The 1,098,967-nt window shown below is 42.7% G+C and overlaps 7 protein-coding genes and 1 long non-coding RNA gene across 15 annotated transcripts; 2 read left to right on the top strand and 6 right to left on the bottom strand.

Moving 5' to 3' along the window:
* Positions 1–97,079: 97,079 nt before the first annotated feature.
* On the bottom strand, positions 97,080–121,725 carry CRHBP (corticotropin releasing hormone binding protein). The gene is made up of 7 exons (XM_033944819.1): positions 121,625–121,725; positions 121,106–121,199; positions 120,482–120,639; positions 113,836–114,046; positions 111,541–111,689; positions 102,733–102,853; positions 97,080–97,370 (listed from the first exon to the last, which is right to left on the bottom strand). Exons 1-7 carry the CDS (start codon positions 121,703–121,705, stop codon positions 97,213–97,215), a joined length of 972 nt encoding a protein of 323 aa, XP_033800710.1. The 5' UTR covers positions 121,706–121,725; the 3' UTR covers positions 97,080–97,212.
* Positions 121,726–141,981: 20,256 nt separating this feature from the next.
* Positions 141,982–145,387, bottom strand: S100Z (S100 calcium binding protein Z). Its single transcript, XM_033929204.1, has 3 exons — positions 145,273–145,387; positions 144,825–144,982; positions 141,982–142,256 (listed from the first exon to the last, which is right to left on the bottom strand). The coding sequence occupies exons 2-3, from the start codon at positions 144,963–144,965 to the stop codon at positions 142,083–142,085; spliced, it is 315 nt and encodes a 104-aa protein (XP_033785095.1). The 5' UTR covers positions 144,966–144,982; positions 145,273–145,387; the 3' UTR covers positions 141,982–142,082.
* Positions 145,388–208,530: 63,143 nt separating this feature from the next.
* F2RL1 (F2R like trypsin receptor 1) lies at positions 208,531–239,587 on the bottom strand. 3 transcript variants are annotated; one of them, XM_033929318.1, is made up of 2 exons: positions 239,217–239,587; positions 208,531–210,819 (listed from the first exon to the last, which is right to left on the bottom strand). In XM_033929318.1, exons 1-2 carry the CDS (start codon positions 239,299–239,301, stop codon positions 209,717–209,719), a joined length of 1,188 nt encoding a protein of 395 aa, XP_033785209.1. In that variant the 5' UTR covers positions 239,302–239,587; the 3' UTR covers positions 208,531–209,716. The 3 variants fall into 3 exon arrangements, with proteins under 3 accessions (XP_033785209.1, XP_033785211.1, XP_033785210.1); XM_033929320.1 differs by having other exon boundaries at positions 239,429–239,587; XM_033929319.1 differs by lacking the exon at positions 239,217–239,587 and adding an exon at positions 237,999–238,130.
* Positions 239,588–239,685: 98 nt separating this feature from the next.
* On the top strand, positions 239,686–307,168 carry LOC117353337. Its single transcript, XR_004537930.1, has 2 exons — positions 239,686–239,768; positions 305,469–307,168. It is a non-coding gene; the product is annotated as an uncharacterized LOC117353337 (long non-coding RNA).
* Positions 307,169–311,911: 4,743 nt separating this feature from the next.
* F2R (coagulation factor II thrombin receptor) lies at positions 311,912–333,519 on the bottom strand. 4 transcript variants are annotated; one of them, XM_033929316.1, is made up of 3 exons: positions 333,204–333,519; positions 316,027–316,181; positions 311,912–314,429 (listed from the first exon to the last, which is right to left on the bottom strand). In XM_033929316.1, the coding sequence occupies exon 3, from the start codon at positions 314,386–314,388 to the stop codon at positions 313,246–313,248; it is 1,143 nt and encodes a 380-aa protein (XP_033785207.1). In that variant the 5' UTR covers positions 314,389–314,429; positions 316,027–316,181; positions 333,204–333,519; the 3' UTR covers positions 311,912–313,245. The 4 variants fall into 4 exon arrangements, with proteins under 4 accessions (XP_033785207.1, XP_033785208.1, XP_033785205.1 ...); XM_033929317.1 differs by lacking the exon at positions 333,204–333,519 and adding an exon at positions 332,553–333,180; XM_033929314.1 differs by lacking the exon at positions 316,027–316,181.
* A 19,869-nt stretch (positions 333,520–353,388) lies between these two features.
* On the bottom strand, positions 353,389–865,260 carry IQGAP2 (IQ motif containing GTPase activating protein 2). 3 transcript variants are annotated; one of them, XM_033929310.1, is made up of 38 exons: positions 864,818–865,260; positions 790,510–790,609; positions 619,997–620,153; positions 617,072–617,149; positions 616,116–616,192; positions 579,821–579,888; positions 578,841–578,954; positions 575,297–575,475; positions 570,674–570,758; positions 570,028–570,191; positions 549,521–549,608; positions 547,003–547,166; positions 530,463–530,623; positions 521,888–522,012; positions 520,233–520,396; positions 483,041–483,131; positions 470,871–471,038; positions 466,604–466,746; positions 465,912–466,082; positions 458,942–459,025; positions 447,256–447,327; positions 440,639–440,708; positions 437,553–437,761; positions 434,133–434,282; positions 433,471–433,634; positions 421,802–422,026; positions 419,099–419,239; positions 411,190–411,274; positions 410,685–410,917; positions 406,131–406,263; positions 387,054–387,156; positions 382,960–383,101; positions 380,411–380,498; positions 373,869–374,081; positions 368,232–368,392; positions 366,574–366,717; positions 360,399–360,507; positions 353,389–354,468 (listed from the first exon to the last, which is right to left on the bottom strand). In XM_033929310.1, the coding sequence occupies exons 1-38, from the start codon at positions 864,861–864,863 to the stop codon at positions 354,355–354,357; spliced, it is 4,983 nt and encodes a 1,660-aa protein (XP_033785201.1). In that variant the 5' UTR covers positions 864,864–865,260; the 3' UTR covers positions 353,389–354,354. The 3 variants fall into 3 exon arrangements, with proteins under 3 accessions (XP_033785201.1, XP_033785202.1, XP_033785203.1); XM_033929311.1 differs by lacking the exon at positions 790,510–790,609; XM_033929312.1 differs by lacking the exons at positions 549,521–549,608; positions 570,028–570,191.
* F2RL2 (coagulation factor II thrombin receptor like 2) lies at positions 491,355–496,712 on the top strand. Its single transcript, XM_033929313.1, has 2 exons — positions 491,355–491,652; positions 495,461–496,712. The coding sequence occupies exons 1-2, from the start codon at positions 491,583–491,585 to the stop codon at positions 496,531–496,533; spliced, it is 1,143 nt and encodes a 380-aa protein (XP_033785204.1). The 5' UTR covers positions 491,355–491,582; the 3' UTR covers positions 496,534–496,712.
* An 88,664-nt stretch (positions 865,261–953,924) lies between the features above and the next one.
* Positions 953,925–1,093,515, bottom strand: SV2C (synaptic vesicle glycoprotein 2C). Its single transcript, XM_033929201.1, has 12 exons — positions 1,092,873–1,093,515; positions 1,063,244–1,063,424; positions 1,028,097–1,028,248; positions 992,713–992,846; positions 992,516–992,605; positions 982,311–982,421; positions 979,559–979,647; positions 967,472–967,636; positions 963,006–963,139; positions 956,939–957,142; positions 954,864–955,023; positions 953,925–954,108 (listed from the first exon to the last, which is right to left on the bottom strand). The coding sequence occupies exons 1-12, from the start codon at positions 1,093,432–1,093,434 to the stop codon at positions 953,925–953,927; spliced, it is 2,166 nt and encodes a 721-aa protein (XP_033785092.1). The 5' UTR covers positions 1,093,435–1,093,515.
* Between the last annotated feature and the right edge of the window lie 5,452 nt (positions 1,093,516–1,098,967).

Below are 1,098,967 nucleotides of genomic sequence, written 5' to 3'. Positions count from 1 at the left end.
TGATGTCCTGGCAGAGCCATTGTCTGTGCTCTTCAATCTTTCCTTGAAGGCGGGAAAAGTCCCCTTGGACTGGAAAACAGCCAATGTAATCCCACTCCACAAAAAGGGCTGCAGGACAGAGGCTGAGAATTACAGACCGGTGAGTCTCACATCCATAGTGAGTAAACTCATGGAAACACTAATTAAGCATAAATTAGATACAATCCTAGACGAGAAGAATCTACGGGATCCCCGCCAACATGGATTTACCAGAGGCAGGTCCTGCCAATCCAATCTGATTAGTTTCTTTGACTGGATAACAAGGAAACTGGATGTGGGTGAGTCCCTGGATGTCGTTTACTTGGATTTTAGTAAAGCTTTTGATAGCGTTCCGCACCGCAGACTATTGAACAAGATGAAATCAATGGGACTGGGAGAGACGTTAACTACATGGGTCGGTGATTGGCTAAACAGTAGACTTCAGAGAGTGGTGGTAAATGGTGCCCCTTCAAAAACGTCGGAGGTGATCAGTGGAGTGCCTCAGGGCTCGGTCTTGGGCCCGATCCTCTTCAACATATTTGTGGGAGATCTGACTCAGGGGCTTCAGGGTAAAATCACATTATTCGCCGATGACGCCAAACTATGCAACATAGTAAGTGAGAACACTTTACCAGACAGTATGACGCAGGACCTACTTCTATTGGAACATTGGTCCTCGACTTGGCAGCTAAACTTCAATGCTAGAAAATGTAAGGTCATGCACCTCGGCAGCAGGAATCCATGCAAAACTTACACACTAAATGGTGAAACCTTAGTTAGGACCAAGGCGGAACGTGATTTGGGGGTGATCATTAGCGAAGACATGAAGGCTGCCAATCAAGTGGAGAAGGCTTCATCAAAGGCAAGACAAATGATGGGTTGCATCCGAAGAAGTTTTATCAGCCGGAAGCCCGAAGTTATAATGCCATTGTACAGATCCATGGTGAGGCCTCATCTGGAGTATTGTGTACAATTCTGGAGGCCACATTATCAAAAGGATGTGCTGAGAGTTGAGTCGGTTCAAAGAATGGCCACCAAAATGGTCTCGGGACTCAAAGACCTCCCGTATGAAGAAAGGCTGAACAAATTGCAGCTATATTCACTTGAAGAACGTAGAGAGAGAGGAGACATGATAGAGACGTTTAAATATATCACCGGCCGTATTGAGGTGGAAGATGATATCTTCTTTTTTAAAGGCCCCTCTGCCACAAGAGGCCATCCGCTGAAAATCAGGGGTGGGAAATTTCATGGCGACACCAGGAAGTTCTTCTTCACCGAAAGGGTGGTCGATCGTTGGAATGAACTTCCACCTCAGGTGATTCAGGCCAGCAGCGTGAAGGATTTTAAAAGGAAATGGGATACACATGTGGGATCTCTAGGGGGGTAAATTCAAGGGGGTAGGGTTGTTGGAGTGGGCAGACTTGATGGGCTGTGGCCCTTTTCTGCCGTCATCTTCTATGTTTCTATGTTTCTATGTTTACTGCAGAGGACTATTATATTTTTAATGCGGCTTTAATTTGCATGTTTATTGCTTAGAGTATTCAGTAGTATTTTTGGGTCACTAATTTTGCAGGAGAAGCCACATACAGAGCCAGCTTTAGCTACCTTGAGGCTTTTTGAATTAGCCCCCAAATTTTCAAAGGAACTTATCAAAAGAGTTTCTTCTATTTTGTCACATAAGACTTTTGAAAATAAGGTCCATAAATTATTTATAATTACTTTTTTTGTGACCATGACCAATCATCTATAGTGGTCAGGTAAGATAATAGAGTAACATGAAATAACAAACAACAAAGGAAAGTTGCAAACTATTAACCTAATACCTGAAATGATTAATTTGTATCAGCAAGTTAATTAAACCACTGACTTCACAGCTGACTCATACTTCATGTAAGATAAAGTCTGTATGTGCATTATTTATTAAGAAGGAACAACAGGATGTAATGGATCATGATAACAGTGTATATATCTAGCAAGTATAGCTACTGAGAATGGATATTTATTTATTGGGATTTATTAACTAGCTTTATGAAAAGGTTCGCCCAGGGAAGTATACAGCAGTTTTAGCTTGACATAAAACTTGCAATTTTGTTTACTGCATAACAGTACTAACATATGCAAATATATAAGCATAAATGAGGCATACTTGGAAATAGCAAACTGATTCCTAGTAATAGGGCTAACATGAAACAGTATCAGAAATAAACATTTAGCAGTCATGTTAAATGTCAGCAGAATATAAATAATACCATAATGGACAGCATGAAATGCAATCATATGGAAAAATTAGATCCTATCTGCTATTTTCTTTCCTTTAATCCCACCAGACCAGTCTAGAAACTATGAGCTATGTTTGTTGACCGGCAGAGAAAGAAAAATGTCCTGAGTATTTTGCCCTATAAAATCTCTACGCAGCATCAGATCTTCAATATTTCATAGTAACATAATAACATAGTAGATGACGGCAGATAAAGACCCGAATGGTCCATCCAGTCTGCCCAACCTGATTCAATTTAATTTTTTTTTTTTTTTTTTTCTTCTTAGCTATTTCTGGGCAAGAATCCAAAGCTTTACCCGGTACTGTGCTTGGGTTCCAACTGCCGAAATCTCTGTTAAGACTTACTCCAGCCCATCTACACCCTCCCAACCATTGAAGCCCTCCCCTGCCCATCCTCCACCAAACAGCCATACACAGACACAGACCGTGCAAGTCTGCCCAGTAACTGGCCTAGTTCAATATTTAATATTATTTTCTGATTCTAAATCTTCTGTGTTCATCCCACGCTTCTTTGAACTCAGTCACAGTTTTACTCTCCACTACCTCTCTCGGGAGCGCATTCCAGGCATCCACTACCCTCTCCGTAAAGTAGAATTTCCTAACATTGACCCTGAATCTACCACCCCTCAACCTCAAATTATGTCCTCTGGTTTTACCATTTTCCTTTCTCTGGAAAAGATTTTGTTCTACGTTAATACCCTTCAAGTATTTGAACGTGTGAATCATATCTCCCCTGTCTCTCCTTTCCTCTAGGGTATACATATTCAGGGCTTCCAGTCTCTCCTCATACGTCTTCTGGCGCAAGCCTCCTATCATTTTCGTCGCCCTCCTCTGGACCGCCTCAAGTCTTTTTACGTCTTTCGCCAGATACGGTCTCCAAAACTGAACACAATACTCCAAGTGGGGCCTCACCAATGACCTGTACAGGGGCATCAACACCTTCTTCCTTCTACTGACTACGCCTCTCTTTATACAGCCCAGCATCCTTCTGGCAGCAGCCACTGCCTTGTCACACTGTTTTTTCGCCTTTAGATCTTCGGACACTATAACCCCAAGGTACCTCTCCCCGTCCGTGCATATCAGCTTCTCTCCTCCCAGCATATACGGTTCCTTCCTATTATTAATCCCCAAATGCATTACTCTGCATTTCTTTGCATTGAATTTTAGTTGCCAGGCATTAGACCATTCCTCTAACTTTTGCAGATCCTTTTTCATATTTTCCACTCCCTCTTCGGTGTCTACTCTGTTACAAATCTTGGTATCATCTGCAAAAAGGCACACTTTTCCTTCTAACCCTTCAGCAATGTCACTCACAAACATATTGAACAGGATTGGCCCCAGCACCGAACCCTGAGGGACTGTACTAGTCACCTTTCCTTCCTTCGAGCGACTTCCATTAACCACCACCCTCTGGCGTCTGTCCGACAGCCAGTTTCTGACCCAGCCAGTTTCAGGTGTCAAAGCGGTAAGCCACTTGCTTCTTAATATCCATTGAAGTTCCATAACAGCAATTATGTTGAAATGCCATTCCAAGAGCTGCTCTATTAGTCATACAATAGCATAAATCCACAACAAGCATTTTGAGGGGATGCCACAGCAATAGCAATTCAGACACAGATGAAGTAACCTGGAATAGTCAACCCATTGGTGAAAACCTGAGTGAGGAACCTGAAAGGTAACTGTATAGTAAAATTACTGCAACAGACAAAGAAAAATGTAGGGAAGGACCCTGGACTGATCTGGTAGGACTAATGGAAACAAAAGATCTAATTTTCCTTCCTTAAAATATCCTCAATAGACCTGTCCAGAACCTGTGTGATGCAGCAAAGTAGTTCTCCAAAAATAGTGGGAAAGAGAATCCCTGTTAGGAAAAACCTCAGCCTTGATGAATGATAGCAGCTATGTCCTCCCTATGAACCAGTGGTCTCAAACTCAAACCCTTAGTGGGGACCACATTTGGGATTTATAGGTACTTGGAGGGCCGCAGAAAAAATAGTTAATGTCTTATTAAAGAAATGACAATTTTGCAAAATTGTCATTAACTATTTTTTCTGCAGCCCTCACATTTAAAGTTTAATATCTTTCCTTTCTCAAAACTGACACATTTCAATCACTATATTGAAAATAAAATCATTTTCCCTACCTTTGTTGGCTGGTGACTTTATTTTTCTGTGCTTTTAACTATGTTTCCAGGGCCTTCTTGTCCTTTGACTGTTTTTCTCTCCGTCTTCACTTTCTGCCTTGCATCCATCTTTGGCATTAACTTAATATTCAATTTTTCTGCTTTTCTTTTAAAATCTTCCTTCCCTTCCCTTCTATGTCTTCGCTTCCCTTCTATCTCTCTCTTCTTCCGTCCCTATTTCCATGGTCTGACATCTATTTCTTTCCTTTCTCTCCTCCCTCCTTCCTTCCTTCCTTTTCCCTGGTCAGGCATCTATCTCCTTCCCTCCCCCAACTTTTTATTTCTTTCACCCTGCCCCTTCTTTCTTTCTTTCTCTCTCTCTCCATGCCCCCTTTCTTCCTATATGGCTGTCTTTCTGTCTCTCTCCGTGCCCCCTTTCTTTCTTTTTTTTCTTTCTCCATGCCCTTTCTTTCTTTCTCTCTCCATGCCCCTTTCTGTCTGTGTCTCGTCTCCCTTCTTTCTTTCTGTCTCCCTGTCTCCCCCCTTTCTTTCTTTATTTCTTCCTGCCCTCCCCCAAGCCACCATCGGAGAACAGGCCGGTGCTGAGTTCTTAGTTCTCCCTACTTATCTTCCCCAGCATGGGGCTGACCAATTCTCGCCACCCGACGTCAATTCTAATGTCGGAGAGGAAGTTCTGGGCCAGCCAATCGTTAGAATTGACGTCGGGTGGTGAGAATTGATCAGCTCTGCGCTGGGAAAGATAGGCAGGGAGAGCTAAGAACTCGGTGCCAGCCTGTTCCCCAATTGCGGCGGTGCTAGCCTATTCCCTGATGGTGGCGGTGGTAGCCTATTCACCGGCTGTGGTGGCGGCCTGTTCCCCAATGGCGGTGACTTGGGGGAGTGCAGTGAGAAGGGAAGCATGTTGGGGACCCCTGCTTTAGGCGAGCTAAAGAGCCACAGTTTGCCAACCACTGACATAGGCCAATGTGAAGAAACACCACCACAGGAGAAATCATAGGGGGTTTAAAAAAAAAAATTTATGTGGGACAGATAATTGCAATTTCCAAAGAAACACATTTTTCACATACTTGCCAAAGGCCTACAGCCCTACACTGCAACCACCACCACAGCCTGGGATGCCTCGTTGCTTGGTTCCGGTGCTTGTGGGCAAGTTGCAGGGCAGAATGAGCCATGCGCTCCGGATCCAGACTGAGAGGGAGCGGAGGGAGGCTGAGATGGCGAGATGCACAGCGCAACCCGGCAGCCGCTAATGCCGCCTAGAGATGCAAGCCAAAGCGGGCGGAGGGAGGCTGAGACTGGGAGAAGCACAGCGCCACCAGGAGGCCGTTTGCCGATATTCCCTCAGACGCAAGTCAATTACAGCACTTGCGGTATGTACGCGATTGTCCTCTCCACAATTGGAAAACTTGTGAAGTAGAGAGGACAGATTGTGGGCCGCAAAATAGTCCCTGGGAGGCCGTGTTTGAGACCTCTGCTATGAACCAAGCAGACTAGACAAAGAATGAAAGAACTAGGAATCACCTCTTTGAGTGACAGAGTCTCCCTTTGAGAACTGAGCCCATGAGGCTGAAGGAGGTGAAGCCAAGACAGAAGCTGCATTCAATATTTAAGGCCAAGGTTTTTAATGCTCCTAAGAAAAATAGTATATATGGTGGAATAATTGAAGGAAGTAATTCAGGAGTGGAGCAGTTTATAGGGGAAGTTAGAAGGGAAAGGTTAGAAGGGAAAGTTGTGTTCTTGGTTATAGCCACTTCTGTCAAAAAGTAAGCAAGATTCTAACTTGTCTTCTATCTACCTTACTTTCAGTTATTTTTACAATAGAGTGGTCCTCAGGACACACCCAAATTTGTTACCCAAAGTGTTTTTGGCTTTCCATATCAATCAATAGTATTTCCTCCTCCTCCTCCTCCCCCCCCAAAAAAAAAAAACCCTGAAAACTGCCTGAAAATGGAGAAAGTTTCTAAAACTTAAATGAACCAAAAATATTTTGCTCATCCCCATTCATGGTCAATTAATCCAAAGAGAATTCTCATGTTTTTTTTTATAATCACAGAGCAAAACAAAACACTCATGGGAACTCGTATGGTTGATTCATTTCACTTCTCAGTGAAGAATGCAAAGCTTCATACTTGTAAAGTGTTCTTTGCTGCCAGAAGGATAAATCAGACACACATACCTACTCACCTTCCTGAGCAGTTGACTCCTAAGCTCTATAGTTGACTGAGGGAACTTGTGAGGAGGCCGTTTTGCAGGAATACCTACAAAGACTCTGACAGAACTAACCTTGAGCTCCTTATACTAGAGTGCTGAATTTTATTTTATTTTTTAATTCTTTATTTATTTTTACACTTTCAATAAGTGAAAACAGTAAAGAATACATTTTATACGTAAAATAACACTTAATATTCTTACATTACTTATAAAGAGTTATAACCCTCCCCCCTACCCCACATTATCCATCAGTGCAGTATTTTTTTAAATAAAAGGTCATCTAGATTTGGAGGTAGAAAGGGCATCTACTGTTAGCCTATTTTATAAATGTGCATAGGCGCCTGTGTGTCTTTATAAAATACTAGTACAAATCCTGCAGAAAATATCCCTACATTGAGGGCACAGGAGCATATAAACCATGGGGCTCATAATCAAAACAAAAAATGTCTAAAAAGTGGTCTAAATCGGTGCTTGGACGATCAAAAAGCCAGATCGTCCAAGTACCTAGACCAGGGGTGCCCACACTTTATTGACTCGCGAGCTACTTTTAAAATGACCAAGTCAAAATGATCTACCAACAATAAAATTTAAAAAAACACAACGCACACTGTACTCATAGAATTGTTAATTATCATTCCTATTCCGGGGTTTTTTTCAAAGAGGTCAAAGCAGATGACTCTATGCACTGTCACCTCAGTAACAACCATACAAAAATAAACAAATATATCCCCCTCCCTTTTTACTAAATCACAATAGCAGTTTTTAGCGCAGGGAGCTGCGCTGAATGCCCAGCACTGCTCTTGACGCTCATAGGCTCCCTGCGCTAAAAACCACTATTGCGGTTTAGTAAAAGAGGACCATATTGTAAAATATAGACAGCAGATATAAATTCAGACACGTTTTGACCACTAAATTTAAAATAAAATAATTTTTCCTACCTTGTCTGGTATGAGTCTCTGGTTGCACTTTCTTCTTCTGACTGTGCATCCAATCTTTCTTTCAGCCTGTATGCTTCCTCTCCTCCACACCTCATTCCCTCCCCCAACTTTTTCTTCCTCTCTCCCTGACCTTTCTTTCTTTCTCTCTTCATGCCCCCTTTCATTTTTTTCTGTTTCTCTTCTTTCCTTCTGTCTCCCTGCCTGCTCCCTTTCTTTCTTTCTCCCTGCCCTTCCCCAAGCCACTGCCACTGCCGCTGCCATCGGGGAACAGGACCCAAACGCCACCAATGGATAATAGGCCCCAAAGCCGCCGCCACCGCCACCCCATGCTCTCTCTGCTTTGGGCCAATCAATCTTCTTCTCTCCGACTTCAATTCTGCCATCGGAGAGGAAGTTCCGCCCAACCAGGCAGCGATTGGCTGGCCCGAACTTCCTTTCCGACGGCATAATTGACGTCAGGGAGAGGAAGATTGATCGGCCCGATAGATCGCCAAGGCAAAGGGAGTCCTGGATGATCGACTCACTTTGCCTTGGCGAGCTACCGGTCGATCGCGATCGACCTATTGGGCACCCCTGACCTAGACGTATCTAAAACCAGCTTAGGCCTTTCCCCTGCCTCTAAATGCCTAGAGCGAAAAGAGTCATTTTTAGAGGAGGGGAAAGGGCAGGAGATAGGCCGATCTAGACTTAGTCGTACATCAGGTATAACCAAATGTTGTAACAGGTTGTCTAGTCGGCACTTATACATTTTGACTTAGACCAAGTCAAAGCAGGTATAAGTGCCGAAAAGTGGCCGCTGAAAAGGGGCCATTGAGCTGATCAGCGACCCTGGCAACCTGCCTACCCCCCACCGCAACGATCACGGCAAGAGAGATAACTCGTCTCCCCTGCCGCGATCCTCCCCCTGAAGTGCCGCGGTTCGGGGGGGGGGGGGGTAGGGGATCACCATTGCGGCAGGAGAGATAGCCAATCTCTCCTGCCGAGATGTGACTCCCCACCCCCGATCGGATACGGGCAGGAAGGAGCCCAACTCCTCCTGCCCTAGTGACCCCCCGCCCCCTCCGATCGGATACGGGCAGGATACGGCAGGATACGGGCAGGAGGGAGCCCAACCCCTCCTGCCCCGGTGACCCCCCCACCCCCCAAACTGATACAGGCAGGAGGGAGCCCAACCCCTCCTGCCCACGATGAACCCCCCATGGCCACTCCCCCGAACCACCGATCTGCCCACCAAACCCTGCGACACCCCTCCAACCAGCAACCACGTGACACCCATCCCCGACACCCTCCTTACCTAAAATCAGTTGGACGGACGGGTTCCAAGCCTGTCCACACGGCAGGCCCATCTGCTGAATGTTGGGCCTTAGGGCCTGATTGGGCCAGGCGCCTAAGGCCAACCGCCATGGGCCAACCCAGCCCATGTGCCTAAGGCCCCGCCCACAGAAGGGGGGTCTAAGGCAACTGGGCCAATTCCGTTTGGCCCAGGCACCTAAGGCCCCTCCTGTGGGTGGGGCCTTAGGCGCCTGGCCCAATCAGGCCCTAAGGATGGCGGGCCTGCTGGGCGGACGGGCTTGGGACCCGTCCATCCGGCCAACTGATTTTAGGTAAGGGTGGGTGTTGGGGGTGGGGGGATGTTGTGGGGTCGCTGGTTGGGGGGTTTTGCAGGGTTCAGGAGACTGATCAGGGGTTCGGGAGGTGGTCATAGGGGATCGTCATGGGCAGGAGGGGTTGGGCTCCCTCCAGCCCGTATCCGATCGGGGGGTGGGGGGGTCACCAGGGGGTGTGTCATGGGCAGGAGAGGTTGGGCTCCCTCCTGCCCGTATTTTAGTGTGGGGGGGGGGTCGCATCTCAGCAGGAGAGATTGGCTATCTCTTCTGCTGCGATAGTGATCTCCCAAAGTGCTGCAAACTGCGGCACTTCAGGCAGTTGCCATCGCGGCAGGGGAGATGAGCCATCTCTCCTGCCGCGATCGTTGCTGAGGGGGGGCGGATTCTGTAACCAGTGTTCTTTTTAACAGGCACTGGTTACAGAATCCAGCTTTTAGACGAAGAACTGGCCCCTCCTTCACCTAAAAGGTCTGGTTTGGGCATTTGGGACATAAGAACATAAGAAACGCCTTCACTGGATCAGACCGAGGTCCATCTAGTCCGGTGCTCCGCACACGCGGCGGCCCATTTAGGTACTCCTTTTTGGAGACCCGACTTTACCGTATCCTTCAATATGATATGCAAGAAGGTGTGAGTCCAACTTGCATTTGAATCCCAGTGCAGTAGTCTCCGCCACAACCTCCTCTGGGAGTGCATTCCAAGCACCCACCACCCGCAATGTGAAACAGAATTTCCTGACATTTGTCCTGAACCTGCTGCCACTCAGATTCAGGCTATGACCTCTTGTCCGTGTCACATCTGAAAATGTTAGCAATGCTGCTTCTTGGTCTATTTTATCAAATCCTTTTAATATTTTAAAAGTCTCTACCAAATCCCCTCTCAGTCTTCTCTTCTCGAGGGTAAACAGTCCCAGTTTCCTTAGGGACTTAGGCTGTTTTTTGGTTGATAATGTAGTAGTGTAGATGTAATGTTGTAAGTGTAGATGTAGTGGTGGTCTGGGCGCTTAAACAGCTGAACATAGAGGTAGGCTATTCTCAAAAAAAACCAAAAACCCTAATTTTGGATTTTTTTTTTTGAGAATGGACATTTTTCCTGCTTCTACTTTCAGGGTTTAGGGTCTAGGCCAAAAAGGGACTTAGACGTTTTTTTTTTTTATTAGGCCCCTCCATGTGCATAAGTTATGAATCTGCCAACACATCACCAAATCTCCTCCCATTCTTGTCTAATTGCACTGTATACTTTCAAGCACAATGTAATTTTCTAAGAAGCTTTATATGAGGGTAAATCAGTACTTCATGTGTGAAAAAGTGTTATAAAATTAGAGCGGCATAATAAAAAAAAACGTCTAAGTCCCTTTTTGGCCTAAGGCCTTAAGCTTTGAAAGTGGAAGCAGGGACACGACATCGGGGCAGGAGGGAACCCAAGTCCTCCTGCCCCGGGCACCCGCGGCACCCTGCGACAACATCGGGGCAGGAGGGAGCCCAAGCCCTCCTGCCCCGGTCACCCGCGGCACCCAGCGACGACATCGGGGCAGGAGGGAGCCCATGTCCTCCTGACCTCTTGCCCCCCACCCCCCTACACGATCGTGCAGGTGGGAGCCCAACCCCTCCTGCCCAGTCGGACCCCGTTATCCCCTACCCCCCACTACAATACGGGCAGGAGGGATCCCAGGCTCTTCTGTCCTCGACACAACCCCCTCCCCCCAACGTCCGCCCCCCCCGAATCCCCGATCGGCTTCCCCCGCCAACCCGTGACCCGACCCACCGACCCCCATCCCCCTTCCCCATACCTCAAATCGTTGACCGGATGGACGGGTGCCAAGCCCACCCGTCCGGCAGGCCTGCCGGCTCCAGAATGGGGCCAGATTGGCCCAGGCGGCTGAAACCCCACCCACAGGTGGGGCCTGAGGCACCTGGGCCAATCAGAATAGGCACGGGAGCCTTAGGCTCCTCCTGTGGGCGGGGCCTTAAGCACATGGGCCCAATCCGGGGCAGGAGGCCTTGGGCTCCCTCTTGCCCCGATATTGTCGGGGGGGGGTGATGTATCGCGGCAGGAGAGATTGGCCATCTCCCCTGCCGCGATGTGATCACTCCTCTCTACCCGAACTGCCACAACCCATGGCAAGAGAGATTGGGCATCTCTCCTGCTGCAGGTCGCGGCAGTTCGGGTAGAGGGGTGATCGCATCGCGATAGGGGAGATGAGGCTAGCCACTTCATAAAATCAGTAAATAAACGACAAAGAAACAATAAACCCCAATGGTTCACCGTGGAGATCTCGCACCTCATTAAGGAGAAGAAAAAAGCGTTTCTCTCCTACAAGCGCACGGAGAAAAGAGAGGCAAAGGTAGAATATAGGACCAGGTCTACAGCGGTCAAAATGGCAGTTAGGGAGGCAAAACTTCGAATGGAAGAAATTCTGGCAAAAAACATTAAAAAGGGGGACAAATCCTTCTTCAGGTATATTAGTGACAGAAAAAGGAACACAGGCGGGATAGTATGCCTTAGAAGACCGGATGGAAGTTACGTGGAAGCAGATTCCGATAAAGCCGAACTACTGAATGAATACTTCTGCTCAGTCTTCACCTGTGAGGCACCGGGACACGGTCCGCAGTTGAAGGCAACTTAAAGCACAGAAGACCCGTTTCAGAATTTTGAGTTCACATCAGGTGAAGTTTACAGTGAACTGGCAAGACTCAAGGTGAACAAAGCCATGGGACAAGACAATTTGCACCCAAGAGTGCTCAGAGAATTGAGCGATGTCCTGGCGAAAATGTTGGCTGAGCTATTCAATCTCTCCCTAAGTAAGGGGAAAGTTCCCCTGGACTGGAAATTAGCTAATGTCGTTCCTCTGCATAAAAAGGGTTGCAGGGCAGAGGCTGCGAATTATAGACCGGTGAGTCTCACATCAATAGTGTGCAAACTCATGGAAACACTAATTAAAAGCAAATTGGACACGATCTTGAATGAAGGGAATCTTCGGGATCCCAGTCAGCATGGATTCACCAAGGGTAGGTCCTGCCAATCCAATCTCATCAGCTTCTTTGACTGGGTAACAAGAAAGTTGGACTTGGGAGAGTCTTTGGACGTCGTGTACCTGGACTTCAGTAAAGCTTATGACAGTGTCCCACACCGCAGGCTGCTAAGCAAGATGGAATCGATGGGGTTAGGAGAGACACTAACTGCATGGGTCAATGATTGGCTGAGTGGCAGACTTCAGAGGGTGGTGGTTAATGGTACCCTCTCTAAAACATCGGAGGTGACCAGTGGAGTGCCGCAGGGCTCGGTCCTGGGTCCACTCCTTTTCAACATATTCATAGGGGATCTGACTCAAGGGCTTCAAGGTATAATAACACTATTCGCTGATGACGCCAAACTATGTAATATAGTAAGTGAATGCAGTTTACAGAATTATATGGCGCAGGACCTGCTTACATTGGAAAGTTGGTCCTCAACCTGGCAGCTAGGCTTCAATGCTAAGAAATGTAAGGTCATGCACCTTGGAAGCGGAAATCCATGCAGGACGTACTTCTTGAACGGAGAAACTTTAACTAGGACTTCAGCAGAACGAGATTTAGGAGTAATCATCAGTGCAGACATGAAAACTGCCAATCAAGTGGAGAAGGCTTCATCTAAGGCAAGGCAGATATTGGGTTGTATCAATAGAAGTTTCGTCAGCCGAAAGCCTGAAGTCATAATGCAGTTGTACAGGGCCATGGTGAGACCTCATCTGGAGTACTGTGTGCAATTCTGGAGGCCACATTACAGTAAAGATGTGCACAGAATTGAATCGGTTCAGCGGACGGGCACCAGGATGATCTCGGGGCTCAAGGGTCTCTCGAACGAAGAGAGACTGAACAAATTGCAGCTCTACACTCTCGAGGAACGTAGGGAGAGGGGAGACATGATCGAAACATTTAAGTACCTCACGGGACATGTCGAAGTGGAAGATGATATTTTCTTTCTCAAGGGACCCTCGGCCACAAGAGGGCACCCGCTCAAACTCAGGGGCGGAAAATTTCATGGCGACACTAGAAAGTATTTCTTCACAGAGAGAGTGGTTGATCATTGGAATAAGCTTCCTGTGCAGGTGATCGAGGCAGACAGCGTGCCAGACTTTAAGAATAAATGGGATACCCATGTGGGATCCCTATGAGGGTCAAGATAAGGAAATTGGGTCATTAGGGCATAGACAGGGGGTGGGTAAGCAGAGTGGGCAGACTTGATGGGCTGTAGCCCTTTTCTGCCGTCAACTTCTATGTTTCTATGTTTCTATGATGGTTGCGGTGGGTGGGTGGGTAGGTTGCCAGGCCGCTGAACTTATCGCGCCAGCGGCCATCAGCTCAGCGGCCCCTTTTTTGGCACTTAGACCTGTTTTGACTTCGTCTAAGTCAAAAAGGTATAAGTGCCGACTAGGCAACCTGCCTAAGGTTTTAGTTATACCTGCTGCACGCCTAGGTGTAGGTCGTCCCACCTCCCGCCCTTTCCCCTCCTCTAAACACACCTCTTTTCTCTCTGTGCGTTTAGTGGCAGGGGAACGGCCTAAGCTGGTTTTAGATACGTCTAAAACCAGCTTTGGTTATGGGTACTTGGACGATCAGGCTTTTTGATTGTCCAAGTAGCAATTTAGGACACTTTTAGATGGTTTTTTTTTTTAATTATGAACCCTTAGTTTTTAAAAAGTGCCCAAATTATAGTGAAGCAGCTGCAAGGCATGTACTATCCTATGGTGTCCACAAAGCACACAACGTGGAGCCTTTTCCTGGACATAGGAGTGTAAAGTTAAAATCTTTATTTCAAATTCCAAACTACATCAACGAACCACTGGAACCTAGACCCAACACGGGCCATGTTTCGGCAAACTATGCCTTCCTCAGAGCCCCATCCTCTCCAATATATTTCTTGCACCTCTGGCCTTCTTCAGTCTCTTGGTTTTACCCTCTTTATTCTGATGATATACAGCTCATTATTTCTGCTGACTGATTCCCTTAATTTTATCCCTAGACTCTCATCTAAGTTAGATATTATTGCTCAATGGCTCAAGGAAATTAAACTGAAACTGAATCCATGAAAAACTGATGCTACTGTATATTGTTTATCTGGAGTGAGTCCGCTCACCCCAAGCTCTTACCATCCCTACTATTTTGGGTAGTCCAGTCATCTTAAAAGGTTATATTTGTGTACTAGGTCTAACACCTTAAATGTGACAAACAGATTTATAATATTATATGACAATCACATTGAGAGATCTCTACACTGTACACGCTCTGTTCAGTCTCAAGGCTCTCTGTTAAATTACTTCATGGTGCTAAACGCCACCTCTGTACTGTATTCTGAACACTGGCTTCTGATCTCATATCACATTCCTTTTAAAATACTAAGCATGGTAGGAGCCACTGCTTGCCCTGGATTGGTAGCATGGAATGTTGCTACTCTTTGGGGTTTTGCCAGGTACTTGTGACCGTGAAGACGGGATACCGGGCTAGATTGGTCTGACCTAGTCAGGTTATTCTTTTGTACCATGGGATTTCATCTTCCTTTACTTTTCTCTTGTCTCATATATTCCATCATGCTATCTTTGCTCTTCTCAACTCAATCTTTTAACTATTCTGTCATACTCCTACATAAAACCTGAGAATAATAGACAAACCTGTTTTAGTGTAGTGGCACCCACCCTTTGGAACCATTTGTCTCTTGATATATAACTTAGACCTTCTTTAGACCCAGTTTTCACAACAGTTACCTGACCATCTGATACCTCTGTACCAGTATTTGCCTGATACAAACTGCCTTCCTTCTCCCTTTGTGTGTGTGGGTGCACGTGCGCGCATGTGTTTGTGTGTGCTTGTGTTGTAGGGGGGGAGGGTCTGTTTCTTCCCCTCCCTTCCTTGCTTTTTTTTTGTTGTTGTTGTTTCTGTCTTTTTCCCTTCCTTCTCTCCTTTTGGTTTTTTTTTAATATCTTTCCACATCCCTTCCCTCCTTTTGTTTGTTTAGGACACAGATATCAAACTCAAGGCCCGTGGGCCGAATCTGGCCCGCCGCGCATTTTCATTGCCACCCCCGGTGTTATCTTCTGGCCAGCTCCCTCCTCGTCATTGCCACAGTGTGCAGAAAGCCATGGGTGGTGGATCTTGCGCGCATCCCGCACCTGAACCAGAAGCCTCCCCTCTGATGTCGCAACGTCAGAGGGAAGGCTTCCGGATGAAGCGCGGGATGCACAATTAGTACTATTAGTACTATTATGGGGGCAGGGTCTGGGGCAGAGATGGGCGGGGTCTGGCCCGCGACATAGCCTGTGTTTTGGATTTCGGCCCCTTAATGTGATTGAGTTTGATACCCTGGTTTAGGACATAAAATCATGATATACATTCCTCTTTAACTGTTTATTATGATACACTCGTACATGTATTGTAACTCAGGCTTCATTCTTCTTTCCCTCTTTCCTTTGCCTCCTTAATATTTTCTTTGTAAACCACTTAGACATGCTTCATGAGTTTGTGGTATATCAAAATAAAGTGAAATGTGAAATGCATTGGGGACAACATATAGTAATTTACCACACCCTGAATACAAGGCATTCATACCTTCCCATAGCTTGCTCATTTTCCACCCCATTCCAGAATATGCAGTTGGCATGTGAATATTTAAAAGGGCCCCTTAGCATCACTGTTGTTGGATGGCATTACCCATTTGTATGTTTGATTTCTCCTGCTGCATATGGAGAACCCCTGTTATAGATAAGCAATTGTGCTGTTCTTTGGATATATTGCTAGGAATAACTACTTTGGAATAGTTACTTTTATGATTTACATATTTGTATTTCCATATATTGTAACTTATGTACAACTTAAAACATTTATATGGTACTTTGATTTACCCAAGCATGGTAAAACCTGATAATAATGAAGGACATTTCTTCTATGCATCTATAATTAGTGTGCAGAAATGATAGTACTGCTATTCAGACAAAGGACAAATAATAGCTATGGATAATAAGAAGCTGCTGGATTTTTACAAGGTCACTGCTAAACAGGCCTGCTATTATGTGATAGGGATTTCTTTATTAAATTATGCAAAATTCAAAATAAAGTATGAATGGAAAGGATAGATCATAAAAAGCAGCAAATCAAGGCACCTGCTTATATATAGAAATGTGCTTCATGTTAAGGGGGTTTGCTAGGGATGTGCCCCCCAAAAGTTTTAGAACATCTTCAGAACAATTTCATGACATTTTATGAGTTCATTTCACACAGTCATGTTAAAAATTACCCCCCTCTTTTACAAAGGTACACTAAGGGCTTCTTTTACTAAGCTGTGCTAGCAGTTTTAGCGTGCGCTGCATTGCCGCATGTGCTAGACGCTAACGCCAGCATTGAGCTGGCGTTAGTTTTTACGTATAGCGCAGGGAGCAGCGTGCGCTAATCTGCAGCGCATGCTAAAAACGCTAGCACACCTTAGTAAAAGGAGCCCTAAGCTTTTTAGATCACGCTAAACGCTAACACATGCATGATATCCTATGGACGCATTAGCGATTAGTGCATGCGTAAGGATACAGCCGCCCAGACAAGCATCATTCTTAACATGATTGGTCCTTGAAAACTAACGACAATTTTATTTTAATTTTTTTATGCCGTAGTTATCCTAACTTGAGCAACAAAGCAATCAAGGTTTTGTTATCGTTTGGATCTTCTTATCTTTGCAAACTGGGATTTTCAGCTCTGACAGAAATTAATTTTTTTTAAAAAAAAGAACAACTGCAGATGGTGGATGATGAAATTCATGTTTGCTTGTTGACTATCGAGCAGTGTTTTAAGTTAACTTGCACTCAAAAACAAGCACATCCATCGCATTGATTAGCAATTATACTCTATCTACTTTAGTTTTGCCGTTGTTACAGTTACCCATACATAGCTTAAAGAACTTTAAATAAATAACTCTCAAATTGAATTTTTTGTTGGTTTTGCAATTTATAATTTCAATTATAATGTGCCTTGAAAAACATTTGCTCCGATTAGTGTGCTGGAGCTAAAAAAAAAAAAAAAGTTTGAGAGACACTGGATTAGCTGTTTCTTTCAATTGTATATGTCTTTTCTGTAATTCAGAAATTCATGCTACAATGTAGAAAAAAGATCCCTAGAAGTTGTCACCATCATTTTTTCTATATTGTCTACATGGCCATTTGTCTTCCTTATGGTTCTCCTAAATACTGTCACGTAGAGTAAAAGCAATATCTTTAACATTACTTTTGTCAGCAAAAAATAATTACTGTAAACTCTGGGGATCACAGTGTTGTGAGAATTCAATGTTCTCTTGCAAATAGACAATTACAGTGTTAGAACTGGGAAAGAATTGAATAGTAATACGTCAGCAGTACTGCAAGATAATACCAAATGGCATTCACATTCTACCACACTGCGATTCCTTAATTCATCATTCATTGTGAATTATTAATCTAATCTTTTTGGTAGAATTGTGGAAGGAAAACATTAAAGGGAGAACAGAAAGTATACGTATAATGTATCTTTTAAAGAATGTTACTAAAAATGCACCCTATTGTCTATATATCTTTGAGGACAGTTTTACAAAAAAATATTTCCTCCTTTCTTTGCATTTTTGAGCAGGATGTTTTCAATAGAATCCAGAGGGCAGCAGCTGTTACTACTTACATAAACCTTCTCTATATATGGGAACTTCAGAAATTTGGGCTCCTTTTACAAAGGTGTGTTAGGGTCTTAATGTGCAGAATAGCACGTGCTAGCCGCTACCGCCTCCTCTTGAGCAGGCGGTAGTTTTTCGGTAGTGCGCACTATAGCACGCGCTAAACCGGTGCGTGCGCTACAAATGCTAGCACACCTTTGTAAAAGGAGCCCTTTGTGTTTGCAATAAATTAATGGCTAAAATTTCTATAACCGCACAGCTATGTTAAAACACAAAAAGGAAACACTGAAAACAAAGCCCCCAAACTTGATTTCCAAAATCATAGCCTCATATAGTACATGACTATTTAGTGTGCCTTAGGTAAACAAGCATTTTGGGCCTTCTCATTATAATAGAAATCGTACATGTTAAAATTTCCAGAAAAGCAGAGGAGGAAGCCACAGATAAAAAGCTCTGCTCTGGTCTCCTCCTGCTGATTGGAAGATAATGCACAGGGGGGAGGGGAGGAGAAAGCACAGTTACTTCCCGTAACAGGTGTTATCCAGGGACAGCAGGCAGCTATTCTCACATATGGGTGATGTAATCAACGGAACCCAGATGCGGAAGCCTCGCAAGCAGACTTGCTTGAAGAAACCCGAAGTTTCGAGACGACCGCACCGTGCATGTGCGAGTGCCCTCCCGCCCAGCGCAGGGCGCATCTCCTCAGTTCAGATAGCTAGCAGAGAAACCAACCAGGGGAGGTGGGTGGGTTGTGAGAATAGCTGCCTGCTGTCCCTGGATAACATCTGTTATGGTAAGTAACTGTGCTTTATCCCAGGACAAGCAAGCAGCCTATTCTCACATATGGGTGACCTCCAAGCTAATCATAAAGAGATGGTGAGAGTGTTGGCAATTTAGGAGAATAAATTTTGTAATACTGTTTGGCCAAACTGTCCATCCCGTCTGGAGAAAGTATCCAGACAATAGTGAGAAGTGAAAGTATGAACCGAGGACCAAGTAGCAGCCTTACAAATTTCCTCAATAGGTGTAGATCTGAGGAAAGCTACTGAAGCTGTCATGGCTCTGACTTTATGGGCTGTGACTTTACTGGTTAGGAGTAATCCAGCCTGGGCATAGCAGAATGAGATACAAGCCGCCAGCAGCATGCCAGATTTTAAGAAAAGATGGGATTGGCATGTGGGATCTCTTCATGGAGGTAGTTAGGGGGTGGGCCATTAGTGTGGGCAGACTAGATGGGCCGTGGCCCTTTTCTGCCATCATTTTCTATGTTTCTATCCAGTTGGAGATGGTGCGCAAAGAAATTGGATATCCCAACTTGTTTGGATCGAAGGAGACAAAAAGTTGAGGAGCAGTTCTGTGTGGTTTGGTGCGCTCCAAATAGAAGGCCAAAGCACGTTTACAGTCCAGAGTATAAAGAGCAACTTCTCCAGGGTGAGAATGATGCTTTGTAAAAAACACTGGAAGAACAATGGATTGGTTGAGATGGAATTCCGAGACCACTTTAGGGAGGAATTTAGGATGAGTACGAAGAACCACCTTGTCATGATGGAACACTGTGAATGGTGGATCAGCAACTAAAGCTTGCAGCTCACTGACTCGTCGAGCAGAAGTGAGAGCTATGAGAAACACCACTTTCCAAGTGAGATACTTCAGATGAGCCTTATCCAGTGGTTCAAATGGAGGATTCATCAGTTGAGCAAGGACAACATTGAGGTCCCAAACCACAGGAGGCGGTTTGAGAGGAGGTTTGACATTGAAAAGTCCTTTCATGAATCTGGAAACCACTGGATGAGCAGAGAGGGGTTTCCCTTCAACAGGCTGATGGAAAGCAGCAATTGCACTGAGATGGACTCGGATCGATGTAGACTTGAGGCCAGAATTGGATAAGTGCAAAAGGTAGTCCAAAACAGAAGATAAGGATGAATGCTGAGGCTCCTTATGATGAGAAAAACACCACATAGAAAATCTAGTCAATTTTTGGTGATAGCATTGTCTAGTGGTAGGCTTCCTAGAAGCTTCTAAAACGGCTCTTACAGATTGAGAAAACTGAAGAGGGGTTATGTTGAGAGGTACCAAGCTGTCAGGTGTAGAGACTGCAGGTTGGGATGAAGCAGAGATCCTTGACTCTGTGTAAGCAGAGAAGGAAAAACTGGTAGAAAGTATGGCTCCCTGTGGCTGAGTTGAAGTAGAAGGGAGTACCAAGGTTGTCTTGGCCACAGAGGAGCAATTAGAATCATGGTGGCATGATCGTTCTTCAACTTGACCAGAGTCTTGAGAATGAGAGGGAATGGAGGTAAGGCATAGAAGAAGAGATTCGTCCATTCCAGAAGAAAAGCATCAGCCTTGAGGCGATGAGGAGAATATATCCTGGAGCAGAACTGAGGCAGTTTGTAGATGTGGGGAGCTGCAAAGAGATCTATCTGAGGCATTCCCCACTGTAAAAAAATGTGATGAAGAGGCGAAGAATGGAGCGTCCATTTATGAGGTTGCAGAAGACGACTCAAGTTGTCCGCCAAGCAATTGTTCACCCCTTGAATGTAGACAGCTTTGAGGAAGATGTTGTGGCGGATTGCCCAGTCCCAAACCTTCAGAGCTTCTTGACAAAGAGAGGCAGATCCCGTCCCTCCCTGTTTGTTGACATAATACATGGCGACTTGGTTGTCCGTCCGAATGAGGACTACTTGGGCGTGAAGCAGATGTTGAAAAGTGTTGAGAGCTTTAAGGATCGCTCTGAGTTCCAACAGATTGATATGACACTGACGATCCATACTGGTCCAGAGGCCTTGAGTACGGAGACCATCGAGATGAGCGCCCCAAGCGTAGGTCAAAGAGTCTGTCATGAGGACCTTCTGATGGGGGAGCGTTTGAAAAAGCAAGCCTCTGGAAAGATTGGAAGAGAGCATCCACCAATGGAGAGACTGCTTCAATGAAGGATAGACTGATATGTGTTAAGAAAGAGGGTCGCAAACTTGCATCCATTGAGATACCAGGGATCCACTGAGGAATTCTGAGGTGAAGTCTGGCAAAAGGAGTCACGTGTACTGTGGAGGCCATGTGACCTAGAGGCACCATCATGTGTCTAGCTGAGAAGGTAGAGCGGGAAGACACTGTATGACAGAGTTGAAGAAGAGCTTCCAGACGTTGTTGTGGAAGGAATGCTCTGAGTTGGACAGTATCCAGAACAGCTCCAATGAATTGTAGATTCTGTGAGGGCTGAAGTTGAGATTTGGGAAAGTTTGGGATTCGAAATCAACTTTGTAGGAACCAGGTAGTCCGTTGGGTCGCTACAATAACCCCTTGAGATGTGGAATCTTTGATGAGCCAGTGGTCGTGGTAGGGAAATACCTGAAGACCATGATTCCTTAGAGCTGCTACTACCACTACCAGGCACTTGGTGAACACTTTGGGAGACGAGGCCAGGCCTGAGGGTAGTACTCTGTATTGATAGTGCAGATTCCCCACCTGAAATCTAAGATATTGACGGGAGGCTGGATGAATGGGGATATGAGTGTAGGCCTCCTTGAGATCCAGAGAGCATAACCAGTCGTTCTTCTTGAGAAGGGGATAAAGGGATGCCAGAGACAACATTCAAAACTTTTCTCTGACTAGAAATTTTTGAGAGCCCTGAGATCCAGAATGGGCCGCAGATCGCCCGTCTTCTTCGGAACAAGGAAGTAACAGGAGTAAAACCCCTTGTTCTGCTATTCCAAGGGAACTGGTTCAATGGCATGGAGATGAAGCAGAGCTTGAGCTTCCTGAAGAAAAAGGGCGGTCTGGGATGGAGTGGAAGGATACTCTCTTGGAAGAGGCTCTGGTGGAACCTGAGTGAAATGAAGAGAGTATCCTTCCCTGATGATGGTCAGTACCCAGAGGTCGGATGTGATTGTCATCCATCGAGGGTAAAGAAGATGGAGTCGACCTCCTATAGGAGGAAAGGAAGGCAGAGTCAGAACGGTGGAGGTTATGCTCTGTTGTAAACAGTCAAAAAGGCTGAGTAGCCTTAGGTGTAGCAGAAGGTAGAGGTTTTTGTTGCTTCTGAGGCTGCTGTTTCTTAAGCAAAACGCCGTTGATAGATAGGAGCAGGGCGTGCAGGTTTGGCAGGAGCTGGCTTTGGCTTAGGTCTGACAATTGAAGCAAAGGATTTTGCATGGTCAGACAATTGCTTGGTGGCTGCCTCGATGGATTCATCGAAGAGGTCATTACCTTCACAAGGAATATTAGCCAAGCGGTCTTGAAGATTAGGATCCATGTCAATGGTACAAAGCCAGGCAAGGCGACGCATAGCTACAGAGCAAGCAGCTGCTCGGGCAGACAACTCGAAGGCATCATAAGATGACTGGAGGAGATGTAATTTGAGTTGAGATAAAGAAGCAAGGACTTCTTGAAATTCAAAGTGCTTTTGAGTATCCAAATAAGTCAAGAACTTTGGTAATAGAGAAATGAGGAATTCAAAATAAGTAATAAACTGAAAATTATAATTGAGGACTTTAGAGAACATCATGGCATTTTGATTGATACGACGTCCGAATTTGTCCATCATTTTCCCTTCCCTTCCAGGAGGAACTGTGGCATAAACCTTGGAAGGATGGGACCTCTTCAAGGATGACTCGACAGGTAGGGATTGATGAGATAACTGTGAGTTGTCAAACCCTTTGCGATGCACAGTTTTATACGTAGAGTCCAATTTTCCTGGAACAGCTGGTATGGAAAAAGGTGTTTCCATGCATCGACCAAAAGTCTGATTCAAAAGCTTATGAAGAGGAAGCTCAAGTGACTCTGCCGGAGGTTGAGGAAGATGCATGACTTCTAGATACTCCTTAGAGTATTTGGAGCCAGTATCTAATTGAAGATCCAAGTCCACAGCCATTTGACAAAGAAAAGATGAGAAAGATAGCTGATCTGCCAATGCTTTGCCTCGAGAAGGACTCGAGGACGTTGAAGCAGCCTGGGTCGAAGATGAAGCTTCGGCAGGAAAAAAGGCATCAAAGGAATATGGTGACTTGGATGAGGCAATCGAAACTGCGACATCCTCGAGGTCCGTCATTGAAGACCTCGAACGAGGAGTCAGTGGTCTAGTCGAAGTTGGCGTAGATCGAGGCTTAGTTGAAGAAGGTCTTTCTTTAGAAGAAGAACTATGCCTGGAAGGATGCCTCGATGAAGGCCTCAATCATCGATGAGAACTGTGCCTGGAAGCAGATCTCGAAGATCGAGGAGACTTCGCCTCGGAGATGGAAGCAGCTGATGGTATCAAAGAATGTATAGGACTGGAGGCTGTAGATCAAAGCTCCAGAGGCTTGGTGGAGGAACCTCGATGCACTCCCAAAGACTCTGCTCCTTATATAGAGTGTGAAGATTCCTGCCGAGGCACTTGCAAAGATTCTGCTCCTTGCTGTACGTGCTTAGATGCCAGACCAGACACTCGCAGAGACTCTGCTTCCTGCAAAGAGTGTTTAATCTCAGACTGAGGCAAAGGAAGTGGCTTGAACTCGCGGGAGTCTGCTGAATGCCCAGGCTGGATAAGAGGAAGAAGCTTCGGTCCCATATTAGTAAGGAACTGAATGAATTGCTTCTCCAACATGGTCTGGAAAGAAGCCGGCAAGGATGGATCTGCGTCTGAAACCGGACCACCTGCTTTGGCTGGAGGTTCCCTCGAGGTAGTGTGAGTGTGCTTCGACTTGGAAGTCTTAGGCACTTTAATCACTACCGCTGGAACTGTCTGCTGAGCTATCTGACCTGAGGATACAGGGGAAGATACAGCAGATGTCGTCGAAGAAAGAGCCGCTGCAAACGACGAAGGTCTGATGAGGCTCGAGGTGGAAGCAGTAGAAGCAGGAGGAACCTCGGTAGGAGTCGAGGCCGAGGTTGCCTTTGAAGTTGAGGGATCAGAAGAAGAATCCATCTTGAAGAGCTTGTCCACCAAAAAACAACGACGATTGAAGGCGTAGCACAGCGCAGGCACGACTTCGAATGATGTTTCGGCCCAAGGCACTTGAGGCAGTGATGGTGTGGGTCCATAAGAGAAATTGCACGCTGGCACTTGCTACACTTCTTGAAGCCCGTGACAGGCTGGGACATAGAAGTAAAAATAGACGCCGCAAGATCAAAGCCTTCAGGCTGCGGCTGAGCGACCTGTCCCAGGAAACGGACAGAAGATGAAAAAAAAATTTTTTTTTTAAACTAAAAATGAAAGAAATAAAATAAGAACAGCGATTCGTGAGGAAAAAATACAAACCGCGGTTCAGAGAAGGCACAAAGTAACGAAGTTAAACGTAGAGAGTCAAAGACGGACTACTCGGCTCCACAGAGAACTGAGGAGACGCGCCCTGCGCTGGGCGGGAGGGCACTCGCGCATGCGCGGTGCGGTCGTCTCGAAACTTATTGTTTCTTCTAGCAAATCTGCTTGCGAGGCTTCCACATCCGGGCTCCGTTGATGACGTCACCCATATGTGAGAATAGGCTGCCTGTTTGTCCAGGGATAATAGATAGACCTCTACCAGTAGTAGCTGCTCCGTTTTAGCCCCCATCACTCCATTCCCACCAGACTTCTTTCTGCCAACAGCTGAATTACTTGGGCAAACATATGCTTTAGGAGTTATTTATTTAGTACATATGAAAGGGCCTTTCCTAAACATTTGGGCCTTAGGCCTATGCCTAGTTTGTCTGTACCATAATCCTGCCCTGATTACGGGATTCACTCACAGGGATATTCTTGAAAAATTGATTGTAGTTCACCTTTAATACTATGGTCAATTTATTTGTTTAATTTATAAAATACTGAGTTGGGATTTTGATATTAATAACTAAAGAATATGTAGATAACTTTAGTAGCAACTGTATTTCCAATTACTTCTAGCAAAGAAACCATATTTACTGAGGGAATAAAAAGAGCATCTATACTCTGTAAATGCAAGATTTTTCAAATTACATCTGACAATGTAAATTAGCTTTTCATTTCAGCAGCAATAGTGTCTGTTTCCTCAGTGGTAGTTCTGTGTACTACCAGATTAGATTTTCTATTTCCTGGGTCTACAGGAGCTATGGGTACTACACAGGCAGTGGGAAAGGAACACTCAATAGTCTTTCAACAATGACAACTAGTGGGCACATTTAAAGGGCAATTCTAAAATCTATGCCAGAGTTTCCCAAACTGTGTGTAAGGACTTCAATGGGGGGGGTCACAAAATCCACATTTGGGGTCTTGAGTTGGGTGGGCCCTCAACAGGTGCATAATTATTCTGCACCTCCATGGGTGTCATACAATTTTATTTGGCTATTATTATGGGATCACAGCCACAAAAGATTTAGGCACCTGTATTTGTGTGCCCCTTGTGTGTGTTAAGCAGTGGTGTACCAAGGGGGAGGGTGGCAGTCCATAAAAGGGTGCTAAGAGCGAGGTCCAATTCCAGGAACTTCTTCCGGCACCAGCAGCATTCAGAATTTGCTGCTCTGCTGGCGTTGGAACTTCCTCTGTGCAAAGTCCTGCTTTCACAGAGACAGCAAGTATACAGGATCCCAATGTAGTAGAGAATCCCAATGGAAGTAGAGGAAAGCCCAATGCCAGCAAAAGCAGCGAGTTCTCAACTTTGTGCTGCTGACATGTGAGTGACAAAGAGAGGAAGGGGAGAGAAATGCTTCACCCAATTGGGGAGAGGGAGAGAAGGTGGGAGAAGGAAGACCAGGGGAGGGAAAGGAAGGGACCATGGGAAAGGAAGAGACCATGGGAAAGGAAGGGAGGGAAAGGAAGGAAAGAAAGAAAGGAGATGCCAGACCATGTGGGGAGGAAGAGATACTTGGGGACTTGGGAGGGAAGGGAAGGGAAGGAGACAGAGATGCCAGACAGGGGAAAAAGAAGAGAGGGAAGGAAAGGAGATACCAGAGCATGTAGGGGAGGGAGAGATAGAAGGAGAAAAGAGAGATGCCAGCTGCATGCAGGGAGGGAAGGGAAGGAAACAGAGATGTCAGACCATTGGGAAGGAAGAGAGGGAAAAGAAGGAAAGGAGATGCCAGAGCATGGAGGGAGAAGAAGAGATGGAAGGAGAAGAGAGATCCCATGGCATAGGGGAAGGGAAGCAGATGCCAGACCATAGGGTGAGTTGGGGTGGGAAGGAAAGGAGAAGAAAGAAATGCTAGAGCATAGGGGAGGGAGTAGAGATAGAAAGATAAAAAGGGAAGGGACAGAGAAAGAGGGCGGATACTGGATGGAATGGAGAGTGAAGAGAAGATGAGGAAAGCAGAAATCAAAGATGACAAAAAGTAGAAACAACATTTCTTTTTGTTGCTTTAGAATAAAGTAGTATTATAACATTTATAAATAGAAAAGGGAAATAAGGTAATCTTTTTATTGGACTAATTTTAATAAATTTTTTTACTAACTTTTGGAGACCAAAATCCCCTTCCTCAGACAGTGGCGTACCAAGGTCTGCCCAGGTGTAGCTTATAGAGGGATGCTCCTCCGATCCCTTTTTACATGGGGTGGTGTTAAAAAAAATGATTGACTCCTGGTGTCACACACCCTAGATACACCACGGTGTTATAGGCTAGATTCAGTAATTGGGGCTCAAAAGTGCCCAAAAAATCAGTAGTCAATGATTGTATGGGCAACATCAGAGGAATGCAGTTTGGAGCAAGCACTCCCTTGGATGCCCTAGAACCAGCTGACATCAGCCAGAGGTTTGGCTCCCTCCTTTCTCTGAGTGTCTGTCCTGTGGTACGCAACCGTGGTCATGTGGCCATGGGCACATGCACAAAAGGACATGACCAAAGGGAAATGCCTCTTTGCAACTCCTTTGGAGCACCTAGGAGTATGGACTACAGCGTTCTGATGGGGAAGAGGAAAGGAAGCTCAAAGGAAAGTTCTGCCCCAATAGTCATTAAAAGACCTATGGATAAGCATTTAACTACTTTGGTACCAGAGACAGAGTCTTCCCTCCTCTGGAAGCTTCCCTTTCTTCTGGGAGCCATACCCCGCCCCCACAACCTGAATATTATCAAGAGGAATCCTGTAAGTAGAGTGAGGAGAGAGTGGAACCTCTGCAGGGTCCATTTAGAGAATAGGATTCTTCTTTAATTCCATTTCAGGGAGTTTCTACAATTGGGATAATTAAAGTACCGACTCCTGTATCATATAGACCTCAATCTATTAAGTTTCCTGCCTCTATTTTCACAAGGTATTTCACTTAAAGACATTTTTTTTGGGCTATAACTAAGATGGACAAGACTTGACAAGATAATTTGTATATACAGAGGAGGCTACTGCAAAATTTACTGAGCAAGATAAGAGATTTTCTAATATTGAACAAAATTTGGAGAAAGTTGATGCTCAGGTTAAATCTTGTCAATCAGTAATAGAAACCTCAGTGAAAGATAGTTTGATGATTCATTTGCAAATGGAAACTTTAGAGAATGCCTCCAGAGCAGTTAACCTAAGGTTACTAAATTTTCCTGAAACTCATTATCTTTTCCCTAGAGAAATCTTTAATATGTATGTAAAAGAGATATTACAATTAACTTTGGAAGGTACAGATTTAATGAATGCTTATTTGCCTCATTCTGTTAGAAAGGTTTCCCAAGAAGGAGAGATTGATAATCAGAGCTCTCCAGATAGTTTAGACTTGACAAAGTTTTTGGAAACTTTCCAAGAGTCTATTCAGAAAAGATCTACTTTGTTAGTTACATTATCATCAGTAGAGAAGAAAATGTTGATTATGACAACTTGCTTTAAAAAGAAGAGTGAATTTTTTTTCAGTCAGACTACATTGATGTTCCCTAATGTTTCCAGACAAACTCAAATATGTTATAAGACCTTTTTCCTGCTGCAGCCTAAGTCGGCACTTGGACATACATTGTCAAAATACGTCCAAGTACCGATAATAAAAATGGGTTTTGGACATATTTATAAAGGACCTAGGCCTTCATAGTGCCGCTGAACGACCAGAGCTAAACGGGGCATGTCAGGAAGAGTGTCGAGGGCAGGAGTTGGACGGGACGTGGGCCGACTTAGACTTAGTCGTACTGCATGTATAACCGAAAGTTATATGGCACAGGATTGACGGAACTTGGACTTTCTGACTTAGACCATTTAAAACATGGTCTAAGTCAGTGTTTTTCAACCGCTGTTCCGCGGCACACTAGTATGCCGCGAGATGTTGCCTGGTGTGCCGCAGGGCCGCCATCAGGGCAGTACTACCAGTCCTGCATTCAGGGGCCCGGAGCTGACAGGGGGCCCGAGGTAGGGGCGCCAGTAGCTCGCCAAGGCAAAGTGAGTCGATCACCCAGGACTCACTTTGTCTTGGCGATCTAATCTATCGAGCCGATAAGTCTTCTTCTCCCCGACGTCAATTCTGCAGTCAGAGAGGAAGTTCGGGCCAGCCAATCGCTGCCTGGCTGGGCGGAACTTCCTCTCCGATTGCAGAATTGACGTCAGGGAGAGCATGCGTCGGCGTAGGCTTTGGGGCCTGTTATCCATTGGTGGGTCCTGTTCCCCGATGGCAGCGGCAGTGGCAGTGGCTTGGGGAACGGCAGGGAGAAAGAAAGAAAGGGGGCAGGCAGGGAAACAGAAGGAAAGAAGAGAAACAGAAAAAAAGAAAGAAAGGTCAGGGAGAGAGGAAGAAAAAGTTGGGGGAGGGAATGAGGTGTGGAGGAGAGAAAGCATACAGGCTGATAGAAGGGAAGAAAGATTGGATGCACAGTCAGAAGAAGAAAGTGCAACCAGAAATCACCAGACAAGGTAGGAAAAATGATTTTATTTTAAATTTAGCAAAGTGGAGGCAGTATTACCACAGTTTTCAAAGGAATTTGCCCAAATAGCTTAATAGTTAACTGGGTAAATTCCCAGAGATGAAAACTTCCCTTCACTTACTATGCACAGTTCTGAATTTATATCTGCTGTCTATATTTTACAATATGGTCACCTTTTACTAAATCGCAATAGTGGTTTTTAGCGCAGGGAGCCTATGAGCGTCAAGAGCAGCGCTAGGCATTCAGCGCAGCTCCCTGCGCTAAAAACTGCTATTGTGGTTTAATAAAAAGGATGGAGGGTATATTTGTCTATTTTTGTATGCTATAAAAACCAAATACAGAGAGAGACTGAGAGCTGTTGACGAAGAGCTACGTGTGTGTCTTTCTTCCATTCCAGCCAGAATATCAGCTTTGTGTTCAGCCAAACAGGCCCAGGTTTCGCACTGAATAAAGTATTTTATAATTTTTCACTATTCTGTTTACTTAATATTTCATAATAAAGTAATTATAAAATACTTTCTTTGTGTTTATTTGATTCCTATTCAAGAGAATTACTTTATATATAGTCAATATAGGCACAGAGTTAAATTTTTTAACATTTTCTAATGGTGGTGTGCCTCGTGATTTTTTTCATGAAACAAGTGTGCCTTTGCCCAAAAAAGGTTGAAAAACACTGGTCTAAGTCACAAAAAAACACCTAAAGTGACCAGATAAGCACTGCAAACACATAATACAGAACCCCACACACTACCCCAGTGATCACCGACTCCCCCCATAAAAATATTAATCACAACTTGAAAATTATGTCTCCACCTGGCAGCCTGGCATAGGAAAGCCTAGTCGTGCTACACAGAGGCATCTTAAGCTATCTTGGGGTGGGACCCATGCCCATACGCCCCTGTAATCACTGCATTGATATTGAAACATGTGTACTCCCCTATACACCTCCAAAACCCTTTTGTACTTGCATATAAGTGGACCCTGCAGCCATAAGGGCTATTGGGGTGGTAGATAAGTGGGTCTAGGGGATTCTGGAGGTGGTTTGGGGGCTCACCATGACCTATAAGGGAGCTGTAGTGAGATGATGACATCGCACCCTTTATGTAAAGTTCACAACAGTGCCCTGTAAGGTACCCCACTATTTAGATGCCATCTCTGAGTGTTCAGTCCATCACTTTGCAGACCCCTCCCACATCCAACAGGGCTTGTTCTATGCATTTTTGACTTGGACGAAAAGTTGGACAAAAATGTGGTATAAAGATGGACAATTTAGCGGCTTGGACAATCAGATCAGCAGGACGTATACTTAGACAATTTTCAAAATGAAAAATAATTTGGTCGTATTTTTCGAAAATGTGTCCTACACTGTTTTTTTACTTTGAACGACTTGCTACTTAGACGAAAATGGACTTAGACATTCCTTTCGATTATGCCCCTCCACGTTCATAGCAGTTCCTAAAGTTTCCCTGTAAACATTTGGGCCTGGATGCACTAAAGATAGTCAGTAATACCAACTGGATCGCTGTTGACTGAATCTTTGGCCGATTCTGAACTAGCAATCAATGCACTACCAAGTTACATGCAAATTATTTGCATGGAGGTGCAAATCATTTGCATGCAAACTCGACAGAACAATTACTCAGTGAGTGATTAACACATGTGCAGAGCCCTAACAGCAGTGACAGGGGAAGCAGGCTCCTGTCACTGCTGATAGGGCAGTGCAAACCCCCATGGCAGCAATATGGCAGAACATAAGAACATAAGAATTGCCGCTGCTGGGTCAGACCAGTGGTCCATCGTGCCCAGCAGTCCACTCACGCGGTGGCCCCCAGGTCAAAGACCAGTGCTCTAAATGAGCCCAGCCTCACCTGCGTATGTTCAGTTTAGCAGGAACTTGTCCAACTTTGTCTTGAATCCCTGGGGGGTGTTTTCCCCTATAACAGACTCTGGAAGAGCATTCCAGTTTTCCACCCTCTCTGGGTGAAGAAGAACTTCCTTACGTTTGTACGGAATCTATCCCCTTTCAAATTTAGTGAGTGCCCTCTCGTTCTCCTTACCTTGGAGAGGGTGAACAATCTCTCTTTATCTGCTAAGTTTATTCCTTTCAGTATTTTGAATGTTTTGATCATGTCCCCTCTCAGTCACCTCTTTTGAAGGGAGAAGAGGCCCAGTTTCTCTAATCTCTTGCTGTACAGCAACTCCTCTAGCTCCTTAACCATTTTAGTCGTCCTTCTCTGGACCCTTTCGAGTAGTACCGTGTCCTTCTTCATGTATGGCGACCAGTGCTGGACGCAGTACCTGACCTTGTCCTATGCCTTAAGTCAGGGGTGTCCAATGTCGGTCCTCGAGGGCCGCAGTCCAGTCGGATTTTCAGGATTTCTCCAATGAATATACATGAGGTCTATTTGCATGCACTGCTTTCATTGTATGCTAATAGATCTCATGCATATTCATTGGGGAAATCCTGAAAACCCGACTGGATTGCGGCCCTCGAGAACCGACATTGGACACCCCTGCCTTAAGTAGACCTGAGGAGGGCCAGCTTGGTTTACCTGGACAGGTAGATGTGATGAAATGAGCAAACATGAAATAATAAAAAATTCAGCCATTACACTTTCTCACATTGCATCAGGATTTACTAGTTAGAAAAACCTGTTGATAGATAGGGCCTAATCCAAGAGCAGGTGAGAATGTGGTATTAGTAGCTAAATATATGAAAATATGTGAAAATTGGATAAGCTAGAATATAATAATCAGAAATACAAAAGTAAAAGATAAGAATCTAATTTAACATATTGATTTGACACATGTTTCATGTGCTTGAGGGTACAGGAAGGCAGGCTAAGACATTCTTTGATTGATAACCACCATAGCAAATTTACCCCAGATGGCAAAGCTTAAGTTTTATAGGGCTTCTTTGTTCTGAAGAGTGACCAGCCTGAACTAGGCCAGTCCTCAGGGAGTTATAAGCAGACAGGAGTTGACTTTTGACCTGGTATCCACATTCCAAGAGGCCCTGAGTTTGCTCTGGCCTGAGTTTGCAGTGGGAAAGACAAATCGAATCCATATGTGTATCATTGTATGTATAGATCCAAAATTGAGTTTTAGTAAGTCAGTAAAATTACACAATAGGAATTTACTTATGTAGCCATAGGTAACAAGTGTAGATTAGAATATATTTTATTTTGATTTTCATATATCTGAAATCCTGAAGAAAGTCTGATAAGGCTACCTCTGGTATTTAACCTCTGACTGACCTTAATCAACTTTTTTCTACTTTTTAAAATTCTGATGGGAGGGGGAGTTAACTGCTCCTTCCATTTTTCTCTGTTTGGTCTTAGTGAGACAGAGATGATTTTCTCAGTACAGAGAGGGCAGGCTGATTATAGCAGGAAAGGATTTTAAAGCTGAATAGTTTTGTGAGTAAATTACAATATCTGTCTATGTATTTCTTTTTATAAAATATGTAAGCTTAATGTGAGAATGTAACTTTTTAGGTATAAGAATGTAATTTTAGGAATGCTTTTGTGATATGCCCATATGAAGCTAGCCTTATATGGAAACAAATAATGTGGACCAGTCAGATTATAGCGAAGGAATGTCGTCATTTAGGATATATATGGATGTGTAACTGGTAAAACGTTGGAATTTGTTACGAGCAAGGCCAGCTTTTGGCTTCTGTAATAATTCTCATGATGCAACTGATAACCAATTGATAATCTTATGATCACAATTTGATAACAAATAAATAATAATATTTTTGATTTTATTACAAATATTTACATCATTTTTTCATTATTAATTTTTACAACCCTAGAGTAGCTATAAGTATGCTTATGTGCAATTATCCTGGTCATACCCCAGGTGAGGGCGCATCATGGCCCAGTACAGCGGCATGATAACCTTCTCCGATCTGTTCGTTATCCCCTTCTTAATCATTCCTAGCATTCTGTACGCCTTTTTTCACCGCCGCCGCACTTTGCGCAGATGGCTTCATTAACTTGTCGATCAGAACTCCCAAGTCTCTTTCCTGGGAGGTCTCTCCAAGTACCGCCCCGGACATCCTGTATTCGTGCATGAGATTTTTGTTACCGACATGCATCACTTTACACTTATCCACGTTTAACCTCATTTGCCATGTCGATGCCCATTTCTCGAGCTTGATTATATCACGTTGCAGATCTTCACATTCCCCCTGTGTCTTCACTACTCTAAATAACTTCGTATCGTCCACAAATTTAATCACCTCACTCGTCATACCAATGTCCAGATCATTTATAAAGATGTTGAAGAGCACGGATCCAAGCACCGAGCCCTGCGGGACCCAACTGGTGACACTCTTCCAGTCCCAGTATTGTCCATTTATCCCCTCTCTCTGTTTCCTATGCTCTAGCCAGTTTTTAATCCACGTGAGTATTTCACCTTCAATTCCATGGCTCTCAATTTTCCGAAGTAGTCATTCATGTGGAACCTTGTCAAACGCCTCTTGTCTATCTGCCTGTTTACTCCCTCGAAGAAGTGCAGCAAGTTCGTCAAAGAAGATCTGCCTTTGCTGAAACCGTGCTGGCTGGTTCTCATCAGACCGTGTCCATCAAGGTGATCAATGATGCGGTCCTTTATCAGCGTCTCTACCATCTTTCCCGGTACCGAGGTCAGACTCACCAGTCTGTAGTTTCCCGGATCTCCCCTCGAACCTTTTTTGAAGATTGGCGTAATATTCACCACCTTCCAGTCTTCCGGAATCTTTCCCGATTTTATTGACAGATTGGCTGTTAGTTGAAGCATTTCAGCTATAGTCCCTTTCAGTTCCTTGATGACCCTCGAATGGATGCCATCCAGTCCTGGGGATTTATTGCTCTTAAGCCTATCGATCTGCCTGCATACCTTCCTTCTGCCACCGAAGACCCACTCTCACGTCAGGTGCCTCCCCAAAACATCCTCTCCCCTCCTCCCCAAAAAGGCAGGAGGAATGCCCACTCCCTCCTGCAACCGGAGGTCCCTGCCACCCTCGAACTCCCCCTACTTTCACAGAGACGTTGAAGCTGGACAGCAGCTCAGCCGCTTCCAAAGAGTGGGGCTTTCCCTCCCTGGTGCATCATGTGATGTATGGGGAGGGGCCTTAGGTGTCTGAGCCAATCAAGGCCTTGGGCTCCTCCCTTTGTATCCCAGGATACAAGGGAGAGGAGTCTAAGCCAATCAGGCTTCTTGGAGGTCTGCCGGCTCAGTTGATCAGGGATTCCCTTGCTGGGATCAGCTGATGGCAAGGGATCCCTCATTCTGGCAGGCGCGATTCTGTAACTGGCACCAGTGACATGGGTGCAAGTTAGAGAATTGAGGGGTGAGGTGGCTGCTTTCTAAGACAGACGCGATTCTGTATAGGATGCCGGTGTACAATTCTCAGCCACTTCTTAGGCAACCACTAATACTGGCATTCTACACAGAATCAGCCTCTTTGGGTGCCAGTTATTTAATCTAGTCCACTATGTGCATATGGTGCATTGTTTCAAAGAGCATGCACTTTTCCTGATGGTGTGCCCATTTAAACCATTGCACATGCATGAACCACTGTGTATATGCAAACTACTGGGCATGCATGCTGTGCACTGTTGGGAAATGAGTATGCACTAGTGCTGCCCAATTCAGGGAATTTTTTTTTAATTCGATTCGATGTGGTCTACTGAATCAATTTTTTGATTCGATTCATTTTTCCTGCGTAATCGAGCATTAATTTTTTTTTTCCCAAACGTCCTGGCAAGTTTATTTTGTAGCCTCTTTACCCACCCCACCCCATCCCTTTTGCCCTCTCCAACCCCATGCCAGCACTGTGGTGTATACAAAATAAACAAGACTTTTCCTTTCTCTGTTAGGTCCTAGCTCACACTCAATGTCTAACACCAGCTCTGGCAGGATACACATTTCAAATTTATAGCCAAAAAAACTCAGATATTGTGAAAACCAACAATAATTCAAAACACTTCCACAATGGTAAGATGCACGATGTCAGATGGTAAATTAGTGACACATTGCAGGCCGGAATATCAATTTCAAAGGGAGGAAAAAGCCTCAGAAAAGGGCCTTCCCATCTCCACAATGGTGGAATAGCGGTGGTGGGGCATTCACCTCACTGGCTAAAAAACCTCCTTTGCATGAACCAGACACTGCACTGTGTTGAAGTACAATGAAATGAAAGAAACTATAAGATAGATGAAAAAAATTTCAACTTATCTTCATTGATCGGTACACCAACGATGGCCAGCGTTTCACTGTTTAGCTGTCTCAGGGTGTAATGTATCCAATCAAACTGCAACCACAAAATAGAAAATAAAATTATTTTTCTACCTTTTGTTGTCTAGTCATTTTATTTTTCAAATCATGTTGATCCCTGGCTCTGGTTTCTGTTTGTCTTCTGTTAACTCGCTCATCAGTCTTCTGCCCATTTGACATTTTCTTATTTCTCCATGCTCACCATTCATCTCTTCCCTTCCACTGCCATATCCAACATTTCTGTTTCTTTCCCACTGTCTACCATCTCTCTCTCTCTCTCCTTGCTTTGTACCCTGGGTCAAATCTCTCTATTCCCCTTAAATATCATGTGCAACATTTCTTTCTCTCTTCCCAAGTACCATCTCTCCCTGTCCACCACCCTATGTCCAACGTTTCTCTCTCTTTTCCATGTATGTCTCCCTCCCCTCCACCATATACAGGATTTTTCCCTCTCGCCCCTTTCTACCTCTTTGTTGCATCTCTTCCTTCATCTCCTCCACCCCATGTCCAACAATTCTTCCTCTCTCCTCCCATGTGCAGCAGCTTTCCATTCCTCCCTCCTATCCCCCTGATAAGCAGCCTTCCATCCCCCTGATAAGCAGTACCTCCCAATCGATGCCCCCCCTTCACCGTGAGACCTGACATACTTTCAGGCCTCCTAAAGCAGCAGCAGCGGTGGCGGAGACTGGCTGGCAGAGGCAGTGCTCTGAACAGGCTGCTCGTGGCCTGCCCCACCAGGGCTTTCCTCTGCTGCGTCATCAGTGAGAGAGGGAAGGCCCTGGCAGGGCAGGCCACAAGTAGCCTGTTTAGAGCTTTGCTTCTGCTGGCCAGCCACTACTGTTGCTGCTGCTGCTTTAGGAGGCCCAGAGATACGTCTGGACTCACTGAATCAATGACTGTTTTTTTTTGCAGAACAAATCGTTTTGAATTGATTTGAATTGGCAAATCAGGCAGCACTAGTATGCACTCTTTCTGAAAACATACACTTTCTTTGCAAATAGTGAGCATTCTGTTGAAAAACTGTGCACTCAATGACTTTGAACCCATGAGGATAAAATAGCCTAAAAAAAACAAATGAACATTCCTGGAAACTGACAACATGGGAAATGACATGAATCAAACATTTTTTGGCAGCCCATCTCTATTACTAACAGCCCCAGGACTACCCAGATTGTGCTGAGAAGGTATAGGGGTAGAGAGAATGAATAGAAGTTATCTGGTTAGTGGCAATATTCGGTCAGCTAAACAGATAACTAATAAATGTAGGATAGCATAACAGCCATCCTAACTTTCTGCTATACGGATAGCAGGATTAGTCACATCTCTATTTGAATTAGAGAATGACACAGGGACAAATTTTTCCCCCAACCCCGCAGGAACTCAATTACCCCATCCGTCCCCACGAGTTTTATCACTGTACCTGTCCTTGCCCCATTCCTGTAAGCTCTGCCTTAACCACGCAAGCTTCGAACACATGATTTTAAAGTGTTTGAGGCTTGTGCAAATGAGGACAGAGCTTGAAGGAATGGGGCAGGGATAGGCAAAGAACTCGCTGGGACGGGACACTAAATTCCTAAGGGGACGGGGAAAAATTTGTTCCTGTGTCATTCTCTAATTTGGTGGTGGTGGGGGGGGGGGGGGTTAAATGCCAACCACAGAAGCTGAATGTTAGCCCATCTCTTTTTTCTGGCTTGTGAAGTGCCATATGGTTATTTCAACTCAGCAGAAACACACCATATGCCTTGAGATTTTGGCAAAACTGAGAGGTGGATTGAGAAATCATAATGACCAGGGCTAGCCCAACCATTAGGCAAGACTAGGTGGTTTCTTAGGACAGCAACAAGCAGCTGCAGTCAAAACAAAACAATAGGTCCTGATAGCCATATAAACTCAAGGAACCAGCAATGCATACATTTATCTATATGAGGGGTGGGCAACTTCAAATTGGTTATTTATCTGAGTAAACAACTTTTGGAAAATGCCCTCATTTGTATGTGGGATGTTCGGATTTCCTTTTGAGGATATGTCCTGGCACTTTGCCAGGATTTGAAAAGCTGTGTCAGGCAGGGAGGAAGTCCGTACATGCGTGGCCGTCACGCGATGACATCATCACATAGCAACTGCACACGCGCGAACTTCCTCTCTGTCTGACAAGAGCAGGGGGCAGGGCTAGGGCAGGGATGGGTGGAACTAGGCGGGCCTGGAGGTGGCGCTAGTGGTCCGAATTTTCCGAAAGGAAAATCTGGCATCCCTAGGGATTCCTTCATCCTTATGCCCCTTCCCCTCAGTTAAATGTCAGGCCTCTATTCTCCTCCATCTCCCCAAGACATCATACTTTTAAATATTAACCTCTGTGGTGTATGTGATGTCTTTTTTTTGTTTTTTTTTGGGGGGGGGGTAGAGTAGGGGCTTGACATTTAACTGAGTGGAGGAGGGCCATCAGGGTGAATGTTCGCCTCTGGTGTTCATTGTCCTTGCACCAGCCCTGACAATGATGGATCATGATTCCAAACCTTTTCTCTAATTTGGAAATTTTCTTATAGGAGTGGTTTTACCAGTGGCGTACCTAGCATATGTGACAACCGGGGCCCATCATTTTTTGACACCCCCCATCTATATGAAAAATATGATTTTTAGTAACAATCTACATATCGCACAACAAGAGTGTACCTAGGAAAAGGCAGCATCTTAAACACTGCAGTGAGCACTAGAACACCAACACATACATTGTAAAACTAAACAAACCAGATCCTGCACAGTCAATTGATCCTGTACAGTCGATGCTATCAGAAAGCCATGTCCCTTTCATACACACAGACAGATACACCCTTGCCCAATATTGAATAATCACAAACTAAAAATAGAAATATGTAGACAAAAGTTAAACTGAACTGCCAAGAAACCAGACTCTGCATACAATGCAACACCACAAAAACAGTAATACATGTCCTCTAATACTGTGCAAAATATAGACAGTAGATGTAAATTTGAAAAAACTGATACATAACAATCACCACTTTACAAATTAACAAATAAAAATAAAACAAATAATGAGAAATAAGAAAATACCATTTTATTGGACTAATCCCTGTAAGCTCGGTCCTCATCCCCACAAACCACCTGATTCCATCCACACAAGCCTTGAATTGTTTTATATTGAACTTATTATATTAAAGTATAAAAAGAAACAATATTCTGTACAATTGTCAATTTATAAATCAGCGTCTTTTCCCCACTCTCTGTTTCTCATTTCCTTTCAGCGTCCTCAGCCCACTCTCTCTCCACTTTCCTTCAGCGCATGCACATAAAAACAAGCAAGTAATTTTATATCATTTTCATTCTATTTATTCATAGAAATTAAAGTCTAAATAATGCTAGTCACATAACAAAACATGATTTTACAAAAATAATTCCCTGCACAGTCAAGCCTGCAAGGATTACTAGATATCTTTCGGTAACTCCCCTCCCTCCCTCCCCCTTACCTTCGTGGCCAAGTCAAAATGATCTACCAACAAAATTTTAAAATCACAAAGCACACTGTACGCAGAGAAAATGTTAATTATCATTTATATTCCGTGGGTTTTCAAAGAGGTCAAGGTAGATGACTTTATGCAATGTCACCTCAGTAACAACTATACAAAAATAGACAAATATACTCCCTCCCTTTTTACTAAACCGCGATAGCGTTTTTTAGCACAGGGAGCTGCGCTGAATGCCCCACGCTGGTCTCGACCCTCATAGGCCCCCTGCGCTAAAAACCACTATTGCTGTTTAGTAAAAGGGGGCCATAGTGCAAAATATAGACAGCAGAAATAAATTCTCAAAACGGACACATTTTGATCACTAAATTGAAAATAAAATCATTTTTCCTACCTTTGTTTGGTAATTTCATCAGTCTCTGGTTGCACTTTATTCTTCTGACTGTGCATCCAATATTTCTTCCCTTCTTTCAGCCTCCTGTATGCTTCCTCTCCTCCAGACCTCATTCCCTCCCCCAACTTTTTCTTTGTTTCATCCTGTCCCCTTCTTTCTTTCTCTCTCCATGCCCCCTTTCTTTCTGTATGTCTGTCTTTCTCTCTCTCTCTCCCCATGCCCCATTTTTTTTCTTTCTTTCACCCTGCCCCCTTTCTTTCTTTCTGGCTCCCTGTCTCCCCCCTTTCTTTATTTCTCCCTGCCCTCCCCATGCCACCGCCGCCACCACCACCATGCTGCTACCACCGCCGGGGAAAGGCTGCCACTGGCCATCGGAAACAGGCCGGCGCCTAATTTGCCCTGCTTGTTTCCGGCAGGCCGACCAACTCTGGCTGTCCGACGTCAATTCTAATGTCGGGAAGGATGTTCCGGGCCAGCCAGGCAACGATTGGCTGGCCCAGAACGTCCTCTCCGACGTCAGAATTGACATCGGACGGCTAAAGTTGGTCGGCCCGTGGGAAAAGAAGCAGGGCGAATTTGGCGCCGGCCTGTTTCCGATGGCCAGTGGCAGCCTTTCCCCGGCGGTAGTGGCAGCATGGTGGTTGTGGCGGCGGTGGCATGAGGGAGGGCAGGGAGAAAGAAAGAAAGGGGGGGGAGACAGGGAGCCATAAAAGTTATACATGATGCACTTTATGGGACTATACTGTGGTTATGATGGTCCCAGTCTGCTCTAGATATCACATTGATTTCATTTGAGCACTGAGGTATGTGGATCTGAACACAGTCTTTAGCACATACAATTATTTGGTTATGCAAAGGATAGATTAATTTATTCATGATTATACACTACATATAGTGGATTTTTTTTTACTAGAGCCTGAGTGTCATTCAGCATTGAATTAATTTGGATTTGCCAGTGCATCTGGCCGCGTGTCTACATTGTTTTGCAAGCAACTACAAAGGGGGCACAGGTAAGTCATCAGCATTCTCGAAATTTAGACGCAATGTTATAGAATACTAGGGCTATGCACCCAACATGTGTGCCAGGATTTACATAGGTGTAAATCCTCACACCCCAAAGTTGGGCACAGGAATCTGAGCTGAGCACAATTTTATAAAAGTTGCTCAGCCCGGAGTGTCCTTCATGGAATAGAGCATAACACGGATCTTTCCTGGCGTCTATGCCTGAGCGTCATTTACCGAATCTGGCCCATAGTATGCATGATATGTAAAAAAAAAGAAGGGACCGGCTCATTTCAGGGAGAAGGAAATGTAACCTAAACACATCTTTGTACACCTCGTGGAAGAGGCTAGCATGCTTGACAAAGTACCAGGTCAAAGGAGCACCAAAATCAGCCCAAACACAAAAAACTCCTGACAATATAGCCTTTGACAAATGAGCCCCTAATAAAAGGCCTGCTTACAATTTATCTCCCCCCCCCCCAACAAATGGTCCTGCCCTCAACTGTCTTGCCCATGCTGCTGTTGTTGTGTCACTTCTGCTGCTGCTGTGAGCTGCTGAGGTACTTGCTCAGGGCTGGTCTTAGGCAGCGGCAACAGAGAAGGAGAGATGCTGGACCCAAAGATGGAGAGAAAGAGTTACACCAGACCACAGGGGTGTCAGGGGATACAGAGGGGAAAATGTTGGACCTGGGGTTTGGGAGGAAGACATGGGAGGGACAGGATACAAACAAAAGATGCTGAGCATAAAGTAAGAATAGAGACAGGGACACAGGGTAATGCTGGAAAAGGGATGGATAGGAACACTATGAGAGCAGATGCTGAACAGGGATATAGAGGAGAGATGCTGAATAGGACAGAGAGAAATGCAGAGTAGAGAATGACATGGGGACAAATTTTTCCCTGTCCCCATGGGAACTCATTTTCCTATCCCGTCCCGATGAGTTCTTTTCCTTTCCCTGCCTCAGTCCTACGAGCTCGGTCCTCATCTGCACAAGCCTCAAACACTTTAAAATCATAAGTGTTTGAGGTTTGTGCAGTTAAAGCAGAGCATACAGGTATGGAGGGCAAGGACAGCGGCAAAACTCGCGGGGATGGGACAGGGAAATTGAGTTCCTGTGGTGACTGGGACAAATTTGTCCCTAATCTAATCTAATCTTCAGTTTATATACCGGATCATTTCCCAAAGGAACTCGATTCGGTTTACAGTTCATTAAAAAATAAAGTGACATACTAGTAGGGCATATAGAAAAAGTACTATTAGTTGAGATTAGATAGATATTAAAAAAGCTAAAAAGTAAAATATACTTAGTTACTGTTCGTCGGCTGGTAATCTTGGATAACTATTGTGTAAACAGCCAAGTTTTTAAATCTTTCCGAAATTGATGTAGCTGACCTAACAGTCTTAAAGAATCTGGGAGTTTATTCCAAACTTCCACCAGTTTAAATGTCATAGATTTACTGAGTTTCCCGGCACATTTAAGTCCTCTAGAGGAGGGGTAGGCAATTCCAGTCCTCGTGAGCCGGAGCCAGGTTTTCAGGATATCCACAATGACTATGTATGAGATGGATTTACATGCACTGCCTCCTTGAGATGCAAATCTATCTCATGCATATTTATTGTGGATATCCTGAAAACCTGACCTGGCTCCGGCTCTCGAGGACCAGAATTGCCTACCCCTGCTCTAGAGGATGGAAATGATAATTTATAGATTGTTGTAATCCTTGAGTGGCAGGATCTAATAGCATTCCAACATAGAGGGATTGAAGGATCAAATATTCCATAGAGGAATTTAAAGACAACACATGCACACTTAAACTGGAAGCCAATGATACATGATCGTACTTTCTCTTTCCAAAGATAAATTTAGCCGCTGTATTCTGTATTAACTGTAGTTGATCTAGACTACCCTGTTTAATACCCAAGTAAACAGAGTTACAATAATTCAACTGAGCAAGCACAGTGGACTGTACCAATAATGAATAGTGTTCCTGATGGAATAATGACCTAACTTTTCTCAGCATAAGCAAACTTAAGAAACATTTCTTTGCCAAAGAGTTTATCTGGTCATTAAAAGCGAGAGAAGAATCCAGAATATCCAAGACTCTAGAGGTGAAATCAAGTTGTAAAGAGATACCTGACTTCAATACGACATTGGCAGGGAGAATTTCTAATCTAGAGAGAACTGTCAAAGGCTATTTAATTACAGGGCTATTTTATCAAAGGCTGTTTTGTTACCAGGCCATTTTGTCAAGGGATATTATACATAGGCACTGCCTGACAAGGGAACTTAGAGGTTATTTGCACTTGTCCAAGGTATGATCAATGGTATAGTAAGGGGGGAGGGGGCAGAACACCCCGAGCGCCATTTTAGTAGGGGTGCTGATACCTCTCCACCCCCCCACCCCACGCTCCCTTCCCCCATGCCTCTTTAAATCTTTACCAGCACAAGCAACTTCTCCGGCCCGCTGCTTATGCCAGCCTGGCTTCATTCTGAAATCACTTCCTGATCACAGGGCCAGGAAGTAACATCAGAGGGACAGCCAATGCAGGTGCGAGCAGCAGGCTGGAGAAGCTGCTTGTGCTAGCAAAAATTTAAAGAGGTAGGGAAGGGAAGGGAGAGTGTGATTGTGGTGTTCGGGGCAAGGAAGGAGCATGGGGGGAGCACTACCAACCCGGGCATCTCCTACCCTCGCTACGTCACTGGGTATGACCCTGCAATGTGCACATGAAATGCAAAATTCAACAGTGTAGTGAGTTTCCGCAAAAGTGAAAATTAGGAAACTATAGGCCAGTAAGTCCGACTTTTGTGGTAAGTAAATTAATGGAAATGTTTTTAAAACAGAGAATAATGTTGTTTTTGAAATCCTGTGGATTACAGGACCTGAGGCAACATGGATTCAGCAAATCTGATCAATTTCTTTGAATGGGTGACCAAAGAATTGGATAGATGGAGTACGCTAGATGTGGCGTATTTAGATTTTTGTAAAGCCTTTGACAGTGTTCTGCATAGGTATCTAAAAAATAAACTCAGTACCCTTGGGATGGGCACCAAAGTGATGGACTGGGTCAGGAACTGGTAGAGTGGAAGGCAACAAAGGTCAATGGATATCTCTCTGAGGAAAGGGATGTTACCAGTGGTGTACCTCAAGGTTTGGTTCTTGGGCCAATTTTTATTTAACATTTTTGTAAGCGATATTGCTGAAGGGCTGTCAGATAAGATTTTCCTCTTTGCGAATGATACCAAAATCTACAATAGAGTAGACACCCCTGATGGTGTAAATAACATGAGGAAGGACCTAGAAAAGCTTGAAGAATGGTTTGAAATTTGGCAACTAAAATTTAAGGTTAAGAAATGCAAGGTCATGCATTTGGGCTGCAAAAACCCGAAGGAACTGTACAGTTTAGGAGGTGAAGAACTTATATGCACGACAAAAGAGCGGGACTTGGGTGTGATTGTTTGTGATGATCTTAAGGTGGCCAAACAGGTTGAAAAGGTGATGGTGAAAGCTAGATGAAAAAGTGTGAAAAAGGAGGTATAAGACTGGTGAGATCTCATTTAGAATATTATGTACAATATTACAAAGATATAAGCAGGATGGCGTCGGTTCAGAGGAAGGCTACTAAAATGGTTGGTAATTTTCATCATAAGGTGTATGGGGACAGACTTAAATATCTCAATATGTAAAGTTTGGAGAAAAGGCGGGACAGGGAAGATATGATAGAGATGTTTAAATACCTATGTGACATAAATGTGAGGCAAATCTCTTTCATTTGAAAGGGAGCTCCGGAATGAGAAGGCATAGGATGAAGTTCAAAGGTGATAGGTTCAGGAGTAATCTAAGGAAATACTTTTTTTTACAGAAAGGATAGTAGATGTGTGAAATAGTCTCCCAGCAGAGGTGGTGAAAACAGACTGTGTCTGAGTTCAAGAAAGCATGGGCCAAGCACTTAGGATCTCTTAGGGAGAGGAGGAGATAGTGGATCCGGTGGATGGGTAGACTAGATGGGCCATTTGGCCTTTATCTGCCTTCTTGATTCTATGTTTCTATGTTGCTTTCTTTATTTCCAGACTTGACAAGTCAGACCCTCTGCCTTTAAAGGAGAAGTGGTTAGGCCACCATACCTTCTAAGGAGTTTGATACTCTAAAGGTTTTGAACCAACAGTCTATGGGACCACAGGCAGCTATCCAAGCAAGAAGCCAGGAGAGCCAGAGTGAAGGTATCATCTTATGGGGTTTTTTCTGTTGTAAGACCCAGTAGGATTTGAGCTAAAATCTGTAGTAATAGGAGGCTAGGCTTTCAAAGAAAGCACACAATCCTTTACCCATTGTTCAACATTTTTACCATATTGTATTATTTGGATTAGAGGAATCAATTATGGCCCTCTCAAACACATACTGCAGATTTCCCATTCAACTAGATTGAAAGTTTACATGGGCATCAAAGGCATCAGACAGTTCAGAGCACTAAAGCATAAGCAATTTTTTTTCTGCTTATAATTAAAATTACATGAAACATCTTCAGACCACAGAATAACCATATGATAAAATATAAAGAAAAGTAATTTGCAATCCAAATTGATTCCTTCCTGTTCAACCGGACATATTTGAATATGTAGAATTTCATTTACAGGAGAGACAGAGAACTGCAAGCTATGGTACTTTGTTTGTCTAAGTGCTTTGAAAATGAGCCCCTAAATGTACCACAAGAAGAATATTCATTTAACATTAAATGATGGCATAGTAAAATATTTTGATTCTTCTCAATGGTACGCTAGAAATTGTGGAGATGGGAATTCTGCTTTCATCTCTAAGCAGGCCCTCATCTTCCTTCTCAAGCTGCTCCTAGAACCAGAGCATAAGCATGCTGAGATAATCTTCCTATTTATATAAGAGAAGAAAAGAACTTAGTTAATTTCAAGACTAAGCTTAAAAGTTTCTTATTCAATGATGCTTTTAGTTAATAAATAACTTTATAATCCTTCTTAATCTTTTATTTTCTTATTTGTGCTTTTATTCCCTCCCTATTGTTGTAATCCTGAAATATAAAATTTGATACAGAATGTAACCCTTTAAATATAGTTTTCCTAATGTTTCATGATTGTAAGTTTTTGTAATTATGTAATTTTATTTGTCTATATAATAACTACCCCAAGTTTTTATTCACTCATTATTGTTTGTATATCGCCTAGAATGTAGAATAGGCGATTAATCAAATTACATAATAAACTTGATAAACTTGATTTGTAGTATCTATGAACAGATTTACTCTTTTCCCGTCTTTAACTCACAGCACACAGATTATTAATGGCCTTTCTATTTAGCTCACTGTAGAAGTAGGAAAAGAGTTAGGCACAGAAAAAACAGCAAAAGACAAAAAGAGTCTTGAAGACCAGAGTGACTTTAAAATAAAAAGTTCCTTTAATGGGCACTTCAGTATTTACATTAACATATGTATAGTATAAGAACATAAGAATAGCCTTATTGGGTCAGAACAATGGTCCATCAAGCCCAGTAGCCCGTTCTCACATTGGCCAATCCAGGTCACTAGTACCTGGCCAAAATCCAAGGAGTAGCAATATTCCATGCTATTGATCCAAGGCAAGCAGTGGCTTCCCCCATGTCTTTCTCAGTCACAGACTATGGACTTTTCCTCCAGAAATGTATCCAAATCTTTCTTAAAACCAGCTACGCTATCCGCTCTTACCATAACCTCTGGCAATGCGTTCTAGAGCTTAACTATTCTCTGAGTGAAAAAATATTTCCTCCTCTAAAGCACTTCCAGGAAAAAATTGATTAATCTTGCCCTGCTAATGTAATTTTGAAAGTTTTTTGTAATATCGCTGTCTGTATACAGTCTGTTCCTCTGTAAACTGCTCTGAACTGTTTGTGGCATTGTGGTATACATCGCCAACATCATGGGCCGAAAAATCTCCACTATAGGATGAAAAACCAAAGAACTTTTCCTTAAATTAATAGTGCAATTTCTATTTTATATAAGAACAGTTAAACAGTTCAAATTGCCACTATAATTAGCCACTTACCTGGTTCCTGAATCAGCGCTATGTGCTCTCAAAATTTGTGTTTCACAATTGTCTTACCAAATGAATAAAGAATTTAAAAATTAATAATAAAAATAAGGTTATTATTAATTTTTAAATTCTTTATTCATTTTCAAAACTGATAAAAGTGCCATCAAATATACATAGAATGTTATAGAAACACAGCACTTATACTCTTACATACATACAGTACATTAGAAAATCTATTAATCCCACCCCTCCCCTATCCCACCCCCGCATCATGGCAGGAGGGCCTGGGATCCCTCCTGCTCATATCTTAGTGGGGGGGGGGGGTTGCTGGGGCAGGAGGGGTTGGGTTCCCTCCTGCCCATATCGGTTCGGGAGGGGGGTGGGGGGTCGCCGGGGCAGGAGGAATTGGGATCCATTTCCATCAAAAAAATCTCCTCCCAGGCTGTCTCTTGGTTAACATTATTGATAAATTATCTCTTGGATAATGGTTATTTTTCTGTGAGTTTGGGGCATATAGCTCTTACACAGGAAAAACACAATCCCATAGACTAAAGCATAAAGGGATTCCTTGTCGGGCTGAACTTGTTGCCAAAGTCTTAATGGATTATAAGTATTTGGTAAGACAATTGTGAAACACAAATTTTGAGAGCACATAGCGCTGATTCAGGAACCAGGTAAGTGGCTAATTATAGTGGCAATTTGAACTGTTTAACTGTTCTTATATAAAATAGAAATTGCACTATTAATTTAAGGAAAAGTTCTTTGGTTTTTCATCCTATAGTGGAGATTTTTCGGCCCATGATGTTGGCGAATTGCTTAGGGAATGAACATGGTAATGTAATATTAAGCATAGACTGAGGTCTTTTTTCTTCACTTTATATATGTTGGTTTGTTGAAAAGGCTTTCCTTGTGAAATGCTCTTCTAATCTCTATTAATAGAGTATTTTAATTTTTATTACGGAAACGTGAACATAGAATGCAAATGGAATTCTTTTCCAACTAGAAATAAGAATCCAGAGATTACACACACATGGGAGGAATTCTTATACACAAAGGAAGATAGCACCCAGTTATTCAATTTCATCAGGTTAAAAGTGAATGCATCGGAAACTGAGTTGATACATCCATCACCACCACCAGGCATGATGGAGCAAAATGAAACAGAGATTGGAGGATACAGTGGAGCTGTTATTGTTATTTTATGTCCAGAGCACTTTGTATTTTGTAAATCATGCATGTAAAAACTCACAGCTCAAAACTTTGTTATGTAAAATTCTTGTTACTTCACTGATGTATTTTTTGTGATACATATATACATAAAGATACAATTAAAAAACAAAAATGAAGTTATACCTGATTGTTATTGTTTTTATACAGACTTATTTGCTGCTATTATGTTTGTACAGTATTTGAAAGTATAACTTGAGGGGAAATGATGCAAGCAAATAAATATGACTGCTTTGATTTGCTTTGGCCATATGTTGTTTTGTAGTTAATGACCACCATTCATAGTGTTTATATTTGCATTATGATTTACATTTTGTTTTTCTGTTCCTTCCTTCCTTCCTTTAATAAAACTAGTTTGGTGGAAGCTGAAAATGTTTAGAAGTCTAAGATGGTCAGTAGAAAAGCAGTTGTAAAAATCATAAAGAAAACCTGGGACCCACAGATCTGTTTCTGCAAACGAGGGGCGTTCAATAATTTATCTAGCCAAGTATGAAAGAAAGTAAAACATTCAAACAAGTCTGTGCATGTTGTGACATGTCTCAAAGTTACTCATGCACAGTTGTGGCTCAATGTGAGTCTAACATTCCAAGAGACAAGATGTCAGGAGAGACCTTGGGCGAATCAATACGGAAGCTACTAGATTTGGAGCACAATTCAATGATAAAATTTCTCACAAAAGAAGGGAAAAAGCCAAAGGAGATCCATGAACACATGACTGCAGTTTATGGTGAGTCTGCCCCATCATCCTACAAAATAAAATTTTGGAGCAAGTAGTTTAAATGGGGTAGAGAGTCCATTGAAGATGATCCTGAAACTAGGTGGCCTATGGAAACAACTTCCAAAGAAATGTGCAAGAAAGTTGAGGATTTAATTTTGTCAATTAAGATTTCCCAAATAGCTGAAGAAATGGGTATCTGAGCAGGTACAGTTTGGAAAATAATTCATGAAAAGTTGGGCATGTCCAAGATGGTTTCCAAGAATGCTGTCACCATGTCAGAAGGCCACGAGGCTCCAGTGCTGTCAGGAGAACTTGGAGATGCTCTGTGAAGACCAAGTGAATTTTTTCATCGTTTCGTGACTGGAGATGAGACTTGGGTCTATCACAGAGATCCTGAATCCAAAATGGAGTCAATGCAGTGGAAGCACAAGTCATCCCCCACCCCAAAAATGTTCAAGACAGAAAAACTATCTTCTGGGATGATGAAGGACTTTTGGCTTCTGGAGTTCATGCCATAAATGGGGAGAGTTACACTAACACAATGATCACTTTGTAGGAGTCAATCAAGGAGAAAAGTTGAGGGAAAACTCACAGCAGGGGTGCTGCTTCTTCATGATAATGCACTGATGCATATGTCATGACAATCACAGGCTGCCATCCACCCTACAATCCTGACCTGGCTGCACTTAATTGACAGTAATTAGGAGCTATGAATCGATCTGCCCTACTCCCTATTCCAAGGCCTGGTGTGGTACGGGGGGGAGGGGCAACTGCCCCAGGTGCCATCTTTGCTAGGCACCACTGGTGCCTTTCCTCCTCTCCGCCTGCTCCATGTACCTCTTTAAATGGTCGCTGGTGCGAGCAGCATTTTCCACTTGCTGCTTGTGCCAGCCTCGGCTCCCTCCTGACATCACTTCCTGGTCGTGGAGAAAAGTGAGAGGATGCATGGCTCGGCAATGCCGGGCACCACCAACCTCTCTTGCTACACCACTGCCTGAAGGCCTCTGTGGCGGCCCTCATCATCATTCTGGATTTTTTTTCCTGCTTCTCTATGCCAAGCTCATGAGAGAAAAAGCTCCCTGTTTGAAAGACATGGCATTTTTCAAAAGATGAAGAGAATGCTTACCTCCTTGAGGAAACCCTCAATAAAAGATTTGAAGGTAAGCTGGTGGGGCAAATGTCATTGACACACACCGGTCAGCAGTGTCACAGCCCTGCATGGGAAGATATTTGGTGGCTCTCACTCCTCATTTGGGTCCAAAGTGGCCCCGCCTTAAAAATTAATGAAGACCACTGCCCTATTCTATAACACACGCACCTAAATTTCATAGCACGAAACTCCAAAGGAGGTGAGGGTATGAGAGGAGTACAGGCAAGACAGGGGCATTCCCAGAATTTAGATGCAGTGTTATAGAATACCTTTTGTGTAAGTGAAGATAAATTTCAGCCCCATTTGAATTGCTTGAATATATTTTTAATACATTGAAAAGGCATCCCCATGTGGAATCTGAATGTTTTTGTTTTATATTTATAATTTGGATTGAATATAGGACATGGTATAGATCAGGGGTGTCAAAGTCCCTCCTCGAGGGCCGCAATCCAGTCGAGTTTTCAGGATTTCCCCAATGAATATGCATGAGATCTATTAGCATACAATGAAAGTAGTGCATGCAAATAGATCTCATGCATATTCATTGAGGGAAATCCTGAAAAACCAACTGGATTGTGGCCCTCGAGGAGGGACTTTGACACCCCTGGTATAGATTGATCATTGCACATTTATTTTAAGCACTAAGGAAGGTACTATGATATAAGAAGAGCATTCTGAACAGCCTGCTAAACTGGAGGCAATTTCATATGAGTGGCTCTTGGACTTAGACTTAGTCATACTGCATGTGTAACCGAAAATTATACAGCACAGGATCGACAGAACTTGGACGCTGTGACTTAGACCATTTAAAACATGGTCTAAGTCACCAGATAAGCCCTGCAAACACATAATACAGACCCCCACACAACCCCAGTGATCACCGACCCCCCCCCCCAACCCCATAAAAATCATAATCACACCTTTAAAATTCAGCCTCCAGAACATCATCACCTGTCAGCCTGGCATAGGAAAGCCTAGTTGTGCTGCACAGAGGCTTCTTAAGCCATCTTGGGGGGGTGTTAGGGACACTAATACATATACTCTCAGGAAAAGGGTCAGTTAAACTCCAATAATATTACCTCTAAATCAGAACCCCATATGGCACCGGTATTGTTCTGTGAAGTGGTGTGAGAGCCTGAAGAGCTTGGTGGGTCTGGATAGAGCGTATGAGAAGCAGTGAAGTTGAAACCCCTGACGCAGCAACCAGAGCGAAACGGAGGGTTCCCCGTCGGGTTCAGTGGCTGCAGGGCCCAGGAGGTGAAGTACTGAGAGATCCTGGATGCCGAAGCAGCTAAGTTGTCCATATGGGGTTCTGATTTAGAGGTAATATTATTGGTGTGTTAGGGACCCATGGAGAGGAGGACCCATGCCCATAAGCCCCTGTAATCACTGCATTGATATTGAAACATGTGCACTCCCCTATACACCCCCAAAACCCTTTTGTACTGACATATAGGTGGCTCCTGCAACCATAAGGGCTATTGGGGTGGTAGATAAGTGGGTCTAGGGGATTCTGGAGGTGGTTTGGGGGGCTCATCATGACTTATAAGGGAGCTGTAGTGAGATAATGACATGGCACCTTTTTGTGAAGTTCACAGCAGTGCTCTGTACGGTACCCCACTATTTAGGTGCCATGTCTGGGTGTTCAGTCCATCACTTTGCAGACCCCTCCCACGTCTAACAGGGCTTGTTCTAGGCGTTTTTGACTTGGACGAAAAGTTGGACAAAAATGTGGTATAAAGATAGACGATTTAGCGACTTGATCGATTAGATCGGCAGGACATATACTTAGACGATTTTTGAAACGAAAAAAATGTGGACATATTTTTGAAAATGTGTCCTAAGCTGTTTTTTACTTTGGACGACTTGCTACTTAGACTAAAACGGACTTAGACATTCCTTTTGATTATGCCCCTCTATGTCTATATATGGTATAAATAGGCAAGATTAACATATATTTAGCTCATGTATTGTAACACCACTACTGAAGCTCAGGTATTGTAGCACCTTTACTGAAGCTCATGCAAACCGCTCAGAATTGAATCCCCAGTCATTAGTAGCAGTATAGAAGCTTCCAAAAACAATAATTAAGTAAACTATTTTTTTGAATCACAAAAGGCATAGGAAGGACAACTTTACCATGTCAGCTTGTAGCCTGGAGTTTACAGTAGCTCAGATGCAAAAATCAGTTGAGCCAGATGACTAAATATGCTCCTAAAAGAAGCTGATATGCCAAACTGATAGCGGAGCTAAAAGGCTGTGCTTCTTTCTTATCTGTTTTACCAGTGACATCACAAAGTTATTGTGGGGTTTTTTATCACCAAACTTGGCCTCAACGCAAATCTCTCAAATGACAAAAAGGACAAATATGATAGAATGCAATTTTGAGCTACGCCGAAAAGAAGAAAATAATTCCTTTCATGCATCCATATTAACATGACAGCTGCACAGGCAACATAAGAGACTGCTGATTTTAAAACCCTTTGTATGAGGAAATTGAATGGAATAGAAAGATCCTATCTGAGATAGATAGTGACAACTCTTCCTCAATGAATAAAATATACTCTACGGTTTACAGTTTAATGAAGCAATTGTTTTGGGGTTGTTGTTTTTTTTTGTGGCATCCAACAGCACAAACATTATTTCTACAAAGCATTCATTTTACCAATTCCTACATCACTTTCTTTAGCTGCAATCATGTGGAATTAAATTCAATGAGTTTTCATGTGTTCTAAATTGTAGAAAATAATTATCATTTAATATACACAGTAAAACTGTTTTCTGTATTAATCAAGTCAGGCATGAAAAGCATGCAGTTCTCAGAGCACAGCAGGAACAATTTTATACTTTATAAAACTGGTACACTGTGGGGTGTTCAACAGAAGCTAATTAATTTGTATGTAGCCCTTGCCCAGTGAATTAATTTTATCTGAAATGAGACTTGGGAGCCTGAGATAAGGAACAGGGGAGTATGAATTATGTCAGGCAACACACTCACAGTATGTCTGCACTGTAACCTGATCTTAAGGCTTCCAACATACCATAATTAAAGTGGATGACAGTAGATAAAGACCAACAAGGCCCAGGCAAAGTTGTTAGGGCTGTAGCTGCCAGGAGGTGCAGGTTGCGTTCTCCTTGCGTTTGTTCTTGGGGTGTAGAAGGTGTGTATGGTGCAGGGTACTGTTACTGTATTTTTGTTTTCAGGCTGTGGAAGCTGTGCAGTGCAGCATCCAATCTCCTCTTTATATCTACCAAGATTTCCTGAATATCATTATCGAAAGAGATGAAGATTGATTTATTTATTTACTTCGATTTCTATCCCATTCTCCCGGGAGCTCAGAACGGGTTACAAAAGGACGTTCACAGTGGATTACAGGACAAGACATTCACGATAGCAAGAACAAGAAGGTGAGAGAAGGAGTTCATAGTAGAATTACAGACGTCACAGCAATTGAAGATGGTGACACTGTCAGTGTATATAAAAGGGTGAAGTCCCAAGAAGGGACTGGAACCACCTTTTTGTAGTTTTCCACACTCAAAGTGATTTACATGCAGGCACTTCAAACATTTTCCCTATCTGTCTCGGTGGGCTCACAATCTGTCTAATGTACCTGGGGCAGTGGAGGATTAGGTGACTTGCCCAGGGCCACAAAGAGCAGCACAGGGCTTGAACCCAAAATCTCAGGGTGCTGAGGCTGTAGCTCTAACCACTACACCACTCTCAACAACAATTTATTATTTCTTTAGCGCTATCAGACACATGCAGCGCTGTACATTAAACATGCAAGAAACAGTCCCTGCCTGATGGAGCTTACAATCTAATTATGACAGACACACTGGACAAAAGGGTGAATTTATATAAGTTGTACAGGTAGGGAATTAGAAGGGGATTGATGAGGCAGATAGGGCGGGGGACTATGGAGGGAATGACCAGCAGAAATGGATGCTTTACAAGTTGGTTGAGTTAGGACCCAAATGTAGCTTCAAAAAAGTGAGCTTTGAGCCTGAATTTGAATACTGTCAGAGATCGAGCCTGACATACTGAGTCAAGCAGTTTGTTCCAGGCATACGGTGCAGCAAGGTAGAAGGGATGAAGTCGGGAGCTGGCCGTAGAGGAGAAGGGTACTGCCAAAAGAGACTTGCCTAATGAACAGAGTTCTCGGGGTGGAGTGTAGGGAGAGATAAGAGAGGAAAGATACTAAGGAGCTACAGAGAGAATACATTTGTAAGTCAATAAGAGGAGTTTGAATTGAATGTGGAAATGGATGGGGAGCCAGTAAAGCAACTTGAGGAGAATGGTAACGTGAGCATAATGACACTGGCGGAATATGAGACGTGCAGTAGAATTCTGCACAGATCGAAGGGGAGAGAGATGACTTAGCAGAAGACATGCAAGAAACAAGTTTCAGTAGTCCAGGCGAGAGATGACAAGAGCATGGATGACTGTCTTGGTAGTGTGTTCAGAGAGGAAACAAAACTACTTTGGCTCGGCCCAAAACTGGATCAGCTACCCTCCCACATCCCACTTTCCTCTGGCACCAATCTGCAGCTTGAGCACTCTAGTAAAGTTCTGGGAATCATCATTGACTCTACACTGTCCTTTAACGACCACATCAACTCCCTAGTAAAAAAATGCTTTTTCAATCTCCATATGCTAAGAAAAGTTAGATCCTGCTTCCACCAACAACATTTCGCCGTCCTTGTCCAATCCATCATTCTATCCCGACTCGATTACTGCAACTCCATCTTTCTAAGCCTAACAAAGAAAAATCTTCTCAGACTTCAGCGGATTCAGAACACCGCAGCTAAATTAATCTTCGCAAAAGGCAAATTTGACCACGTCTCCCCGCTTCTGTCTAAGCTTCACTGGCTCCCAGTCTTCCTCAGGGTTCGCTACAAATGCGCTTGTCTTACCTTCAAATCTCTTCACGGCATCCTCCCTCCCCTCTTCCCACTATCTTGGCTCTCAAGCACTCACTCCTCCAGATCCACTCAGAAATTCAAACTATCCTTCCCTTCTCTAATTGGCATCTCCCATACAGGAAAACACGGTACTTCCCTCCTCTTCAGGATCACTGAGTTGTGGAACAGCTTTACGGCCCATCTTCGGAGTTCGACCTCCCTCCAACATTTCAGAAAACATCTGAAAACCTGGCTTTTCACCAAAATGTAACCACTTCCTCCCTCTCCACTATTCTATGTACCTCCTCCGTCCTCCTCCGTCCTTGTTCACTTCACCTCTCCCTCCTTCCATTGTAGTTCCTCTTCTTTATTTTTAATCCCTGTAAACCGTGTCGAGCTCCACTTCCGTGGAGATGACGCGGTATATAAACTTAAGGTTTAGTTTAGTTTAGTTTAGTTTAGGAAAGGCCAGATTTTTAAAATGTTGTAGAGAAAGAAACGACAGGGTTTGGCTGTTTGTTGGATATGCAGACAGAAGGAAAAAGACAGTCAAAGATGACCCTGAGGTTGCGAGTTGACGCAAGAGGGAGGATGAGAGCATTATCCACTGAAATAGAGAATGGGGGGGGGGAGGGGAGAGGGTTTAGGAGGAAAGATGAGGAGTTCAATCTTGGCCTTTTTTTAATTTAGATAGTGACAAGACATCCTGGTAGCAATGTCAGACAGGCAGGCTTGGACCTGGATTCCCATAGAAATTTCAGGCATAGAGGGATAGGGTTGCTGGCTTAGAGGTAACATAGTAACATAGTAGATGACGGCAGATAAAGACACGAATGGTCCATCCAGTCTGCCCAACCTGATTCAATTTAAAAATTTTTTTTTTTTTTTTTTTTTTTTTTTTCTTCTTAGCTATTTCTGGGCGAGAATCCAAAGCTTTACCCGGTACTGTGCTTGGGTTCCAACTGCCGAAATCTCTGTTAAGACTTACTCCAGCCCATCTACACCCTCCCAGCCATTGAAGCCCTCCCCTGCCCATCCTCCTCCAAACGGCCATACACAGACACAGACCGTACAAGTCTGCCCAGTAACTGGCCTAGTTCAATCTTTAATATTATTTTCTGATTCTAAATCTTCTGTGTTCATCCCACGCTTCTTTGAACTCAGTCACAGTTTTACTCTCCACTACCTCTCCCGGGAGCGCATTCCAGGCATCCACCACCCTCTCCGTAAAGTAGAATTTCCTAACATTGCCCCTGAATCTACCACCCCTCAACCTCAAATTATGTCCTCTGGTTTTACCATTTTCCTTTCTCTGGAAAAGATTTTGTTCTACGTTAATACCCTTTAAGTATTTGAACGTCTGAATCATATCTCCCCTGTCTCTCCTTTCCTCTAGGGTATACATATTCAGGGCTTCCAGTCTCTCCTCATATGTCTTCTGGTGCAAGCCTCCTATCATTTTCGTCGCCCTCCTCTGGACCGCCTCAAGTCTTCTTACGTCTTTCGCCAGATACGGTCTCCAAAACTGAACACAATACTCCAAGTGGGGCCTCACCAATGACCTGTACAGGGGCATCAACACCTTCTTTCTTCTACTGACTACGCCTCTCTTTATACAGCCCAGAATCCTTCTGGCAGCAGCCACTGCCTTGTCACACTGTTTTTTCGCCTTTAGATCTTCGGACACTATCACCCCGAGGTCCCTCTCCCCGTCCGTGCATATCAGCTTCTCTCCTCCCAGCATATACGGTTCCTTCCTATTATTAATCCCCAAATGCATTACTCTGCATTTCTTTGCATTGAATTTTAGTTGCCAGGCATTAGACCATTCCTCTAACTTTTGCAGATCCTTTTTCATATTTTCCACTCCCTCTTCGGTGTCTACTCTGTTACAAATCTTGGTATCATCTGCAAAAAGGCACACTTTTCCTTCTAACCCTTCAGCAATGTCACTTACATACATATTGAACAGGATTGGCCCCAGCACCGAACCCTGAGGGACTCCACTAGTCACCTTTCCTTCCTTCGAGCGACTTCCATTAACCACCACCCTCTGGCGTCTGTCCGACAGCCAGTTTCTGACCCAGTTCACCACTTTGGGTCCTAACTTTAGCCCTTCAAGTTTGTTCAACAGCCTCCTATGAGGAACTGTATCAAAGGCTTTGCTGAAATCCAAATAAATTACATCTAGCATATGTCCTCGATCCAGCTCTCTGGTCACCCAATCAAAAAATTCAATCAGGTTCGTTTGGCACGATTTACCTTTTGTAAAGCCATGTTGCCTCGGATCCTGTAACCCATTAGATTCAAGGAAATACACTATCCTTTCTTTCAGCAACACTTCCATTATTTTTCCAACAACTGAAGTGAGGCTCACCGGCCTGTAGTTTCCTGGAATACTGTAATACTGGAAGCCTCGGGAGGAGATTAGAGCACCACAGGAAGAAGTGTAGATGGAGAAAAGTAGAGGTCCCAGGACAGAGCTCTCAGCTACACCAACCGATAGCGGAATGGCTGCAGAGAAAGATTCTTTAGAGCTTATGCTAAAAGTGCGATGGGAAAGGTATGAAGAAACCCATGAGATAACAGAACCCTGAAATCCCAGTGAGGACAGTGCATTAATAAGTAGGCGGCGATCTACAGTGTTAAACACCGCAGATAGATTAAGGAGGATGAAGACGGAGTAGAGGTTTATGGATTTGGCCAGGAGTAGGTCATTGGAGACTCTAGTAAGGGCAGAGGGCAGTTTCTGTAGAATGAAGAGGACAAAAGCTGGATTGAAGCGGGTCAAGGATAGCATGAGATGAAAGAAAGTTTGCAGAGTCCAGCTCCTTGGTGATTCAGTTTAACTTTTGTTTACATATTTCTGTTTTACCTCCCCCCCCCGCCCCATTTTACAAAATCATAGCACGGTTTTTAGCGCCAGTCGCAGTGGTAACAGCTCCAATGCTCATAGGCCAATGATAAAAAATGCGATACGATTCTGTAAAAGGGGACAGGGTTAGTTTGTAATTATATATGCCATACTGGGCGAAGGTGTTTTCTGTGTTCTGTGTGTATAAAAGATATGGTTCTCTGTTAGCATTGACTATGCAGGATCAATCTTTATTAGTCTGGCTTGTTTAGTTTTACAGTGTGTGAGCATATAAGATGCTGCCTTTTCCTAGGTACATTCTTGTTGTGCATTGTGTGGATTGAAACTAAAAATCGTGTTGGACTCCGGTTAGATTGCAGAAATTAGATAGTTCTAAGTTGCAGGCACTGCCATCTTGAATCTGGGACATTGGATCATTTATATTATTATTGTCCATTGATACTTCAATTTTGGAGATCCATTTGGGATCAGATAAACAAAGTAATGGAAAATCCAGTGGCACTAACATATGACACTGTGCTATATGGCACTATGATGAGAGCTAAAAGCCAAATATCATCTCACAATAATAAACTTCTTGTTATTATGACAGGAATTGCCATATAGCTTATTTTAAGGAATTGGAAAAACTGGGATAGATTGAACTATACCTTTTGGTGGGAGTCTCTCTGTCACGTTTTTAAAATGGAACGTATTATGGCTATACAACAGGGACATTACAAAAATTTCTGAAGATTTGGGAGCCATTGACAAAATTTTGCAAAGAGTGATTGCTGATTTTGCCCTTTGGTCATACACATCCAGGGTGGGTGGGTGGGAGGGGGTTGGAATATATTTTTTAATTCTTTAATTTGAGTGCAATTTTTGAATATGAATATGGGGGTAATATATTTATTTGTCATAGATTACAATTTGATTGATTTTAAGTGCTTTTATAGTGTAATATGATGGTATAATATGTTGCACTTATGTATGGCTTAAAAATGAATAAAGATATATATATAAAAAAAGAAACTAAAAATCATGTTTTTCATATAGATGAGGGGGGTATAAAAAAAATGATGGGCCCCTGGGTGTCAAATATGCTAGGTATGCCACTGGCTGCCCCACAGTTCCATTCGTCCATTCACAGTACACTATAACCACAGCAGCCCGTGAACAGTTCACACACTCCACCATTTCTGAATGCTGCCACCTGTGGCATAAATGTATAAAACCTGGCTCTTGTTTGTGCCTTGGTGGATGAGGGTATGCTCTGTTATTTGTGATTTTAAAAAGTCAATAAATATTATTGAACCGGAAGCTTGGTAAAATTTAGTAGTTATCTGACAGTAATTGCACAGATTACCATGTAGTAACATCGATGTCTCTGTGTTAACATTTGGGATAATTCCCAGCCTCTGCCACTTTTACTAATCACTTCTACAGTGCTACTAGATGTGAACATTAATATACAGGTACTTTATCTGCCCCTTGTGGGCTCACAATCTATTTTTGTATCTGGGGCAATGCAGTGTTGGGTGCCTTGCCTGGGGTCACAAGGAGTTGCAGTGAGAATCAAACCCAATTCCCAAAGATCAAAGTCCACTGCACTAACCATTAGGCTACTCCACTCCACTCATGCAATTAACATGTACCCTTCTCCTCTGCTGCCAGTTCCAGGCTATGCTCCTTCTCTCTTGTTGCACCATATGCCTATGTCAGTACGTCAAGTTCCATCCTTGGCAGTATTCAAATGCAGGCTAAAAGCCCACTTTTCTGAGGTTGCTTTTAACTCCTAAATCACCCATGCCTGAGAAACTCCCTGACCCCCTTTATGTCCTGTCTGTCTGTTTGATTAGATTGTAAGTTCCACTAAGCAGGGACTGTCTCTTGAACATCTAGCAACACTATAGAAATGATAAGTAGTAGTAAAAGTAGTGGAAAATATATTTAAGGGGTAATTCTCTCGTATTGGATACCAAGTGTACATTGGTTAACAGTAATTAAGTGCCAAAATGGGGGGAGGGGAGAATGGTATAAAATTCCCCTGTTAATATCAAGCTCCTGAGTTTACTGTTAGTGTGACAAGCATTAACTCCCAAATTCTTTATATGGTGCCTTATGTTATGTGCACAAATCAGCACCCATACCTTGTAATTGATACTAATTGGCACCAATTAAAAATTACGCGTACAACTTGTAAAGCATGATTCTATAAAAAGTATGCACCAGTTCTAGTGTGTGAATCTGAAAAGGGGGCATGGCCAGGGGTGCGGTATGGGCGGATCACAGGCATTCCTAAATGTTAGACACACTGTCATAGAACATGCCTGTTGTTGCGCCCAAGTTAGGCCCAGGGATTTAGGCCTGGTTTTCCTTGGCCTAAATGGGTGCACCTACAAGTTATGTGAAACACAGGCGCTTAACGTGATTCTATAAAAGGTACATGCGCTAAGTGCTCTTCTAGTTGGTGCTGATTTTTTGGGGGTGCTATATATAGAATCAGGCCCTAACAGTGCATGCTAATTCCCACATGAATGGCTTAACATGTTTTAGTACAAGGCTTCCAAAGGACAGTACAACTGTCAATGCCATTTTTACATTATATTACATTAGAGATTTCTATTCCGCTATTGCCTTGCAGTTCAAGATGGATTACAATAGAATTACAAAAATTGTATTACAAGAAGATGATATCTGGTAAGTTCTAGAAGAGATAAAGAATAGATGAGGTTGCTTTGGGGAATCGGGAAGGTATTGGGAAGTGGTATTTGGAAGTGGGAAGGAGATAGCGGTATTAAGTTATTTTCAGGAATTTCTTGAAAAGTAGCGTCTTTAATTCTTTTCTGAATTTGTAGTCTGGGGTCATAATTAGTAGATTGGAGATTTGGTTATCGAGTTTTGCTTCTTGTGTGGCTAGGAGGCTAGCATATATTTTTTTCCGTTTTAAAACGTCAAACTTAAATGAGGGTAATTCAATAAGGAATATCTAGTTTTATGCAGCAGAAAACGACTTCTTGTAAAATACCAACTAGCAGAAAAGTACACACCATGTTGGGATGGCATGCATATTTGCCAATGGGTGCCAATTATACAGCTCATGAAGTACACACATGCAGATGTGGTTCTCTAGTTTTTTTACACAAAATAGGTGAGTTAGGTAGGATGGGACAGGCATAGGTGATTAAAATTTGGAGTCAGGATGTGGACCTGAAATGATATGGAAATGATAAGAAGTCCTATGATCTGATCCCCATGTACCGCAAGTAAATCTGTGGTTGAGAAAAAGATAGTAGCTTATTTTGTTCTATATGGGAAAAGCTAACATTGAAGATAGACATACTTAAGCTAGCCTTTGGTAGGCCTTTTTATATATTCTTCAAGTCTTTTGGAAACATCCATATTAGACCCAATTCGCTCTATGCCCTATGTCATTCTGGGTAGGATGATTATACAATAAGGAAGTCCTCTTCTTATTGGTTTACCTCTGTACCAAATGGGTGGAGCATCAGAAGAAAATGGGTTCTGGCCAACATCTAAGCTTGATAGTTTACACAAGCTATAGGGCTGGTGTACGTGATCATGCTTTAAATGTAAGCACCTCTTCCACCTTTTATACTACTAGCCTATAAAGAAAAATAGTTGTCTACTTTTGTTCATGCCCTCATATCTGAGGTGCCCTATTATAGAACTGCCCTCAACATGTGCCCTGGAATTAGTGGCGCAGCGAGGGTGAGAGGCGCCTGTAGCAGAAGCGCCCCTCCCTCATCTCCACCCCTGCTCCTTCCCGATTCCCCCTGCAGCACGCACGCCCCCTTCCCTTCCCCCGTACCTCTAGTTATCTAGTATACCGCCGCAAATAACAACTTCAACATGCTTCTCGCAGCCCCATCAGTTCTCCCTCTGACATCACTTCCTAGGTGCGGCACCCGGAAGCAACGTCAGGAGAGCTGACACGGACGCAAGGAACACGTTGAAGTTGTTGCTCATGGCGGTGACTAACTAGAGGTACGGGGAAGGGGGGCGCGAGTGTGGTGAGGGGAGGAGTGAGATGAGGTGGAGGAGGCAGAGAGGAGGAGGGGTGCCAGTGCCCCCACCAACATGGCCCCCGGGGCAGACCACCCCCCTCACCCCTCCCCTTACTACGCCACTGCCTGGAATTTATAAGGTAGCTTGATATGTGTATATTGTTTGTTGTGTACATTGATATGTGTATATTGAATCTTAGAGCCAGTCTAGGAGGATGGGGGAAGGGCATTTATGTGTGCTGAGGTGGTATTGCCTACTACACCTGCCACTTGATTGAGTCCAGAGCTGGCGCTTGCACATGCCTCAGAGCAGGTGCAAAAGCCAATATGGATATTTGTAGTTTTAGACAGGGCTTCCCACTGTAAAATAGGATATACACATCTATTTTTGAGTCATGCTCAAACCTCAGCCTAATAATGTTCCAGCCCTACCGCCTTTAAATCTCTGTGTCCTGGGGATATAAAAATGCAAATTGTGTCATTCTAAAATTGCTATTTGCATGTGCGTGTGATTTAGACATATAAATGTTGCCATACATATGCCAAAATGCTGGTCACTGGGTGTTACCATTGAGTAATGGCTGAACCCCCCTCCCCCCTCTCCCAGGAACTATAAATGCTGCATTTTTCAAAATACTGTACTTCTGGGTCTGTATATCATATTAAAACAGAATGAAACCCTACTAGTTCTACAACCAATCAGGAGCTAGTATGTGTAACAGTGTTGTAGTGGGCTAAATTATTTAGTGGTTTACATTCAGGTACTCAAACATTGTTTCTTATATGTCCCAGAAGGCTCACACTCTATCTAATGTACCTGAGGCACTGCTTGCCCTATTTGGTAGCATGGAATATTGCTATACCTTGGGTTTTGGCCAGGTACTAGTGACCTGGATTGGTCACTGTGAGAGCGGACTTGATTCTATAAATGGCACCTAAATCAGTAGATGCCTACAGAAACAGCACCTATCACATGTCATTCAAAGTTAGGCGCCATTTATAGAATCAATCCTAGCAGCGCAAAAATCAAATTAGGCGCTGGTATATTAGCAACATGGCACCCTTGGCCTAAAATACTGGCACCAAACTCAATCTATGCCCAAACTCTGCCCCTATCCATGCCTACTTTTTGGGTAGGTGCCTCAACGTAGATGCCTACATGGTACCTACCGAGTTAGGCACCTACCCAAAAATTATTTTTTTAAATTGTTTTATATTAAGAACATAAGAATAGCCTTACTGGGTCAGACCAATGTTCCATCCAGCCCAGTAGCCCATTCTCAAGGTGGCCAATCCAGGTCACTAGTACCTGGCCAAAACCCAAGGTGTTGCAATATTCCATGCTACCTATCCAGGGCATGCAGTGGCTTCCCCCATGTCTTTCTAAATAACAGACTATGGACTTTTCCGCCAGGAACTTGTCCAAACCTTTCTTAAAACCAGCTACGCTATCCGCTCTTACCACATCTTACCACATCCTCTGGCAACATCCTCTGGTGCTGTTCAATTAACAGCGCCGACTAAACCAATTAAAAAATTAAATTGTGCACCTAGATCGGCTAGGCATGTGGATCTAGGTGCCTAATGGCAGGCGCTTTTTATAGAATCAGGGCCAAAATGTCTCCCACTGAAAAGTCAAGCAGGTGACAGAGAAGAAACCTGCACTTTCTTATTCGTTAGCCAATATTTGCTCCTTAGAAAAAGTAAATTGAATAGACTTATGATTAGATAGATAATACTGTTAGAAACTGAACAAACCTGAAGCAAAGGTTAGGCTGAAATGTATCTCTTTCCAACCTCCTCAAATCTCAGGTGCATTGCTCTGTTTGCCATGGAAAATGCTATTCTTAGCTACAAAAATAGAACCAGGTGTGAAGTTTTCCTATTTGGATTCCCTGAGCAGAATTCAGTAAATGGTTAAAAGCAAAGACAGACTTGCAAGTCCTTGGTCATGTTTTAGATATGCTCTAATAAACTAGTCTTTAAGCCCGTTACATTAACGGGTGCTAGAATAGATCTATCTATCTATCTATCTATCTTTCTTTCTTTCTTTCTTTCTTTCTTTCTTTCTTTCTTTCTTTCTTTCTTTCTTTCTTTCTTTCTTTCTTTCTTTCTTTCTTTCTTTCTTTCTTTCTCCTTGGCCGCTGTCAGTTTGTCTTTCTTTCTTTCTATCTGTCTCTCTCCTCGGCTGTCCACCACCACCCCTTGCCTGCTCCTCCTGTCCAGCAGCAGCCCTTCTCCCTTCCTTTTACCTCCCCACTGTCCAGCAGCACCCCTTCCCTGCTCCCCCCTGTCCAGCAGCAGCCCTTCTCCCTTCCTTTTACCTCCCCACTGTCCAGCAGCACCCCTTCCCTGCTCCCCCTGTGCAGCAGTAGCCTTGTAGTACATTTTTTTCCTTACCTGCTCCCCCTGTCCAGCATCTGCTAGGCCGTTCAGCCTCGGGCCTTTTGCTAGGCCGGCCCGACTCACAATATTAGAGTGGGCCGGCCTAGTAAATGTTCCGCGGCAGCAGCAGCGGCAGGAAGTCAGCCGGCGTCAGAGATGAAAGGAGAGTTGTCTCGGCAGCCTGGAGGAAGGTGAGGACAGCACCGCATGCGCTGCAAACTGCCACAGGCTGCATGCGCTGAACGTGCGCACGAGCTGAACGCAGCAAACACGCACATGCCGCAAGCTTTAATATTTCTCTGCCGCAGGCTGTAACATTTCTCAGCCACAGAGCTACGGATCACAGAGGCAGTAATCATGTAGGTAGGAGTGCGCATGCGTGTGTGGAGGGGCATAATCAAAAAAAGCGTCTAAGTCCCCTTTTGGCCTAAGTCCTTAAACGTTCAACGCAGAAGCAGGGAAAGTGTCCATAACCAAAACAAACGTCCTTGTTTTGATTATGGCCTTCCTCTGCCTAAACACCCAATCTTCACTACGTTTACAAGTACACCTACACAACGTCTACACTTTTTAGCCATAATGAAACAAAAAAACGCCTAAGCCCCAAACGTCCAACAGAAGGGCTTTTAGGCGAAGGAGGAGCCAGTCCTTCGCCAAAAAGTTGGATTTTATAACCAGTGTCTGTCAAAAACAACACCGGTTACAGAATCCCCCCCCCCACAACTATCCAGGCAGGAGGGTGCCCAAGCCCTCCTGCCATGTCGAACCGTGACCCCCCCTCCCGAAAACATCGGGGCAAGAGGGAGCTCAAGCCCTCTTGCCCTGGCCAACCGCGGCACCCCCGACGATATTGGAGCAAGAGGGAGCACAAGCCCTCTTGCCCCGCCGATTAACATCGGGCCAGGAGAGAGCCCAAGCTCTCCTGGCCCCGGCAACCACCCCCCTGCGACTTGTTTGGGCCAGGAGGGAGCCCAAGCCCTCCTGGCCCCGGTGACCCTCCCGCTGCTACATGAATGGGCCAGGAGGGAGCCCAAACCCTCCTGGCCCCGGCGACCCTCCTGCCGCTACATGAATGGGCCAGGAGGGAGCCCAAATCCTCCTGGCCCCGGCGACCACCTACCCCCACCCCCCACTACAATACGGGCAGGAGGGATCCCAGGCCCTCCTGCCCTTGTTGGAACCCCCCTCCCCCAACAATAGCCCCCTCCAGAACCCCCGATTGCCCACCCCAGCTGACCCGTGACCCCCCGGCCAATCCCATGACCCCCCACCCCCACCCCCCTTCCCCGTACCTTTTTTAAGTTGGCCGGACAGACGGGAGCCAAACCCGCCTGTCCGGCAGGCAGCCAACGGCAGAATGGGGCCCCACCTGAGGGCGGGGCTTTGGGACGGCTGGGCCAATCCGGCCTCATTCTGCCGTTGGCTGCCTGCCGGACAGGCGGGTTTGGCTCCCGTCTGTCCGGCCAACTTAAAAAAAGGTACAGGGAAGGGGAGTGGGGGTGGGGGGTCGGGGGGTCGTCCGGGGGGTCGCGGGTCGGCTGGGGGGGGCGATCAGGGGTTCTGAGGGGGGCGATTGTTGGGGGGAAGGGGGTTCCGTCGAGGACAGGAGGGCCTGGAATCCCTCCTGCCCGTATTTTAGTGGGAGGTGAGGATAGGGTGTCGCCGGGGCCAGGAGGGTTTGGGCTCCCTCCTGGCCCATTCATGTAGCGGCAGGGAGGGGTCGCCGGGGGCAGGAGGGTTTTGGCTCCCTCCTGGCCCATTCATGTAGCGGCGGGAGGGTCGCTGGGGCCAGGAGGGTTTGGGCTCCCTCCTGACCCATTCATGTAGCAGCAGGGGGGTCGCCGGGGCCAGGAGAGCTTGGGCTGTCTCCTGGCCCGATGTTAATCGCGAGGGGGGGTGATGGAACGTGGCAGGAGAGATGCCTCATTTCCCCAACCACGATGCCATCACTCCTCTTCCGGAACTGCCGCGACCCGTGACAGGAGACATAGGGCATCTCTCCTGCCGCGGGTCGCGGCAGTTCGGGTAGAGGAGTGATGGCATCACGGTAGGGGAGATGAGGCCATCTCTCCTGCCGCAATGCATGCGGTGGGTAGGTTGCCGGGCCACTGAACTGATGGCGCCAGCGGCCATCAGCTCAGCGGCCCCTTTTTCGGCACTTAGACAAAAAGTCAAAAAGGTCTAAGTGCCGACTAGGCAACCTGTTAATGTTTTAGTTATACTTGTTGTACACCTAGGTTAGGTCGGCCCACCTCCCGCCACTGCCCGCCCTTTCCCCTCCTCTAAACACACCTCTTTTCTCTCTGTGTGTTTAGTGGCAGGGGAAAGGCCTAAGCTGTTTTTAGATACGTCTAAAAACCAGCTTTGGTTATGGGTACTTGGACGATCAGGCTTTTTGATCGTCCAAGTAGCCATTTAGGACACTTTATAGACTTTTTTTTTTAATTATTACCCCCACAGGGTTTTATTTTTAGTGATAATTGAAACATTTAGTGATGGGTGAGCCATCATCTCTAGACTAGGGTGTCAAGAGGGGAATTTGCTAACCTGAATAATGTAACACATTTTGCTACAGCAAAATAAGTTGAGGAACTCACAAACTTGTGGGACCTCAGTACCATAGAAGTTGCTGGCTTGTGATAATGAGATACTTCAGATTAGAGTCTCCCATGGTAATTTTGTTTTTCCATGGCTGCAGCCAGCAGCAGTGTTTCAAGTTTCATTTTATTTGACATACCACTTCCTAGGGAATACCAATTAAGTAGAACTACTGCTAGAACATCTTTCCATGTAAGGAGAAAATATCATTATTTGAATGAGTGTTCCCTAATGGGGGCATTTATCTATCTCAGTAGGAAAGAAAAGAGTTTTAAAAAAATGTTTGTTTTAAATTTTCAATATACCGTACTTTCACGCATATAACGCACGTGTTACACGTGTTTTTAAAAACCGCGCATAACCTTGCGCGTTATATGCGTGAGCGCGTTGTACAAAATTTTTTTTACATAGTTCCCCCCCAATGTCCGATTCACCCCCCCCCCCCGCAGGACCGCTCGCACCCCCACCCCGAAGGACCGCTCGCACGCACCCGCACCCGCATCCCCACCCCGAAGGACCGCTCGCACGCACTCCCACCCGCACCCCCACCCTGAAGGACCGCTCGCACCCCCACAGCCTCCCGACCCCCCCCATCATGTAGAAGCTCCTACCGGTGTCCTGCTGCTTCCTCTTGGCGGTCCCGACACCCGACACAATCGGGGCAAGAGGAAGCTCAAGCCCTCTTGCCCCAGTCAACCGCAGCACCCCCGACACGATCGGGGCAAGAGGGAGATCAAGCCCTCTTGCCCCCCCGACTCCACGACACGATTGGGGCAAAAGGGAGCCCAAGCCCTCTTGTCCCGCAGACTCCCCAACTCCCCGACAATATCGGGCCAGGAAGGAGCCCAAGTCCTCCTGGCCCTGGCGACTCCACCCCCCGCTAGTTGTTCGGGCCAGGAAGGAGCCCAAACCCTCCTGGCCACGGCGACCCCCTCCCCCCACCCCGCACTAAATTACGGGCAGAAGGGATCCCAGGCCCTCCTGCCCTCGATGCAAACCCCCCTCCCCCCAATGACCGCCCCCCCCAAGAACCTCCGACTGCCCCCCCAGCCGACCCGCGACCCCCCTGGCCGACCCCCACGACACCCCCACCCCCCTTCCCCGTACCTTTGTGTAGTTGGCCGGACAGACGGGAGTCAAACTCGCCTGTCCGGCAGGCAGCCAACGACGGAATGAGGCCAGATTGGTCCATCCGTCCCAAAGCTCCGCCTACTGGTGGGGCCTAAGGCACCTGGGCCAATCAGAATAGGCCCGGGAGCCTTAGGTCATGTGCCCAAGGCCCTGCCGCCAGGAGGGACCTAAGGCTCCCGGGCCTATTCTGATTGGCCCAGGCGCCTTAGGTCCCACCAGTAGGCGGAGCTTTGGGACGGATGTGCCAATCCGGCCTCATTCCGTCGTTGGCTGCCTGCCGGACAGGCAGGTTTGGCTCCCGTCTGTCCGGCCAACTACACAAAGGTACAGGGAAGGGGGGTGGGGGTGTCGTGGGGGTCGGCCAGGGGGGTCACGGGTCGGCTGGGGGAGCGGTCGGAGGTTCTTGGGGGGGGCGGTCGTTGGGGAGAGGGGGGTTTGCGTCGAGGGCAGGAGGGCCTGGGATCCCTCCTGCCCGTAATGTAGTGCGGGGTGGGGGTAGGGGGTCGCCGTGGCCAGGAGGGTTTGGGCTCCCTCTTGGCCCGAACAACTAGTGGGGGGGTCGCCAGGGCCAGGAGAACTTGGGCTCCCTCCTGGCCCAAAGAACTAGCGGGGGGGGGTCGCCAGGGCCAGGAGGACTTGGGCTCCCTCCTGGCCCGATATTGTCGGGGAGTTGGGGAGTCGGCGGGGCAAGAGGGCTTGGGCTCCCTTTTGCCCCGATCGTGTCGGGGGTGCCGCGGTTGGCTGGGGCAAAAGGGCTTGAGCTCCCTCTTGCCCCGATCATGTCGGGGAATCGGGACCGCCAAGAGGAAGCAGCAGGACACCGGTAGGAGCTTCTACATGATGGGGGTGGGGTCGGGAGGCTGTGGGGGTGCGAGCGGTCCTTCAGGGTGGGGGTGCGGGTGGTAGTGCGTGCGAGTGGTCCTTCGGGGTGGGGGTGCGAGCGGTCCTGCGGGGGGGGGGGGTGAATCAGACATCGAGGGGGGCATCAGGATTTCAGGGTGGGGACAGGACTTCAAGGGGGAGAAGAGAGTCGGGGCGGGCGAAAGGAGATTCGGGGTGGCCAGAGGAGAGTCGGGGCGGGCGAAAGGAGAGTTGGGCAGCATGCGCGGTATACGGGTGTGAGCGGTATATAAAAATTTCTGTACATAAATTTGTGTTTTTCGCGCGCTATACCCGTGTGCGCGTTTTACACGGGTGCGCGTTATCTACGTGAAAATACGGTAGTCCCCTGATAGCTCAATACACTTCATCCACTTTTCCTTCAAGGACTTTTAACCCCTTTGAAAATAATTCTTCTGTTTGACCTTCAAACCAGGACATCACAGCTTCCTTGACATCTTCATCACTTGAAAACCGCTGTCCATGGAGAGAATACTTCAAAACCTGGAACAGGAAATAATTCGAGGAAGCCAGGTCAGGACTGGCGGGGTGGATGGTTCAGCTGCAGAAACCCACATTCTCAGATAGCAGCCTATGATTTTTGTGACATGTATACTGGCGCATTGTCATAGAGAAGCAGCATGCCCACTTTGAGTTTTCCTCGTCTTTTCTGCTTGATTGACTTTCGCAAAGTGATAATTGTGTTGGCATAACTCTCCCCATTTATGATCGTGTGACATGAACTCCAGAAGCAAAAGTCCTTTATCATCTCAGAAGATAGTTCCCATGATTGTGGCTGCAATTTTTTCTGTCTTGAACTTTTATGAGATGAGGGATGACTTCTGCTTCTACTGCGTTAACTCCATTTTGGAATTTTGGACTCAGGATCTCTCATCTCCTGTCACCAAATGATGAAAAAATTCACTTGGTCTTCACGGAGCATCTCCAAGTTCTCCTGACACCACTGTAGCCTCGTGGCCTTCTGATATGGTATCAGCATTCTTGGAACCCGTCTTACACGAACCTTGGACATGTCCAACTTTTCATGAATTATTTTCCAAACTGTATCTGCCAAGATGCCCATTTCCTCAGCTATTCGTAAAACCTTAATTCGTCTTTCTGAAAAAATTAAATCCTCTACTTGAACACTTCTGTGGAAGTTGCTTCCACAGGCTGTCCAGTGTTAGGGTCATCTTCAATGGACTCTCTACCCCACTTAAACTGCTTGCTCCAAGGACAAACTCACCATAAACTGCAGTCATGCAGTCATAAATCTCCTTTGGCTTTTCCCCTTCTTTTGTGAGAGATTTATCAGTGAACGATGCTCCAGATCTAACAATTTCTTTCTTGATTCGCACAAGGACTCTCCTGACCTCCTGTCTCTTGAGATGTTAGACTCACAATGAGCCGCAACTGTGCATGGGTAACCTTGAGACATGTCACAACATGCACAGACTTGTTTCAGCACGCATGCTACTTTCTTTCATATTCAGGTAGATAAATTATTGAACGCCTTTCACAGAACTGCAAACATTTTATTTTCCTCCATAGACCCAGGCCGCACTCCTGGGATAACTAAACTATTGAAGAAAGAGAAAGGGAATAACATTTGATATACTGTCTTTCTATGGTTACAAACAAAGCAGTCTACATATTATATACAGTTTGTACCTGGGACAATGGAGGGTTGAATGACTTGCCCAGGGTCAAAAAAAGCAACAGTGGGAATTGAATCTAGTTCCCATGGTTTTCAGGTCACTATACTAACCAATAGGCTACTCCGAGAAGATCTCTGACTAGGTCGGAGAGCCGCCAGGGTTGTGAGGAGCATGTTGAAGTTGTTACTCATTGCGGGTGAACAACTAGAGGTATGGGGAAAAGGAAGAGGGCACCCGCACAGAAGGGGGAATCTGGGAAGGAGCAGGGGGGTGGAAATGAGGGCAATGGAGGGGCACCTCCGCCCCGTCCCGGGCACCTTTCACCCTCGCTACGCTACTGGGTTCATCCAGTCTGCCCAACCATATACATACTATAAATTAATGATTTAATTTAAATTGTCCTTTCACTTAGATATTTCTGGGCCAAAAAACCTGAGCTCTGCCCAGTACTGTGCTTAGGTTACTTCTCACTCCAGCCCATCTAAACCATCCCAGCCGTCGAAGACCTCCCCTGCCCATCCTCAACTGAATGGTCATATTCAGGACACAGACTCAGAGCGCGATTAATTCTTCGAGGGCCCCCAGGCACACAAGTACACTGGGCCCCCTCTGGCCCTGCCCTGCCTCCTGCCCCAACCAAGCCCCACCCCCATTTATCTGGTTTCTTATTTACTTCTTTATTTCCACTTGTATTTCTCTTTTTTTATATATATATATATAATTCAAAACAAACAAAGATTAGCATACCAGTGCACAGTTTTTCTTCTATGCAATCCCCAAACATCTCTGAACAAATCCCCGTTCCTTCCCACCTACTTACCCAGGGCTTTAACTCTGAACCCTTTTCATACATATATAAAAGTGTTCAAATATATTGTAAAGCAGAAATACTATCCAAAATATAAGTTTATATTAATAACCAAGTTTACAACGCCTCTCAACTGCCTCACTGCTTCAACCAACTGTAACCCATATGTATGTATAAACAGCCAAATCTATAACTCCTCTAGTACGTTTCACTCCATGTACGTATGTTAACTTGTAACAAAACAACCAGGCAAGCAGTCCTCCAAAGAATCCAACATGAAACAAAAGAAGATCGGCGGGAAATAAAGAGATTCATTTCAAATCGGGTTTATTTAAGGTGCTCCCAAGAGCCATACCCGATACATTTTGCCAAATAAGGCTAGTCAACGCTAACAGAAAACCATGTCTTTCCTACACACAAAACACAGATACACCCTCACCCAGTATGGAATAAGTAATCACAAACTAAAAATAGAAATATGTAGATAAAGGTTAAACTGAATTGCCAAGAAGCCAAACTGCATACACCACAGAAACAATGATACATAGCCCCTTAATACTCTGCAAAATATAAATATAGCAGATGTAAATTTGAAGAAACTGACAAACAATCACCACTTTACAAATTAACAAATAGAAATAAAACAAAAATTGAAAATAAGAATGTACCATTTTGGGCTAATCCATTTTTCAATTTACTTTCAGAGGCCAAAGCCTCCTTCTTCAGGTCAATATAGTATACTGCTGTTACATTATACTGTCCTGACCTGAGAAAGGGGATTTTGGTCTCTAAAAGTTTGTAAAAAAATGTATTAAGATTAGTCCAATAAAAATATTACCTTATTTTCTGTTTATAAAAGTTTTATCAATACAACTACAATACTATTTTATTCTAAAGCAAAAAAAAAAAATCATTTTTCTACCTTTTGTCGTTTCTGCTTTAATCTAATCTTCACTCTCTTCTTTCTAGCCAACATCTGTCCTCTTTTTGTCTTCCATGCAGCATCAACCCCTTCCATCCACTGCCTGCCCTCTCTCTCTGCCCCTTCCATCCATGTCCACCCTCTCCCCATTCCATATGGCATCTTCCCTCTTATATGCTCCTTCCAGAAACTGTCTATCCTGTGCCCCTTCTCTCCTTTGTACATGATTTCAGCTCTGCCACCTCTCCATTTTTTTCTCTCTGTCATCACTCCCCCCCCCCCCATGTTCTGGCATCTCTCTCTTCTCCTTTCTTTCCTTCCCACCCCACGGTCCGGCATCTCTGTCTCCTTCCTTTCCCTGATTCCCTGGCATCTCTCTCCTTTCCTTTTCTTCCATCTCTCCCTCCCCCTCCATGCTCCAACATATCCTCCTTCCTTTCCCCCTTCCTTTTCCCTCCATGCCCTGGCATCTCTCCCTCTCTTTCTTCCATGCCCTGGCATCTCTTCCCTCCATGCCCTGGCATCTCTCCCTCCCTTCCCTCCAAGCCCTGGCATCTCCTTTCATTCCTTCCTTTCCCTCCCTCCTTCATCTTCCTTCTCCTTCTCTTTCTCCCTCCAGTTGGGTGCAGCAATTCTCCCCCCCCTGCTCCCTTTCCTCCTTCTGTCACCCCATCCCTGGTCGGCAGTGCAACCCCTAAGCGTCATGAATTTCTTCGGGCAGCAGCAGCATTCACAATTCGCTGCTGTTGCCAGCTTCAGAACTTCTTCTCTGTCAGGTCCTGCCTTAATGGAAACAGGAAGTAGGCAGGACCCGGCAGAGAGGAAGGTCCAAAGCTGGCAACAGTAGGGAATTGTAAACGCTGTTGCTGCCCAAAGAAGTTAATGACGCCAAGCCTTGGAGCACCCGGGCAAGACCACTTCTCCCCCAGTAGCCAAAATGTTCCTTTCCAGGGGCCCCAACATGGCAGCCACAAAGTTTTCCCTCTGCCGCAACTTCCCGTTTCCAACAGGGCAGATTGCCGCAGAGGGAAAGCTTTGGGGCAGCCGCCGGCAGTTTGTGAGAATGGCTGCCGTATTGGGGCCCCACTGAAAAGAAACATTTAGCTCAGACCCTCCCATCTCTCCCTCCCATCTGAACCCCGCTGACCCTCCCACTGCGAGATGACTGACAAACCTCCCTCTAGCAGCGTCGGCAGCCGCTACACTCTAAACATGCTGCTTCGCGGCCTTCTCCCGCCAGTAATTCCCTCTGCCGCGTCACTGAATAAAACGCTAAACAATCAGGAAGTCCAAACAGAATATGGAAAAGCCTCAGTCTGTTCAAAACATCAATATCATTGAACTCACAGAGAACACACTGTTACAGAAACGTAATGTCTTATTCCCAAGACCTCAAACACCCAAGATGCTACTTAATTGATTTTTTGCGTCCTTACAGGGGTGATGTGTTCATCATCGGTCTTATTGAACGTGATTTTTTCACCTTCTGGCTCAGAATTAACACTATGGTGTATTAGTTATTTTAGAATTTTAGCAGCTCTCTGGCGTCTAAATTTCCCCAACTATGGAGTGAACTTCCCCTAATTTTGAGGTGTCCCAGTTCCTTCCAACTCTTCCATAAACTTCTAAAAACTTTTTTATTCACTAAAAATTTTGAAAACTAACTCTTATATTTCAGTTTAAACTAAACTAAACCTTAAGGGCTCCTTTTATGAAGGAGCGTTAACGGTTTAACGTGCGTAATAGCACGTGCTAAACCGTTGGCCACGCTAGCCGCTACCACCTCTTCTTGAGCAGGCAGTAGTTTTTCGGCTAGCATGGGGGTTAGCGCGTGATTAAAAGTCACGCACGCTAAAGCCGCTAACGCGGCTTCGTAAAAGGAGCCCTAAGTTTATATACCGCATCCTCTCCATAATTATAGAGCTCGGCACGGTTTACAAGATCTTAATGTAAGGAAGGAACAATAATGGGGCTGGAGGTTGAGTATAGGGGGAAGAGAGCATCACATTTTTGTGACTAGCCTAGTTTTCAGATGCTTTCGGAATAGTTGGAAGGAGCCTTGATTCCAAAGTGGGGCAGTAAGGTTATTCCAAAGCTCAGTGATTCTGAAGAAGAGAGATTTCCTTAATTTTCCCTCATAGAGTATACCTTTTAGCGAGGAGAAGGATAGTTTAAGTTTATGGGCGGATCTGGTGGTATCAGGACTCAAGGAATTCCAAGGTAATGGAATTAGGGGAGGGAGGATGCCGTGTAGGATCTTAAAAGCAAGACAGGCGCATTTAAAATGGACCCTGGAAATTACTGGAAGCCAGTGAAGTTTGGACAGTTTACTTTATTTTTTTAATTTATTGTTAACTGCGTCGAGCTTCCTTTGGTTGAAGACCCGGTATATAAGGTTAAGATTTAGTTTAGTTTAGAATACAAAAGAAGAGCACTTAGCTTAAACCCGACGGTCACCCGACCGTTTCACTCTCAGGTTTCCTCAGGCTAGTCTTTGATGTGCAGAGCACGGTATGTCGGTTTAAACCTCAGAAAAAGTAAAAAGCTGAGGTGTGATTATTTGAAGAGGCACAGCCTCTGAGGAAACCTGAGAGTGAAATGGTCGGGTGACCATCGGACTTAAGCTAAATGCTCTTCTTTTGTATTCTAAAATAACTAATACACCATAGTGTCAATTCTGAGCCTGTCGGTGAAAAAACATGTTCAATAAGACCGATGATGAACACATCATCCCTGTAAGGACGCGAAAAATCAATTACGTAGTGTCTTGGGTGTTTGAGGTCTTGGGAATAAGACATTACATTCCTGTAACAGTGTGTTCTCTGTGAGTTCAATGATATTGATCAGGAAGTAACACACAACATGCATATATAAGACTGTATCAGCTCGTTTCTATAACATGGGAGTTTGCCTGGTAACTGTAGTGTCATTAGCCAGGTGTCAAGGCAATAAGATTACATCAGACCTTCCCAGAGGAAAACCATTGATTAATGCACCTCCGGTTCACATGTCACAACTTGTGTCTTGGTCTGCATTTAGCTTCGAACCTAGCAGGAGAGTGACACAGGTAAAGGTGGCCCTGTGGAGAAGGAGGACCTGTGGTTGATGAGATTTAGCAAAGCAAAACAAGAAAATATCAACTGATGAAGTTTTGAGGCAATCATGTCAATATTGTTCTCAGTGGATGTGCTTTTCTGGAATTATTATTGGTGAATACTTTTTCCCCATCAGCAGGTACAAGTCAGAAGTTTAAAATAGCTGCCTGAATTGGAAGAGGAATGATATTCTTAAATTCATCTAGTTACAGCTGTGTGGGCTGAGGTGCAGAGAAGTAAAGCATCTTGTATAGGGCCACACAGAGCAGTAGAAGGAAAATGTGGTAGAAAACTGACTCAGCCCATAATTAGCGTTAGACCCTCCAGATCCCTTAGGGAATGCTCCTTTATTTGGCAGCTGGACTCCGTTTTTAGGACCATGATATACTGCAAGGGGAAACTGGGTGGCAGGTGCTCACAAGACAAGAGTGATGGGGGATTGCCCCTGCCCCCACTAACCACCATAGAGAAAGGAAAAGGGTGAGTTCTTTAGGAAAAGGTGCTGTTGGAAGTGGGGATTTGGAAAGGGACTGTTAGAGAGATGACAGGGCTGTCATCAGAGGTGGAGGGTTCTGATTGGGAGTAGAGGGTTGTGATTGACGTGCTGGGGGTGAAGCTTGTTATGTGAAGCTGTTCCTTCAAAAGATAATGTGCCCCAAGTTTGCCTACTCTCTTTGCCTTCTTGTAACCAGGAACATAGTAAATTCTCAGCTGCAACACCACAAAATGAAATTTACCATGTCAGTCACTAACCTGCAGGCCTGAGGTACCACAAGTTAGTATAGGCATGGTAAATTTCACTGTGGTAGAATGCAACATTTCACCTTGGCTTAGTAACTTAAGATTCCTCAGTCTTCCATCAGTCACACATTAGGCAGCAAATATTATGGTTTGCTCTTTCATTTTAAAACATTCTGTCTCATTTCCCGCCTATCACCTGCCTTTTCCCACATCTATTTTCTAGTCACTCATTTTCTTTAATACAATCTAATGAAGTTTGGTTTTAACTTATGTCTTTTCACAGTAGCTCCACAGATATTTCCCTCTCTCTGTCAGGCTTACGATCTAAGGGCTCCTTTTACTAAACCACAGTAGAGCTTTTTAGCACAGGTTGGCAAGGTAGATGCTCTGATGCTCAATCAGTTTCTAAGAGTTTTGGAGCATTTACCTCACTGGCTCATGGTAAGAAGCTCTACCATGGTTTAATAAGAGCCAGCAAAAGTTTACAGTACAAGCAATGGAGTGTTAAGTGTCTTGCCCAAGATCGCAAGGAACTACAGTGGAATTTAAATGTGGCTTCCCTGGTTCTCAGAAAAACCAAAACTAAAAACAAAGTGGAACAATATTTTCTGGATGGCGCAGGACAATTCATTTTAAAAAATATAAAATAAATGTATAAAAATATATCAACAAAGGACTACGCTATATAAGAACAATATAACATATGAGAACAGTCCATCTATTTTACAATTAATGTAAATGTCCTCGCACTGGAGTCAAATCGTCTGTTCTTCAATATAACTTGGTCCCAAATGGTACTTGTGGACAGGTGAACATCCCCAACCCCGGCCCCCTCCCCTGTACCTGTAAAAATTGGGAGCAAGAGGGGTGATCAGTCCCTCCTGCTCCGTAGGCCTCCAGTCTTCAGAAGCAGGAGGAACTGCAAAGTCCTCCTGCTCCTCACCGGGCCCACGACGCAATGCCGGCCTTAGGTCCCACCCCGATGCATCATGTGATTCCTGAGGTGCCTGAGCTAATCAGGGACTTCTTTAAGGCTGAACCTAAGGAAGTCTCTGATTGGCTCAGGCAGGCCCCTCCCAAGGGAGGAGCCCGGGGCGCCTGAGCCAAACAAATTGCCAATCAGGGACTTCCTTAGGCTCAGCCTTAAGGAAGTCTCCGATTGGCTCAGGCATCCCTCCTGCCATATTTTGGATCACGTAGGGGGAGCGCCGATGGCAGAAGGGAGTTGGCATCCCTCCTACCATTCATTTGTGGTGGCGGGCATTTTATTCTTAGGGGAGGGAGGGGACACTTTGTTGGGGGGGAGGGGTTTTTTAATCTTTTTTTTTTACATTGGCCTATTTTGCATATGTAATACACATAAAATGTACCATTAAAAAAAACACCTGGCAGAATCCCTGAGGCTACTTCTCCTGCACTACAGTCAAGGCTGCCCAACTCAGCTGAGTCGGGGAGTTTGCATGCAAATGATTTGCACCTCCATGCAAATCATTTGCATGCAAAAAAGATAGTGAATCAATCACTGTTTCAAAATCAGCTAGAAATAGGCCAACAGTGATTGAATTGTTATCTTTAGTGAATCTGGGCCTTTATGGGCATCTTAACATTTTGCACATGCTAATCGTTAGCACACACTAAATTGGTTAGCATGTGCTAACTCGATTAGCGCCCCTTGATGAATTCCCCCTTTCATGTATGTAATTGTACATTTATATGTGACATTATTTCTAGCCCTGCCTATATAGACTGCATATACCGGAAGAACTTTATTATTCCCAATTACTGAACTCTTTCTTCATGGCTGCCTTTGTACAGAATGATCTATGCTGTACAAGATGAATAAAAAATCTGCATCAGAATTGCATTTATTGAATCCTGACAAATTGGTTACCTATCAATTTATTCATCCAAGCTCACAAATATCCTGTAGATAAAGAGCAGACACTTTTCTTTATTGTGCAAGGTAAAATTGCTTGAATGCCATCAAATTGATTCCAGTGACTAGTGCTTAATAATTTACATTCTATACAAAACTGTTGATTTGTCATTTGTGGGAGTTAAACTAATCTACATACAACCATGTGAAAGCATGGAATAATGTGTCTGAAGCCTGGAGAATGTTTCAAGAGAAAATAAATAGGAACCAAGGTATTACTTGCCTTTTATTTGAAAAGGGATGCCAATGCCTGTTACTGTCAAGAATTACTAGCGTGGGTGGCTAATGTATGTCTTTCTTTACTATCATGGAGGAAGAACAACTTATCAAAAACAAAAAAGCTTTTGTTTTTTCAAGTAAAAGTTCTTCTTTCGTAGCTCTGTAATCTTTCTTGTCTAAAGAGCTGTTTCAGTAAAAAATAATCAGCTCCATATTATTTCATTTATTTTCTTTAGAGTTCTTGTCCGTCATTCTAAAACATAACTCAAGACAGATTCTAATGTAAAAAACCCCATCACAAATCTTAGCAGTAGCGTGGGCTGACACACACCCCACAATCCCGGCAATGAAGACATGAATGAAGCCGTACATATATATATAAACTAGTCTTTAAGCCTGTTACATTAACGGGTGCTAGAATAGATGTGTCTGTCTGTCTTTCTTTCTGTCTCTCCTTGGCCGCTGTCTGTGTGTCTTTCTATCTGTCTCTCTCTCTCTCTCTCCTTGGCCGCTGTCTGTATGTCTTTCTGTCTCTTTCTCTCTCTCTCATTGGCCACTGTCTGTCTGTCTTTCTGTCTCTCTCTCTCTCTCTCCTTGGCTGCTGTCTGTATGTCTTTCTGTCTCTTTCTCTCTCTCTCATTGGCCGCTGTCTGTCTGTCTTTCTGTCTCTTTCTCTCCTTGGCCGCTGTCTATGTGTCTTTCTGTCTCTTTCTCTCTCTCTCTCTCCTTGGCTGCTGTCTTGTGTGTCTTTCTGTCTCTTTGTCTCTCGTTGGTCGCTGTCTGTCTGTCTGTCTTTCTGTCTCTTCTCTCGTTGGCTGCTGTCTGTGTGTCTTTCTGTCTCTTTCTCTCTCTCTTGGCTGCTGACTGTCTGTCTTTCTCTCTCTCCCCTTGGCCACTGTGTGTGTGTCTTTCTGTCTCTTTCTATCTCTTTCTCTCTCCTTGGCTGCTGTCTGCGTCTGTCTGTCTTTCTTTCTCTTTCCCTCCCTCCCCCCTCCTGTGGCAGCGCCACCAGCCTCCAGCGCAAATAAACAAATGCTCATCCTCAACCCGCCCAATGAACAAATTCAGAGGTTGGTTCACCGCCGGGCCGGCAGAGAGCGCGGCTCCTGCGAGCTGCAACGGTGCTCTGACCCAGAGGGGAGAGTGGAGGCAGAGGAGAAGGCTGTGCGACCAGGGAGCGGCAATGGTTGTGGCCTTCCTGCCCCTAGTTCCATAGCTCGGTTGCCACCGCCTCCTTCTCTCCCCGATGTCAGCCACGAACCTGCGCATGCACCGCATCCTTCTTCCAGCCACAGAGCTACTGACGCACGGAGCCACGAAAATTGAAGTGCGCATGCGCACTAAGGGAATTATTATAGTGGAAGCTCTCACCAATCACAAATCCCTACCTTAAGCATACATGAAATAATTTTCTTCAGGGAATGCACAAAGAAATTAATTCTCTTCGTTTTAAGAAACTTTAAATATGCTGCTTTTGTGCGTGTATTTGAGGAATGATGCAGGTATTGGTTATTGCTCAAAATTAGTGTCTGTTCAAAAAAAAGCCATTCTTAAACCATAAAAATGAAAAAAATAAAAACCTATATAACGTAGGTCATAGGAATACAGAAAAAACTTTAGAGAGAAAAAACTTTTTTCTATATTCCTGTAATTTCGGGGTCCTTTTACAAAGGCGTGCTAGCCGTTTTAGTGCGCTAAACTCTAACACGTCCATTATATTCTATGGAAGAGTTAGTGTTTAGCGTGTGCTAAAATGGTTAGTGTGCCTTAGTAAAAATACCATTTCGTTTTTATTTTCATTTTTTCACTTTTGTGGTTTAAGTAAGGCTGTTTTTGAACAGACACTAGTTTTGAGCATTTGGATTTAAGGGTGTCTGATATACAAATTAATTCCCAATTTTTTGAATTATCGGTTATTGCTCACTATTTTTTTTTTTTTTTTTTAATCTATGATTTTTTTTATTGTAAACTGGTATAATGCATATTGTTAAAGATGATATATTAAATAAAATAAAATACATTCAATCACAGTAATATTTTACTTTAACAAGGATAAATATTCTACCCATTCTAGCATAATTTCAATGAATTTCACAGATAATTTCAAGATAATGAATAGAATGGGCCTGCTTTTCAGACCATGGGAGTCAGCTGGACTGACTCCAGCGGTAGGTGCTCAGCCTGGATATTCAATGCCAGACCATTTCTGGTGACTAGCATTGAATATCGGGTCTATTTTTGACTGCTATAACCTTAGCCGACTAACCTCCCCTTCTTTACAAAACTGCAAAAGCGGTTTTTAGTGTCTGCTGACGCATTGAATGCTCTATGCTGCTCCTGATGCTCATAGGAATTCTATAAGTGTCGGAGCAGCATGGAGTATTCAGTGCGTCTGTTGGCGCTACAAACGCTTTCATGGTTTTGCAAAAGGGAGGGGGGATGGGGGGTTAGTTGATATTCAGCACTGTCCAGCTAAGTTTATAGCAGCCAAAGATAAACTAGCTATTTGCTAAACTTAACCAGCCAGTGCTTTAAATTTTGTGGATAGCCTGCTAAGTCGCCTGACATAGCCAGCTGTCCACTAACCACTAATATTCAGTGGCCATTTCGTGCTTAATATTAGCACCATTTCTGGCCAGTTACATTGGGCTCCTTTTACAAAGGTGTGTTAGGGACTTAACGCACGGAATAGCGCGTGCTAGCCGCTACCGCCTCCTCTTAAGCAGGCGGAAGCTAGCGCATCTTTGTAAAAGGAGTCCATCGTGTTGAATATTGGGTGGAATAAATATCTGACCTGGTTGGTAAAAAGTATGTGTGTTCTGGTCATCACATACACTTTTACATGAGGGGTGGTTATAGAAGAGGCATTTTACAGGTATTTACTATTATATACATATGGAACCCAAGCATAGTACCGGGTAAAGCTTTGGATTCTTGCCCAGAAATAGCTAAGAAGAAAAAAAAAAAAAATTTAAATTGAATCAGGTTGGGCAGACTGGATGGACCATTCGGGTCTTTATCTGCCGTCATCTACTATGTTACTATGTTACTATTTGAAAAAAAACTCCATATGAAATAAGCCCCATGTATCAACAAAATACATTTAATATAGCTGACATTACTATTGCCAAGTTTTATTGTTAGAATCTGCCCATAGAAAACTGAAATAGATCCGTGCAGGCTTAATATAGTAGAGACATTTGGGAATAGATAATTGTTTTCACTCATTCTGTGAGCATCTGCACATAGCTGTGGTTATCCCCATTCAATAACAACTAATATTTCAGTGGCATAAATACAATTAAGATTGGGTAGAAAAATATGGAACCATTTACATTAAACATACAGGGGCCCTTATACCAAGCTGCAGTATGCACTAACACATGCTTAACACAGAATACAAATCAACCGGAATCGGCCCAGTAGCCTTAGGCCCCTCCTGTGGGCGGGGTCTTAGGCACACGGGCTGGGTTGGGCCCATGTGCCTAAGGCCCCGCTGACAGGAGGGGCCTAAGTCTACTGGGCCGATTCCAGTTGGCTCAGGCACCTCAGGCCCCACCTGTGGGCGGGTTTTGAGGTGCCTAGGCCAATCAGGCCCTAAAGCCTGCCATTCTGAAAATGGCAGCCTGCTGGACGGACAGGCTTGGGGGGAGGGTTGATCGCTGCAGGAGAGATATAAATGCCAAAAAAGGGGCCGCTGAGCTGATCGCTGCAGCTCAGCGGCCCCAGCAACCTGCCTATCACCTACTGCAACTATCGCTGCAGGAGAGATGGCTCATCTCTCCTGCCACGATGGTGATCGCCCACCCCACCCGAACCACGGCACTTTGGTGTGAGGATCGCCAGCAGGGGAGATTCTCTGCCGCGATGCTCACCTTGAAGTGCCATGGTTCGGAGAGGGGTGAGCGATAGTTGCAGTAGGTGGTAGGCAGGTTGCTGGGGTTCCTGAGCTGCAGCGATCAGCTCAGTGGCCCCTTTTTCGGCATTTATTTCTGTTTTGACTTGGTCTAAGTCAAAACGTATAAATGCCGACTAGGCAACCTGCCTAAACTTTTGGTTATACCTGCTGTACGCTTATGTCTAGGTCAGCCCACCTCCTGCCCACCTCCCGCCCTTTCCCCTCCTCTAAAAACACATATTTTTGCTCTATGCGTTTAGAGGCAGGAGAAAGGCCTAAGCTGGTTTTAGATACATCTTAAAACCAGCTTTGGTTATGGAAACTTGGACGATCAAGCTTTTTGATCGTCCAAGTACCTATTTAGGCCACTTTTTAGATGTTTTTTTATTTTTGATTATGAGCCCCAAAGCTTTTTACTCATCCAAAATTGACTCATCCAATACTAGCTTGAAAAGAATCAATACAAAAGAACTGTTCAACCTAGTTACAAACTTATCCGACACCATACGCTACACTCAATTCATACATAGTATTAAGCTACCTTCAGCAAATGATCTAGCAGAGCATTTTGACTCAAAAATTAAAACCTTAAGAAATAACTGTTCAACAAATGACATACATGAACACCAAATAGTTAACGTACAAAGAAATGAAATACCAGCGGATATGATTTGGAACTCCTTTCAAGATTTAGAATGGAATAATTATATAAAATTATATAACAAGTATACTAAATCACACTGCGTTTTGGACTCCTGTCCCCCAGAAATTATGAAAGCATTCCCATTAGGCTTTAAACTAAATTTGTTGAATTATTTGACCTATAATTTAAACAATGGAAAATTCCTTACTAATAATGGTCACATTATAATAACCCCAATCCCCAAAAAATCACAAAGAATCACTAGCATTAGTAACCAACTATAGACCAGTAGCATCCATTCCATTTTTTTGTAAAAATCATGGAAGGATTGGTACATACCCAATTGATGGAATATTTTGATCAGTTCTCTCTTTTACATGAAACTCAATCTGGTTTCAGACCTCTATTTAGCATGGAGACAGTAATCGCGGCCATCTTGGATAATTTACGTTCTTTGTTTAGTAGGGGCCTTAATGCCCTGATTATGCAATTTGATATGAGCTCTGCCTTTGACTTAGTGGTGAGTCGTGGCTCGTGGCCAGCGCTGGTTATGGGACGGAAATGGGAATGGATGTTAGGGTGATAGTGCAGTATTTTTGTGGACGTTTTTCTACAAAAGGCCAGTTTTCGTATGATTCTGGGTAATTCTAGTTAGACAAACATCTGTGTTAGTTAAGGACCGCGCCCAAATAGAAGCGTACGGAAAAACAGGTGAATAAAAATCTGAATATAGATGTAGCCAAGGCCAGAAAAACACACTATAGATAAATATTAAGAAAAAGAATAATAATATTCTCTTTATGTACTTTGCTATTGAGCCAGATCATAGAGGAAATTAGGTAAAGCGTAACATACATGCATAGAGATATTAAGAACTCCATCTTGGTTCCCTGCTGTTCTTTGTCCTCTCTGGTTCTTTGTTCAGCTTCCCGCCTTTAGCCTCGTGGTTCTAATTGATTACAGATGTGCTTAGGCCAGTTAGGAAGAGCATATTAAACTCTATATTCCAAACTGAGATATAACGTGTCTCAAACTGAATTGGATGTAGTTTTGAATGAAAATTATGATTTATTGAATGAATGAAAGCTTGGCCAAGCAAAACGTGAATGATTGGATTGAAGTGTATGACTGTGCTGCTTTGAAAAAACATATTTTATATATTTTAAACCTGAAGAAACACTAAGGAAAATCCTAAGGCAGCATCTGGAAGTAATTAGAGTCAGCCTCAAGAATAGGAAGAAGGGGGGCATTGGAAGCCCACGCTTCAGGGAGAGGAGAGGGGGATTTACCCCCCCCCCTTCCTCCAGAGTAAGGTTTCTGTGTAAGGCCATGCAATTTGAATCTGTCAGCTTAGGAAGAGTTTTTTCCTTTACGGCTGAGAATTTCTCAGCACCATGTTAATAATTATAGATTCTCTTGAATGTTATAATGTTAATTCAGAAATCAAAAGTAATTTTCTGAAATCTTTGTATAACTTTTAAACATGGAGGAATGTTTCTTTGTCTAAACTTTAAGACCACCCATAGAAATGTTATTGGTAGTCAAACTTGATGATGTCACTAAACCAAAAGTTATATAATAGAATGTAATGAGATAGAAAAACGAGACCATTGTGAGAGAAGGCCAGTCTTTGGCCACGATGATGATCTCCCATGAGCGCAACGTAAGCAATTATGCTGTTCTTTTGATCTAATAATGGAAAAATAGAACCAATAATTCAATAAATCTTGGTTATAATTTTAAAACCTTGCGCTGGTGTCATTTTGCATGTATAATTATTTTCAAACCTGAAGCTTTCACAAATGGCGTCAATGACCCTTGCTCAATTGGTGCCGTGACTCAGATCTAATTTGACGCCTTGAAAAAGCTTATAGGTTATTCATAGAAACTCTAGGAACTCTAGAGATTTCGCATGGTTGTGCAACAAAAGGTAGTCACAAGTTGACTGGCTGCGCAGGAATATGGTGGAAATTAGAGATAAAACGGGACCGGAAAACTGGAAAATTGTGAGTATTACGCCTGTTTAAAGGGAAAAAAAAAAATTAAAAATAATAAAAAAATTATTTAACAATAAGAGCATGCTTGTATATATCTGTACATAATTGTATCAATTTGTGGGTAGAGGGATATGAAGTTAGTGGAAATTAAATGTTAATGGAAAAAGAAAAAGAAAAAATTAGAAATAAAAGTAACACAGAAAGAATGTAACAGCCCAGTGGAACAGCAAAGGTGGCTTGTAGCTTTTTTAGCTGATGGTCCACATTGCTGGTTCCTCTGTGAAAAGAAAGAAAAAATCCCTTGCAGTGCTGGCATTTTTCCATCTGGCTTTTAAACTGAGCAGTGCCTGTCTGAAAGAAAAAAAAAATTAAGGTAGAAGTGCCCAGTAGAGAGCAGGTCTCCTCTGTGAATGTGAGAACGCCGGCAATTGCTTGTCTGAATTAAGTTACAAATGTTGAGATAATAGAAGTTACTGAGTTTGAAGAGAAAAAAAAATTGTCCTTCCCTGCTGTGTGTCTAAGCTTTGTCTCTGAACTAACTTTTTTCTCTCTGTGAAAAAGAAAACTGTCTGTTTTAATCTGACTTTGTGTGGAAAAAAGTTTCCCCCGCTGTTCCGTCTCTTTGTTTGAAAACACGGGCTGAGGGAAGTCACCCCCTCCTCCGTCTTCTCCCAGTGCCTATCTGAAGTAAAGTTAACTGGTAGCTATTGTATTGCTACTTTGAAAAGAAAAAATTTTTGTTTTTCTCAGCTTTGTCTTTCTAAACTCCAGTTTCTGTCTCTCTCTGTCTTTTTTGCTCTGCCCTAACTTTTTCTCTTGTCTCTGAAAATAGAAAAATAAAGTTAATGGCTTCCCGTTCCCTTGCTGGTCAGTCTTCTTTGTGTGAAAGAAAGAGCGAGCTGCAAATGAGGGATTTTCACCCCCACCTTTTTCCTCCTTGATGCCTTCCACAGAGCTATCACGTGAGCTGAAAGGCGGGCTTTTTGAGTTTCTCCTTTGTTCACTACCAGGCAGAGGGGAAGGGGGAGGAAAGAGGAGGAGGGAAATTCCACAGTATGGAGATTTTCTTTGTCCGAACTGCTGAGATATTTTTCAAACACAGGTATCGATTTATGCTGTTGTAAATATTAGCTAGCAGAGGGATTTCAAATGTAGTAACTTGCAATTACCTTGTTAGCAGCAGGAGGATTTTTAGATTTTTAGAATGAAAACTTTAAGAGCATACACAGGGAAATGCATGCTGTTTGGAGTTCCGATCAGCCGGGGAAAAGTTCTTGTGAATTTCTCATTGTAAATTGAAAGTTGTTTTTGATGTTCAAGAAACAAAGAAAGTTTGCGTAAGTTCAAAATAATTTTTGCAGTGTAGATCTGTACTGTTAAGAACAATTGAGGTACTTTAGTAGCTTCAGAACTGTTTGTAGCCTAAGGCTATGTCAAAGAATGCATTAAAAAGATGTTATGTAGCCTGTATGTTTCCCTTGTTTCTTTATATTTTAAAAAGGTTATCAGAATGTTGAAAGAAAGGTAATGCAGGGTCAGAAGGAATCAGGATGTGATATTAAATGAGGTGGATTTTGCCATAAGTGAATGGATAAAAGAAGTTTGAACAGCTAGATGGGTTTTAACACTGAATTGTTATATTGGAATTGGAATGTGGGAGAAAGGTTTGTGAAATATGTTAAGGAAAGAGTTATGGAATGTATTTAGCAGTGAACGAATATTTTTTCTGTAAAGAAAAAGATTGATTCCAAAGGGTAGATACCATGCTTAAAAGAAATATTGTCTTTGTAAGCAGGCGAAGTGTGCATAAGAAAAAAAAAAGTTTCCTTGCCTTTGTATTTTTATCTCAGGGTTCAAATTAGTTTTGAATATGAATTTTTGTGCCCCTGCATGGTTTATAAAGTATTTTTAAAAGTGTGCATTGCCCGAAATGTATGATTAGGGAGTAATTAAATTTAAATGCATTTTAAAATTAAATTGGGAAGTTTAAAATAAAAAGATTAACAAAAGTAGAGGTTAAGTACCTATATTTTTTTTTGACAATTAAAATAAATGTGAAACAAAAGGCTTGTTAACCTTGTTACCGGAAAAGAATAATTATAATAAACTTTTATGTAAGTGGATGAATTCGGAATTGAAATTTTGCTTACTTTTTACTAGTAAGCTCTTCAGGATAGGAACCTAATAAAGAATATGGATTGAGAATAATTCCCTGGTGTTAGGAAAAAAGAAAGTCTAATTTTACCATGTAGAGAATGTGTCTGCATGTTTAAATTTTCCTGTGGCCATATTTGGTACCACAGGACTCTGAAAAAAGTCTATTTAATCTGTGTGTTTGTATTTCAGTTAAGAAACTTCTTTGAATCTTTTTCAACAATTCAACACAGAGACTGTGACTCTGCGATGCAAGAACTAGCACTGTTTGCAGAGGGGAAAACGTTTCATGTGTTTCTTTTCTTTGTTCTTTTGTTAATGACCATGTGCTTCCCTTCCAGGATTTACACTGATCAGCAGTACCACATTCCACCACTAGAGCTGTGGAGAACACAGAGAAAAATTCCGAAGCTGAATTTTCGGCGGGAATTTCAGTGTTCCTTTGTCTTCAACTAATTAGCTGTGCTTACCTTTCAGTTGTACCAGTACGAGTGTAAAGAAACAGCAATTCCGTAGTTACAGAAAAGCCGAGCTTGAATTCTGAAAACGTTGCAGCATGAACTTTTTAAAGCCATGATTTAAATTTCACTGAAATTAATTTAGAGACTCCGACCTTACAAGTTGCTAAAACTATTTGCAAAAGACATTTCTGGACTCATAAAAAATTTTGAAAGAAAAAACAGACTTTATCTTAAACCACGTTACTTTAAATCACTCCATTTGAATTAGGCTTCTGAACTTTAATTATGCTTTTGCATAATTCAATAGGCTTATTATGATATTGTATTAACAACTGTATTTTCTTTATCATTGTCTTCATGCATTGTTCTCAGAAAATATTTTGTTTATTCTGTATTTTAAATTTTATTTCATATTACTGTATTTCCATATATAGTGACTGCTTCTAAGCTGTTACACAGTGCCACAATATTGTTTAATTGGGTTTAACAGCTGATATCATCAGTCCTTTTAATGATTTTAATTTAAATTTGAGAAATGAGTTCCTGCAACACACACAGAAAAAGAAAACTTATATCTGATGTGCATGCATTATCTGCACATGAGTACATTTCCATATTAAGCATATAATTGGGTTTTCTTAACACTGTGCATTATTTTACACTTTATTGATTTAATTCCAGGGTTCTATAACATAACACTTTTGAGCATAGGGACCAATTAAATTAGGTAATACTGAGGTTCTCTTTATCTTAGGGAAATCTAGGGTTCTATTTTTCTTTAGCTATACTTTCTCTAAATTTCTGACTTTTTTAACTTCAAAATTACTGGAATTTCATGAATACCTCTATGAATAAAACAACAGACTCTGCTCTAGGACTGTACTTGCACCTAGAACAGACACTGTCTAACTATCACTGGAATGGTAAGTTTCCTATATGATATGGTTTAGACAGCAACTTACATAAATGTACACTTGGATGGGTTTTATCTAGAATAGTGGATGGGATTTGCTTGCATTCTCACTAGAGAATTCAAGTAAGCTTTGGGTAAGATCTTCTAGGCACCTACCGTTGCAGGCCTAGGTAGTACATTTTTCTGGCTTTTGCTATCTAATTGGCATTAAAAGAATATACTTGCACAGACACACACTGATCCATAAGAAGAACCGTACCCTGAGTAAACCCCAGTGCCACAGATAAGACCACGAGCTCAATTATGAATATTACTTCATAAATTCAGTAATATCCAAGAGGGGTTTGAGTCGTGGCTCGTGGCCAGCGCTGGTTATGGGACGGAAATGGGAATAGATGTTAGGGTGATAGTGCAGTATTTTTGTGGACGTTTTTCTACAAAAGGCCAGTTTTCGTATGATTCTGGGTAATTCTAGTTAGACAAACATCTGTGTTAGTTAAGGACCGCGCCCATATAGAAGCGTACGGAAAAACAGGTGAATAAAAATCTGAATATAGATGTAGCCAAGGCCAGAAAAACACACTATAGATAAATATTAAGAAAAAGAATAATAATATTCTCTTTATGTACTTTGCTATTGAGCCAGATCATAGAGGAAATTAGGTAAAGCGTAACATACATGCATAGAGATATTAAGAACTCCATCTTGGTTCCCTGCTGTTCTTTGTCCTCTCTGGTTCTTTGTTCAGCTTCCCGCCTTTAGCCTCGTGGTTGTAATTGATTACAGATGTGCTTAGGCCAGTTAGGAAGAGCATATTAGACTCCATATTCCAAACTGAGATATAACGTGTCTCAAACTGAATTGGATGTAGTTTTGAATGAAAATTATGATTTATTGAATGAATGAAAGCTTGGCCAAGCAAAACGTGAATGATTGGATTGAAGTGTATGACTGTGCTGCTTTGAAAAAACATATTTTATATATTTTAAACCTGAAAAAACACTAAGGAAAATCCTAAGGCAGCATCTGGAAGTAATTAGAGTCAGCCTCAAGAATAGGAAGAAGGGGGGCATTGGAAGCCCACGCTTCAGGGAGAGGAGAGGGGGATTTACCCCCCCCCTTCCTCCAGAGTAAGGTTTCTGTGTAAGGCCATGCAATTTGAATCTGTCAGCTTAGGAAGAGTTTTTTCCTTTACGGCTGAGAATTTCTCAGCACCATGTTAATAATTATAGATTCTCTTGAATGTTATAATGTAATCAAAAGTAATTTTCTGAAAACTTTGTATAACTTTTAAACATGGAGGAATGTTTCTTTGTCTAAACTTTAAGACCACCCATAGAAATGTTATTGGTCGTCAAACTTGATGATGTCACTAAACCAAAAGTTATATAATAGAATGTAATGAGATAGAAAAACGAGACCATTGTGAGAGAAGGCCAGCCTTTGGCCACGATGATGATCTCCCATGAGCACAACGTAAGCAATTATGCTGTTCTTTTGATCTAATAATGGAAAAATAGAACCAACAATTCAATAAATCTTGGTTATAATTTTAAAACCTTGCGCTGGTGTCATTTTGCATGTATAATTATTTTCAAACCTGAAGCTTTCACAAATGGCGTCAATGACCCTTGCTCAGTGGACCATGGGAAACTGTTACAATGCTTAGATGCAATTGGTATCAGAGGCGAGGTGTTAGACTGGTTCCGAGGTTTCCTTATGTCCTGCACCTACCAAGTACTTTCTAATTACAATCTCTCTGATTCCTGGAGTAATCCATTGATGTTCCCCAGGGGTCCCCATTGTCCCCATTGCTTTTCAATGTTTACATGTCATCATTAGGTGCACAATTGTATTTACGCAGATGAGTTTACAATCATTATCCCATTCGCTATCTCTCTCTCCGAAGTCACTCCTATGGCAACAGAAGTACTAAATGTGATGGAACAATGGATGACTGAATTTAGACTGAAGCTTAATTCAGAAAAAACAAAATTCTTCGTAGCCTCGTCATACCCACTTGAAACTAAAACATCGCTGTGCATCAATAAACTTAGTTACCCTATCCCAGTGGTAGGTAAACTCATTAGTCAAAAGAGCCAAAATCAGCAGTACAACGATAACGATTTTTTTTGAGAGCCATACCCCGTGCCTGCTTGCGCTACGACGGCTACGTCAACCCGACTGAAACCCCGCTCGCCCGCACGTAGTCAAAATCGATTCCTGGCAGAGCCTAGAGAATGACAAGGGGAAAAAATTTGTCTCCATCTCCGCTCGTCCCAGTGAGCTCGATTTCCATCCCCGCAAACCGCCTAATCCCATCCACACAAACCTCGAATAGTTTTATACTGAACTTATTATATTAAAGTATAAAAAGAAACAATATTCTATACAATTGTCAATTTATAAATCAGCATCTTCTCTCCACTCTCTCTTCCCCATTTCCCTTCAGCGTCCTCAGCCCACTCTCTCTCCACTTCCCTTCAGTGCACACACATAAAAACAAGCAAGCAATTTTATATCATTTTCATTCTATTCATTCATAAAAATTAAAGTCTAAATAATGCCAGTCACATAACAAAACATGATTTTACAAAAATAATTCCCTGCACAGTCAAGCCTGCAAGGATTACTAGATGTCTTTCAGCAGCTCCCCTCCTTCCCTCCCCCTTACCTTCGTGGCCAAGTCAAAATGATCTACCAACAATAAAATTTTAAAAAACACAAAGCACACTGTACGCAGAGAAAATGTTAATTATCATTTATATTCCGCGGGTTTTCAAAGAGGTCAAGGTAGATGACTTTATGCAATGTCACCTCAGTAACAACTATACAAAAATAGACAAATATACCCTCTCCCTTTTTACTAAACTTCGATAACGGTTTTTAGTGCAGGAAGCTGCACTGAATGCCCTACGCTGTTCTCAATGCTCATAGGCTCCCTATGCTTAAAACCGCTATTGCGGTTTAGTAAAAGGGGGCCATAGTGCAAAATATAGACAGCAGATATAAATTCTCAAAACGGACACATTTTGATCACTAAATTGAAAATAAAATCATTTTTCCTACCTTTGTTTAGTAATTTCATCAGTCTCTGGTTACACTTTATTCTTCTGACTGTACATCCAATATTTCTTCCCTTCTTTCAGCTTCCTGTATGCTTCCTCTCCTCCAGACCTCATTCCTTCCCCCAACTTTTTCTTTCTTTCACCCTGCCCCCTTCTTTCTTTCTCTCTCCATGTCCCCTTTCTTTCTGTATGTCTGTCTTTCTCTCTCTCTCTCTCTCTCTCTCCGTGCTCCATTTCTTTCTTTGTTTTTCTATGCCCCCTTTCTTTCTGTCTGTCTTTCTCTCTCCATGCCCCTTTTCTGTCTGTCTCCCGTCTCCCTTCTTTATTTCTGTCTCCCTGTCCCCCCATTTCTTTCTTTCTTTCTCCCTGCCCTCCCCCAAGCCACCGCCATTGGGGAACATGCTGCCATCGCTGCTGGGGAATAGGCTGCCACTGCTGCCATCGGAGAACAGGCCGCCGCCGAGTTCTGAGCTCTCCCTGCTTCCCTTCCCTGTGGGGCTGACCAACTCTCGCCACCCGACGTCAATTCTAACGTCAGAGAGGAAGTTCCGGGCCAGCCAATCGCTGCCTGGCTGGCCCGGAACTTCCTCTCTGACGTTAGAATTGACGTCGGGTGGCGAGAGTTGGTCGGCCCCATGGGGAAGGGAAGCAGGGAGAGCGCAGAACTCGGCACCGGCAGCCTATTCTCCAATTGCGGTGGTGGCGGCCTGTTCCCCAATGGCGGTGGCTTGGGGGAGGGCAGTGAGAAGGGAAGGGAAGCAGGTTGAGCACCCCTGCTCTAGACAAGCCGCTAGCCGCACTCAAGTGGCTAAAGAGCTGAATGCGGCTCGCAAGCCACAGTTTGCCGACCACTGCCCTATCCAATCTACTATGAAGGTACTGGGTGTAATACTAGACCAGGGCCAACCATGAAAGAATAGGTAGACTCTTTGGTTAGAAAGGGTTTTTCAACTCTCTGGAAGCTTCGGTCCATTAGAGCATATTTTGATGTTTCATCATTTAGAATTCTGGTACAATCCCTTATACTGAGCCAACTTGACTACTGTAATATCGCCTATCTGGGAATTTCCCAGAAGAATATGCAGCAATTACAACTAATGCAAAATGTGGCAGTCAGGCTGATTTTGGGATTGAAGAAGTTCGATCATGTGACTCCTTCCTACCGACTCCTGCATTGGCTATCATTGGAGGCACGTGTGAAGTTTAAGTTTGGATGTTTTTGTTTTAAAGTACTATTCGGCTTAGCCCCCAGATATAACTGACCTTTTCTCTTTCTGAACCAATAGACATAAGAGAAGTTCAAACTTTAATTTTGTTTCTCCACTGGTTAGGGGATATAAATTTAAAAGACATCATTAACATCTCTTCTCATATCAGGCAGTATTATGGGGTAAAGATCTGAAACAATTACTCATGCTTGCTAATACTTATGGGGAATTTAGCAGACACCTAAAAACATATCTGTTCCTAAAGGACCCCACAATAACTGACCGCTAGACTTTAACTCTGTTAGTTCTACTCAATCTGTAACATTTTTAATCATTGTAAACCGCATAGAACTTCATGGTCCTGCGGTATATAAATTGTTATTATTATTATTTCTCCATCCCTCCAGGCAGTTCTCTAACCTCCTGATACCTTCATGATGGTGTCAGCGATTGAAGCAGGGAACTGCCCTCCACTCCAGAGACTTTCTCTCTGGTGATTCCCGCTGATGCAAGAACAGGAAGTTACATCAGAGGAGGCAGCATATGCTACAGAGAAAGCCTCTGGAGCCAGCTGGGGGTTCCCTGCTTCAATTGCTGACATCACTAAGAAGGTACCAGGAGGTTAGAGGGCTACCTGGAAGAAGGAGACAGAGAATCAAGAGGAAGTGCTGATCTGCCCAAGGATCAGGTTGGCTTCAGATGGCTGCTGCACTGCTTAGGAATGAGGCTCATGACACAACTTCCCGGTAAGTTTGAGGCTTCTTTGGAAGAGGTGCACTAAAGTGTCCACTCATCTTACGATTGTTGCTAAACTGGTTTGACTGGTTTAGTGACCAATCGAATTTGCCGAATCGATGCACAAAATGGCTCACTGTGTGGTTTTCCATACAGTCATACAATCTATGATTATGGTATGCAAATGAGGTCATTAATATTAAAACCAGCCATCCGATCAATGGCCTAACATTGCATGCCAAAATCAGATCGGTACTACTCACCTGAAAAAACCAACAGGTCTGCCTGTTCTTTTCATTTTTTTCTATAGGCATAGATATGTGTGTGTGTGTAACACACACACAATATCTGTCCCATTGAAAAAATGTGCCATGCTGTGCTGCCCTCTTCCCCAATGATGGCCCCCAACAATCCACCCAAACCAAAATAGAGATAGGAGGGATGCCCACTCCCTCCTGCTACCGAAACCCCCTGCCGAACTGACCCCCCACCAGGACCCCCCCAAACCGACCCTTCCCCTTCCCCATTCCCCTTCCTAAAAAAAAAAAAATGAGCAGAAGAGATGCCCACTCCCTCCTGACACCAGATGCCCCCTGGCCCCCATCGAACCTCCTAATCCTCCCCATACCTGTTCAAGAAGTAGAGAGCAGAAGGGATGCCCAGTCTCTCTTGCTCACAGGCCTGCCACTCCAAAATGGTGGGCCTTCCCCTTCCTGGTGCATCCTGGGATGTATATAGAGGGGCCTAAGGCCCTGATTGGCTCAGATGCCTAAGGCCAGGGAGAGGCCCTAGGTGTCTGAGTCAATCAGAGCCTTAGGCCCCTCCCTCTATAATCCATGATGCAACATCCCTTTATATCCTGGGATACATCTGTGCCCATTAGGAAAATAAGGCTTCCTGCCTCAAACAGCTGAGCGGCAGGAGGCTGCTTTGGGGCTTCTCCTGCCGTTCAGCTGTTTGGGATTCTCTTCACATGTGTTGAGTTGGTTTTCCAATGACTGGTGGGTGGTATTAGGGCAGACATCCAACTCAACTTGTTTGCATGGGAAGCCTTTTGAGCGTGGATCACTGGAAACTGGCCCCAAAATCGGCCCACAGCAACCCACACAGTCTTAATGACCGTGTTTTGAGCATCTAGCCTTTTGGCTGCTGGAAAGTGAGAGGCAAATCTGAAACTGCTCCCCTTGCACCCCTCTCCCCAGCTATGCCTTTGGAAAATGGTGCTAGTACACTGTACAAAAAAAAGCTGACAGCTGCATTAATGCGCGTTATAATTTTTAACACATTAAACAATTAACGCATTAATTGTGTTCTTAGAAACATAGAAACATGATGGCAGATAAAGGCCAAATGGCCCATCCACTCTGCCCATCCGCAGCATCCACTATCTCCTACTCTCTTTAAGAGACCCCACGTGCCTCTCCCATGCTTTCTTGAATTCAGATGCAGTCTTTGTCTCCACCATCTTTACCCTTTCGGTAAAAAAGTATTTCCTTAGATTACTCCTGAGCTTATCACCTCTTAACTTCATCCTATGCCCTCTCATCCCAGAGCTTCTTTTCAAATAAAAGAGATTCTCCTCATGTGCATTTATGCTATGTAAGTACTTAAATGTCTCTATCATATCTCCCCTCACCCGCCCTATTACCCTTGGCTTCCTTTTTGCTTCTGTAGGACCTTACCTCTGTATGTTCGGTTTTTTTCCTTTATATTCAGGTAGGAACATTGTATTTTCTTGAACCGTACCTGAGCCTCAAAGTTTGCTCAGGATGCAGAAAGGTTGCTCTTCCTTTTCAGGCTCTGAGGTTCCTCCAGCCAGTCTGCAGTCAGTAGTTTCTGAATCACACAGAGTCTGGAGCAGGTGACACACTATTCTCATTGGGCCCATTAGCACAGAAGAGCATCCCAGTGTTGACAAATGATCCATTGTGTAATTTGTTTATTCAGAATTGCCTACACCTCTAAGACTTAAAATTGCCTGTTGTCCTTCCTCTGAATATTTATTTAAACCTTTTAGGAAGTTGCAGGATTTTGGGTTGCTTGGATGGAGCAGCACTACTTCCTCTTTCCTAATTTGCTAAAATTTAGGGATAATTACTAATATGTATTAGGGGAATAATGCACCTATTTTGCCAAATAATGCACCTTAATTAACAAAATTATGTGTTATTTGCCCTTAATGCAAATTTTCTTACAACAATGCAGTAAGAGCGAATAGCGTAGCTGGTTTTAAGAAAGGTTTGGACAAGTTCCCGGAGGAAATGTTCATAGTCTGTTATTGAGAAAGACACAGGGAAAGCCACTGCTTGTCCTTTATCGGTAGCATGGAATATTGCTACACCTTGGGTTTTGGCCAGGTACTAGTGACCTGGATTGGCCACCGTGAGAACGGGTTACTGGGCTTGATGGACCATTGGTCTGACCCAGTAAGGCTATTCTTATGTTCTTATGTAAATAATGAGATGCAAAGGATAGAAGTTAAGCAAAATCCCTTGCTGCTATTTAGAATGAATCAAACAGCTTGTATTTTACCTTGCAAGTTGTAATTCATGGAAGGAAAGCACCAGCTTTGAGTTGGCACTATCTTTTCTTCTCAGGAGTCCTGGGTTACTAACACAAAGCCTCTGTTCCTGGGAGTCCTCTTAAGAGCATAAGAGTTGCCATACTGGGACAGGCTGAAGGTCCATCAAGGCTAGTATCCTGTTTCCAAAAGCAGCCAACCCAGTTTCCTGTTTCTTAAAGGGGCTGGTGATATTTAAAGCAATATCCTCCTGACAAGACTTTCCTCAAGTGCTCCTGCCAACAAGACCTCCAAGTCCCTGCCTGCCTCAGCACTTTTCGGTGGTCTTCTTACTGGTATCCTGGATATCTTCAGCAGGCAGAGCTTGGAGATCCCCACTAGCTAAGGTATGTTACATTTTAGACTGAGCTAGTGGGGGAGTGGAAGATGTGGCAGGAGAGGGAACGGGGAATGGGAGGCAGGAATGGAGAGGAAATGCAGTTTGTATACCCATTGTAGTTGCTGACCCACTCAAAGTCTGTGATCTAGCTATCCTCCAGTGTGAAGGGCACAGGTATACAGCTTGAATGATTTTTGTGTGCTGATAAAGCAGAGAATCACAAAAAAAGGCTGAAGTGGTACTCCAGTAGGTATTTACCAATACAATATGAGGTGAATACAGTGACACAGGGTAAATAATAATATTTAGGATTAATCACAGTCAGTACAGTCCAGTGAAGATTTAATCCCTAAAAGCTCTGTGCCTGCAATCCTAGGAATATATTTTTCCATGAGCTGTATCTTCCATGGTTTCTGTGCTCTGTAAATAAGGGAATCTCACTTTTATATCTTGGAACTTGTGCACACTCCACTTCCTTATACCCTTTTCACTTTGGTATCTGCTGGATACCTCCTCCATTTTTTTCTGAATTTCCTTCTCCTCTCCTTCAGATACCTCAACTATAGCTGCTAAGTTACCCAGTTCCAAGAGGGAGATTTTAGGCCAGTCCTTGATTTCTGAAAACCCCTCCCAATCTCTTATGGGACATAAAGGAACTACAAATCCCATTACACTTTGGGATCTAATTTTAAAACTAGGACTAGCCCAAAAGTCTCCATCCTGGAACATGGTAACTTGGTAGGTCTGCTCAAGTACCTTTTTATTTTTCTACCTTTATGGTAAGGGTTATTCAAATGGTGGTCCGTGATCCACAGTCCAGGCCCCGGAGCCCTCCCAAGTAGGCCATGGGGTTTCTGGTGCACTATACCTTCCCTTCTCGCCTACTGGCACCAGAAAGGGCATTTCTTTCTGGGTTGGCTACAGCATCAAGAGCACAAAATCAGCTTTCTCTGCACTCCACTGCTAGTTTACCGCTGGTGGGTGACTGGCACAGCTATCAGTAGTGCACAGAGAAAGCTGGCCCCACATGTCTTCATATTGCTTTTGATGCTGACTTCAGGTGGGAGAAGGGGGCTGGAACTAGAACTGAGAGCTGAAAAGGGAGGGAGGGAGAAAGGTGGGAGAAGGAGCTGGAACATGGGGCTGAAAAGAAAGGGGGTTAGGTGGGAGAAGGGGGCTAGAGCTAGAACAGGGAGGGAGGAAGGTGGGAGAAAGAGCTGGAGCTTGAACGGGACTGGAAAGGGGGCGGGGAGTAGGTGAGGGAAGGGGTCTGGAGTTGGAACAGAGAGCTGAAAAGGGAGGCAGGAAGGTGGGAGAAGGATCTGAATGGAATATTTACCTGGGTGTTGAGAATTGCACAGACTCCTTATTATCCTGAAACTTAAGAACAGGTTTCATCACTCTCACTGAGGTACGTTATTCCTTTTGCTAACATTTAGATTTTGGAATTTTGAGAAAAAAAAATTTATTTGCAAAAAAAAGATTATGGGGTTCATTTTCAAAGCCTTTGTGTGTCTATGTGCTTTGAAAATGAGACCATAAGTTTGTATTATGATTAACCCCCTTCTTTACAAAGCTGCGCTAGTGTTTTTAGTGCCAGCTGCCATGGTAACAGCTCCGACACTCATAGAATTCCTATGAGTGTCAGAGCTGTTACCGTCCGCGTCCGGCTAAAAACGTTAGCAAGGCTTTGTAAAGGAGGGGGGTAAGTATATCGTTTTTTTGAAAAACCATAAGACATGTGCATGCGGTAGTTTGTGGACCCTGGGTTTCATAGAGTGGAAGTTTCTGGACCTCCACTCTTTATCTTAGTTTTACAGTTTTTGTACCTTTCTCCTCTTCTGGCACTCTGATTTGCACACTCCTGAAATTTACACATTGAGGTTTGATAAATATCTTCCTGGGGAAGTTTATTTCTTCATGACACACACAGTACACTAGACTAGAGAGCCATGTTTCTGTTTTATTTAAATTTGTCTCTTACCATATCTCAGATGTAAATAAAAAAGGCAAAGAAATATACTGAAAAGGTAAAATGATAACATTTGTTCACTCTTGTGGCTTTATTTTGTATGGTGGAGTGGTAGGAACAATCAGTTGTTATGAATATATGGCAAACAGTTGAAAGGGTTAATAATGTCATATTATTAAATTGAAGGTTATGGTAGATGATTTATCCAGCAAATCTTCATTTCATAACTGTGAGAAAATTTGTAGTCTAGTTACTTCACAGGAAAACAAACCTCTTCAACATTATTTCCTTGTTCATTTTCTAATCCAGGTCGATGAAATGGATCATACTCAAAGGTCAACCGGTTGATATATTTGCCACTGGAGACCATTCGGACTACAGTATTGTCACAACCAATCTTCATTTGGGCTGAGCAGCAGAGACAAATAGTTTATCAGACATGACAGAAAAGCTTCAAAGCATTACTTCACGTAACTATTGCTCAATGCTTATGAGAATCATATGAACTGAGTCTGATATCTTCCAAGAGGGAATTTAAACTTGCTTCCACTGTATTTAAAATTGCATCATTATTATCATAGATTTGTTTATAGAAGCCTATCTTTCATTGCTTCAGAGTTGCTAGATTGAGCCATTAATGAGTTGTATTTCATTTACTGCCCCATCATTAGTTCTAGCTTCTCCAAAATTACTGTATATACTCGAATAGGCTTAATATTCAAGTGCCCTGACCTGCCAGGATCTGCACCCAGTGCCCCCTCCCTCCTCTGTCAGGATCTGCACCCAGTCCCCTCACTGCCAAGCACTGCATACAGCCCCCCTCCCTTCCTCCCTCCCTCCCTCCCTCCCAGGCTTGCCACCCTGCCCTGTCCATCGTACCTCTTCTGCTGCTGGAATCCCTGGTGGTCCAGAAGTGTAGCAAGCAGGAGCGAGCTTTCCGCGTACCTGCCCTGCTGCTAACCCGGTTGGTCGCTCGCAGCTGCAGGTTCCGGCTTCAGCCGCTGAGCAGTACCAAGTAGGAGCATGCTTTGGCACTGCCACTGCTGCTCAGCGCTAAGCAGCTTTCTGAATAGCTCCTGTGAATTCTCACAAGAATTCACGGGAGCCATTCAGGAAGCTGCTCAGCGCCGAGCAACAGCGGCGGCACCAAAGCACCTTCCTACTTGGTACCGCTCAGCAGCTGAAGCTGGAACTCGCAGCAGTAAGTGACCAACCGGGTTAGCAGCGGGACAGGAGCGTGGAAAGCTCGCTCCTGTCCGCTATACCTCTGGACCACCAGGGATTCCAGCGGCACAAGGGATGGGAGGGAAGGATGGAATCTGGGCAAGGGTTCTGCTGCACGAGGGATGGTAGGCAGGGAAGGAAGGATAGAAGGATAAAAGCTGGCAAGGGATCTGCTGCACAGGGGGATGGGAGGGATGGAGGGATAGAAAGATGCTGTAGAGAGAAGGTACAAGAGGATGGGTAAGAGGGGAGGAAAGATATTGCACATGTGGTGGAAAGGAAAGAGGAAGAATTGGGGTGAAGGAGAGGAAGGGAGAGATGATCATGTACATGAAAAAAATAAGCTCTACCCGAAAATAAGACCTAGTGCATTTTTGGGGCCCAAAATGAATATAAGACACTGTCTTACTTTCGGGGAAACACGGTATATCACAGGGGTACAGGAGAAAGGTCTTTGTTACTGGATAGCAGGATTCAGTGTACATTAGGTACACTGAATTTTTATCTCAGTAAAACCAGTGATACTAAAAACGTTCTCTCTCACTAGCTGAGGCTGTAGCTCCAACCACTGCACCCCCCCCCCCACATATATACTGTAAATATTGTTGAAAATTATCAAAGCAGCAAACAAGAGAAGGAAAGAATGTACTGTATTTTGTTTTCTCTATTTCATGAAGCATGTTCAGCATTTTCAGTCATCAGGCTGAAGCAGGGAATAGTATCCCAATTTAGATGGTCCAATTTGGGGGTTCTGTCTTGCAAAAGAATGTGGACATATCTCTTCCTTTCTGGGACATGTATTTTAGAATATTTCAGAAAACGGCTTTTAAGGTAATCACCTTAGATAAAAGCAATATAAGCATGTACAACAAATTAATAATCAACAGAAGGTTTTGTTTCAACCAAATAATCTCACTAAAATAGTTAAATAATGAATAATACAATACTTGACATGAAACAAAAACCTGGGCAAGTCACTTAACACTCCAATGCTCCAGGTATAGGTTCATAGTCAAAAGCGCGCAACGACAAAGGCGCACCGAGACAACTGAGCGCAAGGCGGAAGCCCACGCCGAAGAAAAACAGTGTTTTAAGGTGCTCTGATGTGGGCTGTTTGTGGGGAACCCCCCACTTTACTGAATTCAGATCGCGCCGGCATTGTGAGGGGTTTGGGGGGTTGTAACCCCCCTCATTATACTGGAAACTTAACTTTTTCCCTGTTTTTTAGGGAAAAAGTGAAGTTTTCAGTATAATGTGGGGGATTACAAGCCCCCAAACTCCCCACAACACCGGCGCGATCTGTATTCAGTAAAGTGGGGGGGTTCCCCACCAACACCCCCCATCGGAGCCCCTTAAAACACTGTTTTTCTTCGGCGCGGGCTTCTGCCTTGCGCTCAATTGTCTTGGCGCACCTTTGTCGGTGCGCGCTTTTGACCTGTCACCGGAAAACACAGGTAAACCTACAGAAATCCTTTCAAAAATTACCATATTTATCAATTAGTTTTTACAATTTATTAAAAAAGTAACCACTGTTAAGCCTTAATTTAAGCTCTCTAAGTAGACATTAATCTGGGTTAGCAAAATACAAAAATACACCCGCACTTTAATATATAACACCACCTTTCAAAGTGTAGAGAGTGCTCAGAACTAATTGAATGGTACAAAAATCACAAGCGGGGTAACACCCCGTAAATTATGCCAGTTGATATAGTATATCTAGATTTTCAGAAAGCTTTTGATAAAGTTCCTCACGAGAGGATCCTGAGAAAATTAGAGTGTCATGGGATAGGTGGCAAAGTTCAGTTGTGGATTTTAACGGCTGGAAAACAGAGGGTAGGGTTAAATGATCATTTTTCTCAATGGAGGAGAGTAAACAGTGGAGTACCACAGGGGTCTGTATTGGGATCGGTGCTATTTAACTTATTTATAATTGATGTGGATATTGAAACAACGAGTGAGGTGATTAAATTTGCAGATGACACCAAACTGTTCAAAGTTGTTAAAACACATGCGGATCGTGAAAAATTGCAGGAGGACCTTAGGAAATTGGAAGACAGGGTGTCCAAATGACAGATGAAATTTAATGTGGAGAAATGCAAAGTGATGCACATTGGGAAGAATAACCTGAATCACAGTTACCGGATGCTAGGGTCCACCTTGGGGATTAGCGCCTAAGAAAAGGATCTGCATGTCATTGTAGACAATGCGATGAAATCTTCTGCCTAATGTGTGGCGGCGGCCAAAAAAGAAAATAGGATGTTAGGAATTATTAAAAAAGGGATGGTTAACAAGACTAAGAATGTTATAATGCCCCTGTATTACTCCACAGTATGACCTCATCTGGAGTATTGCATTCAATTCTGGTCTCCTTATCTCAAGAAAGATATAATGGTGCTAGAAAAAGTTCAAAGACGAGCAACCAAGATGATAAAGGGGATGGAACTCCTCTCCTATGAGGAAAGACTAAAAAGGTTGGGGCTCTTCAGCTTGGAAAATAGATGGCTGAGGGGAGATATGATTGAAGTCTACAAAATCCTGAGTGGAGTAGAACGGGTACAAGTGGATCGATTATTCACTCCGTCAAAAATTACAAAGACTAGGGAACACTCGATGAAGTTACAGGGAAATACTTTTAAACCAAATTAGAGGATATTTTTTATCACTCAGAGAATAGTTAAGCTCTGGAATGAGTTGCCAGAGGATGTGGTATTAGTGGATAGCGTAGCTGGTTTTAAGAAAGTTCCTGGAGGAAAAGTCCATAGTCTGTTATTGAGAAAGACATGGGGGAAAGCACTGCTTGCCCTGAATTGGTAGCATGGAATATTGCTACACCTTGGGTTTTAGCCAGGTACTAGTGACCTGGATTAACCACCGTGAGAATGGGCTACTGGGCTTGATGGACCATTGGTCTGACCCAGGAAGGCTATTCTTATGTTCTTTTGTGTTCAGTCACTGCACTACAAACACTAAAGTGGTCAAACAATAATCCAAACTTTTAGACTTTGTGATTTAATCAAAAATGGTACTCATCTCAAAATGGGTGTCCAATTGTTCCGGGTTTTGACGGGTTTCGCCAGACCTGCTTCCTCAGAGAACCCACTCGTGAAAAACTTTAAAGCAGACGCGATCTCATGTCCTTCTCAGTTTCACATGAGATTACATCTGTTTTAAAGTTTTATTGTTTCACGTGTGGGTTCTCTGAGGAAGCTGGTCTGGCAAAACGCGTCAGAACCCGGAACAATTGGACACCCATTATGAGATGAGTACCACTTTTGATTAAATCACAAAGTCTAAAAATTTGGATCGTTGTTTGACCAATTTAGTGTTTGTAGAGCAGTGACTGAACACAAAAGGCACAGCTTGCGGGGTGTCACCCTGCTTGTGATCTTTGTACCATTCAATTGGTTCTGAGCACTCTCTACACTTGAAAGGTAGTGGTATATATTACAGTGCGGGTGGTTTTTTGTATTTTGTTATTCCACGTATCACCCACGTGGTTTTGTACACATTCTCCCAAGTTTTATTGTTTGGGTATCATGCAATTAATGTAGGGTTGCCAGATTTTCCAGGCCCACCTAGTTCCACCCACCTTGCCCTGTAACGCCCTAATAACACCCCAAGGACAAAGTGCCGGGTTTTGAAAAACCGTCCAGACACCCGGACATGTCCAAGGAAATCTAGATGTCTGGTAACTCTATATTAATGGAAACCCTTGGTCATCTTGGACTAGGTTCAGTAAAACTCAGCACCAAAAAAAATTGGAATTCAATCCTGTTCTATAGTGGGCAATCAAGGAAGAGCACCTTGACAGAATAGCATTGAGCTCCAATTTCAATGCCCAGATTTGGGTTCCAGGACTTACGTCCGCTAAAAACCAGTTGTAATTCCCAGCACCCAAAGTGAGCGCACATTCCTTGGATTCTATAACACTAAATAGAAATTGTGGGTACACTTCTGCTCTGCACATGCTCCGCCCTTAGCCACACATCCTTTTGGATAGTATGCTAAGGGATTTGGATAGACATTGTTATAGAATGGCATGTAGCAAGATGTGTGCTTAAGTTCAGATTGGTTCCAATTAAAGCCCAATTTAATGTTACTAATTAGCCAAATTAGTTGAGTGCACATCTTGGATCGATGTCCAAATATCAGCGCCCAATTTTGTGCCATATAAAGAATCCAGGGCTTATGTAGAAAAAGTAGGATCATTTATTGGCATCATTTATTGAGTCACAATAGATGTCATGTACCTTTTCTTTTTATCTGACCTCCTTACACATCCAGGGTGGGAGGGAGGGTGGTGGGAAATATATTATTTTCCTATTATTGTTTGTTATTCCTATTTTATTTATTGTATGGAAATTATAAATGAATATCTACTTTTATTAGTTAAGGGGGAGAAGGGGGGAGAAAATGAGTGTTTTTTGAATTATTTGCATATTTAAAGTGCGTTTCTTGATTTGTTTGTTTAAATTCATTGTATTGCACTATTTATATTTTAAAATTAATAAAGATTTACAAAATAAAAAAAGTAGGAAACACTCACCAGGACCATGAAAAGAGTAGCACAAATCAGCTAGAGGGAACATCTTGGAGGGGTCTAGACCAGCACCTCCTAAAAGCTCCACAAAGTCTCCAGATTCCTGACAGCCTACAGGAGATGGTTTCTATGGAAACACAGGAGCAGATGGTTCAAAAACAGGCATACTATGCTTCCCAAACCAGTGAAATTATAGTGACAAGTAATATGACAGAACCAGAGGCACAAATCATGGTTTGGCCAGTTTAAAAGGGTTGCCAGAAATCTGGGAAAACCCGGACAAGTCCTCTTTTTAGAAGATTGTCCGGGTGCCCAGATGGTTTTTTAAAAAATGGGGGAAGTCTGTCCAGATTTAGCTGACTCACCTGACTTCCCCACCTGCCTCTTCTCTGGCCACTGAATTGAATCTTTGGGCAGCCGGCAGCAGCGGCAACGGGATGAGCCACTTTTCTGCAGTGACTTCCTATTCCCGCATATGTGGAACTGGCAGAGAGGCAGCTTCCGGGGCAGGCCACAGCAGCAGGCTCACCTTGGTGCTGTTGTCGCAGGCTGCCCGAAGATTCAATACAGCAGCCAGGGAGGCGGTAAGTGGGGGAGTTGGGAGGTAGAGAGATCATCTGGATTCTGCTGGTGGGGAAGGAGAGAGAGACACACACAGACGGACAGAAGCACCTGCAGAGGGTGGTTGAGGGAGATAGGGGCTAGGGGGCAGGGAGAGATACTACCATGGAGAGTTTTGGGGGAATAGAGGGTGATGAGGGAGAGAGAGGCAGATGCTGGGATGGGGTAGGGTTACCAGATTTTCTGTTTTGAAAATTGGGACCCCTAGGCCGACCCCCAGGCCCACCCAGTTCCACCCATCCTCGCCCCATCACGCCCAGTCCTGCTCCAACCCAGTCCCGCCCCCTATCCCCCGCTGCCTGCTCTTGTCAGGCAGGACATATGCACATGCACAGATGCGACACAATGATGTCATGCATACGTGGCACTTTTAAAGAATTTATTTAAAAAATATTGAAAGGCACTTTTCTTATAAAGCTGTACAAATATGGCAATTGCTACTGGAAGAATAGAAGTCTTTATAATTTTATGTGTTTCAGAAAAATCTGAAAGCCTATTTGTCCCAAAAGTTTATAATGTAACTCACTGTTGCTCTTGATAAGTTTTGTAATCCGCTTTGAAACTTTTAGGCGAGCTGACAGAATGCAAATAGTATATACCATATCATATTGTAGTCAGCATTTTACACATGGAAGTGGTTGATAAAATTAACTTCTAATACAGTAATTCCTCCTTTCCTTTATAGAATGCCAGTGTAAGCAGGTATATAGGGAAAGGGAACGGGATTTAATATACCGCTTTTCTGTGATTTCAGCCAAAGCAGTTTACATATGTGCTATGCCACTTATACACATCATTATAGAATAGTTCTTAGGTGTCTTGCTGGTACTTTCACGGGTAAGTGCAGTGGCGTACCTAGTATATGTGACACCCGGGGCCCATCATTTTTTGACACCCCCTCCATCTGTACGAAAAACATGATTTTTAGTAACAAGCCACACGTCACACATGAGTACCTAGGAAAAGGCAGCATCTTAAATACTGAAGTGAGCAGTACAACATCAATACACCCATTGTAAAACTAAACAAGCCAAATTAGTACAGATCAATCCTACACCGTCAATCCTAACAGAAAACTATGTCTTTCTAACACACAGAACACAGAAAACACCTTCGCCTAGTATGGAATATGTCATCACAAATTAACTCTTCCCCCTTTTACAAAACTGTAGTGTGGATTTTAGCCACGGTGGTAACAGCTCTGATGCTCATAGAATTCTGAGCATCAGAGCTGCTACCACAACGGCTGGCGCTAAAAAACGCTCTACAGTTTTGTAAAAGGAGGGAAAAAATAGAAATACATAGACAAAGGTTAAATTGAACCAGCAAGAAGCTGGACTCTGCACACAATGCAACACCACAGAAACAGTGACACATGTCTCCTAAAGCAATAAATAAATAGAAAATTTTTGTTCTATCTTTGTCTTCTCTGGTTTCTGCTTTCCTCATCTTCTTGTTACTCTCTTCCTTCCATCCACTGTCTGCCATCTCTCTGCCCCTATATGGCATCTTCTCTCCTTCTATGCCCCTTCCAGAAACTGTATGCCTCCCCCTTCCATCTCTCCTTTCACTCCCATTGGTCTGGCATCTCTCTCCTCTCCTTCCCTCTCCCACACCTCTCTTCTGCAATCCCTTTCTTCCCTCATTTTCCTTTTCAATTTATTTTCTGCATCCATCTAGATTACGTTCTTACTACCCTCTCATCAATTTCCTTTTTTACTGTCTACCTACAGCTCACCACCTCTTTCCCTCACCCCCTCCAGTATTTCCCTAATTCAATCCTTTTCCCCCCAACATGTGCCCTCCTTTTATTTATCCCCTCCTTCCATCATGTGCCCTCTTTCTCTACCCCTTTCATCTAGCTAAAGAAGCACTGCCTGGGCTTTGCAGTCCCCAGTTATGTCTCTAGCAGGATATATATTTCAAATCTGATATATTCTAATGACAAAATAGAAATAAAATGATTTTTTTCTACCTTTTGTTGTCTCTGGTTTCTGCTTTTATCTTCTTTTCACTCTTTTCCTTCCAGCGTCTGCCCTGTCTCTTCAATCCAGCATCTGCCCTGTCTCTTCAATCCAGCATCTGCCCATTCCATCCACTGTCTGTCTCCCCCTGCCATCTCTCCTCTAGACTCCCCCTTTGAGCTGGCATCTATCATCTTCCTTCTGTTCCCTCATGGTCTGGCATCTTTCTCCTTTCATCTCTATTTCCCTCCCCCCTGTGGTTTTTAGCATCTCTTTCTTCTCATTTCCTCTGCTCAGATCTGATATCTCTGTCTCCTTCCCCGTTCTTTAGCATCTCTCTCCTCTCTCTTCCCTTTCCTTCTCTGGTCTTCCTTCTTTATTTTCTGCCTCCGTTTAAATTAAATTCTTTCTTACTATGCAGTCTTCAGTTTCCCTCTTTTCACTGTGTCTAGCCACAGCATGCGACCCTTTTCCTTCACTCTTCCACTATCTCACTAACTCTATCTTCTTCTCCCATCCACAATATGTCCTTTTTCTTTATCCCTCCTTCCATCCAGTATGTGTTCTCTTTCTCCATTTTCATTCAGCATTTGCTCTCCCTTCTCCCCACTTCCATCATCTGCCCTCTTCTCTCTCCCCCTTCTCTCCACTTCCATCATCTGCCCTCTTCTCTCTCCCCCTTCTCCCCACATCCATCATCTGCCCTCTTCTCTCTCCCCCTTCTCTCCACTTCCATTATCTGCCCTTTTCTCTCTCCCCCCTTCTCCCCACTTCCATCATCTGCCCCCTTCTCTCAATCTCTCCATCCACCACAGGCCCATCTCTCTCCCTTCCTCTCACCTTTCCAATTTTAGCAACAAGATCGGCAACACCCCACCCCCGCGATGACACTTAAGATCAGCAACGGGCTTCTTTCTACCCCTGGCATCAACAGAACTTCAGATCAGTAACGCGGTGCTCAGTCCAAAGCTTCCCTCTGACTCAGTTTCCTGTTTCCACCCAGGCAGTTCAGTCAGAGGGAAGCTTTTGACTGGACACCGCGTTGCCGATCTGAAGTTCTGTTGATGCCGGGGGTAGAAGGAGGCCCATTTCCGATCTTAAGTGTCATCGCGGCACGTTGCCGATCATGAATTGTGTCGCGGGGGGCCGCCGATGCCGCTCTTCGCCGTTGCAGCCCAGACGCTGCTGATGGCCCCAATGCAATCTTGCCGGCTCTGCACGGACCAGCACTGGATGACCTGGACCTTGCCAGCTGTGCACCCTCCCTAAGGTGTACACCCAGGATGGATTGCCCCCCCCCACCCACCCTTGGTATGCCACTGGATAAGTGTATACTTATATGTATAAGTGCTAGTATTCTATAAATTAGCACATGCAGGGGGGTGTACATGTGGGCATTCAGCTATAGAATTGTCCATCAGTGGTCTTAATTTGTACAACACTCACTTCTATTCTTGTTGGATATCCATTCTAATGATACAAGAGATACAGTTTAGGCTGAGAGAATAGAGACTATTGGGAAATAAAAAAGCATCAATTGTTGCTGGCCTCAGAAATGACGAAAATTAAAATCAAGAACAGGAATATTGGTAGTTGACCATCTGCACCTAAAAGTCACATGTTTGATTATCTTCTAGTTGGTGAGAGTTCATGTGAGTAAATTTAGTGCAAAGAACTCTTAGAGCTCAGTGATCATGTTTGATCCCTGGAGGTTAGAGTAGCAGACTTGGAAAAGCTGAGGCAGCTAGAGATATATAAAGAGGAGACCTATAAGGACATAGTAGTCCTCCTACCTGCAGCCTAGCAACCTCTGTGCTGCCATGGACAAGAAAAGGACACCTAAAAGAGAGCATCACCTTGGAGAGGCAGAAAGTGATCCTGCAGCCAGGACCTGCCCTCCAGGAAATGCAATATTCTCTCACACTTAGGATGAGTTTCCAGGGGCTTCTGTTCAGGAGGGAATGGTTAGGATGGCTGTTTTAGCTGGAGATTCAATTATTAAGCTTGTGGAGGGACATTTTCAATAGGACATCTAAGTGTGAGTTTGGATGTTCTAGGAAAGACGTCCAGAAATCCAGTACAGAAACTGTCCATTCTCAAAACAGTAAGATATCTATTTTTTTAATTTTTTTTTTAATGACTTATGTAGATATTTTGGTCCTTAGGACATCTATGTTTTTTGACCATTCTCAAATATAAATACGTCTACATGAAAAACACACAAAAGCAAGTTTTTGTCTCCTGCATTCTTATAAACTGTTCAGACAGCTGAGGGGCTCTTCTAAGAAGTACTGCAGTGAATTTCACATTAAATGTCCCAGGTACAGATATCACGGTATCTTGCTTATATTGTATGGTGAGCCCTCCAACACCCACCCAAAACTTACTGTACTCACCTATACACCACCACAATAGTCCTCATGCCTGTAGGTTTCATCTTAATATATGTACAGTAGGATTTTGAGGGCTCACCATACAATATAAGCAAGATATGGTGACACCTGTACCTGGAACTTTTAATATGAAATTCACTACAGTACTTCTTAAAAGAGCCCCTCTGTTCTCTGGGCTCAAATGTCTGTGTCAACATCTGAAGCTGCTTGGGCTGAGAACTTTTCAGCACCCCCTCCTAATACAGGCTAGAATGTATTGTTTTTTTTAACATCTTTGGGTGGTGGTCATCTGGTCAGTTTGGGAACTTTTTTAGCATTTAGACACTTTTAAAATAGGTCTAGCTCCAAACGTCTAAAAAAAAGCCCAGGACTCTTTGTTAATGGTTTGATTATGTCTGACAAGCGTCCAAGTCCTAAGCCTACCCAAAACATACCTCTAACATGCCCCCTTAAGATTTGGATGCAATGGAGACAAAACAACCAGAAAGATGTCTAGAAAGTCTGTTTTGAACATGCTCACTTGGACGTTTTGACTAGTAAAACATTCAAGTGCTGGTTTATGCTGGCTGTCCTATGGATGTAAGAATCACTTGTTCACTTGCCTGCCTTGTGCAAAGGTGATGGACCATGTCACCTAGATAAAATTGTAGATAGTGTCGGAAAGAAGCCAGCTGGGTTGGTACATTTGGGTATCAATGACATTGGAAAATGTGGTAGAGAGATTCTGGAAGCCAAATTTAGGTAGCTGAAATCCAGAAACTCTAGAGTGACATTTTCAGAAATGCTCCCCATTCCATGTTTACTAGACAAAGATACAGTGAGTAGTTAAAAGGATGTGAAGATAATCTAATATACCCAGACACCCCAGAGCTCTACTGGAGGGAATGAAGTATGATGAGTTCAGTGCTTCTAAAAGTAGATGCTTTTTGGAACCTTGCCAGGGAAGCTATAAAAGGAACTTTATAAACAGAGATCCAATGGATGTGTTTTATTTTAAACTAAACAAACCTGAATCCGAGCCTTTTAACTGTGGACATAAGTTATTTGATAATTGCCCATCAGCACTGAATATCTGTTTTTAATTTTTTTTTAAGTTAACTGTTTATTGGTTTTCAAAAATCTACAATACACTTACATTCTCCATGGGGCTCATTTTCAAAACAAAAAAACGTCCAAAAAGTGACATAAAGGGGCAGATGGACACTTTTTCTTGACAAACCTTTCCAATTCACTATTTTTGAAATCTATATTCTAGATGGGTCCTGTATCCCTAGCGGACTAGGTCCTTTAAGGCTTTTATGTGGATGATTTATTTTTATGTGGTTGAAATTATTTTATGTGGATGATTTCAGTGTACCTTTGGAACTTTGACACTTTCAAATAAAGTCCATTTAGGAACATTGTCACTCCACAGAGTTTTTTGGGTTTTCTCTGGATTTTCTTCTTTGTGGATATTTTGGGGTCAATTCCTATTGTTTTTTTAATCTATGTTGTTGCTCAGTAGCTTGTCTAAATTTCAAGGGGGCATATTAGAGGTGTGGTGTGGGTAGGACCAGGGTGGGCCTATGACTTGGACATTTTTTCTAACATATGTAATCATACATTTAAGAATACATCCAGGGCACAATTTGGATGTCTGGGGCTAGACCTGTTTTAACCCTTTAATTGTCAGATGGTGAAATGGCTGCTTTACATAACTTGACGTTGAATAAGAGCAACAGTGCCAAGTAACAGGCATTTGGAGATGCAGATCTCCCATAAGAGACGTAGGAAACACATGTTGCTTCTGAGAAACAATGCCAAATAAAGGGTTAATAATGAATACATGCCAAAAAGGTGTCCAATCTGACCAGAAGACCACTGGAGGGATGAAAGCATGACCCCCACACACTCCCCTAGTGGTCACTGACCACCTCTTACCCACCCCCCACCCCCCAAAATGTGAGTGAACCCTTACATACCTGCCTGTATGGCTGCTTCAGATGTTATGGTCAGTTCTAGTAGAGCAGTAAGCTGGTTCCTTGAGTAGCTTAGTGGGCAATGCAGTTAACCATAGAGATGGCGACTCAGGCCCATATCCCACTTTAACTACTGCATATATGGTGGAATATGTGATTTTATAGTCTATTATTTATAGTCCGTCTTTAAACAAGGTGGATTACAACCCAAACATACACAATTAAAAAGTAACAAAACAAACACGTCAAAAAAACATCAAAATAACCAATTCATATAAAAGGCATCAACCATTATACTTCATCTTACAAAACAGATGACGCTCTAACCTTTTTTAAAATTTACACAAATCTTTTTGTTGCTTGATATAATTCTGCCAGCCTGTTCCACTCAGCAGGTCCCGCACGTAGGAAAGTATTAAATGTCATACTCTGTAAACGTAATTCCACCCAAATCCTACTGTACCCACATATAGTGACACCTGCAGAAATAAGGGCTATTGGTGTGGTGTACAGTTGGGTACAGTACATTTTGGGTGGCTTTTAGAGGGTTTATCATAAACCATAAAGGAGTTATAGCAACCTGGGACCTTTTATATAAAGTTCACTGCAATGCTTCCTAAGGTGCCCCACTGCTCTGCTAGGATGTCTGTGAGGTCAGTCTATTAAGAATGCTGACCCCCCTCCTACATACATAGTAACATAGTAGATGGCGGCAGATAAAGACCCGAATGGTCCATCCAGTCTGCCCAATCTGATTCAATTTAAATTATTATTATTTTTTTTTTTCTTCTTAGCTATATCTGGGCGAGAATTCAAAGCTTTACCTGGTACTGTGCTTGGGTTCCAACTGCCGAAATCTCTGTTAAAACTTACTCCAGCCCATCTACACCCTCCCAGCCATCGAAGCCCTCCCCTGCCCATCCTCCTCCAAACGGCCATGCACAGACACAGACCGTACAAGTCTGCCCAGTAACTGGCCTAGTTCAATCTTTAATATTATTTTCTGATTCTAAATCTTCTGTGTTCATCCCACGCTTCTTTGAACTCAGTCACAGTTTTACTCTCCACCACCTCTCTCGGGAGCGCATTCCAGGCATCCACCACCCTCTCCGTAAAGTAGAATTTCCTAACTTTGCCCCTGAATCTACCACCCCTCAACCTCAAATTATGTCCTCTGGTTTTACCATTTTCCTTTCTCTGGAAAAGATTTTGTTCTACGTTAATACATCCTAATGGCTTGTTCATTTGGCCGGTTTGGGTTTGTTTGTTTTTTTCAAAAATGGTTCAAAAAGATAGATGCACTGAGCACAAACACATCTATTTTTGAAAACACAAGATAGATGTTTTGCTGTTTTGAAAATGGGCATGCTTGGTACTGCATTTTTGTGTGTGTTCCGCAAAACGTCTAAACTCTGATTTAGACATCGTATCGAAAATGGCCTTCTATATCAATCAAGAAACTCTTCATACCTACTTGATTGCTTAATTCAGTCACAAGCATTACCTTAATTTTCTTTACCCCATTTCCTCCCCCTTGGTTGTCTACTTGCAATGGATGTGTGGATAATTGTTAAATTCTGTGGCCTGTATTTGGAAGAAACACTGACTAGAGAGTACATATTTCACCAACAGTGTTTAATAAACATGATGTGATATACTGTATTGGTACTTTTGAGCTGTAAAGTCACTTTCACATGAAATCTGCTGGAATGTGAAAACTCACCTTCCCCCTCCAGGTCTCATTTTGGGTCTCATAGGGCACATCTGGAAAAATCCACATTGTCAAAGCCGTGACCCAATTCTGCCCTGTGTGATCCAAAATAAGGCTTGAAATGATTCCTTTTTGACGTACCCATGCCTCGTTTATTCCAGACTCACCTTTAACTGAAGATCGCTGAAGTAGCCTAGGGTGAGATCTGATATTTTTATTACCACAGGGTAAATGATGGAAAAGCTGCAGTTCCTGTGCTGGCGAGGAATCACCATGGTAAATCTTCCGTTAGAGGTCTGAGAGATCACATTGCAGGCTGATAGAATGCAGGAAGACATATCAGCACATTAGAAGTAATGCAAAATTACTAAAAATACACATGCAAAAATAAAGATGGAGCGTCTAATACTGGGGGAGGGGGGCATGCAGAAAAAAACACAGACCTCTCTGTTCTGCAGTATTCTGCACCTACTGTGCATAAGTGAATTATGAATAGCTGCAGATATTTGGCTTTTGATAAGTTTTGTGTCAAGCTGCAAAATTGTTTGGGGGGGCATATTGGGGGTTATTAATTCTGTCTCATGTAAGTTTTTATTTTTATTTTATTTATTTATTGCCTAGCTTCAAATGTCTTAGCACAGAACCTCTCAAGCCTTTGCATTTATAAGCCTGATAGGGTAGAAGCCATTTAGGGCCTCTTTTACTATGCCGCAGTAGACGTTTCTACCATGGCCCGGGGCGCTAAATGCTCTGATGCTGCTCCGATGCTCATAGGCCATAGAAATTTATACCGCGGCTTAGTATAAGGGAGGGCTTTAAATATTTTGTTCTCATTATTGTGGCATTATTTTATTTTTTAATCTATTGCATGACTGTGGCAAACTGAGGAAAAGCAAAATCAGTATGTTTTCAGAGGCGTAGTAAAGGGGGGGCAGTCTACCCTAGGCACCATCTTGCTCTGGGTGCTGGCACCCCAACTCCTTGCCACCCCCCTTCCCACTCCTCTCCCTGCCATGTCCAAACACCCCTTCCCTTCCTCCATACCTTTTTAATTTCCCTGAGAGCAGCCACCAACTTGCTGCCTGCATCAGCTTCGGCGCACTCTCTGACGTCATTTCCGGGACCCAAGTCTAGGAAGTGGCATCAGAGAGAGTGCCAAAGCCAACGTGAGCAGTAAGTTGGTGGCTGCTTGTGCTGAAGTTAAAAAGGTATGGGGAAGGGACACGCACATGCGGTAGGGGAGGGGCACCACCGCCGTGGACGCTGCTCACCCTCGCTACACGACTGTATGTTTTTGTTTTGAACTGGCACTTAATAAATCAACTTGGAGTCCACTAATGCATGCTTACCACAGCCAAAAATATCAAAAATTGTCAGATGTCCTATAGTAATTTTGGGATCAGCACATGCTAAAAAATAAAATTTATTTTGTAGAGTGGGCGTGTTCTGTGCTAATCAGTGTAATTATATTGTCACACTTTAACCAATTAGCATGTGGTTAGCATGTGAGCCCTTATAGCCTACAAAATAGGTAGCAAGTTTCAAGTTTTATTTAAAATTTGATGTACACGCATTGTCCAAATTTCAAAGCGTATTACAGTCTAAAATGGGGAAAACTATACTATACATAGACATCATATTAGACAAAAATGGAAATGGCATGACTGGAACAAAATGGAAGAGGGGACGAACTACAATAGTTATAGTAAAGAAAGAGCATATAAGAAAAAACACAACCGGGTCACTTTTTACCTCAGTTTGATTTTAAAAAAAAAGCCCCTTTGACAGTTATCCCTCCCACCAGGGCCTTGTTAAGAGGGCTGTTGCTGGATAAAACAGTGCCATGGGCAAGGATTGCTTTCAGCACCCCCTTCCTTTTTGGTCTGCATTGATGCCTCATTTTAGATGCCACAAAGGGGCATGCTTCGTGCCAATTCTATAAAGGATTAAGGGTATGCCTGACCCGTTAAAGAATGCTAGTGCAAAGAGGCATTGTTGCTCTAAATGTTAGGCATGCCTACTTCTTTCAGGTCAATGGTTAGTATAAGTTGGCGCAACTGACAGTATTCTCTTATTTGCACATGTCGCTTGATGAAATGCCCATGATATGCCATGGTCTGCCCACATGTACACCTCCCTGACAGTTCTGCACTCAGCAATTAGATGCACTGTTTAAAGAATAGCACCTAACACTCACGTGTGTAATTCAGGCATATAAGTGTTACTATTTTATAAACTAGGTGCCCTATTGGCACCTAAATTCAGGTGTCAGCTTATAGAATTACCTTTTAACTCAATATTTCATTTAGAACACTCTTCACTGCCTCCCATTGGTATCCCAAGTTATTGTCTTTCTTGCTCATTCGTTAATTATAGCCCTGCTTGTGAAGGCACATTTAAAATGGTCATAATCTGTATGGTTTCAGCTTGTAATTCACCAAAACAAACAAGGAAGAACTCACGAAAGAGATTTGGCGTTTTTCTAATGGTTAGTATAAATCCATTCCCTGGTTCCTGAATCCTGAAGAAAACCATGGCCACGTTTTGTGAGGCCTGGACAGTTGCTCTGGTTCTGCCAGTGTCACAGAAATCTGTGTAGCGTTCCGAGGTGGGAAGAAGATGGTCCAAAGAACTGGGGAATTTTTCACCCTTTATTATCCAGCCATCAAACACCTGGAAACAATTTAAGAAATGAAACATGAACAGGTTTCCTTCACAGGTGACCAGAAAGAGAACTCACAACTGTACCAAGGAATGGAAGGATATCCTCTCTGTACTCTCTAGTACAGTACAGTCAGGCACTGACAGCAGGCTAAAGCATCATTACCTTCAAAAGTTGTCAGTCTGATAAATTTTCCTTTTCTTTTTCACAATAAATGTTTATTAAATTTTCAGATAAGAAAAACAAGTACAAGTTTTCAGACAACTGCAATCATACTCTATAGAACTGTAATACATAAAAACTCCAGATCATATTTAGTAACACCATCAAGATTTAAAACCTGCTGCAACAGATCCCCTTCCGCTACCCTTACCACAAACTTTCCCCATTCAAAGGGAGCACCCAGCTTTTTATTTATGGATAAAAGAGAAACAAGAGCTCTGTCCAAGGTGCTAAAGTGTCAGAGAGCGAGCCCAGTATTATAAATCATAGTAATTTATTTATTTCCAAATGGCCTATACTATCAAGTATAGAAATTACCCAGCATGCCAAAAAGAACTAGCATCACTGCATTTGTACTGTAAAACAAGCAAAGAAAAAAGGAAAATACTGTAATGTGATAACAGGCTACCATAGAATGTGTTAAAGCATTTGTCAGCATGCTGCTTGTTTGCACATACTGTTTGACCATGTGTGAACAATTTAGTAAAGCTAATTTTAGGACGTGGACGTGTCATGAGCAGCGTGGGCTTTCCTATATTATCCATCTAGTGCATGAGGATTAGGTTGCTCTAATAGTATAACACAAGGTTAACATGGAGCACTTACCCTCTAATTCTTTATGGAGTGCTCCAAATTTCACACCCAAATTTGGGCACATGCTCAAACTGTATGTGTAATTCAATTGCTTAACAAGCCAATTAGTAACAATAATTGAGCACTAACAACCAATTATTGATGCTAATTGCAAATAGTTAGAATTTACATGCATATCTTTATAGCCACTTTATTCTATAAAAATGTGTGTATACATTTTTCTATGCAGAGCCAAAAAAGGGAGTGAAATCATGGGAGGGTCATGGGTTGATCAGAGCATTTCATGAATTTGCCTTCAGTGTTATGTTCAATCTTATATCCCAAAACTAAAGAATGGGATGTCTTATCAAACTTCCTAACATTCACTCTATAAAATCCTATACAAAAAAATGTCATTTTATTTCTTTTATTTTTTATATACAATCTTATATCCCGCAGTGGTTGGAGCTACAGCCTTGGCACTCTGGGGTTGTGGGTTCGAACCCCGCGCTGCTCCTTGTGACCCTGGGCAAGTCACTCAGTCCTCCATAGCCCCAGGTACGTTAGATTGATTGTGAGCCCACCAGGACAGGTAGGGAAAAATACTTGAGTACCTGATTGTAAAATCGCTTAGATAACCTTGATAGGTGGTATATAAAAACCTAATAAACTTGAACTTGAAAACTTGTCCTAGGCGGGTTACAAGCTGCGCAATATTACATAGATTTCTGTATCAGTTTAAACATGTTATATATCATTAAACATATTATATGAAGTTATCGACTGTACAGGCAGTATAGGATAATATAACAAGAATAGCAACTGATTATTAACATTGTCTTTATTCCAAGTATATGGTATTATTAGCCTATGTCTCTTTGAGCCCCTAGTAGGGAGACCTTGAAAAACCATGTTTTCAGGCTCTTGCAAAATGTTGTATATACTGTGGTTGAGCATATTTCACTGCAAAGTGGGTTATAGAATTTGGGGGCTCCACTTCTAATTTAGGCATGTGAATTTACACAAGGGTTCAGTAGGTATAAATCCTAGGGCAAGGTTCCCATCCCTAAGCACAATTCTATAAATGGTGCCCAACTTAAGGGCTCCTTTTACTAAGGTGAGCTAGTGTTTTTAGCGTGCGCAGCATTGCCGTGCGTGCTAACCCCACGCTAGGCGCCAAGAACTAACGCCAGCTCAATTTTTATCGCAGTATTTTTTATCATTGTACTTTTTTAATTGAATTTTCATGGTTTTATATGTCAGTGTTTAATAAATTATCTCCAGAACATCTGTATTCACAGTTGTTGTTTTTTTTTTGGGGGGGGGGTTTGTTTTCATCAGTGGGTTGTTTTCACTGTGGATCATTGGGTCTCCCCATTTTTCTTTGTTGTGATGCTCAACACAAACAGCATGCAAATTATATGAACATTGTTTGAACATAAGAATAGACTTACTGGGTCAGACCAATGGTCCATCAAGTCCAGTAACCCGTTCTCACGGTGGCCAATCCAGATCACTAGTACCTGGTCAAAACCCAAAGAGTAGCAACATTCCATGCTACCGATCCAGGGCAAGCAGTGGCTTCCCCCATGTCTTTCTCAATAACAGACTATGGACTTTTCCTCCAGGAAATTGTCCAAACCTTTCTTAAAACCAGCTGCACTATCCACATTTACCACAACCATAGTGCGTACCAGAGCTTAACTAGTCTCTGAGTGAAAAAATATTTTCTTCTATTGACTTTAAAAGTATTTATCTGTAACTTAATCGAGTGTCCACTAGTCTTTGTAATTTTTGACGGAGTGAAAAATCAATCCACTTGTACCTGTTCTACTCCACTCAGGATTTTGTAAACTTCAATCATATCTCCCCTCAGCTGTCTCTTTTCCAAACTAAAAATCCCTAACCTTTTTAGTCTTTCCTCAAACGAGAGGAGCTCCATCCCCTTTATCATCTTGTTTGCTTTTCTTTGAACCTTTTCTAGAGCTGCTATATGTTTCTTGAGGTAAGGAGACCAGAATTGAACGCAATACTCCAGGTGAGGTCGCACCATAGAGTGATACAGAGGCATTATTACATTCTTAGTCTTGTTAACCATTCCTTTTTTAATAATTCCTGGCATCCTGTTTGCTTTTTTGAATACTGCTGCACATTGGGCAGAAAGTTTCATCATATTGTCTACGATGACACCCAGATCCTTTTCTTGGGCGTTAACCCCTAAGGTGGACCCTAGCATCCAGTAACTGTGATTCGGGTTATTCTTCCCAATGTGCATCACTTTGCATTTGTCCACATTAAATTTCATCTGCCACTTGGATGCCCAGTGATAAAAGAGGAGGAATGTACCTGGTACCTCTGCACAAGAGCTGAGCAGTAGACGCAGCTCTTGTGTAGTGGCCCAGTGGGCTGATATGATCACTGGAGCTCTGAAGAGGCATGCAGTAGCAAGGGGGGGAACCCTCCTCTCCAAAAATTCCAGTTGGAGCAGATAGTTCAGAAGTCTTTTTTTATCCACTGTGATTTTGAATGCAGCTGTATGTGCATTTTGTGTGTGTGTGTGTCCCACACCAATGGTCACTTTAAATTCAAGGACGTAGCTGTTAGGCACGAGACATACATGCACAAGTTGCTCTTAAATTTAAACAAAAATTTTCCTACTGAAGGTACCAACAGCTCCAGACCTGCTGGAAAACTTTGACAGCTGAAAAGTGGGTGGTGTTCCTTGCTGTGCATTATATGAAGTGCTCATTTGACACTAATGAGCTCCTTGTAATGCATTTGCTTAAGATTCTTGGTAGCTGTTACTGCAATCAGTAAAAGCCACCAAGAGCCCTTTTCTGCATCTGAGGTTGAACTTACTAGCAAGACTCATTATAATCCATAACCCTGCTCCCCACTGCCCACCAACCCAGCCAGCAGATTAACCATTCCCCTTAACTGTATCGATGATATCCTGTTTGTCTGTTTACATTGTAAGATCTTTCGAGCAGGGACTGTCTTCTTTGTGACTCTGTACAGTGCTGTGTACGTCTAGTAGTGCTATAGATATAATTAACAGTAGTAGTTATAACCTGTCTTTCACAGTAAGCTTTTGAGCATCTGCCCCTAAATTATTTGCTTATACTTTTAGCAGGTGAGATTAGGAGGGGAAAGGGAGAATTCCAATTAGGTCCTCATTCTGGATGCTTAAAAAAATAAAATCACAGTCTACACCAATATTACTGTATATGCTCCAGATCTTGAGATCTTCCTCTGTTGCACAGGCACAAAACTAAAAAGGATGTAATCTCTCTATATACTAGACTTATGTTATGCCCTTATAAGGCTGTTCAACTTTCACTTTGTGGTGGTGCATTGCAATGATGGTCGATTATAACTGATGTTCTCATTTTGTTCTTGGGGAAAAAAAAAAATATATATATATATATATCTACCCCACCATATTTTGGAACTTTGTATTTTTAGAGAGAGTGCTGTGATTTGTACTTTCTACTTGAACAGAATTTTCTATCATGCCAACATGTCTGTCAGAATCAGGAATGTTCTGCATGTTAGGTGTGGAAAGATGAAAGTACCAAGCTAAGCCATAAAAAACTGAAACTACAGGTCCCTGACAATATATCCAGGACTGGCTCAGCCTTTCTCTACAGAGGTAGAACAAGGTAGCTCTTCAATGTAGGGTTGTCAACTGCCGCCATGTTTTCAGGGCGGGGTCATCCATTCCTGATTTTACACAACTACAATTTGTTTGGCTTTTTGAAGTCATTCTTAGGAAAGTCAGGATAATATCTGAACCTGCTCAGCTTTAGACATTTTAGGATGCCAGTGCTCTCTCCTTTAAAGCTCTGCTCACGTGCATAAACTAACAATGATGCCAAGTTATCCTGGAGATTTTAGGCAATCCTGGCTTTCTGACCACTCCCTACTATTGATTTATGGTGCTTGCAGCACTGATTTCAATGGGCAGTATCAGGCACTACAAATCTCACTTTGCTCTGGGATGTAAGTTCAAACCAGAGTTGTCCCAAAATCTCTAGCCTGGAACTAGGTAACATAAGAATAGCTATGCTGGGTCAGACCAATTGTTCAACTAACCCAGTACCCTGTTTCTATAGTAACCAATCCAGATCACAAGTACTTGGCAGAAACCCAAATAGTAGTAACATTCCATGCTGTCAATCCCAGGGCAAGCAGTGGCTTCCCTCATGTCTGTCTCAATAGCAGATGATGGACTTTTCCTCCAGGAACTTGTCCAAATCTTTTTAAACCCAGCTATACTAACCACTGTTATCATATCCTCTGGCAATGAGTTCTAAAGCTTAACTATGCTTTGAGTGAAAAATATTTCCTCCTATTTATTTAAAGGTATCTCCATGTAACTTCATTGAATGCCCCCTAGTCTTCATAATTTTTGGAAGAATAAAGGCCAGCCTAGTGCACTCTCTCTGAAGCCCCAACCAATTGGGTTTGAGAGTCCACTATATAAAGACAAACTGCAGACCATACAGCATGATAGCTGAAACATCAGTTCTACCTGACAAGACACAATGAGACCCGGAAACCTGAAACAAGTTTGATGCCAACTGCAGAAACTCTGAGAGAACATATAACCCAGCTTCATGGAGAGAACTCACCTGAGACTTTTTCATTCTAGGGGGAAAGCAGACCAACTGATTTTCCCACCAAAATTAAAATTTGTAACCATCTGACCTTCCCATCAAAATTTAAATTATTAACCAACAGACTTTCCTGCCTCATTCACTTCATGCCCCAATCAGTTGGGTTTGAGGACCCACTACATAAAGACAAACTGCAGACCTCACAGCATACCCTGTAAAAAGCCACAGCATGATGGCTGAAATGTCAGTTCTACCTGACAAGATGCACGAGGCCTGGAAACCTGAAATAAGAAGGATGCAAAGTTATTGAAAGCTTGAATGCCTTTGGTGAAGTTTCATGGAGACGCCAAAAGGCATTCTGTAACTCCCAAGTAATGAGGGCTTGTTCTTCAGCAAATAGTCTGATTTTTAGCCGACACCACATGAAAAGTCACAAAAGGTCAGTGGGACATGAAAGTCCCTTACTAGGAGAATTCTGATCACATCCGGGTTAAGTATTTGTAACATTACTAAGAACTATAACTATAACTTCTATAAAATAATAGTCTACTTTTTTGGTTCTTATGTGAAATATCATATGCAGCTGCTGTCACTGACTATTGCCATAGAGAAAATGTTTCATCATGGGGAGTACGATCTAGTTGCTTTTCCACTCTCTGTTTTTAATAACCATTAATGCTGTCCACATATCCAGCAACATCTTAAGACGAGATGAACATGTACGGTATAATTAAAACACATACAATTGTGATTTGTTAATCAGAAAATTGATCTTGTTACATTTTTAAAGAAAACCCTAGGAACTCTTGCATCAGTATAGTTTGACAGTTCAATCTTAGCTCTGAGTACCAAAACCAGAGTCTGTTATTTTGCCTCTTCCCTGTTTCATTGTTAAAAGCTCATTTGACAGCCTACAGAAAGTTATATGAACCTGGCATGCTTCTTGTTGTTGACTGATTGTAATGTACCAGTGCTCAAGTGCTCACATGAGGAAATCTGATGGTGGTGTGAGGAAGGCATGGTCTTTCTTACCTTCACAAAATCTCCTCCATGGCAGTCGATATTGACGAAGTTATATTCGACAGTGACTAGCTCCTCGGGGTCTCCAATGAGAAAAAGAACACATTGCAGCTCGGGCTTCTCGGCGGTGAAGGTGAACTGGCCCTCTATACTTAGCATGTCAATGCAACCTGCAGAAGAAAAGTCAGCGTCTCCTCTCATTGGAGGATAGAGGCAATGGAGGAGACATTCCCAATTCCTAGCGTAAGAGTCATGCCAAATCATCACACTGATTAAAAATACAAACAAGGGACATGCAGAGAGACTTCTACTAGTTTCTGCGTTGCAATTCATGCATGATCAACAACACTGGCAATGCTGTGCATTGACAAGTTTGCAGAAGTGATAGTACTCTTTCATTTGTATTCTCCTCTAATCCCTTCTTTGACAGAAGACTAGGGTTGTAATAATAGCTTGGTTTTAGCAGCCATGATCGGCTGTGTCCCTTGATTAAGCCTTTTTTTTTTTCTTACTTTCTGGCCCCTGGCCCTGACCTTCAACGCCTACTCTGGCCCCTGGCCCTGACCTTCAATGCCTACTCTGGCCTCTGGCCCTGACCTTCAACCCCTACTCCCAAGCAACACCAAGAAAACTCACGAAGAGGTCGTCGGTAGATCTGCCCTTCAGTTAGGTCTCGTTTCAGATTTGATTTAAGAAGTGCAAACATGTCATCCTCCGCAGCATCCCTAACCTGCAAAAATGCAAGGGGCAAGTTTTGATAGAAAGCATAAGAGTTTAGCAGCTGGGATCTGCAAGTAAAACGGATCAGCTACTCTGCAGACATTAGCCTTGAATCTAGAGCACAGCACTCTGTATTAAACTATTTTATTTACATTGCACAGCCAGGAAGAGGAGTGAATACTTTTCTAAAACAAAAGTAACCAGAGAAAATAAAGTACAAATATTAGGAGTGTAATAAATGATCAACTTAATCGGGGAAGAGGATTTCTTCCTTCTGTCTCTTGCTTCCTTTTCTTAATGGAAAGAATAAAAAGAAAGATTTGATGTGGGAAAATGCAAACTGCGGCTGCAGCCGAATGAAAAACTCTGGTGGTGGATGAACAGCATGCAGAAAGTTTGCCGAGTGCCAGCAGCCATCGGCAGCATTTTTCTCACCTCCAGGTATCTGCTCTCTCCTTTGAGGGCTGCTGAGAAGATCAGGATGAAGTGCCACTGAAGTCTGCAGACAGAAGTCATGCTGATTCCCCCTCCGTGCAGCTCTGATTTCCAGGAGGAGTCTGAGGGGGTCCTTTTGACAGACCCTTTATATAGAGAGAGTAAGGAGAGGCACTTGGTCCTTTTGCTGATATGAATTCAGTAACCATGGGTTACCCTATCTCGGTGACAAGGACATGAGAATGACGAGGGTCCAACTCATAGCTATATAAACGTACCTAAGCTAAATCATTTCTTTCCCTATTGCCTTTCTACCTGTTTGTTTGATATACAGTACTTACATTAAAAATCATTTATGCTGGTAGAGGTTTGTACATATAAAATAACTCAACCAAAACAGTTTTTGATTGCAAGCTGAACAGCCATATGAACTCACTTTAGCTACTACATTTCATAAAAAGGACACATTCCAAGTAGCATTTGTATGGATTTTCGTATGCTAACCAAATCCAGCGTATACCTAAACCAGTGTATCACAAACTGTGCCGGAAGCAGATTCCAGGTAGGGGTAAGGCTTACTGATAGAGGAGAGATGCGGGGAGAGGAGGAGAGACACCAGCAAGAAAGAGAGGCACCGGCACCGGCTGATTGCTTACAGGACGCGCCTCTCGCAGTGAGCGACCCGTCCAGTAGGCTGTCAGCTGGCGCTGGCACCTCTCCTCCTTGCCAGCGTCTCTCCTCCTCGCCCCGTACCTCTCCTCTGTCAGTAATCCCTACCAGCGTAGAAATAGGCTCAGGGCCGCAGCTGGAGGGCCTCCGCGCATAAGCGGATGTCAGTGTGTGACATCATCACGTTGACATCTGCGCACTTCCAGATGCCCTCCAGCCGTGGCACTGAGTTCAAACCCCGCGCTGCTCCTTGTGACCCTGAGCAAGTCACTTAATCCTCCATAGCCCCAGGTATGTGAGATAGATTGTGAGCCCACCAGGACAGACAGGGAAAATGCTTGAGTACCTGATTGTAAAAAAACTGCTTAGATAATCTTGATAGGCGATATATAAAATCCTAATAAAACTTGAAACTTGAAAATTTAATGGCCCTCTTTTACAAAGGTATGCTAAGTGGATTTAGGGCTCCTTTTACAAAGGTACACTAGGGCCTTAATGCACGCAATAGCGCACGTTAAATTCCCGAGTGCGCTAGCCACTACCGCCTCCATTTTAGGAGGCGGTATATTTTTGGCTACCACACGCCATAGTGCGTGGTAATTTTGTGCATGCGCTAAAAACCCTAGCGCACCTTCGTAAAAGGAGCCCTTAGTGTGCGCTAAATCAATGCATGTATTAACCGCTAATGCGTCCATAGGATAACATGCACGTGTTAGCATTTAGCGCGTGTTTAGTGCATGCTAATATTTAGCGCACGCTAAAAAGCTTAGCGCACCTTTGTAAAAGAGGGGGAATGTGCCATGGCGTCAAACAGTTTGCGGGACACTGATAAACTCATAGACAAGTTCAAATTTATTAAAAATTTGATACAAACGTTTATAATAATATTTCAAAGCAAATTACATATATTAAAAATAAGGGGTAACAAAACTCATAATTATACTGACAAGGACAAATTCTGAAGGCAAACACACATAGACAAGAGGGGAAGGGGTAGAACTACAATTGTTTCAGAGAAAGACGATATTAAGGGGTAACATGATAGGTTGGGGAAGAAAAAAAAATCAGTAGGTCATTTTTAAAAAATAAAATAATGAATAAGTATTCCAATGGTAAGATTATCTGAATATGATGGTTTTAATTTTCAAAAGAATCTTTATAAAGAAAGGTTTTCAAGGAACTTTTAAACTTATCTAATATAGATTCTTCTCTAATATAGCCAGGAAGTGAGTTCCAGAGCTGTGGAGTGATGACAGAAAAGATCTTGCTACGCCTGGTGCCAATGATCTTTAAAGAAAGGAGATTTTGATCGGTCGAACGTAGAGATCTGGGAAGTGTATGCAGTATTAACAGTCTAGGAAAGTAGGAAGGTTTGTCTGACGGATCTTGAATGATAGTAGTGCAATTTTGTAGGAGATACGATAAGGGATTGGCAGCCAGTGTGAATTTTTCAGGAACGGTGTTTCAAGATCTTTTTTTTTTTTGTTTGTTTTTTATGATTTTTATTGTGGTATTTTGGATTAATTGTAGTCTCCTTAGTTGTTTCTGATTGATGCCCTTTAATAATGAGTTACAGTAATCCAATTTTGAAATAATGAGGGAATGAATAAGAATGTTAAGAGCTGATGGGTCCAGAACCTTTGATAATGATCTGGAGATAAGATCAGATTTATTCAAGGTGCTTCCAGCAACAGGCTGCTTCAGGTGCATTTGGGAGACATATAGCATGTTTGGAGTAAGCTATTCCTTTGCTCAGATGGCTTTCATTCCTTGTGGAATATATTTCTGATCCCAGCTAATTAAATGCCCCTGAAGCAGTCTTTTTGGTGAAACAAGTCAGGCACTCTTGCTGGGAGCACCTTGAATAAATCTGATATTATTTCCAGATTGTCTGCCTGTTGGTTTTTGTTCTACGTTGGATTCTTGGGTGGATTGCTTGCCTTGTTGCTTTCTCGCTTTCTCACACCTGCCACCACAAAGGCCTAGTCTCTAAAAAGGTCAGACAGTCGAACACAAAATTGGGTTCTAGCAATCTCTAGCAATTATTTAGCAGTTTCTGTCCTACCTTGCAGACTATAGTACTCAAACTCCTTCTTAGCAATCCCCAGCTATGAATTTGTAGAAGCAGTTTTTTACTATTTGGTTTATATGATCTTGATATGATCATTTGTGGCCTAGTACTACCCCAAGGGTTTTAATGCTCGAGATCTGCTGAAGAGGAATATTGTCAGTCTGAATCAGTGTAACTAAGAAAGACCTTCTTTCCAAGGGACCTTGCTTCATAAGGTTATAATTTTTAAAAACTGTAATTACTGTGGGACATATAAAGAGTGCCTGCATTTATACACCAGTGATCCCTGTAAATCTACAGATTAAGTGGCAGAAAAGAAAAGCAACTAAGGGGGAAATTCTGTAAGGAGTGCCTAACTTTTGTTGCCAATTACAGAATCTGGCCCTTAGCACTGTGGTTTATTTTCAAACTAAAAAAATATTACCCAATCTCCACCTATTTCAAACAGTTACATTGGCTACCCGTCATCACTTGAATAAACTTCAAAATCTCCTGAATAATCTTCCAAATCCTATAAGGAAACTCCGCTATGCCACTCATAAACTAATTCTCTTCCTCATGGTCCACCTCAGCCAGAAATCGTAGAAAGGTTCTGATGAATTACCCCTTGACAAAAGGCCTCAGTGATTTTGGAGTGCAGTGGTGAGGAGCTGGTGGGTGGGGGAATTGGGAGCTGGCGAGAGGTCGGATCCAGCTGAGAGGAGGGGGGACTGGAGTTGGGAATAAGGGAAGGACAGATGCTGCATAGGCTGGGGGTTAGGAAGGGAGGGAAAGAGAGATGCTGGGGGAGGGGGGGGATGAGGGAATAGGAAAAGAGAATTGTTGGATATAGGTGTGGAGTGAGGGAAAGACATGGGGAAAGGAAGAAAGAAGGAAATTGGACATAGAGAGAGAGCGAGGTAGAGATACATAGGGGAGAGAAGGATGAGAGGGAGAAATGTTGGATATGGTGGTGAAGAGGGAACAGAGGGACAGATTAAAGGGGATGCAAGGGGGTTTGTAAAAAAGGTTGAATATTTTACTGATATTCTGCAAGATACTCGGACAGAATATATTGCTCAAGTGAGGCAATCTCACCACCAGTTGTCTGAAATACAAAGACATGTAAAAACTGTAAGTAAGGATCCTGCTCACCAGCATAGTCCATAGTATGGCCTTCACGCCCTGTAAGCGCTGAGGCAGAAACACTTGCACTGAAATATTTTTTTTGATCTGACGCCACAACAACCATCAAATCTGAACTGAACTACTTCACGTTTCAAAATAAACTACAATAAAGACTTATTTCTTTGCCACCATATTCACCACAGAAAATTGACCCTTGAGACTACAAAATGCCCTGTAACCTCTCTGACACTGCACACTCCTTCATCCATATGACTTTGGACCATAAGTCATTATCTCCTACCATGCAACATCTCTTATTGTGTCGTACCATCTCTCAAACTGTTTTGTAATGTATTCTCTATAGCATCCTTGCACTATACTAAATTGTATTTCTTTAAATTTTACTTTAAGTTGCCTTTAACCTACTTAGGCATGGTGCAATTTATAAATCCCAGATTAGATTGGATTAATGGCGTGTGTTTACTGCATCACATACAAGGGGAGCCTAACCAAAAAGAGAATAATATGGAGCCATGAAACTTACAAGTTATTCCACATGTTTCTTGACACGTTTCATTTCAATGATATGAAATGAAGCGAAAAGTGTCAAGGAAAGTGTGAAATAACTTGTTAGTTTCATGGCTCCACATTATTCTTTTCTTGAACTTTTCAGCGGCCCCCCCCTCGTAAGGACCGATTCAATAAAGGGCACTAAAATCTGTGTGCCAAGGTCATAATCTATAATGACATCTGACTGGGTGCCCCAGATTCCATTATAGAACAAAGCCCAAATTGGCATTTCAGCACCAACATTTAGGCAGATGTAAATGTTAGTGCCTAAATGTCACTTAGGCCAAAATTCTGTAACCGGTGCCTAAAGTTAGGCACCTATTTTGGAGGCGCCCAACTAGATAGGTGCCTATCTAAATAGATTAACAAGCTCAATTAAGCTCTTTTTTAAATTTATTTATGCTCTCTTACAAGTTGAATGAACAATACTTGAAAGGAAATATTACAATTTAAAAAGGAAAACTAATAATAAAATTATAGAATAATTCCACACTAATAACTATAATTAAAGTCCACATTAAGAGGAGAGAGAATCAACCATTTCCAAGGGAAGTTGGATTCCAAGAAATAATAATGAATTAATCAAATTACAGAGTGCAGCTGGATTCAATTAATGGCCTGGTTGGGAGATTTCATGGAAGTCTCTGGAATTCTTGTAATTGCTTTACCTTCAAGGAAAAATTGCAACTGAGCGGGTTCATAAAAAATATATCTATTACTCTGATAAGTAATGCAACATTTACAAGGAAAATGTAACTGAAAGGTTACTGCTAAACTCAAAACAGATTGACGGTAAGCCAGAAATTTCTTACATCTGGCTTGTGTCCATTTCGATACAACAGGAAAAATTGAAATTTTGAGTCCATGAAATTCCACATTATCAGTCCTATAAAATAGACGAAGAATTGCATCCTTATCTTGAAGAAAGACAAAAGTTACCAGTAAAGTGGCTCTAACCGAAATTTCCTCTTGAGTTGTCTCCAGCATACCAGTGAGATCCAATTCTCCTGGTATTGCTTCTCCTTTTTCTTTATTCACTTTTGGAAGATTCAAATAATATAACTTTTGTAACGGTAGCATATTATTTTCAGAAAATTTCAAAACTGATTTCAGAAAGGTGATTGAAATTTAGAGATAGGAAAATTGAAAAGTCTCAAGTTCAAATTCCTATTTGCATTCTCCAAATTTTCAATTTGGAGAATGCAAAGCAGAACCTTTTCTTTCAACTGTAAATTAGTGGAAACCTTCACTTCTACCACCGTTTTCTCTGATTTGTCCATTCTACCAGACTGGTGTTGGAATTTCTCATCAAAAGTTTTAAATTGAATATTAGAATTTTGAACTGAGGAAATAAACTGGGAGCGTACCTTATGCAAAGTTTCCAAGGCACTCACCGCTGGGTTAATCAAAGGAGCAGGGAGAGATATTCCCGGATACTCCACCGAAGATTCCGCCTCCCCCATCCCTGCTACACTCCGAATTCCAGGTCCTCCAGGCTCCAATGCAGGCTGCAGAGAAGTCGGCAAGCTGTAATTCCCATCCGGGGTCAGGGGTGAAACCTGCAACGCCGATGGAGACATCAACTCCAGTGCTTTCTGAGCTGTTGAAGGCGTCCCCGACATCATCCCGGAATGCAGAGGAACTCCAGGCCCCAAAGGGCTGAGCAATATCTCGCCCTCCAAGACAGAGGTCTGCCCACCTCGGTCAGCGGAAACGCCCGGTCCAGCTGGAATAGCACTTGTTGAGCCAGAAAGGTGGAAGAAGAGGCAAGAAGAATACTCCTTTGCTTACCCCTGTGCTTAAGTATGTTGCACAAAAAAGGTAAGGTTCCCAGAGGAAAATGTAGAAATTGTCGACAAAGTGAGTTGTGCCTAGAGCTGGCCTATTTATTGGGCGCCTGCAAAGTAGGTGCTGCACAATGTGATTAATTAAACAGCACCCAATTTTACTTGAATCGCGCTGAACAGTGCCTATTTCGACACCTAACTTTTGGGCGCTTCTTATAGAATTTGCCATTTAATCCCCCACAGGATCTGTTGTTTTAACCTAAGTATTATTTTATGTAAAGAGACCTAGTTACTAATAACTGAGCATAACAGTAAAATAACACGTTTTTAACATTAGCCCACTATGAGAAAATGACTAGGCAAACCCTAGTTCATCAGACTGCACATCCTACCTGGGCCACCTTAAAAGACCCAAACCTTGGAAGTCTATGCAGAAGGATGCGACTCAAATCAGGTAGAATAAATATTGTAAGAATGGGATAGTCAGAAAGGCTTTGGGGGAAATTGAAGTCTTTCATGCCCTGCCAAAAATGGTTGAGGGTAACCTTCATTTTCTGCTAGTGATAGTTAAGACAAGCCTCCAAACTTGACCAGTCATAGCTGGGGATTGCTGAGAAGGAGTTTGAGTACTATAGTCTGCAAGGTAGGACAAAGACTGCTAAATAATTGCTAGAGATTGCTAGAACCCAATTTTGTGTCCGACTGTCCGACCTGTTAGAGACTAGGCCTTTGTGATTGCGGGTGTGAGAAAGCGAGAAAGCAACAAGGCAAGCGACCAACCAAGAATCCAATGTAGAACAAAAACCAATAGGCAGATAATCTGGAAATAATATCAGATTTATTCAAGGTGCTCCCAGCAAGAGTGCCTGACTTGTTTCACCAAAAAGGCTGCTTCAGGGGCATTTAACTAGCTGGGATTAGAAATAGATTCCACAAGGAATGAAAGCCAGCTAATGCAAAGGAACAGCTTACTCCATACATGCAATAAGTCTCCCAAATGTCCCTGAAGCAGCCTGTTGCTGGGAGCACCTTGAATAAATCTGATCTTATCTCCAGATTGCCGATTGTTGTCTTCCACTGTGTGGTAGCACAGCCACCAAGAGATAAAGCAGGCCCGGGGCAAACAGTAGTCCCTTCTCCCGTGTTGCCCCCTTGCACCACTGCATTCCTCACCCCATGCCGCTTATTTGAGGCAGTAGTTTGCGTGCTATTACTCACTCAGTCTCCTGCTGCTGTGTGTCAGCTTGTGTGTTATCCCATTAGCTCTGCTATGCTGGCCAAGGGTCTTTCTTCCTGGTACATTCCTTCCTGTCTACATATGGAAACAGGAAGCACTTTGCACAAGAGGTGGGATAGGACACAATAGGATGAAAGACCCATGGCTGGCAGAGAAGAGTTAACGCAATAACCTGGCACAGGAGCAGGAGACCAATCTAGGCCTAGATGCACTAATGTTAGCGATCGTCCAATTGTGCTGTCTGGGTTTTGAAAAGCCTCCCCCAAAACCACCATTGGGCAGGAGAGCAACACAATGACGCCACGTCATCACGTCGCATGCGTGGATGCCTTCCTGCCCGACCAGAGCAGGCAGCAGGGGTCATGGCTAGGGGCGTGGCTAGGGTGGGATTGAGGGGCAGAACTGGGGCTTGATGGGGGTGGAGATGGGTGGAATAGGGCGGGCCTAAGGGGTCCAGATTTTCCGAACAGAAAATCTGGTAACCCTACTCATGGAACAATACGAAGGCATTATAACATTTTCATATTTGCTTTCCATTCCTTTCCAGATAATTCCTAACATTCTACAATACATATTTGCTTTCTTAGCTGCTGCAGCACACTAAGCTGCGGGTTTCAGCGTATCCTCAGTGATGACACCTAGATCCTTTTCCTGGGCAGTGACTCCTATTGTGGAACCCTGCATCGTGTAGCTACCCACATGCATCACTTTGCACTTGCTCACATTAAACATCATCTCTCATTTTGATTCCACACTAGCAGTCACCACCTAGGCATCATCATTGGCAATATACTGAAATCTTCTTCTCAACGTGCGGCAGCGGCCAAAAAAACAAGCAAAATGTTAGGAATTATTAGGAAAGTATGGTAGTAGAGAATAAAACAAACAAATAGCATAATGCCTCTGTATTGCTCCATGGTACAACCTTACCTTGAATATTGTGTACAGTTCAAGTTTCATGTTTTATTAAAAAATTTGATTAAATCGCTTAATTTGATTAAATCGCTTAATCTTGCTTCTAAGCAATGTACAAAGTAAAAAGATTTAAAACAATCAGGGTAGTACAACATAAAAGACAAACTTAGCATAATTAAATATTTACAGTGCCAATAAGGTAGGAAATACAATTTAAAAAAGGAAAAAAACAAATATAGGAAAAAACATAAGGGAGGGATTAAAAGAAGAAATTAAAAATAAAGGGAAAAAGGGAGGGGGAAAATAAAAAAGAATTATAATACAGAGATAAAATCAGTAAGGAGCTCATCCTGGTTCAAAGAGTCAGAGATTGAAAGCATCCTTAAATAGGAAGCATTTAAGTTTACTCTTGAACCTGTCGAGAGAACATTCCTCTCTTAAATAAGTTGGAAGAGAATTCCATGTTTGAGGTTCTATAACTGAGAAAATACTTTGTTGTCTGGTATTAATAACTTTGAGAAGGGACTGTTAATAAATGCTGATTGTTTGATCTGAGTGTTCGAGTGGGGGCGTAGGGTATCAGAAGAGAAGAGTGTTTTGAAAGTCAATAAACAGATTTTATATGTTATCCTGTAAGATACTGGGAGCCAATGGGCTTTCTCGAGAAGAGACATAGTCAAATTTCCTAGCATATATGATAAGTTTAATAGCCGCGTTTTGAATAATTTGTAGGCGCCTTATTTCTTTTTCGGTAATTCCCTTAAACAGGGAATTACACTTGTCGATCTTGGAAATCACTAAGGAATGTATTAGTATATTGAGTGATTTGTGTTCTAAAAATCTTGAGATCGAATCTGGCGTAGTCTGTACAGTAGAAGGTGGATTTGACTATGTTGCTAATATTGTCATGATATGAAAGTTTCTGATCAAAGATAATCCCTAAAATCTTAATAGAGTAACTGTCTGAAGAATACTACCTTTAAGTGTGATGGGGGACCATAGCTTTAATCCATCTTTCCATGGAAAGAGCATTATCCTTGACTTTGGAACATTTAAAGCTAGCATATTGTTGGCTAGCCACTGGTCACAACATAGAATTAGAAGAGTTATGGAATGACTCCTATTTGGAAAGGCTAAAGAGGTTAGGGTTCTTCAGCGTGGAGAAGATATAGCTGAGGGGAGATATGATAAAGGTCCATGAAATTGTGAGCGGAATCAAATGGGTACATGCAAATCAATTCTTTATTATTAGAAAAGCACTAAATCTAGCGGACATGCAATGAAGTTACAAGGTAGTAGGTACAGTACATTCGATTCAAACAAAAGAAAATATATTTTCACTTAACACATCATTAAGCTCTGGAATTCTTTCACAAATGGTAAAAACATTTAATGTAAGTGGGTTTAAAAAGTGGTTGGACAAGTTCAGGAGGAAAAATCCATAATCTGTTATTAAGGCAGAGCTGGGGGAAGCTACTATCTATTTCTGAGGGTAAGTATCGTGGAATTTTGGTACTTTTGGGGAACCTGCCTGGTACTTGTGACCTGGACTGGCCACTATTGAAGACAGGATACTGGAGTTTATGGACCTTTGATCTGGTCCAGTATGGCAATTCTTATGTTCATGCAGGTTTCCATGGTCAATATAGTATTTCTTGATTTTAATTGTAATCATTAAAAAAAATTATCCAAAGCTGAGTGCAGTGAATACTTAAAATCAAATAAAGCTACATTATAAATAATAAAAAGAGAACCCAGGACTCTGCCAAAATTACCAAAAATAAAAGTAGTTCCATCTTTGCCCTGTAAGCAGTTGGTGGAGATTACTGTGTAAAATATCGGAGGACTGTAAGAAGTCAGATCTAGCATCCAGGAGAGCCCTGCTATAGCCCTCTTGAGCTAATCTGACCTGAGCAATCTCCAGAAAGTTCTCCCTTTCATGTCTAGTGCATAGTTCACTGTGAGAAAAGAGAATTGCTTGCGGCGGAGAAAGATCAGTAATATAAAGTTCCACTGTTCCATTCATTGCTTTATCTATAATCAAGGCAAAGACAAATCACTTTGCTTCAGATATACAAACAACATACATTTGGCAGTATTATCTATAGAGGACAGCATGACATGTATTTTTCAATTTCTTCAGCCTCAGCCCCAGGCAATACTCCAATCACTATTTGTTCATCATTGTATGTCTTGTCCATCTTGATTAGATTGTAATCTCCAAGGACAGGAGACCATTCATTTTCTTTCTCTGCACAGTATTACATATACCTGGGATGTACTACAGAAATCTTAGTATCACTAATAATGATATATTGTACCTGTTATTGAAACAGTGAAAATTCATTTTAGTCACGATATACCAATGTCTTTAATGCAGTTAATTACTCATATTTTAACATTATTGCTAAGTGGGGTAAAAGACATTGGTATATCGTGATTCGGTGTAGGATGGGCTGCGGTGGGCTGGTGTGGGCATCAATGTGAACTCTACTAATATGGAATATGAGAATGTTACTGGCCAGACTTTACGGTAGATATCCTGCAAACAACGGGATGGTTGGATAGGTTGGAGTGAGCTTGGACGGCAACGTCAGCATTTGGAACCTAGGACAATACCAGACTTTACAGTCTATGGCCCAGAAATATCAAAGAAGAGACAAGTTAATCTAATGTGTATTTTTTAATGGGTATAACATATGGGCAGACTGGATGGACCGTTCAGGTCTTTATCTGCCGTCATTTTACTATGTTCTTGTGAGCGAAGTGATTTGCCCAAAGTCACAGCTCCCTTTACAAAATGTAATTAGCAAAAGACAGACTTCAATATATTGAGTGCATTTTCATTCTGTAACCAAACAGATAGCACAACTAGGAGGAATATAGCCTTTAAAAATATAATCACCAAATTCAGAAAGTGCTAATACACGCTTAATGCGGGAATAACGGCTTACCACTAGACAATGACACAGAGACAGAATTTGTCCCTGTCCCCACAGTAAACTGCGGGAAACCATCTCTGTATCATTCTTTAAGGAGAGTGGGAAGAATCAAAATATGAGTGCTAGTGTACAAGGACTGAGGCACAAAAGAATGACAAGACACAAAAGAATGACAAAAGAATGAGATAGACACAAAAGAATGGCAAGGGATGGTTTCCCGCGGTTATCCGTGGGGATGGGGACAAATTCTGTTACCACAAAATACATTCCAGCATTTTGCAGTAAGTTGCCTGTCAGCTTGCACGAATTGTGCATTGTTATTATTTTTTTTTTTCAGGAAGGGATACGTCATGGATGTGGAAAACTCATGGAAGCATAAACCAGGTAGCACATGCTAACTAAATAGCACAGAGCTAATGCAGGAGCAATTGGCATTTCCTAAGTGGGAGGTGCAGTGTAGTGGTTTGTGCACTGGGCTTGATAATCAGGCAGGCTTGGTTCAAATCCCACTGCTGCTACTTGTGACCTTAGGCAAGCCACTTAACCCTTCATTACCTCAGGTACAAAATTAGATTGTGAGTTCTCTAGGGACGAGGAAATATATACTGAACCTGAATGAAACTCACTTTGAACTACCACTGAAAAAGGTGTGAGCAAAATAATAAATACATACCCATCTTATCAGCTCCTGCGATATATTTTTACAGGTGTTAATGCAAACAGTAGCGCACAACCTGAAAAATAATTGAAAAATTCCTTAAATGTTGTCACATTAAAAATGGACTTGGAGCATGAGAAAGTCCCATGTTAAAATGCACTAAGCCCATTTTCTATTGCAGTTTAGTGAAAGGACCCCTAAGAAAATTGCTGAGATTGGAATTAACTGAAGTGAGATGAGATCTAACCAATCTAATCTGAAACATGAAAAATGACTTTTACTGATAAATCAGAAACCCATAGAGAAGAGGACAGAACACCATCAAAAGGTTAATCACGTCTAAAACCAACTCAATGACAAAACAAGTGATATCAAGGAAAAAAAATCTAGGTGAAGGGAAGGAGCAGGGAAAACAACACAATGTAATCAAGCTACTAGCACAAAAAGCCCTGACAGAGGTGTTTGATCCTAGCAATAAGGAAAACATAGTAGCAGACAAAAATAGAGAGCACTCAAAAAATTGAATAAGATTTCACTGTAAAGCTGATAAGGAAAAAAATTATGCAGTGGTCAAGAGTAGCTGATTGATTCCAATTTGGTGGAAGCAATATTTAAATGTAGAATGACACCTCTGTTCTAGTAGTTTCCAAGTGTATTACCTTGGACCAAGTTTAAAACCTTGGTTTGCAAATAACTTGGTATGCAAGACAAGCAAAACATATGATTAAATTTTAACCTGATATACATGCAAGGTCTTACACTACGAGTACATACAGTATTTTGTTTTAAAGTTTTTGGTTTGTGGAGTTTCCTTTATTTCTTATAGGGAAATTTGCTTTGATATACAAGTGTTTTGGATTACAAGCAAGTTTTTGGAACAAATTATACTCGCAAACCAAGGTTTTACTGTATTTATAATACTACCTAAGTGGTTTTTACATCAAGGTACTCAAGCATTTTGCCTATCTGTGCCAGAGAGCTCACAATCTACTTAATGTACCTGGGGCAATGGAGGATTGGGTAACTTGCCCAGGGTCACAAGCAGTGGCGTAGCAATGGGGTGGGGGTGGGGAGGTCCACCCCGGGTGCCGGCACTCCTCCTCCTCTACGCTCCACCTCTTCCCACTCCTCCCCTCTTCTGGCAGTCCTAAAATCCTTAGTAAGTAACAATTTAACTAAAAATGATAAAAACAAACTGCTAGAGTGGCTCTTCTGAAAATATTTGCAAATTATAGTATTTAAAATAGCCAAAACTCTGGCTAGTGACATTTGGTGTGTATACTTGTACTTCCCATGGTCTTGTGGGCTGCATAAAATTCAGTGGTAGCTGCTTATGTGTCTCTATAACATAGGAAAATATGTGGCACCTTTTGAAGAATAGTGGCTCGTAGCCAGTGGGGGGGCGAAGTCTATGGGACGGTAATGGAATTGACGTCAGGACATGATAGTGCAGTATTTTGTGGAGTTTTTCTACAAAAATGCCTGCTTTTCGTATGATTCTGGGTAACTCTAGTTAGATACAAGAATATGTGTTAGTTAAGGCCACGCCCAATAGAAGCGTACAAAAATTGGTGAATAAAAATCAATATGGCTGTAGCCAAGGCCAGAAAAACACACTACAGATTAATATTAAGGAAAAGCATAATATTCTTTTTATGTACTTTGCTATTAAGCTAGATCATAGAGGAAATCAGGATATACATGAACACCATCTCTGTTTTTCTATGTCTTCTGCTTGGCTTTACTCCATTTTGTGTTCAGCCTATATCCCTAGTCTTTGATCAGGTTTTTCCCGCTTTTAGTCTCGTGGTTCTAATTGATACCAGATGTGCCTTAGGCTGGTTAGGAAGAGCATATTAGATTACGTATCCCAAACTGAGATATAACATGCATTAAATATGAATGAAATATAATGTGTGAAACTATGGATGATGGGGCCCCAAGTGTGAATGGATGTATGAAAAATATATATGAAATGGTTTATAGAAAGAACACTAAGGAAAAATCCTGAACACAGCATTTGGAAATGGTTAAGTTAGAATCAGAGACCTGTAGCAGTCTCTAGCATAGAAAGGGGAGCACACAAAGCCCACTCTTAGAAAGGCTTCTGTGTGAGTATCAGTGTAATTTGAAACTGTCAGTTGTTCAAAGCAGGAGGAGAGAGTACCCCTCCTCCAGGATAAGGCTGAGAACATTTCAGCAGCTTGCCTGATACATAGACAAACTATCTGAAATAAGTTTTAAGAAGGACAAAAAGAATATTGAATATGTTATAAATTGTTAATGTATATTCAAGGATGAATGTAAACAAACAATTATGATTTCTGGAACTTTTATTCCATGTTAAAAAGAAGGTCTTTGTCTAAATTTAAGTCCAGCCTCTCTTAGTGGATTGGCTGACAGCCAATGATGTCAAACTGGACTGAAGGTATATATTGGGGAGCTTCGAAGTATCGGGTTGAGATCGTTATCAGAAGGCCAGCATTTTGGCAACTATAACGACCTCCCGCTAACGCAACTAGCCTTTTGAGTTCCATGATGGAAAAATAAAAGCAATAAATAATTATTTTGGTAAACCTTGCGTTATGCATCATTTCCATGTTTTTGTTATTTTTTCACACCTTGAGTGAAAGCCAGCAGCTTAATTGGTAACTGCAGCTTAATGAGTGCGCTGGCGTCCAATTACCCATGCTCACTTTCTAGCCATTTAACCTTGGCTATATTCAGATTTATACTGTGACAGTAGCTATGGCTTAGGTTGCTGGTACTAATACTGCTTATAACAGGAGAAAGTCTGTGCTCATTTAGTGTTATGCCTCTCCGTATCTGTCTGATACACAGTCTTTGCTGCAGCATAAAAGTCTATATCCAGTGAGGAAAAACAGCAGAGCTTTTGTTTATCTGTATCATACAGGCAGCTTGACACAGAAAGAGTGTTTTTACTTTTCATTTGTAAAAATTCTATACAGTATTGCATTCCTGGCACAAGGTCATTCAAAAGAGGATTTTAGAAATGAGAGAAAAAATATATAATAAACAAAATCAAATAAAATAGAAAACATGATAACAAATACAAAACAAATACTTAAGAGACTACTTAATCCCTAACAGAGGAGTCTTGTGTGTGACTTTGCACCAGAGGGCATTGCACCATCACTGGTATTAGTGGTCTGTTGTCTGTCAGAAGGATGCTCAAATCTAACACTGGAACTAAGGGCGATTAGCGCCAGACTAGCGCCAATGTTCCCATGTTCCCAGTGTTCAGAGGGCACTAGTGCACCCTCTGTGGCAAACAAAGTATTAAAATGTAGAAACAAATGAAGTCATTAGCTATTGCTTCCCATGTTCAGAGAAACAGCGCACGAAACCTCATGCCCTAACCTAGGAAAGTTACTACCAGCTCAGAGCTGACACTGAGGCTTTTGAAGGCTGCAGCTCCGGCACCAATCAGTGACTCCTCCCTGGTCCATCACTCCTGCTACTACAAGGTTGCCTAGAAACAGAATCTCCCTGTTACCTCCAGTCTCTCTATTGCTGACTTCATAACTTATTTTTATAAATCTCTGGCCACAAGGTCCATTTGATGCTCCCACCCCTCAGAATCCATTGATTCCTGTTTCCAACTTAAATATAAGCCTTCCAAGTGAAAAAAAAAGTTGAAAGCTTATATTGAAAGGCGCAGGAAACAGACACTGGTGTGTGCTTCACCTCTGGGTTTGCCCGGCACAGGTTCATAAGAGCTGAGTTTACCACATTAGATACATGTGTGCATCCACCAGACACGTTCCTCTGCCTTAACATCCCAATGCTCAATGCTAACAGCGTGCATATAATTTGCATACCATTAGTGTTGGGCATTGGAAAGTTATTTTGGTGCACTTGTTCTGGAGGTATTTCCTGGTGCTGTTCCATACAGCATCAGACATTTGAGTAACAGCACAAACTAGCACTTTCCTGTAGTGCTTGTGAAACAAATAAATTCTACCATGTAACACTTACTTGCCTCCAGAGGTAGCATTAACCCTCTCCCCTCCCTTTTACAAAACCGCAAAAGCAGGTTTTTTGGGCAGGCCAGTGCACTGAATGCTCTGCGCTGCTCCCGACGCTCATAGGAACTCTATGAGTGTCAGGAGCAGAGCAGAGCATTCAGCGCGCCAAGAGGCAGTAAAGGGAAGACTAGTCTAACTCAGGAGAAATCTGTGCAAGCACAAGCTGCAGTGATGATGGTACAAGAATTAAGGGAATGGAAACCAGAAGCCTGCCTACAAAGAGAGAATTTTTTTATTCCGAAGGAACAAACAGCTAGAAAGGCAGGGATGAGTAAGAAGATGCAACAGCTGACATCACCACATGTGATCCTCTCCATCATTAGTATGGTAAGGGGTAGAAGGCGGCACAGGGTGATAGCAGCGATACGTAGAAGGTATCAGCAAAGCCCGCACTGCAGAAGATTCGCTAATTCAGAGGAATGGTCTGATGGGTTTGAATTAGTGGAAGGAGGCAGTGGCTAAGGAAGGTTTGAAGCAGGCAGACACTGTACTAACATGAAATCCAGTAGGCAGCAGAAGGGGAAGAGCATTGGGACAATCAGCTGGCACATTCAGTGCTAGCAGGGCAAGAATGATTGGGCACTGCTCCTGCTAGGAAAGCTCAAGTGACTAGTTTCAGGAAGAGAGCAATCGGGTGGGGCCTCAGAGGGAAGAGTCCTAAATAGGGTTACCATATGGCTCCAGAAAAAGGAGGACGGATTTGAGACATCCGAGTTTTATTTCCATTGATTTCAATGGAAGTAAAACCCAGATGTCTCACCCTAGTCCAGGGATCTCAAAGTCCCTCCTTGAGGGCCGCAATCCAATCGGGTTTTCAGGTTTCCCCAATGAATATGCATTGAAAGCAGTGTATGCACATAGATCTCATGCATATTCATTGGGGAAATCCTGAAAACCTGAATGGAATACAGCCCTCAAGGAGGGACTTTGAGACCCCTGCTCTAGTCCTAAATGGTGTAGGACTGTGGTTTAGGAGTTCTACATTTAACATTTAGTGCAGTGATTCCCAACCCTATCCTGGAGGATCACCAGGCCAATCGGGTTTTCAGGATAGCCCTAATGAATATGCATGGCGCAGATTTACATGCCTGTCACTTCCATCATATGCAAATATCTCTCATGCATATTCATTAGGGCTAGCCTGAAAACCCCATTGGCCTGATGGTCCTCCAGGACAGGGTTGGGGACCACTGATTTAGTGGACTGAGGATGGAAGGTGGAACTGAGGTTCTCTTTTTTTTGTACTGGTTTATATGGCCTTTTAAATCTGACGGGGAGTGGGGGGGTACCTGAGCCCTTGACCAGGCATGTGAGTCTCCTGATCTCTCAAGGTAGAAATTAACTATGCCTCTAGAGTAGTGGCCCCCAACCTTATCCTGGAGGACCAGTCAGGTTTTCAGGATAGCCCTAATGAATATGCAGATTTGCATGTCTGTTGCCTCCATTATATGCAAATCTCTCTTATGCATATTCATTAGGGCTATTCCTGAAAACCCAACTCACTGGTGGTCCTCCAGGACAGGGTTAGGAACCACTGCTCTAGATTATCTCTTGACCTTGCTGCCTGCAAGTAGTAAGCTGTGAATGGTTTATGGGACTGCCATATGTGTGAAGGTTTCAGTCCTAAATGGGATGAGGTTGCCAGTGTCACCCATGGGCAATGAGGGTAAAGTGACTTTCCCCGGGCCACAAAGAGCTGCTGTAGTTGGTTCCGAACCCGCTGCTCTAACCATTAATCTATTCTTCCACTCTAGATTATACAAAAGGATTACGCCTACTTTTATAGAACCTGTACATGTGAATTCCCAGAAGCATAGTCTGGGTGGAGATGGGGCAGGGCTGTGATGCACATGCACATCTTGTATAAAATACAGTTTGACCATTCATTCATAGAGTACACTCCCACATAGAGTACACTTCCTCATCTTACTTCAATTTTAGAAAATCAATAAAAACGAATTTATTTAACCGATGGTAACCTATGAACCTAGTGTATCTCTCCTCCCAATCTGTACCTTATTTTCAATGACTTTGCATTGTTACTTCTTCGACTTTGTATTGTAACTACTTCGCTGATTGTCCAGCGCCTCTTGTTGTAAACCGCCTCGAACTATCATGGCTTTGGCGGTAAATAAAAATAAAATTATTATTATTATGTATACCCAGCTGATTTATGCAAGATTGGAGGGAGAGGCTGGAACCCCTGAGCATTTCAGACTCAGTGTGGTTTTGGGAATTTCTGAGGAGTTTGGAAGACCTGGAAGGCACATGCAACCTAACTCCTGTGCATTGGTACAGATAGGAAAGAAGATGTTAGGTGTTTTTGCAAGTTTGCTTGTGCCTGTGCCCCAGAGCACTGGACTATGGAAAGTCATGCGCTTGATCACCTGGAACAGAGAACCAGACGGGGAGAAAGCAATGACTGATTGTTGTGTCGATGGTACAGATAGGCACAATAACATACTTATGAGAATTGGTAAATTCTGTGGTGCAACATCTAATTTTGAGTGCATTTTAGGGGTCCTTTTACTAAGGCACGCTAATTGATTTAGTGCGCACTAATAATCAGTGTGCACTAAATGCTAACATGTCCATAGAATATAATGGGCGCATTAGCATTTACATAGAAACATAGAAAATGACAGCAGAAAAAGGCCATAGCCCATCAAGTCTGCCCACTCTAATGACCCACCCCTCCTTGGCTTTACACCCTTAGAGACCCCACGTGGATATCCCATTTTCTCTTAAATTCTGACACGTTCTTGGCCTTGATCACCTGCAGAGGGAGTTTGTTCCAGTGATCGACCACTCTTTCGGTGAAGAAATACTTTCTGGAATCACCATGAAATTTACCTCCCCTGATTTTCAGCGGATGCCCTCTGGTAGATGAGGAGCCTATAAGATGGAAAATATCATCTTCCATTAGCGCGCACTAAATCGGCTGGCGTGCCTTAGTAAAAGAGGGTGTTAGTGAAGTCTGAAGAGACTGAGGGCCATCAAATAAGGAAGTGTTCCTACAAAAAAAGATCAAAAGGTGCAGAGAATGAGAACCAGTGATGGGTGCCAGGCTAAAGCCTGAAGACAGGAGATACCTACTTAAATCCAAGCATTATCTGAACACCACTGGGATTTTTTGCATTGTTTCTTCCTTATTTTTTTCTTGAACCACCTGAATTTATTTTGGAAGTGTCTAGTCTCTGGTTGCTACGTGAAGTTTTGTTTTTGAGGAAAGTGCCAATAAAGGTGATCGAGGTCAGCAGCGTGCCAGACTTTAAGAATAAATGGGATACCTATGTGGGATCCCTACGAGGGTCAAGTTACAGAATTGGTCGTTAGGGCATAGACTTAAGGGGATGGGTCAGTAGAGTGGGCAGACTTGATGGGCTATAGCCCTTTTCTGCCGTCATCTTTCTATGTTTCTATGTGTACAACCCTATGGACCGACTTCTTGAAGAGTTGTTGAGTCAACTATGTTTGTGTGATCAAGCAGTGACAAGTTACCTCCCCTTGCCCACCAAAACCCCTCATTAGAGTGGTTATCACACCCACCCACAGGGCCAGGGTTACAAATGCCTAAGGTACAATCTAACCAATAGAAATAAAAGAAAGGGAGTACTTTTACAAAGGTGTTTTCATGCATACATGTGAGTATATGGGCATAAAATACTGTACTGTTTATAAAATTATCTCCCACATAAAAGTATGAATGACGACAAGAATGTGCATACTTTTACATGACGCAGGTGTTTGCTTATCTGTTCCAAACACTGCTGCAGTTATTCTTCACTCAGAGAGTGGTAGAAAACTGGAACGCTCTTCCGGAGTCTGTCGTAGGAGAAAACACCCTCCAGGGATTCAAGACAAAGTTAGACAAGTTCCTGCTGAACCAGAACGTACGCAGGTAGGGCTAGTCTCAGGGCGCTGGTCTTTGACCAAGGGCCGTCGCGTGACCGGACTGCTGGGCACGATGGACCACTGGTCTGGATTGTGGTCTTCGAGGAGGGACTTTGACACCCCTGTACTATAGTATTATGGTACAAGCTCGTTCACAGCCTGTCTTGCTTACTTGTGAGTCTAGAGCAGGGGTGGGCCACTCTGGTCCTCGAGGGCCAGAATCCAGTCGGGTTGTCAGGATTTCCCCAATGAACTTGCATTGAAAGAAGTGCATGCAAACAGATCTTATGCATACTCATTGGGGAAATCCTGAGGACCGGAGTTGCCCACCCCTGGTCTAGAGCAATTATATATTGATTGATTTTCTAGCCCTCCCTCCCAGAAGAGCCCAGAACAGGGTTACAAGATCCTGCATTGCACACATTTTGCTGAATTACCATAATAAGAAGAGACCGTTGCAACGTTTATCAGGTTTATTAATAAATATACATTATGCTTAATGTGACTAAATATAAGTGTACTCCAATGACATTGCGATCACCTCTTCCTGATAGCGTGATTATTTAGAGTCCTTAAGCTTTCCTCTTTTCCTCAGCTGTTCTTCAAAGAAATCGTTGCACGCGACGGTCAATGCGGCAACCAGAACGACATATTCGTTAAAATCCACTTCGTTATCTTTATTGGTGTCGAGGTCCTTCATAATCTTGTCTACCAGCTGAGGATCCTTTTGGCACTGTAGGAGAGATTGGAGTTTAGTAAAGCAAAACATCTCCGTTATTTAAACTCGCCCCGTTTTAAATCGCTGAGTGAATGACACTTAGGACCCATTTTACAAAGTCATGATAGCATATTGCTGCGGTGGGGGGTTACCGCGTCTTTGTAAAAGGGGCCCTTAGGAAGTACAGGTTATTTTGTCATTATTTGTTACCATATTCATGGTCCTTGCGCATGATACAAGAGATTTTTTCGATAAATTGCTCAATTTTCAGGCAGGTAAAATGAACTTATGGTTAAGTACCATTATTTCTCAGGCTCATTCACATATGTCCTTTAGGAAACTGCTAAAAACTGATTTGTTTGATAAATTTGTAAACTGATGTTTTAGAATCTTGATTGGTAAATAGTACATTGTTTTTACAGTTGGTTTAATTTTAGCTGATTTTAATGCATTTTAGTAAATTGTATTCTATCTATTGTTTTTAGTTAATTGTATTTTGCTTACTGATTGTATAATGTTTTACTGTATGTAAACCGCCTAGAACTATGTGATATGGCGGTATATAAAAATAAAATTATTATTATTATATTGACTCCCCGGGTTATAACACGCAAAATCTACTGTGCCTGGTCATGGATTACCTCTTAGTAGAGTCCGTTTCAATTTGATAAATTTGTAAACTGATGTTTTAGAATCTTGATTGGTAAATAGTACATTGTTTTTACAGTTTGTTTAATTTTAGATGATTTTAATGCATTTTTAGTAAATTGTATTCTATCTATTGTTTTTAGTTAATTGTATTTTACTTACTGATTGTATAATTTTTTACTCTATGTGAACCGCCTAGAACTGTGTGGTATGGCGGTATATAAAAAAAAAATTATTATTATTATTATATTGATTTCCCAGGGTATAACACGCAAAATCCTGCTCCTACACTGTGCCTGGTCATGGATTACCTCTTAGTAGAGCCCGTTTCAATTTGATAAATTTGTAAACTGATGTTTTAGAATCTTGATTGGTAAATAGTACATTGTTTTTACAGTTTGTTTAATTTTAGTTGATTTTAATGCATTTTTAGTAAATTGTATTCTATCTATTGTTTTTAGTTAATTGTATTTTACTTACTGATTGTATAATTTTTTACTGTATGTGAACCGCCTAGAACTATGTGGTATGGTGGTATATTTAAAAAAAAATTATTATTATTATATTGACTCCCCGGGGTATAACACGCAAAATCCTGCTCCTACACTGTGCCTGATCATGGATTACCTCTTAGTAGAGCCCGTTTCAATTTACAGACTTCAGCAGGAAAACAGAATGCAGTACCTTCAGGACTTTTAAATAAAAATATTTTAAATAAAATATTTGCTATATTTGTAAGGTTGCAAGGGATTAATTATCTACCGCCAACAGACTTTGAAGTTTTGAGTTCCTGCTATTAGCTGCAATAGCCTTGCAAATTGAAAACCCCAGTCCCTGCAAGCCCAGTTTTGCTCTATGTATTTAAAAAAGAGGGAAAAAAAAAAATCAAAAGGGAACAGTTTTACCCCTCTTTTACTAACGCATAGCGCAAGTGGAGCTAAAATATTCGTTTTAAGGTTTGAAAGAGGCAATCCATCACAGTGGCTCTCCAATACTTGCCACAGTCTCTCTTGTTACACTGGCTTACGATTGTTCCAATTACTAGCCCATTTTTGTATTTTAATTCGTTTTACTAGTTCAAATTAAGCTTTTACTACACTTATATGCTACGAGGAAAAATGTGAAAGATAAAGCTCTTTCTATAACTGATGGTATTATATGGTGAATAGTATTTACTCAATTACAGAAAACACAGCCTGAACTTTGTCTTCTATTTCCTTTTTACGGTAATATAGCAAAATTGTAAAGAAGGATTTGAAGATCTAGTCTAAACCGAGTCAATAAGAGCTGGAAGTACGATGGTAACTTCGGCCAACCCAAAGGTTTCAAATTAGTGCCAGACCAATACACAAATGCACATAGGGACCAAATGGAAAATTCAAAAGGGAGTTGTATTACAGTAGAAGTGTTGAATCTATAAACAAATAACATATCAAAACGTGCATGTGCAACAAGCGGAAAGCAATTAAAACAAGAGTCAATAACACCGAGTTTAAAATTAAATTTTTCCTCTGCATCAGGCACTAAAAAGTTATTTTTGAAGGATGGACTAGAGGTGTGTGGATAAATTAAGTGTAATGAAGGCAGAGCAGCCCTGGACAGCCAGCTAGTCTCATCACCCTGCAGCTATAGAAGAAACTTCCTTCATTGCATACTTTAAATTAATCTCTCTCTGGTATATACAACCTTGACATATCCTATCCTAAGGGCAGGTTGAGGGGCTTTGGCAGCAATCACCTCCTTATCCACTGTGCTGAGTCTGGGCCAGGGTACAAACAAATCTCAACTGCAATAAAACAGGACCAACTAAAACTTCTTCACGCTTGAACACCCCCGGATTGATGACGAGGCTTTTTCCGTGGCCACATTTATTTCACTAACCCCTGCTTTTCCCCAATCTCCTGTACGAGGCTAAAACAACACAGAGTGTCTTACTGCCAGGAAGTCGGTGAGCTCGCTCTGGAGGAGCTGCTTGAGTTCGCCTTTATTCAGTTTGTACTTGTCGCCTTCTTTGCCTGAGTAATGGTGGAAGATCTTGATCAGGGTGTCCATGGCAGTCTCCAGTTGGGTAGGCATGATGGAGAGGACAGCCGCTGCGGAACATTACCAAGAAGAGAAAAATAAAAGAGAGAGAGTCATCACACAGCCGATACAATCTCGCCTCGTGACACAGATGCTAATACAGAAAATGAAAAAAAAAATCCGTTCATGCGGCTCTGTGTGACATGAGATTGGTAAATGAAGATCAAACCAAGCTGGGGGGGGGGGGTATTCTCTGCCCAGAAAAGTCATACTTTCTAAGATAGCCTGACTATTTGATAAGAACCATACACACGCTTTTAATGCATTATGAAAGTAGGGGGGGATTAGTTTAGTCTCCTACCTGCTCATCCAAATCCCTTCCAAAGTGAGGTAAGCCAAGGTGAGATGAGAAGGGCTGAACCGTGCATTTATACTGCTGATCCGCCCTGCAACACCCATCCCACAAGGGCCAAAATGACCAATCACGAGAGCCAGGGAGCCACCCCTTGCCTTGGATTGGCTGCTCATCTTCAGTTTTCAGCCCCTAGCGGGACAGGTGAGAGCTTCCGTGGTGCTCCGGGGGGGGGGGGGCAGGCTTTCCCCGGTCAGTCAGTGGAGAGGTGGCCATGCTGTGCGGTGCCTCACCTGTTCATTAAAGCAGGGAGGAAGGAAGCATCATTAGTTGCTAGGAAGCCAGGGGTGGGGACAGGATCCAAAAATAGAGAGAAGAAAGGGAATACTGTATATTGTTTTGCTGGAGCAAGCTCCTGGGAGAAGCTGGTGACGGATGAGTGCAGCTGCAGAGGTTAGAGAGACAGGGATGTGACACAAGACAGGCATAAGGGCTTAGAAATTTACAGACTGAGCAAGAAGCTAAACTGGGCCTTCAGAATCCTACCCAAACACCTGTAAAAGGGATTAACATTAAAAAAAAAAATCTCAGCATGTTTACTGAAAAATGTTTTAACAAACCAGAGCAAAAAGCCAAGTGAATGAACAAATCAGAATATCACATGAGAAATGCTAAACATTTACACAAATTGGAAAATATTACAAAAGAGAAGAATCAGTATAGTACACATGTGAAATCAAGTGAAATTAAACAGCAGATGATGATACAGTATGTCATTTTCTTTTATTGTATCCACAGTTTCTTTTATTGTGAACCGCCTTGAAGTCGCAAGATAGCTGGCGGTATATAAAAATAAAGTTATTATTATTATTATTATTATTATTTTTTTTTTAAAGCAGACTATTTCAAAGTAATTTTTTTCAAATTTAGCAATATACATTTCATATCTATAAGTAATAAAAGTTAAATTGCACCATTTAGCATAGTCTACATGAACAGATCCTTCCAGGAGGCATATACAATTTTTAATGTTATACCCACCATCCACTCTCCTGAACTTCAAACTCACACCACCCTTTCATCGTTCACTCAAACAACTCAGGAAGTTCCTCTTGCCTGGTCCCACCCTCTCGTCCCTCCATCAACTACAGCTGATTTTTTTTCCTTCTCTGAAATCACAGAGGAAGAAACTGCAGAACTTCTGTCTTCAGCCAAGCCTACTACATGCCCCTCAGAATCTATTCCCATCCCTCTACTTAACCCCATCTCATATACTGTTATCCCTCCCATCAGCCATATTCTCAACCTATCCATATCCACAGCTACTGTCCCCGTTGCCTTCAAACATGCAATAGTTAAGCCGCTTCTCAAAAAACCCTATCCATCCAACTATCGCCCTGCCTCCTTCTGTTCCTAACCAAGCTACTTGAGCATACTGTTCTCCATTGCTGCCTGGACATCCTTTCAACTCAACAGATCCTCAATCCTCTACAATCTGACTTTTGCCCCCAACACTCCACAAAGACTGCCCTCACCAAAGCCTGTAGTGACTTGTTCATTGCCAGATCTAAGGGCCTTTACGTGATCCTCATCCTTCATGACCTGTCTGTTGCCTTTGATACTGTTAATCACAGCTTACTCCTTGATACTCTGTCCTCGCTTGGATTCTGTGAATCTGTCCTCTCCTGGTTTGCCTCCTACATCTCCCAACGCACCTTTAGGGTATGTGTTGGTGGGTCCTCTTCTGCTGCTACTCCGCCATCGGTTGGCGCTCTCCAGGTTCTGTGTTAGGACCTCTTCTCTTCTCTCTCTACACCTCTTCCCTCGGTGCCCTGCTCTCCTCCCATGACTTCCAGTATTACCTATATGCTGATGACTCCCAGATCTACCTCTCTACACCCAAAATTTTGCCTGAAGTCCAAGAAAAAGTGCCTGTTTGGCTGACATTGCTGCTTGGATGTCCTGCCGTCATCTGAAACTAAACATGTCCAAGACTGAGCTACTCCTCTTTCCTCCTAAACCCTCTGTACCTCCGCCTCCTCCTTTCTCCATCTTAGTAAATAATACTGTCATCATTCCAGTCTCCTCTGCGCGCAACCTTGGAGTTGTCTTCGATTCCGATCTCTCATTTTCTATGCACATCCAACAAACTGCTAAGGCTTGTCGCTTCTATCTCTACAATATCACCAAAATTTGGCTGTTCCTCTCTGAGAACACTACCCGGACCCTTGTCCACACTCTTATAACCTCACGCTTAGATTACTGCAACTTACTTCTAACTGTTTGCCTGCAGTGCCGCCTCTCCCCTTTGCAATCTGTGCAAAACTCTACTGCACGATTCATCTACTACCAACCTCGCTACACTCATGTTACCCCTCTCCTTAAATCACTTTACTGGAAAGGAAGCACTTTCATTGAGCACAGAGACAGGAAGCAGCGGCTTCTAAAACTATTATATTACCTGAATTGCTTGCTCTTTTCCGGAGGGCTCCCTTTGATGTCAAAGTGCCGTTGATCCATCAGGCACTTTGGAGGACACCTTCAGACCATCGGGTCCTGACCCTGGGAGTGAAATATGTGCTCACTTCTGGCGCAGTCAGAGGAAATACTTTCGTTGAGCACAAAGACAAGGAGCAACAGCTTCTAAAAGTATTATATTACCTGAATTGCTTACTCTTTTCTGGAGAGCTCCCTTTGATGTCAAAGTGCCACTAAGCCATCAGGCACTTTGGTGGACACCTTCAGTCCATTGGGTCCTGAGCCTGTGAGTGAAATACATGCTCACTCCTGAGGCGCTCGTCCGCAGGGTGTGGCTGAAGGATCGTGCCCAAAGGGGCATGTCCCGCCCCTTGGGAGCCCCTTGGAGCCACGGAGAGCCGCTGGACTATCGGAAGCTTAAGATGTCATCATTAATATTTTTTTGTATATGTTTCTATTTGCTTATTAGCATGGGTAAACGTAAGGGTAAGACCAATGTGTCAACCCCGATAACATCTGGTCCCATGGATAAGCATCTGACTTTAATTGAGCCAATGAGATTTCACGAATCAATATCAGCAGCATCATTGAGCTCCCTTGATCGTACTCCTCCTCTCCCTCCAGATCTCCCGGGAAGCTTAGGACCGGAGACTGGTTTTCAAGCTGCTTCAAGTGAAGCCACCGATCTTCAGCCTGTTTCAGAGATTAGGGGCTCCTTTTACTAAGCTGTGATAGTGTTTTTAGAGGGCGCTGAATTGCCATGCGCGCTAAACCTGCGCTACGCAGCTAGAACTAACGCCAGCTCAATGCTGGCATTAGCGTCTAGCACGCGCAGCAATTTAGCGTGCTAAGCACACGCTAAAACCGCTATCGCTGCTTAGTAAAAGGGGCCCTAAATTTTCAAAAATGCCGCAAATATTTCCTAATCCGATAGATCAGGCTGAAATTTCGGATGATAATTCCTGGGAAATTACATTAAAAGATTTGTGGCGATTGAATACGAGGATGAAGTCTATGCTGAAAACTAACAAGTCAGGTCCAGGTTTTCACAAGAGGTTGTTGATAAGCTAGCTAATAGTTTTGGTTGAGAAACAGGTAGTAAACTTGCAATCTTTTTCTGCATCATCGAGTAAAGATTCATTAAGTGTTCACTTAAAACTAGAAATGATGGAAAATCAGGCAAGGGTTAGGAACCTGCGTCTAATTAATTTTCCTATTACTCACTTAATATCTCCTGAGATACTCCTTAGGAAATTTCTCAAGGAGATATTGAGTTTGATTAATGCTGACACAATGATGTTTTCAAACTATATTCCTCAAAAGAAAAAGTCTTCCACAAAACAGGGAATGGATCAGCTGGTCAATGTGGATTTTGATTTAATTAACTTTTTGGAAGACTATCAGGATATGAGTCAGACGCGATCCATTCTTTTGGTTACTTGTTTAAACGAAATGGATAAAATAAATTAAGTTCTGTGGAGACAAAATCTTGATTTTTCCATATGTAGCCAGATCTACACAGCTCAGGAGAAAGGCCTCTTTGGCACTGAGGCCCAGAGCTGTGGATTTAGGGTCTAACATTTCCTAAAATTTCCCAGTATCTTATTCACCTACAAAATACGGATTATGTTTTTTGGGACCCGTTACAGCTAGAGTCATTTCTTCAGGTAAATCAGAAGTAAACCTTAACCTGTATGATTTCGGTTTTCAACTTATGGGGTAAAAAATGATAAAGAGTGCTTAAAAGTTTTTTTTATAGGGGAGGAGGGGTTCTATATCTCTCTTCCCCTATTATTTTTCGTATAAATATTGTGTTAAGAATAATAGTGCTTCCTATCTTCTTGTGGGCTAGATGGATTTTCTTGTGTAATAGTGTACTGGTTGGTGTACTTATTTGTTTATATTCCATATCTTTACCTTGTGATGTAACATTGTAAAAAATCTTTTCAATTAAAAAAAAAATCACTTCACTGGCTCCTATTGCTGACCTATAAGTATGTTCATTCTGCTGCCCCTCAATATCTCTTCTTTCTTCTCTCTCCTTATACAACTCCCAGAGAACTCCATTCCTCAGATAAGATGCTCTTAGCTTTACCCTTCTCTTCCACTGCCAATTCCAGACTTTGTGCCTTTCATCTAGCTGCCCCCTATGCCTGGAATAAATTACCCGAGTTTGTCTGCCAAGCCCCTTCGATTCCCTTGTTTTAAAGCAGACTTAAAACCAAACTTTTTGATATAGCCTTAAATCTATAACCCTATTCATCTGACTACCAGCCTAGCCAGCTGATTAACCGTTCCCCTTAACTGTATCCATGATATCTTGTTTGTCTGTCTTGTCTGTTTAGATCAGGGATGTCAAACTCAATCACATAAGGAGCCAAAATCTAAAACACAGGCTAAGTTGCGGGCCAAACTTTTTATTAAGATACTTAGTCTTGGTAAAAGTATAGATCCTTCCTCACCCTCAGACACCTGTGGCGCGGTCAGACACTTGTGTGGCGCGCCCTGCTTTTACATTGGGGCTGGGTCCTTCTGTCTGCAAATGGGTACTGAGGCAGCGTGGTGAGGAGCTTGGAGTAACGCTGGGAGTGGGGCAGCGTGTTCACGTGCTTGGAGCACCACTGGGACTGGGGCTACATGGTCAGGCGCTTAGATGCGGCACAGTCACCATGGGCCACTTAAAACGGCCAGGTGTTTGACATGTGTGGTTTAGATTGTAAGCTTTTTTGAGCAGAGACTGCCTTCTTCTTTGTACAGCGCTGCATGCGTCTGGTAGCGCTATAGAAATAATCAATAGTAGTAAACAAAATATCAAGAAATACACATAACACCTGGATATGGAAAGGTACAGTTGAACATCCTGATCTAGTAATGTTCTAATACAAGGCAAGCTCAGCACACTCACCTTTCGTCCTTGTGTATGAATACTGAATCATTCCTCATTCCCACCTCCCTTCTTGACACAAAACCCCTGTCGCATATTAACCCTTATCTTAATCGAGCAGTCCTTATTAGGAAAGGACATCAGCTCATAGGCCTTGAGGACGTGCAAAGACTCAGATTCTGTCCAGTGTTAATCAGGCCCTTGTCTAAGTGCTGAGTTGGAGGGTGATCACGAGGTAAAAGCACAAGGTAAAGGGAGGGTGATCACAAGGTAAAAGCATGTACCTTTCTTTGTATCCACCAATGTAAAAGCATGTACCTATGTACCCACCAATCATGAGATGTGTAAACGAGGGAGTTACTATGATGTCATTAGCTTAGAATCATAATAAAAAGGGACTCGGAGCTAGCCCCTGGCAGTGCCTCCATCCCGACTCTAAGACTGTGTGTGTGTGTGTTTCCTGTGTGACATCCCTACATCCTGCCCCTCCCTCTCCCATCTCTTTACCATTCCATTCTCATACCCATTTCAGAAAAGCATTGCCATACCTTTAAACATATTGATTACATGAAATCAGACAACAGACATTTTCTGATGAAATAAAACCAGGCCGCAGCTCTGTTTATTAGAAAACACAATTGTGCAAGCAATTAACAAAACCACTCCTTTCGAGAACCCAAATTATAGTCTGCTGACCTTGCCATATCAGCTAGGTCCTGAGGGTGGCACGGAACTCCATGCCCCATTTCTAGGTCACCTGACCCAAACTGCATCTGCTCCTTGAGCTTACAGCCAATTAGCTGCTCATCACTTGATGAGCCAGTAGCCAATACCCAGTAGCTCGAGATTACTATCATTGCTGTGACAATCTCAAGCTCCTTTACACAATGACCAACCTCAAATTTTTGGGGAGGGAGGGAAAGCCACCTCAGAGGAACAGGCAAGGGTCCTGTGCCTTGGAGGCAATAATCTTTATACCCCCTCTCATAACTCCTTACTCTACTGCCCAATCAATTGAAGTCTTCTGGGTAGGAAGCCACAATTCTTATAGCTTACCCCACCTTTCCCTGGACTACCTGACCCCTTTGAGTCCTCATGCTAAAACTCCCTGCTGCTAATCTACCAACACCTTCCAGGACCTTTCTAGAAAGGTCTCAACAACAGGCGACCAACTTGGGCCTTCTAGCCCATTGTTAAAGTCGACCTTTGAGAACAGCTCCTGGGCTCAATAATCTTGTTCTGTGAAGATTTAAAGCAAGCACTTTTCAATATAAAAATACTTATAACAGATGGGATTAGAAATTTTATGAACACTGCTGATAGAGTCTCATATATTCATCCAATATTTGTGTACAAAAAACTTTCACAAATTAAATGCTTGTGTATATCAGGACATTGTTTACATGACCAGCAGTTCTTTGGAATAGAAGGATCTATATAAATTAGATTTCAAAGGTGTCTTTAAGGATCTATGGACAAGCTAGTATATCAGCTGGAATACAGATGATGATCTGTTTGATTTAAATAAAGAATTCCAGAGCATCTCCCAATCAGGGTCAGAAAGAAACTGGCAATATCTTCTTTTCAATACTTACAAAGACTAATACATTTACATGGAGTTAAGCTCAAGAAATATACAAAACTGAGAATCTTGTAAATGAAATGAAGATTACATTTCTGCGAGTCTTCCAAGTATATGTCTTAGAGTTAATAAACACTCCAATATCTCAAAATTCTTGCTATTTAGACCAAGAGACTAGTTTTTATCTATTAAAATATGTGGATTGTTCCAAAAATAAAAATTTTTTTTATAGAAAAAGAAAGATTTAGACCTTGGTGTTTTTAAGGCAATGTTCAAATTTCTAAATACAGTGTAGATGGTTTTAATAATAGGGTTATCATGGCCTTGTTTAGGAAGGGGGTTTTCTGTTGAATACAGCTCCACTTTGAGATTGTTCCATTTTTTTCAATGAAGTTGCGGCGTTGGAAGGCTGCAGTGAAAGTTTTTTTTCAGAGCCATTCAGATAAAGTTCCTCATAGTGTTTGTAACTGCAGGTTGTGGGTTGCCTATATACATTGCAAGATAAACCGGCTTGGATGGCGGAGTTTTTTATGCCTATGATTTGATGTAATTGGCTAGTGACACCTCAGTCTTAATAATAAACTAAATGAGGAAAATCCCCAAATACTACTCATTAGGAATGCATAAATTATCATACATCCATTCTATTCCTCATTTCCAATATCAGTCTCCCAGATCCTCAGTGATGCCACCTTAGACTCAAATATCTCTCATAGTCTAAGGCTTTATGCACCCACTCATCACTGGATCTACTTTTTGTTAATTTTTATTATTTTTTTTATTTATTTAATAACTTATGTAACATTACTTAATATATTATGTACTAAGAAAGTACTTAGCTGTATGGTCTCTCTCACACAGGGATAGGTACCCCAACATGTTTCACCCATTGGTTTTTTACATTGGTTTTTTCAAGGCTACTAATCCCTATAACAGAAAAGAGAAAAAAATCTCAATATCTACTCTATTCCATTAAACCTCGCTAAGCTCTTACATTCATCTGGTACATAAATGCATAACTATTGCTTCTCATAACTTAAAGATTAACCACTATTTTTACCTATTTGATTTTAAGCCATTCCAACAGACCACAGCGTCTAACAAGAATGGTGACGGCATCTCACTCTTTCAATTTTGAGCTCGCACGGTCCTATCAGCTGATGCCTACCCGTTGAGCAGGGTAATTGGACATAAGCGCACTTTTAAGCAGCAGTACCTGTGTGGGTGCTAATTAAGCTCACATTCTCACCTGCTCTTGGTTTAGGCCCTATCTAACAACAGGTTTTTCTAACTAGTGAATCCTGGTGCAATGTGAGAAAGTGTAATGGCTGAATTTTTTATTTCATGTTTGCTCATTTCATCAAAATCTACCTGTCCAAGTAAATAAGCTGGCCCTCCCCAGGCCTACTTAAGGCACAGAACAATCTCACCGTACGAGCTCAAAATTGAGAGAGTGAGATGCCATCGCCATTCTTATTAGATGTTGGAATGGCTTACAATCAAATAGGTAAGAATAGTGGTTAATCTTTAAGTTATGAGAAGCAATAGTTATGCATTTATGTACCAGATGAATGTAAGAACTTAGAGAAGTTTAATGGAATAGAGTAGATATAGAGATTTTTTTCTCTTTTCTTTTATAGGGATTAGTAGCCTTGAAAAAAAAACAATGTAAAAAACCAACGGGTGAAACATGTTGGCGTACCTATCCCTGTGTGAGAGAGACTATACAGCTAAGTACTCTTTTAGTACATTATATATTAAGTAATGTTGCATAAGTTATTAAATAACTAAAAAATTAAGAAAAAGTAGATCCAGTGATGAGTGGGTACATAAAGCCTTAGACCAGAGGTCTCCAAAGTCCCTCCTTGAGGGTCGAATCCAGTCGGATTTTCAGGATTTTCCCAATGAATATGCATTGAAAGCAGTGCATGCACATAGATGTCATGCATATTCATTGGGGAAATCCTGAAAACCCAACTGGATTGCGGCCCTCAAGGAGGAACTTTGGAGACCTGTAGTAAGATTTGTGGTTGTACTAATTAGTTACATAAACAAGTTACGTGTTTCTTAGTTTTCTAGGGGAAACCATAAACTCCTTATCCAAGGTTCTGTAATTTTGCCAGTTTATACTCAGAAGCATAGAGACCAAGGCTATATGAAATACTTTTTATTATAGAAAAATATAATTCACAAACCAGCAGTAAATAATAAACTAATTATTGTTCACAATGTCTCTGTACATATATATATCTCATTACATAATTATTACACAATAATCCCTAAGTAAATGAGTGAATATAACTACTTCTTACACACTAGATAATTCCTTATAATAACAATTCCTGATTAGCAGCAACTAAAAATATAGCTTATCACCACAGGTACTTCACTTCCCTGTCCCAAAGACAATAGAATTCTCTCTCTAACCAAGCTGAAAAGACAATAGAATTCCTTATTCTCACCACATAGATCAAGCCTCAGCAAAATCTTTCCTCCGCTTAGCAGATATAGAAATTCTTTTGATTAGGAACAGTCTGTCAGCCACTGGAAAAGCTGTAAATTAGGTTGGCAGCAAAGGTTTCCTTTATGTGATAAAATCCAGATCTGTATAAAAGTCTGGTTTCTATCTCTCAGGCAAGAGGTAACTTTTCAGGTCTTAATTATTAGAAGATATCCGTGTAGAGAGCACAGTGCTAAGATCCGAGCTTCCCCACACCCTAGCACAGACTAATCAATAATTAGGCACCTTCTACTTGGTTCTCATCAGATGACCTCTCAGGACCAATCCAGAAACAGACTTGAATGAATAGCCTTTCTGTATAGTCTCGCACAGGCTGTGTAACAGAGGCGCCTTCGTTAGATAAGAACAGCACAGGAGCAATGCCTCCCCCAAGATTCACACAGGCTGAGCATGTAGGCATAGCTGGATGTCCTTGACTAAAATACAGTTCTGGTACATACCTAGAATGCATCAGGCATCATAAACAGCAAATATGTTTTCTTCTTTCTCTTCTTGCATGGTTCAGGCTGGAAAGATTTCTTGCAGACAATGGTTCAGGCTTTATGATGTCAGAGAGGCCTAACCTTCAAGTGTGAATAAGGAAACACCCCTACAGACCCCTGCCTTTGAGTGTAAGGTGGCATCGCTGAGGATCTGGGAGACTGATATTGGAAATGAGGAATAGAATGGATGTATGATAATTTATGTATTCCTAATGAGCAGAATTATGATTTGATGTAAGCAGTATTTTGAAACATTAGAGTTTATGCTATTCTATTGCTGTTGCTTCTGAGGCTTTCCCCCCCCCCCCCCACCTAATGGTTAGTGTTAGAATATAATGTATAGGCAATCTCACTCTAGCAGCCTTTTTTCAACAGCTTTTTTTAGGAAGGACAATTCCAATCAGTCTAGACAAGGGAATTGGTTTAATATACAAGAGTCTTCAAGAAGCATCCATGAGGAGGCAACAGAGAATCTGAAAGAGAAATTAATTCCATAACAGGAGGGCCTTATGATAATGTAACAAATCGGGAAAATTAAAACCTCCCTGATTTTTAGGAGCTTTTAGAGATATTCTAGGGGGTTTGTTATCCCATAAAATGCCAGTAAAAATTTTCTCTACAGATTTGTAGAAAGAAACAGGGAAAAAAGGACCCCTTTTACAATGCCATGGTAGCAAGTCCTGGAGTTGCAAATGCTATGCAGCCCAGAGAAATTATGAGAGGGTGCTGAAAAGTTCTCAGCCCAAACAACCAACTTTCTAAATTCTGAGTGTTATTTTGTCACTGTAGCTGAAGAGTGATATCTTATTTTGTTAAGTGCCAATTTGCAGAAATGAAATTCTATGTTTTGACATTGTTTCAGATTATTGATTGAACTATATCCACGTCATTCTCTTCTTGGTTGGGCTGAGAACTTTTCAGCACCCCCTCGTAAATGGGTTATGTCTCATTTGCCATATGGGGCTCACTACAGTGGCTTTGTAAAAGTGGTCCAAAATGGGAAACATGCTTAAAATATATGTAATTTTTAGAACAATTATCTTCTTCAAAGAGTTGAGTTTACCTCACCATGGCAAGTTTACAGATGACCAAGAAGAAATAGACTCTTTTACTTTAGAGATAATGTTTTCCATATTAATTTCTGAAGATGGCATTAGGTCTTTATCAAAATAAATTTCTAAATATTTAATTGAAGATAATATCCATTTTAGGGATTAACATTTTTCATAACTGGAACCCAAGTACCCACAGAAATATAAGGCTTCTGATTTTATGTTTTAACCAATAAACACCAATAAAACACTCACCCTCACCATGCCAAAAAACCCCAAACAAGTATATATTGGATAAACACCATTTTCCCTAGTATTCTCTCTCTCACACACACACACACCCTGGCTTTTTTTCTATCCTTGGTTTTTGCCTTTTTCTGCCCTGACCACACCTAAATGACCCAAAAGTATAAATGTGTGAGTTGGGGTTGATTTCATTTCTGTGGTAGAAATTTGAATGAAATTGGGTCTCTTCTTTTGCATAAAGGTGATTTGATAATATGCAACTGATTGTCAGAATAAAAATACCTGCATCTTGTATATCTTTTACGTCCTGTAGTTCCTTTTTGTTTTGCGTTGAACAGCTCAAATGTCATTGAGGACATACAAACACAATTTTGTAAAGCTAACTACCCCTATATGATGCTAAGCTAAAATTTACCTAACAATTTACATAGAAGAAAAAATAATGCATCTCTAGCAATTGGTATAAGCAACTGGTTTATTTCAAGAATGCACTTTCTATCTATCCAACCAAATGTACATTATAATCCAGAGCTCTCTGAAGTTTGCTTTGCATTTATTTAATTTGTTTATTGGGTTTTTTCCTTGCAAATGCTGCTGACTAAAGATATGGTATTGAAAAAAAAAAAATCTAAATTGAAGGGGAAATTATGAACATAAGTCAATTGTGGGGTCCTTTTATCAAGCTGCAGTAGGGGTTTAGCGCGCGTAATACCACGTGTTAAACCGCTTGCCGCGCTAACTGCTAATGCCTACATTGAGCAGGCATTAATTTTTTAGCCAGCTGCGGGGGTTAGCGCATGATGAAATGTCTGACGTGCTAACCCCGGTAGCACGGCTTGATAAAAGGACCCCAATGTTTCCTCCATGACAAAAATTATTATTTAAATTGGATCATGGGATAAAGCGATCCTGTGGGGACAGGAAAAATTTGTCCCCGTATCATTCTCTAAAATGAACCTGGGTGCCCTGGTTTACAGTCCACGACACTGACCACTAGGCTGCCCCTCTGCTCTGCAAAGATGTCTGTGTGGCCATTTCTGTAAAAATGCTGCCAGACATCCTTATCCCTGAATTTTTGGAGTTCATTATTTGGACGTTTCAGTTTGTAAAAAGGTTATCCATTTTGGATATTCTCATTTATTTTCAAACAGGAAATCTCAAAATATTTTCTGTTCGAAATGGTTGTAAAATGAACATTTTGAGGTGGTTTTATGAGCAGGACATCCCAATTCTGACTTGGATGGCCTTTCAAAAGTGCCCCTCCATGCTATAAAAGAAGGGATCCTGGATTTAAACACAGTTGTCACCAAAGATGGGACTGTGATACAGTAATGTATAAAGAAGTCCTTGTCTATTTCATTAAATTATATTCTCGTTAATATAGGCACATAGCATTTCACTCCTTTGATTCTTGTTAAATTGTTGTTTTGGAAAGACTAAAGTAAGTGCTCTTCAGCTTTGAAAAGAGATGACGGAGAGGAGTCTATAATATTCTGACCGAGTCCCAATATCATACCTGACCGAGTCTACAATATCCTGAGTGGTGTAGAATGGGTACAAGTGGATTTGATTTTTTTTGCTGCATCAAGACTAGGGGGATACTCAATGAAGTTACTGAGTAAGACTTTTAAAATCAATAGGAGGAAATATTTATTCACTCAGAGAATAGTTAAGCTCTGGAATGTGTTGCCAGAGGATGTGGTGAGAGTGGTTAATGTAGCTGGTTTTAGAAAAGGTTTGGACAAGTTCCTGGAGGAAAAGTCCATAGTCTAATGTCGAGACAGGCATGAGGGAAGCCACTGCATACCCTGGATCGGTGGCATGGAATGCTGCAACTATTTGGATTTTTCAATCATAAACAGCATCGAGGTCCCGTGGACCAGATAAGTGTAACCTTACACCTTGGTGTAAGGTCACTAGTACCTGGTCAAAACCCAAAGAGTAGCAACATTCCATGCTACCGATCCAGGGCAAGCAGATGTTTCCCCCATGTCTTAATAACAGACTATGGACTTTTCCTCCAGGAATTTGTCCAAACCTTTCTTAAAACCAGCTACGCTATCTGCTTTTACCATAACTTCTGGCCACTTCATTTTTAAGCTGAGATCTTTCCTTCCAAACAGAGACTTTGCTAGATGTCAAATACAGCACAAGGTAACTTCACACGGACTTAGCTGTGCAGGAAATGTGAATCTCCTCATACACCCACCATATAGTGCAAAAATGTACAAAGGTCTGGTTTTTTTCTTTCGATCACTACATAGACTAATGCCACACAAGCAGCGCTGTTACAAACATATTCTGTAGCTCAGTGCTAAGGTTAACAGAGTTTCCTTCCTTGGACCAGAAGGAGATACTGACAAACCCCTGGAAGAGATCCCAAAACAACTACCCAGGAGCAACACCTTGAGAAACTTTCTTATACGTTCATTTTGAATATTTTCCAACAATTTTTCCAACAAGTGATTGTTTTGGGATATTTAAAAAAAAATTGTTTTTAATCTTTTTGCTTGAATAAAGTTTATTTATAATAGGAAAGGTGGGGGAAGAAGCAAATGATTAAAATAGATGAGGATCAGTGAAGTGGTTACTGTAATAGCAAGAGCTATAAGAGGCCCTATGGATGCTTGCCCAGAAATAGCTAAGAAGAAAAAAATTTAAATTGAATCAGGTTGGGCAGACTGGATGGACCATTCGGGTCTTTATCTGCCGTCATCTACTATGTTACTATGATCCCTTTCCAATCTACATTCTGATGCTTCTTTCCTTTAGGTGCTCATTTAAATATTTGCCTTGAACATAACAACTAGAAGATTTTCTATAAATGTTTTTTATAAATGTATTAATGATTTTTATCTTAATAGTAATCCTTTGTGATATTTCATTGTACTCTAGAGAAGATACTGTTACCTATGTATTTACTACTATTTGGATTTTTGTCAGGTTCTTGTGACCAGTGGCATAGTAAGAGGAGGTGAGGGGTGCGGACTGCCCCAGGCGCTATCTCAATGGTGGTGCCTGCACCTCTCCACCCTGCCCCACAACACCATACCTGCACCATTCCTCCCCCCACCCCGTACCTCTTTAGACACCATCATGAGCATCTTCTCCTGCCTGTTGCTCGCGCACAGTGGTGTAGTAAAGGGGGGGCATATGGGGGCAGTCCGTCCTGGGTGCCATCTTGCTAGGGTCGCTAGCACCCCTCCTGCTTTCTGCCCCTACTCCTCCCCCTGCCACACATTCCCCTTGCCTTCCCCATTCTTTCTTTATTTCTCTGGCACAAACAACATTGCTCGCATCGGCGCTCTCTCTGACGTCACTTCTGGGTCCTGCGCCTGGGAAGTGTTGTCAAAGGGTGAGCCGACACCAATGCGGGCATGCTGCTCGCATCAGAGAAGTTAAAATGGCCCAGGGAACGAGAAGGGGCACGTGCGGGCAGCAGGGTGGCGGGGGAGGGGTGCTACTGCCCCTGGCACTTTTCACCCTCACTACGCCACTACCGCGCGCTGGTCTGGTTCCCCTCTGAATCACTTCCAGGTCGCAGAGCCAGGAAGTGACATCAGAGGGAAACAATGCTGGCGCGAACAGCTTGCTGGAGAAGCCGCTCGCACTGGCGAAGATTTACAGATGGTACGTGGGGAGGAATGGAGAGCATGAGTGTGGAGTGGGGGGCGTGAAAGGAACGGTGTGGGGAGATGAGGGCACGGGGGTGGGCACCACTGTCCCGGGCACCTCCTACCCTCTCTGCGCCACTGCTTGTGACTTGGATTGGCCTCTGTGAAGATGGGATATTGGGCTAGCTGGTCCATTGGTCTGACCCAGTAAGGCTAGTCTTATGTTCTTATAAACATGCAGTCAAGTATTCATCAAAAACATGAATACTCATATTTCAATGCAAGTTTTCAGAGGTATATGTTGCTATAGGGGAGGTGTGGACTATAGTTACTAATCCTTCTCGTACCTTTGGATCCCTAATAGTGGCCAATGGTAATTGCATTCCAGCTAGAGCTTTCTTATTAACCCCCTATTTCAGATAATGCACATCAGGTTACTTAACAAGACAAAATAAATTTAACCCTTTAATTAGCAGATGGTGAAACATCTGCTTTAAGTAACTTGATGTTGAATGAGAGCAACAGGGCCAAGTAACAGGCATTTGGAGATGCAGATCTCCTATAAGAGAGGTTCATCTGGTTAACCTGTACTCCGGATTTTCACGGAGAAGCTAGGTACTTTCAATTATCTTTGACTTGCTCATGATTGAGCCAGCCCGGCTGATTTTGGACACCACTTGACCCTCGGATGGGGGACAGAGACAGCTGAACTAATTCACTATATCTTTTTTGTGATATTATTGATGTTTATTTATTCCACTTTTCACTTTTAGCACACTTGTGCACTAGTTTAATTCAATTGGGCAGCCCAAGGATGCTTCACCCTTTTGGGTGTATGACTGCGGCAGCTGGTGCATTAGGGACGTGTTCCCACTGCAAGCTGTGAGACTGAGGGCTTCCCATTCATACTTAATAATTTATGGTAGGTTGGTTTTGGTTCAGCGGCCTCTGCCCTCCACCCGTTTTTTGGGTCAGGCGAGACTTGTTGTTTCTGCTATATTTGTAGTACTCCCCTTTTTGGGTTTTCGTATTGATCTCCTTTAAGAGCCATAGGAAACACATGTTGCTTCTGAGCAACAATGCCAAATAAAGGGTTAAAGTGCTCAAATCACACGTTTAATGAGGTCATAATGAATCCACTGGAAAAGCCTGAAGCAGTCAATTAGATTGCTCACTTTATGTTTTGTGATGATTATACCCTGACAAGCTGTACCCAGCTGATAGTCTTGCGCTCCACTGTCTATGAACCCTGCCAGTGTGATCACTGCACTTTTTGCCACTTTCAATACATATTAAATTAGACACCAGCACCAGCTGAAAATGGGCCTCCACCTTTCTGACTACATACACTATAAGGTCTGACTTTAGTTTACAAAGGCATTTTTTAATTAATTGAAATACATATGATGGATATTATTATCATGTGGCGCAGTAGTTAGCTACAGCCTCAGCACCCTGAGCTTGTGGGTTCAAACCCCATGCTTCTCCCTGTGACCCTGGGCAAGTCACTTAATCCTCCACTGCCCCAGATACATTAGATAGATCGTGAGCCCACCTGAACTGATAGGGAAATGCTTGAAGTACTTGTACATACAGTATGTTAACCACTTTGGGCCCAATTCACTAGCCTGCCCGATCGTGACTGATCTATGTCTGATCCAGGCAGGGCTGATTGATTCAGGAAGCAAGAATATTCTAATGGGGGGCGATCGGAGGCACGCCCCCATCCGTCGACACGGATCGCTAGGTAGCGATCCCGACACATGAGCAGACCATCTACTTTACCTGTGGAGATGGGAGTGATTCCTGGGGATTGGAGGAGAGCGGATGTGGTCCCTATTCATAAAAGTGGTCACAGGAATGAAGCAGGAAACTACAGGCCGGTGAGCCTCACTTCAGTTGTTGGAAAAGAAAGGATAGTGTACTTCCTTGAATCTAATGGGTTACAGGATCCGAGGCAACATGGCTTTACAAAAGGAAATCGTGCCAAATGAACCTGATTGAATTTTTTGATTGGGTGACCAGAGAGCTGGATCGAGGACATATGTTAGATGTAATTTACTTAGATTTCAGAAAAGCCTTTGATACAGTTCCTCATAGGAGGCTGTTGAACAAACTTGAAGGGCTGAAGTTAGGACCCAAAGTGGTGAACTGGGTTAGAAACTGGCTGTCGGATAGATGCCAGAGGGTGGTGGGGTGGTGGTTAATGGAAGTCTCTCGGAGGAAGGAAAGGTGAGTAGTGGAGTCCCTCAGGGTTCGGTGCTGAGGCCAATCCTGTTCAATATGTTTGTGAGTGACATTGCTGAAGGGTTAGAAGGAAAAATGTGCCTTTTTGCAGATGATACCAAGATTTGTAACCGAGTAGACACCAAAGAGGGAATGGAAAATATGAAAAAGGATCAGCAAAAGTTAGAGGAATGGTCTAATGCCTGGCAACTAAAATTCAATGCAAAGAAATGCAGAGTAATGCATTTGGGGATTAATAATCGGAAGGAACCGGGAGGAGAGAAGCTGATATTCACGGACGGGGAGAGGAACCTTGGGGTGATAGTGTCCGAAGATCTAAAGGCGAAAAAACAGTGGCAAGGCAGTGGCTGCTGCCAGAAGGATGTTGGGCTGTATAAAGAGAGTCGTAGCCAGTAGAAAGAAGAAGGTGTTGATGCCCCTGTACAGGTCATTGGTAAGGCCCCACTTGGAGTATTGTGTTCAGTTTTGGAGACCGTATCTGGCAAAGGACGAAAGAAGATTTGAAGCGGTCCAGAGGAGGGCGACGAAAATGATAGGAGGCTTGCGCCAGAAGACATATGAGGAGAGACTGGAAACCCTGAATATGTATACCCTAGAGGAAAGGAGAGACAGGGGAGATATGATTCAGACGTTCAAATACTTGAAGGGTATTAACGTAGAACATAATCTTTTCCAGAGAAAGGAAAATGGTAAAACCAGAGGACATAATTTGAGGTTGAGGGGTGGTAGAATCAAAGGCAATGTTAGGAAATTCTACTTTACGGAGAGGGTGGTGGATGCCTGGAATGCGCTCCCGAGAGAGGTGGTGGAGAGGAAAACGGTGACTGAGTTCAAAGAAGCGTGGGATGAACACATATAATCTAGAATCAGAAAATAATACTAAAAATTGAACTAAGGCCAGTACTGGGCAGACTTGCACGGTCTGTGTCTATATATGGCCATTTGGTGGAGGATGGGATGGAGAGGGCTTCAATGGGAGGGTGTAGATGGGCTGGAGTAGGTTTTAACGGAGATTTCGGCAGTAGGAACCCAAGCACAGTACCGGGTAGAACTTTGGATTCTTGCCCAGAAATAGCTAAGAAAAAAAAATATAAAAATTTAAATTGAATCAGGTTGGGCAGACTGGATGGACCATTCGGGTCTTTATCTGCCGTCATCTACTATGTTACTATGGTACACAGGTTAATGAATCGGGTTGGAGGGAAATCGGGTCTCAAAGGGCTTGCAAACCAATCGGTACACGATCGATTTGCTTAGTGAATTTAGTCCTTTGAGTGTGGTTGTAAAAAACTACAAAAAAGTAGTATACAAGTCCTTATCCCTTTCCCTTATCTTGTTCTCCCCCTAGTGGTTTCATGTAGTACCATTCTTCCATTCCTTCTATTTCTCTAACTTCAAAACATACACAGTTCTTTGTTCTTCTTCTTCAGAAATGTAGCGGAAGATACAAGCCTTTATGTGCAGAAGAGTACTACCGTGTTTCCCCGAAAATAAGACCTACTCTGAAAATAAGCCCAGCATGATTTGGGGGGTATGTCTTAATATAAGCGCTACCCCCAAAATAAGCCCTAGTTAGATTGACTCCCGAAGCCCCTCCTGAATGTCCCCAACAATCCCCGACTCCATCCCTGGATTCGCTGGCAGCAGCCCTTCCCCCTCCCCCCTCCGCACAGCCGAACCCCACTGACCTCCCTCCAAATAGCAGCATCGGCAGCACTCTAAACAGGCTGCTATGCAGTCTTCTCCCGCCAGGTCCTTCCCTCTGCTGCATCACTGATGATGTCATCAGCGACAAGGCACAGGGAAGGCCCTGGCAGAAGAAGACTGCAAAGCAGACTGTTTAAAGTGCTGCCGACACTGCTGTTTGGAAGGAGGTATGTTGGTCTCGCGGTGGGAGGGTCGGCGGGGCTCTGCTGCGCGGGGGGATGGGAGGGAGGGATAGAAAGATGCTGCTCAAGAGTTCTACTGCATGGGGGTGGGTGGGTGGGAGGGAGGGATAGAAAGATGCTGCTCAAGGATTCTACTGCACAGTGAGATGGGAGGGAGGGATGGATAGAAAATTCTGTGCAAGGGTTCTGCATAGAATCGGAGGGAGGGAGAGATAGAAAGATGCTGCAGAGGAAAGGCATAAGGGGGATGGGTGAGAGGGGAGGAAAGATGCTGCACATGGGAGAGAAAGGAAAGAGGAAGAATTGGGGTGGAGGAAAGGAAGGGAGAGATGATCATTGTACATGAAAAAAATAAGACATCCCCGAAAATAAGCCCTAGTGCGTTTTTTTGACCCAAAATTAATATGACATTGTCTTATTTTCAGGGAAATACAGTATCAAGGTGTCAAGCCACCTATCCACAGTAGCTGATAGCGAGGAAGGAACCAAACTGCAGCACAAAATAAACAGGAAATGTTTTTTGTGTCTGTGTGTGTGGGGGGGAGGGGGTTCTGAATATTAGTTTGCTTATAGATGTGACTGAAGTTAACCTCCCATGAAGTACCAAGATCCAAAGAGCAGACTCGTACAAGTCTTCAGACTGCACATACAGTATTCATATATAAAATTCAAATTCAGAAGGAAAAGCAAACAACATTTGTAAAGGAGCCTACTCTTTCAAGCCCTATGCTCCTCCCAGTGGTGGCGATCGGTACACAGATTAGTGAATCGGGTTGGAGGGAAATCGGGTCGCAAAGGGCTCTTGAGACTACAACGGGAACTCATGGCAGCCATTTTGATGATGGCTCTGCACAGGGCAGGAGTGTAGGACAATCCATCCTGCCCCACGTCACCACTAGACCAACAGGTAAGGTCTGGGTAAGGTCCGATGCAGAGGTTTTTTTAAATCGCAAATAACCAAATCCGTGGGTACTGAAACAATGTATTCAGAGTAGAGAGCTGCACTGGAACGGGGACGACGGGAATCCCGCTGGACCTGTGGGGATCCCGCGGGTTTCCCCTTCGGGTCACAGGGATCCCATGGGGATGCCCCCTAGGGTCATGGGGATCCCGTGGGGATGCCCTCTAGGGTCGCAGGGATCCTGTGGGGATGCCTCCTAGGGTCATGGGGATCCTGCGGGGTTAGATGCAAACTCGAGCCGCGAGGCTCGTCTTCTTTTTCCTACCTGCCCTGCCGCAGCTCACAGCCGACCGGAAGTCTTCCAAGATGTCAGCACTGACATCGGAGGGATGGCTTAAGCAAATCCCTCCCTCCCTCCGACGTCAGCGCTGACATCGGGAAGACTTCCGGTTGGCTGTGTGCTGCGGCAGGGCAGGTAGGAAAAATTCAAGGGTTATCATGTTTATATGGAATGTGTTTATATTTAAATGAGTTTATGTATGCTCAAACTGTAACCCACCTAGAATGGTTGGATAATGTGAGATAAACATTTTTAAAATATCTGAAAAGATCCATCCACCCATCATTTGGGTTCTCACTGGACATAATGGACTGCATAATTTCATTTTCTTTTTTGAATCACCATTTCCCTCTAATAAGGGACTCAAAGCAATTTACATTTTATATTTTGTTTTTAACAGTACAACACAACACATAAATATAAATAAAATCCCAATACAAGCTTTCCTCTTTCCTGCCCTAATTAGGGAAATAGTAAGCAGTAATTCTAAGTCTCATTATTCAAGAAATGAATATAAAGACATGCTATTGCTAAATTGGTCCTCTTTGATTTGTAAAAAACAAAATAAAAGTTTGACAAGTTAAGAAAAAGTAAACTTAATGAGTAAGGCAGTGGGCTGAGTATTTATTTATATTTTATATTTACATTAGAGGCTCTGGTAGAAACCAGTTTACAAAGTATGTATTCTTCCCAATTAATATTTCCAAATTAATAAAGTCTCTTTGCTTATTTGTAAATGGGTTTCTACCAGAGCCTTTAATTCAGTAGCATAATTAAATGAAATAACTATTTCTGAAGTTTATAGGGATGGGCGGGGACGGAGGGGATTCCTCGCGGGGACGGGTGGAGATGGAGGGATTCCTTGCGGGGATGGGTGGGTTTCCTCACGGGGACGGGTGGGATTTTGGCGGGGACGGGTGGGATTTCTGTCCCCGCGCAACTCTCTAATTCAGAGGGGGAACTGTAATTATAAAAAATCCATCTAAGTGCATACTTTTGCAGATTTTACCTCAGTGTCCCCTCAGGAAAGTGTCAGTTTGCGTGCCGAGACTTGGATCCTTGTTGGGACGTTTTTGAATAAAGACTCTATTTTGCTGGACAGACTCCTCCCCTTACTTTTTTTGTCTTTGCTTGACTGAATTCATGCAGGTAACAGCAAAAATGCATGCTGCCTTCTAGATGCTTTTTCCAGATTATTCTTGCCACTGGTTTCTTTATCTTTGCCCATATATAATTTAGCCACTAGATGGCATGGTTGTGTTTAAATTTATTTTACTTATTACACTGTATATGTGATCAGTGTTTTTTTTAAATGCCAATTGCAGTGCTAAAATTATCCATGTATATCCAGTGCAGCTATCTGGATAGCAGGCAGCGCTGGATCCATATTTAGAACAGCACATGGCACCATTATATGGAGAACCCTTAATTCAAAAAAGGAAGGAAATTCACCACTCTTAGGGCCCCTTTTACAAAGCTGTAGTAGCAATTTCCAGCATGGCAAATGTGATACAGCCCATTCAATTCCTATGAGCTATGTTGCATTTGACGTACTGGGACTCGCTACTGCGGCTTTGTTAAAGGGGCCCTTAGTGATCTCACAACTACTTAAAAAAATGAATTTACAATAGCAAAAACTCACCAATTACTTCACATTCAAAAAATAAGGAGGAAGAGACTTCAGATGTGCCAAGCTTACTGTTCCATAATCAAGAACTCAACAAAGCAAAGCGTACTCGGGCTAGATCTCATGGCTTTCTAATTTCCTCAGAAATCATTCATGCATCTAGTCTGCAAAAACCTGAGGGAACGGTACAGTTTAGGGAGAGCACAAAAGAGGAGGAGGACTTGAGTATGATCACATGTGATGATCTTTAGATGGTCAAATAGGCAGAAAAGGCGAAAACCCTCTTACTTCACCCATTTTGATATGCAATTCAGTGCTCCCATACAAATTCGCAGTCGGCAGTTCGCGGTCCTGGTCATTCGTGGTATTTTACGACCGTGAATGACCGGGCAGAAGATGGCAGCTGGAGCACCGGCGAGTGAAGGAAATCACTTACTGTATGCTCCGACCACCTCTTCCTGTACTAAAGTCGGGCCTTACCAATCAGGAGCTACCTGTCAAAGCAGCTCCTGATTGGTGCGGCCTGACTGTAGTACAGGAAGAGGCGGTCAGAGCATACAGCGAGTGATTTCCTTCACTCACCGGTGCTCCGGATGCCCTCTCCTGCCTCTCCAGCTGCCCTCTCCTGTCTCCCCTGCCTAAAAACTGTATTCGCGGTTTTTCAAAATTCGCAGGGGTTCCTGGAATGTAAATCCCGCAAATTTCAGAGGAGTACTGTACTCCAGTTCCACAAACAGATAGTATGAAAATCCTGGACATCATTATTGAGTCTAAACATATGTATGTGATGATCTTAAGGTAGCCAAATAGGTAGAAAAGGCGATGGTGAAAGTTAGAATGATGCTTGGTGGGCATAGGAAGAGGAATGGCTAGTGGAATAAAGGAGGTAATGATGCCCCTGTATAAGACTCTGATGAGACCTAATTTAGAATATTGTGCATAATTCTGGAGACCACACTTTCAAAAAGATATAAACAGGATGGAGTCAGTCCAGAAGAGGGCTACTAAAATGGTTAGAGGTCTTCGTCATAAAGTGTATGGGGACAAACTTAAAGATTGCAATATGTATACTTTGGTCCAAGGCAGGAGAAGGGAGATATGATAGAGACATTTAAATACCTAAATGGCATAAATACGTATGAGGCAAGTCTCTTTCAATTAAAGCTCTGAACAAAGGGGCATAGGATAAAGGTAAAAGGGGATATACTTAGAAGTAGCCTTTTTCATGAAAAGGGTGGTAAATATGTGGAATAGTCTCCTGGAGAAGGTGGTGGAGACAAATGATATATTTGAATTCAAGAAAGCTTTGGACAAGTACATTGGATCTCTAAGGAAGAGGAAGGGGAAGTAGGTGGTTTCCAAGTTTTCCAAGTTTATTTAAAATTTTCTATCTTGCCCTTGGGAAATCCTTCAAGGTGGTATGGATAAGCAGACTAGAGAAGCCATATGCTTGCCCTGGATCAGTAGCATGAAATGTTGCTACTCCTTAGGTTTTTGGTTAGATACTAGGGACTTGATTGGCCACTTTGAGAACGGGCTACTGGGCTTCATAGACCATTGGTCTGACCCGGTAAGGATATTCTTATGTTTTTATGTTTCTCTGTTTCTAAGTCCACAAACCCTTCCCTCTAGGGACCTTCCCATCAAATTCTGAAGATACCCCAAAAAACCGAGGTTTAGGTCATTCTTTTCCCCATCAGTCCTCTGCCTGTGGGTGCTGTCATCTTAAATCCATCCCTTGCTCTAGAGTGTCTACTTCCTACCTTTTGATCAGCTGAATCCCAAAGTTCTGGCATCACAGAGAGCTCCAGCAGATATTTGAGAGCAGAAACCAATTGTTCTGCTCCTGTCTTGTATGTGCTGCCTGTAGGGGAAAGGCTGGAGCAGTAAATGACAAGACCCCTACCCTTCCCAACTTTTTTGAGACTTTGCAATATAGGAAAATTCTCTGAGTTTCTGGGTCTAGAACAGACATGGGCAAACTATGGGCCATATCTGGCCCATTATGTGTTTTAATCTGGCCCGCCATAAATTTCCTGCTGGTCCGTGCAAGGCCGGCGAGATTGGTGTGCAGAAATTTCCTGCCGGTCTGTGCAGGTGCTAGAAAAGGTTCAAAGAAGAGTGACCAAGATGGTAAAAGGGATGGAACTCCTCTCGTATGAGGAAAGGCTAGAATAGTTACCTTCTTCGGACCATTTCTCTTGGAAATGGTAACAAAAGTCTCAGACAATTGTGTCCCAAAAGCTTGGAAATCCGCTCTCGTTCTTCCAAAATTAAAGAACCAAAACTCAGATCCAACATTGTCAGCAAATTTCCGTCCTATAGCCAACCTCCCTCTTATCTCTAAACTAACAGAGAAAATTATCTATAATCAACTTGCTGAATTTATTGAAAAAACCAATGCCCTGCATCCACACCAAACCGGCTTTCGCTCTTCCTACTCCACCGAACTATCACTATTAGGTCTCATTTCAACCGTTAACTATGTTCTAGATCATGAAAAATCTGTTCTCCTCATTTCACTAGACCTGATCTCAGCCTTCGACACTATTGACCACTCTCTCCTTATCAACCGACTCAGAGACTGTGGTCTCACAGGTTCTGTTCTTCTATGGCTTATCTCATATTTCAACGAACAAAATTTTAGAGTTCATTCGAAGAAGGAAACTTCTCTTCCTATAGCTCAAACCTATGGTGTCCCACAGGGTTCTATTCTATCTCTCCTGCTATTCAATATCTTCTTGTCTTCCCTTCTTATTCTAGCCCAGTCTATAAGCTTCACAATCTATGCTTATGCGGATGACATTCAATTACTCCATCCAGTTGACACCTCCAACCCCATGGAAATTCAAGCAATCAACAAGAAACTAGACAAAATAAGTGACTGGCTCTATGCAAATAAACTTTCCCTAAATATCAATAAATCATGTGGCCTACTTTTCCCTACTAAAAAGAATGAAACTATTATCGGAAAGATTCTCATTAAAACTCATCCTGTAAAAATGGAAACCAAAATAAAACTACTTGGGGTTACCATAGATAAGGATCTTACCTTTCATGATCAAATCAGTACAGTAGTAAAAACCTGTTTCTATAAACTTCGGCTTATACGTTCCCAATCATCTATCCTTGACACTGCAGCAATTACTACTCTAGTTCATTCACTTGTCATCTCTCATCTTGATTATTGCAACTCCCTCTACAACGGAATCCCTCAAAAAGAACTACGACGACTACAACTTATACAAAATACGGCCATAAAACTTATATACAAGTTAGGGAAATTTGACCATGTCACCTCTCTTCTGAAAGAAACTCACTGGCTACCATTAACTCATCGCATCACATACAAAACAATCATGCTAGTTTTCAAAATCAGACTTTCCCATCAACCTCCTTTTCTAGATAAACTTCTAATCCCTTTCTGTCCCTCACGGACCCTTAGATTGGCAGACCAGAACCTGCTTTCCGTTCCCTCTATCAAGGAATTTTTCTACACCAGGAAAACCAACTTTTCGGTAGTCGCTCCTACTCTATGGAACGCATTGCCATCTCATATCCGCCACGAGAAATCAATCGATAAATTTAAGACCAAATTAAAAACATTCTTATTTCAAGACGTGTTTTCTTGCTCTTGAATATAATTTATTCTTAAACACTCCAACCGCTTTCATGAAGCGATCCCATCCCTAATGTTTTATCCTTCCCCTTTCCATTTCCTTTCTTATTTTTTTTTTTAACTTCTAACAATGTAACTTTTCCCTTCCCCGCTTTCTTCCTCACCATCACTACCTAGTATGTCCAGTTAAAGCCTGAATGTTCACAACCCCACTCTCAATATCATTTTTATTAGTATTAGTTTTACCCTATCTTAATTTGTAAACCGGCTAGATACTTGTTGATGGTCGGTATATTAAAATTTAATAAAACTTGAAACTTGAAACATGAAACTCTTCAACTTGGAAAAGAGATGGCTGAGGGGAGAAATGATTGAAGTCTACAAAATCCTGAGTTTAGTGGAACGGGTACAAGTGGATCAATTTTTCACTCCATCAAAAATTACAAAGACTAGGGGACATTCAATGAAGTTACAGGGAAATACTTTTAAAATCAATAGGAGGAAATTTTTTTTCACTCAGAGAAGAGTTAAGCTCTGGAATGCGTTATCAGAGGAGGTGGTAAGATTGGATAACGTAGCTGGTTTTAAGAAAGGTTTGATCAAGTTTCTGAAGGAAAAGTCCATAGTCTGTTATTGAGAAAGACATGGGGGAAGCCACTGCTTGCCCTGGATCGGTAGAATGGAATATTGCTACTCCTTAGGTTTTGTCCACCGTGAGAACGGGCTGCTGGGCTTGATGGACCATTGGTCTAACCCAGTAAGGCTATTCTTATGTTCTTAAGTTTTGCTTCCTAGCCTCCGACAGTGGCTTCCTCCCCTCCCCTCTTAGCAGCTCTCAGTACTTGCCTTCAGCAGTGCCAGTAGTGTCAGCGCAGTGATTCACTTACGCAGCCTTGGGGCTTTTGCTGAGTCGAGGCCAACCTCTGATTATGCAACTTCCTCTTTCCTCAGAGGCGGGTGCAACCCATCAAAGAACCCAAGGCTGCCTAAGTGAATCACTGCGCTGACGCTACTGGAACTGCAGCAAGCAAATACTGAGAGCTGCTGGGAGGGGAGCGGAGGGAAGAGGAGGAAGCCTCTGTTGGAGGCTGGGAAGCTGCTGGACTAAGGAAAATAAAGGGAGAGCTGCTATTGGACCTGGAGGGAGGGAGGGAGAAGGAGAGATGCTGCTGGGAGGGGAGAAGGGAAAGGGAAGGGAAGAGAGTTGCTGTTGAATAAGGGGAGGAGGGAAGGGAGAAAGGGTACTGCTGGACAGTGGAGGAGGAAAAAAGGAAGGAAACAGCTGGCAGGGAGGAGGGAAGGGATCAGGGTGGAATGGAGAGATCAGATGAGGGAAAGGGGAGAGACAGAGGAATGAGAAAATGGAGAGAGATTGATGCTGGGAAGGGGGTCAGCAGAGAAATAAGGAGAGAGGGACAAAGATGCTAGATCTGGTGTAGGAGAGATAAAAAGAAGAGAGCAGTGAAGCTGGAATGAATCATGTAAAAAGAAGAAAGGGGCGCAGGCTGGATGGAAAGGGGAGAGGGGCATAGAAAGAAAGCAGATACCATATGGAAGGGGGATAGGGCAGAGACAGTGGCTGGAAGGGGCAAATGCTGGATTGAAGAGACAGAGAGGGCAGACGCTGGAAGGAAGAGAGTGAAAAGAAGATGAAAGCAGAAACCAGGGATAACAGTCTGCCCTTTTTTTTGAGGGGGATGTTCTTTCTTTCTTTCTGTCTTAGCCTTTTCTCTTACCATCATCGTTCTGTGAAACACTGCTCTTGTGGAAATGCGGAGCGCATCAGACCCCGCCCCCCAGTCGCCTGGCCTCTCTGGCAAATTTAAGAACCCATTGTGGCCCACAAGTCAAAAAGTTTGCCCAACCCTGGTCTAGAAGGAACCAATGAATGCAGTACAATAAAACAAACCAGTAGCAACGAAAGCTATTCAGGAACAAGGAGGTTCTGCCAGCAGCTCCAGGAAAAAGATAATATACTGTAACTAGGTTTGCAACAAATTTCTGTAGTGACTGCTCATAAGAGAAAGGGAAATTAAAACAGAAAGGAATAGTTAGATGTTCTTTTGGTATATTGCGTAACTTTTTTGGCTAAGAAACAATTGGCATGAAAAATAAAACAATTTTGCATGACTGGGACATAATTACTGAGGGTGACATTGAGACAAAGAAAGGTGAAAGTGACACAGAAACTCTTGAACAGGTGATAATGTCCACACCTACAAGGTAGCCATGATTTCTGCCAGTTATTCTAGTATTTAATAAAGACCGTTATTCACCAACAATATCTCTAAGTCATATCATTTCAATTCAGTTTCTCATATAATGATTCATGCAGACTTCAACCATAAACCTCAGAAACACCACTCCACCACCCTATAAAAAAGATTTTCGGATCCAGCTTCTCAATTCGTAAGCAATAATTTAAGGCAAACAATCACTCAGATAAGTAAACATTGAAAGTTAACATTAGTGAATGTGAGAATAAATGAAAGTATTTAAATTAATTTTAACAAGAGAGATGATATATTTAAATAAATAACTCAACTTAGACCAGTGAGGAATCAACACATAAAACCCGCCGCTGAAAAATCTTTTTATAGGGCGGTGGAGTGGTGTTTCTGAGGTCTATGGATGAAGTTTGTTCGAATCATTAGATGAGAAACTGAATTGAAATGATAAGACTTAGAGATATTGTTGGTGAATAATGGACATTGTTGGCTCATAAGAACATAAGAACATAAGCAATGCCTCCGCTGGATCAGACCTGGGGTCCATCGTGCCCAGCAGCCCGCTCACGCGGCGGCCCAACAGGTCCAGGACCTGTGTAGTAATCCTCTATCTATACCCTTCTATCCTTTCTTAAACCCCGGTACCGTACTCTGCCTTATTACATCCTCTGGAAGCGCATTTCAGGTGTCCACCACACATTGAGTAAAGAAGAACTTCCTAGCATTCGTTTTGAATCTATCGCCTTTCAATTTTTCTGAATGCCCTCTTGTTCTTTTATTATTTGAAAGTTTGAAGAATCTGTCCCTCTCTACTTTCTCTATGCCCTTGATGATCTTGTAAGTCTCTATCATATCCCCTCTAAGTCTCTTCTTCTCCAGGGAAAAGAGACCCAGTTTCTCCAATCTCTCAGCGTATGAAAGGTTTTCCATCCCTTTAATCAGACGTGTCGCTCTCCTCTGAACTCTCTCGAGTAACGCCATGTCCTTCTTAAGGTACGGCGACCTATATTGGACGCAGTACTCCAGTTGCGGACACACCATCGCCCGATACAACGGCAGGATGACTTCTTTCATCCTGGTTGATTATACCTAGCATTCTATTCGCTCTCTTAGCAGCCGCTGCACACTGTGCTGTCGGCTTCATTGTCATGTCCACCATTATCCCCAAGTCCCTTTCTTGGGTACTCTCATTCAATAACATCCCTCCCATCGTGTAATTGAACCTCGGGTTTCTGCTTCCTACATGCAATACTTTACACTTCTCAACGTTGAACTTCATCTGCCATCTCGTCGCCCATTCCCCTAGTTTGTCCAAGTCCCTTTGCAATTCTTCGCAGTCCTCCTTTGTCCGAACTCCAAATAGTTTAGTGTCATCTGCAAATTTTATTATCTCACACTTCGTCCCTGTTTCTAGATCATTTATGAATATATTAAATAGCATCGGCCAGAGCACCGAGCCCTGCGGAACACCACTCGTGACCTTCCTCCAGTCCGAATAGTAGCCCTTCACCCCTCCCCTCTGTTTCCTACCCTCTAACCAGTTTCTGATCCATCTATGCACGTCTCCGTCCACCCCATGGTTCTTCAGTTTCCGGAGTAGACGTTCATGAGTCACCTTGTCAAAGGCTTTCTGGAAATCTAGGTATATTATGTCTATGGGGTCTCCTCTGTCCATCTGTTTGTTAATTCCCTCGAAGAAGTGCAATAAGTTAGTCAGGCACGATCTCCCCTTGCAGAATCCATGTTGGCTGGTTATCAGAAGTTTGTTTCTTTCAAAATGTTCATCGATGTTTTCTTTTATCAGTGCTTCCGCCATTTTGCCTGGAACCGAGGTCAGACTCACAGGTCTGTAGTTTTCCAGATCACCTCTTCATCCCTTTTTAAAGATGAGCGTAACGTTGGCTATCTTCCAATCCTCCGGGATTTCACCTGTTTTCAGGGATAGATTGCAAATTTGCTGTAGTAGTTCCGCTATTTCCTCCTTTAGTTCCTTCAGAACCCTTGGATGGATTCCGTCCGGACCCGGGGATTTGTCAGTTTGTAGTTTTTCTATCTGCCTGCGCACATCTTCAAGGCTCACTTCCATGGATGTTAACTTTTGTGCTTGATTTCCATTGAAGATTTGCTCAGGTTCCGGTATGTTAGTTGTGTCCTCGCTTGTAAATATAGACGAAAAGAACATGTTAAGTCTTTATGCGACCTCTTTTTCCTCCTTCACCACTCCCTTCCTGTCTCCGTCGTCTAGTAGTCCCACCTCCTCCCTAGCCGGCTGCTTCCCTTTAACATATCTAAAGAACAGTTTGAAATATTGTGCTTCCCTGGCTAGTCTCTCTTCATATTCTTTCTTGGCTTTTCGAACCACACGGTGACATTCTTTTTGATACCTCCTATGCTCTTTCCAGTTTTCCTCAGTTTTGTCTTTTTTCCATTTTCTGAATGAATTTCTCTTATTGCCTCTCGCTTCCTTCACTATTATAGTTATCCATGCCGGGTCTTTTGTTCGACTCTTTTTGCACCCTTTTCTGAATCTGGGGATATACAGATTTTGTGCCTCGCTCACCGTGTCCTTGAAAAAAGACCAGGGATGTTCTACCGTTTGCCATTTTTTGGAAGTGTTCCTAAGTTTCTTCTTTACCATTCCCCTCATTGCTTCGTAGTTTCCTTTCCTGAAATTAAAAGTTGTTGCTATGGTTCTCTTTCTTTCGGCATTCCTACCTCAACCTTAAACTTGATCATATTATGATCGCTGTTTCCCAGCGGTACCACTACTTCCACTTCCTTTGCAGGTCCCCTTAGTCCATTTAGGATTAGATCCAGAATGGTATTTCCTCTCGTCGGTTCCCTAACAAGTTGCTCCATGAAGCAATCTTGTATAGCCTCCAGGAATTCAGTCTCCCTAGCGCATCTTGAGCTTCCAAGACTCCAGTCTACCCCAGGGTAGTTGAAGTCCCCCATAATAACCGTGTTACCACCTTTGCATTCTCGCTTCATCTCAGCTTCCATTTCCTCATCGATATCTCTGGTTTGTCCAGGTGGACGATAGTATAGGCCTATCTTTATTTCGGGCCCTTTCCTTCCTGATATTTTAACCCATAGCGATTCTAGCTTGTTGGTCGTCTCTGTTGTGTCCATTCTTGTCGATTGTATGCTTTCTTTTATGTGTAGTGCTATTCCACCGCCTTTCTGTCCTGACCTGTCCTGGCAATAGAGCTTGTACCCTGGCAGTGCTGTATCCCATATGCTTTCCTCATTCCATCATGTTTCAGAGATTCCAATGATGTCTATGTCCTCCGCATTGGCTTCTAATTCGCCCATTTTGTTTCTTAGGCTCTTTGCATTAGCATATGTGCAATTTAGCTCCTCGTATTTTGTTGCCTTCATTTCCTTTCCCTGTGCTTCGGTCTTTAGTTTCTTCTCTTTTATTATATTCCTTCTAACCTCCTCTTCTGGGTTAGTCGACTCCTGTAATTTGTCTATTGTTTCTTCCCAGCCTTTTTTCCCCTCGGTATCTTCATGGGATACCTTCTTCCCAATCGTCAACGCTTGGTCGACTGTCGGCTTCCCCTTCTTCTTAGTTTAAAGCCTGTTCTATTCCCCTCCTGACGTTGTTTGCTAGAAGTCTTGTTCCCGCCGTGCTCAGATGCAGTCCATCTCTCCTGTAGAGCTTGCTCTTGCCCCAGAACATTGTCCAGTTCCTCACGAAGTAGAACCCTTCTTCCTCACACCATCTCCTCATCCACGCATTTATTGATTGTAGTTCCTCCTGCCTTTTCACATCTGCCCTCGGTACCGGTAGGATCTCTGAAAACGCTATCTTCTGGGTCCTCATCTTCAGCTTCCTTCCCAGCATCTTGAACTGTTCTATCAGCATGCTTCTTCTGTAGTCCCTTCTGCTGACATCGTTCATCCCGATGTGGATCATTACTGCAGTCTCTTCCGTCTCCGTTCTTTCCAATTTTGTTCACGATGTCCTTGGTTCTCGCTCCTGGCAGGCAGGTCACCAGTCGATCCTCTCTCCCTCCTGCTATGTGGCTGTCCACATTCCTCAGGATCGAGCCTCCCACTAGGATCGCTGACTTTCCCTTCTTCAAATTTCGCTTTGGTCTCAGGTCAATGTCCTCCGTGTGCTTCGCTCCTTCTTCTGGGCATCGACTAGTCGATTCCTCCCCCTCGTGTGGTGTTCCTCTGTGGGTGTCTTCTTTGAGGTCATCTGTTACTTGTTCGCCTTTCCATGCTGGTGTTGGTATAACTTCATCTTTCCTCTGAGGTTCGTTTTCTTCCACCCTCCTCCTGTTTGCTTCCTCAATGAATTTCTCAAGTTCTCTGACTTCCACCTCGATGTGTCTCTCATTCATGAAGTCATCAGCTGTCCTGATTGGGTCCTCCGTTGTATAAAGTCCTTCTAGCTCCTGTATCTTGTCCTCTAGTCGCTTGACTTCCTTCTTCAAGCTTTCCAGCTCCTGACACCGACCGCATACATATGACTGTCTCCCCAAGGGGAGGTAGTTATACATATGACAACCTGTGCAGAACACTGGAAAGCTCATCTTCTGGTTTCCCCCTGCTTCCATTGTCGCTCCTACTTTGAGATAACAGTTAAGATTACGTGTTCCTTGTGTGCTTACTTCTTTCTGCGCCTGTTTCTTGCCTTGCTGCCTTCTTCTTGTGTGCTGCCTTCGTTCTACCTTACCTTACCTTTGGTTGTATGTTTGTTCCTTATGTGCCTGCTTCCTTCTGCGCCTGCTTCTTGCCTTGTTGCCTTATTCTTGTGTGCTTCCTTCGCTCTACCTTCCTTTACTATTGCTTTTGTGTGTTTGTTTCTTCTGCACCTGCTTCCTCCTTACCTTACAGTCTTTCCCTGGTGCTCCTGGATGTAGTGACTTGGCCTTTCTTGAGGCCCTTTGCAAAGGCGCTCTCGTTAAGGCGAGCGCCTTTGCCGCTTGCCTTCGCCACGCACCAAACGGCTGGGCGCCGTTGGCACCTACCTCTTAAGGGGGAGACCGGCGCTGCCTGTGACACGTTGCGGGGGGGGGGGGAGGCAGAGCGAACTCTTGCCGCTTCCCCAAGCCTTGCTTTCTCTTGCCTTCTTTGTTTTAAAGCCTTCCTTCACCGGCGCTGCCCTTCTCCTCCTGGAACAGGGAACCCTAAGGTACACTGCTCCTCTGCTCTCCTTGCACTTTAAATGAGATGCCCCCTTATAAAATTACCGTACCCTCTTAATGTCTGCATTTTGCCCAATTTGTATCATGAGAGGCTCTAGAGAAAGTTTCACAATTAAAGGGAACCCTATTCCTTACTCCTCAAAAATCCTGGATGGCACCGTCAATAACACCCTTTCTTTTCAGCTGCACATTTCAAAGTTAGATTTTTTTCTCCTTCCTTACACTCAAACAGATCTGTTGAATCCATTCCCTCCTGGAACCAGGTCTTTTCACATTCTTGTACACTCTCTGGTCATGTCCAGATTTGACTACTATAATTCCTTCCTTGTCCATCTACCAGATTCATAGGCAGTAAAACTCCTTCCATGTGTGTAAGAAATTTGACCTTGTCACTCCACTCATCATTTCAGACCACGTGATCTCAATATCTTATAAAATTCCTTATAAAATCAACTCTTTCTGTCATGAGATACAATCCATCAGGCCTACCCTCTTTTCTGGCCTGCTTCCTGATTCCTTGTTTTCTCACAAGGGCTTTACAATCTGCTGTCCAAGGTCTTTTAATAGTTCCCTTCTTTTGTAAAATCTTTTTGGGCACTATTAGAAACTCATGTTTCAGTGTGGCTGGCCCAACTCTCTGGTATCTTTTGCCAAATTCAGGTCCCAGCTTAAAACTTATTATTTCTCCTTAGCTTTTCCCACCAGCTCTGGAATTAATACCTTATTCACTCACAGCATTCTTGAATCAGTTGATCAGGTTACCTGCCTGTATTTACCCTTCCAGTTAATTACATTTGTTTGAATCGCAACTTTTTCCTTTCCCCATTGATCTTGTGTTTACTATGTTATATTTTTACTTGTCTTTTTTCGTTGTTGTTGTTTTGATACATTATTCCCTCTCTTTATAGTTCTTTTATTATCTCTTGAAAAATTTGCAGTATATCAAATAAACTGAACCTAAATCTGAGGAAACAGTAATGGGGAAAAAAAGAAAGTCCTGTCTCGTGCTTTTCCTAATTATGCTGAGAACTGAATAAGGTTCCTTGACCCTTATCAAGGTTAGTGGCTTTCTATATAATGATTAATTTTTTCCAGCTAATAAAACTGACCCCACCCCCCCATTTTATGCACTTCCTCAAACCTGAAACTCCGCTGTACTTTGTCCTGCTGTATGTACATCACAAATCTTCTGCCTCTCTTCTGTCCTCTGGCATTTGACAAACAGCAGACCAACAAATATACAGTATAGGTTAAAGGCACAAATTTTGTTTGTTTGAAATAAAATCTTTGCCTTTATCCTATATATTTGTTGGTCTGCTGTTTGTCCTACTTTGTCAAATGCCTTCTCAGTGCCCAGAGAGAGCAGCTGCATTTTGCACTAATCAGATCAGCTTCAGTATTCTCTGGTGTTATTTGAGGATTGACATCCTGGAATAAACTTATGGAGCTAAAGCTTGTCATCGGACCCCAGTAACATTTTTTTTTTTTAGTCTTTTTAACCGTTTACAATATACAATCAAGTAGACACTCGACAAAGCCAACTATCCCTTATAAGAAATATCTGAACAATATTCTGACTGTATAGAAGATTCCTTTTCAGGCAGGGATGGCTCTATAATGAGGCCAAATGAGGTGGAGGCCTCAGGTAGCACTCTTCTGGGATGTTTAAGGTCCCTCCACTGAGCTAATCAGGGCCTTGGGCCCCTCCCTGTGCATTACATGATGCACCGAGGACAGAGGACCTGCCATTTTGGATTGGCAGACCTTGAAAGTAGAGTCACCATGCTTCCCTCCTTCTTCCATCTTCAAAAATAGGTATGGGAAGGGGGTTTAGGGGAGCATCCAGTGGCAGGATGGAGTGGGCAACCCTCCTGCCTATTTTTTGGGGGAAGGATGAGGGTAGGGGAGGCACCTTGTATTGGGAGTGGGCATCCCTGCCATATTTTTCTTGTACGGGGGAAGAGGGAATGAACATCCCTCCTGCTGATTTTAACTACACTTCTCCCTTCGTATCCACGGGGTTAGGGGCAAAGCCAGCCCGCGAATATTAAAAAACTGTGAATAATATTCGGGCCGGTTCTGCCCCTAACCCCCGCTTCCCCCCGGCTATTTTAAGCCCTGTAAGCCCCCTTACGCCTTACCTGGTGGTCTAGCGGGTTTTCGGGGCAGGAGCAATCTTACCACGCTCCTGCTCCGTGTAGATCGCTCATAGGAAATGGCTGCCTTGAGCTCCCGTCGTAGTCTCTCGGGACTATGGGAGTAGAGAGTTGCGCGGGGACAAAAATCCCACCCGCCCCACCAAAGTCCCATCCGTCCCCACCCGTCCCCGCGAGAAATCCCTCCGTCCCTACCCGGCCCCGTGAGGAATCCCCTCCGTCCCCACGAGGAATCCCCTCCGTCCACACCCGTCCCTATAAACTACAGAAATAGTTATTTCATTTAATTATGCTATTGAATTAAAGGCTCTGGTAGAAACCCATTTACAAATAAGCAAAAAGACTATTAATTTGAAAATATTAATTGGGAAGAATATATACTTTGTAAACGGGTTTCTACCAGAGCCTCTAATGTTTATAAATTTTTATCAACACAACTAATATACTACTTTATCCTAAAACAAAAAAAGAAATAGAATTTTTTTCCTACCTTTGTTGCCTGGTTTCTGCTTTCCTCATGTTCTCATTCAATTCCTTCCATCCACTGTCTCTATTCTCTCTGCATCTTCCATTTGCTCTGTTACTGTGCCTCTCCCTTTCTCCCCCCTTTCAAATTGGTCTGGCACCCATCTTCTTCCCTCCACTCCCCCCATAGTCTGGCATCTCTGTCTTCTTCCCTGCCAGCGTCTTCTCCCCACTCTCTCTTCCCCATTTCCTTTCAGTGTCCTTCTCCTCCCCCATCTTCCCCATGTCCTGTCAGCGTCCTTCTCCCCCCTCTGTCTTCCCCATGTGCTTTCAGTGTCCTTCTCCCCCTTCTGTCTTCCCCATGTCCTTTCAGCATCCTTCTCCCCCCTGCCCCATCTTCCCCATGTCTTTTCAGCGTCCTTCTCCACCCCTTTGTCTTCCCCATGTCCTTTCAGCGTCCTTCTCCCCCCCCGTCTTCCCCATGTCCTTTCAGCATCCTTCTCCCCCCATCTTCCCCATGTCCTTCAGCAAACTTCTCCACCCCTTTGTCTTTCCCAGTGCTTTCAGCATCCTTCTCCCCCCTCAGTTTTACCTTAAGCGTCTTTTCCTCTCCACTCCACCTTTCCTCCCTTTCTCCCTCCCTGCCCCTTACCTTTGTGGCGCTTCCCCGCCCGACTGACAACAGAACAGGCCCGGTCCAACAAACCTCCCTGCTCTGTAGCCGCGAATTTAAATTACCTTCTTACAGCAGCTGGAGTATTGAAGCTGCTGTAAGAAAGTAATTTAGATTCGCGGCTACAGGGCAGGGAGGTTTGTCAGACCCGACCTGTTGTTGGTCGGTCGGGGGATGCGCCACAAAGGTAAGGGAACCTGGCTGGCTGTGCTGCACCCGGGGCGGACCGCCCTCCCCGCCCCCCCCTTGGTACGCCACTGACTTTTCCCTACCTGCCCTGCCGCAGCACACAGCCGACCGGAAGTCTTCCCGATGTCAGCGCTGACGTCGGAGGAAGGGAGGGCTTTGCTTAAGCCCTCCCTCCGACGTCAGTGCTGACATCGGGAAGACTTCCATTCAGCTGTGTGCTGCGGCAGGGCAGGTAGGGAGAAGACGAGCCTCGCGGCTGAGTACATCCAGCCCCGCAAGAACCCCACGACCCTCGGAGGTGTCCCCATGGGATCCCCGCGACCCGAAGGGGGAACCCGTGGGATCCCCGCGGGTCCCGCGGGATTCCCGTCATCCCCGTTCCCTTGCAGCTCTCTATATGGGAGCTCAAGGCAGCCATTTCCTATGAGCGATTTGCATGGGGCAGAGCGTGGGAAGATCGCTCCTGCCCCGAAAACCCGCTAGACCACCAGGAAGGCTTAAGGAGGGGGTTACAGGGCTTAAAATAGCCCAAAAAATTAATCCATGGATGCTGAAACCGTGGATTCGGGGGGGGGGGGGAGATTCCCGGTGCCTTGTTTTTTGGGGCTCATTGGGGAGGGCAGCCATCAGCGGAGGGGGGGGGGCGTTCTTTTTTATTTTTTTTTAATAGGGCAGATATTGTGCATGTGTAAAACGCACAGCATCTGTCCCCATTAAAAAAAAAAAGGTTTCCTGCCCCGAACAGTTGCGTGGCAGGAGGCTTCCCCTGCTGGCTCTGCACATGTGTGAGAGTCGCTCTCACAGTGATGACTTGGACGGGAGAGTCAGAAATTAAGATGAATCTCTGTGTGAATCATTTGCATGCAAACTTTTAGTACATGAATAGCTTTTTTTGAATTGGCCAAATATCGGATCGGAGCAAACCCACATGGTCTTACCGATCCTCTTTAGTGCATCTCTAAGCCTCACAGTCTTCATTTGCTCTTATATTTTGTTTCTGTGAATTTCTAGGAATTGCTAGGCTAAAAGATGCTGGGAACAAATATGTGGAGAGTGATGAGGAGAAAGCAATTGTGCTAAACAAATACTTCTGTTCTGTGTTCACAGAAGAAAATCCTGGAGAAGGACCGAGATTGTCTGGCAAAGTTACACGAGAAAATGGAGTAGATTCTGCGCCGTTCACGGAGGAGGGTGTTTATGAGCAACTTGAAAAACTGAAGGTGGACAAAGCGATGGGACCAGACGGGATCCATCCCAGGATACTAAGGGAGCTCAGAGAGGTTCTGGCGAGTCCTATTAAAGACTTGTTCAACAAATCTCTGGAGACGGGAGTGATTCCTGGGGATTGGAGGAGAGCGGATGTGGTCCCTATTCATAAAAGTGGTCACAGGGATGAAGCAGGAAACTACAGGCCGGTGAGCCTCACTTCAGTTGTTGGAAAAATAATGGAAGTGTTGCTGAAAGAAAGGATAGTGTATTTCCTTGAATCAAATGGGTTACAGGATCCGAGGCAACATGGCTTTACAAAAGGTAAATCGTGCCAAACGAACCTGATTTAATTTTTTGATTAGGTAACCAGAGAGCTGGATCGAGGACATATGCTAGATGTAATTTACTTGGATTTCAGCAAAGCCTTTGATACAGTTCCTCATAGGAGGCTGTTGAACAAACTTGAAGGGCTGAAGTTAGGACCCAAAGTGGTGAACTGGGTCAGAAACTGGCTGTCGGACAGACGCCAGAGGGTGGTGGTTAATGGAAGTCGCTCGAAGGAAGGAAAGGTGACTAGTGGAGTCCCTCAGGGTTCGGTGCTGGGGCCAATCCTGTTCAATATGTATGTAAGTGACATTGCTGAAGGGTTAGAAGGAAAAGTGTGCCTTTTTGCAGATGATACCAAGATTTGTAACAGAGTAGACACCGAAGAGGGAGTGGAGAATATGAAAAAGGATCTGCAAAAGTTAGAGGAATGGTCTAATGCCTGGCAACTAAAATTCAATGCAAAGAAATGCAGAGTAATGCATTTGGGGATTAATAATAGGAAGGAACCGTATATGCTGGGAGGAGAGAAGCTGATATGCACGGACGGGGAGAGGGACCTTGGGGTGATAGTGTCCGAAGATCTAAAGGCGAAAAAACAGTGTGACAAGGCAGTGGCTGCTGCCAGAAGGATTCTGGGCTGTATAAAGAGAGGCGTAGTCAGTAGAAGGAAGAAGGTGTTGATGCCCCTGTACATGTCATTGGTGAGGCCCCACTTGGAGTATTGTGTTCAGTTTTGGAGACCGTATCTGGCGAAAGACGTAAGAAGACTTGAGGCGGTCCAGAGGAGGGCGACGAAAATGATAGGAGGCTTGCGCCAGAAGACGTATGAGGAGAGACTGGAAGCCCTGAATATGTATACCCTAGAGGAAAGGAGAGACAGGGGAGATATGATTCAGACGTTCAAATACTTAAAGGGTATTAACGTAGAACAAAATCTTTTCCAGAGAAAGGAAAATGGTAAAACCAGAGGACATAATTTGAGGTTGAGGGGTAGTAGATTCAGGGGCAATGTTAGGAAATTCTACTTTACGGAGAGGGTGGTGGATGCCTGGAATGCGCTCCCGAGAGAGGTGGTGGAGAGTAAAACTGTGACTGAGTTCAAAGAAGCGTGGGATGAACACAGAAGATTTAGAATCAGAAAATAATATTAAATATTGAACTAAGGCCAGTTACTGGGCAGACTTGCACGGTCTGTGTCTGTGTATGGCCGTTTGGTGGAGGATGGGCAGGGGAGGGCTTCAATGGCTGGGAGGGTGTAGATGGGCTGGAGTAAGTCTTAACAGAGATTTCGGCAGTTGGAACCCAAGCATAGTACCGGGTAAAGCTTTGGATTCTTGCCCAGAAATAGCTAAGAAGAAAAAAAAAAAAAAAATTTAAATTGAATCAGGTTGGGCAAACTGGATGGACCATTCGGGTCTTTATCTGCTGTCATCTACTATGTTACTATGTTCTACTTTTGTGTTTATGCTGTGCAGAACAATATCTTCATTGTGTCTCTGTAAAAAACAACCCCACACCTCCATTCAAATTTACATACAAACTGGATTCTCCAGCTATCTTGTTGAGTTCTTTCACTCAGCCCAGTTGTCAGACCACTTAGGTGGCTACAGAAGTAGCACTTCCTTTCCACACCCAGCTCTGCTCTCTTCAATGCCTTCTCTGTATACTATCCTTCCCCCACTCTCCACTCAGACCCACTTCCACGCAATTCTTATATATATTTCTCTACCTTCTGAGCTACAGACATGCATCTGATGAAATGGTCTCTTGTTTGGGAAAGTTCATGCTTGAATAGATTGGTTAGTCTATATCAGTGTATCTCAAACTGTGTGCCGAGGCACACTACACGACCTTAGAATTACAGGGTTCTAAGTGACAATTGTCAGTATTTTTAACTCCGATGACTTCCGGGTTCTATCTGACATGTAGATGTTACAACACTCACAAGGATTTATTGCAACTTAACCGTTCCTTCATTTCATAAGAAATTGCATGGTTCTATGTACAGAAATTAGTCTATGCATGGATTACAAGGTTCTAACTGCGAGCCAACTTTCGGTACAGTTAGAACTATGTAATTCTAAGGTTGCGTGTGCCTCCTGAGATTCCAAGTGTGCCGCGGCACAGTGAAGAGAAAGAGAGGCGCCTGCCAGCTGACTTCCCTACGCAGTACAGTGCCAGCGCTGCCTGATTCGCCGAAGGCCTGCATGTTTCCCCCTTCTCTCTAGCATCCTCCGGCTTCCCCTCTGGCCTCCCAGTCTCACCTTTAAAGCTAATTACAACAGAGGATCGCCAGTAATCGCTAATTACTGCACTATAGTGATTGAAAGGTGTCAGTTTTGAGAATTTATATCAGCTGTGTATATATGAAAAATGAATGGAAAAAATTGCATTACAATTAGTAAAGGGGATGAGATCTGGGGCAGAGCTTGGGTGGGCCTAGGGAGGTCTGTGGTTGGGGTACTCAGTTGATATTTGTTAGACTTAGGGGGTACTTAGCTTGAAGTAGTTGAGAAACACTGCTGGCGCCAGTGCTTCTCCTTCTCTCCGGCCCTCTTCCCTGCTAGCACCCCCTACTGGCGTCTCAGGGCCCATCTGGAGGGCCTCTGCATATGCGCTGACATCGATGTGATGATTTCACGCATATGCATGATGTCATCATGGTGACGTTTGCACACTTCTGGATATTTCAAGTCATGGTCACTACCTTTAGTGTGCCCTGGCTCAAGAAAGTTTGAAAGGCACTGGTCTATATGGTACAGTAAGCCTATTTGTTGTTTTATCTGCTCCAAACTAATAAAGGAAGCTCTGTATCAGTCATCAAATACCTTTCTTGTAAGTTACTGGAAAAACAATGACAAATTATCCTCTTCTTGTCACCTCATCCACTTCTTAGGGATTAAAAGCAGTTCTCAGTTTAGGCTAATGGACAGATGAACTGATCAAAAGATGCATTAGAAAGGTAAATGACTGGGAGAGAACATAGGTGAGACTTTATCTGAAGTATTTTGCATTCAATTGCTTTCAATGAAAACTTAAGAACTTGCATTTTACTTTTTCATTGAGCTTTCAAACTAATTAAGCTGTTCTGTGCAACTACCACCCCAACTGTGGAAGGCAAATCACTTCTGGAGGCTTAAGATATCCACAAGAAAAGAAAAGAATGATTTGAAAGAGAAAGGATGCTTAGTTTCTTTGTACTGCCATGTGATTATTGTTTTGTCCCCTGTGCTGCAGTGGTAAATAGGGAGTGCTCGAGGGTTCTTTGGAATCAGGTACTACCGGTAGTCAGCTAGAGGGTGGTGGGAGAGAGAGTTACAGATGCGATACTGGGTCAGACCAGTGGTCCATTTAGCCCAGTATTCTGCTTCTGAAAGTGGCCAATCCAAGTCACAAGCACTTAGCAGAATCCCAAGTAGTAGCAATATTCCATGCTACTGATCTCGGGGCCAGCAGTGGCTTCCCCCACATCTATTTCACTCTGTCAAAAATTACAAAGACTAGGGGACACTCGATGAAACTGCAGGGAAATACTTTTAAAGCTGTGGAACGCATTGCCAGAGGTTGTGGTAAGAGTGGTAGCCGGTTTTAAGAAAGGTTTGGACAAATTCCTGGAGGAAAAGTCCATAGTCTGTTATTAAGACATGGGGGAAGCCTCTTCTTGCCCTGGATCGGTAGAATGGAATGTTGCTACTCTTTGGGTTTTGGCCAGGTACTAGTGACCTGGATTGGCCACTGTGAGAAAGGGCTACTGGGCTTGATGGACCATTGGTCTGACCCAGTAAGGCTATTCTTATGTTCTAACAAACAATGGACATTTCCTCAAGGAACTTGTCCAAACCTTCTTTATACCTAGCTATGCTAACCGCTATTATCATATCCTCTGGCAACAAGTTCCAAAACTTAACTATTTATTGGGTGAATAAATGTTTCCTCCTATTCATTTTAATTTCATTGTGCTATAATAAGAAAGACAGCTATAGACTAGGGCCAGAAATAAGCCAGTTGAGAGCAGATGAGCACCAGCTATAGACATGTTAGTGCCAATATGGTTGTACACAAAATATTGATTTTGCCGCTGATGCACATCTGTACGCACACATTTGCATGGCAACTAATATGTTCTCCAAAGTGTCTAATATAATAAAGCCTTAAGCCGCACATGCGCACTCCCACTTGCGTGCTCCCGTTTTCCGTGCGCTGTAGGGACCCGCAGGTAGGAGTGCGCATGTGCGAGAGTCTTGCCATACAAAGAAAATCACACAGCTTCATACTTATTTGATGGCCTTACAGTACTCTCTCCCTCCCTTCCTGTAAGTTTGCCGCCGTCGCCGCCACCATCGTCGTTCCCTGTAAGCTCGCGCACCAGTGCTCCCTTAATGTGTAGATGCTGCCCCCGTCGTCGATTTCGTGCACTAGATTGGAAGTGATCCCTCCCCCCATCTATAGCAAAGAGGAGGAAAAAAAATGGCTGACGGTGAAGAGGCAGATGGTGTAGGCTAGCGCTGTTTAGGGCTTGCAATTGGGATGGCAAGGACGTCAACAAGCATATTTTTTTTTAACATTCAAAGGCAGTGTGTACTGAATTGGCACCGCCGCGGTAGAACATCCCGAGGGTTAGCGAGGAGATATATCGGCATCTGCCAAATGGAGAAATGCCGGGACAGAAAGGACAGAGACCCGCACCTGTTGCGACAGATCCTGCACGTAGTGAGGCAGAGAGGTGATTTACGTGGCCGCTGAAGCCGAGAGAAACGGCGGAGGGTATACTGTATTTCGGAACCCGGGCAATAGCTGTATTAAATGAAACCTAAAACAACACATATACTAAATGCAAACCATTTTGATTGAACTTTTTTTTTTAAACTTTTTTCTTTAGTGCCCTCTTTATCCCAACTTTCAGCCCGTTTGCAGCCACCCTTCTAGGACCAGCCTAAAGGTATCTGATCTCTTAAGTGAACTTTCATTCATGGGTCCACACCCAGGGATAGCGCCAGCCTCTTCCTTTCCTTATTCTCTCCTTCAAGTTCAACCATCAACCACTACCTTACCCCCCACCCCCACATGTATCAAGCATATCTCCTTCTTCACCCTTTTCATCGTGGCATGATTTGGGATGCAGCACTGGCATGGCAGAACACCATCTCTAAACAAAACTCAACATAGCTGGCATGGGACCTTGCACATGTTCGATACTGGTAGCATCCCATCCTTTCCAAACTTCCTGTTGGAGGGAGGACACCAACTTGAGCCACGCAGGTAATCAAAGGCGTCATGCTGACCATGCTAAGTTGTTTAGACTTTAGAGCTGATGGCTGCCCCACCAGTGCCAAACTTGGTGGACACGTGGTCAACCTGATGGTAGGGCTAGCTCTGCACCACTATTGCCCTTACACAGCCTTACCCCCTTACGTTGTAGAAATTTTTATCTTATTCCACAATCTAAAGTTGTTTAGGAAATATCAACTTAAAATGTGCCTTGACCCAAATTGGAGTCTCTCTTACTACCGTATTTGGGATCTTTAAGCTGTTTTCTCATTTTCCTCCAAAGTTGGGTAATGATTCCTCACTAATTTAGTTTTCCATTACAAAACACAGATGCTCACAGGAACTTGAGTGGATTTTAAATTTTTAAGATCTGTGGGTCTTTGTAGAAAGCTCTATGCTAAAGCTCAGTACATGGTTCCTTAACACTCATAAAACAATTTTGTGTCTGGTGCAGTAACTAAATAGTATGTGAAAAAAGTACATACAAAAATATGCCTTAAGATGGAAGAGCATGGCAAAACTATATTTTGTGCAAAGAAATGCATCAGCACTCAGTTGCATGTACATAAATATATGCATGAGCTAGAACAGAGGTCTCAAAGTCCCTCCTTGAGGGCCGCAATCCAGTTGGGTTTTTAGGATTTCCGCAATGAATATGCATGAGATCTATGGGCATGCTATGCTTTCAATGCATATTCATTGGGGAAATCCTGAAAACCCAACTGGAAGACAGACACGCACACATATATTCTAGCACCCGATAATGTAACGGGCTATAAGACTAGTTTGTATATAATTTGGTTATAGCATTGGATGCAAAAAACGGTTTGAATATATTAGCATATTACTTTGATTCTTTAAGATTGTGGCAAGCATTTGAAAGTTATCTTAATAAAGAGATCAAGACCCTCAACAGCTTGTAACACATTTATTAAGGCCCAGATTCACTAAAAGACAGTGATTCAATCGCTGTTGGCCGATTCCTGGCCGATTTTAAACAGTGATTGATTCGCTATCTTGTTTGCATGCAAATGAGGGCCGTCTCTCCCGAGTCATGTCAGCTTTAAAGATAAGTGGCTTTAAGTACTAAATGGTACTAACACAGTTTTAGACATAAAAGTAATATTCGTAGGCCTGTGATGAGAACCATGTAATTCTTCCCATTATTAAGATACATCCAGCGGAGGAGTGGTGGGGCTGCACACATAGCATGCATATAATATGCATGCTATTGTGCTAAGTAAAAAATATGCATGCTATTGTGCTAGTAAAACAAAATCGCTCCCACCATGGTATTTTTTTTTTAATTGTGGTATCGGAATCTGGTCCTTGGTGCCTCCGTTGAGGATACGTTGAAACCCTCAGCTCAATATGCAGCAGTGTTAAGAAAGCAAATAGAATGTTAGGAATTATCAGAAAAGGAATGGAAAACAAAGATGAAAATGTTATAATGCTCTTGTATCACTCTATGGTATGGCCGCACTTTGAATACTGTGTGCAATTCTGGTTGCTGTATCTCAGAAAAGATGTAGCTGAATTAGAAAAGGTATAGAGAAGAGTGACGAAAATGATAAAAAGAATGGGACAATTTTCCTATGAGGGAAGGCTAAAGCTGCTAGGGCTCGTCAGCTTGGAGAAGAGATGGCTCAGGGGTGATATGATAGAGGTCTATAAAATACTCAGTGGAGTGGAAAGGGTAGATGTGAATCATTTGTTTACCCTTTCCAAAAATAATAGGACTAGGGGGCATGTGATGAAGCTACCATGTAGTAGATTTATGAATAAAATAGACCAGAGAAAATATTTCTTCAAACTCTAGAATTTGTTGCCAGAGAATGTGAAATCAGTTAGCTTAGCAGGGTTCATAAAAGGTTTGGATAACTTTCTAAAAGAGAAGTTCATAGGCCATTATTGAGATGACTTGGGGAAATCCACTGTGAATTCATAAGGGCCTGGGATAGGCACGTGGGATCTCTCGGAGAGAGAAAGAGATAATTGTTACTGTGGATGGGCAGACTAGATGGGCCATTTGGCCTTTATCTGCCATCATGTTTCTATGTTTCTATTCCTAGGATAAGCAACATAAAATCTGTTTTACTACTTGGGATCTAGCTAGGTACTTGGGACCTGGGTTGGCCACTATTTGAAGCAGGATGGTGGGTTTGCTGGACCTTCAGTCTGTCCCAGTTCTTGTAATCTCTGTACTAGAGTCTTGGGTCTTTCTTGGTCCAGCATAGAGGTTTACCGAAAGACTCTCCTGTAGTATTCTTTGGTTAGTCCTAGTGCTGCCCGATTCATGATTCGAATCGATTCACTGATTCACTTAGGGTGAATCGATTCAAAACAAAAAAAAATTGGCCTCCCAATTCACGTACTGACCCTCCCCCCTCTCCCCCTAAAGCAGGAGCGGCAGCGCTGCCTCTTGCAGGCCGGCCGCTGCCACTTCTGCTTTAGAGGGCAATGGGGGAGGGCCAGTCGGGAAGTGCTGGTTTCCGGCTTTTCCCCTAGCCTCCCGCGTATCCAGGGCCAGATTAAAGGTTGGGCCCGATGCGCTGCTATGATGACTGCAGGCCTCGATAGGCAATGCTGCTGTTGGTCCTTGCCTAAGGTGACCATACGTCCCGTTTTGAACGGGACAGTCCCGTTTTCGGATCCCCTGTCCCGTTGTCCCCGCACACAGCTTCGGGACGCCAAAATGTCCCGTTTTCAGGGACAGCATCCCGAAGCTGCGCACGGGGACAACGGGACAGGCGATCGCTTCCTGTCCCTCCCTGCCACACTAAAAAAAAAAAAGTCTCCCTCCAAGCCCGATTTAAACTTCCTCCGGTCCACCACCGCTGCTCCTCTGCTTACCTCCCTGCAACTAATTGCACCCGGAAGCCTTCTTCCCGATGTCAATTCTGACGTCAGAGAGGACGTTCAGGGCCAGCCAATCTGGGCGCGTCAAGGAGGTAAGCATAGGAGCAGCGGCGGTGGACCGGGGGGAAGTTTAAATCGGGCCTGGAGGGAGGCTTTTATTTTCCATGGTAGGGGGGAGAAGGAGGTAGGCAAGCAGGCAGGTTGGCTCTGGGGGAGGTAGGTAGGTAGGTAGGCTTTGGGGGAGGTAGGCAGGCAGGCTTGCTGACTTTGGGGGAGACAGGCAGGCTGACTTTGGGGTAGAACGGCAGGCTGGCTTTGGGGGAGACAGGCAGGCTGACTTTGATGGAGGCAGGCAGGCAGGCTGGCTCTGGGGGAGGTAGGCTGGCAGGCTTTTTGGGAGGGGGTGGGACAAAGGCTGGAAGGCAGTGAGGGGACATAGGAAGGAGGGATGAAGGAAGGAGAGAAAAAGACAGAGAAGGGGGGTTGTAAGTAGAAGAAAGACTAGAGAGATAAAAGCCTGGACCAAAGGGGAAAGACAGAAGGCAGAAGCAGGACTTTGGGAGGCGCAGACAGAAGGGGAGAGCCCCTGAGGAAGAGCAGAGAGAGGCAAGATCATAACAGAGGAAGGAGAGGGAGAGAGAGAGAGAGAGGGAGGGAGACCTGGAACAAAAGTACAAAGGAGAACTGACACTGGTTCTTGGGGCACTAAGGACATAGGCAGGAAGCACTGGGGTAGAGAATGACACGGTGGTTGTTACCCGTGGCTGGCCGTGAGTAGCCCGCCAAAACGGGGAAGAAAAAATAGTGGTCTCTGCGGGGACGGGGACAAGGCCATTCACCGCCCCGTGGAGCGGTGAATGGACTTGTCTCTGCAGTGAGGCATTCAAGGATCGCGCGGTCCCCACCCGCCTGATAGCAGCGTTCCGCCATCTCCCTCCCTCCACCTCACCTTTGATGTAGAGCAGGGCCGGCAAGATGGACAGGCGCAAAAAAAAAAAAAAAAAAAGCCTCCTTCCTTTTCCCCTGCTCTTACTGCCATGCTGCAGCTACTAAAGACGACAAGAAGTCTTTCCGACGTCAATTCTGACGTCGGAGAGGATGTTCTGGGCCAGCCAATCGCTGCCTGGCTGGCCCAGAACGTCCTCTCCGACGTCAGAATTGACATCGGAAAGACTTCTTGTCGGCTTTAGTAGCTGCAGCATGGCGGTAAGAGCAGGGGAAAAGGAAGGAGGCTTTTTTTTTTTTTTGAGCGGCAGGGAGGCAGCAGGCTGGCTTTGGCTAAGGAGGGAGGGACAGAGGTAGACAGGCAGGCTTTGGGGGTGGGGGTGGGACAAAGTGTGGAAGGCAGTGTGAGGGACATAGGAAGGAGGCACTAGGGGCACTAAAGACATGAGAAGGATGCACTGGGGGCACTAAAGACAGGAAGGGGCACTAAGGACATGGGAAGGAGGCACTGGGGGCACTAAAGACATGGGAAGGAGGCACTGGGGGCACTAAAGACATGGGAAGGAGGCACCGGGGGCACTAAGGACATAGGAAGGAAAGAGGGAGGGAATAGAAAGGGACAATTCTTGGGCCTGAGTGCAGAAAGAAAGAAATGAAAGAAAGGATACACAGAAAGAAGGAAACGCAACCAGAGACTCATGAAATCAATTACCAGACAGCAAAGGTAGGAAAAATGATTTTATTTTCAATTTAGTGATCAAAACATGTCAGTTTTGAGCATTTATATCTGCTGTCTATATTTTGCACTATATTTCTCTATTTTTCTATAGTTGCTGAGGTGACATCGTTGAAAACCCCCCCAAATATAAATGATAATTAACATTTTCTCTGCGTATAGGGTGCTTTGTGTTTTTAAAAATTTTTATGGTTACCATTATGAAATAATAAGATATTGTGTGTACATGAAAAATGAATGGAAGAAATTGGGGACGGGGTTAGGTCAGGATTGGGGTGGGGCTAGGGTGGGATTGGGGGCGGGACTAAATATTAATAGATGTCCCGTTTTGATGAAAAAAATAAATGGTCACGTTATCCTTGCATGCTTTCAATCCGCCCGCCGGCTCCATTTAATTCTGCTCGCTGCCACAACTCCAAAAGGGCCAGGCGTGTGCAGCGATTGCACGCCGCCAGCCCATAAGCCTTCTCTCTGTCAGAATTGATGTCGGGGGAAGGCTTATGGGCCGGTGGGTGCAATCGCTGCACGTGCCTGGCCCTTTTGGAGTTGCGGCAGCAGCAGGGGGGTATGTGTTAAATGGATTCTGCTAGCAGCGGTTGCAGGCAGCGAATGAGTGGCGGGAGGCCGAATTGGTGGCAGGTCGGCTTGGGGGAAGGCAGGAAGGCTTCAGGGGGAGGAAGGGAGGCCATGACTGGACCCACAGCAGCACAGCATTTCTTCTGCTGCCATCACACTGCAGCACGATTTTTTTTTTTTAAAAAGAGAGATCAAGTGTAGGCAGCCTGAGAGGAGAGCTGAGGAGAAGGAGGCAAGGAGTGAAAAAGTACTGAATGAAGGATTGGAATGAGAAAGGAGACAGGGAGAGAAATATAGGGTTGGAAAGAGGATAAAGAGTATCTAGAGAGAGGGATGGAGTGAGCAGAGAAAAAGGTCTGATGGGAGAAAGGGAAAGAAAGAGAACAGTGAAGAGGAGAAGTAGAGAAGCAAGAAGGGGAAAAGAAGTAAATAAGAAAATGGGTACATGCGGGCAGGGCATGGTGGGATAGCTTGGGCAGGGGGGTGCAGGCCTTCAAGCGGGAGCAGACCTTCAGGGATGGTGGCATAGGCCTTCGGGGTGATCAGGCAGGCCTTCAGGGGGGGCCCTGGTGTAAAATTACACAGAGAAAGGGAGGGGGAGTTCAAAGAGACATGCATATGCCGGACTGTGGGGAAAGAAATAATGGGTCTAAAAACAGAGGAGTGGGAGAGAGATGGTGGACAATGGAATTTAGGGAGGGAAGGAACAGAAAGGGAGGGATGGTGTGGAGGGGGGATAGAGCTACTGGATAGGAGGGTAGTTGGGAAAAGAAAGGGAGAGATGGTGGACCCTGGGGTGGTGGGGAAGGAAGAAGAGATGCTGGATGAAAGGGTAGTTAAGAAAAGGTGGATCTGGGGAGGGAGACGAAAAAAAGGAAAGATGCCAGACCTCTGGGGGAGGGAAGGGAAACCGAAGGGGAGGACAGAGATGGCAGATGGATGGTTAGCACGGAGAAAGAAGAAAGAAGGAGACCCTGGCAAGCAAGTTATCAGAAGACAACCAGAGCCTGGGACCGACAAGATTTGAATAATGACCAGACAACAAAAGGTAGAAAAACTAATTTTATTTTCTATTTTGTGATTACAATATGTCATATTTGAAACGTGTATCCTGCCAGAGCTGGTGATAGGACGCAAATGTGAGCTAGGATTTAACAGAGAGAGGAAAAGTCTTTTTTGTTTGTTTATTTTGTTTACACCACAGCACAAGTGTGGTTAGGAGAAGGCAAATGGGGTGAAGAGGCTATAAAATAAACCCACCAGGATGTTTGAAAAAAACACCCAATTGGGCAGGAAAATCGAATCGAATCAAAAAATCAATTCAATGGGCTGAATTGAATCAAATCGAATTTTTTTTCTTGAATCGGGCAGCACTAGTTAGTCCCAACCTGTCCTTATCATTTTGCTTAAGAGCTTCATAATTATGCGCGCAGGATGTTGTATTGTAAGGTAAATAATGGGTTCATAGTCCAATGGGTGCAAGCACGTAAAAAAGGAGCTAACGTAACGAATCACAAAGAGGCTAGCGAAATGAAAGCGGGCTGTTCCGAGCACGTAAAAAAGGAGCTAACGTAACCATAACATAGAAACATAGAAACATAGAAATAGACGGCAGATAAGGCCCACGGCCCATCTAGTCTGCCCACCTTAATGTCCCTCCCCTACCTTTGCCCTGTGAATAGATCCCATGTGCCGATCCCATTTGGCCTTAAAATCAGGCACGCTGCTGGCCTCAATCACCTGTAGTGGAAGACTATTCCAGCGATCAACCACTCTTTCAGTGAAAAAGAATTTCCTGGTGTCACCTCGTAGTTTCCCGCCCCTGATTTTCAACGGATGCCCTCTTGTTGTCGTGGGACCCTTGAAAAAGAAGATATCTTCCTCCGCCTCGATGCGGCCCGTAAGATACTTGAACGTCTCGATCATGTCCCCCCTCTCTCTGCGCTCCTCGAGCGAGTATAGCTGTAATTTGTCAAGCCGTTTTTCGTATGGTAGATCCTTGAGTCCCGAGACCATCCGGGTGGCCATTCTTTGCACCGACTCCAGTCTCAGCACATCCTTGCGATAATGCGGCCTCCAGAATTGCACACAGTATTCCAGGTGGGGCCTCACCATGGATCTATACAATGGCATAATGACTTCCGCCTTACGACTGACGAAACCCCTTCGTAAGGCGGAAGTCATTATGCCATTGTATATAGTAATGTGAACGTGCACGTGATTGTCGTTGCACTGATTTGTCCTGCCACTCAATTGTCTTGCACGCAATTATCATTGCGCGCAATTGTCGTTGGGCTTAAATGTCTTGCGCTCACATGTCTTCGCGCATTTGTCCGCGCTTGTTTGTCCTGCATGCATTTGACTTGCCACCAATTCAAACAGCAGGGCCCTACAGATAGGGTTACCATATGGCTCCAGGAAAAGGAGGACGAATTAAGAGATCCGGGTTTTACTTTCACTGAAAGTAATGGAAGTAAGGAGGACAGACAGAGATATCTGGGTTTTACTTCCATTGAAAGCAATGGAAGTAGAACCCAGATGTCGCTATCTGTCCTCCTTTTTCTGGAGCCATATGGTAACCCTACCTACAGATATCTAAAGCTGGGCCGATTACTTTTACGGCAGCCACATGCGATTTCAATGCTCTGGCTGCTGGTAGGAAGCACTTTTAGAGAAATTGCCTGCCGCAAAGGTAAGGAGCAGGGAGGGAGATGCTCACACGGCGGTGGTGATCGGGTGGCAGCAGCAATCAAGCAGCACTGATCAGAAGGGATGGAGTGATGGAGATGTTTGGGTGGCGGTTGGCGATCGGGTGGCGGCAGCTATCAGTATGGAGGGAGGGAGGGAGCGCGATCGGTAACCGCGCGTGTTCCCTATCTTCACTGCGGAGACAAGGCCATTCACTGCTCAATGGGGCGGTGAATGGCCTTCTCCCCATACCCGCAATGACCACTTATCTCTCCCCCGTATCGACGGGTTACCTACGGCTACCCGCGGGCAGGGCCGCCATCAGGGCAGTACTACCAGTCCTGCATTCAGGGGCCCGGAGGTGACAGGGGGCCCGGGCTCCCCAGTGTTCCCTCTAAGGCAGCGGTCTCAAACATGAGGCCCGCGTGTGGCTCTCCAGGTTTTATTTGTGGCCCGTGGTCTGGAGGCGATCATTCTCTTCCTTTTGGAGCAGCAGCTGGCTCGTTCGTTCAAAGCCGCGGATTGGCGGCTCCTTTTGCTATCCACTCCTGCATCGGAAGCCTCTCTGATGTCACAACATCAGAGAGGCTTCAGAAGCAGGCGCGGATCTCGCAAGGAGCGCCACCCGCAGCTTTGAACGAATGAGCCGGCCAGACACCCTGCTGCTCCAGTGGCGTACCAAGGGGGGGCGGTCAACTGTTCTCCTTAGAGTGAGGCTCGCAGCTCGTCTAGAGCAGTGGTGCCCAACCTGCTTCCCTTCCCTTCTCACTGCTGCCATCGGGGATCAGGCCGGCACCGTGTCTTTGATCTCCCTGCTTCTCTTCCCTGTGGTGCCGACCAACTCTCGCGGTGGCCTGATGTCAATTCTGACGTCGAGAAGACGTTCTGGCTAGCCAATCGCTGCCTGGCTGCCCGGAACGTCCTTTCCGACGTTAGAATTGACGTCGGGCGGCGAGAGTTGATCGGCCCCGTGCAGAAGAGAAGCAGAGAGATCTCGGCCTGTTCCCGATTGCGGCAGCGGCAGCAGCCTATTCCGCGGCGGTGGTGGCATGGGGAGGTAGGAAGAAAGAAAGACAGAAAGAAGGTGTGTGGGGGGGGGGACAGGGAGCCAGAAAAAAAAGCAAAAAATGGGGCACGGAGGAAGGAAGGAAGGAAGAAAGAAGGAAGGAAGAAAGAAAGAAGGGGGGGGGGGGGACAGGGAACCAGAAACAAAAATGGGGCACAGAATCAGAGAAAGACAGACATAGAGAAAGAAAGAAAAAGTTGGGGGAGGGAATGAGGTCTGGAGGAGAGGAAGTATACAGCAGGCTGAAAGAAGGGAAGAAATATTGGATGCACAGTCAGAAGAATAAAGTGCAACCAGATGAAATTACCAAACAAAGGTAGGAAAATGATTTTATTTTCAATTTAGTGATCAAAATGTGTCTGAATTTATATATGCTGTCTATATTTTGCACTATGGCCCCCTTTTACTAAATCGCAATAGTGTTTTTTAGTGCAGGGAGCCTATGAGCGTCGAGAGCAGCGTTGGGCATTTAGCGCAGTTCCCTGCGCTAAAAACTGCTATTGTGGTTTAATAAAAAGGATGGGGGGTATATTTGTCTATTTTTGTATGGTTGTTACTGAGGTGACAATGCATAGAGTCATCTGCCTTGACCTCTTTGAAAAAAACCCAGAATAGGAATGATAATTAACATTTTCTCAGCGTATAGTGTGCTTTGTGTTTTTTAATTTTATTTTTGGTAGATCATTTTGACTTGGTCATTTTAAAGTAGCTCGCAAGCCCAAAAAGTTTGGGCATCTCTGAGCTAGAGCGTTGAAACTGTGTATTTCTATTTTATCCCCCCTTTTACAAAACTGTGGAGCATTTTTTAGCGCCAGCCGTAGCAGCTCTGATGCTCAGAATTCTATGAGCGTCAGGGCTGTTACCACCGTGGCTAAAATCCACACTACAGTTTTGTAGAAGGGGAGGGGCTAGTTTGTGATGACATATTCCATACTAGGCGAAGATGTTTTCTGTGTTCTGTGTGTTTGAAAGACATGGTTTTCTGTTAGGATTGACGATGTAGGATTGATCTGTGCTGGTCTGGCTTGTTTAGTTTTACAATGGGTGTATTGATGTACTGCTCACTGCAATATGTAAGATGCTGCCTTTTCCTAGGTACTCATGTGTGACGTGTGGTTTGTTACTAAAAATCATGTTTTTCTTACAGATGGGGGGGTGCCAAAAAATGATGGGTCCCGGGTGTTACATATGCTAGGTACGCCACTGTATGTAAAGATACCAGAAAGCTGGCGAAGCAAAAACTTTAAGTAAATTGTTATTCTTCTAAGTTTTGAGTATTTAACCCTCCCACAATCTCACGGGCACTCGTTTCAAGTTTCAAGTTTATTGAGATTTTGATTTAAACGCAATATCAAATATTTTCAATGCGTATAACAAAAATTAATTTGGGGAAATAAATAAAACCATTTGAACAATAAACATACAAACATATCCATAGATGATTAAAATTACATAAGGAGTACAAGGATAAACTACATTTGTTTAAAAATGCGACCTCCGCGCCTGCTCATAAATTTGTGGAGTATGTAACTTGTCGCTCATGCATATTTTTTTTTTGCACACACCTCATCAATCCTTAGAGGGAACATTGGAGGCCACCATAGCACAAATTCCTGTATTATGCTTCTGCTGTGCACAACAATAAACACTGCTGTCATATTTTTTTTTGTCCCCTGCCGATTTCCTGATAGCACCGCCCCGGACAAAAGTGGGGGGGAAGGGGTGCGTGGGGGGGCCCAATAGGATTGCTCAGTAAGGGGCCCAGAAATTTCTGATGGCGGCCCTGCCCGCAGGTAACAGCCACCGTGTCATTCTCTAACTTTGAGCCCCAGTGATGGTTCACAATCCTTAACAGTTTCAATTGTTCCTTCCCCCGACTCTTCCCCCTTTCCCTCTTAAGTTCCCTGGCTTCCTCCTATTCAGTCCAACAAAACAAAGAGCAATTTGTAGTTCACGTCACTGGCAGCAAACTATCCTCATACAAAATCAATATAACCCTGGTCCTCAGTCCAAGTTCCTCCTGCAAAGTTGTTTTTAGACAGCAACCACACATGCAGTGTTGTAGCTTCCACAGCAACCCACCTATGCTGCCCTCATCCAAGAACTAGAAAGAAGTACAAAAAAGTGGAAAAAGAAACAAAAGGAAATGTTTACCTACTTAGCTCCATGTCCTCTTCACTTCTGTTAATTGCCTGCTTCCTCTGTATCATCAGGCTGGGTCTATTTCCAGGTCTCAAAATCTGAGCACAGACTTAAAAGTGTAGTTCTCAGAGTGTGGAAGTGACTAGTTAACCTTACTGGCTTCCAATGAACCTCAAGTTGTTTAAAAAAAAAAAAAAAAAAAAGGCTTAGCATTGAATACTGGAGCCTAATTCTTCCCACAGCAGCCAGAGTATAAATAAACAGACCACTGGCTAGTGAATATTGACCAGATAGATTACAGATTTATAGATAATACATAGTTACTAGGTAAATGGGCTATTTTGAAAACTATGAGGGATGTTTAATAATTTATCTATCTCAGTAGAAAAGAAAAAGTTTTCAAAAAACTTTTATTTTTCAGTATAGTCCCTCGATAGCTCCATACTAGTGCTGCCCAATTCACGATTCGAATCGATTCACCAATTTGAATTGATTCAATTTTTAAACGGCCTCCCGATTCGATGACCGACCCTTCCCCCGTGCCTTCCTAAAGCAGGAGTGGCAGCACTGCCTCATGCTGGCCGTCCGCTGCCACTCCTGCTTGAGGGGGTAGGGTCAGTCAGAAAGGCCTGCATGTTCCCCCAGCTTCCCCGCTCTTACCTTAAGTAGCTAATACGGCAGCCTGCAGGATGGCTGGTGCTATAGCGATCCCTGCAGCTACCCGTCGTCCTCAGCGGCACGTTCTCTCTGCTACGGTCCTGCCCCTGCTCTGACTTCAGGGGCAGGATCGCAGCAGAGAGAACTTGCCGCTGAGGACGATGGGCAGCTGCAGGGATCACTATAGCACCAGCGATCCTGCAGGCTGCTGTATTAGCTGCTTAAAGTAAGAGCAAGGAAGCTGGGGGAACATGCAGGCTTGCGGGGAGAGCAGGCCTTCACGGTGGGGAGGAAGAGTGCCTTTGTGGCGGAGTGGGGGGGGGCAGGCCTTGACGGCAGGGAGGATGAGGAAGAGTGCCTTCATGGCAGGGGGGGGGCAGACCTATGCGGGGGGCAGGCCTTAAACTGAATGCCCCAAACTGAGGAAAATACCATGATTACTAAACATATCTTACTTATCTAACTTATCTTACTTTCATGTCTCATTGCCAAATGTAGTGTATATTATTCAGTGCAAAAAATGTGAAGAAGGATTCGATGTTGGAGAGATAGGTCAAATACTTAAGATCAGACATCTCCACCGATACAACGTCAGAAACTGATCTGAAAGGCATACAAAAGGCATAATTTTATTTGTTTTATGTCTATTCATTACCTTTAAAAGTGGACTAACACAGCTACTCTACCACTTTACCCATGTCTTCAGCAAAAAAAAAAAAAAAAAAAAGTGAAATCCAATAAGAAAATGGTCTAAGAGCTGATAATCATCGCAAAATAGGCTTTGTGATTAGTGGATGTAAATATTTACCTAGATCCCCATAGAGAAAAGGGAAAATTGGATGCAGAGGGAAAACATGTTCCCTGGTGTACATCTGCACCATACACACATTCAGTGGCAGGTTCATAGCAATACCCTGAAGGACAAAAGTTATGTTTGTATACTAAATATCAGACTGACACAGTTTAGAAGGGTGAGAAGCAGTGACTAAAGGGATTAAATGGATGCAGCATGAGTACCGGTAGTTATTATAGTCTAGTATTTTTATGTCATATATTTTATTCTATTGTGTTTTTAAGTTTGTATGTATTTTTAGAACCCACTTAGCTTTAGGCAGGCTATACACCTTATAAATAAATAAATAGCCACAAGCAGAGGATGGGATTGTGAGCCTACCAGGACAGATAGGGAAAATGCTTGAGTATCTGTATGCAAACCGCTTTGAATGTGGTTGTGTATACAAGTCTCTATCCCTTATCCCTACAGTTCACAAGGAATAGCCATTCTGTACCTAGATCCAAAGCCAATAGGAACAGTTGTATTAAATGCTATGGGGTGCCGATGGATCAAAGAACAGAGACAGCCACGACTTAAAGAACCAGACTATAGGTACCAGAGGCAATCATTTTACAATGCAGATTCAATTTTACATTCTGTGCATAATTAGGTCAGTCTTTAACCCTTTATTTGGCATTGTTGCCCAGAAGCAACGTGTCTTCTATGGCTCTTATGGGAGATCTGCATCTCCAAATGCCTGTTACCTTGGTGCTGTTGCTCTCATTCAACATCAAGTTATGTAAAGCAGCCGTTTCACTATCTGCCAATTAAAGGGTTAAAAGCACTTCCCACATTTCTTCCCTATGACACAAACAGCCAAAGTCATCCATTTGAAATAGGTGCCCAATTTTGTCAGGGTTTAAGTTATCCTTTCAGCTGCAAAATTCTGCCTCTGAATGGACACATTTATGCATTTAACTACAAATACATAAGTGGAAGGTATAACTTTACACAGATTGGCTCATTTATCATCTTCATAATTTTATATATATTTCATATATCATCTTAAGCATAAACCTTGATAACTATGATGCACCAGTCCTCTTTATGGCCATCTTTTCTGTGGTTCCAGATCATGGCTATTACTTGAAATCGATTATATCCAGGGCCGGATTAATCACTAGGCCAACTAGGCATGTGCCTAGGGCCTAAAACTGTGAGGGGGGCCCAGTGAAGGAGGGCGACTCACCTTGCTATTTTTCAATGGCAACGCGCCCCCCCACACACACAGTAACGGCAATGGACCGCCCACCCACAACAACGGCAATGTGGCCGGATGTGTTACTGGAAGGTCCCGCGATGACTACTTCTGCCGGTCCAGCCCCCTCCGACGTCACTTACTTGCTCTGGAAGAAGTGACGTCGGAGGGGGCTGGACTGGCAGAAGTAGTCATCGTGGGACTTTCCTGTAACACATTCGGCCGTGTTGGTGTTGCTGTTGCTGCGGGCGGGGAGGGCCCGTTGCCGTTACTGCAGGGGGGGCCTGTTGCTGTTACTGCAGGGGGGGCATTGCTGTTGTTGTGGGGGGCCGTTGCCATGGGGGAGGGGCCCGTTGTCGTTGCTGTTGATGCGGGGGAGAGGAGTTGCCATGGGGGAGAGAGAAAGGAGGATGGAAGGGTGGTGGAGGGAGAGAAAGGGAGCAGGGTGGTATGGAAGGGTTGTGAGAAGGATGGTGGAGTTAGAGAAAGGGGGCAGGGTGGTATGGAAGGGTGGTGGAAGGAGAGAAAGGGGCTGATGGAATTGGTGTGCAGGGGAAGGGGAGAGATATAAGGGGAAGGATACTGGATGGAATTGGGTTGAAGGGAGAAAAAGGGAGCAGATGCTGATAGAAGTGGGAGAAAGGGAGAGAAGAGAGTGAAATGCCTGACCATGGGGATGTGGGAGAAGGAAGGAGAGGAGAGAAATGCCAGACCATTGGAGAAGGGAAGAGAAGATGATGGATGCCACACCAATGGGGGGGAGGAAGAAGAGACGGAAGAGAGAGGCAGACAATTTCTGGAAGAGGCACAGAAGGACAGAAGATGAAAAGAAGATGAGGAGTGCAGAAACCAGAGAAGACAAAGGTAGAAAAAAAATTTCTATTTATTTATTTTTTTGCTTTAGAGGACATCGCTGTTTGCTTTAGGGGACATCACTGTTTCTGTGGTGTTGCATTGTATGCAGAGTCCAGGTTCTTGGTGGTTTTATTTAACCTATGTCTACGTATTTATATTTTATCCCCCCCTTTTACAAAACTGTGGCTAAAAACCATACTACAGTTTTGTAAAAGGGGGAGAGGAGGTTAGTTTGTGATTACATATTCCATACTAAGCAAAGGTGTTTTCTGTGTTCTGTTTGTATGAAAGACATGGTTTTTTTGTTAGCGTTGACTAGCCTTGTTTGGCGAAATGCATCAGGCATGGTTCTTGGGAGTACCTTGAATTAACCTGATTTGAATCTCCTTATTTTTCTGCCAATCTTCTTTTGTTTCATGTTGGATTCTTTGGTGGACTGCTTGCCTTGTTGTTTCGTTGCAAGTTAACATACATGGAGTGGAACGTGCTAGAGGAGTTACAGATTTGATTGTTTATACATAGTAACATAGTAGATGACGGCAGATGAAGACTCGAATGGTCCATCCAGTCTGCCCAACCTGATTCAAATTAAATTTTTTCTTTTTAGCTATTTCTGGGCAAGAATCCAAAGCTCTACCTGGTACTGTGCTTGGGTTCCAACTGCTGAAATCTCTGTCAAAACCTACTGCAGTCCATCTACACCCTCCCAGCCACTGAAGCCCTTTCCAGCCCATCCTACCCCAAACTGCCATATACAGACTGTGCAAGTCTGCCCAGTACTGGCCTTAGTTAAATATTTAATATTATTTTCTGATTCTAGATCCTCTGTGTTCATCCCACGCTTCTTTGAATATATGGGTTACAGTTGGTTGATATAGAGTGAGGCAGTTGAGAGGAGTTGTAAACTTGGTTATTAATATAGACATATTTAGGATAGTATTACTGCTTTACAAATATTTGAACACTTTTATATATGCATGGAAAGGGTTCAGAGTTAAAGTCTGCGTAAGTAGGTGAGAAGGAAGGGGGATTTGTTCAGAGATGTTTGGGGTATGCTAATCTTTGTTCTGAATTTTAAAAAAAAGAAAGAAATACAAGGGGAAATAAAGAATAAGAAAACAGATAAATGGGGGCGGGACGTTGACAGGGTGGGGGGGGCGGGGTCAGGGGAGCCCAGTGTACTTAGGTGCCTAGGGGCCCTCGAAGAATTAATCCTGCCCTGCCTCTGCCCTTTTTTCAGTCTCACTTGCTCTCTCTCACACCTCCCCTCATCACCATTCTTATGACTCTTCCCCATCAAGTTCCCTCCCCTTACCCACCATCTCCCTCCTCCCAATTAGCCCCACCCCAGGAAGCCAATTATTCACATCTCCAGCCTGTATCCTCCTCACCCCATAACTACATTCCCCCTAGTAGCCTTCACCATCCAGGAAGATTCATCCACCCTTCATTCTTGTGGCCAGTTAACCAGTCTACCCCTCGCCCCAAGACTTCCTATTAGGCCAACTTCTTGTCTTAATCCTCATTTTGATTTGCTGCCACTACTATTGGTATAGATTCAGAATCCTCTCTCTCTGCAGATTTGAGAGTTAAGTGCAGAACTCTTATGCTAGTTTTGCAAGACTTATTATTACTACCACTAATGTTTATAGCTATACTAGATGAATGCAGTGTTATACACTTTTATATGCAGGTACATTCGCAGTCGCTGGGGCTACTCAATTCTGGTCCTTGAGGTACACAGGTAGGCCATGTTTTCAGGATATCCATGCTGAATATGCATTGCTTCATTGGTATGCAAATCTCTCTCATTCATATTCATTGTGAATATCCTGAAATCCTGGCATGCCTGTGGACCTTGAGGTCCAGAATGGAATAGCCCAGATCTAAGGTGTTAGGTGACTTGCCCAAGGTAACAGTGACCATTAGGCTACTCCTCTTCCTCCTTGAAACCCCCAATACCAGTGTGAGAGTTCCTGCATCATATGGCTCAAATTCAGACAGCTGCATAGAAAAAGAAGTTGCCTGGACCATTAGCAGTGGTGACTCCAGAGGTAGCAGAAAAAAAATGGGATACAGAAACCTGGGTGCCAGGAGGAAATTTCTAAGTGGCGTAGCGAGGGAGGTTTGTATTGTGGGGAGTGGCGCCCAACATCACCACGGTGTACCCCCCCCCATGTACCTCTTGAAATATGCACCGGTACAAGCAGCATCTTCCACCTGCTGCTCATGCTGGCCCCGGCACCCTTCTGCTGTCATATCCTGGTCCCTTGACCAGGAAGTGATGACAGAAGGGAGCCGAGGCCAGCGGGAGAGGTGCTGGTGCCCTCAGCGAAGATGGTGCCCAGGGTCGTCCTCCCCCCCCTTATACTACCACCACCTTGGATGCTGGGAACATGCTATGCTTAAACAAAGAAAGTAGAAATCTGAGTCTTTCAGAGACTTTTTTTTGTCATAGAGGAAGAGTAGTTTATACCACAAATGCAGTACACAATTTACAGACCTATTTAGTACAGTGCAAAACTGTGGTAGCGTTCCCAATATTTTGCCTCTCATGTTCATTAATAAATGTGGATGGAAAACTTATTGCTAAGGTTTTGGCTTTGCGTTTGGCTAAAGCTCTCCCTTTTATCATAGATACTCACCAAACAGGATTCATTGCAAAGAGACATTCTTCTAATAACACTAGGTTGGCTTTTCATTCTCTAAATTTGACAAAAAACATGAATGATCCTGCTTTTTTTATCTCTTTGGATGCAGAAAAAGCCTTTGATCGAGTGGAATGGACTTTTATGTATCAGGCTTTAGAGTGGTTTGGTATAGGTTCTGGTTTTATTCAAATGATTCAGACATTGTATAGCTCTCCTGGGCAAGGTTATATATTAACAATAATTTGTCTGATTGGTTTAACTTGCTAAGGGGGGTTAGACAAGGTTGTCCTTTATCTCCTTTGCTCTTTGATGTAGTTCTTGAACCCTTGTTAATAGCCATTAATCAGGCAAAGGGGATAAAGGGTATTCCGTATTCGAATTGGGAATACAAGCTTTCTGCTTATGCGGATGATATATTGCTTTATTTGAGAGACCCAGAAATTACCATTCCATGTTTACTTGAATTAATTGAGAAATTTGGAAAATTTTCTGGTTATAAGATCAATTGGAGTAAGTAAGTTCTTCCACTAAATGTTCATTATACCAAAGGATTATTTGAATCATTTTCATTTGTTTGGAAAGAAGATAGATTAAAATACTTAGGTATTACCATTAAGAACACATTAGAAGACACAGTAAAAGAGAATGAAAAATTTTTATTAAAGAAAATATCAAAAATGTGTGAGCAATGGAATCCTTTACATCTTTCTTGGTGGGGGAGAATTCAAATGATTAAAATGATAATATTGCCTGTGGTTTGTTATCAAATGAGTACGATACCAATTTTTTTTTCAGGGGTCATTTTATAAAAAGTTAAATGGTATTCTTACTAAATTTGTTTGGTTGGGTAAAAGACCCAGAATAGCTTTAGTATCTTTACAAAAGGCAATTGTGGAGGGAGGGGTAAATTTTCCAAATTTTTATAGGTATCATCAAGCCTATATTTTAAGATAGGGTATGTATTGGATCCTCCCAGAGCTCATGGAGAATGTACCGGATTGGCTATATTTAGAATGGCGACTCCTGTTTCCTTTGCATTTGTCTCATCTTATCAGTATAAAATTACCTAGGAAATATAAAGATAATGGAATATTGTTTGATACATGGAGAACTTTAAAATATGTTAGTAATTTATCACCAGATCCAATTTCAAAATCATTAAATCAATCCATTTGGCTTAACTCCAAGATTAAAATTGGCGGTTTTCAAATCGTCTGGAAACATTGGATTATTGCAGGTATACAGGCATTAAATGATGTTGTTTCAAATGGTTCATTGCTTAGTTTTTTCACAGCTGCAACATAAATTTAGATTAAGTAAATCACAAAATTTTAAGTGGATGCAGTTGAAGCAAGCTATTCAGGAGGGGTTCCCTGAATGGAAAGATCTTAATACTCAGTATAGTTTGGAATTGTTATGCTTTCAGGCGGATTTTTTGGGACACCAAGCCGCACAGTGGAATAAATTGTTGTATGGATATTTGAATAAAACACAAAAAACTGGTTTTAGGGATATTTGGAGCATTGAGATCAAGCACCAAATTTCTGCTTCTCAATGGCCACGACTTTGGTCTTGGAGATTAAAAATTACAAGGTCAGCATCTATGAGACAAACTTGGTTCTTTTTGTTACATAGAGCTTTTTGGACCCCCAGTTCGCTTACAAAAGTTGGACAGCTCTAGGTCTAATAGATGCTGGCATTGTAATTTAGATGCTGGGACTCTAGATCATTTACTTGTTTTCTGTCCCTTTGTCAATGCCTTTTGGAAGTTAATTTGGCCCCAAATTAATTCAATGTTAGAAAATCATGTTGCCCTTTCATATGATACTATTTTATTTGGTACATTTATGAGATTCAAGAGTCAAATATCAACAAATAACAATAAGCTTTTGCTTATATTGATAGGGCTTGCCATTCAACATATTACTGGAAATTGGAAGGATTATACTAAACTTAATTATACCTTTTGGTGGAATTCAGTGTGTCACATTTATAAAGTAGAGAGTGCTTGCTATACAGCAAGGTAATTACAATAGTTTTAAAAAGATTTGGGGGCCATTGATTACATATTCTAACGATTAGACACCTTGGACACCTTTTTATTACATAGGAATATTTTTAGTGTGGGATTGGGGTGGTATGTCTTGTATTTTAATGGTTTGTTCCTGATGAATGGGTTGGGTGTGGGTGGGGTCTCTTTTCTATGTATTTAATAATAATAATGTTAAGAATGTCAAGTGATTTTGTACGAATTAATTGATTGAATATTGTACACTTGTTGCAAGATTTGAAAATAAATAAAGAATATAAAAAAAAAACCTTATCAGTTTATGCATGTCTTGTTATGTTTTCATTGATTATGGCTTTTTAAGGGTAGATGAGTTAGTAAGTTAATTTAGGCCCTCTTTTACTAAGCACTAAATGCTCCGATAGCGAGTCAACGTTCATAGGAATCCTATGAGTGTCGGAGCAACATTGGAGCATTTAGAAATATCTAACGCTGCTTAATAAAATGGGGGGGGGGGATTTCTATATCATTTCCACCATAGAAATGAGAGCTGAGTGTGCAAGTGGAACTTTACTCTTCTCTTACACATAAACAGATATAGGCCTCAGAGCTAATAGAGATGAATATAGTCAACAGACATTTGTATCAACTGATGTTTACAAGCAGTGTAATGTGTAATGAACCATCCATGATGACTCATTTACAAGCTCCAACTATCTTTTTCCAGTCACTGTAAAATTTTTTCAGGATACATTTCATTTTGAGATTTTTCTTCATATAAGCAGGATGTGCTTTAATCTTACGACTACACTTTTTTTATTTTGGCTCTCTTCAGTAGCCATAATTAGAATTTGGAAACAAATTGTTAGCATTACCTCAGAAAAATACATAATGTAAGACAAGGTTATATCTTTTATTTAAAAAGTTAATAAAAACAAAATATCTACAATTACAAAATACTTCATTACTTGTGCAAATAATCACACACTTAAGATCTCATACAGTGGTGTTCATTTATCCAAAACAAATACAAAATAAAATTCACTTATCACTATGCAATAAACATTTTATTTGACTTCCCAAAGTTTTTAGTATGGGAATAATATAAAAAAAGAAAGTTTCATAGGCATATAGGGGTCAATATTAAAAGCCAGTTAATCAAATAGGAGAGTCTCTTGTTTAGTTAAGTGGCACTGAACGGGACTTGAGAGAATATTTGAGTGTCATTTGCCAAGATAGAGGGGATCAGCAGTACTAACCATTACAGTCAAAACTGGCTATTGTGTGAGAAGTCTGGAGTGGATTGGATTGGGCACTTGTCCTGATATTTTAACTGGCCAAACAGGTAATAAACAGTAGTCCTATCTTTAGCTGGTTCCACTTAACCGATTAAGGGCTTAATATCAGCATTTATCTAGTTGAGGGCCAGCCATCCACACATACCCAATTATTTAGTATCAGTAGACAGACATAGCCCAGCACTGAACGCCATCAGCTAAATATTACCCTCATGATGTATGAAAGTTAAAGGCATAATCTAGTTATATACAATACTAGTTTTAAATTCTCCAATTTCTTATATGGTGCACAGTTCATATATAATCTAAGAAATTTATGAAGAAAATGTAAATTTGACCAACACTGGCTTTTACTAAACCGCATTAGAGGTTTTTACTGTGGGTCACAGAATTCCTTTGAGTGTCGGATTATTTACTTCATCGGCCCATAGTAGAATCCTCTACCAATGTTTAGTAAAAGGAGCTCTAAATGCATTCCAGATTGATGAAAATACTGCTCGGGTGTGCTAATTTATTATTAACAAATCTCAACAATCTCTCAGGAGCTGCTACTATTGAAACATTAGCTGTATTTCTATTTATAAAACAAAACAAAAAAACAACTTACAATACAAATGAAGTGTCAAATATTAGTATTTCAATAAAATATTCGTAAGAACACAAGATGAAAACTAAAATCTCATTTAAATAAAATACAAAAAAATGCAGTTTTTTTTACTTCCTCTATAAAGGAAATTATGTCCAGTAATGCACTTTAAAAATCAAAATAAATAAAACCCTTCAGCAATCTGTTTTTCTAGTAGTTGAGCTAGATGTGTAGGAGTTTGATTTTCTGGAATATTTCATAGATGTAAATGAAATCTGCATTCTTTCCACAGTGCGTACACTTCGACAAAGAAAAGCATTTTTCAAATTATCTCTAAAATCTTTTGAAACAAAATAATAAATGAAAGGATCAATGCAACTGTTCACTGTGGATAGGCATAGAGCTGTTATATAAAATGCATACAGATTACCTTTGTAACTCTGTCTGATCAATGAATAGTGTACTACAAGAAGAATATTACTTGGTGTGAAACAAATCAGGTACATGGCCATAACAACAATAATGAGTTTGATAGCTTTCTTTCGTTTCTTTCCAATATTTTCATCTGTAATGGAAGCATTCAAAGTTCTAATCATTAATGTGTAAGCAATAACAGTAAGAACAGCTGGGAAAAAGAAGACTCCAATTGCCAGGGAAAGAAAATAGCTAAACATATCAGATGCCAGTGTGTCCATTGGTAAGACATCATGGCAGGTTGTGATGTGAAGATCAGCAATGTAGACAGTTTGATCAAAAAGATATAGAGGTATTGTACTAAGTAAGATGAGAACCCATATTGCAATTGAAACGCCCATTGCAATTTCAGATTTCTTCCTGCTGCTCGACATTGGATTCACAATGACCCAGTACCTTTGTACACTAAGACAAGTCATAAAGAGGATGGAACAATACATATTTCCATAAAAAAATCCAACAAGTACTTTGCACAGACCTTCCCCAAAAATCCAGTTGTTGCCTTTCACATGATATGCAATTTTCAGGGGAAACCATATGACAAACAAGAGATCCGCCAGTGCCAAATTAGCCATGTAAATTACAGCCGGATGTTTCTTTTTGGTTCGGAAGAAAAAAACCCACAAAGCCATTGCATTGCTTGGTAAACCAATGACAAATACTATAATATAAACCAAAGGAAGAAAAACAGTAGTCAGTCCTCCTGTAAGGACTTTCTTAGTAAAATCATCCACAGTATATGAAGGACTTCCTTTGTCATTAGTTGTTTCAGCCTTATGTCCAATCATGCTTCTTCCTTTTGTAACATTTGTATTGTTTTGCACTAAAAATAAAAAAAAAATTAAAAAAATTAGTATGAAATGCCAAACATTTAGCACTACAAATATGTTAAAGCTAGTATTTCTTAGCGACAACAAAAGATTAGGGCCAAGATTCACTCAATCACTGTTGGCTGATTCCCTGGCTGATTTTTAAACAGCGACTGATTCACTATCTAGTTTGCACACAAATGATTTGCATGGTCAGAGAGCAGCGATCGTCGCTAAACCTGTGAAAACAGGTTTAGTGACAATCGCTGACTTTAGTGAATCGGGTCTTAGGTTCTTACCTTTGCTAATCTTCTTTCTTGTAAATCCTCACTCTACTCCGTGACCAGAGGGTTATCTCCTCCCGCCAGGGATCGGTAGGAAGCTTCAAACATATGAAGCTTTTACCCCAGCCCTCTCACACTCTACCACTGAGCATACTCCTTCTGTACCTTCAGTCAGTCTTTAAGCAGCCAGAAGCATTTCTAGAGGAGAACGAACAGAGAGAGAGAGAGAGAGAGGAACGGGGAACTCCCTGAAAGCAAATCAATTCTGCTCATAACGCAAATGCAACAACAATGTGAAAATGAAATAACAGGTTAAGAAATATTGAAAACCTAAATGACAAAATAGTGCTAAGGGGAGACGCAGCTTGCACTGTCAGAAGGGGGTGCCTAAACTAGGGCCCCCCCCCCCGAATTAGTGCTAAACCCAGTCAGATGGCACTCTTATAAAAGCTAGTCAGGAAACAGAACTCCAGCTTACCAGTACTTGCAAGGCAGGCAAACAGCAAATCAGCAAGGCATAGGGCTCGTTCCTGGAATAAAGTGAGGATTTACAAGAAAGATGATTAGCAGAGGTAAGAACCTAATCTTTCATTCTTGCCAATCCCCCTTTTTCCGGGACCAATGGAATTTATGTAGTCCCAAAAATTCAGGGTGGGACTGATGAGCCTGCCAACAATACAGAGGAACCAAAAGCGGCATCCTGCTTGGCCACTACTTCAATCATGCAAACTTGGTGAAAGTGTGCAAGGAGGACCATGTAGCAGCTCTGCAAATCTCGTCCAGAGACACAGCTGACAACTCTGCCCAAGAGGAGGAAACTCCTCTGGTCAAATAAGCCCTCACCCCTAGGGGTTGCTTCTTCCTTACCACTACGTAAGCCATGGAAATGGCCGAGCAAATCCACCTGGAAATAGTAGCCTTAGAGGCAGGCCTACTTTTATGGGCAGGACCCGCAAGAACAAACAGGTGGTCCGAAAGATGAAACTCAGTAACTTCCAAGTACCGCAACAAAAGCCTGCGCATGTCTATGGACCACATCACTCGGTCCTGGACCTTTGAGCCAGAGGAAGCAAACGCAGGGAACCAGACTTCCCGATTCACATAGAAAGCGGAAACCACTTTCGAAAGAAAGGAAGTAACAGTATGCAGCATCACCATGGAATCCATAATATGCAGGAAGGGATCCCTGCAGGAAAGAGCCTGAAGCTCTGAAACCCTCCAGGCTGAAGTGAGAGCCACAAGGAAGACCGTCTTGACTGAGATCCATCAAAGTTGCTTGCTCCAAAGGCTCGCATGGCAGATGAGCCAGAGAATGCAGAACTAGATTTAGATTCCACATCGGAAAGGGAGGCCTCAGTTGAACCATGCCCCACAGAACACGGACCACATCCGGATGAACAGCCAAGGAGCTCCTCAATGCAAGAGGGCTCCTATACAAAAGACCTGCAATCTGAACATGGAGAGAAGCCACTGCAAGGCCCTTCTTCAGGCCATCCTGCAGGAACTCCAGGACCCGAGGCATCGAAGGAAGAGAAGGATCCTCCTGCTGGAGTGTGCACCAAGCTTGGGAGCACTGCCAAGCCTTTGCATAGGCCACCACCTTGGACTTCCATTTAATGTACAGCTACATGGCAATCACTGCCGAAGAATAGACCCAGTCCATCAAGGCCGCACACTCAAAAGCCATGTTATAAGTAGGTGAGAGTGGCATGACAACCAAAGCCCCTGATCTTGCTGGAGCCAAATCAGGTTGACTTACCATGGCTGCCTTGGCCAATTGGGAGCCACCAGGATCACTGGCCCCTCATCATCTGCTATCCATCTCAACAGGCACTATCATAGGCCATGGAGGGTAGACAAAGACGACGGCCAGGGATGAACCAGAGCTTTCAGGTCTACGCTGCCGGTCTCTCAACGATAACTGCAGAACCGATTGGCCTTCTTGTTTGCCAGTCGCCATGATCTCGAACATGGAGAATACCTAAGATCCACTATGCAATCGAACACTCTTCGAGACCACTCTCTGGAGTCTAGCATCAGACAACTGAGAAAATCTGCCTGAACATTGTCCACACCTGCCATGTGTGCCACAGACAGCACCACAAGGTGTTTCTCCACCCACCAAAAGAGCAGCCGAGCCTCCATACTCAGAGAGGGACTCTTTGGCCCCCCTGACAATTGATATAAGCCATTGCTGTGGCATTGTCCGAGAACGTCCGGACTGCTCAATGATGGAGGTGACCTTGGAAATATTGCCCACAGCTCCAGGCGACTGATCGCCCACTTACGCTCCGAGGGCGCCCACCAGCCCTGCACTGGGACAAATACACTGCTCCCCAGCCCTTGAGACTTGCATCCTTCGACAGGATCACTCAATCCGAGATCTGAAGCAGAAGAACCCTGGACAGCGAGAGGGGATGCAACCACCACTCCAGACTGTTGCGCGCCACTGCTGTCCAGGGCAGGGGTGCAAGTAATGGGTCCCGCTGCAGATTCCAGTGCAACAGCATAATCTCATGCAGCAGATGCAGCCTAGCTCTGGCCCACAGTTCACATGATCTGGAGATATTGCCACGCTGTCACAGTCGGAATGGCCAGGAGGTCTCTGATGACCCGACTAAGCTTCTCCTGATGGACACAGTTAGAAACACCTTGTTCTGACATGTGTGAAATCGAACTCCCAGGTACTCCAAATCTTGGGTGGGCTCGATGTGACTCTTCCTGAAGTTGATCACCCAGCCTAGACACTGCAGCAACTGTACCACCTGCCATACCGCCTGACACCCCTTGGACAGCGAGGGAGCTCTGATCAACCAGTCGTCCAGATACGGATGAACCAGGACACCCAGGGAATGAAGATGGGATGCCACCACCACCATCACTTTGGTGAAGGTCCGGGGAGCCGTTGCCAATCCAAAGGGGAGAGCCGCAAACTGAAAACAAGACATGGAACTGGTTCAGGAAAATGGGAATGTGGAGATATGCCTCTGTCAGATCTAGGGAGGCTAGAAATTCCTCCAGTGCCACTGATGCTATTACTGAGCGCACCAGCTCTATGCAAAAGCGGGGCACTTTCAGAGCCACATTGACCACCTTGAAGTCCAGAATCGGTCTCCAGTTGTCAGATCCTTTCTTTGGAATGATGACTTATAACAAGTATCTTCCAGAGCCCAAGCCTCGCTCTGGCACTGGTTTGATTGCTGCATGATACATAAGTCTGTGGACTGTGGCCTGCACCCAAACCACCTTCTCGGGGCAGCCCACATGGGAATCCAGAAAACACTTGGTCAGAGAACAGCAAAATTCCAATTTATGGCCATAGCGGAAGACCTTTACTGTTTAACATCTATTTGGCCCCTCTCTTAACCCTTTGTCAATCCATCGGATTCACAGTATATGCTTATGCAGATGATTTCCAACTTTTGCATACCATTGATCCCACAAGTTCACAGGACATATCTAATATTAACCAAAAGCTGGCCAAAATCCATGACTGGCTTATCAATCAGCTATCACTAAGCATCAATAAAACTACTACTGTGCTCTTTTCAGGGAAAGAAGGAGCACAACTCATTAACCCAGTCGTAATCGACAATAAACCCCTTAATCAAACTACCAACACAAAAATTTTGGGAGTCCTAATAGACAATAATCTCACGTTCCGTTCACACATCAGTGCATTGGTCAAAAACTGTTTCTATAGGTTGAGAATGATTCGTTCACTTGTCCCCCTTCTTGATACTTTTTCCCTTAATACTTTAGTTCACTCCCTAGTAATATCAAAATTAGATTATTGTAATTCCTTATTAAAAGGGGCATATCTAAAGGATATAAGGCGTCTTCAACTTATACAAAACACAGCAATAAAGATAATTTCAGGTTCAAAAAAATTTGACCATGTCACACCTTTACTTCAAAAAGCTCACTAGCTGCCAATAACATATAGGATTACATATAAAATAGCTCTTTTAGTCTTCAAGACAATAAAGACAAACACACCTGCATTTATAGATAGGCTTCTGATTCCACATAGTTCATCAAGAGTTCTTAGATCATCCTCACAGTTTACTCTTAATGTTCCCTCTTTAAAAATTATCGGAGCACGCCGTGCTTCTATCTTTTCTGTAACTGCTCCAACGATTTGGAACTCTCTTCCTTTATACTTAAGACTCGAACAGGATTTGCAAAAATTTAAGAAAAGTTTAAAGTGCCCTCTTTTTAAAGAAGCCTTTAACTGAAAGTTCATTTCCATGGTAAAATCTTATAGTTTCCAACCTCCCTTAAATCAAGACTACTAATAGCTCTCTCATTTGATCTTTCTTCTGTCACCAATCCTTTTCCTCATACCCCCCTAATGTACTTCCCTTTTATGTACTTTTTCTTTAAAATTTGTATTTCTTCCCCACTTTCCTATTGTTTCTAGTGGTTTTTAAAAGCAGTTACCCTTGTATGTTTGATTAATATACTATGTACAAGTGATTTCTTTAAATCTTATTTTATCTTTTGTACAACGCTTTGTAATTTGGAAAAGCGTTCAATCAAATAATATGAATAAACTTGAAACCTCCAGAACCAAGTGGTCAGAGGTGATGGTCTCCCTGAGGAAGAACCGGAGTACAGACAGGAATGCCGAAAGGAATGAAAATTAGAATGCCCTGAACTCCTGGAAGGGCAGGACCAGCTCCCAGGCAACACCTTGGGTTTACGATCTTGAACATTGGCCATAAGGTCATCCAGACCCTGCTGAACAGAAGCTGTCCCTTAAAGGACAACATGCTCAACGTGGCCTTAGAAGAAAAATAACCAGACCACTAACTGATCCAGAGCATCCTTCGAGCCAAAACTGAATAGGCGCCCAGCTTGGCGAATACTTTCAAAATGTTGTACAAGGTATCAGACATGTAATCCACTCCAGAGATGAGAAAATCCAAATCATGCAGCAACACAGCATCAGGATCATGGCACAGCTTGGAATGACATGCCTGAGCAATGAAAGATGAGGCCGTCACCGCTTTGATACCAGCCGCGGCTGAGTCAAACAGACATTTAAGGATGAAGTCCACACATCGGTCTTGAACATCCCTTCATATGTGGGAAGAGATGTGTGCTTGGTGACCTGTGCCACTTAAGAATCCACCTTCGGAAAAACAAAGCGCTTGTTAAAACCATCAGCCATGGGATAAAGCCTTGTCATGGCCCGAGCACATTTCAGGGGACCTTCTGGATTGTCCCAAAAATACCTCTCTTGTTTAACTCTTAGTTCCTTATCTAAACAGAAACAGCGGTGAAAGCTTTTCTATTAGACTTGTCTCTGACATTCAAATTCTTAAAGTTTGAAAAAATATTTTATAAGGGGAAGGGGCCTCAGATCCCCATGTGTCACTAGTATGTTAACTATACAACTGCACTAGATAGGGAAGTGACCTCATTGGTCCCACTCCCCCTCCTGCCTAGCAATTTGTTCAACAGTCTTACAGTTTTATTATTGCAGACTCATTTATCAAGTCAAACAAAGAACTTAGCTTAGGCAGGGTGAAATCAAAATACTGCAGGTATAATTGAATCTCCTGCTGTCTTTGCTGGTCTGATTTTGCCAACATAAAGCTAACAGGCGTTTAGCTATGTAACAGCGTCAGGGCGATGGACTCCTGAAAAAGAACAAGGTACAGCAGTGTCAGAGTTAGAATAACGAGAAGAACACTTTCCTCTATGTCCAACTTACTCAGCGGTACTGTTATTGCTCAAATCGGCAAAGATGGCTATTGCCATGAACTGCTCTCTTTTATCAACGTCGAAAGTGTGACGTATTACGTCACTCTGGGGGAAGGGTAAAACAGCTGATTCTCACTGCCGAACACTGTTCCAATGATAAAAAATACTGAAACATTTTGCTGGAATTAAGGAAGCCAAACATGCTGATCAAAATCAGTGTATGTTACTTTTGCAACAGGGGAAACCAAGTAACATAGGTAGGGTCTAAAAACATTTAGCATAGACTAGATCAAAAAAATAAGTGCCACTCAATTTTAGCGTTAAGTCCTTTGGGTTCCTCAGAACACATGCAAAATATCCATTCTTGTTCTTTCCACATTAAGGTAAGTTTCCTATCTCCACCTCTTGTCAATGGTGGCACATGGTCTAATCCCAAGAATTGAAATTCTGTGGCTGCATGACCTGCCAAGTATATTGCTGGGCCAATGGTTCTTCTAATCTACTGCAGGCCAAATAGTTTGGTGTCGTCTGCGAATTTTATTACTTCACACTTCGTCCCTGTTTCTAGATCATTTATAAATACATTGAACAGCAGCGAACTGAGTACCGACCCCTGTGGAACACCACTCGTGACCCTCCTCCAGTCAGAGTAGTGGCCCTTCACTCCCACCCTTTGCCTCCTACCTGCCAACCAATTTCCGATCCATCTATGTACATCTCCTTCCACCTCATGGTTCTTCAGTTTCTGTAGTAGGCGTTCATGGGGGTACCTTGTCAAAGGATTTTGGAAATCCAAGTATACGATGTCTTTGGGGTCCCCTTTGTCCATCCATTTGTTAATTCCTTCGAAGAAGTGCAATAAATTCGTTTGGCATGATCTTCCCTTGCAGAAGCCATGTTGGCTAGTTTTCATCAGTTTGTTCCTTTCTAGATGCTCATCGATGCTGTCTTTTATCAGCACTTCACAATATCCACGGCCGCCGCAGTACAGCCTGGCAAAAGCAAAGGAATCGAAAGAGTGTCAGCCGCAACAGTAGGTACCGCCATCTTACTCTCCAGAGCCCCCGCAGGGAGACAAGAAGAAAGAGCCTGGTCCAGCGGAGCAGAAGTCCCTGTGACCAGCACAGAAGCCAACAGAAGGTAAACAGGCAGAGACTTTTTAACTAAGTATGCCTGATAAAGCATATTCACAAAATCTGGAGGAAAAAGATCCCCTGTGGTCGGAGCTGACTTCTGCAGCTCAGATTTGGAATGCTTGGAAGACTTGTAAATTTTTTCACCGGATCTGTGCTTACGTTTCAATCCCCAGGGCGAGCAGACACCAATTTTGCGGGTCTTGGGGCAGAAGGCGCTTGAAGAACCTCCCCGGAGTTGGAAGGCACCGCATCTGGGCAAATCTCTCCCCCCCCCCCTTCATGGGCCGTAGCGCACTTGGAACATGGCTGCACATCTGACAGCCATCCACCACAAACGAGGCATGAATCCATCCCTCGATATCCTTTGGAGGCCATCTATGAAGTTTTCTTGCCAAAACGAAGCCCAGAAGTATAAAAAATATACTTAAATTTAAATCAGGAAAAATCCAAGAAGGCTGCCATGAGTGCCAATTTTGAAGAAAAATCACCCAGGAAAAGTACAGGAATCCTCAGAAAATGACGTTTTGGGAATTTTAGAGGTGGGAAGGAATAGGGCATGCAGGGAAACCACGCCACAACCCCTTTTGAAGAGCCCCAAAAATCAATGATTCAGGCTATCAGCCTACACGTTCTGTCTGATAGAAACTGCAGGCAAAGCTGAACATAGCATACAGGGAGATCCTTAGCCTCAGGAAACTGGAAATCTGGATTTCAAGTCTTCTGACTGCCCCACCGGCCTGACCACCACAGCTGGAGACCTCCGCCACACGTGGACATGCCGCGCAGATGCCTGATGGAGGGACGCAGTCTGGTTCTGATCCCAGTTGTTTCTCCATGGAACCACTCAGCCTGCACTACCCCCACTAGTGGGCGAGCTAGCGCCCAAGGGAAAGACTCCGTAGCCCTGATCCGATGTGCACGTATGTCCATCAGGCTTACTGCAGAGCAGGGAACCTCCCCAAGAAGCAGACGTTCTCCAACAGTCTGCGATCTCTTGCCGAAAGATGTCCCTGCAGGGAACAACCACAGCATGAGGGTGAAACTGCAACCGAAAAGTACTGAAATTACTGAAAAATCACTAAAAAAAATACGAGCAGAAAAGATAAGCTCCTACAGCCTGGCCTGTAGGAATTTAAGACTGAAGGTACAGAAGGAGCACCCTCAATGGTAGTGTGAGAGAGGGAGAGGGTAAAAGCTTCATATGTTTGACGCTTCCTACAGATCCCTGGCGGGAGGAGATAAACAATCCACTGATCCCAGAATAAAGTAGGATTGTACAACAGCAGCTAAATATATACTCCATTATGTACATTTATACAAACTACTAAACTCTTCAAATGCTAAGGATGAAAAAGTTTTTTTGTAACTATTTTCAAATACCGGTAAGTAAACAGTACATGCTTTTCCATGTCACCAGGTACATTACGAGCATAATATTTAAATTGACCTAGTGAGAAATAGGACAGAAGTTAAACTTGAATGGATGACCAGTACAAAAGACCCCATAACATGAAGAAAGCCATAGCACGATGGCTGAGATGTTGGGTCAGGTCAAGTTACTCAGAAGCGGCAAGACGCAGAAGCCTAACAGAACATATGACCCCAACAATATTTTCTATCCTTGAGAAAGCACAGTGTGAAACATACTTTTGCAGTCTAGTACTTCTAGCTGCCTATTTGGACATCAATATTTAAGCAACAGATCTATTTTTTTTATATATACTGAATGATATTTACAGTATATACTGAACAAGATCTAACTCTGACTTAGGTTTTGCTGGTAGAGAGATTGTTCTGCTTTGGACTCTCAGCATAAGCAGCAAGAAATCTATATTGTGCAAGATTCAAGTTTTTATGTTTAAAATAAACAAAAGAGAGGCTTTATAGTCCTTATCTACAATCAAGTCTGACCAACATACCACCTACTAATTCTACAATTGCTTCCTCTCTTAGAGATACTCTGTTCTTGTCCCTTTCTTTAATTTTGATACTGCCCTCATTTCCACCATCTCCACAGGGAAACTGTTCCAGGCATCCACACCCCCTAAAAGAAAATATTTCTTATAGTGCACCCAGGTCTACCCTTCCTTTCACTCTTTTCCTATAACCCCCTCATTTACACTGCTTCCTTTCCATTAAAAGAGGCCTTCTGTGCATTTATTCCTTGGAGGCATTTAAACACAGGTATACCACAGATTTTCCAGGACCCCCGGTTCAAAACCTCTGCTGTATTAACAAATTTTGTCAAACAACCTTTAGAACATGCCCTAATCCCAGCACCTCTCTTCTCCCTGTATCTCTTTAAATCTTTGCAAGAAGCGAACAAAATCTGCAACCTGCTACTCATACTGGCCTTGGCTGTCCCTCTAATGTCACTTCCTGGTTGCGAGATGAGGAAATCATGTCAGAGAGAGAGCCAAGGCTGGCATGAGCAGCAGGTTGCAGATTCTGCTTACCACCGGACTAAAGTAGGTACCGGACCATTACTGGAAAATCGGTGTTGTACCTGAATCTCCCTTTTCCTACCTTTCATTCAAAAGTAGAGTTACCAGACGTTGGTGCTATATTTTCTGTTATATTTTGGAGTGTTTACTGATTGTGTATTCTTTGTTCTAAAATGTTAATAAAAACTTATTGGGAAAGTGTTACGTCCAGACAGCTTTTCAAAACCAGGCACTTTGGCTGGGTTTTGAAAAGCTTCCTCGAAATCGTGTTGGGCAGAAGGGCATCCGCGCATGCGCAGATGCCCTCCTGCCCAACAAGAGCAGGCAGCGGGGGAGGGAGGGCAAGAACGTAATTGGGTGGAACTGGGCGCGGGTCTAGGGGGTTTGAATTTTACTAAAGTAAAATCTGGTAACCCTATCCAAAAGTATACATGTATTTAGATGTTTAAAGGCTGTTTCTATGGGATTTATGACAAATACCAGTGATCATTTTAGTAGCCACCCTCTAGACAAATGGTTCCCAAACTTGTCCTAAGGAAATCCCAGCCAGTCAAGTTTTCAGGAAATCCAAATTGAATATTCATTAGTTAAATTTGCATGCAAATCAAACTCATGATTATTCTTTACAGATATCTTGAAAACCTGACTGTCTGAACTTCCCCAAGGACAGGTATGGGAACCACTTATCTAGACTAGTTCCATTCAGTATATATCCTTTTGAAGACAGAAACATGATGGCAGATAAAGGCCAAATGGTCCATCCAGTCTGCCCATCTGCAGTAGCCATTATTTCTTTCTCTCTCTAAGAGATCCCATGTGCCTATCCCAGGCTTTCTTGAATTCAGACAGTTTGTCTCCACCACCTCTTGCAGGAGACTGTTCCACACATCTACCACCCTTTCTGTAAAAAAACATTTTCCTAGATTACTCCTGAGCCTATCACCTCTTAACTTCATCCTATGCCCTTTCATGTCAGAGCTTCCTTTCCAATGAAAAAGACTCGACTCGTGTGCATTTACGACATGTAGGTATTTAAACATCCCACCTTTCCTCCAAAGTATACATATTGAGATCTTTAAGTCTATCCCCATACGCCTTATGACGAAAACCACGCACCAGTTTAATATGTTTTTGTATGTTAATATGTAACTCGACATGGATAAGGGCGGGTGAGAAATAAACAAACAAACAAAAAAGCCTTGCTCTGGACCGACTCCATCCTTTGTATACCATTTTGAAGATACAGTCTCCAGAATTGCACTAAATGAGGTCTCACCAAAGTCTTATAAAAGGGCATCAATACCTCTTTCTCTTACTGGCCATACCTTTCCCTATGCACCCTAGCATCTGTCTAGCTTTCGCCGTCATCTGTTCAACCTGTTTGGCCACCTTAAGATCATCACATATAATCACACAGAAGTCTCACTCTTCTGTCATGCATGTAAGTTCTTCACCCCCTAAACTATACCATTCCCTCGGGTTTTGTAGCCCAAATGCATGACATTGCATTTCTTAGCATTAAATTTTAGCTGCCAAATTTCAGACCATTCTTCAAGCTTTGCTAGGTCTTTCTTCATGTTATTCACATCATCCTGGGTATCTAGTGTATTGCAGATTTTGGTTATCATCCACAGAGGCAAATCTTATTCAACAGCCCTTCAGCAATATTGCTTATAAAAATGTTAAAAAGGCCCCAGAACAAAACCACTGGTAACATCCCTTTCCTCAGAATGATCTCCATTGGCCACTACCCTCTCTAGCCTTCCACTCAACCAATTCTTGACCTAGCCCATCACTATGGGGGCCCATCCCGAGGACACTCAATTAATTTGATACCTGTGTGGAATACTGTCAAAGGCTTTGCTAAAATCTAAATACACCACATCTGGCGCACTCCCTCTATCCAAATCTCTGGCCACCCAGTCAAAGAAATTGATCATATTTGTTTGACAAGACCTCCTCTAAAGTGAATCCATGTTGCATCTGGTCCTGTAATCCACAGGATTCCAGAAACTTCACCATTCTCTGTTTTAAAAGCGTTTCCATTAATTTACTTACTACAGAAATCAGACTTACCGGCATGTAATTCCCTACTTCTTTCTAACTTCCACTTTTGTGGAACCATATCCACCCTTCTCCAGTCCTCTGGTACCACTCCCAACTCTTGAGAAGCCTTGAAAAGGTCAGTCAGTGGAACCACCAGTACTTCCCTAAGTTCCTTCAACACCCTCGGATGTATACCATCTGGCCCCATCACTTTGCCTACCTTTAATTTAGCTAACTCTTCACAAATACAACCCTCTGAAAATTGACCAGGGTCTACCAATCCTCCATCCCTATTTGCATTTGTCTTCTGTGGTCCCGCTCCTGGCGCTTATTCTGTGAACACAGAACAGAAATATTTATGAAGTAATTCAGCCTTTTCTTCATCAGCTTCTACATATTTCTCCCCTTCACCTTTAAGTCTCACAATGCCACTTTTGCACTGATCAAGGAAAGTATCAATGAGCATATAGAAAAAAATAATCTGATGAGAACCAACCAGCATGGTTTCTGTAAAGGAAGATCATACCAAACGAACCTACTGCACTTCTTTGAGGGGATAAGTGAACAATTGGACAAAGGTGACCCCATAGACATCGTATATCTAGATTTCCAGAAAGCCTTTGACAAGGTACCCCATGAGCACCTACTGAAGAAACTGTGGAGCCACAGGGTGGAAGGGGACATGCACAGATGGATCAAAAATTGGCTGGCGGACAGGAAACAGAGGGTAGGAGTAAAGGGACACTACTCTTGACTGGAAAAGGGTCACGAGTGGTGTCCCACAGGGGTCAGTGCTGGGACTGCTGCTGTTCAATATATTCATCAATGACCTGGAAACAGGGACAAAGTGTGAAGTTATCAAAATTCGCGGACGACACAAAACTCTCCAGCAGGGTCAGAACTGTTGAGGAATGCAAAGAACTGCAGAGACCTGAACAAACTGAGTGAGTGGGCAAATAGATGGCAGAGCTTCAATCTAGAGAAATGTAAGGTCTTGTACATAGGGAAGGAGAACCCCATACGATGGGAGGGAGGGTACTGGGGGAAGGCAACCTAGAAAAAGACCTGGGGGTATTGGTGGATAAAACAATGAAGCCGGCGGCGCAAACAATGTGCAGCGGCCTCAAAGAAAGTGAACAGAATGTTGGGCATTATCAAAAAAGATATCACTACCAGAACAAAGGAAGTTATTCTGCCACTGTATTGAGCGATGGTGCGCCCGCATCTGGAGTACTACGTCCAATTCTGGTTGCCGTACCTTAAGAAGGATATGGCGATACTCGAGAGGGTCCAGAGGAGAGAAACAAGGATGATAAAGGGTATGCTGAACCTTTCATATGCCGAAAGGTTGGACAAGCTGGGGCTCTTTACCCTGGAAAAGCAGAGACATGCTAGAGACTTATAAAATCATGAAGGGCATAGAGAAAGTGGAGAGGGACAGATTCTTCAGACTAGCGGGGACAACAAAAACAAGAGGTCATCCAGAAAAATTGAGAGGAGACAGATTCAAAACGAATGCTAGGAGGTTCTTCTTCACTCAGAGGGTGGTGGACACTTCCAGGAGAGGTGATAGGACAGAGTACATTATTGGGGTTCAAACAGGGACTGGATGACTTCCTGAAAGAGAAGGGGATAGCAGGGTACAGATAGAGGGTTACTTACAGGACATAAAGTAAATAGGATATAAACATCTTAGGTAAGGAGCACTTACAGGTCATGGACCTGGGGGGGCCGCCGCGGGAGTGGACTGTTGGGCGCGATGGACCCCTGGTCTGACCCGGCAGGGGCAATGCTTATGTTCCTAACACCAATATATCTAAAAAATATCATCCCCCCTATTTTATCGTGTCACCTATTTTTTCTTCCATTTGCATCTTTGTTTTACCGACTACTCGACCAGCCTCTCTTAACTTTTCCAGATATTTTTGCCCATCTTCCTTTCTGTGATCTTTTGTAGTTTATGAAAGCTAACCTATTACTCCTTACCTTCTTAGCTACTACTTTTGAGAACCAAAGTGGCTTTCTTTTCCTCTTACTTTTACTTACTAGCCTCACAAAAAAAGGGCTGTCGCCTTTTCAATAACTCATTTTAGTGTTGTCCACTGTATTTCTACTCCTTCCAGATAACAATTCCTTTACGTAATCCCCCATCTGAACAAAGTTAATATTTTAAAATTCTAGAAGCTTTATTTTTGAATGAGTTCTCTCTATACCTGTCTTAATATTGAACTGTACCATGCAGTGAGCACTGGATGCCAGATCACCCACTGTAACATCAGAAATATTTTCCCCATTTGTAAGCACTAAGTCCAGTATGACCCTATCCCACATAGGTTCCATTACCAACTGCTGGAACAGTTTTTCTCCTTGTAGAGAATCCAGAATCTCCCTATTTCTAGAAGATCCCGCAATAGGGATTTCCCAATCAACATCTGGCATATTAAAATCACCTATTAGTAAAACGTCCCCCTTTTTTTTACATATATTCTGAATGTATACTATTAAATCTTCCGTCTGTGAAGGAAGCCTATATATCGCACCAATGTAAATATATTTACCATTCCCTCTTTCTAAATTTATCCACAGTGCCTCTTCTTTGCCCTGCAGATCCAACAATTGTGTGGCTTTAATATGATCTATAAAATATAACGCTACTTTCCCTCCTGTTCTTCCTATCCAGATTATAGCTCGGTATAACTGCATCCCAGTCATGGGTCTCTGTGAACCATATCTCCGTGATCGCCACTATATCCAACTCATCTTCTTCCATCACAGCTTCTAGATCCAAAATCTTGTTTCCCATACTTCGAGCATTATTATATACTGCTTTCCCATCTATGTAGAGATATTTAGTGATTTACTTACCTGAGGGCTTTGATCACCCTGCCCCCATCATTTATAGTTTAAAGCCCTCTTCAGTAGATTAGCCAGCCTGCTGCCAAAGACACTTCTTCCCCTCTTTGATAGATGCATACCATCTATGCTCAGCAGCCCTTGGAAAATCATCCCATGGTCCAGGAAGCCAAAACGCTCTTGACGTTCACAATACTCCAAATGAGACTTATAGGGACATACTATTGCCTCTTTTCAGCTGGTCCTTCTCTCCCTAGACTGCAAAAGCCAGAAAGGATGTTTGGGTGCCATCTTATTTGGCTCTTCAACCATCAATAAAAATCCAAGATGGCCACTGCCAGCGAATTCAAGCCAAAAATGGCAAAAATAAAGAAAATCTGGAAAAAAAAATAGCTGTTTGAGGAGTTGGGAGACCTGAACCCTACCCTTAGAAACTCTGAAAAATGAGTTTTACTGTGTTCTACAGACCACCCCTGAAGCTCCCGTACTTACAGTCAGTGAAGTGCCTGCCTGTCAGCTCTATTACACTGAAGAAGAATGGAGGAAGAGAGAATTTTCTGCCTCTGAAACTGCTCCAAATGACCAAATATGAAGATCTTTGGACTGCCAATTGGATGGACTCTGACTATAACCTCCGCCCCCATGAAACCACTCCACGTGACTGAGGGTAGGAAACGCAGCCTGCGCCCTGAAGCCTGGAAGGACTTTTACTCAGGATACATACAGCCCAGTGCTTAAACCCTTGACAAGGTCAGAGGGCAAGCGATCTTCCAGAAGAATGGACCCCCAAGTCTAAGAAGGGTGGCACACAGCAGGCTGGCTCCACAGGTCCACTGAAGTTTCTCTGTGAAGGAGCAGTCCGGCTCTGCGGGACTGTGCCCTTTCCTCCAACAGAGGACCACTGCAAAAGGGGTCTCACAGCACTCAAGCCACCAAAAAAGATGAACTTAAGTGAAAAAAAAAATTTAAAAGATGCAGAGCAGAAGACTTCTGCACGGATTGCTTGCAAAAATTAAAACTGCAAGGAACTCTAACTCTCTCTCTAAGGTAGGAGAAGCTCATGCTCAGAAAAAGTGTTTGGATTTCTGCAACTGCTGGATAGCACAGTTACTTACCGTAACAGGTGTTATCCAGGGACAGCAGTCAGATATTCTTGACTGATGGGTGACGGCACCGACGGAGCCCCGGTACTGACAATTTTAGAGTGATTGCACTCTAAGAACTTTAGAAAGTTCTAGCTAGGCCGCACCGCGCGTGCGCGAGTGCCTTCCCGCCCGACAGAGGCGCGCGGTCCCCAGTTAGGATAAGCCAGCTAAGAAGCCAACCCGGGGAGGTGGGTGGGACGCAAGAATATCTGCCTGCTGTCCCTGGATAACACCTGTTACGGTAAGTAACTGTGCTTTATCCCAGGACAAGCAGGCAGCATATTCTTGACTGATGGGTGACCTCCAAGCTAACAAAAAGAGGGATGGAGGGAAGGTTGGCCATTAGGAAAACAAATTTTGTAAAACAGATTGGCCGAAGTGTCCATCCCGTCTGGAGAATGCATCCAGACAATAGTGAGATGTAAAAGTATGAACTGAGGACCAAGTAGCAGCCTTGCAGATTTCCTCAATAGGAGTGGAACGGAGGAAAGCTACAGACGCTGCCATAGCTCTAATCTTGTGGCCTGTGACAGAACCTTCCAGCGTCAGGCCCGACTGAGCATAACAGAAGGAAACGCAAGCGGCAAGCCAATTGGACAGGGTGCGTTTAGATACAGGATGACCCAACTTGTTAGGATCAAAGGACAAAAACAGTTGAGGAGATGATCTGTGAGGTTTGGTGCGATCAAGATAGTAAGCCAGAGCACGTTTACAATCCAAGGTATGCAAAGCCTGTTCACCTGGATTAGAATGAGGCTTTGGGAAAAAAACAGGTAGAACGATGGATTGGTTAAGATGAAACTCAGACACAACCTTAGGAAGGAATTTTGGATGTGTACGGAGAACGACCTTATCATGGTGAAAAACAGTGAAAGGTGGATCAGCCACCAGTGCATGGAGCTCACTGACCCTCCTGGCAGAAGTGAGAGCTATAAGAAAGACCACTTTCCAAGTTAGAAATTTAAAATGCGTTGTGGCCAAAGGCTCGAAAGGAGGCTTCATTAACGCAGAAAGAACCACATTAAGATCCCATACAACAGGAGGAGCCTTAAGAGGTGGCTTCACATTGAAAAGGCCCTTCATGAACCTTGAAACTAAGGGATGAGCTGAGAGGGGTTTTCCATGAATCGGCTCATGAAAAGCTGCAATAGCACTAAGGTGGACTCTTATCGAAGAGGATTTAAGACCAGAGTCAGATAAGGACAACAGATAGTCCAAAACCAGTCCCACTGCTGTAGACATGGGATTATGGTGATGTAACAGGCACCAGGAAGAAAACCGAGACCACTTTTGTTGGTAACATTGAAGAGTAGACGGTTTCCTGGAGGCATCAATAATAGAACGGACAGGCTGAGGAAGGAGAGCGTGAGCCGAAGTCAGCCCGAGAGATACCAAGCTGTCAGGTGCAGAGACTGTAAGTTGGGATGAAGCAGTGTTTGCTGATGCTGTGTAAGCAGTGAAGGAAACAGAGGAAGAGGTATGGGTTCCCTGGAGCTGAGTTGAAGTAGAAGGGAAAACCAATGCTGTCTGGGCCACCGTGGAGCGATGAGAATCATGGTGGCTTGTTCCCTCTTGAGCTTGAATAAGGTGCGCAGCATGAGCGGAAGAGGAGGGAATGCATAAAGGAAGAGATTGGTCCAATCCAGGAGAAATGCATCGGGTTCCAGACGGTGAGGAGAGTAAAGTCTGGAGCAAAACAGGGGCAGTTGATGGTTGTGGGGAGCTGCAAAAAGATCCACTTGAGGTGTGCCCCATTGGGAGAAAATGGACTGGAGAGTCGAGGGGTCGAGAGTCCATTCGTGAGGTTGAAGAATTCTGCTGAGATTGTCTGCTAAGCAATTCTGTTCCCCTTGGATGTAGACTGCCTTCAGGAATAAGTGACGAGCAGTCGCCCAGGTCCAAATCCTTAGAGCTTCCTGACATAAGGGATGGGATCCCGTCCCTCCCTGTTTGTTGATGTAGTACATTGCAACTTGGTTGTCTGTGCAAATGAGAAGAACCTGAGGAAACAGGAGATGTTGGAAAGCTTTGAGGGCGTAAAACATCGCTCTGAGTTCCAGGAAATTGATGTGGTGTTTCTTTTCCTGTGTGGTCCAAAATCCCTGAGTTTGGAACTCGTTCAAGTGAGCTCCCCATGCATAGGGGGAGGAATCCGTGGTGATGACCAGTTGATGAGGAGGTAGATGGAACAGTAGACCTCTGGATAGAATTGATGATTTCAACCACCAAAGAAGCGACTGTCGAAGAGACGAGGTCACAGATATGTGTTGTGAACAAGGATCCGTCGCTTGTGACCACTGAGTCGCTAGGGTCCATTGAGGAGTACGCAGGTGGAGACGTGCGAAGGGAGTGACATGTACTGTGGAGGCCATGTGTCCCAAGAGCACCATCATGTGATTCGCAGAGATGGAAGGTTGCTGGAACACCTGCTGACAGAGATGAAGGATGGTGTGAAGGCGGTTTGGAGGAAGAAAAGCCCTCATCTGAACAGTATCCAGAATGGCTCCAATGAATTGAAGTCGCTGAGTTGGAATGAGGTGCGACTTCATTCCAACTCATTGATTTCGAACCCCAACAGTCGAAGGAAGTAAATGGTCTGATCCGTGGCTTTGTGAACAGACTGAGGAGAAGGAGCCTTGATGAGCCAGTCGTCCAGGTAAGGGAAGACTTGAAAGTTGTGGGAGCGGAGATAAGCTGCGACCACAATCAGACATTTGGTGAATACCCTGGGCGAGGAGGCTAGGCCGAAGGGTAGCACCTTGTATTGGTAATGATGTTGGTTGACAAGAAAGCGAAGATATTGTCTGGACATCAGATGAATTGGAACGTGAGTATACGCCTCCTTGAGATCGAGGGAACATAGCCAGTCTTCCTGAGAGAGAAGAGGGTATAGGGTGGCAAGAGATAACATCTTGAACTTCTCCTTGACCAGACATTTGTTGAGATCCCTGAGATCTAATATTGGTCTGAGATCTCCGGTCTTTTTGGGTACAAGAAAGTACCGGGAGTAAAATCCCAGGCCTTGCTTGTCCAGAGGAACTGGTTCGATGGCATTGAGAAGAAGGAGGGATTGAACCTCCTGAGCGAGGAGGAGGGACTGAGCCTTGTTGGAAGCAGACTCTTTTGGCAGAATTAATGGTGGAGGAGTCTGAAAGTTTAGAGAATAGCCGTGGGCGATGATAGCAAGTACCCACTGGTCGGAGGTGATTGCTTCCCAGCGAGATAGAAAAACTTGTAGTCGACCTCCTATGGGCTGAGGTAGAGGACATGAGGGAGGAAGACTGGCAATGTTCTGGAGAAAGGAGTCAAAAGGGCTGTGTCGACTTAGGTTGAGTAGCCGGTTTGACAGTAGGCTGCTGTTGTTGACGAGCCTGTTGCTGCTGCTGACGCTGTCTGCGAGGTTGAGGAGGATGAGGCTGGACCGGCCGAGCAGAAAACCTCCTTTGATATGAAGATTGTTGCCTGAATGGACGAGGAGGAGGAGGTTTCTTCTTGTTTTTCAACAAGGTGTCCCACCTAGTTTCATGGGCGGAGAGCTTTTGTGTGGTGGTATCCATAGACTCCCCAAACAGCTCATCCCCTAGGCAAGGCGCATTGGCCAGCCGGTCCTGATGGTTTACGTCCAATTCTGAGGCCCGCAGCCATGCCAACCTTCTCATTGCTACAGAGATAGCAGTAGCACGAGATGTCAGTTCAAAAGTATCATAAATAGAACGGACCATAAACTTCCTGAGTTGCAGAAGACTAGAGGTACATTGCTGAAAAGCAGGAAGTTTACGGTCCGGAATATACTTTTGAAAAGAGGTCACCTGTTGAATGAGGTGCTTCAGGTAAAACGAGAAGTGGAAAGCGTAATTACTTGAACGGTTGGCCAGCATGGCATTTTGGTAAAGACGCTTTCCAAATTTGTCCATGGCCTTTCCTTCCCTACCAGGAGGGACAGAGGCATACATACTGGCTCCTGCAGTCTTCTTTAGGGTTGACTCTACCAACAGGGATTCATGGGGAAGTTGGGGTTTGTCAAATCCAGGGATTGGAATCACTTTATATAGAGATTCTAGTTTTCTTGGGGCTCCTGGGATTGTCAAAGGAGTTTCAAGATTCTTATAAAAAGTTTCCCTCAAGATGTCATGGAGGGGTAACTTTAAAAACTCTTTAGGAGGTTGGTCAAAATCCAAGGCATCCAAAAATGCCTTGGATTTTTTAGAGTCAGATTCTAAAGGAATAGACAGGGTGTCTGACATCTCCTTTAAAAATTTTGTGAAGGAGGAGTGCTCTGGCTTAGCAGTAGTATCCTGCACCGATGGTTCCTCCTCATCAGATGTGTAATCCTCCTCGGTACCGAGGGGATCATCCGAATCGTCCCACAAGTCAGGGTCCCGTACCGATTGTAAACGGCCCTGGGAAAGTGGAGTCGATGTATCAGTATGTTTAGTCTTGCGTACCGATTTACCAGACCGAGTGGAGACGGTACCAGGGGAATGTAGTACGGTACGGGGTTCAGAGAACAGTACCGGTTCCGACCCCGTAGGAGTAGCACGCCGTTTTGGTTCTGCTGACAGAACAGGCATGGACAAAGATTTTTGTGGTGCCGAAACAGTCGATGCCAATAACAGAGGCTGTTCGACAGACGGCACCGAAGGCTCAGTCGGTACCGACACTGGAAGGTTCGGAGACAAGAGAGCCGGGAGCAACTGTTGGAGTTGCTGCTTAAGCTGGACCTGGAAGATAGAGGCAATGCGCTCATCCAACGTTGGTCCCGATGGCACCGGTACCGGTTTTTTCTTGCTCGGTACCTTCGGTGCCGCTCGACGCTCGGGTGAAGTCGATGCCGATGAAGAGGCCGAGACTTCAATGGGAGCGGAGCGTTTACGGGGCCGGCGCTCAGTCTGCAGGACTTGGCTCACTGCATGCTCGACTGGCTGGCCTAGAACAGTAGGGGAAGGCTTCTTAGCCGGCTTACCTACAGGAGTCGACACCGACGATGGATCTGGCGGTGCCGAGGTAGTCGGAGTCGATTTGGAGGAAGTCGTCGACGTCGATACCGGTGCAACTTCCATAGCGGTACCGAAAAGGATCCGCTGCTGAATTTGTCTATTTTTTAAAGTTCTTTTTTGTAAAGAACTACAGCGGGTGCAGGTTTCAGCCCTATGGTCCGGACCCAGACACTGGAGGCACCACTTGTGTGGGTCGGAAAGGGAGATAGGGCGTGCACACCGCTGACACTTTTTGAAACCCGGTGACGGGGGCATGAAGGGAAATACTGCTGTAGCAAAATCGAAGCCCGAGGCTTCGATGGTGCCAACAGGCCCCGCCGGGTCAGATTCGACAAAAAAAAGGAAAAATAAGAATTTTTTTTTTTTTTTTTTTACACAAAAGGTAAAAAAGAAGGAAAGAAATAAAATATGAAGAGAAAATTACGCGCGAGCGGGAAGGCAAGTGAAATAGAAAAAAACTTCCAACAGCCGTTGGAAACACGCGTCTTCTTAGCTCCGCGGAATTAAGAAAACTGGGGACCCGCGCGCCTCTGTCGGGCGGGAAGGCACTCGCGCACGCGCGATGCGGCCTAGCTAGAACTTTCTAAAGTTCTTAGAGTGCAATCACTCTAAAATTGTCCGTACCGGGGCTCCGTCGGTGCCGTCACCCATCAGTCAAGAATATGCTGCCTGCTTGTCCTGGGATAATGTGAGGATTGAACACCTAGCGTACTGAAACCAGAAGCAACGTAACAGAAAGTTGCATTATTATGCAATAACAAACATAGCACAAGTACATAGAAACATATAACAAAATTAAGTTGGGAGAATACTAGGTAGTGAATATATTGTAAATATGCCTGATTTTTGGTTCAAGCAAAGATCCTTTTTAAACAGCTGGAATGAGTAAACATGGAAAAGCAAATCACGAGCTATCACTAGTCAGTCTTGAGATGGAGGGAAGGGTAAAGGGAAGGGTTTTCTCTGGTCTTCATTTTTTCCAGGATTACAGCGAGTAGAAATTTCATAAGATAATGCACACAACAATCTGTATCATCAGCAAGAGTGGAAAAAGTTGCAAAGAGCTTGAAATGTTAATTTTGAAACATATTTTGACTATATTAACTTATAAACCAAAGCACATTGAAAGTTGGCCAATTAGTAACCCATGGGGGCTCAATCAAGGTTTAAAATGGCCAAAAAACAGCCTAAGTCGGCACTTGGGATGTCCTAATAGCAGGGACGTCCAAGTGCCAATAATCAAAACCAACTTTCTGGATGTGCAGCAGCACTTCTAAGCTGCTGTGTATCTTGAGAGCAAAACGGCATGTTGGAAGGTGTGTTATGGGCGGGAACTGGGAGGGCTTCAACCTGGACGGCTTCAACCTGGACGTACCCCAGCCATAATCAAAACTTTCCTAGAGGAAACAGATGCCAGCAATTAGACCTCTTTGAGTTTTGTCTAAGTTCCACAAAAGCGCCCAAACTGACAAGACGACCACTGGAAAATTTAAGGCATGATTCCCCCTTATTCCCCCAGTGGTCACGACTAGAGAATGGCATGGTGACAAAATTCATCATCGTTCCCGTCCCCAAGGATAACCGCGGGAAATAATCCCATGCCATTTTCTAGTGTCTATTTCAATCTCAATCCTTCTACACCAGCATTCTTCAAAGTAAAGCTTGTGGGTCAGTGGTTGTGGCCATTCATACTCTGATTCTTCCCTCTCTCTTTAAAGAATGACATGAAGATGGTTTCCCGCGGTTATCCGCGGGGACGGGAACAGTGATGAATTTTATCTCCGTGTCATTCTCTAGTCACGACCCCCTCCCACCACCCAAAGAGCAGAAAAACTCCCTCAAAAAAAAACATAGGCTTCCCATCAGCTGATCGCAGCAGAAGCAATCCCCATCATCTGAGCTGGTTGTATGGGATTCCCTGGCAGCTCAGCTGATTGCGATTCCCACTGCCAGGATCAACTGAGCCATGGAGCCCTACACCCCTCCCCCTGACATCCCCCCCTCACAGCACCAAAACCGGTTAAGTCAATGGGGATCACGATCAGACAAGGTAGTTGGTGGATATGGCTACAAAACTTGTTTATAATTGTATGGTTTTTTTGCATGGACGTTTTTATTTTTGAAAATCAGCAAAAAAAGGTAGACGTCCTTAAGGACCAAAACTTATACCTTGCTCATTTTCAAAAATAAAAGATAGACGTTTGGCAGCTTTGAAAATGGACAGTTTTCCTGCTGGGTTTGTAGACGTTTTGCACAAAACATCCAACCTCAAACTTAGGCACATTTTTGATTATGCCCCTTCACATCACTAAATTTTATTAAACTTGGAGATATGCAGCTAGGAGCCTTTATTGAACTTGCAATGAATCACCAACAACTAAATGTCCATTTTGATGGGCCATTTACAAGAGTATGTGAAAGCAGTAGATATTGTAACCTGAGTTAGCTTGGCAAGCACATGAAGCTTAGGTACATCATGCAAATTCACATCTCTAGCTCATTTGCATATTATACAACAGGATGCCAAAGATGTCTTTTTTTTAACCACTGCATGAATACACATGTGAATAATGCATGCACTTGAGACCTAACTTCTGGCCAAAGCAAGGCTGGGTCAATTATGAAACAATATAGCTGTTGTAGTGAAAGAGACGCTCCTTCAAGTGATATAAAAAATAAAAACTGGACAATGAACAGCGGAGAAGAGAGTGTAGTAATTAGAGCTACAGCCTAAGCATCATGAGGTTGTGGATTCAACTGCTCCTTGTGACCCTGTGCAAGTCAATTAATCCTCCACTGTCCCAAGTACATTAGATAGAGCGTGAGCCCACCAGGACAGATAGAGAAAAATGCTTGAGTACCTGTTTGTAAAACACTTAATATACCTTGTCCAAGCAATATATCAAAACCCAATCCGCATCCAAAAAATTGCCAAAGTTTGTATAAAGCACTAATATCATTTATTTGTGTAATTATATCTTTGCTTCCAATAGGCTGCAAAGCCTCTCAATTCAAATACTATGTGCCCGTCTTGTGCCATGACTGCTGGTACAGTTAGGACTCAAATCAAAATACAGGTCAAGAGCAATGAGGAATCAAAGTAGGCATTAAATGTCTTTTATAACATTTTTTGTCTACTTTGCTGGCTCATAAAAATGAAGGTAAACTAATGTTATATACCAAACTCTGCACATGAAGTTCTTTTGGAGGCTTTGTTGGCTGGACAAAGTTGTCAAGTCGATTGGGAATGTTTTTCAATATTGGATCACTTGACACAAAATGACCCTATTTCTTTTGCCTAAAGTTAGGTGCCAGGAAGAACTATGCTAAACTAGTACTCTTAAAAGGGCGCTCTGCGCAGAGTCCTTTGCAGAATACTAGCTTAGTGAAGATCTCATGCCTAACTTTGGATGCTAGATTTATACCTGCTAAAACCTGGTGTAATGCTGGTACTCAGCTTAGGAGTGGAAATGACATTCATAAGAACATAAATATTGCCGCTGCTGGGTCAGACCAGTGGTCCATCATTCTCAACAGTCCGCTCACGCGGTGGCCCTCCGGTCTAAGACCAGCACCCAATTGAGACTAGCCCTACCTGTGTACGTCCTTGTTCAGCAGGAACTTATCTAGCTTTGCCTTGAATCCCTGGAGGGTGTTTTCCCCTATGACAGACTCCGGAAGAACGTTCCAGCTCTCCACAACTCTCTGGGTGAAGAAGAACTTCATTACATTTGTACGGAATCTATCCCCTTTCAACTTTAGAGAGTGCCCTCTTGTTCTCCCTACCTTGGAGAGGGTGAACAACCTGTCCTTGTCTACTAAGTCTATCCCCTTCAGTACCTTGAATGTTTCGATCATGTCCCCTCTCAATCTCCTCTGTTCGAGGGAGAAGAGGCCCAGTTTCTCTAATCTTTCGCTGTACGGCAGCGCCTCCAACCCTTTAACCATCTTAGTTGCTCTTCTCTGGACCCTTTCTAGTAGTACAATGGCCTCCTTCATGTACGGTGACCAGTGCTGTACGCAGTACTCCAGGTGAGGGCGCACCATGGCCCGGTACAGCGGCATGATAACCTCCTCCGATCTGTTCGTGAGCCCCTTCATCATTCCTAGCATTCTGTTCACCCTTTTCGCCGCCGCCACACATTGCGTAGATGGCTTCATCAATTTGTCGATCAGAACTCCCAAGTCCCTTTCCTGGGAGGTCTCTCCAAGTACCACCCCAGACATCCTGTATTTGTGCAGGAGATTTTCATTACCGACATGCATCACTTTACACTTATCCACATTGAACCTCATCTGCCATGTTGATGCCCATTCCTCGAGCCTGATTATGTCACGATTGTGCCCATGTCCCTGCCCCCTTTGCAGTTGCAAATGACAGAAGTTGGGTAGTCAGTTTACATTATAGGTATATAACTCAGTTACACATGCAACTGCTAATTAGTGCTTGCTAAGACCAAAAATAGGTGCTCAAGATGCAATTATTTGTAGACGCCTTTTTCTAGTCAATAATTTTTTTATTGTTTTTGATGAATCATTCATGACCCTTTGTATAGGTCTTTGGTGTTACTTTGTAGATATGTTCTCCGAGGATTATTTGTTTGTCTAATTTTGTTTTTTAGAATTTTATGTATGTAAATTATGTAAACCGTTTAGTTTAAAAATTAAATGCCGCCCAGTTACGTTATTCACATAACTGGTTCTTTCTATAGCTAGGCACGCAACTTAGGAACCATTTATAAATTTGGATGGCAATTTTCCAAGATATATTTTTGATGCTATGCATGTGTTTTTGTGTAACAGCAATTTCTCATACTCCCCATCACACTTAATCTGTGGTAGGAATGCAGGCACATCTACAGTTTGTAGTTTATCCTAGGGTCATATAAGGAGTGGTCTAGTGGTTAGAGCTGCTGCCTTAGCACCCTGAGGTTGTGGGTTGGATTCCAGCACCACTCCCTGTGACCCTGAGCAAGTCACTTAACCCTCCACTGCCCCAGGTACTATAGTTATAGATTGTGACTCCACTGGATCGGATAGTGAAAATGCTTAGTGTCCCTGTTTACTATTCAATGTAAACTGCCTTGGGTGAATCTCTTCATAAAAGGTGGTTAATAAATCCAAATAAAGTATTCAGGAGGCACAGAGTCTCAACCACAGACACCTGCAGTACCTGATGATGTGGCCACAAGAGGAAAAAACAGATTGTACATTAGCTTTGCACATTTTTCCTAAAAGTAATTGTAAAGAAGAAAAAATAAAACAGGAATAGGAGATTACAAAACCTACTAATTTTATTTCCACCTAACACAAAACCATAGCTAACAAGTTTTTATGTTAAGGTCTCCACTATTTTGTACAACCCTCAATCTATAAAAATTAGGATGAGGTATATATTAATAATTAAGGGTCCTTTTTACTAAAGGGTATTACTGTATATACTTGAATATAAACCGAGAGTTTTGGGCCCAAAAATGGGTATCTCTGTTTATATTCGAGTTTACACTTGAGTACTTCGCTAACTACTGTAGTAGTATAAAAAAAATATCAAAATTAAACCTACCGGGGGTCTGGCTCTGGTGAATGGAGTTGCAGGTAAGGTCCGACAGGCATCTGATTCCTCCCAGCGGTGGCCACAGTGGTCCTCTATGCTGTTTGCCGGCCACCGCTGGGAGGAATCAGATGCCTGTCTGCTTGTTGGACATGCGAATTAATTCCCCAGGTAGATAGTGTTGGAAGAAACAAATGATAAAAAGTGATGGGAAGAGATTTTGGATGGAGGTGGATGGAAAGAGAGAGAGAGAGATGTGTTGGAGGAAAGAGGGGAGAAGATATGCTGGATGGAGGGGCCAAGACAGCAGATACTGGTTAGAAGAGTGAAAATAAAGGGGGGGGAAGAGAAACAAGATGCTGGAAGGGGGGAGAGAGGGAAGAGTTAGCAAAATAAAACAAAACTGGAGAATAATAGGATGAGGGAGATGGAAAGCTATAAAGAGAAGCAGATAGAGATGCAGAAAAATAAATGGAGGAAAACTGAAAAAAAAAGGTTAGTCAGAGATGGATGTAGGAGAGAAGTGAAGATAAGAGAGAGAGAGAGAGGAGGCAGATAGACTTCAGACTCTGGAAAGATAATTAAGAAAAGACAGAAGAAAACAGAAATTGGGATAGATGTGAATAAAGTGGCCAGGCAACAAAGGTAGAAAAAAAGAATTTTAATTTCTTGAACAGAAAATAGTCTTACTGTAAATTTGCACTGCTTTCTTTTTATATTCCAAAGTGTAGAGTGCTGTTTCTCTTTCTCTGGTGTTGAACTGCATATCTTTCCAATCTTGAGGTTTAAGTTTGATTTTTTGTCTACATTTATTTAACTTTGTGGTTGCTTGTAGTTGTGTTTTCCTATGTAGGGGCCTTGTTATGATATATGCATCACAGATATTTTTATTATATTTAGTGACTTAAGAGATAGATAATTGGGAGGCAGGGTGAACAGTCTTTATAGACTGGCTCACCATAACCCAAATTTGTAACCTTAGTTTATATTCCCCCCTTTTTGAAGGGGGAAAAAAGGATACCTACCTGAGCACTCCAGCATGAGAGGCAGCAGCAAGACCAGCACCAGTGGTGTCGCGTAAAGCGTATGGCTCCCGCCCGCACGCTTCATTTTATCCTCTGGAAACCAGGATTGGCGGCACCTGGCGGCACATTAAAACTTTTTTTCCCCAATTATTAGCTTGTTAAAGCTCATAATTGACTCTAGAAGGTGGCTTGGATAATTAAGGTAGGTGCCTCTTATAGAATCTGGCCCTAAATACATCTGTTATAATAGGAGCAGGTACCGCATCTTAATCTGAATATTAATGTATGGCCTGAAATAAATAATAATGGAAATGCCCTCCATCCAAATGCCCTTTTGGGCTTGCCATATATTGAAATCCTGAGTTAAAGCCTGCTAAGCCCAAAACTTAACACAATATAGTGAAAGGTTCACTGAGGTTCAATAGCAATATTGTCAACTAAATCTACAAGGCCCTTCTGCAAGATTGTTCTGTTCTACAAATATTTAGAATCCATATACTACCTTCTTTTTCTGTATTTCCAAATATACAGTATAGTTTAGGATGCAATTTTGTTGGAGGCAGTGGGCGAGAGATTTTACACAAAAAGCAAATTAACCAAAGAGGCATTGTGCTCATTTTCATTAAAAAAAAAAAAAAGTCAGAAAACATCAAACAGTAATAAGAACTACTGCCATTTCTATAGGTGAAATAATATGGAAAGTTATTCAAAATCTCCTGCAAATGCATATATAACGTAAGGATGATTGCCTTGGGGAAAGGAATATATGATCCTCTTTCTTCTGTTCAAAATTGGCACAGTGAACACATTTATCTTGTAGCTTAATCAACAGAAGGATTGTTTTAAGACTTAAAAAGGTTATTAAAAAAACCCTCCTGCTATATAAACACAGAGGCGCCAGGAAAGGTAAAGAAGCACTGGCGGCTAATGATATTTATGCTGTTACCGAGGGGTTGTGGCCAGCTCTCCCATAAAATAATTAGGTTTGAAGGGCACATAGCGCCAGTAAAGAGTAGCCAGGGCTGAAGCCTAGTGACGCTATTTCTCACAAAAGTTTCAAACCTGAGCTACCAAATCCTCTCAAAAGGTGTGATTTTCCCTGCATGAAATACTTTTACATTAGTTACGGACGGTTCCTTTAAGCGCGCCCACCCACCATTCCTCGCGCAGACTGGGGTCCCGGGACCGCCTACATCCGCCACCTTTCCACTCGCTCACCTGAGCACTCCAGCATGAGAGGCAGCAACAAGACCAGCACCAGCGGAGCCGCGGAAAGCGCATGGCTCCCGCTCGCGCGCTTCATTTTCTTATCCTCTGGAAACCAGGAGGGTCGGCACGGTCCGGCTGACCGTTGTTCCTCTCTGAACGCAGGCTCAGTCTGTGGATGGGTGAGAAGGCACACGCCTCAACCCCCCTCCGACGAAACCTACCGACTGCGCCGCGTCCGACTGTTTTCTTCAGCGCCCAACTGACAAAAGAGATCGCTCGGCTGTAAGAAGCCCTCGTGCAGGCGGCTCAACGACCACAGTTTCACAGAAACTCGCAGGTCGGCCTGACGACACCTGCGTGACGTCACCGTACCACCTACCCACCCGCCTCCCTCCGCGCGGCTGAGTCGGCGCCCCGCCCCCTATTCATGTGGCTTACTTGTGCGGCGGTTACCTAGGAGGCTACAGTCCTGCGGCGTGATGCACCGAAATGGAATGATAGCCATGCTGATCGTGAGTCCGCTTGGTTCTCTGGCACGCGCTACAGAGAAAAAGTTTAAAGGTAAAGGAAGACGCGGGATTACTAACCTAGTTTGCAGATCTGATAAAAATTGGGGGGTGAATATATTTAATTTATTATAATTTATAACCTGCCTTTAACCAAGGTGGTGTACAAAAACCAAACATATTAAAACTGAGAAATAAATAAGACTACAAAAACATGCTTTGCACAGATACATTTATTGTATCCAGTGAAACCGATGTTGTACAGGCGATGGTCTTGTCCAGGCTTTACTATTGCAATGCCCTGTAACTTGGAATAACTAAGACGAGGTGCAGGGAATTGCAAGTAATACAAAATGCAGCGGCCAGATTTATAATGGGAACGTCGAAATATATTCACATCACACCTTATCTTCAGCAATTTCACTGGCTGCCAGTTGCATTCAGAGTTCAGTACAAAGCAGTGATGATTTGTCATCAATTTCTGTATGGTATGATCTCTGAACTCTCCAGGAGTAAGATGGCTAATTACCAACCAAAAAGATCATTGCGCTCTGAAAATTCAGTTCTGTCAATCCAAAATATGTAGAAAAACCAGGGCAATTACTTTTAGTTGTGCAGGGGTAAAAATGTGGAACTCACTTGCAGGGCAAATACGGAAATGTGGTACTAAAGGTATTTAGGAAACTACTTAAAACACAATTGTTTGTAATAAAAAGCCCAAGAGCTAGTCTCGATGGGCGAACTTAACGCGGGGCTGGGTGGCCCGCCGGATCGCCCATCGGACTAGTTAGGCCGAAGGAGGGGTAGGGGTAGCGGGCCCAAAAGGGGGGCGGTCACTAAGAAGGGATCGCATTGGCTGTCGTGGCCGAAAGGAATTGTGGGGGAGGGAAGGGTTAAAAGGCAGGGCTCGCGGAGGACCCGAACAGTTTGGGTCCTCCGAAGCAGCTTTCAGTTACCGGCCGGGTTCGAGAGTGCGGGCGGGGCCTTCCTTTCTTCTTGCCTCGTGTCGGGCCGCCGTAGGAGCCTGTCGGCCGGATCAGCGTTCAAAAAAAAAAAAAATATCGTTTTCTCTTCTCTCTCTGCCACGTGTCCGGCGGCGAGCATGGCAAATTCCCAGGCCGACGCCGCAGACCCGGTGGAGATTTCCTTCGTGGCAGGCGACTCCCTCGACGAGGATGAAAACCTCGTGGTGAGTGTAGCTGTGGGGGGGGGGCCGGCAGTTGCCTCCGAGGCGCTCCCGTGCATCGGCACGGGCTGCTATAGCGCTGGAGGTAATGGGGGTGGCGCCGGTTGCACGTCGCGGTGCGGGGTCTACCCGCAGGGGCAGGAGCCGGAACCCTGCCGCGGGAAGGGGGAGGAGCGTCGTGGGGGTGCAGAACTCGGGTGCCTTGCCGGCCGGGAGGGTCACGGTCGTCGGGGACCCGGGGGCGGTGGCCCCGGAGCCTGCCCATCATGAGCCCGCTCCCAGGGGGGGTGGAGGGCCGGGGAGAGAGCCGGCGGCGGCGCCCGAGTTCCCCATGAGATCGGGCTGGGGGGGAATGCGCCCGAGTCTGCCGCTGTTCCTGGCACCCCCTCGACATCAGGAATGGGGGGAGGTGGGCCAACGGGCCCAGCGGGCTGGTGGGCTCCCTGGTCTACAGGTCCCTGGTGCGCGCCCTGGAGTGGAACCCCCTGGGTGTCAGTCCCACCACCGTTTCCTCCTTATCCTTGGGGACCGGGTGCGCTTGGGGGTAGCGGGGGACCTCATGTTGGGGCTGGTTCTACGGGGCTTACTACCCTTCTGCTGTGCCGGTTGCTGGCCCCTGTTTGGATTTCTTCCCAACGTCGCTGCGGGACCTGTCGAGATGGCTGGGACTTCTGATACTGGACAGTCTAGCGGAGGAACGGCTGCAACTCCACAGATCGGTGGCGGAGAGCATGCTCGAGACCAGCAGCGTCCAGCTACAGTGGCTGCTGCGGAAGACGCCACTTCGGGAGCGGCTGGAGGCGGACACAGACCTGGAGACGACCGGATCACGGGTAACATGGCCCTAGGGGCTGGGGTTAGTGTTCGGGGAAAACGGGAGAAGAAAAAGGGTAAGGGTAAAAAGAGACGGGGGGCAGAGATTCTTCTTCGTCTTCCTCTTCAACCTCTTCTTCCTCTTCTTCGTCTTCCTCCTCTGGGTCACGTCGGCGGAGAGAGGGAGAGGATCAGGCGCGAGAGGGCACAGATCGGGGCGCCCCTGCGCTCGTAGCGTTGTAAGTGGACGGCGCTTGGTGTGTGCAGTGGGGCTCATGCTTGCTGCCCCTCTCCCGGCCACCTTAGCAAAGGGTCCTGGATCACTGGGGGCAGGAGTGGGGGTGCTCGTGGTGTGCTGCCAGTTTCTTCACAGGGTTGCCGGGCTGCTGTTTTTGACTGCCTCATGGGCGGCTGCTAGGCCTTGTGGTGAGGCGGTGGGGGCGGATTTGGCCCCCTTCTCCTCTGTACCAATATGTTATACTAAAATATAAATATAATAAAATTAAATTAAATAAAATAAAATGAAATAAAACCGAAACCAAACCTCATTGAATCAGGTTCCTCAGCCTGTGCCTGACTGGGGGGGAGCTTGGGGCGCGGTGGATACAGATTCTGCCTCGGCCCCTGCAGTGGGGGGGTTTCCTGCCCTGTGGCTCCTCTCAGTTGCTCTTGCACGTGGGCGCTGCTCTTACGCGCGGGCTTCGTGTCCGTGCGGCGGGAGGCAGGGTCCTTCCGTTGAAGTGCGGGTGCCTTGGTGGCAGGTGGGGGAGTTCGCTCTGGTGGCTCCTTGCTCTAGGGCCTTGTTCCCTCTTCTTTATGGTCTTGCGGTCTCCTGGTGAGTCGGCTCCTTCTCCTTCTTTTCCTTTTTCCTGGGGCAGGGGTCCGGATGGGGGGGGGGGGGGCTTGGCCTGGAGGTGGGGATGTCAGTAGGGGCTGAGGCCACTGGCGGGTGTTCTATCGGGTGTGGATGCTTTGGGGGTGGGTCTGGGGCGCTCCTGGACAGTTGCTGCTGCTCTTTTGGTTTTGTTTCAGGTCTGGTGATGGCAGTCTCCGGGTATCGTCTCTTCTTCACTGGTGGTCCATGGACGGAATTTCGGATACGTTGGAGCCAGCATGTGACGGGATCCAAAGACTTGGTGGTAGCTTCGGATGGCGCCACTGCCTCCCAGATTCCTATTTGCTTCGCTGCCGAGCAACGGCTAGGACCGTTAGTGCAGTTGGTGACTGTGCCCCTGGAGGACACGGCTTACAGCTGGGGGTCAGCAGACACATTGGTTGCTGCGAACGGCGCCATCCTTTCTTCCAGTCTGGTTTTGGGATCGCTGAGAGACTGGTGGTTGCTTCGAGGGCGCCACTGCTACGGTGGCATGCCCTTTTGCCAGCTGTCTGCAGAACATGGAGTTGTTCTGTGGCAGCGAAATGTGGCTTGGTTGGTGGCCTGGCTTCCCCTTGGGGGATTGGGCTGATCTGGTGCTGTGGACCCTCCGGGAGAACAGGACCGAGCGGTTCTGTGGTCTCTCCGGGGGGCAGTGCTAGGACGGTTCTGTGGACTCCCCGGGGGGGCAGGACCGAGGTGGTTCTGTGGACTCTCCGGGGGGCAGGACCAGGGTGTTCTGTGGACTCCCCGGGGGGGCAGGACCAGGGTGTTCGGAGGACTCCCCGGGGGGGCAGGACCAGGGTGGTTCGGAGGACTCCCCGGGGGGGCAGGACTGGGGTGATTCTGTGGACTCCCCGGGGGTTGCAGGACTAGGGTGGTCCTGTGGCCTCCATGGGAGGGCAAGATCGGGGTGGTTCTGCGGCTCCTCGGGGGGAACACCCAGGGGGTTCTGTGGACTCCCCGGGGGGGCAGGACCAGGGTGTTCGGAGGACTCCCCGGGGGGGCAGGACCAGGGTGGTTCGGAGGACTCCCCGGGGGGGCAGGACTGGGGTGATTCTGTGGACTCCCCGGGGGTTGCAGGACTAGGGTGGTCCTGTGGCCTCCATGGGAGGGCAAGATCGGGGTGGTTCTGCGGCTCCTCGGGGGGAACACCCAGGGGGTTCTGTGGACTCCCCGGGGGGACAGGACCAGGGTGGTTCTGTGGACTCCCCGGGGGGGGGCAGGTCTGGGGTGATTCTGTGGATTCCACGGGGGTTGCTGGACGGAGGTGGTTCTGTGGCCTCCCTGGGGGTGACAGGTCCAGGGTGGGGTTCGGCGGCCTCCCTGAGGTGGGAGGACCGGGGTGGTTCTGTGGACTCCCCGGGGGGGGGGGGCAGAACGAAGGGGAGGATCCGGGCAACGGTTCTGGGGACTCCCGGGAAGGGCTAATGCTGGCTTGGTTTGGATGGTTTCCTTGGGGCTAGCTGGGGTAGGTTCTTTGGTATCCAAGGATGGGGCGAGCTTGAGGAGGTTCTGGTGATCTCCTTAGAGCACGATTGAGACTGGGTATGGTTTAGAGTCCTCCTTGGGAGGACTAGGTCAGTCTGGGGGTTTTCCAGTGCGGGCTGGGTGGTGCTGGTGGCACGCTGCTGGTGGTGCGTGGCGTCGGCCTGAGTTCCATGGGTTTGCAGTGCCCTCCCCTAGGGCGAGGGGTGGTGATGGATGGTTGGTGCTTGTCCCAGATGGAGCGGGTGCTCCTGGTTCGTGGGGGGTGCTGCAGTGCGGGGCGCTGAGGGGCCCTGGTTCCAATGCTGAAGGACTTTATTCCCCTGCCCTGCAACGTGGGGCTGTTTCGGGGTGCCTCGGTGGCGGGTTGTGGTTGGACTAGGTGTTTGGTGGTTTCTTAGGGGCAGGGGACCAGGTGCTGCGTGGGCTCGTTGCTGGTTGGTGGGTGTTGCGGAGTTGCTATCATGGTTCCTCTGGTGATTCGCTCCTGCTAGGTTGTTTTCATATTTCGGTCGTGCGCTGACTTGCGGTTGGTCTGGTGGTGGCAGGAGTGGGTGGTCCTGGTTCTTTGGGGCGCGGGCTGTATGGGGGCCGGTGTGATATAGGGTGCGGTCCAGGTGCCTCGGTCTGCGACCCTTTCTCTCCCCCTTCCTCCTTTGGCTGGCTTGCCGCTGTTCGTGGCGCTTGTCTTGAGTCGTTTTGGGTAGGCAGGGCTAGGGTGGTCCTGCAGTATCTCGCATTAGCTCTGGGAATATCTGGTTGTTACCTGGTGGTGGGTCCCGTCCTGAGCTTATGGCCATCCCCTTTTGGACCTGGGGGTTTTATTCGGTGGCCCCGTTGGGTTGGAGTAGAGTTGTTCGGTGCATGCTCGGGCGGGGCTGTGTCGGGGGGGAGGCCCATTTTGGATTTGGTTAGTCTCAGTCGGTTCCTTCGGGGACTTCTTGGTCAAGACTATTTTGCTGGATTTGGAGCCGGATGCGGGCGTGTTATTCCTTGTCGCCCCTCTGGTGTATAGGTGCGAGTTGGGCTTGGGGTCCTAGTCCTGGTTCTTCGGGTTCTCCTGGCGCCTTGTTGGCGTAGTTGCAATCGGTCGGATCGGCTCTCTTTACGCTTGGTGCCGTCGGCCGCTCCCTGTGAGGGGATTGCCCTGCGGCTGTGTTATGTGGTGCCTTCCCTCCAGTTTTCCAAGCTGCTATGCTGGCGGTTGGTGCCTTGGGTTACAGTCTGGAGATTCAGGGGCAGGGGGCTGTTCTGGTGATGTCCAGGGCTGTCGACTTGATTTGTCTCGCTTGGGCTTTGTGGACTGTTCAGGGGGTTCCTCCGTGGGGGAGGTGTGGGGCGAGCAGGGTCCTTTCCGTCCTGTTAACGGGGTGGTTTCGGCAGGGTTTGGGTCTCGTCCTTGGGGGTCCGATTCTGGGTTTCGTCCCGCCCTCTGGGTGGGTCCTGGGGGATTTGGGGTTGGGCTTGGAGGTCAACTGGCCTGGGTTGTGTCTTGCTGGGCTTCTGCTTCGTTGAGCCACATGATGGGCTAGCAGTGGTGATTTGCTGTTGGACGACTTCGCCTCCTGTTGCGAGCGAGTGTTGGTCTTCTAGCCGCAGCCCTGTTTTCCTTTTATTGGGGGGGGGGCCTGTAACGCGTTACAGGCCTGTGGCGGTATCCCGAGCTACTGGCTAATGGGCTCATCAAGGGATGAGCGGTGGGCCGGCTGGGAGCTGTGCCTGGTGGGTCGGATGACCCTGGATAATGGGGCATGTGTGGGACATGCCACCCCTCGGACCCTTGCTTAGACGGCGGGGTCGGGGGCCAATTACATCTAATGGTAGCTCGGGATCAAGGTCACAATGGTGATACCATTGTTATGGGTTATTGTTAATGTGTTATTTATGGCTGTTAATTTATATATTGATTTATGTAAATGTTATCTGAATATGTTAATATTCAATAAACAGGGCTGCGGCCAGGTATTACCAACAAAGTGTATTGTCTCATTGAGATAGGTGAAAGGTATGTTGGGAAGGGGGTAATGTGTTATATAGAGGCGGGTCACTCCAGGTCCCGCTGTTAATGCCGGGAAGGGGTAAAACGCGGATCTAAAACCACACGTCCTTAAAAATCTGAGGTCCGTGCCACTTGTAGTTAGTTTCTGACACTGACAGACTTCGATGACAATTTAGCGCTGATGGCTCCATCTCAGCATAGGGAGGGAAAAGTATTAGGATCCGTCAGTGCTAAAATGTCATAGAGGCCTGTCAGAGCCAGAGACTAGTGCTGGAGTGGCTCTAAAACGAATCCTTTAAACCGGTTTCCTGCAGCCCCAGTACATTTAAAAATCTGAGGTCCGCGGCTCTGACAGACCTCTATGACATTTTAGCGCTGACGGATCCTAATACTTTTCCCTCCCTAATCAGGAAGACCCAGACCTGGACTAGAAACCAAAGCACATTTCAAATGTCCAAAAGCATCCAACATTTCTTTAGTCCATCTGATAAGATCAGTCATTTCAGGACCTAGGGTCTGTCTCAGAATCTGGTCATAGAAGGAACAATCAGGGATCCATTGGCGGCAGTAACCAATCATACCAAGAAAAGTGAGCATGTCTTTCTTGGTAGCTGGGCGGGGCAGACCCAGAACAGCAGCAATGTGAGAAGTGCTAATTTTCCTCTGACCATGAGACAGGATAAAACCCAGGTATTCCACCTCAGTTTACACCATTGCAGTTTCTTTCGTGACACCTTGTGACCACATGCAGACAACCATTGTAAAAGGTCCAAACTATCAGCCTGACAGATCTCCTGAGTTACGGAACATAGGAGGAGGTCATCCACATACTGAAGGACAGAACCATGAGGGGCTGTCCATGGCTGCAGAGTAGCCCGAAGGACAATGGAGAACACCACAGGGGAGTCAACATAGCCCTGAGGCATTCTACACCAAGTATACTGCTGTTGCTGGAAGGTGAAGGCAAAAAGGGGCTGAGTAGCCTCATCAGCAGGGACAGAAAAGAAAGCATTCTTCAGGTCAATGACAGAAAAAGTGGTGGCTGCAGTGGAATGGAGGAGAGGAGGGACAGAACGTCGGGGACAATGGGTGCAATGGGAATCACCAAAGCATTGACAGCCCTAAGGTCTTGGATGAAACGAGGGTGCCATCGGCTTTAACCACAGGATTGATGGGCGTATTATAGGATGAGATGGTGGTTTTAATAATGCCAGAGGAAAGAAAGGAAGCGATCAGTGGGATCATGGCCCTCTCCTTTTCCCGGGAGAGCGGGTACTGCTTGATGAAAATGAGGGTGAGCGATTTCAGAGAAGCACGATAGGGGGGTGCATGAAATAGAGCCTACATCAGTGTCAGCGGAAACCCAGATCGGGGAGTCTGGGGGAAGGGGCAAAAGCGTGTCAGGGCAAGTGGAAAGGTAAAGGGTGGACGGAGGACGAATGGGAATAACGGGGGAAAGGACATGCAAACCTCCTGTATCATCTGTAGTGAGCTGAATGAGGAGAGGGAAGAAAAGATCTCGACCAAGAAGGCTGACAGGGAAGTGAGGAATTAGAAGAAAAGAGTACTGAAATAGAGTGGAGCCGGTAACTGGGTGAGCTACAGACAGGGGTAGCATACGATAAGATTTAGTCAGAACCTCATTAATTCCCATAGAAGGTTCAGCATTCATGTGCGGACCCCGATAGAGTAAGTAAGTTCTGACAGGAGCTGGTCTGGCAGCCAAAAGTGCTTTTGCTCTGTCTAATTCAGGCTGCAAATCAGAGGAATGTTGCTTTAAGTCAGAAATAGTAATATGTAAACCAGAATCACATTCCTTGAGGTCAGTTACTAGCGTGTCCAGAGGAGCACAGCGAGAATTTACAACTTGCTAATCTTTCTGGCAGACAGGCAGATCGTCAGTGAGAAAAGCATCAGCCTGCTCCGCACAAGAGAGAGCCTGTAAAATGGAATGTTTTTTTTTTTTTATATGAGCCAGCACAGAACAAATCGCTTCTAAAAACTGATCAACAGAGATCATAAGGTGGGCAGTTTAAAGACACTGAAACCCGGCCCAGTAAGCGACAGAAGTTTCCTCCAAAGCAGAGGGTAGCAGCCAAAGGAGGGACTCAAAAGATGAGTCAGGCATAATGGCAACAGAAGAAAAGAAAAAAGGAAAATCCACGACAGTGTCACTGGGTGTCTGTTTACAAGCTACGGCAGTAGGAAGGGAGGACCTAGACTGAAAACAGCTATCGAGCTCTGCTGGCAATTCATTCCACATTACAGTATTTCCTGCCTCAGTATTAGCTTATAGACAGTAGCTGTTACAGTGGCAGGCTCCAAAATACTAATACACACGGGCAACATAAGCTTTATAAGTCTCATCCTTCTTAGGATGGGGAGGATCCTTAGTGCCTTTCTGACCCGTAACAAAACAATATGGCAATGCACAAGTCTTGCTTACCTTACCTTATAAGTGAGATACAGTAATATACAATACAAATCTTATACTCTATAAATCTTATATTCTAAGCGATAGAAATAAAAAAGTGCATGCACAAAGCGTTAACTCCACAGACGACAGAATGGGCAGGCGTCTCCATTAATAATTTTGTTCTTCCCAAAAGAATGTGTGGCTACTCAAAAGTACTGCAGGAGTTCCCTAAACTCCATAAGACTTTCCAAAAGCCTTAATTATGTAACAGGAGTTGCCAAAACTCCGTGAGAGACTTGCCAAAAGCCTCAATAACAAATAAGGGTTTGGAAGAGGACAGAGACAACAGTGAGCATTGAAATCCATACTCACTAGAGCCTTGGCACCAATCCAATCCTGGACGTAGCCCCCAGCTAAAACGGACCTGGTCCAGTTCTGGTCCCAATACCGCCATGTCCACACTCTACCGTCTCATAGATTTCTGGAGACAGTCTCTTTAGAAAGAATGAACGCGCATGCAACTGCTTAGTATTCCAAAGAGAGATGTCCATTTATTATGAGTGCTGCATACATATTTATAGCATTTTACATGGGTCAGTTTTTTCAGTATATGACAGTAGGAGTATAGATGCAAGACCGTATTTGGTAACAAGATACATAAAAGCAACTAGAAGGAGGTAGCAAACATAAGGGGGGTTTAGTGGGAAGTTTCTTTAACTATGGCATATAATACTGTCTTTTATCTAAGTTCTAGCAAATGTTTCTTATCTAAGTCCTGTCTCATGAGAAGCAAAATCACTCAGCTAAAACACAGGATGTGGGGCTAAGTGCATGAGGAGGAATGACCTTGGCAAAACTAGTCAGCTACAGAATAGAATGTAAGACACAGAGTTCAGAACACAAAGAGAAAATGGCCTTGTGGTTTCTTGGCAAATACAAACTGTTTCAGCAGTCTTCATATATAACAAAATCAGGAATAGAATAAACTTACAAGAAGTATATGCCCCTTCAGTGAAGGTAAGGGGAAGGGAGGGAGATGCTTGGATTGTGGCGAGCGGGAGGGAGGGAGGATGTTAGACCATGCAAAGGGTGCTGAAGGGGGTGGAGAGAAGGGGAGGTGGAGAGGAGCAGATGCTGATGGGAAATGGGGAAGAGAGAGTGGGGAGAAAACATTGAAGGGAAATGGGGAAGAGAGAGAGAGAGGAACAGACATGAAGGGAACTGGATGGAAGGAGGAGATAAAGAAAAAAAGTCACATGTTGGATTGGGGAGACAGATACCAGATCTGAGGGGAGGGGAGGAAAGGAGAAGAAAGATGCTAAAAACCACCTGGGGGAGGGAAGGGAAGATGGAAGGGAAGAAGATAGAGATCCCAGACTATGTGGGGTGGGGAGCGGAGGGAAGAAGATGGGTGCCAAACCAATTGGGGGGTGGGGGTGGAGGGAGATATGGAAGGGAGAGGCACAGGAACAAAGCATATGGAAGAGGCAGAGAGAAGGCAGACAGTGAGTGGAAGGAATTAATGAAGAGAAGATGAGGAAAGCAGAAACCAGAAAACAAAGGTAGAAAAAAAAATTCTTTTTTTTTTTTTTTTTGCTTTAGGATAAAGTAGTATATTAGTTGTGTTGATAAACATTTATAAACAAAGCCCTGCCAGCTGAAGATCTCTTTCTCTAGTTTGGCAGCCAGAACTTTGATTTATGAAATGACAATTGTACAGAATATTGTTTCCTTTTATACTTTAATAAAATAAGTTAAGTATAAAACTATTCGAGGCTTGTGTGGATGGGATCAGATGATTTGTGGGGGAGGAACAGGGACCGAGCTCACGGGGATGGGATGGGGACCAAGCTCATGGGGCGGAAAGGGGACAGGAACAAATTTTTTCTTCTTTATTTTATTTATTTTTCATGTACTTTGAGTAATGCATTATTAAACATCTTTTTCCATTATTATCAAAGAGGAGTACTCTTTACCCAAAAAAACAGAAGACACATATACCTCTATATGGATGTCTCCGGCTCGCCTAAGTCGCGCCCAAAAGTAGATCTGGTTTTGCAACACCTACATTTTAGGTGAGAATATATATATCTTCGAATGCCTAATAATGAGAGCCATATGATTCTGTAAAAGGACGTCCATATTAAAACCATGCCCATGCCTATCTCATTAGGCACGTCTTTTTCTGATGTGCGTCCACAAAATTAAGGACGTCTATTCTGTGATTCGCACACAGCATTTGGATGTCTAACTTCTAATTATTGCTTGTTAAAGTCGTTAATTGAGCTTATTCAATCTATTTGGATGCCTAAGTTTCTGGAAGTCTACATTATGGACGCCTGACTTTAGGTGTCCTTTATAGAATTTGTTCCTGAGTATTTATTCCTGAATGTTTATGCTCCAAACATTGACCAACCAGAATTCTTTAGAGCACTGTCATAAATTATAATAGAACACAACAATTGTATACATGTAATTACATTACATTACATTAGTGACTTCTATTCCGCCTGTACCTTGCAGTTCTAGGCGGATTACAACAGAAGATAACTGGATATTTCCAGGAATATTACAATTTAGGGAGCTGTTTACATAATTGAGACTTTGAGGAGAAATTACAAGAGAGGTAGAGACTTTGAGGGTGGAACTTTACAAGGGAGGGGATGGACAAGGGGGAGAGTTAAGATATCTGGATAAATAGCAGGTGATTTCAATTTACCTCAAGATCCACTTATAGACAGACAATCCACTGCTAAATTTGCTAAGTCACGATCATGGAAATAACACAATATAATGATCTCAGCTTTAAATCTAGCTGATCCTTGGAGAATTTAAATCCCACTGGTAGAGAATACACATTGTATGCCAATCCTCATACTTATTCTAGGACTGACTGTTTTTTAATTTCCAAGAAATTGATCTCACAAATCCTGAATGCAAAGATCACAGGCTGAATACCCAAATACCTGAATACCCAAAGATCACAGGCTGCAGATACAAATCCTTCCTGTTTAGAACATTCATGTTCCAAGCAAATAGACAGCAAGTCTGGCTGAGAAACTGCATAAATGAACTCAAACTGACTTACAATGCATTCCGAAAATCTATTAAAACCGCCCTATTCGACAAATTCATTGACTAAAACAGACCACCCTCTCTCACTATGATACTCCCCTCTATAAACGCTATTTCAATTTCTCAGGAAACTCCAATTTTCATGTATTCTTTACCCATGGAACCCCAATTAATATGTATCTTTTCTATTCTAGGCTTCTTGTTATTCGCTGACTGTCCAGCCTTCTTTCAATGTGAACCGCCTAGAAGTCGCTTGACTATGGCAGTATAGAAAAATAAAGTTATTATTATTATGGTTATTATATTGATATCAAAGTTCTAGTGTTGATTTTTAAAGTAATACACTGTGGGATCCCCGATATCTGACTCGGGTGCTAAAAGTGCTTCAACCATATAGATCCTTGAGGTCGGAGGGCATGTTAAAAAGTTGGTTAGTGAAGGGCTAGTAAGTGTATGCTATTCAAAAATGAGAGCTTCAATAGTTTCAGTGGCAGGGGTGCTTTTATGGAATAATTTGGCTGGACCACTTAGGCTGCTTTCAGACATTCAGGCCCCCTTTTATTAAACCACACTAGCGGTTTTCGCTGTTCCCGACACTCATAGAGTTCCTATGAGTGGCACTAAAAACTGCTAGCGCGGTTTAATAAAAGGGGGCCTCAGAAATTCAAAAGGGTGTTGAAGACAACTTTATGGAGGCTTTTTCTTGAAAGGTTTTTTAAAAAAATTTATGTTTGTAATCCTGGAGAGTTTTGGATGAGTGTAAATTATTTATTGGCTATGCATGTACATTGTTAACCATTTAGGTTTAAGTGGGGCATAAGTTTTTAAATACATAAATAAGTTTAAATAAATAAAAATATCATACCATGCTGCCATCAGCATTGATATTCAGTTGGATAATGAGATAATAAATAAAACTCAGTGGAGATTCAATAATGCCTATTTATCTGATTCAGACTTTATTAATCATATTGAACTTTTTCATCAGAATATTTTCAGCACAACTCAGATGATTATAATTTAGTTCTTTTATGGGAAACTTGTAAAACTACATTGTATGGTGAGATTCTTAGGTATTCTTCTTGGAAAAAGAGAAATGATACACTAGAAATGAAAAAAATAAATAGAGGGTAAGATAAAACTATTGAAAACCTGACATCAAAATATCTTATCACATTCCACTTTCTCATAGCTAATTACTGCAAAATAAAACTACAATAATCCTGCCAATAGGATGGCTAGTTCAGATATTTTTATTCAGAATTCTGGGAGTTACATAGGAGATAATAAGGCTGGTAGGATGTTATCTCAATGGAAAACAAAACAAAATACACATTAGAAAGGTTTGGACAAGTTCCTGGAGGAAAAGTCCATTGTCTGTTGTTGAGAAAGACATTGCCCTGGATTGGTACCATGGCATATTGCTACTTCATGGGTTTTGGCCAGGTACTAATGGATTGGCCACCGTGAGAACAGGCTATTGGGCTTGATGGCCCATTGGTCTGACCCTGTAAAGCTATTCTTATGTTCTTACCTCTATTAATGACTCTGTAATGAAAATATATACCAAACAAGCAGATATCGAGAGAGCTTTTACCAACTTTTATGAAAATCTGTTTCAATCTGAATTTTATTCAGAGTCTGAGGAAATTGATTTTTTCTTAGACAATCTTTCCATCCTCAACTAACTGATAAACAACAGTCCTTGTTGGAAGGAAAAATTACAGAAAAATAAATAGTTAATTCCATTAAATATTTATCAGCTAACAAGGCTCCAGGGCCAGGCTGAGAGGGGATAACTCCTGCCCAGGCTACCCCACTGGACCACCAGGGATAAAACAGTGGGGTGGGGACTAAAGGTAGGTGGGTGTGGGGGGATTCCAGAAGGAGATCTGATGTCAGCAGGGGGAGTCAGGAGAAGGACTGATGTGAGGGAGGGGGTGCAGGGGCCGGAGGAGAGTCAATTTTGGCAGGGCATGGAAGAAATTTATAGAGCCATTTGACAAATGCAAAGTGATGCACATTGGGAAGAATAATCCAAATCATAGCTACTAGATCCTTAGAGGTCAGCATCTAAAAACAGATCTAGGTGTCATCATAGACAATACACTGAAATCTTCTATCCAATGAGCATTGACATCCAAATATGCAAATAGGATGTTAGGAATTATTAGGAAAGGTATGGTAACTAAGATAAAAAATATAATGCTTCTGTATCGCTTCATGGTGTGACCCCCCCACCTTGGATACTGCATTTAATTCTGGTCTCCTTATCTAAAAAAAGATATGGTAGGCGAAAAAGGCAAACAGAATGCTAGGAATGATTAAGAAGGGGATCACAAACAGATCAGAGAAGGTTATCATGACACTGTACTGGGCCATGGTGCACCCCCACCTGGAATACTGTGTCCAACACTGGTCGCCGTACATGAAAAAGGACATAGTACTACTCAAAAGGGTCCAGAGAAGAACGACAAAAATGGTTAAGAGACTGGAGGAGTTGCCGTACAGTGAGAGGCTAGAGAAACTGGGCCTCTTCTCCCTTGAAAAGAGGAGACTGAAAGGGGACATGATCGAAATATTCAAGATAATAAAGAGAATAGACTTAGTAGAGAAAGAGAGATTATTCACCCTCTCCAAGGTAGAGAGAACGAGAGGGCACTCTCTAAAGTTAAAAGGGGATAGATTCCGTATAAACGTAAGGAAGTTCTTCTTCACCCAGAGAGAGGTAGAAATCTGGAAGGCTCTCCCAGAGGCTGTTATATGGGAAAGCACCCTCCAGGGATTCAAGACAAGGTTAGACAAGTTCCTGCTGAACCAGAACGTATGCAGGTAAGGCTAGACTCAACTAAGGCACTGGTCTTTGTCCTAAGGGCCGCCACGTGAGCGGACTGCTGGGCATAATGGGCCACTGGTCTGACCCAGCAGCGGAAATTCTTATGTTCATATGAGGAAAGGCTAAAGAGATTAGAGCTCTGCAGCTTGGATGAAGGGACAGCAATGGGGGAATATGATTAAAGTCTACAAAATCCTGAGTGCTACTACTACTACTATTTATCATTTCTATAGTGCTGGTAGACGTATGCAGAGCTGTACATTAAAACTTTCAAGAGACAGTCCCTGCTCAGTAGAACTTACAATCCAATCAAATGGATAAACAGGAGAAGTAGGGGGTTAGGGAGTTTCTCAGGCATGGGTGCTTTACAAGTGAGTGGGGGTTAGGAGCTAAAAGCAACCTCGAAAAAGTGGGCTTTTAGCCTGGATTTGAATCCTGCCAGGGACGGAGCTTGACGTACTGACTCAGGCAGTCTGCTCTAGGCGTATGGTGAATCAATTTCTTACTCTTTCAAAAATTATAAAGACTAGGGGAACTCAATGAAGTTACATGGAAATACCTTTAAAACAAGAGGAAATATTTTCATACTCGACAAATAGTTAAGCTTTGGTATTTATTGCCAAAGGTTAGCATAACTGGGTTTAAGAAAGGTTTGGACAAGTTCCTGGAAGAAAAAGCCATAATCCATTATTTAGACAAACACTGGGAAAGCCACTGCTTGCCCTGGGGTCGGTAACATAAAATGTTGCTACTCTTTGGGTTTGTGTCAGGTACTTGTGACCTGGATTGGTGGTCACTGTTGGAAACAGGCTAGATTGACCACTGGTCTGACCAGTATGGCTATTCTTATGTTTACTAATGTGGGGTCCACATAAGTATCTTATACAGTCCTTGGCTGAATATTAGCCAGGATTTGCTTAATTTCTAGTGGCCAGCAGCAATCTGGTCAGACCTGGACATTCAATACCATACCTGGACATGGCCCATCACCAACTGAATATTGATTGAAGAATGTTTAGAGTCATATGCCTGGGAGAATCATCTAAATTAAGAATACCAACTTTGCCTTTCTGTAAGTGCACCAGTGTTGAGTTTACTCCATGTCTCTTTATATTACTGCAGGCAGGGTTTACCATTTCGCCAAATGACTAAAGCACAAAGTTTTGACTTGCACCGGAAATATGCAAGCAGTTTCAATCAAATACAGGCCCAAAACTTTTAATTGACTTTTGTGCCAAAACCCAAATCACACTGAAAATGGATTTGGGGCCAATATTGACACCAAAACGGATGCTCTCTAATTCAGTTGCCATCTAATTTGAGAGGGCAGTCATAAACTAGTGAGTGTGCTTTCTCACTATCATTGCACTGTGCAGGCTCAGTACTGGATTTTAGAAAACACAACATTGAGAATTGAGAGAATCAGATTAACTAATTAATAATGGAAGACAATCTTAAAGTTTTTCTAAATACTTTTTCTTCATATAGAAACCTAGAAACATTGAAAATGATTGTAGATAAAGGACCATATACCCCTCCATCCCACCAATTATCCCTATAAAAGTCAAGCGCCACAGTTATACTCAGTGACTCAGATCACTGAATAATTGTTAAAGGATGGAACATACTTTGTGGTTGAACATAGACTGAAATCTTGCCTGTCACTGTCAGCTTTTATAATCTGAATATTGCATACCTTTACTTGCTCCTGCCCAGACATGATCAGTTTTTGCTTAAAGCTATCAACATCCTAAACCCTATAAATTATAGACATAAATAAATAATTACTGTAGAGTTTATTTATTTATTGGGAAGTATTAACTGCTTTTATGAAGAGATTCACCCCTTTATTGAAATAACAGTCAGTCATCCAATTCCATATTTACACATATTTGTCTGCCATCATTTCATTTGGGGATATTTTTAAAGGCCAAATTTATAAGCAACTTCAGCATGAAGAACACCATTTTACAAGCTCATGTAGGCACTTATAAAATTGCCCACAGGATGCTTAAAAGCAGAAACTCAGAAGAAAACGGTGCTTACTTTTATGCAAGATCCTCCTAATTTTATGAGCTTGAGGGCACAGTTTTGCAACCAGCATGCAAATTTAGCACCCAAGTTATAGAACAGCACCTAGGCAGTGGCGTAGTAAGGGTGAGCCGCGCCCCCTTTCCTTTCCCCGTACTTTTTAAACTTCCCATGTCGGTGCCGGCTTCCTTTGACCACTTCCTTGGCGCCAATCCGGGAAGTGACATCAGGAGTGTGCCAAAAAGGTACGGGGGAAGACAAGAGGCACACGTGGCAAGGAGAGGAGTGGGGAATTAGCGGACGGGCGGGTGAGCGAGCAAGCGGGGTGGGAGCAGGGGGCATAGAGGAGGAGGGGTGCGGCTGCACCCTTAGGAAGACCACGCCCGGGGAGGACCGTACCCCCGTTACTTCACCACTGCACCTAGGAGTAACTTGTAAATGAATTAAGTGGGCTTTACGTGGTGTTAATTGGCATTAATTTGCAGTTATGTGCGTAACTGCACTTAGGTCCTAGTCTACCTAGGAGCCAGCTCTGTGGATGCTGTGGTGCTTGAGCACATCCAATACTAAACAAGCTTCTTGACTATGTCCAGGAAGAGGTAATTTCCATTGAGTTTGGCACCCCAATAATTCTGAAAAGTTGGCTCCTATGATAGTCTATCAACTTAGCACCTAAGTTCTATAGTACACTGGGGAGGGGCCTAAAGCTCTGATTGGCACAGATGTCTAAGGCCCCTCGCATAGGAAGGGGGCCTTAAACAACATAGGCCAATAGAACCTTAGGCCCCTCCTCGGCACATTCCAGGATGCACCAGGCAGGGGAAGGCTGCCATTTTGAAGAGGCGGGCCTGCTGGCCAGAGGAAGTAGGCATCCCTCCAGCCAGCCATCGTAAACAAGGTAAGGGAGAGGGGTTGGGGGGGTCCGAAGGCATAGGGGGGTTGTCAGGGGGGTTGCGTAGCAGAAGGAGGGAGCGGGCCTCTCTCCCATTGTCGGGGGGGGGGGGGGTGTTGCTTGGTGGGCCCAGCCTGTACCTTGCTGTCTGTAAACACCTGCAGCCTTTGCAATGCTAACCCAGCTGACCTCTACTACAACGTTTTTGTTTTCATTCCCTGTTGGGAGGATATTTCTCCAAGGTTCTGCTGAACTGTTATCAGTGCTGTATGACTTCATATGCCAGGCACCCTGGAAAGCCATAAAACTTTTATAATGAGCAAGGATCCCTGCAGGACGATGTGGGTGTAGCGAGATGAGAGAACTTGGTACCAAAACATTTGCTCCCTGTCTCTTAACCAAGTTATGGGAACCAAGCAGCTGGATTGTTGAAAGGTCACCTTTGCCAACTTTCAGCATACAAGGACACCATCCCGAAGATGCACAGAATTGTAAAATCACTAATTAGCATCTAGTGATCTCAGTGCTGGAGAAAGAAAGTTCACCAAGAGTTCTCTGTTTCTGCAAGGCCCCCCTACTGGGGAGGGGGGTGGAGCTGAGAGAGGCGTGGACTGAGAGGAGGAGTTAGGTATACATTATTTTATGTACCAATTGGGAAGTACATAACCAGAATTCGGGGATGGACTTTTTTGGAACAAAGGAAGAATTGCTCTGTATAAAAAACACGTGCATTCTAGGTAAAGCCAGAGAGATTCACTTACTTATGCTACGGGGATCTCCTAGCCCCCTGCTAAGCATATGGGTGCAAGTTCTTCTCTCCATTGCATATTCTGAACTGACAATATATTTTTCTGATATGTCTCTGCTGCTGTAATACTGTAAGTTTTTATACTAACAATAAACGAATATTGTCTGTTTTGGAAGATACAATGCTGTCTTGTAGTTATTCCAATGAGGTAAACAAAGCAGCCTTTACTTCAGAGGGAGTGGGCATCTCTCCTGCTGTCGGGGGTGGATGTTGCTTGGCAGCAAGAGGGAGTGGACATCTCTCCCGCTGCCCTGGAAGGAGGGCTTCACTTCGGCAGCGGGAGGGAGTGGGCATCCCTTCTGCCGATCTTTGATTTGGGGTTGGGTCTTTTTTGCATTCATTCTGCGCATGTACCCATTGCTATCACCAGCGATGGGCACATGCAAATTTATTACGTTACTACAACAAGTTGATAGTAATAGATATACCTAAGTGGAGGAAAAGATCTCAGATTCACCACTTAGGGAATATGTACGTTTTCTCCCTAAAATACTGTGGTGTTTGGTCTCTTTCATAGATCAAAAAACCTCCACTCGTATAATTTTTGTATATATATTATTATTTATTTTATTATTTATTTAAATTATTGTGGAATGAAACTTCTAATATTAACCATTAAATAATGGCTTAATAATATGCAGAAAAGAAAAATCACTTATCTGCAACTGTGGAGACAGGGTTGAAGTACTCGAGTGCTCCAATCTAAAGTGCTGAGTGCCATAGCTGAAAAATATTGCACAAAGGAGAGAATAAAGTGCAAATGCTAACTAATATTGCACAAATAAACACTGCTGCTGATGGATCAAACATGAGAGAAAAGCACTTATCTGCAAATGTAAAAGAAGGTCAAAGTGCTTGCTTGTATATAGCTCGAGGATGATAAAGTGCAATGTGCTATGGATTCGCTGAGCTGACAACAAATAAGTTCAAAACAGCACTCGTATAGCACCACGTTCACACTGTTCACTGCTCAACGGGCCCCGTTTCATCCTAAGAAGGCTTCGTCAGGAAACGAGCTAAAATAGCAGCACTCCTCACTCTACTCCCTACCCACATCCAGCAACAGCCATTACTCTCCTCCCCCTCAGGTCCAGCAGCACTCCTTCTCAACCCCTCCCCCCACACACATACACTCTAGCAGCATCGCATCTTGGGAACCTCTGCCCACGATGATCTGTACATCCATGTTCGCCCCCTGCCCCGTCAGCATCACGCTTACTTATTCAGTGTAGAAGAAAAGCTGCTGCTGCCAATTCTGTATGCTGGTCTGCTGTGGGACCTTGAGCATCTGCACATGCTCAAGGTCTGCCAGCTCCCACTTTCTCTGAAAATCTCAGAGGGGCAGGAGTTGGTAGGCCTTGAGCATGCACAGATGCTCAAGGCCCCACTCTGGACTAGCATACAGCATTGGCAGCAGCAGCTCTTCTTCAAAACCAAATAGATAAGCACAATGCTTGTGAGGCAGGAGGGCATGCATGGAGGGCAACAGCACAGATCATCTTGGGGTTTGGAGGATAGCAATGCTGGTCTTCATCAGGGGAGAGGCGCAGGAGCGGCAGTTACAGGGGAGGGCGCAGGGGGTGTATAACTTTAAAAAAAAAAAAAAAAACCCCAGTTAGTCCAGGAGGATTCCACAGCCCAGCGTGTTTTCTCTCCTCACTGGTCCAATGTCGCCCTCACCTTGTGTCATGCTGAAAAATCAAGCACAGACTCAAAACGAAAATGTACTGTATGTTAGTTTAGCAGAAAAACCACATTCATACCACACCAAAAAAATAGAACAGACAGAAAAATAATAATGAAGAAGCCGCTTGGAAGATTAGATGAAGAAACAACTCATTCTTTGAAAGAAGTGAGTTCAAGGTAAGTTTGTCACGCTTTTACATGATTTAATAAAAACTGAAACTTTTTTGGCTCCATGCTGTAGTCATTGCAGTTTGGTTTCGGCAGAATTAATCTCCTTTTTCCCCATTCAGTGATAATAATGACAGAAAATGAATTTTGAAAAATATATTTATTGAATGAAATGAAAGATTGATATAATATAGATGAACGGAGTTTTTTCAGACCAGTGATTATACGGATGGCTTAGGGTACAGTGCAGTCCCAGCTGCCCTTGTATGAGGTCTGTTTTCTCCGTTTTTTTGTATTCATTATTATTTTTCTGTCTGTTCTATTTTTTTTGGTGTGGTATGAATGTGGTTTTTCTGCTAAACTAATATATAGTATGTTTTCTTTTTGAGTCTGTGCTTGATATATACGACTGTACCCCTGTATCTATTGGTCTTGCTGAAAAATCAGCAAGGTTGGCGAGAAATGTTGCCCTCAGTTCTCCTCCCTGCTTTCCATCTGCCATGGTCTGTTTCCAATGATGCAACTGCCTGTTTCCACTCAGGTGGACCGCGGCAGACAGTAAGCAGGAAGGGAAGCCGTGGGCAACGTTTCTGAATTATTGTCGAGGCCAGTGGATTTTTTAGCAGATAGAAGGTGAGGGTGACATCGGACCATCGCAGAGAGAAGGGGGAAGACATATTGGGCCACAGGGGCCCCCCGCCGAGCCTTAGGGCGTAGAGCAGCGATCAGCTCAGTGGCCGCATCTATTTGAAATGTAGGCCAGCATTTTAATGGCCTACATTTCAGATGTCTGTCGTGACTCTAGGGAGATGCCTAAGGCTGCTTAAACTCGCTCAGCCTTGACCCTAGACCTGCAAAACGCCTACAGTATAGGCCACTTGCCTCCGGTAGGTTTTTTTTTTCTAAAAATGTGCATCCCAATTGGCTGATTAGACAGCAGGTAGGATGCCTACCGCTGCCTAAAATCGGGACACCGTTTATAGAATTTGCATATGAAAACTAATTTATCAATTAGGTGCCCACAATCAATTATTTGAGTTAATTGGCACTAATTATGATTTACATGCATATCTGCCCTATGCCCTACATTTCTTTACCCCAGACATTCAAAATTATTTAACGGATCAGCGATGGCTGCTGATTGGTTAAATCACAGACATCTTGGGGGCATTTTGAGATGGGTCAAAGTTATGTTCCAATATTTAGAAATGACCAGGCAAGGATAGCACATAGGATCGCTATTTGTGCGTTAGTCAATACCCAGTTAGTGCTGAATATCAGCTTAACCAGGCATGTACTAGCCAGCAAGTGAAAACCTAGATATTCAATGCTACTTGCCGGAATCAGACTGGCATTGAGTATTTGGGGTCAGTGCTGGCAGCAGGTGGTCACCACGCTGCATGCCACTGGCTGAAAATCATCTGGATAATATGTAACTCCAAAGGAGGTGTGGACATGTGAGGGGCATAGGCGAGTTAGGGGCGTTTCCAGAAATTAGGTGCCATGATATAGAATACTTGAATTTCTGTGCCTAACTGCCATGAATAGGGCCTGAGGATCTATACCAGGTTTCAGTAAGTCCAAAGTTGAGCATAGGAATCCGCTCTAAGTGCTATTCCATAAAGAGTTTTAGTGCTAAGTGATGTTTGTAAAAATGGCACTTAATGCAGATCTTAAAGGGAACCTACCTTTGGGCACCATTTACTGAATCTGGCCCTTTGTGTAAAATTCATAAGTCCTTACAGTATATCCAAACCCTGTAACTCCTATTACAATTTTCTTGGCAGCTTGATGACATGCATTTTCACATTAGAGCTCTAATACAACAGAGGGTTTAAACGAACAGCCCTGCGTTTTCTGTGTGAGCAGGAGCAGCTACCCCGTCACCTAAACTTTTGGGTGGCTCATTCAACTCCGATGCAATGCAGTAAAGCAGATCTTTGTTATTTTGTGACTGGAACACCCAGATGCACTGTGATAGGCAGTATATCAAGATTTAAATAAACTTGAAACTTGAGCAAGTTAAAAAAAATAAAAAAAGGTTGATGTGAGCTTATTTCTGCTACTGAAAGCGAAAAGAGGAACACATGTTTCTGGAAATCCAGAAATAATTGTTTATTCAAATAATCAAATAAAAACAACCTCAAAGTTCATATCAGGTAGAGAATGTGTCACAGATGTTCGGACCTTACACGGTCCTTGTTTCAACAAATATTCAGCCTTCCTCAGGGGTCCTATGGGAGATGACACAAATTTCAAGGTATCTAATGCCTCAGATGAAACTATCAAGAAGAGATTTGTTTGGAGCAAGCCTTCCAAGGGAACAGGAGCAGAAATGGATTTTTACATGTCAAACTCCATGCTCTTCAAGTCTGAATCAAGATATTGCCTGAACTGCATTTTTAGAGTGGATTGCAATATGTTTTGCTAACTAGTGCAGAGCTTTGTGCCTTGGCTAGTTTCTGACTGTGCCCCAGCAGGACCATGTGTTTAAATCCCCAGAGGTATAGGGTATGTGGTACCTGCTCCTACCTACCTAGAAACCCTGTCTAATAAGCAGATTTTCATAATGTTTTTGACTCTTTTATTATTTAGCAATTGCCTTGACTTTCCTCTCAACAGCTATGATTTAGCCCAGGGGCAAAGTACATAGATATCTTACGATGGTAACTACAACAAAATATGTGATCTTTATTTAGAGCAAAAAGTCAGCCAAGTCAGTTGTTTCGACATCAGTAAGTTATAAATGCCAAATGAAAGGTGAAGCTAGTGGGTTGTGTTATTTTTCTGATGACATCAGCAGAGGATATTAAAATAGAACAGAAAGTGGGAGTATCCTGGGTGTAGACATATATAAGTCTGAAAGCAGGTAGCTTGTTTCTATTTCTGTCCTGCTAGGCTGAGCTCTGAGTATCATCTGCTTTCTATTGCCTTCTTCCTAAACATTCCCAGATTTCAATGTTTTTCAAAGGAGGAGTAAGTTACCTACATTCAAACTAAGATTCAGATGTCAACAATGGAATAGGACAACCAAACCAAAATAGATATTAACTGTCAAAACTTTATAGGACACTGGACCTCACAATCTGCCAGCAAATCAAAGATGATGCTAAAATGATTGACATTCGTTTTATTATAAATTTTAACTCAGTGTTATGAGCATAATGTCATATAGAAACACAAAGAGTGGCAGCATACCGGTAAATGGATGTGGACGGTATATTTTGTTAGCATTGCACAGTGCTGCTGTTCAGTAAACCTACCCAAAATTCGCTAACCAAATTTTATCTCTTGGGCTCTTTCGTAAATAAAGAAGTAGCTAGCAGGGAAGAAATACTCCACAGAATAAAACTTGATCACTCTTCAATGAAGGTTCTCAACAAAGCATTCAAAGGTATGGAAATAAAACTCCAAACAAAGATTGGACTTGTCCACACACTCATTTTCTCAGTGGTCAATTATGGATGCGAAAGCTGGACACTATGGAAACAAGACAGAAAGAAGATTAACTCATTTGAGCTTTGGTGCTGGAGAAGGATTTTATGTGTGCCGTGGACCGCCAGATGAACTAACAAATCGATTCTGGAAGAGATCAAACCAGCTATGTCACTTGAAGCCCAAATGATGAAACTACGATTGTCTCATTTTGGTCACACCATCAGAAGAGAAATATCACTGGAGAAGGACATTATGTTTGGGAAGATCAAAGGAACCAGGCGAAGAGGACAACCTGCAACCAGATGGCTGGACACATTGAAAATAACCATGGGAATGATGCTGGAGGACTTTACCAGACTTGCACAAAACCGATTTGATCTGTAATTCATCAAGTCGCTAGGACTTGAACATGAGTCAATGGCACCTAACTAATTTCATATGACAAAAGCTAGTCTCACCATTGATGATTCACTCTCTAAGCTTTTGGCTTATCAGTTACATGTTACAGAAGTGTTGTTCTGTGTAGCACAGACCAGACTGGCAGGCTCTGGAAACATTGATCCTCAAAAAGAAATTAAACCTATTTGCAAAAAAAGGTATCCTCAGATCATAAGACTCTACATAGAGCAAATAGGAATCGGGCATATGCTGAAAAGACTTGCAGTTATTTTATATATAAAAACACTGCTGCATTGAGGGGCCGATGAAGAAGGCTACCATGGATTACAGCACGTGATTAAGAAGCAGTTTATCTGCTCATTAATGGCCTCTGTATGTAAAAAGAGTTTCTGCATGGACGTTTACTCCCATGGTAGACACCAGAACATAGTACATTAAAATGTAACAGCCTATTAGTTACCCTGCCGCAATGGAGGGCTGTGCACTGTCTACTGTGGGTCCGATGGCAGAAACCTACTACCAAGGCTGAGGTGAAGTAGAGCTCTCACAGTCTGTATTGGCTTCATCTCTCTCTCCTCTGCATGACCCCCTACCCAATCAAAATTTAAAATAAAGTACCTGAGACACTCTTCTACCCCCCAACATGACCAACTTCCTTCCCTCCCTCCCCACTAATTGCAAAAAAGTCCTAGTGGCACCTACTCTCTTCCCTGACTGAACTTGAATATTTTTTTTTTTTTTTTTTAAACCCCTCTATAAATTACTTAAAAGTATGTGTTTTTTTCCATCCTTACTCTTCTCCTTGTACATTATAGCAGATAGTTTAGCTCAGAAAATGAAGTTTTTCCTCTCAAAATGGAGGGTCTGCATGCCAGACCTCCTCTCCATCCTCCACAGCTCAAACTGAGCTGCCTGTCTTTTCACCTCTCCTCTGTTTTTCTTTCAATACTTCTGAGATTCCATCCCCCCCTTCCCCCCATGTTTGCATGGAGGAATGGCCTAGTGGTTAAAGCAGCAGCTACCTCAGCATACTGTGGTTTTGAGTTCAATTCCCACTACAGCTCCTTGTGACTCTGGACAAGTCACTTAACACTTCATTGCCCCAGGTTCAAAATAAGTACCTGTCTAATCCTTCCCTTTTACAAAAGCGCAGTCATAGGAGCTCTTTGACCATTGGAACAGCACAGAGCATTCAGCACACCGGCTGACGCTAAAAATCTCTTCTATGCTTTTGTAAACGGGGGGCGAGGGGGTGGAGATGGGGTAAAATATGTAAATTGCTTTGATTGTAACAATACAGAAAAAGTGGTATATCAAGGACCATCCCCCTTTTCCTCCTAAAGAATTTACTCTACCTTCTACTTTGGATCTCATAAAAATCATCTTCCAGGTCAAAGCATCTACTTCCCCTGCTGACACTTTACCCATGCTTTTACTTAAGACATTTATAGACCCTCGGCTCCATTATCTACACTCATAGCTTTTTCTAGCCTTCAGTCAGGTACTTTCCTGCTTGAGTGAAAGTCTGCTATCACCCAACCCCATCCAAAAGATCCTAAATCTGATCCTACACTTGCCTCTAATCTCCACCCTTTTATTTATTTTCAAGTTTGTGGAAAAACTGGTTCCCATTCAGCTAACAACTTAGCTCAAAAAGACCAGTGTTCTCCACCCCCAGCAGACCAGCGTCTGTCCACTTTATTGCACAAAATGTTCATTATTTGTCTTGACAGAATTAATCTGGACAAAAGTGAGGACATTCTTTTGCTCACACTGGAGCTTTCTATGGACATTGATCTTGTTGATCATTCTATCCTACACAGGCTGTCTGAACTTTAGATTTGGGGTTCTGTACTACACTGGTTTAAATTCTATTTAGAATACAAGTCCTTTAAGGTTCACTGGCATAATTTGTTTTCTGACTCACATTGTGTTGTTCCACAAGGTTCTCTATTGGGCCCTATTCTTTTCAGTATTTTCCTTGCCTCTTTCACCTCAATCATTGGGACTTACTTTCTTTATATACACTAACGATATACTGTACAGCTCTTTATTCCTGTTGATTCTCAGTTTTCTCACTTCATCTCTGGACTTCCCTCTAAACACAGTACTGTAGAATGGATTGAAACTAATAGACAGAAGCTATTAATCCATTAAAAATTGATGCTGTATTTTGCAGTGAGGCTCTTCCAACCCTCCCTTTCCCTACTATTCTGCATATACCTATTCCCTTAAAACAGTGTTTCTCAACTTCTTCAAGCCAAGTACTCCTAAGCCTAACAAATACCAACTGAGTACCCCTGCCCAAGCTTCGCCTCTGACTCCACCCCCATAATAATAATACTAATTCTAATGCAATTTCTTCCATTTATTTTTCATATACCCACAATGTAGGGCTCCTTTTACTAAGGTGCGCTAGCGGTTTTAGCGCACACACAAGATTAGCGCGCGCTAGCTGATAAATTACCACCTGCTTAAAAGGAGGCGGTAGCGGCTACTGCACATGGCATTTTAGTGTGTGCTATTCTGCACATTAAGGCCCTAACGCACCTTTGTAAAAGAAACCTATAATAGTAACCACAAAATTTAAAAAAAACACAAAGCACATTGTTCGCAGAGAAAATGTTAATTATCATTTATATTCGGAGGTTTTTCAAAGAGGTCAAGGCAGATGACTTTAAAATATGCAATATCACCTTAGTAACAACTATAGAAAAATAGACAATTACAGTATAATGCAAAATATAGACAGCAGATATATTGTCTCAAGACTGACACATTTTGATCGCTAAATTGAAAATAAAATCATTTTTCCTACCTTTGTTGTCTAGTGATTTCATGAGTCTCTGGTTGCACTTCGTTCTGACTGTGCATCCTATATTTCTTTCTTTCTGCTTCCTACATGCTTCCTCTCCTCCAGACCTCATTCCATTCCCCCAACAAACATCTCTCTCTGTCCCGCCATGAGTCCAATTTTTCTTCCTATCTCCTCTGCCCCCATTGGCAACATGTCTCCCTCTCTCTCTCATTCCCTCCCCTGCTGCAAAGGGAATGGGGAAAGAGAGAGAGAGAGATCCCACTCTCTCTACTGCCGCATCCAACATTTCTCCCTCTTTTCTTTAACCAAAGTTATAAATAACATTTAAAAAAAAGATATTCCAGTAGGTTTAAGAATTTTGAGCTGTACGTGTCACTTAGAATTTTGAACAGCACAGCTCTCTCCAGGAAGTTCTAAAACTACCAAGAAGAGCAGTTGAGGAGAGTTGGGTTGGTTTGTTGTCAGAGACAGGTGTCTGTTATATGTTGTCTCTGTAAAATTGGTTTTTAAAGATAAATTGGATATTGGATATTTATTGGTTAAATAGAAAGTGGGTGGGATTAGTTTTTAGGGAAATTCTAATTCTTCTTTGATTTATTTGGGTAGCTAGTGGTCACAGTGTTTACTGTTTGTTTTTTTACCAAATAGGGATATAGGGTTTTTTTTTTTTTTTTTTTGTTTTTTTTTTTTTTTTGGGGGGGGGGGTTTAGATAAGGAGTAGGAGATTCTACAATCAAGAACAAAGAAAGTCAAACCCAAAACAAGAACGTAAGAGAGTCAAACCCAAAACAAGGAAAAATAAGAAATTTACTTACCTGGATCCATCAGCCAGAGAAATCATAAGAGAAAGAAAAACAAGTATCAACTCTCTTAGAGACTGTTTAATTGGAGTAGTGTTTTCAAAATATAGTGCAATGCTACATTAAAATGATTGCACTTATCAGGTGCATGTATAGTTTTCTTTTATTTATTTACTTTATCCCGTTATTAAAATTTTGGGATAACTTTATATAAATGGATGGGAAAGGGGAAGGGATAAAAATTTATATAATGTACCAATGATTGTTTATAAGCGATATATTTATTGTTACTGTGAATGAATATATTTTACACTTAATGTAATTTTGAAAATGAATAAAGAATATTTAAAAAAAAAAAAATTTTGGGATAAAGAAATTTTAAATATAAATCTGTTACTTCCCTAAGGAAATAAACTAATACTCTCGCTAATGCGACTACATTGTTGAGAATTTCACCTTGGGGAAGTAGCAGGTTTCATTTCCACCAGTCCAACATCCCTTTCTCTCTGCCTTCACGCTTCATCCCCTCCAGTCCTCATTCATTCCCCCAACCAACATCTCTCTCTCTCTCCCTCCATGAGTTCAACTTTTTACTCTCAGCTCTCGCCCCCTTCCCCTGAGTTTGACATTTCTCCTTCCCTCCCCATCCATCTCTCACACTCTCTCTCTCTCACTCTCTCTCTCTCTCCATGAGTCCAACACTTTCTGCCTCCTTCACGTTTCCTCTCCTCTGGATCTCATTCCCTTCCCCAACCAGCATATCTCTCTGTCCCTCCATGAGTCCAACTTTTCTTCCTCTCTCCTCCACCCCTATTGGCAACATATCTCCCTCACTGTCCATCTGTCTACTGCTACATCGAACATTTCTCCCTCTCTCATCCCCCAGATTATGTGCAGCATTTTTTACAACTGCCCACCAGCGCCTTGCCCATCTCTCCTTCTATCACCCCTCTCCAGCACCATGCCACATTTTTCCCTCCATCACTATGTCCAACATTCCTACCCCTTGCATCCCCTTCAATATGTCCCTCTGTTCCCTTTCCACCACCATATCCAACATTTTTCCCTCTCACTCCTTTCTACTTCTTTGTTTACTCCTGGAAGAATTCTGTGCATCTCACCATCACTTCATTCTGCTTCATTCATCTCCCTCCTCCCCTTCCACCTCCTGTGTATCTCTCCCTACCTGGCTGGCCTGGAACTTCCTCTCCGACGTCAGAGGGGAAGGCTGTCGGCCCGGCGCTTCTGCGTCAGGAAGCAGGGAGAGCTCAGAAGTCAGTGGTGGTGGCTTGAGGCCTGTTCCCCGATGGCAGCAGCAGTGACTTGGGGAGGGCAGGGAGAAAGAAAGACAAAGAAAGAAAGGGGGCAGGCAGGGAGACAGAAAGAAAGGGGGGACAGGGAGACAGAAAGAAAGAAGGGAAACAGAAAGGGAGCACAGGGAGACAGAAAGAAAGGGGGCATGGAGAGAGAAAGACAGACAAAGAAAGGGGGGCAGGGAAACAGAAAGAAAGACAGACAGAAAGAAAGAAGGGGGCAGGGAGAGAGAAAGAAAAAGTTGGGGGAGGGAATGAGGTCTGGGGGAGAGGAAGCATACAGGAGGCTGAAAGAAGGGAAGAAATATTGGTTGCACAATCAGAAGAAGAAAGTGCAACCAGAGACTCATGAAATCACCAGACAACAAAGGTAGGAAAAATGATTTTATTTTCAATTTAGTGATCAAAATGTGTCTGTTTTGAGAATTTATATCTGTTGTTTATATTTTGCACTATGGTCCCCTTTTACTAAACCGCAATAGCGGTTTTTAGCACAGGGAGCCTATGAGCGTCGAGAGCAGCACAGAGCATTCAGCGCAGCTCCCTGCACTAAAACCCGCTATCTCTGTTTAGTAAAAAGGGAGGGGTTATATTTGTCTATTTTTGTATAGTTGTTACTGAGGTGACATTGCATAAAGTCATCTGCCTTGGCCTCTTTGAAAACCCCCCGAAATATAAATGATAATTAACATTTTCTTTGTGTACAGTGTGCTTTGTGGTTTTTTTTAAATTTTATTGTTTCAAGTTTCAAGTTTATTTCATATTTGATAAAATCGCTATTTTCAAAGATTACAAAGCGATGTACAATAAATAATTTTCAAATAAGGGGGACATACAATATAAGGATATACAAATGTGCACTTCATGGGGAAATCAGGGAAGAACTACAATTTGATATAGGAAAGAGAACAAATAAGGACAGAACAATAGGAGTTATATTATATTAGATCAGTGCTTGCCTACTTCATTTGGAAATGTCAACTCAGTTTAAGAGACTCACTAATCAGTTAAAAGCGTCTCTATATAGGAAACTTTTTAGTTGGTAGATCATTTTGACTTGGTCATTTTAAAAGTAGCTCGCAAGCCCCAAAAGTGTGGGTATCCCTGGTGTAGGGGAAGTTCTTCAAAATCCACCCAAAATCTACTGAACTCAACTGTACACCACCCTTATGCCTGCAGGTGACACCTACAGTATGTGTGGGTACAATGGGATTAGAATAGGGTTTGGAAGGCTCACAAATTCCACGGTAAGTGTAGTGGATGGAGTGGAGTATGGGCCTGTGTTCCCATCTCTATGGTTGGCTACTCCAGGAACCTACGTGCTGCTCTATTAGGACTGGCCATAATATCTGAAGCTGCCATATATTTATTTATTTATTCATTGACTTTTCTATGCAGGTATATTGTTTCAGTCACATCTTTGGGGTGGGAGGGGGGGGGGGGTGTCAGTGACCACTGGGAGAGTGCGTGGTGGTCATGTTTACAGCCCTCTGTGATTATCTGGTCAGTTTGGGCATCTTTTTGGCACTTTTTCATTGTTAAAACAGATGTCCAAATTGTGCCCTGGACATACACTCCTCCCTCCATATTCGCAGGAGTTAGGGGCAAAGCCAGTCCGTGAATAAGAAAAATTCACAAATAACTTTAGGGCCGACTCTAACCCACACCCACCTCCCTCCTGGACCTCTCTACACCTTACTTAGGGCCAACTCTGACTCACCTCCATCTCTCTCCCGCCTCCCAGACCTCTCCACACATTACTTTTAAAGTCTGGTGGTCTAACGGTGAAGCGGGGCAGGAGCAATCTTCTGATGCTTCTGCCCCATGCACAGCCATGAACAAAAATGGCTGCTGTGAGTTCCCACTGTAGTCTCAGCCTATTATTTACCCTGCAGCAATGGACAGCTCTGCAATGTCTACTGTGGGGGCACAACGCCAGAAACCTACTGCCAAGGCTGAGGTGGTGTAGAGCTCCCACAGTCTGAAATTTAATACACTTCTCCCTCAATATTCGCTGGTATGGCAGACATTTTTATTTGTGTCTCTGCACAGGGCAGGAGTATACAAAGATCACTCTTGCCCTGCTTCACTGCTAGACCACCAGACTTTAAAATGTAAGTTGTGGAGGGGTCCAGGAACTGGGGGTGGGTCAAAGTCAGCCCTATAGTTATTTGAAATTTTTGTTATTCGTGAACCGGCTTTGCTCCTGACCCCTGCAAATATTGAGGGGGAAGTGTACATGCTATGCTGCTATCAGCAGGTCTTATGTGACTAGTCAGGCAAACGCTGATTGATCAGTTTGTGAGAAAAGTTCCTGATACAAATATATCACCAGGAGACAGAGCTGTTGTGATGAGTGCTGAACTGCATCTAGTTGTTGAGGCTGGACTATTGTTCTCTGCTGTTGAGAGTTCGGGTTTGAAATCATTTGCCTGGCAAATGATTTTAATCGGCAACAATTATGGAAACATATGTGTTGATGATGTATTGTATGGATATCTAGCAGTAAGGGAAGTAGACTTTGAAAAAATGAAGTGATGCCACAAGGAGATCAAGAAACAAGTTACGACTAGTTCTGTCCATAAAGCTGTGTCATTCTGCACAGATATGACGATTGATGACGTCAACAAGAATTCTTAAAGTGATTTCACAGTGTTTTCGGTGAATAACTGGGTCCTGCAAAATAATGAATGCAAAATAATGAATAATTGTGAATATTTTCCAGAGAAACACACAGCAAAGAACATAGAGAACTTCATTGGCATTACTCTCTTAGAACTTGGACTGAATTTGAACCATGCATGACCGACAAAGGATCAAATGTTGTGGCTGCAACTGCTGCAAAAACTCACATAGATTGCTCATGTCACTGGCTAAATTCTTCCATTGACACAGCCTGGAAGAAAGTCATGTCCGTGAATCCTGACATACACCAGCTGGACATTATTCACATGAATTGGTCAAATATGCAAACCAGGCATCAGGCAAACAGTTCAACATACCAAAAAGCCTTAAACATGGGGGAGAAATGAAGCCATTGCATGGCTTCCACGTCATGTTTTGTTGGAAAATGGAGATAAACAAAATATGTTTCATGCTGCATAAGGACTGCAGACCATTACTGGTCAGCGCTGTCAATATAGAGCTGAAACGGAAGTGTGCGATCAGAGATTGCCAGTTCTTTTGCATCTTGTATATCAGAAATCAAATCCAGTAAGGATTGTTGCTCTCTTTGTGTCAGCTGAACAGGTTCTGAGCCATTGCTGGGACCTGCACCTTTCAAATATTGAGTCACAAATTTGGTGCGGGCAACAAATTGTGGGACCCAATTTCGGCAGAAATTCAGAGTATCCGGTAAACCCTGAAGCACAGGATAAACATAGAAACATAGAGTTTGATGGCAGAAAAGGGCTGGCAGCCAAACAAGTCTGCCCACACAATAACCCTCCCTCCCACAAGTCTACTCAAGATGAACGCTCCCTCCCTGAAGTATCCATCTTTTAAGCAAAACCCTGTAGTACCCCCACCTGTTGGTCCCATCGACGCTTGAAGTCAAGCACGCTACTGGCCTCGACCACTTGGCAAGGAAGACTATTCCATCGATCGATCAACCGATCGATCACCCTCGGGTACTGATGGACGCGAGGTTCCTCAGTGTCTAGTTTTAAAACAATTTCTACATCCTGGACATTATGGGCACAACCATAAGGCTCCAAGTCTATGTCCCACACTTCCTGAGGAATATCAGAAAGTTCAGCTGGCAAGCTAGATAGAGAGAGAGCAGCCAAGGGACAGGGACTTGTTCCCAATGCCAAGTCCCCTCTAGAGGCAGTGGATTACAAGGAATCCAGTGAACTGCTTCTGTCTGTTTTCCTAGATCTGACAGATAAAATCATATTGCTGGCCAGCAACTGGCCTTAGATGTTTCTTGAGCTTGCAGCATTACTCCTGCCCACACCATGTCCAGGCAATGAGGAAACCATTCCCAAAGTGCAATGCACTCATCCATGCAGGCATAGCCCAGAATGGGAAGGGAGCATGATACCACAATGGGAGAATCACACAGTCACTGCATGCAATTTAATACAGGAGCAGGGAATGTATTCACTATCAGGTCGTCTGCACAGCTCGATTGCATGATGCATCACTAATACTGCAGACATAGAAGTCAGATAATAATAATAACTTTATTTCTTCTATACCGCCATAATCTTACGACTTCTAGGCGGTTCACAGTGAAGAGAGCTGGACAGTCAGCGAATTACAGAATACAATTAGTAAAATACAATATAATACAATACAGTACACGTATTTCCCAAGTTATCAGCATGGAGCTAATCGTTTAGAAATGGTAACTAATTGGAGATAAATCTGTTGAATAGTGCTGTCTTATTTTCTTTCCGAAATGCGACGTAGGTCAGCCTAGCTCTGTTGATGTAGTTGCCTAGCCAGGTCTGCTGTTTGCTAGCTTGAGACTTCAAAGTTCTGTCCATAAAGGACCTGTATTTGCAATCAGGTAGGCAAAAAGATTGGAGTTTCTGGTTGTCCTACTGGGAATGTGTAGCTCGAAATGTGGTAAGAGATAGGTAGGGGCCATTCCCCACACCAGTTTAAAGCATAGGCAAGAGAACTTGAAAATTATTCGCGCCTCCATTGGTAACCAGTGTAGCAGTTTGTAGTAGGGGCTAACATGCTCGCTTTTCTTTAGTCCGACTATTAAGCGGACGGCCATGTTCTGCACTATTCTTAATTTTTTTACAGTTTTTTTAGGTAAACCCACATGAAAGCATGGACCCGTTGGATTCCCCCCCCCCTCCAAGAGTGGGGCCACAGACTAGAAGTAACTCATGGACTTCAGCCACAGCGGAAGTCGTGGGATTCCAAGTTATGGTCACCCAGATTTTGACAGGAGATCCCTCTCTAGTAAGTTCACTGGGGAATTGGGAGCATACAGGAGCTCTGCTGTAGTTTTCTCTCCTGCAGTTTCAATAGATAAGGGGATGGTGAAAGACAGACTAGCAGTAGTGTCCATAAAACCCACCGTCTGAACGTTTTTTGTGGATGAGAGAAATGGAGGTATTTCTATTCCTGCTCCACTTATGGAAACTGTAGCCCCTGTATCTAGCATAAATGAAAAGGGTTATCCTTACAAGATCATGAAGGGCATAGAGAGAGTGGAGAGGGACAGATTCTTCAAACTTTTGAAAAATAAAAGAACAAGAGGGCACTTGGAAAAGTTGAAAGGGGACAGATTCAAAATGAATGCTAGGAGGTTCTTCTTTACCCAACGTGTGGTGGACACCTGGAATGCGCTTCCAGAGGGAGTAATAGGGCAGAGTAAGGTACTGGGGTTCAAGAAAGGATTGGACAATTTCCTGCTGGAAAAGGGGATAGAGGGGTATAGATAGAGGATTACTGCACAGGTCCTGGACCCGTTGGGCCGCCGTGTGAGCGGACTGCTGGGCACGATGGACCTCAGGTCTGACCCAGCGGAGGCATTGCTTATGTTATGTTCTTTGACACAAGCTTTCACTAGGGGCTCCTTAAAACCAATAGAAGCATGTAAAGAAAGTTTGGGGACTGGAAAACTTTTAGGGACCAGAGTCAGTGCCCTAAGGGTGATTGTGTGAACTACGGCAACCATAGGCATAATGTCCATTCTGACTGCAGTTCCAGCATATAATGTCTCAGGCAGAAGGTTGTGTCCATTTATTTTGTAGTGATTTGAGCCATTTGAGACTACAATTGCTCAATTTGTATGATCAGGAATTTATTTTCTTGTGATCTGCACACTTCCCTTTATCCTCCTAACATACGAACCTAAGAATAGCCTTATTGGGTCATACCAATGGTCCATCATGCCCAGTAGCTCGTTCTCACGGTGGCCAATCCAGGTCACTAGTATCTGGCCAAAACCATGCTCCTCCCTCTGTTTCAGAAAATGTGACATATGTGCCACAATCTCTGGCAGGGTTTATGCTCAGTCCCTATCTTTGCATCCTGTGGACATCACTAGGGAGTCTCTTCTTTGGCATGTGGAGGAAAATAGCCACATTTTCATCCCGCTTGCTATCTGTCTCCATTCACCAGAGCTCCTGAAACTCTTTAACAAAAAAGTGAATGTCTTCACCATCTTTCAATTTATGGTTAGTGACATTGGAAAAGTCATGGATATCTGGGCACTGGAAATGCAATGATTCCCATATGTTAGATCTAAAGTCATTGAAGGCAGTACCATTGTCTGCAATGGTCACCTGACCTAGTCTAGCACAGACAAAATGCCCTCTGATGCATTCCCTATCAATTTAGCCAGGAGTGCTTTTATGTCTCCCAAAGCCAAACTATACCCTGTCGTAAGGTGTTCAAATTTAGCAATCCAGTTAGAAGCTCCCTTCACCAAAGATGGCAGTTCTGCACAAAAATTACTCAGGTCAGTAAATGACCAGGGGGTATAATGAAACTGAGGACCACTGCCTTCTGGCGCAGGTGGACCAAATATCAGGAGAAATACACTTGCCTGCTTTTATTCATACTTTCCCCAGACATGCAAGCCCTCTTGGAGGTACTCGTGGTCCTGGACATCTTTTAAAACAGAGAATGGTCAAGTTTCTGGAATCCTGTGGATTACAGGGCTGGAGGCAACATGGATTCACTAGAGGTAGGTCTTATCAGACAAATCTGATCAATTTCTTTGACTGGGTGACCAGAGAATTGGATAGAGGATATGCGCTAGATGTGATGTATTTAGATTTTAGCAAATCCATTGACAGTGTTCCACACAGACGTCTAATAAATAAACTGAGTGCCTTTGGGATGGGTCTCACAGTGACGGGCTGGGTCAGGAACGGGTTGAGTGGAAGGCAACAGAGGATAGTGATCAATGGAGATCACTCTTGAGGAAAGGTGTGCCTCATGGTTGTGTTCTTGGGCCTGTTCTTTTTAATATTTTTATAAATTATATTGCTGAAGGGTTGTCGGGTAAGATTTGCCTCTTTGCGGATGATACCAAAATTTGCAATAGTGGAGACCCGCCAGATGGTGTAAATAACATGAAAAAAGACCTGGCAAAGCTTGAAGAATGGTCTGAAATTTGGCAGCTAAAATTTAATGCTAAGAACTTATGTGCACGACGAAAGAGCAGGAATTGGGTGTGATTGTATGTGATGATCTTAAGGTGGCCAAACAGGTTGAAAAGGTGATGGCAAAAACTAAAAGAGGATGCTAGGTTGCATAGGGAGAGGTATGGCCAGTAGGAAAAAGGAGATATTGATGCCTCTGTATAAGACTCTGGTGAGACCTCATTTAGAATATTGTGTGCAATTCTGGAGGCCGCACCTTCAAAAAGATATAAAAAGGATGGAGTCGGTCCAGAGGAAGGCTACTAAAATGGTCTGTGGTCTTTGTGATAAATATGGAGACAGACTTAAAGATCTCAATCTGTATACTTTGGAGAAAATGCGGGAGAGGAGAGATATGATAGAGTCGTTTAAATACCTACATAATATAAATGTACATGAGTCGTCTCTTTCATTTGAAAAGAAACTCTCCAATGAGAGGGCATAGGATGAAGTTAAGAGGTGATAGGCTCCGGAGTAATCTGAGGAAATACTTTTTTACGGAAATGGTGGTAGATGAGTGGAACAGTCTCCGGAAAGAGGTGGTTGAAACAGAGACTGTGTCTGAATTCAAGAGGGCCTGGGATAGGCACATGGGATCTCTCAGAGAGAGAACGAGATAATGGTTACTGTGGATGGGCAGACTAGATGGGCCATTTGGCCTTTATCTTCCGTCATGTTTCTATGTTTTTATGGTTCTCTAATGCATGCCCTTGTGGTATTAAGATCCACAGTGGACAAGCTACTAGATCAGGGCCATTTACGTATAACCTTTCCTAAGTGCTCTGTCCACGCAGCCAGAGTATTAGGCCAGAGTATTAGACCAGCATGTCACATAAGTGTCTGAGCCCTCTCCCTCCCATACAATGTTCAGAAGACATTTTCCTGTGCAATTTGTGGTTGGGAGCACAGAAGTGAGTCTCTACCACCTACAAATTAGGTGATGGTAGGAGCTTATGCGCTAATGGCCATGTGCTAATGGAAACATTAGTGCATGACCATTATTGAAAAATTCCAAAAATCAGGCATTTTACTCCAGTGGTAAAATGGCCTTAGCACGGGAATGACCCATGTAAAGGTCACTTTTTATTTCTGTTTGGTAAAAGGGTCCCACAGAGATTGCAAGTCCTTTAAAATGTGACAGCTAAGTTGATTCGAAGGGAGGAGGGAGAAGAGAATAGATAGGGCTACACCATACTTGATTAAGTTACATTGGCTCCTGATCAGGACCCGAGCTATGTTTAAACTTTTACTTTTTTTATATTCAAGATTTTGTTTGGTCTGGCCCCAGAATATTTGGGTCAATATGTAACAATATTTGTGTCACAATGATAATTACGTGCTGCAGGGAAAATTCATTTAAAGATCCCTAATATTAAATAAATTCATCATAAGATTATCTGGGCAGGAGGCCCAGTTTTGGAATTAATTGCTAATCTGAGGTGTCAGTCATCTTATAGTATAAAGATTTTAGATGTTCTTTCAAAATATGCTTACTCCAAAGATATGTACAGGTAAAAAGCCTTTTGAGTTGTAGGATGTTTTAAGTGAAGCTGGCTTTTAAAAAAATATCTTTGAATTATTCCTTGAGTTAGTTTTATAATCCACTTTGAACCATTGTGGTAAAGGGGAATATAAATATCTATATTAATTTAAAATAAAATGAAGTTAGCTTGGGGATTGTAGAGGTAGAATGGAGTGTTCAAGGTGAACTCAGAGGCAGAAGGGTCTGGTCAGAGGCCAAAGTCACCTTATTGAGGGTGGACAAGGACCAGGTAATGAGGAGGGGCCTGGACTTGACACTTTTTTCTTTTAACGTTCATTTTTATTCTCAGTTCAATGGTTACAACAATAATGTCGATTAATAGCAGTACTTGAACAATAGCAAACCCCTACAACAAGTTAATTATTTATTTATTTAATTTGATTTCTATCCCGTTCTCCCCAACGAGCTCAGAACGAGTTACAGGTTAACATACATTATATACAGTCAACACAGGTTACAATTTGTCATACTTATGATCCAGAATGTATGTGGTTTCTTCATTGCACCCCCCACATGCAAAAAACAAAAAGGCCAAAACAAACCTCCCTCTTTTCCCCCTCTACTCCCCCCCAAAGTTATACATTAACATACTCCAATTCCCTCTTTCCACCAACAAATTCCCACAGCAATCCCTACCAACCACATACCTTAAGAATCATGCTCCTTCCACCTAAATTGAAATGCTCTCCATCACATTTCAAAGAGATACAATTTTTTATATTTCAGTGCTGTCAGGTGATATATTTCATACCCCCCTCATATGGCACGACATAAATAATTATGAAATGAAAAATACTGATACTTTTATATCATTTAGAAACAAAAGCACATCAGTAACATCAGTGGGCTTATATTCTTCTCAGGCATGGTGGAAGAAGTTTGGGGAGTTGGGGGAAGAAAGAATGAATGGGAGCTGATGTAAGGCTATCCTTTACTTTCAAGAGTGTTCTCAGTGGAAAGTAGTCTGGCTATCACATTATTCCATTTGCAGATTCTACACTGACCTGATGAAGGAAATACAGCTCTAATTACACATGCATTACGTCAGTAGTCTAATTTTAAAAAAATAGTATCACGTACAGCTTCTTTCTGACCTTTTATGTACTTTCAGAGACGTTCCTTCTGGCCACGGCAAAAAAGAATGATCCACATCAGGGAAAAGGTGGGATGGAAAACTGGCAGTGAGAACAAAATGTTTCACTCTTTAGACAGTATCACACTGACAAAGACAACTACAATGACTGTTTTGTCTTTCAGTTTTTTCACTGAGTTTGATATGCTGATACATGTCAGGACTCATGAATAATGGGAAGTTTTCTTTTATAGTTTTACAGTTCAATGTTTAATTTTCTTGGAAGCTCATTTTTGGAAAGAATAAATTAGATCACATTGCTCAAGGAACCCCATTGCTCAAGGAATTACATTGCCTTCCAGTGTATCTTAGAGTTCAATTTAAGTGCGTTTGTATTGCATTTAAAATTCTCATTGGCATCTTTATTACTTTGGTTCCTTTAGATTGGAATGTACACAGATCTCATCTCGCTAGGAGTTCAAATAAATTAAAAACTTACATTTCTTTCCCTTAGGGGTAAAAACAGAACTTTCAAGAGATTCAACCACTCTTTCATTTAGAAGTCTAGGCCCCTTCGTTTTATTTCGGAAAGCTCTGAAAACTTTCTTGTTTCTAAAACACTTTAGAAACTAAACCATTCTGATTACATTCTTCTTCCATATTCATGTACTATACTTACATTATTGTAAACCAAGTCGAGCACCTTTTGGTTGAAGACCTGGTCTATAAAATTAAGTTTTAGTTTAGTTTAGTTTTTTAGTTCAAGGCTTAAACTGGGGGCAACATTTCCAGGGATAAAACATATTATGTATTTATTTATTAATTACCATGTGCAAACAGTGCTGTGCATAGTCAGCTAGCCCAATGGCAGCCCCACTGACTCATCGCCAATGGCAGCAACTTGATGAATTACAGATCTAAAACTGCCAAACTATCAGGAGTCAATACCATGAGGCACTGACTGTATTTCTCTGCAATTACACAGGTCACTTATTCACCATTCCCCATCTCTTGAGGCAGACTCTGCACCAGTGGCGTACCAAGGGGGGGCGGGAGGGGCGGTCCGCCCCGGGTGCCAGCCCTGAGGGGGGTGCTCCCGGCCTTGCCGTTCAGTCCTCCCCCCCACCCCCGAAGGACCACTCGCCCCACTGACCTTCCTGCACCACCTGTGAAGCTGCCCGCAGCGTCAGCAATCCCTGAACTGCTTGGGCGCTGCTTCCTGCGCCGCGGTCCCGCCCCTCCTCTGACATAGGTGGTGCAGGAAGGTCAGTGGGGCGAACGGTCCTTCGGGGGTGGTGGGAGGGGGACTGAATGGCAAGGCCGGGAGCATAGGTAGTGCTGCTTCATAGGTGGTGCAGGGAGGCCAGGGGGGCGAGCGGTCCTTCGGGGTGGGGCGGGCGGGCAGGCAGGCAGGCTTTCAAGGGGGAGGGGGTGACAGGCAGGCAGGCAGGCAGGCCTTCAAGGGGGGACAGGCCTTCAAGGGGGGGGACAGGCAGGCCTTCAAGGGGGGAGGCAGGCCTTCAAGGGGGGGGACAGGCCTTCAGGGGTGTGTGCAGACCTTCAAGGGGGAGGGACAGGCCTTCAAGGGGGGGCAGGCAGGCCTTCAAGGGGGGGACAGGCCTACAAGGGGGTGGGACAGGCCTTCAAGGGGGGTGCAGGCCTTTAAGGGGGGACAGGCCTTTGGGGGGGACCCTGGTTTAGAAGTACATGGAGGGAAGGGGGTGTTCAAAGAGATGTGCATATGCCAAACTTTGGGGGGGGGGAGGAAAAAATAATGGGTCTGAAAATAGAGGAGAGGGAGAGAGATGATGGACCATGGGATTTAGGGAGGGAAAGAACAGAAAGGGAGTGAAATTGGACACAAGGGATGGTGTGGAGGAGGGATAGAGATACTGGATAGGAGGGTAATTGGGAAAAGAAAGGGAGAGATGGTGGACTCGGGTGGTGGGGAAGGAGGGAGAGATGCCGGATGAAAGGGTAGTTAAGGGTGGATCTGTGGAGGGAGATGAAAAAAAGGAAAGATACCAGACTTCCTGGGGAGGGAAGGGAAATGGAAAGGGAGGACAGAGTTGGCAGATGGATGGCTAGCATGCAGAAAGAAGAAAGAAGGAGACCCCAAGTTATCAGAAGAAAACCAGAGCCTTGGACCAACAAGATTTGAAATATAACCAGACAACAAAAGGTAGAAAAATTAATTTTATTTTCTGTTTTGTGATTATAATATGTCAGATTTGAAATGTGTATCCTGCCAGAGCTGGTGTTGGACTGCAAACGTGAGCTAGGATTTAACAGAGAGAGGAAAAGTCCTTTTTGTTTCTTTATTTTATTTACACCACAGCGCCAGTGTGGTTAGGAGAAGCCAAAGGGGGTGAAAAAGCTATAAAACCCACCAGGAGTTTTGAAAAAAATCACCCAACTGGGCAGGAAAATCGAATTGAAAAACCAATTCAATAGGCTGAATCGAATCAAAATTTTTTTTCCTGAATCTGGCAGCATTAGTTTGCGCTACTGTCTTAGACTTTAGGACCTGGGATTGGGTAGAGATTGCATCCTCAGTACTTTATAATGCAAGTGAAACAAGGATTTGGTCAGACTTTTGAAGGGTCTGCAGAAAAAAAATATTGTATAGGCCGGGGACATGAGACAGCAGGAAATGGGAACTTTTCTTCCTTCTATTTTTGTGAATGGAAAGGCTGAGGATGTCAGAGAGTTCAGTTAAAATATGTGCTTTATAAGAAAATATAATAACGTGTTTTATAAAGTTTATAGCATAGCTGGCCTACCCAGTGAGGTGTTCCTAGTGGTGGTGGTGGCAGCGTGTCAATGTGTTGAGAGGAAGAGGTGGTCTGGGAAATTCTGCTGAGAAAACTCCGGGCCCATTTCCACCCCCCAGTTAGTCCACTCCACTCAACTGGTTCTCACACTGAGTGGGTCTTTGCGTGTTGTTTTGGGATCTCTTCCAGTGGTTTATCAGTATCTCCTTCTGGTCCAAGGAAGGAAACTTTGTTATCCTTAGCATTGACCTACAGAATATGTTTGTAACAGCGCTACTTGTGTGGCATTAGGCTATGTAGTGATCGAAAGAAAAAAACAGACCTTTGCACATTTTTGTACTATATGGTAGGTGTATGAGGAGATTCACATTTCCTGCACAGCTAAGTCCATGTGAAGTTACCTTGTGCTGTATTTGACATCTAGCAAGGTCTCTGTTTGAAAGGAAAGATCTAAACTTAAAAATGAAGTGGCCAGAAGTTATGTTAAAGCAGATAGTGTAGCTGGTTTTAAGAAAGATTTGGACAAATTCCTGGAGGAAAAGTCCATAATCTGTTATTAAGACATGGGGAAAGTGTCTGCTTGCCCTGGATCGGTAGCATGGAATGTTGCTACTCTTTGGGTTTTGACCAGGTATTAGTGTCCTGGATTGGCTACCATGAGAATGGGCTACTGGGCATGATGGACCATTGGTCTGACCCAGTTAGGCTATTCTTATGTTATGTTCTCATCTGTAGGGGCCTTTGTTTTCACTTCTTATTTTAATGTATTTTTTTTCTGGGAACTTATCAGTGTTTTTTATAATGGGAACAAAAATGGAAGAGAATTAATGTGTGTGGGATGAGGGGGGTAACTAATTTCTTCAGCTAAATAATTCAATCCACTTCAAACAGACATAGGAGAACTTACGCACCATTCACACACCCTCCAACCAAAAACGTCAAAAGAAAAAAACTGTTCGACAACCTCCTAGCCATTCGAGCTGCAACACTCGACCCCCAACTCTACAACCAATTGACATCGACCACAGACTGCAAAACCTTCAAAAAGAAATAAAAACCCTTCTATTCAAAAAACACATAAAACCGAACTAACACAATCAGAACTGTCCCAAGCATCACCTGCAACTACTCCATATGTACTTCTGATGTCATGACAATTCAGACATAATTTATGTTATGTTATGTTTGGAATATAAGAAAATTTTCACTGCCTGTTTCTATTCTGACCATTTATTCCGTTTCATGGTCATTACAAAAAATATTTTTTTACATGGGGGGGGGTGTCAAAAAATGATGGGCCCCGGGTGCCACATACCCTAGGTACGCCACTGCTCTGCACTAGTGGCATAGTAAGGGAGGGCAGTCCACCCGGGGCACCATCTTGGTGAGGGAATGAGCACCCGACTTCTTCTCTGCTCCCCCCTGCTCCTTCCCCACCCACTGTCTTGCATGCTTGCCACTTCCCTTCCCCCATACCTCTGTAACATTCGTGGTTTGAGCAGCAACCCCCCAAGCTGCTGTTGCGCCAGCGTCGGTTCTTCCTCTGATGTCACTTCCTGGACCTGTGCCTAGGAAGTGACATCAGAGGAAGAGCCGATGCTGACGTGATAGCAGAATGGGGATTGCTGCTCATGCCACAAACGTTACAGAGGTACGGGAGAAGGGAAGTGGGGTGCGCATACGGCAGGAGGGGGTAGAGAAGGAGCGTGTTTTGGGTTTTGGCCAGGTACTAGTGACCTGGATTGGCCACCGTGAGAACTGGCTACTGGGCTTTATGGACCATTGGTCTGACCCAGTAAGATTATTCATATGTTCTTATGTCTGAGTCACTCTCTCTTCCTCTCTCTATCATCCCTCACCCCCACTTGTAGGTCCAGCATCTATTCCTTCCTTCCCATCCTCCTTTCTGGTCTGGGTCACTTTCTCCCCTCCCCACACACACACTTATGGTTCTAGTATCCAGCCATCTCCCCTCCTATGCCCTTCACCCTGAAGGTCTAGTATCCAGGTCCCTTCCTCCCCTCCACACACTTTTGGTTCATCTCCCCTTTCCCTCCCCCCATCCACGGGTCTGCCCTCTCTCCGTCAGCATGGGTCTGGCCTACTTTACTTGCCTGTGGCTCTCCCAATGTATTGTCAGCAGCCACAAATCTCCCTCCAGCCCCCAAAGCGGCAGCCGGTCCTGACAAACCCCCTCCCTCACTTACCTTAAGCAGTAGTGGCAGTCAGTGAACAGAGGAGGTACCATAAATAGGCTGCTTCTGGCTAGCTCCGGTAGGGCCTTTCCTCTGCCGTGTCAGATGATATTTGCTAGTAGAGATTTCTGGATGGTGGAAATTATCCTATTAATGACAGGTTTGTTTTTTTTTAATTATTTCTTTCAGGCATTTAAATGCTAATCCCTTCTTCCCCCTTCCCCCTCCCCTTACCTGCAGAGGGTCACTTGATGTCCTGGGCAGCAAATCTTCTATAGCAGTGGTGCAGGAGGGTGTTTAATAATTTCAGGCTTAGAGATTGGTTTCATAGCAAACACAGTATACAAGCAAAGATGCAAATGGAAGAATAGCCAATAAGGTAAAAGTTAGGGGACATGACATTCTTTAGATAAGTGATAGGAGGAAGTTCAAAAGTAGGATTGTGAGGCTCAAAAGTGAAGGGGAGCAATGCATAGAAGGTGATAAGGATACAGCAGAATTAAGAACATAAGAACATAAGCAATGCCTCTGCTGGGTCAGACCTGCCCAGCAGTCCGCTCACGCAGCGGCCCAACAGGTCCAGGACCTGTGCAGTAATCCTCTATCTATTCCTCTCTATCCCCTTTTCCAGCAGGAAATTGTCCAATCCTTTCTTGAACCCCAGTACCGTGATCTGCCCTATTACTCCCTCTGGAAATGCATTCCAGGTGTCCACCACACGTTGGATAAAGAAGAACTTCCTAGCGTTCGTTTTGAATCTGTCCTCTTTCAACTTTTCCGAATGCCCTCTTGTTCTTTTATTTTTCGAAAGTTTGAAGAATCTGTCCCTCTCCACTCTCTCTATGCCCATCATGATCTTGTAAGTCTCTATCATATCCCCTCTAAGTCTCCTCTTCTCCAGGGAAAAGAGTTCCAGTTTCTCCAATCTCTCAGCGTATCGCTCTCCTCTGAACCTTCTCAAGTAACGCCATATCCTTCTTAAGGTACGGCTCAACAAATATTTGTTGTGTTCACAGGTGAAGGGACTTGGGGGTAGGATCACAGAAGACAAGTGCTAATATAAATGGATGAGTGGTAGTCCTTGACCAAATTTCAAAAAACTCTTCGTAAGTAGCTAGCTAAACTAAAGGAAGATCAAGCTGTGGGCAGATGGGATACATCTGAGGGCACTGAAGGAACTTAGACAAGTTCCAATGGCTTCAAGGACATACCATTTTGAGCCAGTCAGGGCCTTTGCCCCCCTCCCACTGCATCTCAAGATGAATTGGGAGGGGAAGCCCTGTCATTTGCAGCACACAGCCCTGTAGACAGGAGGGAGTGAGCTTCACTCCTGCCATTTGCTCTTCTAAAGGTACCGAGGGGGGGAGGGGGAGGGTGGTGTCCGGGGATGTGGGAGAGGGCCCAGGAATGTTGGGGGGACGGGGGGGAGGGAGGGAGCGGAGATGTCAGAATGTGTCGGAGGAGGTCCATGATATCAGCAGGATTTCAGGGATGTCAGGAGAATATGGGGGATGTCAGCATGATATCGGGGATGTCAGGGAAAGGTCCAGGATGTTAGGGGATGTCAGGGAGATGGCTGATCCTGGCAGCTGATCCTGGCAGGGGGAATCCCCATCAGCTGAGCTGCCAGGAATCCCCCAAACCGTCACAGCAGATGGGGATTCCTTCTGCTGCGATCAGATAAGTAGCTGGTGAGTACGTCTACAAAACTTGCTTTTGAATGGATGTTTTTATTTTTGAAAATGAGCTATAAAGGTAGACGTCCTAAGGACCAAAATTTAAACCTAGCTCATTTTCAAAAATAAAAGATAGACGTTTGGAAGCTTTGAAAATGGACAGTTTTCCTGCTAGGTTTGTGGATGCCTTGCACAAAACATCCAACCTCAGACGTAGGCACATTTTTGATTATGCTCCTCTATGGGCTCCTTTTATCAAGCCGCGCTAGCGGAGTTAATGCGCGCGACTTTTCATCGCTGGCTAAAAACTACCACCTGCTCAAGGAGAGGCGGTAGCGGCTAGCGTGGCTGGCGGTTTAGCGTGCGGTATTACGCGCATTAAACCGCTAGCGCGGCTTGATAAAAGGAGCCCTATGTCTTCTATTGAGCAAACGTTCACACTGTGAAAGCACAGGAAAAAAAATTTATGGAGGTGTTTCCTATTGTTTTGGGTTAAAACCAACATGAAATGCCATGGAAAATGTCATGGCTTTTCACATGATGTTTCAAATGAATTAGCATCTCTTGGTGGTGGGAGGGAGTGGGCATCTCTCCCACTGCAGGGGGGGAGGGAGTGTCAGGGGTTGTTGCATGGTGGTGGAAGGAAGTAGGCGTCTCTCCCGGCAACCATGGGGTGTTGCTTGGCAGAGGGAGGGAGTGGCATCTCTGTATTCAGGTCTGTCTTAAATTTGGTGTAGAGAATGATACGGTGACAAGCGCGAATACTATTCAAATTCTACTGTCTATTATTGAAAGTAATGAATGGCACTGCCCCCACATATCTAAACAATCGCCTAAACTGGAACAAAACAACCAGACAAAGGAGAACTCGGACCCCATTTACCCACCCCCCATTCAAAGGTACACAGTGCAAGATGTATGACAACCTACTAGCAACGCAAGCAGCGAAACTTGATCACCCCATCTCCAACATGCTGACAACAATGAACGACTTCAAATCATTTCAAAAAGAAATCAAAATCCTGTTATTCAAAAAATTTATCAAGAAATCATAACACATCTCCATGTCTATCCCCTCTTGTAAATTTCCTTTCAAAGTCTCAACCACTCTTATAAATTTCCCTTTAAAGTCTCAACCATGTAAACAGCACCCTAATTTGTAGTTTTCCTGGAAATGTCCAGTTATCTTCTTTTGTAATCCGCCTAGAACTGCAAGGTACTGGCCGAATAGAAGTCACTAATGTAATGTAATCTCTAGCAGATTATTTAAAAAGGAAATTTCCCACTTGCACCATCTAGTGGCTGAATTTAAAAGTTTCAATTCACAGCATTATGAGCATTTTTAACAATGACTGGGATATAGTTATACTAGGTTATAATCTGTTCAGGAAAGACAGGGTAGGAATAAAAAGAGGGGGAGTGGCATTATATGTTAAAGATTATATTAAAGTCACACAATTGCAGAATCTACAGCAGGGGTGTCCAACCTTTTGGCTTCCCTGGGCTGCATTGGCCGAAAAATTTTTTTTCTGGGGCCACACAACCACTAACACTAGCTGATGAGCACTTCAAACTTGGTGGATCTGTGATCCATGGCACCGTGCTCATGCATGCACAGTGCCTGTCTCAGCTGATTTCCTGATCTCCGACACCGGCTGACTTCTGACTACACTGTGCTTGCTGGCTTCCCGACCCTGTTCCTCCGAAACCAGAGGGGGAAGGGAGGAGAAGTGAAGCCGGCAAGCACAGTGTTAAGAGCCCCAGGAGCATGGGCGAAGTCACTTCCTGGCTAGGGCGGCATTAGCGGAAGATAGGGCAGGGAGGGAGGCTTCAACTCACTGCTCCTGTTTGCTTTGGGCCTTCCTCGCGGCCGGGTCCTGCCTTCACAGAAACAGAAAGTAGGTGGGACCCGGCAGTGTCAAAGGCCCGAAGCAAGCAGGAGCTTCGAGTTGTGAATGCTGCGCTGCCAACGGCTGGGTGAGACCCAGGAGGGGGGGGGGTTTGAGAATGAGAAATGCTGCCGATGGCTGTGTGAGACTGCGGAAGGGGGGGGGGGGAAATGCTGCTGACGGCTGTGTGAGACCACTGGGGGAATTCTGCTACAGCACCATTTTGGGGAGACAGAGTAAAAGAGGGAGAAGGAATGCAGAGTCATGCGTATGGGCTGTAAAAACCTGGGAGTGATGAACTTTTGTGAACGAAAGAGGAGTGGGACTTGGACATGGTCATATGTGATGATCTTAAAGTGGCCAAATAGGTTGAAAATGCGACTGCGAAAGCTAGAAGGATACTTGAATGCCTAAAGAAAGTAATGGCCAGGAGGGAAAAGGAGGTAATGATACCCTTGTATAAGACTCTGGTGAGACCTCATTTAGGATATTGTATACAATTCTGGAGACCGCACTTTCAAAAAGATATATACAGGATGGAGTTGGACCAGAGGAAGGCTACTAAAATGGTTTGAGGTCTTCATCATAAGGCGTATGGGGACAGACTTAAAGATCTCAGTATGTATAGTTTAGAGGAAAGGTGGGAGAGGGGAGATATGATAGAGATGTTTAAATACCTACGTGGCATAAATGTGCATGAGGTGAGTCTCAATTGAAAGAAAGCTCTGGAATGAGGGGGCATAGGATGAAGGTAAAAGGGGATAACCTCAGAAAATACTTTTCACAGAAAGGATAGTGAATGCTTGGGATGGCTTCCTGGTGGAGATAAAAAAATGTATCTGAATTCATGAAATCTTGGGACAAGTACAGTGGATCTCTAAGGGAGAGGAAGGGATAGGCAGACTAGATAGGCCACATGGTCTTTATCTGCCTTCAGTTTTCTCTGTTTCTAGAATTGTGAACTCTTGATAATCTACCTTCAAATGCCAATTCTGCACAGGAGCAGAATATTAGTGAGGCTGTGTTAGATTACAGTTATGAGCAGCTGCTCTGTGAATAATTAAATAAGCTCTTAAAATGTTTGACCCATGGATGGTCTAATTTGTTAAAGCACTCTTTTGTATGTTTAAATACCAGGAGAAGAAAAGACCAGGTAGAACAGGTTGAGCAAGGTATACTTTTCTGGCTGTAAGCACAAGTGAGAACTTTTGTCTAGGCCCTGATCACTGGTGCTATAAAGAAGAATACATTTGCAAGAGAGCAAAAGGATTTTCAGTTCCCAGCTGCTCTCTTATCTCTGAGGAAAAGGCTATATAGTCTGTTATTGACAAACACAGGGAGGAAGCCACTGTTTGCCCTGGATTGGTAGCATGGAATAATGCCATTCCTTGGGTTTTGGCCAGGTACTAGTGACTTAGATTGGCCACCGTGAAAACAGGCTACTGGGCTTGATCGACAATTGGTCTGACCCAGTAAGGCTATTCTTATGTTCTTATGCTCCAACCTGTTCTGACAGTGATCAGTAGGGTGTGCCAATTTTGGAGAGGCCTTAATTTATTTTAAAATTTATATCCTGCATATCCAACAATTCTATGTGGTCACAAATGAACATACATAATAAAATACAAAAATACACTGTAAACACATAACAAAAACAAAACAACCTAAATAATCTCAAAAAAAACATAACAGCAAATAATAAAAGATAAAAACAACAGCAAAATTTTAAAAAGGCTCTAGTGAAAAAATGGAATAGGTTTAGTTGCTTATGCATGGAGTTGAAGGGATTCTCTGTTTTGGGGGCAATTCTATAACTAGACCAGGGATGGGCAACTCCAGTCCTCGAGGGCCGAAATCCAGTTGGGTTTTCAGGATTTCCCCAATGAATATGCAAGAGATTTATTTGCATGCATTGCTTTTAATGCATATTCATTGGGGAAATCCTGAAAACCTGACTAGATTCCGGCCCTCGAGGACTGGAGTTGCCCACCCATGAACTAGACACTCTCTTTTAGGTGTCTTGATGCTGTGCGGTGAGAACCCATTCTGTAACAGCATCTGAGCACCCAGATAATGTCATAGAATGCTAAGAATAACTCAATATCAGCGCATCTCACTTTTATATATACTTTATATAGGATTTCCCGACGACCGGTAAATCCTAGATATGTCCTCTTTGTAGAGGACTGTCTGGGTGCCCAGATGGACGTTCCAAAACCCGATAGTTTGTCCGGGTTATGGAAAGCCCCAGCCGTTAACAGGGGAAGGGATACACCTGTTTTCAACTGCATTTGGACAATAAAACAGGGGAACCAATTCCACGGAAATCGAACAAGCAAGAGCAAAGTGGAAATGTCCAATCAGAATGGTGCACAAAAAAGTGTCTTTCAACTCATCTGATAAATCCAATGGTCTTTATTCATCCAAAACAATTCATATATCCATACATCCAAAGCAACTCAATGACTCGACATGATCATGTTTCGGCCATCCGGCCTGCATCAGGAGTCTTAGGAGTCTTTGGGTATCGAGTGGTCTTTAAATACTAAATGGTCTAAAGTCAAACGATAATACAGTTGCTCCGAGTCTGTAACGCTGCAAAACAACACAGCCATGCAGTGAGATAAAAAAAGTTCCAGTGAGGACGGCTACCACACAATTCTATCGTGTGACATTCTGAGGAGACAAGGATTATAACATTCTCAACCAGAAAAACATTTATCCAGTATCCACCAATCCCTGTGGTGCTGGATAGCTGAGATTCTACTGTATGTATATGAGCACATAATAGGAGTTCTATAAATGGGATCCCACATAGGGTTACCTAATGTGTAGGAAAACCTGGACATGAACTCTTTTTAGAGGACCTTCTGGGTGCCCTGAGGGATTTCATAAACTCGGCAGTTTGTCCAGATTTTGGAAGGCCCCGAGTAGAGAATGACACGGTGGCGGTTTACCCGCGGCCACCGCATTTTAGCCGCGGGTCACCCGCCGAAAACGGGGAAGAAAACTAGCAGTCGCTGCGGCGACGGGGACAAGGCCATTCACCGCCCGCGGGGCGGTGAATAGTCTTGTCCCCCGCAGTGAGGCATGAAGGATCGCGCGGTCCCCGCAGCTCACACCCGCCCGCCCAATCGATTCCAGTGTCCAGCCAGCTCTCTCCCCTCTCCTCACCCCAGTCCGCAGATCCTCCTCCTCGGCGACCCGCACGCTACCAGAGAGCCGCGCACACCCGCCGCTGCTCAGCCTCGATCTTCTGCTCTGACGCAACCGGAAACAGGAAGTTGCAGCAGAGCAGAAGATCGAACACTGAGCAGCCGCGCGTGTGCGGCTCCCTGGGAAAGCGCGCAGGTTGCCGAAAAAGAAAACCCACAAACCAAGGTGAGGAGAAGGGAGAGAGCCGGCCAAACACCAGGATCGACCGGGCAGGCAGGTAGTGGCCGCGGGGACCATGCGATCGCTAGTGTTCCCGGCTCAAATTGGAAGGAGGGAGTGAAAGGAAAAAGGCTTATATGGATGCAGCGGGGACGGTGACGGGGCGGTGAATGGGATGGCAGTGGCGGTGACGGGGCGGTGAAAGGGATGGCGGTGACGGGGCGGTGAAGGGATCGGCGGTGACGGGGCGGTGCAGAGGATGGTGGGCCGGTGACGGGGACAGATTTTTTCCCCATGTCATTCTCTAGCCCCGAGCTCGGGGCTGTGTCTGGAGGGCGTCTGCACATGTAGAGGTCCTCCAGACGCAGCCACGAGGTTTGTGTGAGGCAGAATGGGACAGGGCGGGGTTGGGGCCAGGACCAGGTGTCCTCTGTTTTTTAAAGAGGAAATCTGCTAATCCTACTCCCACATATTTATTTGGATTTAGGATATTAACCATCTTTATGAAGAGATTCACCCAACAAAATGTACAGCAGTCTTTTATAGGGTTACCATTTGTCTGGATAGATGCTGAAAATCCAACAGTTTGTCTAGGTTTTGGAAGGCCCTGGTTTTACCAGAGCTCGGGGCTGCATCTGGAGAGCTTCCGAGCATGTGCAGATGCAATGTGATGACATCACATGCATGTGTGTGATGTCATCACATTGCATTCACGCATGCTCAGAGCCCCTCCAGACGTGTCCCAAAGCTCAGGGAAGGAGAGGAGATGAGATTTGGGAGGGGGGGGGCGAGAATGGGGCATGGCAACATGTCCTCTTTTTTATTTAAACAAATATGGTATCCCTAGTCTTCTAAAAAGAAGAAATGTCCTGGAAAATCTGGACATATGGTAACAAATATGGTATCCCTAGTCCTCTAAAAAGAAGAAATGTCCTGGAAAATCTGGACATATAATAACCCTTATCTACGCCTAGGTTGTTAACATTACCAGGAAGATAAAAGGGAAAGAAATATTTTAAAAAACCTTGCCACAGGCATTACACATACAATTTATATTTGCACATGGTGCCATCTAGTGGCCTGAATCAGAATGCATGCATACCCAGTTCTGGCAAGTCCTACCACCTATAGCTCCCAGATCAGGACAATAGCTTCAGTGGTAGACTGGGGATATAAAATGGAGGAAAGGAGCCCCTCAACTCTCCTACTACGCCACCGGTTAATGGTAATGGTAACCACTGATAGCTATACACATAGCAGTGATACTCCGCCACTGTGAACATACAGTAACTATGCAGTTTGTTTTGCTTTGAGTGCTCTATAATAGTTCTAAAGTAAACTGCTTCCAATATAGAATTCTAGGCATGCATGATCCTGGTGCCTAAATTTTGGTGACTTTTTTGAGAACGTACCCATTAACACATTTACCATAGCAGCTTTGAATATATGTGTATTTATTTTAATGTTGCAGCTGACAGCCCCACCCCCAACAGTGTTGGTTTTTTCTAACATATAGAGAGGAAAACAAGCTATAATACATTTCCTGTGCAATAAAGATGATAGGGTGGCAGACTGCCTAAACACAGTATCCTACACTCTGAGTCATTTACTCATTCAGCCACAAAGAAATGTAAACTGGCTTGGACAGGTTAGAGAAAAGCTTTTTTTTTCTATTTAAGAATACAAAGAAGAAGCAAATTAACTCAGCTAATCAGAATCCAGATAAACTTAGCCCCAATACTTAGAATTTTATAGCTGCTGATAGAATTTGACCTAGCTATTTGAGGGAATTTTGCAGGCCAGCAGTCTAGGAAAAGCAGTCAGCCTATGAGTCTCTGTGTCTTTAAGAGGGCATGTGCTAGCCCTGCAGTTTGTTTACTTCAGTTGCAGACCTGGTTGTGCAGGGAGGAGACCCAGGCCTTGAGCAATAGCAGCTGGAGCCTAGAGCAATACAGGATGCATCAGCAAGGTTAGGTAGGAAGGGAGAGAGGAGGGGTGGAGGACAGGATCCTTATGCCTGGGTTGATATTAGAACAGCACAGAGAATGGGGTGATCTGATCTAAATGGGGACTTTCCTTGAAACATCTTAGTTAGCAGCAGTGGGGAACTCCGATGTGAATTCGCGTTTTGCAAAAAGCTAAGTGCTGTTGGCATGGTATTAACCTTTAAGAATTATAAATGAATGAATTTTTGACCAATGAGGAGGCTAGCTACAAAATATCTGGATTGTACATGAAATAGGTAATTCAGATGCAGCCCTGAGGTCATTAGAAGAATTGAAAGAGTATGAAAGAGTAAAATTATAAATGAAACACTAGGTTATATTTATTGAAGCAATTTTATAAGAAAAAGAATGAATTAAATTATATGAATATTTATTGTGAGTGATGCATGAATTGAAGAAATGGGTTGATTTGTGGCCATAATCTACTCCATGAATACATACAAAATTCCAAATACCACAAGTCTTAGGGCTCCTTTTACAAAGGCGTGTTAAGCGTTTTAACGCATGCTAAATCTACGCAAGCGCTAAATGCTAATGCGTGTATGTTAGCCTATGGACGTGTTAGCGTTTAGCGCGTGCGTAGATTTAACGCATGCTAAAACAGCTAACACGCCTTTGTAAAACAGGGTCTTAATTATGCAGTGAATCATACAATGGTGTATCAATACTAAGACAATGAAAAACGAATATGAGATTAGGTGTTGAAATATCCAAGGGATTGAATAAAGATGTTTTAGGTTTATCTCCGATTCAAATCAGCAGTCACAGTTCATCCATCTATCATTGTAAAATGTAATAAGCCATAAACCTAATATGAAGTAATTTACTGAAAACCACAGTATAGAGAAAGTGACCAAAAGCTAAAAGAAATGAAAAATGAAAATCTGGATGCAGTGGTGTGAATGTGACTAAACTAAAAGTGGAGATGTGTAGAGACCATACGGTATCAACCATATTTTGGAAAATATATAAAATAATGTATATATACCAAGGTGGAAAGCAACAGGTGATATAGACGAGAGCGATCATTACAAACAGTGACCAGACGAGACTAAAACTAGGTAAACTGATGAAAAACTTCTATACAGGCTGTGAATCAGACATATTAGTGAAAAACAATTAAAATAAGGAGACCTAATGTGAAAAACTTACAGAAAATAAATAAATGAAATAAGGAAAACTGGGGAGCCACTTGCCTGTCGTTTTGGACGCTGGAGGAGAATTTTGACACTGCCCCGTGTTGCCCGCAGTAGCAGCAGAGCCCGCAGTTGTAATCGGGCAGGCACTTTGGAAGACGGACCCCTGACGTCATCGGGTCCGTCCTCCCTGCCTTGATTTGTCTTAAATTTCAGCCTGCAGCCGCGGAGAGACTGGGAGCCACTTGCCTGTCGTTTTGGACGCTGGAGGAGAATTTTAATGCCGCCCCGTGTTGCCCGCAGTAGCAGCAGAGCCCGCAGTTGTAATCGGGCAGGCACTTTGGAAGACGGACCCCTGACGTCATCGGGTCCCTGCCTTTGATTTGTCTTAAATTTCAGCCTGCTGCCGCAGGGCGTGGCCGAAGGGGCGTGCCCTAAAGGGCAGGTCTCGCCCCTTGGGAGCCCCTTGGAGCAACGTGGAGCCGGGGAGCGGGAGTTCAGGTCGTATAAACTTTAATTTTGATATTATGGGTAAAAGAAAAGTCAAGCCTAAGAGCTCAACATCTGCTGTCTCTGGTCCTATGGACAGACATTTGACATTTCCTATAGAAACTCCAGTACAAACTTTACTTGATTCGAACTCTCCCACATCCGGAGCTTCGTTGAGTCCCCTTGAAAGGACACCCCCTCTTCATCCAATATCTGGTGTTAGTGGGAATATAACTCCCGCTATTTCTACTGGTTTTGTGGTATCATCTACTCGGACAAATAAATTGGCTTTTACTGAAATACCTAAACCACTTGATTTTACAGGTGTAGTAGAGGAGCAACCACAAGCAGTGGAAAAACAAGATATTACCCTTAAAGATTTGTGGTTAGGTATCTCTAGAGTTGAAGGGTTTCTTAGAGAATCAGTGAAACAAACGTTGGACTATTCACATTCTGTGGCTCAAAAGTTTGAGAATGTGGATTCTAATTTAAGTTGTTTGGATAAAAGATTAGGAGTGGTTGAAACTCAAAGTAATACACTGCAAGCTGTCTCAGTATCTGCGGTTAAGGATTCTACGCTGTTACATTCCAAAATGGAAATGTTAGAATATATGCATAGGGGGAGGAATCTCCGCTTGGTTAATTTCCCAGCGACTCATTTGTTATCTTCAGAAATATTATTAAGGAAATATTTTAAAGAAATATTGGGATTACCCAATGCGGAAAACTTCCCAATAATTAATTGTTACTATATTCCGCAAAAGAAAAAGAAATCCGACCAGGAGGTGGACCACCTGGTAACAGATGAAATAAATCTGACAGAGTTTTTGGAAGATACTCAAGATGTTATCCAGAGCATGTCCACCATGATAATAACATGCATGAGTGAGACAGATAAAATGTTGATAATGAAACTTTACTTTAAAAATAGGCTGACCAAATTTTGTGGAGATTTCTCAAGAGATGTCTCAAGAGCTACGCAATTAAGAAGGAAAGAATTTTTGAAATTAAGAACAAGAGTATTAGCTCTTGAGGCATCTTTTTATTTAAAATTTCCATGCAAATGTCTTGTTAAGATACAATTGATATATCTGGCCGTATATAGCACAATAAAGTTTATTCACAAGGATCAGATATCTATAAATATAACCCAGGTGATAACGTTTTTTCACCCTTACTTCCTTGTGCAAAAAAGAGAGCTTTTCAACAGATTTTTTTGCCCTCAGAGATGCCACCAGAAGATCACCATATCATATCTTCTGGCTTTATGCACCTAATCGTTATAGGGTCAAAATATATAGTGTGTGTCTAATTTATTTATTTTTTGATTATTTTAGCCTTAAAACCATAAATATTTTAAAGAAGTTTTTCAATATTGGAATACTTAGCTGGCTGGTGGTTGATGACTAATAAGGGATTAATGAGCCAACATGTTTCACCCTTAGAGGGGGTTTCCTCAGGGCTACTATCCCTTTTTCTGCCAATTATTCACGACATGACCACCCAGTAAAGTTCTTTGGAAATTTCCAAAGAACTTTACTGGGTGGTCATGTCGTGAATAATTGGCAGAAAAAGGGATAGTAGCCCTGAGGAAACCCCCTCTAAGGGTGAAACATGTTGGCTCATTAATCCCTTATTAGTCATCAACCACCAGCCAGCTAAGTATTCCAATATTGAAAAATTTCTTTAAAATATTTATGGTTTTAAGGCTAAAATAATCAAAAAATAAATAAATTAGACACACACTATATATTTTGACCCTATGACGATTAGGTGCATAAAGCCAGAAGATATGATATGGTGATCTTCTGGTGGCATCTCTGAGGGCAAAAAAATCTGTTGAAAAGCTCTCTTTTTTGCACAAGGAAGTAAGGTTGTTAAGATACAAGACATTGAATATGTCTTTTGGGATCCCATTCAATTGCAACAATTTTTGTTAGCTCGTGAATAGAAGTGAGTTTTCTTTTTCCTTTTTATCTATAATGATTCATCGCTGAGAAAATGGAAGGATGTCAGAGTCCTACATAGTAGGGAATGATTAGGATTCATATGAATTCAACCCATTTCTTTGTTTTCCTTTATAAATTGTGGTAGAAAAGCAACATGTCTCCCCAATATTGTGGGCTTGAAAAGGATTGTTTTGTATCATATAAGTATTTAAAATTTTGTATAAGAAACCTTTTTCTTTGATATCATCTGATATTGTTAAGCATTAAATTTATAATAAAAAAAAAATAAAAAATAAGGAAAACTAATGAAAAAAACTCATTGAAGTTATTGCTTGGCTGCCGCTTGAAGAGAAACGCAGTGGGAAAGTTGTAAGAGATGAGAAACTACATAGTGCAAATTATATGATTAAAAATCTCATCAAAATAGAAGCCATTGGAAGTGCAGCATTGAACTTGATATAAGCTTTTTGTCACTTTTTGAAACGCATGCAAGCTCTTTGTCAAAATGTTTGAACATTCCAGGTAACACTAAACTGCTTCCTTTGTTCCCGGTTCAAGTACTGGAAGGTTATTCTTTGCAGGAGATAGAAAACCAAAGAAATGATCACCTGCAGTAGCAGTCTGTTCCTTGGAAGCTGATTGTAACTCTTGCACAAATAAAGATAGAACTATGCCACTGGCTCTGCCTTCAGAATTGTCCAGGATTTTAGCATAACGCTAATCCACAGTGATACTATCCGGGGCAGTTGCTTTGGATGTATGAATTGTTTTGGATGAATAAAGACCATTGGATTTATCAGATGAGTTGAAAGACACTTTTTTGTGCACCATTCTGATTGGACATTTCCACTTTGCTCTTGCTTGTTCAACTGCATTTGGGCCTTGATTTCACAGCCTACCTAGTCCCTAATACCTGTTATTTTTAGCTGTGTCCTCTCTCTCCATCCCTCCCCCATCCCCAGTTGCTTTTTCTGTTTCTTGCACTTTGCTCTTATCTTTTCTACCAGAATTGTTGTATTCTTTTCCAATTTCTGTTTGGATTTTTATTGTAAACTTGATTCAGAAGGCAGTATTAAAAGTAATAAACCATAAGAATGAAATGGAAAAGGTGGAACCTGAGTTGAGAAACTGCTGTGGTGGGGGTAGAGGGTATGTCATACTTGGGGGAAGAAGTCATCCCTTATAATGGGCTGGGTGAATTCTGCATAAAAAAAGGAAAATTCTGAACACTTTATTTGTTAATTTCTTGGGCAGAATTCATGGCGCATGATTTCTAAGCGTAAAAGTCATTTAATAGCTGAAGTACTCTATGATTGCTTTACAATGTGTTGCTCTTCAGGGATCCCATTGTGTATATTCTTTTCCTTCACATATTCACTAAGGTAGAACCAGTGGCGTACCTAGGGTATGTGGCACCCGGGGCCCATCATTTTTTGACACCCCCCCCCCATGTAAAAAAATATTTTTTTGTAATGACCATGAAACGGAATAAATGGTCAGAATAGAAACAGGCAGTGAAAATTTTCTTATATTCCAAACATAACATAACATAAATTATGTCTGAATTGTCATGACATCAGAAGTACATATGGAGTAGTTGCAGGTGATGCTTGGGACAGTTCTGATTGTGTTAGTTCGGTTTTATGTGTTTTTTGAATAGAAGGGTTTTTATTTCTTTTTGAAGGTTTTGCAGTCTGTGGTCGATGTCAATTGGTTGTAGAGTTGGGGGTCGAGTGTTGCAGCTCGAATGGCTAGGAGGTTGTCGAACAGTTTTTTTCTTTTGACGTTTTTGGTTGGAGGGTGTGTGAATGGTGCGTGAGTTCTCCTATGTCTGGTTGAGGTGGATTGAATTATTTAGCTGAAGAAATTAGTTACCCCCTCATCCCACACACATTAATTCTCTTCCATTTTTGTTCCCATTATAAAAAACACTGATAAGTTCCCAGAAAAAAAATACATTAAAATAAGAAGTGAAAACAAAGGCCCCTACAGATGAGAACATAACATAAGAATAGCCTAACTGGGTCAGACCAATGGTCCATCATGCCCAGTAGCCCATTCTCATGGTAGCCAATCCAGGACACTAAAACCCAAAGAGTAGCAACATTCCATGCTACCGATCCAGGGCAAGCAGACACTTCCCCCATGTCTTAATAACAGATTATGGACTTTTCCTCCAGGAATTTGTCCAAATCTTTCTTAAAACCAGCTACACTATCTGCTTTTACCATAACTTCTGGCCACTTCATTTTTAAGTTTAGATCTTTCCTTTCAAACAGAGACCTTGCTAGATGTCAAATACAGCACAAGGTAACTTCACATGGACTTAGCTGTGCAGGAAATGTGAATCTCCTCATACACCCACCATATAGTGCAAAAATGTGCAAAGGTCTGTTTTTTTCTTTCGATCACTACATAGCCTAATGCCACACAAGCAGCGCTGTTACAAACATATTCTGTAGGTCAATGCTAAGGATAACAAAGTTTCCTTCCTTGGACCAGAAGGAGATACTGATAAACCACTGGAAGAGATCCCAAAACAACACCCAAAGACCCACTCAGTGTGTGAACCAGTTGAGTGGAGTGGACTAACTGGGGGGTGGAAATGGGCCCGGAGTTTGCTCAGCAGAATTTCCCAGACCACCTCTTCCTCTCAACACATTGACACGCTGCCACCACTAGGAACACCTCACTGGGTAGGCCAGCTATGCTATAAACTTTATAAAACACATTATTATATTTTCTTATAAAGCACATATTTTAACTGAACTCTCTGACATCCTCAGCCTTTCCATTCACAAAAATAGAAGGAAGAAAAGTTCCCATTTCCTGCTGTCTCATGTCCCCGGCCTATACAATATTTTTTTTCTGCAGACCCTTCAAAAGTCTGACCAAATCCTTGTTTCACTTGCATTATAAAGTACTGAGGATGCAATCTCTACCCAATCCCAGGTCCTAAAGTCTAAGACAGTAGCGCAAACTAATGCTGCCAGATTCAGGAAAAAAAATTTTGATTCGATTCAGCCTATTGAATTGGTTTTTCAATTCGATTTTCCTGCCCAGTTGGGTGATTTTTTTCAAAACTCCTGGTGGGTTTTATAGATTTTTCACCCCCTTTGGCTTCTCCTAATCACACTGGCACTGTGGTGTAAATAAAATAAAGAAACAAAAAGGACTTTTCCTCTCTCTGTTAAATCCTAGCTCACGTTTGCAGTCCAACACCAGCTCTGGCAGGATACACATTTCAAATCTGACATATTATAATCACAAAACAGAAAATAAAATTAATTTTTCTACCTTTTGTTGTCTGGTTATATTTCAAATCTTGTTGGTCCAAGGCTCTGGTTTTCTTCTGATAACTTGGGGTCTCCTTCTTTCTTCTTTCTGCATGCTAGCCATCCATCTGCCAACTCTGTCCTCCCTTTCCATTTCCCTTCCCTCCCCAGGAAGTCTGGTATCTTTCCTTTTTTTCATCTCCCTCCACAGATCCACCTTTTCTTAACTACCCTTTCATCCGGCATCTCTCCCTCCTTCCCCACCACCCGAGTCCACCATCTCTCCCTTTCTTTTCCCAATTACCCTCCTATCCAGTATCTCTATCCCTCCTCCACACCATCCCTTGTGTCCAATTTCTCTCCCTTTCTGTTCCTTCCCTCCCTAAATCCCATGGTCCATCATCTCTCTCCCTCTCCTCTATTTTCAGACCCATTATTTCTTCCTCCCCCCCCAAAGTTTGGCATATGCACGTCTCTTTGAACACCCCCTTCCCTCCGTGAACTTCTAAACCAGGGTCCCCCCCAAAGGCCTGTCCCCCCTTAAAGGTCTGCCTGTCTCCCCTTGAAGGCCTGCACCCCCCTTGAAGGCCTGACCCACCTCCTTGAAGGCCTGTCCCCCCCCCTTGAAGGTCTGCACCCCCCCCAAAGGCCTGCACCCCCCTGAAGGCCTGCCCCCCCTTGAAGGCCCGCACCCCCTTGAAAGTCTGCACCCCCCCGAAGGCCTGAACCCCCCCTGAAGGCCTGCACCCCCCTTGAAGGCCTGTCCCACCCCCTTATAGGCCTATCCCCCCCTTGTAGGCCTGTCCCCCCTTAAAGGCCTGTCCCCCCTTGAAGGCCTGTCCCCCCCTTGAAGGCCTGCACCCCCCCAAGGCCTGTTCCCCCCTTGAAGGCCTGTCCCACCCCCTTGTAGACCTGTCCCCCCCTTGAAGGCCTCCCTGCCCCCCCTTGAAGGCCTGTCCCTCCCCCTTGAAGGTCTGCACACACCCCCAAAGGCCTGTCCCCCCCCCTTGAAGGCCTGCCTGTCCCCCCCTTGAAGGCCTGTCCCCCCTTGAAGGCCTTCCTGCCTGTCTGTCACCCCCCTCCTCCTTGAAAGCCTGCCTGCCTGCCCGCCCGCCCCACCCCGAAGGACCGCTCGCCCCACTGACCTTCCTGCACCACCTATGAAGCAGCCGCAGCAGGATCCCGACGTCAGCGATCTCTGCGCTGCTTAGGCGCTGCTTCCTGCGCCGCGTTCCCGCCCCTCCTCTGACATCAGAGGAGGGGCGGGACCGCGGTGCAGGAAGCAGTGCCCAAGCAGCTCAGGTATCGCTGAAGTCGCGATCCTGCTGCGGGCTGCTTCACAGGTGGTGCAGGAAGGTCAGTGGGGCGAGCGGTCCTTCGGGGGTGGTGGGGGGGAATGAACGGCAAAGCCGGGAACACCCCCTCATGGCTGGCACCCGGGGCGGACCGCCCCTCCCGCCCCCCCCCTTAGTACGCCACTGGGTAGAACTTCTCATTTGGAAAGGCTCTCTTCAAATTTTCCACCTTCACTTACTAGTATGGCATTCAGAACTACAAAGTCTCTTGCCTTAGGGTAGGGGTGTCAAAGTCCCTCCTCGAGGGCCACAATCCAGTCAGGTTTTCAGGATTTCCCCAATGAATATGCATGAGATCTATTTGCATGCACTGATTTCATTGTATGCTAATAGATCTCATGCATATTCATTGGGGAAATCCTGAAAACCCGACTGGATTGCGGCCCTCGAGGAGGGACTTTGACACCCCTGACAGGGCAACAAGCTTCTGAGAATCTTTGAACTGTGAGCAAATTAGCTGCATTTATTGAATAAAGTAAATTTCAGAAAAGAACAGAGACTTCTGGTATGTGCTGGTGTTCATGAGGTTATGCTGCCTGGATATTATATGCTTGTCTGTTTCAATGACATTATGCTTTTAAGAGCCCAGACCAGAAACAACAAAAATCATCTGCTGTGTTCCTGCAGCAAATATTACAAAAGCCTTGCATCTTCTGAACGTCATTTGCACCGGCGGCAATGAAGAGAATCACAGTTCGTGCTCGGCAGAGTCTAACAGCCAGTCAATCTCCGAGTCAGAAGTGGTCGAAGTGGCTGATGTTGAATCTCTGTGCGATGGAGTCAAAGATGAATTATGCTCTGATGACATTGACTCCAACTGGTTTCATAAGCACAAGAGATGTGCCAATCACACACTTAATCTTGTAGCAGCTGTTGACAGTCATGAAGCATGAAAAGATTTATGCTACAAGCAAATGTTTGGTACTCTGCATTGCTAAGAGCCTTTATTTTCTCCATGGACCTGTCAAACATGTAGATGCTGTTGAGAAGATGGCTGGTTTTTACATTCCTCAATCCAATCTGGATTACTTAGCCATCAGTTGACTGGTTATAATTAGACTAGAAAAGATATAAGAATGTCAACAACAACAAAAAAAGGACTAGATTTGTCTGGTGCTAAAATAATGTTCCTAAGGAACTACATCAGCATCATGAAGCCATTGTCAAAAGCAACTGATATTCTGCAAGATCAAAATGACTAGAAGCATTTTAGACTTTGTTGGGTAGTTAGAAGCAAATTAGAGTGTATTAAGGGTATGGAGAGGGTAGGTGGGGTTTTGAGGAGTAGTGGCTCGTGACCAGTAGGGGGTGATGTTTATGGGACATCGCATGACATCTGCACTATCAGAACATGATAGTTTTTCTACAAAAGTGCCTATTTTTCATATGATTCTGGGTAATTCTAGTTAGATACAAGCATATGTATTAGTTAAGGCCACGCCCAATAGAAGCGTATGAAAAAAGGTGAATAAAAATCTGAATATAAATGAAGCTAAAGCCAGAAAAACACACTACAGATTAATTTAAGGGAAAGTATAGTAATATTCTTTTTATGTACTTTGCTATAAGGCGAGATCATGAAAGAAATTACATGGACTCCATCTTGGATTCTTTGTCTTTTCTATATCTTCTCTGTCTTTGGAATCCATTTTGAGTCAGTGACCTTCTGTCTCTCTGCTTTTTCTTTGTTTAGTTTTCCCACTCTCAGCATCGTGGTGTTAATTGATACCAGATGTGTTTTAGACTGGCTAGGAAGATAACGTGTCCTAAACTAAGATATAAAATGCATTAAATATGAATGGCCGAGATATGAATGAAAATTATGAATGAATGGGGGCCCCTAGTGTGATTGTATGGCTGTGTATTGAACAAAAGAATGGGTTTTGAAAAAACATATATATATATTTGTAACCTAAAGAAATTCAAAGGGTATAACATCTGGAAGTAATTAGGTCAGAGACTCCTGCTCTAACATAGGAAGGCTTCTGTGTGAAACTGTCAGCTTAGGGAGAGCCCTCTTTTCCTTAAGGCTGACAACTTTTCAGCACTGTGTATGGATGAAACTTAGCTAACAAGCAGGCTGACTAATTTTCAGCACCCTGTTAATAATTGTATATTCTCTTGAATATTGGATATGTTATAAAATGTTAATGTATATTCAGAAATCAAAAGTAATTTTCTGAAACTTTGTCTAACTTTTAACCGTAGAGGAATTTCTTTGTCTAACTTTAAACACCTCCTTTGTTGATTTTTATTGGTTGAGAAACTGATGATGTCACATTGAGCCAAAGGTATATAATGAGAGCGTCGTGAGATCTTAAGGGAGCTCGTTATCAGAAGGCCAGCATTTGGCAACTATAACGATCTCCCACTAGTGCAACTGTTAATGTAAGCAATTATGCTTTATTCTTTTGAGTCTCATAATGGAAAAATAGAAACAATAACTCAATAAATCTTAATTATAATTTTTAAAACCTTGTGCTGGTGTCATTTTGCATGTTTTTAAATTATTTTTCACACCTTGAGCTTCATGAGTGCGCGGCATCAAATTTGCATACTTTTAGGGACTGGTCGTGCTAGATGGGTTTTATGTGTTTTTTGAAGAGTATGGTTTTAATATCTTTCTTGAAGGTTTTGTAGTCTGTGGTCGATGATAACAGAATGGTGATTTGTCTGTCCAGTTTAGCTGCTTTGGAGGCTATTAGGTTGTCATATAGTTTTTTCATTTGACATTTTTGGATGATGGGTGTGTGAATAGTGAGTGGGTTCTCCTGTGCCTGGTTGAAGAGGCACAAATATAAATATTAGCGCCCACTTTATAGCATTACTCCCTCAATGTGGTGAGATTTTGTACAGTCTTTGATACATAGGCTAGAAAATTTTTTTTGCATATTTAGAGGTTGATATTCAAAGCAATTTATGCTGTTGATTTGGAGTTAATCACATAAATTGGTTACCACATAACTTTTGGCTGGTCATCTTGATCTGTGCCATAAGTTATCAGTGCTCCAAAGAACAGGGCACAATCCAGAGAATCAGATAAAGGCCCACTTTTATCAAACTACGGTAGAGTTTTTTATACCATGAGCTGGCGAGGTAAATGCTCCAATGCTCACAGAACTTGAATGAGCATCAGACAATTTACCTTGCCAGCCTGTGGTAAAAAGTTCTACCGCAATTTGATAAAAGGGCCCAAAGATAAGTTGGGCCTCACAGTTATCCTAACATAAATGGATGCAGATAGTATGCTTTAAACCTATAAAGATAGGTGGACAAATCAGCCAATTGTCTGCATGCATTAGCCACCCTTCTGCTTCGTGGCCTCTAAGGTTTTGTGGTTAACGATGGTGAGCTGGTGGGAGCCAGATACTCAATGAGCTGGCATGAGCCGTTAATGGTAAAGGGTCATGGATTCAATACTGTATACACTTCTCCCTCCGTATTCAGATTAACAGAACTGCAAATACAGAAAAACCGCGAATAACTTTTTCATATGTTATTCGCTGTTTTCTATTAAAAACCATTGTGAATATAATGAAACCGCGAATAACATGGTGGAAGATCTGGCCTGTTCCTGAAGGAGAGGCAAAACACAGTGAAGAAAGTGCTAGGAATCAGAGATTTTCTCTGTAAGCGCTTGGAATCAGTGATTTCTCTATACAAGCTGATGTAATTTGGGGGGAGGAGCCAGCAAGCTAAAAATCATGAATAATCGAAACCGCGAATACGAAGGGAGAAGTGTACTGCCTTCTGTGGTACAACCAAAGCTGGTATGACAGAAATAGTTCACTTATCTCTCTTCCTTCTATCCTATCCCATTCCCTTCTGCTTGCCTGTTTGTCTTTCCTTCTACTCCCCTCCCCTCCCCCTTTACCTCCTGTATTTCTTCTACTGGCTCTTTCTTACCAAAATGTTTGCAGTTCTTTTATTTTAAATGTTTGTTTTAGAGCAGGGATGTCAAAGTCCCTCCTCGAGGGCCACAATCCAGTCGGGTTTCAGGATTTCCCCAATGAATATGCATGAGATCTATTAGCATACAATGAAAGCAGTGCATGCAAATAGAACTCATGCATATTCATTGGGGAAATTCTGAAAACCCAACTGGATTGCGGCCCTCGAGGAGAGACCCTGACACCCCTGCTTTAGAGAGTAAACTATCTAGATCTGCCAGTTAAGGCAGAATAGCAAATTTTAAAAAAGTATTTTTGAATCACTTGGCTTCAGAAGGTCTTTCCACTCTGCTGCTATTTTTAAAAAATTTAACAAGGTCTTTTATTAAAGTACCACATTGTCCCCACTTTTTACTAAGCCATAGCACGGTTTTTAGCACCAGCAATGGCGGTAACAGCTCAGACACTCATAGGAATTCTATGAGCATCGGAGCTGTTACCACTGCAGCTGGCATTAAAAACCATTCTACAGTTTAGAACAGGGGTAGGCAATTCCGGTCCTCGAGAGCCAGAGCCAGGTCAGGTTTTCAGGATATCCACAATAAATATGCATGAGATAGATTTGCATCTCAAGGAGGCAGTGCATGCAAATCCATCTCATACATATTCATTGTGGATATCCTGAAAACCTGACCTGGCTCCGGCTCTCGAGGACTGGAATTGCCTACCTCTGGTTCAGAAGAAAAAAAAATAAAAAGTGGTCCATACCATACTGGAAAAAAATCCCCAGCACTCCCAGGTTGCACCTGAGCCATGGAGCACTTCCAGGTTAGTGCTCACTGCTCACCAACACTGGTTGTCTCTTTGTTCTTGGGGCTGAAAAAGTGTTGATTCCATGCTCTGTCTCTTTATAAAAATATAACATGATTATGATTTAAAAAATTGAATCTAATTCCCTGTTTTTCTTTCACAGTCTGAACATCTTAAAGAGTTCTGTGGGTTTAAGAGAGCAAGTCACAGCTGTGTTTATGAAGGTCATGTTCAACTCAAATTCATATTCTGTTTATTAGCACGAAAGTTAAACATCTGAGGTCACAAAACTGCTAAGGTCTGTGAGCAGCAGGAAAATCAGAGGAATGGGAAAAAAAACTTTATTACAAACATACAAGATGTAAACAATAAGCATTTTGTTAAATATTTACATATGCTACAGACAGTTTTCATATATTACTGTATTACAGTATAAACAGTTACATATCACACTGGTAGTTCTTGATTTTACACAGCCACCTTATATGCTGGGTACAATATCAAAAGATAATTAAAGCTATATAAGAGATAACTCGCAGGAATACGACCACCAACTAGCATTCCTTTCTCATGAGAGAGCCTGCTTTTTTAAAGGCCCCGTCTATTATTTAGAATTTCATATTTATAAATTATAGTTAGTGCAATAGACTTCCAGATGCTTAAAGAACAGCTTAACTGTGTGCCATGAGAAGTGGAGGAGCAATTTCTCAATAGGGTGAAAGGAAATCAGAAAGCCAAATACATGTTTGGCCCACAGGGGCCACTTTTCACTCACAGGTTCTTATTCCATCCTAACTCATACAGAGACCTTTACATAAGTCATAAGCTGTTTCCTCCCCGCAATCAAATTCTCTCAAAACTGACCCATACTGCTGACTTCAAGGGCAAAATCTAAGTAGCCACATCTCAAGAGCATCTTGTATGAGAATCCACCCATGGTCTGGACCAAGGGTCTCAAAGTCCCTCCTTGAGGGCCACAATCCAGTCGGGTTTTCAGGATTTCCCCAATGAATATGCATGAGATCTATGTGCATGCACTGCTTTCAATGCATATTCATTGGGAAAATCCTGAAAACTCGACTGGATTGCGGCCCTCAAGGAGGGACTTTGAGATCCCTGGTCTGGACCTTTTCAGCAATGCCCAATCGGCAGTGAGGCTTCGGCTTGAGCAAATGGGTCAATATTCAAAAGTGCTTATCTGGATTAGAGGCTGATCAAATTTCAGTTTCAGGTTTATGCATTTTCTGGCCAAAATCAAGTAACTCTCAGCTGCAGATTTGAAGTACTGCTGCTTGGGATATTCAGTTAGTACCCCTGAATATCTTTATAGACTACCTCTGAACTATGCAGATAGTGCCAGAGTGAGGTGGGGATAGCATAGCAGACCTAGAGCAGTTTCAGAACCTATCCAGATAGTAAATATATTTAGTCTGTTATCTGGACACCTTAGAACATAAAAAAGGCCATCCTCAATTATCTGGATAGACTGGATTTGCCACGCTTTAGCTAAGTTCCAGCATCAACTGCCTTATTTGCATATTCAGTGCCAGCCACTACCCAAATAGTGGCACTGAATTATGTGGTCTCCATTTTAAAAAAATGCTGACCAGAGTGACTGAAAATTGGTCCAAGAGATTATTTTATATATTCGATATTCATGTATTCACCTAAAATTTACAAAAATACATGAGATTACCTTTTCAAAAATATAAAGTCCTGAAGGAAAATCTATTAACTATTATCAATTTGGATTGCCAAGCAGTGCGAGCTAAATGTCGAGCCGCTCATTCTATTCCTGTGGGTGGCTTGGCATTTAGCTCGCACTAATTGGTAGCGCAACTTGATAAAAGGGGTGGGGGGTGTTATGTTTTTTAAAAAGGCAGCCTACCTTCTCTTGCACCAGGGGTGTCCAATGTTGGTCCTCGAGGGCCGCAATCCAGTCGGGTTTTCAGGATTTCCACAATGAATATGCATGAGATCTATTAGCATACAATGAAAGCAGTGCATGCAAATAGACCTCATGTATATTCATTGGGGAAATCCTGAAAACCCGACTGGACTACGGCCCTCGAGGACCGACATTGGACACCCCTGTCTTGCACCCTTTCTTTAGCAGGGACATCCAATGTGTGGCTCATGGCCTGCCTGACCTTGGGATGCAGCCCACTTGAGATTTTTAGCAAAATCATTTTTATAATTAGCAGTGAAGAGGTACACATATTGCAGGAGTAGGCAATTTCGGTCCTCGAGAGCCAGAGCCAGGTCAGGTTTTCAGGATATCCACAATGAATATATATGAGATGGATTTGCATTCACTGCCTCCTTGAGATGCAAATCTATCTCATGCATATTTATTGTGGATATCCTGAAAACCTGACCTGGCTGGCTCTCGAGGACCGGAATTAACCTACCCCTGACATATTGTAATGAGGCCTGCAAAGATATGAATTTCTGATCAGGTGGTCCATTATTTAAAAAAACATTGGATACCCAGGTCTTTGTTTTTAGAGGAAGGAAGTGGAACACCATTTCTTTTGTACCCAACAAGTCTTTGTACTGTAACTGCATTTGAGATCTTTCTTCCATCAGGCACATCAAGCTGATAGCAAATGACGCAACCTTGGAAGCGCAGACAGGCATTAGTAGAAACTCTGGGTCTTATCACTATCTCAGGTCCTCCAGTGAGAAAGAGGGTTCATTTTAGTGGTGGTTGCATAGCTCTAGCTTGGAAGATGTGTATATTTTATAATTACGTTATTCAATGTTTATATTTTATGCTCATTTATTAGCTTATTATAAATGATTATGCTTTAGGTGATTTATGTTGTAAACTATACAATTCCAAATAGAAGCAGAAATAGAAAGCAACTGCGCTTTTAGCTTACAGCAACACTCTACCTACACAATATTACTATAGCCTTTGAGGGCAAAACATGGCTGTGTTGGGCTTTTAATTATTTATGCATTTATGATTTTATGTGTTGAATAAATTTTACATTGGAGTTTTGGACCTCTGTTCTGATCTACAGTTTTTTTGTATCCTGGATCTTTCTCTGCCTGTTTGTTTGCTTGGTAAATTACACTTCTCCCTCCGTATGCGTTACGATAGGGGAGTATCGGAACCGCAAATACCATGAATAACTTTTTCATATGTTATTCGCTGTTTACTATTAAAAACCACTGTGAATATAGTGAAACCGCGAATAACATGGTGGGAGACCTGGCCTGTTCCTGAAGGAGAGGCACAACAGAGTGAAGAAAGTGCTGGGAATCAGAGATTTTCTCTATGCAAGCTGATGTAATTTGGGGGGAGGAGCCAGCAAGCTAAAAACCGTGAATAATCGAAACTGCGAATACGGAAGGAGAAGTGTATATATTGAAGACAATTATATTGAGACCTCCACTTTCCTGTATAGAATATTAGCCTAGCTGGGTTCCTAGGAGCTCAGAACATAAGACACAATCACACTAACCCTAGAGCTGATGTAACTACAAGCTCAGAAGTGCGGCAGCTATCTAAGTTACACATGTAAGTGGGAGCCCCGCCTAGGTTCTGCACATGCTCCATCCCTCTGTACATCCCCATTGCAAATACACACTACGTAAGTTCAGCAGGTCTTGCAGAACAGCACTTAAAGGAGCATGCTAGCCTATATACATGTAAGGTACACATATGCATTCTAAACATTTAAATGCCTATTGCACGCATGAATATATACTGTGAACTGGGGGAAAAAAACCCCACACCAAAATTTTTTCCACAGAACTTGGTTGATTCTTTTGAAATATAGATCATGTCCTGAATGAAGTTGATGTAAAATGTTGTAAATATTTCCCACCAGAGCACCATGTGAAAATGAATTGTTGCTATGGGATAAGCGCAGAAACAGACAATAGTTTGTAAACAGTCTCTGAATCAAAAGGTTTTCACTCCAGAAGACCAAATTCTGATAAAGGACTTGGTACTGCTAAAAGATTACAGCAGTTGACGATTGTTGAAAAACTTCCTACAGAATGGTTGAAATAAAAATGGCCTTAATGTTTTGCTACGCAAGATACGAGCAACAGGCACTCTGGGTCGTAAGACAGGCAGCGGACGACTGCGCTCAATTTGAACACAAGAGCACATTGACGTTGTATGCGATCTTATACTGATTCAGGAGGCCATGCAGCAAACACACCGAACAACTCGCCAAATAGCAAGTGAAGCAGAAATAAGCCAGACAACTCGGATTAGGATAATTTATGACGATCTGAAATTAAAGTGTCTTAAAAAAAACAACTGTGCCTAAGAGTTAACTTTACACAACAAAGACACATGCCTGAAACGGTGCAAGCAGCTTTTGACCAACTACCCAGAGCGCAGCTTCATCTGGTTTATAGATGAAAAGATACTTACAGTAGCTCCACCGATTAACACACAGAATGATCATCTGTACATGCCTTCAACACTGAAGCATGAGGTTAATATCAAATGCCTACAACAACCCACCTGACCTTCAGCCAGTCAGTCATGGTCTCAGTCACAATGTCGAAACTCAGATTCACAGATCTATTCTTCATCAATCCTGGGATTAAGATCAACGGCACATTCTACCGGGATGTACTCTTGACGCAGAAGATGAAGACTACTTTATCTTCCAATAGGACAATGCCCCAGCACATCGGGTAAAGGACACCATAGAACTTCTACTTTGGGAGACCCCAGGCTTCATTGGTCAAGACCTTTGGCTTGCGAATTCACCAAGCCTAAATCCAATTGACTACCGGATCTGAGGGCTGATACAGGAACACATCTACCATACCGTGATATCCAACGTTGAAGACCTTAAACAGCACCTCATCTTTGTTTGGGTTGAGCTGAAGCAATGCGTCATTGACGAGTCTGTAGATCAGTGGTGGCCAAGGCTGAGGGAGGGCGTGCATTTGTGCAAAAGGAGCACACGTAAAACATTTGCTTAATTGAAACATTGCTTTTTGACTTTACATTTTTCTGCACAATATGCCATAAAACTTTTTGACGTGTTTTTATTCAGTTCACAATTCATTTTCACAAGGTAGTGTTGTGGTGTGGTGGGAAATATTTACAGTTTACATCAACTTCATTCAGGACATGATGCACTAAATTTCTTAAGAATCGTCTGAGTTCTGTGGAAGATACGACAAAAAACATTTTGGTGTGTTTTTTTTCAGTTCCCTGTGTGTGTGTGTTTGTGTGTATTTATTATCTATCTATCTATATACATATATATACAGACACACACTCAGGCCCGGATTCTCTAAATGGCACCATTGTCAGTGGCCACTGATCATGTGTCAGTCACGTGATGGCGCTGTTTAGAGAATCGCACCTCTGGCAAAGGTAAGTGCCAGAAATGTAGGCTAGGATTTTCAAGGCCCACATTTCTAGCGCCTACATTTGCCATGAATTGCACCTACAAACGCGTTTTATGGCCCTTAAAGCCACTTCCAGCATAAGCGTGATTCCAGTGCTGATAGATACCTAGAAATATTTTTTAAAGACTTTTCAAACGGTGTTTCCCTCTTAACTTAGGTGCTGGCACCGTTTATAGAATATGGGCCTCTGTGGCATTGCTGAATATATGTATAATTTCAAATGAAGTTAGATGTTTCAAATGATATGTTTGTCTTTTGTTTCAAGTTCCATGCTAAGCTGCTCTATATTCTTTCAACCAAGGTATATAGCAGCATGTTTGCCATTGGTTCCTGCTGAAGAAACATCCGCTACTGCTTGAGAGACAGACTCACACCAGAGAAATTCTGATGTTCTGTGACAGACTGCTTCGTGACAGTACTATGTATACTACAGCCAAGGCTGCTGATACTAGGGGTTTATTAACTATAAATTTCAAGCTAATTAGGTGCTTTGGCACTATAATGTGTGTATACATCAGTGACTTTGTGCTGTGAAATTAAATTTTAGGCACATTTTAATGAGGATTCTATTTTTCATATGACTTATTAAACTTTTAAACTGATATATGTAATCTTTCGTGATTTTTCGCCTAGTCTTTTGGGTCCCAGGTCCAGCTCTCAGAGGCAGTGGGATTGCAGAATAATAAGATAATAGCCAGGAGTGGTTTGGAAAAGTTATATAATATAGAAATAGGCTTATTACAAATGTACAGAAAGGATATTTGGCTACAGAGCTATGTGCAGGTATAAGGAAAAATGTGGCTGTCCTTCTGAAGATGTGTGATCTGGGTCTGGGGAATAAATGATGTGTGTGTCTGAATGGGTGGGTGTGTAGGTGAAGAGAAAGAAGAGGCCCAGAAAGTTGAAGCCAATCTCTTTTATAGACTGAATTCCCTGTTCTAGTATTTTCTAGTACCTTTCTGTGTCACAATTTTGGCCTAGATTCACTAACCTGTCCGATCCGAGGCTGATCCGAGGCAGGCCGACTGATTCACAAATGGGGCGATACAAATGAGGGCGATAGAAGGCACGCCCCCCCACCAATCGCACGGATCGCTGGAGAGCGATCTTTGAGCATGCGCAGACCATATTCTTTGTCTGCAGATGGTCTGCACATGCTCACCGCGAAGGAAGAGCTGGAAACTTTTTTTAGAGCTAGAAACTTTCGCGAGCCCGTGGTTTTAACCCATGAGTTGAAAGCAGGGCTGCACCGCAGGTTAAAACCATGTAATCGGGGCAGAGAGCAGGGATTTTGCACAAGCGACTGATCCTCAGCAGTCGCTTGTTTTTTGATCAAGCAGCCCAGTCGGTGCTCCTGAAATTGTTTTGTGAATCGCTGCCTTCCTACTTTTGGACGCCCTTCAGAATCAGAATCAGATCGGGAGGAAGGTTAGTGAATCGGGTCAGGGTCACAAAGTGGTTGGGATTTGATCAGTGGGCTTAGTAAATCTAGCCCTTGGTTTCTTGTTTGAAACAATGGGTCTCAATTGACAAGGAGGTGTAACTCCTTTGGAGACCTGATAGATGGAGCCAGGCTGTCTGGGTTCCTTTGTTATACTCAAGTACCTGTCTTTACCATGTCCAAGGCTTGAAGGATATTCCCAAGCCTTGGACTTCAGATATGTAGATTATAGCTAAATGGGCAGGAGCCATTCAGTCTATCTTCACTGACATTCCCAAAGGTCAGATTTTGTAATAAAATATCCTAGAAGCCTTTGCTGAAACTCCGGATAGGCCAGCAAACTGATACTGACAATATACTTTTGCTCTTTGCCCCTCATTGTCTCCAGCAGTCACACACACTTTCTCTGTCTCAATCCTTTTCTCAAGTCTTGTATAGCTATAAGCATAGAGGGTCTCCTCCTACCCCAGAAAAAAAAAGAAGCACATATTAAAAAAATTGATCTTCATTAAAACAAACAAACAAACAAAAAAGAACAGAAACCAAGCTTCTTTCATTAGTCAGAACCTGCTGCCCCTGCCTCCTTTCAGCTGCACTGGTGTGCCCCTCATGTAGCTATATCTCCTTTTAGGCCTTAGGGACACCAAGGTTCAGAATGCATCACCATGGTATGGGATCAAGCAGAAACACTATGGTCACTGCATTGCCTCTTCCTCCTCTACTTCTGAGGCCAGCGCTGCTGAAGACAGTATCTCCTTCAGCCAATGTCCCTTAGTTCCCAGGTTCTGCTGCAATTACATCATCAAGTCATGATGGCAGCACCAGATGACATCATTGGATCATGACAGAAGACAATTTGGCAGGGGGTAGTGTCCCAGCTAATCATGAATCTGAAGCCTTAATTATACTATATATAGCCCATATAAGGCAACTTCTATGCCATTTTGTAGGTTACAACAATATAGAATATAAGTATTATGCATAGTCCCAACACGCCTCTACGAAAGAAGGCAGCCATAACTCTTGAGGAAAGTAGAGCTTTAACACAATGAACGTAGTGATACTTGAATACAATTCAGCAATCTACATTCAAGCAACTTGCTCAGGTCAGCAACTTTTTGTAGATACTGTTATTTACATTACTGGAACAGGTGTCTAACTTACTGGCCCTAATCATAGGCTGCCCACTACTACTGCTGCTGCCCACTTCAGAAGCCTTCCTACAACATAAGAGATTACGTAGATGTCTCTGGCACCGAGATGAGGCATAGTAATACACCAAGGGGTCAATGCAGCTGCTCACGCTACCGACACAGACACAGAGGATATAGGCAAAATAGGTTGCATCACTGGATCCCATTGAAATATTTAGATAATGAGTAAACAAGATGATGTTGGTTGGTCCAAAACAAACAATGAAAACACAGAAGACAATCAGAGCCAGAAGTAAGGCACGGGTTTTCTTATGCTTATTCTCGGTAGTGGTAGCACCAAGGCATCGGATGATGCCTACATAAGAGACTATGGTGATGGCACAAGGCAAGAAGAAGAAGAATGAACAGAAAACGATAAAGTAGTAGAAGTAAAACTCGCTCTGGTTATCGTGATCCAGCACATCATGGCAGGTGGTGATATTCAGATTGGGTATTTTCATAGTCTGCTCCACAGAAAGGAGGGGGATGGTGCTAGCAGTAGCTATTGTCCAAATGGTGAGACAAATCAGCAAGGCTCGTCCTCGAGTACGCCAAGACAGGGAGTGCATGGGGTAGACCACTGCCAAGAAGCGGTCGACACTGATGCTCATGATTAGCAACACGGAGCAGTACATGTTAGCATAGAAGGCAGCAGTGACAATACGGCACATTCCAGGCCCAAAACCCCAATCGTTTCCTGAGAAATAGTACACGACTTTAAAGGGAAGCACACTTGCAAACAAGACATCAGCCACGGCCAGATTCAACATATAGACAACAGCTGGCTTTTTCACCTTCATTTTGAACAAAAACATGATAATTGCCAAGATGTTAAGTGGCATGCTAAAACTGAAGACAAATGTGTAGATGGAGGGAACGACCATTGTCAACCAGTGACTGGTGAGATAGCCTTTTGTTTCATTTGAGATGTATTTTGTTGTTAGATGCTGCTTTGGTATGGCCTTAAATCCTGATCCATCTTCAGAGTCATTTTCAGTATCTATCCATTCAGAATCTGGTATGGGGTCATAGGTTTCATGTTGGGTATACATAGAAAAGGATCTTATCAGAGACCCATTGATCAGATGTGTATCTGAAAAAAAACAAACAATAAAAAAGAACAAGTAAGAAAATGTAGACCTAGTAGAAAAGGACCATAGAAATAAGTCTCACATATTCTTTCTAGAACATACTGACACTACTGCTAAGAACCTGCTAGTTCTAGCAGTAATTCTGATCACCTGTGCTTCGTGGCCCTTCCTCACATCACTGCCCCCAGCACAAAATTGCTGCATAGCTGACTCATTTTCAAGCTTCTCTCTTGCTGCTGTACCCCCCAATTATTCAGCACCCAATGTGCAACTTTTGTTTAGCACCTGCTGAAGATATAGGAGCCTATTCATCAATATTCAGCGACATTTAAACAGATATCAGTTGTGTACCAAGAGTGGGGCAGTGGGAGCCATCTGCCCTGGATGTGGGCAATAAGGAGGGGGGTGTACTGCCTGTAAAGAATTTAAAACTAAAAAAATCAGTCTGCTTTTTATTATTGGTGTTTCTGGTTAATTTTGAATTATTTTTTTACAGCATGCTCTATAAACTGGCCCTGAAGCAGTGGGTTTAATAAGTTTCCACGAAACGTTGGCCACATTGGCATGTGTTGAAGCAATTTGCTGTGAATATATAGTCTGAAGCTAAGTAACTCTAAATTCTATTACAAAATTTTTTGATGTTAAAATTTAGTCTCATTTCAAAGAAATAGTGCATTTAAATCTTAAACCGAAGAGTATAATAGAACTAAATATTTAGATTTTACTAAGTACTATCAAATTTTGTATGAAAACTAGAAGAAAAACTTTTAAAAAAAATATATGCATAATAAAATTTAAAATCTTAATTGTAGTGGAGGTTAGGGACTGGAGGGTTGCCGATGATTGGAGCAAAGGAGCTGAAAATCTACGCAGACTTGTGCGGTCAGAGTCTATGACTTGCGTAGGCTCCTTAACTGAGGCCCCTCTAGTTAGATACTAGTATTGTTTGTACTTTTTCTGATATAGTGGAAATTTAAGAGTCTTTATTATTATTTCTTTTCCACTACGGGTTTTACAATATAGTGTGCTTTTTATTATCGCCATGTTTTGACAATTTTATTGTATAGAGGAGAGAGTGTTAAAAGATAATCCACTAATGTTATGCCAATTTTGGCATAATAATATTGTATTGTACTCTCCAGAACACTTGTGAGTATTCTGCCTCTTTCTCAATCCTTAAATCCATGAACAGTAACCCCCTCAACCCCCCCCCCCAAAAAAAAAACAACTAGTTGAAACGAACTACAGTAATTGGTCTATGAGATCCAAACACGTACAGGGCAATTCTATCAAAGGCTTTATAGAATACTAATTTAACCAGGAATGCATGTGCATAAAAGTTAAGCTTGAGGACTTAAGTCAGCCAGAGAGCTCGTATAAGTGATCACAATGAATGTCCAAGATACGCATGCCCTTACAGTGCATAATTGTTAGTTCTGCCTAGGCTCCGCCCATGTAAATGCCTCCCTTGCAAATACATGCAACATAAGTTAAGTGGATATTTGCAAAATAGCACTTAGGCAAAATGTTGTCATTGATGTGCACATCTGCAAGTAAATGCCATTATTCTAAACATTTACACACATAAGAGGCATGTACCTGGTCAGGCATTTCTGACGGTTTTTTTGAGATTTTAGGGTACAGGTGTCTTTCGAGGCTTAAAGGGAATGGTAAACTGAACTTTGTTCACAGCTTACATCTCATCCCTGGATGTTAAAGCTCAAAGGGAGAAGTGATGGCAGTGATGCTACCCCCTAAAAATGGAAAGAAAGGGCTTCAAAGTCTGACATGGTGGTAAAAAAGGGAATGAGAGACCAAAAGAAAACCAAAGTGTGCAAAGACATGCACAATGAGTCCACAGAAGAGGTTATATTCCAGGACATAACACATTTCTAGTTACTGAAAATAAACCAGGCTGAAGGGGCAAAAATACTTCCTACTATTTTAATTTACATTAACACACAGCAAAGCAATAAACACACAATTAAACACCGTATCAATACAGCAAGGGAGTTTAAGTACAATAGACCATATAAATAAAATAAAAGCATTCTGTTATATGCTCCAACTTTCTAGTATTTGTTAGTGCTGCCCAATTCGCCGATTTGAATTGATTCACTTTCTAAAAAAAATTGGATTCACTGATTCAGTGAGTCCTGACACCTCCGGGTCTCCTAAAGCAGCAGCAGAGATGACAAGAGGCAGCACTTGGAACAGGCTGCTCCTGGACTGCCTTACCAGGGCCTTTCCTTTGCCATGTCACTGGAGGGAAGCCCCGGTGGGGTAAGCCAGGAGCAGCCTATTCAGAGTGCCGCCTCTTCCTGCTGGCCACCGCCAATGCTTTAGGAGGCCTGCATATCAGATCTCAAGGTGGCGGGAGGTGCTGCACATGGGGATAGGAGGGAGGGATGGAAAGCTGCTACACAGGGGGATGGGAGAGATAGAAAGCTGCTACGCATGTGGGTGAGAGGAGAGAAGAATTGTTGGGGTGGAGGAGATGTAGAAAGGGGTGAGAGGGAGAAATCCTGCATATGGTAGAGGGGAGGGAGACATGCATGGAGAAGAGAGAGGGACAGATATGCATGGGGAGAGAAAGAAATGTTGCACATGATAATGCGGGTAGGAAGAGAGAGATGCTGCATGGAGAGGAATAGAAAGGTTTGACCCAGGGCACAAGGCAGGGAGAGAGAGAGATGGCAGATAGTAGGAAAGAAACAGAAATATTGGATATGGCAGTGATGATACAGAGATGAAGATGGATGGTGAGCATGGAGAAAAGAAAATGTCAAATGAGCAAGAGACCCTGGCGAGTAAGTTAACAGAAGACAAACAGAAACCAGAGCCTGGGATCAACATGATTTAAATAATAGATAATTGCATGCTAGCAAATTGTTGAAATGAATTGTGGACACTGTTGAAGATATATGGTGAAGGACTATCGTTGAGAATAAGTCTTTGATTCAGAAATTTGAAAATATGGAGAAAAAACCCCTAAAATTTATAAAAAAAAAAAAAAGTATTAGAAAAATAATTAGAAATAAAAATAGTAATGATATCACCAGGTTTTTTGGCCAATGATTGGAGCAGGAGCAATAACACTATGCTGATGGGTTCAGTTAGTGATTTCACAACTGTGCGTAGGCTCCAATTCTGAGGCCTATAAGAAATATCTGAGAGAGTGATTTAGAGTTGCTAGTTGCACTTTTTGAAATGAGTGGTGTGTAATAGTTTTTGTATTTTGAATAATAAATGACCAGACAACAAAAAGGTAGAAAAAGTATATTTTTTATTTTGTGATTACAATATGTCAGATTTGAAATATGTATTCTGCCAGAGCTGGGGTTAGACAGCGAACTTGAGCTAGAACCTAACAGAGAGAGGAAAAGTCTTTTTTGTTTATACCACAGCGCCAGCGTGGGGTTGGAAAGGGCAAAGGAGGGTAGAGTGGGTGAAGTGGCTACAAAATAAACCCGCCAGAATGTTTGAAAAAAAATGCCCGATTGGGCAGGAAAAGGGAATCCAATCGAAAAATCAATTCAATGGGCCAAATCAAAATGAAAAACTTTTCCCTAAATCGGGCAGCACTAGTAACCCTGCCAGCAACTGAGAAATGTTTTTCACTCATTTATCTTTGTTTTAGGCTACAAGGTCTTAGAGCAGGCATGCACAATTCAATCTGATGTTTGTAAGTGGGTAAAAAGCCTCAAAGAAAAAAAAAAAAAAAAAGCATTTGAAATTTATGGGAAAGAGCTAACAGGACTTCTCTCTGCAAAGTTAACAGTTCTTCATAAACACACTGGCCTTCCCTAAAAAACATAAATCATGGGGCTAAACTATCTCAATTCTGTTCACAGTTCCTGTTTCCTAATGAATCAGCAGCAGTGTGAGCTAAGAGATATGAAACGTGCAGGACAATTTTAGACAGTATGTGGAGAGGGAGAGTCAAGATGTGACCAATTCCCATACTGTTTGAAAAGTGGTTCTTCAGAGAGAGCAGTGCGTTTAGAAAGTTGCATGAGGGCGTAACAGATGTAGATGTCCCCCACACAGACATGAGAGCAGCTTTCTAAATTAGCTGCTCTCATGTCTGGAAATGGCCCTCAACCCAGCAACAGCTTTGAGGCAGACCCGCCCTGGATGTCACCCCATCTACAACCAAACCCCCCACATGTAGGCAAATACCCAACATGAGGTACCCTCCCCTGAGACCCAGTCACACCTAACATAGTTGATGATGGCAGATAAAGACCCAAATGGTCCATCCAGTCTGTCTAACCTTATCCCTCTAAATTACTAATTTAAATTTTTCTTCTGCTAAGCAATTTCTGGGCCAGAACCCAAAGCTCTGCCCGGTACTGTGCTTAGGTTACATCTACTGAAGTCTCCGTCAAAGCTCACTCTAGCCCATCCCAGCCGTCGAAGCCCTCCCTAGCCCATCCTCAATGAAATGGCCATATACGGGACACAGACTGTGCAAGTCTGTCCAGTATTGGCCTTAGTTCTTCAGAAAATTAGTGACTCCAAGTAGACTCCCTCTCCCCTCTCCCCCATCTTCCAAGCTAATTCCTAACAGTAATATCATGAGACTATGGTTAGTGGTCATCAACGCCCTTTTAAAGCCAATAGCAGACACTGAGGCCCTGATTCTGTATAGGACACCCGGGAGAGGTGTCCTATTCAGAATCGGGCCTACACTAAACCCCGATTCTGTAACCGGCGTCCATGGTACAGATGCTGGTTAGAGAATCGGGTTAGATTAGACACGGCCTGCTACACTTATCGCGGCAAGGGATCTCTCTGCCGCTATAAGTTTAGCGGGCCACGGCCGCCTGTCCGATTGCCGGAAGATGCCCCCCCCCGACACTACCGACCGCCCCCCGACACTACCGACCGGCCCCCAACACTACCGATCACCGGCAGGAGGGTGCCCAATCCCTCCTGCCGGAAGACGCACCCACTCCCCTGCGCTAACAGCCCCCAAACCTCCCCCCCACCAAATTAACCTTTTCTTGTTGGCCAGACGAGTCTTGCCCGTCCAGCCGGCAGGCTCGCCTCGTCGAAATGAGGCGGGCCTGCCCCTTCCCGGCCCATCCCTCCGAAGCCTAAGGCCTGATTGGCCCAGGCTCTAGAAGCCTGGACCAATCAGGCCTTAGGCATAGCGGGTCCGCCCATCCACACTAAGTCTAAGGCCTGATTGGCCCAGGCGCCTAGAGCCTGCCGATTCTGAGCCCCCCCTGCCGATTCTGAGCCCCCCCTGCCGATTCTCAGCCCCCCTGCCGATTCTCAGAACCCCCTGCCGATTCTCAGCACCCTGCCGATTCTCAGCACCCCCTGCCGATTCTCAGCCCCCCTGCCAATTCTCAGCACCCCCTGCCAATTCTCAGCCCTCCCTGTCGGTTCAGTTACTTACTCGACTGGATGTGGAATCGCGGAGAAATGCGGAGACAGCCAAAAACTACCCTTTGCTTCCGACTGGTCCACTGCACGAGGTCTTCTCGCTCCCCGTCAACGCTCCCACGTCCTTTCGTTTCTTCTGATGTAACTTCCAGTTTTGCAAAACCGGAAGTTACATTAGATGGGAACGAGTCCGGCGGCCGGCAGTGAAAAAAGAATGAACTTTAATCGGGATGAATCGGTAAGTCTGGTGTTTTACAAAAACGAACCGATTCGAATCGTGAATCAGGTAGCACTAGTTCATACTGTATAGCATAGCGGCCAGCCCAACACAATACAAATCACCCTTCTGAGGAAACAATGAAGGAGCCAGCTCAATACTAGGGGTGCTCAGCACATAAAGAGCTGGCTCTTATAGCTTGTGCTGTTAGTAAATGACTCCCATTGTATTAAATAGGCCCTGCAGGGTAAATAATGGATGCTAATGCAGCAGTGCCCTTTAAGTAATTCTTAGGCTAATCCTCTCAAGCAAGAAAATACTATATCTCAATACAACTCACCAATTTGGAAAGGAAACTAATCAACTAATCCCTGGCCAGAGGGGATTTGGTGAGGAATCGTACAGATCGTTCAGGCTGCAGAAAGTCAAATAGCAAAATCAGGACGCATCTGATCGATCAGAAATGCTGCAGGCCTCTCTTTAAACCAGCTTCATTTCACTTAAATATTTCTTATTCCAGGAAATGGTAGTAACATGATAGCTAGCTTGTTAACAAACGGCCCGATATGAAAATGGACTCATATGTTTTGCAGTCACTGTTAAATGTACAAGTTCTTTATCCTTTGGTATTTTGTGGCACCATGAGATAGCGCCACAATTTCTCTAAATGTCCAGTGTGTGCCGGGGCAGATTTAGGGAGAACTGGGAGCACCCTCTCCAGTTATATGTATAGCAGTGATTTAGTCACTATGGGGCTCATAATTGAAAGAGAAAAACGTCCAAAAACTGGCCTAAGTCGGCACTTGGACGAACATTTCTCAAAAATGTCCAAGCGCCGATAATAAAACCGGGTGTTGGACGTATTTCTAAACGACTTAGGTCTTCATAGTGCCGCTCAACGTCCAAAGCTAAACGGGGCATTTCGGGAGGTGTCTCGAGGGCGGGAGTTGGGCGGGACGTGGGCCGGCTTAGACTTAGTCGTACAGCATGTATAACCCAAAGTTTTACAGCTCACGATCGACGGAACTTGGACGTTGTGACTTAGACCATGTAAAACATGGTCTAAGTCACAAAAACCCACCTAAACTCACCAGATAAGCACTGCAAACACATAACACAGACCCCCACACACTACCCCAGTGATCACCAACACCTCCCCCCACCCCCATAAAACTTTTATTCACAACTTTAAATTTCAGTCTCCAGATCATCATCACCTGGCCGCTTGGCATAGGAAAGCCTAGTCGTTCAGCCAAGAAACAGCTTAAGTCGTCTTGGGGGTGGGTTAGGGACCCATGGAGAGGAGGACCCATGCCCAAAAGCCCCTGTAATCACTGCATTGATATTTAAACAAGTGCACTCCCCTACACACCCCCAAAACCCTTTTTTACTGGCATATAAGTGGCTCCTGCAGCCATAAGGGCTATTGGGGTGGTAGATAAGTGGGTCTAGGAGATTCTGGAGGTGGTTTGGGGGGCTCACCGTCACCTATAAGGGAGCTGTAGTGAGGAGAAGCCATGGCACCCTTTTTGTGAAGTTCACAGCAGTGCCCTGTAAGATACCCCACTATGTAGGTGGCATATCTGGGTGTGCAGTCCATCACTTTGCAGACCCCTCCCATGTCCCAAGGGCTTGTTCTAGGCGTTTTGGACTTGGACGGAAAGTTGGAAGGAAATGTGGTATAAAGATGGACGATTTAGCAGCTTGGACGATCAGATCGGCAGGACGTATAATTAGATGATTTTCGAAAATCAAAAAAGTTGGACGTATCTTTCGAAAATGTGTCTTAGGCTCTTTTTAACTTTGGACGACTTGCGAGATGGACGTAAATGGACTTAGACGTCCCTTTCGATTATGCCCCTCCACCCGTATAGTTAAGCATTTCAATTAGGCCTGTGAAAAGGCAGTCCTAATTTAACCATAGGTGCCAGCTTTGTGAGAGGTTGAGTACCCCCAGTACTGAGCAAACCCCACTACTCTGATTAGGGAGCATTTACTGGCAAAGTTTGAAACGTGGCCCATGAAATAAGGTGTTTGGTCTGTTGAATTAAGATAGCTGTCACTATTATTGAAAATACGCTTTATTCACTGTTTGGATTTAAACAGGATGAAATTTAAGTTAAAGTGCATAGTGCAGGTGAATTTGTTGAAATGAACATAAGAACATAAGAATAGCTTTACTGGGTCAGACCAATCAAGCCCAGTAGCTCGTTCTCACGGTGGCCAATCCCGATCACTAGTACCTGGCCAAAACCCAAGGAGTAGCAATATTCCATCCAGGGCAAGCAGAGGCTTCCTCCATGTCTTTCTCAATAACAGACTATGGACTTTTCCTCCAGAAAATTGTCCAAACCTTCCTTAAAACCAGCTATGCTATCCGTTGCAGAGATACTGGAAGCTGATGAAAAGTGCAAGCGAGCCACAGGCCTGTGTGCTTGTGTGAAGAGAGTCACTGCTGATGGCTCATCTGTGATATGAGACATTTAAAATTTTTCAATTGGCGTTGGGTTGGATTTGTATACGAGGGGGTCCTGAAAAGTTCTCAGCCCAACCAAGAAGAGAATGACATGGATATGGTTCAATCAATGATCTGAAACAATGTCAAAACATAGAATTTCGTTTCTGCATATTGGCACTTAACAAAATAAGAACACTCTTTTCAGCTATAGTGGCAAAATAATGCTCAGAATTTAGAAAGCTGGTTGGTTGAATGCAGGGCAGGATTAATCAATAGGCCAAGTAGGCACATGCCTAGGGCCCGAAATGGTCAGGGGGGCCTGATGAAGGAACATAGTAACATAGTAGATGACGGCAGATAAAGACCCGAATGGTCCATCCAGTCTGCCCAACCTGATTCAATTTAAATTTTTAAATTTTCTTCTTAGCTATTTCTGGGCAAGAATCCAAAGCTTTACCCGGTACTGTGCTTGGGTTCCAAATGCCGAAATCTCTGTTAAGACTTACTCCAGCCCATCTACACCCACCCAGCCATTGAAGCCCTTCCCAGCCCATCCTCCACCAAAAGGCCATATACAGACACAGACCGTGCAAGTCTGCCCAGTACTGGCCTTAGTTCAATATTTAATATTATTTTCTGATTCTAAATCCTCTGTGTTCATCCCACCCTTCTTTGAACTCAGTCACAGTTTTACTCTCCACTACCTCTCTCGGGCATCCACTACCCTCTCTGTAAAGTAGAATTTCCTAACATTGCCCCTGAATCTACCACCCCTCAACCTCAAATTATGTCCTCTGGTTTTACCATTTTCCTTTCTCTGGAAAAGATTTTGTTCTACGTTAATACCCTTCAAGTATTTGAACGTCTGAATCATATCTCCCCTGTCTCTCCTTTCCTCTAGGGCAGTGATTCCCAACCCTGTCCTGGAGGAACACCAGGCCAATCGGGTTTTCAGGCTAGCCCTAATGAATATGTATGAGAGAGATTTGCATATGATGGAAGTGATAGGCATGCAAATTTGCTTCATGCATATTCATTAGGGCTAGCCTGAAAACCCAATTGGCCTGGTGTTCCTCCAGGACAGGGTTGGGAACCACTGCTCTAGGGCAGGTGTGTCCAATGTCGGTCCTTGAGGGCCGCAATCCAGTCGGGTTTTTAGGATTTCCCCAATGAATATGCATTGAAAGCAGTGCATGTATATAGATCTCATGCATATTTATTGGGGAAATCCTGAAAACCCGACTGGATTGCGGCCCTCGAGGACCGACATTGGACACCCCTGCTCTAGGGTATACATATTCAGGGCTTCTCTCCTCATACATCTTCTGGTGCAAGCCTCCTATCATTTTCGTCACCCTCCTCAGGACCGCCTCAAGTCTTCTTACGTCTTTCGCCAGATACGGTTTCCAAAATTGAACACAATACTCCAAGTGGGGCCTTACCAATGACCTGTACAGGGGCATCAACACCTTCTTCCTTCTACTGACTACGCCTCTCTTTATACAGCCCAGCATCCTTCTGGCAGCAGCCACTGCCTTGTCACACTGTTTTTTCGCCTTTAGATCTTCAGACACTATCACCCTAAGGTCCCTCTCCCCGTCCGTGCAGATCAGTTTCTCTCCTCCCAGCATATACGGTTCCTTCCTATTATTAATCCCCAAATGCATTACTCTGCATTTCTTTGCATTGAATTTTAGTTGCCAGGCATTAGACCATTCCTCTAACTTTTGCAGATCCTTTTTCACATTTTCCACTCCCTCTTCGGTGTCTACTCTGTTACAAATCTTGGCATCAACATTGTTTTTTCCAAATGGCGATGGGCCCCTCCAGCATCAATTGTCAACGCGCCCCCCTCCCCCCCCCGATGGAAAGTAAGACAAGCAAGCAACGTGGCTAAGAAAGGCAATGGGAACTGTAATTGTGCAAGCGGTGCTGCTTGCCCAAAGCTTCCCTCTGACGCAGCTTCCTGTTTTCGCCTGGGCGCATGGTGGGGTGGGGCGGGGCAGGGGGGCCCAGTGTATTTGTATGCCTAGAGGCCCTCGACGAATTAATCCTGCCCTGGTTGGATGGGCTGAGAACTTTTCAGCACTCCCTTGTATATTTGACAGTACTCCCACCTTTGAGATGCAGCTTTTTCATGAGTCAACTATAGATTTATCACTGCCTGATAAAGTGCCATTGAATACACCCTCCTGGCCTACTGATTGAGATTTAAGCAGGCAGGAGCCTGTATTTGGTTTCCAATTTGCTAGAATATTTTCCCAGTCGTTGAGACTATTCAATGAATTGTGAAAGCTTTTCACAGCTGCTTGTGATCTGAGATACAGGATATGACACAAGAATGTTAATTAAGGTTAAAAGTTTTAAGAAGCGCATAATGCAGTCTAATTGGCCACAGGGGATAGTTAAGGGAGCAAGTAACAGAACCTCAGTAATTAGAATGGGGAAGCTCTTACAAAGCTCCAATCCTAAATCAAAAAAGTATTTTTCACTCAATACATAGATAAGCTATGGGATTTCTCAACTAGATGTGGTGAAGGCATTTAGCATAGCCAAGTTTAAAAGGCATTTTTTGGACTAGTTCCTGGGGGAAAAGTCCATAAACTGTTATCCGTCCACAAACTCAGGAAAACAACAAGAAAATCTATACTTCATGGCCCAAGGCGTATTGCTAAGAAGACCAAAGAGACACTTCAGACCCAGTAGTAATGTGCTAATGTTTAAAGAAAAAGACTTCATAGTTTTTTGTTTTGAAGAAACATTTGCAACTTTACAGCAATCAAAATGCACAATAGAATATTGATCCTTTCTTTTTTATACATGTCTAGGGCACCTCACTTCCCCCTGTTTTTGGGCTCTGGATTCTCCAATGCCTTTCTGGAACTGGTTATGTGCGGGTCACTGTGGGCCAGTTTTTTAGCCGATTTCAAAATGGTGATCGATGTTCAAACGGCTTCTCATGCATATGAGTTTTGCGGAGGTCTATTGTAATCCCATCTAATCGCTCATTTTGGAAGTGGCTCTCACACATGCGCAGAGCCAGCAGGGGAAGCCCCACCAGGTGAGTGGCAGGGAAAGCCCCAAAGCAGCCTCCTGCCGCTCAACTGTTCGGGGCTTTTTTCTTTTTTATGTTCAAATCTATTTTATTAAGCAACAGTAAATACAACAGCAATAACAACCATGGTATGCATTTTCATCAAACACCCGCGGAGGACTGGACTCTTATGTCCTCCCCGGACCCACCATACCCCCCCCCCAACAAAGAAGCCCCTACCCCCCCCACCCACCCCCTCACAGAAACAGAAAAACTCGTAAGCAGGGAACAGCAGAGACACCTATAAGCACAGTTTCAGAGGTGGAGTCTATTCAAGACCCGGCTACGACTCTCAGGAGTCAAAATGTTCAAATATGGAGTCCAAGTGTAAACAAAGTCTCTGCTCCGGCGTCGAGAAGAACGAGCCAAACGGGCCTCCCAACCCATAAGTTCATGGAGGCGATTCCTCCAGTACCAGAATGAAGGTGGTTCAGAAGACAGCCAGCAACACAAGATACATTTCTTCCCTAAAATAAAACATTTACTAAGAAATAATTTTTCATAAGAATTGTACATATGCAAGAATGAAAAATGGGCAAACAGCATAGACTGCACGGATACTGGCACAGGGGTCCGCAACAAGCCCTGTAAAAAGGAGGCCATCTCCGTCCAGAAGGTCTGAATCCCCTCACAACTCCAAAGACCATGAAAGTAAGAATTTACCTCCCCCGAGCAGCGGATTCATAACTGAGTATCAATACAACCCATATGGTAAGCCTGACTCTGGGAAGCGTAGGCCCGCAGGACAGTTCGAAAGTGACATTCACGTAGCTCAGCACTATGTACCAAGCCCGCTTTTCTTTTTTAATGGCACAGATGTTGTGCGTGTTAGAAAACACACACACACTCAATACCTGTCCCCATTTTTTAAAAACTATGCTGGTTCCTCCCCTCCACTCCTGAAGATGGTGCCCCCCCACGAGGATCCTTGGCAGGAGGGATGCCCACTCCCTCTTGTCTCGGCACATTTTAGTGTATCCGGGCCCCCCACCACCACATTTCCACCCCCCCCCCCCACTGACATGGAGCTCCTCCCTTCCGACTCTCCCACCACCCCACCAAAGTCCCCAAAATAAGGCTTTTGTGGTCTGGAGGAAGTAGTCAGGTCAGACCCCCTCCCACCCCCCAAGCTCAAGGACAACCCCAATTCCCCCATAACTTGTAGGCATCATCATCATTGAAATCTGGCAGGATGGATGCACACTGTAAAAGGGCAAGCCTTCCCCTTCCCAGTGCATCCTGGGATGCATTGGGAGGGGCCTAAGGCCCTGATTGGCCCAGATACATAAGGCCCCTCCTATGGCTTAATTCAACAAACCTCAAACCAGCTCTGTGTCATGTGTCAAAGTTATTCTCACAGCGACTGATTGGATGGGATTACGGCGAACCTCCATGCAAATCATTTGCATGCAAACTTGTTGGAACATCAATCACTGTTCCAGAGTCGGCCAACAGCGACTCACACGATCTTAATGACTTGTGGTTTGTACATCTAGCCCTGGGGCAGGAGAGGCCTAAGGCACCTGAGCCAATCAGAGCCTTAGGGCGCTTCTCGGTGCATCCTGGGCAACATCTATGCCCATTATTTTAAAAAACCCTACTGTTCAGTACTTTTTTTTAACACTGCCAATACCTGTTGGAGATTTTGGAGTGTTAAAAACTGGTACTTTATTTTGTGCATCATCTGGGTATCGATCAGAGTGCTCGTTTTAATATTGAGCTCATTGTAATCTATTTACATACAGTTATCAAAGGCTGCTACAAACCATTGAAAGGACCATGATTAACCATTTTGGTTTAGTGTTGATCGTTAAAGGCACGATGAATTTTGAGCAAATGGGCCTGGGTTGGGAGTGATTTTCATTTGTCGGGCAATGCATAGCACAAATGCATATTATATGTATGCTATTTGTGCTGAGTACCTCGGTGAAAGGGGGTGGGAATTTTGCCTGGCAGCTGCGCACAAGAACTGAGCGGTAGGCACAGCTCTTGTGCAGAGACCCAGCACAGTGCAGTGTCACTGTTACGTATTTTCACTCTGAGTCTTTGGTTCAGGAAGGCAATTGTTTGATAATTTTTATTGCAGTTTGTTCTATTCCTTATTTACCATGGACCCTTGAGGAAGGCGTGTTGTCCGAAACACGGACCGTGTTGTGTCCCTAGGTTGGTAATAAGGTTGTATAATCACTGCAATCCTCTTTTGGTATAATAAACATTGCCTGTATCTTGCACACAGTCTGCAGTTTCTCTTTTGTTTTTTGCTTGCTGCTTGATACTGCAGACCTCGTTGGATTTCCTGTTGTGTTGCTGTTTCCTTCAATAACATCAGTATTTTAACCAGAAAATCTTAGACTCCATGTTGACAGATGACTCGGAAAAGGGCAACACACACACACGGTTTATTTTGGGCTACATTCACTAAGCCAGTGATTCCCAACCCTGTCCTGGAGGAACACCAGGCCAATCGGGTTTTCAGGCTAGCCCTAATGAATATGCATGAGAGAGATTTGCATATGATGGAAGTGATAGGCATGCAAATTTGCTTCATGCATATTCATTAGGGCTAGCCTGAAAACCCAATTGGCCTGGTGTTCCTCCAGGACAGGGTTGCGAAACACTGCACTAAGCAAACCGATCGTGTACTGATTGGTTTGTGAGCCCTTAGCGATCAGATTTTCCTCCTGCAGTATTCACTAACCTGTGTAGCGATCCGCTTCCGGTGTGCGCATGCAAATGAGGGGAACTGCATGCAAAGTAGACAGGGACGCGATTCACTAAACTTTTTTTCAGTCCGACTGGGCTCGCAAAAAGCCAGGACCAGTCGCTGAAGCCCTTCGCAGCCGCCCTGCTTTCTAATCTGTCAGCCCCATCTCCTGCAGCCCCGAAAGAGCCTGCCTGCCGCAAATCCCCTGCCTGCCTGCCTGCCTGCCCCGATCTCTCCTGCCTGCTCACCCTTACTCTCATGCTCTCTGCCGCCCTTCCCCGCAGTGCAAGTCCGTGGTTTTAAAGCGGGGCTGCACGCTGCAGTGCAGCGCCAGCTTTAAACCTGTGGGCTCGCACTGAAGGGAAGGGGAGAAGAAGCTGCCGCCGCCACAAAAGTTTAAACTTAAAAAAAGTTTAAAGTTTTTTAAAAAAAGTTGCGGCTAGGATGGGTCTGCGCATGTGCGATCTGTGCAGGCAGATGGAGGCATTCCTCCGATCACCCCCATCTGCATATTTTAGGTTAGTGAATTCATCGGACCTGCCTGAATCGGAAACGGATTGTGTCAGTAGTAACAAACAAGATTTCCTTTTGCTTCAAACAAGCAGTAGTTTGCATACAAAAGCATTTCTTGCTGCACCCACACTCAGCACCAACCTGGTTAAATAACACCCATGCAGATGCCAATTTCTAGAGGTGAACAAACCACACAGTGGGTTGGACGTCTCACAGGTATTATATCAGCATTCAAGATTGTTTAAAGAATGTAGAGCTGAAGCACAGACCCAAGGACACTGGTGATCTAGCATCTCAGCCCCTGTCTGCTTTGCTGCCTGTAATATCATACTCTTCTACATACTATCAGCAAGGTATCTGCACTGCTGATGCTCAGAACTGTTCTCGACTGCAGAATACCACACAGACAGCGCTGAAAAATAACTTCCCAATGTTCAACACTAATAACATGCAAACCATATGCACGTTATTAGGGATGCACGTCGGGAAGTTATTTTTCAGTAAGGAGGAAGAACGCACCCAGCTCATCTGCACAAGAGTTAAGTGTAAGCAAAGCTCCTGTGTGCATGCCCAGTCAAAAATGGGGAGCAGGGAGCCAGGAAGAGCACCTGGTTGCTCAGAATGCCTCTGGTTTTTATCACCTCTGTCTTCTGAGGGGGGAGGGGAGGAGAGTGAAGCCACTACAGAGCTGAGCACTCCCCTTTTCAGCTGCTGGAGATTTCCCACTTGCCGGTTCTTCCATGGCCACTGAAACCGAAGTCATGGAGCTGAATGGCAGGCGGGAGACAAACTGGAGCTGGCGCTAAGGTTTCCAGCAGGAAGGGCTGGGTTTAATTTGTGTGCTGTTTTTGAGCATCGGGAGTGAATAGTTTAAACACCTCCTTTACATATTTTTGACTACATCTTCATGCTACTTGCGCTGATCTTCAGCGCCCATGTGTTGTTCCCTGTGCTGGTGTCCTCTGAACGTGTGCGCAGCTTAGCGATGGCATCAGGGTTCTGAACACTGGCCTGTAAAATTTTAAAGCGTATTGATGTATTCCTCTGACTATAAGAGCACATTCAAAACTAAAAAATCACTAGAAACGGTAGACATAACACACACTATTTATTTATTTATCTGAATACTATTTTATTTTCATGCCAATATACATTTCCCCCTCCCCAACAAAAAAAAAACCAAAAATAGTTCTTCACAGCAACCAGCTTCACACAAATTATTTTAATGGCAATTTTTCATTTGCTTGTTCAAAACTACAGCACGAGTAGTGTTTTTAACTTGGAGAAAATTCCAAGACATCACAAAATAATATTCATAGAAACACAATGGCAGATAAAGGCCAAATGGCCCTTCCAGTCTGCCCATCCACAGCATCCACTATCTCTTCCTCTCCCTAAGAGACACCACGTGCCTGTCTCACGCTTTCTTGAATTCAAACACAGTCTGCCTCCACCACCTCTGTTAGGAGACTATTCCAAGCATCTACCATCCTTTATGTAAAAAAGTATTTCTTTAGATTCTCCGTCCGGCCACCGCCCAATAGTGGCCTTAGGTCCTGTCCCGGCGCATCATCTGATGCATGGAGAGAGGCCCAAGGCACTGATTGGCTGAGGTATCTCAGGCTCCTCCCAGGGAACCAATCATTGCCTTAGGCCCCTCCCCGTGCGCCAATGAAAATACAATATGAACAAAGGGGAAATGACAATTTTTAAAGACATTGGTGAATGGGAACGAAAGGGAAGAAGGGTTGGAACTACAATTGATAGAGAGAAAGAGAACATTCAAGGGAAAGAATAAAGGGAGGACAACCTGAAGGTAGAAACCTTTCCTGAATCTAAGTCATCCTTAGAAGGACAGTTTATGTTACAAAAGCATCAAGGAATAGAAATGTCTTTAACTTCACCTTGAAATTAGCAAGAGTTGTTATTTTGCGTAAGTGATTTGGGATACTGTTCCAAAGAGAGGGGACACTAACAGAGAAAATTGTAGTCCTCATTGTACTGATATATTTCAATGAAGGAATGGTAAGAAGGTTGTCAGCTTTTGGCTGAATCCCTGGCCGATTGTAGAACAGCGATCGATGCGCTACCAAGTTTGCATGCAAATGATTTGAGTGGGCATCTCTCTTGACAATTTTCTCTCATGGAGGGGGGGGGATTTCCCAGTGTCAAGTTCATCAGGGGTCATTGGGGAGGGCCATCATCGGCAGTGGGGGACTTTTTTTTAATGGGACAGATATTTTGCTTGTGTAACATAAGCAAAATACAGTAAAACCTTGGATTGCAAGTAACTTGGTTTGCAAGTGTTTTGCAAGACAAGCAAAACATTTTATTAAATTTTAACTTGATATACAAGCAATGTCTTGCAATAGAAGTACACACAGTATACACACATCACACGACTGAGACGATGTTTCTTCTCTCTCTGACACTGCAAGAGTGTAGTGACTGTTCTAAACAAGCAAACTCTTGAAATATGAGTACACACAGTATACACGTGTCACATCATCACAACTGAGCCGATGGTTCTCTGACGATGCAGGAGTGTAGTGACTGTTCTAAATGAGCGAGGTCTTGCTATACAAGTACGTATAGTATTTTGTATTAAAGTTTTGGGGTTGTGGAACGAATCGTCTGAGTTTCCATTATTTCCTATGGGGAAATTTGCTTTGATATACGAGTGCTTTGGATTACAAGCATGCTTCTGGAACGAATTATGCTCGCAAACCAAGGTTTGACTGTATCTGTGTCATAAAAAGAAAAAAAACCCAACCAGGCAGACTTTTCGCTTTTTTCCCATAGGTAAAACCCTTGGGGGTTTTTCTTTTTTATATAGCCAAGCAATGTAATCATCAGTCACTTGGCTACTTTGCATAACGTTTTAGCTAATTTGCTTGGCCGGATCGGAAAATGGGTGATTGAGGGGACAAACACGTGGTGAACCATTTTGTGCATCGGGGTCGGTAAAAGCAATAGTTGCTAAAGCTGTGAAAACAGGTTTAGCAATGATCGCTGACTTTAGTGCATCTAGCCCCAAAATACTGATTTCAGCAAACCATGGGATAAGCACAGCAGATTCCTAGGCAAAGTAAAGGGGAAGTGTGAAATCAGCTGGGTATTTATGGCTATGTGCCAGAAATGAAACAGGCAAGAGAAGATGGCAGCCGATAGGAACTTTGAGACACATACAAATAAATTATTTCATTGAATTCCCCCCACTGAGCTGAGAATAAAAAAAACAAGCCTTATGGAGGACCTGCACTCCCACCTCTGAATGGAGAGGAAGGCAGCTATTAATAACACATGATGTCACCAGAAGAAAATGTCTAGAAGAGACAGACTTTGGACCTCCAGAGGACTGCCTCTTCCACGGGGACCAGGAGAGGGAGCCCTTGTGCCCCCTTATCTTCTGCAAACCACCGATCCCACAATACCTTTTACATCACAGCTATTGACCTGAACCTTTGAAACTTGTGGCTTCGAGATAGCCAGTGTTAATTTGTATGTCGGTTTTCACATACTCATAATTGAACAACTCCTCACTGTGTTCCGATGGGTTCATAGATGCGCGTGCATTTTTCTATGCAAACCAAAGTTTAACAAAGCTCCGAACTGAAATCATAGCAGCCAATTTTTCAAGATGATGATTTTTTATTTTTTTTTTTTTTGGGGGGGGGGGGACTAACCCAATGAAAGTTGTCAAAGAGTTTGCTCAATATTGAGGGGTTGCTCAAACACTTACAGCACTGGCTTATGTCACCTCCCTGCTGTTGCGGTGTTGGTGTCCCTGGCCGGGCTGGGGTGGGTCCCTTGAAGCCACGAAAGAGGTCCGGCAGAATGTGTCCGAGCCCAGCCTTGCAAAGACACAAGCTGCCAGCGGGATACACGGATAAAACTGTAGCTGTATCAAATAAGCCAATAACGGTCCTACCGTGGCCCCGTAACGTCGGCTGGTTTGGGTTGGGTTTAAAAAAAATAAAAAATAAAATAAACAACGTAGCTGAGGCGGCTGCCTATCTAAATTATAATTTTAGAACACCTGCCAAATCAGGACCTTCCAAATAGTGAATGACGGAGGGGGGGGACGACGACGACAAAGTTTCCCCCGTCCCCGCGAGTTCCATTCCTGCAAGCCTAAAAAAAAAAACTACTTTAAAATCCTAAGTGTTCGAGGTTTGTGCGGTTAAGGCTGAGCTTCCAAGGACAGCATGGGACGGGGACAAATGTGTCATTCTCTACTTCCAAATTTCGTAACTCGCTTTTCATCTATGCTGCATATATTGAGGACCAGCCAAGACCGAACAAAGCGAACGCTCGTCTCGGAGAACCGCAAATTCCGCCCCTTGCGCAACTAGCGCCCACTTAAGCGCCCGTCCCCATGGAGCAGTCTTACCGTACGTCAGCTGCGCGGAGTCGCCCAAGGGCCAGGCGAGGAGAGCGAGAAGTAGCCGAGGCCACATGGCGCCGAGTGCGGGTCGGAGACAGATGCGATGTGAGAACGGACGGCCTTTGCTGAAGCCAGGAGCCGCTCGGCGTGCGGAGGAACCTGGTGACAAGTCCCCCCGCCTCCTCCGCTTCCACGCCTCCAGCGCTGATCAAAGTAGGGCAAGGGTTTGGCGAAGAAGGGCCCACGTTCTGGGATGTTGATCCCTGATCGTACTTTGTGGAAAGTGGTCCTGTTGATTAGTCAGATTTCTTAGTTACTGAAGTGGAGCCCATTCGTTGCATCGCAATAAGTGTCATGTATCCCTCTTTTTATTAGATTTCCTTACACATCCAAGGGTGGGAGGAGGGAAATGTATTTTGATTATTAAAATTATTTAATTAATTATAATATTGTAATAATATAGTACGTCTTCTTGTACTAATAATTGGGGGGGGGGAGAAAATGATTGTTTTATGTATTGTGTTTTTAATAGTGCGTTTTCTGTAGTGTTTATGTTCAATTAATTGTATTGCACTGTCAATAAAGATTTTTTTTTTTTTTTTTTTTTTAAAACCTAACTGCAAAAAAAATTTACTGGGGAATTGAGGAAACAGTTTTCCTAGAGAAGGCAAGGATTGCTAGCTCTGGTTTTGATCCAGTGCAATTAGGATCCAGTACTCCTGTCTTGTCACAAGAAAAGAAAACAAGTTCATATCTGGAGGTAGGAAGTTTTGGTGTTTTGTTTTTTTACATTACCCAACAGCAGATTTCAATGAAACAGGGCGTAATATGGAGAGTGACCATGGACACCAGAGTAGAGAATGACTCAGGGACAAATAGTGTCCCCATCCCCACAGGTTGCATGTCTATCCAGAGAACTCTGTTCTCTATTTGCACAATACTCAAATCTTTTTATTAAAGTATAAAAAGGAATAATACTCTGCACAGTTGTTTATAAATCACAACTAGAGCCTGCCATTTTGATCTGTTTTTGGTACAACCTCCCCAAAGATTCCGTTGCCTATGTTTTTACATCATTTGGATTCATAATCAGATTGTCTTTCAGACATTGGTGTAGAAGAGTTAGTGGATGAACAGGAAAATAACTGTCTGTTAAATGCTGGAAATGCTCCTTGATTCCAGCAAGGATAGATGAATCTGTAACAGTAAAATGCTTGAGCCACAGGGCACATGATGGAAGGACATTGCCGATAGTGGGAGTCTAATCAGCAGCAAAGACTCAAATGATGTCCTTAAGAGTAGTACATTTAAATCCAAAAGCCGCTTCTAAAGTTCTTTTTAAATCAGTGAATTCCATTTCCCCTTTGTCTTTAAGATGTGTTAAGTTTTACCTATTGATACTAGTCTCAAGCTTTTAGAGAATGATATGGAGACAAAGGTTGTGCCCCGTCACCGCCCTGTGGTTAACTGTGGGTACTTGTCCCCATGTCCTTCTCTACACTGGAGGTCAGCACTAGTTTCCTGGTTTTTAGTTGTAGCAGAATGCTATCTTTACATACAATTTTTGAAAGGGCCATCATCAGCTCTGCTCCCCTGAGGAACAAATATAGATTGTGAGCCTGCTGGGACAGGGAAAACCGCTTGAGTACCTGAATAAATTCATGTAAACCATTCTGAGTGCCCCTGGGAAAATGGAACAGAAAATTTAATAAATAAATACTTTGTTTTCCAGATAGCCCCACCAACACATCCTGGCTCATAGACAAAATCGTGCGAGACAATGGCGCGCAGACAACTGAGCGCAAGGTTGACGGTGCGCCGAAGAAAAGCACTATTTTAAAGGGTTCCGACGGGGGGTGTTGGTGGGGAACCCCCCCTATTTTACTTAACAGACATCGCGCTGGCGTTGTGGGGGGTTTGGGGGGTTGTAACACCTCTCATTATACTTGAAACCAAACTTTTTGCCTGTTTTTTAGGGAAAAAGTTCAGTTTTAAGTATAATGTGGGGGGTTACAACCCCCCAAACCCCCCACAACGCCAGTGCAATGTCTGTTAAGTAAAGTGGGGGGGTTCCCCCCACACCCCCCGTCGGAGCCCTTTAAAATAGTGCTTTTCTTCGGCGCACCGTCAACCTTGCGCTCAGTTGTCGGCGCGCCGTTGTCTCGCGCAATTTAGTCCCGTCACCACACATCCTTGATCGCTCTAGAAGCAGACCAACCCGTTTAGCAAGACTGCAGTTTGTTAAAACAGAAACATGAAAGCAGATAAAGGCCATATGGCCCATCCAGTTTGCAGCATCTACTGTCATCTCCTCTCCCTAAGAGATCCCACCCCTGTAGACAACATTTATAAATGATCTGGAAATTGGAATGAGTGAGAAGATTAAATTTGCAGATGACACTAAACTGTGCAAAGTTGTTAAAACGCATGCAAATTGTGAAACATTGCAGGCAGACCTTAGCAAATTGGCAGATAAAATTTAATGTGGACAAATGCAAAGTGATGCACATGGGAAGAATAACCTGAATTACAGTTCTCCTAGGACAAGCAGGATGAGTCAGCCACATATGGGTGTTGTCCCAACACCTCCCAATTTGCGGATAAGCTCTCCAATAGCTCAGAGAGATTTTTTTTTTTTTTTTTTTTTCCCTCTGAGCATGTGCAGTGCCCGGGCCCCACTGGGCATGCCCGAGCCCTACCCATTTTCCCCTGCTTCCCCCTAATCCCCAGTCTTTAGTTTCCGCCCGTTCCCATCGGTCGGATTTTTCCACAGCTCTCCATTTTTCTACAATCAAAACTTGTTCTACTTACCATCTTGAAGATGCCAGAAACATCAAAGAAATGTCCGGGCTGCAGGAAAAGGATGAGCACACTGGACCCTCACGACCTGTGCGTTCGCTGCTTGGGCACAGCACACGAGGAACAGTGTTGCATGCACTGCGTCCGTCTGTCTCCACGGGCACGCAAGCTAAGGAAGAGGGCACTGAGAGACTTCTTGAAGAGAAGTGAGGCCCGAGAATCTTCCTCCAGCAGCCATCCTCATCGGAGCGTAGCAGCGGGGGATCCACAGACGAATCCAGTGAGGAGCCTCCAGGACGTCCTGGCTCAGTCAACCCCCCCCCCCCCCCCCGACTGTAACTTGCCCGGTCGAGAAATCTCTCCCGGAGGTCCTGCATGCTGTCGCTAGCCGTCGGCCCCTGCAGGAAGCCAATAGGAGTCTCACCAGACCAAGAGATCTCTCCAGGAGTTCCTGCATGTTGCTGCTTACAGCCAGCCTCCGCAGGGCATGAAGAGAAGTGAGGCCCGAGAATCTTCCTCCAGCAGCCATCCTCATCAGAATGCAGCAGTGGGGGATCCACATGCTACAGTGGCAAGGAGCCTCCAGGATGCCCTGGCTCAGCTAATCCCCCCGCTTGCACTTGGCCCGGTAGAGAAATATCTCCCGGAGTCCCTGCATGTTGCCGCTTAGAACCAGCCTCTGCAGGGCAGCCGATAGGAGTCTCGCCAGACCGAGAGATCTCTCCAGGAATCCCTGCATGTTGCCACGCAGCCATCCTCTGCAGGGCAGCCGATAGGAGTCTTGCATGCTGCTGCGTAAATCCACAGCCTCTGCAAGCAACAGATCGGGGCTTTCACCCTCCAGATGGCATGCTGCCTCTTAAAGCCAGCCTCTTCAGGGAGCAGATTGGGGTTCAAAGGTAAGTCCTATCTGCTTGTTTTTGGGAAAACCTCTGATAATCTGTTGCAGCCCCGAGGGCTCTGCCCCACCCTCCTCCCAATCTGAATTTAAGGAGAAAGAATCTCCCATGCTTCTTTCCCTTGGAGGGGACCTGCAGACCTCTCCCCCCAGTAGGAGACATGCTGCCCCAGAGTTCAGCTTATAAAGGACATGCTGAAAAAAAACCAAAAAAAAAAAAAACAACTCGATGTTTCTTTCCCTCTTGGGGTCCTGCAGAGTCTACAATTCACACCTTTCCCACCCCGCCCCCCTCCCCCTCTCAGGTTGGGAACCAGGAGTCTGCCTTTCTCAGCAGGGTGCTGATATCTTCAGAGATGCGGCATGCCAGACCATGCCTCTCCAAGGATGGGGGTTTGAAACTCCTCAGTCTAAAAAGCTGTTTGCTCTTCATAAAACCTAGGCAGAGTGCTTTTCCAGCTAGCATGAGGGACTCTGTACTATTCATGATTTCTATAGCACTGAAAGGCATATGCAGCGCTGTACAGTTTAATATACAATAGGCAGTACAGCAGGAGAAGCCCACTCAAGAGGCATTATCACTCCTCTTTCTCTGCCTCCAGGCACAGTGGGAAACGCAGCCAGGAGCACTGGCACAGATGAAGGGGTGCATCCTGCCCCCTCTCTGCAGGCTCTCCCCCCCCCTCTCAAGAAGGACAGAGAAGGGCGGTGGGGTACATGGAGCCACCCAACCAGTCAAGTGGAGCAGCACATGAACCTGCGAACCACCAGGGGTGGGACCAGCAGCCACAGTTAATCCTCCTGCTGACCCACTCCTCTCTCAGCGGGCTACACTCCCCACAATGCCCCCCTTTAGAGGGAGCCACGCACAACAACATGGCGCGGTTCAGCGGCATGCCATGCACCCAAGCAACGGAGGAACAAGCTACACACCAGCCTCCAGCCACGCCCCGAGTCACCACCCACAAAAATAAATAAATATTTACTTAAAAAAAAAACAACAAAAAACCCACAAACGAGGACTCACCCCAAGTCCCTCCAGAAACTCACAGCCTTTCTCAAGATCCACGTGGGTGGACAAGTACCCAAGACAGAGTACTACAAGGCCTGAACTACCAGTACCAGTACTTCACGCAGGCAGTGGCGATTCCAGTCCACAAGAACCTCCTGGACTGCAGAGACGAGATTTGGCTGACTCCCTCCTCAGGGCAACCAACATCAAGGAGACTGGGATTGAAGTACCAGATCTTTCCAGCCCAGGGATTCGACAACCCGCAGCGGCCATACATGGACATTGCGGTAGCTTAAGAGAAACAGGGCAGCACGACCCCCCCCCTCCAACCCCCGTCAGGGAAGGACCTGAAAAACCCTGGTTTCCACGGGGAAAAAGACCTTCGAGGGCGCAATGTTGAGCGCACGAATTGCTGCGCTCCAGTTCCAGATGCGGCTTTATCAGGAGGCCAGTGAGAGGAAATAAATAAATTAAATAAAATAGAGACTCCAGCTCACTACTGAGCCAGTCCACACTGGCAGCAGTCTGTGCCCCAGCGCTCGCAACAGTAACATAACTGCTACGCAAACAAGCACCGCCCGAGGGGCAGGGGCATCCAAGGGCAGCCCTCTCCCCAAGACAAAAACAGAACCTTGACCACCCTCCGGCCCAGCAGAATCAGATTATCTGCGAAGGCTTGGCCCAGGATCACCATCGACCAGTGGGCCCTCAGCATCATCAAGCAGGGATTCCGAATTCGTCTCCACTCCCGCCCCCCCCCCCGAGTGGGCGGGGCACCTTCCATCTGACGACCCAACTTTCCTGCAGCAAGGAGAGGACCTGCTTCGGCAGAATCAATAGAGGCGGTGACGAACAGAGGAGATCACCAAGGGGTTTCTACTCCAGGAACCCCCGCGTCACCATGGACAAGGACAACGCTCGTCCCTGGATCTCTGTAAGCTCAACAGATGCATACACAAGGTCCAGATGCACTCTCTGGGTACAGTCTTGGCCCTGTTACAGCCCGAGTATTGGCTAGTATCCCATGCACCCAGCCCACAGGAGGCATTGTCACTTCTAAAGCCAAGACAGACGCCTCCAGTACAAGGTCCTGCCCCTTGGACTCTCAACGGCTCCAAGAGCATTCACAAAGTGCGTGGCAGTGGCACATCCTCGCCTTCAAGGGGTGCACGTCCTATCTTATCTCGACAGCTGGCAGCCCCGTCAACCACCATAACCCTCCTCCAAGAACTGGGGTTCCTCATCAACTACATGAAACCCCACCTGAAACCCACCCAGGGGATATCGTTCATCTGGGCAGTCATCAACACCACGCAGACCAAGGCCGTCCTACGGGACTACCAGATCGACGCCATGACATCCCTGGCCAAGTGCATCCCTGCCAGCAGCTCATCGTCAGCACGCTCCGGTCTTTGTTGTGCAGCACACCAGACTACTCATGTGATCCCTGAAAGGGCACCTCAGACGTCACTGGGACCAGTGTACCCAACCTTTGACCACCCACCCACTGGAGCTCAGGGCCTTAGGGAATGCCCTCAAAACCTTCAAACAGGCAGGGCAGTCCTCACCCAAACAGAAAACCAGGTGGCCTCGCACTATATCAGCAAACAGGGAGGGACAGGGTCAACCTCGCTATGCAAGGAAGCTTGCCACATGTGGGAGTTCTCCAACTCCATTCAATGCACCATCCAGGCAACTTACCTCCTGTGGGAGCAGAACGACCTGGCAGAAAGACTCAGCCACCAGCTGGATCCCGATGAGTGGTGTCTCAACCCAGCGGCGATGAAGAAGATCTTCAGCACCTGGGGCACACCGAGCATCGACCTGTTTGCAACCGAACCGAACTCAAAATACTCGACCTTCTGCGCAAAGAGATCAATCCATCGCCATCTCAGCCCCGACAGTCTGTCTGTGAGTTGGAACACCCTAAGTCCTGCAGAAGATTCTTCAGGACAGAGCAACGGTGATCATGATTGCTCCTGCAACCAGGGTTCCCGTTCCGGCAAGGGATAGCGGTTCACCCACCTCTCCCCGCTCCAGATCAGTGCAGTTCTCATTACCCCCTCCACCACGACCTGCGTTCCTTAGCCCTGACCGCATGGATGATGAGAGGATGAACCTACCACAAGACGTGGAGCACACTCTTATGGCAGCCAGAAGACCTTCAACCAGAAAACGCTATGGGTTGAAAGGGAGAAGGTTCCGCTACCAGTGCACAGACACGCAGCGAGACCCCTACAACTGCCCCATACCGGACATCCTGCCGTACATACTGAGCTTATCTCAGGGGGACCTAAAACCCACTTCCATCAAGGTCCACCTAAGTGCAATCACGGCATACCACGCTGGCCTAGACAGCAAACCAGTGTCGAGGCATCCAGTAATCACAAAATTTCATGAAGGGACTGTCCAATCTGCACCCACCGGTCAGACCACCACCGCCCGGATGGGACCTCAACTTGGTGCCACATCATCTCACCTCGACCCCTTCAAACCTTTGGGGGAGGCAGATCCCGTATTCCTGGCTGGGTAAACCCTGACCATCGTGTCTACCGACACACTCCCTCATGAGAACAGGGTGGTACCCAGAACCCACCCCCGATTCTTGCCGAAGGCGGTTTCAGCGTGCCTCCCGGCCTCTACATCTCCCCACAGGGAGGCACACTGCCACCTCAGCAACACCTCCTGGACTGTGTGCAGGCCCTGACTATGCAGCAGATTAGACAAGCCTCAATTGTTCGTCTCCTACGACCAAAACAGACCAGGACTTCCGGCCACCAAACGCAGGCGCGCGCGCTGGATATAAGAGTGCATCCCCTTCACCTATAGAAAAGCGCATCATCAACCGCAGGTGGGAGCCAACGCCCACCAGCGCAGAACCATAGCCAACACAACGGCACATCTGCACCACACACCAATAGGGGACATCTGCGATGCAGCCACTTGGTCCTCCATGCACACCTTCACCAAGCACAGGTTCCCTCCCGGGAGGGACAGCAACCACTAGCACAGCCTTGACAAACACTGATCAAGTAGGGTGTTATAAATATCGACAAACACTGTTCAAGTAGGGTGTTATAGATATTGATTAAGTAGGTCTTCCAGCACTCCTTCTAGACTGAATGTGGAATAGGCAAGTATGAATTCTCACATGCAAGTACGATTTGTCACTGTTGACCAGTTGGTTTCTCACTGTTCATTGATTGTCATTGACCAATTTCACTGTTCTGTGAGTTAAGTAGGTCTTCCAGCAATCCTGTCTAGTCTGAATGTGGAATAGGCAAGTATGAATTCTCATATGCAAGTACGAATTGTCACTATTGACCAGTTATGAATTGTCACCGTTGACCAGTTGGTTTTCTCACTGTTCATTGATTGTCATTGACCAGTTTTCGCCGTTCTGTGAGTTAAGCAGGTCTTCCAGCACTCCTGTCTACTCTGAATGTGGAATAGGCAAGTATGAATTCTCATATGCAAGTACGAATTGTCACTGTTGACCAGTTAAAAATTGTCACTGTTGACCAGTTGGTTTTCTCACTGTTCATTGATTGTCATTGACCAGTTTCGCTGTTCTGTGAGTTAAGTAGGTCTTCCAGCACTCCTGTCTAGACTGAATGTGGAATAGGCAAGTAAGAATTCTCACATGCAAGTACGAATTGTCACTTTGGACCAGTTGGTTTCTCACTGTTCATTGATTGTCATTGACCAGTTCACTGTTCTGTGAGTATTATTGCTCAGTTAACACAGCACTTTATCTAAAACCTTATTTCCACAACTTTACCTGCTTTGCCTGATTACCCTGCCCGGCTCGGCCTCCACAGCCAGGCGAGGGATGCACAAAGCGCTAAGGCGCAGGTCCAGTCGGTACATCCCTCGGCTAGGGAGTCACCCATATGTGGCTGACTCATCCTGCTTGTCCTAGGAGAAAGTGTAGTTACTTACCTGTAACGTAGGTTCTCCGTGGACAGCAGGATAGTCAGCCACACAACCCACCCGCCTCCCCATACGGCCGACCCGGCCACAGCTAGGAACATTCTGGGGATTAGGGGGAAGCAGGGGAAAATGGGTAGGGCTCGGGCATGCCCAGTGGGGCCCGGGCACTGCACATGCTCAGAGGGAAAAAAAAAAAAAAATCTCTCTGAGCTATTGGAGAGCTTATCCGCAAATTGGGAGGTGTTGGGACAACACCCATATGTGGCTGACTATCCTGCTGTCCACGGAGAACCTACGTTACAGGTAAGTAACTACACTTTTCCGGATGCTAGGGCCACCTTGGGGGTTAGTGCCAAAAAAAGGATCTGGGTATTATCGTAGACAATAAGATGAAACCTTCCACCCTATGTGCAGTGGTGGCCAAAAAAGCAAACAGGATGCTAGGAATTATTTAAAAAAGGGATGGTTAACAAGACTAAGAATGTTATAATGCCCCTGTATTGCTCCATGGTGCAACCTCACCTGGAGTATTGCATTCAATTTTGGTCTCCTTATCTCAAGAAAGATATAGCAGCACTAGAAAAGGTTCAAAGAAGAGCAACCAAGATGATAAAGAGGTTGAAGATCCAGAAAAGGAATGTGTTATTGAAGCGTATCTTAATTTTTCCCCCCAACATTGGTGCCGTACTTAATTTGCCATAACTCTTGAAACTGCTATCTTAGCATCATGGAATTCTACAGTGTAATGCAATATTTAGATAATAAATTCCAGCAAAGGATAGAGGACAGGTTTTTTGGTACTGCCACTGAAAAAAATTTAAACTGTTTGAAACCACCCTTGCAGAAATGTGCTAGAGATGATTTTGTTAATTTCTACTGTTGCACAAGTACATACATTTCTATGAACCGAGTTCTCATGCAAATCCTGTCCATTGTCTTTTGCCATTAAATTTAAACACTGAACTTTCTTCCAGACCTTTGCAGAGGAAAGGTGGGAGAGAAGAGATATAAGAGACATTTAAATACCTACATGGCATAAATGCATAAGCAGCAAGTCTCTCATTTGGAAAGGAAGCTCCAGAATGAGAGGGCATAGGATGAAGTTAAAAGGCAAACTCAAGAGCAATCTAAGAAAATGTTTTACAGAAAGAATGGTAGATGCGTGGAATAGGGTCCCAGTAGAGGTGGTGGAGGCAAAGACTGTGTCTGAATTCAAGAAAGCATGGGACAGGCATGTGAGATCTCTTAGGGAGAAGAGAAGATGGTGGATGCTGTGGATGGTTCCTGAGCCTATCACTGGTCGAGCACCGACAGAAAGGGTTACATTTTACAATGAGCTGTGGATTACTGCCACAATTTTAACATGAAGCACTAATTTTGCAGTACAGCCATGTGTTGAGTTGGCTCTATTGCAAGGTTTTCTGCATCGGCCCCTCAGTTGGCTCTACTTTCATAAAATTGATTTCATTGGTTGCATTTCAGAAAACTGATACTCCCCACCCAAAACACAACCATCACTCCTCTCTCACCCAACCTCACATACACAATGGGAATTGTTCTAATTGAATATCCAATGAGACCTTCATTATTGTCTTTGTACGGTATCGAAAATAATTGTATTGTTTGCAGCGTGTTGCAATTCACAATAAACATACTTATAAAAAAAATAAAACAACAACTGTTTCAAGAATCTAAGTTTACAAAAACAAGTTCTATAACTAAAATGTTATATATAAACTGTGCAGCGCTGCACAAACAATATCAAAATATATGAAATATTAATTACTTTTATAAATTTTTAAAGTGAAAGGAAGACCTCAGAGTGGGGTTGTATAGTCAAACGCACGGAATCACGTCCAATACTACAATTCGTGTGTCACCACCCAACCCACCATCATAGCGTCTTCCCAGTGAGATAAATAAGTGCCTAAATTAATATGTGAAAGGTCACTGAAATATAAAGCTGCGTTAGCACAGTATATCAAACATTGAAAAGACTCTAAATAACATTACAACGAATCTTGTGGAATGGGTTGGTGCATATTCACCATGTGCAAAATAGAGGACCGTATTTTCACAAAGCACTCCCTAAGAGCTGCTGACTTGATCAGAGCCTTAGTTACTGTAAACATTGCTCAAACGGGAGAAAATAGTTTCTCATCCAGTACATAGTTAAACTTTGGAATTCATTGCAAGAGGGTATGGTATAAGCCAGGGGTCTCAAAGTCCCTCCTTGAGGGCCGCAATCCAGTCGGGTTTTCAGGATTTCCCCAATGAATATGCATGAGATCTATGTGCATGCACTGCTTTCAATGCATATTCATTGGGGAAATCCTGAAAACCCGACTGGATTGCGGCCCTCAAGGAGGGACTTTGAGATCCCTGGTATAAGCAGTTAGTAGAGATGAGGTTTCTTTTTTTTTTTTTTTTAAATCTTTATTCATTTCAAATCTTAAATCAAGTACAATATTGACATTTATCAATTAAGCATTCAAATACACTTGAAATCCTATAATCGATCATCATAATATAAAAATATTACCCCCCTCCCTTATGGGAAAAAATAGTTTCTCACCCAGTACATAGTTAAGCTTTGGAATTCATTGCAAGAGGGTATGGTATAAGCAGTTAGTAGAGATGAGGTTTATAAAAAAAATTAGGTCTGTAGAAATTCCCTGAGCAAATGTTCACAAACTGTTATTAAAGTAAACCTGGAGGAAGCCACTGCTTATCCCTGGCATTTAGTAGCATGAAATCTTGCTACTTTTTCAAACCCTGCCAGGGATTTGCGACTGGATTGGCCACTTCTGAAAACAGAATGCTGGGCTTGAAGAATCTTTTGCATTCTTATGTTCGCTTTGATCCTTGTTCATCAGCTGCCTTCACAATTGTCTTCATTTTCAAGTTTTATTGCATATTAAATGATGAAAAGTCCATTTTCTGAGAACTCTCCTAATTCCTTTTCCGGAATTGTTTTTTTACCTCCGCAACAGAAGAGCTCAAACATAAAACTCTTGCGATAATCATCAACCACAGAGCTTTATATTTCTGCAGTTTCCACCAACTGTCTCATCTAATTTGACAATATTATTCTGATTACTGTGAACTGCAAAGTAATCACTAGGGCAAAAATAAACTGATTAAAAGCTGGGGTCTGACTTTTAGGCCATCTTTTACTAAGGTGCGCTAAGCGTTTTAGCACACATTTAGTGCACGCTAAATCAACGTATGCGCTAACTACTAATACGTCTATAGGATAACATGCACATGCGTTAGCGTTTAGTGCATGATTAGCGTGCACTAATATTTATCACGTGCGTCCCAAAGCTGTGTGTGGGGACAACGGGACAGACGATCACAGGAGAATGGTAATCTCCATGCTTACCTGTCCGCCGCCGCAACAGCTGGAAAGGCATGTCCAGGCACCAGCCCAGAAGTCTTCTCCCCGACGTCAATTCTGACGGCGGAGAGGACGTTCCAGGCCAGCCAATCGCTGCCTGGCTGGTCCGGAACATCCTCTCCAATGTAAGAATTGACATCGGGGAAAAGGCTTATGGGCCAGCGCCTGGACATGCCTTTCCTGCAGTTGCAGCAAGGGCAGGAAGTAGCAGTGGGTGTCGGCAGCGGATCGGGGGGGAGGGGAGCAGAAGAATCGGGTAGGCTTCGGAGGGAGGCAGGCAGGCAGGCTGGCTTTGGCAAGGGAGGGGCACTAAAGACATAGGAAGGAGGCACTGGGGGCACTAAGGACATAGGAAGGAGGTACTGGGGGCACTAAGGACATGGGAAAGGGCACTAAGGACATAGGAAGGAAAGAGGGAGGGAATAGAAAGGGACAATTGGGCCTGAGTGCAGAAAGAAAGAAATGAAAGGAAGCGCAGTCAGAAGGAAATGCAACCAAAGACTCATGAAATCACCAGACAGCAAAGGTAGAAAAAATGATTTTATTTTCAATTTAGTGATCAAAATGTGTCCGTTTTGAGAATTTATATCTGCTGTCTATATTTTGCACTATATTTGTCTATTTTTCTATAGTTACTGAGGTGACATTGCATATTTTAAAGTCATCTGCCTTGACATCTTTGAAAACCCCCAAATATAAATGATAATTAATATTTTCTCTGCGTATAGTGTGCTTTGTGTTTTTTTTAAATTTTATGGTTACCATTATGAATTAAGATATTATTTGTACATGAAAAATGAATGGAATAAATTGGGGGCGGGGCTAGGGTGGGATTGACAATATATGTCCCGTTTTGATGAAAAAAATAAATGGTCACGTTAACAATGACACCCAGATCTTTTTCTTGAGTGCTGACATCCAAGGTGGATCCTAGCATTTATTTGTTTAAAAACTTGTACCCCGCTTACACCTAAGCGGTCCATATGATACATCCATAATTTTAAGACAATACAACAATAAATAAATATTTATAAATGCACTCTGCATAATTAAGCTACATTGGTTTCATCTTTCATTAAAAAAGCCTCTTCAGCACCTTTTAAAATATCTGAATATCAGAAATTACCCCAAGTGATCCTGTCAGATTGTTCCAATCACAGATCTTGTTCTAGCATAGCATCCAGAAGCTATGATTTGGATTATTCTTCCCAATGTGCATCACTTTGCATTTGTCCACATTAAATCTCATCTACCATTTGGACACCCAGTCTTCCAATTTCCTAAGATCTTCCTGCAGTTTTTCACAGTCCGCATGCGTTTTAACAACCTTGAACAGTTTAGTACCATCTGCAAATTTAAAGACCTCACTCGTGGCTCCAATTTCCAGATCATTTATAAATTATGTTTAATAGCACCAGTCCCAGTACGGAAGTAGATTGAGCAATCACACTTAAGGAGCAATAGTCGACTGAATCATTCTGTAAAAGAGAACGAGAGCAGACGTGTACCATGCAATCATTTACTCCTGGTGCAATTCTGTGAAAACTTTCTGAAAATTCTGCACACAGTATTTACAATTTTTGCATAATTCGGAACTGTTTAGTTGTAGTGTTTTTGCACAGAATTCTCCCATTATAAGGTCTGAAATTCCTTTCTGCCTTTTCCCTCCCCAATTTCCAGCCTCCTCAGTTCCACTCCTCACTGCAACTGCAGTTCTCTTTCCCTCTGACTCCCAACCAGACCCAACTTTGTCTGCCCACAAAGGCAGGATGCACAATGCTCCGACAGCATGGTAAAAAAATACCATGTTGGGCGTGATTTTCTTTTACAGGGCTATGCACACACAAATAACATGCAAATAATATGTATGCCATTTGTGCAGAGGAGCTCCATAAAGAGGGGAGGAACTGCGCCTGGTACCTACTCAGAAGAGCAATCGCTAGGCACAAACAGCTTCTCCTCCTGCCTACAGCTGCCATTCTTCTTCTCTGCTAGCTTTGAAACCACCATCAGCTGAGAGCCAGTAGAGGGGAGAGTGATAAAGAAGGGGATCACGAACAGGTCGGAGAGGGTTATCATGCTGCTGTACTGGGCCATGGTGCGCCCTCACCTGGAGTATTGTGTCCAGCACTGGTCACCACACATGAAGAAGGACATGGTACTACTCGAAAGGGTCCAGAGAAGAGCGACTAAGATGGGGCTGGAAGTGTTTCCGTACAGCGATAGATCAGAGAAACTGGGCCTCTTCTCCCTCGAACAGAGGAGATTGAGAGGGGACATGATCGAAACATTCAAGGTACTGAAGGGAATAGACTTAGTAGATAAGGGCAGGTTGTTCACCCTCTCCAAGGTAGGGAGAACGAGACATTACTCTCTAAAGTTGAAAGGGGACAAATTCCGTATAAAGGAAGTTCTTCTTCACCCAGAGAGTGGTAGAAAACTGGAACGCTCTTCCGGAGGCTGTTATAGTGGAAAACACCCTCCAGGGATTCAAGACAAAGACAAGTTCCTGATGAACTGGAACGTACGCAGGTAGGGCTAGTCTCAGTTAGGGCTCTGGTCTTTGACCAGAGTGCCGCCGCGTGAGCGGACTGCCGAGCACGATGGACCACTGGTCTGACCCAGTGGCGGCAATTCTTATGTTCTTATTTAAACCTATGCAGCTTACAAAATACAATCTGAATCATAAAATAACATAGGGCTCCTTTTACTAGGGCTTTAATGTGCGGAATAGCATGTGCTAGATTGCCGTGCATGCTAGACCTTAACGCCAGCACTGAGCTGGCGTTATTTCTAGAAGCGTAATTTCCTGCTTGCGCTAAAAATGTTAGTGCACCTTAGTAAACGGAGCCCATAGAAAACATAAGATGGTTCCAAGATACTCATAAAAACATCAAAAGCTTCCACAAACAGAGTTGTTTTCAATATCTTCTTCAATTTCTGAATTTCCGAAAGTAATCTCAATGGTCCTGTCAAATTATTCCATAATGATACCGCTGTTATTGCGATTACAGATGCTCTCGTGTTTTCATAATGTCACCGTAACATGCTCCACACATGTATAATTCATCTTTTACTATTAATCTTTTGACTATGTGGGGGTCTCATGTACATGAGTATTCAATCTACTATGAAGGTATTGGGAGTAACATTGGACCAGAGCCTAACCATGAACATAAGCAATGCCTCTGCTGGGTCAGACCTGAGGTCCATCGTGCCCAGCAGTCCGCTCATGCAGCGGCCCAACAGGTCCAGGACCTGTGCAGTAATCCTCTATCTATACCCCTCTATCCCCTTTTCCAGCAGGAAATTGTCCAATCCTTTCTTGAATCCCAGTACCGTTAGAAAAGGTTTTTTTTACCCTCTGGAAGCTTCGGTCCATTAGAGCATATCTTGATTTTTCATCATTTAGAATCCTGGTACAATCCCTCGTACTGAGTCAACTTGATTACTGTAATATCGCCTATCTGGCAGTTTCCCAGAAGAATATGCGACGATTAGAACTGGTGCAACTGATTTTCAGGCTGAAGAAGTTTGATCATGTAACACCTTCCTACCGACTTCTGCACTGGCTGCCGATGGAGGCACGTGTGAAATTTAAGTTTGGATGTTTTTGCTTTAAGGTACTATTTATCTTAGCCCCTAAATATATAACTGACCTTTTCTCTTTCACAACCAAAAGACATAAGAGAAGCTCACACATGAGTTTTGTTTCCCCATCGGTTAGAGCAGGGGTGTCCAACTTGCGGCCCTGTGAAGTATTTTGTGTGGCCCTGGTCAAGGGCGATGCAGTATTTTCCTCTGCTGCCCCGGGCACTCCGCTAGTCACATCCGATATCTTAGAGACATTGACCACCACCCTCTGAAGTCTTCCATTCAGCCAATCATTGACCCATGCCGTTAGTTTCTCACCTAGCCCCATCGATTTCATCTTGTTTAATAGTCTACGGTGTGGGACACTGTCAAACGCTTTACTGAAATCCAAGTACACTATGTCCAGAGACTCTCCCGAGTCTAGTTTTCCTGTCACCCAGTCAAAGAAGCTAATGAGATTGGATTGGCATGACCTGCCCCTAGTGAATCCATGTTGACAGGGATCCCTCAGATTTCCCTCATCCAATATCGTGTCTAATTTGCCTTTAAGTAGAGTTTCCATGAGTTTACACACTATTGATGTGAGACTTACTGGTCTGTAATTCGCAGCCTCCGCTCTGCAACCCTTTTTGTGCAGAGGAACAACATTGGCAGTTTTCCAGTCCAGGGGGACTCTCCCCGTACTTAGGGAGAGATTGAAGAGCATGGCTAACGGTTCCGCCAAAACATCGCATAGCTCTCTGAGCACTCTTGGATGCAAATTGTCCGGTCCCATGGCTTTGTTCACCTTGAGTCTCGACAGTTCTCTGTAAACATCAGCTGGTGTGAAATCAAAATTCTGAAATGGGTCTTCCATGCTTTGCTTTGCTTCCAGCCGTGGCCCGTGCCCTGGTGCCTCGCAGGTGAAGACTGAACAGAAGTAATCATTCAGCAGTTTGGCCTTATCGGAATCTGTTTCCACATAGTTCCCTTCTGGCGTTCTAAGGCGTACTACCCTGTTTGCGTTCTTTTTCCTGTCGCTAATGTACCTGAAGAAGGATTTGTTCCCTTTCTTAATGTTCTTCGCTAGAGTTTCTTCCATTCGAAGTTTGGCCTCCCTGACTGCTGCAGACTTTGCCCTGTATACAATGTTTGCTTCTTTTTCCCCCGTGCATTTGTATACGAGAAATGCTCTTTTCTTCTTTGACGAGGTATGAGACCTCATCAGTGAACCATTGGGGCTTCTTTTTTCTTTGCTGTTTGGTTACCGATTTTATGTAGCGTTTAGTTGCCTCATGAAGGGTCGATTTCAAGGTTGACCACATAGTTTCCACATTATCAGTTACTTCATGAACCTGCAGCGTCTGATGGACGAAATCTCCCATGCGTGCGAAGTCAGTGCCTCGGAAATTGAGTACTCTTGTTTTTGTTTGTGATCTTGTTTGTTTTGTAATCTTCATATTACGGGTTCTGGTATGAGTGTCACTTTCCTGGTTTATGGGATAATGAGTATATACAGAGCTTGATCAACTATCAAGATGGGAGAGGTGGTTTGTGCCTTGTTTGATTTCTGTTTGGGGTGGGGGAATAAAATATTTTCCAAATAGATAGGTTTTTAGGCCTTTATGAAAGTTTTGGTAAGAGGTGGTGTTCCTTAATTGTGCTGGTAAAGGATTCCACCATTTTGCTGCCAGGTATGGAAAGGCTGTAGAGTGAATAGTTTTGTATTTGTTCCTCTAGGATTTGAAAATCTTATTCGCAAATGGTTGCTGATCAGGCTGTATTTATCATTGGGTGGTATTGTTAAATTCAACATGAAATCTGGTGTTTCACCATGAAAACCAAGAAGATTAGTGTACATAGTATAAAAATACACCTTGCTTCGAAGGGGAGCCAGTGTAGTCTGGGGTATGGGTGTCAGTGTTATATTTAGTTGTGGAGCAAATAAGTCTGGCTGCTACATTTTGAATGGTTTGTAGTTTTTATTTTCATAGATTTTCTTTGCATCCTACATAAAGGACAGTGCAATAATCTAGTTTGGATAATACCAGTGACTGAACCAAGATCAGAAAATTTTCTTTGTCAAAACAATGCCTTCATTTGTCTCGGTTTTATTTGATTTTTTTAGTCCATCCTCCCAAAGGAGCTCAGGACAGGTTACAAATCAGGTACTCAAACCTTTTCCCCTATCTGTCTTGGCAGGCTCACTATCTAATGTGGAGGATTAAGTGGAGGATTAAGTGACTTGTCCAGGGTCACAAGGAGTTGCGTGGAGTTTGAATCCACAACCTTTGGGCTCTGAAGCTGTAGAACTAACTACTATGGGCTCCTTTTACAAAGGTGCGTTAGGGCTTTAATGCGCGGAAGAGCGCACGCTGAATTGCTCCGTTCACTAGACCTTAACGCCAGCATTGAGCTGGCGTTCGTTCTAGAAGCGTAGTGCGTGGTAATTTCCTGCGTGCGCTAAAAAACGCTTGCGCACCTTAGTAAAAGGAGCCCTATACCACACTCTTAATGTTGTGAATATTTTCTTGGTAATGTTCATGTTTGTGCCACCCAGAATAGGTTGTTGTTGAATATAATCCTAGAATTCTCAGTTCTGATTCTAGTTTCAGTGGGGTGTTATGCAGTGTTATTTGAGTGTCGTCATTGGTGATTCTGGGTGGGCTTATCAGTAAAAATTTGTTTTTTTTCTTTATTAAGTTTAATTTTGTCAACCCAGTTTTTCCCTTTTACTATTGCTTATTATAAAATCTAGTTAGTGATCTTTATTTTGGGATTTTTTGGGAGGATAGGATCTCTAGATCAGTGTTCTTCAACCACCGGTCCATGGACCAGTGCCGGTCCAAAGAAATTTCCTGCCGGTCCACAGGGCCAGCACGTGCATCAGGCCCAAAACAGTGTTCTTCAACTGCCGGTCCACGATGCGATCAATGCGGCGTTATCTTCGAGCCAGCTCCCTCTTCCTAACTGATTCAGTGTACAAAGCCACGGGCAGTGGCTCCTACGAGCATCCTGCGCCTGAACCGGAAGCCTTCTCTCTGACGTTGCAACGTCAGAGGGAAGGCTTCCAGATGAGGCATGGGACGTGCAAGGTGCAATTAGTACTATTATGGGGGCGGTGTCTGGGGTGGAGATTGGGTAGAGATGGGCGGGGTCTGGCCCACAACTTAGCCCAGTGTTCTTCAACCGCTGATCCACAGACTGATGCCGGTTCACAGAATAATTATTTTATTTCTGCCGGTCCATAGGTGTAAAAAGGTTGAAAAACACTGCTCTAGATCTATGTCTTCTAGGAAAGAGAGAAACTCTAAGGTGTCTTTGTCTTCTGTTCTGTCCAACTGTATGGTCAGATCTCCTGCATCTAGAATAGTTGGTTTTGCAGCTTTAGATTGAATAGCAAAGTAATGAACTGATCTTTGGTTTCTATCCATTTACATTGTGGGCATTAGCAGATGGCATAGATTAGTTTGTATTTTAGGGAGGGGTCTTTGATGCTATGATTTTCATTGATTCTGAGAGCTAATCAATGGTTATGGTGACATAAGGCCTATTCAATTTGCCCATCCATGAGGTAGGACTTTAAGACTACTGCTATAGGTCAGTGCTGCCAATTAGAAGATGGCAGATTTTGGAGCAGAAGTGCATGGGGATTGCTTCAGGGATGAGTTAGGGTATGCAGGTGGGGGGGGGGGACGGGGACTGGAATGCAACTGATGTGGATGGGCTAGTGGGGAAGGAAGTTGGTTAGCTAGAAAGGAGCTGAGGGGTGCTGTAAGGAGAGGGTATTTGGTGGCTTTTGCATCAATCTCTTGAGCCAGCCCTGGATATATTTAAATACCTCTGTGATATAAATACATAGGAGGCAGTCTTCTTTCAACTGTAAGTAAGCTCCAGAAGAAGAGGTCACAGGATGAAGGTGAAAGGTGAGAGACTTGGGAATAATCTAAGGCAGGGGTGTCCAACCTGCGGCCCAGTGAAGTATTTTGTGCGGCCCCGGTCGAGGGCGATGCAGTGTTTTCCTCTGCTGCCCCCGGGTGTTTACCGTCTTGCCGGCTCCCTCCTCTGTCTTGCTGCAGCGTTTGCACGTTAGTGCAGCCCCAGAAACATTTTTTTCAACCAATGCAGCCCAGGGAAGCCAAAAGGTTGGACACCCCTGATCTAAGGTATTTTCTTTTGTAGGAAGGGTAGCGAATGAAAAGGAAAAGCAAAAATACAGAGGGAGATTATGGACCTCAGTAGTCAGTATGAATGGGCAGATTGGATAGGTATATGGCCTTTATCTGCCATCATTTTTGTGTTTCATTATTTAGGGCTCCTTTTACTAAGGTGTGCTAGGGCTTTAACACGCGGAATAGCGCACGCTACATTGCTGCGCGCGCTAGACCTTAACGCCAGCATTGAGCTGGCGTCAGTTCTAGAAGCATAGCGCGCGGTGTAGTGCGTGGTAATTTCCTGCGTGCGATAAAAACGCTAGCGCACCTTAGTAAAAGGAGCCCTTAATCTTTCATGAGAATACCATCCAAAAACCAGAGCAGATCAATCCAAATGCAGTTCACAAACACATAGGCACAAAATTAGTCCAATTATTTATTTTACAAAGAACAATTTTCAGAAACAAATTTAAAAACAGATCTAGATTTTGATTTGTATTGCATTAAAAAGAAGTCCCTAGCTAAACTAGAGCAGCAGACTGACATTAAAGGCACTGCTTAAAGGTACTATATTTAAATACCTCAAAAACAAATAGGAAACTACCATCTCCTGTTTTCTATCTATATTACCCCGTTAACACTTAATTTAAAAAGGCTGCAAAGCAGATGTGCCCTGCTGACCAGGAGACAGTAGTGCAACTCATTTTAGTAAGCGTAAAATATATATTACATATATTTCTTTACACCGAATATAGCACTGTGACTTTCCAGTCAATTTTACTTATAAAATTTTATTATAAATTGTACAAGAGGTTTCTTTACAGTTGACAAGGTTCCAGGCAAAAAGTAAAAGAAATTAAAGCAAAAAAAAAAAAAAAAAGAAGAAAGAGTTTGGTTTTTCAACAGCCCTTGGAGCTTTGAAATAATGTTTCATTTCATTCCTGCTCTCAGTGTATGATTTATCAGGAAAAAAAAAAATCAATGTACGGTAGTCTTGCACTGGAAAATGATTTTCTGTCTTTTTTAGGGAGAGCTTCATGTAATTATGCTAGTCAAACAAATAACATGTTCACATTATTCAGAAAATAGACAATACTCTCAATCAAAGCACCTACAGCACAGTAAAATTTGGAAGGATTTAAGTTAATTTGAATTTCCTAATTTTCTATTGCAGCGTCATAGGACATAAAGGCACTAGCGTGTATTTGTCAAAACCGTTCTGGCTGTAATTTTTATCTTCTTTAATCAAACATGTCCGAAGATACTTCACTCAATTTTGCTAGAAACCAAAAATAATGAGAACAAAACAAAAAAACAAAAACCAAAGAACAAAACCTGGAAACCATTCTCTATTGATTTGGAGCAGAGTCCTTAATATCTGCAGGTCTTCATTTCCCATAAAACTTCCTGTTGAGCAGGAATATGAGCAGGTTGACATTCACTTTAGCTTTATCAAACATCTTCATTACAGCAACGCCTTCATATTGCATCTGAAGCAAATCCTGCAACAAAGAGGACACTTGTTGGTTCTGGCTCTGTATTTCATTTCAAGATGACATCTCTTTTCCTCCATCCAGTCTCTCCTGAACTGCCATACTCCAGACCTAACATAGCTCTGCACTTTGCTTTAAGAGGAGGTGGTAGGGAAAGTTTGCAAAGTAAAGGTGCTACAGGGCTATTTCTGGCAGCTCTAAGGGATTTCACGCCTGTGTGTTAAAGCTTGCCACAAGTGTCAGCAGTCTAGTGACATATTTTTTCCTTCCTTCCTTCGGAAACAATTGAGGTGGGTGTACAGGGGGAGGGTGGGCTCACTGAAGACTTCCTGGCCCATATGCTCAAAACTCAACCTGCCTGTAATGATCGACACTAAACCAGGTTTAACTTGTTTAATATCAAAGTATTTCAGCTATTGATGCCCAAAATGGCTAATCATAGTCTTTTCCATAGTTTGTTGCAGCCTCCAGTAATCATATGTAAATAGATTACGAGCTCATCAATATTAAAATGAGCACTCTGATTGATGCCCAGATGATGCACAAAATGAAGTGCTGTTTTTTAACATTCTGAAATCTCCGACAGATCTAGAGGTGCCAGTAGTGTTTAAAAAAAAAAAAAATAATAATAATAAAAAGCACCCCAAACAGCAGCTTTTTCTGTTTTTAATGGGCACAGATAGGCGTGTGTTACACATGCACAATATCTGTCCCATTTAAAAAATAATAATAAAAAAAAGTCATGATGGACCCCACCCCCTTCAACGATTGTCCACACTCCCCCTCCCCCCAAAAAAATGGCAGTAGGAAAGCCCATTCTCTCCTGCCTCAAATACCTGAATCCCCCCAATCCCCAAAACTGAAGATCGGCAGAAGGGATGCCCACAGCTTCCTGTTGTCAGGGCTCTGCTGCAAACCCATGAACCACCACCCCCAACCACATACTTCTAAATTGAAGATCAGCAGGAGAGAGGCCCACTTCCTCCTGCTACCAGGGCCCCGCAATGAACTCCCAAGCCCCCCCGTACCTCTGAACTGAAGATCGGCAGGGGAGATGCCCACTCCCTCCTGCAGACAGGCCCACCTCTTCAAAATAGTGGGCCTTCCCCTTCCCAGTGCATCCTGGGATGCACTGGGAAGGGGCCTAATGCCCTTCCTTAGGCTGGGACTTAGGCCCCTTCCCAGTACATCCTGGGATGCACTTGGAGGGGGCCTAAGATTCTGGTTCATGAGGGAAGGAGAAAGTGATAGAGGAAGATGCTGTTGGAGAAAAGAGGGAGAAAGGGAAAATATGCACTGTTGGGGATGAAATGAGAGAAGCTGATGCATCCTTCCTACCAATCTTCAATTTAGAGGTGCATGTGTGGGTTCGGGAGGGTTTGTAGCTGGGTCCTGATGGCAGGAATGAGTGGAAACCCTCCTGTCGATTTTCAATTTAGAGGTAACATGGGGGGTTCGGGGATTTGTGTTGGGGCCCTGGCGGCAGGAGGAAGTGGGCATCCTTCCTGCAGATCTTCAATTTAAAGGTGAGGGTGTCGGAGGGCATGGGGGGTCCAGATGGTCAAGGAAGAAGAGAGTGGGCTTCCCTCCTGTTGCGATTTTATGTTTAAGTTTGGGTGTGTGGAGGGGAGGGCCATCATTGGAGGAGGGCAAGGGGGGGCAGCTTAACTTTAAAAAAAAAATGGGCACAGCTGAGTGGCAAGAGGTTCAGGGCTTCCCCTGCTGCCTCTGTGCATGTCAGTCGCTTTCTCCAATGACTGATTGAATGGGATTACAATTGACTTCTGTGAAACTCATTTGAATGCAAAATTGTTTCAACATCGATCATCATTTTCAAATTGGACCATTTATCAGCACCACAATGACCCACAGCATTTTAGCAATGATTTTAGAGTATCCGGACCCCTGAGCTTAAGATGATGGGAGGGGGGGGGGGCAAAAAGGATCACCCTGCTTTGCTCCTCCCATCATTATTCCTCGAATTTCCCAGAGTCTGGGGAACAGGAACCAGGAAATCTTGGCAGCAGCAATACAAAGCCACTAGTTCAACCATGGGGAAAACAATTGCAATTTCTAAGCTCTTCTGTAGTTTTCACATGCAGCCTTAAAAAGACAGTCACATCTATTCTGCTATATATGATGACCATTCTCTATCTGACAGCCAGATTTTTTTCCAGTGTAGTTTCTTTAAGGTTACTGCTTGATGTCACATTGTTTAAATCTCTACTCTGCCCGGAGGGGGGTGGAGTTACTGCTTGATATCACATTGTTTAAATCTCTACCCTGCCCGGAGGGGGGTGGAGTTACTGCTTGATATCACATTGTTTAAATCTCTACTCTGCCCGAAGAGGGGGAGGGAGAGGGAGTTACTGCTTGATATCACATTGTTTAAATCTCTACTCTGCCCGGAGGGGGGTGGAGTTACTGCTTGATATCACATTGTTTAAATCTCTACTCTGCCCGAAGAGGGGGAGGGAGAGGGAGTTACTGCTTGATATCACATTGTTTAAATCTCTACTCTGCCCGGAGGGGGGTGGAGTTACTGCTTGATATCACATTGTTTAAATCTCTACCCTGCCCGGAGGGGGGTGGAGTTACTGTTTGATATCACATTGTTTAAATCTCTACCCTGCCCGGAGGGGAGGAGGGGGAGGCCCATAGCAAAAGTGAGAATTTAAAGCAGAATGAAATTAAAACAATAGCTAAAGTCAGTGCAGAAGAAACCTGGTAAATATAAAATGTCTGAAAATATTTTTTAAATGATTTATGATTTAGCTCACACCATTTTAATAGTACTTCAAGGTATATTACATTTAGATACAAAGATTATGATGTTGCGTTTACTAATTTTTAAAGCATTTCCATAGCCACCTTTGTCTGTTGCTTTTTTTTCTTTAATAACCCTCCCAATACTTCAGTGTCTCTTTGTAGTAGGCAACCATCCCTTCTGTCTTCTCCTATTGTGTGCTATCAGGTATTTTATTTTTAATTGTGGTCTTTGTTTCATCCCTTCCCTGAAGATTTCAATTTATCTTTTGTAAACTTCTTAGCTGCTAATGGGATTGGTTGGTGGTGATCTTGACCTAGGTTTAAGGCCTGGAACAGGGTTCTGGTACTTTTTTGCAGCTGAATTTAGGTTACCACCCTATTCTCCACACCCTCTCCATGGTCTGATTATCTCCCTTCTTTTATTTATTTATTTATTCAATTTTCTATACAGTTCTCCTAGGAGAGCTCAGAACGGTTTACATTAGTTTATTCAGGTACACAAGCATTTTTCCCTGTCTGTCCCGGCAGGCTCACAATCTATCTAATGTACCTGGAGCAACGGGGGTGGGGGGGAAGGGGATTAAGTGACTTGCCCAGGGTCACAAGGAGCAGCTTGGGTTTGAACCCACAACCCCAGGGTGCTGAGGCTGTAGCTTTAACCACTGTGCCACACTCTCCCTGCTCTTCTGTCCTCTCCCCAGCTGGTGATCCAGCATCTCTCCTTGCCTCAACCCTTCTCCCCATAGTGTATACTTTTTAAAAAGTGGTATTCACTGGTAGAGGCTATCAGCAAAAAATAGAGATTCAGAAGCGCTATTTGAACCGACTTCAGAGCCTCTCTCGATGCAATTTTCTGTTTCTGCAGAGGTAAGAAGCATCAGAGAGAAGGCTCCGTGATAGGTGCAAGCAGTGCATCTAAATTGCTGCTGGTGGCCTCCAGCAGGCAAAAATCACTTTTAAAATGTACATGGGGGTAAGGGGCTGAGAAGCGAGGGGAGACGCTGGGTTGTCCTCCTGGGAGCTGGGAGGAGAAATGCTGGAATGCACGGGGTGGGGGTGGTGGGCGGGAAGTAGTATTGGACAGGGAGAAGGGACAATGGGAGACAAGGCAGGGAAGAGACAACTGAATAGGGGGACAAAGAGAAAACAGGAGGAGGGAGATTCTGACTGGGGGAAGGAGAAAAGGATAGAGGAGAATGCTGATGGGGAAAAGAGAGAAAGGGAAAATATGCACTGTTGGGGATGATTAGAAACTGCACATTAAGGAAGAGGTGACAGGGAAATGCTAGGGGAGAAAGAGGGAAGATGTATGGTTAGAAGAGGGGAATAGTGGAGAGAGTAGGAGGAAGATGGAGAAGCCAAACATGATGGAGCCATGTGGAAGAAATAATCCAATCAATAAACTACCCACACTGTGTAATAAAAGAGGAAAACTACTCCTCAGTGTCAACAGAGAAAAGACCTCAGTGACAAATGCAAAGAATATAGACCCTGAAAAAAAAAAATCATCATAGGTCAGAGAAACTTCAGGAGACACTCAATGAAATTACCGTATTTTCACCCATATACCGCGCACCCTTGTAAAATGCGCACACGGGTATAGCACGCGGGGAACACAAATTTATGTAAAAAAAATTAAATATAGCGCGCACACGCCTATACCGCGCATGCTAAAACCTCCTCCCGCCTACTCCAAACCGGCATTCTCCCCCCCGCTCGCTTACCCGCGTTTTACAACTTTTTTTTTTCAATCCGATCCGGCATCCTCCCTGCGAACCGGCATCCTCCTTCCCCCGCTCGCTTCACCCCCCCTCCCCCGCGATCCTACATCCCCCCCAGCACCGCAAAACATCTCTTACCCGATTGGGCACCGGCACCAGCACCAATGCACAGGACGTGCCAGTGCCCGAAGATCCTCCCTCGTTGGTTTGGGCTGGGCGGTGCTGTGCGGGAGAGATCCTCCTTCTTCCTGCGCCGGGCTGGACTAGGCTTTGAGCATTTGCGCATGCTCAAAGCCTTCTGGTCTCGCTCTCTCCGAGATAATCTCAGAGAGAGCGAGAACAGAAGGCTTTGAGCATGCGCAAATGCTCAAAGTCTAGTCCAGCCCGACGCAGGAAAAAGGAGGATCTCTCCCGCACCGCACCGCCCAGCCCAGCCCAAACCAACGAGGGAGGATCTTCGGGCACTGGCACGTCCTGTGCATTGGTGCTGCTGCCGGTGCCCAATTGGGTAAGAGATGTTTTGCGGTGCTGGGGGGGATGTAGGATCACGGGGGAGGGGGGTGACGCGAGCGGGGGGGGGAGGATGCCGGTTCGCAGGGGGGATGCCGATCGGATTGAAAAAAAAAAGTTGTAAAACGCGCTCACACGTATAACGCGCACGGTTATGCACGGTTTGTAAAATCGTGTATAACACGCACGTTATATGCGTGAAAATACGGTACATGGGAATATGTTTAAAAAAATAGAAGGAAATATATATATTTTTTACTCACAGAATAGTTAAGTTCTCTGGAACTCATTGCCAGAGGATGTGGTTACAGAAGTTTGCATTGCTGGATTTAAGAAAGATTTGGACAAGTTCCTAGAGGAAAAGTCCATAGTCTGCTATTGAGAAGTGGAGAAGCCACTGCTTGCCCTGGATTGGTAGCATGGAATGTTGCTACAATTTGGGTTTCTGCCAGATGGATTGACTGCTGCTGTTCACATTTAAATGCTGAAACCATTAGAGCCCTGGGTGGCACACTAATGCCTGTATTAATCGCCTTTAGAGCGGGTGTTTGGTTTTGAGCATCAGTGAATAATAGCTGACAGAGCAACCGTGATACCAACATATTTCCAACAGAAGAAGTTGGGTGGGGCCCAGTTCCTAAGGGAGCAAAGTTCTATAATCCTAATCACACCCATTTTCACAAGCCAGTTTTTTTGGTTAAAGCCATTTCCTTGCATATGAACGACTCCATATGGCCTCTGTTTTGGTGCTTTAAAAGAACTGCACATACTAACGTAGTTAGCCTAGTTCTACTAAAAATGAACCTTATCCCATGTAGAGAACCCTAGGTACAGTCTAAATCCTGGGGAAGCTATAAATCCATGTGTTTACATAAAACTGCAGTCATGGGATGCCTGTGTATTCATACCTGTCAGCAGGCCAGCAAAAATCAAGGTTACCTGAAAATGAAGTTGCACTTTCTCCACTTCGACACCCAGGAACTTGGATTTGATTTCAAAATCACCCACTTCTTCACCAGGTGTGATATCAAACAAGACATTTTTAAACCTAAAGACAGAAAATATATTTCATACATGCAGTCAATTAAAGCGTGCATATACTACACATTTAGAGATAAAATAATGAATATAGAAAAAAAAGCTTAGGATGAATGCAATATGTGCATGAACTTGGACTATATGCTGTATGTGCTGAAGATGGGGTGCAGGATTTGCTCTCAACATGGTATGGGCATCTCCATGCATAAACTGTGGCATTTAGATATGTAGACTGCCGCTATTTAGAAAGCTGCTATTTCTATGTGAGATCTACACCACATACCAATTTCAAGGGAATGCGGTTTATGCATGGACAGGGCAGGCTGAAAATCTTCCCATTTTACAAGGGAATACAGGCATAAATCCAAAACTTTGTCAGCTTTTACACCTGCCCTAAGGCATGCAGAAGTGCCAGCTTGAAAGGGCCTGAGCATTGGGCTGATGACACCTTCTTCTGAACCCACATTCAAAGCACTCAAGACCTCCCTCCAACTCCCAGCAGACCCTACTCCAGCACATACAAGAGACTATCTAGGATGATCTAGTGATGAGAAGGAGCAATCCCCAGTCATTCCTGCTCTGACCTGCAGAGCCTTTGTAAGATATGGGGGTGAGGGACCCCTGAACATCCTGACGTAAGCATCTTAAGTCCCCTCTCCATGTCCTCTGTAAATATACAGTAGATATTTTTATACAAGTACAACTTCTTTCACATAAAACTGCAAACAACTTCAAGATGCATGCATGTGCTTTGGAATAAAATATATTAGGCATCTATGCTATTAAAGAAAAATCACTTAAAGTATCCACATAGAGCAATTCTTGACATGTTAGGAGATAAAGAAAACCTACAAACATATTTATCACTGAGGGCAGGGCTTGTGTTAAGACATTCATAGTAGAGAATGACATGGGGAAAAAATTGACCCCCGTTCCCATGAGCTTGGTCCCCGTCCCTGCAAACCATCTGATCCCATCCACACAAGCCTTGAATAGTTTTATACTGAATTAATTTTACTAAAGTATAAAAAGAAACAATATTCTGTACAATTGTCATTTTATAAATCAGAGTTCTGGCTGCCGAACTAGAGGAAGACATCTTCAGCTGGCAGGGATTTGTTTATAAACGTTTATCAACACAGCTACAATACACATCTCCCTCCATATTCGCGGGTTCAGAACTTGTGACTTCAGTTATTCGTGGTTTTTGTCTGGGTGACCCACCCCCCACCTCCCAGACCTCTCCACTTACTTGCTTTTTAAAACCTTGTGGTCTAGCAGTGAAGCAGGGCAGGAGCGATCTTCCTATGCTCCTGCCCTGTGCAGAACAAAAATGACTATTATGAGTTCCCATGGTCTCATGGGAACTCACAGCAGCAATTTTTGTTACCGGCTCTGCACGGGGAAGATCGCTCTTAGGCCACTGGGCTTTATAAAGTAAGTACAATGGAGTGGGTGAGTGTCGGCCCTAAGGTTATTTACGATTTTTTCATATTCGCGGGCCAGCTCTGCTCCTAACTCCTACAAATATGGATGGTGAAGTGTACTACTATATCATAAAGCAAAAAAAAAAAAAAAGAAGAAAGAAAGAAAAACGAAAAGAAATAGAAATTTTTTTCTACCTTTGTTGTCTGGTTTCTACTTTCCTCATCTTCTCATCATTCTCTTCCTTCCATCCACTGTCTACCTTCTCTCTGCCTCTTCCATATGGCATCTGCTCTGTTTTTATGCCTCTACCAGAAACTGTCTACCTCTCTTCCATCTCTCACTCCCTCCCCCAGGTGGTTTTTAGCATCTCTCTCCTCCTTTCCTCCCTTCAGATCTGGTATCTGTCTCCTCTCCCTCCTCCAATGCTCTGGTAGTTCTCTCCTCTCCCTTCTTTTTCTTTTCTGATCTTCCTTCTCAATTTGCTTTCTACCTTTTGTCTACTTTCTTACTTTCCAGTCCTCAATTTCCCTTTCATTGTGTCACCCTTTCCCTCACCCCTTCCAGTATCTCACCGACTCCATCCTCTTCCCCCAATCTAGCATTACTACTACTACTACTATTAATGATTTCTATAGTGCTACCAGAAGCATGCAGCGCTGCACAGAGTCACAAAGAGTAAGAAAACAGTCCCTGCTTGAAAGAGCTTACAATCTAAACAGGCAAGAAAGACAAACAGGATGTCATGGATACAGTTAAGGGGAACGGTTAATCAGCAGGCTGAGTTGGAGGGCAGAGGAGTAGGATTAAGGATTGAAAGCTATATAGAAAAGGTGGGTTTTCAGTCTGCTTTTAAACAAGGGAAGGGAAGGAGCTTGACAGACAAACTCGGGTAATTTATTCCAGGCATAGGGGCAGCTAGATGAAAGGAACAAAGTCTGGAATTGGCAGTGGAGAAGGGTAACACTAAGAGTGACTTATCTGAGGAATAGAGTTCTCTGGAAGGTGTATAAGGAGAGAGAAGCAAGGAGAGATATTGAGGGGCAGCAGAATGAACACACTTATAGGTCAGCAATAAGATCTTGAACTGTATGGGATGGCAGAGAGGGAGTCAGTGAAGTGACTTAAGGAGAGGGGTGATATGAGCATAGCGAGGTTGGTAGAAGATGTGCCCTTTTTCTTTATCTCCTCCTTCCATCCAGTATGTGCTCCCTTCTCTCTCTCTCCTCCCCACCTCTCTTCATTGTCTGTTCCCCTCTCTCCTCTCACCACTTCCATCCAGCATCTGCTCCTCTCTCTCCTCCCCACTTCCTTACAGCATCTGTTCCCCTTCTCTCTCCTCCCCACTTCCATGCAGCATCTGCTCCCCCTCTCTCCTCCTCATTTACCTTCCGCGTCTGTTCCTCTCTCCCATCCCTCTCTCTCCACTTCCCTTCAGTGTCTGTTCCCCTCTCTCCCCTTCCCGCTTCCATCCACCGTCTGCTTCTCCCATTCTCTCCACTTTCCTTTGGCGTCTTCTACCCCCTCTGTCCTCTCCACTCCACTTCCTTCCAGTGTCTGTTCCCCTCTCTATCTCCTTCCCACTTCCATGTGGCATCTGCTCCCCTCTTCCATGCGGTGCCTGCTCCCTCTTCTCTCCTCTTCGGCGTCTGTTCCTCTCTCACCTCCCCTTCGGTGCCACTCGACCTCTTCCCCTTGTCGGGCCCTCTCTCTATCTTCATGGGCAATTTCAGAATTGAGGTTCTCTCCCCGAGTGGCCTGGATAACAGCCTTCTCACAGGTCGCATACAGCTTCTCCAAAGCCTCTCCTCTGACACAACTTCCTGTTTCCACCTGGGTGGCTCACATCAGAGGACAAGTTTCGGGGCCAGTCGTGTGCGACTTGTGAGAAGTCTGTGGCATCTGGGCCACTTGGAGAGAGAAAACTCTGAAAATGCAAGCGAAAGCGAAGAGAAGAGAGGTAGATGACTTGACGAGGGGAAGAGATGCTTGGATTGCGGCGATTGGGAGGGATGGGGCTGCTGGACCTTACGATCGTGAGGAAGGCTGCTGACTGGGAGAGGTGGGAAGGGAGGCAACGTACAGCAGATACTTTACTGTGGGGACAAGGCCATTCACCGCTCCACAGGGCAGTGAATGGCCTTGTCCTCATACCTGCAGCCACAAATCTTTTTTTCACCCTGTTTTTACAGGTAACAGATACTATGTTATTCTCTAATTCCGAGGTCCAGGTCAGAAACTGGGGAGGGAGCCCCAAGGCTGGTTTTTAGTCTATACCTTCTTCAGCTTGAGGTTGGCTTGGGAGCCCCTTGCAGTATGAGGGCCCAAAGCAATTGCCCTCTTTGCCACACCTAACGCTGACTATGACCGAGGAGATAAAGCAGAATGATGGACTCAATAAAGTACACTTTTTATGCATTAGCATCATGGGTTCCCTTTTCTTCCTCCAGCCAGTGGCTGGTAAGACAGCTCAGACCAATTCAGTTATTAGGATCCTGGAGGAAAAGTCCATAGTCTGCTACTGAGACAGATAAGGGGGAAGCCACTGCTTGCACTGAGATCAATAGCACAGAATGTTGCTACTATTTGGGTTTTTGCCAGATGTATTTATGACCTGGATTGGCCACTTTGGAAACAAGATACTGGGCTAGATGGATCTTTGGTCTGACCCAGTATGGCTATGCCTACGTTCTTAAGCCACTACGGCCCAGGTTATCTATAGGGCGCCGATATTGGCAGCCGCCTATAAAGTGGACGCCGATTGCGTGTCAATCACACAACGGTGCCCTACAGAGAATCGCGCCTATCTTTGTCATGAATCGCACCTGTGCAAGCGCTTTAGGCTGCCTAACTCCACTTCTGGTATTAGCCACACTCATAGTGGTGTTAGGAGGCAATCTAAAGGGTGCGATTCTGGTGCTTATTATTTAAGTACCAGTAGGCACTTTAACAGTGTGGTTTTTTGCTGTTTTGCTAATCAACTTAAGCGTTTTGCTAATCAACTTTGCGTTTGCTAATCAACTTAAGCGTTTTGCTAATCAACTTTGCGTTTTGCTAATCAACTTTGCGTTTGCTAATCAACTTAAGCGTTTTGCTAATCAACTTTGCGTTTTGCTAATCAACTTTGCGTTTGCTAATCAACTTTGCGTTTTGCTAATCAACTTTGCGTTTGCTAATCAACTTTGCGTTTTGCTAATCAACTTAAGCGTTTTGCTAATCAACTTTGCGTTTGCTAATCAACTTAAGCGTTTTGCTAATCAACTTTGCGTTTGCTAATCAACTTAAGCGTTTTGCTAATCAACTTTGCGTTTGCTAATCAACTTAGCGTTTGCTAATCAACTTAGCGTTTGCTAATCAACTTAAGCGTTTTGCTAATCAACTTAAGCGTTTTGCTAATCAACTTTGCGTTTGCTAATCAACTTAAGCGTTTTGCTAATCAACTTTGCGTTTGCTAATCAACTTAAGCGTTTGCTAATCAACTTAAGCGTTTTGCTAATCAACTTTGCGTTTGCTAATCAACTTAAGCGTTTGCTAATCAACTTAAGCGTTTTGCTAATCAACTTTGCGTTTGCTAATCAACTTAAGCGTTTTGCTAATCAACTTTGCGTTTTGCTAATCAACTTTGCGTTTGCTAATCAACTTAAGCGTTTTGCTAATCAACTTTGCGTTTGCTAATCAACTTAAGCGTTTTGCTAATCAACTTTGCGTTTTGCTAATCAACTTTGCGTTTGCTAATCAACTTAAGCGTTTTGCTAATCAACTTTGCGTTTGCTAATCAACTTTGCGTTTTGCTAATCAACTTTGCGTTTGCTAATCAACTTAAGCGTTTTGCTAATCAACTTTGCGTTTGCTAATCAACTTAAGCGTTTTGCTAATCAACTTTGCGTTTGCTAATCAACTTAAGCGTTTTGCTAATCAACTTTGCGTTTGCTAATCAACTTAAGCGTTTTGCTAATCAACTTTGCGTTTGCTAATCAACTTAAGCGTTTTGCTAATCAACTTTGCGTTTGCTAATCAACTTAAGCACCAGTAGGGTACCATTTCTAGAATTTCCCCCATAGTGAATGTGAATTTCAAAAAACCCAAACACATACACACACAAAGAAGAGGCGAAATGCCACCAAAATGCTGCAGTACTTTTGTTCTGCCCACCCACACCTTGGGTAATATCTTGTAAACAGTTAACAAATACAACTTTGGCTTTTATTAATTTAACATTTCAGTGCTTACATCCTGCTCTTTTCAATCATGGAAAGTACAAGGTGAGTTATAAGCAAGTACAGCAGCTATTTTCCTTTCTCCATACAATCTAAGTTTGTACTTGAGGCAACAGAAGGTTAAGTGACTTGCCCCAAAGCCGCAGTGGGATTTGAGCCCTGCTTCCCAGTTCACTGTTCTAACCATTAGACTACACCTCTATTCCCTTTTTCTCACACCTATCCTGGAGGAGCATGGGCAGGGCATGTGCTTCATTCTCAAACATGAAGAAAAGCAGAATAGATCAATAAGGAAAACTAAGTTGGTGTGAACTCGGATGAACTTCAGCCTTTCTTGAAAGGTGACAAATTGTTTGGGAAATGAATGAAATTTAATGCGTTTCCCTCGCACCTGCATTTCTCACACTGCATTGTTGAACCAGCATCATACTCACTGGCTGTTCTGAAGGCCTTCGATCTCTAGGATGACGCCCTTCTCATGAAGCCTGGATGCCGTGTACTTTAGTGAAGGCTGTTTGCTTCTTTTGCTTCCCTTCTCCTCTCTTTTACCATCTATCTTGATGGACCGTCTTGAATTTCTATAAATAAAAGTCACACTGAGTTTTTTTTTTAAAGTTGAAAGCAACTATGAAAATTTAAGATGAGATTTAAGAATTGTACAAAAAAAAAAGAATTGAAAGGAGCTTACTCGATACTAGTGCTAATTTTTAGGCATTTATTTATATACCACCTATCAAGGTTATCTAAGTAGTTTACAATCAGCAATCTCCCTATTCGTCCCAGTTGGCTCACAATCTATCTAATGTTCCTGAGACAATGGAGGATTGAATTACTTGTCCAGGGTCACAAGGAGCAGCATGGGGTTTGAACCTACAACTAGAGAATGACAAGGGGACAAATTTTTCCCTGTCCCCACGGGAACTCATTTTCCCATCCCGTCCCCGTGAGTTCTTTTCCTGCTCCTGCCCCATTCCTGCAAGCTCTGTCCTCATCTGCACAATCCTCAAACACTTTAAAATCATAAGTGTTCGAGGCTTGTGCAGTTAAGGCAGAGCTTACAGGAAAGGGGCAGGGACAGGGAAAAAATGTGTTCCCGTGTCATTCTCTACCTCAGGGTGCCGAGGCTGTAGCTCTAACCACTACACCACACTCTCAATGTTGTGAATATTGAAACTGCCTCCTGTATGCAAATCTCTTCCATGCACATTCATTGTAGACACCCTGAACTAATTTGGGAAACACTACTTACAACATATACAGGAAGTTTCAAGTTTTCTTTATTTTTTATATACCGTATATCAAATAGGTATCTAATTGGGGGGAGGTTCGGTTGGCTTTCTAGCAGTCTCTGAAACTGCCATGCCAGGGTTTTAAACAGTGCTGTCACTATACTGGCACCCCTAGACCAGTCGCTGATTTTTTGCGCCAAAAGCTGAAGCTGCTCTTAGAAAACGGTTCGGCAATTGTTAAGAATCTCATTTCAATGTTGAAGAGCCCATTTGCATGTCAGTGTCAGAGACTGTTAGAAACCTCACTAAAGAAAGAGGTAAGCCCCGCTTATCTAAGCTAAACCATCGGAAAATAGTTTAGCGGCGGTGTTAGTTTTGAGAATCTGGGCCTCAGTTTGTTGGAGAAAATTCCATGATGTGAACTTCCGCTTATCACATACAATCAGCATTAAATGAAATAAACACGCCCAAGGCAGGATTAATTAGTCAAGGGCCCCTAAGCGGAAACAGGAAGCTGCGTCAGAGGGAAGCTTTGGGCAAGCAGCACCGCTTGCACAATTACAGTTCCCGTTGCCTTTCTTACCCGCGTTGCTTGCTTGTCTTACTTTCTGTCGATGGGGGGGGCAGTGTTGCCGATTGGGGGAGGGGACCCGCATTGGTGATCGATGCTGGAGGGGCCCATCGCTGTTTGGAAAAAAACAATGTTGATGCCCTTCTTCATCGGGCCCCCCTGACCATTTCGGGTCTTAGGCACGTGCCTACTTGGCCTATTGGTCAATCCTGCCCTGAACACGCCTCTGGGTCTTGAATGACGGGGTCGTGAATGGGACTTGTGGGATGCAGTTCAACAAATCACAACTTACTTTCTTGTTAAGTTGTCCAGGCAGGTTTTAATGTATGTGTTATAATAATTTATCTGCTCTTCAAAAAATGCTGTCTTGGAGTTCAGTGCATTCAAAGTTTGCTGAAGTTTCACTAATTCAGCTTTCCGACGCTGGCGATGCCTTCTCTGGTTCCGAATATCCTACAGTGAAAAAGTTATACAGAAGTCTTACTAGAAGACACGTGCAGCTTAAATATTTTCATTACACACTAGGGTTTTGCAGCATATAAGCAAACAAAGCTATACAAATGTTTTTCAATTTACAGGCTGATGAATAAAAAAATTATTATTTAAAGATCGAGTCTAGATTGTGTGGGAGGCAGGAAAAAGACACAATGTGTTATCACCCTTAACACACAATGCATAACCTTTGTTAACCTTTTTCCATCATGCAATCTTGTTTGGACTATGTTAGTCAACTATAGAAAAAGGCAAAGGATAACATCAGGGAAAAATAAAAACAGAAGCCAAGAACAGCTATCTTACTGAATAGGCTGAGCAACACTTTTTTAAGCCCTGGCTCAAGGAGTCATTGGTCAGAGACATTCATCCTAAACGGTTTATGACAGTGGGGAATAGGTGGACCAGAGGAAATCAGCAATATAAACCAAACGATGCCAGAAGAAGAGTGTAGTGAGTCAACAATGGGCCAATTTCATTGTGTGGTGACAATACAGAATGGGCAACTGCTATTTTAATATTCTGGAATGTGTTTGTTACCAATTTGCACAGGAGGTTCTATGTTTTGAAACTCACCAAAACTTCCTAATCCCCTACTTGTTCTGTTTGATTAGACTGTATGCTCTACTGAGCAGGGACTGTCTCTTTGAATGTTTTAAAATGCAGCACTGCATACATCTAGCAGTGCTATAGAAATGATTTGTAGTAGTAGTAAAACATAGGCCATATTGGGTCACTTAATACATTTTGCTCTCTTTGCCTTAAGGCTCCACCTTTTTTGCCCAATTTGTGGCCCACTGCATTCCACTTCTTGTGTAGTATGATGGGGGAGGGGGAGGGAGAATCTAATCTAATCTTCTATTTGTGTGTTGCACTTATCTATTCAGGCTCTATGTGACATTTAGAGAGGGGTTGAAAGGGGATCAGGAGGAGGGGAATATAAGGGGACCTTGAAAGGGAGGAGGGTTAGAGGGGGCGAGAAATCATTGTTGTCTAGAAGCTTGCCGATGGCTAGTAAAGATGCATGCAAAAAACAACTGCAAGTATGCAAGACCATACTGCATCAAAATGTCAAACACACACTTTTAACCATCTAAACATTTTTTTATTCTCATGGTTGTCCCAGCCACAAAGGGATCCTTGACTGGGAACACCTCTATTACTGACTTGCTCTTGTTACCTTCAACCCCATTCTATGCATCTATGGACCAACAAAATGAGCAGCACTTGCCAGGCATCAGGGTTTCATAACTGAATCATCTATCCTGTACACCCAGAACTACTGTAAGGTTAGAGCAGCTTTGATACGTCTCATTCCTGTCAGCACCTGACACCTTATAAAAACATATCTATCACATGCACTGGCATAATGGCCTCTAAACTAGGAAGCCCGGGTCACCATTCTATGTTATAGCTATGAACAGGGATGAGTCACACATGACATACATAGAGAAATGTACTAAAACACACTTTCACAAAAAAATGCAGATGATGTCATGTAAAGAATGTAGACAGTGCTGCTTTAGTTTAAGGGAGAAAGTTCAGACTGAACTAGAGGAAAAGCCTCAGACAAGAGCCCTCCCACCACCACAATGGTGGATAAAGGTGGTTAGGGTGGTAACCTCACTGGCAAAAACCTCTGTTATACTCCCAATTGTAAACAACTATAAGCAGGGCTGTCTATGCTTGATAGAAGAAAAAAACTTTCTACTTATCTCAATTGACCGGTACACCGGTAGTATAATATTGATTTTTCACGAATCCGAGTATTTGTGCTATACATAGAGAAATGAATATGAGGCCAGAAAGTGAATGTCGTTTCCTCTCTAAATGCTGTTTAAGATCACAAAAGAGCACAAGATATCCATCTGCTGTGACTAGGCAGCACAAACTTGGATGCCGTACGTGCTGGTAATGTGTTGCTCTTGAAGTGGTATTCAGCACATTAAGCACATGCAGGTATCATGTGATCATGCTCTTTGTGTCGATGAGGAGAGGGTCATGGGACCGGTACCTCCATTGCAATTGCAACCCCAGTCGCTGTCTCCCTGCCTTCCTGCAGCTAGTTCTGTCAGACTTGTATTGGGGCCAGAGGACAAGACACTTCAGACTTCAGGAACTGCATTCATAAAGATAATAACCAACATGGATAATACAATAGGAATATGGGTTCATTAACATGTCCAAAAAGGTTTGACCTGCAATAATACATTGAGTTACCATGCATTAACCTATGAATTAATGTGTATTAAGTCTATTTGCATTTTTAATGCATGCTTTCTAATAGGCATTAATTAAAAAGACAGCATGAAATAAAAAAAAAAATTACTGAAATAATAAAAGTTCAAACAAATTGAAAATGAATGAAAAATCTTTGCTCAGGGAACAAACAGGATTTTTAACTGGTAGGACTCCAAACAACCCAGTTTCTTGGTATCTGCTCGCTACACAACTAAAAGTATTTCTTCAGGATAAATAGCTTTCTTATGTTTCAAGCTGTGTCATATATTGTTTGGCTGTATTTCTTTTTTTTCCTTGCGGTTGAATATTTTATGGTGCCAGTACTTGTATTGGCGCACGAGGTAGTGGCACCCGGTATCACCACACTGTGGACCTCTACTCTTCCTTGCTGCTTCAGCGCCCTTCCATGTACCTCTCAAAATGTTCGCTGGTGTGAGCATCTTCCACCTGTTGCTCAGCCTCAGCTCCCTTCTGATGTCATATCCTGGCTCTGCAACCAGAAGTGACATCAGAAGGGAGCTGAGGCTGGCGTGAGCAGCAAACAGAAGATGCTGCTTGTGCTGGCAAACATTTAAAGAGGTATATTGGGGAGGGCAGCAGAGAGGAGGATAGGTGCCGGCATCCCTTACGTCAATATCTTTATGGTTTATTTAAACTTGATATACCACCTTATGCCAACTTGCAGATCAAACCAGTTTACACTTCAATAATAAATAACAAGTAATAGAAAGGAAATAGGAAAGAAATCATTCACACAAGACCAGTAAATGCTTAAGTTTACCAAGGACAAAGCAGTTCAGAAAATCGATAGGAATAGAAGTGTGAAGGAGAGAAAAGGGCAAGGGAGACCTAGCGCAGGTTATACAAGGGGCTGCTGAAAAATTCTCAGCCCAACCAACAAAGTTGGGGCAGTCTCCATTGAGGGCTATACACTTTAAGTTCAGCAATTTTCCTTTTTTTTGTTTCGTATTTTTCTGACGGAACAAAAAAGTGGAAAAATCACTGATCAGACATCATCTTTTTCTAAAGATTTTTTTGTAGTGGATAGCAGAGATCCAGCCCTTGGGCAGGGCAGATAGGCTAAACTGAGTAAAGAGAGGGTTAGCACAAGCCTCTATAGGGCCACAGGTACATGCTCAGAGGAGCCTCCTCGAAAGCCTTCATCTGAGCTCTGGGAGAGCAGAGTGAATCTGAATTGAGAGTGGCGAGTAATATCACCAAAGTATGGCTGACTCATTCTGCTTGTCCATGAAGAACACATTTGCCGAATAATTGGAAACCTTGAAGCAGAGCTTAGAAGCAAAACACAGTACTATGAAGGAAGATTTGGAAGAGTACCACCCCTGTGAAGACAAAACTTCTGATCTTCTGGTGCTGCAATTAAAAGTCTGAAATCTGTTTGAAGATTATTATTTAAAGATGCAAGGTAAGTGATGTTTTTTTCATTCATACATTTGCATGTTTTGTTTCAAGATAAGAGGTGCAATATATAAAACCTGAAGAAAATTAAAGAAGAAGATTTAATTTATATAAATGGATTGATGATTTCATTGCAGAATGACTTAACAAAACATCTGAGTTGGAGTCAAGTTCTTACTCCTCTGAAGGTCCTAAAAATACTTTTTTCAGATGTCGTATTTTGTAGATTTTATGGTTCTGGGGACATTTGTTGCGAGTTTTCTTTGATGGTATTTTGCCTTTATAATACAAACACCTTTCAAGACTTCTCAAATCAAGTTTCAAGTTTCAAGTTTATTATATTATTTGATTGAACGCTTTTCAGGATACAAAGCGTTTTACAAAGAAATAAAATTAGATTTCTTAAATCACAAATAGATGTCCTGCTATAAACTTGGCTCCATAAAGTATTACTCAGGTTCAAAATGTGTAAAATCTGAGAAATATAAATATGACATGATACCATCAACTTGTGATAATAAAATGGGAGGCAGTTAAGGCCAGCTAGCATGGTGTGCTGTGCCAGTACTGCAGGAAGCTCCTACGGACAGATGGCAAAGGTTGACCAGCTTCAGTACTCTAGTGTAGGCTTGTTCAAGTTCAGTGCTCGAGGGCTGCAACTAGACAAGGTTTTCAGAATATCCCTAATGAAAATGCATGAGAGAGAACTAAATAGAGTGGATGTAGTAGGCATGCACATCTCTCTCATGTATATTCATTAGGGATAAACCTAAAAACTTTAGCTTGCTTCTTTTAGTGCTGTTGAAAATTCAATTGTTAAAGCTATGTTTACATAATAAAGCCTTATCCAATACTAAAGCTTACTGTACTGGTAGCCATTTGGTTTAAATACAGCATGTGGCAGAAAAGTGGGAGGGAAGGTGTATGCTGATTATTTATTAGAGACAATACCTCACTTAATCTACTGTACCATCGGTGCCCTCAAACACACACAACTACACCTAGCATAGATTCAAAAAACAAAATGAACAAATACAATATCAAATCTAGGAAGTGCCAGGCCAAAAAAACAGGAAAATACACAGACATACTATCTAAGTCAATACAAAAGAAAGGGGAAATTATATTTCAAAAACGGGGAGCTCAAAAAAGAAACATCCAAACGTAGTAAAGTTAAATGACTCCCCTATATGTGCATACATTTCAAAAATGCATATAAACTTTTTGTGAACTCACTCAAAAGAAAATACTATGCTCAGAGACCTGGAGGCTATACCTGGAGAATGCTCCCCATATATAGCCTGTTTATATGCATTTTTGAAATGTATGCACATATAGGGGCGTTATTTAACTTTACTTCGATTATACTATGTAAGACAAGCCTGGACAAATTTGCTTTGAATCAGTGACAGCCTCTGAGCCTATGTCACAGACATACCACTCTTTCCAATAAATATGTTTCACAACTCATTTACTATTTTGCAATTTTGTGTCAATGGGAAAAGAAAGCTTAATAAATCATGCCCGCCACATGCCACTGCACTGTGCCAACAGAAGGCAAGCAGCTCCTCTCCCCTTTTAGCTACTCCTAACAAGTATGTTGTCAGCAGCATATTGGTGACCCTTTATAACTCTTGTACACCTGAGAACTGGCTTTTTGCTTCTTATGCCCTCCCCCATATATTTTTCTAAACAATGCACCATTTTATATTCATGCAAAATAACATTGATTTTAGCCAATCAACCCAGCAGACAGTATAATAAATGCTTCAGAAACCTTAGCAATGTCATTGATGATTTCCTGATGCTTGGCTTCTGCTGACACTAAGCCGGCCTGTTCCAGTGTCCGGAGGTTCCTCAAAATTTTCCTTTTCTTCTGCTCAAGAGGTAGCCGACTGTCTTCAAGGACAGATAAACTGCGTTTCATTTTATCAGGAGTTTTGGCATCAAGGGCTGCACGTTTCTCAATTAACTTCAAGTGTTCTGAGTCCTGAGGGGATGACAAGGAAGGATGCTTATAATGATGACAATAATAGTATTAGTTTCAAGTTTTATTTGGTCTTTATATACTGCTTTTAAATGCAAAGTGGTTTACAATTATACAGAAATAAAGATTTTAAAAAAATAAAATGGTTAATGACAGATTCACATGAACAGTACAGACATAACATGATACATAAGGGTAAATGGGAAGGATACAATGCATAAAAATAAAAAGAAAGGGGAAAGTAAAAAACGAATGGGGTAGAGGGAGTCTTTAATGTTAGGCCTATTGTCTGAGTCTTATGAATAGAGGGGACCTAGGAATTAGGCAAAATATAAGGAGAGGCCCATAACCCAATATGTACGAAACACCCCTTGCCTGGGAAACCTGAAAAGATACCAGTATATATAAAAATAAAAGATAAAGTTGAAAGATATATAGTAGAAATGCTTCAGAGTCACAGTAAAAAGAATATTGCTTGGTTAGATGTTTGACCCAGTTACATCCTGTAACATTAACAGAATAGTGACAGTGCCTATGTCCTAGAACAGAAAAAAAGGTCACTGTGCCCTAAGCTAAGCTGACAAGAGCGAAACCAATAGCCGGTGATAACTAAGTCGTCATTGTTGCTAGGGAAAATTACTAATAAAATAAGATTGGAAAGAAATGTGATCAAAACTAACCAAAAGAACAGAAGCAATTGTAATTCAATTGGAAGATGTACCAACTATGTATGTTTAATTATTTCCTTAAGTGATGTCAGAAACCCAATAAAATATCCAGTCACTTGTAATTCAGGAAGATTCTTGGTTGGTATTCTACCAATTAGTAGAACGTCAAGAACTCCCAAGGCCTTGACTGTTTAAACTACAAATTGTGTCTGGTAGTTTTTTTCCCCTTGGCCTCTTCCAGAGATGGAAAAGGACTGAGGGGTATGAAACCTGTTTATGTAGTTATTCATAGCAAACAATAATGTATTCCCAGACTTATAACTTAGACTTAGCTCACACATTTTCAGCAGTAAATTAAGGCGGTAATTCTCTGTCCCTGTAGCACTTACAGTCTAAGTTTGTATCAGTAAGTGAGGCAATGGAGGGCTACTAAGTGACTTGCCCAAGAACACAAGGAGCAGCAACGGGATCTGAACCTGGCAGTAGCTGGTTTTTAGCCCTGTGCTCTAACCTCTAAGCTGCTACTCCACTCCACTGTAAAACAGGAAACTGGAGAAAAAATAAAATGGTGGCGATTCTAATTAAGATTATAGATTTTGATATCTATAAAGAAAAAAAAAAAAAGTTTTCAATGAGCTTTCTTAAAGCAGTATAAGAAAAACATGTATGTTACACAACCGGTAATCTACATGAAATGTCAGAATCCCTACTTTGTCATTGAGATATCCATGATTAATCTTAATGGATAGACATACATATAAATTGGCATTTAGACATATTTATTGCACACATCGAAATTCAATTTTAAAAGCTGGGATATATGTGTCTAAAATACAAAATGTGCATACAGCAAGAGGGCATGATTTGGGCATGTTTTGGATGGGACCAGGGCAGGTCTAGAAAATTAGTATTCCTCTTTTCAGAAAGGGAATACAGGTTTATGTCCAGACTGAAATTGGGATTTAGATCTGTTACCTAGAACACAGTCCTTCAACCGCCGGTCCGCAGAAAATTCCTGCCGGTCCGCGCAGGACCGGCGAGATCAACTTCTTCAATTTCCTGCTGGTCTGCGCAGGACCGGCAAGATCGAGGAGCTGTCGTTCGTGCAGGGCTGGAGAGATAATAGGGAGCCTCACACTGTGCTTTCTCCCCTCCCAGTGGCTCTCCTTACAAACGCAGCGATTCAAAAAGGAAGCCTTGGAGCTTTTGCTGAGTCGGGCCGCCTATGATGATGCAACTTCCGCTTTCCTCAGAGGCGGTGCGACCCAACAAAGGACCCGAGGCTGCCTTACTGAATTGCAGCGCTGGCAAGTAAGGAGAGTTGCTGGGAGGGGAGAAAGCTGATGGGCATGGTGAAAAAAAAAGGGACAGCTGTTACTGGACCTGGAGAGGGAGGAGAGATGCTGCTGGGAGGGGAGGAGGGAAAGGAGTCTGGGAAGCTGCTGGGCAAGGGGAAAAAGGGACAGCTGCTACTGGACCTGGAGAGGGAGAAGGAGAGATGCTGCTGGGAGGGGAGGAGGGAAAGGGAAGAGAGTTACTGCTGGACAGGGGGAGGAGGGAAGGGAGAAGAAAAAAGGAAGGAAACAGCTTGCAGGGAGATTAGAGGAGGGGAAGGGGAGAGACATGAATGAGATGGGAAGGGGGACAGCAGAGAAATTGAGAGGGACAAAGATGCTTGATCTGGTGTAGGAGAGATAAAAATGAAGAGAGCAGTGAAGCTGGAGTGAATCGTGTAAAAAGGAGAGAGGGGCATAGGCTGGATGGAAAGGGGAGGGGGCATAGAAAGAAGACAAATACCATATGGAAGGGGGAGAGGTCAGACAGTAGATGGAAGGGGCAGATGCTGGATTGAAGAGACAGAGAGAGCAGACGCTGGAAGGAAGAGAGTGAAAAGAAGATGAAAGCAGAAACCAGAGACAACAAAAGGTAGAAACAAATAATTTTATTTCTATTTTGTGATTAGAATATATCAGATTTGAAATATATATCCTGCTAGAGCTGGTGTTAGACATAACTGGGGCCTGCAAAGTCCAGGCAGTGGCTTAGGGCTCTCTCTGACCAGTGGGGCAGTTGCCCTAGTTGCACTCCCCTAACCCTATTCCTGCTATGTGTGATTGCAGTATTCTGTTAGCATGATATTTCTGTGTAGCATTCTGTAATAATTTGGCTTATTCAGTTTTCTTGATAGTAGAGGGGATATATGTGAAGGGGAGGGGAGACAGGGGTTTTGTTGATACTTGCTCTGTATTATTTGTATTTATAAAAAGACAATTGTACAGAATATTGTTTCTTTTTATACTTTAATAAAATACATTCAGTATAAAATCATAACTGAGGCTTGTGAGGATGGGATCAGATGGTTTGCGAGGACCGAGCTCGCGGAGACGGGGCAGAAACGGGGTTTTAAAATTTCAGTCCTAGTAGTTTGCCGGTCCACAAAATAATTTTTTTTTCCCACCGGTCCATAGGTGTAAAAAGGTCGAAGAACACTGACCTCGAACATCTAGGGCTAGATTCTTAAAAATTTGCATTAAAAAGCGATGAGCTGCTGTTGCAACCATTATTGTAGTGATTTAGAAAAAGCAAGTAATTCTCCAAAAAACACTCCTGCAGTTGAGGTTGGCGGGGAGTAGCAAAGATTCAGTAAATTTGCATGTGCCCATCGCTGGTGATAGCGATGGGCACATATGCAGAATAAATGAAAAAAAAAAATAAAAATAAATAAAAAATAAATAAATTGAGCCGCTGAAATCAAGCAATCTCCCACCTGACACCCTCCCCAGCAGCGAGAGAGATGACTACTCCCTACCACCACCAAGCGACGCCTCCCTGATACCTCCCGGCAGTAGGAGAGATGCCCACTTTCTCCCAATGCCAAGCAACACCCCCCCAACAGCAGGAGAGATGCCCACTCTCTCCCGCTGCCAACCAACACACCTCCTCAACACGCCCCAGGCAACAGGAGAATTGCTCCCCCGACAAACCCCTGTGCCTCCAATGACCCCCCACCCCTCCCCCTTACCTTACTTACAATGGCTGGCTGGTGGGATGCCTACTCCCTCTGGCCAGCAGGCCCACCTCTTAGAAATGCGAGGGGCCTGAGGCTTTGACCAGGCCAGGTTGTTTAGGGCTCCTCCTATGAGGAACCTTAGGCGTCTGGGCCAATCAGAGCTTTAGGCCCCTCCCCGGAGGTTCATCAGAGGCATGGAGGGTGTGGGCATCTCTCCAACTGCTGGGGGGTGCCTGAGGTCCTTTGCTTGGCAGCGGAAATGGGCATCTTTCCAGCTGCTGGAGAGTATCAGGGGAGTGGGTATCTCTCCCGCTATGGGGAGGGGGGGGGGGTGTTAGCAGTGTCAGGTGATTGTGCGACATAGCTGGAAAAAGTGAGCATCTCTCCTGCCAATAAATTTGGGATTTTTTTATTATTTTAATTTGCATTGGGGGGGGGGGGTTTCTGAGTTGTCAAACTCTACTTTCCTGTCAGTGCCTGAGCCAATCAGTGCTCAGGCATTAATCAGACAGTAAGGAAACAACAGCTCAGACCTGTCAGCAAATGTGACATAATGAGGTTAGAGACTCCCTCAGCGATTATAGAGAATTGCTTGGAGTGTTCATTTTAATATTAATGACTACTACATTGTACTACGTTGTACTACATTTTCATGGAATTCGGAGATTGCTAGAGTACTCAGAAAAGACCTCGGTAAGCCATTTTGATAATCCACCGCTAAAATATATGCACACTAAACTGGCCGGAACCGATTTAGTGAGCACGTTAAAGGCAGATTTTAGTTTTGAGAATCTGTCTCTTAGTTTTCAGACACATACTCATTTTGAACATGCTTCATTAGAGGGATTAAGAGAGGTCACCCCCTTAATCTCCCTGTGATTTATGTTTCCTGTCCCCCACCCAACACAAAAGCAAAGCGGGCAAGGGATACCAGACTCTGCAATAGCTTTAGAAAAGACACCTGCATGTTTCTACAATTGCCGACATAAATGTTTATGTAAATGTATATGCATTGCCAACATAAATGTATGGTGGCACATACATGTTTCTTTGTCAGTGTTAACCCTGTTGATATTTTATATGTTTATGGTTATAAAATGGATGTTTTTGCCACATAACACTGATGCATAAGTATCCATTCACAAAGTATTTTAGAACAGTCTCTATGGAACTCCACACATCCTGACCTGGACTTCTCAATTCTGATTTGTACATCCTTTCTAAAATTTGCTTTCATTTGTGAGCCATTTGCTCTACTTGAAACTTTCCTGGCTTCAGGCTTTAGGTCTAGGCCAGTGGTCTCAAACTCGCAGCCTGCCAGGTACTATTTTGAGGCCCTCGGTATGTTTATCATAATCACAAAAGTAAAATAAATCAGTTTTTTGATCAAATGTCTCTTTAGCTATAAATTACAATATTATTATTAAGACTTAGACAAAAGGAAAGATTTATAAACGATAAAGAGTTTTGCCTTATGCAAAATTGTCATTTCTTTAATAAGACATTAACTATTTTTTATGAGGCCCTCCAAGTACTTACAAATCCAAATTGCAAAGGGTTTGAGTTTGAGACCACTGGTCTAGGCATATCCTTTTACCCTACTGGCATCTCTAGTGGCGTAGTAAAGAAGGGGGGGCAGACCGCCCTGGGTGCTGTCTTGGTGAGAGTGCCGTCACCTGTCTGTCCCTCCCCCACCTCTTTAAATTTTCACCAGCGCAAGCAAATTCTACAGCCTGCTGTTTGTACCTACCTGTCTCCCCTCTGAAATCACTTCTGGGTCGTGGGGCCAGGAAGTGACATCAGAGGGAAAGCCACCGCCAGCACAAGCAGCAAGCTGGAGATGCTGCTCACACTGAATATTTAAAGAGGTATGGGGGAAGCGAAGGCGCGAGTGTGGCATGGGGGAAGAGGAAGGAGCCGGGGGGGCGGAGAGGAAGGCACCACTTCCCCAGGTGTCTCCTACCCTAGCTACGCCACTGGTCACCTCCACAAAGATGCAAGTTTTCATGAGTATCTGTTGCTTCCCTCCCTCTAAGGATAAAAAAAATCTCCATCTTTGGTTCAGTAAACAAGCCACTCTACAGCCTCTTTTTCACTCTCTTTCCCTGGAATTCACATCATCTTTTCATCAGTCAATTAATCAACTTCCAGTCATGGTTAGTCAATTCAACCAGTCAGCAACTATTTCACTGTTCTGACTGTTCATGCTTGTATTTAATGCGAATCAGTACTTTACCCTGGGTTTCAACTATCTACAGTAAGCTGCTTCTTTTCTTATTTGTGATAAACTGTTGGAAATTAAAAACGTGAGGATTTTCTTTGGATGCTGAGTTGGTTCATCTTGCTGCTTACTATTTGCATCAGAGTATGCATTACAAGAACAGTACAACAGTTAGTTCCAAGAAGCAGCATTTGAGGAAACAGCGGGTGTGCTGTGGTGGTTTGAAACCCATGCAGGCAGCACTCTGATACACAAAGTAGAGTTGAAGAGGAAATTCAGAGAACAAAAACAGCTGGTGGGGCGGAGGGAATAAAGATACAAACAAAAATCATTTGGACAAAGTAATGATGCCTTGGGAATATGATCAAGAAAATAAAGCAAAAGTACTAAGAAACTAGCAGGATGCTGATAAGCAGTATAAAGTGAGACTCACCTGTTGTACAGATGCTGGCGTCTCCAGGATTTCTGAAAGCGTTTCACCACCTTGTGTTCGAATTACATCCACGATAAGCTTTTTTGTCCTTAATAAGGTATACAAATATCTTGATTATAAGCATGTTGCAACAAAATTGTATCTGCACTGCACGGCATAACTATACTTTTTGATCATGTAAATTTATGTCCAAAACTGATTTTTGAACAGATTCTGTTAAATATACTATCTCAGCAAAAATATGAACAAGCAAGCAACTTAATGACAACTGCAGAAGCAGTTTAATAAATATTAATCTTAACAATGATCTCTCTTAATTGTAAGGAGATTTTAAAGATGGCCATTATATATAAATAAAAACAACCTACTACTACTAATTATTTCTATAGCATTACCAGACGTATGCTGTACTGTACAGAGTCCACAAACAACCACACACAATCCCTCTTAAGGGATGCTTTTTAAATTCAAAGATTGTCAAGATGTGCCCCTATCTTCCATAGCCATAGCTACCATGGTTCTAAGGGCACATTAGCATTTATCGCTTGCTAAATCGGCTAGCGCACCTTATTAAAAGACCCTCTTAGTTTGGTATTTCAATAACTTTTTGGTACACATGAACTATTACAATCCTTGAAGGATTACAATAATAAAAATCAGAATAAAAAAATCCCTTCAGAACAGAAAATTTCAAGTTCTAATACAGTTGATTACAGTTATTTATAACAGAAATTTTTAGGCTGCCAACTTCCACATATAATTTATATGTAACAAAATTAAGATCCTTTTATGAGAATCCTGTATTTTAAAGATAAGAAAGTGGTTACTAAAACATGACAGCAACACACTGCAAAAAATAATCTGAATTCTTATGGCTGCCTCAGATTACCACATGTGGTAAAAGGGGTAATGACTTGCCATCAAATTGGAAAGAATTTGAAACAGAATTGCTACACTTTCCTAAAAGTCCTGAAAAAAAATAACCTAACCACATAGCGGTTTCATACATATATATATATTTTAACTAGTCTACATGTAATGTATTGACTGATTTTTATACAGCTTTTTTCATAGACAAACTATCAATGGACAACTGTTGCTGCCCTTTAGCTGAACAATGCTTCTAATATCCTGTTACATAACCTAGAGAAAGATCATCAGATACATTTTCAGAAAATTATATAAGAACATAAGACTAGCCTTACTGGGTCAGACCAATGGTCCATCTAGCCCAGTATCCCGTCTTCATGGAGGCCAATCCAAGTCACAAGTACCTGGCAAAAACCCAAATAGTAGCAACATTCCATGTTACCGATCTAGGGCAAGCAGACTATGGACATTTCCTCCAGGAACTTGTCCAAACCTTTTTTAAAACCAGCTATATCAACCGCTCTTACTATAAGAACGTAAGAATAGCCTTACTTATTTCTTCAAAAGAGAAGAAATAAAAGCAAACTTATAAGTAGTGAACTTAATAAAGCCACGATTTTTTTTTTTTGGGGGGGGAGGGGGAGAGAGGGGTGGATCAAGAAAAGGAAATAAGGAGCCAGAACATTCCTCCAACAAAAGAAAAACCACAACAGGTCAGGCATACTGACACATTATAACTTCGTTAGTGAGGCAAAAACCATTTAAGAAGAAGGAAATGCCTGGATTCCTGAGAGACACAACTGCCCTGAAGCCCTGGCTGTGAGGAACCTCCACAGATGTTTTAAATCTAATGCCACAAAACTATTCCCAAATATTGCAAAACATTTATAAGTGCAGGGAAACTGTAGAAACAAGTTGCTCCTATGGCCCAATACTTGCAGACACTTACCCAAAAAGGATTTACACCTTATCTGTAAGGCCCAAGAGATGTCAGGAAAAATAGGAATTTTTTCAACTAAGAAAATATTTCTAAAGCAAAAATAGTCTCAGAATCAAGGGGCCTAGATAGACAGCTGTTGGGTTCAGCCTGGAACAGGGGGTGAGGAGGAAAGGGGGATATGAGAAGTGGATTAAAGGGGGACAAGAGATTTGGGTTTTTGGGGTAGGTGAAGGAGGATAATAAGGATACTTTTAGGTGTTTGGGGGGAGGGTGTTGTTTACTTTACAAATTGTTACATATATATATATATATATATATATATATATATACCACAGATGTTTTTCTAGTTGACATTGGCATTTTCATATTAACAAAGATTATTTCTACATAAAGCATTTTGTATAGATAAGCATTTTGTATAGAACCAGCATCATATGCATTCATACTAAGCAAATAATCCCTCTGCTTAACAAGGGACTGTGAATAAGTCTGCCATCACTTGTAAATGACAGTACCGCTGTGCTATCCACAACTCCCAAATTAAGACCGTGTACATAGTAGCTCTGACAAAATGCCAGATTACAATTGATTTTCTCCTTATAGCAACCTTTACCCTCTTCCCTCACTAGCTAAAGAGCAGAAGAAATCAATGTGAATGCATAAATTGCTACTTTATCCAGCTGCTTTTTGTTAAAATTAAAAAAGAATAGTTGAACAGTGAAATATGAAAAAAACCTACTTTATCATAAGACTCTTGACATCTTTATCTTCACCTTCCCGTAGCTCGAATTTGCTGGTCAGTGAAAGAGAAATTTCAGTCTTTGCCAGCTGACTCAGTGTGTTCTCTCTGTTGGGATCATTAGGATCAAGGGCTCCTTCTCCTACATAACAGGAGAAGCATGTACTAAGTTCAGTGACTCATAGCAAGCTAGCAGTAAAACAGACAGACTTCAGGGGAGGGAATAAAAAGCATGAAAATAAACCCAGCACTTAATTTTTCACAATGCACATCTCTACAATCTTCATGAACATATGGTTCACATATTATGGCAGACAATTACAAAACAAAATCAAGCAAAACTGCTCAGGACTACAGCAGGGGACAGCAAGTAGGGAATTCAAGGTATGTCATAGCCTGCCACTGAACCCCAGACTGGAATGTCAACCGAGGTAATTGCATTCAGGCCTTACAGATGTGTACATAACAGGAGAAGCATGTACTAAGTTCAGTGACTCATAGCAAGCTAGCAGTAAAACAGACAGACTTCAGGGGAGGGAATAAAAAGCATGAAAATAAACCCAGCACTTAATTTTTCACAATGCACATCTCTACAATCTTCATGAACATATGGTTCACATATTATGGCAGACAATTACAAAACAAAATCAAGCAAAACTGCTCAGGACTACAGCAGGGGACAGCAAGTAGGGAATTCAAGGTATGTCATAGCCTGCCACTGAACCCCAGACTGGAATGTCAACTGAGGTAATTGCATTCAGGCCTTACAGATGTGTGCGTACAACCCTTTACCAGGACAGAAACGTCGGAAATCACGCCCATGAACATTGCCACCTCGAGCCAGTGGGCTAGGCCTATCCTCAGGCAAACGAGGCACTTTAGAATCAGTGAGAGTCTGAACCAACCTGTCCAGGTCCTCACCAAACAAGAAAGAACCTTTAAAAGGAAACTTTGTCAACTTAGCTTTGGACGCAGAATCTGCCGACCAAGCGCAAAGCCACAAGGTATGGCGTGCTGCCACTCCAAAGGCCAAGGACTTGGCAGAAGCTCACAAGAGGTCATTCATGGCATTTGAAAGAAAAGAAGCACCCAATTTAATTTTGGCAACTTCTTGCTTTAACAAGTCCTAATTCTCAGATTTACTGTCAAGCACATGCTGGGCCCAACGAAAACACGCTCGAGCCACCAGCCCACCACACATCGCCGCCTGGACCGACAGAGCTGTCGCATTAAAACTCTGTTTAAGGAGGGACTCCAACTTACGCTCCTCCGGGTCCTTCAAGGCTGCACCGCCCTCAACAGGCACAGTATGCTGCTTAGAGATGGCTAAGACCACTGCGTCCACAACGGGCGACTTCAGAGTATCCCTATCCCCTTCAGGAACGGGATACAGGTGGGCCATGGAGCGCGCAAAACGAAAAAGGACTTCCAGCACCTGCCACTGAGTGAGCATAATATCCAATATCCTGATACATAGGAAAAGAGCGGGAAGCACAGCGGATCCCCTTAAGCAAGGGGTCCACCGTATGTGGGGGCTCTGACATTTTGTCCTCAAAGTGCAAAACCAAGGAGACTTGAAGAATTAACTCATGAAACTCTTCCCGCTGAAAAATACACAGCACAGATGCATCTTTGCCAGCTGGGGGGTGCTCGAACCCCTCGATGGCAGAATCTGACCCCCCAAGAGGATCCTGGAATTCTCCCCAAGAGTCCAAGTCCTCCTCAATTACCTCATGCTCCTCTGGGTAAAATTCCTCATCCCAAGAGACCCTCGGGCGTTTGGATGAGAGAGGAGTAGAGGGGGGCAAAATCATCGCTGTTTGGGGTCGCACCTGGGAAGACATTGAGGGCAAACCCCCCCCAAGACCCCCAGAGTGGACACAACTTCCTGCTGCCAGCACATAAGCTTTACAAAGTGCTAACATAAATTCAGGGGGAAAGACCCCCGGCGGCCTCAAGGGATATCCTGCCCCTGCAGGGGACCCTGCCATACCTTGCCTCTGTATTTCCAGAACAGGGAGAAAGTCACCTGAGGTAACTGAGATGAAGGTGGAGGTTCCTGCCGAAATTGGAGCTCCTGCGGCCTGCCGTGTCTGAAAAGCCTGGGACTTTCCTGACGCTGAGGCCGAGGAACTGACCGATGCGAAAAGGGAATCCCCAGCCGTTCCGGTGGCAAGGGAATCCTTTTCTCCCTGACTGTCGACAGCTGGGGAACCCTCCACAGGGCGTCGGGGGAAGCCCGGGCTTCCCTGCGATTTGAATCCACTGCTCCGGCCTGCACAACGCTTGCAAAGGCCGGTCACGAGTATCTTGCGTCTGGAGCACAATGAGCACTTTTTCCCTTTAAAAGTGCTCACTGTGCTGAAAACCGCCCTAGGTGCAGAAAAAAAGTGCTGGTTAGATGAGGAGTACAGTAAAAAGGCAGTTTTAAAGGGAAATTAGCTCTTTAGATCGGCACACCTTAGGATTTTTGCTTTTTTTACAGAACAGACTCCACAGCTCTCATAGCTGGACGGCTGACCAACCAGGGGGCCAGGCCGCCGGCTAAGGCACCTCTACAAAAATACAGGGAGGTGGAAGAAGGTGGGGGGAGGAACCCAGCACGAGACTTACCGAGTTTGATACCCCTGAGGTCGAATGGACCCCCAAACAGGACCCGTTCAAGCTCTATCCGGCACAAAAAGGGGAACCAGGAGTCCAAAAACAAAGTTCCAACAGTTCTAAGAGGGGAGCCGAATTAGCCGAATTAACCTGCTACCAGAGACTGAGGAAGACTGGATTAGTAGAGGGGAAGCTATACTGATATACAAGTTTGATCTCAGTCCCATCCGTAAGAAACTATACCATCTACCAGGCGATACAGAAAGGTTGACTTGAATATAAATCGAGGTTAGAAATTTGGGTTATCATGGTGAGCCAATCTATAAAGACTGCTCAACCTCCCTCCCCATCAGCTATCTCGTAAGTTACTAAACATAATAAAAATATTTGTGATGCATATTTCTCAAAGCTAACATATTCATAAGGCCCCTTCATAGGAAAATGCAACTACAAGCACCCACAAACTTTAAATTGTACAGACATTGGTGTCTCTAGGATTTCTGCAAGCGTCTCATCATTTTGTGTGTGAATTACTTCCACGATAAGCTTTTTTTCCCTAATAAGGTATCTAAATATCCTGATTATAAGCATGTTGCAAAAAAATTATATCTGCACTGCACAGCATAACTGTATATTTTGCCCACGATGCTATAGGCTATGCTGGTCTTGATCCCGCCACTCAAAAACCGGAAGTAACTTCAGAGGGGGCAGGATCGAGACTGGCAGAGCCTATAGCGATGTAGGCAAGAATGAAGGCATCACAGCTTCTGTCTTCATTATTGTCAGCCTGTTCAGCGGGACCAGGACTGAAGGCAGGGCTCATGGCAATAAGTATATACTGTTGGCTCTTCACTATCCCTTTCCTCCTGGCGGTTGGCAAACAGAATGGACAACCGCTGTGGCCGCTGGTGGGAGGTCAGCTGCCTGTCTCACATGTTGGAACTGTCCCTAACCTGCGAATCTAGCCCTTACAGGTATGTTAAAAAAATGTTCTTTTAAACTGGTTACACAAATAATATAAATGAAGACCCCAATTTTGGGCCTCCTTCCCCATCTGCAATAGAAAAAAAATCTGTCTAGGAAAATAAAAGTACAAGAAAAACAGTACAAGTGACATTATTATTCCTAAGATATTATATAAGGGGGGAATCAAGTTGAATGTTTACTATTTTTGATGCTATAGTTAAAGTTAGCTTTCTGACTGCCCCCGTACAAACTTATTTGTATATAAATAAAATCCTCATTTTATAAAACATCGAATGAGAAAAATCTGTTTATGTGAACAGGGAAAGGAATGGGCATTCTAAAAAAACAACCATCACCCTATTTACATGTACAACAGTATAGCAAATTTACTTTAATATCCCATGTGACCCCAAACCACAAATACTATAATTCAAGGACATTTACACACAGATTCAAAATGTATTTGTAAAATTATTTTAAATGGTCACATAAGGACATGGTAAATGAAAAAGAAGCTGTAGTTGTACCAAGAAAAGACTCCACGTCAGGGACGGCTCTCAGTCCCTCCAGCAGTTCATGTAGGACGTCATTGTGGTCAGGTGAAATGACATCCTGATGTTCTAAGAGAAGCTGTAAGGAAAACAAAAACTGATATAAGTAGACAAACGTGAAAGATGACAAGCAGCAAAAAATTCATTCCAGGAAAACTAGCAGCGTCTCTATGGGGTTTTCCCTCCAGAACATCAGTTATTAATGCAAACTGTTGATATTTTTTGAAGGCTGATATACAAAGCACTGGAATATACAAAACATCTCTCATACAGCTTAAGAAAATTCATTTCTTCCTCTAGTTTAAAATTTCATGCCACCAGTCAAAACTTTTAATTTTTATTGAAAAATTGAAAATTTTTATTGAAAAATTTTCATATTCCAAAAGAAGGCAGTTAATATGATATGAAAATATAGCAATCAGCAAAACAATGATTACCATCCAAAAGGGTGGTTAAAGTACAATTTCAAGGGCTACAGGTTTAATAGATCATCTTCATTATTATATAAATTACATTGGTAGCCTGCACAGGCAAGGATAATTTGCTCTGTATTTAAAATTTTGAACAGGCTGGCAGATTTTTTTTTTGTGCTTTTTCCAGATATTTTCATATAGGTGGCATTAGAGTTCAACAGTTTATCTACTGGGATAAGAATTAATTAATTTTTCATTATTCTCTTAAAATAGCATTATTTAGGAAATTTTGTTCACAATTTATCTTTGGATCTATATTGGTATATTTGTATTTTAGAATTTTTTAAATTAATTGTCAACTATTAATCTGTATTAGTTGAATTGTATTTTTTGGTTTTTATGTTTGTTTGTTTTTGTATTTCTGTTATTTAAGGGCTCCTTTTACAAAGCTGCGGTAGAGGTTTTTAGTACAGGCTAGCAAGGTAAATGCTCCGACGCTCATAGGAATTCTATGAGCACCACCCATGGTAAAAACTTGTATTGTGGCTTTGTAAAAGCCGGCATAAATTTGACAAGCATGTTTTATTTCATATAGCCAAATAAGTCATTGTATTACATTAAATTTTAAACTAAATTAAAAAAATAAATGTCAAGTGCCACTGAGAAAGTTTCACAGAATCGCCAGATATACTGTAGATGCCTAATATGGTGAGACAAACATTTGATCACAGCTGAGATTCTTAAACCAGGAATTAAGGTTATTACTGTTAAGTTTCAGCACCAATACATAAAACAGTACCTCAGGGCAAAAATATAAGGAACTGAAGACAGAAAATACAGGTAATCTCAATACATTTGGCAGTTTGTGGATATCATGAAAAGTGCATATAGATTTACATATTTGGACTCCAGCAGGAATATGACAGCATGCAGGGAGGCCCTCTAGACACAACCCCAAGCTCAGGGAAGGAGATGAGATTTGTGTGGCAGCAAGGCTGAGGCGGGGCCACATGTCTTTTTTTTTTTACTTCAACAAATATGGTAACCCTAGATTGGAGGCAGCATATGTGCAATGCTGCTGCTGGTGAGGATCGACAGAAAACCACTTTTAAGGTAGAGGATGGGGTGCAGTAATGTTGAATTGTGGACAGGGGAAAGATGTCAGATTGCACTGAGGACAGGGACTGGGAGTGGAGGATCGCAGAATTGGTGCTTGGAAGAGTCAAAATACTGCAATGTGATTAACTTATTTATTTTATATTTATTCCAAAATAAGCATTACACATAATAAAGGAAAATAAAAAGTCCACATTAGGGGAGGTGATTAACATTTTAAGTCACAATTATTTTTTTTAATTACAATTTTTACAATTTTGATTAATAATTAATGTATTAACTGCAGAGTTAACTGCTATTAAAAATGCAGCCCTAATTTAAAATGAGGCGTTTTTTTCCAACACTCATCATACTACATGCTATACTTTACAGCAGGGGTGCCCAATAGGTCGATCGCGATCAACTGGTAAATCGCCAGGGCAAGGTGAGTCGATCAGACTCACTTTGCCTTGGCAATCTACCGGGCCGATCAGCCTTCCTCTCCCCAACGTTAATTCTGCCGTCGGAGAGGAAAATCGGGCCAGCCAATCGCTGCCTAGGTGGGCGGAACTTCCTCTCCGACGGCAGAATTGACGTCGGGGAGAGGAATGCTGGTCAGCCCGCAGGGAAGCAGAGAGAACTTGGTGCGGCGGCAGTGGCAGCTTTGGGGCCTGTTACCTGGTGGCGGTGGCTTGGGGGCCTGTTCCCCGATAGTGGTAGCAGTGGCTTGGTGGAGGGTAGGGAGAAAGAAAGAAAGGGGGCAGGCAGGGAGACAGAAGGAAAGAAGGGAAACAGAAAAAAAGAAAGGGGGCATGAAGAGAGAAAAAAAAGAAAGTGAGGCAGGGAGAAAGAAAGGGCAGGGAGAGAGGAAGAAAAAGTTGGGGGAGGGAATGACGTTTGGAGGCTGAAAGAAGGGAAGAAAGATTGGATGCACAATCGGAAGAAGAAAGTGCAACCAGACTCATGAAATCACCAAACAAGGTAGGAAAAATGATTTTATTTTCAGTTTAGTGATCAAAATGTGTCTGAATTTATATCTGCTGTCTATATTTTGCACTATGGCCTCCCTTTTACTAAACCACAATAGCGTTTTTTAGCGCAGGGAGCCTATGAGTGTCGAGAGAAGCGCGGGGCATTCAGCGCAGCTCCCTGCGCTAAAAACTGCTATTGTGGTTTAGTAAAAAGGGAGGGGGTATATTTGTCTATTTTTGTATGGTTGTTACTGAGGTGGCAGGTTATAGAGTCATCTGCCTTGACCTCTTTGAAAAAAACCCGGAATAGGAATGATAATTAACATTTTCTCAGCGTACAGTGTGCTTTGTGTTTTTTTAAAATTTTATTGTTGGTAGATCATTTTGACTTGGTCATTTTAAAAGTAGCTCGCAAGCCCAAAAAGTGTGGGCACCCCTGCTTTACAGTGAAAAAATGTTTATTCAGGAGCCAAGGATATATGCAACGCCACACAATGAAATGCAACAATTGTAAATGTCCCAAGTCAATATTTGATGAAATATGTTTGGCAGCAATTATAGATGTATGTCTTTAGGGATAGGTCCTCACCAAGTAAACACTTCAGATTATTTGCAGTCTCCTTTACAAAGCTGTTCAAGTTCTGACATGTTTCTGATGGACAGCAATCTTTAATCATTACACAGACTTTCAGTTGGAGCTCTGATTAGGTCAATTCAAAGACATTTACTTTTTTTGTCATCATGCTGAAAGGTGAACTTTACCAGTTTCATCCTACTTGCAAATACCTCAAGTACTTATCTGCACAATTGACAAGTGCCTAAATTCCTTCTAGTGAGAAACAGGAAGTTACTACCACTGTACTTCACAGCAGGGATAGTGTTCCTATGTCCTATATTGGATTATATCAAAACAGGACAAAAAAATGTATATTTTAGTTTCGACAAATCACAACACTGACAACTCACAACTCTCTCCTAAATATTTTGCATACCTTCAATAGGAGAAGGTGCGCTTCCAGATTTGTGAACTACTTGAAATATCACTGTCACATATTAGCTCCTCCCTTCAGCCTCTCTGTCACTCCTTGCTTGACAGCCGTTACCTTTGGAGGCATCTTGCTTGCGCTTTTTGTTAGTGCTGGTTTCTTCAGAAGGGGCTTGGTTAGTTCCTGAAACCAATGCTTGGTTGAACCTGCTATGAAGTTTACCACGGATTAAATAACTTCTGACATCTGAGCGCTAATGGATGAATTATCTTGAGAAGCTAAGTACTTTTTTGATTTGAACCATCTGTGGAGGAGGCTGTCCCCGTTCTTGTTCTCTCACTGCCTAAAAATAGTGTGCTTATTTGCGCCATAAACTTATTTGATTTTTTAAAGTGTTTTTTTACTATTTATTTACATTAATGGTAGCACACCAATGTACCTGATGATGGTGTGCAGTAGTTAAGTGAGCTATTTGCTCTCTTGTTCTGCTTAAGACTAAGCGCTTGAGTTGCACTTGTTGCTTACTCTCTAGCTTATCTCCCCACACTGAGGGTATGTTTCACCAATTATTTATAATTACTTATATGGTTTATGGAGCAATTGCTGGTCTTGTGAGGTGTTACAAGTTCGGTCGATTGGCATTGCTGCTTGTTTTTGTGTCTTTCAAGTACCTGGGCACAGCATTTTTTTGAGGTACTTTGTTGACATATATTTTAGGCAGTCTTAGCTTGGAAGTCTGTAGCTCTTTCAAAGCTGCATCAAGAGTCTTGATGTTCACATAAACAATCAAAATCACTACTGTGGTTTGCTGACAAATGCTACATCTGCTTATTAGACTCTGGCATTAACACTGCAACAGCACTTAGGATTGATTCCGATTGTTTATGTGATAACATCGAGACTCCTGATGCAGGCCTGAGGGACGAAACATATAGGTGTCGAATCACTTTGAGCAGTTTCATCTGTTCACCACCAATGTTTTCGCTGTGTGATTTTCATCTTATGAAGGTGGTTCTCCTGTTGTGCGACTGCCTCTTTCAAAGCTGCCATCAGCCTCTTGGTTGCCTACCTAATCAGACAAGATTATTTTGCTCAGTCTTCTAGTACGGATGGACAGCATGATCTAGGCAGGTCTTGATAGTGCCATACAACTTCCACTTAAAAATTACATGTTCCAAGGAACATTTAATGACTTTGCATGTTTTTATACCTATTCTGTGACACATGCCTTCTCACAACTTTGTTCCAGAGCTATTTTCTCAGCTTTTTAACATTCATGGCTGGGTCTCTGCTTTGAAATATACTATCCAGCACAATGAACCAACAAGAATCAGTCCATTTTAACACAGGTAGGGCCCATGTGTGCTTTTAAAGGTGACTTGTTATACCAGAGCTTAAAAGGATTTCTGGAACATGTTTTTCAAGTTTCTGTTGTGGGGTAAGATGCATGGATAAATGAAATATATACTGTTTTGATATAGTTTAATTCAAGGCAAATAAAAGTGAACATTTTAAAAGGCGTAAAACCCCTACAGCCACTATTAGCACCATGTTAGTTCTGATGCATAATTTATACAGAACCCCCCTCCTATACAGAGTTCTGCAAAAGGACTAGGAGGCCACAGTGCTGGTGGCTTGCATGGTTCCCTCACTCTGTGCTGATCAAGGCAAGAGGCAGCAGCTAGCAACTTAACTTCAGACTATATCCTTCTCCTGTCCCACTCTGGGATGACTATTCATTTTAACCATGTGAAAAACCTTAAAACTAAGTACAGAAAAACCTTAGATTGCAAGTAACTTGATATGCAAGTGTTTTGCAAGACAAGCAAAACATTTTATTAAATTTTATGATTAAATCTGTTTATTAGTTTTGAGTGCATAATAATAACAACCAAACACAGTCAGTAAGCACCAACAAAGTCCCCCCCCCATGGGAACAGTTACACTATAATCCAGCAAACCAGTATGTCAGTTCAAAAGTCTGCTGCGAACCATTGGCGTTAAAGTAGAGCAAAAGGGTAACCAACACTTGAGGTACAATGCACCACGCCTGGAGTTCATGTCCGTAATGTCCAATCGTTCACACCCTGCAAGTTGGATCATCTGGGTCCGCCAATGCGAAACAGTAGGTGTGTGAGGTGAGAGCCAGCGCTGAAGAATAGTTTTGATGCCCATCAAGATGGCCTTTCGAACAAACTCAGCTGCTCCAGGTCGAATCGGTTGCAAAGACAACTTCAAAGTGAAGAGAAAAGTATTCGTAGGTATCCATGTACAGTCCCAGAAAGCTGCAATAGATAGGCAAAGACGTTTCCAAAAGGCCCGAATACCGGGACACAACCAAAACATATGTCCTAAGGACGCTCTAGGGGTCGCACACTTAGAGCAAGCATCAGAAGTACAAATGTGGGCATGAAATGCTCTAACAGGAGCAAAATAAGCCCGAACTACAAATTTATAATAACGTTCCCGTTCAGTCACGGCAACCAAGGATTTTGTCCCTTGTAAGATGCTTCTCTTTACCATATCCGCAGAAATGGAAAACTGTAAGTCTGCTGACCACTTGTCGGCCAGGGTCGTATAATCCAACTCTCCAGCCAGCTCCTGCAAAGAACGATGATGAAAGCGCAAGGGAATGCGCACCTGAGCAGTAAGACTTAAGGTTTCAGACAATTTTTCCTGGACATCCTCACGTAAAGCTAAACCAGGAAGCGAATGAACATAGTGTTGCAATTGTCCATAAGAAAACCAATCCCCAGCTGCCAAGGCAGAGGAATCACATAGCGTTTGAAAAGGCTGGAGAGTACCATCAGGTTGGAGGACATGAAATAAATAGTGCATGCCCCTCCCCGGCCATCTGGGATAAGCGTCTAGGCCCATACCAGGGAGAAAGTCTCCATTGCCAGTAATTGGTAAGCATGGTGTCACATCAAACCGAAGAGTCAATTGAGAGCAGATCTGTTTCCAAATTTTCCATAGAGGAAGGAGAAATAAATCCCCATGTAATTGTTTCCGGGGGGGCATGCACTTCACATGGAGCAAGTAACTAAAATGATAAAGAGAAAAAGAGCTGCATTCCACCCCTGTAGCAGAGAAATAAGATGTAGCACAGAACCAATCATTCAAGTGCCTAAGCTGACAAGCCACATTAAATCTACCTATGTGTAACAGTCCAAGACCCCCCTGAGTTGTAGGTAAAAATAAAGAGTGTAAGGAAATACGAGACCTCCCGCCACCCCATAAAAAAGAACGGAGAGAACGATGATGCTGTCGCAAATGACATCTCTGTAAAAGAATAGGTAAAGTTTGGAAAAGATAGAGCCACTGCGGGACCATCATCATATTATATAAGGCGATTTTCCCCAGAAGAGATAGCGGATAGGAATGCCAAGCTCGCAGTCGGCGTTCTGCGCCTGTCAACATAGGAAGGACATTGATAGAGTAAAGCGTAGTCAGGTCCCTAGGTATAAGAACACCTAAGTATCGAATCGAAGAATCAGCCCACACCAAGGGAAAGGGACCCCTCCAAGTTTCGCGAACAGAAAGTTGTAAAGGGAGCACTAAAGACTTCTGCTTATTTAAAGTCAACCCTGAAAACAAATGAAATTCGTCAAAGAGATCCATAGCTCTTGATAGAGAACGGTGTGGATGAGCTAGGGTAAGCAATAAATCATCTGCAAAGGCCAGAACACGTAATTGTGAAGAGCCCTCAGGTAGTCCAAACAGTTCATCATCCCGTTGGATCGTACGCAACAGGGGTTCTAGATAGAGAAGGAAAAGCAACGGGGAGAGAGGGCAACCCTGACGAGTTCCTCGGCCCACAGCAAAAGAATCGGTCAGAATCCCATTAACCAAGACAGAGGCTGTCGGTGCTGCATATAGTGCATGTAAAGCAGAACCAAACCAACCCCCCAAACCTACATAGTCTAAAACCTGGAAAAGATACGGCCAACGGACTTGGTCAAAAGCCTTGGCTGCATCCAGACTCGCCAAGAGACCAAACGTAGAAGTCGCCTGTGCTCTGGATACAGCCAATAGCACCCTACGAACGTTGACCACAGAGTGTCGGCCCTGTACAAATCCCACCTGCGCCGGGGATATAACATGAGGCAGCAGAGGGGTCAACCGATCCGCCAGCAAACGAGCCAATATTTTCAAATCAACATTGATAAGTGAAATGGGACGATAAGAATCAAGTTCGTCTCGCGATTTGCTCGGTTTCGGCAATAGAGTGATGGTGGCAGAATTAGCATGTAAAGGAAACTCTCCCCGTTCCAGCGCCCTAGTAAAATATCCTAATAAGGGTCCACACACCTGCAAAGAGAGCATCTTATAAAATTCTGAGGAAAACCCGTCGGGGCCCGGAGCTGTACACGAACGCAAATGTTTAATCGCTTTCTGAAGTTCCGTGCCCCGAAAGGGTCCACTCAAAACAGACCGTTGCAGATCCGTGAACTTAGGCATACCTGCGTCCTCTAGATAGTCAAGAATATCAGGACCACAATGAGGTCCTGGACTGGCATAAAAAGTGGAGAAATGTTGGTAAAAGGCATCTGCTATATCTGCTGTCTTGGTAGTATAAGCGCCATTTGGTAGCCGGATTTTTGAAATATAACGATCATCTTGCCAGTTCTTAGTCAAGGTAGCTAACATTTTTCCCGTTCGATTGCCATACCGATAGAATCGATATTTTCTGTAAAAAAGTGATCGTTTGGTACGGTCATGCAATAAAGCGTTAAGGGCTACCTGAGCCGCATGAAGTTCCTCCCGCAATATACGAGTAGGGTGGCGAAGATACTGAGCTTTCAAGTGTGAGTATTGTTTTTCTAGCCGAAGAATACCAGAGGAGATACGTTTACGACGAGCGGCAACGTACGAAATAATGTCCCCCCGAAGGACTGCCTTGGCCGTCTCCCAAAAAAGGTCAGGAGTAGATTGATGTTGACCATTGGTAATCAGTAAGTCATCCCAGCGAGTACTAAGATAAGCTATAAAGTCAGGGTCATCTTGCAAGTAAGAAGGAAAGCGCCACCGAAAAGATCCGAAGGGAGGAACACCCCAGGCCACATCAATCCACACCGGACAATGATCAGATACTTCTAGGGGCCCAATGGTAGCCTCAGAGACACGAGAGAAAAGATGTTCTGAGACCAAAAGATAATCTAAGCGAGAAAAGGACCCATGCGCTCTGGACTGGTGAGTATAGTCCCTCTCAAAAGGATGGAGAAGACGCCATGGATCGACCAAACCCAGAGACTTACACAGAAACGACACTCCCTTAGTGGAAGCAGTGGCCGGTGAGGGCGAAACAGTAGAGCGATCCAGAGAGGGATCCAACACTTGATTGAGGTCCCCAGCTACAATAAGAGGAAAGGAAGAGTCCAAGAGGCCCAACGAAATTAAAGTAGCAAAATAAGTAGAAGAATAGAAATTAGGCCCATAAGTAATCAGTAGTCGAAAGTCCATACCCTGTAAGGATACATGCAACAATAAGTTTCTACCCTGGGAATCCTGATGACAGACTGAGACAGCACATTTCAGACCCTTACGAATCAGCAAGCAAACCCCAGCCCTTTTACCAGAAGAGGATGCATAAAGCACAGAGCCAACCCAGCCCCTCTGCAGTTTTTTATGTTCCTCAATAGTCAATTTAGTTTCCTGCAAGCACGCTAAGTCAGCGCGATGATGTTTCAACTGTTTAAGCAGCTTAGAACGTTTCACCGGGGATGTAATCCCAGACACGTTCCAGGACACAATACGGAGTGTGCTATCACCCAGGATCCATTAACCTAGTCAATATACAGCAAGCAGTAATCAAAATGTACACCCAGGTGCCCAGCCTCACCCAAGTGTTATCCATATGGTACCCTAGAGTACGCCCAGCTAGTGACAGTGGAACTAGCAGTAGTAACATAAGACAAAGAACCGATAGTGGCAAGAAAATAGCAGTAGCCAGTAAGGAGGTCCTGTAGACTGTTCCCATCCAAACAGCAACCCCTCCCCCCCATTCCCCAAATAACCCACACAGCATATTCCGAGGAATATGCTCGAGGACCGTGAAGACACCTCACGGTGCCCCGATCCACCCAAGCCCAAGAAACAGTGAAGTGTAAACTGAACCTCAACACAATAAACAGTAGCTAGAAAGGGTCAGCAGAGAGCACCCTGGCCCTAAACGGCCAAACAAGTACTTATAGAGTCAAGGTGGGTCCGCAGGAGAGCCAAGATGTTGATTGATGTAATCTGCTGCTTCTGTGGACACAGAGAAGGAGTGCCACGCTCCATCATGCTGGATCTTTAGTAGAGCAGGGTACACAAAAAGAAATCGCTGTTTGAGCTCCACCAATTTCGTACAGAGCGGATAGAAGGCCTTGCGCCGCTCAGTAAGGGCCGATGAGTAGTCTTGACTGAGACGTATGACAGAGCCCCTTAGTTTAAGAGAGTCCTTCCGGGCCCGGGATTGCCTCAATACGTCCATCTTGTGCCGATAGTTAAGAAATTTTGCAATGACCACACGTGGTCTAGATTCACGAGTAGGTCGCACGCCCAAACGATGGGCCCGCTCCAGGCAAAGAGATCCAGGTACCACAGCATCAGGGAACTCCAGCTCGAGCCAACCCTCCAACTCAGCCAACAGGCGGGCATCAGAGATTGTCTCGGGCACGCCCAGAAATCGTAAGTTATTTCGACGTGACCGGTTCTCCAGATCATCCAATTTATCAGCCTGCGCCTGTACCGTTTCTTGTAGGGCCGCTAAGTCCAGCTCATGGGAGTTCACAGTGTCTTCTGCGGCTGATACCCTTTGTTCCAGCTCAGTAGTGCGTGTCGCTGTATCTGTAAAAAGTTGCTCCAGGCGATTCATTTGTGATGTAATGGTGTCCAATTGCGGCCCCATCACCTGGGCTACAGCCTTTTTGATGTCTTCTATGGCTGTGTCTGCAAGCACAGACACAGCCGCGATCGGTGCCGCCGCCATTTTGGCCTCGCCGGATTTCGGCCGCGCCGGTGTTTTGCGGGCGGAGGGAGGGCGAGTCGGGTCTTGTGATCGGGTCAAGTACCTTTCCATGTGATCCCGATCGTGCGCGCTGCTGACTGGGGCGGCCAGGATGCCGCGGATCAGTTTAAAAGTTCTGTTTTGTGGATCGGGGCCCCGGAGCTGCACGGGAACGCGTCCTCAGCAGCTCATAGCGTCACGTGACCCCCTTATTAAATTTTAACTTGATATACAAGCAAGGTCTTGCAATACAAGTACATACAGTATACACACGTCACATCATCAGCACAACTGAGCTGATGGTTCTCTCTGACACTGCAAGAGTGTAGTGACTGTTGTAAACAAGAAAAGTCTTGTGATACGAGTACATACAATATACACGCGTCACATCATCACAACTGAGCCAATGGTTCTTCTCTCTATGACGCTGCCGGAATGTAGTGACTGTTCTAAATGAGCGAGGTCTTGCAATACAAGTACGTACAGTATTTTGTATTAAAGTTTTTGGGTTTGTGGAACGAATTGTCTGAGTTTCCATTATTTTTTATGGGGAAATTCGATATGATATATGAGTGTTTTGGATTACAAGCACGTTTTTGGAACAAATTATGCTTGTAAACCAAGGTTTTACTGTAGTTCAAACTAGCAATCAGACATTGGGCAGCAGAGAATGAGACAACATGGTCTGGTATCGCCTCCTCTTGCTGCCTTATCAGTGTGATGACCCTCGGCACAATGTTTACTGGGGTTTGTCAAGAGAGAGCTCCAGGCTAGGAAGACTTTTTCCTTTAAATTTTTAATTTCATTACCATCCTATATAGCCCAAGATAAACAGGAACCAGTGCTTGTGCAAGGTGAGTTTCAGGTCGTTCAACAACATACGAGGAGATGCTGAAAAGTTCTCAGTCCAACCAACGAAGTTGGGGTAGTCTCCATCGAAGTCTATATACTTAGTCCAGCAATTTTGCACTTGTTTAGTTCCATATTTTTCTGATGGAAAAAAAAAAGTGGAAAATCACTGGACTAAGTTTACAGCCCTCATTGGAGACTGCCCCAACTTTGCTGGGCCGAGAACCTTTCAGCAGCTCCTTGTACTTACACCAACTACAAGAAAAAGATTGAGAAGAATTTTCTAAAACTGAAAGTCACACTTCAGATCATTCCTTGAGGAATTTCTTTTTCATCTTTGTCTATTTTAAGAGGAGTTTGCAAAGAAACAGAGGTGAGATCATTTTACTTAATTCCTCTGATCTCACTTTAAAGCCCTACCCTGTGCTGTTTTATAGTCTTGATTAGGGAAGTATAACTCCTTAAAAACTGCATTGGCCTAACCCAGGTGCACAAGCCAATCTACACTTCATTCACAACCTGGCACTTAGTCTTATTTTAGTCTGTTCCCTCCATAAAAGTTCATCTTTGGCTTCTCCCTTAAGTCTTCAAATATCTTGTTGCAATTAAGGAAAAAAGAAAAAAAAGGTCTGGAAATGTGTGCTGATGGGATGGGAGTAAAGTGGCCTAGTGGTTAGGGCTAGTACAGCCTCAGCATCCCAAGGTTGCAAGTTCAAGCCTAGTGCTGCTCCTTGTGACCTTGGGCAAGTCATTTAACACTCCATTGGCCCAGGTACATTAGTCAGATTGTGAGCCCACCGGGACAGATAGGGAGAAATACTTGAGTACCTGAATGTAAACCACTTAGGTTATAAGTGGTGCATAAATACTAAACAAAATGAATAAAAGCTTGAGGACAGAATATACTGGAGGTCTTGCTAGTAGGCAGTAGAACTGGGGGGAGCAGAAAGAGGAAATGAAAGCTGGTGACAGACAGGAGAAAGAACTAGGTGGCAGCAACAGACAGTTAGTTGGGAAGTATCTTCTATGGAGAAGAGGCAAAGAAAGCTGGGAGTTGAAGACCAACCCTAGGGAGGTAGGTATTATAGCGAAGCTAAGAAGAGAGACCCCCAATGCTCAAAGATCCAGCATGAAAGCCAACAGCATAAACCTTAAAATGCATAACAGTGTAGAAACCTAGCTCTCTGATGCTCAAAGCAAATGGTATTCAAATTCTATGCACACTAGATAAACCAATTGCAAGGGTAAGGAATGTGCCTGGTGCATGTGCAGAAAAGTTTCAAGGTAATCACAGCTCTTTTGTGCATGTCGTCCAGGCAAAACCGGAAGGGCAAGCTCACATCGGCACTGTTCTTCTGCACTTAAAATTTTTGAAAGGTTCATATTTAAGCACAGAAAGACAAGCACCAATGTGTGCTTTCACTGTCACTCTGACTTGCATACCTGTTTTTCTCACTATCAGAGCTTAGAGGGGATGTGACTTGATGCACTGCCTTTTTGTGTTAAAACCAACACAGTTTACAAATTATAGGCAGTCCTAGGTTTAAGAACGCTTGACTTATGTCGAACTCATTTATGAACCAGGGTACTGCCTCTCCTTTCCTGTGCCAAAGCACCCCTTCTTCCTTCCTGTCCAAACGCAACCCTCCTCCTCCCTTCTGTGTCCCAATGCGCCCCTTATCGTCATTATATGTCCCAAATTCGTGCCTCCCATGGGTGTTTACCTCCTCTGGCTGGCTCCTTCCTCCTAGCCGCACTTTTCTTGGCAAAGCCACAAGTGGCAGCTCCTGCATGCGGTACCCTGGTCTTTGCAAAGCTGCAATTGGTGGCTCGTGCATGCGGTCTGCTGATCCAAAAGCCTTCCCTTTCACACAGACAGAGGGACCACATGCAGGAGCCGTCGATTGTGGCTTTGCCAAGAAAAGTGCGACTGGGAGGAGGGAGCTGGTTAGAGGAGGTAAACACCTGCGGGTGGCACGAATTTGGGATGTGGAATGGAGGGGGGACGATGAGGGGCGGGTTGGGACATGGAAGGGAGGAGGAGGGTCGCATTGGGACAGGAAGGGAGGAAGAGGGATTGCATTGGCATCAGAAGGGAGAAGCAGGGTCGCATTAGGATACAGAAGGAAGGGAGGGAGCACAAATTTTGGACAAAGAATGGAAGGAAGGAGGAAAGGAGGGAGGAAGCATGAACTTTGGAGATAGGATGGAACAATGAAGGGAGTCAGAAAGAGATGCTGAGATGGGGGATGGAATAGAAAGGGAGAATTTTGGGGCATGTGTGAGAGTGAGAGGGAAAACGTGTACATGGGGAAATGAAGAAAGAAGTGAATTATTGGAGGAAGGGATAAAGAAATATTGGACATGGTGGTGGAAGAAGTATGAGGTACAGCTGCATGGGGAAGAAAGAGATGAGAGGGAGAAATGTTGGATGTAGTAGTGTTGAGGGAACAGTGGGACTGATGAACAAAAATAAGTATAAACCTCCTATCTTTTCTGTCTATTTAATCTACAGTACTTTATTTTGAGGATTGTTTCTTTAATGTTTTTATAGACTGTGTACTATACAGGATCAGAGTTAAATACAAATTCAACTTAAGAACAGTTTAAAAAACGGAGCTCCAAGGACTTCCTGTATCTGGAGCAATGGAGGGCTAAGTGAGTTGCCCATAGTAAGTTGTAGAGGGAATTGAACTTGGTTCACTAAGTTCTCTGGCTGCTACACTAATCATTAGGCTACTCCTCCACTCCTGCATGGCTGCACAGGCTTCCTATGGCTTCCAAAACATCACAAAATCAGCAGTTTTAATGTCAGAAATTATCTCCTTAATATCTTCAACGCCACCTTCAAGCTGGCAGTAAGTTTTTAGGATTAAAGCAGCATTTTTTTCCTGTTCTGTTATTTGAACAGGGAAGGAATACCAAGTACAGTAGAGTGTCAGTTAACCCGGTCTCAGTTAACCAGGACTCACACAGCTGGCAAAAAAAATTGCCGGTGTAAAAAAAAAAAAAAAAAAAAATCCCTCCGAAGCAACAGCACCAGCATCCTGAGCCGCAAATCCTTCCTCCTTCCCTCCCTCAAGCAGCTACGAACCCTCCTCCTTCCCACCCCAAAGCACCAGTGTGGCAGCGGTCCTGAGCCACAAAGCCATTCCCTCAAGCCCCGAAGTAACAGATGGAGGCGGTGGGTCCTGAACTCCCTCACCCCTTCTCTCTCTTCCTTACCCAAAAGCACAGCAGTCAGCAGGAGGCAGCCTCAAAACAGGCAGCTTGTGGCCAGCCCCAGCAGTGCTTTTCCTCTGATCACTTTCGACAAATCAGAGGAAAGGCCCTGCTAGGGCTGGCCACAAGCTGCCTGTTTTGAGGCTGCCTTCTGTTGACTGCTGCACTTTGAGTAAGGAAGAGAGAGGGAGGGAACGAGCAAAGGGGGGTCACAGCTCAGAACTGCCGCCTGCTTCTGCCACTTTAGAGCTTGAGGGAGGGAGGGAGGGAGGAGGGCTTTGCTGCTCAGGACCACTGCTGCATTGGTGCTTTGGAGGGGTAGGGGGGAATTGAGAGTGTGTTAGACAAGGTTTCTAATAACCTCTCAATTAACCAGAAAAAGTTATTTGGTATCCACCAATCTCCGTGGGTACCAGATAACTGAGATTTTACTGTAACATCATTAACATCAATTTCAATATACAGTAGCCTTTCAGTTATCCGGCATTTATGGGGATTGGTGGATGCCAAATAACTGTAGTTTCTGGTTGCTTGAGAATTACTGTGAAAATAGTTTTGTCTCCCTTCCCACTTCACTATCATTCCGGCCAGCCCTGGCAAGGCCTTTCCTTTGCAGTATTGGAAATGATGCAGCAGAGGAAAGGTCCTGCTGGGGCAGCCTGTTTACGGCGCTGCCTCTGCTCACCGACTGCCGCTACTGCTTCGGGTGAGGGATGGAGAGAAGGGGGGATTGTCAGGACTGGCTCTGCTGCTTTGAGTAAGTAGGGGGGGGTTTCTCAGGACTAGCTGCCTTCTGCTTCAGGAATTGGAGGGAGGGAGATTTGTGGCTGCTGCAGATGATTCGGGGGAGGGGTGTTGTTGGGTCAAGAGCACGACTTTGAAGGTTGTCTGAGGAGGGCGGAACACACTTTTTTTACCAGCAATTTTTTTTTGCTGGTTGGTTGAATACCAGTTAACTGGAGAGTGTGGTGTAGTGGTTAGAGCTACAGCCGCAGCACCCTGAGGTTGTGGGTTCAAACCCCGCACTGCTCCTTGTGACCCTGGGCAAGTCACTTAATCCTCCACTGCCCCAGGTACATTAGATAGATTGTGAGCCCACCGGGACAGATAGGGAAAATGCTTGAAGTACCTGAATGTAAACCATTTAAAAAAAAAAACAAAAAAACTCTGATTCTACTGTATTTAAATTTGCAGCCACCTATGCTGGAGACCTCTGAGCATTCTGTACATAGTAACAAGCATGCTATTCCAGTGCTAACCACCTTTAGCAACAGCGTTTAGGAGGAGTTTGAAAAGAAACAGTGTTAGGATTTGAGCATTGGCCCCAGAGAGGGAAATAGACAAATAGATCCAAGAAGAGTGCAGCTTGGTACATGAGATTGCTATGGAGAGTCCTATACTAAACAAAGAAAAACCCATGGGGGGTAGGGTAAGTTAGGGAGGTGGTGGGTGTCAGGCCTGAGGTAGGTAGGAATCAAACCTTATTATGAGGAAATGCTGTTTAAAAATTACAAATAGAAATATGCCAAATTTAAATTGTTGTGCAAAATTCCTGCAGTACTATGCTGGAGAACAGAAGGCGCTAAATGAGCCAGCCTGATGTTTCTCTCTAATCCCTCCCATTTCTTCTATACTTTCAACAAAACAGTGTTATAAAACTTTTGTCTCTCCGAGTCCTACCTTCAATGAAGTATAAGGATGAGGTAATCCAACTCTCTTCAAATAAGAGAACAGACCAGTCATGTTTCCGGTCTGAGTGGTGACTCATGCGGGAGCCCTTTCCTGCTGGATTAGAATATCATCCTTTGAGTTCTATTTCAACCCCCCAAAAAGCTCCTCACAGGATGTCAATGTCCTCTTAAATCATTCTACACATGCCTCCATGTGTGTTTACAATGACTCACATAAAACAAAGCTCCCCCCAATGTGCTTTTTTCTCACCATGCTTGGTGCAGAGCAGCAACATCACCGGCTACAGCCTTCAAAATATTCATTTGACCTGCTTCAAGATTCTATTACGCCTTTAGTCTTATCCTAGTTCCTCCTTTTTTGCTCAGATCTATTTAATTTCACATAGTTTCTTACATGTTTGGAATGCAAAAGGTATGTATCTTATTCTGCTTTCCGAGTCCACTCTTCAGCTGATCATGTATTCACACTTAATAGGTACCTGTGATATGCTTGCATAGAGCTCTGTGAAAGATTGGTATAACAGTCAACTAACAATGATTTTACGTATCTGTAAATTGATGAAAGTGCTTTAAGTAGGGGAAGTACTAATTTATTTTCAAGAATGAAGATCAGAATGAAAAAGATGGATCTGAATATTAAATGCCAACTGATAGATCAAAGCTTCACAGTTTTTTTTGCAATTAAACATCTGTTAAATTGAAGCAACACGGCAAATGTGAAAATGACAGCATTAAACTATACAGATTGCCAAGCTAACAATCGCCAAAAAAAGAAAAAGTGTATATTGTTGATCATTATAATGCAATTTTGTTTTTAACTTTTTATTCAATTATATTGTGTACATAAATATTGGATTCTACTGGACAATCTACCACTCTTACAAAGAGCGCAGCTAGGTTTGGACAATTTCCTGGAAGAAGTGTTCGCATTTCTTTCATAAGTTAATGCTACTGTGGCACAGCAAAAGGGGTATGTTACTCTCTTTTTGCCCTATTTTGTGAAGCAGTATTGTATATGGGCAGGGGGAGTTTACTATGGGTGCTTGTCATATTGAATACTGAACTTTGGGCTACTGTTATTTGTAAGATGTGAAGTTAGAGGCTGACGGAAACAGATTTTTCCAGGTTTGGTCAAAACCGAAACTGGCACAGAAACATCTAAACACTTTTGGCTGAAGCAGAAACTGTAGCTGAAACTCATTACCTGGGTTCAGCCGAAACCAAAAATGAAGATTGGTTGCCAATGAGGCCCACTAGGGATTGTCAGAGCTTGCAGTCAATAGCCCCCTGCTAAATCCACAGGAGATTATTAGCCTACAGTCCCAGGAACTGCAAGAACAGGCTGACAACTGGGAGATCCATTTAAAAAAAAGACTTCTCAACAAGTCTGGCATATTTAGATTCTTAAGTCAATGCAAATATTAAATAGCCTCTTTGACAGGAACTTTGCAAGAACTTATAATAATAAAAAAAAAAATCTTGATTACAGAACTGTGCACAAATAGCAAGAGAAAGTAGCATTGATGTGTTTCCCGTTTTGTATTAAGTTATAAAACTGATTAAGGACAAGCATGATATAGATTCTTACTAAAACAGAATAAAGAATCCAGACACTGATCAACACTGCAGCCATTATCCCAGCCTGATATGATTAGATTAGATTTAAAATGCATTGTTTTAAATACTTTGTATGTTGACTAAACTACTGTACTTAGAATTGTATGTGGTATATACATTTAATCATAGGTCCTGTTTTTTGAATATCCTGCACTCGGAGTCAATTTTTCTTTTCCTTGACATAATTGTTTCCAAGGTATGCACAATGGCTATTACATTTTTGGGATGGGAGCATGTAACTTTATCACGTCTGCTGCTGGCCTGTGCTTCTGGGTACTGGGTGGCAGGCGGTAATGAACCCACACACTTTTTGTTGGTGCTGTGGGGCTCTGGTCAGGCCGAGGGTGTGGGCAACTGACCGATTTTGGCCTGCTGGCCTGGTCTCAGGACTTGACTGGGGGCATTGCTGGCCCACTGTTGTGTAGGTAGCTAGTAAACGAGGGAGAGTAGGGGGCCATTCTCTGGGCCGGGCTTCTACCAGTGTGTCTCAGTGTAGTGTTGGTGGCTCGGCATGTCCTCGGCCCAGTGTCACACATCACTGCATCCCCCCAGCTGACTCTGGATGCAGCACCGCCCACGGCCACAGCGGGGGCTGGGTAAATTACCTTGGAGGGCTGTATCCAGCCCGTGGGCCGTAGTTTGAGGACCCCTGTTCTACCATTTCTCCCTCTCCTCTACCATATGAAAGATTTCTCCCTCTCACCCCTCTATCTTTGTTTCTTCTCTCTCTTCCTCCACCCCCCAAAAATTCTTCCTCTACCCCCATGTGCAGCATCTTTCCTCCCCTCCCATCCCCCTGAGCAGCAGCTTTCTTCCTCGTTCACCCATCTCCCTGTGCAGCAGCATCCCACCGATCCTCCCACCGTGATACTCAACATACTTCCGAGGTCTCCAGCAGCAGTGCTGTGAACAGGCTGCTTTGTGACCTGCCCCGCTAGGGTTTCCCTCTGTTGCATCACCGATTACATCATCAGTGATGCGACAGAGGGAAGGCCACAGCGAGGAAGGCCGTGAAGCAGCCCATTCAGAGCACTGCCGCCACTGCTGTTTTAGGAGGCCTTGGAGGTATGTCAGGTCTCACTAGGGTGGGGTTCACTGAATCTGTGAGTCCGATTTTCTGACAATGAATCAATTCACCGAAGAGAACTGGCGAATCGGGCAGCACTACTGAGCACTCATACACCCCTAAATTTCATTTTGTCATTTCCATGCACCTACCGAGTGAGTATTGATGATTTCCTCTATGGAGATGTATATAACAGGTTTGCTAAGAGTCACCAAATCTGAGAATTCATCGATATTGAATTTCTCCTCTGGCTCAGGAACTTCACAAGCCGCTTGGAAATATTTCCTGGGGGTGGGTGGGAGGAAGAAGGGACAAAAAAGAAATATTTGCATATTAGTTTGTGAGCTCTAGGAAGAATAGTAAGAAGCAGGATGTTAGTACAGTACGGATATTTTACCATCAGAAAATTATTTGACCTCTGTGTGCTACTTGCTCTTCCCATGGCCTCTCCAACACAAATCTCTTTCTCATTGTGTCAGGATGAGGAGGAAGCATCTAGTAGAATACCAGGGAAGTATTCTTTTAAAAATCTCCTTCCTACCGTGACTCAATCACAAGGCATTAGTTCATATTACAATGCTGATGATACTCAGTTATTGGGAACAGTGAACCCCTTTGCACAGGGATCTTTTCATGGTGAATAACTGAATGCAGGTAACTCCTAAGGGAGAGTCTATGTAACTGTGCAGTGCAGAATTCTCCTTCTCTTGCTCTGCAGAATTCTCTCATCCCCTTCATCTGCAATGACAGCACAGCAGGAGGCGGAGGACGTGAACTACTGCACATTGGATCACTTCTTCCTCCTCTGTTGGCTTAGCACCTATAACTCGTTAACCAGGGTGCTGTAAATAAGTCAGCACAGTTCACAGAAACAGTCCAGTCTAAGCCAGCAGAGGAGGAGGAAGTAACCTGATATGCAAGAGTTCACTTCCTTCTCCTACTGCTGTGTGATCCCTGTAGGGGAGAGGGAGAGAGCAGATGATGCAGATGAATGTGCGCTAGGGAAGATCAAAGGGGCTATGGAGATGGAGTGGGGGGGCAAAGCAAGATAAATGTGCCATGGGATAGGTTAGGGGGGGGGGAGTAGAGCAAGGTGAATGTATTACTATTGCTACTACTTAGTTTAGCTTATTGGTTTTCCTCCCAGGATAGCCCAGACAGGTTACACAAGTACATTCACAATCAGTTAGCAGACATTAGTACTGTATATCCACATTACGATAATACATAGGATATTATTAACATAAGTAAAAAGAGGTAACTAATTAATAGATATCGGACAATACTAGTTTAACTAAATAGAGTATTTGGATCAAGATCCATATGCTTAACACCGTTATGCTTCAATGGGATATAAAGAGAAACAATGATGTCAAGCTGTGGTCTTAGGGTGTAAACTGATTGCTGAAAAGGACTGTTTTTATTGCTTTCCAGAAGGACAACAGGTTGTCTACTGATCTGATGTGGAGAGGCAGTTGATTCCATAGTTTGGTCACTTTATGGGACTATACAAGCTTATGAGCACCTTCCAATGGAGAAGTGTCGCTGGAGAAATACAGAATTGTTTTTTTGCTGTGAACGAAGTGGCTGTTTTTTGTGATAATTTGGAAGCTTTGCAGTCATATAGTGGGGGGACCGTAAAATGGATGCGCTTGAAAGCAATCACAAGAATTTTGAATATACCTTGCTTTTTGATTGAAAGCCAGTATACTTCAGCCGATGAGGCAGATATATGATCAAAAGGGCCGAGACTTTTCAGAAACCTCAGAGCTGCGTTTTTGTACCATAAGTACAGCCATTACAGTAATCCTTGCATGACAGAACAAAGGTGTATAGTAGCTGAGTGAAGTTATCTTCAGAGAAGTATTTTTGAAGTTTTATTAGCTGGCACATATAGTAAAAGGAAGTAGCTACTACTTTGGAGAAATGGGATAATAAAGTCAAATTTACATCTAATGTGATGCTCAGACTGTGTAACTGGTCTTTGAATTCTAGTGTGATCACGTCCGATTTCAGAGATAGACAAGTAAACTGACAGGTGTCTCTGAGTGCCCATAGTAATTCTGTTTTTGTAGAGTTTAGTTGCAACTTGTTAGTGGACACTCAGGCTTTGATCTCTGATAGACATAGCATAAGTTTACCACCTACATGTCATGGGATATGCCTAGTGGAATATACAGTTGGATATCATCCACAAATGAGTAAGTGTGGATGCCATATTTTGAGGCAATCTTCATAACTGGTCAGACATATAGGTTAAAAAGCAGTGGTGACAGCAATGCTCCTTGGGGAACTGCATATTTTATTAATCCTGGCTTCGAAAGCCTGGAGTTCATTGGTACGCACTGTTGCTGTTGATCTAGAAAAGACAAACCACAACAGTGTTTTACCATCAATCCCTATATCAGCTAATCCAGATAATAGGCTATTGTGATCCACTGTATCAAAGGCAGCAGTCAAGTCAGGACAAGTAGTACATCTTCGCCTTTATACATATAGTTCCAGAATTCATCCATTATATCATAAAAGACTATTTCAGTACTGTGAAATCTTCTGAAACCCGACTGATGCCTAGGCATTGCATTTTGGTTTTTGACAAATTCAACTAGTAGTTTTAGGATTATTTTCTTTAAGATCTTGGATCACAATGGCAGATTAGACATTGGCCTTGCCTCACCAATTTGCTTGACTTCATTGAAGGTTGTGAACAAACATGTGGATAAAGGCGAGCTTGTTGATGTAGTGTATCTAGATTTCCACAAAGCTTTAGACAAAGTTCCTCATGAGATGCTCCTGAGAAAATTAGTGTCATAGAATAGGAGCAGTGGTGTAGCGAGGGTGAGAGGCGCCCAGGGCAGTGGCATCCCTCCCCTGCCCTTGTCTCTGCTCCCCCACCTTCACACTCTCCTTTCCTGCACCTCCAGCTGTGCACATGCAGCTTCCCTTCCTTCACACCTCTGTAATGTTCCTGGTGGGAGCAGCAACCCCCAAGCTGCTGTCACGCAAGTGTCAGCTCTTCTTCTGATGTCACTTCCTAGGCACAGGTTCAGGAAGTGATGTCAGGGGAAGAGCTGACGCTGGCACAACAGCAGCTTGGGGGTTGCTGCTTGCGCAAGGAACATTATAGAGGTATGGGGGGGGGGAAGAAAGCAGTGAGTAGGCACAGAAGCATCCATCTGCAGACCAGACATATCCCAGGAGGTATGCCGTCTGCCTGGTGCCAAAATCCAAGATGTTACGGAGAGATTGCCAAGACTCATCAAGCCTGATGACTATTATCCGATGCTGCTCATCCATGTTGGCCCTAATGATACTGCCAAGTACCCATGTCCTCATGTATCTATAAAATCCTTCCCCCCCAATCCAGCACCTACCCTTTCTTGTAACTTTAAGTCACTTCCCCAATCCATGTCCAATATCTCCCTTCAGTGTCCCTATATTCCCTCCAGGTCCAGCTTCTTAGATCTCTCCTCCTTCCTCGGATTCAACATCTCTCCTCACTCTTCCCTCCACCCCTCCCTCTGTCTCCAGGTCCAATGTCTCCCACTTTTCTCCCCCCACCTGTCCCTCTGTCAAGTGTCCAACATCCCTCCCTTTGCTCCCAGATCTAACATCTCTCCCTCTTTTCCTTCCATATCCCTCACCTCTGCTCCTGGGTTCAATATATTTTCCTTCCCTTCCCCTCTGTGTGCAACATCTCTCCTCTCTTCCTTCCCCCCTCTCCTCCCAGGCTCTCAACCACCCTCTCCAACCATAGATCTAGCATAACTGTTGGTGACTAAATATGGAAAGGACACAGCATTCTGTAAATTGTGTGCATAAATAGTACTGCCCATACCCCTCCTGTGCTCCACCCATATTAAAGCCTTCTTTCATTTACACACTATTCCACTTAGGGGGACCCTTATGAAACTTAGTCGCTCTGCTACTACTTACATGTATTTTTTAAAATTCATTTTATATCCTGTCCTCCCCAAAGATATCAGAACGGGTTACAAAGTAATGTACAGAATACTTGGACAAAATGAGTTACATAGTAATAATTAGTCAAACAGGTGACAGTGATATTTGCATAATACAGTTTGTATTTCTTAAATTAATATTCACAGATCCTAAATTAACCTTCACATTCTAAGTTAACATTCACAGGTAATATAGTTTTAGTATTTTAGGTGAAAATGCTGGTATTCTGTACATTTATGCATGCAAGTAGCGCCCAGTTTTAAAATTGTGTTTCGCATGAGCAACATAGAAAAGTCTTTCCAGTTGGGATCTGCCTCTAGAATTAAGAACGACAACTTCTATTTTTCAGTTTAGGAACAGTAAAAATATATTTATTTCAAAAAGCATTTGTTAAAGAAGTCACTGAAATTACATAGGCAGATAATTTGTTGATTTTTTTTTTTCTGCTGATTAGTCTGAGACTTTAGTTTGGTAGTTGTATAACTAAATTGTTTTCATTTGTATGGTTTTATTTTGTATCTGATAAGTTATGTAGGTTTTATTGTAATCCGCTTAGACTGAATGGCTAACATGGGATATAAGTTTGACAAACAAATTCTTCCAGGTGTCCCAGCCTGGTCACTATCAGAGACACGATGCTGGCCTCAATAAACCACTGATCAGAACCAGCATGATATTTCTTACAATTCTGCATTTAGTTCTCAAAAACCATAGATCTGCCACCACCACAAAGCCTTTCTCACCTGAACTTCTGGTATGTTTGGGATAAGTAATTGTTCATAGAGGCAAGGTGTGCGTTTTCACCCTCAAACAGTTTGTTGGATGCAGCATGCTGTAGGACCTTCGCCACAGAGCCTAGATTCCTTCGCTGGTCTGAATGTATCTGACCTCCAGCCGTCATATCAATGATATCAAACCCATCAGGAGCAACAATAGCTGGGTTCATGAAACGGTAGTACAGGAGATTCCCCACAATCTAAACGAAAGAGAGACATTTTTAATTTTGCATGTATGTACACTTATTTGGGAACAGATGTCAATTGAGAGCAAGCATTTGTGTGCTAGAAGAGGTCATCATAGAAGTTATTTTATAGAGGTATGGGGTATCTATGTTGTCTTAATAAAACTATCAACTCGGTTCTGAATTTCCAGTTCTGTTCGGATGTTTTTTGCTATCAAGATTGTTTTTATAAAGCTGGTCCTTTTTTGTACTTTTTGCGCAAGTGAAAACAGAAATCAAAATTTTACCTTTAAGAGCTCATCCTCTGTTGCATCGGGAAATTTTTCATGGAGTGAGTTCTTTAAGACTTTGGCCACGTACCTCATGCCATAACTACACAAAACACAGAGGATGAGACAACAGAGAAAGATTAAGAAAAACCTTTAAACCTGCTACTACTATTTAGCATTTCTATAGCGCTGAAGAGCGTATGCAGCGCTATACATTTAATATTCAATAGACGGTCCCTGCTCAGAAGAGCTTACAATCTAATTTGGACAGACAGGGCTTCTTAGGATTGGGGAGTTTATGGTAGAAGGAATGATACAATGGGTACAGTGAGTGGGAGTTAAAAGTTGAAAGCAGCTTCAAAGAAGTTGGCTTTTAGTTTGGATTTGAATACTGCTAGAGACGGAGTATGACGTATTGACACTGGCAGCCTGTTCCAGGCATACGACATACAAGCTAAGAAACAGGAAATCCCAATATAACAGGCATTTTTTTTTAAACTTATGCTTGTTAGTTAAGAGTACAGGAAGCAGAGAACAAAGAGCTATGAATAAGTAAGCCATTTGCACACACAGTGGCAATAACCAGGCATTCATCCTACTCAACAGTATGACAATCGCGCGGACTAATGCCTACAAGTCAGGCACGGTTTGGTGCTATTTATAGAATCAGGTCCCTTGGGCTATGCAGTTTGATATCTACCCTCTATTCTCCATTAAACCAAAGAAATTGCTAAGGACCTAGATTCATAGATATGGACTGAGAGAAAAGCCTCGATGCAATAGCACCTGATCATGAGGGCTTTGCCCTTGACCAAAAGCTTTTGAAAGTGGGAAATTAAAGTAATAGTATTTTTCTGTTTCCACCTCAGGAATAATGAACATTTAAATTAAAAGTAACCAGCAAGATGTTCTGGCATTAGTTTTTAGAAATAGCAATTTATTAATTTGAAAGCAATTATTTGAACAAATACATGATAGAATTAAGAGGGTGCTATTTCTGGTTGTCAGCATGGGATTGTGTATTTGGAATAGAAGCGCAGGATTCTGTGCCATGGAAATTCTGTTTGCTCCTCTCAATCAACCATCTCTGCTCTCACCCAGAGATCCAACACTAGTCACCACAGTCACAATTCTGTACCTCTCCACCACTATCTTATCTTCCCCTAGGCCAGGGGTGTCCAACCTTTTGGCTTCCCTGGGCCGCATTGACCGAAAAAAATGTTTCTGGAACCGCGCAAATGCTGCAGCAACACAGAGGAGGGGAACCGGCAAGACGGTAAACATCCGGGGGCAGCAGAGGAAAACACTGCATCACCCTCGACCAGGGCTGCACAAAATACTTAACAGGGCCACATGCGGCCCTTGGACCGCAGGTTGGACACCCCTGCCCTAGGCCTTATCAATCCAACTCCACATTTTCTAAGTTACTCTTGAATCAGCCAGCATATTTTACTCCATATCTCATCCAATCTAATCTCAGTTTTCATAGGAAGTGGAATGTTTGTTTGGGGGGGCTCAAAAGCTCCACCCAGGCCCTGCCACAACTCTGCTCCTGACCATGCCCCCATAAGAATAATAATTGTATTACCAATTTTTCCATATATATATATGGAAAAATTCACGTGAACTCTCAGGCCTTGAGCATGCGCACATGCTCAAGGCCCAGCACAGGAGGCAGATCTTCGGGCACCGGCAGGACATGCTGGTGCTGGTGCCGGTGCGGAGGCTACACTGAAGTAAGAAGAGAGTTTGGGTGGGTTGGGGGACCTCAGGTTGCGGCGGGGGGTGCCGGATTGCAGGAGGGAGGGTGCCGGTTAGCGGGGGGGGCGCTCACAAATCGAGGTGCGCTTGGTTTCTGAGGTGCCGATTTTGCAAATGTTTTGCTCGTCTTGCAAAACACTCGCAAACCGTTGCACTCGTAAACCGAGGTACCACTGTACACTGTATGCTTCTCAACATCATTTCCAACCAGAACACCTGGCCTCCTGTTCTAATATGCTAACCTACATTCATGATCCCAACTTCAATTCTCTCCAACTTTTTATTTCATAAGAACTTAAGAATAGCTTTATTAGGTCAGACCAATGGTCCATCAAGCCCTTTAGCCCGTTCTCACAGTGACCAATCCAGGTCACTAGAACCTGGCCAAAACCCAATGAGTAGCAACATTCCATGATTCAGGGTAAGCAGTGGCTTCCCCCATGTCTTTCTCAATTACAGATTATGGACTTTTCCTCCAAGAAATTGCCCAAACCTTTCTTAAAACCAGCTATGCTATCCTCTCTTACCACAACCTCTGGCAATGCGTTCCAGAGCTTAACTATTCTCCGAGTGAAAAAATATTTCCTTCTATTGGTTTTAAAAGTATTTCCCTGTAACTTCGAGTATCCTCTAGTCTTTGTAATTTTTCACAGAGTGAAAAATCGATCCACTTGTACCCGTTCTACTCCACTCAGGATTTTGTAGACTTCAATCATATCTCCCTTCAGCTGTCTCTTTTCCAAGCTGAAGAGCCCTAACCTTTTTAGTTTTTCCTCATATGAGGGGAGTTCCATCCCCTTTATCATCTTGGTCGCTCTTCTTTGAACCTTTTCTAGTGCCGCTATATCTTTCTTGAGATAAGACGACAAGAATTAAATTGAATACTCCAGGTGAGGTCGCACCATGGAGCGAGATACAGAGGCATTACCGTATTTTCACGCATATAACGCGCGCGTTATACGCGATTTTACCTACCGCGCATACCCCTCGCGCGTTATATGCGTGAGCGCGGTATACCAAAGTTTTAAAACATAGTTCCCACCCCGCCCGACGCCCGATTCACCCCCCCAGCAGGACCGCTCGCACCCCCACCCCGAACGACCGCTCGCACGCGCTCCCATCCGCACCCGCATCCACGATCGGAGCAAGAGGGAGCCCAAGCCCTCTTGCCCGGCCGACTCCCCGACGTCCGATACATCCCCCCCCCCCCGGCAGGACCACTCGCACCCCCACCCCGAACGACCGCCGACTTCCCGACAATATCGGGCCAGAAGGGAGCCCAAACCCTCCTGGCCACGGCGACCCCCTAACCCCACCCCGCACTACATTACGGGCAGGAGGGATCCCAGGCCCTCCTGCCCTCGACGCAAACCCCCCTCCCCCCCAAGAACCTCCGACCGCCTCCCAGCCGACCCGCGATCCCCCTGGCGACCCCCACGACCCCCCCACCCCCCTTCCCCGTACCTTTGGTAGTTGGGCCAGAAGGGAGCCCAAACCCTCCTGGCCACGGCGACCCCCTAACCCCACCCCGCACTACATTACGGGCAGGAGGGATCCCAGGCCCTCCTGCCCTCGACGCAAACCCCCCTCCCCCCCAAGAACCTCCGACCGCCCCCCAGCCGACCCGCGATCCCCCTGGCGACCCCCACGACCCCCCCACCCCCCTTCCCCGTACCTTTAGTAGTTGGCCGGACAGACGGGAGCCAAACCCGCCTGTCCGGCAGGCAGCCAACGAAGGAATGAGGCCGGATTGGCCCATCCATCCTAAAGCTCCGCCTACTGGTGGGGTCTAAGGCGCGTGGGCCAATCAGAATAGGCCCTGGAGCCTTAGGTCCCACCTGGGGGCGCGGCCTGAGGCACATGGGCCCAACCCGACCATGTGCCTCAGGCCGCGCCCCCAGGTGGGACCTAAGGCTCCAGGGCCTATTCTGATTGGCCCACGCGCCTTAGGCCCCACCAGTAGGCGGAGCTTTAGGATGGATGGGCCAATCCGGCCTCATTCCTTCGTTGGCTGCCTGCCGGACAGGCGGGTTTGGCTCCCGTCTGTCCGGCCAACTACTAAAGGTACGGGGAAGGGGGGTGGGGGGGTCGTGGGGGTCGCCAGGGGGATCGCGGGTCGGCTGGGGGGCGGTCGGAGGTTCTTGGGGGGGAGGGGGGTTTGCGTCGAGGGCAGGAGGGCCTGGGATCCCTCCTGCCCGTAATGTAGTGCGGGGTGGGGTTAGGGGGTCGCCGTGGCCAGGAGGGTTTGGGCTCCCTTCTGGCCCAACTACCAAAAGTACGGGGAAGGGGGGTGGGGGGGTCGTGGGGGTCGCCAGGGGGATCGCGGGTCGGCTGGGGGGCGGTCGGAGGTTCTTGGGGGGGAGGGGGGTTTGCGTCGAGGGCAGGAGGGCCTGGGATCCCTCCTGCCCGTAATGTAGTGCGGGGTGGGGTTAGGGGGTCGCCGTGGCCAGGAGGGTTTGGGCTCCCTTCTGGCCCAACTACCAAAGGTACGGGGAAGGGGGGTGGGGGGGTCGTGGGGGTCGCCAGGGGGATTCGCGGGTCGGCTGGGGGGCGGTCGGAGGTTCTTGGGGGGGAGGGGGGTTTGCGTCGAGGGCAGGAGGGCCTGGGATCCCTCCTGCCCGTAATGTAGTGCGGGGTGGGGTTAGGGGGTCGCCGTGGCCAGGAGGGTTTGGGCTCCCTTCTGGCCCAACTACCAAAGGTACGGGGAAGGGGGGTGGGGGGGTCGTGGGGGTCGCCAGGGGGATCGCGGGTCGGCTGGGGGGCGGTCGGAGGTTCTTGGGGGGGAGGGGGGTTTGCGTCGAGGGCAGGAGGGCCTGGGATCCCTCCTGCCCGTAATGTAGTGCGGGGTGGGGTTAGGGGGTCGCCGTGGCCAGGAGGATTTGGGCTCCCTCCTGGCCCGATATTGTTGGGGAGTCGGCGGTCCTTCGGGGGGGGGGAGGGATGTATCGGACGTCGGGGGGGGGCATCAGGCTTTCAGGATGGGGACAGACCTTCAAGGGGGGACAGTGCACGGAAGTCAGGGGGGGTGAACGGAGAGTCGGGACAGCGCATGGAAAGTCAGGGCGGGCGAAAGGAGCGTCGGGCAGCATGCGCGGTATACCCGTGAGCGCGGTATATCAAAGTTTTTGTGCAAATCATCGTGATTTCTGCGCGCTATATTCGTGTGCGCGTTTTATACGGGTGCGTGTTATTTGCGTGAAAATACGGTATAACTTTCTAGTCTTGTTAACCATCCCTTTTTAAATAATTCCTAGCATCGTTTGCTTTTTTGGCCGCCACTGCAGCATATTGGGTGGAAGGTTTCAAAGTATTGTCTACGATGACACCCAGAGCCTTCTCTTGGGCACTAACCCCCAAGGTGGACCCTAGAATCCGGTAACTGTGATTTGGGTTATTCTTTCCAATGTGATCACTTTAAATTTGTCCACATTAAATTTCGTCTGTCACTTGGACGCCCAGTCTTCTAATTTCCTAAGGTCTGCCTGCAATGTTTCACAATTCGCATGCATTTTAAGAACTTTGAACAGTTTATTATCATCTGCAAATTTAATCACCTTTCCAGATCATTCCAGATCATTTATAAAGTTAAATAGCACTGGTCCCAGTACAGATCCTGTGGCACTCCGCTGTTTATTCTCCTCCATTGAAAAAAATAACCATTTAACCTTACCCTCTATTTTCAATCTGATAACCAATTCCTAATCCACAACTGAACTTTATCACCTATCCCATGACTCTTTAATTTTCTCAGGAGCCTCTCATGAGGAACTTTTGTCAAAAGCTTTTTGAAAATCTAGATACACTATATCAGTGGTTCCTAACCCTGTCCTGGAGGACCACCAGGCCAATCAGGTTTTCAGGATAGCCCTAATAAATATGCAAGGAGCAGATTTGCATGCCTGTCACTTCCATTATATGCAAATCTCTCTCATGCATATTCATTAAGGCTAGCCTGAAAACCCGATTAGCCTGGTGGTCCTCCAAGACAGGGTTGGGAACCACTGCACTATATCAGTTGATTCACCTTTATCCACATCTTCAAAGAAGTGAAGCAAATTGGTGAGGGAAGATTTCTCTTGGCTAAACCCATGCTGACTGTCCCATTAAATCATATTTGTCTACGTGTTCCACAATTTAATTTTTTTTATAATTGTTTCCACCATTTTGCTCAGCACTGAAGTCAGGCTTACTGGTCTGTAATTTGCCGGATCTCCACTGGAACCCTTTTTAAAAATCAGCGCAACACTGGCCACTCTCCAATCGTCAAGTACTACAGACTATTTTAGCAACAGGTTACAGATCACTAACAGCAGGTCAGCAATTTCATGCTTGAGTTCTTTTAGTACCCTGGGATGTATACCATCTGGTCTAGGTGATTTATCACTTTTTAACTTGTCGATTTGTCATAGTACATCCCTCAGATTCACCAAGATTTCTTTCAGCTCCTCCGCATCATCACCCTTGAAAACCATTTCAGGTTCCGGTAGATCTTACATCTTCTTCCGTAAATATCGAAGCAAAGAGTTCATTCAGTCTCTCTGCTATGGCTGCTATTTCGGCTGAGACCTGGCTTCCTCATCACAATTTAAACACTGTGGGCCTAATTCTATATAGGTTGCCTAAAAAATCGGCACTGACTAATAAGGTGTTAAGTTCTATTCTTTATCATATGACCTCATTCTGGAATTTATCTGGACAAGGAACACTGTTAAGTAGAAATTAAGCAGGTAACATTCCCCAACCTTTTGTCCCCTTACCCACCCTTTTTCATTTGTTTTGGAATTGTATTTAATCTAATTTTTTTTTTAGCCCCCCCCTCTCAATTGCATTTTTACATCATAATTGTTTTTAATGTTCTGTTTGTTGGATTTTTTATTTTTTCCACTTTTAATTTTTGTAAATTGCATTGGATTTGGATATTGCGAACATAGCAAATATTTTAAATAAACTTGAAACTTGAATAAACTATAAAAGCTGGCGCACTGTACAGAATCATGCTTAGTGCTGCCAGGCATCCTAACTTTAGGAGCACCATATTTATGCCAGGGTTCTCTTCACCTAAAAACCCGTACCTAAATTACGAGGTGCTTAATTCAAAAAGAGGTGCCTAATTTGAAAAAACGCCCACAATACGCCCCTAACCACACCCACTTTTAGTTAGGTCATGTTACTCCACTCTTAAAAGAAGCTCACTGGCTCCCTATCACTCACCGTATCACCTATAAAATCATCTTACTCTGCTTTAAAATTAAACAATCTCATCAACCTTCATTCCTTGACAAACTCCTGATACCTCAATGCTCCTCCCGCACTCTAAGATCCTCTGATCAAAAACTTCTTTTCATCCCCCCTCTAAAAGATTTCTATTATACTCGTAAAACAAATTTTGCTGTAACTGCCCCTACATTATGGAACTCCTTGCCACAATACCTCCGCGACGAACAACAACTTGTTAAATTTAAATCTTGTCTAAAGACTTTCTTATTTCATGACGCTTTTAACCTAACCTAGATTTTCCACTATCTATCTTCTCTCTCTTCTCTTTTATTTCTATTTTCTCTCCTCTTGCAAGCAATTACTACTACAATATGCCCTCACCTTCACGTTTTTTTCCCTCCCCACTCTTCCCTTTTCTTCTTATTAAATGTAACTTTTTCCCCTCCTCCCTTACTATCCTCACAGTCAAGTCTGTCTGGTTTTTGTCATTTATGTTCCACTTAAATATTTTATACATTCTTCCCTTTTTACTCCCTCTTTTAAATTATATTGTTAACCGGCCAGATATTTGTTTTATGGTCGGGATATTAAAAACTAATAAACTTGGAAACTTGGTGCTTTGGACTAGACACCTACTTGTTAGAAATCACATTTTTCAAGTTAGGTGCCTAACTTTCAATTAAGTCCAATTAATGGCAATTAAGAGGTGTTAAGTGCCAATTATCCATGCCAATTAAGCCTATTAACCTAGGCATCTACATTGGCTAGGCATGCCAATATAGGCGCCTAACTTTAGGCGGACTATATAGAATTTGCTAGTATATCTGTAGAGTATTACAAACATCCTTGGTAGTAGCTGAAGACTATTACTACTTTGTATGGTGCTAAATACCCGGGTACCCTATAAAGTGTTACATACATACCACCTTCATGACAATATAATACTTACGGGACCATATCCAGTGATGAAAATATTGACACAAGGACTTTGTCGGTTACTGCTCGTAAACTTTGAATAGAGGCCTCCAGCCTTCCCTTCACCTCTGAATGAGTTAAGGCTTGTTCTGTTGTTACATCGTAGGGTAGTTTGCTGCAAATTAATGAAAAAAGAATTTTGATTCATAAAGCTAAAGCTGTGTGCATCAATATAGAGAGACAGACTTCTTCAGACAAACTCATTCATTAAGAAAAGTATTCTTTCTTCAAAGTGGCTCATCACCTTTTCTCCAAATAGAGAATTACCACAGATTTTTTAATTTATTTTTGAGGTCTTTTTATTAGAAGCTCAAGTTTCAAGTTTTATTTTGGTTTGATGAATCGCTTATTTAATTTACTAAGCGAAATACAACTTTAATAAAAAGTATAGGCATGTGATAAATATACCATTTAATTTTTAAAATAATAGGTTAAACTGACAGACTTACAGACTAATAGATACATAGGTTAAGAAAGGGCAGAACTACAATTCAATCTTTTAGAAAAAAGAAGAGAACATGAATGGAAAGAACATTAGGGAGGGGAAGGCAATACATATAAAACATAAGAAGCAAAATGTACACTATGTAAAACAAATCACTTCTCAAACAAAGGCTCAAACAGGAACCTCTAATTTTTAGAGATATATAAACTCACAGATTTTTTAATTTATTTTTACAAAAAAATGGAATTATAGATATTGCTGTGAACATTTTGCGATTCTGACAGAAGTGTTTATACAAACAAATTGTATTTTAGGTCTATTTTCCCAAACGCTTGAAGTGTCTTGCACTTTTAAAATTCAGGTACCCATCATTCAACTGCAGGCTACTTTAACTCTACACATAGCTTTGATAGCGTGTAGTTTGCAAACAGATATTCAGATGGGTGGAGTCTGGGCAAAGTGTAGGCAGGGCATACACTTATAACTTATGTGCATAATGTAGAGGGGTAAAGAGTAATGTATTTGAGATGCCGCTTTTCTGAAGTACAGCCAAAGCAGTTACATTTATTATAGGTAGGGACCATAAGTTACACATGTTATCTCCTGCATTTAGGTATGAGTATTTACACCATTCCTATGGCCAGTGTAAGTGCTTGTGTCTAATGTCCAAGCCAGGCTGGAAGACTTGAACAGCGGGGCCAAAAGAATTGCCAGAATGGATTCTCTCTCCCAACATAACTGGGCTAGAGACTCCGTTCTGCGAATTCAAACAACATACATGAGAAAAAGCCATGTAATAATCAAATAAGTTTATTAATACTTCACATGCCTGGGGAAAGCCAATGCATACAATCAAAATTTCAGTGCTCTCCAAAGGGAAAAAAATCAATGACAATCAGATTTATACCCTATGTGATATCATCTGCTATAATAAAACCCTTAGCGCGCATGCGCACTTCAAACTCCGTGTTCCGTGCATCCATGCCGCACATGCGCAGTGCCTGCCTCAGCTGATTTCCTGCCTTCTGCCCCGATCTCCAATGCCAGCTGACTTCCTGCCTTCTGACTACACTGCCGCTGCCAGGACACCTCTTCTTCTCACCCCCAGACCAGCATGCGGCAGCAGCTGCGGTTTCATCAAACAGCCACGGGGCATTTGCTAGGTTGGCCCACTTCGATAATGCAAGGCGGGCCGGCCTAGCAAAAGCCCCAAGGCTGCTTGGGCTAGCGGATTCTGGACAGGGGGAGCAGGGAAGGGAGAAGGGGTACTACTGGACAGAGGGGAGGTAAAGGTAAGTGAGAAGGGCTACTGGACAGGGGGAGCAGGGAAGGGGTGCTGCTGGACAGGGGGGAGGTAAAAGGAAGGGTGAAGGGCTACTTCTGAACAGGGGGAGCAGGGAAAGGGTGATGCTGGACAGGGGGGAGGTAAAAGGAAGGGAGAAGGACTACTGCTGGACAGGGGGAGTAGGAAGCAAAGAAAGAAAGAAAGGTCTCAGCGCCCCATTGGAATACAATGGCACAGTTGATCACATGACTTCCTTTTTAGGGATGTCTTATGTCAAGGTTACATTTAAATCCTTAATTTTAATGTTAAGTCCATTCTAATGTTAAGTTTTTAAACCCAGCAGGTGGCAGTGTTTCATTTTTTCTTTCTAAATCACTTTTGATCTCTGACCTTTACAGACACCAATCATGTCAGTAAAAGGCCTGCATCTTGCAGACACATCCTAACTTCTGTATGACCTCCCAATTAGCACTGTATGTTCTAATCTATAAGGAATAGATTCTCACTGTAAAAACTCCAAGTTTCCTGCTCCTCTGAGAATCTTATCTTTAAATCCCATGGATGTATATGAACAATGGTACATAAATTTGCCTATGTCTCAAGAGTCATAAAGTCAAACTTCTGAACTTCCTTGGCACAGCTAAAGTGCAAATACAGCAATTTAAACTTAATTACAATACCCCAGACTTTTTCACTAGACCTCATTTTAATTCCTTAAACTTTAATATGTTTACTTAATTTTGATTCATTCACAACCTCAGTTTTCATATCATCTGTGACACCTATCACACCTGTAAATTCCAGGAAATCTTCAACACTAACCACATATGCATGTATATATCAGGTTACATTAGCATTCCATAAAATGCCCACTTCCCCTTATTGAATAGGATCAAAGTAGGTACCACTTTCTTTAAGTCTAGGTGGCATCTTTTTCCATAATTTACCTGGCCTCTCCTGTTGCCATTTCCAGCTGGTTAACCCATGTCTTGTATACTTCTACAGGGTTTGTGTTAATGATGAGAGATTTGTCATCAATGATTTCCTTTACAACAGGAGAAAGCAGCTGTCTCAAGGTGTTTTGTCCTCTGGCCCCTCTGTTAAAGCTGACGACCATCTTAATGACGGTAGGGTTCCCAGTAACAATATCCTGTATTTGATCTACTTTAGATCTAGGATTAAAAATAAAATATAATACACATATGCACACATACAATCTTTTGTCTTATGTTTTTTCCTTCAGGTAGAACATCTTTAATCTTTCAGCTCCAGAAATATGTTGAACTGTCAACTTACTGTGCAGGAACAAAATCTCTTAATATGATTTGAGATATTCTCTCTTTCTCCAGTATTTCAGTGACACACATACCCAAGAGGTTTGTGGCATAAAAAAAAATATGACAGCTCCAGTGGACATAAGCATTTAAGCCATAAAAAAACGCAGTCAAGCACAGTTAAACTACTGAAGTTTTTGAGAAACATGCAAGGGTATGCCCTACTAGCATTGCATAGGACCACACCATTAAACATAAGAACATAAGCATTGCCATACTGGGATGGACTGAGCGACCAAGATGGTAAAGGGGATGGAACTCCTCTCGTATGAGGAAAGACTAAAACGGTTAGGGCTCTTCAGCTTGGAAAAGAGACGGCTGAGGAGAGATATGATTGAAGTCTACAAAATCCTGAGTGGAGTAGAATGGGTACAAGTGAATCGATTTTTCACTCCATCAAAAATTACAAAGACTAGGGGGGGGGACACTCAATGAAGTTACAGGGAAATACTCTTAAACCAATAGAAGGACATTTTTTCACTCAGAGAATAGTTAAGCTCTGGAACACGTTGCCAGAGGATGTGGTAAGAGCGGATAGCGAAGCTGGTTTTAAGGAAGGTTTGGACAAGTTCCTGGAGGAAAAGTTCATGGTCTTTTATTGAGAAAGACGTGGAGGAAGCCACTGCTTGCCCTGTATTAGTAGCATGGAATATTGCTACACCTTGTGTTTTGGCCAGATACTAGTAATCTGGATTGGCCACCGTGAGAATGGGCTACTGGGCTTGATGGACCATTGGTCTGACCCAGTAAGGCTATTTTTATGTTCTTAAACCCTGCTAAGTTAACATTCTCCAGCAACGAATTCCAGAATTCAATTACACTTTGTGTGAAGAAATATTTTCTCCTTTTTAAAAAAATCTACTTAGTTGCGTCATCGCATGCTCCCTAGTTCTAGTATTTTGGGAAACAGTAAACAAGTGATTCCAATCTACCCTTTCCACTCCACTCAGTATTATACAGATCTCTATCATATCATTCCTGAGCCATCTCGTCTACAAGCTAAACAGCCCTAGCCACTTTAGCCTTTCCTCAACTGTTCCCCAGGAATGAATTAATTTCTGCTCTTTTCTTAATAATATATCTGAAATGTTACCTCCTCGAATTAATTGGACAGTAATCAACACCTCAAATTTTAAATCATTTACTTCATGTTTATATTGCACCCAGTGGGCTACCAAAGGAAGGTAACATTTCAGATATATTATTAAGAAAAGAGCAGAAATTAATTCATTTCTGGGGAACAGTTGAACCACATGGTTTAAACAAGGAAGTTGAATGGCACCTGTTATAATTAGGGACAGCTATAGATGAAGCTTAAATAAGAATTAGGGAATGGGGTAGTAAAGATAATTTCAGTCTCATCTTTGGTGGCACTGTGGAAAGGTTCTGGTTTGGAGTTCTCACACTTGTGTGTGGCCGAGATATAAAGTATTATGAACAATAAGGTATGAATGAATTATTTACATGAGGTTAATATTGATAATATGATTATATTGTAAGGTTTATTTAGTTTTGGGGTGATTGAATTATAACATTATATATTATAGAGATTGTAAAGAACTGAAGCTGTCAAAAATCTAAATCCCCTGACGACGCTGAAAGGTGAAACGCAGTTGTGTTGGGTTTAACTGTTCAGTTTGATCAAGGTGGATAATATATGGTGAAGAGTTAACAATGGAAAGAAAAGAAGAAATGTGAACAATGGCACAGTGATGAAGATTTTTTTTAGATCTGCTGATTGGACAGTGTTTCATATAGTGAATGGACTTTTAAAGTTGGGATAAAGAGGGTAGATTGGGAGGGTTCATGTGTATTAGTATGATGTGAATATATGTATGAGAGAAGATGTTGTTTAATTGCATTTTATAATATATGGTGCAATAAGTATTTATAAAATATACGGTTTAAGGGTATAGCTCTTCTTTGCATGAAATTATTGTAAAATTAACTAGAGCTATTGAAGGTATTTTATAAATCCCGCTGGTGTTTGTGTATTGGTGACCATGTACATTTATTAGGGATTATCCTGAAAAACCTGACTAGCTCAAAGTCCCCCAGGTCAAGTTTGAGAACCATTGCTTTAGATCAGGGGTCTCAAAGTCCCTCCTCGAGGGCCGCAATCCAGTCGGGTTTTCAGGATTTCCCCAATGAATATGCATGAGATCTATGTGCATGCATTGCTTTCAATGCATATTCATTGGGGAAATCCTGAAAACCCGACTGGATTGCGGCTCTCAAAGAGGGACTTTGAGATCCCTGCTTTAGATCATATTGTGGTTTATCCAGAAACAGGTCACAATCTTTTCCTGATTTGGCCCTCAGGAATTGGCTTAGTCTAAAGTGCCCCCAAAAAATGGTCAGCACTGTGTGGGTGCTACAAAAGATTTATTTATTTATTTTCTATTCTTTTTTTATTAGAATTTTTATAAATTTATTTAGTTAAGTTAGTTTTCTATACCGTTCTCCCAAGGGAGCCCAGAACGGTTTACATGAATTTATTCAGGTACTCAAGCATTTTTCCCTGTCTGTCCCGGTGGGCTCACAATCTATCTAATGTACCTGGGGCAATGGGGGGATTAAGTGATTTGCCCAGGATCACAAGGTTTCGAACCCACAACCCCAGGGTGCTGAGGCTGTAGCTTTAACCAGTTTTGAACGTGAACTCGCAGGCATGCTCAGATGCTCAAGGCCCAGCAGACGAGTAGGCAGATCTTCAAGAGCCCAGATGAGAGTAAGAAGCAGCGGGGGAGGTGCCCAATTGTGTCGGGGGGGGGATGTCGGATCGTGTCGGGGGGGTGCCCAATCGTGTCGGGGGGGTCGGATCGTGGCGGGGGGGTGCCCAATTGTGTCGGGGGGGTCGGATCGTGGTGGGGGGGTGCCGGTTCAAGTCAGGGGGGGTGCCGGATCACAGGGGGGGTGCCTGATCGCAGGGGGGGGGCCTTCGAGGGGAGCAATGCCGGTTCTCGGGGGGGGGGGAGGGGGGGGGAACGCATCAAAGCGAGTTTCATTATTTCCTATGGGGAAATTCACTTTGATAAATGAGCATTTTGGATTACGAGCATGCTCCTGGAACGGATTATGCTCGTAATCCAAGGTACCACTGTATAATAAAGAGCTGAAATAGGAATTGAATCAGCATTAGTTACCTCCAATACCTCCGTGAGATACTTACAAAACAGAATCTTAGGAGAGATTAAATGGATTACTGGAAAATTAACCAATCGCAAGTTTCTAGCCCTGGCGGCATTCTCCATCGTTTCTAATTTTGCATGTATAGAGTGAGAATATTTCATTGTGGACATGTGAATGCCTGCAAGTTAGAAACCTGTTTATCAGTTTTAACCATATGTGCATCTAGAACTTTAATATTGGAGTTCACATTTTCAAGTTTTTGACAACTTCTTTAGAACAATGACTGAGTTTGAGTAATGATCAATTTATATAATTTCTCCATCCTTAAATTGACTTGCCATAAATCTTTTAAAGACACTTCCTGTATATTTGCTTCTGAGCCTTTAAAACCATCCAAAAAATTGATAGTAATTTGAGGCATTTTTACATAGGAAATAACAGGATTAATCTGAGGCTCTGACACTTCCAAAGAAGCAGTAGGACCAATTCCAGGTCTTAGTTCTGCAGGAAAAACAGGAGGGAGAGTAGGAGTTTGATCAGGAGAGCTAAGTGAGGCCCCTGAGGTCTGTTCTAGTTTCTTCACTGAGGAGTGTTTATCTCACAAGATGTCAGATGTCAGTCCATTGGGCCTAGGGATACTGGGGTAGACTTTAGTCTTGCCTTTTCGCTTCCCCATTAGAAAATCTTAACCTTAACTTGGAGACATCGTATGTTCTTTACCATGAGACCATTGAATAGTGCATTGCAGTAATCCATGCAGGACAGTACTAAGGCATAGAGTAGTTGGGTGAAGTCAGTCTTTGAAAGTAAGTCCTTAGTTTTTGGAGTTGTCGCAGGTAGTAAAATGAGGAAGATACCACCCGAGACACGTGGTTGGAGAGCAACAGGTTGCAGTCAGGGAATATTCTTAGGCTGCACACTTGGTCTTTTGCAGTTATGGTAATCAAGTCCCAGTGCAGCAAGGGATGGGTGCAGTTGCAGTATTCTTTGCAGATCCAAAGGAGTTCCATCATGGAGGCGCTTAGTTATAATTTGTTGACTAACATCTAGGTTTTGATTCCGAGAGGCAGATTAAGTGTCAATCTGGTCATCATGGGTTTCTCCTACTGCTAGGTACAGTTGGATGTCATCCGCAAAGGAATGAATCTGTATTTGCTATTTGTGGGCTATATCTAGGGCAGGCCAAACGTAGAGATTGAATAATAGGGAGGATAGAGAGCCCCCTGGTTTCGGCTGCACGTTGAGCAGAATGCTTTGGGATCTGCTATTCAGGAAGGAGGTAAACCATTGTAGTGCAATGTCTAGGATTCAATGAGGAGAGGATGGTCAATAGTGTTGAACGCTGCACTGAGATCCAGCAGCACCAGAAGGACATCATTACCCTTATCCAAGAGTTTCCAGCAGTCATCGATGTCGTGAAGAAAGGTTTCAGTACTGTGGAATTTCCTAAATTCCAATTGGAAGGTGGATAGGGCTCCTTGTTTGTCGATGAAGGAGTGCAATTGGTTTAACACTGGTTTTTTTCCAGGATCTTGGAGACAAAGGGTAGGTTGGAGACAGGTCTAAAGTTGCCGGGCACGTTAGGGTTGGGTATGGGTTTTTTCAAGATCAGTCTGATGACTGATGACTTCCAGTTTGTGGGTTAGGTTCCCAGTTGTAGTTTTAAGTATTTTGTCCAAGTCGCATAAAATTTACAAATTTTGATACATCAAATAACTCCCCATCCACAATTTAATAATTAACCTCAACAATTAGAACATAAGAATAGCCTTACTGGGTCAGACCAATGGTCCATCAAGCCCAGTAGCTCCTTCTTGCCAAAATCCAAAGAGTGTCAACATTCCATGCTACCGATTCTGGGCAAGTAGTGGTTTGCCTCATGTCTTTCTCAACAACAGACTATGGATTTTTCCTCCAGGAAATTGTCCAAACCCTTCCCAAAACCAGCTACGCTATCCTCTTTTAGCACAACCTCCCTCTGAAAATAGACCTGTATAAACACAATTGTGAAACACACTAAAATATCCTCAAAGTTTAGCTAAAACGCAAGAGAAAATATCTCAATGGATATAAGGGAGAAATACTTAAGGATCTCAAGCGCTCACAGCTAGAGGCTCGATGTATATTACGAGCCAGTAGCCATAGGGTGAGCTATCATTGGTCCAGTATTTTCTCCTAATTTCTCTGTTTATATCAAAAACTCCTTTATTAATTTTTTACGTTTCTTCTGGTATTATTTTGTCCTTATTTTATGAATTAATCAATTCGTATCGGGATAATATCAAGAAACAAAAACAGAAAAAAGCCTACCGTGATGCCAATGACTATACTAATAATAGAGTTTATAAATGGATGTATTCCACTCAACAACAAAAAAGTGAAGATAGATCCTCAGATCAGTTTAGAGACCTTATCCAGTTCTTCAGGCTCGAATGGATCGGTCAGCAGTCATTCGGAACAGCAAAAAAACTTCCAAAGAGGCAAAGGAAGGGGAAGATCCAGAGGCAGAAGCAGAGGTCGCAGAAACAACCGTACAAATTATTAAAAGATAGTCATCAACATCTCACCTCAACTATTATCAATATTTCAGATCGGATATTAACCCAAGAAGAAAAGAACGTTCTATCTAAAGGACTGTCATTCGTCCCTACTGCTCCACTCGATTATTTCCAATTTCAAGTTGATCTAGAGCGATTTATAAGATCATTATCCATTAAAAAATTTTTTCATGATAAGGATTCTTATCATGATAGATCAATAGTTGTTAAAAAATCTACTTGGAACCCTCCAGGTCCCCTAGATCCTCTTTTATATACTTTCAAACAGTTGGTGCTGCAAGATGTCGCAAAATTGCGATATAAGAAAATTGAGTCATACAATTTCACTAAAGAAGAACATAATCCTTTATTGAGTTTACAACAGGATCATTCTATAGTTATCAGTCGAGCAGACAAAGGTGGGGGTACGGTCATTTGGAACACTGTAGATTATCAAAAAGAATTAAAAGCACAATGACAGACAGCACCACTTATTTATTGCTGGACACGGATCCTACTTTACAGTTAAAATCTCAGATACTGTCTTTGACACAGGATGGTTTTGATGAGGGATATGTTACGAAAAAAGAATTTCAATTCTTAAATAAAGAACACAGTACTATTCCCTGGATATACTTAATCCCAAAAATACATAAAAGATTAAAAAATCCTCCTGGTAGGCCTATCATATCTTCGATTAATTCAATTCTTGAGCCGTTATCTACATATGCTGATTACTTTTTGAAACCTATAGTGACAACCAGCAATTCGTACATTAAAGATACCAGTTAGTTTTTGCTATGGTTGCAAACAGTTGAACTAGCTAATAAGCCTACTATCCTTGTGACATTAGATATTGTGTCCCTCTACACGTCATTACCCCAAGATAAATGCCTAGAAATTGCACAGCAGGCGCTTCGTTCTCGAAGTCGCCCACACCAAAGTCCTACCTCTTTCATTATGGCATTATTAACATTAGCCTTAACAAAGAACTTTTTTACAGATGGCAAAGATTTATATCTGCAAATAAAAGGGGTTGCAATGGGCGCTACCTGTGCCCCGTCCATTGCTTGCTTGTATATGAAACACTATGAGGAAACTTATTTAACTATTCATCAGTGGAGTCAGTATATTGTAGGTTGGAAGAGGTATATTGACGATGTTTTTATGATCTGGCAGGGTTCAGTTAATCAACTTACAGAGTTTATAGAGTGACTGAATGTTAATGATACTAACATTCAGTTCACCAAGAACCTTTCATCTGAAGGGATTAATTTTCTAGATACCTTGGTTTTCGTGAAGGATAATCATCTAGAAACAAAATTGTATGTCAAACCCACAGATACCTCTAGCCTGCTCCATTATGACAGTTGTCATCCTACTCCACTCAAAAATAGTTTGCCGCTGGCTCAATTTTTGCGCTTTAGACGCATTTGTACGCATACAGCTGATTTTAAATCTTCAGCAAATAAATTAGCTAACAACTTAAGGCATAAAGGATATCCTGAAAATGCTTTAAAAAAATCATACCGTAGAGCTAAGTATGGCTGTTACAATCTTCCAGAAATGATAGTTGTCAGAATTTAAACTCTACAGGAGATGAGTTTAATATAGGGGATGATACACAATTTCAAACTTTTGTGTTGAGGTATAATGTAGAATCAGAACACATTGCCAAAATTGTCCATTATCATTGGAGAATAGTTCAAAACAATCCCTGTTTCGAATATTCAAAACTACGGTTAACATATTCCAGGTCTCGCAACCTTAAAGAGTATTTAAGATTACAACCAGATTTGATTCAAACTGATAATAGTAAGCTGAATGGGTTCCACTCAAGCTGTGGCAAATGTCAAATTTGCCCCCTAAATATCCAAGGGGCTGTGTTCGTGAACCCTTTAGATCACAGACAGTATAAACTAAAGTATGTCACCACCTGTAAGTCAGATCATGTTGTGTATACAATTCTATGCCCTTGTCAAAAAATTTATGTGGGTAAAACCACCAGGCAGTTTAACATACGGATGGCAGAACACAAATCATGTTTAAAACTCAAAAGAAAAGAAGCCCCACTTGTAGCACACTGCTTGGAACAGAGTCATAGTTTTGGTGAACTAAAATGCATGATTTTAGATCAGATACCGCCCTCAGTAAGAGGGGGAGATAGAGGGAAGAAGTTGTTGCAATCTGAGCAAAGGTGGATTGACCGTTTGCAACCACAAGGCTTGAATATAACTATTAACTGGCAAGCCTTTTTTTGATAACATCCGTTTGTTTCGAGTGATCAGGGTGGGATATGATATACAGCAGATGGGCAATAAATATGACAATAACATCTGTTTATAAGCATTCTTACCCTTTGTCCTAAGATTTGGGTTTAAAAATAAAGTAATTTAGTCAAAAAATGATCTATATTTCGCTATCTTAAAATTTGAGATAGTTGGGACTGTAGTTTTCAACTTTATCCTTGGATATGGGTGAGTTAGCTTTAAGACAACATGTTCGATACCAGTTTTTGTCTTCAGACGTCTGTATTAACTTAAGGTTTTAGGTTAGTTTGTAAAAGACAAATAATGATAGATATGCTATGTCTTGACAAGTAGATTATCCTTTAAGTATCGGGTAGATCTAACTATGTCCTAATAACTTTTTTAGTTTTAGGAAAAATATAAATGTTAAAATCCTTTAGTTTAATTTCCGGGAGATTTGTGTCAATACCGACACTTCCCCGGATGTGACGTCAGACGCCGCCGAACTAGTATTTAACCTCAGGGGTTTGGTTAGTGTAAGGAAGACGACGATCAAATCGGCACAATATCTGTGCCGTGATAACATGCAGTCTCCCTGCTGTTAAAAATTCACTTTCTTGCTGGCATAAACAGGTATGTTAAATTACTTTAGAAGGGTTCTTTAATTGGTTGAGTTTGAGAATAGAGGTTTAATATAGATATGCTCCCGTTACATCTGCTAGTAAAGTGTAGTTGAAACATTATATGATATAACATCAGATGGATCCATTTAGGAGCTTTTTAGAAAAGAATGAATATTTAATTCAAGTCGCCGTAAGTTTTCGCCATTAAACATTCATTAACGCGAGTATGAGTGTTAATTCTTATGTCATTTAGAGATTGTAGTTTGAATTGAAATCCTATTTGTTTTATTTGTAGTTTGAATACTGGTGCCTTTCCTGACGAAGCTCTTGTAGTTTGAGCGAAACGGAGATCTTCCATCGTCATGTTTAGAAGCTAAGTACTTCAGAATTCCTATATTGTTGAATGAGAAAGAACTATTTGACAAATGAAGATATTACCACGTTAACATCTCTTAAGAATGATTTGTTGGATGCAGCTAATATGTGAATAAGCAAATAGGCAAACTAGATTTACACAATATTTAAAGTATTTTAAAAAATAAAATAAGGACAAAATAATACCAGAAGAAACGCAAAAAATTAAAAAATTAATAAAGGAGTTTTTGATATAAACAGAGAAATTAGGAGAAAATACTGGACCAATGATAGCTCACCCTATGGCTACTGGCTCGTAATATACATCGAGCCTCTAGCTGTGAGCGCTTGAGATCCTTAAGTATTTCTCCCTTATATCCATTGAGATATTTTCTCTTGCGTTTTAGCTAAACTTTGAGGATATTTTAGTGTGTTTCACAAGAAATTTTGAGGTGTTTGTGTAAACACATAATTGAACATCAAAAGTTTACATCTTGAGAAGTTAAAAGCACTGTGTGGAGATGGGATTTGATATACTGCTTTTCTGTAATTACAATCAAAGTGGTTTACATATTATAAACAGGTACTTATTTTGTACCTGGGGCAATGACAGAACTTGCCCAGAGTCACAAGGAGTTGCAGTGGGAATCTCAGAACACTGCACTATCTTTCTACTATTAATCATTTCTATAGTGCTACTAAGCAGATGCAGCACTGTACACATTATATGCAAGTACTATCTCTGTACTTAGTGGATTTACAAACTAAGTTGTTTTTTTTTACCTGGGGCAAAGGGAGTGCCAAGCAATCTGCCCAGAATCACAAGGAGGCTACAGGTGAGAATTAAGGTGAGGGAGTTGTGAGTTAAAAGCAACCTCCAAATGGTGGGCTTTTAGTCTGGACTTGAATATTGCCAGTTAAGGGGCTTGACATACTGACTCAGGTAGTCTGTTCTAGGCGTATGGTGCAGCAAGAGAGAAGGGACGTAGTCTGGAGTTAGCAGTGAAAGAGAAGGGCACAGATAAGAGATACTTGCTTGATGAATGGAGTTCCCAGGAAGAGTATAGGGAGAGATAAGGAAGGAGAGATATTAAGATGCTACGGAGTGAAAACAATTGTAGGTTAATAAGAGGAATTTGAATGGTACGCAGAGACGGATTTGGAGCCAATGAAGCGACTTGAGGAGGGGGGTGAGCATAGCAACTCAGGCAGAATATAAGTTGTGCTGCAGCATTCTGAAAGGATTGAAGGGGAGATAAGTGGTTAAACGGGAGACAAGTGAGAAGCAGGTGTAGTAGTCTAAGTGAGAGGTGATAAGGGTGTGGATAACAGTTTTGGTAGTATGCTCAGAGTAAAGGTCAGATTTTGGTGATATTATAGAGAAAAAAACATCAGGTTTTGGTGGTCTGGTGGATTTGTGCAGAAAAGGAGAGAGATAAGTCAAAGATGACCCTGAGGTTGCGAGCTGACAAGACAGAGAGGATGACAGTATTAGTCACCAAGATAGAGAGGTTTGGGCAGAAAGATAAGCAGCCATGTTCAGTTTCAAGTAGTGGCAGGACATCCAGGCAGCAATGTTGGACAAGCAGGCTGAAATCCAGACTTGGATTCCTGCAGAGATTTCTGGTGTAGAGGGGAAGATTTGGGAGTCTTCAGCATAGAGGTGATATTGAAAACCATGGGAGAATATCAAGCGCACCGAGGGAATAAGTATAGGTGGAGAAAAGAAGGGGTCCTAGAACAGAGCCCTGGGGAACCCTGACAGATAACAGGATAACAGTGGAAGAGGATCCATCACTGCATACACTAAAGGTGCAATGCAAGAGATAAGAAGAGAACCAAGAAAGAACAGGGTCCTGAAATCCAAGCGAGGACAGCATATCAAGGAGAAGGCAGTGGTCTACAGTGCTAAAAGCAGCAGATAGATCATGAAGGATGAGGACAGAATAGAGGCCTTTGGATCTGGCCAGGTTTAGGAAGGGTAGTTTCCGTGGCGTACAGGGGGTGAAAGCAAGATTGCAGCAGGTTAATAATAGCTAGGGATGACAGAAAGTCGAGACAATGGCAGTGAACAGCACATTCAAGTAGCTTAGCTAAGAAGGGGAGAAGAGAGATGGGGTGATAGTTGGAAGGGCAGGGAAACAAACTCCTACTTTCATGCATTTTGAACTGTATTTTAATACAGGGAAATATAAAAAATGCATGGACAAAAGGCACTGTAATAACAGTCAATAATTCTCAATGACTAATTAAAAAAAATGTAATGCCAATGTAAAATCCATTTAATGGTCTACAAAACAAAATGGAAATTAACACAAAGGAATTGTGCCTCTGTAGGTGAGGTGCTTCAGAAATCAATTTAGACAACATTCTGTTCTTTCACATACTTGATCTCCTCTTGGAGGGCAGTCTCAAAGAGTTTTAGAAGCAGATATTCTTCTCGCTGATTGGAAGCGTAGTTATACAGTGTAAAAATCACAGTATCCATAAATTTAGTAGATTTGTTCTGAGGCATCTGGAAAATCAGCTTAGCCAAATAAGTAGGATTAGTCTAGAAAAGAAAAGAGAATTCTATGCAATTACAAGGGGACACCACAGCAATACTATTAATGATATGGCCTCTGTATCTGAGGGAGGCAGTATTAGAATTGACTTCACCCAGGCTTAGGAGCAATGCAGAGCCGAGGGATGTACATTTGGTATGTATGGGTATCCGACAATTTAAAGTGTAAGCAAGCTGCTTGCATGCACACTGTGTGTACAGATTGATTACGCACACACAGGTCAAAAAATGTTCTTGTGCCTATGATGGGCACAAAAAGCATGAACGTGTGAAAAAAACACACACACTGTGAAATCTTAATTTAAAATGAACTACAAATATTTTGGCTATGCACACCCCTAACCTAATGTACTGTGGGTGACAGGTAAGTGGTGCTTTAAGAGGAACATATATTTCAGCTGGAATGCTTACTCTGATCTGCAGGGGGAAGTGAATGAAGACTCTAATATGACACTAATAAAGGACCCGACTCATATTGTAGTTTACCTGTAAAAGATAGAAGAGGTGTTGGTAGGCTTCCAATTTTTTCCTTTTCTCTTTGCTCAGACCCTTGATGCCCTGCCGTTCACCAATCACCATTTCTTCTACCTGACTTTTGCTTTTCTTGTTTAGCTTCTTACTGTGGGATACCACATCCTGCAGAGGGAATCCACATATTGGGAAATAATTTAAAAAATGTTATTATCTAACACTAAGGGCTCCTTTTACAAAGGTGCGTTAGGGCCTTAACACGCGGAATAGCGCACACTAGCCGCTACTGCCTTCTTTTAAGCAGGTGGTAACTTTTCAGCTCACGTGCACTAAAAACACTAATACACCTTTGTAAAAGGAGCCCTAAGTACCTGAACAAGGAGGAGCATGTGCCACATGCTGACATTCATACCAATGATTCTTACTGTTTTCTTTTTAAAACTTTATCTTTATTGGTATTTTAAATGTACAAATAAATGCATGCCTCTAATCTACAATATTGACATAAAATATATATTCTATTGGTCATATCAAGCATTAATCACACCCAATTCCTGTCATAATTGCTGTAACAGGCTGTTGTGAACCTAAGTTTCAGAAAGGCCATATGCGATTGCACATACAGAATGGGGAGCAAAATTCAGTTTTCTTTTCTATGTTGGGATAATGTATCCCGAACAGCTCATAGCAGGTCTTTAAAAAAAAATTCTTTATTGATTTTCAAACCTTCAACAGTGCAATGCAACAAATGCTCATAGCAGATCTGATGCAAAAAAAAAAAAAAAAAAGCAATAGGCTTTGCACACTGGTTGTCTCAGCTTTAGCAGATAAGTTTGTAGCACCTTTTGCAGAAATAGGGTTTGTGCAGGAGTTAATCATGCACAAAGCCTTGCATAGGCACTAGAGCATAGTATATTTAAATCCATGCTACTGAAGCCATTAGCTATTCAGTGCAGATGCAGAGAGGTGCATAGAAGACTAAAATGCTGAGTGCAACACTGGGGCTTTAACAAAGTCTGAGGAGGCATAAAAGGTTAGTGCATTCTTTAGCAGTCAGCATTTTAGTGAGATATCATGCCTGTCTCTTCTCTTTACTATGAGCATACGAGAGACCCCCATGGATTTTTTTCTGGTCTGGGTAAAAGTGCTGAATTTTTATTTTATTTTATTTTTTTATTTCTTTATTTATTTTAAAGCCATGATTAAGTGCAGGATATAATAGTCATATAACTCTATAAAAGCACTTAAATACATTTACAATTATAATTTATGACAAATAGATAGATCACCCCCTCCCAATTATATTTAAAAAAATACACTCAAATTGAGAAATACATTCCAACCTGCCCTCCCTCCCACCCAAAGTTGCGCGTGTACATGGATCTGTGCACAAAAATTTGCTTCAGCACAGGAGTTATAAGCTCATACATCTGTGCTTATGCTGGAATGTTATTCTGTGAAAACACTATAATGTGTGGTAGCAATTCAGAAAAATCACCAGAAGTTTATATGCCAATCCTTCCAAGGTAAATCATGAATGTGAAATGGATTCTCAGATGGTGGCTAGACAAACTCTTCTGTTAACCAGTCACTACATTCATTGAGCCATATAAAGTGTGTGCTATTCAATATAAATTTAGAGAAATATTGTGCAAAATTCCACTTCAAAAATACAGTACAAAAATACCCTAATAATTTGATTGAAGCAACCCCATGTGTTTCACATACAGAAAAAAAAAGCTTACAAAAAAAAGTATGCTTATGAAAAATTTGCATCTACTTTATATGATCCGCACATAGGCATCCCGGGGGGGGGGGAGGGAGGGGCAGAGTATGGGCAGAACTGGTGTAGATTTGTTATAGCTGCTCACATTTACGCCTTTGAGGCAGATGTAAATTTTCAATTAAGGATGGCTCTGGGCCCCTATTTTCTAAAGGCACATAGGGCTCCTTTTACAAAGGCGCTCTAGCGGTTTAATGAGCGTAATAGCGCGTGCTAAACTGCTGGACACGCTAGCCGCTACTGCCTCCTCTTGAACAGGTGGTAGTTTTTGGCCAGCGCGGGGGTTAGCGCGTGATGAAAAGTCACGCGCGTTAACCCCACTAGTGTGGCTTTGTAAAAGGAGCCCATAGGCTTAAAATAGGTATTTTTAGACTTTTCAGAAAGCTGCTATAAATGCCGGCTTTTCCTTATTATAACCAGGATAGTCATGCAAATGATTATTCGCAATTGGAAGAATTGGGATCACCTTAGTTTTCCTTTTTGGTGGGCGAGCTTATGTTTAACTTATAAATATGAGAAAATGAATGCTGACATGCTGGGGCATAATTATTATTATTATTATTATGTTCTTGTATACCGCCATACCCAATGAGTTCTAGGCGGTTCACATCAATTAATTAGGATCTGATCTGCACACGGATTTACAACATTTTGTCGGAGTTACCAGCAACGAGGAAGGAAATGTTGGAACATTTTAGTAATAAGATATTCAAATTAGTTTGGGGTCCATTGACGTCTTTTGTTATCCTTTATCTTTATTTTCTGTTGTTTTTCACCCACACATCCAGGGGGGTGGGAGCAGGAGGGGGGGGGTATATCTTTTGTTTTGGTATTATTCCTGGTGGTAATGAGTATGGGGGAGGGAATTTTTATCTTTTGTATAGATACTGATTGATTATAAGTGCTTGACTGATTATCATTATTTGTATATAAATTGTATTGCACTTTTTGTTGGCATTAAAAACTAAATAAAGTTAAAAAAAGCTGCTGTTTTATAAAATTATCCTCCATATGGCAATAGTTTAATTCCATTGAACAGCAGGCTTTAGCTTATCAAGCATGTTACTGCTTGATTACTGTTCATAGCTTGGGAAATACATTTAATAATGTAAAAATATCAGACATAGGAAGTTGAATGAAATCAGTCACCTAACTCAAGGCTCTAGCTATTTTTGCCCCCAAAGCATTGACCACCATGGAGATTGGGAAGGCGGTCTGGGACAACACTTGGTTTGTTTCACCCTCCCAAACAAAAATTGAATTTTTCTGCCTCTGCCAGATCTTGGATATGTATCTCCTGGCTCCACTGGTTCCTTATTCAGAGGGATAGACAAGAGGCAGTAGAAAGTTGATCTTTACCTTCCCATTATTCCAAACCTGTAAAAGTGGATCCCTGTTGGATTGGGAACTAGGAGAGAGGGATCCAAACCCTGTTTCTGCCTCCCAAAGATACAAGGAATATATCTCCTACTGTTACACTCATTTATTCAAGTTTTTGTTCACACATGAAGGCATTTTTCTACCTCCTGGGAGGTTTCCTCTAAACTACATAATTTCTTGTGCAAATCCCTGGTTTTGAGCACTGTACAAGAGCTAAAACAACCACTTTTCTGGTGATGCGTCTGCTAGACCAAGAGCCAGGAGCCTCTCACCTGTAGTGTGATCCTATTTTTCACCAGCAGCCCAATCTTAATGTCCATCAGGTTCAGATCCTTCTCCAGCTGCTGATTAGATCGGATTTTGGTGACGACCTCCTCTCTCAGCCTCGTCACCTCCAACTCCTCTTGAAAGTCCAGGTCACTTTGGTCCAAGAGGTGAACAAATTTACGTACAACATTCAAAGGTGGATTTTCAGAGCTAACTGCAAGAGAGAGACATGGTGAGCCCCTTAAAGAGCACACTCAGCCTTAACCCAGAAATAGTACATACAGAGTATTTCATATCTTTCATAATGAAATTGCAAATGCTCTTATTGACATGAGTCCCATGAAATACTATCCAAGAATACATATGAAAACTGTATTGTCATGGGTCTTATTCACAAAGGATAAGTAAGCCTTTGTCAAAATGGCAAAAGAACCATATTTTTTGGTGTATTATGTAATCCCTTATACCTCAGAACGCAAATAGCAAAAAAGAGGAATGGAGGGAAAATATACAATATACTAGAAAACATGGAGTGATTGCTTTCTAGTATATCCCTTATACCTCTGCATAATTTCTTTTTTTTTTTTTTTTTTATTTTATATTTATCAAATTTTACATTTTATAAATCAAGTATCCACTTGTACAGAAAGTTGAAGAAAAGCAAGAAAATAATACTCATAGGTAAAATACATAATAATCCACTAAATAAAAATAAATGTTAAGCTTAAATTCAGCTCAAGTCCTCTAAATTAGATCCAAGAAGGATAAGGCGGAGATATTAACAGATACTAACAAATATCAATTCAAATATTAGGAAAACAAAGTCCCTTAGCTGAGAAAGGATATCATTTATTCAAATACACCTCGCTTGATTTCCCTTCATCCAGTCGAGTTCCTGCCAGAAAAGCTGTCAACTGGAATGGCTCAAAGAATACATATTTCTTCATATGGTACTGTATTACACATTTGCAAGGGTGTCGTAGGAAAAAAGTCCCTCCAAGAGATATAACACCTGGCTTCATCAAAAGAAATTCTCGCCTTCTTCTCTGAGTTTCCCTTGCCAAATCTGGGAACATTAATATTTTATGTCCAAGAAATTCTTTCATTTTATTTCTGAAGTACAATCTAAGCAACCAGTTTTTATCTGGTGCAAGGGCCACCGTAAGAAGCAATGTTGCCGGAGATGCAAGCTCTCTGTCCGAAAGTTCCAAGATTGCTGAAACATCAAGTGGTTGACTATCCTCCTGTTGTTTAAGTGGTAATTTAGTAGTTTTCATTGGTAAGTAATATACTTGAGTAAATGGTGGTAATGTATCCTCTGGAATACCCAAAATCTCTACTAAATAACGTTTCAACATATCTCTAGGTGTCACAGAGGCTATCTTAGGAAAGTTAATCAAACGGAGATTATTATTGCGAGAAAAGTTCTCCAAAGTTTCCAATTTTCTGCGCAAACTTGTGTTATCTTTTACCATTACTTCATTAAGCTGTTTTGATGCTTTTAACTCCTGTTGTATATTTAGAATTGAGTTCTTAGATTCCTCAATTTCAACTTTTATATTTTTTATATCATTTTCTTGAAGAGTAATTTTATTTTCCAGCTGCAAAAGCTGGGGTTTAACAGACTTGGCTAGGTCAGCAACTAAATCCCAGATTGAGTCCAGTGTTACTTCTCTGGGTTTTTCAATAACATATGAAGGATTGAAAATTTGAATAGTCTCACCGGTTATCAGCTGATTCTGGCAATCCTTCTGCTGGGCTGAAATAATCTCTGATGTTTCCAAATCCTCGGTATTTCTTGGACTCACCTGAAAACTCAGGGAGTCCATCTCCACGCTCCCCTCTCTGTTCTTCATGGCCTCCGAGGGTAGGTGCTTACCTCCTTCCGGGAGCTCCTCCACTCGTGGGGAGCTGGTAACCTGAGGAGGTGGGGGAGGTGCCCTAGCGTCGGGGCTGAGCGTAGTTTCTAGCCCCAAGGAGATCACCTCATTTCCGCCTCTCTGAGGCGTCTCCAGCGGGGGGGATGCAGACGCTGCCGGGATATCCTGTATCCGACGCAGGAGGTCTTCAATATTGCCGAAAGAGGGGACCGCTGAACGCCGCGAGGCTCCAGCGGCGCTGCGGCCTCTCCTCTTCGGCATCTCAAGTAAGTAAACAGTCCAAAAGAAACTTTTCAAATCAGTCTTCTTCGGCGTGCTACTCAGCGTCCGGGACCGTCGGCCATCTTGGATCCCTCTGCATAATTTCTTATAAAAAATCTTTTAGGGGTACCTTCAATCCAATCTATTTGGTTGGACACCATTTGTCAGGTAACTTTTGCAAAAACAGTTTCATGATTATGGAACGAATTGCAAGTTATCTGCGGTTGGAGATACTGCTCCAAAAATCTAAAACAGGGCTAAAAATGACTTTTTCCACAAAAGCCTTTTAATCTTGATTATGCGGTGACCACCCTATTGCTAAGGGATCTGGTTTGGGGCTGAGATGCATCTGACTTATGTCCAATTATGTTCTTTCACTTTTAGCTATTATGAATATTGTAACTTTGCTTTTCAATGTTTTATTGTACATTGGAAGGTCAAGTATAATGTAAAGTGCTTAGATGTTTTATATATATCAAATTTAAAATAAACTTGAAATGCCATCTATGGTTACAATGTAATAAACCTGAATTGTTTGTTCCTATTGAAAAGCTGATAAAAAAAACCTTAAATGCTGGGTTACTATTTTAATTGTAATGTTAAAAATTAACACTTCTCCTGCAAATTATTTTTATGCCACCAAAGCTCCTAAAACATTTTGTGGTCAAATGCACATCAGCGTTAAGGAGATAAGGGTATATAAAAATTTGTAGTGATGCAAATGCATTGTCTGCTGCTGACTTGTAAGTAGTAATTAATGGGTTCTTCTTCCCTTCTGGTCCTTGAGCAGCACTGCATTTGGACTGCCATTTAGGTGTTTCAGGAAATAAAATAGGGCAATGCATAAAAAAAAAAATGCAAAACTTAAATTTTAGATAAATTATAAGGATGAAGGCTGAGTGAAATGAATGTTTATATGTCTCAATCAATACATGTTCATGGCTACTTACTCAGTGTCCTATAATCCACCCGGGCTTTGTTCGCTTTGAGAAACGCTTGTATTTTTATAATTTCTTCATTCTGTAGATGATCAAAAACTCATTAACTAGGTAGAGACCATCTGTGATGAGAAATATATCCAATGGAATAAAAGCCTTATACAATAAGAGTTAATGACTTAAATATGCTTTCCCAAAAGAAGGCAAAAGAACAAGACATTCAGTTATTTCAAAGTTATGAGAACAAGAAGCAAGCATGTTTCTATGGAATGATGTTCTACAACAGTGTTTCTCATACCTGTCCTGAGGAAACAACAGCCAGTCAGGTTTTAAGGATAATCCTAATGAACATGAATGAGACAGATTAGCATGCTTGTTATCTCAATTATATGAAAATAACCCTTATGCATACTCATTAGGAATATCCTGAAAATCCAACTGGCTGGTGGTACCTCAGGACAGGTTTGAGAACCACTGCTCAAGAGCAAGACATCATGGTAAATACTTGAAAGGAAGTACCAACTGGAAAGACTTTCGCAGAAAGGTAGTGGATATACACAACAGCTTCTCAAAGGTTGCTGTGGAGGCAGCTAAATTTGTGAAACCTCTGTGGAACATGGAGAGGATCTTTAGTTGTAAAAGAAAAGCCAGGGATCGCCTGAGTTTTGTTGTATTGCAACAGGTAGCAATCTGAACAGGCTAGATGAGCCTTAGGTTTCTTAACTTCCATCTTATTCTATATTTTCTATGAAATGTCTCATTCCTTCAGACTTCTATCTTGAGTACTGACACCCAGCTGCCCTATTCACCTTTATCCTTTCAATCTTTCTGGGAGCTGTTGGGAATTTGCAGAACCCTATAAAAGCAAGAACCTAAGCATTGCAGTGGATGGAACCATGCTCTCTTGGCCCTCAAATGCCTGCCTGGAATATAGTTGCTTGAAAACATTTATTTTTATTTAATTTTCCCCCACTTAACATTCTATCATCATCATCATCAAGAATAATTACTCAAACAACTCCATCTTAACATCACATACCATCACTCTTCAGCATGTGGCTACACTTACACCCTGAATTCCCTATGCCCATTTTACTCACCCTCCCAACATTTAAACCCCTCCCTCCTTCCACTAATACATCACCAAATGTATTATTTAATTAATTTGTTTTCACCTAAGAGCTCAGAATGGGTTACAAGTTAAACATACATAAAATACAGTTAGCATGGCTAGAGTTAATAGTTATCTCAACAAGAAATCTCCCATCATACATACTACAAATTCAATCCTTTAGCCCCAATGCATTTGTTGCCATATTTGGAATGGTTGCCAAATGTTTTGAAACAAGGCTACTCAGTTACACTTTAATGCAATTAATTTCAGCATCAGGTATATATGATGTACTTTGCCTAGAACATTTGCCATCATGGGCATAATAGATTGCTTCCAGGCCTTGGCAAGAAGTATCCTGTCTGCCATGACTATATGCATTTGTGTCGCCCTCCTCTGTACCTTTTCTAATTCCACTATATCTTTTTTGAGATATGGCAACCAGAACTGCAGACAGTATTTGAGGTGTGGCCGTACCATAGAGAGATACAAGGGCATTATAACATTTTTATCTTTGTTTTCCATTCCTTTCCCGATAATTCCCAACATTCTATTTGCTTTCTTAGAAGTCGCTGTGCATTGAGCTTAGAGTTTCAACGTATGCTCAACAATGACATCTAGATCCTTTTCCTGGGCAGTGACTCCTAAAACAGAACCCATCATCACATAGCTATAGTTTGGGTTTCTCTTTTCCACATGCATCACTTTGTACTTGCTTGCATTAAAAGTCATCTGCCATTTTGACACCTAGTCTTCCAGTCTCACAAGGTCCTCTTGCAATTTTTCACAATCCTTTTGCGATTTAATAACTTTTAAACAACTTTGTGTCATCAGCAAATTTAATTATCTCACTAGTTATTCCCATCTCAAGATCATTGATAAAATACGTATGTTAAAAAACAGTGGTCTCAGCACAGACCCCTGGGGAACCCTACTATTTACATCTAATACACCCCTCCAATTCTTTTATGTTCTTATTGAAAATTATTTTCAACCATGAGCATATACTTATGAACAGGAGGAAAAAAGCCTCAGATCCCCGTCCCAAGTCAGAACTTGTCTTGTTTGAAGTCTAGAAAGGGTAACAACCTCACTGGCTTAAAAAAAAAACCAACTTCCTTCCCTGTCGATTGTTCAACATTCTTATATTTTAATGGATTTGTTAGTTTATTCCTCCTGTTCATATGTATATGCTCATGGTTGAAAATAATTTTCATTTTCAATAAGAACATAAAAGAATTGGAGGTGTGCATTAGATGTGGATTGAAACTTACCCATTCCACCTGCATATTTAAAGTAGTGGAACCTCACTATTTACCCTTCTCCATTGAGAATATTGACCATTTATACCCACTGTTTTCTGTCTTTCAACCAGTTCTCAAGCCATAAAAGGACATTACGTCCTATCCCATGACTTTCTAATTTCCTCAGAAGTCTTTCATGAGGTACTTGTCAAATGCTTTTTGAAAATCCAAATATACAATATCAACCGGTTCACCTTTATCCACGTGTTCATTCACCCCTTCAAAGAAATGGCGAGGCAAGATTTCCCTTGACTAAAACCATGTTGGCTTTCTCTCATTAATCCACGCTTACGTATATGTGCAGTTGTTTTGTTCTTTATAATATTCTCTACCATTTTGCACAGTATAGACGTCAGACTCACTGGTCTATAATTTCCCGGATCACCTTTGGAACCCCTTTTAAAAAATGGTGTCACGTTGGCCACCCTCCAGTCTTCTGATACTATGCTGGTTTTTAAAGAAAAATTACAAATTACTAATAGTTCTGCAAGTTCATTTTTCAATTCTATCAACACTCTGGGATGTATACCATGCGGTCCAGGTGATTTGCTACTGTTCAATTTGTCAAATTGATCCATTACATCATCCAGTGTTTTGGAGATTTGTACGCATTTCTCTGATTCATCAAAATTGAATTCAATTTCTGACACCAGTATCTCCCTCACATCTTCCTCAGTGAAGACCGAGGGAAAGAATTCATGTCCTTGTCTTCCCTGAGAGCCCCTTTTATCACTCGGTCGTCTAGCAGTCCAACCAATTCTCTTCCCAATTTCTTGCTTTTAATATACCTAGAAATGTTTTTACTGTGTGTTTTTCCTTCCAGCACAATCTTCTTTTCGAAATCTCTATTAGTCTTCCTTATTAGCACCTTGCATTTGATTTGACATGCCTTGTGTTGTTTACAATTATTTTCAGTCAGATCCTTCTTCCACTTTCTGAAGGATTCTCTTTTAGCTCTAATAGCTTCCTTCACTTGAATGTTTCACCTTCTCTCCCAGAGCCACAGTCACTTTTGACACATTCGCAGGGGTACCTGGCAGTATCGTTAGTGCCAATGTGGATGAGCAGCATTAAATAGAAGTCATCAGGCTTGATGAGTCTCGGCAAGCTCTCCGTAACATCTTGGATTTTGGCATCAGGCAGACAGCATACCTCTCGTGACATGTCTGGTCTGCAGATGAATGCTTCTGTACTCGGAAGGGAATCGCCAACTACCACTGCCTTACACCTCCTAGTGGTCATGGATTCAATAATTTTTGGGATCTCAACCTTTGGTCCTTCCTCTCCTTGGGATGCTCTCATCTCCTCCACTTCCAAGACAGTATACCGGTTCTTCAGTTCACAGGCGGGGGGGAGTCACAGTACCAATCTTGCAGTAATCTGTTCCGTAATCTAAGTCCAACTGCCTTTCCTCAGCACAGCCTCTTCTTCCCCACTGCTGGAAATCTTTGATGCCTCATGAATCATTTCATTGATGTACCTCTCATTCTCACGGATACTTCTCAGTCTTGCCACCTCCTTTCTCAGTTCTTTTACTGCCTTCATGAGAGATTCAAGCTAAAGACAGCTTGTACATGGAACTACTCCCTCTGCCTGGGTAACATTTTCTGTCTGCAGAGAGACAGAAGTTGTAACCTGAGCAGCAGCTTTGGTGATATGATGTTTCCCAGCCATACTATGGTGCAGAAGTACTTACACCCGGAAGAAAATAAAGAAAGGGCAGAAAAATCCTACCAAAGTAATGCCCTGTTCATGGTTGGCTAGAGAGTCTATAAATCAAAAAGCTCTACCTTTCCTCAACAGCTATCTGTGCCCTAATCTGATGATATGCCCTGAAATGCAACCTAAGGCAGACAGTAGTTCACAGGTTGCTCTGAAAACTATCTTTAATGCAGATCCTCTAAACCTCTCTCTTAGAACCAGGCTTACTGAGGGATTACGCACTAGGCCAGCATTCCTCCCCTCAAGGATCACCTGTGGAGTATGATCTCTTAAGAAAGTCCTCAGAGTGCACATTCTTCTTTTACAGAGTTGCTTTCCTCTGGAGGAAAGATCCAGAGTAAAGCTGTAAAATCTTTCACCAGTCTAGTGTTCACCAATCTCCTACAGTCTAGTGTTCCAAAGAAATCCTAATAGCGAGTGTACATAGTTGAACTGTTTGCTATTTACTTCTGCCTATACTGTATATAGTTGATACTGAACACTGGGTTTTTTATTTTATTTTATTTTTTTTAAGAATCCAAGTAAACCCTTTGTTTTAGAACTTAGAATTCTGGCCTGGACTGACTTATTGAATGAAAGGAGTGTGCCGAGTAGATTACTGTACCCTCTGGCAGTGGTGTAGTAATGGGGGGGTGGACCGCCTCAGGCATGGTCTTCCTATGGGCGCGGCACCCCTCCTTCTCTCCACGCTCCCCGCTCTCCTCCTTGCTGTGTGCGCCCCTTGCCTTCCCCCAAACCTTTTTTACTTCCTTGGTGCGAGGTTGCTGCCTGCGTCGACATCGGTGCTCTCTCTGATGTCACTTCTGGGACCCACGGCTAGGAAGTGATGTCAAAGGACGAGCTGACACCGATGTGGGCATGCTGCTCATGCCAGAGAAGTTAAAAAGGTACAGGGGAAAAGGAAGGGGGCACACGTGCGGCAGGGAGGGGTGGGGTAGAGGGCGCCACTGCCCACTGATCTTCCAGTGCAAACTGGTCCCAGCTCTGACCTTTCTACATAATTATAAAATTTGCGAGAAGTAACCTGCTTGACCCTTACCTGAGAAAGGTAGTTATACTTTTATTTAAGTACAATACCCTTTCAGCGACCTACAGTAAGTCATTCCAAAAAGAAATGTTTACTCAAGAGTATCCATTTCCAACTCTGATTCACCCAGAAAATGCCTCCAAACAATGCAGTGATCACCTTTCACCCATCGACACTGCAAACCCTCCAGTAAGCTCCAAGATCAGATTTCTAAGTGAGAAATGAAAACCAATACTTGCACAAGCACAGAAACCAAAAGGATGATGAGTTCAATGCTAATATCTTCAGCAGGGCAAATGAAGACCAATGATTTGATTCAGTTACTTCTCTCAGAAAGCAAGAGTTATACACTCCTCCCTCCGTATTCGTGGTAGTTAGGGGCAGAGCCTGCCCGCGAATAAGGAAAAATCACAAATAACTTTTCTAGGTACTTGTCCAGGCTCAGAGCTCAGTTATGTCCTCTCACTTTTCTGGAATGCAGCGGCCAGTGAAAATCAGAAGGTGCATGTCCCTAAAGAATGACACAGGGAAAAAAATCTGTCCCCATACGGGGACCACCATCCCCTTTACTGCCCCGTCCCCTTCACCGCCCCGACCCTGCCGTCCCTTTTGCCGCCCCGTCCCCATAGCATCCACCCTTCCCTCTCATCACCACACTGCCCTTCAACGGCCCGAGAATCTTCCTCCCTCCCCCTTACCTTCGCGGTGTAAAGAAACTTAAGGGAGGTAAGGCACGCAGTCGCCGATCACACACACGGCCCCTTTGGAAAGCTTACAGACTAATAAAGAGACTTCCAGTGGCGTTAGATGGCCTAAAGCGCTTATGGAGGCATGATTCTGGCACCAACTTTTTAGGTACTGCAAACTCTGTTAAAAACATTATTTAAACAGCATTTTTTTTAACTGAGCTTGGGTGCCTAAATAAAACAAAAACAAAAATTGGTGCTGGTTAGGTTTTTCTGGACAACCCTAATGGAACACTCATTCGTTTGGCTGAAAATAGGGCTCAAAGTTAGAAGCTTAACTTAGGGCTTAAATTTAGGAGTTCAGTAGTAGTAGGTTTTTTGGTATTTTAAAAAAATGTTGTATGGTATTTGAACTCAAGAAAGCATGGGACAGACACAGAGGCTTTTTGTTTACTGCATTTAATATCATTGCACCAGTCCCAAGTTTTCTGCTTCTCTCCCTGTTTCCACCATTGTAGAGATGTACTGTACAGCATCTGCTCTTCTCTAGTGTCTGGGAACCTCTCCTGTTTTAATTGAGAAGTCAAATAAAGCTGTTAAGTGGTAAAATCAGCACCTCCTTTGCTTTCTTAAATTCCTGGATGTACCCCATTAAGTCCCATAATCTTGTTTATTTCCAATTGTACCATTCACAGAATACTAACTTCTTGCAAACAGCAATGCGCTCACTAATAATTAAACATTCACTCACAATTATCTGAAAAAGTAAGTATACTTACATGATCCTTGAAATATTGTAGTCTTGCCCGATATTTCTTTCTTGCTAACCACATTTTGACCCATGATTGAATCTAAGACAAATATATAAATGGACAAAAATTCATGCAGCAAGGGGCCAGTCTTCAGTGTCTTAAAAATAAATAAAATACATTTGCATAAAGGTTCCCTCAAATTTAAAAAAATTGTTAGCTTGTATGGTACCTTATTAAACAAATTATAAAACTTGATACATAGAGCTATAAAAATATTGGAGGCAATATTCAGAACCACTTATGCTCTCAGCATTGAGTATTGACTAACCATTTACTTTAAATATTGGCAGACATTAAGTTGAATTTTGACTATACAGTGAAATATGGTTTTACCTTCTAATTTCCTTTTCTTAAGTCCTACCAGATTAGTCCAAATGTCCATCAACCAGTAAATGGGAGATAGAGACAATCAAATTTGAGCACTGCTCTACATAGGGGCACAGAGTAGATAGAGACCTTTGGTACTAAATAGGAAAGCAATTTTAAAGCAACTAAGAATCAGTTCTTTCAAAAAAAGGGATTAAAAAATAAAAAATTAATGCCCAAACCTCTGGAACAAACTATATTACAAAACTTTGTATAGACAGGAACCAACAATAACAGCAGCACAGATGAGGGAGGGATCCTGGACTGGTCTAGTAGGACTCAAGTAAAGGAAATTAGCTGGGCAAGACCAAATTTCACCTTCCTTATTGTCACTATCAGACCAGTCCAGAACTAATGGGATGCATCAAAGCTCCATTGAAAGTAGGCTGCTGGATGAGCAGCTGAGGAACCTCTCAATCTGATCTCAAATCTGACTTGGATAAGAGGAGATAACAGTGGATCTACTATAAAATAGCTGCCATTCTTGCACTCTCAGGCAAAGAAATGTGGCACTGAGAATAAAGGAAGCAAGTGGCTGTTAACAGAAGAGAAAGAAGCTTCTGAAGCTGAATGGTAGCTCCCAGCCAACATACCATCACTGTCAGAATCAGTTGCTATAAGACTATGACATAGGCCACATCATCCTGAAGGGATGCACAGCATGAACATCTTTTCACTCACTCAGAAGCTGACTCTATGCTGTATCAACAGCAATGTTTCCACACTAACTGCACATCCATCATGACAGACCTGAACACCACACTGGTACTTTACAAGTCAGCTGTGAATGGCTCCTGGTACAAGCAGGTAAACAAAGAATTACAATTTACCACTCTACAAAAAAGGCTGCACCCAGACAGATAACTCCATCAGCACTGCTACCTTAATTTTCAGATGAAATGCTCGAGTAAGAAGCCATTTAAAAATTTATCTTCCTTGTCCCCCTTTTTTTTTTTGGGGGGGGGGGGAGAAGAGGGGCAGCTAACCCCAAATTTTGAGGCCTCTAGTGACAGAAAAACCTCAAACTCCTCTAGGTATCACTTCAATCAAACTCCAAAGAGAAACCTTGAAACTCTTAAGATATTCCCCAGCTCAACTAAAACCCTATTTTTTTCAGTGAGCCAGGAACAGAACACTTGCATGATATGTCAATCAAGCATCTACTGGAGACATAGGAATAATGAAGGACTCTATCTATATGGTACTGTATAGCAAACAGAGCCCAAATTTTTTGGGCCTCTGTTTCCCATGTGTTAGATCAGTGTTTCTCAACATGGTCCTGGAGTACCCCCCTTGTCAGTCAGGTTTTCAAGATATCCACAATGAATATGAATAAAAACTTGATCTGCATACACTGCCTTCATTATATACAAATGCCTTTCATGCATATTCATTCTGGATATCCTAAAAACCAGACTGACAAGGGGGGTACTCCAGGACAGAGTTGAGAAATACCATGCTAGATGATGGACAAAACTCATTGGTTCTGGACTGGTCTAGTAGTCATGATAAGGAACATAAGAGTTAATATAAAGACAAAATATATCCAAATATCTTGGGCATGTTTTCTGGTGATAGGGTTAGAATTTATATGGATATTAGCATATTCAGCTACTAATTCTATTCAAATTAGACTGCAGAAATAGCAAGGATTACTTATATAGAAACATGTTGGCAGATAAAGGTCAAATGGCCAATCCAGTCTACCCATCAAACAGCATCCATTATCTCCTTTTCTCGCTGAGACCCCATATGCTTTTCTTAAATTCAGATACAGTCTTTGAGTCTGTTTCCACAACCTCTACCGGAAGACTATGCCAAGCATCTACCACTCTTTCTGTAAAGAAGTATTTCCTTAGATTATTCCTGAGCCTATCACCTCTTAACTTCATCCAATGTCCTCTACTTCCAAAGTTTTCCTTTCTTTGAAAAAGACTCATCTCCTGAACATGAATGCTACAGAGATATTTAAACTTCTCTACCATATCCCCCTCTCTCCCATCTTTATTCCAGAGTATATACTATTAAGGTCTCTAAGTCTGTCCCCATACGATTTATGACAAAGACAACTAACCAATTTTATAGCAGCCCTCTAGACTGACTCCATCCTATTTTTTTTTTTTTTTTAAGGTGCGGTCTCCAAAATTGTACACAGTATTCTAAATAAGGTCTCACGAGAGAATTATACAATGGCATTATCACCTCTTTTTTCCTAATGGCTATTCCTCTTCTTATGCACCCAAGCATCTTCCTGGCTTTGATCATTGCCTTTTCTACCTGTTTTGCCACCCTAAGATTAGACACAATCACTCCCCAAGTCCCAGTTTTCTTCTGTACACAGAAGTACTTCACCTCCTATACCGCTCTCCTGGATTTTTGTAGCCCAAGTGCATGACCTTGCATTTTTTAGCATTAAATCTTAATTACCAGTTACCAGACCATTCTTCAAGCTTCACCAGATCCTGCCTCATATTATCCACACCTTCTGGTTTATTTACCCTATTACAGACCTTGGTATCATCCGCAAAAAAGACAAATTTTGCCAGACAGTCTTTCCACAAAATCACTCACAAAGATGTTAAAAAGAGTCGGCCCAAGGACATATCCCTGCTGCACTCCACTAACAACCTTTTCCTCCGAGCAAACTCCATTTAACACTACCCTTGGTCTCCTTCCACTTAAGCAGATTTTAATCCAGTTTGCTATTTTAGGGCCCATACCGAATACACTCAAGTTTATTTATCAATCACCTATGCAGCACTGTCAAAAGCTTTGCTAAAGTCCAAGAACACTACATCTGGCTACAGTATATATGTATACAATGTTATGTCAGTAGAGTCTGATTTAGATGAATCTCTCCAAGGCTCCAGAAGGGTAAGGAGGAAGCTCCATACAGTCTTTCCTTACCCCACTGGAATCAGTCAGCATCTGAGCTAGGCCCTGCCCATCTGTCATCAGCAAGATCCCCAGCCCTGTTTAAAGGGCTGACACTAAAAAATGACCACCTCATTTCCAAGGCTCCAGGAGGGTAAGGAGGAAGTTCCATCCAGTCTCTCCTTACCTCACCGGAATCAGCCAATGTTGGAGCTAGGCCCCGCCTACCAACATCAACATCATCATCATCAGGATCTCCAGCCCTGTTTAATGGGTTGATGCCCAGGCAGGCCTCTCCTGCTGGTGGCCCCTGCATAAGGGCCCTTTGTGTAGCTCTTCGTGTGCTTCTAGCATGGTCCTAATAAGTCTATTAGGTTATTAAGTAAACCAAATAATTATCGTTTCTTTCATTCCCCAACTCATTCCAGCACAATGACTATCTTCATACAGGCCTCAAGCAAACCTCACAATTATACAACCCAAAAAACAGACTCCCAGGGAAACTACCAGACCAATCAGGTTATACAAGATCTTAATTACACTAACTTTCTTAAAGTATGAACTTCTATGTTTAACTAATATTTAGCTATGCTCATAGTACCTTGACACTTGAATTAACAAACCAGAAGCTTCTCAATTCTCATTAAATACCTTATATATAGACAATAATGTATATTAAAAACTAAAAACTATGTTAAAGTATATATATGGTAATAACCCCTCTATTCATTTCAGAAACTATTAGATACTAAAATCCTTTCTGCTAGTGACTGGCTGTGTTATGGGCAATTGTCTCACTATGTGAATTCCTTACCTAGACAGGCTTTGTTGGACATAGTTCAAGACACGTTATCTGAGGCCCTCTGCTTAACAGCTCAAGACCCCACCCCACTCAGTGTTTACCATCGCTATTTGCAGGGGCTGGCTGGAGACCTGGACTACAGAGCCTTGGCTGAATCCTGGTCTTTGGACCTACAAACCACAATTACAGAGTCCATGATAAAGAGGGGCTTTACATTGAGATCACGTATCCTGGTAGCAGCAGTAGAGAGGGAACGATATTATAAATTCTTGGTTCGTGCCTATATGGCACCCATAAGAGCACATCAAGCCCACATCAGTGCTTCAGCAAGGTGCCCCAGATGTGCGGCTGCCAGAGCAACTCTTGGACACATGTTTCTGCTATGCCCCGGTATTCAAGCCTACTGGCGGCGTATAGGACGTACAATACAGTCTCTATGGAATTGCTCCTGGACACGGACGTCGACTTTTCTCTTTACATTGAAATTCTCCTTGGACCCGGTTACACCAGGGGTGAATGCATTTGTACAAAGAGCTATTCTGGTGGGCATAAAGACTATTTTACAATGCTGGTTGTCCCCGCACACGCCTTCTGTTTCGCAATGGCGGACTCAGATGATTTATTGGGCTGGTTATGAAAGACAAGATGTTCTAGACATACATTCTAAGAAAGGGGTTCAATATCTTCGATGCTGGAGACCTTTTTGTTTAACTTTGTCTCCCGTAGCGAAAGCTAGATTATTGGAGTGAACCTATTCAGGCAAGTTTAACAGTGGCTGTTCCCTGGGGGGGGGGAATGGGAGGGGGGATCATTTATCAGTGTAATGCACTATGTTATGACTTGTATTTTATGTTTGTTGTTTATCGGAAATAATAAAACAAATTTAAACATATATGGTAATAACGTCTAACAATCTAAGAATGTCTTTTCCCTACATCCTCTCAGTTCAATATATCAACAATCATCCCTTCCATAAATAAAAACCTTAACAACTGTGAACTGGCTTTACATGTTATGTTTAACACTCCTAGATCTGCTAAATCTAGGAGATGATCACCAAATATCTCACAGCACTTTCCCGACACGTAACTCAACCTATAGGAAATCCAAAGCAAGAAAAAACATCATACCTACAGATCAGAGATCTACTGACAATTCAAACACCCTCAACAACCAGATAACAATCATCTATGGTAAAAAAACAAACAAAAAACCCAAAAACCAGAAAATGACACCCACTAACAGGAAATACTCAAACTTACTACCTATCACTATCTCATATCGACATAGGACAGTTTAACCACTTCTGCTTGATGCATATATATCAATACAAGATCTGTAAATAACAAGTTACTATTGCCAAATGAACTAATCTCCACTGGAGAGGTAGGTCTCACCTTATCATCTGAAACATGGCTTAAAGAGACATGCAGCCTAGAACTCTTTCACCTCTGCCTCACTGGATACAGCATTCTTCACTCACCCAGATCAGACAAACAAGGGGGTGGACTTGCATCAATTTACAAAAGTTTCTTTCACATAATTGATTCTGCTACATTACCAGTTTTAGAATACAAGGTTTGTAAACTACAAGCTGAAAATGACAATTACACTAGCACTATTGATCTACTGCTGATATACCGCCCTCCAAAATCATGTCCCAAATTTACCCTAAACTACAAGAAGTAATATCAAGGATGTCATGCCAATTTACTAGAATCATCCTAGGAGACAAACATTCTTCTGGAATCTTATGACAATCTAATAGTCCAGGACTTCAAAAAATTCCTGTCAAACAGCCATCTGGAACTTATGCTCTCAGGTCTAACTCGTGAGAGAGGTCACACCATTGACTTTATAGCAACCAACCCAACACATTTCCCTACTATCATTTAATCTTTCCCTCTATATGGGAAGCAAAATCAACAAACCAACTAAACAAAAAAATCTTAAGCAGAGGAAAAATAGATCCCACCCAACTCTGGATCAAAGTATCTGAACAATTGGGATGATCACTTACCTACGACACAGAAAAACTAGAGAACTGGGATAGAATAATTCTACAATCACTAGATGCCATTGCCTCCACATGTCTTTGCAGTATCAGAGTATGTAGACTCATGCCTTAGTACACAGAGAAACCTAAAGACAGAAAAGGGATAGGGGAGAGGAATTGGGACTTGTATACCGCCTTTTTGTAGTTATACAACCACATTCAAAGCGATTTACATATAGGCACTTCAAGCATTTTCCTTATCTGTCCTAGTGGACTCACAATCTATTTTTAAGCATGCTGTCACTTAAAAAGACAAAGGTAGAATTGTCACTCATGCCCACAGACTTTTATGGAAATCAGCCAAAAACATACAAACACCACATAAATGAAGCTATGAAAACATACTACTTCTTGGAAATTGAAAACAAAACCTTCAACATCAAGCAACTAATTTCAACTAATTTGCTCCACCACCACACTCCCTGCCCCAGGCATTGCTGACATAAGTTCACAATCAAATATACAGAAATTAGCTGACTTTTTGTTAAACAAGATCAAGGGAGTACAAACTGATATAAATAACCTTCAAAACACTATAATCCCAGTGCATCAACCAGATCCTAAAATCACAGACCCTTGCAAAGCCAAACAAATCTGAAGCAATTTTGATTCTCTTACCCCAGATGACATTTTCAACTGAAAAGAAACAGAAATATGATAGCAGATAAAAGCCAAATGGTCCATGCAGTCTGCCCATCCACAGCATCCACTATTTCCTCCTCTTTATCACCTTTACTGGGAGTCTATTCCACGCATCTACCACCCTTTCTGCAAAGAGGCAAATCTTACCCAACAGCCCTTCAGCAACATCACTTACAAATTTTTTTTTTTAAAAAACCTCCAACAAAAAACCCAGGCCCAAGAACTAAGCCTTGAGGCATACCCAAGGCCGGATTAAAGGATAGGCCTAAGAGGCACGTACCTAGGGTCCAACATTGTCATGGGGGCCCCCAGGGCCGACGTTATAGGGAGCAAACATGGCAGCTGCCCTGGGCCCCACAGATCCAGGGGGCCCTGTGGTCCAAAGTGCTTTATTAAAAAGCTACCGGTAAATTTTCCTTTTCAGAGGGGCCCAACACGGCAGCCGTTCTTACAAACTGCCGGCGGCTGCCCGAAGCTTTTCCTCTCCAGCGATCTGCCTTGTTGGAAACAGGAAGTTACGGCAGAGAGAAAACTTCGGAGCAGCCACCGGCAGTTTGTGAGAAATGCTGCCCTCTGAAAAGGAAACTCCCGGACGACGCTGCCCACGCTTCTGCCGCACATGCCTCAGCTCAGGTCAGAAAAGACTGCAGGTAGACGAGACCCATCCCTACCGGCTCTCGTGGGTTCCAGTGCACTGGCTTTCCTATTGCTGCCGGGGCTCCCAGTTCGGATCTGCGCGGGGAAAAGAGCTTTAATTGAGGGAGAGGAAGGTGATGCGGGAATGTGCTGTTTCAATTAGGGGTTTTCTAATCAGATCAGCTTCGACAAGCCATTGTGGTGCCGATACATACTACGGCATTTTTTTTCCTTGTGCAGGTGTCAGTTTAAACGCTTTATTCTAGCCGGCCGGTAGGTTGGGTTTCATTATCCCGCCTTTGAGGTCAGGCTGGCCTGCTTTCTCTATTGGGGCTCTGACTGACTCGAAGATCTTCTTCCAGAAGCTTCTGTTTTGTCCGCTTTAGATGTATGGGATATTTACTTGTTTTTAAAATGTTTGGGCTTTTTAATGTTTTTTTCAGCCTGACTTGAAGTTCAAAATCTTGTTTGTCTTATGTAGGATGACCTTCTGAGTGAATAATAAGTTGTGGAGAAATTGAAGCAAAACTGAAGCGTCTGTGCAGGAGTGGGTAAATAGAGAGACAACCAAGAGGTTTTTGACATAAATGTTATTTCATTTATAACGAGTAGTTAGCTTTACAGTTATTTTTCTTTTTTGTTTAAGTTGTTAACACTTCGAATCCCGAAAGTTAGAATAGTATGCACGGTGACTTTAATTTTTAAAGTAAACGTATATAACAAATTATTATCCTTAGAGTGAAGAATTCCAGTAATTTGGGAACCTAAAAAGCCACACTTTGTTTTATGCAGTTTATACACAACAGCTTTAAAACAAACAATTTTCATAGAAAAATTGACAGAAAAAGAGTGGGTAGGTAGTGGGAGAAGGGTGTTGGTTTATATTTTTCATGTTTATGTACTGCAGAGGCACAAACATTTACAAATGATGGTGCCAAACAATACTTATTACTTTTTCCAGGCTCCTATGAATGTGTGTGTTTAATGTTGCATTGAAAGAAAGGAAATTATGCTCCTATAATATGTTTTGGGATAATCTGTAGGAGCAGGCTATCAAATATCATGGGGATGGCAGGTACGTTTCACTTAAAAGCAATCTTCTGCAATTGCCAGCAAATGAAAAAGGGCAGGATTTTGTTTGCCAGTGATAGGTATGCTAATCTTTATTTTGAAAAAAAAAAAAAAAAAAAAGAAATACAAGTAGAAATAAAGAAATAAATAAGAAAACAAATAAATGGGGGCAGGGTACGGGCAGGGCAGGAGCGGGTCAGGGCCAGGGGGACCCAGTGTACTTGTGTGCCTAGGGGCCCTCGAAGAATTAATCCTGCCCTGGGCATACCACTCGTAACATCCCTTATCCAACAAAAGCTGTGTTCTAGATAAATGTCCTTCACGTCTCTTCACATACTTCCCAAAGACTATAACACTATGGCTAGTCTCACTCAACAACTTATTAGTGACTGGCGAATTGCCAGAATGTATGGAACGCATTGCACTCACACTGATTCCTAAAATCCAAGGAGCAGACCTATCCAACCCTCAATTTTCTGACTAATTGCTGGTATTACTCTATTAAATCAAACTACTCGAAACCCTAATTTGCACTCGACTCTCTACCTACATTAATAAATTCTCCTGTCTTCATGTCACTCATTTTGGTTTCCACACATATCACTGCACAGAACTCCTACTACTGACCTTACCATCAAAATTAAACAGATGTTGAGTATAGGACAACAGTCAATTCTACTCTAATTTGACATAACAGCCACCTTTGACTCTGTAGACCATGACTTATTACTTACCAAACTAAATGAACTAGACCTAACCGTGTCAGTTCTCAAATGGTTTGGACACTTTCTAACAAATAGAGAATACTGTTTCTGGAAAGATGACAGTCTCTCTCAAACCTGGAAATTCTTCTGCTCTGCAATGTCCCCCAGAGTTCCCCTCTATCCCCCATATTATTCAACATATTTATGAGCTTCCTAGGTGACATCTCCTTCACTAAGGGAGAATACATTCTATCCTATGCAAATTACATCTTCCTGCTCATTCCACTTGGAACAGGCTTGAATGAAACATTCACAAAAGCATCAGATGGCATAGGAAAAAAAATATGTTCCTGGGCGTTACATAAATTCAAGCTAACACAAACAAAACCAATTACTATGGTTCCACAACTCATCTCAGACAGTCCTCACATCCCTATTACTACCATCAGGAACTACTCTAGACAAAACTGCCAAAGTTCTAGGAATGATACTCAACTCCTCTCTCTCAAATGAACCCCAGATCTCCAACTTATGGAGAAAAACCTTTTACCAGCGGAAGCAACTAAGACTGATCTGCCCTTACTTCCCCAATCACCATTTTGTCATCCTAGTCCAAATGCTGGTCTTATCTAAGCTTGACTATTGCAACTCACTATATACTGGTCTGAATTCCTCTCTCAAAATACAGCAATCAGACTGATCTTCAGACTAAAAAAAATATGACACTATATCAGAATATTACAACAAACTTCATGCATGAATCACATGCAAGCTATCCTGCATCGTTCCATACCCTACATGCTAACACCTCAGAGAAAATAATTCAACTCTTCTCTAAATCACACTTATCTAGGATCCACAGCACAAACCTACTAATGCTTTCTTCATCCAAAGGAGTCAAATACAAACAAATCTATAACTCCCTTTTCACCTATACAATCATCAGAACTTGTAAATCACCTGTACAATCATCAGAACTTGTAGATCACGTTGAATCTATTCCAGATAAGTGTGATACAGAAATTCAGATGAGATTAGATGAATATCGTGGCTGATAAACCCACTGATCACTTGTGTGAGTTACTGGAGTGCTGAATGTTGTCTCCCCTTCCAGTTTCAAGTTTGTATATAAAATGTTAGATTTCTACTTAATCAATAGGGGTGTGCTGCATGAAAATTTTCATTTCAAATAATTTCTTGTGTCTTTTACAGGCATTTTCATTTTGTTAGGGAAAAGGGAGGTTCCCCCTTTTTTTTCATTACAGGAGGTCTCTTTCTGGGGAAGATATTTTCCTTCTCCAAGGACCCTCAGCCACAAGAGGGCATCTGCTTAAACTCAGGGGCAAGAAATTTCATGGTGACACCAGAAAGTATTTCTTTACCGAAAGAGTGGTTGATCATTGGAACAAGCTTCCGATACAGGTAATCGAGGCCAACAGCGTGCCAGATTTTAAGGGTAAATGGGATGCCCATGTGGGATCCCTAAGAGGGTGGAGTTAAGGATGGGTCATTAAGAGCGGGATCTCCAGGAGAGCAGACTTAGGGGGGTGGGTCTGTGGAGTGGGCAGACTTGATGGGCTATGGCCCTTATCTGCCGTCATTTTTCTATGTTTCTATGTTTCTAAATGTGTGCAGTATTAAAGACATATGAAGAAACTTGAAATTTTGGGATTTTCCATCATTTCAGGAAAAAACAACAACATGGGAAATGGTGTTGACATGCCCCATTTATTTCAAATGAAAATATTTCCCTATTAACCAAACTCCCAAGCAGCAGGAATACTGTATTCATAAGTAGAGAGACCAAGATTCCTCACCCTACCGCCCCCCCCCCCCCATCTCCAAACTAAGGACTGCTATCTAAAACTTGGTGTTAACTTTAGCACCGGTTAAAAGTGGTGGATCCAGCCACTTTCAACTATTTTCTTATAAATTAACTTTTATGTTGGGAAAGTGAATAGAAAAAGGAAATTGTCATCATGCACTACTAACAGCATCTGAGCTTAAAAGGAGGAACATCAAAAGCGCGTCGGACATTGGCAAGCAGACAATCTCGCGCCGACATCTGTATGCAGGACCAATGTGAGCTGCCAGTTCCGCCACTTTCACATCTTACCGTTAGCATTCTGAGGGGGTGTGGGGAGGGAACCCCCTACACTATACTTAAAACTGCTCATGCTCCCGCTGGGGGTGTGGTACCCCCCTCACTAAACTGAAAACTTCCGAACAGCGAGAGAACAGAAGTTTTCAGTGTACTGGGAGGGGTTCCCCCTCCAACGGGAGCGCAACCACTTCTAAGTGTAGTGGGGGTTCCCCCCACTCCCCTCGGAACACTAGTGGTAAGGCGTTAAAGCGGCGGAATCAATGGCACGCATTGGTCTTGCGCACAGGTGTCAGCGTGCCAATGTCCTGCGTGCTTTCGTTGGTATACCAAGCTTAAAGTGCCCTTTTATTCTAGAATTCAACAGGCAGTGGCTACACAGAGTTTAAAATTTAACATACCTTGATGATGCCCAGAATGTTTCCTTGAAGCACTCGCAGGCGATCGGTGTATAATTTCCTCTGTTTATAGCCTTTCCAGGATGCCTAATTAAAATGGGGAAGGGGAGGGACCCTTCATCAAATGAATTATTGTAAAACAACTTCAACATTCATACATACTAATTTCTGTGAACATCATAACAAATTTTTCTAAGAATGAAGCTCTGGTTCTTTTTTTTTTTTTTAAGAGATCACAATATTGGTACTAGAAAATGGAACTCTTTGTTCATCTTTGAAAGACAGAGCTTAAGTAATAAAACTGGAAATTTCACCACCTCTACTATAGTAGGCTCGTTCAGCTCTTGGCCTGAGTCTGTCCCTGCTTACATACCAATGTAAGGATCTATCCAGGACCTTCTCCACTGACCACTGTAAGTCAGTAGAGAGATAAGATGCAGACCATCTGGTTAAAGCATCCTCCTTCTGGGACTGCTGATCAAGTTTCAAGTTTATTTAAAATCTGATTGATTGCCTAATCATATATTCAAGGCGATGCACAATTCTAAAAACAATCTTCATATAAACCAGATACACTGGTGAGTGCTGTACTGTGATAGAAGATTGCTTGAGAGAAGCAGGGTGTGTTTGGGCTTAACCCTTGGGCCTACTTATTTTCTGATGCATCTGAAGCCTTCCTTGACTTTTTCAGTTATGTCCAGTGTGGTGTGTTATTTGAAGAGTGGAACAGCCACTTGGCCCTCAATTAAACAGGATCAAGAAAATAAAACCTTCTCTGGAGTTGGACTATTGAAGGAGGTACAAAATTACTCCTATTGGGAAGGATCTGTGTGAAATTGAATCTCAGAAGAGAGAATGTGTTGACTTAAAGGAAAAGGTTTGCCCTAGAATCCAGGAGGCTTGTTACCACTAAAAAGACTGATGAAATGGACCACCAGGTCTTACAATAGGCTGGTGGAGGCCTGCAAGGCATCAGGAGGAAGGGGGGGGGACAGGGTGTAGAGCCTGGCAGGGAGGGAGGGGGACTGGGGGCAGAACCTGATAAGGCAGGGGGACTGGGGGCAGAACCTGGCAAGGTAGGGGAGGGAGGGAGGGAGCTGAGTGCAGAGCCTGGAAGGGCAGGGCACTTGAATATAGACCTCTCCTGGTTTATATTTTGTTAGCAGTTCTGACTTGATGCCAACATGTGTCATCCTCATTACATCAGCTTCAGCAAAATCAGAAAGATTTTAAAAATCATTTGTGTGACTGGAGGAATACTAACTATTAATGGACATATAAGTTACACATGCATCTTGCCAATCTAGGTACAAGTACTTACACCAATTCTTTGGCTGGAGAAAGTGGTTGAACCTAAACATATGTATATTTACCCAGTCATGCTAGTATTTTATAGAATAGGCTCAAAAGGTACTCTACAGCTTAGGGGCAGAAACACAGAGCACTGTGACTGGATAAGTCCTGAAATGTAAGTCTTCTTTTGTGTGGCCTTGGATGTTGGTGAGAAAAGCCACAACAGTCAAACTTTTGGATAAGTTCCCAGAAGCAAACTCTAAAGTCTGCTATTGAGATAGAGACTCAGTCAATCAATTAATGGGGAAACCAACTTATTGGCAAAATATCACTGAGGGTGATCAAAGACAATATATCAAAAATAGAAAAAAAATCACTCCCCTATAAGATGTTCAAACAGTTTCACAATAATGATGATATCTGTTTAAACAAAATTCAAAAAATATATATGCTCAGAGACTTGAAGGCAAAAAACAAGGGGTGATTGAGATGGGGACAGCGGTGCCATATCTGGGTTTGGCAACATGAAATCTTGCTACTATTTGGGATTCTGCAAGACTACTTTTGGAAACAGGATACTGGGCTAGATGGACCATTGGTTTACCCAAGAATGGCTATTCTTATGTTTATCCAAATATAGGGGCTTCTTTACAGAACTGACCTCTAAGTGTAATAGAGCTCTGGACAATAACACTACAATTCTTCTTGTTCCCTATGATCCTGAGCAAATCACTTAACCCTCCGCTGCTTTAGGTACACACTTAAAATTGTAAACCCTCAGGGACAGGAAAATACTTACTTACATCTGAATACTTTACTTGAACTACTTAGAAATGTATGAGCTAAATCCAAATCTTACCTAGCTGTGGCTTGACTTCTGCCCAATGTTTTTTGAAGGCTATATGAGGGTAACAACTTCCTGATACCTTTACCACTTGGCTTTCTGAGAATTCAACAGCACAGTTAGGACTATTGCTTAAGAGAGTGATTAAGGGATAACAGCAAGAGTGCATACTGCATAGGGGTCCTTCTTGTTAAGAAGCTGATCCTTCTGGAGGGAGCCATATAGAAACACAGAAGATTTTAACAGATAAAGGCCATTTGGGTTTCCCAGTTTGCTATCAAAAGTCTTAAATTACTTTGCAACGATGACTTTCTACTTTGAAGACAACATCAGAGATGATAGCCTCCAGGTCTCCTATTTGATAACTGCTAGATCATCCCTTCCAAGAAGGTAGGTGGCCCTTATATTCCTTCAATTCACATGCATTATTTTGCACATATCTGGATTAAAGTAGAGCTGCCAAACCTTAATGTTTTCTACAGCTATTGGTCTGTTTCCTCTTTCAGATTTTCACTTCTGCAAACTCTCTCTTCTAACTCTTTCCCAATATCGCTTATAAAGACTGAAGCTGACCTAAACCTATCATGTACTATATACTTGTAGTACTCCTGCAAGAACTTTGAATCTACAAGATGACTACTAGTGGTAAGAAAACAGACAGTCCTAGCAATGTGGAATAATAACAAAAGAATTCCATTGTAACAGGGTTTGGCAGAAGTCTCATGGGTAATTCCTAGATGAACAATTCCTATGCTCATCTTATTAGCTGTAACAAATACTTTCATTTTTTAGGCATGCATCTCCGCCCCCCGAAACCCCAGCGATGATACTGCCTCTTCAAAAGCAGCTCCTCTGCCACCGGGAGCTGCTTCTGCTACACCAGCGACCTCGGGCCGTGTAGGAGCCCTGCTCCGTCCCCCGAAACCCCGTCTCTGGTCCAATCCACTCACTCGCCAACACTCTGATCCAATCCACTCACTCATCCCCAGACACCAAACATGAAGCTAGCCCTGAAAACACACTCTCAAGCCACCCTACTGATAATCCTCCTCATCACCAGATGGAAAGTAAAAGCAAACAACCTGCCCATCACACCCACATGTTCCACTGCAACCAATATCCAGCAACTCAACAGAAGACCCCTCACAACAAGAAATTTGAACCACCATACCAGCTCTCAACATCCTATCACCCTAACCTGGAGAAGACGACCTATGCATCCCAAAACCAAACCTCAACCTCTTTCCAAAGCACTCATATACCCTAAAACGGCTCACTATCATCAACAGACATCGCCTCGCTGAATTGTGCCTACGTAAACATCAGAGCCTTAGGACCCAAAACAGAACACATAAAAAATTGGATAAAAACTGAAAACCTAGACTGCCTCTTCCTCACAGAAACCTGGTTAACCTCTGAAACAGACCCCAAAATAACAGAGGTATGCCCTCAGGGGTACAAAATAACAGTGACCTGTAGGGAGAAAAAAAGAGGAGGAGGACTAGCAATAATAATAAAGGACTCCCTAATCCTAAACATACTAGAAAAAACTTCCACCCCACAAATGGACTTCCTAGCCTGTCACCTTACAAGCACTACACTAAAAAACTCACTAAACTGCATGCTCTGTTATATAACACCAGGTAACTGGACAACAGTGAGACCGGAATTCGAAAACTTCATCTACCAAAACTCTAACAGCAGAATATAACCTCATCCTTGGAGACTTAAATCTTCACCTAGATGACCCAGCCTCCACACCAGCAAAAAACTGTCTATCTTTTCTCAATGCCCTATCCTTCCAAATCCTAAACCCACAAACCACACATGAAAAAGGCCATCAACTGGACATCGCAGCATTCATGACCCACCAAACATCCACCCCAGCAATCCTAACTCCCAACGGAACCTGGTCCCCCTCCCTCTGGTCAGACCACTACACATACAACTTCAACCTCAGCTGGACCAAGACCAAAACTACACCTCAATCCAAAAAAATAACATACACCTCACGCAAACATATCGAGCCAACCACTTTCTAGTCAAAAGTAGATGAAACAATCCAAGACTGCGACCCAATAGACTTCATATCTCATTGGAAAAATCTATCAACCAACATCCTTGATGAATTAGCCCCACTACAAACCAAAACCAGAACCAGCAGGAGATCAGAACAATGGTTCGACAATGAACTGCTCCAACTCAAAAGACAGTGTAGAAGACTAGAAAGAAAATGGAGAAAAACAAACCTAGATCAAACTAAAATCGCTTGGAAAAATATCAACAAACAATACAAACTCCTACTAAAGGACAAGAGAAAAACTCATTATACAAACAGAAACCCAAGACTCCAAAAAACTATTTCAAATCTTAAAAGACCTCACAGATACCAAACCCTACACAACCACTAATAATACCCCTCCCCCCTCAGCTACCCTCCTGGCAGAACACTTCAAGAACAAAATCACAAACGCCAGAGCCACCCTCAATGTTACCCCATCCCTCCTAATCACAACTCACCCCACAGACAAAGATTCAACTGCAGCAGACAGAACTTGGTCACATTTCCCCAATATACAATGGTCCGAACTCAACAATCTCTATAAAAAATACAGCCACACCTCCTGTGACCTCAACCACTGCCCTTCATATCTCCTTACTACTTCCAGTGTAAAATTCCGTACTCTACTTCTACAATGGATTCAAACCACGCTCAAAGACGGCATTTTCCCCTCGGTCCTCAGCGAAATCATCATCACCCCAATCCAAAAAGACCCAAAAGATCCACCAGACCAACCATCCAACTTCAGACCTATTGCCTCAATACCACTATACGTCAAACTCACAGAAGGCCTAGTAGCCAAACTCCTCACCAACTATCTGGATGACCATAACCCACTCCACCCCATGCAATCTGGCTTCAGAACAAACTTCAGCACAGAGACACTACTTGGCTCCCTCATGGATACAATCAGACAACAACTAAGCACAGGAAAAAAATACTTCTCATACAACTGGACCTAACTGCAGCATTCGATCTAGTAGACCATAATATCCTTCTGCAAATATTGGATACAATAGGTATCTCAGACAAAGTATACTCTTGGTTTGAAGGTTTCCTAAAATCCAGAACCTACAGTGTAAAATCTAACAAAGAAAAATCAAAACCTTGGTCAAACCCCTGCGGAGTACCACAGGGATCCCCACTATCCCCTACCCTCTTCAACCTATACACTGCTTCTCTCGGAACACATCTAGACAATCTAGGCATAACCACCTACAGTTACGCGGATGACATTACCATTCTCATACCCTATGAGCAATCAAAGTCCTCCCTGACTAAAACACTACAACGAACACTAGACTCCATTACGACCTGGATGAAAGATCACAAACTTAAACTCAACCCAGACAAAACCAAATTCATTCTCTTCGAAAATGACAAAATCCAAACCATAGCCAACCTATAACTCAACTCAATCAACTACCCCATCCAAACCACCATAAAACTACTAGGAATAACTATAGACAGATGCTGTACCATGCAACCGCAAATAAACAACACAATACAGAAATCCTTCGCTATCATGAGAAATCTCAGATAAATTCAGAAATTCTTTGAAAGAACACAATTCCAGCTTATAGTACAATCCCTAATCCTAGGACTACTGGACTATTGCAACATCCTCTACCTCCCATGCCCAACCTTTATGACCAAACAACTACAAACAATCCAAAATACAGCTTTAAGACTCATCTACTCATTAAGAAAACATGACCATATCACAGAAGCCTACATCAACTCACATTGGCTACCAATCCAAGAAAGAATACAATTCAAATTCTACTGCATGTTATTTAAAACTCTTTAACGGAGACAGCCCGTCCTATCTGAACAACCGCCTCATCCCAGCATCCACAACCAGACACAGAAAAACACACTCCCCATTCATTCTCCCCCCGATCAAAGAAGTAAAACGATCAAAACTACATGACGGCCTCCTAGCCACTCAAGCAGCAAGACTGGACAACCGGATCTCCAACCTTCTGATGTCCATCCCAGACTACAAGACATTCAGAAAAGAACTAAAAACTATACTTTTCAAGAAATTCCTGAAACAGCCATAACCTCACATATTCTCAACAACACTAAAATAGACAAAGGATCTACCCTTTACTATCATAGCAAGGACAATTGTAGTTTATAAATCTTCTGTTAAGCCTCCCTGTTCTTAACTACCAAAGAAATATCAAAAGATCTGCTCTCTACCACTCTAGCAAATCTATTGTTCTCCCATTGTAACCCTGTTTATAAATCTTTTGTAAGCCGCCTTGAACCGCAAGGTAATGGCGGAATAGAAATCCCTAATGTAATGTAATGTAATGTCCACCTTTCTGTCTGCGACCTCCTTTCAGCAATCAAGCTATACAGGAACTAGTGATTTGTTAGTAGTGATTATAGGAGTGGGGATCAAGTACAATCAGAAAAATGCTGGAGGAAGAGGATTGCCTTACATTTAGGTCTGTTTCATTTCTGTGCTCCATTGTTGTACATGTTAAACATGTTTGTGAATGGGAAAAGGTACTTTAGTGCAAGCTATGTGGAAGTGAAGGGTACATATGTTGGATGCAACTGTTCCTGGACATACTGTAATACCACTCCCACAAATATACAGGAAGTAAGAATACATCCTTTAGACTTGTTTTACTATATCTAGATTGGCTCATTTCAGATGCTTCTTGATTTACCAGAAACAGAATAAATTATTGGCTGGGGATGTGCTTAATTGATGCCAGCATTCACAGGCAGTATACATGTTATTAGCGTTACCATACCTGTAATTTGATTGCAAAAGGTTCTTGTTTGTGAAGATATGCTTTCCTCTCTCGAAAAGCTTTTCTGACAAGGAAACCCCTGGCACAAGCTTGTAGTTGAATGATCAAGTTTTCATTTGCAAACCATAGCTGTTCACGATTATAATTTGCTGAATCTTGTTCAATAATAAACTGGAAAGAAAAATCAAGTTGAAAACCCCCCAAAAGAACTAAAACACAAATGAGTTGCACTTCATGAGAATGGTTTTATAACAGACCAACTAATTTGGGAAGCCGATTAGGCAACTATTTCAATCCTACTTTATAAAATCACCCCACAAAAGCAGCTGAAACTAAAAAGTAAATGTAAACTTGAATGGACATACATTATAAAATGCATATAAATCAAAACACTGAGTGAAAGATGGTCAAATACTGCATAATTCAACAAGCATTTTAGAAGGGTCTAACACTATGCAATAAATTGAAGCAATAGTCCTTTTATTAGAAGTACTAAATACTATACAGACATACCTTCATGTGTTCAGTCATCTCCACTTCAATGGTGCACACTCTAAGGCACAGCCAAGAACATAGCAGGCTTTATTTCCAGTGTATCTCAAGTTCCCATAGATTTACTTTATTTTGGTATCATTCTTTTCAATAATATTTTCTTCTTTTCCTTCTCCTAAGCATAAAATATAACTCCATACCTGTATCTCTTCTCTGGTAAGCCAAGTATTGTTTAGTAGAATTCCTTCTGGTTGTAGCCAAGTTCCCTCTTCACTTTTCACATTATAATAGTAATCGTACCTATCCTTCATTCTTAGTTTAATCCAGGGACTTTCATCAGTTCCTAAAGATCAAATGCATAACAATGTTTTCTTTCTGTAAATCTGGATGCAATATACACATCTGTAGATCTCACGCCTCTCGCTTCATCAAGTTACTCTAAGTAGCAACACCAAACAGAGCATACCTCATGTTCCAACAAGCAAATTAGGATCAGAATGTTTTTAAAAAAGAAGGCTTTTCCCCCTGGTTATATAGTCTTATGTTCTGAAGTACGGGACAGAGGGAAACAATCAGGAATTCCATTTATTTTGTATCGGGACATGTACATGAGGAAGAGTAAGCCAGTGACAAGTCTTAGGTTCAAAAATCCGTACAGACTCCAGTCAAGTCAACTATAACTAAATATGAAGCATCAAAGTTTATCTGCCATAACGGGGCAGACTGATGGTCCATCAAGCCCAGTATCCTAGTTCCTACAGTGGCTCAATCCAGGTCACAAGTATCTGACAAGATCCCAAAAGATAAATATTTTATGTTGCTTATCCTAGAAATAAATAGTAGATTTTTCCAAGTCCATTTTAATAATGGTTTATGGATTTTTCTTTTAGGAAATTATCCAAATCTTTTTTAAACCCTGCTAAGCTAACTTGCTTTTACCACATTCCCTGGCAATTAATTCCAAAGTTTAATTACATGTCGACTGAAGAAATATTTTCTCCAATTTGTTTTAATTTATAATGCGAATACGTTAAAAAGAGAATAATGTGCATTAAAAATATTTATACACGTTAATTTCATTTGTCTCCTCAGCTCTGCCCCACTACCTGCCACCACCCGTTAACTGCCACAGTCTACATTTCCCTCCCTCCAACTAAGATACAGCAATTGGCTGGCCAGGAACTTTCTCTCCAACATCAGAATTGACGTCGGGGGAAGGGGGAGGAGGGAAGGCTTGTGGGTTGGCGGTGTGCAATCGCCTGGCCCTTCACTTCCCGGAGTTGCAGCAGTGGTGGTGGATAATTAAATGGAGCTGGCAGGAGGCGGCGGTGGGTGGGTTGCAGTGAGTGATAATTAAATGGAGCTGGTGGGTGGCGGGTAGAAGGGAGGAATCGACGGTCAGCCCACATACCCCCAACATGCGGTCCACGTACCCAGGTTGAGAAATACTGGCCTAGAGGAAAGGAGAGATGGAAGGGTATGATACAGACATTAAAATGTACTAATACACAAACTAATTTTTTTCAGAGATGGAAAAGTACGAGTATCATACTGAAATTAATGAGGAACAATTTTTTAAAGATCAGAATTTATTAATGTAGGAAAAACAAGTACATCATCTAAATGTACAGACTTTCCTTCACTTTCACATAGTCGCCATTTTCCTGCATACATTTTTCCCATTGTTCTGCAAGCTTGAAAATTCTCTTGTGGTAGAACTCTGTACCAGCTGCCTGAAGATACAGATGCACTGCTTTCTGGATATTAGCCATCGTCTCATAGTGTTGGCCTCACATCTGTTCCTTCACAAAGCCATAAAGATAGCAATCAGAGGGTGCCAGATTGGGACTGTAGACAGGGTGCAGAAGACCTTCCCAACCCATTTTCTCAATTTCCTCTGTGGTCAGACAAGCAGAATGAGGCCGCATGCTATCGTGTTGCAGTATGCTTTTCTTTCCAGGGCATTTATCATGCAATGCATGACCGAGCTTCTTAAATAAGCAACATTTATAGTTTCCTTAGGATCAAGAAATTCAACCAGAATGCACCCCTTTGCATCCCAGAAAATGGTGCCCATAACTTTCCCAGCAGATTGCACTGTCTTTGCTTTCTTCTTGGCTGGAGAATTCAAGTGTGCCATTCCATATTTTGCCGTTTTGTTTCAGGTTCATAATGATGGAACCAGTTTTCATCGCCTGTCACAATGCTCATTAAAAATCATCTCCTTCATTTCAATATCTCTGAAAGCAGTCTCGAATGATGGTTTTTCTCTGAACTTTGTGGTTTTCGGTCAACAAACGTGGGACCCAGCAGACACAAACTTTTCAATAGCCTAAGCATTCATTCATTTCCTGTACTATGTCCTATTCCAAATTTTGCTATGATTTCATTCACAGTTAACAAAAAAGCCAGCCAGCTAATTCACAGTGAAATGAGGCAAGAATGAAACCAAAACAAGAGGAGTACTGTGGCGTTGATGTTCGTGATGCTGGATTTATTGAATCACAAATGTAACACAGGCCATATTTCAACTCAATTGTCTCCCTCTGGGGTCCTAAGATAAAACATACATCTTTTTTAAATATAGTAGGGAAAAAGTGTGAGCGTGAAGATTGTGAACAAGTGTAAATGTGGGTGAGACAGTTCGACATAAAAGTAAAAAAGTGTGGCTATGAGATAACAAGAGAAGCTCACATTCCAACTTCGTTTCCCCCCCAGTGAGAGGTTGTAAACTGAAAAAACACCATGAACATCTCTCGCACCAAGCAGCATCATGGGGTAAAGACCTAGAACAATTGCTTTTGCCCACTACTTATGAGGAATTTAGGAAACGTCTGAAAACACACCTGTTCCTAAAGTATCTAGACAACTGATCCTCTCTTCTCTCTCCCCTCTATAGCGATTAACTTGTTCTATTGATCACTCTCTCCTCAAAAATGGATTTCCTGTCCTATTAACCCTCTTTCTTCCTCCCCTCTTAAAGTCAATCAATTTGTACCTTTGCTTAATCTTTGTAAACCGCATAGAACTTCACGGTATTGCGGTATATAAGCTGTTATTATTATTATAATAAGAAACTGTGAATGAGAAGTGGTGAAAGGGTTTAAAGTGCACATCAATTAAAGTGATGAAGACATATTGCAATTATGATTGAAGTGTGCGAGTGCTTATTGGTGATCATCAAGATAGGATGGTTAATAGTAATTAATGAGGTTAAAACAACGCATAAAGATGATTGGATTTTTTGGTGTAACTGACAACACATACCTAAGGATGGATGTTAAGCCAAGGCTCAATGTGGATTGTAACAAAATAAGAGATGAACCAGGGGAGTAGAAAATAATCGTGGCGTCCTTTACTTTCTTTTCCTAAGTTAGATAGAGCATTCCAGCTCAGCTCGCATACCTCTCAAAGAAAATTTAACTGGGGTTTCTTTTTTATAGACCTTTTCACAGTTCATCTTTATGCGCTGCTTTATCCTCACTAATTACTATTACTATTAACCGTCCCACCTTGATGAACACCAATTATGCACTCGCGCACTTTAATTGTAATTGCAATAAGTCTTCTCACTTTAATTGTACTCTACATAAGCCCTTTCATCACTTCTTATTCACATAAGAACAGTTTTCTATTATCTCATATCCACACATTTTTACTTTTATGTGTTACACACGTCGAACTATCTTCCCCACATTTACACTGGTTTATAATCTTCACTCACACTTTTTCCCTACTATATTTTTAAAAAGATGTATGTTTTATCTTAGGACCCCTGAGGAAAACAACTGAGTTGAAACATAGCCCGTACCTCTTAAAACTTTTTAGACTATGTGGATACAGTTGATTATGCAAAGAACTATATTTGTTTTGTGATTCAATAAATACGGCATCACGATCATCAACTCCACAGTACTCCTCTTGTTTTGATTTCATTCACAGTGACATGTGTCTTCTTTAATGATGTTAACAACCCTTTCTTTGTTGCGTTCAATGCAGGCAGTGCGAGAGCGACCGTTTCGAGGCTGATCATGGATGCTCATGTTTCCATCTTTGAAATATTTCACCCATCTCCTGCTAGCACACATCTCCTTATGCACGATGAAGTCTTTAGAGAATTTCTGCATCAGGAATTCAATGACAAGAACATTGACAAAACATCAGTGTCAGCCATTTTGTATCTACTGCCTGTGATACAAGCTAATGATGTTACAATACCTCATTGCATAATATAAAGTTTGTACATTAAGATAATGTACTTGTTTTTCCTACATTAATAAATTCTGATTTTTAAAAAATTGCTGCTCATTAATTTCTGTATGACCCTTGTAGTAGAACTCAAGATAAAATGCTCTCCTGTATAATATAACTGAACAGTTTCACCCTTTACAATTTGTTTTTTTAAGTACTGTACTTTAGTGCCACAGTGAGTTTTTAGCATTCATGCTCATCTTTGATAAGTTTTACCTGCTTCAGTTGTTTGTCTTTTGGCCTTAGTGAGGTCCTTGTGATAGGTTTCAGCACAAGCGGCAATCACTCCTCTAAGACCTGGCCTGGGGGACTGTAAAGCAACCAGAGTCTGCTGTGCATCATTCTCTTCCAAAACTTGGTTTATCTCTGCAATTCCTGCAATGACTAATTCATACAGAGAGACAAAGTATTAACCAAGGATCATATTCTATAGAAATGACACTAAGAAAACTGCAGTGCCAGCACTACATTCATTCTTCTGTTTTAGTGATACGAGTTATGCCCTTTTGTTAACATATTGCCTTTTAATACAGCATTGCTATTTTGAAATACAGTTTTGTGTTTTTTATTTTCACATAGATCAATGTTAGCCACCTAGAATATTCAGCTGTGGCATGTAATTCTAATAACTAATCAGAAAGAGCCAAGAGGATCTGAGGGAAGAAAGAAGTGACATAAGTTTATCACAAAAAAAGTTGAGACAAGCATAAGAATGCACACCAATCAGTATCATGATAAAACAAAGTGGATGCTGGTCCTTGAAACCTCAAACCTCAATAAACTGATTAGTCTAAGAAGTTACTTGCCTCTCATTTTTTATATCAAATACCACCCCCTTTCCCTTTGTTATTTCAAACTGATATAGCTACCCCTTTCAAAATGGCTGAACTGTGTCAGACTTAAGAATGCAAGCAAGAAGAACAAAAATGAATAAAAAAAATGAGTGAAAGGGGTAAATAGTTCTAGCCTGCTCATTTTTTTTCGAGTCCCTCCAGACCAGTCCAGGCACTTGGATTTGTGCTGTCCTGCCAAAAGGTGAAGACTGAGAGCTACTGAACTGTAATGTCATTACTTAAGGACTCTGTGCAACCAATCAGTATTAATCATAAAAAGGCAATTTAATAAAGACAATTATAGTCTGTTCTTGTTATTCACACATTCCCGATGTGCGATTTTGTGTATCTGCGGTTGCATCCATTGTCATTTTATTTATTTGGATTTATATCTTGTCCTCCCAGAAGAGCTCCAGAATGGGTTACAAGTTTATATACATAATTAGACATAACAGGGTATACATAATTGTGACTAATATTCCCCATTTGTGCTATTGAGCATATTCGCAGACCTGCTCTTAAAAAAAAAACAAAAACCCAACAGATTTGCTTTCATTTTCACTTTGTGGTCTGGTGTGTGCTTCTACATATGGCTCCCAAGCATCCAGAGACTGAATTACAAGCTCTACAGCTTAGGTTCCCAATCTTTTTTTAAACAGAGCCCACTTTTTCAGTGAATGATTTGATAGCGCCCTCCCTTGGGTAAACTATATTGTACATACTAAATATTGAAAAACAAGGACAAATTTTTAAAATTATTTTATTAGAAGATAATATTGATGTACTGCTCACAGTATGATTTAAAAAATATGTTATTAAAAAAATGAATATAATATTGTTAGTGAGAGAGCTGAGTGTCTGCTTCTTCCTCTCTCTCCACTTCCCTTCAGCGTCTGCTTCTCTCTCTCCCCTCTCCCTCCACATCCCTTCAGCGCCACTCAACCTCTTCTCCTTATCGGGTCATCTTCCTTCCTTCCCCTCACCTTCGCAGGCGCTCTTCATAGTTTTCTCTTTGAGGTATCCGGACACAGCAACAAAGTCCCATGCAACTGCCCTAAAGCTTCTCCTCAGACGCATTTCTTGTTTCCGCCTGGGCGGCTTGTATAGGAGGAGAAGCTTTGGGGCAGTTGCGCGGGACTTGGGGAGAACGGTGCCATGGTGGCAAAAAGTTGAAGAATCAAAACAAAGATGGCAGTGCTGCCATCGGTGACCATTGGATTCGCCAATTGCTCAAGGGGGCGGCAGCTGGCCCTCACTATGACTTAGATACAAAATACCTCCCTTAGACTTCTAAAGTGCCCCCGTTGGGAACCACTGATCTACAGGTACTCCAAGTGCTGTCCCATGCAGGAACCTAGCCCTATTTCCCTAATAGGATCCATGGTTCACTTTCCACGGTTTTGAGATGCAACGTGTATTACTGGAACCCAACCTCTATTTTCTCATAGACTCAGCATTTCATTATTCACAATTTCGCTGTTCACAAACATTTTAGTACTGTGAATAACAAAAACGGACTGTAAAGTTGAGAACCACTCCTCTAGGAACTAATAAACCATTTAACAGAGAACAGTTATGGAAAGATATCTCTCTCCAGACTAAAGATCCAACAGGAATAACAAAAGCTAAATTTAAATCTTTATGCTTTAAGTCAGGGGTGTCAAAGTCCCTCCTCGAGGGCCGTAATCCAGTCGGGGTTTCAGGATTTCCCCAATGAATATGCATTGAAAGCAGTGCATGCACATAGATCTCATGCATATTCATTGGGGAAATCCTGAAAACCCGACTGGATTCCGGCCCTCGAGGACCGACTTTGACACCTGTGCTTTAAGTGATAGAAAACAAACTGATGCTATGAACCACAGGTGGGTTTTGGACTGATCTGGAGGGATTCAAGCAATGTTCCCTCTAAGCCAGGAAAACAGATATGAAAGTTATTGTGTGTTCTGAGCAGCAGTTGATTTGGGCTGGCACATGGATGTGGGGGGGTGCAAAGACAAGCAATTTTTGAAAATGATGCCAAATTATATTTTAAAAAAAATATCAAGGTTAAATTATTTCTATTGAACTGGAAAGAAAATGCAAAGCTGTATATAAAATATATTTATACTCATACACATATTAAAACAATATTAAAAAGTAACGTGAAAACGTTTTAATCCCCACTCCATTCTGATTTCCCCTATTATTGCAATATGTCACACTGCACTACAACCATAAAATAAGAACAAAAGAATAGCCTTGCAGTGTCAGATCAAAGATCCATCAAGCCTAGTAGCCCATTCTCACTGTGGCCAATCCAGGTCACAAGTACCTGGCCAAAACCCAAAGAGTAGCAATATTCCATGCTACTGATCCAGGGCAAGTAGGGGCTTCCCTATTTCTTTCTCAAGAACAGACTATAGATTTTTTCCTCCAGGAAATTGTCCAAACCTTTCTTTTTTTTTTTTTTTTTATTTTAAACAGGTTTATTCAGAAACTAGCATTTGTATCACTAATTTAAGAGAAAAACTGATGTACTTTCCTCCATATAATATACTTAGGTTCTAGGATTTCAAATTCATAAATATGGCAAAATTTAAATAATTGTTTTACATTAATAAAGAGGTTATGAATTTATTTTTCCCATATGTTCTGGGTTACTTTTTTTTTTAGAATATATATTGAATTTATACCTAAAGTTCTTTACATCACAATCAAAACTGTTCTTTATGTAGCTAGACAGCAACCCAGCAGGCTGCTTACAAGTCATTTTGATTCATTATTTGGAAATATTAAGAGGAAAAATAGATCCGTTAGATTTTAACACCTACACTGTAGAATCGGTTCAAAGAGTCAAAGTCAGAATTGGTATTTTGGTGAAGTATCTTTATCACAGTTTACAATTATTTAGTGATGCTTTGCACCTTAGTACAGATTTATATGCAAATTTGAATGCATTCAAACTTGGTTGGCTAGCATTTGTTCATATTTTGCATTATAAGAGCTCAGCTGGATGGGCTAATGATGTTATTGTAATTTGAATCTCTACTGCTGCATCATGGAGGAAAATGAAATAAAAAATAACATAGGATTTCTTTGCTTGTTCTTAAATTCCAATATTTCTCTATTTGATGCTTCTACTTGAATCTTGTTTTACTACTTAGCCTTTATGGTGCTGCAAGAAATGCATTCCAAGAAACAGAAATGTCTTGCTATAATTTGCATATCTTTACTGTTGTGCTACCAACTGAGAACAAATGTTTACTATGCCATTTTAGCAACCCTGACAATGTCCCTTTCGGTAACACTTTGGTTAATCCAGAAGAATCAAATTACCTTTACTAACCTGTTATCATGACAACTCAAAATTTGGTGTGAGAAGAGATATCTTCATGCAAATATGCTAAGAAATTACAGATTAGTCAGAGAAGTACACATTGCTTCATTAAAAAAAAAAAATTACTAAACTACCAATTTGGAAGGAAAAATGAACATTAAAATTCAAAAGAATATATATTTCATATAGCCTGATATTGCTACATAATAGTGCATTATTCTTTCTGATGACATTAGTTTTTGATTACTTCACTTCTCTGACTATTGACATTACTGTTGCTCATGTTTTCATAGACTTTATCTTCAGCATTCACAATTTCCTGCAAAGTCTTCTCCATATCCACTGGTCCAGCAGTAAAAGCACTTTTTGGCAAGGTCATCTGAAGAGCACACCAAAGTGCTGTGCGTGCTTTCCTTGTAGCAACAGCCATTTCTTTAATTGCAGAAGCGAGGGCAAACACATCTCTATCATCCTGGCAACGTTTCTTAAAACCTTTCTTAAAACCAGCTACGCTATCCACTCTTACCACAACCTCTGGAAATGCATTCCAAAGCTTTATTCTCTGAGAGAAAAAAATATTTCCTCCTATTGGTTTTATAAGTATTTCCCTGTAACTTCATTGAGTGTCTCCCTAGTCTTTGTTGTTTACCTAGCAATGTTTTTGGTAGTTTGCCAAAGGATCACTAACCTTTAGTTGCCAAAGCTCCACTAACCTTCAGTTTGCTGATTACCAAACATAGTAAGAGCAGACGGCTGAGAACAAGGGAAGCCAGGACTCAAATCCCACTGATGTTGCTTGAGATCTTGGACAAGTCACGTAACCCTCCAATGCCTCAGATACAAAACTTAAAAAAATGATAAGCCCTCCAGAAACATGAAAAATACCTACTGACCTTAATGTAATTTGCCTTCATTCATTATTGAGAAAAATATGATCTAAATCCAAAATCCAATACCAAGTATAATGTGAACTTAAGTAACATAAAACACTACAAACGTCTCTCAGGACCTACACAGCAATTCCAACATACTATAATAGCAGTAACTTCCACAAGTCACAGAAGCACTTACCTAGGAAAAGACAGTACCAAGAACACTGTAGTGACCACTAAGGCATCAATAAACCTATTGGAAAACTAAACAAACCAGATTAAAACAGATAATGAATGCAATCAGTGCTAACAGAAAACCAGGTCTCTTTCAAACATTCAGAATACAGATCTTCACCCAGTATAGAATAAGTAACCACAATATATAAATAGAAATTAAAATTAAACTGAACCTCCAAGAAACTAGACTCTTCATACATTCCAACACCAGAGAAAGAGAAAGCAATGTGTGTCCCCCTGTACTCTGCAAAATCCATATATTGATAGCAAACTGACATATTCCAACCACTATATTACAAATTAACACATGCAAATAAAACAAAAAAATTGGACTAAAATGTATTTTTCAATTAGTTTTCCGAGAACAAACCTCCTTCCTCAAGTCAGGACAGTATACTGATATTATGGTATCCTGTCCTGACCTGAGGACAGGTCTCCAACATTAGTCATAAAGGTATTAAAATTAATTCAATATAAAGATAACACCTTATTTCCATTTTCTATTTTTACTTATTAGTGTTTATTAACACAACTACCACACTACTTTATTTTAAATTAAACATAAAATTCTTTGTCATCTGCTTATTTACTTTTTTCAGTTGTGTTTTCCAGCATCTCATCTTTCACTTCCCCCTTCCATCATCTCTCCTCTCTGTCTCCCCCTCCAAACATCTACCTTCTCTCCCCTAGTCTGTCCAGAATCTGTGCCCCTCCACACCTCTATACAGCATCTGCCCCCCTCTCCCCTTCCTTCCATATTTTACTTGTCTACCATTCTATGTCAGCAAGCTCTTTTTTCCCTCCCCCACTTCCATACAGCATCTGCTGTGCTCCTTCTTTCCTTTCCATCCAGCATCTCCCCTTACTCTTTACTCTTCCATCATCTCCCACCATTTGTCTCTTCCCACACCATCTTTCTCTCCCCTCTTCTATCCTGTATCTGCCCTCCGTCTCCCTTCTATAAAGCATCTGACCCTCTCCCTTTCCATCAGTATTTTCTAGTTTCTCCCCTTCCATACAGTATCAACTCCCTCTCTCTTTCCATTCAGTGTCTTCCTCTCTCTTACCTCCTCTCCCTTCCATCACCTCTCACCTCCCGTCTCTCCCCTCTTCTATTCAGTCCTTTGCATTCCTTCACCTATACATCTTCTTCTCTCTCTCTCCCTCTGCCATATTGCCCTCCTTTTTCCTTCCAAACCTCTGCCCCACATCTTTTCATCCAGCATCTCCCTTTTTAATTCTCCTTTCTATCATATCCCTCCTTTTTAACCCCTCCCCAAACATCTACCCTCTTTCTCCCCTGTTCTATCTAGAATCTGTCTTCCCCATTTCTATACAGCATCTGCCCCTCCCTCTCTGCCTCTCCTTCCATACATATTTTCCCCATCTGTCTCCCCTTCCATCCAGAGTCAGCTACCTATCTTTCTGCCCTTCCCCCCCTTCCTTTTCATCCAGCTTCTTCCCTTTCACTTCCCCCCCCTTCCATCACCCTCCACCTCTGTCTCTTCCTACCCTGTCTTTCCAGAACAGATTATAGCTCGGTTTTTAATGGTGGTGTTCAATTAACAGTGCTGAATGAACCAATTAAAAAATTAAGCTAGGCCTTGATTGGCTAGGTGTGCTGATCTAGGGGCCTAACAGTAGATACCCCTGTATAAGATGTGGTGGTGAGACCTCATTTAGAATATTGTGTGCAATTCTGGAGACCGCATCTTCAAAAAGATATAAACAGGATGGTGTTCAGAGGAAGGCTACTAAAATGGTGTGTGGTCTTCATCATAAGGTGTATGGTGACAGATTTAAAGATCTCAATATGTATTTGGAGGAAAGGCGGGAGAGGGGAGATATGATAGAGATGTTTAAATACCTACTTGGTGTAAATGCACCTGAGTCGAGGCTCTTTTATTTGATAGAAAGCTCTGAAATGAGAGGGCATAGGAGGAAATTAAGAAGCGATAGGCTCAGGGGTAATCTAAGGAAATACATTTTTACAGAAAGGGTGGTAGATTTGTGGAACAGTCTCCCGGAATAGGTGGTGGAGACAAAGACTGTCTGAATTCAAGAAAGAGTGGGATAGGTATGTGGGATCTCATAAAGAGAAGAAGAGATAATGGTTACTGCGGATGGGCAGATTGGATGGGCCATTTGGCCTTTATCTGCCATCATGTTTCCATGTTTCTAATTTTTAAAAATATAATTTGCCAGTAGGCAACTTAACTCAGTAGGTGCAATGAAGGTGTTTACACTGAGGTGCCTATCTGAAAAATAGGCATGGTTAAGGGTGGAGTTTGGATGCGGACTGAGTTAGGTGCCTGTATTTTAGGCCAAGAAAACCCTGGCTTAATACACAAGTGCTTAAGTTTATGATGCCTACCAGCACCTATCTTAAGTGCTAGTAGGTGTGATTCTATACACAGCATCTAGCATGACATGTGGTAGATGCCGTTTTTCTAGGCACCTACCAATTTAGGCGCTGTTTATAGAATCAGGGCCAAAATTCAGCTCTATGATTATGACCCTTATGTAATGTTGATGAGGCTTTCTTTTGGGGATGTGCAGGTGAGCATTTCTATTAAAGTGTAAGAAACTCTCCTTCCTGTGACGTCACAATCACTGCTCTTGGAAACTTAAGAAATTTGTTGACCACTTTGAGATTAAGAATCTGAAGAAAGTACCTTCTTTCTTTGAAACTACAAAATAGGGGTGTTACAAAACAGGGGTGTCCAATCTCGGTGCTCACCAGGTCAGATTTTCAGGATTTTTCAAATGAATATGCATGAGGTCTATTTGCATACAAAATTAATGAGGGACCATGGTGGGCCGCCGTGGGAGCGGACCGCTGAGCAGGATGGACCTCTGGTCTGACTCAGCAGGGGCAACTTCTTATCTTATCTTCTTATGCAAATAGATCTCATGCAAATTCACTGGGAAATCCTGAAAATCTGACTGGATTGTGGCCCTAAGTCAGACACTGGACCTTACTACAAAATAAATTATCGACCTCTACTATGGATATCTGAAAAGGACTGACCATTTAAAGAAAATCAACTTTCACCAAGTAGCACTCATACTTCCCAGTCTATGGCCTAGATTTGCTAAACTTCCGATCCTGTCCCGATGATCGCAAACCCAGTTACTGTTTTAACGATTGTTCCCTGACCTAATTCACTAAACTGCTGCCCGATCAATCTCCTACAAAAATCCAATCCACCCATGCAAATGAGGGGAAATGGCAAGCAAAAGTAGGAAGCCATCGATTCACTAAGCAGAAGAAGAAACACCGATTGGGTTTGCCGATCCAAAAATAAGCAACTGCTGAGGATCAGTTGCTTACTATCCTTGCCAACTCTCCTGCTCCCTTCCGCCCTGAAAAATCAGTATCGAGGTTATAACCCCATATAAAACAACCATCAAAATTAAAAATAAAACTGTAGGGATCTCAGGCAGGGTACACACCTGGTTCCAAGGATTCCTTATATCAAGGAATAAGCAGTCGGGTGGACAATGGGGAGCCCATAGACATCATTTACCTCGATTTTCAAAAGGCTTTCGACAAGGTGCCACATGAAAGGCTACTTAAGAAGCTGTGGAGCCACGGGGTGGGAGGGGATGTGCACAGATGGATCAAGCACTGGTTGTCAGGTAGACTGCAGAGGGTCGGAGTAAAGGGTCAATATTCTGACTGGCGGGGAGTCACGAGCGGTGTGCCACAGGGATCGGTGCTGGGGCCGTTACTCTTTAATATATTCATCAATGACCTGGAAAGGGAGGTAAAGTGTGAGGTTATAAAATTCGCAGACGATACCAAACTGTGCGGCAGAGTTAGGACCAGGGAGGAGTGTGAGGACCTGCAAAGGGACCTGGACAAGCTGGAAGACTGGGCAAACAAATGGCAAATGCGCTTCAACGTGGACAAATGCAAGGTCATGCATATAGGGAAAAAGAACCCGTTGTTCAGCTGCAAATTGGGGGGGGTATTGTTGGGAGACAGCAGACTCGAGAGAGACTTGGGTGTGCTGGTGGATGCATCACTGAAGCCATCTGCACAGTGCGCGGCAGCCTCGAAAAAAGCCAACAGGATGCTGGGCATCATAAAGAAGGGCATAACAACCAGAACACAGGAAGTCATCATGCCACTGTATCGAGCGATGGTGCGCCCACATCTGGAATACTGCGTTCAGTATTGGTCGCCGCACCTCAAGAAGGACATGGCGGTACTTGAAAGAGTCCAAAGGAGAGCAACGAGAATGGTAAGAGGGCTGGAACACTGCCCATACGCCGAGAGGCTGGATAGGCTGGGGCTCTTCTCTCTGGAGAAAAGGAGGCTCAGGGGAGATATGATAGAAACCTTCAAGATCATGAGGGGCATAGAGAGGGTGGATAGGGACAGATTCTTCAGACTGAAGGGGACAGCTAATATGAGGGGGCATTCTGAGAAACTGAAGGGAGATAGGTTCAAAACAAACGCAAGGAAGCTTTTTTTCACCCAGAGGGTCGTGGACACTTGGAATGCATTACCGGAGGAAGTGATCAGGCAGAGTACGGTCCAGGGATTCAAACAGGGATTGGACGGATTCCTGAGGGATAAAGGGATCGTGGGATACTGAGAGAGGTGCTGGGATGTAACACCAGGTAATGAGTAAAAACCAACCAGGTCGTGCATGTGAAAGACCGGAGGGCTAGGGCTTCGATAGGAAGGCAGGACTTAAATGGGAAGCCAAGGTGGCAAGGGAGCCCCTTCTGATGATTCTGACAGGTCGTGACCTGTTTGGGCCGCCGCGGGAGCGGACTGCTGGGCAGGATGGACCTGTGATCTGACCCGGCGGAGGCACTGCTTATGTTCTTATGTTCTTATGTTAAGAACATACAGAGTAAAGACAAACAACCTTAAATCAGACCCCTGGTCTAAGCCCTGTGGCGTTCCCCAAGGGTCACCACTATTGCCAATGCTCTTCAACCTCTTTATATCCTCCCTTGGGTCCAGTCTAGATAACCTAGACATAACATCATTCAGCTATGCAGACATCACCATTCTCCTCCCCTACGACTCACCAGCTCCCACTTCAACAGAAAAACTGAAAAAAAACACTAGAAGCAGTGGAAAAATGGATGATAGACTACAAATTAAAGCTGAACTCCGACAAAACAAAATTTCTACTGCTTGAAAAGGACAAAATCCCATCCATAACAGAATTAGAAATGAACGCCACCAAATACCCTATACAGTCCACCCTAAAACTCCTCAGAATGATGATAGATAGATGCTGAACCATGCAAGTCCAAATCAATAAGACCATCCAGAAAGCCTTTATAGTCATGTGCAACCTGCGAAAAATAAGAAAATTCTTCGACAAAGAGCAATACAGGCTCATAGTCCAATCCCTAGTCCTAGGGCTGTTGGACTACTGCAACATCCTCTACCTGCCATGCCCCGCAAACATGATAAAACAATTACAGACAGTACAAAACACAGCCTTCACTAAGCAAATATGACCACATCACCACCGCATACCTAGACTCACACTGGCTACCTATACAAGTGTGAATACTATTCAAATTCTACTGTCTATTATTCAAAGTAATGATTGCCACTGCCCCCTCATATCTAAACAATTGCCTAAACTGGAACAAAACAACCAGACAAAGGAGAACTCAGACTCCATTTATCTACCCCCCATTCAAAGATACACAGCGTAAGAAGTTGTATGACAACCTACTAGCAACGCAAGCAGCTAAACTTGTTCACCCCATCTCCAACATGCTGACAACGACTGATTTCAAATCATTTCAAAAAGAAATGAAAACCCTGTTATTCAAAAAATTTATCAAGAAATCATAACACATTTCCTTGTCTCAACCACTCTTGTAAATTTCCCTTCAAAGTCTCAACCATGTAAACAGCACCCTAATTTGTAATTTTCCTGGAAATGTCCAGTTATCTTCTTTTGTAATCCGCCTAGAACTGCAAGGTACTAGTGGAAAAGAAGTCACTAATGTAATGTAAAATATCTTTACATATGTGTAAGAATTCCTTTTTTATATATTCTGTAAAAAGCGCATTGCTAGTCTGTGGTTTTAACCCGCGGGTTCTGTTTGACAATCTGGCTACACAAAAATAATTCACTGCATCCGTCACTTGTCCAGCTCATAGGGCCAGCAAAAGTAAACTGCAGCCATCTCTCCCCCTTTCTTTTGAGCTCGCTTGTGCTTTACCGCCTATGACGTGCTAGAATAAACCCCGCCCACTAACTACGTAGTAAGTGCGAAGAGCTAGCACATGCGTAAATTGCATCAATGAACAAGGATACTCTGCGCATGCGTTTTGATCGCTTTTACAGCGATCAGTGGGATCGCTATAGGGCAGTAGTCTCAAACTCAAACCCTCTGCAGGGCCACATTTTGGATTTGTTGGTACTTGGAGAGCCGCAGAAAAAAATAGTTAATGTTTTATTAAAGAAATGACAATTTTGCGTGATGTAAAACTCTTTATACTTTATAAATCTTCCTCCTCCCCCCCCCCGAAGGCCTGCATGCTCCCTTCTTTGCAGCGTCTTCCAGTTACCCCCCCCAGGCCTCCCAGTCTTAGTTTCAGCTAATTACCGCAGCCTGCAGAGAGGTTAGCCAGTGCTGTAGCGTTCCTTGCAGGCTGCCATCGACCTCCGCAGCAGGTTCCCTCTGCTGCCTTTGACGTCAGGGGCAGGATCACGGCAGAGGGAACGTGCTGCTGAGGAAGCCAGCAGCCTGCAAGGATCGCTACAACATCAGCATTTCTCTCTGCATGCTGCACTAATTATCTGAAGGTAAAAGTGGGAGGCCAGGGGGGAAGCCGGAGGATGCTGCAAAGAGCAGGCAGCACTAGTATACACTGTGGGCTGCAAAATAGTACCTGGCGGGCCACGTGGTCCATGGGCCATGAGTTTGAGAACACTGCTATAGGGCATGCATCCGATCAGATCATTTGCATGTAGAATCTGTAGTGAATTGGTTGCTCAGCAAAACTCGGCCAAGAATCGCCCAACAACGATCCTGATTGGTAAGTTTAATGAATCTAGGCCTATATTGCTTGGACGCCCTCTACTGAAGTCCCAAAAGGATTTGTTAGGCATAAGTGAGACACATACTTACCATTCATGGCATTCTGTGTGTCTACATTTGCCTCCCTGATTCCTTCTTGTATCTCATCTAGCCATAGAACTGCAGACTCATCTTCAGAAACCTGTGACAAGACCAAGAAACCATAGAATGAAATAAGCAAAGGAAGGGCACAAATTGCTGTTTCTAGACCACAAAAATTCCGCTGGCACTGCCAGCTTTTGAGACTGTTTTGTGGGTGGGAAAGACTTCAGTCATTTTTATCTTTTAAGGGTCTATCAGTCAGTCAGTTGGTAAAATTTCTTAAGAAACTCTGTTAAATAAAGCTATAAGTTGCATGGTCAGGTATATAAATGTGCAATTACTAGAGCTTCTCTTTTAGGTTTTAACCAACCCATCTACCCCCAGGCCAGTGGAAGAAAAATGAAATTGGGCGTTTATTGGCTAAAAGCTATCCCCACCCCCAATATTTTCACAACCTGTTCCCTAGCTGGGCTACATTTGCTAATTGAAAACTGTGCTGAATTGCAGAAATCAAAGCTGTTTTGTGCCTGTGGAGTAGTAGTCAGTGGCCTAAGAACCTGGAGAACTGGGTTCAATTCCCACTGCAGTTCCTTGTGACTCTGGGCAAATCACTTAACACTCCATTGCCCTGGAACAAACTAAGTACAGTGGTACCTTGGATTACGAGCATAATCCGTTCCAGGAGCATGCTCGTAATCCAAAATGCTCGTTTATCAAAGCGAGTTTCCCCTCGCGGGGGGGAGGGTGCCGGTTCGCGGGGGGTGGGCGCTCGCAAATTGAGGTGCGATCGGTTTCCAAGGCGCCGATTTTGCCAATGTTTTGCTCGTCTTGCAAAACACTCGCAAACCGGTGCACTCGTAAACCGAGGTACCACTGTACCTGTATATAATGTGTCAACTGCTTTGATTGTAATCTCAGAAAGGCAGTATATAAGTCCCATTCCCTATCCCTTACATGTTTATGAACAATGCTCTGTAGTTTGGCAGTGCTATAGAAAGAAGAAAAAGTAGTAGTAGTATTTTGGGTCTACTTAAAAAAAAAAAAAAATCTTAACATGGGACAGAACAATGCATAAATTTTAGATTACAAAAAAGTTTAATGTTACATTATAAACTGAGGACTTCACCCAGCTGACAAAAAGTACCCAGCACTAGGTACGCCACTGCACCACACAGCTTACTAACTAAATAAACACTGCATTTTGAAATACTCACTGTACACACTCTCTCTACAACTTACCGGCACAAACACTCCATACTGCTCACACACGCACTGCTGACAAGAGGAACTTCCCAGCAGGCCACGCTTTAAATACACTCCCCTTTTGCTACCTATTAGGGGAGTGTATTTAAAGCGTGGCCTGCTGGGAAGTTCCTCTTGTCAGCAGTGCATGTGTGAGCAGTATGGAGTGTTTGTGCCGTTAAGTTATAGAGAGAGTGTGTACATTGAGTATTTCAAAATGTAGTGTTTATTTAGTTAGTAAGCTGTGTGGTGCAGTGTTGATTTGAGTCATCTTGTAATTGTAGTACCCCTCCTGAAGAAGCCAGCGGGTGAAACCTAGGTTGGGGGGTCGGTATTGTGAATAAACGGAGGAGCCCGGAGTAGTTATGTGTACCATCTACACCATTCAAAGTTAAGTTGTTGTGAAATTTATGATTTTATTTCCATTTAAGTTTTATTTTTTGTTATTTAGTCTTTGTTTGGTGGAGGAGACTGTGAACAACTATGAAGGTCTCCTTAACAGCTGCCCCGTGAACTTGTTTCACCGGACCTCAGCTGTGGGTCTGAATGTTCACTTAACCACATCAGCTTTGTGTTGAAATTAGTGCTTGAAGTAAAACAAAGGTGATTAGTACAATAGCAATGCTATAAACCAGGGGTACCCACACTTTTTTGACTCGCAAGCTACTTTTAAAATGACCAAGTCAAATGATCTACCAACAATAAAATAAAAAAAAAAACACAATGCACACTGTACGCATAGAATTGTTAATTATCATTCCTATTCCAGGGTTTTTTCAGAGGTCAAAGCAGATGATTCTATGCACTGTCATCTCAGTAACAACCATACAAAAATAGACAAATACCCACCCCCCTCCCTTTTTACTAAACCACAATAGCAGTTTTTAGCGCAGGGAGCTGTGCTGAATGCCCAGCGCTGCTCTCGACGCTCATAGGCTCTCTGCGCTAAAAAACACTATTGCGGTTTAATAAAAGGGGACCATATTGTAAAATATAGACAGCAGATATAAATTCAGACACATTTTGATCACTAAATTTAAAATAAAATCATTTTTCCTACCTTGTCTGGTGATTTCATGAGTCTCTGGTTGCACTTTCTTCTTCTGACTGTGCATCCAATCTTTCTTTCAGCCTGTATGCTTCCTCTCCTCCACACCTCATTCCCTCCCCCAACTTTTTCTTCCTCTCTCCCTGACCTTTCTTTCTTTCTCTCTTCATGCCCACTTTCTTTTTTTCTGTTTCTCTTCTTTCCTTCTGTCAACCTGCCTGCCCCCTTTCTTTCTTTCTCCCTGCCCTTCCCCAAGCCACTGCCACTGCCATCGGGGAACAGGAGCCAAAACGCCACCAATGGATAACAGGTCCAAAAGCCGACACCCGTCCTATGCTCTCCCTGTTTAGGGCCGACCAGCATTCCTCTCCCTGACGTCAATTCTGCCATCGGAGAGGAAGTTCCGCCCAGCCAGGCAGCGATTGGCTGGCCCGAACTTCCTCTCCGACGGCAGAATTGACATTGGGGAGAGGAAGACTGATCAGCCCGATAGATCGCCAGGGCAAAGTGAGTCCTGGGTGATCGACTCACTTGGATTTGGCGAGCTACCGGTCGATCACGATCGACTTATTGGGCACCCCTGCTATAAACTTTATAAAACACCTTATTATATTTTCTTATAAAGCACATATTTTAACTGAACTCTCTGACATCCTCAGCCTTTCCATTCACAAAAATAGAAGGAAGAAAAGTTCCCATTTCCTGCTCTCTCATGTCCCCGGCCTATACAATATTTTTCTTCTGCAGACCCTTCAAAAGTCTGACCAAATCTTCGTTTCACTTGCATTATAAAGTACTTAGGATGCCATCTCTCTCCAATCCCAGGTCCTAAAGTCTAAGACAGTAGCGCAAACTAGTGCTGCCCGATTCAAGAAAAAAAAATTTTCGATTCGATTCAGCCTATTGAATTGGTTTTTCGATTCAACTTTCCTGCCCAATTGGGTGTTTGTTTGTTTTTTTATAAACATCCTGGTGGGTTTATTTTATAGCTTTTTCACCCCCCTTTGGCTTCTCCTAACCACACTGGCGCTGTGGTGTAAATAAAATAAAGAAACAAAAAGGACTTTTCCTCTCTGTTAAATCCTAGCTCACGTTTGCGGTCTAACACCAGCTCTAGCAGGATACACATTTCAAATCTGACATATTGCAATCACAAAACAGAAAATAAAATTAGTTTTTCTACCTTTTGTTGTCTGGTTATTTTTCAAATCTTGTTGGTCCAAGGCTCTGGTTGTCTTCTGATAACTTGCTTGCCAGGGTCTCCTTCTTCCTTCTTTCTGCATGCTAATCATCCATCTGCCATCTCTGTCCTCCCCGTTTCCCTTCCCTTCCCAGGAAGTCTGGCATCTATCCTTTTTTCGTCTCCCTCCACAGATCTATATTTTCTTAACTACCCTTTCATCCAGCATCTCTCCCTCCTTCCCCACCACCCCAGGGTCCACCATCTCTCCCTTTCTTTTCCCAACTACCCTCCTATCCAGTATCTCTATCCCCCCCCTCCACACCATCCCTTGTGTCCAACTTCTCTCCCTTTCTGTTCCTTCCCTCTCTAAAAACTATGGTCCATCATCTCTCTCTCTCTCTTCTCTATTTTCAGACCCATTATTTCTTTCTCCTAAAGTCCGGCATATGCGCGTCTCTTTGAACCCCCCCATTCCCTCCGTGTATTTCTACACCAGGGCCCCCCTCCCTGAAGGCCTGTCCCCCCCTTAAAGGTCTGCATCCCCACCCCCGAAGGCCTGCACTCCCCCCGAAGGCCTGCACCCCCCCAAATGCCTGCACCCCCCATTGAAGGCCTGCATCCCCCTTGAAGGCCTGCCTGCCTGTCTGCCTGATCCCCTTGAAGGCCTATCCCCCCCTTGAAGGCCTGTCCCTCCCTTGAAAGCCTGCCTGCCTGCCTGCTTGACCCCCCCTCTTGAAGGCCTGTCTGCCTGTCTCCCCTCTGAAGGCCTACCTGTCCCCCCCCCCTTGAAGGCCTGCCTGTCTGTCACCCCTCCCTCCCCCTTGAAAGCCTGCCTGCCTGCCCCACCCCGAAGGACCGCTCGCCCCCCTGGCCTCCCTGCACCACCTGAATCAGGCCCTGAGGGGGTGCTCCCGGCCTTGCCGTTCTGTCCCCCCCCACCCCCCGAAGGACCGCTCGTCCCCCTGGCCTCCCTGCACCACCTGAATCAGCCCGCAGCGGGATCGCAATGTCAGCGATGTCAGCTGCTTCCTCCGCCGCGGTCCCGCCCCTTTTCTGACATCAGAGGAGGGGAGAGGCGGGACCGCAGCGCAGGAAGCAGCACCGAAGCAGCTCAGGGATCGCTGACATCGCGATCCCGCTACAGGCTGCTTCATAGGTGGTGCAGGGAGGCCAGGGGGGTGAGCGGTCCTTCGGGGGTGGGGGGACTGAACGGCAAGGCCAGGAGCACCCCCTCAGGGCTGGCACCCGGGGCGGACAGCCCCCCCGCCCCCCCCCTTAGTATGCTACTGAAAGAACCTCTAATTTTCTGGAAAATAAACACTCAAATGTACAAACACAATTCATCAACATTAATCCTATCATAAAAATGGGAGGAGACAATGCCCTCCTCCCCCCCCCCCCCGCCTCAAATATTAAATACCTGAGCTGATAGGGATTCTGAAGCCCTACCAGCTGAAAGATGTCTGCAAAAACACACTGAACTCCCTCCAGAGCATCTCAGTTGATAGCATGATCACAGGTTTAGTGAGCAGCACCTGATGCAAAAATTGAGCATATGCCAAATGCCAGCATTGGGGATGGGGGTGGGGTGGTGGTAGCTCATTAATGTTGCCACCGACAGAGGTGCACTGGAGAGAGTTCAGGGCGTTTTTCACAGATGTCTTCGGTTGGTGGGATCCCCACCAGCTGCAACAAGGGTGTGCAGCTGCTGGGTTGGCTTCAGCCCAAACTGGATATGCCCAAACATTCCTAGATTGCTTTGCACAGAGTTAGCACTACTGTGATTCTTTTCCATTTGTGATTCTTATCTCATTTTCTCAGACAGCAAGAAGATGCTAAGTGCTCACAATCTGTGACTCAAACTTCAGCTTTATTTGAGAGTGCACTAACCTACAGAGTGCTTATTACAAATTTGGATTAGTAGAAAGTGAATGTTTGGAAGCTGTATACTTTTGCTATTAATTATTGCCTTACTGACATAGAAACATGATGGCATATAAAGTTTCAAGTTTATTTAAAAATGTTATAAACTGCCCAATCGGCCTTCTAGGCGGTGAACATTATGTTAAAAACATATATGGAATAACTATACATCCTTTAAAACAATAATCGTTATTAAAAACATTTAAAAGCAATATAAAAACTAACAGAAATAAAAAAGGGAAGAAGGGCAGAACTACAATCTATCAAGTAAGAAAGAGAACATATAGGGAGAAAACAAAAGGGAGGGTGTCTAAAAGTAGAATAAAAACTATGTAGCCCTAAAATTTTAGGTCTCGAAAGCATCAAGAAAAAGAAATGTTTTTAAGTTTGTCTTAAAATGGTGAAGAGTTGATTTTTCCCGTAAGTAGACCGGAATATTATTCCAAAGAGATGGAGCGCTGACAGAGAAAATAGACCTCATTGTGTTGATAAACTTCAGGGATGGAACAGATAAAACATTTTTAGAAGATGATATTAGAGTCTTAGAAGAACTATAGGGAATAAGAATGTTATTGATAAATTCTGGTTGACTATTTTGTCTAGTTTTAAAGGTTAGTAAAATAATTTTGTATGTGATTCTATGTTCTACTGGCAACCAATGAGCTTTATAAAGGATGGGGAGTAACATGGTCTAACTTCTTTGCATTAAATATGATCTTCACTGCAGTGTTCTGTATAATTTGGAGTCTTCTTATTTATTTTATAGTTATAAAGGCCAAAGGACCCATCTAGTCTGCCCATTCACAGTAATCATTATCTCTTTCTCTCTCTAAGAGATCCCATCCCTATCCCACACCTTCTTGAATTTAGACACAGTCTCTGTTTCCACCACTTTTTCCGGGAGACTGCTCCATGCATCTACCACCATTTCTGTAAAAAAAAGTATTTCCTTAGATTACTCCGTAGCCTATCACTTCTTAACTTCATCCTATTCCAGTGATTCCTTTCACTTGAAAGACTCAACTCATTCACATTTATGCCAAGTAGGTATTTAAACATCTATCATATTTAAAACATCTATTACATTTCCCCTCTAAAGTATACAGATTGAGATCTTTAAGTCTGTCCCCATACACCTTATAATGAAGCCCACACACCATTTTAGTAGCCTTCCTCTGAACCGACTCCATCCTTTTTATATCTTTTTGAAGATGCAGTCTCCAGAATTGTACACATTATTCTAAATGAGGTCTCATCAGAGTCAATACCTCCTTTTTCCTACAAGCCATACCTCTTTTTCTATGCACCCTAGCATCCTTCTAGCTTTCGACGTCACCTTTTCAACCTGTTTGGCCACCTTAAAAACATTCACTATTTATTATCAGTATTATTTTTATTTTTGGTTTTGAGTGTTTGCCGCAGATATAGCTGTATGGTTAGGCAGACTAGAAAGACCATAGGGCCTTTATCTACCTTCATTTTCCTCTGTTTCTAAAGTTACTAAGGTCCTCCTAAAGACTTTATTAAGACTTCAATTGGTGCAGAATACTGCGGTCTTTGGTCTTAAGAAATATGATCATGTTAGTCCTTTTTACGCCATATTACATTGGCTACCTTTTGAGGCAAGGGTGCTCTTTAAGTTTGGGTGTATTTGCTATAAGGCTCTCTTTGGATTATTGCCCTCTTATTTTGTATTCTACCTGAAATTGTTTAAGTTAAAAAAATTGCACCAGAAACTCAGGTATGTTCATCTTCCCTACCCCAAGGGCCTGTCGTTATAAAACCTTTCTTGACAGGACTTTAGAATATCATGCTGGGAAGATGAATTCCTGGATGAGTACTTTGATTGCCCAAGCTTATTCTTATCTTACATTTAGGAAATCACTGAAAACTTACCTATTTGATAAACAGGAATGTTGATCCTTAACTGTACATTAACGATGGGGTTTTTTATTAGGATGCATTTTATTTGTACTTTTTAAATGATATTGTATTTAACTGATGTTGTATCTATAGTGTATCTGTGTGTTTTTGAAGCTGTATTTTTACTGAAATGTCTCAGTTTCTTTTGTTGTGAACCGCCTGGTGGGGCGGTATATAAGAAAATAAATTATTATTATAAAAAAAATTATTATCCCTAACCACACCCTCTTCATAGGACATCCATAAGAACATAAGAATTGCCCCTGCTGGGTCAGACCAGTAGTCCATTGTGCCCAGCAGTCCGCTCACGTGGCGGCCCATAGGTCGAAGACCAGTGCACCAATGTGACAGCTGCCAGCAAGACTCCACACACTGAAATGCACTTCCTGAAAGTCTCGTGTTAAGCAAAACCTACTTCAGGAAGCAGGTAAAAGCTTGGTTCTTTACCCAGGCCTTTAATGGAAATAACTAACTTGCTAGTCACACATTTACAAGGTGCAACATCAGCTGCACATACTGTAGCAGGATGTTTATCTACTAACCTGGCTGAGATTATACTCATGCATTACATACAATTTTCTTTAAATTAGTCCCCTTATTTTTCTAATTCCTGTTACTGTTTCTTCTTTGCTTATATCCTATGCTGCCTATTGAAAGGTTTTATTGCATATGTTGATATTCTAATATAGCATACTACGCCATACCTTGTATTGTTTGAATATTTTTACTGCTGTAATTGTCTATTGCCTATGTTTGACTTATTCTTGCTGTACAACGCCTTGAGTGAAAACATAGCTGCATTTCATTAGTGACTGCTCTAGACGATCAAATGTTACAATGGAATCCCAAGACAGACATAGCTTTGTTCCATGTAAATTCCCAGCTGGAATGATTTTCAAGGAGACAGAAACCCAGGCAACCCAGGCTTTGGTCAGTGAAGAGTTAATAGGAGTGCATCTGGATGTAACTAAATCTCTTCCTGATTTCCAGTTGCAGCACTGAAGTATTGCTCACTATCACTCACTGGGAAGTCACACCCTACGACTGAGGAAAGCCATTGCTGCAACTCCAGGCTTGACATCGAAAGCTGGTAAGGCACAGATCAAAGGAATGCGACCTGACTGGACAAGCAGAAAAAAATAAGTGTGTTTTAACAAAAGAAAGAAAAATGTGATTAGAAAGCCCGGCTCTGACCTCCTAATATCAGAGAAGAGATCCATTCTATCACCGCGATGAACTCTCCATTGCTATTATCAATCATATGGCTGTTGTTCGTTCTTTTATCTACTGAGTGCCAACGAGGTAGGTGTGCTTCAAACTTAACCTCTACAAGCACAGCCAATACCGGCTGAAAACTTTTGTTTATCCATTAGTTTCCTTCAGCTCCTTTGGGCTTTTGGTCCTATGCAACAGAGCCAGAAATAAGCCTCTTTCTTTGTTTTATAATCTGCTCTAGCTCAACCATTGCAAAGGTTTTTGGCCAGGAGCCACAGACCGATTCCCTCTGGAATCCGGCATACATGCGCACCCCTGCTCCACAACTTACATTTACTTTCTTTAAACCCCCCCCCCCACACACACACACACAAAAATACTACTTTTCCCTCTGAAAGAAGGTAGCTGAATGTTTTAAGGTTTTATTAACTGCAGAAACTATCTTGCAAAACTAAAGTTACTAAGAAAACACACAACTGCAGTCCTAAAATATAAGTAACTGGAAGGGATTTCACTATTAAAATGTATGTAAAATAGGATGAGATTTTAGGTAATAAATACAAATTGCATCAAAAACCACAGTAGTTCAGTCTTAATAATGTAGTTTATCATTCCACCTCAGCTATAAGTATTCAGGAAATTATGTTACTTTCACTATCTACATTTAACAGGTTTTTAAGTTGTCACTCAAACTATACCTGCTGCTGAAATTCATAACATAACATCAAAAGTTATTAATTGGTTCTAATAGCGAGGTGGTGGTTGAGGGAATAGGCCAGAGACAGGTGAGTCATTAAGGCCCATATTCTATAAATGGTGCCTTAAGTTAGGCACCTAACTTATTCCCCAACTCCTTTTACAAAACCGTAGCACAGTTTTTATCATAGGCCGCGGGGGTAACAGCTCTGATATGCATAAGAATTCTATGAACATTGGAGCTGTCACCGCCACGATCAGCGCTAAAAATGGTGCTATGGTTTTGTAAAGGGGGGGGGTGTTAACTAGTAAAAGCCATTTTAAAATGTTTTAAGCATTATTTTAAAAAAATGTAGGCACTTAGAAAATTGTTTCTTTCATTGCGTCTACGGAGGCACCTTAGAATGCATAAGGACAAAGTAGGCGTGGCTAACACTGAAAATGACCTTAGGAATTCTAAGGCGCCTCTGTAGATGCGATTCTCGTCGACCCTGGCCTACATTTCTGGCACCTACCTTTGAAAAAAGCTGTGATTCTGTAAACAGCGCCATTGTGTGATTGACATGTGGTCAGCGGCCGTTTTTTAGGCAGCTGCCAATAATGGCGCAATTTACAGAATCCAGTCCTAAGTGCTTGAAATGGACTAGAAACTGTTTTAGCTTTTACGTTTATATATGTTAGGTTTCCTTAATGCAGACAATAGCCTAGCCAGGCATCCAGTTTTTGGATGTGCCTGAGCCCAAAGTGGGTGGGCACAAATGTTTCTCTCTTCCTCTTCTCTCCACCCCTTCTATCTCAAAATATCCTGCCTATATTCTTCCATTCTCATCACACACACACACCCCTTGCTCCTTCCACACATATTTCTCTATCTTTCCAAAATTCCCTTATCTGCCACCTCTTTCCCTTCTCCTTCCTCTACATCTACATCTTTGCCCTTCTCTCCTCCACACCACTGTTTCCATTACTTCTTCTTTCTACTTCTGCTTCTCCCCATACTTCCCTCCCCACCAATCTTTCAGTGCTTTCCTTCCCATCTCACCTTTCCCCTACCCAACTATTTTTCTATCTCTCTTCCCTCCACTATCTTTCCTCCCCATTTCTTCACTCCCCTCCACTTATTTCTCCCATTTCACCTCCCTATCACACTCTCTTTTCCCCTCCTGGCACTCTTCCACCCTCCTCTCCCTTCCCCTAGCATATGTCTGACTCTATGAAAATGTTTTAGAACCCAATATCCCCCTTAACTTTAGAAAATAGAACCTACATTGTTAACATTACAATAGCACAAGGAACTATACACAAAAAATGGAAACACCCAAAAGCAGGTCTTATAGAGTGGAACACTGAAGAAAAAGAGATGCATTTCCTTCTATAGTGAACAAAATAAAAGAAATAAACATTTTTCATGCTTTAAAAATTTTAAAGTATTTTGCAGCTTTGTTTGCATTTTATTTTGCAATTTGGGTTAGGCCTGGCATATCACATATGCTTGTTGTTTTTCTTTTAAGTTCTTTTGTAGGATCTCTGTTCTGCTTTTGAGGTCCTCCTCTTTCATCAGGTTTGCTTTTGGAGTCCTCCCAATTCATAAGGTCTTTTTCCCTCCTGCTATCTAACTCTGATATCATTTTTTCTACATTTATCTTATCTGCGTTTATCTTCCTATAGCTAGATTTTATTTCTCTATCTCATCCCTTTCCAGTCCTCATTCTCCCTCCACTTCCTATGCTTACCTTTCTAGTCCACCCATTTTGATCTTTATCTCTTATTCTTTTCTTCATATTCCTATTCCCATTATCAGACATTATCTAATCTCCCATTTTCATCCTCTGTTCTCATCCCCTCTTAAGTCTAATTACCTCTGCCTCTCATTCCATCATCAAGCCCAGTTCTTTCCTTGTCACTCATCCTTGCCTTATTACTTATTTAACTCTATTTCCCATTCCTCCCTTTACTTCCCCATTTCTACTTACCTCCTTCAAGGACTCTGTCTTCCTTTTCTTCTCACCCTCTCTACAACCCTCTTCCTCTCATTTTCCCAGCATCCGTTACCTCTCCTTCTTACATCCCTAGCATCCATTCTTTACCTCTTGCTCTATACTCCCTTCCTCACCATGTTGTTCTCCTATATTTATTTACCCTACATATCATTTCTTCCCTCAGCGTCCATTCCTCTGCTTATCCATTTCCACCTTCCACTTCACTATATATGCATTAACCTCCTTCCTCCACTGCCACCTACCAACATTTGACTCGTCTCCCATCCACAGCTACTGTCAGATTCTAGCCCTCCTTATCCCAGCCCCATCAGCAGAACCTTCTCTCAACTTAATATCCCCAGCTACAGCAGCTGCTAATCTTGCTCTTCTCCCATCCTCACCATCTGCCAGTTAGCCCCCTCTTTCTCCGCAGACTCCTTGTCTCTCTGACCTCTCAGTCCAGCTTTTCCCCATCTCTGTCTTGACCTGGGTAGTCCTCCATGCACTTATCTCCACCTTTTCCCCCTCTCCGCCTTTTATTCCCCCTAGCGCCACAAAATTTCAACGGTAAATTGGAGTACAGCAGCCCGTGGAGCCTCACGTTCATGTGCTCTACAAGGCTCTTCCAGTTCCAGTCCCACCCCCTATGTAGCAGAAGTGAACATCAGAAGGAGCGGGACTCGGACAAGCAAAGCGCATTAGCACGAGGCTCTGAGGGCTGCTGTGCCATGATTTACCACTGAAATTTTGCGGCACTAAGGAGAATCAATGATATGGGGGGGGGGGGGGAAGGACTACCCGTGTCAAGATGAAGAGGAGAGAAAATAGTGTAAATTTCTCCCTCTCCTAGTTCACTATGTCCTGCAGGCTACAAAACACTATCCAGATCAATGAATTAGAAGCCACAGAAAGACATTTAATCTACTAAAAGACTTTTTACTTGCAAACATTTACATCTAGGGGGTCTTTTACTAAAGATCAGCATATGTTATCTCATTGAATTCATTTTATTTTTATGGGCTCTGCTGCAGGTAACATACACTAATCTTTAGTGAAAGACCCCCTTCATCTTGAGACATGAAAACTGATTGCTCTGTAGTACCCAAGTACCAATGAAGTCAGCCAGTACCCTCCCCCTCTGTTTCAATTTATACTCTGATGAAAATTGCCAGAGGAACTTTTTCCTTTTTTAAAAAATGTGATTGTCTGTTTGTCTTTAGGGTATGGCTTCTTCAGATCTAGAGAGCAAAACTTTACCATTAGGACATTCAAAGGCATTCCTGTGAGGGACAGTGAACTACTTCCAAATCATATTATAGAAGGCTTGGAAGAAGATAAATGCTCTCTACAGAAGTCACATGCAGCAAGGCTACAAGTGAGCAATGCCACTATGGAGTATCTTACCAGCTCTTTAAGCACCAGGTTGATTCCAGTTGTATACATCGCTGTGGTCTTAATAGGCGTACCAGCCAATGCCATCACTCTGTGGATGCTCTTCTTCCATGTCAGGTCCGTCTGCACTGCTATCTTCTACACAAACTTGGCCATTTCTGACTTCCTCTTCTGTATCATGTTGCCATTTAAAATTGCTTACCACCTGAACGGTAATCACTGGCAATTTGGAGAGATCATGTGTCGCGTGATGTCCGTTGTTTTTTATGGCAACATGTACTGCTCCATCCTCTTGCTCATGTGCATCAGTATTAGCCGGTACTTGGCCATTGTTCATCCGTTTGTCTACCGTGGGCTACCACAGCGGACCTTTGCAGTGTCGCTCAGCGTGCTGGTGTGGATCATCGTCTTCATGTACATGCTGCCCTTTTTCATCACCAAGCAAGAGTACCATCTGGAAGAACTGAACATATCCACCTGCCATGATGTGCACAATGCCTGTGATACGATATCCCGCCTCAAATTCTATTACTTCATATTTTTGGCTGTGTTTGGCTTTTTAATTCCACTGGCTGTAATTGTGTTTTGTTATGTCTCGATCATTAGGACCCTGAGTACCTATGACCAGAAGTGGTTCTGGTATGTTAAGATAACCATCTTGATACTTACTATTTTCACAATTTGCTTCACCCCCAGCAATATCCTCCTCATTATTCACCATGTGAAATATTATCAGGACAACACAGATGACTTGTATTTTTTCTATATCATAGCTCTATGCCTCAGCAGCCTAAACAGTTGCCTGGACCCATTCCTCTATTTTCTTATGTCCAGAATCAAAGACCATGCCAATTATCGCACAATACTCAAGATATCGAGAGATGTGCAGATAGAGCTCTAGACTTCTGAACTGCAAATCGGCAAACTGGTGAGATGTTGAGAATCAAAGCAATGGATTACACAGAAGTGGGGAAGGGACTAGAGAGTTGCACGGGGACAGAAATCCCAAACATCCCCGCCCGTTCTTGCCAGGATCCTCTCCATCCCCACCCGATCCTGCCAGGATCCTCTCCGTCCCCACCCATCCCCGCAAGGAATTACCTCCATCCCCACCCATCCTCATAAAAAGCAGCAATTACTTTAACAGAGATTTCAGCAGTTGGAACCCAAGCACAGTACCGGGTAGAGCTTTGGATTTTTGCCCAGAAATAGCTAAGAAAAAAATTAAAAAATTTAAATTGAATCAGGTTGGGCAGACTGGATGGACCATTCGGGTCTTTATTTGCTGTCATCTACTATGTTACTATGTTACTTCTGACAGGATCATCAATTCCACAGTTTCTTTTCTGTTTGTGCACTGCTGTTTTCCTTGTGAAATCTCTTTGATGGAACTCTTTTTTTTGTTTTCTGTTCAGGTAATTAACTTATAAACCCCCTCTTTTACTAAGGCTGATGTGTCCATTATATTATATGGACGAACCCTGCTTCCAAAGCCTTCCATCCCCGTGGGAGTCCCGTTGGCTAGAGGGGGGTCCCCGTGGGAGTCCTGTGGTTTAGGGGGGGATTCCTGCAGGATTCCCGCAATCCCCGTTCCCATGCAGACCTCTAGAAGGGACACTGATCAGAGCACTGTGTGGACAAACACGTTTATTCACAATATAAAAATCTCAGTTAAAATTCACACAAGTATACATTTAAATAAAACTAAATGTGGCAGGCATGTAAAGTCCTTTGTAAAAGAGCATATACTGCCACATTTTGTTATATTTAAATGTATACTTGTCTGGGATGGGTGGGTGGGAATAATTTATTATTTGATTGTAATTTTGTTTGTCTTGATCATTTGTATTACTCTTGATCGTCTTTATACTATATGAAAGTTGGAGGGGGGAAGGGATATGTATTTATTATATTATTTGATGGAATTTAGTGCTGTTTACTTTGTACATTGTTTGATAATATGTTGCACTTGATGTTGGTTCTTAAAATGAATATAGATATGGAAAAAAAATAAATGTACACTTGTGTGAATTTTAACTGAGATTTTATATTGTGAATAAATATGTTTGTCCACACAGTGTCCCTTTCCCACTTCCTTGTCTTTGTTTCTATTGTGTAAAATAGGCATACTTGCTCCTGGTCCACCTTGTTGTTAAGATTTTAAAAGACAAAATAGTGGGCAATAATCAAAGTTATTTCCACAGGTTAAGATAGTGTTTTACTTGTGGAAATAGGCTCCGATTATTGCTCATCTTGTATATGGGTAAATCACAGGCAGTTTCCAATAATACAGGAACCGGTGTACAGAGGTGGTGGGTCGAGAATAGAACTACAATCACAGTTCTGCACTATGAGAGATTCCTGGCAGAGTTTTCCAGGAACCCTGCACATTCACCCAATCAGCATATAAAAACCACTTTAGAAGGTGCAACAGACGTTTTTATTGAGACATCTACCTGAACCTATTTCTCATAGGCTCAAGAAAGGCAAAGATATACTTTTAACTTTTATATCTCACATCTAGTGCAGGAGCATGTACACTTTAGGCAGTTAGCCATATCACATTCAGTTCAGCAACCTCAGCTTTTGGTCAATTTCCCCAGTTCTCACAGGTTTAAAGCACCATAAGTGCTGTTCCTACCTCACTTTAGTCTAAACAAGAACATTTAGGAGAAAGAAACTCCTTTTCTCCAACAACAGTCTCAACTGGCTTCAGCTCAGTTGCCACACCCCAAACACAGGACAGTCACTTTAAACATGCAGGTTCAGTTTACAGAGGTCTTGGATTAGAAGCTCACCTCCATAGAGTTTTCCTGGATGGGTTCTCAGCTAGCTTTCAGTACAGACTATCAAGGTTTAATTTGGATAATTATTTTCTTACTCCAGTCCTCCCCAAGGCCTGAATGTAGCCACGGCTAGGGAAGGTCTCTCTCCTTTGGGATCCTCTCTCTCTGAGGGGACCTACCTGAATGACTCTCCTTTGTGAAAGATAAACACCTCCCTGCTGAGTCCCACCCCCTGACTCAGCAGGGATGCCTTGTTAAGGTGGCTCAGCACTGAGCTGTAGAGCCCAGTGCATGCTGGGATACTTAGTCCACTCAGTCTTAGGCTAGCAGCTCCTGCTGTATGGAGGTGGAATGGTAGCATTAGTGGATGATAACCCCTTACTCTTCCACATTCACTAAAAAAATTATACACAGGGAAAGCAGGCACATATCTCTGTGCATAATTTTAACCTGGGACAATAAAAGCCAACTATCCATTCTTTGGCTTTTGTTACTGGTGCACTAAGGTACTTGTAGAGTTTGAACCAACATGCCCAGTTTGACTTATTTACTCCATAAGAAATTTTATACAGATTTTTCTTCAACATAAAAGTAAAAAAGACAATGCAGAAGACATGAATTTAGTTTCTGGGTTATTTTAAGCCCCAGAGGGAAGGGGGTGACTAGCTGTGCAGGGTTCTGAAAAGAGCCTTATGCATGACTGGGCAAAGATAGGAGATGGGGTTAAAACATCCCTGGGTAGTTATAAATGAAAGAAAAGATCCCAGCCCTCAGGAACTGAGTTGAAAGATATTACCAGGCCAACAATCCCCATTTTTAATCAAACTACAAGTAGTTCCTTCATGGCTACTCCTATTAATTGCTTACAATCCCAAGACTGAAGTAATATCTTTCGAGAGAGCTGATTCCATAGTATAACAGCTTATGCTGGTGTGTAAAAAACTAATCACTCAGTGGCAGTGTGTCAGCAAAGGGTTACTTGTTAATAATAAAGGGCCCACCCCACCCCCATGGGAAGGTAAATATGAATGAAAGGGCTGCCAAGTCTTACATTTAGATGTAAAGGGCTCTTATTTTGCTAATAATACCCTCTTTCCGTTCTGTATAATATGTTATGTTAATCAGGTTTTTTTCTATTACAAGAGTTTGGGTCAGTTACCCAGAAGTTATAATGTGAGATTGACACGGACAGTCAATAGGGTTGCTAGTACAGGTAGATCAGTATAACTTAATACAGTTATGTTATGTTACAATTACAAGTAGGTCATTGTTGGTTCTTTGTTTTGTCCCAGGGAGTTGCATTTAGACAGTTTAGGAATGTGCTTTTACAATTACTATTTCAGTTACTTCGGGGTTGGCTCCCTAGTCTTGGTACAGAAATGCTTTTAGAAGGTTTCTGAACCCGATGTAGTGGTCACAAGATTGTACTTTAAAATGGGAGTTGGTTCTACCATTTTGCTAACTGATAGTGAATGGATAGGGTAATTTGCCTGGGAGACTTTACATTGTTGCATGCTGAGAATTTAATTGGAAAAGATTTCTGGTGGAATATCTGTTGGAGGCACCCTGGAATAGGATGGCCAACTCTGTTAGGGGGCATTCCCTCTCAGGATCATCTCTAGACTAAGTATTTAAATACAGCTCAATCATATTTCTAGGAATAAGAAAGGATATTTTACTTTCATTGTAGCTGTAAAAATGAGTGTCATTGAATTCATACCACTTCTTCAGTGTTATGCTAAAAATGAAATGATGCGTGGCACCTCCTTCTGGGGAACTTTAATAGTAGAACAATCACCTCTCACTCCACTGGTTTTCCTATTAGTGTTGTGCAGATCCCTTCCCTGTGGTCATGGTCTAGCACAGGGGGTATCAAAGTCCCTCCTCGAGAGCCGCAATCCAGTTGGGTTTTTAGGATTTCCCCAATGAATATGCATGAGATCTATTTGCATGCACTGCTTTCATTGTATGCTAATAGATATCATGCATATTCATTGGGGAAATCCTGAAACCCCGACTGGATTGCAGCCCTCGAGGAGGGACTTTGACACCTCTGGCTAGCATATCCCTGGCTCTTGATAAAATCCCTCAGCAAAATTTCTAGTTATAATTACATCCTGCTCAGCTTATGGGTGTTCAAGCTCCCAGCATGGTGGCTACTGTCACTTTAAATGCTCTGGTTCTGTTTTAGCACAGAACCCAAAACCCACAGTCATGCCGATAGGACAGGTGTTAGTATTACACAGACTACTAATATTCTTGTTTAAAATAGTTTGCTTTGTTTTCTCCTTTTGTACCTTAGGCATGTCAAGTTTAGTCGTGAGCCCATAAAAATGTCTTTCCCAGCCACTGCTGGTTAAGGAGAAGAAAATAGAAATAAATCTTTAATGCAGCACACAAGCTGCTCCCTTTTCGTCCACTTCATCTCAGCACAAGAGAATTAAAGAGCTCCCAACAATATTACATAGTTACATAGTAAATGATGGCAGATAAAAACCCAAGTGGTCCATCCAGTCTGCCCAACCATACAAGCTCCATAAATTAATTTAGTTTAAATAGTCCTTTTTACTTAGATATTACTGGGCCAGAAACCTAGAGCCCTGCCCAGGAGTGTGCTTAGGTTCCATATACTGGAGTCTTCATTAGAGCTCACTCCAGCCCATCTTAATCATCCCAGCCGTTGAAACCCTCCCCAGCCCATCCTCAACTGAATGTTCATATAAGGGACACAGGCCATGCAAGCCTGTCCAGTGCTGGCCTTAGTTCCTTCAATATATATCCATTATTTTCTGATTAGAGATTACACTCCTTCATGGTGCTGCACAGATACAAGAGCAAAGCTCAAATAAACCATGTCAGAAGGTTGAGGACTCTGTCCCTCCAGAGTACTTTGTTCAGCTTCTGACAGTTTGCTCACACCAAAACTCCAATGGACTCAGTGCACACACTTCTCCTTCTTCCCCCCCATCCAGGGTTCTAGGGGGGAATTTAGGCAACCTAGTGGAGTTTTGCTGTGTCGTGCCTAACTCTGTCTCTGCTACATCCTCAAGCTTGTTCTTCCGCCTCTCCTTCAAGGAATTCTTGTCATCCAGGGCTTTTAATTCATCCCCCTCGGAAGGGCAGGGACCATTTCCCAATTATTTCTTGGTTTGTTGCTATGCTATCAAAGTAGGTATGTTTTTCTTCAGGACACAATAGAAAAAGAAAATTTGAGAAATGATTCACACTTTGACCTTTGCTCATACTGAAAAGAACAAACTTGCACTTTTTACTCCAGCAGAAGAGATGACTAATAGTAAATCTATACCTCCCATGAGAATTTCTCATAGTTAGAACCAAAGCCTATCATTAAATGATAGATGCAGTAATGCAAAAATATACATATACAGGTCTAAATTTCAAATAATCACAATGACAAAATATTAAAAAACCATTCACATCAAAATTAAAAAGGTCAGAATCCACATATGCAGGCATTAAGGGTCCTCTCCCTAAGAAAAGAATTCAGAACTTGTCTCCATTAATTTGGTTCCTGATCCCCTGCCACCAACTAACATTTCTCTACCTTCAAGTCCTCAGTGTACCCCCATCTCCAACTAATCCTTATCCCTCAGAGTGTGCAAAAATCTCTATAGTTTATTTAAAACTTTCCATATCACTCTAGCAGAGCTGTGTACAATCTAAAATCAAGGAAAATAGGAAAGGAACTCCAGTCAACGAGAGGACAGTAATGAGAGCACACAATACATAAAGAAAAAGGTGAAGGAGAAAGGATTAGGGGGAGGGGTCAAAGGGGTGAGCCTGTTGGATGCCAAAACCAAACAGCTGTGGGCACACCAGGAGAATTTGTTGTTGTAAGCCTGGTTGAATAGCTATGACTTTAGATTTGATTTAAAACTTTTAAGGGAAAGATTACTTTGAACTGAGAAAGGAAGGCTATTGCAAAGATGTGATGACAGAAAGTAGAAGGCACTACGGGGGAAATTCTATAACCAGTGCCTAAATTTAGGCATTGGTAGGCACCCTGCCGATCCCTAAGTAATTGAAAAATGCAGTCAGAAACGGCAGGGTTGAAGTGCCTACTGAAACCTAAATAAAAGGAAACTGAAGTAGCTACTTTAGGCCATGGAATGCCAAAGTAAGCGTGGTCAATGCTAGAAGTACGGCTACCCAGCCGCGAATCACGCCAAGATAGGCGGCTGAAATATATGCCTACATTACAGTCACCTATCTTTGCCACTAGACCACAGTAGCAAGGGAATTCCCCTCTCCCCCATCAGCTGAGTGGCAGGGATTCCCCAAAGCCATGATACTGTAACTGGCACCCAAGTCGGATTGCCTGTCAATCATTCTAGGGCACCAATTACAGAATCGTGACTTTGGGGCGTCCCTGCTGCTCAGTTGATGGGGAGGGAGGGGGAATTCCCCTGCCTGATCGGCTGAGCGGCAGTAGCAGGAAACCTCCGAACCACATTGCAAGTTGGCTGACAGGAGAGATGCCCACTTCCTTCCTGCCGGCCTTCCTTTTCCCGGTGCATCCTGGGATGCACCAGGGAGAGGCGTAAGGCGCCTGGACCTTCCGGAGTCTTAGGCTTCCTTCCCAGTACATTGTTATTGTCTGCACTTCGGATGCAATAAACTTTTATAAATAAACCAAGAGAAAGAACATCTCTTTCCACAGCCTCCTTAGTTTTGGTTTTTGGACTTCACGTTTGCTGTGGAAACATTTGGGTCATCATTTTCTTTTGTTGTTGATCGCAGCCTTGGGATTAGGCAACATTAAACATTGATCATTTAGTGATCATAGAGCCCGACTAGGGCAATAAAGAATTGTGGGACAAGACCAGTGATGTGCAGCAACATTTAAAGCAGGGTTTTCAGTAGATGAGCTAAATCAGGGGTGACCAATCTCAGCCCTCACCAAGTCAGGTTTTCAGGATTTTCATAAAGAATATGCATGAGATCTATTTGTATACAATGGAGGCAGTGCATGCAAATAATCTCAAGCATTGAAGAAATCCTGAAATCCCAATTAAATTGAGGCTCTTATTTCCTTTCTTTCCTCTAGGGTATACATATAGGCAGGTATTCAAGCCTCTTTTCATACGTCTCTCTGCAATTCCGATATCATTTTTGCTGCCTTCCTCTTGACCACTTCAAGCCTTCTTACATCCTTTGCAAGATATGACCTCCAAAACTGAACACTATATTCCGAGTAGAGCTTCATCAATAACTTGTACAGGGCCATTAATATCTCACTTTTTTCAGCTGGCAATTCTTCTCTTTATGCAGCCCAGCATCCTTCTGATTATGGCCACCACTCTGTTACATTGTTTTGCAGTCTCGAGATCCTTTGACACTATTATGCCAAGGTCCCACTCCCAGTCCATGCATATCAGCTTCTCACTCCCTAGCATGTACAATACATTGGGTTTTTACTCCCAAAGTGCATCACCCTGCACTTGTTCACATTAAATTTTAACTGCCAAACATTAGTAGACCATTCTTCTAACTTTCATAGATCTCTTCTCATGTTTTCTATTCCCTCCAGCATGTCCAATTCTGTTGCAAATCTTTGTATTATCTACAAAAAGACAAACTTTTCCTTCTAATCCTTCAGAAATAAGTTTGAATAAGTACAGAGGGAGACCAGCATAGAGAGAATTATAGTAATTGAGATGTGACAAGACAAGAGCTAGAATGAGTGGGTGAAGAAGTGATGCAAGAAGGAGAGGAGAGGAACATTCTATGTTATCGATTCAGAGCAAGCAGTGGCTTCCCCCATATCTTTCTCAATAACAGACTAATTTCCTCTAAAAACAATAAATTACTACTTATAATGACAAGAGTTGCCATTCAACAAATTACAAAAAATTGGAAAAACTATGATAGATTAAGTTATAGTTTTTGGTGGAATTCATTATGCCATATTTTTAAAATGGATAATATATTAGCTATTCAGCAAGGACGATATAAAAAATTTATTGATGTTTGGGAGCCATTAACAAATTACTGTAAGGAATGATGATATTTAATAATTATTTCTTCCCCTTTTATTTATTGAAGTATAGGGTGGGGGGAGGGTGGGTTTTAATTTTAAATTATTTGAAACTATAATGTTATATTGGAGGGAGGAAGGGAGGAATTATATTAGGATTCAATATATGTGTGATTAAAAAGTGATATTAGAGTGTATATGATTGTATTATAAATCACTTGTTGAAAGTTTAAAAATGAATAAAAATTAAAAAACCAACAAAAAAACAAGAGACTATGGACTTTTCCTCCAGGAAATTGTCCAAACCTTTCTTAAAACCAGCCATGCTATCCATTTTGACCACAACTTCTGCAAATGCATTCCAGAGCTCAACTATTCTCCGAGTGTAAAAATATTTCCTCCTATTGGTTTTAAAAGTATTTCCCTGTAACTTCATCAAGTGTCCTCTAGTCTTTGTAATTTTTGATGGAGCGAACAAATCGATCCACTTGTACTCATTCTATTCCATTTAGGATTTTGTGGATGGCAATCATATCTCCCCTCAACCGTCTCTTTTCCAAGCTGAAGATCCCTAACCTTTTTAGTCTTTCCTCATACGAGAGGAATTCTATCCCTTTATCATCTTGGTTGGTCTTCTTTGAACCTTTTCTAGTGCTGTTATATCCTTCTTGAGATAAGGAGACCAGAAATGAATGCAATACTCTAGGTGAGGTTGCACCATGGAGTGATATAGAGGCATTATAACATTCTTAGTCTTGTTAACCATCCTTTTTTAAATAATTCTTAGCATCTTGTTTGCTTTTTTTTTTGGCTGCTGCCGCACATTGGGCGGAATGTTTCATTGTGAATTTGTGACTTCCAAATAACATGCGAGCGCTTTAAAAACATTCATCCTATGAAGGGTTCAAGTACTTGACTTGTATGACTCCAAGAAAGCTAGAACTATAATCACCTGATTTAGATGAAAGACATTTTTGGAAGAAAATATGATACCACTCTAATGGAAACAAATTCAGTCACAAAGAGCTGATTTCAATGACCAATCCTACCGTGACAAATCCTTCAAAAGCTCAAAGGGCAGTTTGGAAAGGGCCTTTAGGATCAAATTAAGAGTATAAGGAGAAGGGACTTGATATACCACTTTTTCTGTGTGGCTTCAATCAAAGCGGTTTACATATTTTTAGACAGGTACTTATTTTGTACCTGGGTCAATAAAGTGTTAAGTGACTTGCCCAAACTCATAAGGCGCTGCGGTGGGATTTTAACTCAAAACCTCAGGATGCTGAGGCAGCTGCTCTAACCACTAGGCCACTCCTTCACTCCAAGGGACAGCACACACCTAACAAGGAGGACAAATTTGCTTAAGGGTCTGCAAAAAACAGCTCACATCTGGCTGCACAGCCAGAGAGAGACTATTAATCCTACCTCTGAAACAAAAGAAAGCCATCACCCCCACTAAAGCTTCTTGTAACTCTGGGCAAGTCACTTAACCCTCCAATGCCCCAGATGCAAAATAAGTACCTGTATACAATATATAAACTGCTTTGATTGTAATCACAGAGAAACGGTATATCAAGTCCCATCCCCTTAAACATTAGAAAATTAATGGCTAGACCTTGGTCAAGACTCCATTGCACTTTCTAATAATATCAGCAAAGTTGGCTCTCTTCACTTTTAAGATTTTTTTTTTTTTTTTTTAAATAAATACTACCACATGGCATTACAAAAACTCAGCATCATTTTCAACATATCTGGTAATGCCACCATGTAACAAACCAATTTATTCTCTTTCTCTCTCCCCTCCCCCCCCAAATACTCTATTGCCTTGTTCACAGCAAGGTGCTAGCATGTACAGGTGGCAGTAAGCCATGGGATTACTGCTTCTGCGTTCCCCTACATGTGTCTTTTCACACTGAAGTGGGACTGGAATACTGTGGTCTGTGTGGAGAGGCGCAGGCAGGATTTCTTGCTCTACCAGAGTGTCCTTCTCAGATAGCTCTTCTAGATGCTTTGCACTGATGCACATGCCCTAGGGCTTGCTTTATAGAAGGATTCCTGCTTCCCCACCACAACTTGGCTCTCTGTAAGCTTGAGCCATGCGGTATCTTACGTTCAGGTTGATCTTCTGGTTTCATTTCTCACAAGTCTTGAAACCTGAACGTCCGGCACAGCTCATGCTCACAGAGGCAATGGTGGGGCAGAAGGAAGCCCTGCTGTAAGCACCACAAGAATTGCCAAGCTTCTTAGGGCCAGAAAAGAAAAATACTGTACTTGGTGGGCTGGGTTTTGGCCCACAGGTCATAGGTTGGACCAGTCTTATTTTAACTATTAATAGAGAAAAGACTCAAGCACCCTTTTCAAGTTTTCCCTTCAACCTTCCAGTAGCAAAACTTTTACAAGTAGAGAGAGACAGAAACTCAAGCCCTCTCAGAATGCTTTATCAAGGTAGCATATCTCAGAGCTGCATGAGGACGAGGCTGATCTGAAGCCGAACATCTGTCTAGCATTCCACTGGGGATTCCTGTCCACAGCTATTTCCTTGTTACCTCCCTAGCCGCCCACCCCACAAATCACTGGCAGTGCGCATTGCCAGAGGTCAGCAAGACGACACGGCCTGCCCAGATGGTTAATTTCAGGAATGCCACTGGTGTGTGTGAAGGAATACAACTAGTGTCAAATTATGATCTATATGGAGACTATACAGTGCTCAAGGCCATAGCCAACAACTGGAGTCAGACTCTTCTAATTATGTGTGACCATCTCTGAGAAAAGGTATCTAAAGTAGCAGATCCAAAATGTTGAGAATGGCTGATTTTTCATATCACGGGTACATAAGCAGTCTGCAAAATTACATGTCTTAAATTCTGTAACACCCTTTTTTTCCCACATAACATTGTTTGCTCCAACAGAATTAAAACTTTTTTTTTTTTTTTTACTTTCTATTGACTTCAATCCCTTCCCCCCCCTGAGATTGCTACATACACTCTTTAAAGCAGTTGTGCTGAAGACTGCAGATGAACAACTCCTTTGAGTTATTATAATTCTCATGTGCTCTTATATTTCTTTTTCTTTTTAATTCATCTGTATATTTCTAATATTTTCATATTTAAAACTAAAGGTGTGTACCTACATTGGATATAAAAAATGAAAATCATTCTTCCTACTGAGGATATTCTAAGTATAAATGAATGTGTTTTGGGGGATACCTTTGGACCGGCTTTTATTTTTGTAATCAGTGAGAGACCCTGGACCCTTTCAATATATAAAGTGCAGGTAACTCAGGCTACTGTTGCTGTTTATTACCAATAACCCAATATCTACTTTTGTTTCTTTATATTGTTGAATTCCTTTAAGTTGGTGTCGATTTGTGGCAACCTTGTCTAGTTGCCCTGAACTGTGATCAGTCTCAGTCAGTTAATCATTGACAGAGTGGCATCCATAGCTGCTGTTATTGTATGGATCTATCACATTGCTGGTCTTCCTCTTTGGCATACCCAGGACCTGCTAAAGGCTTTGGGCATTGTCATCTTTCTTTAATTGCTTTGCATATGTCCAAAGTATGAAAACTGAAGTCTTTTTATTTGAGCATCTAAGGCAGTGTTTTTCAACCGCTGTTCCGCGGCACACTAGTGTGCCGCGAGATGTTGCCTGGTGTGCCGCAGGGCCGCCGGGCCCGGAGCTGACAGGGGGCCCGAGGCAGGGGCGCCAGTAGCTCGCCAAGGCAAAGTGAGTCGATCACCCAGGACTCACTTTGTCTTGGCGATCTAATCTATGGAGCCGATAAGTCTTCTTCTCCCCGACGTCAATTATACAGTCGGAGAGGAAGTTCGGGCCAGCCAATCGCTGCCTGGTTCGGGCCAGCCAATCGCTGCCTGGCTGGGCGGAACTTCCTCTCCGATTGTAGAATTGACGTCAGGGAGAGCATGCGTCGGCGTCGGCTTTGGGGCCTGTTATCCATTGGTGGGTCCTGTTCCCCGATGGCAGTGGCAGTGGCTTGGGGAACGGCAGGGAGAAAGAAAGAAAGGGGGCAGGCAGGGAAACAGAAGGAAAGAAGAGAAACAGAAAAAAAGAAAGAAAGGTCAGGGAGAGAGGAAGAAAAAGTTGGGGGAGGGAATGAGGTGTGGAGGAGAGAAAGCATACAGGCTGATAGAAGGGAAGAAAGATTGGATGCACAGTCAGAAGAAGAAAGTGCAACCAGAAATCACCAGACAAGGTAGGAAAAATGATTTTATTTTAAATTTAGCAAAGTGGAGGCAGTATTACCACAGTTTTCAAAGGAATTTGCCCAAATAACTTAATAGTTAACTGGGTAAATTCCCAGAGATGAAAACTTCCCTTCACTTACTATGCACAGTTCTGAATTTATATCTGCTGTCTATATTTTACAATATGGTCACCTTTTACTAAACCGCAATAGTGGTTTTTAGCGCAGGGAGCCTATGAGCGTCAAGAGCAGCGCTGGACATTCAGCGCAGCTCCCTGCGCTAAAAACTGCTATTGTGGTTTAATAAAAAGGATGGAGGGTATATTTGTCTATTTTTGTATGCTATAAAAACCAAATACAGAGAGAGACTGAGAGCTGTTGACGAAGAGCTACGTGTGTGTCTTTCTTCGATTCCAGCCAGAATATCAGCTTTGTGTTCAGCCAAACAGGCCCAGGTTTCGCACTGAATAAAGTATTTTATAATTTTTATTTCATAATAAAGTAATTATAAAATACTTTCTTTGTGTTTATTTGATTCCTATTCAAGAGAATTACTTTATATATAGTCAATATAGGCAGAGAGTTAAATTTTTTAACATTTTCTTATGGTGGTGTGCCTCGTGATTTTTTTCATGAAACAAGTGTGCCTTTGCCCAAAAAAGGTTGAAAAACACTGATCTAAGGTATGCTTAGGTTTGAAATCTACTACAGATTAATTTGTTTTTCTCCAACACCAACATTTTTCTTCCCGACTTCCTTCTCCATTGTTCATGGCTTTGACAAATCAAATCTTTGTATTCCGAGGTAAATCTCTCAGTCTACCTTCAAAAAGATATAGACAGGATTGAGTTGGTCGAGGGCAGCTACTAAAATGGTCAGTGGTCATCAAAAAGCATATAGGATAAACAGAGATATCAATATGTATATTTTGAAAAAAAGGCAGTAGAGAGGAGATATGATAAAGACATTTCAGTATCTCCATGACAAATTCACAGGAGGTAAGTCTCTTTCAAATAAAGAAAAGTTCTGGAATGAGGATAAAGGTGAAAGGGGTTAGACTCAGTATTAATCTAAGGAAATAATTCCATATGGAAAGGGTAGTGGATGCATGGAATAGCCTCCTGGGAAAGGTAGTAGTGAAGGCTGTATATGAATTCAAGAGAGCATGGGGAAAGCATGCATATAGGATCTCTAAGGAACAGAAAGGGATAGCAGACAGTATGGATGAGCAGACTGGATAGGTCAAACAATCTTTATCTTCCATCATTTTCTTTATTTCTATTTTGTCTTGGTTCTTAATAGCCATTCTGCCGATGGATTTATTTTTTTTGACTGCATATTATCCACTGATTATTGATCCATGCATGGTGAAGCTATTTTTTGTATTACTTCTCCACCAAGGATGACAATATTGATTTTACCAGATGTGTTTGTCTTTTCATGCTAAGGTGCAGGCCCATCCTTGTTCATCTTCACTTTCATCCAGTAACTGGTATCATCAGCACAGCAAAGGTTGTTGAATTACCAATTTTCATACTACAGGTTTCTTCATACAACCCTCTTTTCTGACAATTTGTTTTTCATACAGATTGAACAGATATAGAGAAAGTATTTATCTCTGCTGAATCTGAACCATTCTACTTCTCCTTCTTGATCAATGCCATACTTGAGAACTATCGTGCTAAAGATTTCTGTAATTTACATAATCAAAGGCCTTGCTGTAGTGCATTAAATACATATAGATATCCTTTTGGTATTTGTCCTTTCAAGGATCTATCTATATACCATTTTTAATGACAGGCAAAACAAAGTGGTATACAATAACTATAAAATAAATAGCAGAAAAGAAAGCCATCAAACAATAGGACAGCAAGAATTGAACGACACAGTAAATAGTGACAACCACTAGACTTAAGGACAGACATATAGGCCTGCTAAAGTTTTGGGTAAAAAGATGGGTCTTCAAAGACAGCTTAAATCTGTTACAAGAAATTTCCATTTCAGCAGGGGAAGGAAGCACATTCCACAGCATTAGGACTACAAAAAAAAAAAAAAAAGGTGTTGTGTCTGGTTGAGTCCAGACATGCCCATAACATGTCTCCAATTCATTGCCCTTTTTTGAACTCTGTTAGAACTCCGGGCAGGTTTTGCTCCAGTTATGGTTGTTGTCTTTGCTGAATAGAATCCTGCAGGTGAGTAGTATCAGAGATGAGTTACAATAAAAAGTTTCTGTCTCCAGAAGTTTTGGGAGGAGAGGAGGATATTTCTCTGGACAAGTGATTATTAATATGCTCTATGCTTTGATAATTGTAGGCTAAAAGTTAAATTGTAGGTTCCTTTAAAAAACAGTTTAAATTTTAAAAGAGCAAACTTTACTTATTAGCTAATTTCTATAGTATAAAAGCCTTTCCCTCTTAAATATGAATATAATACTTTAGTTTCATGCACAGCCAGACGAGATATCTTCATTTCCAATTCTGGTCACTATATGGGGGATAATCTTATGGGTCGTCCACTGGCCAGATACCTTAAAATTAAATCCAAAAGATTACATATCACATCTATCCAAAATTCATTAGGAAAATTAGTCAAAACCTGATCTTCAATTTCTTCTCAATTTGAAAATTTTTATACTTCATTATATAAATCTGAAGTTGCGGCTCCTGAATCAGATATAGACTCTTTTCTTTCCTCCTTATCTCACCCGACCATATCGGAGCCTGTTAAATTGGAACTAGATTCTCCGATAACCATAACAGAAATAGAAACTGCTATATCTTCCCTACCGACTGGAAAAGCCCCAGGTCCGGATGGTTTTACTAACGAATTTTATAAACTATTTCGAAACATCTTAGCTCCTCATCTCCTTACATACTATGATTTCCTCCACTCCTCTCCAGATAAACAATTTAATTTCACAGAAGCCACCATCGTTGTAATCCCTAAACCTGACAGAGACGCTACCTTGGTCAAAAACTTCCGTCCCATCTCTCTCCTTAACTTAGATTATAAAATAATGGCAAAATTACTTGCATTAAGACTCACCAAAGTGATTCCACATCTTATACACAAAGACCAAACGGGATTTATTAAACAAAGATATATAGGAGATAACCTACGACTTTTTCACCACATCAATGCTCATGCTAAAACATTGACAGACCCAATAATAGGCCTAGCTATAGACGCTGAAAAAGCCTTTGATCGAGTGGAGTGGTCTTTTCTTTTCAGTGTCCTAAAATGGTATAACTTTGGATCATTTTTCACGAAATGGATAAAAACATTATATCATAGTCCTAATGCTCGTATTCTAATTAATAACTCTTTATCCAATAAATTTCCCCTTCACAGAGACACTAGACAGGGCAGTCCTCTCTCACCACTATTCAATTTAGTGTTGGAGCCTCTTCTCTCTGCTATTCGACAATGCCCGCTAATTAATGGTATTCCCTCCTCTGATCGAGACTTCAAACTAGCAGCATATGCTGATGATGTATTAATTTTTCTAAGGAACCCTCAATCTTCTCTCCCTCATCTTATACATATCATCAAACAATATTCTAGCTTCTCAGAATATTCTGTAAATTGGGAGAAATCTGAAATATTTCCTCTGAACAATAACATTCTTCAATCAGACTTGGCTAATTTTCCATTCACATGGTCAAATGAAGCTGTGAAATATTTGGGGATTTTAATACACAAAGATCCAGTCTTTGCTCAAGATTTTAATATATCCAAAATCAAAAATTTAGTTCTTAACACTACATCTAGGTGGTCTCCACTTTATTTGTCTTGGTGGGGTAGAATAGCATCCATCAAAATGACCCTAGCACCTCAAATTAATTACATCCTCTCAATGCTTCCTCTTTTATGCCAGAAATCATTTTTCCATTGGCTAAATAAGAAGCTATCTGAATTTATATGGACCAAGAAAAAACCTCGAATTGCTCTAGCCAAGCTGAAGGCCTCTAAAATGAACGGTGGTCTTAACTTTCCAGATTTCTACCACTACTATATTGCTTCATTAACTAAATATGGAGCTTACTGGGTCAATGACTCCTTCTCTCAAGACCCTCCTAATTGGTATGAAATGGAATGTTTTCTATGCAAACCTTTACACATCTCTTGCCTATTAACGATATCAATACCCAGACATTTGAGAAAATACTCTCTTTTGAATTCAACGCAGCATGCTCTCCATCATTTAGATAAAATAGCTGATATCTCAATTAGTGTTAGCCCACTCATGTCCCTTTGGAATAATCCCAATATCCAAAACCAAGGCAAATCCCTTTCATGGAAACGGTGGCAACGGACAGGTATATGGTTTGTTCATCAATTATATACTCTTAATAAACTAATCCCTTTTGATATACTTTGCTCCACATACCTACTAACATCCTCTGCTTATTCACAATGGATCATACTCAGTGAAATACTGTCTTCTGTACAGATACAACATGACTTCATATCTTCTAAAAATACTATTTACCATTGGTCTTTACGGTCTCTATCAAAAGGGAAAGCTATATCTTTTTTTTATAATATTCTAAGAGACCAATCCTTCACTTTCTCATATCATGCTATGAAACACTGGGATAATATAATAACCATTCCACTTTCTGACATTGACTGGGAACTCTTTTGGTCTTCAACAAACCGCCCACTTTTATCTTCTAGAGTTTCACAATCAATGCTCTTTATAATGTGGAATGCAATATGGACCCCATTTCGTATGTGGAAAGCCAAATTAAAACAAGATTCTATCTGCTGGAACTGTTTGAAAGAGGAAGGAACTCTTGATCATATGTTCTTCCATTGTACTCTGGTCCGTTCTTTTTGGTCCAAAATCTGGAATACCATACAATCTATCACCAACTGCTCAGAAGAGATTTCTATGGACATTATAATCCTTCGATCTCAACACCCCTGTTTCGCGCAATCAAATTGTCCTCCTAAACTCATTGATACCATGTTTGTGACTGCTCTCATGCATATTCTGAAAAATTGGAAATCATCTTCGTTATTAGATTATACTTTTTGGTGGAACTCTCTATGTATGTACCACAGATTTGAATCATATGCATATGAAAATAAAATTTCACTCCGTAAATCCATGAATTGGAAAAACAAAAAATCACCCTGGTCATTTTTAGATTTATATGTACACTCTACTATGTAGACACTCCTGTCTTCTCCTCTCTTTAATTTTTTTTTTTTTTTTCCTTTCTCTTCTTTTTTTCCTCTCTCTTTCAATTTTTACTTTGTCCTATTTCACTTTCTATTGTCATACATCACCACAAACAAATCCAATACTCTGAGCTTTTCTTAATAATATGGGCCTTTATAAATAACTGTATATTAATGCAAAATGTTATACTACTTTTATGTATTTGAATTGCTCCTTGTATTTTTTAAAATACTGAATAAAAATTTATTGAACTTAAAAAAAAAAAAAAAAAAGCCTTTCCCTCATATTTTAAACCTGAGCTTTCTGCTAGAGATAGAAACTTAGCTGTCACAGCATAAAGCATTTAACAGATAGCCTCCAGAAGGCACAGCAGGGCCTAGCTCAGTCTTCTTCCAGCCCACCCCTAGCACATTTCTTCACTTATAGACTTAATTTATAGTCAATTATTCTAATTAGGATAACAGAAATAGTCTTATTTCATTACTTGCTAAAACTCAAACACTAAATAAAGCACACATTATAATCCTAAGGTTCTTTATATTAATCTAATATTCCTAGTATCTTAACAATATTTAATTAAATAGCTCAATAATTCTAAGATGCTGCTGGACTACTATCTGCAAGAGGGTTGCTATTCAGTCTTTTGCACTGTGTCATATGCATGATTATCTCTTAGCTCGCGAAAGAACTGATGGTAGCCATTCAGGGAGCGGTGTGGGACCAGGCAGGAGCACAAAAAGCTCATGCCTGCTTGTGCACTACTCTGCCGCAAGAGATGAGGAGGCAGCCGTCCAGCAAGGGAGGGGCAGGAGCGCAGAAAGCTCCTGCCGATACAGTGCTGGACCACCAGAATTTTAAAAAGGTACTGGGGGGGGGGGGGGGGTGTTTAAAGAACTGGTATATTTGCTCCATAAGACGCACCTACATTTCCACCCACTTTTTTGAGGGAAAAAAGTGTCTTATGGAGCGAGAAATATGGTACATAGGTTTCAAAAAACATGTACTTTATAGGTATAGGAAAAAGGGGCAGGATAACACAGTATGCAGTAAAATTTTATCTTCCTGCTGTTTAGAAGGAAATCCAAATGCCCTCTTAAGCTTGCCTCTCATGAAAGCAGTTGAGGCTTTACTGCGGTGGTTCTCAATCAAGTCCTTGGGGGCACACTTAACCAGATCTTCCCAGATATTTATAATGAACATGCATGAAACAGATTTGCATACAAAAGAGGAAGTACATACAATTCTCTCATATGCATATTCCTTGCTTTGCATCTGTTCAGGACCAGTCATTCTGCAGCAAGCCCCAGGTTTTAGGATGGCTGGAATGGTGTTGAAGGATGTATTTGGATTTTCAAAAGTACAAAGTAACTCATGAAAGACTTTTGAGGAAATTAGATTGTCATGGGATAGGAGGTAATGTCCTATTATGGATTAAGAACTGACTGAATAGAGAAATAAATAGTGGGGGTTCACAAAATAAACCCTTCAGCTTACAATCATATATTCAACACACTCCAAGAAGCTGAGTAAAACACAGGCAAAGAAATGGAGATAATGGAGGAAAAGCACCTCAGAACCCCATCGGGGAGCAAGCTCTCCTCACAACTAGACAGGGAAGTGACTTCATTCAAAGGCTAAATAAAATATCCAGATTATTTAATAATTATTTACATTCTAAACTATACAGTCTGAAGTTATGTCAATTTATCTTTTTAAATCAAGCGTGAAACTGAAAATATACGACTCAACCAGTGATGGCTAGTGTTTCGCTCCTGATTGGTAAGGCCCGACTTAGTGCAGGAAGAGGCGGTTGGAGCATACAGTGAGTGATTTCCTGCACTCGCCTGTGCTCCGGTTGCTCTCTCCTACCTCTCCCGCTGCCCTCTCCAGTCTCCCCCATGAAAAATCGTATTTGTGGATTTTCAAGATTCGTGGGGGTTCCTGGAACGGAGCCCCTGCGAATATCAGGGGAGTACAGTATCCCCAAAACACAATTTTTGCAAATACAGCAATATGTTGAATAGTTATGCCACAGAGATGGGAACAACCTGCAGACAGGAGAAGTGGATGAGGATTAAGACATCGATACAAAAATGTAGTAACTTGTCTATTAGACATGATGATAGCCAGATGGGGAAATTGTTATCTGAGATGTAAAGTAGAGAGGGGCACTTGACATCATTCCTTGAGTATCCCCATCTGAAGGAACTTTGGATGCAAACAATAGCTCTCACTGAAAGAGAGTTCAGAGAGAGTAGTCCTAATGTTGTTATTGAAGCAGTGGGAAATTAAATATTTGATTTAATATACTGCTTTGCACACAGGTTTTAAAGTGGTTTGCAATAAAAGCAAAAAAGAATACAGAACACAAACTACACAACTGAAATTAACTCCAATCCACCAACTGAATTCCTTTAGGAGTCTTCTATGATTAATTAAGAATTACTAAAAGTATTTTTAAACATCCAAGTTTTTAGGTCCATAAGCATGGACTTTATAACTAAAGACTTGATTTCTTTTGATGATAGCTTAACTGTCTTTAGAGACAGAAGTTTCAGCATTGTGAGAATTGTAAAGCTCTCAAACATTCTTGAAATACCAACTTTCCAAAAAGATACGGTGGGACACCCATATGAAAAGCCTTAAAACCAGACATAAAAGTTTGAAAGGTATTCTAGCTGAGACAGGAAGCTGGTGGAGTCGGAGTTGGAGACAATTTTGGGTACCTGGAGTTGGAGTCGTGAGTACCAGAAACTGAGGAGTCAGAGTCAAAGAATTTATCTACTGACTCCACAGCCCTGGTTCTTCACCCCCTAAACTGTACTGTTCTCTTGGGTTTCTGCAGCCCACAAATGTATGACCTTGCATTTCTTAGCACTGAATTTTATCTGCCAAATTTCAGACCATTCCTTAAGCTTCGCTAGGTTCTTCCTCATGTTTTCCAAACCATCAGGGGTATCTACTCTATTGCAGATTTAGTTATCATCTGCAAAGAGGCAAATCTTACCAGTCAGCCCTTCAGCAATATTGCTTACAAAAATATTAAAAAGAACAGGCCCAACAAACGAACCTTCAGGCACACCACTGGTAACATACCTTTTCTCAGAGCAATCTCCATTGACCACTACCCTCTGTCTGCATAAAGTGATTTATAAAATTGTGGACTTGTGTGGAAGCTCCTCCATATAGTTGATGGTTGAATAAAATGGAAGCCGAAAGCACTGTATTATAAACAGCTTTGGTCTAAATTCTTGAGGATATTTCTCTACCAGTACTGGATAATTCTGAAGAAAATGGTGATGGAGAACAGGGACATGGGCTGGGGGAGGGAGTGATAAATGGTTATCTGCAGTGTGGGGTAAGGTCTTATAGGGGACAAATTAAAAAAAAAATCAAAAGAGGTGTCAAAGTCCCTCCTCAAGGACCACAATCCAGTCGGGTTCTCAGGATTTCCAAAATGAATATGCATGAGATCTATTAGCATACAATGAAAGCAGTGCATATAAATAGATCTCATGCATATTCATTGAGGAAATCCTGAAAATCCAACTGGATTGCAGCCCTCGAGGAGGGACTTTGACACCCCTGGTCTATAGCAAAGATTCTAAAAACCCTATTTAAAAAAAAAAAAACAACTAACCAACAAGTGCCTGTTCAGCTGGCCCCATTATACTCCCCCTAATAGATTTTCCAGTTTCCCTTTACTTCTGCTCTGTATTAACAAGCCAAGTGTGTGAAAAATTGCTCTGCAGGATACTAATCTCTATACCACACATGTCAAATACAAGGCCTTGAGGGCAAATCCGGCCCACCTGGCTATTTTATGTGGCCCTCGGTGACTGTGTCACATTAAGTGCCTGACTGTGCAGCCCTGGTACCAGTGGCGCTCCAACTGCCTGAATGCACTGCCCCACTCCCAGCAGCGCTCCAAGCTCCTCACCATGCTGCCTCAGTATCTATTTGAAGGCAGAAGGACCCAGACCCAGTGTAAAAGCTAGGTTGGAGCAGTGTGCTCGACAGAAGTGTCTGACCGTGCCACATGTGTCTCAGGGTGAGGAAGGATCTATACTAAGAATAAAGGCCTCTTTTACAAAGCCGCGCGGCAACAGCCCTGAAGCCCTTTAAATCTCTATGGGCTTCGGGGCCGTTAGCACAGTGCAGCTTTGTAAAAGAGGCTGTAAGTATCTTAATAGAAAATTTGGCCCTTGAGTGAGCCTGTGTTTTAGATTTCGGCCCCTTATGTGATTGAGTTTGACACCCCTGCTCTATACTAATTAAAGGGACATCTGAAAGAAGAGCATGTAGCTGGTTTTGACAGTAGGTGACAAATTAATGAAAAGACTCAAAAAACTGTTTAGGATCGGACTAGCCTGTCTCATCTTTTAGCCTTCCTGTAAACCTGATTATATACTATGGCCCCAATTCACTAAACTAAACCCGATTCACAAAAAGGCCCACTGTGTATATTACATCTTGATTGCCCATTCTCCGATCTAGCCATGCAAATTTGTAAAACCCCATGCAAAATAGTCAAGCGATTGATTCACTAACATTTGTTTGGCTATTTTGCATCAGGTTTTACGATCCTAAAATCTGACTGCTGTAGACCCATCGGTAACTGGGTCTGCTGTTTTTTTTAATTTTTTAATGGCACAGATATTTTGCGTTTATTACACATGCAAAATATCTGTCCCATTAAAAAAAAAAAAAAGTCATCCCCCACTGCCACTGATGGCCCAACCCAACAATCCGCTGACAATCGCACATCCCTCCCTCCCCCGACAATTGCCATGACACCACATGTTCCTTTCGATGCTCCCCCCCTCCCCACGCAAATATGGCAGGAAGGATGCCCACTCCTTCCTGCCATCACCCCCCACCCCCCGCACAAACTGATATGGCAGGAGGGATGCCCACTCCCTCTTGCCATTGGGCCCCCCGCCGTTGCCCTCCCCCTCCCCATATCTTTAAGTCAGGAGCAGAAGGGGTGCTCAGTCCCTCCTGCTCCTCCGCTGGCCTTCATGTGATGCACGAGGAGGGACCTAAGGCCCTGATTGGCTCATGGGCCTGAGGCATCTGAGCCAATCAGAGACTTCCTTAGGGAGGAGAAGACGATGGCATAACAGTTTGGCTGGGGATGGGGCACGATGGAATGGGCACCCTCATGCCATATGGGCATCAGGGGGGGGCATGTAGTGGCAGGAGGGTGTGGGCATCCCTCCTGCCAGTTTTTTTTTTTGTTAGGGGAGGGAGGGAGAGGGCGCTTTTTTACAATTTTTTTTTTTTTTAATTGGGCAAATATTTTGCATGTGTAATACACACAAAATATCTGTGCCATTAAATTTTTTTTTTTTAAAGCTGGCAGAAGCCCTGACAGCAGTGACAGGAGGCTGCTTCTCCTGTCACTACTGTCAGGGCTCTGCACCAACTCAATCATCACAGAATTGATGTCGAGGGGGGGTAGAGGGGAGGCTTGTGTGCTCGGTGCTTCTGTGGTCGCTGCTGGCCTATTGTGGCATCAGGGAACAGGGAGAATGCCTTTAAGATCTACTGGTTGATCACGATCGACCTTTTGGGCACCCCTGACAATTTTTTCAATCTTTAAGCCTGAATGTTAATGAGCCCAAATGCTGACAAAAATCTGACAATAAAAAACCCTGAAGAAGCCGCAGTTTGCGGCGAAACAGGATCTGTCGGTTTGCAGAAAATATTTTAAAAATTAGTTTGTTTCTGAAAAGTTCAAAAAAAGAGTAAAATTGAAAAAATTAAGTTATTAAATAAATTACGTAAGAGTAGATAGTAAAATGAAGGTTTGATCAAAGAAAGACAAACATTACCACTGAAAATAGGGGTGAAAGCCTATGTGAGCCCTTAAGTGGTGTTCTGAGACACATTCCTTCATGTAAATAGACATATTTATTAATTTGCATTGTGTGGATCGTATGTTAGTGTGGCAAATTAGTTTTGAATATTCACATGGCTACATAAACAGAGGCACTTAGCAGCAGCACAGCAGTGCCATCACTTCTTACAGAGAAGTCAGATTGCTGCCATCTGACGTGGCTGAGATAATCTGCTGTGCTTTCAGTGACTTCAATGAACCTGAGGACAGGTTGTAGACGGAAAACCAGAAGGCAGAGAAGAAAAAAAAAAAAAAATCAGATTGCTGGCATTTTAATACGCCAGAATTGTAACAACTTCCAGGAAGAATTAAAGTATAATTTGAACCGATTTCAAATCCATTCTCTAGCCTAGAGCACAGTTACACTGATGCACACACTTATACCAGTTTGAACGTTGAACATGTTTGCATTCTCTTTTCTTAATTTCATACCTGATGTAAAATAATTGATGGTGTACAAAATGGCCTGAGACTTTTACCCCATTCAAACAGTGGTCACATTAATGTTTACTGTGTTACCTTGCACTTGTGTGCTTTGCAATGGTACAGGACATCCTGGTAATGCCAGGCATTTCCTGAGGTCACATCTTGCAGCTTGGCCATGGGTGACAGCAGTGCATTTAAGGTATTTTCAGGATCTCCTTGATCAATGGCTTCATTAATGAGGCTAATTGCAAAAATCCCTAAGGAAGATGGATAGGGCAAGTTATTCCAACTCTATAATAAATCAGAACATTAAAACAGTTTGTAAGCTCTGGGCATTTAAAATAAATCAATTAGTGATGCCACTACTTAGTGGTCATTCCAGTTAGTCTGAACTCAAAGTTAGTGCAAGTCTAGAAACAAGGCACCTTTATATATAAAAAGTCATATATATTTATATACTATATAATTAGCATAATTTCCAGAAATCTTCTCAAGGCTAGAAGACAATTTACAGCACGCGAACTTCATAGGCTGTATAACACCACAGTGAAGGCTGAGAAATGGGGTCAGTAGAGCATGTTCCAATTTTAATAGGTACAAGCAAAGAGGAACAGAAATACCAAAAGTCAGGAAGACATAAAACAAAGTGGGATACAGCACCACAGTATCAAGATGATTACACACTAATTTGTTGTAGATACAAAGCAAGTTCTCAAATGGGTCAATGATGTAAAGTAGGACACAATACGGTCCGAGTGTCAGCAGGAGTCCAATCTTCAAAACATCAAGTAAAGCACATTTCAAACATTGTTTTAGTACATTGCATAGCATATGGACTATTGTATAACACCAAAATAAAATTAAACAGCCAAATTTAATGTGCATGTTATGTGACAAAATAGAATTTAGTGTCTGTTCTGTGACAAAATAAGAAATTTATCACTCGATATACTAAAGGACATTAAATCTGGATAAGAAAAACAGATTTATTGTTACCCTCTCCCCAAGTTGAGGAGGGGAGAAAGCTTTTTGCTGCCATCATTTATTGCATATTAGCAGATGTGATATGGATAAGGGGTATTCTCTCAAAAGCAGGAGAGAGAATGATTGTGAAGGCTCATTTTGTCTGGGAGAGACAATATCTTTATTGAAGTTTGGAAGTTAGTGAGAGTAGAACGGGCAAGACAGCCTTGGGAGACAGCATCTTTACTCAATCTGGGGTTGGACTAGGCTAGAAAGGATGGTCGCGGGGCCAGAAGTGACGAGAGAGAGAGAGAGAAAGAGAAAGAGAAAGAAAGAGAGAGAAAGAGAAAGAAAGAGAGAGAGAGAGAAAGAGAAAAGAAAAAGAGAAAGAGAGAGAAAGAAAGAGAGAGAGAGAATGCATTCCTACTGTGCAGGCAGATGAAGTAGACTGAGGGAGAAGAGCAATGGTCACAGAGGATGGAACAGAGTTTTTTTCTAGATCTTTCTGAACTTTGGGAAATCAGATTTGACCTCATGCTGTCAGGATGATGTCACCCATATATGTCTGATTCTATTCTGCTTGTCCAAGGAAAATGCACCAATATAATAACTATTACACAAATATTTTAGAAAACGCACATGTAATTTGACAACTTCCTTTTCAGGCTGTTACATATTCCAGCAGCCCACAGAATGTATAGTAGATTTTCTGGGGAGGGAAGAAATGGCAAATATTCCTTTTCTCACTTCAACCACTTGTATGACAAGGTCATCTCAATACTCACTTTCATGCTCCTCCTGCACTTGTAGGTTAACCATGTCTATACAGTTCTGGATATCATTCCAACTCAAATATGCTTGACCTTGAGATGAAGCTTCAGATTTCATGGATGCTAGGGTGCTAGCATAGCTGTAAAAAAGACACACACAAACATACATGAATGACTATGCGTAATATGTTTAAGCAAAATTAACCAAATGAAAATTCAGTTTTCATCAGAACCTATTACTCAAGTGTAAAAGAGGAATCTTCAGCTCAAACATGGAAGTAAAAAGTGAAATATCCCATAAAGGTATGGTAAAAAAAAATTTTTATATTACACTATTTTCTCTGTAAGTTCTGTACCCTGCCCAATAGCATACCAGATCCCCTTTTCCTCTCTCATAAGATGGGAATGCAATCTTTAATACATACCCTATTGTGGATGACTATTTATTGTCATTTTATTAGACACATGAATAAGCCAAGAATGCTCTCTCAAGCCCTCTTCAGTGTCATTACTTTGATATACAAACTGGATCTACAGCATATCACAATACATGCTAAATGTCAAGACATGAAGGCCAAAAGAACCTAGCATCTAATGTAGATAGCTAAGTGGTTGGGCAAGAGGAGTATTTGGTCACCTGCCTGTCTGGTGCAAGTGTGGTGTACCCCATGCATCATCTAAGATATTAATGTTTTCAAACCTACGATACTACACAGTGCTGGGGAGGAGCTAGTTGCCTTGGCACATGTGCATACCGATAACATGGGAAAGTGTGGGAGGGAGGTTCTGGAAGCCAGTCTATTCTTGCCAAACCTGACCACTATATCCATTTTACAAAATCTCTTGGCTCCAACTCTCACCATTGTTTTGCCACATTAAACTCTCTCCTCAAACTGAATCGATCTTCAACCTCCCTTCTTTTTCTCCCGAGTCTATGGATGAGTACTTACTTCCATGAGAAGATTTACAAGATTAACCTTGAGTTTTCCAGGTCACCTCCATCTGGCTTAATTCAAATAAATTAGCTCTCAACATAAAGAAGACTAAATCTGTACTATTTACTTGGAGAAAAGATATAACTCTGTTAAATTCATTTACCCTCAATAACACTACACTAAAAACTTAGTCCCTTCAGTTAAAATCCTTGGAGTAGTAATCGATGAAAAACTTACCTACCATGATCATATTTCCCTCACTATTAAAAACTGTTTTTTTTCAAACTACGTCTTATTAGGTCGATATCCAAATTCCTGAGCCCTAATTCCATTAAGATACTAATCCATTCTCTAGTAATAGCAAAACTCGATTATTGCAATGCACTTTTTCTTAATATCTCACAGAAAGAAAAAAGGAGATTACAATTGATCCAAAATACCGCTATTAAATTAATATATAATGCCAGGAAATATGACCATGTCTCTCCACTACTGATAGATTCTCATTGGCTCCCAATTAGTCACAGAATCACCTTTAAAATAATACTGCTCATCTTCAAAACTTTGGCCTCCGACGAACCCCAATTCATATCTAGACTCTTAATACCCTACAATTCCCAACACTCACTTCGTTCTGCTGATCAGAACCTTCTTTCAGTCCCCTCCCTGAAAATCATTGGTACAAGAAGAGCAGACATATTCTCCGTGACGGGTCCCCTATGGTGGAACGCCCTTCCACAATACATTCGTAACGAAAAAGATGTTTTAACATTTAAAAAACTTTTAAAATCCTATTTATTTAAAGACGCTTTCAATATTTAAATGCAGAGTTAGATTCCTAAGAATGCTGTGGTTTACTTCCCATTTCCTTTTGTTTTTTCCCCTTCTTCTACCCCAATTGAAAATTGTAACTTTTATCCTTTCCTTCCCAATCTCATGTTTGTTTACGACATAAGAGTATTGTTAAATGTGTACCTCTTATCTTACTATATTTTTGATTTGTACATCGCTTAGTGATTCTAATAGGCGATTTATCAAATTTTATTAATAAACTTGAAACTTGATCTCCCTTTCCCCACTTCATTCAACCCCTTACCTTCCTTTTTTAAAATCACTGAAACTGCATATCCTTCCTCCTCCATCTCTCTACCTATTCCTCTGATCCCAGTCTCACCCATCTACTCAGCTCTGTCTTTCCTACTGTCATCCCTTTTATCTGTCATATCTTCATTTTTTTTTTTCACTTTCCACTGCAACTGTTCTCAATGCCTCCAAACATGTTGCGGTTATATCACTTCTCCAAAAACTTTCATTGGACCCTACTTGCCCTTCCAAGTATCATCCCATCTCCTTTTCCCTTTCTTATCCAAGCTGTTCACCACCATGGTGGCGACTTTTTAAAATCTCAGCTGTTATTGATCCACTGCAGTCTAGCTTTTGCCCTCTACGTTCAACAGAAACATCCCTTGCCAAAGTCTCCCATAACCTGTTCCTGGCCAGATTCAAGGGTATTTACTCAAATTTATCTTTTGATCACTACCTACTCCTTGATATGCTGTCGTCACTTGGATTTTGGGGCTCCGCTCTCTTGGTTTTCTTCTTATTTCTCCCATCACACTTTTAGCAGATCTTCCTCCACTGACATCCCATTATCAGTCAGTATATCTCAGGGCTCTGTCTTGGGAGTTCTTTTCTCTATATATACTTATTCTTTTGGTGCTCTGATCGCCTCTTATGGTTTTCATTTATCACATTTACACTGATGATTCAAAGATCTACCCGTCCACACCAAAATTTTCAGTAGTAATCTAAGCCCAAGTCTCATCCTGCCTGTTTGACATTGCTGCTTATATGTCTCACCACCATCTGAAACAGAGCATAGCCAAGACTAAAGTTATCATCCTCCCAAAACCCACCTCTCCTCATCCCACCTTCTCTGTTTCTGTGGATAATGCTTTCTTTCTCCCTGTCTCATTAGCTTGTAACCTTGAGGTCACCTTTGACTCCTTTCTATCTGCACATATCCAAACAAACTGTTAAAACCTTTTCCATATCAATACCAAAATTCATCCCTTCTTTTCTGAGCACTTTACCACAACTCTTATCTACACTCATCACCTCATGCTTAAGATTACTGCAATTTACTTTTCACAGGTTTCCCACTATACCATCACTTTCCCCTTCAATCTGCTCAAAATTATGTTGTACAACATATTTGCCAGTATTGCTACACTTACATAAACCCTTCTCATCAAATCACTCCATTGGCACGCTATCTGTTTCTGTATATAGTGCATTCATTCTGCCAACTCCTCAGTTATCTGTCCTCATCTCTCTCCAGGAAGTCTGCTCCCATGGCGAGTCACTTTTATCTGTGCCCTTCTCCTCCGATGCCAACTCTAGACTCTGCTGCTTTTATCTTGCTGTGCCATATGCCTGAATTGCTCCATTTCGGGCCCTATTCAAATTTAGGCTAAAAGTCCACCTTTACAGGCTGCTTCTACTCTCAACCCCCTATTGAGGTGAAGAGTGGTCTAGTGGTAGAGCTGCTGCCTCAGCACCCTGAGGTTGTAGGATCAAATCCTAGGACTGCTCCTTGTGACCCTGGGCAAATCACCTAATCCTCCATTGCCATGGGTACAAAATAAGTACTTGAATACATGTAATCTGCTTAGAATGTGTAACCACAAAAAGGCAGTATAGAAGTCCCATTTCCCCTCTTCATCTGTTTAAAACACATCTGGGTGCTGATAATTCCCATAATAAATAACTTCCTGATCTCTTATTTGTTCTGCTTGACTGTCTCAAATAGACTGAATCCTTTGCCAAGCAGGGACCGTCTCTTTATGTGTTTTGTGTACAGCATGTCTTGTAGAGCTATAGAAATAATTAGTAATAGTAAGTAGCCTATACAGAAAAGAAAAGGCTCCTTCTTAACCAGGATGCAATCAGATTGCTGGTGCTAATTTAAAAAGATGGTAGAGCAGCTTTTAGATTGGATACTGGGGGGGAAGCAGACAGCCACTAAGATGTGCAAGGTTTGGAGTGAAGTATCTTTGAAGGATACTATGGAGAAAGTTAGGGCACAAGTAATCTAGGTGCCTTTAAAGAAAAAGGAGACAGACAGTAAAGATTGCAAATTATCTCTGTCAACTACTAAGTAGATTGTAGATGAAATCAAAACACACACTTTAAAATGTCTGTATACAAATGCAGGAAGCCTAAAATTAAGGATGGGAGATAAGAGTATTTCGCACTTAGTATATTCGCACTATAGTATTTAAAGGTACATATATAATAGGTATCTTAGAGACCCAGTGTAAGGAGAACAATCAATAGAACACTGTGTTCCTTGTGTACAAATTATATCACAGTAATACAGTGAATCAAATTGGAGGGGGTGGTACTGTGTATTAAAGATGGAACTATATCAGACAGTATAAATTCTGTAGAAAACAGACCTTATGGATAGAAATTCCAAGTATGAATAGAAACAGAACAGTAATAGGGTTACATTTAACTGAAATTAGGGAAGCTAACAAATTTGGAAACACTAATAATGAATTATTTCAATTTCAATATTGACTGGAGAAATGTCAAAACAGGAATTTCTAGGGAAGCAAAGTTCCTAGAAGTAGATTCGTGGAACAGCTACTTCAGGAACCAACAAGAGAGGGAGCTATTGGATCTGCTTGGAAATAATGATCATAAGATCAAATATGAGTTAATAACCGGAGTGAAATTACTGGCAAAATCTACTAGGTAAAGGGAACTACGATAAAATAAGGAAAATGGTTTAAAAAAAGGCAGCTAAAAGAAGCAGCTGTAACAGTTAAGACTTTAAATTAGGAATGGATGTTGTTTAAAAATACCATCTTGGAAACCCAGATCACATGTATTCCAAATCTTAGTTTTCCAAGTGAGCATTAATTCCAATATTAACTGTCAACATCACTGGTGTTTACATAGGTTAAGCCATGTGAAATAGAGGTTGAATGCTTTAAAAATGAAGTTTCACCCTAGAGATGATGGGGAATTACAAATCAGAATGGCATCCATACAGTTCCTTTTATCTGGAACAGCAGGCATATGGATATTTGGAGAAATAATGGTGGTGTAACTTTGTTGATAAAAGTTAGGAATTAACATTTTCCTGTTTTACCTATCATCGCACACCAGAAACCATGCTTTTAACGTGTCAGCTTCCTTCCAGTCAGGATTTACTCTGATGAAAATCGAACACTAGACTGCATCATTTAATTCTCATACTAATTGCTCAGGCTCATTAACTCATTATCCAGCAGGACCCCTGAGAAAGGCAAAATTCTGCCAAAACACAATCATAAGAACATAAGAACATAAGAAGTTGCCTCCACTGGGTCAGACCGAGGTCCATCTCGCCCAGCGGTCCGCTCCTGCGGCGGCCCATCAGGTCTGCGACCTGTGAAGTGGTTTCTGTCCACTTCTATAACCTACCTCAAGTTATATCTGTACCCTTTAATCCCCCTATCCTCCAGGAACCTATCTAAACCCTCCTTGAACCCCTGTACAGAGTTCTGGCCTATCACATCCTCCGGAAGCGCATTCCATGTGTCCACCACCCTCTGAGTAAAAAAGAACTTCCTAGCATTTGTTCTAAACCTGTCCCCTTTCAATTTCTCCGAGTGACCCCTAGTTCTTGTGGCTCCCCACAGTTTAAAGAATCTATCCTTATTCACTTTCTCTATGCCCTTAAGGATTTTGAAGGTTTCTATCATGTCCCCTCTAAGTCTCCTCTTCTCTAGGGAGAACAGCCCCAGCATTTTTAACCTGTCGTCGTATGCAAAATTTTCCATACCTTTTATCAGTTTAGTCGCCCTCCTCTGTACTCCCTCGAGTATCGCCATGTCCTTCTTGAGGTACGGCGACCAGTATTGAACACAGTACTCCAGGTGCGGGCGCACCATTGCGCGATACAGCGGCATGATGACTTCCTTCGTCCTGGTTGTGATACCCTTTTTGATGATGCCCAGCATTCTGTTTGCTTTCTTTGAGGCTGTCGCACATTGCGCCGATGGTTTCAGTGATGTGTCGACCATCACCCCCAGGTCCCTTTCAAGGGTACTCACCCCTAGCAGTGTTCCCCCCATTTTGTAGCTGAACATCGGGTTCTTTTTCCCTACATGCATGACCTTGCATTTCTCTACGTTAAAACTCATTTGCCACTTTTTTGCCCAGTCTTCCAGTCTCGTTAGGTCTCTTTGCAGGTCTTCACAGTCTTCCGTGTTTCTAACCCTGCTGCAGAGTTTGGTGTCATCGGCAAATTTGATAACCTCACATTTTGTCCCCGCCTCCAGATCGTTGATAAATATATTGAACAGTAGAGGTCCCAGCACCGACCCCTGTGGAACTCCGCTCGTGACCCATTGCCAGTCTGAGTATTGGCCTTTCACTCCAACCCTCTGTTTCCTGCCTGCCAACCAGTGTTTGATCCATCGGTAGATATCCCCTTGCACCCCATGGTTCCACAGCTTTTTAAGTAGCCGCTCGTGAGGTACCTTGTCGAAGGCTTTTTGGAAGTCAAGGTAAATGATGTCTATGGATTCCCCCTTATCCATCTGGTTGTTTATTCCCTCAAAGAAGTGCAGCAAGTTCGTGAGGCATGACCTTCCCTTGCAGAAGCCATGCTGACTCGCCTTCAGTTGTCCATTGTTTTCTATGTGTTCGCAGATTTTGTCCTTTACCATTGCTTCCATCATCTTCCCTGGAACTGAGGTCAAGCTTACAGGCCTATAGTTTCCCGGGTCACCCCTTGATCCCTTCTTAAAGATGGGCGTGACATTTGCTATTTTCCAGTCCTCTGGGATCTCCCCTGTCTTTAGGGAGAGGTTGCATATTTGGCGAAATGTCTCTGCTATTTCGTTTCTCAGTTCTTTTAGTACCCTTGGGTGGATGCCGTCCGGGCCTGGTGATTTGTCGCTCTTCAGTCTGTCTATCTGTCTGAGGACATCCTCTTTGCTTACCTCTAGTTGTACCAGCCTTTCATCGTGTTCTCCGTTTATAATTACCTCGGGTTCCGGAATATTGGATGTGTCCTCTCTGGTGAAGACTGACGAGAAGAATTCGTTTAACCTGTCAGCTATCTCTTTTTCCTCTATTATCGCTCCTTTCCTGTCTCCGTCGTCCAGTGGTCCCACTTCCTCTCTGGCTGGCTGTTTCCCTTTCACATACCTGAAGAAGGGTTTGAAGTTTCTTGCTTCTCCTGCCAATTTTTCCTCATATTCTCTCTTTGCTTTCCTGACCTCTTGATGACATTGTTTCTGGTGTCTTTTGTGCTCTACCTGGTTTTCCTTTGTTGGTTCCTTTTTGCATTTTTTGAAGGATGATTTCTTGTCGCTTATCGCCTTTTTAACTGCAGTTGTTATCCATGCTGGGTTTCTAGATCGATTTTTTTTGCACCCTTTCCTAAACCTTGGGACACACAGGTCTTGTGCCCCGAGCACTGTGCCTTTAAGCAGTGTCCAGGCTTCCTTTACGGTCTTCACCTTCCCTGAGTTGTTATTGAGCTTTTTTCGTACCATTTTCCTCATGACCTTGTAGTTTCCTTTTCTGAAGTTGAGTGCAGTCGTTGTGGTTCTTTTCACCTTTGATGTTCCCATGTTTAATTTGTACTGGATCATGTTGTGATCGCTGTTTCCTAACGGTGCTAGTACCACCACTTCCTTTGCGGGTCCCTCTAGCCCGTTGAGGATTAGGTCTAGGGTGGCCTCCCCTCGCGTTGGTTCCGTGACCAGCTGCTCCATGAAACAGTCCCTTATCGCCTCTAGGAATGTAGTTTCTTTCGTGCAATTTGAGTGCCCAATGTCCCAGTCTATTCCTGGATAGTTGAAATCCCCCATAACCACCACTCTTCCACTTTTGCTCATCTGTCTGTAGGGTTCGGTTCCAACTGCTATCCCTGAAAGCAATTAGGTGAGAATTTTTTAAATCTATGTGTCTTTTGAACATAATAAACTTTTTATTGGATAACTCCTGCTACATCCAGGCACTTTGGTTCCACTTTTGTTGCTTTGGATACACCAGTATCACCCTTTTTACAGATACCTTACACATCCAAGGGAGGGGTGGGGGGGAGGGGAAAGTATTTGGGATTGCTAAAAGTATTTATCTATAATATTGCAATAATATATGCATATGCAGTGTAATAGTTATGTGAGGAAGGGAGGGAGAAAAGGTTTGGTAATGTATTAATTTTGTGTATTTTAAGTGCGTTATGTATAATGCTCATGTTTAATATAGTTGTATTGCACTGTCAAAATTTGAAAATCAATAAAGAATTAAACACAAATGCAGGAAGGCTAAAATTAAGGATGGGAGTTAAGAGTATATAGCACTTAGTATATAGTATAGTATTTAAAGGTACATATATAATAGGTATCTCAGAGACCCAGTGTAAGGAGAACAATCAATAGAACACTGTGTTCCTTGGGTACAAATTATATCAAAGTAATACGGTGGATCAAATTGGAGGGAGTGGTACTGTGTATTAAAGATGGACCTATATCAGACAGTAGAAATTCTGTAGGAAACAGACCTTATGGATAGTGGAATACGTCTCTCCTTTTTGGTTTGTGGCTGCTCTTACCTATGCAGATCTCATCACTTGTATAACGTACCGCTGTAGGTTGTCCACCTCCATATTATTGAGTCCTATGGAAGAGCTGCTGAGATAAGACTGCACTGTTTGCATATCATTTGTTTCCAAGGCTTGGTTCAGCAAGGCGACAGCAGACAACATTTCCACAGCTACAGACAGCTCATCATGAGATAGGCAGTTCTGTCAAAAACATATTAAAAAATATTTAAAAATAATAACTACCAAGCTATCAAAAGCAGGCGAGAATTGGATTGGGTGCCATTAGTCTGACCTCTACATATTACATCTTACGAATGCTAGAAGTAGCAATAAATTTGACAGACTGAAATCATCTTCCACCCTAGCTGAGGTGGAAAGTTCACTCTTGTCATGGTATCTGCCAAACTAAGAAAAGTCAAGAACAGGCTTCTTGCCACCATGAAGCAAACTAGAAAGTATAAAAAAGTGGGGCAGGATAAGGGACTTGCAACAAACCACTGGAGGATTGGCTAAGAGTAGGATATCCAATTTATTTGGCAAGGCAACATGCAATAGATCTGATCCGGAAGGCTAGCATAGTTATTTCCTAGCACTAAATTCTACCGTACTTCTTGTTTTTATTGCTAGTCATGCTATTTCCCCCTTTGAGTAATTAAACCGATGGCAGGCACATCATAACTATACAGATGTCAATCCTCAGAACATCTTATGATATATATATCATTTCAAGTCCCCGTCTTGTATATCTTTATAATCATTTGTGCCAACCACCACCTACCATTCTCTATTTTGTCTTTATTTTTAATTTTTAATGGCTGAACTTCACATGATTTACACCAATGATTTTTAGAATTATTAATTATGGGCAACCACTACCTATCGTACTTTACGTTCCTCAAACCAAAACTTAAGGGCTCCTTTTACAAAGCCGCATTAGCGGCTTTAGCGCACGTGACTTTTAATCTAGCCGAAAAACTACCGCCTGCTCAAGAGGAAGCGGTAGTGGCTAGCGCGGCCGGCAGTATAGGGCGCGCTATTACGTGCGTTAAAACAACAAACGCGCCTTCGTAAAAGGAGCCCTTATTTTCTATCCCTTCACTAAGATACAGCAACACCATGCGTACTAGTATTTTCTCTGTTACAGCCCCTACAATTTGGAATTCAGCACCAAATCACATAAAAGAAATTATATCCCACGATAAATTTAAAAGCAGCTTAAAGGCCTTTCTTTTTAAATATGCATATGATAGGACAGTAATGGAAGTCTGTTTTCTTCCATTAGCCTTGTATTTTAGATTTTTCCCTTCCACTTGTTTTTACCCTCTTCCCATCTTTTTTCTAAATACTGTATTTCTGCCCAGTTACTTCTCGTATCAGTAAGTCAATGTTTGTCAATGCTTCAGACTGTTAGTGTTATTGTATTGAAATTTGTTTTTAATATATGTTTTATTACACTTCCCCCTCCCCATTCATGGTTTCCACAGTCGCGGTTTCATATATTCGCGATTTTTTTTTTTTTGGGGGGGGGGAACCCCCATAGTTTACCAAGTTCCCACCTCTCTCCAGCCTTCCTCCCAGCATCCCAGCCTTACCTGGTGGTCTAAGCAGGCTTTCGGGGCAGGAGACTACGGGAACTCAGGGCAATCATTTTCTATTGGCGATCTGCACGGGGCAGGAGCGTAGGAAGATTGCTCCTGCCACGAAAGCCTGCTAGACCACCAGGTATGGCCTGGATGCCAGGGGGAAGGCGAGAGGGAGGCGGGGGTGGGTCAGAGTCGCACGAGAAGATATTTGTGTTTTTTTCTCAATTCACGGTCCGGCTCTGCCTCTATCCCCTGTGAATACCGAGGGAGAAGTGTATTTCTTTTTTATACTATGTAAAACCGCTTTGATATATGTTAAGACAGTATATAAAATTTTTAATAAACCTGAAACCTACACTTTACCTACCCTCAAGCCTGTTGTACATGTATACATTAATCATCACATGGACTATTGAAACTGCCACTTCCTAATTGCAAAATCTCTGTCTATAAACTAATCAACCTCATCAGAGTATCATCAGCAATTGATTATAATACAAATAGCTCAATGCTGGTCCTCATCAGATTGTGTCCATCAAGGTGATCAATGATGCGGTCCTTTATCAGCACCTCTACCATATTTCCTGGTACTGAGGTCAGACTCACTGGTTTGTAGTTTTATGGATCACCCCTCAAATCTTTCTTGAAGATCGGCATAACATTCGCCACCTTCCAATCTTCCGGAATCCTTCCTGATTTGATCGACAGATTGGCTATTAGTTGAAGCAGTTCAGCTATAGCCCCTTTCAGTTCCTTGATTATCCTTGGATGGATGCCATTTGGTCCCGAGGATTTATTATTTTTAAGCCTATCAATCTGCCTGCATACCTCTTCTAGACTTGACCGTCAACCCTGTCAGTTTCTCGTCTTCGTTTCCCGTCTATAGCCTGTTGGTATGTTGTGTATATCCTCTTCGGTAAACACAGACGCAAAAAATGTGTTCAGTTTGTCAGTGATGGCTTTGTCCTCTTTTAGCACTCCCTTTATTCCATGGTCATCCAATGGCCACACCACTTCCTTTGCAGGTCGTTTCCCCTTAATATATCGAAAGAACAGCTTGAAGTTTTTTGCCTCCTGGGCTATTTTTTTACTCATAGTCTCTTTTGGCCCCTCTTACCGCCTTATGGCACCTGCTTTGATGCTGTTTGTGCTTTTTCCAGTTTTTGTCCATTTTCGACCTTTTCCATTCCTTAAACGAAGTCTTCTTGTCTCTGATCGCTTCCTTCACTGCTACAGTGAGCCATGCTGGTTCCTTGTTCTTTTTCCTCTTGGATCCCTTGTCGATACACGGTATATACAGATTTTGCGCCTCGGTGACTGTGTCCTTAAAAAGGGACCATGCTTTTTCTAGCATCTTTATAGTGCTTATCCTCTTCTTAATATTCTTCCCCACCATGAGTCTCATCCCTTCGTAATTCCCTTTTTAGAAGTTCAGTGCCATGCCTGTCGTTCTGGATCGATATTTCACCCCTGTGTTCAAGTCAAAGCGGATCATATTATGATCACTGGTCCTCAGCGGCCCCTCTACTTCTACACCTTGCGCCAGTCCTCGTAGTCCATTTAGATTTAAGTCCAGAATTGCGTTTCCTCTCATATTTTCCTTGACAGGTTGTTCCAGGAAGCAATCGACTACAGCAGGGGTACCCAATACGTCGATCGCGATCGACCGGTAGATCGGGAAGGCAACGTGAGTCGATCGCGGAGCCCATCCCGTGATAGACTCATGTTGCCATCCCGATCTACTGGCCAATCAGCCTTCCTCTCCCCGACGTCAAAGACGACAATGCCGGGCATCCAGTTTAGTCAGTTTAGATCATTTCGGGTGGGTGGTCTGTTTTAGATCATTTTCAGCAGCCTGAAAAAGAAATCATCCTGGCTGGGGTCGGTGTCATGCTCTGGAGCTTCTACAGCCTTCCTATCTGGCCCTCTCCCTTCTACTTGCATCCGGCCACACCCCCCTGCTCCGCGGCTCTCTTCGGCAACTCAGCAGCAGTGATCGACACAAGCTTCTGACATCGGGGCCTATCCTCTGCAAGTCCCGCTTGTTTCAACTTCCTTTTTTCTACAAAAGCAGGACTCGCAGAGGGAAGGCCTCGATGTCGGCAGCCTGTCTTGATCACCGTTGCTGATGAGTTGCTGAAGAGGGCTGCAGGGCAGGGTGTGTGGCTGGATGCAGATGGAAGGGAGAGGGCCAGATGCAGGACTCGTGGGTGAGGGAGGAGAACGAGAGAGAGAAAGAGAGAGGGGAGGGAAACAAAAGGAAATATTTCATACCGGGCTGGGCCGAAATGGAGGGAGGGCGGAAAAATTCTGGCTACAAGAAAAGGGAGGAAAGCTGAAAATGGAGATAGTGACACAAAGAAGAGAAAGGGTAAGCAGGACCTACTGAATAAGGATAGAGATACAGAGGGGACATGAAGAGGAGGTGAAATAGAGACATAGAAGTAATGCTGAAAAAGGGGGGGGGGAGATAAAGACATTGAAAGGGCAAATGGTGAACATGGGGTAAAGACAAGGACAGAGACAAATGAAGATTCTGAAAAAGTGGTGAGATAGGGATATAGGTGAGATGGACACAAAGAAGAGTGATGCTGAAAAATAGGTGGAATGGTAATTCTGACAGACACAGAAGGGAAATGCTAGATCAAGGAGAGATGGGGCTCAGGCTGGATGGAATGGGGAGAAATGCCTGGTTGGCCCGGAACTTCCTCTCCTAAGTCATAATTGATGTCGGGGAGCAGAATGCTGTTCAGCACAACGCTTTTGCAGGGAGAGCTTGGGGCGGTGGTGGCTTGGGGGCTGTTCCCTGATGGCGGCAAACCGAGTGGCTTGGGGGGAGGGTAGGGAGAAGGAAAGAAAGGGGGCAGGCAGGGAGACAGAAAGAAGGGGGAACAGGGAGACAGAAAGAAAGAAAGAGAGGCAAGGAAACAGAAAGAAAAAGTTGGGGGAGAGAATGAGGTCTGGAGGAGAGGAAACATACAGGAGGCTGAAAGAAGGGAAGAAAGATTGGATGCACAGTCAGAAGAAGAAAGTGCAACCAGAGACTCATGAAATCACCAAACAAAGGTAGGAAAAATGATTTTATTTTCAATTTAGTGATCAAAATGTGTACGTTTTGAGAATTTATATCTGCTGTCTATATTTTGCACTATGGCTCCCTTTTACTAAACCACAATAGCGTTTTTTTAGCGCAGGGAACCTATGAGCATTGAGAGCGTGGGCCATTCAGCACAACTCCCTGTGCTAAAAACTGCTAGTGTGGTTCAGTAAAAAGAGAGGGAGTATATTTGTCTATTTTTGTATGGTTGTTACTGAAGTGACATTGCATAGAGTCATCTGCCGTGACCTCTTTGAAAAACTCCCGGAATATGAATGATAATTAATATTTTCTCTGCCTTTCAGTGTGCTTTGTGGGTTTAAAAAAAAAAAAAATTTCATTATTTGGTAGATCATTTTGACTTGGTCATTTTAAAAGTAACTCGCAAGCCCAAAAAGTGTGGGCACCCATGGACTACAGCATCCAGGAATTTGGTCTCCCTACTGCAGCCGGAGGTGCCTAGATTCCAGTCTATCCCCAGATAATTGAAGTCGCCTAAGATAACTGTGCTGCATCCCTTGTAGTGTTTAATCTCGTCTGTCATTTCTCCATCAATTTCTTCAGACTGCTCTGGGGGTTGGTAGTAGATGCCGATCTTCATTTCCGCTCCATTTGTTCCTGGAATTTTGACCCATAGAGACTAACTTATTCTTCATGTTCTCTCTGGTAGACTCAATTCCCTCTTTGATGTATAGGGCAATGCCCCCCACCTTTTTGAGCCACTCTGTCTCTGCGGTATCCCGGTAGCACAGTGTCCTAGATGTTTTTTTCATTCCACCATGTTTCTGTGATGCCAATGATGTCAAGGTTATCTTTTTGTGCCATAGCTTCTAATTCACCTATCTTATTCTTTAGGTTCCTTGAAATCGTATACATACACTTGAGTTTGAGGCCTGTTACTTTCTTGCATTTCCTTCCCTCTTGTGTTCCTTTCGATCCGTCAGGATTTCTGTCTTGCCTATGATCCGGTGAGTTTTCCCCGCTGTCTTTCTATATGGTATCCTCTGGGTATACCAGTTCCTGAACCATTGACTCTCGGTCAACTGTCAGCTTTCCCCTTCTTCTTAGTTTAAAAAACTTCTCAATTTCTCTCTTGATGTTGCCTTCAAGTAGTCTCATTCCATCTCTGCTGAGGTGGAGTCCATCCTTACTGAATAGCTTGCTCTTCCCCCAGAACGTCATCCAGTTGCGCACGAAGTGGAATCCTTCTTCCTCACTCCAGCGCCGCATCCACGCGTTGACTGCTTGCAGCTCCATCTGCCTCTTCTTGTTGGCCCTGGGTACTGGCAGGATCTCTGAGAACGCTACCCTCTGCATTCTGGTCTTCAGCTTCCTTCCTAGCATCCAGAACTGGTCCTTCAGTACTTCCCTGTTGTAGTTCCTGTTACTCACATTGTTTGTCCCCACATGGATCAACATCGCCATATCTTCCTCTTCCACGCTGTCGATGATCCTGTCGATGCGGCTCACTATGTCTTCTACCTTGGCTCCCAGGAGGCAGGTCACCAGCCGATCCTGTCTTCCTCCTGCTATGTGGCTGTCGACTTGTCTTATGATGGAGTCCCCCACGACGATTGCTGTCCTCTCTATTTTCTCCTGCTTCTCTAGCCACAGGTCTTTGTCCCTGGTGTATATCCATCTCTCCAGCAGTAGGTCCGTGTCCTCTGTGCACTTCCATCTTCCCTCATCCTGGCATTGGCTTGCACCGGACTCATCTTCTTGTGGGTTCCTTCCACTGTTTCCAGATCTCGCTTCTGTGTCACCCATTTCTTCCTTGTGGTTGTCCTCCAGATGGTCCTCACTCTCTGTAGTTGTTATCTCGGCAGTTCCACTGTTGCTGGTGATTTTTCACGGCCTCCCTGTATGCCTCCTCGATGAATTTCTCTAACTCTCGGACTTTTTCCTCGATGGTTTCCTCTATCTTGACGTTCTCTGCATCCCTGTCCTCCTCCTCCACTGCTCGAAGTGCTTCCAGTTCCAGTATTCTGCCCTCTAGGAGTCTGACTTGTTTCTTCAGGTTCTCCAGTTCCTTGCATTGAGTGCATACATAAGACCGCCTCCCAGAGGGGAGGTGTACCGATCAGCAGGATAAGTGGATTTTATTCCTCTATCTTTAATATCTACTGGCATTATACAGCATAGCATAAGACACGAACATAAATTGAAGGTTTTTTGCCAGTGAGGTTACCGCTCGACTGCCTCTTTAAGCCGTTTTGGTGAGGTGGGAGGGCCCGTTCTGAGGCTTTTTCCTTCATATTGTAGTGATCTGGTCTATTCTGTGTCTGTTTGATTTACTTTATTGAACTTGACCACACTCTTTTTGAAAGTGTTTATCATACTATACATTGAGTTTTCAGGATATCTGGGTTTCTTCCAACTATAATACCTAGCATATGTGACACCCAGGGCCCATCATTTTTTGACACCTCTCCCCCCATCTATATGGAAAAATATAATTTTTAATAACAATCCACATATCGCACAACAAGAGTGTACCTAGGAAAAGGCAGAATCTTAAACACTGCAGTGAGCACTAGAACACAAACACATACATTGTAAAACTAAACAAGCCAGATCCTGCACAGTCAATTGATCCTGTACAGTCGATGCTATCAGAAAGCCATGTTCCTTTCATACACACAGACAGATACACCCTCGCCCAATATGGAATAATCACAAACTAAAAATAGAAATATGTAGACAAAAGCTAAACTGAACTGCCAAGAAACCAGACTCTGCATACAATGCAACATCACAACACCACAAAAACAGTAATACATGTCCTCTAATACTGTGCAAAATATAAAGACAGTAGATGTAAATTTGAAAAAAACTGATACATAACAATCATCACTTTACAAATTAACAAATAAAAATAAAACAAATGAGAAATAAGAAAATACCATTTTATTGGACTAATCTCCGTAAGCTCGGTCCCCATCCCCACAAACCACCTGATTCCATCCACACAAGTCTTGAATTGTTTTATATTGAACTTATTATATTAAAATATAAAAAGAAACAATATTCTGTACAATTGTCAATTTATAAATCGGCATCTTCTCCCCACTCTCTCTTCCCTATTTCCCTTCAGCGTCCTCAGCCCACTCTCTCTCCATTTTCCTTCAGCGCACGCACATAAAAACAAGCAAGTAATTTTATATCATTTTCATTCTATTCATTCATAGAAATTAAAGTCTAAATAATGCCAGTCACATAACAAAACATGATTTTACAAAAATAATTCCCTGCACAGTCAAGCCTGCAAGGATTACTACCGTATTTTCACGCATATAACGTGCGCGTTATACACGATTTTACAAACCGTGCATAACCATGCGCGTTATATACGTGAGCGCATTGTACAAATTTTTTTTTACATAGTTTCCCCCCGACGTCCGATTCATCACCCCGAAGGACCGTTCGCACCCCCACCCCAAAGGACCGCTCGCACCCCCACCCGAAGAACCGCTCGCACCCCCACAGCCTCCTCCCTCCCCATCCCGCATGGAGAAGCTGCCTACCGTTGTTTCCGGATGCCAGTGAGCCCAGCTGCTTCCTCTGCCGGCGGTCCTGCCCCTTCTCTTGAACCCTGCGCTGCGCTGCTTCCTCTTCCGGCGGTCCCGCCCCCCCACCCCCCTCCCCTTGGTACGCCACTGCTTCAGATAGACCCGAGTTCCAAGGATGGAACTTAGGCACAGTTTGGACGTGCTTAATGCGATCTGCTAACTAGCTCTCTGGGTTTTTATTTTTGCTTTATTAAGCTCAAAATACATTTAATAAGCCACCACATAAACAGGGTATATCAATATAAAGATATTGCATGCAAAACCTTCTATTTTTCTGGCACATGAAAAAAACAGCTTTATGTTTCATGCTAAAAAGCTACCCTTTTATTCTCACTAAAGATTGCTCCAATGAGGTCATTCTTGAAACAGGTAGATTCAGCAAATAAAGCACATAACAAAAATATATAGATGCATATATAATTTCATTTGTAAAAGGTTATAAACAGACCTCAGCATGGCTTCTACTTCATTGCAAATGGAGGTTTGCAGCTGCACAATGGTGACCTCATTGTGAGATCATCAAGGTGCACTTGCAAGGTAGAATGCCACAATTAAAATATGTGCTGGGGAGCTGTTTGGGATTTGAACCTATCATCTCTGGAAGAGGAACACAGGGATTTTACTTATTGAGCTATAGCAGCTTTCATGCAGGTGTCTCTGACTGCCCTGTGATATGATAGTTTAGGGATCTGCTAAGCTATCATATCACAGCTGCTATAGCTGAAAGCTGCTATAGCTCAATAAGTAAAAGCCCTGTGCTCATCTTCCACAGGTCATGAGTTTGAATCCCAACCAGCTCCCCTAGCACATATTTTAATTGTGGCATTCTATATTTTTTTCATGTGCTTTCTTTGCTTTCAAGAATGAGCTAATTGGAGCACTGTTTAGTCAGAAAAAGGGTAGCTTTTTAGCAAGAAAACTAAAGCTGTGTTTCATGTGCTGTGCTTCAGTTAAGGGATCTTTTCCTCTAATTAGCAAATAGCATTGCTGTTTGTCCACAAAAATAGAAGGTTTTGCATGAAATATCTGTTTTGATGTGCCTCATGTATGTGGTGCCTTATTAAATGTATTTTGAGCTTAATAAAGAAAAAATAAATCCCAGAGAGCTATTTAGCAGATCGTATTAAGAATGTCTAAAGAGTGCCTAAGTTCTGTCCATAGAACTCAGATCTATTTGAAGCCCAAACTAAACTCAAAAGTAGACCTGGTTTTCATTTGCCTACAATAAAGGCATCATATGGATGCCCTAGGTCACTCAGTATTATGTAAATGAATGAAAGGACGCCCAAATTGAGTCACTTCCCAAACCATGCCCACGCCTATTGAGTTAGGCATGAGTTTTTTTTTTTTTTTATATAATATTTATTTATTGGGCATAAAAAATATCAGACAGTACAACATCAAGCTTGTATATGGCAGCAACATCAAAATTGAAACAAAACCCAAAAAGCATCGCCAATACATGAATAGATATCATCAAAACAGCCCAATACAGCATTTTATTCTTAACCCCAATCCGCCCTCCATGTGAACCTCCCGTCTATTCCTTCTCCTCCCCTCCCCCCCCCAAGAACTCCCCAAACCCAACCCCAACCCAAACCCAGACCCGTGTGGTGCATAACACTTGGCAAGAAGACATACCAAGTAAAGTGTAGAAAGAAAGAGAATAAGAGAGAGAGTGCGAAAAGGAATCAGGACATACGTCCCAGCACAGGCCCTGTGAAGTACAGAGCTCACGGACCCCCACCCCCACCTCAGTGTCCCATCGCTCAATTATTCAATAGTATGCTTCGTTCCCTATGAGAGAGGGACATCCAGTACCCCTCCCACACATCCTGAAATTTGGCCCACCTACCCTCGTCATGGGACCCCACCATCTTACGCTCGATCAGCGCCATTTCAAATAGGGACCCCTGCCATTGGGGAAAGGATGGGCTAGAGGAAGCCCGCCAAAATATTAAGATGGTCCTCTTAGCCAGGAGTAGAGCCTTAAACACCAACAATTTTTGTCCCCCAGAGCAATTTGAGAGAGCCGTTCCGTCGTAGAACAGTGCTACCTCCGGGGTACATGCTGGGAGCGTAAGGGAGAGGGAGGACAAAAAAGCCCACACTCGCTTCCAGAAACCCCGTATGAGAGAACATCCCCAGAACATATGTCCCAGGGTGGCGGGAGTCACTGAGCATTTGGGACAGTGCTCGTGCTCCGCAAAGCCCGCTCTGTAAGCTCTCCGAGGGGAGATGTACGTTCGCTGAAGGAATTTATACTCCTGTTCTCTGTGTATCATATTGCAGGAAAGGGAGCGCAGGAAACCAAAACAATGGGAAAGCAAATGGGGTGTAATAGTACAGTTCAGGTCAGCGCTCCATGCCCTAGCCAAGAAAACAACCCTCTCCGATAACAAGAACAGCCCCAGCTCAGTAACATAAAAACGCAGGCGCGGAGCAGAATCCTCTCCCAATGCTAGGCAGCGACCCAATCTCTTAGCCGCCGCTGCGCATCGGTCAGCCCCCTTAAGCCCAGCAATATAGTGACGAAGCTGTCCATAACTAAACGTATCCACTCGATCTAACCCATATAAGGACACCAGTCCCTCGGCGGATATAATAACCCCATGGTCATCAAGAACATCTCCTACTCTCCGAATTCCCCGCGAATGCCAAAGTCGAAATACCTGATTGTCATTACCCGGGCTGAACAGGGGGTTCCCGGTAAGCGGCAACAGTGGAGAGGCATCGTAAGGTATACTCAGACGCTTACAAAGCAATTTCCAGATGATTCTCATATATGCCCATACCACGTGTCTCCGTTGTATTAGGTCTAACTGGGCCGATGGGGCATGCAACAAGAACAATCCGGAGACCGGATATAAAAAGTCCCGTTCAACGGTAAATGTCAAGAAGGAAGAGCTCTCTAAACACCAATCTCGGAGCAGTCTCATACCACACGCTAGATTATAAGCTCGTAAGTCCAAAAGACCGAATCCGCCCTGTGCCTCCGGTAGCATCAATACACTCAGGGGCAATCTGGGCCGCCGACCCCTCCACAAAAATATCCGCAGGGCTCCATATAACTCATCTAGATCCGCCCGGCGCAACCAAAGCGGCAGAGTCTGTAGCAAATAGAGCCAACACGGCACTATCATCATGTTATATAAGAAAATTCGACCTGCCATGGAGACCGGCAGAGCTCCCCATAGGCGGAGGCTCTCAATAGACCGTCGAAGTAGGGGTCGGACATTGATCTCATATAGGCGAGATAACGACGCTGGGATGAAAACTCCCAGATATTTTACCTGTAAGGAGGCCTCCTTCATGGGGAAATCTGACCAATTATGCGCGATACTTAAATGGATAGGCAAAGCCTCAGATTTAGATACATTAAGCTTCAGACCCGATAGTGCTCCAAACGAATCAAACAGGTCCAACAAAGGGGAAAGATGAGCAACCGGATCGGTGAGGAGGACCATGATATCATCCGCGAAGGCCATGCATCTCAAGGATGAGCCCCTCATCTCCACTCCCACGATCGAAGGATGGGTGCGGATACCCAATAATAGAGGTTCTAGAAATAAGATGTAAAGTAGTGGGGACAAAGGGCAGCCCTGCCTAGTGCCTCGCCGCAGAGAGAAAACCGAGGATGGTTGCCCATTGACCAGCACCGCAGCTTCCGGATTGGAGTATAGTGCTTGTAGAGCCCCCATAAAAAACCCCCCAATCCCATATCGTTGTAACAAGGGGAACAGAAAAGCCCACTCCACCCGGTCAAAGGCCTTTTCGGAGTCAAAACTAATAGCCAGAGCTCGCTGTTCCTGGGAAGTGCAATGGGCCAGTGCAATCAAGAGCTTACGGACATTATGACCTGCCTGTCTCCCCTTCACAAAACCCGCTTGTTCCACCCCTACCAACGATGGAACCATAGGGGCCAATCTATTAGCCATTATTCGGGCTAAAATTTTTAAGTCAACGTTGATAAGTGAGATAGGGCGGTAAGACTCCACCAGAAGCGGGTCCTTACCAGGTTTAGGTAAAACTGTTATCAACGCCCGATTGGATCCCATCGGAAACTGTCCCCCATCCACTGACTGTTGAAAATAGTTTCGCAGCGGGTCCGCCACATAGCCTTGGAGTATCCTATAGAACTCCCCACTATAACCGTCCGGGCCCGGGGACTTACAGAGAGGAAGAGTCTTTAGTACCCCCAATACCTCCTCCCGAGTAATTACGGTGGCCAATCTGTCTCTATCCTCCTCTGAAAGGCTCGGTAGGGGTAGAGAGTCTAAGTAGTCTTGAATCTGAACATCCTTATCCACCACCTCCGCCGAGTAAAGGTTACTATAAAATGTAACAAAAAGCCGTTCTAAGTGGGATTGTGCTGTCACTAGTCGTCCCCCGGCCTCCCTGAGAGAGGTAATGGAAGAAGACCCCCTCCGCGCCCTAGTTAACTGAGCCAGCATTCTACCCGGCTTGTTGCCAAAGCGATGTAACCTATACTTATAGTAAAAGAGGGTCTTTTGGGCTCGTTCATGTAAAAGGGCATGGAGCGCCGACTGCGCCATCTGAAATTCCCGTTTATGAGATCCCGTAGGGGACCGCAGGGCCAAAAGCCTGCTCTCCCTAACCTTGCGCTCAAGGGCCAGAATCCTGGCCGCCAACATTTTCTTTTTACGAGCGCAATATGCCAACACCGCACCCCTAAGCACCGCCTTAGCTGTTTCCCAAAAGAGACATCCATCCCCAATATGCTCCCCATTGAATTCTGCATAATCTCGCCACTGTTGCTCAAGGAAAGTTTTGAATTCAGGGTCTGAGTACAATGCTACAGGAAATCTCCATTTACCCCCTCCACCCTGTTGGCCCCCTGTCAAGTTCACATCCATCCACACCGGAGTGTGGTCAGAAATGACCAGCGCACCTATTTCTGAGGTATATACTGCTGAAAAGAAAGAGCGAGACAAGAAGACAAAATCAATTCTAGATGAAGAATCATGTGCTCTAGAGGAATGTGTGTAGTCTTTTTCATCAGGGTGCAGAGTTCTCCAAACATCCACCAAATTCAAAGCATCCATCCACGCCCTTAGCCCATTGTCAGATCTACCCGACGGCCGGAGGTCTCCCCTGACAGAATCCAATACGGGATCCAAAACAGAATTAAAGTCCCCCAAGAATATCATAGGGACCTCCGGCGTCAGAGAGACGGACATCAGAATCCCCAAAAGTTTCTTGTAAAAGGCTCGTTGGGCACTATTGGGAGCATATACTGAGACCAAAAGCACCGGCCTATGGGATAGCTTGCCCTGAACTATCACATAATGGCCATCTGGATCTGAAATAATTCGGGAATGTTCAAAGGGTATCGCTTTGTGGATCAGTAAGGCCACCCCGGCCTTCGCCTTAGGGGAAGAGGCTGAAAAGCATTGTCCTACCCACGACCTTTTCAATTTACCATGTTCTACTTCACTAAGTTTAGTCTCCTGCAACCCCACAATATCTGCCTGGTGTCTTGCTAAATGTTGTAAAATCTTAGTCCTCTTAATAGGTGAATTGATTCCCGAAACATTCCACGTCACACAGCGAACTCCTCTCTTAGGGGACATCCCACACAAAATTCATGTCCACTTTCAAACCATAGAAAGAGAAACTCGTTGCCAGGAGTCCCAGCCCTCCCCCTAGCAACCAACCATCCAATCCCCTTTCATCCATGTCCACGTCAACACCACACACATCCCCTCCCTCCCCCCCCCTCCCAGGACCCTCACAACCCCTCCCCACCCTACCTCCCCCCTTGAAATACCACCACCACACCATGGAGGGCTTACAGAGGCCCAGTCCCCCTCCCCCGACCCATATAAACAGTGCCCCAAATATTCCCATCTCTAAAGCACAACATAGTAAACCAGAATTTAACACATAAATATGTCTATTCCCCATCCCAGCTAAGTTAACAAGCCCAGGTGTCCTCACCGAGTGCAGCCCTTAAGCCCCTTAGAAAAAACCCATCTAGTGAGTACTGATAAGCCAGCACTTAGCATATGAACATAGTCTCACAGACCCTAGAGCCATAGAAACAGCATACATCAAGGCAGTCCCACTGAAAGCCCTGGAAAGGGGCTCACCCGTTCTTCAGCAGCCTTAGGCCGCCAGTCACTGGACGCCAGGAGCCAGCGCGCCCCTTCAGGTGCGAGCAGCCAAATCAGGATACCAGGCGTTCAGCTGCGCGCGGGCCGCCGCACTCGTGTCAAACACTACAGGTTGTCCATTGTAAAGAACCCGAAGTTTGGCTGGAAATTGTAGGGTAAACCGCAACTGTTTCTCCACCAAGATTTTGCAGACGGGCGAATAGCCTCTCCGCAGGGCCGCCACCTGCGCCGAGTAGTCCTGAAACAGCAAAATCCTATGGTTCTGGAATAAGAGTTCTTTCCGTTGTCTAAAGTTCTTCAACAGCAAATCCTTAATAGCAAAATTCAGGATGCGTATGATCACTATTCTGGGTTTAGGTGACCCCTCCTGCTTTCTGCCCAGTCTGTGAGCCCTCTCAATCCTGAGAGGGCCGAAGGTAGAGGCTAAAAGCAGCTCCTCCGCTAGCCATTTTTCCAGCACTGTATGTAGGTCAGAATCCAGCACAGTCTCTGGGATGCCTACCAAACGTAAGTTATTTCGCCTGGAGCGATTCTCCAGGTCTTCCAGCTTGTCTGATGTGCCTTGGACTGTACATTTGAGCTGACGCAGTTCTTCCTGCACCAGAGTGAGGGAATCTTCGGTAGTGCTTACACGCTGCTCCACCTCAGTCACCCGGTTATTAAAGGTAGTCACTGAGGCTGAGAGTGATGCCAGGGATTCGGTAACCTGATCCAGCCTAGTCCCCAGTGCCAGAACCACCGCCTCCGTAATTCGTGCGACCATGTCCTCGCACGTGGCTTCCGCGGTCTCCGGGGCGCCCGCCATTTTGTTTTCGGCCCCCACTCCCGGCTTCGGTTTTTCGCGCTCCTTTCTGCCGCCTCTAGTTGCCATCTCCGGGGTTCCTTTTTGGACAAATTTGTCCATATAATTGCTGGCTGGTTATGAAGCAATTTGGGGTATTTTCGCATAGAGAATCTTGTTCAAAAGGGCCGGTGCAGAGGGAGAACAGCGGAGCTCAGGGGAAACACGTCTTCCCTGCGCTCTGCACGGCCACGCCCCCCCTAGGCATGAGTTTTAAACATGGGCGTCCATGAAATTGTGGCTGCGTCTACAAAGTGACGTCTACGTCCTTTGGATGCCTAAATACCAATTATTGCTTGGTAAGACCCTTAATCATTAACTACTTAGATTGGATGCCTAAAGCACACCTAACTTTAGGCATGTCTTAGGCACCCTATATAGAATTGGGGCCAATATGTACATTAGACCCTGAAATGAAGGAAGATCCAAAAGAAAAAAAATGTAATCAATCCTGCACATACCTAAGAATGAAATGAACCAAGGGATTTATTTAAAAAGCTATTCTGTAGATAAATCAGTCAATCTCAACTATCAAAGCACTGGGTCTAGCCCACAGCTCTAAAAATGTTTGTGTCTGAGCTGGCTCATGAAGAACATACCTGTCACCATTTAATAATAATAATAATAATGGTTTATTTTTATATGCCGCCATACCCGGGAGTTCTAGGCGGTTCGCATCAATCAATGGAAGGATATCCCTAAAAAGTGCCACATACTTTTTTGTTTTGTTTTTTGTACCAAACCTTTTCTTTTATTTTTAACAAAAATGATAAACCACTTTCCTGATAAAGGCCTATGTAAGATGGTAACGTCCATGGTTTGGGCCAACTACTGAAATAACTTTCTCTACTTTGTTTTGAAGTTTTCCAGGAGCAACGTCTCTTCGGAGATGATGAGCAAAATTTCTACATCTTTTTTTTTTTTTTTGGTATAACATGTTTATTGAGGTCAACCAGAGTAACAAAAGGCATACAAAAGGTATATACAAGAAAAAAGAGGCAAACCAAACTCGGCATTGAACAATGCAATACAATACAAGCAACCATCTAACCTTTCCACTTTGTAAAAAGTAAAGAGGAAAAAGTATCTGTATAAAAAGAAAATTCCTTTTTAAGGCTTATATATAGATACCATAGGTAGTAAAGGAATCCAATCTAAGATATATATGTAATGTTGAATGCTCTATTTTTAAAGAAACCTCAGCATATACTTGATTGGGAGAGAAACATAGGCAAGGAATTATCAAAAGATGATTGGCAAGTTTGTCCAAACAAACTTTATAACAACAGTTTCAGCAAATATGAAGAATGGATATTAACTGCTCTGTAGAAGGTACCTAGCTCAGGCATTTACCTCAGCATTTTGTTTTTGAAGATTGAAAAGTTCAGTCTGATACAAAGCAGGAGCAAATGGATGAACCTCTGGGAGCTGGGCCTTGGGATGCATCAATGCGGCCAAGGTCTCTGCAGGATCACCTGTCCGGATCGCTGAATTAATTCTTTCAACAGCATCAAGCTCTGGAAGATGAGAGGAGTGAAGTTAAACTCTAATCTGTCTAGTCTACTAGCTATGAGTAGAAACCAATCTGATAACAATTTAAACAGTAAGTTGTGGCCTGGATTGAACACCCTTGGAAATCAGGATACTAGGTTAGTATGGCAATTATATTGTTTTGATAAGTCCCAAATAGTTTTCCTCATTCAGATAGTGGAGCTCCCATTGATGCCCTCCCCAGACCATCCTACACCAAATCACCACATATTGGATACAGACTGTGCAAGTCTGTCCAGTACCTGCCTTAGTTCTTTAATTAGAGATCCTCTATGTTTTTTCCATGCTTTTTTGAATTCCATCACTGTTTTCCTCTCCACTACTTCCCTCTGGAGGGCATTCCAGGCATCTACTACCCTCTCCGTGAAAGTCACCCACATTATATCTATATTAGTGGTGTCAGGAGTCTCTTGAATTCTCATTTACTCAACTAAACACAATCATTATTTTCCTCACATGCAACCCAGAGTGTATTGCCTTGTTCATACAGATGGATTTTTCTTGCAGGACATTTAATGAGTATTTAGTTGGTATTAATTAATGTGAATTAAGAAGAGGAAAAGAAGCATGAATTAGTCACAAAAAGGCATGCCACAGCCTGCAGGAAGATATTTAACATAGAAAGTTCTATGCAAGCAGCAATCAGACATCACTCTTGGATTATCATCACAAAAGTGACAGTTAGCAAAGGTAGCTAAGCAGCTGCAAACATTCACCCCTCTTCCTAACAGAAACCCTTCAAAGTCTACAGACTGGCTAGAAAGCGCTTGTAAAAATTAACCAGTATCTTATGTTCAGGATTTTGTCAACACAGGGGCAGATTCACAGCATCTCCATAATCCTGTACTAGAAGCACCGCATCAATATTCTGCAGAAGGGCTGGCCTGGACCGACCAGTTAACCATTTCCAGTGACTATAACCAAGATTTGGATACAAGGCATAAAAATGGTAAGCCAACCACTAGAGAGACTGAATTTAATAATACCAACAAGGAGCCAATCCAGCACAAAGATTAAAATTTAGATAGATCAGACAATAAGAACAATGGAGTGGCCTTCCACATGCAAAGAATCTTTTCCAGACGCTCACTGAGACATGCAGCAGTGTGCACCAATGACAGTCTGTTGAAATTGTTTTAGATGGAAAGATAGAGAAACAACTAACTTAAGTTACAGTCTATATCAGGGGTCTCAAAGTCCCTCCTTGAGGGTTGCAATTCAGTCGGGTTTTCAGGATTTCCCCAATGAATATGCATGACATCTATGTGCATGCACTGCTTTCAATGCATATTCAATGTGGAAATCCTGAAAACCTGACTGGATTGCGGCTCTCAAGGAGGGACTTTGAGATCCCTGGTCTATATCTAGTTGTATGCATTTTGGCAAACTGGTAACTGTCAAATCCAGCGATATCGGAACACAACATGCTCAACTAGATAATGCCATATAACAAACTGAGACAAGTAAAATGAAACCAGTCACTCTGATAGCACTTATAAGTGGGGCAGTGAACTTCAAGCACCCGCAATTTTCTGGTGTTTTTATGGTGACAGGTCAAAAGCGCACACTGACAACTCAGTGCAGACAACTGAGCGCAAGGCGGAAGCGCGCCGAAGAAAAACAGTATTTTAAAGGGCTCCGACGGGGGGTGCCACTTTACTTAACAGAGATCGCGCTGGCATTGTGGGGGGTTGTAACCCCCCCACATTATACTGAAAACTTCACTTTTTCTCTAAAAAAGAGGGAAAAAGTTAAGTTTCCAGTAAATGAGGGGGGTTACAACACCCCAAACCCCCCACAACACCGGCACAATCTCTATTAAGTAAAGTGGGGGGGGGAGGGGTGTTCCCCACTAACACCCCCGTCATAGCCCCTTAAAATACTGTTTTTTCTCGGTGCGCTTCCGCCTTGCACTCAGTTGTCTGCGCTGGGTTGTCGGAGTGCCTTTGTCGTCGCGCACTTTTGTCTATGAACTGTTTTAATGGGGTTATGAATATCATCACTAGTTCACATAAGCCCACGGAAGGCTGTTGTGAGTTTGGGTGTCTGAAGTTCACTGCCCCACTTATAAGCAATATCAGAGTGACTGGTTTCATTTTACTTGTCTCAGTTTGTTATAAAACTGGTAACTGTGACACTGAGTAGAATAGCAAAAAAGAAAAAAAAAAAAAAATCGACTGTAACATGGATTTTGATTTGTAAACAGATGAAGTGAAAATCTCCTTTGCATGCGAGAACTTTGGGATCAATTCTCTGGCTCAAAGAAGCAATGAAGTGTAGTTTGAGGGGAGAAGGCACAAGATTAAAATGTTTTACTCACGAAGCCTGTGAGCCTCGGCTTCCTCATTGGCAATACTAACATCCCTCTGCACATCACCTTTGTCGAGCATAACGGGAACACCCGCTTTCTAGCAGACCAGGAAAAAAGGAGGACACTTCAGCATAATACAGTATCAATAACACCTGGATGAGCTATATAATGGGTTCTATAAAGAAGCTGAAAATCAACCAGAGATTTGTTTTTCTAAACCTTTTGCTTTACTCTCCCTCTCCTCAAATAGGAACAATTTCATGAAGTATTTTCTTCAGGTAAAGCAAGTTTTATATACAGAATATGGCTGTTGTAAAACGACATGGAGGGATATGTACAGCTATGTAAAAAGTAGGCAGGCAGCCTGTTTTCACTAAGCTCCTGCTGTTGCAGATTGGGTGTAAAGGAGCATAGTTGTGATATACGTATTTTATAAAATATAAAAAATATACATTAAGAGTTCTTAAAAAAACTAAAGTGCTCATCTCTAATGAAGTCACTAAAGTAACTCACTTTATCTATGTAAAAAAAAAAAAAGTTCCTCAGAATCAGGAGAGAACTAAAAAAATTATTTTTCACCACTTTGGTAGTTTTGGGGTTAACTCCCAAGCAGTACATAGAAATATAAGATAACTAAAAATAAATCTCTGCTCAAAAATATCTAATTCTGAGCACTAAAAGGGCTCGAGACTATGACGGGAGCTCAAGGCAGCCATTTCCTGTGAGCGATCTGCACGAGGTAGGAGCGTGGGAAGATCGCTCCTGCCCTGAAAACCCACTAGACCACCAGGTAAGGCTTAAGGGGGGGCTTACAGGGCTTAAAATAGCTGGGGGGAAACAGGGGTTAAGGGCAGAACTGGCCCGAATATTATTCGCAGTTTTTTTAATATTCGTGTGTGGGCTCTGCCCCTAACCACTGCGAATACGGAGGGGAAAGTGTACTATTAATTATTCCTATAGTGCTACTAGAAGTATGCAGCGCTGTACAGAGTCACAAAGAAGAAAACAGCCCTTGCTCAAAAGAGCTTACAATTTAAACAGCCAAGATAGACAAACGGGATGTCATGGATACAGTTAGACAAACGGGATGTCATGGATACAGTTAGACAAACGGGATGTCTTGGATACAGTTAAGGTTCCGGTTAATCAGCTGGCTGGGATGGTAGGCAAAGGAATAGGGTCAAGAATTAAAGGCTATATAAAAAAGGTGGGTTTTCAGTCTGCTTTTAAACAAGGTAAAGGAAAGGGCTTGACGGACAAACTCAGCTAATTTATTCCATGTATATGGGGCAGCTAGATGAAAGGAACGAAATCTAGAATTGACGAGTTATTTTGGTGACTTCATTCAGATGGATATACTTCGTTTTCAGATGCACATTTTTATATCTTAATCTCCAGCTCTGGGATTGTTTGATGCAATTATTTTATAGACTATGTACATACACAGAGTCGTACTGCTACAAAGCTACTGGAAATGATGCTGGGAGCTTGTTTTATGTAAGCATACACACATCTATGTTGCCTTCATTAAGTATAAGCCAGGCACATTTCTGGAAACTGCTACAGGGACCCCATTATGAAGTTACCCCTCGTGTGTGCATTTATGCAGTCATAACATTTTGATTGGAGATTTTGAATGGTTCCATAACTGACTGATGATCTTTATATTGCACCAGGTCACTTGGATTAAGTGGCTTTGTAACAGATTTTTTAATGAGAACTATTTTATCCAGCAGCTTTTTTTATGTTTCTATTAGTTTTGCTGTACAGACTGCACTTTCTATTGTATTTACATTTTCAATAGTTTTGAAGTCATTTTTTAAAATGGTCTTTGTTAAACTTAAGTTACACGTATGTTGTGTCTAAAAAAGAAAACTATAGGGGTCAGTATTCAGCTGCCATAGTAAACACCCATTGCCATGGTCAAAATCTATCTGTCCAGACAGCAGCCATCACTGAAAAAGCAGTTGGTGCTGGAATTTATCCTGATAGTGGCAGTATTCATTCTGTTATCTGTCCTAAGATATATGGGTAAGTTCCAGAACTGCTCTGGCTAAGCCCCAGCATTATTCACCCAGTGCAGAGGCAGTCTACAAGGATATTCAGAGACACTATATGGATACTGCATACAAATATGCCAGTCAGTAGCACTTATCTGGAGAAGTGCTTTAGCAAATTGACCCTACAAATCTTTTTTTTAATTTGATAACTTTATATGGGAGTAAGCATTGCATATGCACAAACCATGTGTCTGGAAGACAAACTGAACTCCAGGGTTCACTGAAGAATTTAATTAATACCATATTTTTCACTCCATATGACACACTTTTTTCACCCCCAAGCCAATCATGGAGCAGCGCAGGACTAGGCAGGAAGTGCAACGGTCACGTTCCTGCATTGTGCGCCACTCTGCAACGAGAACTGCTGGACAGAGATCACGCTGGACCACCGCCAGTGGACAAAAAGGTACCCGGGGGAGGGGGGGGGGAGATTGCTGGCTGCCTGCTTGCCACTAGGATGTTGGCTCGAATCTTTGGTCTGATGTATTTTGGTAATTCTGATGCTCATTAGTTATTATGCAGATGTATTCCTAAACCAGCACCTATTACTTGCAGCTAAGGATGTTTTATTAGCTGAAACTGTTTGAGTCTTCATTTTTGTGTGTGTTGGATAGCAATCTGTTCATTTCTCTGACTGTCTAGTAACAGGTACAAAAGTTTAGATCTGGTGTTTTTCCAGATTCTATTTTGAAATGATCTTTGTAAGCCCCTTCTTTGCAGAATATGCAGATAATGTTCTGCATATTCGTGGATTGTTAGCTCTTTACTTGTGTGATGCAATTTACCATTTGGTTCAGAATTTTTTTTCTTGGGTTTTCTTCCTCTAAATGTAGGTGCATCTTATGGTCAGGTGCGTCTTATAGAGAGAAAAATATGGTAAGTAACCAATTAGGGACAAAGCACAACTCTCCCCCAGGTCAATAAGGTCTAATACATGGTCTCTGAAGACTGAGGTACAGTCAATGCAAATCTGTGGTATGGCCACATATCATATGTTTACTAAAATCAGATTAGTTGGTGCAGTCTTTTAATAATGGCAACAATTAACAGTGGCAAATACTGACTACTTCTAAAAGGTTTTAATAGATTTTCTGATTTTTTAATTCAGGATTAGATATTCTCCAGGATACAACTCATAAGCAGTGCTGTGGAGTCGGAGTCGATGAGTCGGAGGAAATTTTGGGTACTGGAGTCGGAGTCGGAGTTGCCAAACAATGCACCGACTCCGACTAAATTTAGATTGGAATTTTAAAAAAGCAAGTTTAAATGTCCCAATTCACAAAAAGTTATAATTAATGACTTCTCTACTGTAAGAATAAAGACCAATGCATGCAGTGCCTCACGTAACCGCAAAACGAACACGTGCTTCACTATATGGCATGCAATGCACAATTCGGAGCACCAATACTTATAAATGTATTCTCCCTTGTTGTTGTTTACAACTTATTTCCAACGTTCAACAAAGGTTTTCAATACCTCGTTGGTAGAAATCACCTGGTGTAGACTCGAAAAATTCATCCAACCAAGCTCTCTCACCATACGCACAACATCTTTTTACACGGATGAAGATCTTGTTTCACGCGCGGGGTCGTTTGTTTACCGGGGCTAAGCCATTCCTTACGCTGCTTCATATTGATGTACAGGCACCATTTTTCGTCGCCAGTAACGATTCGGTAAAGAAATCGTTCCTTGTGTCCATGAGTTGAACGGTGACGAGCAAGCAAACCAGCGGAGATTGTGGCTCGTTGATTTTTGTTATCGTCACTTAAAGCATGCGGAACTCATGCTCCACACTTCTGAACCTTTCCCATCGAGTGAAGATTCTTCTCTATAGCAGTGTGAGAGCATTCCATTTTCTCTGCCAGTTCCCTTGTCGTTTGACGAGGATTTTCGTGCAAAAGTTGGTTTAATCGCTCTTCATCGAACTCAACTGGACGGCCAGAACGAGGTGCGTCTTTGAGGTCAAAATTTCCATTTTTGAACTTGGCATACCAATCACGAGCGATTCTTTCAGCTATAGCACCCACTATATACACAGCACAAATGTTTTACAGAGTTTGATTTTGGTTCATATAGATAAGCTTTGTTTTTGTTCCCAAAACAACCAAATAATGTGTTTTTATCTTTGAACTGGAAAAGTTCCTGTTCCTGATGTTTATGTCTACAGCCATTTGATTAATTAATAAAAAAATTAATAAAACTTTGTTTTCATTGTGTTTGTCTTTTGCTTAAACTGTTCAATACAGTAGACTGTTGGCTTCCCAGCCAGTAGTTTCTGTGGTAATGTCATGTATGTTGCCTTTCTTTCCTTCAAGGAATGTATAAAATACTTTTGCATATTAATACAGAGGAGTCGGAGTCAGGGAGTCTGAGTCAGAGTCAGAAGTACAAAAAACTGAGGAGTCGGAGTCGGAACATTTATCTACCGACTCCACAGCCCTGCTCATAAGGCACTCTGCATTGTTAATTGATGTGTAATTTGTTTGTCCAAGGGAAGTGAAACACTTTAGTGGCTAAGGAGACAGAGCAGCAAACAAACTGATCCCTAGTCTAATTCCAGCACCCCCAGTTACAAGAAGTTGATTGAGCCACAGTCCCCAGTGTTCTGCTATCTATGGTGTGCACATTAAAAAAAACACCTCAAAAGGAGAGAGGCATCCTGCTCTTTTGCAGTTACAGCTCAAGTCACAATCAGGGCTGATGTCCTAAGCCTTTATTTACAACTACCCAAGAACTCTATTCCCTATGTGATATGGATTGGCCACTGTGGAAGTTAGATTGACCATCAGCCTGATCCAGTATAGCTATTATGTTCTTGTATGTCCTTCTCATTTAGTCCACTAATTGTAGCAAGAGTCCTAGCTGGGGATCAGATACCACAGTTTCCTATAGAGCCCTTCAATAACTGGCACGGAACCTACCCACTAGATGTCCCCACTGAACAACTGGCCTTCCCACACCCCTGCTAGAGCTGTGGACCCTGCCATTAGAGTACCCCATCCAGGATAAGCAGAGCCTTAACAGCACTGAAGTGGAGCTACTATGCATTTTGTTTCAACGTGTAACTAGTATGCTGAACCAAGGGTCTTCCATCTGCTCCCATGAAGTCTATTGCAGGAGATACTGAATAATGTTTTCAGCACTTCCTCCTCCTCCCTGCTCTCTGCTGCCTCCAGTCAGTTAGTTTATGTGTAAACAATTTTTATTTTCAATAATAAAACCCAACCAACAAATTACAAAGACTGAAAAGGATCACTTTTTTCCCCAGGACTCCCACCTGTCACAGAAACTGCCGCTGACCACTGCGAGGCAAACGAAAAGCCTCATATTTATCAAGTAATAGGCCAGCCACCAAGAGAGGAAGAGGACAGTCCACATAGGACAAAACCTGCCTCCAAAAACATTTAATCTTCATACAGGACCAAAAAGCATGGATGAACGAATGGGGTTGCTGTGAGCATTTAGGACACATAGGTGAGGCTGTGAGGCTCCTGTAGCGCAACTCGGTCAGTAAGCACCATAAGTCCTTATAGAGGCCCAACACTGTAAACCCATCCTCCAAATAGGGCGCTAGAAACTCCGCAAATTTGTCTGCAATAGGAAAAGCTAAAGCATCTAACTGAAGCGACTGAACATAATGTTGAAGCTGCTGGTAAGCCAGAAAATCCCCCACCGAAAAATCCCCCAAAGATGCAAGATCAGTCTATAGCAGGATAGAACCATCAGCGTGCAGAACATGATCGAGTAAGATGAGACCCCGCGACGCTAGTTTACGAATACTAGCGTTATCCATACCCGGGCTAAACTGCAAATTACCATGAATAGGTAAAAATCTAGAAAACAAGGGAATACCATTCCAGAGCTTCAATAAATAGGACCAAATCATTCGCAACAAGCTCAACAATAGATTGCCCTTAAGCTGCACAGGCAAGGTAGAGTGAGGGGCCTGCACTAAAGATAAGATATGCCATGGGGCAAAAAAAGCTTTCTCGAAAGCTTTAGGAGTAAAATCCTGGCGATCAGAGAACTACTCCCCAGATATCGCATTAAACAAGCTACATTATACAACCGGAAATTTGGGATCCCCATCAGATACCGCACAGCGACCCTCAGTCTCCTCCCCTCCCAACAGAAACGAGAGAGCATGGACTGCAATTTGCCAATATCCCTTTTCAGAAGCCACAAGGGCAGTAAAGTATATAGCCACTTAGGGAAAAGAACCATGCTAAATAGTTGTATCCTACCATGCAAGGAGATAGGAAGAAGAGACCAGCGGGCAAAACACTCTGCAGAAAAACGCAACAAAGAGTCAATATTGCTGCGATATAGCGAGGAGGTAGTAGCCATCAGCGTAATCCCTACATAGCAAAAGGAAGTAGAGAACCATTGGAGAGGGAAGGAACAGTTAGTTTAAAAGCCAGCGACAGCCCTACAGGAGAAAACAGGAGAAGGAGAAAGCACAGTTACTTACCGTAACAGGTGTTATCCAGGGACAGCAGGCAGATATTCTTAACGTATGGGTGACGTCACCGACGGAGCCCCGGTACGGACCTTTTTAACTAGAAAGTTCTAGTTGGCCGCACCGCGCATGCGCGAGTGCCTTCCCGCCCGACGGAGGAGTGCGTGGTCTCCAGTTAAGATAAGCCAGCTAAGAAGCCAACCCGGGGAGGTGGGTGGGTCGTAAGAATATCTGCCTGCTGTCCCTGGATAACACCTGTTACGGTAAGTAACTGTGCTTTATCCCAGGACAAGCAGGCAGCATATTCTTAACGTATGGGTGACCTCCAAGCTAACAGAGAGGGAGGAGGGATAGTTGGCCATCAGGAAAATAAATTCTGTAACACAGATTGACCAAAGTGTCCATCCCATCTGTAGAAGGTATCCAGACAGTAGTGAGTAGTGAATGTGTGAACTGAAGACCAAGTGGCCGCCTTGCAGATTTCCTCAATAGGCGTGGAACGGAGGAAAGCCACAGAAGCAGCCATAGCTCTGACCCTATGGGCCGTGACAGCTCCTTCCAGTGACAGGCCGGCCCGAGCATAACAGAACGCAATACAGGCAGCAAGCCAATTGGACAGCGTTCGTTTAGAGACAGGATGACCCAGACGGTTAGGATCGAAGGTCAGAAAAAGCTGAGGAGAGGAGCGGTGAGCCCTGGTACGGTCAAGGTAGTAAGCAAGGGCACGCTTACAATCCAGCGTGTGTAACGCCTGTTCCCCAGGATGAGAATGGGGTTTTGGGAAGAAGACAGGCAGCACAATGGACTGGTTGAGGTGAAAGGCTGAAACCACCTTGGGGAGGAATTTAGGATGGGTGCGCATAACCACCTTGTCATGGTGAAAAACAGTGAACGGTGGATCGGCGACCAGTGCATGCAGCTCACTGACCCTCCTGGCAGAGGTGATGGCAATGAGGAAAAGCACCTTCCATGTGAGAAGCTTGAGCGAAGTAGTAGCAAGAGGCTCAAAGGGAGGTTTCATGAGGGCTGACAAAACCACATTGAGGTCCCAGACGACCGGAGGAGGCTGTAGAGGTGGTTTGATATTGAAGAGGCCTCTCATGAACCTGGAAACCAGAGGATGCCGTGAGAGGTTTTCCGAGGATAGGCTCATGAAAAGCAGTGATGACACTGAGATGGACTCTGATTGAGGTGGACTTGAGGCCAGCATTAGACAGAGAGAGCAAATAGTCCAGTACGGTCTCCACCGCCAATGAGGTGGGATTGTGATGATGCAGGAGGCACCAAGAGGAAAACCGGGTCCACTTCTGTTGGTAACATTGGAGTGTGGTGGGTTTCCTGGAGGCATCCAAAATGCGACGGACACGCTGAGACAGGTTCTCTGGAGAGGTCAGCCCGAGAGAAACCAAGCTGTCAGGTGGAGGGAAGACAGATTGGGATGCAGTAGAGAATGATGCTGCTGAGTAAGCAGAGTAGGAAATACAGGAAGAGGAATGGGCTCCCTGGAACTGAGCTGAAGCAGGAGGGAGAACCAGTGCTGTCTGGGCCACCGAGGGGCGATGAGAATCATGGTGGCCCTGTCCCTGCGGAGTTTGAACAAGGTCCGCAACATCAGAGGAAGTGGAGGGAAGGCATAGAGGAACCGATCCGTCCAGTCGAGCAGGAATGCATCGGGGCCAGATGATGCGGAGAGAAGAGTCTGGAACAGAACTGGGGCAGCTGATGGTTGTGAGGAGCTGCAAATAGGTCCACCTGCGGGGTGCCCCAGCGAGCAAAGATGGAGTGGAGTGTGGGAGGATCCAGAGTCCACTCGTGAGGTTGAAGGATGCGGCTGAGATTGTCGGCCAGGGAGTTCTGTTCGCCCTGGATATAGACAGCTTTGAGGTAAAGATTGTGGGCCGTGGCCCAGGTCCAGATTCGGAGGGCCTCCTGACAAAGGGGACAAGATCCGGTGCCGCCTTGCTTGTTGATGTAGTACATGGCGACCTGATTGTCCGTGTACAGGAGAAGAACCTGGGGGTAGAGGAGATGCTGGAAAGCTTTGAGAGCATAAAACATGGCTCTGAGCTCCAGGAAGTTGATGTGATGTTGACGCTCCTGAGGGGTCCAGAGTCCCTGGGTGCGGAGATCGCCCAAGTGAGCCCCCCATGCATAGGGGGAAGCATCCGTGGTTATGACCATGGAATGGGGGGTAGATGAAAGAGAAGTCCCCTGGAAAGATTTGAGGAGCTCAACCACCATTGAAGAGATTGCCGAAGAGACGATGTCACAGAGATGGGATGAGAAAGAAGATTCGTGGTCTGTGACCATTGGTTGGCAAGGGTCCATTGAGGTATCCTGAGGTGGAGTCGCGCCAGAGGAATCACATGGACTGTCGAGGCCATGTGGCCCAGAAGGACCATCATCTGCCGAGCAGGGATGGATGGATGGAGGAGCACCTGTCGACAAAGGTGAAGTAGGGTGCGGTGCCGGTCGGCAGGAAGGAACGCCCTCATCTGATTGGTATCGAGAACTGCTCCGATGAACTGAAGGCGTTGCGTGGGAAGCAGATGCGACTTGGGATAATTGATCTCGAATCCCAAGAGATGGAGGAAAGAGATGGTTTGATGAGTGGCTTGGAGCACAAGTGGAGATGTAGTCGCTTTCACCAACCAATCGTCCAAGTAGGGGAACACCTGTAGGTTGTGGGACCTGAGAAAAGCCGCTACCACAATCAGGCATTTGGTGAACACCCTGGGTGATGATGCGATACCAAAAGGCAGTACCTTGTACTGATAGTGGTGATTCTGTATCTGGAATCGAAGGTAGCGACGTGAAGCCTGATGGATTGGAATGTGAGTGTAGGCCTCCTTGAGGTCCAGGGAACATAGCCAGTCGTGTTGAGATAGAAGAGGGTAAAGTGTGGCAAGGGAGAGCATTTTGAACTTTTCCTTGACCAAACACTTGTTGAGGTTCCTGAGGTCTAGGATGGGACGAAGATCTCCCGTTTTCTTGGGTACCAGGAAGTAGCGGGAGTAAAATCCCTGACCTCTTTGGTCTGGAGGAACTTCTTCGATGGCATTGAGGAGGAGGAGGGATTGGACCTCCCTGAGGAGGAGTGGAGTTTGGGAGGAGTGAGAAGCAGACTCTACGGGAGGATGGTCTACAGGAAGAGTCTGGAACCTTAGTGAGTATCCGTGACGGATGATGTTGAGAACCCACAGGTCTGATGTGATGGCCTCCCAGCATTGTAGAAAGATGGTGAGGCGGCCTCCGATAGGTTGAGGAAGAGGCATCGACGGTTGGAGACTGGCTATGCCCTGAGAAAGGAGTCAAAAGGGCTGAGGAGGTTTAGTCTGAGGGAGAGGCTTGGTCGTCTGGTGAGACTGAGAGCGAGCCTGAGTGTGCTGTTGTTGGCGAGGCCGACGAGATTGCTGTTGAGGAGGATTAAGCGGCCTAGCAGAAAAGCGACGTTGGTAAGAGGACTGAGGTCTGTATGGTCGTGCAGGTGGAGTCTTCTTTTTAGGCTTAATGAGGGTGTCCCACCTTGTCTCATGAGCCGAAAGTTTTTGAGTTGTGGTATCCAGAGACTCCCCAAAAAGTTCATCACCAAGGCAGGGCGCGTTGGCGAGGCGGTCTTGGTGGTTCACATCAAGATCAGACACCCTCAGCCAGGCAAGGCGTCGCATGGCTACTGCCAGTGCAGAAGCTCGGGAAGTGAGCTCGAAGGAATCATAAATCGAGCGCACCATGAATTTTCTGAGCTGAAGGGAAGGAAATTTGCTGTTGAAATAGTGGGACCTTGCGTTCAGGTACGTATTTTTGTAAAGCAGAAAGTTGTTGTACCAGGTATTTCATATAAAATGAAAAATGAAAGGTGTAGTTGTTGGCTCTGTTAGCCAGCATGGCATTCTGGTACAGGCGCTTTCCAAATTTGTCCATTGTTTTTCCCTCTCTGCCAGGAGGGGTGGAGGCATAAACACTGGAACCTTGAGATTTTTTGAGAGTGGATTCTACTAGGAGGCTCTCATGGGGCAATTGGGGTTTATCGAATCCCGGAATAGGGATGACCCGGTATAAACTGTCCAGTTTCCTAGGGGCACCTGGAACAGTAAGGGGGTTCTCCAAATTTTTATAAAATGTTTCCCGTAGGATATCATGTACGGGCAGTTTAAGAAATTCCTTGGGAGGTTGGTCGAAGTCCAAGGCTTCTAAAAAGGCCTGGGACTTCTTGGAGTCGGACTCAAGTGGTATGGAGAGAGCCGCAGACATCTCCCGAAGGAATTTAGTGAAGGAGGATTGCTCGGGCTTGGAGGTGGATTCAGCCATGGAGGGTTCCTCATCTGTAGAAGAGGCATCCTCCTCGGTACCGAGTGGGGATTGCTCCCATAAGTCTGGGTCCCTGACGGCCGGCTCAGTATGGATCGCATGGATACGGTGCCGGGAGATGAAGACCGGCGTCGATCCCTGTCCTGGAAGGAGTGGTGCCGATCCCGGTCCCGAGACGACCGGTGTCGATCTTGGGGCTGGGAGGGGTCCTCTGCAGCGCAAGTCTGAAGAGCAGGCTGGGCAGATAAGACCGGCATGGAAGTGTCCATCGGTACCGAGGGGGTGGACACCGGTGGAGTGGTGCGAGGCTCGGGTCGGACCGGTACCGGAAGGAGCGGTGCCAGTAGGGTCGGAAGGAGCTGTTGGAGTTGCTGTTGAAGCTGCTCCTGGAGTTTGTCCTGGAGGATGGCCGAGATGCGGTCCTCCAATGGGGGCACCGGTACCGTTTTAGTTTTCTTCGGTACCACAGGTGCTGCTCGACGCTCCGGCGATGAGGAGGCCGATGACGAGGCACTCACCGAGATCGGAGCGGAGCGTTTACGGGGTCGGCGGGGCCGGAAGGACCGGGGTCACCGCGGTAACTGGAGGGCGCTCAAGGGAAGTGGAAGGCTTCTTAGCCGGCTTACCTGGCGCTGTCGACCCCGAAGGAAGATCAGGCGTCGTCGATGTGGTCGGTGCCGATTTAGGCGGTGCCGTCGACGTCGGGGCCTGATCCATGGTAGAACCGGTACCGAAAAGAATGTTTTGTTGTATTTGCCGGTTCTTGAGAGTGCGTTTCTTAAGGGTAGCACAGCGGGTGCAGGTGTCAGCCCGATGCTCTGGACCCAAACACTGAAGGCACCAGTTTGTGTGGGTCAGTTAGAGAGATCGGGCGTGCACACCGCTGGCACTTCTTGAAGCCCGGTTGAGGGGGCATGAAGGGAAACACGGCCTCCGCGAAATCAAACCCGGAGGCTTGGATGATTACAACAGGCCCCGCCGGGGCCGGCTGCAAAAGCAAAGAAAAAAGACACGAGGTTTTTTTTTTTTTTTTTAAAGAAATTAAGTCGAAAGACAAGAAAAAATAGAACAAAAGGTAATCAAAAATCGCGAGCGGGAAGGCAAAAAAAGAGTTTTCAACGGCCGTTGAAAGCACATGCGTCTTCTTCGCTCCGCGGAAACGAAGAAACTGGAGACCACGCACTCCTCCGTCGGGCGGGAAGGCACTCGACGCATGCGCGGTGCGGCCAACTAGAACTTTCTAGTTAAAAAGGTCCGTACCGGGCTCCGTCGGTGACGTCCACCCATACGTTAAGAATATGCTGCCTGCTTGTCCTGGGAGAATGGGGAGACCTCCTCAACAAGATTCTGATCTGCTCATAAACACATAGCTCAAACACATAGCCATGGAGAGGAGGGAAAAATTATGTTCTTACCTGTTAATTTTCTTTCCCTTAGACGCAGCAGATGAATCCAGAGGCCAATGGGGATAGCCCACATCTACCAGCAGGCGGAGATAGAGAAACTGATTAACAGGTGGTCCTATTGGCTGACACTCCTCCTGTTTCATCAGTATAGCTCCTTGCCCAAGCACACGTAACCAGCAATAGGCATAGCATGTAAAAAACTTCTTTCCCAGAACAAAGTGCAAAAGGCAATGATACAGAATACAACTATCAACTACAACAAACCGCGAAAGTTGCACAAGAAAAAAAAAAACGACAGACAATACCAGAAAGGGTGGGGCTCTGGATTCATCTGCTGCGTCTAAGGGAAAGAAAATTAACAGATAAGAACATAATTTTTCCTTCCCTAGCAACAGCAGCAGATGAATCCAGAGACCAATGGGATGTAGCAAAGCAATCCTTAATCTGGGTGGGAAGCAAACGCCACCTCCGCAACAACCAAAGCACTAAACACATCTACCGCATGTGTCCCCACATCCAACCAGAAATTCTGAGAAACAACACTCTCGGAAGACCAAGCAGCCGCGAGACAAAACTCCTCCAAGGAAAAAACCTCTGGACCGAGTCCAAGAAGTAGCCATCGCACTGGCGGAATTGTCATGAAGTTCGTACGCCAATTGCTTTCCTGCCATCAAGTAAGCAGAATGTCCTCCTGGACCCATCAAGCGATGGCGGCTTTGGACGCCGCCAGAAAATTGAGGCGTCCCGTGAATAATACAAAAACAGGTGATCTAAACAACCAAAAGGCATTAGAAACCTTGCTCTCGAAGAAAGCTATGCACTATCAAAAAATGCAATGAATAAAAGCACGACTCCCAGGAAGAAGGAAGGAAAAGTGAGCTAGTCATAAAAGAAAGGATGACACCCCCTAGAAAGAATTGTGGTACCGACTGAACTGATACCCCAGATAATGGAAATCAGAAATCAGAATCCCCGCTGAACAAGGCCTGCAACTCAGAAAACTGCAGAGCCGAAACCAAAGCCACAAGAAACCCCGTGGTCAACGGCACAAGGAGGAAATGACGCCTACGGGAAACTGCGAAGAGGTACCGGAAGATTGCACTCCAGACAGGGCTTTTAAGAGGTGTACAAATATACCATGCTCCGTTTAGGAACGGAACTACATGAAGCTGAGAAGTAATCGAAGAGCAATATACCTAGCCCCGGTAACCAGATAAGAATAACACTTGAAGTTGAAGGGAATGGAACGCTAAGCCCTTGGCAATACCCCGGTGCCAAAAAGTAACTATGTAAGGGTGCAAAGTTGAGAAGTATAAAAAAGGAAGCAGAATCCACAGGTGAAAACGTCTTTAGCGCCAGGGTAAGAGAAGAAACAACCCGCATGTCAGTCAGGACTTCTCAAAAGCAAGGTCGTAATACCAAAGTAGTACGAATATCCATGTCGATCGGACCCTAGGTGAACAAATCCGGAGATACCAGGAAACGTCATAGTCCAGCTGTCAAAAGAGTCATCCGATCCGCATAGCAAGGATGGCGTAGCCAAGCCAGAATTCTACAAATACAGTGCCCGGAAAGCAAGCTGGAGATGGCAAATCCAAGCCATCATCAGCCAGGGGAAAACACTGAAAAAGAGAAACCAGAGGTGAGAAAGAAGCCACGCTGTTTCCTCCCTCTAACTCCCACTCCCTGTGCTAGGAAGTATTGAATCGTGAGACGAGACCAAGAGGTCTAGTACCAGGAGATCTCACGTCCATAAAAAGAGCTGGAACGCCTGAGCCAAAATTCCCAATATCCAGGACGTAGAAGATTTCACTATCACTAACGTGCACACTAGCTAGAGCGTACACAGTGCTGAACACTGTAACATACACGAAATGGGTCATGGTCAGATTGCACGGAGAGAAAGTCTATCCAAACTCTTTTCTTGACCCCTAAAATGATCTGTCAACAGAAGAGGAAGATGAGGGTCTACCCATCGAAGTAGAATAACAACTGTACTCGGCAATGGAGTACAGCACCTACTGCCCAAACTGTAGAGAAATACCTCCATCAAAATACCGACTGAAAGGCCCTCAGCGGCATTCCGGAAAAAGGGTCTGAAGCTCCAGAAAGGTAGCCTGACCATGCTCAAGAGTAGAAGAATGAGCAAGTACGGAGTCGACCCTGAAGACCAGACTCCTGGAGCTGAGGATGGAAGGCACCGAGTCCCCCCAACCCAACAGCCCGGGATGTATGGTGGCCATGAGCTAGTCCAGCAAAGACCGAGGCATGCCTTTTAAAAGAGAAATCTCACTGAGCCACCAAAACATACATAGCGATGCATGAGGAGCCTATCAACTAATCGGAGCCCTGAGAAACTGGGCACCACCAGAACAAGGGCGACTGCTGTAGCGTTATAATGGGAAAGCAAGCCGAAGTTCCCAGCGCAGTCAACAGGAGAATTCCATACTCTGAGTCATGGTGACCAAAGAAGCCTGCAAACCTGAGACTGTGACCCATCGCCCAAGTTTCTAGGAAGAACACATGTCTCTCCCATAGGAACAAAAAAACATCTCCTCGACATACCTATAAATAGTACAGGAGAAAAAAGCGCTGTGCAAATTCAAAGATTCACGTCCTAAAGAACTGAGGAAAGAAATCACCCTGTTCGTGTCAGTCAAATGACCCGACTGAAAGACGTCCGAATCCAGCATTCAGTCAAGAAGAAATTAGGTGAATCACCTGGTAGCGCCAAAACAGAACCTCTGGCCACATTTTCTAAAATTTTCTTGAACCTTGGATAGGAGAAATGGCACGTGCAAAAATCGAAAGCACTGCCCAAAGAGAGACAAGCAACTAACTGCCAAGGTATTGAATCCATGATTGCCACCCCTCCATATTATATCATTAAATTGATGCCGTCTATCCCGCCAATACCTCTCAGTCTAGGTGGATTACAACAAGAGGGTGCCTCGGCACTGCCATGGAGAATACATGGGTAAAAGAGGTATGTGGCGGGATCAGGGAGGGTGAATCAGGAATTGCTAGATCAATTTAACAAATGACTGGAAGAGAAACCGGAAAAGCGTTCATCCGGGACACCACTGCAAAGACAGGTTGTCCAAAGTGAGGCACTATCAATCCAATGGAGATATATCGGACACAATATATACCAGCAAGGCCACTAGACCGTCCCATTTAGGGGCCAGATTGGAAAAGAGACCGCACGCCGCTTGGATACAGAAAGAATCGGAGCGGAGTATCCTTTACCATGAAATAGGGGAACGCCGGAAAGGCCTGTGCAACAGCGGAGGAACATGAAAAGCACAGGAAAGGAAGAAAGGTATTCCCCCTACCATAAGCGGATAAGTTCCGCCAGGGCACCTAGCACTGCCGCCCCAAAACTGAGTTCAGTGCCCCTCAGCGAAGGACATGTACCTGGCAGGCAGAAAGAGAAAGCACGCTGTCCAAAATACACTGCAAGGATGATGCAAACTGACAAACAGCCCTGTCTCCCCTCTCAGAGAGCTGGTCATCACATGGCTATCGGGAACGACCCCGCGCATAACAATGCGAAGAGGGGAAAAAAAGAAATAGGGGAGCTGATTAACATACGTCAGGAAAAGACGATAGCCGCACAAGGCTGTTGAGTATCCCGAAAAACACAGGACCCTGCGTTGATCCAGATACAAACAAAACTTAGTCCTGCCGCTTGAAAAGTGAAGGTGCCACCAGGTAACCCCACATTACTAAGAGCGCGTAGCCCCAACAGGAAACTCAGCACGCCAGTACAAGGCGGTTTATTTTTATTTTATTTTGTTCTTTTTTTTTTTTGTAAATTCTATATCCCTTGTATTATCATCAGTAAGTGTACAAAATCACTTAAACTCTCCAGCAATATAATAGACATACATATGACAAGGAAATATTGTAATTCCACCACCTGATACCAGTAGCGCGACCCCAAGGTGCAAATAAGAGGCAACAGCCAACAGGCAGAACTCTTACCATACCGGGACCCCGGGATGCAGGAGGAGAGATCCGAACCAAGACCCGGGTATCCCTCTCCCGCCGCTGACCATCCCAGTGGCAAAGCACCTCCTGCTGACCCAGCGCCGTGACAAGCTGTAACTGAGGGGCCAATTGCCGAATGGACTCCCTCTCCAGCGCCCTCAGGCAAGGCAGGATGGCTCCCAGACCCCAAAGAAGCACTTCGGGAGAGAGTCCCCACCGCCGCGTGAACAGCAACTGTACCTGCAACCCCCGACACAGTCAGGACCAGAACCGGGAGACTGGGGAGGCGCAGAGATAAGGCCGCAGCTGAAAACAGGCGCCAATAACGCAGTGGCTCCGCCGCCAGCGTTGGAGCAGAAGCGCGAGCCACCCGCTCGCTGAAAGGCACTGACTCCACAAGCGTGACTCACTCGGCAGCACCGCCACGGCACCCACTGCGCATAGGACAGCTCCAGCGAACAGGCCGCAAAAGTCAGGTCTCTCCCGCCCACGCACAAAAACAAGCTCGCGGCTCCCGCGTGCGGGAAAACACCGATTTGAACAACAGTGCCCAAAACACCAAACAGAAGGCCTGAACTGAAAAAAGCACACATTGCAAATGAAAAACTCCCCATACTGCACATTGTTCACTGCCCTAACAAGGCTTAGAAGATGAGGAAAGCTAGTTGGAAAGCACGCGACCGCACCGCTGCAGGTACTCCAGAACAAGCACAAAACCAACACAAATCCGTAAGTCCAAGACAAACGCAAAATAATATAACCCGCAGGGCAATGCAACAAAGGGATACTCACAACCAGGCTTACAGGACTGACAGACATCAGCAGACACCGGTTGAGCACCCGTGAGAATGCATAACTGCAAATAGCAAATGGTCTCTTTCTTTTTTTTTTTTTTTTTCAAGGGAAAGAAGAAAAATTAGAGACCCAGCTATAGAGAATGACACGGTGACGGTTTAACCCGCGGCCACCGCATTTAAGCCGCGGGTCACCGCCGAAAACGGGGAAGAAAAACTAGCAGTCGCTGCGGTGACGGGGACAAGGCCATTCACCGACCGCGGAAACGGTGAACAGGTTTGTCCCCGCTGGGCCAATGTACCCCCTTCTAGGAACCGCTATTTACCTGTGTTTCACCGTGCTCCTCATTTGTCAGATCAACCCTTCCTGCCAATTCGCAGCAGAAGGGTACCCAACCCCTCCTGCCGGTCCTCCCAATGGCCTCCCCTAAGATCGCCGGCAGGAGGGTACCCAACCCCTCCTGCTGGACCCCCCCCCAACGAACCCTCCCACCCCGGAACCCCCCTTAGTCTTACTTTCCAAGTTGGACCGGACAGCTCCTCGCTCGTCTGGCCAGCAGGCCTGCCTCCGTCCAAATGAGGCGGGCCCGCCCCCCCCCTCCCCTGCCTAACCCACAGGATCCTAGGGCCTGATTGGCCCAAGCACCTAAGGCCCCTCCTATAGCGGGAGTGGGCTTTAGGTGCCTAGACCAATCAGGCCCTAGGATCCTGTGGGTTGGGCAGGGTAGGGGCGGGCCCGCCTCATTTGGACGGAGGCAAGCCTGCTGGCCATACGTGTGAGAGCCGTCCGGTCCAACTTGGAAAGTAAGACTAAGGGGGTTCCGGGGTGGGAGGGTTCGTTGGGGGGGGGTCCAGCAGGAGGGGTTGGGTACCCTCCTGCCGGCGATCTTAGGGGAGGCCATTGGGAGGACCGGCAGGAGGGGTTGGGTACCCTTCTGCTGCGATTGTCAGGAGGGGCCGTTGGGGGGGTCTACAGGAGGGTTTGGGTGCCCTCCTGCCGTGATCGCTGGGGGAGGGGAGACTTGCAGCCGTAGCCGCGGTCACTATGCAGGGCAGGGAGATCACGGCAGGGAGATCTTTGCCGCGATTATGTACAGCGGCCGCGTCTAATTACCATATAGGCTAACATTGTAAGCATTTAAAGTACATGTCGTGTTTGTTTTTGCATTGCTAGCCCCAGGGGTGGTGGAAGATTAGTGATTGAAAAACTGTATGAAAAAATAACTATTTTAAATTTAGTGATCAAAATGTGTCAGTTTTGAGAATTTATATTAATTAATTTTTTCTCTGCGTGTTTTGTTTTTGTATAGTTATTAACTAATATTTAACTAAGTTTTAAAGTTTTAAAGAATGTTTCCTTTATACGTAAATAAAGAAAAGTGAATGGGATTGCAGTGGCGGTGACGGGGAGGTGAATGGGGTGGCAGTGGCGGTGACGGGGCGGTGAAGAGGATGGTGAGACGGGGGGCGGGGGGGGTGAGGGGGATGGTGAGACGGGGACGGGGCGGTGACGGGGATGGTGAGACGGGGACGGGGCGGTGACGGGGACCAATTTTTTCACCGTGTCATTCTCTACCCAGCTAACCCCTCTATCACTGGAGGGAGGGTGAGGCAGGGACAAAGGGGGGCCCAAGTGTAACCTCTAAAGCCGGCACCATCCAGCCGGACACCCCTGTCTCACTGAAGAGGGAAACCTCAACAGGAGAAATATAAATGCTGCCTCACTGAAGAGCAAACCTCAACAGGAGAAATATAAATGCTGCCTCACTGAAGAGCAAACCTCAACAGGAGAAAATATTTATCCAGCCAAAGCCAGAATTCAGGAGCTAGTGGAACAGCGACTTTCCCCTGCTGGGAGATAGAGCATACTGATGAAACAGGAGGAGTGCCAGCCAATAGGACCACCTGTTAATCAGTTTCTCTATCTCCGCCTGCTGGTAGATGTGGGCTATCCCCATTGGTCTCTGGATTCATCTGCTGCTGTTGCTAGGGAAAGGAACAATATCAAACTTTATTAGCAAAAAGCCCTAATAAACTGTGGAACTCTGAGGAAAATCCCAAATAACTATATACAATCAAATACAGTTTTTTCCAATAACAATGGCTGGCAGAAAGGTCAAAGATGCAGCTTTCATGTAGCAGAAGGTCCAGGCAGGTGCATAGGCATCAGAATGGGGGTGGCCACAGGGGCCCTGGCCTCCCTCAAAATTTAGCCCTGGTGGTCCAGAGGTGCAGCGGGCAGGAGCAAGCTTTCCATGCTCCTGCCCACTGCTAATCTGGTGGGTGGTAGCAGCCATGACATGCGTTTTCTTCTGCCACTCAGCTGCAATGAGCATGAGCTTTTTGACTGGCTCTTGTGAATCACAAAAATTTTATAGGGTGACCAGTGAGAGAGGCTGCAGAGGGCACATATACGCTCTTGCCCAAGGAACCACTTCTATCGTTGCCGCCATGAAGCCCAGAACCTGAAGATAATCCCAGGTCGAGGGGGGAAGAAAATACAGCTGACACCGTGTGTGCTCTGATGAAATGGCAATTGGTGCCCGTATAGCCTGTGCTGCACTCCTAATCAAGTAAGGAGTAAGCAAACAGCAGAGGAAACCCTTGAGCTCCACAGTTCCAGCAAGCTGGCTGAGCAGGTGCCTGCAGGATCCATCCTGACTGCTGTATTTTGTATCAGTTGTAGTCTTTGCATTTGCTTCTGGGGGATTGTCAGATGGGTGATGTTGCAATAGTCCAGGTGGTTTAGTATTAGGGATTGTACTAGAATTCTGAAAGCTGAAGTGTGGAAGTACACCTTAATGGACTTAAGTTTCCAGAGAGTGAAAAACCCTCTTTTGATTAAGGAGTCTATGTGGTCTTTCATGGTTAGTCCTTGGTCTAGTATTACTCCTAGAATCTTCATCGTTGGTTGAATGGGGTAGTTTAGATTGTTAATGTGTAATGGTATTGTCATATTCTGTGCGTGTGGCGAGGCTATGAAGAATTTAGTTTTTTCTGAATTGAGCTTCAGTTTGAAATCTGTGGTCCATTGATCCATCGTGTTTAGCGCTTCAGTTGCTGTGGGGGTGATTTCGGAGGGGGATGTTGTAAACGGGATTATGATTGTGAAGTCGTCTGCATAGGCTAGGCAGTCACTGGAGTTGAAGAGAAGTACAAAATCCACACAAAATAAAACTTGAAAAACAAAAAAGACAACCGAGCAGATCAATGTTGCTCCACAGGCTCGCTTGAAATAATTGACTGGAGGGCAGCAGAGAGCAGGGAGGAAGAGGAGGTGCTGAAAACAGTATTGAGTACCTTCTGCAATGGACTCGTGGGAGCGGATGAAAGACCCATGGTTCAGCATACCATTCCTATTGCAATGGAAATTGAGCTACGTCTCACTATATTTGCCTGCTGAACAAAACAAATTGTCCAGTGATCAGGCAGATGCATTTAAGCTATAGTAAAGCATATGACACATGTACAGAACTAGAACATTCCATCCAATTACCTGTATTTTCAGTTCTTTAGAGTCAGACAACTGTGTCAGATACCAGGATGAGTTCTGTGGCTGAACTTCAAAGAGGCCCAGGGTAGGAAGGGTCAGACCTGTCATCAGTGTCACTTCATTTCCCCTTTCAATTGCCTCATTTATTTGCACTAAAGCTATATCGGCTGAAAAGAAAAAAAGCTTACACATTGCAAACACCTCTTACAAAGCAGACAGCACTCCTACCCATTTGACTTTCAAGGCAGTACAAGCTGCAGTCACTACACTGGAAAGGTGATCACACTTTCCCACCCTCCATACCATGGAGCAAAAAGGTCTTCAGACAAGTAAACAGGATGCAACACCATAGCAGGCTGTTAGTGGTTAGCATATGGCAGGGACAGAGAATTAAGCAGGCTATGGCACACAAGCTGGGCTACGACTTCAAGTGTTCACATACAAGTGCACAAAAGATCTCTAAAAGCTCAACAATTTAGAAGCAAAAGGCAAAGAGAAAAAACTCCATATAGTAGTTCCTCAGGTATCATTCACTAAATATATATTACCACAAAAAAATTCCTAACATGGGGCAGATGCAGCTGAAAGGAGCCCTTGACCACTTACAGGATAAGCACACATCCTTCTACGCAAACCCATAAGCACTTACTGTTCACTTTATTGATGTTGCCTTGAACCTCAGCCTGGGTAAGCAGTTCCTCATATACATCCCTTTCCTCTTCTGAAACACTATTCTAAAAGAACAAAGCTTTGTATTAATCCACATGGAAAAGCCAGATTTGAGAGAGTTCAAAATACCACCATCAAGATTATCACTAACTCTTGGAAATTCAATCATGTCACCCCCCCCCCCCTCCTCTTCTGAAAAAGGCCCACTGGTTAACAATTGCACACAGAATTACATTTAAAATAGCACTCATAACGTTTAAAGTTCAAATTACAAATGCTCCCACTTTCATTGATAAGTTTCTTATACCACACACTTTATCTCGTTTATTAAGATCCTCTTCTCAAAATCTGACAGTCCCCTCGCTGAAAGTACACTTCCCCCTCCTTATTCGTGGGGGTTAGGGGCAGAGCCGGCCCGTGAATATTAAAAAACCGCAAATAATATTCGGGCCGGTTCTGCCCCTAACCCCCACTTCCCCCGGCTATTTTAAGCCCTGAAAGCCCCCCCCCACCCTTAAGCCTTACCTGGTGGTCTGGCGGGTTTTCAGGCAGGAGCGATCTTCCCACGCTCCTGACCCATGCAGATCACTCACAGGAAATGGCTGCCTTGAGCTCCCGTAGTCTATCGAGCCATTTCCTGTGAGCGATCTGCACGGGGCTGGAGTGTGGGAAGACTGCTCCTGCCCCGAAAACCCACTAGACCACCAGGTAAAGCTTAAGGGGGGGCTTACAGGGCTTAAAATAGCTTGAAAAATGAAATACATTTTGTGGTTTAAAACCACGAATAAGCGAATCCGTAGATACGGAATTCGTGAATACGGAGGGGGGGAAGTGTAATCAATATATGCCGTTAACATATCATTTTTGGTAACAGCTCCCCTTACACGGAACTAAGGGAGGAAAAAAAGTCCAGATAAATTTAAAGGATCTCTAAAATGCTTACAAAGATGCTTTTGAATGCTAACATGGACATACCCACGCAATGGTTAACATTAATCTGCTCTTTCCACTTTTAGATCTTTCTCCCTCACCTTTCGTTCTGCCCTTATATGTCCCTTTACTATACAAATTGTAGTCCTTCCTTTTCCTTATATTCCAGTTTGTTTGAAGTTTGTGTCTCTCATCTTGTTTTATACATTTACCTGTTTCCCCCTCATTTTAATTGTAAATCGTTTAGAATTTTATGTAAAGCGATCAATCACACTTTAATAAACTTGAAACTAGAATGATCAGTAAAAAGAAATCTGACTATTTTAACAACAGGCATTTTAAGTTCTCTAAGCACTGCATATAAAACTGATCAAAAAATAAGCACAGGCATATATACACCAAAATCAGTGTTTTTCAACCTAGTCCTCAGGTCACGACCAGCCAGTCAAGTTTTCAGGGTATTCATAATACATATGTATGATATGGATTTGCATGCACTACCTTTTTGGTATCTCATGCAAATTCATTGTTGATATCATGAAAAACCAACTGGCAAGGTGTGCCCTGAGGACTGGTTTGAAAAGCACCGACCAAGACTATCAGATTTTGAAAAACATTAAAAGATCTTATTTTTCAGCTGCTGACAGTTTTATTAAAACTTTTTTTTTTTTTTTTTGAAGAGTTATTTTGTACTTTTTTTAACATGCCATTTTAACACATTCAGTCACAATTCCTGTAGTAAAATCAGTGAGAATCAAATTTATTGATGATATAGTACCAGGGTCAATTGAAGTTTCCAGCCTGACCAAGAAAGAACAAGATTAGCATCACAATTCTATAGCTGTCCAGCAGATGGCGTTGATAAACATCTATGGCCAGATTTTCAAATCAGTCAAATCTCTACTTTTGTCTTGTCATTTGAAGTGAACAACTGCTCCAATTTATTTTAAACCCCCCCAAAAAAGCTTGAGTATCACACCATGATAAAATTATTTAATTTGAAGAGAAAAACCGCCTATCAAAATTAAATGAGTTAGATACAGTGTATGGTAATGATCTCCTTAATTGTCAATGAAAGTATGGGCTGCCGAGTTTAAACATGGCCAGATAAATATTGTTGATAAAGAATGATCTGGAAGGCCAAAAATAGCAATACCCAATGAAATGGTTGATGAAGTTCACCAAATCGTGTTGAAAGATTGCCGACTGACCCTAAATGAGATAGAGGATGCTGGCATTTTATCAGAAGATCCTACATGAATATTTAGGCATGAGGAAGTTGAGTGCATGATGCGTGCCGCGTTTGCTAACTGACGACCAAAAACAATTTTGATTGGACATTTTGAAAACATGTTTTGAGAGTTTTACACACAATGAGAACAATGTTTTGTGGCATTTTGTGATTGTGGATGAGACTTGGGTTCATCACTGTACTCCTAAGACAAAACAACAATCCAAACAATGGATTACAAGAGATAAACCGACTCTGAAGAAAGCATAAAAAGCTCTATCAGCTGGAGAGGTGATGGCGACTGTATTTTGGGATTTCCATGAGCTAATTTTTTTTTACAGTTTTATAACATTTCCATTTACACATAGGAAACAGGATAGGCAATTTAAAGGACAAATATATTAAACATTCATATATCCATAATAATAATGTCTACTAGCCTATTATCTTAGGAGAGAAATCTTGCCTCATTTAAGGAAAATCAAAAATAAGGAAAACCCATATAAAATCTTGTCTACTTTCAGGTGATCAATAATCTTTTTCACTCCAAATTAGCTTAAATCTTTATCTCATGACTTATGATAAATTCATCTAACTGCAATGAATCTTCAAAAACATATTCCTTCTCTTGAAAAGTAATAAGACATTGCAGGGATACTTAAGGGAAAAGGTAGCTCCCAGCACTAACACGCAAGGCTTTACAGCAAAAAAAAAAAAAAAAAAAAGGCTTTATGTTTTAACTGAGTAGCTCTAGAAACATTCAGGAAGATATTTATTTTTCCACTGCAGAAATTAACATCTTTTTTTCTGAAAATAGGTTTTCATTACCAATGATCTATCTTTTTCCAAATGTAAATAGTAAGTGGATCTAGTTGTAATATTGTCCTGGGAGTCTTCCAAGAACTCTGTTAGATCCACATCTGTAGCTATCAATTGATCCATGTTTTGCTACCGGGGGGGGGGGAGAGGGGAGGAGGAGGTAATTTTTATTGACTATCTGGAAAAGGGAAAAGCCATTAATGGCGAATACTATGCTGGCTTATTACAACGTCTAAGTGCTGAATCAAGATGAAACATCTTTATTTGGCCAAGAAGAAAGTTCTCTTCCACCAGCACAATGCACCAGCTAACACATCAACAATCTTAATGGTGAAATTGCATAAATTGTGGTTCAAACTAATAGCCCATTCACTATACTCTTCTGATTTGGTCCTGTATTTCTGAACCTGTAAAAAAAAAAAAAAAAAAAAAAAAATGTCTATGTAGGAAGAAATTTTCTTCAGATTCTGTGGTCATAGATGCTATAAATACTTATTGTTCCAGTTTGACATTTCATATTTTACTGAAGGCATGAAAGGTCTGGAAACATGTTGGAGCAAATGTATTGAGTTAAAAGGAGACTATGTTGAAAAATAAATTTCATTTTCTCCCCCAAAATGTTTTCTTCTTGATTAAGAAACTTTTCAATCGACCCTTGCAATTTAAATCATTAAAATTGCAAGAGGATTATGAGAAATTACAAAAAGGCTTTACAAAACTGCTAGATCAGCATCCAAATGGCAGAGTGAGAGAGCAGAGCTGGTAGGAAAGAGTGAGAGAGCAGAAGAGGGAGAGAACTGTAAGGAACAATAAAAAAATAAACAAACCCAGAAAGTCATAACAAACAGGGGAAATACTTAAAAAAAAAAAAAAAAATCTTTATTGATTTTTAAGATTAACAAAAGTGCAATAACCGCATATTTACATTAATCAGCAAGTTAAACGCTTATAATCAAAAACACTGCATAAAGAATAAATCCCCCACTTTCCTTCCATTACATTTCATCAAGGATTAAGACAAAGCAAAGAAATACCCCTTCCCTCTCACCCTTCCCTGGAAATACTTTGAATGATGAAAGACAAGGCAAGAGAGAAAAGATAAAGGGAGGGAAGAACTATAGGAGCAAAAAGAAAGGAGAGAGGTAGCAAGAATGGATGGAAGGGGAGAACCATAGTATAGTCAGGTAGGCAGAAGCAGCAGCAGATGAGAAATATGCAGAAGGGGACAATAAAAAGAAGGGTAGAAAATGAAGGAGAGATTGATAACAACCATGACAAAGAATTAAGAAAAAAACTGCAGTAATAATGAAAGAAAAAGTACAAATAAGTAAAATAAAGAGTAGTAGGAAAGGCCAGATAATAAAACTTGGACCAGGCAAGATAAGTTTTACTTTTCATTTGACTTTGGTTAGCTCATCATAACATTTAAACTCTTTTCACACTATTTGTTCAAATTAACCACATCTACAATGAAAAAAAGGACAAGATCTGTTTTTTCCCCCCCCATCTAGGTCACAAAATTTGCCTCAGAATAGTAGCATAGGAAGTAATCTTTTGCTCTGCCATGCTGCTAGCATATAAAAATTACCCATATTAGCCGCATGAACATTCTGATTAAATTACCTTTAGCTTTGAATTCTCTTCTTTCCTCCTCTTAGCATATGAGAGCTCACGGTGGTATTCTTGGGCATGGCTCTCTTCCACATTTACTAACATCGCATTGGGGTTCATCAGAGTTACCATTGTTTGGCTTGCTACTCCCTTCTCAATGGCCTCATTAATTGCAATGACTGCAGCATGCACTGGAAAGAGGGAAAAAAAATGCAAAAATCAATCCTCCAACTGTAACCTAAACATTCTCTGATCAATATATTGAAGCTCATTGTTTGCATGCAAAAGACAAAATCAAGCAGTAATATTACAGCTCATGCCACTAGAGTTGTCCTGTAAGATAGCACTGCAACATATCCTGGTTGGCAGCAGAGGTTGGCATACATTTACAATGCAAGGCAATATTTACACTTTGCTTGGCAGAGATTTAAGAATCAGTTAAGAAAATCCATTTCCCCTTACTGAGCCATTGCAGCTTTACTCTAGTGGTAGATCTCTTTCTTGCAAAATTAGTTCAACCTAAGTTTTAATGCATTCCATGATGGCTGAGACCAATTCACCAGGCTAAAATCCTTTGAAATGGGTTTTCAAATGTAGTGGTTGAAAAAGGGAAATAAGGCCAGCACTGTATCCAGTGAGCTACTTCCTTGGAAAGAGAAGTCACACTTATCCCTCTCTCTCAGCTTATGTGAATCTCTCAACTACTCTATCTTTCTTGTGCTGCTCTCTGGCATTATTCTTTTAGCGTCCCCCCCCCTTCTATCTTATTTTGGAGTGCAGGAAAAGGAAGGGGTGCCAACAGTTTCCCCCTGCTCTTCCACCTACACTGCAACTGGCTTCCATTTGACTTAAGGCAGTGGTCTCAAACTCAAACCCTTTGCGGGGCCACATTTTGGATTTGTAGGTACTTGGAGGGCCGCAGAAAAAAATAGTTAATGTCTTATTAAAGAAATGACAATTTTGCATGAGGTTAAACTCTTTATAGTTTATAAAACTTTCCTTTAACAGTTTTACCTTATGCAAAATTGTCATTTCTTTAATAAGACATTAACTATTTTTTCTGCGGCCCTCCAAGTACTCTATTTTTTCTGCAGCACTCACATTTAAAGCTTAATATCTTTTCTTTCTAAAAACTGGCACATTTCTATTACTAAATTGAAAATACAATCATTTTCCTACCTTTGTTGCACTTTATTCTTCTGACTGTGCATCCAATATTTCTTCTCTTCTTTCAGCCTCCTGTATGCTTCCTCTCCTCCAGACCTCATTCCCTCCCCCAACTTTTTCTTTCTTTTTCTATGTCTGTCTTTCTCTGATTCCTTGTCCCATTTTTTGCTTTGTTTCTGGCTCCTTTCCCCCCCCCTTCTTTCTTTTTTCATTCTGGCTCCCTGTCCCCCCCCCCCCTTCTTTCTTTCTTTCTTCCTTCCTGCCCTCCCCCATGTCACCGCCGGGCTGCTGCTGCTTCTGGCGCCATCGGGAACAGGCCGAGATCTCCACGGGGCCGACCAACTCTCGCTGCCCGACGTCAATTCTAACGTCGGAAAGGACGTTCTGGGCAGCCAGGCAGCGATTGGCTAGCCAGAACGTCCTCTCGACGTCAGAATTGAGGTCGGGCGGCGAGAGAAGCAGGGAGATCAAAGAGCATAGTGCCGGCGGTGAGAAGGGAAGGGAAGCAGTTGGGCACCCCTGCTCTAGACGAGCCGCAAGCCGCACTCTATTAAGAACAGTGGAGGGTGACCAGTTGTGCGGACCGCCCTCCCCCCCTTGGTACGCCACTGGAGCAGCAGCGTCTCTGGCCGGCTCATTCTATTCAAAGCCGCGGGTGGCAGCTCCTTGCGAGGTCTGCGCCTGAAGCCTCTCTGATGTTGTGATGTCAGAGAGGCTTCCGATGCAGGAGCGAATAGCGCAAGGAGCCGCCAACCCGTGGCTTTGAACGGAACGAACCGGCCAGACCCGCTGCTGCTCCAAAAGGAAGGAATTATCCAGTCCAGACCGCGGGCCGCAAATAAAACTTGGAGAGCCACATGTGGCCCGCGGGCCGCGTGTTTGAGACCGCTGAGTTAAGGTATCTTGAGCCTTCATTTACACTACCTAAGGTTTGTAATATTTTCAAAGCCTGGATAGTACACATCAGTCTGGAACCACAGCTCTTTTGGGAGCTCAGTATGCATATACTCCAAGTATGACCAACAGTTGCATTGGGGCTCTTTCACCACCAATGGATACAAATGCTATCCCCCTGCAGCATCCTTAGCTGACCCAAGCAGAAAGAATCTAATCCAGGTCTCCTATATGCAGCACACAACCTTCTACAACTGAGAAGTCAGCTGTCCAAGATGGACAAATGTGGATCACTCAATGAGAAGTGGTGAAATGGGGGCTAAATGTACGAAGTCTCAATAAATAGAGAGAGAACAGTCTACTACTGTACTTATTTTTCACTCTTAAATTCCATAAAATAATATGATGATGCATGTCTTGTGGGGAGCAGGGCGATATAGCAACATTAAACTCAGTTCAGGATCATGAATATAACCGAGATTGCTGAATGTGGACCTAAAGCAGCAATGTTTTGCCTCAAACACAAATATCTCAAAAGAGCAACCACTTTACAAATACATTTTGTTCATACCTTCAGGCATGTCTAAGTATTTAGCCACAGCACAAAGCTGTGAAGAGATAATAAAACCCTTGAGAAGCAATAACCGTATACAATCAGGGATGCAGGAGGGATGAAGACTGACATGGTATTATTCAGTCAACATAAAGCAAAAATTACCATCATAGGCTTCTATTTGGGGATACATCACCAGTATTCAAGGGACCTCACAATCTTATGACCATTGCCATGCTTCTCATTGATGGTGACATGTTTCAGTAACCCAAAGAAAAATCCTGAACGCAATAACTGTTTATTATGAACACTATTCAACAAAACATGCTATCACGGCTACAAGCTTCACCCACAGTATTAATATTTGTCATCTTCTGAAACCTACTGTAAGTATCAAGATGGGGGCAAAAGCTATTGCACTTTGGGTAATATGTATTATTAGATGGGCCACGGAACAAAGTGACCATTTAAGAATGAACAAAGACAATAAGCTTAATTCATAATAGGCAGCACTAAGTTCAGAACTTTTTATATTTCTGAAAAAAGTTATGGCATTTCTTGACTGATGATTAAATTAACCACTCTGTTGATATGAACAGATGAGTGGTGGTTACTGAGGTATAGATTAGACAGATTTAGATATATATATATTAGAAATCGAAGAGGACGACTATTGAATGGCTTATGGAGTTGAAGTTAAGAATGTATTTCCAGTAAATTATTTTGTGACTTTTGTATATTTTAGTTTGTACTCTTTCATATTTTGGGGATGCCGAAATGGTTCACTAGGACGACTTCTGGAACTTGAATAAAATGCAATGCTATTCTACAAGGATTAAAGTAAGAAATAGAAAGGTTAGGTTTCTTATAATTAAAACAGAAGTAATAATATTTCAATCTCCTCATTTTAAAAAGACTTGTAAAATCTTACAACCAACTTACATGTAATTTCATCACCTGATAATTCATTGGCCAGAATTCCACCAATTTTATTAAACGATGGCATCTGTATACCATACTTCTCCAGCTCTTTCCGCATATTACTGATCTCCTCATCTATCAAGAGCAAAAATGGAGGGAAATAATGCCCAAAACAAAGTTAGCAACTGGTAAAGAAGTAAAACTAACCTTGCATTTGCTATTTTTTTTAAATATAAATATTTTTATTAAAATTTTAAACATTACAAGAAGATAATAGACAAAAACACAATATTAAATAATAAAAATACATAAAGAACAATATTAATAACAACACAAATAAAAATTAGACCTAAGGTGTCACAGCAATCCAATATAGTTAGTCATTTAAATTAACTAAAATATCCCCTATTTTGTTGAAGCTACCACTCCTAATTGCATATATTTTCTCATATTTACCATACAGGCATGTGTGTTCCACCATCCATTATAATCCAATCTAAAAAATCCTTCCAATTAGATAATATTGTTTTGATTGTTATCATTAATAAATTCTACATTTGAATCTGTACCACATATGTTAAGTATCACTAGTTTTTCTGCTGTTTCTGGATACAAATTGAATACTACAAAACAGAGGTTATATGTCTTTGAACTGTCCAGATGTGGGTTAATCGATTAAAGAAATGGGATTTCAATGGTCACTCTGTAAAATTTAATATTTAGGCGTATATTTTGGACTAACAATTGAAGAAACAATAGCTTTTAACATTACATATAAGTATGACCGTATAAATAAGGTAACTGCTTTTACTATTTAAAAGTCAAAAGTGGCTTTTTTTTCTACTACACTTTGATATTGTTGACAGTTCATTGTTTGACTACTTAGAAATGAGAAAACCTGAAATTCAATTTTCATATTTTAGATCTGAAAATAAAAACATGAAGGGAAAATAAACTCAAATCAATTAACTGTTTGAAAAATGAAATATTAAGAATTTTACCTGTAAAATCTACTTTTCCCAATAGATCCTGAATTTGTGGTGCTATTCCTAACTTGAACAAATATAAGCTGCAAAAAAATTAAGATAGATAATTTTGGTTAAAAGGATTGTTGGAGTTTTATTTTTTTGATTAAATGCAGTGAGACAAACTGATATTGAAGAGTGCATTAACATCATGGAATAAGATACCAGCCATCAAACAAGCAATTCCTGCACTCTCTTACAGCTTTGGAATTGTAGACTGGCCTCTTACAGACCTTGAAAAAACTAGATGTGTGAATGAGAAAGTTTCTTCAAGCCCACAAAGTCACTTATAAGATCAATGTATGCCAACACTGTACATTCTTCGAGCTGAAGGAGCGGAACTCAAAGAAATAGATTATTCCTACTGAGATACTATCATAAGCCTCAAGGCTTACTTAACAGTATCACCAGATCTAAAACTCAAAAGGTATAGAAATATGAAAGAAAACTTCCAGAATCCATTTCCATCATTAAACCTGGACACACATTCTGACAATTAAAAGGAATGTGTGAAAATAGGAAAAAACAGAGTTTGTGAAGGAAGAAAAACAATCAAAAAATAATTGTACAAGGAATTAGTTCAGCAGGTGAAGAACAAGGTAAAAATGCATAAGTATAGCAGGATATACAAAGTTGTTACTCCTGGAACCATTTGTTGATCAAAACTAGAAACATGAATGGTTAAAGAGTGATGAATTAAAACCTAAAAATTAAAGATTGATAGTTGCAGCCCAAGAGAACAGATTGCAGACAAGATGCAACAGCAAACACTGGTGCAACAGCAAACACTGGTGCAACAGACATCCATGGAGATTCTATATGAAGAGCTGGAAATGGTCATTCATCTTGTAGCTATATGGAAAGGTACAACAAGATGGCACATCTCATCCACTGGAGTGTTTGCAAACTCTGTTAACAGTGCTGTACTGGAAAAGCACCGGGATCATAGCCCTAAGAGAATCATGGAGAATGAAGAGGCTTTGGTCACCTGGGAAATCCTCATTCCAGCAGAAAAATTAAGTGCCAGGAAACTAGACAGTGGTGAAAGAGAAAATCATAGTATTGATCATAGAGGTTATCAGACTCAAGTAACTATTCGATGAATAGTGTAGAGAAAAGATCTTCAAGTACCAAGAAATGAAGTCCGACTCTGAGATCAAGAAAATGTGGCATGAAATTTCCCTTTTCTTGGGAGGAGGGGCGGCAACAAAGGTCTTATTAGAAATAATAGAAGAAGAAAATAAGAGCTGCCATACTGGGTCAGACCCAAGGGTCTATCTACCCCAGTGTAGGTTACAAGTACCTGGCAGTGGAACATATAGACCGATAGAAATAAGGGTGTCTAGCTTGAGATAAAATTATATAGTAAGTCAGAGAAGGTACAAGTAAATGAGGGTAGACTGAATAAACAAATCCTGCTACAGTATATGCAGCTGGTATTAGTCTACATGTGAGACTCTGGCCCAACCAAAAGCTTAACCCTGCAATGATAAATGGTTAAATCCCAGAGAAAAGGCAGCTTTAGCGCTTGGTCAAACCTTTTTTTCTTTTTAATAAAGAAAGCTATAAATGGATGAAAACAGAGGGCTAGAACTTGCTCACGAGTTGTGGCAATGCAGCTTTCTATTGCCCTACAGCAGCTCCAGAAAACAAAACTAGATCCATACAGTTTAAATATTCAAGCAGTCTTTACAGATTAACTATACTAGTAAATGGACCCATAAACCTGGGATTATCTCTTTTCTCTGCAATGCAAATCCAAAACACTCTTAAAAATGTGTCACTTCTTTCTCTTTATTAACCACCAAAATTCTTCCTTTCTAAACATGACCTCCTCCTCCCAGGTCTCCCACTGAATCATCTTTCAAAAAATCTATTCAAAATTTAGCTGTCAATGATCTTTCCTCCAGCTTTACTGCAACAAGTTAACTCTCTTCTGACTGCTTTACACAGGTTCCCCCATTCAATTCAAATGTCTTCCTTACAGAAATTTAAGGATGTTTGGGACCCATTGACAAAATTTTGTAAAGACTGATTATTGGTTTTAGCCCTTTGATTATACACATCCAGGAGGGGTGGGGGGATATGCCTTTAAATTATTTGATTGTAATTTGTTGGTCTTGATCATTTGTATTACTCTTGCTTATCTTAATACTGTTTGAAAAGATGGGTAGGTGGGGGGGGGGGGGAGGAGGGATATCTATTTATTATATCACTAGTCTTTAAGCCCGTTACATTAACAGATGCTAGAATAGATGTGTCTGGCAGTCTTTCTTTCTGTCTCTCTCTCTCCTTGGCCGCTGTCTGTCTGTCTTTCTGTCTCCCTCTGTCGCTCTCTGTATGTGTCTGTCTTTCTGTGTCTTTCTCTCCTTGGCCGCTGTCTGTCTCTCTCTCTCTCTCCTTGGCCGCTGTCTGTGTCTCTCTCTCACTCTCTGTGTCTGCATGTCTTTGTCTCTTTCTCTCCTTGGCCGCTGTCTGTCTTTCTTTCTCTGTCTCTCCTTGACTACTGTCTGTGTGTCTTTCTGTCTTTCTCTCTCTCCTTGGCTGCTGCCTGTCTTTCTGTCTTCCTCTGTCGCTCTGTGTGTGTCTGTCTTTCTGTCTCTCTCTTTCTCCTCGGCCGCTGTCTGTGTGTCTGTCTGTCTTTCTGTCTCTTTCTCTCCTTGGCCGCTGTCTGTGTGTTGATATTTTTTTGTTTGATACTGTAGTTAAGGTTTGGGGTTTTTTTTTATCTGCAACATTAGTGTATGGTCATTAATGAAATAAACAGAAAAAACAGGGTTTTTACAATCAGGGTAAAAATAGGTTTAACACATGGGAAGGACCTGCATGAGGGCAAACAATGGCCACCAACTTCACAGGATCAGGTTTCCGACATTCAGTGGCTTAGAATGTGGCCGCAGTAGCCAATAATCTCCGGAATCCCAAAGCACCTGCTTGCCCATATGAAGGTTTTCAAGGCACGGAGCTGAGGTCTTAACGGTATTTTCCTTGACAGCTCTCGGACCCAATGAGCTTCGCCCTCTTTGGCAGCTGTCTAGCCAATTGAAAGGCATAGAAGATTGTCTCGCTCTCCCCCTCTCCCCATTCCGTTTTGCCCCAGCAGTGCCGGGCGGGCAGAGAGCTGCAACGGTGCTATGACCCAGAGGCGAGAGTGGAGGCAGAGGAGAAGGCTCTGGAGGCAGAGGGCGCGGCAGTAGTTGTGGCCTTTCCTCCCCTAGCTCCGTAGCTCGGTCGCCGCCGCCTCCTTCTCTCCCCAATGTCAGCCCCAAACGTGCGCACGCGCCACATCCTTTAACATTCTGCCACTTACGGAGCTACAGACGCACGGAGCCATGACAATTGAAGTGCGCATGCACACTAAGGGAATTATTATAGAGGATTTGATGGAATTAAGTGCTGTTTATTTTGTACATTGTTTGATAATATGTTGCACTTGATGTTAGTTTTTAAAATGAAGAAAGATAAGGGGGAAAAAAACCCCAAATGTCTTCCTTACAGAATTATTGTGCAGCTCTACTATATAAGTGGGATAGAAAATTTAAAAATAAATAAATACTACCTCTATCTCTCCTTGTCTCATGATCTCTGTTTAGATAGGCTGTTCTTATCTATATATTTATCCACAATTACCAATGACAGACTCAATGCTGGCAGCCTGTGCTACCACAAGCCTGGCATGGTCTTCCTGGGTTAGTGCATACTTCTCCTTCTTTGGCTGTTATTTGAGCTCTGCGGAGATGATGTTTGAATCCAAAAAATCTCAGTCTTCCTAATCCTATTAAAACCAAATGGGGGTTAATATCCAGGGCCTGATTCTCAAAACTTTAACGCGGTTGCTAAACTGGTTTCCAATGGTTTAGCCTGCATGCATATTAGTGGCAGATAATCAAAACGGCTTATTTCCATCTTTAGCAAGCTTTCTAGCAATCTCTGACACAGCCATGCAAATGGGCTCTTCAATATTAAAATGAGCACTCTGGTGGATTCTTTAAAATCGCAGAGCCATTTTCTAAGAGTGCTGTTGTTTTTTGGTGACAAAAATCAGTGACTGGTCCAGGGTGCTGGTACAGTGACAGCACTGTTTAAAACCCCCTCAGCAGAAGAGATGCCCATTCTCAACCACTGCAAAAACAACCCCCTCTCCCCTCGCAACCGGAGAGATGCCCACTCTTTCCCGCTGTCAAGTGACCTCTTCCCTCCCCCTCCAGCAGCGGAAAAGATGCCCATTCTCTCCTGCTGCCACATAACACCCCCCTTCTGCCTTTGACCCTTCTTCCCCTTACCTTGAGAATTGGTTGACCGAAGGGATGCCTCTTCAAAATGGGCCTTCCCTTCCCCAGTGCATCCTGGGATGCACCAGGGAGGGACCTGAGGCTCTTATTGGCCCATGCATCCATAGGAGGGGCCTTAAACAACCTGGGCCAATCAGAGCCTCAGGCCCATCCCTGGTGCGAAGGGGAACGACTATTTTGAAGAGGTGGGCCAGTTGGCCGGAGGGAGTAGGCATCCCTCTGGTCAGCCATCTAATTCAAGGTAAGGGGGAGAGGGGTCGGAGGCAGGGGGAGGATGTTTGCCAGTGGGAAGCAATGGGCATCTCTCCTGCTGCAAGGCGGGTGTTGGTTGGTAACATGAGAGATTGGATATCTCTCCCAATGTTGTGTTTTGGGGCTTTTTTCCCTTTCTTTTTGCGCATATGCCCATCACTATCACCAGCGATGGGCACATGCAAATTTAGCACATCTCTGCTACTCTCCGCCAACCTCATTTGCATGAGTGTTTTTTGGAGAATGACTCGCTTTATTTAAATCGCTACCAGAACAGCTGCGATAGCAGCCAGTCGTTTAACACAGGTTTTTTGTTGGTTTTTTTTTTAGAATCTAGACCTCAGAAATTGCTCACAGCTATGGACTGAACACACACCAGTAATTCAATGTTGGGAAAAGGGAATGGGGACCTGTATATCTCTTTTGTGGCTTTGGCATTCAAAGCGGTGGGCACTGGAGGATTAAGTGACTTGCCAAGAATCACAAGAAGCAGCACTGGGATTTGATCTCACAACCTCTGGGTGCAGAGGAAACTCTACCAGTAGTTAAGTCCATCAAATGCTAGTAAGATGCAGTTGAAAGATGTATTCCTTTGTCAAAGAAAACCGAGCAGGCTACACTGATTTACCAGATGTGATATACAGCAGAGCACCGTATGTCATTATGGTAAAACAGCTAGTTAAGGATAAGAAAATGTTCTTTTGTGCCACTAGGTGGTCCCTTGGTCTTTGTTAAAGATAAGCCTGTTTTCATTTTGTTTTCAATCCCATTGTCCCCAAAGAGCTCAGAATGGGTTACAGGTTAAACATGCATATTATATAGTTAACAGGTTACAATTTGACATAATTACAGTACAAGTTTACAATATAAGGTTGAATCCTAACTTGATACAAATTAGAGGTCTAGTGCCAACAAATAGAGTTTCCAGGTTACAATTTACCATAGTTATCCTAATAGTGCATGTTTTTTCAATACAAGTTTTTATCCTGTGACACATTGGGATCTAGTGCCAATGTACATTTCTCTGTATTCGATTGGTCATAGGCAGGTAATAGCTGTTACTTCTCCTCCTTTTTTGTGTGTATGGGAGCCTGTCTGGCTTCATTTTTTTTCCATGGAATGCATCTCATCGTAGTCATTCAGGCTTAGATGCACTAAGAGGGATCAGTAAGACCATGTGGGTCTTCACCGAACCGATTTTTTTGGCCAATTCAGAAAGAGCTATTGATGGACAAAAAAGTCTGCATGCAAATGATTCATGTGGATATTTGTTGTAATCCCCAACTCTGCCATCTGATGACTGCTGTGAGAGCAACTCTCACACATGTGCAGACCTGGCAGGGGAAGCAGCTGAGAGGCAAGGGAAGCCCCAAAAAGCAGCCTCCTGGCACTCAACTGTTTGGGGCAGGAAACCTTTTTTTTCTTTTTTTAACGGGCACAGATGCTGTGTGTGCTACACCCGCACAATGTCTGTCCCATTTAAAAAAAAAAAAAAAAAAAGACAAAAAAGCCACACACCCCCACCTCCGATCGCGGCTCTCCCCAATGTACAGGCAACACATACTGTCCCACCATGCCAGCAAAAACAACAGTAGGAATGCCCACTTTCTCCTGCCATGCCGAACCCACCCTTCCTCCCACGACAGCGAAATGACAGGAGGGATGCCCACTCCCTCCTGCCACTGAAGGGCTACTCCTGTGCCAGGTGCCCCCCCCCAAAACATACCCTCTACTTCCCCCTTCCCCCATTGAAAAAAAGGCAGGGGGTATATCCACTCCCTCCCGCCACATGAAGATTTATTTTGCTCCATTCTATCACATAAAAAGTCCTTTCAAATGAACAAAGTAATATGTAAAATAGCAGCACCAAAGATGACCATCTCGTATACCTTAGTGCAGGGGTGCCCAATAGGTCGATCGCGATCAACCGGTAGCTCGCCAAGGCAAAGTGAGTCGATCGCCCAGGACTCACTTTGCCTTGGCGATCTCTCGGGCCGATCAGTCTTCCTCTCCCCAACATCAATTCTGCCGTCGGAGAGGAAGTTGAGGCCAGCCAATCGCTGCCTGGCTGTGCGGAACTTCCTCTCCGATGGCAGAATTGACGTCGGGGAGAGGAATGGTGGTCGGCCCGAAGCAGGGAGAGCTTGGGGTGGTGTCGGCGTCGGCTTTGGGGCCTGTTATCCATTGGTGGCGGCTTGGGTCCTATTCCCCGATGGCAGCGGCAGCGGCAGTGGCTTGGAGAAGGGCAGGGAGAAAGAAAGAAAGGGACGCAGGCAGGGAGACAGAAGGAAAGAAGAGAAACAGGAAAAAATGAAAGGGGGCATGAAGAGAGAAAGAAAGAAAGAAAGGGCAGGGAGAGGAAGAAAAAGTTGTGGGAGGGAATGAGGTTTGGAGGAGAGGAAGCATACAGGCTGAAAGAAAGATTGGATGCACAGTCAGAAGATGAAAGTGCAACCAGAGACTCATGAAATCACAAGACAAGGTAGGAAAAATGATTTTATTTTAAATTTAGTGATCAAAATGTGTCTGAATTTATATCTGTCGTCTATATTTTACAATATGGTCCCCTTTTACTAAACCGCAATAGTGGTTTTTAGCGCAGGGAGCCTATGAGCGTCGAGAGCAGCGCTGGGCATTCAGCGCAGCTCCCTGCGCTAAAAACTGCTATTGTGGTTTAGTAAAAAGGGAGGGGGGTATTTGTCTATTTTTGTATGGTTGTTACTGAGGTGACAGTGCATAGAGTCATCTGCTTTGACCTCTTTGAAAAAACCCCGGAATAGGAATGATAATTAACATTTTCTATACGTACAGTGTGCGTTCTGATTTTTTTTTTATTTTATTGTTGGTAGATCATTTTGACTTGGTCATTTTAAAAGTAGCTCGCGAGTCAAAAAAGTGTGGGCACCCCTGCCTTAGTGTATACTGTTAACCTCATTTAATAAAGTACACATCTCATAAAAGGACTGAATGACTACAATGCAATGCATTCCATGCAAAAAAAAAAAATGAAGCCAGAAAATGAAAAGAGGCTTGTGAAATTGCAGTGTCTAGCAAAGACCAAAGGACCACCTAGTGGCACAAAAGAACATTTTCCTATCCTTAACTGGCTGTTTTACCATAATGGCATATGGTGCTCTACTATACATCACATCTGGTAAATCAATATAGCCAGCTCAGTTTTCTTTGGCAAACGAATACATTTTTTTTCAACTGTATTTGATTAGCATGCATGCTTGCCTAACCATTTTTGCTATTCATGTCATATTATGTTATCCATGCTTTGTAATACTATGTTTCCCATGCTACATTTCGCTGAACTATGCTCACCATACCATGTTTTGTTTTTTTTAATTTATTTAAGTTTCAATTACGTACAAAGCATTAAACTTTGACAAGAAAATAAGTAGAATTACAGTCAATTATCCATTAAACATTAAATTTAAAGCAAGAAGAAAATTAAAGTTAAATCCTACTTTTTATATAGTCCTCTAAAAGGAGGGAAGGCAGGAAAGAAAACTCCTCCAGGAAAGTAATACAATCAAGTAAAAAGGAAATAGAGCAGGTCAATTTCAGCGCTAATTACAGACTTGAATTACGCTGCCTTTTCCCGAGCTACAAACGAGATCCCCTTTCCTTCCAAGAAGAAGCACTACTGAACTGGATCATAAAAAATATACTTGTTATCCTGATATAAAATAAAACTTTGCTTTGCCATCTTTCTCAGTCTTACCCAAGGTACATTAGATAGATTGTGAGCCCACCGGGACAGACAGGGAACAATGCTTGAGTACCTGAATACATTCATGTAAACCATTCTGAGCTACCCTGGAAGAACAGTATAGAAAAATAAATAAAGATGATAGATAACCATTTTTCTAGTAGGATAGCAAAAACAACAAAGGTTAGTGGCCTTAACGGTTCATAGTCTAAAACACACAAGGACAAAGGTGCGCCGACAACCGAGCGCAGGACTTTATCGCGCTGAAGTAAAACTGTATTTTAAAGGGGGAAACCCCCCCCCCACACTTTACTTAATAGAGATCGTGCTGGCGTTGTGGGGGGTTTGGGGGGTTGTAACCCCCCTCATTATACTGGAAACTTAACTTTTTCCCTGTTTTTTAGGAAAAAAGTTAAGTTTTCAGTATAATGTGGGGGGTTACACCCCCCCCCACACCCCCCAACATGGCAGCATGAGGCAGCGCGATCCCTATTAAGTAGAGTGGGGGGTTCCCCCCCCGTCAGAGCCCTTTAAAATACGGGTTTTCTTCGGCGCAATTAAGCCCTGTGCTCAGTTGTCGGCATGCCTTTGTCCTCGCGCGTTTTTGACCCGTCACCGGCCTTAACTAACTTTAGACATTGCTAGTCTACCAGATGCCACCAGAATCTTTCATTTGTGCTGCTCCCATACCCTTATGAAAGGGTTGGGGTTTTTTTTTTTGTTTTTTTAAGAGGGTTGATGCTGCATACCAGATTTTCCATCAGTATAGAATATCACTATGTTCACTGGTGTACACATACACACACACTTTTCATATGCATAGGTTGAGAACTATCCACAAGGAAGAATTGGGCATTATTTTCTATAGATACTTCTGCACAGGGTGTTCAGAGTTTCCTGTCAAAAGGACATAAGAATAGCTATACTGAAGCAGATGGATAGATAGTCCACCTAGCCCAGTGGCCAATCCATATCACAAGTATCTGGCAGAATTCCAAACAGCAGCAAGATTTCATGCTACAAATCCCAGCGGCAGCTGTGGCTTTCCTCATTTCTGTTCATAAAAGTTAGGCTGGGTCAGTCCTAGTTTTATCATACTGCATGCACAGAGCTGTACTCCTATTGCTCTTAGCGGACTCGAATCAGGAGTATATCTTTCGTCCCACAATGGGTTAAAACTCAACAAGGAGCTAAAAAGACCACTAATATATTTCAGATCCTCAGTTTTAATCTGCATTGTCCCTTACTGAGACGTCATTGTTTATTTACTGTCTCTCTTGCATAACTTACCATTTAGCATGTCAAGAGAATATTCATTCAGATAAATTATTGCTTCCTTAGAGTAAGAGCTTCTACATAAGTTCAGTTTGCAGAGGCAGAGGGAAGATGGATACAGTAGTTTGAAAGGATAAAAAGAGGTAGTAATAAGCAAAGTTTTGGGACAAAGGTTCGCATCAAGCATCATACATACATGGAATCTGATACCATACTAGCTTTTTATATGGAAAGACATAAATCTTCACATGAGAGTTTAGTTCGACTAATTGCTACAAGAGGACAAAATGCTGTAATAGTTACTCATTAGATATGCTAAAACAATACCCTTATTTCTATTAATCATTCACTCTTCCTCACCAGATTTCAAGACGCTGGCTTTATAGGACTAATTTTGAACTGACTTAGGTCTGCCCTGTCCCATTACGCTTTTGGGTCTATGTGAACATAACATATCTTGTTCCCAGCAGTGAGCAAACCAGGTCATGAGTACCTGGCAAGATCCCAAGAGAGTAAAACAAATTTTATACTGCTTATCCTAGAAATAAGCAATGTTTCACTTCCCCCCCCCCCCAAGTCCATCTTAATAATGGCTTATTGACTTGTTTTAGGAAATTATCCAAACCTTTTTAAACCCTGCTAAGCTGACTGCTTTCACCATATTCTCTGGCAACAAATTCCAGAGTTTAATTACACACTGAATGAAGAAATATTTTCTCCAGCGGTAGTCAAGTGACGTCACAGGAGAGATAAGCAGCATAGCCACTGGCCTCCACACCCTGCAATATTTTGTGATAATTATCATAATGAACCATCATAGTTTTAATTTACAAAGTTGGTATATAGAAGTCCCTATGTTCAGAGGATTATGACTAGAAAAAAAACAATGACCCAACTGAAAGCTTTTGTATGGCGGCCACTCAAACTTGATCTGGAATCACGGACCATGGCACATACGTCAAGAATGGATGAGTCAGTAATAAAAGAGAATTATGACTGGCTACTTGAGCAGAGATGCACAACTGGATTAGTGATTTAAAGCCGTAATAGTTGCAGTGTAGAAAAAACTGAATATAGATGTGGAAAGCCTGTGGAAATGGTGGAAATGAACAACTTTGAGGAGAAAGGATCTCGTCATCATGATCAATTACTAACTTTGCAGAACTGGTGAAAGGCACTGGAATCTAAACAAGATGAAGTCTTACATATTTGAAGTTGGGGAGAATTGAATGCACTGTAACAATTTAAGAGCTCAAATCTCAAAATGGCTAACAAGTAAGAGGAAGTCATGCAGGTCGTATGAACTCAGTTTCTGAGAGCAGCTTAGTTACAGATGGAGACATTGCAGATTGACTGAGCGTATGCATAGAGTATTAGGCCCTAAGCCGACAGACCACCCGAGAGATACAGTGGCTTGTTTTCTTTGCTTTCCAGTGAAGGAGAAGATTTTACAAGCAGCACAGGCCACATAATGTGGGAAACCTCTAAAGTGGTATTGTTTTCCGACATGTCAGCGATTACATTGCACAAATATAGAGAATTTTGAGATGTCATCAGGCGCTTTTCTCTGAACAGTATTCATTATAGATGGCATTATCCTTTTGGGCTATCATTTGTGTTATAAAAGTGACAGGAGGCTCAGTTGATATTGCAGGAGACCAGCTTTGGAAAGAATCTGCACAAGGCAAGCAGAACACAGACATGATGTACCCTGGTTCATCTATGCAGTGTTGGTATTGGAGCAACTAGAAAGGACAGACTGCAATACAATTTCGATGTCCCACCTAAGGTGACAGACAAGCCAGACTGCTTGACCAACCATTTCATCTGTTTTGCTTTGGAAGGTTGGCCCTTTGATTGTAGCAGCGAACATTATAGCGTGTGTTTGGGCTGCACTGTTTACAGTAGCTCTATTTTGCTATTAGATGGCTTTATTTAGGTTTAGAAAGAGCTATCCTTTCTTAATACCCTCCTTCAGAGACATCAAATACAAAAGTGTCAGAACAAGAATGTTCTCAGTGATGGCTCCAAGGTGGTGGAACTCCCTTCTGAAGGAATTGAAACTAGAAAAGGACACCAGAAAGTTCAAGAAAGACATACGACCATCCTCTTCACAGACTACTTTAACAAATAATGCAGCATAGAGGAGATAGCTGGTTAGTTAGTCCCCACTAGGAAAACAGTAGGGTGAACATAGTAGAGATACCCAGAATTGCTTTGTAATTTAGTGCTTCCCCTAGACACGAGAGCCATGTAACTCAGGACTAATTACCTATAATTAGTTTATAGCACAAGTCTCCCAGGCTCACAAGTGCTTTTGCAATTTTTCACAATCCTTTTGCGATTTAACAACTTTGTGTCATCAGCAAATTTAATTATCTCACGAGTTATTCCCATCTCAAGATCATTGATAAATATGTTAAAAAGCAGCAGTAACAGCACAGACCCCGGGGGAACCCCACTATTTACCCTTCTCCGTTCAGAATATTGATCATTTATCCCTTCTTTTCTCTAGGGTATATATATTCAGGTATTTGATACTCTTCTTGTACGTGTCTCAGCACAATCCTGATATTATTTTTGTCGCCTTCCTCTGGACTGCTTCAAGTCTTCTTACATCCTTAGCAATATTCATCTCATCATTGCTAATAATTTTCAACACAGTTTGGCTAAAATTGCTGGGCTGGATAGATGCTCAAGAACAGTATTTCTTTTTGCATTGTAATTTTTATTACGGTTTTCTAAACTTACATGGTTTCATCAATATAAACATCAAGTGAACAAAATCACAGTAAACCATAAATCTAATCTAAGCAGGATGTCTTAATCACACTTCTCCAGAATAGGTTTAAGGCAGGGGTGTCCAACCTGTGGCCCAGTGAAGTATTTTGTGCGGCCCTGGTCAAGAACGATGCAGTGTTTTCCTCTGCTGCCCCAGGGTGTTTACTGTCTTGCTGGCTCCCTTCTCTGTCTTACTGCAGCGTTTGCGTGGCCCCAGAAACATTTTTATCAGCCAGTGTGGCCCAAGGAAGCCAAAAGGTTGGACACCCCTGGTTTAAGGCGATATACAAGTTAAGAGGCCCATGCAACATCATGGGGAAAAGAGTACAAAAGTATAAAAATAGCAAAAAAAGTTAAAATATCCCAACATTGACAGCATTATTATTGTCACTTTTTACAGAGCTGTACTGAAAAGTTTTTATGAAAAGATCTGAACACACTCTATTTGACCTTTTCCATTATTACTCTATTGTAAGTTTAAGATTTTCAATTACTGCTTTAGTTGTCAAAAAGAACACAGGACAATCTGAACACTATTACTTGATAAAGCAAATGTCAGCAAAATTATTATTTTTTTTTTTGCCAATTCTAGCTCCATTCCTTTAAACCCAATTCATAATCTTCATCAATTTGAAACACAGAGGTAAATCTCACTGGGAGAAGGGAGAAGGCAGAAATTAGAAAAATCAATTGCATCATCTACACATATCAACATAAACAGACGGACATCAGAATAGACAGACCATCTAACATTCACGCACACTTTCAAAGAATGTGGAAAATAATAAACTTATGAGAAATCTTTTTACTCATGGAATGGTCTAAAATAAAAGCCACACTTGAACAAATCCAAGGGGGGGGGGGGGGAGGGGACAACAAAGCATCCCTACATTCACAGCTCCTTTTTCCAAAGTGCATTAAAACTGTGCAGGTACTGTATATCGGTGCCTAAAATTAACACACACGGGATGCAAAACCTCTATATTAACTGTTGGATGCATGCCCCACATCTCCCTATGCAGTTAACAGAGGCAACACACTTACCACACATTAGCTGCACCGCAAACAACACAGAGCATCTGAGTACATCCATGTTAACCGTTAACCACACATGTAAGGGTAAGATACAGACATTCCATTCCACATTTATCAGTTAATGCAGGAATTAAAAGGCACTAACTCCTACTGCTTAACATACTTTTATAAGAGAGGTCTTCAATTCCTCAGCCAGCCTACAGATAATCCAGCTCCCTTCAGGGCCACTACAGATCTGAGAATTTAGCAGTACGAAATGGGAGTAATCAGATCAAGATCAAGATCAAATCACCACACTGGAATTCTGCAAAGTGTGACTCTCCGTAGCCAAGGAAGCAGACGCTACAGCCATATACTGGTAGTTAAAAAAGAAACTGATCAATGTTTATACTATGAACTTAAAGACCATTTAAAAAGAGGTATGGAAGCATTTTTCCCTCAATCCTGCAATTTAGCCCTGCACCTTTGTACTTAGGGCTGGGATCTGGCACTAAGGACATTCATTTGTATTTACATATTTGATCCCCTCCATACCTAGACTAGTCACTGCAGTGACAACCCTAAACTGGGAGGCCATGCACCAGGGCTGTTTCTGTAATGTTGCAATCATGATTCCTGCACGTCAAATTTAAACAATAACCTTCCCCCTCTGAGGGCTACGAACACTGCCTTTGCAAACTTGGAAAGAGCAAGACCTGATTCAGGGATCAAACCAGAGACTTTTCACATGACAATGCAGAGCAAGTGATACCTAAGCCACCAAGCAAGCTTGGATAGCATTTCTAAACTCTGCTTTTGACATAGTTGCTTGATAATTGTTATCCATTCCTTTTTTTTTTTCTTTCTAAAATAGCCTATATAGCATATCTTTAAAGTGCTCCTGTCCCACCCACCACACTGTGGCCAAGGGAAGCCAATGGACAGGGTGCAATTCATTCATTCAATTTTTTATAATGTCTCCCAAGGGAGCTCAGAATGGTTTATATGAATTTATTCAGTTACTCAAGCATTTTTTTCCTGTCTTTCAAATCTATATATTGTACGTGCCACTTGCCTGGAGTTACAAGGAACAGCGTGAATTTGAACCCACAACCACAGGGTGCTGAGGCTGTAGCTTTAACGACTGCACCACACACTCCCCCTTACTGACCTTTTGCCTATTTCAGATGTGTTTTCTATTTCATTGTCATTTGTTGTTGGCAATTTCAGAAAACTTAATTAAAACAAGGCAAGAATATTTATGAATTAGATTCTACCTCACTATATATATTCTTCTCAGAAAGCATATGAAGAAGATGCTCATTAATGTCATTTTTCTATTAAAAAAAAAAAAAAGTCTTACTGATCGTCTCTGGTGGAATATAGATGTAATTTAATGTTTTTAGAATGACAACCCTATGTGTGTTTTAACATCTGGTAATAAGTAGCTTAAAAACAAAGTTAAGGTTCTGTGTTAAACAGTGCACATTGATGACTGTGTTAAACACCTAAGGCAAAATTTTATATTAGCAGGTATTACATTACATTAGTGATTTCTATTCCGCCATTACCTTGCGGTTCAAGGCGGATTACATAAGAGTTGCCGTGAAATTAGATTTGATAAGGAGTAGACAGTATAGTAGGTGGAGCTTGGGATGGATCTGGTCGTGTTAAATAGGTTTTATGTATTTTATGTATAAAGTGGCATGCATCTTGATGATAATTTTGGTGCTCCCGCCTCCCTTGTGCCTGGGCAGCTGCACATACTTTGCTAGCGCCCTGTTTGGATAACATTATCAGTATGCATAGCACAATGTGTGAGCATTTCATGATGCCTTATTTCACTTGGGCACAGAACCTCATGTACGATTATGACTACTAATGGCAGGAGTAGCCTAATGGTTAGTGCAGCAGACAGATCCTGGGGAACTGGGTTCAATTCCCACTGCAGCTCCTTGTGACCCTGGGCAAGTCACTTACCCTCCACTGCCAAGGTACAAAAACTTAAGTTTGTGAGCCCACTAGGGACAGAGAAAGTACCTGTATATAATGTATACAGCACCAAGTACGTCTGGTAGCACTATAGTAGTAGTAATAGATTGATGACATAACAATTCATCCCAATCTTTCCAGACGATACTAAAACTGAACCTGACTAGCGTAGAATCTCCTCTGGTAGGGAAATAGGAGCTACGGGATATTATACGGGATGGTATGTATCATCATTGGTAGAAATCTGTTTGTAAAGCACTGTGCACACCTTGTAGTGCTATATAAAATGTCTTCCAGTACTCCCCCTAAATTCACGGGGGGGTTCCGTTCTAGGAACCCCCGCAAATTTTGAAAAACTGCGAATACAGTTTTTCGCCTTTCAAAAGGCAGGAGAGGGCAGCTGGGGCGCCGGTGGGTGCAGAAAAATCACTCGCAGTATGCTCCGACCGCCTCTTCCTGTTACTAAAGTCAGGCTACACAGGTCAGGAGCTGCTTTGACATGCTAGATAGCATGTCAAAGCAGCTCCTGATTGGTGTAACCATGACTTTAGTATAAAGGAAGTGATGGTCGGAAAATACCGCAAATTACTGAGTCCACGATTCACGAACCGCGATTTCATGGGGGGTTTACTGTAGTGGTGCTGCTACAATGAAATTGAATGAATGACTCAAACGTTACCACAAGGAAGGGGGCTTGGAAAGAGGAGACAGGCATGATTATCTGACAAGAAAACTGTGCTGGGTGAAATGATTACTCAGCTTACTCTATGTGGATAACACTCTTGGAATAACTGCCATCATCATATTTTAACATTTCATCCCTCAAGTTCTAGCAGGAGATGACCTTTCTGGTTCTGTTTTCTGTCATGTACAGCAAACACTTTCATTTCCTGTCTTTGGAATCAATCTGCTTATTGTTCTCTAATGTCCCCGAAGTCTTCACATTTATGTACACAAACTATATTTAATTTCTGCAGAGGAGAATGATTTACTTGCATGTATTTTTAAAGATCCTGGTCACACTACAGACTCCAGTAATAAGCCAAAAAAGGGCCATTAGAAGTATCTACATAAGGCTCCATTCCAGAGAAGCCCCAGAGTTCATTTCTAAAAGCCTAAAGTATAAAATAGAAAGAAAAAGGTATATGCATACAGGAAACAACTCAACAGAGCCAGGAAGCAGCTTATCTAAACTTCTAGGTAGCAAAGTCCGGTCTGTCCATGCTACTACTGCAAGTGACAGGAAAGAAAGGGCAGATGTTCCAGTCTTAATTTTAAATAGACATCAACAACAAAAGGCCCTTTACTATTCCTATAAGAAATATATTACTAAATACCGACATTAAAATAAGCTTCACTTTCTCTAATCATTTCCTTTCTATGCCTTTTTTCTTAAACACTGGATTTACCTGCTTTGGTTTTCTTTAATTTTATCATCAGTGAGTAAACTTTATGGATCAGGTGTCTGAATACAATGATTAAAAAAACACAAAATTGAATATTGTTCATCTTTTCTCTAATATCTGTTTGGTTGTGTGTGTTTATGGATCCCCTGAGACATCTTCACTCGCTGAGAGATTGGAGACCAATATGCAATGTGGTTTATTCTTGTGTGTAGCATGTATTGATTATTTCAGGTGTGGTGATAAAACTATAACTGTATTATATCAAGCTAATATGCATATTTTTCATAAGAATACATGAGTTCTCATATTCCTGGATTGACTTTTCTTTATTAGATGATATTTGATCATATTGTTGTATCTATGATTATAGTGTTGTACTGTTTTTTTATTGTTTATATAAAAACAATAATATTGAACACAAAAAAATACATGTATATTTTAATACTTAAATAACGGTACAGTGAAAACATAAAAAAATACTTAAAAGTTATCATTTAATATACTGCTTTATGCGTAAAAAGTACAACTACTAGAAAACTAGAAAGAAAATGGAGAAAAACTAACCTATAACATACAAAAACTGCCTGGAAAAACTAAACAAACAATAAAAACTACAATTAAAGGATAAGAGAAAAGCACACTACACCAACCTAATAGGCACAGAAACCCAAGACACCAAAAAACTATTCCAAATACTAAAAGATCTAACGGACACCAAACCCTACCTGACCAATAATGATACCCCCAGCCACCCTCTTAGCAGAATACTTTAAGAACAAAATTACAAATGCCAGAGCTACCCTCAATGGAACCCCAACCCACCTAGAAGAGATCACAATACCCCCCTCCCCAGAAAATGAATCAACTGCAGCAGACAGAACCTGGTTCCACTTCCCCACTATACAATGGTCCGACCTTAACAAACTCTACAGAAAGTACAGCCACACAACCTGCGACCTCAACCACTGCCCACCATATCTCTTAATAACCTCCAGCACAAAATTCTGCGCCCTTCTCTTACAATGGATACAAACCATGCTCACAGACGGCCTTTTCCCAACTGACCTCAGCAAAATCATTGTCACCCCGATCCTAAAAGACCCTAAAGGAGCAACGGATCAACCATCCAACTATAGATCCATTGCCTCAATACCTCTCTATATCAAACTAACGGAACGGCTAGTAGCCAAATTCCTCACCAACTATCTGGAAGACCACAACATACTCCACCCCATGCAATCCGGCTTCAGAACCAACTTCAGGACAGAGACACTATTAGGCTCCCTTATTGACACAGCTAGACAACACCTCAGCACAGGCAAAAAATGTTGCTCATACAACTGGATCTGACCGCAGTATTTGACCTGGTGGACCATAGCATCCTACTACAAATTTTGGACATAATAGGAATCACCGATAAGGTATACTCATGGTTTGAAGGATTCCTAAAATCCAGAACCTACAGAGTAAAGTCAGACAAAGAAAAATCAGAACTTTGGTTCAACCCCTGCAGCGTACCCCAGGGATCCCCACTATACCCTACACTCTTCAATCTCTATACTGCCTCCCTCGGCACCTGCCTGGACAAACTAGGCCTAACTTCCTATAGCTATGCATATGACATCACCATTCTCATATCTTTTGATCAACCAAAACCCTCCATGACAGACACACTAGAAACACAGACATACTAGAAACAGTAGCATCATGGATGAAAGATCATAAACTGAAACTTAACCCAGACAAAACAAAATTCATCCTCCTCAAAAATAATAAAGTCCCAACCATAACCAATATAGAAATTAACTCAATTAATTACCCCATTCAACCCACCCTAAAACTACTAGGAATGATGATAGACAGATGCTGCACCATGCAACCACAAAACAATAAAACAATACAGAAATCATTTGCAGTTATGAGAAACTTAAGACAAGTTCGAAAATTCTTCAACAGAACACAATTCCAGCTCTTAGTACAAACCCTAATCCTACGTCTTCTAGACTATTGCAACATTCTCTATCTCTCCTGCCCTGCAACAATGACAAAACAACTACAAACAATCCAAAACATAGCACTGAGACTATCTATTCATTGAGGAAACACAACCACATCACAGAGGCATATTTCAACTCACGCTGGCTTCCAATTCTGGCAAGAATACTATTCAAATTCTACTGTCTACTATTTAAAACTATAAACGGCAACAGCCCAACCTACCTGAACAACCGCTTTATCCAAACTACCTCAACTAGACATAGGAAAACCCACACTCCATTTACGCACCCTCCAATCAAAGAAGTTAAACGGAAAAAACTGTATGATGGCCTCCTAGCCACACAAGCAGCAAAACTAGACAACCAAATCTCTAATCTACTGATAACAACCCCAGACTATAAAACGTTCAGAAAACAAATGAAGACTCTACTTTTCAAGAAATTCCTGAAAACGAACTAATACTGCAAGTACCTTCCCAATTCCCCGAAGCAACCTGATCTACTCTTTATCTCCCCTGGAAATTGCCAGATATCTTCTTTTGTAATCCACCTTGAACCGCAAGGTAATGATGGAATAGAAATCACTAATGTAATATAATTACAATGAATGAATATAACTATTAACATTTTTATCCCAGCAACTTTATTGCTCTGCAGTTCAATTCACCTTGCTTTTAGTAAAACTACATTTTTTGAAGAACGACTTGTCACTTATGTGAGTGTGCTTGTGATTTACTAATCCAGCATAGCTAAAAAGGTGTTCAACAACTGCACTTGCACAAAGTGGATTGTTCAGTCTGTGATTTAATTTTAAAAAATCCTTCAAATTAGATGAGGTTGCAGTATTATAGATGTCTTCTGACTTGGTCTGCAGATATTGATCAAGGGAATCTCTATCTGAAACACTAGACTTACATTTAGCAAAGAGTACTTTATCATTATTGTCATTATCATCTGCATTAGACGTAGTGCTGTCTAATTCATCACTTGCATCTTCATCTTTATCTTATCATCAAGCTGTCCCAACTACAAAGAATCATTGTCTGCTCTCTAACAATATTTCATTTGCTCGTTCGAGCAGAACTGTCTTCTTCGTGTCTCTGTACAGCATTGTGTACATCTGTTAGCACTCTAGAAATAATTAATAGTAGTAGTAATTTGATGGAAAATTGTTTGAATATCTTTGAGAACTGATGCACGAACGTCAAATGCATGGGAACCCTTCAGTCTTAAGGACAGGCAGACTTCCCCTCTAAAGACTCTACCAATGCAGTGGACAGTCACCCCAATGTAAAATTTTCAAAGGGATGACCAAATTCAGCCTCATCTTCACTTCAAAGTGGCCCAACTCATCACTGTTGTGTTTGGTCGGGGACTAGTAACTGGTTCAACACACAATAAGCAACTCCACTATTCTTATTGGCTATATTCAAATGAACAGCAAAATTTAATATGAGATGATCCACTGTTTACATGTTGAGGTTTATAATAGCAAAATTCTGTTCCTAGTTTTGCTGTTTCATTTGGTTTACTGAGAAATCATCATTTACATCTTGCTTCTGTTTCTGATTTTACTTTTAACTGTAAGCATCAGATATATGTAGGTAAAAAGTAGTGAAAATTGGTCAAATTATTACTTCAGTAAAAGTAAAAAATGGTATCCTGTACCTTACAAATAAAAGTAAAAAAACTTTTACTTAATCACAGTAATTAGGTACATTTACATAGTTATTATACAACACTGATTCCGAGCCAGTCAACAATTTTCATTTTCTTCTTTTGAACCACTCCATTGCTGCTTTTTCTTCATGTCTGGTATTAATGTCCTACTACATGATGCATGGCTCAACATTGGGAATCACTGTCCAGGAAAAGGATCTAGGTGTCAGCGTTGAGGATACATTTAAACCCTCAGCTCAATATGCGTTGGCGGCTAAGAAAGCAATTAGAATGTTAGAAATTATCAAGAAAGTAATGGACAATAAAGATGAAAAGATTATAATGCCCTTGTATCACTCTATGGTACGATCGCACCTCAAATACTATGTGCAATTTTGGTCACCGTATCTCAAAAAAGATATAGCGGAATTAGAAAAGATACAGAGAAGGGTGATGAAAATTATAAAAGGGATGGGGTGACTTCCCTATGAGAAATGGCTAAAGTGGCTAGGGCTCTTCAGTTTCAAGAAGAGTTGGCTGAGGGGTGATATGATACAGGTCTTTAAAGTAGAGGTCTGCACGGGAATGGGGATTGTGGGAATCCCCCCTAACCCATGGGACTCCCACGGGGACGCCCCTCTAGCCAACGGGACTCTCACAGGGATGGAAGGCTTTGGAAGCAGGGTTCGTCCATATAATATAATGGACATATCAGCCATAGTAAAAGAGGGGGTTTATAAGTTAATTACCTGAACAGAAAACAAAAAAAGGGTTCCACTAAAGAGATTCCACAAGGAAAACAGCAGTGCAAACACAAAAGAAACTGTGGAATTGATGATCCTGTCAGAAGTAATTGCTGCTTTTTATGGGGACGGGTGGGGATGGAGGTAATTCCTTGCGGGGATGGGTGGGGACAGAGAGGATCCTGACAGGAACGGGTGGGGACGGAGAGGATCCTGGCAGGGACGGGTGGGATTTCTGTCCCCGTGCAACTCTCTACTTTAAAGTACTGAGTGGAGTGGAAAGGGTAGATGTGAATCACTTGTTTACTCTTTACAAAAATACTAGGACTAGGGGGGCATGTTTAAAATGAACGAGGCACGGCGGTAACGTCTTTGAAAGGCGAAGCTCCTTGACACAGCTGATGGCAAAACATGAATTCTTGCCGGAGCCCCACTTTATACTTCTTAAGATGACTATTAAAGAATAACTATAAATGGCATAGAGAAGAATGGTACTAGCCTAAATAAAAAGATATCATAAAGACCGATGAGGAGACTGGTTACAATAATCTCATAATGAAATGACATTATTGTGGATTTTGAGAGATAGCTGCTGGGGTCTTTAAATAAATTAATTGAAATTTATTTCTGACTAAGTCTGTCTGAAGTTCTACAGAGATTTTCATTTTATAATTTAGGCATTTACAAGTACATTTCAGCCCTATCCCACTTTGCCTAAGCTACATGGTCATGAATGCCTGTAAAATCATGTAAAAATTGGTGTAATTCTGCAATGTGCTTATTTTGCAAACCCATATGCAACTTTAGAACCACCTTTCTCCATGAATAAGCCATACTTTATTGTAACTTTATTCAAAAGACTTTAGGTGCTCAGCTAAAAGCTTTAGATCAGACATGGGCAACTCCGGTCCTCGAGGGCCAGAATCCAATTGGGTTTTCAGGATTTCCCCAATGAATATGCACGAGATCTATTTGCATGCACTGCTTTCAATGCATATTCATTGCGGAAATCCTGAAAACCCGATTGGATTCCAGCTCTCGAGGACTGGAGTTGCCCATATCTGCTTTAGATAGTTGCAGCCAAGGATTGTCACACTGGAAACTAGACAGTCTGTGCCATATACAGCTAAATACATGACGAACTATAAGATATTACACAGTACTGTATAGATAAAACTTCAAGAAAACTTAGGTCCAGATGCACTAGAACCAGCGATCATTGCTAAACCTATTTTAACAGCTTTAGTGATGATCACATTTGCCGATCCGATGCAGAAAACAGCTTACCGCCTAGTTTTCTGCACAATCGCTCATTCCCTGATCTGATGATGCAAATAAGCTAATTAATATTAAAATGTTATGTAAACTAGTAGAGCGACTGATGCTCTAACATGGCTTCCCAATGCACTAAAAAAAAGGTGATCGCTTTTAAAGATCCACTTACCTGTTCAACCTTTTTTATTTTTTTAATGAGCACAGATAAGAACATAATAGCCTTACTGGGTCAGATCAATGGTCCATCAAGGCCAGTAGCCCGTTCTCACAGTGGCCAATCCAGGCCACTAGTACCTGGCCAAAATCCAAAGAGTAGCAACATTCCATGCGACCGATCCAGGGCAAGCAGAGGCTTCCCCCTTGTCTTAATAACAGACTATGGACTTTTCCTCCAGAAATTTGTCCAAACCTTTCTTAAAACCATGTTATACATGCACAATATCTGTCCCACTAGAAAAAAAGAACAATAAGTACCCCCCAAGCCGATGACGGCCCTCCCCAATGAAGAAACCGTGAATGCCCCCTACAAAAACAGCAAGAGAAATGCTCGCTTCCTCCGCCATACTGAATCCCCCCCACCATGAAAGAAAATTGGCTGGAGGGATGCCCATTCCCTTCTGCTAATGTGACTCCTCCCCTCTCAGCAGCAATACAGGAAGGCCCACTACGGCACCAGGCGCCCCCCCAAACATCCCTTTCCCTCCCAAAAAAAAGAAAGAAGGGACGCCCATTCCCTCCTGCCACCCCCTGCCACCTCCTGGGACTTGGAGCAGGATGGAATCTCAGTCCATCCCACCACTCTAAAATGGTGGGCCTTTCCTTCCCTGGTGCATCATGTAGTGCACAGGTAGGGGCCTAAGGTCCTGATTGGCTTAGATGCCTATGGCCCCGCCCCTTGGTAGTGGCCTTAGGTGCCTGAGCCAATAAGGGCCTTAGGCTCCTCCCTCTATATCATGCGATACAAAGGGGAGGAGTCTAAGGCCCTGATTTTTTTTGTTTTGGGGGGGGGCCTGGTGCAGGATTGTAATCTGGCAATCTGAGGATCCCTGTTGAGAAAAGCAAATATATAATGAGTTGATTTGATCTGCTAAAAGAAAATCGAGTGTTCTTGAAGTTTTATCTATACTGTGTAATATCTAGTGATACTTTTGAGTAGCCAGATTGAGTTGAAACTCTACAAGAGGCATAACTATCCTGAATATGAAAACAAGTAACCTTATTACATCTATTCTGGAGATATATTTTAAAATGAGCAATTTCTAAAGTCTCTTCCCAGTTCCCTGCATGAGGCCATTACAGGAATAAGAAAATTCCTATACTTCAATTACATATCAGCAGATTTCATACTGACCAAGGCTATCTGAACTGAAATCAGTCATGTGCAAATGCGTATTATCTCATATGCATCTCAGAATCTACTTTGTTTCTTCACACTAAATTTTACCACTTTCCAAGAAGAATGGTGCACTGATCATTAAAGACAATAGTACACTGACTGATGTACAGCAACATTTACTGCAGCTAACTGGAAAGATGTTGGGGGAGGGGGGTTGATATGACAAATATTTAAATACCCACATGGCATAAATTTGCAGGAGGTGAGTCTTTCAGTTGGATGAAAGCTCTGGAATGATGTGGCATAGGATGAAGGTGAAAGGGGATAGGCTAAGTAGTAACCTGAGGAAGTACTTCTGCACAGAAAGGGTGGTGAACCTGTGGTGGAGACAAAAACTGTATCTGAATTCAAGAAAGATTGGCAGAAGTGCATAAGATCTCTGAGGGAAAGAAAAGGCTAGTGGATGGCATGGATCAGCAGAATGGATAGGCCATTTATCTACCTTCATTTTTCTGTGTTTCTATAACAGTAAAACAGAATACTTTGCAGCCCTGTCACCTAATACTTTTAAAAACGGATCTTTGATGAATGCAGAGTGAGCAACACCCTATAAAAAATGTGATCTGATCTAGACTCACCTGGATTTTTCACCTATATTTAGTTAAGGTTTAAAGAGTATAGTTAACATCTGCACCAAGATGGATGACTGTACATTGATTATACTGAAATTTGACAGCAAAGTAAAAAAATAAAAGGAAATCTACAAGCTCATTATCCCTGGATTTGCCTTCTGGATTTGCCTTTTGTGGTGCATAGTGCCAAAAATACAAAAGCACAGTCAATTAAAATGAATGAAAAAACATTATAGTTGAAGGTTACAGAAATGTGTGAGCAATGGAATCCTTTACATTTGTCTTGGTAGGGGAGAATCCAAATTGTTAAGATGATGATCTTGCCTGTAGTTTGTTACCAAATGGGTATGTTGCCAGTATTTTTTCAGGGGTCCTTTTATAAAAAGTTAAATAGTATTCTCACTAAATTTATTTGGCTAGGGAAAAAAGCGAGAATTGCTCTAGCATCTTTACAAAATCCAATTGTGGAGGGTGGGGTAAATTTTCCAAATTTTTATAAGAATCATCAAGCCTATATTATGTGTCAGGGTACGTATTGGATCCTCCCTGAGCTCATGGAAAACCTTCCGGATTGGTTATGGCTGGAATGGCAACTCCTGTCGCCACTGAGATTAACTCATATTTTGAGTATCAAGATGCCTAGATTGTACAATGACAATAGAATTTTAATAGATACTTGGAAAACTTTAAAATTTGTCAATAATTTAACACCTATTCCAATTCATAAATCCATGTGCCAGACTCTTTAGCTGAACTCCAAGATTCAAATTGGCAGGTTTAAGGTCATCTGGAAGCATTGGATGAAGGAAGGTATTTGTACTTTAGATGAAACACAAATTTGGCCTTAATAAATCACAAAATTATAGATTTGTTGCAGTTGAAGCAGGCCATTCAGGAAGGGTTCCCTTAGTGAAAAAATTTGAAAGATCAAAACAGCTTGCCGGTCTTGTTTTCAGGTGGATTTCCTAGGACACCAGGCTGCTCAGTGGTATAAATTAATATCTGGATTTTTGAATAAGAAACCAAAAACTGGTCTGCATGACATTTGGAGCATTGAGATAAAGCACCAAATTACTGCGTCTCAATGGCCACGAATTTGGTCTTGGAGGATGAGATGTATGGTGTGTCTGCATCTATTAGTCAAACGTGTTTTTTTTTTTTTGTTGTTGCATAGAGTTTTTGGGACCTCTGTTCGTTTACATAGAGTAGATAGTTCCAAGTCTAATAGATGCTGGCACTGTCATCTTGAAGCTGGGATCATTTAATATACTATTGTCCCTTGATACTGAAATTCTGGAGATCTATTTGGGATCAAGTTAATAATTTATTAGAGAATCCAGTGGCTTTATCATATGATACCATTTTATTTGGTACATTCATGAGGGCAAAGAGTCAACTATTGGTGAAAAATAACAAATCCAAGCAAACAGACAGCAATCCTGGCTGGGAAACCACATAAATAAAGCCAGACAGACCTATAACACATTCCGAAAATCAATTAAAACCACTCTATTTGACAAATTCCTTGCCTAATCAAATGACCCCTCCCAGGTATTCTTTCCCCATTTAACCCCAACGTATTATGTAACATCTTTCTTCTCTCATGTATTCTTTCCCCATGTTCTCCAATTTATTATGTAACTTCTTTCTTCATGCATTCTGTAATTCGCTGACTGTCCAGCCTTCTTTCTATGTGAACCGCCTAGAAGTCATTTTGACTATGGTATAGAAAAATTAAGTTATTATTATTATTATAATGATGGGGGTTGCCATGCATCTTATTTTTGAAAAATTGGGACAAACTAAATTATGCATTCTGGTGGGAATCTCTATGTTATGTCTTTAAAATGGAAAAGTTCATGGCCATTCAGAAGGGATATTACAAAAAAAAAAAAAAAAGTTATGGATGTATGGGAACCATTAACTAAATATTGTAAGGATTGACTTATTTATCTAGATGAGGAAATATACACATCCAGGGAGGGAGGTACCTGCTGGCATTGATTAGGAGGTATGGTAAGGATATTTACAGGTATTTTTTTTAATTTATTGTTCAATTGAATAATGGGTGGGGGGAAATAATTCTTGTCATTATTTCTAGTAAGTTTATTGTGCTTTAATGTTAATATTCTATGTAAATGTATCATTTATTGTGCACAATTGTAGTTTTAAAAATGAATAAATAAGTTAAAAAAAACAACCAAAAGCACAGAGCCTTGTTTCCTTTTGACTGAGGCCGTTCCTAGGGCAGCGCTTTCCAATCAATGTGCTTTAGACCTCTACAGACACAAGAAAACATGAAGGCTCAATTGTGTAACAGCAGCAGATTTCACATTCATCAAGGTTGTAGAAAGTGAAATCATACACAACTACACATGGGGGGGGGAAGGGATGCACTGCATTTATTCATGCCAACTTGTTTCAGAAAGATATTTACTCCTCCAAAAATAGTTGCATAAATACAATTTTGTGGGGGCTGATTAATAAAGAACTTGTAAAGCAAACTGCAAGATGTCTTTTAATGTTTCAGTAAATTATTTGCTTCTTGATTTAATTCTCAACAAAGGATTTTATGATCAGTAATTACAGTTCAGGGATGTTCTAAAATTGAATGGATAAACCAGAGTTATTTTCTGCAGCTTTTGACGTTGTCCATCATGATATTCTTATTTTCCAACTTTCTGAGATTGGCATTAACTCCAGTCTTAGGCTGGTTCTCAAAATTCTTACGCTCCCACTCTTACACTGTTAACAAGAATGGCACCTCATCCTCTCCTTGGAAACCGATTTGTGGAGTCCCGCAGAGTTCACCTCTATCCCCTATTCTTTTCAACATCTATATGTCCTCCCTGAAACTCCTCCATCTATCCCCCCTGGAAACACTTTACACTTATGCTGATGACATCCTTGTCCTCCTTGAGACCGACTCGAACCTCACCAACCTCTCTGAGAACATATCCTCATGTATAACGAACCTCCAATCCTGGGCCCTCACTGTACAAATGAAACTGAACGAGTCCAAAACAAAACTACTTTGGATTTGCCCAAAATTAGATCAGCTACCCACCCTCATCCCACTGTCCTCTGGCACCACACTGCAGCTTGAGTTCTCAAGCAAAGTTCTGGGCATCATCATTGACTTTACATTATCCTTCAACAACCACCTCAACTCCTTGGTAAAAAAAATGCTTTTTTAGCCGTCACATGCTGAGGAAAGCGAAATCCTGCTTCCATCAACAACACTGCTGTCTTCGTACAATCCATCATCCTTTCCAGACTGGACTTTTGTAACTCCATCTACTTAAGCCTAACAAAGAAAAGCCTTAAAAGACTTCAGCGGATTCAAAATACCGCGGCTAAGCTAATCTTCGCAAAAAATAAATTTGACCATGTCTCCCCACTCCTGTCTAAGCTTCACTGGCTTCCAATAATCTCTAGGGTTCACTTTAAATGTGCCTGCCTAACTTTCAAGATCCTACACGGCATCCTTCCTCCCCTTATCCCACTATTTTGGAATTCCTCGAATTCTAATACCACCAGATCCACCCAAAAATTCAAACTATCCTTCCCCTCATTTAAAAGGCATATCCCATGCAGGAAAACTAGGGACATCTCTCTCCTTCAGAATCACAGAGCTCTGGAATAACCTTACTACCCCACTTCGGAATCTGGGCGCCCTTCAACTTATCTGAAAACTTGGCTATTCTCAAAAATGTAATACTTCCTCCTCTTTGTTATACTAAGTCCCTCTAAACATTCTCTATACTAAATCCTGTAACCCTCATTGGAGTTCCTTCTCTATACTAATTCCTGTAAACCGTGTCAAGCTCTATGATTGTGAAGATGATGCGGTATACAAACTTAAGGTTTAGTTTAACATAGTAACATAGTAGATGATGGCAGATAAAGACCCGAATGGTCCATCCAGTCTGCCCAACCTGATTCAATTTAAATTTTTAAATTTTTTCTTCTTAGCTATTTCTGGGCAAGAATCCAAAGCTTTACCCTGTACTGTGCTTGGGTTCCAACTGCCGAAATCTCTGTTAAGACTTACTCTAGCCCATCTACACCCTCCCAGCCATTGAAGCCCTCCCCAGCCCATCCTCCACCAAACGGCCATATACAGACAGAGACCGTGCAAGTCTGCCCAGTACTGGCCTTAGTTCAATATTTAATCTTATTTTCTGATTCTAGATCCTTTGTGTTCATCCCACGCTTCTTTGAACTCATTCACAGTTTTACTCTCCACCACCTCTCTCGGGAGCGCATTCCAGGTATCCACCATCCTCTCCGTAAAGTAGAACTTCCTAACATTGCCTTTGAATCTACCACCCCTCAACCTCAAATTATTTCCTCTGGTTTTACCATTTTCCTTTTTCTGAAAAAGATTTTGTTCTACGTTAATACCCTTCAAGTATTTGAACGTCTGAATCATATCTCCCCTGTCTCTCCTTTCCTCTAGGGTATACATATTCAGGGCTTTCAGTCTCTCCTCATATGTCTTCTGGCGCAAGCCTCATATCATTTTTGTCGCCCTCCTCTGGACCGCCTCAAATCTTCTTACGTCCTTCGCCAGATACGGTCTCCAAAATTGAACACAATACTCCAAATGGGGCCTTACCAATGACCTGTACAGGGGCATCAACACCTTTTTCCTTCTACTGACTACGCCTCTCTTTATACAGCCCAGCATCCTTCTGGCTGCAGCCACTGCCTTGTCACACTGTTTTTTCACCTTTAGATCTTCAGACACTATCACCCCAAGGTCCCTCTCCCCGTCCGTGCATATCAGCTTCTCTCCTCCCAGCATATACGGTTCCTTCCTATTATTAATCCCCAAATGCATTACTCTGCATTTCTTTGCATTGAATTTTAGTTGCCAGGCATTAGACCATTCCTCTAACTTTTGCAGATCTTTTTTCATATTTTCCACTCCCTCTTCGGTGTCTACTCTGTTACAAATCTTGGTATCATCTGCAAAAAGGCACACTTTTCCTTCTATCCCTTCAGCAATGTCACTCACAAACATAATGAACAGGATTGGCCCCAGCACTGATCCCTGAGGGACTCCACTACTCACCTTTCCTTCCTTCGAGTGACTTCCATTAACCACCACCCTCTGGCGTCTGTCCGACAGCCAGTTTCTGACCCAGTTCACCACTTTGGGTCCTAACTTCAGCCCTTCAAGTTTGTTCAACAGCCTCCTATGAGGAACTGTATCAAAGGCTTTGCTGAAATCCAAGTAAATTACATCTAGCATATGTCCTCGATCCAGCTCTCTGGTCACCCAATCAAAAAATTCAATCAGGTTCGTTCGGCACGATTTACCTTTTGTAAAGCCATGTTGCCTCGGATCCTGTAACCCATTAGATTCAAGGAAGTATACTATCCTTTCTTTCAGCAAAACTTCCATTATTTTTCCAACAACTGAAGTGAGGCTCACCTGCCAGTAGTTTCCTGCTTCATCCCTGTGACCACTTTTATGAATAGGGACCACATCCGCTCTCCTCCAATCCCCAGGAATCACTCCCGTCTCCAGAGATTTGTTGAACAAGTCTTTAATAGGACTCGCCAGAACCTCTCTGAGCTCCCTTAGTATCCTGGGATGGATCCCGTCTGGTCCCATCGCTTTGTCTACCTTCAGTTTTTCAAGTTGCTCATAAACACCTTCCTCCGTGAACGGCGCAGAATCTACTCCATTTTCTCGTGTAACTTTGCTAGACAATCTCGGTCTTTCTTCAGGATTTTCTTCTGTGAACACAGAACAGAAGTATTTGTTTAGCACATTCGCCTTCGCCTCATCACTTTCCACATATTAGTTCCCAGCATCTTTTAGCCTAGCAATTCCATTTTTCATCTTCCTCCTTTCACGAATATATCTGAAAAAATTTTTGTCTCCCTTTTTTACATTTTTAGCCATTTGTTCTTCCGCCTGTGCTTTCGCCAGACGTATCTCTCTCTTGGCTTCTTTCAGTTTCACCCTGTAGTCCTTTCTGCTCTCCTCTTCTTGGGTTTTTTATATTTCATGAACGCCAACTCTTTCGCCTTTATTTTCTCAGCTACTAGGTTGGAGAACCATATCGGCTTCCTTTTTCTCTTGTTTTTATTGATTTTCTTCACATAAAGGTCCGTAGCCATTTTTATCGCTCCTTTCAGCTTAGACCACTGTCTTTCCACTTCTCTTATGTCCTCCCATCCTAACAGCTCTTTCTTCAGGTACTCTCCCATAGCATTAAAGTCCGTACGTTTGAAATCTAGGACTTTTAGTATCGTGCGGCCGCTCTCCACTTTAGCCGTTATATCAAACCAAACCGTTTGATGATCGCTACTTCCCAGGTGAGCACCCACTCGAACATTAGAGATACTCTCTCCATTTGTGAGGACCAGATCCAATATCGCTTTTCCCTTGTGGGTTCCGTCACCATTTGTCTGAGCAGAGCCTCTTGAAAGGCATCCACAATATCCCTACTTCTTTCCGATTCTGCAGACGGAACATTCCAGTCCGCATCCGGCAGGATGAAATCTCCCAACAGCAGAACCTCCACTTTCTTTCCACACTTTTGGATATCCACAATCAGATCCTTATCAATTTGGTAGCGATTGAGTCGGAGGTCTGTAGACTACACCCACATAAATAGAAGTTCCATCTTCTCTTTTCAGAGCAATCCATATCGCTTCTTCCTCTCCCCAGGTCCCTTGCATTTAGGTCGCTTGGATATTGATCTTTTTGACCATCTCTGTCCTTCCTAAAAAGATTATATCCCAGTATGTTTGCAACCCATCCATGTGATTCACTGAACCATGTCTCTGTGATAGCGACAATATCTAGATCTGCCTCTAACATCAGGGCTTGCAGATCATGAACTTTGTTGCTTAGACTGCGAGCATTTGTGGTCATCGCTTTCCAGCTATTTTTCAGCGATAATCTCCTTTTTCGTATGGATTTTTGTTTCATAGTAACATAGTAACATAGTAGATGACGGCAGATAAAGAGCCGAATGTTCCATCCAGTCTGCCCAACCTGATTCAATGTAAATTTTTTTTTTTTTTTAAATTTTTCTTCTTAGCTATTTCTGGGCAAGAATCCAAAGCTTTGCCCGGTACTGTGCTTGGGTTCCAACTGCCGAAATCTCTGTTAAGACTTACTCCAGCCCATCTACACCCTCCCAGCCATTGAAGCCCTCCCCTGCCCATCCTCCACCAAACGGCCATACACAGATACAGACCGTGCAAGTCTGCCCAGTAACTGGCCTAGTTTCGTTTCACTTTCCGTTGCAATACTAAGAAATTAGTTGCTGATATTGCTTATGTTGCAGTCTTTACTACTATCACATCTTTTCTTTTGCCGGGGGTGGTCTCTATAATTGTCCTTCTAGTTTAAATGCCTAGAAAAATATTGTCTAAATTTCTCTGCAAGGTTTCTTTTTCCTGCTGTAGTAATATGTAGCCCATCAGTGCAATATAGCTTTTTGTCTTCCATGTATTTCCCCATCCTCCTATGTACCTGAAGCCTTCTTGATGACACCAGGCTTTGAGCCATCTATTAAAGTCTTCTGTGTTTTTCACTCTTTGCTCTTCCTTTCCATATGCAGGCAGTATTTCAGAAAAAGCTAAAGTGTTTACAAAAGATTTCACGCCCTCACCAAGCTCCCGAAAAGCTTTCTGTGCTGCAAGTGTGGAGTTGTTGGCCAGGTTATTTGTTCCCAGATGGATAACAACATCAATGTTAAAATCCTTAGTTTCTTCCTTAATTATAGTCTGTATTTGCCTGGAACTCCTGGTAGCTGAGGATCCTGGAAGACATTTCACTATTTTGGTCTCCTCGCCTTGTGTTCCAAGGTTAATGCCTATGATGATGGAATCCTCCAACAGTAATAGTTTTCTGTTTTTGGCCTTTTTATTTGTGCTTAGGGTGTGCTTGCTCTCTTGAGTTACCTTCATTGGTTCCAGTCCCACCTCCCTTCTGTTTTCTTGAGTATCGCAGTGCACTAGTGGAGCGAAGGAATTCTGTAGAGGTAATATTTGTGAAGGTGGATATTTCTGTGTTACATGTCGCAGTCTTCCTGAGCCTACTGTGACCCATTTATTCCTGGGCTGTTTTATTCTTTGAGGTAGAGGTGGTTAAGTTGGTATGATTTTGTGGAGTGATGAAAGCTGCTTTAATTGTATTCAATTCCTATTTAAGTTTGCAGAGCTCCTCCTTAATACTAGCAAGTTGAAGACAGATGGGGCAAGCCTTAAGCCTCCAAATAGTATGTCTTGGAATTAAAGCGCCACAGTGATTGCATAGAATAAAGGTCATCTTGATTGGTTGTGAAGTGACTTGATTTGAGTAGTCCTGATTATTTGGGTCTCTATATATGGTGGGACTATAAGTCTTACCCTTATTCCTATGAAGAGGAAGAGGAAATAAGTTTAGTTTAGCTTCCAAAAGATTATAGAGAAGATAGTTGAGAACCAGGGAAGCCCAGGTTCAAAATCTCATCAAGTCACTTAAACCTCCACTACCTCAGGTATAAACTTAGATTATAATCTCTCAGGGAACAGGAAAATACAAACTGTACCTGAATGTAATCACCTCATCTACTTCAGGTGGGGGAGCAGGGATTGAGGTATGAGGTACTGTATATACTAAAATATAAACTGAGGTAACCTTTCCCCCCTCACCCCCCAAAATAATGAGGAAAAAAGGTCGACTTGAATATAAACTGGGGGGGGGGGAGGGGGAGAAGGGGGGGGAGGGTGGATTTAAAAATATACAATTCAAGTGCCCTGCCTGCTCTACACCTAATCTCCCCTCCCTCCCTAGCTCTGTACCCTGTCCTCCTCTCCCTCCCGATTCCTTGCAGGCCTCCCTTAAGACCTGGTTGTCCAGCAGTGGGCTGGGACAGGAGGGATCCCTCCCGTCTCCTGTCCCGGCCGACTAACAACTTTCACCTCCCTCCCATCTCTCCGGCATACCTTTCAAATCCCTGGTGGTCCAGCGGTGAACCAGGACAATCTTCCTACACTCCTGCCTCGTGCAGAGCCCCTAGCTGAATGGCTGCTGCTAGTTCTTGTGAATTCCTGAGACCCCCATTTTTGGGCCTTTTTTTGGGCCCAAAAATCTCGGTTTATATTTGAGTATATATGGTAAACCCAAAATACATCCTTTTCTTAATTTAATATTGTTTCCTCAATCTCGTCTAATAGTGCCATATTTAAGTTAACTAGGTAATGTGTGAAGCAGAGATTCCCAACCTTTATGGTTATGTTGACCCTTTATTAACTGACAAAAAGTTCAGGGATCCCCAGTGTTTTACTAGACCCTCTTCCTCTCTGTGTCAAGCTCCTTTATCTCCTATCCCTGTCTTGTCTTCATCAGGCTCTTCCCATCCAAATCAGCAACCCATCAGTCACTCTCTCCCTCAATGAGGACCTACCACTTTCTCTCTACATCCTGCACAGCTACCTCTGATCCCCCCCTCTATAATTGCTGCTTCTTCCATCCCCTGCTGCTACTGCCTTCTTCACAACCATTGCCTAGCCTGCTCTCTACAATAGTATCGGTATTCTGATCACTTAGCATAACAGCTTCAAAAGCTTTTTTCACCTCTCTTTGTGTCTGGAGGACCCCATGTAACAGTTTCACAGGCTGTCCCTATAACTTCTTCAGAAGCTCCTTAGTAAACCCATTTTTAAAATTTACTTTCTCTGCATCTTTCATGACTTTATATGAACCTAACCTCTTCCCTTGGGAGTCTTCCCAAGCCTGGTTTTAACCTTGTACTTAATCTCATATGGAAAGCTCTTCTAAATCTTTGATAATCTATTGGTTAAAGAAGAAAGAAAGGTACTTCCAGTAGTAAATTGGAATAAGAAGGGAAAAAGACCTGAAACTGAAGGAAGGGAAGAGGTAAGAACATCGTTACATGATACAAATAAGACACTGGGGCAAAGCAGAATGGGAGCAGAGAAAATACGAAACAAAGCAATTTAGATCCATCATAAAGGCACATCTGGAGCTGGCTGAGATGCAGGATAAATGTGAGTTGCACTGAAAAACAGAAATCAAGCGCTCAGAGGATGATACAACAGTAGATAAATTAGGGAACCCGCATGCAGATCATTATTGTAGTACATGACATGGGGTATGTTATAACTGACCATTATTAAGATAAGTTAATTAACTCTTGTGCACCAGGGATCAAATATTACACTAAAACACTGTGAATACAAGCAAGCGGAAATGCAGGAACGGGTGAGGAAAGAGAAGTGATGTTTTGTCCAACTAAATATTATGTTGCTATTACAAACCACATCATGTTCCAGCTGAGAAATCTGAATGCAGTATGCAATGCCAAAGATATACCAATTCCAAAAGGAACATAAGACACATTTTTAAAATTATCACTGGAAAGTACTTTAGATAAAATTTTAAAAAAGACACTTCTGACTACAAGCAGATTCATTGTTGCTGCTTTTTAGCTTATTAGCCTTGGCCGTTTCATCTAATGTTAAAATTTCTTATACTGTCCCTTTATAAGACTACAAGCAGACTGTACCCCTCTCATGGAAACATATAAAGCAAATCAGCTAAGGAGCTGTGAAGTGATAAGAGTTCTTCAGTCAGAATATTGAAAAAAAGACTAAAAGAACCAGATAGAGCAGCATAAAGTTCAAACTGAACAGTGAAGAGTTTGGTGGTCATGGAAGGCTGCACCTAGCTCAACATCCTCAGATGGGACACAAATAGAACAAAAGAATATCCTGACTGGGTCAGACCAATGGTCCATCAAGCCCACTAGCCCATTCTCACGGTGGCCAATCCAGGTCACTAGTACCTGGCCAAAACCCAAGGAGTAGCGACATTCCATTCAGAATCCTAAAGAATAGCAAGATTCTGGAATCCCAAAGAGTAACAAAAGATTCTGGAACCCCAAGGAGTAGCAACATTCCATGCTACCGATCCAGTGCAAGCAGTGGCTTCCCCCATGTCTTTCTCAATAACAGACTATAGACTTTTCCTCCAGGAACTTGCCCAAATCTTTCTTAAAACCAGCTACGCTATCCGCTCCCTGTAACTCCCTGGTCAGCTATTCTCCACTGAAGGTGATGAATGCATTTAGGCTGCTGATTTCTCATTAGTTACAGATACTTATAGAATTAACTTAATTGGATCCCATTACCCTAGGGAAGACTCTACAAAGACCAAAATAAATAGATGATCTCTAATTTAGTAAAAGTCTAGACGTGTCCACCTTTACACCACACTCAGGCTGAGCTGCTTGCGGTTTTGTCACCAATCCAGTTACACATTTTCACAATTTCCTGTTCCCTTGGGCGGCTGTGCTTGTAGAAGGACTTTTGTGTAGCATCAGATGAGTAATTCACAAGATGTTAATCTATTCCTTTCATTTTCTACCCCAGAACAATAAAAAGGTAAACATTGTTTTATATTTCACTTAATAGGGAAGAAACTGTCTTCATTCACAGAGAGCAACAGGATCCTAACACAATACAAGGGTTATTAACATGTCCGCGTCAATAGATTATGCTACTAATATTCCAAACATGAAACAAGAACCACCTATTTTTTAAAAGGGGACAGAAGTTGGATTTTACAATTGGTGTCTCAAGTCATCTTCATAACCCTGCAGGAATGAATTTAGAATACTATACTATCACACATGGTAGAGTATTCAAAGAAGAAAAAACAACAGAGAAAGACAGCTCCCCCATCTGACCTCAACATTTAACAGGATGTCTCAGCTGAAGTAATGATACCATACAATTTTCATCTACACTTTCACCAAGTGAAAATCTTTAAATAATTTGTAAAAATACAGCTTTAAAATAAAACTTAAACATGCATAAGTAAAATGGAAAGAGATTTAACGTTAAAAGTCTAAACATTTACCTTAGGGCATGAATACAGTATATCACTCGAGGAATATTTTTCCGATCATATACGTCAGTTGTCTCTGGATAAAAGATCTATAAAGAAGAAGGAATCCATTATTCTTTCCCCTATGTGTAAGAATATACTCTCACAGGTAAATATCCAGCCTGCCAATATGTAATATAAACCTTTTCCTTTGCAATCCTGCATGAAGTCCCTGCTAGAACAATTAGCTGTCAAATTATACTAAGTAGCATGGGCATCTTTCTTAGTCAAAGCAAGATTTGAAGTTGCAATTCAAAAATAAAATGTATAATATTTTAACTGATTTGAAAGTTTAGTGCTTAACTTCTACGGACTGTGTTTTGTTTACATATTCTGTAAAAGCATGTGTTGTAAGTTAGTTGTAATAGAGAACTCCATGTCACATAAAATTATTTTTTTAAAATCACACAGAAAATCCAAATATAACGGTGAAAGTTTGAGGTGCCTGCTGAATTTAATTCTTCTTCTCCCAGCGGCACGCTTTCAATAAGTCGCGTGTGCAGCTGCTTGAATTCTTGAATCTTCTGCTCTGATGCAACCGGAAATAGGAAGTTGCATCAGAATAGAAGATTCAACAACTCAAGCAGCCACTCGCACGACTTATTGAAAGCGTGCTGCTGGGAAAAGAATAATTAAATTCGGTACCTAAGGTGAGGTGGAGGGTGGGAGATGGCAGGACGTGGGATGCAGCGATCGGGTGGGGATGCTGGACCACGCGATCCGTGCTTACGTCACTGCAGAGACAAGACCATTCACCGCTCCACAGGGCGGTGAATGGTCTTGTCCCCATCCCTGCAGCGACCACTATTTTTTCTCTCCCCGTTTCGGCGGGACTGCCAACAAGGATTTAAAAGAGACTTACACCTAACTTTATAAATAGAATTACAGAATTTTCTTTAAAATAAACCTTCAAACATGTGAATGCTTACCTTGGGAAGACCAATGGATTCCATAGCTCTTAACCACTGCACTGTGTTATCTGTGTGCCGAAAGTGAAGACCGGATCGCTATTTTGAAAACAAAATATGACAAAGAGACACAAAGTTTAACACATGAAAAAAGCCAACTGCTTTCAATAACATTTTAAACCATTTTCATCTCTCAAATTAAGGTTCTTTTACTGATACTAAATTTAGTAAGAATCCCCACTGAGAAACTCTTAACTGAATGAAAAATATATTGACCCAGATTTTTGTAATTAGGTACAGAGTATATTTATTTATTTTATTATTTATATACCACTTATATCCTAAGTGGTCTTATATTCAGGTACTTTATCATATTTCCCTATCTGTCCTGGTGGGCAAAAACTCTATCTAGTGTACCTGGGGCAATGAGGGGATTAAGTGACTTGCCCAGGGTCACAAGAAGCAGCGAGGGATTTGAACCCACAGCATGTAGCTAAGGACAAAGTTTTATTTTCTTAAAGAAATCCCTGTAGGTTTTCCACAGATTACCTATATATCATTTCATCTTGAAATGAAGATATTAAGTCATGCAATTTTTTTGTGTGCTTTTTGCTATCGCTTTATTGTTTTGAGATTCTATTGGTGTATATGTGGAAATAAGAGGAATAAGAAATAGTATCTGAGAGGCATTTGACAGGTCAGAATTCTAAATGTTAAATGGGAAGAGACTAAAAAAAATAAAGTCTATAGAAAAGATTAGGTTCCATACTGAAGAACTACCCAGGTGTTTCAGTCAAGGGAGGTAGTGATTTTCTGGAAAGTGTGAACCGAGTAAAGATAACTAAAGTGTAATCAGAGAATGCATAGGCCTCAATCAAAAAAGAAAAGGAAGAATTATTAACTACAACTTTAATGTGGGATTAGAGGCAGAGAAAATAAGTGATAACTATTATAAAAAGAACCAGGAGAAAATTCTCCACAACTCAATCAATCAAACAAACAATGGAAACGTTCAAAGATCCAGGTGTGCGGCTTTATTCCAAAACTCTGCCTAACTGTGCGGTGGTTCAACACGCACATGTTTCGGCCTTAACGGCCTGCCTCAGGAGCCTTATTATTAATGTACTCTACTTCGCAGAGTGACACCTATCATAAAAAAAAGTCTCTGAGCAGGTCTCTGAGCACTTTGGTGATAAAATCATGATTAGCTAACTATGTAGCAACTGGCAATCCTCAGAGTGCTAGTTTGAAAAATTACACAATTAGGCAGAGTTTTGGAATAAAACCTGGATCTCCATTGTTGATAGCTATTGTAATGCATGGGAGTAGCTAAGAGGGAGCATTAGAGGTGGATCGCCAGCCGCCAGCGCTCAGCCGCACCTTGGGAGAGGCAGGAAAGGAAGGCCGCCGCAGCCTCGCGCCTGCCCCCAGCTGTGTAGCTATATCGGGTTTGCTGGTTTCTCTTGGTAGAGCTGCACCCCTGCCGATTTGTAGGTTGGGGAGTCATTACACGGGAATTGGCGGCCGCAAGAGCTTAACTTTGTTCCTTTAGGCAGCCCTGGTTGTTTCCTTGGATTCAATGTCAGCATTAGGGTTTCGCTGGCCGCCAGCGCTCAGCCGCACCATGAGAGCCGGGTGAGGAAGGCCGCCGCAGCCTCGCGGCTTCCCCCCAGCTGTATAGCTACATGTTCCCGATCCCCAACAACTTCATTTTTTAGTTCAAAGCCGCCGCAGCTCCTCTCGATCCCCGCCTGATGCGGTTCGAGAGAGGAGCCGTGGCGGCGGCTTGAGCATAAGCCCGATGCGCCCAGAACCCTGGTGTGTTCCAGAGCCGGCATAGGCGGTTGAGGGGGGAAGGTTGTGGTCGGAGCTGCTAGGCTGCAGCGGATGGGGAGTGTGATGGGGCGAGCGCCTCTCCCCACCCCCTTCCCAAGATTGTCCGTCTTCCACTGTGCTGAGCCCTTTTCGGCATCTGCCCTCTGCCGAATCCCGGGCCTGCTCTCCTTCCCATAAGTGCCGGTCCCTCACTCTGCGCCATCTAGCGCATGCGCACTCGTGCCGCCACAGCGCGACAGATCAGGGAACACGATGCGCGAGTGCGCATGCGCGCTTAGCGTTTTATTATTTAAGATGTAAACCGCTTTAGTTGTGCCACAGTGAAAATACACACCAGACAAGCAGGTGACTTACATGTTTAAGTGTTCACTTACATGCACAAATGATTCAAATACGCCCATTTACATATATTCTTGGCACCAAAAACTATACGGTTCCTTATAATGCTATAAGAATTCCATGATATTACAGAATTTCTTTAATAGGGGCATACTTCTCAAATGGTATAAGTTCATTTGATTTCCTGGACAGAATTATGTATTTTAGACCAACTTAAAGCTTTGATCAATTACCCACTGGTTTTTTACATGTTTACAGATCTATAAAATCTTTAAAAATTTGTCTTAAAGTTTATTTTCACTGAGTTTTAAGAAAATGTGTTATATTAAGTAGGCTTGTATGTATGAGACCAACACCACCTGAGAAAACACATGAAGGTTTGTGGGAGCTTTTTAGCATTCCACTCTTACTGAAAATGAAGGCTTAATTATGGTTCCACTACATCTATCTCCTCCTTCATCAAAGATCACAGGATTACAGATGAAAATCAAAGAGAGCCTAGCACAAATATAATTTTTTTTAAAATACTTTCTCCTACAGAGGGTACATAATGAAAACCAAATACTACCACACACTCCCTTCAAGAAGTATTTCAGCTTCATTAACTTTTGGTCAACTATGTTGAAATGTTGAGGGAGGAGGAATAAAAGAAATAAAAAAGCATGCAATTACATTCTGCAATACTCAGCAGGAGCTCCAAAATGCAGAGCAAGGGGAAACACATAGAACCACTGGACTTTGAAACAAAAGTTAATAAAACATCAAAATTACCTGATACCGTACTTGTTCCACGTCATAGATCTTCTTTTCAGAAATCATTTTGGGTGCAAAGAATTTAGCTAATTTAACAAGGTAAACTCCATTTCGTAAAGCTTCTTCTAGTTCAGTTGTTGGAGGAAGTTCTTCAGCTAAACAAGCTTCTATCCACCTGTGAACGAAAGAGGTTTGTTTAGATCAGTGGTTTCAAAGAGCAATCATTTAAGGCAGTGGTTCCCAACCCTGTCCTGGTGGACCTCCCAGGCCAATCGGGTTTTCAGGCTAGCCCTAATGAATATGCATGGAGCAGATTTGCCTGCCTGTCACTTCCATTATATGCAAATCTCTCTCATGCATATTCATTAGAGCTAGCCTGAAAACCCGATTGGCCTGGGGGGGTCCTCCAAGACAGGGTTGGAACCACTGATTTAAGGGGTTCTTTTACTAAGCTGTGTTAACCTAAAATGGTGTCTTGCGGTAAATGTCAACTGAGTGCATGCTAAAAAAATATATTAATTGTGAGGGGGGAGTATCAACGGACAGTTAGTGAGAATTCTTGCTACATTGCTGTGTGCTAACTGGTTAGCGCATAAACAGAGTGCGAGCCCTTATCCCTATACTTGCACAGTAATACAGTAAAACTTTGGTTTGCGAGCATAATTCGTTCCAGAAGCATGCTTGTAATCCAAAGCATTCGTATATCAAAGCAAATTTCCCCATAGGAAATAATGGAAACTCAGACGATTCATTCCCAACTCAAACACTTTAATACAAAATACTAGACGTACTCATATTGCAAGACTTTGCTTGTTTAGAACAGATACGACACTTGCAGTGTCAGAGAGAGAGAGAGAGAGAGAGAAGAACCATCGGCTCAGTTGTGATGATGTGATGCGTGTATACTGTATGTACTTGTATTGCAAGACCTTGCTTGTATATCAAGTTAAAATTTAATAAAATGTTTTGCTTGTTTTGCAAAACACTTGTAAACCAAGTTACTTGCAATCCAAGGTTTAAAATTTTTTTTAACAGCTACATGCTAAAGGCAACATTAGCACATGGCCATTAACATAAAAGATACAAAAATGCCATAGGGGCACCCTGAAGCCACTTTTTGCTGTAGCTTAATAAAAGTGTCCCAAGTGACTCCAAAGTAACAGCTGAAGACCTGTGGATTCTAATTTTTCATGCTGCCTTTTAATAATTTATTTTATATTGCATTTATAGCCCACCTATTAAATAGGTAGTCACAATAAAACACACACAAAACAACAAAAACAAAACAAATTAACAAATATGTCTCATCACTTAATAGCAAAAAATGCTAATATAGTGGTACCTTGGTTTACAAGCATAATTCATTCCAGAAGCATGCTCATAATCCAAAGCACTCGCATATCAAAGCAACTTTCCCCATAGGAGAATAGTGATACCGAGAATAGTGAACTTTCCCCAGCCTCTAACAGTGATACCGAGGGAAGGAGAGAGAGGCAGGGTTTATTCACCACAGGCGGGGGTGAGCAGGAGAAAGAGCACAAGCAGCCCATGCCATCTCCGTGTCTTCATCTTTTGCCGGCAAGCCCACACATCCTCGTGGGTTGGAGCATCCAGCTATGCCCACTCCCGGGGCCCACAAGACGGCAACAACAGCAGGAAGCAAAGCGTAGGACCGTAAAGGTGGCAGATGTGGACGCTGAAGCAGCAGGAGAGAAAGTGGCTCACGGGCCCCGAGCCTCCTTGTCACCCATCGACACAGCTCACTCCCCCTGCACGCGATGTGTTGCAAACAGCCTAATCACCCTCCCGCTTAACTTTAAGTGCCACTTGAGCCAACATCCGGGGACGGACGCCGGCTCTCACGCTCTACCAATCGGAGGCCGAAAAAAAAGAAGGGCGCGAGAATTTGGAGGTGGGCTTCGAAGGGAGGGCGACGGGAAAGTGCGCGTGTGGCTTTTCTTAGAATAGAAAGTCAAATTAAAGCTCAGATTATCCATTTGAACAGTACTGAGGAAAATACTAAGCTGTTCCTGGTGGTTTGGAGGACTCGTTGATTGGGACAGCGCTCGTCTTGGGAGTCAAAGTTTGCTGGAGTGTTTTGCTCGTCTTGCAAAACACTCGCAAACCGCGTTACAAAACACTCGCAAACCGCGTTACTCGCAAACCGAAGTTTGACTGTATAAACAAATATGCTTGAAGGTGCTCATTGAAAATGCCCAACTAGTTTCTTTTCTTGTTTTCATTTTTTTCATTTTTTTAATTAGACATTTGCAATTTTATTGTTTTAGATTATAGAATTACTACAATCCTATAGAGTCTTAGTGCAGAGAAGATTGAGATTCTGTCAGAATTCCAATAAGAGATGGCAACTGTTGACCATTCACTGTGGTCAGTGATGGCTTTAGATTTAGGCGAGGAGGAATAGAACTAGCAGGGTGGCTGAGAAGTGCTGGTGGCTGATGTAGTGTACAGATCTTGGCTGAATAAATCAAGGAAGGCACAAAAAGCTATTAAGTTTGATGTGCTTAGAAAAACTCTATGAAACAGCTCGTCTGCTCCACGGAAAACTGAGAACTGATGGTCCCGGCAAGCCGACATCGGGCAGGAAGGCACCAGCATGTGTCTGTATGGGCAGTCTTAAAAATCTAAAGTGACAGAACACTTTTTGACTGAACATGCTGGGGTTCCATGGATGATGTTACCTACATGTATGAATATACTGCCTGCTTGTGCTCGGATAAAAAATTGTCCAGTAATATATGAATATATAAAGTAAGCCAGGGAGAGCAATCTTGGTCTTTGAAGGATGCAACCCAGTCGGGTTTTCAAGATTTCCACAATGAATATGTACAAGATTAATTTGCATGGACTGCTTCCATTGAATGCAAATCAACCTTATATATATTCATTGTGGTAAACTTGAAAACCCGACTGGGTTGTGGTCCTCAAGGACCATCGAATGCCCATCCCTGAAGTAGGCATATGGAAACACAGCACCTACATTTTTGGAATGTACAAATTCCAGGGGTGTGATTTGGACATTTGCAGTAACCTGGGAACAGATTAATTGTGCACTACTGAAAATAATAAAACAAACAAAAAAAAAAAATCCAAACGTACATAAGATTATCCATACTGGGCCAGACCAATGGTACCTGGTACAATCCAAAATAGTAGCAAGATTCCATGTTGCTCATTCAGGGACGAGAAATGACTTTCCCTATAACTCAATGGCAGAATATGGACTTTTCCTCCAGGAACTTGTGCAAACCATTTCAAAACCCAGATATACTATAACCACTGTTACAATACTATCTGGTAATGAGTTCCTCAGCCTGAGTATTGATTGATTGAAAAAAAAAATATTGCTTCCTATTCATTTTAAAAGTACAGTATTACCATGCAACCTCTTTGAGAGTCCCTTAGTCTTAGTATTTTTTCAACGAATGAACTTTTCATGTTCACCCGTTCTACACCACTCAGGTTTTTATAGACCAAAAAAAAAAAAAAAATTTTATATATAGTTATAGTATATCTGGGTTTATAGTATATCTGGGTTTATATATATATATATATATATATATATATATATATATATATAAATTTATTTTTTTTTTTTTGTCTATAAAAACCTGAGTGGTGTAGAACGGGTGAACATGAAAAGTTCATTCGTTGAAAAAAATACTAAGACTAAGGGACTCTCAAAGAGGTTGCATGGTAATACTTTTAAAATGAATAGGAAGCAATATTTTTTTTTTCAATCAATCATATATATATATATATATATATATATATATATATATATATATATATATATATATATATATATAAGCACTCAGAATTAAGGTCCAAAGGTACTTTATGTTGCCTTTTGTAAAACAAACATGAAATAGGTTCTTTGAAATTTTTATAGATGTCCTGTTTACAAAGTTACCTCCAATATTCTGAGAACCACACCACTCAGAAATACAAAATTAAACATTAAGGCCCTGATTCTCCAAAAGTGCGTCCCGATTTTAGGCAGCTGTAGGCGTCGTACAGCTGTCTAATCAGCCAATCGGGATGCACTTTTTTTTTTTTTTAAAATGCTCCCCAGGCAGGCCTGAAGGTGCCTCCGGGAGCCTAGGGAGACCCGCAAGATGCCTAAGCTCGTCTAAGGGCCTTAGGCGGGCCTTAGGCTGAACCTAGGCGGCCCTACGCGTCTCCCTAGTAGAGGAGAAGCTTAAAATGTAGGCCAGCAAAATGCTGGTCTACATTGTAAGTAGACGCGGCTGCTATATTTATCGCGGCAAAGGATCTCTCTACCGCTATAAGTATAGCGGGCCTCGGCCTGTCCGATCATTGGCAGGAGAGTGCCCGATCCCTCCTGCCCGAAGACGCACCCTCCCGACACTACAGACCGCCCCCCCCCGACACTACCGACCGCCCCCCCGACATTACCGATCTCCCCCCCCCCCCCGACAATATTGATCGCTGGCATGAGGGTGCCCAATCCCTCCTGCTCGAAGACGCACTCCCCCCGGCGCTAACAACCCCCAAACCTCCACTCCACCAAACCTGTTCTTATGGCGAGATGGGTCTTGCAAGTCCAGCCGGCAGGCAAGCATCGACGAAATGAGGCGGGCCCACCCCTTCCCGGCACATCCCGCCGAAGCCTAAGGCCTGATTGGCCCAGGCTCTAGAAGCCTGGACCAATCAGGCCTTAGGCATAGCGGATCCGCCCATCCCCACTAAGTCTAAGGTCTGATTGGCCAATCAGGCCTTAGATTAAGTGGGGATGGGTGGACCCGCTATGCCTAAGGCCTGATTGGTCCAGGCTTCTAGAGCCGGGGGGGGGTGCGTCTTCGGGCAGGAGGGATTGGGCACCCTCCTGCCAGCGATCGATATTGTCGGGGAGGGGGGAGATCGGTAATGTCGGGGGGGGGGGGGCAGTCGGTAGTGTCGGGGGGGGAGGGCAGTCGGTAGTGTCGGGAGGGTGCGTCTTCGGGCAGGAGGGATTGGGCACTCTCCTGTCAGCGATCGGTCAGGGGGCCACGGCCCGCTATACTTATAGCGGCAGAGAGATCCCTTGCCGCGATAAGTGTAGCGGGCCGTGTCTAATCTAACCCGATTCTCTAACCCGCGTCTGTAACATGGATGCCGTTTTACAGAATCGGGGTTTCGTTTAGGCCGATTCTGAATAGGACGCCTCTCCCGGGCGTCCTATACAGAATCAGGGCCTAGGTGTCTTGCGGGCCTCGCCTTCAATATAGGCGGCCTGCCTTGGGAGCATTTTTTTTTTAAAAACGTGCATCCCGATTGGCTGATTAGACAGCTGTAGGACGCCTACAGCTGCCTAAAATCGGGACGCACTTTTGGAGAATCAGGGCCTAAATAATCAAAACAAACCATGGGTATTTTTATTACTAAACTTGGACCAATTTTAAGACCGGAGTACACACCTTAGATAAACAAAGGGTTTTTTTTGTAGCCTCTCCACGCCCATACGATACTAAGACATCTTTGATCATAAATAAATTCAGTTATCCTGTCCAATCTACCATTAAGATTTTGGGTATAATACTAGATCAGGGTTTGACTTTGAAGAACCAGGTGGATTCTTTGGTTAGAAAAGGTTTCTTTACCCTCTGGAAGCTTCATCCATTAGGGCATATTTTGATGTTTCATCATTTAGAATTTTGGTGCAGTCCCTTAGTCAGCTTGATTAACGTAATATTGTCTATTTGGCAATATCCCAGAGGAATATGCAGCAACTGTGCATGGTTCAAAATGTGGCAGTCAGGCTGGTTTTTGAGTTGAAGAAATATGATTACATAACACCCTCCTATCAAATACTGCATTGGTTGCCAATGGAGGCACGGGTGAATTTAAGTTTGGTTGCTTCTGCTTCAAGGCTCTGTTTGGTTTATCTCCCAAATATATATTTGAGCTCTTCTCTTTTGTAACCAATAAACACAGGAGAAATTCGCATTTGAATTTTGTTTTTCTGTTTGTTAAGAGGCTGTAAATTTTAAAAAATATCATCAATATCTTCTGTCATATCAAGTACCATTATGGGGTAAGGACCTGGAACATTTGATTATGTTTTCCGATTCCTATGTGGAATTTAGGAGACACTTAAAGACATATTTGTTCTTGAAATACTTAGGCAGCTAACTGGCAAGGATATTGTAATGAACCATCTAGATCAGGGGTGCCCAATACGTCAATAGTGATCGACCGGTAGATTGCGAAGGCAAAGTGAGTTGATCGCGGAGCCCATCCTGGGCTCCGTGATACTCGCGTTTCCTTCACAATCTACCGGGCCGATCAGCCTTCCTCTCCCCAACGTCAATTCTGCCGTCGGAGAGGAAGTTCCGGGCCAGCCAATAGCTGCCTGGCTGGCCCGGAACTTCCTCTTGAATAGTGGCTCGTGGACTGTAGGGGGGCGATAGCTGTGTGGCTGCTCACTCTCTGATGGCAGAATTGACGTTGGGGAGAGGAATGCTGGTTGGCCCAACGCAGGGAAGCAGGGAGAGCTTGGGGCAGCGGTGGCTTTTGGGGCCTGGGGCTTGGGGGCCGATGGCGGGGGGGCCGATGGCGGAGGCGGCTTGGGGGCCTGTTCCTTGATGGTGGCGGCAGTGGCTTGGGAGATGGCAGGGAGAAAGAAAGAAAGAAAGAAAGGGGGCAGGCAGGGAGACAGAAGGAAAGAAGGGAAACAGAAAGAAAGAAAGGGGACATGAAGAGAGAAAAAAAGAAAGGGAGGCAGGGAGAAAGAAAGGGCTGGGAGAGAGGAAGAAAAAGTTGGGGGAGGGAATGAGGTCTGGAGGAGAGGAAGCATACAGGCTGAAAGAAGGGAAGAAAGATTGGATGCACAGTCAGAAGAAGAAAGTGCAACCAGAGACTCATGAAATCACCAGACAAAGTTAGAAAAAATGATTTTATTTTCAATTTAGTGATCAAAATGCGTCTCTTTTGAGAATATATATCTGCTGTCTATATTTTACACTATGGACCTCTTTTACTAAACCGCAATATCGTTTTTTAGCGCAGGGAGCCTATGAGTGTTGAGAGCAGTGCGAGGCATTCAGTGCAGCTCCCTGCGCTAAAAATTGCTATCGCGGTTTAGTAAAAAAGGAAGGGGGTATATTTGTATATTTTTGTATGGTTGTTACTGAGGTGACAATGCATAGAGTCATCTGCCTTGACCTCTTTGGGAAAAAAACCCCCAGAATATAAATGATAATTAACATTTTCTCTGCATACAATGTGCTTTGTGTTTTTTAAAAATTTTATTGTTGGTAGATTATTTTGACCTGGTCATTTTAAAAGTAGCTCGCAAGCCCAAAAAGTGTGGGCACCCCTGATCTAGATCATATAGTATTTTTAATTATTTGGTTATCTACCTTTTTCTCTTAATTGTAATTTTTTTGTAAACCGCGTAGAACTTTTACGGCCCTGCGGTATATAAACTGATTATTATTATTATTATTATGAACCACCCAGCTCCCTACCTCCCGAGTCCACCAGTAAAATTCAGACAGAATGCAGATGTAAAAACCAGAAGCAACTGAAACTAGGACAGTAGAGGCAAACACAAGAATGGTAATCTCTAATTAGGGAGACCATCAAACATCAACAGCTATGCAACCAGAAGAAAAAAAAAATAAGAGGAGGTGAGAGTGAGCATCAAGCTGCAGTTTCAATTTTATGAAGCAAAAAATTACTTCATCTGCCTTAACTTTCTCTTACAAACTCAGCGGAGAAAGTTACCCTTGAGAGGAAAATAACCTCTTACAAGCTTCTCAACCCCCCTCCCCCCAATATTATGAAAGATTTATGTTTTCTTCTTCCTGTATCTAACACATGCAGGGTCCATCAGCAGATTTGTCCTGTCTGACCCACCACTCTGATTGGGCCCTGGAGTGTCTACAAGTAGCTGTGAATGGAGAGACAACACAGACAGAGGACTATTAGCCCCTCTCGGTTTTGGTTATTTTAAAGATATATTTCCCCCGGAGGAAATAAAGCTGAAAATATTTGCCTCTCGCTTTTCAGGAGGAAGAAGAGTGATTTATCTTTTGGTTACAAACATACTTTCTGTGTCTCTCAGTAAATGAGTACTAAGAGTGGTTGGTTGGCACAATACTCTATAACTGACAAACAGCAAGTCTCCATCAGGAAATGTTAATTTGATAAAAGCAATGCTTGTCCAAAATCAACTAGCTTTCCCCCCAAAACCAGTCTGGTCCTCTATGTCTTTTGGAACAGGATCAAAATCTTATTATAAAATATATATTGTTAAAGAAACTAGACTTGCCACAGGACTCAAATTCATATGGGGTGTACTGAGACATGCCTAGTTTGGTTCCACTGCATGCATGAATGCATGATCTCCCTGATTTTGGTCAGGAGAGGTGGGAGAGGGACTGTGGAGGAAAAAGGGAGAGAGGATTATAACCCACAAAGTGAAATGTTTTGATTTAAATAGTCTTGTAGACAAAAACATGACTAAAGTTATCTGTACTTTCCTCAACCATTACAACAACCAACAAAGCCACTTTATCCCTTTTGGATAATAGTTCTTACACAGACACAGTTATAATAAACCAAGTTCCAAACCAGCCAAGATCTGAACCCTTGTCTCCTACACAGTATTGCTATTTCCTTATATTTTCCATGTAACTAGATTTTATATTAATATATACTAATGCTCAGGTTAAAAAATGTTTTTTCACCTTATGGAATCTTCATACCATTAAACACTATTTTGACTTTCTCTCTTTTCGACTGCTGGTCCAATCTCTGATCTTAAGCATCTTAGACTACTGCAATATTATATACTTGGGATCCTTTAAGAAAACCATCAAACGATTGAGAGTCATTCAGAATGCTGCCGTCCGTCTCATTTATGGTCTCAAAAAAATCAGATAATGTAAGCTCGTGTTACAAAAAACTACAGTGGCTGCCGATGGAAGCAAGGGTCATTTTCAAGTTTGCCTGCCTCTGCTACAAAACCATAACAGGTTCGTCACCAATCTACGTGTCGCACCATTTTGAATTTCCAGGCACCACAGCTGCAGCCATAAGGGCTATTAGGGTGGTAGACAGGTGGGTCTAGTAGGTTCTGGGAGGTGTTTTGGGGGGCTCACCATGACCTATAAGGTTGTTGTGGTGAGATGTGTTTGTGGCACCCTTTTTTTGTGAAGTTCCCTGTAAGGTACCCTACTGCTCTGGTGCAATGTTTGGGTGTCCAGTCCATCACTTTGCTGATCTCACCCTTGTCCAAAAGGTCCTTTTCTAGGCGTTTTTGACTTGGATAAATTTTTGGACGAAAATGGGGTATAAAGATATACGACTTAGTGGTCTGGATGATCTGACGGCTGGATTTACAGTTAGACGATTTTCGGGGGAAAAAATATTTTGGACGTATTTTTCAAAAATTGACTTTTTCCATGTCCGACTTTCAGCGACTAGCGACTTAGGCCCATAATGGACTTAGACATATCTTTTGTTTATGCCCCTCCACTTGTATACTTCTACTAAAGAAATTAAATAGTTTAAATACCTACGTAATAGAAATGTGCCTATCTGTTTGCTTTTCCATCCTTGAAGGGCTGTATCTAAAAGAGATTCCTTGATAGATCATTATCATTCCAAGGAGGCAAATGGAATAAATGTCTAACCACCTTCATTTCAAATGTACCCTCCTACCAAACCTTCAGGAAATCAATTAAAACCTATCTCCTTGATAAATTTCTCTCACTCCTTTCCTGCCTTCTTGTATCTTTGAAATGCTTCCGGATAAATCTTGACTACTTGCATTCTAATGTAATCTGAAAGTCTTTTTCTGTAACATCGCTGTCTGTATATAGTCTCTTCCTCTGTAAACTACTTGTGGTATTGCAGTATACAAAAATAAATGTAGCAGTAGTATATAGATATACACACACACTGACTGATAAATAATATTTGGAGGGAAAATTATAGTGATCAGTGCTGAAAAGGGTAGAATATTACGTCCACAACTAGGCCACAGGAGTTGGCTGTATAGAGAGACAAACAATCAAGCTCTGTGGAGCATACAATCAAGTCTACACACAAACATGACAATTAAGAGGTTTCAGGAAATTTATTACAGCAAACATAGTTAAAAATCAACAAAGTTACAACTGGGAAATTTCAGGGTTTAGATTTAAAAACAACTTCAAAAAGGTAGATTTTTTAGAAGGGATTTCAATATATTCAGAAGAAACATGATGTAGTAACTCAGCTTAGACCAGGCATATGGTGCAACAAGATGGAAATCACAAAGGTAAGAGCTAGAAACAATGATGATTTGAGAAAACACAATTTAAAGAGGAACAACAACAACAAAAAAAATAGCATGAAATTAAAAACCTCCAACACAACATTCCATCTGATATTTCAAGAGACTTAACTGTCAAGGAAATATCATTGCCTATCTTAACCTTTCTCTACAAGAATATATTGAATTAGGCTCGTTCAATGAAGTTATATCTTCCCTCGACATATAATTTAACTATACGCTTATAAGAAAATGTCACAGATATACAAAAACAAAACAGCCATAGGACACAAAATAAATGAATTCCATGTTGCCTGAGTAATTGCTGAAAAGAATATTTACTTTAAATCCATGAAAAATATTTTTTTCTCTTTTAAAAATAAAACCTCAGGACCATACGTTAGAGAGAATTACAAAAGAGGGGAAAGTGAAATAGCTCGATTAGCGGAGTAGATTCTTCAATTGCCATCTCCAAAGATTAAGTATTCATGAAACCAAGCTACCAATTCCGTTTTCTTCAGCTTCTGCACTCTTACCATACACCTGGGAATATAGTAGGCCCAAAAAATTTTAAGCAAAGCATCAGTGACCTAGCAAAGCTTGAAGAATGGTCTGATATTTGGCAGCTAAAATTTAATGCTAAAAATTGCAAGGTCATGCATTTGGGCTGCAAAAACCCAAAGGAACGGTACAGTTTAGGGGGTGAAGAACTTTTGTGCACGACAGATGAGCAGGACTTGGGTGTAATTGTATGTGATGATCTTAAGGTGGCCAAACAGGTTGAAAAAGTGACGGCGAAAGCTAGAAGGATGCTAGGGTGCATAGGAAGAGGCTTGGTCAGTATTAAAAAGGAGGTATTGATGCTTCTGTATAAGACTCTGGTGAGACCTCATTTAGAATATTGTGTACAATTCTGGAGACTGCATCTTCAAAAAGATATACTGTAAAAAGGATGGAGTCGATCCAGAGGAAGGCTACTAAAATGGTGCATGGTTTTCATCATAGGGTGTATAGGGACAGACTTAAAGATCTCAATATGTATACTTCAGGCAAATGTCACTCAAACTTTCTTGAGCCGGGGCACACTAAAGCTAGTGGTCACAGCTCGAGGCATCCAGAAGTGCGAATGTCACCGTGATGACATCACGCGCATGTGTAACATAATCACTTCAACATCTGCACAGTGGCCCTCCAGATGGACCCTGAGATGCCATTAGGGGCTGCCAGCAGGGAAGAGAGCTGGAGAGAAGGAGAAGTGCTGGCACTGGCTGATTGCCTACAGCAGTTTTTCTCAACTACTTCAAGCTAAGTACCTCCTAAGTCTAACAGATATCAACTGAGTACCCCAACCACAGACCTCCCAAGCTCTGCCCCAGATCACACCCCCTTTACTAATTGTAATGCAATTTTTTTCCATTCATTTTTCATATACATACAATATACACAGCAGATATAAATTCTCAAAACTGACACATTTCAATCACTATATTGAAAACAAAATCATTTTCCCTACCTTCGTTGTCTGGTGACTATTTTTCTGTGCTTTTAACTATGTTTCCAGGGCCTTATCATCCAGTGACTGTTTTTCACTCCTTCATTTTCTGCTTTGCATCCATCTTTAGCAAAAACTTAACATTCAATTTTTCAGCTTTCTTCTCAAAATCTACTTTTCCATGTCTTACCTTCCTTTTCTATCTCTATCTCCTTCCCTCCCCATTTCTATGGTCTGACATCTCTCTCTTTCCTTCCTTCCCCCACAGTAGTCCATCTCTCTCCTTCCTTTCCCCCCTTCCCAGTCTGGCATCTCTCTCCTCTCCTTTCCAAAATCTGGCATCTTTCTCTTCTACTACTACTATTATTATTTCTATAGTACTACCAGACTCCCCTCCTTCTCTTCCATTTCCTAGTCTGGTATCTCTCCTCCCCCCCCCCCCTTTTCCTCCTTTCCCCCTTCCTGGCCCCTCTCCCAGTCCAACTTTTCTCCCTCCTTTCCACCAGTCCAACATTTCTTTCTCTCTTCCTCCTGCATGCAGCTTCTCCTCCGGTCCTCCTTCCCTCCCCCTTCTCTCCATGAAGACCATGAGTCCAACTTTTCACTCTCTGCCCTCTCCCCCTTCCACCTAGTGTACATTTCTCCTTCCCTCCTTTCTATCCTCCCTATCCATCTCACCCTCTCAATGAGTCCCAACACTTTCTGCCTCCTGCATGCTTTCTCTCTCTCCTAGCCTCTTCCCTCGATTGACATCCTTCCTTCTCACCCTCAACCCAACATGCTCTCTCCTCATGCACCTTTTCTCCCTCTCTCATTATTCTCACTCCTACTGTAACAATTTTCTTTCCTTCCCTCCCCCTCAGTCTGTCTTATGTACGTCTCTATGAAACCCCCTTCCCTCCGTGTACTTCTACACCAGGGCCCCCCCAAAGGCCTTCATGTTTTCCCCTTGTCTCTAGCGTCCTCTGGTTTCCCCTTGGCCTACTGGTCTCACCTTCAAAGCTAGTTACGACAGCCTGCAGAGGATCGCCGGTGCTGTAGCAATCCTAGCAGGCTGCCGTCAGCTTCCGCAGCACGTTTTCTCTGCTGCGATCCACCCCTGACGTCAGATGCACTGCTTTAGAGGAAAGGTGGCACAGGGGATACCTAAGTGGCATAAATGCATACGAGTCAAGTCTCTTTCTTATGTCCTCTCATTCCAGAGCTTCCTTTCAATTGAAAGATAATAATAATAAATTTATTCTTTCATATCACCATTACCAAAAGTTCTAGGCAGTTTACAGAATAAGAAACTGAACAATCAACGAAATATATTCATAGCATGAAAATAAAATCTTACAATAAAAGTTAAAAATATGATTACAATCTTAAAAATACCCAACTAAGTAATAAATTTGTCAAACAGAGAAGACTTGACTAATTTTCAAAAAGAACACTAAGACAAGGTTTGATGAACACAATCTTGGCCCTCTTATCAAGCTGTGTTAGGGTTTGTTTTTTTTGTTTTGTTTTTCAAAATCGCTGGCCACTGTAGTAAAAGCCCTAATGCAGCTTGATAAAAGGGGGCCATAGTCTTGTTCATTCCCTCTCTCCCTTTGCCCATTTTTATTCAGACCCAACTAGAGCCTCAGAAGAGACTAAACACAGAACTTTATGGAATGCCATGCCACCTCAACTCCGCCTTGAAAATTCACTCAACAAATTAAAGATTAAACTAAAAACATTTTTATTCCAAGACGCATACCATAGCATTTAAATATTTCTTCTCCACCAGATAGCAAACTAATAATGAATCGCTTTTAAGAAGTGATCCCCTTTCCTGATGTTATATCCTCCCCCTCTCTTCCTCTCTTTTTAATGATGTAATTATTAACGTTCTCTTCCCACTGCCCCCTCAAGCTCATGTTCATATTTGTAATTTGTCCATTTAATGTTCACATTTCCCCTCCCCTTTTAATAATTTATTTTAACGTTTCATTTTTAATATTGTAAACCGGCCAAGTGCTCGGCGATGGTCGGTATATTAAAATTGATAAACTTGAAACTTGACTTCAGGTCTCCATCTCTGCCATATCATATCGTTCCTGGGGGAGAGGGGTGCAAACTGATCATACCCTCCTGTCTATCCCCTACTGTAATAAAAGAATCTACAGGGCCATGAAATGGTAAAAGGCTCTCTCTTAACCATTATAAGCATCCTTCTTCCTTCTTCCCATGAGAACCGCTTCTATGAAGCAACCACCCATTCCCTGATGTTTCTTCCCATCCCCTCATACCTCTTCTCATTTTTATTATGATGTAATTACTCTTCTTCCCTTCCCCTATCTCCTTCTGTATCATTTATGTCAAATGTAATTGTCTTAACCTTATTCCCACCACCCATTTTTATTTTTAAAATTGTATGCTTTATATTATTTTAGCATTGTATGCCGACCAGATACATGTCGATGGTCAGTATATCAAAGTATGAATAAACTTGGAAACTTGTATTATAATGGAATAAGTGTAGCTGATTTAATACTCACAGCATCCTACAACTTCCTCCAGCCACCTCCTCCCCCCGCCCCCCCCAACCAAGCTCCATAAGGAGTTCCCAATGGGGAATGCCTCTTTGTTGCAGAGTGTAGCAACAGACCATGATCACTCTGTTTTTCAGCACCACAAGAGCTGTGTGTGTATAATTTCACTCATTCTACATCAATTCAGTCCATCATAACCAATAAGCATATGGTGGGAGAACTGATAGCAAATCCAGGTGCTGCTTAGAAACCCAAATGCTGGTTCATATGCTGCTTCTCCCTCCATGACCTTTGATTCTAAAGCAGTGTTCTTCAACCTTTTTACACCCGTGGACCGGCAGAAATAAAATAATTATTTTGTGGACCGGCAAACTACTAAGACCGAAATAAAAAACACATTTTCGCCCCGTCTCCGCAAGCTCGGTCCCCGCAAACCATCTGATCCCATCTGCACAAGCCTCAGTTATGATTTTATATTGAACGTATTTTATTAAAGTATAAAAAGAAACAATATTCTGTACAATTGTCATTTTATAAATATAAATATTCAGAGCAAGGACCAACAAAACCCCTGTCTCCCCTCCCCTTCACATATATCCCCTCTACTATCAAGAAAACTGAACAAGCCAAATTACAGAATGCTACACAGAAATATCATGCTAACAGAATACTGCAGTCACACATGATAGGAATAGTGTTAGGCTTTGCAGTCCCCAGTTATGTCTCTAGCAGGATATATATTTCAAATCTGATATATTGTAATGACAAAATAGAAATAAAATGATTTTTTTCTACCTTTTGTGGTCTCTGCTTTCATCTTCTTTCCACTCTTCCTTCCAGCGTCTGCCCGTTCCATCCACTGTCTGGCCTCTCCTCCTTCCATATGTATCTGACTTCTTTCGATGCCCCTTTCTCCTTTCCATCCAGCCTGTGCCTCCTCTCTCCTTTTTACATCATTCATTCCAGCTTCACTGCTTTCTTCATTTTTATCTCTCCTACACCAGATCTAGCATATTTATCCCTCTCTCATTTCTCTGCTGACCCCCTTTCCAGCATCAATCTCTCTCTACTTTCTCATTCTTGTCTCTCCCCTTTCCCTCCTCTAATCTCCCTGCCAGCTGTTTCCTTCCTTTTTACCTTCTCCCTTCCCTCCTATCCAACAGTAGCTCTCTTCCCATCCCTTTCCCTCTTCCCCTCCCAGCAGCATCTCTCCTTCTACCTCCCTCCAGGTCCAGTAGTAGCTCTCCCTTTATCCATCAGCTTCCCAGCCTCCAACAGTGGCTTCCTCTCCTTCCAGCAGCTCTCAGTACTTGCCTGCAGCAGTGATTTCCTTAGGCAGCCTTGGGTCGTTGCTGCCTCTGAGGAAGGGGAAGTTGCCAAAGTGAATCACTGCCCTGGTAAGTACAAAACTGCTAGGAGAGGAGACAGCCACTGTTGAAGGGTCCCTGCACATTCGCGACCCCCCCTCCCAAGCCGGCAAAAACAGCTTTGCATCGCAGGCCCTGCCGCCCAAGACGAGCCGGAGGCCCCTATCCGCCGCATCCTGCACGTGGGCAGACTCTCAGCACAGACGCTGCTGATGGCCCCAATCCACACGCTGCCCCCCACCGCGCACGCTGACCATCTCCCTTCTACTTGCCGCTTCCCCGCGGCCCTCTTCGGCGACTCGGCAGGGGCCGCAATCAAGACAGGCTGCTGACGTCGGGACCTTCCCTCTCTGAGTCCCGCCTATTTTGTTTCAACTTCCTGTTTCCGCATAGGCGAGACTCAGAGGGAATGCCCAACGTCAGCAGCCTGTCTTGATTGCCCGAGGCTGGGAGGAACAGAAGATTTCCCCGAACACCACCAGGGCAGGAAATTTAACAGCGTCCATCTCGCCGGCCCTGCGCGGACCGGCAGGAATTTTCAGCGGACCGGCACCGGTCCGCGGACCGGCGGTTGAAGAACTGTGTTCTAAAGCACCCTTTTAACCCTAAATAGTAAAGCTCTGTGCTTTTCCATAAATCCAAATCCGGATTCGATTTTTATTTTTTTTATTTTTTTTTTAAGAGTGAAACTCAAAATACGTATATTACTGTTTAGGGCAAAATGAAGACTGAGAAGAAAACATTGTTTCATTTTTGGACAATGCTCTTTACAAAAGAAGCCATGTGTTCAAAAACTCAAAAATATTATGTTACTACTAGTGTTTAAGCCCTTTACATTAACAGGTGCTAGAGTAGATGTCTGTCTGTCTTTCTTTTTTTCTGTCTCTCTCCCTGCCCCATCTATCTTTCTTTCATTTTCTCTTTCTCCCGCTGTCTTTCTTTCTTTCTGTCTCTCTCCCTGCCCAGACCCTCACTGAAGCCACTTTCCAGCTGTGCCAGGTAAGGGATCCTTTGCCCTTTCCTCAATCCAACTGTGGCCAGCTGCCCGCACACACCTGCCCAGCTACACAATAGGCAAACACATCCCGTCTCCCCTCCGAACCTCTCTGCTCCACTTTGGTGTGCTTTCCCAGTGGCAGCGGTCATTTTACTCCCCGCTTTGCATTTTCACATATGCTAAATGTTCCTTAGGGTTTAACATCCCTTAGCAGATATAACCCCCTCCCCCCATGTTGGGTCCTACGATACATCATTCTACTGTGATCTGATATTTTATTCTTATGGCTATAGTATATATATATTTTTTATATCTTAAATAATAAAATGCTAGCCCGCGCATGCGCACTCGCGACGCGTGTTCCCTGATCCCTTTTCTGTCAGGATGTGGCCACACAGTGCGCATGCGCTAGATGGCGCGTTGAGGAGTCGGCACTTAGGGGAAGGACAGCAGGCCCGGGAGAGCGAAGGAAGCCTCAGTGACACTGAGCCCAAATTCACAGGCCAGGCTTAACACTGAGCAGCTGTGTTAGGAGGGGGGGGGGGTCTCGGAGGAGAGGGATTGCGGGCGGTCAGCGCCCCCACCACCTCTGCAAGTCTCCAGCAACCCCTCACAGGGGCCAAAAGGTAAAGAGGATGGATGTGCGGGCCTGGCGGGGATGGAGAGAGGCGGCGCTGCTATACAGCGGACTTCCCCCCCTCCCTTCAGAGCAGGCCGTGACAGCGGCGGAGACTCTCCTCGCCATTTTTAAAATCAAAGCCGCTGCCACGGCTCCTCTCTTGAACCGGACCAGGCGGGGATCGAGAGAGGAGCCACGGCGTCGGCTTTGAACTAAAAAATGAACTTAAGCTGAGCCCTACCGGCCGAAGTTTCTTTACACGCTGCAGTGGCTCCTCTTGCGGTGCTGGCGGCGGCTGCTGGGAGGAGGGCTCCGAGCTGCTGAAGACTGTCCAAATGCCGCAGAGCGGCCCAGAACAAGGCGGGCCGACGATTGGCTGGGGCTCCTGGCTGAGAGCGCAACACTGTTAAGTGGGCGGGCGCTGTGCCTGTCCGGGGGTGGGATGCGAGGCCGTTAGCTCTCGGCATGTAAAGCGTGTCCTCAGGGAGATTGTGAAGTAAATCAACCCTGAAGAGAGAGGCTGAGGGGCTCTGAAGTTCTTGAGTACTGAAAGTTCAGATTTGTAATAGCACAGAAAGGAGGGGGAGGCGAGTCTTCCTTTCAGAAGAGGAGAGGATGGGAGAAGTATTCCTTACAGCTGAAAGAATGAGAGAGGACAGAAAGAAAGAAACACAGACAGGGGGAAGGGAGAGCGACAGAAAGAAAGAAAAAGAAAAACGAAATGCCTAAGTCTACACATCTATTCTAGCACCCGTTAATGTAACGGGCTAAAAAACTAGTTAAATATATATAATATTTGCCAGAATTGTCTTGTCATCCTGATATCAAGTGGTTAATTTCTACTTTTTCTTTAGTCTATTTTACCTTTTTTTTTTTTTTTTTTACCTCTGTGCTTACATAAAAAATTCATACATAAAGTATATAACCAAAATACAGCAATTAACAATTTATAGCAACTTGCAAAATTTGGGCATTTTCTTCTCTGTTCAATTAGGGGCTGTTTGAGGTTATATAAATGCAGTGTTTATTGGTGTTTTCACAATGCAAGTACTACCTACATTGTATTGGGTTTTTTGGCTGATTCAAAAACATATTTGTGCTGAGGAGTTAGCATAGAAAAGGCAGAAAGACAGCATGGAAAACCCAAGACAGGCAAGGGGAGAAGTGAAGGAGTACTAATGGAAGTGATAATTTTCTGATGTTTATGCAATAACTTTTGCAGTGCCTGTCACCTCATTTTAGACTGTTGTCCCACTCTCATAGACCTACTTTTGCTCCCCCCCCCCCCCACTCCTCTCTCTCTCTCTCTCTCTCTCTCTGCAGGAGCAAGCAGTTCTTCAGGAGATTAGGAAGTTAAACTGATACTTCATCTGTAGCTAGCAGCTTCATCACATTGCAATATGCAGAATATGAAGTGTTCTGAAGTCAGGATGGATTTTCCGCTGAGTGGAAGAAATAAATTGAGCCAGTTTAGTATTACAACTCCCCTGGAGCAGATTGCTACTTGAAAACACAGTTGGATATCAGAACTTTCAGTAAACCTTTTGATGCCCTTTAGCCAGACTAAGTTAAAACAGGTACCATTTTCATGGAAAAAGTAGCAAGATCAGCAACTTTATTTTTTTCAAGCATTTAGGCATATGGTTAGTTTTTTTTTAAATCAGGTGAAAAGTATCACCGTCTACCTCAATATAAAGTGGTTACCTTTTTTTTTAAATGAACAAGATAATACATGGTTTTTTTGAGAGATTTTGTATTAGTTACAATACCCTACTTCACTGAAAGAAGTAGTAAGTTGGTCTTCCAAATAGAAAATGGACAAAATAAAAATCTGCAAAGCTAAGATTCTTAGCAAGCATAATACTTAGGAACAACCCCCAATCCCTAATGAGGAATATTCCTTCAGAACTGTGTCTCTGCATTAATGCTGTATTAAAGACATATTAATCTAACAATTTCTAAAATGCTTATGCATCATCTGAAGCACATACCCTGAATCACACACTACAAACTTTTTTCACCGATCTGAAGAAGGGTTACCTTCAAAAGCTAATAAAAAATATATCTATTCCAATAAAAAAGGTATCAACCTATTTTCATTTTTGCTCTATTTCTAGATATTACCTTCACTAATCAAGAGAGCACAACCAAAACCAGTTAACAGCTCACATCTTAAACAAAATTAGCAGCACTGATCCAGAGTTCCCCCTTATAAGGGGAGGAGCCAACGGCGAGTTAACAGCTGAGCCCAGAGAACAGGGCAGGCAGGAGAAAGTCGGGAGGCAGGCGAGCAGGAGAATCGGAAGCGGAGAGAGAGGAGTAAGAGGGGAAAGAACAGAGAAGCAGGGCAGGTGAGAGTGAGGGGCAGTAGCGGCGAGAGGTAGCTCTGCCCACCCCTCCATCAGCCAAGCACTGAACCGGAGCTCCCCCTTAAAGGGGAGGAGCTAATGGCACTCAGCCGTTCGGCACGCGTCAAAGGTAAGCATAAAGGCGCTCGCCTTAGCAAGAGTGCCTTAAGAAGGGACAAGTCACTGCAAAAAGAGCATAGAGCAACCACAGCAGACACAGAGGACACACAAGCAACAAGCAAGGGTAGCAGTTTTAAAATCAGGCGACACCAAGGACGCTACACAGAATCCTACACAAGGAAAAGTCACTTCAGACAAAGTGTAATAAGGCATATAGGGAAACAGGGAGAAGCCACTTCAGACAGCAGATCGGCAAGCGGACAGCAATGTAAGCAACAGACAGAAGCAGGATGCTGAGCTACCCAGTTTTCTGCACCGTTTGCCATATATATGACTACCTCCCCTCTGGGAGGCGGTCTTATGTATGCATTCGATGCGAGAACTGGAGGGGCTGAAGAAACAAGTCAGACTCCTGGAGGGCAGAATATTGGAACTAGAAGCACTTTGAGCAGTGGAGGAGGAGGACGAGAGGCAGAAAACGTCAAGACAGAGGAAACCATTGAGGAAGAAGTCCGGGAGTTAGAGAAATTCACTGAGGAGGCATACAGGGAGGCTGTGGAAAATCACCAAGAACAGTGGATCTGCCAAGGTACACCTACATTGAGTGAGGACCATCTGGAGGACAACCACAAGGAAGAAATAGGTGACACAGCAGCGAGACCTGGAAACAGCAGAGGGAACTCACAGGAAGACGAGTCCGGTGCAAACCAATGCCAGTATGAGGAAAGATGGAAGTGCAAAGATGACGCGGACCTATGGCTGGAGAGATAGACATTCACCAGGGACATGGACCTGCGGCTAGAAAGACAAGAGAAGATAGAGAGGACAGCAATCGTCATAGGGGACTCCATCATCAGACGTCGACAGCAACATAGCGGGAGGAAGACAGGATCGGCTGGTGGCCCGCCTACCAGGAGCCAAGGTAGAAGATATAGTGAGCCACATCGACAGGATCATCGACAGCGTGGAAGATACAGTGGTGGTGATCCACATGAGGATGAACAACCTGAGCAACAGGAACTGCATCAGGGAAGCACTGAAGGACCAGTTTCGGATGCTAGGAGGGAAGCTGAAGACCAGAATGTTGAAGGTAGTGTTCTCAGAGATCCTGCCGGTACCAAGAGCCGACGAGAAGAGGCAGACAGAGCTGCAATCAGTCAACACATGGATGAGGTGCTGGTGTGAGGAAGAAGGATTCCACTTTGTGTGCAACTGGACGACGTTCTGGGGGAAGAGCAAGCTTTACAGGAAGGATGTACTACACCTCACTAGAGACGCAATGAGGCTACTTGCAAGCAACATCAAGCAAGAAATTGAGAAGTTTTTAAACTAGGAAGAAGGGGAAAGCCGACAGTCGACCAAGAGTCGATGGTTCAGGACATGGTATACCCAGAGGATACCATGCAGGAAGATTGTGGGGAAGACTCACCCGATCATAGGCAAGACAGAAATCCTGATGGATCGAAAGGGACACAAGAGGGAAGGAAATGCAAGTACACAAACGCAAGGAGCCTAAGAAATAAGATCGGGGAATTGGAAGCTATGGCACAAAAAGATAACCTTGACATCATTGCCATCACAGAAACACGGTGGAACGAGGAAAACGTCTGGGACACTGTGCTACCAGGATACAAGCTATACCGTAGAGACAGAGTAGATCAAAAAGGTGGGGGTATTGCCCTATACATCAAAGAAAGAATTGAGTCTACCGGAGAGAACACGCCAGAAACAAAAAATAAGGTAGAGTCTCTATGGGCCAAAATTCCAGGAACAAATGGAACAGAAATGAAGATCGGCATCTACTACTGACCCCCAGGGCAGTCCGAAGAAACTGATGTTGAAATGACGGACGAGATTAAACACAACTGCAAGGGAGGCAACGCAGTTATCATGGGTGACTTCAATTATCCGGGGATAGAATAGAACCTAGGCACCTCCGGCTGCGGTAGAGAGACCAAGTTCCTAGATACTGTAGGCGATTGCTTCCTGGAACAACTTGTCAAGGAAAATCCGAGAGGAAATGCAATTCTGGACTTAATTCGAAATGGATTACGAGGATCAGCGCAAGGTGTAGAAGTAGAAGGGACGCTGGGAAGCAGTGATCCACTTCAACCTGGACACAGGGGCAAAACATTGATCTAGGACGGCGGCCACGGTACTGAACTTCCAAAAAGAGAATTATGAAGGGATGAGATTCATGATGGGGAAGAAGATTAAGAGGAGGAAGCATGGTCCCTTTTTAAGGACACAGTCACCGAGGTGCAAAATCTATATATACCGTGTATCAACAAGGGATCCAAGAGGAAAAAGAACAAGGAAACGGTGTGGCTCACTGTAGCAGTGAAGGAAGCAATCAGAGACAAGAACACTTTGTTTAAGGAATGGAAAAGGTCAAAAACAAACTGGAAAAAGCACAAACATCAAAGCAGGTGCCATAAGGCGGTAAGAGGAGCCGAAAGAGTCTACGAGGAAAAAATAGCCAAGGAGGCAAAAAACTTTCGATATATTAAGGGGAAACGACCTGCGAAGGAAGCGGAGGGGCCATTGGATAACCATGGAATAAAGGGAGTGCTAAAGGAGGATAAAGTCATCGCTGACAAACTGAACACATTTTTTGCGTCTGTATTTACCAAAGAGGATATACACAACATACCGAAAGCCGACAAGCTATACACGGGAAACGAAGACAGGAAACTGGCAGGGTTGATGGTCAGTCTAGAAGAGGTATGCAGGCAGATTGATAGGCTTAAACAACGATAAATCCCCGGGACCGGATGGCATCCATCGGAGGGTAATCAAGGAACTGAAAGGGATTATAGCTAAACTGCTCCAACTAATAGCCAATCTGTTGATCAAATCAGGAAGGATTCCGGAAGACTGGAAAGTGGAGAATGTTACACTGATCTTCAAGGATAGTTCGAGGGGATATCCGGGAAACTACAGACCGGTACCGGGAAAGATGTTAGAGGTACTGAAAAAGGGCTGCATCATTGATCACCTTGACGAACACAATCTGATGAGGACCAGCCAGCATAGCTTCAGCAAAGGAAGATCTTGCTTGATTAACTTGCTGCACTTCTTCTTTGAGGGAGTTAACAGGCAGATAGACAAGGGTGACTTGGTCGACATTGTATATCTGGATTTTCAGAAGGCTTTTGACAAGGTCCTGCATGAACGACTACTTCCAAAAATTGTGAGCCATGGAATCGAGGGTGAAATACTCGCCTGGATTAAAAACTGGTTGGCGGCTAGGAAAAAGAAAGTGGGGGTAAATGGACAATACTCGGACTGGAAAAGCATCACGAATGGAGTGCGGCAGGGTTTGGTGCTTGGACCTGTGCTTCTTCAACATATTTATAAACGACCTGGAAATTGGTACGACAAGCGAGGTGATTAAATTTACAGACGATATGAAGTTATTCAGAGTAGTGAAGACACAGGAGGATTGTGAAGACCTGCAACGTGACAAACACGCTCGAGAAATGGGCCACAATATGGCAAATGAGGTTTAACGTGGATAAGTGTAAAGTGATGCATGTCAGTAACAAAAATCTTATACACGAATACAAGATGCCCGGTGCAGTACTCGGAGATACCCCCCAGGAAAGAGACTTGGGAGTACTGGTCGACAAGCCAATTAAGCCGTCTGCGCAATGCGCAGCGGCGGCGATAAGGGCAAACAGAATGCTAGAAATGATTAAGAAGGGGATCACAAACGGATCGGAGAAGGTTATCATGCCGTTGTACCAGGCCATGGTATGCCCCTACCTGAAATACTGCACTGGTCGTTGTACTTGAAGGAGGACACAGTACTACTCGAAAGGGTCCAGAGAAGAGCGACTAAAATGGTTAAGGGGCTGGAGGAGTTGCCGTACAGTGAGAGATTAGAGAAACTGAGCCTGTTCTCCCTTGAAAAGAAGGGACTGAGAGGGGACATGATTGAAACATTCAAGATAATGAAGGGAATAGACTTAGTAGATAAAGACAGGTTGTTCACCCTCTCCAAGGTAGAGAGAAGAAGAGGGCACTCTCTAAAGTTAAAAAGGGATAAATTCCATACAAACGTAAGGAAGTTCTTCTTCACCCAGAGAGTGATAGAAAACCAGAATGCTCTTCCGGAGGCTGTTATAGGGGAAAACACCCTCCAGGGATTCAAGACAAAGTTAGATAATTTCCTGTTGAACAAGAACGTACGCAGGTAAGGCAAGACTCATTTAGGGCACTGGTCTTTGACCTAAGGGCCACCGCGGGAGCAGACTGCTGGGCACGATGGACCACTGGTCTGACCCAGCAGCGGCGATTCTTATGTTCTTATTATACTTCTCTAGTCTTGATCCTCTGTCAAGAGTTATTTGGCTCATCATGAATAAGGCTTCTTATTCTATTTAGGTAAGCAACCTTAACTGCACTTTAGAAACTGTTTTTTGGAACCACTTAACATTTTGCCATGTTGAGAAAAAACACATTTTAGAAACAATTAAATCTAAACTCACAAGGTGGCAGTAGAGAAACTTAATACAGATGCTCTTATTTAATTCAATAGGACTTCTGTGTATGTTAATAAGGGCTAGATTCACAAAGCACACCGATTGTGTACCGATCGGTTTGCGACCCTTTTACAACCAAATTTCCCTCCAGCCTGATTAACTTACACCTCTCCTGCGATCCTCTTCCAATCCATGCATGCAAATGAGGGGAAACACATGCAAAGTAGACAGGGATGCGATTCACCAAAGAAATTTTGTGCTGGCCGATTAATGCAAGAAGCGACTGCTGGGGACCAGTCAAAAATGTCTTTCTGACTCTCCTGCTCTATTGAAGCCCTGCTCTCTGCTCTGTCAGCCCCGATCTCCTGCAGCCCCGAATGCCTCCCGCTGCCCCGATCTGCCTGCCCCGAATGCCTCCCGCTGCCCCAATTCTCTCGCTGTTCCCCATTCAACTGCCCCGTGGAGTTCTCTTGTGTGGAATGCCCCGGTGTTCTATTGTTTTGTAGATCCGCTGCATTACCACTCTGGTTTTCTCCTGCCCTTCCCCGCGAGCCTGTGGTTTTAACCCGCTGGTTTAAAGCAGGTTAAAACCACAGGCTCCCAGGGCTAAAAATTAATTAAAAAAGGTAAAAAAGTAAAGTTTCTTTCTTTCCCCTCTTTTCAACAGTTGCGCTTTCCCTTCGCTCTTGTCAGGAGCTTTACCAAAGAAATAGCTAAAGAAAAAGCAAAAAAAAAAAAAAAGCTCTGCCGGCCCGGAGGTCCAGCGCATGCGCAGACCATCTACAGATGGTCTGTGCATGCGCTGGGATCACTATAGAGCGATCCAGGCAGGCAGATGGGGGAGTTCCTCCGATCGCCCCTATTTGCATATTAGAGTTTGTAGAATTTGTCGGACCTGCCCAGATCTGGCCCAATCGGGCAGGTTCGTGAATCTAGCCCTAAGTGATTAAATTCCAGCCTTATCCTGCAACTCAGAGCAACTGTGCTGAAATCTATGGGCTAGGCTAACAGTCATTGATCAAATCGTCTGACTAGATTCCTGTTTACTCAGTACAACCTGCCTCCAGTTTTACACCTACAACAAAGCTCAGTGTCAGTAGAACAAGTAACTGCTTTATAGAAGGGCCACAAAAAAATGATAAAAGGGATGGGATGACTTCCCTATGAGGAAAGGCTAAAGCGCTAGAGCTCTTCAGCCTGCAGAAGAGACATTTCTCATGCATATTCATTAGGAATATCCTTAAAAATCCAACTAGCTAGTTAGCTAGTGGTCCCCCTAGGCAGGTTTGAGAATTACTGTGCTAAACCATCAGAGATTATTTTTGGGTATTTAGTAGTTTAGGGTGGGGGGAGAAAGGACAGTCTAGCTGCAGGCTGATTTGTTTTGGCTGAACTGTTGTCTTCCTTCTTGTCAGTGTGAACCAATCCCTAACCACACATTTTCTTCATCTTCAATGGCTCCCAAAAGAAGTCAGAATTCAATTTAAATAGACTTGTTTTATTTTTAAACTATTACAAGGTTTAGCACCAATATATCTTTATGACTGTATCTATTTTTCCACTATGGCAGGAAACTAAGTCTACTAATGTTCAAGTCTCTTATTTTCCTGCCATGAGAGGTTAAAAAAAAAAAAAAAAGCAGCAGGATTATTTATTTCATTTATTTATTTGGTTTTATATCCCGTCCTCTCCATAGAGCTCGGAACGGGTTGCAGTTTACAATCACAGTTTTGCAATATAAGTTCCATTCATAGCGTTACAACTTCATCTTTATTTTTTTAAAAAGTATATTCTCTAGACCAGTTGTCCTCAACCCTGTCCTAGAGGACCCCCCCAGCCAGTCGGGTTTTCAAGATATCCCTAATGAATATGCATGAGAGAGATTTGCATATAATGGAAGTAACAGGCGGGCCGATGGACGAAACACAGATTTGTGTTGGGTGTTTGTGCTCAGTTTACGGTGAACAGTGATATAAGGAATATGAAGAGAAAATCTATTGGAATAACATACTCATGAAGTGATAAGTTTGTACAATATCAATAACTTTTTTGGCCAGTACTGCAACAGAGTAATTTTGAAATGAACTTTTAGTGGGTTGGTTGGGTAGGTTGTTAAGGTTTTAGTAAGTTATTTATGTGTATATTTATATGATATGAAGTATTTTTTTAAAAAAAGTATAAAATAAAAGAAGTGATTAATGAATGTGTGGGAATTTTAGTTTATAAATTTGTAACAAATATAGCTCTTTGTGTTTATAAAATGCATATTCATTAGGGATATCTTGAAAACCCGTCAGGCTGGGGGGTCTCCTAGGACAGGGTTGAGAACCACAGCTCTAGACAATGCATAGATTAGAAGGCATCTTGGATAGGATCACTTGAATCAAGAATAGTATGGGTAAGGTGGAAGAAGGGGTTACAAGGCTCGGTCTAATCAGTAATATCAGCAATTAAAAATAGCATCTACCAGTAGTATGTGTGGGATATAAGGTTTGAGCACCATATTAGAAACATAGAAGCATAACAGCAAAGGCCAAATAGCCCATCTAGTCTGCCCAAATGCAGCAACCATCATCCCCTCCCTCTCTCCAAGAGAACCCATGCTTTCTTGAATCTTGCCGCTTGAAAACCCAAGGATAATTCCCATTTTTATAGCTTTTTTTTTTTTTTTTACTATTATATCTTTCAGAAAATATGTGCTTTGAGATGATCTGATGTTATTGGTAGGATTTTGTATAATTATTAATGGCTGTTTGTATCAATGTTATCTACACCCTGTTTATTTCAGGAGTTGTTTCTGCTCTTGCATTGTTAACCACTTAGAATGGCAAGGTATTAATGGTCTACAAGACTTTGTTATTTTATTATTAAAACATTTCTAAACTGTGCTATCCTACATTGGGAAACATTTTACTGTAGAGGCCATAAATGGGTACATATTACCATAGCAGTGTGTGCTGTGTTGTACTGACAGTATGCACTTTACTGCAGTAATCTGCATGCTATTTGCTTACAGTAGTTGGGAGCTAAAATTTTGTGGTAATCTTGCATTAAGAAGCTACCATATAACTTGACAGAAAGGTGAAAGCAAGGTAAGAAATATACCTCCTTTTAACTATGCCACAACAGAGATTTTTACCGTGGCCTGGAGCACTAAATGCTCCGACACTTCTTTGATGCTCAGAAGATTCCTATAAGAATTGGAGCATTTAGCACCCTGTGCCGCGGTAAAAACCACTGTCGCGGCTTAGTAAAAGGAGGGCCATAATTTAAATTCTGGTAGTGGCCAGGATAAAAAATATAATTTAAATTCTGGTTGTCTGCCGAGTTCAAGTGTGCCGACTCTTTGTGCTACTGGAACAGAATGTTAATTTTGGTTTGGTTAGAAAGCACTTCTGCTTTATGTGAAAGGGTCAAGAACGTGGTCAGGCATCTGATGAACTGAATTTTTATTTTTTAAAAATTCTCTCTTTCTCCTTAGTGAGTGAAATTGATAAACGCATTGCAGACACCTACTTTATGCATACTTTAACTGTGATTTTTTTTTTTTTTGCCTATCCAATAAATAAATTGGACACACTTTTTTTTATTTTTGCACATTGCTTTTAATAGAATCTCATATATTTAACCCCATATACCATATACACCTTTAGGCAGTACCATTGCAAACCATCTCTAAGCTTGTGCCTATACTTTTACCACAGAGAGCAAAAGTTTAAACACAAGCTGTTTGGCTTTCTGCAACAAAGCCCCACCAATGTCAACACAATACAAATTCAATACTAAAAAGGAAAGGTCCATTAGTCTTTAAAAGTGTGCTCTATTCTGCATTTATAGCAGACTACCTCTCAGCAAACAGGTAAAAAGGACTGTTAATAGAACTATAACTATTAAGTTGAGGGGGAAAAAAAATATATCAGACGATGAGAACTGCTGGACACAAAAGAATAGAATCTTAGCCATTGAGAAAGTCAAAGAAAGCTTTTATGATCACCTAACAGCTAATTTACTACTCCCCAGACAAACAGTTCCAGCATTGTTAAAAGTTCTTCTAAACTCTATCAAAAGCACAACAAAAAATTGTCATTATTTTATCCTCCCATTGATTAAAAAAAAAAATTAAAAAAAAGCCCCACTACTCAGTTATCACATTTCATGCTTTCTAAGCAAAAAATGGCAGGGTCTGAAATTAAAAAGCAATAAAAACCACAATTTAAAAAGCAGAGACTTTGTACCTTAACATTATCCAAAAGAACTTACTTGTTATGTAAATTCTCCCATTTTTTTTTTTTAATTGTATTTATTGTATAAATTGTTAATTTTATAATATCTTATATGTCATTTCCTATTTTAATATTATGTTTAATTATATGTTACTTTTATATATTGTAATTCGCTTAGAAACAATTTTAATTAAGCGATTAATCAAATATAAATAAAACTTGAAACTTGAACTGTTTTACAAATTTTACTCTACAAACATAAAATTACCTTAACTGGACAGTGGCATACCTGGCGAGGTGGAGCACTCCCCTCCTCTGGCCAGAGCACCCTGTCCCTCCAGGCATTGGGAAGATACATGAGATCAGTTTCGGGCTGCATTCACGCAGCTTTCAGATATGCTGGTCCCCTGTCCCGGAAAAGAAAGTTGACATCAGAAGGCGCAGGGCCGGCAGAGCTGACAGCCACATGCAGGTGGACTAGAGATCCGCAACTGCTACAACACCCATGAGTTTCCTGCACCCTGGGCAGACAGCCTCCCTCGCCACTTGGTATGCCACTAACTGTTTATGTACTTAATAAGAATGCAGGAGTCTTAACTGACAGATTGTTGACCATGTGCAGCCTCCTGGAATCATATTCAGCTACCAGTTTTACCTTATACCTAAGTATATATAATTAATAGCATCTCAAACAACAACCAAAGTGCAAAAATGCACTTTACACAAAATAAAAAGAGAATCACTGTACAGTATATTGATGCACATAAGAACATAAAGACCTAAAGACCTCCACTTCCCTTTGGTAACTCTTTACCCAATATATATTATCGCTTATTCTATTCCTTCAAATTTTCAATGTAATTTTGTTTTAGTTTGGATGTAATCCGCCTTGAACCGCAATGTAATGGCGGAATAGAAATCACTAATGTAATGTAATGTAACATAAGAATTGCCGCTGCTGGGTCAGACAAGTGGTCCATCGCGCCCAGCAGCCCTCTCACGCGGCGGCCCTCTGGTCAAAGACCAGTGCTCTAAAATGAGTCCCGCCTCACCTGTTTACATCCCAGTTAAGCAGGAACTTGTCCAGCTTAGTCTTGAAACTCTGGAGGGTGTTTTCCCCTACAACAGACTCCGGAAGAGCGTTCCAGCTCTCCACCACTCTCCGGGTGAAGAAGAACTTCCTTACGTTTGTACGGAATCTATCCCTTTTCAACTTTAGAGAGTGCCCTCTCATTCTCCCTACCTTGGAGAGCGTGAACAGTCTGTCTTTATCTACTAAGTCTATTCCCTTCAGTATTTTGAATGTTTCGATCATGTCTCCTCTCAGTCTCCTCTTTTCAAGGGAGAAGAGGCCCAGTTTCTTCAATCTCTCACTGTATGGCAACCCCTCCTGCCCTTGACCATTTTAGTTGCTCTTCTCTGGACCCTTTCGAGTAGTACCGTGTCTTTCTTCATGTACGGCGACCAGTGCTAGACGCAGTACTCCAGTTTGTCTGTCATGACTAGATTGTAAGCTTTTCAAAGCAGGGATTCTTTTCTGTGTTTTGATGTACAACAGCCCTGCGTATGTCTAGTAGCACTATAGAAATAATTAGTAGTAGTAGTGACAAAAACAATTTCTGTAGATAAGGAGAAATTTACGCTCACCTGATAATTTCCTTTCCTTGAACTCTGCTAGACCAGTCAAGACTGATGGGTTTATGTCCCCTTATTAACATATAGAAATAGGCACCTGAAAATTCCAATGTTATCAACAGTATAACTTGTGGCAGCTAGGAATAGCAAAGATACTTAACTGTAGCAGGTGTTCTCTGAGGACAGCAGGCATATATTTTCACATGTGGGTTACACCATTCAAGGTACAGACACTGCCCAAGTGAACTGTCCCTTTAAATCTTTAGGCAGAGCCCATAATGTGCACATACCAGTGCCTTTTCACCCAATGTCAGCTCATGAGACCATCCATTTAAATAACAAAGCTAAGCAGCCAACTAGTGGAGATGAAAGAGGATAAACACTGAATATACAGGAGCCTGACAAAACCCTACAGGGTTACATATAAATATGAATGGCAGATAAAGGCCAAATGGCCCATCCAGTCTGCCCATCCACAGCATCTACTATCTCTTCCTTTTCTTAAAAGATCCCATGTGCCTGTCCCACAATTTCTTGAATTCAGACACAGTCTATGTTTCCACCACTTCTACCAAAAGATTACTCCATGCAACAAAACCACCCTTTCTGTAAAAAAGTATTTCTTTATATTGCTCCTGAGCCTATTCATCCCATGCTTGCTTATTCTGTAGCTTCCTTTCAAATGAAGGATTTGCATCATGCGCATTTATGCCAAGTAGGTATTTAAATGTCTATCATAGCTCCCCTCTCCCGCCTTTCCTCCAATGTATAAAATCTGTCCCCATACACCTTATGACAAAGAGCACCGACCATTTTAGAATCCTTCCTTTGTATCGACTCCATCTTTATCTTTTTGAAAGTGTGGTCTCCAGAACTGTACACAATATTCTAAATGAGGTCCCATCAGAGTCTTATAAAGGGGCATCGATGCCTCCTTTTTCCTATTGGCCATACCTCTACCTATGTACCCTAGCAACCTTCTTGCTGTCACTGTAACCTTTTCAACCTGTTTGGCCACCTTTAGATCATCACATACTATCACACCCCACTCTCTCCTCTTATTAAAAAAAGGTGTTTTCACCCCCTAAGTGGTACCATTCTCTTGGGCTTTTGCAGCCTAAATGCATGACCTTGATTTCTTAGCATTAAATCTTAGCTACCAAATTTTAGACCATTTTTCAAGCTTTGCTAGGTCCTTCCCTCATGTTATTCACACCATTAGGGGTGTCCACTCTATTGCAGATTTTGGTATCATCTGCAAAGAGGCAAATCTTACCCGACAGCCCGTCAGCAATATCGCTTTCAAAAATGTTAAAACGAACAGGGCCACAGACAGAACCTTGAGGCACACCACTGGTAACATCCCTTTCCTCAGAGAAATCTCCATTGACCACTACCCTCTGTCGCCTTCCACTCAACCAGTTCCTGACCCAGTTCATCACTTTGGGGCCCATCCTGAAGTACTCGATTTATTTATTAGACACCTGTGTGTAACACTGTCAAAGGCTTAGTTAAAATCTAAATACACTACATCCAATACACTCTCTCTATCCAATTCTCTGGTCAACCAGTCAAAGAAATTGATCAGATTTGTTTGACAAGACCTGCCTCTTGAGAATCCATGTTGCCTTTGGTACTGTAACCCACTGGATTCCAGAAATGTCACAATTCTGTTTTAAAAGTGTTTCTATTAAATAAGTCAGACTCAATGGCCTATAATTCCTTACTTCTTTCTTACTTCCACTTTTCCATCCTTCTTCAGTCCTCTGGTACCACTCCAAATTCTAGAAAAGCATTAAAAAGGTCAGCCAAATGGCTCCATCACTTTATCTACCTTTAGTTTAGCTAGCTCCTCATGAACACAATCCTCCAAAAATCGATCAGGGTCTATCATACCTCCATCCCTATTTGCATTTGTCTTCTGCAGTCCTACTCTCAATACTTCAGCTGTGAACTCAGAACAGAAATATTTGTTAAGCAATTCAGCCTCATCTTTAGCAACTTCTACATATTTCTCCCCTTAACCTTTGATTCTCACAATGCCACTTTTGCTCTTCTTCCTATCACTAATATATCTAAAAATGTCTTGCCCCCTCATTTTACTGTGTCGGCTATTTTTTTCTTCCATTTGCATCTTTGCTTTCCTGACTACTCAACCAGCTTCTTAACTTTTCCAGATATTTTTGCCTGTCTTCCTTTTCCTGCGTTCTTTTATAGTTTATGAAAGCTAACCTCTTTTTCCTTACCTTCTCAGCTAATACTTTTGAGAACCAAAGTAGCCTTCTTTTCCATGTGCAAGAGCCACGGTGCGCTGTCCTGGCAAACAAATGCAGCTGGCACTGAAGATAAGGAGCAGCCAAGCCAGAAGGAAGACAGACATGTGCTTGCAGGGGACACTAATTCTTCATGGACTGGCTGGAAATTTTTGTGGACTGGTGGTTGAAGAACACTGTTCTAAACAGTAATGAGAAGTAAACGTAGGGATTGAGGACTAAGTAGCTGCTTTGAAAATTTCTTCAATAGATGCAGAGTGAAAACAAGCTATTGAGGTAGCATTAGCCTGTATACTGTGGGCTGTTACAAAGCCTTGTAGCGTCAGCCCAGTCTGATTATATACAAAGGAGATACAGTCTGCTAAGTGGAGATGTTTCTTTTGGACACAGCAACTCCTAGCCTATTAGAATCAAAGGCAAGAGAGAACCGTGAGGACTTCTATGTGGTTTAGTCTAGTCCAGGTAGTATGTCAGAGTATCCTTGCAATCCAAGATGTGAAGGGCAGTTTCTCCAGGATGGGAATGTGACTTTTAAGTTCAAACTTTTTATTGAATTTTGTAAATAGTACAAAATATAGAAAATCAAACAAAAACACTAAACCATGTATTGCAGTGATACATTCATCAGGTCAATGTAAGTGCAGTAAAGAACATCAATGGCTAAGTATTGACATGTAGAAAAAACATTGCACATCACCATAATTGTAAGTATAGATATCAAATGTAATACTCTATATAAAGAATCAATATGCAGCTCTAACTGGGTTTGCAATAATCTGAAACAAGTGACCACACTTTATGATGTGAGTAAGAGGAATTAGTCTTTTCCGCAGCTACTAATTCAAATTTGGAAAATAAACAAACAGTATTCCACCAGGAATTATGATGTAAGGAAGAAAAATCTTTCCAGTTCGACAGAATAGTTTTGAATGCTATAAGAGTCAAGCATTTGAGCAATCTGGCTTTGTATTTATCAAGGTGATGTTTCCTCAAGGCACTGGATCCATATATCACAATGGATAGTGATAGATCTTCATTAATATGCAATATTTGACATATAGTGGACCACACATCCGACCAAAATGGAGCTAAGCAAGAGCATTGATAAATCATATGATCTAGAGTCCCCACCGCTGTCTTACAGGACCAACATTTGTTTGAAGCAGATGCATCTACTTTGGACAGTTTAAGTGGTGTCCAGTAGGCTCGGTGATAAAAGAATAGAACAGTATGCAGCATGGATGAGGACTTTAATGCCTTAAATGACTGTAGCCACATCTCCTCCCATGCATGTGGATCATTGGTTCCAGAAGTGTCGTGGGCCCATATATCATATAGCGTCATTGGTGGCTTAAATTTCTGTTCATGTAGTAACTTGTACCATGTAGACGCCTGACCCGCTTTAGACATAATCTGGGCAGCCCATTGAAGTATAGTAGGGATATCAGACAATAAAGTATTCTTTTTGCGATAAGCCATCAGGCAATGTTTTAGTTGTAACCATTGATAATAAAAGCAAGGAGCCAGACCTTAGATAACTCATGAAAATCCAGTAATGTGTGGTCAGATAATAATTGGCCAATGGTCCAAATGCCCTTCTTACGCCAAGACTTCCACTCCATGTATCGTCCCTGAATTAGTAGACTTGGGTTACGCCATAGAGGTGAGCTAGTGGTAGCATTCCATCGTACAGTAGCAATTGAGTCCATTTCCAGAATGGCATCTATGGTAGAAGAAAATATAGTATTGTCTCGTATCTTCTTTCCTTTATGGGCAAATATGGGTAAATAAGTGAGCTGATCCTCAGGAAGCAAAGCAAGTTCTAGGTGCAACCAAGCTGGTATGCGTGACTCATCTGGAGTTACAAGCCACTGAGATCCCTGTCTGCATAAAAAAGCTAGATGATAGTCATAAAGACTGGGGAAATTGACTCCCCCATGTTCTTTGGTACATTTTAGTTTTTTCAAGGCAATGCGAGGTGTCTTAGCATTCCATAAGAATTTTACCATGGCTGATTCGAAGTTCTTGTATGCAGATACTGGGAAAAGAAAGGGAATCATGGATAAAATGTAGGTAATTTTGGGGGCTAGGACCATTTTGATGGAGTACAAACGGCCCCACCAGGTCAGCTTCAGAGGTGACCATCTGACGGTAGTAGAGGTAATAATGTCAGTGATGTATGAGATGTTATAGTCTTGAGTTTCTTCAATGGTAGTACCAAAATACACTCCTAAGTATTTCAGCTTTTTTGGGGTATATTTGAGATGAAGCGCTCTAATCTCTTCTCCACAGGGCATTCCTGAGAGAGGCATTACTTCAGATTTAGTCGGGTTAAGCTTGTAACCAGATACAGCAGAATACTTATTGATTGTAGATAGCAGGGATGGCAAAGATTCTTAGCATGGTGTAAATTTGGACATCATCCGCATAAGCCGACAATTTAATCGAGAGGCTATCCAGTTGGAATCCTTGTATTGAAGGGTTGGATCTAATGTCAAGCAGCAACGGTTCCAAAGCCAGATTGAATAAGAGAGGAGAGAGCGGACAGCCCTGTCGTGTTCCTCTTGATGGAAAAAACATCTCGGATAGTGTCCCATTAATACGAAGTTTAGTGGCTGGTTGAGAATACAGAACCCGCACCATTTGAAGAAATGATTCACAAAAGCCAAACCAAGTTAGTACTTTGAACAGAAAAGACCATTCTACTCGGTCAAATGTCTTTTCTGCGTCCAAGGCCACCACTACATACGGAGAGGCTGATCTGGAAGCTTGCAATATAATATGAGAAAAGAGACGGGTATTGTCACTAGCAAGTCTATCTCTCATAAATCCATTTTGATCTGTGTGAATTATTTTTGGCAGTACCATTTGTAGCCTGGTAGCTAACACTTTCGCATATATCTTGGCATCAATGTTTATTAAAGACAAAGGTCTGTAGTGTTGTACATACAATGGGTCTTTGTCAGGTTTTGGTAGAACGATAATCATTGCTTCAGTGAATGAGCCTGTTGCCATGCCCTGATCTATGAGATGTGTCAAGTAGGATAATAGATGAGGAAGCAATGTTTTTTGGAAAGTCAAATAAAACTCTACTGACAGTCCATCAGGTCCTGGGAGCCTTGCGTTTGGCCATGGATTGTAAAGCGCCTTGTAGATGTTCCAGTTCCAGAGGCGAAGATAAGAATTCGCTATCACTATCTGTTATTTTGGGACCATTGATATTATTCAGATACTTTTCAATCAGCGGCAAAGAGGGATTTTCTGACTTGTACAAGTCCCCGTAAAACTTGTGAAATTGACCACAGATCTCTCTGTCAGTAGTTAAGATCTCTTCTGTCGCAGTCTTTAATGCCACTATAGATGTTTTTTCTGTCTTCATTTTTAGATATTGCGCCAGTTGATGGCCAGCTTTGTTAGTCGTAGCATAATAATGGGAAGACTGAAGGAGAACCTCAGAGGCAGCAGTGGTACTAAGATGTAGGTTATAATCGTAACGTAATTTATTCAGTTCAGTTTGTAAATTGATGTTGGTGAGGTCTGCAGCATGAGAGGACTCCAATTTCGCTATTTGCGATTCCAGCAGGCGTAGTTGTCGTCTGGAATCAGTCTTTAATTTTGCAGCATAAGATATAATGATTCCTCTAATATATGATTTAAATGCATCCCATGTGATTTGCCAAGAGGTCTCTTCAACTTTATTGAGAAGGAAAAAATCATTGATATGTTTATTGATATGATCAATGAATAGAGGATCTGATGATAAAGAAGAATTGAATCTCCAAACCCCAGAGGGTTTCCATAGTGCAATGTCCTGGAGCGTGAGAGTAATTGAGGAATGATCTGAGATGGTGATGGGTTGTAGTTCAGCAGCGTCTACCTTACTAATCAGAGAATAACTGAGTAGAAAAAAGTCAATTCTCGAATAGGACGAGTGTGGAGGGGAAAAGAAAGTGAATTTCTCATCATTTTGATGTAATAGTCTCCACGGATCCACTAATTTCAACTGACACATTAGATCTTACAGACAATGCCAAGCCTTTGGTTTTTTATATATAGCTCTGGACTTCCTATCCATGTCTGGATTTAAGACAAGGTTGAAGTCTCCACCTAGCAGTAATGGTAATGCATCTGCTGAGCTGATATCATCTGCTAATGCCTCAAAGAAAGGAGGGCAGTCCTGATTAGGTGCATATATATTATAGACATGTATAAGATTGGTTGAGACTTTCAATGTAACTCTAAGCCATCTGCCATCCATATCATGAGCCAAAGATACAATGCTGATATCAGGGCGCTTTCTAATCAGCGTGATGACCCCATTTTTTTTCCCTGCAGCGGGAGAAAACAGCGGCATATGAGCCCACTTGGGAGCGACCTTTCGAGCTTCAGTCTCACAAAGATGTGTTTCTTGATAGAATACAATGTCAGGATTAAATTGTTCAGTGTGGCGTAATATTTTGAATCTTTTCACTGGATTGTGGAACCCTTTTACATTAAGAGAAAAACAGGTGAGTGACATAATAACCTCTGTAACAAGATGACATTTGAGACAATAAGCACATATACCTCACAGATAATGTACATATAAATATCTTCTGTGAATCAAATAGCCAGAGACAGAAGTGAGAGACAGTCACTGCACAGCAATGTTTTAAATGGACCTGCAATAACACAAAAAACTGTATTAAACAGAGCAACATCACTATGGGTCAGAAAGCTGACGAGAAGGAGAAGTCTAAACAGCAAGACACCGTCAGCACATATTTGATATGTTAGGCAACATTTTCACTGTAACTCTGTAATGAAATAGTCATAGATAATAAGGTAACATTGATAACAAGAACTGCATTAATCTGGAAAAAACTGATTGAGTAAGTGAAGCCAGTAATAGACCAGCAGAGTAAAGGCAGATGTATCAGGTTTTATCTATAGCAGTGGGCTTCACGCTCTCAATAAAGTCTGCTAATTCGGCTTGATTAAGATACTCTTTTGTTGAGTTATTAAAAGTAATCCTCAGACGTGCCGGATATAGCATTCCAAATTTAGCTCCCATATTCTTGAGTTGAGGTCTATACGAAAGTAACAGCTTCCTCCTCTTCGCAGTCTCCTTTGCAAGATCTGGGACAATCAAGATTTTGTTACCTTCAAAAGTGATGGGAGAATGCAATTTGGCATGTTGCATGATTTTAAGTACCTGCTGGTGTCTAAGCAGAGTAACAAGCACAGGTCTGGGGTATTTTTTATGAAACACACTGGGTTGCTGGAGTCGGTATGCACAATCAAAATCCAATTTGGTATCATCTTGCATTTTAAGAATTTGAGGGAGAAGCACAGCAAGAAAGTCAATTAAATCGCAAGCCTCCCGTCCTTCCGGTAGGCCTAAGAGACGAAAGCTGGTTCTCCTCGCACGATTATCCGCGTCCTCGAGAGCGCACTCCAGCGCTGCCACGCGGCTCATTTGTTTTATTAGTGATTTTATAGATGTTTCAGTAGCCTTCGTTCTGGCTTCCAGAGACACAGATTTAGATTGTAAGGCCGTGAGTTCTTCTTTCATACTCGCGAAGTCTGCTTTCAGTTCGCTCGTGTCCTGCTTAGTTTCTATAAGCAGTTCTCGGATTGACCGCAGTTCACTTAAGATGGCCGCCGCCGATGCAGCGTCCTCGGCTTTAGTAGCCTCAGATTTCGATGGCGACGCGGGTTCGGCGCTTTTGCGCTTGCTGGGCTTACCCGCTGACATTTCACACGCCGGGAGATTATTAAGGCGCCGCGGTAGGGATCGATAATGAAGCCCTTTGATTGTTAATTGATCCGGGGCCGACGGAGCTCGTGTAGCTAGCTGCCTATCTCATCGGGCTCACCAGCGCCCCCGGGAAGGTGACTTTAAAGAAAACAGGCAAAATGATGGAGGTGAGAGGAGAGGTGAAATTCTGAGATTACTTTAAGGAGGAATTTTGAAAATGTTCAAAGGACTACCTTGTCATAAGAATTTTGTATAGGGAGGATCAGATACCAGGGACTTGACGTTCACTCACACAGCATGCAGACATGCGGGCTAAGAGGAAAATGACCTTCCAAGTGAGAAGTTTGAGAGAGCAAGATTAAGTGGCTCAAAGGAAAATTTCATAAGAGCAGAGAGAACCACGTTAAGATCCAAAGAAACAGGAGGCGGCTTGATAGGTGGTTTTGTATGGAACAGGCCTTTCATGAAATGGGCTACTCCACTGCAGAGTCCACCACTGGCTGGATAAACCAGCTGCTGAACTCTATAGCCATAGGACAGAGACAAGACATAGCCTTGCAAGTTCCCGGCCACTGGAGGACCAGGCTGGGAACTCCCTTTATGCTTCCCCATACTTGAAGAGAAAAAGAAACTGAGTTCGGCAATTGTTAAAACATTGCCTGAAAAGGCTCTTTGCACTCATGTCTTGTCTTCTACGATGCCATCTTGGTCTTGCCTCCTCGTATCATTCTCTAAGTCCTGTACTCAAGGATCTGGCTCTTAGTTGCATAACAAGAGTGGTGTGCAGTACAAAATGTTTCATTTTATTTAATTTCCTGGGTTATTTTAGGAATTTTTCAATTTTTTAAGGACAGTGCCATCAATAGTGTGCATTGTCTCAATACAGTGCTCACTCTTGTGCTCACTCTTGAAATATTGTGAATTATTGATGTCTATTAAACATTAATTTTTCCTGTCATTTCAGATTATACACATTTTTCCGTGTCGTTTCATAGCAATACACATTAATACTACATAATACATCTTCAGAGCAACAACTATTGAATAATGGATATCAAGAACAGTGGACAACAGTTAAACCCTTCATCCCTGGAAGAACTCCACTCTCCAAATGACATTCCCCATCACATTTCCCCTCCTGTAATGCCCTGGTAATCCAGAGTAGGATGGACAGGGGCAATTTCCATTCAATTCTGCATTGCTACATCCAGCTCCAAAATGGCAGCTACAACTTCTAGTCATCTTGTGGTACTACTGCTAGAGTCCTGACCCCTAACAGTAATATCAGGAGACCACTGCTAGAAGTTGCAGTTCTGCCATTTTGTGAAGCTAGAGTCAGCACGGGAATCACTCTTGCTCATCCTACCCTAGGCCACCAGGACATTGTTAAGATAGGCCTGGGGGAGGAGGGTCTTTGGGAGGGGGGGTGAACCTTCAGAGACAATAGCTTTTCCAGAGCAAAAAACATTGCTTCCCTCCATATGGTCCGCTGCTTCAACAATGTACCGTATCTGAATAATTGCACGTCTCATTTTACTGTTACAAAGAAAATCATTTTTTAAAACTGTATCTAACGTACACTAAACAGTTAAAATTAGATTCACATTCAGAAGCTGGCATCCATTTGCAACCTATGTACAAGAAGTGTTAAAACATGAAATATGGGGAGCGCTAGACAGCTTGCTGCCAGATGGATGTGAGAGATGTTCTCTGAGGAACAAGCCAAGAAAACAAAAACACTCAGTAAACCCTTCAAGTAGAATTAATGCCTTGTTCAAATTTTTATCCTCAGAAATGGCTGCTCTGGCAGATATTCAAAGCCAGTTATATGTTCACAAGCCACCAGCGAATTTATAACTTCACTGTACCTGTATTTTTAAAATCACTGTATGGATGAAATACTATTATGGGATGGAGCACAGGCAGAATGATGAAGACGGTGAAAAAATATCTATATAAGTTATATGTTTATGTTAAGCCTGCTATAACCTAAACTCAATGGATAGTGTCAACACAGTGACCACGTTATCCATAATGCAGTGTTGAATCTATGAAGATAAGTTAAAGTGCTGGTTGTGACATTTAAGCCAGCCACCATTGTGTTTAGTCTTAGGTCATAATATACACAAATAGCTTTTCTGAGATCAGCACATGAGATCCAAATAGGATCCTCCATGAGCACAGAAAATACCTGCCGCCAAGGAAACATCAGAAAGAAGTCACAATTCATAAAGTTGCTTCTTGTGTTGCTTCAGAGTTCCTTATGAGCAATCACCAGGGCTGTCCTAAAGGAACTGGCTCTGGGTGCCAAATGCCTACCTCATACAGCTCACCTTTTACAATGGTGAGTGTGTTACTTTGCCCTTGTAAAAGTTGGCTTAGGGCACCACAAACCTTTAGAATGTCCCTGATAGCCGCCTGTTAGCAGCGAACAAATGACCAAAATGAAAAATAATTCTTCCATTCAATGCACAAACTTTAGGAGGTTGCTCAGTGTATCAGCAGTCCGTCCTTGTCCAATCCATCATCTTCTCCAAATTAGACTACTGCAATGCCATCTACTTAAGCCTATCAAAAAAAGTCTTCAAAGACTCCAGCTAATCCAGAATACTACAGCCAAGTTGATCTTTGCAAAACGCAAGTCTGACCATGTCTCCCCACTCCTAGCCAAACTTCACTGGCTCCCAGTGATTTCCAGAATCCATTTCAAATGCTCCTGCCTGGCTTTTAAGATCATTCACGGCATCCTTCCTCCCTTAATCCCACTATCTTATAACTCCTCGAGTCCTGACTCTACCAGACCCGCCCAAAGGTATAAATTATCCTTCCCCTCTCTACACGGTATTCGCTATGCAGGCAAACTGGGAAAATCCTTTCTCTTCAGAATCACAGGTCTTTGGAACGACTTTACTACCCCACTGCGGAACCTGGGCTCCCTCCAATTATTCCGCAAGCAACTGAAAACCTGGCTTTTCACTAAAATGTAATTCTATCTCCCCTTACTCTTCTCTTCTATATATAAGTTCATGTAAACCTTTTTTTTCCTTCTCTTCCTATATTTTAAGTTCTTGTAAACCGTGCCAAGCTTCACAACATCCGTGGAGATGATGCGATATATAAACTTAAGGTTTAGTTTAGTTTAGTTTAGCAGTGGGATCTCAACTGCAACTGTACACTCCTGGCAGCTTCTAGAGCAGGGGTGTCAAAGGCCCTCCTCAAGGGCCGCAATCCAGTCGGGTTTTCAGGATTTCCCCAATGAATATGCATGAGATCTAACTGCATGCACTGCTTTCATTGTATGCTAATAGATCTCATGCATATTCATTTGGGAAATCCTGACAACCCGAATGGATTGTGGCCCTCGAGGAGGGACTTTGACACCCTTGTTCTAGAGGGAACACTATCTAGTATAAGCCGTTTAATGTGCTGGATTTAATGATGGGTTTGGAGACATTCCTGGAGGAAAGTCTATAAACTTAATAAGGTAAACCTGAGGAAAGCCACTGCTTACCCTTCATATTATGTAATATGAAATCTTGCTACTTTTTGAGAACTCTGCCAGGTACTTGTAACCTGTGCTGGTCACTGATGGAAACAGGTTGTTGAGCTAGATCAGGGGGGTCTCAAAGTCCTTCCTTGAGGGCTGCAATCCAGTCAGGTTTTCAGGATTTCCCCAATGAATATGCATGAGATCCATCTGCATGCACTGCTTTCAATGCATATTCATTGGGGAAATCCTAAAAACCCGACTGGATTGCGGCCCTCAAGGAGGGACTTTGAGATCCCTGAGCTAGATGAACCCTTGGTCTGACCTAGCAGGGCAACTCATAGGTTCTAACTTAGTAGTCTTCTGCCAGTCCAGCGCATCAGAAGTAAGCTGGTTCAACACTCCTAGAGGAATTCTGTGCAAAAGTTTTGAAAATTCTGCAAAATTTGAAGTGTTTTGTGTAAAATTCTGAGACCTGAAATTCCTTCCTGCCTGTTCCTTTCTCAGGTTTCAGCCTCCTCAGTTCTCTCTCACTCCAGCTGCAATTCTGCCTCCCTTTAAATCCCACACCTCTCTCACTTGCACTCTGAATCCTCTCCTTGACCCCCATAGGCTGGCATCTCTCTCGCCCTTTCTCCACTGGCTAAGAATCTCTTCCTTTCCTCCCATTCGTTTTCTGGTCTTGGTTACTCTCTCTTCCTCTCTCTACCATATTCCCCACCCCCACTTGTGGGTCCAGCATCCATATCTCCTCACTCCACCCACCACCTCTCTTGCTTGCACCCTGAATCCCTTCCCTATCCCCATGGTCCGGCATATCTTTCCCTCTGTCTATACAAAGCATCTCTTCCTTCTCAACCCCCTTTCTGACCTAGGTATTCTTCTTGCCTCATTTCCCCCCTTGCTTACAAATCTAGCATCCATGTCCTCTCCTCCTGCAGTGCAGCATCCATACCCCTTCCCCTCTCTTCCTCCCCCTGAATGTCCCCTCCTCTCCCCCCCCACCACTTGCAGTTCTGGATCTATATCCCCTCCTCTCTCCCCCCCCTCACTTATAGTTCTGGATCTATATCCCCTCCTCTCCCCCCCTCACTTGCATGTCCCCCACCTCTCGCCCCTCCATAATGGGCCTAGCATACATGTTCCCTTCTCCCTCCCCAATTGTGGTCTAGCATCCATGTCACCATTCCCTCTTCCTCCCCCCCACCCCACGCAGATCTGTCATCTCTCCGACTGACCAACCCCCTCCCCCTCCAGACATACCTGCAGGCCTCCCAGAGCAGCAGCAGTGGGGGCAGACAGCTGGCTGAGGCAGCACTGAACAGGCAGCTTGTGGCCGGCCCCACCAGGGCCCTCCCTCTGTCACGTCATCTGCCCATTCACAGCACTTCCTCTGTTGGCCAGCTACACCACTGCAGCTTCCTTGTGAGGCCTGAAGGTATGTCTGATCTCAAAAGAGGGGGGAGGGGGTCGGTCAGTTGAAGAGAGACCAAACCCATGCAGGGGGAGGAGGAGGGGACAGGGGCAGAATGGAAGGTCTGTGCAAAATTCTGCACAGTATGTGCAGAATTCTGCGAGGATGGGGAATTCTGTGCTGCACAGTTACACAGAATTCCACCAGGAGTAATTAACGAAGCGCTCCTCCGCAGTTTATTTCTCTATATTCGCAAGCCTGAGGTGGCACAAAGATGCTATGCCTAGGTACAGGAGGACCCAGTGCCCATTCACAAAATTATTTAAATTACACCCTCCTTTAGGTGATACTCTACACCAGTGGTTCCTGGAGGACCTATCCTGGAGGACCACCAGACCAGTCGGGTTTTCAGAATAGCCCTAATGAATATGCATGGAGCTGATTTGCATGCCTGGCACCTCCATTATATGCAGATCTCTCTCATGCATATTCATTAGGGCTATCCTTAAAACCAGACTGGCCTGGTGGTCCTTCAGGAGAGGGTTGGGAACCACTGCTCTACACCCCACAGGGTTAAAGCAAATGGATAGCAACAGTCAGACTAAAAGGATATTCAATAACTGATAAGACACCTTTCTTCCTCAAAGTTCTTTAGTTTACACATTTCCCTCACTTCTGCCCACTGCTCTCTTACCCTAACGTTGACCACATGGATAAAAGTAAAGGCAGGTGACACAGTGAAGTGGATCAGAGGGAATAGGTCCCAGCCAGAAACAGAGAATTACACAACTATGATAAAGTCAGCTTTACTAATAAAACTTATTTTTTTAAAACGCAGCCATGTTTTGGCAAACACCTGCATCGGGGGGGGGGGGGGGGTAGGAGGATGACAAATCACTGCATAAGCAGGCAACATGAAATTAAAATTTCTAAACTGAAGTTGAAAGGCAGCATCTAAATCATGAGTACTGTCATTTAAAAACGCCAAGTGAAATCAGCTGAGTTTACTAGTGTACTACTCTGTTTCCATTTGGGACCTATTTCCCATGATCCACTTCAACATGTTAGCCACACTGCTGATAGAACCAAATACTGAAGAAAAAAGCATCCCCAAGCAATATGGTTATAACAAGTACCTTAAAACAACCGTTTTTTAATCAAAAAGTAAAATTTATATTACTTAATTCCCAGCACAAAGATGCTACTGTCCAAATGGTGTCCCACTGTTATCAAGTTTCTTATATTTATGTGATATGCCTAGGTGCTTTTCCATTGTATTTCTGACTTTCTGCTTTGGTGTGTGACTTGAGATTTGCCATGCCAGGTGATACCAAAAAAGTGTTTTATAATTGAAGTGAAGCATGAGGTCACAAACATGATTTCCACCTAGAAGCATTTTACATATCCCAATAGGCATATCATTAAGAACACACAGGGCTCCTTTTACTAAGCCGCGTTAGGGCTTTAATATGTGGAATAAAAACATGAAGAACATAAAAACCCAGTCTTTTAAATAAAAGCCAAGCTGGGAAACAAACAGGATTTCAATTTAAGTTTTGCAGATTTCTAACCTGCCCAGGGAATTTGTAAATATACAACTGAGATCCACAACGCCTTTCAAGGTTCCACCTATTCAAGCATCACCTAGAGCAGCCAGCTGGAAGACGATCCACACTGTAAGTTGGGATTTTTTGTTTGGAGGTTAAAATGAATTCCAATTCATAGTAGAAATTACAATCCAAATTCCCAAATGTATCTTCACATAGGTATCCAATACTGAGAATGAAATAGAGAAACAAGCACCAGCACTTGGGTTTCTCATTTCAGTGCGATTAATTCTCTAAAAAAATAAATAAATAAATAAACAAAAAACACAACAAACAACCCCCTACTATGCTCAACACATTTTACATAATAAAAACAAAATGCATATAAAATTATTTAAAAACATCCACAGCCTACTTGAAGCCTCTTCTCATAGAGGAAGTGAAGACAGAACTATAATTAATTGAACCCCACCCTCAACCATTAATGCCAAGCAAAAGAAAGCTACAGAAAGAACTCACCACTACTAACCTCCACATAAAACCACCATCAATAGGACCCAAGAGACTTACAGATGGTCCTTTCATCTCGGATCTCTCTCTGTACCCTAACATTTGTTCCCTGCCTCTCCTTCCATGTCATCCAATATATGCTCCCTGTCCCCATGTCTTCTTTTCTAGACATGGGTGCCATAAGGGTGATAATAAAAACACAAACTTCAATTTGTACAGAATTACTAGCCTGTAAACACTCCCTGGACATGCAGCCAGGGGGGATAAATGTTTCATTGTTTGCTTTTATCTTATGAGCAATATTGAAAGCTTATTTGGCAGTTTGGTATTTTGTTTTTGCTGTTGTGCAAATATAAAAACTTCATTTGAAAGCTAATTTATCTAGCTTACCCATAGCACCTTTTACCCACTGCTGTAACAGATAAATAGCATATTTTTTTATCCTGGGTATGGTGGTGAAGTTTTCATAGAGAACAAGTACCAATCTGCCTTAAAATCAATCTCCAATTCTAGGTTTGTACAATATTTTGCAGTGCCTTACTACCTTACATCTTAGATGCTACTAATAAATGAGTTAAGGAAATTTACTGAATATGCTCCATATACCCTCTGGGAAAAAGCATTACCAAAAGCAACACCAAAGCTTCAAAGAGACTGGAAATCAGATCATTAACCTAAGATATGGCTCCTACCCGGTAATTACAACGAAGAACTCTCCACATACAGGAAAAAAAATGTTCCTCTCCCATCAGAGCTTTGCCAACACTACTGAAAAATCTCTATGTATACTCTTATTTAATTATTCAAGGATTCAGCATCATCTATAATTAAATTTGAAAGCATTTGCTTAAAGTTTTTCCAACTCTTTTTCAAATTCTCTTGCAAACAGAGAAAATTAAGCTAACCAAGAATAAAACCAACCTCTCAGGGGACATAAGAACATAAGAATAGCCTTACTGGGTCAGACCAATGGTCTATCAAGCCCAGTAGCCCGTTCTCACGGTGGCCAATCCAGGTCACTAGCACCGGGCCAAAACCCAAGGGGTAGCAATATTCCAAGCTTCCAATACAGGGCAAACAGTGGCTTCCCCATGTCTTTCACAATAACAGAATATGGACTTTTCCTCCAGGAACTTTCTTAAAACCAGCTACGCTATCCGCTCTTACCACATCCTCTGGTTTTAAAAGTATTTCCCTGTAACTTCGAGTATCCCCTAGTCTTTGTAATTTTTGATGGAGTGCATGTTATCCTATGGACACGTTAGCGGTTAGTGCACGCGTTGATTTAGCATGCGCTAAAATGCTTAGCGCACCTTAGTAAAAGAGGGCCTTAGTGTCATCTGCAAATTTAATCACTTCACTCGTTGTTCCAATTGCTAGATCATTTATAAATAAGTTAAATAGCACCAATCCCAGTACAGACCCCTGCGGCACTCCACTGTTTACTCTTTTCCATTGAGAAAAATGACCATTTAACCCCTCCCTCTGTTTTCTATCCGATAACCAATTCCTAATCCACAAATGAAATATGCCACCTATCCCATGACACTTTCATTTTATCAGGAGCCTCTCGTGAGGAACTTTATCAAAAGCTTTCTGAAAATCTAGATACACTATATCAACCAGCTCACCTTTATGCACATCAACCGGCTCACCTTTATCCACCTTTATCCATCTTCAAAGAAGTCAAGCAAATTTGTGAGGAAAGATCTCCCTCAGCTGAACCCATGCTCACTCCAACTCATTAAATCATGTTTGTCTACATGTTCCACAATTTTATTTTTTATAATCGTTTCTACCATTTTGCCTGGCACCGAAGTGAGGCTTACCGGTCTGTAATTTCCTGGATCTGGGCTTGCCAGGCAAACTATACAGTGGACCAGTACTTTTCAACCCAGTCCTCAGGGAATATCCAGTCAGTTGGGTGTTCAGTACATCAACAAGGCAGTGCAGGACAGTGCGTGCAAATCTCTCTCATGCATATTCATTGTGGATATCCTGAAATCTAACTGGCTGGGTGTATTATGAGGACTTGGTTGAGAACTACTGCAGTAAAAAGACTTAGGTATAACCTGAGGAAATACTGCATGGAAAGATGGTAAATTTGTGGAACAGCCTCTCGGTAGAAGTGATAAGAGATGAAAACTGTGCCTGAATTAAAGAAAGCTTGGGACAGATACACTGGACCTCTAAGGGAGAGAAAGGGATAGCAGAACAAAGACTCAGCATTCCCGCAGGGAGATCCCTCCAAATGAGTACGGCGTACAAAAGATCCTACAGTCATTTCCTACCTCAGCTATGGGATCGACTATCCACACAAATCAGGACACTAGACTCACTGACCTTCCGCAGAGCAGTAAAGACCTTCCTCTTCCGCCAATTGGGCCATTAAAAACTGCTTCCTCAATATTCTTCTCCTAGTACTCTTTGCTATGACCAGTCTGGTCTCTAGAATAAGCTCTGTTATTGTCTACTGTAACCTATTTGTTGTCATGATTAGTCTGTTTTCAAACAATTGCGAATGTCTACTTGTAACCCGTTCTGAGCTTCTGGGAGAACGGGATAAAAATCGAAATAAATAAATAGATGGCATGGATGGGAACTGGATAGGCCACATGGCCTGTCTGCCTTCATTTTTCTATGTAGACTTCAACCCATATGTTTAATAGGTTTTCTTTAAAATGAAGGCAATTTATTCTTCCATGGCAGGTAGTGCATGAAAATTCCCATGCACTTTCTGCATATCAGAAAACACGACTGGCTGAGTGTGTTACAAGGATTTGGGTCAAGAGTTATTGTTTGGAGCATAAGTATTTTCTACAGGAACATTGACCTCATTTACCTCGATTTTCAAAAGGCCTTTGACAAGGTGCCACATGAAAGGCTGCTTGGAAGCTGTGGAACCACGGGGTGGGCGGGGATGTACACAGATGGATCAAGCACTGGCTGTCAGGTAGACTACAGAGGGTCGGAGTAAAGGGCCAATATTCTGACTGGCGGGAAGTCACGAGCGGTGTGCCGCAGGGATCGGTGCTGGGGCCGCTACTCTTCAACATATTTATCAATGACCTGGAAACGGAGGCAAAGTGTGAGGTTATAAAATTTGCAGACGATACCAAGCTCTGCGCCAGAGTTAGGACCAGGGAGGAGTGTGAGGAACTGCAAAGGGACCTCGATAAGCTGGAGGACTGGGCAAACAAATGGCAAATGCGCTTTAACGTAGATAAATGCAAGGTCATGCACATAGGGAAAAAGAACCCGTTGTTCGAGTATAAAATGGGGGGGAGATTGCTGGAAGACACCGGACTTGAGAGAGACTTGGGTGTGCTAGTGGATCCATCCATGAAACCATCCGCACAGTGTGCAGCAGCCTCGAAGAAAGCCAACAGGATGCTGGGCATCATCAAGAGGGGCATATCAACCAGGACGCGGGAAGTCATCATGCCGCTGTATCGAGCGATGGTGCGCCCACATCTGGAATACTGCGTTCAATATTGGTCGCCGCACCTCAAGAAGGACATGGCAGTTCTTGAGAGAGTCCAAAGGAGGGCAACGAAACTGGTAAGAGGGCTGGAAAACTGCCCATATGCTGAGAGGCTGGATAAACTGGGGCTCTTCTCTCTGGAAAAGAGGAGGCTCAGGGGGGATATGATAGAGACCTTCAAAATACTTAGGGGCATAGAGAGGGTGGACAGGGACAGATTCTTCAGACTAAAAGGGACGACAGGTACGAGGGGGCACTCAGAGAAACTGAAGGGAGATAGGTTCAAATCAAATGCAAGGAAGTTTTTCTTCACCCAAAGGGTCGTGGACAAATGGAATGCGCTCCCGGAGGAAGTGATCCGGCAGAGTACAGTACAGGGATTCAAACAGGGATTGGACAGATTCCTGAGGGAAAAGGGGATCGTGGGGTACTGAGGGAGGTGCTGGGGTGTTGCATAAGTATAGACAGCTCACCAGGTCGTGCAGGTGCAAGGCCGGAGGGTTAGGACATTGATGGGAAGATAGGACTTCGATGAGAAACCTAGGGGGCAAGGGGGCCCCTTCTGGTGATTAAGGCAGGTCATGACCTGTTGGGCCGCCGCGGGGGCGGACTGCTGGGCGGGATAGACCTCTGGTCTGACCCGGCAGAGGCACTGCTTATGTTCTTATGTTCTTATGACCTAATGAGCAATTCCTGTCACTGTGGAATCCATGCTCAGAGTCCTCAATCACCATTGCCCTAAATAGTCTTAAATGTCACAAGTCTTATGATTCAGAGCTGTTTTTGCTAGAAAAGCTTAGGTTTTTCTTAGTAGGTCATTGATTTTATAACAAAGTGCCTATATGAAGCCTATTTTACAAAGGCAATGATGTGTGTCAACTCACACATTTACACCTACCCTGAAGTTGGTGAACTTGTTTTCACTCAATATGCTCCTGAAAAATGTTAATAAGTTTCCATAATTTATGCCTGTGATTTTCCTGATGCAGCGGTCTAAGTAATGCGAAATGTTAGCTTTCATTGGGAGAGAAACAAGGGCATGGATTAATGCGGAATAGAGTGGAGGCGAGCACTGAAGTTATATTTTGCATAAGTTTACAACTATCACTGCTTTATGAACTTTTGAGAAAATGGATGTTAAGAGTAAATTTTTTATGCCTATGATTCATAGCTTGCCAAACATGTTAGCTTCTGAGGCTTTTCCTTCCCAACACTTTGAAGAATTCCATTGGATTTGTTTTAGGAACATGATTTGGAAAAGTATAAGGTTCTTAGCCTCACTTCTCAATTTTTTTCCTAGATCATATGCTTATTTTATAAAACACATAAGCACATCAGAATTCTGACCCATCAGCGATCAAACACCCCTAGGAAAGCCTACATGCAGAACATACAGAAGCAGGTGCATCTTGCATGTCTTATTTTTAATGCATGTATACTCTCCCCCTAATCCCCAGCAATCTTAGCATTTTATGCTTGTAAATAAACAAACAAAAACTTGCCTTATGTGCAAGAAAAGATTTTACAAAATTACCCTCAAACAATATCTTCACTGTGGCTTTCTACTTTAAAAAAAGTATCAAAAAGCCTAAGAAAATATATATAAATAAGGAGGGGTCAGTCCCAAGTTCAAATCAATCCCAAAAACCTGCTCCTAGTCCTTTGTCTTCTATCTTTGCACATGCACACAACCACTTTTCAAAAAGGAAGAAATTGTATTAAGTTAAATTTGATTTGGTTTACATTGGGTGACTAATCAGTTCATGGGAACTTCCTAAAAAATTTTTTATAAAGAGTTCACCTGGGTATATCCTCAGTGGATGAGCATAGGCAACACCCTGCAAGGTTTTACCCACAAACATTACCTTCCGTCACTCTGTGAACCTTTTAAGTGCAAAAGTGCCTTTCTTATATATATGAAAGAATAAATAAATAATAAAGTGCCATGTGCAAGTTTAGAATCAAAGAAATCATCAGTGTATCAGTAAAAACATTCAAATCAAACAGTTCTTGATAATAGCAGTTTCCTCTATTAAATCAAATATGAAGGAAAACTTAGCTTTCATGAGTCCACAAGGAGTCCAAGCTCTCTCTTTAGGGGGTGTCTCAGCCGAATGCCCTATAGAGTCCACTGTTACGTTCTCTTTCTCAAGGGCACATCCCACTGCATATGAAAAATATGCCCTTGTCTTCTCTCCACGGCCGTGGAGAGAAGACAAGGCCATAGAAAGAAGACAAGGACATATTTTTCATATGCAGTGGGATGTGCCGCTGACATTGCCCCCGAGGAAGAGAATGAAACAGGGGACTCTGCAGGGCATTCGGCTGAGGCACCCCCTAAAGAGAGAGCTTGGACTCCTTGTGGACTCATGAAAGCTAAGTTTTCCTTCATATTTGATTTAATAGAGGAAACTGCTATTATCAAGAACTGTTTGATTTGAATGTTTTTACTGATACACTGATGATTTCTTTGATTCTAAACTTGCTCATGGCACTTTATTATTTATTTATTCTTTCATATATATAAGAAAGGCACTTTTGCACTTAAAAGGTTCACAGGGTGACGGAAGGTGATGTTTGTGGGTAAAACCTTGCAGGGTGTTGCCTGTGCTCATCCACTGAGGATATACCCAGGTGAACTCTTTATAAAAAATTTTTTAGGAAGTTCCCATGAACTGATTAGTCACCCTATGTAAACCAAATCAAATTTAATTTAATACAATTTCCTCCTTTTGAATAGTGGATGTGCATGGGCAAAGATAGAATACAAAGAACTAGGAGCTTTCTACTCTATACCACAGTTTCCCAAATCTGTCCTGTGAATCCTACAGCCAAATTGGGTATGAATACACATGAGATTAATCTGCAAACAGTAAAGACCCAGTGCATGCAATCTCATGTATAGTCAATTATTTAAATCATGTGTCAAACATAAGGCCCGTGGTCCAAATCCGGCCCACCTGGCCCTTTTATGTGGCCCACAGCAATGCTCCTGAACTTCCCTTTCTCAGAGCCCAGCGTGTCCTCCCTCCTGCACCACTCCAACATCGCCATCACGCCGGAAAGTCTGCTGGCTTAGGCAGCGATTCGGCAATGTTATCCATGGCTCCCCCTCCTGCCTTCCATCTGCCGCGGTCCACCTAGGTGGAAACAGGAAGTTGCACATCATTGGAGACAGACCACGGCAGGCGAAAAGCAGGAGGGGAAGCCACGTACAACACTGCTGAATTGCTGAGGCCGGCAGACTCCTCGGCTTGGCAGCAACATTGGACTGGCACTGGAGGGAAAGGCATGCTAGGCTGTGAAGAGAGCGAGATGAAGGGAGAGAGGTTGGACCTGGGGTAGTATGGAGAAAGAGGGAAAAAGATACTTGAAGGGAGAACCATTGGGAAAAGAAAGGGAGAAATGGTGGACCTGGGGGGAGGGAGGGAGGCAGGCAGGCAGATAGGGGGGATAGATGAGATGGGGGACAGTTGAGAAGAGAAAGGGAGAGAAGTTGGATCTGGAGATGGAAAACTGATAGGTAGCTGAAAATTTAAAAAGGAGAAGGATGAGAAAGGACGAGATTTGAGTGGACAGAGGCAAAAAAGGAAAAAAGTTGAAAGGGAGAAATCAATATGTTGGAGACAGGGACTGGAGAGAGAGAAGAGGAGAAAAAAATGGACAGCAGACACTGGAAAGAGAATTACCGTATTTTCACGCAAATAACGCGCACCCGTATAAAACGCGCACACGGGTATAGCGCGCAGAAACCACGATGATATGTACAAAAACTTTGGTATACCGCGCATGCTGCCCGACGCTCCTTTCGCCCGCCCTGACTTTCTGTGCGCTGTCCCGACTCTCCGTTTACCCCCCCTGACTTCCGTGCACTGTCCCCCCTTGAAGGTCTGTCCCCATCCTGAAAGCCTGATGCCCCCCCCCGACGTCCGATACATCCCTCCCCCAGAAGGACCGCCGACTCCCCAACAATATCGGGCCAGGAGGGAGCCCAAATCCTCCTGGCCACGGCGACCCCCTAACCCCACCCCGCACTACATTACGGGCAGGAGGGATCCCAGGCCCTCCTGCCCTCGACGCAAACCCCCCTCCCCCCAACGACCGCCCCCCCCAAGAACCTCCGACCACCCCCCCAGCCGACCCGCGACCCCCCTGGCGACCCTCACGACCCCCCCACCCCCCTTCCCCGTACCTTTGGTAGTTGGGCCAGAAGGGAGCCCAAACCCTCCTGGCCACGGTGACCCCCTAACCCCACCCCGCACTACATTACGGGCAGGAGGGATCCCAGGCCCTCCTGCCCTCGACGCAAACCCCCCTCCCCCCCAACGACCGCCCCCCCAAGAACCTCCGACCGCCCCCCCAGCCGACCCGCGACCCCCCTGGCGACCCCACGACCCCCCCACCCCCCCTTCCCCGTACCTTTGGTAGTTGGCCGGACAGACGGGAGCCAAACCCGCCTGTCCGGCAGGCAGCCAACGAAGGAATGAGGCCGGATTGGCCCATCCATCCTAAAGCTCCGCCTACTGGTGGGGCCTAAGGCGCGTGGGCCAATCAGAATAGGCCCTGGAGCCTTAGGTCCCACCTGGGGGCGCGGCCTGAGGCACATGGTCGGGTTGGGCCCATGTGCCTCAGGCCGCGCCCCCAGGTGGGACCTAAGGCTCCAGGGCCTATTCTGATTGGCCCACGCGCCTTAGGCCCCACCAGTAGGCGGAGCTTTAGGATGGATGGGCCAATCCGGCCTCATTCCTTCGTTGGCTGCCTGCCGGACAGGCGGGTTTGGCTCCCGTCTGTCCGGCCAACTACCAAAGGTACGGGGAAGGGGGGTGGGGGGGTCGTGGGGGTCGCCAGGGGGATCGCGGGTCGGCAGGGGGGCGGTCGGAGGTTCTTGGGGGGGGGCGGTCGTTGGAGGGAGGGGGGTTTGCGTCGAGGGCAGGAGGGCCTGGGATCCCTCCTGCCCGTAATGTAGTGTGGGGTGGGGTTAGGGGGTCGCCGTGGCCAGGAGGGTTTGGGCTCCCTTCTGGCCCGATATTGTCGGGAAGTCGGCGGTCCTTCGGGGTGGGGGTGCGAGTGGTCCTGCCGGGGGGGGGGGATGTATCGGACGTCGGGGGGGCGGCCGGGCAAGAGGGCTTGGGCTCCCTCTTGCTCCGATCGTGGATGCGGGTGCAGGTGGGAGCGCGTGCGAGCGGTCGTTCGGGGTGGGGGTGCGAGCGGTCCTGCTGGGGGGGTGAATCGGGCGTCGGGCGGGGTGGGAACTATGTTTTAAAACTTTTGTATACCGCGCTCATGCATATAACGCGCGAGGGGTATGCGCGGTAGGTAAAAACGCGTATAACGCGCGCGTTATATGCGTGAAAATACGGTAGAAGATAGACAAAACCAGAAAGAGAAACTGGGACTAAAAGCAAAATGACCAGACAACAAAAGGTAGAAAAAATAATTTTATTTTCTATTTTGTTATTACAATATGTCAGATTTGAAATGTGTATCCTGCCAGAGCTAGTGTTAGACAGCAAGCATGAACTAGGACCTAAAAGAGGAAAAGTTTTTTTTATTTATTTTGTAGCCAGTGTGGGGTTGGAGAGGTTATATCCCTATACTTCTACTAAGGCTAACCCCCTCCTTTGCTGGCACACAGAGTGGGGTTTGGTGGCGGCAGCTGCGATTGATATGATGCTCACAGAAGTCTTGTGAGTGTCAGAGCAGCCGCTGATGCTGGGGCCCATGTTGTGCGTCAGCAAAGGAGGGGTTAAGTATCTTAATAAAAAAAAATCCGGCCTGCGACTTAGCCTGTGTTTTAGATTTCGGCCCCTTATGTGATTTGAGTTTGACACCCCTGGTTTATATCCTGACTGGCTGTGGGATCTCCCAAGAGATCTGGGATGCTCTGAGCTAGAATCAGCATTTGCTCAACTATTACTTGCTGGATTGGTCTGGCATGTGTGTGATAAATTCTCTCTGCCTCATACATGCTTTCACTTTCTCCAGCACTCTGGCATCCAATTTCACTTTCTGGTATTCAACTCATTGGGCAGCAGTAACATTTGGCTGCGATATGCTACATAGTGGCTGGACACTTACCGTATCCATATGTAGGTTTCCTGTTTTCTACGACTGTGGGTTTCAAAATGGGATTGGACAAGTTCCTGAGGGAAAAGGGGATTGAGGGATACAATTAGAGGGTTACTATACAGTAATAGATCACTTACAGGTCATTGACCTGAGGGGCCGCCGCGTGAACGGATTGCTGGGCATGATGGACCTATGGTCTGACTCGGCAGAGGCAATGCTTATGTGCTTATCTTGATGGAAGAGGACGGCCCAAGCTGGCACACCCCTCCTTGTTACATGTATCCCTGGAGACCATTCTGTTTGCTCTATCCTAAAGCTAGAACTGGAAGGGACATACAGTAACCTTACAGTACCAGTGGCTCAAAGACCCAGAACAAGCTTTCCATTCTAACAGCCTAAATGTTCAAGGTCACTCAGGATATGTTTAAGAACCCCCTGTCCCCCAAAAAGCACACACTCTCCTGGATATGGAAGAATCAGATGGCTGGTGTTGGGATGTTATGGACAAAATAGTTGTGCAGAGTGATGGATCAAATTTTTCTTTTCTGCAATCATCCTGCTGCTATTAGGGAAAAAACTATACATACAAATGATCAGAATTCATGCTCAGATATAAAATCATCATCTCAGGGACTTTCTGGGTTTCATAAGGCATTGTGTATAAGTAAGAAATTTCTCACTGCCTTGTTATCTACAATAGGAGCACATGAGGAGCAGCAAAAATTACAAAAAAAAATAAATAGTGTTCAAAGGCCACCTCTAGTCTGTACAAAAGATATATTTCTTTCTTTTAGCTGCCTTTGAGTTGACACATCTTGCATCAAGTTCTTCCATCTCTCCAACATAAAACTGTTTCTACCAGCAGTCAGTGGTACAATTGTTAAAAACAAAGCTCTTCAGTGTGCAACACCGTGCAGAAATGAGAGGAGCAAATAAAGGGCCAATTATAAGTCAGCAATTACTAAAAACTTCAGTTATCTCACTCAATGAAAATGCTGGATCTCTCCACCAAAACAAAAATTTTGGCAAAACACAGGAGCACTGCTCTGCTAAAACCAAGATTTTGTTGTAAGACTGATTTTTGAGCAATAGTTTGGCACAGAATAGACAGAAAGACCCATGTGATTTTGCACTGCATCTTCAAAGACAGCAATGTACAAGAATATAACCTATAATAAAACATTGTAAACTTAGGGGTCCTTTTATCAAGCCGCGCTAGAGGGGTTGGCGCGTCAGACATTCCATCACGCGCTAACCCCCACGGCAAGCAAAAAAAAAACCTAACGTCTGGTCAATGGAGGCGTTAGTGACTAGCGCGGCAGGCGGTTTAACGTGCGGTATTCCGCGCGTTAAACCCCCCTACCGCGTCTTGATAAAAGGACCCCTTAGTGATGATATTAGACTACAACACTAGATGGAGAAAACATGAAGTCATCAATCATTTTCATCTACACACCTCTCCCCCTCCCCTGCTACCCACAATTAAGGGAAGTTTTGTTACTCTGGGTCAGTGGTGTCCAATGTCGGTCCTCGAGGGCCGCAGTCCAGTCGGATTTTCAGGATTTCCCCAATGAATATACATGAGGTCTATTTGCATGCACTGCTTTCATTGTATGCTAATAGATCTCATGCATATTCATTGGGGAAATCCTGAAAACCCGACTGGATTGCGGCCCTCGAGGACCGACATTGGACACCCCTGCTCTGGGTAATGGCAGCAACAAGACATTATGAATGCCATCTTTCTAAAACTTTGCAAAGATACAATATGAAAATTGTACTTCATTGATGCTGCATTATCAATTCTGAAAATATTAGACTGCCTGCTCTTAAGGCTCATTCCTCTTCCATATTTAAGTCTCCAAAGGGTTAATGCTGAACATCTGTCATTAATAGTCTTATCTCTCTTCTCAAAGGAGATTTAGGGAGATCATACTCCACATGCCCAAGCTTAGGAGCGACGTTCATTTCTGTCATGGTATAAGCAAAAACAAACAAACACCACATTTAGAGAAACTGCCCCTGACACTTTAGCATAGGCAGCCATGTTTCACACATACCAGGTTCCACCAACAGAAGTTTCAGTAGCCACATTTTCCTGTGTATTACAGCAACTAAAACGAAGCAGCAGGTGCCTTCTGCAACTGCTATAGCTATTTCTCCTCGAAAATGATACAAGAATCAAACATAAGGAAATTATTTCTTATAAAATGCTGACTGTAAACACATTGGCAGAGCTGCGACTTTAAACAACCCCCTAAACAAAACTCCCTCGACTAACAAGTTCTTCAAGGTTGCCAGCAATACCATGCCCCCCCCCCAAAAAAAAAAAAAAATTAATTAAATAAATAAAAGATGGTCCAGTTGAACTGCAAGTCATATTGACTAAACATGCTTATGTGCTAACAAAGGTAGCATATATTAGCATACCATATATTAACAGAGGTATAACAGTACTTAATACACACTAACATTTTCAGCAAGTGGTAACATTTGTTTAATAAATAAGGCTCTATATACACATTGTCAATACTGCCTTAAAAGAATGTTCTTGAAAATCTGCACTTATAACAGGACATTTGGTAGTGGTGCCTTATTTCAGCCCTATTATATAAAGAAAGTACCCTAAGTACCTTAGAGCTGCTTTGAATGCCCTTGATTTAATGTATTATAGGATGTGCATAAATTACAATATTCTATAGTCAGTGGCATAGTGAGGGTGAGAAGTGCCCAGGGCAATGGCGCCACACTTCTGCCCTCTTCTTCACCCTCCTGATCGTTCCCCACCCCCCCTGCCGCACACCCCTTCCCTTCCCCCATATCTCTTTAACTTTCCCGGCATGAGCATCATCACCAACTTGCTACCTGCCTCGGCTCTCCCTCCGACGTCACTTCCTAGGTACGGGACCCAGACACGACGTCAGAGCTGACACTGACGTGAGCAGCAGATTGGAGTTGCTGCTCGTGCCAGCAAAGAGCTAGAGGTACAGTAGGGGAGAAGTGAAGGCGCACATGCAGCGGGGGGAGGAATGGGAAGAGTGGGTTGGATGACGGGCGCCAATGCCCAGGGCAAACCACCTCCCCGCCCTCTCCCCTCTTTACCAAGCCACTGTCTATAGTTCATGTGTGTATCCATCCATGCTCCACCCAATGTCATTCATTCACCTGCCTACCCGAAAAACACACTCCACTAAATCATTGTGCATATTTTTCACTAGCACAGTGCTTCTCAACCCATTCCTTAGGGGCACATCCAGCCAGCCAGATTCTCAGGATATCCACAATGAATAGTCCCGAGAGCTCCACATAAGGAGGCAGTACATGCAAATCTCTCATATGCATATTCATTGCCAAAAACCTGGTTAGCTGATGTGTCCTGAGTACTGCTGCCTGATTTGCTATTTGAATCGATTCATGATTCATTTCGGGTGAATCTAAACTAAACTAAAACTTAGGGCTCCTTTTACGAAGGTGTGCTACCAGTTTTAGCGCATGCAGAAGATTAGCACGCACTAGCCGAAAATCTAGCACCTGCTTAAAAGGAGGCAGTAGCGGTTAGCACGTGTGGCAATTTAGCGTGAATGTTAAAGCCTTAACACACCTTCATAAAAAAAGCCCTTAGCCTTATATATTGGGTCTTCAACCATGGGAAGCTCAACAAGGTTAACAATAAATTAATTTTAAAAATGCTAAAATAGATGGAAATTAATTTTCAAAGTGTTTAGCAAACAGAAAAGTTTTCAAGGATTTACAAAAAGATTGGAAGGAACTAAGACACCTCAAAATCAAAGGAAGATCATGCCATAATTGGGAGAATTTAAAAGCCAAAGAGAGGCTGAAATTCTTGATTCCTTTAATTCCTTTCTTGGAAGGGAGGGAAAGTTTAAATTGTTGAGTATCTCTCGCATAAATGTGCCATAAAAGAGGAAGAGGAATAAAAATACCATGTAAAATTTTAAAAATAATACATATACATTTAAACTGAATTCTGAGATAAACTGGGAGCCAATGAAGGCTCAAAAGCAAGAGAGTCACATGGTCGAATTTGCTTTTTTCCATAAAATCGATTTGTTTTGGCAAAAAAAAAAATAAAAATAAAAATCGAACTTACTGATTCGTCGGCCCCCTTGAAAGAGACCCGTTCGGGTTTTCCCTCTGCCACCGGCGTCCTTCCATCTAATGTAACTTCTGGTTTTGTGAAATCGGAAGTTACATCAGAAGCAAGGACTCCAGTGGCAGAGGGAAAGCCCGAACGGGTCTCTGCATGCAGATCGGCAACAGCAAGGCTCTCTCTTCCCTGACCAGAAGTATTTTTCCTCTCCTCCCTGGCCAGGCAAAAGTGGCAGCAGCGAATGCATTTCACTACCCTGCCACTACTCCGGGCATCTTCTCTCCATTCGGCTGTACAAGCAGAAACAGGAAGTTTTCACTGAGGGTTGGCCGCAGTGAAGAGAAGATGCAAGGAGTGGCACAGGAGTGGATCACTAAATCACTACCACCACCGGTAACATGTTTTAACGTCAGAATATGGGTAGATGGGGGGCAAGGGGGGATGGACTTGGGGGAGTTGGTGGACTGGAGAAGGAGAGATGGGGAGAAGATGAATGAGAGAGATGAACTTGGTAGAGGGGGAAGATGGATGGTGGAGGGAGAGGAGATGGACTTAGGGGAGATCATGGAGAAGGGAGATGGGGGAGTGATAGAAGAAATAATAGATCTAAAAACAGGAGAGGGAGAGAGATGGTGGACAATGGGATTTAGGGAGGGAAGGAACAGAAATGGAGAGAAGCTGGACACAAGGGATGGTGTGGGGGATAGAGATACTGGATAGGAGAGTAGCTGGGAAGAGAAAGAGAGAGCTGGTAGATCCTGAGGTGGTGGGGAAGGAGGGAGAGATACTGGATGAAAGGGTAGTTGAGAAAAGGAGAAATGGTGGATCTGGGGATGGTGGGGTCCATCGCCGCAGGGATGGAGATGAAAAAAAGGAAAGATGCCAGACCTCCGGGGGAGGGGAGGGAAGGGAAACGGAAGGAGAGGACAGAGATGGAAGATGGATGGTTAGGATGGAGAAAGAAGAAAATGACAAATGGGCAGGAGAACCTGGCAAGCGAATTATCAGAAGACATTTGTCGCAGAGCCTGAGACCAAAATGATTTGAATAATGACCAGAAAACAAAAGGCAGAAAAAATAATTTTATTTTCTGCTTTGTGATTACAATGTGTAAGATTTGAAATATGTAATGTGTATCCTGCCAGAGCTGGTATTAGACCGCGAACGTGAGCTAGGATTTAACAGAGAGAGGAAAAGTTATTTTTGTTTACACCACAGTGCCAGTGTGGGTGGGAAAGGGCAAAGGGGGTGGAGTGAGTGACGAGGCTATAAAATAAACCCACCAGGATGTTTGGGGGGGGGGGGAGAACACCAAAAAACAAACCAATTGGGCAGGAAAATCGAATCAAATTTTTTTTCCTGAATTGGGCATCACTAGTCCTGAAGTCTATGTTCAGAAGCACTGCACTAGCAGGTGACATAAAAGTTCATTACACATGTAAGTGGATACCATCATTTAAGTGCCTTCTTTATACCTACATTAAGCAAGTCCTTAAATAAACCCACCCCCAAATCAGATGGCTGCCAAAGCATGTCATAGCTATACAGTGGTGTAAAGTTACCTCCCCCCCTTTTTTATTTCCCCATGTATTCATATTATTGCATAAGTTATCTAGCACCCATATCATCCATGTGAAAAAGTAACTGCCCTCTAAACATACTGATTGCACCAACACCAAATGTCTCCTATAGTTTGATATCAGTCTTTCACATCGTTGTTGAGGAACCTTTGCCCATTCTTTGCAGACCTGCTTTAATTGAGACACATTTGTAGGTTTTCATGTGTGACTTGTTCATTTCAGGTCCTACCATCTAAAAGCAATGGCTGAGGAGAATCTAACGTTTTGAATTGGTCTAGTCAGTCCTGATTTGAACCCAACTTCAGCTCATGAATAGATGAGCTGACATTCTCCTTAAGAATCTTCTGATACAGTGCAGAATTCATGGTTTCTCCAGTGATGGCAAGTTCTCTAGATCTTGAGGCAGCAAAGCATCCCTATATCAAAGTACCACCACTATGTTTGACTGCTGGTGTGATGTTCTTACTGTGGAAAGATATATTTGCTTTAAATCAAACTCTGTGTTGTCAAAAGTGTTCTACTTTTGTCTGTCCTGCCCACAGGACATTATCCCAAAAGACTTATGGATCTTCCAGGTGTATTTTTGCAAAAGTCAGCATTGATGATATTTGTGGACAGCAGTGGTTTCCACTTTGCTATTCTCACGTGAATCTTATTTTTGCTTAGTCAATTTCTAACTGTGGATTCTTGAACACTGACCTTAGCTGAGACTAGACCTGCAGTTCTTTGGATGGTCTTCTGGGAAGTTTTGTGATCTTCTAGATGAGTTGTTGCTGCACTATTGGCAATTTTGGCAGGCTGGCCACACCTGAGAAGATTCTACATTTTTTTCATTTGGAGATGGCTACCAGTATGGTTGCTGTTTTCCAAGCTAATATTTCAACATCTATTTTTTCTCATGTCATCTCCTTTGATCTCAGCATAGTATTCTTATAGAGAAACCTTGTAGTATCTACTTTGCTCTAATGGTAAGGTTCAACATTTAAAATGAAGTTTAGATTCAAAGGACTGGCTGTGTTCAATCACCTGAATCTAATTATCAATTAAATCTGGTCAACTGGTTGAGTAAAGTGATCTTTTTGTAATATAAGATTACGTTATGTCTATTTTATGATTTTATTTGTTAAATTATGAATACATATGTACTCTAGAAACATCTAGAAAAGGGATGGGACGACTCTCCTATGAGGAATGGCTAAGTTGGCTAGGGCTCTTCAGCTTGAAGAGGAGACAGCTCAGGGGTGATATGATAGAGGTCTATAAAATAATTAGTGCAGATGTAAATCGCTTGTTTACTCTTTCCAAAATACTAGGACTAGGTGGCATGCAATGAAGCTACTAAGTAGTAGATTTAAAACAAACCAGAGAAAATATTTCTTTATGCAATGTGTAATTAAACTCTAGATTTCGCTAATGGAGAACATGATGAAATCAGTTAGCTTGTTGTTGTTGCTAGGTGACATCAACTCACGTTTTGAGTCCTAGCGACTTGATGAATTGCAGATCTAAAAAGAAATTGGTTTTGTGCTAGTTCATGCCACACAAGACAACTATAACTGGGGAGAATAACACCAACACACTTTGCAGGAGTCACTCAAGGAAAAAAAGGTGAAGAATAAACTCATAGCAGGCTTGCTGCTTCTTCACGACTATGTGCCTGTGTACATGTCATGACAATCACAGGCAGCCAACCGAGAATGTGAGTTTCAGCAGCTGAACCATCCACCCTATAGTCCTAACCTGGCTCCCTTGGATTATTTCCTGTTCTGGATTTTCAAGAAATCTCTCCATGGACAGCAGTTTTCAAGTGATAAAGATGTCAAGGAAGTTGTGAAGCGGCAGACTGTGAATCTAGATTGAAAAATTTGGAACTGCAAGCTTCAATTTGGGTCAAAGATAGTGGGAATTTGCATTTTAAAAATGAAATGTTGGAGAATGCAACTGGAAGATGTAATCTTAGGATTATAAATTTCCCAAAAGTTTTTTCTATTTCAGCACAAGAAATGTTTAAGTGATACCTGAATGAGATTTTGAAAGTACTGGAGGAATCATATCCACCCCTCTCAAAAGTTTACTATTTGCCTGGGAAAATAAAATCTCAAGTAGCTAATCAGAAGAATTTATCTGTGGATAGCCTTGATCTAAGTAATTTCCTAGAGAGGTCTTGATAGTGAAGCCCAAGTTCCTGCTACTCTTTTGGTTCAGTTTGCCATAGATTCCGATAGGGAATGGTTACTTAAACTGTTCTTTAAATATAGAGATGTTTCCTTTATGTCGTATAAACTAAGAACGTAACCTGATGTTATCTAGACCCACCCAGAAAAGAAGAAAGCAATTTCTTCTTTTGAGACCCCAGGTATTGCAGTTAGGAGCAACCTTTGTTTTACGATATCCATGTAAATGTGTAATGGTATATAAAAGGTAATAGATATGTATTTTATGAGCCGCAGCAACTATCTAAATTTATTTCCACAGTGTCTATACCTGCTTCATGAGATTTGTACTCCAGTTAATCTGCTCAATCGAAATTGCTCAGAGGCTATCAAGTGCCACCTTTATTTTCCTTATGTTGTTTCTAAATAGTAAAAAGTTTAGTCAGTCGTATTACAGCTCCGTCCTTCCTTATTGTGGACTGACTAACTAGACTTTGGAATGTACCATTTAACCTGTAATTACTATGTAAGATTGTTTTGATTCTTGCTAATTAGCTATATTTCTGTTTCCATTGTATTTTTTCTTTGTGACTTGCAATAAAACAATAATTTTTTTTTTTTTTTTTTTAAAGGTAGCTGTGACGTCCTGGTTTGAAGGTCAAATAGAAGAATTCTTTTCAAAGAGGTTAAAGTCATTGCAAGAAAAGTTGGTAAAGTGTATGGAGTTACCATAGAAACATGATGGCAGATAAAGGCCAAATAGTCCATCTCTCTTCTTTCCTACTGAGGTAGATAAATTATTGAATGCCTCTTCATAAGCTGAGGAGTAATGTAAGGAAATACTTTTTTTTAAAGAAAGGGTGGTAGATGCGTGGAATAGTCTCCTGGTAGAGGAGGTGGCAACAAAGACTGAATTCAAGAAAGTTTGAGACAGGCATGTGGGATTTCTTAGGAGAGGAGGAGACCGTAGATGCTGCTGATGGGCAGACTTGATGTGCCATTTGCCCCTTGTCTACTGTCATGCTTCTATGTTTTAGTTACAGTGATTAAAATAATAGCACTTGCACAGCAATGCAACTGATTGAGAAAAGGAAACAAAATTACAGAAGAAAATCCTTTACATGATTAACTTTCTGGGGAGAGGGGTCATTTTACACCAACTTGTGTGTGCATATACAATCAAATTTGTCTGCACTGAAAAATTAAGGCATTCAAATGAACCAAAATGAGCACTAATATGCAGTGTATATCCCCATTCTATCAAGTAAGAATAGGGCATTAGTAATCTGAAACAGGTCCACCACTTCAATGAAAACCACTTTCCTAATTTCTTCAGACCTAGTCAGCAAACTTTCACACCCCACTTTTTTTTTTTTAATACAACTAATCTGAAAACATTTTTACATGTTTTAATCAAAACTCAAAAACCTAGAAAGCATTAAAATCTTCATATACTTTTCCAACAACAAAGCAGACTAATCCCAATACAGTGATGTAACAGACACTAGACACCTGAGACAGACTTTCTGAATAAGTGAGCTTTGAATTAAATTAACTTCACTCCATGTGAGATCATTTTCTGGCATTCACCCATGGCATGAACTACTTAAATGAGTCATTTTCCAGATCTATGAAAAAACAACTTTACAAAGACAATAATTTATGATTTAAGGCTTCCAAAACCAAGAAACATCTGGATACAAACCTCCGTTTCACATTTGCTTTGTCTGTGTTTCTGTGTAAGATAACATATACCACAAGGTAAACGCTGAAGGAAAATTTGAGCATAACATTGTTTAAGGAATCACTAATATCAAAACATGCATGCGCACGTGCACACACACACTTCCAGGATTATGCATCAAACTTCTAGTATGAGGGAAGTAAAATTATGTAACAGGTCACTGGGTATCCTAAAATTTCATGTTGTGTGTTCTGATAACTGCATTACAATATGAAATCACCCAAGTAAACCTTTACAAACTGCATCAAACACACTGTTAGAAACAGCTTAAGCTTTTTGGTGGAACTAAAGGACATAAATTGAGATTGCTGGGTGGTAGATTTTGGAGTAACAAGAAGAGTTTTACATTGATGGGGCAGTGGATGCCTGGAAATGCCCTCCTGGTGGAGATGGTTGAAGCAAAAACACTGATGTAATTCAAAAATGTGTTTGAACCAGAGGATCCTGATAAAGAAAGAGGATAGAATCAAAACAAAACTTGGGGTGATTAACCAGCAAATCTAGTAGTTAGGAAGCAAGGCCAGAGCCAGGCAGACTATGGTCTATGTCCCGAATATGGCAAAGATAAATCAGTATCAAGTTCTGATCAACAAGTCGATGAAGCTGTCCATGCAATGTGCGGTGGCGGCGGCGAAAAGGGTAAACAGAATGCTAGGAATGATAAAGAAGGGGATCACAAACAGATCGGAGAAAGTTATCATGCCGCTGTACCGGGCCATGGTGCGCCCTCACCTGGAGTACTGCGTCCAGCACTGGTCACTATACATGAAGGACACGGTACTACTCAAAGGGTCCAGAGAAGAGCAACTAAAATGGTTAAGGGGCTGGAGGAGTTGCCATACAGCGAGAGATTAGAGAAACTGAGTCTCTTCTCCCTCAACAAGAGGAGATTGAGAGGGGACATGATCGAAACATTCAAGATAATGAAGGGAATAGACTTAGTAGATAAAGACAGGTTGTTCACCCCCTCCAAGGAAGGGAGAACGAGAGGGCACTCTCTAAAGTTGAAAGGGGATAGATTCCATACAAATGTAAGGAAATTCTTCTTCACCCAGAGAGTGGTAGAAAACTGGAACACTCTGTCGTAGGGGAAAACACCCTCCAGGGATTCAAGACAAAGTTGGACAAGTTCCTGCTCAACTGGAAAGTACGCAGGTGAGACTGGGCTCCTTTAGAGCACTAAGACCTAGGGGCCGCCGCGTGAGCGGACTGCTGGGCACAATGGACCATTTGTCTGACCCAGCAGTGACAATACTTATGTTCTTATGCCTATCATGTGCTTTGAATGCAGGTGAAATGTATCTCAATGGGGAAGCGGTTTAAAAATTTAATTTTGCAAGTGTTTAACTTAGGGTTCCTTTTACTAAGCTGTTCTAGTGGTTTTAGCACGCGCTTAGCACGCAGTACAAGGCTGCGCGCGCTAGACGCCAATGCCTCCATAGAGCTGGTGTTAGTTTTTCCACATAGCGCGGGGGTTAGCGCGCGCTAATCTTCAGAGTGCGCTTAAAACACTACCACAGCTTAGTAAAAGGAGTCCTTAGTCTCCCTACTCCTGTCTACCCAAAAATAACTACGCTGACTGGCATACAAGGGCAACATTCACAGTCAATGAGCTGGTTTTTATATTCTATTTTATTGTTGGATGTCTATTTTGTATGAACATAAAAATAATAATAGCAGCCTTACCGAGTCGGGCCAGTGGTCCATCTAGCCCAGTATCCAGTCTTCACAAGAGGCCAATCCAAGTCACAAATACCTGGCAAGAACTCAAATAGTAGCAGCATTCCATGCCACCGATTCAGAGCAAAAACTGATCTTATGTAGCTAATATCTCAAATACCGTCGACTACTCATATTCCCCACACAAAAACAACATCTTTCATAAGACAAAACTAATTTAAGAATCATTTTGTGAAGTCTTCATTAGTGCCAGTTGTTAATCAAGAGTTTTCTATGGCTAAGCAAACGATGTCAGCACTGGCATCATCATGAGACCTGCTTTATTTTGAACTTTTATTTATTTAATATTTTTGTGTTTTACTTAATGCTCCGTGCTCATTAAATACTTATCTATACTTAAAAACTTATATTAATTCTTTGTTTTACTGTATAACTTCTATGACGGGAAAGGACCTATCAGTTTGACATGTTTTGCCTCACGGCTTTTTCAAGAAAAGTCCCCTACAACATAAAGTAGATAGATATTGTTATAATCTATTCTTAAAGAGTATAAAATTCTGTTTCTCAAAGTATAAGGATAAATATTATCAGTACTATACTGTTAGGACAATAGTTACCCCTTGGATTACTTTCCACACCACCCCGATCAGATCACTTCTTAGCAAGATGGCTGAGGCATTTTTTTGTTCGCTATTTAAAACTCACTCCATACTTATGTCATTAACAAAAGCTAATCAAGGGCTCAAATCAAGGACATCCATTCAATTTCCTGGTTTAAGCCAAATGGTACCACTGTGTTAAGTGTAAAAATCTATCTTTGTTCACAGAAATTTAATCTTCCATTCCCGACATAGAAGTTATACAGTAAAACAAAGAATTAAGATAAGTTTTTAAGTATAAAGTTATAAGTATTTAATGAGCACAGAGCCCTAAGTAAAATAAAAATATTAACTAAAAGTTAAAAATAAAAAGTTCTGCTGGCTCTGCAGTCAGACAGCCAGTACATCCCACCTCCTGGACCCAATGCAGGCTTCCAGTACTGCCCTGGTGGTCCACTGGTGCAGCTCAGCTGATCAGGAATTCCCCTGCCTTGATCAGCTGATGACAAACCCTGGACTATTTAATAATAGTAATAACTTTATTCTTTTATACCACCATTACCAAAAGTTCTAGGCGGTTTACACTAAAAAGAGCTGGACAATCAGCAAAATACAATACAATAAAAAATACAAATATCTGTAAAATAGAATTTCAATAATAAAACTCACTAAGTAATAAACTTATCAAAAAAAGTGGTCTTAATTAATTTCTGAAAACTGCAATAGTGAAACTAAGCTTTGCTGTATTAAAGATATTAGCCCAAATTCACTAAAGAGAGAGATTCAATTGCTGTTGGCCGATTCTCTGGCCGATTTTGGAACAGCGATTGATTCACCATCTTTTTTGCATGCAAATGATTTGAACCGAGGTGCATCACTGTATAACATTTTAAATTCTATGTAGCATAGTTTGAATTCTGGAAGTGAAGGAGATGAGAGCATCCCAAGGAGAGGAAGGACCAAAGCTTGAGATCCCAATTACTGGATCCGTGACCACTAGGAGGTATAAGATAGTGGTAGTTGGTGATTCACTTCTGAGGGGTACAGGAGCGTCCATCTGCAGACCAGACATGATGTCATGAGAGGTATGCAGTCTGCCTGGTGCCAAAATCCAAGATGTTACGGAGAGTTTGCCGAGGCTCATCAAACCTGATGACTACTATCCGATGCTGCTCATCCACATTGGCATTAACGATACTGTCAGGTACCCCTGCGAATGTGTCAAACGTGACTCTGTGGCTATGGGAGAGAAGGTGAAGCAGTCAGATGGTATTCTCATCCATCCTCCCTGTCGAGAGAGGCCAGGGCAGAGAAGCTCACATATTGGAGATGAATGCGTGGCTACGTAGATGGTGTCGTCGAGAACGTTTTGGCTTCCTAGACCATGGGATGATTTTCCAAGGGCTGCTGAGCAGGGATGGTATGCATCTATCAAAAAAGGGAAGAAGTGCCTTTGCCGGAAGACTGGCTAATCTACTGAAGAGGGCTTTAAACTAGAAGTGATGGGGCAGGGTGATCAAAGCTCCTGGGTGAATATAAGTCCTCAGTTAAGTAAATCACTGAATACCTCTACACGGATGGGAAAAGAGGCTAATGTCCAGAAAACAGTATATACTTATGCTTGAAGTATGGGAAACAAGATTCTGGATCTAGAAGCTGTAATGGAAAAGGAGTTGGATATAGTGGCGATCACGGAGATGTGGTTCACGGAGAACCATGACTAGGATGTACAGTACTTGTAGTTATACTGGGCTATAATCTGTTCAGGAAAGTCAGGGTAGGAAGAAAAGGAGGGGGGTAGAGTTATATGGTAAAGATCATATTAAAGTCACATAATTGCAGGATCTGCAGGGCAAGGAAGAGACACTGGATCAATTTGGAAAAGGAATGGTGAATATATTTACACTGGTGTGATATATAGGCCTCCTTCAGACGGAAGAAGTAGATAGAGATTTAATAGTAGACATTCATAATATCTCTAAAAAAGGGGCAGTCTTACTAATAGATTATTTAAACATGCCGGATGTTGATTGAGGTATCCCTATTGCAGGGTCTTCTAGAAGTAGGGAGATCTTGGATTCTCTACAAGGAGAACTGTTTCAATAGTTGGTAATGGAACCCACGCGGGATGTGGTCATACTGGACTTGGTGCTTACAAATGGGGAAAGTGTTTCTGATGTTACAGTGGTGATCATCTGGCATCCAGTGATCACTGCATGGTACGGTTTAATATTAAGATGGGGATAGAGAAGGCTCATTCAAAAGCAAAAGGTTTTAGACTTTTAAAAAACTAATTTTGTTTGGATGGGGGTTTACGTCAAGGAATTGTTGTCTGGGTGGGAACATCTGGAAGGAGTGAAAATGCAGTGGGCAAAACTGAAAGGAGCGATTGTAAGGGCGACGAACCTTTTTGTGAGGCAAGTAAGTAAAAGTAAGGGGAAAAGAAGGCCGCTTTGGTTCTCAAAGTAGTAGCTGAGAAGGTAAGGAATAAGAGGTTAGCTTTCATAAACTACAAAAGATCGCAGAAAGAGGAAGACAGGCAAAAATATCTAGAAAAAGTTAAGAGAGGCTGGTTGTGTAGTCGGGAAAGCAAAGATGCAAATGGAAGAAAAAATAGCTGACATGGAAAAACGGGGAGTCAAGACTTTTTTTTAGATATATTAGTGATAGGAAGATGTGCAAAAGTGGCTCAAAGGTGAAGGGGAGGAATATGTAGAAGCTGATAAAGAAAAGGCCGAATTGCCTAACAAATATTTCTGTTCTTTGTTCGCGGCTGAAGCACTTGGAGTGTGAGGAGCTAGCTAAAATAAAAGTAGACAAAGGAGTGGGGCCAGATAGTGTACATCCGTGGGTGCTGAAGGAAACTAGTGAAGTTCTGGCAGTTCCGCTGACTGACCTGTTCAACGAGTCTCTAGAGTTGGGAGAGGTACCGGAGGATTGGAGAAGGGCTGCTGTGGTCCCTCTCCACAAAAGTAGAAGTAAGGAAGAAGTAGGGAATTACAGGCTGGTAAGACTGACTTCTGTCGTAAGCAAATTAATGGAAAAACTTTTAAAACAGAGAATGGTCAAGTTCTTGAATCCTGTGGATTACAGGACTGGAGGCAACATGGATTCACTAGAGGTAGGTCTTGTCAGACAAATCTGATCAATTTCTTTGACTGGGTGACCAGAGATTTGGATATAGAGGATATGCTCTAGATATGGTGTATTTAGATTTTAGCAAAGCCTTTGACAGTGTTACACACAGACGTCTAATAAATAAACTGAGTGCCCTTGGGATGGGTCCCAAAGTGACAGGCTGGGTCAGGAACAGGTTCAGTGGAAGACGACAGGGGGTAGTGATCAAAAGAGATCGCTCTGAAGAAAGAGATGTTACCAGTGATGTGCCTCAAGGTTCTGTTCTTGGGCCTGTTCTTTTTAACATTTTTATAAATAATATTGATGAAGGGTTGTTGGGTAAGATTTGCCTCTTTGCGGATGATACCAAAGTCTGTAATAGAGTAGACATGCCAGATGGTATGAATAACGAAGAATGACCTGGCGAAGCTTGAAGAATGATTTGAAATGTGGCAGCTAAAATTTAATGCTAAGAAGTGCATTTGGGCTGCAAAAACCAGAGGGAATGGTACAGTTTAGGGGGTGAAGAACTTATGTGCACAACGGAAGAGCGGGACTTGGGTGTGATTGTATGTGATGATCTTAAGGTGGCCAAATAGGTTGAAAAGGTGACAGCAAAAGCTAGAAGGATGCTAGGTTGCATAGGAAGAGGTATGGCTAGTAGGAAAAAGAAAGTATTGATGCCTCTGTATACGACTCTGGAGAGACCTCATTTAGAATATTGTGTACAATTCTGGAGGCCGCATCTTCAAAAAGATATAAAAAGGATGGAGTTGGTCAAGAGGAAGGCTACTAAAATGGTGTGTGGTCTTCGTGATAAGGCATATGGGGACAGACGTAAAGATCTCAATCTGTATACTTTGGAGGAAAGGCGGAAGAGGAGAGATATGATAGAGATGTATAATATAAATGTACATGAGTCTCTTTCATTTGAAAGGAAACTGCAATGCGAGGGCATAGGATGAAGTTAAGAAGTGATAGGCTCCGGCGTAATCTGAGGAAATACTTTTTTAGAGAAAGGGTGGTAGATGCGTGGAACAGTCTCCTGGAAGAGGTGCTGAAAACAGAGACTGTGTCTGAATTCAAGAGGGCCTGGGATCTCTCTGAGAGAGAAAGAGATAATGGTTACTGCGGATGGACAGACTAGATCGGCCATTTGGCCTTTATCTGCCGTCATGTTTCTATGTTTCTTTCTTCTATCAGTAACCAGTATAATTTTATAAGCAGAGGTGTGATGTGGTCAAATCTTGATTTGTAGTATATGAGATTGTACTGCGATGTTTTGTATCAGTTGGAGATGCCCGAGAGTAGAGCATTGCAGTAATCTAGCAGTGAAAATATTGTTAACTGCACTAATATCCTGTAATGTTCTTGCAAGAAGTATGGTCTTACCCTTCTTAGTGTTTATAGTAAGGATGGTCCAGTGGTCCATCTAGCCCAGTATCCCGTCTTCGCAGGTCACAAGTACCTGACAAAAAAACCAAATAGTAGTAACAAGCATTGGCTTCCCCCATGTCTGTCTCAATAGCAGACTATGGACTTTTCCTACAGGAACTTGTCCATACATTAACCGCTCTTATATCCTCAGGCAATACATTCCACAGCTCTGGGTGAAAAAAAATGTTCTCCTATTGGTTTTAAAAGTATTTCCCTGTAACTTCATTGAGTGTCCCCTAGTCTTTGTAATTTCTGATGGAGTAAAAAATGTATCCACTTATACCTGTTCTAAATCAGTCAGGATTTTGTGGACTTCAATCATATTGCCCCTCACCCGTCTCTTTTCCAAGCTGAAGAGTCCTAACCTTTTTAGTCTTTCCTCACACGAGAGGAGTTCCATCCCATTTATCATCTTGGTCGCTCTTCTTTGAACCTTTTCTAGCGCCAATAGATCTTTCTTGAGATAAGGAGACCAGAACTGAATGTAATATTCAAGTTAAGGTCACACTATGGAGCGATACAGAGGACTAACATTCTAGTCTTGTTTACCATCCCTTTTCTAATAATTCCTAGCATCTTGTTTGTTTTTTGGGCCACTGCCATACATTGGACAGAAGGTTTTAGCGTATTGTCTACATGACACCCAGATCTTTTTCTTTGGTGTTGACCCCCAAGGTTGATCCTAAGATCTGGTAACTATAATTTGGGTTATTCTTCTCAATGTGCATCACTTTGCTTTTGTCCACGTTAAATTTTATCTGCCATTTGGACACCTAGTCTTCCATATAAAAACATATAGAAATATGAAGGCAGATAAAGGCTAAATGGCTCATCCAGTATGCCCAATTTCCTAATGTTTGCCTACAATTTTTCAGTCTGCATACATTTTAAGAACTTTGAACAGTTTAGTGTCATCTGCAAATTTAATCACCTCACTCATCATTCCAATTCTAGATCATTTACAAATAAGTTAAATAGCACCAATCCCAGTACAGATTCCTGCAGCACTCCACAATTTATCCTCCTCCATTGAGAAAATGACCATTTAACTCAACCCTCTGTTTTCTGTCTGCCATTTCCTTTAATCCACAACTGAGCATTACCTCCTATCCCATGACTAATTCTCAGGAGCATCTCATGAGGAACTTTGTCAAAAGCTTTCTGAAAAGCCAGCTCACCTTTATCCACATGTTTATTCACACCTTCATGTTTGTCTACATGTTCCACAATTTTATTTTTTAGAATTGTTTTCACTATTTTGCCTAACACTGAAGTCAATCTAACCGTTCTGTAATTTCCCTTGGAAACCTTTTTAAAAATTGGTATAACATTGGCCACCCTCCAATCTTCAAGTACTAAAGATGATTTTAGCGACAGGTTTACGATCACTAAAAGCAGATCATCAATTTCATGCTTGAGTTCTTTCAGTACCCTGGGATGTATACCATCCAGTCCAGATGATTTATCACTCTAAGTTATCAATTTGGCATAGTATGTCTTCCAGGTTCACAAATATTTCTTTCAGTTCTTCTGCATCATCACCCTTGAAAACCATTTCTGGTTCAGGTAGATCTCTTCCATCTTTTCTGTAATTCATTCCATTTGTCCACTATGGCCTTAGCCTCCCCCCAAGTGTCCCTTTTGCTCCTTGATCATCCAACAGTCCCACAGATTCCCCCACGTGTTTTCTGCTTCTGATGGACTTTAGCAAAGCATTCGATAGCGTACCACACCGCAGGTTGCTGAGCAAGATGAGTTCTATAGGATTAGGTGACACATTGACGCAATGGGTTGGGAACTGGCTTGGAGGTAGGCTCCAAAGGGTGGTGGTGAACGGCACCCCCTCCGAAATGACGGAGGCGATTAGTGGAGTACCACAGGGCTCAGTCTTGGGCCCAATCCTATTCAACATCTTTATAAGAGACTTGGCAGAAGGGCTTCGAGGTAAAATAACATTATTCGCCGATGACGCCAAACTAAGTAATGTAGTGGGCAAATGCACAACGGACGAAGATTCAATGCCCGACAACATGATGCACGACCTACTCCTACTGGAGCGATGGTCTAGGACATGGCAACTCAACTTCAATGCCAAAAAATGCAAAGTTATGCACCTGGGCAGCCAAAATCCATGCAAGTCTTATACCCTTAATGGCGAGATCCTAGCAAAAACGGTAGCAGAACGAGACTTGGGGGTAATCGTCAGTGAGGACATGAAGTCTGCCAATCAAGTGGAGCAGGCTTCGTCCAAGGCAAGACAAATCATGGGCTGCATACGAAGGGGTTTCGTCAGTCGTAAGGCGGAAGTCATTATGCCATTGTATAGATCCATGGTGAGGCCCCACCTGGAATACTGTGTGCAATTCTGGAGACCGCATTATCGCAAGGATGTGCTGAGACTGGAGTCGGTGTAAAGAATGGCCACCCGGATGGTCTCGGGACTCAAGGATCTTCCATATGAAGAACGGCTTGACAAATTACAGCTATACTTGCTCGAGGAGCGCAGAGAGAGGGGAGACATGATCGAGACGTTCAAGTATCTTATGGGCCGCATCGAGGCGGAGGAAGATATCTTCTTTTTCAAGGGTCCCACAACAACAAGAGGGCATCCGTGGAAAATCAGGGGCGGGAAACTACGAGGTGACACAGGAAATTCTTTTTCACTGAAAGAGTGGTTGATCGCTGAAATAGTCTTCCACTACAGATGATTGAGGCCAGCAGCGTGCCTGATTTTGAGGCCAGCAGCGTGCCTGATTTTAAGGCCAAATGGGATCGGCACATGGGATCTATTCACAGGGCAAAGATAGGGGAGGGACATTAGGGTGGGCAGACTAGATGGGCCGTGGCCCTTATCTGCCGTCTATTTCTATGTTTCTACCTAAAAAATTGTTACAATATATCTTGAATACAGGGATAAGGAAACATAAAAAACTGGAGTGCTTCCTTTTATTCTTAAATATTTTCAGATTTAGATTACCGTTTCTTCCTTGAATCTCAATATCATCTTAACCTCTGTGCAAAAAAAAGAAAAAAATAAATCCAAAAAGCTCACCTGATACCTACATCAATAGCAGAACACAAAACAAGTGAATCATTTTGGATTCCAATCACAAAACAGGAAAATTAATCCTTCAGAAAAATCTCTGCAAGGGAAAACTTCTAGTCTGATCAAAAACATGATAGCATGCCATAACTGAATTGGCCACTGTACAGAGGTAATTTTTCCTTTTTTTTTTGTTGCTTGGGTCTGGAGGATTTTTTTAAAAACTCATTTTAGGAATTTTATCTTGTATCTACTTCTTAGAGCAAATTTAAACATTCGCCAGTACAATTGACAGTATTCAAGGACAATTACAGAACTTTGCAATATCTGTAGGTATGTCAAGGATTCAGGCTGTAGCAGGATATTAAATCCTCTTTGGCGAGTAAAAAGAGCTGAAACCTTTGTGTTCACATGAAAGGGTAATGTCAGAACAAAAATATCAAGGCCATTTATGTTTTTATTTTTTTCTGCCTGGGAAATATCACTGTTGAACAGATATTTGAAGAACACATTTCACGTTAGTAGCCATCTCTGCAGCACTGCAACCTACTTTAAAATAAAACATCACACTTTCTACCTCCCTGTTTTGTGACATTCATGAACAATGCATTCCTAAAGATAGTCTGGGAAGGCATCTGCCATACAGTAAATTTCTACTCTATTGGAAATCTCTAGTGTACGATAATTTAAGAAAGTCACTACATCCTGTTTAAAAAAGTAAATTGTTTCATTGTCTGGAGCTCCATCTGATTAGTGTAAACAGATAGCAAACTGAAAATCTGCAGGAGAGAATCCAGGGCATCCTGAATTTTTTTGTGCTCTCAGGCTTTAGGCATTTGTAATTCTTCTTTTCTTAACCTTTTGAAGTCATTATTTATTGGGCAAAAATATGGCCTGTACTCTTTGAAATACCATTAGAATTATTAACGTAAGGCTAACTAAAGGTTGGCACAGTGCTTTCTTTACCAGCACTATAATGTCTTTTCTCGCTCTCTCTTATTCCACCCAACCCCTTTCTCTGTGAAGATAGAGAGGATGATCAGGACACTGAAATTTATAGTAGCTAGATACCCTTCTCCCCAATGTCTCTACCTATGCTAAGACAAGCAGAAAATATATAAGAAAAGCATTTGTAAAATAATTTCTTCCTCCATCCAAGAAAAAATCATATTAGGGCCAATACTTCGATATATGAGAATTACGAAAAGGAGAAAATAACAATAGTCTTATACAAGATTTAGTATTTCCCTTTTCAGTTCTAACTCCTTCTGTTTCTGATGCATTCCAGCATTTCACAAACATCATCCTCGATCTATGGATCTTTTGCCATAGCAGATATTCTCCCTTAACAAATTCTTCCACTTCCCTTAGGGTTTCCTTTTCTCTGTTCCTCTCCATCTTCACTCGTAGGTCTGTTTCTCAATCTTCATTCTTCAAAATGGTTTGTTATGATCACTCTTTGTACTTTTTTTCTTTCACCTATTGTAACCTCTTCCTGCTAGTTGGGACCACATACAAAAGGAGTTCTAATCTATCTCCTTTATCGGTAGCAGCTTGTTTACTCCAGAACAGCCAACTAGTACTTCAGTCTTTGGACAAATACATTCCATTTATACTTTATGATCAATACACACTCTAGGGTTGCCACCCAATTCAGGTCAACCAAAGACAACTGATCCAGGCCTGATTTTATCTCCAAGGAGTGGCAATTCTAACCTTCATGCACACTATGGAATGAAATCAGAACTGGAACAACAATTCACACACGCAAGGTTTAAGAGACAGAGAATCCCCAGTAATGAAAGGAAAGACAGTTATCAGTTCAAGTTTATTGGAATGTATCAAAATCTAAAAAAAGACTAAATGGACCTTTAGACCTGTTTTGTGTGTCCATTTTGGATTTTCCTCTAATTCTGTCAAACTCAGAACAGCATGGATAGTGGACTGGAGATGTTAGATCTACCCCTGTAGGCTTTCAGTATTTTCTAAAATATATTTAGATATAATAGATATTAAAAATAAGAAGGGAAGAACTGTATATCAGCTCATATGAATCAGTTGTTAGAAAGGAGCAATGTTAGATTCTAAAACTATCTCACTGCATTTAAATTTTCAAAGAGAAATCCTGAGATGTTTGGAAGAGTTCCCTTCACCTTGTTAACATATGGAAGTACCATGAAAAGAAAGGTCAAGCTGTTCACATCCCCCTCATTGCTCTCTACTTTTAGGAGCTGCTTTTGGTAACACCTCTATTATAGTTCCTTTACACCTCCATCCTCCTCTGCTCACATGCAAAAGGAAAATCTGGACACACATTTAACACACGTATGGCTACAAGCCTGGACCTTGCAGGGCAGCTGTCTAAAATAGAAAATAAAACCATCTCCATAACATTCAGCAACTTCAAGGTCCAGAATCAGAAAAGTAGACACCAATATCATCATCATTATTTATTCACTTGACAAACCACAAAGTACCACAAAAGCGGTATACAATAAAAAGCAGCTGAAAGAGGCAGGAAAGGAGAAATGGACGTGGAAGGGAGGCGATTATAGTGAGGTGGTCAAGAGGTCTGCCAGCAGGGGGCGTGTGCATCCTTCCCGCCAGTCTTTTAGAGGAGATGCGGTGGGGGGGAGGTCGGAGGAGGGGATGGCTTACTAGGCTTGTGGTGGGGGGCTGTTGGAGTGGGTGCCGGTGGGTTGCCCATTAGACCACCGTGTTTGTTTGGTGGTGGGCTGTCGGGGGGGGGGGGGGGAGGAAGGGGAAGCGGATTTTTTTTTTTATATAGGCACAGCTCTTGTGTGTGTGCTGTGCACAGACAACAGCTATGCTAATTAAAGAAAAGCTTGCAGCAGGAGGGAGTAGGTACCTCTCCTGCCAATCTTCCACATTGATTTTGGGGCATTGGTGGGGGAGGCAATGGTGTAGAGGGCAACAGACCACCAGACATTTTTTGGGCTACTTTTATGAGCAATTAGGGCTGGTAGTGGATCTGAGCAGCTTTATTTTTCTGTCAGTGGCTGAGCCAATCAGCACTCAGGCGCTGACAGGAAAGAAAGGCTATGACCCGGCCAATAAATATCAGTCCCGATTCCTCATAAATGGAGAGGCATTTCTTTTTAAGAATTGCCTGGAGAGGTTATTTTAATATTAATGACCTCAATGTACTATATTTGCCTAGTACAATCAGAGGCTGCAAGAAAGCAAGGAAAGACCACTGTGAGCTGTTTTAATAATTGGATGGTAAAATCCATGTATTTAATGATGGTTTAATGCCATCATTAAATGCACAGTGACTTTAGAGAATCTAGCTCTGCTTCTTCAGCAAATATAGTAACATAATAACATACCCAGAAGTCACAGAGTACTAAGTCTGGGCTATATGGAGGTTGTTCCTGTGCTGTCCCATTAATTTCAGTCAGTGTTGCTAAAGCAAGCATGGTCCCTTTTTAAGGACACAGTCATCAAAGCGCAAAATCTACATATACCGCGTATCAACAAGGGATCCAAGAGGAAAAAGAACAAGGAACCAGTGTGGCTCACTGTAGCGGTGAAGGAAGCGATCAGAGACAAGAAGACTTCATTTAAGGAATGGAAAAGGTCAAAAACAAACAAAAACTGGAAAAAGCACAAACATCAAAGCAGGTGCCATAAGGCGGTAAGAGGGGCCAAAAGAGACTACGAGGAAAAAATAGCCAAGGAGGCAAAAAACTTCAAGCCGTTCTTTTAATATATTAAGGGGAAACGACCCGCGAAGGAAGCGGTGGAGCCATTGGATGACCATGGAATAAAGGGAGTGCCAAAGGAGGACAAAGCCATCGCCGACAAACTGAACACATTTTTTGTGTCTGTATTTACCGAATAGAATATACACAATATACCAGACGGAAAACTGACAGGGTTGACGGTCAGTCTAGAAGAGGTATGCAGGCAGATTGATAGGCTTAATAAAGGAACTGAAAGGGGCTATAGCTGAACTGCTGCAACTAATAGCCAATCTGTCAATCAAATCAGGAAGGATTCCGGAAGACTGCGAAGTGGCGAATGTTACGCCAATCTTCAAGAAAGATTTGAGAGGAGATCCGGGAAACTAAAGACCGGTGAGTCTGACCTCGGTACTGGGAAGGATGGTAGAGGTACTGATAAAGGACCGCATCATTGATCACCTTGACAGACACAATCTGATGAGGACCAGCCAGCAAAGGAAGATCTTGTTTGATGAACTTGTTGCACTCCTTTGAGGGAGTAAACAGGCAGATGGACAAGGGTGACCCAGTCGACATTGTATATCTGGATTTTCAGAAGGTATTCAACACAGTCCTTGCATGAACAACTACTTTGAAAAATTGCAAGCCATGGAATCGAGGGCAAAATCCTCATGTTGATTAAAAACTGGCTGGCAGATAGGAAACAGAGAGTGGGGGTAAATGGACAATACTTGGACTGGAAAAGCATCACCAGTGGAGAGCCGTAGGGTTCGGTGCTTGGACCTGTGCTCCTCAACATATTTATAAACAACCTGGAAATTGGTACGATGAGCAAAGTGATTAAATTTGCAGACGATACGAAGTTATTCAAAGTAGTGAAGACATAGTAGGATTGCGAAGCCTGCAACATGACAAACACGCTTGAGAAATGGGCCGAAACATTGTAAATGAGGTCTAACATGGATATGTGTAAGATGATGCATGTCAGTAACAAAAATCTTATACACAAATAAGGATGTCCGGTGCAGTACTCTGAGAGATCCCCCAGGTAAGAGACTTGGGAGGACTGGTCGACAAGTTAATGAAGCAGCAGCGGCGAAAAGGGTGAACAAAATGCTAGGAATGATCAGAGAAGGTTATCATGCCGCTGTACCGGGCCATGGTACGCCCCCCCCCCCCCCCTGGAATACTGCGTCCAGCATTGGTCGCTGTACACGAAGGACACAGTACTACTCGAAAGGGTCCAGAGAAGAGCGACTAAAATGGTTAAGGGGCTGGAGGAGTTGCTGTACAGAGAGAGATTAGAGAAACTGGGCCTCTTCTCCCTTGAAAAGAGGAGACTGAGATGGTACATGATCGAAACATTCAAGATAATGAAGGGAATAGACATAGTAGATAAAGACAGGTTGTTCACCCTCTCCAAGGTAGAGAGAACGAGAGGGCACTCTCTAAAGTTAAAAGGGGATAGATTCCGTACAAACGTAAGGAAGTTCTTCTTCATCCAGAGAGTGGTAGAAAACTGGAACGCTCTTCCAGAGGCTGTTATAGGGGAAAACACTCTCCAGGGATTCAAGACAAAGTTGGACAAGTTCCTGCTGAACCAGAGCGTATGCACGTAAGGCTAGTCTCAGTTAGGACACTGGTCTTTGACCTAAGGGCCACCGCAGGAGCGGACTGCTGGGCACGATGGACCACTGGTCTGACCCAGAAGCAGCAATTCTTTTGTTCTTATGTTCAAAAGAGTAAAAAATAAAAACACAAAAAAGTGCCAATGGATGAAAAAAATGAATAAAAACCCTAGCAGAATAATCAAATCAAATCGAATTGAAATGAAATAAAATAAAGACCAATTTAAAAAGAAAAATAAATCATAATATCAGTATTCTCGCAATGTACCAGGAAGTGTATTCCATAATTGTAGTTCTGCAATTGAAAAGGCACCATTAACAGTGACCGCATGTTTTACACACCGCAAATCAGGTATTACTATTTTCTTAATTCTTAGAGATATTTTTGATTCAAACATTTGCACCACTTGTTTAAACCATGTGGGCATTTCACAACACAAACTCTGAAAAAGTAATTGAATACTTCATACTGAATTCTTTAAATTTTATAGGTAACCAATGAAGCTTCCTTAAAACTGCATTAATGTTCAAATCTACCTATACTTCCAATCATCCTTGCTGCTGCATTCTAAATAACTTGCAAAGCTTGAAGTTTTGAAGCTGACAATCCAATATACTGGCATTACAAAAATCTAATCTGGGAAGTACTAAACTTTGCACCACTACTCGAGAATCTGAAGCTCGAAGCATTGGCATCAATTTGCTAACCAATCATAGATAGTTAAAACAAGACTTGTCCCACTTTGCCATATTTAAAATATTTATCAATCGAGTAACAATCAATAAAGCTTAAAGAAAAGACTGCACTTCCAGCCCTCAGAAACTGAAATGCATTTGCAAAGACTAGGGAAAAGTAGTATTAGAGGAAATGATCCATATAAAAATGCAGTTCTTCAATTCGGGATCCTTACTACCATACTGCAAACAGTACGGAATGTTACGGCCAGATTAATCTTTTCAATCCATAAACACAAAAAGGTTACCACAATTTTTCACACATTACATTGACTACCAATAGAGACAATCCTGGCAGGGCCTTTCCTCTGCCGCATCACTTTGGATGCGGTAGAGGAAAGGCTCTGTTGGGGTTGCGGTGAACAGCCTGCTTACAGCGCTGCCACTGCTGCTTTGGGTAAGGAATGGGAGGCTGGCGGCTTAGGACTGCTGCCACTGCTACTGCTTTGGAGCGAGGGAAGAAAGTTGGCAGATCAGGACCACTGCTGCTTTGGGGCACAGAGAGAGGGAGGAGGGGTTTGTAGGTCAGGACTGCTGCTGCCACCTGGGATAAGTAATGGGGGTCCAGAAGGCCAGAACCACACAGAGGGAGGTAAGGCAGACCTGTGGAGGCAGTGGTCCAGGTGTGTGTGAAGGATCCATCAGGGTGAAGAGCTGGGAAGGGGAGATGGATGGATGTTAGACCCATAAGTGTGGTAGGGGAGGGTTGAGAAGTGGGGGAGATAAAGTGACCTACACAAGAAATGAGGGTAGGAATGGAGGAACAGATACTGGACCTAAAAATGGGGGTGGGGGCGATAGGGAGAGGAAGAGGAAGAGATTTAGGTAAGAAGGGAGAAAAAACTATTTTTCTAGTAACTCTCAAGCAACCAAAAACTTAAGTTATCCAGTATCTACCAATCCCCATGGATGCTGGATAACAGAGTCTACTGTATTTAGGAATATTCAAGGGTTTTGGGTGTTTGTTTGGTTTTTTGTTTTTTTTTTTTTTGGGGGGGGGGGTTTGCAGCTTTTATGGCAAGCTGCTGCAAGCCTGCCCAAAGATTCGGTGCAGTGGCCGAGCAGGAGGTAGGTGGGCGAGTCAGGAGCTGGAGAGAGTGGTCTGAGAATACCACTGGGGGGTGGGGTTTGAATTGGTGCAGGCTCTGGTGTTGGGGTGCAGTTGGGTGAAGAAGGTTAAAGTGGCAGATGTTTGAATGGGGAGGGGGACAGTTGCAGTACCGTGGGAAGGGGCAGGGGAGAGATGACAGAGAAATTGGTCCGGGGGTGGGGTATAAGAGAAAGGGTAAAAAAAGGGAAGAGAAGCTGGGTAGAGGAGGAATATAGGGACATGAAGCATGGCCTTGGAGGCAATGGAAGGAAGGACAGATAGGAATGGAGCTGGGACTGAGAGGAGGATCAATGCAGTGGAGGATCAATGAGGGCCAAAAGGGTACAGAGGACTAAGGAAACGGTGAAAGGTGAGATGGTAGGACTGGGATCAGTGGGAGGCAGGGTCTAGTCAAGGTAGAGGTGGGGCATGGGTGGGGTCAGGGTAAAGGTGGGGCTATTCTAGCACCCGTTTCTGTAACGAATGTAACGGGCTAAAACACTAGTGTATTAATAAGATTATATTGTGTGTAAATGAAAAATAGGTGGAAGAAATTGAATTACAATTAGTACTATAATTGTGGGAGTGGGGTCTGGGGCAGAGCCTGGGCGGGGGTACTCAGTTGATAATTGTTAGACTTAGGGGGTACTTGGCTTGAAGAAGTTGAGAACACTACTCTAAAGGCTCCTTTTATTAAGCAGCGCTAGCGGGGTTAACGCGCGCGACTTTTCATCACGCACTAACCCCCGCGCTGGCCTAAAAACTACCGCCTGCTCAAGAGGAGGCGGTAGCAGCTAGCGCGGCCAGCGGTTTAGCGCGCGGTATTACACACTTTAAACCGCTAGCACGTCTTTGTAAAAAGGTGCCCTAAATTGCAACTAGCACAGAGTTTTGTATCTTCACTTGACTCTGAGCCTAGAAAATAAAATAAACACACCCCAAAACTATAAGCCCTTTTAATAGCTTGTTGCTATAAACAATAAACCCTGAAAAGTTTTAATGATATAATTGTAAATTATTAAAACAAGGAATACGGGGAATCCAATGGTCAATTTTTATATCCACATGCTGTTCAAATTATAAATAGTACAATCATTGAGACAAACTCCTGTAATGGCTGCAAATAAGATTTGGTGAGTGTAACATGTGCCATGAGAGGTTTCAGTTTCACAAATTCAAGGGTTCCGTGGCTAAACACAAAGGGACAGTGTTATCAAGCTACAGGAAAAATGAGAAGTTCAAATGAAAGGATATCGCTGAGCACGGTGCCAAAGGTCCTGGAAAAGCTGACACAGTAAAGCCCAGTGTTAGCAGTATTTTATAAACTATATGAGAATAAGTAGTTTGGCAAAGACACTCTCATTCTCATGCAATACTCACCAGATGCCAGGAGTATAATTTTGCAGGCTCTAGCAAATGCAAACATACTAAACAGTTCAGCTAGGTATGTTACCTTCATAATAAATCAACTTCAGCTTTACCAGGCACTTGCACTTTGGATTTGGTTTAACAAGATATGTTTAACATAAAATCAAAAATCTTAGGCGATTCTATGCTGTCTTTTTCTTGTCATGACCGGGATAGCCATGCAGATGGTAACCCAAAATTGGAAGAACTATGACCGCCTAAATTTCCCTTTCTGGTGGGCAAATTTGTGCTCCTGCTATAGATATGAAAAAAATGCTGATAGTTTGGGGCACAGCAATTTATTTAAATTGGTTTGGGGCCCATTGACATCATATATTACTTCAATATAGTAGGTCTTTATGAGTCAGTTTTTGTTTATGTTCATAACATCCAGGGAAGGGTGGGAGGGGGGATATTTCTGTCCTAATCTTGACCTTTGATATTTACATTTGGGGTGGGTGGGAGGACATTATTAATTTGAATAGATTAAAGTTATTGGGGAAAAAAATATATGTTTCCGTGTTGTATTGAATAACCATTGGGTGGGTGGGAGAAACAAGTTTGGTTAAGTATACAATCAAACCTCGGTTTGCGAGTGTTTTGCAAGACGAGCAAAACATTCTCGCAAAACTTGTCTCGCAAATCGAGTGTTGACTCGATTTGCGAGCACCCACCCCAAGAACCAGCATCGCTCCCCCTCCACGCTCGAATCGGCACCCCCCCACGACCAACTTGAACTCACCCCCCCCCCCCGGTCTGGCACCTGCACGAGAACCAGCATCGTTCCCTCCGCTCGCAAAGGCCTCCCCCCCCCGCTTGAATCGGCACTCCCCCCCCACAAGAACAGGCACCCCCACCCGACCAACTTTAACTCACGCCCCCCGTCTGGCACCGGCACACAGCCCACAGGACGTGCCGGTGCCGCTTGAAGATCTTCTTCCTGCCTCTGCCAGCTTTCAGCATGTATCTGCGCATGCTCAAACCCTTCTAGTTCTCCCTCTCGCCGAGATTCTCATTGATCCTTCCTGTCACGGGTAAAAGCCAGGACAGAGAAGCTCACATCGTGGAGATGATTGTGTGAATGGTGTTGTCGAGAGCATTTCAGTTTCCTAGACAATGGGATGATTTAACTTGGGCTGCTGAGCAAGGATGGTGTGCATCTATCAAAGAAAGGAAGAAGCATCTTCAGCAGCAGACTGGCTAACCTATTCAAGAGGGCTTTAAACTAGAATCTATGGGGCATGATGATCAAAGCCCACAGGTGAGTATAAGCCCTCAGGTAAGTGAATCACAAAATACCTCTACACAAATGGGAAAAGGGAGCAATGTCTGGAAAACAATATATACTAATGCATGAAATATGGGAAACAAGGTTCTGGATCTAGAGGCTGTGATGGAAGAGTTGGATTTAGTGGTGATCACACACATGGCTCATGGAGAACCATGACTAGGATATAGTTATACCGGGCTATATGTTCAGGAAAGACAGGGTAGGAAGAAAAGGAGGTGGAATGGCATTATATGCTAAAGATCATATTACAGCCACACAATTGCAGGATCTGCAGGGTAAGGAAGAAGCACTGCAGGTCAACCTGGAAAGAGGGAATGGAAAATGTATTTACATTGGTGCGATATACAGGCCTCTTTCACAGACAAAACTGGACAGATTTAATAGTAGACATTCAGAATATAGTTGTAAAAGGGAAAGTATTACTAATAGGTGATTTTAACATGCCAGATGTTGATTGAGGTATTCCTATTGCAGGGTCTTCTAGAAATAGGGAGATCCTGAATTTTCTACAAGGAGAGCTATTCCAGAAGTTGATAATGAAGCCTACGTAGGATGGAGCCATATTGGACTTAATGATTAGGGAAAGGGATTTGTATACCACCTTTTTGTACTTTTACAACCACACTCAAAGAAGTTTACATACAAGTACTTCAAGCATTTTCCCTATCTGTCCCAGCTGGCTCACAATCTATCTAATATATCAGGGGCAGGGGGGGATTAAGTGACTTGCCCAGGATCACAAGGAGCAGCGAGGGGTTTGAAGCTCTAACCGCTGTGCCAAACAGGAAAGTGTTTCTGATGTTACAGTGAGTGATCATCTGGCATCCAGTGATCAATGCATGGTATGGTTTATTATTAAGATGGATGTAGAGGGGGTTCATTCAAAAGTAAAGGTTCTAGACTTTAAAGAAAACTAACTTTGTTCAGATGGGAATTATGTCAAAGAATTGTCTGGATGGAAACATCTGGAAGAAGTAGGAAAGCAGTGGGCAAAACTGAAAGGAGCTATTGTAAGGGTACCAAACCATTTTGCAAGGAAAGTAAGTAAAAGTAAGAGGAAAAGAAAGCCACTTTGGTTCTCAAAAGTAGTAGTTGAGAAGGTAAGGAAAGAGATTAGCTTAACTACAAAAGATCGCAGAAAGAGACAGACAAAATTATCTGGAAAAGTTAAGAGAGGTTGGTTGAGTAGTTGGGAAAGCAAAGATGCACATGGAAGAAAAAAATAGCCCATGGTAAAGTGGGGGGAGGAGGGGGATTGGGAATTTTATTTATTTTTAGACATATTAGTGATAGGAGAAAGTGCAAAAGTGTCATTGTGAGACTCAAAGGTGATCGGATGAAATATGTAGAAATTGATGAAGATAAGGCTGAATTGCTTAACAAATATTTCTGTTCTGTGTTCAGAGCTGAAGCACTAAAAGCGGGACCACAGAAGACAAACGCAAATCGATTTTCAGAGGATTGTGTTCGTGAGAAGTAACCTAAATTAAAGGTGTACAAAGAGATGGGGCTGGATGATGTACATCCGAGGGTACTGAAAGAACTTAGGGAAGTTCTGATGGTTCCACTGGCTGACCTTTTGAATGTTTCTCTAAAGTTGGGAATGGTACCAGAGGACTAGAGAAGAGCGGATGTGGACCTTCTACACAAAAGTGGAATTAGGGAGCTAAGCTTCTGTGATAAGTAAATTAATGGAAACATTTTTAAAACAGAGAATAGTGATATTTCTGGAATCCTGGATTACAGGACCTAAGGCAAAAGGATTCACTTCTTTCTTTGACTGGATGACCACAGAATGGATAGAGGGAGTACTCTAGATTTTAGCAAAGCTTCTGACAGTATTTCAAACAGGTGTCTAATAAATAAACTGAGTGCCCTTGGTATGGGCCCCAAAATAATGGACTAGGTCAGCAACTGGTTGAGTGGAAGGCTAGTGGTCAATGGAGTTCACTCTGAGGAAAGGGATATTACATAGAAACATAGAAAATGACGGCAGAAAAGGGCTATAGCCCACCAAGTCTGCCCATTCCAATTACCAGTGGTGTTAACTCAAGGTTCAGTTCTTGGGCCTGTTCTTTTTAACATTTTTGTAAGCGATATTGCTGAAGGGCCGTCAGGTAAGATTTGACTCTTTGTGGATTATACCAAAATCTGCTGTAGAGTAGACATCCCTGATGGTGTGAACAATATGAGGAAGGACCTAGTAAAGCTTGAAAAATGATCTGTAATTTGGTAGCTAAGATTTAATGCTAAGAAATGCAAGGTCATGTATTTGGGCTGCAAAAACTCGAGGGAGCGGTACAGTTTAGAGGGTGAAGAACTTTTGTTCATAAAAGAGGAGCGGGACTTGGGTGTGATAATATGTGATCTTAAGGTGGCTAATCAGGCTGACAAGAAGGCAGTGAAAACTTGAAGGATGCTAGAGTGCATAAAGAGAGATATGGCCTGTAGGAAAAAAGGAGGTATTGATGCTCCTGTATAAGACTCTGGTGAGACCTCATTTAGAATATTGTGTACAATTTTAGTGACTTCATCTTCAAAAAGATATAAACAGGATGGAGCTGGTCCAGAGGAAGGCTACTAAAATGGTTGGTGGTCATGATAGGCAAATGGGGACAGACTTAAAAATCTCAGTATATATACTTTGGAGGAAAAGTGAGCGAGGGAAGATATGATAGAGACATTTAAATACCTACATGGCATAAATACACACGAGGCAAAGTCTCTCATTTGAAAGGAAGCTCCAGAATGAGACGGCATAGGATGAAGTTAAGAGGTGACAGGCTCAGGAGTAATCTAAGGAAATACTTTCTTACAGACAGATAAAAAGGATGATAGATGCATGGAATAGTCTCCTGGTAGAGGTGGTGGATATAAAGTCTGTGTCTGAATTCAAGAAAGCATGGGACGGGCATGTGGATCTCTTAGGGAGAGAAGGAGATAGTAGATGCTGTGGATGAGCAGACTAGATAGGCTATTTGGCTTTTATCTATCATCATATTTTTATGTTTATGTTAATTTGAAATCTACCTTTGAACAGGCAGCATTACTAATATTCAATGGGCTCTAGAAAACCAGACACTTACTATTTAGTCAATTTTTTAGCCAGTCCTTCCAGAAGAGCCCAGAATGGGTTACAAGTTTATATACATAATAAAAGTTGGCGATGAGAAAGTCGTGTAGTGTTTTCTGGTAACATTAGGTAGAAAGAGATAGCATAAAGACATCTAATAGTGATAATAGAGTGAGCAAAGTATTCTTGTAGTGAAAGGAATGATTTCATATACAGAAGGATAAATTTGACATAGGTGTAAAGATAATTAACAGTAGTATGGAGTTTGGACTATATAGGTGTTGGGACTACTTACTTTAACAAGGCAGTTTTGGCAAACTCACAAGTCTAGGCAGCATTGGTTGAGGGCTAGGAGTGGTCTTTGTGGACAGTACTAGATAAAAAGGTGGGCTTTTACCGCCTTTCTGAAGTTAAATATTCCTGTTAGTGATCTGATAGAGTGCAGGATTCCATTCCATGGTCTTGGTAAAACACTTGCGGGCGTTTTCTAGGTTGAGGGTTCATACTGGCAGGACGGAAAGTCTTCTCTCAGCTTGCAATTTTAGAAGCCGGTTAGGGATTTATGTTGATAGTTTTCTTGACCTGTAGGCTGGAACCACATTCTCAAAAAATTTGAAGGCTAGTGTCAGGGCTTTAAAGATACAGCAGTTTTGAATGGGTAGTCAGTGTACAGTGGCCAAAGCTGGAAAGATGGAATTGCGGACGTTCAGATTTTTGAGTAGGAGAACTGTTGCATTTTGGACATGTTATAGTCATCATAGATTCTTAGACGTAAGCCCTACGAATGATGAGTTGCAATAGTCCATGCGTAATAGGACAAAGGCGTAGAATATTTGTGTGAATTCTTCCTCAGAGGAGTATATTCAAATTTTCCAAAGTTGGAGTAGGTGGTAAAAAGATGTTGACACTACCTGGGAGACATGGCTCGTAAGCAACAGATCAGAGTCGAGTATAATTCCATGGTTGCACACTTGGTCCTTAGCTATAAGGGTTGTGTTGTCCCAGGAGAAGGAAGGACGAGAGTGCATGCAAATTTCTCATGTATCCATAAGCAGTTCTCTTTTGGATGTATTTAACTATAGTTTGTTTATGGTAATCGAATCTTTGATTTCAAATAGGCAGCGTTGCAGTTTGTGATTTGGGTGTCTCTGTTCTTTTCAAGTGGAAGGTAGAGTTGGATATCATCTGCAAAGGACTGAATCTTAATGTCATAATTTGAAGTGATTTTGAGTATTGGTCTAACATACAAGTTGAAAAGCAGCAGTGATAAGGCACCTTGAGGTATGCCATAACCAAGTGGTTTGGGTTGTGATATACCTGACCCTAGTAACACCCTCTAGGAAAACAGAACATGCAAACAGAATACCACACCTTGGTCACAGGAAAAACACACAGACAGACCCCTCAGCCAAATACAGACCCCTCAGCCAAACCCCGAATGAAAAATAGAAAAATGAAGACTAAAAACGAAATGAGAACCTTAGTAAATCAAATTAGGTTTGCACCACAACATGGGAGATACAAAACAGAAACGTCTTTGTATTTTGTTCAGTAAAAAAAGAAATGTGTCTCTGACGCACACTTCCCAAAGCTAACACATTCCACTTAATTTCAAAATAAAGCACTTTTTTTCTACCTTTGCTGTCTGGACATTTTATTTCTCCAAGCATGGTTTCCATTTCTCATAAAAAAATAAGAATAGCCATACTGGATCACACTGATGGTCCATCTAGCCCAATATCCTGCTTACAACTGTGGCCAATCCAGGTCACAAGTACCAAGCTGAATCCTAAACAGCATTGCAGGGCAAGCATTGGCTTCCTCAAGCCTATCTCAATAGACTATGAACTTTTCCTCCAGAAGTTTGTCCAAATCATTTTTAAACCCAGATATGAAAACTACTGAAACCATATCCTCCTGCTACATGTTCCAGAGCTTAACTATTCGTTCAGCAAAATAATATTTCCTCCTATTCGTTGTAAAAGTATTACCATGTAACTTCATTGAGTGTCTCCTAGTCGTCGTACTTTTTGAAAGAGTAAAAAAAACCTGATTCACTTTTACCTGTTCTATACCACTCAGGATTCTGTAGAACTTCCATTTTGGAACTGAAAACCCTGCTAAGCACAGTTTGCTGCCTGCACAGCATGGGAAGAAGTGAAGTGCCAGGGCAAGTGTAACCACAATTCCTCTGCCGGGCTGTTTCCTGCTGCCTGCTGTCTCCTCTCCCAGCTGCTGTTTCTGTTGGATAACCCCTCAACACACCAACCAGATGCTCATGAGATACTGGTTAAGGGCCATTACTTTAGAGAATTCCAGACTACATTTAGCACTAAGAAATTAATCTGATGTAGTTTTGCAAGATATTTAATAATTTAAAAACCATTTTAGCAAGCAAATATATTTAAAAAAGATGTTTCTAAAAGAGCCTACAGCTACTTGTGCATCTCCATAGATGTGTGGATTAAAAACCACATCACCCTAGTTGAACTCCTCATTTTCGCTCCCCCTTTCCCCAGTAAGTCCTGAATTTTTTATTTTTTTTTTTGGGGGGGGGGAAGGTTAACAAAGAACAAATCTCATATTTTCTTTTTCTTCAGAAAATGGGATAAAGTAGTACATCAAAATGAAAATGGAGAAAGTCTGCCATTAAAGCAAATTAAAAAGGGTGTAACAGTGAAATGTCTATATAAAGTTTAACACCATATAAGGGGGCTGGGCAAATTGAATGCTAGGTTGCCTAGAAAAGTTCTGGTAGAACATGGAATTTGCAATTGCTCCCTGATCTGATGCATTCATCCCACTGCAAAGCTTTGCATACTGGCAAGTGGTGCATTGTCCACAGGACTAGGTGAATGAATAGGGGGAGGGGAAGGGAAGGATTATGAACATCTATAAATCCTGGTACCTAAATGTTAAGAGGAGATTCCAAGATCTGGACCAGATTTGTCAAGGCCTGCATTATGAACTTGTCACGCTGTTTTCCAGAGTCAAAACAGATGGTTGTTTCTCCATGCTAAAATACGGAGAGATTAAAGGAGCAGTGTTTCATCACCATAGTTACATATGTATTTTCTATTCTTGAGAAGGATCACAATTAACCTGGTCATTAAACCTTCCCAGATTCTTTTGAACATTACATCAAATTCTACTCTTTTTTTTTTTTTTTAAGTCACACTTTCTTTCCAATTGAAAAATGTTGACAAGTTTATATACTGTTACTGCACAAAATCCAAAAGCAGAGGTGAGCTAATGGCTCATATTGTACTCATCTAGAATTTTTAGAAAAGCAGAAAATCTTCCTCCCATTTCTTGTGGACTTGACAGATGCGGTACAGGCAGGATTTGCAGTGGCAGAGAGAAGCTATGCTGGGAGAGAGGTGTCTCCAGCACAGGATCCAATTGAGATTGTGCCACACAAACAGAAGTATATAGGCGGAGAGCATAGGCCAGTGAACAGGTCATAGATGCAACAGTCACTGTTCCCTGTAACTCTAGGCTTGAAATTATATACTGTATTTTTCGCTCCATAAAACGCACTTTTTTCCCCAAAAAAGTGGGTGGAAATAAGGGTGCATCTTATGGAGCGAAACCCCACCCCCACCCCGGGGTACCTTTTTTAATTGCATTTTATCGGCAGGAGCTTTCCATGCTCCTGCCCTTCCCTCCATAGATCGCTGCCTCCTGATGTCTTCCAGAAGCTGCAGAGCGGTGCAGAAGGCAGGCACGAGCTTTTCGTGGCCTGCCTGGTCCCGCGCTGCTCTCAGAATAGCTTCTGTTGGTTCTCACAGGACGTGAAGCTATTCAGAGGGCAGCGAAGGACCAGGCAGGCCGTAAAATGCTTGCGCCTGCCTTCTGTACCGCTCTGCAGCTTCCGAAAAACATCAGGAGGCAGCAGTCTACGGAGGGAAGGGCAGGAGCATGGAAAGCTCCTGCCGATAAAGTGCAATTTTAAAAAAGTACCAGGGGTGGGGCGGGGTGGTGGTGGTGGAAGAGACTGCCAGTGATACTGTGCCGAGGGGGGGGATGGAAGAGACTGCTAGTGATACTATGGGCCAGCAGCACACCAGTTTTTCAAAAATATATGTTGGCTTGTTCCAGCTACAAGTCACTGGCAGCATTGGATCTCCTAAAGCACAGGGCCCCAGTGGACTCTCCCAATACTTTTTGTTTTGTAATAAAACAAAGTTTGTTTTAAGAGGCTATACTTTATTACTTTTACTTGAGTATTTTTTTTTTATAAGAGTTTCTATTATTACTTTACTATTGCAGCCTGATTCCTGGTAAATAGACCCCTTTTCTTCATACAGAAAAGAACCCAGTGCCAAGTATAATGGGGAGCATTTCCTGAATTTTAAAGAGTGAGAAACTTTGGGGCTGCGGCAAAAAGGGGCCTTTGCATCCACTTTGGTGGGTCTTTCCCACACTCTAAGGTCACTTTGCCATGGCTGTTTTTTCATATTTTGATTTAGTGACTCCTGGACCGTGAAGCACTGGACCTATACGAGCTGCAGCTGGTTAGAAGTCAGAAGACTCTTGGCCTAGAAGTCTTAGGTGAGAGGTTCTTGAAAGGTCTCTAGAGCTGGCCTCAGGCTATAGCACTACAGCTCCCCCCGGTCCCATAGCAGCAGAGCCTCTTCACTCCTCCACCTTGGAAGGTATTTCCCAAAGATATCCCATGCCTTGCTTCTTTTTTTGGCAGCTTCCTCTTTCATCATGTGCCCAGAGGTTTAGGTTCAATCAGATGCAAGCTGGCAGTGCCCCATTGTTCTGTTGCCATGTCTGGGTGGCCAGTCCTATAATGGACTCCCACATCCAAATGGTCTTGTTCTGGGTGTTTCGGAATTGGATGAAATTTTGGTTGAAAATGTGGTATAAAGATAGACATCCTGGCGGTCTGGGAGTCCCAATGCCTGCCTGCCTACCTACCTGCCTGCCCTGTGTCCTGTCCCAGCCTACCACTAGACCACCAGAGGGGGTACAGGGCAGGATAGTGGGGCAGGGTACACCATTTGGTTCAGAAATTTTTTTCTTGGCTTTTCCTCCTCTAAATCTAGGGTGTGTCTTATGGTGAGGTGCATCTTATAGAGCAAAAAAATACGGTGGTTATGCAGATGATATAACTATTATAGTCCCTATTTCAACGTTAACATCGGATATTCAACATTTTGTATCATCCGTAATTATGTTTGTTGAGCAATGGTCAAAAGATTTTTTTGGCAAGTCCAGCTAATAAGATTAAAGAAAATTCTTTAGGGCTCCTTTTACTAAGGTACGCTAGCGGTTTAAGCGCGTGTTTACTGTGCGCTACAATGCCGCACGCGCTAGACACTAATGCCTTCATAGAGCTTGCGTTAGTATTTTTCATTTAGCATGGAGTTTGCACGCGCTAATCTTCAGCACGTGCTAAAAATGCTAGCGCACCTTAGTAAAAGGAGCCCTTAATGTTGAATGGAATTAATTATTCTATCAGTCCGGTTATTAAAATCGTTTGAGGCTCAACTTGATGCTTTAGTAAAGAAAAGATTTTTCATACTATGGAAGTTTCGCACAATTAAATCTTATTTTGACTTTTCGTCTTTTAGATTAATTGTGCAGTTCTTGTTTCTGAGTACTTTAGACCAGTGGTTCCCAACCCTGTCCTGGAGGACCACCAGGCCAGTCAGGTTTTCAGGCTAGCCCTAATGAATATGCATGAGAGAGATCTGCATATAATGGAGGTGTCAGGCATGCAAATCTGCTCCATGCATATTCATTAGGGCGATCCTGAAAACCCGACTGGCCTGGTGGTCCTCCAGGATAGGGTTGGGAACCACTGCTTTAGACTATTGTAACATCACTTATCTAGGTTCTTATTAAAAAATCTTTAGGAGGATGTGAATCATCTAAAATATGGCTGTGCATCTAACTTTCAATCAAAAACAAAACAAAACAGAATATGTAACACCATACTATCAAAAGTTGCATTGGCTTCTGGTAGAGGCAAGAATAATTTTTAAATTGGCCTGTATTTTAAAACATTATATGGTCTTATACCAAGTTATCTTTTAGATTATTTTGAACTAGTAGAAAACAGACATTTTTCATGAAACACAGCCTTATTTTTTTCCCCTCAATAAAAGGTTGTGTATACAAAAGATTTCTTAATAGAACCCTATCCTTTCAGGCAGGACTTTGGAACAAATGTTTTAGTGGTTTGATCTTAAATTCTTCTTCTTACCAGGTCTTTAGAAGATCATTAAAAACTTATCTGTTTGATAGATATGTATAATCTAGATAAGTTAATAATTTGTTAATGTTATATTTTATATATAATGTACTGTGTTTTGTGGTGTAAATTTGCTGTGTTTTTACAGTTCTTGCATCTTATTGTAAACCGCACCGAACCATGAGGTATTGCAGTATATAAATAAATTTATCATTATTATTATTATTATTAAGCTGTGCAGGAGTCCTCCAACTGCATTGATGCCAGTGAAAAATGGTATTTCAATTTTACGTTTTCAATTGCTAAGGATAGGCAAATTCCCCAGACTCCTGCAGAATTTGTCTGTCCCTCACTGCTGAAATTGTGATAGTGAAATAGTACCCTCTAGCAGGGCTGTAGATGGACGACTCCAGATCAGCTGGAGAGAATATGAGTGGTAGCAGTGCTGCCGTGCCACAATATCTTCCAGGATGAGCACCCATTTTAGATTGTCACCTTCGACACTTTACTACTGAAACTCAAGACTTCTGGTTTTTTCTCGTCTCATCTCTGTGACTTGACTAAGAACAAAAAAAGTTACCACACTGGGACAGACCGAGGGTCCATCAAGATTAATATCCTGTCTCCAACAGTGGCCAACCTAGGTCATAAGCACCTGGCAAGATCCCAAAGAGTAAAACAAGATTTTATGCTACTTATCCTTGAAATAAGCAGTGGATTCCCCCAAGTCCATCTTAATAATGGCTTATGGACTTTTCTTTTAGGAAAGTATCCAAACCTTTTTAAACCCTAAACTAACTGATTTTCATCACATTCTCTGGCATGAATTTCAGAGTTTAATTTGTTGAGTGAAGAAATATTTTCTCAAGTTTGTTTTAAATCTATTTAGTAGTTTCAATACATGCCCCCTAGTCCTAGTATTTTTGGAAAGAGTAAACTAGCAATTCACATCTACTTGTTCCACTCAACTCTATAGTCTCCTACCTTGTCCATCTCATCATTCCCCTTGTAAATCCCTACCAAAGCAGTATGCACAGATTCACCTTTGTCCTATGTGTCTGCCTTAGATTGTAAGCTCTTTCGAGCAAGGACCATCAAGTATTTAACGTACAGTGTTGCATGCATCTGGTAATGCTATAGAAATAATAAATAGTAGTAATTCAGTATTTTATAGACCTCTATCGTATCTCCCCCTGAGCTGTATCTTTTCCAGATTGAAGAGCCCTAGCCGCTTTAGCCTTTCCTCATAAGGAATTATCCCATCATTTTAATCATTTGTCACGCTTCTTTGTACCTTTTTTAATTCTGCTATATATTTTTTCAGATCCAGTGACCAGAACGGCATACAGTATTTGAGAGCGATACAAAGGCATTATAACATTTTCATCTTTGCTTTCCATTCCTTTCCTAACAATTCCTAAATTAGTAACATGGTAATGACAGCAAATAAAGACCTGAACAGTCCATCCTGTCTCCTCTTAGGTTCCAATTACTGGAGCTGTCATCAAAGCCCACTCTAGTCTATCCAAATCATCTCGTTGTTTGCGGAATTCAGACCGTGAAAGTCTGCCCAGCACCATTCTCATGTTCTAAATTGCTGGGGCTCCTGTCAAAGCCCTCCCAAGCCCATCCTAAACTTTATTGTCATGTATGGGACACAGATTGTGCAAGTCTATCCGGAACCAGCCTTAATTCTTCAATTTATATAATTTATTTTCTAATTGGAGATCCTCTTATGTTCTTCCCACACTTTTTTGAATTCCATCACCGTTTCTCTCTCCACCATTTCCCTCAGAAGGACATTTCAGGCATCCACTATCCTCTCTGTGAAAAAGAATTTCCTAACATTATTTCTAAGTCTACCACCCTGCAACCTCAGTTTATGCCCTTTAGTTTTATCAATTTCCCTTTTCTGGAAAAGATTTGGTTCTATATTAATATTATATTTAAATGTTTATCATATCACCCTATCCCTCCTCTCCTCTAGAGTACACTGTACATGTTGAGGTCTTTCAGTCTCTTCTCATGCATCTTTTGGTGCAAATCCCTTTCCATTTTCAACACCTTCCTCTAGATCGCTTCAAGTCTTAACATTCTATTTGCTTTCTTAGCCATTGCTACGCACTGAGTTTAGGATTTCAACATGTCAACGATGACAGCTAGATCCTTTTCCTGGGTGGCAATGTCCAACGTGGAACCCTGCATCACGTAGCTATAAGTTCAGGTTCCTATTTCCCACAAGCATCACTTTACATTTGTCACATTAAATGTCATCAACCCATTTTGATGCCCAATCTCCCGAGGTCCTCTTGCATTTTTTTTTTCACAATCCTCTTGTGATTTAATAATTTTGAACAACTTTGCGTCATCAGCAAATTTATTTATTTCTCTCTCTAGATCAGTGTATCGCAAACTGTGTGCCTCCTGAAATTTCTGGTGTGCTGCGATACACTGGCGAGGAGGAGAGTCATCCACACCAGCTGCCTGCCTACAGGACGTGCCTCTCACGGCGAGAGGCACATCCGGTAGAAGTCAGCCAGTGTGGACGACTTCTCTTGGCCGGCATCTCTCCTCTTCTCTCTGCACCTCCCAGATCCCTGTAATGGCAGGGTCACAGCAAGACGGGCCTCTGCACATGCACATGTGCGTGATATCATCGTGTCAACTTCCGGGTGCCTTCCGGCCAAGGCACTGCATTTAGTGTGCCACCAGCCGGAAAAGTGTGTGGGACACTGCTCTAGATCATTGATTAATATGTTAAAAAGCAGCAGTCTTAGCACAGACCCCTGGGGAATCCCACTATCTATCCTTATTCATTGAGAATATTGACCATTTACCCTATTCTCTTTCTATCTTTTAACAATTTCTTAATCTATAACAGAGACATTGATGACTTTCTCATTTCCTCAGAAGTCTTTCATGAGGTATTTTGTCAGATGCCTATTGAAAACCCAGATATATAATAAGGCTTATTTTCAAAAGAGAAAAACCTCCAAAAAGTAGCCTATAGAGGCAGATGGACATTTTTTCTCACCAAACCCAATTGAAACCTATTTTCTAGATGAATTTCCATGCTGTGCATCTACAGTTAATCTAAATCTCAAAGGGGTATGTCAGAGGCAAGGTTTGGGCAGGACTGGGGTGGGCTTATGACTTGATTGTTTTTCTACAACAAAACAACAAAAAAGTCAAATGGTAATCTATTAGCAAAATAAATATTAAAGACCATTTACAAAAATCAAAAATGGACACCGATTCTAAATTTACTCATTAAATCATAACATTTAATTAAATTATTTTAATTTAAATACTACAGGGACAAGATATACTCCTAAGTCTGAGGCTTGTCCCCGTAGTATTTAAATTAAAATAATTTAATTAAATGTTATGATTTAATGAGTAAATTTAGAATTAGTGTCCTTTTCTGCCATAAATCAAACATTTCAGAATATGTATATAGTTACAGTTATTTTATTTGATATACTGCCATTTTTAACAAAAAAAGTCAAATCAAAGCAGTTTGGACGCTTGGGGCTAGACCTGTTTTAACAATGAACAAGTGCCAAAAAAGGTGTCCAAACTGACCAGATGACCACTAAAGGGATGAAAGCATGATCCCCTCCATACTCCCCAAGTGGTCACTGACCCCCCCCTGCCCAAAAGATGTAAATGAAACAGTACATACCTGCTTGTATGACTGATGCAGATGTTATCCCCAGTCCTAGTACAACAGCAAACAGGTGTCTGGATTAGTGCTGCCCAATTCACTTTAAAAAATAAAATAAAATCAGACTCACTGATTCAGTGAGTCCCAACTCCTGACATACCAGCAGTGGTGGCAGTAACTGGCTTGGCAGAAGCAGCATGGTGAACAGGCTTCTTCTCCTGGCCTGCCCCGCAGGGACCTTCCCAGCACAGAGAAGCCCTGGCAGGCAAGGCATGAGAAGTTTGTTCACTGTGCTGCTTCTGCCAAGCTAGTCACCACCATTGCTGCTGCTGCTACTACTTTAGGAAGCCCAAAGGGGGGGTGATCAGGAGGTGCTGCATAGGGGAATGGGAGGGCTGCACAGGGGGATAGGAAGGAGGAAAGCTGCTGCACATGGGGGTGATAAGATGACTTTGTGGAGATGGGATAGAGGAGAGGAAGGGAGAAATGCAACAGAGGTAGAAAGGGGTGAGAGAGCGATATCCTGCATATGGTAGATGGGAGGGAGACATGCATAAAGAAGGAGAAATGTTGGACATAGGGTAGAGGGCAGGGAGAGATGGTGCATGGGGGAGAAATAAATAGTGCACATGATAATGGAGGGAAGGAAGGAAGAGATTAAACTAAACTAAACCTGAAGTTTGTATACCGCATCATCTCCACAATCGTAGAGCTTGGCATGGTTTACAGGAAATGGTATAGAGAAGGAACTCCAATGAGGACAGTATAGAGAAAGTTTAGAGGGACTTAGTATAACAAAGAGGAGGAAATATTACTTTTTTGAGAATAGCCAAGTTTTCAGATGTTTTCGGAAAAGTTGGAGGGTGCCCAGATTCCGAAGTGGGATAGAAAGGTTATTCCAGAGCTCTGTGATTCTGAAGGAGAGGGATGTCCCTAGTTTTCCTGGATGGGATATGCCTTTTAATGAGGGGAAGGATAGTTTGAATTTTGGGGTAGATCTGGTGATGTTAAGATTCGAGGAATTCCTAAATAGTGGGATAAGGGGAGGAAGGATGCCGTGTAGGATCTTGAAAGTTAGGCAAGCGCATTTAAAGTGGACTCTAGAGACTAATGGAAGCCAGTGAAGTTTGGACAGGAGTGGGGAGACATGGTCAAATTTACTTTTTGCGAAGATTAGTTTAGCCATAGTATTCTGAATCCGCTGAAGTCTTTGAAGGCTTTTCTTTGTTAGGCTTAAGTAGATGGAGTTACAGTAGTCCAATCTGGAAAGGATGATGGATTGTACGAGGACAGCAAAAAGATGCTGCATGTAGGGGACTAGAAAAGTTTGATCCAGGACAAAAGGAGAAGGGGGTGGGAGGGGGGAGAGAGAGATGGTAGACAGTGGGAAAGAAACAGAAATGTTGGATATGGCAGTGAATGGGAAGGTACAGAGATGGAAGATGAATGGTGAGCTCAGAGAAAGAAGAAAATGTCAAATGGGGTGGAGACTCTGGTGAGCAAGTTAACAGAAGACAAACAGAAAGCAGAGCCTGGGACCAACATGATTAGAATAATAAAATAGCCAGACAACAAAAAGGTAGAAAAAACAATTTTATTTTTTGTGATTACAATGTGTCAAATTTGAAATGTATATCCTGCCAGAGCTGGTGTTAAGACAGTAAGCGTGAGCTAGTACCTGAGGGAAAGATTCTCAAAACTAAAATCTGCCTTTAACATGCTCTCTAAACCAGTTCCAGCCGGTTTAGCATGCATATACTTTATCAGCAGATTATTAAAATGGCTGTGGTCTTTTCTGAGTTTTCTAGCAGTCTCCAATACTGCTATGCAAATGTAGTACAACAAGGTCATTAATATTAAAATGAGCACTCAGAGCGATTCTTTAACCTCGTATGCCACATTTATGGCCAAAATTTATCGATAGGTGTGAGTTGTCGTTGCCTTTTTTCTGATCAGTGGCCAAGCGCTGATTAGCTCAGACACTGACAGGAAAGTAAGGCTTGACAGCTCAGACCTGTCAGAAAATTTTGCTGCCATCAAGCAACCACCTGACCCCCCCCCAAGCAGTGGGAGATATGCTCCCTCCTTCCCGCTGCCATACAACAACAACCCCCCCTCCCAACACACCCCCTGTTAGTGGTATAGGGCTTCAGAGGGCAAAGGGGGCTGGGGTGGGTGAAGAGTCTACAAAATAAACCCAACAGGATGTTTTGAAAAAACCCCCAAAAAACCAACTCCCTACTGGGCAGGAAAAGTGAATCAAATCAAAAATCAATTCAATAGGCCAAATCAAATCGAAAAGTTTTCTCTGAATCGGGCAGCACTAGTCAGGAGTAGCCTGGTGGTTAGTTCAGTGGGTTCCAAAGAAGGGGACCCAGACCCATATCCCACATGTGGTGGAAAGTGTGAGTCCACCAAAATACCACTGGACCATCATATAGGCAACACCTGTAGGCATAAAGGCTATTGGTGTGGTGTACAGTTAGGTACAATAGGTATTTGATGGACTTTGAAGGGCTCATCATACAATATAAAGGGATTACGGTGAGGTGTGTACCTGGGACCTTTTATGCAAAGTTCATTGCAATGCCCTCCCCCCCCCCCTCCCCAAGTTGCCTCACTGCTCTGCTGGGATGTCTATGTGGCCAGTCAACTAAAAATGCTGGCCTTTCCTACACCTAATGGCTTGTTTTGTGCATTTTTCTTTTGGTTTTTTTAAATGGTTCTAAGAGATAGAAACACATCTAAAAAATAAGCCATTTTTGAAAAGAGACATTTTGCATTTTTGAAAATTGCCATGTTTGGTATTGGATTTTTGTGCATCTTCCACACAAATGACCAAACTCGGATTTCGACGTCATATCGAAAATGCCCCTCGATATCAACCAGCTCACCTTTATCTACATGTTTATTCACCCCTTTGAAGAAATGTAGTAGATTGGTGAATCAAGGATTTTCCTTGACTAAATCCTTGTTGATTAGATTTTAAAGTTCCAAGGAGCAGGGGAATATTGATATGTCACATGCTGCAAGCAGTTGTATATTATACAGGCTGTATACATATTATATACTTTTCCCCCTGCTCATCTCTCACTTTCACTAAAATCTTAGTTCCCACTAAAGGGCTCCACCATTACGTACCTGTTCTTCAGTAACTAAAGAATTGCATATCACTGCCACACTGATTCTCACTGCAGGGTCAAAACAATCTTGTTTTCAAAAAATTCTAAACTTAGAAACTACAGAAACGCCATGGCAACCATTTAATGATATCTCAAGTACAGCTTAATAAAGTGAAAGGGATAAGCATTCTTATTTGTTAATGAGTAATGTCACAATTACAAAAGCCCACTTTTGAACTATTCACCCTTACTGAAGCTGGCTGCCAGAGCCAGAATGCTATAGTATCAGCTAAGTATTATTTTTGCACTTCTGTGTTAAAATTCACTTTTCCTTGTAAGTAGTCTCCAGGTGGCATGGTTTAACCTGCTATATCAGACAGCAAGACTGATGACTAGAAAATATGTTAAGGGTTCTGCAGCAGTGATCCCCGAGACAGGTTGTCTAAATAGCTGAGCAGCAAGATGGATACAGACAAACCATCTGAAAGTGATCAACTTAGGAGGCCCTCCTGGGCCTATTCAAAGATGTCAGTGAAATCTTCCTTGTTTATTCTTCGAATCTCTTGACTGCAAAAGAATTCACATGCACAATACTGCAGAATTTTGCAACTCTAAGGAAATGACGGGAAGTACACTGCTGGGAGCCTCCATTATTCTACTGTACTTTGAAAAACTAATACAAGGACAACTCTCCCTGGTGAGCCGTCTCAAAAAATAACCAGTGAAAGCTGTCATGTTGCTCTGACCATGGATATGGTATATTATAGAGAAGCAATAGTTCCACCCAAGCTGAATGTCCAAAAATATCATAAAGCCACTAAACAGACATTCATCCTATATAATAAAACCCTAGCCGCGCATGTGCACTCTTACCTGAGTGTTCTGTGATCTCTGATCTGTGATCAGTAGGTCTGTGGCGGCAGGAGTGTGCATTTGCGCATATATCGCTCCCTCTCTCCGTGGCCGCTAGGACTGGCCTGCAGCGCTGGATTACCTGCTCTCCACCTCCTCAAGCAAAAATTAAAAGCTGCGGTGTTGGCGCCTCTCAAGAGCCGCACCAGTGTCTGAGAAGGTTTCCGATGCTGGCGGGGATTGTGAGAGGAGCCGCCACGGCACTTTTAAACTTTTTTTAAAAACTTCTCCCGCAGCAGGCCAGCCCGCGGGAAGGGAAGGGGGGGCTGACAAAGAAGAGGACTCCAGCCACAAGAATGCAATAAGGGAAGGAAGGGGCATGGAGCAGGCTAGACTGCAGGAAGGGAAGGGGGAGGGGCCGAACGGAGAAGGCCAGATCGAAGCAGGACAGAACACAGTAAAAGAAGGAGGAGGGGCTGAACGGAGCAGGCCAGATCGTGGTAAGAGAAGGGAAGGGAGGGTGGGGGAAAATGCTGCTACTGCTGCACAGGGACCTAGAGGGGAAGAGAAATACCACTGCTGCTTCAGCACAGGAAAGTGGAGGGGGGGAAGGAGGGAAATGCTGTTGCTGCTGCACAGGGAAGCGGGGTGGAAATGCTGCTGCACAGGGAAAAGGAGGGAAAGAATGACAGACAGACAACGGGAGGGAGGGAGACAGAAAGAAAGGAAGAAAAACACAGGGGCAGGGAGAGGGACAGAAAGACAGACAGAGAAAGGGGGCCAGGGAGAGAGAGAGACAGAAAGACATATATTCTAGCACCCGTTAATGTAATGGACTTAATGACTAGTATAATATATCCCTTTCCAGAGACTTCAATTAGGCAGCTACGGAGAAAAGACCTCAGTGTTCCAAGAGAAAAAAACTCAGGGAACTTCTGTCGGAATGCAAGTTTGTAATTTAAAAATCCATTTCTGTTCTTGCTTCCGTAATAGTGATTTAAAGTCCTCTCCTTTTTCTGATGGAAAAAGTTTTATAATGTGGACAGTGTTCAGTTTGTCCCGTTTCTTTGAACTGTCAATCTTTTTTTCAATCCGTTTGATAATAAAGAATATACAGTAAATTTCCGTACCTCGTGTGGAACCAGTGGGGTGATTTATGCAGTGTTATGTCCCTGCAATTTACTATATATAGGACAGACATCAAGACCATTTAAAACTAGAATGATTGAGCACTGTTCATGTTTGTCATGTAATAGGATAGAGGCACCTATGGTGCAACATTGTTTAGATTTACATCACTCATTTGAAGACATGTGCTGCTGGATTATTGAAAAACTTTTTCCATCAGAAAAAGGAGGGGACTTTAAATCACTATTACGGAAGCGAGAACAGAAATGGATTTTTAAATCGCATTCCGACGGGATTAAATGCCCGAGTTGAGTGGAGAGCCTTTTTTTAAGTTCTCCCCGTAATGATTGGTTGTTTCCTCTACCTGTATTATGATTGGCTTAACAGGACGTCAGCGCGTCTCTTCAAATGCTGAACCATACGCCGGGTCGCCATTTTCTTAGAGAAGATTTTTGAAGCAGTGGCTCATTTCTTTAACTGTAAGTTTATATCGGAATGCTGTTTTTTTGTAGTAAGTACTATATATATTAACTTGGACTTTCTTCATTTTTTAGAAATTCCCCTGACGCAGCATGGTCGCGAAACAAGGCCTGTCGGGAATTTTTTGATAATCTCCGGTGCTATATCGATTAACTGAAACAGCACCGAGTGAATTTGTTTATTGCGCTGCAGTGATCTTGCCCACACCAGAGGACAAAAAGACACCTTTAAAGATAAGTGCGGGGTTTTGATGTAAAAAATTGTTGGAAATATGTTTTTTGTAAGAATAATTTAGAACAGAGTTTTTCTTTAGACCAAGGATATGTTTCCTGTGACAATTTTATAATTGCCACAGAAGTTCCCTGAGTTTTTCTCTTGGAACACTGAGGTCTTTTCTCAGTATACCTGCCTAACTGAAGTCTCTGGAAAGGGATATATTATATGAATGTCTGTTTAGTGGCTTTATGATATTATAGAGAATGACACGTGAAAAAATTTTTCCCCCATCCCCATGGGAACTCATTTTCCTGTCCCGTCCCCATTCTTGCAAGCTCTGTCGTCATCGGCACAAGCCTCAAACACTTTACAATCATACAATCTACTGTCTATTATTCAAAGCATTAAACGGCTCCGCCCCCCCCCCCTATCTAAACAACCGCCTAAACCAGATCCTCACCTCAAGACAAAGAAGAACTCTGAACCCTTTTGCCTTTCCTCCACTCAAGGGCACTCAGCGCAAAAAAATGTTTGATAACCTTCTGGCGACGCAAGCAGCAAAACTTAACCACTCCATCTTCAACCTGTTGACGGCAACGGGCGACTTCAAAACTTTTCGAAAAGAAATCAAAACCCTACTTTTCAAAAAATTTATCCAGATATCTTAAACCAACCCTTCCCCCTAGATAAATTCTCCCCCAAAACCTCCACTTAAATAATCTCTTCCTCCCCAAAACACCAACCAAGTATTCAGATCCCTGAAATGCAACGTAATCTTATTTGTACTCTAACTGTAATCTATTTGTTATATCACACAGTAACGTACAGTCAATTTAATATCCAATTTGCAAGTTCTTCCAGAATTAATCCAGGTACCTCTCCTCCCTTGTAACCAAAAAAAAATAAATAAAAATAAAAAAAAAACCCAAACTGTTGTAACTTCACTGGAAATGTCCAGTTAGCTCTTTTGTAATCCGCCTTGAACTGCAAAGTATAGGCGGAATAGAAGTCCGTAATGTAATGTAATGTAAGTGCTCGAGGCTTGTGCAGTTAAGGCAGAGCTTACAGGAATGGGACAGGGACAGTGACAAAACTCATGGGGACGGAACGGGGAAATTGAATTCCTGCGGGGACAGGGACAAATTTGTCCCTTTGTCATTCTCTATGGTATATCTCCATGGTGACCAGATTGTATTTAGCCCACATTAATGATTCTAGCAGAAGAATCTAACCTTTGTGTACCTGACTTTTTAGGGAGGCAACAATCTGTGCTATGCTCACTAGAATTACCAGAACACAATCTCTGACCTTGATTCAAAGACTAGGAAGGTCAAAATTAACTACCTGCAGTTCCAAGATGTTGATATGGACTTTGCACACTCAGACAATTTTCCACACATCTGAACTGAAATCATTGAGGCTTGCATTGTATTTTGTATTTATTTATTTATACCCCTCCTTTCCCAAGGTGGGTCACAATAAAGTACATACATAAGCAAAATCACATACTTTACAACAGATTTAAAACATAATAATAATAATAATGTAAAGCCTCCTAAAATTACAAAAAGGCTACCAGCGCCTCACATCAAAACACTATAGATCAAGTCCCATATTTCATCTTACAGAAAAGGTGTTTCTTCAACATTTTAAAACTACTCAAACTTGTTTTCTGTCGTAAATATCCGGAAGCTTATTCCACTTCTGAGGGCTCACACATGAAAATATGCTACCTCTAGACACAGCTAGCCGCAGCTGTTTCAATGTCGGAATACGTAGGTCATCGTGAGTCACCGAGTACAACATGCGCTGCAGTTCATATGGCAGAATGCTATCCATCAAGTGCTTTGGTGCCTTATTGTGAATTACAAAGCTACACCATGACCAATCATTTATAAAGGATTTGATGTTCTAATGTTAACCAATACAATGATTTATAGCATTCTGTCACATGATCACTCTTTCTGAAGTGCACTCAATGCTGATGCAGGTATTCCCAGAAGCACCAAATTGCAGTAGTCCAGACATGATAATACCACACTCTGCAAGACAGTCCTAAACATAGAGGCTGACAAATATGGGCGCAAATTGCTCAACAGACGCAATTTAAATCACACAGATCCAGCACATCCTTTACAGAGAATTTCCTTGGAGAATGCCCTTTAATTAGAACCACCGAGATTACTAGATTCTTCAGTAAAGAAGCTTGCCACATTTTTGCCTCTACTTTTTTGTTTTCCTTTTATGCTTAGAGCACGTTTTTTTGTTTTTATTTTACCCCAGATTAAACAAACAATCATTTTCATTTTGATCAACAACAAGGACTGAGTCAGGCACACAAGTGGATGTTCTCACCCAACAGTACCAAAATGGAACTGCTCTCTCAGAACTCAGAATTTAGGGCAATGTTCTGAGCATGCACATTGCCTCATCCAGGTGAGAAACAAAGCTCTCCCACTGAAGCCTTTGAGGTTGCTATTTCCTCGGCACTGTTTTAGCTTTTCCCCCTTTTTTTTATTTAAAAAAAAAAAAAGAGAGGATGTGTCAAAGTTGGGATATCCACCTTGTCAGAAGTGCTGCACAAAGATCCAAAATTTCAACTAGCATACTAAATACCATCATACTTAGGCCCTTACCATGATCAGGACCCACTGAAAGCATTGTGCTTGATCATCATGAGCACACAAAGATACCTACGGGAGTATTCTGAAGCTGAGAATAAGCTGCTTCTGAGGGGGAAAGAAAGTCATACAAAAGCTGCTCTTCTGTATACGAGTCACAAAATCCACCTTTCAGATAGGAACCCTATGAATCCAGTCACCCAAAGAGTTTCTAGAACACCTGCAAAAGCCTGGGGAAAGGTTGCTTTTGTCAACTCCAACCAAAACACTGAGAAAGCTGAAGCATGTCAGCAAAGATCCTACCATTAGGAGGCAGAACCGGGCTCTTTCTCTGCTTAACATCAGCACTGTACTGCTCGCACCTCTTTTGAGGAAACATGGGGCGCTGCATAAGATCTATTCAAAACAGGACAACTTACTTCTGTGCAATTCTTTCCACAATGACCTTAGCTTTCTATGATGATCTTGGATGAGTTTCTCTCTGACATCTTTCCAGCTTCCAGAGCTTTCTCTTTCTTTGCTCCACAAAATGTTTACGTATTTTGTTAAGGATCACGTAAGAAATCCATTTCAGGTTCCTTTGCTATCATATTCCTCCAGCATTACTCCTGCATAGAAAGCCATGCATTCAGACCCTCTTGTCTCCTTTGGACTCTTAGCACAAACCTATTTATTCACTTCCTCCTAATAAACAAGGCTTGCCAAAACCCTTTGACATTTAGCTACCATCTGCTGGCAACAAGGAAGGTTCCACAGGAATTTCATCTGATCCTTCACTACCACCGCCACCTTCTCCATTTAAGATCATTCCACAGCCAAAGTTTGCCAAAAAATACACTAAAATTTTTCCCTTCAACAGGAAACAGAACACAGATCAGATGTATTTGGCCTTCTCAAATATCTAGAGAGATTCCCAAGATTACAGTAGCTCTACCTGTTCATGAAATGCTCTGGTGTTAAAAGCATTGTATCCAGGGGCCGGTACAAATAACAGCCCTCTGAAGCGCCAAGATCTTAACTTCATTAAGGATTCTATCAGGTAAACTGAAGGCCTTCTCAAAAGCTATTAATGGTCAAGTTCTATCACCATTATTTATCTGAGATTCTGTCTTGGTGGACCCTCCCCACCTTGCCTTCCACATCTTACCTTCCATACAGCAAAATAAATGTGTTCATGATTATATATTTTCAAATGCACCACAGTACTCTTTTTTATTATTATATTTCTTATCTATGGCCATTTACCTTTTATAATTTTATGAGTTTTATATTTCTTTTTAAGCCCTTCTGTGATTTTAATCCTTGTTTAAAGTGTTTTTTAGTTTTGATTACATCATTGGAACATGTTTTTGGCAAGTTTTGAGCCTTTAACAGCATGCTGTGATTTAAGTTTACCACATGAGCATTTTATAATTTGCATGTTTTAAAAAGTTAATTCTAGCCCAGAACCTTTGACCTTTAGTGCAATGCATATAAACTTGAAACACAAAAAGAATGGTGGTAGTTTTCTCAGCTGCTCCAAACAGGTGAGAGAGAAAGAAACAGAGCTGTAACTGAGTAATTGTGTTTCATTTCATTTTTTTGTTCTGACTCAGCCTATTTATGCTTGCACTTTGTTTATAAAATATTTTTGCTGCTTTGAGATATGCTTGAATTTTAAACTAATAGGGGAAACAGTACTTTTAATTCATAAGAACATAAGAATTACTATTATGGGACAGTCCAAAGATAATGCTCTATTCTTAAACATTACCCAAAAAGAAAAAAGGAGACTTCAAATCGTCCAAAACACGGCAATAAAACTTATCTATAACGGCAAAAAATTTGATCACGTATCACCTTTATTGATAGATGCACATTGGTTACCTGTTAACCATAGAATCCTGTATAAATTGATGTTCTTAATTTTTAAGACCCTCAATCTAGTGAACCACTATTCATATCTAAATCATTGATCCCCTACAATCCCCAAAGATCTTTACGTTCATCTGAGTTAAACTTATTATCAGTCCCTTCTTTAAAAGTTATCGGAACGAGAAGAGCGGACATCTTTACCGTCGCAGGTCCAAAATGGTGGAACTCTCTTCCCCAATACATTAGAATAGAACAAGATATTTTAACCTTTAAAAAACTATTAAAATCTTATTTGTTTAAGGATGCCTATGACCTTTAATAATTCTAAACTATTTATTTTGTTTTAATTAATATTCACAAAAGTGCTCTGTAATTTTTACCCTACCTTTTGTTTTTTCCTTTTTCCCATTCCCTTATTGTAACTACACCCCCTTTCCTTCCTCTCATGTTAGTTATTTTTGGATTAATAAGTTTAAAGTTGTTTTATTATATTATGTACATCGCTTAGAATATTTGTAATAGGCGATCCATAAAGAGTTAAATAAACTTGAAACTTGAAACTTGATACATCAAGTCCAGTATCCTGTTTCCAACAGTGGCCAACCCAGGTCCCAAGTACCTAGCTAGATCCCTGTAGGTATGTCTCCTTTTTAGCCCAGTTTGTATCTTTCTGTTGGTATGCTATTAAATGTGAATGCTTGATAATGCTCTATCACATCACATGGAAAGAAATATACCGTATTCTAATAATTGCCCAAGAGCTTATTAGAAACACCAGGTCTTCTGAAGGCTAGGGTGGGCGATTAACAGAAGTATTCTTTCTTTTCTAGCTCTCCCTCCTGTGATTACATTCTTTTCCATCCTGCCCCCCTGTTGACCACTATGTCCATCTTCCATCATGCTTCCTGCTGTAATTGGCCTTGCGCTCCTCCATCCCCACCCCTAACACTGGATCTCTTTTTACCTCATCTTGAGGTTATGGGCCTGGGCTGGTGCATGCTGAATATCTTTGCATACTCAAAGGCCCCAAGCATGTGCGCAAGCTAAAAGCCTTCAGCATTCACAGATCCTGAAGACCCTGCACCGGCCCAGCACATAACCTTGAGATCAGGTAAGAAGAGAGATCTATGTCATCTCGGCGGGAGATGGAAGGATGAAAGAGAGCAATGCAAGGCGGGGGAGTGGGGAATTATTGGAGGAATTTTGATTTGATTTTAAAACCAAGTGTTATGGTGTCTTTGGGTCTTGAAGCAAGGAGTAAGCGATCATCAACGAGACTACAGTATGTGACTACACCACAGACTGCTTGCACTTTTTTTTTTAATGTTTCTTTGAATTCTATTTATTTATTTGATTTCACTATTATTATTATGACATATATATTTCTGTGGATACGTTTGTATGTATTGAGCTATATATTTATTAGTTTTTAATCTGATGTGTCTAAATTGACAGTTTGCTTGACATGGCCACATCAAGCTTGGTTTTATTTATTTATTTTTTTATATAAATCTTTATTGATTTTCAAACTTTGACAATGCATAACAATTAAATGAACATAAACACTGCATAAAATGCACTATTAAATACACAATTAATCCATGAAACAATCATTTTCCCCCTTTCAATTATTAATACAATAAGAACTATTATGTGAATATAATTATAATAAAGTAATTTTATACTCAAAATACCTTTCCCTCCCCTACCCCCCCCCCCCCCGGATGTGTAAGGAAATCAAATTAAAGGAGAGATAAATGACCATTATTATAATGTAACAAATGTAGTCAATGGGCTCCACACTTTATTAAACGAATTACTAAACCCTAAACAATCCGCATTTATACTCTCATATTTATAAGTAGTACACTGGACCATTCGGGTCTTTATCTGCCGTCATCTACTATGTTACTATGTTACACACATTTAACCACCAGAATGTGTAATTAAGTCTGTCATAGTTTTTCCAGTTTCGTGTAATCATTTGGATAGCTATTCCCATCAAGATCAAGAAAAGACGGCTTTTATATTTGTCTAAAGTGGGCTTAACATGTAATAACGTACACAAATTATGGCTTCATAAGTTAAGGAAATAGATGATTCAAGAATAAGATTAAGTTGTCCCCAAATTAACCTCCAGAAATTCAGTATCAACGGACAAAAATATAACAGATGATCTAGAGTCTCTATATCACTATGACAATGCCAGCATGTATTAGACTTAGAACTGTCTAATTTTTGTAAATGAACTGGGGTCCCAAAAATCCTATGTAGATGATGACGCTGTAGACTTTAACTGACAAAACCATATTCGTGGCCATCGAGATGCAGAAATATACTGTTTTATCTCGATACTTCAAATATCTCCGAGACTATTTTTTGGTTTTTTATTCAAAAATTCAGAAATTAATTTGAACCACTGGGCAGCCTGATGTCCTACTAAATCTGTCTGATAGCAAAGGATCTGCAAGCTATAATAAGTTTTTAAGCTTTGCCATTCAGGGAACCCACTCTTAATGGCCTGCTTCAACTGCAACCATTTATAATTTTGAGACTTTAAAATACCAAATGATTGTTGCAGTGGTGAAAAATCCAGCTTGGTTTTAATAAAATTTCCAATTCTGCAATCTGCTATGTTTCCTGCACTAACTCCTCCTAAGTGCCAGCAGAAAATGTATCAAGCACTAGTATCTGTAGCACAAAAACACTACCATATCTATTTTTGTACCCTCAAAGAAGCCCTACTTAGCTAGAAAATAAATACCTAAATTTACACTTATAAACCCTCCAAAATGGAAGTCCTATATAAATGTATGCGTTCCTAGGTGTTGAATCAGCTGTTAAGTGTGCATTTTATAAATGACATTTTGGTTGTTTCCTTGCTCACTCTCCTCCATGTTCAGTCTCCAGGCTGGACAGACACGATGCCTTGATGCCATCATTTTTTTTTTTTTTTTAAACTTGGCCATGCTCTAATATTCAGGGACTTCATAATTCTTTCATACTTATCCACTGATTTCTCTCGCATCAGAATTTTGCCCCAAAGTTCTTTTGCCAGTTCCTGGTTAATCTTTGCTTTGAAATGCAGTAACTAGTGGAGCAGCTAAATTTACCCTGTGATCATGTAAACCAGCAGTACAGTGTGCATGCACTCAGGTCAAACTGTATTATTCAAAGAATCTATAAGTGAACAGTAATAGACACAAACTCTATACAGTACAAAGTAAAACAAAATTATTTTCCTGCAAATTTTAATGCATAAGAACATAAGCAGTGCCTCTGCTGGGTCAGACCAGAGGTCCATCATGCCCAGCAGTTCGCTCACGCGACGGTCCATCAGGTCCAGGACCTGTATAGTAATCCTCTATCTATACCCTTCTATCCCCTTTTCCTTCAGGAAATTATCCAATCCCTTCTTGAACCCCAATACTGTACTCTGTCCTATCACACCCTCTGGAAGCACATTCCAGGTGTCCACCACCCTCTGGGTAAAGAAGAACTTCCTAGCATTGGTTCTGAATCTGTCCCCTCTTAACTTTTCCAAATGCCCTCTCGTTCTTGTAGTTTTCGAAAGTTTGAAGAATCTGTCCCTCTCCACTTTCTCTATGCCCTTCACGATCCTGTAAGTCTCTATCATGTCCCCTCTAAGCCTCCGCTTTTCTAGGGAAAAGAGCCCCAGTTTCTCTAATCTTTCAGCATATGAAAGGTTTTCCATAACTTTTATCAATCGTGTCGCTCTTTTCTGAACCCTCTCGAGTATCGCCATATCCTTCTTAAGGTACGGCGACCAATATCGGACGCAGTACTCCAGATGCGGGCGCACCATCGTCCGATACAACGGCAGGATAACTTCTTTCGTTCTGGTTGCAATACCTTTCTTGATAGTACCTAGCATTCTGTTCGCCTTCTTAGAGGCCGCTGCGCACTGTGCCGACGGCTTCATTGTCTTGTCCACTATTACCCCCAAGTCCTTTTCTTGGGTACTTTCACCCATTACTAGCCCTCCCATCGTACAGCTGTACCTCGGGTTTCTTTTTCCTTGCAGTTTTTAGATCAAGTCAATTATGAATATGACATGTACAAAGTTCTGAATACCATTTTAGGCCCGGATACTCTAAACTCACAGTGCCTTTAACAACCGACACTTAACCAGATCTGGTTTAACGTCAAAGCATTTTATCTACCGATGCACATGACTCATTGCAGTCTTTTCCGTTATTTCCTAGCAGTCTCCGACTCTGCTATGTAAATGTAGTACAACGAGGTCATTAATATTAAAACTAGTGCTCTGAGCAATGCTCCGATATTGACTGTTGAGGGCACAAAATGAAGCACCTACTTTTAAACACTCCAAAATTACCAGATGATCCGGAGGTGCTGGTAGTGTTAAAAATGCAGCTTAGGCATGTGTGTTAAAGGCACATCTGAGCCACATGCATCAAAGCTTAGGTTGCCCATTGCATGCGAGGTAGAAATGAATCATATTTGTAAGGGGGCTGCCAAATGCATGAGGGGAGCACTTGAACTAATGAAGCAGGCTGCCAATTGCAAGAAGAAAGCACTTGTCCCACCAATGCAGTGTTAAAAAAAAAAAAAAGTTTTTCACATTTTGCCCCTCCCCTTATGATGTGTGCCTATGATGCGATCCTATAAGGCACACCTATGATGAACACTCATGCCTCTTTCTGGGGACTATTCTGCACGTGTCAGTTGCTTTCTCCAATGACTGATCAGATGAGATTTCCATGGGCCTCCGTGAACATGATTTACATGAAAGTGTTTCTCAACATCAATCGTTATTTTCAAATCGAACAATTTACTGATACCATAGTGACCCACAGGATTTTAACAGCAATTTTAAAGCATCTGGGCCACAGTCACTAATCTGTTACTTCTCCCACAGCAGAAACAGCAGCTTACTAATGTTTCCTGTATCCAGTTAAAAGTCTTTCTATTCTTTCTTTTACACTTTCTTTTTCTTATTCTTCCTTGCATTATTCTTCTCGCTCAGAAACATTCCTAGGACTCCTTGCATTCACTACATTTTTAAGAGTTTCTCAGTCTGGGGATTGTAAAAGGCATTTCAAAACCCTCATCTCTCCTGATGTTTAGGCTTGGCCAATATTCTCACTTAAACACATTTCTCCAATGGAAAATTATGGTAACTGATGAAGGATGATCCACCCCTCCTCCTTTTTATTACCTCCCTTAGTGTCAGAGGGCCACAAGAACTTAAGAAAACACTCCATAAGTTGCAGAAGAAGAATTCTGATATGTATTGTTTGCAGGCTACACACTAGGAAAGTAGTCTTCATTGCAAGGCACATGAGCCAATGGCAGCCTGCTGCAGTCCAGGATTCCATTCCCCCCTCCCCCCCCCCACACACACACAATTCAATGCTTCTCCTTTCAGCAGCCACTCTGTCTCTTTTCAGGCTGCCAGCAACATGAGTGAGATAAACACACTACCTTTGGTGTCCCAGAATCTTTCCCTCTGCTACTGCTTCCTGTCCTCACATAGGTGGGAAGCAGTAGCAAGGGGAAAACTTCCAGGCCACTGAAGGCAGTATGTTTACCTCACTCACGCTGCCGGCAGCCAAACAGTGAAAGAGCAGCTGTTGGGAAGGAGGAGGGTGAGCCATCAAGCCTAACTTACCAGTGTGCTCTTTCCTCTGTAGTTTCACTAGCACCGTCTCCTGCATAAGGCCTCACTCATCAAGCCCAGCTCATTAGTTTGCGCTCTTCCTTGTTGTTGTAGCTATGTCATTGGTTGTGATGTGGGGTGTGTGGTTGCATTGAGTGTGCCTAGAAGGGGCCGGGCATGTTCTTGGGTATTTTGAAAGAAATGTTACTTTTTCAAGGATGAATATAGCATTGGAGTTGAATACAAAAAGAGGGGTTTTTTTAATACCAAGTCCCAAGAAAAAAACTCTGCAGTTTCATTCTAGGCCAGAACCCGTTGTTTGCACTTACAGTGATGTGCCAGGGCACAAGCCCACGCCTTGGAAGAAGAAGATACTTTTCTGGGCAGACTGTGGAAAGGAGAGGAGAAAGATGTTAGACCACCAGAGTGGGAGAGAGAGGGATGAGTTGGTGCACATGGATAGAGGGCAGGGAAGGAGAAGAGCAGAGGGAGGGAGATGGTATACATTGATGGAGAAAAAGGAAGTGGAAGGGCAGAGAGATGGAGGAGATGCTGCACATGGACAGATGGGAAGGGAAGACATGGAAAATTAGATAGTTTTGAGAAGGAAGCAGAAAAATTGAAGAAAGCTGAATATTATAGTTATTGCCAAAGATGAATGGATGAAGGGCAGAAAGTGAAGGAAGAGAGAAAAACAGCAAATGGATATGAAGGCTCTAGAAACAGAGTTAAGAGCACAGAGGACGTGCAACCAGAGACTGGGAAAAGATGGTTAGAAAAATAAAATCACCAGATAAAGGTAGGAAAATGATTTTATTTTCAATTTAGTAATTAAAATATCAGCTTTACGAATTTTACATCTGCTGTCTATATTTTGCACTGTATGCAGAGTCTGGCATCTTAGATCCTTGTTTGTGTATATTAGGACTTTTAGTTTGTGGTCCTGTATTTGCATAGGGTTTATCTGTGTTCTGAATGTGTGCTCAAAGCCAGGTGTTCTGGTAGGAATGAATGTCAAGAAGAGTTATTGTGTCATGGCCCAAAACGTCCCTCGCTTAAAAATTAGCAAAGTCCATTGCACTGTGATGTTGGTGATCAAAGTTTAGAACACCCCTAGATAGGGGAAGTTTTTTCCTCTTTGGTAAATCCATCAGTGTGGGTGTTGCAATTATAGTTAAGATTGAGTACTTATTAAAGTTCTTAATCATGGAAAAAGATAAGAGGGGTAGGGCTGTCAATGGATTTACAAAGATTAAGTCAGCAGTTATATCTGGCAACTATACATAGACCCACAAAGGAACAGTATACGTTTTTGCTAGAAACCTTAAGATTGATATTTTTTTCCTTGCTGCCTTCAATTCAGGATGAAGACTTTAAAAAGGATAAGATCAATGATGTTCAAAAACATATTGGACCCAATTAAAAAACCCAGCATGTGTCAAACCAAGTTCCTGTGTGTGAGATTATTGCAAATCTCTCCTTGCTAGGTATGTGGAGGCAGCTCCATAAAAGACCAGCCCTGATATCTACAGCCACGCCTTTGCCTGTAACAAAGTAAATATGGTCTAATCATGCCTTTCCCTTCCCCACCTCCATCCTTCACATTTGAAATAGCCTCTCACAGGTTAAAAAAAACACCACCAACACCAATTAGAGACTACTCAGAATTTAACAAAGTCCCTGAAGCCAGTCCTGTGGAATTCATTAAAGGCTATGCTTCACACGAAACTTACTGAAATTGGGATGCGACCCAAAGATTAAGGGACAAAACTTTTAAAATGAGCTTTATGATGAACTGTGAGGGTCAAACACAGAATAAAGAGAAACATAGAGAATATACACACAAGCTTAATCAGATCAGAAAAAAAAAAAATACACTTTCCCTTCCTGATTTGCGGTTTTAGGAATCGCGATTTTGATTATTCACAATTTCCTAAAATCAGAATCACCCCCACCTCCCCGGACCTTACCTGGTGGTCTAGCGGTCTTTCGGGGCAGGAGCAATCTTTCTACGCTCCTGCCTTATGCAGATCACTCATTCAAAGTGGCTGCCGTGAGTTCCTGTCGTAGTCTCAAGAGACTATGGGAACTCACAGCAGCCATTTTGGATGAGTGATCTGCACAGAGCAGGAGCATAGAAAGATTGCTCCTGCCCTGAAAAACCGCTAGACCACCAGGTAAGGTCCGGGATGCGGTGGGAAGGCGGACGGGAGGGAGGTGGTGGTGGGTCAGAGTCGGCCCAAAAGTTATTCATGAATTTTCAATATTTGCGGGCCGGCTCTGCCACTAACCCCCGCAAATATTGAGAGAGGAGGGTAACACTCAGTTAACTGACGATACTGATTTGCTTCCTAAGTCTTCAAGCCAGGTATCATATATACTTAAGAACATAAGAGTTGCCATTAGAGAAAGACACAGGGAAAAATTTGTCCCCATCCCCACGAGCTCAGTCCCCTTCCCATTTAACAGTCTGATCCTATCTGCACAAGTCTTGAATAGTTAAGTTTACATTGAACTTATTTTATTAAAGTATAAAAAGAAGCAATATTCTGTACAATTGTCATTTTACAAACACAAATACAGAACAAGAATCAACAAAACCCGTCTCCCCTCCCCTTCACAAATATCCACTCTCAAGGAAGGTCAGTTCCCTCTGGAACTTGGCGAAATCATAATCACCCCATACTAAAAGACCCCAAAGGCCCAATAGACAACCCAACAAATTATAGACCAATCGCTTCTATACCACTATACATCAAACTCATAGAGGGTCTAGTAGCACAATATCTATCCTACTACCTAGAAGACCACCACATTCTGCAACCAACTCAATCTGGTTTCAGAGCTAATCACAGCACAGAAACATTACTGGTATCTTTACTTGATATAGCCCGACAGCACCTCAGCAAAGGAAACAAGTTACTAATCATCCAACTCGACCTTTCAGCAGCATTTGACTTAGTAGATCATCCAATACTTCTCCAGACACTAATGCCATAGGAATAACTGGTAAAGTTCACAACTGGTTCCAAGGATTCCTTCAAACAAGATCATATAGAGTTAAGTCAAAAGATATTTTATCCGAACCCTGGACAAACCCCTGCGGAGTACCACAAGAATCCCCACTATCGCCCATACTATTCAACCTCTTCATAGCTTCCTTAGGCACTGCCCTAGACGCCCTAAATATAACTTCTTTCAGCTACGCAGATGACATAACCATCATTCTCCCATTTGACATCCAAGACCCCAGCTCCAATGGACACCTAAAAACAACACTGGAAACAGTAGAAAAATGGATGATGAACCATAAGCTGAAACTGAATGCGGAGAAAACCAAATTCCTACTACTAGAGAAGGAACAAAAGCCATCTATAACAGAACTGGAAGTAAACGCAATCAAATATCCCATACAGAGCACTCTCAAAATTCTAGGAATACAATTAGACAGACGCTGCACTATGCAGACACAGATACACAAAGTCATACAGAAGGCATTCTTCACCATGCGAAACCTAAGAAAAATAAGAAAGTTCTTTACCAAAGAACACTACAAGATCATTGTACAATCCCTCACACTCAGTACCTTGGATTACTGCAACAGCCTCTACCTACCATGCCCAAACAACATGATAAAACAACTACAGACCGTTCAGAACACAGCCATCAGACTCATCTACTGTCTCAGCAAATTTGACCACATCACTCCCGCCTATGTAGACTCTCACTGGCTTCCGATAAAAGCAAGAACTCAATTCAAGTTCTATTGTCTACTATTTAAAGTAACCCATGGAACTGCCCCCTGTTACCTAAACAACCGCCTATACCGCTACCACTCATCCAGATCAAGAAGAACTCAAAACCTATTCACCTTCCCCCCTCATAATGGAACCCGACGTCAGAAACTATACGACAGCCTTCTAGCGACACAGGCAGCGAAAATTGACCCCACCATCACCAAACTAATGATCAACACAACAGACATCAAAGTGTTTCAAAGAGAAATCAAAACATTTCTATTCAAAAAACACATCCTTACCAACTAATATCCTCCCCTTTCGCACAAGCTCTCCCTCTATTGAATAACACATTAGTCTTCTCCTAGAACCTGTCCTTCCAAACATATTCTGACTCCTATATAAGCATTTACCTCACTATCCAACAAACTTCTTACGTCATTATTAGGTAACTTCTAGTCTGTAACCCGTATATACTGATATTCTCTACTGTATCCTGTTATCACTTGATTCTCTGCTATGTAATTCTTACAATTGAATCCTCTACCACACCATGTAAAGTACATGAATCACTGTTATGTAATTTCTCTAGATAATCGTTGTTACGCAATTCTCTCGGTAATGTCCAGATCTCTTATAATTTGTAATCCGCCTAGAACCGCAAGGCACAGGCGGAATAGAAATCACTAATGTAATGTAATGTAATGTAATATCCCCTCCACTATCGAGAAAACTGAATAAGCCAAATTACTATAGAATGCTACACAGAAAAATCATGCTAACAGAATACCGGAGCCATACTTGACAGGGAGTGCAACTGCCCCTTGGTCAGAGAGAGTCCTAAGCCAGCTGGAAGCTAAAAAAGCACAACCTGGGCTTTGTGGTCCCCAGTTATGTCTAACACCAGCTCTAGCAGGATACATATATCAAATCTGATATGTTCTAACTACAAAATAAAAAATAAAATTATTTTTTCTACCTTCTGTTGTCTCATCATTTTATTCTTCAAATCGTGTTGTCTCAGGCGCTGGTCTGTTTTCTTTATCTTCTCTTAACTCACTTGCCAGGGACTCCTGACTATTTGACATTTCTTCTATCTCTGTGTATGTATTGTTCCCCCCATGTTCAGCATCTCCCTTATCTATGTCTCCTATAAGTCCCTTTCCACTATTCCCCCTGTGCCCATCTCCCTGCCTTCATCATCTTGCCATTCTACAATCTAAAACTGCCAAGGAGAGCAGTTGGAGGGAGTTGGGTGGTTAGCAGTTGGAATGATAGGTTCGTTGTAGTTGCTGATGGTTTGGAAACAACTTTAAAAAGCTGTTTTGTGTGATGCTGCTTTGTGATGGAAGCTGTTTTGAGCTAGAAACTGTATTTGATTGTATTTTGTCATACAGAAACTTTGGGCTCCTTTTACAAAGGTGCGCTAGCGTTTTTAGCGCACGCACCGTATTAACACGCGTTACCCGAAAAACTACTGCCTGCTCAAGAGGCGGCGGTAGCGGCTAGCACGTGCTATTCTGCGCGTTAAGGCCCTAAACCAACTTTGTAAAAGGAGCCTTTGGTGTTATTTGGGGGGCAATGTACGGAACTTATCTGTAATTAAAATAGGGACATGGGCCCATTTAGACTTAGTCGTACAGCATGTATAACCGAAAGTTATACAGGCCACGATCGATGGAACTTGGACGTTGTGACTTAGACCATGTAAAACATGGTCTAAATCACAAAAAACCACCTAAACTCACCGGATAAGCACTGAAAACACATAAAATAGACCCCCCACACACTACCCCAGTGATCACTGATCCCCCCCCACCCCCATATAAATATTAATCACATCTTTAGAATTCAGCCTCCAGCCCATCATCACCTGGCCGCCTGGCATAGGAAAGCCTAGTCGTCCAGCACAGAGGCAGCTTAAGTCATCTTGGGGGTGGGTTAGGGACCCATAGAGAGGAGGACCCATGCCCATAAGCCCCTGTAATCACTGCATTGATACTTAAACATGTGCACTGCCCTATACACCCGCAAAACCCTTTTTTACTGGCATATAAGTGGCTACTTAAGCCATAAGGGCTATTGGGGTGGTGGATAAGTGGGTCTAGGGGATTCTGGAGGTGGTTTGGGGGGCTCACCATGACCTATAAGGGAGCTGTAGTGAGGAGAAGACATGGCACCCTTTTTGTGAAATTCACAGCAGTGCCCTGTAAGGTACCCCACTATTTAGGTGCCATGTTTGGGTGTGCAGTCCATCACTTTGCAGACCCCTCCCACATCCAACAGGGCTTGTTCTAGGCGTTTTGGACTTGGACAGAAACTTGGATGAAAATGTGGTATAAAGATGGACAATTCAGCGGCTTGGACGATCAGATCGGCAGGACGTATAATTAGACATTTTTCAAAACAAAAGAAAAGTTGGACGTATTTTTCGAAAATGTGTTTTAAGCTGTTTTTTTTACTTTGGCCGACTTGCGAGATGGATGTAAACAGACTTAGACGTCCCTTTCGATTATGCCCCTCCACGTTTACAAAAGCCTATTTGACTTAAGCAGCAGAGAAGTGATACCAATGAAGTAACAATTTTTAGTTGATGTTTATGAGTTAAAATTTTTATGTTTTTGTGTTATTTTTGTATCATTGTAAATTTCATTTTGTATGTTTTACTTAATTGTACCCTGCTTAGAACCATGGGATAATGTGGACTATAAATATTTAAATAAATATCAACAAATTGTGGTCTTATTTTCAAGTTGTTGTGTTTTTTTTTAGTCTCTTTATCATCTTTAGAGAGCAGGAACTGTTTATCTGTGTGTGTATAGCACTGGGTACACTTGGAACACTTGAGGAACATAAGTAGATCAATTTTTCTCCTCAAAGAGAAGGGAACTATTCTGATACAAGTTGCTAATAGTTCTGAACAATAAAAATGAAATAAAGAATTCCATCCTTATGCTATCAGATTTCTCCACCTCTTCTTATCCTAAAGGTAAGCAGGTTCTTTCATTTCCTTCAACACAGCACTGATTTGTAGATCAATATTTTGGACTCCTTTTACTAAGGTGCGCTAGCGTTTTTAGCGCATGCACAGGATTAGCGCTGTAGGGGTGATTCCTTCCTCATACCTAAGGTTAGGCCTCTCTCACTGATGTCAAGAAGCATGAACTATCTTCTGCAAGAAAAATCATCTATGCTGTCTGCTGCCTGCCAGATGCATTCTGGGTATGTTACAAGAACTGTGTTTCTAGCCAAGGACATTTGACTATGGATACGTGCTCAGCTCCTAAGAAATCTGGAGGAAGTAGGAGCTGCTCTGCTGTTCTTATCTTCGGAAGGCATCTCTCAAAACTTCAGGACAGAAAAGGCTATTGATTCAGGTTTTGTTTCTGGATTGGTCCTAGTGGGGTTATCTTATGAAAACTAAAGAGAAAGGTGTCTAATAATTACTAGTCCATACTGGGGTGCAAGGGAGCTTGGATCTTAGCATAGGTTTCTCTACATACACCTTCTAATAATTAAGAACTGATAAGCACCTCTTGTGATCTACCTTTTGGATGAAAGTGAAAACAAAGAACTGCTTTTAAACAGATCTGGTTTCTATCACATAAGGAACTGTGGCAGACCTAATTTACAGCTTTTCCAGTGACTAACGGACTGTTCCTGATCAGAAGAATTCTATCCACTGCTGCGCTGAGGAAAAAGGGCGGATTCCATCTCCCCGATTCTACCGAGGCCTAATCTGAGGGTGAGAACAGGAATTAACTCTTTTTATCAGCTGGGCTAGATAAAATTCTATTGTCTTTGGGATAAGGAAAGTGAAGCTCTTTGGTGATAAGCTATTTAGATTACTGCTAATCAGGAATTATTATTATAAGGAATTACCTAGTGTGTAAGAATTAGTTATATTTACTCATTTACTTAGTGAGTATTGTGCAATAATTATGTACTGAGTTATATATGTATTCAGATATTTTGTGAACAATAATTAGTTATTTACTGCTGGCTTATTAATTATATTTTTATATCTATAATAAAAATCTTTCATATAGCTCTGGTCTCTGTATTCGTATAAGCAGGCAAAAATCCAAATCAGTGGAGGTATTTATGGGTTGCCCTAGAAACTAGATATGTACATGACTTGTTTATGTAGCACTAATTTGTTATACCCATAAATCTACCTACAGCGTGTGCTATAGCGCACCCTAGCCCAAAAATTACCACCTGCTTAAAAGGAGGCGGTAGTGGCTAGCGCACACGGCATTTTAGGGTGCGCTAAAACCGCTAGCACACCTTTGTAAAAGGAGCCCTTTGTCTTTTCTGCATTTATTTTTTTTCAACTACAAAACAATGAACTGTACTGTACTCTGGAATACCAGAGATGTACACAGGTGTAGTCAGTCTTAGCTGGTAGTAAATGAGCCCACCTTTTCTCCAGTCTACAGTTGCTATACATATTATACAACTTTCATGAACCATAATGCTACATCATTGTTCCATAATTTCCTTGAAGTTGGAATCAAAAGTAATACCAAGTGCCCTGTTGGAAATATATTCCTTGCTCATATCTTTCAGCTTTCTATGATACATACTCTCAGGCCAATAATAATAACACCAAACTACAAATCTGATTATAGGAGCTAACTACCATGCCACAACCTCAGGATGGATTCACACAAAAAATAAGTTCAAATACAATACGGTAAAAAGCAAGGACCATATAGATCAGTCTCTTTGGGGGTTTTGGATGCAAATCTGCTGTTCAAAGAATCTTTGCCCTCCCCTCCATTTAATACTAACTGCTATCTATGGAATTCACATAGGGCTCCTTTTACTAAGGTGCGCTAGCATTTTTAGCACATGCACGATATTACCGCACGGTACGCTTCTAGAATAATGCCAGCTCAATGCTGGCATTAAGGTCTAGCGCACGCTATTCCGCGCGTTAAGGCCCTAACGCACCTTGGTAAAAGGAGCCCATAGAGTGTTCCTCCACTCAGCATTCCACTAATTTAACAGGACATAAGAGCATGTTTCATAGCAAGAAACTGAACACATACAAAGATAGAGAAATTTTTTTCACCTTTCTACTTTTCAGACATTTGTGTATCTAACAGGAAGAAAAGTTAGACAAAAAAGAAACTGACTTTTTAATTAAAGCAATTTAGTTACACTTCTACTTTTTCCCAATTTTCTTCCTCAGAAATAATCAGAATTACAAGTTGCCAAACAGTCTTAGCTTATTAGTTACTCTTATTAATCTGTTTCTATGCAGATTCTCATCATTCCAAAAAAGCACAATGTACTTACATACTTATAAATCATATATTCAGCATGAACTCAAGTCAACTCTGAAGAGAAATCTTTCAGAAAGGGTAAAACCATACAACATACTAAGGTAAACTAGAAGGAGTCCTAGGGAAAAAAACAAAAATGAGACAATCGAGACATAATAAACCTAAATTTTCTGAAGACCATCTAGTACCTCCGAGTTAAAATATTGTATGAAAATTGATCTAAGAAAGTGTTTAATAAAGATCTATTCAGTCCAGCTATGTTCAACATCACTAGTTAAAAGAAAAAAAAGAGTTTCCTATGTGCTGCAGTAAAACCAGAGGACATAATTTGAGGTTCAGGAGTGGTAGATTCAAGAGCAATGTTAGGAAATTCTACTTTATGGAGAGGGTGGTGGATGCCTGGAATGCGCTCCCGAGAGAGACGGTGGAGAGGAAAATGGTGACTGAGTTCAAAGAAGTGTGGGATGAACTCAGAGGACCTAGAATCAGAAAATAATATTAAATATTGAACTAAGGCCAGTACTGGGCAGACTTGCACAGTCTGTGTCTGTATTAGAGAGATGGGAATCCCACGGGACCCGCAGGTTCCCCCTTCAGGTCACAGGGATCCCGTGGGGATGCCCCCTAGGGTCATGGGGATCCCATGGGGACACCCCCCTAGGGTCACGGGGATCCTGCTGGGTTCGATGCAACTCGAGCCGCGAGGCTCGTCTTCTTATTCCTACCTGCCCTGCTACAGCACACAGCCGACCAGAAGTCTTCCCCCATGTCAGCGCTGTCGTCGAAGGGAGGGCTTAAGCAAAGCCCTCCCTCCCTCCATCGTCAGTATTGACATCGGGGAAGACTTCCGGTCGGCTATGTGTGCTGGGGCAGTGCAGGCAGGAAACAGAAGACAAGCCTTGCGGCTCGAGCTCCATTTTGCTGGTAATTTGCTTGCAGATGAGGGCTGGGAGGCGGAACACAAAAGGGGAGAGGGGGTGCGTTTTTGGACACAAGGCATGAACTTGGGAAAGAGATGCTGAAGTGGGGGAGGGAGTGCGTTTTTGGACACAAGGCATGAACTTGGGAAAGAGGATGGAGGAAGGGAGGGAAAGAGATGCTGAGGTGGGGGAGGGAGTGCGTTTTTGGACACAAGGCATGAACTTGGGAAAGAGGATGGCTGGAAGGGAGGGAAAGAGATGCTGAGGTGGGGGAGGGAGTGCGTTTTTGGACACAAGGCATGAACTTGGGAAAGAGGATGGCGGAAGGGAGGGAAAGAGATGCTGAGGTGGGGGAAGGAGTGCGTTTTTGGACACAAAGCATGAACTTGGGAAAGAGGATGGCGGAAGGGAGGGAAAGAGATGCTGAGGTGAGGGAGGGAGTGAGTTTTTGGACACAAGGCATGAACTTGGGGAAAAGATGCTGAGGTGGGGGAGGGAGTGCGTTTTTAGACACAAGGCATGAACTTGGGAAAGAGGATGGAGGAAGAGAGGGAAAGAGATGCTGAGGTTGGGGAGGGAATGCGTTTTTGAACATAGAAGGCATGAACTTGTGAGAGAGGAAGGGAGGAAAAGAGATGGTTTTGTATACGGGAATGGAAGAAAGGAGAATTTTTGGTCGGAGGGAGTGAGGTACAGATGAGAGGGAGAAATATTGTGGTAGAAAGGGAACTGTGGGACAGACTGAAATGGATGCAGGAGGGAGGAATGTTGGACATGGTGGTGAAGGGAATGGAGGGAGAGATGTGGCATGGTGCTGGAGAGGGGTGATAGAAGGAGAAATGTTGGGCAAGGGGCTGGTGGGCAGGCACGAAAGATGAGAAAGGGATAAATGCTGGACCATGGCAGGAGGAACCAATGGACAGCAACAGAAGAATTTAAAGAAGATGGGAAAGCAGAAAAAAGAAACTGGGACCAACTTTATGGAAAAATAAGTCTCCAGACAACAAAGGTAAAAAACGGAATTTATTGACTAAAGTATGTTAGCTTTGGGAAATGTATATAGCAGATGTCTTTGTATTGTGTTCAAAAGAAAAGGAAATGCTTTTCTGGTTTTATTTCTACAGTGTTGAAGTACTTGCTGGCCCTTGCTGTGACTGGTGGGGATCCCCAAGCACCGCCAGCAGAGGATCTTCTCCTCGAGAGACAGCCAGAACTCCCCTCCACCAAGCACAGCAGTCACTGGCAGCATCCATTAGCCACTGAGGTGCCAGCATCTGTGACTCAGGGACGTTACTGCTGCCTGCCAAGCTTGGCAAAAGGGACCCCTGGCCAACTGCAAAGGAAGTCCTCAGCTGACAGCTTGGGGGTTCTCATCAGCTGAGTATTTATATTTTATATTTACACTAGTGTTTAAGCCCGTTAGATTAACGGGTGCTAGATGTCTCCTGCTTTTGAACCTGGGCAGGGGCAGAGGCAGAGCCGGGGCGGGAGGGAGTGACGGTGGGAGAGCAATTTCAAAGCTTCAGCAGCGGCGGCTCCTTGACCAATCCGCGCTTACAACGTCCCCACACTTGTGGTCTGGCTGGCTCCCCCACCAAAGCCCTTCGCAGCGGCAGCCCCTCCCGCATGCGTCCCAAGCCTCTCCGAAGGCCGGCTCCCACGAAAATGGTACCCCTCTGTCCAAAGCCGCGGCGGAAGCCTCCCTCAAGACACATTTCAAATCTGACATATTGTAATCACAAAACAGAAAATAAAATTATTTTCTTACCTTTTGTTGTCTGGTCATTATTCATATCATGTAGGGGTCCCAGGCTATGGTTGGCTTTTGATAACTCGCTTGCCAGGGCCCCTTCTTTCTTCTTCCCTCCCTCCATCCCTGCAGCTGAAGACAGGCACCTCCCCCCAGTGGTCTGAGACAGGAGGGAGCAGTTAGGACAGGGTCTGAGGGCAAAGAGGGGCTCAACAGCACACAACCACCTTTCCTTCCCTCCCTCCATCAGGTGCTCCAGTGGTCTGAGACAGGAGGGAGCAGTTAGGAGAGGGTCTAAGGCTAAAGAGGGGCTCAACAGCGCCCAACCACCTTTCCTTCCCTCCCTCCATCAGGTGCAGTGAATCCACCAATGTTAAAAGGAGCCGCGTCGAAATCGGAGACCTGCCACTGCTGTAGCACGTTCCCCTCTGCCTTGGTCCCGCCCCTTCTCTGACATATGGGACCGCGGCAGAGGGAATGTGTTACGGTGGCGGCAGGGCTCCAATTTCAAAGCAGCTCCTTTTAACATAGGCGGAGGTGAACTGTACCTGATGGAGGAAGGGAAGGCACGGTGGGCCAAATTTCGGCAACGGCAGGAATTGTTTTGCGGGCCAAGCACCGTGAAACTTTGTTTCTTTAGGCAGCCCCGGTTGTTTACTTGGATTCAATGTGAGCCGGGTGAGGAAGGCCGCCGCAGCCTCGCGGCTTGGTAGGGGGACAACAATGGCGCTTATGCTCAAGCCCCCGCCGCAGCTCCTCTCTCGATCCTGGTGCGGTTCGAGAGGGGAGTCGTGGCGGTGGCTTGAACATAAGCGCGATTGTTGTCCCCCTACCTAGCTGCGAGGCTGCGGCGGGGTTTCCATGGCAACCCGATCGCGGATCTCAGTGTAGGGCAGGGTCTGGCGGCGCCATGTAGTGCGGAAGCGGGAGGCGGGACCTCAGCACAGCGCCGCCGGCCCCCAGGAGCTCGAGGCCGGCTGCGGACATGCCTGGCGTGGCATGGTGCAGGAGGAACAGTGATCGGTGGAGAGCAGGTGATGACAGTGATAGGTGGCGCGAGGTGGAGAGTAGGTGATGACGTAAAACGTGCGCATGCGCACTCGTGTTTTCGCAACGGGTCAGGGAACACGTTTTTTTTTAGTGCGCATGCGCGGCCTAGCATTTTATTATATTAGATTAGAGGCTCTTGTAGAAACCCGTTTACAAAGTATGTATTCTTCCCAATTAATATTTCCAAATTAATAAAGTCTCTTTGCTTATTTGTAAATGGGTCTCTACTAGATCCTTTAATTCAGTAGCATAATTAAATGAAATAACTATTTCTGAAGTTTATAGGGACGGGCGGCGACGGGTGAGGACAGAGGGATTCCTCGCGCAGATGGGTAGGATTCCTCACGGGGACGGGTGGGATTTTGGCGGGGATGGGTGGGATTTCTGTCCCCACGCAACTCTCTAGTCTGTATATGGCTGTTTGGGGGAGGATGGGCTGAAGAGGGCTTCAATGGCTGGGAGAGTTTAGATGGGATGGAGTAGGTTTTAATGGAGATTTCGGCAGTTGGAACCCAAGCACATTACTGGGTAGAGCTTTGGATTCTTGCCCAGAAATAGCTAAGAAGAAAAAATTTAAAAAATTTAAATTGAATCAGGTTGGGCAGACTGGATGGACCATTCGGGTCTTTATCTGCCGTCATCTACTATGTTACCATGTTATCTGAACTCATGAAACTGTTCTAATGCAATTATGACAAACAGAAAATGGTCTAATACATTCTGGAATGCATTATTGTATCCTACATATTTACTTGTGGTCCAACCGAGGGCAGTATGGAGCTATCAGTGCATCTACAGTCAACCTCAGAACCTTACCTCACAGCCAATCAACTATCTGCCATATCTTACCATGTGATATTACACTGACCTTGAGAAGTTGGTACTAAATGTTTAAACTGGAATCTAATGGCAAGTCACGTGCAAAAGCATATTGATTTTCCTGAAATGGATCAAAGTCTCTCACTGAATGCAGAGGCTTGCAGGAATAGCTCACCGTTTGGAAAACAAGACAAGCCAATGCAATGCAGAGCTCCATTTACACAGGCCTAAGTTTTATTACACAAATTTCACAGACTAGAATGAATCAAGTGTTTCAGTAAAGGCTGAAGTTGACACACAGTTAATAACTTGTCCCTCCAGTTAGGGGCTGGTAAAAATGCCTTCATATGCATTTTGTTCCTTGGCGAGTTGCAGGAATTTTGATATTAAATATAATTGATATGACCCTCTTACCTCACATCTCAGCATCAAGAGACATTTATCTGTTCAGATTTAAAGAGATGACATCTTACACCAGATGCACAACAGAATTCATTAAAGATTAACATTTCTATCTAAATTTCAGCAAACCTTTTTCAGTCAAGACAAGAAAGGAGGAGTGGGATCATCAATATATGCAGCTCTCTTTCAATTAGGTATATCTTATTTTATTGATTGAGGCAAAGAAGAAATTTGATTTAAGGCATTCTTTTTATTATGCACAACATAAGATATTAGGGAGTCTTATTAGACTGGGTAACATTTTGCAGTTACTTCAGGCTAACAGTTAAAGCAAAGGAGCAATAACTATAAAAATTCTGCATAAACTGCTAGTGTTCATCCCCAACATTTTGTCAATGAGTTCGCTATACCTATTCCAGGTGGTGTTAACCATTTTACCTATATTAATTGTAGTGTGCAGCCTCTGCCATTCTCTGCCCTATTCTGCATTAAACTGCTAATATGTAAATTATCACATCTTGACTGATAATGCAGCTTAGTAAATAAGCCTTTAGGTGAACTGCTTCAGCTCCTTTCAGAAATTAGCCTAGAATGTTCTACAGTAATAATTCTGGGTGATTTTAATATTTACATTAAGTCAGATTCTTCTGTAAATGTAAATTATTATTTCCAACAAGATAGTAACATGGAGCTTTACAGCCCTGTCGAGTCCACTCTCTCCCTCTCGCTGGTAGGCCAGCCACATTCAGCCACTTCTGCTAATCTAAGGACCAAAATTTAAATTTAAGAAAGAACTGACTGCACCGCATGGAATTCTCTATGGTTGAACAGTAAGATATCTGGAATCGGGCTATATCTCAATCAGTAGCAGTTATCATGGCTTTTCTTTTATACTGTAAACTGCATTGGACTGGTTCTGGAGGTGCAGTCTATAAGTGTGACATAGAAATTAAGACTTACCCCCTCCCCCCTTTTACAGAGCCATGCAAGAGGTTTTTAGTGCCAGTCGGTGCGCTGAATACTCTGCACTACTCCGATGCTCATAGGAACTCCATGATCAATGGAGTGCCAGCCAGTACTAAAAACCTTTTACATAGTTTTGTAAAAGGGAGGGGGGGATTAATTTGGGAAACAGTTTGAATTTATATGTACATGCATATATTTGGAACAGATTAAATGGTTTGGGAATTTAGAGACAGCCCTTACAGTCAGATTCAGAGCAAGAATAGATAGTATTAAAAGTAGGGCTGTATGTTAATCATAATTAATACAATATTAAATCACAATTAATAATTAATAATGTGCAGCCCTTCTGCTTGCTTGCCTTCTTCCCCTGCTCAGTCCGACATCTCTCCTTCTTGGACCTGATCACCAATCCCGATTCCCCTTCCCTTTACTTTGCAAATTAATCTTCAGCCCTGCAGCCAGTGGCAGCCCTATTGAGAGGCAGCCTGCATGAGGCCTTCCCTCTGACCTGGCTCACCCCCTTCTCAAAATATAAGTTTGTCAGAAGAGGTTGGGATGCATCAGAGGAAAGGCCTGGTGATGGTCATAGGCAGCCTCTTAATACGGCTGCTGCTTGCTGCAGAATCAAAGACTGATTTCCAAAGGTAAAGGGTGCTGGTACTGGTGCCAGTGCAGGGAGAGTGGGGCAGGATCAGCCATCGGTGGTTGGGTCTGGGAAGGGAATATGCCAGATCGTGCAGGGAGGAAGGGAATTAAGACAGTTGGACCTGGAGAGAGAGAGAAAGAGAGAGAGAAAAAGAGAACAGAGAAAAACAGAGAAAGAGAGAGAAAGAGAAAAAGAGAGAAAAGAGAGAGAGAGAGAAAAGAGAGAGAGAGAGAGAAAGAGAATTAGACCTGTGGAGGGAGGAAGAAATTGGGGCTCCTCCTCCAAGCTAAGGCCCCCCTCTCCAAAGCTGCGGTATGCATTCAAAAGAGCACATATCCGACCCATGGTCAAACCCATGTGGAGTACCACAAGGATCACCATTGTCACCCATATTATTTAACCTCTTCATAGCATCCCTAGGCATAACCCTAGACACCCTAAACACAATATCATTCAGCTACGCAGATGATATAACTATCCTCCTCCCCTTTAATATTCAAGACCCCTTATCCACAAACCACCTGAAAATGATAATGGAAACGGTAGAAAAATGGATGTCAAGTCATAAACTAAAACTGAACTCGGAAAAAACTAAATTCCTACTACTGGAAAGGGAAAAAAAACCATCTCTCACAGAACTAGAAGTAAATACAATCAAGTACCCAATGCAAAGCACACTCAAGATCCTGGGAATTCTACTAGACAGAAACTGCACAATGCAGTCCCAAATCCACAAAATCATCCAAAGAGCATTCTTCACAATACGTAACCTAAGAAAAATAAGAAAATTCTTCAACAAAGATCAATATAAGATATTAGTACAATCCCTAGTACTGAGTATAGTAGATTACTGTAACAGCCTATACCTATCATGCCCAAATTACATGATAAAACAATTACAGACAGTTCAAAACACAGCCCTCAGAATCATCTACTCACTAGGCAAATATGACCACATCACCAAAGCATACCTAGACTCACACTGGCTACCAATAAAAGCAAGATCCCAGTTCAAATTCTATTGTCTACTATACAAAGTAATACATGGAACAGCACCCAGCTACCTAAACAACAGACTACACCGTAACCTCTCACACAGATTAAGGAAAACTCAGAGCCTATTCACTCACCCCCCTCTCAAAGGAACACGACGAAAGAAACTATATGACAGCCTTTTAGCGACACAGGCAGCAAAGATCGATACTACCATCACCAATCTACTGACCAAATCAATAGACATTAAAGCATTCCGAAAAGAAATCAAAACTCATCTCTTCAAAAAACACTTCCCATCATCATAACCTCACAAAAGTATTAGAAAATGCTCTCATGACTACCCTAACACCACCACCAGCAACACCTCGAATCCGGACAGTATTAGCTCTATTCGTCTAAACAACAGAATCCGGACAATATTATCTCTATTCGTCTAAACAACCTATCACTATCTACTATCTACTACCAATCTATCCTGGAAAAGTCCAGAATAACAATTGTAACTTAACGCATTCTTGATTATATGTACTGCAATGCTACTGGAAATGTCCAGTCTTCTAACTTGTAATCCGCTTAGAACCGCAAGGCACAAGCGGAATAGAAATCACTAATGTAATGTAATGTAATGTAATTCAATGGCTGGTGGGGTAGCTGAAGCCCTGTCAACCAAAGAAATCTATTGCCCGAGTCTCCCCCTTCCTTCTCATACTTCCTCAGTAACAAAGAAGTCAGCAGCATGCCTCCAGCCACAGACACTTGCACTCCCCCAAGCATGCTCAGTTTGTCCATGAACTGAGGATGCTCAGGGAGTGTTGGCATCAGAAGCTGAGGGCACCCTGCACTTCCTCAGTCTTGAGGCAGAACAAGGAGGAAGGAGGCAATTTGGGAATGTATTTCTTTGACTGATGGGGTTTTGGCATCCCCACCATTACAGCTATGACACCTAATGTGGGGAAGGAGAGAGAGAAAAAGCATGGCCACTCCTGTGCCCTCTCCTCCTCATGGACTGTTGACTATGCCCTGCCTTAATCAGGTGATTAATCGCAATCAAAAATTTTAATCCAGGAATACCCGTAAATTTTGAAAACCCACGAATGCCGTTTTGAGTTTGTAAAAAGGCAGGAGAGGGCATCTGGAGTGCCAGCAGTGTAGTAAATCATACCCGGTATATTCTGGGAGGGGGGGGAGAGAGGAGGAGGAATTGGCTGTGCAGAAGGCTGATTGGCTGACCAGGGGGAGAGGAGGAATCAGCTGTGCAGAAGGCCGATTCACAGACTCATTCCCTGTATTTTCTGACCGGAAGAGGCAGTCAAAAAATACACGAATAGCTGAGTCTGCGAATCGCAAATTCGCGGGGGAACACTGTATAGCACTAATTAAAAGCAAGCATGGGGGAGGCCACAGCCAGGATATCACCCATCAGGGCGCACACATCATCCTTCACTAGATTAATGTGTATGCACACAACAGCAGATAGTATTGTGTGTTTGAGAAATAAAGTGTGTGCACGAGAAATAAAATGTGTGCACATGTGACTGCTGATTCCCATCTGTGTTATTTCATTTTGCACGTGCAACTTTCTATTTGCCAACTGATATATTTAATCTTCATAGCGCAGGAAAAAAATGTGATTGTGAATTTGGCAGTATATCAAATTTTAATAAACAAAGACTTTGCGGTCCCTAGTTATGTTAAACACCAGCTCTAGCAGGATACATATTTCAAATCTAATATATTCTAATCACAAAATAGAAAATGCAATTATTTTTTTCTAGCTTTTGTTTTCTCAACATTTTATTCTTCAAATCATGTTGGTCTCAGGTGCTGGTCTATGTTTTCTTTTGTCTTCTCTTAACTCACTTGCCAGGGTCTCCTGACCATTTGCTATTTCTTCTTTCTTCATGCTCATCATCCATCTTCTCTATGTGTATGTATTGTTCCCCATGTTCAGCATCTCCCCTCTCTATGTCTCCTATACGTCCCTTTCCAGTATTTCCCTTGTGTCCATCTCACTGCCTTCATCATTTCACCATTTTATAATCCCCCCCCTCCCTCGTGTACAGGGAGTAGGGAAAGAGAGAGATCCAAGGTGCCAAGAGATCCTACTTTCTCTACTGCCAAATCCAACATTTCTTCCTCTCTCATCTCCCGGATCATGTGCAGCATTTTTCACTATTGCCCACCAGCCCTCCTATCACCCCTCTCTAGCACAATGCCACACCTCCACCTTGCAAGCTCCCTTGCATGCGGCACATGGCTGACCCGGAAGCCAATACCCAGATCAGCTATATGCAGGGTGAAAGAGCCACTGCATGCATCCCTGCAAACAAGTGCTGCTGAAGACAGGAAGGAGCAGCAGCCCAGTTGTAAGGAGGCTTTCTCCCCCCCCCCCACCTGACATCAGCTCCGACATTGGAGGGAAGCCTTCCGGTCAGCTTTAGAGGAGGGGGGCCTGTTTATAAATGGAAATGGAATCCCCGGTGGCGGCGTATGCATTTGGTGTGAGGGTGGGGGCCTGTTACACCCACAATAGAAAGGGAGGGTGGCTGCTGAACTCACAGGGGGGGATGCGCAACCATGCGGGGGGGGGGGCTGCTGACCCTGAGGGGTGGGAAGGGAGGCAACTCGCAGCACAGGGCAGTGAACGACCTTGTCCCTGTACCCGCTGCAATTAGTTGATTTTTCCCCCGTCCCTACAGATAGCTGCGGGTAGCAGTCACTGTGCCATTCTCTACTCTGGACTCAACACGGCCAGTGTTTCGGCAACATGTGCCCTTTTAAAGAGTCTACAAGCACCATAGGTGTATATTTTTCATGTTTAACTTTTCTTCAAACACTATCTGTCTTATTTATTTATGTATCTCCTATAGCACCATATTATATATTTTATTGATCTAGGGGGGTTATATTTTCTAATATTTATTTGAGCCTCATATTTATATGTTTTAGTATTTTTACCCTTCCTTTTTGATTTTGTATGATGTTGTATTTATATGTTTATGTCATGTGGAACTTGTAGATTCTTGAAAAAGGTCATGTTGAGTCCAGATTGAATAATGACCCTATCACACTTAGCACATGAAGATATTTTTCTTATTCTGGGGAACTAACCCCCCAGAATTCTGTATACTGTGACTAAAGCTGTATGTGTAAATCTGTGTGCATTGCCTATTCTCGCACACACAACAATTAACAAATCAGCATGGATAATTGCAAATTAATAAGCATTTGGCACTAATTAGAATGTACACACACAACTAAGCATCCATAATAATAAAAGGCTAAGCGCACATGTGCTGTCGAAAATCCGTGAGTCCTGGTGGCGTGAGCTGTGCTTCTGTGCCAGTGCTCACGGCGCCTGCGCTAGCGCGTGTGCCAGTGACAGCGACTCCTCCCTCCCACTGCTGGTCCTCTTCAAAGCGGTCTGCTGAGGTTCGCCAGCCACTGTAGCGAACCTTGCAGGCCGCTCTAGCAAATCCAGGGAGGCGAAGGCGGGACGGAGGCTGCAATCGGCAGCGGCTGCTGCTACTCCTCCAGCCGCCTACCTCCTCTCCGCCGGCCCCAGCTGGCAGCCCCCTCTGCCCAGTCCTCTCTGCTCCAGTGGCCTGCGCAGGAGAAGGAGCGGATGAAGCAGGGAGACTGTGCAAAGGGAAACAAGGGGATTGACGGGACGAGAAGGGGAAAGGGAGGGGGAGGAAGCCGAGGAATCTCTAGCACCCGTTAATGTAACGGGCTTAAAGACTAGTATTCTATAATGTGGTAAATTCTCTTGTGTGGATCTCAAAATGGGAAGGGCCAGATTAGGGGAATGAGTGGGTCATGGGCATTCCTATAAGTTAGGCACTCTGTTATAGAAATCCACACAAATAGGGGAAGCAAAACTAAACTGCCAACTAAAGGCTCAATCATAGAACAAATGTAAAGTGGCCTGTGAAAGTTACCATAAATTATAGAAACATTCACCAGCTGTTTATCAAAACGGTGCTCAGAGCTGAAATGCGATTTTTCAGACCAGACGCCGAACAAGCTGGACGTTTAAAACTTCACTCTTTAATCAATCGCACATGTTTTGTTGTTTTATAAATTGCACGTAAAAGTTTTTTTTCAAAACCACTGATCTGAAATTCTACTGCTATTAGACCACTGTTTCATAAAGTTCTGGGATTGACACGTTTCACAAAGAAGCTGCTTCATTACGGGCTTTGTAAAGCAGCTTCGTCAAAACGCATCAAGCCCAGAGCTTTATGAAACAGTGATCCAACAGCAGTAGAATTTCAGATCAGTGGTTTTGAAAAAAAATTTTTACGTGCAATTTATAAAACAACAAAACATATACGATGATTAAAGAGTGAAGTTACAACCTGTTTAAACGTTGGTCTGAAAAATCGCATTTCAACTCTGAGAACCGTTTTGATAAACAACTAGTGAATGTTTGAATAGTTTATGTTAACTTTCACAGGCCTTCCTTACTCTGTTATAGAAGGCACAGGTATTTATGCCTGGTTTTCACTGGCAAAAAAGGCCACGCCTAATGTTAGTAGTTTGGATGGGTGGTACATGTATTTTATAAATACACCTAACTCTGGAAGCAGTGGGGTGCAGGGGGTGGTCTACCTGGGTGCCACGTTGGTGGGGGTGCTGGCACCCCTCTTCGCCCCCCTATCTTTTCCCACTCCTCCCCTTGCCACACACAAAGGCCCCCACTTTTCTTCCCCATACCTCTAGTTGTTCACCACTGCAACAACTTCAATATGTTCCTCGCGACTGCGTCGTCTCCTCCAGGTGCCGTGCTTAGGAAGTGATGTCAGAGGGAGAACCGATGGGGTTGCGAGGAGCATGTTGAAGTTCTTGTTGGTCGCGGCAGTGAACAGCTACAGGTGCAGTGGAAGGGAAGGGGTACATATGCATGGTGCGGGAGGGGATCAGGGAAGGAGAGGGGGAGGGGCACCACTATCCAGGGCGCCTCTCACCCTCGCTACAGCACTATCTAGAGGCAGTTTATAGAACATTGCTAAAAGTAGCTGGTTTTTTTTTAGGTAACATATAGAATTTGGTCCTAAATGCATAAGCTGAAAAAGGACACATGAAACCAGCGTAATACCATAAGGCATTTGCCAGCATTGCCTGAAAACAATTAAAACAAAAAAAAGACAAGAAATGACTAGTAACTTTAGTTATTTTATGTCTTCTTCTGCCAAAAAAATAAGGACAAGGAAAACAAACAGGCAAAGAAAACCAACATACTGTATACCCAACCCACCCACTTCGTATCTGGCAGTCATGATAAAATAAAGGCCCAGTGGCGACAACCAAAACAAATATTTTCCTTCCCAGTACCCAGAAAAGCATTTTTCAACAAGCATGATATTCATATTTAAAATCATCTCCTGCCTCACTTCCTCCTAAAAATACACATCAGCTGTACAGAGAATTCCCATACACAAAAATGAAAGGAAAAAAATGTATAGATTTTGTGTTTAAGTATTTCTTTCAAACCGTGTAGAGCCATATTTTAAATGTGAACCTCATGGTTCATGTTAATACTTTAGTAAGTTTAGTGGGTTTCTTTTTATGGATTCCTCTTTCGAAACAGTTCATTTGTTGCTTTTTTTTTTTTTTTTTGCATACATATTGTCATTTCCTTTTACTGCATGGTTGAAGTGCAGTCTACTACTAAATTCTCATAATTATGATGTAGGGAAATCTGCTGTTCTAGGTTAGTTTCATTAAAATGAAAAGTAGTAGAAACAGAGAAGGCACCTGTGTCAAACACAGAGTTTGGCGCTTCCTCTCATTAAGCGCACCACTTGAAGCTGCCAATTTATTACCTTATCGTAATAAAAGGGTTATGAAATAATAAGCACTCATTACAGTCAGCTTTGTGCTTCAGATCACATAGTGCATTTTTCACAGGATTTACTCAAGGCCTGTCTTCTCATTCCACAGTAATGAGGTGACAAAGATGATCAAATACATTTTTCATCTGAATGAGTTGACATTCATACACCTTCACTAGATGTATCCCTTATTATAACATATCTGAAAGGAAAAATCAGTCACCATCGCCAAATTACAGCAAAGAATGTTATCTGTCATCACAAGGGCCCCCCACTAAAAATAAACTGATCCCTGAAACTGATTCCTTTTTTTTTTTTTTTTAGGAAGGGGGAAGGAAGTAAAGTAAAACATAGGCTTGAAAATATGTGAACTTAAAAACATCATCTTTTAATCCCACCAAAGCATGCCTTCTATAAATATAGCTAAACATGGTGTGGGACACAATTTTGGCCATATTCAAGGCAGACAATTCTGAGAAAACCCATGTAAATTACTTTGAAACTGGTCTTCCAGACAGACAGGGTACAGCAAAATTTTCTCCATGGCTCAATTTAATCAAACTTGAAAACCTCAAATCTTTCTGCAGAGTTCAAGGTCATCATATACCATCTTTAATATTATGGTTATATACAGTGAGAGCCAGTTTTCTATGCTTGGCAATCATCTTTGTTTAGCCCCGATTTCCAAATATTTATAGTATCACTCATATCTCACACATAAGAATTTTGTTTTTTTTTTGCCTTCTACTAGGCTCTGATGGTTGAAGCACTGATTAAAGATAGCATAGTCAGGCACTTGGATATACACAACCTGATGAGAGCCAGTCAACATGGCTTCAGGAAAGGGAAATCATGTTTGATGAATTTACTTCAATTTTTTGAGACCGTGAACAAACAAATTGATAGTGGAGAACCGGTGGACATAATATACTTGGACTTCCAGAAAGCGTTTGACAAGGTTCCACATGAAAGACTTCTCAGGAAACTACAAAGCCATGGAATAGAGGGAGATATACTAAGATGGATAGGCAAATGGCTGGAGAACAGAAAGCAGAGAGTGGGCATAAATGGGAAGTTTTCAGACTGGGAGAAAGTAACTAGCGGTGTGCCCAGGGCTCGGAACTTGGGCCCATTTTATTTAATATTTTCATCAGTGACCTAGAAGAAGGAACATCCAGTGAGATCATCAAGTTTGAAGATGACACAAATCTATGCCGGGCAATCAGATTGCAGAAGGATAGCGAGGAACTCCAGAATGACTTGTGTCAGTTAGAGAAATGGGCGGAGAAATGGCAGATGAAGTTTAATGTGGAAAAGTGCAAAGTAATACATTTAGGCAGAAAGAACAAGGAACACGAGTATAGAATGTCAGGTGCAACTCTGGGTAAGAGCGAACAAGAAAAGGACCTGGGTGTACTGATAGATAGGACCCTGAAACCGTCGGCACAATGCGCAGCAGCGGCAAAGAAAGCAAATAGAATGTTAGGCATGATAAAGAAAAGGAATCATGAGTAGATCGGAGAAAGTTATAATGCCGCTTTATAGGGCAATGGTCCAACCACACTTGGAATACTGTGTCCAACATTGGTCTCCCAACCTAAAGAAGGATATAAAACTGCTGGAGAGGGTGCAGAGATGAGCAACGAAGCTAATAAAAGGTATGGAGAACTCAGAATACGAGGAATGATTTAAGAGACTGGGATTGTTCTCCCTTGAGAAAAGGAGAATGAGGGGATATGATCGAGACTTTCAAAATACTGAAAGGAATCGACAAAATAGAGCAGGAAAAAAAATTATTTACAATGTCCAATGTGACACGGACAAGAGGACATGGACTGAAGCTAAGAGGGGACAAGTCCAGGACAAATATCAGGACATTCTGCTTCACGCAACGAGTGGTGGACACCGGAATGCTCTCCCAGAGGAGGTTATTACGGAATCCACTGTTCTAGGATTTAAAAGCAAACTAGATGCACATCTCCTTACGAGAGGCATAGAGGGATATGGGTGACTAAAATTACGCCAGGTGTACACCTGGCTGGGCCTCTGCAGGTGCGGATCGCCGGACTTGATGGACCGAAGGTCTGATCCGAGATGGCAATTCTTATGTTCTTATTAGCTAATTTGTCACTAGAACCTAAATACTTAGACCTAGATTCTTAAAAAACCGCGTTAAAAAAAACGACAGGCTGGTATCGCAGCCGTTCTGGTAGCGAATTAACAAAAGCAAATCATTCTCTAAAAAAACACTCATGTAAATGAGGTTGGCAGAGAATAGCGAAGACTCGCTAAATTTGCACATGTCCCCCCCCCCAGCAGCGGAAGAGATGCCCATTCTCTCCCGCTGCATCACAACACCCCCCTGCCTCCGACCCCTTTCCCCCACCTTTAATTAGATGGCTGACCAGAGGGATGCCTACTCCCTCCAGTCAACTGGCCTGCCTCTTCCAAAATGGCCTTCCCCTCCCTGGGATACACCGGGAAGGGGCCTGGGGCTCTGATTACCCAGGTTGTTTAAGGACCCTCCCATAGGAGGGTCTGATTGGCCCAGATGCCCCATAAGAAGGGCCTTAGACATCCGAGCCAATCAATGCCTTAGGCCCCTTCCCGGTTCATCCGGGGAGGGTCTGAGGCTGTGATTGGTCCAAGTTGTATAAGGCCCCTCCTATGGGAGAGACCTTAAACAACCTGGGTCAATCCAAGCCCCAGGCCACTCCCCAGTGCATCCCAGGATTCATCGGGGGGGGGGGAAAAGGCCCATTTTGGAAGAGGCAGCAAGAGAGAATGGGCATCTCTTCGTGGGGGTCACTTGGCAGCGGGAGAAGTTGGGCATCTCTCCCATTGCTAGGGGTGGGTTCACTTGGCAGCAGGAGAGAGTGGGCATCTCTCCTGCTGCTGGGGAGGGGAGTTTGCTTGGCAGCGGGAAAGAATGGGCATCTTTCCTGCTGTAAGGGGAGGGGGTTCGTTTCTCAAATAGGCTTTTCTAGCAATCTCCAACACTGCCATGCTGGGGTTTTAAACAGTGCTGTCACTGTACCTGGACCAGCCGCTGATTTTTGTCTTGGAGAATGGCTTTGCGATTTTAAAGAATCCAGAGTGCTAATTTTAATGCTGAAGAGCTCATTTGCATGTCAGTGTCAGAGACTGCTAGAAACCTCACTAAAAACCAGATAAGCCATTTGATAATCTGCCACTAAAATGCATGCAGGCTAAACTGTTGGAAAATAGTTTAGCAACAGCATTAAACTTTTGAGAATTTGGGCCTTAATCAGATTCCACCTTCCTATATCAGGCCTTCTACTAGGGTTCTTCCGTTTTCCATCTCTTCCATTCTTTTATTTGAGATTGTTCATTCCAGTTAATCCTCAGAATACTTTTGTTTAATGTTAGTATATTACGTAGGATGCTATTCTTATTGTGCTGTTTGAAAGTTCAGGTTATTTTATAACTTTGAATTAGGACTATAATTTAATATGTTACATGTCTAACTGCGTTAAAAAAATTTTTATTCAATTAACGTGATTGTCTCTCCTCCACCAGACTGAATCATCATGGAGTGAAGGGCCAGAAACACTCCAGGGTGCCTCCAACAGATATTCCACCAGAAATCTTTTCCACTTAAAATTCCCAGCATGCAACAATATAAGTCTACCAGGCAAATTACCCTATCCATCCATCCAATAAAAAGCATTTCTGCACCAAGACAGGGAGCCAGCCCTGAAGTAACTGAAACGGTAATTGCAAAAGCCCATTTCTAAACTGTCTAATGCAACTCCTGGGACACCTACTTGTACTTGTAACTATGTAATTGTAACTATGACCTATTTATAATGATTTATAGTCAAATGCAAGCAAGACAACAGCACGCGGACAAACGGGCGCAAGACAAGTGAGCGCCAAGACAACCGAGCGCAAGACAATTTGGTTTTCTTGCGATTGTGTAGCTTTCAAAAGAAACGACATAAAAATATATGGTCCACGTGCGCATGAACTGAAAATATAAACATACCTGCAAATGAAGAAATTTGGAAGTAGTGTTGCTCTCACCAGAGGCGAGTAAAATCCGCGCAAGACAAATATTCGTTATAGATCAAGTTCTAGCAAAACCAGATCTTTACCTATAACGGACACGGTCAGGCAGCGAAAGGAGGGCGGGCTGTTCGGAGCACATATATAAAGAGGAAACGTAATCATAGTAACGAAAATGCATTCACGTGACTAATATTCAAAATGCAAAGAGGCAAGGGAACCATACTGATAACGTGGCAACGTAATCACGTGGTGACGTGCTGAACGTGCACGTGCCCTTCATTCGCAACGCGCCATTTTGAGGCGCGCTGAATTGTCGTTGTGCTGAGTTATCCTTGTGCTCAATTGTCTCGTGCTGAGTTATCGTTGCGCTCAATTGTCTCGCGCTGAGTTATCCTTGCGCTCAATTGTCTCGTGCGTTATTATCTTTGCACGGTATTATCTTTGTGCTGATTTGTCTTCGCGTTTTTGGCCGTCACCATTTATAACGGTACTGATCTACCTATACTAGCAATCCTATTGAATGTCCATTGTAACTTCCTGAGAAACTGGCCCAACCTCTTGTAATGCAAACCAACCTTAAAATGAATAGATAAATGTAGAATAGAGAACCTGATTAACATATCATACTTCTTCCTTACTTCATCTGCCCTTCCTTACTACATCTGCCCTTCTCCAATCCTCTGGTATCACTCCCAACTCTAGAGAATAATTGAAATGGTCAGCCACCAGAACTTCCCTAAAGTCCCCTCAGTACTCTCGGATGTACACCATCTGGCCTCATCGCTTTAAACACCTTTAGTTTAGTGAGCTCCTCACGAACACAATCCTCTGAAAATCAATCAAGGTCTGCCATATCTCCAGCCCTATTTGCTTTTGTTTTCTACAGTCCTGCTTCTAGCACGTCAGCTGTGACCACGGAACAGAAATATTTGTTAAGCAATTCAGTCTTCACCTTTGAGTCTCACAATGCCACATTATGCATTCCTCCTTTCACTAATATGCCAAAAAAAAGTTGTCTTCCTCCCTCCCCATTTTACTGTGTCTGCTATTTTTTCTTCCATTTATATCTTAGCTTTCAGAAACTACAAAAATAGCAGAAAGAAGACAGGTAAAACTATCTGGAAAAGTTAAGAGAAGCTGGTTGAGTATTCAGGTAAGCAAATTCTCTCTTACCTTCTCAGCTACTACTTTTGAGAACCAAAGCAGCCTTCTTTTCCTCTTTCTTTTACTTAAAAAAATGGTTTGTTGCCCTTACAATAGCTCTTTCCAAATTTGCCCACTGCTTTACTGTTTCTTCCAGATGTTCCCATTCAGACAATTCCTTGACATAATCCCACATCTGAATAAAGTTAGTTTTTAAAAAAAGTTTAGAACTTTCACTTTCAAATGAGCCCTCTCTACACCTGTCTTAATATTAAACCACCAACTCAGAAATAGTGAAATTTCTAATAATAGTATATGTAAAACACATTCACATGGATCGTGTGGAAGGTAGAAAAAGCTACATTAGTTTAACATGGATCGTGTGGAAGGTAAACTCATGTTGTAGCTTTTTCTACCTTCCACACGATCCATGTGAATGTGTTTTACATAGATTAATATTAAACCACAGCATGTGGTGATCACAGGATGCCAGATCGCCCACTCTAGCATCAGAAGTACTTCCCCGTTTGTAAGAACTAAAGGCTGGATTCTCAAAACTCGCCAGTAAAATTCAGTGAGTCGATGTAGTGGCCCGTAGTGGGAGCAATTTTTTTTTAATGGGTGATTCTCAGCATAATAGCATGCAAATTATATGCACACTATTTGTGTGGCGAATTACCAGTAAAGAGCAACCGCTAAGCACAGCTCTTACCTTCTGTCAGCTGCTGGTTTCCTCCAAGTACTGCCGGCTCAGCTAACTGACCAACAGGGAAAGCAGCAGAGGGAAATGTTCCCCCCTCCAGACACCTCTCATCTGCCGCTACCCAACTCCTCACACCCTGTACAATATCAGCAGGAAGGATACCCACTCCCTCCTGCCGCCGGGTTTCCCCCTAACACCCCGCCCCTTTAACTTCAAGGACGGCAGGAAGGATATCTACTCCCTACCACCACTGAGGTCCCTGCCAACTTCCTCCGCACCCCCCCCATCCCCCACACCTTTAACTTCAAGAATGGCAGAAGGGATGCCTACTCCCTCCTGCTGCCAGGGATCCCCCACCCCTCCATACCTTTATGACAAAGGCCAGTTAGAAGAATGCCTATTCCATCTGGTCAGCAGCCCTACCTCTTCAAAATAGCAGATCTTCCCCTTCCCAGTGCATCCTTGATGGATTTGATGGGGAGGGGCCCAAGGCTCTGATTGGCCCAGCCTCTCCCATAGGGGTTGTCAGTGAGATCGGAGGGGCAGGGGACCCCAGCGGCAGGAGGGAGTGGGCATCTCTCCTGCTGTCATTGAATTTAGAGGAGCAGAGGGGGAAGTGTTAAGGGGTCTGAGCTATCAAGCCTTACTTCCCTGTCAGTGCCTGAGCCAATCAATGCTCAGGCACTGACCTTACTTTCCGGCTATGATAGCTCAGACCCTGCAGGGAAATTCTGCCCACAAATGTGGCATGAGAAAGTTAGGGGATGACCTGGTGATGATAGAGAATCACTCAAGAGTGCTTCTTTAAATATTAAGGACTCCATTGTACTACCATTTTAATATTAAACCCCATTGTACTACATTTGCATGGCAGAGTCAGAGACCGCTAGAAAGCTCAGAAAAGACCACAGTGAGTTGTTCTTATAATCAGCAAGTAAAACACTGGCATGCTAAATCAACTGGAACCAATTCAGTGACCATTGTTAAGGGCACGGTAAGTTTTGAGAATCTAGCCCTAAGTCTAGTGTGGCTACATCCCGCTTGGGTTCCATAACCAACTGCTGGAATAGCTCTCCTTGTAGAGAATCCAAGTTCTCCCTACTTCTAGGAGATCCCATAATAGGGATACCCCAATCAACATCTGACATATTAAAATCTATTAGTAGCACTTCCCTTTTTACAGCTATATTATGAATGTCTTCTATTAAATCTCTATCCACTTCTTCTATCTATAAAGGAGGCCTGTATATTACATCAATATAAATATATTTTCCATTCTCTCTTTATAGTTTGAATTCTGCTGTGGTTAACCTTGCAAATTATTGAGTCCAAGGATGATGATATAAGAGCATAATTATTATTAAAAAGAAAGGAACTGGGGAGGGGGGGTTACGTGATGACTGGTTCCTGAATGGACATCTGACTGCTCGGCTCCGTGCTCCCTGCCTGAATGCCGCTGATATTTCTTGTTTAAATCCCCATACATCTTTATTTTAAGGAGCCCACTCTGTTCCTTTCTTGGTCCTGCACTATATTGGTGAATTTGGCTGAGCTCAGGGCTCCGGAGCGCTGGTTATGCCGATAAAGATGCCCAGAATTAGCAAGGAAAAGCCTGCCACAACCCGTGCTAAAATGGCGACCACGAAAACCGAGGAATCAGTGCAGAGGAGGAGGTCTTGCAAATTTTCCTGCGAAATATGTCACAACTGCTAGATGAAAAATTAGCCAAGCTTTTTACCTCGATGGAGGAGGTTAAAACCGCATTAGTAGAACATGTGACCCAAATCCACCAACTGGAAGAACGGGTCTCCGTGCAGGACGACTGTGAGGCCTCCTCGGAGGGGAGACTATGTGCGGTGGAGGAACAAATTAAATCATTACTGAAACGGGTCGAAGACCAAGAAAACCAAAGCAGATGAAAAAACCTTCGGATAGTGGGCCTGCCGGAGAGTGTTACCAATGATGCGCTGATGCACTTTGTGGACACATGGCTCTCCCAAGCTCTTGGATTGCCCAGGACTGCAAGCCCTGTAGTGGTGGAGAGGATCCATCGGGTGGGGCCGTGGGAGTCAAGCCGCAAGCGGTCCTGGTTCAGTACCACAACCATGCAGTTAAAGCAAAACTGCTGGACCTGATTCGTAATTCTAGATTGCTTGATCATTCAGGGGCTCGGATCCTCTTCTTTCAGGACTTTTTCCAACGGGTCGAAGAGCAGAGGCGTGCGATGACCCTGTGGTGTTCACAACTCTTTGGCAAGGAGATTAAATTTGCACCACAATATTCTGCTAAGGTGCATATCACCCATAATAATCACACTTTTACTGCCACCAAGCCAGCAGAAATCTGAAGTTTTCTGGACTCTCGTCCATCTGATCCTGAGTGAGTGGATTGCCTGACTGGATGGGGAATGTTTCCTGGCCTTTGCTATGTTTTGGCTTTAACAGTTTCCTTTAGCACTAGTTTGGTTATGCCTCTGGTTCGGAGCCGAGTGCGTTCTTCAATCCCTAGTTTTTGAATTTCTTGCTATATTGCTCCTGTACGAGACAATTGATCCTATTATGCATGCTGCCTACTGTTATGGAGGTTTGTCCCCTGATGTTCTTCTGGAATGCTATGCATGGCGCAAGTGCTGGGCTCTTTCCCACTCCCAATTTGGTCTGACATTGTGGGGCCAGATTGTTTCAGAGGTCATGGACCTATATTGTAAGCATCTCCCGCTCTACTAGGGAGACAAGTTTGCCTAAGGCTCTATGCAGGTGGGCTTGCAGGCCTCCCTAGGCTCCCAGAGGTGCCCTCAATATAGGTGGCCTGCCTGGGGAGCATTTTTTTTTCTTTTTTTTTTTTTTTTAAATATGCGTCCTGATTGGCTTAGACAGCTGTAGGACACCTACAATCGGGATGCAGTTTACAGAATCCGGGCCTTAGTGTTAAAAAAAATTTTTTTTAAATGCTTCTATTTTTGCAGTGGCAAACTTTACTACAGTATGCAATTTTTAAAGAAATTAGAAATTTTTATGGAAAAAACTAACCTCCTTGATGATTATTAGTGCAGGCTCTGCAAGAACCATAATACTGAGGAGATTATATTTTAATTGTAGTGATGGAATTAATTTACTTTATTGGATATTACAGCTGCAACTGACAATGTTGATCATCTATTGCTGTTAATGTATTTAAAGAAGCTGGGGATTATAAGATTCATCCTTAATTGACTGGAATCTTTTCTCTGTAATAGAAAGCTTAAAATTATATTGTGCCATGTGTTCAGGTTTATATTTGTTTGAATTTTACTACAGTTTGCAGGTAGGTGAGATTCTTCCTGCTGGTTCTGAAACTTGCACTCTTAACAGGTTATCTCCCTGAACATGAGCCATGCCTTCCAACTCCAAGAGTCCCATCTAGCTGGACTCCGATTGGAAAGAATGAGACACATTTGATTTCAGTAATATTAATTACTGTGCTCTTAATACATACCTATTCCTATTAGCTTGCCTCAGAATGCTCACTCTCATACTTTTTCTTTGCTTAGTGTAACCATGGGTTACAAAAATAAGTTTAAAATATGTTATAGTTTATAGGGCAGAAGATCTGATAGAAGTTTGTATTTTGAAGTGAAAAGTTTTGTTTGTTAGCTGGGTAATTTAATGCTGTATTTGCCTGCCTGAGAGTGAGAATTCTGGAATGTTTATGTCTGCATCAGGTCTGATGAGATCACGTAGCAGTGAGCAGTGCAGGTCAGGATTCTAAAACTGCCAGAGGAGAAAAAATAGGTCTGGGGTTTGTTTGAGAATAGTTTAAAATACATCAGAGTTGGAAAAGTTAGGGAATTTCAATTATTTTTTCTTTTCTATGGGTAGTTAGAGAAAATTAAAGCAACAAACATATTTTTCAGGGTTAAAGTTATTTGGATATATATCTTTTAGAATTGTAATAATAAAATAACAAAAACTTATTTCTTGTAAATTTTTTAAAGGTAATTTTAGATTTTATGTTTAACTTTTCCCTCTCAAGAGACTGAAAATAGTGAGTTTCAAAGAGGGAGGGGTTACATTTTTGCTCCTGGCCTCTGTTTTATGCCTGCTTACACTGTGTATTTATTCCTCGGACCTACCAATGAACTTGCTTTTTCCTCCATTTTTCTCCTTGAGACCATATTGGTTTTCACCACATGGATCTATATTGTCACAGTCATTTATTCAGATATACAGTTGTGCCCACCCATATCTTTTTACTACTGTTCAGCAACTGAGCCAAGCTCCTCTATTAGAAGGGTTACTCCTGGTGGAGATCTGTAGAACTCTACAGCAAGTGTGTAGCTATGGGCAGGCCTGGGCGGGCCTTGCCCACCCAATCTCGACTCAGGCCTGCCCAGTCTATTTCAAGTTGTAGTGGTGCCACACGTGCAGCCCAGCATGCAGCCTCCAAGGAAGGGCGAGTTGCTGCCTGCCACAGCCCCAGAGCTAGGAAGCAGACAGGGCTCGATGGCATGCTTTCCCCACCCGCCCAAAATTGGCTGTCTAGCTACACTACCACTGTGCAGTGCAGAGTTCTGCATTTACATGCAAAATTTGATACAAATGTCTGTAAAAGCTGCTCTGCTCATTTTCCTATACCAGCCCGAGTCTAAACCAGGGGTGTCAAAGTCCCTCCTCGAGGGCCACAATCCAGTTGGGTTTTCAGGATTTCCCCAATGAATATGCATGAGATCTATTTGCATGCACTGCTTTCATTGTATGCTAATAGATCTCATGCATATTCATTGGGAAAACCCAACTGGATTGCGGCCCTCGAGGAGGGACTTTGACACCCCTGGTCTCTAGACCATGGTTCAAAATTCAGGTCTAGACCAGCAAAGGAAGAATCCATTCACTTTCCTCCCTCTCTTGTCACTCAATTTCAGTAAGGGAGGGGGAGAGATGGAGCAGAGCAGCTGCTGCTAGTTGCAATATGTGTCATGTGGACTGGGTGGGGGGAGAGCAAGGTGACACTAATCTATGGAGTTGGGAAGGAAGCAGAGAAAACAGATTGTGCTGTGGGGGTGGGAGCAGAGTACACTGAGAATGCGCCTCTGAGTTGCTGCTCCTGCTCTGTTGAATAAACTGTCAATTGAGATTCAGACAGATAGCAGTTTAAGCAGGTTAGGAAATTGCTGAAAACCTCTCTTTTCATGAAGCTTTTGTATGCTAAGTGTCATGAACATGTTTTGTTTAGTCTGAATATTCAGCTTTTGTGTCTGTAATACTGTAAGCCAGCTCTGAGGTAAATAAATGATAGGAAGCTTTATAGCTCGGAAATGACTACAGCACTAGCTTGGTGATTAGAAAAGCAGGCTGCAATCCAGAGAAGCCAGAGTTCAAATCTTGCTGCTCCTGCTGACACTCTGTGACCTTGAGCAAGTCGCTTCACTGCACCCCCACCCCCATTTGCCTCAGGTAACAACTCTCCATAAGCTCAGATTCAGAAAAGCCAAGTGATAAAATCTAAACCCAAATCCAAGTGGCAAAGTCTGTTTAAAAAAATTTCTTCCTTGGAAATTAATTGTATAAATTTATGTTTCCTGTTATTTTTCATATGGCATGTGAGAAGAGTTATGTGAATTGTAAAGTAAGTGAATGTCATAGCAGAGTAGATGAAGATAAAAGGTAGAAACAGTATGTTCCTTCAGAAAACTTTATTCTATCATTACCATAAAATCCTTCACTCGACATGATTCACGTTTCAGCTGTACAGTCTAAGTTCGAGGATTTAAAACTGAAGTGCATCAAATAGCAAATGTCTCATCAAAGCAAATCTTTTGGCGACTCGATTCCGAACTTGGTATATTCCATTGTTTTGGAGAAATTTGCCTTGATGAGACATCTATTTGATGTAAGTAGTGAGAGTTACTCATGTTTGCTAATGCAGCATTATTGTGAGACAATGGCCATAGCTTCTGATCTTCCCTTGCAGTCCCTATGGATTCGTTGCGACATAAGTGCATGCGCAAGAAGATAAACAAGTACAAAATTCCGCATATGAAGCATTCAAATGTGTAGATGGCAAAACTGTATGAGTTCTAGCAAAAACAGAGGCAGCAGAGCTGCAAGTAAAAATGTAGATTCTGAAGAAACACATCATGTATGCTTCATGTAACACAATACTATGGGTATGGCTGTACACCAAAGTTGTTTTTTTCTCCCAAAAATGTTTGTGCCATCATCCTCAACAAGTCAGACAGTCCTGTTCATATAAGAGCAGCTAATGTTTAAAATGATGGAAAAGGACTTAAGTAATTTTTGTCTTACTGAATTAAGAGTAAGAAAGATTTGATTGGAGGCATCCTAAGTAAGCCATGTAGGCCCTGGCCTAGCCAAATCATTCCTGATCTGCCCTTCTCTCAGCTGGCACTAGCAACAGCACCAGGAGCAAGTAAAAACAAAAGAGCAGGTATTGCCTGAATCTGAAAGATACCAAAGTACTTGTTCTCATGTTTCAAAACTCCCACAGTGTTGGCAATAGCAGCAGCTGAGAAACAGAAGAGCAATGGATGTGGAGAAACAAGTTCCCACCATTCTATGGAAGTCCGAGGTGCTGGGGAAAGGAGGGGAAAAAAAAAAGAGGCTGATGCAGACAGTGGGAAGGGTCTAGGATGATTCATCACGGCCATTTCATTGTTAAGAACTGGCCGTGATGAGCATTTGGAGGGCAAAGCACCCCCTCCATTCCCCAAAATTAGACCTCCAAGTGTCAGCCCCGGAGCAACAGGCCGAGGCCAGGAAGCAGTGGCTATAGGGAGCTTGGGCCCTGAGGAGAAAAGCTGCTGCCAGAGCAGTTGCGTCACGTCATTCGGCTGCTCATGTGGCAGTGGCTGGCGGGGGGCCCAGGTACTGGGGAAGGAGCTGGGGTGTCTCTGTAGCAGTGGCTGGCGGGGAGCCCTGGCTCTGGGGGGATAAGCTAGCGCCGGAGCTTTCAGCTGCTCATCGCACAGCTGGAGCATCTCTGTCTGTACTGCCTGAAGTACAGCCTCCCCAGAATGGGACAGTACATCGTGGCTGCAATGAAGCATCCCACAATGAAAAAGCCACAATAAATTGTCCCATTCCACAGTGGGAGGAGGCAGCTAATGTTGGGGGGAGAGGAATGAACAGGAAAAGGACACTCGGTGGAAAGGAGAAGCAAGGGCTTAAGCAGGAGAAGGTGGAGATGGAAGTAGTGCAGGATGTTGAGCAAAGGGAGAGGCAGGAGCAACAGATGCTGGGGCAAAGGAAAGCTGTTTGAAATAGATGAGAGGAAGTAAAAATGGAAGTAGGAGAGAGAACGGGATCCTGCATAGGATGTAACATACAAGGGACTGCGGGCTGGATGCGCAAAGCTCAAGGAGCCCAGTAAAAAATATTAGGTTGGGAGCAATTTTGTTTTCCTGGGCTATACTCAGCACAAATAACATGCAAATTAAAAGCACGATATTTGTGCTGAGTATTCCAGTAGATGGGGATGAACTGTGCCTGGCACTTGTGCAGAAGAACTAAGCAGTAGGCACAGCTCTTCCATGCAGGCCGAGTACAGCTCCCAACTGGCAGAGCTCATAAGCAGTTTAATAAAAAGTGGTTTTTATTTTGTGACTTGCCCAGGATCAAACTAACAATCTCAGGGTGTTGAGGCAGCAGCTCAGCCCCTCCTCCACACTGTACAGGGCTATGCTCATGGAGCTCTAGTAAGCAGCAGCAAACAAACAACAAAAAAAAGAGAGACTTCTGAGCTTGCCACAGCAAATAGGCTTATTTTATTTTGCTACTGTATACCATAATTCTGAACACAGCCCTGCACAGTGTGGAGTGGCGAGTTACAGCAGTTGCCTCAGCACCCTGAGGTCGTAGGTTTGATCCTGGGTAAGTTTTAGAGTGATCTGGATGCAGCTGTTAGGTATGGGACATGCACTCACATAACAGACACAAACCCGCTATCAGCAGCACCAGACCTACAGGAAAACTTTCCCCAGTAAGAGCTGGGTTTTCTTTTTGTGCATCACAAGGAGTGCTCATTTTAATACTAATGCTTGTAATGCATTTGCATAGGATTCTTTGTGGCTACTACCTTGATTGATAAAAGCCCACCAGAACCCTTTTGAGCATCGGAGGTTGAGCTACCTTGGAAGTTAAGACTGGGTACAACCAGTCTTACTTGCAAAGCAAACTTAGAGCATCAGGGCCTAAAAGGGTAAGTGGCAGGTAAGAAGCTGGAAGATGGCAATGGGATGAGAGAGAGAGAAAAATGAGTACAGAGGGTGGAAATGTAAGAATATGTGGCTAGTAAAAGGAGGATTACAGCATAGAAAATAGAAAGCTTTTAAGTAGATATAAGATGTAAAAGAGATTGAGGACTGAAATGACAAGAAAGAAATAAAATCTAGCTTTACATAGATAAAAACAGATGAGAGAAATGGGAAAATAAAGATAAAACAAAAGTATCAAAGTCAGAGATAGATGCCTGGATGAAATGGAACATAATAGAAAATGGCAAAACAGAAAATGAGACCCTAGAAAAAGATAGTGTACAAATTATTGTTCATAGGACAACTAGTCACACCTACTTGGCCATAGGACAGTTGGTCATGGGGTATTTGATCACAGTGCCTTTTTGATCATATGTATAATGGATTTTAATCACAAGACTATTAGGTCACTGATACATTGGTCACAAGGCCTTGTCATGACAAATTTTGATTTTATAGATTTAATATTGTTACGTGGACTTCAAAGGCTAGTAAAGATTAGGCTATTTCTTTGGTCTTATTCCAAGTAAATCTGCTCTATGCCAGTTGTTTATAACAATTGAGTCCAATCATAAGTGTCTTTGAAGTCTTTCAGGAGTGCTGATAAGGTACACATCATTATGCATGTCTGTTAGTAACAATTCTTTGTAATGCTTGTTGCATAATGTTAACAGGGAGTAGCTAGTGTGATTTACATGCTTCTGCTTGATAAGTTAAAAAATGTAGTTATAACATCTGATCAAACTAATTTACAATGTTAGTATAAACTTTAAGAAGTGTGATTGAATAGTGCTTGTCATACAAGTAAAATGAAGTCACGGGAGGAGCATGGTATTTCACAAGAAGGCAAAAAAAACACTCATCTCAAAGGACTCGAATGTTACAAACATTAGGTCAACTAATTTGGACACAGAACATGGCATTGCAGAAAAGAAAGAAATTTGAGATGTCATGCTTCATTAATTAGTGATGTATTACGCATCCTCCGTGATAATGCTGAAAAAAACTATGAAGGAAACTGCCAAAAAGTGTACCAAAAAAGCTGTAGGAGACATGAAGATTGTTGTAGAAGCAATTGTTGGATCAAGGCAGAGTTTCTGACATTCTTGCCACATGTACTTATGGCACTGCTGAATAAGTCAATACTGAGCCGTGAACATCAACACAGACAGAAAATTCTCATGGAAAGAAATGTAGATGCTTTACCCAGCATTCCAAATTGTCTTAGTTTCAAAGTACCCGTTCATTTCAAGGTGTTCATGTTATTTGTCTCAGAACTTGACTGCATACTCATCTTTAAATCAAATACATTTTTAGATGGGCTAGTTCAGTCAATACTAAGGACTGCAGATAGAACATTCAAGGTAGTGCCCGAGTTGTTTGTCCAACTGTACTCCATTCATTTTCAACTTCTGTTGGATATAATCCAGGTGGTTTATATTGTCTGTTACCCAATAAAACCCCATTCAACATATAATTGCCTACTGCAAGAGGCAGAATAACCCACTTCTGCTTGTCCAACACTCAAACTGTTGGACTTTGAAACTAGAGTGATATCACCATTCAAAGAAGCTTACTCATCAGTACAAAGTGAAGCACCATCAATTACTGAAAAAACGAGTAAAGACAGCAGTTACAACATACAGTAACACTGATAAAAATCACTTATTTACAATCACAAAATTGATAACGTGTGAAACCGAGATGTCATTGTGATATGGTTAGAAATAAAATATCAAATTTACATTTTACCTATTATTTTGTATCTTTTATACCTAATTGTATGTCTTTATATATCTTTCTTATGTCCTGTTGTCTTATGTTACATTACCAACTAGACGTGTGTGGTGCAGTGGTTAAAGCTACAGCCTCAGCATCCTGAGGTTGTGGATTCAAACCCCATGATGCTCTTTGTGACCCTGGGCAAGTCACTTAATCCCCCCATTGCCCCAGGTACATTAGATTGTGAGCCTGACAGGACAGACAGGGAAAATGCTTGAGTGCCTGAATAAATTCATGTAAACCATTCTGGGCTCCCCTGGAAGAACGGTGTAGAAAATTGAATAAATAAACAATACAATACATAGAAACATAGAAGATGACGGCAGAAAAGGGCTACAGCCCATCAAGTCTGCCCACTCTGCTTACCCTGTCTATGTCCTAATGACCCAATTTCCTTATCTTGACCCTCGTAGGGATCCCACATGGGTATCCCATTTATTCTTAAAGTCTGGCACGCTGTCTGCCTCGATCACCTGCACTGGAAGCTTGTTCCAATGATCAACCACTCTCTCTGTGAAGAAATACTTTCTGGTGTCGCCATGAAATTTTCCGCCCCTGAGTTTGAACGGGTGCCCTCTTGTGGCCGAGGGTCCCTTGAGAAAGAAAATATCATCTTCCACTTCGACACGTCCCGTGAGGTACTTAAATGTTTCGATCATGTCTCCCCTCTTCCTACGTTCCTCAAGAGTGTAGAGCTGCAATTTGTTCAGTCTCTCTTCGTACGAGAGACCCTTGAGCCCCAAGATCATCTTGGTGGCCGTCCGCTGAACCGATTCAATTCTGCGCACATCTTTACTGTAATGTGGCCTCCAGAATTGCACACAGTACTCACCATGGCCCTGTACAACGGCATTATGACTTCAGGCTTTCAGCTGACGAAACTTCTATCGATACAACCCAATATCTGCCTTGCCTTAGATGAAGCCTTCTCCACTTGATTGGCAGTTTTCATGTCTGCACTGATGATTACTCCTAAATCTCGTTCTGCTGAAGTCCTAGTTAAAGTTTCTCCGTTCAAGAAGTACGTCCTGCATGGATTTCCACTTCCGAGGTGCATGACCTTACATTTCTTAGCATTGAAGCCTAGCTGCCAGGTTGAGGACCAACTTTCCTATGTAAGCAGGTCCTGCTCCATATATTTCTGTAAACTGCATTCACTTATTACATAGTTTGGCGTCATCGGCGAATAGTGTTGTTTTACCTTGAAGCCCTTGAGTCAGATCCCCTATGAATATGTTGAAAAGGAGTGGACCCAGGACCGAGCCCTGCGGCACTCCACTGGTCACCTCCGATGTTTTACCATTAACCACCACCCTCTGAAGTCTGCCACTCAGCCAATCACTGACCCATGCAGTTAGTGTCTCTCCTAACCCCATCGATTCCATCTTGCTTAGCAGCCTGCGGTGTGGGACACTGTCAAAAGCTTTACTGAAGTCCAGGTACACGACGTCCAAAGACTCTCCCAAGTCCAACTTTCTTGTTACCCAGTCAAAGAAACTGATGAGATTTGATTGGCAGGACCTACCCTTGGTGAATCCATGCTGACTGGGATCCCGAAGATTCCCTTCATTCAAGATCGTGTCCAATTTGCTTTTAATTAGTGTTTCCATGAGTTTGCACACTATTGATGTGAGACTCACCGGTCTATAATTCGCAGCCTCTGCCCTGCAACCCTTTTTATGCAGTGGTACGACATTAGCTAATTTCCAGTCCAGGGGAACTTTCCCCTTATTTAGGGAGAGATTGAATAGCTCAGCCAACGGTTTCGCCAGGACATCGCTCAATTCTCTGAGCACTCTTGGGTGCAAATTGTCTGGTCCCATGGCTTTGTTCACCTTGAGTCTTGCCAGTTCACTGTAAACTTCACCTGGTGTGAACTCAAAATTCTGTGCTTTGTGTTGCCTTCAACTGCGGACCGTGTCCCGGTGCCTCACAGGTGAAGACTGAGCAGAAGTATTCATTCAGTAGTTCGGCTTTATCGGAATCTGCTTCCACGTAACTTCCGTCCGGTCTTCTAAGGCGTACTATCCCGCCTGTGTTCCCAACTATCCTATGAGTAAAACCCCCTAAAAACCAAAAAGGACACAGAAGGAAACAAATGATAAGATATGGCAGAGATATCACTACTCGCCAAACTGGAAAAATAACCCTTTGAAAATAAGCATTTCTTGTATTGTGTTCACTGCAGAAGAAAATGCATTTCTGTTTCTCTTTGGTGTTCCAAAGCTCAGTCTTTTTAGTATGTATTCCATTTCATTTGGCGATGGCCTTTTTTCCCATATGTAATCAAGCTGAGGGATTCTTTCAGTATGTAGATTCTATGTAGGAAATCCATTAACAGTCCAGCTAGCTCTCCTCTCTTAACTGAACTTATTAATCTCTTATTATGGCTTCATATAGTTATTCTCATTTATTCATGTCACATGGGTGCTTGTTGCTCCCTATCTACTTTGCTACTCTTTTTGTTATGCATCATATTTAGTGTATGATATATTTCTTTTGTTATTATAAAAATTTCAATAAAGATTTTGAAAACTGAAATTAACTGGGGATGTATAATGTTCTAGAATACATATTTGCAGTGCTGACTCATCACGGGTAATGTTTGGTACATCCTGAGTTCTTAAAGTTCATACCAGTAAATTATAATAGATAAGGTGAATATGTATTTGAAAGTTTTGTATTATTTCACACAGCATCATAAACTACAACTGCTGTGAAATTAGAAATTTTTTTTATATTTGGGGGAATTTTATTGATTGGTCTAGGAATGTTTCAAGTGAACAAGTAATTATACTCATATGATTTAGACTGAAAAATATATAAGGATTTTACATTTTTACTTAGCCCCCCCCCACCCCCTTTTACTAAACCACGATAGCGGTTTTTAGTGCAGGGAGCCACACTGAATGCTTCGCGCTTGCTCCCGACACTCAGAGTTCCTATCAGCGTCGGGGGCATTGCAGAGCATTCAGCACTGCTCCCTGCGCTAATAACCGCTATTGCGGTTTAGAAAAAGGGAGACTTAAAGCAGGGCTGTGGAGTCGGTATACTAAACCTTTAACTCAGAGTCTTGGTCCAACTCCTACTGATATTAGGCTTTAACCCTCCCCCCCTCCCCTTATGAAGCTACATTAGCGGGTTTTTTTTTTATCGCCGGCTATGGTGGTAAAAGCTCTGATACTCATAGGAATTCTATGAGCATCAAAGCTTTTATTGCAGTGGGCAGTAATAAAACGCTAACACTGCGTGATAAAAGGAGCCCTAAATGTTTTTGTTCTGAATCCAAAATACTGGTAAATATAAACTTTAGATATCTATGTCTGAATCTAAAGTGATAAATTTATATGTTGCAAGTTATTGTTTTAAAGTTGGAGTCAGAGTCAGTCAATTTTTACCAACTCCAGCACCATGACATAGTAAAAAAATAGGGGTGGCAACTGTAGGCATAGTTGGCCCCTCCAACCCAAAAGGTATCCTCCACTGCCTCTGCATTGATTCAGCTCATTTTCCAAGATGGGAGAAGGGGAGACAGGAAGCATTGGTATCTCTTGGGGTGGGGGTGGGGAGAATTTATCCAAATAGGTTAGTTATGCACATACATAAACACCAGTGGTAACACCAAATAATTAGCACAGCTGTTTGGTAGCATATTACTTAAGAGCTTTGTTAATTAGTTTTACACATACCATGAGAGGAATAGACCTCATTCCTAAGCCAGGGCATGTGGATCTCAGTTTCTCAAATTTACTACTATTAATCAATACTGTGCAGCTCCAGCCTGGATTTATGTTAGTGTAAAACAGGAGTATGTACACATGTGGCAGAGTTGCAGAATGTGAAGTACCGTATTTTTCGCTCCATAAGACGCACCTCACCATAAGATACACCCCAGATTTAGGGAACAAAAACAAGAAAAAAAAACATTCTGAACCAAATTGTATACTAAAATATACCAGACACCTTTAAATTCCGTCCCAGCCCCCCCCAAAAAAAAAAATCAATCATCACTTTTACATACTTTTACATTTCATCCCAGCCCCCCAGCACCTATAAATTCCATCCTAGCCCCCCAATCATCACTTTTACATACCCCCCAGCACCTTTAAATTCCATCCCAGTGAGGTGGCACTCTAGGCTGCACTATGGAATGGATAATGAATAAGATGTGTTTGTGCAGTATTTTTTGGAGTTTTTCTTCAAAAATGCCTGCTTTTCATATGGTTCTGGGTAACTCTAGTTAGATACAAGCATATGTGTTAGTTAAGGCCACGCCTAATAGAACAAAAAGTTGGTGAATAAAAATCTGACTATGGATGTAGCCAAGGCCAGAAAAACACACTACAGATTAATATTAAGGAAAAGCATAATAATATTCTCTTTATGTATTTTGCTATTAAGCCAGACCAAAAGGGAAATCAGGACACATTTCTAGAGGTATGAAACTGCCTCCATGTTTCTTTCTCTCTCTGTCTGTCTTTGTTCGTTTCCCGCTTTGAGCCTCGTGGTTCTAATTGATAACAGATGTGCTTAGGCCGGTTATACTCCATTTTGGAGTATAACATGTATTAAGTATGAATGTAATATACTGTACTATGTTGGATGTGTGAATGGGGCCCCGAATGAATGATGGATTCCATGAATGAGATGTGAGAAAATGATTTGTGCTTAAGACGTAAGAAACTCTAAGAAGAAATCCTTAGGCAACATCTGGAAATGGTTAGGTTAAAGCCAGGAACACTGTTACCATGGAAACCCTCTGACCTCTAGTATAGGAAGGGGTCTGGGTCTTCTGTGTGTGTCAGTGAAACTTGAAACTGTCAGTTTTTGCAAAGCTCAGAGCAGGGGGGGGACAGACCCTCCTTCTTCTCATGGTGCTGATAGAGACATGAACTTTTCAGCAGGTTGACTTTCACACAGACGAACTGTCTGAAATAAGTTTTGAGAGTGACAAAAAGACTATTGGGTATGTTATAAAATGTTTATGCATATTCAGAAATTAATGTAAACAAAAATATGACTTTAAAAACTATGTCTTTGAGTTTGAAAAAACTTGTAAAGGAATTGCCTTTGTCCAAAGCTAAGGACAGCCTCTGTTAGTGGATTGGCTGACAAGTAATGATGTCATACAGGACAAAAGGTACATATTGGGGAGCAACGAATTATCAGATTGAGATCTGTCAGGAAGGCCAGCGTTTGGCATCTGTAAAGATCTCCCGGTGTTATAATAATCTTTTGAGAATTAATATGAATAATTAATAAAAAATAATGTTTTGGAACCTTTTACATCATGTGCCATTTCTCATATACTTTTTACCCACCTATAAGCAAACCTGGCTGCTCAACCAGCCACCCCCCACCCCCACCCCCGGCAGTACCTTTAGATTGTGGAGGTCGGTGGACGGTTGCCTGCTGATTGTCGGGGCCCGCAGCACACAACCACGCTAATGCCTGGGCCCACGATACTTCCTAAGTGTGTCGGTTGCTGGTGCTTCGCTGGATGGCTGCCTGCTGATTACCGGCAGCCATCACACAGCGTACTGCTGTGTGGGTACGAGCCACTTCTGAATAACTGCCTCAGTCCTCGTGAGGAGCTAGTGAGAACTGAGGCAGCATTGAGAAGAGGCGCGCACCCACGCAGCAGCGCACTTCTGCACCACTGGCCCTGACATGCCAGTAAACAGCAGGCAACATGGTCCTTGTTTCAAATAACACTTCTTCCTCAGGGGTCCTATGGTGAGATACAGTAAAAATTGTATACTAACTATAGAGAGGATGAATAAAATGTGTGACAAATGGTGAATGCAACCAATAGTGAAACGTAATGGCCAATGCCCTTGTTCCAGTGTTCATGAGTCCCATTTCATGGGCGTTTAAACTACCAGCCAAATGCACAGTGTCACTTTATTCCCATCGCAAAGGTGAATATGAAAGTTTTCTATGGCTAATGTCTGCGCAATTTATAATTTAGATTCATTTATTTTTCCTTTGTTTAGCTGCATTCAATTCCTTGGTTAGCTGTAATCTCATCATTACGTTCCCTGATAGCATTTATCTGTTTAATCACACCAGTTTTTAGTGCTTGTCCATAGTATTCATACCTCTCACTTTGACCATTGCGTTTACTATGTATAAAGTGGTGTATAGTTTTTTTTTTATTTTAGCTGTTTTTAAACTTTTTATACACAGTCCTATTTATTAATTTTTTTTTATTTTTTATCTTTGGTTTTTAACTCTTACTCCTATTAGAATTTTATGTCCAACCACTATACTACATATGGTTCTTGATAGACTGGATTATCAACACCTTGGTACGTAAATGTATATTGGATATCCTCAATCTCTTTCATAATATCTCACACACACAAAACCTTCACTTTAATGTCTGCCTCGTGCGTTCACTTTTGATCACTGTTCAACTTTCAATCACCATGCACAATCATGGATTCCATTATGATGCATCGCTTACCTCACAATTGTGTTGCTAACACGCAGTGATAGTAACTATCTTTTATTATTACACCATTGCTTGATCCACTATTGATCACAATTTATCTGTCCTCCATATGGTTAGTACATTTCACTATTGGTTGCATTCATCATGTGTCACACATTTTATTCATCCTCTATACAGTTGCATACAAATTTTACTATTATCTCACCATGGGACCCCTGAGGAAGAAGTGTTATTCGAAACACGGACCGTGTTGGGTCCCGGTTTCCAACCTATCTGAACCATTCTTTAGAAAGCAACAGTTAAATCATCTTCAAGAAAGTTCCTGTGATCTTGTACAACATCTCTGCAGTCCTTCTTTTGGTTTTGCTGTTTGACTCTCACTGCAGACCCTTTGAATTCTCCTTGTTTTGTTTTACATTAGTCTTGTGTCATGATTGATTGATTTCTTTATTACTAAGGCCCCCCTTTTATCAAGCCGCACTAGGATGTTTTATCACCAGCCACTGCGATAAAAGCTCAGATGCTCATAGAATTCCTATGACCATCAGAACTTTTACCACAGCAGGTGGGAATAAAAACCCTAAAAAAGCTTGATAAAAGGGGTTTTTATAGCTTTGATATTTTATTTGCGTGTTTGTATTTTATGATATCTTATTTCCAGCTCTTTTTTGAATATTATATATTTATTTAAAAATTTATATACTGCCTAAAATCTAGACAGTTTACAAAACAACATACAGAATAAATATCATAATACAACATACTGTATACTCAGACTCTCATACATCCTCCATTATGAATATGCTCATTTCTTTAACATAAATGAACTGTCCCACAACTAAATCTTCATGAGTTTTTAAAAGTATCACAGAAAATTACTGTATTTTTGTTCACGTAAATACATTGACAAATAACTGTCTTCAAAACTTTCTTAAAAGTATCCCTGGGTTTACATAATCGTAACTGACCTGCCAATGAGTTCCAAAATTTCACCCCCTACTATTGAAAACATAGAATTCCCAAACCTGGTACGTATCACATTTCTCTCTTTCATCAATGACAATTTCTTATCCTGTACAAATTTTAGTTCCCTTCTTGGACAATACAACAACAAATTGAATAAATATATTTTTATTTACAAGATAAATATAGCAGAAGTATAAAAGTTAAATTATGTATGCTCAACTACATAGGGAAATGTGGTGACTGTCGGGGAATGAAAGCCTAAGAACAATGATTCTCAACCCAGCTCTTGGAGTATAACCAGCCAATCAAGCTTTCAAGATATCCACAACAAATATGTATGAGAAAAACTTGCATATCAAGAAGGCAGTGCATGCAGCTCTCTCATGCATGTTCATTGCACATATCCTGAAAACCATGGGTGTGCCCAGAGAACTGGACTGAGAAGCACTGGTCTAATAGAACAGTATACAGACATAGAAAACCCGAACCAAAAACCAGACACAAAGCTATAATATGCTGCAAAGCATGTTTAAATAGCCCTAATAGTCCAATGGAAAGTTCTATTATAAAATACAAGATATATTTAGAAGTGGATTTTTAAAAAAACAATTTTGGTAAAGGCGTAGTCTGGCCATTTACCATCAGCTAGTGTTTTCTGGATCGTGATCTGGGGAGCAACAGTATAAATATCAAGTAGAGGCGAGTTTTAGACAAAGACAGAATAAAAGAAGGCACAGAGAAGGAGATGCAGTCCCGTGAAGAGCAGAGTCAATTAGTAGCATACACGGACTGAGTCTCCACTCTTTCAATGCAAATTATACCACCAGTCCCCCTTCTACCTCCCCTGTACATCCCCTCTTCCCTTCCTCCTCCTGTATTTTTCTCTCCTCCCTCTTCCTTTCAGCCACTTTTGAATTGTACATCGCCTTGAACCTTTTTAGGCATAGAGCGACTCACAAATCATAGATTAGATTACAATGCGGAGATTACAGTATACTGTGAGGTGTAGAGAAGATAGAGAGGAGTAAGAGGAGCTAGCAGAATTTGAGAGAACATACTGCAAATGTTATGATAGGTGGGCTAAAAACAAAATAAAGTGAGCGTAGAACATTCCGGCTGCAGTGTTAAAAAAGAATACAAAAACATCCCACAGGAAAAGCTGAATAACCACTTATAATGAAAGAAAAAGTCTCAAGATAGTGGTGAGCAAATATATGCCCTACCAACATCATCAGCATAAAAAACTTTCATTCACTGGCTTATCATACAGATTAATTACCAAAAACAATTTGCAAAAGCCAGTGCAATTCACACCAGTGTTTAATTATTTGAAGAATATAAATATTCTTATTTAAGGTAAGTTAAAAGATTGTCTGACTAATAAGTCAGCCATTCACCTCAGTCAGCTGCAAAATAAACCCCGTGAATGCTGTGGTGCTCCCGCTAGCACCGAAGACCCAAGCACGTGACTGTTTCATGCTGAAATGAGCCGGCTCTATCAAAAGTGCATTAAAAATCTACCTGGAGCCAACCATTAAAATAATTTTCCCACTGTCATAACATAAAATGCTTAAAATGAACATTGGAGAGAAATAAATGAATGCTGCTTCGTTCTCCTCAAGCGCGCACCTCTTGCGCTTAATCAGGCTATGTGAAGAACACACCTGGAGCCATCCAAATATTCACCTCCACCTGGCCACGGGAACTGTCAAGCAGAGTCTGCCTCGGAGAGAAATCCCACTACCGATGTGGCCTTGCTGCCAGAGTATGAAAACAAGCGCACGCCTATAACATGCAGGAAGGCTCCAGTTTCGTCAACGAAGCTCTATCCATACACCCAAAGCCCTTTACTGAATAAACTTCATGCAAATGTAAATTTGTCAGTCGCTAAACCATTTCCACAACTCTACAAAAGATAGCGTTTGATAAAAACATATTATTTCTGTAGCCTCACACTGAACCTGCAGCTCCACCACAACCAGAAACGAAGTTCAAATAAAACATATACTCACAACTTTGTTGATAGTGCTGGCAGATGCCAGTTGCTCAGCACTATCAAGACCCAGTCAGACCCTCTATCACTGGAGGGAGGGTGAGGCAGGGACCTGGGGGGGCCCAGGTGTAACCCCTAAAGCCGGCACCGTTCAGCCGGACACACCTGTCTCACTGAAGAGAAACCTCAACAGGAGAAAATAATTGCCCAGTCACAGCCAGAATCCAGGAGCTAGGTGAATAGCAACCATCACCTGCTGGAAGATAGAGCATACTGAAGATGCAGGAGGTGTGCCAGCCAATAGGACCACCTGTTAATCAGTTTCTTTATCTCCCTCTACTGGTAGATGTGTGCTATCCCATTGGTCTCTGGATTCATCTGTTGCTGTTGCTAAGGAAATGACTATGTTGTTGGTTTACAGAAACCACATTGATGCTGCAAGAAAAAAGTACTATCAGCAAAAGTTGGCAGGGGCACTAAATTGTCCACGCTCACTTTTTTTGCAATGACCATGCAGTTGACTAGGAATGAGGTTGAGCTGTATCCAGAGATCCCATACTCTGCTGACAAATTTAATGTCTTCTTTGGGTCAAAGTTGAATGTGATTCGTGCAGCACTACTCCATCAGAGGGGGGATCATTATAATTACAATGCTTGAACTGTATAGGCAAAAGCAGAATAGAAAACCTGATTTTAAACATAATATAGTACAACACAGCAAAATGTTATATTACCAATCAATATATCTGCACAAAACAAACAACTAATAAAAGTAAACCATATCCTATAAACCACTAGTTCCCCTTCATCCTCCCTCTTCCTAATACCCCACAAACTTCTGCCAAATCCACCCAACTAGACCTACAAAACTCTACAGTCCAGAGAATATACTGTAGTTAACCCATGGAACAGATAGGATTAAAAAAAAAAAACATTATAATTCTAATTAATTAAAAAATCAAATTTCAAGTTCTAGGAGGCAACCAGTGGAGATAGAGAGACCTAATCAAAGGGAACTGCTTCCTTCACTTCCCATAACATTAATGTGTGGAATTGATTTCTCCACTGCCAATATGAAGGAGCCTCAGACTGTACACACATTTGGAGCATGTATCTTTTCCCTACTACAATAACTTTCCAGATTTACAATTTAAATTCTCTCTTTTGAGTCACAATAGCATTCAAGTTATCATGTACAGTGGAACCTTGGTTTACGAGCATAATTCGTTCCAGAAGCATGCTCGTAAACCAAATTGCTCGTATATTAAAGCAAGTTTCCCCATAGGAAGTAAGGGAAACTGCTTTGATTGGTTCGACCTCCTACCCCCCTACCCGAGGCTACCGGCGCTGCTCCATTCTCTGCCCCCTTGAGGAATCCGACGCTGTTTCAACCCTCCCCCCCCCCCGCGATCCGGCATCCCCCCGCTCGCATTGCCCCCCCCCCTCCACCGTGATTCTACTTTCCCCCCCCCTCCCGAGCAGTCAGTGACAACCTTTACCCGACTTGGCACCAGTGCCAGTGCCCAAAGATCCTCCCTCTTCTGGCGCAGCTGGGCGGTGCGTCGGAGATCCTCCTTCTTCTGGTCTGGGCTGGCTTTGAGCATTTGCGCATGCTCAAAGCCTTCTGGTCTCGCTCTCAATCTCGGAGAGAGTGAGACCAGAAGGCTTTGAGCATGCGCAAATGCTCAAAGCCAGTCCAGCCCAGCCCAGACCAGAAGAAGGAGGATCTCCGACGCACCGCCCAGCCGCGCTGGAAGAGGGAGGATCTTCGGGCACCGGCACTGGTGCCAAGTCGGGTAAAGGGTGTCATTGACTGCTCGGGGGGGGGGGGAGTAGGATCACGGTGGAGGGGGGGCAACGCGAGCAGGGGGGGATGCCAGATCGCTGGGGGGGGGGGCGCTCGTACAGCGAGGCAAGCTCGGTTTACGAGGCACCAAGTTTGTGAATGTTTTGCTCGTCTTGCAAAACACTCGCAAACTGGTACACTCGTAAACCAAAGTACCACTGTATTATTAATTCTAGTGCCGTTGTGAATTGAACTTCTGACTCAAATAGGCCTGCACTACCCTCTCCCCCCCCAAAAAAAAAAAGTTGTGGACAAGCATGAGTCAAAGTACCCACAGCTTGCTTGTACTTAATGCATACTGATGAATCAAAAAAGCTGTGTGGCCAATAGGCTCTATGAGTAAGTCTGACAACACTCTTGAAGTCAGCACCATAAACTATAGAAGGAAGAGCCTTAATGGTGTGTAATACATTAAATGGTCTCAAAGTACAACTCAGCTGCCTCTCCCAAGCTTACTGTATACAAGAATATCTTGCTGACCCTGTAATGCCTGAAAGAATCTATGCCAGGTGTGTCAAAGTCCCTCCTCGAGGGCCGCAATCCAGTCGGGTTTTCAGGATTTACCCAATGAATATGCATGAGATCTCTTAGCATACCATGAAAGCAGTGCATGCAAATAGATCTCATGCATATTCATTGGGGAAATCCTGAAAACCCAACTGGATTGCGGCCTTCGAGGAGGGACTTTGATGCCCCTGATCTATGCAAACCTGAAACAACTCCCTCAACTTATTTTCTATAGGCAACTGTGATTTAGACACTCCCAAAGCACATACATAATGGAAAAGTTGTTAGAAAGCAAAAAGTATGCAACCTACTCCCAGTTGCCTGTTGTATTTCTATAAAAGCCTTAAGGGAGCCATATATATATGAAAAACATGATCCACCCAGTGTAAGACCCTTTTGTTCCCAATGAACAAAACACCACATTATCAATTTCCAGGGAAAATACAATATTACCTCTAATAGGCAATTGATTTGTAGCTCTAGGGTCAACTCAACCCACAAGTTGACCACATCTCTCCATACCACTTCTCATTAGATTTTACCAGACAATTCCACCTCTTCAGCCTAGAGCAGTGTTTCTCAACTCAGTCCTGGAATACCCCACTTGCCAGTCAGGTTTTCAGGATATCCACAATTAATATGCATCAACTTGATTTGCATATATTAACTTCATTATATGCAAATTTCTTTCATGCATATTCATTGTAGATAGTCTGAAAACCTAAGTGGCAAGGGGGTACTCCATGCTGAGAGAAACACTGACCTAGAGAGAAATAATGCTAATGAAGCATGTAAGATATGAGGGCGAATAAAAACTTAAAGGCAATTGTAAATTACAAGATAACCGGAACAGAGCTAGTGAAATGCAATATATGTACTGGTACATTGTCTGTTGGATAGTTCATCCATGCACAGTTCAGCACTCTGCCTTTAGATGTGTGGCAGCCACAAGGTCAAACATGAACGCTCCATTGCAAGATTGCATCATCAAAGAACATGAAGTCGTGCACTCTCTTTGGGCAGAGGGAGTGAAACCTGTGGAAATTCACCATCGGATATTGACTCAGTATGGACATAGCACCATAAATCAACAAAAGGTTTATGAGTAGGTAAAAAGGTTTAAAGTGGGAAGAACAGGTGTATCTGACAAAAGTCATTCTGGTTGCCCATCCACATCGCGCACACAAAAGCACATTGATAGGACTGATGCCTTGATTAGAAAAGGCCGATGGATAACAGTGTCTCAATTGGCTGCAAATTTGGATATGAGCTATGGATCTGCATTTGCCATAATGCATGATGACTTGGGATACAGAAAAGTCTGCATATGATGGGTTTCCAAACAGCTAACTGATCTGCACAAGCAACAGCACATGGAAGATGAGACCCAGTTCCTGAGACAGTATAAAGAAGATCCAAGTATTATGGAAAGAATTGTTACTGGCAAAGAGACATAGGTGCATCACTGCAACCCAGAAAGCAAAAGACAAAACATGATTAAGTAAAGAAAGCAGTGCTCACCTAGCTTCGGGAGCAGCTGAAAAATCCCTCTGCAGGAATGTAAAACTAGTTGAACGATACAACAAATGCTTCATCTTGCATGGGGACTATGTGAAAAGGTTTCAATTGCTCACAATTACTTCTATTAAATCCATTAAAAATGTATTTTGCCTTTACTTTTTGATTTACCCTCATACAATTAGGATACCAAAGTTTCAAAATTCACATTCACCTGAAAATGGTTTATCTTGGGAATAAGTCAATTTTTTCAAATATCAGAGTAAACATGTCAAATTATAAGTTCTTAATTTGAGAGGCCTACCCCCCAACACACACATACACCCCAATTCCCATACAAATACTGAATTTTCAATTTAGATCACTTTTCTTCCTAAAAGAACTGTCCAATTATCCTATTCTGTTTCATGATATCTTTTTGCAATAAATACATTGGAAGAGTCTACGAAACAAAGCTATTTATAAAGGCAAAGTTTTCTATATAGTCAATTGTTGTCGAGTAATCTCCAAAAGGTATTTAACATTCAGAAGGCCCAAGTCATCCAGTTTCTGTAGGTACTGGATACCTACATATTTAAAGGAGCCCTCAGCCCATCAAAATACCTCCAATTTCAAAAGATTTAAGGTAAATCCATAAAAATTTCATATTCTACAAAACTCTCCATCAAATTAGCTAGTGAAGCTTTATGATTAGTAAGTTGAACAACAAGTCACCAGCAAATGCAGCTATTTTAAATTCTGTAGAATCTATGGGGACTCCACTGATACCTAGATTGTTTTGCAATTTATATAATAAAATGGTCTAATGTCAATGCAAATAAAGACAACAATGGACAGCCCTGTCTTGTCCCTCAATATATATTAAAATATCAGAGAGCAGTGTTCTCCCCAGAAATTTTTTCCAGCCGGGTGGCATGAAAAAGTAGCCGGGTGGGGCGGGGCGAGGAAATTTGGTAGTGGAAAAAATTAAATGTATACTATTTTTATCAGTTAATTATTATTATTTTCCAATGCTCGATATGACTTCCTTTTTTAAGGTTTGACACTTGTGCCAGAATATTTTTACTAAATCTAAGAAGTATCCAATTCTAGAAGTGAATAATTAGATATTCACCCTCTTTCAAATGGTATAGAGGTTTAAAAAAAGGGAAATGCGTTAATGAAGTCATTAGGTTCAATCTAACCATTTATTTCTGCATGAATTTAAACAATTAAAAAAAAAAGATAAATATAGCTCATCCAGTCATATAAGAAATGGCTGTACAACACCTCTAATAATGTTTTGATCACTAGGTTCCTTCCTGAGGTCTCACTGAGGATATAAAATAGATGCTATCCCCACTTCCAGACCTCTTCCACATAATTTATGGAGAGGTGTTACTGAGCCTTGAAGGGCACCTGTGTGATTAATCTTTATCTGCTTCTTTTTTATTTTGCTATAGTGCAAAGTAAAAGCTAGGGCAAAACAGTATAGGTAAAGATGCAGGTAATAATTAGCAATGTATTAAAAATATTTTATTTTTATTTGCTTATAATGTCATTTGAAAGCTGCTTGATGATAATACAACTTTAATTTAATTCTTTATAATGTGTGTGTCTATGTGTTGGGGGGGGACAACACCTACGTCAACAGTAAAGTTAGAATAGGGTCATTAAATCCAGTGGTGTACCTAGTATATATGACAGCCCGTGCTAATCATTTTTTTAACAACCCCCTCCTCTATATAAAAAAAAATATTTTTAGTAATAATCCATGAGTCACACAATAAGGGTGCATCTAGGAAAAGGCAGCATCTTAAACACTGCAGTGAGCACTAGAACACCAACACACGCATTGGAAAACTAAACAAACCAGATCCTACACAGTCAATTGATCCTGTAGTCGATGCTAACAGAAAGCCATGTCCTTTTCATACACACAGATACACCCTCGCCCAATATGGAATAATCACAAACTAAAAATAGAAATATGTAGTCAAAAGTTAAACTGAACCAAGAAACCAGACTCTGCATACAATGCAACACCACAGAAACAGTGACACATGTCCCCTAATACTGTGCAAAATATAAAGACAATAGATGTAAATTTGAAAAAAAACTTCTACATAACAGTCACCACTTTACAAATTAACAAATAGAAATAAAACAAATAATGAGAAATATGAAAATACCATTTTATTGGACTAATCCATTTTTCAATTAGCTTTCAGAGGCCAAATCTTTCTTCAAGACAGTACAGTAAACAGCTGTTATGGTATCCTGTCCTGATCTGAGGAAAGGGGTTTAGTCCCCCCCAAAATTGCCTTATTTCTATTTCCTATTGATAAATTTTAATCAATACAGTTACAATACTACTTGATTCTATGTAAAGCAAAAAAAATATTTTTTTTTCTACCTTTTGTCGTTTCTGCTTTAGTCATCTTCTCTTCACTCTCTTCTTTCTATTCAGCATTTGTCCTCGCTCCCTTCCAGGCAACATCTGTCCTCTCTCTTTGCCCCTTCCACCAGCCTCTACCCTCTCTCTACCCCTTCCATCTACTGTCCACCCTATCTCTGCCCCTTGCATCCACTGTGTACCCTTTCTGCCTTTTCCATCCAGTGTCTGCTCTCTCTCTGTTCCATATGGTATATTCCCTCTTTCTATGTCTCTTCAGTAAACTCTATATCCTGTGCCCTTTCTCTCCTTTGTACATGATTTATTTCAGCTTCAACCCCTCTCCATTTTTTTTGACTCCACCCCTCCCCTATGCTCTGGCATCTCTCTCTTCTCCTTTCCTTCCTTCCTTCCTTGCCACTCCACCCCATGGTCTGACATCTCTCTCCCTTCCCTTCTCTCCCCCCCTCTCCAGTATCTGCCTCTCTCTTTCTCTCCGTCTTTCTTCTGTGAGGAGATCATGTTGATCTTGAACACTGAATAATTCTTCCATATTCCCCATATCACTATACTGTAGTCTGGTCCAGCAGACTGCTTTGGCACTATTACATGGGTAATAGTAAATTCATTATGCATCAGCTTTCCACACAGAATGCCACAAGTCTCTATTTCTTGTGCTGTGTTTACATCTGCCAGCAGCAGAAACTTGTGAGACAGATCCCTTGGCAATACTACACTTTGGAGCCCTTTGACCATCTGGTTCTGTATGGCTGCAGGCTTTAAAGCTCTGTTTACTGGAGGAGACTGTCCAGCATACATAGTTGCATCACTCTTAAGGATCTGATCAGAGATTACATTAGACAAGGTGGTATTTTTAGGCATGGAAAAACAGGACATGTTCTCCTCAATCTGCTCAGATGCCCTTTAATGTTCGTCTGATCTCGGGCTAAATCTTGCCTCCTGAGCTAATCTTCAAAGGAGAGCGGAGTGAGAGCCATATCGGCAGTGACATCCGTTTTGGGCCGCATGTTGTGCAGGGCTGGACTAAGGCAAGTTGTAAGCTTCCTCGTTGCCGGGTCCTGCCTTTACGGAAACAGAAAGTAGGCAGGACCCGGCAGCGAGGAAAGCCCGAAGCAAGCAAGAGCAAGTTGTAAGCTAACCTGTCTCCTATAGCGAACCCATGCTCCGGGGCGTGTGCATGTCGACTTCCCTTCTCTTCCCCCCTCAGGACGTGACTTCCGGTTTCGGAGGGAAGCAGCATGCACGTTAGAGCCCCGCCGGGGAGCATGGGTTCAAGTCGCTTGCTGGCGTTAAAAACTTAAAAAAATAAAAATATGTCAGGCTCCTGCGATTCAGGCTGTGCCGAGTCAGCCCGGTAAATCTCCAAGCCGGTGAGAAGGTTTTTTTTTTTTAATGTTGAGCAGAAGGCGGCAGCAGCAGCAGGATTGTGATCGAGATTACAGCCGGGCGCTCATCTAAATTAGCTGGGCGGAGTGCCCGGCTGAAAGGCCCTGGGGAGAAGACTGGAGAGTATCCAGTTAATCCATATCCTAGCTACAGGACCACTTTATAAGGCCTTCTCTGTCTAAATAGACATTATATCATACCTTTCCAAAGTTCCAAATAAGAAATTCCATCCGACACATTTGAAAGCCTTTTCAATGTCAAAACTAATGAGGAATGAGGGCCCTCCCACTTCATTCATCACCTTCAAAGAGACCAAAACTTTCAATAAGTTACAAACCACATTATCAACCCCTAACTAATACCAACAGCAAATCCCGGAAGCACTTCAGCCAACCTAGTCATCGTTATTTTGGCCAGTTACTAAATTTCTCTATTTAAGATTGAAATAGGGCAATGTGATCAGGCACCAAAGGATCTTTGCCCAGTTTGAACAATACTATTATTTGAGCCACAGTCAAACTATTAGGCACAACTTGATGCTATACATTATAATTCTTACTCCTCAATTGACATTTGGTATTTGTGTGGTTTGGTCTGTTAGTTGTGATTAGCTGATAGACACACTCAGAGTCCTTACTGACATCTTTTGCCTTCTTTTTTGTATCTTTTTAAGCACCTTTTGGCAAACGTGGAGTTTATAGTTTAGTTTATACATTATAATTCAACATGTTTGCAAGTGGGTTCACTATGGACTCACCCAAGTGTCTTTAAAATTTTATGTGAAATCCATCTGTACCAGGGACTTTATGTGCTGAATCGCCAAGCCCACCTCATCTGATGAAACGGGGGTATTCAATCATTTATTTTCTGCTAAAGTAATCTGTGGTAGATCTATACTGTTAAGTAGCTAATACAATCCAAATCAGCATCCAAAGGAGATGAATAAAGGTGTTCATAGTCATTTTGAAAAAGCTTACAGATCTCTTGATAAGTATTTAAAAGATTTTGAAGATGGGTTATGCACAATTGCTTCCTCAATCACTCCCTAAAGCTTTGGCTGAAATGAGTAAGGTACCTGACATACATGCATTGGCCAAGAGAGTTTCAAAAGAACATAGTCCCAAGCAAAAGCAAAAACACATTTCTCTGGAGCACCCAAACCATGCGTCCTTTGAATCTGTGCACACCATGGCATTTCCACATGTAAACAAGAGCACTGTAAAATCAGTATTTACCCGTATATGATATTTACCTATGTAAAGATTTATGTGGAGACCTTCACACCAATAGATAATACGATAGTAAATGATGACCGATGAAGACCTCTATGGTTCATCTGGTGCACCAACAATCAGGCTGCAGTCAGCTTAATCATATGTTATGTTAAAGTCAACCTATAAAACAATGTGCCTAGGTCTGATTATGAGGTGGGATAGCTCCCAAGTCAGTTACAGTACTTGAGAACTGCTAATTTTCCAATTATTTTCCAAAATTAAGTTATAAATGGGTAGGAGATTCTCTATGACACCATCATTTCACTTAGCAGAGACTGCTCTTAAAGCATTTATTCCACAGCCACTTATCCAAGACTTGAACTGTCCAAAATCCCCCAGACTTGAATAGACTGAATGGAGACAATCAAATTCTTCCCGCCACCTCTTTCTTCAATTTCCATCTTGCACACATTTTTCAAAAATACCAGAACATAAAGATCTTGCATAAACTTGATTGTCATTTGCTGCCTCCATTATATGCAAATTTCTTTCATGCATATTCATTTTGGATATCCTAAAAACCTGACTAGCAAGGGGGTACTCCAGGACCGAGCTGAGAAACACTGGCATAGAATACCCACTATGAAATTTTCAAGGGAAGAAAAATGGTTCTGGCTAACCACCAAGTGTTAAAAGATCTTTAGCAAAGACATGTTACTTTTATTTATGGTGCCAAAATAAACACAACATATCTGAGTCAAGATGGTCAAAGAGCACAACAAATTCTAGTCAATACATAAAGGAGAATAAAAGCAATCAAGTCAGCTGACAGAACAAGGCGCAGTTTCATGAAAAGGGAGTACTACACACATACACTGGGCTTCAGCATCCCTGTGAAGGACAAAAAAAATCAGTACCGAGAGCTGTTCTGTACTTTTTTTTGTACCTACCCTCTACGCCGAAGCTACTCATCTCCAAAAACATCCCTTCTCCACAGATATCTGCATTCAGGTGCTGTACCCAGAAACCAGAATGCACATACATTTTAAATCAAGTAGCCTTTTGACTTTGTACTCTCAAAAGACACTGATAAATAGAGCTGAATTTTTGTTTACCTTTTTGCCTCCTCTAGATGACATAAGTACTCGTAAGCAATATTCTGCCGCCTCCTCTCATCCATCTCCTCTGCAGAAAGCCTTTCATCATCAACAATAGCTGTAAATTAAAAAAAGAAACCAAACTATGCATGAATTATATACAAGGGAAAGAGACATTTAAATTAAGACATAGCTGAATTAAATTTTCTATACCATTCCCCCAGGGGAGCTCGGAACAGTTTACATGAATTTATTCATGTACTCAAGCATTTTTCTCTGCATGGGGTCACAATCTATCTAATGTAACTGGGGCAATGGGGGGGATTAAGTGACTTGCCCAGGTTCACAAGGAGCAGCATGGGTTTAAACCCACCACCTCAGGGTGCTGAGGCTGTAGCTTTAACCGCTGCGCCACACTCTCCTTCAAAGTGACTCAATATTTAAAAGCATTTACATAACATAAGAGGTTTCTATACCACATAACCCTTAGTTCAATGCAGTTTACAAAAGATTATGCTATGAGTGAATACAGAGATAATGCAATAGGCAAGAATTAGCTAGCTACAAATTTAGAAAAAAGAAAAGTTTTCTGTAATGTTTATAAGATATTGATCTGGTCAGTAATGGGCGGAATTCTTTATCGAATTGAGCTGCTTGATAGGAAAGACAGTGCCCATGGTAGTTCTTATTTTTACAGCCCTTAACAGAAGGGAACATAAATAGGGCATGGGATTGTCTACTGTTCCCGTGAATCATAGTAACAAATCTATCAACAAGGTAAAGTGGAGCGGCACCAAAAGCAACTTTATAGTATAAACATCGCAAATGTAAGATCACCCGGGCCTCAACTGGGAGCCAGTATAGCTCATGGTAATAGGGGGTTACATGACCATACTTCCTCAGTCCGTAAATCATTCTAACTGCTGTATTTTGGACCAAGGTCAGCCTAGCCAAGTTTTTCTTTGCACTTGTCAGATATATAATATTGCAGTGGTCCAGAATGCTAAGTAATAGCGTTTGAACTAAAAGTGTAAAGGCAGTAGCGTCAAAATAAGCTATAATAGTGCGGAGTTTCCATAGCGTATAATAACTCTTCTGGACCACAATATCTATTTAGGGGTAGTATAACTAAAAACAAAAATTCTGCCCCCCACTTCTCCCAGCTCTATTCATACAGTGTAAGGGCAGAGCAAAAGCAAAGCATGGTCATTCCATCTAACTATGGATAGCTGGCAAAATTCAGTCACTATTCATACCGCTATGCAGTTTAGTTTAGGCCAGCAAAAAACCATCCAAAATTAAACCTTTAGCTCTACAAAGAGTGGCTGAAACTAGCACAGGGCACATTTTGACAAAACAACTGTGCTGTGTTACAGATGGTGTTGGTAAACCAATGTGAACCGACTGAAAGTAAATTGTTTATATATTGTACTTTTATATTTTAAAAATTATTTATGTTGTAATATATTAGAACATAAGAAGTTGCCTCCGCTGGGGCAGACCAGAGGTCCATCCTGCCCAGCGGTCCGCTCTCACGGCGGCCCATCAGGTCCACTGCCTGAACAGTGGTCTCGGACTAATTTTTATAATTTACCTCTAATCCTGTCCCTATAACCTTATCTCTACTCCTATCTGTACCCCTCAATCCCTTTGTCCTCTAGGTACCTGTCCAGACCTTCTTTGAAGCCCTGTAGCGTACTTCTGCCTATCACATCCTCCAGCAGCGCGTATTATTTTAAATTATTATGTATGTTTATCCCCCTGTGGTAAGCAAAGCCTATAAATATTTTAAACAGAGGCGTCAACTTCCCTTTTGTTCCATGTACATTAATGTGAATCCATCTAGTATTTTTAATACAGTATTTGATAAAATATTGCTTTTATTTACCTATTTTAATTGCTTTCTTCAATCTCTTTATATTGTACACCGTTTAGACACTTATTTTGATAGATGGTATATCAAAAATAAAGAAACTTGAAACTATAGGACCCCAATATTTTTGCAGCACTGCCCAGACATCAGAGCTGAAATCTTCCCAATGCAGTCTAGCTGCAGGGGAAAGCCGGAAGTAAGACTGTCTCCTCAGCTACTGCTTCCGTTTCCCCCTGCAGCCTACTGGTTAGACATTCTTAGCCAGCCAATAAGCTGCAAAAGATTCAAGACCAATGACTTAGGACAGCGGTCCCTAATCTTTTTTGCACAGGGACCGATTTCATGCAATACAATTTTTCCATGGACCAGGTGGGTGGGAGTTCTTAAATTGAATTTGTATGTAACTCTGATCATGTGAGAATTTGTGTGTATTTTTTTTTATTATTTATTTATTCAATTTAATTAATACAAACAAGCAATAAACATACTTGTACACAGATTACACAAAATATTATAAGAAAAAAAACTATAACCCCAATTCCACTTAACACAGTGTTTTTGGTTACTCAATAATAATTCAAATTATTTAGTCCACAACTTTTGGAGAGAAACTTAAGAAAAAATAAAAATAAGAAATAAGACGAATCTTGTCCAACTTAGAAAGCGGCATTTTTCTGCGGTGCTACAGCCATTCATAGCAGGTTACTCATTTTCAGTTACAGGCCCTACATGCTCTTTAGATTCTATAAATCCTATCAATTGTTTAGGCTCAAAAAATAAGCAATTCTTATTCTGATATGAAACAAAACATTTTACAGGAAATTTCAACATAAAATTTGCTCCCAAGGCTAGGACTCTTGGCCGTAATGCCAAGAATTCCTTCCTACGCCTCTGAGATCTCAATGACATATCAGGAAATATTCGAACATTAGAGCCTAAAAATTGATCATTAATATGACGAAAAAACAAGCGTAGTATATATTCTCTATCACTTTCTAAAGCAAGAGTTATTAACAGGGTTTTCCTTTCCGTTATAACCTCTAAAGAGTTCTCCAGAAACGTCGTTAAATTCATGTTGTCATTATTTGTCCCTTGAATCTCATTAGGAGTGGAAACTTCTACAGGTTTCTTTAGTTGCAGATAATTAGCTCTAACAATTGGTGGCAAACTTTCTGTGGGAATTAGCAAAATTTCCTTAAAGTATTTTCTTACCATCTCCATTGGTGAAATTAAGGGACATTTAGGAAAATTTAGGAGTCTCAGATTATTTTTCCTTAGTTGGTTCTCAAAACTTTCCATTTTCCTGGCAGTAAATGATCTTTCTTTTACCAATTCCAAATCCAAAGTTTTCATTTCGGATATTCTTGACTCCTGTTTTTCTAATTTCTCACTTAAATCTTTAAGGACCAAGCCCTGTTGCTCCACTTTAGAGTGAATAGTCCCATAATCAATTTTTAAAGTGGAAAAGGATAGTTTGAGGTTAGCGTCCATAACTGATATGGCCTGCCATAAAGCCTCCATATTTATTACCTTAGGCTTCTCCAACACCCCAAAATTGATGTTACTTCCTCCTGAAGCTCCTCTCAACTCCTCTGCAGAGTGGGAAAGCTGCTGCTGTTCTCTAGCTTCTTCAGCTCCCGATAAAATTGGAGCTGGCTGTCCTCTTTCTCTGGGGATCGATGTACCTTCCAGGGTCATCATTTCCTCAGGAACTCCCGACTCTGCACTGCTTCCGGGTTGTGGTGGTGGCTGCCTCTGCTCCGGGCTCAACAACGCCCGAATGTGTTGGCTGAGTTCGCCCGACGTATTCGGGCTTACCCCTGAAGTAGCCCCCGAAGATTCACTCGAGCGGGCTAACGCTCCCTCGATTGTAGTTTGCACCAGACGCGGTGCCGCTATCGCCGCCGGAGGATTGCTGCGAAGGGCTCCTTTCCTCTTCCCCATATCGAGGTAAGAGGGTTGCTAGGTCACTTCAGCAAAACGCCTGCCGACTGCAAGAGTGGGAGCCTCCTACTCAGGCGTCCGCTCTCGTCGCCATCTTGTTTCCCCAGCCTGAGAGAGCGAATTTGTGTGTATTTATGTTCCCCTGTACAGTACACAGTCTATAAAATCATTAAAGAAACAGTCCTCAAAATAAAGTACTGTAGTTAGAAAGAAAAGATAGGAGGTTTACACTTACTTTCGTTCTTTACTGTACTGTACACACAATATAATATTACTAATACATTATGGTAACCACAAAATTAAATTACACAAACACTCTTCCTCCTCCCAGGGTGCGTCTCTCCTACTGCTTGTACTGCCACATCCAACATTTCTCCCTCCCTCATAACTCAGACTATGTGCATCATCTTTCACCCCTGCCCACCAGGCCCATACCCACATTTCTCCTTGTATCACTTCTCTCCAACACCATGCCACATCTCTCCATCCATTGCCTCCACCACGTCCAGCATTCCTCCATTCCAACATGCTGCCTGCAGCTAACCCCTTTGAGCAATATTTTTTCCCTCCCAAAGTCTGATCCTAGAATTCTTCCCACCTTCTTGAGGCCCCTCTTGTATCCCTTTCCATCCATTCCACTGTTCCACCATCACATCCAATATTTCTCCCTTTCATCTCTCCCCCATTCTTCTGTACCTCACTCCTCTCCCACCATGTTCAATAATTCTCTTTCCCTCCCTATGCCCAACAATTTTCCTCTTTCTACATTTCCCCATGTGCACCACATCTCTTTCCCTCTCAGACACCCATGCCCAACAATTCTACCTTTCTATTTCCTTCCCCCACCTCTGGATCTTGTTCCCTCACCCTTCCATTCTTCCTTATGCCCCAAGTTCATGTCCCCTTCCCTTCTTCCTTTTATTCTTTGTGCAGTTTGTACTCCCTCCTTTCCTTTTGTGCCCCAATGCCCCTCCCTCTCTCTCATGTCTCAATGTGCCCCTCTTCATGCTTCCCTCCCTCTATTCTATCTCCCAAGTTCGTGCCTCCCTCCCGCAGGTGTTTACCTGTTCTGTGTAGCTTCACAAAGCCACAGCACCTACACATAGCCCGCAGCTGACCCAGAAGCCTAGAGGGAAGGCTTCCAGGTCAACCACAGGCAGTGTGTAGGAGCCACTCATGACTTTGTGAAGAGAAGTGTGGCTGGGAGGAGGTAGCCCGCCAGGGGATTGCCTGAAATGTAAAAAATAATTTCTGTGCGGTTCAGTTCGGCACAGCCCAAGCTAGTGTTGCCCGATTCATCGATTCAAATCAATTTGTTTTTTTGTTTTAAATCGAGCTTGCCAATTCAACCAGGTTTCCTAAAGCAGGAGCAGCAGCGCTGCCTCTTACTGGCCATCCACTGCCGTTGCTGCTTTAGGGGGCCCCTCGGGTCAGTCGGGAAGTGCTACAGTGCATGGGCACTCTTTGTAGCATCCTCCTGCTGTAGCGATCCATACAGGCTACCGTGGCCCTCCACAGCACGTTCCCTCTGCCGCGATCCTGACCTTAACTTCACAGGAGGGGCGGGACCGCAGCAAAAGGAACGTGCTGTGGAGGCTGATGGCAGCCTGCTAGGATCGCTAAAACATCGGCGCTCCTCTCTGTAGGCTGTCGTAATTAGCTGAAGGTAAAACAGGGAGGCCAGAGGGGGAAGCCGGAGGACGCTACAAAGAAAGTCTTCGGGGGGTGGGAGGGGGGGGGGGGGGGCGACTCTGATGTAGAAGTACATGGAGGGTGTGAGGGAAGGTAGGGTGGTCCAAAGAGAAATGCATATGCCATATTGGGGGGAAGAAATAATGGATCTAAAAACAGAGGCGAGGGAGACACATAATAATAATAACAGTTTATATACCGCAGGACCATGAAGTTCTATGCGGTTTACAAAGATTAAAAGATGGTACAAATTGATTGAACTTAACAGAGGTGAAAGATAGTGATTAACAGCTCAAGGGAACAGTTATTGAAGAGAAAGAGTTGTGGACAATGGGATTTAGGGAGGGAAGGAACAGAAAGGGAGAGAAGTTGGACACAAGGGATGGAGGGGGAGGATAGAGATACTGGATAGGAGAGTAGTTGGGAAGAGAAAGGGAGAGCTGGTGGACTATGGGGTGGTGGGGAAGGAGGGAGAGATGCTGGATGAAAGGGTAGCTGAGAAAAGGAGAGACGGTGGATCTGGGGATGGTGGGGTCGATAACTGCAGGGATGGAGACGAAAAAAAGGAAAGATGCCAGACCTCCGTGGGAGGGAAGGGAAATGGCAAGAGAGGACAGAGATGGAAGATGGATGGTTAGCACAGAGAAAGAAGAAAACAACAAATGGGCAGGAGAACCTGGCAAGCAAGTTATCAGAAGACGTTTGTTGCAGAGCCTCGGACCAACATGATTTGAATGACCACACAGCAAAAGGTAGAAAAAATACATTTTCTGTTTTGTGATTACAATGTGTCAGATTTGAAATGTGTATTAGACCAGCGCCAATGTGGGTAGGAGAGGGCAAAGGGGCTGGGGTGGGTGAAGAAGCTATAAAATAAACCCACCAGGATGTTTGTGGAAAAAAAAGCCAAACCACCCAACTGGGTAGGAAAATCAAATTAAAAAAAAAAAACAAACCTCTATTCAGTAGGCCGAATCAAAATTTTTTTCCCAGAATCAGGCAGCACTAGCCCACAGCCCGGTACTAGTTCGTGACCCAGAGGTTGGGGAACCCCTGGCTTAGGAGACAGCATCAGGCAGACAGTCCTTAACCAGCCAACAGGCTGAAGGGAAAAGCAGGACAGAGGGTTGAAGTCCCCTAAACTACTGGTCCTGGCTCCTCTTTGTGGTACGCATAATGTGACCATCCCTTTTTCAGGTCCCCTGTCCCGTTGTCCCCGCGCACAGCTTCAGGACACTGAAATGTCCCCTTTTCAAAGACAGCATCCCAAAGCTGTGTGTGGGAACAAGGGGACAGGCGATCGCAGATAATGGGCTCTCTCCCTGCTTCCCAGCCCGCCACCGCAACAACCACAGGAAAGGCATGTCCAGGCGCCGGCACAGAAGCCTTCTCTCCAACATCAAATTCTGACGTCGGAGAGAAAGTTACGGGTCAGCCAGGCAGTGACTGGCATCGGAGAGAAGGCTTCTGGGACATGCCTTTCCTGTGGTTGTGGCAGCGGCGGGCAGGAAGCAGCAGCGGCAGCGGACCAGGTGGGGGTAGTAGAAGAATCGGTGGTAGGCCAGGCTTCGGAGGAAGGGAGGCAGGCAGACAGACAGGCAGGCAAGGCTTTGGCGTGGCATGGAGGGAAGGAGGTAGGCTGACTGGCTGGCTTCGGGGGGAAAGGTGGGAGAAAAACTGGAAGGCAGTGAGGGGGACATAGGAGTGAGAGAGGGAGGGAGGAAGGAAGGAAAGAAAGAGGCAGAGAAAGGGGGGTGTATACAGAAGAAAGACTAGAAAAGAAAGGCCTGGTGCAGCAGGGCAGGCCAGGGGTGGTGGCAGGTGTTAGAGTGTTTCTCTTTCAAAAAGTTTAAAAGTTACCAGATGCTGGATTTACCCAGATATGTCCTCATTTTAGAGGACTATCCAGATTGGTTTCTCCCTTGTCCAGGGTATTCTTCCCTGTTCCCAACCTTTCTCCAGCTTCACTGAAATTTAATCTTCAGGCCAGACGACAGCAGCAGCGAGGTAAGGGGAGGCTACAACAGCCCATTGACCCAGTCTCCTCTACAGTCCCTCAGCTTCCACCTTTATGTTTAACATCCAAATATATATTCTCCATCCACAACCACTCATCTCATCCCCTAGCAATTAAAGGGCTTAATTCCAAAACTTGCTTTTGGCAAAATATGAATTATAGTTTTGTATAGACAAAAGATATGTGTAATTAATTGTCAAGATCAAAAGTGTGTTTGTCCTTCGCCTGCAGCTAAATTAAAATAAGTTTTGTTTCCAAAATCAGCTAAGTCCAGGAGTATGTAAATTCTGAAGACAGTTAAGTCATGTAGCCAATAGATGAGGCTCTAGCAAGTCACATGATTGACCCCCCCTCCCAGCCAAAAAAAAAAAAGAAAGAAAGAAAGGCCTGGTCTAAAGGGGAAAGACAGGAGGCAGATGCAGGACTATGGGAGGTTCAGACAGAGGGGGAGAGACCATGAAGAAGAACAGAGAGATGCAAGATCATAACAGAGGAGGGAGAGGGAGGGAGACCTGGAACAAAGGTACAAAGGAGAACCGACACTGGATCTGGGGAGGGTAACAGAGGGAAAAGAGAGAGACCTGGACCCAAAGGGGATGGGGCTGGATTGTGAAAGAAATGTTGGATGCATAGTCAGAAGGAAGTGCAAAGACTCATGACATCACCAAACAACAAAAGTAGGAAAATGATTTTATTTTCAATTTAGTGATCAAAATGTGTCAGTTTTAAGAATTTATATCTGCTGTCTATATTTTGCACTATATTTGTCTATTTTTCTATAGTTACTGAGGTGACATTGCATATATTAAAATCATCTGCCTTGACATCTTTGAAAAAAACAAAACAAAACTCGTAAATGATAATTAACGTTTTCTCTGCATACAATGTGTTTTGTGAGTTTTTTAAAATTATTTTATGGTTATCATTATGAATTAATAAGATAGTGTGTACATGAAAAATGAATGGAAGAAATTGGGGGTAGGGTTGAACTAGGGCGGGATTGGGGGCGGGACTGAAAATTAATAGATGTCCCATTTTGATAAAAAAAATAAATGGTCACGTTAGGTATGCAGGGTATGCCTGCTAGGAGTGTCCCTAAGGTAGCAGAGCCAGCTGAGGCTGTTAGAGACATTCCAGCTTTGAGAAAATCCTGAAACTGGTGTTTTCTCCAGAAGCACCAGAGGGAGCAAGAGAGCAGATGGGTCTAAAGTGCAATACACATTGAACTGAAAGTGAATAGTTTTAATCAGGAAGCAGGCAGCTGCAGAGTGCCCTCCTTCACCTGGTGGTTGGGGGGTGGGGCACTTGCCTATTAAATGCTAGCTGCACTGCTATGAGAGGAGGAGGTGTCCTAGGACAGGAAAAGAAAGCGGTCCAGACTGAGGAAGTAGCCAAGCCACATGGCCAGGGAGAAGCCAAGGCTGAGAGTCAGGCAACAGGAGATTTGCTATAAGCCATGGACCTACCTAAGAGAAGCAAATGCAGACCAACAAGCAATAGGGGACTGTTATGAAATGCTGACCGTGTTTAAAAGTGGAGTGGTTTTGCCTCTTGCTGATGACCAGTGCTAGAGATTTTTGAGTTTCTTCTTTTATAAAGAAGGAACTCTTTGCCTCACAGGTGATACCCAGGTTCTAGGAAGAACCATTGAAAATTTTATTTTTCTTGTGTTTTTATTTTTCTCTGGGATTGTGTAAGAGACTGGCTAGTGCAAAAGCACAGGAGCAGTGCTGATTAGCCCAGCACAGCTCTGAAAAGAAGTTTTGTTTCCTTTCCTGCTCTAAATCACTGAGATTTATATGTTTGAACTCAGGGTGAGAACAGAACTCTTTTGAAAAGATTCTACCTGTGTGCACTTCCTGCCTGCCCTACATGTGGCTTAAAGAACACCTGAATAAAGACACACCTGAAGGGAAGACTCTGAGGCATAGAGAAACCCAGGAACTGTTTCCAAACGTTTTTCTTTTGGTTGTTGCAAGTATGAACTGATGCTGGAATTTTCTTTGGATTGGGAGCATTCCGATACTGTGAACTATATTCTGATTTTTATCTTTTGAATTGTTCTGTTTGGACTTTCTTTTGAGGCTTGGAAAAGCCAGATACCTTTTGAACTGAGTGATAATAAAGCATAGTTCATATTTCAGTTACAGATGGTGTGTGGTGTCTTAAGCCAAGAGGATGTACTCAAGCAGATTGACAGACTAAAGAGCGACAAATCGCCAGGTCCAGACGGCATTCACCCAAGGGTACTCAAGGAACTAAAAGACGAAATAGCGGAGCCACTTCGACAGATATGCAACCTATCCTTAAAAACCGGAGAGATCCCGGAGGATTGGAAAATAGCAAATGTCACGCCCATCTTCAAGAAGGGCACAAGGGGAGACCCGGGAAACTACAGGCCGGTGAGCCTGACCTCAGTCCCGGGAAAGATGATGGAGGCACTGATTAAAGACAGCATCTGTGAGCACATCGAAAAAAATGGGCAGCTAAAACCGAGTCAACATGGCTTCTGCAAGGGTAGTGACTCACTACTTTACAAAGCAATGGTGTCAAGTCCCAGAGAGATATGAACACATAATTTCCCCTCTTTCTGTTACCTTCCTGTGTCCAGATTTCCCCTATCTTCCTCTTCCATACCAGTGTGTCTCTTCTTTTCAACCCCATCTAGCTTTTTTCCCTCTTTCTTCCCCCCCCCCCCCCCGCTTCTAGCATCTGGCTCACCTGCCTGTCCTTCCCTTTCTTTCCTGCTGTGGATTTTTCTTCCGTTTTCATCCCCTTGGCCCAGAATCCTTTTCCCTTTCACTCCCTCCTTCCAATTTGAGCCGGGAACACTAGCGATCGCACGGTCCCCGCAGCCACTACCTGCCTGCCCAATCGATCCTAGTGTTTAGCCAGCTCTCTCCCTTCTCCTCACCTTAGTTTATAGGTTTTCTTTTTCGGCGACCCGCACGCTATCAGAGAGCAGCGCACGCGCGGCTGCTCAGTGTTCAATCTTCTGCTCTGCTGCAACTTCCTGTTTCCGGTTGTGTCAGAGCAGAAGATTGAACACTGAGCAGCCGCGCGTGCGCGGCTCTCTGATAGCGTGCGGGTCGCCGAAAAAGAAAATCTACAAACTAAGGTGAGGAGAAGGGAGAGAGCTGGCTAAACACTAGAATCGATTGGGCAGGCGGGTGTGAGCTGCGGGGACCGCGCGATCCTTCATGCCTCACTGCGGGGACAAGACCATTCACCGCCCCGCGGGCGGTGAATGGCCTTGTCCCCGTCGCCGCAGCGACTGCTAGTTTTCTTCCCCGTTTTCGGCGGGTGACCCGTGGCTAAAATGCGGTGGCCGCGGGTAAACCGCCACCGTGTCATTCTCTAGTTTGGATGCAACAGATCCCAAAGGCCCAAATTGGCAAAAAATTAAGGTTATCTCACCTAAGACCATCCAAATTAGCAAACCTGAAAACAGGGGACAGATATACAGAAAATGCCATTAACCAGAGTTCTAGCCATTTGGGGGTTTGTTTGTTTTTTTATCATTTTCAGTTAAAATTTTACTTATCACAGGTAGTCTACACAGCTCTGTGCATTTCCGGTTCAGACATTACATAATGTTGCAACCCATAAGGGATAATACCGACATCTATGCAGCTCTCTGTGTATAAAAGGTTTCCCACCCTTGGTCTAGTCAAGAGACAGGTTAAAAAAAAAAAAAAAAAAAAATTACCAGAGATCTTGGTTTCTATTGACCTGCTGGAAAGATGGCAAATATCCTCTTATGTGCAGTCTGGCAGGATAAGTAGAAAATTCTGAATACAGGGTGAACAGAGTGGTCTAAAGTTAGTTCCTGGAGATGGGAATCTTTATCTCCAAGCACTATAAAGTGCTGTGGAGAGTATGTACCATGAATTCACACATTAGAGATTTTAGTAGCCTCAAGAGTATGGCTCCTCAGAATTTGTTTTCCCTAGATTACATCTCTAGCTTTAGCCAGCTTCAGAATCCAGTACTAAGCAAGATGCAATATTGCAAACCTACACACTTCTGTTATCTACCACTATTTGAACGTTCTGCATTTCCACTACAGAATCAATTTACATATCTAAGTCAAGAAGACATTTGTCTCAAACTACATTAGTATCTGGAGCTAGAGAAAATGTTTCCCAAAATTGCTAATTTGGGCTCTACCCAGTACAGCATCCCCCAGAGCCCATGATGTTATGCTACCTAATCATTAGTGGCTCTTTAGAATATAAGAAGCCATATAAATGTTTTTGTACACATTCTCATTGCCAAAAGTCTTAGTTCTAATACATAATTTTTTTTTTCACTTTGGATATGCATCCTTAAAAGGTGCAATAGCAATACTATTACTTTTCTGGAAATGGGCTCTACAGACTTCCTAAATCCTAAGAGTTACGATGAGTTCATTTTTATTGCTCTCTAATTTTAAGCACCGATTCTTTTAACATAACCACCCTGGTCATGATGATGACGATATGTTTCACTTAATACAAACCACTAAACAGTACAAAGAAAACTTTTTCAAAATGATAGTTGGTGTTCAATTTACATTATCATGGACAAAAAATAATAATAATAATAATAAAAGCCTATACACAAAACAAAAACAAAGAACATAAGTTATAGGCAACTCTGGCAAGACAGTTTAAATGAAGAGCAAAGATACACAAATGGGGAGGGCTCATGTGACCAAAAGAAGGGGCTAGGGAAATGCTGAAAGTTCCAGTCCCTCTCTCCTCACTAACTTTAACATCTCTACCAGATCATCCCCCCCCCCGCCGCCCCCCACCCATCTACATCGCTGTCTATCCATTCCAGCCGGGTCTGCCTCATCCATACTACCCACACTGGTTCACGGAAGTTTCGCCCCCCACATTTCGCCCCCAGCAATTCGCCCCTCACATTTCGCCCCCGCACATTTCGCCCCCCGGATGTTTCGCCCCCACACATTTCGCCCCCGCACATTTCACCCCCCGGATGTTTCGCCCCCACACATTTCGCCCCCGCACATTTCGCCCCTGAGTGTCAGACTATTCCTCTCGCAGGCGATTTCTTTGCCGACACGACGGCAGGCTACAAATTCAAAGTGCACAGCTGGCTGTTCTCACTGCCTCTAATGTCGGCCCTGCAGCTCCGGACTTCCCCACACCTGCTCTCTCCCCCCCCCCCCCGATCACTATTATTTTAAATGTTATGGCAGCCACGGCGCTGTATCCATCGGAGGAGACTTCTAACCTCGGCCATGAAGTTGCTGTTGCAGGAAGAGTTCCGGGGCAGGCCGAGGTTAGAAGTCTCCTCCGATGGATACAGCGCCGTGGCTGCCATAACATTTAAAATAATAGTGATCGGGGGGGGGGGGGGAGAGAGCAGGTGTGGGGAAGTCCGGAGCTGCAGGGCCGCCAGCTGTGCACTTTGAATTTGTAGCGGGTTTTTTTTTTTAAGGAGTCAGGGAGTATGCTGATGCGCCCCCGAACGCCGGCGCCGCCCCCCAGCGCGAAGAGAGTCGCTCGGCGCCGCGAGCCGCCAGCCCAAACGCGGCCCGCGCAGAGGCGCGGCCCCCCCCAACGACCAGCCGACCCCGAACGCCACCGCGAGCAGACAACCCCAACGCGGCCCGCGGCCCGGCAGTAGGGGAGCGCCGGTCCGCTGCGGTCGGCGCCGCCAGCCGCTACAGGGGGAGCGCCGGCACGCGCGTTCTGCGCCGCGAGCTGCTGGCCCTAACGCGGCTCGCGGCCTGGGAGGAAGGGAGCGCCGGTCTGGTGCGGTCGGCCATTGGTGCCGGAGGGGGAGAAGGAGCCCCCAAGCGGCCCGGCCGGGAGGAGGGGAGCGCCGGTACGGTGCGTTTTTGCGCCGCGGGCCGCTGGCTCCAACGCGGCCCGCGGTATGAGAGGAGGGAAGACTACCGGCTAAGGGCAGGAATCCGATCCGACGCTCCCGGGCAGGCGGACCAGCCCGCACGTGTGGGGCGACCCGCCCCGCTCATATAGTTGCCAGGAAGAGAGTTGTTCGGTGCCGCGAGCCGCTAGCTCACACGCGGCCCGCGGCCTGGGCAGAGGTGCCGCCCCCCCCAACGATTAGCCGACCCCGAACGGCAAAGCAACCTGCGGCCAGGGAGGAGGGAGTCGGCGGCCCTGAAAGCCGGCGCGGCCGACGCCCCGACTCCTTGCAAGCCGCACCCCCCCTCCTGCACCAGCTCCACGCGGGGAGAGCCGGCAACAAGTTTAAAAAACGCCGAGGGCAGAAAGCCGATCGGCAAGAAGGCGCAGCGCTCTAAGGCGGGCGGACCCGCACGCAAGTTCCGGGCGGGCCGCCCCCACCGTCCTCTCCCTCATCGAGAGCGCCGTCGTGTCGGCAAAGAAATCGCCTGCGAGAGGAATAGTCTGACACTCAGGGGCGAAATGTGCGGGGGCGAAATGTGAGGGGCGAAATGTGGGGGGCGAACCTTCCGGATCCCACCCACACTATCCCGCTCCAACCAGCCAAGTATTTCTTCCCTGCCCACATCACACATTCTTGCAGACCACCCCTTCACTCTCTTCTTCCTCTCCCCCCTTCCTATTCAATTTTCTCCCTCTCTTTTTACTCCCTATAGTTCAACTTATGTTTGGAGTATGGTTCTTAATACCTCCTTACTTTCTCCACTCAAACATCCTCAACTTCTCTGCTACATGCTCTCCTTAATCTGTCCTGCTCTGCTCTCCCACTTCCAATTTTTTTCCCATCAAATTTGACCTCACCCCTGCATGCTAGGCTCATAAATCTCTTTAGTATTTTCCATCCCTCAGCAGATTCAGCTTATGTATGAATTTGTTTCCTTTCCCATAGACATGGATCACATTCCTGTTCCTTTCCCCAGATTCCCAGCACATCTCTTCCTTGAAACCATCCCTGTCTTCTCATCCCTTGCAGTACTTCTCCCAGAAGTCATATTGCAAGACAGTAGAAGTTCCATGCCCGGAGAGTTATAAGAACATAAGCAACCCATTCCATCACTTACATGCCCAAGTCCAGAAAACTCAACAAATCTACATGACCAGGGCCCACAGCTGCACATATTATATCTTAATCTCACACTGACTCTGTGATATCTTAGGTTTTCAAGCTGAGGGCAAGTTAAAATCTAACATGCCTGAACCTAGAACCATTCACTCATCAACCTACTGCATCCCAGCCCACCTACCTACCTACTACAATTATAATAACTACGGAGCAAGTAGCTAGCCTGGGGAAATCAGTTAGGGCTGAGTTTAGGCTAACTATTGCCCTGTGCAAAAATAGAAACGGGCATCTCCTTTGATGCTGGCAGCTTCAGAATAGAGAGCTGCACGGGAACGGGGATGACGGGAATCCCGCGGGACCCGCGGGTTCCCCCTTTGGATCACGGGGATCCCGTGGGGACGCCCCCTAGGGTCGCGGGGATCCCGTGGGGACGCCTCTGAGGGTCGCGGGGTTCCTGCGGGGTTGGATCGCAGCGGGGTTGGTCGAGCCGCGAGGGTAGTCTCCTTCTCCTTACCTGCCCTGTCGCAGCACACATCCGAACGGAAATCTTCCCGATGTCAGCGCTGACGTCGGAGGGAGGGCTTAAGCAAAGCCCTCCCTTCCTCCGACGTCAGCGCTGACATCAGGAAGACTTCCGGTCGACTGTGTGCGGCAGGGCAGGTAGGAAGAAGGCAATGGCGTACGAAAGAGGGGGGGAGGGGGCGGTCCGCCCCGGAGAATGTGCACAGCCGGTCAGGTCCCCCGATCGACCGACAACAGGCCCGGCCGACAAATCTCCCTGCCCTGTAGCCGCGAATCTAAATTACCTCTTACAGCAGCTTCACTACTCCAGCTGCTGTAAGAAGGTAATTTAGATTCGCGGCTACAGGACAGGGAGATTTGTCCGACCGGGCCTGTTCTGTTGTCGGTCGGGTGCAAAAGCGCCACAAAGGTGGAGGCAGGGAGGGAGGAAAGGTGGAGTGGAGAAGAAAAGACGCTTAAGGGGGGAGAAGGCCGCTGAAAGTACTGGGGAAGACAAAGGGGTGGAAAAGAACGCTGAAAGGACATGGGGTAAACGGGAGGAAGGGGGGGGAAGGACCCTGAAAGCACTGGGGAAGACAAAGGGGTGGAGAATGCCACTGAAAGGACATGGGGAAGACAGAGGGGGGAGAAGGCCGCTGAAAGGACATGGGGAAGGCAGAGAGGGGAGAAGGATGCTGCCTGACAGGACATGGGAAAGATGGTGGGGGAGAAGGACAATGAAAGGAAATGGGGAAGAGGGAATGGGAAGAAGACGCTGGCAGAGAAGAAGACAGAGGTGCCAGACTATGGGGGGAGCGGAGGGAAAAAGATGGGTGCCAGACCAATTTGGGAGGGGGGGAGAAAGGGAGAGGCACAGTAACAGAGCAAATGGAAGACACAGAGAGAAGAGAGGCAGTGGATGGAAGGAATTGAATGAGAACATGAAGAAAGCAGAAACCAGGCAATAAAGGTAGGAAAAAAATTATTATTTTTTTTTTTTTTGCTTAAGGATAAAGTAGTATATTAGTTGTGTTGATAAAAATTTATAAACATTAGAGGCTCTGGTAGAAACCCGTTTACAAAGTATGTATTCTTCCCAATTAATATTTCCAAATTAATAAAGTCTTTTTGCTTATTTTTAAATGGGTTTCTACCAGAGCCTTTAATTCAGTAGCATAATTAAATGAAATAACTATTTCTGTAGTTTATAGGGACGGGCGGGGACGTAGGGGATTCCTCACGGGGACGGGTGGGAGTCCTCACGGGGACGGGTGGGGACGGGTGGGACTTTGGCGGGGACGGGTGGGATTTCTGTCCCCGCGCAACTCTCTACTTCAGAACTGAACCCTAGTTGAAGTAACAGCAGTAATTTTAGCAAACTTCCTCTTCCTTCCTTCCCTCTCCTCCAAGTCTCTCCCTCCCATCTAGACTCCTTGTCCTTTCACAACTTCAGTTCCCTCTTTCCCAATCCCACACAGGTCCTTGCTCAATATTCTTAATTTATTTCAGATCATCTGCTCTCCCAGATCTCTTCCCCCCACCACAGCCCATGAGCCCTTGCATCTGATCTAATATAAATATTAAAATTTCTAGCCTGCCTTATCCCTAAAAAAGTCCAGAGTGAGTTACAAAACAAAAAGACATAGAAACAGAAATGTGATGGCAGATAAAGGCCAAATGGTCCATCCAGTCTGCCCTTCTACAACATTCACTATCTCCTACTCTCCCTAATAGTTCAGATGTGCCTGTCCCATGCTTTCATGAATTCTGACAGTCCTCATCTCCACCACCTCCACTGGGAGACTATTCCACACATCTACCACCCTTTCTGTATAAAAAGTATTTCCTCAGATTACTCCTGAGCCTATCACCTCTTAACATTTTATGCCCTCTCACTCTGGAGTTTCCCTTAAATTGAAAGGCTCGCCTCATGTATGTATGCCATATAGGTATTTAAATATCTCTCAAGAAAAATAATTTAATAACAAAAATTAAGTCTCAAAAATATACCACAATGTTATTAGCCTAGTGGTGAAGCTACCCACTGAAGCACATTTACTAATAGTGGAGAAAAAGCCTCAACTACATTAAAAAATGCTTTCACTATTAGACGGCAACCCAGTGGTTATAAGTCAGTCAATTTCTGTCTCGTAGGCAAAAGACTCCACAAAGTACAAAATGCTACTTTCAAAATGGGTTACCCAACACTAGTGCTGCCCAATTCAGGGAAAAAAATTTTGATTCAATTCAGCCTATTTGAATTGATTTTTCAATTAGATTTTCCTGCCCAATTGAGTGTTTTTTTTTCAAACATCCTGGTGGGTTTCTTTTATAGCTCTTCACCCCCTTTGCCTTCTCCTAACCACAATGGCACTGTGGTGTAAACAAAATAAACAAACAAAAAAGACTTTTCCTCTCTCTGTTTCCTAGCTCACATTTGCGGTCTAACACCAGCTCTGGCAGGATACACATTTCAAATCTGACATATTGTAATCACAAAACAGAAAATAAAATTAGTTTTTCTACCTTTTGTTGTCTGGTCACTATTCAAATTTTGTTGGTCCCAGGCTCTGGTTGTCTTCTGATAACTTGCTTGCCAGGGTCTTCTTCTTTCTTTTTTCTCCGTGCTAACCATCCATCTGCCATCTCTGTCCTCCCCTTCCGTTTCCCTTCCCTCCCAGGGGGGTCTGGCATCTTTCCTTTTTTTTGTCTCTCTCCACAGATCCACCTTTTCTTAACTACCCTTTCATCCAGCATCTCTCCCTCCTTCCCCACCACCCCAGGGTCCACCATCTCTCCCTTTCTTTTCCCAACTACCCTCTTATCCAGTATCTCAATCCCCCCCTCCACACCATCCCTTGTGTCCAACTTCTCTCCCTTTTTGTTCCTTCCCTCTCTAAATCCCATTGTCCATCATCTCTCTCCCTCTACTCTTTCAGACCCATTTCTTCCCCCCCAAAGTTTGGCATATGCACATCTCTTTGAACCCCCCTTCCTTCCCTCCCTCCCTCCCTGTACTTCTACACCAGGGCCCCCCTCTCCTGAAGGTCTGGCCCCCCTGAAGGCATGCACCCCATCCCTAAAGGCCTGTGCCACCATCCCTGAAGGCCTGTGCCACCATCCCTGAAGGCCTGTTTCCCCCATGAAGGCTTTTCCCCCCCTTAAAGGCCTATTTCCCCCATGAAGGCTTTTCCCCCCTTAAAGGCCTGTCCCCCCCTAAAGGTCTGCATCCCACCCCGAAAGGCCTGCCTGTCCCCCTTGAAGGCCTGTCCTCTCCCCCTGAAGGCCTGCCTGTCCCCCTTGAAGGCCTGCCTCCCCGAAGGCCTGCATCCCCCCTGAAGGCCTGCCCCCCTCTTAAAAGCCTGCCTGTCTCCCCTGAAGGCCTGTCCCACCCCCACCCCGAAGGACTGCTCACTCCCCCCCTCCCCGGAAGGCCTGCGTATTCCCCCTGGCCTCCCACTGGTGTCCGGCTTCCCTCCTGGCCTCCCCGCACTGTTTACCTTCGAGGAACAGCCTGCAAACAAGATTGCGGTGCTAGCAATCTTTGTACTACTTCGGAGCCGTTTCCTCTGCCATGGTCCCGCCCCTCCTCTGACATCAGAGGCAGGATCGCAGCGGAGGAAACAGCTTAGAAGCAGTACAAAGATCGCTAGCACTGCGATCTTGTTTGCAGGCTGTTCCTCGAAGGTAAACAGTGCGGGGAGGCCAGGGGGGGGTGGAAGCCGAATGCCAGGGGGGTAGGCCGACAGCAGCACTTCCCGACTGATCCCCCCCTCGCCCTCTAAAGCAGGTGTGGCAGCAGCCGGCCAGCAAGAACAGCGCTGCCACTCCTACTTTAGGGGGCCAGGGGGGAGGGTCAGCCGAATCGGGAAGCTGTTTTTTTTTGTGTTTTGAATCGATTTGAATCAAGTCACCCGAAGTGAATCGGTGAATCGATTCGAATCGTGAATCGGGCAGCACTACCCAACACCACTGTGCACAGGAAAAACAATAAAAGAAAAACAAAAAGAACAGGAAACAATGCTTCACTTATCTTCACCAGCAATGAATTTATCGAACAAAGTGGTCTTAATTAATTTCCGAAAACAGCAATAGGATAACATAACTTACTGAATACATTTACCTAACCAAGATTGTTGCCTACCAGCTTGAAATGCTAGGGTCCTATCTAAGAAGGTCTTATATCTACACCCATTAATTTTTGGATAAGCAAATAAGTAGAAGTTTCTAGTTTCTCTTGATGGTCTATGCAACACAAAATGAGGAAAAAGGTAAGCTGGAGACAATCCCGAAAGCTTAAAGCAGATACAGGAATATTTGAATAATACTCTTGCCTCCAAAGGCAGCCAATGAAGTAAATAATAATATGGACTAATATGGTCATTCTTTTTTAAACCAAGTCATTAATGCAGTACTCTGATCTGGCAAAACACTGCCCTATAGAGTTGTCACTCTGTTTAGCACTATAATTTCTGATGTGGTATGTCTGTAGATTCAATCTGGTCTTAATCATTTGGCCTGTCTCTCCAACATAGCATCTTTCTTCACATTTTTTGCCTTGAATAATATACACTACATTTGAAGATGAGAATGTGTAGGATCCCTGTATGCTAATGCTTTTCCCATGTGAGTGACTATGGGGCCCTGTGATGGGGATCCTACATGGTAGCAAGCCCGAGTGCCATTTTGTGAGCCCAAAGTCATCCACTGCTAATTCCCAAGAGAGGGTCAATCTTTGTACTATCCTCATTTAAAAACCTTTTCAAGTCTGCTAGATATCACTCAATGTCTTCAACGAGGCAGAAAATACATCAAACTGCAATGTAATACTAAACACAGTATGGGACACATCTATTTCTATTAACTATAGTCTTCTGCAGCAACTTCAAAAGATAATTCCTACTTATTTTTATTTGGACTATAGGTAACATTATGGTTCCCAGGTATCAGACAACATTCCAAAAAGAATTATGGCTTTCAATATTGAACATAAGACATCAAAAGGAGAGAACAAAAAGTGTACTGCATACACTCCATCCCAAATAGAGCATTAAGGAAAATGCAACCTGGCTGGCAGTATAGCAGAATGGCTACAGCCATGGTATGGTTGATTTCAACCAGATGCCTCTCATTCATCTTGTCTGTGTGCTTTATAGTACATCTTGACTGGATGCAAGATCCACAGAACAGGACAGTCTCTTAAATGTTATCTTTACAGCACTGAATACATCTGGAGGTTCTATATAATAATGCATAATTGAAGGCAGTAGTTCTCAGAATTCTGTTGTGATGCTTACACAGAACTGTCACAAAACTAAAACCTCTGCCACCAGGGAAGGTCTCTCTTCAATATGGAAACCAGCCTAGAGAATCCTCTAAGCTGATGTTCTTAACCAGTGGTGCCCACACCCCCAAGGGCTGCAGGAAGAGGTCAAATGGAGTGCAAGAAGTGTCTTGAAATCTAAGGCAATTTATTGAAATGTTTTAGACAAGCATGAAGGTAGCTATTAGAATAGTTATTGGAAGTATAACTGTATCACTGTAATTTTGCCAACATGAAAATAGCACTATTAGCAACTAAGAATTAGAGAAATATGTAGATGCCATTAGTAAAAGACAAATTTCAACTGAAACTGGCAAATATGTTGTTTCATATATAATGAAGTTATCTTTGAACAGTGCTCAGAGCTGTAAATGTCAGATCAGACCAAACAACGGGTCATGCCTGAACAGTATGAAATCTGTATGTCAACTCTCAATCATTGCACATGTTCAATTTTTGCCCCAATCCACAATATTTTTCAGGCGTATATACGGTAACAAATTCACTTATCTGCTTTCCTTTGGATTTCTTTTGGGTCTGATGTGTTTCGTGACTGCTGGTTCAGAAAACCCGTAATACAGGCATGATATTTAAAATAAAAAACCCCCAGCAGAAACTAAGATTACATTTTCATGGTACCTTGAGTAGCATACATGTGGTTTAGGAAAGTGATACAAGCAGGGTTACTATATGGCTCCAGAGAGGAGGATGGATTGTGGCATCCAGGTTTTATTTCAATTGAGTTATTTTATTTCAAGGTATCTGATCTATGCCCTCTGCCCTCCCTCTACCACCCTACCTACTACTGCTCTCTCTGGTCTCTTATCCTTGCTCACTGCTTCTTCATTTGTTTCAACCTCCTGTTCTATTGCTTCCCTATTCACAATTGTAGTTCCTTTCTGTTTTCTGATTTTTATATTGTAAACCACTTTGCTACCATTTGTAAAAGGGAGCATATAAAAATAATAAACCATAACCAATTAAAGCAAATGGAAGTAAAACCCAAGATTTCTCAATCCATCCTTTTTATGGAGCCCTATGGTAGCCCTAAGTGCAGCAACTTAAAAAGTTTAACAGCCCCCTGCTCTAAAAAGATTTACATGATAGGAGAATTGGCCATCTGTATTATCTCCCACTCCTGTTATGCTCAGCTCTCAAAATCCCCACTTTCTCTCTGCCCTTTTCACACTTTCCCTAGTGGTCACCAGTCCCCAAACCTACTCTAGCATTAACTTTATGCTAGCAAATAACAGAAATGATTGGGCTTACTCCATTATGCCAATAAAGACTACCAAATCGTTTTTCAGTGTCAGCTCCCATGAACCAATGTCCACAGCTGCATTTCTATGGTTGCTGACCCTACCTTTTGCAGCCAGCAAAAAGATCCATGACCTTCCTCCACAGTATATTCAGATTCCTGCCTGTCTCACCACCACTGACCTTGAGGCTAAATACTCACCACTGCTGCTCTAACTGGGGCCAAAAAGTCATATTGAAACTGTCTCCTTCCCCAATATTAACCATTCTGGCATTTCTCTGAACCTCCTCCTTTGCAAACCAGCACTGCACCATCTGGCTTTCTGTTGTATTGCCCAGTGTTACTCATAACAGCTACCACCACTAGTCTTGACTCATGCTTACATTGCATGTTAACTCTATCTTCCTGCTCTTTGAGGGAAGAGTATCAGTTCTGAGCATAGCAGCTCACTTTTCTCTCCACAATTAAGTTTCAAGTTTATTCATAACTTGATATACCGGCCATCACAAGTATCTGGTCCGTTTACAATAATAGAAAAAATGAAAAAGAAAATATTTAAAATTACTTAAAAAGAATTTAAATTTAAAAAAAGAACATAAGAATTACCACTGCTGGGTCAGACCAGTGGTCTATCGTGCCCAGCAGTCCGCTCACGCAGCGGACCCCAGGTCAAAGACCAGTGCTCTAAATGAGTCCAGCCTCACCTGCGTACGTTCCAGTTTAGCAGGAACTTGTCCAACTTTGTCTTGAATCCCTGGAGGGTGTTTTCCCCTATAACAGACTCCGGAAGAGCGTTCCAGTTTTCTACCACTCTGGGTGAAGAAGAACTTCCTTATGTTTGTACGGAATCTATCCCCTTTCAACTTTAGAGAGTGCCCTCTCGTTCTCCCTACCTTGGAGAGGGTGAACAATCTGTCTTTATCTGCTAAATCTATTCCCTTCAGTATTTTGAATGTTTTGATCATGTCCCCTCTCAGTAAGGGGAATGTGGCCCTGATATCTCTCCTCGTTTATCTCCCCTATGCTCCCCCTCCCCCCCCCCCCGTGATCTCCGCTCATGGTGCAAACTCCTCTTATCTGTTCCCTTCTCTTCCACTGCCAACTCCAGACTCCATCCCTTCTTTCTTGCGGCAACATATGCTTGGAACAGGTTGCTTGAATAAATACATCATGCTCCATCTCTGGTAGTGTTCAAATCCAAGATAAAGGCTAAACTGCTTTCAACTCTTAAATTCCCCCTTGCTGCTGTCAGATACCTATACCCACTATAACCTCTCCAACCCTGAAATGTTCTGTCTAAATTAGATTGTAAGCTCTTCTGAGCAGGGTCTATTGTATGTTAAAATGTACAGCGATGCGTACACCTTTCAGCGCTATAGAAATAATAAATAGTAGTAGTAGTAATAGTACTTTAGAAAAATATGAGGTCTTTGCATCCATTAATGAGCTCTTATAAGTTTTATAGAATGCCTCCAATTTAATTTATCCTCTTACAAATGTTACTTGCCGTAATCATTTGAAACGTGATAAAAATGTTTTAGATTTAGCAAATTATCAATTAAACAATAAAGTGATCTTCTAGACCAGACATGGGCAACTCCGGTCCTCGAGGGCCGGAATCCAATTGGGTTTTCAGGATTTCCCCAATGACTATGCATGAGATCTATTTGCATGCACTGCTTTCTATGCATAGTCATTGGGGAAATCTTGAAAACCCGATTGGATTCCAGCCCTCGAGGACCGGAGTTGCCCATGTCTGTTCTAGACCCTTTTTATACTGAAAGAGGGGTGGCTATCAACTGCCTCTTTGCTGCACATTATTCAATCATAAAAGGAACATCCAAATTCACAGAGAATGTGTTACGTGAAGAATAAGAGACCAGAATGAATCTAAATAATCCTTCTTACTAAACACATTTTAGGCAGAGGATCATCATGATGTCTTGCAAGGGTAAAATCCAACAACCAAAAAAGTCATCTAAGGTAATGTTGATAACATGTAATCTGAAATAATATAACTGTTAAATTAATCTGAAGAAGATATCAAAACATTTGAAAATTTATGGCCCATTGAATGGGTACATTGTAAATTGTAAAAATGAAGTGAAATGTAGCAATAAAAAAAAAAAAGGCAAAACTAGTGGGCTGTTTTTATCTGAAATGAAGATTCAAGTCACCTAATATTAACAAATGTTTAAGCAACAGTGAATATTGCATAATAAAATCATGAAATACCTCTTAAATTAAAATCCAGCTAACAAGTTTCAAAAAAACAACAACCTGATAAGAGAAAGAACTATTATAGCCTCTAAGTCAGGAATCATTACTAACTCAACTAGTGAAAAGAAATTGCAAGACCTCTGCCCTCCAATCTAGGAAAATGAATCCCCCAATTTAGGAAAATGAATATTGTGACCAAAAAAAAGACAGATCATTCACTAAAGCCCTTTCTTATCCTGCAGCCAAGTTTTTATAATAATCCTAACTAGTGAATCTTCAATATGGTTCTTAATCATTAATGTTCTATTACACACTGATCTCACATTAAAATAAGATAAGAACTAGCTGGAGAGTCAACTTTTGTCAGAAGATCATAAGACAGGCTTCTGTCATTGCCCATGATTCAAAACGCTATTAGAATTATGTTTCCATTGCCACTAATGCACTCCACAAGAGAAAGGAAAACGCAATCCATGCAAGGTCAAACAGAAGAAAGAAACAAATGGGGAAGGTACTGTACACATTAACCTCTAGAACAATTGTGGTTTGTTAAGGATAAATCATCTGTTTAACTTCATAACATTTTATTGAAGGAAATAAATAAATATAATGTAATGTAATGTAATTTATTTCTTATATACCGCTACATCCGTTAGGTTCTAAGCGGTTTACAGAAAATATACATTAAGATTAGAAATAAGAAAGGTACTTGAAAAATTCCCTTACTGTCCCGAAGGCTCACAATCTAACTAAAGTACCTGGAGGGTAATAGAGAAGTGAAAAGTAGAGTTAGAGGAAAAATAAAATAACAAGACAGCATTGATCTAAATACTTGGAAGGTAGAAGAGAGGAGAGAAAGGAATAGAAGCAGAATGGGTTAGCGTATAATATATAATATAATACAATAGATTTTCATTTCAAAGATTCACAATTATGATATTTTCATACATATATTTCTATCATTCCTCCAAAATATATTTCCATACGACTCCTATCAACCCCCCTACTCCCACCACCTTCCCCCATTTCCCCCTTCCCTTCCCCCCTCCTATTCACATTGTATTGATGTAATTAATCAAATTATAATAAATTATGAATTTTACATACATATTTCTATCTTTCCTTCAATATACATTTCTATCTGACCTATTCCATCCTACCCCTGCACCCCCCCCAAATGTTTAAAACATAACACATACAAGGCTAATATAGAGTCCTTTTCCTTTTATCGCTGGACCCTACACAGTCCTCAGCACCATCTACTGGATTACATCTAAAAGGATTGCTCAAGCTTGTATTATACTACTAATGAGCTCACAAGCACAAAATACCCAGTCCCAAATGCTACAAAGAAATGCATATGGCAGGCTACCTGCATCACTTCACATTTGTCCACGTTAAATTTCATATGCCACTTGATGCCCAATCTTCCATTTCCTAACGTCTTCCTGCAATTTCACAGTCCTCGTGTTTTTGACAACTTTGAATAGGTTTTTTTTCACCTCACTTGTTGCTCCAATTTCAAGTTTAAATCAGCTTGCATAGCTCATTGTATATCATAAACTGACTCTTCAGATAATCTGATTTTGCTTTATTCTTCTACCATATTATGTGGTACTTCATTACTACATTTTCCACATATTAGATTATGGCATAAAAGACAGCTCAACTCTTCTTTTGCTTATGTTACTATTACAATTTGAAATAATCTATCTGTTCACATCAAGACTAATATCAATTTCTTAAGGTTTTGCAAAAATTTGAAATCTTTTTATGACTTCTTGTAATATTCATGGTATGATATTTTAATTGATTGCTTTTGCATTCTACCATAGATTTTATGGCTTCTTTGGATGTAAATCACCTTGAACCTTTTTAATATACTACGATTAATAAGTTGTGTATTAGATTAGATAATTTGTAAATATGCTAAATAGCACCAGTTCCAGTACAGATCCCTGTAGCACTTCACCATTCACTTTTCTCCACTAAGAAAAATGGCCATTAACCTTACCCTCTGTTTTCTGTCCAATAGCCAGTTCCTAATCCACAACAAAACAAGAGAAGGCAGGCAGGAGCAAAAGGGCTGCACTCCTGCCATGAAGGCCCTCGCTGGACCCCCAGACACTTTAGTAGGTCTGGTAGGGGGGCATAGGAAAAGAACGTCAAGTTGCTGACCTTGCCCTACCCATGCAGCATCTCTTCCCTCTCTTCCCACCCATCCACAGCCCATAAGGCGTCTTAGTGGCCTTTCTCTTCAGGCCAGCAGCAGTGTTCCTTCGCTTCTCCACGCTACCGGTGGCTGACCTGGAAGCCCTTCCTCCGATGCAAAACGTGTTAAGAGGGAATATTATCGGGTCAGCTGCTGGTACGGTGGAGGAGTGAAGGAACAATGCTAGCAGCCTGAAAAGAGCGAAGGAGTACATCTCATAGGACTAGACACTGGAAGAAGGTACCATACCCAAGCAATCCCCGAACAAAGCAGACCCATCCCTATGGGAACCCCGAGGACCTAGAAGGGACTCCACAAGATTCCTGTTGCCCTCGTTCCTGTGCAGCTCTCTACTTCTGACCCATCTTTAATATACAATGAAGACCAAAACCACTTAGGCTATAAATAGTATATAAATACTAAAATAAATAAAACAATTTGTAAATAATGAAAAATTCACATTTTAGAAAGACATAGCTACAAAATCTGATGTGTAACTATTTTACATACTAAATGAGTTATTTTTAAACAAAAACAAAGAAAAAAATGGATAAACATTCCAATAAATATATATATATTAGTAGTTTTAGTCTTGCTGTGGGTTTTCTACATAGGAGCACAGTAATTCCTGGATTTTCTGTCATCTTGAGTAACGAGATAAACATGTTGGTGTAGCTAATCCTATAGTGAACAGTGTGTGGCTCTTGATTACCCACCAGGGACTCTCTATGCCAATGTTTGAGGTCCACAAAAAAATCTGATTTAAGATTACCAAGCTAAGTGACTGAAGTCTTATGCTTGGATCACTTGTATGCAAGTACATCTGGTAAGTATTCAGTTATGCACACATCCAGAAAAAAAACCCAGACCTGGCTGTGGCCTTCACTGAGAGCCCCTGGCCTACATACAGCAGTAGTACAAAAGGAAGTGGGAACGGACAATGAGCACTCCACTGAAGAACACTGATGTAAAACCAACTTGTTTATTTCAGAAAAGGACACAAGCAGAAGCTGTGGACACGACACAGCACTATGTTTCAGTGTCTGAGGAACGCCTGCATCAGGGGTCACTAAAAATGGAACCAAACCTGTGGCGTATATGTTCACAGATGACAGGTCTGGGATAAAACAAAGCTCAGTCCAACTAATATGCCAGAGTAACCAAAATCACTGAAAAGCTTCCAATAAAAAAACGGAAGGCTTTTTATAAAAAACACGAATAAGATTTAAAAAGTATTTGCAGTTTTTCCATATTCATGCCTATGGTTGGCCCGCATCCCCCGCGAATACAGAGGGAGAAGTGTATTCCCATTCAAGTGTCATATCTCCCTCGACTCATACAATTGTCTTATCCCATACTATAAAACTTTTCAAATGCCTGCTGCAACAGTTCTCAGTCTTCTCTCAGAAGCAGGTCCATAATCTTTTGGCATCTTTGTGAACAGAAAGTCTGCACCTGGAGCCAATGCCCGGAACCAAGCCCACAGAAAACAAGAAAGGGCATCAGCTAAATTCATTGCCAACCCCAAGCACATGCTGAACAGACAAATACATTCAAACATAAAACAGAGCAAAACTATCAGAAGTAGCAACTCAAGTTAACAGCATACACCGAGATGGTTAATGGCGTACACAACTGCTGAATTATCAAATAAAGTATTAATCATCTGTTTCTGTAACTGCACACCCCAAACTCACAATGCCATCTAAAAAGGGAACAGCTCTAACAGCACAATATTATTACACCAACCTACACCATTCGGGCCATAGAACCACCAAAGAAAAGCCCCAAGCCACACTCAAATCAGTGAAAAGCTGCAGTCTAGGGGAAACAGGCTGCTGCTCCCATGCACAGACACCATTAAAAGAATACTAAACCTTCAGATCTGCCCAAACCATTCTGGTAAGCCTCACTTTTAAAGTGCTGCTTCCACAGACTAGAAGATATAGAGCCAGATGATGGGAGAAAACCCAGCCCCTAGGGATCACCTTGGCTACAAAATTAAAAATGACCCACAAACATAGAAACATGACAGCAGATAAAGACCAAATGGCCCATCCAATATGTGCCCCTCCAACTTTTCCATGACTAAAAGGAACCCCCAACTTGGCTGCCACACAACAGAAAGCAGACATATGACTATCAGAGTGCACGTTGACCAGAGAGCACAGTTACTTACCATAACAGGTGTTATCCAGGGACAGCAGGCAGCTATTCTCACATATGGGCGACGTCACCGATGGAGCCCGGATGCGGAAGCCTCACAAGCAGACTTGTTTGAAGAAACTTGAAGTTTCGAGTCGCCCACACTGTGCATGCGCAAGTGCCTTCCCGCCCAGCGCGGGCACATCTCCTCAGTTCAGATAGCTAGCAGAGAAGCCAACCAGGGGAGGTGGGTGGGTTGTGAGAATAGCTACCTGCTGTCCCTGGATAACACCTGTTATGGTAAGTAACTATGCTTTATCCCAGGACAAGCAAGCAGGTATTCTCACATATGGGTGACCTCCAAGCTAACCAGAATGGGATGGTGGGAGTGTTGGCAATTTAGGAGAATAAATTTTGTAATACTGTTTGGCCAAATTGTCCACCCCGTCTGGAGAAAGTATCCAGACAATAGTGAAAAGTGAAGGTATGAACCGAGGACCAAGTAGCAGCTCTACAAATTTCCTCAATAGGTGTAGATCTGAGGAAAGCTACTGAAGCTGCCAATGCTCTGACTTTACTGTGACTTTACTGTGAAGGGATAATCCAGCCTGGGTATAGCAGAAAGAGATACAAGCCGCCATCCAGTTGGAGATGGTACGCTTAGAAATAGGATGGCCCAACTTATTTGGATCGAAGGAAACAAAAAGTTAAGGAGCAGTTCTGTGTGGTTTGGTGCGTTCCAAGTAGAAGGCCACAGCACGTTTACAGTCCAGAGTATGAAGAGCTGATTCTCCAGGATGAGAATGAGGCTTTGGAAAAAATACTGGAAGGACGATGGATTGGTTGAGATGAAATTCCGAGACCACTTTAGGTAGGAATTTAGGATGAGTACGAAGAACCACCTTGTCATGATGGAACACAGTGAATGGTGGGTCACTAAAGCTTGCAGTTCACTGACTCTTTGAGCGGAAGTGAGGGCTATGAGAAACACCACTTTCCAAGTGAGATACTTCAGATGAGCCTTATCGATTGGTTCAAATGGAGGCTTCATGAGTTGAGAAAGGACAAAATTGAGGTCCCAAACCACAGGAGGCGGTTTGAGAGGAAGGTTAACATTAAAGAGTCCTTTCATAAATTTGAAAACCAGAGAGGGTTTCCCTTCAATAGGCTGATGGAAAGCCACAATTGCACTGAGATGGACTCGGATAGATGTAGACTTGAAGCCAGAATTGGATAAGTGCACAATAGTCCAAAACAGAAGATAAGGAGGAATGCTGAGGCTCCGTATGAAAAATCTAGTCCATTCTTGGTGATAGCATTGTCTAGTGGTAGGCTTCCTAGAAGCTTCTAAGACATCTAAGATTGAGAAAACTGAAAGAGGAGTTACGTTGAAAGGTACCAAGCTGTCAGGTGTAGAGACTGTAGGTTGGGATGAAGCAGAGATCTTGACTCTGTGTCATCAGAAAAGGAAAAACTAGTAGAAGGTATGGTTCTCTGATGCTGAGTTGAAGTAGAAGGGAGTACCAAGGTTGTCTTGGCCATCGAGGAGCGATGAGAATCATGGTGGCATGATCGTTCTTCAACTTGACTAGAATTTTGAGAATGAGAGGGAATGGAGGGAATGCGTAGAGGAAGAGATTCGTCCATTCCAGAAGAAAAGCATCAGCCTCGAGGCGGTGAGGAGAGTATATCCTGGAGCAGAACTGAGGCAGTTTGAAGTTGTGGGGAGCCGCAAAGAGGTCTATCTGAGGGGTTCCCCATTGTGAAAAAATTTGATGAAGAGGCAAGGAATGGTGAGTCCATTCGTGAGGTTGTAGAAGACGACTCAAGCTGTTCACCAAGCAATTTTTTGCCCCTTGAATGTAGACAGCTTTGAGGAAGGTGTTGTGGTGGATTGCCCAGCCCCAACCCTTCAACGCTTCTTGACAAAGGGAGGCAGAGCCGGTCCCTCCTTGTTTGTTGACATAATACATGGCGTCTTGGTTGTCCATCTGGATGAGGACCACTTGGTCGCGAAGAAGATGTTGAAAAGCGTTGAGAACCTTGAAAATCGCTCCGAGTTCCAACAGATTTATGTGACATTGACGATCCATACTGGTCCAGTGGCCTTGAGTACAGAGACCATCTAGATGAGCACCCCAAGTGTAGGCCAAAGAGTCTATCGTGAGGACCTTTTGATGAGGGGGAGTTTGAAAAAGCAAGCCTCTGGAAAGATTGGAAGAGAGCATCCACCAACAGAGAGACTTCATGAAGGAAGGAGTGACTGAAATGTGTCGGGAAGGAGGGTCACAAACTTGCGTCCATTGAGATGCCAGGGTCCACTGAGGAGTTCCGAGGTGAAGTCTGGCAAAAGCAGTCATGTGTACTGTGGAGGCCATGTGACCCAGAAGTACCATCATGTGTCTCACTGAGATGGAAGAGCGGGAAGACACTATATGACAGAGTTGAAGAAGAGCTTCCAGACGTTGTTGTGGAAGGAATGCTCTGAGTTGGACAGTGTCCAGAACAGCTCCAATGAATTGTAGAGTCTGTGAGGGCTGAAGTTGAGATTTGGGAAAGTTGATTTTGAATCCCAAACTTTGTAGGAACCAGGTAGTCTGTTGGGTTGCTACAATAACCCCTTGAGATGTAGAATCTTTGATGAGCCAGTCGTCGAGGTAGGGAAATACCTGAAGACCATGATTCCGTAGAGCTGCCGCTACCACTACCAGGCACTTGGTGAACACTCTGGGAGACGAGGCCAGGCCGAAGGGTAGTACTCTGTATTGATAATGCAGATTCCCCTCCCAAAATCTGAGATATTGATGGGAGGCCGGATGAATGGGAATATGAGTGTAGGCCTCCTTGAGATCCAGAGAGCATAACCAGTCATTTTGCTCGAGAAGGGGATAAAGGGATGCCAGGGACAACATTAGAAACTTTTCTTTGACTAAAAATTTGTTGAGAGCCCTGAGATCCAGAATGGGTCGCAGATCGCCCGTCTTCTTCGGAACAAGGAAGTAATGGGAGTAAATCCCCCTGTTCTGCTGTTCCAAGGGAACTGGCTCGATGGCATAGAGAGAAAGCAGAGCTTGAGCTTCCTGAAGAAGGGCGGTCTGGGATGGATTGGAAGGATACTCTCTTGGAGGAAGCTCTGGAGGAACCTGAGTGAAATGAAGAGAGTATCCTTCTCTGATGATGGTCAGCACCCAGAGGTCGGATGTAATTAGCGTCCATCGGTTTTAAAATGATGGAGACGACCTCCTAAAGGGGGAAAAGGAGACAGAGACAGAACGGTGGAGATTATGCTCTGTTGTAAACAGTCAAACAGGCTGAGAAGCCTTAGGTGCAGCAGAAGGTTGGGATTTCTGTTGCTTCCGAGGTTGCTATTTTTTCAGAGAAGGGCAAGTATAAGGAGCTGGCTTTGGAGCAAAACGCCTTTGAAAGATAAGAGCAGGGCGTGCGGGCTTGGCAGGAGCTGGCTTTGGCTTAGGTCTGACTATAGAAGCAAATGATTTTTCATGGTCAGATAATTTCTTGGTGGCTGCCTCGATGGATTCATCAAAGAGGTTGTTGCCCTCACAAGGAATGTTAGCCAAGCGGTCTTGAAGGTTAGAGTCCATGTCAATGGTACGAAGCCAGGCAAGACGACGCATAGCTACAGAGCAAGCAGCCACTCGAACAGATAACTCGAAGGCATCATAAGATGATTGGAGGCGATGCAGACGTAATTGAGAGAAAGAAGCATTGACTTCCTAAAACTCAAAATGCATTTGAGTATCCAAATAATCCAAAAACTTTGGTAGAAGAGAAAGAAAAATTTTAATTGAGGACTTTCGAGGACATCATAGCATTTTGGTAGATGCGACGTCCGAATTTGTCCATAGTTTTCCCTTCCCTTCCAAGAGGGACGGTGGCGTAAACCTTTGAAGGATAGGACCTTTTCAAGGAGGACTCGATCAGCAGGGATTGATGAGATAACTGAGAATTTTAAAACCCTTTGCGATGCAGTCTTATATCTAGAGTCTAATTTTCCTGGAACAGCCGGTATGGAAAAAGGTGTTTCCATGCAACGACCAAAAGTCTGATTCAAAAGCTTATGAAGTGGAAGCTTAAAAGACTCTGCCGGAGGTTGAGGAAGATGCATGACTTCGAGATACTCTTTAGAATATTTGGAGCCAGTATCCAGTTGAACATCCAAGTCCACAGCCATCTGTCGCAGAAAAGACGAGAAAGATAGCTGATCTGCCAATGCTTTGCCTCGAGAAGGACTCGAGGACGTCGAGGCAGCCTGTGTCGAAGAAGAAGCTTCGGCAGGGAAAAAGGCATCAAAGGAACCTGGTGACTTGGACGAAGCAATTGAGACCGGAACATCCTCGAGGTCCGGCATCGGAGACCTCAAACGAGGAGTCGGTGGTCTGGTCAAGGTTGGAGTAGATCGAGGCTTCGAGGAAGAAGGTCTATCGTGAGACGAAGAACTATGCCTGGAAGGATGCCTCAATGAAGGCCTCGAATGTCGGTGAGAACTGTGTCTGGAACCAGATCTCGAGGATCGAGGAGACTTCGCCTCGGAGACGTGGACAGCCGAAGCCGATGTATGAATAGGACTACAGGCTATAGATCGAAGCTCCAGAGGCTTGGTGGAGGAACCTCGATGCACTCTCAAAGACTCTGCTTCTTGTATAGAGTGCTCCTTGTATAGAGCGAGGCAATCGCAAAGAATCTGCTCCTTGCTTTACGTGCTTGGATGCCAGACCATGTAATGAAAACCTAGGCACTTACTTCACCTATATTTTGAATGAAGAGTACTATCATAGATCAAATCCGTTCATGCAAGACGTTACCTCGCAAGGGTACATAAAGCCCCGCACTATGAGATACTTTTGAGTACGTGGTGGCCCTCTGAGGACCCATAAAAATCAACATTACTAACGCTCGTAGAATGAAGTGGGGCAGACTTGTGAGGTAACGTCTTGCATGAACGGATTTGATCTATGGATGCCAGACCAGACACTCACAGAGACTCTGCTCCCTGCAAAGAGTGTGTAAGTTCAGATTGGGGCAAAAGAAGCGGCTCGACCTCGCAGGAGTCTGCTGAATGCCCAGGCTGGATAAGAGGAAGCAGTTTGGGTCCCATGTTAGTAAGGAACTGAATAAACTGCTTCTCTAACATGGTCTGGAAAGAAACCGGCAAGGATGGATCCGTGTCTGAAACCGGACCACCTGCCTTGGCTGGAGGTTCCTTTGAGGTAGTGTGAGTGTGTTTCGACTTGGGAGTCTTAGACATTTTAATCACCACCGGCGGAACCGACTGCTGAGCTATCTGACCTGAGGAAACAGGGGAAAATAAAGCAGACCACGTCTAAGCAAGAGCTGCTGCAAACGACAAAGGTCTGATGAAGCTCGAGATGGAAGCAGTAGGCGCAGAAGGAGCCTCGGTGGAAGTCGAGGAAGAAGACGCCTTTGAAGTCGAGGGATCAATAGGAGACTCCATCTCGAAGAGCTTGTCCACCAAAATGAAACGACGCTTGAAAGCACGAGGCTGAAGTGTTTGGCAAGGCAGGCACGACCTAGGATGATGTTTTGGCCCAAGGCACTTGAGGCAGCATCCGTGATGGTCTGTAAGAGAGATCACGCGTTGGTACTTGCTACACCTCTTGGAGCCTGTAGCAGGCCAGGACATAGACGGAAAAATAGCCTCTGCAAAATTGAAGCCCTCGGGCTGTGACCGAGTGGCCTGTCCCAGAAAACGAATGGAAGAAGAAAAAAAATTTTTTTTAAACTAAAATAAAAGAAATAAAATAAAACAGCGATTTGTGAAGAAAAAAAACACAAACCACGGTTGAGAGAAGGCACAAAGTGAACGAAGTTAAACGCAGAGTCAAAGACGGACTTCTCGGCTCCGCAGAAAACTGAGAACTGAGGAGATGCGCCCTGCGCTGGGCGGGAAGGCACTCGCGCATGCGCGGTACGGGTGACTCGAAACTTCAAGTTTCTTCAAGCAAGTCTGCTTGCGAGGCGTCCGCATCCGTGCTCCGTCGGTGACGTCACCCATATGTGAGAATACCTGCCTGCTTGTCCTGGGATAAAATGCCATCCTCGCCCTCAAAACAGAAAGTCATCCAAATAATGATCATATTTTCTCCACTTACATGCTCTATGACCCCGTAAACAAAAGGTAGCACGTGCTTCAAAATATGTACAAGAAATTGCACAATCCATTGGCATGCATTTATCAAAATAATAAATTAATGTCAAACAGAAAACCCAGCAAATTAACCCCCTCCTTTTACTAATGCGTAGCACGAGTTGTAGCACCAGCAGCAGCGGTAACTGTTCCAATTCTCCTAGAATTCCTATGAGCTGTGGGTGCTAGAAAACCCATGCTTCGCCTTAGTACAGGAGGGGGGTAAATGAATTAGGGGTCCTTTTACAAAGGTGCAGTAGTGGTTTAATACGCAGAATACCGCGCGTTAAACCTCCTGCCGCGCTAGTACCTAACGCCTCCATTGACGAGGCATTAAGATTTTAGGCTGCCGCAGGGGTTAGCACGTGATGAAATGTCTGATGCGCTAACCCCCTTAGTGCGCCTTGATAAAAAGGAGCCCTTAGAGTGTACTGGCAAACGGTGAAATACAGCTTCTAAATCAGGCTTACCCATCAGTGCTCCCAGACCTAAATGATTCAACAAGGAAAGAGTTTCATCGAAGAATGCATACTGTATGGAACAAAACTATGGGTCTATTAAAAAAAAAAAAAAAAAAAAAAATCACACTTCTATCCTCTGAGTATGACAAATTGCATATGAGCCAACAACTACCCACAATGCAGCTCATTTGACCTTTAACATTATTTATACAGTTTTATTTTTGTTAGCATCGAGTGCTCTGAGGAATTTTGAAGGAAATATGAGAATATGGTCTTGAGATAACAAACTGGCAACTGTAGAAAGAAAAGAGAAAACATTTTTCCTTTTCTTATATCTCTTCCCACCTCCTTCTGCCTATAATGTAGGCTTGTTGCAGACCACATTAATTGGGTTTGAGGCCTTGTTTTTGCCTGAATTATCTGTTTTATTGTTGAATATCATACCTTGCAATTGCTTACTTGAATTTAGTTAGTTTTATGTACAAGAAATAAATAAATAAATAAAAATCAAGCAACAAGAGTTCATATTTATTATAGAGAAAACCCTTCTACATAGATTACAATCACCTCATAGGGAAATCACGTGGGTACACCTGGCATACTGCAACAGCACACACAAAGAGTTTATACACAATATACCATAATCTGTGGGTGTCTATCAGTGTGACTGCTCAGAGGGTTGGGGGGGTCTTACAGAGGAGCCATTTACACAAATTTTGGACAGGTGAGCATCAAAATTTTCATTGCTCATTTACATTAGTTAGAACTTGACCTGGCAATGTTTGAATTGCTATCACATGCAATGCACCACATGGAGTCTGGCAACGTGGCCAATACTGGTTAACCTAAGCTAGACAGCCAGCATGCATGAATATTCAATTCTTCAGCTCTCAGTGCAATAAGGAATCAAAATGGTTAAAATGACCTTTCATGTGGCATTTATACAATTTACTGGACTAAAAGCATACCTCACAATTGTAAACACCATTACTTGAGCTTTTTCAGAAAGGCAGGTTGCTTTCCAGAAACAGCTTGGTGTAGATTATCTAGACCACTAGAATTGAAATGTCATCATTGCTATGGCAACCTCAAGACAGTTTGTTGCAAAATCTATATGCACAAGTCATTAGGTTCAATTTTTCTTAACTAGTCCCAGTACAACTGGTAGTGTGTGTATAGTTTAATGCTTTTACTGCACAGGAATATTAAAGTAATGCTGTTACTTCCATCCATTTTATTATAGCTGTATTTTCACTAGCACTCAAAAGTTTATTTACCATGGATATTATATTCCACACATTATTTACTAAACTGCTCAGCGCTTGTTTCCCACAGCTACACAACAACTGGCAGAGTATAGATATGTTTGATTCCATTATCTACCACTCAGGGCCTTGTATTTTTAAGCTCCCCCCTCCCCCCCCCCCCCACACACACACAGCGCAAGGCCAATGCAGAAAGCCATGCAATAGAACTGGCTCAATGTGTGGCTTCTGCTGCAAAATTAATAAGAAAATTCCACAGCTATAAAGCGACAAGCATACAAATTAATCCACAGCTCAATGCCAAAATGTCTCTCTTCCTGCAATTAGCTCACACTGACAGGAAGGAGAATTTTTTATTTTTTTTTTTAAGAAAAAACACCACACTCATCTGGTCTGCACCCAACCCAATTTTTTTCATTCCCAGATAGACTCTCCCACCACCTAGATTGCCTCCACCCCCCCAAAACACACACACTACTTAAAAAATAAAAATTTCACTGTCTAGCAGTCCCTGATGACCACTTGGTCCTGCCTCCAATGTCAAAATCTTAAAAAAAAAAAAAAAAATGGCATGCAGAGGATACACTGAGTGGGCAAAATACAGGAATTTCCCCCTTATTTGCTAATCTCCTCTCAGACTGGAGGCAGGATCAAGTGGGCATCTGACGAGAGGGGGGTGTACTAGATACCACTTATTTTATTTATTTATTTATTTTTATTTTAAGCATGCCACTACATATCAGGGATTGATTTTATTTAATTGGGGGGGGGGGGGAAGTGGGGTACCAATAGATACCAGGGAATTTTTTCATGTTGGAGGATCAGATCCCCCAACATAGAGCTACTACACTGTAAAGAATTTTTTTTGGGGGGTGGTCTAGGAGGGCTTATTAGTTTTTATGCCACGATGCAGAGTGTGAGCCAGCCTTCTGTCATCTCAGACTTTGTGTTGTGCTCAAGTCATAGTACATCATTCTACCCCAATACATGGGTAGGTAGCTGCATATAAACTATATTAAAAATATGTAGTGTGTAGTGGGAATTTGGGGGTTATATAAGGGCGTTTCAAAAAGTAACAGCAAATTGCATTTTTTTTTTTTAATTTAATCATTTATTTAGCCCGTCCTCCCCAAAAGAGCTCAGAACAGGTTACAATTCAATTAGAGATACAAATTATGTCATTTTTTCTACATAAATCACCTTCCTTTTCAACACACTTCTCACATCATTGCACCAACTTCTTTATTCCATTGGAAAAAAATATTTTGGGGTGTGCCTTCAGCCAGGAATGCAAAGCTTCTTTGACCTCGTCATCGCTTCCAATCTTCATCCTCTCAAAGTGTCCTTCAAGGGTCCAAACAGATGATATAATCAAAAGAAGCAAGATCAGGGCTGTATAGAGGATGCTGTAAGATCTGAAATCTCAATCTAAGCATGGTATCAAGAGTTGCAGTGGCTGTGTGAGGGCGTGCGTTATCATGAATGAGAAGAATGCCTTTAGACAAAAGTCCTCTGCGACAGCTCTGTATTTTTGGCTTCAGCTCCTCCTCCAACGTTGCACTGTATTGGACACTATTCACTGTTTAACACTTTTTCTGATAATGATCCAAAATTGGTCCATTCATATCCCAGAAGAGTGTGAACAGGACCTTTCTAGTGGAGGGTTGAGACATTAACTTCTTCTTGACCGGAGTGATCTACAACGCCAATGCTTTCAGGCTCATAGTGATGCACCCAGGTTCTGTCCCTTGTAACGATAGGTGCTAGATAGAGGGGGCTCACTAGACTCTCCCACCAACCAGACCCCCCCCCCCCCACCCCTACTATGGTATAATGAAGAAGCAGCCTTCTCTATCGTTATGCGGTGCCAAAAGGCTGTGGAAGTCTGCACAAGAATCATCTTGTGCTCAGTCAGCATCCTAGGCACCGACTGTGCATACAGCTTGTGATATTTATTTAATCTATTTTCTACACCAAGAGAGCTCAGAACAGTTTACATGAATTTATTCAGGTACTCAAGCATTTATCCCGGTCTGTCCCAGTGGGCCCACTATCTACTTCAGAACCTCAGTGACAATAGTATGTGCAGATCCAATACCAGAACTTCTAAAGAAATACACCTGTTTTCAAGAATAATGACGTCAGCATGATCTACCTTCTCATCAGTGATGGCCATGCTGGGACAACCAGAACATTCCTCATTAGGGATTGATGTTCACCCATTTTTAAAAGCATCTAACCACTCATACACTCTTCTCTCACCAATATAAGCATTTCCGTAGCATTATTCTATAAATTTCATGAGGTTTCATACCCTCTGACCACAAATATCTGATGGCTGAAAACACCCTCATATAAAGTCCTTATAGTGAGGTGACTGGCATCTAGCTCTCATGGATAACAACCAAGGGAGAGAGGGGGGTTTTCATCCTGTACTGTTTGGCTGAATGTGAACTTTAACAAATATTTGTTTTGTATGAATTGTATAAGTTGTTGGGTCATCCTGTTTGCATAAAGCTTAATAAATATGCAGCATATATAGCAAGCTTTTGATGACAGCAACTGGTCTTTCCCATCTCAAACCGAGATCATCCTCTGGTTCAATTTTTAATAAGGGAAAAGCCATCTGATAGTTGCTGCAGCATACATGCAAAACTATTTTACATCTGGAAAGCAACTCCAGGACCTAACCAAGCTAGACAAAAAATATATATCATTTAAATTTCCGTTTCATTGGACTTCTGACAAGAAAACCGTCTCCCTTTTATCAAGCAGCGGGCTTCATTACAAAGCTGGTTTTGGTTACTTAGCAAGTTTTATTTATGCTGATTGAACACATCTGCAGATCTGGAAACACACAAAAAGACCAGATCCATATGCCATCAGAAAACAGAGCTGGCACTTTTCAACTAGAAGTCCTGATATTTCACCTTGTTCAGCAAGTTTCAACTCTGGGGTTGTAGAATCCCCCTCCCCCCCCAGTCACATTTTCATGTTTCAACAAAATTTCAAGTCTAAATCCTATAAACCTTTGTGGCCAAGTATTAGTTTTCATGCTACTTAAAACATTTACAGGCCCTGGGCAGAGATGTTGTCAAGAGCTTTACTTTTTGTCAGGAAAATAATTCATAGGTCTGTCACTCCCTGCTCCCACAGCACCAAGCCAAAAGGTATTCTTCTCCATAATTACTAAGGGCACTGCAGGGTCCAATGCAAGGAGAATATTCTGGTGTCTACAAGGGCTGAAGTCTGAATCGGAAGTCATGGAGTTAGAAGCAATTTTTGGGTTACTGGAATTGGTGAAAATGTGCCAACTCCAACTTTGATTCCTAACACAGTTAAACTGTATGTCATGCAAATATGTTTAAATTTCTTATTTCAAAAACAGTAATTTGATTAACCCTTTTTTCAGGATGTTTTACTTTTAGAATATATTTTGATACAAGTTCTTTGATGCTTACAAAACATAATTTATATTTATATTAGTGAAAGTAGCACCTAGAAAATGACACAGGGACAAGGTTTGCCCCAGTCCATGCCCCATCCCTGTGAACTCTTGTCTGATCCCAGCCACACAAAACTCAAGTAGTTATATTATATTGAAATCATTTTATTAAAGTACAGAAACAAACATTCTGTACAACTGTTAGTTATTTTATAAATCACAACTACAGAACAAGGAACAACAAAACCCCGTCTCCCCCCTCAGTACCAGCAGTCCCAAGACTTCAAACCCCCCTTCCTCAAAACCCTGAAGTACAGAGGCAGTTCTGAGCCGTGAACCCCATCTCCCTCCTGACCTGAAGCACTAGTGTGGTAGTGGTCCTGAGCCTCAACTCCCCCCTCCCTCTCTCAAGCTCCCAAGCAACGTCAGAGGGAAGGCTTCCAGATGAGGCATGGGACGTGCAAGGTGCAATTAGTACCATTATGGGGGGCAGGGTCTGGGGTGGAGATTGGGTAGAGATGGGTGGGGTTTGGCCCACAACTTAGCCCAGTGTTCTTCAACCATCAGTCTATGGACTGATGCCGGTCCATAGAATAATTCTTTTATTTCTGCCAGTCCATAGGTGTAAAAAGGTTGAAAAACACTGTGCTAGGTCATGAAATAAAATATGATCACTGAAACAGGTAAGGGTGGGGATAGACTTATATGACTGTCACCATCACTATCCTCTGCAATGATAAAGAATATTACAAACAGTTGCAAGGGAAAACACTTTTAGATTATACCTGGAGAACACTTGCCAGTCTCCACGCACAGGTGTCTGGGTCTTGGGCATTTAGGGAGAGGGATTTTATACCAATCCCTTCTAAAGATTCATCCTCCTCTATTACTTCAAGAGAGCTGTTTCCTTGTTTTACTAATGGTGGGTGGTTTATCATTATTACAAAATATCTAGAAATGAAGAAATGTGGAAGTAGCGTCATTCTCACCGTTGGCAAGTCAAATCCGTACAAGACAAAAATACCTGCTACAGAAAGTTCTAGAAAGATAACGCTCACTCAGACCAATACCTGTAACAGACAAAGTCATGCAGAGAAAGAAGGGAGTCCTATTCTCACCACATATAAAAAGACCCTAAGTAACCATAGTAACAAAAATGCACTCACCACATATAAAAAGACCCTATGTAACCATAGTAATTAAAATGCACTCATGTGACCCAGCAATATAAAAGTGACATCCCTTTATGTTAGTCATACGTAGATTTGAGGCGCGACATAACTACGACGTGCGTACGTCGTGCGCATGATCTCATTGCACATGCGTGATTGTCATGCACACAAATGTCTCTCGCGTTCTTGTCTCGCGCTCATTTATCCTGTGCGTAATTGTGTTGCGTGAGATTTGCTCAGTTATTGTGTGCGTGATTGCATTTGCGAGCAATTGTTGCACTGAAATGTATGCGCGTATTTGACTACGCGTATTTGTCTTGCCACCCAAAATGCTGCATAGAAAAATCATGCTAACAGAATACCTCCATCACACACAGAATACAAATGCTAAATCCATAATAGCTGACCAAAAATGATAAACACAAAATTAAAATCCAAAAGAAGCCTCACCTTGCATGTAGTACAACACCTATACAGATATATAAATAAAGGAGTTGAAGTTGGAGTCAAAATGGAGATACCATAAATTAAGGAGTCAAAGGTTTTATGTACCGACTCTACAGCCCTGGTGTCCCTACCCAGAACTGCCCCTTGGACACACAAGTTGTCCCATCACTTTGCTGCTTATTTTAGAAAATTATTCAGATTTAATGTCAGCTGACCCTCAAGGGGCTCAAGTGGCTTACAGACATCAGTGATGAGCACTATAGGTTAATAACGGTATGGGGTCAAAATTCAGCTGGTAGTGCTTAGTGTTTTGCCGACTGCCACTGGCATTATAGCCAAAAATTCAATGCCACGCTATGTCTGGGCTCAAGCATTGAAATTTCTAGGTTTACAGAGCCAGGAAAACCATAGCTGGCCAAGTGCCATATTCAGCACCGAACTAGCTATGGGGCACCACATAAAGATAAGATTATCTTATATGGTCCTATTTATGTTCTTACCTTGGCTGGTTAAATGGTGAATATTGACATTTAACCTGCCAAGTGCTGATTCTACCACAGAATGCCCCCAAAATAGCCAGTTTTGAGTCAGCCACTAACTGGACATTTTCCGTGGCATTAACTGGTTAAGTGTTATTTGGATAGCCTTCAAATTAAAGTAAAGATGCATATAATGTACTGTATTTGCATACATCTAAAAGGAAGTTTATATCACTCTGCATATATATGATATAATTAAAGAGAAAAAAAAACAAAAACCCACACACACTTACAGAAGTATGTTCAGATTTCAAAAGTAGCTTTAACTGGTTAACAAAATCATCTAAGATCAGCACAGATGGCTCAAACCTTAGAAGACTTCTTAGAACACACAGACACCCCACCACTTCAGTTTTCACTGGATTCAAAATCAAATCATTTCATATCTCATCAATCCGTGAATCTTCCAAGGCAAAAATAGTCCATATCTAAGTTTCCCAGATTGATCTACACCCAGTCAAAAGACCTGGATATCATCAAAGCCAAGGCAAAAAAACAAAACAAAAACAAACAGGAAATGCATATTCAGTAACAGGGCTAATTTAGCCATCCCTTGCAGTATCTAAAAACTCTTGGAACCTCTAAATTTAATATTTTTAAAGAGATGAGAAGGCTAAATACAGTATATGATAAATTTATCACATCCAAAGCTGCCTTAAAAAGCTTGCTAAACGCGCCACCATAGCCCGACCAAACTCCCACCAATGTGCCACACTACTCCTACTTTATCTACTCACCATCAAGATCTGCACAGCTGACCCAATTTACTCTGCCCCTATTCCTCACTCCTCACACCGCATGGTAAAATCCAAATTTCACACCATCACATCACACACGCCTTGCAACCATCCAGAAATAAGTTCACCCACGGACACAGGTTCTTCCCCACCTCAATTCCCCCCCCCCCTCACACAAATCAACCAAGCCCCGCAAAAAAATACATAGAACACTGAAAAAACTAGCCTACTCTCACTATCCCCCAACAGACCTCACTAACACCCAGGCCCTCCAAGGATTCTACCTAAACATAAGATCGATGAGAAACAAATCCATTCTTATCAAAGACTGGCTAACCGAAACCAACCCCGACCTAGTCCTACTCACGGAAACCTGGCTGCTATCAGATAAAGACATTATTATCAAAGATTGTCTTCCCCAAGGATTCAAGATCTTATCCCTAGCCAGAACTTGGGGAAGGGGAGGAGGACTAGCAATAATCTACAGAGACCACCTAAACTGCACCACTCTCAACTCCAAATCTTCCCCCAACTCTGAAACACTAGCCATCTCACTAACCTCAAAGTCATTGGCCTCCTCCCTAACAGTCACACTGTTCTACATCCCACCCAATAAATGGACTTTAGCCAAGGAGGACTTCGCAGAATGCCTACTAACTAACTCATTAGCAAGTCCATACAACCTATTATGCGGAGACATCAACATTCACCTGGAGCAGACAGACCAGCCAGATATATCAGACTTCTGGTCACTAATCTCCCAACTAGGATACTTCAAACCCCCACCCACCAAAACCCACGAAAGAGGCCACCAACTAGACCTGGTGACATTCGCCACCATGAACAAATCAATCCCAAATTCCTCTGGAACCAAGACAACTGGTGTGACTCCCTATGGTCCGACCATAAACTATGCAGCTTTACCATTCAGGGCCAACAAAAAACCAACAAAAACAGCAAAAAAAGAAACACCAAAACTCACACCTCCAGAGGTAAGATCGACCCGGTCGAATTCTGGTCCCACTATGAAACCACTGTTAAACAAAATGAAGAACTAGACCAACTTATGACCTCCTGGACCAAAGACAGCACAAACATTCTAGACGAAATAGCCCCCATAAAAACACGTAGAATCAGAACCCCAATTCAAGAGGGATGGTTTGACTCAGAGCTACTATTGTTAAAAAAGGACCTTAGAAAATTAGAAAGAATTTGGATTAAATCTGGAACCCAGGAGCACAGAGTAGCTTGGAGACTCAAACTAAAAAACTACAAAAACCTCATCACGGAAAAACGAAAAAATTTCTACGCCCACAAAATCGGAAATGTCACAAACAGTAGCAACCTCTTTAAACTGGTCAACGACCTCTACAACCTAGAGACACTCACCGAAAACCACGATGACGAATCTTCATTAACCGCTAACACCCTAGCAGACTTCTTCAACTCTAAGACACAGAAACTAAGATCATCGTTAACTTCCCCCCCAAACCCCCACGGGGACTTCCCTATCCTGCCGGACACAGACAGGACTACATGAGACCCAGGGTCCAGAACGGACCTAAGCTGGAATCAATTCACTACCATCGACTGGCATACCTTCAACAAATACACCAACTCCTTCTGCAGACTGGATACCTGCCCCCCACACATCCTGAAAACTGCACCGATCCACTTCAAAGCCAATAGGCTGGCTTGGACAAACCACCTTCTATCCACAGGAAGCTTTCCAGCAGAACAGGGCCACATTTCGATAACCCCAATCATAAAAAACACAAAAGAACCACCCAACTCACCGTCTAATTACAGACCAATTGCAAGTATCCCACTATTCACCAAAATAACTGAAGGGGTGGTAAATACCGAGCTAACCACATATCTGGAAAAATTCAACATCCTAAATGAAAATCAATCAGGTTTCCGCTCTGACCACAGTACCGAAACCATCATAGCCTCTCTACTAGACAATTTACACACACTCTTTAGCCAGGGCTCCAGCGCATTGATCGTGCAACTCGACCTGAGCAGTGCTTTCGACTTAGTTGACCACAACATTCTCTTAGACTGCCTTGCACTCATCGGCATCTCCGGCCAGGTCCTCAACTGGTTCCAGGGATTCCTAAGAAACAGATCATACCGAGTATTTAAAAATGACTCCTTTTCATATAGCTGGGACAACTCCTGTGGTGTTCCGCAGGGCTCCCCCCTGTCCCCCACCCTGTTCAATGTCTACTTGCCTCCCTGGGTAATCTTCTGCAGAGCCACAAACTCAAATTCTTCATCTACGCAGATGACATCACAATAGTCATCTCGCTATCCAGCTTCACACCAGAATTCCTCACCTCCCTCTCAAATACTCTCAACCATATAGAACTCTGGATGCAATCCTACAGACTGAAACTAAACCCCGACAAAACAAAATTTTTCCTTGCTAGCCCCAAAGACAAAATCTTAGACACCACAATCCAAGTAAAAGGATCGACCTTTCCCCTCGAACAAACCCTAAAATTACTAGGAGTCACACTGGACAAACACCTAACTCTGGAGAAGCACACCGACAATATAGTTAGGAAAAGCATCTCGGCGCTCTGGAAATTACGCACCATAAAAAAATATTTCGACGACACGTCAATCTGCCTTCTAGTCCAATCCTCCATTCTTAGCATACTAGACTATTGTAATATCATTTACCTGAGCTCCACGAAGAAAAACACCAGAAGACTCAGAATGATCCAAAACACCGCTGTCCGCCTTATATTCGGCTTGAAAAAATGGGACCATGTTACCCCTTTCTACCACAAACTTCATTGGCTGCCATTGGAATCCAGAGTCCTATTTAAATTTGCTTGTTTCTGCTACAAAACAGTATTCGGCCTAACCCCAAACTACATCAACCCACACTTCATCCTGAATAACAGAAACAAGAACCCCCGCAGAATCCAGTTATTTGCTTTCCCCTCCCTAAAACTCTGTCACTCCAATAAATTCTTCGACAAAACCCTCACCTTCCAGGCCGCCAAGCTAAACCCATGGATAGCCCAATTAATCCTCGAGGCTCCAACCTACCTCAGCTTTAGAAAACTACTCAAAACACACCTCTTCCAACGCCACGACACTTAATGGCCCCCCTCCTCATAGATCCCCCCTCCTCCCCTTCTATCTCGCCCCCCTCCTCCCCCCGACCCACCTTTTTCTTCTCCCCAATCTTATCTTCTCCGCTGCCTGCATCCCTGCTCATTTCAACACCTAACTCCACGCAACTCTGTTCAATTATTACTTAACTGCATGTAACTATGTTTAATTAATGTGAACCACATGTAACGATGCACGTAACTATATTTAATTAATGTGAACCACATGTAACGATGCACGTAACTATATTTAATTAATGTAAATCTGTTCAACCAACTCTTAACTGCATGTAATCCATGTTTAACTAATGTGAACCGCCTAGAACTCACTGGGTCTGGCGGTATACAAGAATAAAGTTATTATTATTAAACATGCTGCATATTTTTAATTTTTTTAAATTTATTTAAACAGCAGGGTGCCCCAACACTTTATTTATAAAACTACTATAAAAGTAGTTACAGATCTATATTCAGCATACAGTACAGAATGAAAGTAACCCCCCACCCCAGTTGTTTCTTCTTTGTGGGATAGATTTGGTACCAGTCACCTCATTAGAAAGATTTTACACAACCCCAAATCCCCCAAGCCCATCCTCAGTGATGCATCACCACATGGGTGAAATTACAAAAAAAAAAAAAAGGGACAAGTATAGCAGGTATGTAATTCCATAACCATAATTTCTGCTTTACATGTCAAAGGCCTTTGAAAGTTTCCCTCTAGTTGTAGTACATAGCAGCCTATGTAACAGCAAGATATATACATTAGTGTAAATAAGGAGTATACCACAAGTGTGGTACATACTCAAAAGTGCAGCCTCCCTGTGTAATCCAAATTATCTATCATACACATTTAGACAGGAGGCAGCAGCCCTGGCTATGCCACAAAGCCACCATCTCATTTTCTAGGCACACACTCCCACAGATCATCATATTGATGTGTACCCAATAACAGGTCATAAGCAAATGCATCTTTTCCATTTCATAAGTCTGCAATTGAAAAGCATCGACACAACATCTCCAAATGCTAGAGGGTATGAGTAACACGTTTTACCCTTTCAAATAAAAGTCTTATCCATCCTACACAGATGAAAGAACCAAGTGCCAAGAGTTTGGTAAATGAGAAAGTATATTACAACAAAAAAAAAGATCAGCATGAAAGAGACTTCTGCTACATCAAACAAAGCTTACCAATTTAATTTTCTCAGGAATTTGTACACAAAGTAAAAAAAAAAAAAGTGGAGAACCCTAATTCCTAGAAAATATAAAGTTAACTTAAATACCCAAGTTGTTTAAAGTACCCTTCACATAAAATGCAGCCAGTAAGCTGATGAAGCCATACAACACTCATATACTGTAGAAGAAAGGCCAGCTACAGGAGTAGCTTACATGGATAGTGCAGTGGTCAGAGAACAAGTTCCATGTGACTGAGCTGAGTAAATCACAACAATCCACTGCCTCAGGTCCAAAATAAATACCTGTACATATGTAAAACTGCTTGGATTGAAACCAAGCAGGCAATATATCAAATTCCATTCCCTTTCCCACATAGTTAAGCAGCAAACCAGATTGACCTTCTGACAATACAAAATCTGCACACTTCAGAGGTTGCTACTACCAATTATTCTATAAAAAGGGGTAAGAACAATTCCTCCTCCCCCATATATGTTTCATGCCTCATCATGTTTTTTCTATACATAGCTAAGCTGTCATTCTCCCCAGTCAACCCAGTTTACTTAAACACTGGCATAAGTGCAGGGTGGATCAGCCAGTTACCTCAATGGTTCTGTGAGCAGTCAGTTATAATAATAATAATAATAACTTTATTCTTATATACCGCCAAACCGCAACAGGCGGTTCACAACAAAGTAAAGCTGGACATTCAGCGAATATGTACAAGTCTTAAAAGATATTAGTTTTTTTACAAATCATAAGAGATACATAGTTGTAATTTAAAAACAATAGAACGCTTAAGTTATGAATTTGTCAAATAACTGTGTCTTTACTAATTTTCTAAAAGAATAATAAGAGGAGACACCTGGCAAAATTTTACCAAACCAGTCATTAATTTTGGCTGCCTGAAAAGAGAAAGTTCTCTCAAGAAATTTCTTAAAAACGACAAGATTTTTATGGTAGGATATGTAAATAAGTGAACTCTATATGTAGGCTTATTGGAGTAGTTCAAGAAGAAATGGGAAACATGGTACCTGGAGACATGCCAAAGAATGATTTAAAACAGATATATGCAAATTTGAATAAAACTCTGGCCTCCATCAGCAACCAATGTAGTTTTTGGTAATAAAGGTTGGTATGCTCCCATTTTTTCAGGCTGAAAATCAACCGTACAGCAGTGTTTTGAACCACTCTTAATTTTTGTAAAAATTTTCTTATAAGCGCCCAAGTAAATTATATTACAGTAGTCAAGAATACTTAATATAGATGACTGAACTAACAAGCGGAATGATTCTTCGTTGAAATATTTCTTAATGGTTCGGAGTTTCCATAGAATCAAGAAACATTTTCTAAGTAACAGATCTATATGATGTTCCAAATTAAGGTGCCGATCTAATGCCACTCCCAATATTTTTATAGACTGATCAATAGGATAGTCAAAACCATTCTGATGTATCAATGTTTCTTTGATCTTATCGTTGAGGCTCACAAGAAAAAATTTAGTTTTTTTGAGGGTTCAATTTTAATTTGAAATCAATCATCCAAAGTTCAATCTGATTCAGAATGGTGGCTATATAATATTTTATCTCAACTGTCAAGACATGTTAACGGAATAACTATGGTGATATCATCAGCATAGATATAAAATCTGAGTTTTAAACTTTGCAAGTGTATAAGCATAATCCAACATGTCAAGTGCCAATAGAGTCTGGATATTTCCTGAAAAGATGGGGGCAACCTGACTGTATAGCTGTGGTTCCCAAACCTGTGCTAGGGGAACCCCAGCCAGTCAGGTTTTCAGAATGTCTGTGCAATGAGTATTTATGAGTTAGATAGTAACATAGTAGATGACAGCAGATAAAGACCCGAATGGTCCATCTAGTCTGCCCAATCTGATTCAATCTAAAAATTTATTGGGTTTTTTCCTTCTTCTCCTTAGCTATTTCTGGGCAAGAATCTAAAGCTCTGCCCGGTACTGTTCTTAGGTTCCAACTACTGAAGTCTCCATCAAAGCTCACTTCAGTCCATCTTCACCCTCCCAGCCAATGAAGCCCTCCCCAACCTATCTTCCCCCAAACGGCCATATACAGACACAGACCGTGCAAGTCTGCCCAGTACTGGCCTTAGTTCTTTAACATTTACTATTATTTTCTGATTCTAGATCCTCTATGTTCATCCCACACTTTTTTGAACTCAGTCACCGTTTTCCTCTCCACCACCTCTCTCGGGAGCACATTCCAAGCATCCACCACCCTCTCCGTAAAGAAGAATTTCCTTACATTGCTCCCATCCCTCAAGCTCAAATTATGTCCTCTGGTTTTACCATTTTCCTTTCACTGGAAAATATTTTGTTCTACGTTAATACCTTTTAAGTATTTGAATGTCTGAATCATATCTCCCCTATCCCTCTTTTCCTCTAAGGTATACATATTCAGGGCTTCCAGTCTCTCCTCATACGTCTTTTGTTGCAAACCTCCTATCATTTTCGTCACCCTCCTCTGGACCGCTTCAAGTCTTCTTACATCCTTCGCCAGATACGATCTCCAAAACTGAACACAATACTCCAAGTGGGGGCCTCACCAACAACCTGTACAGGGGCATCTAACACCTTCGTTCTTCTACTAGTTACGCTTCACTTTAAACAACCCAGCATCCTTCTGGCAGCAGCCACCGTGTTGTTGCACTGTTTTTTCGCCTTTAGATCTTCGGACACTATCACCCCAAGGTCCCTCTCCCCATCCGTGCATATCAACCTCTCCCTTCCCAGCATATACGGCTCCTTCCAATTATTAATCCCCAAATGCATTACTCTGCATTTCTTTGCATTGAATTTTAGTTGCCAGATTTTAGACCATTCCTCTAACTTTTGCAGATCCTTTTTCATGTTTTCCACTCCCTCCTCGGTGTCTACTCTGTTACAAATCTTCGTTATCATCCACAAAAAGGCAAATTTTTCCTTCTAACCCAGTGGTAGGGAACTCCGGTCCTCGAGAGCCGTATTCCAGTCGGGTTTTCAGGATTTCCCCAATGAATATGCATTGAAAGCAGTGCATGCAAATAGATCTCATGCATGTTCATTGGGGGAAATCCTGAAAACCTGACTGGAATACGGCTTTTGAGGACCGGAGTTCCCTACCCCTGTTCTAACCCCTCAGCAAACATATTGAACAGGATCGGCCCAGAACCGAACTCTGAGGGACTCCACTACTCACCTTTCCTTCCTCCGAGCGACTTCCATTAACCACCACCCTCCGCAGTGTGCAAATTAACTCCTGAATATTCATTGTGGATATCCTGAAAACGTGACTGACTAAGAGTCCCCTAGGATATTTGGAACTACCACTGTACAGAGAAGAGGGATTATACTGCTGCCTCTGCAGGATATGAAAGACACAACAACACCAGAAAGATCTCGAAAATATTCTAAACTGAAGTGGAAACACCTCTAGCCAAGACATCCTTACACTAAGAGTCACTGACCAGATGAAAGGAGAGCTTCCATGGTGATTTGGTAAAAGCCTAAGGTTTTACTAAATCACCATTTGACTCCTTCCTCCCACTTTCAAAGAAATAAAACTCTAAGCCAGAAAGATCTAATCAAAGTGAAATCTTTGAGAAAATGCTAAAATGTCTTTCCAGTTACACAAGGTGGGAAAAAGGTGTATCTCAGGAAAACTCAAGAAAAATGCTATTAACTTAAAAAAAGATATTGTTAGGATGAGTAAGTGAAGACAACTTAATATTAATCATTCATTTACAAACCAAACCAGAGCTGATTTTTGTTACTTTAAAAATTAATTTTGTGCTGCCTTCTCACAAAAATAAAAACAGACTAATCATATGAGTGGAAGCAAGTTTTTTTCAGCTTGAAAACATGCAAAGAAATTTAAAATATGTAAGGAAAGACTTTACAGTAACGTTTAGATTTTGGTCATGCCTTCCTCAGAAGTTCAAGATGAATTTTATCCAGCCCCATAGAGCTCACAACCTATTTGCATTTTGAGGCAATGAAGAAGGGCTAAATGACTTGAGCAGTGGCAATGTCTTTTGAAAAATAATTTTCTATGGGAGGAGAATAAAATCCGAACACCCTGCACATTATATATGTATGTTTGTGCCCCAGAATCCAAACTCTGCTTTGGAATTCAAACATCCTGAACATTGTATGTGTGTGTTTCTGCTCCTAAAATCCAGTGTATTTACTGTAAAAATTTGAGTTTGTGGGACCCAGGAACAGATTAATCCAGTTTCCATTATTTTCAATGGGAAAAATTGTCTTAGAACTCAAACGTTTTGGAACTTGAACTGGGTTCTGGAACGGATTAAGTTCGGATTCCAAGGCATCACTGTATTTAGTGTAATGTTATTCTTTTCAAACACCTGTTGCTCCTGCTATATCAACTCAAGACTAAAAGAGGAAGCACAGACCTCTATGAATTGGAGACACGTTTCATGGTGCTCACAAATTAAACCTCGATACTAAATTATTATCAACCATGAAAATGATGATAATAATAATAGCTTTATTTATATCCCATCATACCCTTTCAGTTCAAGATGGTGTACAACAAGAGGTGCTGTAAGGACAGCGAGGTAACTCCAATTAGAATTGGGGAGGGGTGGAAAGACAGTTATGTGATGAGGTAGTATAGGGTAGGAGGAAGAGGTGTGTAAAATGAGGTAGGTGTCATGCAGATTTGGAGGATCAGGTAAATTTGTCAAATGGGTGGGTTTTTAGTGATTTTTTGAAAGAGTAGTATGTTAGAGAGTTCAGGATTAGGTCACTTAAGATGTTGTTCCAGATCCTTGCTTGAAAGGAGAGTGTTCTGTTGAGGAATCTTTTGAATTTGCATCCTTTGGGAGAAGGGAATGAGAACAGCAGTGTTCCGCGTGAGAAGTGGAGTTTGTTTCAGGAGGTAGGTGGGTGTATTTACATAATACTTCAAAAGTGTAGAAGTTACCATCAAAAAGACAAGGGAGTTTAACAAATCCTGGGCAACACTGGTTTACTTTACTAAATGCACCAGTAAGGCAATTTCCAATGCTATCTAGTTCAAAAGTCTTTAGACCCATGTCATCCAGAATTTCCTGCAATCACCATGTTCCTCCCATTCTTCCTCCTACTTCTTGATCCCAACCATTTTTGATACTGTGGTATAAATGCTGTAAATAAAATTAATAAATCCTATTCAAAAGACCATGGCCCTGCCATGCTCCAGCTGTGATAACTATGCAAGGATGCTTTGTAGATCAAATTCCTAAGCATATCTGTGCTGACTCCTGATATTTTTAAGGTTATTAAGCCACTCACTTCAAGTGCTTCAGCTTGTACAGAATACAGCTGCCCTTTTACCGACAGGCATTACTTGTTATAATCATTACTTTCTTATAATCATAACACCCCCCCCCTATTTATACTCATTACAGTAGTTGCCTGTATTATTGAGGATTTAACTTAAAGTACTAAATTCAATACTATACACAATGTATGATGAGTTCTGAAAATTTAATAAACTTGAATGATCATTGTGACTTACAATTTTCTATTCCACCTACCAGATGTGAATATCTAGGACGCTAACAATTTAAAATAGAGAGTTGCGCGGGGACAGAAATCCCACCCGTCCCCACCCGTCCCCGCCAAAGTCCCACCCGTCCCCACCCGTCCCCGTGAGGACTCTCACCCGTCCCCACCCGTCCCCGCGAGGAATCCCTCCATCCCCACCCGTCCCCGTGAGGAATCCCCTCCGTCCCCGCGAGGAATCCCCTACGTCCCCACCTGTCCCTATAAACTACAGAAATAGTTATTTCATTTAATTATGCTACTGAATTAAAGGCTCTGGTAGAAACCCATTTAAAAATAAGCAAAAAGACTTTATTAATTTGGAAATATTAATTGGGAAGAATACATACTTTGTAAACGGGTTTCTACCAGAGTCTCTAATGTTTATAAATTTTTATCAACACAACTAATATACTACTTTATCCTTAAGCAAAAAAAAAAAAAAATAATAATTTTTTTCCTACCTTTATTGCCTGGTTTCTGCTTTCTTCATGTTCTCATTCAATTCCTTCCATCCACTGCCTCTCTTCTCTCTGTGTCTTCCATTTGCTCTGTTACTGTGCCTCTCCCTTTCTCCCCCCTCCCAAATTGGTCTGGCACCCATCTTTTTCCCTCCGCTCCCCCCATAGTCTGGCACCTCTGTCTTCTTCCCTGCCAGCGTCTTCTTCCCATTCCCTCTTCCCCATTTCCTTTCAGTGTCCTTCTCCCCCACCATCTTCCCCATGTCCTGTCAGGCAGCATCCTTCTCCCCTCTCTGCCTTCCCCATGTCCTTTCAGCGGCCTTCTCCCCCCTCTGTCTTCCCCATGTCCTTTCAGTGGCATTCTCCACCCCTTTGTCTTCCCCAGTGCTTTCAGGGTCCTTCCCCCCCTTCCTCCCGTTTACCCCATGTCCTTACAGCGTTCTTTTCCACCCCTTTGTCTTCCCCAGTACTTTCAGCGGCCTTCTCCCCCCTTAAGCGTCTTTTCTTCTCCACTCCACCTTTCCTCCCTCCCTGCCTCCACCTTTGTGGCGCTTTTGCACCCCGACCGACAACAGAACAGGCCCGGTCGGACAAATCTCCCTGTCCTGTAGCCGCGAATCTAAATTACCTTCTTACAGCAGCTGGAGTAGTGAAGCTGCTGTAAGAGGTAATTTAGATTCGCGGCTATAGGGCAGGGAGATTTGTCGGCCGGGCCTGTTGTCGGTCAATCGGGGGACCTGACCGGCTGTGCACATTCTCCGGGGCGGACCGCCCCCTCCCCCCTCTTTCGTACGCCATTGCCTTCTTCCTACCTGCCCTGCAGCACACAGCCGACCGGAAGTCTTCCTGATGTCAGCGCTGACGTCTGAGGAAGGGAGGGCATTGCTTAAGCCCTCCCTCCGACGTCAGCGCTGACATCGGGAAGATTTCTATTCGGCTGTGTGCTGCGACAGGGCAGGTAAGGAGGAGACTACCCTCGCGGCTCGACCAACCCCGCAGCGATCCAACCCCGCAGGAACCCTGCGACCCTCTGAGGCGTCCCCACGGGATCCCCGCGACCCTAGGGGGTGTCCCTATGGGATCCCCGTGACCCAAAGGGGGAACCCGCGGGATCCCCGCGGGTCCCGCGGGATTCCCGTCATCCCCGTTCCCGTGCAGCTCTCTAATTTAAAAGAGGGGATAGGGATAGTGCAACGTAGTAAGATAGGATAATGTGGGGTAGAGGGCAAAACTACAGTGTCAATAGGAAAGGTGGGGGGGAGGGAGGATCATGTTAGGTCAATATTTGTGTGTCTGACCTATCTGGGCATCATAGTTAGCAAAGATATAAGTCAAGGAGATATATTTTAATATTAACAAGACTTTTCTTTTTAAATTGCCTAAGGCACTTTTAAATCTATCAAGAGAAGATTGGGTCCTCAAGTGTAGAGGTAATAAATTCCACAATCCAGGGCCTTGTTGGAACAACGAGCAAGGTGATTAAATTTGCAGATGACACTAAACTGTTCAAAGTTGTCAAAACGCATACAGATTGTGAAAAATTGCAGGCAGACCTTAGGAAATTGGAAGACTGGGCGTCTAAGTAGCAGATGAAATTTAATGCGGACAAATGCAAAGTGTTGCACATTGGGAATAATAACCCGAATCACAGTTGCCAGATGCTAGGGTCCATCATGGGGGTTAGTGCCCAAGAAAAAGATCTGGGTGTTATTGTAAACAATACGATGAAACCTTCCACCCAATGTGTAGCAGCAGCCAAAAAAGCAAAAGGATGCTACGAATTATTTAAAAAGGGATGGTTAACAAGACTAAGAATGTTACAATGCCCCTGTATTGCTCCATGGTGCGACCTCACCTGGAGTACTGCGTTCAATTCTGGTCGTATCTCAAGAAAGATATAGCAGCATTAGAAAAGGTTCAAAGAAGAGCGACCAAGATGATAAAGGGGATGGAACTCCTCTTGTATGAGGAAAGACTAAAAAGGTTAGGGCTCTTCAGTATGGAAAAGAGATAGCTGAGGGGAGATATGATTGAAGTCTACAAAATCCTGAGTGGAGTAGAATGGGTACAAGTGGATCGATTTTTCACTCCGTCAAAAATTACAGAGACTAGGGGGACAGTCAAAGTTACAGGGAAATGCTTTTAAAACCAAATAGGAGGAAATATTTTTTCACTCAGAGAATAGTTAGTCTCTGGAATGCATTGCCAAAGGTTGTGGTAAAAGCGGATAGCATAGCTGATTTTAAGAAAGGTTTGGACAATTTCCTGGAGGAAAAGTCCATAGTCTGTTATTGAGAAGGACATGAGGGAAGCCACTTCTTGCCCTGGATCGGTAGCATGGAATGTTGCTACTCCTTAGGTTGGGCTTGATGGACCACTGAGGTGAGGATAGGGAGCAGGGGTTTCTATCAAGTGAGGAGCTATAGCAACACAAAGTTTATCATTGCTTCCAGTTACAATCTTTCTACTGCATTTGGACTGTTGTTCAAGTCTTTCTGCACAGAGTTCAAAGGAAAGCGCTCCCCCCCCCCCCTTCACAAGACCATTCAGATAAGAGTTTCAGGCAACCAAGCTAGAGTGGACTGTATTCTATTTAAAAAAAGATTAAGTACTTGATATTTTAAAGGCCTTGTTTGGGAGTTAATGATTAACAATGTGGAGAGAGAGTGGAGTAGATAAGTATTTTATTGATTGTCCAACTAAATTCATCCATAAAAACTAGCTGCATGCTCTGTAATACAAAGTTGCTCAAAGGATTTTTGTTCCTTTTATCAAGTTCCAACAGAGCACCAGCTTACTGGTACATTTTTCTGCCTAGATGCATCTATTAATTTATAACAGAATTACAGACCATGTAACCTGCAAGTGTCTGAATATTATTATTGTTTATTCAATTGTGTGTATGTCTAGATATCAAATGAGAGGTACAATCTTATTCAAGCCAGATTTCCATTTTTTGGCAAATGCTGTGGCTATCGATTAAAAACGCAAATTTCTTCCCCTTTTCCTGCTCGGCCTTTTGCAGCAGAATTCAGTAAGTGTAAATACTTAGAATTTAAACCTAATCTAAAGGTTCTCATCCCCCCTCCCAAAGGACCATTAACCAATCAGGTTTCAGAACTGCCCAACTGAATATAATGAGATTTCCAAACAAATGAGCCTCCTACATATTCACCTGTATCTCATGTATTCATTTTGGTAATCCTGAAAACCCAACTTGACAAGTTTACCTCAGGAAAGAGTAGGGAGCTGTGGTGGTTGAATATAGCAATTTCTTCCCATTCGAGCAAATGAGTGTATAATTACAACTAGGCAGACTGGATAAGTCAATTGATCTTTTTCTGCTGCCATTTACTATGTTACTTTGGAGGAGATTGGCTAGCAATAGAGAGAGAGAACTATTGTCTAATGAAATATTTCTTGGCTTTGTAGACAAGTTTCCTACTGATTAATCATAATTTTAACACCAAAATAATTAGAACCACTTTGGCTCTCTTCCATTCACATATGCTTCCCTCCAACTCAATGCATCTTAACATCAGTGCAACGCACCATCAAAATTTGGAGTTTTGGGAAGAGATCACTGCCCTTCTCTCTAATCTTATCTTAGTATTTCTGAGTCACACAATGCCTATACAAGTTCAAGGCGACTTACAATATAAAGAATTACAGAACGTATATGCTACATTATAGCAGTTTGAGGAAGGCAGAGAAATAAGAAGAGAGAATGGAGGTTCTATGACTAAACTGGTGTAGCACTTGAATAGAGTGTGGGATTTAGTGACATTAGGTATTTCTAATTAGGCGTCTACAGTGTGTATACTTTCAAAGAAAAGAGTTTCTAATTTCTATCGGAATCTGTTGTAGAATGTTTCCATCTTGATGCCAGTCAGGAGGTTGTTCCAGGTCTTGGTGCCAAGGTATGTGAAGAGCGAGTCAAATATTTTTTGCGTATAGGATTTGGAACATTATGCACTATAGTTTGAAGGTGATACAAGTTTTGACAGGCAGCCAACGTAAGTTCTTATAGTAAGGCGAGATGGAGTCAAAATTGATTTTAGTTTGAATATCAGTCTGACTGCTGTGTTTTGAATCATCTGTAGATTGCTTAGGGAAGTAGAGTTTAGACCCACAAAGAGGGCGCTGAAATAATCCAACTGGGACAGTATAAGGATGTGTCAATACACCAAAGTGGCGCTCTTGAAAAAAGGGTCCGATAAGTCTTCGTCTTCTCATGTTATCGGTGGTTTTCCTCCTTAGGTTAGATATGAGATTCATATAATAGGGTGGGAGTTGAGCATGACTCCAAGAACTTTGGACAACTTGTTGATTATCCAGCATGGATCCCGAGGTTATTGTTACAGCAGAAAGAGCCATGTGTGTAACGTTACGAAACCATAAAACTTTGGTTTTGTCCGCATTTAGTCTGTAATTTGTCTATTCCATTTGATATTAAGTGCTGTGTCATCAGAGTCCCAATTAATTGGGATAAGTAGAAAAATGTCATCTGCAAAATATGCATTCATTGTTGTCGAATTTGATATGGCCTAGTGAGCTCATACGAGGTTATAGCAAGCTGATAAAAAGGTTATAGAGAATAGGTGATAACGGTGATCCTTGCGGTGCACCACAGAATGCTTGTCGGTTTTTTTAAAACACTTCATCTTTGTAGACAAAATGTTATTTAACTATGCATTGTTCCAAGGCAGACTTTTTGAGACCATTAGACCTAATAGAAATCAATTCTATGTAAGATCCAGTCAACTAAAGGTCTCATAGTATTATTTCACAAGGCTTTATTATTCTCAAGAATATTAATGTTTTGCAGATCAATACTGACAACATTGGGAATGATCAATGGGAAATAATTGGGACTGCATCATCTACCTTTCAAAGGCTCAATATACCGTAAATGGAAATGGAGATTGTCCTAGACTTCTCAAACTCCACAGGATAAGAATATATTCTGCTAAATGCTAGAGGAACTGTGGGGAACTTGGCAGTTTTAAAACACTTGTGGCGAGACTGCTCCAGGTTCCTCCTGTTTTGAACAGGTGGAAAGAAGAGGAAACGAGAGCTGGCATGGTTAAAAGGTGAAGTGAAAAAGGCTATTAGAGCCAAAAAAAAATCCTTTAAAGAATGGAAAAAGGATCCAAATGAAGAAAATAAGAAAAGACACAAGCACTGGCAAGTTAGATGCAAAGCATTGATAAAGAAATATGAAGAGAAACTTGCAAGAGGCAAACACTCATAACAATTTTTTAAGTACATCAGAAGCAGAAAACCTGTGAGGGAATCCTTGGGACTGTAGGATGATCAAGGAGCAAAAGGAACGCTCAGAAAGGATGAGACTGAATGAATGCTTCAGTCTTTACTGAAGAAGATGTAAGATCTACTTGAACCAGAAATGGTTTTCAAGGGTGATGATGCGGAGGAACTGAAAGCCTCTGTATCACTCCATGGTGTAGCCTCACCTGGAGTTTTGCATTCAATTCTGATCTCCTTATCTCAAGAAAGATATAGCGGCACTAGAAAAGGTTCAAAGAAGAGCGACCAAGATGATAAAGGGGTTGGAACTCCTCTTGTATGAGGAAAGACTAAAAAGGTTAGGGCTCTTCAGTATGGAAAAGAGATAGCTGAGGGGAGATATGATTGAAGTCTACAAAATCCTGAGTGGAGCAGAATGGGTACAAGTGGATCAATTTTTCACTCCGTCAAAAATTACAGAGACTAGAGGGGGACAATCAAAGTTACAGGGAAATATTTTAAAACCAATAGGAGGAAATATTTTTTCACTCAGAGAATAGTTAGGCTCTGGAATGCATTGCCAGAGGTTGTAGTAAGAGCAGATTGTATAGCTGGTTTTAAGAAAAGTTTGGACAATTTCCTGGAGAAAAAGTCCATAGTCTGTAATTGAGAAAGACATGGGGAAAGCCACTGCTTACCCTGGATCGGTAGCATGGAATGTTGTTACTCTTTGGGTTTTGGCCAGGTACTGCTGACCTAGATTGGCCACCATGAGAAAAGGCTACTGAACTTGATGGACCATTGGTCTGACCCAGTAAGGATAGGGCTATTCATATTACCTTATTTATTTTGTTGGGTCTTGTCTAATTTCTTGCCTTCCTCATAATTTTTTTTTAGCCTATTTGGAACAGAGGGAAGTTTCTCAATGTGCCTTTAAGACAATGCAAGTTATGTAAACTGTAATCCGCTTAGGTTATAAGCGGTATAGAAATGTTTAAAATAAATAAATGTGCAAGTCCCGTTGTCAATGGATTTTTAATGAAACTATACAGTGCTGCAAAAATCATTTAAGTGAAGGAATTTTGTTTAAACTAAACATCCAGTAATAATATTCAGTCACCATATAAAGTATATACACAGCTAAACTTTTTAATTTAGGCCAGTAAAAAGGCTACCCAAAATTAAACCACTTAACTGCAAGTATGGTGGCAAAATTTCACTACTATATATAACAGCCAGAAGTGCTTTTTTTGTCTACTCAGCATCACCTAGTTGTGCTAAATATGCGTTAAAAAAAAAAGTTTCATCATGGACCAGTCCGAATATTGACTTGTGTATTTTATTCTCCCAAGTTTGAATATCTTCAAAGTTTTACTTATCATGTTCTTAGGAGGATCTTGGTTAATTTTCATTCCTTAAAATACAATCACTTTCCATACTCCAAACATTTAAATCCACAGCATTAGCCATTTCTATATTTCCAGAGCACAGGGTTTACAGAATTCTCACAAGTTCAAGATTTATTCGAGAGATGTACCGATGTAAAAAAATTCTTAGAACTTGTTTACATACAATACCAGCATCCATAAATGTTAGTTTCATATTTATTATGTCCAGCTCAATGAACACTGGAAGTTTATACATTAATGGCTGAATTCCATATAAGGTGCTAAAATTACATGCAGAAATTTGGGTGTGTGCCAATTTTTGCACATAATTTAAACATGCCACTTAGCACTAAATAATTGGGCACTAATCAATTATCAATTATCAGCATTAATTAAAATTTACATGGACATTGGACTAGATTCACTAAGCAAACCAATCGTGTATCGATTGTTTTGTGAGCCCTTAGCGACCAGATTTCCCTCCTGCACTATTCACTAACCTCTCCTGCGATCCGCTTCGAATCTGTGCATGCACATGAGGAGAAACGCATGCAAAGTAGGCAGGGATGCGATTTACAAAGAAAGTTTCAAATCCGACTGGGCTGGCCGATCAACTCCAAAAGCGACTGCTGGGGACCAGTCGTTCAGTGGTTTCCGACTGCATATCCTGCTCTCTGCCCCAACTCAAGCACAAATCTCCTGCTCTCTCCCCCGAAGTCCTGCCGCCCTTCACTGCCCTGAATCTCCCCAAAGTCCTGCCACCTTGCACTGCCCTTCCCGCCCATGTTTTTAACCTACAGGTTTAAAACGGGTTAAAACCAAGGGCTCACAGGGCTCAAAAACTACTTAAAAAAAAAAAAAAAAAGACCGCGGCTCCAATGGGCATGCGCAGACCATCTACAGATGGTCTGCGCATGTGTGCGGATCGCACATGCACGATCCATGCAGGTAGATGGGGGTGCTCCTCCAATCGCCCCCATCTGCATATTTTACTTTCATGACTTCGTCTGACCTGCCTGGGTTGGGCAGGTTAGTGAATCCGGCCCATTATTAGGTGCCAGAAACTGTGCATAAATTTTATGCTTGGATTCAAAAAGGAGGCAAGGGCATGTGCAGATCAGGGACATTCCTGGAATTTTTGTGCAATTTTATTGAATAAGGGATATCCATACAAAATTTACACCAAGTAAAACCTGGTGCAAATTTTCAAACCTAAATCCTCATGCTTAAATTTGGACATGGATCCCAGCACTATTTATAGAGGAGCGTTTAGCATGAAATTTTAATTTGTATAAATTTTTTGGGCACCATTTACAGAATCAAGTCTTAAGTGGTCAAGAATTGTATTCATTTATCTGGAAGCAAAATCTCTCTCTTAAAATTTAGTATAATGGAGCAATATTCTGTATGGGAAGAGAGGAAGTTGGTGAAAATGGGCTAGATAGAGCTTGGAGGATTATTTCTCCAAAACCCATAAGTATGGCCCAATGCATTTTATTGCAAGAAGCAGTTCCACCTTCTGCAGCACATTTACACTACTATTCTTAACCACTGCAAGAAAACTCTGCCTCTTTATTCTATACTCTTCCACTTACATGCATGCACACATGCTGTCAGATGAGAAGACAGTTACATAAGCATGCCCTACATGCTTCCCCATTATGCCGCACTCATATCCCTGCTGGGCTAGCTCTTACTGATTCAGATGTGGATTTCATTTTGTTTGTAGTAAATTTATACTGTGAATCCTGTCACTGAACCATATAGCAAAGATACTTATCTGTGGCAGGTGTTGAGGACAGCAGGCATATATTCTCACATGTGGATGACATTATCCATGGAACCCAGTACGGACACTGCCATGTGCACTGTCACTTTAAATCTTTAGGTAATGCCCATATCACAATTGTAGCAGTGCCTTTCAGCCTGATGTTGGCTTGCAGGACCATCAATTCAGTTACAAAGCTAAGAAGCCAACTAGGGATGTGGACAGGTTTTGAGAATATATGCCTGCTATTCTCAGAAAACACCTGCTATCGGTATAGTATCTTCGCTTTCTCCAAAAACAAGCAAGAATAATATTCTCATATGTGGTAGTCACAAGCTGCCAGGATCATGACTCTGGAAGAAGTTAAACATTGAATATAAAGGATCCTGGTGAAACCCTACAGGACTGGAGGGAAAGTTGTGTTTAAGTAAAGTCTACAAAACCGTTTGTCCAAAACAACTATCTCTTCTGGAGTTGTGTTCTAAGCAGTAGAGAAAAGTAAAATGCATAGACTGAGGACCAAATAGATTTCTTCAATAGATTAGTGAAAATGAGCCACTGAGGCAACCATAGTCTATATATTGTGGGCCGTTAAACAGCCTTGCAGCATCAGCCCAGCCGAGTATACGAATAAGAACATAAGAAGTTGCCTCCGCTGAGGCAGACCATAGGTCCATCCTGCTCAGCGGTCCGCTCCCGCGGCGGCCCATCAAGCCCATTGCCTGAGCAGTGGACTATATCTATCTATACCCCTCAATCCCTTTTTCTTCTAGGAATCTATCCAAACCTTCTTTGAAACCATTTAACGTGTTCCTGTCTACCACAGCCTCTGGAAGCGCGTTCCACGTATCCACTACCCTCTGAGTGAAGAAGAACTTCCTAGCGTTTGTTCTAAACCTGTCCCCTTTCAATTTCTCCGAGTGCCCCCTTGTACTTGTGTTGCCCCATAATTTGAAAAATCTGTCCCTGTCTACTTTTTCTATGCCCTTCAGGATCTTGAAGGTTTCTATCATGTCTCCTCTAAGTCTCCGCTTTTCCAGGGAGAAAAGTCCTAGCTGCTTTAATCTGTCGGTATATGGGAGATTTTCCATTCCCTTTATCAGTTTAGTCGCTCTTCTCTGTACTCCCTCAAGTACCGCCATGTCCTTCTTGAGGTACGGCAACCAGTACTGGACACAGTACTCCAGATACAGTCCACTAGTCAAGTGGAAATGGCTCCCTTGGAAACAGTAACTCCTAGCCTATTAAGATCAAAGGCAAAAGAGAGCTAGGAGGACCTTCTATGTGGTTTAGTCCAATTCAAGTAGTATGCCGGAGCACGCTTGCAGTCCAGGGTGTGAAGGGCTGCTTTTCCAGGATAGAATGTGGCTTTTGAAAGAAAATAGGCAAAATGGATTGATTGGTTGGTTGAGATGAAATTCTGAGACTACTTTAGGAAGGAATTTTGGATGTGTTCAAAGAACTAACCTGTTATGATAGAATCTTGTATAGGAAGGATTCGATACAAGGGCTTGATATTCACTCATATGGCATGCAGACATGAGGGCTATGAGAAAAGTGGCCTTCCAATTAAGAAGTTTGAGAGAGCAAAATATAAGTGGTTCAAATGGAGATTTCACAAGAGCAGAGAGAACCACATTAAGATCACAACATGAGGTGGCTTGACAGGTGATTTTGTGTGGAATAGGCCTTTCATGAAATGGGCTACTAAAGGGATGTACAGAAATTGGCTTCTTGTTGATAAGTTCCAGATAAGAGTGGAATGCATTGAACTAATCAAAAATATTTGGAGTCCAGAATTAGAGAGAGGTGGAGGAGGTAATCGAGGGTGGACAGAATTTAAACATGCCACTTAGCACTAAATAATTGGGCACTAATCAATTATCGGCATTAATTAAAATTTACATGGACATTGGGCTAGATTCACTAAGCAAACTGATCGTGTATCGATTGTTTTGCGAGCCCTTAGCGACCAGATTTCCCTCCTGCACTATTCACTACCGGTAATCTCTCCTGCGATCCGCTTCGAATCCGTGCATGCACATGAGGTGATGCACACCAGGAAAAAAAAAAATTGTGCCAACTTGAAGAGATAACAGTGCTATGTGGAAGGTTTCCCAAAAGCTTCTATGACAGCACAAACTGCAGGTGACAGGCAGAAAGCATTTACTTGACTGGTGAAATAAATTATGCTGTTAGTGCTAACAAGTGGGGGTTGGGATGAAGTAAGAACTCTTCGTTCTGAGTTAGCAATGTTGAAAATGGTTGCAGTTGCCAGTTTCTTGATTGAAAGCTGTAGGAATAGAAACCAAACTTGGCATGGCCAAGAATGATGGTGCTCTTATCTTGGCAAAGTTTAAGTAGTTTTTCCTATAAGAGAGATTAGAGGAACTTGTTCCACCAATGAAGTAGAAAGGCATCTCACGCAATGTTATTGGGGACAAAGTCTGGAACAAAAGTGTAGAATTTTTTTGTTCAGAGGGGAAGTAAAGAGATCTATGGCTGGCATTCCCCACTGAAGGTGGATGAAAAAAATAAAATAAAAAAAAAATCAGATGGAAGAGACAGGATAATATCCTGTACTTATTTGTTCAAAGAAAACATAGCATCCTGCCCCGATCGTGTCGGGCGGGTGGAGTTTCAGCTCCCTCCTGCCCAATCCGATCAGGGGGGAGGGGTGGATCATGGCAGGAGAGATGAGCCATCTCTCCTGCCGTGATTGTTGCAGTAGGGGGTAGGCAGGTTACTAGGGCCACTGAGCTGCTGCAATCAGCTCAGCGGCCCCTTTTCGGCACTTATACCTGTTTTGACTTGGTCTAAGTCAAAACATATAAGTGCCGACTAGGCAACCTGCCTAAACTTTTGGTTATACCTGATGTACGCCTATGTCGGCCCACCTTCTGCCCTTTCCCCTCCTCTAAAAATGCCTCTTTTCGCTCTATGCGTTTAGAGGCAGGGGAAAGGCCTAAGCTGGTTTTAGATACATCTAAAATCAGCTTTGGTTATGGGTACTTGGACAATCGGGCTTTTTGATCTTCCAAGTACCCATTTAGGCCACTTTTTAGACTTTTTTATTTTATGAGCCCCATAGGTTCAAAGGGGGGGGGAGAGAGGGTGAGTAATGGTGTACGTAGGGTTTATTTTTATTAGGTTTTATTTATATTAGGTTATTCTTTAGAATAGGGTTTTTTTCAGTTTAAGTTAAATACAGGCCCATGTTTTGCTTTCCTGCTGGTTTGGGTTACAAAGGTGTTTATTGCACTGCACTGGAATTTTTTTTTCCTCTCTTGTGTACCTAGTTTCTATTTAATTTAAAAGTTAATCATTTACCACTGAATAAAGTTGCATATACAGCATGAGGGGAAAAAAAAGGGAAAACAAGGTTTTGAGCTATGTTGATTTAAAGTACAAAAATACAGTAATACATTTTTAATTACTACTGGAACATAAAACTCTAGGCCCCCAGTGGAAACAAACCCCTTCTTTTACTAAGGCGCACTAGCCGAATTAGCGAATGCTAAATGCTAACATGTCTACAGAATATAATGGACATGTTAGCATTTAGCGCCTGCTAAATCAGCTAGCGCGCCTTAGTAAAAGGACCCCAAACAAAACATTTGTGCACCCCAATAATAAGAGTTACAAGTTCTTATCATGGGGATGTTATTATTGTGAGGATAGCTAAGGAGAAATCACTGCTAAGAACATTGCTGTCTGTCTTGGTTGGCCAAAGAGCATTTTGGTGACCCAAACACTTCCGAGAAGAACATTCTAAAAACAATGAGTAAAAGTTGAACTTTTTAGTCACAAAGAAAAAAAACCCCAAATAGTTCCACAGAAAACGGAAAAAGCACAAGCTCTTGAAAATTATCCCATGGTCCAAAAAGCCAAAACGCTCTTGACAACATCATCCACTCAGCCATGCATTCATCTCCAGGATGCAAACTTCCCTGACTTGGCCCTTACTCTCGACAGGGAGGATGGACGAGGATGCCACCTTTGCACCTGCTTCACCTTCTCTCCCAGAACCACAAAGTCATTTTTGATACGTTCGCAAGTGTACCATTAGTGCCAATGTGGATGAGCAGTCATCAGACTTGATATGAGTCTTGGCAATATCTCTGTAATATCTTGGATTTTGGCACCAGGCAGACAGCATATCTCCCGGGTCATCATGTCTGGTCTGCAGATAAGACATTTCTGTACCTCTCTGAAGTTCAATCTCTCAACAGAGAAGATCGATAATACCACCATCTGCACAGCTGTCTACAACCCCTTTTCTCCCAGAGACATGAAGTCACTTTTGATACATTTGCAGGGCTACCTAGTGCCAACATGGATAAAAAGCATTGGATAATAGTCATTAGGCTTGACGACTCTCCATAACATCATGAATTTTGGCACCAGGCAGACAGCATACACCCTAGGGACATCTCCTGTGGGTTTAGCAGAGGGCTGCCAACTCCAAGCTTTGACAATCTCCAGTGGGCTTCATTGGTTCACATTTAGAGAACCAAACCTTAGTTTTCAATTTCGGCTTCAGCTGAAACCAAGTTTCAGTTGCAGTTTTGGTTTCTGCCAAAAACAGCGAGACAGTTTTGGTCATACTCTATTTCTCATTACAGTTCCATGGGAAACTAAGATTCCCACGTACACCAAGGGGGTATTTCTCTACTAGTCGCAACCATTAACACCACATCCCCTAAGCATGAATTTTAAAAGTTAGCAATTATTCTACGAGTATAGTGCAAGTCCAAAGTTATACACCTATCTTTAGATGCAAGTACTTATGCAAGCTCAATGGCTGGTGTAAATGCTCACATCTAAATGCTGATGGCATTCCATAACCTTTATGCATATGTGCTAGGCACAGCTTTGACCTGCCCATACCCCTCCCACATCTATACTCCTTTGCAGTTATAAACATTAAAATTTGCGTGCTAAAGTATTGGACTACCAAGTGTAGTTACACATGCAATTCCAAATTAGTCCCAACTTACATCAATAGACAATTGTTAATGCCTCTTGGAAGCTAATTTAACAAGTTACACATGTAGCTGGCAGTATTCTATAACTAGGACACAATTTTGCACACTAAGGTCCTGATTCATATAGTGTGACCAAAAGTTGCATGCGCAGATCTGTGCACCATGCCAATTTGTGTGCATCTTAATTGTTTAATAAGCTAATCAGAGCTGATAATTGGCAATTAGGGAAAGGGATTAAGAATTGTATAAATCACCTTTCTGTAATTTTATAACTACACTCAAAAATGGTTAACATACAGGTACTTCAAGTATTTTCACTATCTGTCCCAGTGGGCTCACAATCTATCTAATGTAGCTGGGGAAGTAGAGGATTAACAGACTTGCCAAGGATCACAAGAACAGCATGGGTTTGAACTAGTGCTACCTGATTCACTTTGATGAATCGATTTGAAATCAATTAGTTGTCCAAGGAAATCGGACTCACTGATTCAGCCACCAACACCCCCCCTTCCCACAGTGAGACCTGACATACCTCCGAGGCCTTCGTAAGCAGAAGCAGCGACAGAATGGGATGCTCTGCAGCCTGCCCCACCAGGACCTTCCCTCTGCCCAGTGGCGTACCAAGGGGGGGGCGGGAGGGGCGGTCCGCCCCGGGTACCAAGCCCTGAGGGGGTGCTCCCGGTCCGGTCCAGTTCTCCCCCCCTGCGCCGGGTGTCGCGTCTGGAAACAGCCTGCAGCAAGATCGCGATGCCAGAGATCTTTGCCTGCTTCGACTGTTTCCTCCGCCACGGTCCTGCCCCTCCTCTGATGTCAGAGGAGGGGCGGGACCGCGGCGGAGGAAACAGCCGAAGCAGGCAAAGATCTCTGGCATCGCGCGATCTTGTTGCAGGCTGTTTCCCCAGGGCAGTAGCGTACCAAGGGGGGCGAGGGGGAGGTCCATCCCGGGTGCCGCCTTAGGGGGGGGGGGTGCACAGCTGGCCCGGTCCCTATCGCGCTCCTACCCTCCCAGCGAAAGCAGCATCGGCGCCATTATCGAAAAAGGTAATGGCGCCAGGCCTTGGAGCACCAAGGCAGACCGCTTCTCCCCCCTCCCAGCCGAAACCCCGCTGACCATCCTATCTCTCCTCCCCCAAGTGAACCTTTCCGACCCTCCCAGCGAAAGCAGCAAACCTCCCTCCAGTAGCGTCGGCTTTATCCTCCCTCTGCCGCATCACTGATGACGTCATCAGTAACGCGGCAGAGGGAGGAGAAAGCCGCGAAGGAGGTTTGCTGCTCTCGCTGGGAAGGTCGGAAAGGTTCACGGAGGGGGGGGGGGAGATAGGAGGGTCAGCGGGGGTTCGGCTGGGAGGGGGGAGAAGCGGACTGCCTCGGTGCTCCATTACCTTCTTCGGGCAGCAGCAGCGTTTACAATTCGCTGCTGTTGCCGGCTTCAGGCCTTGTTCTCTGCCTGGTCCTGCCTACTTCCAGTTTTCATGAAGACAGGACCCGACAGAGAGGAAGGCCTGAAGCGGGCAACAGCAGTGAATTGTGAATGCTGCTGCTGCCCGATGAAGTTCAGGACATCGGGGAAGGAGCAGGAAGAAATCGGCTGCTGGCTTTGTGCGGGCTAGGGGGAGAGAGAAAGAAAGGAAAAAATAAAGAGGGGGGGCCAGGGGGAGAGAGAAAGAAAGGCAGAAAGAAAGAGGGGGACCAAGGGGAGAGAAAGAAAGGCAGAAATAAAGAGGGGGGCCAGGAGGAGAGAGAAAGAAAGGCAGAAATAAAGAGGGGAGCCAGGGGGAGAGAGAAAGAAGAAGGACCAGAAGAAGGACCAGAGACTCATGAAATCACCAGACAAAAAAGTAGGAAAAATGATTTTATTTTCAACTTAGTGATCAAAATGTGTCCGTTTTGAAAATTTATATCTGCTGTCTATATTTTGCACTATGGCCCCCTTTTACTAAACCGCAATAGAGTTTTTTAGCGCAGGGAGCCTATGAGCGTCGAGAGCAGCGTGGGGCATTCAGCGCAGCTCCCTACGCTAAAAACCGCTATCGCAGTTTAGTAAAAAGGGAGGGGGAATATTTGTCTATTTTTGTATAGTTGTTACTGAGGTGACATTGCATAAAGTCATCTGCCTTGACCTCTTTGAAAACCCGCGGAATATAAATGATAATTAACATTTTCTCTGCGTACAGCGTGCTTTGTGTTTTTAAAATTTTATTGTTGGTAGATCATTTTGACTTGGCCACAAAGGTAAGGGGGAGGGAGGGAGGGGAACTGCTGAAAGACATCTAGTAATCCTTGTAGGCTTGACTGCAGGGAATTATTTTTGTAAAATCATGTTTTGTTATGTGACTGGCATTATCTAGACTTTAATTTCTATGAATGAATAGAATGAAAATGATATAAAATTACTTGCTTGTTTTTATGTGCGTGCGCTGAAGGAAAGTGGAGAGAGAGTGGGCTGAGGATGCTGAAGGGAAATGGGGAAGAGAGTGGGGAGAAGACGCTGATTTATAAATTGACAATTGTACAGAATATTGTTTCTTTTTATACTTTAATATAAACAATTCAAGGCTTGTGTGGATGGAATCAGGTGGTTTGCGGGGATGGGGACCGAGCTTACAGGGATTAGTCCAATAAAATGGTATTTTTTTATTTCTCATTATTTGTTTTATTTTTATTTGTTAATTTATAAAGTGGTGATTGTTATGTATCAGGTTTTTCAAATTTACATCTACTGTCTTTATATTTTGCACTGTATTAGAGGACATGTGTTACTGTTTTTTGTGGTGTTGCATTGTATCCAGGGTCTGGTTTCTTGGCGGATCAGTTTAACTTTTGTCTACATATTTCTATTTTTAGTTTGTGATTATTCCATTTTGGGCGAGGGTGTATCTCTGTTCTGTGTGTTCTGAAAAAGACATAGTTTTCAGTTGGCATTGACTACAGGACCAATTGACTGTGCGGGATCTGGCTTGTTTAGTTTTACAATGTATGTGTTGGTGTTCTAGTGCTCACTGCAATGTTTAAGATGCAGCCTTTTCCTAGGTACACTCTTGTGGTGCGATATGTAGATTGGTACTAAAAATCATATTTTTCATATAGATGGGGGGGGGGGGTGTCAAAAAATGATGGGCCCCGGGTGCCACATACCCTAGGTACGCCACTGCCTCTGCCACATCACTGATGACATGGCAGAGGGAAGCTTAGTGGGGTAGGCCACGAGTAGCCCATTCAGAGAGATGCCCCTGCTGCTTTAAGAGACCTCAGAGGTAAATCATGTCTCACGGTGGGAGAGTTGGTGGGATGCTGCGAAGGAGGGAAAGCTGCTATACAGAGGAATGGGTGGGAGGGGAGGAAAAATGCTACACATGGAAGGAGAGAGGAAGAATGAGAAGAGATAGAAAGGGGCAAGGGGAGGGAGATATGTTGGACATAGGGTGGAAGGCAGGGAGAGAGAAAGAAATGTTGCACATCATAATGGAGGGGAAAGATGCTGGAGAGAGAGAGTTGGCAGTGGAAGGTAGTTAAAAATAATTTTTATTTTCTATTTTATGATTACAATATGTCAAATTTGCAATGTGTATCCTACAAGAGCTGGTGTTAGTGAGCGTGAACTAGGACTTAGAGGAAGAGACTTTTTTTATTTATTGTGTTTACACCACAGCATCATCATGGGGTTGGAGGGGGGGAAGGGGTAAAAGTTGCAAAATAAACCTGCCAAGACATTTGAAAAAAAAAAAAAAAACAACAACCCCAAAACCACCCAATTTTGCTTTTCCTGCCCATCGAATCAAAAGGTTTTTCCCTGAATCAGGCAGCACTAGTTTGAACCCACAACCTCAGGGGGCTGAGGCTGTAGCTCTAACCACTACACCATACTCGCCTCACACAAATAACTAGCACTAAATAGAATAAACGTGCACAACTTTATGCACAATCTATAAAATGGTGTGCAAATCTCAAAGGGGGGCGTAGTCAGGGGAAGAGCACAGGTGGGCCTTGGGCATTCCTAAAAGTTAGGCACACTGTTATGGAATATATCCACATACAACTTAGGCTCAGGTATTTAGGACTGGTTTTCATTAGCTTAAATGGATGCACCTAAATATTAATCAGGTGTATGGGCACTAAGCATGATTCTGTAAACTGTGCATAAAACTCTGGAGACATTTTTTAGAATCATGCAAAGTGCCATCCTTTCTGGCACCAATTTTTTTTAAGCATCGTATATAGAATAAGGCCCTAAGCATAAAATTGAGCATGCAATATTATAGAAAGAGGAATCAAGTGTCTGCAAGATACCCAATGCGGCACTTCGCTCGTGACGCTTTTCCAGTCTGAATATTGTCCATTTACCACAAGTCTCTGTTTCCTATCCACCAACCAGTTTTTAATCCATGTGAGTATTTCACCCTCGATTCCATAGCTCGCAATTTTTCAAAGTAGTCGTTTATGTGGGACTTTGTAGAATGCCTTCTGAAAATCCAGATATACAATGTCAACTGGGTCACCCTGTTAACTCCCTCGAAGAAGTGCAGCAAGTTCGTCAAGCAAGATATTCCTTTGCTGAAGCCATGCTGGCTGGTCCTCATCAGATTATGTCCATCAAAGTGGTCAATGATGCGGTCCTTTATCAGCGCCTCTAACATCTTTCCCGGTACCGAGGTAAGACTCATCGGTCTGTAGTTTCCCGGATTGCCCCTCGAACCTTTCTTGAAGATCAGCATAACATTTGCCACTTTCCAGTCTCCCGGAATCCTACCCGATTTGATCGACAGATTGGTTATTAGTTGAAGCAGTTCAGCTATAACCCCTTTCAGTTCCTCGATTACCCTCGGATGAATGCCATCCGGTCCAGGGGATTTATCGCTTTTAAGCCTATCAATCTGCCTGAATACCCCTTCTAGACTGACCGTCAACTTGTCTTCATTTCCTGCGTATAGCCTATCAGCCTCCGGTTTGTTATGTATATCCTCTTCGGTAAATACAGATGCAAAAAATGTGTTTAGTTTGTCGGCGATTGCTTTGTCCTCCTTTAGCACTCCCTTTATTCCTTGGTCATCCAGTGGGCCCACCGCTTCCTTCACGGGTCGTTTCCCCTTAATATAATCGAAAGAACGGCTTGAAGTTTTTTGCCTCCTTAGCTATTTTTCCCCTGTAGTCTCTTTTGGCCCCTCTTACCGCCTTATGGTGCCTGCTTTAATGTTATTTGTGCTTTTACCAGTTTTTTCATTTTTGACCTTTTCCATTCCTTAAAACGAAGTTTTCTTGTCTCTGATCGCTTCTTTCACCACTACAGTGAGCCACGTCGGTTCCTTATTCTTTTTCCTCTTGGATCCCTTATTGATACAGGGTATATATAGATTTTGCGCCTTGGTGACCATGTCCTTAAAAAGGGACCATGCTTGCTCTAGCGTTTTTACAGTGCTTATCCTCTTCTTAATCTTCTTCCTCACCATGAGTCTCATCCCTACATAATTCCCTTTTCAGAAGTTCAGTGCCGTGGCCGTCGTTCTGGATTGATGTTTTGCCCCATGTCCAGGTTGAAGTGGATCATATTGTGATCACTGCTTCCCAGCATCCCTTCTACACCTTGCACCGGTCCTCGTAGTCCATTTAGAATAAGTCCAGAATTGCATTTCCTCTCGTACTTTCCTTGACAAGTTGTTCCAAGAAGCAATCGCCTACAGTATCCAGGAACTTGGTCCCCCTTCTGCAGCTGAAGTGCCTAGGTTCCAGTCTATCCCCGGATAATTGAAGTTGCCCATGACAACTGCGTTGCCTCTCTTGCAGTTGTGTTTAATCTCATCTGTCATTTCTCCATCTTCGGACATCGGGGTCGGTAGTAGATGCCGATCTTCATTTCCGTCCATTTGTTTCCGTATTTTGGCCCATTGAGACTCTACCTTATTTTTTGTTTCTGGTGTGTTCTCTCTGGTAGACTCAATTCCCTCTTTGATGAATAGAGCAATACCCCCACCTTTTTGACCCACTCTGACTCTGCAATATAACTTGTATCCTGGCAGCACAGTGTCCAAGACGTTTTCGTCATTCCATCATGTTTCCATGATGCCGATGACGTCAAGGTCATCTTTTTGTGCCATAGCTTCCAATTCCCCCATCTTATTCCTTAGGCTCCTTGTGTTCGTGTACATACACTTAAGTTTGCAGCCTATTACTTTCTTGCTTTTCCTCCCCTTTTGTGTCCCTTTCGGTCCATCAGGATTTCTCTCTTGCCTATGATCCGGTGAGTCTTCCCCGCAATCTTCCTGCACAGAGTCGAGTTGAAGTTGGAGTCGAAGACAATTTTGGGTATCTGGAGTCAGAGTCGTGGGTACCAGAAACTGAGGAGTCGGAGTCAAAGGATTTATCTACCGACTCCACAGCCCTGCTCAAACAGTTGGCTAAAATGTTCTTCAAATCCTGTCAATGCATTAATTTCAATCTTGCCCACTTGATATAGTAATTGCAATCTCTTAAGTGTGTGTTACCCAGGTATCTCGTTTATGGAATTTGCTACTGTTGACAATCCAAAATAAAGTGAGTTTTTAAAATGTATCCTTGATGTGTTGTAAATCAATATCAGTATTAGTTTTTAATGTTTCGTACCCATTCTGAATAAGCAGGTCAAGGCAGTTTACAAAATTAGTAGTATGTGCAAGCTTGAAATCTTTTGGTGGTTCTCCAAGATCTCTCATTCAAACAGCAGCCCTCAACATGAAAAGGTTGGGGGAGCACACTGCCTTTAGCATATCATGGTATTTTTGTCTCCCTAATTTTGCAGAAGGCACACACTGGGCTGGTTCTACTACATGGCTTTCTGCATCAGCTCCTTGAATCTTGGGGAGACCAGGAGGATTAAGCAGGTCTATCTCCAGTGGGAGCTGTATACATTGGGTACATTAGCAGGCCTGTTTTGGATTTAGCATACACCTTTTCCATGATAGTTTGAGGCAAGATACTATATCCCCATGGCCTAAAATTTAAATGAAGCAAGAGAAGTTTAAACATTTTGCCCAACATCACAAGGAGCAAAGATTTGAATACATGCTCCCTCCCTGGTTCTCGGCTCACTGCACTGACAAAGCCCATCACCAGCTGCTGAAGACAGAGCTTTACAAATGTGCAGAAATCAGTGAATGAAATGTTTAAAGTTAGCTTTGATTGGGGGAGGAGGGCCTCACATATGACCCACTATTATTTCACCTGGCCACTTGAGCAATTACAGAAGTAGCGGGAATGTGGCCAGTAAAAGTCAAGAAAGCAAACCCCAGTGTGGTTTTATTCCCCATTTGCAGTCTCCTCTTTGCTGCTTACAACATCGGCAACTAAGTATCATCCTGAATCACACAGCAATAAACATGTCACTTCTGTACTACAGCAAAACTTTTAAAAAAAGTTCTTCACTGGGAACGACGAGAAGAGGCAGCAGATGTGTTGTTTTAAATGTAATGCTAGAGAGTATGCCAATTGTTACGGCCTATTATTCAAGGTTTGCTCTATGAACTTTAGGAAAGTGATCTCTTCCAGCAGTCCCTTCAGTTACCAAAGAATTGCCCTAGGAAAATCAGTTTTTAACTCCTATAATTTCACCGTTTCAGCATACAATCATGTGCACTAACCGGACCTGGCCCAGGAAGTAAAAACTGCATGCTGCACAATTATCATAAGAAGAGAAAGGGGGGGGGGGTGTGAGCCTCTTCTAGGCAACACAGCTAAACAGCCACCCTCCAAGTTTTAAAAACCACTTCCTGGCTCATCAGTCAGCTCTCTTTGCCGCTCCAATATATATCAGCCACGTGCAATAATTCACCCTGCTGAGATCCCGTTCCAGCGAAACCGAAAATCGCCCACTCGCACTTTGTTAGCAAAGTAGAGGACTGGTGAACTCTCTCGGCGTTTCGTATGCCATTCCAGTCCGCACTAATACTACACGCCAGAAACCGGAGTATTTTCCAGGTTGCTGAATATAAAAGTCGGGGGTGAAGGGCAGTGGCAGAGGTGGGGGTTTTTTTGTTTTGTTTTTAAACCCAGGTTAAAATGCACAAGGGAACGCTCTCAGTCCAAGACTTCCCAAGATACGACAGACACTAAACCCCTCGCCCGCGGCGCAAAGAGAGAAAACAGCCCCGCAAAGCCAAACCTGAACTAAGAGAGGAGCTTTGGGGGGGAAGAGAAGAGGGGTGGAGGGCGGCGCACTTACATCCATATCTCGGCTTGAGCAGGCTCGGGCTCTCGTCTTGCTGCATGGTACCTCTCCGTGGCGCTCTCTGGCTCCTCGCGCAGCTGCAGGTGTCCCGCTCTCCGGCCTCCCCTATCTCTAACACGCTGCCAGTCGCTCGTCTCGGCAACTCTTGTCAGCGCCACGCGAGCTCCGCCCCCGCTCCGCGCGCGCGCGCCCGCTCTGCCCGGCGGCGACACCTAGCGCCAGGCCGCGACTATAGCGAGCTCGAGGACTGAACACCCCCCCAAACTTGGCGGTAGCTCCTATATTGCGCGTTCAGAGGCAGGGAAACGAAAGCGACAGTACTGCTGAGTTTGCCACTCGAGAGTTTCAGTCGCCGGACTTTGCTCTGCGGGGGTTGCGTGTTCGCCGCTGAGTGTTACTAGAACAGTCACGTGCGAAGCGGGAGTTGCGTGGGAGGGGGCAGTACTGCACCGCCGGGCACCCTCAGTATTAAGCAAACGTCTTCGTTGGGTCTTGGGGAGGGGGGGAGGGGAATCGGTGTTGAATTTGCCGCCCTCTTGGATCGTTTGGGAAAGTTTTGGCCGCGTGTAGCAGCAGGTGAAAGTCTGCTAGTCCTTGCCTTTGCTCGGTTCCTTCCGCTCCACCTGTACCTGTTTCTTATTTGAGTCCCGGCGAGTTTATCGCATTTCATTACTAGAAATCGGCAGTTCTGTGCGTTCCCGGCAGTTGGGACATAAAGGAAGCCTTCAAACCAGGGAGCGTTTTTTAGGCATTTATATGTTTGCATTTATAGGGGGTTTTTTTTAACTACTTTCTAGCTCACCGTTCTCTCATTTTATTTTGGTTGATGTATTTGTACGTTAAAACCCACTTTGCATAGTGGTTACTAGGGAGACGAAATATAAAAAAATAATAGCATTAGGGAATAAAGGAACAACACATTTCATCATTCCTTTTAAGTTAGAAAAGTGGCGATTATTTATTTCTCGAAAGTTAATTCGCATCATGTGCTATTTTGAGATCGTTTTCTCCATGGCATAAGCTGGGCACTGGAGAAATGAAAAGAGGTCAGCTGTTGTCCGTGACATTTGAGAAGAGAGGAAGAAACGCATTCTTGTGCAGCCTGGCAGAAATTTTCACAAACTGCCCTCCCTCCAGTGACAGTGTTGCTCCCTCCCAATCTGTGCCACGTTGGCATTGCACAGATAGAATTACAATTGTCTGTCCCTTTCTGTTCTGGGTCCTATCGCTGCGTATTTTGCTGTTGACAGTACGTAATATATTTTACTTATTTGAATATTACGTATTTCCTGCAAGGCTGTTCTGATGTCATCTGAATTAATTGTGCAATATAATAGAAATATTGGTAAAGTTTTGTTGTAGGAATGGGGCGAACAGAAAATACCTCGGGACAGAACAAGCATAAAGCCTTAAACACAAGAATGTATAAGAACATGCCCTTCAGTCTTCCCGTTCAGATGATACTGTGAGAGTTATGAAGTAGTTGAATATATTAAAAAATTTAAAATTTGCACATGCAGATCAGCAGTGGTTCTTGCCTGACACTGTGTAGGTCACATAGAGGATTTAAGTATTGTTATCTTTCTGTGTACTGCAGAGCTGCCAAATTGGCCAGTTCCTGGAGAGAGATTTTAAAACCACAAGTGGATTTTTTATAACCACATCCTGTTGCATTAGGACAGTGTTTCTCCACTTCTTCAAGCCAAGTACCCCCTAAGTCTAATAAAGATCAACCAAGTACCCCCGCCCAAGCTCCACCCCTGCCCCCATTATAATAGTACTAATTGTAATGCAATTTCTTTCATCCATTTTTCATATACACACAATATAATCTTAATACATAATGGCAACCACAAAATTAAAAAAAAACAAAAATCACACTGTATGCAGAGAAAATGTTAATTATCATTTATATTGGGGGGGTTTCTCAGAGGTCAAGGCAGATGCCTAAAATATGCAATGTCACCTCAGTAACAACTATAGTAAAATAGACAAATATAGTGCAAAATATAGACAGCAGATATAAATTCTCAAAACTGACACATTTTGATCATTAAATTGAAAATAAAATCATTTTTTCTACCTTTGCTATCTGATGATTTCATGAGTCTCTGGTTGCACTTCTTTTTGACTGTGCATCCAATATTTCTTTCTTTCTGCCACCTGCATGTTTCCTCTCTTCCAAACCTCATTCCATTCCCCAACCAACATCTTTCTCTGTCCCTCCATGAGTCCAACTTTTCTTCCTCTCTCCTCCACCCCCATTGGCAACATGTCTCCCTCTCTCTCTCTTACAGTCTTCTCATTCCCTCCCTTGCTGTAAAGGGAGTGGGGAAAGAGAGAGATCCAGGGTGCCTCTCTCCCACTCCCTCTACTGCCACATCCAACATCTCACCCACCAGTCCAACATCTCTTTCTCTCTGCCTCCTATACGCTTCTTCTCCAGTCCTCATTCCCTCTCCCAACCAACATCTCTCTCTCTCTCTCCATGAGTTCAACTTTTTACTCTCTGCCCTCTTCCCCTTCCCCTGAGTGTGACATTTTTCTTTCCCTCCTTTCTGCCATCTCTCATTCTCCATGAGTCCAACACTTCCTGCCTCCTGCACGCTTCTCTCCTCCGGACCTCATTCCCTTCACCAACCAACATCTCTCTCTGTCCCTCCATGAGTCCAACTTTTCTTCCTCTCTCCTCCACACCTATTGGCAATATGTCTACCTCTCTCTCTCCCTGTCCATCTTCTTGAGAGATCCAGGCATATCTCCCACCCCCCTCTACTGTCACATCCAGCATATCTCCCTCTCTCATCCACTGGATCATGTGTAGCATTTTTCACTATTGCCCACCAGCCACATGCCCATTTCTCCTATTACCCCTCTCCAGTATAATGCCATATATCTCCCTCCATCACTATGTCCAACATTCCTCCCTGTTGCAATCCCCTTCAATCTGGCCCTCTGTTCACGCTCCACCACCATATCCAACATTTCTCCCTCTCATCCTCTCCCCCATGGATCTCTCCTCTCTCTATGACCAGTTTTCCTCTTTCTTCCTTTCCCCATGTGCCACCACTCATACCCAACAATTCTCCCTATCTATTCCTTCCCTCCTATGTCCCAAGTTAGTGCCCCCTTCCTCCCTTCCTTCTAAATCCCATATTCATGCCTCCTCCCTTCCATCTGTGTCAAGTCTGTGCCCCATCCCCCTCCCTGCAAGTAAGTAGCTGCCCGTCCGTAGAAGTTGCCGCTGCCTCCGGGGATCCTGCCGTCCTGCCCGCCCACTGTCGGGGATCCCTCTCTGTCCGCCCGCCACTCCCTGCTCCAGTTCTTGTTCGAGCCACACTCGCTCCTTCAGTCTTTGGCAGCATCGCCTTGCAGGGATGGCGCAGCAACGATTCACACAATGCACGTGGCTGACCCACAAGCCTTCCCTCTGATGTCGGAGAGAAGTATGGAAATTGCTGCCTGCACCGTCCCTGTAAGGAGATGCTGCTGAAGACTGAAGGAGCGAGTGTGGCTCGAATAAAAACTAGGTCGGCTGTGTGGGGTGGGGGAGACGGGTGGGCAGGGAGGGAAGAATCCCCGTCTGTGACAGGCAGGAAAGAGAGATCCCCGGCAGCTTCTACAGACGGACTGGAATATCCTCCGCGGTGACCAGGCCACGTACCCTCAACAAGCGGCCCGTATACCCCTAAGGGTACGGGTACCGTGTGTTGAGAAACACTGCATTAGGGGACCTGCAGCACTGATTTCAATTGGTACAATCAAGGACTACAAAACAATTAGTGAATGTAATTTGAAGTGGTGAAAAAGAGTCTAAGTTTCCCACTGCTATCTCAGTTATCCGTTTATCTTCCAGGATGTTCCCTTCATTTGCAGGATTAGAATATGCAGCTTGTGCCTTCCTTGCAGATTACATGTAAGGTTGGCACACAGGCTCAAATATTTTGAGTGGTAGTCCTTGATTGCTGGAATCCATTAATGATCCTTTCAGAGAGGAAATGTATTTGAAAATGTTGGTAAGCAAATTAAAGGGGATTTTTTCTTAGTACAAGTGAATTGATTTTTTTTACTCCATCAAGTTAGGGGGATGCTTGATGAAGTTACAGGGAAATACTTTTAATAGGAGGAAGTATTTTTTTTTCAATCAGAGAAAGATGATCTCTGGAATGCATTGCCAGAGGATGTGGTAACAATGATTAAAGTAGCTGGTTTTAAAAGAAAGGTTTGGACAGCTTCCTGGAAGAAAAGTCCATACTCTGTTATTGAGACAGATAAAGGGAAAGCCACTGCTTACCCTGGGATCGGTAACATGGAATGTTGCTACTATAAGGGTTTTTGCCAGGTACTTCTGACTTGGATCGGGGACTGGATAACATGAGGACCTGCAGACCTTAACCGCACAGCCCTAAAAATCTGCTCACCTTGGGGGGAGGGGGGAGAGTGGGATCCATGAGGTCTGCAGGAGTTAAAATGAGGATCTATGTAGACCCAGGCATGCCATTAAGATCGATGAGGTACACAGCCAGCAAAGATAGAAGTTCAAAAGAGGATCTTATGGGCCACATTGAACTAAAAGTGCAAGGCCTTGAAAGGAAAGCGGCCTTGGTATGGGGGAGGTCTGCAGGGATCCTCATTTTTTTAACTCCTACGGACCTCATGGATCCCACTGCAGGAGGATAAGATGACAGTGACAGCGAGGATAGGTGGTGCCCCCACCCCTCTTTCCGGTCTTCTCCCTAGCGATGCACAAAAGAGACCCCATCATCTTATCCTCCTGCAGTAGAATCTGTGAGGTCTGCAGGAATTTAAAAAGCAAAGATTCCTGTGAACCCCACGCCAAGTCCACTTTCTTTTTAAAGCCATGCACTTTTAGTTCGGGGGTGGGGTCCTCAAGATCTCATTTTAACTTCTATCTTTGCTGGCTGCGGACCTTGCGGATCTTAACGCCATACCAGGGTCCACAAAGATCCTTGTTTTAACTCACATGGATCTCACGGATCCCACTCACGCCCGAGGTGAGCAGATATTTAAGGACATGCGGTTAAGATTCACAAGGTCCATGAGGTCCTTGTTTTACCAAGCCCCCCCTGGATTGGTTACTGTGGCAACAGGATACAGGGCTAGATGGACCATTGGTCTGATCCAGTACAGTTATGTTCTTATGACCTTGTATAGGTTATTTTATGTTATATGTTTGTCTATTTTATTTTTTGTTTTTATTATTGCTTAAGTTTTCTTATTACTAGTTCAGGTCAGTTGTGTTAAGTGGGCTTTAAATATTTTTAGTTAGATATTGAACCTTATAGTTTTTTATTTTTTTTTAATGCATAACCAATAACATGTGGGCTGAATTAGCACAAGTTTAAAATGTGTAAGTAGTGCCAACTGTGCATTTGGTAACTTCCATAAGCATTGACAGTTCCATTAAATCTTAAAAACACACACATTCCACAGCCAACTTCCTTTTCCTCTTGGTGCTTAAACTTCTTATTGCAGAGCTTTAAGAGCTGAGAGTCTGCTTGCACAGATCTTATTGATCCAAGCAGGAGGTAAATGACTAAGAAATCACAACTCTGATATATTGCCTTGAGAAAATGAACAAAAATAATTCAGTTATGAAAATATACAAATGTAAATGTTTCATCTCTAGCTACTATCCGGTTAGCACTGTTTTTGACAGGCTTGGAATTTGTGCTCTCAGATCTTTTGTTTGTTCACTATGGCAGTGTAAGCACACATTGCTTTAGGCACCACATGGTAGAAAGTACTTTTGGAATAAGAGCCACAGGCCAGAGTGTTTGAGACAGTCAGCAGAAAAGCAAGTCTTGCACATTGCCACAGTCAGTCTAGTGCTTGTTAGTTGTAAGTGAGGAAAGGCTGACTGCACACTTAGAGAAACAAAAAGAAAGCACAGAAAGGCTGTATAGCGAGGCTTCTCAAACTGTAGATCTGGACCCTAAATGGGGGTCACAAAACCCAAATTTGGGGTTGCAAACAAGGTGAGCTTTCATAGGGATCTTAGGTGTCTGAGCCAATCAGGGCCTTAGGCCCCTCCCTGTGCATCCCAGGATGCACCGGGAAAGGGAAGGCCCACCATTTTGGAGTGACTGGCCTGTAATCAGGAGGGACTGGGCATCCCTCCTGCTGTCTACTGCGTCAAAAGGTATGGGGGAGGTTCGGGGTCTGTAGGGGGCATCTGTTGGTAGGAAGGAGTGGGCATCCCTCCTGCCGCTTTTTTATTATTATTTAGGAAGAGGAGTGGGGAAGTGGAGGGGAGGGTTCAGTTTGGGAGGGTGGGGTCCTGGCGAAGCGGTGTCAGTTCAGTGGCAGGAGGGAGTGGGCATTCCTCCTGCCGGTGTTTTGGTACTGGGGTCATTGGGGGGGGGGGGCAGTATGGCACAGCATTTTTTTTTATGGGCATATCTGGCCCATAGAAAAAAAAAAGAAAAACACAGGCAGATTTATCAGTAACACAGTTCTAAACCTGTCGGCTTTCCGGGTTGGTCTTACTGATCCAATTCTGAAATGCAAGTTTAGGGCATCGATCGGATGCCTGGTTTTAATATGGAATGTATAACTACTAAATTTCACAGTTACTGTTTCTTATATCTTTTTCCGCCCCCCTGGTATCTCATTGGATGGAAAAATCACATGCACTGGAAGACCTTAAATACACAGTGTTAATACAGATTCACAACACAGAGGAGGATATATCGAAGATATTAATCCAGAAAGAACAGAGGTTTATATATAACTGGCAGACCCTGCATCCAACAGGTTTGAATGTGGATATAGAGTGGTTAGCCATATAATATAATACTGAAAATCCCCGAAGGAATTTACATCCGGGGTTTTAATTTGTCCAGCCCCTTCCCGGTCAGGTTCCTATATAAGCAATTAGTCAGAGTTAAGTTACTCAGATGGCCTGAAGATTTTGAATGATTCTGGTCCCAGCTAGCCAGTATCAGGTAACAAGATAATTTTAAGATTTGTAATAGTAGTTTGAAGAGATGTAGTTTGGATCATATTGTATAACATATATGGTTTTTGAATTAAGCAGATGTAATGAACAAAATTTGATTTGATTTAATCTTCTAGTGTCCCTCCCCGACGAAGGAGACGAAACTCGAGTCGGGGGGACGGAAAACGATGAGGATAAAGATAAACGCTTTTGGATTTTAAACAACATTATTTTTGTTAGAGCACAGTCACTATTGAGATTTAACAAGACCAAGTTCAACAACAACAGCAAAAAACCTCTCTATCCAGATAAGTACAAATACAATATATGAACTGGTTTAAGATTATTTAGGGAGGGCCAGGGACAGGTGGTTGCAATGATGGTCCCCTTGTTAAACTCAAGATAGTGACTTCACTATTTATTGGGTTAATGGTCTGAGCACATCACCGTAATATATTCATTTTTTAAATGAAAAAGATATAAGAAACAGTAACTGTGAAATTTAGTAGTTATATAATTGAGAGTTGTTCACAGAATATCACTGTATATCTTCCTATTATTATCTAATTTAATATGGAATGGCCACGCAGACATGGCAACAGAAGTGAGGCACCTTATAGAGCACTGCTGTGAAGTTCACAAAAAGGGTGCCACATAAATATTTTACCACAACTCCCTTATAGGTCATGGTGAACCCCCCCCCAACCCCCCCCCAAAAAAAAACCCCACCTGTCTACAACACCAATAGCCCTTATGGCTGCAGATGCCACCTATATGGCAGTACAATAGGGTTTGGTGGGCTCACATTTTCCATCATTGATGCAATAGTTAGAGTCATTTATGGGCCTGAGTCCTCCTCTCTATAGTTGACTAGCTCACCCCCCAGACTACTTAAGTCACCTCTGTGCAACTCTACTAGGCAGGTATATACGTTTTTATTCTGAACTTTGTGGGGGTGCAAGGGGATCATTGAACATGGGGGAAGGTGTGGGAGATCTTTACTTTGACCCTGCAATGGTTATCTGATCACTTATACCTGTCTTTACAATGGTCCAACCCCTGTGGCGTACCCCAAGGATCGCCATTATCCCCAACACTATTCAATCTCTACATTGCATCCCTCTGCACCTGCCTAGACAAAATAGGCTTAACCTCCTATAGCTATGCAGACAACATCACCATTCTCCTTCCTTTCGATCAGCCAATGCCCACCATGACAGACACACTACACAGAACTCTAGAAACAGTGGCAACATGGATGAACCCAGACAAAACAAAATTCATACTTCTCGAAAAAAAATAAAACCCCAACCATAACAAACCTAGTAATAAACTCAATTACATACCCCATTCAACTCACTAAAACTTCTGGGAATGACAATAGATAGATGCTGCACCATGCAACCACAAATCAACAAAACAATACAGAAATCATTCGCGGTCATGAGAAACCTAAGGCAAGTTTGAAAATTCTTCGACAGAAAACAATTCCAGCTCATGGTCCAGTCCCTGGTCCTAGGTCTCCTTGACTACTGCAATATCCTATATCTCCCCTGCCCCACAACAATGATAAAACAACTACAAACAGTACAAAACACAGCTCTGAGACTAATCTATTCACTAAAAAAACACGACCACATCACCGAGGCATACTCGACTCACACTGGCTCACAATTCAAGCAAGAATACTATTTAAATTCTACTGTCTATTATTTAAATCCATAAATGGTGACGACCCAGCCTACTTGAACAACCGCCTAATCCAAAATACCACAATCAGACACAGGAGAACCCAGACACCATTCACATACCCTCCAATCAGAGACATCAAACGGAAAAAACTGTACGATGGCCTTCTAGCCACACAGGCAGCAAAACTAGACCACCAACTCTCCAATCTACTAATCGCGACCCCAGACTACAAAACTTTCAGAAAAGAAATAAAAACCCTGCTATTCAAGAAATCCGCAAAGACTAACTAACACCGTATGAAACATTTCAATCCTCTGAAGCAACCGGCTCTACTCTGTAACATGTCCAGAAATCCTCTTCTGTAATCCGCCTTGAACCGCAAGGTAATGGTGGAATAAAAATCACTAATGTAATATCTAACTCACAACGTATAAGTTCCGTCTAAGCACTCTCGTCAAACCTTCAATTATCCCCGCAGGATGACTAAGTCTAGGTCAGTCCACATCCCACCCTAACCACTCCTCCAAAAATGCCCCTTTCAGCTGTGGGTGCACAACGGGATTCAGAGGCCTAAAAAATCCCTGGATATGTGAAAAAGTCATTTTGATCGGCACTTGGATATTCCTGGTGCGAACAGCAATCCCCAAGTTGCTTTCGGGTCAGCAGTGGCTCTTCCTCTGATGCCAATTCCGAAGCACAGGTCCAGGAAGTGACATCAAAGGAAGAGCCGATGCTGGCGCGACAGCAGGTTGGGGGTTGCTGCTTACTCCATGAACATTACAGAGGTACGGGGGAAGGTAAGCGACAGTGGGGGGAGGGAAGAAGCAGGGGGACTGCAATAAGCAATGAGTGTGCAGTTTACTGCTACATCAAAATTGCAGTAGTAATATGCAGCTCACTGCAAAATGTCATCTTTCCTGTGTGGCCTGAGCAGTGATTGGCCCAGGTACTGGCAGGAAGGGTGACAAAAAAAAAAAGTTGCAGCAGTCTTCATGGGCCTCAATCTTCACAACCACCACCACCACCACCACCACCACCACCACCATATAAAAAACAAAATTCTCTCTGGTATCTAGTGGCACCTCCCCCATATATGACCAGCCCCTCCCAACTTAAAAATATTGTCTTTTGTACCTTTCTCTTCCCCACCGGGCGGGTCCAGTCTACCATATAAGAGATTTTCCCATATATTGTAGACTAGCCTCACTCAGTAGATCCCAGGATGCAATGCATGGTTTAGAGTGCCTCCATATTGTAGAGCAGTGTTTCCCAACTTCTTCAAGCCAAGTACCCCCTAGATCAAAACATTTTCAACTGAGTACCCCTGAGCTCTTAGCAGCAGAGATTTTGAAATGGACATTTTATTGTTAAATAGTAACTAGGCAACATACATAACAAATTCAGGTCACTGAAACTGGCATACAGACCAAGGCATACTTGGCATGATCTGTTATATTTCAATCTCATATAAACTGACCCCTTTACAGGTGGTGTGTTATTCTTGCAAACTGAGCAAAAATGGACAATGACACTTAGATGGGACCTATTTATAAGAACAGGAGATCTCAACAAAAGTTGCCATTAGTGACACACACACACACACACCATATCAGTTACTGCAAAAAATCTAAAGCCCTGTCTTATGTTATGGCAAACTAAAACCTGTATTAAAAAGTTTTGATATCATCTCAGTAAGGCCAATACACAAACCCAGGACTTTACTATATCATAACAGCACTAACTTCAGAACTCAAAGAGCAACAACCTTGTGCACTGTAAACATTACACTAGGTCCTATAATACTAATACAGCACCTGGTGAGAAAACAGAACAATGGGATTGCTGCAAAATTTCTACACAGAAACTACATACCAGCAGAATACAACACCCTGGTCACACGCACAAGACATAAACAGATCCTCAACAACCATGAAACAAGTAAAAGAGATATGAAGGCAAAAATCTTAATTGGAAACACTGGCATCATTTATTGAGTCACAATAGATGTCATGTAACTTTTCTTTTTATCTGACCTCCTTACACATTCAGGGTGGGAGGGAGGGTGGTGGGAAATGTATTATTGTTTGGTATTCCTATTTTATTTATTGTATGGAAATTATAAATGTATATCTACTTTTATTAGTTAAGGGGGGAGAAAATTAGTGTTTTTCAAATTATTTGCATATTTAAAGTGTGTTTCTTGATTTGTTTATGTTTAAATTCATTATATTGCACTATTTATATTTTAAAATTAATAAAGATTTACAAAAAAAAAAGGGTGAGCAGCGCCTGGTGCGGTGGTGCCCCTCCCCCCTGCAGCGCACGCACCCCCCTTCCCTTTCCTCATATCTTTTAAACCCTTTGACATCACATCCAAGGTGCGGGTCTCGGAAATGACATCAGAGAAAGCACCGATGGCAACACGGGCAGCAACCTCGCACCAGGGAAGTAAAAAAGGTACAGGGGGCGGAGAGGAGCAAGGGGGTTGGAGAGGAGGAGGATGAGTGCCACATCCTTAGGAAGACTGTGCCCTGGATGGGCTGCCAACCCCATACCTTACTACGCCACTACTGGAAACCTCAAGAAGTCAGACTCCGCATATACAGCAATACTAGAGAAACCAAAAACGAAATACAATATAGAGATCTGTATTTCCAATGAGTGCCATATTCCAATTAATAAATTCAGAACAAAATACTTTTTTCTTCCTTTGTTGTTGTCTGAGTAGCAGACTATGGACTTTTCCTCCAAGAACTTGTCCAAACCTTTTTTTAAACCCAGCTATGCTAACCACTGTAAATTCCTCTGAAACTCATTCCATTTAAAACATTCAAAATAAAATACCTTTCTTACCTGGACATTTTATTTTTCCATCATGTTGGTTCCATAAGAACATAAGAACATAAGCATTGCCTCTGCTGGGTCAGACCAGGGGTCCATCGTGCCCGGCAGTCTGCTCCCGCGGCGGCCCCCCAGTTCCATGACCTGGAAGTGTTCCCTACCTAACCTAAAATATCCATACCCTATTCGCTCAATGTCCTGTAAGGTAACTCTATCTGTACCCTGTAATCCCCTTCGCTTCCAGGAAGTCATCCAGTCCCTTTTTGAACCCCAGAATTGTACTCTGTCTTATCACCTCTCCGGGAAGCGCGTTCCAGGTGTCCACCACCCTCTGAGTGAAGAAGAACTTCCTTGCATTCGTTATGAATCTGTCTCCTCTCAGTTTTTCTGAATGTCCTCTTGTTTTAGTTGTCCCTGCTAGTCTAAAGAATCTGTCCCTCTCCACCTTCTCTATGCCTTTCATTATTTTATAAGTCTCTATCATGTCCCCTCTCAGTCTCCGCTTCTCCAGGGTAAAGAGCCCCAGCCTGTCTAACCTTTCATATGCCGAACGGTTAGACAGGCTGGGGCTCTTTACCCTGGAGAAGCGGAGACTGAGAGGGGACATGATAGAGACTTATAAAATAATGAAAGGCATAGAGAAGGTGGAGAGGGACAGATTCTTTAGACTAGCAGGGACAACTAAAACAAGAGGACATTCAGAAAAACTGAGAGGAGACAGATTCATAACGAATGCAAGGAAGTTCTTCTTTCTGCTGTCTTCTTGTCTGCTAATTTTTCTTCAACTGGCTGCTGTCCTTTTGTCTTTTCTCCTCTCTCCTATCTATTCCCTCACTACACCTGCCTCTGATATATTTATCATTACTTTTAGCTCTTTTCTGCCTCTTTCTCATCCTTCTCCTCTTTAATTTTCATCTACCTGTCAAATTTCCATCTTCTTTCAACCATTAGCTCTCCCATTTCCCATCTCACTCCTTACTCTACCCTCAACTACTTTTCATCTTTAATTTACTCTCCATTGCCACATTTCTACCCTCTGTAATTACTATCCTCTCCAAGATGATCAGGTACCCCATCACTTATTCCTTTTTTGTGATAATCTGCCATCTAGGTACATATTGATGATGTCAAGATTGTGCATCAAACATGTCCACATGCACTGAGCCACAGCCACTGTGAGTAGGGTTTCCCTTCTTAATTTCTTAACCTTTGGAGATGAGGTTTTAGTATGTAATATATTTTTTTCATGTGCTTTGCTTGAGTAATGCATTATTAAACATCTTTTTCCATTATTATCAAACAGGAGTACTCATTACCCACAAAAAAACAAAACGATATGCCTATATCTGGATGCCTCCTGCATGCCTAAAGTATGCCTAACGCACACCTATTAAGGAACACTCAAAAGCAGACTTGATTTGCAACACTTACATTTTAGGCAAAACGATAGACGTCTTAGAACATGTAAGAATGCTAAGTGTCATGCAATTCTACAAATAGATGACAATATTAAGACCACACCTATGCCTATCCTGCTAGGTGCTGGGTTTTTTTATGTGCATTTATGAACTTGTAGACACCTCTTCTGAGAATCGAGCACATCCTTTGGACACCTAACTTTCAATTATTGCTTTTTAAAGTCATAAAGAGTGCTTATTATTCAATCTATTTGGACACCTAAGTACTATACAGTGGCACAGTAAAGAGGGTGTGGGGGGCGGTCTGCCCCAGGGTGTTGGCACCCCTACTGCTCTCTGCCCCTCCCCCACTCCTCCCTCTGCCGCGCGCACGCCCCTTACCCCCGTATTTTTTTTTACATCAGCATGAGCAGCCATGAACTGGCTGCTCATATTGGCTTCAGCACTCTCTCATATGTCACTTTTGGGGCCTGCACCAAGGACGTGACATCAGAGAGAGTGCCAAAGCCGACACGAGCAGCTAGATAAAAAGGTACAGGAAAAGTGCGCTCATGCACGGCTGCTCACCCCCACTATGTTACTGCCTAAGTATATGGACTTTTAAATTATAGATGCCCAACTTTAGGTGCCATTTATAGAATTTGCCCCATTGTAACTCCACTGGGATAGATATGGAAAATGCTTGAGTATCTCTATGTAAGGTGACGGGACAAAAGTGCACTGGACAAAGAAGTGCCGACATTTCAGCACAGATAATTGCGCGCAAGACTCCAGTGCGCCATTGTAAAAGTTAATTTTAAAGAGCTCAGATGGGGAGTGTGGTGGGGGAACCCCCCCACTTTACTTAATACCGTTCACGCTGCCGTTGGGGGGAGTGCAACCCCCCACATTATACAGAAAACTTAACTTTTTCCTAAAAAATCAGGAAAAAGTTAAGTTTCCTCTCTAATGGAGGGGTTCCAACCCCCCAACCCCCCCAACGGCAGCGCGAATACTATTAAGTAAACGGAGGGGTTCCCCACTCACACACCCCTTTGGAGCTCTTTTAAAATTAACTTTTCCGGTGGCGTGCTGGAGTCCTGCGCCCAATTGTCTGGGCTCAAATGTCGGCGCGGCTTTGTCCCGCACGCGAATGACTGTGAACCGTACGTAAAACTGCTCTGCATGTAGTTGTAAAACTACAAAAAGGCAGTGTACAAGTCCCAATCTTTTCCTCCTAGGTGCACCACTTTGCCCTTATCACATACATTTCTGATTTACATGAAGGTGTTCCTAAACCGTGCTGTACCAAAGATTATTTATTTATTTAATTGATTTTCTATCCCGTTTTCCCCAAAGAGCTCGGAATAGGTCAACATACATAATATACAAAAAAAAATATGATCATGTCACTCCTCTTTTACACAAAGCTCATTGGTTAGCAATACAGCAAAGGATCACCTACAAAATTCTATTACTAACCTTTAAAACTAAAGTAAATAACCAGCCAGAATTTATTAATAACTTACTTATCCCCTATAAACAAACTAGGACCCTTCGATCTATTGCTCATAATCTCCTTACTGTTCCCTCTTTGAAACACATCAGTACAATGAGGACTACAATTTTTTCCGTTAATGCTCCTTTTCTCTGGAACAGTATCCCTAACTACTTGCGTGAAAATACAACACTTATCAATTTTAAAGTGAAGCTAAAGTGATGCCTTTGCAACTTAAACTGTCCTTTTAAGGATGACTTAGATTTAAGAAAGATTTCTACTTACAGTTCCCCATCCTTTTGTTCTTCCCCCTAAGCGTTCTCTTTCTTTCTATCAATTGTAGTTCCAATCCCTTTTTCCCTTTTGTTCATGCCACTGTACTGGGCCATGGTATACCCTCACCTGGAATACAGCGTCCAGTACTGATCGCCGTACGTGAAGAAGGACATGGTACTACTCGAAAGGGTCCAGAGAAGAGCGACTAAAATGGTAAAGGGGCTAGAGGAGTTGCTGTACAGCGAGAGATTAGAGAAAATGGGCCTCTTCTCCCTTGAAAAGAGGAGATTGAGAGGGGACATGATAGAAACATTTAAGATACTGAAGGGAATAGTCTTAGGGCTCCTTTTACAAAGCCGCGCTAGGGCCTTAAAGTGCGGAATAGCACACGCTAAATTGCCACATGCGCTAGCTGCTACCGCCTCCTTTTGAGCAGGCGGTAAATTTCCGGCTAGCGCATGCTAATCCGGTGCGTGTGATAAAACCGCTAGCGCAGCTTTGTAAAAGGACCCCTTAGTAGATAAAGACAGATTGTTCACCCTCTCCAAGTTATGGAGAATGAGAGGGCACTCTCTAAAGTTAAAAGGGGATAGATTCTGTACAAACTCATAGGGGAAAACACCCTCCAGGGATTCAAGACAAAGTTAGACAAGTTCCTACTGAACAAGGACGTATGCTGGTAAGGCTAGTCTCAGTTAGGGCACTGGTCTTTGACCAAAAGGGCCGCCATGTGAGCGGACTGCTGGGCGCGATGACCTACTGATCTGACCCAGCAGCAGCATCTCTTATGTTCTTATGTTCACCCAGAGAGTGGTGGAAAACTGGAACGCTCTTCCGGAGGCTGTTATAGGGGAAAACACCCTCCAGGGATTCAAGACAAGTTCCTACTGAACAAGGACGTACGCTGGTAAGGCTAGTCTCAGTTAGGGTACTGGTCTTTGACCAAAAGGGCCGCCGCGTGAGCGGACTGCTGGGCGCGATGACCCACTGATCTGACCCAGCAGCGGCATCTCTTATGTTCTTATGTTCACCCAGAGAGTGGTGGAAAACTGGAATGCTCTTCCGGAGGATGTTATAGGGGGAAAACACCCTCCAGGGATTCAAGACAAAGTTAGACAAGTTCCTGCTGAACCGGAGAGTATGCAGGTAGGGCTGGTCTCAGGGCACTGGTCTTTGACCTGGGGGCCACCGCAGGAGTGAACTGCTGGGCGTGATGGACCACTGGTCTGACCCTGCAGCGGCAATTCTTATGTTCTTATGTTTACTTTTAAATTGTTATGTAAACAGCTTAAGATGTTTAAGTGGTATATCAAGCTTGAATAAAACTTGAAACTTGAATACAAGTTTTATCCTAATGCGACACATACCGAGGATCTAGTTCCAATATACTTTTCTTTGTCACCCATCGGTTGTAGCGATTGGGATAGTCACACCAGTTGCAAAAATTATTCCCAGATCACTATCCTCTCATTGGCAGTGGCGAAGTGGGCAAGTCACACAGAACACTACTATAGCTCAGAATGGTCCTGTTCTTGAGGACACAGTTGCAGTATAAATGTGTATTTAATAAAACCTATGCATTCACATAGAACAATTTCAGAACAATTCACAGTTTTATTTGAATTCTGTGTGATCTGTGGCAGATAGATGAGTGGTAGTGCCAGATATGTTAAAAGTGCACTAAGAAGACACAGGTCTCCTTTTACAAAGGTGCGCTAGCATTTATACCGCACACACCGGATTAGCGCGTGCTACTCAAAAAACTACCACCTGTTCAAGAGGAGGCGATAGCGGCTGGCGCGCACGGCAATTTAGCATGCGCTATTCTGCACCTTTGTAAAAGGAGCCCACAGTGTCATATGCTTTTACCAGAAGTTGTGCTCTTTTAGCACAGTGGCCCATTGGATAAAATGAGGTGTTATTTGCTAATTACCAGCATTAATTGGTCTTGTTAAATATTTAAGTTGTGTGTGCAAATCAGCTGCGTGTACCAATTTGCAGAAGCAGTGTATGGGACCATATACAGAATTTAGGGGTTAGTGTATGCCAGTGTCTCTCAAAATTTTTTTTAACTCTAGCACATTAAACGGAGCAAATGTTTTTTGCGGCACATTATAATTGAAATTATAAAATTGCAAAACCAACAAAAAATTACATTTGAGAGTTATTTATTAAAGTTCTTTAAGCAATATATGGACAATTGTAACAACGGTGAAACTACAATAGATAGAATAAAATTGCTAATCAATGTGATAGATATCCTTGTTTTTGAGTGCAAATTAACTCAGCTCAATAGTTGACAAGCAAACATGCATTTCATCTTCCACCATCTGCAGTCGTTCTCTTTTTTTTTTTTTAATTTAATTTCTGTCAGAGCTGAAAATCTAAGTTTGCAAAGATAAGTACCGGTAGATCCAAACGGTAACAAAGCCTTGATTGCTTTGTTGCTCAAGTTAGGATAACTACTGCATTTGCATAAAAAAATAAAAATAAAATTAATTGACGTTAGTTTTCAAAGACCAGTCACGTCAAAGAGTGATGCTTGTCTGGGCTGTTGTATCATTACGGACAGAGACGCTCATAACATTGACAGACTCTTGTGTACGCGACGTGCATGTCAACTATTATGAAGGGAATTTTCTAAAATAAAGTAAAATTCTGGAATCTCTCATGGCACATCCGGAACTCTTCAGGGCACACCACTGTGCTATGGCACAAAGTTTGAGATACACTGGTGTATGCTATTCATAATACACTAGATGGGTAATGCAGGAACGCCCACATTTCACCCATTACAAGCACCCTCTGAAAAACATTTTTGGAAAAATCAATAACATGCCAGTTAGCATGCAGAAACAAGTAAAATATTGTAAAATGATTTAATGTTTTTCTGCAGTAGCTTGTTTGTATGTGCTAACCTTACATTAAAGGCTTAGTGGCCTTTCGTGAAAGGGCCCTGTAGTGAGGTGAGCGAGGTTTATTATGGTAAAAAAATAGTGACTAGGTATGGGTTTGTAGTTGTCAGATCATTACTGTTTTGCGTTATCTGTGTTTTTCTGCATGTTTGATTTGTAACACACTTACCCCCCTCCCACCACCCCCACCTTTACTAAGCCTTGGCAGAGGTTTCTAACACGGCCTGGAATCCTAATACTCTGACACTGTTCTGATGCTTATAAAATTCCTATGAGCATCAGAGCAACATCAGAGCATTTAGTGCCCTGGGCCTCTACCACGGCTTAGTTATGGTAAGTGAGCTGGAACTGCTTCTAAGTAAAATAGAGAGACTACATACACACATTTATACCTTCTTCAGAGTAGGTGTATTTTTGTGTGAGATAAATTTTATGCACTATTAGGTCTAATTCTAAGAACCAGTTTTATGAATGCAACATGGATACTTGTGTTGCCTTTATAAAAACAGGTGCCTTTTTAAATAATTCACATGGGCATCCTTCTTGAAGTTATCCCTCACATGCAAAACTTTCCTGATCTTGGATAATTGCACAAACAAAATTCCACAGCTAGAAAAACATACACCCCACAGAAAGACAATCGAAATACATAATCTCCTGGCTGTGGAATTCCATATGCTTAAGTTGTCTGGCTGTTTGCTTATGAAAAATGGATACAGAAAGGCAATTGCAGGGGGAATTGGCACTAGGAGCACCTGAAACAAACATAAATAAAAATAAAGGGATTCCCAATCAGTCAAACAAATGAAATGTTCTCACTAAATCAAAAAAACAAACGAAAAAAGAAAACACTAATGTAAAAACAATTCTTTCTGTTTGGAGGACAATGACCTCAGAAATATTCTGCCACTTCTACCATTACTAATACTTATGGATGTTATTGAAAATCATTAATCATAAACCGCCTTTATCATACTGTATATTGTGAAGAAATAGAAATATCTAGAATATCCAGCTTATATGCTGAATCCAATATGCTTGCAAACATTGAACTCATGGAAATGTGCGTCTACACAATAATAATCCTTTGGGGTTGAGCACTAGAAAATGTTCAGATCTCCAGATTTATCAAGGAGTATCAGTGGTATTTGAAGATGAACCTTAGTCTCTCTGGTTTCTAGTCTGCTGCTCTAATTACTAGGTTACTACTCCACTGCTTCATTTGGTCTTGATGATTTGTTGCTCCTGAGTTTGTCAGTTTGGTCTCTTACTTCTTCTAGACTTAGGAGGGATTTGATTGATGGGTGCTACCACATTAGCATGTACTAAGCATGTTAGTATATACATAGGCCCAGATTCTTTAAATGGCACCAGGGTTTTAGGTGCCAGTAGGCATCCAGGCTCAGTAAAAAAATGCCGTTTAAATTATGTTTTCAACTGATTTTCAAGGTGCCAAAAAAATCAGCACTGGAATTGCACCTCTTAGCTATTCCTTATGCCATTTCATCTACGATACTACGCATAAAACAATTTTCTCATTGACATCGCCTACTTTATGGAACTTGTTGCCAACTTTCCTTCATAATGAATCATCTTTAGACAAATTTAAAGCCAATCTAAAAAGTTTTCTATTTAAAAACGCCTACAATTTATAAACGTTCAAAAACATACCCCTCTCTCAGCAGGCTTGTGCAGATGAGAACAGAGCTTACAGGAATAGGGCAGGGACAGGAAAATAACTCACTGGGACGGGACAGGAAAATGAGTTCCTGCGGGGACAGGGAAAAATTTGTCCCTATGTCATTCTCTAATTCACAACTATACAAAGTAGGGTAACTATAATCAATTACTGATATTCAATTCATTAAAATGCTATACCAAGAATACCAAAACATAAAATTAATTAAATTTTAATTTATTAATTTATTTAATTCAAGTCATATCCTAAAAACTAACAAAATTTATTTCATCTACATTTAAAATCTACAATAACAAGTAATACAAAGTGCAGAGGGCTACTAATGACAAAATCATAGCCTGGGAAAAGCTACAGGTACTATCTAAAGCAGTGGTCTCAAACTCAAACCCTTTGCAGGGCTACATTTTAGATTTGTAGTTACTTGGAGGGCCTCAGAAAAAATAGTTAATGTCTTATTAAAGAAATGACAATTTTGCATGAGGTAAAACTATAGTTTATAAATCTTTCCTTTTGGCTAAGTCTTAATAATAATATTGTCATTTATAGCTAAAGAGACATATGATCAAGAAACTGTTTTATTTTACTTTTGTGATTATGATAAACATACCGAGGGCCTCAAAATAGTACCTGGCGGGCTGCACGTTGTCCTCGGGCCGCGAGTTTGATCTAAAGCTTTTAAATAGAGTCCATCAATCAATCTTCAGTGCTCTTAATGATGTTAAGTATTGAAGCCATTCGGACCCAATAAAGCTCACTTAACTTGATGAGTCAATTAAAGTCCCAATATCTCCTTGAGTTGTAATCCGTAGACTTGACCAAGCCAGTTGATGTCTCTCAGCAGGAACTCTCAGCCGGAGATCGGTATCAGAAGTAATTTCAGTACTTATATCTTCAACCTCCCTGATGATAGACTCAACTGAAATTCAGCTGAAGTTGGAGGCTTATGCTGATTGAACAATATAAATAACTAAAACTGGAAAACAGGCTTGGTCAAGTCTACGGATTACAACTCAAGAAGATATTGGGACTTTAACTGACTGGGATACACACGTGGGTTCTCTAAGGAGGTAAAATCAAGGAGGGGTAGGTCAATAGAGTGGGCAGACTTGTTGGGCTAAGGCCCTTTTCTGCCGTCCTCTTCTATGTTTCTAAGTTAAGTGAGCTTTATTGGGTCTGAATGGCTTCAATAGTTAACATCATTAAGAGCCTTGAAGATTGATTGATGGACTCTATTTAAAAGCTTTAGATAGTACCTGTAGCTTTTCCCAGCCTATGATATGATTTTGTCATTAGTAGCACTCTGCACTTTGGGCTCCTTTTACGAAGCTGCGTTAGCGGTTTAACGCGCATAATAGCGTGTGCTAATTTGCCGGCCGCGCTAGCTGCTACCTCTTCCTCTTGAGCAGGCAGTAGTTTTTCAGCTAGCACGGGGGTTAGCGCGTGATAAAAAGTCGCATGTGATAAAGCCGCTAATGCAGCTTCGTAAAAGGAGCCCTTTGTATTACTTGTTATTGTAGATTTTAAATGTAGAGGAAATAAATTTTGTTAGTTTTTAGGATATGACTTGAATTAATAAATTAAACATTTAATTAATTTTATGTTTTGGTATTCTTGGTATAGCATTCTCTAATTCACATCAAAGGTAGGTGCAGGAAGCACAGTTTTGTAACCAGCACCATCATGTGATTGACACGCCATCAGTGGCTGCTTTTAAGGTTAGAGAATTTACCCCTAAATACTAAAGACACCCACAGAAATATAATGGGTATCTTTAATGTTTAGCATGCGCTAGCGCCCGTTGATGTGCTGACGTTGCTCTGAATCATTACCATCAAATAATTTTTGGTGTGGTTAAAACCCCAACATCCTCCTCAGTAACAACCAAGGCAAAGAAATCATTTAGGGCCCCTTTTACAAAGCCGATTAGTGTGTCTAGGTCCGGCAAATGTGCTGAAGCCCATTCAATTCCTGTGGGCTTCAGTGCATTTGCTGCAGGAAAAACACTACCGCAGCTTTGTACAAGGGGCCCTTAATTTTTCTGTTAATGCCTAATTTTCTCCGAGCGCTCCTTTTAGCTCTTAATCATGTAGTGGTCCAAATAACTCTTGGGCTTTGTAATTCAGACGTACTGTACTTGAAAACTGTTTTGGTGTTCTGAGGGGGGTGCTGAAAAGTTCTCAGCACAACCAAGAAGAGAGATGGTTCAGGCAATGATCTGAAACAGTGTCACAACGTAGAATTTAGTTTCTGCAAATTGGCACTTAACGAAATAAGATAACACTCTTTTCAGCTACAGTGGCAAAATAATGCACAGAATTTAAAGTTGGCTGGTTGGGCTGAGAACTTTTCAGTACACCCTCGTACTTCTGTCCTTCACAAAAAACTTTCCGAAGTCTCTCTTGGCCTGCCTCTAACTTATCAGGGCTTGTGTTTATTCTTGTTTTCTTCATTAGAGTCTGCTTTCCATTTTCTGAAAAATGCTCTTTTGGCTTTTATTGCCTCTTCCATCTCAACATTAAACCACGTTGACTGTCATTTGGTCTTCTTTCAACCTTTTAAAATATATGTAATATATTTTATCTAGGCTTTTTAAATAATGTCCATGTGTCATGCAAACTTTTGACCCTGGTAACTCCTCATTATAATTTTTTCCCAATTTTATTATTTTATTGCAGTCTCTGTTTTTTAAATTAATTTCTGCAGCAGTACAAGGGGCAGCTGAAAAGTTCTCAGCCCAACCAACAAAGTTGGGGCAGTCTCCATCGAGGGCTATACACTTAGTCCAGCAATTTCCACTTTTATTTATTCTGTATTTTTCCAACAGAATGAAAAAAGTGAAAAATCAGTGGACTAAATGGAGACTGCCCCAGCTTTGTTAGTTGAGCTGAGAACTTTTCAGCGGCCCCTCATAGTCTTGTTTTTATGATTTTCCTCCAGAGATGGCAAATTTGTCACGTGCAGCCTGTGGTATGCAGCCTATGCCTGCTAGGTCTATCCCTAGAGCAGTGCACAGTTCAAAAGCAGACACTACACAAACAGCCCCATTTAAACCCCAAACTGAGACATTGGATGACTTTCCTTCTTTGACCTATAGAGGGAGTGGGAAAGCAGAAGTGCAGGTTTCCCATCCCCCAGACATCCCTAGGTTAGTTCCTAGGAAATCCTTTTCACCTGAGGGTTTGGGGCGTGGCTGCAGACTGTTATCCCAAAGAACTGAACTGTTAGAGAAGGAGAATCAGAAGGAGAAGGAGCAGCTAGTGGTCAGGCAGCGGCGCTCAGGGTTGAGAGCTCTGAATGGCAACAACCATCTGGAAAACATGGAGCTGACTGAGGCTGGAGCGGAACCGCCTCTCTGCATGCCTGAAGTTCCTCAGGACATGGAGCTGGACCCAGAGCCATATGCTGAGCTACAGAATGAAGTCCTGCCCATGAAGGTTTGCTGTTTCAGAGGCAAGTAGTTGAAACTGCCTAAGTGAATAACTGAAGCCTTGCTTATTTAAGCTACTTCATAGTTTTTTTTGGTAACCCTGAGGGAGTGGGGTACTTGGAGGCACCGGTGAAAAATGTGAAAATCTTATTTTGAATTTTGAGTTTTTATGTTTCCCCTGGGTGGGGGAAGGACTGTTCCAGTCCCAGGCAGTGGGGTTCGCTCCGCGTTTTCTGTGGTGGGATTGAGGGACTATTTTTGGCAAAGTTATAACCAGGCAGAGCACACTGCCTGGCCAGCACATCAGCTGCTGGGAGGGCCAGTGCCGTAGCACTGGCGCAGGCTGAAGATATCAGCACAAGAGACTGTTTTTGTTTTTCCTTTGAAACTTTCCAAGTGTTGAACTATTAATCGGCTAAGGAACCAGCAATAGCTTTGAGGAATGCTTGCATTGTATGTTTGGGACTGTATCTAACCCACATTTACTCAGAGACTTTTTAGCTGTATATTTTGATTATTTTTGGGACTATTCTTGATAACCGAACTTCCTGACAAGTTTGTGGGTTTTTTTTAAACTGATTAATATGGAAACAAGCAAGCTGGCTTGATTTATTTTGATTTAAAGAATAAACCCTGTTATTACCTGAAGATTACCTACCTGGTGTGGTGGTGTTTCCTTCTGTGAACCTTTTTTTCTTCCTTCCTTGTGCTGCCTGCAACGGCTCACAAGAGTTTTTCCTTGTCCCAGTGCCCCAGGACCCATTGCCCTGAGGCTGCTGGTGACAAGCCGGACAGCCACGAGCTGGGTGAATCCCATGGAGCAGATGGGGAAACAGTGCGGCGGTATGGATTTTGTTGCTGTGCTGTGGTGGAGTATGTAGGAGCTGCTAGGGTGCATTCTAGTTCTTTCTTCCTTCGGCAGTGTTAGTGTGACTCCTCACGTCGGTGCTGTATCAGCGGTGTCTGTTGGTACGGGTTTGCAATCGGGTTTCATTCCCAGCACAGGTTTTGTGTTGTTGTTTTTGTTTTTTTTTAGGGTTGGTGCACCTGGAGGAGAGGATGCGTGCCGGATGTTGGAGAGCACACTGCACCCCTGAATGATGGATCTCAAAGGCACCACCAAATACACCAAATGGGCTCTCACTAAAACTCGTATGCCACCGCAAATATAACTTGAATTACTACCAAACTTACAAATCACTCCAAACAAAATCGAATTGTACTATATTCTAAAAACCAAATTCATTCCCAGAAAAACTTATCTGTGATACCCACCAGATCAAAATCACCATACTTCAAAGAGGCACGTACCTGTAAAGCAAAAGCTATTTTACCTCTATGCCATGTTTATTCTGAAAATGCTGCAATTTAAACCACCCTATGTCCACTGAGTCTGTATTTTCAAGTCTGTAAATTATGTCTGTACTGTAAATGCTGAAATCTAAACCCCTATATCCGCCAAGTCTGTATTTCTCACTAAAGTTTGTCCTGCTTGTACTGTAAATGTACTCTTGTAACCCGCTCTGGGCTCCTTTGGGAGGACGGTCTAAATAAATGATTAAATAAATAAATAAATTGTTGAAAGGAGCGCATCGGTGAAGGAAATGGGCAGGCTTAGTGCATGTGGCATATGGACAGCAAGCGGGGGTGCAAGTTTGGGCCAGCCACATGTTGGGTCCGGGGTAAGCTGCATGGCACAGCCATGTGGCCGGTCTGGTACTCGGGCCTCTTCGTGGCTCATTTGTTTTTGTACTGGTAGGTTATGCTCAAGTAGGTGGGACTTAAGTTATATTTATATATTTTAATTGTGCTGGCATGAGGAATGAATTATTCATTGTTTTTACATTAATGCCAGTAATTTAATTAATTGCCGTCAATCCTCTCAGGGACACGGTCTTAGAAATTTTGCCGTAGCATAAATATGCTAATATTTTACTACATTTATAGTGCATAATATATAAATGAAGAGTTAAATATCCTGCTTAAATTTTAAAAATAAAAATCAAATTCATTTGTTGGGGAGTATGGGTTATTAAATGAATTTAGAACCATGCCTTCAGAACTGGATGCCAGTGACTTAATTTATAAGCATATATAATGTGCAGGTTTTCATTTAATGAATACAGGTGTCCTTCATCTGCGAGTCAAATGCTCCAGGCTAGTAAAAGAGTTTTGTATATAGAAGCAGAGAAAAATGATTACATTACATTAGTGACTTTTATTCCTCTTTAACCTTGCAGTTCTAGGCGAGATGAGCTGGACTTTTCCACCTTTTCCGGGAGTTTGTTCCATATGCTCTTAGTACATGCTCCAGACACATATTCATATTTCAGTCTAGATTGTGTTAAATCTATACAGTGAATATTAATATCTATTAAGAGATATGTATGTCGGTCACCCAGTACAACAGATATTCGAGTCATGTGGTGCCCAAATGCGTATAAGTCTTCTGGGGGGGGGCGTAGTTAAGCTTGAGGCATGGCATGCCCAATGTAGCTGATGCATGTTTAACATCACAGCGTAATGTCCACACAAAGGAAAGGAACCACATGGAAGAGGTCAGCGACAAGTAGCTATGGGACCTGGAAATGTTTGAGAGTCTTCAGAGAATCTCTCTATTGGCCCCATTCTAGTCACAGGGCTAATGGCTATGGAATGCCCAAATCTCTGGTGCTTTGTGTGATCTTTCTTAATAGGGATCTCCTGTGGATGGTTATTAGAGCTACAAGCCCAGGGGATTGTCTGGGCTATTACCTGTGGATGAGACACCTCTGCGGGTATATGGTTTTATCATGGATAGACACTCAGAATGTGACAGGCCTTGCAGAAGTGGCATGGTGTTCTACTTTAGATCATTGGTGTGATTGTTAGTGGGAAATGTTTCCATGCCGTTTGGACTATTAAAGCTGGCAAAGCATAGGGTTGACTTTGGCCAACATCACGTGGGCTCTTTTTCAGCAGATCAATTGCCTCTTTGACTGTGGGCAGAGAATTTGGGCCATCACATATATAGAGTCCTTTAATTAAATTTCTGGATCTATACCGTATGCTTATCCTTATGGACTGCCCTTCTAAGCCCTTATGCGGCCGCTGCAGGTGATGGACTATGTGCCAAAGATGTGATTTTTCACCCTTTATTCCACAATCTCTGATTGAGGTTATACTTGTGAGACCACAGGAGTCTCCAAGTAGTTGATAATCTGGAGGTATCTGAAAAGAGAACATTGATCGGACGTCTGCTGTTGGGGTGAGAATTTATGCCTTAAGCAATTCTGGACCCCTTAGTAAGCTGTTGATCTTGAGCACTGGCATCAATTACAGTGCTGAGCTAGCCTATTTAATGGGTGGTACATGCTAAAGCTAGGCAAGTATCAGCCTTCTTTATTCTTTAGGGGTGTGGCTGGCCCCACGACCAATTTGCTAGAGGAAAAGGCACAGGTGTGGCACTCTGGCATAAAGTTACTCTATGAAAAATTAGCTAAAGTCAAAGAAGTCAACCAAACACAAGATTTTTCTTATCACCCTGGTTCACAGAAAACCTGAAAGAACAAAAACGGAAAGTCAGGAAAGCTGAAAAAAATCTGATGCAAAACACACAGCACTGAGGATAAAGCTACCTGGAAAACCTTCTTGAAAGAATACAAACTAGTGACACTCGAAACAAAAAAGGCACACTTCACAAACCTAATATCCAAGATCCCAAGCAGATCAAAGGCCATCTTCTCACTGTCTAAAAACCTGTTCTCCTCCTCCCAAGGATCACACCACAACCAAATAACAAGCTTAGACAGTGAATCCCTCTCAAACTGCTTCCACGACAAGATATCCAAGATACAAGAAACCCTAGATTTAGAAGCCAAAGCCCTGTCAAACATCCCTCTAACTACAAAACACAACAACCCATGCAAGTTAGATACTCTAAATGGCTTCAAACCAGTATCCTTTGATAACCTTAAAGGTACAATAGTCTCCCTACACTCCATAACCTCAATATTGGACCTGTGCCCATCTACCACACTGCTAGCTACCAATGACTCATTCTTGAACTCCATTTTACCCCTAATTAACGAGTCCCTACAATCGGGCATAATACTTCAGAGCTGGAAATCTGCCTTAGTAAAACCACTCCTGAGAAATCCCAACATGGATCAATCCAAGCAGCTATAGACCAGTCTCAAATCTCCCATTTGTCTCAAAGGTCATACTCACACAGCTGCGAGACTTCATGGAAACTAACACCACCCTCTCCAATTTCCAATCAGGATTCAGGAAGTACCACAGCACAGAAACGGTACTTCTAGACATTGTAGATGACAGCTGGAAAATCCTCGATGAGGGAAAGACACATTGCTGGTATTACTAGACCTGAGTGCTGCCTTCGATACTATTGATTACTCACTTCTCCTATCCAGACTACATCCATCGGAATCCGTGATGTCGCACTGGCATGGTTCTCCTCCTTCTTAAAAGAAAGATTACTAGTACCCTCCTTATCAGAACCAAAACCTCTCTGCTACAGAGTACCCCAGGGTGCATTGCTATCCCCACTCCTCTTCAACCTGTACGTCAAACCAATTCTCGACATTGCAGAAAAATATCAAATCAAGATCCACTCTTATGCAGACGACATACAGCTCTACCTCCCACTAGGTCAACATTGAGACCATATAAAAAAACTTCACTGCTGCCTAACTGAAATAAAGAACTGGATGATTGCACACAAACTACAGCTCAACGCTTCAAAACCCAAACTTCTCTGGATACACAAGGATTCATTCACATACCCCCACCCATCCCTCTCCTGGGGAAATGACACCCTTACAGCCAAAGACAACATCCGCAGCCTGGGAGTGATTCTCAACTCTAATCTGTCGCTCTCAGATCATGAGTCAAAATTATTGTCTTCATGTTTCTATTACCTACCCCAGCTAAAGTGCATCTGTACTTACTTCTCAGAGAATGAATTTGCCCAGCTACTATATGCGTTTGTGTTATCCCGCTTAGACTATTGCAACACCCTACTAGTGGGTTTACCCACAAAAACCGTCTCCCGTCTCCAACGCATGCAAAACGCTGCAATCCGACTCCTGAAAAACCTGGGCTTCCACGACCACGTCACCCCTGCACTAAGACCATGCACTGGCTGCTTATCTGAAAACAATGTATCTTTAAAGCCCTGGTTCTAGCTTTCAAGACATTCCACAAGATGACACCAAGCTTCATAGCATCAAAACTACAAATTTATGTCCCTAACCGATCACTGAGATCCCAAGCTGAAAAATGGCTAGCCATTCCACCCGGTCGCTCACTCACATCTGAAACAGCCTGGAAATGCTCTTATTCCCATTTCATATCCAGATTATGGCACACCATCCCCCATCTGTCAGATCTTTAAACAGTCTATGGAACTTCAGGAAGGCCGTGAAAACCTTCCTCTTTACAAACCCAGCTCCTTAGCTTATATCTGCATCCCTGACTGACCAATACATCACACCACTGGACCAAAAACCCACCACACTTCAATGACGCACAAACCTACAAAGCTATTTTACCTATGTTAGGCTATGTCCATATGGGAAATGATATACACTTCTCCCTCCGTATTCACGGTGGTTGGAGGCAAAGCCGGCCTGCGAATATTAAAAAAACGCAAATAATATTCGGGCCGGTTCTGCCGCTAAACCCCACTTCCCCCCAGCTATTATAAGCCCTGTAAGCCCCCCCTTAAGTCTTACCTGGTGGTCTAGCGGGTTTTCGAGACTATGACGGGAGCTCAAGACAGCCATTTCCTGTGAGCGATCTGCACAGGGCAGGAGCATGGGAGGATCATTCCTGCCCGAAAACCCGCTAGACCACCAGGTAAGGCTTAAGGGAGGGGGCTTACAGGGCTTAAAATAGCCTGAAAAATAAAAATGATTATTTTGGCTTAAAATCGTGAATAATCAAAACCGTAGATACAGAAACCGCGAATACGGAGGGAGAAGTGTAATTTAAACCACTATAGACTATGTCTTCTCGGAACATACTGCAATTTTATTTTATTTTTATAAACTTTATTGAATTTTAAATAATGGCAGTGCATTACAGAAATTATAACATGAAAAGCTTGCATAAAATGCACCTTAATACACAAAATATAATGAAACAACCATTTCCCCCCTATCATTCAACTATTAATACCTTAAATCCTAATATTATTACAAAAATATACAAAAACATACTGCAATTTTAAAAACACCCTATGTCCACTGTCTATATCTCCAAATCTATATGTCATGATTATACTGTAAAAGCTGAAATTATACCTCTATGTACACCAATTTTGTTTTTCTCACCAAAGTTTGTCTTACTTATACTGTGAATGTAATCTTGTAACCCGTTCTGGGCTCCTTTGGGAGGATGGGTTAAATAAATGAATAAAATAAATAAATAAATATCATTTTGGTCACTTTCTTCTGCATCCTTTCTAATTCTACTATATCTTTGAAGATTGCTTTGTTTTCTTCCTTGGTCTGGGCATGGAGTGAAAAAGGTGTGTGTGTCCATTGGCTAACACTGTTATTCTCTTGGATGACTATTGTGTAGTACTGCTTTGTCTCTTGTCCTTTCCATAAAGCTTCTGCAGTGAAGTAAGTTGAGATAGGGCTTGCTCCTTGTCCTTAGGTGTGTGCTGGTTGTCCAAAGGGCAGAGGAGCTACCCAATTGTGGGACTTGTCTCTGCAGAATTCCTGGTCAATGATCTTCATCCTCATCTACAAGAAATAGTTCATCATCATCCTTGGTGATTGAGGGTATTGTAGCACCCAGGTGTTTTTCTGGCATGGTCGCATAGTGTCTTGATAGGCAATGGAGTTTGGAGATGGTTCTGGCAAGGTTCAAACAAGGTGATGCGCACATTGACCAGATGTGCGATTTTACATACAAAAATCCAAACACACAAGAAAGGATGTCCAAAAAATCCAAAATTCACAAAAACACCCCCTAAAAACCAGGGCACACCCATATTTGGCCACATTATCAACTATTCCCCCCTCACATTGAGGGCCAGGAAGTGTATGGAGCATGAGCAAGTCCCACCTGAGTGGGACTGGTATGTTGGATCTTGGTCTTAGGTTATGCTGGCTTCAGATGTGCTGCTATGGGTGTAGATGGGGTAATGATGTGCAGCCTCAGACGTCGGGTTGCATTCGATCAGGGTTGGTGGATCTCTTTCATAACCATCTGCTTTCTTCCCATCATTCCTGCTTCTTCTTGTGTGGGATGTGAAGTGATAGGGGCAGCATTTTTACCTGAATGCCAAACAAGTCAGAGAACTCTGTACCTGCTTGGAATGAGTTGCTTGTTTGTCAATGCTGACATGCATTGTCTCTGTTTTCTCTGTTTTTTTGGGTGAACTTCTGCTACAGGTCTCTGGTGCATGATCTTCTGCTGAGGCTATTTTCCACACTCAGAAATTCTGAGAAATTTAGACAGTGACTTTGACGCTGGGTTCTTCGGAGGATCCACCTGTTCTTTATCACGAGGAAAGACGATGGTCATTGTCACACATTGGGCATATAATGGCTGCTTTATAGTCCTTGGCCATGTGCTGGATGAGGAGCAGCACTGTAACATTGCCCATATTTGGTTTTCTATGCTTTCTTCTCTTCTAGAGTTCCTTTTCTTATGAACCATCAACATGCCCATTGAGAATTTGGTTCAATCAGTATCAGGCATGGTCATTTTGGTTCCTATACTTTATACATGATAGGAGGCTAGTAGGTTGGTGGAGTTGCTGTGGGCGTCACGTATGTGTGGTACATAGCTACAGACGGCCTGGTGGGAGTGCTGGACCTATCACTTGGTTCATCATTCTGGAAGTAGCCTGACTTTCCTGGATCGGTCGCATTATCTCAGAAGCTGGGTCATTTCTTCCTTTGCCAGTTGTCTTATAGGAAGACTGTGATGGGATGAACCTCCTTTGATTGTCTTCTTTTATGTTGAATACCTATAGCTGCCCAATTTCTTTAATACCATACAGCAGCTTGACTACAGACCTTTGTATGCTACAAGGTGTAGCCAGGTAGCTTAGTATACTTGAATCAGCTTCAAATGCGCCCTGTTCTGGAAGAAGATCGCCCTGATTCAATTGCTTGTCTTCATCTCTGTTTGTGATTTCTGGCACATTAATCCCCGTATTGTGGCTTGCTGGCCAGCTTCTGGGTCCCTCCAACATTTCTTGCAGACCCAAACCTTGTTTTAGCACAAAACAATGTATCTTTAGTCTCGTTCCTTCTTGTTTCAGGTCCCTACCATTCATCATCAGGCTCATCTTTTGACTTAGTGTGGGTGTCATTAACCTGAAGGTGGCTTCAAAGTCAGGTTGCTAGATTTTCCCTCTCCAAGGTCTCTAGCTGGGTTTAACCACGGTGACTTGGGTGGCCTCTTATCTAATCATGGTGTGTTGAATTGGGTGCACTTGCTTACTTTTGGGGTGAGCCTAGTTCCTATGAGGAGCCAGGGTCAGTGCTTGGAAGGAGCATTTTTCTACCGGTGAGTTTTTTTGATAGAGGAAACAATGATTGTGCACTGCGTGCATATCTACATCTGGATCACTGTCTTGGCATTGGCATGCTACACTCTACTTAGAGGACAGACTTTCCCGTCCCTTAGTGGCTCCTCTGAATCTAACCATGGTTGTTTGCTCTCCCATTCTAAGGCCTGGGAATTCACGTATGCTGAGATGGCGGAGCGGTTCCCTCCCCACCTTTGCAAGCCTAGTGGCATTAGAGGGCCTTGACTTATTTGGTAGCAACGGTTGCGCATCTTTCTTAGGTGCAAAGTGGTAGATCAGTGACTACTGTTGGACGTACAGTTCAGCTGAGGAGCCTGGCCTGTCCAACGCAGGGGTTAGATAGCTGTGAATGTGAAGCAGGAGATGGGACTAGACTTCCCATCCACGGCCAAGGGCAATCATCAATGCATGTTGATAGAAATGATAGGATCTCCCCATGTAGAAGGAAATTGCAGAGTTAGAATATGCATAGGTGCACCTCTGGTGTGATCCTGCATTATCCCTCGCAGAGTGTGGAAAAGTGAGTGTGTGGTTAAGAGAACCAGACAACAGGTTGAACATGGTGATGTGCAACTTCATACATGTGCTCCAAGGGAGCAACATTCTGCATGAATTGATCACATAGGATTGCCTAGGGCTTTACCGCCTGATGGGGTTTATCTCTCAAGGCTTAGAAATTTTCATTAGTGACATTCAGCGCACGACTGACCTGTTGCTCATTTGGGGGCGGCAGCATGAGGTATCGGTAAGGACTCTCAGCAAATGACGAGTCACTGCTTTGAGTTTTGGCAGGATTGGTGACTCAGGGGCCATGAGATGAGTGTGGGAGGGGGGTCCAAGTAGGAGGAAGGGGACTAGGATTTGTGCCACTCTAAAGTGAGGGTTCCTACCCCTCAATGGCTAATGAGAAACCCCTCTTGGATGGAGGGGCATGCCTGAGAAATGACCACTGGTACCTATCTACTTGAATGACGCAAGGGAGACGGGACAGTCATTGGGGTCCAAGAAGCATGGATGGTGGCTTGGGCCAAGTGGGAGTAGAGCACGGCTTGAACGGCAGTGCCTACTCATATACAATCAGCTACATGCTCAGAGAACGACTAATGTGAATGGAAACAGCCCCAGCTTCCCGCGCTTTGTGTGATTGTGTGGCCCCCAGATCTAGATTAGGACAGCTACCAGACAGGGTCAAAATTAATGATAGATAAGTAGTTAATGTTAGTGCTAAGCATTGTTATAGCTAAGTAGGAATTAAGTTGCATGTTGGTGACAATTACTGTATTGCTTATTGTTATGTAACCATGTTGCTGCCCTACAATAAACTTCTCTTAGCGGAAATTTATCATGGACTCAGATTGCAGTTTGTTGGGAAGGTAAGGAGGGGGGGAGGGGCAGGAGCAGGGAGATCGGCTGAGGCCACCCTATTTTATGATGTGGAGCCATGAAACTTACAAGTTATTCCACATTTTTCATGATACTTTTTGTTTCAATGATATGAAATGAAAGGCGTCAAGACAAGTGTAGAATAACTTGTAGACTTCATGGCTTCACACCATTCTCTTATTGGTTGGGCTGAGAACATTTCATCGGCCCCTCATATACCTGTCAGTATGCTTTTCCCCATCACACATGGAATTTCTATCTATAAAGATTCACATTGCATTTTGTTTCCTGCAGAACTCTCATGTTTGACATACCCTGTCATTTTGACGCAAATTATACCCTGGTATAATAGACTATTTTCAATATTTGTATTCAAACTGATTCAGCTCTGAATAGTACACTGAATACATTAGTTGTGTTCAGCTGAATAATAGTCTGAAACAAAATATGAATAAATGTGCTATAGAAATTTCATACAAGATTCTTCTATATCTATGCTGGACCACTATGAACTCTCCTTTATACTTTTATTACTTCTGATTCAACCTTTGTGTTGTGAAGCAAATTTTCATATATCATATATTTAGTCATCCTGTGTAAATTTGGCTATTTTAAGTGAAGTAGTTTAGGATTTTATAGTGTTGTTATATCTTATTTACAAATTGAATGTATGAAAGAACTTCATGGTAAAAGACAATGATCCAAATAAAGCTATATGTACCATGTACATAGTAACATAGAAACATAGTAGATGACGGCAGATAAAGACCCAAATGGTCCATCCAGTCTGCCCAACCTGATTCAATTTAAATTTTTTATTTTTTCTTCTTAGCTGTTTCTGGGCAAGAATCCAAAGCTTTACCCGGTACTGTGCTTGGGTTCCACCTGCCGAAATCTCTGTTAAGACTTACTCCAGTCCATCTACACCCTCCCAGCCATTGAAGCCCTCCCCTGCCCATCCTCCACCAAAGGCATTGATTTTTCACAGCATAGGCCAGTTGAAAAATTTCACAGCCTCCACTTTAAATAATCATTTAAAACACAAAAATGCAAATAAAAGCATACTGGTGGGACATGAGATGGTGCCAGCTCAAAGTGCAAATAAGAATGCGTTGCCAGAGAATGTGGTGAAATCAGTTAGTTTAGCAGAGTTTAAAAAAGGCTTGGATAATTTCCTAAAAGAGAAGTCTATAGGCCATTATTGAGATGACTTGGGGAAATCCACTGCTTATTCCTAGGATAAGCAAGAAAAAATCTGTTTAACTAGTTGGGATCTAGCTAGGTACTTGAGACTTGGGTTGGCCACTGTTGGAAACAGGATACTGGATTTAAGTGATTTTATGTTAAAGAAAAAGCAATGGGACATAGATGGCCTGGAGGGTGCACCAGGCTATCTGTGAAATGATAGGCTGAACATCAGTGGCTTTCTCTATTGTTGAAGATTTCAGCTTTAAAAAGCAAACATCCATTCAAGATACAAAATGTCATCAAAGAAATGTTTTTCAGAAATGGTTAACCTCTGATATACTAAGGGCTCCTTTTAGTAAGGTGCGCTAGCGGTTTTAGCACACGCTTCAATATCGCATGCGTTAAACGCTATCGCCTCCATAGAGCTTATGTTAGTATTTTTCGTTTAGCGTGTGGTTAGTGCACACTAATCTTTAGCACGCGCTAAAACGCTAGCGCACTTTTGTAAAAGAAGCCCTAAATGCCCTAGTGCTTCCCACAGCTTTGTAAAAGGACTCCTTTGTGCACCATTAATAGAATAGTGTTCAGCGCTATTTTTTTCAGCACATTAAAAAATTTGGTCCTAAGTGTTCAGGCAGTGCCCTTAGAAAAGGGACTTACTTCTTATAACTATTGATGATTAGTGTGATATAAATGTTGGGGTTTTTTTTGTAAAATCTTTATTCATTTTCAAACTTACAATAAGTGTGTCAATATGTTAACACAGATTAACAATAAGTATATCACTTAATAATCATCAATAGTACAAATGATATATTCTTATCTCCCACCCATCCCACCCCTTCCTATTATATAATCAATACCTTCTACAATATGTAATCATAAAATTACCCCCCTCCCCCTCTTAATTGAACCTGTAAATTTAAGGGGAAAAAAATGTCATCTAATCAGTACAATATTTTGTTAATGGCTCCCACACATCTTGAAATTTCCTAAAACATCCTCGCTGTATTGCAATAAATCTTTCCATTTTATAAATATGACATAAGGAATTCCACCAGAAATTATAATTTAATCTACTTCAGTTTTTCCAATTATACGTGATTTGTTGAATGGCAACCCCAGTCATTATAAGTAATAATTTGTTATTATTTGAAGAAATCTGACTTTTTGCTCTCATTGCCATACCAAACAGCACAAAATGTTTTTAAACAAATAAATGCAATTAAAACTTTCATGGCGATCAACAGGCCAATATTATGTTGAAAGCTGGCAAGAGTAAAACCTCATTATGTAGCTTTAATCATTTTTCTTGTAGCTCTTACAACTGTTCTTACACTTTATTATAATTATTTAGTATTGTTCCTCACAGTTGATGCTTGATTGAATAAAATATGCAGCATAATGAATAAATTAGACATTTTGATTGTAAGTAGCAATTGAAAAGGATTATTCTCATGTCAAAAAATCATGTGTTTAATTATGAATGTGCAAGTTTCAGATCTTTCACGCCTACCAATAGTGTACACAGTGTGTCTTAAATAATAAGTAGAAATTATCCCTAGTTAACATGCAAATTCAGCTTTCAATTTGCAATACCAGTGCAATGGAATTTTGCCTTTCTTTCAGAAATAATAGGTTTGGTTCCTACTTCTTTTTGAGACAGCTGTAAAAAGGACAAACAAAAGGACATGTGAATAGATGAGGCCTCCGAAAAGACTTAGGAAAGCTCTCTCTCCTTTTCCTGTTTGGCATTTCAACAAGGACAATAAATGCTTTTTTTTTTTTTGCATTTATTGTGGTGGTGAGGTGCTTGACCACAAGCAAAATCATTTTGGCCTATTGCATTCTTTCGTCAGGGCTCATTAGAGAAGAATTTAAGCTTGAGTTTTTGATTCAAGTATTTTGCTAAGATGGCTACGAATTTTCCAAAATTATTTTTCATCTGCAAAAGAAAGACAGTGTGTCTAATATACTAACACCCTACTCCTGTTCTGTGTCTAGGCTTTGTAGGAGGAAATTTTAGAAGAGTTAAGGCATTTAAAGGTGTAAAAAGCTTATTTTCTTGTGGAATTCAGCATTCACATGCAGTGGTTTTAGAAAAGGCACTAATTATTTGTAACTTTGGTCTCTCTCCAATTTGTCATGGGCGCTGGCTAAACTCTTTGGGTCAGGTACCAGACCAGGATGTACAAATCAAAGTCTGTTTTTTCCCGAGCTGCATGCAGGCCAGGGCCAGACTTATTCCAGTAGGATAATTTTCCCTGGGATCCAATTATTTCACAGTCTTAATTGAAAAGAAATCAAACTGAGACAGATGAAAAATTGATAACTTGAACTTTACTTGAAAATCTGGGTTGCTGTTTCAAACTTTCAAAAATATTTACAAAAGCCGGACTTGATGGACCTGGGGTCTGTTCCGGAGATGACACTTCTTATGTTTTCATCAAATTCTTAGTCATGGTTTCAGTACAGTCTTTCACATTAATGTCTTCACAACAAATCCTTTCTGTAGAATCCACCCTCATTCCTCAGCCCAGGGCCACTTCAGCTTGCAGGGAAGTGGCCCTGCTCTGTTTGAGCTCTACTGTAAGCAGAGTCACAATTTCTCTTCTTTTTTTACCCTCTGAGATTAGTGTCTACACTCCAGGAAGGGACAGAGGACAGATTGTGTGAAGTCCCCTTGATTCTTTGCATGGTAAGACACTCCAGGTCTCACCCTATTCCCCACTGAACAATTCCTCTTGGATATTCACCCCCACAAGTGTAGAGAGGGTAGGAGGTGCCAGGGGCGGTGGCACACCCCTGCACCCTCCTCTCTATCCCTGCTCCTTCCGCACTCCCCACACCACACTCATGCCCTCCCTTCCCCTGTACCTCTTCAAATCTTCACCAGAGCAAGCAGCTTCTCCGGCCTGCTGCTCGCATCAGTGTTGGCTTTCCCTCTGATGTTACTTCCTGGCCCCATCATAATGCTGGCCCCTCCCACATCCAAATGGTCTTGTTCTGGGCGTTTGGGACTTAGACAAATTTTTGGTCAAGAATGTGGTATAAGGAGAGGCGTAGTGGTGGTCTGGACAATCAATGGCCTGGACGTCCAGATAGACGATTTTCGACAAGAAAAATATTCTAGACGTATTTTTTGAGAATGGCCATTGTACCACTGCCGACTTTGGATGTCTAGCGCCATACATCCAATTCGGATATAGATGTTTCTCTTGATTATGCCCCTCTTCAGAAATACACACATAAATAAGCATGAGGCCTAGCATTTAATTGGTCATTGTAAGTGCATAAATAGGACCACATAAATGTTGGTTCTACCTTTTAAGTGGTTCGCTGTAGCTCGTTAGGTGCTGAATATTGCACTTAACTGCCTATGTTTTCACTGGCTCCATATATCTTGAAATTCAGTGCCAGTGCCAGACATGGGCCAGCATTGATTTTCCAGGGATAATGCCAGCAGTGGTCAGCAAAATGCGATTGCTGTTGGTTGAATATCGGAACCTATGTTAATTATAAAGGAAAGCACTGGGGACTTTTCCAGTGAGTAACACAGAGGCTTTGCAGTTAGTATAGTTTATTATTGCAGTGGAATGCATTTTTGTTGGGGGTGGGATGGGGGGGGAGAAGGGGGAGCAAAAGCTCTGCCCTAGACCTTGCCCAAGCTCTGCTCCAGACCCTGTTTCCATAATAATAATACTAATTTTAATGCCATGTTCTCTAGCTCCCCTCCTCAATGCTCTCCTCTATAGCCCCCTATATTCTCCAGCCCCCCTCCTGAATGCTTTTCTCTACAGCTCCTCCAAGGTCTCCAGCAGCCCCCCTCCCTGATGCAGGAAGTTCTCTTAGGCTTCCATCCGCTGCCCCCCCCCACAATCTCTCCTGTACAGCCCCCCATGTTCTCCAGCCTGCCTCCCTAATGCTGTTCTCTACAGCCTCCATATTCTCCAATCCCCATCCCGATGATCTTCTCTATGGCCCCTCATATCCTCAAACAGTCCCCCTCCCCAATGTAGGATGTTCTGTTAGGCTTCCATCCCCAGCTCATCTGACGCTTCCCAGGCTCCAGCCCAAATGACCTTAATAGGGCTGGAGGGAGCTGAAGAGAAATTCTGTGTAACTGCAGTAGCCTGCGGTAGCAGCGGTGGAGGACAGCAGGCAGCAGGCAACAGAGGCAATGAAAGAGGATCTCCAGCCTCCAGTCTGATGATCCTGTGTACCATGTTTCCCCGAAAATAAGACAGTGTCATATTAATTTTGGGTCCCAAAAATCACTAGGTCTTATTTTTGGTGTAGTTCTTATTTTTTCATATACAATGATCATCTCGCCCTTCCTCTCCTCCACCTCAATTCTTCCTCTTTCCTTTCTCTCCCCAGCATCTTTCCTCCCCTCTCCCCTTGTGCCTTTCCTCTGCAGCATCTTCTATCCTTCTTTCCTTCCCATTCCCCCCATGAAGCAGAACCTTTGAGCAGTATCTTTCTATACCTCCCTCCCCCCTCCCGCCCTGTTCAGATGAACCACCGCTGACCTTCCCATCTCTCCCTCCCATCTGAACCCTGCCGACTGCGAGACCGACATAGTAGACATACCTCCCTCCAAACGGCAGCACTCTAAACAGGCTGCTTCACAGCCTTCTCTCTCCGGGTCCTTCCCGGCGTTGCTGATGACATTGTTGCTGATGACATCGTTGCTGATGACATCATCAGTGATGAGGCAGAGGGAATGCTCCGGTGGGAGAAGACTGCGAAGCAGCCTGTTTAGAGTGCTGTCGGTCTCACAGTGGGAGGGTCAGCAGGGTTCAGACGGGAGAGAGAGATGAAAAGATGAGAGGGTCAGCGGGGGTTTGGCTGCGCGGCAGGGCGGGGGGAAGTGCTGCTGTCGTTAAATCCAGGGATGCTATAACTAAGGCTTATTTTGGGGGTAAGGCTTATATTAATACCTACCCCGAGTAAGACCGGGAGACTGTTGGCCAATTTGGTCTGGCCTCCGCGCACCCGCCAGGTTATTCTGTCCATCCGGGACCAGAACGGCACTTGTTTTACCCAGGAACGGCAGATTCAACAGCAATTCGTTCACTTTTATGAATCTCTCTATGCTAATCGACCGTTTTCGGACGCTGATAGAGATGCTTTCTTTCAGGGGCTCATGCTCCCTAAGTTTACAGCAGCCCAGTTGGAATGTTTGAATGTCCCTGTTAGACCCAAAGAGGTACAGCTTGGTATTAAGAAGCTTAAGTTAACTAAGGCACCTGGCCCAGATGGGTTTGGATCTGAGTACTACAAGATCCTGTCTGATCAGATCTCTCCTGCTTTGGCGTGGGCGTATAATGCGCTTTCTGAGAACTGGGGTTTGGGGACTCCTAATATGGCCCATGTTGTGCTTTTGCCTAAGCCTGGCAAGGATCCGGCCTATTTCTTATCAGCCTATTTTCCTCCTTAATCAAGATGCTAAACTTTTTGCTGCGATCTTGGCGCATAGATTGAATGTCTTTCTGCCGCTGTTGATCCATGAGGACCAGGCAGGATTTGTACCGGGCCGATTTGCGTCGATGAACCTGGTCCAAGCTTTGATGGCCCTTCATTCCAGGCGTGGTCTGGCGGGAGAATCGGCTATTGTAGGGCTGGACATGGAGAAGGCCTTTGATAGTATCTCTTGGCAATACCTCTTCTGGGTTCTGCGTCAGTTTGGTATAGAGGGTTCTATTCACCATTAGATCAGTAGCTTATATATACATCCGCAGGCCAGACTTTTAGTCAATGGTCAGTTTACTGAACCGTTTGCTTTGGGAAGGGGGATGCGGCAGGGCTGCCCGTTGTCCCCATTACTTTTCGTGTTAGCTATCGAGCCACTGGCTGCTAGGATTCAAGGTGATCCGACTATTCAGGGCATTCGCATTGGGGGCAAGAAAAGCCGCATTAATCTTTTTGCCGATGATATTCTCCTTTATCTGGACCAACCTCGGCGGGATCTGGGGCGGGTCCTCGCTTTGGTTCGCTCCTTTGGAGATCTTTCTGGTCTGCGCGTTAACTGTGATAAATCTGAACTTCTTCCCCTACGGTCCACTAAGGTGGAGACCTGGCATGCGAACTTAGAGATACCACCGGTGAAGGGGCCGATGCGTTACCTTGGTGTGTATTTAAGCCCGGATCTCAAGCTTTTGTACCAGTATAATGTGACACGTCATTTAGAGGTGATTCAACATCTGTGCGATAAATGGAGAGATCTTCCGCTGGGTGTTTGGGGTCATGTGGCTTTGACTAAGATGGTACTTCTCCCCAAGATTTTGTATCCTTTGCAGGCTGTGCCTCTTTGGATTACTGATAGGGAGGTGCGTCTGTTTCATTCGATTATTTCCTCCTTCATTTGGCGTAATAAACGAGCCAGGATTTGTTCTGCCACCTTGGCTTTGGATAAATATAGGGGTGGTTTGAACCTTCCTGATCTTCGATATTATAACGTCGCCGCTCTGTTTCATTTTATCCATGAAGGATGGTTGGGTTGTTATAAATTCTCTCCCCAGGGTTGGGTTGAATCCTGGTGTGCCCCTCATTCAGTCCTGTCTCTTCTTCATGCTCCGTTGTCTGCCCTACCGGGAGGAGGGGCTAAGTTTGCGTATCTTCTACCCCTGCAGCGTGCGTGGCGGTGGTGGCGGCATCGGCAGGGGAAAACTCCGTCAGCTTCCCTTTTGTTACAACTGTATGGAAATCCTGACTTTCCACCAGGAGTGGGCCACTCTTGGTTTCGGCAGTGGGAGCAGAGAGGGGGTAGAACTCTTCAAGATTTCCTCACAATGAGGGGGGGTCAATTTCCTACTTTTGCCCAACTGCAAGTTCACTGGCAACTGCCCCAGACTCATTTCTGGGCTTATCTTCAGGTCCGGCATTACTATTTGTCCCTTGGTTGTAAATGGGGGGATGCTTGGCTCTGTGGTCTCTTGGATGTTCAGTTTTTTCAGGTATCTCCTGCTTTTAACAAATTAGCTATCTGGTATCAGATTCTGAAGAATGCATCAGATATGGGATCTATTAATCGATTGGCTTCCCAGTGGCAAACAAAGCTTGGCACTCTCCTGGATCGTAAGGCATTCCTTGATCTTTTTTGCCACTGTGCACGCCTTGGGGGGTTCCACAGATTTTAGGGAAATGCAATTTAAAATTCTGCATCGGGCTTATATTTCTCGGGGTCAGGGGGCTTGTATGGGCCTCTGGGAGGGAGCAGTTTGTACTAAATGTAATCGTTTTTTAGGTATCCTTACGCACCATTTTTTGGAATGTCCCTCTTTCGACTTGTGGCTGCAAGTTCTCCCATTTTTGGAGCGCATTCTTCAACGAGCTGTGCCATGGTCTTATGGTTTCCTGCTCTTGGGAGATCAACGTGATTTGATTGAGGGAGGGCTTACGCTTCCCCAGCGCAGGGTTCTTTACATGGCTGTCTTGGTGCTAAAAAAGCTCTTGTTGCAGCATTGGGTGGCTGACTCAGTGGCCTCTTTTCCGCAATGGCTTGCTCATTTTGCTGAGGTAGGGCGGTATAAGCTTCAACGCGTCTCTAGGTCTGGGACTCTGGTCCTCCGCTGCTATCAAGCCTTGTGGAAACGGGTGTTAATTGTCTGTTCCAGCTCGGAGCCGGTGGATTCGGAATCCATACCTTGATATTTCTTCTTGGTGGGGCTGTTGCTCTCTTTTGCTCTTTTGTTTTTAGTTTTTCACAGGGTGGCTGCACTTGTGTGTGTGTGGGTGTGAGCATTTGGGTGGTTGGCTGATTGGAGGTATGGTTGTGGAGTGTTTGTTGTCTGATTGTTGTGCTCTGAGGCCGAATGCTTGAGGTTTGGGTGGGTTTGGTATTTCAAAATGTCAATTGTGATGGGCATACTCCCATTGGGTTCTTGTACTGTGCACCATTTGCTGTTATAGTTTTCAAGTGCTGTTTTTCTGCCTGATATGTTTTTTATGCTTACTCTGATCCTGGTTGTATGTTCCCTTTGCAATTGTTAATAAAGACAATTAAAAAAAAAAAAAAAAGATCTACCCCGAAAATCATGCTAGGGCTTATTTTCGAGGTAGGTCTTATTTTTGGGGATGCCATTGTCCCCATGCGCCCCCCTCCCCCCATTCAGCCATCTATGAGACCCAGTAATAGCAATAGTTTAGTGTAACTTAGCAAAAGGGGTTTTAGAAATTATAAAATCTTCAGTAGAGGAAGGCCTTGTACCTTGCAGCTCAGAAGTATTTTGTCTGTGTTATTGTCTATTGCCTATGTTTGGTTCATTCTTGCTGTACACCACCTTGGATAAATTTATTTTAAAAAGGCAGTAAATAAATCCTAATAATAATATGTTTCTTTCTTAATTAGGTTGTTAAAGTCAAGAAACAGAGGCGGTGTGTCTGTAAAGCATTGCTTACATTTGATAGAGCTATGCAAATAAAAATGATTACAATGGCTGATGGAAAGATGAATACAAGGTGAAATCTACTTAATAGGATGTTGCAGCCTCCAGGGATCTCTCATGCCAATATCTTTCTTTTAAATTATGTAAAGCTTTTAAAGTTGTAAGTGCATCCTCACATTAAATTTCCTGTTCAAAACAAGAGCTAGAGGAAGGCTGAAAATAATTTCAGTAATAATGCTGTAGTCCTCAGCTGAAGAAAACTGACATGCTTAAAAAAAAAAAAAAAATCTCTCAGGAAAGTCAAAATTTAGGAGATAAATTTCAGTCATCCTAATCCTTTTTTATTTTACCCCACCCAAATCACAAATAATATTAATTTTTAATTTTTAATTTTTTACATCATAAACCGCCCAGATACTTGTGATGGTCGGTATATCAAGCCATGAATAAAGTTGAAACTTGAATCTTAGCCTGAGCTAATCCCAATAGCGCAATGACCATAATTTTATTGTATGGTTTCTTTTTAACTTTTGTAAACCATTGTAATCACTTAAAGCCAAGCAGGATAGTCCCTGAGCTTCCTTCCTTTTGGATTTGGAGGACCATAGGTCATACCCTAGCTCAGTGGGAAGCAGGGGGAGCTAGTATTTCTACAATGTGCAAAAAGCTTTATCTTTTTATTTAGGTACTGTACCTGCAATCTTTATCTCCAGTGGCAAGAAGTTTGATCTTGAGTAGGATGTAATCATAGTTTGTTTCTACACTTGATTGTGGGGTTCATATGTTAGATTAGGGGGATGGGAAAGTAGGTTAGCAAGAGTTTTGTAACGAGATTATAAGAAACAAGATCTTAGTTGGTGCCTGACTTTTTCTTTCTAGATGGTCTACGGTTGTCGTCGGGGAGGGGGGGGGAAGTCTTTCAGGTTAATTTTTGTCAATGTTAGAGGTATACTACTACTACTACTACTAAGCATTTCTATAGTGTTACTAGATGTATGCAGTGTTGTACACAATATATGCAGGTACTTTCTCTGTCCCTGGTGGGCTCATAATTTAAGTTTTTTGTACCTGGGGCAATGGAGGATTAGGTGACTTGCCCAGAGTCACAAGGAGCTGTAGTGGGAACTGAACCCAGCTCCTCAGGATCACAGTCCACTACACAAACTGTTCTGCTTAAGCAGTAAATCAAACAGTAATGTTAACTGCCAACAAAGGCTTCAAAGGAGATCAGAAACCACTCCCATATAAAACGGAAACATATATACAGTATTCTTCCCAGTCCCCAAGGGCTGTCAGGCATCCAAGAATCAGCTTGGAGAAGCATAAACAGACTGAAACAGGTGCAGGAAGGACAGGGCGGGAGTCTAGAATGTCTCACATATCTACTGGAAAAGAGCTTACCAGGGTAAGTACATAATCTCTTTTTCCAGTACATTAGGTGGAGACATTCTAGACCAGGGGTGTCCAACCTGCGGCCCAGTGAAGTATTTTGTGCGGCCCCGGTCGAGGGTGATGAAGTGTTTTCCTCTGCTGCCCCTGGGTGTTTACCACCTTGCCGGCTCCCTCCTCTGTCTTGCTGCAGCATTTGCACGGCTCCAGAAACATTTTTTTTTGGCGAATGCGGCCCAGGAAGGCCAAAATGTTGGGCACCCCTGTTCTAGACAGATAGGACATACAAAAGCAGTCTCCAAAAAGCTAGGGCGGGCTTGCTGTGCCGGCCCATAAGACTGACGACCCAAAGACAGAATCCTGTCTCGCCATCATATCCACTCTGTAGAACTTGGCAAACATGTGAAGAGTAGATCATGTTGCCGCCTTGCAAATCTCTTCAGAGGAGACAGCTCTAGCTTTGACCCATAAAGAAGCCACACTCCTGATAGAATGTACCTTGATGGAAACAAGGGACAGTTTCCCAGAATGTAGGCTGACAAAATAGCCCTTAGGATTCATCTGGAAATCATGGCCTTGGAAGCAGGAGTGCCCCACTTAACCAAATGAGTCAGCACAAACAGATGGTCAGAAAGATGAAACTCATTAGTGACCTCCAAATAATGGAGCAGCACTCTGCGCATATCCAGTTTCTTCAACTGAAAGGTCACTTGGACACACAAAGTCAGAGGCGTGAAGAAAGTACAAGAGAGGTTTATTACAGCATACCGGACTCTAGTGCAGTTAACAGCCTGCCTACTAGAGTGTTAGAATCAGGAAATGCATGGACTTTATTATTATTATTATTATATCTGGTTTTATTTAATGTTAGTAGCTAGTTTAAACCGACTCCTAAAAACATGGTTCTTGAAAAGAAATTTGGCTCTCAAAAGAAATCTTAATCGTTGTACTGTTGATCTTTGGCTCGTTTGACTAATGAGTTTGCCTACCACTAGGCTATTGTGAAATCTTTCTCACTGGTTTGCTTTGGATATCACCACTCAATCATGTGTTGTTTTGTAAAGGCGGGGTGGTGGTTTCTCATCACATTTTGTTTTATTAAACTGGGGGGTGTGATTTACATAATAACATTTTCCAGTTCTGTGTGAGAATATTTTGATTAGGTCAGTGCAAAAAACTGAGGGGTGTTGTATTGACTAGCCCAAATGTTGACAAATTTATTGCGTGAAAAGGAAATCAGAGTTCCTGAGTTAATTGTTCTATAGTAAGAATGAGGCCTGTAAATATTGATGTTCAGATCTGGTGATTTTGATTCTACAAACCAGCTAGGAGAGCTTAATTAGAAATGTTAAATATTAATGTGGGTAGCAGGGCACGTTTCTTTACCCATTGTGACAAGTGCTTGTACTTCCTAGCTCCAGAAAAAGGAGGATGTCTCAATCCATCCTCCTTAGTTCCATTACTTTCAATAGAAGTAAAACCCAGATGTCTCAATCTGTCCTCCTTTTTCTGGAGCCATATGGTAACAGAAATGGCAGATAAAGACCCAAATGATTCAGTCAGTCTACCCAACAAGGTGGCCAGAGTTGAATTTAGCACTCTGTACAGAACATAAGAATTGCCGCTGCTGGGTCAGACCAGTGGTCCATCGTGTCCAGCAGTCCGCTCACGTGGCAGCCCTTTGGTCAAAGACCAGTGCTTTAAATGAGTCCAGCCTTACCTGCATATGCATGGTTGTCCAACTTTGTCTTGAATCCCTGGAGGGTGTTTTCCCCAGCCTCCGGAAGAGCATTCCGGTTTTCTACCACTCTCTGGGTGAAGAAGAACTTCCTTACATTTGTACGGAATCTATCCCCTTTAACTTTAGAGAGTGTCCTCTCGTTCTCCCTACCTTGGAGAGGGTGAACAACCTGTCTTTATCTACTAAGTCTATTCCCTTATATTTCTTCATGATTAAACACTGCTATATGTGAATCTCAGTCTTTCCCTGCCAATTTTGGGGCATAGACTGTATAAATCTGCCTGGCCCTGCCCATACTTTCCATCTACTGGAGTTGCTGTTGAAGCCCACTCCAGCCTTGATCCTGATTATTTTTCCCATTTATAGGACTCAGACTGTAGAGGTCCGCCAGATATCGGTCATACTTCTCAACCTCTGATGCTGCCATCATAGCTCACTCCAGTTATGAGGTCATCTAAGATTCGCTTTCTTGAGTTTTGTCACCATTTTTGTCTCACAACCTCCCACAGAAGAACATTCCAGGCATCCACTGACCTTTCTGCAAAAAAAAAATATTTCTAGACACTGCTCCTAAGTCTACCACCCTGCAACCTCAACCAAGGCTTTCTAGTTCTACCACTTCCCCATCTCATATCTCCATATTAATATCTTTTAAGCATTTAAATGGCTATATCATATCCCACCCATCCCTCCTTTCCTTTTGGGCAGTGTCCCGCAAACTTTCTTGAGCCGTGGCACACTAAACCTAGAGGCCGTGGCTCGAGGCACCTGGAAGTGTGCGTAGGCCTCCAGCTGGGCCCTGAGCTGCCAGTGGGGGATACCAGCAGGGAAGAGGGCCAGAGAGGAGAGGCGCTGGTGCTAGCTGATTGCCTAAAGGACGTGCCTCTCGCCATGAGAATAGGTCAGCCGGTGCCTCTCCTCCTCCCCAGTGGGTCGTGGCACACCTGAAATCTCAGGAGGCACACAGTTTGCGATACACTGCTTTAGGGTATACATATTGAGGCATTCAAGCCACTTTTCATACGTCTTTTTGCATAAGCCCCATATTGATGTGAACCGTCTAGAAGTCATTTGACTATGGCGGTATAGAAGAATAAAGTTATTATTATCATTGTTGTTGCCTTCCTCTGAATCACAAGTCTTTTGATGTAAAATCTACAATCTACCTGAGCTACTCCCCCCCCCCCAACACACACACTTTAAGTAAGATAATACATGACACATTTATTAAGATGATGATGATGAGGAATTGGTGGTGTGAGAGACAAAGCCTGGAGACCATGCAGCGCTTTGAATTTGCAGGTAGTAAACTAAGAGGTCTTTTTACTAAACTGCGATAAGTACTGAAATCTATAAATGGCTCTGAAAAATCAGTGCTGAATAAAAAAAAAACCACACACTAAGCGCTATTCTATAAACTGCACTCAATGTTGGGGACCATTTCTAGAACAGCGCTTAGCACTGGGAATTTTGTCTAGCTTGAGACACAACCATTTACACCAACTAAACACTGGTGTAAATCCTCATTCCTAAATTAGGTGTAGGTCCCCCCTTATTCTAAAATAGCATGCATAAATTACAGGATCACCGCCAATCCACCTATGATCCTCCCATGATCATACTCCCTTTTTGGGGCCACACGTATATTTTTCATGCGGATCCAGGCAGGTAAATATGCATGCATAACTTTTCATTGATTCCAATTAGCACAAATGATTGTTAGAGCCCAATTATCAGTGTTAATTGACTCATTGGTCAATCAAATTGCACACATACTCAAATTTGTGCACATGGGGACTGATTCTATAAACAGGCATCGTGATTGTAGGCAGTGGTAGGCATCCTACCACGGTCTGGCAGCCATTCGGGACACACATTTTTGTAGGCATTTTTGCGGGCCTAGGGAGACATGCAGGGATACTTAAGCTTACCTAAGTTGGCCTATACTTCAAATAGACGCAGCCACTGAGCTGATTGCTAGAAGATTTACAACTAGCAATAACAAAAAAAGTGCAGACCTAGTCACATCAAGGTTCATTGAGGGGACGCTCAGGAACACAGGCGTGCACACCACACAAACCACGTACAATCTAGTGTGAATAATATCAAAATGAAGGGTGCTCTCGGTGTGAACCACCAGCGATAGAAGTCCAGCTCCAACACTTCACTTCTAGGTAGAGGTGATAAACCCCCACCTGCACGCCATCATAGAGCACCCTAAGTGTGCTGAAAATCAAAGTGAAAATATCCACCAATTAAACCGATAAATCAACAGGTGAGTAACCCGATGTAACCTGAGCGACCCCTGAACGAACCCTGCCAGCCGAAGATTTACAACGACAACAAAAAACAGTATACATAACCTTGACAACATATTAGCAGTAAATCAATACAAATAGAAAGGAACTAAGATCACCTCAATATGATCTCAAACTGCCAGGTTTGTAAAACTTTATGAAAGCCAGTATAGCTGGTAATACCATTAATGATAGCTGGCATAGAGATCCAATAAAATGGTCCCATCTAGCAAAAGATTCTGTTCCCAGTAGAAGTTAGAACTGAGTGAAGGAAGCTGAAGCAAGCAACGCTTATGCATTTGTTGTACAGTGTTTGCCCGGTCGTTCGCGGTCGGCAGTTCGCGGTCCCGGTCATTCGCGGTATTTTCTGACCACGAACCACTGACCAGGAGAGGGCAGCAGGAGAGAGCAGCCAGAGTGCCGGCGAGTGCAGGAAATCACTCACTGTATGCTCCGACCGCCTCTTCCTGCACTAAAGTCCGGTCTTATCAGTCAGGAGCTGCTTTGACACGCAGCTCCTGATTGGTAAGGCCCGACTTAGTGCAGGAAGAGGCGGTCGGAGCATACATTGAGTGATTTCCTGCACTCGCCGGCACTCCGGCTGCTCTCTCCTGCCTCTCCTGCTGCCCTCTCAAGTCTCCCCCATGAAAAACTGTATTCATGGTTTTTCAAGATTCACGAGGGTTCTTGGAACGGAACCCCCGCAAATATCGGGGGAGTACTGTATACCCTCTTTTTTACAAAGCTGCAGTAGCGACTGCTTTGCAGCAAATGTTCTGACACCTATTAAATCCCTATGGGTGTTGGAGTGATTACCGCAGTAGCAGCCGCTACCGCAACTTTGTAAAAGGAGCCTATAGTTTGTCAGAAAGATATTTTGGAAAGCTAATGTAAAAGGCCTCGTACAACTTGAATGTAATTCTTATAGAAATTGGCAGTGCAAATCCACTATGATACACTTGTGCCACCTACTGATCAATTGGCAAAATTACACTAAATTATGAAGGACTATTTTTTTTCTCAGTAACCTGATTCAGGTTACTACCTGAACACAAATATTAAAAAAGAGAGTCTAGAATATGTCATAAGATAAAATGGGGCTCATAATCAAAACTTAAATACATCTATAAACCTGCCCAAATTAGCACTTGGACGATCTAAAAGTCCAAATGCCGATAATCAAAACAGCTTTTTGGATTTATCCAGGGATATTTTATGCCTATGAATGCCGCTGTGCTCCCAGAGCTGAAAGGGGCGTTTTTGGAGGAGTAGTTAGGGCGGGATGTGGGCCAATCTAGACTTAGTTGTCCTGCAGGGATAATCGAATGTTTCACAAAACTGCCTAGGCAAAACTTATATCTGTCTTTATATCGTCTAACTCACAACATATAAGTGCCCAAAAGGTATCGAAAGTGAGCAGATAACCACTGCAGAGCCAAAGTAAAGACCCACTCACCCCCCCACAAAGATCGGGATAAAAACGTACATACCTGTCTCCGGAACATCAGACACCTAGTAAAGGAAAGCTTAGTAGAGCTGCACACAGTTCTCTTAAATAGCCTGGGGAGTGGGCTAGTGAACCATAGACAGGAGGACCCAGGCCCATAAGCCACTCTAACCACTACATTTATAGTGGAACATGTGCGCCCCCCCAAATCTCCCAAAACCCTATTGTACTTCCATATAGGTGCCACCTGCCACCATAAGGGCTATTGGGGTTGTACACAGGTGGATATAGTGGGTTTGGGGGGTTCACTATAACCTATAAGGGAGTTGTGGTGAGATGTTTATGTGGCACCCTTTTTGTAAAGATCACAGCAGTGCCCTATAAGGTGCCCCACTGCTCTGTTGCCATGTCTGGGTGGCCAGTCCATTACAAGATCGGCCCCTCCCATGTCCAAAAGGTCTTGTTTTGGACGTTTGGGACTTGGATGAATTTTTGGTAGAGAATATGGTATAAAGATAGACGTAGTGGTGGTCTGGACGATCAAACGCCTGGACGTACAGTTAGACAATTTTTGAAAAACGGAATAGTTTAGACATACTTTTCAAGAATGGACATTTTACCGGTGCTGTCTTTGGGTGCTGACTTTGGGCACCAACTCTGGGTGCCGACTTTGGGCCCTACATCCAAATCAGACTTAGACGTTTCTTTTGATTATGACCCTCCACGTATTTATTTTTATTTTATATTTATAGAATTTTACAATTTATTTCAAGACAATACATCTTGATGGAAATTTCCAACTCAAAGAATAATCATTATCAAAAAAGAAAAATAAATTATGGGGTCCTTTTACTAAGGCGTGCCAACCGTTTTCGCGAGTGCTAAATAGCCCGTGCTAAAAGCTAACGCATCCATTATAGTCTATGGATGCGTTAGCATTGAGTGCACGCTAATATTTAGCGTGTGAAAAAATGACTTAGTAAAAGGACACCTATATGAGGAATTCTATGAGCTTCGGAGCATTTACCTCGCCGGCTCACAGTAGAAACCTTTACTATGGCTTTGTAAAAGTCAGCATTTGTTAGGCACTGTCATGCATTTAACGCATGCAAAAAAAAAAATGGAGTACCAAATGGACACACTCAGGTATCAAATCTGCACATGTTAATCACTAAATAATATGTCTAAGTTTTTGAGGGGGCGTGTCAGGAGGGGCTCCTGTGCTTACCAGTTAGTGCATCTACATTACTACACAGATACCACAGGGGCTCTTACCACTTATAAAATTGGTGCTGGTAAGAGCTCACAGGTAATTAAAAAAATGGCTGTATGTTAAGGGCAACTTTAGCACATGGCTATTAATGCTAAAAAATAGAAAATTAGGGTTTTTATGGCCTACAGTTAAAATGGCCTTAATGTGTGGGAAAGACTGGTGTAAGGAACACTAAAGCTTGCAATCCCTTTGGGTAGAAATTCCATGTGTAAAGGGGAGAAGAATAGTGATAGGAGTGCACTACCGTCCACTTGTCCAAGATGAACAGACAGATGCAGAAATGTTATCAAGTTTCAAGTTTAAGTTTATTAAAAAATAATTTATACCGCTCAATCAGACTTCTGAGCGGTGTACAATAAAATAGTATTACAATGATGTAAAATTTGACAATTAACGAATGGGGGGGGGGGAGAAGAAATATTCTGACTAAAGATGAACAGAAACAAAGGGACAAAGGGGAAGAACTACAATATTTTTGAGAAAAGAGAGCAGTCAAGGGATTAACAATAGGGAGGGGATTTCAGAAAAATGTCAATAAGTATTTAGCCCTTATACGGGCAGTTAAGTTTCAAAAGCGTCTTGGAACAGGAATGCTTTCAGCATTGTTTTGAAATGGGGCAGGAATGTTTCTTTGTGGATGTAATTGGGAATAAAATTCCAAAGAGATGGTGCAGTCACTGCGAAATTGTTCAGCCTTAACATGTTAATCTGCTTTAATGATGGAACTACAAGGAGGTTCTGATTCATAGAGCGAAGGGCTTTGGCCGGACAGTAGGGGATAATTAGGGAGGTTGACAAACTGGGTAACGCAATAATGGGTGATTTTTACTTTTATTTTTTTTTTTTTTTTAAATTTAAAGTATTTATATACCACTTATGGCCTAAATGGTTTATATTCAGGTACTCAAGCATTTCCCTCTATCTGTCCTGGTGAGCTCACACTCTATCTAATGTACCTGAGGCAATGGGAGGGATTAAGTGACTTGCCCAAGGTCACAAAGAGCTGTGTGGGTTTGAACCCACAACCTCTGGATGCTGAGGCTGTAGCTCTAACCACTGTTCCACACACTCCCCATTTTCCTATTTCAATTACTCTGATATTGACTGGGTAAATGTAAATTCAGGACATGCTACGGAGGTAAAATTTCATGATGAAATCAAGGACTGCATTATGGGCTGAGAACTTTTCAGTGGCCCTTTGTATCTCAGTGTTGCCTGCTAGAAGCTGGCTCTCCCATCTGTGTGTATTTTTGGAGTAATGCTGAGTGAGTTACACATTTCATCAGGTTTTTGAACTGCTATCCCATTTGGCTGGCTTGCTTTTTGAATTGTGATATTGTGAGTTTCTGATCTGTTTTTAGTTGTTTAGGAGTGATTCTGGTCTATATGTACTTTTGAGAACAGTTTTTATGTGATTGACCTGATCAGTGGCGTACCTAGCATATGTACTATAGCTGGAAAACCCCCAGATATCCTGAAAACTCAATGTATAGTAAGATAAACACTTTCAAAAAGAGTGTAGTAAAGTCCAATAAAGTGAATCAGACACAGCATAGACCAGATCACTACAACATGAAGGAAAAAGCCTCAGAACGGGCCCTCCCACCTCACCAAAACGGCTTAAAGAGGCAGTCGAGCGGTAACCTCACTGGCAAAAAACCTTCAATTTATGTTCGTGTCTTATGCTGTGCTGTGTAATGCCAGTAAATATTAAAGATAGAGGAATAAAATCCACTTATCCTGCTGATCGGTACACCAACGGTGGCCAGCGTTTCACATTTTCATGCTGCCTCAGGGTGTATCCCGACCGATCAGACTCAATTCAAAGCGGACGTCTCCACAGGGTTTCCCCCTGTAACAGTCATTGTGCATTGAGACGTGGAGACGTCTCAGGATACACTCTGAGGCAGCATGAAAATGTGAAACGCTGGCCACCGTTGGTGTACCGATCAGCAGGATAAGTGGATTTTATTCCTCTATCTTTAATATTTACTGGCATTACACAGCACAGCATAAGACACGAACATAAATTGAAGGTTTTTTGCCAGTGAGGTTACCGCTCGACTGCCTCTTTAAGCCGTTTTGGTGAGGTGGGAGGGCCCGTTCTGAGGCTTTTTCCTTCATGTTGTAGTGATCTGGTCTATGCTGTGTCTGATTCACTTTATTGGACTTTACTACACTCTTTTTGAAAGTGTTTATCCTACTGTACCTAGCATATGTGACACCTGGGCCCATCATTTTTTAACCCCCCCCCCCATCTGTACAAAAAACATGATTTTTAGTAACAAGCCACACGTCGCACATGAGTACCTAGGAAAAGGCAGCATCTTACATACTGCAGTAATCAGTACAACATCAATACACCCATTGTAAAACTAAACAAGCCAGACTAGTACAGATCAATCCTACACCGTCAATCCTAACAGAAAACCATGTCTTTTGAACACACAGAAAACACCTTCGCCTAGTATGGAATATGTAATCACAAACTAACCCCTCCCTCTTTTACAAAACTGTAGTGTGGATTTTAGCCACAGTGGTAACAGCTCTGACGCTCATAGAATTCTGAGCATCAGAACTGCTACCTCCACGGCTGGCGCTAAAAAATGCTCCACAGTTTTGTAAAAGGGGGGATAAAATAGAAATACATAGACAAAGGTTAAATTGAACCAGTAAGATGCTGGACTCTGCATACAATGCAACACCACAGAAACAGTGACACATGTCTCCCAAAGCAATAAATAAATAGAAATTTTTTTTCTACCTTTGTCCTATGTGGTTTCTGCTTTCCTCATCTTCTTGTAACTCTCTTCCTTCCATCCACTGTCTGCCATCTCTCTTCCCCTATATGGCATCTTCTCTCCTTCTATGCCCCTTCCAGAAACTGTATGCCTCCCCCTTCCATCTCTCCTTTCACCCCTTTGGTCTGGCACCTCTCTCCTCTCCTTCCCTCTCCCACACCTGTCCTCTGCAATCCCTTTCCATTTTTTCCCACATTTTCCTTTTCATTTTATTTTCTGCATCTGTCTAGATTACGTTCTTACTACCCTCTCTTACTACCCCATCATGTGCCCCCCTTTTATTTATCCCCTCCTTCCATCATGCACTTCCATTCAGTGTCTGCTCCCCTCTTTCTCTCCTCCCATTTCCTTCCTGCATTTGCTCCCTTATCTCTCCCATCTGCATTTCCATCCATCATAGGCTCCCCACTTCCATCCAACGTCTGCCATTTCTCTCTCCATTCACCCCTCTTCAATTAACATCTGCCCCCTTTCTTTCCCTCCAATATCCTTCCCCATTATGTCTCTCCCCTTTCTCTGTACATCAGCACCACCCTTCCATATCACCCTGCCCTCTTTCTTTCCCTCCACCACTCTTCCATTCCAGCAATCCTGCTCCTTTGTCTCCCTTCATGCAGCAAGGTCCCACGATGACTGTAGCTGCTGGCTGCCAGTCCACCCCACTCTGACGTACTTGCTCTGGAGTGGACTCGGCAACCGCATGCTGGAAGGTCCCGCGATGACTCGTCTGCTGGCTCTGCTCCGGAAGAAGTAAGTTACGATGGAGGGGGTGGACCCGGCAGACGCAGGGAGTTGTGGCAAAATCCTGCAATGACTGCATCTGCCGGGTACACCCCCTCCGACGTAACTTACTTCTTCCGGAGCAGAGCCGGCAGACGAGTCATCGCGGAACCTTGCTGCACCTCAGCGCAGCTGCCGATTCTGCTGCAGAGAAAGTAAGTCAGAGGTAACGTGACCATTTATTTTTTTCATCAAAAGGGGACATCTATTAATTGACTGTGTATCCTTTCTTTCATTTCTTTCTTTCAGGCCCAACAATTGTCCCTTTCTATTCCATCCCTCCTTCCTTCCTATGTCCATAGTGCCCCCCAGTGCCTCCGTCCTGTGTCCTTAGTGCCCCCAGTGCCTCCGTCCTATGTCCATAGTGCCCCCAGTGCCTCCTTCCCGTGTCCTTAGTGCCCCCAGTGTCTTCTTCTTATGTCCCCCCACTGAATTCTATATTTTGTCCACCCCCAAAGCCAGCCAGCCTGCCTGCCTACCTATCTCCCTCCCTCCCTGCTGCGCTAAAGCCAGCCAGCTTGCCTGCCTACATCCTTCTCTCCCTGCCGCAGAAAAAAAAAAAAGCGTCTCTCTCCTTCCTTTCCCCCGGTCCACGCCGCTGCAATCTTACCTCCCTGTTGCTGCTGCTAATCGCTGCCGACAATACATCTTCTTTCCAACGTCAGAATTGATATCGGAAAGAAGACGTATTGTTGGCCAATTCTGACATCGGAGAGGACGTTTCAGGCCAGCCTGCCTGGCTAGCCCGGAATGTCCTCTCTGACTTCAGAATTGACATCGGAAAGAAGATGTATTGTTGGCGGCGATTAGCAGCAGCAACGGGGATGTAAGATTGCAGCGGCGCGGATCGGGGGAAAGGAAGAAGAGAGGCGTTTTTTTTTCTGCGGCAGGGAGAGAAGGATGTAGGCAGGCAAGCTGGCTGGCTTTAGCGCGGCAGGGAGGGAGGGAAATAGGTAGGCAGGCAGGCAGGCTGGCTTTGGGGGTGGACAAAATCTGGAAGGCAGTGGGGGGGACATAAGAAGGAGACACTGGGGGCACTAATGACACGGGAAGAAGGCACTGGGGGCACTATGGACACAGGACGGAGGCACTGGGGGCACTATGGACACAGGATGGAGGCACTGGGGGCACTAAGGACATGAGAAGGAGGCACTGGGGGCACTAAGGACACAGGATGGCGGCACTGGGGGCACTAAGGACACAGGAAGGAGGCACTGGGGGGGGGGCATAAGATGCACCTGACCATAAGACACACCCTAGATTTAGAGGAGGAAAACAAGAAAAAAAACATTCTGAACCAAATTCTCCCTGCCAGGCTCTGTGCCATACTCCTTGTCAGCACCCTGTCCCCCCTCCCTGCCAGGCTCTGTACCCTGTCCCCCCTCTGGTGGTCTAGTGGTAGGCAGGGGCAGGGCACAGGGCAGGCACGCCTAGTGGCAGGCAGGCTGGCCCCATACCCCCCCCTAAATCATCCCCCCATACACCCCCAGTACCTTAAATCATCCCCCTACGTACCCCCCAATACCTTTTTTAATCATACCCCCTCTACTTTTTAAAATCCCTCCATCCCTCCCTAGATGGCTAATCTGGTATTTTAAACATCCACTCACCCCCCCCCCCCCTCGGTACCTTGATGCAATCTTGGTGGTCCAGCGCTGCATCGGCAGCCTCCTCTGCTGGACAGCCACCCAAGTCCCCATCTGTCATGACAGTAATAGGCAGGTGTGAGCCCCGAGCGCGTCTGCCTGGTCTCGTGCCGCCTAAATGGTGTCAGCTCGGTCCAGTGCTGCATCGGCAGGCTCCCCAATCTGTGCTGGAAGTGAAAGCCAGATGTGAGCCCTGAGCGCACCTGCCTGGTCCTGCGCCGCCGCTCGAATGGTGCCGTCAACTCCCGCGAGTCTTGCGAGAACCAACAGCACCATCTGGGCGGCGGCACAGGACCAGGCAGGCGCGAGCCCCGAGCGCGGACCGGGGGAAAGGAAAGGCAGGAGGACCCGGACCTGGCTGGCTGTGCACCCCCTCAAGCCGTGCACCCGGGGCGGACTGCCCCCCACCCCCTCCTTGATATGCCACTGGACCTGATTACTGTGAGTACCCCCTTTGGTTTTATTTAAATTTTTAAATTCATTATTTTATTATACTTATTATACATGTTAATTTATGTGGATTTTTATTTGAGACGGTATATTTTTTAAAAAAATTGTCCCTGATGCAGCCTATTGATAGGGTGAAACAGATTCACATTTATATTTAGCACGTGGAAAATGCACACTGGGAACTTATCGCAAGAATGCCTGAGTGTGTCCTGCAGTAAGCCCTATTTAAGTTGTGGTAAGTGTGAGCTAGCGCTTAGAACAGCTTAGTAAATGGACCACTAAGCATAGGGTTACTATATGGCTCCAGAAAAAGGAGGACGGATTGAGACATCCAGTTTTCACTTCCATTGCTTTCAATGGAACTAAATCCCGGATGTCTCAATCCAGCCTCCTTTTTCTGGAGCCATATGGCAGTGTGATCTACTGCCAGTTGCTTAAGTGCTTTTAATATCATCCTTCTTATGTTTTAATTATGCTTTTGCTATTGTAGAATGTATTTATATTTACCTTAGTTGTTTGCATTATATTGATATTGTAAGTTCACTGTATTACAAAGAATGTACCATATACCATATTGTACACATGGCTTGTGAGTTGGGGATGGGTTACTTCTGAATAATAATTCTAGGTGCAGAAAAAGATTGCCTGGCTCTGAGACAAGGAAATATGATAGGAAACTGAAGGACGTCTCAAAGTGAAATATGATGAAACACTTCTTTTTTGCTAGGCATTAAGGAACTGCCATTTTGCATTTTGAGAGGAGATCATGAACAATATTGGATATAAATGCTGCAATCTCTGCATCCACATAGTTTGAATGAAAACATGGAACTGCTTTGATGGATTTGATTGTGGAGATAGTGGGTGGGCAGACTGGATGGGCCATTTAGTCTTTATCTGCCGTTATGTTTCTATGTTTGATTGGATATAGTACTTTATAATTGGGAGAAGAGGATCCTAATTGGTTGGGGCTACTTTTGAAGGAACAATTTTTGATTCGTATATTTTCTCTTGTGACAGGCAGGACCCTGTCTCATCCAGAGATTCTGCTGCTAACCCTCATTAAGTCAAACCAGTGCCTATTCCAAGAGAAAGAAAAAGCATTATAAAGTCAGGCAAGCAGACAATAAGCACATCAGAAAGGCAGATCAGAAGACCAAGTGCAGCAGCAGCAGCTCAGGATCCTATTGTAGTTCCCTATTATTCCTTGTTTAAACCTGTAGAAAGAAAAATTCCTTTTAACCCTGTAGTATTTCAGCCTGACACACAGAGAGTTAAAGATAGGGGAGGAGTCAGGAGAGCTGACATGCATCATGCAGAGCAGGAGCCCGGCAAAGATAAAATCTCTACAGCTGAGTGCTGGAGGGGGAAGGAGCAAGCAAAGCTGAATATTCTCCCAGCATTTCCTGACATGCACTGCAGAGTTTGTACACCAGGACCTCCACCACGTTGGAAACGGCAGCCAGAAACTCCCAGGCAAGAAAGAAACTCATTTCCTGGAGAAAGGTTAGCTTGGGAGGGGGAAAATTCTGAAACCAAGTTTACAGAAGCTGGCTGGGAGCAACCTGGCTTCTCACAGAGTAGGGGAGGGGAGCTAAAAGACAGAGAAGGGACTGCTATGAAGATAAATGAGCAGGGTTTTTAGTTAAATAACCTAGATTATGATATGGAATGTAATTGAATGTAATTATGAACCTGAGGAAGGTGTACTTGAAGAAAGTATGTGTGAATAAAGTGGATTAAGGGTAAAACCTTCCTATTTAAAAGTGCAATTAGTGATCCTGTGTTAGAGAACTGAAACCGAGGTTTAATTAAGTGTTTGTGGACAGGAGTGTGTATGTGGTTTGGTGAAGTAGGGGAGGGGATCCCAGTATTTCTGAAGCTTCAGCATGTGTTATCAGTAGGACTGCTTCCGATGCCCAGAGTCTATCCCTGTCCTGAGTCACTAAATCACTGGGAACACGAGTAGTGCGCAGGATCATTATTCTGTATTTTGGGTGGAGTATGTTCCCACACATATTAGCCCCAGTGATAGGAAGTGAGGGCAGTATTGTGAGACATTTGCTCTGTGGAGCTGGGCACCTGTGAGAGTGTCTGTTGCTGGACTGCAGCTATTGAAAGCAGTCTGGAAGTTGGCTAAAGGCAGGACAGTTGCTTAGAATTGCCTGTGGGCAAAAGAAAGTAGACTTGTTTCTCATTTGCAGAGGCTGCTGGAATTGTGCAAATCTGCAGCCCCTGGGACAAAAACTGTGTGAAATGAGTTTGCTTTATTTTTGGGAGATATTATCAAACCCTAAACTTTTGGGGCACTATTGAAGGAAGTGCTATATTTGGCTGCCAGGACTGTCTGAGGAGCAGCACAGGTGATTTTGATTCTGTTTCCCTGTATAAAGGAATACTGAGGAAAATAAAGCATTTTTCTGTTTTGGAAAATATTAAAAAAAAAAAAAAGGACTGGTTTATTTCCATTGGCACTCTGTGGGGACTGGATCCAAGCGCTCATGGTGGGTGTTTGGGGCCTTGCTTGCTTGCGGGTCTTGACCCCGCCACATTCTATATAAGCAAGGTTGATATATTCTCTTTTTTTTGAATAGCAAAGTGGAATAAATTTATTATACATAGTGAAGCACTGCAATAGATTTTGGAAGTTTTTTTTTTTTTTTAGGATAGTTCAATATTTTTTTATTGAGTTTTTTGAAAAAATATAAGAAACAGTTCAAGTACATGGTATCAAAATATAAAACAAAACATTTAGAATAACAAATATTCAGTTACATTGAGCAATGTAGAATTGAATCGTTTTAAAAGATCTAAAGTACTAGGACTGTTCATGAAAAAATAATAAAAGAAAAGATAAGAGGAAAGAGAAATTGAAGGAAGAAAGAAAAAGAATAAAATGAGGAAAAAGATGAAGGTAAAGAAAAAGAAAAAGAAGAGGAAGAGGAAGAAGAAGAAGAGAGGAGTGTCTATGAAATAGATTGAACATATGAGTCTAGGAATTTCCAGGGTGATTTACATTGTATCAAATTTTTGGAAAGTCGAATTATATTTTTCTTTTCATAAGCATATGATTCAAATTTAATAGTAAAATATTTCTAATGCAGAGCAGTTGCTTGAAACACACTGGAGATGGCAATTTTGAAGTTAAGTACTATTTATGTTTTTGCTATTATTAGGGATGTGCTGAGCATCCTCTCTCCCTTCCCTCCAGCTTCCAGCTAACCCAGGGGTGGGCAACTCCGATCCTCAAGGGCCGGAATCCAGTCGGGTTTTCAGGATTATCCCAATGAATATACATTGAAAGCAGTGCATACAAACAGATCTCAAGCAAATTTATTGGGGAAATCCTGAAAATCCGACTGGATTCCAGCCCTCGAGGACCAGAGTTGCCCACCCCTGAGCTAACCTCTCCTCCCTCATGGGTCCGATATCAGCAGTGGTGGCGACAGCAGTACTCACCCCCACCCACACATGGATCCAACTGCAGCAGTAGCAGTGCCTCCCCGCGGGTCTGATGGCAGAAGAAGAACAGCACAGCAGACCCCACCCCACCCCACTACCCATATCTTCACATTCACTTCTCAAAGAAGTTTATAGCACTGGCTGCTGATCCGCACAGGCCTGCTCTTGGGCTTTCCCTCTGCCGGAGTCCTTCTTTCTGATGTAACTTCCTGTTTCATGAAACTACTTAAGGTTCTGTAAGATACTTAAAACATAGGTGTTTGCTAAATATTTTTTTTACATTTTTATTACTTGGTACTTTTGTTTATAATTAGTCTTTTCTGCAGGTAGAAGTTACTTTGTGCTTTAAATGCTATTGTATTGTGCTATTGAATATTGCCTTTGTATTTTGCTTGTTATGATTATTTATTGATTTATTTATGTGATTTATTTATTTGATTCGATTTCTATCCCGTCCTCCCGGGAGCTCAAAACGGGTTACAAGCCAACATTCACAGAAGTTACATTTGGTGATACAATACAATACAATATTATACAATACAGTCACAAAGGGCAAGACTGTGTAGTTAAGTCACAGGGAATTCCTGGACGGGCATTACAGAAGATTGGACCAGGGGGGGTCGCCAGCTGGTGGTTGTTGGCAGGAGAGAGATCAGAGGGAACTGTTTACGGTTGGATCTTTAGTTGAAGAGAAAGTCCTTCACTGCTCTTCGGAAGGTCTTCAATGAGTTCTGTGATCTGATTTGAGGGGGGAGTTGGTTCCAAAGCTGTGGGATGAAGAGGCTGTAGGAGCGTTTGCGGGTGGTTTAATTAAAAATTTATACGCTACCTAAAACATACAAAAATATTAAAAGAAATAATACATATCACATGTTATAACTGCTGTCTTAACACCTGCACTACTGTCCAACTAACATCTTGTTCACATGAACGCACTAACAAATAACTGTTCTGAGCCTTTGGGTTTGACACAATTATGTTACTCCTCATCCCTTTATTTATGATCTATAGGGTCAATATTTAAGGATCATGCATTTCATATACTGCGTTTAGAAGGCCTTAGGGGGTCCTTTAACTAAGCTCTGATGAGCACTAATTTGTGCTTACCACAACTTATAATGGAGTGCCTTAAGGTGCATTAAGGTGTACTGCACTAATTTGCAAATATGCATTGCCAAAGTGCTAAATAATCTTTTTATTTTTTAGCTGAGGGGACACAGGTATCTCTATTCTGACTATATCCTTTGAAGGTTTGGCCTCCAAAACTTGAGAAACTATTCCAGACTAGATCTTACCAATGATCTGTTCAGAAGCATCATCACCTGCTTTATTAGTCATCAGAAAAAGCCTTACAAGTAATCCAAAATGCTGCTGCTCACATGACTAGGAAGATTTGAACAAATTATGCCAATTTTAAAATTGTTATGTTGGTTGCCTGTAAAATATGGAATACGGTATATGATCTTTGTTCCATGCTTCAAGCTTTCTTATTTTTTGTCGTGTGCCATCTGACAGTTCTTTTCCTTTTCTTAATTTTGTAAACTTCACTGATGTTGTAGTGAAGAGCGGCGTACAGTGTAAGTACTTATAAACATAAATAGTGTAAATGTATGTCTTGTCACACTGCACGTATTTACAGGCATGTATACTGTGAAGTGGACCACCAGAAGAACTAACAAATCGATTCTGGAAGAGATCAAACCTTAGTCATAACTTCATCATTTGGGCTTTGAGTGACATTCTTATTTTGGTCACTGGAGAAAATCACTGGAGAAGGACATCATGTTTGGGAAGATCGCAGGAACCAGGTGAAGAGGGTGACCTGCAATCAGATAGCTGAACACATTGAAAACCAACCATGGGGATGACTCTGGAAGACCTTTCCGGACGAGCACAAAACCAATTTCATTTTAGATCCGCAATTCATCAAGTTGCTAGGACTTGAATATGAGTCGATGGCACCTAACAACATATTGTGAAGTAATTGTATAAAAGTCCTTTTCTACATGTAAAACAGCCTTTATACACACAATAATTAAAAAAACCTTTTATAAAACGACTCCCTTATACTGGTATTGAGGTGCATTATGGTGAAATAATCATAATAGAGAGTTGGCATGCCAGAACCATTCTTATGTGATATGCCAATTTCTATCATCACTAGTCAATCACACAGCTACTAAACTGATACATTCAGAGCCTGGGTTCTTCATCATAAACCACTGGACATTTATACTTCTTTTGTGCACAAAATATCCTATTTGTGACTTGGCCCAGAACGTCAAAACCTTTGTCTGCAAAGTTTATTTATTTTATTTAAAAATACTTATAACCCACACAATCTAAATTGTTCTCGTCAGTTTACATTTAAAACATTCATAATAAAAACTTATCCCCTCCCCATTTTTTTACAAAACCGTAGCACAGTTTTTAGTGCCGGCTGTGACGGTAACACCTCCAACGCTCATAGGAATTCTATGAGCGTTGGAGCTGTTACCGCCGTGGCTGGTACTAAAAACCGTGCTACAGTTTTGTAAAAAGGGGGGGAGGGGGTTAAACAAGATCAACTAAACAATAAGGTGGACAAAATTAACTAAAAATATTGGTCAGCCGTACAACTCTTGCTCATCTCATGTGCATACTAAGTCCAAATATATATGGGGAAAACAAAAAAAAACCTGGTACTCTACTAAGAAGAATGATTAAAGGGAAACATACAGAAGTCAAAAAATCACTCAATAGATGTAATAATAGAATTAATACTTCTGGAACACACACTTATAATTCAGAGACACGAAGGCAACAACCTGGAGCCGCAGCCCCCAAGAGAAAATTGCCTCACCACCCAATCATTGCATATTGTAAATTCCAATGGAAAACAAAATTAATTGCTGCAAACTAGCATAAAAAAAGTTCTTATACTTTGAACTGTCACAAGCAAACACTTAGGGCTCCTTTTACTAAGCTGCGTTAGCGTTTTTTGCGCACGCAGCATTTTAGCGTGTGCTAAACCCGCGCTACGTGGCTAGAACTAATGCCAGCTCAATGCTGGCGTTAGCGTCGAGCATGCACGGCAATTTAGCGCACGCTATTCCGCGTGTTAATGCCCTAATGCGGCTTAGTAAAAGGAGCCCTTAGCTTGATCAAAGGTTCCGACGGGGCCCGTTTCGATCCTGCGTCAGGGAACCAAATGGAGCGCTCAGCAAAACTCTCAAAAAGTGGTGGTGTCTCAAAAATTCAAGTTTCATTCATATATACGAGCCTCCTCCACTGATTTCTCCAGCAAATGAGTTTTGTTTTTCACTGGAATTTACAATATGCAATGATTGGGTGGTGAGGCAATTTTCTCTTGGGGGCTGTGGCTCCAGGTTGTTGCCTTTGTGTCTCTGAGCATATTTTTGAATTCCAAGTGTGTGTTCCAGAAATATTAATTCTATTATTACATCTATTGAGTGATTTTTTTGACTTCTGCATCTCATATGCACGGCATTATCTAAAGTACACATCAAATCAGTCAGTGAAATCTTAATCTAGACATTGTTCGTTCCCATAAAGATGTGCGGAGAGTTGAGTCGGTTCAACGAATAATCACCAGGATGGTTTCGGGGCTCAAGGATCTGTCGTACGGGGAGAGGCTGAATAATTTGTGGCTATACTCTCTCGAAGAACGTAGGGAAAGGGGAGATATGATTGAGACATTTAAGTATATCACTGGCCGTATCGAGGTGGAAGATGATATTTTCCTTCTCAAAGAACCCTCGGCCACAAGAGGGCACCTGCTAAAAATCAGGGGAGGGAAATTTCATGATGACACCAGGAAGTATTTCTTCACCGAAAGAGTGGTTGATCATTGGAATGAGCTTCCAGTGCAGGTGATCGAGGCCAGCAGCGTGCCAGATTTTAAGAGAAAATGGGATGCCCATGTCGGTTCGCTAAGAGAGTAGAGTTAAAGGGATGGGCCATCAGAGTCGGGCTCTCTGAGAGGGAGTTAGGGGGGAGGGTCAATAGAGTGGGCAGACTTGATGGGCTATGGCCCTTTTCTGCTGTCATTTACTATGTTTCTATGCTTCTCAAAACAGTAGTTTATTTATTTACTTTAGTATTTATAGACCACTTACAGCCTAAATGGTTTACATTCAGTACTCAAGTATTTCTCCCTATGTGTCCCGCTTAAACGAATCAAGCGATGTTATATGAGGGGATGCTGACACATTCTCAGTCCAACCAAGAAAAGAATAGTGTCGATATGGTTCAATTGATCTGAAACAAAGTCAAAACACAGAATTTTGTTTCTGCAAATTGGCACTTAACAAAATAAGAAAATACACTTTTCAGCTATAGTGGCAAAATAATGCTCAGAACTTAGGAAGTTGGTTGGTTAGCTGAGAACTTTTCAGCACCCCTTTGTAGATCTCCAAGCCAAAGGCAGGTCATTCCATAGCTTAGGTCCCCATACTTTGTAAACAGATGCTAGATATTCCTTTAATCTAATAACCTTAAAAGAAGGAATATCTAAAAGATTTGCATTAGAGGATCTCGGGGATTGTGCAGGTTGACGGATTGCTAAAGTTGAAGAGACACCAAATTATCCCAAACTTTAAAAGACTAACAAAAGAATTTTAAAAGAAATTCTTTGTTGGATTGGAAGTCAATGGAGGGTTTTCAAGATCAGAGTAATATGCACATATCAAAGATAACCAAAAAGAACTCAAGCAAAAAGCATTTTGTGCAACCTACAGTGCCCTCTGCATAATCCCATTAAAAAGACTATTGCAATAATCAAAGCATGGCATAATTACACTCTGAATAACCATCCTAAGGTTAAAAAAAACACACACACAAGGAAATCACACAATCTTCTGATTAATTTCAATCTGAAAAACACTTGTCTGATCATCTTTAACACTTGTGATTTCACAGTAAGCTTGGAAATCTAAAATTGATAAGTACAGTCAAGAAAGAAATTTACATCCAATGCAGTGAATATAGAGAATTCTTTATTTTGAATACAACAGAGCAAAACTGCCCCTTTATTTTTCTGATGTACATTATTACAATTTGTTACATGAATGAAAAGTATTTGGCAGATAAATGTATACTTTTTCCAATTTTTAAATAGATTTATACTGTACATACAGCCATCTTACACAGAGCATGCCCTTTCACAAGGATACAGACATCAACCTGGGGAGTTTTGTAAAAACACACTGGGTCAAAGATTTTGGTGGTCAGCATGCCCACAGAGAGGAGCACACTGGAAAGACACATTTGGAAGTTATCTCAGATGTACTGTGAAAAAAATATGGAAACTTGGAAATGAGGGCTTATACACACATGCAATCACATTTACAGTGAATGAGTGACTGAACTGACAATCCATCTCAGCATATCATATAAAGAAAAATCCACAACTGACAACCTATCGAAACCTGGAAGGGTCACTGCTAATAGTGTACTTGGAAGAGATGGGGAAGGGGGGGGGGGGGGTCTGACTGCTACTGTGTTTTTATTGTACCACAGATTTCTAGTGTAAATCATTTTGCTGTTGTATGATATTGCGGTATATAAGCTAAAGTGGATTTTGCTGAGCAGTTTGAACCAGTGGAAAAGGCTTTTACTGCATGTAGATTTAAAACATTAACATTCAGAGGAATGGAGTAAAAGTGAGATCAGGAGTAAGTCACTTTTAAGAAAATTTAATGATGCAAGTTAAAAAAAATAATATCTCAATGTATAGACGTGAGTTGATGAAGCAACCAAGGGATACTGCCAAAATCTCACTCTGAACTTTGTCCCTTCTCCCCCGACTCAGTGTACAGAGGTTGAACGGAGTTGATTGGAGTCACATAGCTACCCTAGCGGTTGTTACTTCTGATGGAGATAGGAGTTGCTTGCCTAAGTAGCTGCCATTGGATCCTGTGTAGCCCCAGCAATGTACATTTCAGGCTACTGTTAAGACAGGTCATTTTACCGTTTCATTGAGTAAAAGGAGACCTTAACAATAGCCCACATTGATAACTACACCCCTTTTCTGCTATTTAGTTTTTAGTGCATGCTAAAAATTTCAGCATCCACTAAAACATAACAGCATGCACTATTTCACATTCACGTCTCCAATACTTCACCCAACCTCCACAGTATCCAACATCCCTCTCCACAAAATTACAAGTTGTTCCACATGCTCTCATATATTTCAAATCTGGCAAAATGTGGCCTCAGCTACACCTCCTCCACCCTTAGTAATATTCAATAGCGGTAGGGATACCACCGGTGTTTTTATTCCTCATTGGCCCACATTCTTTTATTGCAGTTATTTAGGTAAACTTTTTTAACCACTATAATCTTTTTAGAAGTTTTAGAAGTTTCCTTGAGATTATTCTATTTAAACATATTCAAATAAACATTCTCTTTCATTTTTGTCATGTTAGTTCCAAACTGAAATGGAAACAAACCAAACCAATTTTCTCCTGTACGTCCCTAGTAGCCTTCCAGATAAAGCTCTACTAATACGAAGATGATTAGAACTGGGGTATATGTAATTAGAACCCAACAAACAATAAAATCAGTTCAATCTTAATTAAAGGGAGGGAGGGTTGGTTCATATCAAAATTAATTTTGTAGCAGTATGAAATCAGTATACAGCTATAATGATAAGGAACTGGGATGGCAGGAGATACATTTGATAAATTAAAGTGCGGAATGAAATTATCAAGAGCTAGTATTTTTCTCTGTAGCCTAGAAGCAGCAAGCAACCTACTCAATTATACTTAAATGATGGCTCAGTATGGACTGTTTAATAGAATTAGTTGCCCAACCAAGAAGAGAATGATATGGAGCCATGAAACCTACAAGTTATTCCACACTTTTCTCTTGACACTTTTCATTTCAATGATATCACATGAAATGAAACCAAAAGTACCAAGAAAAGTTTGGAATAACTCATAAGTTTCATGGCTCCACATCATTCACTTCTTGGCTGGGCTGAAAACTTTTCAGCGGCACAACTCAATCTACTCAAGATGGTTCATGGGATTAACCTGAAATTATCAATTTTTGTAATGACACCCCACTCTTAAATATACAATAAATTACTACATGAGAGGAAAAGGATCCCAGAAACTAGCCTGATTATCAGGAACCTTAATCAAGGCTTACAAGGTTCCACGTTTCTATCATTGATCCTAAAATAGCCTCTCCAGAAATTTAGCATAATTAATTGCTCTATTTTTGTTTCTTTTTGTATTCTTCTATAAAGTGATATCAAAGTGGTATTTTAATTCACAACTACTGGTGGCTCAATATATTGTAATATATTATAATAACAGCCCACACTTATCTTCAGTAAAGCAAGCAGCCCTGGCCCGATGGGACCCATTTCTCCTTAATTCTCTGGCTTCTTCAAGGGTTCACACTTTCGTCAAAAATGCTGCTACTCCATGGATTGCTGCTGACAACATGGCACTGTCCATGTTGTCAGCAGCCGTCCATGGGGTAGCAGCGTTTTTGACGAAAGTTTCAAAACAGCCTTATGTGAACCCTTGAAGAAACCAGAGAATTAAGGCGAAACTGGTTCCATCGGGCCAGGGCTGCTTGCTTTATTGATAATCCTGATAATCAAGCTGGTTCTGAGATCCTTTTCCTCTCTTATGAAGTAATTTATTGTATATTTAAGAGTGGGGTGTCGTTACAAGAATTGAACTTTTCAGCGGCCCCTTGTATATACAGTATATGAGTTAAGTGGTCCAGAGCTCCCCACTCAACCATCTCAGAAACTGATGAATTTTTTTCCAGGGGATATCCAAAGTTTTGGGGCATGATCTCAACTAGGTCCAAAATTAGGGGGCCCTTTATTTGGGCTACTATTTTGTATCTGTGGAAGATGTTGACTGGGGATCCTCCTTGAAATTGGACCTGTTGACATGGAATTACATATATGTATACATATACAGTATATGAAATTATATACATACATACAGTATGCACATACACACACACGGTTTATTTTATGTCTCAATGAGGACAGTTGTTGTCACTGTATCATAAGTGTTCCATATCAAAGATGGTCTTCTTGAAACTAAGCTAAGTGAGGCATGAAAGGATAGTTAAATAATGTGTCTAGTGCATTAGAAAACTGACCTTAATTTAATTTCTTTAGACTGAGATTTGGGAAAACTTACTACATAGGTAAGCTAAGGAAAATGTCTTATTCACCAAAATTATAGCTTCAAGGTCAATATTTAAAAACAATTACATTTGGCAGCACCAACTGCACAGGCACTTTAAAAATCTGTGGCACTTATATTGATGACATTGGCTGTTTTGCTAAGGGGGAAAGTTATCACTGTAGACTGTTAAGTCAGGTTATTTTGACATTGTTATTCGCTACACATGTCACTAAGCTGATTAAAAAAATCTTTTGGATTATTTTGGAAATTGAGGAGAATTAAGAATTATTTTGATCATTATCCACTTCATCTATTAGTTGAATCTTTGTTTTTAAAAAAAATCAGTAATAGATTATTGATATATCACAAATTGCAAACGTTGCAAAATGCAGCTATTAGGCTGATATTTGGATTTAAAAAAAGTGATGAATTACACCATATATGTTAAAACTACACTGGCTCCCTGTAGAAGCTAGGATTCAGTCCAAGTTTTTCTGTATGGTGTTTAAAATACATCAAAGGGAGATACCATCTTGTATGCCCCCATTGTTGTGTTATTCAGATCCTACATTATATGGTCTGAGACAATACTTGCCCTTTCGATTTCTGGAGGTAAGAGGGTTAAAATATACCAAAATGTTTATTTCCAAACTCTGGAGAACTTTGTCAGATCAGATCAGTTCAATGAGTGATTATAAGTTTTAGAAAGGCCTTGAAAGCTCATTTGTTTAAAGAATATGTTTTGAAAAAGCTTCAGTTTTCTTAATGTTTTTATTGTATTGAATATTGTCCTATCTTTGTATGTTAACTGCTTTGAGTTCCTTTGAGGTATTTGCAGTAAACAAAAATTGTATTGTATTTTATCACAAGTTATTTCAGCACAGGATCTCATTGTATAAAGTGGGACTCTGCTAAAATAACCTGATTTAACAGCAGCCCATGTTGATAATGTCCCTCCTTTAATGGCCAAAGTTATCCATTTTAAAAAGAAGCAAGGGTGGAGGGGAGCACTGTTCAACATTATGTATTCAGTGGCAAAATTCAGCCCCGAGTGGCAATTTTTGTGTATACTTATAATGCCTAAATGGCAGGAATAATCCAATTTCTGCATTTTGGCACACTGAAAATCTGTGTAATTTTAAATGGATCTATTATCGGTTTAATATTATGATGTCCCTGAACTGCTGAGAATCCACATCATTCTTTTTGCTGTTGTAATGTTCTTGGACAATACAGGACAGAAAGGACCACTGGTTAATGGTTAACATAACTGAGGCCTTTGTTGACTTTTTCAGCATTTCCAGAAGTGATTTTAAGACATGGATAGATGCACAGATATCAATTTTTCCAAATGACTTGTGGGATGCTCAACATAATGACTGCTGTCTAGATGCTTGTTCAATATTAGGATGCTCAGGGGGGACTGCTCTGGGTACTGTGTTGGTGGGGGCACTGGCACCTCTCCACCCCACCATACTCACGCCATCCCTCCCTCCACCCTGTACCTCTGTAGATCCTTGCTAGTGCAAGCAACTTCTCCTGCCTGTTGCTCGTGCCAACCTGGTTTCCTTCTGAATCACTTCCAGGTCATGGATCCAGGAAGTGACATCAGAGGGAAATCCAATGCTGGTGTGAAGAGCATGCTGGAGAAAAGCCACTCATGCTGGTGAAGATTTAGGTTGTAACAATTTTTTATTAACATGAAGAAATGAAACAGGCACGCATAAGCGAATACAGCAACATCAAATGCCAACATAAAGAAAAGAAAAAAGTACAGGGGCTGCAGAAACAAAGACAACCATATAAAAGCATGTCAAAAATACCAGCCCTAAAAAATATCAAAGCACCCCAAACTCCCGCCTCCCCCAACCCATCCCCCCAGCACCCCCCCGACCCCCTAAGGAAGTGGAACGCCAGGCATAAAAAAGCACAAACCTAATTCCCCCCCCCCCAGGGTCTGGACTCTGATGACCCTAGGACAGCAAAACCAGCTAGACATCCCCCTCCCTCTAAGCAGAACCCCTCCAACCCCTCCACAAGCCCCCCCCAACCCCTTCCCCAGAGCAGAGAGATGTCGAGATCCAGAACTGGCCAGGAGAAAGCCGCTTCAAGTCAAAGTTTTCAGAAGAAGGCCACGTCCCCTAGGAGACAAAGAACTGATATAAGGATCCCAGAGCAACAAAAAGCTCCGCCGATGTTTAAGGAACCCCCCACCTCCCGGACCTCCTGAAGAACCAACTCATGAAGAAGAGCTCTCCAATGCCAAAAAGACGGGGGAGTCGGGGAGGTCCACTGCTGCATGATACAACGACGGGCCAGGAGACACACCTTACGACACAGCCATCGAGCTCCCGGAAGCAAGGAACGAAAAGCTCCCGGTAAATCCAGTACCACCTGCTCAACCGTGCCCTCTACCGACGTCTCCAAAAGCGAGCTCAAATAAGAGATAACCTCAGCCCAAAAAGCCTGAATATACCAACAAGTCCACAAAGCATGCGCAAATGTGTTCGGATCCCGACTACACTTGAGACACAGTGGAGAAGCAACACCACCAAATTTGAATAGTTGAGCTTGGGTGATATACCCTCTATACAAAATACGTGCATAGCATTCCTGCAACACGGCTCCTCGGATCAGACGCGGCAAACCCGCCAGATTCCGGGAGACCTCACACGAAGCTAGGTCCAGATGGAGTTCCGAGGCCCAGCTATCCCGAACCCTCAGACAGTTCCTAGGAGCCTCACAAGGAAGCAAAGCCCGATATAAAGCGGACACCGAAATCTGAAAGGGCTCAACCTGGGCATACAGATCCCGAATACAAGCCCCCAACGGGTGCTGAAGGGCAACCCTGGGAAGCGTGAGAATATAATGTTTAACTTGACAGTAAGCGAAAGTGTCCCCCCAGCATCGCCCCAACCGCTCCCTCAGATCCGCTAAAGGTCGCAGGTCCCCATCGACGGTCAACAGATGTTCGACCAAAAAAAATCACAACGTCTTCCAACAACGGAAACTCGAATTGTCTAAACCGGGTACAAAATCCGGATTGCCTACCAGGGGCAGCAAAGAAGACACCCGCGGGTCCCCCCCAGGCGCCTAACCAGACCCTCCCACGCCCCCCGCGTGGAAGCTAAAAGTATTGAGCCCCGAACCTCCCGTGGCAAGGCCCCCCCAGGCATGTGAAGCAAGGCAAGGAGAGAATACGGGGCATACAGAATAGTCTCCAGCGAGGTGGGAGTATATTGAGAATCCCCAAACAACCAATCCTTAAGATGACGCAAAAGACATGCTAAATTATATAACCCAAAATTCGGGATACCAAGCCCACCCTGTTGCCACCCCCCCACCAGTAAATCATAACGCAACCTAGGTTTCCTCCCTCGCCAACAAAACCTAGCCAAAACCCGTCGCAGGCGCCTCAAGTCCTTCTTGAGAAGACGCAGTGGGAGGAGCCGGAGTACGTAGAGCCACTGGGGAAAAATGACCATGCGAATCACTGCCACGCGTCCCAACAAAGAAAGGGGGAAGTCTTTCCAACGGTCTAACTGCTGCGATGTGCGATCCAAAAGCGCCCCGACATTCAAAGAATAAAGCCGACTAAGAGAAGCCGTGAGCCGAATCCCTAGATAACAGAAGGAATCCGTCGCCCAACGCAGCGGAAATGAAGCCCCCCAGTTACTCTGCAAAGCAGGCGAAGTGGACAAAGCCTCCGACTTCCCTAAATTCAGACGAAGACCCGCAAAGTCCCCATACTCCTGTATAATTTCCAATAACGCCGGCAACGAGCTCTGAGGGTCCGTAAGATGAACAAAGATGTCATCCGCGAAAGCCGCCACCTTAAAGCAAAGGGAACCGAAAGTGACCCCCTGCACCTCAGGAGTCAAGTGGATCGCACGCACCAGGGGATCTAAAGTGAGAATAAACAAAAGCGGGGACAAAGGACAACCCTGTCTCATTCCGCGGGAGATATCAAACAATGAAGAGCTGCAACCGTTCACCATAAGGGCCGCTGTTAGACAAGCATACAAGGCCTTCACCGCCGAGACAAAACGGCCCACAAACCCATATTTGGCCAAGGTGGCAAATAGAAAATCCCAACGCACCCGGTCAAATGCTTTTTCTGTGTCAAAGCTAACCAGAAGCGAAGGCAGTTGGCGGCGGGCACAAAATTCCAAAGAGGCAAGAATGCGTCTCAAATTTTTCTCGATCGAACGGCCCCGCACAAACCCAACCTGAGCCTCATGAAGGAGCTCTGGAAGAACACAAGCCAATCGATTGGCCAGAACCTTAGCCAAGATCTTCACCTCGCAATTGAGCAGAGAAATAGGGCGATAGGATTCTACCCTGGCAGGGTCCCGCCCCGGCTTAGGCAAAACTATAATATGAGCCAAGTTAAGGTAAGCCGGCATTGCCTCCGCATCCACCATGACATTGAACATAGCCGTAAGCGGCGCAACAATATCTTCCCGCAACAACTTATAGAATTCCGCCCTAAAGCCGTCAGGACCCGGCGCCTTCAAAGTCGGGCTTTGACGAATAACCGAATCCACCTCCGCTTCCGACAACGGAGCATTCAACGTCTCCAGATGGGCCTGGTCCAAACCAGGTAAATCCAAAGAGTCCAAATACATCTCCCCCGGGAGACCATGCGTAGATGGTTCCACATAGAGCTCAGCATAATAGTCCCGAAAAGCCCGACAAATGTCCGCATCAGCTGTAATAGGCCCAGAGTCCGGAGATGTAAGGGCTACAATTTTCTGTCTGCTCTCTATGAGAAATCAGTCGAGCTAAGAGGCGACCGCATTTGTTACCATAAGCAGAAAGACGATATTTGTAATAGGCCAAACTTTTAGCTGCCCGCTGATGAAGTTTCTCATTCAAAGCGACCTGCACGTCCAACAAGGCCTGCCGGTTGACATCAGAGGGCTGCCAGCCATACGCTCGACGAAGAGCCCCCATCAGCCGGGACAAGCGAAAAATTTCTCGATCCCGATTCTTCTTTGCATGCGAAACATAACTAATAATATGCCCACGGAGAACCGCCTTAGCGGTTTCCCAAAAAAGAACAGGGTCCTCCCGGTGCTGATCATTATGAAAGCAATAATTTTTCCAGCGCGCCACCAACGAATCATAGAATTTGGGATCCTGGCCAAGCCAAAGAGGATATCTCCATTGACGGGACTGCGAGGACTGCCCCGGGGGCGTCCACTCCAGCCACACCCAAGCGTGATCTGAAATCGCGTAGGGACCAATCTCCGCTCGCTCCACCTGAGAAAAAACAGCCCGTGAAAGAAGCAAGTAGTCAATACGGGACTGCGTGGAATGCGCCCGTGACATATGAGTAAAGTCTTTCTCAGTCGGGTGTAAAATCCTCCAAACATCCTCCAACTCCAACAACTGACAGAAGGAGGGGAGCCCCCTGCCATCCTGAGCCCGACGATTAGGGACCGCAGTAGATCTATCCAAAGAGGGGTCCCAAACCGAATTAAAATCCCCCCCCAACATCGGCACACCCTGATGGGGCGAAAGAATTGCCTGTAAACGCCTATAAAATCTCCGATCATACGTGTTAGGAGCGTAAACACTACCCAAAAGAACCACAGACCCCGCAATCCGAACCTTACAAAAGCTATATCGGCCCTCAGAATCAGCCCCCACAGAATCCAGACGAGTAGCAACCCCCTTACGAACCAAGATAGCCACCCCGCATTTCTGACTGGATCCAGCTGCCGCCATGCACACGCCCACCCAACCCCGCTGGAGTTTAGCATGCTCCGCCGCTGTAAGGTGTGTTTCCTGTAGCAAGACAATATATCTGCCTTGAGGCGTTGTAAAGCTTGAAGAATTTTAGTACGCTTCACCGGGGACGTGACCCCCCCAACATTCCAGGTCACCACTCGAACCATGGAAAAACAGAAAGCAAAAACACCAAACAAAGGTGAGAAAATTCCATGGGCACTCCAGAGCACCATCCCAGCAAGCGGGCTCCGGAACATTGCGGTGTCCCACCAAACCAACCTCCCCCAAGCCACTCCGGATCAAAAGAAAAACCGACATCCCTCCGCTCTGAGTCAATACCCCCCCACTCCAACCCCCCACCCCAACCTCCCCCCACCTCCACCCAAACCTCCACCCCCCAATAACTCCCCAGTCCGATCCTCCAAAGAGGACCCATCACATGAAGACGCCAGCCTACCTGGACCACCCACACTAAAAGCCCTCATGAAACACCCTATCCCCGATGCAAAGAGCAAAACCCATCCATACCCTCAAACAGCAGCAACCCAACCCCACCCGCCTCCAGGTCCCCCCACACAGATTCAGGGAAGAGGCCACCACAAGCCCACTCAACCCACTCAAACCTCCCCCCCCAGGGACCCAGCCACCCCCCCGTAAACACTCATCACTCTAACTCACCTTGCACTCCCAACACTCCACAACCCCCCGACCCCCACAGCCAAACCCCCAAAACTCAGCCCCCCCCTTTCTCCCTAGCACCCCCAACAAAGTCCAATCATAGTCCAGGGGAGATCCCAACCAAGAACAAAGTCAGACAAAGGCAGCCCGGGGACCAGGGCAAAAGCAGTAGCCTGCCCACTAGAGGGCCGCAGAGGAAACATGGCACTCCGAGAGCTCCGCATACTCCCCTCAAAGGCTCCAAGCGGGGGGGCAAAGCGCCCCTCAGAAAAGTGATGAAAAAGGAGAGGGGGGGAAAAAAGCCAATACCAGCAAGGCCCCCCAGGTTCAAATGTCACTGCCAGCCAACAAGCAGCCTCAACTTCCAAACAGTAGATCAAGGGGCAGTGGATGATGGAAGGCCACCGCCGCCATCCAATTGGGCCAGGAAATCCCGGGCTGCCGATGGGGACTCAAAGAAGCGAACCGAGCCACCCTGGGAGACACGGAGTCGAGCAGGATACAGGAGAGCAAACCGGATCCGACGAGTGAACAAGGCTGAACAAATGGAGCTGAAGCCCCGACGCCGCTGAGCCACCTGGGGAGAATAGTCCTGAAAGCACAATACTTTACGGTTCTCATAAGTCAGCTGACGACCCCCTCTCAGCGCCTGCAGGATCGCGGACTTGTAAGCAAAGTTGAGCACTCGGATGATAACCACTCGGGGTCTGGCTTCTGCGTCCCGCCGAGCTCCAATCCTGTGTGCCCTCTCCACCCGGAAGCGACCCAATTCTGCTGAGAGCCCCAAGGACTCCGGGATCCAGCGCTCCATAAAAGACTGTAGGTCCGACTCCCCCAAAGACTCTGGGAGCCCCACAAAGCGAAGGTTATTTCTTCTGGCCCGGTTTTCCAGCTCATCCACTTTGAGCTCCAGGGCCTCCAGGCGCTGCAACTGCTGGCTCTGTGCCTGCTCCACTCCACCCACGCGGTCCTCTACCTCGCCGACCCTGCTCTGGAACTGCTCCAGGTCTCGGCCTTCCCCTGCAGCTGCTCCAGCTTATCATCTAGCGGCTTGAGCCGTTTCTCCAGCACGGACTCCAAAGCCGCCGTGACCTCCGTGGTGATCTCCGCCACCCACGACGGCGAAGCGGAAGGCCCCGCCGGGCTAGCGACCGCCGCCATTTTTTCTTCAGCGAGCCGGGCGCGATCTCTCTGCGGTCTTATTGTTTTTGCCGCCATACAGCCCCGCTCGCACTCCACAACACCAGCGCCGTCTCTAAGTAGCCCCAAGCAGGGAAACAGCGATCGAACAGGGGCGAAAAGTCAGCGTAATTCGGGCGATACCAGGCAGGTGGCAGGAGAGACGCGAATCACCGTCTGCTCCTGAGCTTAGCGTCAAGTGATCCTCCCATGCTGGTGAAGATTTAGAGGTGCGGCAGGGGGGTAAAGGGAAGAGAGAGTGTGAGTGTGGAGTGTGTGTGTGTGTGGGGGGAGGGTGGGGGAACAGAAGTAGTGGGGACACACAGAGGAGGGTGTGGGTGGAGTGTAGGAGGGGGCATCACCGCCCCAGGTGCCTCATAGCCTTACTACGCCACTGGGCAGGGTGATGTTGCTTTTGTATGTGCGCTGCTTTTATAAATTGTAACTCACTATGGGCTAACTGCAAAAGTGAGCAATGTAATAAAGTAATATACAGGGATAATACAATTGACAGCTTAGTCTGTCATAAAACTTCAAATTACACAAAGTGTTTGCCTGACCTTTGTAACCTGAATTCTCTGGAAAACTAACAGCAATGGTGGTGTAAATGAATGTCTTATTTTGAACAGATGGGAATGACTGAAGGGCCTTGGCAATGCCTTTGTTGCTCAAAATAACCAATTGGGCAATAACTTATTTATAGGTACAACAACATTTTAGATAAACCAACATTTAGTGAACATACTGTATGATAAAAATGGAGATAGAGTACATACTATAACACATGGAGATCCATTTACATATACCATGCAGAAATTCACCACTGAAACGGATATGGTGCATTCTATAATACATGTTCTTTGGACTACATGTACAGTAAGTTTAGAACTGCAAATTGAACAAAACTCTCATTTGCTACACCCTTTTCCTGCATTAAGTTTAGCACAACATCCAGTAGATTTTCAAGACAAGTTACATACAGATACAGTATTTCCCTGCCCCTGGGGGCACATAATGCAAGACTGTACCTGAGATAATGAAAGGGTATGTGATTTGCCCAAGGTCACAGGGAATAGCAGGATTTGAACCCTAGTTCTCAGACTGCTGCTCTAGCCAACAGACTACTATTACAAAGCCAAGGCCTAGCATTAGGTTGGTCAGAAACTATTATAAGAACCTAGAAAATGTGTACACATTATGGAGAAAAAAATAAGTCAAAATCAACCTCAACTTCAAGTTTAGATTGAAGAGAATGACAAACAGAGGTGGTCGGTGGCTCAGCTGAATGGGGAGGCTAATGTGGGTGGAATGGGACAATTCATCATGGCCATTTAATTGTGGTATGTTTCAGCGTGGTTGCAATGAATTGTTCCATTATAGGGAGGCTGGGCTTCAGGCAGCAAGCTATGCGATGAGCATGATGAAAGCTCCAATGGCAGTTTCTTCCCCAGGGCTCATGCTCCCCACCAGCCACCATTGCAGACACCCCAGCCCCCTCCCTGGTAACTGGGCTCCCCACCAGCCACCGCCGCCCAAGCAGCTGAAGTATGCAATGCAGCAGCTCTGGTGGCAGCTTCTCCACCCAGGGCCCAGGCTCCCTACCAGCCACTGCCACAGAGATGCCCCAGCCTCAGCCCCCTCCTTGGTACCTGGGTTCCCCGCCAGTCACTGCTGCCCGAGTAGCTGAAGGATGTGACACAGCAGCTTCGCCTCCTCAGGACCTGGTCTCCCTGACAGCCACCGTCACCTGATTCCTGGCCTCACCCTACTGCCTACTGTTCTGGGGCTGATGCAAGGGGATGTGGGGGTAGTGGCATCCAATGTTCCTCTCCTCCAGTCTCAGTCTCTCTCCCTTCTATTTCCCCTACTTATTTAGATCTATCCCTTTCCCTCAAACTCCTGGGTTCAGCACCTCTTGTAGTTTGTCCCTCCCACCCACCAGGGTCTACTACAGCAGCACCACTTTTATCTCTCCACCTTGAGTCTAGCACCTCTTTTTCCCTCTCCATCTGGAAGGTACAGCATCTGCCTCTCCCACCTCCTCGTTCCAGTATGTCCCCTTTCCTTCTGCTCCCCCCCACCCCCCGTTCTCAGTTCCAGAGTGTCCCCACCCTCTCCTGGTTCCAGCATCTCTCCCCTTTCCTGGTTCCAGGGTCCCCTCTCACTTTATCTCCTTGTGCTGGTAGCAATACCGCATCAAATGAATCAGCCTGACTTGATGTTCCTTTGGGCCTTTCTCATGATGCATCCCACCTTTGCAGAAGCAGGAAGTTGCATCAGTGAGAGCGGGGTGCATCATAGTGAAGGCCCAAAGCGCTGAGGCAGACTGATTCAATTAATATGACACTTCTATCAGCAAGAGGGGAAAAAGTGAGAGAAACTGTGGACAGGAGGGAATAATGGAACCAGGATGGAGTGTGAAAGTGTTGCTGAACCCAGGAATAATGGTACAGACACCCAGAGTTGCTCAGTGAAAGTTGGGAGCTTATGGCTAGGAAGGCTTTAGTCAAGCCTCTTATACTGGGAGCCCAAGATGACAAATCCACACTTTTCTTGGCTGTCAGTACTAGACAATTTATTTGAGACAAATGTTTCAAAACTAAATCTTGTAGCTCAAATATTTTTCTCCCAGGAAAGTCATTTGCGATCTGTAACTATTTATAGACTGCATATGAATTAAACTACCTGTATAAAACAGAAGTGTGAAATCTGTCCCCTGGCTAAATAAATGTACTCTCACACTACATTGTACTCCAACTTGCCTGGAGGATGAAATATGAGCCCACCTGCTTGCTCTCTATTACTTTTTTATGTGTACGAAACAAATCTTTGATGCTTTACTGCATGTTAAATTGACAAAAGTTCACTCATAAAAGTCTGCCAGCATGTGACAATTAGGGAAAAAAGATCGATGTGATAAGCAAAGTAGATAAAGGCTGGGACACAACTGAAAGTACGGAGAGTTATGAAATAATTAGTCACTCACAGGAAGGTCATGTTCATATTTGCCCATTTCAAAACTGCACACCCAATAAATGGGTAAACTTTGTATGTACAGGCTGCATGGGCATACATTTACTGGGACTGGGAAGAGCTAAGGAATAGTTTGCATTTACACAGATATGTTTGAAAATTCAAAGATTCACCCCCAAACTTTGTCTATCCCCAACAGTGGATGTAAACATAAGCATGCTGTCTTCTGTAGTTTTCAAAGTGGAAGTATGGGCATGATTTCCTTTGGAAAATCCAGCAAAGTATGCTTGTATTTTTTGCCCATGCATGCAGTTATGAAATTACCCTTTGTAGTATAGGGGGAAAATGATCCCCAATGTTCTCCACCTTTTAGTTCTGTGTTAGGGGGTAGCAATCAGGGCATATCCCACAGTGGGCCCCAAATCTACATCAAGCTGAAGGAAATTTAGCCTAAAGTGGGATTCGGGGGTTTCACTACAAGTTGTACAGTCCTTGCAATGTCATGGTCAAATATGAATATTCTCTGATGACACAAAAAGCTGCAAAGTCTGATAAAGGTAACAATGGGTAGCAGAAAGATTTGATTGCCTGCTGACAATTGTGCATAGATCCAAGCTTGTACAGATGTCATATTTTGAAGTACTTTAACAGGCATGACTTGAAGTGCTAGAACAAGTACTCAAGTGTAGAATTTCACTGACAAACACATTTCCCCCTAAATCCCTTATCAGTAAAAGTGTTCTGTATATGTAGAATATTTTCTTTCTGAGAATTTTTAATGCTCCCATAAAAAAACAGGTTCTAAAACTGACAATTTTCTTTTTGTTATTGTCTGAAATCTTTCACTGTGCTCTTGGGCATTAGAGAAGTGCTAAAATCACTGGTAATGCTTGCATTTGTTTTATTTATAGCACAGGTAATGGTATAAGCCATTTCTTTCTCGAGGGGAAAAGTAGGCAAAAAATGGCTTGAGCAGGAAGGCAACCAAAGTACGAGCAGCAAACCCAACTATATAACCTGAAGACCCTGGTTTACATCCCACCTCTAGAACTCATTGTGACCTTGGGTAAGTCACTAAGGGGGAAGTTATCAACATGAACTCACATTAAGATGCGGCAGTTTTATCACTAACTAATTTTTAATTTTAATTTACTCACTGAATACTTGTTGGGATGTACATATCTTGTCTCTATCTCTATCTTTCTTATCTGAATATGTTTAATGGATTTTATTTTTATTATTTGAATTACTATAGTTTTACTATTTAATAATTGTTTTCTCAGGTACTTTAGCTAGATTGTGAGCCTTCGGGATAGTTAGGGAACTTCCAAGTACCTAATTTGTATTTTATTGTAACCCGTTCTGAGCTTCTGGGGAGGACGGGCTATAAAAATTAATAAATAAATAAATATCTGGAACTGTTTTAGCATAGGTCCCTTTTTATGCAATGAGACCTAGTTACTACTAATTGGGCTTACCAGTAGAATAACACATCTTAATGACCATCCACATAGATAACTTCCTCTTAAACCTTCCAGTGAGTTTTCTCGAAGAACTGAAATTTTTCCTTCCCGGAGTAATGTTCTAGTGCAAAGATTAGGGAAGCCTTAATTTCAACTAAGATGGCTTTTTCTTCTGGTCTTCTATTTACTTTGAGAGGCATTTCACAGCCTTTGTCCCTGGGAAATGGACTTGTTTAGAAACTGAAATTAGGAGGGCTTCTCAAAACTACCCCTTAATTGTTTAGAGAAACACAAATATATAGGAAAGGCACTATATGATTTGTAAAAGTGTACAGACTTCTGTACTGTCTTATGCATACAGCAACTGTGCATGAGTACTGTAACTATTTAAAATAGCACTTTCAAGTCGCTATAACAAATTGGAATGACCCCTAAACAGTGCTAGACAATCCTAAAGGAAAAATGAGCTTAAAATTGGTGTTTAGCTGCAGAGTATCACATGGCGTATATTTACAGACCAGACCCTGCAGAGATGGGTAAAATTATGGGACCGCGTTACTAATCCATGTGAAGCACTTAGGCCCAAATTCTGTATACAATGCCATAAGCTGTGCATGCAAACTGGTGCGCAGAACCGAATTGAATGCAGAACTTAATTGTTTAATAAGACCAATCAGCGCTGATACTTTGCAATTGACACCACATAACTGATACTAATTGGCACTAATTAGAAGTTACATGTACAACTTGGTTGGCGCATTCTATAAACTGGGACATGCCAGTTCTAGTGCGCAAATTTCAAAAGGGGCGAAGGCAAGGGAGGAGCATGGGTGGATCATGGGTTTCCTAAAAGTTAAGCGGCTGGTTTTTCTTGGCCTAAAGGGTGCGCTTAAATGATACTGCTGTGCACGGCTGCCCAATGTGAGTCTATACATGACATACCTTTTATACAATCACGCTTAGTACCATTACGATTGGTACTGATTTTTTTTTTGCCATTATATATAGAATCAGGCCCTTAATACATGGTTTACACTGCATTAACTGCTGGCACAGAGTTACACTAAGGGGCTTTGCTATATTTTTGCAATTAGTGCATGGTAAACCGGGCTTTAAGTGCTTTTTGTGTCTTAGGATGTGGCATGCAGAGTGGGCATGGAAGATGTTTGGCAGTTAACACACTGCACTTAGGAGGAAATTCTATAAGATAAACCTAAAGTTAAGCACATAACTTAATTAGCTTTAACAAGCTCATAATTGAAAAAAATAAAATTGGGAGATTGGCGCCTATCTTCTTAGGCGCCATTCTACCAAAAGATAGACACCTAATGCATGATGCCTAGCTGTGTCTAACACCAAAGTAGGCATGTTTAGGGGTGGAGACTTAGGCGCCACTAGGTGTGATTCTCTGAAGGACTTAGGTACCTATAATGTAGGCCTTTAAAACCCTGGTATTAGTGGGGGGGGGAGGCCTTCCGGCAGGAAGGATTGGGAACCCTCCTGCCAGCGAACATCGAGGGGTGGGGTCGTCTTCAGGTAGGAGGGGTTGGGCTCCCTCCTGCCAGCGAACATCGGCGGATGGGGTCATCTTCAGGCAGGAGGGATTGGGTTCCCTCCTGCCTCTGCGATCGTCGAGAGGGGGGGTCATATTTGGGCAGGAGGGTTTGAGCACCCTCCTGCCATGATCGTTCGGGGGGGAGGGGGACTGATGGCTGTGGCCGCTATACTTATCGCGGCAGGGAAATCCCATATCGACCATGTCTACAGTAATCCGGTTGTGTAACTGGCATCTATAACATGGACGTCGGTTACAGAATCGGGTTTATTTTAGGCGGGTCTAGGCCCGATTCTGTATAGGACATCCATCCCGGGCGTCCTATACAGAATGCAGGCCTAAAGGACTCGTTTTCAAAGCAGTTAAGGACTAGGGTACTTTGTGTGCTTTACTGCTTAATGCAGAGCTAATAATGGACCTCTTACTGCCTCCTAAATAGAAGGCATTGAGTGTTTCTGGGTTAACTGGAGGCAGATACCACGCATTAATCAGAATGTTAACATGACTTGCAATAAAAAAAAACCAAAACTGGGAATACCCCTACTAGGTGATGTGTTAAATTTGGAACTACTATATGGAAAAACAGCATGTTAAGACACAATAACTGCAAATTTTACTGAGGTTTAATAAAAGGGCCCCATGGCTTTAGCATGATCACTTGTAGTTCTTCCTAGTATTTTTTTCCAGTTCAATTTTACATCCTCAAGTAAAAAGGTTTACAATACTACAATTGTGCATCTGTAAACATTTATTTTCTGTCTTCTGAATGTCCCGAATCCTTCCTTTCCCAATATACAGAAGAACATAAGAATAGCCTTACTGGGTCAGACCAATGGTCCATCAAGCCCAGTAGCCCATTCTCACGGTGGCCAATCCAGGTCACTAGTACCTGGCCAAAACCCAAGGAGTAGCATTTTGCAGTATTTGTCTTATTTCCACATGCTAAAACCATATATTACTGACTTTCAAAAATATTTTGGGAGAGTGGGTATGGATGCATTATCCAGCTAGAACATACTTAATGCATTCTGAGGAACTGATTCGGTGTAGTGCAACCAAAGTTGAGTGCACAGATCTGTGCGTATTGCCAGTTTGAAACACGACTTAATTGTTGAACAAGCCAGTCCGTGCCGATAATTGGCAACTAACAAGTAACAATTGACCCTAACTGGAATTTATGCATACACTTTTCTAAGCATGTTCTATAAAACGGTGCATGTAAATTCTAGTGCACGGATCTCAAAAGAGGACATTGCCAGGGAAGGGGCATGGGTGGGTCGTATGTATTCCTAAAAGTTAGGTGCACTGTTACAGAATATACCTAATCTGTGCACAACTTAGATGCAAGATACGTATTTAGGCCTGGTTTTCATTGGCATAAATTTCTGTACCTGAATGTTAGTCACATGGCAGGCTCTATGCATGTTTCTATAAACTGCACCTAACTCTGGAGGCAGTTTATAGAATAACACTAAACACTGTCCTGTCAGGCATCATATATAGAATTTGGCCCTAACTGGCTAATACAGGGTTAACATAGGAGCACTTAGCACCTCCTAAATAAGTATAGCATTGCTATATTGGGGCAGAGCAAAGGTACATCAAGCCCAGTATCCTGTCTCCAAAAGTGGCCAATCCAGGTCGCAAGTACCTGGTAAGAATCCAAAAGAGTTAAACAGATTTTATGCTGCTTATCCAAGTCCTTCTTAATAATGGCTTATGGACTTCTCTTTTAGAAAATTATCCAAACCTTTTTTACACCCTGCTAAGCTAACTGCTTTCACCACATTCTCGGGCAATGAATTTCAAAGTTTAATTGTAAGTTTAATGAAGAAATATTTTCTCCAGTTTGTTTTAAATTTACTTTTTAGTAGTTTCATTGCATGCCCCAAGTCCCAGTAAACAGGCAATTTACGTCTACCTATTCCACTCCAGTCGGTATTTTATAGACCTCTATTAAATCTTCCCTAAGCTGTCTCTTCTTCAAGCTGAACAGTCCTAGCTGCTTTAGCCTTTCCTTACAGGGAAGTTGTTCCATCTCCTTTATCATTTTTGTCACCCTTGTATGAACATTTTCTAATTCCACTATAGCTTTTTTGAGATGCTGTAACCAGAATTACGAACAGTACTTGAGATGCAGTCGCATCATGAAGTGATACAAAGCCATTATAACATTCTCATTTTTGGTTTCCCATTCCTTTCCTAATAATTCCTAGGATTCTATTTGCTTTCTTAGCCACTGCTGTACACTAATCAGAGTGTTTCAACATATCATCAATGATGACACCTAAATTCTTTTCCTGGTGGTGACTCTTTATGTGGAATCTTGTATCATGTACCTATAATTTGGGTTCCTCTCTCCCACATTCATCACTTTGCACTTGCTCACATTAAATGCCATCTTCCATTGAGATGCCCAGTCTCATAAGGTCCTCTTGCAATGTTTCATAATCCTGTTGCATTTTAACTACTTTGAATAACTTTATGTTGTCTGCAAATCTAATTACCTCATTAGTTATTCCTATCTCTAGATCATTGATAAAAATGTTCAAAAGCAGCAGTCCCAGCACAGACTCCTGAAGAATCTCACTATCTATCCTTCTCCATTGAAAATACTGACTATTTAACCATACTCTGTTTTCTATCTTTTAACCAGTTCGTAATCCACAATAGGACATTACCTCTTATCACATGATTTTCTAATTTCCTCAGGAGTTGTTCATGAGGAATTTTGTTGAATGCCTTTAGAAAATCCAGATAGACAATATCAACTGGCTCACCTTTATCTATATATTTATTCACCCCTTCAAAGAAAAGTAGTAAATTGGTTAGGCAAGATTTCCCTTGAGTAAATCCATGTTGGCTTTATCTCATTAATCCATGCCTTTATATATATGCTCTGTAATTTTGTTCTTTATACTAGTCTCTACCATTTTTGTCTGGCTCACCAGTTTCTAATTTCACGGAACACCTCTGGAACCCTTTTAAAAATTGGTATTACATTGACCATCTTCTAATTTTCTGGTACCATGCTTGATTTTAAAGATTAATTGCATATTTCTAACAATAGCTTTGCAAGTTCATTTTTCAGTCCTATCAGTACTCTGGGATGTATACCATCCGGTCCAGGCAATTTGCTACTCTTCAATTTGTTAAACTGTTCCACTACATCTTCCAGGTTTACAGAGATTTGTTTCAGTTTCTCTGACTTATCAGCAATTAAGTGATCCTGTGTTAACTCTAGGCAGATAGCTTATGCTAATGATAACATTAGTGCATGACCTGCAAAATGAAAAAAAAATGTTAAAAAGTGCTGTGTTAGATTTTGCATGTTCACGAGTGGAGTCTGGCTGAAGCACAGCTGGAGTTGAGATTTATATGCATAGTTTATAAAATATGTACATATGTGTGCACTTTACACACTACCATCTACACCTGCACAGAGCTTCAATCCAGCTGTGATTACTGCCAATTTACCCCTTGTATTTTATAGTCATAAATCATAAATTAGGCTAAAATAGGTGCCCTTCTCAACCTCCAAATCTAGGCAACTTGTTCTAAAATTACCTTCAAGTGATCAAAAAACAGTAACCAAACTAATTACCAAACTCAAATATCCAATACAAAAATACAGGTGATCAACATGTAAGTTAATCTTAATATAAGCCATACTCTAATAACTAATTCAAAAATCAAAAAAATGAAAAGTGAAGCGGCATCATACCATGAACCACTCGAAAACTTTGCTTTTAATGTCAGCTATTGAGTTTAATTTGTAACACAGTTGAAATGAGTTTTGGGGGGTAATGATTCAGCTTAGCACTTGACATAAAAACATTTTGTCCAGTTGTTCATGGTATGATACCCCTTCATTTTTCATTTCTAAGTGTTTGAATTAATTAGACTGTTTTGATCACCCGTGTCTTGTACTGGATAAAATAACCTCCCATCTGTTTTCTAATGTGACTGGGTGATACTTGAATGGCAGATCTGACTCCATCCTGAACCAAAGTGTGGGCTGGGTGTTTATTCAGCCCTAATTCTGAAGGGAGCTCTGGGCTGTAGTCTCTGGCAGAGGATGGTCATTCCAGTGCTTGAACCAGACTGAAAATCCTGAGTAACTGCAAGTAAACATGCATGGCATAGCAGCCAATTTTTCAAAATGATCAGGGGTCTTAAATGCAACAGGAAGCAACCTTCCCTGGACATAATGAAGAGTGTGTTAAATATTGGGGGTGGTTCAGCACCTACAGAGCAGGCATCGAAGCTCTATGACACCAAAGCTCAAGCATGTCTTAGTTCCAGTTCAACAGGAAGCCCAAAAGAAGCAGAGCAGAAAGTGCTGAGTGAAAAATTGAAAACAAAAAGGGGCAATTCTATAATTGAGTACCTGCATGTAGACACCCTTCCCATACATAAATGTTTACAATGCTAGCATATCAGGAAAAATTCTATAAATAGCAGTGAAAATTAGGTGCCAGTAAAAATCATTGCTCAATGTTAAGGTTTCAAGGTTTCAAGGTTTATTAAATATTTGATGGATCGCTATATCGTTATACAAAGCGATGTACATTAAAATACAATCAGATAAGATAATAAAAACATACAGTTCAATAAAATAATAATAATAACATACAATAAAAACGATAGATTTTAGACAGGACCAACATCAATTGGGAGGAAAGGGAGGTTAAAGTTACATATCGTAAAAAAAAGAAATACATTTAAGGAAAGAACATCAGGGAGGTATTAAAATACTTGAAACGAAAAATTAAAAAAAAATAGGCGAATTTGTATTTTATTATTTATGTATTAAAAATTTTTTTAAAAAGATAAGTTTTAAGAGATTTCTTAAAAGAAGGAACATCTTTTTCATTTTTTATATATTCGGGCAAAGAGTTCCACCATTGGGGGCCAACGACCGAAAACATTTCCAATCTACGGGTGCCTATAATTTTCAAAGAAGGGATTACTAATAGGTTTTGGGAAGAAGATCTGAGAGAGCGTGCAGAACAATAGGGGATTAGCAACTTAGAAATGCATTGAGGTTCTTTGAAGATCAAGTTTTTATAGATAAGTAGTAAAACTTTAAACTGTATGCGTTGGCAAATAGGAGTGCTTCGGGGTGTGCTCGCTTTATAGAATAGCATTGAGTGCTGAATTCCATGCTCAACTTATGTCAGCTGACACCTGGTGTAAATCCTGGCATGCAAGTTGGGCATGGTAACACAGTGTGCCTCTTTTGTGAATGCCCCTGACCCATCCATGGCCCTCCCGTGGCCACCCCTCTTTTCCCTTTTCCAATTTATGAGCCCATTGCTACAAAATAGCATACAACCAGATTGGCACCCAAATCACAATTAATGTCAATTAAGTGCTTATTAACTCCAATAATTAAATCATGAATTATTTTGGGTGTTCTGGGATTCGCATCCTTTGTACAGTAGAATCCGGGACCTACTGGGAACCACTAGAACAAGGGGGCACTCAGAGAAATTGAAAGGGGACAAGTTTAGAACCAATGCTAGAAAATTCTTTTTCACTCAGAGAGTGGTGGACACCTGGAATGCGCTTCCGGAGGTTGTGATAGGACAGAGTACACTACCGGGTTTCAAAGAAGGATTGGATAAATTCCTGAAGGATAAGGGGATTGAAGGATACAGATAGAGGTAGAGATAGGTTATGATAGGGTATAGATAGATGGACAAGGGGGATTAAATGATTTAGACAAGGATCACCTTACAGGTCATGGACCTGATGGGCCGCCGCAAGAGCGGACTGCTGGGTGCGATGGACCTCTGGTCTGACCCAGCGGAGGCAACTTCTTATGTTCTTAACTGTCGACCACCAATCATGTACTCGCTTACAACACTAAAACTTTAGTACAGTTCTGTTCTGTTAGTATAATGAATGCCGTCCTAAATCTATGCTATGCCATGTAATATCTTCTACGAATGCCACAAATTCTTCTAAGCTATGTCTGCCAAAAATGTCTTTCAATAATTTTGTCCTTCTGTACTATGAATGTACTTTTGTAACCCATTCTGGGTTACTTTGGGAGGACGGGCTAAATAAATAAATAAATAAATAATATTCTGCTAATACCTATTTAACTTACATAACATACACTTGGCAAGGGGGTGTACACATGGATGGAGCTCCCAGTTATGTTTGTAACTGAAGAGAAAAAATAATACTACAAGTTACACATATCCCTACTGAATTTGGGTGCCCGTACTTATATCAGCTCTAAAACTGGCGTAAATGTGGCAGCCTAAGTGTTAGGTGTGCCGATGTCAAGTTAGGCTAACCCGGGAGCCCAGATTCCACTATGGAATAGGGCACCTATATGGAAGTGTCCATTATAGAAGTGCCTCCAGAGTATTTAACTGATTCTTGAAAGGTAGAAAGATTTTCATGGGTACTTAATTGATTGTCAAGTATCACTATGTACTCTTTAGTCTTGATATGAATGGGCACAAGCAAGCAAGCAAGATGCAACAATAAGTATGGAAAAGAGGCGAGTCAAAACCTAAAAATCGAACAATTAATCAGTTCAAAAGGCATACTGTCACAGTTATTTGATTTTATCTTGGTGGTCTAGTGGGATGGGGCAGGAGCTGTCCTTCTCTGCTCCTATCCCATCTAGCTTTGGATTTAAATTGCCAATGCTGACCCCCTGATGGGATCCTTTTGGAGAGGACTGCTGGTCTGACTCAGCAGTGGCAATTCTTATGTTCTTATGACTGATTTTTAGATTCTCTACAAGAAGCGCCCCGGAATAAGAGCTGACTGAGGCTGTGTTCTTTATCAGCACATACTTAAAATGTAATGTATTAGAATGATCCCTTAGAAATCAAACTATAGAAGGACTCATGTGTGGACCAACACTCAGGGATACATGGGGCAGGTGTTCTCCACTCAGCCAGCACTCTGCTCTGCTTGTTCAGTTATAATGCTGGTTATTTATAAATACTGTTTATTCTACCTGTTGAGCATTAGAAGTAAATATGTATGCAGGCAGTTATGTGAGTTCATTTTTTGGGATTTAGAAAAAATGGCAGCCCTGCGTGAAAAATTTCTCTACATTAGGCATTATAAAAAGAAAAATTACAAAACTGCCTCAGTTTTAAAAGAGCACAACTTATACCTCGGCTCTAAATTTCATGCAAGCAAAAAAATGTGAATAAAACACAACCAACCAATCCAGCCTTCCAGTAATGTTAAAAGCTTTTTGCCTAGTCCTTAAATCTGTCTCTAATGCAATGTGAACAGAATGTAAATCAGTTATTTGAAAAATTTCCAGCAAAAGGTTATTTCTGGTTTCTCATCAGATTGAATAAACTTTCTGGCTAAGATCCAAGCACAGGATCTGAGCGATGAACCAAGGACCATCCTTTCTTCACCTCTGAACTGAGACCCAGACCCTGTATTATATGAAGAGGAAGAGCCATTTCCTGCCACCCAACACCACTGAGGTCAGGATGCTGCATGACTATTACCAAAGCAGGAGGCAAACAGCTAGAGTTACTGATATACACTATTGCATTAACATGTGCTAATGCCATTAACACATGTTATTTGACTGTGGGTCCCATTGTAAGGATTGAGACCTAATTACTGAAATTGCACGTTCATGGTGTTAGCGTGTGCTGGCAGGTGTTAGGAACTCTACCTGTAAATCTTCGACAGCAAAACGTCCAAGTTTTATTTCTTGCTAGGTTTCTTTTGTCGGCTAGAAATCTGAAGCTTTTGCACCTTTGGCACATGAAAGTTGGCTTTAGAAAAGAAGAGGGCAAGGGAGAGATGGCACTGGGGAAAAGTGGGGATGGCCTGCATGGTGTTTTACATGAGCACCTGGTTTCTTGTGTCAGGAAGTCGAAGTCCTACTAGACCTCCACACACAAGAACAGTAGAAGCCAGCAGAATAGGGACAGCTATGGTGATACCCACAAGAGAGCCAAATATTATATTTCCAAGAACAGCTGCTGCTTTGCACAGAGCATTCAGGAAGCCAAAGGCAGTTGCCCTGAAAACAAAACAGGAAAAAAAAAAAATGAGAACAATTGAAAGACATCATATAGAGGAAATCACTCCTTTTGCAGTGTGTGTGGAGCCTTTACAGCTTCACACATTATCCCAGTAGCATAGCCACAGGGTGGCCTTGGCCCCTCCCCACTAGGGTTGCCAGATTTTCCAATCAGAAAATCTGGACCCCCTAGAACCGCCCCCAAGCCTGCTCAGTTCTGCCAATCCCCGCCCTGTAACGCCCTAATCCCATCCCCAGTCCTGCCCTAGCCCCCCTCCCCCCCCCCCCACTGCCTGCCCGACGCGATTTGAGGAGGCTTTTCAAAACCCGGACAAAGTGCTGGGTTTGATGTTTATTCCTACAAATACCACATATAGGGCATGGCATGGCAACCACAATGGTTTGCTTGAGGTAAAAAGAATGGTAAGAAAGATTTAGCTCAGTGGTCTCAAACGCACGGCCCGGGGGCCACATGCAGCCCGCCAGGTACTATTTTGAGGCCCTCAGTATGTTTACCATAATCACAAAAGTAAAATAAAACAGTTTCTTGATCATATGTCTCTTTAGCTATAAATTATATTATTATCAAGACTTAGCCAAAAGGAAAGATTTATAAACTATAAAGAGTTTTACCTCATGCAAAGTTGTCATTTCTGTAATAAGACATTAACTATTTTTTCTGCGGCCCTCCAAGTACCTACATATCCAAAATGTGGCCCTGCTAAGTTTGAGACCACTGCTTTAGCTGAACACACCTTCTGTCTGTAGGGTAGAGCTCCACCGTGACCACGTCCAGAGAGTTCCATGCAGAAATGGTGAGGCCGTTGTACAGACACAGCATGCCTAACATTAATGACTTGCTGGTACCAAACCACAGAAAAAAACAGCTAATGCCAGAAAGGACCATGGAACCACCTGTTGGGGGAGGAAAAAAAAAAACCTACTCATTATTCCAGTCCTTGCATTGATTCATATTTTTGGGGGTTATCTTTGAAGAATTCAGCCTTTATCTCATATTTAAACTTTAAAAAGTACAATACAATTTTTATTTGTATACCGCCAATACCTCCATGATATATAGAAACATTTCCTCCTCGAATAAGAGGATTACAGCTAACGAGTTCAGAAAAACCAAATAAAAGACTGGTGATGAAGACTGCAGGATACTAAAAGTTATTGGGGCAACTTTTAAAACTATGTAGGCAGGTGCAAAGTCATTTTTCACAGCTTCCCAGAGAGGAAGTACATACATATTTTCGCTTTGAAAATTGCCAAGGAAGGCGTACACCTGCTCTTCCTGTGGATACTTTAACAGCAAAAACATGTGTTGTTTTACAGATACAGAATGGCATATTTTGCCCCCCCTGCCCTGGGAACATCTCCATGAAAAAATGCAGGTAAAAATACCCCCCTTACAAGTTGGACAATTTTCAGAAAGCCAATGTATAAAATGGCTTTGGCAGATTGCCTGCTCCATGCATACACTGCATAAACTAACAAGACTGGTTTCATTATATGAATGCACTGTATAGCAGTGCTTCTCAATCCAGTACTACTCGAAAGGGTCCAGACAAGAGCAACTAAAATGGTTAAGGAGGAGTTGCGGTACAGTGAAAGATTAGAAAAACTGGGCCTTTTCTCCCTCGAACAGAGGAGATTGAGAGGGGACATGATCGAAACATTCAAGGTACTGAAGGGAATAGACTTAGCAGATAAGGACAGGGCAGGATAAACCAATAGGCCAAGTAGGCACGTGCCTAGGGCCCGAAATGGTCAGGGGGCTCGATGAAGACAGCATCAACATTGTTTTTTCCAAACGGCGATGGGCCCCTCCAGCATCAATCAGCAACACGGGCCCCCCCCCCCCCCCCCCGATCAGCAAAGCGCCCCCCTCCCCTATTGACAGAAAGTAAGACAAGAAAGCAACGCAGGTAAGAAAGGCAACAGGAACTATAATTTTGCAAGCGGTGCTGCTTGCCTAAAGCTTCCCTCTGATGTAGCTTTCTGTTTCCGCCTGGGCGCATGGTGGGGTGGGGCAGGGCAGGGGGCCCAGTGTACTTGTGTGCCTAGGGGCCCTCGACAAATTAATCCTGCCCTGGATAAAGACAGGTTGTTCACCCTCTCTAAGGTAGAGAGAAAGAGAGGGCACGCTCTAAAATTGAAAGAGGATAGATTCCATATGAACATAAGGAAGTTCTTCTTCACCCAGAGAATGGTAGAAAACTGGAATGCTCTTCCGGAGTCTGTCATAGGGGAAAACACCCTCCAGGGATTCAAGACAAAGTTAGACAAGTTCCTGCTGAACTGGAATGTACGCAGGTAGGGCTGGTCTCAGTTAGGGCGCTGGTCTTTGACCGGAGGGCCGCCGCGTGAGCGGACTGCTGGGCACGATGTACCACTGGTCTGACCCAGCAGCGGCAATTCTTATGTTCAGTTCTTGGGGGCAAGCCTAGTCAGTCCGGTTTTCAGGATATCCACAAAACATATTTATGAGTTATGAACCACCTCCTTTGTATGCAGATCTCTCTCATGCATATTAATTGTGGATATCTGGAAGACCTGCCTGGCTGGGTGTGCCCAAGGACTGAATTGAGATTCAGTGCTCTACAGTATCACAACAATCATTAAAAAAGGGACTAAAATGAATTATTAAGAATAAAAACATGAAAAGTCAATGAGATTTTTTTTTTTCACTCTGGGACTATTTTTTGTGAAGAGTTTAAATTCAGCCCTGATTAAACACTAATGAGCACGGCTGTTCAGAGGATTACTAATTTTATTATGATTTCTACTGTAAGTCACACAGTGAAAAATGTATGTACATAAATACCTAGCATGGTTAAGCGTCCAATTCTGTCCATCAGAAGAGCAGAAACAATGTTCCCTGGCAATACTGCCAGCGTCCCCAGGAAATTGACAAAATATATCCAGTAGGCACTGTAGTCATCATCAAAGGTTATCTGACATCCTGTTTTGATGTGGTTGAATGTGCAGGCTATAAAGCTACAACCAACAAACTTATATTGTTCAAAATCTGTGAAATCAGAAAAAAAGGGAGAGGAGAGTAATATCTATAGTCTCATAACTTCACTTAAAGCATGCTAGATGCCCCAGTATTTAACATGAATATCTGACCTTTTTGGTACTAGCACTTAAAACATAGAAAATCCACTTTCTCTCTCTGTTTCGCTCTTGGGGCACACTGTAGTCTGGCCTTGTCATAGGTTTTAAGCTAAGAGTTATTTGTTTTTCATCTTTTTTCAATTTTACTGCTGATAATGCTGGTTTCATATGCCTGTTTATCTCATCAGGCTAATGTCTCCAAATGGGTTAATTTTGTATTCTGCCCTGACTGCACCTGCTCCTCAGATGAAATTATAAGTTCCACAAAGCAGGAACAAGGAGCACTCATCTCAGGTGACAATTTTTTGTGGACAGCCAAAAATCCCCCCAATATGCTTCTGCAGCCCAGTGGTGTACTCAGAAGACAATTTTTGGGTGGGACAGTGGATAGGTTGGATTTAGGGTTACTAGACGTCTAGATTTCTCCTGTTTGAGGACGGCTTTTCAAAACCTGGCACTTTGTCAGGGTTTTGAAAAGCCTCCTCTAAATTGCATCGGGCAAGAGGAAATGGGCGGGTCTAGGGGGGTCCACCCTAGTTGGGTGGGCATTCATTTCCTCCTCTTTCTCCCCTTGTGATCCTTAAAAAATAAGCATCTTAACTAGTGAAGATTCACAGACTGCATACCCAGGTTTAGAAAAGTGCAGCAGTCAAAGACAACACTATGAGCAACTGACACTAGCATTCTGGGCATGCTCAGTTCTCACAGATGAACTGAACATCCATGAAAACTGAGTATGCTTGTGGTGCTGGTGTTAGCGGTTTGGAGAGACACCACTGATTGCCACAGTTTTCTGACAGGGTTCGGTGGACTGTGGATATCGTTAGCTGGTCGGGCTGAGACTCCTGTCAGCTACATGAACAGTGCACCTAGGGTTGCCAATGTTTTGAAAGATAAAAACCTGGCAAAAGCAAACGCCCTGCTTCACCTCTGTTTTGCCCCTTGCCGCATCCTGCTCTGGGTCTAGGACGATTCAGCATGGCCATTTCATCTCGGCCGACTCATTGCGGCCGTTTCAGTATGTGGGGTTAAGGTCTGAGACCTGGGAAGGGATAAGAATCCAACCTAGGAAGGGGTATGATTAGGGTTAGGGTTGGGGTTAAGGTGCGTCACACCTGGTGGGTCTCCTTCTCTCTGTTCACCTTGTTGACCTCCACCAGGCGTTACCCAGCATGTAGTCTCATCGCATCGGCCCAGGATCCACTTTGCGGATGTACTGCCTGTTCTTGCCCTTCTCTCCATGCAGGTGGAAACTGCATCCACTCTCACCTTGCAGCATGTGGCAGAGCCATGGCTTCACCTGCTCCATGGACATGGCTCTGCCTCCTGAGGGCTCTAGGGAGTGAGAGTCAGGGAATTGGAGATCAGAGGTGGGGGCGGGGGAAGACACAATGGACCAGGGATCGGAGAAGATAAGAGGCTCGGATTGGGGGTTGGGCTCCAAGTTTGGGGAATGAAGGGCAGACCTCCCGACTGGCAGTCAGGTCCAGTGTCAGTCACTCAGTGCTATGGGGAAGGCCGGAGCTGTGGGCAGAGTCAGGCATTCTCCCTTACTTTGCTCTTCTCTGGATGCAGATGAGCTGCGTTGTAGGTCTGGTGTCAGTTACTCAGGGCTATGGGGAGGGCAGTGATCCCCCTGGACTGATGGGCTGTGCTGTGAAAATACTCCCAGATCCCAGAAAGAGAGAGTACACTAAATAATTATCTGACTAAGGGGGCATAATCAAAACTTTAAAACATTCAAAAACCTAAGTCGGCACTTGAACGTCCTAATTGCAGGGAGGTCCAATTGCCGATAATCAAAACAAAATTTCTGTGTGTTCAGAGCTCAAAGGGGCATGTTGGGAGGTGTGTTATGGGTGAGAATCGGGCGGGCTTCCATCTAGACATCCTGAAGCAATAATCAAAGCTTTTCCAGGACATCCTAGGTGGAACTTACATGCTGGGACTTAGGCTAAAGTAAAACAGGTCTAAGTGCCCCAAAGGCAACCAAACTGACAAGATGACCACTGGAGGGTTTAAGGCATGACCCCCCTTTACTCCCTCAGTGGTCACAAGCCCCTCTCATCACCCAGAGATGGGGGGGGGGGGTAGGAACAGTACATTGTGGGCTTGCCATCAGCTGATCACGGCAGAGAAATCCTCATCAGCTGAGCCAGTTTCAGGGATTCTTGCCAGCTCAGCTGAAGGGGATTCCCCCTGGCAGGATCATCTGGAGCCCTACACCCCTCCCCCAAAACATCCCCCCACATCAGGCAACACTCCCCCCACATCACTCGAAACCACCCAACATGAAGCAACACCGCCCCCCAGATAACCCAACATCCCTGTACTTTCCAATGGAAAATCGGCAGGAGGGAAGCCCACTCCCTCTTGCCTACAAGGCTGCGTGCTGCGAATAATGGGCCGTCTCCCTCCCAATGCACCATGGGATGCAGTGGGAGGGGCCTAAGGCCCTGACTGGTTCAAACTGGTGATTTTGATTGGCGAAACCAGCTCAGCCGATGGGGATTTCTTTGCCATGATTGGACAAGGCAGTTGGGCACGTCAACTAAACTTGCTTTTGTGCGTTTTTCACGTGAACGTTTTTATTTTTGAAAATGGCCCAAAAAAGGTAGACGTTCTAAGGACCAAAATTTATACCTAGGTCATTTTCAAAAATAAATGATAGACGTCTGGCAGTTTTGAAAATGGACATCTTTTTCTCCTGGGTTTGTGGACGTCCTGCCCTGAACGTCTAACCTTAGATTTATACTTCCTGTTGAAAATGCCCCTCTAACTTAATGCATTCTCTGACTGGTTCTTGAAGATTGATCAGGACTGTAATAGAATTAACTAAATGAAAGGTAAAAGCATTGCAATGTCTGAAGGGGGGGGAGTGAGAAAGAGGTGACAGGAGGTAACATAGCAGCATCATTTTATGGGTTTATAATGTCATTATACTTGCTTCTGATAACCTGGCCATCTGTGTTTCTCATTAATGAGTCTGGAACAGTTCAGCACACTGCACTGAAATGGCCCATTCTTAAAGGGCCACAATGAAATAGTTGTGATTATAAATCCTGTGCTGAACGAACCGTGATGAAACACCTGTACTGAACTGGATACGCTCCTGCTCCACCTCCAACAAATCACTGCAGTGAGGGTAACAGTACAGGATTTAGCACCTGCCGACCACATTGAGGGCAGGGAGCGATAGTATAACAGCTTGTACTCTTCAACTCCCAATAAGCCACAATTCCATCTAAAGTCCCTCAACAAAGAAACACATGATGGCAGATAAAGGCCAAATGGCCCTTCTAGTCTGCCCATCTGGAGCATCTACTATCGCCTCCTCTCCCTAAGATATCCCACATGCCTGTCCCATGCTTTCTTGAATTCAGACACAGTCTTTGTCTCCACCACCTCTACCGGGAGACTATTCTATGCATCTACCTCCTTTTCTGTAAAAAAAAAAAAAAAGTATTTCCTTACAGTACTCCTGAACCTATCACCTCTTAACTTCATCCTATGCCCTCTCATTCTGGAGCTTCCTTTCAAACGAAAGCGACTTACCTCATGTGCATTTATGCTACATAGGTATTCAAATGTCTCTGACATACTGTATCTTCCCTCTCCTACCTTTCCTCCAAAATATAGAAATTGAGATCTTTAAGTCTGTCCTCATACACCTTATGAATAAGACCACACACCATTTTAGTAGCCTTCCTCTGGACCGACTACATTCTTTTTATATCTTTTTGAAGGTGCGGCCTCCAGAATTGTACACAATATTCTAAATGAGGCCTCTCTACAGTCTTATACTGGGGTATCAATACCTCCTTTTTCCTACTGGCCATACCTCTCCCTATACACCTTAGCATCTTTCTAGCTTTCACCGTTGCCTTTTCAACCTATTTGGCCATCTTAAGATCATTGCATACTATCACACCCAAGTCCCGTACCTCTTTCGTGCATAACATATGCTTCCTCCATACAGTATTAAATTTAAATATATTCTGCATTCATAGAATCACTTGGCCTCTCCCCCATCAATTGACATAGAGCACAGCTGGATAAAACATTTCTAATACAACCTCAGTAACAGCTATATAAGCCCTGTAAGCATATTGTGAAGTAATACAAAAATGTAATGATTCACTCAGGATCTAGAGCAAATTTACCATTCTGGCATAATTTCCAAAACTCATATGACAAAGACCATACCTAGAGAAATGCAACATCATAAATATGCAGTGGGTCCTAGAACATCAGCACAGCTATTGGGGAAACTGAACAAGCTAGATTACTAGAAATACTTACATAGAAACTCCATGCTGATTATCTGGCCTTGGTCACTCTTAGCGAACAAATGCAAACTAAGGGGGAAATTTATCAAGCAGAATTAGAGTTTAATGTACCTTAACATGCGTTAAGGGAATTAGCGCGCATTAAGGCCTGGATTCTGTATACTGCGCTGCTTATCGGCGGCTGCCAATCTCGTGTCAATCACTCCATTGTACTGTATACAGAAACACGTCTCTGGGAAAGGTAGGCACCGAAAATGTAGGGCTAGAGTTTTCAAAGTCTATCTAGCCATGAATCGCGGCTATGTAGGTGCTTTCCGGCACTTAATGCCACGTCTAGCATTAGTCATGCCCATAGTGGCGTTAAGTGCTGGAAAGCGCCTATGTAGGCACAATTCCAGTACCTTTTATTTAGGTACTGGTAGGGACTTGAATATCAGGGTTTTTTTTGCTATTTCTAATGGCATTTGTTAATTAACTTAGGTGCCAATAGGGCAGCTACCGGTGCCCAAGTTTTGGCACCGGTTATAGAATTTCCCCCTAAAAGTCCATAGGTATAAAATGGGTTTTAGAATTTATCATGCCTTAATGTGTGGTAAAGGTGCATGCCCTAATGCTGTTTGATGAATTCCCCCCACCTCCAAGTGACCATAAACTAATAGAAATATGCAGACAAAAATTAAACTGAAACATTTACATGTAGGTCAATATAAGAAATTCCCTTTGTAGTGCTTTAAAGACAACAGATATCAGGGCCAGCACTTGGGGTGTGTATGAGGGGGTGGGGAATGATATATGCAACTAGGCAGGGTTAGTCTTAGCAACTGCAGGGCCTTGTGCAGACCAGTTTGGTGGGCCCCCCTGTCCTGCCTTGCCCTACTCCTCTAAGTGTTTCAGAGGGTGGAGTGTGCAATCAAACACATATCTTTGTATGCATAAGCATTTAGAATCAGTGGAGGTGCCATGAGGGTGCCTCCAGGACCTGGATCTGCTCACTTTGGGCTCAAGCCCCCTCTAAAATTGTGGCTCCTATGGAACGACTGGCGGATGTGCTCAAGCCCCTCCAGCTGAAGAGGTGTATTGCTTTTGCTTACTTCTGTGCTGCCTGAGCAGCGAGAAAGTCAGTGGTGTTCTTCAGCTGCCAACGCTGACACCCCCAAGAATGCTCATTTCATCAGCATTAACTGAGCATGCATGGGAAAGCCAGCATTGGTGACTGAAGCATATTGCTGACTTCCTCACTGCTCAGGCATCACAAGTTCAGGAGACGGGGTGGGAAAAGAACAGTTGAGAAGAAATGCATGCCCCCCTTAAGACCACTTCTGGACCCACCCACAAATTGACTTCTACTTATGCTCCTGTTTAGAAGACTAGTATATACAAACATATGATCAGGTCTGACTTTTAACTTACTTCCCTTTCTATGAGCAAATCAGCTCATGCGAGGGAAAGCTTTGCTCTGTTGAACAGATTTCCCTTTTGTCTTACCTGTGTTATAAAATAAGGTATTAATAAAGGTACAATTCCTGAAGTATGTGTTCAATGAGGTGACATCTTCAAAATCACAGTTCTCAAAAACAGAGTCTTTGAAGACGACAGATTTAAACTTCATCATAATAAACCTGTGCAATGGAATTAAAAAGATTTCTGTAAGTACTGATTCACACTCTGGAGAACAACTACATGGGGGAGAGGGACAGGGTTTTGGCATCAGGTAGAAATGTGCTGTGCTGTTGTTTTATGACTGGTTCATTTTATGCTATATATTTGAGAGTCAATAAAGAATTTTAAAAAAGGGTTAGGTGGCACTTTGCTAAGCTGGCAGTGCTAGTCCTTCTTTAGCCACTGACATAGCTTTCGTGAACTTTATGGAAAATAGCATACTTGGATAGCTTTCAGAGAAAACAGCACTACTTCCTGTGACCATAGGAGCAGCCACATGATTGATTGCCGATGGGACATTCTAAAAATGAAAAATGGTGTCTCAACATAGGCAATGAACTCAATGTAGATGAGTACTCTAGTTCACTTGGCACTTGTCATATAGCATAAGAACAGCCATTACTGGGTCAGACCAATGGCTCATTTAGCCCAGTATCCTGCTTACAACAGTGGCCAATCCAGATCACAAATATCTGGCAGAAACCCCAAAAGTAGCAACATACAATGCTACCAATTTCCGGGCAAGCAGTGGCGTCCCTTATGCCTATCTTATGCCCTTATACCTATGGTCCAGGCTATGGACTTTCCCCCAGGAACTTGTCCAAACCTCATTTAAACTCAAACATGCTAACTGCTGTTACCACATCCTCTGACAACGAGCTTCAGAGCTAGAGCTTAACTATCTGTAGAGTGAAAAAAAAAATTCTTCTTATTCATTTTAAAAGTATAACCAGGTAATTTCATCGAATGCCCCCTAGTCTTTGTCACTTTTACTAAACTATGGTAGAAAATGACTTTAGTGTGTGGTAATGTGTGACATTTTGACAGCCTTAAAAAAGCAATTTTTTGTTTTTGCTTCAGACCGTTAACTGATATTAGCATTTGTGTGCAGCAACTGAAAAAAAATCCAGGAGTACTCATTGCCTCCTGTTTAGGGTTTCCAGGTGAAGCATTCATAAACCAGTTAACATGCAGTAATGCCAGCTCGTTAACTGGTTTATACTTCAATGCCCATTTTCCACCTGCTAAAATGTTTTAAACAAGAAATATTGCATGAGTACTGCAGGCTAATGGAAAAATAATGCGAGGTACTTTTACGCATCCTGCATTAGGGCCAGTTTTTGTTGCATTAAGCACACGTGAGCATTCAGGGGGGATTCAAGAAAAGGTATTAAGCACATTGCTCTACACTATAACTGGTAAAGACACCCATAGAATATAATGGGCATCTTTAGCGGTTAGCAGGCATGTGAGAGTTCTGTGTGTGAAATATAACAGAGTTGGTGCCAATTTATGGTGGCTTATCATACAGACATGACTGTGAAACTTCCAGCTGTGTTGTTAAAGACAAGCTGCAGCTTTTACGTCTTACCAACATGTGACCGGCTGGATATGAAAAAAATTGGGCTGATGCAATATGCATGAGGTCTTGCAAAACTGTCATGTGGCAGAAATTGCTGATTCATGGTCATGTGGTCAGCAAAATATGATCTTATTCTTTTGGGACATTCTGAGACCTTCATGAAACTTCTAGAACAATGTATTGAGCAATAGTGGGAGGGACAAAGTCTTCTTGTTCTAAAGCCAAGCTGCACAAACATTAGACTGGTTGGCTACTGTGACATCAGACTTGAAGGATATCATCATGTTCATCTGGAATCACTGTCTGCAAACCTCTCCAGGATACCTTGCTGCCAAATGGTAAACCATCTCTGTTATTACTTGGGGATAGTAACAATAGCCTATCTTTGAGGCTTAGTGAGGGTTGTTGTGTGTGTTTGCTCTACTTGGTAGATAAGCAATAACAGCTTTTCTTTCTTTCATGCTGCATAACTTTCTTATAATTTTAATTCACGGATGTATTTATGCTAGATTGTACTGCAAATAAAAGCTTCTATTTTTATAACACATGGCCTAGGTTATTGCTTATTAGGATTGGGTTATGCAAGGTAGAATTTGGATTTAGGGGGATATAGAACAGAGTCCTACATATACTGCATAGTGCCATTACATATACTTACTAGGTGCACCGTGTGTGACCCCTACACATGTGATCCTTTTTATCATGCTAATAGATTGCTTACAGAAAGAGGTTCTACTAAGATTTTAGATAAGATAAGAGATCAGATAAGAGATAAGACAAACCGTGTATCGAATACTTTGCTTTTTGGGTATAGGTTAACTTTTCTGTTATAGCTTAGGCTGTGTTAATATTATTAATACATTGGAGCTCTTCCCAGAGTATGTTATTTTTGTTTACAGTATACAAGCTACATATTTGATAAACAATTCTGCTTTGGCAGAATTTCCAAAAAGAAAGCCTTAGAGACAAATGTTTTCTTTTTCTGAGTAGTAATAAGCCAGAAGGGATTGTCCTCAAGCCGAGTGAGTTCTTTTAAATGCTAAGCACTGCTGATGAGATTTCTCCATGCTAATGTAATCACTAGTGGAGAATTCCACTGACCTAGAATTAATTAATTACTAAATGTAAAATATATGCTTTTAAAGCAAGGCACATAGATTTAAAGTTCATTCCTGTATTGTACATCTTAGTAGATTCCATTAGCCGAACACTCTGTCCTTGAGAGATTTCCTTTTAAAATATCTGCACATAGTGATAAAAACCCTGTTAACGCTTTATTACTTTGCTGAACACAATTTCTAACAGAGGCCTCCTTCACAGATGGAAGAAGTGGACAGAGATTTAATAGTAGACATTCAGAATATATCTAAAAAATGGGAAATTTTACTAATAGGTGATTTTAACATGCCAGATGTTGATTGGGATATCCCTATTGTGGGGTCTTCTAGAAGTAGGGAGATCCTGGATTCTCTATAAGGAGAACTGTTCCAGCAGTTGGTAATGGAACCCATGTGGGATGGGGTCAAACTGGACTTAGTGCTTACAAAAGGGGAAAGTATTTCTGATGTTACAGCAGGTGATCATCTGGCATCTAGTGATCACGGCATAGTATGGTTTAATATTAAGACGGGTATGGAGAGGGCTCATTCAAAAGTAAAGTTTCTAGACTTTAAAAAAATTAACTTTGTTCAGATAGGGGATTACATCAAGGAATTGTTGTCTGGATGGGAAATTCTGGAAGGAGTAGAAATGCAGTGGGCAAAACTGAAAGGACTTATTGGCAGGGTGACAAACCTTTTTGTGAGGCAAGTAAGAGGGGAGGGGGAGGAGAAAGAAAAAGGAGATGAGAAAAGCTAGCAGTGCCACACACAGGGCTCTGGCCCTGTGAATCATTTAATATTCTTTGCAACTTCCAAAGTTGAGGAGACATCTGCAGGGAAGAGAAAATCACCTTTCCTATTTGTTCATTCTGCCATGGACTCAGGCAAATAGTGGCCCCAAGGAGGTATCAGTGAGTCAATGAAGGGGGTGGAGGGAGAGAAAAAGATGTGGCCATTATGGGATGAAGGGATGAGATGCAACATTGGTGAGGGATGGGACTCATGGGAGGAAAGGGAGAGAAGGATTATTTGGGGGGGGAAGAGAGTCACAGAAGGGCAACACACCCCAAGGATTTTAACTTGGACCACCACACCCCATATCAACATGACCATTGCCCCAGCCCTTAAGCCTCCCCAAACATTTGAGTCATCGATCACCTATGAGGGTTCCTCTGGCATTTTTAGAGGCATTTTCATTTGGAAGAGCTCAGACTGGCTCCCCATAGCACAGAAAATTGACACTTACTGACAGCCAATGCATATTTTTCCAGTTTTAAGAGAGCAGCAGTATTTCTGGCTATAACTGAATGTACAAATTAAAAGGAGTTCTTCTAGTCTAATTGTGCTTCTTAATTCAAATGTTAGTAACATCAGTTTTGATTATTTTACTAAGTAGATATACCCCAAATTAGGCAAGCAACAATCTCATTGTAGATTGAATTCCTGTTGGTTTAGTGGAAAAACATGTCTAAAGTCAACAGACTTAGTTATATTTTCCCAGAAGGTCACATATAGGTAATATTGTACTTATGTTGAAAAAACTGCATACCGTGAACGACCATGGACTAATGGAAGGAGCTTGCAAATAGGTCTTCTTTCTTCCTGAGAACTGCCTGGTTCACAGGTATATTGTGAATAACTCTTTAAATTGAGTATATGTGTCTAGGATATGGGGAAAGGGATTCATGTGCAAAATTGTGCTAACATGTAGCCACTCTTTTCACATACTCTTTTCTCCAGCATGCTTTACTTCAGACTTCCAGCACTTTGGTTAGTTTGTGTGAGTTTGGTGGTGATATTTAATTGCTAGAAAGAAATATTTTGAAAACCTGTCATAATTGAATGTTCCACGGATGTGGATCTGATTTTCCAATGTAAAGTTGAAAGTGAAGTGGTCAACTGTCTGGTTCGTAAAGGTTTTCACTCTTGATCTGTATTCCATTGCTTGAAGATTTCTGATAACATCAGGGAACCAGACTGACAAGCCATAGTAGCTGTTGCATAACAGAAAATTGACATTTCAATAAGACAATCTGCCCAGAAATAAAGAATGCATTTCAACATATGTCATAGCACCAAACATCTCTGTAGTGATCCATCCATAGGTTTCAAAAAGTCCAGTTATTGCAGGATGGATTGCTTTCAACATTAACTATTAAAATGCATTTCAAATTATAAACAGCTTGACCAACATTAAATTGTATTACTATACAGATACAAAGTGGAACCAATGGACTCAATGTCTTGTTGTGAATGTTTCATATAACTAACGTGATTTTTTTGTTTATTTAAATGGAGGAAAAAGACCTATAGCAAACCCTACCCAAGGAAATAACCTCAGTTATTGGCCAAAAAACCTCAAAAAAAACTATTTATGTCATCAAATAAATAAGAAAAAACAGTACAGCACTTATTTTGGCTCCCACACTAGGAAGGGAGAAAGTACCTGTATGTAACATATAAACCACTTTGTACCACATAAACATATACATATACAAAGAATAAACATATACATATAATTTTCCACAGGGTTTCAGCCTTTTCATGTAAAACTAGCTATGGTAGTCATGCAAATATGATAGGGCATCAAATGTTCACTCAAAATTTGGAACTAAAACAAAATAACTTCCAAACACATTTTTGTGTGTCACTTTTCAAAAAAATTCAGAGAGTCACTTTGTGTGTTTTTACACCACAGGAACTCATTATTTATATACAAATTTTTTTTACACCTAGGTTACTATTTGCACTGGCTCTCACCAATCAACATAATAATAGAAACTTGATACATCTTTAACCCACAAACCCCCAGATTCTATATAAGGCACCCAGAATTGAGTGCCCAAATTTACATGTTTGCCCAAGATGCGTGCACAAGTTAATTGCATAATGAGCCCTTATCTATCAATAATTGAATAATAATTATTTATGTTAATCAGCACTCATTTAAATTTTTAGGGGCATTTGGCTTCGCCCTATTCTACACGGCATGGTATCTAACTCTACTTGCATGTAACTCAAAAGGGGGCGTGTCCTTGGGTATGTCAGGAGGTTCTGAAAAGTTGCACATGTAATTATACTTATAGAAGAGAGCTTCAGCACACTTATCTTGGGTACCAGCATTTACACCGGATTTCAGCAGCCATAAGTCTAGTGCCTAATGTTAAGAATGGGAATTGGCAAAATGCAATTCTATAAAGGGCACACCCTTTCTAGGATCACAGCGTTGATTTTTTCCTGTGCTGAAGTTTGAGCACCATTTACTGAATCCAGCCCCCCCTCCCCCCAATTTTTTGTTTTTATTTTATGAGATATTATATAAAGATCATTTTAAAATTTGTTAAATATTTGCTACTAGAATGAAAAGTGGATCATTTTAATTATTTACCCCATTTTATATTCTGATTTAACCCTTTCATTGGCTGCTTTACATAACTTGATGCTGAATGAGAACAACAGTGCCAAGTAACAGGCATTTGGAGATACATATCTCCCATAAGAGCCATAGAAAACACATATTGCTTCTGAGCAAAATGCCAAATAAAGGGTTAAATGTAAAAATTCCTATTACACTTTCTTATACAGTATTTAAATCAGAATATAAAAACTTGGAGTAAATGACTAAAATGGTCCACTTTTTGTTCTAGTAAGTATGATTTAACACTTTTTTTAAGCAGTCTTTATAGGATACCCCAAAAAATAAAAATAGTTTATGTGTTATAAAATTATCCTGTTTCTTTTATATTTTAAATGTATGGTACCTTCACCATTATTAAGGCATAGGCAAATTTGGAATGTCTAGTGCCTAGTTATTTAGATTACCCTCTTGGATGTGTTAATTCCATTGAAAGCAAGGTGAAATTTGCCATTGTACGGTAGCTGCTGGTTGAAAGTAGAGTTAGACGTAGTAGACAGGAGTTACCGCTGCCTTTTCTCCCAGCCCCAGTCCACTAATTCCCCATTAATAGAGCTGCAAATTTACCCAGTTTCAGGGTGGAGACTTTAGCCAGCCAAGGATTTTGAATAGTCCTTTCTTGATGCATTATGGAATATGCTTCGATTGCAACTAGCAGCATCACGGACTACAAACACCACACTGCTTAGGGATGTTAGTTTAAAACCAGAGCTGGTGAAAGTGTCTCCTTCCTGGAACTGTGAATTGATAGCTCTGCAGTAGGCAAGAGGAGTTGGTAAACCACTTATTAACCACTGCTTCTTCTCTACTGGTTTTCCTCAGAATCTGCAAGTTTTTCTCAGAATCACCAGTGTAAGGGGTCATTTGTGGGGTTCATGTGTGAGAAGGGGGAGCATGTAAATCCTTGTGTTGGAGCCACCAATGGGTTAATGCTACCTTGATCAAAGCTACAATGTAGCCTCATCCCTTGATTTGAATGTCTTGATTCCATTTAAGCATTGATGAAAGTAGTTGAGTGATGGAGTTTCCCCAACTGTACAGCTATCATGTTTTCAGGTGAGGAGATGTCCATTTTCCATTTATGTAGACATATATCTCATAGCATGCATACCCTGAGCTCATAGGGAAGCACTGCAGTGACAGAGACGGTAACTGCTAGGGAACATGGATGTAGAGGCATTTTAATGTGAACTCTAGGGCAGAAAAGGTGAGAAGCCATTTGCATCAATGAAATACACTTGACAACTATGATATCAACATTTTAGCCATCCAGATGATACCCAAAACTGGAAGAACTGTGATCGTTTAAATTTTTCATTCTGGTGGGCAAGTCTTTGCTCCAGTTATAAACTTGAAAGGATTAGTGCTGATAGTTCGGGACATAGAAATATATTTAATTTGATATGGGGCCCATTGACATCTTATGTTACATCTTTATAATTGATTATTGATGTGAATTAGTTTTTGTTTATTTAGGTACATATCCAGGGAAGGATGGGAGGGGGGCTTATTTCTATCTCAGGTTGGTTCTAGGTTACTTACATTTGGGGGTGGGTGATTGGATGGGAAGTTATGTTATTGTGTTTTATTGAAAAATCGTGGGAGGGTGGAAAATGGTTGATTAAAAATATGTGAAAGTTGAATGTATTATTACATGTTACATTTGTTGTATTGCATTATTCAGGTTTTAAAAATCAATAAAGAATTTAAAAAAAAATAAAACCAAAACACATTTTAAACTCCTTTATTTTCTTATTTAAGTATTCTAGTTTTTGGAAGTGGGGATGCTATGCCAGGGAGAGGAGGAAGACAGATATCAGGAGATAGCTGGGCTTTGAGGTCATTGAGGCAGCTATTTGGGCAATGCGTGTTCTAGGGTTGATATCAGATCCATGGGGCTACCCAGCATTGCCATAAAGCACACTCCATTCTCTTGGTGTACTCTTCTGTGAACCCTTAGCCTCCATTCCAGAACTCACTGCTGCCTGGCCAACTTCTGCACCAGTGTAGCTATTGTCCCTGGGATCACAAACTGAGCTGATCCCTCCCCAGATGTCACAGGGGATGGTGCATTGGATGTATGCAAGATAGAAGATGGGGGTTGCTGGAGAACCCGGACCTCTTCACTGTGAGAGATTATAACCACCTCCTGAATGTCATCATCTTCTTCATACGCTAGCAAAACAAGATAGCCTGGGCTGAGTGGTTAGGAGGGAGTTGTTTAGGGAGTTGTGATCAATGGTTGGAAGGGACACTGTTTATACTGTAGAATAGCACTTAGACCCGTGGAGGGGCATAATCAAAAGAAACATCTAAGTCTGTTTTGGACCTAGGGCGCTAGTTGTCCAAAGTCGGCATCGTCCAAAGTCCATTCTCAAAAAATATATCCAAATTTATTTTTTTTCTCAAAAATCGTCTACTTCTACGTCCAGGCGTTTGATCCTCCAGACCGCTAGTATGTCTATGTTTATAGTATATTCTCATCCAAAAAATCATCCAAGTCCCAAACGCCTAGAACAAGAACTTTTGGACATGGGAAGGGCCAGCAAAGTGATGAACTTTCCTTCCAGACATGGCAACAGGTTAATCTACTTAGAAAATACCACCTTTTGCGGATCTTGCTATTTGTGGTTAATCTTTCTCTTTTTTGTATTATTTTTGATTAATCTTTCAGACATGGCAACAGAGTAGTGGGGCACCTTACAGGGCACTGCTGTGAACTTTATAAAAAGGGTGCCACATAAACATCTCACCACAACTCCCTTGCAGGTCATGGTGAGCCCCCAAAACCTACCATACCCACCTGTTTACAATCCCAATAGCCCTTATGGCTGCAGATGCCACCTATATGGCAGTACAGTAGGGTTTTGGTGGACTCACATTTTCCATCATGAATGCAGTGGTTAGAGTGGCTTATGGGCCTGGGTCCTCCTCTCTATGGTTCACTAGCCCACTCCCCCAGACTACTTAAGCCACCTCTGTACAGTTCTACTAGGCTTTACTATGCAAAGTGCTGATGTTCTGGAGGCAGGCATGTATGTTTTTATTCTGATTTTTATGGCAGTGGGGGGGGGGGGGGGGGTCAGTGATCACCAGGGGAGTGTGTGGGGCTCTGTACTTTGTGTCTGCAGTACATCCCGCTCACCTCCCGCCCTAACCACTCCTCTCAAAATGTCCCTTTCAGCTCTGGGCGCACAGTGGGATTCAGAGGCCTAAAAAGTCTCTGGATATGTCTAAACATCTAATCTAATCTTCATTTTATATACTGAATCTACTCCCTAAGGAGCTCAAGTCGGTTCGCAATTCGTTAAAAAATGAAACATAATAAGTAAAAACTGTGAGATAAAAACAGAAATTGGTTAGATTAGATGGATGGAAAAAGTTAGAAAAAAGTATGTTGAATTGCTTAAAATTACTTTACGAAAGCTAGAATCAAATTAACTATTGTGAAAACAACCAGGTTTTTAAACTTTTTTAAAATTGAAATAATTGATCTACCAGTCTTAGAGAATCTGGAAGCCCATTCCCAATTCTCATCAATTTAAAAGGAAAAGCTTCCCAGTGCATTTAATACCTTTCAGAGAAGGAAATGCTAATTTCTGAATTGTTGTAATTCTTGAGTAGCAGGATCTAAAGGAATTCCCGCTAAGGGAAATCAAAGAGTCAAATATTCTATAGAGGGGTTTGAAAACCACACATGCACACTTGAACTGTATCCTAAAAAGTCGTCGAAGTGCCGATTTGGGCGGGTTGTTAGGTGTTTTTCTGTTTCGATTATGAGCCCCATATCCTATAAATGGTGCCTTACTCGGACCTAAGTGAAAAACACCATTTAATATACCTTTAAAAATGATGTTCAAGGCGTCCACCAGTGCCTAATAAAATGGCACTGGGATCATATCTTTGTAGGTGCTTTATTTATTTATTTATTTAGCCCGTCCTCCCAAAGGAACCCAGAATGGGTTACAAAGGTACATTCACAGTATAGAAAGGGCAAAATTATTGAAAGACATATTTGGCAGACATAGCTTAGAAGAATTTGCGGCATTCGTAGAAGATATTACATAGCATAGATTTAGGATGGCACTGTAGGCATGGCTAATGCCGGAAGTGGTGTTAGGTGCTGTAAAGTGTCTATATAGATGCCTGAAATGTAGGCCTTGAGAACTCTGGCTTACATTTCTGGTGCGATTCTCTAAACAGTGCTGTTGCGTGATTGACATACGATTGGCGGCAGATTTTAAAGTGGCTGCTGAAAACGATACCATTTAGAGAACCCAGGCCTTATTGTCAGGATCCGTGTCCAGTTTGGGGCATGAGGATTTACATCAACCAAAATCTTGTGTGCCTAAATTAGGTACGGATCTGCCATATTCTATAACACTGCACTCAATTTCTAGGAACATCCCTGATCCGCCCATGCTCCCTTTTTGGGTCTGCATGGAAAGCTTACATGTGCATCTTTATAGAACCCTGAGTAGGGAGATTCATGTATAATTTTTAATTGTTATCAATTAGTGCCAATATGATTATTAGAATCTAATTATTCCCAATTAACTGCTGATTTGTCAATTAAGTTGCACGCACAATTACGGAATACACCTGATGCGTGTCAAATTTCAGCATGCAATTCTGGGTACCATATATAGAATCTGGGGGAAGATGTGTCTCTATATGCCTTGTTATCCTAAGTGCCTTTTGTTATAAAATTCCCTTCCACACGCTTAAGTAATGTACTTGAATCTAACAATGAAACATCTATGTGTCATGTTCATAGCTGCATGTTCCAACTTGTTCTTTTTTACAACAAATATTTAAAGTAGAATGCTAAGGGAGGAATTAATTCTTATTTGCATGTGGGAGGATGACTGGTTCTCTTCAGCTTCATTTGGCTTTCCACTCCATCAGAACCTACCCCAAGTTGGAGCTAGGATTCTTTATTCACAAGTACTTGGATTTTTTTCTCCTGTTATTAGTCCATCATTCACCTCGGTCTATAACCTTAGCAGGGAGCCACAGACTACAGCTTCCTTTGCAACCCAATACACATGCACCCTGAATCTGACCCATGAGTGCTGCAGCTATGTGATGTCTGAGCCTCCTCCCCCCCCCCCCCCCCCCAACAAACTACCACTTAGGCCCTGTCAGCCCAAGCAGAAATCGATCCTGGTTCTCTTATACAGCAGCATGGTTCACAGACATTAAGACATTCAGCAGACTGCAAGAAGTTAATTCTTGAGACCATATCATAGTGGTAATCAGTTTAATGTGCTTTGATGCAATTCAGTTTAGTTTACTCTTATGCAATTTGATTAATTAAGGATTGCCAGTACTGCACTATTTTGTATTTTATTTTGCTAATAATGGCCACCAGTTATAAATTATGTGATGTAATTTTGCTGGTATTGCCTATGGATAAAAGTGCTCACAACAGTTACTAACTAATTTGCATGCAAGACTTATTGTCAGAATGATGTGACCTGGCATGCACCCTGAATCTTTCACCACAGAAGGCTGTCGGACCAAAGGGTATTTCGCTTTGCAGTGTGGCCTCAGTAGGTCACAGGTCTTTGAGTGCACATAGCATGATGCATGAGAAATGTTTGTATACCAATAATTTAAAATTTGCTACTAAAATTTAAGGAAGACCAAATTCTCAGCAGATATTTCATAAGTATTATCATTTATTGCTTATTAAATTTTCCATACCACTTCTTTCATAAATGAGACACAGGGCTGGATGCAGTATTCCAGGTGGAGGCGTACCATGGCCTGGTATAGCAGCATGATAACCTTCTCCGATTTGCTCGTGATCCCCTTCTTAATCATTCCTAGCATTCTGTTCGCCCTTTTTGCAGCTGCCGCGCATTGCGCGGATGGCTTCATCGACTTGTCAACTAGGTCTCTTTCCTGAGGGGTCTTTCCGTGTACCGCACCAGACATCCTGTATTCATGTATAAGATTTTTGTTACTGACATGCATCATCTTACACTTATCCATGTTAAACCTCATTTGCTATGTTGCGGCCCATTTCTCGAGTTCTTTGCAATCCTTCTGCGTCTTCACTACTCTGAATAACTTCGTATTGTCTGCAAATTTAATCACTTCACTCATCTTACCAATTTCCAGGTCGTTTGTAAATATGTTGAAGAGCACAGGTCCAAGCACTGAACCCTGCGGCACTCCACTGGTGCAACTTATCCAGTCTGAGTATTGTCAATTTACCTCCACTCTCTGTTTCCTATCCGCCAACCAGTTTTTAATCCACATGAGTATTTCACTCTTGATTCCTTGTATCGCAATTTTTCGAAGCAGTTGTTCATGCGAGACCTTGTGGAATGCCTTCTGAAAATCCAGATATACAATGTCGACCGGCTCGCCCTTGTCTATCTGCCTGTTTAATCCCTCGAAGAAGTGCAGCAAGTTCATCAAGCAAGATCTTCCCTTGCTGAAGCAGTGCTGGCTGGTCCTCATCAGTTCATGCCCGTCAAGGTGATCAATGATGTGGTCCTTTATCAGCGCCTCTACCATTTTTCCCTGTATTGAGGTCAGACTCACCAGTCTGTAGTTTCCCAGATCTCCCCTCTAACCTTTCTTGAAGATTGGCATAACATTCGCCACCTTCCAGTCTTCCGGAATCCTTCCTGATTTGATCGACACATTGATTATTAGTTGAAGCAGTTCAGCTTTAGCCCCTTTCAGTTCCGGATGGATGCCATCTGGTCCCGAGGATTTATCATTTTTAAGCCTACCAATCTGCCTGCATACCTCTTTTAGACTGACCGTCAACCCTGTCAGTTTCCCGTCTTCGTTTCCCATGTATAGCCTATCAGCCTTCAGTATGTTGTGTATATCCTCTTTGATAAATACAGACGCAAAAAATGTGTTCAGTTTGTCGGCGATGGCTTTGTCCTCCTTTAGCACTCCCTTTATTCCATGGTCATCCAATGGCCCCACCGCTTCCTTCGCAGGTCGTTTCCCCTTAATATATCGAAAGAACAGCTTGAAGTTTTTTGCCTCCTGGGCTATTTTTTCCTCATAGTCTCTTTTGGCCCTTCTTACTGCCTTGTGGCACCTGCTTTGATATTGTTTGTGCTTTTTCCAGTTTTCGTCCATTTTTGACCTTTTCCATTCCTTAAACAAAGTCTTCTTGTCTCTAATTGCTTCCTTCACAGCTACAGTGAGCCACGCCGGTTCCTTGTTCTTTTTGGATCCCTTGGTGATACATGGTATAAATAGATTTTGCGCCTCGGTGACCATGTCCTTAAAAAGGGACCATGCTTGCTCTAGTGTTTTTACAGTGCTTATCCTCTTCATAATCTTCTTTTCCACCATGAGTCTCATCCCTTCGTAATTCCCTTTTTGGAAATTCAGTGCTGTGGCATCTCTCTGGTTCTAATTATGGCCTTGCTACACAGTTTTTCTGTCTTGAGATCATCAGATACCATTACCCTAAACTCTCTCTTGGCCAATGCACATCAGCTACTTACTCCCTACTGTGTGTTGTTCCTTTGGCTTCTTTCAACCTCAAAGGCATGACTCTACTCTTTTTGAACTGAATTTTAATGGCCAAGCATCTGACTGTTCCTCAGGCTTTCTTAGATCACTTATTCTCTCTGTTCCCTTAAGGGTGTTCAGTCTGTTGCAATAATTTATATTATTTATTTAGCCAAATTTCTAAACTGCACAATTCTATGTTCTCAGCAAACTTTATAACACTCCATAATATTACTTACAACACTATTGATCAGACATGAACTTAGGAATAATCCCTGAGGAATGCCACTAATCACTACTCTCTCTTCTGAGGTTATTATTTATTATGATCCTTTGTCATTGATCACTCAACCAGCTCGAGGTACGAAGACAGGGCAGGGAGGGGGGACAGAGTGCAGAGCCTGACAGGGGAGGGAGGGAAGGGGGCTGGGTAGTGCCTGGAAGGGGAGGGAGGGAAGGGGGCTGGGTGCAGTGCCTGGCAGGAAGGGACTGGGTGCAATGCCTGGCAGGAAGGGGGCTGGGTGCAGTGTCAGACAGGGGAGAGAGGGAAGGGGGCTGGGTGCAGTATCTGACAGGGCAGGACACTTGAATATTAAGCTGCCTGACTTATATTCGAGTCATCCATTTTTCCTCCTTTTTGGGGGGAAAATGGGGGTCTCAACTTATATTCGGATCGACTTATATTCAGATCAACTTATATTCAAGTGTATACGGTATATCAAATCTGATCATTTTATGATCACTGTTATCAGGCAGCCCCAGCACCATTACCTCCCTCACCAATTCATGTGCTCTACTAAGAACTAGATCTAGAATTGCTTTACCTCTTGTTGGTTCCTGAACCAGCTGCTCCATAAAGCAGCCCTCAATTTCATCAAAGAATTTTATCTCCCTAGCATGCCCTGAAGATACATTTACCCAATCAATATTGGGGTAGTTGAAATCACCCATTATTACTGTGTTACTAAACTACAAAGTACCGTATATAAGAAGGGAAGATGGAAGATCTTCTTTTCTTTGAGTGTAAGAGTTAATAAAGTCTCATTTGTTTGAATCCTTGCAGAATTAGCAGAAGATAATTTTAAGATAAGAAAACAAACCTGATGAAGTGAGGCTAAGAGAGATCATATTTCTTCCAGCATGATCTTCTTTGGTTTCATGAAGGGAAGAAGGATCTTTGAGTTGGGATCTCTTCTCCATTCCACCAGAGGCTCCTTCCACTCTCACCTTGCCTTGCCCCTGCATACCATCTACAGATGGCAAACCAGTCATGTGTACTTTCTCCACAGTGGAAACAAAGTGTTGTCTTATGGCAATTTACCCTATTGTCAGCGATGTGTTCTCAGTCTCACCAAACCAAAACATGCCGAAGCCAGTGGGATGAGGATGTCACAGGGCTTATTAGCCTAAGCAGGACTAAGCACACATAGTTTGAGCCTGCCCCCAGCCCTGACTCCACAATATCACACCTCTGAGGTACAGACTGCACATACTGGGTCAAAGCCATTTGTCATGCAGGAGTGTCAGTGGCAAGGGGGGGGGGGGGGTCGGAGATCCCATTAACAGTGAGAGCCAACCATTCAGTTGACTTAGCTAGACTTGTGGGAATGTTCTGAGTAGGCTGGAAAGCTATATAATTTCGATTTTGCAATGACTATATATAATACATATCTTTCAAAATGTAGACATCAACATTTACACTTGCTTTAAGGAAGACATGTCTGTTAACTGTTTGTTTGGACCTGAAATTTGCAGAAGCTACTGAGTGGCCAATTGTGCTTACTCTCTGGCATTTAAAATTATTTTTTTAAAAAAATCTTCACTCAGCTGATTAATTTGATGTTCCTGGATTCAAACCTTTATGAAATCTGGCACTTAGACACATACTGGCTGATATTTCAGCAGCACTTAACCGAGCAATGCTGCTGATTATCAGCTCTGATAGGCCAAAAAAAGTGGGCAGGTCAGAAGCATTGGGGAGGAGCTAGCATGTGGGTGCCGGCAACATTCACTGCAGAGATCCATATAGCTAAGTAGCTGAAATTAGGATAGCTCAAAAGCTGTCCTACATTCGGCTGCTTAGCTATGTGGGTACCGTATTGGCTGGCACCTACATAACTTACAATTCCCTTCCAGGCTCTCTGATATCCTTACCCAAAACCACAGACCCCCCTCCAATATGTCACCCACCCTAATGAACCCCTACAACAGCAACTTCCCCAACCCTATTGGCTCACAATCAACATAGACCCTCCTCATACCTACCTGTATCTCTGGTGGACCAGTGGGGGCATTGGGGACATGAGCAAAGCTCACTTTCTCCTGCCTCTATTGATGACTTCCACAAAATGCTTACAGTACTTGGGGACAGGTGGGCATGAGAATTTGATTACCAGTGGTCCGTTTAGAAAGATTGTGGACCTGACTTGGTAAAAATATATTTACCATGGGAGTCACTATCCTGGAATACTGAATTTTTGCATATTAGTGACTTCCACAGTAAATTAGGGCCTCCTTTTACGAAACTGCGATAGCATTTTCTAGAGCGGGGAGTTGCGCTGAATGGCCTGCGCTGCTCCCAACACTCATTAAGTTCCTATGAGCGTCAGGAGCAGCACGGGCTATTCAGCGTGGCTCCCCACGCTAGAAACTGCTATCACAGTTTCGTAAAAGAGGGGGGTAAGTTGCAGTGAAATACAATATTTTATCGCAGCTTTGTAACTACCCTTCTAAAATGCCAGTTACCACTGGATATGTGGGCACTTGCACTTGTTTAGAAAAGCTTCTGTGTTCAGCAAGCCTTTTGTAAAATACCTGAAGGACTGTGCAAGTCCCATTCCCACCTTGATGCCATATGCAAAAATCATGATTCACATCTATTTAAAATAATAACAGATGTGAAAAAGTTAATAAAATCTGTAGAGCTGTATAGAACACATATTACAATGTAATTGCTGCATGTCTGTCCACTACAAATAATTATTAGAAACCAAGTTGCTCTTACCCAAAAGAAAGAGTCAACCATACTGCAGCAAGCTTTGTTGTGTTTTCTTTAACTGGATAGTTAAAGCATCGCATGAATGTTAACCAAATCTGTAAAACATTAGAAAACATTGAGGGAAGCATTCAGCAAATTGATGAGTGATAAAGTTATCTGGAAAAATTTAACTGGATATTCAGCAGGGTTTATCTGGGTAAGACTGCCACTGAATATATCCAGAAAACCATAGAACTGCTTTTTCAATAGTTAATATCTCCTCACCTTCCCCTCTTCTTAACCAGTTAAATTTTTCGGAGATCAGTTGACCACAGAGAATTTAACCACTGATTAAGGGAGGAACAGGAATTTTAATATTTTGAGTTCAATTTGCTAACTCCAAATGTCAGACAAATCCTTTGAATATGACTTTTTTGATTTTTATCTCAAGAAAAGTATTTATTTGTATGATCCGACAGTTTATCTTATTCCTTTGTTATTCCAGCTTATTCAGAACTAGGTCTGGGTTTTGGGGCCATGTTCTTTCATTCATAATTATCGAGGGATTTTAACTCTATGTTGTATCCACTTCTACCATTAAAGCAACAGTCCTGGGCTGGAACCCATGCATCAGGACACCCTCTGCAATTCTGGGGTCTGAATATTGCTACTGGGTGTCACCCATAAGCAACAACCATAACTTTCCTACTCCCATGAAGCCTCCCCAGGACACCCATGGACCAGAAGACACGACTTAGCAATCAGCTCAGGAACCATCCATACTGAGCCACCAGGGGAGCCTACATACTATGGGGCTCATAATCGAAAGAGAAAAACGTCCAAAAACCGGCCTAAGTCAGCACTTGGATGAAAATTTCTCAAAAACGTCCAAGTGCCGATAATAAAAACGGGTTTTGGACGTATTTCTAAACGACCTAGGCCTTCATAGTGCCGTTGAACGACCAAAGCTAAACATGGCGTTTCGGGAGGCGTGTCGAGGGCGGGAGTTGGGCAGGATGTGGGCCGGCTTAGACCTAGTCGTACAGCATTTATAACCGAAAGTTTTACAAGAGTCTAGACGGAACTTGGACGTTGTGACTTAGACTATCTAAAACATGGTCTAAGTCACAAAAACCCACCTAAAGTCACCAGATAAGCACTGCAAACACATAAAAAAGATCCCCATACACTACCCCAGTGATCACCAACCCCACCACCCCCATAAAAATTATAATCATAACTTTAAAATTCAGCCTCCAGACCATCATCACTTGGCTGCCTGGCATAGGACAGCCTAGTCGTCCAGCACAGAGATGGCTTAAGAGAGGAGGACCCATGCCCATAAGCCTCTGTAATCACTGCATTGATACTTAAACATGTGCACTGCCCTATACACCCCCCAAACCCTTTTTTACTGGCATATAATTGGCTCCTGCAGCCATAAGGGCTATTGGGGTGGTAGATAAGTGGATCTAGGTGATTCTGGAGGTGGTTTGTGGGGCTCATCATGACCAATAATGGAGCTGTAGGGAGGAGAAGACATGGCACCCTTTTTGTGAAGTTCACAGCAGTGCCCTGTAAAGTACCCCACTATTTAGGTGGCATGTCTGGGTGTGCAGTCCATCACTTTGCAGACTCCTTCCACGTCCAAAAGGGCTTGTTCCAGGCGTTTTGGACTTGGACGGAAAGTTGGACGGAAATGTGGTATAAAGATAGACGATTTAGTGGCTTGGATGATCAGATTGGCAGGACGTATAATTAGACGATTTTTGAAACGAAAAAAAAGTTGGATGTATCTTTCGAAAATGTGTCTTAAGCTGTTTTTTACTTTGGACAACTTGCGAGATGGACGTAAACAGACTTAGACGTCCCTTTCGATTATGCCCCTCAATATGTTTTAAGTATTTTGGTTTTGCAAACAAGGTCCTTAGGTTGAGGAGAAAATAATTTTTTCATCATCTAAGTGACTCACATGAAAGGTGGAGGTTAAGAGGCAAAGGGGAAGAATGAACATAATTACCCATATCAGTCATGGCCAAATTTTCTTTAGTCAAGAAGATCGTTCCTAAATAAATTTCCAGTTCTGTGCAGTGTTATTAGATCATCTATGGGAGGAACTCACATCATCTGACCATATCGTAAGATATTATATATGTGGTCTTTCCAGATGCTAGTCTCAACAGAATCTCAGGATCCTGCCTTAGAGATTGGGCCCTCCCAGTTTGGTCATTGTTCCAATTGTTGACCATGTCAAAAATGTATGTAAACCATGGAATAACCTTCTAATGCAAAAAGGGACGTAGTGAGAATTTTTCAACAATCCCTTGCTCCAATGCCTCAAAAATTCTCAACATGCGTATAACAAATTTTTACTGTCCATGCATAACATATGCTCAGAGACTTGGAGCTCGCCTGGGAATAAAATCCCCAATGAAGGACTCGCTGCCCTATCATCGCATATGTAAAAAAAAAAGATTCCTTAAATAGAGAATAGAAATATGCGATGATTAGGTGGTGAGTCCTTCACTGGGGATTTTATTCCCAGATGGGCTCCAGCTGAATGTAAACTGCTTAGACAATTAATAGGAGGTATGTAAATAACTTAATTTTTTTTTAAAAAAAGTTATGTATAGACAGTACAAATTCTATATATGAAAGTTGTGAATATTGAGGCATTGGAACAAGGGATTGTTGAAAAATTCTCATTGTTCCAATTGTGCCAGAAGCAAATAAAACCAAAGTACCAATATAGTAATGCATCCGTTTCTCATTTACTTACACCGTATAGTTCTGTGCGGATTCGGATAAAGCACCTCTTATACCAGGTCCCTGTGCCCATCTCAATTTCGATCAGTTCATCTATCTGTTTTGGAGTTTTGATTCTGTTGACCTGAGAAATATAGAAGAGCTGAATGTGTTTACTTTATCTGAGCTGATGATTACTCATCGCGTTTAGAAAGGAACAGAAAGTTTAAATCAGCAGAGCTTAGAGATTGACAGGTATTTAAATCCTGAAACATTCTTCAGACAAAGCTGGAAATGGCTTTGTAGAGAGCTGGGAAGTGTTGGTGCAATTCTTGTTTCTAGCCTTGGGGTAGTATGCCTTACTAGTGTAGATATGTTTATGTTTATTAAAATTTTTGACCAAACTTCATTTTAGCATTAGCATGCTTTAGAAATATTAAAGGAAAAAAAATAGCAGGAAATAAAGCTAGCCTCTTTTTGTTAACAATATACAATATACATAGGTTTGGTACATGTTCAGCTGTGGTATTTGGAAAAGATACTAAACTTGGAGGTCTCTTTACTGAGTTATAGCAATATAATGTGCAGTATTTTGCCTAAAATGCAACATAATGCAGGACTTTTTATTACAATGCATGTTAACAATAATGGTCTGTAAAACATGCAAATGTATGCAAAACTACTCATGATTATGCAAAATAAATAACAAAGCTTATTTTAAACTTCACAAGCTACATTATTCACTGAAGGTAAGCAGCAGCACAAGAACTGTTAATTTTCTGCTGGGGGTGTAGGCCACTAACTAGGGCAGGGGTCTGCAACCTTTAAGACATAAAGAGCCACTTGGACCCGTTTTCGAAAAGAAAAAAAAACTTGGAGCCGCAAAACCATTATAAAACAAATCTAACACTGCATATATTGTTTCTTATCTTAATGCTATATACAGGATCACTAAATTGAAAATAAAATCATTTTTCCTACCTTTGCTATTTGGTGATTTCATGAGTCTCTGGTTGCACTTTCTTCTTCTGACTGTGCATCCAATCTTTCTTCCTTTCTTTCAGCCTCCTGTATGTTTCCTCTCCTCCAGACCTCATTCTCTCCCCCAACTTTTTCTTTCTGTCTCCCTGTTCCCCCTTCTTTCTGTCTCCGTGCCGTCCCCCAAGCCACTCGGTTTGCTGCCACCGCAATCGGGGAACAGCCCCCAAGCCACCGCCGTCCCAAGCTTTCCCTGCAGAAGTGTTGCGCTGACCAGCATTCCGCTCCCTGACGTCAATTCTGACGTAGGAGAGGAAGTTCCGGGCCAACAAGGCATTTCTCCTCATTCCATCCAGCCTGAGCCCCATCTCTCCTTGATCCAGCATTTCCCTTCTGTGTCTGTCAGAATTACCATTCCACCTATTTTCCAGCATCACCCTTCTTTGTGTCCATCTCACCTATATCCCTATCTCACCACTTTTTCAGAATCTTCATTTGTCTCTGTCCTTATCTTTACGCCATGTTCACCATTTGCCCTTTCAATGTCTTTATCTCCCCCCCCCCACCACTTTTTCAGCATTACTTCTATGTCTCTATTTCACCTCCTCTTCATGTCCCCTCTGTATCTCTATCCTTATTCAGTAGGTCCTGCTTACCCTTTCTCTTCTTTGTGTCACTATCTCCATTTTCAGCTTTCCCCCCTTTTCCTTTGTTAATGCACCCTGTAGCCAGAATCTTTCCACCCTCCCTCCACTTCGGCCCAGCCCAGTATGAAATATTTCCTTTTGTTTCCCTCCCCTCTCTCTTTCTCTCTCTCTTCTGCTCCCTCACCCAAGAGTCCTGCATCTGGCCCTCTCCCTTCTACCTGCACCTGGCAACACCCCCCTGCTCCGCGGCTCTCTTCAGCAACTCGTCAGCAGCAGTGATCAAGACAAGCTGCCGACATCGAGGCCTTCCCTCTACGAGTCCCGCCTTTGTGGAAAAAGGAAGTTGAAACAAGCGGGACTCGCAGAGGGTAGGCCCCGACGTCAGAAGCTGCTGCTGAGTTGCCGAAGAGAGCCGCGGAGCAGGGGATGTGGCCGGAAGCAGGTAGAAGGGAGATAGGAAGGCTGTAGATCTCCGGAGCATGACACCGACCCCGGCCAGGATGATTTCTTTTTCAGGCACCTTACAAGTCCAGCGTCGCGGGGGAAATAGCCATGCTGAGCAGTGAGCTCAGCACTACACAGATGAAAGCCTTGCTTGCTGATTGGTCCGGCGGGGCGGGGCCGCCGGACCAATCAGCAAGCAAGGCTTTCATCTGTGTATGTGCTGAGCTCACTGCTCAGCATGGCTATTTCCCGCCGCGACGCCGGACTTAAGCTGCATGCCTGCGTGACACACTACCGGAGCCGCAGCAAAGGTGGAAAAGAGCCGCATGCGGCTCTGGAGCCGCAGGTTGCCGACCCCCGAACTAGGGTAACCAGATTTTCCAAACAGAAAGGTGTGGTCTCTAGAATTGTACATAATGCTCTAAATGAGGTCTCACCAGAGATTTATACACATGTATTATCGTCTCTTTTTTCCTTCTGGCCATTCCTCTCCTAATATACCCAAGCATCCTTCTAGCTTTTGCCATAACCTTATTTACCTGCTGGCCACCTTAACATCATTACAGTAAAACCTTGGATTGCAAGTAACTTGGTATGCAAGTGTTTTGAAATACAAGCAAAACATTTTATTAAATTTTAACTTGATATACAAGCAAGGTCTTGCAATACAAGTATATACAGTATACACACATCACATCATCACAACTGAGCCGATGGTTCTTTCTCGCTCTCTCTGTCTCTGACACTGCAGGAGTGTAGTGACTGTTCTAAACAAGCAAGGTCTTGCAATATGAGTATATACAGTATTTTGTATTAAAGTTTTGGGGTTGTGGAGTTTCCATTATTTCTTATGGGGAAATTCACTTTGATATACGAGTGTTTTGGATTATTCAGAACGAATTATGCTCGCAAACCAAGGTTTTACTGTACATACAATCACATCCAAGTTCTTCTCCTCTTTCACGCACAAATGTATGCCACTCCATCTGGCTTTTGCAGCCCAAAAGCATGACCCTACCCTAAGATGTAATTCTGAACCATTCTTTTAAGCTTCTCTAGGAACCTCCTCATGTTAGCTATATCATCAGTGGTGTCTACCCTATTGCAGATTTTGGTATCATCTGCAAAGAGGCAAACATTAGCAAATAATTCTACTTTACGGAGAGGGTGGTGGATGCCTGGAATGCGCTCCTGAGAGAGGTTGTGGAGAAGAAAACGGTGACGGAGTTCAAAGAAGCGTGGGATGAACACAGAGGATCTAAAATCAGAAAATAATATTAAATATTGAACTAAGGCCAGTACTGGGCAGACTTGCATGGTCTGTATATGGTCGTTTGGGGGAGGATGGGCTGGAGAGGGCTTCAATGGCTGGGAGGGTGTAGATGGGCTGGAGTAGGTTTTGACGGAGATTTCAGCAGTTGGAACCCAAGCACAGTACCGGGTAGAGCTTTGGATTCTTGCCCAAAAATAGCTAAGAAGAAAAAATTTTAATTGAATCAGGTTGGGCAGACTGGATGGACGATTTGGGTCTTTATCTGCCGTCATCCACTATGTTACTAAATAGCCCTTCTATAATATTGCTTACAAAAATGTTAAAAAGAACTGGCTCAGGAACCAAACCTTGCAGCACACTATGAGTAGGGAGGGGGGGGGCTGTGACTCCCCACTCAACAGAGATTGACCACTAAAGAGACTTGTACAAGTATAATTAGATTTCTTTAATTATCTAAGCAAATTTTCTTATATCAAGCAGAATAAATTAAGCAAATTAATCAATTACAAATTATATGCAGCCAATATAGTTGTACAGGGGGAAGGGGGAAATCGCTTATAAACCTCAGAACTGACTATCTCCCAACTTACATTACACTGATGTCCTTATATACTTTGTTTTCTACCTATGACATGTACTTTGCCCCAAATGGTTATTTACTTAGCTTAACTGGAAATTTTCAGCCTGCACATTTCTGATGTGTCTACATTACTCATTTCTCATGTCTCTGCTAGGTCTGCTCGACCTCGTGGTTTCTTTATTTCTTTAATTGAATGGAAAGTTTGAATATTCATTGTTTCTCTTACAATGTGGTTTGCTTCCATTACTCTGAATCTGCGGCCGGCTGTCTACAATTCATTTGTCTTTGTCTTCTGTGCTTTAGTAATTTTTTTGTATCACACAAACTAGGGCTTTAACTCTCTCACGTCTTTGCTGATATCACATCATAATTTACTGCCACGTCTTCAACCACTGCCAACATCTCTTTCCTCAGAATAAGCACCATTTACTACTACCGTCTGTCAACTCCACTCATTGGTTCCTAATCCAGTTGGTCACTTTAAAGCCCATACTGAGGACACTCAGTTTGTTTAAGTTGTAGTAATACCTTCAAAAATTCTTGATGTAAATCTACAAAAAAACATGCTACATTTCACACATCAGGTACATAAAACAAATTTTTGAAGTTGGAGGGATAAGATAAACCACTGTATACCCAAATGACAGTTGAGCAAGCAGGACTATATACACACAACGTGCAGAAAGTTAAATTTCACATAAGAGGCTAGAGGTTTCTTTTGATTTATAGGATAGCTTAGGAAAATGGTTAAGGAATTTGGGCTAAAAAATCCAAAACAAAACACCAGGGGAGCACTACAATATAGGGGCAAAGTATTTCTGTGCATGATAGAAGAGAAGGACTTGGGGTGATCATACGAGGGTGAATAAAAAATTAAATGCAATTGTTAGATTGCGTGATAACCAGAATGGAGCTAGCGAAATTCAACATAAGTACTCGTACATTGCCCATTGGATAGTTCATCCATGCAAAGTGCAACGCTTGGCCTTAGTTGTGTGGCAGCCATGCAGTCAGAAATATGGACGCTCCATTGCAAGATTGCACCATTGAAGAACAACGTGCAGATTTGGCCGACTACTTCTGCGCTAAAATTGTGAAATTACGAAAAACCTTTTCTCTTCAAATAACTGAAGATTCTTCTCACTTTATAGATTCATCTATTATACCAACATCTAAATGTTCGAATTTTAAACTTCCATCTCTTAAGGAAATAGAAGGCATTTTTCAAAGAATTAAATTAAAAAACTCTCGTTTTGAACTGATTCCGCCTTTTTATTTGAAAAAATTTTTTTCCTGCTTTGGTTCTTTTATCCACTCACTCATCAATAATAGTCTTCTAACAGCAACTGTCCCTACTAACTGGAAGAAAGCAACAGTCACTCCAATTCTGAAAAAATTCAATGCCAATCGTAGAGATGTATCTAATTATCGACCAATTTCCAATTTACCGTTCTTAGCTAAAATGACTGAAAAATTGGTCTTTGAACAATTATCAGATTTTATTGAAACTTCCAATGCTTTACATCCCAATCAAACGGGTTTTCGGAAACACCACAACACTGAATATTCAATGCTAGGTCTTATCAACAAAATCCATTATTTTCTTGATCACCATAAATCGGTTGCCTTATTCTCCTTGGATCTTTCCGCAGCCTTTGACACTATAGATCACACCCTGTTACTTTACCGTCTGGAATCTTTTGGCATTAGTGGACAAATCTTAAACTGGTTTAAATCTTTTCTCTCCGACCGTTCATCTACTGTTGTTACTAACGACGTTCACTCTGCTCCTTATACTACATCTTTTGGAATACCACAAGGTTCTATTCTATCACCTCTCCTATTTAATATCTTTCTCTCCCCATTACTCACCATCTGCCAATCATTAGGTTTCACCCCATTCTCATATGCAGATGACATTCAACTTCTTCACCCACTTGACCCAGAAAAGGACGATGAAATTACAGAAATTAACACTAAACTAGAAAAAATTAAAACCTGGCTTAGCTCTAATAAGCTATCTTTGAACATACAGAAAACACAAACAATGATTTTTACCTGGAGAAAAGACATCATTCCAATATCCTCATTTTTACTTGATAATTCTCCACTTGTATCAGTATCATCATTAAAAATCTTAGGTGTAACTATTGACTCCGACTTAAATTTTCACGACCACATCAACCAAATTGTCAAATCTTGTTTCTACAAACTTCGACTTATACGCTCTATTTCCTCTTTTTTAGAGCCCAAATCCATTAGTATACTTACTCACTCTATGATAATATCAAAACTAGATTATTGCAACTCTTTACTTTTCAATATACCACAAAAGGACAAAAAGAGACTTCAAATTATCCAAAACACCGCAATAAAACTAATCCATAAAGCAAAAAAATATGACCATGTAACCCCTTTACTGATCAAATCCCATTGGTTACCCATTAACCACCGAATCACCTTTAAAATAGCACTACTAATCTTTAAAACTATGGCATCTAAGGAACCACAATTTATTTCCAAAATGATTATTCCTTATCATTCTTCTCGCTCCCTTCGATCTATATCTCAAGATCTATTATCAGTCCCTTCTTTAAAAACAGTTGGCACAAGAAGAAACGAAATGTTCTCCGTTTTAGGACCTCAAACTTGGAATTCATTGCCCCTCTATATTAGAAAAGAAAAAGACCTCAATTCCTTTAAAAAATCTTTGAAAACTTTTTTATTTAAAGACGCTTTTACTATTTAATTTTAAATTCTGTTTAAAAATTTATTGTTTTTTCAAGCTCAAATTTTTAATCTTCTAAATTTATTTTACCCCTTCCTTATGTGTTTACCTTTTAATGTTTCTTCCTTCTTAGACTGAGAAAATTGTAACTGTTCCCCTTTTTCCCTAATGTACCTAGTTAGTGATGTAACCCCTTAAGTTCTAACATTGTATGTCATAAATTTTTGCATTTCAAAAATTTGTTAAGATGTTTTGTTTTTAATACTGTTTGTTATCATATATGATATTTTAATTGTACATCGCTTAGAAAGTGTTATAGGCGATTCATCAAATAAAATTGAACTTGAACTTGAACTTGCTTTCTTTGGGTAGAGGGAGTGAAACCTGTGGAAATTCACCGTCAGATATTGATTCAGTATGGACATAGCATGGGCAAACGGTGAACAGTTAAGATTACTGTGCATTGCTGCAAAATGAACTTAAACCTGCAATTTGCAGCATTAGAAGAGGAATGTGATTCAAAACTGTCTTGCTGCTCTAGGACAATGCATGTCCTCATACAGCAGTAGCGATAGAAGAGAGTGCAACAGTTTGGGTTCGAACATCTTCCATATCCTCCTTACAGCCCAGATCTGGTGCCTAGCGATTATCACATCTTTGGTCCACTGGAGATGCTATGAGGTTGCAGATTCACCTCTGATGATGAAGTAATGCAGCGTTCACTTGGCTTCAGAAGCAGCCGAAAAACTTTTTATCTGCAGGAATGCTGACATTAGTTGAACAATACAACAAATGTGTCATCTTGGATGGGGACAATGTGGAAAAGTGATATGTTCAATTGCTCACAGTTACTTCTATTCAAGTTATTAAATGTATTTTGCCTTTACTTTTTGATTTACCCTTGTATAATGATGATCTTAAGGTAGATCTGAAGATAGAAAAAGTGATGGCAAAAACCAGAAGGATGTTGGATATAAAGGGAAGGGAATGGCCAGCAGGAAAAGAGGGTACTTCTGCATAAGTCTCTGGTAAGACAATTTAAAGTATTGTGTACAGTTCTGGAGACCACATCTTCAAAAAGATATAAATAGGAATGTTTGGTCCAGAGGCCAGCTACTAAAATAGTCAGTAGTCTTCATCATAAAATGTATGGAGAAAGGCAGAAGAAAGTGGATACAATATGATAGATATTATGAACCCAATATTCAGACCGTGGGAGGCAGCCTAGCTGTCTCCTGTGGTTGGCTGCGAACCCAGAAATTCAAGTCCAGGCCGTATCTGGTGACCAGCATTGAATTTCCAGGGTTTTTTGGCTGCTAGAAACATAGCAGGTTAAGCAGATATTCTTGGCTAGTCAGTTAAGTTATAGTGGCCAATGATAGACCTACCATTTATGCAGGTCTATCTAGCCACTAAACTTAGCCGATCAGCCAATGAATATTTGCGCGGTGTATGTTGCACGACAATAGCGGGTGACCAGGTTGGACACATGGAGGGGCATTTTCAAAACATGTCTAAGTCCAATTTGGACGTATGATGCTAGACGTCCAAAGTTGGCAGTAAGAAAATGCCTATTTTCAAAAGCCAAACCATCATACGTATAAAAATAATTAAAAAATAAATTCTTCTATCTGGACGTCCAGGCCATTTGGACACACAGAATGCCAGGACATCTATCTTTATACCACATTTTCAACCAAACTTTCGTCCATGTCCCAAACGCCCAGAACAAGACCATTTTGACTTAGGAGTCCTATTATGGACTGGCCACCTAGACATGGTAACAGAGCAGTGGGGCACCTTAGAGGGCACTGCTATGAACTTCACATAAAGGGTGCCAGCTAAACATCTCACCAGAACTCCCTTATAGGTTATGGTGAGCTCCCCAAACCTACTATACCTATCTGTATACAACCCTATAACTCTTAAGGTTGCAGGTAGCACCTATATGGCAGTAGAGTAGGGTTTGGGGTGTTTTTGGTGGGCTCACATTTTCCATCATAAATGTAGTAGTTAGAGTGGCTTATAAGAACTTGCTACTCCTCTCTATGGTTCACTAGCCCACCCACCAGGCTACTTAAGACACCTGTGTGGAGCTTTCCTATACCATAAGAACATAAGAATTGCCACTGCTGGGTCAGACCAGCAGTCAGCTCATGCGGCGGCCCTCAGGTCAAAGACCAGTGCTCTAAATGAGTCCAGCCTCACCTGCGTACATTCCAGTTTAGCAGGAACTTGTCCAACTTTGTCTTGAATCCCTGGAGGGTGTTTTCCCCTATAACAGACTCCGGAAGAGAGTTCCAGTTGTCTACCACTCTCTGGGTGAAGAAGAACTTCCTCATGTTTGTACTGAATCAGGTGCTGATGTTCTAGAGACAGGTATGTACATTTATATTCTGATCTTTGTGGATGTGAGGGAGGGGGGTCTTTGAGCACTGGGGAAGTGTGGGAGTGTCTTACCTTAATGCATGTAGTGGTCATCTGGTAAGTTTGGGCACCTTGATGGCACTTAGACCCTTCAAAAACAGGTCTAGTTCCAAACGTATAAGTTCTGTCCAGGATGTCTTGCAAAATGTTTATCACAGCAAGACGTCCATGTCAAACCTGCCCTTGAGACTGCCCAAAGCCCTCCACCATGCTCATCTCATGCTCTGAACATAGAGAGGCTGGAACACCTCCCTAGATGTACAGAAAGATGGTATAGATTATCGGCACTTGGATGTGCTGGCAATTAAGACATCCGACTGCTGATTTAGGATGCTTTTTGGATGTTTTTGATTACGGGCCCCCTAAGCACTAATATGTAACAGCCATCTTGTGCTGAATATCAGTGCTTAGCTGGCTTTAACCAGCCAGGAGTCATTCCTGGTTGGTTAAACAGCACTGAATATTGGGTGTTATATGCCTCTGTGCAGCTAGAATTACCATAATTTTCTGGAGCCATCAGACAATACACAAGGAAAGTACTCCTTACTATATAATATCGTAACTATTTCTATATTAATTGACTACGGTAATCCACGGAATAGCTGATTTATCCTTGCTACTATAAAGTTCTCTAGTACTAATTACGATAGCTCTTAAAAAGGAGGGGGAGGAATGGCCTAGTGGTTAGAGCTGCTGTCTCAGCACCCTGAGGATGTAAGCTCAATCCCAGCCTGCTCCCTGTGACCCTGGGCAAGCCACCCAACCTTCCAATGCCCCAGTTAAGACTGTGAGCATTCCAGGGCAAACAGGGAAAATACTTAAGAGTACATGATTGCTATTCAATGTATTATAAACAGCTTTTGCTAAATCTCTTCATAAATACATTTTTAAAAATCCTATGAAATTTGTCTGTTCAACATGATGTTAGTTCTTAAATGGAAGTATGTATATCTATATAAATCTGCACACATGTGTATAAAGATAGCTATGTATATCTAACATTTTAGATACTGATGAGCTATGGAATAATAACTAGCTATTCTATCATTATTACTCATGATATATTGTAGTCAATCTAAGAAACCTTGACAAGCTAGCCTTAGCACTAATACACAGTAGCTATAAAGGACTGTGCAGGACATTTCTCTGCAGAGTGACTTACTGTGAAAACTTTTTCAGGCTGCCCGCGAGCTCTCATGTTGGTATCATGAATTTGCTTGAGAATCATCCAGGCCTCATCATGCTTCCCACGCTGTAGAAAGTGACCAAATCATGAAAAGTTACCCATGTGCACCAGTTAAGTGATAAAAATGTCTCCATTAAGGTGAGTTGATTTGATTGTCTGGTTTGTGCTTTTACCTCTAGCAGAAATCTTGGGCTTTCTGGCATGAAAGTGAGGGCCACCACAGCAGAGACGCAGGGAAATGCACAGACAACGACAAACACCCGCCAACTATGGAACTGATAGGCAGAGCCCATGCTAAAACTCCATCCTAGCATAAGAGAAACCAAGGTGTTAAACAGGAACACAGAAGAGTTTCTGGGCAATGTGCAAAAACTAATGTTCATACGTCAAAGCAAGGGACACAGTTAAAGGGCTTGATTTAACCCCAATCAGAACTTTGAAAATTTTCGGGCAAAAAGTTATTTTCTGTGTGAAGCGAATAAATATAATTACATTTTGATTATGAAAAAAAGGCAGCTATGAAGCTCCAAGCATTTTAGGAAACAGAATATGATCTCTTCATCTGAGTTTCTAAGTTGGATTCTTTTCTCCAGTATAAAATACATTTTAAGTTTTACTACAGTATGCATGAGCCCCATTATTTCTGAAAATGCACAGTTTTGCTTAAGTATTGGAAACCCCCATGTGGCAGACAGCTCTTAAGACGGTGTCTTTTTAGAGCCTATTCTATTAAGAAAAATAGGTGTCTACTTTTCTTTATAGAATATTAGTGAAGCTAAGTAAATATGCATATACAGTACAAATACATGTGAGCCCTTAAGCTAGCCATAGAACGGGTCAGACCAGTGGTCCATCATGCCCAGCAGTCCGCTCACGCGGCGGCCCTCTGGTCAAAGACGAGTGCCCTAACTGAGACTAGCCCTACCTGCGTACGTTCTGGTTCAGCAGGAACTTGTCTAACTTTGTCTTGAATCCCTGGAGGGTGTTTTCCCCTATAACAGCCTCCAGAAGAGCGTTCCAGTTTTCCACCACTCTCTGGGTGAAGAAGAACTTCCTTACGTTCGTATGGAATCTATCCCCTTTCCATTTTAGAGAGTGCCCTCTCATTCTCCCTACCTTGGAGAGGGTGAACAACCTGTCCTTATCTACTAAGTCTATTCCCTTCAATCATGTCCCCTCTCAATCTCCTCTGTTCGAGGGAGAAAAGGCCCACTTTCTCTAATCTTTCACTGTACGGCAACTCCTCCAGCCCCTTAACCATTTTAGTCACTTGTACCCAGACTGGGGAGATCCACATGTGAATTATAGTATTCTATAATTTACATATGTTAAGTACACGTCCTGCTCATGCTCCACCCATATGAACAAAATTACTCCCATAGTTTTAATGGCATATTACATAACATAAAATTTTATTTGTATACCACGATACACCGTGAAGTTCAATGCGGTTAACAGAAATTAAGCAGAAGACTGTACACGAGTGGTGAGGGTACAAGCACAAATAACTTAGGAGCATGACAAGGTCAGTGTCAAATACAATCATGGCAAGGTAATATGAAAAAAAACTCGAGTAGGTGAATAGCTTTCAAATACTGGTACAGATAGATATGGAGTTCCAAAAGCAGGTAGCGAGAAGAAAGAGGGGAGAGGAGGTAGTAAGAATTGTATGTATCTGTACAAAGAGCATTTTCCGTCATCTGGGAGAAAGAGTGTGTGAGTCACACAGAGAGAAAACACGGTTTAATGCTCTGCTAGGAACTTATTGAACATAGGCTAAGGGTCTGAATTTATCAACACTTATTAAAATTCAATTACCATTTGTCCTATAAAAATATAGTGAAGTTGCTTTCCTAAAGTGGGGTCTCTCTGTAAACAGCAGGATAAATCAGATATTCAAGTGGGTAATGTTATCTATAGGTTCTGGGATAGATTTCGTAGAGTTCAGAAAGAAGTAGAAAGGTTTTCTAATCATCTGTAGGCACTTATACACGTTTGGGCCTGTGCGCTGGTATCTCAGTTGGTAGATAGCTTATCTTTAACTCTTGTGGAATTAGATGTATTGGGTCTGATATTCAGACTGCCCTGCTACCTCTTGTGGTGCTGACGAACCTAGATATTCAGTGTCGGAGCCATATCCAGCCATCAGCATTGAATTTCTGGGTTAAAGGCAGCTGCCAAAGACTTAGCTGGCCAAGCTGATATTTATCAGCTGGCTAGCTGAGGCATAGCAGCCAAAGATAGTCTCATCTAAAAAGATCGATCTGGATGATAGGCTTAGCTGGTCAGCCAATGAATATTCTTCATTTTTGAGTTTCAGTGCTTTTTCGTGAGTTTATGGAGAACCAGAAAACCTGGACCGGACTAAGATCGGATGCTGGGTGAGAGGGGGGAGGGTTGTTACTGAGGTTTAAAGAGTGTCCCCACCAAATGACCTGGATCGCGTCAAGCCCTGGCACCCAGGGCCGCCATCAGAAATTTCTGGGCCCCTTACTGAGCAATCCTATTGGGCCCCCCACGCACCCCTTCCCCCCCCCCCCCCCCGACACCCCCTCTTCTTCCATGGGCCGAACACACACATACTTTTCTGCTAATGCTCCACCTAAGCCAGTCCCGTAAAATCTTCTCACGTCCATTGGGTGATTTGGCATAGAGGAGATATTCATAAAAAGAACATCCGTCAAGATCTTTACTCATAGACTGTGCCATTTGCTTTAAATCATCTTCCATCATTAATCCAAATTGCACAATTCTTTCTCTGTCTTTGTTCTGAATGGCATCTGACCACATTGCTGGATCCTTCCAGTCAACAAATTTATGAGCAGGCGCGGAGAACGCATTTTTAAACAAATGTAGTTTATCCTTGTACTCCTTATGTAATTTTAATCATCTATGGATATGTTTGTATGTTTATTGTTCAAATGGTTTTATTTATTTCCCCAAATTAATTTTTGTTATACGCATTGAAAATATTTGATATTGCGTTTAAATCAAAATCTCAATAAACTTGAAACGAGTGCCCGTGAGATTGTGGGAGGGTTAAATACTCAAAACTTAGAAGAATAACAATTTACTTAAAGTTTTTGCTATGCCAGCTTTCTGGTATCTTTACATACAGTGGTGTATGTAGCATATGTAACACCTGGGGCCCATCATTTTTTGGCACCCCCCCCCCCCCATCTGTAAGAAAAACATGATTTTTAGTAACAAACCACACGTCACACATGAGTACCTAGGAAAAGGCAGCATCTTACATATTGCAGTGAGCAGTACATCAATACACCCATTGTAAAACTAAACAAGCCAGACCAATCAATCCTACACCGTCAATCCTAGCAGAAAACCATGTCTTTTGAACACACAGAACACAGAAAACACCTTCGCCTAGTATGGAATATGTCATCACAAACTAACCCCTCACTCTTTTACAAAACTGTAGTGTGGATTTTAGCCACAGTGATAACAGCCCTGACGCTCATAGAATTCTGAGCATCAGAGCTGCTACCACTACGGCTGGCTCTAAAAAACGCTCCACAGTTTTGTAAAAGGGGGGATAAAATAGAAATACACAGTTTCAACGCTCTAGCTCAGAGGTGCCCAAACTTTTTGAGCTTGTGAGCTACTTTAAAATGACCAAGTCAAAATGATCTACCAACAATAAAATTAAAAAACACAAAGCACACTATACGCTGAGAAAATGTTAATTATCATTCCTATTCTGGGTTTTTTTCAAAGAGGTCAAGGGAGATGACTCTATGCATTGTCACCTCAGTAACAACCATACAAAAATAGACAAATATACCCTCCATCTTTTTTATTAAATCACAATAGCAGTTTTTAGCGCAGGGAGCTGCGCTGAATACCCAGCGCTGCTCTTGACGCTCATAGGCTCCCTGCGCTAAAAACCACTATTGCGGTTTAGTAAAAGGGTCCATATTGTAAAATATAGACAGCAGATATAAATTCAGAACTGTGCATAGTAAGTGAAGGGAAGTTTTCATCTCTGGGAATTTACCCAGTTAACTATTAAGTTATTTGGGCAAATTCCTTTGAAAACTGTGGTAATACTGCCTCCACTTTGCTAAATTTAAAATAAAATCATTTTTCCTACCTTGTCTGGTGATTTCATGAGTCTCTGGTTGCACTTTCTTCTTCTGACTGTGCATCCAATCTTTCTTCCCTTCTATCAGCCTGTATGCTTTCTCTCCTCCACACCTCATTCCCTCCCCCAACTTTTTCTTCCTCTCTCCCTGACCTTTCTTTCTTTTTTTCTGTTTCTCTTCTTTCCTTCTGTTTCCCTGCCTGCCCCCTTTCTTTCTCCCTGCCGTTCCCCAAGCCACTGCCGCTGCCATCGGGGAACAGGACCCACCAATGGATAACAGGCCCCAAAGCTGACGCCGACGCATGCTCTCCCTGCTTCGGGCCGATCAGTCTTCCTCTCCCCGACGTCAATTCTGCCGTCGCAGAGGAAGTTCCGCCCAGCCAGGCAGCAATTGGCTGGCCCGAACTTCCTCTCCGACTGCAGAATTGACGTCAGGGAGAGGAAGACTGATCGGCCCGATAGATTAGATCGCCAAGACAAAGTGAGTCCTGGGTGATCGACTCAATTTGCCTTGGCGAGCTACTGGCACCCCTGCCTTAGAACACTGCCTAGGACCCTGGGGGAGCCCGGGCCCCCTGTCAGCTCCGGGCCCCTGAATGCAGGACTGGTAGTACTGCCCTGATGGCGGCCCTGCTGGCACCCCATAGCAAGGAGATGTCATTTTTGTTTGTCAAACCTTCAAACAGGTATTTACTAGTAGCATATTGTAGAGAGCTCTTTTTCAGAAACTATCTGTGAACAGTTTTTCCCTTTTGTGTAATACAGAGCACCACAGTGCATCTTGCTTTGGTAGAACTTTTACGAGTATGTCTCTTTGTAAGCTTCAGCAGTGTGTCGTCTTGCTACTGTCTCTTGCATACGTTTAGCAGTGCTATAGAGATGATAAGCAGCAGTAGTAGTAGTAACATAGAAACATGATGGCAGACAAAGGCCAAATGGCCCATCTGCAGTAACCATTATCTCTTTCTCTCTCTGAGAGATCCCACATGCCTATCCCAAGCTTTCTTGAATTCAGGACCCCCTAAGCATGTGTTACATGATGACATCACACGCATGCACATGACATCACCATGTTGCATCTGGTAGCCGCATTGCATCTGGTAGCTGAGTTGCAGTTGGTAGCCCTCTAAAAAAAGGACGTGCCGTTAGGGTTTATAGTAATTGGAAGATGATTCCATAACTCAACTATATGATACTGAACCGAAGAAGAAAGTTGCTTAATTAGATTTTAGATTCTTAAACATAGGAACAGCACACTACCAGTAACAAGGTGCTGATCGCTAAGAATGCCTTCTATCCTCCTCATGTCAATAGTCCAATTACGGACATTCCCTCTCCCTCTATAGACGTTGACCTAAACTCATGGACCTGGCCTCGATGCTACCGACTGAGTACATGACATGACGTAAATCCAATCAGGATTAAATACCATGGCTACCACCATTACTGACCGAGTATCCTTGTTTCAAACCTAATGCCTCCAGCCAAGAGTGTGTGCTCATTCCACCCCCCACACACAACATTTGATATATACACCCGGTGTTTTATTCTTATACTGTAAATGCCCTCTGTCCTCTCCCCTTCCCAGCAGTATACCGTATATGCACGATTAACCATGTACCTCTAAAGCGTTATGATTGTATTGTTTCTACCCTGTACCCCAAACACTGTGAATGTACTACTGTGACCCGTTCTGAGCTCCTGGGTAGGACGGGATATAAGAAATAAATAAATAAAATAAGATCTTGTAATAATTTTAGATTCCACCATATGAAACATTTCAATCCTCTGAAGCAATCCGCTCTACTCTGTAACACCTCTGGACATGTCCAGAAATCCTCTTCTGTAATCTGCCTTGAACCACAAGGTAATGGTGGAATAAAAATCACTAATGTAATGTAATGTAATATCAAAAACTTATTTACTGTATTTTGTAATCTTAACAGTTGATATTCTAGAGAATGACACAGGGACAAATTTATCCTCTAAAAAAAGGACGTGCCGTTAGGGTTTATAGTAATTGGAAGATGATTCCATAACTCAACTATATGATATTGAACAGCAGGAGAAAGCTGCTTAATTTGATTTTAGACAAATTTGTCCTTGTCATTTCCCCGCAGGTTCTATACCTGTCCCATTCCTACAAGCTCTGTCTTAACACTTATAATTTTAAAGTGTTTGAGGCTTGTACAGATGAGGACAGAGCTTGCAAGAATGGGGCAGGGACAGGGATAGAGCTTGCGGAGATAGGATAGAGACACAGGGATCCCGCGGAGATGGAGAAAATTTGTCCCCGTGTCATTCTATTGCAGTTTAGTTATTATAATGCTTTGCAATTCCTGGATGAATTGATTCAGCCCTTATTCTGTTGAATCCATCCTAGAACTGACAAGGTATAGGTGGAATACAAATATTGGCGTAACAAACTTTTGTATCAAAAGCATTTATTTGGAGCACTCTGTTTACCATGTCAACTACTATGCAAGATCATAACTGTATTACTGTACTTGCAATCGCATTACATACACACACAAACACACACACATACAAAAAAAAGAATGCAAATAGTAGTATCTCCCCAGACAACCTATCAATCCCTGGTGGTCTAATAGTACAGGAATGATCCCTAATCACTCTTGCCCATGTCAGTTCTACTATCAGAATAGCTGCCGTAACCTCTTGCAGCAGTCTTGCTAATTACCACAAGAGATCATGGCAGGTAGTTTGAGAGCAAAGCCAGCTTAGGCAGGAGAGACTAGGAATTGCTCCTGCCCTGAATATACTCCTAGACCACCAGATATTGTAAAACAGGCCTGAGGTGGGCATCCACAGGTGGGCAGGGGGAGAGACAACTTCTGTTTGGAAGGAAGAGGGGGAGGGAGGAAGACAAACAGGACAAAGCACAAATTATCAGCTTCCACCAAAAACACAGGGTTAGTTTTTGGCTCAAATCAAAACCATGTTCATAGCATTTTGTCCAAAACTGAAACTGGGCAGAAAAAGGATTTTAGGCCAGTATCAGTACCGTAACCAAAACTGAAATTTGGTTGGCCTCTAATGCACATACACCCAACCTGCCTCTCTCTCTCTCTGCTTCCAATGAACGGATCCAGACTGTCTCTCTCTCTGTCCTGAACACACAAAGAGCCAGCTATTATATCCCTCAGAGCCAGCACATCCGTTTTTCTTTTCCTTCCTCAGCTAATGCCTTTCTTTTTCTCTCCCTATTTTCTTTTCCACAGATAGCAATAATTTCTCTTGGTCCCACCACTGTTATTACTTTTTTCTCCTCCCTCCCCCACAGGATGCATTTTTCTACTGTACCCCAAACTTTGTGTCTCCCCACTAAATATCACTTTTTTACTTATGTCTTCCACTCCTGTCAGTACATTTTTTTTCAGGGCCCATCCTCAGGTAACAAGTATTTTTCTTACTCACTCCACTGGCAGCACTCCCCCATCCCACACTCACATACAGATTTGCCAAGTCTCCTACAATTCCACAAAAGTGGGTAAGTCATCCCCTGTTGAGCTTACCCAGCCCTAACCCCAACCAGAACTTCCCCTCACTTCTTATCACCGAAAAGATGAGCCAAATTTCCTCTGCACACCACACCTAATCTGCTGTTCTTACCCAACCCCCCCCCCCCACTACACTAAGTTTACATCAGTTGGGGGCAGGACCATCAAAACTAGCAGTGAGATGTGCAGGGAAATGGTCCTGTGCCTGTGTCTTTTCTGCTACTTTTGCCAAAGATGATTGAGGAGAATAGCAAGATGGTAAGTGGGAGGGAGGGGAAACAGAGAGAAATGGGGTAATACTGGAGGAGGGTGGGGGAGAGATGGGGTGATGCTGGAAGGGATAATAAGTTGAGTGGGTGGAGCTAGAGTGGAGTAGGATAGGGGCATGTACTAAAAGCTACAGGCTAAATTATTCATGTGTCTTGTGACCACCACTGGGGTCCGCACGGGACTCCCCAGCACCTCTAGTGGTCACAAGAAAAATTGCACTAGCGTGTGACCCGGCCTGGAGTCACCCTGCAGGCCTGGATTGACACCCGAAACACCAAAACAACACAATCCTTCCAAAAGGTAATAAATGCAAATGCTTCACTTTTATTCTTGGGGTAAAGCATAAAAGTCAGGTAATTATAGGTCCAAGCAAATCAGGAAAGTTGATCACAAAGTTTAAACAGTCCAAACTCAAAAGAAAAAAAACCAAACAGTGCAATATAAAGTCCACACTGTTTTTCTTCCTCTTTCTTCTCCCCTGAAGATTGGGGCTCACCTCAGAGCTTAAATCAGCCTGCTCCTGAGCAGGATATTTAGTTCAAAAAAAACAAAACAAAACACCATAGGGTTAAAGGCACTGTATACCCTATTCACAGTGCTTCAAGGTGAAGCCTCTGGCAGCCATACAATTCACTGCCAGGCAATGGAGAGTGCCTCAGGTTTGCTTTAAATTAGCTAATAATAGCCTCAAAATGCCCTCCCAGATAATAGCAAACCTCTCCCAACACACTCCTAGCTTCCTTCCCAAAACAACATTCAAAAAAACAAACAAAAACAGCACACAAACAGTTCCAAAAGAACCACACTCACTGTTTGTGGCTTGAAGCCAAGTCCACCTGCATTGATTCAGGATAATTGGATTCACAGCCAGTACAAGCCTCTTGGAAGTCCATAGGCTCCTCGCTCAGAAGTGGTAAGTCTTCTGCTTGTTCAGCCTCAGTCCATTCCATCGGTATAGGTCTGCTGTCCTTGTTTGACCCAGGTGGATCCCTAGGGAGGCAAGACCCAAACTTCCTCCCTAACCGGCTTGCTGGTTTGAATGCCACTGCTGGCTTATCTACCCTAGGGGCGTGCCCTGTTCTGATTGTGTCAGCAGAAGTCCAGGGGCCTCTTGAGCTCCCCTGGTGGTGACTAGGATAAAACTCACTCCCTTCTTCCTCAGATAAAACTGGCTCCTCCTGGTGGTCACTGGAATTATCTCCCACAATATACCTCTGGGAGATCCTGGGTTTTTCCTTCCGGGATTTTGCTTTTACTTTTTCCCCCAGCTTATCTGGGACCATGGCAGGCATCGTGTCTGACTGGTCACAGTCTACAAGCTGTTGATACCTGGATGATGACTCATATGTTGGTGTTAAATCTTAACAAGACTGATGTGATGTTGATTGGAAAAGATGAGGACGTTAGGTGGCCACAAAATGTTGAAATTCATCATGTGAAAATCCTGATACATAAGCAATTTAAAGTATTGGGGGTTTGGTTAGACTCTACTTTGAATATGAAAGAACAGATGTCAGCTATGGTCAAGTCTGCTTTCTTCCAGATGTGAGTGCTCAGAAGATTAAAACCAATGTTATCAAACTATAATTTTTGGATTGTAGCTCAGTTACCATTCAGAGATTAGATTACTGTAATGCGCTGTATATAGGGATGGCATCTATAAGGCATAAGGCTCTGCAGGTTGTTCAAAATGCAACAGCATGGTTAATCTGTGGGGGGAGCAGATTTGATCATAAGACACCATTGTTGAAACAACTTCATTGGTTACTAGTACAATATCGGATAGTCTACAAAGTTGTTGAGTTGATTTCAAAGTTATACACTATGGGATCTCCTGGTACTTGACCATGTAGACCCTTGAGGTCAGAAGGGATGTTAATGTTAGCTTGTGAAGGGCTTGTAAGTGTACACTATGCAAAAATGAGAGCTTTGATCATTTCAGTGGCAGGGTGCTTTTATGGAATAATTTGACTGGACCACTTAAGCTGCTTTCAGGCATTCAGAAATTCAAAAGGGTGTTGAAGAGAATTTTATTTATGGAGGCTTTTTCTTGAAACTTAATTTGTTACTAATCTTGGAGATCTTTTTGAAGAATGTAAATTATTTATTGTACTGTTATTTATGATTATGCATGTATTTTGTAAACCGCTTAGGTTTAAGCAAGCTATAAATTTTAAAATAAATACCCCCTCTTCATAAAAATGTAGCATGGATTTTAGTGCTAGCCGCAGCAGTAATAACTCTGACACTCACAGAATTCCTATGAGCATCAGAGCTCTTACCACCGTGGCCTGCGCTAAAAACTGTGCTATGGTTTTGTAAAAAAAAAAAAAAAAAAGGAGGGGGATAAGTATATAAAATAAAATCTGCCTTTCAAAAATTGGACCCTCTTGGAAGCCTTGATATAAGTAAATCCTTGAAAAGGAGATTATGATAGAAACATCTGAATATCTCAGGTATATGAATAATGCATAAGTCCCTGGAAGCTCTCTCCAAGGATATCATTCATGAGCAAGAAACTGTATTTGTTTTTTTAACTGCTCTCCTGAATCCTTCAGCAGACAAGATTCTGCCTTAAGTGTGTTCTGTTTCCTTCCTAGTTAATTGCCTGACAATTTTTTTTTCTATTACATATTCACGGTTTGCGGATTTGAAAAATAAAACTACACTCCGATTTCAGTTTCCCATGCTCCAAAGGAGTTACATAGACTGTAATCTCAACAATAGAAGAAGATGGAGGTCCCAAAAATTTATTTTACTTTGTAACAAGATACCAAGCTTAAGTTATATTGGGGTCCTTTTACTAAGGCGCGCTAGCCGTTTTAGCGCACGCTAAATATTAACGCGTGCTAGACAATAACGCGTCCATTATATTCTATGGATGCATTAGCGTTTAGCGCATGTTAATATTTAGTGCGTGCTAAAACGGCTAGCGCGCCTTAGTAAAAGACCCCCATTGTGAACTGACATAAAAATTTGTTTTCAGATCTTATTTTGACACCATTTCTTTTAGATTATTAGTGCAGCCTTTGATCCTGAGTATATTCTTTATTCATTTTAAAAACTTACAATTAAGTGCGATATAAGATGAAAACCATTTTACACTTTAGTATCGCTTAATATTCCATCAAAGTCTCATTCAGATCAAATATCCCTCCCTCCCACATCCCCAACATTGTCTTTAAATGTTTTTGACGCTGTAGAAGCCTATTTCCGGGACACCGAGGGGCCACTTTTGGAGGCAGAATTTTTGAAGCGTTGTGCTCAAGCTAAAGCTTATTCCCCTGACGCAGCTAAGTATAGCGAAACAGGGGCCCTGTCAGGAGTCGGCTGGAAAGGGGTCCAGAAGAGATTGATTTTGGACCTTTTGCTTTTGGACTCTGCCAAAACCACAGCTCCTGAAGATCTTTGCAGCAGATATTATTTCTTTGTTTTTATTATTCTTTGTTTTGAGTTTTTTGACTAAAGGCTCCTTTTATCAAGGTGCGGTAGGCGTTTAACGCGCGGAATACTGCGTGTTCAACCGCCTGCCAAGCTAGTCACTAATGCCTCCATTGACGAGGCGTTAGTTTTTAGGCTTGCTGCGAGGGTTGGCACGTGATGAAATGTCCGACACGCTAACCCCCGTAAGCGCACCTTGATAAAAGGAGCCCTAAGAGTTTTGATATGTTATTTCTGCTATATATTGATGTTATATTTTAAACTCAAACATAAGAAGCATTAGAACAGTGGAGTTTTTATGACTGAGGATGTGTCTGCATCTTTAAATTTGTTATTTGAAGTTGCCCAGTCCGAAGGATTTGTTTGTTTGATCCTACGTGACGCCGAGGACTTTTCTCCACTTGTTAACTACTATTAGTCAGTAAGTTGCTCATCGTGATAAAGTTTTACATTAAAAACAAATTACAAGATTTACCTGAATTATAGTAGCTTTGGGGGAGAGAAAGGCATGTTTTATGCACGCTTCTTAAAAGCCGACATTGCTTCTCTCCTCTCCCTTTCTTTCTTGCTTCATTTTCATGCTGGGCTTTGCAACATAAACTGCTCACGCAGGAAAATGGTAAAACCAGAGGACATAATTTGAGGTTGAGAGGTGGTAGATTCAGGGGCAATGTTAGGAAATTCTACTTTACGGAGAGGGTAGTGGATGCCTGGAATGGAGAGTAAAACTGTGACTGAGTTCAAAGAAGCGTGGGATGAACACAGAGGATTTAGAATCAGAAAATAATATTAAATATTGAACTAAGGCCAGTACTGGGCAGACTTGCATGGTCTGTGTCTGTATATGGCCGTTTGGTGGAGGATGGGCTGGGGAGGGCTTCAATGGCTGGGAGGGTGTAGATGGGCTGGAGTAAGTCTTAACAGAGATTTCGGCAGTTGGAACCCAAGCACAGTACCGGGTAAAGCTTTGGATTCTTGCCCAGAAATAGCTAAGAAGAAAATTAAAAAATTTAAATTGAATCAGGTTGGGCAGACTAGACGGACCATTCGGGTCTTTATCTGCCGTCATCTACTATGTTACTATGTGCTTACTGCGTTGCGTTGCTTTCCTGGCATACGCGCGCATTCATGCTTCTTTCCTGCGCATGTGCCAATCACTATCAGCAGCAACTCGACCCATGTCAATTTAATGAATCTTCGCTACTGTCTGTCGACCTCATTTACATGCGTGATTTTTTGAGAATGACTCGCGCTTTTGAATTTGCTACAAGAACGCCTGTGACAGCGCCCCGTCGGTTTTTAACGTGGTTTTTTGAGAATCCTGGCCTTCATTCCCTCATTGCCCCAGGTACATTAGATAGTGAGCCCGCCAGCACAGACAGGGAAAAATGCTTGAGTACCTGAATAAATTCATGTAAACCATTCTGAGCTTCCCTGGGAGAATGGTACAGAAAATTGAATGAATAAATAAATTTGCTGGCTTATCAAATTTCTGTTAGCATTCATTGTCTCTTTATCCTGTCCAGGTGCACAGTAGTATAATGCCAGTAATATGCTCTGCATTTACAACAGCTCAATTTACTGTGCAAGTCACTGTTGTACTGGGGTAGTGGTGGTGTTGATCTTAACCCTCCCCAATAGGAAGGGTGGGTGAGATAAGTACTTGTAGAATCCACCGTTCTAGGATTTAAGGGTAAACTAGATGTGCATCTCCTTAAGAGTGGCATAGAGTGATACGGGTAAGGGTAAATTAGATGCATATCTCCCTTGAGATATGGGGGACCAAAACTATGCCAGGGTACACCTGGCAGGGATCACCGGACTTGATGGACCCAGGGTCTGATCCGGAGATGGCAATTCTTATGTCCTTATGTTTGATTGTAATGAGTGCTGTTTTTTTGTACCAATTGTTGGTTAATCTGTTGCACTTTGTGTTGGCTTTTAAAACGAATAAAGAATTGGGAAAAAAACAAAAACACTCCCCCAACAGACTCCCTCCTTCACGTCATCAACCTGAGCAATAACCCCACCCCCACTCCCAGCATCTACCTCAGGTCTCTCTGGCGTCTAGTTTTCCAGTTGCTCCTACCCTATAGATTGCTGGCTTCTAAATGATGACTCTTGACCCCTAGTTATAGTTTCAAGGTCCTAAAACTAGTGGCCAAGCTATCAAATAAGGGCAATATTCACCCTCATTCTTTAGCTGTCCTTCCACAAGCTTAGAGTTGATCAAAATCTTTGACATACAGTAAGTTCTTTCATTACTCTTCACATCTTAACAGCTCTCACTAAAACGGAGCTAAGTTTCCACTGTTTGTTATCTAGGCTAGGAAAGTGAGCACATTTTGGAGGTGATATTCAGAACAAGCTTGATTCCGATTTCCTTAAATGTAGTCGTATTCTTGGCTCCTATCCACTTTCCTTTTCCAAACTGTTCACACAGGCATGAAGGATATCTGTTTCTCTCTGTTTTATTCAGCACACAGTGCAGCTATCCAGAGTTACACTTCACCTTTGCTCGCTGTACACACAATATCCCAAAGTCATTAATCTTGAAGCCAGAAGCGAGTTCCAGAGGCGCCGCTGACTGTCAAAGCAATTGGTCCATGGGCATCCTGGGAACACTTTTTCATGGGCCAGGGCGCAGAATAAAATCCATGCCGAGTGAGCTCGGAACTGCAGCAGTCTTTCGCTCAATATCACCTTCTCACTCTACTGATTACCAGAAATGACTGAATGAGTTACAGAGCTTGTGGTGATAGATTACGGTGCAGCAAAAGAGGCAGGAAATCGAGATCCGTAGAAGAGGTGCACAAAGGATCTCTATAAACACACCACTTTATATTATGTTCTGTTAGTTTTTCTATTATGTATAAGCCTCGGTCATTATTTCAATGTCTCTGAATCAGATGTGACAGATAAAAAAAGGGGGACACTATTGAGAAGATACATTTATGCTTAACAAATGAATTTATGCACCAGATTTTGTTACTTTTGCTATCTCAGAATTCACCACTTGTACGGTTACAATTGCAAGTGGAATGAGGAGTTCTACAAATAACATGCCTCAGATTACCTCAATTTTGGATGGGGTTGTTGTTTTTTTTTTAATTTGCAGTGATAATTTTGCACATCATTACTCTTTTGGTAAAAAGCATAGTAAAAATAGCTCTCTAATTCTATTTCACCAGTAACAAAACTACTGTATTTATTTTATTTTTAAAAAATCTAAGCAGGGAACAAAACCACATACACAATAACAATGAAAAATACATACAGTTAAAATGGAATGACACAAGAATAAACCATCATTACAAAAAAAATCTAAAAACCTTCCCACAAACCAAACAACCCAGAAAAACAAAAATGAAAAGACGAGGACCCCCTCCCCCCCAAAAAAAAAACAACTTTGCTCAAGTTGTCTTTACCTTGTCTTACTAAACTGACTAAATATATGGTGTGTAATATCACAGCACCCCTCCTACCATTCCTCCCCCCCATCAGAAAGAACACTGCACATGATTTTAAGCTATGACTACTCTCCCTTACACTGGGGGTGATGTTAATGCTGTCAATTATTGCTTTATTTAAATTTTTATTAAGCATTTTATATTTAACACATCACAGCTCAGTATCATGTTAAACAATCTAAACAAAATAACCAATATGATGGATATAACATGGAGTGGAAAGGGTACATGTGAAACGCTTGTTCACTCTTTCCAAAAATATAAGGACTAGGGGGCATGCGATGAAGTTACTAAGTAGCAGATTTAAATCAAACCAGGGAAATATTTCTTCACACAACGTGTAATTATACTCTGGAATTTGTTGCTGGAGAATGTGGTGAAATCAGTTAGCTTAGCGGGTTTTAAAAAAAGGCTTAGATTATTTCCTAAAAGAGAAGTCCATAAGCCATTATTGAGATAGCTTGGGGAAATCTGTTGTTTATTCCTAGAATAAGCAGCATCAAATCTGTTTTACTACTTGGGATCTAGCTAGATATTTGGGACCAGGATGATGGACCTTCGGTCTGTTCCAGTATGACAATTCTTATGTTCATAAGCACTGCACACACTTTAAGAGTGGTATGATTGTTCCTATAATCTCTGTTAAAATCTACGGGTTTGATACCGGCCTCAAAAGCTTTGGCATTTCTTCTTTAAATCCTGCACTGTCACTGAATGGATTTTAACTCACCCACCATTCTGAATTTATGGTAAACTTCTGCATGGATTCTGCTTTTCACCACTATCAGAGATCCTACTATACTAAGGGCTCTTTTTACAAAGGTGCGCTAGCGGTTTTAGCGCACGCACCAGATTGGTGCGTGCTAGCTGAAAATCTACCGCCTGCTCAAAAGGAGGCAGTAGCGGCTAGCGCACGGGGCAATTTAGCACACGCTATTCCGCGCGTTAAGGCCCTAGCGAGTCTTTGTAAAATGAGCCCTCAATCTCCTTCAGTAAAATTAGCTATTAGTGCAAAGTCATACTACTCTCATTTCACATTTGAGTCACTGAGCAGCAGAGCTGTCCGATTCAGTTGATTTTGCCAATTGAATTGATTTTTTTGATTCGTTATGATTCGATTCACTCTCTATGATATACTGTAGCTTTAAAATTAGCTGGCAGGTTTCTTTTGCAGCCTCTTCACTTACCCCACCCTTGTTGCTCTCTCCAACCGCAGGTCGGCGCTGTCATGGCTGGAAGATTGTTGTCTGTGTCTGTGAGGGTGTGGCATATTTGTGCTGGTGGATACGCATAAACAAAGCTCCCAGATAATTAAAGCCCTTCAGGCAAGTAAAACATTAAATACCTTTAGAAAAATGGGAAATTTGGGCAATATCTGGAGAACTTTGTATACTAATGCTTAGATAATGAGAAATAAAGTTCAGGATCTAGAGCAGTGTCTCGCAAACTTTCCAGCTGGCAGCACACTAAATACAGTGCCCTGGCTGGAAGGCACTCGGAAGTGCATCGACGGCTGCGCGGAGGCCCATCTGGCTGTGACCCACCATTGGAGGGATCCAGGAGGTGCGGGGAGAGGAGGATAGACACCGGCCAGGAGGGGAGTCATCTGCACCAGCTGACTTCCTACAGGATGTGCCTCTCGAAGCAAGAGGCACGTCCTGTAGGCATGCAGCTGGTGTGGATGACTCTCCTCCTTGCCAGTTTGTTGCGGCACACCAGAAATCTCAGGAGGCACACAGTTTGCGATACATTGATCTAGAGCAGTGGTCTCAAACTCAAATCCTTTGCAGGGCCACATTTTGGATTTGTATGTACTTGGAGGGCCGCAGGAAAAAAAATAGGCAGCAGGAAGTTGCAAGTCAGCTGACGCCGACGCCTCTCTTCCTGCCCAGTGTGTGAGATCGCGCCGGCGTCAGCTGACTTGCAACTGCCTGCTGCCGTCGCGCATGCCGGAACTCCTGCCTTTGCGTATCCGGCAGATGCGCAAAGACAGGAGTCCCGGCATATGCGACGGGAGCAGGAAATTGCAAGTCAGCTGATGCCAGTGCCTCTCTTCCTGCCCAGAGTATGAGATCAGGTACAAGCCCATGGGCCGCAAAATAGCACCCGGGGGCCACATTCGGCCCACGAGTTTGAGACCGCAGATCTAGAGGCTGTGATGGAAGAGGCTGACTTGGATTTAGTGGTGGTCACAGAGATATGGTTCATGGAAAATCATTACTGGTATATAATTATACTGGGTTATATAATCTATGAAGGAAGGATGGTAGGAAAAATAGAACAACAGAGTGGCATTATATGTTAAAGCGACAGAATGCAGGAATTAAAGGGTAAGGAAGAAGCAGTGTGGGTTAATCTGGAATGAGTGAATGGGAAATGTCTTAACATTGGTGTAATATACAGGTCTTCACAGGCAAAAAAATGGACAGAAGTTTAATTGAAGACATTCATGAATGGAGATGTGCTAAGAATGGGAGATTTCAATATGCCAGATGTTGGTCCCTGTTGCGAGATCATCTAGAAATAAAGAGATTTTGGATTTTCTACAGGGAGAACTGTTCTAGCACATGGTAATGGAACACACACAAGTTGGGGCCATTCTGGACCTGGTGCTTACGAATAGGGAGATGGTTTCTGACATTCTAGCGGGTGATCATCTGGCATCTAGTTCTCACTGGATGGCGTAGTTAAATATTAAAACACATGGAGATGGTTTATTCAAAAGTGAAAGTTCTAGATTTCAAGATAATTCACTTTGGTGCTCATTTAAAAAAAAAAGAAAAATGTCCAAAAAGTGGCATAAAGAGTCAGATGAATATTTTTCTTGCCAAAAACCTTCAAATTTGTTATTTTCAAAATCTATTTTCTAGACGGATATCTTCTTTGGTTCTTAAAAGAGATTGCAGAAAGAGGAAGATAGGCAACAACACATGGAAAAACTAAGAGAAGCTTGTAAAGTCAGAAAAGGAAAAATATAAATGGGAGAAAATAAATGGCCAATAAGTTAAAATGAAGAGATATGACATCTTTTAAATATGTTAGAGATGTGGAGGGGCATTTCCATATAATGTCCAAATCTGAGTTTGGACGTTTTGCAAACGTCCATTTTCAAAACTACAAAATATCTATCTTGATTTTTTGAAAATGGCCATTTTCAGATGTGCACTGTATATCTCTTTGAACTATTTTTGAAAATAAAAATGTCCAAAAGAAAAAAACACAAAACAAGCCATTGGGATGTAGGAGGGGGCCAGCATTTTTACTGGACTGGCCAGACAGACATCTCAGGAGAACAGTGGTGCCTCAGGGGGCACTGTAGTGTACTTCACATAAAAGATCCCAGGTACACAACTCACCATAAGCCCCCTATATTGTGTAAAGAGCTCTCCAAAATCCACCCAAAACCTACTGATCCCAACTGTACACCACAGCAATAGCCCTTAAGCCTGCAGGTGGCACCTACATGATGGTCCAATATTTTTTTGGTGGGTTCATACACTCTACCACAAGTGTCGTAGTTAGAGTGAGATATGGGCCTGGGTCCCTTCTCTGCAGTCTACTTCTCTGCAGATCTTGCAGCCATTGCTGCCTTGCCTCGTGCCTCGGAGCCTGCCTACCTGCCGGGAGAACTTTTCTTCGGCAGCTGCCTGCCATGGTTCAAGCCCCAGCCGCCTCACCCGACGCCTTCCTTACTGCTGGGTCGGGCGTGCGAGCTGCTCCGCCCCCCAGCCCCTGCCGGGAGAACTTTTCTTCGGCTGCCCAGCCTCGGAGGAGCCATCTTGCAGCCGTTGCTGCCTTGCCTCGCGCCTCGGAGCCTGCCTACCTGCTGGGAGAACTTTTCTTCGGCAGCTGCCTGCCACGGTTCCAGCCCCAGCCGCCTTCTCTTCTCTTAGAGCCCCTGCTTCCTTCAGCCACCGGGGATCACTGACTCAGCCCGACTTTAGCGCCGGATTTTCTTCAGCCCTTGAGGGCCACCGAAAACCTCTCCCCCAAGCGACATCCTAGGCAGAGGAAGGAGGAAGTTTCTGCCATCTTGTCCCTCCTTCCTCAGCCCGACGCCGTTCAAGAAGGAAGACTCTGCTCTCTTAGATCCCCTGCTTCCTCCAGCCACCGGGGATCGCCGAAAGCTTCCTGCCAGTGCAGGTCTCTTATCTGGCTGCCTCTGCCCAACTTTAACTGGGTGTTGTGAGCCAGCTCTGTCCACCCCCCCCCAGGCCACCGAAACCACGCGGATCTCAACTAGAGAAGGGCTACTGGCCGGTTCTCAACTGTCCTCAGTTCCAGCTCTCCCACAGCTCTCCTTCCAGTCATTCTCCAACAGCTATCCAACAACATGTCACCCTCCACTACCAAACTCCTATGCATCCTATTACTTCTCTCCCTACTCTCAACAAACTGGAGAACAGCAGGCCACCACTTCTCGCCAATACCAATAGTGACAACAACATACAGGCAGACTCAATCACCCAAGAAACTTCACCAGACAAGAAACCTGATAGAATGCACGACAGCCTCACAAGAAAGCATCCCACTCACATGGGGACGAAAACCACCCCCCAACACAAAGAAGTCGGGTCACAAACTCCCCCATACACCCAAGAACCTCCTTCGCCCACAGATTAGCCCCAACTACCACAAACATCGTTTCTCAATCCCCTGTGCGTACATGAACATAAGATCAATCAGCCCAAAGGCAGACCTAATAAAAGACTGGATAGTTAATGAACAGTTAGGCTGCCTTTTCCTATCCGAAACCTGGCTATCCTCCTACTCGGACCCAAGCATTACAGAATTTTGCCCCAAGGGATACAAACTCGAATTAGTCTGCCGAGAAAAAAAGCGAGGGGGCGGACTGGCCATCCTAGTAAAAAACAACCTTACCATCACTGTCCTAGACAAACACTCCACCCCACAATCAGACCTGCTTGCCATCCAACTTTCCAGTAACTCACTCAAAGACACCCTAACCTGCATCCTCTGCTACATAGCTCCAGGACAATGGAACACCACAAAACACGATCTTGAAGATTTCATCTTCCGGAATTCATTAACCTCAACACACAACCTGCTCCTCGGAGACATAAATCTCCACCTAGAAGACACCTCCTCCAAACAAACTGCTGGCATAATCTCATACCTCAATGCACTCTCCTACCAAATTCTATATCCTCAACCCACTCATGAAAAAGGCCACCAACTTGATATTGCAGCTTACATGTCCCAACACCCCCACGCACCAAACATTCATATCTCCAATGGGGCCTGGCACCCTTCCCTCTGGTCAGACCACTTCAAATTCACCTTCAACATCAACTGGACTCAAAGCACAAACAAGCACGAAACCCACAAAACCTCATTCAAAACCCGACCAAAAATCGACCCTTCTACATTCTGGACCACAGTAGACCCCTCAATCGCCTCCATAGATCACAATGTATTCATTCACCAGTGGCGCTCCCTGAGCGAAACAACCTTGAACGGACTAGCCCCAGAAAAGACAAAACACAAACTCTGCAGATCTTCAGACAAATGGTTCGACACAGAACTTCTTCAACTAAAAAGATACTGCAGACAACTCGAAAGAGCATGGCAAAAAAAGAACCAAGAACCAACCAAAGTAGCTTGGAGAAACCTAATAAAACAATACAAGATCAAACTTAAAGAAAAACGAAGAGCTTATTACTCCAAACTAATAGGCACAGAATCCTTAGACACAAAGAAACTCTTCCAACTTGTGAAGAACCTCACCGACACTCAACCATTCCTAACCACTCAAGGAATCCACCCTCCAACGGCCACCCAACTAGCGGACCATTTCAAGAACAAGATCGCCAATATTAGAGCCTCCTTCAACAACTCACCAATCCTCCTAGACTAGATCATAATAAACCCTACAACAGAAGAAGCCACTGCAGCTGACAGGCACTGGTCCAACTTTACAAAGGTGCAATGGTTGGACATGAACCGACTCTACAGAAAATACAGTCGAGCGTCATGCGACCTGAACAATTGCCCCTCATATTTACTGTTAAATGCATCCCCCAAATTTAGAGCTTGCCTCTTGCAATGGATCCAAACAACTCTCATGGAAGGCCAATTCCCACAAGACCTAGGGGAAATCATAATCACCCCAATACTGAAAGATCCCAAAGGACCAATAGACATCCCCTCCAACTACCGACCCATCACCTCAATTCCATTATACGTTAAACTAATAGAAGGTCTGGTTGCCAAATACCTCACCAACTACCTTGAAGACCACAACCTACTTCACCCAACTCAATTGGGGTTCAGATCGAACCACAGCACTGAGACACTGATAGTTTCCCTTCTAGACATAGCCAGACAGCACCTTAGCAAAGGAAGAAGGATGCTGATAATTCAACTCGACCTCTCTGCCACATTTGACCTGGTCGACCACACTATACTTCTTCAGATATTAGAAGCAATAGGGATCTCAGGCGAAGTATACAACTGGTTTCAAGGATTCCTTAAAACAAGAACATACAGAGTAAAAACAAAGGATCTTATATCAGAGCCTTGGACCAATCCCTGCGGAGTACCCCAAGGTTCCCCATTGTCACCCATGCTCTTCAATCTTTACATTTCCTCCCTCGGTACCCTGTTAGACAAACTCAAAGTAACTTCATTCAGCTATGCAGACGATATCACCATACTCCTCCCCTTTGACACACAAGACCCCACCAAATCAGGCATCCTGGAAAAAACTCTAGAAGCGGTGGAAAAATGGATGACAGAACACAAACTGAAGCTCAACCCAGATAAAACTAAATTTCTAATGCTTGAAAAGGACAAAACCCCTTCTATAACTGAGCTAGAAATAAAAACCACCAAATATCCCTTATAACCCACTCTCAAACTCCTTGGAGTAACAGTAGACAGAGGTTGCACTTTTCAGGTGCAAATTAACAAAATCACACAAAAAGCATTCTTCACCATGCGCAACCTTCGCAAAATCAGAAAATTCTTTGAAAAAGAACAATTCAGACTCATAGTCCAATACCTAGTCCTAAGTCTATTGGATTATTGCAATATCCTCTACCTTTCCTGTCCCACCTACCTAATAAAACAATTACAGACAGTGCAGAACACTGCCCTCAGAATGATCTATTCCCTTGGAAAATTTGACCACTTAACCAACGCCTTCCTAGACTCACACTGGCTTCCAATACAAGCCCGCATCCAATTCAAACTATACTGCATGTTATTCAAAACATTAAACAGAATGGCACCCACCCACCTAAACAACCGTCTAAACAGGAACCTCTCAACCAGACAGAGGAGAACCCAATCCCCTTTCTCCTACCCCCCTTTTAAAGGAACTAAACGCAAAAAGATGTATGACAACTTACTAGCAACACATGCAGCTAAACTGGATCCCACTATCACCAACCTACTGACAGCTTCAACTGACCTCCAGGCTTTCCGCAAAGAAATCAAGACCCTACTATTCAAGAAATTCACCCAAACGTCCTAATCCCTCCCGTTTCCCCTCTCACCCCCTCTTAGAATCATCTCATCAAAATTGCTTTAGACCTTACGCCTTCAATTGTATTCCTTTACTGGAAAAGTCCAGCTATCTTTTTTGTTGTACTAGGACCAACTTCTTTAATTGTATTTCTCTTCCTGAAAATGTCCAGCTATCTTTCTGATGTAATCCGCTTAGAACTGCAAGGTACAGGCGGAATATAAGCATGTAATGTAATGTAATGTACTGCACTGACCACCAGGCTACTCAAGACACCTACATGTTACTCTAGTAGAACTAGCTATAACATTTGCAGCTGTCATATAGGCAGGTATGAAGTGTTTCATTTACATCAGAGGTGTCAAAGTCCCTCCTCGAGGGCCAAAATCCAGTCGGTTTTCAGGATTTCCCACTGAGGGATTAAAGGGAGGGGGGGGTTCTCATGCCTTCATTCCTTAAGTGGTCAGCAAGTCTTTTAGGGCACCTTTTCCAGTCTTAGTCATGTCTGAAACAGGTCTAGATAAAAATATACTTCATTTTTGCCTTGGACCTTTTTTTCTGTTCAATTATCACAGAAAAACATCCAAATTGTAAGCCCACCCCAAACATGCTTCCAACATAGGCCCTGCAAGGTGAACGCACTCAGTGAAAAAATATCCTAATTCTGCCTTTTCAAAAATTGCAATTTAGACGATTTGGCAAGAAAAAAATACATCTGCCGCTTTTGAGACATTTTTCTCTGTTGAAAACGAACAGCAGGTCAATACCGTCAGACAAAGCCAAAACATTTATACCAAATATCTGAACCTGCTGTTCTTCTCATACTGAGCAGGGTTACTATTACAGCAGTACATCATCAGTAGGGTAAATCGAATCAAGGGATGAAATTCAATAGATTGCAGCGAGGTAGTTGCTGTGTTATGTACAAAACTTTGCTACACTGATAGGGAAGTCATTGACCTAGAAATAAGTCAGATTAAGTAGAACACTCGTAGAGTGTTTTGGCTTAGTTTAACAACTGAAGAAAATAATTGGGGCATGAAAGCAACCAGAGAGGATCTTAACTTTTAAGAAGCAAATAGTATAGTATGCTAAGTATTTCTGTTGAATATCCAGTTACGTCTGAAGGCAGGACATGAAGTATAAAGGGACCTGGGAAGCTTATGTCACATTATGCACAAATGCCAGAACAAGCCACTGAGGGTTAACGTTGAGTTGATAACCAATGAAAAATCTCATTACAAGAATTGTGGCACATAATTGAACTGACTGTGAGGCTGACTGAGTCAGCAGCCCCAGAGATTTATATATCCACAAAGCTCTGTACAGTGTTTGATTGGGTCTGGCTTAATGTTGCTATTCACTTTACAATGAGTACAAAATAAAACGAGAAGAATGAAAGCTCTTATGAATCATCAGCATATCTTCCAGTGAGTTCTTTGATAATAGCTGCATAGTGTAAAAGTACCAAAGCTACTGCTTAGTCCATAACACTGCAATAAAGCACTGGAAAAGAAGAATAGAATTTTACATACAGTACACTTCAATTCTTTCTATTATTAAAGAACAGAAGTTGTACTCTTAGGTAACAAAAAGGAGAACCTGCTGTGGTTAAGGTAATCAGGTTCTGGTTTCAGTTGCTTTGATGTGACGACAAAAAAAAAAAACTAATTGAAAATTTTTTTTTTACATGAAATCTCAAACCTCTTCTTGTCTTTTAAATACAAGTCACATTTTTATACGCTTTCCTAATTTACCTCATGAAATTTACTATGTATGATGCTGAATGTTTTCAATCAAAGTTGAAAAATGCTTTGATTCATCTATTTGGATTAAAGACTGTGGTGAAGGCAATAAGCAGCCCACCTTTGGAAGATGAAATCTAGTTTTGCCAAGTCAAGATTTAATACTGTGTTATATTTAGAGCAGCCCATGCTGAAAACTAGCAGCATGCTATTAACATCATAACAAAATTAAACATACCTGTTGAAAATGAATGCTGTTTTTAATAATTTAACAGTAATATTATGAATTTGCTGGTGCTACCAAGGTTTGTGGTATGGTTTACGGGTTAATAATCTGCTTTGGCCAAAGATATGAAGGATGTAAACATAAATAATTTTCAAAAATGTAAAACAATAATTAATAACAAAAATAGGAATGCTCATAGAACTAGGGTTGCCAGATTTTCCAAACGGAAAATCCAGACCCCCTAGAACAGCGGTCTCAAACTCAAGCCCTTTGCAGGACCACATTTTGGATTTGTAGGTACTTGGAGGGCCGCAGAGAAAAATATTTAATGTCTTATTAAAGAAATGACAACTTTGCATGAGGTAAAACTCGTTATAGTTTATAAATCTTTCCTTAATTGCTTCTGATAATTTCAGTTATACACAGCTGAAAGCAGCGCAACATGCAGAAAGTGAAGTTTAGATAGTTTTTCACTTTCTGCATGTTTTGGAATGTTGCCCACCTCACTGCTGTAACCACGCAAGCGCTTTCCTACGTCTAAGCGATTGTCCTCTCCACTCCACCTCACCATCACATACAGATGCAGGAAAGTGCTTGAATGAGGTTACAGCAGTGAGGCGGGCAATGTTCCAGAAAATGGTAAGATACCAAAGGCCTCAAAATAGTACTGGGTGGGCCGCATGTGGCCCCCGGGCCACGAGTTTGAGACCACTGCTCTAGAACCACTCATCCCTGCCCTAATCCCACCCCCAATCCTAACCTAGCTCCGCCCCCGACTGACTGCTTTTGTCGGGCTGGGAGGAAGTCCGCGCATGCGCATGCGCGGACTTCCTCCATGCCTGACGCAATTTGAGGAGGCTTTTCAAACCTGGGTTTTGAAAAGCCATCCGGACCCCCAGACATGTCCTCAAAAGGAGGACATGTTCGGGGAAATCCAGACCCCTGGTAACCCTTTATAGAACTATTAGTAAAAAGTCTCTCTAAACAATTCAGGAACATACATAACATACCTTACAATATTAAGAAGCAACTGCTCCAAACATAAGAGAAAATAAAAGTTTCGAACAACATTTAAATTGTACTGTATCTGTATGGCAGCATGCACAATGAGGAATTCTCCATGTGATGTTTCAAGGAAGAGTATAGGAGTGGTTTGCCATTGCCTTCTCTCATGCAGTGTGTGGCTCTACTATATTGCTGCTGCCCAACATAGGGCACTTCAGCCCCTAGTATTCACCAGTGGTTCCCCCATCCAGGTCTGACCCTACTTAGCTTCCAATAGCAAGAGAAGGCCTACCCAGAGCAGCCAGGCTGTAAGTACTGTAGCTGTAGTTAATCTTAATTGAAAAGACAGTTGATAACACATAAATCAGACCAACACTAGAAACAAAAATACACCTAAAATCCTCATAATGAACTTCTATCAATGAAGGAACAGAAAGAAGACATTTCCCCTCAGATCTCAGTCTAACCTGGGTGATAAATATGCAAAACGGATTGTAGATAACATGCAGAGTCCTATCTCAATGCTTTGTGTATTTAAAGAAGAATTTTAAAATCAATTTTCTCCTGAACAAGAAGTCAATGCGCTTGCTTAAGAAATAGCAAAATGTTGGAATAGAGAACAAACTGTGATAAGTCTGGTAATTGCATTCTGAACAACATGCAAGGCTTTAATACAAGAAGCAGGCAATCCTAGAAGTAACTCATTATACAGTAGTAATCCAATCTAGAAAGTACTAGACTTTGAACAACAGTAGAAAAGTCATCTTCTGTTTAAAAAGGCGACCTTTTACTAAGCTGCAGTAAGAAGTGACCTTAGCATGCCCTTACACGATCTGTCACATGTGCTAAGACCTGAAAATGGCCAATATTTCTATTACATAAATTAATGGTCATGTGCTAAATTTTGCCATTAGCATACAGCCTTTGAAAAAATTAGCACTTGAGCACTTAACGACACCTATGCTTTAGGCAATAAGGGCCAGATTCTGTAAATGGTGCCATTATCGGCAGCCACCTAAAATACGGCAACCAATCATGTGTCAATCATGCAATGGTGCTGTTTACAGAATCGTGGCTTTCGTCAAAAGGTAGGTGCTGGAAATGTAGCCAGGGCTTTAAAGGCCTACATTTCCAGCACCTACCTTTGATGAGAATCATGTCTATGGAGGCATCTTAGAACGCCTAAGGTCATTTCTGGCGTTAACCATTCCTACTTTGACCTTAGGCACTGCCTCTGTAGACACGATGAGGGCGCTGTTTTTCTAGGTCTACATTTTAGTTTTAAAAGGGTTTTAAATTTGATTTGAAATGGCTTTACCTATTAAGCTAGGTGCCAGTAGGGCGCCGTTTATAGAATATGGGTCTAAGAGCTTATATGCTAAGCCTTTGCTGGAGTTAGGATTAAAATATTACTGATAATATAGATACACTAACTGATTAGCGCAGAAATGCTTACTCACCACTACCAGATACAACCCTCTCAGAAAAATTAGAAAATATTTTCTAGCACATGATTTGTACCTCAGATCCAAAACGTACTGTGGGATGCCTGAGCAAGCCCTACAATAAAGAAAGATTAGGTTCTTACCTCTATAACCTTCTTTCTTGTTGTAGATATATCTAGTGGTCCTGAACCATAGGTTCTTGTATCTGAACCTGCAAGTTGCTTGCAGAAAACTGTCAAATCATGTTTCCAACTCCACTTCCTTCCCAGTTCGTACAAAAGCAATCAAACAGTACTATAACAAAAGACATAGCTGGAAAAAGGGAAAGGAGAAGGAATCTCCAACAGTACGATTCTGTTCTGTTCTGTTTTGTAACATCAGCAATAAATAACATTCAAATAGCTGCTATAAAAACAGATGCAAAACGTATGCAATGAGCACTAAGTTTATTTTAAGCATAATGCACAGAGACTGTGTCTGAATTCAAGAAGGCCTGGAATAGGCAAGTGGGATCTCTTGGAGAGAGAAAGAGATAATGGTTCCTGTGGATGGGCAGACTAGATGGGCCATTTGGCCTTTATCTGCCGACATGTTTCTTTGTTTCTAACTAGCCAAATGATTTGAACAGTGAGGATATCCAGGACATGTTATCAAAAAGGCATATTTAAGAGCCCTATATACACACAGAGAGTGGTTTAGTAGGGATTTAAAAACAACAAATAATTAAGATAAGATAGATAGTCCTTTGACACATGTTCTACCATATTCATCAAGTGCATATTTAGTGCGAGCCACACTTATGAAATATTGGCATGTTCTTAGTGGACACTTTCAATTAAAAGAATTCCCAAAGTTTGCATATACATAGGAACTTAATTTGGGGGAAATGTTAAAAGCTCCCAAAGTTGAAGATTTAAATCTGGGGCATTATAGGTGTGGACAATGTAGCTATTGCAAATTGGTTATACAAACCTGTAAAAATCTCTAATAAGGATAAAAAGTTCTTATTGTGACATCACACAAATTGTAAAACTATGGGAATCATTTATTGCATTATATGCCCATGTGGGCTGTACTATATTGGGAAAACCACTCATGAAATTTAAGTTCATATTGCAGAACATCTTTTTTTTTTTTATTATTTATTCATTTTTACATATTACAACAAGTGTATAAGAAAAATCATTTGAACTTATAAATATACACTTGATTAACTTTCATATATCATTAAAAATATAACTTTTCAGCCAATACCTATATTCTATAATATTTTGAATATTATGAACTATTCCTAGTATCTAAACAATTGATATCAAGTTAGAAATCCCTTCCAACCCCTCCCTCCCCTTACAAAAGTTCCATTCCCAATACATCAAAAACAGTTAAATACTCTTATACATTATAGGATTTAATATTTATTACCCACCCACACCCCTCCATGTCAAATATCTTACTTTGGGAAAACGTTATTACTCATTACAAAAATCTGTTAATGGTCCCCAAATCTTCTGAAATTTACCAAAATATCCTCTTTGTGTTGCTATTGTGCACTCCATTTTATATATATGACACACAGAATTCCATCAGAAACTGTTAATCTGCTATGATTTTTCCAATTGAATGTAATCTGTTGAATGGCAACTCCAGTCAATATAAATAAAAGTTTGTTATTATTTGACAAAATCTGACTCTTCGCTCTCATTGACATGCCAAATAAAATAGTATCAATATGTCAAGGCTACCGGATTCTCTAACATCCTATTGACTTGAGGCCAAATTGATTTCCAAAATACTAATATAAATGGACAATAGAATAAAAGGTGATCTAATGTCCCAGCCTCAAGATGACAGTGCCAACATCTATTAGACTTAGAGCTATCTAGTTTTTGTAAACGAACAGGGGTCCAAAAAGCTCTATGCAAAAGGAAGAACCAAGTTTGTCTCATAGATGCAGACACTGTACATCTCATCCTCCAAGACCAAATTCATGGCCAATGAGACGCATTAATTTGATGCTTAATCTCAATGCTCCAAATGTCCCGAAGACCAGTTTTTGGTTTTTTATTCACAAATCCAGATATTAATTTATACCACTGTGCAGCCTGGTGCCTCATGAAATCTACCTGAAAGCATAAGAATTCCAAACTATATTGATTATTAAGAGTTTTCCATTCAGGGAACCCCGCCTAAATGGCCTGCTTCAACTATAACCATCTAAAACTTTGTAATTTGTTGAGATCAAATTTATGTTGCAATTGTGAAAACTCAAGCAGCTTACCATTAGATATTACATCTTCCAATGTACGTATTCCTGCCAACATCCAATGCTTCCAGATAATTTTAAAACATCTGAGTACTATTAGAATGAGGAAGTTGGAAGCCCCCTTCACGAGTCACTGGTTATATAAAAACCACTCTTTAGATCAACTTAGATATGTGGTATTGATAAAAGTGCAATCACCACAAGGGGGAATTTGTCTCTGTTAGTGTATAAAGAACAAAACCTAATCTTCATCTTAAAAGGCTCACAAAATAATTATAAATCTACCCCATTATCCATCCTTTAGGTCCCTTGGACTGACCACCACATAATCACCTTCAAACTACAAATTAAGAGCAAAAAAACAACAGAAAATCCTTCATCACAAAAATCAACCACACTCGACCCAAAGTCAGTAAACCTTCACGGTTTGTCCCTTGGCTTCACGCTTTGTTCCTGGGGAAACGGCACACTTACAGCTAAAGATAACGTCCGCAGTCTAGGAGTGATCCTGGATTCAAATCTATTACTCTCAAATCATGTATCAAATGTAGTGTCTTCATCCTTCTACTACCTCCGTCAACTGAAATGCATCCGTCCTTACTTTCCAGAAACCGATTTTGCCCAACTACTATCCTGCTTAGACTATTGCAATGCACTGCTAGTGGGCTTACCCACAAAAACCCTCTCCCGCCTCCAAGGTGTACAAAATGCAGCCATTCATCTCCTGAAAAACCTAGGCTTTTGAGACCATATCACCCCACTTACATCAATGCATTGGTTACCTAGACAAAAATTCTGCACCTTTAAAGCCTTTGTCCTAGCCTTCAAGACCTTCCATGAGCAGACACCGAACTACATGACATCAAAACTACAAATTTACATCCCAAACAGACCACTGAGATCTCAAACAGAGAGACGGTTCACACTACCACCTGGTCATTCACTCAAAACTGAAACAGCCTACATACGCTCTTATTCACAGTTTATACCCAGATTCTGGCACATCATCCGCACATCCATTAGATCGCTAGACAATCTATGGAACTTCAGGAAGGCTGTGAAAACCTTCCTTTTCACAAATCCTCCTTAATGTCCAATGCTCCAAAATGACCAACGCTACTCACGGGACCTAAACTGCCAATCACTAATCATGTACTCGCTTACAACATTAAAACTTTAGTACAATTGTTATATTCTATTAGTACAGTGAATGCTGTCCTAAATCTATACTATGCCATGTAATATCTTCTATGAATGCCACAAATTCTTCTACACTATGTCTTCCAAAAATGTCTTTCAATAATTTTGTCCTTCTATACTGTGAATGTACCTTTGTAACCCGTTCTGGGCTCCTTTGGGAGGACGGGCTAAATAAATGAATAAATAAATAAATAATCTTTGAATAGAATACGATAGTTCCTCACAGGTTGAATCATAAGATAGAATGACCAATAGTGTAAGGAGAGCATTTATATCATTATGCAAGCATGAGAGTTTCTATATAACGCAAGTGAAGAATCCCTATGGTTGGACAGTTCAAAAGTAGGCATCTTCCAGATGCTTTCAGATGAGGAATGCTATTAATGGAAAACACAACTGGTACGCCTACATATACATATTTCTAAATAATTTTATTTACTTCTGAATTTTAAAGTTTGAGGATCATGTAGATTGTTTTATACTTGCAGTTATGAAGTCAGCAAACTTATGAAGAAGCTAACGTGTGATGAATTTAATATTCCTCCTGAAGAAGTGAATGAGAAACTCAGCAGGAGTCAGGGAGTTTTAAACATCATTGGACACATTACTACATCGTCTTAGAGACAAATAAAGATTTAGAAATCTTTTGAGATTTGGAATTACCACACATTTTTTCACTTGTTTTTTTGACTTTCAAGTTAGATTATGATTTTGAATTTTGGTTTTTTTTTAAACATTGAGTTTTATTTTTCATGACTGAATGGTGCATGTTGATTGTGACTGTGTTGCACCTAAAACCACCATTGAGCTCTGTTGAATGAAAACATTGTCAAGCGGGACACCATATTGATGTCTGTAAATAAGAACATCCAAACAAGTTAACTATGATCATCAGAGCTATTACTGCTGTGGTTTTGTAATGGGTTAGAGAATAACAGCTTGCTTGACAAATTATTGGTTTTAAGATCAAGATATTCAGAGGATAATTGTATCAATGAATGAGGAACTCAGTGTTGCTGTGATGGTTCCCAGCATCTTTGGTCTTTTCACTATGACTTTATAGGTGGAACACTGAGCACACTATATATTTATATAAAATAAATTTTTAATAATTTTGATAGGTGATTGTTTAACAGATTGTAATATAATTGAAGAATAATAGAGTGCCATTTTATTATAAAGTCCTTTTAATTGTATAGTACAAAAAGATGATCAGAAAGCCTGGAGTTATTAGTCCTCTTCAGGTAGATGGGCAGGGCTCTGCATACATCCAGCTTGCACAAAAGTTTATCCTGTTGGCCGAACCTATAGGCTGAAAGGTGGGCAGACAAAGTTCCTGATTAACATAGAAGGCAGAGATCACCTTCGGAAAAAAGGAAGGAATTGTGTGAAGTGAAACACAGGACTCTGTGAAACTGAGAAATGGTTCCCTGCAGGAGAGGGCCTGCAATTCCAAGATCCTTCTTGCTGAGACTATGACAACCAAAAACACTGTCTTGACTGTAAGGCCTAGCAGGGTAGCCTCTGATAAAGGCTCATAAGGAGCACGGGCCAGGCCCTTCAAGACCACATTGAGATCCCAAGATGGAAACAATATGTGAAATGAGGGTCTCAGCATGAGAGCCCCCCTCAAAAGTGACATCTGGGTGAAAAGCCAGAGACTGAAGGCCGCTCCAAGTCCGAAAGCACGAGAAAATTGTTATCTGCACTTTGAGGGATGAAACTACAAGGCCCTCTTTGAGACCAGCTTGCAAGAAGGAAAGGATCACTGGCATGGGAACCCTCTCTGGCTCTACCTGCTCCTTAGCACATCATAACTGAAAGGTCTTTCAGATCTTAGCATAAGCTACAATCGTTGCAGGCTTCTTAGCCCTAAGAAGATTCACAACCATAATCTCCAAATAGCCTTTCCAAATCAAGGCCATGTACTCAAGAGCCATGCCCATCAGCATTCTGGCTTCTCCATCAGAACTGGGACTTGACTGAGAAGGCCGGATAAACAGGCAGCTTCAGGGGTCTAGGCCAGATGAACAGACAGCTTTAGGGGTCTGTCTCTACAGACGCACCAGATCCATGTACCAAGGCCTTCGGGGCCAGTCCATAGCCTCCAGGATCACCAGACCCCGACTGTGGATGATCTGATCTACCATGGTCCACAGTGGAAATACATAGCAAAGCAGATCTGCGGGACATGGCTGGATTAGGGCATCCAACCCTGTGCTTCCCCACTTGACTCTACGACCATAGAAGATGACTGCTTTTGCATTCTTGGACAAGACCATGAGATCCATGCCCAGCTTGCCCCAAGTCTGAACTATGAGAGAAAATGCCTTTTGAGACAGAGACTACTCTCTGGGATCCAGAGTCTGCCGGCTGAGAAAATTGGCCTGGATGTTCTATACTCCTGCCACTTGGGCTGCAGAGAGAGCTTATAAGTAAAGGTCTGCCCACTGGAATAACATCCGAGCTTCCAGGTGAAGAACAGTGCTTCTGGTGCCACTCTGACTGTTTACGTGAGAAACCGCTATGGCGCTGTCCAAAAACACCCTGACTGCTTTCCTTGTCATGAAAGACTGCAACTGAAGCAAGGCCAACTGAATGGCTCTCAGTTCCAGATGACTGATGACAACTTGCATTCCAACGAGGCCCACTTGCCCTGCTGAGGCTGTGTTCGATTGTGAGAGTCACCCATGAATCAATTCTGAGAGCCATGCCTCTCACCAAGTTTTCCCTTTGAAGCCACCAACACAGGCTACGCTTCACCTCTGCCATCTAGGAGAGCTTCATCTGTAGAGGTTGATGCTGCGGAGACCATCTGGACAGAAGGGAGTGCTGGAGAGTACGAATGTGCGCTCTCACCCAAGGCACCACTTCCAAGGAGGCTGTCCTCGAGCTCAGCACCTCCAGATCTGCCAGAAGGGCAAAGATGCGAGGATATGCATCCTGAGCTTCTGTTTGCGTGGCTTGGGAAGAAAAATGCAGCCCTACACTGTGTCAAAATGGACTCCCAGATTCTCAAAACACTGAGTCAGCTGAAGATGACTTTTTTGGAAGTTGATTATCCAGCCCAGGTCCTGCAAGAGGTTCAACAAAACAACAAAAAGATTGTGGAACAGAAGATCAGATGTACCAGTTTGTAGTTTAATAAGTGTCTGTGAGAGATTCCTGGCTGGGTTTTTCAGGAACCCTGCACATTCACCCAATCAGCACACATAAACCACTTTAGAAGGTGTGATTGAGACATCTACCTGAGCCTTATTCTCTCAATGGCTCAGGAAAGGCAAAGATGCACTTTTAAGTTTTATATTTCATGTCTAGTGTAGTAGCCTGTACATTTTAAGCAGTTAGCCATATCACATTCAGTCCAGCAACCTCAGCTTTTGGTCAGTTTCCCCCAGTTCTCTCAGGTTTAAAGCACCACATGTCTGGTTCCTACTTCACTTGTTAAATAGACCAAACAGAAGAACATTTAGGAGAAAGAAACCCCTTTTCTCCAGCAACAGTCTCAACTGGCTTCAGCTCAGCTGCCACAACCCAAACACAGGACAGTCACCTTTAAACCAGCAGGTTCAGTTTACAGAGGTCTTGGATTAGAAGTTTACCTCTCTAGTGTTTTCCTGGATGGGTTCGTGGCTAGTTTTCTCATTCCAGTCCTCTCCAGGGCTTGAATGCAGCCATGGATAGGGAAGGTTTCTCTCCTTCGGGATCCTCTAACTCTGGGACCTTCCTCCAATGATTCTTCTCTGTGGCAGATAAACACCTCTCTGCTGAACCCCGCTCCCTGAGTCAACAGGATTTCCTTGTTAAGGTAGCTCAGCACTGAGCTGTAAAGATCAGTGCGATCTGGGACATGTAGTCCACTCAGTCTTGGGCTGGCAGCCCCTGTTGTATGATGATGAAATGGTAGCATTAGAGGAAGATAAATAACCCCTTACTTTTTCACACCGTCCAAATAACTTAAAAACAATAATCTTAAAAACAATCCACAAAGGGTGTATACAGTCACAAGTGACTCACAGGATAGAAATCAAATAATGTACAAAATAAAAATGACCCAACAAAGGCTGTTTTTCAGCAAAATAAAAATGCCTTCCTCTAGTCTAGGGCCTTACATGGTACTTAGCTGTCTTAAATATAAAAACATTAAAGTCACAAAAAATCCAAGTAATTAAGAGGCTATAAACAAGCAGCACAGCTCACAAGACTACATGACACTTTTTTTGTGACTTTTATGTTTTTATATTTAAGACAGCTAAGTACCATATAAGACAGACCCCTGAGGAAGGCATTTTTATTTTGCTGAAACACAGCCTGTGTCTATGTCGAGCATCTTTATCCCTGTGTCCCTGTCCTCTGTGTGTCCAGCATCAGCCCCCAAAGTCTGCCAGCTCCCTGTCCTTATGCTCCTCCATGTCCAGCATATTTATTCAGGGTCCCTATTGTATCACCTCCCCCAACCACCACCACTTGGTTCAGCATTTTTTCTATCCTCTCCCCAAATAGTCCAGCATCTCTGTCTCTCTCATTTCTACCCCATCTCTTATGATCCTGTGGGTCCAGGATCTCTCTTCCCTCCATCTCCTGCAGTCTAGCATCTCTCTTTTATGCTCCGTCCATGTTGAAGCATCTCTCTCCCGTCCCTCCCCCTTGTGGTCAGGCATATCTCTTGACCCCCCCCCCCCACCATGGGTTCAATGTTTATCCCTCTTTCTTCTTCTATATCCCTTGCCTGTGATCCTTTAAACCTGACTTTGCTTGCAACAGCAGTAATTAATATACACTGTCTGCAGTCAACAGGGGGCCTTCTCTATGTTACCTATATGTATTAAACACTTCTATTGCTGGCAGAGCTAAGTTTATCTAATCTAATAACATCCAGAGTTTTTTTTACTACTTGATCATACTGGTCCTAAACAGTTTACAGTTAATAAAATCCATAAGTAAACAAGTTAAGTTTAAAGGAACACAGGTGGGAGGTGAAGGGTGGGGTGGGAAGGCAAAAAAGGGAGAGATGTTGGGATGGAGAAATGCTGGGCCCATGGGTGGGGATGAGTAAACAATACAAAGAGAAGTACTGTGGTGCTGTAAACTTTACAAAAAATAATCAAATCAAATCAACCACCAGATGATGTGGTGGTGCAGCTGGAGATTCGCTGAATCTCTTGAACGTCTTGACTGCATACCACTGGCTTGGTGAGAGATATACTGCACTTTCTAGACACCAGTCAGCTGATTTGAAATTGGAAGATCCCTGCCTTTGTCTGTGTGCCTGCCAATGGGGCAAATATAGCATGCCTTGCATGTTAATGTGTCTATTGCAGTACTACAGATCAACAGAAAATTTGATGCTATAAGTTACGATCAGAGACATCTTTCTTACCATAGTGAGGAATTATGGCCCAGGCCATGGCAGAGGCGTAAATCCCTCCAATCATCCAGAACATGCACAACCAACTCAAGTGTTCACCTCGTTTTTCTCGTGCAAGGACTTCAGAAAAGTAGGAGAACACAGTGGGAATTGCTCCTCCAATTCTGCAGAAAGAATTAAGGTATGTATCAGGCTACATAGTAATAACGGATGCAGGTTTAAGGATCATCAAACCAGGGTCAGCCCAAAGGTATCTGATACTATAAGCAAACCTTCAGTCATGTGGCCTTCCAAGAAGTGGCTCAAGGCCCTACCCCTTTATAGTCTATTTTTCTCCATTCCTCCTCTTTCTCTATCCCGCATGTTCATCATCTCCCCTTCCCTTCCCAACTATCCATGTGTCCAGCATCTCTCCTTCCCTTTTCTAATCCCCCAGCCAGAATCTTCCCTTCCTTTCTTACTCCCCCAACTGTCCAACTTCTTTCCTTCCCCACCCTCCATTGGCCCAGGTACAAAATGAGTATTTGTATATAATATGTAAATTGTTTTGATTGTAACCACAGAAAGGTGATATTTCAAATCCCATCCCTTTTCCCCCACCCAAGGCATCCAACATCTTCTTTTTCCCATCCCCCTGACATCCTGTTGCCATCCTACCTCCAACCTCCCCTTGAGCCACAGCTGTCATTAAGAAGAAACTCATTGCAGTGGTGGAATTTTGGCACTGCACACACTCTCTCACTAGAGTCAAAGTTGGTTTAAAAACTCACTTTTTGGGTCTTGGTCCTGAATTTGCAGTTTGGCACCCTGACAGCTGTGCTCCCCTTCCCTCCTTTTGTTTTTATCTTCTCTTTCTTTCTCCCCTTCTTTCCTGCATGATAACTTGTAGGCCCATTTCCTTTCTCTAATTTATACATTTTATTTTGAACACCGCCTTGACTGTTCTATTAAAAAGGCAATATATAAAGTTCAATAAACATTAAACTCGGGGACTACCATATCTTACCCTTTCCAATACAAACTTCTTGTCGAAGGGGGTGGGATTGGCAGGCCTTTAGTGTGTGTGCGAGTGCTTAAAGGCTCACTGCTATACTGACAATGGTTTGCTGCTGTTGCTACCCTGCCCTTGTCTTGCCAGCTGTGCTGCCCCCAAAGTCTGCCACCCTAGTTGACAGCCAACCCTTCACCAAGCAATACTGAATAATGTTTAGACAGATGTTTATTGGATAAACAAGGTGAAATTCCCACTCCCCATAGTACTCCTCCATCTCTCCCCTTGACTGCCTTGAATCATAGAAACATAGAAGATGACGGCAGAAAAGGGCTACAGCCCATCAAGTCTGCCCACTCTGCTTACCCACCCCCTGTCTATGCCATAATGACCCAATTTCCTTATCTTGACCCTCGTAGGGATCCTGCGCTCTTTTATGCATTTCCTCATTTGGGGGCTCCTCAGATGCACACATTTATATATTTCATTCCACTGGAAAAGGAACCCAGCAATAGCATCTCATTGTGAAAACAATGGATCATTTTTTACTCTGAAAGAACCTCTAGCTGGAAAATAAACACCAAAATTTACAATGTATAAATACCTAAAAATAGGAGCCCTATTTATGTAACAAATCATAGCACAGTGCAGGAATGCAATGTATGATGTGATGTGAAGACACGATAAGAAGCTAAATTCTATCTGTCCAATATTCAGTGTTATTTAATAATAATAATAATCATAATTTTATTTTTTTGTATACCGCTATACCAGAAGTTCAAAGCTTAACTGGCCAGGAATGGCTCCATGCCAGTTAAACAGCACTAAGCACACTAAGGGCCCGATTCTGCACACTGCGCCTAACTTTAGGCATGGTTTAGACGTCTCCCACGCGCATGTCGCGCTCAGCATCACTTAGGCGTCAGATTCGCATCTCCAATAATATTTTCCCTTCAGGAGGTACTGACTGGGAGTTGAACTGGGAACATCAGTGTAGAAGGGTGTAACTTTAAGCTGTGAACCACATTGGAAGCTACAAAATAATTGTAAAATTAGGTGCACTATAAGGAATAGCTGTTTGAGCGTTGTTTGGGCTTCAGAAAGACGTTAGTCGGATAGATGCTATTTAGGTAGCCCTGTATGTCATCCATTGAGCTTTGTTTGGACTTTAGATAGACATTTCTCTGAATGGGATTTAGGCAGATTTTGGACGTTTCCAAAGTGATCTTCTAAATACAGTTAAGGGATTTTATTCTGTGATTCAGCCAGCACATAAATAGGACACATCCATACAAGCATATTGAATTTAAAAGTTACTCATTTCCTAGCTAAAGAAGCAATGTTATTAACTAATTACAGCACATGAAAATCACAGCTTTAGGTTTCTTGCTCCAAATAACACTTTCTTTCTCACTAAACATTGCTGCAATCAGCTCATTCTTCAAAGCAAAGAAACTAAACTAAACCTTAAGTTTGTATACCGCATCATCTCCACAGAAGTAGAGCTTGACATAACTTCATTTGGCAAAGCTAAAAACAGAATAAAACACATAACAGACCTGAATGTGGCTTCTAGTTCATTGCAAATGGAGCACTCAAAGCACGCCTAAACGGCTGCAGTTAAGCATATCTTAAGCTGTCAATGTAGGAAACCTCTCCCCTGACTGAAAAAGCCATTTCTGGCTCACCAAGTTAAGGCACCTTGTGGCACCTTGTTCATCCTCTCCAGTTGTCATATAATGCCATTTTCTTAAATATTATGCTGTTTGCAGGCTGTGAGGCAGTTGACATGCCAGCCCATGCCCCTCCTTGAAACATAGCACAGCTACCCTGTTTGCCACCCCCTAAGGGCTACCCCACTTCTCTCCTTTGCAGCCTGGGTCTCATGGAACACTAGATAAGACAAAGGTCAATGTGACGAACTAGCTGAAGTGGTGCTTATTAAGGAAACACTAATGCCCGGATACTACTCAATGTATCTGAATGGGGCCTAGTCTTCCTATTGTAAATAAGCACAAGGTCAAAAATAGTTTAAGATTTTTATTGTAGAATGTTTAGAATCATTGCACAGTCTAGGAAAGCAGCATGCAAGTGTAACATCAGGCAACTGCAGTTCGATGAGATGGATGACAGGTATGCAGAGTAAGCCTAGGTCCAACTTTGGTTGAATTGTTAAGGTCCCATAATCTTCTCCTGGTAGGAGAAGGCAGGCTGTAGAAAAAGGAAGATGGATTGAGACAAATTAAGAGTATATTGGTGAGTTTTAGGCTCTCTTTTACAAAGATGCGCTAAATTGACGCATACGCTAACTGCTAACGCATCCATAGGATAACAAGCACACGCTAATGGTGACCTAAACAGCACCAATGTAAGCGCGTGGTAAATGTTAACGCGTGCATGTTATCCTATGGACGCATTAGCGGTTAATGCATGTGTTGATTTAGTGCACCCTTCAAAAAGAGAGCCTAAAACTCACCAAATTACCATTTTCTCAGAAAATCATCATGAAGTACACCCTTGTGAAGGAAAAAAGTGTGAAACATGGTGTAGTTATTACAGTGCAGATAGTAAGCAAAATTTGCAGTCAAGTAAAGGATATTTAGCGTAATCAAACAAAGGTTGCAATACATCATTCCCACCTATTCTTTCTGTTTTGGTATTTAAGCTGCTGGCAATAACTCTTTGCCCAGGTGCAAGCTGGTGTGCTGAACCCAGTTTTAACAGACCTGCTCTGGCCTCTGGGAAACACAAGGGGAGTCATTAGCCACTCTGGGGACCTGAAATCAGGAGAAAAGGGGGAAAATATTAGAAAGACATCTGTGGCAAAAGTAAAAAGCAAAAGTTGTGGGAGAATATGTCACAGCACAGTCTGAAAATAACACCTAGAATGAACAGAAGCACTGTTGGACTCCTAAAAAGAAGAGGCAGCTGCATCTGAACCCTTTTTATAATAAGGATGCCTAACAATTAGACACCCTTCACACACATGAGCAATAGTTATCCCACTGACAATAGTTATCAAATGAGTTCTTACACTGAATATGACTCTAAAAAGACTTACCTTTAGCTCTATGAGTAAAAGCACTGCTTCCATCTTCCCAACATCATAGGTTCCACATATTCATGTAACTTGCAGATCAATTTTCCTGGCACCAAAGCTTCAAACAGCATGGGTGTTTTTTCAGTAAACACACCTGGAACCAATTTTTATCATCACTAATTCTCACACCTGCTAATGGCCCTGTGGAATGGAGAGAGTTGTGGCAGATATCAGGGGGACAAAAAGTTAAAGGAGAATCACCATAAGCAATAACACAGAATGGAAGTCCAAAAGAAGAAATCAGTTCTGCCTGAGCTTTTTTGTAATAAAGACACCTAAGTAGCTAGCAATATATCATTCTCACCTGGATTTGGTATCTGAGCTGCTAGCAAGGAGTTCCTTGCATAGGTGCAGCATAGTCACTTGGAAAGATGAAAAATGTTAGAAAGACATCAATTGCAAATTACTATAGCTGCTAATGGTCCTATTGAATGGAGAGAGTTGTGGCAGATATAGGAAAGAAAAAGTTAAAAGATAATCAGGAAAGGTGATATCTCAGAAATCTGCATAAGCAATAACGCAGAATGGGAGTCCTAAAAGAGAAAACTCTGCTCTGATGGACCTTCTTATACTAAGCATGCTTAAGTGGCATCTGACGTCATATGTACCGTTAGGACTTCCCTCCAGAAAACGTTCAAACTGATTGGATGTGCTTTGGGTGTGCTTTGGCCAAACACACCTGTATTGACTTTTAATCATTTCTTTCACTTCTCAAAGGTTTGACAAGAAGCCATTCATCATCTGCTTAGTCTGAAGAGGCTCCTGTTACCAAATTCTATAAGGAATTCCCTCTGTAGCTCTATGCTTCAGAGTACTGCTTTTATCTTCCAAACGTCAGGGGTTCAAGTCCTAAGTATGGTTATCAAAAATGCAATATTCATTTTTCTACCAGAAAACCTTCAAACTGTTTGGGCGTTCTTTGGCCATTCCTTTACTTAAACATATTTGGGTTGAGCTTTAAAATAATCTGCAGCAATTCTCAGATATCTAAAGCAGCCTGTTCTCTCATCCTAAACCCCCTCCCCCACCCCAACACACACTCCTCAGTCATGAAACCACACCCTCAATTTTAAAGCCAAGCTGAATTTACCAATAATAATGTCCTTCAACACCTGTCCAAGCCCTTTGAAGTTTTAGTAAACTCTTAAACCTGTTGCCCTGTGCGCATATTGCATAAAAAGAAATACTTTCCTACCACAATGGCTTATAGTTGAGAGCAAATGAATGTATCTGATGTACAATGTTGACCTCATTGTGAGATCATCAAGATGCATGCAGGATTTCAATGACGGCTGGAGTCAAATAGACTATAGTACCACATACATGCACTAGTGCATACTGCAGCTTAGTTAAAGGACCCTTATATTTCTTGCCTTTCTTACTGTAATGCCTATGCGACCAATGGAAGAAGAGACTGAACAGAGACCTGGAATGAAAGAAAGGGAAAGGTAGGTATTTCATCTACTATGAACCTACAAGTGTCTCACAGGCATTACAGAACAGGCAACAAACAGTTCCTATTATAGATAATAGGAGATATACCACAACTTTATTTTCTTCTCATGGAATTATTTCTCAGCCTTCTCATGGTATTATTACTCAGCAATAATGTTTACAACCCACTGGCCACACTTTGTTGTGGCAAAAGCTACGTTTAAAGAGGCTTTTGTGTTTTCCATGCAGCATATCATGGCACTCAGATTATTAAAACTGCTTCACCAGTTCCTGCATCATGCACAACCAGCTTAATGCTACTTGTCAAATATTTTTCTCCCTTCCAAATCTTACATCATTCAGCACTAAGGACTGTTGCCTGAATCCACAGTGCTTCTGCTAAAGATATTTTATAGAATAATAGCCTCTAACTGACATCACCAGCAGTCAGGAAGCCTGGTGTCCTTTGAGTGAACTCTATAGAAAGCCTTTTCAGAAAGAGACAGAAAGGGATTGGGACTTGTATACTGCCTTTTTGTGGTTTTACAACCACACTCAAAGCTGTTTACAAGCATTTTCCCTATCTGTCTCAGTGGGCTCACTATCTAATGAACTTGGGGTAGTGGAGGATTTAGGGCTAGATTTTCAAAAACTGTATAAAAAAACTAATGGGCTGCTATCGCTGCCGTTATAGAAGCAATTTTTAAAAAGCAAGTCATTCTCCAAAAAACACTCATGCAAATGAGGTTGGCGGAGAGCAGTGAAGACTCGCTAAATTTGCATGTGCCCATCGCTGGTTATAGAGATGAGCACATGCATAAAATAAATGAAAAAACCCAAACCCACAACCAACCAACCAACACCCCCCCTCCCCGTCCCACAGTGGGAGAGATGCCCAATCTTTCCCATTGCCAACCAACACATCCCCCCAACTCCCCTTAGAAGTGGGAGAGATGCCCAATCTCTCCTGCCACCAACCAACACCCTCTCAACTCCACTCAGCAGTGGGAGAGTTGCCCACGCTCTCTCGCTGCCACACAACACCGCCCCCCCCCCCGATGCCTCTGACGATCCCCCCTCTCCCGCTTACCTTATTTTCAGATGGCTGGCCGGAGGGATGCCTATTCCCTCTGGCCAGCTGGTCTGCCTCTTCAAAATGGCAGGCCTTCCCCTACCCGGTGCATCCTGGGATACACCGGAGAGGTACCTGAGGCTCTGACTGGCCTAGATTAAGGCCCCTCCTATGGGTGGGGCCTTATACGTCTGGGCCAATCAGAGCTTTAGGCCCCTTCCCAGATGCATCTGGGGAGGGGCCTGAGGCTTTGATTGGGCCAGGTTGTTTAAGCCTTATGCATCTGGGCCAATCATTTGGAGAGGATGCACCGGAGAGGGACAGGCCTGCCATTTTAAAGAGGCGGGCCAGCTGGCTGGAGGGAGTAGGCATCCTTCCGGCCAGCCATCTGAAAATAAGGCAAGTTGGAGAGGGTGTGGGTCATCAGAGGAACGGGAGGTTTTCATGGCAGCGGTAAAGCGTAGGCAACTCTCCCGCTGCCGAGGGGAGTTGGGGGGTGTTGGTTGGCGGTAGGAGAAATTGGACATCTCTCCCACTGCGGGGGGTGGGGGAGGTGTGCCAAGGGGAATTGGAGGGGTGTTGGTTGGTGGCAAGAGACACTGGGCATCTCTCCTGCTGCTGGGTGGGAGGGTGTCGATTAGGCGGAAGAGTTTGGGCATCTCTCCCGCTGCTGGGGAGGTGTGTCGGTTGGTGGCAGGAGAGACTGGGCATCTCTCCCGCTGCCAAAGGGGGCAATACTACATACATTCAAGAAGTATGCTTTTACTATTCCTACTAAAAAATAAAATAGACGACAGTTTGATTCTTCATGTAATTTTTTATTTTTTTCATTAGCCACAGTCAAAACACATGCCGCAAGATGCACTTTTAACAGTGCTGTCACTGCACCAGTCGCTGATTTTTGTTGCCAAAAGCCAACGCTGCTCTTGGAGAATGGGTCAGCAATTTTTAAGAATCAACTGGAGTGCTCATTTCATTACTGAAGAGCCCATTTGCATGGCATTGTCGGAGACTTCTAGAAAGCTCACTAAAGACCCAGATTAGCCGTTTTCATAATCCGCCACTAAATTGCATGCAGGCTAAACCGTTTGGAAACCAGTTTAGCGACCATGTTAAAGTTTTGAGAATCTGGGCCTAAGTGACTTCAAGAATTTTCCCTATCTGTCCCAGTGAGTTCACTATCTAATGGACTTGGAGCAGTGGAGGATTAAGGCCCAGATTCACTAAAGATAGCTGTTGGCCGATTCTCTGGATGATTTTGAAACAGCAGTGGGGGGAGTACCAGTTCTCACCCATACAATGGTCAGACTTCAACAATCTATATAATAAATACAGCCATGCAGCCTGTGACCTCAATCTTTGCCCCCATACCTACTGAAAACCTCAAGTACATTATTCCGTTCCCTGCTTCTACGATGGATACAATCTTTACTATTAGAGGGTCAATTCCCACAAGAACTCAGCAAAGTCATCATAACTCCGATATTAAAAGACACCAAAGGAGTAACGGACCAACCATCCAACAACAGACCTGTAGCGTCAATCCCTCTGTATGTCAAGCTGATGGAAGGCCTCGTAGTCAAAACCTTAACCTCGTACCTAGACAAACACAATCTACTCCACCTCACACAGTCAGGCTTCAGAGCCAACCACAGCACGGAGACCCTACTAGGAACACTAATGGACACTGCCAGACAATACCTCTGTACAGGCAAGAAAATCCTGCTCATACAACTAGACCTTTCTGCAGCCTTCGACCTGGTTGATCACGGCATTCTCATACAAACTCTAGACTCCACTGGAATCTCAGACAAGGTACTTTCATGGTTCAAAGGCTTCCTACAATCCAGAACCTACAGTGTTAAAATGAAGCAAAAAAAATCAGAACCCTGGTTCAACCCCTGCAGAGTACCCCCGGGATCACCCCTGTCACCTACACTATTCAATATATACATAGCCTCCCTCAGCTTCTACCTAGACAAACATGGCATACAGCTATGCAGATGACATCACTATCCTCCTCCCCTTCGACCACCCAGAACCCGCCATGACAAGCACAATACACAGAACTCTCGAAACAGTAGCAACATGGATGACAGAGCACAAATTAAACGTAACCCTGACAAAACAAACTTCATTCTCCTAGAAAACAATAAAACTCCTACCTTAACACTCTAGTAATAAACTCGATCTCATACCCTTTTCAACCCACACTAAAACTTCTGGGAGTACTAATTGACAGAGGCTGCACCATGCAACCACAGATCAAAAAGGTAATAAAAGCATCATTTGTGACCATGAGAAATCTAAGACAAATCCGAAAATTCTTTGACAGGAAACAATTCCTACTGTTGGTACAATCCCTTATCCTTGGACTAATAGACTACTGCAACATACTTTACCTCTCATGTACAGCGACCATGATAAAACAATTACAAAATACAGCCCTAAAACTCATCTTCTCATTGAAAAAATATGACCACATCACAGAAGCATACCATGACTCTCACTGGCTCCCAATACAGGCAAGAGTACACTTCAAATTCTACTGCCTACTATTCAAAGCCATTAACGGAGAAAGCCCAACCTACTGGAATAACTGACTAACTCAATCCTCCTCATCCAGGCACAGGAGAACCCACTCACTTTTCACACACACACAATCCAAAAATGTCAAACAAAAAAAACTATATGACAACCTAATAGCCACCAAAGCAGCTAAACTGGACAGACAAATCACCATTCTGTTGTCATCGACCACAGACTACAAAACCTTCAAGAAAGATACTAAAACCCTACTCTTCAAAAAATACATAAAATCTATCTAACATGACCAGTTCCTACCTAAACCCACTTCTAATTACCCAACTAATGCTAAAATGCTTCTATTTACCCATCACGTACCACCTTAAGATCTCAACAACTCTTTGGTAATTCTTATTACCCAACATTTATCACCTCAAGATAATGACAACTCTTTGGTAATTCTTATGTAACTCTTATGACATCTCATGCTATTTCTGTAAATTTTTATGTATACTTTTATGTAATCTCTGAAAACTTTTATGTAATCCACCTTGAACCGCAAGGTATTGGTGGAATAGAAATCACTAATGTAATGTAATGTAATGCATTATTTTCCCCTTCTAATGTCACTGAAGTGGGAGCTTTCCCAAATCTTCACTCTTGAAGTTAAAGGCTTTTAGGGACATTTTCAAAATACAAAAACGTCCAAAAAAAAACCCATCTAAATTATCACCTGGACATTTTTCTTGGCAAAATGTCCAAGTAGTGATTTTCAAAACAAATATTTTAGATGTCTTACATGACTTATTCCCACCAGGGTGGGCTAGTGAACCATACAGAGGAGGAGCCAGACCCATAAGCCACTCTGACCACATTTATGGTGAAAGTATGAGCCCACCAAAACCCTACTATATAGGTACAACCTGCAGCCATAAGGGCTATTGGGGTGGTAGACAGATGGGCATAGTAGGTTTTGGGGGAGATTTGGACAGCTCAGCATAAATTATAAGGGATATATGGAGAGATGTATATCTGGCACCCTTTATGTTAAGTTCACAGCAGTGCCCTCTAAGATGCCCCATGCTCTGAGGGTATGTCTAGGTGACCAGTCCATTACAATGGTGGCCCCTGCTATGTCTAAATGGTGCTGATTTAGACGTTTCTAACTTGAATGTTTTTATGGTTGAAAATGGCGAAAAAAGCTAGACATTCTGGCGGCCAAGATGTCTAAGTAGGTGATTTAAAAAAAAATATTTGGATGTTCCTTTCAAAAATGCACTTTTATTTTTTGCCTCTGAGTTTGGATGTCTTGATGGAAACAGCCAAAGTCAGACCTATATGTCCTATCGAAAATGGCCCTCCATGTATGTTAACACTTCTACCACAATTTAGTACACATTGCAGTTGTAAAAAAACACATTGGGGTCCTTTTATCAAGTTGCGGTAGGGGGTTTAACGCGCGTTAAACCGCCTGCCACGCTAGCCGCTAACGCCCGCATTGAGCAGGCGTTAGTTGTTTAGCTGGCCGTGGGGGTTAGTGCGTGATGAAATATCCGACGCGCTAACCCTGCTAGCGCAGCTTGATAAAAGGACCCCATAGAGGGGCATTTTCAAAATGATGTCCAAATCAGAGTTTGGATGTTTTGCGGAACACGCACATTAATCCAGTATTGAAGATAACCATTTTCAAAACAAAAAAAATCTATCTTTTTGCTTTGAAAATGGCCATTTCTCAAGATGTGCTTGTCCTTAGTAACTATCTTTTTGAACCATTTTTGAAAAATGCACAAAACAAGCCACTGGAATGTAGGAGGGCCCAACATGTTTAGTAGACTGGCCACAAAGACAACCCAGCAGAGCAGTGGAGCACCATAGAGGGCACTGCAGTGAACTTCACATAAAAAGGCCCAGGTACACATCTCACCATAATCCCCTTGTATTGTATGGTGAGCTGTACACCACTCCAATAGATCTTATGCCTGCAGGTGTCACCTTTATTTAGGTACAGTGGATTTTAGAAGGCTCATATATTATACCATAACCGTAGCAGTTAAAATGGGGTATGGCCTGGGCCCGAGTCAAAAATTCATAATACTCTACCTCCTTCCAAAGATGTGGAGTGAAATATTGTTCCATCATTTAAAAAGTAGTGAAAAAGACCTCAGTAAGTGATGTGCATAAGCTACAAAATCCAACAGGCACACTTCAATCATTGGTCAAAGAAAAAAGCTCCACTTAACCTCTGATAGCCCAACAATAGACCCACAAAACTTTGGAAATATATATATAAAAAAACAGTCTCTCTTTAAGTAAATACAAATGCAGGAGAGAATTATCAAGAAACTTCTCACATATATTGGGGGCACCCCAAAAAAACAGTACTTAGGTAGTTGTCTTCTCTCAACCCAGCAGGCTTTCTGTTAGCATGACACAGCTCCAAGAAAACACTCCAAATTCTTTAGTTCATTCATATTTGCAGGTTTTTCATCAGTATATCATTACTCTGGTAAGGTGCTCCCAACTGCTCATTGTCTATCTTCAGCCACTTTAAGCAACCAACTTTCCTACATATTCGATTCCCAACAGGCGTACCTTGTTTCGCTTCTTGAGTCATCTGGGGAAATTACAGAGAGAATTTTTAAAAATTGCTGTTACAATCTGGCGGTTTTGTTCCGCCACTGTGTCTTTTATTCCATGGCATATGATATTACTCCAAATTGCGGCTTCTAGACAATCAAAAACAATAAAAAATAAAGGCGCTAAAGACAAAACATAAAAACTGCTTTACAAAAGTGAATTACAAAAAATCTTCCCACTCAATAGATGAATTTAATCCCTTTGGTGAGATGGTTTGCAGATTAAAAATTCATCGCTGATCTCGTCTTCTTAGTTGGTTCCTGATGTCACCACGGCGTTCAGTCACCACCATCTGCTCAAGCACCACACATTTAAACGAGAAGAAAACATGTTCCTTCTCCACACAATGCTCAATTAATGGCTCCATCATTTTCTTAGATGTCCCACAGTGCTGGTGTTTAATTAATCTTGTCTTTAATTGTCTCGAAGTCTGTCATATATACGCCAATTGATATGGACAGATCAATGCATAAATTACTTTACAAGAATTACATGAAGTAAATGATTTCAACTGAATACTCTTGTGTATGTTCACATCATAAAATTCAGAAGTTTCCAACATATGAGGACAGACTGAACAATGTCCACAACTACTGTGCTTATCCGGAACCTCCCTCTCTGGACCCTCTTTCATCCATTCAGCAGTGGGGCACAACGGATCTTTTAAATTAGTATTACGCTTGTAGGAAAAAAGAATAGTAGAGTCTCTCAATGCTGGATGTACCATCAGTGTGTGCAAATATTTCTTCATAATTCGTACAACCTCAGGCATATGTCAATTAAATTTCAACATGCATGACAAAATATCAATATCTTATTTCCTTTTTTTTCCATGAAATTTTATCTTCTTTCTCTAGTTTTTCTTGTAGCAAATATTCTCTACAATTTTACCAAGCTCTTGTAGCTGCACCCTTCACCAGGTAGGACAACCCCCGTCTTCAAATCTACGCTTCAAAGTTTCTGACTTCTGTTGATATTCATATCCAGAAGAACAAATACAATATCTCAGAAACTGCAAAAATGGGATATTCTTCCTAGAATGTCCCGGGTGCATGCTAGTAGATTATTGCGGTCCTTAGGTTTATTATACCATGGGGGGGAGGGGGTAGAAGGGTGTCAGTGATCACTGGGGGAGTGTGTGTGTGGGAGGGGCTCATGCCTTCATCTCTCCAGTGGTCATCTGGTTAGTTTGAGCACATTTTTGGCACTTAAATTCGTTTTTAAAACAGGTCTGGTTCCAAACATCCAAATTGTGCTCTGGACATTTTCTAAAATGTTTAATCATTGAAGAAAAATGTCCAAATTATAATCCTGCCCTAGTCAGTTTTTTCAAAGTGTAGTGCCCTCTCTATACCCATCTTAATATTAAACCGTACCATGCAGTGATCACTGGATGCCAGATAATCACCCACTGTAACATCAGAAACACTTTCCCTGTTTGTAAGCACTAAGTCCAGTATGACCCTATCCTGTGTGGGTTCCATTACCAACTGCTGGAACAGTTCTCCTTGTAGAGAATCAAGAATCTCCTTACTTCTAGAAGACCCCACAACAGGGATACCCCAATCAACATCCGGCATGTTAAAATCACCTATTAGCAAGACTTCCCCTTTTCTAGATATACTGTATTCTGAATGTCTACTATTAAATCTCTATCTACTTCTTCCATCTGTGAAGGAGGTCTGTATATCATACCAATGTAAATATATTCATCATTCCCTCTTTCCAAATTGATCCACAGTTCCTCTTCCTTGCCCTACAGATCCTGCAATTGTGTGGCTTTAATAAGATCTTTAACATATAACGCTACTCCCCCTCCTTTTCTTCCTACTTCTTTCCTGAACAGATTATAGCCCGGTATAACTACATCCCAGTCATGGTTCTCTGTAAACCATGTCTCTGTGATCGCAACTATATCCAACTCCTCTTTTTCCATCACAGCTTCTAGTTCCAGAATCTTGTTTCCCATACTTTGAGCATTAGTATATACTGCTTTACAGACATTGCCCCATTTTCCCATCCGTGTAGAGGTATTAAGTGATTTATTTACCTGAGGGCTTCTACTCACCCAGGAGCTTTGATCACACTGCCCCATCATTTCTAGTTTAAAGCTCTCTTTAGTTGATTAGCCAGCCTGCTGGCAAAGACATTTCTTCCCTTCTTTGATAGATGTATACCATCCCTACTCAGCAGCCCTTGGAAGATCATCCCATGGTCCAGTAAGCCAAAACGCTCTCGACGACACCATCCATGTAGCCATGCATTCATCTCCACGATGCAAGCTTCTCTGCCATGGCCTTTACCCTTGACAATTGGTCACATCACAGGGACTGAGTTTTGGGTTCTTAGGAATGGGAGTTAAGATAATTCTTCCTCCTGATTTGGGGAAAAGGCCAGTTTTTAGGTGATACTGTCATTGGGTTATTTTTCCTATGGTTGTCAGGGTGGCTGGCTGTTTGATCAGGTTAGGTGGGCAGGTTTTGAGGCTGCAGTATGCTTTTGGAGTATTGTAGGAGAATTTGTTTTATGTCTTTGAATATAATCTCATCAAAATCATTCCAATATCTGTCTGCTAGCATTTCCATAGGTGGTTTTGTTATATTGGGCCTAGCTGGATTGGTGGGGGTAACTGGTCTCGTGTAGATTGGATCTTTGTTTTAAAATAGTTGGCAAGTTCTGGGGCAGTTGGAATAGAGTAACTGTCGCCATTTGTGATCTTGTTCATGTTGGTCATAGTATCTAATATTGAAAACAGTTTGTTGATTTTAAGATTATCTTCTGTGCTGATCTGTTTAAAGTAGTACTCTTTCTTCTTTTGTGTCAATAATGATTTATATTCTAGTATTTTCTGGCACCACTTAGTCTTGCTTTCTGGGGACGGATGTTTACACAAGTAGCACTCAGCCTGTCGGCAAGATCTTTAGCACAGAGTCAAACCACTTCTCTGATGATCTTTGGATTCTTTTGTTGCATTTGAGTGGGGCTAGTTTGTTTAGGATTTGTTCGTTGATCGTTTTCCAATGGTCCAGGAAGTCTTGGTCAGAGATGGAAGGGATAACAGTGAGTTATCTATTTCTTTCCAGTATGATTCAGGGGCTACGTTGTTTCTATAAGAGGCTACTTGGAGGGCTGGTTTGGTTATTGATATCTCTTTCTAGAATATGGTTAATTTTAGGAGTGGGTGGTCTGACCAAGGTACTTTGGATAGGGAGTCAAATTCTAGATAGATTGTGCTTTTTTGTTGAAGTGGAGGAGGCGAGTAGATCTAACTGATGGTCTTTTTCGTATGTGGGTTGTTGAATTTTGGTAGGAAAGTCAGTTGGTCTCTTTTTCCCATAGAATGGAAAAGTCTCTGGTGGGTTTAAAGATGTTCTCCCTGTAAAGCTGGGCTATATGTTCTCTAAAGGTATCCATAGCTGGCATTATGTTTGTTGCAGGTTTCTGGGTCTCGCTGTGTCTTGTCAGGTAGAAATTCAAATTGGTGACCAATGGATTTTCCTGCCTCATTCACCTCAAGCCCCAACCAATTGATTTGAGGACCTCACAGCATAACCTGAAGAAAATCACAGCATGATGGCTGAGATGTCGGGTTTTACCTGACAAGATGCAGCGAGACCTGGAAACCTGCAACAAGCCTTTATTTATGAAAACAAAAAATTATATCTAAAATCATATAAAAAAGATGGAACCATAAAGAAGTACCAAATGCAGTAAAACAAAAAAGATGAAAAGGATGAATCTAACCTCCACCCCCAGATGATAAACATTTATTGGAAAAAAAAAAAAAAAAAAGGTTTGCCTTAATAATAACCAATTGTTCCAACAGCTGCCTACAGATGGCTCTCTAAGCCCAATGTGTACTGTTAGAAAAGAACTGCATGTAAATCATCAGATCACAAATTTATATTCAACAGCAACTACAATAAAAATCTACAATCAAAGGGATCATCTATTGCTGATCTCAATATAACCCCCCCCCCCCACCACCACCACCACACACACACACTGTATATCAGGGAAAACAGTTTGCTAGGACCACCTAGTAACAGACCCATCTTTAAGAAGGGATCCTTGAAGAGCAGGCAATAAAAATCTATAACTAAAATTAAAATATATAATTAAAAGGGCCATTTGATATTGATCTTACTAGAAAACTAATCACTGCATCTCCAAAAGAATTACTCCAAAGGTTTAAAAGGACAATGTAGTGCTACTCTCACATAGCAAGCAGAAGCAGAGCTAAGCATGCCGGTCACAAAGTAAATGTGTAGTTTTGCCCCTATAAAGGTTTTAAATCTAAAACTATTGAAACATTAAGGCCCTGATTCACTAAAGTCAGCGAGCATCGCTAAACCTGTTTTCACAGGTTTAGCAACGATCGCTGCTAACCAACCGAATTCACAAAAAAGTTAAGTTTACTTTATAATGGAGGGTTCCAACCCCCCTAACGGCAGCGCCATGAGTATGAAGTAAACTGGGAGGGTTCCCCACTCACACCCCGCATTGGAGCTCTTTAAAAGTCACTTTTTAGGTGCGCTGGTGTCTTGCGCCGAATTGTCAGCGCTGCAATGTCGGTGCGCTGAAGTCTCGCGTGCGAATGACTATGAACCCTCAAAAGCAGATTATGGACTTTTCCTCCAAACCGTTTTTAAAACCAGCTACATTAACTGCTCATACCATATCCTCTGGCAACGCGTTCCAGAGCTTAACTATTCTCCGAGTGAATAGTTTATTTCCTTCTGTTGGTTTTAAAAGTATTATTTTGTAACTTCATCGAGTGTACCCTAGTCTTTGTAAATCTTCATGCAGTAAAAAAATCGATCCACTTTTACCCATTCTACACCATTCAGAATTTAGCAGACTTCAATCATATAAACTAAACTAAACCTTGGGTCTATATACCGCACCATCTCCACGAATGCGGAGCTCGGCACGGTTTACAGGAAGAAGGATGAGAGAGGAACTACAGTGGATAGATTAAAGAGTTAGGTGTAAAGGGGGAAGGTGAGAGGCCTAAGAGGGGGGAAGTGTTACAGTTTTGAGAATAGCCAGGTTTTTAGGTGTTTGCGGAAGAGTTGGAGGGAGCTTGAGGTTCGGAGAGGGGAGGTGAGGTTATTCCAGATCTCAGTGATTCTAAAGGGGAGGGATGACCCAAGTTTGCCTACATGGGAAATACCTTTTATGGAAGGGAAGGATAGTTTAAAAATTCGGGAGGATCTGGAGGAAGTAGGGGTTGGGGAGTTCCAGGATAGAGGGATAACGGCAATAAGGATGCCATGTAGGATCTTGTAGGCCAGACACTCACATTTGAAGTGGATCCTGGGGATTACTGGGAGCCAATGGAGCTTAGACAGGAGTGGTGAGACGTGATCAAATTTGCTTTTCGCGAAAACAAGCTTAGCTGCGGCGTTCTGAATCCGCTGAAGTCTGTGGAGGCTTTTCTTGGTTAGGCTGAGGTAGATAGAATTGCAATAATCCAATCTGGAGAGGATGATGGATTGTACTAGGACTGCGAAGTGTTTTTGGTGAAAATAGGGTCTGACTTTCCTTAGCATGTGAAGGCTGAAGAAGCATTTCTTCACCAGGGATTGGAGATGTTCGTTGAAGGATAGAGAAGAGTCTAAGGTGACACCCAGAACTTTGCTTGAGAACTCGAGCTGTAATGGGGGGCCGGAGGACAATGGGATGCTGAAATGCCCTAATCTTTTTAGGGGTCCTTTTATCAAGCCACGCTAGCGGGGTTAGCACATCGGACATTTCATCACGTGCTAACCCCCACGACCGGCTAAAAACTAATGCCTGCTCAATGCAGGCGTTAGTGGCTAGTGCGGCAAGCGGTTTAACATGCGGAATCATGCGCATTAAACCCTTATCGCAGCTTGATAAAAGGACCCCTTAGTCTTTCCTCATGCGAGAGGAGTTCCATCCCCTTTATCATCTTGGTTGCTCTTCTTTGAACTTTTTCTAGTGCCGCTGTATCTTTTTTGAGATAAGGACGCCAGAACTCAGATGTTATGTTATGTTAATCAGATTTTCTATTCCGTCTTTACCTATTCGGTTCAAGGACAGATTAATTTACAAGAGGTTGGGTCAGTTACCCAGGAAGTTACAATAGACAGTTTGACACGGACATTCAATAGAGTTGCTAGCGCAGATACATCAATAGAGTTATGTCATGGTTACAAGTTTAAGTAGGTCATCTTTGGCTTATCATTATGTTCCAGGAGTCGCACTGGACAGTTTAGAAATATCCTATCGAAAATGTTTCTCTCTGTATTATCCAAGCAGCTGCATTCTGAACTATATAGAAAACCCACAAGTGCAGGTGTACCAATTTTTCTGGCTCCTTCTGAAGATATTTGGCCATTGAAAATCGTAATCTACAATCCTCCCACTAATGGTCTTCTCAGGCATGTCTGATGCAATCTTACAAAGGAAATTCAAAATTATTGAGCAATTTGGCCCATTCCTCTTAACATTGTTGTGGCAAATAGATTTTGTACAACTACGGTTGTACTGATCTTGATCTATATGTTTCAGTGTAGTGTAATTTTCCTGGAGCCTCAGCAGAGTATAATAAAACCCTGACATGAAGGCTGCTCATCTGTGATATTGTACAGACCAAGAAATAATTGCAATCTGTCTTTTTTTTTATCTTTCTATTGCAACAAACAGCAAGAATCCATCTTTCATGCTACACTGTCAGGAAAAACAAGAACAAACAGAAAATGACGCATACATTTCAAATGTTCTATGAGAAAAATATTCTTCTTCTCTTTCCCTTAGTTTATAAAGTCCGAAATGCAAAAGCTGTTTTGACACTGCACTCTTTACTAACTGCTTGCTCTACCATTTCATATGGCAGCATTTTACTCTATTCTATTGTCAAGCACGACCTGACCAGACAGCTCCTCAATTATTCTTTTCCTATATTCACAGTATGGCTCCAAAAGAGATGATGCTCCTTTTTATTGTATGTAAACACAGTAGATTGGACGTACAGCAAAATAGATGTGTTTGTGTGCACAACATGCAAGCAATGATAAGCAGAGCTGGCTCAGAGGTTTCCCCTCAGAGTTGGCGCAAGCCTGTGAAGCAAAACAGAGCACGGCCAGCCCTGTTTATCGGTTTAAAGCAGAAGCATCAGCTATCTGCATCTCCAGAAGATCGAGATGCCTATTCTCAATGTTACAGCTTCCTCTTTTTGTCTTATTCCTAATGGGTTCTTTTTATCAGATCCTATTTTACTTGATACATTTTTTTTATAATTTTAGGATGAAAAGGGAGCATCTCTTATTGTGCTACACTACCAATGGCCCATCTAACTCAGTATCCTGTTTCCAACCGTGGCCAATCCAGGTCACAAGAACCTGGCAGAATACTTGCTTTTTCACTGTCTCTAGCGCTACTCTTCTGATGTTAAGATTGTAGTATGTCACAAGCAGAGTCATCATCATAGCTATAAGTTATGCATATGCAACCCCAGCACATTTTACAATACTTATAAGGAAAGAGTAGCTTGTCTGGAGGGCCAATCAGGTGCTGCACTTTCTTTTAGGCAACAGGCCCAGTCCTTGTGATTTGTAGGTGCAGCATAGGTAGAGACTGGTGGAATGAGACACTTTATTTGATTGCCTTCCTCTGCTAATACAGGAGATGGGCATGGCTCCTGCTCTAGTGTGGTTTGTTTTTTTTTTTTTAGGGGTGGGGTGGGTGGGGGGGGGGGGGGGAACAGCCAGCATCTTCAGTCCTCAGTTTCTCTGCCATATCACTAATCACATTATTTTGTGAGGTAATTAAATTTGCCACACCTTATGGAGTATGTTTGGCAGAAGCCAAAATACACATCTTGGTTCTGACAGGAACCAAAGTCATAACTGTGCACCGTAAACACCATCGCCTGGACCAGCCTCTCCTTTGCAGACAACCCATCCCCCTGGGCCACCTATCAACTCTGTCTTCCCAAGGCCAACTTTTGAAAAGCAGTGCAAGAGTGATCCCAAATCACTCCTGCCCCTGCCAACTTTGTAGTCAAAATTTCTGCCACGACTTCTCACGTTGGCCATTTTAGGATTGGAACCAGCATTGATAGGAAATTATGTTTATTATTTATTTGATACCCCGCCAATGCAGAAGGTCATAGCGGCTTACAATTTATACATAAATACAAAGAAAGGAACGCCAAAAAATAAAAGTAAAGTCCCCAACCATACAAGTAACTAATTACATATAATATCCAATTGTGCCATCTAATTCTAATCAGTTTTCCTGAAGAAAACAGTAAAAAGTCATTTTTTAAAAATGTGTTTTTAAAAGAGACTTAAATTTAACAAATGATTGTTTTCATTCCCCTCAGTAAAGGGATGTAAATACAATAAATTTCAGGAACGATTACTCTCTTTTCAGGCAGCCTCATGGACTAGGGATTTAACTCATATATTCACATTCCCAATTTCGTATCAACAATTTCTACATGCCTTAAAAACTTATCTTTTTAGGGAATCCTTCGGAAGTTAGAAATTGGATGTTTATTCATTCGTATTATTAATCTTTGTGAATCGCATAGAACTTAATGGTATTTGCGGTATACAAGTGAGTTTTATGTTATGTTATATTGTTCTGCCCAAATAAGGGGAGGCAAATTATTCCATAAAAAGGGAAAATAAAAAAAGTAGGCTGATTTTCGAGTGGATTCTTGAGCCAATTTGGGAGAGGGGAGAACAAGTCTGTTAGTATCGATTGACCTCAAAGCACAGGAAGGAGATTCCTCTATCTCTCCCTCCCTCATAGGCATCGATCCACTCCAGAACACCTCCAAACTAATCAAATTTTTAAAAAGCTGCTGAGCCCTACACCCCTCCCCAATATCCCTGGACATTCCCCGACCACCTGAAATCCCCCAACATTCCTGGACCTCCCCAACACCCTGTACCTTCGGATGACAAATTGGCAGGAGGGAAGCCCACTCCCTCCTGCCTAAAAGGCTGCATGCTCAGAATGACAGGCATTCCACCTCCCAATGGATCTTGGGATCCAGTAGGAGTAGCCTAAGGCCCCGATAGGCTCACAATCCAGAGATGTTGGGGGGAGGGGTATCCAGGGTTGTTGGGGGATGTCAGGGTCCAGGGATGTCAGGGGGATGTAAGGGCTCAGCGGCTCTTTTTTATTGGTTTGTTTGGAGTGTATTGGAGGGGATCAGTGCCTGTGAGGGAGGGAGGAATATCCCTGCCAGTTCAGATGATCCTGGCATGGGTAATCCCCATCATATGAGCTGGCAGGAATCCCCAAATCCGGCTCAGCTGATGAGGATTCCCCTGCTGCGATCAGCTGCTGGCAAGCCCTCAATATATTGTTTTTTCCCCCATCTTTGGGTGGTAGGAAGGGGTCAGTGACCACTTGGGGAGTAAGGGGGAGGATCATGCCTTAATCCCTCTAGTGGCCATCTGGTCAGTTTGGGCAGCTTTGGGGCACTTAGACGCAACTAAAACAGGTCTAACTGCCGACGTCTAAGTTCCATCTAGGATATCCTGGGAAAGCTTTGATTATCGCTGGAGGACGTCCAAGTCTAAGCCTGCCTGATGTCCACCTATAACACACCTCCCAGCACATCCCTTTGGACATAGAGCAGCTTAGAAGTGCTGCTGGACATCCAGAAAGTCAGTTTCGATTATCAGCACTTGGACGTCCCGTCTATTAGTATGTCTAAGTGCCTACTTGGACTGGTTTTTGGACATTTCAAAGTTTTGATTATGAGCCTCATAATATACAGTTAACAAATTACAATTTGCCATAGTTACAGTACAAGTTTTTTTCTGGCACATACTAGGAAAATGATACTAATATCCATAAAATACAGCTTACAGGTTAAATTTGTCATAATTACAGTGCAAGATTTTTCAATACATGTTTTTATTCTAACACAACACATACCGAGGATCTTTATCAATATACATTTCTTTGTAATCTTTCGGTTGTGTGCGGGGAAGTTAGGTGAACAGGTATGTTTTTATTGCTTTCCAAAAGTTGAGGAGTCCCTTTAAGGGATCTAAACTGCGGGGGCAGTTAAGTCTAGTGGGTTGGTATTAAGTGGGAGTGGGAATGTTTTGGTGGTTTGCAGTAAAGGGCATGACCAGGGGGCATTTTGAAGTATATTTCATCTTGGGAGCGGTGGGACCTGTTCAGCACATATGGAGGAAACTTGGTCGTCACTTAGCCCAGCGCTAAGTCATGCAAGGATTTGAATGCTAGCATCAGGCCCTTGAAGAAACAATGTTTGGCTATAGGTAAGGTGACCATATGTCCCGTTTTCAATGAGACAGTCCCGTTATTGGACCAACCGTCCCGTTGTCCCGAGCCACTGCTTCGGGACGCCGAAATGTCCCGTTTTCAGGGACAGCGTCCCGAAGCTGTGCGCGGGGACAAGGGGATGGTCGGTCCAGCGCCAAACCCCTGCAGTGTTCTCCGTGCCTGGCTAATCCTGCTGCTGCCGCCGATGCTCCTTCCCGAGCTGACTTCAGCATGCAAACTGAACCTACTCTCTGGGCTCTAATGTATGCATGCCAGCTTCCCTTCTCTTCCCTCCGAAACCGGAAGTTACGTCCCGGGGGAGGAGAAGAGAAGGGAAGCCGGCATGCACACGTTAGAGCCTCGGAGCAGGAGTTCACTACAGGCAGCGACGGAGGGAAGCTAAGTGAGACACAGAGGGAAGCTTACAACTTGCTTCGGGGGGCCTTCCTCACTGCTGGGTCTGACTCCTGCCTACTTTCTGTTTCCGCGAAGGCAGGACCCGGCAACGAGGAAGGCCCGAAGCAAGTTGTAAGCTTCCCTCCATCATTGACCTATGGAAGATAGATCAGCGATGGAGGGAAGCTTGTGACTCTGCCGATGGGAGGGATGGGAAGAGAAATGATGCTGCTGCACCCAAGGGGGGAGGGGGAATAGAAAACATGCTGCTGCTGCACCCAAGGGGGAATAGAAAAGCTGCTGCTGATGCACCCAAGGGGGGGAGGGGAAGAGAAAAGTTTCTCCTGCTGCACCCAAGGGGGGAAGGGGGGGGGAATAGAAAAGCTGCTGCTGCTGCTGCTGCACCCAAGGGGGGAGGGGGGAAGAGAAAAGCTGCTGCTGTTGCACCCAAGGGGGGGGGGGAGAGGGGAAGAGAAAAGCTGCTACTGCTCCCAATTGGGGAGGGGATAGGGGAAGAGAAGTGCTGCTGCTGTACCCAATTGGGAAGAGAGAGGAGAAAAGGAAGACCAGGGAAGGGAGAGGAGAGGAAAGAGATGCCAAGACCATGGGAAAGAGGGGAAGGAAAGGAGCTACCAGACCATGGAGGGGGGAGATATGTCAGGGTATATGGGGGGAGGGGGAGGAGACAGATGCCAGACCAGGAGGAAGGAAGGAGAAAAAGGAAGAAGAGATGCCAGATAATGGAGTAGGAGGGGGGAGATGGAAGGAGAGGAGAGAGATCGGAAGGAGATAGAGATGCCAGACCATGGGGTGGAGTGGGAAGGAAGGAAGGAAAGAAGAAGAGAGAGATGTCAGAACATAGGGGAGGTGGTGGAGACAAAGACTGGAAGGCAGTGATGGGGACATAGGAAGGAGGAACCGAGGACACTAAGGATATAGGAAGGGGCACTAAGGACATAGGAAGGAGGCACTGGGGGCACTAAAGACACAGGAAGGGGCACTAAGGACATATGAAGGAGGCACTGAGGACTTAGGAAGGAAGGAGGGAGGGAATAGAAAGGGCCAATTGTTGGGTCTGAGTGCAGAAAGAAAGAAATGAAAGAAAGGATGCACAGTCCGAAGGAAATGCAACAAGAGACTCATGAAATCACCAGACAGCAAAGGTAGGAAAAAAGATTTTATTTTCAATTTAGTTATCAAAATGTGTCAGTTTTGAAAATTTTTATCTGCTGTCTATATTTTGCACTATATTGATCTATTTTTCTATAGTTACTGAGGTGACATTGCATATTTTAAAGTCATTTGCCTTGACATCTTTGAAACCCCCCAAATATAAATGATAATTAACATTTTCTCTGCGTATAGTGCGCTTTGTAGTTTTTTTAATTTTAAGGTTACCATTATGAATTAATATGAAGATATTATGTGTACATGAAAAATGAATGGAAGAAATTGGGGGTGGGATTGGGGGCGGGGCTAGGGTGGGATGGGGCGGGGTTTGGGGGCGGGACTGAGAATTAATAGATGTCCCCTTTTGATGAAAAAAAATAAATGGTCACCTTAGCTATGGGCAGCCAGTGAGACAATAGAGCCTGGGAGACAGGGTCGCAGGCATGGAGATTTTTTAGAAGTCTGATTGCCCTGTTTTGTACACACTGGAGACATCATATGTTCTTTGCCATGAGATCGTTGAATAGCGCATTGCAGTAGTCCATGTGGGAGAGGACTATGACATAACTCCCTCAGGCTTGGAAAACAGATTTATATGTCAAAGATCAAAGACTACACTATGTCTACCACAGATTGTGGAATTAGTGTCCAGTAGCAAACCTCCCTTGTGTAGCTAAAATAGTTCAAAATCTAGTATATGCCCAGCTTCAAAATTTTCTTGAAAAAAACAATGCCCTGCACCCCAACCAAGTAGGTTTCAGGCGTCACTATAGCACTGAAGCCACCCTACTAGGTTTTACTACACACTAGGTATTACTTCACCACCATCTAGATCAGTGTCTCGCAAACTTTGTTAAGCCATGGCACACTAAACGTAGTGGCTGCGGCTTGAGGTATCTGGAAGTGTGTGGGCGTCGACACAATGATGTCACGCACATGCACGATGTCATCACATTGACGTCCGTGCATGCACTAAGGCCCTCCAGATGGGCCCTGAGCCACCAGGGGGGGGTGCCGTCAGGGAAGATACACGGAGAAAAGGAGGCACTTATACCAGCTGATTGCCTTCAGGATGTGCCTCTCGCTAGCTAAAAACAGGCTTCTGAATCCCAGCAAATCAAAATTACTTCTCTTCTCAGTGAGACATTACTCTTTCCTTCCCCATCTTATTGAATTCTGTGGCTGTCCCACTTGTAAACACCACTAAGGTTCTAGGGGTCACCCTTGATTCTAGCTTCTCTTTCACTTCCCACATAGGCATGGCTGTTCAACGCTCTATGTACAAACGCTGACTCATCCATTCAATTCGTAATTTTCTTGATCAATCTGCGCTAAATGTTCTAGTACATTCCCTAGTAATTAGCTGTCTGGACTACTGTAATTCACTGTATAGAGGGACCAGACTAAAGGATAGAAAACGTCTCCAGCTCATCCAAAATGCTGTTATAAAACTTATTACCGGACACCGCAAATTTGGCAATATTACTCTGCTGATCCGCTCACTAGCTTCAAATTTCACATTGTATAACTTACAAGATTCTTCTGCTTGTTTTCAAAATACGCGCTACCAAAACACCTTCCTACCTAAGTAGATATTTGACCCCATACTACCCTACTAGACTTCTTAGATCATCAGATCAAAACCACCTCATTGTGCTCACCTTCTGGGAAATCATCTCTGATATAACTAGGAGCTCAGTTTTCTCAGTGCAAGGACCTGAGCTCTGGAATCAGCTTTTGCCACGCTTAAGATTTCAGACATCCCTGGATAGATTTAAGGTGGATCTAAAAATCCTTTCTATTCTCTGACCCATATATTTACATCCTTGCCTATGCTTTTATAAACACTCCTTATCCCAGGTTTCTATTTCTCACTGGGTTTTTCACCTTAGGACAACTCCATGGTACGGCTGATCTAGATTGGACAGACTGAGCGCAAATATCCTACCTATCATTCAAACCTACCCACTTTCCTATAAATTATTGTAGTTCTTCCCCTTTTCCCCTACTGTCATGTTTTGAAATAGCACACTGCCCTCTCCCTCTCTTTATTATATTGTTTGTAAGCCGCTTAAATATTTTTACAATAAGTGGGAAAACAAATCCCAAACAAACTTGGAAACTTAGGAACTTGGATCTTAATTTTTCTGCTTGGGGCCCAGTCAGTCCTACCTTTACCACTGGAGCAAAGTTGTATTCAAATGAGACCACTAACCCAAAGGAAATCTGAAGGAATAGTTCATCACCCTCTGTTTGCTGCAACCAACGACGGAGTTATCTATAAAGAAGTATTGGTACTGCTGCTTAAAGATTTAGATGGCTGGTGAATGGAGAGCTGCTGGATCTCAGTGTGACAGGTCATTTCTTAGAGAAATTACTTCTATGCTGAAAGCATAGCAACAACCCCTCCTTATCAGTCTTATCAGGTTGTTTTGTGCATAGCGCTGCAGAATTGCAACCACATGTACAAAATAAGGTAATTAAAGGCTATTTGGATCATCTAATTAGTAAATTAGTTTTAGCTGTTAGAAAAGAAAGATTAGTAAAGGATGCAATCCTTGTATCTAAATAAGGGCACAGTGGTAATATGGCAAGAGTAATGGAACAGCTGCTAAGTCACCTCTGAAGTCTTTGCTTTCTCTGCTGCCAGACTTTTAGTCATAGGCTCACAGCAGCAGCCACAGAAGAGCATTAAAACATACTACTGCTTCAGGAATTAGCAAGCCTTTGACAGATGGAGCTGAGAAAAAAAAATAAAAGAATGACATTTTCTGGCCCAATAAAAACAACGCAGCATAGTTTGGAGCCAACATTATTTCCCGTTTTCCAGATTTTAGGTAGTAACTTAATTGGGTGAAGTACCCACATTTTTTGTATGAAATTCACTTAGGGAGGGGAGGGGAGGCAGCAGTCACATTCAATTTTCTTCAGTAGGATAATACTATATTGATCCCATTAAGCAAACTTAATCAGGTTAAGTTTTAACATTCGTAGTACTGGATGGAGTAGCATTGCTGTATTTAAAATAGTGGCTATTTTTATGACTGCAGTTGCAGGACTCATGAACAGAAGGGCAAAGCAAGTAATTGGATTAGGATCTAGAGATGATAGAACTGCACAAACATCAATCTGACATGCAAAAAATGTACTTTTCCTCAGAGAAAGGCCCTGATGCTCAAAAGGTTTCCGTGTCAGTAAAACTCGTTAAAGCAGTCTTACTGGCACGGAAACTCTCCTCCCGATGATCAAAAGGCTTCTCCGCGGCTGCTACCAATCCTCATAGCAGCCATTGACAACTCTATTCAAATGCACCACAAGGAGTTCATTAGTATTCTAATGAGCTCTCCTTGTGATGCACTAAAGGGAACGCCCCTCCCCCTCCTTTTACATCACATGTTTTTGCTGTTGTGCGCTCATACAATATATGCACAACAGCTGTGTCTCTCTGACCCCCCCCCCCTAGCCGCCATTCTACTTCCCTCTGTCCAGCTGATGGCTCCGGAGCCGCCATCATCTGAAAGCTGGCAGAGGGGAGAGCAGCAGCTGCTGGCTCAGCTGATTCACAACTTCCTCCGCTGGCTCCGGAGCCGCAATCAGCTGATCGAGGCTTCCCCTGCTGGCTCCTGCTTCAGTATACATGCATCTGTTAATTGAATAAATAAAGCACTGAATGACATTCTAAAAGCACTTGAACCCCCCCCTCCCCCAAGGAACCATAACTAAAAATAATCGGTTATACTTTTTTCTTATTACTCCTGATTCACAAGGTTTACTATTCAGGCTCTCTTCTTTTTTTTTTTTGTTAATCTTTATTCATTTTTAAAACTCACAATAAGTGTAACATATAATACAATCATTTGTACTTTAACATCACTTAATATATCATCAAATTCAGGCTCTCTTCAATATTTTCCCAACTTCTTCTTCCCTATACACCCTCTTTTCACTCCCATTATTCCTTTGCTTAGTGCACTCTGATGAAGTTTAAAGTGGACCTGAAGATGCTGATTTCTATAGACACTTATGAGCGATAATTTCCCTCTTCTGTCCATGGCTAGGAGTACAAGCAAAACAAAAGATGCACTGATGGTGTGTTTAGCAGGAATTCACATTCATCCAATACAGCAACAAAAGTAAGCAATCATAAATAGAAAAATGGAGAAAAACAGACCTTACACACGGACAGCCGTCCTTATCATCACTGGTCTGAAAAAAAACCTCCATACATGAAAATTCAATCAATCATTCATCTAATAAATAAGTTTAACTTTTAAAGCTTTTATTCTTCAGAAACTGGAAAACAGTGAATTTTTAACTGCAAAAAACTATTTGTCAATGGCTATAGCTGAGAAAAAAATTGCCTATGTGTAATAATTTTCAAAAATATCAAGCATGAATGAAAGGAGACTTATCTTTGAACAGTTTATCTGGGGACATCCGTTTCTTCCTTCTTCATAGATTGCCCCAACAGCATAATCCCGACAGTCAGTACTTCTGTTTCGCCTCTTACAAGGCTACATTAGGGGAAAACTTCATAACAACTTGTCCTTTGCTCAGCAAGCCTCATAAATCTTCTCACGCAACTCCAAAAGGCAAGAGAGATAACGCTGGGTAATGACAAGATCCCAAAATGGCCACCACCAGCATTATCTCTCCTGCCTTTTGGAGTTGCGTGAGAAGATTTATAAGGCTTGCTGACCGAATGAGAAGTTGTTATGAAGTTTTCCCCTGATGTAGCCTTGTAAGTCTTTTGTTTTGCTTGTACTAGTATATAAGGCTGTATTATTCCCTTATTGATTGGTTTCCAGAAAAAGGAGGACAGATTGAGACAACTGGGTTTTACTTCCATTGAAAGCAATGGAAATTAATCCTGGATGTCTCAATCCATATTCCCTTTTCTGGAGCCATATGGTAACCCTATCCATGGCCCCTCCCTCTGCTGGATTGGGGGGGTATTTTTTTAACACTATTATGTCTGCTTATCTTTGTTTCTTTTATTATGTAATTACTTTCCATATCTTCCTTCCTTTCTCGTTTTATGATATATTGCAAACCTCTCAGAAAGATCTCTAATTGAGCAATATATCAAATGTTAATTACACTTGTAAACTTGTATCCTAATTAACTGAAATATTCACTATGTTTATCCATAATTAATATCAGTATGACAAAAAATAATTCACATCACATGATGAACTCTTTTTAAATTTTATATGATTTTTAAAAAAATGATTTTATTCTCATTATCTTACCTTTCCTCCCTAACCTGATCATACAAGCCTGGCTTATTAACTTATAAAGAAAAGTCTCCTGAGCACTTCTTGTCATGATGGACTAAGGACAAGGGATCGAGAAGAGACAGATGAGGGGAGATATGAAAGTGGACTATTTAAAATCCAGAATGGAGTGGAACAGGTAAAAGCAAATTAATTGTTTGCTCTATCAAATATACAAAGACTAGAGGACACACCATAAACTTACATTGTAGAACATTTAAAACAAATAGGAGAATTCTTTTTACCCCCAATAAATAGTTAAGCTCTGGAACTCACTGCCAGAGCAAGTGGTAAAAGCAGTTAATTTTATATACCTGGGTTAAAAACAAGTTTCTGGAGGATATTATGGCCCTGATTCTACAAAGTGCGTCCCGATTGTAGGCAGCTGTAGGCAACCTACAGCTATCTAATCAGCCAATCGGGATGCATGCTTTTTAAAAAAATGCTGCCCAGGCAGGCCAATTATATTGAAGGTGCCTCCGGGAGCCTAGGGAGGCCCGCAAGACGCCTAAGCTCACCTAAGGGCCTTAGGCGGGCCTTATGCGAACCTAGGCGGCCCTAAGCGTCTCCCTAGTAGAGGAAGAGACCCTTACAATGTAGGCCAACAAAATGCTGGTCTACATTGTAAGTAGACGCGGCCGCTATACTTAACGTGGCAAGGGATCTCTCTGCCACTATAAGTATAGCAACAACAAAGAAGCACAACCAGTCACAACAGGGTTTGAATGGGGGACGCTCAGAATAAGCTACAACTAGCCTGAAACAACTCCACTCAAGAGGTAAAGGGGGCTCTCAGTGTGAACCATCAGCAATGGGAGCAGAAGCTCCGATGCTTCACTTCCGGGCTGAGGCGGGAAGCCTCCACCACCACACCATCATTGAGCTCCCTATGTGTATATGATAATAAAAGACACCTATAATAAGGCCCTAAATGAATAGTGAAATCAACCAACCCGTGAGCAATTTAACTCAAACGGTGAGACTACAACCTGAGCGACCCCCACGCAAACCCTGCCAGCCGAAACCCGCCAAGATAACAGCAAAACACAATCAAACCATACTTAAATTCAATCAAAATATACTTATCCAAACCAAACTGCCACAATGAAAACGCCAGGAGCCGAAGTTCAACCAAGCTGGTTTCGGGGAGGAGCCCTTCTTCAGGAACCAAGCCCCCGACCGCAAACCAAAAGACAAAAAAATGAAAAAAAATACAAAATGCCGAAAAAACGAGGCGGGACGGCTGGAGGGAGGGGTGACCGAGCGGGAGAGCACTCACGCTTAAAAAGCGGACCAGGGACACGTCATGCATAACCCAACCAATCACACAACACGTCCTAAATCACACATACCGGGGCGGGTAAAAAGAAACAAGCCCCAAAGCTGCAAAAGGAAAGCAATAAAAGGAAGACAGTAAAACCCGTGCAGTACTCAAAACCAACATGCTGAAAACCACCCAGCACAGAAATTCTACATGCAAACACGGCACCCAGAAAGGATGGAAGGGAACCCTAAATGATGGTATTCCATTCCACACTTTCATTAAGGCCAAGGGGAGCAACAGATTGAAGTTGGAAAATCCAATATTGTTCCCTAAGGTTTAACTGAAATTGTTTATCCCCCCTGAAATCCCAGGGAATTTGCTCCAGCACAAACCATGTCAGATCAATAAACTGGTGACCGGCTTCCAAACAATGAGGCACCAGAGGGGCAGCTAAAGATACCGTTTTGATCCGACTCCTGTGTTCTTGAAGTCTTATCCTGATCTTTCTACTTGTGCGCCCCACATAGTGGAGCGCACAAGGACAGATGATAACACCCAAGCAGAATCACAGGACGTTTGGGATCTCAGATGGTAAGTACGCTGCGTCCGAGGATGTTGCCATTGAGAAATAGATAGAGAAGATGCACACATATCACAATGGCCGCAAGGACCATGCCTCCCCCCGGTGACAGCTCGGCCTCTGGTGGATAACAATTCCTTCAAGTTTTTTGGACGAGAGAAAGCAATGCAAGGAGCCTGATTGAAGATCGCATGATGGTCCAAAACATGCCAATGCTTTCTCACAATGCCAGCTACCTGGTGGGCTTGGTCAGAAAATGAAATAACACACACCTGCTTTTCCATGGGCGGTCTAATGGTGGGAGCCCGCAAGAGCTCAGGGTTGGCGTAACGTGCTCTGCGATAGGCTCTCCTTATGGTCCAATCTGGATAACCGCGTGCCTTAAAACGCTGCCATAACAGCTTGGCCTGAATTCTGAACTCCCCTAATGAGGAACAGATACGGCGGATCCTGAGAAATTGCCCTACAGGCAATGATTGACGCAGCCTGGCAGGATGACAGCTGGTGAAGTGTAAATATGAGGTACGATCGGTGACTTTCCGAAAGACCGTTGTGACCAAATGTCCACCGTACTTGCTGACCATGGTATCCAAATAAGTGACCCTGGCAGCGTTCACCGTGGCAGTGAACTTCAAGTGTCCCCACAATGGGGCGCACAAGTAGAAAGATCAGGATAAGACTTCAAGAACACAGGAGTCGGATCAAAACGGTATCTTTAGCTGCCCCTCTGGTGCCTCATTGTTTGGAAGCCGGTCACCAGTTTATTGATCTGACATGGTTTGTGCTGGAGCAAATTCCCTGGGATTTCAGGGGGGATAAACAATTTCAGTTAAACCTTAGGGAACAATATTGGATTTTCCAACTTCAATCTGTTGCTCCCCTTGGCCTTAATGAAAGTGTGGAATGGAATACCATCATTTAGGGTTCCCTTCCATCCTTTCTGGGTGCCGTGTTTGCGTGTAGAATTTCTGTGCTGGGTGGTTTTCAGCATGTTGGTTTTGAGTACTGCACGGGTTTTACTGTCTTCCTTTTATTGCTTTCCTTTTGCAGCTTTGGGGCTTGTTTCTTTTACCCGCCCCGGTATGTGTGATTTAGGACGTGTTGTGTGATTGGTTGGGTTATGCATGACGTGTCCCTGGTCCGCTTTTTAAGCGTGAGTGCTCTCCCGCTCGGTCACCCCTCCCTCCAGCCGTCCCGCCTCGTTTTTCGGCATTTTGTATTTTTTTTCATTTTTTTGTCTTTTGGTTTGCGGTCGGGGGCTTGGTTCCTGAAGAAGGGCTCCTCCCCGAAACCAGCTTGGTTGAACTTCGGCTCCTGGCGTTTTCATTGTGGCAGTTTGGTTTGGATAAGTATATTTTGATTGAATTTAAGTATGGTTTGATTGTGTTTTGCTGTTATCTTGGCGGGTTTCGGCTGGCAGGGTTTGCGTGGGGGTCGCTCAGGTTGTAGTCTCACCATTTGAGTTAAATTGCTCACGGGTTGGTTGATTTCACTATTCATTTAGGGCCTTATTATAGGTGTCTTTTATTATCATATACACATAGGGAGCTCAATGATGGTGTGGTGGTGGAGGCTTCCCGCCTCAGCCCGGAAGTGAAGCATCGGAGCTTCTGCTCCCATTGCTGATGGTTCACACTGAGAGCCCCCTTTACCTCTTGAGTGGAGTTGTTTCAGGCTAGTTGTAGCTTATTCTGAGCGTCCCCCATTCAAACCCTGTTGTGACTGGTTGTGCTTCTTTGTTGTTTCTATATTAGGATTTTTTGGCACATTATTGAGTGTAGTGTTGTTTGTACTATAAGTATAGCGGCCGCGGCCGCCTGTCTGATTGCCGGCAGGAGGGTGCCCATACCCTCCTGCCGGAAGATGCCCCCCCCCCCGACACTACCGATCACCGGCAGGAGGGTGCCCAATCCCTCCTGCCGGAAGACGCCCCCCCCCCACACTACCGATCACCGGCAGGAGGGTGCCCAAACCCTCCTGCCGGAAGATGCCCCCCCCCCCGCCGACACTACCGAAAGATGCCCGCGCCGACACTACCGAAAGATGCCCCCCCCCGACACTACTGATCACCGGCAGGAGGGTGCCCAATCCCTCCTGGTGGAAAATGCCCCCCCTCCGCACTCCCCCTGTGCTAACAGCCCCCAAACCTCCCCTCCACCAAACTAACTTTTACTTGTTGGCCAGACGGGTCTTGCCCGTCCAGCCAGCAGGTCCGCCTCATCGAAATGAGGCGGACCCGCCCCTTCCCGGCCCATCCCGCGAAGCCTAAGGCCTGATTGGCCCAGGCTCTAGAAGCCTGGACCAATCAGGCCTTAGGCATAGCGGGTCCACCCATCCCCACTTAATCTAAGACCTGATTGGCCCAGGCTCTGCCGGTGATCGGTAGTGTTGGGGGGGGGCATCTTCCGGCAGGAGGGTTTGGGCACTCTCCTGCCAACAATCGGACAGGCGGCCACGGCCGCTATACTTATAGCGGCAGAGAGATCCCTTGCCGCAAAAAGTATAGCGGCCGCGTCTACTCTAACCCGATTCTGTAACCGGCGTCTGTAACATGGACGCCGGTTACAGAATCAGGGTTTAGTGTAGGCCTGATTCTGTATAGGACGCCTCTCCTAAGCCGTCCTATACAGAATCCGGGCCTATATCCATAAGCCATTATTAAAACCTGAGAAAAGCCACTGTTTATCTCTTAGACTAACTAGCATAGAATCTTGATGCTTTATGGGACTTTGTCAGGTACTTGTGACACATATTGGCCACTGTTGGAAATAGGATACTGGGCATGAAGGACCTTTGGTCTATCCCAGTATAGTGGTGCTTATGTACTTAGAAGCCATTTATTCAATGAATAAGTAGAGAATCATGTATATAGGGTTAGTTGTCAATAACAGTGGGAAGGGGACTTGCATCTAGAAGGGTTCATTACTACTCTGCTACTACTACTCATTTATATAGCACTGAAAGGAGTATGCAGTGCTTTACAATTTGACATTTATAGTCGGTCCCTGCTCAGAAGAGCTTACAATCTAACTTGGACAGACCAGACATGACATAGAGGGTAGGGGATGCAGGTCCCAAGGAGACAGGAGTTAGGAGTCAAAAGCACCCTCAAAGAGGTAGGCTTTTAAACGGGTCTTGAACACTGCCAGAGATGGAGCCCGCCATAGGGATTTGGGCAGCTTGTTCCAAGCATACAGTGAAACTGGGGTGAAACTGTTCTATTTGGTATGTAAATGCTATATTTACATATTAAGGATTGAAAATAAAGGTGTTTTTTTTTTTAACTAAGCAAAGATAGAAAAGAAATACAAAATCATGATAGGACAGCCAAAACAATAAAAAGGAGACAGGCCGTATTGAGGTGGAAGATGATATCTTCTTTCTTAAAGGACTATCGGCCACAAGAGGGCACCCGCTAAAAATCAGAGGAGGGAAATTTCATGGCGACACCAGGAAGTATTTCTTCACCGAAAGGGTGGTTGATCATTGGAACGAACTTCCACTGCAGGTGATTCAGGCAACCAATGTGCCAGATTTTAAAAGTAAATGGGATACACATGTGGGATCTCTAGAGAGGTAAAGTCGAGGGGGTGGGTCATTAGAGTGGGCAGACTTGATGGGCTATGGCCCTTTTCTGCCGTCATTTTTCTATGTTTCTAATGTGCACCTACATGCAGCTTAAAATGGCATATGGCAGGCTGTGCTTAGATGTCCTGTGGAACCTGCCAAAACTCTGTCCGCTAACTGCTCCCTACAAAATATTTGTTTTGGAGGGAGCATGTCAGACAGTAGAGAGTGGACGGTTTTGTACTAATCAGTTAGCATGAGCCCTTACTGATAACAGTAAATGCTCATAAGGTAAATTATTTATTTATTTTATTTTTAAAATTTTTATACCGTTTTATATCAAAATGGTTACATACATAAAATGTTAAATCAGGACAAGTGGAAACAGACAGAATTAATTCTTACAACAATAAAAATCAATATTCAAAGAAATGCATCAAAAAATAGTTGTGTTTTTAATAGTTTTCTGAATGAACTCCTATCACTGCATATCTGAATTTGGCCAACAAGGCTATTCCACAATTTTACTTCTGCACATGAAAAGGTCATTGCATTGGTTTCAACATATTTTGGATTGACATTTGTTTTCAACAATGCAGAATTTTCCGAACACAATGATCTTATTGGTTGTGGCTGGCTTTTTTTTTTTAAATATCTTTATTCATTTGGCTTTTTAACAGCTGCAGTAAAAATGGCCTTAGTACTCAGGAAAAACCCATGCAAGGGAACACTACAACCATTTTCTTTTTACTGCAGCTTAGTAAAAAGACTCCAAATGTAAAAAAGAAAATATGAATATCACTCCATTTTTGCAACACCTTATACATTATTAAGCAGAAAAAACCCAAACGGAACTCACCCAAATCCAGAGAGCAAACGACAGAAGAGAAAGAAGCCATAACCCTGGACAAATGATGAAAGGAAGGCAAAAAATCCATTGACAGACATACAAATGAGAAGAGACTGCCTCCTCCCCATCTTGTCAGCAAGGCCGCCCCAGAAGAATGCCCCTAACATCATGCCAAGATATACAATGCAACCTGTAATAATACACAAAATAACAAATCAATACAGCAAATATTACTTTTTAATTACCAACCCACATTTACACACAGATGTCAAATTAATTCAAATGTGACCATATAATTTTACCAAGGTTTCTACAGAAAGAATATAAATAACAGTAACAAAAGGACAGTAACGTTATCACACATTCCTCAACCTACTTCAAATTTAGAAAAATGGTAAAAACGAGTTTGTTCAACCGATTTGTAAACTAAGGATTTTTATAGCTCTGTTAATTCAACCAGTAACCTAAGAACTATATATCTTTCCACTTCTTCCATTATGTAAAATTGTATTGATGACTTTGAATTGTGACCTGTTCGCTGATTGTCCAGCACTTCTTGTTGTAAACTGCCTCGAACTACCATGGCTTTGGCGGTATACAAGAATAAAATTATTATTATTATTATTATTATATAGGAAATAATTATATACAAGATTTTCCATGTGGAAAGGAGCCCTTATAAAAACTGTGCAGCCAAACATAAACAAACAAGGAGTGTGTGGCATAGTGGTTAGAGCTATAGCCTCAGCACCCTGAGGTTATGGGTTCAAATCCTGTGCTGTTCCTTGTGACTCTGGGCAAGTCATTTAATCCTCCACTGCCCCAGGTATATTAGATAGATTGTGAACCCACCAGGACAGATAGGGAAAATGCTTGAGTACTTGATTATCAACCTGTTCTGAGTTCCTTTTAGAGGATGGGCTAATAAATAAAAGTACATATGTTAACAAAATGCTATAGGCTATGCAAAGATGTTCTTGGGCATGTAGTTTGGCAAGTTCAGGGATGCAGCTGAAATGTACATTCATACTTTCGTATGCCAACACAATCACAGAGCTCAAGAACCCATTTACACCTCCTTTTCTGTAGGTGTACATTGCTATATAAGGATCTCTTCCCTGCTGGGGTTGGGTGCCCAATTTAAAAAGGCACATGAGAACACATGTTGTCTTTACAGAATAGGTACCCTTTTATAACATTATCCCTGTGATAAACAGGGAAAAAAAAATCATCTGTTCAAAATCAACAGATACCAAAACAAGGACCAAAATCACAATGTTGAGCCAATCAAGGCCTAAGACCTCTCCCACTGAATTCCAGGATGCATTGGGAGAGGGTAGGCCCGTCATTCTGAGCACATGGCCCTATAGACAGGAGGAAGTGGGCTTCCCTCCTGTTGATTTCTCATCTGAAGGTAAGGGGTTTGTCAGGGGATGTGGGGAGATGTCGGGGAATGTAAGATGTCAGGTAAATGTGAGAAGATGGGGGACGTGGGGAGATGTCAGGGCATGTCCTATTTGGATGGTGAAAAGGGGTCATAACCACTGGAGGAGTAAGGGAGGGTCATGTCTTACACCCTCCAGTGGTCTTCGTGTCAGTTTGGGCAGCTTTGGGGAACTTAGACGCAACTGTGTGTCTAAGTTCTGCCTAGGAAAGGAAAGCTTTGGTCATTCCCTCAGGACGTCCAGGTCTAAGCCCACTCAAAACACACCTCCCAACATGCCCCTTTGAGCTCTAGAAACACAGCGACTTAGAAGTGCTGATGAATGTCCAGAAAATTGGCTTTTGTTATCGGCACTTGGACGTCCCTGTTATTAGGATGTCCAAGTGCCAACTTAGGTGGGTTTTTGGATGCTTCAAAGTTTTGATTATGCTCTCCATAGTCTGTTTCTGTGGAATGGCCACATGTTGAGTTGGTGGCAAAATAATCTCTTAAAGATCAGAAAGGATAGGGAAAGTTTATTTAATTCAGAAGTAGATGTTAGTTACATCAAGCCTTCTTCTTAAATAAAAACTGTGAGAATAAACTCACTGGTACATTGTGCTGATCTACACACAAATGGAATTTTGTTTGTAAAGATATTAGATTAACCCCTAATGTAGCAGCTGCAAGCTATCTTGGAGAGTCATTAACTGGAAGAGTATTCTGCTAAGCCCCTGACATTGAGAAATCAATTTCAACTAAATGGAGACAGTCCATTGTCATACTACATTCCATGTCCAGAGCATCATTTATGTATCTAAACTTCCTGTCAGTTTCGGATATACTGTAGATGAGAGAACACTGGAGCTTCATTGCTTGTAAACAGACTTAAGAGCCTCTGGTTCGGCATAGGCTGGATAAAAACCACTCGATTGCAGATTTAAGATGTTCAATTATTGACCACGTTCCTGATTCTTCCTATGGATGGTACAGAAAACTTCTACTCCGTTGCAAAGAATGAATATACCGATTAGACACAGAAGAGCTGGAAGGTCTAAACTGTAAGATTTAATGGCATTGGTTTTATTAGGTCCTTGTTTTTGTATGTATATAGAAAGATTTTTGACAGCATCATATTAATACAGAGTTGCAGATGTGACGTCTTCTGCTCAATATAGTAGGAAGTCAAGAGGCAGGCAACCATTTTGCAGAATTATGAGCATTGAGTAGTGCCGAGATCAGTAAGTTTCAGATTTGTTATATAAGTTTGACAAAGTTTGTTTGCTTCATAAACAATCCTTTTGTAGTTCTTATTTCTAGACAGGGACCTGATTCCCTGATGCAACAAGGTGGGACTGGATCAGATTAATTCCACATATGAAAATTTTTTTGTTCTCCTACATTTGGAATGGAGCAGTTCAACATTAACAGCAGCAAGAATTGAAAACTTAATTGTATTTGAGATTTGAATAGCAACACAACATGCAATGAACAGTTTTGAAAGGGATTCATATCATGAATATTAAAAGTTGTTTCAATGAAATATAGGAGGTTCTTTTGCCTATGAAGTAACCCTTTCCAGTTAAGAAATAGTGGTAAGCTCCTGACGAGGTTCTGAGGCTTTTCTCTTCCTTAAAGTTGGGCCAGAAGTTTGAGCGCCTATATTTCCTGATGATAGGAGTCCAGAAGCTCTTTAATACATACATGTAGAAGTTCTAGCTAATGCAACACAAATGGCAGTACAGAAGCTGTTTGCAGACCACTGCACACAAAAGAGTGATCCAATATATGAAAAATGCTAACCAATTCACCTTGACCTGAGAATCCATGGTTTGATTAGCAGTTAGCCATGCTACATTTCAAAGACCTTGACTGAGATATAAAAAGGATGGAGTCAGTCCAGAGGAAGGCTACTAAAATGGTGCGTGGTTTTCATGATAAGACGTATAGGGACAGACTTAAAGATCTTAATATGTATATTTTTAGAGCAGGGGTAGGGAACTCTGGTCCTCGAGAGCCGTATTCTAGTCGGGTTTTCAGGATTTCCCCAAAGAATACGCATTGAAAGCAGTGCATGCAAATAGATCTCATGCATATTCATTGGGGAAATCCTGAAAACCCGACTGGAATACGGCTCTTGAGGACCGGAGTTCCCTACCCCTGCTTTAGAGGAAAGGCGGGAGAGGGGAGATATGATAGAGACGTTTAAATACCTATGTGACGTAAATGCATGAGTTGAGTCTCTTTCAATTGAAAAGAAGCTCTGGAATGAGAGGGCATAGGATGAAGTTAAGAAGCTCAGGAGTAATAATAATAATAACAACTTTATTTTTTATATACCACAATACCACAACAGTTCAGAGCGGTTTTTCAGAAGAGACTGTATACAGACAGCGATGTTACAAAAAAAGACTTTCAAATTACTGTACATTAGCATGTTTAGATTAGTCAAATTTATCTGGAAGCATTTTAAAGATATATAAAGGCAGGAATGGAGTCAGAGAAATTTATCAAAGAGATAGGTTTTAATTGACTTCCTGAAAGTTTGATAGGAAGGTGTGTTTTACAGAGCTTTTAGTTATTGAGCTATAGCAGTTTATAGACAGGTGTCTTTGACTACCTATGATATGATAGCTTAGAGATCTGCTAAGCTATCATATCACTGGGCAGTCAGAGACTCCTTCCTGGAATCTGCTGTAGCTCAATAAGTAAAAGCCCTGTGCTCCTTTTCCAGATGTCATAAGTTCAAATCCCAACCAGCAACCCAGCACATATTTTAATTGTGGCATTCTATCATTGATGATTTTACAATAAGGTCACCATTTTGCAGCTGCAAACCTCCATTTGCAATGAAGTAGAAGCCATGCTAAGGTCTGTATATGGGATGTGTCTATCTCATGTTCTAATGTGCCATGTTCCTCAATACCTATGTTTTAGGCACTGTTTATAGAATTGGGGCCTTAGTGCAAGGTAATGTGGATACGCTAATTGATTGGCAAAGGTATACCTACTCTCCATCCCCAGACATGCCCCTCCAACAAAAATGTAAAAATATTTGCTAGTGTGCAGTGATTTGATACTTACTGCAGGATGCCCGAGTGCAATTCCAATGTAAAGCATTTTAAAGCTGTGGTATGTGTGCACTAGCGCATACTACAGCTTAGTAAAAGGGCCCCTAATTGTCCTAAAGCCACGTGTAGAAAAACACATCTCATGAATATTCAATGTAGATATCTTGAAAATTATACTAGTTTTCGGTCCTCACTGCTTTAATAACCATGCTGAAAGCCTCCAATTTTATCTTCAAACAAGAAAGTCAGTTTTTACAATAGGGAAGGCATTTTGCTAATCTTTTTACCCACGGATCAAAAATCTGGAAGAAATTCAGAAAGCTACTCATAGATATGTGAAGGTTAATGAAATGACTCCTTTGGAAACAGCAAAAACACACTTAGTGTATTAGAAATGAAACATGCATCTGAAATCTGGCAAGACTTAATGCATCCAATTTTTGAGAAAGTGTCATTCTCTATGATCTCATTTCCTAAGGAAATAAAAATGGCAGTTGGAATACTTACAAAGTGATAAAATATTTATTTATTCAATTTTCTATACCATTCTCCCAAGGGAGATCAGAACAGTTTGTATGAATTTATTCATGTACTCAAGCATTTTTCTCGGTCTGTCCCAGCAGGTTTACTTCTAATGTACCTGGGGCAATGGGGGGATTAAGTGACTTTCCTCCTACTAGGGCTGGTATCTCAATCTTCCCTTCTATCTCTCTCTCCCACAACACCCTATGGACTGGCATCTGTCTCTTTTCCTCCCCTTCCCCCCATGCTTGCATCTCTGTCTCATTTCCTTCCATATTTCCTCCTAACCTCCAAACATAAGCATTTCTCTCATCTCCTATCCTTCCCTTTTCCCCGTAAACTGGCATATTCTCTTCCCTGCCTCTACCCCATGGTCTGGCATCCCGGCCTCCTTCCATCTCTCTCTCCTTTTCTTTTTCTTTGCTCTCTTCCCTCTCTTCTCTATGATCTGATATCTCTCTCTCCTCTCCCTTCCCAGGTGGTCCTTCTTTCTTCCTCCCTTCCAATTTGGTGGTTTTCTTCTTTGTCCCTTCCTCCAACCGGGTGCGGCATTTCTCATACCTCTGTCTCTGTCGTCTGTAAGCAATGGGCTGCCGGCATTGTTCATGAGCAGATCACACTGCCTCTGGCACCCCCAGCAGCTTTCTCTCTGCTTCAATGTCCTGTCCCTGCAGAGGCAGAATTTTGCATCAGATGGAAAGCTTCCGGGGCTAATTAATGCTGCTGATGGCCCGAAACTTACAGGTTGCAGCATGGAGAGAGCGGACTCTGGACTGGAGCACCCCAAATGAGCTGCACTCAGAACAGACTGTCACCCCCCCCCCCTTGGTATGCCACTGTTACAGATCCTAGCTTGCTCAAGCAGCACTGCAGCATGCAAGTCCATGAAAGACAGAGCGGCACTGAAAAGATAAAGCACGCGACTGCAGTCACATGAGGTCCCAAAAATATTAAGGGTGCTCAGGGACCCACAGAGCTGGCACTTATAAGCTGGCTTGATCATCCCTTCTGCTCAGAAAGTTTATCCAGAACCTTCATTTTCAATAACAGCCCTCTGTTTAACATAATATTGCCAATAAAACCAAATTCCATTTATTGTAGGGAAGTGAGAAACTTTAGAGTGGAACTAATGAAAAGGGAAAAAAAACCCACCCTATATGAGTTAATGATATCCTTGTTTATTTTTCCACATTAGTTTTTGCATAGCCACATAAAAATAAATGCCAAAATCATGCAACAGTTTGTTTCTTGCTTGGAATGAGCGCTTTGGGTGCTGTCTTATTCAAACAGAACAGCTTGAGAGCTCTCCATTAATGACCAAAGTCCTGCTAATCTTGTTTGTACAACTGCAGAGATGATCAGGCTGGTCTCTTATTTGTATTCTGCAAATGATCAGGATTTCTCTGTTTTTATATCTCCCATGGATAGAACGTATTCAGGCAGTCAACTCAAATGCAATTAATAATTTCTCTTCTTGATTCATTCCTATGAGCCTGCTGATTAGTTCTAGTTTTAAATGGTATTCATTTCCAATTGATTGCTGATTTGGGAATATAATACAACCTTTTTCTGTGGTTCCTTTTTTCCTCTCAAATCAGAATCAGGTGTTGGGATCCTGGATTTTATACACCATCGCTGGTAGAAGGTCTTCACTTCCTCTGGTCCTTGCACTAATGGTTGAGAGGCCGGCACCAGAGTTTCTTCTAAACAAGGGGAGCAGATCACCTTATGGGAAGTTTTGGGGTGGGGGAAGGAAGAGAAAATCCACCTCTACCAGACTCCCTTTCAGCTTGCACTGGCAATTTCTTATTATAAGCTTATATTTTCAAACGTTTTTCTGTGGGATAAACAGAGCTTTACCTATGGAAATGGGTTTTTGTAACATTGCTCATCCAGTATGCAGGCCACATAAGTGCATATAGCCTATATGAACATGCCTCTATCTACAGTGAGCAAAGGCATTCCTGGGGGCATTAGAGACCAAGTTTTTAACTGGTGATAGTGGTAGAACTGCTGCCTCAGCACCATCAGGTTGTGATATCAAATCCCAGTGCTGCTCCTTGTGACCCTGGGCAAGTCGTTTAATCCTCCATTGTCCACTGCTTTGAATGTGTAATCACAAAAAGGTAGAATACAAGCCCCCTTTCTACTCAGATAAATTGTGTGTTCCTATCAGGGGTATAGCCAGACACTCAATTTTGGGTGGGCCTGGATCCCAGCTGGCCCTAGTGAATATGCATGGGGCAGGTCAGCATTCCTATCATCTTTATTACATGCAAATCTCTTTCATGCATATTCATTAGGGCTATCCTGAAAACCTTACTGGCTGGTGGTTCTCCAGGACAGGCTTGGGAACCACTGACTTATACCCATTCTATACCACTCAGGATTTTGTAGACTTCAAATATCTCCCCTCAGCCATCTCTTTTCCGAGCTGAGGAGCCCTAACCTCTCTAGTCTTTTCTCATTGGAAAGGAGTTCCATGAGTCGAGTCTCTTTCATTTGAAAGGAAGCTCTGCAATGAGAGGCATAGGAAGAAGTTGAGAGGTAGTAGGCTCAGGAGTAATCTAAGGAAATACTTTTTCCAGAAAGGGTGGTGGATGCATGGAATGATCTCCCGGAGGAGGTGGTGGATATGGAGACTGTGTCCGAGTTCAAGAAAGTGTGGGATAGGCACGTGGGATCTCATAGAGAGAGGAAAAGATAATAGTTAATGCGGATGGGCAGACTGGATGGACCATTTGGCCTTTATCTGCCATCATGTTTCTACGTTTCTATCTAGAAAACTAGCACAGAAAGCTTATGAGAGCACATAACTGCAAGAGGGCATGGATATGGGAGAAGCAAGGGGTAGATCAGGGGCGTGGCACGTGGGATCTCTTAGAGCAGCAGTCTCAAACTCGCGACTTCACTCGCTCTAAGGAAAGTGTCTAAAACTACTTCAACCTTTATCTTTATTTTCCTGAAACTATTTTCAGTTTATATATTAGGATATGCCTTTTATTTAGCTCCTTCTCCTGAGATAGTGGACTAACAAATACAAGTTTGGATTGATATTGTCCTTGATTGTTAAATTTGAAAGAACATGGTTGTTCTAAAATTACTGATTTCTGTTTACATTGTATAATTTACTTTGACTGTTTTGTCATTGTAAAATGCAAAATTGTATAAATAAATATTTTTTAAAAAACAGAAATGAGCTCTGGATGTGGTGTACTTAGATTTCAGTACATGTTTTTTTAACATTGTTCCACAAAGATGACAGATAAAAGGCAGCATAAAGATGACAGATGAAAAGCATGAACAGCCTGAAGGTGAGACCCAAGACAGAAAATTAAGTTAGGAATTGGTTGAGTGATAGACAATAGAAGACAGTAGGAAATGGATTTCAGTCCAAAGAAAGTGAGGGCTAATATTGGAGTCTCAGAAACAGGACAGGATTAACCCTTTACTGAGCCAAAGGTAAACAAGTGCATTGGATTGCCATTGTAATATAAATATTTGTTAATTCTCCCACACACAAGGCCCAGCTTGGTTCTCACTGCAGAGGAAATCCATCAGAGGAGGAAGCAGCAGGCAAGAAGCTGCCCGATCCGGGCAGGTCCGACGAATTCACCAAACTGCAACATGCAGATGGGGGCGATCGGAGGAACGCCCCCATCTGCCGGCACGGATCACTCTATAGCGATCCTCGCGCATGTGCACGCCTTCTTTAGATGGTCTGTGCATGTGCTGGACCTCCAGCCTGGCACTTTTTTTTCTTCTTTTTTAAAACTTTTTTTTTACAGCCCGTGGTTTTAACCTGCTGTAAAGTCTGCGGGTTAAAACCACGGGCTTACACTGCGGGGAAGGGTGGGAGAGTCAGGGCAGGCAGTCGATCAGGGCAGCGTCGAGGCAGGCAGGCAGATTGGGGCAGGCAGGGCAGCTACAGTCGGGGCAGGCAGGCAGATCGGGGAAGCAGGAGATTGGGGCTGACAGGGCTGAGAGCAGGGCGGCAGAAGGCAGTCGGAAAGGGCTTCAGCGACTGGTCCTCAGCAGTTGCTTTCTGGGTTGATCAGCCAGCACAGTCGAATCAGCAAAGTTGTTTAGTGAATCGTGTCCCTGCCTACTTTGCATGCAATTCCCTTCATTTACATGTGCGGATCTGAATCGGATCGCAAAACAGGTTAGTGAATACTGTAGGAGAGAAATCGGGTCGCAAAGGGCTCGCAAACCGATCGGTACGTGATCGGTTTGCTTAGTGAATCTAGCCCACAGTAAAAACTGTAAAATCATCTATTTACCACAGCAGGATTAAGGCGTAGATAAACTAGGCACATGCTTAGGGCCAAATGTTTGGGAGAGACCCTCTTAGAATTGCTAATTTGATAGCTCCTAAGGTCGATTTTTGCCCTGGTGAGTTAGCTGCTGGCAGAAAGAGTTGGAAGGGGAAAACTGGAACCACTACAACTCTCAAAATTCTGTCTATTCTCTCTACTCCCTGAGCATTATCCTCCAGCTGGCAGGAGGGGTCAGTAAGCAGCACTTACATGATGCTTCCTCCTCTTCTGGTTTTCCTCTGCACTCTGCAGTCATAATCAGAGGGAGAAAGGGGGGCATATGTGGGAGTTTCTAAAAGCATGTTTATTTATTTATTCCATTTTCTATACTGTTCTCCCAGGGGAGATCAGAACGGTTTTTACAAGAATTTATTAAGTTTTTACATTAATTTATTAAGCATTTTTCCCTGTCTATCCTGGTGGGCTCACAATCTATCTAATGGACAGGGGCAATGGGGGGATTAAGTGACTTGCCCAGAGTCACAAGGAGCAACGTGGGTTTGAACCCACAACCTCAGGGTGCTGAGGCTGTAGCTTTAACTTCTGCACCAATGTGAATCTTTGCCTAGGGCCCAACAAAGTGTTAATCCTACTACTGACTTTTTCCCTTTGTGTGTGTATGAGATACCGCTATTTCTAGATATTAATGTTTTCTTATTATACTGTATAATATAGGGGAACTTTGGGCACTTACCCCATAACTGTACAACAAAGCAACTCTGGGTTTTTTACTTTTTATTCTTTCCAATCAAAAGTTGGAAAGAATTATACAAAATGGATTAAAAAAAAAAAAAAAAAAAGTCTGTCTGAAAGCAAAATAACCGAAAATTTTAACAGAATGGGATGAGATTTGGCAAGGAGAAAAAAAATGAAACACAGAGTTCACAAATGCATCAAACTGGACTGGGGATTCCAGAGAAATAAGTCCCACCCCTCCAAATAAATGGTACAATGTATTTCTGTGAGAAGAGTTCCAGCAATTAGGAACTTCCTCCTTCCAAAATAGCTTCTACCTGTTCTTTACTCTCCTAACCTCCTAAACTCCCCCACTGCATCAAGATTACCTCCACCCCACAACTGCTCTAGCACTACCAAATGCTCCCACCTCCACCCCCACCAAATTTATCCCTTTGCAACTGTTCTGTCAATCCAAAATCTACTCTGTGTCCCAAAAATCTACTCCTTGAAAACTGCCTCACCCCAAACCCCAAAAATTATCATCAAAAACTGCACCAACAACATGCTAATTGGCCCAGGCAAAAACTAATCCCACAAATGCCTCATCACCTCACAAATTGCTCTACCTCAAAAACTACCCCAGCATCTTACAAACTATACCATCCCCTAAAAGCTACCACTCCACCAACCTTCAGGCTGGCTCTACCTACAAAAACTCTCTGCAACTGTTCCGTCACCTCACACATTGCCCCACCCCCCAAAATCTATCCCTGCAACTCCATCGCTAATCTGTGATCCAACCCCACTCCTGAAAGCTATCTTTACAACTACACTACTACCCTGCAAATTGCCCTTATTCCTAAAAAAAACAATTCTCACTACTGCTTCACTATGCAACAAAAGGCCCCATCCACAAAAAAAAACTACAACATCCCAAAAAATACTCCAACTGCTTCACCAGCTCATAAACTGTGGAGGATTACCCTAATGGTTAGAGCAGCAGGCTAAAATTCAGGGGAGCCCAGTCCAAGTACCACTGCGGCTCTATTTGATCTTTGGAAAGTCAGTTAACCCACCATTGCCTCAGATTCAAACTTTGATTGTGAGCTTCCAAGGAACAGGGAAATACCTACTGTTCCTGAATGTAACTGGCCTTAGAAAAAGGCATGAACTAAATACTTAAAAATAAATTGCCACCTCCACCTTGCAACTGCTTCAATATATGCACAGGGGTTGGAAAAAATTCTGAATGCCTGGGAAAGCTTTTAGTTTGGAGGATCATGGGTGTATATCCCTGAATTAGGGAATGGTAAATATGGCACTAAGGGGAGATTGAACTAATGAGAAAGAAATTCCTCAGTACTGATACCAGTGATGGTAGGATTGATTATATTGGTGGTAACATGGATGGGCTGTTACAAGTTGAGAAATAAGGTTTCCCAGCTTGTAGCAAAATTACCCAACTTAACATGGGCTTCTGTTAACTTCTCTCCTGAATGATGGTATGTATGAAGATGGTATATAAAACCAAATAAAATAAATACTGTCATAAAACACCTGTCACGAAAAGGGATCACTGACAAATGCTCTGAGAGTTTGTCCATTGGACAATTGGTCTATAATACACAACATCTAATGGGTCAGTTGGTCTAAAAGACACTTGGTCTAATGGCTCAGTTCGTCTAAACCAGTGTATCACAAATTGTGTGCCATGGCACACTGGCGATGAGGAGAGTCGTCTACGTTGGCTGACTGCCTACAGGATGTGCCTCTCGCGGCAAGAAGCATGTCCTGTAGGAAGTCAGCTGGCGCAAATGACTCTTCTCCTAGCCGGCATCTCTTTTCCTCTCCCCGCACCTCCCGGATCCCTCCACCAAAGCGGGTCGAGGCCAGATGGGCCTCCACACACTTCTGGGTGTGCCGCCGGCTGGAAAGTTTGTGCCGCCGGCTGGTCTAAACAAAAGAGGAAACAGGATACTAATGCAAAAATTAGTGGAATTTTGTAAGGAAAAACTACAGCAAGATACAGAAATTAAAGATTAGTACACAAACTTCATCAAAAAAAGTTAATTTTATGAACTAATATGAGTGAAGAAAGTTAATATGAGAAATTTAAAAAGCACAAAAGTTTGTCAATGTTGTTTTAAAAGTGCAGATTGTGGGCACGACTCATATTCCATGAGAGCTGCCACGCTCGCATTACCCCCCTCTCCTCAAGTCACTTCATTGGATCCCCGTTTCTGAATATAGTTCAAACTCCTATGCTCCCCCGTGAACTCATTGGGTAAGTCCATATTATCTGTACCCTTCTCCAGACTCTGTCCCATCTTTCTTGCCATGCCATATGCCTGGAACAGGCTGTCAGAGTCAATATGTATTCAGATCCAAGCTAAAAGCCCACTTTTTTGATGCTGCATTCAACTCTTAACTCCCACTCACTGTCAGATACCTATACCCATTGCATAATCCTGAGATGTCCTGCCTGTTCATATTAGAGATTGAAAGCTTTTTTGAGCAAGGGCCATCTATTAAATGTTAAATGTACAGCGCTGTGTACGCCTTTCAGCGCTATAGAAATGATTAATAATAGTAGTAGTCATATCCTTTAACTATCAAAGGTGTCACTCTCACAGGCTCTGCAGCTCTGTTCCCCAATCAGAGCTCAGTCAGCGACTTGCCAGGCAGGAATAAGGGAACCCCTACCTCCTCTCTTGGGAGTGATGCTCTGCAGAATTACTTTTCCACCTTTATCACTTACTATAAAGTCTCCTCCATGATACAATCTCTCTCGTTTTACTGTGATGGTCTCACAACAGGTGCATATATATTGCTGTTATACCAGACAAACCAGAAGGCTAGCATAAAAAAAAGATTAATTTTACTATATACAATTGAAATTCAGGAAAGCAAACTAGGAACATCTTCCTACTACAGGCAGAAGCTAAAATCAGAAATATTTCTGCCACAGGGCCAAGAATCTGTTTACTGGATATTCAAATTTGCTGACAATATTGCAGATAGGTGGATATGAAGTGTCTGAAGAATGATTTGATTTATTTCAGAGGTGGAGTTTGTATGTTTATGTTTTCTGGTCTTGATATACTGCCATTACTGATTATATAGATCACAGCAGTGTATAATGCAATAATAAAATCATAAATATGATAGGAAAGTACTCATTCACAACAAAGAACAGACAGGGAGAAGAGTAAAAAGTCAGAAGAAATAGTGTAGCCTCTGTATCTGTGACACAAAGAACCATTATCCTCCAGAAGGGCATGCTAAACCTTAATTCAAAAAGAATGAGTTTTCAATAGCATCTTAAATTTGGTGAAAGAAGTTTAGGAGCCAGGACAAAAATACCTGTTTTTTGTAGAACATAAAAGTGAGGAAGCTGAGACAAATGGGAATGAGTTGGGCTTAAAATATAAACAACAAAAAAAATGAAGGTATATAAAGACCATTGGCCCATTACTCAGTGCTATTTAACTGCCCACAAATGACTCCTGGCTAGTTAAATAGTGTTTGTCCGTCTAAGCGGGAGATGGACAACTATCTCTGCTGAATATTAGCAGTTAGGAGCTTAAAACTTGGGCGGCTCTATTATGTGATAGTTGCCAATTTTAAGCACCGATCAGCCACACAAAGAGCAGATTTATTTTGGCCACTATAACTTAGCCAGCCAGCGCTTAAAATCTACATAGCCAGCTAAGTTTGAGAAGGCCAAATATAGACCCAATTATTCAATGCCAGTGACTGGAAACAGCCCAGCATTATTGGCAGCCTGCGCTGAACTGGTCTCTCTTGCAGCTTTCATGGTTGGCGTGTGAACCCTTAGGCTGATTCTATAAGTGGTACCTAGCTCCTAGGCACTGTTGAGTGGGGTTCTCAATCATCCACTAGGTGCTATTTAAAGAATATGGTTCAAGTTTCAAGTTTTATTAAAATTTGATTCAATCGCTTATCAAAGTTTCCAAGTGAAGTATCAAAATTTAAAAGGGTACAATAAAATTTAAAACAGACGTATTGATTTAACACAAAATACAAGAACAATCAAACTGACTGAAACAAGAAGGGAAAAGGAGAAATATATTTGGTGTAGGATAGAAGAACACATAGGGCCTGTTTTACAAAGCCGCACGGCAACAGCCCTGAAGCCCTTTAAATCTCTATGAGCTTCGGGGCCATTACCGCGCTGCAGCCGCTAGCGCGGTTTTGTAAAACAGGCCCATAGGGTAAAACCAATTGGGTAGAGGATTAAAAAAAAGGAGAATTTTGGAAAGGATGGAAAAAGGTCCTACTGTCCATGGGATGTTACAGAATGAAGGTGTTCTTAAATAGCTTTTTAATTTGCCTTTGAACTGGTCAAGGGTTTTTTCTTTTGAAGAGATATGATAGCGTTTCTATATTTTATAAGAAACTTCATTAGCTGCCTATAGAGAAACATATGCCCCTGCTATTCAGAAAATTTATCAAGAAAAACTAAAACACTCCTTAATTGTTCCCAATCTTGTAATTTTCCAAGCAAATTCTTGTTTTTTAATTTATTTATTTATAAATTTCCAAATTTCCAATTCAAGAATTAACTTATACAGAAAGCGATTTACAGCAAAGAAAAAACTTTTTCCTTAAGTTATATAAGAAAATAAGTATTGCTTAATCGACTCAAGTCCACAGTAAGATCCAAGATGTAATATAAACGGAATAATAAGAAAATATTAACATAAGAAGCGTGATACACGATTAACTGATATACAGGCGTCTAATACTTTTAAAGCCTTCATTTCTTTTCCTTTTCTGGGGGGGGGGGATAAAGAGAGAAAAGCCGTTAGCTGATATGGCTCAAAGAAAACATATTTCTGAGAATTATGTTGTATTATGCACTTGCATGGGTGATGAAGATAAAAAGTCGCACCAAGAGCTAATACTCCAGGTTTTAATAAAAGAAATTCTTTTCTACGTTTTTGTGTGTCTCTTGCCAAGTCAGGAAACATTTGTATCTTAAAATCAAGAAACTTTTTCTCTTTATTTTTAAAGAAAAGTCTCAAAAGCCAATTTTTGTCCAATGTATGAGCTAAGGTTACTATTAATGTTACTGATATGGCACTTTCTTTATCTGATAGTTCAAGTAAAGCAGATACATCAATTGGTCCTTGATTTCTTTCCTGATGTTGATTCTGATTTTTATTTGGCAAGTAATAAACCTGGGTGAATGGAGGCAATGAATTTTCAGGCACTTCTAATATCTCCAACAAATAACATTTTAACATTTTTCTTGGGGTAACTGTTGAGATTCGAGGGAAATTAATCAGTCTAAGATTGTTATTCCTGGAGAAATTTTCAAATGTCGCTATCTTCTTTCTTAAGTTAACATTGTCCTTCATTAATGTCTCTTGAATCAGTTTGGAAGATTTAAGTTCATCTTTAATATTCTGGATATCTATTTTTGATTCACCCAGGTCTTGTTTTATTTGGACAACTTCCTTCTCTTGAGTTTTATCTTCCCTTCAATTTGAAGATAATTAGTATTTACTGTTCTAACTAAATTGGCAGTAAGATCCCACAAAGCGTCTAGAGTTACCTCTTGGGGCTTTACAATGTTGAAGGATTGCAAGTCTGGTGCAGAAAGGTTCTGCTCACCAACCGAAGGTTCTCATTTTCTTTCTCTCTCCTGGGTTGGATCTGACCCTGTTAGTCCATCCTCGTGGATACTCAGACTTTGGTGAAAACTTTGGGAGTCTGGGTCGCTGTCTATCTCACCGTCCTCGGCAACTTTTGGGGGAGACTGCAAATCAACTTCCCCGGGGAACTGGTAGCTCGAGGATTGGGGGGAGGAGCTCTCACGTCGGGGCTCAGTGTGGTCTCAAAGGCTCAAAGAGATGCCTCCATTCCGTTCCCCGGAAGCTTCTTGGGCAAAGGCAACGCCAATGAAACTGAGGTGCCTTGCATCCGCCTCATCAAATCTTCAATATTTCCGAAGGCAGCTGCTCCAGAGTGTTGCGAGGTTCCAGCAACGCTCTTCCCTCTCCTCTTCGGCATAACTAGGTATGTAATCCGATGAGACAACGTCGGAAGAAAGTTTTTAAAGAAGTCTTTGCGGGCAGTAGCTCAGTGAACTGCGACTGCGGCCATCTTGGATCACTCCAAGCAAATTCTTAACCATGTAATTAGCACCTTATCCTGTAACTTTTCCTGGAAATGTCCAGTTATCTTCTTCTGTAATCCACCTAGAACTGTAAAGTATAAGCGGAATAGAAGTCACTAATGTAATGTAATGTAACATACTCCCAGTTGAAATTGCCTGTTCTCATTTATGTTCACAGCTTTTTGATAAATGGTGGGGTTCCCAAGGGGTCTGTGCTGGGACCGCTGCTTTTTAACATATTTATCAATGATCTAGAGATGGGAATAACTAGTGAGATAATTAAATTTGCTGATGACACAAATTGTCCAAAGTTGTTAAATCGCAAGAGGATTGTGAAAAATTATAAGAGAGCCTTGTGAGACTGGGAGATTGGGCATAAAAATGGGAGATGGCGTTTAATGTGAGCAAGTGCAAAGAAAGAGGAACCCAAATTATAGCTGTGTGAGGCAGGGATGTTAGGAGTCACTGCCCAGGAAAAGGATCTAGGTGTCATTGTTGAGAAGACGTTGAAACCCTCAGCTCAATGTGCAGCAGCGGCTAAGAAAGCAAATAGAATGTTAGGAATCACCAGGAAAGGAATGGAAAACGAAGATGAAAAATGTTATAATGCCCTTGTTTCGCTCTATGGTACAGCCGCAACTTGAATACTGTGTGCAGTTCTGGTCGCCATATCTCAAAAAAGATATAGCTGCATCCACTTGGTTACCGCAGCATCTTCCGTCATGCAAGAAAATTTGTAATTCACTGAGCAGCACTACAACAATCTAAGGTATTTAGGGGTAAAGCCATACAAGTATAAGGGATAGCTCATAAAGTAAAAATAAGACTAGTATAGGGGGCTCAGAAACAGACTCCCTCTTGCTGTGCTGCTGCTCTAGAGGGGTTTTGCCTATCTTTCCTACTGCTCCATAATAAACGGATCTTGGGATGGTAAGCTGACTAATTTACAGGGGACGGGGTGGCTAAGTGGACTGACACAAGAGCATGGAGTCTGGTTCATGGATTCATAGCTTCTCACCTCCAAATCACCTACTCAAAGTTGGCTTAAGTTAACTACCAGCTGAAAAGGTAATATCTGTGTAATAATATTCAGGAGATCAAAATAACCTATGATATGCTCGAGTTAATATGAGTCAATCAAATTTATGCTATAAATTTGATTGACTAAGGTTATATCTGTGCCATTTATGAATAGCCTTGGTGATAGAGACACTGTCCCCAGGAAACTGACTGAAGCTGTTAGAAATGATGCAAAGAGTGAAACCACTATGTGGTGGTGGTAATTATATACTACTGCACAACTTTGGACTGGATTTTAATCAATGCCGATCTGCCCTGAAGGCACAAGTCTAGCTCTCTGGATATCTGTAATGAATAAATATGATGTATACCAAGGACCCAAAGTAAAAAATCAACTTACTGTGGCTATCCAGAAAACCAGACTAGTTAAGAATGCCGTCAGCACTTTATTGTGAAATACTTTGCTGAGCTATGCAATTAATTTCCTTGAATAGGCCACAAAATTTTCATTTTCATATTGGTTGAAGAAGCAAATATATTGTATATTCCATTGCATCACTGAGGCATACATCGATTCACACTGGCTTTCAATCCAGGAAAGAATACAATTTAAATTCTACTGTATACTATTTAAAACTATAAACGGGGACAGCCCAATCTACCTAAACAACCGCCTTATCCAAACTACCTCTACCAGGCATAGAAAAACACACACCCCATTCATATACCCCCAATCAAGGAAGTAAAACAGAAAAAACTATACGATGGCCTACTAGCCACTCAAGCAGCAAAACTAGATAACCAAATCTCCAACCTATTGATATCAACCCCAGACTACAAGATGTTCAGAAAGGAAATAAAAACTATATTCTTCAAGAAATCCCTGAATAAAGCTTAAGACCACGAATACCTCCCTCTTACCACCCTCTCCCTAACCCCTGATCCTACCTAACCCTCTCTTGGAAATGACCTCTGATCTAACGTTGTAATCCTCCCTCCACAACTCTTTTTGTAATCCGCTTTGAACCGAAAGGTAATGGCGGAATAGAAATCTGTCATGTAATGTAATTTCTTCTGTTTACATGGTTATTTGCAAAAATGGATTTTGTTCATATTAGAACAGTACTTGTCCAACTAGCCTGTTAGATTTTTAGGATTACCATAACGAGTATGCATGATAGATGTGCATGCACCAACAGGATAAGATCCCACAAACACCAAACAACAGAGAAAGCAGTGGGAACGGACAATGAGCACTAACATAAATTAAAATAGATATAAATGTTTGTATATTTTTATTCATATTGGTGACCCCTGATGCAGGTGCTTATGTTCTCCAAAACACAGTACTGTGTCGGGTCCATGTTACTGTACATCCTAGATAAAAATAAGCAAGGCTTTGATTCATACTGCTGGCTCTTGTGGATTGTTCATTGTCCGTTCCCACTGCTTTCTCTGTTGATAGATGTGCATACCATAGGTCTCTAATATATGCAAATCTATCTCATGAATATTCATTGTGGGAATCCTTAAAAAAAACAAAACACCTAGATAGGTGTGCTTTCAGGAGAGGGCTGAGAAGCATGGTATTAGAAGTGATGTTTTGTATTAAATTTCTTAAGTGAAGTGAAAACATACTTGATAGCTGCCTAATGATTTAATAATAATAATAAATTTTTTTATACCGCCATTACCCAAGAGTTCTAGGCGGTTTACACCATAATAAATTCCAAGGCCCTAATCTGTTTACATTAGGGCTATACATCAATTAAAATTTTTAATTACACAATTAATCATGATTAATCACATGATCCAAATGTAAGAACTGAAATAAATTTAGCATGTACTGTATTATATACATACAGTAGTTGTTAAATTATTTTTTAAATTATTATTGATCCTAAACATTCAACCGATAATTTTAATTCCAGTTTCCTCATAATTCCTACATGCATGTGAAAGGCAATTTCTATAAGCTTGCATGTAGAGATATGTGTCAATTAATCCCGCCTCCCTTTTATGAAGTTACATTAGATTTTTAAATTGCAGGCCGCAGCAGTAAAAGCTCCAACGCTCATAGGAATTCTATGAGCTTTGGAGCTTTTACCACTGCGGCCTGCAATAAAAAACCCTAATGCGGCTTCATAAAAGTGGGGGGAGGGGTATTCCTAAAACAAACCAAAAACTAGGGGAGGAACCACTGAAAAAACTGTCAGAAGCACAACCCTCCCTCCTATCATACTCATACAATTACACTATTTATCTTTTTAAGTACTAATTCTAAAAAAAATAGTGACACTTTTCTTAATGTAGCCGCATCAGCAAAATACAGGCAGCTGAAAAATTCGCATAAAGCACTGCAGGAAAAATCAATAGCCAATGGGAGCCCATTTCACTGAAGGATTCATCAGGGGATTTTTTTTGCCTGCACAGTTTTGTAAATTCTTACAGCTTTGAATGCTTTGCTCCCTGCAAAGCTTTACAAATTGTTGCAGCTTTAAATTCTCTGCTTACTCAGTTCTAAACCTAGAATCCATTGTTTGTTATGCTTATATTGAAGAGGAAGCCATGGATATTTTTCTCAGAACATGCAATTATCTGTTCAAAGACTCTGCAGGCAACAAGGGGTGAAGAAGTATTTTTTGATTAAACCTGGGTGCATTAGTTGCATTGAGCCCAGTGGCGTACCTAGGGGGGGGCGGGGGGGGCGGGCCGCCCCGGGTACCAGCCCTAAGGGGGTGTTCCCGGCCTTGCCGTTCAGTCCCCCGCCACCCCCGAAGGACCGCTCGCCCCCCTGGCCTCCCCGCACCACCTATGAACAGCCGCAGCAGGATCGCGAAGTCAGCGTCAGCATCCCTGCGCTGCTTCCTACGACGCGATCCCGCCCCTCCTCTGACGTCAGAGGAGGGGCGGGACCGTGGCGCAGGAAGCAGCAGGGATCGCTGACGCTGACTTCGCGATCCTGCTGCGGCTGTTCATAGGTGGTGCGGGGAGGCCAGGGGGGCGAGCGGTCCTTCGGGGGTGGCGGGGGACTGAACGGCAAGGCCGGGAACACCCCCTTAGGGCTGGTACCCGACGCTGACTTCGCGATCCTGCTGCGGCTGTTCATAGGTGGTGCGGGGAGGCCAGGGGGGCGAGCGGTCCTTCGGGGTGGGTCGGGGCATCAGGCCTTCAGGGTGGGGCGGGCGGGCAGGCAAGCAGGCTTTCAAGGGGGAGGGGGGTGACAGGCAGGCAGGCAGGCCTTCAAGGGGGGACAGGCCTTCGGGGGGGGGTGCAGACATTCAAGGGGTGCAGGCCTTCAAGGGGGGCAGGCAGGCCTTCAGGGGGGTGCAGACCTTCAGGGGGGGGTGTAGGCCTTTGGGGGGGTGCAGACCTTCAAGGGGGTGCAGGCCTTCAAGGGGGGAAAGGCAGGCAGGCCTTCAAGGGGGGGACAGGCCTACAAGGGGGGGGGACAGGCCTACAAGGGGGGGGACAGGCCTTCAAGGGGGGGTGCAGGCCTTCAAGGGGGGGTGCAGGCCTTCAAGGGGGAGACAGGCCTTCAAGGGGGGGAAAGGCAGGCAGGCCTTAAAGGGGGGACAGGCCTACAAGGGGGTGGGACAGGCCTTCAAGGGGGGGACAGGCCTTCGGGGGGGTGCAGACCTTCAAGGGAGTGCAGGCCTTCGGGGGGGGGGTGCAGTCCTTCAGGGGTGGGGTTTAGGCCTTCAGAGGGGGACAGACCTTCGGGTGGGAGGTAAAGTCCTTCGGGGGGTGCAGGTCTTCAGGGGTGGGGTGTAGCCCTTCGGAGGGGGGACAGACCTTTGGGGGGGGGGGGTCCTGGTGTAAAAGTACACAGAGGGAGAGAGGGAAGGGGGGGTTCAAAGATACATGCATATGCCAGACTTTGGGGGTTAGAAATAATGGGTCTAAAAACAGAGGAGTGGGAGAGAGATGGTGCATAATGGGATTTAGGGAGGGAAGGAACAGAAAGGGAGAGAACTTGGAAACAGGGGATGGTGTGGAGGGGGGATAGAGATACTGGATAGGAGGATAGTTGGGAACAGAAAGGGAGAGATGGTGGATCCTGGGGTGGTGGGGAGTTGAGAAAAGGTGAATCTGTGGATGGAGACAAAAAAAAGGAAAGATGCCAGATCTCCGGGAGAGGGAAGGGAAACGGAAGGGGAGAACAGAGATGGCAGACGGATGGTTAGCACGGAGAAAGGAGACCCTGGCAAGCAAGACAACAAGAGCCTGGGACCAACCAGATTTGAATATTGATCAGAGAACAAAAGGTAGAAAAAATAATTTTATTTTCTGTTTTGTGATTACAATATGTTAGATTTGAAAAGTGTACATGAGACAGCTTGAAATGGGAACTTTTCTATTTTTGTGAATGGCAAGGCTGAGTTCAGTTAAAATATATGCTTTATAAGAAAATATAATAATGTGTTTTATAAAGTTTATAAGCATTGCTGGCATACTCGGTGAGGTGTTCCTAGTGTTGGTGGTGGTGGTAGCATGTCAGTGTGTTGAGAGGAAGAGGTAGTCTGGGAAATTCTGCTGAGCAAACTCTGGGCCCATTTCCACCCCCAGTTAGTCCACTCCACTCAACTGGTTCACACACTGAGTGGGTCTTTGGGTGTTATTTCTGGGTAGTTGTTTTAGAATCTCTTCCAGTGGTTTGTCAGTATCTCCTTCTGGTCCAAGGAAGGAAACTTTGTCAACCTTAGCATTGACCTTCAGAATATGTTTGTAACAGCGCTGCTTGTGTGGCATTAGGCTATGTAGTGATCAAAAGAAAAAAACAGACCTTTGCACATTTTTGCACTATATGGTGGGTGTATGAGGAGATTCATTTCCTGCACAGTTAAGTCCATTTTTTCTACTGAATAATAGTATAGGTACAATGAAAGTAAATAGCAAAAATGTTTGAGTAGATAATTAAGGAAATCTTTTTCATATTGCTTGCTTATGGACTGGGAAAAAAGACTGTTCAAGCAAATGTCTCCAGAACTGCTTTAATGGAAAAATGTGATTTTTTTTTTTTTAAGTACTTTGTGAAATTTATTGTTGTTGTGAAATTTATTGTTATACTTTGTTTAAACTTAAAAAGCGGTGTCATTAACAGTGAATCTAATCGAAAAATCGATTCAACAGGGTGAATCGGATCGAATGAAATATTTTTCTCTGAATCGGGCAGCACTATTGGCTACCATGAGAATGGGCTACTGGGCATGATGGACCATTGGTGTGACCCAGTTAGGCTATTCTTATGTTATGTTCTCATCTGTAGGGGCCTTTGTTTTCACTTCTTATTTTAATGTATTTTTTTCCTGGGAACTTATCAGTGTTTTTTTATAATGGGAACAAAAATGGAAGAGAATTAATGTGTGTGGAATGGGGGGGGGGTAACTAATTTCTTCAGCTAAATAATTCAATCCACTTCAAACAGACATAGGAGAACTCACGCACCATTCACACACCCTCCAACCAAAAACGTCAAAAGAAAAAAACTGTTCGACAACCTCCTAGCCATTCGAGCTGCAACACTTGACCCCCAACTCTACAACCTATTGACCTCGACCACAAACTACAAAACCTTAAAAAAAGAAATAAAAACCCTTCTATTAAAAAAACACATAAAACCAAACTAACATAATCAGAACTGTCCCAAGCATCACCTGCAACTACTCCATATGTACTTCTGATGTCATGACAATTCAGACATAATTTATGTTATGTTATGTTTGGAATAATGGTTACATAAATGAGGTTCAATAAAAGAAAATTTTCTGTGGGAGCATTTGTTGGAACTTCTGTTATCCTGATTTCTTCTATCTGTGGGCTTTCTTTAGCTAACCTACTTATCTGGGGCTTTCCACTTCTGCAGCTGCCCTTTTCACGGTCCACTTTGCGCTTGCACTCTCTGGGGAGGGGGGGTTGGGTCTGGGCTTGGTGGGGTAGGTGTGTCTGGTAGTTTTGTCTGGGTGGTGGCTGGGTGTTTCTTGGGTGCTTGTTGTGCGGATTGGTGTGTCTGGTGAGCGGTCTGGGTGTTGTTGCTTGTGGGGGTTTTTTTCATTATAAAATATGGCTGAGGGTCTAGTCCGGCTTATTATTCTTGTGGGTTCTGGGGTGGGATTTGTTTGCTTGCCCCAAGTTTTGGCCTTTTGTTGTGTATTGCTATGCCTCTCATTGGCAATTTTCTCTTGGGAGAGGCTTGTTCATGCTTGTTGTTGCTGTTACTCTCATTCTGTGTTCTTTTTGATAATGTATAAGTTTCTGTACAGACCATGGTTGCTTGTCTGGACCTTTTGCCATTCTCAATAAAAATACTTTGGAAAAAAAAAAAAAAAAAAAAAGAAAATTTTCACTGCCTGTTTCTATTCTGACCATTTATTCCATTTCATGGTTATTGCAAAAAAAAAAAAAAAAAAAAAATTTTACATGAGGGGGGGGGGGGGTGTCAAAAAATGATGGGCCCCGGGTGCCACATACCCTAGGTACGCCACTGATTGAGCCACTGAGGGAACAGGGCATCAGAAGTTTATCCCCCCCCCCCCAGCTTTATTCTCTTTAATAGCCTTATGGAAATAAGTGTTATATGTAGGATCATGGTAACTAGGCATCACAGAGTTAATACTGGGATATATGGGGTTGTTTAGACAAGTGGCACAAGCAACATCCTTGAAGAGGTAAAGAAAAATCCCAAAACGTTAAACTTTATACATTAGATTCTGTATTAAATACTTTACAGGCTGTAGACTTGTGGCAGAAGTGGCACTGGCTGCTCTTCGTGGGGGGTGGGGGTGTTGTGGTGCAGTGGCAACACTGGCAACTCTCTGTGGGGTGGGGGCAGCAGCGGCACTGGCTGCACTACAAGAGGGGAAGGCAACGGCAGCTGTGTGGTGGACAGGGTAGTAGTGGAGGAGCCAGAGTCCAATAGCACAAATGGCTTTTAGAAGAGATCCAGCTGAAACTGCTTCAACATCCTTCCGATGTCTCCCTGGCGCGCCGCAAAAGAATGGCTGTGCTGGAAGAGTCCCATAATTCAAATCCCCCGCTGCCCCTCCCCTCCACTTATCCTTGCTTATCTCCTTTGCTTCCCAGCTGACCCTGGTCCCCCCGGAGCCCCCCCTCCCCACCTAGTGCCAGCGCCCCACCTCCCTGCTGCTCACTGAAGGGCTTTCTCTTTTCCAGTGGGGGCACACCAGAAGTGATATGAGAGGAAACACGGGCGTGACTGGGAAACGATTGGGACTTGTACACCACCTTTTTGTAGTTTTACAACTACACTCAAAGGGGTGAGGTAAGTGCTCTGATGCTTATACACATTCTATGAGCGTTGGAGCATTTACTGTGCTGGCTTGTGCTAAAAACGTCTAGCATAGCTTGATAAAAGTGGCCCATAGTGACTTTAGAAATTGTTTTGACATTTTTTTGATGTTAGTATGTGTTAACATAATTACAAAAAACAAAAGGAATTGACCCCAAAATATCCACAAAGAAGAAAATCCAGAGAAAACCAAAAAAACTTTGTAGAGTGACGATGTTCCTAAATGGACTTTATTTGAAAGTGTCAAAGTTCCAAAGGTACACTGAAATCATCCACATAAAATAATTCCATCCACATAAAAGTAAATCATCCACATAAGAGCCTTAAAGGACCTAGTCCGCTAGGGATACAGGACCCAACACGGTCCGTGTTTCGACAAAAAGTCTTCTTCAGGGGTCCCTGGGGGTCCTATAAAGGTGAGTACGTGGGAAACAATTGTGTGGTGAGCCGGAAGTGAGATACTGCTTGCATTTGCAATGGAAAAAACATAATTACAGTAAGAAGTTTTTCTTTTTCAGATATAGAATTTCCCCTAGTACATCAAAATAGTCAGAAAAACATAGATCTACTATGTTGGGGATTTAAATGCAACCTTATTAATGATTGCAAACTTGTTATCAAGCACGTTACAAGGCTTCAAAGAAGGTTTGGATAGGTTCCTAGAGGATAAGGGAATTGAGGGGTACAGATAGGGGTAGAGGTGTTATAGGAATAGTCAAGGACCACTGCACAAGTGATAGGCCTGATGGGCCGCCGCGGGAGCGGACCGCTGGGCGGGATGGACCTCTGGTCTGACCCAGGGAGGCAACTTCTTATGTTCTTATAATAAGATGACGTCTTGAAATTATAGGGCTCCTTTTACGAAGGCGTGCTAGGGCCTTAACGCGCGCAATAGCGCACGCTAAAATGCCACGCGCGCTAGCTGCTACTGCCTCCTCTTGAGCAGGCAGTAGTTTTTCAGCTAGCGCGCGTTAATCCGGTGCGTGCGCTAAAATGGCTAGTGCACCTTCCTAAAAGGAGCCCATAGTGTTTGGATTTAGTGGACTGGCTTTTGCTAGCAGAGGCAAATGGCAACCTTTACTTAACAGTTAAGATAAATAAAAATATTTGAGTTTGGATAATCATTAAAACATTAGATTTTTGACAATATGATTATCACTTTAAGCAGGGCAGGATTAATTCGTCGAGGTCCCTTAGGCACCCAAGTACACTGGGCCCCCTGCCCCGCCCCACCCCACCAAGCGCCCAGGGAAGCTTTGGGCAAGCAGCACCGCTTGCACAATTACAGTTCCCGTTGCCTTTCTTACCCACGTTGCTTGCTTGTCTTACTTTCCATTGATGGGGGAGGGGCCACGTTGCCGAACAGGGTGGGGCCCACGTTGCTGATCGGGGGGGCCCGCGTTGGCGATTGATGCTGAAGGGGCCCATTGCCTTTTGGAAAAAACAATGTTGATGCCCTCCTTCATCGGGCCCTCCTGACCATTTTGGGCCCTAGACACGTGCCTACTTGGCCTATTGGTTAATCCTGCGCTGACTTTAAGTACAATGATGAGAGCAGGAGCATTCTCCTGTGCTGGTCCTGAGGTATGGAACAAGCTCCGTCAGTATATACGCCAACAAGGGGATCTGATGAATATTTAAAAACTGTTAAAATGCCATCTCTTTTGTGAAATGAGTTATGGCTGATAGGGGAGTGATGGATTGCGGGTAGAGAGATTATTTGCGATCAATACTGTTAATGGCCCCATTTATATGCTTTAGATCTGATTGTCCTGCTTTAGAATGTTTTATGTTCTGTTTTAGAATGTTTTATGTATAATTTTATGTATGTTTGGAGTATTTATTATGTATGTTCATTTTGTTCTTCGCTTGTACAAAGCGAATAATAAATACAGACAATACAATATAATACAATAATTGAGAAAGAACCCTACCATGCCAGAATAGTGATTTTAAGAAATAAAACGCTTATCTGAGCACATACAATAAATATTTAGGTCTCCTTTTACTAAAGTGCGCTAGGGCTTTAATGCGCGGAATAGCATGTGCTACATTGCCACGCACGCCAGCAATGAGCTGGCGTTAGTTCTAGAAGCGTGGAGGGGCATAATCGAAAGGGACGTCTAAGTCCGTTTACGTCCATCTCGCAAGTTGTCCAAAGTTAAAAAGAGCCTATGACACATTTTCGAAAGATACGTTCAACTTTTTTTACTTTCGAAAATCATTTAATTATACGTCCTGCCGATCTGATCGTCCAAGCTGCTAAATCGTCCATCTTTATACCACATTTCTGTCCAACTTTCTGTCCAAGTCCAAAACGCCTAGAACAAGCCCTGTTGGACGTGGGAGGGGTCTGCAAAGTAATGGACTGCACACCCAGACATGCCACCTAAATAGTGAGGTACCTTTCAGGGCACTGCTGTGAACTTCACAAAAAGGGTACCATGGCTTCTCCTCACTACAGCTCCCTTATAGGTGACGGTGAGCCCCCAAAATTACCTCCAGAATCCCCTAGACCCACTTATCTACCACCCCAATAGCCCTTATGGCTGCAGGAGCCACTTATATGCTGGTAAAAAAGGGTTTTGGGGGTATATAGGGCAGTGCACATGTTTAAGTATCAATGCAGTCATTACAGGGGCTTATGGGCATGGGTCTTCTTCTCTATGGGTCCCTAACCCACCCCCCAAGATGACTTAAGCTGCCTCTGGGCTGGACGACTAGGCTTTCCTATGCCAGGTGATGATGGTCTGGAGGCTGAAATTTAAAGTTGTGAATAAAATTTTTATGGGGGTGGGGGGGGGTTGGTGATCACTGGGGTAGTGTGTATGGGTCTGTGTTATGTGTTTGAAGTGCTTATCTGGTGAGTTTAGGTGGGTTTTTGTGACTTAGACCATGTTTTACATGGTCTAAGTCACAACGTCCAAGTTCCGTCTAAGCTCTGTTGTAAAACTTTCGGTTATACATGCTGTACGATGTGACAAACCCAGGTCTATTTCGGGTCTTACCCACAATAAACCCGGATCCGTTCCTGGTTTTGTCCCAGTGAGCAGGAATGTGCACAAGCCACCTAGGTGCAGGAGAGCGGATCAGGTGACTGACCAATTAATTAATCAAGCTGACTCTAGCTCTGACGGGGAAATGGAAATAACAGAAACAGGGCAGGATAAGTGTGAAAGTTTCACTCTAGGCAAACCTCATCCTGACACTGTTAAATCCCTCAGGAAATTTGAACAGCCAGTTAAAACCAGGGCTAGAAAGTATCCCGTTTGTGAAAGCAGGAAGCAAGTCAGTGGGTGGAAAACCCTTTCCCCACAGTCTCAGAAGGGGAGTGGTTTTCCACCCGATATAATTTGCCTGCTGAGAACAGAAGGGGGGAAGCAGCCAAGGGAAGCCAGACTCACGAGGCACCCAGGAGAGGAATACCCAGGAGGGTATGAAGCTGGAGAGAGCCAGACTCTCTCAGACTGGCCCATGCTAGAGGCAGATGATGCAGCTCATACCAGGGAGCCTTGGAAGCAGCCAGAGGAGGAAGCAATGGACACCCAGGCAAGCCAGGCATGCACTGAAACTCAGCCCTTGCCTATGGAAATATAGTGTTTAAACCTGGATGTTTTCTCATGCTGTTCATTCCTCTGTGCTGCTAGGGAATCTGAAAGCTTAGATATTTCAGTTTTAAAACTCTCCCTGAAACTTAAATGCAGAAGTTTTCTGTAAAGCCCTGAATTATATAACGTGGGATGAGTGTTTATATTTCCTGGCTGATTGCCAAGCTGAGCCAGCACGTTGTTTTCTCTCAGCTGTGGCTAATCCCCAAGTGCACTATTACAGAGAAGGGAAACGCACATGTGCTATTGAAGACTTGTGATATATGAATGATTTTTGGAATATACAAATGAACTGTTTGGGATAAAAGAATATTGATTTAAAAACACTGTTGCTCTGGCGAAGAGAACTGAGACCCTTAAACTTGCAAGCCCAGAAGCAGGAACTATTGGTAATTACAGTGTTATTTGAGTTTTGTTTTTGGAACCTTTATGAGTTTGATGTCATGTGCTGTGAATGCATACTGCACTGCAAGGCTGATGCCTGAATGTTTTGAATTATGTTACCATTACTGAAATAAAGCTATTTTTGGTTTTTCACATTCTGACTGAGACCTATATTCCTTGCATGCATGCCTAAAAGTAAGACCTGGAGGATCCCTTAGTAGCAAGGGACACGTGGGACTGGAGTTTTGGTCATTTTCCTGGGGCTTGCAACATCGGCAAGAACCCGGGGTGTGACAACGACTAAGTCTAAGACAGCCCACGTCCCGCCCAACTCCCACCCTCGACACGTCTCCCGAAATGCCCTGTTTAGCTTTGGATGTTGAGCAGCACTATAAAGGCCTAGGTCGCTTAGAAATACGTCCAAACCCCATTTTTATTTTTGGCGCGTGGACGTTTTTGAGAAATGTTCATCCAAGTGCCGACTTAGGTCGGTCTTTGGACGTTTTTCTCTTTCGATTATGAGCCCCATACTGTGCGGTAATTTCCTGTGTGCACTAAAAGCGCTAGCACACCTTAGAAAAAGGAGCCCTTAGTATGAAATTATTGGAAGAAGATTCATCAAAAGAAAAAAAATATATGTTAATGTAAAACAATGTATAATCCAAATCCATTTGTTATTTAAGCACAAATTCTGCATGAACAGCTCCTGCAATACACAGGGCTCAAGGACAAAGGGAACGCACTTGTAGTTGCTCCTGGATCTTCTGAGGTGGCTTCTTCCACTCTAAACATCCTTTTCACTGTTGCTTGCAATGCCTTAATTTGAACTTATGTCACTATAAGAAGGTAATTAAGAAGCTGATACTTACAAGCAGTTATGTGGCTAGTAATGGAAGCTGACAACATAAGTGCTTTTATTTCAATTTCTCAGGGTGCTCCATAAAAGATTATCAAAATTTATCCGTATAACTGTAGGAGAGTAATGACTTTTCAGTACAATTGACTTGAGCTGAATATGACCAGTAACCCTGATGTAATATCTTTAACTCGACATCAAAGATCTTAAGCTCTCCAGCCTCTTAAGTATAAACAGTTTAGTAATTCTCAACATGGTATAATTTTTGGCAAATGTAGTTTGCATAAAATGGACAGGACTTACCAAGCCATCCTGATCCTGAATCAGGTATGCACATGTCTGTCTCAGCACTAGGCAATACAAATCCAACCACAAATACCTCCACTCCATCAGCCATTAAGGCCATTCCAAGGACAAAGAAGAGAGTCCACTGAAAACGTCCATGCCCACATTCTTGAATAATGAGTTCATACTGCTGTGCCAACTCTTCTTCATCAGCTTTTCTCTCTGTTTCCAATTCATGGTGGTCTTTGTAATCTGGACCAAGTTGTCCTAAAGCTATCATGCCTTCTTTGTCCTGGCCCATATTTGGAACACCTTGATATTCACCCTCATAAATCTCATCATCTTCATCATGCCCTTCCGTTGCTTCACTAGACCCTTCATCATCATTGGCTTCTCCACTATAATACTCTCCTTGGTTATAATAATCAGTTTCATCATCCTGGTTGGATTGTTGGGTATAACCATCTTGAGCATCATTCTCTATCTTATATGGCTTTTTTACCGTTTGTCTCTTTGCCTCCTTGGCAATATCTTTAGCACCTTTCACTAAAGAAGTCCTATCTCTGTATGCATTATCCATCTTCTATTAGTGCTTGAAGCTTTTCAGCTTCAAATGGTATCTATAAATATGGGTGGGTAGTGATATATTTTCAGCTCAGCAGTAGATATCACTAATGAACATCTGAGAACACAGTTGATTTCTGCAAAGACAAAACACAATAAGAAAAAAAATTAGACCCTTATTTTTGCCCTTCCACACTACGATTTTGGCTTTTTGTTTCATTTTTAAAAAATATTTACATGCTGCTTTATAAACAAAGGGATATTTCTCTATAGATCACATAAAGTTAAGTACCAGAATGATGCGCCCTAAGGGCTGATTCTATAGTGGCAATTGCCTTTATTGAATACTAGTGTAAATCTGTAGATATAAACCTAACTTTAGGTACAATTATCTTGACACTTTTCGTTTCAATGATATGAAATGAAATGAAAAGTGTCACAAAAAAGATGGAACAACATGTAAATTCATGGCTCCATATCATTGGTTGGGATGAGAACTTTTCAGTGGCCCAGTCCCTTGTATACAAGGGGGCTCATAATCGAAAGAGAAAAACATCCAAAAACCAGCCTAAGTCGGCACTTGGATGAACACTGTCAAAATACGTCCAAGTGCCGATAATAAAAACGGGTTTTGGACATATTTCTAAACGACCTAGGCCTTCATAGTGCCACTGAACGACCAAAGCTAAACGGGGCGTTTCAGGAGGAGTGTCGAGGGTAGGAGTTGGGCGGGACATGGGCCAGCTTAGACTTAGTCGTACTGCATGTATAACCGAAAATTAGACAGCACAGGATCGACGGAACTTGGACGTTGTGACTTAGACCATTTAAAACATGGTCTAAGTCACAAAAACCCCCTAAAGTCACCAGATAAGCACTGAAAACACATAATACAGAACCCCACACACTACCCCAGTGATCACCGACCCCCCCCCCAACCCCATAAAAATCATAATCACACCTTTAAAATTCAGCCTCCAGACCATCATCACCAGGCAGCCTGGCATAGGAAAGCCTAGTTGTCCTGCTTAAGCCATCATGGGGGTGGGTTAGAGAGAATCCCATGCCCATAAGCCCCTGTAATCACTGCATTGATACTGAAACATGTGCACTTCCTTATACACCCCCAAAACCCTTTTGTACAGGCATATAAGTGGCTCCTGCAGCCATAAGGGATATTAGGGTGGTAGATAAGTGGGTCTAGGGCAGGGATCTCAAAGTCCCTCCTTGAGGGCCGCAATCCAGTTGGGTTTTCAGGATTTCCCCAATGAATATGCATTGAAAGCAGTGCATGCACATAGATCTCATGCATATTCATTGGGGAAATCCTGAAAACCCGACTGGATTGCGGCCCTCAAGGAGGGACTTTGAGACCCCTGGTCTAGGGGATTCTGGAGGTAGTTTGGGGGGGCTCAATGTGACTTATAAGGGAGCTGTAGTGAGATGATGACATGGCACCTTTTTTGTGAAGTTCACAGCAGTGCCCTGTAAGGTACCCCACTATTTAGGTGCCATGTCTGGGTGTTCAGTCCATCACTTTGCAGACCCCTCCCACGTCCAACAGGGCTTGTTCTAGGTGTTTTTGACTTGGACGAAAAGTTGGACGAAAATGTGGTATAAAGATGGATGATTTAGTAACTTGGATGATCAGATCAGCAGGACGTATAGTTAGACGATTTTCGAAACGAAAAAAAATTTGTACATATTTTTCGAAAATGTGTCCTAAGCTGTTTTTTACTTTGGACGACTTGCAACTTAGACAAAAACGGACTTAGACGTTCTTTTCGATTATGCCCCTCAAGATGTTTAGACCACTGGTGCTGAGCATATTTATATTTGGGTGATGCAGCAGAGTAATGTAGTCTCAGACCCCACCCCCATCGCTAATTGTAATGCAATTTCTAGCATTCATTTTTCATATGCACACAATATAATCTTATTAACAATACATAATGGTAACCACAAAATTAAACTACACAAAGCATACTGTAAACAGAGAGAATTTTAATTATCATATATATCCTGGGGGGGGTTCAAATAGGTCAGAGCAGATGACCTTAAAATGTACAATGACACCTCAGTAACCGCTACAGAAAAATAGACAAATATAGTGCAAAATATAGACCACAGATATAAATTATCAAAGCTGATACATTTCAGTAACTGTATAATCTTTGTACTGTCCAAATATATGCCACTGTGAACATTTGCTTGTAGGCCGTTCTGAGCTACTGGGAGAACGGGATATAAATCGAAATAAATAAATAAATAAATAAATTGAAAATAAAATCATTTTCCCTGCCTTTATTGTCTGGTGATCTATTTATCTAATCATCTTTTCCCAGTCTCTGGTTGCACTTCCTTCTGTCTTTGCTCTTAACTGTGTTTCCAGGGTCTTCTTATCCATTGACTGTTTTTCTCTCCTTCATTTTCTGCCTTGCATCCATCTTTGGCATTAACTTTTCACATTCAACTTTTTTCCATTTTTCTGCTTTCTTCTCAAAATCAACTTTCCCATGTTTTAACTCCCCTTCCTATCTCTCATCTCTCCCATGGTCTGGCATCTCTCTCTCCTTTCCTCCCTGTTTCCATGGTCTGACAACTCTCTCCTTCCCTCCCACCCCAGTCCAACATCTTTCTCCTTCCCTAACCCAATTCACAATTAACATGCTCTCTCCCCAAGCACCATTTCTCCCTCCCCTACACCCCATGTTCATTTCTCCCTCTCTTTTTTATTTTTATTATTATTTCTTTATTGAATTTTCACATAATACACAAGATATCCTTGTTTAAGAAAAACAGAGGAAATAACCCTTTAAGGTATCAAATTAAAGTCCCAAGGTAATAAATTAAACTTTCTTAGACCACTATCAATGAATGGAAAGGATCCGAGAACGAGTAGTGAAGAGAAACTAATATCAATAAGAATCATAAGAGAAAAAGAAAAGGCTTAACAGAGATTCCCATTACATAGTATATGTTCATTTAACATTAAACACTAACAGTGCCCAACTTCTTCATATCAAGAAATGCTCGCAAGTGTTCAGGCACAAAAAAACCATACTTAATTCCAAGGTACTTTAATAAACATTTGCATGGGTAGGCTAATAGAAAAGTTGCACCAAGTGTCAGAGTTTCAGATCTCATCATCAGGAAAAGTTTTCACCGCTCCTGTGTCTGCTTCGCGACATCTGGGTAGACCCAAACTCTTTCCCCCAGAAATAGCAATTGAGAATTCCGAAAATATAATCGTAGAAAATAATTTGTGTCTTGCTCAAAAACAAAGGATATTAATAAAGTAGCTCGCTCTGTGGTATCTGAAACAGAAGTTTCAAGTATTTCAGTGAGATTCAGTAAATCTGCAGCTCCAGCTCTTTCATCAGGGGTGGCCCCTATTTCCTTTTTTGGAAGAATATAGTATATATTATTAATTGGTGGAATTAAGTCTGAGGAATACTTCAAAATTTCCATAAGATTTTTTAAGCATTTCTATAGGGGACATTCCCACTGATCTTGGAAAATTGAGAATACGCATATTCAAACTTCTACTGTAATTTTCCAGTTGCTCTATTTTCCTGTTTAGAATAGTTTTGTCCTTAACCATTTCTGTGGATAGAGTCTGTAGGTCTGCCACTTTACTCTTAACCTGATTAAGTTCAACATTAAAGTGTTCTGTAGTGCCTTGGAGCTTTTCTGAAAGGGTATTAACAGTACTTACAAGCGTCGCAATTTCTTGAGAAGATTTGTTCACTGTGGTATTGGTCTTTATGAGAGCTTCCCAAATGCTCTCTAACGACACCGCTGACAATTTTCTACTTTGAGAAGAAACCTCCCTGGTTTCTCCTACCTCCAGAGATTCTATTGCGTCTACAGCCCCTGCTGCCAGGATCTCCCTCAGAGATAGCATGATGGGAGATACTTCCTGCTCAGCTGCAGTAGACTCCGGGCGCGGCAGAGGAACAAACATCGGGGGGGGAGAGAGAAACCTCCCAGTCCGAAGCCTCAACCTCTCTTCAAGTTGGGGAACCACCAGGCATTCCTCCGATGTCAACATGGGAACCGGCTCCGACGAACTCCAGCATGGAGCGCTGTACAGGGGTAGATGTTCGAGCCGCAGGGGGCTCGGCTCAAACAATTCCCTTACTATTAGAATGTGGCATACCGCCACAGAGAGAAAAAACCTCAGGAAATAGAGAATGGCTCCTGCAACAGGTAGAGTAGAGACATCAAGGTTAAACTGCCGAGAGTCCATTTCTCCCTCTCTCATCATTCTCATCCCTCCTGTAACATTTTTCGTTCCCTCTTGCTTCAAGGGTTAGCAGCAGTGATTCCTAAATGCAGCCTGCTGCTAACCTGGAAGCCTCTCTTCTGTTGCGTCCCACCCGGGCAGAAACATGAAGTTTTGACTTAGAGCTGGACCTGGCAGAGGAGAAGCTTCCAGGTCAGTGGCAGGCAGCACGTAGGAATTGCTGCCGCTAACCCGTTGAAGCAATAGAGTAATGCAGGAGAAGCAGGGAACATGGGACTAAGACTGCAAAATTAATTGCAGGGGTAGCAGCGGCAGTGACGACAGTGGCTTCACTGGAGGTTGAGAAGGAAGGAAGGTAGGAGACCCACACAGTGCTGTTTACCCCCCCCCCCCCCCCAGCAGTTCGCATACCCTGTACCACCTGTTGAAAGCCTCTGCTGTAGCGAAAGCATAGAGAGGGCATTGTTTTCCCAATCTGTTTCTACACTGTGGATTTGCTAGCCTCCTAATGCGAGTCTTAGTAGATATACAGCTTGTGAGAGAAGCTAAGTACATATTACCTCTAGCATAGGGTCTGTGCTAAACATTCCTATATATATTCTGTGAGAGAAGTTGCCTTGAGATCTGCAGAACAGTGAGTGTATTTATTTATTTTAAGTTTGACATTAAAGAAATCTGTTCAAGAACCACATAGAAAGGTAGGGGAGGGTCATTGGGTGGGCAGACTAGATGGGCCGTGGCCCTTATCTGTCGTCTATTTCTATGTTTCTATAGTCCAGCCTGGTAATATTTGGGCTACAGATTCAGAGTTATACTGGCTGACAGAGTATCGAGAGGTCAAGCACAGGTATAGTTAGGCAGCAGAGGGTGCCTCAACTTAAGTATTGCTAGGTGCCATGTGCAACCTTAATTGTCAATAAAAATAATTGTGTTGTTTTTTTTAAATCGGTTTTTAATGGTGTGGTCTATTACCATATTAATCTATTTGAAAAAAGTGGAAGTGGATAAATAAATAAGAAGTAAGAATGCTCCACTTATATGGACTCAAAGCACTACCTCCGATGGAAGAAAAGTCCTCAGGTATTATTGTGGTAGAGCAAGAAATGCTCAAACCTCCTCAACCCACATCATCGGCAAAAAAACTTCCAAAAGGAGTGTGCTACTACCACTACACTATGCAGGACTAAAATCGTTTGCTGCCTATGAACTGTGAAGATGAAATAACATATTAGCCAATGTTTCACAGCACACAGATGTTTCTTCAGGGCTTTGTTAAATGTCACTTTCCCACATGCGTCTG

This window comes from Geotrypetes seraphini, chromosome 1 (genome assembly GCF_902459505.1).
Source record: "Geotrypetes seraphini chromosome 1, aGeoSer1.1, whole genome shotgun sequence".
Classification (NCBI taxonomy): Eukaryota; Metazoa; Chordata; class Amphibia; order Gymnophiona; family Dermophiidae; genus Geotrypetes; species Geotrypetes seraphini.
The sequence above is the reverse complement of the archived record's forward strand: the minus strand, read 5'-3'. Positions and strand labels throughout refer to the sequence as shown.

What these genes read in the sequence shown, in the direction of transcription:
- CRHBP (XM_033944819.1), bottom strand. Translation starts at nt 121,705, where the DNA reads ATGACTTCTGTCTGCAGACTTCAGTGGCACTTCATCCTGATCTTCTCA. An exon ending in AAAAACGCCAAATCTCTTTC is followed by an intron (nt 111,690 to 113,835) that starts GTGAGTTCTTCC and finishes GCATTCTATCAG; the next exon opens with CCTGCAATGTGATCTCTCAG. An exon ending in TCAGCGATCTTCAGTTAAAG is followed by an intron (nt 102,854 to 111,540) that starts GTGAGTCTGGAA and finishes GTGTTTCCATAG; the next exon opens with AAACCATCTCCTGTAGGCTG.
- IQGAP2 (XM_033929310.1), bottom strand. Translation starts at nt 864,863, where the DNA reads ATGCAGCAAGACGAGAGCCCGAGCCTGCTCAAGCCGAGATATGGAT. An exon ending in ATCAGGTGATGAAATTACAT is followed by an intron (nt 575,476 to 578,840) that starts GTAAGTTGGTTG and finishes CCCTCTTTCCAG; the next exon opens with TGCATGCTGCAGTCATTGCA. An exon ending in AAATCATCAATACTCACTCG is followed by an intron (nt 387,157 to 406,130) that starts GTAGGTGCATGG and finishes TTTTCCTTACAG; the next exon opens with CTTCTCTTAGAACATCAGGA.
- S100Z (XM_033929204.1), bottom strand. Translation starts at nt 144,965, where the DNA reads ATGCCTACCCAACTGGAGACTGCCATGGACACCCTGATCAAGATCTTC. An exon ending in AGCTCACCGACTTCCTGGCA is followed by an intron (nt 142,257 to 144,824) that starts GTAAGACACTCT and finishes TCTCTCCTACAG; the next exon opens with TGCCAAAAGGATCCTCAGCT.
- F2R (XM_033929314.1), bottom strand. Translation starts at nt 333,270, where the DNA reads ATGTGGCCTCGGCTACTTCTCGCTCTCCTCGCCTGGCCCTTGGGCGAC. An exon ending in CTCCGCGCAGCTGACGTACG is followed by an intron (nt 314,430 to 333,203) that starts GTAAGACTGCTC and finishes GTTTTTTTTCAG; the next exon opens with ATACACATCTGATCAATGGG.
- SV2C (XM_033929201.1), bottom strand. Translation starts at nt 1,093,434, where the DNA reads ATGGATAATGCATACAGAGATAGGACTTCTTTAGTGAAAGGTGCTAAA. An exon ending in CGTTTGCTCTCTGGATTTGG is followed by an intron (nt 1,028,249 to 1,063,243) that starts GTGAGTTCCGTT and finishes TTCTTTCTGCAG; the next exon opens with AATTGGAGGAGCAATTCCCA. An exon ending in TACCTTATTTTATAACACAG is followed by an intron (nt 957,143 to 963,005) that starts GTAAGACAAAAG and finishes CTGATTTCACAG; the next exon opens with ATTTTGAACAATATAAGTTT.
- F2RL1 (XM_033929318.1), bottom strand. Translation starts at nt 239,301, where the DNA reads ATGAAGCGCGCGAGCGGGAGCCATGCGCTTTCCGCGGCTCCGCTGGTG. An exon ending in TCTCATGCTGGAGTGCTCAG is followed by an intron (nt 210,820 to 239,216) that starts GTGAGCGAGTGG and finishes TTTTATTTTTAG; the next exon opens with TGCAAAACAATACAAATGTT.
- F2RL2 (XM_033929313.1), top strand. Translation starts at nt 491,583, where the DNA reads ATGAACTCTCCATTGCTATTATCAATCATATGGCTGTTGTTCGTTCTT. An exon ending in ATCTACTGAGTGCCAACGAG is followed by an intron (nt 491,653 to 495,460) that starts GTAGGTGTGCTT and finishes GTTTGTCTTTAG; the next exon opens with GGTATGGCTTCTTCAGATCT.